The 977,401-nt window shown below is 38.5% G+C and overlaps 6 protein-coding genes, 1 long non-coding RNA gene and 3 pseudogenes across 16 annotated transcripts; 6 read left to right on the forward strand and 4 right to left on the reverse strand.

Moving 5' to 3' along the window:
* The first annotated feature begins 29,616 nt into the window (after positions 1–29,616).
* On the forward strand, positions 29,617–115,445 carry RASSF8 (Ras association domain family member 8). 4 transcript variants are annotated; one of them, XM_042991989.1, is made up of 6 exons: positions 29,617–29,700; positions 97,178–97,384; positions 107,020–107,082; positions 107,603–108,492; positions 110,583–110,727; positions 111,335–115,445. In XM_042991989.1, the coding sequence occupies exons 2-6, from the start codon at positions 97,282–97,284 to the stop codon at positions 111,454–111,456; spliced, it is 1,323 nt and encodes a 440-aa protein (XP_042847923.1). In that variant the 5' UTR covers positions 29,617–29,700; positions 97,178–97,281; the 3' UTR covers positions 111,457–115,445. The 4 variants fall into 4 exon arrangements, with proteins under 4 accessions (XP_042847923.1, XP_042847924.1, XP_007075682.1 ...); XM_042991990.1 differs by lacking the exon at positions 29,617–29,700 and adding an exon at positions 94,285–94,361; XM_007075620.2 differs by lacking the exons at positions 29,617–29,700; positions 107,020–107,082 and adding an exon at positions 94,285–94,361.
* On the forward strand, positions 40,857–41,983 carry LOC102959819 (annotated as a pseudogene).
* Positions 115,446–156,475: 41,030 nt separating the features above from the next.
* Positions 156,476–160,228, reverse strand: BHLHE41 (basic helix-loop-helix family member e41). The gene is made up of 5 exons (XM_042990800.1): positions 159,854–160,228; positions 159,657–159,720; positions 159,228–159,335; positions 158,788–158,899; positions 156,476–158,350 (listed from the first exon to the last, which is right to left on the reverse strand). The coding sequence occupies exons 1-5, from the start codon at positions 159,913–159,915 to the stop codon at positions 157,242–157,244; spliced, it is 1,455 nt and encodes a 484-aa protein (XP_042846734.1). The 5' UTR covers positions 159,916–160,228; the 3' UTR covers positions 156,476–157,241.
* Positions 160,229–233,709: 73,481 nt separating this feature from the next.
* Positions 233,710–269,595, forward strand: SSPN (sarcospan). Its single transcript, XM_042991992.1, has 3 exons — positions 233,710–233,985; positions 260,052–260,138; positions 266,830–269,595. Exons 1-3 carry the CDS (start codon positions 233,710–233,712, stop codon positions 267,193–267,195), a joined length of 729 nt encoding a protein of 242 aa, XP_042847926.1. The 3' UTR covers positions 267,196–269,595.
* An 81,505-nt stretch (positions 269,596–351,100) lies between these two features.
* On the reverse strand, positions 351,101–838,105 carry ITPR2 (inositol 1,4,5-trisphosphate receptor type 2). 2 transcript variants are annotated; one of them, XM_042991994.1, is made up of 57 exons: positions 837,919–838,105; positions 799,983–800,053; positions 741,085–741,200; positions 740,208–740,294; positions 738,065–738,223; positions 731,641–731,739; positions 731,275–731,358; positions 730,829–730,975; positions 727,731–727,826; positions 712,385–712,429; positions 701,798–701,949; positions 698,633–698,732; positions 697,492–697,652; positions 688,658–688,799; positions 686,226–686,387; positions 681,401–681,573; positions 680,243–680,362; positions 679,680–679,865; positions 678,304–678,555; positions 676,917–677,061; positions 675,305–675,455; positions 654,201–654,394; positions 650,271–650,400; positions 647,983–648,040; positions 646,319–646,484; positions 645,148–645,321; positions 623,901–623,990; positions 623,658–623,783; positions 620,528–620,650; positions 619,697–619,897; positions 617,586–617,837; positions 613,856–613,981; positions 601,191–601,319; positions 599,618–599,738; positions 582,970–583,160; positions 577,288–577,430; positions 571,612–571,720; positions 517,909–518,017; positions 517,197–517,384; positions 511,038–511,221; positions 510,090–510,346; positions 507,239–507,439; positions 504,409–504,519; positions 499,892–499,987; positions 497,738–497,860; positions 464,189–464,296; positions 456,650–456,842; positions 452,975–453,100; positions 439,492–439,667; positions 431,565–431,729; positions 427,947–428,142; positions 423,172–423,264; positions 412,227–412,354; positions 410,457–410,622; positions 397,720–397,880; positions 351,997–352,158; positions 351,101–351,261 (listed from the first exon to the last, which is right to left on the reverse strand). In XM_042991994.1, exons 1-57 carry the CDS (start codon positions 838,008–838,010, stop codon positions 351,175–351,177), a joined length of 8,103 nt encoding a protein of 2,700 aa, XP_042847928.1. In that variant the 5' UTR covers positions 838,011–838,105; the 3' UTR covers positions 351,101–351,174. The 2 variants fall into 2 exon arrangements, with proteins under 2 accessions (XP_042847928.1, XP_042847927.1); XM_042991993.1 differs by having other exon boundaries at positions 412,227–412,357.
* Positions 792,180–794,947, forward strand: LOC122240318 (annotated as a pseudogene).
* On the forward strand, positions 834,589–890,575 carry LOC102962196. The gene is made up of 5 exons (XR_006219824.1): positions 834,589–837,429; positions 840,907–841,001; positions 841,113–841,249; positions 882,496–882,567; positions 890,545–890,575. It is a non-coding gene; the product is annotated as an uncharacterized LOC102962196 (long non-coding RNA).
* Positions 866,570–867,004, reverse strand: LOC102961905 (annotated as a pseudogene).
* A 21,955-nt stretch (positions 890,576–912,530) lies between the features above and the next one.
* Positions 912,531–939,185, reverse strand: INTS13 (integrator complex subunit 13). 4 transcript variants are annotated; one of them, XM_042991997.1, is made up of 17 exons: positions 939,170–939,185; positions 937,213–937,448; positions 935,213–935,287; positions 931,379–931,581; positions 930,932–931,012; positions 930,104–930,194; positions 928,508–928,636; positions 927,034–927,118; positions 924,479–924,568; positions 923,941–924,030; positions 922,689–922,867; positions 921,452–921,622; positions 921,046–921,200; positions 920,465–920,695; positions 918,538–918,677; positions 913,570–913,705; positions 912,531–912,814 (listed from the first exon to the last, which is right to left on the reverse strand). In XM_042991997.1, exons 2-17 carry the CDS (start codon positions 937,435–937,437, stop codon positions 912,775–912,777), a joined length of 2,121 nt encoding a protein of 706 aa, XP_042847931.1. In that variant the 5' UTR covers positions 937,438–937,448; positions 939,170–939,185; the 3' UTR covers positions 912,531–912,774. The 4 variants fall into 4 exon arrangements, with proteins under 4 accessions (XP_042847931.1, XP_042847930.1, XP_007075690.2 ...); XM_042991996.1 differs by lacking the exon at positions 939,170–939,185 and adding an exon at positions 939,040–939,055; XM_007075628.3 differs by lacking the exon at positions 939,170–939,185 and adding an exon at positions 938,407–938,715.
* On the forward strand, positions 939,154–973,883 carry FGFR1OP2 (FGFR1 oncogene partner 2). 3 transcript variants are annotated; one of them, XM_007075629.3, is made up of 8 exons: positions 939,154–939,368; positions 961,201–961,349; positions 963,858–963,975; positions 965,294–965,436; positions 967,806–967,919; positions 970,410–970,523; positions 971,894–972,038; positions 973,808–973,883. In XM_007075629.3, exons 2-7 carry the CDS (start codon positions 961,215–961,217, stop codon positions 972,029–972,031), a joined length of 762 nt encoding a protein of 253 aa, XP_007075691.1. In that variant the 5' UTR covers positions 939,154–939,368; positions 961,201–961,214; the 3' UTR covers positions 972,032–972,038; positions 973,808–973,883. The 3 variants fall into 3 exon arrangements, with proteins under 3 accessions (XP_007075691.1, XP_007075693.1, XP_042847937.1); XM_042992003.1 differs by lacking the exons at positions 939,154–939,368; positions 973,808–973,883 and adding an exon at positions 960,029–960,071 and having other exon boundaries at positions 971,894–972,440; XM_007075631.3 differs by lacking the exons at positions 967,806–967,919; positions 973,808–973,883 and having other exon boundaries at positions 939,155–939,368; positions 971,894–972,440.
* Positions 973,884–977,401: the final 3,518 nt, after the last annotated feature.

A 977,401-nucleotide genomic window follows, 5' to 3' on the forward strand; every position in this document is an offset into this window, starting at 1 on the left:
GAAGAGAAAAGGTTTTCAATTTTGATGAAGTCCAGCTTATGATTTTGTTCTCTTATATATTGTGCTTTTGGTGTGCTTTTTAAGAACCTTTGCCTAAGCTAAGTTCACATAGATTGTCTTCTAAAAGTTTTCTGATTTTCTTCTAGAATTTTTATAGTTTTAGGTTTTACATTGAAGTATATCACCTATTTGAAGTTATATTTTTAAAATAGACTTTATTTTTTAGAGCAATTTTAGGTTCACAACAAAACTGAGGAGAAGGTACAGAGATTTCCCATATACTCCCTGTCCCCACACATGCATAGCCTCCTCCATTACAGTATTCCCCACCAGAATGGTGCATTTATTGTAGTTGAACCTACATTGATTGACACATCATTATAACCCAAAGTCCATGGTTTATGTTAGGGTTCCCTCACTCTAAGTGTTCTAAGTACTGTGTGTTTAGGCAAATTTATAATGACACATATTCATCATTATAGCATCCCACAGAGTAGTTGCACTGCTCTAAAAATCCTCTGTACTCTGCCTATTCATTTCTCCCTCTCCTAATCCCTGGAAACCACTATGATCTTTTTACTGTCTCCATAGTTATCCCTTTTCCTGAATGTCATATAGTTGGAATCATATGGTATGTAGCCTTTTCATATAGGTCCTTTCATTTACTAATACGCATTTATGTTTTCTCCATGTCTTTTCATAGTTTGAAAGCTCGTTTTAGCCCTGAATAATATTTCATTATCTGGATGTACCACAGTCTGTTTATCCATTCACCTACTGACAGACACATCTGTGTCCAACTTTTGGCAATTATAAATAAAGCTGCAAGAAGCGTCCATGTGCAGGTTTCTGTATGGGCATAGTTTTCAACTCCTTTGGATAAATACAAAGGAACACAATTTTAGGGTCATGTGGTAAGAGTATGTTTGGTTTTATAAGAAATTGCCACATTTCTCAAGTGGTGTACCATTTTGCATTCCCACCCTCAGTGAATGAGAGTTCCTGCCCTTCCACATCCTTAACAGCATTTGGTGTTGTCAGTGTTTTGTATTTCAGCCATTCTAATATTACATTGTTTTAATTTATATTTCGCTGAAGACATATTATGTGGGGCATCTTTTTATATGCTTATTTGCCGTATCTCTATCTTTGGCAAGGTATTAAGGTGTTTAGTCTATTGAGTTAATTTTTTTTTTTTAATTGAGTGAGTTTTGGGTAGAGTTGATTTTCTGCATATGGCAATCTAATTGTTTCACCACTATTTGTTAAAAAGACTATTATTTCTTTACTGAGTTGTTTGCATTTTTGTAGGAAATGAGTTGCCCTTTATATCTCTTTTTATTATATCAGTTGACATTCATACCTGGATAAAACAAACTAAAGGAAAAGCAACTAAATCCTATTCTGGACAATGAATGTGTTTTTGTCATGTTTAGTAAAATTTCTAGTTTTCTTACTGTAGCCTTTATGTAAACCTTTCCTACACAAACATTTCTTCTCCCTTTATTTCTCTTTTTGTTATTGGCTATGTATTATAATAAAGTCTGGTGGTGGGACATGCACAACTTACCCCTGTAAATTTTAATTAACTTTACTGTTAATGAAAATTATTTGTTTTCTCTCTTTGAAAATCTCTCAACCTAGATCACACCTTCCATTTTAATTTTCCTAGTTTTGATGGTCTGTCTCTTCTCCTATTATGTTGTTGAGTCATGACATATGGTTTATATTGGAAAGACTGCTCACTTCAGTTAAAAACCTGGCTGGGACTGGGTAACCTTGGAGAAGTTATAAAGCTCACCCCTTCTCAAGTTTCCTTTAAATGGGGCTACTATTTCATCACTCAGGGGTGTTTTGGAATAAAAGTGATGTTTGTATGTGTCCATATATGGAAATGAATGTAAATGAAATGTCTCAGTGAAGAGTTAGTGCCTTTCTCCCTTACCCAACTCCAGTAAGCTGTGGATACTCATTCTCTCTCAACTGGGAGTCCGAACAGGCCCCAGTGCTCTTTGGAGAAGACAGGTGCTCCACAGTCTGTCTAGGCAAGTGGTCTGAGGAGAGAACACTGTCAGTGTAGATAATAGAAAGGTGGGAGAAGAGTGTTTGCTAGTTAACGTGGGTGACATCCTCCTCACCCCTCGCAGTCTGGAGTTGGCTGCCCTCTAGGCTATTCTCCATTAGTAATCCTTTCTCCCTATTGGATTTCAGTCTCATCTTTCCTTCTCTTCTTATCCTTAGCCTGGAAAGAATATGCTCAAATCTCTCTTGACATTGCTACACCTCCTGTCTACTCCTTCTGTCTCCTTTCTCAGCCAACTTCTTTGAGGAGGTGTCTGTGCTTAATGCTTCTACTACTCACTCCTCAGCCAGGTACCATTTCTTAGAAACATTTTGCCACAGCACCAATTTCTTAATTGCCAAAATCAATGGGAACTTCTTACTTCTAATATAACAGAAGCTTTTTGTAGCGTGTTTGCACTGTTGAGCTATCTTCCTGTGTCTCCAGACTTCTCCTCGGCTTCCTTGTCAGCGCTCTTTCTTTGTTCATTTATTTATTCAAAAATGACAACAAAACACACAACACTGCTCTCATAGAAAGTGCACTCCACTGGAGGAAGTTAGATAATGAGTAATTTTACATTCTTTATATGATGATAAATGCATCAGAGGAAAAAAATATAGCAAGTTGGAGAAATTGAAAATGCTGGGGTTGGGAGTGGAGGTGTTACATGATATTGGATAGGCAGGAAGTCCTCACTCATGAGAACACATTTCAGTAGAAAACTTAATGAAGCGAAGGAAGTAACTCTGCAGCTGTCTGGAGGAAGAGCACTCCACACAGAAGAAACATTGAGTGCCTAGGCACTGAAGCAGGTACATACAGTTGTCTCCAGATCAGTGAGGCTGGGAGTGGGGCCAGGGCATGGGACAATAGCAGGAGATGAGGCAGTGGGGCCTATATACCAGGCCCCTTATTGGCTGTGACAAGGATCTTGGGTTTTACTCTTGAGTGAGAAGACAGTTGAGGATCTTGAAGAGAGGAATGAATGAATTGGAGAGTAGCACGGAGTAGTAGGTGAGAGGATGAACTGTGGAGCTGGCTACTTAAGTTAAAATCCCAGCCCTAAACTTAACTGGCTCTGTGACCTTGTAGTAGTTCTGTAGCTTCTCTGTGCCCCATTGGTAAAATGGGAATACAAATGATCTCTATCTCACAGTGTTGTTATGAGGATGAAATGAGTTAATATTTATAAAGAACAAAGCATGGCAGATAGTATTATAAAAATGCTTGTTAAATAAAATCAGTAAAATAGAAAAGGCTCCCTGTGCTTCCAGGTCTTGTCAAGAGGAATTTAGAATAGAAGCAGAAAGCCTAAACATGGAAACAACCTAAGTGTTTATCAGTCATTGGATGGATAAAGAAAATGTAGCATATGGAATATGATTCAGCCAGAAAAAAAGGAGTTTTGCCATTTGTGACAACATGGCAAACCTTGAAAGGACAGACCTTGAAAGCATTATGCTAAGTGAAATAAACAGAGAAAGACAAATACTGGATGATCTCACTTATATGCATAATCTAAAGAAAAAAAAAAAAACACCTGACTCATAGATACAGAAAAAAGATTGGTGGTTGCCAAAGGCGGGGAGTGGGGGTGGTTGAAATGGTTGAAGGGGGTCAAAAGGTACAAACTTGTGCTTATAAGATACATAAGTCCTGGAAATGTAATATACAGCATGGTGGCTCAATAGGAAGGAAGGAAAAGGAAAAAAGAAAACCAATTAGGAGATGATTGCAATAATTCATGCAAGGAATGGCTTAGTTGAGGTGCTAGTTGTGAAGGTGGGGAAAAGGGTCACATTGTGGGTGTATTTTGGAAATAAGGATGACTTATTGGCTCAGGAATAGATCTCCTTTTCCTCCCATCTCTGATCTTTCTGGCTCAGTCTTCTTTGCTCCTTCCTCCTCTCCCTTTTGACCAAGGGTTCTCAGAAAGGGTAGTAGTGTTTGGAAATATGTGGGGGCCCTTTTTGGCTGTCACAGAGACGAAGTTGTGGATATTTCTTGTGTTCAGTGAGTGCTCAATATCATGCATGATGAAGATATGTCTTCTGCAATTTGCCAGTAGCTATCTTGTAGAGAAATGCTGCTTTAGACCTTCTTCCCACCTCTCCTACCTGTCCCCTGGGCTAGGATTTCCTAACCTGTGGTCCTGTGTGGGTAGCAGGGGGCCTATAAGCTACCAAGTATTTTTTCCAAAATGTTTGTTTATATACATTTTAGTGAATGGGGTAGTGGTAAGAATTTTAATCAAGTTCTTAAAAGGGTTCATATCCTCAGAATGCAAGAATTTCTGTTATGGGTGGTCTTACCCACCTTCATGGTTTTTATTCTGGCCTGTACAGTGGTGGACTTTCAAATCTGTTCTGTGCTTTGACTTCTAGACCCTTCTCTACTGAACCATGCAACACTTCCTCAGGATCAACATGTCTTCTAACTTCTTCCTGTATTTCCCACCTGGGTTTGTGGCACCATCATCCACCTTATTCTTAATCTTGCCTTTTTTGTGCCACTTCATCTTGACTAATTCATCTAGTTCTGCTTTTACCTCCTGGACAGCTGAGGAATTTTTTTTTTCCATTTCCCCTTCATACACTACTCTAATTTAGCATCTCTGATTTAGATTGCTGCCACTTTGCTGGTCTTCCCACCTGAGACCCATCTTCCACATATCAGCAGATGACTGCTTGGATACAGAAATCTCACTGTGTCACTGACTTGCTAAAAACTCAGCTCTGTCAGTGCCTGCAGGGTTGCATACAGGATCTCTGAAATCTGGCGCTAGTTCCCTGTCTTGGGCTGTTCAGGAGGCTGTCCTGCCTCCCTGCTTGGCTGCCCACCAGCTCTCCTCCCTCACCTGTCTTTCTGTGCTGGCCTCTAGTAGGACCAAATTAATAAGCTGTTGTATGCACTGATGCTGCAACATCTAAATATGCTATTTGGCCACATGAAAAAATAGTTCAGTCTCTTTCTTACCCATACTTTATAGCTTTAAAACCAAGCTTGGCTATCCTCTCTTCCTGAAGGAAGTGCTCGCTCACTTAGAAGTCCATCTTGCCTTCCTTATATATCATATGCATGCATATTTCTCTTCTTTCTTTGTGCTGTAATTTCAGAAGCTCTCTATTTCAAACAGATGAGCTTCTAAGAGGCTCTTCTTAAGCTCATTTGTTCACAGGTTCAAAGTGACTAAGAAGACTAAGCTTGCAGTCCCCCAGTGCAGTTCAAGGAGTGTAAGTTGGTTCTTTGAAGCTTTGTAACCAGTTATGCCCTTGCTGCTGGATGTTCAGTGGGGCATCTTTTTCTGAAGTGGAGCAGCTTTGTCTACATTAAAAATCTCTTGAGGCAGATGGGTCCTTTATGGTCTGTTTGGAGCCCGGGGGAGCCCCTTAGTAGCCCTTGGAGTCCAACTTCACTCCTTACCTCTTGAATTATAGGAGCCTCAGTGGGTTCAGTTTTGGCTGTACTCAGCCTTTCTGTTCTAGAAAAATTTCCTGGCCTCCTGAACTAACTTTGGGCCAAGTTTCCATTTTTAACACTGATGATCCTGTTGTATATTCAAAATGGAAAAACTTCTGAAGATCTGTCTTCTCTGTTCTGGCTGATTATTACTGCTAGGTTAATAGGTATAGGTTAGCCTGTTTCACCCTCAGCCCCATTCATCCTTTATCCTTCAGGGTTCCATATACAAAAGGAAAAAAAAAGAAAAATATTTTTTACCACTCTCAGCTATTTTTATTAGTTATCCTTTTGTTTCTGCCATAATTTTGTGTCTTTTTTATTAGTACATTAGACATGTACTGTAGCTTTTCATCGTGAGATAATGATAGGGTTAATAATGTTTTTTTTAAAATACTTTAAAACATATTTTAAATATAGCAAACACATTCATCCACAGACTAATGAACAGGAAGGTGCCCACCCAAGGCAGAGTTTTCAGAGTTTGGCTTTGGAGCCAGTATATGTCCCCATCTTGGCAATTGTGATAAGAAAGCTCAGGAGTAGGGAGGTCAGGATGTGTTTCGTGTCACCTGCTAGATTGTGGGTCTCCTTGAAAGTGAGATCCATATTTAATTATCCATCAACTACAATCTCTTTAATGGCAGGAACTTGTCTGATTCTCCTTGGATTCGTAGAGCATGGAACTGTTAGTTGTTGAATGAATTCATTTGCTAGCTAGTATTTATACCCTCAAGGGGAACCGTACTAAACTTCCTCTAAGTATATAGTTGTGTAGACTAAACAAAGAGTTTAAAATATAGACGACTAAAACATTCATGTTACATGGATGACTGAGGTGATACTGAAATTTGGTTGGTAGGAATGGATATTTTACTTGGCTTTTGAAAACACTTCAACAAGTAGCAACTACCATGGTCAACAGTAAGATTTTGTAGATGATATGAGGAGAGGTGATGTAGTCTGTGGAAGCTTATTGAGCAATGAGGATGCAGTAAATATATAAATAATTACATATGGCAGAGTATGTTATATATATTTTAAATATATTAAGCAGAGTATGAGGAGAGAGTGGCTAAATGACTTAAAGGTAAATGTATTTGCTATGGCAATTTTATAATAATAATTGGAAACATCTAAATGTTTGATTGCAGGGTACTGGTTAAGTAAATGGTGGCACAGCTTCCAGATATACTGTTAGATAGCCATTAAAAATGTTTTTAAAGAATTTCTAGTAATTTGGGTAAAGCATATGCTTTATTGTAGGGGGAAATATCAGAATATAAACATATATAGACAACTTTTTTTTTTTAAACCAGGCATCTAGGAGGAAGAAAAGCACCAGGAAGAAAATAAACCAAAATATATACACTGCATCTGACTTCAAGTATATTATATGTGTGTGTGTATCTATGTGTGTGTATTACACATATACAATACATATCATAAATATACACTTCAGTGAGTTTTTTACACACTGAACCTATCCATGCAACAAATGCCTAGATTAAGAAATAGAACATTATCAGCATTCCCACAAGCCCCCTGTGCTCTTAACTTTCAGTGACATTCCAGAGTTTTGACTGTTTTTGTTCCTTCCAGAAATGTAATAATACAACATGTACTCTTTTGTGTCTTAATTTCTCACACTCAGCATATGTGATTCACCCATATTATGTATAGTTTTTTAGGTTGTTTATGTTTATTACTTATTATGGATGACTTTTAATCATGCTCTTTTGTGTTTTCCAAAATTTGCTATAATGAGCATGTATTTATAATCAGAAAAAGATTACATTTGTTTTTTCAAAGATGCAAAGTCAAGTTTATTCGTGCCTGCGTAGATTCAGTTCCCCAATTCAGCTAGACCATGGAACGTATGAAGGAGAATTGAGAAAATAAGTTGTGGCTATTTAGAAACAGATGTGCAGTGCAATATGAACTCAGTATCAAGACAACCAGATTCTGTTTTGTCATTTAGTAGTCATCAGACTGTGGACACACTCTTTAATTCTTTGTTCCTCAGTTTTCTCATCCATTGGTCAACTAGGTATGATGATATCTTCCTTATAAACTAGGCATAAGGGTTAGCTGGAGATCATGAGTCTGTGAGTCTGCTAGGTGGTGAGGTCCTTCATTTAAAAATTGGAGTTAGAGAGGGTGGATGTGCAAGGAGGGAACTCATGTCCAGTTCCCATTTTCTCTATGAAGTGAGGGCTGAGGGTTCTTTGTAAGCAAAAGCACATGGCTTTGACATATTAGTTTGCACAAAGCAAAGAAGCTTTGGGGCAGGCAGCCCTTAAGTACTCAAGGAGCTAGGGGACCCAAGGGGGAATGCAGGAAGAATGCAGCAGTGTTGAGGGCCCAGCTGAGGTTGGAGCATAAATGTGAATATAGTGTGTAAGTTTTTCCTCCAGAAGATTATGATTTATCTGGGCTACCATTAAGGTGAATCTTCTTTATTATAAAAGTGGAGGAGGAAAAAACAGAAAGAAAAAGGAAGGAGGAAGAAAGAAAGCCACTGACACATGAGAAGTACGATGTCTAATCTACAAAGAGAACACTGTTTAAAGGGAACCTCTGATTTAAAATGTGTATTATAGAAGTCCACAGTGATTTGGAACTTAGATTGTCTTTTTCCAAGCGTATTTTCACTAAAAGGGAGGGCTAAGATTTTAGTCTAGCCCACAAAGGTCCACAGAACAGGCAGGTAGGTATTTTTTACTAACATGTTTTCTAGTTCTGAGAGTCCTAAAATCAACTAGTTTTAACTATTTTAGATCCTTCAAATAAAATAGGGCTTGATGTGTCAGCCTGGAACTGTATTCATGGATAGCATTGTTTCTATGAGAGTAATACTCAGGTACAGTGAAAACTTCTGGGAATGCACTTTGAGTTTTTTCTGACGCCTCCAAATATAGGGATAGGTGAGCACTAGTTTCTGAGCCCAATACCTGGAAGGTTAGCTATTTGTAGATAAATGATGTTGGTTCCTTTGCTCAGTTTTAATCCATTCACATAGTATCTATTGAGTGCCTACCAGCTAGATATGCAAAAACAAAGAGAACCAGTCTTATCTTCCAGATAGTTTGTATCTGGGCCAGGTATTTAAAGAAATAATTTTTGGAATGTGATATAACAGATAAAATGGAGATGTGGGTTCTTAAGGTGGGATTGGAAGTGCGTGTTTGTGGAAAGGTGTTTCTGAGTCTGCCTAAAGAAATCAGGGAAGGTTTAAGAGGAAAATTCACTCTTGAATGAAGACTTGAGGAAGAAAGGCATTTTCTAGGAGGACACTCCATACTGAGGAAATGATAGACACCCCCCCTGGGAACAGTACATAAGGGAGAACATGGTCTGTTGGAAAAGTACAGTAGTTTTGATATTTCTTAAAGTTAGATGTGTACAGTGGAGTCGGGGAATGGCAGGAACTGAGGTAGGGACCCCCACTCCCTGACTCCTCTTGCAACCCAGGAGTTGGGGAAGGATAGCACATTGTCCTAAAGTTAGTTTAAGTTTCTGTTGATAGCATGATTGGTTATGAGAAACAGTTTTTCTATTTCTGTTCTGAATTAAGATTTTTACTTCTTTAGATTTTACATTAGGAAGAAATTTAGAGATTGCTTTAGAATTAACTGGGGCTTAGAGTACTGCTCAGTGTCTTTTAGTACAGTGTATTTAGATCACCTCGTGAATACTCCACAAACATTTATGAAGCACACGTTATGTTGAAGGAATTATACTTGTGGTGGATGGTATTACAAGGATGAGAAATGGCCCCTGCCTTTCAACAAGCTTACCGTCTAGTTAGTGAAGCAAAACTTTAATTTTCAAAAGTCCTATTATGGAAATAAAGATAATAGCAAAAGAAAGAGGATTAAAGATAATAGCAAAAGAAAAGAGGATGTGCTTGTTACTTAGAACTATGGGAAGCTGAGGAATGTATTTAGAAGACCATGTAATCAGGGTGCCTGAGTAGCTCAGTCAGTTAAGTGACCAGACTCTTGATCTCAGGGTCTTGGGATTGGCCCCGCATTGGGCTTCAGGCTGGGTGTGGAGCCTGCTTGGGATTCCCTCCCTCCATTCCTTCCTTCCTTCCTTCCTTCCTTCCTTCCTTCCTTCCTTCTCTCTCTCTCTCTCTCTCTCTCTCTCTCTCTCAAAAGAAGAAGACGACGACAGTGTAATCAAGGACTGAAAAGACCAAAAGAAATATGACTGGGGGACAGTGGTGTAAATGTGGGGCAAGGTGATTGGGGAACTGGAAAGAGGCCACCCCAGCCTGAGGACCATGGTGGAGACTAGCCCAGAATATAGATGTGCAGAGTATGGTTGGGAGGTAGCACCGTGTCTAGAGTCACTCAGTCTGGAGTGTACTGCTGGGAGTAGAGGGCAATGGGACTTTGTGGCTGGGGCCAGGTGTTGGAGGTCTTACATACTGCACTGAGGAATTTAAACTTTATTCCAAGGCGGTAAGATTTTAAGAACAAGTCTTCTACTGATCTTCCTCTCCAACTCAGGCTGCCACTGTCTCTAGTTCTCCCTTCCACTTGCTATGTTCAGAACAAGCCCAGTGTAATTTGCCTAGTCCTGACACCATCTGACAGAGACTCTTCCGTTTTGTACAGATTACCAAGGAAATTGTGATTTTGGTCTAGAATCAGGATGTTTTCATAGTCAGCAGCTAATCCTTTGGTGTTGGTTCTCCTTGCCTTAGATTTTTGCAGCACACTGTTCAGTTTTTCAACTATTTTTGTGTCCATTGTATAACCTGATACTTAACAGTTTTTGGAAATAGATCAGACAGCTCATAGTTAGAGAAATCAGCTCAGAAAGCCTAAATGAATAGCCCAAGATCATTCAGTGGTGAGACTTGAAGATGAAATTAGAAACAGTGACTTTATGACCCTGTTTGGTCCAGGGTTCCTTCCATTGAGTCATTATACCATGGCCTTCCATGAGTGATTCAGACTACCAAGGAATGCACGTCAGCCATGTTGTTATGGCATCAGCGAGGTGCTTGCATGGATTTATACCTGTTGGGTGTGATGTTTTGAAATGGCTGAGATTATGAGTTACATCTGTAATCATTACACAGAGAGAAACTAACTGGCTTATATGGGAGTTTGCCTATAATCATCTTATTTATTCTTTTTTATAGGAACAGCCTAACTTCTTAGTAAACCTTTTTCATTCAACAAATCATTTTGATTTTTTTTTCTGGAAATAATATGCCTAAATCATTGGAGTTTTTATTCTTAATTTCATATAGTTAGCAGGAAAATTGTTTTCATCCTTCAAATATTCAGCAAGCTAACAAAGTATATTAATTTTGTGAGTCATTTTAAAGCAATAGGACTTACCAAGTTAAGTGCACAACTTAAAATATTTGTAAAAAAAAAAAATTTGAGGATCTTCCTTTAGAATTCTTTGTGCCAAAAGCAACAAAGTTGGCCTTTTAAAAATCATAATTGAGATTACCTAGGTTGTAAGCAGCTGTAGTATTGGCAAAAATACTATTTTTATAATTAAGGACCACTGACATCAAACACTAAACCTATAGAATTCCTATAGAGATGTGGTGGTGTTGACACTGGAGAGATTGGGAGGTTGTATCATATTCAGAAGAGCAGTCTCTGAAGAATAGCAATGGAAGGTCACATAGTGTTAGGATATGGGACGAGGTCATGAGACCTCCTAGGCTTCCTGTTGTTAGTAGTAAGATCAGGTATAAACTCCTCAGTCTGTCCTCGGCCTTCCATCTGAGGGAGTGTGGGAGATGGAGGCTTTTCCCAAGTCCAACAACAAAGGCACAGAACACAAACAAAAGTAAGGACTTGCTTATCAGCACTGAGTGAATGTAATTTGATGGCATTATAGTAATGGCAGTAAGTTTCAGACCTATCTTGGAAATAAAGATGGAACTCTTCTAACATTCTATTAAAAAAAAACAACAATAGATTGTCATTGAATATGCAGAGGCTTCTGAGCTTCTGATAGAGCGAGCTGATCTGGAACATTTTGTTCAATTCTAAGGTCAAATCAAGTTATTTTTAAGCTCCTAAATGACTGGGACTGGCCTAAATATAATATCCTTATGTATCTGGAAGTCAGACTGGCTAACCTCACCTAATAAAAGCATTTACAGTGGCAGTCACAAACCTCTATGTTTCCTACTTTCTAAATTTATTATTATTTAATTCTATATTAATTATGTGTGTACTATATGTGATTATGTTAATGATATTAATTGTTAAATAATAAATGTTGCTTATTTCCGGTCCAAAATGTTTTAGACCTTTGACTGAAAGGTACGTACCTTTGTTTGTGTGGGGAGGGGTTCAGGAGCAACAGAATGAGGGCCTTGAAAACAGGCACATAGATTAAACAAACATTCAGGAGGCAGGACAAGACCAGCATTCTTTAACTTCAAAATATTGGACATGATTATGGTGTCTTGTAGTTTTCTGATCATTTTCACATCTTTTAAATCATTTGATTGTTCCAGAAAACCTGTAAGAATGGTACGCTGGGCATCATTCTCATTGTCCATGCAAAGTGAAGTCATAGACTACGTTGTCTAATATAACAGATATTTACACCATTCTTCCACAGTCAATTTGGTCCTGCCCACCTTCCTAGGTGTCTTATTTGGGGGATTAGGTAGATAATGGTATCTGGCAAAGAAGCTTGAAGCAAGTGAGAAATTCTTGGTCTCTTATAACATTACTACTGGGTTATAATGAAAGCAAATTTTGATTAAACTACACATACAGATAATTTTTAGATAAACATTTACTGGCAAATAGCAAAAAATTGTTAATACAGCCTGGTGTATAAGCTTGATGAAGGCTCAAATCTTTGTGTTTTTAGGTGTTCTGACACACCTTGCAAGGAACATTTACTTAAAGCAGACAGCAGCGTGGCAGAGGAGAGATACTTGGTCTTTTACTTGTCATGAGGGGTTCCAGGCTTCACCAGATTCTTTGTTTACTGCAGGGTGGAAGTATCTCTGAAACATTGTAACAAGCCATACATACTTGAATCCTTTAATTTCAACAATATGATTCTATTTCTAATATTCATCAGGCTGATTATAATTAGCAAGCTGCTGAATACACTGAAGAAAATCCATCCGGTAGGTAATGAGCAGTGTCCCCAAAGCATTTGTCTCTTATAACCACTGCTAAAGTATGGGCTTTCTGATTCCACTCTGGACAGTGCATTCCTACTACTATCAAAGTTATTGCCTAACCTAAAAAGTGTCACAAATCACAGCCTGTATGCTAAAATGGCTCAAAAAGTAAATTGCAGATACTGAAACACATCTAGACTTTTGAGATGTCTAGGCAAGTTACACTATTATTTGTGTATTCTGTTTAATAAAGAAGTTAGCAGACACATTAATTTGCTTATAGAAGTCTTAACAAAATGTGGAGAGTGAGTTTGTGGTGATGTTATTTTTGCCCACATCAATGCAGCATGAATAGGCATGTGTGCATGGTATCTGTTTAGTGACTATTTGTGTGTATATATGTATCATCTTTATACAGCCCAAAGACTAAGCGAATCTCAGGTGTAGTTTTCTGGGAAGAAATGAGAACTAAAAATTTAAAGATTTGTATTACTGAGGTAAGGCTAGGGTTTTGACACCCACCCATACATACATACACTTAAAACAAGCTATAGTCTGGTGAATGCTGTGCATATATTTACATACTCAAGCATGCAATAGGTGCAGTTTGGTAGCTAAACTTAATATAGATGGTTTTTGGGATAGGTTGGAATATATTATGTATGAAATAAATGTGAGGATGTGACATGCAAATATTTTTTCTAAATTTAAATTTAATCTCTATATGGTCTGTATCCCCCAAAGATAAAAGCTTATTGAATTATACACTCTGCTTTCCCACATGTGGTAGTAGTTGAAGACCAATTAATAGATAAGCTTGTCCTAGAAGCAGGTGTAGAGTAAGAGTTAAATAGTGAGAAGCTGCAACAGCTGGCCTAGGCAAAAGGAGAAGCCAGAGAGAAAAGGTGAGAGCAGTACCTTCCCTGAATGCAAAGGGGAAAAGTCTCAATAACCAGCAGAAATAACCAGCAGTATTGAGTCTTATAGAGTCTATACACATTTTTATCCCCCATTTTACCTACACAAAAACTCAGGCACAGAATAATTTACCCAAACTTACATGGGTAGGAAGAGTGAAGCAGAGCTAGGATTCTAACCCAAAAGTGGCTACACCACTATTGATTTTACCATTCCATGCTGAAGCTTTGCCATAGAGGAAAGTTTGGGTGCTTTGTGGGGTGATGGGGACACAGAGACACTTCCTACCCTAGAGGAATTTTTACAAGAATAGTAGGGTAGATGGCTCAATGACACATGGAGTGTTTTCATTTCTGTGATAGTGTGTCGCAGGTAGAGTCAGGACACAGGAAGACTGTGGCCGGCTTTTAATTGTTGGAGGAAGGAGAGAGGAATCAGGATAGGTCTGTTGGAGAAGGTAACTCTTAAACTGAGGTTCGCAGTGGCAAAATTTAGAGTGGTGGTTTAAAAAACTTAGGTACAGGAAGCTGGATTTCATCCTTAAGTCTACTTCTTTGTTTCCATCAAATTTTCTAAGTACTCTTCCCATATGGTTAAAAACTGATTTAAGCGAATATGCTGTGTCTTTAAAAGTCTGCAATGGGTTTGTCCTAACAAGGTATTTAACTCACAAATGTGAATATTTTGTTATTTGTTTTGGTTAGGTGGGTCATTGTGCTGTAACATTTATAATGCAATTATATGCAATGTTCTCTTTAGAAAAAGAGTAATTAAAAAAAGTGTAGTAACTACTATGCTTTGTGTATGGGGTGGAAAAGACCTTTCATAATCATTCCTGTGCTTTCATTAAAAGCACCTTAGAAGAAATGAAGCTGTTCTCCAAATGAGGAGAACAAGGGAATTAGGAAAGAAGGAATTCTGGAAATGTTGCAGGATTCTTCTGAGTAACGTCCGCCCTCTCTCCATTAAGTGATTATATGATGTAGCTGAGTTTATTATGTCTTCTTTATGTATAGTTTTGTTACCTGTTTTTTAAAAGCAAGCAAATTATAACTTTTTAAAAACTCAATTTCATGAAGTTGTTTTATTGCATTGGCTCACTCTTGGGTTTTTTTTTGGGGGGAGGGGTTGGGGTGGGGAGGGCCGTTGCCCTAAAAATAGTAAGAACAACCATGAACTAAGTGAACATTGTAGGTGCAGAGGCTGTGCTAGGTGCTTTACCCACATTTTTGTTTAATCTTACAATTCTGCAAGGTAAATTTGCTCATTTTAGAAATGAGAAAATAGGGGCGCCTGGCTGGCTCAGTCAGTTAAGCATCCAAGTTTGGTTCAGGTCATAATCTTGCAGTTTGTGAGTTCAAGTCCTGTGTCGGGCACTGTACTGACAACTCAGATTGTTTCGGATTCTGTGTCTCCCTCTCTTCTCTGCCTCCACCCAGCTTGTGCTCGCGCTCTCTCACTCTCTCTCTCTCTCTTTCTCAATAAATAAGCATTAAAATTTTTTGAAAAAATGAGAAAACAGGTTTGGAGAGATTTTTTAAACTACAGAAAGTTAAGCAGCCAGTAGGAAGAGCTGGTCTGAGAAGAAAGAGGCCAACATAAGGAGAAAAAGCAGATATGAGGGAGGGCATGGAAGTGAACAAAAGAATGAGAGATGAGACAGATGAATCATTCAGCAGACTCACGTGTGTGGTGTTGGAGGTTCTTGTTCTGGAACCCCTGAGGCTGTGGATATGCGATGCCCTTGTCTTGGATATGTTAGCCTTCTATGTATATGGGGTGTCTCTTTTTTTCAGATGCTTTTTTGGCAAGGTTTACAAACTCATTACAGCAGTCACGCAGATGGCATTAAGAGGTGAGGTGGGGTTGGTATAAAGGATGAGTGGTTAGGACTGTGGCAAGTTAGAGTATATGCCTTACCTAAAGGGGTGGTCACCTGCTCTGCTCAAGTTGATTACTGCCTTTAGGAAATGTTTGGCTTATATTCAGGTTTTTTTCAGAGAAGCCATATATCTGGATATTTTGGGTCATTTCCACCTTTTTAAAAACATCAAAACACCATGTTAGCCAAACAAAATGGAAGGTGAATTTGTGCTTTAAATTGTATCAGTGTCTTTGTTAGCTGGTGAGAGTAGGGTAGGGGTAGTACTAAGTTCTTAGGCCTGTGGGAAAGGATGTCTTGGTTACCTGATTAGCCTCAGCCAGCTACTGAGCAGACCTAGTCTGGGCGAGGGGTCGTTATAAATGCACTAATTTTAATTTTTGAATCACAGGGGACGTAGATGTCAGATTGTCGAAATAGTCTCATTTCAAGAATAATTTAAATCTAAGCTAATTTTTAAAAATTCATGGAATGAGATATTTCAATTCAGTGAGTTTTTTAGATAACTTAAATTCCTTTAAAACCTTCGTTTTAAGAATTAAGGATATCAAACTGCCTGTTTTAACAAATAACATATTAAACATAATATTTGTGAGGGATGTATTAAAAGACATTATTAGCATATTATCCCATAAATTTAGATTTTGTTCAGTAGAAAATTGACAATGGATGTGTACTTTTATGAGCAGTTTAAGGAGATACTGAGGCAGTTGCTTTATTTAAAAAGGAGGAGGTATATATTGCTAGGGTGACAACATATCCTGACTTACTGGATCAGTCCTGGTTCACTCTTGTTCTGGAATAATTAAAGGACCTTTAGTCCAGGATGATAAATTAAATGGTTACCTTATATAATGTTAATATGTTCTTTAGCTGTTAGTCCCTTTGTCATAGACTTGGAATGAGCCAGGTATGCTGAATGACCTTGTTGCTTCTTGTAAAATTAATCACTGAAGCAAAGGATAAACCAGTCTTCACCTCACTGTTACTCTCTCAGCCCTCCCTGAAGGATCTTTGCTATTGCTGTCATGGTTTTACTTGTCAGCAACATTTAAACCATGATTGATTATATCTGTATCATAGTTTTCAAAGCCATCCTTCTTGTTAATTTTAACCTACTCTTATATCTGTATCAGATTTAATTTGTGGTGTGTGAGGGAGGCATAGCAATCCCCATTTCAAGGATGTATACCAAAAGTATCCATAATCATCCTTCAGTGACACTTAGGTAAAGGTAATAAAACCTTAATTTTATATAAGCACATATCCAAGCAAATATCTTTTATTGCATGAAATTTAACATACTGGGTGCTACTTTCCTGATGTATCAATTTTTTTCAGAAATTATGTTTTATAATGATATATATGATGATATATGATATATATCATCATATATATATAATTATATATATATATATATATGATGATATGTGAATTATATCATGTTCCACATCTTTTCAACTTGGAATAAATATATTGAAGTCATGTTAATCAGGTTCGTAAATGAAAAAAATTTGAAGATGTAGATAAAAATCTAAAAATGACAGATTGTGAATTCAGAATGATTTTAATGGCTTAAAACAATGGCTGAACCATAAAAGGACTAAATTTAATGGATTATGAATTTCTGCATTTAGATTAAAAAATAACAGTTACATAAGTACAGGAATGAGGAAACATCTCAACATACCTCCTATGAAAAATAACAGGAAGTAATGGCCTTTAAAAAAATTAATGCTACCTTTCATTTCTTGGTATGTGAGACTAAATATGCTCAACTTCTTTTCTACCACAAACTAAAAGTGCTAGATAAGTTACATAATTGTGTCTTTAAACGGTGAGAGGGAAACTTTGGGCCGAAAGTAAAAGCAACTCCATGAGGTACGTGAAATGGCCAATATGTGAACACTTGTTGAATCCAGCAGATGTGAGCTGTGATTTACTTGGAGATAGGAGACAAAGCCCAGAGCCTGTGTGAGGGAGAAAAACTTTACTAGATGTCTCCACATCAGTCTGGAACCCTGTAAAGACTACTTTCATTGTGTGGTGTTAAACCAGAGCTAACTTTTCCCCCTGATCTTCTCCCAGTCCCTAGCAACTCTAAGGAAAACTGCCTAATATTTCATAGCAAATAGCGTTCATGCAGGTTTTTAGTCCTAATTTAGACCTACTAAGGTAGTTCAAAAAAGACAAATAGTTGTTAAGTGTTTTTAGAAAGCAAAAGCAAGTGCAGATTCCTTCTGGAGGAATCTTTCTTCAATGTAGGCCTCCAAGAGTTCAAAAAATATAATTTCAAGAAATTTCAACTCATAATCAAAATTATAAAACAGACAAGTAAACAAAGCATCATGAATAGAACCAGCCAGAGTAGTAGATGATAGAATTAGACATGTAGTGATCTAAGATATAGTTATCAGACAGAGAATGTAAAGTAGCTTTGTGTTAAAGAAATGGGAATGTTAAAAATGTGAGTAAATAGCAAGTGAATATAAAAATGACAAAGGAGGTCTGAAAATACTAGATAGAGCTTTGAAAATTTAAATATTTACTTGGAATTTTAAAATCAGCAAACAGGCTTAGTGGTAAATTAGACATAGCCAAAGAAAGAATTAATCAACTGGAGAACAGTTCTGAGCTTTCTGACTGTGACCCACAGTAAGAAATTCATTTACTGATGTGTGTGTGTGTGTGTGCATGTAACACATGTATAATTTAAGTCAGAGTTTTAAGAAACTGATTGTATCCTCCTAAGAGTAATATTCTCCATTATTTTTCCTTTCTAATTTGTTCTTTTTCATTTAAAAACAAAAGTTGGATCCAACCCAGGAAATTTTATGAACCACACACAATAGGTCATGACCACAGTTCTGAAGAAAACTGATTTTAATAAAGTTGAAAATACTCATACCCTGCAGCCCAGCATTTATCCACCGATGTTCGTAGTGCTTCATGTGGCCCATTCCAAAAAACCTGGAAGAAAACCCATCAGTTGTAGACAACATATCTGTGGTGTGTTTTATACACATAGTGGATTACTGTAGGACTAAGGTGATAACATGATGAATGACCAGTAAGTGCAACATGGGTACCACCCCATCAGAGTGGATGCTGCCAGGAAACAGCCAGCCTCAGCCCACACCTGTGCGCGCAAACCTTTTCTGCAGCTTTGGAAATGGATAGAGCACCGATCCAAGCAGCAACATCACACTGAGTAAAAAAAAAAAAAGCAAGGTGCAAAAGATTATATGTGGTATGATACCATTTATATCAAGTTCAGAAATTTGGGCAAGCTAGTAATCATTTGGGGATACAAACATGTAATTGAATTATTTTTCTAAAGATGAGTACACACAGCATTTAAGAGAGTTTCACCTCTAAGTGGAGGATTAGGGAGTGGGTTAGGAAGAGTCAAAAGGGGCTTCAGAGGTGTTAGTAATTTGGTTTTTTTTTTCTTAAAACTGGTTGTGGCACACACGTTTATTCCCTTAGAATTCTTTATATATTGAGCATTAAATGAAAATAACTTAATAAAAAAGCCAAGGCAGGATCAACACAGGTAATAAATCTTTTATGCTGATCAGACCATCTTTAGAAAGACATTTTTAGTTTGGGGTGCCAGATTTTATGGACTTTAACAAACTGGAATGTGTCCAGAGGAAAACATCCAGAGTAATGATATAAACCTGGTCTTGAGCCTTTCATGTTTTAGATGAAAATCATGTGAATTTTGAGCATGGGGCAGTTTTGATTTCCCTGATCCATTAGCTAGTGGATGTGGGAAGTGAACTGTGCTCTGTTAAGTCTCAGGGTAATATACTTCTGCTGCACCATGCAGAAATGAGTTCTAAAAAATGTCTACAATTGTTGTATTGTTTTTTTTTCTGTCAAATGCTAGAACTGTAGGCCTTATGTGGCATGTTGTAATATACCAAGTAATAGCTCAGAAATGGGACCTTTCATTACTGGCTTCAGACAAGCCCTGTGCTATCCATAGCTCCTGAAAGCATCTTTAGATTCAGGTAGTATCCATGGAAGGGAGGTGCATCTGGGTAATTTGGTTTGGTGTCTTTTGGAGGAAAAGCAAACTCAGTCCTAGCATTGCTCTGTCTTTGGCTATGCAGGGAGCCAGTTTGTCTGACCAGGGCCTTAGTTGGACATAAACGTGGAAGGTTGGGCAAATAAATGGTAACCTTTATCTAGGTATAATGATCACTGGAGGTAAAGGTATAAGTTAGCAATTGTTGAGGATCTACAATGTGCCAGCTGTTGTTAGGCATTTTTTTAAGACTTTAATTTTTTTTAGAGCAGTCTTAGGTTTGCAGCAAAATTAAGAGGAACTTACCAAGATTTCCCATATACCCCACACATGCATAGGCTTCCCCATTATCAACATACCCCACCAGGGTGATACATTTGTTACAGTTAATGAACCTACATCAACATATCACTATCACCCAAAGCCCGTAGTTCACACTACAGTTCACTTTTGGTGTTGTATCCTCTGTGTGTTGGGATAAATGCACAAGGATATGCATCTACCATTAGATTATAGAGTGGTTGCCCTGCCCTAAAAATTCTCTATGCTCTGCCTTTTCGTTCCTCTCTTTCCCCCAACCCATGGCAACCACTAATCTTCTTACTGTCTCCATACTTTTGCCTTTTTTTGAGTGAATGTCAAATAGTTGGAATCATACAGTTTGTAGCCTCTTCAGATTGGCTTCTCTTCCACTTGCTCATACGCATTTACCTTTCCTCCATGTCGTTTCATGGTTGATAGCTCATTTTTAGTTCTGAATAACATTCCATTGTCTGGATATACCACAGCTTATTTATTCATTTACCTACTGAAGAACATCTATTTGCTTCCAAGTTTTGGGAGTTATAAATTAAGTTGCTATGCAGGTTTCTGTGTGGACATAAATTTTCAGCTCCTTTGAGTAAATACAAAGGTGCATGATAGGTAGATCCTGCCAGCAGGGAGTATGTTTAGTTTTGTTAGAAACCACCAAATTGTCTTTCAGAGTAGCTATCATTTTGCTTTCCCACCTGCAGTGAATGAGAATTCCTGTTGCATTTTATGTTGTCAGTGTTCCATATTTTGGCCATTCTAACAGGTGTGTAGTAGTATCTCATTGTTTTAATTTGCATTTCCCTGATGATGTATGATGTACAGCATCTTTTCATATGTTTCTTAGGCATTGTCACATAAAAATATTCTATTCCTTTGGGAAGGAAGTGGTCTTATCTCCATCTTACAGATGTGAAATTCAAGGAGAGGTGGTTAAAATCACTCTTTAGAGAGAAGGCCTTCCTGTCAGGAGAGCAAGTTGCAGGGTCCTGGCTAGAGGCAGTGTTGTGGAGTAGTTAGGAGCACAGACTATTCATATATACACAGAATCTGCCATTTGCCAGCAGGGTGAACTGGGTTATGAGTTATTTGCCTTATCAGGAAATGAGGAAAATCCTTATTTTATGGGATTGTTATGAAAAGTAAATGAATTAATGTATACAGTACATAAAACAGTGGCTTAGCACATAGAAAGTGATTAAAATGAAGTGTTTACAGAAATATTTTTCCGGACTCTGGCTTGTAGCAAGCAACTCTCTTGGTCTCAGTGACCTCGTAGCAGAGCCTGCCATCAGTCTTAAAGAGGTGAAATAGTTATGTCCAGTCTGGTATCCCCAACATCCCAAGTTGGGTTCTGCCCCATCCAGAAGGTGATAGTGGCCTTGATGATTTGCATTCATCAGTTCATCTTCTTCCAAGATCCTTCATCTTCCAGGGGCATTGAGATGTTGATTATAATGCAGTTACTAAAAGACATAACAGGTACACTGATTTCTAAGAGCTTTGCTCTGCAGATGAGAAATTGAGGCTCAGGGAAGTTGTGAGTGTCCCAAATGCACTTCACATCAGAACTGGGATTAGGGTGTTTGCTCTCGTATGTACTACCTCCAGAACTGTGGAGGATAAAGCCAGTTTTCTCTTTGAAGCCTCAATTTCATACAATATGAATCATCTCACATTTCTTGGGTTGACTGGACCATCAAGACTGTGGGTTCCGTGTGCCTTTTGGGGACTGGTAGGCTGTCACCAGCGTCCACATCATGCCAGGGCTGTTTGCCTTTTCTATTAAGGCGTCTAATGGCTGCTCCTCCTTGCCCATCTCTGAATTGTGCAGGGATTAGACTTCTGTTGGCTTCCTCTGTGTGTTTCTCTTGTATCTGACCTATCATTTCCCAGTCATTGGCTTTTCATAACTCTGACCAGGTTCGTATTTACTTACTACCCCCCCCCGCCCCCCTGCTTCTTCTGCCACTTCTGTTTCCTTTAATCATTTTCCCTTCCTTATTCTGTTTTCTCTCTTACTTATTCTCACACATTGGCTCTTGTATGTTTTTGCCATTTTTCCTGTACCTGGGGTCAGGAGAGGTAGAGTCGTTATTAGACAGTGAATGGTATGAACTGGAACATGGCACACTGACCCAAATCCACAATACAGCATGTGAACTATGCAGTCTTGCCTCTTAACTTCCTTTTGATTCCCTGGAGCCAAAGTGAACATTATTAACACAGCATTATAGTCAATATCATAATGGTCTCAGTAAGGGGAAAGAAGACACCAAAACTGTAGAGACTATAATTCCAGAAATGATCCAAGGACTTCCCTTCCCTAAGACACTAAGGCAGGAAATGATAAGATCTCAGAAATAGGTAAAGTGTAATAATAATCACAAGTTCCTGGCTTAAATAGTGTTTAAACATAAAGATACTCTTTTCTTCAACTTAAGATAGCTTTATTGCTTAATGCTCTTCTTTGAACCGAAATGAGGACATTTATTCAAGATTAGCATATATTATGAAACTGTTCAATTTAGGAAATTAGATAATTATTTGAAACATCTGAACATGCCAAATGCTATAGTGATTGTCAAATTTAATAGGAGGATATTCTTTGATCTCTGTGTTTTGTGTTTTCGCATGTTTAAAAAACATGCTAAAAATTTTCTATCAACTCCTATTTTAAAAGGAGAGAATAGAAATCATTGTCACTTAAAATCAATTAGTGTTCTTTTAAAAATGAATCCATCACATTTGAATATACCCTTCTTTATGGTAGGGTTTTAAAAATTAGTTCTAAGACTGTTAGAAGAAAAATGAGAGAAAGTTTAGAACATATGTGGACAACCTTTCAGTCAGAATTGTCAGGTCTTTATAAGTAATCTAGGGATTTTTCTTGTTGCCTGGTAGCAGTATTGAACATATGCTAAATTTACGGAAATAAAGCTGGATAATCAAATCTGATAAGCTGAGAAGAAGTTAACTAGAGCAATCTGTGGTATTTTAAAAAATTTCCAGGGTAATTGGGGACTGGTGGCTGAAATCAATATTTGGGATTTCATTTGTGTTAATACAAAAACAAAACCACAAGTTTGCTTTTTAATTAAATTATTTTTCTTTGATTTAAAAAATAGCCCTCCGGGGCGCTTGGGTGGCTCAGTCGGTTGAGCGTCTGACTCCAGCTCAGGTCATGATCTTGCAGTTCATGGGTTTGAGCCCTGCGTCAGGCTCTGTGCTTACGGCTCAAAGCCTGGAGCCTGCTTCAGTTTCTGTGTCTCCCTCTCTCTCTGCCCTTCCCCTGTTCGTGCTCTGTCTCTCTTTCTCTCTCAAAAATGAATAAACATTAAAAAAAATTGTTTTTAAATAGCCCTCCTACCTTCCAACCAATCCATCCTTGTTGGGAGAGAAAGAAAAGAAAAATTTCTATCAGCTAGCTGCCTGCATGCCACCTCAGGAAATAGCATGTCAAATTCCTGCTTTATCAAGATCCTCTTCCTGGCCTTCCTCTCATCCTCATTGATTGAGTGTGCCAGATTCTGTGCTAGGTGCTGGGCCTATAAAGAAGAAGTGAGACAGGATTCCATTGTACAGTAGGGGAGTAGGTCTAACAAATAACACAAAACAGGGTGGAAACCTCCAAAGAATCCTTTTGGTATGTTTAGAGAAGCTATCTGCTGAAGGAGCTGTCAACTTCACCAGCTCATTACCTTTTGTAGTTCATTTAAATAAAAAACTAGTTAAGTTCTTTGAATTTTTCCTGTTCTTTACAAAGCAGCTCTTTGACAGGTATTATCTGTCCCACCTAAATTCTTCTGCAAACTCACTGTGCCTCCAAAAGAGCCTTGTACTACTTTCTGAGCAGCAGTAAAGATAGCTTTGCAGAAAAAGCCCACTTCCTTTTCTGTTCTTCAGGTCTTTTTCCCTCCTAACATTTCCATCAGTTTGATGTTTTCTCAAACACCAGGCCACATGTGCTGTCCTGATCACGGAACCACACCAAGATCATGCTGTTTCTTTCTCAGTGCTTGCTTAATGTAACTCTTTAAGACGTCCCAGTATCACATTTGTCTGATGTGTGTTCTACAGGGAAACATAGCTTCTGTTAGCATGGTTATGTTTGTTCTTTATATGCATTTAACAGTGGCTTTTTTGGCCAACTCAGATTGGAATAATAGAGCTTCAGTTAGGACAACTAGATAATTTGATGAATGCTTGTTAAACTCTGCAGTTGATCTGAAAACAACTCTGGTGTGTAGGTTAAGTGTTAGCTAGGAGAGGGAGACCCTATCCAAGCAATCATTGGATAGCTTCTCTAGCAAAGTTTATGAAATGCATTTTTCAAACTTGTCTAAGCAAAAGTGATTGCTTGGCTGTTTAAAAACTAATTGATCATGTCTTTTGTCTTCTCCTTCTCCTCCTTTAACTCTTCTGATTTCCTGTGTGACATTTAATAACAAATCATAAGACTAACAAGGATGGATTTCAATTCCTGTGGTTTATGGATCAGTTTATTAGGCCAGAAAGGGAAGGTGCAGTAAAGAATGTGAACACTTACTGGGAGCAGCACGGGTTAGGAGAACTAACCTGGGATGGGAGTCTGGGAGAAAAAAGAAGGAACTTTCAAATCAGGTACACCTAAGTTCAAATCAGGGCTCTGCCATTTACTAGCCATGTGAATCTGGAAAGGTACCAGATCTTCTAAGGTCTTAGTGTCCTCATCTGTAAAATGGGGACTGTAGGATTTACCTTCCCAGTGTAGTGAACAGCTTCTGAATTATGCATTGAGTGTTGCCTGGCACTTATTTTCTGAGTGTCTACTATTCCTTCTTTAAAAGGCAGAAACTTGGTTCAGATCAAGTCACTTAATCTTTCTGAGCCTCCACTTTGCCATCTGTATAATGGGAATTATAACATTAAAATGAAAAAGCTCAAAAAATTTTTAGTCATATGCAAGTATAATGACATTTCACAAAGGCTTCCTAAATATCCAGGATATGAACTCTGCTGTAGCTTTTTTTACATTTTTTTGGTGCTTCCAAAACATCTATTTGGTATTATTATTACTGTATATTAGTTATATCTCACAAATATTGCACAATTAGTGGAAAAAAACCCTTATCTTATTCACATTTATAATCCCTACTATATTTTAAATATATTAAGAGCTTGGTAGATGTTGATTATATAAATAATTCTCTGCTTTGCAAACTAATATAGCTTATAGCATCCTAATGGACTTACTTCACCTTTATTGTTTATGTAATAATTTTATTTTAACATTTTATATTAAATGTTAGAAACCTAAGATACTTTTCTTAATAACTGTATTTCTTGTAGTAGAACTGAATTATGTTCACAGATGCAGGATGTCTAGGAGTTTTGGTGTCAAAGAAGAAAAAAAAATTGTATGTTCCTACTCTCTTTTATTAGAAAAACTAAAAATTCAGGAGAATTTCAAATTTGCATAATATTTATAGTTTTAATTTATTTTGTGTATACAAAGAGATATCACTTATAAAAATGTGCTGTTGCAGTCTATTTATAATTGAATATTTATAGTTGAATATAGTTGAATATTTAGATGGATTTTTCCCTTTCCAATAAAAAAATGTACTTTTTTAACTTTTTAGTGTCTTGAAGTCACAGAGTAGAGAGTAGCTTCCTCTAAAACCTTTAGAATATTTCCTATATGACCTATAAGACTTGAACAACCAGAGCAGTAACCTCTTTTCTGACTGTTGTCCACTGATTATTCATTTGGTGGGCCTAGTTTAGAAGAAGGGAATATACCCAGCAATTAACCAGTAGTCATTAAGGGATAACCTACAAGCAAATGAAAGGCCTGCATGCTTCATTTCACCTATTAAAAAAAAAAAAAAAAAAGGAAGGAAAGGAAAAAGGCAACATCTCTTGGAAAACTGGAATTTATTTTGCACTTGAGTTGTTCTTAATCATTCTATTTTGGTTTTGTTCAGTGTATAGGAATTGCGATAACCTGATATTGTGTTCATTTGTTATCAGTAATTTCCATTTGCATTCTTATAAACTGAATAAAGGCTGTGTAAGTGACAATAGATATATATTAGTTATCTATTGCTGCATAACAAGTTGCCTTGAACATAGGGATGTAAAACAATAAATGTTTGTTTTTTATCTCACTAGATTCTTTGGATCAGGAATCCAGGAATGTCCTAGGTGGGTGGCTCTGGCTCAGAATCTTACATGAGATTGCAGTCTAGACGTCATCTCATGTTATAAGTAGTCTGTGTGAAGGCTTTACTGGGGCTGAAAGATCTATTTCCAAGGTAGTTTGCTCACATGCCTGGCAAATTTGAGCTGGTTGTTGCCAGGAGACCTGTTTCTTACCATGTGGACCTTTCCATAGGGCTACTTGACCATCTGCATAACATGAGCAAATGATCAAAGGGCAGGATAGAAGCTGCATCATCTTTTGTGACCTAGCCTGGAAGTCACACATCATTTCCATGATACCCTTCTGGCTATACAAATTAACTCTCCTCATAGTTGGAGGAGAATACGCAAGGATATGAAGACCAGGAAGCAAGGATCTTTAGGGGCTATCTTAGGCACTGGCTACCAAACCAGGAGAATGTCTAATCTAATATGTGCAAGTGTCCAGTGAATATTCAAATAGCCTTAATTTTAATTTTATCAAAAATAATATAAATTGGGGTGTAGAGGTTTTCAGTTTTTACATCTTTTGCTCCAAATTGCATGTGTTGGTATACATTGGTTATTGGTTCATTTCAATTACTTATATAATAGATACCTATTTTCGAACATGTAGTCATAGGAGAATTCTAGGTAAAAGAAATCATTTAGCAAGGCAGGACTTTCATTGGTGATAAGCTCAGCACCACTGAATAACCTGTTGCCATTCTGTAAAACTCTGAATTCATCAAGCCCTCAACAGACATTTACTGAGCACCTCTTATGTGCTAGGCAACATGAATACAGGTAGCAATGCAAAATGTCTCTGTCCTCAAGGAAAGGCAAACATTTCATTATAATTATGCCAAATACTATAACAGAGGTACATACTACAGATGATGAGGTCAGTTGTTGAAGAACATGGGCTCTGAAGTCAATCTGCCTGAGTTCAATTTCCAGCTCTCTAATTTATTAGCTATCTGACCTTGGACCACTTATTCAACCTTTCTATTCTTTAGTTTTCTGATTATTCCCTTTTTACAACTTACCTTCCTCATAGGGTTGTAGGGATTTAGGAAACAGTACCAGTGAGTGCTCTTAGCCAGCCAGAATTCCTGGAATGATCAGTTTGGATGAGGGAAGATTTCCAGAGAATGTGAGATGATTGAGTTGTTTCTTGGAGGGTAAGTTGGAGTTTGGTCAGCACAGAAGATTGGTGGAGCCCAGGGATGAGATGCCAGCATGCAGTAGAGCTGGAGCCTGAGGAGCTGAGCAGGGGTAAGGCTGCGACATGTCATGTGGTAGCTTCAAGGGAACGACTAGAAATGAGTTTAGACAGTGGCATGCAAGGATATGAAGTCTTAGGTGGAGCCCCAATACATTGTAAATTTTCTGAGATTATCTGTTTAAATCTCAAATTTCTTGCTGTCTTCAGATTGCTAGATCTTATGTCCATATTTATGGTTAGGAAGAAATTGTCACCATAATGACAGGCCAAACAAAAAATTTGGACTTTTTTGTGGAGGTTTTAAAAACAGTAGAATGATAGGCTTTGCTCTTTTATTTCTTTGTTTGTTTGTTTTTAAAGTGGTTTGGGCAATGGGTTGAGTAGTTAGGATGGTTATAGTAATCAATGGGGAGAGGGTTGAGGCCACGCAGGAGACTAGAGAGGTGAGTACAAGTATACCAGAACCTGGCCCTTCTTGTCAGGTTTGGCATTTCCCATAGGCATCCCAAACACATTCCCGGGACCCGGGCAGGACTAGGACACTTCCCATCCTAATCTAAAGAACCTTGACTCATCCAGAATTTTGCAATTATAAAAATCTAAGAAGGAGAGATTTTAATGTTAGCGTATATCTAAGTATCATTTTGAATTACATATGAGGAAATAGGCACCATAATCTTCTTGGCCTTTAAATGTCTGGCTCTAGTCTTGATAACCTTATTTTATGGATAAAAGAGGATAATGATTATGTCAATTTTAGAAACTCCTTAACTGCCAACTTCCCACTTTCAAAAGTTTTTTTTTGAAAACAAAACTAAAAAGAGAGATGAGGCTTTAAAGAAGAAAAGATAGGTAAGAAATGAGATTTTTGATTTAGATAAATAAGAATCCCTTTGCCAACCAGGCTGACTTCCAGACAGCTTCTAGGCCCAAGGGTGGGAATTAGAGTGCTTAGTCTGTTTAGCCTTTCTCACATGTCTTTTAATTCATCTTCCAATACTCTCTCCCAACAGGGCTGACCCTTCATTGCTTTTTGGATGACATGTTCCATGGACATACTCTTTTACCAAGACACATGAGCCTCCAATTTGTGTCTTTCTTTTAGCTTCTTTAGGAGGTAGTTAGGTCTAGTTGAAGCCAGAAGGCTCTAACCCATCTAACATAAAATGATGAGACAGGAATTCTTTGATATCTAGTTTGCTTAAGGCTTATTTATTTTCATTAGAAAGAATTTTCATGTGAATGCTTCCCTCTTTTTCTTTTAAAACTTAGAAGCATGCACTAATGCACCTTTGCACTACAGCTATAACACTATTAAAAAATAATCCAGAAATGGATGGTATTTTATACATACAACTATTAAGTTGTATGAAATGTTAGTGTAGCAAACAGACTGAAAGACAGTGTTTCCATTCAGGGTTATATAGCCTTTCAGGGAGAACCCAGCTATGGAAGGGGGAAATTTTGAAGTAACTTATCCCTTCCTCAATTATGTTTGAAATTTATATATTTTCTGATAGCTTGCATCATATTTGGGTTCATTTTCCTTACACTATTTCTAATTTGACATTTAATATTATTTCATAACTAAGAATTTAAGGATTGTAACTTTTTTGGTGATAGTTTTTATTCATGAAGTACTTTAGTGTGAAAAGAAAATGGTTGATGGAAGATGGTCTTGTTATTAAAGTAAACCTTTCTATAAATAAATGCAGAAACATCTGTTAAGGGCAGAGTCTGAATGTGGCAGACATCTGAATTGCGTCAATTCCCGCCTTGTGGCCAAATTTCTTAGGCTTTCTTTATAACTAATGGCAGAGTTTCACATTCTCACAGCATTAGGCAATAGAATGGGCAAAAGAACTGGTGCCAAGTTGCCCTCTTTCTTGGGTTACTAGTGGTAATAATTTATACTCCCTAAGGAAAAGTGTGGCATGTTTTTGTTTTTATTTTTGAAGACTGAAAACCTGAAATTTCTCCCTCAACATCACTTTTAGGTGCTGGCTTTTGGCAGTTTTCCAAATGTCTAACTGCTAAACTGCTCTCAATAAATTATTGTGGTGTTGCAGTCAGCTTTGGTCAGGAGAAAGAGGGCACAAAGTCTTTCCTAGAACACCATGGGCCCATCAAATGACCTTTTTGAGAAACAGCTGAGATTTCTTTTTCGATGGCACAAAAACGCTAATTGAGATCAAACAGAACACAAACCCACCCCACAAATACCGCAGTTCAAATGAGGAAGGGAGAAGGTTGGAGAGGGGAGGAAAAATTGTTCTTCGGAAAACTGTTTGAAGCTAAGGGCTTATGTATTTTGTTCTTGGATAATTAGAAGTTAAAATGGGGTGATTTAGCATTTTTAAGATAAAAATTAGCCAGGACTGTAAGAACACTGTGTACCTTTTCAGGTGCCTGTGTAGTTCCTCCTAGAATACCTGTCTGGTGCTCCACTCTTCCTCAAGACTACCTCGACACTCCTCCCACTTGGGGACTCCAGCGCCCTAAGGTGAGTCTGAAAATTTGTACTCCTTTCATATATCCTAGAAAAATATCACTTAAAGTGACATTTTAAAAACAATTTTTCAAAATTTGGGGAGACTTTCAGAGGTTGTGTTCACTGGTGAACTCCTAAGAATCATTACTTATAAGTCCTGTATTTAGATAAGTATAAAGGGTAGTTAGCACTAGTATTTCCTTGCCAGTGTACCATAAATCCTAGGTCCAAATTTGGGGTGACACTACTAGCATTATGAACCATGCTTTAGATTTCAAACGTGGAGTCAAGCAAATTTTTTGCAGGTTGGTGTGTCACCACTTAGGCTTTCTGAGCGTTATTCTTCTCGTGCTTTAAATTGGCAGCTTCTTTTATTTATTTATTCATTTTTATTTTCAGTTTTTATTTTAATTTCAGTTAGTTAGCATTCAGTGTTATATTAGTTTGGGAGGCACAACATAGTAATTCAACACTTCCGTACTTCACCCTGTGCTCTTCAAGACACGTGCACTCTTTAATCCCCATCACCTATTTCACCTGTCCCCCCATCCTCCTCCCCTCTGGTGACCATCAGTTTGTTCTCTATAGTCTGTTTCTTACTTTGTCTCTCTCTCTCTCTCTCTCTCTCTCTCTCTCTCTCTCTCTCTCATATATTTTCCCTTTGCTTGTTTGTATTGTTTCTTAAATTCCACATATGAATAAAATCATAGGGTATTTGTCTTTCTCTGACTGATTTACTTCATTAGCATAATACTCTGTGGCTCTGTGCATGTTGTCACAAATAGCAAGATTTCATTCTTTTCTATGGCTGAATAATAGTCTGTGTGTGTGTGTGTGTGTACACACATTTTATATATACACACACATGCCCACCACACCTTCTTTATCCATTCATTAATCAATGGCCTGTTTTAAAGCAGAGAAGTATTTCTAACAGTGAAGATTAGAAGGTCTTGATAAGTTTGAAATAGCTTATAGTTTGAGCTTCCATCTCTTAAGTACTGTAATTGTCTTCATTAAAGGGGGTTCACAAAGTCTCTTAAAGTGAGAATATACAACTAAATTAATTTTCACTTGCTTTTTGTGTGCTTGATGTGTATCACCTCTTGAAACAAAGTGATTCATTGGTCTCAGAAGGGAAAATAATTTGACCTTGTTTGTAGTATGTGAATCACTTGTGAATAAATTGTCCACATTTTACAAGGTGAATTAACTCTTTAAGGGCACCAGCCAGCATGTTGTTTCATAAATTCCTTAGTCTCTTATTTTGCAAAAGTTACGTGCTTGCTTTTTTGCCTTAATGATGTATCTTCAAAGGTGTTAACATAAATTAATTCATCCCTGAAATAAAAATAACCTTAGAGAGTTGTAGTAATTGCTAGAATATTTGTAGGGAAATGATTTCCTAAAGCCACAAGTCCTTATCCTCACTGGTTCAGTTTTTCTCCTACAGACTCTCGCATTGCTTGTGGCATTAGCAAAATCCATGACAAGCAGGCCACACGTGCTGAAAGTAAAAGATAGTCAGATTCTCATTGGACAATTTTGTTATATCCATATCAGAAGCTGAAAAATTCTAGTTTAGCCCTGCTATTTGTCATGTGATCTAAAGAAGAAAAGTATAAGGAATAAAATGTATTATGTAGTCTAACTTACTACAGTTCTCTCCATAATTATGTTACCACTTAAATTTTAGGTTTAGCTTTCATCACTGATGAAGCTATTCTGTAAATCTTTCTTTTATTTACATTAATTATGTTTTGTTTGGGAGGATTTACATATAAATTATAGGAAGAGGAACTATGGTTCAGATTTAATGTTTAGATATTGTGTACACTTGGGTTTGAATGCTTCAGTTATTTTGTTTCTTTTAGAACGCTGGTAGTTATACATGTAGAAGATGTAGGACTTGATTCAACTTTGCAGATAAAGAGTTAATTTTTTGCTATTTCTTCTCAAATGCTTACTATGCTAGGAATTAACAATCTTTGATTTTTGACTTCAAGTGCAAAAAGATTCCCTTAGCATACTGCCTTGTTTTCTTTTTTCAAATGAAGTTTTATCTGTTTTAAATAAATGAGGGGTTTCTGGATGTGTTATAGTAATACATAAAACTTTTTTGCCCTTGCTGGCTGCTGAAGTAAACCAGTTTACTCATAGAAAGAGGGTATCTGAGTTCCCTAAGCCTTTCTGAATGTAGCATCTTTCTGGCAACAAAACCAGCTTTGAATTTTCAGTATTGCTACACTGTGAAACTACCTTAAATATTTTTTTATGGAGTGACTTTAAATTTTTAATGTCTTGCAATCAGACTATTTCTACTAAATTACATTTTCTCCACAATGATGTAGTTTCTCGTGAGCCATTATTCTTTTAGGGAATGATAGAGAATAATTCACATTTTATTTATCACAAGGCATCTTTCCTAGGTTTTAACTTTGAGGCTGTGTAAGAAGAAACTTTAAAACTCATATTTTATGTAAAAAAGACAGATTATGTAAAACAGAATAAGACATTACAGATAATTTATTTGCTTCTCTTTCTGTTCCAGATAAGACTGCATTCTTCTCCCATCCCCCTTTTCTGGTACCTTCCTGGAAAAAGCATTAATGGAGGGAAAAGAATGATAAACAGGACTTAGCTCTATAATCTTCTTTCAAAACTGCCCTGTAAATAATTTCCTATAGTTTCTGTAATGAAGCTTATGGTGGTAATATTTTGTGCCTCTGGTAGTGGGGAATAGTTTCAAAATACCCTCAACATTTTACATTTTAAGCTGTGTGTGTGTGTGTGTGTGTGTGTGTGTGTGTTCATGTTTTCAGGTTAGGTTTTCTGTCCCACGTAGATTTAGTGGAATTTATTTTTTATATGCTTATACTTGGTTTTAACGGTTTAGGTGGGGGCATTTCTAAATAAAACTTGTTAAAGAGATGTTTATTGTTGTTACAGGTAATTTATGCACGCAGAGTTTAGGAGACTTGAAATGATCTTTTGGGAAAAAAAAAAAAACTTGGTAGAAGAAGGGGGGACATTTTCTGTAATTTAAGTTGTCATAGTAACTTGCATCAAGACCGATACTTGGAATCCAGGCCTGAAGAATTTCAGTGACAATAAACATTCCAGTTGCATTCATCATTTTTTTCCCCTCTGAGAAAAGAGCCATCAATTGTGATCTAATTATTCGCTTTCTGTTTTTAGAAGATGAGTAGCAGCTTGCATTTTTTAACACTTTGAAACTTCCCTGGTAGAGTAGAAATGAAAAGTTAGCTGTTTATATTTAAACTTGGCATTTTCTGGTAATGTATCTCAAACTAACCATTTCGGATGACAAGATAGGTTCAATATAATGGTTACTTAATGAAATATGAAAAGAAAAAGAGAAGTTGATGAGGATTTGAACACATTGCCACACACATTTGTTAACATGCAAATTTTAATATTAAGAGTATTGGAAAATGGTTTTCATGGAACTCTGATCTAGGAATGTTAGGATTTTCCTAATATCAGATTTTTAATATATTTATGGCATCTTGTATTCTTAAGCATGAATGTATTTAAATAAAAAGGAGGAGATATCATTTTTATTAGCAGAATAAGTTTACTTTGAGAAATTTGTATCCAGGCATTATTGTTAGGTATGCTGTCTTTCACAAAGGACGGTACAATGTTGTTTTTAAAGAGAAAGCTTTTGGGGCGCCTGGGTGGCTCAGTCGGTTAAGCAGCCGACTTCAGCTCAGGTCACGATCTCGCGGTCCGTGAGTTCGAGCCCCGTGTCGGGCTCTGTGCTGACTGCTCAGAGCCTGGAGCCTGTTTCAGATTCTGTGTCTCCCTCTCTCTCTGACCCTCCCCCGTTCATGCTCTGTCTCTCTCTGTCTCAAAAATAAATAAACATTAAAATAAATAAATAAATAAATAAATAAATAAATAAATAAATAAATAAAAAGCTTTTTTAGGTTTTGCTTCACTCTTGCCTTCTGCAAGATACTGATGACTAACCGACCCATAATTTAGAGTTAGAAACATTCTCCTTAAGCAAGGAACATTAGGAGAAATAAGGAGATAAAGGTGTATGTGTCCATTCATTTTAGGAAACTTGGAAAATAAATGGGAAGAGTTTGTAGCTAGTCTAATAGTAAAAAATAATATACAAAATTAGCAGCTGTTGAATATAACTGTAGTCATCTGTAGATAAAAGTGGTAATACTTTTGTAGAAACTTTTCCACATATGTATGAGAATCTGAATCAAATGGGCAATCTTTTAAAAAACATAAATCAACAAAATTGAGTTTTAAAAATATAAGGTAGATGTAGAAAACCTAAATAAACCTACATAATTTACTGGAAATTGTGAAGGGAAATATAATCACCTATTATCTCACTGTTTAGAGATATTTACTGTACGTATTTTATGGAAAGTATCTGAAGTTATGTGCTATAAACAAATTAAGGATCAAGTTATCAATAGCCAAAATACTAGTAATGGTGAAACACACAATTTTATCTCCTATTAGAATTAGCAGCTTACTTGCTGTCATCATTACTATCTAAAATAGCTCTGAAATATTTAGCCAGTATATTAAGAACAGAAAAAGAGAATTATTGAAAAGGACAGAATTATTTGTAGATAATAAAAAATGCCCAAGATATTTAATATAGTAAAATTCCATTATAAATAATGTAAATATCATGATTTATATAGTAGTAATAACCGGTACAAAAATAGAGAAAAAAGAGTCTGTTCATAGTAGCAACAAAAATTTATGCTGGGGATTAAACTTTGTAAGAAATGCGAATGGCCATGGGCGGGAAACTATTAAACTTTATTCTGAAGATGCAGAGACTCAATGTATCTGAAATTCTAGAAAAGAGGCTTTTAGCAAAGCATTAGTTCTCATATATTTAAAACAATTGCTCATTTAAAAAAAAGTAATACAGTTAAGTTTAAAACGTATAGAAAGGTATAAAATGAAAAACAAGATTCCTTTCTTCCTCATTGTGTTTCTTCTATCTAAAGGAACCATTGTTAACAGTTTCTTGGGTATCTTTGCAGAAAATGTGCATACAACATTTATTTATGCCTTTTTAAACTTACAGCAATAAGTAATAGTGTGTGTGTGTGTGTGTGTGTGTGTGTGTGTGTGTGTGTGTGTATTACACGAGATTCTTTACAGGTTGACTTCTTTAATTACCAGAATAATCTTAAAGGCAGATATTATTATCACACTGCTCATTGAATTGGTGGGAGTTCAGTAAATATGGTTAGTGTGCATTCTTCCATTTGGCTGAGTTTATAAAAATAAGGTTAGTATGGAATTACCTGGTATACTCGAGACTCTGATGGAGTCTACTTCTGATTGCACCTATGACTATCATTCTCTGTGATCTGGTTTCTATCCCTACAAATTGAAATGGTGCCTATATCTGCCTGAATGTGGTAGAAAGAATACAAAAATTAAACAGGGCCAAAATACAAAATCATTTTTTGTTCTTAAGGTATTACTAAGATAATACTCAAGAAATAATGATACCATAACACTTTTTTTCTTTTAAGTTTATTTATTTATTTTGAGAGAGAGTGCGCAGGAGCATGAGCAGGGGAGGGGCAGAGGCTTGGAACTGTGAGATCATGACTCCGACCCTTAACCAACTGCTACCCAGTCATCCTCCATAACACTCTTTCTAATTTTACAAAGGCAATTCCTTTTATATAAAGCAGACCTCATGAAAATTATAAAGTAGAATAGGATGGAGTCCATATTTTCTGCTGTCAGGAATATATAGTCTCACCAACTTAAGCAGGTTCACACCAGATGGGAAAAACATAGTTTTTAGTTTTTATTGCTAAGCGATACCATGTTATAGCAATTCTTGAACTCTTGAACTTGCACGCTCTCTCTCTTTCCCTCTTCCTTTCTCTCACATTTTAGCCAGGGTATACTTGGCTCCTTAGAAATTTAGGGAAACTTGTCTTAAATCTCCAGTTTCAAAGCTTATAAAAGTGTCCCCATGATCTTGATAGGTCTCAAGGCTTCGTGTCTCCAGTGAGAATCCCCTCATCTGTCTTTGACTTGACTCTATGGATAGTCTTCATTTTGTCCAGGGTTAAGCCTTTCTTTTTTAGTGGATTCTCTGAGAACACAGCACAACACAACACATGCACACCACTTAGTAGAACCTACCAAAGATCTGGGACTTAGAGGAAAGAGATTCACATTGTGGGAAGGGCAATCTTGATAGTCTTCCTAGACTCTGGCTTCAACCTCATCCCTTCTTAAGATGCCTCAAAAACCTACAAAAACTGCCACGTGTCATCTGGACTCATCTGTCAGGGTACAAGTCAGCTTATCCCATTATTAATTGTGTGACCTTGACTGATTAGTCTTTAAAATCCAGTTTTCTTACTCGGATGTTAGGTAAGATTAAGTTATGCAGTTGATCCTTAATGTGCTGTGTTTAGGGGTGCCAGCCCCCATGCAGTTGAAAATCCACATATAACTTCTGACTTCTCCAGAACTACTGGGAGCCTTGATAACATAAACAATCAACACACATTTTGTATTTTATATGTGTTACCTGCTATATTTGTACAATAAAGTAAGCTAGAGTAAAGTAAATGTTAAGAAAATCCTAAGGAAGAGAAAATGCATTTATATAGTACTATACTGTATTTACTGGGAAAAAAAATACACATAAAAGTGGACCCACACAGTTCAAACTTGTGTTGTTCAAGGGTTAACTGTGAATGTAAAGGTCTCAGCATGTACAAAATTCAGTGTATTATAATTATCACCAATTTTATTGAAAGAGTACTGTTTTCCCCAAATGCTTCGATCTTGTTTCAGACTTAGGCTAGATATATTTTTATATAAGCAGATGTTCACCCTTCTGTACTTATGGAAACTATGTAATTGTTCAAACCAGACACTTTGGAGACTGAAACGTGGCATTATTGTTAATTATGCTGGGATAACCATGTAAACTGTAAACCAGGATGAGTGGTCACTCAGCATGCCTCATTTGTGGTGCATGCTCAGAGAACACAGGTCATTGTCATTGAGTGAGACAATGAGGATATAGGACAAGTGAGGTCACATTCATCTTTTTGAGCTTTAGTTCCTTACTCATTAAACTGAGATTAACAATAACTAGCTCACAGGGTGACTAGAAAGATTAAATGAAGTTGTAGTCTGATAAAACATTGTATATATGTGGAAATTGGACACCTGTTAATTCCCTTCTGTGTCTCTGCAAATTACCTTAGTTGTGCTGATGGGTAAGTTTGTGTATAGCTGTGTTATTAGGTACTTAACCTTGATGTATCTTTATAGTTCATTCCACTGGACATTGTAGGTGGTAGTCATAACCAAGTGCACATGTGGTTCCTCAGTTTCCTGTGGAGAGTTGGTCTATATTGCTTCAATTAATCACTTTTTAACACTGAAAGCATGAATTGTAGTGTTCAGGAACCACACCCACTTTCCCTATAAATTCTCCTGTGGTATGCTTTTTTCTTATGTGCTTTCCTATTTTTTGGATGAACATAATCTAAATAGGGGGATTTTTTTCTTAAATGTTTCAGGTATGAATATTTATTTGCATTTAATACATGGTGAGAATCAAAGGCACTTGTTTTTGCACATCAGTTGTAGAGATGTATTTCTTCCTTGGGAAAAAAAATCTAGCCGAAACCTTAAAAATTAATAGTATAATTGGTAATATACATACCAAGTTTGATTTTCTTATCATTTACAAATAAATTTTAATAACACAAAACTGGAAGAAGTAATAGATAGACCTCAAGGTTTGGGCCTTTTGCAAAATGATCACAGCATTTTCACCATTATTTTTCATAGTTGTTGTCTTCATTAGCAAATCCATATTCAGACTTGGTGGTATTTCCCGGTCTTTAGGCTTACAGAGAGTCTGTGGAGGACAGACAGGTGGTAAATGATTTTAGTCCTGTCATAAATTACACTTTTGTGGAATGAAGAAGGTGCTATGGGAGCACATGGAAAGTACTTTGTGCAAAGGTTTAGGAAGGCTGTTTGTGGCTACCATTTAAGTTAAGTGTTTAAAGGTAAGTAGGTCTTTAAGGAGTGGGGAGAAAGCCTTTGAAAATGGCCTGGGAAATAGCATATGCAAAGCCTAGAAAGGCATATAAGGAGCATGATGTGTTTGGGAATTAACAAGTATAGCTAGGTGTGAATACGAATGTGGATGCCAAGGAGATGACCAATTTAAAAAAAAGGAATTCTTATTCTAAATGATAGCCCTTTTCTAGGGCTCTGGGCTTTATTGTAATTGAAAGAATCAATTTTGTAAGTAGATAAAGTTCTAGTTGGAAAAGTAGAAGTGTTAATGACTTAGAACAACCTACACTATAGCTGTCTCTGTAAGGAGAAAAATTACTTTCTTTATTCTTGATGGTTTTTCTATAATCTCAAGAAATTAAATATTTACAATATCCTCATTCTTCAAAAGGATATTGCTACTTTAAAATATTCTCACTTAAAAAAAATTAGATATAAATAGATAACATTAAAATCTATATATACTGGTTCCAGCCAGTTAGCTTAACATTCCATTCATTTTGTTAACATTTTATTCTGTGAGCTGCTCTGTAGCCACCAGACAATTTTGGTGTGCAAATTCTTTGCAGATTTTGCCTTGTCAAAATGTGAATTGGGTGAGGGATGAAATGATTAAAAGTGCTATTTTTTTTTGTACAGCAAATAATGCTTTCAGAAAAAAACATGCTGATATTAACTGCCATTTCTATTCCATTTTGCTCCTGAGAATTGTTTGAATGTATACTCTCCATCTTTTTATTATATCAAGAAGTAGAAACATAATGACATTTACTATTAACAAAATAGTAATTTCATGTAGTAATATTTACACTCTCATGTGAGAAATAAAATAATGTCATATGAGTGACTATTTTAACTCTAGTACCATCTTGCCTGCTTCATTTTGTATTTTCCCTGTGCTACACTATAGCATATACATAAAATCTTTATTTTTTCTTGGAAAGCACTCTGAACATTCAGATTTGAGCTTGAAGAAACCAAGACCCAGTTGGAGACTGATTTGCTCCCTTTAGACATCTCCTCTGGGGCAGAAACTCTTCTCATCATCTTTGTAATCTCAGTGCCTAGCCGATAAATAAAGATCTGTCAAATAGGTGGATACATCTGTTACAACACACCTCATTTGATTCCTGGTCAGTCCATGTTCTTTGTACATTGGTACCTCCCCCATCTGTTTTCCCTCTCGCAAAGTGGATTTACATAGCAGCATTCCTTAGGTTTCAAATTATGTATTTATGCATGATTGTTGGCTGTCATAACCCCGTCCCCAACTCACAAGAAAGCCAAGCTCATCAACATGTTAGGACAAAGGGGCCGTTTGGACTGAGAATCAATGGATATACCAGAATATTCCTGAATGAATTTAATTTCCACACTCAAGATAGATGGCACTTTGTGCTTTTCAATATGTTGTTCATTTTTTTTTTTAAGTTTGTTTTGAGAAGAATGAGTTTGAGCTGGGGAGAAGCAGAGAAAGAGGAAGAGAGAGAATCCCAAGCAGGCTCCACACTGTCAGCACAGAGCACAACGTGGGGCTCAGTCCCATGAACTGTGAGATCATGACCTGAGCAGAAATCAAGAGTCAGGTGCTTAGCCTACTGAGCCCCCCAGGTGCCCCATTCATGCTTCTTTTGATGAAATTACAGAGTCAAGATATTCTGTAGGATCGGAGACTATATTTTTAGAATAGTGTTTCTAAGCAGGAGTAATTTCACCATTGGGGTGTTTAGAAAATTTGTCAGAGCATTGTTGATTATTACAGTGATTGGAAGAATACTGTTGGCATTTAGTCAATGGGTAACAGAGATGCCAGGCATCCTGTAGTGTACAGGACAGTTCCACATATTGATATTAAAATGGCCCCCTCAGTTTCCTATTGAAAAACCACAACTGAGCATAACTTTTTACATGTATACACAAAGCATTTTTGCATTGTCTTAATATATAATGAATTTTCTAGGAATACAACTGTTATGGAAATTAAGGGAAAATCATATTTAATTCAGAAGTTGAAAAAGAATTGTTCTCCAGTTTAATAACCATGTCACAGACAACAGTCCCCTTTGTAGTATTTGAGTTTCCTATCAACGTACCTGCACTTTACATACCTACGTTTACAACTGTGGCATTTATGATATAGACATACCTCAGAGATATTGTAGGTTCAGTTCCAGACCACTGCAGTAAAGCAAACATGACAATTAAGTGAGTGAAATAAATTTTCTGGTTTCCAGTACATATAAAAGTTGTATTTACACTGTAGTCTAATAGTGTGCAATAGCATTATGTCTAAAAAAACAACATACATACCTTAATTAAAAATACTTCCTTGTTAAAAAATACTAACCATCATCAGAGTTTTCAGTGATGATGATGATGCACTTATCACAGATCACCATAACAAAGTAATAATGAAAAAGTTTCAAGTATTCTGAGAATTACCAAAATATGAGAAAAACACACAGTGAGCAAATGCTGTTGAAAAAAAGACTTGCTTGTTGTAGGATTGCCACAAGCCTTCAATTTGTAAAAAATACAATATCTGCAAAGTGCAGTAAAGCAAAGCACAATCAAACAAGGTAGGCCTGTAAAGGTGTGAGCATCTAGCTACTTCATTGAGTCTTGTCATTTACATAGTTAAGTTCATATCTCTCTGCTATAAATTATTTTTCTTTTATTTCTTTCTGGCTTCTTTGTTGAGAATAGCCTATTTGGGGGTAGAGGAAACACAAGTGTAGAAGCAGGGAGACTCATGAGGAGGCTTTTGCAGTTAGGTGAGCAATTATGGTAACATAGACAAAGATAGAGCCAATAGGGTTTCCTGGCAGATTAGATGATGGCTTGTGAGATAGAGAAATCAAGGATAACCGTAGGCATTTGGGCTTAAGCAACCAGATGGATACATTCTAATTGCTTTGAACTGAGATGAATATGGGTGCAACAGATTGGGTGGGGGGTGGTAAGATTAAGAGTTCTTTTAAGACATGTTGAGTTTGAGCTAGAAAGGCAGTTGAGGAGGAGGGAGCGGTTGGAAGGGGGACACTGGCTTGGCATGCACTCCAGACCTCGGGAACGTTATTGTGCATAGAATGGCTCATTTTGGAAGACTATTGCCCAGAAGAAAAGATGTTTGGTTTTCACAAGCCAAAGATGTACCGAAGTATAGAGGGCTGCTGTATTTGCAGAGCTAAGTCCTCCAGTTCTCAATTCACTGACAGTAAATGCTATGGAAAGGACTTCCAGAGCTGAGACTCGTTCAGGAGACATCTGTAATGCCTGTGTCCTGTTTTTGAAAAGATGGAAGAAACTGCCAGCAGGATCAAAAAAAAACACAAAAAAACAAAAAACTGGAATCGTGGTAGATGCAAGGGCAGGACCTAGTCTGAAGACAGCAGTGAAACCAAAGACAGTGAAAACTCTATCTGGAAACAGGATAAAAAGTAACCAGATCAGTAAACTACAGAAGGAATTTAAACATCACAATTCTGATGCTCACGGTACCACCTCAAGTGCCTCCCCAGCTCAGTCTCCTTGTTATAGTAACCAGTCAGATGATGGCTCAGATACAGAGACGGCTCCTGGCTCTAATAGAATGCCAGTGTTTTCCTTTTTAGATCTCACATACTAGAAAAGACAGAAAATATGTTGTGGGATTATCTATAAAGGCCGTTTTGGAGAAGTCCTCATTGACACACATCTATTCAAGCCTTGCTGCAGCAATAAGAAAGCAGCTGCTGAGAAGCCGGAGGAGCAGGGGCCAGAGCCTCTGCCCATCTCCACTCAGGAGTGGTGACTGAGGTTTAGGTAGAAGGGGAACAAAAAAACGATTTAAATTTTGGAAAGAAAACAAAGCAACAAAACCCTCCTATTTTTAACTTGGATACCTGCTATTCTGCCAAAAGACACTTTCGAGAATAGTTTTGAATGGGTTGTTATTTCTCCTCCAGTTCCACAAACTCTGAAGCCAGTGTCTAGCTTACTAAAAGAAAAAAAGTGTACATAATATTTAAGATGCTGAGTATTTCATAGGAAAGCTGAATGCTGCTGTAAAGTGCTCTTTAAGTCTTTTTTTTTTTTTTATCCCCTTCTAATGAATGAATCTAGGGGAATTTCAGGGGACAGAGATGGGATTTGTTGTATGATAAACGTATGTAGTTTTAGTCTTTCTATATTGAGAAGCAGTGGTTGGGGCATTTTTAAGATGGCTGGCTATATTTGTTTTCCTTCATGATAATAAATTTGTCATAACTCAGTAACATGGACTTGCCCCAAGAGGTAGTTGTTCATAATTTAAGGTCTTGTCAAGGTTCTGATGATTCAAACCTGTACTACTGAATATTAAGCAGGACACACTAAGCTCTCTGGTACAAATGCCTTGAAGGAGTAGTTTCTAAACATACAGAGAGGTAACTTGAGTGTATATGTTGCATCCTCTGTCACCTCCCTCCATATTCATTTTTGATAAAGATTTTAATCTATATTGAAACTTCTAAAGCAGAATCAAAGCTCCTCTGAGGAAATGACAAGTTTTAGGATGAGCAACCCTAAATGAAGAGAACCAAAGCATTACCACATGGTAGAGATCACATTCTATTAAAAATGTTAAATTATCTTTAAAACTGTACAAGTCTTCAGGATGGCACACACAAAAAAACAAAGGTTAATGCTTCTTAGGGCACATTTCTTAGAGGGCTTGCCTAGTGTGTAAATAATTGACTTTTGTTTGTGTTACATGACTGGTGACTTCACTGAAAATCTGCGCAATTCAGTTTTAGCTCTGGATTACTTCAGTTGACCTTTGTGAAGGTTTTGTCTATGTAGTGGTTGTTTGACTGGTTTTAACCTATTAGGGTTTGGGGTTTTTGGTTTTTTTTTTTCCCCACTCTATATTAAAGTAAAATTCTAAAAGAAAAGAGGTGTGTGTTAATGCTGAGTGGGCTGGTTTAGGTTTGACTTCTTTTAGTCAGGCTTTGTGAACATTGAGATGATAGATGATGCATCCGGAACACGGAGCTCTTCAATTCCAAAATCTTCATTTGAAGGCTTTTTACTTGAACCCAAACCAAAGTACTGTCATTGCCTGTTTTCTAAACGTTCAGGAATAACCTATCACTGGTTCAGACTTTTCATAATTAGGGAGGATCATTTGCCTACCTCATAATAACATGACTCAGTGCTTATTTTTAAAACTGGATTTTAAAAATTAGTATAAACAGTAAGGAGTGAGCCACTTTTTACGGGCACCATATAGTTTTATAATTCTTAATCTAAACTTAAAATTTTATATTTCTTCCTTATGGCAAAAACTATAAGCCACCATATGCACAGATAATACTGTGAGTTGGGTTGGCTCTCCCATAGCCTCTGAGGTGAATTACAAGAGTCCCAGCCATTATCATCTTCCTCCTGTTGTTCTGAAATTTTTTTTTGTACATTTTGCTACAGTATTGGTGATAGAATATACTGTAATATGGATCATCTCTACTTCTGTATTTATTTATTTATTACTAGACCTCAACCACAGCCTTCTTCTTCCCCTTCCACCTCTTTGCCTGTAGGATGTACTGTATATAGTCATGCACTTTGTATTAATATATTATAAATCTACAAATCTGTTTTGTACTTATAATCAAAACTTTTACTAGGGTACTGAATAAATTTAGTCTAACTATAAAAAAAAGACATGTTGAGTTTGAGATGTCTACCACTCAGTAGCAACACTAAGTAGGCATCTGAATGTGAGACTGAAGTTCAGAGAGGAGTGTGAGCTCGAAATTTTATGGGAATTGTCAAGTATATGGTATTTCAAGTTATGATCAAATTGAGTGAAATCACCAAGGGAGTGAATATAAATGGAAAAGATCCATGATTGAGATTTGAAATTCTCAAAAGCATAGAGAAGAGATTGAGAAGGAACACCAACGAGATTGGAGGAAAAGCAAAAGAGTGCAGCTGTTCTGGAAGCCAAATGAAGAAAGTGTATAAGGACGAGAGAGTGATTAATTGACTCTTAGATTTAGCCATGAGCTAAACATGATGGGTGACCATGGTTTTGGTGGAGTGATGGGAGTTAAGAGCCTGACAGGAATGAGCTCAATGGAGATGGAAGGTGAGAATATGAAAAGGGATCAAGAAATGGAGGATAGCTGGTAGGGGAAGTGGGATCAGAAAAAAAATTTTTTGTTTTTGTTTTAAGATGGGTAATATAGCTACTTACGTATTCTCTGATTGACAATAAAAATTGAAGAAGATAGTGATGATGCTGGAGCTGATATAAGGGGGCTGACATGCTGCTTAGCCATGGGATGCCTATGGCTGCACCACTAGTTGTCCAAGCATCTGGTATGACATAGCTCTGGAATAGTCAATTAATACATAATAGATTTTGAGGCCCTGGGATCATCTTCTCACTCTCTGGTGTTTCTTCATTTTTTTTGTTTAGTAAAGTTGATCAGGCACCAGACAAAGGTTTAGGCTTTAACCAGACACTAAATTAGAAATTAGTGGGAAATTAGAAGGGAAGGCAGAACCAATTCCTTCTCAAAAAGCATCTGAGAGCAGCTTAAGTTTTTCCTTCTTGTCCACTGGGACCACCTTAACCATTTTGACTTGTGGGTAAATGGCACAGGGATTTTAGAATAAGGAAAGTGAGTCACCTATGAGGGCACAGGCTGAGGAGGCACTCACTTTTAGAGTCATGCAAGTATAATGTTGGCACTTGAGAATGATGCCTCCTTACATTTTGCACCCTACACACTTTGCTTGCTACATGCCCCCTAATTCCCCTGGTCCTGAGAATGGGCACTGTGGTTCATTTAAGGAATAATAGGAAAACTCTTTCCCTAATTATCTCTTCTTATATTACCAAATGGAGATTTATGTGCTTTAGTTAGTCTGATACTCCTCTCTCTCCTCAATATCTGGTTGACTTTGCCAACTAACAAACATGAGGAATACTTGGTAAAGAAGAAAAGAAATGCTTCTTTTCTGCAAAAGAAAAATTAGTGATGAGACAGAGTAGAGAATGATTGGTTGGAGCCTTTAGGCCAACAACTTGAAGGACTTTTAGATACCAAAAAGGCTGGAGAAAAGGAACTGGGGGATAGAAGGGAGAATCCATTCTGTTTGTGAAGACAAAAATAGAAACTGTTCCACTTTAGCTTAGTACATTTGTCATTTTTAAGAGTTTTAAGGGCCCTGGTACCATCTTGTCCTTCCATCTTTGGAATACAAGGTGATAGGTTATCACTTAACCTTGTTAGTCCTAAGAATTGACTTTCTTGTTCTGCCCAGTGCAGATCTGAGAAAGATCTTCTAAGGTCATCTGAGGAATTATCCATCTTTGTATCTCAGAAACCAAAACAAGACTTACAGTAACATCTGCAGAACCCAGAGAATTCTCAAGGCTTTGTGTCATGTGATCTTGTGTTTGTCCCCTCTGAGGGAGCCATAGCGGTAAAGATACAATAGAGAATCACGGACCATCTTGACCTTACTATATGAGTTGACAGATTCTCATATGAGGAGCATTTAGGACCAAATGTGTAGAGATGGTGCAGATGTGCTTGTGTACAAAATGAGAGTCAACTGAAGGAATGGTGGGGAGAGATGTATACAGACAGCTCTTAGGAGCTTCCACTAAGAAGTGTGGGAATGGGAAAAGCCAATTGAATTTACAAGTGAGAAAGTTTTCTTCATTTTAAAGTGGTCACCATGAAAACTGGAATGTCAAGAAGTCCATGACTAATTACGAATGAAATAAAAGATAACTGATTAATGATCCTATTATTTTAAATCTTGAGATATTTCACTACAAAATTAAACCTTTATAAGTTGCAGCCACATATGAGTGAATCTGGGAGCAATACTATCAGATGACAGAAGTTTTTATTGCAGTTTCTTTTGGGATGAGGCCTGATGCTGGTTTAGCTTGTGTTATTTCCATATCTGAGAACTGACAGTCATGTGCCCATGGAAAGAAGTCCTCACTGAAGATAGTAGACATTTGACTTTACTCAGTGTTACATAATCAGGAGGTCCTTTGAGAATTTCCCCAGAACTGATTTTCCAAAAAATTAGTCAAGTATTTCCCAGAAAAACTTTCCTCTTTTTCATGAGCAATATCATTTTTGTTAGTAGTGCTTACTCTTCTAGGCCCTTGCCTCCTCTTCACGTCCAGTCCCAAAAACAGCTGAGTAAGTAAATGTGAGGACATAATTAATTAACTGATAAATAGAGACTAACTCATCAACTTGTTTAAATCTAGTGTCTTTAAAGCTTTTGTTGTCATATGTTTGGCAAATAGTAGACCTTTAGTAAATGCTTTTTTGAAACCGTTAAGTATAATATATATTCTGCTTAATTATTTATTTTATTAGATTGTAGGGTATATTAGTTCATGGTTTGAGTTCTGGTTGCATACTGCCTGGATTCAGATCCTGGCCTTACTCCTAATGAGGTGTGTGATCTTGGGCAAGTTTTGTAACTTCTCTGTGCCATGATTTCCTCTTATAAAAAGTGGGGATAATAATAGTGCCTACCTTTTAAGATTATTATGAGAACTAAATAAATTGATACATTCAGAGCACTTAGAATAGTTCCTGGCGTATGGTAAGTACTTAATAAATATTACGAATGATTTTAACAAAAGCTGTCAGACATTTAATATTTAAAAAGTGAGAAAACCGAGTCTCTACTTCTTCCCCAAATAACACTGTAGCTGGCAATGAATACTTGAAAGTTGGTTGCTTGAATACTAGATAGTCCTTTTTTCAGTGGCTGTAAACAGCTTCCTGTGTTTCTGAAGGTGGAGGAATAGAAGTCATCTTTCCATCTGGCCTCATGTCAATACATCATTCTTGACACACTCTTGACACTGTGTTCACATATTGTTTACACTTTTGCTAATCACAAAAGTGCGTTGAGTTTTTAAAAAATTTGTGAGTACTATGATTAGTATCCAGATTTGTTTTCTGTTGAGTATTCTGTGTCTATGATGTTTCCTTCCAGGTGAATTTTAAGAGTGGTACAGTTTGTTCCATCTTTGTGCTTTGTCCACCCAAATTTATAGAATCAAAATACAGGAAGGTATATCTCCCAACATGTAAAAAAAAAAAATGGTGAGATTTCCATGTAGGCAGCAGCATGATATCCACAGGGTTCTTTGTTGATCCAGGCTCATAGTCAGGGGGTTGGGCAGTTCTGCTCAATAGAGGGGGCAGAGTTCTCTTCATGTGGTGTGCCCACAGGACTTCCCTCCCAGCTTCTCTCGTTTGCAGTAATCCAAGTCTGTTTTATAAACGCATGGAAAAATGTGGCTTCTCTGCTGATAGCCACCTGCTGGGACAGCACTTTGGTGTTCATAAAACACTTTTAAATAGGTGAATTTAGGGTGATGCTCACAGCAGACTAATGTGAAAAATATTCTTATAGGTATTCTACAGCTGAAAAAAAAAAAAATGAGCCTGCGTGAGTTTAAAAGGGCGTTCACTTAAAATATAAGTGAACCCAGGTCTGCTGACTCCTTAAATCCTGTGTCTTCCCATTTTATTGCTTTCTGATCAGAGTCACTCAGGCTCAGCAAAATCATGTAATAGGAATAATAGCTGAGACTGTTCATTAGAAATCATAATCATAGAATTAGAATTTCAAATACTGTAAGATTTGACACTGTATTTAGCTGTTGAAAACTTTACTTTTTATAAAATAAAAGGCCCCAGTTTCTTTTTAGTTATATTATTCATTCTTTCTGGTTATGTATTCTTCCTGCTTATGCATTTTCTAACTAGCTTTAAATTTTTAAAGGTATTTTTTTCGTTATATGTATCCTTTGTCATTAAAGTAGATTTCATGTTGATAGAAGTCTTTTTTCTTTCAATGTGGCTGGTGTTAGTAGGCCTAGATTAAGAGTTTTTCTGAAATTCTTAGAAGAGTGTAATTACCAGTTCTTATCCTGTACTTGATAGGTAGGTGAGTGGTCTCAAGAAGAATAAAATGGTTCTATTTTTGTAACCATTATTTTTCTAAACCTCATTCTGAGTAAATGGCGCTTTTCTGTATTGTCGGGACAAACCTCAGACCTGTAGCATTGGTTTGAAGAATAGGAGAGTGTGGGCCTTCCTTGTTTCATGGGGTTGTGTTCGTGTCCCCTGCCTGAGCGGCCAGTGCTGCAGATGCAGCCACAGCTGGCTGGTGCCATGTGTCCAGTGGCTTGCTGAGCAAAAGCTTGCTCACTATGACAAGCAGGTTTGGGCAGAGAACTGCCTATTTCAAGATCATGTTCAATGATCAGTCGCTGATGAGTTCTGAAAGACCCTAACTCCTATAGTAATACCAATAGCTATTTTTATTAAGTAATTGCTGCATGCCAGGTTGTATTTAAGTCTTCATGTTCATTGTTATTTAGCTCTGACAAATTTAAGGATTATTATTTCCACTTTAACATTTATTTATTTTTGAGACAGAGAGAGACAGAGCATGAACGGGGGAGGGGCAGAGAGAGAGGGAGACACAGCATCGGAAGCAGGCTCCAGGCTCTGAGCCATCAGCCCAGAGCCCGATGCGGGGCTCGAACTCACGGACCATGAGATCGTGACCTGAGCTGAAGTCGGACGCTCAACCGACTGAGCCACCCAGGCGCCCCTATTATTTCCACTTTAGAGCCAAGGAGCTAGTAATTTGTCTCAAGTCATATAGCTAATAAGTGGTAGGGTCAGGATTTGAATTCAGTGCTGCCTGACCACTAAAATGTGTTCTTAACCAGCAACTTCCATATGAAGGATGATGAAATATGTCATATGTGTATACATGTGCCCATGGCAGACATGATTAATTGCACATGGTATGTGTTCATGCTGAGCTGATAATCCTTTCTAGCAATTGTTACATTCTTGGCTTCTGTAGTCAAACAATCAGACTTTTAATAGGCAAGGTAAAATATACATGCTATCTTTAACTCTAAATGTGTCTTTTATTAGCTTTCTCTGAAATTTCAGTGGTGTGTTGAAATTGGGCCAATTTGCTTTTGGGAAATAATAAATAAGGTGAACTATTGCTTTGTTTGATAGGAAGAACAAATATGCAATATTTTTCTATGGAAGACTTCATTGGTGTGGACAGTTGAATTGAATTTAGGATAACTTTCATTTTAAATAGCATATAAAAGTCATCTCCATGTCAGAAAAATTTTAAGGCAAGTTGATTTTACTTATTTATAATATTTATTTATTTGAAAAATTTTTAGAATGGATATTTGAAATAAACAAATTTTGACGGTGGTCATAGAGTTTGTTATAATGAAATTAGATTTTTTATACAGTCAGCAGGAAATTAATTTGAAACTCTGTGTATGGCTGTAGTTATGGAAATAAAAAGCTGTTAGGATTATAGCTTTATTTACTTACTTACCTTTCTTATATACTTATTTATTTATAGTCCTTTTTTCTTTCAGACCTTACTACTACTTCAACTCAAGATAGTATTTTTTTAATTTCACATATGATCAAATAGGCATTCCAGTGTGTCTTTTGACTCCTTGATATGAGGGACTCCCCTCCCTGCAGTATTGTTGAAGAGCATCTTAGGACAGGATTCAGGGTTGGCATGTTTAAGCCAAAGACCAGTAATACCTGCTATAATAAATTGTCATTCCTGTCTGCTCCTTACTGTTCACATTTCTAGAAAATGTGTTCTTCATTTTTCTCCTCTGAAATAGTGGCACAAAACTGAAAAATAGAAAATAATTGATATCAAAATATTTTTCCAGCAAAGAGACTGAGGTATAATTTAATCCAAATTAATATGTGAAGCCATGGAAAATTCTTTATCTTTTGTGTGTATCTTTAAAGTTAAGTAACCTTATACTTTAAGTTACTTATCTCCATTTACAAAGAAATGAAAATTTTCCTTGCTTATTTTTATAGTGATGTTAGGAGAAGAAAATATATAATACTGAAGAGACTGGACAGTCTGTTATTGTGTTGTGAGAAATGCTGACTTGAGTGTGATTTTTGGAAAAATAAATGAAATTAAGAGAAATAACTCAATAGTGTTTCTTTAGAAACTCTCCTTGTTCTCAATAACACGTTTCTGTTTTTTCTTTATTGATAAGGTCCTAGTTATTCATACTTTAAAAACAGAAGACAGTACTTCTCTATAACGCTGTGACCACAGACCCCGCTAACTCTGACTAATGGTTACTTTGAAGTGCTGGTGGCTAGTTGAAGTTTATAATTTGTTACCAAATTACTATTATCTTTATTTTCATCCTGTATTTTGCCTGTCAAGCAGTCATATTCTCCAAAATTGGAGAGTCAGAACCTTCAACTAAAGAGTTTGTTTAACTAGAGTCAGGAAGGGCCTGTTTTCCCTTGAAACACATGGGACATTCATTCATTTTCATTTGTTTTAAACTTAAAAATCTGGAAGTTATTAAGGGTTGCTTATGGAGTTTTTTGTTTGTTTGTTTGTTTGCTTGATTGGTTGGTTGGTTAGAGGTTTTGGTTTTGGGTTATCTAATGACTCTCCCTGGTTTTAAAGTCTAACTGGTGCTTTTTCTTTCCTTCATGTATAGTGTTCCTTTAGATTAAGAATTTGTTTCTCCCTAACCTAAGATTTTAAGATCTCCCAAATCCATGGCCCGGATTTTTATTGTAATATTACCTTAATTAATCTACATATTATTGCTATTTATTCTAGAAAATAACAATTTTCTAAGGAAGAAGGAAGTTTTTTTATGTATTAATATTTTATTGAGGCATAATTGATACATAATGTATTAGTTTCAGGCATACAGCATAATAATTCTGTATTTGTATGTATCGTGAAACAATTACCACAATAAGTTTAGTTAAAATCATTCCCATAACACAGTTAAAAATTTTTTTTTCTTACGATAAGGAGCCTTTAAGATCTATTGTCTAAGCCACTTTCAAATATGCAATATAATATTATTAACTGTAGTCACTATGGTGTACATTACCTCCCCATGACTTATTTTATAACCAAAAATGTGTACTTTTTGAGCCCTTTAGCACATTTCACCCACCCCACACCCTGCCTCCTGCCTCTGTCAGCTACCCATCATTTCTCAGTATCTGTGAGCTTTTTTTCTTGATGTTGTTGTTGTTGTTGTTTTAAATTCCACATATGAATCAAATCATACAGTATTTGTTTCTCTAACTTATTTCACTTAGCATAATGCCCTCAAGGTCCATCCATCTTGTTGCAAATAACATTTCATTCTTTTATGTTTTATTTTATATTTGAGAGAGAGAGAGAGCATGAGCAGGGGAAGGGCAGAGAGACAGACAGAATCTGAAGCAGGTTCCAGGCTCAAAGCTGTCAGCATAGAGCCTGATGCGAGACTCAAACTCACAAGCAGTGAGATGACATGAGCCAAAGTTGGACGCTTAACCAACTGAGCCACCCAGGCACCCCACATTTCATTCTTTTTTATGGCTGAACAATATTCTGTTATGTATATGTCACTGTGTGTGTGTGTGTGTGTGTGTGTGTGTGTGTGTGTGTGTGACATTTTCTTTATTCATTCTTACATTGATGGAGAGCACTTAGGTTGTTTCCATATCTTGGTTATTGTAAATAATACTGCAGACTGCAGTGAACATGGGGGTACATGTATCTTTTTTAGTTAGTGTTTTTGTTTTCTTTGGGTAAATACCCAGAAATAGTATTACTGAATCATATGGTAACTCCATTTTTAATTTTTTGAGGATCACTTATACTGTTTTCCATAGATACTGTTTTCCATAGTGGCTGCACCAGCTTACATTCCTACCAGCAGTGCACAAGAGTTACCTTTCTCCACATCCTTGCTAACACTTGTTATTTCTTGACTTTCTGATGATAGCTATTCTAACATGAGTGAGGTGATAGCTCGTTGTGGGGTTTTTGTTTAATTTTTTAATTTATTTTGAAGGAGAGAAAGAGCAAGGTAGGGGAAAGGAAGAGAGAGAATCCCAGGCAGGCTCCACACTGTCAGGACAGCCTGATGTGGGGCTCGATCCCACGAACTCTGAGATCATGACCTGATCCAAAATCAAGTGTCGATGCTTAACCAACTAAAGTACGCAGGCGCCACCCCCATTGTGGTTTTCATTTTCAATTACCTGATTATTGATGATGTTGAGTGTCTTTTCATGTATCTGTTGGCTGTCTGTATGTCTTGTTTGGAAAAATGCCTGTTCAGATCATCTGCACATTTTTTAATCCAATTGTATTTTTGCTGTTGAGTTTTATGAGCTCTTTATATATTTTGGATATTAGTCCCTTATCAGATAAATGATTTGCAGATATTTTCTCCTATGCAGTAGGTTGCCTTTTCATTTTATTGATGGTTTCCTTTGCTTCACAGAAGCTTTTTAGTTTGAGCTAGTCCCGCTTGTTAATTTTTGCTTTTGTTACCTTTGTTTTTGGAGTCAGATCCAGAAAAATCATCTCTAAGAGCACTGTCAAGGAGCTTACCGCCTATATTTCTTCTAGGAGTTTTATGGTTTCACGTCTTCCATTCAAATTTTTTTTTCTTGAAAAATTTTTTTAATGTTTATTTATTTTTGAGAAAGAGACAGAGACAGGACACAAGTGTGTGTGTGTGGGGGGGGGGGGTACAGAGAGAGGGAGACACAGAATCCTAAGCAGGCTCCAGGCTCCCAGCTGTCAGCACAGAGCCTGACGTGGGGCTTGAACTCATGAACCGTGAGAATATGACCTGAGCCAAAGTCAGACACTCAACTGACTGAGCCACCCGGGCGCCCCTTCCATTCAAGTTTTTAATCCATTTTGAAGGTTTGTTTGTTGGTTGGTTGGTTTTGTATAGTGTGAGATATTTAGAGTTCTTTTTTTAATCTATTTTGAGGTTTTTGGGTTTTGGTGTTTTGTTTTGTTTTTTTGTTTGTTTTTTTTTTGTGGTATAGTATAAAATATCTTTTGCATGTGACTGTCCAGTCCAGTTTTCCCAACACCATTTATGGAAGAGACTCTCCTTTCCCCATTGTATATTCTTGACTCCTTTGTTAATTGTGGTTAATTGACCACATATGCATTGGTTCAGTTCTGGGCTCTCTTTCCTGTTCCATTGATCCATGTTTCTGTTTTTATTCCAGTACTATACTGTTCTGATTACTGTACCTTTGTAATCTAGTTTGAAATCAGGGAGCATGTCTCTAGCTTTGTTCTTTCTCAAGATTGCTTTGGCTATTTGGGATCTTTTTTGTTTTCAGACAAGTTTTAGGATTGTTCTATTTCTGTGAAAAATGCCATTGGTATTTTGATAGGGATTGCATTGAATTAATAGATCATTTTGGGTAGTATGGTCATTTTGACAATATTCTTCCAATCCACGAATATAGAATGTCTTTCCATCTATTTGTCTTTAATTTTTGTTATCAGTGTCTTAAAGTTTTCAGTATACATATATTCCCCTCCTTGGTTAAACTTATTCTTAGGTATTTTATTCCTTTTGACACAATTGTAAATGGGATTGGTTTCTTAATTTCTCTTTCTGATAGTTCATTATAGGAGGGATCTTTTTTATTGATGTTGTTATCTAAATATAAGGACCTATGAGAAAGAGCTTTATAAATAAATTTTAAAGTTCTGTACAGTTTTTATTTTGAGTGAGAAAGTTGTTTTTAGGTAGTTATAGATATAAAATATAAAAAATAATTTTCAGAATTTAAGTTGCTTATAAAGTTGTTTGCTGACAGTTGTCTATGTCAGCCCATTTAAAAGGTGTGAAAATATTTTCTTCTTCCCCTTTTTCTTCATGCTATTTGATTTGTATTTGTCCTTTTTCATAAATGTTCATTTGTATTTTTTTACTTACTTTAACATGACAGGATAGATACTTAAAATGTTATCTGAAGTTCATTCATTAGTTGCACTAATTCCCTTTTAAAGACCTTTCCTTTTTCTTTTCATTTCTAGTGATTTGTAAAATTGACTTGATTCTTTATTTCTCTGCTATGCACAAACCAGGCAAGTTTTCTTTTTTTATGCAAGCTTTGGCTTCACAGTTTTAGTATTTTCAACTGGAATGTTTCCCCTATAGATACGTAATCGTAAATGAGAACATTCTTACTTGTTTTTCTCTGGTTTTTCATATGGGAGTTAAATTCCATATAGGATTAGGTAAGTAAAGTATTTTAACAGAAAAGCTTTTTTCTGATTGTTTTTGTCTTTATTATATCAGTATTGTTCATTGTTACTAAGTGTATTTATTCTAAGGTACACAAAGAAGAATTAGAAAAATAGTGCTTTCCATTGCTGAACAAATCTGGGCCCAGTCAAGAGAGAGGAATGATATGGTCCTTTGAACAGTGAAAATTTAATAGAGGACTGTAAATATGGCAGGGAATATGAAGTGAGAGATTGATACGAGGTAAAGAGAATTCTGTGGAATATAGGAATAGCAGATATAATAAGATCTTAATAGCCACTACCCTAAAACTGAGATTGAGTATCCAAAGAAGAGGCCCCATGGGACTGAGATTCAGAGTTTGTTGCACAAGGCCTGGCTGTGGCTCTCTGCAGAAAAGTCAGTGTGGTGCCTTGTTGATGGAACTTACCCAGAATCCAACCCCCCTGGAACTTGCTGAGGATGCGTCTTACCACAGGCACTCCGGTATAAAATCACCCAAAGCCAGTGCTGGGAAAGCTGCTGGTTCTGCTGACCTCTCTACACTTGTAGGATCTGGGCACTGGGGGAGCTACCAGGAAACAAAACCCTTTCCTCTTGCCTTCTCTAGTGTGTCTCTCCAGTGCCCTCTCTTGACAAAATTCCACGTGGTGCGGTTGTCCAAGAAAACCTACTTAAGGCGCCAGATCCATTTTCAGAGTGGGCCAAAGGGAAGAATTTAGAGCTGAGAGTCAATAATTTAATAACCAACACAACCTGCAAGATCATGACAAAAAACATTTTCTCTTTCCCATGTCTGTGAGATAGCCTAATGTCATTTCTACTAAAATGTAAGAGGCATGTGAATTGTCAGGCATATTAGTTTACTTAACGTCTAGTGAAATGTATTATTCCTTTATAATTAGTGCATATCTGCTCCTTAAGAATTTGTCACTATGAAAGCTAATTTTTATTATTTTTTAAAAAGCATTGTTTCATTTCATCATGCTTCTGACCCATATTTATTACACTATAAACATCCACATAAATGTTATACAGGGGTTGGCAGCCACCTGTGAAGAATTTATTCTTGATTAAAAGTATTTTTGAAATAGCTGTAGAAGCTTGTTATTTGCTTAACAAATCCATTTTTTAATTTTAAAATTCTTGACGTTACTAGATTGAAATTTTATGACATTCTGCTTTAATATTATTTACAAACAAAACTTATGAGCTAAAAACAAAAACAAAAACAAACTAGACTAAAAACAAGAAAAGAGGACACCTGGCTGGCTCATTTGGAGGAGCATGTGATTATCAGGGTCATGAATTTGAGCCCCAGGTGGGGTATAGATATTACTAAAAAAATAAATAATAATAAAACTAAAAAAAAAATTTATAAAACCAAATATGGATCCCAGCATTAGTAGCCAAAGAGAGAACATGATTTTAATTTCTTAGAGAATATTAAAAATGTATGCAAACTAAACACTTAAAATTATTTGAAACTTGAAATTACTGACCAGAAATTATGTAGGTCCTGTGGGAGAAGTAGCAGAAAGTATCTGTAGGTAAAACTGTGTTGCCCTGGTTGTAAACATGCCACTTCCAGAGGAAAAGTGATATTGAATGGATACGGGGCTAAGTCAAGGATATTGATCTACCCTGTCAGAAGAGCCTTTCACTGCATTTGGAAAATTCAGTCTGGCCCCAGACCTGATGACTAATGTTGGCCCCTGTGTAATCAGTTACATAGAATAACTAGTTCATGTGTGGCTTCAGTAGATACGTCCAAATTTGCTCAATAAGCCTTCTCAAGAGTTGACCTCAACTCTGGTGAACCTGGAGCTGTCTACATCATGGTAGAGACCGTTGTCTTCTACCTGGCTTAGTTTGGTCATAGCGGTAGTGTGCTATCATTGAAACATTTATAGGAGGTGGCTTGGGGTAGACTGCACAAAGACAACTGGAGGGCTGGACTGCAGTGGTCATAACTATCCACTGGTGAATGTCTCCAGTAAGACCAGCATGTCTGCTTGTCAAAATTGGTTACAGATTACAGTGTACCAGCATTATTCTTTTAAAATAATCTTAATATAATTTAATATATATTTAAATAATTAAACATAATAAGATTATATAATTAAAATAATTTTAATAATAACAAAAACATGCCCTATCAGCATATTTTATTTTTAAAAATAAGAGGTAACTGTCTCAGTTTCAGTGAATAATAATTATGAGTGAGTTCAGGAATACTACTGATACTTAGAAAATATGGCCATTAAAAATAAGACTTTTTGGTGTATAATACACTAATACAGAAAAAATTTTTAAAAGAATTACAAATACCATTTGAGAAGTTGCAAATTATGAGGAAGTATATATTTCCCAAATTGCCTTCCCTAATGGGTACAGTACCCATCAGCACGTGAAGTATGAAATTCTGTATTAAAGAAAAATGTCTCATTACTTTGTACTCATAACTCCTGGTAATAGCTTTGGTGCACCAAAATCCAAACTTTTTACCTCCTAGAGTAGACTAAATAAATAATATAAATGGTCTTCATGCCTCATTGATGTAGACGAGTGTATGTGTGTGTGTATTTTTAAATTGAGTTTATAAGATATTTTGAATTGTAAAAACATTCCTGAATGTAGGAAAAGATTTATCATTTTGCAGAAGGGCAATGAGTTATTGTTCTTTTAAAGGAATGTTTGGATGAGGTATAAATCTACTGATTATCTTAATGCCACATTTTTAACTTTGATGTTTTAGAGAATTCTCTTATAAGAGGGAATTTAATTTTCTAGATATCCATTGTTTGAAAATGTTTTTTAAATTATATCTTTGAAAGTGCCTCAGGGCTGTAAGCTTAAAATTTGCAGCTTTATGACATTTGTCTAAGATGTAACAGGAAGAAAACGAACATAAGAATCTCACTTGTCACCTTACATGATAAGAGTGAATATTCCCTTAAATGACAAAAGAAATAAGTATGTTAAATCTTTTTCCTGGATTATCTGGGAGGGCCCTAATGCAATAATATAAGAGAGAGGCAGAGGGAGTTTTTGAGACAGAAGATGATGAAGCAGTGGGACCACGGAGGCAGAGAGATTGGAGTGATGTGGTCACAAGCCAAGGAATGCCTGGAGCATTCCAGAAGCTTGAAGAAGCAAAGAAAGAATTCTGTACTAGAACCAGTGATGTATGCATGGCCCTATTGATACTTTGATTTTGGTGCAAAATCAAAACTGAGTTTTGGATTTCTGGCCCCCAGAACTGTGCGAGAACAGTTTTTGTTCTTTCATACCAAGCAGTTTGTGGTAATATGTTATAGCAGTTCCAGGAAACTAATTCACTTAGTGCATGGACTGAATCTTTGTTTCTCCCTAAAATTCTTATGTTGAATTAATTACTAACTCCAATGTGATGATGATATCTGGAGGTGGAACCTTTGGGAGGTAATTAGGTTGGGATGAAGTCAGGAGCCTATATGATAGGATCAGTTCACTCATAAAAAGAGATCAGGTGGCCGTCTGCAAACCAGGAAGTGGGCCTTCATTAGACACCAGATCTGCTGGCAACTTGATCTTGGACCTCCCAGACACCAGAACTGGGAGAAATAAATGTTTTTTTAAACCATCTAATCTGTGCTCTTTTGTTTTAACAGCCCAAACTGACTAAGACACTTAGTAATGAAGCAAATATAAAAATAAAATGTAAATATAAGATAAATCAACCATATGAGAAAATATTTTAGAGATTGATAGCTATTTTTTAAAAGAAAATATTGTATGTAGTGATGGTCACTAGATAAGACAGATACTATCATACACTGCTATGAAAGTGAAGGAAATTTGGCAATTTGGAACAAAATTATGGTGCCGTTAGGAAACTATTTTCAAAGAATATTTAAGGTAAAAATATAATTACCATATACTATGTAAAAACATGATTTAAAATTTAAAATTATGAACTAAATTTTAAGTAGGTATCTGTTTATAGGAAAAGAAAAGTAAAATTAAAAAATACAGTCTGTGGAGCAAATTTACATGTCTTTAATCCCTGCTTTTCCACTTCTTAAGTGTGTGACCTTGGGCAAATTACTAAAGCTTTTTGGGCCTCTGTTCATATCAGTAAAATGAGGATAATAAAACAAACTATGCACCTTATAGAGGGCTAAGTGTGTATTATTTTTAATCCCTCAAAACAACACCCAGCATGTTTTAAAGTGTGCAACATATGTTACTTAGTTGTCTTTTTAAAACATACTGCAATAAAAATTTTAAAATCTAAGGAAGTGGTTCACCTGATTACTTCAAAAACTATTTCATTCTTCCTTCACTTAAGATAAAGATACTGAAGAGAGGCTCCATTTCCAGAAGCTCTGCGATCTGCTTCACAGCAAAACAAGCATAACTAGTGGAAACTATTTTTAAAAAATTAAAGTCACTGGATATTGTTCTATAGGTTTGCACCAACTGAAGAAATTTATCCAGGAAAACCTGCTAGTACTTGATAGGGGCAGGCAGTAAGGCAATTAAGTAATGACGAGTTCCTGCCCTACGCCACTTACAACAGCTCAGTTTTATAATAGCTGGACTGTTAACAGGTGTGGCTAAGAAGACAGGTATTCTCTCTTTCATCTCCCAGTGAAAAGATACCATGTCTTATGAGGAGGGCAGACTACCGGCATTTCTCATCCCCTCCAACTTTAAGTTATAGAGGCTAAATTCCTGGTGAGTACAGCCAAGATGTCAAAGGTTCCCTTCCTCCTCCCAGCCCCCACTGATATTATGGAGACTCTACTCCAGATGTGGCAGACCTGGAATACTGGGGCACAATTGCCCTCGCTCTACCTTGCCTGAAAAACAGAAGTTTCACACAGAGCGAGGCAAGCCCAAGAAGACCAGAGGCTACTGCCCCCACTCAGCCCCTGGACCAGTGGCTGCATGATCTTGCCTAGGGGAAGAGGTAGTCCATTAGAACAGAGAGTAGTACCTAAGCTCTCCCAGAAGGAACTCATTTTACTTGAAATGGAGTATGGGGAAACAAAAACCTAATGGTGCTCTCAAAAACAATGGAGATTTCTTAAGCAAGTAAGAGCAGCAAAAAGCTAACCCATAGGCCATCTTGTTCACAAAAGAGAGCTGGGCAAAGAGCTAAGAAGAGGTCAGAACAAACCTCAAAGACTAGCCAGAAAAACTACCAATGCCCAAATTTAACTGGATCAGACTGTGAAACAACTTATGCCCAAAGCACTGTTTAAAACAATAGAGCAATCAGCCAGCAATTAGTTGAGCCAAAGATCTGGGCGGATATCTTACCAGAGATAAAAAAAAAAAAAAAGACAAAGTTTTGCTAACATGACACTGGCATTCCCTGATGATTTTATGAACATAATGTCCTCCAGGTTCATCCACTTTGTAGCATGACAGGATTTTTTTTTCTTTTTTATGGCAGAGTAATAGTTGCACGTATATACATTTTCTTTATGCATTAATCCATTCCTGGACATTTGTTTCCAAGTGTTGGCTATTGTGCATAATGCTGCAATGGACATGGAAGTGCAGATGTCTCTTTGGGATCCTGATCTTAGTTATTTTGGGTAAATATGTAAATTGGGATTGCTGGATCATATGGTAGTTCTATTTTTAATTTTTGGAGGAAACTCCATACTGTTTTTATTACAATAGTGCACCCACCAACAGTGCACAAGAGCTCCAGTTTCTCCACATCCTCACTAGCACTTATTTTCTGCTGTTTGTTTTATGCAATAGCCATCCTAACAGATGTGAGGTGATACCTCCATCTAGTTTTGATATTTGTTTCCCTGTTGACCAGTGATGTTGAGCATTATTCATATATCATGATGTTGGCCATTTGTATGTCATCTTTAGGAAAATATCTATTCAGGTCTTTTGCCCATTTTAAAATTTGGTTATTTGTTTTGTTTTTTTCTTTGCTTTTTCTGGCTTTTTCTTTTTTTCTGAGTTCTGAGAGCTCCTTATATATTTTGGATGTTAAATCCTTGTACGTGGTTTGCAAATATTTTCTCCCATTCTGTAGGTTGCTTTTCACCCTGTTGACATTTTCCTTTATTCTGCAGAAGATTTTTTTTAATGTGCTCCTCTGTGTCTATTTTTGCTTTTGTTGCCTGTAATTGTGATGTCATATCCAAGAAATTATTGCCAAGCCTAATGTCACACTTTGTCCTTAGGTTATCATCTAGGAGTTTTAACAGTTTTAGGTCTTACATTTAGGTCTTTAATCCTTTGGCTTTGTTCGTCTTTTTTTTTTTTTTTTTTTAACTTTTTTTAATGTTTATTTATTCTTGAGAGACAGAGTGTGAGCAGGGGAGGGGCAGAGAGAGAGGGAGGGAGACACAGAATCTGAAGCAGGCTCCAGGCTCTGAGCTGCCAGCACAGAGCCCAACCCAGGGCTCTAACTCACGAACCACAAGACCATGATCTAAGCCCAAATTGGACACTTAACCAACTGAGCCACCCAGGCGCCCCTGTTCTTCTTTTTTAAGATTCTTTTTGCTCTCTGTGGTCATTGTTGTTCCATGTGAATTTTAGGATTGTTTCCTCTGTTTCTATAAAAACTGTCGGGATATTGATAGGGAATGCATTGCATTTGAAGATCGCTTTTGATGGTTTAGACATTTTAACAATACTAAGCTTGGCAGTACATGAATATGGGGTCTCTTTCCATTTGTTTGTATATTCTTTAATTTCTTCCATCAGTGTTTTGTTGTTCTCAATGTACAAGTCTTTCACCTCCTTGTTTAGCTTATTCCTAAGTATTTTATTCATTTTGATGTTACTGTAAATGGGTTTATTTTTTTAATTTCTTTTTCAGATAGTTTCTTATTAGTATATAGACACAACTGATTTTTGTGTTGTGATTTTGTGTCCTGAAATTTTATGAATTCATTTGTTAGTTCTAACAGTACCTATGTGTATATGTGTGGATTCTTTCGGAGTTTCTACATATAAGATCGTATCATCCGCAAACAGATAATTTTGTCTCTCCCTTCCCAATTTGGATGCTTTTTTTTTTTTTTTTTTTTTTGCCTAATCGTCTAGCTAGACCATTCCAAGCCTATGTTGAATAGAAGTGGCAAGAGTAAGAATCCTTGCCTTAATTCCTGATTTTAGAAGAAAAGCTTTCAACTTTTAACTGTTGAGAATGTTATTAAATGTAGCTTTTCATGTACAACCTTTATAAGTTGAGGTATTTTCTTTTGATTCCTAGTTTGCTGAGAGTTTTAATATGACAGGGTATTTAATTTTGTCAGATGTTTTTTTACATCTATTGAGATGATCACATGATTTTTTTATCCTTCACTTTGCTAATGTGGGATGTCATATTAATTGATTTTTGTATTATGGACCATCTTGGCATACCAGGGATAAATCCCACTTGGTCATGATGTATGATCCTTTTAATGTGCTTTTGAATTTGGTTTGCTAGTTTGTTGTTGAGGATATTTGCATCTGTGTTCATCAGGGATATTGGCCATAATCTTCTTTTCTTGTACTGATTTTGTCTCACTTTGATAACAAGGTAATGCTATCCTCATAAAATGAATTTGGATGTGCTCCCTGTTCTTCAGTTTTTTGAAAGAGTTTGAGAAGAATTGTCACTAATTCTTCTTTAAGTATTTGATAGAATTATACCGCTCAAGCCATCTGGTCCTTAGGTTTTCGTTGTTGGGAGATTTTTGATTACTGATTTAATTTGATTACCGATTCAGTCTTTGACTACTGTTTGATTAAAGACCAATCTTTAATCAATTCGTCTGTTTGGATTTTCTGTTTCTTCATGATTCAGTCTCGGTAGGTTGTATATTTCTAGGAACGTACCCATTTCTTCTAAATTGTCCAATTTGTTAGTCTGTTATTGTGTATAGTACTCTTTCATTCTTTGTATTTCTTTGGTATCAGTTGTAATGTCTCTTCTTTAATATCTAACTTTGAGTCTAATCTCTTTTTTGCTTAGTCTAGCAAAAAAATTGTCAGTTTTGTTAATTTTAAAAAGTATTTTGATTTAAAATTTTTTTCTGTTTTCTATTTCTTTTATTTCTGCTTTAATGTTTATTATTCCCTTGTTTCTGCTAATTTTGCACCTAGGTTATTCATCTAGTTCTTTGAGATGTAAAATTAGGCTGTTTGAGATCTTTCTTTTTTTAATATAGATGTTCATTGATATAAACAACCCTGTTAGTACTATTTTTGCTGCATCCGTAAATTTTGATATATTGTGTTTTCATTTGTCTCAAGATATTTTCTCATTTCTTTCTTGCTTGTTGACCCACTGGTTGTTCAAGAGCTTTATTTAGAGGAACCTGGGTGGTTCAGTCAGTTAAACGTCTCACTTTGGCTCAGGTCAGGATCTCATGATTCATGACTTCCAGCCCTGCTTCTGGCTCTGTACTTTCAGCACAGAACCTGCTTCAGATCATCTGCCTTCTTCTCTCTCTCTGCCCCTTACCCTCTTGTGCTCTCTCTTGCTCTCTTTCTCTCTCAAAAGTAAATAAAACATTTTTTAAAAAGTGTTTTATTTAATTTCCATATATTTGTGGATTTTCCAGTTTTCTTTCTCTTATTGATACCTAGGTTAATTCTATCGTGGTTAGAAATGACACTTACTAGGGCGCATGGGTGGCTTAGTCAGTTAAGCATCTGATTCTTGATTTGGCTCAGGTCATGATCTCAGGGTTATGAGTTCAAGTCCCTCATCAGGCTCTGCTGACAGTGTGAAGCCTGCTTGAGATATTCTCTCTCTGTCTCTCTCTCTCTGCCTCTCTCTCTCTGCTTCTCCCTCCTCTCCCCCCGCCCCCCCCCAGCAAGTCTGTCTCAAAATAAATAAATAAATAAACTTAAAAAAAAAAGATACTATAATTTCAATCTTAAATTTGCTAACATTTTTGTGACTTAACGTGATCCGTCCTGGAGAATGTTTCATGTGCACTTAAGAAGAATACATTTTCTCCTGTTGTTGGCTGAATGTTCTGAATTTGTCTTCTAGATCTATTTGGGCAATAGTGTTCAAGTTTTGTTTTTTTATTGATCTGCTCTGTATGATCCATCCATTGTTGAAAGTGGGTATTAAAGTTCCCTATTATTGTATTGCTGTTTCTCCCATTTCTGTCAATGTTTGCTTCGTATATTTGGATGCCATGATTTCCGTATAATTATTAGATCTTCCTAGTAAATTGACCCATTATCATTATATAGTGATCTTGATTCAAAAAATACTGGCAAATGATTGCACGTTTGTTTGATTAAAGTTAAATGTGTTTTTATGATTGACTGCTTAATCCATTTTTGCAGTTAGTCAGCCAATTGCTATTCTAGCTATAGTGGATAAGAGACATCAGCTGGGTGGTTCTGGTCTTGGAGCTAAGAACTTCTTGGAGATTAGATTTGAAATTCATTAAGCCATTAATAAAATTAAACATTCATTGAGCATCTGTTGTGTGTTACTGCCTGTCAACATGTAGCTAATAATTGATACCGCGAGAATGACTTTGCTCACTTAGGGAAAAGGTGTAAATAAGTGGCATAGAGGACAGAGACAGGAAATCAGTAGTTAATGTTGACATGAAAAAGAATAGCTCATAATGATGACTCCTAGAGAATGGCCAGATGACTGGGAAAAGCCATGGAGAGTGGGATGTAAGAAATCAGGTCAGGAGAGTGTTTGCAAACAACAGTTTGGTCAGTAGTGCCAATGCTGTAGAATATCAAAAAAAGGTACAAAGAAAGAATAAATGGAGTATAAAGATATGGCCCTCCAAACATGAGATTCTTGGTGAACTTGTTGGAAGTATTTCATTGGTAAAGGGAGGACATATTACAGTGGTGTTTGTGAGGTAAATGGAGATGAATTATAAGAATTTGAAGCTATGTGTAAATTTTAATGTCTTAAAAATATATTTCACTCAGAACTGTATTCTTTTTCCCATATTCTGTGGGATTATAGTTGATTTTATTTTCCTAGAGCCATTGTCCATTTACTGAATATTCTATAATGAACATATTTTACCTTTGTAGTTGGAAAAGAAAGTTGTTATATATCTAAAAGATGCAATGATGTGCAATAGCCTTATTTGCTAATATGTTGAAAATACAAAACAGTTTTCTAAAGAAGTATTTTACAAACTTCTAAGGACTTTCACTGGCCTGCTAAGTGACCTTTGCTTTGGGATTTCCTTTGGTGCTACTTTAACAATAAGAAAGATTGTGTTTTAGAAAGTTCTAAATTATAATCATAAGGGTCTATGCTGAACTGTCCCTTGGCTGCTTTAATCTACATATATGAAATAACCTGCTTTACCCCTTGAATTTTACTTCTACCTGTGGCTTACAGTAAATGGAGAGAACTGGGCCCTACCTTACCTAATGTAATAGAAACAAAAGAGATTGAAACTTTGGGTTTCCGCGCCTTCTTATATGAGAGGTGGCGTGAGTGGGGAAGAAGGTTTACATACTTTGTGTAAGACACTATGATAAATTAAGGGTCTCTTTAATTGTAAATATATATGCTGAACCCTGAAGAAGCCCTGGCTAATTTACTTTTTCCTTAAAGCCAGATTTGGTACACAAAAGTTAATTTTGACATGCAAAACTAATTTAAAAAGCTGTATAAATCTTTACTGCAGTCTTTAGCTGAAAAATGTCCAGGAATGCTTAGATTTGTAATACAATACACAGTAAAAATTCTTGAAACTGAAATTTCATCCAGTTTCCTCCATTATCTCTCACAAGTACCTGTTCACAAATCTCTCTTCTTCAAGAAACTCCATCGCCTATTCCCCTTCACCTACCCCTCACTGCTTGATTCAGCTGTTAACATTGATCATTTTTAGCCTCTCAGGCTGTTTTCAGTTTTCCTGTTCTCCATTACCTGTATGTCAGCATTAAGGGTAAAGATGGAGGAGGGGGTCCCTTCTCAGTTTGGGTGAGGAGATAAAATTGCAAACACATGCATTGTTTGTTTTTGTTGTTTTTTATATCCTTGTAACAAACACACAATAAAGTTGTGTTTCACAAACCCTGCTTTTCATCTCTCTGGGGAAGGGTGACCTCTGGTGGCTAAAACGAAAAGCCCCAAATTCAAGAGACTTAAAGCTTTAATTATCTCACCTCTGCTCAAATTGTGTGTATATATGTTCATGTTTTGCCACTTTTTGTAATGCTCCATGTGCTCATTCCAAGTAAATCAGTATCTTCTGCCACCATGTTTAAATCCTGCATCTTTTGTTACTCAGAGCTGTGCTCTGTCAATTCATAATTGACCTTAATTCAAGATCTAAAATATTTCTTAATAAAATATATTAATTTAATTATTGATGTAAATATATCTAAAAATTATATATATAATATTATGACTAATAAATTATTATTAATTTCTTAATATAGTTATATAGCATAATACATTACATAGCTATAATAACATCAACAATTAAAATTAATTGATATATTAATGTAATTGTATTTTCTGTAACGAGACTGTCTCCTTGGTACTAAAACTTAAAACTTTTCTATTTTAATTATAGTTTTTAGTGATTATTCTAATTAGAAAAAAAGTTTTACCTACTGGTTAAAGAACCTATCAATCTCCAACTATGCTGTCTGATTCATACTCCAGGCTACTGTTTATCTTTGAACTAACCCTTTAACCAATATTTAATTCAGTTGCTTCCTCAGAGATATTTGTCCTTTACTTGTTTAGTCTGTCACTAAGTGGCAGCTGAATTGTCCATTTTGTTTTCATATCAATCTTCACTGCTTTGGTTATTTGTGTCCCACTTTGTTTAAAAAGGATTTAGGGCAACTCACAAAGATGCATACTATAAAAATGGTAAAAATTAATTTTAAAATAAAAATGAAGCAAAGAAATAAAAGTATCTTGGGCACAGTTTATACTATAGAATGTCTAAATTTTCTCAAAATTGATTTAAAAAATTTTTAATGTTTATTTACTTTTTGAGAGACACAGACAGAGCGTGAGTGAGGGAGGGGTAGAGAGAGAGGGAGACACAGAATCAGAAGCAGGCTCCAGGCTCTGAGCTGTCAGTACAGAGCCCAACACAGGGCTCAAACCCATGAACTATGAGATATGACCTGAGCTGAAGTCAGACACTTAACTGACTGAGCCACCCAGGCACCCCATCAAAACTGATTTTAATCCATTGTTTTTCTAAAATGTAATTGATAAATGCTATCATGATTAATGTGGGTGGGTTTAATAATAAAATAATTTAGTAATTTTTCCCCATGATCAAAAGAATGCTTTATTGTGGAGAAAAGAAAAAATTGTTTCTGTGACAGTAAATCTACGTTCTCATGCTTTATAATCCTGAGTAGGGAGAGTATAAGAAGCAGAAATTCATCTATTCCACAGAATTCTACTGTTTTCAAAGAACTTTCTGTGAAGTTCAATAGAATGACTTTTTAAAAACACTTATCTAGATAAGATGGATTCTATTCTTTTGTAATCCAGTATTGAGTTTGCATCTATCATACATAGAATTGTTTTTACAGCCTGTGATGCTCTGCAGAGCTATTACTAATCCACAGGCATTTTTGCTGAGGTGTTTGGTATGAAACAAAAATTACCGTGTTACTCTAATGTAGTAGAAAAGTGTATTATTCTAATAAATAATATTTAACTGCTTTTTAAACCAATTACGTGTCTTTGAACTTCTTTTTTCCCAAAATTACATTTTAATTAATAAGCAGTCCCAGATTAATGTCTGAAGCAAAGAATTCAAAAAGCATTTTTTTCTCACATACTGTACAAGTTTTCAAGGTTAATTGTGTGTCACAAAATATATCCAAACTATGGCATAAAGAAAACAGTACTATCAAAGGCCAGACTATGCTTAATTATTCTTGGACCATTAACCACTATTCTATTGATAACCTGAGATATCTTAAATTTGACAAGCATGTATGATTTTGGTATATTTTTTCCTATCGGGACATAGTATTTAAGTGTCCTATAGTGATAAAACAATACAGATATTCTATAGTTGGTTATACAAAGAACATACTAATTACTCAATAATCACAAACATGTTTTTGCAAAATATCAGTACCATGGAGATGATAGTATAAAATACAAATATTCTGTATAATAATAAGGGTTTTGAACTATTGGCAGTGAAAATGGCAGTTGATTGAGATATTTTAAAATAGAGAACTGGAAAATGAGTGTCTGCTTCTGAAAGTGGCTTGTTAAGTGGAATCTGAGTGATCAGAGTCAGGGTGGGAGAGCTTGAGAGAAGAGGGTTTAATAGAGATTTCAATATCAACTGTACATGTAAAGCCACAGCTATTCCTATCATTATTGAAAATACTCCTTATTCAGTGAAATTCAAGAAGTCTGAAAAGATGCTTCAGTGGTTTGATCTGACCTATATGTTTTACTTATAAATGCATTCCGAATAAATTTACCAAAATATCTTAAGTTTCTCATCATCACATGCTATTTTAATGAAATGTACGTTTCTGTGTGTTTAGTTCAAACTTAGGTGCATATCAGCAGCCTGCAGCATAGGAAGGAAACTTCCCATATCCTAGCAGAGCTAGTGACGAACATATGGTTTTGGGAAGTTTGGAAATTTTATGGCTGGAAAACTTCTGGATTTAGGAATTTTTCCATTGAGTTTGCTTCCCCTTGAGAAGATCCTTCCTCTTAAGATAGTCTGTAGCTTTATTGGCCAAGCTCATCTATTTTTGTGATGATTTACTCATTTATTGTCACATATAAAACTTTTAAATATGGGGCACTTGGGCGGCTCTGTCAGTTAAGTGTCCACTTCTGCTCAGGGCATGACCTCACAGTTTGTGAGTTCGAGCCCCACATAGGGCTCTGTGCTGACAGCTCAGAGCATGGAGCCTGTTTCGGATTCTGTGTCTCCCTCTCTGTCTCTCTCTCCCTCCCCCTCTCCCCCCTCCCTCCCTCCCTCTCCCTCCCTCTCCCTCTCCCTCCCTCTCTCTCCCTCTCTCTCTCTCTCTCTCTCTCCCTCTCTCCCTCTCTTTCTTTCTCTTTCTCTCTCTCTCAAAAATAAATAAACATTTAAAAAAAACTTTTGGGGCGCCTGAGTGGCTCAGTTGGATAAACCTAATTCAGCTCAGGTCATGATCTCGAGGTTTGTGGGTTTGAGCCTCACGTCAGGCTCTATGCTGACAGTGCTGAGCCTGCTTCATATTCTTTCTCTCCCTCTCCCTCTGCCCCTCCCTCACTGGTGCTTACTCGCTCTCAAAATAAATAAACATTAAAAAAATTTAAAAACTTTTAAATATCTTTTTGGAAAATTTGTGGAAATATGTATGTTGTTGCTTAATTTTTCCTAAAAAGGAGTAGGAGAAATTTGAGTCATTAAATATAAAAACAATTCTACTATGTCTGTATGCAGTTAGATTCTCAGCAGGTTTCTCAAACTCATCTAGGTAAGGAACTTTGGAATGTTCATTCAAAACAAACTTCTTGCACTGTTTGGTGTAGAAACCCAAAGTCAAGTTGTAGGACTCATGGGAAACTTCCATGGCTTAATCAAAGGTTCCCTTGGGACACATGGATTTTTAGAAGGGAGGACAATAACAAAAAAGGATGTGGGAATTGCTACACTTGTGTGCAGAAAGAATTTTGAACAAAATATTTCCGTGCAATTTTTATATCTTATTTACCTGTTCTTTATAGCCTAAGATATGTTTAAAGCCATAAAACCTCCAAATCTATTGAAAGTCAAAGTAGTTAGATAGATTTCATTAACATGTGAAATGCCCAGTTTTCTTTACCCTTCTATAGTTATTTAAAGTAGGATTAGTAATAGGAATATCAACTGAGAAATTCTGTTGATATTTGAAATGCCTGGGGTGCCAACATAATTAAACAGCATGTGTACACACTTTGGCCCTGTTCCAAAACCAGTGATTACGTGTCTAACATTAATCTTGTGTGTCTACAAAAGCTGTTAGGGTAAACATCTGGGATCTTTTACTACCTAACCTAAAGTGTTACATAACCAGTTAAGGGAACTTCTTACCCACAGATGTACTACAGAGAGCAATTTATGTGTGTGAATTTATTTTAAAGCACACATGTGTTAGGAACTAAATACATTATATCACATACTTCAGCCATCCTTGGATTGTGACTTTTCCTCTAAGGCAAAAAGTAAGGACAGTGTTCTGCTCACTTTGGTAGCACATATACTGAAAAAATAAAAAGTAAGGACAGTGTAAATGTTGTTAATGAGTTCAGTTTGACCCCAGATACTCTATAATGAGACTTAGGATCAATTGGAGATCAAATTCTTACCAAAATTCTGTGGTTCAGCTTTTAAGCCATTACAGAATTTGTTGGAACTCCTTTGATCAAAAGAATCTGATACCTGCTCATGTAAATATTGAAACTCTAAGTAAAACTTGTGATCTTTTAGGTCACAACAGATACCAATTTGCTTATAGCATTTTTTATTTTTATAATAGAAAATGACAAGAACAGTGAACTATGCTATATCTTTTTATAGATTTCCACTACATTCCTCCTTCATGCATAGTAAGGTTATTATCTCACTCTTTCATCCTAAAAAGCACATTAAAATTTTCAAGAGAGTATACATGATTTATCTATAAAATTGACATTAATATAATTATCCAGGTTTTGTTTTAGAAAATTAATAACATGAAGTGCTATTGATTTTTTATGATAGACATAAGATGAAACTGAATAAAATCATCTTCATAGAAAGAAAGAAACTTATGGCCGTGTGTGTGTTTAAGCATGTTTCTTTGTCCATGGAAAACTGTTTCTTTGCATTTAATATGCAAACCTGCCTGGTCCCTGTGGGCTTTCCCACCCTCTGGGTAAAGATTAAGAGTAAGGACTGGAGTCAGACTCAATTAAAATCCTTGTTTCATGTTATACTAGTTGTATCTAGTCCATTAACCTTTCAGAGCCTCTACTCATTTGTAAAATGGGGATGATATTCACATTTTGCGTTATTTTTAGTTAGTATATGTGGCTGACGTAGAGGAAGCTTGTGGCTTCTGCTGATGTGTCTTTTCCACCACCATCTCATCAAACTGAGACCAGCTGATTCCTGGGGGCAGTGGGTAAGAAGGAGGAGGATGTTCTAGGTAGAGAAAACAGTACTTGGTGGGGCGGAGAGATACGGCTACCTCACAAAAGGAAGTGTAGTTGAGGAACGGGCTGGACTGAGGTGGACAATGGTAGGAAGTTTATCCTAAAGTCAGTGAGGAACATTCATGGATTTAAGCAGAAGAGGCCCAGGGATATACTATTGTTGAGTGGATAAATTAATGCAGAAATGAACTATGTTGCTTTTGGATGGATTTAAACTGAGAAAAGAAGCTAAAATGAAGAGATTGTCATGATGTCTGCTGTTGAGACTGCTTATGGTTAAAGGAATGAAGTTATGGATGGTTATGGATTTCTTGAAAAAGGAATTTTAAGTGTATAAATAAGTTCTAGCCCAGGTGATATTATTCTTAGCCCCCTGTAAAGATAGGGACTGTCACTAGACCATACAACTTAATTATGCAAGAGTAAAACTAGCTAGGCAGTAATGCCCACAGAAGAGGGGTCAGTGCCTTAGTACAGCCTAGAGAAGAAGTTTATTAACCTTACCCCTAGAAGTTATAATTTATCAGTAGTATTGGGCAGTTGGGAAAATGTCCATTAAAATTTATAAGGAAATACTGGAGTAATCTTCATAAATCTCAAAAAATAAGATATATTCCATAGCAGCTAATGCACATAGAAATTAGGGGCACCTGGGTGCCTCAGTTGGTTAAGCGTCTGACTTCTGCTCAGATCATGATCTCACGGATCATGGGTTGGAGCCCCATGTCAGGCTCTATCCTCACAGCTCAGAGCCTGGATGGAGGCTGCTTCAGACTCTGTGTCTCCCTCTCTCTCTGCCCCTCTCCAACGCGTGTGTGTACATGCACTCTCTCAAAAATAAATAAACATTTAAAAAAAAGGAAATTAAAACCAAAGGTTGCAATAAAAAGAAAATACCCAGAAAGGTAAAACAAACCAATTGGAAGAACTCTGCAGCTTATAAATCTGCTATATGGTATTTTTTAGTTAGATGGGCTTTAAAAACAATTGAGAATTAGTATCATAGATTTTAATACATAGATTATGTGGAAAAGATAAATAATTTTGCTGTATTTGGACTTTATCCCACCCTTGTTTGGTTTTCTCCCTCTTCACCCCTGCATTTTGTAAGGAAGTAGGAAGCAGGAAGTTCTACAGTGTTCCCTTATTTGAAATATGGATAGTAAATGCTGGAGGATAAGGACTAAGAGTTACTTAGCCTGCCAGAAAAAAAAAAAAGTTTTTTTTTTCTAAGATGATTGTTTGATCATTCGCACTTAAAAAAAAAAGAGTTTTAATTTCAGAAATTAAGAGCGATAAAATCCTAGATAGGGCATGGGAGTATTTCACCCTGCCCCTGTGGACTCAGGGATTTTGACAAATCTTCTCTCATCCCCATACCCCAGCCATTGCTATGACTCTTCCAGCTGACCAGTGTGTTCATGAAAGATATGTGTCCTGTTTCTCTGGTATTAGGGCTGGAGACCAAATGGAGAGTCCCTGACCTAGATGATCTATAGATCCTTTCAAGGGCTTTGGATCTATATCCTTTCAGATGCATGTAACTGCTACTAAAGAAGTACTGCAGGAAAGTAGATGGGAGATTATCCTAAAACAAAAAAGGGAAGAAGCAGTTGAGCCTGTGATAAAGCATGTAGATTTCAATGAGTTATAAATATAGCTTTGAAGTACAGCAAACTAAACAGACTAGTTAAGAGATGCAGAATTCATTTTAGTCTAGCATTGTTTTCCCCAGAGTTTGTTAAATTCCCTTTTAATAGGCAGCAAAATAAAAAGGAAACAAAGACAAGAAACAATTTCAACATCTCAAATTAAATAATATCAGTTATAAAATACTTTCCACTGGATCGCTGCCAGTGCCCACTCCTTATCCTCTTTGGTATATGCTCTTATAAAAGTGAACTCTTTACAAATAAATTTAAAATTGTATATGTTATTTTGTATAATTTTTGTATTGTATATACTTTTTGGAGGTAGTTTTAGAAATAGCGTAGAGATTAAAATGTTTTATTACCAGTATCCCATTTTATTCTGCCTTTTGTCAAAATCTTCATCCCATTTTTTAAAATTTTGTGACCAAATTGTATTTTATTAATAATTTTCTTGTTTGTTTTTGTTAGACTTTTAAGACTGAAAGTTCTATTAGACTTGTAACACTTGTAGTTTATTCAGATTAGCACTAAATTTAGGTAACTGTTTTCAAAAGCAAATATATTTCATAGCATGGACTGCCTTTCTTATGGCTGATGGACCACCACGACCACTTCAGTGGACCCTTCTACATTGGAGGGGGGAGGTGTGTGCACACCTGTGTTCACATACACACAAAGAGATACACGAATGGGATGCAGGGGAAAGAGCTTCAGAGGGGTAGCAGGGTCCTGAAACCAAGAGCTGGTCCCTGAAGGTCACCACAACATGCTTGTTGCCCAAGAGTCAGAGTCTAAAGGAAAATAATGTTCCAGCCATCCGGGATGTGAAACAATTTAAACTTTTTCTTAAAAAAAGAGAGAAGAGCAGATATGTATTAAACCAAACTCAGCTCAATTCCGGGACTGAGCTTGAACAATGCCTATGATATATATATATGCTTAGGATCTCACCTCCTCCTAGTGTATTATTATCTTTCTACCTTGTACATACCTCCATCATCAGTTATCATATCGGATGGTGGTTGTAAACCTCTGGATTTGGCACACAGATTATATGTGGTGTATATGCTTTGGATGAACTAATACCACTGTAATAAAATATTTTGTTCTCTTTGTAATGTTTTCTCTGCTGTTTTATACCTATTTTTTAGAGTAAAAGTTTGTTTCAAGATCAAAGTCTCAAAGGAGAACATCTCAGCTGCTTTGGAAATAGAACTGACTAGAAGTAAAAAAAAAAATACAGTAAAGACCACAAAGATAAATAAGCTGAAATAATGTGGTTTTGATAGTTTCCTAAAAGTATTTTACCTTCTCAATTATGAGCACCACAGATCCTGCATGCTTACTTGTTTGTTTTTATACTCTGCGTTTAGAACCTAAGCTTCTGAGGCATGTTGGAAACCACAAAAATATAAAACTAGATATTTGGCTTTTAAGTGTATCTTCAATGTACACCTTCATCATTGTTACCCAGGGCACATTAGAAAAAAAGTCACTTGCATAACCTACTTGTTAACTCCCAAGATTAATTTGGGAAAATAATTTAAAATGCTTCATTCTTTAAAATTCTTGTTTAAAAAAAAAACACCATTTAAAAGGGAGCATATTTAATTTGCTTCATTTCCAACCAGATATAATTAGTGCTTAGTGAAGCCTCAGCTCCCAGTGCACAAAACTAGGACATTGCTTTGTCTCTTGTTGGTTTTATTTAATTTGACTTTAGTGTCTTCACAATGAATTTATTGGCCTGATAAATTACTCCTTTGTTTTCAAAGACAAATCCTTCCTGTCACTCAGGTCTGTGTCAGTCCTTTCTACTTAGAGCTTTGTGGAACAGTCCCAGATGTTTATTCTTCCTATGTAATTGTAGGACTTTTTCTTTTTTTCCTAGAAAATGTTTATATTTTTCAAGTTTGTTTTTGAGTTGTCTTTTAAAATATACATACATATATATATATATATATATATATATATATATAGACACATGTGTGTGTACATATATGTGTGCATATACATATTTAAATATCTATGTATGGAAATTAGAATATATTTATATATTCTACTGGCACTCACAATGTGAAGCATTAGAATCATAACTGGAAGGGATGTCGTGGTTGTTCCTCATGATTGGGCAGGGAACTGATCCAAAGCTGTGGGTTTCATTGAGCCTCCTCTTAGGAAATTTAACATACTGCTTGTGGTCAGGCTCAGAAGGTGAATTTTTTTTATCGTATTTTTTTAATTTACATCCAAGTTAGCTAGCATATGGTGCAACAGTGGTTTCAGGAGTAGATTCCTTAATGTCCCTTACCCATTTAGCCCATCCCCCTTCCCACCACCCCTCCAGTAACCCTGTGTTCTCCATATTTAAAATGACATATCAGATAAAGGGTTAGTATCCAAAATCTATTAAGAACTTATCAAACTCAGCACCCAAAAAAACATAATACAGTGAAGAAATGGGCAAAAGACATGAATAGACATTTCTCCAAAGGAGACATCCAGATGGCCAAGTGACACATGAAAAATGCTCAACATCACTCATCATCAGGGAAATACAAATCAAAACCACAATGAGATACCACCTCACACCTGTCAAAATGGCTAACATTAACAACTCAGGCAACAACAGATGTTGGTGAGGATGAGGAGAAAGAGGATCTCTTTTGCACTGCTGGTGGGAATGCAAGCTGGTGCAGCCACTCTGGAAAACATTATGGAGGTTCCTCAAAAAATTAAAAATAGAACTACTCTACAACCTAGCAATTGCACTACTAGGTATTTATCCAAGGATACAGGTATGCTGTTTCAAAGGGACTCATGCACGCCAATGTTTATAGCAGCACTATCAACAATAGCCAAAGTATGGGAAGAACCCAAATGTCCATCGATGGATGAATGGATAAAGAAGATTTGGTATATATATACACAATGGAGTATTACTCGGCAACCAAAAAGAATGAAATCTTGCCGTTTGCAACTACATGGATGGAACTAGAGGGTATTATGCTAAGCAAAATTAGTCAGAGAAAGACAAATATCATAGGACTTAATTCATATGAGGACTTTAAGACACAACAGATGAACACAAGGAAAGGGAAGCAAAAATAATATAAAAACAGGGAGGGGGACAAAACATAAGAGACTCTTAAATAGGGAGAATCAGAAGGTGAGTTCTTAAGGTGACTTTCATGGCATATCCAAAGAAATCATCATCAGAATTAGTTTTGTGAAGTAGATAAAACAATCTCCATTCCTTGGTTTTGCTTAGGCAGGTGGAAGGTGGCCTCTTTGTTTATCTGCTGCAGATAGTTCACTTATAATAAATCTGGGAGGCTTTTAGGGGTCTGAGTTGGTGTAGTCCTAATTTCAGTCTAGACTCTGTTGAGTCTGGGTGTGAGAGGACTGAAGATTAGAGACCTGAGTTCTTTACCTAACTCTTTTAACCTTAACTCTTGAACTGATCTACTAACCTCAACCATTTGGTATTTTGTTTTGTTTTTGGTAGTGGAAGGGGGGGAGTATTATAAAATGATAGTATTATAGATTATAAATTATAGAGATATATTTAGAGAATATAGATTTTATGGATTATAAAATAACTGCTTTCCTAACTTCATAAATTATCTAGCACTTGTCAATACATGATGTATTTAAAATTAAATCATTATTTCATTGTCTGGCCTTGCATCATCCTCATCCTCATGAGTATTTGATTCATTTGAACAGTAGCTTTTTGCTTTGATTTTGGTAATAATATCAATGTTTTTGCTTTTTAGTTGTTGAATCATAACTTTAAATATATTAGTGTTTTTGATTTTTAAAAAAGGAAATTAGGACATTGTTTAATCTCCTTAACATAGGATTTCTGGTTCAGTAGCTAGGCACAAATAATTGGTTCCTTGGATTTGAATTTAAAAAATGAAAAATTTCATTCTCTTAGTCATTCTGCCACTTCTAGGTAAATTTTGAGCAATGGAAAAACTTTCCAAAAGTTCAAATTATACTTCTATTAACGTTTCAGTTAACTAGCTATAGATACCTCTTGACTGTAAAAACTGCTGTCCCATGCTACTGTGCTGAAACTTCCTGAATGCCCTTCTTCATTCCCTTTCTCTGCCCCTCCCCCCGCCTCTGCAGGTTTTAGACATTAAATCTACTGGCTTTTAAATAGTAAATATGTTAGGCCTTGAATCCTTGATTCCTGTTTTATTAGTAAGGTAACTGCTGACTCTTCATTATGCTGAGACTTCTTATTTTCTGAGCACTGAATGTATTTATATAGAACTAACATGAATTTAATATATTAATATTGGTCACATGTAGATTTTAGTCTCTGTGATTTTTTTCATAGTCTAAAATTTAATAATTTACTTAATCTGTCTTTTTCCCTGAATATGTTGCTTACCATCACATTAAAACACAAGTCATGAGTTTTTTGACATTTCTTAAATTTGTTTTCATATGTACAGCTTTTAGAGTATTTCATTGTTTAGTTTGTTCTTCAGAGGTCTATACTCTTTCACTTCTTTGGGAGCTCAGTTGGAGTAATATCATTATGGATTTGTAGAAATTTAGGCAATCATAAATGCATTGATTTCCTGGCTTTGACATTGGATGATTGTATAACTTAAACAGTTGTTATCAATGTAATGAGCCTGCACATTGTTCACAACATTAGCTGTTATAAAGGAAACGAATTCTGACTTCTAGTTTAAAATATAGTTAAGGAATTAGAAGGGGTGTGTGTGTGTGTGTGTGTGTGTGTGTGTGTGTGTGTCCATCCATGCACATGCACACACATGTATGTGTATGAATATGTTTGTATACACATATATACACATATACATACATTAAAATACAAATTTGCAAATCTAGATCAGTCTTAACAATGGAAGTACAGGACAGCCTGATATAAATGTGTACAATAATGCTAAGGAGATACTATTTAAGGGCATAGAGTATACTTGAGTGTGTTTTATGGCTTTATGTCACCTCTCTGATACTGTGATGTTGTTGGATCTGTCTTCTCAGTTCCAGATGCAGATTTCTAGTTTTGCTGAACAGCTCTACAGAAATATTGCTCTTACAAATTCAAAATATCCAAAACTTAAAAACTTTTTGTTTATGGCAAAATCATATTGAGAATATGAATTGCTAGTTATTGTAAATATTTTGGAACTTTTAGGGTCTAGTTTTAATAATAAAATGAAGTACATGTTTATTTAATTCTTTTCTTAAATAATATAATTACAGAAAAGATTAGTTTATCTTTTCTGCACCTAAATAAGCTAAACATAGCAATTTAAGAACTTGTTTACAGAGAATACAATGTATTTGAAAGAACAGTTTGGAAAAGACCATGTGTTGTGTTCACTCTGTGTATTCCCAAGCTTTGAAATGGAAAAGAATATTAGCCACAGGTCTATCTATGGGTCTATTTGTCTTCATAATCTTAGATAAGTTATTTAGATAGGTCATTTATAAACCGGAATCTGAAAATGGCTTGAGAAGTCCGTACTGTTTACTTTATCAATTCCTTTGTTTTGATTTCATTAAATTCCTTACATTCTTTTTATTAAAACTCTCTGAGTGTGTAGGGTGGAGCATGTCTTTCTTTTTAACTGGAGACATTTGGCCTATTTTGATTAATCTGTTTTTAGGGAGGGAAAAGCTTTGCTTAAAGTGATAAGGTGTTGAGAAAGAGCCCTGTCAGCAGAATTTTATACTACACTGATATTTTTTTCATTTCTAAACATTAGGCATTATTTGTGCAGTTATTTTTCTATCTACTCTTTTACTTGCACACTTCCTTTCACTGAGCATTAAAAAATTAATAGCCATAAAATTATTTCAATTAAATATTTAAGATCACATGGAAGCCACAAATTGTGGATTAGAACAGTAGTATTCCTTTCATAGGTATTACCTTGAGATATACAATATTTAGGAATTTTACAATGTAGTGTAATATTCATCGTAGCATCACTACTGGAGTAATCCTTGGCCATATTTTTTGACGCATTTCATTCCATTGGGTGATAGTTCTACAGGGGACTTTGCCAAGGTAACTGCTAGATTAGCAGTACTTGAGCTTTTCATTTTACTCTAAAAATATAGGAGTTGATGAAATGTAAACACATTGTAGAAATCAGATGTGCTAATGAAATGTAAATAAATTTATTTAAACATAACAAAAACTTAAGTTTCCACCCCCCATCCCCATCCCTTGTTTAATTTGGAAAGTGTTTTGGGATTTTTAACAGTTAATTGCTTTAGTTGCTGTGCCTTACAGTTGAGCCATTTATATTAATTCATGTGCTCTAGGTTAGGTGTATAGCTTTCCTCATTCAGTCTGCCTACTGACTGACAGGTCACACCCATCCTCACCTAGCACCACTAGTTTCAGTAAAGGGCAGGGACTAGGCCTAAGCCCAATTCTTTAAATAGAATATTGTCAAGTAGAATACCACTTTAGTCAACATCAATGATCATATTTATAATAAATACCATGCCTTTTGCCCCAATATGTCATAACACACATCTCAAACTTAGCATCTGTCTTCTCCAATAATACTGACTGCCCCCTCAAACAATGCAATACTTCATAGATTATTTGAACTCCAAAACTTCCCCAAATGAATGCAGAGCAGCACATAATACCTCTTTAAAGAGAATGGAAACTAAACATAATGTAAGGAATAAAGTATGGTACTTTGGAACAATAGCATTATGGGTACACTGAATAACCTTGGTATTAAATTTTTGCTATGAAGGAAAATACCTATTACTTACTAAATAAATACCTATTACTTACTAAAATATCACCAAAACATGCACCTATTTTTGCATATCATCTAGGGATTTAATTATTTAATTGGCTTAGATTGTCTTCTAGAAAAAGCAAAATTCTTCTTGACTCTTTTTTCTTATCTTTTTTTTTTTTTTTTTTGAGACAGCATGTGCACATGCGCATGCATGAGTGGGAGAGGAGGAGAGGGACAGGGAGAGAAAAAACATACAGGCTCTGATAGCCCAGAACCTGCTACAGGGCTGGATCTCATGAATTGTGAGATCATGACCTCAATTGAAGTCAGTAGTCAGGTGTTCAACCAACTGAGTCACCCAAGTGCCCCTCTTCTTGACTTTTAAAGATTATGGGAAAACTGTCTTTTCATATTGTTTATACTTTTTTATATATAAAGTTTATTTATTTATTTTGAGAGAGCACGGGAGGAACAGAGACAGGGAAAGAAAGAGATATGTGGGACTCAAACCCACGAACCGTGAGATCATGACCTGACCTGAAATCAAGAGTCGGAGGCTTAACCAACTGAGCCACTCAGGCACCCCTGTTCATACTTTTTAAATTTTTGAATTGAAATAGTCCACTTTAACAAAGATTCTTAGGGATCATGCATGTTTAGTTTTGCCAAATACAATTTCAGGCTTCTGTAGTCTTAAAGCATTTAGTACTTCACCAACTGAGTAAGTATAGTAATGAAATTTTGGAAAACATTTGAACTGTTGCACTTTATATACTGTGTTAATTAAATCTTAAAATTGAATTTAGTGCAAATTTTATAGTCTGGCAACTACTTTGAGCCAGGAGTCAGGCACTCACATTTTCTTTAATTTTATATATTTATTTCATTAGTATTTCCTCCCAAAATTCTTTTATTTTGGCTTTCAAATGTTTACATTCTAATTTAGCTTAGAAATACTAATTTCCTGTACCTTCAGAGGAACATGTTTTGACATATAAATTTTGGCTATTTGAAGTCACCATTGTAACTGTAAGTCAAAACAATGTTCTGTTGAAAAGTTTATACTTATTTCATTGTAACTATAAAAATGGGCTTACTTGTCGGAATTGATGGGCTCAGTATTTATGAAAACATGAACGAGAAGTCTGTAGTGATCTTGGCTTCATGAATAAAAAATAAATTTGTTTTTATCCCCTATTAAGTAAAACATTGGGTTTTATCACAGAACGTCATTAATACTAAATTCAGGAAATAGATTCTTTATACTTGAATGATGACCATAAGGTCACAGCATAATTTTGTCACTCAAATGGATAAAAATCACTAATGAAGTAGCCAGTATCTATTCAGATGTGGAGAAGAAAAATGATTTTGCCTTGCAGACAGTTTGTTGTAGTAGAAAGGATCTAGACTTTGGAGGTCTAATAACATTTGGATTTAGACCCAAGCTCTATTCCTGCTTCACTGAGACAAGGGAGGTGTCAGAGAAGCAGTTTCTGGTAGGAATTCTCAGGGATCATGTATTCCTTACTAAGTCTGATTATTATTGAATATTAGCTCCTTGCTTCTTCTCAGCTCTATGGCAATGATTAGGCTAAATATATCACTCAACTTAGTCGTATTGGAATTTATATGTCCCATGGTCACATCCACTTGATTATTTTCTCTCCTGAGCCAAGACTGGTGATTACAGAGTCCTGGAAAACTTTACTAATAACTTTATTTCATAAATATAAGTAACTTTTTAGTAGTTACAAGCATTATCAGAGTGGATCTTCTACTTACTGGCTGAGTAACTCTGGGCAAGTTCCTAATTTCTCTATACCTCCATTTCTTCATTTGTATCATAATAATTCATATCATATAGAGATATAGATGGGTATTAAAAGGATTAAATATAACAGTTAACTTTTCATCTATCACAAAGTAAGAGCTGAGGTAGCTATTTATTATTATTCTTGTGTTATAACAAAGACATGTTTTTATTTGAAGAGTTGGTTTACAGTGAAGGTACTAAAGTGCATTTGCTCAAGGAGAAATATCACAAATCTGTTTGCACTCACATCTACATTTAAAATGTCACCAAGTTTTCAGGAATTTTTTATTTGTCTGGGAAACTCCTTTTATCTCTCCTTGTATCCTAAAATGACAACCTTGCTGGATAGAGTATTCTTGGCTGCATATTTTTCCCATTCAGCACAGTTGAATTCAGCACATGCCACTCCGTTTTGGTCTGCCAAGTTTCTGTGGAAAGATCTGCTGCTAACCTTATTTGTCTTCCCTTGTAAGTTAAGGGATTTCTTTTGTCCTACTACTTTTAGGATTTTTTCCTTACCTGTATTTTGCAAATTTTACTAAGGTATGTCTTGGTGTTGGCCTGCTTTTGTTGATTTTGTTAAGAGTTCTCTGTGCCTCCTGGATTTGGATGTCTGTTTCCTTTCTCGGATTAGGGAAGTTTTCAGGTATAATTTGCTTAAATAAACCTTCTACCTTTTTTTCCCTCTCTTCTTCTGGGACTCCTATGATATGAATGTTTATGGAGTCACTGAGTTCTCTAAGTCTGCATTTGGGATCCAATATGTTTCTTTCCTTCTTTTTTTCAGCTTAATTATTTTCCATAATTTTGTCCTCTATATCACTTGTTTGTTCCTCTGCTTCTTCCATCCTTGTGGTCATTACATCCAGTTGGTTTCATATCTTGGTTATAGCATTTTTTTTATTTTGGCCTGACTAGTTTTTAGTCTGTGGTAAGGGACTCTCTGGTGTTCTGTGTTTTTCTCAAGCCCAGCTAGTATCCTTATGATCAATGCTTTAAATTCTGGATCAAGCATATTACTTACATGTGTTTCAATTAGACCCCTAGCTGTGACCTTTTCTTGTTCTTTTTTGGGGGGATAAATTCTTCCATCTTGGCATTTTATCTAAGTTTCTGTCTTCCTTTTCTGTGTCTTAGGAAAGCCTGTTATGTTTCCTGCTCCTGAGAGTAATGGCTTTATAAAGAAGAGGCCATATACTGTCCAGGGCCTGGTGCTTTAGGAAGTGTCTCTGGTGTATGCTATGTGCACTCTGCTGCTGTGTTTTAGCTGCTGTTTCCCTCACGTCACTCCTCTGCAGAGTTTCTCCTTACCTGCAGCGGGGAGTGTTTCAACCTTGTCCAGAGTGTGGTGAATTTTATCTAGGTGTAGTCTGGTCTGCTTGTTAAAAGACCTGATGCTATTTTATACTAGAGTTGAAGCTTTGCAGAACTCTAATTGTCAGTAGACTTGGTGCATGCAGGGGGTTGGAGGGGGAGGGTTGTGCTGGTCTTCTGTGGGTGGGGCCCGCTGCACTGGTTCTGACACACTTAGCTGAGCAAAGCAGCACCTGCAGAGCATGGGGGTGGGGGAGGGCCTGGCGTTGGTAGTTTACACCGCCACTGTTGACACTGTGCTGATTACTGAAGTTAGTTTATGCTGAGGGCGGGGAGAGAGAAATGGTACCCGCCAGCTCCTTTGTACCCATAGAGGCAATGCCACCTCTCTCAGATGTGCTCCAGGAAGGGGGAACTGTCTCTCCCAATGTGTCCCAGGAGATCTCAGATCACACTTCCATCTGCCTCTGGATTATCTGCCCTCCTTCTCCACAGGAGCACTGCAGTGTCCACTGGGCTCCACACCTGGCATACCGTGGACCTCTGCAACTCCAGTCTTTGGTTGTAAAAACTCATGAAAATCAGCCCCTCTGATTTTCCTAGTCAGTGGCTTTGGGGAAACATTCCTCCTTGTGTGATCTCCTGTGCACTCCTCTCTCTCTCACCTTTCTCTGTGACCAAGGATCCCTCCTTTCTGTAGCACCCACAATCCACTTGTTTTCCGAATCGCATCTCTGCACCTCCTGCCTTCCATGATTCCCCTCTTCTCTGTCTCTCTAGTTGTGCAGTTCTGTCAGTCCTTAGATCGACTTCTTGGGCATTCAGAATGAATTGGTATTTATCTAGCTTAGTTTGAGGGACCAAACAAGCTTCGGGTCCTCCTCCTACTACTTAATTCCTCCTCTCCTTCAGTAATTTTTTTGGAAGTACATTATAGCCTTGTTCACTGCAATGTTTTCTAATGATTATGAGTGAGAGCCATGAAATAGCACATATAGTAAAAGGCATGATTTAATTGATGCCAGAGTTTAGGGCTTTTACATTAAGAGTTTTGAGAGTGTGACCCCTCATCCCAGGCTGAGAGCTCTAACAGGAATTAAGCCATCACAGATCTTGACACTGCACACATGCCTCCAACTACCTCTAAAGGGCCTCAAAGTAGACTGGGATCCTAACAGAAGATATAATTGCAAAACAGATGGCTTTTTATGTTTCTTTTTTATATTACTTCAGCAAGAAATGGAACCCAGTGGTATATTATTTTTTATATTTCTTAGGAGATTTTTCCCTAGTAAAACCAAGTTGCAATGTCCTCTACTGTTCCACCTTCCATAAACATTTAACAAAATTAGCAAGAACAGACAACACATATTTTTTTCATACTTCTGTTATATCAATGGTAACCACCATTTTATGGTCTATTTTGTTTATAATTATTGTTTTAAGTGTATATATCTATTTTGAGAGTGAGAAATAGAGCATGACCAGGGAAGGGGCAGAGAGAGGGAGAGAAAGGATCCCAAGCAGGCTCCATGCTATTAGTGCAGAACCCAGTGCAGGGCTCAAACTCCCAAACCGTGAGATCATGACCTGAGCCAAAACCAAAAGTCAGACGCTTAACTGACTGAGCCACCCAGTTGCCCCTGGTCTGACTATTTTAACTAGAGTGTTTTATAGGAGCAACTCCTTCAACATCTTCTATACTGGACATTTAATTTATTTCAGTATATGTAAATATATTTAATTTCAGTTTTCAGACTAATATTATTCCAAATATTGCCTAACATCTATCCATGTGACCTTGATCAAATTATGTAATTGGCCAGGCCCCAGCCTTTTGTGTTCAGATAAATGATTACACTAGTTGATGGCCAGTGAGTTGCTAGCTCTGAAAGACAAGATATCTTATCCATTTGGTTTCAGTGAACTCTATGAAATGAGAGAAAATACCATCATGTGCCATCCCTCTCTGATTTCTCCAGTGCATGGAATCTACAGCTTCCTTGTTATAAATTTTACCAAGTAGAGCCAAATGTATTTTGGGGTGTTGTTGGCTGTCTTGTGACTTGGGAAGAAGAATACGGCAAAGGTGGAATGGTAGAAAGGAAGGAATAAAAGAAGGTTCATGTGCTGACATTTTAGTGGCACTTGTGTGGAATGGTGACATTCCAGTTAAAGTTCACTCAGGGCTACTACCACTAGAGAGACTGTGACAACCATAAATTGGCTTACAATGATGGCTGTAGGGGCCATTGGAGGACTTGAACTGGATTGTTTCTGTGTGTTGGTCTAAGTTCATCTCCATCACTATTATGATATTCCTACATACCTACCAAGTGGTCATTGTCTCATGCCACCACAATAGCTCCCTAGCGTCTTCTCTTGTGATCCTTTTCAGGCTGTGATGTTCCAAGTTAAATTCCCAAGCAAAACACTTGATTTAGTAGTGTTCTGTCAACCAGAAGTCAAAGGAGAATTCAGTCTAATAAACATGGCCTTGTGTTTCATGGATTATTAGAATGATTTTACAAATGGTAACCATTTTGAAGGGAATAGGCGAGAAATGACTTTCTGGTAGTGTCAGTATGTTAGACTGGTAGAAGGAATTATTATCCTGAAGCAGAGCTTGCTTTTGTGACTAACCTTAATTACTAGAAACACATCTCTTTATTTTCTAAAATGGGCAATTACAAAGATTTTGCTTCCTCTCAAAGTTATAATTCTTACATAGAAATCCTGTGTTCCTGCTTAGAGTTTTAATTAACAGATCAAAGTTTACCCAAATTCTTAGTTCAGAAATAAGGTTGGTGAAGTATTATACTCCCAAAAGTTTCTTGATACTCTTTTATGAACATTTGCTTAACATCTCTGGGTATAGGAGATACCAAAGTCATAGATTATCAGTTTAACATTATATATGATTTAGAAAAATATAATTGCCAATAAGCTTTCTGGAGGTGGGTTTGGAATAGGAAACTCAACTGAAGGTAGTGGCTCTTATACCACTAAATTTGATGCTAAATAAAAAATTAAAGTTACTAGCTATATTTATTTTAAAAGTTTGTTTTTTAAGAAAATAAAAAGTAGTTCTTAATAGCAAAATCAATATTTCTGTTCCAGTAATTTTAACTTGATTTGTATCTTGCTTATACCAGATGCAGTTGAAATTTCCTAAAATGGATGCTAATCCCAATTATCATTTCTAATCTCTATCTTAAAACTTTGAGAATGTTGGCTGCTCTTAAGTATATGGTATAATAACCTAAAATGTCTTTATTTTTAGATGCTCTTATTAAAATAATAGTATTTCTGAAACTTTTATATTAATAAGTATAATAACTTACAGTATTATAATATAGTAAAAAAGTTTCTAACTTCTGAAAGTTATATTTATTTCCATAACTAACTTTTGTTGAATTCATACTTTGTGCCAAGCCCTGCACTAAGTCCATTTTAAAAAGACATGTCATTTCTCACAAATGCCTCTTGAAAAGTTATGCATCTTGACTTAAGTCACACAGTAAGTAATTGACTCAGGATTTGAACCTTGGTGCATGCTGTTTCCACTAATCAGTGTTACCTTGGGGGGAAAAATGGCTTTTTCCAAAAAGTAGTTTTTAATGGTGTGAACTTAAAAAAAAAAAAAAATGCCAGAAATCTGTGAAGCCTTGCTTTGTATTTAAGGCAGGAGTTAAAAATTATCACAAATATGCAGACATATTTATTTTGGACTCTGTAAGTAAATCTGGATATAATTTTCAAAAGCTGAAGGAATAATTTGTTAGTGCTGAAAATGAACCTAATCATCAGACACTCGCTTTGCTGACTTGTGTATTTATTTGTCATAGGTTCTCTGAATTAAAACTGTAGTTTCTTAACATGATTTAGTTGGTTTACTCTTTACTTTCTCCTAAAATGGACAGTATGCACATGTTGTCTGATCCTTGCTTACTGACAAAAGTACATTTCTAGGTTATGATAGATGAGATTTCTTAGTGTAACATAGGACATTTTAAAAACATTTATTTGAATACATTGAATCCTTCTAGAGAGGCCTGCCTTATTCATGCTTTAGTTTCTTCATTCATCCCAATTTTGAATATATGCCCCTATTCCTAGGTTTGTGACCTTGAGAGAATTATTTAAACTGAGATTCACCTAAAATGAGATTAATGGTACCTAACTCACTCATATTGTGAGGAATAAATGAGAAACAATACACTGTGCTTACCAGATGGTAGGTACTCAGGCCATTCCTTGCCATAGTTGCAGAACGGTCACTTGAACATGTTAAATCTGGAAAATGTTAAATCACTGCATGTGTTTAAATGTTGTGACCTGAGGATAACGAATAGTAGAAGGAAGAGCATGGGTTTGCTGGATGTAATAATTAATATGCAAATATTGCCTATCATTGTGAATTTTTAAAAATGTAATATCAAAGAAAAAATCCTATGACTTTTTTTTTTTTTTAATATTTGAAATTTACTGTCAAATTGGTTTCCATACAACACCCAGTGCTCATCCCAAAAGGTGCCCTCCTCAATACCCATCACCCACCCTGCCCTCCCTCCCACCCCCCATCAACCCTCAGTTTGTTCTCAGTTTTTAAGAGTCTCTTATGCTTTGGCTCTCTCCCACTCTAACCTCTTTTTTTTTTTTTCCTTCCCCTCCCCCATGGGTTTCTGTTAAGTTTCTCAGGATCCACATAAGAGTGAAACCATATGGTTTCTGTCTTTCTCTGTATGGCTTATTTCACTTAGCATCACACTCTCCAGTTCCATCCACATTGCTACAAAAGGCCATATTTCATTTTTTCTCATTGCCACGTAGTATTCCATTGTGTATATAAACCACAATTTCTTTATCCATTCATCAGTTGATGGACATTTAGGCTCTTTCCATAATTTGGCTATTGTTGAGAGTGCTGCTATAAACATTGGGGTACAAGTGCCCCTATGCATCAGTACTCCTGTATCCCTTGGATAAATTCCTAGCAGTGCTATTGCTGGGTCATAGGGTAGGTCTATTTTTAATTTTCTGAGGAACCTCCACACTGCTTTCCAGAGCGGCTGCACCAATTTGCATTCCCACCAACAGTGCAAGAGGGTTCCCGTTTCTCCACATCCTCTCCAGCATCTATAGTCTCCTGATTTCTTCATTTTGGCCACTCTGACTGGCGTGAGGTGATATCTGAGTGTGGTTTTGATTTGTATTTCCCTGATAAGGAGCGACGTTGAACATCTTTTCATGTGCCTGTTGGCCATCCGGATGTCTTCTTTAGAGAAGTGTCTATTCATGTTTTCTGCCCATTTCTTCACTGGGTTATTTGTTTTTCGGGTGTGGAGTTTGGTGAGCTCTTTATAGATTTTGGATACTAGCCCTTTGCATTTTGTTTGTCCGATATGTCATTTGCAAATATCTTTTCCCATTCCGTTGGTTGCCTTTTAGTTTTGTTGGTTGTTTCCTTTGCTGTGCAGAAGCTTTTTATCTTCATAAGGTCCCAGTAATTCACTTTTGCTTTTAATTCCCTTGCCTTTGGGGATGTGCCGAGTAAGAGATTGCTACGGCTGAGGTCAGAGAGGTCTTTTCCTGCTTTCTCCTCTAAGGTTTTGATGGTTTCCTGTCTCACATTCAGGTCCTTTATCCATTTTGAGTTTATTTTTGTGAATGGTGTGAGAAAGTGGTCTAGTTTCAACCTTCTGCATGTTGCTGTCCAGTTCTCCCAGCACCATTTGTTAAAGAGACTGTCTTTTTTCCGTTGGATGTTCTTTCCTGCTTTGTCAAAGATGAGTTGGCCATACGTTTGTGGGTCTAGTTCTGGGTTTTCTATTCTATTCCATTGGTCTATGTGTCTGTTTTTATGCCAATACCATGCTGTCTTGATGATGACAGCTTTGTAGTAGAGGCTAAAGTCTGGGATTGTGATGCCTCCTGCTTTGGTCTTCTTCTTCAAAATTACTTTGGCTTTTCGGGGCCTTTTGTGGTTCCATATGAATTTTAGGATTGCTTGTTCTAGTTTCGAGAAGAATGCTGGTGCAATTTTGATTGGGATTGCATTGAATGTGTAGATAGCTTTGGGTAGTATTGACATTTTGACAATATTTACTCTTCCAATCCATGAGCAGGGAATGTCTTTCCATTTCTTTATATCTTCTTCAATTATCTGCATAAGCTTTCTATAGTTTTCAGTATACAGATCTTGTACATCTTTGGTTAGATTTATTCCTAGGTATTTTATGCTTCTTGGTGCAATTGTGAATGGGATCAGTTTCTTTATTTGTCTTTCTGTTGCTTCATTGTTAGTGTATAAGAATGCAACTGATTTCTGTACATTGATTTTGTATCCTGCAACTTTGCTGAATTCATGTATCAGTTCTAGCAGACTTTTGGTGGAGTCTATCGGATTTTCCATGTATAATATCATGTCATCTGCAAAAAGTGAAAGCTTGACTTCATCTTTGCCAATTTTGATGCCTTTGATTTCCTTTTGTTGTCTGATTGCTGATGCTAGAACTTCCAGCACTATGTTAAACAACAGCGGTGAGAGTGGGCATCCCTGTCGTGTTCCTGATCTCAGGGAAAAAGCTCTCAGTTTTTCCCCGTTGAGGATGACGTTAGCTGTGGGGTTTCATAAATGGCTTTTATGATCTTTAAGTATGTTCCTTCTATCCCGACTTTCTCAAGGGTTTTTATTAAGAAAGGGTGCTGGATTTTGTCAAAGGCCTTTTCTGCATCGATTGACAGGATCATATGGTTCTTCTCTTTTTTTTTTGTTAATGTGATGTATCACGTTGATCGATTTGCGAATGTTGAACCAGCCCTGCATCCCAGGAATGAATCCCACTTGATCATGGTGAATAATTCTTTTTATATGCTGTTGAATTCGATTTGCTAGTATCTTATTGAGAATTTTTGCATCCATATTCATCAGGGATATTGGCCTGTAGTTCTCTTTTTTTACTGGGTCTCTGTCTGGTTTAGGAATCAAAGTAATACTGGCTTCATAGAATGAGTCTGGAAGTTTTCCTTCCCTTTCTATTTCTTGGAATAGCTTGAGAAGGATAGGTATTATCTCTGCTTTAAACGTCTGGTAGAACTCCCCTGGGAAGCCATCTGGTCCTGGACTCTTATTTGTTGGGAGATTTTTGATAACCGATTCAATTTCTTCGCTGGTTATGGGTCTGTTCAAGCTTTCTATTTCCTCCTGATTGAGTTTTGGAAGAGTGTGGGTGTTTAGGAATTTGTCCATTTCTTCCAGGTTGTCCAATTTGTTGGCATATAATTTTTCATAGTATTCCCTGATAATTGTTTGTATCTCTGAGGGATTGGTTGTAATCATTCCATTTTCATTCATGATTTTATCTATTTGGGTCATCTCCCTTTTCTTTTTGAGAAGCCTGGCTAGAGGTTTGTCAATTTTGTTTATTTTTTCAAAAAACCAACTCTTGGTTTCGTTGATCTGCTCTACAGTTTTTTTAGATTCTATATTGTTTATTTCTGCTCTGATCTTTATTATTTCTCTTCTTCTGCTGGGTTTAGGCTGCCTTTGCTGTTCTGCTTCTATTTCCTTTAGGTGTGCTGTTAGGTTTTGTATTTGGGATTTTTCTTGTTTCTTGAGATAGGCCTGGATTGCAATGTATTTTCCTCTCAGGACTGCCTTCGCTGTGTCCCAAAGCATTTGGATTGTTGTATTTTCATTTTTGTTTGTTTCCATATATTTTTTAATTTCTTCTCTAATTGCCTGGTTGACCCAGTCATTCGTTAGTAGGGTGTTCTTTAACCTCCATGCTTTTGGAGGTTTTCCAGACTTTTTCCTGTGGTTGATTTCAAGCTTCATAGCATTGTGGTCTGAAAGTATGCATGGTATAATTTCAATTCTTGTAAACTTATGAAGGGCTGTTTTGTGACCCAGTATATGATCTATCTTGGAGAATGTTCCATGTGCACTCGAGAAGAAAGTATATTCTGTTGCTTTGGGATGCAGAGTTCTAAATATATCTGTCAAGTCCATCTGATCCAATGTATCATTCAGGGCCCTTGTTTCTTTATTGACTGTGTGTCTAGATGATCTATCCATTTCTGTAAGTGGGGTGTTAAAGTCCCCTGCAATGACCACATTCTTATCAATAAGGTTGCTCATGTTTATGAGTAATTGTTTTATATATCTGGGGGCTCCGGTATTCGGCGCATAGACATTTATAATTGTTAGCTCTTCCTGATGGATAGACCCTGTAATTATTATATAATGCCCTTCTTCATCTCTTGTTACAGTCTTTAATTTAAAGTCTAGTTTGTCTGATATAAGTATGGCTACTCCAGCTTTCTTTTGGCTTCCAGGAGCATGATAAATAGTTCTCCATCCCCTCACTCTCAATCTAAAGGTGTCCTCAGATCTAAAATGAGTCTCTTGTAGACAGCAAATAGATGGGTCTTGTTTTTTTATCCATTCTGATACCCTATGTCTTTTGGTTGGCGCATTTAATCCATTTACATTCAGTGTTATTATAGAAAGATTTGGGTTTAGAGTCATTGTGATGTCTGTATGTTTTATGCTTGTAGCGATGTCTCTGGTACTTTGTCTCACAGGATCCCCCTTAGGATCTCTTGTAGGGCTGGTTTAGTGGTGACAAATTCCTTCAGTTTTTGTTTGTTTGGGAAGACCTTTATCTCTCCTTCTATTCTAAATGACAGACTTGCTGGATAAAGGATTCTCGGCTGCATATTTTTTCTGTTTAGCACACTGAAGATATGGTGCCAAGCCTTTCTGGCCTGCCAAGTTTCAAAGGAGAGATCAGTCACGAGTCTTATAGGTCTCCCTTTATATGTGAGGGCACGTTTATCCCTTGGTGCTTTCAGAATTTTCTCTTTATCCTTGTATTTTGCCAGTTTGACTATGATATGTCGTGCAGAAGATCGATTCAAGTTACGTCTGAAGGGAGTTCTCTGTGCCTCTTGGATTTCAATGCCTTTTTCCTTCCCCAGTTCAGGGAAGTTCTCAGCTATAATTTCTTCAAGTACCCCTTCAGCACCTTTCCCTCTCTCTTCCTCCTCTGGGATACCAATTATGCGTATATTATTTATTTTTAGTGTATCACTTAGTTCTCTAATTTTTCCCTCATACTCCTGGATTTTTTTATCTCTCTTTCTCTCAGCTTCCTCTTTTTCCATAACTTTATCTTCTAGTTCACCTATTCTCTCCTCTGCCTCTTCAATCCGAGCTGTCGTCGTTTGCATTTTGTTTTGCATTTCGTTTAAAGCGCTTTTCAGCTCCTCGTGACTGTTCCTTAGTCCCTTGATCTCTGTGGCAAGAGATTCTCTGCTGTCCTGTATACTGTTTTCAAGCCCAGCGATTAATTTTATGACTATTATTCTAAATTCACTTTCTGTTATATTATTTAAATCCTTTTTGATCAGTTCATTAGCTGTTGTTATTTCCTGGAGATTCTTCTGAGGGGAATTCTTCCGTTTGGTCATTTTGGAGAGTCCCTGGAGTGGTGAGGACCTGCAGGGCACTTCCCCTGTGCTGTGGTGTATAACTGGAGTTGGTGGGCGGGGCCGCAGTCAGACCTGATGTCTGCCCCCAGCCCACCGCTGGGGCCACAGTCAGACTGGTGTGTGCCTTCTCTTCCCCTCTCCTAGGGGCGGGATTCACTGTGGGGTGGCGTGGCCCGTCTGGGCTACTTGCACACTGCCAGGCTTGTGTTGCTGGGGATCTGTCGTATTAGCTGGGGTGGGTAGGCAAGGTGCACGGGGGCTGGAGGGGCAGGCTTAGCTCGCTTCTCCTTAGGTGATCCACTTCAGGAGGGGCCCTGTGGCAGCGGGAGGGAGTCAGATCCGCTGCCGGAGGTTTGGCTCCGCAGAAGCACAGAGTTGGGTGTTTGCGCTGCGCGAGCAAGTTCCCTGGCAGGAACTGGTTCCCTTTGGGATTTTGGCTGGGGGATGGGCGGGGGAGATGGCGCTGGCGAGCGCCTTTGTTCCCCGCCAAGCTGAGCTCTGCCGTCTGGGGGCTCAGCAGCTCTCCCTCCCTTTGTCCTCCAGCCTTCCCGCTTTCTGAGCAGAGCTGTTAACTTATGACCTCCCAGACGCTAAGTCACGCTTGCTGTCGGAACACAGTCTGTCCGGCCCCTCCGCTTTTGCCAGCCAGACTAGGGGGCTCTGCTTGGCCAGCGAGCCGCCCCTCCGCCCCGGCTCCCTCCCGCCAGTCCATGGAGCGCGCACCGCCTCGCCGCCCTTCCTACCCTCTTCCGTGGGCCTCTCGTCTGTGCTTGGCTCCGGAGACTCCGTTCTGCTAATCCTCTGGCGGTTTTCTGGGTTCTTTAGGCAGGTGTAGGTGGAATCTAAGTGATCCGCAGGACGCGCGGTGAGCCCAGCGTCCTCCTACGCCGCCATCTTCCCTCCAACTCCGAGATACTCTGACTTTTCTAAAAAGAAAAATATAAAACCTATCTTTAGAAGAGATGGCTTAATCATGGCAATTAAGACTTTTCATATAAGAGAAAGAGAAAAGCTATTAAATTTTCTCATTTGTTCTATATTATTCCTACAACATAGTTGTATCTGTCACCACTTCTGGGTGTTTCAAAATACATTAAAAGGCTAACAGAAATCTCATTTTACATACAGCATATCTTCAAAAGTTGGTAATTTTGTATCCTGTAGTTCAGTGGGATATTTTATAGGCATTATGCCTCTTTTCCACTCTCTCACCCTCCATGCTGAGTCACTGAGTACTAGTTTAACAAAGTTTAACCAGTTTCTCTACTGTGGGATATCTTGCCGCACATTGTCTCCCACACTGTATTTTGAAATGTTTCCCAAAATTGTTGAACTGGGGAACCTTATTTCCTTATGGTGCGTGCACAGGACTATTGTTCTCAATATTTCATTTGGGGAGGATCTTATTGATATCACTAAGGTCATCTTCCTCAGTGCCCACTTTTAACATTTTGTACCTTTTATGACAACCTACTCTCTGTGACCAGAACTGTGTTATAGCAAAATAATGGGTTTTCTAAAAGCAACTGAACATTTAACTGTATTTCCAAAATACAGAACCAGAGGGTTATAAAACATGCATCACCTGAACACTGCAGTTCAGGGGCAGATAACCTATGACTGGCATCTGATGCAATTTTCCAGAACCTGTTACCTGTACCTACCAAAATCTGTTTTCTTACCCACCGTCTTCCTTCCTAATCTGTTTTCACTCTTCTCCTTCTCCACCCACATTGCGCTTCATCCTCTCATGTTATCCAGGTATGTTTTTCTTTTTTTTAAACTTAGGTTACTTTCCCATCACCCACAGGCAATATGTACCTATTTTTTTTCCTTACCTCAAAACCATCTGAGCATCAAAAAGTTAATCCTTTTTTAGTTTGTAGCAGTTGTTCTACATAACTTCATAATTCCCACATCAAATCAGTTTTAGAATAAGGTAATCTAAAGGTAAAGTCCCTTTAGTTTTTATTTTTTCACTAGTTTTCTATACAAAAGAGAATTTGGGTATCTTATTATTGATTCCAATAAGTATTATTCAGGATATACCATGTTCATTGTGCAGAATCTCCTTCTGTATAATGCCAAAAAAACTAGTGCGTAGCATTAGTATTTTATTTAAAGTAGCTAGTTTGATTGTAAAGATTTTATTATAACTCATTTTATCTGTATGATGTTTCTATAAAGAATGCTTTAATATGCAGTAACCAAAAACTGGACATGAAAGAAATGATAAAATTGGCAATAAGCTTGCTTGTATGTTTGTGTCTAGTGTCCAGGGAGTAAGGGAATTTGCTCAGTAGCTCAATGGTAGCCATCACAAGGAACTTACACCATTTTTAAATATGCAGTCAGCACTTATTTGTGAGAGCCTTTGGTCACAACAGTTTTGTCCGCTGATCAAGACATAACCTTGTTTTGTGTGTTTTTCTCTTGAAAGATACCTTATTTGATATTTATTGTTGATTCATTAACATTGAGCTCACAACCAATAGCACTATAACTCACACTCAAACCAAACCTATCTAATAACGTATTTTCTTCGTAAGTCGCATCACAACCTTCTTGCATTTAGGAACACTAGATAGTGTCTGCACTGTGTTTGAGAGCCATTTTCAGCAATGAAATCGCCAATGAAGACCATAAAAATGCCAAAACATGGCACTAAAAACACTGAGAAAAGATAACTTATTGACATTATGAAAGCTGAAACAAGAAGGCAGAGTATTGCCTCTGCATTTTCCACTGCTGTATACATGTCTGTGAATGACTGTGAAAGTGCCATAAATATTGATTTTGGGGTTACAAATTTAGTGAGTGGATGAATTCACAAATAAGGAACCCACAAATAATGAGGATTGACTGAAATTGCTTTATTTAAGTACTGGTCTTGGAGGAATATGTCTCCACAAATGCAGATGCTTAATTCCAATAGGCTTTCAAGACAGTAAATGGTTTTTAACTAAAGAACACTTTGTTCCCAGTAGCTTGTTACTGAATAAACCTAGTTCTTCATTATAAAAATTAAAATCATGGTTTGAATATAGAAACCTTATAGTGGAAACCATAACTGAACTATAAGAATATTTTTGCAGTAGAACCTTACTTCTACCTACATCATTGTTTCCATGGAAAAATGTATTCCAAATTCCAGCTGAGATGCCAAAGCCCTTTAGCTTCTCGAGTTCTTAGTTCCAAGGATGACCAATCTACGACACGCACCTACAGTGTAGGACTTTATTTTCCTTCTAGTCTAGTTCTGGGACTGGGAACAGAGCCATAGGAATTAGACTCTGGAGGATAGAACAGGGTTGCAGATCCTGGAAGGGAGTACCTAAGGGCTTAGAGAGGGACAGATTCTACAGATGACTTCCATGAATAACACCATGATTTTTAGGGAAACTAGGGATGATTGTTAGTACAGCCCAAACTGGACAGAAGCCATAATCTAAAAACAATAGCCCTGTTAGAAATAAAATTTTGGGCCACATGATCTATTAAGGCATTTTTTTTACCCTCCTTAAGGATTTAAGTTTGAAAGAGAATATTAGTAGTGTAAAAAATGCAGATGCTGGTCTTCTCTGTGATAAGCCGTGGTAGGAAGTCTCTGATCAAGAGGATAAATACCTGCAAGTTTATATAAACTAAGCAGTATTATTTATGCTCAGTGTTTTCCCACAATGTTACTATACTCTGTAATATTTAGTAGATGTACATGTGTTCTTTGTTCATTTGTATTCTCTTGATGATTAAAAGTTTGAGGTAAACAATGATAATTCAAGATAGGAAAATATGTGGTAGTGTACTAAAACCTTTGTAGAACTTAAAAATGAACCTCATAAGTTTCTTTTAAATGACAGGTTTCTTTGGGGGGAGGAGGCCTTTAATGAGATCTGCTGTCTTCCTTGCAAGGTTCCCCAAGTGTAAGATATTTTAATGAAAAATAATGGACTAGGTATTAAATAGATTTTAATTCAGTTTAGTTTTTTAAATTCAGCTTTTTATTTAATAAAGTAATTTAATTTTTTTATATTAATTTAATACAATATCTTAATGTTGGGCCAATTTTTTAATCTTAACTATATTCCAAGAAAGAATAATACGTATTCTATTTTTAATAAGTAGAGCGTCTGGCAGAAAACGAAAAATATCTTGTTTTAAAGTCAGAATTCTTTTTCCTTTCATCAAATGGTCTTTAAATGGATTGGGGACAGTAGCATATTTGAAATTCTCATTTGAAATTTCAACTATACATCAGCCTATTAAATGCTCAGAGTGGTCTAACTGTAAAGAAACTTGTTTAACTTTATTTGTAGAATTTCTTACATTTCTCTGGCTTTGGAGCCCTTTTCTACCCCCAGAAACTTCACCATTTCATGAGATTTCATAACTAAGGAACACAGTTATGGCAATTTAGCTTGTCACAGGCAAATAGCCCTTTATCTGGGTGTAGAGAGGGTTGATGAAACCACCTCTGTACTGCAGCGTAGGCAGAGGGAGCTGAAGTAACACGCTGGGAAACTGTCAGTCCTTTCCCTTGTTTTCAGGATGACAAAAAGTATTTTTGCACCTTCCCTGGAGAAAGCAAATAAGCTTATTTGCCTTCGCTCACATATGTTCTGACTCATCTACCCAGGTGGCCTAGAACTATCTTAGGTCCTTTAAGAAAATGCATAAGGACTGTGTTACTGTTTGTAACAAATGCTGTTTTACTAGAAAAGTTTTTAGTGTTTTTTTTTAAATAAGCTTTTCAATAAGTCATTAATGCTGAAACACTAGTTCCATTGTCAACCTTTAAATAAATTTAAATATTGTTTTAATTAAATCAATGTTTATTATATCTCATAAACTTTAATATTCTTTTCAAAGAAACCAACAAAAAACAGGAAGATCATAGGACAATGGACAAATCATAGATTGATTAAAGATTTAACACAGGAAGAACTTGGATTTTAAAACCCTACAGGAAAAAGAATTGTGTGCAATTGATTTTTAGCAAGCTAATAACATTCTAATCAATACAAGAAATCAAGACATTTGGTTTGATTGTAGGAGAGTGTGAAAATTTCTGCATGGCATATGAATAAATGCAGCTAAACAAAAAAAAAACAATGAGGAAACACCACAAATACAACAAAAATTGAGATTTATATTATTAGAATAACTTGTAATTTAAGAATATTATCAAACCCCAGTGAAATAAATAAGAAAAAGTCAAGCAGTTCATATATGGGGAAGTTGCCAGCCTTAAGTAAAAGAATTAATTTCCATCAACTAATATTTTCTGCACACCTATGCATTATACTATGGTTAGTGTTAGAATTTCTGTGGTGAAAGCAACACTCTCAGTCCTTTTGGGAAGAGAGGGAGGCAAGGTTCACATGAAACAAAGGAATACAGTGGAGTTCTGAAGATACATTTACAAATGCCGGCAAGGCTGTGGAAACTGGTTCAGTTATTATTCAAAAAATGACAAACATCTTTTTTTAACCTCAGAAATGATCCTAATGAGATATTTTTTTTTAAATAGCTTACGTGTTTTTAATAAATTGCTTCTATGTTGAGCAATAGGGCTTGGTCCAGTAAGTAGGATTTCTTTACCCAAAGAAGAGTTACTTTATGATTAAAATTACAATTATATGGGGCATGTGGGTGGCTCAATCTGTTTAGCATCCAACTCTTGATCTTGGCTCAGGTCATGATCTCATGGTTCATGGGACCACGTCCATGTCAGGCTCTGCACTGACAGCATGGAGCATTCTTGGAATTCTCTCTCGCTCTCTCTGCCCCTCCCCTACTTGATCGCTCGCTCTCTCTCTCAAAAATAAATAAATAAAATTATAATTATGAAAATTGTACTAATATGAAATAATGTCATGAATAGGTGGCTATAGTTGTATTCATGCTGCTGAATTCACTTCTGTGAAATAAGTAAGTACTTGGTCATTAATGGTAGTAGGATTATGAGATATTAAAATTTATTTTGCATAATACTTAAGAAATTTTAAGACTCATTTTATTAAAAATGTTTTTTCCTCTTTTTAGCTGACTACACAAGACTCTGCCTTCCTCACATTTCCATAGCCAGCGACATGACCTGACACCTTGATGACCAGTCTCAGGGCCCTTGGGTGACTGGCTGGTGCACCATGGAACTTAAAGTATGGGTGGATGGAGTTCAGAGGATTGTTTGTGGGGTCACCGAAGTTACAACTTGCCAGGAGGTTGTAATAGCCTTAGCTCAAGCGATAGGTAAGTGAACTCTCTGGGAGTCTGAGACAAAGTGGTTTATCCTTCCTGTTGTTGTTTGGGTTTTTTTTTTTTTTTTGTATTAAATATAGATTTCTAGTTTTTTATTTGGTTCCATAATACAACTCGAGAGCACACTTTTACTTATTACAGTTCCCCATGCTTAAATAAATCTGTAAAGACACTTGTCTTCTGGCTTCTCCCAGATTTACTGATCTTGAGTCCAGAGTCTGCACTGTCTCTGTTCTCTTATTGTTTATCCTAAACAATGATTTCTGGAACTAAAGATGTTTTCTTGAGCAAAAACATAGATTCCTAGTTCCCAGACCCCTCATTAGGAAAAAATCCTATTTACTGTTTATTCTGACTACTTTTTGAAAAGAAAAACATTGGGGTGCCTGGGTGGCTCAGTCATTTGAGCATCCAACTCCTGATACCGGCTCAGGTCATGATCCCAGGGTCATGTGATAGAGCCCTGCATCAAGGCTCCATGCTGAGCATAGAGCCTGCTTAAGATTCTCTCTCTCTCTCTCTCTCTCTCTCTCTCGCTCTCTCTCTCTCTCTCTCTCGCTCTCTCTCTCTCTCTCTCTCTCTTTGCTTGCGTGCTCTCTCTTTAAAATAAGAATAAAAAATTCAGGGGTGCCTGGGGTGGCTCAGTCAGTTAAGCATTTGACTCTTCATTTCAGCTCAGCTTGTGATCTCACAATTCATGAGATTAAGTTTGAGATTCTCTCTCACCTTCTCTCTCTCTGCCCCTCCCCCGCTCACATGTGTTCTCATTCTCTCTCTCAATAATAAACATTTTTAAAAAATAAAAATAAGGGGCACCTGGGTGGCTCAGTCAGTTAAGCATCCGACTTCGGCTCTGGTCATGATCTCACAGTTCGTGAGTAGTTTGAGCCCCGTGTCGGGCTCTGCGCTGACAGCTTGGAGCCTGGAGCCTGCTTCAGATTCTGTGTCTCCATCTCTCTCTGTCCCTCCCCCACTTGCACTCTGTGTCTCTCTGTCTCTCAAAAATAAATAAATATTAAAAAAAAAAAAAAAGCCATGGGCAGTGTTTTAAAATAAAATGAGTATATTTTACAGGGTGGCTAAGGAGTGCAGTAAGCTGCATCTGTCCATATCCTATGATAGTCACATTTTCTACACAGAATTTCAAAGGGAAAATGCCCAGATATACCAGGTGTGTGTTTACCAATTTGAACTAAACAGTGTAATGTACCTGTTTGTGAACAAGCCAGAAAGAAGTTTTAACTAAAATCTACCCCCATTTTTGCTTTCTCGGTAACTCAGTCCAGACCGTTTTGAAAAGTTGATGATTTGAATATAGAGGTTTTATATTTCTCCAGACTTGGCCAAACAACTCTTTTCCTGTATCATAAATACTTCATTAAATTCAGAATTCATCTGAGAGATGACTCAACTGGCAACCAGCCGAGGACTGTTGATCCTTGTTTCTCTTGTGCCATAAGATTTTCTCAGCTTCAGATGCAGTACGCTTTTGATACATACTTAAACATTTATCCGTCTTGTAATGTGGGTTATTGGCATTCAAAGTTTAAACACTAAGTGAAAGTTTTATAGTATTATTTTGACCTTATTTCCACTATAAGAAACAATAAGGGGTTTATCAATTGGGGAAGATTAATTCTGTGACATACAGTCCCAGAAATTCTATGGCTTAACACAGTAAAAGTTTAGGTATCCTGTTAGCAGAGTATGTACTGAATGAGAAAACTGCAGATGCTTCTAAAAAATTTATACTGAAGCAACTTGTAGAATACCTTCATGGGTTCAAACCCACACATTTGCCTCATGGGATGGAAACACCATAGATATATTCTTGATTCGGGATTATTGAAATTCTCTGGATAGCTAAAATTACTTTCAGGAAACCATCAGGACACAAAAATATTTACACAACTTGGTAATTTGCAAATATATATGGCAGCAAACATTTTTTGACTTGGTGCTGCTATTCAATTGAGTCAAATTAGAAAATAGCTAAAAATAGAACATAAATTGGTAAAAGATGTTGAATGCATCTAATAGTATAGAAAGAAATCCTTTCTACTCTGATCTGTGACTACCTTGACAGGTTATATCTAGGTGGTGGAATAATGAGACAGAATAACAAAATAAAAACATAACTCTGAAACATTTAATTGGCATGAGATGGATAAACTGTCCTGCAGCGTGCTGTGTGTTTGGTCACTGTATACGTCTTGGGTTTTCTGAAACAGTCCCAATTTCAGATATTTTATCTTGTTTTTCTCATAAACTATCCCAGAAATGCCATTATTTCACAATTCAAACTGCTTCTCAAATCTGTATGTGAAACAGAAAGCCTGTTTCAAGTTATAGTCCAGAAAATGCATTTGCTTTTACAATATTCCCAAAATATGAAAAGAATGTATTTCTGCCCTCAAGTAGCTTAGAAGTTAAGTAAAGTATGGCTAACAAAAGATTAGAGAGGAAAAGAGGAAGAAATCAAGGAGACTGAGGGAAAAGTTTTCTGATTCACACTCCTTTGTTGCCTGGTACCATTTGAAGTACTAAAGATTTAGAATTTTTCTCTGTTCCCACTTCTAATGATCTTATTCCTATATCTCCTTCAACTGGGGCCAGAGTTAGCATTTAATATAAACAAATTGATGGGGCTGGGGTCCAAGGTGGAGTGAACTGTTCCTAAGAAGGCTTGTTTCATATAGTTTGCCCCACGAGATCAGTTTTCAAACAAGCACATTTTATACTGAATTCTAATTTAACTATTCAACGCTTCTTTTCTCTGGAAGTCCCCCTACAGTAGGGATCCTGCTTGTTTATTCTTCTTACACCATTGCTTTGCCTAAAGTAAGTATTCAATAAAACATAGTTTCTAAAACAGTGCTGTCCCGTAGAACTTTCTGCAAGGATAATAATGGTCTGTATCTGTGCTATGCAGTATAGTAACCACTAGCCACATGCAGCTACTGAGTACTTGAGATGTGGCTAGTATAACTGAGGAAATGAATTTTTAATTAAAATTTAAATGTGGCTAGTGGTTAACGGGTATTGTAGTAAACTGTTCTAGAAGACGACTAACTGGTATCTCAAACTTCAAATGAGAGAACCCAAGTCTGTTTCTCAGCTGCTGCCCACCCGCAAATTTCTTCTTTCTCTTTATCTCAACAAATGAAATCTCTTTTCTTTTAATTGATTAGACCGAAAACTTTTATGTGATCTTTTTTGTTGTTGTTCTAATATCTTACAACTAATCCAGTAACAAATCCTACCTGTACTACCTTCAGTATACATGCAGAATCTTGTTTCTCTTCACAGTCACTGTTAACTTGATGTAAGCCACCATCATTTCTCACTTAGGCTTTTGCTGTAGCCTTCCAACTCATCTCCCTGCAACATCTTGGTCCCCTCCGGCCTATTCTTAACAAATTTCTTTTATTTAATGTTTGTTTATTTTGAGACAGAGAAAGAGAGAGCACAAGTGGGGGAGGGTCAGAGAGAGAGGGAGACAGAGAATCCCAAGCAGGCTCCACACTGTCAGCACAGACCCCAGTGCAGGACTGGATCCCACAAACCATGAGATCATGACCTGAGCCGACATCAGGAGTTGGATGCCCAACTGACTGAGCCACCCAGGCATCCCATATTTCTTTTAAAGTAATACTTTTTTTTTAAGTTTCTATTTAAATTCCAGTTAGTTAACATACAGTATAATATTATTTTCATGCATACAATTTAGTGATTTCACACTTACATACAACACTTATTGCTCATCATCAATTGCCCTCCTTAATCTTCATTACCTCCCCTCCACCCACCTCCCCTCTGGTAACCATCACTTTGTTCTCTATACTTAAGAGTCTGTTTCTTGGTTTGCCCCTCCCTCCCCCTCCATGCTCCTTTGTTTGATTTCTTACATTCCACATATGAGTAAAATCATATGGTATTTGTCTTTCATTGACTGACTTATTTCCCTTAGCGTAATACTTTGCAGCTCCATGCTGTTGCAAATGGCAAGATTTCATTCTTGTTTTTGAGTAATATTCCATTGTGTGTTTGTGCGTGTGCATGCGTGTGTGTGTGTGTGTGTGTGTGTGTGTGTGTGTGTGTGTGTAAGTCCATACAGTGGTCTTCAAGACACTAATGAATCTCTACTTTACCCCCTCACCAATCTGACTTCATTCTCTACCACTTACTTTTGATTGTCCCTTTACTTACACCAAAGATATTTCTGCCTCAGTCTTTGCATCTGTTCTTTTCTCTGCTGAGAATACTCTGCACCCAGATATCTTCAAAATTCATTCCCTTGGATCTCTGCTTAAATATCTTCCCACAAAAGATGTCCCTGACCACATATCCATACACACATGCACATACACTCACATACTCTTTATCTGCTGTACTCTAATTTTCTCTATAGCACTTACCCCTCCTGACATATTACCTATAGGCCACATATATAGACCATATACACATTTTTAAATCTAAACATTTCTGAAAGCCTAGAATTTATCATACTTCATTTGTTAGCCATACTTGGAATGTCTCGAACTCATCTGGTGGTAAAAACTGTTCTGATTCAATATGAGGCTGTTTTTAATTTATATTTATTCCATTTGATATGAATGTTGATACATTTTACTTCGTAAACTGTAATATGTTTGATTATAGACCTATAGGGATAGCACCATGTTACCTTTCTAAAATCCAAAAAGTTCTGAAGTTTCAGCATATCTGGCCTTAAAGCTGTTGGATAATGGTCAGTAGACCTACATTTATTTGTGTGCTGTATATTGCCTGCTACTGTTTTGTTATTGCCTATTCTCATAGCTTAAAGCCATGCCTAAGTAGTAGACACTCAATACATATTTGTGAATAACTGAATGAATTTTTTAAAGTTTTCTATAAATTACAGGCTGAACTAGGTGACCACCTAATGCCCTATCCATTTCTAAGAGTATATGATCCTTTAGAAGATAAGGAAGATAATATTTTATGTTCTCACATTTAACTCTTATTAATTTCATGCATAAATTATCAATTTTAGAAATTTACAAATTTACCCATTTTACATCTGTTTACAGATGTATTCATTGTAGACTTTTTTGAAATTCAGAAAAAATACAAAGAAAATTTTAAAAATCACTCACGATCTTGCCTCCTAGAAGCAATCACTATACACACTCCTTTTATGTACCTCTAGATAAGTTTAAAGATTTCACTCTCCATAATTCTTGATAGTTTTAAAGTCTTATTTTTCATTTACTGGATTTTGAATTAAATTTTCCACTTAATCCTCACAAGTCTTATGAGGATCATCTATTATCTCTATAGATGATCAAGCTAAGGCACAGAGATACCAGATAACTTGCCCAAGCTCCTAGAGCTAGTAAGAGGGTAACTGGGATTCAAACCAGTAGTCTTAATTCAAGAACCTTGCTCTTAACTTCTTGTATACTGTTTTGGTTATACCCCCTATAATCTCAGTGGACATCTGTTAGAAAGTATAGTTATTGATTGAATTATACTGAAACAAGAAATAAAAGTCCTTAATAGTAAATTATACTGCTTTTATGTAGCCAAGTTCATCTTTTACAGTTTTGATATTTATAACAATAGTGTAATCATTCATAATTCTAAGTACTTTCTATATTTTCTACATCCATAAAAGATTATTTTAATGAATGTAAATACATGTAATTCATAGCATGTATCAGTCAGGATGGGTTAGATTATGCTACATTAACAAAAAGTCCCCCCAAATATTACTGGTCTATAGTGATAAATGTTACCTCTTATTTTGATTAATAGTATTTATGCAAAGTAAGCAACACAGTGCCTAGCAAATAGAGGCATAATAAATGTAAATCATTATGAAATCAATAAATTTAATGGTTTTATTATTTTTTAATAGTAGTAAACTCATCATATAATACTAAATAGTTCCTAAATTAATGTGCAGTGATTCTGTGATTACACGATAAATAGATTACATGATATTCTCATCAACACTGTGGGAAAATATACTGTGAATGACTTAACTATGGGTTGTCTATAGCTGACCAACAGGTTATATTCAGAGATATTTACATTATATCACTGTCATTATAAATTAAATACTCTATGGTTAAAATTATCTTAATAGCTACACTTAGGACTTGTAGAAAATCCATTGACAAATTTGCAGAGTAGTTGTAATTGATAAATTGCTTTAAATTCTTTAAGCTTTGATTTCTTCACTGAAAAGTTGAGGATCATATCTATACTGCTTATTTCACAAAACCAATTAAGCCTGTGTGTAAAATATATTTTTATATATTTTATATATCTTTGTTTTATATATATGTGTGTGTGTGTGTGTCAGCATCAAAAGCATTTACATGATACAATGCAATTTCTTGTACAGAGATGTTCCTTGTAAGAATTCTAAGTCATTATGAGAATGATTGGTTATGTTAACTAGAGTCTATATAAGAATCCAAAATGTTTATATAGCTCAAGGAGCAAAAAGTATCTGTTATTGGAAAAATTCAGGGCGGTAGGATTCATGATAAAGAATAAGTTTACTGACATCACTTCTAATATATCCAGAAACAGGAAGATTTGTTAGCATTAAATTCATAAGTGATGAATGCAACTCTCTGTCATGTTTTTTTGAATAATGTATAGTATTCATTTTGGGGGTAAGAAGGATTTGAAACTGAAGAAAAAACCAAATGTCAGCTAAAGCTAAAACTTACAAAGAGGGTTGATGATCAAGGTGTTCAATAGAATTTATATCCCTAGGGCCTGACACTATTTCTGACAGGTATTTGATGTTCTATATGTACTTGTTGACTAAATAACAAGATGTGACTTTTCAATCATGATTTTGTTATTTGGCTCTCTATTTAGAAAATTTCTCCAGAAATTTCTGGAGAAATTTTCTAAAATTGTGTAAAAATGATTTATACAATGTTGTTGAGTGGTTGAAATAAGGGCATAATGTTTCTGAGTGACTCATATTTGAATTATTTGAGTTTTGGTGTATATTTTCAAAAACATCATGTTACATACTATTCTGCTTTAACTTAGATGAGAAGAATCTGTTATCCTATTTCCTTTTAATTTATGTCAATCATCCAGTGAGATTCCACTAATGCATTAAAGTCTCTCTATGTGATTTTCCTTATTATATGAAGTTAATATAATACTGGGAATACACTTAATTGCTTCATCTATCCAAAAGTACAATCAGTATTTTATTTACCATTCATTATTGTGGCACACATTTCTAAATAGCCACAACAGCCTAATCTACAAATGCTACAGGTAGGTAGGTAGGTAGGTAGATACTCCTTTTTGTTAGTTTTAGGGGTACATCAAGATGGAATGCAAGGTACAACTCAGTGTATCCGTTTAATAAAATGCATTGAAAGGAGTTTTGCAGGAGGAATTTGAATCTGTCCAAATGAAATAGGATCTTTAGGGTCTTGCCAAGTATGGTATTAAAAATAATTATTATGGGATTTAACTGTTACATAACCTATCTAAAACCCAATTTTTATAATAAAATCAAAGCTATTAATTTACCTTTTATAAAAGCTTTTTTATATTACTGGATAGATTTTTTTTTCTTTTCGTCTAACTGCACTAAATATGCATTATTTAACAAAAAAGGGAAAACTGGCATTAAAAGTAATTCTAAATAATCTTCTACCAAGACATTCTCATAGGGCAGCAGTACCATTAAGCATTGGAAAAATTAGCTTCGTATTTAATTATGACTAAATTAGGGTCTTTAAAATTGTTAATATAACTTGTATAATATAATGATTCTGTTTTCTTTTTCAAGATGCTTCATTGGCCTGGTAGAATTAGAGAGGGCTCTGCTGATCTAGTCTAACCCCTCACATTACTTATGAGGACACAGAGCTCCAGATAAGAGTGAGATTCTAAAAGTAGTTGACAGGCAGGAAAGCCAAGAACACAGAGTGCTGTGATCTTTGAAGCAGTGAGTACACGTGGAACAGTTTTAGCCTTGCAGATTTGTCATGTGGTTTTTCTTGGAGTAATTACAGTAACTTTTAACCTGAAAGTCACTAGAAACGTTTTTACTCCAAGAAGCCAATCCACTGTACTAAGGCTTTCTTCTTCATTCCCCTTGTTTGCCCAGGCATTTTGATAATAGTAACAACTAATATTTGTATAGAACTTTTCAATTTTAGAAAAAAAATTTTATATTTCACATCTCATTTGACTCACAACAGTATCAGTAAGAAAATACTATTCTCACCCTTTAGATGAGGAAACTGAAGCCAAAGGAAATTTAATGCATCACGCAGATCATTTAAGTAGCTGGCAGAGCCAAACTTGAACACAGGCCTTCTGACTCCAGAGCCTTTTTGCTCTTTTCAGCTCTGTATAGTTGAGAGTTGTTGAAAGGTGCTGAAGGATTTTTAAGTCAGATTATTGTCACGTCACATCATTTTTAAGAGGTCTCTGGTCAACCCTTTTGTTATGTGACTAACAATGTTTAAAATTAATAATGGCTACCATGTATTGAATGCCTGCCATGGGCCAGGCAGCGTTGTAGGTGCTTACTATGTCTGCCTCTGACTCCCAGAACCTGTGACATACTGCTACTGTCTCTATTTTAGAAGTGAGGTTATGCTATTTATCCAATAGGCAATTAAAACGTAGGACTGGGGTGCCTGAGTGGCTCAATCTATTAAGCCTCAGACTCTGGATTTTAGCTCAGGTCATGACCTTATGGTGGTGAGATGGAGCCCCGTGTTGGGCTCCATGTTGGGCGTGAAACCTGTTTAACATTCTCCCTCTCCCTCCCCTTCCCTTCCCCCCCCCCCCGCACCCCTCTCCTCCTTCCCCTCTCTGACTCTGTGTCTGTCTCTCTCAAGAATAAAAACAAAAAAACAAAACCTGGGATTAAAACTCCAGTCTGTTTGCCTCCCAAGCTTCAACTTTGCAGCTGTACCCAAGATTCAGTGTCCTTAAAGGAGAATATATGCATATGTTTAAAGCAGTATCATTCTTTGTGTACTAACTCTACACTGCATACATGGCTACTCATATACATAGGAATATGTATATCCAGATCTTAATTTATTGACCTAGTAACTGAGAAAATAACTACTATTGGTTCAGAAGCTCATGAAATTCAAAAAGAAGATAAATCAGTAGCTGTATGGACCAGTATTATAATTACTAGGTACCAGGATCAGTTTTTTTCTTCCTTGTAATAATGTTAAGTAGTAATGGATGCTTTTTTATTGAGATGTAATTGACATGTAACATTTATATTAGTTTCAGGTATGTAGTGGATACTTTTAACAAAATATCCATCTGACCTACCTACCTTAAATGAAAATGTTTAGAAACTGTGTTCAATTTAATGATATTATACTGTCTTCTGAAATTTTATCTTCTGTAATTACTAGTTAGGTTCAGTATTTCTATTTATATATGATTTTATTGCTGTTTTTGTTTTTTTAAGTATTTTTGCCTTTAAAAATTTTTTTAATCGGCTTCTAAGCTACAACTATCAAAACTGTAGAAGGCTTCTCTTTTAGCCCCTATTTTTTTACAAAATTATTTTGAAGAGTTGTTTTCACTGAAGTGATTTTTATTTGCCACAGGTGTGCAGAAAGATACCAGCAGTGTGAGCTATGGGATGGCCAAGCCCTTATGCAGAAACAGAGGAAAGACCTGTACAGCCACCTCTTAGCTAAGTAGCATGTTGTTCACTGGCTCAATATCTCCTTTCAGGAGGAAAATGGGCCTCTAACCTTCCCAAGTTCTAATGTGCAGAGAAAGCATAGGAATTCACAAAGAGGAAATTTATTCCTGTTTTGAAGTTCTACCTAGTTCCTGCGACCAGGCCCTCATGGCTTCCAGTGGGGCATTCTCCTGTTATCCTTTGTTTTATCTAGAAGTCTTGTCCCACACAGGAAGGTCTAGGCAATCAGGCATTTAACAAGAGCATAAAAGTCTCCCTGAGTTTTAAAGTGTTCAATTTCTAAGCAAATCTGAAGGATATATGTAATTCACATCCCATAATTTTATGCTGTTAACATATCTTCAAGGGAAGTTTTAAAAGCAGCATGGACTAGACTTTGATGCTAATCAAGAAGACACATTTATTAAATAGTGTCCTCTGTAGTGTTATTTTAGCTATTGCATATGCCACTTTGACAGTTTGTTATTATCTTTTTTATCTAGGTCGAACTGGAAGGTACACTCTTATAGAAAAATGGAGAGATACTGAAAGACACTTAGCGCCTCATGAAAATCCTATCATATCCTTAAACAAATGGGGGCAGTATGCTAGTGATGTACAGCTAATTTTACGTCGAACTGGGCCATCTCTTAGTGAGCGACCCACTTCAGACAGTGTGGCTCGAATTCCTGAAAGAACTTTATACAGGCAGAGTTTGCCCCCTTTAGCCAAACTGAGGCCTCAGATTGACAAATCAATCAAAAGGAGAGAACCTAAAAGGAAATCATTAACATTTACAGGAGGTGCCAAAGGATTAATGGACATTTTTGGAAAGGGTAAAGAAACTGAATTTAAGCAAAAGGTGCTGAATAACTGCAAAACAACAGCAGATGAGTTAAAGAAGCTGATTCGGTTACAGACAGAGAAGCTTCAATCCATTGAGAAAGAGCTAGAATCAAATGAAATCGAAATACAGTTTTGGGAGCAAAAGTATAATTCTAACCTTGAAGAGGAAATTGTCCGCCTGGAGCAAAAGATCAAAAGAAATGATGTAGAAATTGAAGAGGAAGAATTTTGGGAAAATGAATTGCAGATTGAACAGGAAAATGAAAAACAGCTGAAGGATCAACTTCAAGAAATAAGACAGAAAATAACAGAATGTGAGAGCAAATTAAAGGACTATTTGGCTCAGATCCAGACTATGGAAAGTGGTCTTGAAGCAGAAAAATTACAACGGGAAGTTCAGGAGGCACAAATCAATGAAGAAGAGGTTAAAGGAAAGATTGGTAAGGTCAAAGGAGAAATTGACATTCAAGGCCAACAGAGTCTGAGGCTGGAAAATGGCATTAAAGCTGTAGAGAGATCTCTTGGACAAGCCACCAAACGATTACAGGTAAGAACATTTTTATAAAAAGGATGTTTCGTCTGTTTAAAAGAATTAATATATTCTTGGCATTTTCTTTAATGATTGTCCATTTTTTCTTATATTGAAAGTTAGAAAGCTATCTTGGCTTATAAGTTTCTTAGAATTTCTGTGACTTACGACAAAGCTAAGATGTGAGACCAAAACAGAGATGAGCGCTAAAGCCACACTGATCCTTGTTCCATGGCAACAGGTTTCTTACTGTGTGTCAGTTGTAACATTAGGTAATTGGATACAGAGAATAGAACCTCGGAGCTGGAATGGACACTAATGATGAGATAGTGAATCTGACCTTCGCTCCTTTTAGAGATAAGGAATCCAGTGCAAAAGAGATTACTGCAGATTGTTTTGCCAGGGACTGTGTGGCTAGTTAACTGCTTATCTATTACTTTTCCATTGTTGCTAACCCCATCTTTCTTGAGATGTAAATAGTTCCCTTCTCTCCACATTACTTACTCTCCTTTGCTTTCCTGAGAGGGACACAGAGGTTCCTCTCTGATTTTCCACTCTCTGGTTCACATACAAGAATATTTATATTTTGCCATTAGGTGCTGATTACTCAACTTAAATTTCTTAGACACCCGTTCTTGAAAAGAAAATGTGGTGGTGTTAGGAGAATTACAAAAGAGGTATTAAAAATAAATAATAGTTAAAATATTAAATATTAATATTAAATAAAAGCTTAAATAGTACATATAAATTCACATTTCTGATTTTTGTTACATTTGGCCACATTTCAAATGCTCTGTGGCACATGTCTAGTGGTTGCTGTATTATTGATCAGTGCTGGTGAAGAAGCTTGCTATTCAGAGTGATCCATGCAGTTCAGGACACATTTGTTAAAAATTCAGAATCTATATTTGTAATAAGGTGTCCAGATAGTGCCTACGCATGTGGAAGTTTGAGAAGAATTTCTCAACTGGAATATCAACAGTTTTATCAGCAGAGAAAGCTGAGCTTTCAGAAAGAACTTTCATGATTTCCTTTCTGTGCCACTAACCATAGTAAGAGAGAAAACCTCCACCAAAATTTTGAAAATTGAGAATTTCTCATGCAGTGGAAAGTTGTTAACCTCTGATTTGTCAGTATTCTACTATTTGGATTCACTTTGACCCTTAAAAAGGGTACAATTGGAAGTTGTGTTGCCTTTGCTATTATCTACAGGAAACACTAATTCTTGACAGTCATTACTAGTAAATCTCACCACCCATTGAAAAATATTTCATAATCAAACTAACATATCTCCAAGTACCTGCTACGCTCAAAGTAAGTGGAAGAAGCAACCACTCATTTCTGGTATCTCTCCCCTACCCCTGCCAGGTTCATCAAACAGACTCAACCTGGTGAGTCCTTGCCACTTTTCCCTATAGTGCAGTAAAGGAGAGAAAGAGAACTTCATCAATGCCTTTCCTTGTTTTTTGAGCTTTCTGGCTGTCCAAACTTGATCTCCTTTCTTTAAAGATCTTCGGTTCTCAGATCCGTCTTTGCCAAGGATTTAGTTAAGAACCCCACAGTGAAAATCTTGTGGGAATTTTGCTTTCCTCATGCTCTAATATAAATCTCAATAACGGATCCCATGAACACTTGAACAGTCCACCAAATACAAGAACTTTTCTGAGTCTCACAGACCAAATGACTATGAATTTTACAGTCGGTTTTGAAGTAAATAATAGGGAAATTTATTTGTGAACAGCTTATAGCAACATTGCTATAAACACTGGGATGGATGGAAACTGGTATTTATTGATGAAAGTCTATAGATATATATTTATTTCATCAGGTGTATAGTGAATTCCTAACAGAGGAAAGCATCACATTTAAAAGGACAGACTAAAGAAGCTCTTGTCCTTTATTTGCTTACTTTTTGGCCTGTGCCACAGAACAAAAATGACCTATTTTAGCCTATTGTATCAGTATTAACACAGATTTGTTGACTGTGTTCTTGTGCAAGCAAGTATCGCACACACAGCCCCCATAAGCAGATGGACTATCACCAGGATGTCTTTAGCTGGCCAATAGTGACTCCTCCAATAAAAAGAAACATTTTAACTTCCATCTAGGACAAAGAACAAGAACTGGAGCAGTTGACTAAAGAGCTGCGTCAAGTCAATCTCCAGCAGTTTATCCAACAGACAGGGACAAAAGTTACCGTTTTGCCAGCGGAGCCCATCGAAGTAGAGGCCTCACATGCAGACATAGAAAGGGGTAAGGTGTTGAGAAATCTGCTCTTTTCCCTTTATTCTCACTGGTTAACTTTGAATAAACTACTCGCATTCAGTTAAAACGTTAACCTGCCACTCAAAGCTTGAGCCACTTAAAAAAAAATTGATGTACGTCCTGTTTCTGGGGAAAATCAATAATATTTAGGTTATTTAGTTTACTTAGAAAAGCATGTAATCCCCAAATCTTCTGTCATTTGTTTTAAACTGCTTCTTAAAGAAACTTTTTCCTGACGTAGGAGTCAGATTTTAGCTTCTGTTCCTGACACCCCTTCCTCCTCTCCTAAAAGTCTTTATTATTAATTTGTGCTGATATTTAAAAGATATGTATCATCCGAACAACCAAGAAAGAGAAGCAAAGTGCTCACCTTTTTACAAAGATCATTAACTATTGAAACCACTGAAAACTGTTTTTATCACTGAGAGGGTCAAGAAGACTTAGCCTTCTCCTCGTACCCCAGACCCCACGGGGGACTACAGTTTTACGTGTAATGTTAGTTGGCTCTTCAGGCAGGAAAAATTCTAATTTTTCACGTTGCTAAGTCCTTCGAGTTGCTGAGTCCACAAAATGGCTTTCTTTGTTTTCTGTGTAGAGGCACCATTCCAGTCCGGGTCCCTGAAGCGGCCCGGTTCATCTCGACAGCTCCCCAGTAATCTCCGTATTCTACAGAATCCTATCTCATCTGGTTTTAATCCTGAAGGCATATATGTATAACATTATCTGTCTTCAGGGGAGAGACCCAATGAAGGTACCAAGGACAGTGAAAATTCCTTCTTTGATTTGTGCCAATGATGAACAGAGGATATATTTCACAAGCCACCGTATCTTTTTTCTGTCCTAAATTGCATACCACTTGGAGCCATACCCTGTGCACTGATGCTAAAGAACAAAGAAACTGTGTTTTCACACATCAACAGTGTTGACGTTTTTGTCCAGCAGCTGTAATGCAAAGCCTTCATTTTTATTTGTAGCATTTTGAGAGCATTAGGAAAGTATTATACTGTGTGTATACATAAATAAAACCATGACAAGAGTGAAGAGAAATATGTGACTGGCTTAGTTTAATTTATTCCATATAATCGATTAATGGGTAAATGTTGGTTTTAATATTTTTTATTAATACTTAATCCTGTGACCTAATTACATTATATATGGTGTGATTATGACTGTGTGCATGTGCCAGACTCCATCCATACATTGCCAATTTACAGCTCTACAGGTGTCATAGGGTGCTCCACCATCAAAACTAAGTCCTTAAGAACCCACTTGTATTTATTTTGTGTACCTGTCCTAACCATTGCTTAATTAGATCAAGTCATTCAGGTTTTCTTTTTAATCTGGACTTTAATCTTTTCTTTACAATATTTCCAGTACATGAATGACCACATAGCAAAATAGAAATATTTTCATGAGGTTAATTGTATCTTTAACAAACAAAAATGTAACTGTTGACTATCCAAACAGGTGTGGGGTTTCCTGATATATTATGTGTTTTGTTTCTGCCCTGCCTTAATCACTTTAATCTTAGGGGTCCTCAAGAGTTGCCATAATACATAAGTTAGAGATACCTGGTGGGTCTACTTCAGAAAGGTTACTTTAAGTGATACATTTTTAAAATGACCCACTTCGTATGTATGATCTGTTGGTGTAAGCACCCATGGGCAAGCTTTTGCTTGCAAATAATTTACTCTGTACTTTATGAACTATTGCTAATTCTCCAATCGCTTAGAGAGAAAGTATGTTGGAGTTAGGTACTTTTTGCAAAGGAAATTAAGTTAATCTTTTTTTTTTTTCCCCCCATTTTTGAGCTTGACTTTTACATGTAGGACATGAGTCTCCATTTGTACATATATTTTCTCTATTTATAAAACCAAAAATGAGTCAACACCTCTCCCATGAGTGGTGACTTAACTAAGATTCACAAGTAATATCTGGATGGATGTGGTCAGATACCATTTAGCCATTTTTACATTCCCTCTGATCAAAATTTGGTACAGTATAATTAAGACTTTAAACTGAAATTTAAAGTAGTTTTTAATTCTGAGGAAAATATATTCTCTGTATTACATGCAACAAAGTAAAAGTGGATTAGTATATTAATGCCATGGTAACAATAAAAAGATGTAAGTTATATCTTATGCATGAGGGCAACTTTGGATGTTTTAACACATTTGACTTATTTTTGGTTTAATGAATGCTGAGAATGCTGCATTTAGGTTTCCAATGAAAACTTTTAAGAATGGCTATGAAAATATATAGAAGCTTCTAGAGAACTGAAAGTAATAATGCAGAGTTGCCTTTTCTAGTCCAGCTAAATGGCAGACCTCAACTAAAGATATTATTTTCTTTGGGTTCTTGGAGTTATCAAGTTGACTGTGCCATTATACTATTTTGCAAATAACTTGATAAATAAGTTATTCTTACCTAAATAACTACAGTCTGTACACATTTGCTCTCAATTTATAATAGTTATTTCATATCTACATATATTTAAAAATTAGGAGAAGTAAAAAAATCAAAATAATTTGTAGATTTTGTGACAGCAATGATTTATGTATGCCCAATATATGCCTTATTTTTAAAGGGTTCCATCCTATACCAAGAGTCATTTTGTTATTGTTGTTCAGAGAAATTAAGATCTTATTCACAAAGAAAAACATTTTTATAAATTGATCATATCCTATTTAAATCAAAATGTTAAACTGAAGATATATTAAACTTTGCAGTTTGTAATTGCAAAGATGCCTTGGTGTGCCATCAAAAACACAAAGTCAATATCCAACATAATTGTTGTAAATTATTATCAGCATTAACCTAATAACTTTAAAGAAAGACTGGCAGCATTGTGACAACTTTATCTGAATTTTCAAATGCCAAGTAATCTTTATGTACCTAATTATAGATAGAAATACTATTTCCTAGGTGAGAAGAATATATAAATGTGAATTTGATAAATACATTGAGCAGCTATACTTTTTAATCAGTTATATTACTTCTGGAAGAACATCTCTAAGAAATATTTTCTAAGTCTTTTTTTAAAATAGAAGAAAGAAAACTCATTTCCCTAGAACATCTTAAAAATATTGTAGTCTATTCCTGATCATTTTTATCTATTGTGAATATAGATGAGTTAGATTAAGTGCCACATCTTTTGGATACATTTCGGAGGGGGGCAGTGGGCAATGATATACAAAAAATACCAAATATAAAATTTTGCATCTGGGGGAATATTCAGGTTCTAAATACTAAACTAGATTATAAGGTTTTTATTATTATTATTATACTTTAAGTTGTTGTTTTATTAGGATTTCCTGTATTAAGTACATTAGAAGATATTTTTTTCTTACCAAGGAACGATTTGAAATAGCACTGGTATATTTGACCCTTTAGAATGTCTAGCATCTTCAGAGAATGATCCATAGTTGGTTGCCTCAGTCCTTTTTTTTTTTTCCTTATGAGATATTTTGGTTGAGTAGCATGTTTTGTTTGTTTTGTTTTGTTTTGTTTTGTCCTGATGCACAGGGAATTGATATGTGAGACTTTGGTTAGTATTAATAGTAGTTACCTATTTAATTCCCTCAGTCATCCCTGAATAATCATCAATTCCCATAGTTCAAATAAATCATAAACTAGAGCTAAAACAGTAAAGATGCAGAATTTATGGTGTGAAGTGTGATTATTAACAGTGTTCAAGAACAAAACACTTGCTTCCAGAGCATAAATAAATTTTGCACCTGCATTAAAAGAACATTTTCTTTGTGAATAAGAGAAAAACGGTCTTTAAAGAAACTTCATTTAAAGCCATTTCTGTGAACATCTTTCCAAATTAGAACTATAATAATGGATTGAGGAAATAATACGGAAAAGGCAAAAACTCTTGATTTCAGGTGTGCAAAGGATGTGGGCAGATGGGCATTTCCCTGTGTGCATTGCCTTTGAAAAATTGGGCCTTAATTTATATGTATATAACAGTGCTGTGTTCACATCCCTCTTCTACCTAAAGTTGTCTTTATTAATCCATATTGTATTAAAATTTAGCTCATAAGTATTACTTTTATATTATGTCCATTTTTTTGCATGTTTATACTATTTGCTACAGTATTTTTAAGTTTTGGGTGAAGGCCATCAGCTGTGTGGAGAAGACAAAACAATCACTATTTATTCAGTATTGCTGCTTTACGTTTCCAGAATAAGCTTTCTATGCCAGGACAGTGACTGCTTGAAAGCTGCAGGAGCTCTATTCCAATGCATTTTATATATTTTTAGAAACCAAATACATGCAGATAACTATTTAGTATACTAATTATATTAAACCAGCAGAAATATAAAGGCAATAAAGTATATACATATATATATGGGGGGAGGGAAAGATTAAAAAATAGGTTTACAGCCAGACATGGTGATAGCCCTAAATATATTTCCAATCTGTCTTTTGGTATTGACCCAAGGAGGATTTGAGTTGCTGCAGCTTTAAACAGATAATTGCCACGTTCACTACTGTGGACACATAAATATGCTTTTAGTACTGCTTTGCTTATGTACCAATAAAATATCTGTAATATGTATTATATGTAATTCTTTTTTTTTTTGACTTTCATTTCAAAATGTATATTTTCTGATTATTATCATGAGCTGTAAAACAAAGGATCAGTATCTGATATTCTCCCAAGTAATAAATTTTCAGGATTCATTGGGGCATTACAGTTGCTGGTCTGTTTCTTATGTGTTTAATATTTCAAAATATGAGTTTATTTTCTTTAAAAGATACTAAAGAGAAAAGGTCTGCATAACCGTAACATAAAATTACATTTCTCTGAAAGTAATGTTAAAAGAATTACCAATTGCTAGATAAGGTAGCTGTTTTATCCAAGTGAAACTTAAGAAATTAATACCTCCCTTTTATTTCAAAAGCAAAAGGAAAAAATTGTATCTTAATGAACCTCTATATTCTCAGATTTCTTTAAAACCATAAATGAGGGGAACAATTAAATACCTACTATGTACCCAGTACAATAATAGGAGACACATTGAGCCATGCAGGGAAACTCTTCCAAATCACACAACTAATGAGTAACTTACAAGGCACTTGAACTTAGACCTTTCTGATACCAAAGTACTTTTCTATATTCCATGACAAACTACACAAGCTTTATAATGGTCAGTTTCTGTTTTTAATGTGAAAGTACATAAATTGTCATTTTTATATTCTGTATAAATTATATCTTGACCGAGAAATTATACATATGAACAATAGTATGTTAAAAAACAATGGCAAATTATTAACAAAATAATGCAAAATACAAATTATTTTTGGCCTACTTTGAGGGAATTTAAAAATCTTAATTATCCTGTCCTCCTCTATAGATGTTTGTTTAGTTAATGGCAGAGCAAGGAATAACCTTTCTCCACTTGATTCTTCACCTGCTGCCCACTTCACCTATTTGTGCTGCCTCTTAGGAAGGGCCAGCAGAGTCCTAGCTATTAAAACAAGCAGAAACTTGCTGGACACATTCTCGCCGTCTGTTGCCATTTCATGAGCCTGTATTGTTGGTCAGACATTGTACTGAAATTAGTATGATTTGCTTTGCACCTCAAGGAGGTTGCAGTCTAATGATCACCGTTAAAGGAACAAGGATAGAGTGCCATGGAAATGCACCAGAAGGGCTTAGCTCTGGTCCAGAGTGTTGGCACACCCTGGAGAAGAGAATATAAACTGGGGAAGGTTATCTGGCACAGACTTACAGATGGGAAGATGTAGAGCCTGTGGGGCTGTGACCACAGTGAAAAGGTCTGGAGGGCTAAGAGGGAAGGTCGTCGGCATCCTGAAGGGCTTTGGTTGCCATGGTAAGGAAGGACTTTATCCTTAGAGCTATGAAGGAGTTTGGCATGGCAGTGAAATGATCAGACTAGCATATTAAGAAGATCATCCTTGCTGGCATTGTGGAGGACTGACTGGAGAAGGTCAGGACTGAAAGCAAGAAAGACCACTTGAGGTGTCTCCAGGAGTCTCAGGCAGAGGTAATAGTAACTTGAACTAAGAAAGTAAGAATTTGGGGTTTATTTGATAACAAATGTTTATTGAGCACTTACTTTGTGCCAGGAAGAAGAGAACCAAACAAGTTATAGACATTCTAAGTAAACAGTAGCAAAAGGATATGGTGTTCAAATGGTGGGGGCAAAATAAAGGAATCCAGGAAACTCCAAGTGTTTGACAGCTACGCACAGCCTTAAATGGCTGGTAGTAATGGTGCTGTGAGTTTCGTAATGATGAGTAGTCACAGATACTCTGTTCTGTGTGCTGGGGGTGAAAGATTGGGAGAGGAGGAAGGGAAGAGAGAATAGAGACCTGAAGAATATGTACTTGAGAAGTGATCTTCCAATGAACCTCCCCCTTATATAGAGCCCATGCAGCCTTTCCTGTGAGGATGGTGTGGATTTGGGGAAAAGCTCTCTCTCTCTGTAGCACCAGACGTAACCATCAGTCTCCTCATCTGGTATGTTGGAATCCTGTTTTCCCAGCATTACTTTGTGTTCTATATGGGCCACTTTTATTCATCTGCCATGAATATGTGTCCAAGACATTAGAAGGGTCTGACCATGGTCCAAAGTGAAAGTAAGTGAAGAGGGTGGACAATACAAACTTGTCTCTGTCTATGCCAAGCCAATATTTACAAGTTTCCTGCAACTGCTAGCAGTGTGAAAATCAAATAAATGATTGGAATACCTAAGTAACAAATGATTTTTTTAAAGCATACAACAAATCAGTGACACTGTAACCAAAGAACATGGTGAGCTAAATGCTGTGTGGCAACAGGTAGCATGCAAACAGAGGCTGGGGAGAGCAGGAACTTGAGCAAGATGTTCATCAGGAGCCACCCACTAAACCAAGAGGGTGCCAGTTGTGGCAGTCACTGAGCTGTGACCATCTTCCATACCATAACATAACATCCCTGCTAAACCCAGCCTGCATTAGAACCTTCAGGGACTACCATCCTGGGTCACCTCAACAGGCCAAAAATCTCTCCCTTTCATTAAGCCAAAATAGACTTCCTTGTAATTCACAACCTTTCTTAAAACCACACAGAACAAACAGTTTCCCACCAATATGACAACACTTCAGATATTGAAGGCATCTATTATGTCTCCTACTATTCTCTTTCTGAATTCCCAATTCTTTCAAGTAGTATAATTTCCAGTCTCCTCTCTTTTGAACATGCTGTAGACACTCTTGAATGTGGCAGCCAGAACTAATCACAAAATTCCATTTGTGATTTGATCAGGTCAACACAAGAACTTGATTCATTGTTGTGCAGCCTAAAACTAAAATGGTTTATTTTATTGGTATTAAGTTTTTTGTGAACCTCCCCTCGCTATTAAATCATTGAACTTACTAGCAACCCAGATCCAACAGTACCTTAAAAGAATTATTCACCATAATCTAGTGAGCTTTATTCCTGGGATGGAGAGCTGGTTCAATATCTACAAATCAATCAATGTGATACATCACATTAATAAAAGAAAGTATAAGAACCTCATGATCTTCTCAATAGATGAAGAAAAAGCACTTGACAAAATACAGCATCCTTTCTTGCTAAAAACGCTCAAGAATGTAGGGATAGAAGGATCATACCTCAAGATCATAAAGGCCATATACAAAAGACCCACAGATAATATCATCTTCAATGGGGAGAAACAGAGCTTTCCCCCTAAGGTCAGGAACATGACAGGGATGTCCACTCTCACCACGACTCTCACCCCTGCTATTCAACATAGTGTTGGAATTCCTACCCTCAGCAATCAGACAACACAAAGAAATAAAAGGCATCCAAATCAGCAAGAAGGAAGTCAAACGTTCACTCTTTGCAGATGACATGATACTCTTATGTGGAAAACCCAAAATATTCCACCAAAAAACTGCTAGAACTGATACATGAATTCAGCAATGTCACAGGATATGAAATCAATGTACAGAAACCGGTTACATTTCTATACACCAATAATGAAGTAGTGGAAAGAGAAATCAAGGAATCGATCCCATTTACAATTGCACCAAAAACCATAAAACACCTAGGAATAAATCTAACCAAAGAGGTGAAAAATGTATACACTGAAAGCTATAGAGAGCTTATGAGAGAAATTGAAGGAGACACCAAAAAATGGAAAAATATTCCATGCTCATGGATTGGAAGAACAAATACTGTTAAAATGTCACTACTACCCAAAGCAATCTACATATTCAATGCAATATCTATCAAAATAACACCAGCATTCTTCACAGAGCTAGAACAAACAATTCTAAAATTTGTATGGAACCAGAAGAGACCCCAAATAGCGAAAGTAATGTTGGAAAAGGAAAACCAAAACTGGAGGCATCACCATTCCGGACTTCAAACTTTATTACAAAGCTGTAATCATCAAGACAGTATGGTACTGGCACAAAAACAGACACATAGATTAATGGAACAGAATAGAGAACCCAGAAATGGACCTACAAACATATGGCCAACTACTCTTTGACAAAGCAGAAGAGAATATCAATGGAAAAGACAGTCTCTTCAGCAAATGGTGTTGGGAACATGCAACATGCAGAAGACTGAACCTGGAGCCACTTTCTTACACCATACACAAAAAGAAACAAAATGGATGAAAGACTTAAATGTAAGACAGGAAGCCATCAAAATCCTAGAAAAGAAAACAGGCAACAACCTCTTTGACCCCATGTCTCCAGAGGCAAGGGAAACAAAAGCAAAAATGAACTATTGGGACCTCATCAAGATAAAAAGCTTCTGCACAGCAAAGACAACAATCAGCCAAACTAAAAGGCAACCGACAATGGGAGAAGATATTTGCAAATGACATATCAGATAAAGGGTTAGTATCCAAAATCTATAAAGAACTTATCAAACTCAACACCCAAAAAACAAATAATCCAGTGAAGAAATGGGCAAACGACATGACTAGACACTTTTCCAAAGAAGACATCCAGATGGCAAACCGACACATGAAAAAATGCTCAACATCACTCATCATCAGGGAAATACAAATCAAAACCACAATGAGATACCACCTCACACCAGTCAGAATGACTAACATTAACAACTCAGACAACAGATGTTGGTGAGGATGAGGAGAAAGAGGAACCCTTTTGCACTGCTGGTGGGAATGCAAACTGGTACAACCACTCTGAGAAACAGTATGGAGGTTCCTCAAAAAATTAAAAATAGAACTGCCCTACAACTCAGCAATTGCACTACTACTATCCTTATTCAAAGGATACAAAAATGCTGATTCAAAGAAGTACATGCACCCCAATGTTTTATAGCAGCACTATCGACAATGGCCAAAGTATGGAAAGAGCCCAAATGTCCATCGATGGATGAATGGATAAAGAGGACGTGGTATATATATATGTATGTATATATATATACACACACACAATGGAGTATTACTCAGCAATTAAAAAGAATGAAATCTTGCCATTTGCAACTACATGAATGGAACTAGAGGATATTATGCTAAGCAAACTTAGAGGAAGACAAATATCATATGACTTCAGTCATATGAGGAATTTAAGACACAAAACAGATGAACATAGGCGAAGGGAAGCAAAAATAAAACAGGGAGACAAACCATAAGAGACTCTTAAATACAGGGAACAAACTGAGGGTTGCTGGTGGGGTGTTGGGTGGGGGGGGATGGGCTAAACGGGAGATGGGCATTAAGGAGGATGCTTGTTGGGTTGAGCATTGGGTGTTATATGTAGGTGATGAATCACTAAATTCTATTGCTGAAATCATTAATATGTTAAAAAAACAAAAATAAATTTTTAATGTGCAAATAAGTCATTGGACTGATTGATAGTTTGCCAAAGCCTTTTTCCACACTTTCTGCTGTCAGTGAAATCTTTCCTAACTTGTATGTGTGTGGTTGAGTTTTAGGATGCATATGCAGAATTTTAGTTTATCAAAATACTTATCATCTCTAAACACTTTGAAAGTAATAAATTCCAGAAGGAAGATGTGAGCTTTAATGTCAGATAGATAAATGATGATACTTTGGTCAAGGACAGAGTACTATAGGAGCATACAGGAGGTGAGTGGGAAAATCAGGAAAGGCACCATGGAGGGGGTTTAGGCTCCTGAAATGGGCTCTTGAAGAGTGAATAGGCTTTCTTCACTCATACTTACTGAATGCCTACTATGTGGTAGGCACTAGAGATACAGCAGTGAACAAAAAGGCCAAAATCCCTGTTTCACTTGGAGCTTAATATGCTAGAAGGAAAGACAGAAGAACAAAGAAGTAAAATATGTAGTATTTTTTTAGATTTTTATTTTTATTTATTTTGAGAGAGATACAGAGAGCAAGCGGGTAGGAGCAGGAAGAGAGAGAGAGACGGAATCCCAAGCAGGCTCCGTGCGCTGTCAGCACAGAGCCTGAAGTGGGGCTTGAACTCAAAAACTGTGATGAGATGATGACCTGAGCCAAAATCAAAGTCAGATGCTTAACCATCTGAGCCACCCAGGTGCCCCAAATATATTAGCATTTTTTTTATTGTGATAAGAGCTAAAGAGAAAAATAACAAAGCAGTAAAAGCAATAGGAAGTACCAGAAGTTGGGGAAAAAATTGCAATTTTATAGAGGTTGCCTGAGGCCTCGCTTAAAAGGTGATGTTGGAGTAAACACATAGAAGTGGTGCCAGCACACCTGCAAAAAGGAAGAGGAGGTATCTAGGCTCTATAGCCCCCGTTAGGCTTCTGTGAGAAAGGCAGAAGCTGCCTGAGAAGCCTGTGGAGTCTGGCTCTCTGTTTCCAAGCAACTGACTCAGAATGCATAGGCCTCTTTCTGGCTATGAGCCAGTTAACTCCTCCCAATTATTTGTTCGATCAATCCTCTCAAATCTAAGTAAGTGAAGGGAAAAGATATTTTAAAAGTTTGAAATCTGAATTTAATTACTCTTAATCCTTTCCAAATTTAAATTCAGAAGTAAAATGTCCTTCTATGCATAGACTTACATTTGACCTCTATTTTTCAAAATAGTGGCTAAAGGAATACTTTTATATCTAACGATGCTGTATTTTGCTAGGCATCCCTCCCAAATTTAATGCAGCTTTATAACTTAAAAGATAGATGTTTTTCAGTTCCAAGATATTAAACAAAAACAAGCCATTTTCAGGTACTCTGCCATATGATGATCAATGTTACAGTCTATGTTTATGGAAGGGAACTGTAATTTGAGTTCCATGGACTCCCAGAAAAGGTTTCAGAGACACATTGTGTAGAGACTCCTAATACAGACATTTGAGGGCTTGTGGAAAATTAGAGTGTGCACTGAGTAGGGTGGAAGGTAAGGAGGGAGATGGAACCATACTATGAAGAACTTTGAATTTCATCAGGTGGGTAGTGGAGAGCCAAATGAATTCAAAGGAGCCTTAAGATTGGACTTAATTTTTAGAAAGCTTACTGTGGCAATGTTGCAGTTATTGGGCTGCAGCAGGAAGAGATCGGTATTAGGGACACCCCCTGGGAAGCAGTTGTAATAGATCTGCATAAATGTTACACTTTTATGAAAACTTCCCTGATCTTCCATCCCTACCAAATTCTCTGATAAATAGCAGTGACAACTTTTCACCCTGTGTCGCCATTTTGCCCTGAAAATATATGTAGCATAGCCCGTGAAGAAACTCCAGGTGGACCTAAATGGACAATTCCTAGACTCTGCCATCCAAGAACAGATACAGAGAGTTTACTCAAACAATGGCATAGAAAAATTCCAAAGCCTGTCATCTGGCTTAAGGCCCTGTCACATTGACACATTAAAATTAACCATCACAGTATGTAGGTATATATGTATGTGTGTGTGTGCATATATATACATATGCATATGTATACATATAGATCTATATATGTATATAAATATGTGCCTTATGTTATATATACACAGTATTTATATTATAATACATACAATAGCCAAATAAAAACCTTTCTTTTTTATGTACCATTGTACACAAACTCTCCGGTATTCATCTAAAGGTAACCACTGGAATTGCTTTATTGCTATTGCTATTTGACCATATCTCTCCTACCAAGAGCTCACACAAAATTTATGAGATTTAGAGAAAACAGAGGATCAGCTCTTTACGGGGTCTTCTCTGAGCAAATACTCATGGAGGGCTTCCCTCTGCAATGTGGTAAATGGAACTTCAAATGGAGTCCGGGCAAGTTCTTGAAAATCTGTTGCATAGGAACCAGTTCATATCTAACCATAGTGGCTTGCTGCCTTGGCAGTTTCTTTTATGGCACAAGCAAATATGAGAGAATGCTTCCAAACCAGGTTTTCACTTTCTTTCATTTGCTATTGCCTCAAAGTTATATCCTTGATTTTTCCAAATCAACAAACATTTGGCATGTTTTGGGGATCCATTTAGGGCATTGGGGAGCTGGTGGACATTATTCTGAAATTCTACCACTTTGTGATATCTTTTTAAATTTTTTTTAATGTTTTATTTATTGAGAGACAGAGAGAGACAGAGCATGAGCGGGGGATGGGCAGAGAGAGAGGGAGATAGATTCTAAAGCAGGCTCTAGGCCCTGAGCTGTCAGCACAGAGCCCTACGCGCGGCTCGGACCCATAAACCATGAGATCATGACCTAAGCCGAAGCTGGACGCTTAACCAATTGAGCCACCTAGGCACCCCTACTTTGTGATATCTTTAATGCAAGTGGGTGGGATCCACCAGGAAGGAGCTGTTTAGAGGATGGTGAGTCAGGTTTTGCACTTGTCCTGTCAAGATGCCGATAGGATCCAGAAAGTATTTGAATATGAAGGTCTGAAGCTTGAGAAGGAAATAAAGCTGAAGATGGACATATAGAAACCTCACTGAGGCAATAGTTGAAAACACAGCAGGAAAACCCCCTTAAAAACATTCAAATATGTTTTTAAATGAAGAAATAAATTTTCTCAGAGAGAAGGATAAACATCTGGTACTTAGCAGCCTCAGTGTCACCAAGAACTGGTTAGAAATTTAGAGTCTCAGGCCCCACTCTGGACTTAATGAATTAGAATTTGTGCTTCAGCAAGATGCCTCATCATTTATAAGTACATTCAACTTGGAGAAGTGCTGAAGTACACCAAGAAGAAGGGCAAGGACAGGAGCTGGAGGAACCTCTGCATTTATAAGGCCAACACACAGGAGACCAGAGAGGGGGACCATGAGGAATCAGAAGCTGAAAATGACAGAAGGGACATTGTCAACAAGCAGGTGGATGGAACATTTGTCTAAACAGAATTCTACTTAGGTAATGGGGTGGGATGAGGATGAAAGTAACCAATGTCTTTTAGGTTTTAGTGTTTTTGTTTTTAGCAACTCCAGATTTTCTAGACAATATTAACAGCATTCCCTTTCTCTGCTCCTCTGACTTCCATGTCCTGAAAGGAGAAAAGATCCAGACATCTGGACTCTTCTTACCTCTTAGGATGGCAAATTGCTTTTTGTATGTGAGTGACTTGGGCTAAGTGAAGAGAATTTTGAAATGGGAGTAAATGGCCCTGCAAATAATCTTTATGGTTTAATGGTAACAGGCAAAAAGGAAAAAAAAAAAAAAAAAGGAATAGGCTGGATTGGACCTGAGGAGCAACAGCTCAGTAGGGGAGTAACGTCACAGCTGGAGATGAGATTGCCCAGGACTGAAGGTTCTAGGCATCAGAGCCATCTGCATAGTCTCTGTGGCATCACGGCAGTGCTGAGCTCTGCTGGGGGGCATGGCTGCGTGTGTGGAGGTCAGCGCCAGAGCTGGCTACCTTCAAATGCTTCACCCTCAACAAAGGCTGGGAACCAAGCCACTCCTTTTTTCCTGAATTACAGAAGTCCAGGGGCTTCTTGTGCTTCCAAAGTGGGGCAAAGAAGGAGGGTAGGGAAAGTGCCGATAATTGACTGACATCATATGTAATTAGGAAAAAGAACAAATGTGATGCCTTTTTTATTTCCTTTACCCTCTATTGCCAGAGTTGCTTCATTTCAGAGAGATTTTATTGAAAATGGTGTCTAATAGATTACGATTATGTTTTCTTGAATTTCCCATTTCCTGACTCTGTCAGATATTTATTAAAGGAAAAACAATCATAAGGGTAGAAAACGCAGATGAGCCTGGAGACTCAGTTCTAACACCATCTCTATTTTGTAATAGCCATATGACATTGGGCAAGTCATTGACTTTCTCTGGGCCTCAGTTTCCACTTCTGTAATATGAAGAGCTGAGATGAGATGATTCCTCACTGTTTTCCAGCTCTGGCCCCCACAATCAATGATGTGTAACAAAGACAGTATATATTAAAATGTCCAAAAGTCATGAAGATTAAGAACATGAATCACAAATACAGCAGCTACTAAATTTGTCAGTCAATTTAATCTTTTTGAAGTTTGTTACCGAACATTGTCCACAATATGGACAGCCAGGGAAAACAATTGGTAAGAGGGAGGCAGACTGAAAAGAGGTCACTAACTCCTAACACACAAGACGGAGATCCAGTCTTCCCAATCAGAGTGGCTTGACAGAGCCTCCTCTGGCTAAAACTTACCTCCTCCCACATGCTCACAACAGTGTCCTTGTATATTAGGCTGCCTGTTGCTCTTAAAGGCTGAACCTGCATGAAGAGCCCCCTGTGTTGTCAATCTTCACATCTGCCCTATAGGTTTTAGCTAAAAAACTTGACCTAACGTTTCCCCTTTCCTCCCCCATCCCACTCTTTAGGTTCACCTATTATGTGCTAATAGCATCCTCGACTTACTATCACAGCAGTTATCATAGAGACTGGTTTGTCTGATTATTTAATGTCCATTTTTACTACACTGCCTGTTTTGTTACCCCTCTATTTCCAGCACGTGGCATATGGTATGCATTCAATAAATATTAATTGAAGGAAAAGTTAATTAATGTATTTCATCTTGCTTATGAGAAGATGAAGTCTCATTAAGGAAGTTAAATCGCTAACAAGTGAGATAACAAAATCATGGATGCGTTCTCACTGGCTCCACAGCATACCCATCGTCCACTTTGGGCGGCCTCCTCGTGTCTCTCCTGGACTTCAGCCTCCTGGCAGTAGCACTGGTGCGGGAGGAAGTGATGAGGGAGAAGCAGACGCAGAGCTGAGGGTATATTGCCGCACACCCGGTCCCTCCTCACTTGCCCTTTCTCCGCGTGCTTGCCAGTGCTCGGTATATACTTTATGAATATGAACTCGGAACCTGCTTGAAAGAAGTCTGCCTGTTTGCAGAAGGTCTTAGCATATATGGCCCTTGCCCTCATGTGGAGTAGCATAGTGAAATATTCAGAACCATGACCTCTCCTCTCTCATTCACCTTCATCTATATCTTGGATGCCAGTATGCAAACACTCAAATTAGAAATACATGGTATTTGTATTTCTCCAGCAGACTCGATGTGGGATCATCTCTCATCCTTAATGCAGCAATTTTATCTCTGGCCCAGATACTTGGGTTATATAATCTGAGGTCAGCCCTTGATCCACCATGCCAAGCTGTAGGTCCATTTCCAGAGCCCAGGTGTCCTTTGCTCCATTCCTTTGTCTTGCCCAGAGCTACACTCCTCAACATGTCCACTCCATCTGCTGTATCTGCCTACCTCCCCCACTCTTCCATGCCCACAGCTCCCTCTCACTGAATTATTTCCTTAAAATCCATTAGGCTTAATACCTCTGATTTAAGATAAGCAGAATAAACACAGTCCTGCCCAAATGGAAATTACTTCCATTTGAAGAACTATCTTTCTTCACCTTATAATGTCATCAAAGCAAGTTCTCAAAATCTGAATGGCTCAAAGTACTTTTTAATGAGTCTTTTACTTGTTTGTTCTATTTATCACAACGCAGAGAAAATGCATTCTCAAAAGACTTTCCTCAGCCTCTGGTCACAGTTTTTTGACAAAAAAAAAAAAAAAAAAAAGCAAGCCTAACTTTCCCCAAACCAGCTCACAGTGCAGAGAATGTGTGTGGAGTCTGAAAGTTTGCCCACATGGAACACACAGTTAAAGCCTGACTCGGCATCTTTCCTTCTTCTCCAGTTGCCACCAGCATTCTCCAGTTTTCTATCAGAGCGTGACTAAAATGGGTCTCCCCTACCAGGGTGATGCACTGAACCACAGCTGTGTGCTCCCTGCCTGGTCATCCGGTGCCCTCTGCAGGAGGACTCTATTTTGGCTTTGTTGTATCCAGAATGCTTTTACAGTCTTTACAAAGCCAGAGCTTGATCTTGTGACACTGTGCATATTACCTGTAATTACCCCCACAAATTCCCATCCGTTTAAAGTTGGAGATTTTTTTTCATGCTACTGAATTTCACACACACACAAAAAAATCTATCTACATTGAAAACCTCTGGTGCTTGAAAGAGTTTCAAATTTAGAGGGAAGGTCTGATACAGATATTAGTATTCCGATTTTAATTTACTTCAAAAATCTCTTGGCATATAAAACCAAATCCCTTTTTGTTTTTCCTTTGTTCTGGATCCCTACCATATATTTTAGTCTGTATTTTGATTTGATCCTTCATACTGCAAGGAAAACATTTCGAGCAGGCTGAGATGAAGAGCAGAAAGCATTGTCGTGAGAAATTTTCTGTTATTTACTGTAATGCCTTGAAAAGCCATTTCACCCCTCTGGGCTTTAGTGTTATCTTTTGTAAAATTAAAGGGTTGACCAGTATGATTCCCAAGTTTTCTTCTGGCTCTGAAAATTAATCACCTTATGCATACACCTGGGTCACCCTTCTCTGCTAATATTTATCGCCTTTCTAAAAGGTCATATAAATTAGTTTTATTTCCTACCTTATCTTTTGTGCCTTTTAATGGCCTCTGTTGCATTAGCTATATCCTTTAAACAGACATTGATGATTTTACACTAGATCTTTTGAGAAAAAAAATGACACACTCATTGTGGTCATGGTTTTAAATTTTAAGAGTGGTTTCTTTTCTTTTCTTTTCTTTTCTTTTTTTCTTTTTTTTTTTTTGTTTATGTATTTCGAGAGAGACAAGAGACAGAGACAGCATGAGTAGAGGAGGGACAGAGAGAGAGGGAAACAGAGAATCCCAAGCAGGCTCCACTGCCAGCACAGAGCCCAGCACAGGGCTTGAACCCATGAAACCACAAGATCATGACCTGAGCTGCAACTAAGAGTCGGATGCTTAACCAACTGAGCCACCCAGGTGCCCAAGAGTGTTTTCTTTCCAAATTATTTTTAAATTCAATGTTTCTTCACTCTGTAGATTCTTTGGTTTCCAGCATCAGTGTTTTAGCCAGGGATAATAGTTAATAATCTCTATCATCCAACAATAAACTTATTGAGTAAGTACCTACTATGAGTCAGGCATTCTGCTATGTGCTACAAATACAAAAACAGACAAACCCTGAACCTTGTAAACTAAGGCTAAGAGAAGATGTTCCTATATGTCTAGAAGTTAATGCGCTCCTGCCAACTCCTCACCATTCCTGCTGTGTCCCAAAACTGACTTCAGGGAAATCATACTGAAAAGCTACTGACATGAACAAATAATCTAAGGCAGAGGAACATGATCTTCATACACTGAATATGGCTTCTGCTGTGTACATGGTTGGCAAATGAACTTAATTCCTACTAATTGCCTCAGCTTCTCTATCTGTGAAACTAAAACAAAAAAAAATTGTAGACTTGGGACAGTGATTGGAATTCATGATTCTAAGATTTCACTTTCTTATAGGCCTGTGGTTTAGATATAAAGTTCAATAGTATAATGCCTTCAATACTTAAGACTCGGGACTTTACTTCTTCATAAAGACTAGCAGAAATGAAGCAAAATCCATGGAATCTTCCACTGTAAGAAAACTTCCATTGTAGGAAAGCTTCCATTGGAGGAAAACTAAATACCTATCCAGTCATTCTATTTATCTATGGCAGTAGACTAATGGGTCAAGGCCACAAGACCAGTGGAATAAAAACTCACTTTAAAACAGGGGCACCTACATTCAAAAGTAAATCTCATCTCTGGATGATTGTTATTATCTTTCAAAATAAATGTGAAATAAAGTTGAAAGAATTCTTCACCAGAAGACCTACACTATGAGAAATATTAAAGGAAGTCCTTTGGACAGAGAATGATACCAGTTGGAAATATGGATCTCCACAAAGGAATAAAGAGATTTACATGGATGCAAATTTCATTAACTGGTGTTCCAGCCTCAGCAGATCAGAGGCAGCAAGTGAAGAAATGGAGAGTAGAAGGTCTGGTAGAAACAGATACACTGATTATTCAGCTAATAACCCTACACCCAGGGAAGAAAACAAGAAAAAGAAAATTTATCAGAGGAGGAGAAAGAGGGGAGAAGAAGAAATAATTTAAAATTCTAATAATGCCAATGCATGTTGGCCATCTAGAAAAAAAAATCAAATCAGATTCAAGATACCCTTTGCGTAGGCAAGAAAGTGAGATATGTCTGTAAGAAATCTGTGTCTAAATTGAGTAAAATAAAATTTCATTTCTAGACTAGTAAAAATTATTTTATTTGGACCTTATACTACTTTCTGATAATGTCATGGCTACAGTTGGGTCCTGGTTGGCAGAAACTCTGCCTTCTGCCTCTGGAGGCCCCCTTCTGTTTTCCCTCTGGGTACGTGCTTTAAGCATGGCACACCCAGAACACATGTGTTCTGATTGAATCTTTGATGCATTCATTTATAAATTTTCAGCTAAAATTCAGTCCTCCTGCCAGGCTTATTTAGCTACCCCTTTTGAAAGGATTTAGCCACCCCTTTTGAAAGGTTAAGCTGAAGAAACCCTAGCACTTGTCTATTTTTAAATACTATGAAGTTTTAAAAGTGAAGTTAATTTTGCCTCTTGTCACATGGTTATGCTAAGGAGTCAGGAAGACTTTTTCTGATTGCTCTACAGCAAATATCCTTCTAGTCTCTTAGATATGCCCCCATTAGCTGTTGAACATTCTTTCGTGATTCCTACATTAGTAATCTTTATCCTCACTTTGAAACTATAGGCCTGAACACAAACCAGACTGCAAATCACGGTAGTCCAGAGGCCACTGCCCTAACATGTGGCTCCAGCCACAGAATCCCATTTAGCTGTCCCAGCCAGGAGTACCTGTTGGCCAGCGGTTGTATACTAAGAAAAATCGCTCCACATTCTTCCAGAGTCTAAATTGTACATTCCCATTCAGAACTGTTGGAAATTCACACAAGCAAAACAGATTTTGGTTGTAATTTTGCAGAACTGATTAAGGTTACACATGGCCAGGTTCATGGGTATTCAATCTGTGCAGCCACACAGGCCACCCCTCCCCCCCCACCCCCCGCACACAGAAGGGCCCTGGGCTTGCTTTAATGCTCTGCTGTCACTGTCATGAAGTACTTAGTAATTCTGGTTTTGAACTTGTGTTTTGTAAGTGATGTCAGCTGGCACAATGGAATGTGCGTGTGAGCAGAGGAGATCCACTCACCAAGCATGTCCATTACTCCTCACCTTCCCCTCCACATAGGGCATCACAGTGTCCCATGAACACAGAAGTCTGGGACCCACAATGTGAAGGACTTCAGCAAGACTCAAAGAAAGTGCAAGATAAGTGTGTTCTGTCTAAATGGGAGCACTGAGAGCCCTGGGAGGTCATCCTTTTCTTTTACCATAATTTCTTTTAATGCAGCTAGAAGCCACTGGTGTCCTAAGAAACACAAATGACCAAGAAATCCTATAATATCCTTTCTTACTCATGTTACTTAGCCAACCACTTACTGTGCATATTTGGCATAGAAGAAAAAGGAAAAATGACAATCCATAAGCGCCTTTTCCTTTCAGTTCTTATTTACTCATCAGCAAGCCAAAGGCTGAGGGTGTTGGTTGAATGTGCATGAATCATGAAGTGAAATAAAAACAATTGAAGTACCTTTGTTCAGTATTTCCACTCTTATGGGAAGAACAAAATACATATGCATGTATGAGGTACAAAATATACATTGTGTAATTTCAGTACAAGTTATATTTGCACTTGATACAATTACATTTGTTCTGATGGTTGCACTTACAATTTGCATTGCACAATATAAAGAGGAATGATAAAATTCATTTTGGTAATTAAGATCTTAAATTGTTCTTTACTTTAGAACGACAACTTAAATAGCAAATTAAAAAACACCATGACAAGTCAAGCGAGAGATTGCAGAATAAAGGAAAAGGCATTTTTGTACCTTTAATGGCACCCTTTTCCTGATTCTTAGACCCACATTTTCATTTAGCTTGGGCACTGCAAATTATGTAGCCAGCCTCGACAGGAAAAGCAGAAAATGATGGGAAAGTCAAACTTGAACCAGTGACAGGAAAATATTTAAATGACTATTTCTTCAGGAAGTTACCAAAAAAAAAAAGTGTTATAGTTACTCATTCCGAGGGAATGGTATACTAAAAAGTTCCCCATTATCTTCATCATTTAAACAGAGCACCTTTATTTCCAATGCATTTGTCAATCCGAAGTCTGCAGTAACAACGAGCGCTACACTAGGGGGCAGCAGCTACCGCCTGCCAGCCCTCTGGGGCTCCACAGCCCAGGATTCCTGATTCCTTACTTGAAGAGACTGAGGGAATGAAGAGATACTGACCACCTAAGAAGTCTGTTGTTTATCTCTATGTTGGTTTGCTCTGCTGCATTGTTTCTGAAAGACGATGGGCTTCTTACTCCAAGGACTTGAGGTGTTTCTTTGCCAAAAATGAAGTAGCAGTGAACGTGTTTTTATCTGTTCACACTCTGTGACTCATTTCTAAAGTGAAAAGTAACAGTCTGAAAGATCATTTTAAACTTAGTTTCTCTGTACAACTTGGTAGTAATTGGACATTTTTATCTACTATGGATTTGATCAAAAGGAAAAATTCATTTCACTGAGCCCATGTAGCAGCTAGCAAGTGATAACAGTTTGTAATCATGAAGCGTGTACAGATTTCAGAGGCAAACTGCCAAGCCAAAAGTTTAGAAAACCACTTACAAAATCTACACTCAGTCACTCAACTTGGCTGGAATTGTTGAGGAATCAGAATGTCCTGAACAGAACAAGAACCTAAAAGTCCATCTTTTAAAGGAAATAATTTGCAAAGATCACTATATTTGACAACAAATGGGAAGCCATTCAGTTAGCATTAAGGTGAGAAAAGCATTGCCCTACAGATGAGCTGGCTCAAACATAGCTTGCAGTATTGTATTCACTGGCTGCCACAAGATTTTCTAAATGAAAATTTTGTAAAAAGTGGATTGAAAGTTCTATGAAACAATAGGTTAAGAAACCACTGTTGTGAATTTGACTCTCTGGAAAGACTTAATTTTTAAAGAGCTCCTTTTATCCCAGCTTATCACAAATGTCCAGGGCAGTGCTTCTCAATAGAGGCAGTTCTATCCAGTAGGGGCATTTAGAACTTTGCAGGGGTATTTCTGGTGGTCCCAGGGAATGGAGGCACTACGTCCTTTTAGTATAGTTGGAGAGTCAGGGACAATAACTCCTACAATGCATATGTCCTGCCTTAATTTTACAGATGAAAATCTTCTGTTTCTTAGAAACTAAGTCTGTTTTACGTATGAGCACAAATCACTTGTAGCATGGTTTTAATAAAATTCAGTGTTCTGGAATATAAGTACCAGGTAAGTCAAGGGAAAATTGTGCTTTATTTAATTCAGAACTTGACCAAGAGTTGTAACCATCTCTGAGGATCATGGCACCAGCAGCACCTGGTAGGCCCGAGTCACCAATAGAACACACTAGCAACAGTCCTCCTTTGTAGCTCTTGATTCATGGTGGTTCTAAGTGCTTGTTTAAATATACCTTTTTCAGGCACCTGGGTGGCTCAGTCGGTTAAGTGACTGAATCTTGATTTCAGCTCATGTCTCATGGTTCCTGAGTTCAAGCCCCACCTCGGGCTCTGCACTGACAGTGCAGAGCCTGCTTAGGATTCCCCCCCCTCTCTCTGCCCCTCCCCTTCTTGTGTGCGTGTGCGCTCTCTCTCTCTCTCAAATGTAAATAAACATTTAAAAAATGCAAACTGGTGCAGCCACTCTGGAAAACAGTGTGGAGGTTCCTCAAAAAATTAAAAATAGACCTACCCTATGACCCAGCAATAGCACTGCTAGGAATTTACCCAAGGGATACAGGAGTACTGATGCATAGGGGCACTTGTACCCCAATGTCTATAGCAGCACTCTCAACAATAGCCAAATTGTGGAAAAAGCCTAAATGTCCATCAACTGATGAATGGATAAAGAAATTGTGGTTTATATACACAATGGAGTACTACGTGGCAATGAGAAAGAATGAAATGTGGCCCTTTGTAGCAACATGGATGGAACTGGAGAGTGTGATGCTAAGTGAAATAAGCCATACAAAGACAGATACCATATGTTTTCACTCTTATGTGGATCCTGAGAAACTTAACAGAAACCCATGGGGGAGGGGAGGGAAAAAAAAAGAGGTTAAAGTGGGAGAGAGCCAAAGCATAAGAGACTCTTAAAAACTGAGAACAAACTGAGGGTTGATGGGGGGTGGGAGGGAGGGGAGGTTAAGTGATGGGCATTGAAGAGGGCATCTTTTGGGATGAGCACTGGGTATTGTATGGAAACCAATTTGACAATAAATTTCATATATTAAAAAATAAATAAATAAATAAATAAATAAGATCCAAATAGAAATTTAAAAAAATTAAAAATAAATAAATAAATATAAAAATGTCATCTCTAAAAAGAAAAACCAAGTTGAAGATTTTCCTGCATCACTTAAATTCCAGCGTACTCATAATCAGTGTAGGCATATGACAACCTCATTATGTTTTTCAGTATAGCTGTATCTGTGCATTTCCATATTTAAATATATATTTCTTTCCTTTCATTTTTCCTTTGTATTGCAGTTAAGGCATTGTGTGTGTGTGTGTGTGTGTGTGTGTGTGTGTGTGTGAGTGTGTGTGTGTGTATAATTTTAATTATGTGTCTTATAGACTATATTTTCTATGGATTTCATTTCAGAGTAGTAAAGGAAAAAAACAAAATATTTGTCATAAAAGGGGCTTTTGGTCTCATACGTTCAAAAGCCAAGGCTCTAGGGGTTTTCCTCCCACATGCAGCTACCTCACCATTCCTTTTCCCCACCCTATTCCTGCCACTTGCACAGAAGGAAATGGGCAGTAACAAGAAATGGTTAGTAGCTAGCCTGTGATGAAAATTTTATTCTATTAAAATTAACTAAATAGGCAGTTGAAAGTTGAGCATTCTTATATGATATGGATATAAATATAGCATTGTCAAAAGTACATATTGTTTCATTCAGGAAGTATTACTAAATACTGTACTAGGTGTAAAGCATTTTGCTAATAAACAGACTGTGTCCAAATAGCCCCCAAATCATTGCTACCCTAAGGAAAATCTCTTTCTGGAAACAAATCAATTGGGCTTTAAAAAATTTTTTTTGAATGTGTATTTATTTTTGAGAGAGAGACAGAGTGGGAGCAGGGAGGGGCAGAGAGAGAAGGGGACACAATCCAAAGCAGGTTCCAGGCTGTCTAGCTGTCAGCACAGAGCCCAACAGGGCTCAAACTCACAGACGGTGAGATCATAAAAACCTGAGCCGAAGTCAGATGCTTAACTGACTGAGCCACCTAGGTGTCCCCCAACAGGGATTTAAAAAGGATATTACAATAGGTTGCAAAGCAATTGATTGGGTAAAATTTTTAACTGGATATTTTGGACGCATTTTAATATGTATCCATCCATTATAGGCAGGTTAGGTCCCAATAAACCAAATCAGAACAGAATTGCAAGAAAAAAAATCAAGCTGAATCTTAAAAAATACCACATGATAAGAGATAGAGCAAATTTTTAAAAAAGTTAAAATATGATAAATAAAAGGGTGAGCCTCTTATTATATTTGACCCAAATATACATTTTTTTTAAGAATTAGAATTACATGACTGTGAGATTAGCGTATTTTTTAAAGCTCTTTTGTATGGCTGCAACAAAACTCTTTATAGTAAATTTAGTAATAGAAAGAAATAGTCCTTTGTAATTATTAGAAGCAAATGTTATTAAGGAGCTTTCTTCTTTCCTCTGGCTGATTGATAAAATCAAGTGTGGAATAGACAAAGGCAACAGGCTATCTGACTAGGAGCAAGTCACCTGACTTCTCAGTGCCTAGGGTTCCTTATATTGTAGCACCGTATTAAATGAATTAGTACATATTATGTGCTTAGAACAGTGCCCAACATTTATAGTAAGAGGCACCTAGCAGACAGCATTATCATTATCTCTTTTCCAAAACCAGAAACAAAGGCTGTTAGTGGAAACAACTGCTTAATTTAGGAAGGGCCATCTTGACCTGGCTAGACAGTAACGTGACATGACTTGCTTAGAACTTCAGGGCTCCAGATGTGAGAGATGCCAAAGAATCCAAATGTAATTGAGTGTTTGACAGCTGGGGAATCCTAGGGTGTTCCTGACTAGCTGTATTCAGTTGTTCTAGTTAGAAAAATAGAATATCTGTGCAGATTTCAATTTCAAGTTTGTTATCCAGCAACAGATTGAAGTTCCTGAAGAAATTTTGAATTATCTCATAAGTGAAGCAACTTCCTGATAGGTGGCTGTAGACTCTGAGCCCAGTGAACCCGAGAACTCATGATCCTCTGACCCAGAAAAAAGAAAAAGAAAAAAAAAAACCTCACGTGAGAAGTGATTAGGTGGCAAGACACCAGGAAAACTAGTTTTACAACCTATCAGGTGGCTAAAGGTTGGTGGAATTGTGGGGTGGGGGGAGCAGGAAAGGCAGAGCCACTGCACGTCACAGGGGGCATCTTCTCAGAATACACTGAATGGGGATGGGTTCTGGGTCTCTGGGCAGCTCTGCAGCCCCAGAAAGGGCCAAATGCAGCTGGGGCATGCCCATTAACACCGGCTGGAAGCTGCGTCCGTCTTCCCACAGCATTGCATAACTACCAAACCACCCAGGAAGAAATGCAAAGATTTTAGATTATGTCATTTAGTCCTCAGAACTATCCTATCTCCCTAAATCTGTCCCCTTTAGGGACAGGGAAGGGAAACATAGATTTAGACAAGTAACACTTAAGGTCACAATGCTGATAACGGACACTCACACCAGGCTGCCTCACTCTAAATCCCACGCTCCCGACCTCTATGCTAGACTACCTCCATGAAACCAGTTATGATAAATGTTTAGTGTTTTAACACTCAGGAGGCTCCAAACCCTCGTGGGCCTCTCCATGACAGCACCATACTCTCCATCATGTAGATAAGGAAACAGACAAAACGATGTGTAACTGATTTTCCCAAATTTACACAATTAGCTAGTGGAGGCATCCCTGGTCTTTAAATCTAAGTAGAATTTACAGGTAGAGTGTTCAGAAAGAATGGGATAAGCTATGTTGAGCACCCCACGGAAGAGGAAAGATTCTGAGGTCAGGACCTCAGTCTATTCTTGTCTTTGCTATCTCCCCAGACAATGCTTTTACATGAATAGAATTAGAATTATCATCTAATTCTGCATCCTGATGACTGTATCTGTACATTTGAGGGCTCTACTCCCTTTCTCTAGATGGTATGTAGGACTTGTATAATCTGGTAATGTCTTTTCTGTTGAAGATGAGTTTTCAAGAGAACACTTTTAGATTTAAGCAATATCCTTAAAGTAACATGTCAATACCCTATGTAAATCCCCCCTAGATTAAGAAGCAAATACTAATCGTCCTGAATGCCAAGAGCTAGAGGACCACCACAAGATGAGAACCTTCCTTCCCTCTGGAGGACAAACATCTCTGAATTTTGGAGAAAATGGCATTTCCAGGCTTACTCCATTACTTTTATCTAATAACCTGTTACTTATTACGGATTTCAGAAGGCCTGGTGAAGGGAAGGTGGCTGAATCAATAGGACATTGTTCTGTGTGAGAAAGGAAATAACCTGTATAGATCTCTGTCAAAGATTACTCCCATGAGCTGGTCTTGAGACGCTGTGCTGCTGGGTCTCAAAACGCTGGCAGGCATCCTGAGCAAGTTTTGTGAGCTTGGTGATACCTGCAATCATTTGGAGGAGGCCTCAAGACTCAAGGTAGAAGCGAGTTACTGGGATCAGTTACCTCACACCCATTGTACCACATTTTCCCCACTACAGAGGTACTGAATCTGTTCATCTAGAGAGCTGGCTTTTGTTTTTGTTTTTTCAGTTATAAAATAAAATGTTTAATCAATTAATCCCTGTAGGTTCAATTATAAAATTTATTTAACTTTCTCTAGTTAATTTGTTTTCAATTTATAATAAAAATAGAGGATATTGTTGTCATGAGATAAAACTTCCTCAAGAATATTTTTGGGGCACCTGGGTGGCTCGGTCAGTTGAGTGTCCGACTCTTGGTTTGGGCTCAGGTCATGATCTCAAGGTTCAGGGGATAGAGCCCCATGTCAGGCTCCATGCTGACAGTTCAGAGCATGCTTGAGATTCTTCCTCTCCCTCTCTCTCTGCTCCTCCCTGGCACACACACACACGGGCATTCACTCTTTCTCACTCAAACTAAATAAACTTAAAAAAAATTTTTTTCACTCCATGAAATAAAAGGTAACACTACTTTTTCCTCAACTACAGAATAAGCTGTCAGTACCACCAAATTTTACCTATTTCTGATAGTAGAAACAAAAAGTTTAGAAGGGCCATTAATTTTATGAGTGAATGAGTGATGGGTGAATGAATGAATTTTTAAAATACTTACTGAATGTGAGGCATGGTACTAGGTACTGGGAATACCCAGATTAATAATTAAATAAAGCCCAATAAGCCACACTGGACATCAATACAATCAATATAATTTCATGAGCAGGATTAAGAAAAGTAAGTATGGGGTGCCTGGCTGGCTCAGTCGATAGAGCATGAGACTCTTGATCTCAGGGTCATGAGTTTGAGCCCCATGGTGGGGGAGGGGTTACTTAAAAAAGAAGAAGGAGGAGGAGGAGGAAGGAGGAGGAGGAGGAAGAGGAGGAGAAGGAGAAATGCAAGTATATCAGAAGTATCCTAAATGGAGACTTTGGGGAAAAATTCAAAAATACTAATTAGCAGCCTTTTTTTTTTTTTTCCCTATTCTGGCTTAATCACTTTGTCTTCTGTGTGAGCTGGAGTGCACATATTCTCCCACTGTGAGAGGAGAGGGGTATCATACACTCCAAACCACCCAAACGTGCCTTGGGCGGAAACTGTTATTGTTAAGACAAATCACATACAATTTATTGTAGACCTAGACCAAAATTGAATGAAAAAGATTCCTGAAACATGGCCTTGGATGCCTGATAATAGTGCTTTGGAGCTTGACAGACGTAAAGATGAGCAATTCACATTTACCTCTGCCAAAATACATATTTCCTAACAGCCAGAAAGATAAAATGACTGAAGCCATGAATGTGAGGAGGGGAATTTTGAGTATTAAAAATTTGAGATGTCTTGCAGACTGATGCCAAATCCTGTGAGGAAAACCAGCACATCAGGGTTCTGACCACAGCCAACTCTCCAGGACAGGAAACCTAGCCTCCATAGGCAGGCGTCAGAGTTTACTGGTGATAAAGGGATAAAACCACACTGACTTTCAAAGTGGCCACGACCATGACAAACCAACTCATCAAGCCTGATAACCAGTTCCCTGAAATTGGGCAACCTGGGGATTTCTAGCCAGGTCAACTGTACAAGAATGAGCCCTCACTGACATGAAAATGAGGCGCACCAAACAAGGAGGGTGCTCCAAACTACCACTCAGACAAATGGAATTGGGTAGTTTGGAGTGGCCCGGGCCTAATTTCTCAATCAGGAAAAGGTCAAGATGGTTATCTTTCTCTAAATTCAGGTAGGAAGTGCAGTCAGTCTGATTTCACAACAGAGAAGGCAAGCCCTCTGATCTGAGGTTATCTCCTATCATCCTCCTCCTTGCTCACTCTCTATGAGGCATGCTGGCCTCCTTGCTGTCCCTCAGACATGCTGCACGGGTTCCTAACTCAAGTCCCTTGTACTTGCTGCTCCCTGCCCCTGAATGCTCTCCCTCCAAGTTTCTTCGTGGCTCCCTCTCTCAGTTCCTTCAAGCCTTTGCTGGAATTTTACCTTCTCAATGAGGTCTATTGTATTCATTTAATTTGGCTTCTATAACAAATTACCAAAAACATAGTGACTTAAAACAACACAAATTTATTATCTTACCATTTTGTTGGTTGGAAGCTCAGTATGAGTAGCACTCAACTCAAATCATGGTGTTGGTGGTCTGTGCTCCTTCTGAAGGTTCTAGGGGAGGATCCATTTCTTACTCATTTGGGTTGTTGACAGAATTTAGGTCCTTGTGATTGTAGAAGTCCCTGTTTCCTTGCTGGCTTTCAGTTAAGGGCCTTTTCCCCACTTCTAGAGGCTTCTCACATCCTTTAGCATGGCCCCCTGCCTCCATCTTCAAAGCCAGCAATGACAGGTTAAGCCCCTCTCCTACTTCAAGGCTTTCCTTTTTCTTCTTTTTTCTCTTTTCTTTCACTGAACCAGAAAAGACTCTCCACTTTTAATATTTTATGTGATTAGATTGGGCATACCTGGGTAATCCAGGATAATCTCATCATATTACATCTGCAAAGCTTCTTTTGCAATGAAAGGTAACATACTCACAGGATTCAGGGATTAGGGCATGAATATCTTTGGGGGGGGGGATATTAACCATGTTTAAAATCATGACAATTTAGTAGAGTTATCCAGGAAGAGAACAAATAACTTTGTTTAAAAACCTAATTCAGGATTATCCACCTTTTCCTGTGATCAGTTTACCTAAAACAAAATGCAACATGTACCTCAAGTATTATATGTGTCAGTGACCATCCTTCCTAAGCCCAAGGCCTCTAATGAAAACTCCTCTGATCCCAGCAGTTGATGCTGGGGGGGCAGCTATGCTAGATATGTGTGACCTTTTCTCATAGTCAGAGCCGACTGGAGTAGGGAGGACACTTTACCCAAAGGGCCACCAGTCTAATGATTCTTTGACTTGAGCAAACAAGATCTAAAAATAATGGACAAACAATGAGATAACTAATATTTTCCAAAATTTGTTGCTGCGTGCCAGGCTTGTATAGCTCCCTATTGACCTCTACTCTGTGAGCACAATTTGCCCATATGTAATGCATACATGTGTGTCAATACTCACAATACCCTATGATGAAGGCACTCCTACTAAACCCAACAGATGAACCCAGATAGTCAATCTCCAAAGCCCACACTCCTCTTATTGCCTTCTAACTGGGATGGAATGATCCCAGAGAAGTCAAATATATATTTTTTTTTAATGAAAACTTCCTTCTTCCTTCCTTTCTTAATGACAGGAAGTATATATGTGTATATTTTAAAATGTATGTAAAGGTAATATTTTAAATATTATTTTAAATAAAGATATCCTAAATGTCATTCAAATGTTATGAATGACATTAATTCAGTAATACTGGCATTTGGATTAAAGCAGAACTACACTTAAAAAGTCACTGTTTTAGATGCTGGAGAGGATGTGGAGAAACGGGAACCCTCTTGCACTGTTGGTGGGAATGCAAATTGGTGCAGCCGCTCTGGAAAGCAGTGTGGAGGTTCCTCAGAAAATTAAAAATAGACCTACCCTATGACCCAGCAATAGCACTGCTAGGAATTTACCCAAGGGATACAGGAGTACTGATGCATAGGGGCACTTGTACCCCAATGTTTATAGCAGCACTCTCAACAATAGCCAAATTATGGAAAGAGCCTAAATGTCCATCAACTGATGAATGGATAAAGAAATTGTGGTTTATATACACAATGGAATACTATGTGGCAATGAGAAAAAATGAAATATGGACCTTTGTAGCAACGTGGATGGAACTGGAGAATGTGATGCTAAGTGAAGTAAGCCATACAGAGAAAGACAGATACCATATGGTTTCACTCTTATGTGGATCCTGATAAACTTAACAGAAACCCATGGGGGAGGGGAAGGAAAAAAAAAAAAGAGGTTAGAGTGGGAGAGAGCCAAAGCATAAGAGACTCTTAAAAACTGAGAACAAACTGAGGGTTGATGGGGGTGGGAGGGAGGGCAAGGTGGGTGATGGTATTGAGGAGGGCACCTTTTGGGATGAGCACTGGGTGTTGTATGGAAACCAATTTGACAGTAAATTTCATATATTAAAAAATAAATTAAAAAAAAGTCACTGTTTTATACAAATGTCATAGATTTCTCTGGACTATAAAATTATAATAAAATTGATAAATGAATACACATGATCATTTCTCTAGAGATGGATTCTACTTAAGCTAGGTAGACACAAAATGAAATGGCTAATATTTACCCAATTTGGAAAGGTATTTAAGAAAGGTGTATTTAAGGATACTCATTAATTCTTAATTTGGGTTATAAATGTTGAGCGAGAAAACCTTATCACAAATCAGCGGGTACATGATATCTACATGACTTACCACTGGTGATATTAGCCTTAATCACTTGGGTAAAGTGGTGTTTGCCAGGTTTCTTCATTGTAAAGTTACGTATTTTTTTCTTTCCAAACTCTAACTTTGGATGTGAATCACTAAGTCCGGTCCACATCCAAGGAATGTTTTGTTTACTATTTATTTTGAAAACATTTCAAACTTCTGAGAAGGATACAAAAGCAGTGTGATAAACCCACACGTACATTTCATCTAGATTCATCACTGATAGCATTTTCCATATATACCTTATTAATTTCTTTCTCTTGCTCCATCTACAAAATACATATTACTGCTATTCAAATTATTATTCTTTTCACTGAACCATTCGCGGGTAAATCGTAGACAACGTAATCCTCTATCCCAAGAATTTCAGCATGTAGTCTAAGAACAAGGAGTGCTTCCATAACCCATAGTCAAGGAATTCTTTCATGATCAATGTAATGATCAATTTCAGGAACTTTAACATTAATGAAATACTGTTGTCGAATATGCAGCCCAACATTTCTGCTTTTGTCTGTGACAGAGTATCTGGTACTAGCTCTCTTGTCTTAGCTATAAGATTAGACACAATGTCTGAGGCAAGTATTTTCAGACATTGGAGAATAAGCAACACAAGGCAGAGCAGGCAATGCAAGACTGAAATCCATCCCTGAAGGCAGGGAAATATAAGAGGTGAACCTCATGAAGAACATGATTCCCTGCCTGGGGAAAATTTCCTGATTGCAGTGTAGTGATCTGGAATCCAAGCAGAGGTCCCTCTGAGCTGCAGAGGAAAAGATCAGAGTTTGGGACAAATGAAGCACTGGAATCTGAAAGGCAAGGCCCCTGAGAGGCAGGAGCTTTGCAATTTATATAAATATAATCATGAGTTTATACTGATACTTCAAATTCCGATCCAGTAGCATTAGGCTTTCCCTGGTCTTCTCCTATTTCATATCTCTGGCTCTCTTCTAGAAACTCAGCGTGAGAGCAGACTGGCAAGGTGAGTCACCATTGTCACTGTCAAGCCTTCTAGCTGAGGAAAAGCTTGCCAGCAGTAAAGTGAGCAGAAGGAGGGACGTGGAGGAACAACACTGTGTGAAACTCTGAGAACTAATAACATAAAACTAAAAAAATAATGGATTTGGTGAGAGACTGCACCCAACATCAACAGAAATTTAGGGGGTAGACAATAGCATACTTGCCTCCTGAGAGCTCCAACCATTATATTCTGTAACCAAAATGCCAAGTTATTTAACTGTAGTTTTATTTTTAAATCAATTAAATAATGACCTCTCACTGCAGCCTCTTCATTCCTAAGCTCTTTATTTTGATTCATTTCTTGGTTGTCTGGTGTCCATCTTTCAGTAGTTCTTTCGAGGAGGGCTCATGGGTTTGTTTTCCCTTGAGTCAATGATTCTCAACCTTGGCTGCCTATTGCAATGACCTTGAGAGGATCTGAGAAACTACTGACTTGGGCTATTATCCCAGACCAATTCAATCAGGTTCTCTAAGAGTATGATCCATGCAACAGTATTTTTTTAAAATCTCAGATGGTTCTAATGTGCAGAAAAGTGAATATTTCCAATCTCAGAGAAATTACATTAACATGCTCTCCTGGGAGAGGTGGGGGAGAAAAAAGACCAAAGGAAGCTGTAAATAAGGGTCAAGGGAATCACCTGGGTTGAGTGAGAATCACTACTTTATTCCTTCAGACTTGAGAATTTGTTGTCTCTATACTATAGACTCCTTGGGTGGGCCTTTAACAATTGTATCACACTTTTGTTTCCTCAGGATCTAAGATGTATGGGAATCACCTAAAAATCTGGCCACATACAGACTCTGATTCAGTAGATATGAAATGGCACTGAGATTCTGCATTGCTCATAAGCTCCTAAGTGATACCAATGCTGCTGGTTCATGAATCACATTTCTGAATAGCAAAGGTATAAGCCTTACTCCTGTGTCTTCTGTACAGAATATTGCTATGGAAGAATCTAGAGTTATCTCAACTTAACTTTTCCCCCCCTTTTGGGTGGCTGGATTCTTCTTCCTGGATGTCCATGTGATTCTCTTTTCAATCTTTGAAATCCAGATTTAGTTCTGTCACACGTATTAACAAAGTAGAGAATAAAGATTCCCACACTGACATTGCATTTGTTTCTGAGCTTTTGTTTGTTTTAGTGCCTGTGAGGCCCAAAACCACATCAGTTCCAACTCTTCCTGAGGACTTCCCATAGGATTGGCACAATACCTGGCCTGCATAGTAACTGAGATTTCTGTTTCCCCTTTCACACATTCATTCCTACAATAAAATAATCATCAGTTGAGGTAACTGGAGTTAGTTTGTTCCTTGCGACCAAATGAAATTTCTTAAAACAATTAGACCATAGATTTTAAAATATACAATATAAAAATAAAGATTGCATGAAATCCTATGTCAAAAAACAACATAAATGCAAAAAAAAAAAAAAAGTACTTACAATAATGGCTGGTAAGAAGGGGGTCAAGGGCAGAGAAGTTTTCCTAATTTCAATGTGTTTCTTAAAGGTCATGATTAATTGACAATAAATGAGAAAAAAGATAATAAAGTTATAGTGTCAAAAAAGAAAGGGAAGAGAGACTAAAGATTAAAATGTGATGCTAAAGGATTCTGAAAGACTTATAACCAATTAAAAGCTGAAAACTGAGAAATAAGAAAATCTTAAAGAAATAATAAGGCAAGATTTTAAACCAGGAGGATTATAAAAACTCGTAAGACAAAAGTACAACATGGGCTATAAAATAAGCTGAAGGAAGATTAGAGAAAGAAAATAAAATTCAAAAGGAAACGAGAAGGTTAAAGTAGTTTCTAAAATTAAAATAAAAATGAAGTCAGTTCTAAAATAATTGTAAATGGATAAAACTGAAAATAAGAAAAGACTGAAAGCCAACAGCTTAATAAGGAAGATATAAAATAGGATATGAGATACTTGTTTACAACATGAGAGTGGGATTAAAGAGAAATATAATTAGATGATTTACATAAATATACCACCAGAATATTTAAAAAATTAAAAGGTGGCAAGTTAGAGGAAAAGAGAAGAGAAAAACTGTTTTGAAATGTAACAAGGAGTAAGAAGTCTTGGTGCTTATTGTCTTTCCCCAAGAAACACTTGCTGGTGAAGTAGTGGTGTCTTCAGGTGGAACCTTTAGGGGATAGAGAGCAATGTGAGACCTTGGTCACGGAGGCTTCCCTTTGCTCCCCTCAGCAAGTGCCAAAGGCGAGCCTCACCAGCAGTAATCAGAGAAGACAGATAGGAGGTATTAATACAGCAAACTCACAGCTGGATGGCACCAACCTGACCCAGGAGAAACTCCCTCGCCTGCCAGCTACGTTCCCTCCTGGATTATCTCCTCCAAATTTAGCCCACGTTCAGAGTCAGGGGAAACTACTTTCTCTAGATGAACCACCTACAAAGCATCAGGTGTCGGCAGCAGTCTTACACCTCTAGACAATTGTTTAGGAACTGTGGTACAGCCCCCTGATAAAAAAAGGCATTTATTTAATATATGTTTAGTGGGCATCTGCCCTGTCCCTAGTAGTTTGCTAGGTTCCAGGAATACAATGATGAGTTAGTAACAGAACGCCCTTAACAGAGATCCAGACTCACTGCACGGAAAGGATGGCAGAGTTTTAAAAAATAGTTTTGATGTGCTACCGCTGATGCAAATAGAAGGGCTGGCTCTGAGTAGGAGGGCCACCTTACCCTCTGCAGTGGTAGGAAGGGAAGTGAGGGTGTGGGAGGGTGTGGGTAGGTAGGTAGGAAGAGTAGAGAGTTTGGGGATATTATGCTGGATCGGCTGAATTCTCTTGATGAAGTGGGGGTTTTCCTGAGAGTCTGGAGGCAAGCAGAGGCCTTGAGGTAAATGGGAGACAGAGGTCTGGGAGGGTCATTAAAGAAACTCAAGAAGGAGCTAAGAACAAGTAAACAGTCTGACACACAGCAGCCAGGGCCAAGCGCCAAATGGAGGCTGGAGGTGGTGCCAGCATGAGTGACGGGGGTGTGGGTGACCAGCTGTGGGAGACACACACAATTACTTACAAGAAAATGTGAAGAGTCCCAGTGTGACAGGGTAATTTATTGAGACATTAATCTGTGTCTACTGTCATTGCATTTTCCCCTCTACCTATGTTCAAGAATGACTTCGGGGCTATTTGTGTCAGGGACGTTTGGGGTTAAATGCTTGAAGGAAAGCCTCCTGCCAGGCTTCTTCTAAAACAGAGGTCTTGAAGTGACCTTCTCCAGACTAATACTTGTACAGGTATGCCTCATTTGTAATGAACAGTGTTTCTGAAGTTTTTAAAAAATAGTTGGAAACATTTCAAAGTAGATTTTACCTTAAAATGTAGATTCCAGCCTCTCCTGGAAAAACCGGATGACCTGGCGATGCTAGGCAGCATTTTCATCTGATAACAATTAGTTGGAACTGAGCAATGTCTGCCTCTTTTAAGAGGTTACAACCCCCAGTTCCCTGGGGTCCCTTCGGTTCCCTATGGTCTTACACTTAGCCAACACGACTAATGTAGGTTAACTGCCTGTCTCTAGAACCTCTCTCAAGTTGGAGGTATGTTAGGAGGAAGAAGTAGAGGAAGAAGCATTCAGGCCTGTGGGGTCGCAGTTCTGCAGTTTCCTTAGTGTGTCAAAGACACAGAGGAGAATGGGGACCCAATGCTCCTAAGGTGTAGCTCACCCATCCTTGGCAAAGATTCCTACCTAGAAAGACCCAGAGAAGCTAGGGATACCAGGCAGCATGCAGGGACATGACAGTTATCTAGGACAGTCTGAAAATAAAGGGGTTCTTCCTCTGTAATCATGGTATCCCAGGTCCTTGTGAAATCCTGAAGTGGGTAGGAGTAGGAGAGCTCACAGTGACAGGATTGTTTTCCACCAGCCTTTGGGGAGGTAGCTTGAAGTTTCAACTAATGACAGAAAACAAGAACACACATCACTTCTTGCACACACACACACGTTTGTAAAATAAGATTTTAAACACCCAAGTGGAGATTTAAAGAAAGGGCTAAGAGAACAGAAAGCAAAGGAGTGGGTGAGGTTAGGTTTTGACTACCATAGTTTTGGAAGTTTTCACAGAGGAGATTTAATTTGAGCTGTGTGTTGAAGCATGAGTAGGAGGCCTCCAAATAAAGGCTATTCTACTCAAAGACAAACATTTGAGAGTAGAAAGCATATTCGGGGACCTGTGGTAGTTGAGTGCAGCTAGGGCACTAGATGCCCATTTCTGGTTGGGGGAAACAGGAGAGGAGCTAGAATAAAGGGGGGTGAAATGAGAAGGGAAGGTTTAAGCCTTCATGCCTGCTTCCTGTAGTGGGGAGTCCCTGGTACAGGATTTCCTGGCAGTGTGGCCTGTGCATGGGGAAAGGAAGACTGGACAAAGGCCACTGAGCAGATTCTTGCAATAATGCAGGTGAGAGATGATAAAGCTTGGAACTAGAACAGTGATTGTGGGAATGGAGAGGAGGATTTGGATTTCAACAGCCATTTATTGAGTGCTTACTGTGTGCCAGGTATTGTGCTTGGTGCTGAGCACACACTGATAAATAGATGATACTAGCTCTTGCCTTGAAGACGCTCATTCACCAAGGAACAAAGTTTACCACACCTGGAAGAGCCAGTGAAGAGCTAAAGCATCCGGAATCATCAAGCCCTAGTCATATGTGTTGTGTATTCCATCATGGGTGGAATTCAGAGGCTCTCACTCAGTTCTACACAGGTTCAAGAGCGATCTGAGAGCTGAAATACACCCTGTTTTGAAATTTACTCCTTCTACTACAGGGCTATTGTAGCTTGTTCTCTTTGACTCAGGAGATGGAGAAGTTATCAGAATATATTTTAATTTCAAAGAAGGTATTTCAGTTAAGCAAATAATTTTTTAACACAATAAATTGCAATCATTTAGAATAAGATTAAATTGACATTAATTATCTTGTTAGGGGAACTCAATTAATGCTTTAATGCTGTATCTTAATGCTTTAATAACATATGTTATCATTTTGTTGTGACAACAAAATTCAATCAGCTTCCAGACCACACTCTTTTCCCATTTGCAATTATAGGACATTAACTGCCTTTGACTCCTTGCTGACATCTCCATGGCACACAGTACCTGGAACATAGCAGGTGCTTAGTAAGTGTTGAGAAAATGGATTCATAATATGAAAAGACACTTTGAGAGGGCCTGTGCTATGGTCTTTGGTGAGACAATCAAGCTAAAGCACTTGCCAGAGATGTTCACTCATTCATCCAGCAAATATTTATTGAGAATTGATACATGTTTATTTATAAAAGGCAAATAGTTACCTATTTACTGCCAGGTACCATTCTTGGCAATGGACAAACAGGAATGAACAAAACAAAGTCCCTGTTCATTCTAATGAGACAGACAAGCAATAAACAAATTACGTGTGTGTGTGTGTGTGTGTGTGTGTGTGTGTGTGTGTTGTGTGTAGACATATATACCAGTATGCACACACACTATGTCAGGGGTGATACACACTGTGAAAAAAAAAGTAGAATAAAAGTAAAGAATGATAGGGGGAACTGGTATTTTATATATTGCCTTTGGGCTGCTCAGATAGGGCCTCTCTCAAGAAGTGGCATTTGAACAGAGATCTATAAAAAGGTGGGGGTTGGGGGGCTGGAATTAGCTATCCAGACATCTGGGGCTGAATGTTGCAGGCAGATGGATGAGCAAGTACAAATATTCTGGGTAAGGATCAAACTTACCCTCTTAGAAGACTAGACAAGTATGGATCCAAAGGGGGTGGGAGAAGGGGAAAAGAAATAGGAGAAAGGATATGGGCACTGATGAGACAGGAGATGTAGTCCTTTCACCTGGCAAGTGCCAAGTGAAAAAGAATCAGGTGCAGAGGGATATTGATCACTAGTTGTAGCAATAATAATCGATTGGCAAGTGCCTGACAACTTGTGAGGCTTTATTACAGGTTTTGAGCACCATGATGGGTGATTAATTTGTCAGTATGGATCACTGCTATATCCCCAATGCTTGGCACATAGTAAGAGCTCAATATAAATTTGTTGAGTGCATATTTGAAGTCTATCTTTGCTTTGTAAACTTTCTGGATATTATTAATAACTAAGCTGTCCAGGACATTATTCATACGTATTATTAAAAAGCGAACAACAATGAAGTCGTCTTGTGCTTTGTGAATGCCTGTTAGCTTATAGCAGTCTGTCTCCAGGATGGCATTCACTGTACCCTTTCCACCTGACGGTACACAACCGCTCTATGATGTCTTTGCAAATACTGGCACCTGACCTGTCCAAATATTACTGGCAACGTTGGAGATCGCTTTCCATCACAAGACCAAAAACATATTTGCAGGAGGTAATGGTGCTTCCCTACTTTTGTTACACTGCTGGGTATTCTCGGTTATCTAAAGGGCATCATGAATTCCAAATTCCTCCACGCTAATTACTCATATTAGATCATTTACAAGCATGCATGTTTCTAGGAGTTTTACAAAAATCAAATATGGTGATCACTTCGAAAAGTGAGTGTGAGATTTGATCATTTTTTCTTAATCGACTTGCAAATGTTTTTTAATTAAAAAAAAAAAACATCTTTCAGCCACTGACTACATTAATTTCCTTCACTTTACTGCACCATGCAGAATCCGTTACTGCCACAAAATCACTTACTTTAAACCTTTCATAGAAAGTCCCAATAAATTTTATCATAATTAACTAAGTCCCCTAGTTAATCAGTGGGAATTCAATGTGTAAAACTGAGACTACTGAAAGCTACAACGACTCCACCAGCCGGTAACATCGACACCGGGTTTGCGCAGGTCTCCCACCGACCGCCCGGGGTTTCTCCGGGAGGACGTGGCCCTGGGACCAGGGCAGGACGGGGTCTGGCCCCAGACCCGGCGCCGCCGGGTGTGTCAGCCACCTCCCTCCCCCATCCCCGTCCCCCTCTCCCGACCTGTCACTTCCCCCGGCCAGCCCAGGCTTGAAGTCTCCGCCCCAAGGCCCTCCCTAGGCGGCTGTCGACCTTCCTCTAACCCGCGCCCAGAAGGGCTGCACGGAAACTGCTGTGTCAGAACGGTTCGAGGAGCCCGGAGTCAGAGCCAGCTTTAATTCGGGAGGAATGACTACCTAGGGCCGGCCCGCTCAGACTCAGCAGGGAAGACTGTGTCGCAGCTGTTGGGAGGGTGCGTCCTCAACCCCACCCGGCCGCCCCGCCCGCGGCCCCGCGAGCCCTCCACCCCGCCAGCCAGCTGGCCGCCCGCTCCCGGAGGCCGCGTCTAGGCGGTGGTGGGCGCGGGGTCCAGAGCGCACGCGCGGAAAGTCGCGAGCAGGCGCCTCCCCGCCCCCGCCCCGCCCCCTCTCACGTGCCGCGCAGCGTGCGCCCGGGCATGTGCGGACACACGTGACAGCGCCGCGTCCGGCTCCTGCTCCTTTACCCCGCACGGCTGTACTTTGAACCCCGGCGTGGGAGGGAGACGGGGGGTGGGGAAGGAAAGCCGGCCGGGAGGGGACCGGAGGGGGAGGCCGGCCTCCGGGAGAATGATATCATCGTCAGATTTATCGCTAGGCAACCTAAGAATGCTTCTCTCTTTCCAATCCCAGGGCTCCTTGAAGATCTCAAGGCTGATGATATTATTCCCCCCTCCCCTCCCCGCTTTAATTCTCCACCAAGAAGCGCTCGTAGGGAGATTTAAGGAGCTAGAGTTGGCTTACCAGTGTTTAAATGAGTACGTTTCAAACACAGACCTCAGAAATGGCTCCTTCATCGCGCCCACATTGCTCTCCAGGGATGCAGGCGTATAGTCCGGTTTCTTCACCTGTTGGGTCACGTGCGGATCACCCAGCTGCGTTATAGCTCCGCAGATGAGTTTCGTTCAACATATACATACTCGAAAACCAAGCCCTGCTTAAGGTAGTATGGAAAGAGAAGCCAGTGTCTTTAAAATGTCGTATTATAAAGGAATTTTCTGATTACCCTAAGTAACTGAAAGTCTGCAGGAACAGGATCCAGGGTGGAGTTCACCTGTGAAAACTACTTTTCTTTTTCTTTTTAATTGTTTTTTTCTTTTTAGGGTTTATTCAGTTTTCAGAGACAGAGCGTGAGCGGGGGAGGGGCAGAGAGAGAGGGAGACACAGAATCTGAAACAGGCTCCAGCCTGGGAGCCGTCAGCACAGAGCCGGTGGTGGGCCGGCAGAACTCAGGACTGCGAGATCATGACCTGAGCTGAAGTCGCAGGCTTAACCGACTGAGCCACCCAGGCGCCCCATGGAAACTAATTTTCTAAACGCAATACTGAACCTGTAAAGCTGCATATAGAATCAAAGTTTATTACAGGGCTGTGTGGTGGATACTGAACACCTCGTTGTGAAACATTTGATATTCTAGGTATACACATGTGCATAGCAATATGTAAAAGGCTTCAAATTGAAACTGTAGCTAAAGTTTACAACATCCTAAAAATACCCCATGTAAAAACTGTAGCAAATCGCCCTCTTTCCTACTTCCTCAAATCTAAATGTTCCTTTTGTCCAGATTCGTAGTTTGCTTTGATTCCTTCTTCCATGGAGAATCTTTAGAGTTAAACCAGACCACGTAGGTAGGAGGCGTAGAGGCAAAGGTGGAGCGCTCACCAGCTCATGTGGGGACTTCCAAACAAAGGAGGGCACATTTCTGGATGTCTCCAAATTTAGTAGACAGCAAAACTGTATGGTTCTTTGTAGAGGACCTTGACTATTGTGTCTCCAGAATTTCTCTATCTTCAATTATTGCATGCTCTATTCCATGTTTTGGAAAGGGATTGTCTGGCCATCTTTCCTTCTCCACCACCAACTATATATTCTTGCCTGTTAGGACCTCACGTGGACTAGCTCCACTCATGTCATGAGCAAAAGTCAGGCTTTCCCCTCCTCATTACTATTGCCATGGGGTGATAGCATAAAGAGCAGTGGACTCAGAACCAAAAAATCTGGTTCCAGTCCTCATTCGGCTACTTAGTGAGCTACATGACCTTGGACTAGTTGTTTGCCTCAGCTTCCTCCTGGAGGTTTTGAAAAATAGACCTAAGGAATCCTTGTTTCCCTTTAGGACTGCTCTCTATCTCTCTCATTTCCCCCTCTCCGGTGCTGAGTGGAGAACATGGATCATCACGCCCTTACGTGAAGGGAAAGAAGTCACCCTTAGTTTCTTCTGTAAGAAAGATCAACGGTTGAGGTGAGACAGAGCTGCTTGTGAGGTACTAGGTCTTTACCCCTCTGCTGCATTAGAGATTATCATGCTATGAATGTTCTCTTTTGCAGTAGGAAATGTTATGACCACTCAGTCCCAGCTCATGGTTCAGGTCCTCAAGAGGAGATGATGGTGAGAGAGTACAGCAGTCAGGTTCTAAAGAGACTAAGAAATTAGGAAATCCTTGCTCAGACCTTAGTCAAATATAGCCAATTAAACTCCTGGTACTCAGCACAGGACCAGAGTATATCAGAACCTTCTTGGAGAGAGCCCCATGGACTCACTCACCTGCTCATTCTGTGAAAACCAGCTACTACTACTCTAGGCTGTCTCAGACTTACTCAGATGAAGGTAGCAACCCTCACCCCCTAGTATTCACCTCTTTATAGCACCTACTATGTTGCATTAAGTTCTTATAGTGTTGGTCTGTCACTCCCACTAGACTTTGAGATCTTCAGAGATTATTAATCTTTGATTGTCCTGCACTATCACAGCACCTTACATGTAGTAGGGTCAAACCAGATGCCTGTATCCCCAGGCCCACCGTTTGCTCAATCTATAGGCTCACTGAGATAAGGAGTGTGTTGCAATCAGTAGGAAGTCTGAAACCTCTTACCAGAAGCTCTCCAATGGGTGTGTCTAAGTTCAGAGGCAGCATCTGGGCCCACACACCTCCCTGCCAGTTCCCCAGAATGTTTTTGCTGGATGTGCCACTCAAGATTTCTAAAACCCAGAGGTGGGGGTGATTACACAGCAGAAGCAGGGCCAGGGTCATCCGTGAATCAAAATGCTGAATCAGTTTTTACTAATGACCCTTGGTGCTCTACTCCTATCAGTCTGAGAGAAAGAAATGTTCATCAGATAAAATAATTTGTTTCTGGCATGGAAATGTCATTATTTTGTGGTTAGCTTTGGAATAAAGCCATTAGCAAGCTGCTTTTTTACTTAATAAGATGATCAAAAAATATATAAAATATCTGAGGGCTTTTGCATAAGTGTTCTGATAGGAACATTGCCAAGAATGTGAAAAGTAAAAGAAATGAAGAAAAAAGCGTTAGGGGAGAAACATGTTACTGATTCTATACGCTCACACAGTTTAGAAAAGTGATCCTAGGTACTTCTGTTAGAGCCTATTTATTCTAATTTTAGGCACATTTCAAATGGGTGTGGTTTTTGTCGAATGGTTTCCCAGGTCTCAGTAAGTCAGAGATAGCAAATTAGATAAGAGTTAGAGGCAAGGACTCTGACACATCAAGAAGTGACAGCTGGCAGCCTGATCGTGAGTAAAGAGATTGACAAACCTATAAAAAGCAGATATAAGAACTCAGAAAGTATTTAGTGCAGATGCTAATACTCCCAGATGACATGCATAGTGCAAAAGTGGTATTTATAAGGGTGACCCTGAATTATGGAGAATGGATAACTATGGATAGGGTATTTATTTATAAGACATGTATAAGACAGTATAGAGGACCTGTGTAATATCTTTTAGGAAGCTTTTCACTAAAATGTTAAGGAAAAAAAGAAAAGATAAATGAATAAACTTAAATATAGAATCTTCAGTTTTCTGAATCATTGTTTCATGGGACACGTGTCATTCCTTGAGGCCAGATAAATTGGGCATCACTAAGTTCATAATTTTAAAATATCAACTTTGAAAAAGGTATAGTTTTACATTTGTTTGGAGTTTTCAATATGGTAATCACTGAAGTAGGGAAAGAAACCCAATTTTAAGACAAATGTCCAACTCCTTTCTAGGAGCCTATTTTTAAGCACACGCTGCACATGCTTTTTAGTATAAATCTCATCCTAATCACAAGAAATATGTGATAATTTTCCTTGTCAATCTCCTATTAAATTATGTGAAAAACTAGAACTTACATTGGACTTTAACATGCACTGTATATCCATTTTGAACTTACAAAGCACAGAACAATAAGTATTGATCTGAGGGTCCAATAGATTTTGTTTAACGAGAAAAACATCAGATTGAAGTAAAATACTATTATCACAATAGTACAGCCAGGTTTTGGCATTATAACAGCCTTAATTGGCTCACGAGGCCTCTGTTCATTTCTCTTTAAAGGAAAAGGCCTTAGTCTGTTTGCCCAGCCTTGTCTTCCAACGATCTCAACCAGCAATCACCTTCCATGGAGAGGTTCAAAATTGACCTGTGACATATTCAGAAATTGGCTGAGGCCTTCTTTTACATACTTTTGAACCAATCTCAGTTGATGAGCAATAACCAAACTTATGGCCTGCATGGCCAATAACAGTGAACTAAATGAAAAATAATTTTCACAATGATAGGAACTAAAACTCCAGTCATACTTTAAATAGCTATTAAAATGTAGTTTCTAGTGCCTTAGCTCTTTGTCGGGGGAGAGGCCACTTATCAATTCAATATGATGTTTGCTGAGAAATACATATGTACATAAAATTAAGTGGCATAATACTATATGTATAAAAGCATTACTAACTCAAGATTCATGTCTGTCTTAGACTGAAAAATCACATATACTACAAAATATTTTGGGTAAAATTTCACCACTGCAGGTACAGGACCATCCTTGGTAAATTATTACTGGAGTTATTACTCTAGTGTTTTAATTCATAAAATAAATCAATTATGAAAATAATAATTTTCAGATGCCATATAGACAATATTATTGTGCAGTCTGTCCTCACTAACTTTATATTACCATATAAGTATATAGACATTTGGACTAAATAACTGACCTATAAAATCTGGCCCAACCCTAAGGTTTTTACTCTATTATACCAAAATTATACAAATGCAAAAACATTTTACTGTTCTCTGATTTACTCTGAATCATTTTTGGTTCTGAAAGTAGTATGATTACAATAGGACATTAAAATGTAGCTCAAAATATTTAAAATCCTACTTTATCCCATTATTCTGGTATAGACAATATCTTTCTAAAGTTCGATAAATTATGGTGCTCAAAAATCCTACCTGGTTTCCTAATGGTCATTTTTATTTCCTTTGTTCTTGTGGTTTATTTATGATGGTTCACCAATGCTACCCAGTCAATTTCAGTTTATGTGGTTAAAGATACTTCCAGTGGGAGGTAGTTTACTGACTGGGGGGATACAATAGTTCAGGCCTCTTGTGATACCTCCAGCTAGCAGTTTGATCTTAGGAGGATATATGATATCTTTAGGCTTCATTTCCCTCATATTATAAAATGCAGGGGGCTGGACAGACTGATCTCTGAGATTCCTTTGACTCCACATTCAATGACTTGGAGTTTCTTTGCTGTAAGTCAGCAGAGGGAGCACTTTTTCTACATCTCATAAATTTTGACTATTCTTTCAACACCTTTCAAAAATCAAAGGGTTTGTGAAGAACATTACTGAAACTAAAAATTGACAATCCTTCACACAGTTTATAGTAAATCACAAATTTGATTATGAATTTGAGACAAGTCTAAAGATAATTATTTCTTTTCCTTGAATTCTATGATGAAGTTCCACAGTAAAATTATTTTATAAAGATTGAAGAGCTAAAAATATATGGAGAAATTAAGCTCTCCTACATGACAGTGTGTTTATACTGGAGAAACACCAGGCCTATCTGGTGTCAAGATGAGAAATGAAAAATTCATCAATCATAAAAACATTAGCAAATTGGGTCTAACATCAACAGACCACGCAAGTGATTGATAGGTTTTTCTTTTGCACTTTTCATTGAGATACACTGGAAATAAGTAGGTAGACACAGCCAGAGCCTGGAGGCTTGCAAGAAATTGGAAACGTGTGTTATCAAGCCAATGACAAAGTTCTTTATCTTAGAACATTAATAGCTTTCATCCCTCAATTCATAGATATCTTAAAACTAATTGAGCAGTATGTCTTTTTAATTATTAGACAATCTCATGTCGTATATTAAAGTTTTTATTCCTTAGTAAGAATTTTAAAATCACAAAATAGTGTGGCAATATTTTTTAGGTAATAGAATTTATGGAGTGCTGAAAATACTAGAATATAAAGATAATTTCTAGTTTATCTTCACATACTAAAACTTTCTAAACCAGCTGGTTTCTTGCAGACAGTATTTATTTTTTTTAATAATTTAAGACAGCATAAGCTTGTACCAAGCATAAGCATTGTAACAAAAGTGCAACTTTTCAGCAAATCCTCCCCAAAAGATATTTAACTCAAAATATCATTAGCACATAGTTTCTCCCTACAAAAATAGCATGTCAGACATCATTAATTGGATGTATTAACAACTATGTACATAAGAGCCACCTTGTAGGCTAAGAGTTTAACGTTGTTTAAACACAGCGTTTGAGGCAAACAGTAGCAACAGCAGCAGCAAATGCACCAAACTGACTAAAAGACCCAGATATTTTCTTCACTTATAGTCAGACTGTTGTGTCTCACCCCTTACATAACATTCAAGTGAGATTTCTCACAGTGCTACCTTGGCAACAAACTAAAAATATCTAGACAAGGTCTTGGTTTAAGCCTTATTAAAAAAAGCTTTTCTTTGTGATTATCTGGTATCTGGTTTGGTCTCCAGAAAATACATAGACTTGGAGATAGGAAGGCCACACAGGGCTTCATTCCACATCTTTACAGCATTTCCACTCAAAACTGACCAGTTTAATGCTTTTCTCCACTTTTGTTATTTAACAGAAAGAATATAGGATAAATCATCTTGGACTTGTTTTCTTTTTTGTTTTTAAGTTCAGTGCACATTCCTTTTTTTTTTTTTACAGCAATATTATAAAAACTTAGGAACCTGGTGGATTAAATAATGACAAGGTGGGAATAGATGCAATATATATATCTATATATATCTATATATATCCACATATGTGTTTGTATATATCTATAGATAGATACAGATATATATATATATATATATATATATATATATATATATATGAAATTAAGACAAGTCAATTGATTCACGGTCAATTTCTCAATAAAGTGCTAGTAAATGTACCAAGAATGATTCCGGCCTTCCTCATCCATCTCCTTCCCTGACTTAGTTCTGACAATGGCCCAACTCCGTGTCTCTTTAAACAAGAGCAAGTTACTAAGGGATACCATTCAAACCACTTCAGAATAGGTTGCAACGCAAGTGACTGCATCCTCACTTCTTCCTCTTTGAAAAATATATACCTTTTAAAAAGCTGAACATTATAAAATACTGAAGAGTAAATTCAGTTCTAAAAGGTCCTCACTGTTTGTGGAAAGCCTCCTGAAGCAGGCAGGGCACACATGAGGCAGGCAGATTAACAACTGCCTACCTGCCGTTCAGGTCAACTCCTGGGCCACCTTGCTCCTCCCCTGGTTCAATTAGCTCACCCACACAGCAGACCCTTCTCACTTCCTCCAGAATTAGGTTCTGTATTTTAAAAAACAATGGAACATGGCCTAAAGGAAGGCAAAACTTATTTGGGGGGAAATTCTTTAAAGAATAAAGTATCAATACCGCAGAGGATCTTTTAGAGCCGGTGGGGAAAGAAAAGGATGTTAGTGTGCGGAGGGTGGGGTGGTGAGGGATGAGCAAAACAGGAACTCCAAATGTACACAAAACACCTGTGTTGTTGTTGTTTTAAAAGCCTGTCGTGCATCTATTACACTTCCTCCCTTAAAAACGTTAAGGGTGTTTTAACTTATTAATATTATTATTCCGCGTGAACCCTCGTCCTGTCTAAGAAAGAGGGCGAGGATTCAGGGGGTCTCCTTTCCTGGCTGCGAGGGATCTTCCTGAGCAGAGCTCTCCGGGTTCCCGGGCTCACGGGCGCCAGCGAAGGACAGGTGGGTGCGGCCGTGCGGGTGCGGGGGGTGCAGCGCCCCAGGGGGCGCCACCTCGTGCGGCAGGAGGGTCGCGGCGGCGGCGCCGGCCTTCTCGGGAGGGGGCGACAACACCGAGGACAGGCAGGGGAAGGCGGCGGCGGCGGCGGCTGCGGCGGCGGCGGCGGCGGCGGCTGCTGGCGCGGGGATGCCGGGGTACAGTAGTGGGAACGGGGCGGCGGCCGCCGCCGGATACAGGTACTTCTCCAGGCCGCTCTTGTCCAGGAAGGGCTGCACGTAGGCGGCGGCCGCCGAAGGCGAGAGGAAGTAGAAGGGCAGGCAGAAGGGGGCCGCGGCGGCCGCGGCGGCCGCGGGCTGCGCGAAGGGCGCGCCCCCGCCTCCGCCGAAAGCCACCAGCGAGCTGAGCAGGGCGGCGTCGGGTCTCAGCAGCGCTGCCGCGGCGGCCGGGTCGGGCCCCAGGAGCGCGGCCGCCGCCGCCGCCGCGCCGCCCCCCAGGCCGCCGCCGCCGCGGGAATCCAGCTTCATCCTCTTGGGCGCCGGCGAGTCCTCCCCGGGGGGCTCCTGCTTGATAGTGACGCGGCTCGCCCCGGCGCCTTTGCCCTTCTCGCGGTCCGGCCGAGCCTCGGCCTCGCCGCCGTAGCCGCTGTCGGTGTCCGTGTCGTTCTCGGCGGCGAGCTCGGCGCTGGGCTGAGTCCGCTGGATGACCGGGACGCAGTGGGCGAGGGGCTCAAGCTTCTGCCCGGCGCGCTCCAGGCAGGGGGCGGCCGCAGACCCTGCGGGGGCGGCGGCCGAGGGCGCGCCAGTGCCTTTGCTCAGAGGAACCTGTTGAGTCAACAGCTGAGGGGTGGGCAAGAACTGGGTGGCCACGGCGTGCAAGTGGTTGATCAGCTGGACACACCGCTGCTCCCTGGGCGTCCAGCTCTCAAACCGGGAGAGGTATTGCAAGACTTCTTTGGCGCATGTTTGAAATCCGGAGTGGAACGCATCCAAGTCGGACTGAATGGGCGATTTCAGAGATCGCTCCCCTAGGATGAGGAAGGGGTGGGGGTGGGGGCAGAGGAATGGAGGCAAGAAGAAAAATACCGACGTTAAAACATCTGCTTATCACGTGGGCCCTACATTGACTAAAGTGATCTCGGTTTTTCCTCTGTATTCGGGTGATATAATCCACTGGTTGCCGGGGGGGGGGGGGGAGCAGGGGGGCGCTCTACTCCCAGCTGAAAAACCAAAGTGGAGAGCGCAACCGCCACTTTAAATAAAAATCTGAGTTCTGCTGAAAGCCTCTAGGATGCTTCGGGAAATGGGCACTTTCCAATGAAGGGAAAGTATAAGCAATTTAACAAATGAGACTGCGCCCATGGGCCCAAGGAAGGAGGAGGGGGTGGGGGAAGAGTCCTAACACTGCCCCTCTGTGGGCTACCCGGCTTCATCAGGGTGGGTTGGCCTCCCTGAACTGACTTACCATTCTGTAAAGCAATTATCTTCTGATGCTGCTGCTCGGTTAAGGCTGTTAAAGCTTTTAAGTGTTTCAAAGTTAATTCCAATACTACCGCTTTCTCCAGATGCCCCAGAGTCTGCAGTGGTGCAAAAAAGAAAGGGGGCACTTTGGTTACTTAAAAACACACATTTGGCTCAATCGGCTCTCCACTCAGCACAGCAACTTAAGCAAACACTTTGAAAGAAGTACTATTCCTATACTTCTTGAGCTTTCCAGAAGACGAGTTATAAATGATTTCTTGCCTTCAGTTGTGAGCACCTACTCTTGAGTTTGTGGGAAACTCTACACTACAGCCCAAGTCGTAAGGCATATGATATTTACATTTATGCTTGTATCTCTGGGAGTAGTACCAAGCTATTAACACGCCCTTGGAGAGCAGCAAAGAATGAAAATGTACATCTTACTGTCAACTTCAGATGTTCAGGCAGTAAATCTTTCAGCTGAGCAATGCATTCATTAATTCGATCTCTTCTTTTCTTTTCTATTAATCTGTGCGGTAATTTGTAGGTATCCTTAATATACGACAATCATGGAAAAGAGAAAACAATAAGCTAAACATTTATTGGATAAAACAATACCCCTCCCCAAAACCCCCATATTATGTGATAAACTATGCCAAGAAAGCTTTTCCTTTGGACTGTTCTGAAATGCAATTTGAATTCAGGTATGATGTTTAATCTCCCCCTGAGAGTATCCAGCAAACCACTTAAAATTCACAGTTGGGGAAGCTCAAGGGCTGGAATATATTTGCGGGCAGAGCTTCGCTGTGAAATCAATGGCCCTAATTAACTATCCAGGCAGGTTATGGGGAAACATCGGAAACTTACACTTACCTTGCTATCGTCTCGCTTCATGCTCCTTTTGGGCTTACACATATACAAAGAGGAATAGTCCAGTCTGCAAAACAGAAATCAGCATCAGGCACCCATTCGGGGAGGGGCACTGCCCTTGCCCGCTCCATACCACTTTCTGGAGAAGGAAAAAAAAAAAAAAATCTAGACAGATATTCGCAACGGTGCGTGCACCTTACCCTATAAAATCTCTATGTTCCAGTAACTGTCTCTCTTGCAAATGAGGAATTCCTTCGTCCATGTTCAACCGCTGTCCGTTTCCTCTGTTTCGATTTTTGGGGTTCTGTTTTATAATCTGTGGGACGATAGCTTTGGGAGATCTTGGGGGGATCTGTGCGTCTCCAGTCTCTCTCTCTCTCCCTTCTTCAGTGCAGTGTTGAAAGTGTGAAGCAGTTGGTTCCCCCCCCCTCCCACCGCGCTCGCTCTCTCGCACACACGCACACACACGCACGCACACTCGCGCCGGCCCCACTGCGCTGGTAGTTTGCTCTCACTCCGGGCAGTGTTTGGCCACAGGGCACGCGCGTCGCCGGCCAGACCAGCACCCAGCTCACGTGCGGAACGTACCATCCGCGGTCCAGCCCGGAGGGGGGCGGGGGAGGAGGGACCGGGCCGGGGCGGGGGGGTGTCGGGAGCAGGCTGCGAGGGAGGGCGAACGGCAGGAGGGGGCGGGGACACCTGATCAGGGCCACCGGAAAGGAAAAACAACTTCAGCCAAGCTATTCATCTTCCCAAAGGCGTTGCAGTCAGCTGGGGGAGGGGGAGGAGACGCCGGGGGTGCGGGGCAGCCAGGGCTTCCTGGGCTTGGAAATGCTACTCCTTCAATTCGCCCGTCATTACGGTGCAGGAACGTGAACGTGGCTTTTTGCTTCGCCACCGACTGCGCTGTTGGTTTGGACCAGAGAAAGGAAAGAGAAAGAGAATTCGCGGTGGGTAAACTTCAGTCCCGAAGGAAAATTTGGAGACTTGTTTGCTCACCGCTCAGTGGCTTGGGGGGCGGGGGGGGGGGGAGCGCGGGCTGGCCCAGGTTGGAGGTTGCCCCCTAATGGGGCAACTTGAAATCTGCTCCCTGAAGGATTTAAGATAAATGGAAATGTAGTCACTGGGTCAGAATGTCGCAATCCAAGTGTCTTTCGGCGACACGGTGTCCCTGGGCCACCTAAACTTCCCGCAGCAGCCGGAATTGCGGTGCCACTAATCACAGAAGCAGATGACGACGTTTGGGGCCTCTGGTGCTCCCAGAGGAACGCGGCGGTAGAGAGGGGGGAGGAGAGGACGAGAGGGGCTACCGCGGAAAAGCAATGCAGCTTTATCACTCGCCAGCTAAACTCCGTCGCCCCTCATCGCCTCGGGTGGTGCTGCGTGCTTCTCCTCCCCACGTCCCCCCCCCCCCCCGGGATAAGCGACGCTGGGAGTGTGCAGAACCCACGTTTACTACCGCTGGCACCTCCAAAGCCTCCCTCCTTAATCCTGTCTCAAACGGGTACCAGCACAGGGCCAGCAACGTGATCCGACCTGCCGCTGCTGCCACATCACTGCGCGGGGAACCCGTGCGCGCGCGCGCGCTCGCCCTGGAGCGGCGGCGCCCGGTGCTGGGAAGCACAAGCCAGCACGAGCCGGGTTACCTATCCCCAGAGCCATCCCGGGAGCATGACTCACTGCTATCGAGAGTTACCGAGAGGTGCCCGGAGATGCGCACTGCCCGCGCCGCCCGACGCAGCGGGCGGCCAGGGGCCTTGGAGGCCAGGGGCAAGCTCGTCCTACGGGACTCCCAGGGCTGCCGCCCCGCTGCTGCCGCTACTCGGCTCTGCTGGGGGTGGATAGAGAGAATATATGTTGATCTCTCTTATATAAGTAGAAAGACATAAAACCAAAGGTCTTTCCTTCCTGCAGCAAGCGTAAGATTCACATTCTGGGTTATCCCCGAAACCTTCATCACTGCCAACGGCACGTGAACCAAGGGGAGAAGTACGGCGAAAGCGCACGCACCCGGGCGCAGCAGGGACCGGGGCCGTAGCTACGTGTCCCCCCACCCCCACCCCTACCCCCGGCCCCGGCCCGCCCCGCAGAGCGCGGGTTCCGGGGACGGATCTGGGTCGCGGGAAGCGGCGGCTGGGAGGAGGTCACGTGTCTGCAGGAGTCGCGTCTCCTCCCAGCCTCCAGGAGCCGCCCGGGCCGCGGCCGCCGCGCGCGCTGCTGCAGTCTCCAGAGTCCTGGGCGGAGACGCGCCGCGTCTGGCTTCGTGACTCCCGCGGCTGCGGCGGCGGCGGCCCAGGCTCACCCCGGCAAGAGGAGACGCTCGCGGTCTGTCCACTTCATCTGTGTAGAGAGCCCTTTAAGGTCTCTCGACTTCCTCAAATAGGCGGACGTAGTTTGCATCAAACAGACAAATTTTATAATAATAACACTTAAATAATGTTTAAATACTGCCTTTATCTTAAACCTCCATCCAATCTCTCTCTTGTTTCCAAGTCATTGGGTAGTTAATTCTCTTTAATGGGGAGGGCAATTTGATGCACCAAGAGCGGCGTATCCCTGCAGTGCTATCCTCTTGTTCTAAATTGGCCAAAAAACGGGGGTTGGGGAGTGGTTGGGGAGGATGCCTTTAAGATGAAACCTCCCCTTATAGGTTTGTAAATGTTTGAAGTAGGAAGAGGGTATAAATATTTGCTCCACAGCTAAATTTTCACTTGAAAAGCATAGCTAGAGTATTTAGTGAAAATAAAATAAAGACTGGATCACTTCATCTTGGCCTTGTTGGTAGAGCAGACAAGACACAAGGCAGACGTCTGACTAGGGCAAACCTTAGGGACTAATTCTGGGGAGGACTCTAAAGCAACTTAGAACAGGAGGAAAAGGGTGGGGGTGGGGGGTGGGGGAGAACAGGAGGGAAAGGGAAAGAAGACTAGTGGATCATGGGTGTGTTAATTTTGGATGTACACTTCTCATAATTTGAAGACCTAGAAGCCAGTTGCTGCAAATGAAGCCTTTTGTGTTATTACTTTGATCTCCTCTCCCCATCATCCTGTCCCAAGCTTCCCTACTTCTGTACACATTTTTGTTTTCTCTTCCATTCCTTTCTCTTTCTGATACCCAGCCCAAACTGTGAATGCAGTCATTTCTAATTTTTGGTTTCCTTTGTTATTCTCTGTTTTCCGTTTCTTCTGTCTTTCCTTTCCATGCCCACCATTTTACTCATTTCCCTGTTTCTTTTCTTTTCCCTTATGTCTTCCTCTTCCTACCTTTTCCCCACGAAATGTCTGTTTTTTCTCCTTCTTTACAGTTTTTCTTTTATCTCTTATTGGCCTTTTTTTTTTCTTTAACCATTCACCTTGATAACTCTTCTTGCTTATTCACTTCCTTTAAAACCTGAGTCCTACTCCTCTTCTCAGATTCTCACCTTCTGGAATATGAGACATAGTTTAATATTTGCTGCAAGGAGGGTATAACAATAGCTAACAACTATGTGGCATTTACAATTAAAGAACCAGAAACTACACTAAGGGCTTTTAATGTATGAACTCATTAATTTTTCCCACAACCTTGTCAGGTAGATACTATTATTGTCTCCATTCTACAGATGAGAAAATAGATATGTAGAGAGATTTCAAAAATGTGCCTATGCTCCCAGACCCAGGATATAAGCACAAGTGGGCTCCAGAGTCTGTGCTCTTAACTATTATTACCCCTTGTTGGGGGAATAGGACCAATAGGGAATGTTGACTGGCTGTTTAAAGGATGTTTTAAAAAATTTACCAGCGTCAGGGTGCCTGGGTAGCTCCGTGGGTTAAGCTAAGCCTCCGACTCTTGTTTTCGGCTCGGGTCATGATCTCACGGTTTGGGAGTTCGAGACTGGCATCGGGCTCTGCATTCACAGTGCAGAGCCTGCTTGGGATTTGCTGTCTCTCCTTCTCTCTGTGCCCCTCTCCTGCTCTCTCTCAAAAATAAATCAATAAAAACTTTAAGAAAGTTAACAAAAAAATTTACCAGTGTCAGTATGCACATTTGTTGGAGTGGGGGTGGGGACAGTGTTGGAAGAGAGATAGGGAAGGGAGAGATGTTAGCTTTGGGATTGAGAAAGCAAGGTATGAGGAAAAGAAGGATGGCAGTCTGTGTTCAGTGAGTGATTCATTTGGCACGTAACTCCAAATTTATTGATTTAAACCCAAATATCCTAATTAATTGTTATAATTTCAGACTGATGGACACAAAGAAGTACAGTATAGACAAGGCTAATGGTGACCAGCTGTTCACCATTTCCACTGAGCAAACCAAGCCAAACTCTAATGTGAAGACTTCAGGTTAGTAATAGCAAAAGTTCACCTGTGGTGAGGTTAGAAAGGACAAAAAAAAAAAAAAAAAGTCCCCTAACAAAGGAACAAAAGACTAGAATGCCCTCTTTGGGTATGTTTAAAAATAGGTTGAGTCTTATCTTTTTAGGAAGATTTAATGCTGTCCTGCTGAAAACCAAGGAGATACAAGATGAGCTCGAAACCCCTTTGAGCCTATAATTAAAGAATTTTGTGATGGCTTGCTTTCAGTTAAAGATACCCATCCTTGTCCTTTTAATAGGTGGAGGGGAGGCTGCTTGCATTGCTTTCCTTTGGTTAAGTAGGGAATCACTACCTATGGAGACGCTAATGAAAGGGAACACTTACCCCAGTTCCCACCCTTCCCCCTACCCCCATGTAAGTATTCAAAGGGCTACACTCATTATATTCACCTTGTGACTTTGGAAGGTCTTATCATGCTTACTTGCAAAGTCTTGGATTTCCAACAGAAACTAAACTCTCCTGAGAGAATTAAAGTTTCCATAGAGAAGAGAGGTTTTCTGCCTTTAGGGTTCTGTAAGACCTACCACTCTCCTGGAAGATGACTATGGTGTTATGGGACTCCCAGTTTGATTCAAACTAAGCATCCATCTCCAATAGCTTTAAAGACCCCAGATCTGCCCAAGGGTATGAGCCTTCTTGCCTGATGGGCTGTGAAAATGCCCCATTAGGTGGGCAGATGCCTTTCTTAATCACCTCTGTTTTTGGTGGTGGGCAAAAATGTATAGTCACTCTGTATCATTTTCCATCAAAAAGAGAAATACGTCCCACCAAACAGAGTTCATAAACATTGGAAAGTTTAGGGTTGATGTTAAAATGAAGGAGGCGGGGGAGCAGACAGAGTGGGATGATAGATTAGGCATAAGTGAAAGCTTCCCCTGGAGTCCTTTCTCTGGGCTTGCACATTGCTCTTAGCTACAAAAAGTTAGTGTTGTCAGGCACAGCACGGAAAGAAGGCCACCTCATAGAAGGATCTTAAAAGGGAGGGAAACCCCAGTGCTACTCACCAGAAGCTAAATATAACTTTTAAATATTGATAATGCGCTTTTGTGAAGGTACCGGATTTCATATCCCAGAATAGAAGGTTGGGTTTTGCAGTTCGGAACTGAGCGAATTAGCAAGAACAGCACAAGAGTCTGTTTAATTTGTAAAAGAACTTACTGTAGACTACCAATTAATGTGTCTGTGGTTGTAAATATACACACGAATCACGTTTTATATGTGTGTTAACACTGCTTGAGGAGTTTGTAAACTATTAGTCTTTGCATAGCACCAAGGAGCAGATAATATGAAGTGGAGGAAATGAATTTTATTGCTGCTGAAATGATTTGTGTTTCTGTATTCATGTGATTATCACAAACATTCGTGTAGGTGTTACTGAATTTAATATATGCTTCAGATTCCCCAAGTTCTTGCATACAAAAAACAGCTAGGAGAGAGACAACTAAAGCCTACAAGTACAGGGGGGAGCTCCCTGGCTCTCCTCTCCCTAAGTATCTGGCTCGTCTCTCCAGGTGCCCCTGTGCTTACAATACCTATTAGGCCTGGAAAACTGGAGCGAGGAGCACATGACAAGTCCTTAAGAATTTCCACAAAGTGATTCCTACCTTCCTCTGGATTCTCCTGGACTAGCTGGATAGTGGAATCCAGAGAGGCTACATGAACATGGGGTCTGTTGACTCATTTCCCCCCCTTGTTACTGTTGATGAAAACTGTACAAAGTTCTCAAAGAGATTCATATTTATGCATTGTGGGACACAAATAGGAATAGGATATACTAAACAACCATTTATCTCATCTGTCCATTATAGGTGTGATCCTTGAATACTGATTTCATATGGTGTCTGCCCAGTGCAGAGAGCTATATGCTAAGAGACTCTGGTACTTTATAAAGGCAACAGAAAGACTAGCTAAGGACGATTTAATCTGCACTTAGAACTACTGGTAAATGTTATTCAATAGTTAACTTAAAGCAATAATGTGTATCTAATTACCCAAAAAGTAATAAGGTTCTGATATTAACTTATAATCCTCATTGACAAGGAAACTGATGGAAATCTAGTTTAGATGTGAGTATCAGTTAAGAGCTGCATTTGATTCAAAGAAACAGCTTAAACATATTAGGGGTTTCTTTTTATGTCACATAAATGAAGCATGGAGGAAAAGAGTCCAGAGGTAACATGAAGTTGTAACAGTGCTGTGAGCAGCCCAGACTTCTGCTTTTCTGCTCCACTCTCCACCAGCTTCCATCCATCCTCAGGATTTCCTCATGGTCATAATATGGCTGCTGGTGCTCCTGCAGGGGTGGATAAAATGGTGCCTCATAACTGAGAAAACCTCCTATAAAGAGCTTTTCTTATAATTTCCACCCAATAACTTCTGCTTATATCTATGTCAAATCCTATTACAGGAGTGCTAGAAATAGAGTTTTCTAGTTGAGGCTCCCCCACCAATGTAGGGGTTCTTCTAGTACAGAGGGAGCAGAGAATGGATATTCAGTTGGCACAAGTCATCTCTGAGGTGGTCTGATTAAAATAAATGGCTTGTTCAGGTCCTCTTTTTTTTTTTTTTTTTTCATCAGTGGATCTTTTTTTCTCTTCTATGCCATATGTGTTGGCAATGCCCCTTTATTGTATGAGGGTACTTAATACCAATTTCAGAAAATTTTCAGCCTTTCCATCTGCAATTGTATAAGCTTAACTAACTCCTTAAGCACATGCTTTTTAACATCTGTATTCTTAAGTCCTAATAATTACAGAAATCTGCTTAGGGAGGGAATTTAACGGTGTTTGCTCTTCTTCCCGTAGAATGCAAATTGTGCATGCATGTTTTCTGGGAAATGGTTGTCTTCCCTTTTATGTAGTGGCATCTGTCCTCTGGTTGTTCTGTCTCCATAGCTCTGCCTTCTGCCCCTGGCATTTTGGTGGAAGAAGACAACCCCCAGCAGAAATGCACTCTCTGATAGTTTCCACCTGCATGGAGCCAGGATTTTACTCTTCATCTACTTCGAACCATACTGTTGTAGGCCACAATAGCTTCAGCGTAGATGAGGGAGGAGAGAAGAGGGAGGTGAGTGCAATAGAATGGGAACAGAGGCACCAATCTCAAAGGCTGGAATTGAAAAGTGAACCCTGTAAGAGAATGCATCTCTGGAGCACTTTCGTATGCCCAGGTATTCAGACACTTGTCCTACGAACCTTATTTAGTTCTCTGGACTCTTTGATCTAGGCACTATGAACTCCACTTTGCAGATGGACAAACTCAAGTTTAGAGACTTTAGGTAACTTGTCATTGCCACGTAGTAAATAGGGAATCTAAGGCCTGAGGTTCCTGTTGTCACTATCTGGTCTAGGGTTCTAACAACCACCTTCTCCTCTCAGCCCTCAGGGGGATACCCCACCCAAACCTTCTACCTTTCTTGGTAAAGCCCCCCCCCCCCCAGGTCACAGGAGCCATCAGCAGAGGCTGGTTATAGTTGCTGAGACAAGGGGAAGAGGGTGGGGTGAGGCATTCTTGATCTTGTGCAGTGGTGTCCTGACATTTGAGTTGGAATTCTGGGTGTATCTCCCCGCAGACAGATGTGTGGATGAGAGTTGTGGTTAGTCCACTGGAATATTTACTGTGCTTATAGATGCTGTGCATTGTGATGGGCACTGAGGATTCAATATTGAACCTTGCCTTCAACGACCTTCCAATCCAATCGATCAAAATTTCTCTAAGAGGAGAGATCACTAAGGAAGCTAAGTGGTTATCCTAAAGCCATTTCTTGTTCCCAAGGTAGTACTCAGATGCCTCCTCTTTGGTGCATTTGAGATACACGTACAGCTATGCTTCTCTAGTAACACACTTTAGAAATCACTACAGAAAGTGTAGTCAGTGGCCTCAGTCTATGGATAAGCCCCTGTTCTCCTGTAATCAAAACATTCCTGTATGCAAAGAAAATGCTGTCTGCCCTGCTCCTGTAAACTGTCTAGACCATCATTACCCTCCCCTGGTTTGGCCAAACTCCCTGATGTTTGTGGGAATGCTCCTTCAACAGCATCCGCCGCAAGTACATACAACTTCACTTTACGTGCTCTTGATCTGCAGTCTGTGATTCTGTCATCTTCTATCACCTGTATTGTGACCTTCTCTCCTTTTGGCTTAGTGTTTGAACTTTCTCTCTTTGAACTTTGCCCTGTGGATTAACATTTGGTTTTCATCCTTGGTGCTCCACACCTCTGAAGTCCCTGATAAGTAGCTCCTGTTCCATCCCAGTCCTCAACCCTCACCCTGACCCCAGCTGCTGGGTCATTGCCCCAAAGATTCCCTTTTAGGTTGAAATTTGGACACAGCCTGGCTTAATTAATTTCATCTGCCCCAGAGCCGGCTAGAGCAGTTTTGAAAAAGATGATAACTCATTACAGTGGCTCATAACCTCCAGGGTACAGATTTTTACATCCCGCAAAAGGGCACATCTTTTTCACCATCATGCTGTCAATTTCTTTTGTTCATTTTTGGTCTCGGCCTTTCAATCTGGAAAGGGGCCAGGCTGGGCTAGCAACTTGGGGAGGTCTGATGTCCACATCCCTTCCCAGCTACATGGACCAGATGGCAAAGTTAGCAAGATTACCTGACCGTAAAACCAAAACCTTAGTGGTCATTTTTGGCCCCTTCATCTCTCTCACTCCCTCCATTTAGTTAATAACAATGTCCTATAGACTCCGCTTCTTAAATATACATTGAATCCATCCTTTTCCCCATCCTCACTGCCTGCACTGTGGACCAAGCCCCCCTAATCTCTCACCCCAACTACTGCAAGAACTTACCTTCCTAACAGTTGGAGCTTAGTAAGGAAAACAGAAACCACTTCAGATATTTCAGGTAGGAGGGACTTAACAGGGGGAATTAGAAGCGTACATAACCTTTGGATACATAAGCTGGGGTAATCAAGCCTGGGAGAAACTGCTGCTGACCTCCAGCAAATGTTGACAGAAGTTTAATGAAAACCTGGATGCCACTGAGCTCAGCTGCCTGCCTTGCTGAGGAGGCTGACCTGCAGGAGCTTGCCTGGCAGACTCTGTGAGCCTCACATGCACACAGCCTCCACTGAAGGATTCCACTGTGTCTTTTCCACTTTCCACATCTTGCACAAGGGCCTCTTATTGGCACAGTCTAAGCTGGAACCCTGCAGGCAAGGGATAGTGGAAAATGTCATTCCCAAGCTTCTTGCCTGGGATGAGAGCCAGGTGTAGAAGGCAGTGGTACTGGTGCTGAGTTGACAACTGACATCTCACACTCCATACACACTAGGTACGCCCACTTTCCCCCTCCACCACACCTAATTCACTTTTAAGTTATGACCAGAGTGATCTTTCTGTCCATGCCATTCCCTTGATCAAAACCCTTTGGGGGCACCTGGGTGGCTCAGTCAGTTAAGCGTCCAACTCTTGATTTTGGCTCAGGTCATGATCTCACAGTTCAAGAGATTGAGTCTCTCATTGGGCTCTGTGCTGAGCAGGAGCCTACTTGGGATTCTCTCTCTCTCTCTCTCTCTCTCTCTCTCTCTCTCTCTCTCTGTCTCTCTTTCTCTCTCTCTCACTCTCTCTGTCAAAATAAATAACATTAAAAAATCAAAATTTCAGTTTCTCCAGCAAGCTCTCTCTGAGCTCCTGGATTAGACTTGTCTCCTTCTGTAAGTTCCTTTGTACCTTGTAATTGTCTTTGATAACATTTATACTGTTGGAAAGACTCATAAGACTTTTCAATGTTTGTATTCCACATTCCACACTAGTTTGTAAGCCCCTCCAGGGACAGACACCTGAATTGTTTACTGCTGTGTCTCCAATGCCCAGGACAGAACTGAACACAGAATAGAAACTCAACTGTTTTTTGAATGACCTCCTGCAAGTGCTCCACCAAATCATCTATGAACTGAAGCCTTGTTCCAGCAGAGGGCTTGAGTGACAAGTCACAACCCAGCCACATAGCATTTGAAGAGTCCTCAGACCTGCTGGAAGTGAGGATATAGTGTTGGCTCCTACCTTCCCTTCCCCCCCACTAGGACTTTCATATAGTGATGTGGCTCTTATGGGCAGGAGCACCTTCACTCCACTTGGGGCACTGTGAATTTCTTTCTTGGCCTCAGTAGGCATGTGAAGACTAGGAAGCAGACAATATGAAGGACCATAAAGTGCTCCTGATGTAGCAGGAAACCCAGGAGCCTGGCAGGGCTTTGAGTGGCATGGCAGGCAGTTCTGTTGGGGGTAGAACTCTGGAACTGCTGCCGGTCACTGTGCCAGGGTGGACACGTTCTGTGACCAGAAGGCAATCAGCTCTGCCAGTGTGCTCCCTAATGGCTGTGGTGAGTTGGCGTTTCCCAGTCTCAGAATCGTACTTCCTTTCACAGCATGCATGACCAAGGCAGAGAGACTTTAGGGGTTGAAGCTGGTCCAGCTGAATTCCACAGGTGCTCCAGCGACCATGGATCGGCGAGGTGACATTAAGGGGATGGTTCTCAGAGGCCAGAGGTGGGGAGGGGGTGCAGAGTTCGGCGTGACAAGCCATATTTACAGGTCTGCTGGGCTGAGTGGATCCAAGGAGGGGGTCCCGGGGCAGTGCCAAAGAGCTTGGTTACCAGGAGTGCAGAAAGAAACAAGCACTGTGCCAGGATGTAGGAGTCAAGCCTCAGACTGTGGAACAAAGTAGGAGTGTTGAGATCCAGGAAGCCGCTCCATCAGAATGCCAAGCTGGTAGGCACAGAGGAGACAAGAAGTGAGAGGTCAGTGCAGACAAAGGAGAGCTGGGACAAGACAGGGGAGATAGAGACCAGCTTGGGATGAGACCCTACTGATGTGGGGGAATTCTCTTTGGGGTGGTCAGTCTTGCCCCTGATAGGCTGGAAATATGGGGAGGACAACTTCGACCCTCATCCACAAATCAACTTTGCATTATTCCTGGCACTTAAGACTTGTGAAAACAGAGGTCCCATTTTTCTAATAATGTATTTGGACAGAAAGTGTTGATTTTCTTAAGCATGCAGTTGCAAGATAAGCCTGCACTTATGGAACATAGCCCTGGTGGTAGCAAGCCATCAGTAGGCCTGGGTCTGAGTTCACACCTGCTCAGCACTCCTGCATTGTCGGTGGTCATCCAACAGATACAGTTCTGAGTCTGTTGTGATTTTGGATAGCTATGCTGATGATTGTTCTGGAACCTGTGTTTTTATTATATTTTTGAAATTCTGCTCTCTCGATGTGCTGAAGGTAATGAAATAGACACATCCCATATTTCTGTCCCGTTTCATATTATTTCATGTTCCTGCTTACAGTGGCAGAGTGATGTGGGTTCTGGCTCTAAGTTAAGAAGACCTGGGTTCAAATGCTGTTTCCCTCTGACTAGCTGTGTGACCTTAGGCAAGTTATTAATGAGTCAGTTTCTGCAAGTGCAAAGCAGGGATAGTGTCTACCTCTGACTGGTTGTTGTATGGGCTCGTGACAGTGCAGAACACCTGAGGCACAGCAGGCGAGTGGTAAGTGGTAGCTATTGTTTCTCCGATGATTGATCAGCTGCCTGATCCAAGTGGTGGATATCATGGACTGTGGTTTGAAACTAATTGACAGTTTAAGTAACATATTTCAAGTTCAAGAGGTAAATGTATTGCTTTCAATTATCCTTTACTAATAGGCGAAGAATAATAAAACAGAGGGCAGACCTGTGAATGTGATTTTCCATGAATGAGATATGGTTATATTTCATGTGCCAGCTGGAAATGGGTAATACCAGCCACAACCCTATGATTTTAAAACATATCCTTCAGCCAGCTCTCCTGAGAGGCTAGTCAGTTCCACATTTGTGCACGAATAGGAGGAGATGCTGTCAGCCCTTGCTCTGTGATAAGTTAAGGCCTATTCAGGTTTTAAATGAATGACAGGGATGAATTAAGTTTCAAATGTTGTTATCAGGCCATGGGAGACATGTTGACTTATTTCCTCTCTGTGCCATCTATCCTAACAGAAAGTGCTTTTATTGTAGTTACTTGATGCCATGCTCTGCTCTGTTTTAGTGTTTTACAAATATTTTTTACATATTTATTTTGAGAAAGTGAGAGAGCAAGCACAGGGGAGGGGCAGAGAGGGGGGACAGAGAATCCCAGGCAGGCTCCACCCCATCAGCACAGAGTTGGTCTCAGGGCTCAGTCTCACAAACCGTGAGATTATGACCTGAGCTGAAGTCAAGAGTCGGACACTTAACCAACCAGGCGCCCCATGTTTTGCAAATATTAACTCATTTAATTGCCCCCAAACTCTTTATGTTAGGTACTGTGATAATGTCATTCATAAAAGGAGGAAACTGAGGTACAAGAGGAAGTAATTTGTCCAAGTCAGGCCGAGCCAGGATTCCAAGCAGGCACTGTGACTGCAGGGCCGATGCCCATGATCTCTTACTTTACTGCCTTTACCCGGTGGCTTCCCCAATATCCAAAGAAAAGTTGAACATTTCCATTTACCATCCATGATTCTGTTTAGAGAAGAGAGGGTTCGCCATACGGAAGGAACATCTGAAACTCTGACCAGAAGGTTAAGCTTTGTGACTGCCTGTTTGCCTGAGTGCAAAAGGCAAGGTATTGAACTTCTACGAGCCTCAGTGTCCTCATTTATTCAGTGAGGAAATTATGTATCCGTTGTGAGGGTGATTAAAATTATGCCTGCCACCAAGGAGATACCCAAGTAATGTTAGTGCCCACCTTGAATACTAAGTACCTAAATATATCCACGTGTGCAATTATTGGTGGTTTCTTTTCTACTGAAAAATAAATTCTTGATTCCTTTGACTTTTCATTTTTTTAAAAAATAGGATAAATTCTGATCACTCAGTTAATCATTGTGGATCATCTTTTATATGGAAGGCATTTTCTGGATTGATGCTAATAGAACTTTTTGTGATGATGGAAAAGTCCTATAATCTGTGCTGCTTAATATGGTAACCACTAGTTGTGTGTGGTTATTGAACACTTGAAATGTGGTTAGTTTAATTAAGGCCCTAAATTTCTCATTTTATTTACTTTTAACTAATTTAAGTTTAAATTGATACATGTGGTCAGTGGCGGTCATATTGCACAGTGAAAGTCTAGATGTTTTAATCTGGTCCAAATACTAGCTGATCAGCAGATAATTCTTTTAAGAAAGCCAAGACAGGTTTTTAGTTTGTTCTTTTCCTAAGGTGTCTATGATGCTCAGTATCTATGTAGGAAGGAAAAAAAGTATCAATTATCAAGCATAAATTCAGGCAAATAAAGAGAAACTGTAGCCATCAACCTCACTGGGTTTTATGATACTTGACAGATCCATTTTAATTTTACTGGAACCCAAATGACATAACTTATCAACATTTTAAAATACTGATCATGAATTTGCTATGAATATTTAATGACTTCCCATAAATGGATAGTAATATAATAATTTTAATACTGCATATCATATCATATGTATGTTAGGTTTGGATATAAGCAGTTGTGTACTGGCAAATGTTTAACTGGTCCTCTGGGAGAAATGTGTGTGTGTGTGTGTGTGTGTGTGTGTGTGTGTGTAGTTTATTATACATTTTATTATTGTAAAGGATGTGTAGCACAGCAACCATTTAAACATAATAATAAAATATACATTGCTCCTAAAAATTCCATATAGCCAATTGATTCTCGCTGAACACTTTTATTGATTTTTGCCATATCTTTTATCCCTTGCCAGCCTATGGTTGTGATTAATTCATAAGTATAATTCTGACATGAATGTTAGGTATTTTTATTTATGTTGAGGAAAGTGAAATTGAAACAATAAAGACATTTGTTTGAACCTCACTCATTCATCAGTGATAGGAGCAACTTCCTCCCTAAATCAGGTAATAATTTTCACATACTAGAAAAAGATTTCCTCAATTTTTTGTGCTATTCACAATATCATGACTATAGACATGACACACTTTTAAGTCCAATCTATGTGATTAAAATTTCTCTATTACTTTCTTGAGTCTAACAATTGACAAAATAATAAATCAAGCTCTAATTTGTAGCATTTGCCAATTTCCACGGCATCAGTACTCCCACTGCGATCAACTGTACATTAGTCATAAAGCAGCACTGAAAATGGAGTTGGTAAGCTACAGGAGACATAACTATCTCAAGAGCATAGGTAATAGAAAAATGTATTAAAGTTATTAGGAAGTGACAAGTTTTTGAATATTAACCACCTTTGTTGTTAATATAATCTATTTAGTCATAAGTTTACATAACTTAATTTTTAATAATGGCTAGTCCCAGAATTCATCCTGTCATCAACAATTTATTGAGGGGCCACTCTGTGCCAGGACTAAGTGCTAGGACTATAAATATCAATAAAGCCTGTCAATATTTGTGCCTTCCAGGATGTGCTGTTGCTCTCTTCTGTATCAGCCTTTCCTCCCCGAATGATCTCATCTAGGCTTATGGCTCTAATATCATCGTTATGCTGATGACTCCTGAATTTATTTTCAGCTGCAAGCTCCAGACCTGTAAATCCAACAGCCTACTTGATGGCTCCCCTGGGATATCTAATGGTTATCCTAAAGTTGACATGGCCATTCCAGCTTGACACATCTTAAGGTTCACCTTCTGCCCCAGGGCCATCTACTCTTCCTCTGTTCTTCACCATATGCTCTGTCAATGGCACCACCATACACCAGTGGTTTGAGCCCCAAATTTAAGACCCAGCCTTGGTCCTTATCCTTCATATTTTCAACACCCAGTCCATCAACAATTTCTGTCTTTTCTATACCAATATCTTTCCTGAATCTGGACAGTTTTCAGCATCTTCACTGCTATCTTCCTCATCAAACCCACTGTCTCTCATGGGGACTATGGAGAGACGCCTACTGGGTCTTCTTGCCTCTACTTTTCCATACACAGAGTATGAAGAATCAACTCTGAAAAATATAACCCAGCTCATGTCGCTTTTTTTGTTTAAAATCTCTCTAGCAGTTATTTATTTTAATTAGAATAAGGTCCAATGTCTTGCCATGTTTGTGGTAGGCAGAATAATGGGTCCCCAAAGATGTTCATGTCCCAATCCCTGGGATCTGTGACTAAATGTTTCCTTACATGGCAAAAGGATGTGAGTCAGTTAAGGACTTTGAGATAGGTAGGTTATTCACATGGGCCCAGTGTAATCACAAGAGTTCTTGAAAATGGAAGAAGGAGGTGGAAGAGAGTCAGAGGGAGATGTAACTACAGAATAATCAGGGAGATGCAACATTGCTGGCTTTGAAGACAAAGGGAGGGGGACAAAAGCCAAGGAATAAGAGCAGCCTGTAAAAACCAGACAAGGCAAGGGGAGGGATCCTTCTCTAGGGCCCCCAGAAAGGAATGCAGGTCTGCCAACCCCTAGGCTGTAGCCCAGTGAGACCCATGCCAGACTTCTGACTTAGAGAACCGTAAGATAATAAAATCATGTCGTCTGAACCACGAAATTTGTGACAATTTGTTACAGCTGCAACAGGAAACCGATGCAATAGCAAGACCCTCCCAGATCTGCTTCTGTCAGTCTCTATGATCTCATCACCTGTCAGTCTCCCCACTGGTCACTGTGCTCTGGTCATCTGCATTTTTGTTTTGTCTGCACAACAAGGTGGACCCTTCCTTAGGGCTTCTGTACCAGCTCTTCCTTCGCCTATAACTTTCTTCCTGAGATCTTCACAGAGCTGGCTATTCATCATTTGGATTTCTGAAACCTCCTCAAAAAAGCACCATCCTCTAGTCGCTTCCAATCTGTGTTTTATTTTCTGAATAGCTTTTTATCAGGATCTGAAATTGTCTTTATCTTTCGTTTATTGTCTCTGTACCTCCCTTCCCACCAGACACATACTGTCAAAAGATAAACGTCATAAAATCAGGGACCTAGTCTATCATGTTCACTCAGTAAGCACTCAATGAATACTTCTTGAAAAAAATGAATGAAAACACGGTGCCTTGCCTCAGGGTACACACATTCTGTGAGAGAGAAGATGAAAAAAGCAGTGATAATGGAACAGTGTAGTGGCTGCTTTGAAAGCAGTTCCTGTGAGATGCTATGGGCACCCACGGGAAAAGGACCTTGGTAGGCTTTCCAGAGGAATGACTACTGGGAAGATTCCTGGGGAGAAACTAGGAAAGCAAAAGCCGGGTAAAAAGGAGCAGGTGGATTGTCAGGCAGAGGATGTGGCAGGGGGAGCAAGGGCAGGCACAAAGGTGTAAAAGGAAAGGTAACATGGGAACTGCAGGTGGTTTGGTTACCTTGGGAGCCTAAAGTGAAAGGTAAGAAAACGCCTTACTGCAGAAGACTTGACGCGAGCTACCAAGAGATTTTTAATTCATCCAGGTGGCAATTAGGGGGCCTTGAAAGTTTGTAAGCAGTGTCAGTTTTGCATCATAGAAAATTCATTCTGATGATACTGTCTATTGAGAATCAATTGAAGCAGAGGACACCAATTGGGAGGATGTGGTCATTGTCAAGAAAAGACCCTAGGGCAATGGCAGTGAAGATGGAGAATGGTGGGGTGATGTGAGGAATATTTTAGAGGTAGGTTCCATGGGAATCTACTGCTTCTCTAGAGCTCCAGCCTTTCAGTTGACAATATATAGAAAATTGTGTCAAGGCAAGTCAGGTGCAGGAAGGGCACCTCAGAGACCTGCAGAGAGGCTTTGGTAATTTAAGTGCCCACAATCTGCTGTGCATTTTGATGGTTAGAAATAAATAGGTGACAGAGTTGCATGTGAAACAAATAGTTGGATTTTTGTTACTTATCTTAACACAAAGACTTGCTGGTTTAAACAAATACTAAAATAAGATCAATTTCATTCAGTAAGATATTTAGAATGCAGAATTTTGCTATGGGATACTATAGCACAAAAAACAAATACTGGCCACCATGATCTAAGGCAGGCACAAATGAATTTAATGGAGTAAAAGACCCCAAAGAGGTTTTAAGTGCCTGAAGTAGGCAAACTTTTAAGAGATCTTGTTACTGCAGTTCTAGTAGCAATATCCAGTTCTTCCTGGTCCTTCATTATGTAGTAAGGAGGTGGAGAATGGTCTTGGCTCTCACTAGCCTGTAAAAATTGTAACATATAACATATAAATTATGTCTGTATTGGACTGTGAGCCTGTAAAGAACAGAGCTCACTTTTCCCATTTATTCTGTAGCAAATACACAACAAGAGGAGGCAGTGAATAGGATACAACTTGTATCAATTATTGCAATGGGGGCAGATACAAGCTCCAGAAGGTAGAGGCTTTGCTGTTTTTGTTTACTGCTGGCCTTCACCATAGATCCTGAGCTCAGTAAATATTTGTTAAAGGAATGGTTTTATAGAATGGGGCAAGTGTCTGACAGGTGAAATGGATCTAAATCTCTCCATTTCTACAGTCTGTGATTATATTATTCAGGGTCCAAATTCCTATTAAAAATAATGTTGGTCACTCTTCCTCTGTGCTAATGTAGTAAAACAAACTATTCATTTTTAAGTTCACTTTTTCAGGTTATGAAACATAATGATAAACTTGCTGTATATAATCACTTCTCTAATGCCATATTTATATCTTTTTAACTAATATTCCAATTAATTGAATAATACAACAAATTTAAATGATTATCTTACTATATTATTAGAGAAAAAAAAAAGAATTCTAATAATGTGAGACTCCAACTACCCAAATCCCCATTTATGAATTGCATATAGTCTTTTTTTTCCTGTTTATTGAGAAAAACTAGAATTTACACGTCTGTCAAATTCTTGTCGTGTCTACATTTTGGTAATAGGAATATCTCAGACTTCATCAACCAGATAACACCACTGTATTATTCAGGAGTTACCCCACTGCAAGTGACGGAAACCAAATTAGCTGATGCAGCGAAGGAGATTATTGGTTTGCATAAGCAACTGAAGGGAGGGCATGGTGAGTGTGGATGTGAACATCATTGGACCTCATTCTCTCCATCTCTAAAGTCTCTCTGCAAATTAGCTTTATTCTCTCAAGCCAGTTTCTTCCCTGAGGCTAAAACTCAGGTGTGTAGGGGGGCAGGTGGGTGGGGAGGGCTGCTATAGCATAGGCACATCTTTAGATTTGTAACCAGAAAGAAGGTTAATCCTTCGGTTTCAGTTCAAGAAAGACTGGGAAAGGACTCTGACTGGCTCCTTTGAGGACATTTGATTAGTTTCTATGTCCTAGAAGGACCGGTGAGGGGCTCTGACCCATTAGCCTCAGTAACAGCTCTGCCCTTATGGTTGGAGAGGAGGTGGGATCTATATCTAAGAACAGGTGAAAAACAGTGGTGCCCACTACACTCATGACATTAGCATTCATACCCTGATGACTATGAGCTCTCACGTAGCAGATAGCAGGAAGTTCCATCTTGTACAGAGCCTCTGTGCACTGAGGATTCTGGGAATGCTCAGGATGCCTCTAAGTACCCAAGACGTGGTCTTGGCATTCACTCCCTGCTGTGGGATCCTACGGTCTGGACTTGTTCATGAAACTCATATTAGTGGGAACAGCGCCGCCACCATAGTCCTGGATTGGGTACTGGTGGAGATGAGTACTCACTCCCTGAAGATAAAACTGAAATGCTGCCTCAGGCCCCTCTGCCCTGAGTTAGCTCCTTCTAACTACTGCTACTCCAGAGTACACAGACTACCTTGGTGGACACACTGGGATGGGATGGATTCGGGTATCACTTTCCATTGCATATGCAGATGTATGATTGTACTAGTTACCTGTGCTCTAACTTAGCTCTAGCTCTAACTAGAGTTCATTAGCTCTAACTTCGCGACTTCCTGGGGCCCCCTCAGTCTCATTCCCACCTCTGTTGGGGCCGTTTCCATTTAAGAGGTGTAGGCGACCTTGATGCTGGTAGATTGCACCACCCAGGAGGGATTCTTTGATATGAGTTGACTTAGTTGTCTGCATAATTCCTCAAAGTACAGATTCGCCTTAATTTTGGTACTAATAGGAAACTCACTGTCTCTACACACAACTACTAACTTTTAAAACCATGTGGAGAGTTAGGACAAATGTACTGTTTCTAAGTTTTTAAAATAACAGTTTTATTTAGATATAATTTACACACTGCAAAATCAGTGTATAATTAATTTATGGTGTGTAGTCTTTAGTATATTCACAGAGTTGTGCAACTATCACCACAATCAAATTTAGACCATTTTCATCGTCTGAAAAAGAAACCCCTTGGCCCATTATCAGTGCCCCCTACTCCCCACTGCCCCCTACTTCCCTCCCCTCTAGCCCTAGGCAACCACCCATCTTCTTCCTGTCCCTATGGATTTGCCTATTCTGGACATCTCATATAAATGGGATCATACAATATGTTGCCCTTTGTGTCTGGCTTCTTTTACCTAGCATAATGTTTTCAAGACTGCTTCTTGTGTATCAACACTTCACTCCCTTTTATGGCTGAATAATATTCCACTATGTGGTTATTTATCTCTTCATCGGTTGATGGACATTTGAGCTATTTCCGCTTTTGGCCATTATGAATAATGCTGCTGTGAACATTCATGTAGGTATATTTATGTTAACACATACTTTCAGTTCTTTTGGTTGTATACCTAAGACTTGAATTGCTGGTGCTTATGGTAATTGAACTGCCAGACTGCTTTCCAAAGTGGCTGCACTATTTTGCATTCCCACCAGAAGTATATGAGGGTCACAATTTGTCCACACTATAAGGGATATTTTAGCAGAAGACATAAATGTCAGAGTGAGGCATGTGAATTCATGATCTCTATTTACTGGCAATCAGCTCAATAAACTTTAAATGTTTCAGATCGATTGATTTGACCTCAAGAGTAGTATTTAAAATACATACGTCTCATAAACTAGAAGTCTAAATAATATTACAAGAGTAAAACTTCAGTGTGAAGTGCAAGTTTATCCTACAAGTTCTAAAACGTGATTGATAGTGAGGATTAATGTCCTGCAAGAAGATTTTGGGTGGGTAGGATTCAACAATCTTTCCAAGGATGCTCTTCGACACGTAGACAAATTAGTCAATACAACTGGATAGGTGGAGATAGGGGTTTTGCAGAATTCCATTTTCTGGAAATATATATGTCTGAGCCTTAGTTCAGCCAAGAAATCCTGTAATGTGTGTAATAAAGCAATAAACAATGTAGCTGGATATGAAAAAGATAAAGCAATATTTACACATGACAAAAAAAGTGTGGAGGTGCTATTCAAATACTACTTAATGCAACCTCATAAACTCTTCATGACCAAAGACAAGCTATAAGTGATGGAACACTTCTTTTTTCTCCCCATTCTTCCTCAGCAAGCCTGACAGTGGAAGGCTTTTAAGGCAGCAAGTGCTTGCCTCTCAATGATCTGTCCCCTTCCATCATGAGGTAAAGTTCTGCACAGCCATGGACCCTATGGGTAGATGGTTAGGTTGCTGTAATTTGTGGGCTTACTGGAAGGCTCTCAAAATGTATCTAAGGGGGTGGGGTGCATTCATACCTGTCTTTCACTGATAGAATCTTCTTTTTAGAAGCATTGTATCTAAGAGAACTTTTTGGAGCTTTAGAATACATCTTACTGTTTATATAATGAAACATTCTTCATTTCATAATTGGTACATTTATTTTATGGTTTGGAATTCTGTTATGTGAATTTCTGTCAAGGGAGGGACTCGAAAATCTTACCTGAGGGTAATAGCCCATAACTTAACACTGTGCACTTCTTAAGGACCTCTGTGATCTGGCCCTGGTTATTTTTCCATTCTCCGACCACTCTCCTTGTTACTCATGGAGTGTCAGGGTCTGTCAGTGGTTTTATGTATCTCAGCCTTACCTTGAGGCTATTCTGGACTCACCTGACTTCTTCCCCAGATTCTAATTAGGTGCAATGGCCTAGGTTTATGCTGCTGGGAAGTGAATACGGTTGAGATGCTACCTAGCTTGTGTTTTTGTTCTGAGCACTGATGGAGAGGAGACCTTAAGTCGATCTGAATGAAATGTAGGCAGTGAATAATTCTGTTGAATGTGTTGGAACTGACATTGTGAGATAAATATGAATATTGTGGGCTTGTGTGTTTATTAAAAATTGCCCAGCATGATATGCTGCTCTACAGACTGGATGTAAGTGGAAAATGCAGGGGTCGGAGAAAGCTATAGTTTCTCTACTTAAGGTTTTGCACTTTTGACATCTTGCATTCTATAACACTTAACTCAATTCCACCTTGTTTCAAGCATGGTTTTCTAAAACTGTGCCTGCATCAAAGGAAAACATGAACTCAAGAGATTGTAACATCAATTTTTCTTTTTGAGAAAAACTTACTTTATCATTATGAGATTCTCTCAGTTGTGCTATGTGACATTTCCATTCAGAAATGTCTTGAAAATAAATGAGGATTTTACAGAAATCACAGTGGACAAAATGCTATGTCTACCTGATCATTACTGGCTAATCTTAGTGCAATTACAGTTCTTATCTCATTTCATTGTTACACACTCAGACCTGCTGGGTGCCCCATGCAAGTGCCTGCCTGCACATCTTTTTTTTTTTTTTTTTTTTTTTTTTAATCAGAACTGCTCTTTGTTCTTCATCAAGGTTTGCAATTAGCAAAACTTCAAGCCATCTTGGACTAAAGAAATTTTTTTTGACATTTATTTATTTTTGAGAGACAGCACAAGCGGGGAAGGGACACAGAGAGAGACACACACAGAATCTCAAGCAGGCTCCAGGCTTCTAGCTGTCAGCACAGAGCCTGATGCGGAGCTCGAACTCACAGACCAAGAGATCATGACCTGAGCTGAAGTCAGACACTTAACCAACTGAGCCACCCAGGTACCCTAAGCCATCTTGGATTTTAAAGCAATGGGAGATATTTCTTCCCCAACGTTTGTCTTATGTGGAGAAGCACTTACTATAAATTGATGAATACAGGGCTTACTCCCCTGATGTGTAAAAACTATTTTCAAATCAGCTATAGATGTGACACAGTTTATAAATCCCACTTCCAAAGTCCTGTGTCTATTTGTTTGTGTATCTGCATTTGTGAACCTCCAGTAAAAATATACTCATTCATAATTCTCATGGTTGGAAATCTTATTGCTTTGAATTTTTTAGCCATTTTCTGTGTGGTAATTAGTGACCAACCTGGTGATTCAGAGGTACTATGACAATAGAGATTATTTTCTAAATCATCAAAGAAAGATCAAACTTCACCCTTAGTGATTTCAATATTGAACTCATTTTATTTTAGCATGAAAAATAGGCTTCACAGAGACCCAACACCAGACTTGAAGCCCAGCTTCACCTTTTTCTTGCTCTAACCTTGGACAAGTTTCTTAACATCTCTTAGCCTCATTTTCCTCATCTCTCTTTTGTTGATAATCACATACAACTCGTAAGTTTCACATGAAAATTGAACAAGCCAGTAAATGTACTTGTCTGGCACATAAAATTGTCCCCTCAATACATGTTGCTGGCTACAACAAGTCAGCAACAGCAATGGTAACAACGATAATACTTTGGAAATAGTACTCCATGTGGGACTTATGTTGTAATCTTTTTAACAAATAATGTGATAACTCATTAGTCAATTACCGTACCATTACAAAGGTAATAGATATAGCTATGCCTATATGCAGTCCATATGTACTGCAACGGAAGTTTTTAAAAAGAGGTTTTTGAATTTAAATCCCCCTGTATTTGGATACATATACTCTCAAGGTCATTACTTCTCCCATCTTCTCAAGTGTAGGAAGAAACATGGGCACATAACTATGCTATATGGTATACTGTCTCAGACTGGAAGACAATTCCGGCCGACTGAGCACTGTCTTAACCTGGGGCATCCATGGTTTATAGCTGCTTCTTGATTGTGTCAGGAAGGGCTCAAGGACAAACTTGTATTAGCCATAAGAAAAAAAGCACTTTGGAGAGAGAAAAAAGTGGATTTAACTCTGGGGTGCTTTGTTTTGCCCACCCAACTCAGACACATTATACTTGATACAAACTGTTACAGCAACATCACACAGTCACACAGTTAAATACCCTAATGCTGAACAACACATTTCAGTGAGTGCTTTTGATAATGTCTATGTGACGCCCTCCCCAAAATGGCAACCTCATACTTAATAAAGTTAGTCTATTTATCAGTTATAGTTTTCCATACTGATGCTATAAAACTGGTTTATTAGTTTTTTCACTTAAGCTAATTCATTTTCCCAGGAATGACTAAGTTATTTCTTTGCCCTATACATATACTTTAAATATACTTCAAAAAGCCTTGTTTACAAGTGTCCTTTAAAAAATAAAAACCAAATGAAAAGTCCTATTTTTTTCTTTTTGTGCAAATCTCTGTACGATTTTAATTTGGAGAGTCCTCTGCATCATTATAATGCACTTACCTACTAAAAAATGCATTATGGGAGATCTTTGAGACCTCAGAGCTGAGAATACTTTGTAATAAATAAGCATAAAGTCCAATATTATGAGTGCTGGTGGATTTGGGAAGACACATAAGGCTGTTGTTGTTGTTGTGGTTGTTGTTGTTGTTGTTTAGATCCCTCTTAAAACCTAGGAACAGGCAGTCATCATTGGGATTTGTGATGTATTCTGCATGAGGATAATTTTGCCTCTGGGAAAGTCAGAGCCAGGCCAAAATCACTCCTGGGATTTTGAAGCCTGAAGTCACTTGTTTGGCTCTGGTCACTAGAGAACCCAAGAATGCTATTCATTGGCCAGTGTGAACAGTGGTTGAGAAATTATTTGTTCTAACAATCATTTCCAGAAGTTTCTGAGATACAGAAAAACTACATTGCTTTTCAGGCACTGGAAAGGCAAATCTTAGTGGGGTTTTCAGGTGGAACTTAGAAATAAAGGATCTAGTAATTATTTTAAGAATCCCATGACTGTTCTTTCTCTCAGAGAACTCTTAAGTGCCCTGTTAGTCTTTTGAACAGGTTTTTTTTTGGAAAAATAATCATGTTATAATGCCAGTATGAGATCAGCTTTTGTTAAAATACCCAAGCAAAACCATCAAACATTACTGAATCTTTTTGGAGATGCTAGAAAAGAGCAAGGAGGAAAAATGAAGGGAATAAAGTTCATTCTGGGATATTTAGATCAGTATTGGCATTATTTCCTTCTTAGATCTCTTCTCAATCATGAAAAAATAGTCACACACACATTGTGTTACTTTTTCTCTTGCTGTTAACCCACATGACTGCTTTTTAAAATCCTCAACTGGGTCTCAAAGCTTCTGTCTGGAGATACTTTTTCATATAAATGTTTCACTATCACAATTAAAAAAAATTTTTTTTAATATTTATTTTTTTAAGAGACAGAGAGAGACATAGCATGAGGGGAGAGGGGCAGAGAGAGAGGGAGACACAGAATCTGAAGCAGGCTTCAGGCTCTGAGCTGTCAGCACAGAGCCTGATGTGGGTCTCGAACCCACAAACCATGAGACCATGACCTGAGCCGAAGTTGGACACTTAACCAACTAAGCCACGCAGGGGCCCCATCAGCACATACTTTTTAAATGCTTGGTGCATGTCAGGCAGTATTGAAAGTTCTCAAGACCCCTCTGTGAACAAACAGACGAAGCTCCTTTGTCCCCTTACAGCTTGCAGTTTAGCTCACACCAAGCATCGAACTTGTCTGGGCATGACAACATCCAGCCTTCAGCATGCTTACAGTGCCCCTCTGGCCCCAGGGTATCTATTATAAATTCCTTATAGTATGACTGCCAATTCAAATAACATATTGCACTCATAGCTACGAAAATAAACATTTTTTAAAAATTGTGTCTGTACCTGATCTAATCTTCCTTGTATGCGCCTGTCTGGTAGAAGATGGAAAAAAAAAAGAAAAAAAAAAAAAAAAGCTAGGTTTTTTTTCTTTTTTTTTTTTCCCCCACCCAGTGCAGCAATTTAACCATTGTTTCTGGGAGATGCTTTGTTTCTAAGACTGAAGGAAAGAGGGAAGAGGAAGAGGTGCTGCATCAGATAATACTTTCTTTTAAATTTTTTGTTTTAACGTTTATTTTGAGAGAGAGAGAGAGAGACAGAGCACAAGCAGGGAAGGAGCAGAGAGAGAGGAAGACACAGAATCTGAAGCAGGTTCAACACCCCCAGCTATCAGCAGAGAGCCCAACACAGGCCTTGAATCCATGGACCACGAAATCATGACCCGAGCTGAAGTTGGACGCTTAACCAACTGAGCCACCCAGGTGCCCCATATAATACTTTTGAATCCTGGCAGACTATTTTCTCAATATTTTCTGCTACTCGAAATTTAACGTCTGCAGACACAATATACTTTTAAATCTGATCTGCGTTATTAACATTTCCCCCATTGTTTTCTTAAGTCTAGACAGTCGACCACACAATAAGTCAAGCCCTGATTGAAGCATTTGCAATCTCCATGGTGTAAATGCTGCCACCACAGCTGATCTCAAGCTACCAGTGTGATGTCACTGAATGTAGAAAAGATATGCAGTAGCTCCCCATTATGTAATATTTCCAGCAAATGGAGACGTAGCCATAAATAACTTCCAGATTGCAAATAATAAACATGTAGTAAAATAATTAGGAAGTGATGAGTTTTGAGTATTTGTTACCTTTTTTAAAAATATAATTTACTTAATAATAAATTTAAATAATTTATTAATAATGGCTATGTTGGACAACTGGCTTGCAAGCTTTCTAAGAATTTAACAATTGACTCTCACAAGACACTATGGTAGACCCAAACCATAGTAATCATAAATGATCTCTTTTTTTTTTAATAAATGGTCTCTTGAATTCCTTTATCACTCCCCTTCAGTCCAACAGCAAACTATGTTGACTCTACAATGTATCTTGGATCACTCACCTCCCTACTATCATCAGATTATTCATCACATCGCCTCTCAGTTGTGTTCCTGCAATAGCCCCCTAAATGCTCCCTTTGCCTCCACTACTAATGCGTCTATAGTCTGTTCCCTACACAGAAGCCAGATCATATTTTTAAAATGTGCATCACATCACATCACTCCCCATCTTAAACTTTTCAACGTTTCCCCGTTGTCCTTCAAAGAAAACTCAAACTTTTACCAGGCCCAGTAAAACCCTGTATCATCTATCTACCTGTAGCTTCCCTTATAGCTTCATCTTGCCCATTGTCCTGCTCAAGCACTATGTGCCGCCACACTGGCTTTCTGCTTTTCCTAAAACATATCTACTTCATAGGAATCTCAGGACATTGGCTTTTGTTCCCTTTTCTAGGAATGCTCTTTCCTCACAACATTCCAGGGCTGACTCCTTCTCATTAGGTTTCAGTGAAATATCCTTGTGGTGGTTAATTTTATTTGTCAACTTGACTGGACTATAGGATACCCAGACATCTGGTTAAATATTATTTCTGGGTGTGTATGTGGGTGTTTCCAAAGAGATCAGCTTTTGAAACGGTTGACTGGGCAAAGTATATTGCCTTTCCCAAGGTGAGTAAGCATTATCCAATCCATGAAGGGCCTGAATGGAGCAAAAAAAGCAAAGTAAGTTGAATTGGCTTTCTAATCTGTTTAGATTTAATGATATTAATGACTTTATTTCTAGTAGTAAAGAGAGCACTGGTAGTTCATGGAGTGAACTTGTAATAGAGATCTGCAAAATATCTGCACTGAATACTCCTAATCAACCACTTGTAAGAAGCAAGCAGTTGAATGATTGTGTATGTGGTACTTTTTAACATTTTTTGGAAAACTATTGAATATAGTGACATTGGTGGTGGGCATCTCCTAATGTCTCTGAAAAGTAGCAAAAGAAGAGGATGAGCTCAGAGATTTGGAATTCCCAGCTCAAGCACTGTATAAATGACCTGAAGGCTTCTGTTTGAGCCCTGAAGGAGATCGTTATCTCCAGTAGATGCAGGGCTGAGATTGCTGAAAATCCAATGCAGAATCTCATCCTGTGACTGGCGCAATTACAATGCTGAACTGCCACCTTTGGAAGGTGTGTACTGTAAAAGTGAGGGCATTGACTGGGAAATAAGCAGATCATATAAGTTGGGATGGGGACACAGGGGAAGACCCTGATGAAATTGGGGACAGTGAACCCCTAAATTCTGATGAGTCCTCTTTGCTAGTGTAAGAGATCTCCCTACCCTACGTGAAAGTGGTCTCCCTACCCCATTGGAAGTAACTTCCTTGCTCCCAGCAGAAATGGCGTCTTCACCCCAAGAGACAACAGCATCCTCCAGGGGTACTGGCCTTTCCACTTCCAGCTGAGGGGATTAACTGTGTGATGTCTGAGAAACTATAATGGCATTTCCTGAAGCAATTGCCATGCAAGACATTGCTGCTTCTCCTCAGGACCCACCTCAACCACTCCTTTTTGTTTCTAGACCTATAACTAGACTCAAGTCTCAGTAGGGCCCTAAAGGTGAGGTACAAAATGAGACCCATAAGGAAGTACTCTACAATCCCAAAGAACTATTTGAATTTTCTAATTTAGGGGCACCTGGTGGCTCAGTTGGTTAAGTGTCTGACTTCAGCTCATGTCATGATCTCACTGTCCATGAGTTTGAGCCCCGCGCCAGGCTCTGTGCTGACAGCTCAGAGCCTGGAGCCTACTTCAGATTCTGTGCCTCCCTCTCTCTCTTTGCCCCTCCCCATCTAGCTCTCTCTCTCTCTCTCTCTCTCTCTCTCTCAAAAATAAATAAACATTTAAAAAATTTTGAATTTTCGGGGCGCTTAGGTGGCTCAGTCGGTTAAGCGCCCGACTTCGCCTCAGGTCATGATCTCAGGGTCCATGAGTTTGACACCCGCATCGGGCTCTGTGCTGACAGAGCCTGGAGCCTGTTTCAGATTCTGTGTCTCCTTCTCTCTCTGACCCTCCCCCGTTCATGCTCTGTCTCTCCATGTCTCAAAAATAAATAAACGTTAAAAAAAAATTTTTTTTTAATTTTGAATTTTCTAATTTATATAGACAGAAATCCAGGGAACATATGTGTGAATGGGTACTAAGAGTGTAGAATAATGGAGAAAGGCAAATAAGGTTGGATCAAGCCAGGTTTATTGAGGTGGGCTCACTAACAGAGACTCTGCATTTAATGTTGTAGTCGGGGAGTTAGAAAGGGCTCTGACAATTTGTTTGGTTAGTTGGCTCACACACAGATCAAAAAGTGGCCCACAGTGAACTGAAATTGCCCAACCTGCCTTGGTTTAATGTAGAGGAAAGGACTGAAAGGCTTAGGGAGGTTGGAATGTTAGGGAGTTTGGATCTGTCATTTAAGACCTCCTTCCCCACATTGGGAGGGTCCAGAAGACCTACTTTATGCCCAGTACTGTGAGAAATACATTTGTGAGGGGAGTCCTGACATCCCTCAAGAGCTCTGTAATTACTCCCTGTAGGTGAGACCTCACAGTGGGAACTGCAACCACCAAATTGGGAAACCTGAATAGGATGGGGGTAATTGGATCCCAGGGTGGCTGGGCCAAGTGGCGGCACTCAATAGCAAGGGCAAGGTGAGCATGGCTACTGTAATGGACAGTGAAATCAAACACATTCAGAACAGTGACTCATGCAGACCTATGGAGTCCGCTAGTTGATCACGATATTCCAAGAAATCAAATAAATAGGAAGCCTACTAAATTCTCATTTGGTCAGTGTAAACAGAAAAGTCCTAGGTCAAGTGAACCAGAGTCTAACCTGAACCATAAAAACAGTCATGGTCCCTTAATCAATTCCCAGACTGGAGACAAAGCCCCTTGCATGAAGGAGAGGCTGGTTTCCCTTGAGGAATGTTATGGACTGAATGTTAGCAGCTACGACCGTGTGACAATTTGCAGAAATGAGAAACGTTACTACAATAAGCATTTCCTCCTTAATTTTTTATGAATACATTTGTATGTGTGTATGTGTCAAATATTTTTGCTTTCTTTCCTCTTATTCCCTTATTGTGTAATATAAGATGTATTGACTTTATATCATACTATTTAATTAAGTATTATGAATTTTACATCACAGTATTTAAGGTACAAGATATCAAGGAGAAGAATAATATCATTCAAAAACTTTACCTCCTCTCAGAAGAGGTTAGAGTGTTCTCAGTGGTAGGCAGGATAGTTACATGTTAGGTGGAATTATAATCTTGTTATTTTCTTTATTGGGAAATTAAGTATGGTTTAAGAAGAGGTGAGTGCTGCCAGGTTGACAAGAAACGGACTTGCATTAGTTAAGTTTGTGTCAACTTGACTGGGCCTTGGGATGCCCCGATATCTAGTTAGCCATTATTTCTGGCTGTGTCTGTGAAGGTGTTTCCAAAAGAGATTTGCATTTGAACTGGTTGACTGAGTGAAGCAGATGGCCCTCCCCAATGTGAGTGGGCATCATCCAATCCTTTCAGGACCTGAATGGAATGAAAAGCTAGAGGAATTCCATCTTTGCCTGACTGCTGGAGCCGGGACATCAATTATTCTCCTGCTTTTGGCTCCTGGTTCTCAGGCCTTCAGACTTGGACTGGCTTTCTGGCTCTCAGGCCTTTGAACTATACCATTGGCTTTTCTGGGTCTCTGGCTTGCAGATGGCAGATCATGAGATTTCTCAGCCTTCATAATTGCATGAGCCAATACCTAATCATAAATATCTATCTATCTATCTATCTATCTATCTATCTATCTATCATCTACCATATGTCATTTCCCCTACTGGTTCTGTTTCTTTGGACAACTCTGACTAATACAATGTTGTAGGAGAGTCTTACCTAGCTTTTTTAATCTAAAGTACCCCAACTCCCCACATCACCTCTCTGTCACATTACATTATTCTCACAAATTCAGGCAAATTCCTTAGCCTTTTTATGCCTCAGTTTTATTATTTGTTAAATAGAAGTATCTGTAATACTGCCCTCATAGGGTTGTAAAAATAAAATGAATCAATATGTGTAAACTATTTTGAATGTTACCTGGATCATATTAAATAGTATATAAGTTTACTGCTGATACTATTATCATTGTTATTATTATTGTTATTAAGATGTTTGTTGTACTAAGTACTTTGTGCATTTATTTGTCTGTGCATTTTTTTTCCTGTTTCCTCCACTGGAGAGCAGTGACCTTGAATGATTTGTGCAGTACTGTGTTCCATCACCTAGAATAGTGCCTGGTATTTTTTGAATGAATGTGTGTATAAATGTGTAAACACAAGAACTGGTAGTGACACCATTCTGAGCTTTGATTTATTTTTAGAAAAAGTTATCAAAGAGGCTTGTCATCAGCATGATTGTAAAAACATTGCCTTTCATGTAGATGGGGGAATTCCTTGACTCCTGTAACATACCACAGGACTTCTATGAATTCTGAGTCCTGGTCCTTCCTGAGCGCCAAGTAGCTGATGTCTCTGTGGTCTCAATTGTCAGTAATGCTATGGCTGAACTCTGCTTCAGTAGTGAAGTCTAAGTTGTGAGAGTTAGTAGTTTCTACCCATAGCGATGAATGAGCCCAGACACAAAATGATGATCTTGGGATTTTGGAAGCAGCCTGATGCTTGGGAGTCCAGGTGCCTTGGACACCTTTGTTCTCCTTAATGAGGAAGCTCAGTGAAGATTACCTTTAGTGGAAGAACTCAGAATTGTCTCAGGAAGACTTACAACCTTTGCTTTTTTAGTGGTTGTATTTAGAGCAGATACGTCATCTATGGCAAAACCTTATCTTGAGCTCATCTATCTTAAACATGAGCAGTTGTTCAAAGAAGGTGATTTAGAAAGGCCCATTCCCATATGTTTCATTTTTCATTTAGATCCCTGATATGTCAAAATATGGAAGGGTTCCTGAAGATTTTCTGCACCTCACCCTCTGTTGATGTGGAAAACCAAGCTTCTTCATTCTGCTATGGGCTTTTGGAGGATAGATTGCTTGTCTTTCTTACCATTGCATATTTTATATCCGAAATCCTAGAAAGCAAGGCCTTGGTGAAGTTCTGTGCAGTTCCAGAGGCCAGACATTCTGAATAATCTCCCTTCCTTTCTTCACCAATTCCTCCCAAGGAAGCACTGAGCAAAAAGAGGGCAGGCTTTTTCAAAGCCAGGTCTGGCTTCAGGTCCTGACACAAGTTAAATGACTGGTTAAAGGTAGCTACTTACCCTCTCTGAGTTTTCCAATCTGTAAAATAGAAATAAAATGGGTTCCTATGAGGATTAACTGAGATTACATAGCTCAGAACCTGGTACCTACCATGAGTGAAATTACTGGAAGCTGTAGATATGACTCTTGTAGAGTGCTTTTTGTTTGCATATTATCAGCAAGAAGATTAAGGGATAGAAGTATGTCTACAGCAGAGTAGGATTGGATCTAGTAACAGATTCATTGCTGGTCTTGGGCCAGAAGTAGGGTTGGGCCTAGAGGCTGGGGCACTGTGATGCGAGGTGTGCAGTGAGGAAGTTGGGCATGACGGTATAACAGAGAAAACAATCTATGGAACCTAGGTTAGATGGGAAATTTTACTGGGTATTATATCTGGATCTCTATCAAATTACTCTTCACTAAATATCTACTCTTTAGAGAAAAAAAAGTGCTAAACCATGTTCTAAGAACATGAATTGGAAGAACTTGGCAGTTGACTGATTTTAAACTAATGACCAGTGTATTCATCATATAAAGCAAAGCCACTGGGTAACATCTGTTTCTTATATTGGGTAGAGCGAGTGAACCATGAGTTAGAGTTACTGGTCTGGATTGGGGAAGGTGAAACAGTAGATAAAGGGCTGAAAATTAAAGAAGAAGTAATCATGAATATGAAAGAGAGGACCACAGAAGAAAAGGACGGAAGCAGGTACCTGAAATAGAGGGGATAGTATTGTGTTGTGGGAAGAGAAACAAAATGAGAGATAAGCCTTTGACAATATAAAAAGGCCCAGGCTTTATCCTTAAATGGCTGGAGCTTACAACTTTAAGACCTCAAAAGGAATAAAAATCCACTTAAGCAAGTGTGCTCTGGCACAATAATAGACTGATGCCCCTTGAATGGTTTTGTAATATGTGTGTAGGCGAGAGAGTAATTTGGCAGAAGGGGGAAGAGTTCATCTGAAAGAGGAAATTTGAGGTTAGAAGAACATGAAGGCAAATCATTCATGATGAATGCAAAGGAAAGAGCAAGATTTAATAATGAATCAGGGGGACAAAGAATAAAGCTAACATTAGTGACTATGTACCACACATGAAACCCACTATGGCAAGCTTTTTACATCTCCCATCACATGGAATCAGAGCAACCTCTGAGATGATGGTTGGCTCCACTGAACGGGGTAAGTGGGTGACTACGGTGATGGGGCAAGGAGGAAGGGGATTTGAGGTTTGCATCTAGGGGTCTCTGAGACAAAAGCTCATGTGTTTGACCATTGAGCAATTGTGCCCAAAGGGCTGAGGAAGTGAGGAAGATTGGGAAGGAAAGGTACAAAGAACTTTGATGTTGAAGAATCTTCTAATGAAAGTAAGACACAGCAAAGAATAAAAAGAGGAAAGCATTTATAAAGGAATAAGGAGATTAGTATTTATTGAGCATGTTGAAGACTCAGCCACGTATATATAATCTCTTATCACCCGAGAACCCTTTGAAATATGCATGATTTCCATTTACACAGATGAGGAGCTAGAAATACAGAAAAGCCGTTGTTCATCACTTAGTTGGTAAATACCAGAGCCAGGATTAGAACCGCTGTCAGCAGCACTAGAAAGCCCACAGCATTTCCACTCAAGCAGCTGCCTTGGGAAAGGAAGTGCTCACAGTGGGTGTGAGAGAGCAGAAATGGCATCTCCTTCGAATGGTGGGCTAGAAATGCAAATAAAACATGACTAGAAAGCCAAAAAAAGGAAATGAGAAAGGGAGGACCATAGGGTGATGATTAGGCTCACACCACCTGTTTTTCCTTTGGCCAAAGAGGTCCCTCTGAAAGGCTTTGAGTGAAAAACAAAGCAACCCAGTGGCTCAGAAAGGCCAACAGAAACTCTTCCATCGGTGGTCACATGAAATGTTCAATGGTGCTGAAACATGTGATTTGGAGAAACCCCAAGCTGTGACAAGAAAGAGATTCTGGACAATTGGCATACTGCTGGCTGCAACAGGTGCTTCACAGAAAACAATAATTTTAAAAAGGCATAGATACAGGGTAGCTCAGGAAGACGCCCTAACGGTGGTTGGCAGGAAGTATGGTTATGATATAGGATAGAGAGACACCTAGGTGGGTATGAAAAACAACCCTCTGAAGCTGGTAGAGGTTTTATTATCACCACTTTGCATATAAGGAAACTGCAGCCCGTAGAGTGTGAGGACTGGCCTGTGGTAGCTGACTTTTAGAGTCTTGATGCCTGACTTTGACTCTAGTGTGCTTACTGCTGCGCCATTATCACTGAACGAAATACGTTTCCAATGGCGAACTTGGGGTATCAGATAATGGGGGAAATATTTTTGAGCAGGGCTCTTTGTGCTATTCAGGTAGATCATTTGAGAAATTCTCTAGTTTTTAATAAAACAACCCCTACTTTCCAGATGAGGATGACATTCGGCTCAGTCTTGCTAGTGCAGGTTTTGGTTGTGCTAGTGTTTTCCAGGTGCAGCTTTATATAGAACCTTAACCTTGTATTGGCTAATAATTAACAAAGGTGAATGCTGACTTCACAAAGTGATTGCGGGATTTTACTGCGAGCCCTTTTGTTTGCTGCTGTCCAGGATACAATGATCCTCTGGAAAGCAGTTCTTTGATGACCAGCTCAATGTCATTCATGGAGGTAAGCTGACTGCTGGGAAATACACCCTCACTACCAGACCCTGGAGTCCTTGTTTCACACCTAAGTGTGTCTGAGCAAAATCGAGTGAATTAACTTTGGCCCATTCAGAATGGAATCAACTTATTTTGGCCCACAAAAATTCATATTGAATATACTCACAATTATCAATACCATGCTGATACTCTTGAGCTGTTCAGATTACTAATTTTGCTTTTCCTTTAAGGAAATCTGGAGAATGCCACCTCTCACCTCCGATTTCTGGACTAGGGTGAATAGAAGACACTAGAAATCAGGGTCACCGTGACTTTGAAGTTCACTGCTGAATGTCTCTAGACACTTCATGGCTATCTATTCCCCTGCTCCATTCCACTTGGATAAAATGAATATTCCCCAATTATTGATAAGACTAAGTGGTTCAGTAACAGCATGGCAACCCCACATCACAAGACAAAAATCAATGCCTTTGATTACTATGGAAGGCTCTTCATGAAGAAAACAGCTATTTCCTGAGTGCAGATGGGCAATGAGCTTATTTCGCCTTTTAACACATTTTATTCAGGATCCAAGGCATTTTTACAAGAAAGAGCACACAAATCTCATTATCTACCTTCTGATCTGTGATAAGGTCATCTTAAAGGGGTAGATCATATTTTTTCTTTGCTCAAAATGTCACATCCAGGACAACTAGAAATAGAGAATAGGTTTTGTTTTAGAAGGTGGAAAACACGTTTGTTTTAATACAACAGAAGAAACAAGAAGGATATTAATTAGTAGCTCGATGTGGGAGATCTCTAGAATCTTCCCCACCTTGCTGTCCTTCCTTCCTTTCTTCTCTCCTTCTTCCCTCCCTTACTTCTTTTTTTTTTCCTTCTTTCTTTTCTTTCCTTCTCTCTCTTTCCTCCCTTTTTCTGACTTCCTTATTTCTTTTTTAATTCTCCCCTATTTGTACATCCTTCTCCCTTCTGCTCTGGGTCTCCTCCTCCCTAGGATGTGGCCATGTGTGAGCCCACCCTGCCCAGGTTCTGGAAACAGACATAAGCTTCCTGGCCACATCTGACAGCCTCAGACAAGAGGGTCATGATAAAGAAGGTTTGGCAGCTTGGTCATAGCTCCTTCAGGTTCGGAGCGACAGAGGCATCACAAGGTCTGCAGGAAGCCCTTCTAACTGTGCTCCCTGACTCTGAAAGGCACTTTTTTATGACCAGAACAGATAAGGTCCTGGCTAAAGGAGGCTGAATTGGTGGTTTCCAAACAAACAGAGCTGAGGAATCCTGGCAGGGAGGACTGCCCTAAAAGCTGACGATTGGAACATGGTCTTTGTATCTTCAACTCTGATTTGCCCACAGCCACACAGTAGCCTCTTTAAAGCCAAGGGTTGTGAGATATTCTCATGCCATGGGCATGATATTGACCCCCCATCCTGGCCCCCACTTCTGCCAGTGTGATCCAGTGTGATCAAGCTCAGAGGCATAGAGGAAGGTATCTGGGGCCATTTCAACAGATAGGAGCAAGGATAGATTATCAGGAACTAGTTTGGGCCACACTCTCCTATGCCCTATTGCCTTAAAAAAAAGTTTATTTATTTGGAGAGAGAGAGAGAGAGAGAGAGAGAGAGAGAGAGAGAGAGAGAGAGAATCTCAAGCAGGCTCTGTACTGTGAGTATAGAGCCTGACAGGGGGCTCCTTCTCACAAACCGTGAGATCATGACCTGAGCCGAAATCAAGAGTCAGACGCTTGATCAACTAAGCCACTCAGGTGCCCTGCTCTACTGCCTTTAATAAAGACTTCTCATGGACACAGCTGCCAGGTGACTATCTAGGGGTCAGGAAAAGCGATTCTGCCCCACTGCTCTACCTAACCCCAGGCCAGATCATACTGGATGGGAAAGGGAAGTGGTGCTAACTAGAGTGCAGAACCAATCCATGGGGTGTGACAGACAGACTGACAGAGGACAATAGGCCTGAAAGGTACGACCCTGCTGGGACATGCCCTGGCTTGGGGCAGGGGTCTTGTAGGACAGCAGAGAAGTCCCAAAGCTAACTCTGCGTCCAATGACCCTACTGCCTTAGAGTCTCTGCTTTCAGGTAGGAATTTTGCTAATACTGTAAACAATGTGTGTTTCAAATGAGGAAACTGGCCTAGGCAGCACAGAAACCTAGGCAACGTGACCAGGCTAGAGATTGGCCACCAGAGGAAGACTGGGGGATTATGGTGTCCCAGGTGTCAAGATGGTTGTATGCCCTCCGGCAGGGATCCCTTGGGGCAGGTGGAACAGTGCAGGGGCTCATGCCCAGCTGAGCCACCTTTAGCTCTGTCTGTCTGGATGGTTTCAGTTGCTGTTCCAGGGTGGTTCATGTTTGAAGAAGCAGGGTCCATTCTGTACCCATTCATGAGGATGGTCATGTCTACAAACACAGAAAGGGCTAATATGTGGAAACAGGAATAGACACAGTCTGTAAGTATTCCCGTCCAGACGACAGAATCCCAGATGGAGGCAGAATTTACAAAGAGACAGATGGTTCAATGTGAAAAACACATTTTCTAAACCTGCCCGCAGCACAGATGCTTCCCTGAGTGGTATTCTCAGTACCCAGCACAGTGCCTGGAACACAGTAACTGTTCACTGAATGGACTGCCCCTGCTCACGATTGCTTGCTAGAGAACAGATCCCTCTGTCAGGGTCTAAGTGATGAAGGGAGGTGGCTATGAGATATGTCCCCTGATGAATATTTGTAGAGGATTCTCTAGCTCTGAGTGAAGCCCTTCCCTGCAGCACTGCCAGGAAATCTCACTACAGAGGTTTGAGACGTGTGGAAGGGTTGGGAAGCTGAAACTAGGTCTGGCCTGGGATGGAACAAGAAGTGATGGAGGATCCAGGCAGCAGAGGGGAGGGGGAATTCTATTTTGAAAGAGAGAATGCAACAACTTAGCACGTGTCTTGGTCTGAGACAGTCCATACTCAATATTTGATCAAGGTAAAGAAAACAGAAAAATTATTTTGTGTACCAATGGACACTTGTTTTATATTCCTCGTTTACCTTTGCCCCTCCAATGATCTTTCACTTTCAGGTGTGCTTTCACTTTATTTTTTAAGTCAGTTTACTTTGTCCGCAGACTCAAGTAATCACTGTAATCTAAACACATAAATAACATCAGTGCATTAGATTGTAAGAGAAATTACTCCATTTTACAATAGCTGCTGGAACAAACGCATCTTTACATTAGGTGTTGTCAGTCATTTTGAGAAATTACGCAAGCAGCAATATTCAGCATAAACAATATAAACACAGAGTGGTTTATTTTGTTTCCTTGATGAAAAAGGGAATGTGTGAATTCTTCCTTTATAGGTACAACTGCTCTGTGGCAGCTCTTGAACTGTCTTTCTTCCTTATTTATAACCTGCCATCACCCTGCTTCCTGCTCACTTACTACCTCCACTGCTGCCACCCAGGTCAGAGCCATCCTCAACTCTCGTCTTACTGCAAGACCCTCGTGAAGGTGTCTCTGTTCCTGCCCTTCCCTTCTTCAACCTATTCCCAACACGGCAGCCTGAGTGAGCATTCTAAACTTAAAGTCATCTCCTGTCACTCCTCTGCCTAAAACCTTGCCATGGCTCCCATTTACTCACAGTAAATATTCAAAGTCTTGAACAAGCCCTTCATGATCCATTCACACCCCCTTCCCTCTAATCCCCTCTCCTGTTTCTCTTCCCTTCCAGCCACATGGCCTCCATGCAGCTCCTTGAACCCATCAAGTTCCTTGTGCCTTAAGGCCTCTGCTTTCACTTGACCTAGAACAGACCCCTCCACCCCCTGCTCAATGACCCTGATCTCTCTTAATCTGCAATCTTTCCTTCTCAGCACTTACCACTTCTTAACATACTTTATGATTTACTTATTTACTGTATTTTTCATTTATTATTAGTGTCCCACTAATAGCATGTAAACTACACAAGGAGCACATTTGTTTTATTCTTTTGTAAGTACTAGAACAGTATTTGGCATGTGGTAGGTATATACTGTTGAATGAATGAGTGAATAAATGCATGTTTTTGGTGCGTATTAGTTTGCCCACACCTTTTTCATCCTTCTGTGTAACAGACACTGGCCCTTTCTTTCTTTCTTTCTTTCTTTCTTTCTTTCTTTCTTTCTTTCTTTCTTTTTAAGTTTATTTATTTTGAGAGAGAGAGAGAGAGAGAGAGAGAGAGAGAGAGAGATTGAGAAAGAGAATCCCAAGCAGCCTCCGCACTGTCAGCATGGAGCCAGATGCTCACCAGTCCTTTCATTCATTACTTCATTCGTTCTTTGAGCACCCGTTGGTATCCCATTTGTTTATCTTGGATGCAAACAACATCAAAAGATCCTTTTTCTTTTAACTTGAGAAAAATCACATCCACATTCTTCCATATAGCTGTTCTTTCTTTCTATGATTATTCCAGTTCAATAGGGCTTCATGAGAACCTCTCAGCCAGGTCCTGCTTTTAGGCAAGTAGAAAATCCAAAGTTTCTAGCCCCCTTGCTATTCTCATCCTCAGTCAATGGTCGCAGCTGAATTCCTCCTGCTGTGAAACTTGTGGTTCTCCTGCTTTAGCTTAAGCCCTGAGTTTCTTATTTATTCTCTGTAGACAGGGATAACTGGTAACCAGGCACCTCTTTCCCAAAAACCCTTCATGGAGCTGAAAAAAGTAAAGCAAATCCCTCAGCATTCTGGTCTATGGATGAAACAGCTCCAATATCATTAATTTTTCATAGGGAATATGTTTTTTTTCTGAAAACATGTTACTTTAATGAATAGGTTTCAAAAGGTGGTACATATTTTGCTCTATGCAACAGTTCACTAAAGCTTAGCTTAAAGTGGTGAACAAGGGTATTACTCAGAAATCAAAATGAATGAAATCTTGCCATTTGCAACTACATGGATGGAACTAGAGGGTATTATGCTGAGCGAAATTAGTCAGAAAAAGACAAATATCATATGACTTCACTCATATGAGGACTTTAAGATACAAAACAGATGAACATAAGGGAAGGGAAGCAAAAATAGTATGAAAACAGGGAGGGGGGACAAAACATAAGAGACTCTTAAAGACAGAGAACAAACAGAGGGTTGCTGGAGTGGTTATGGGAGGGGAGGATGGGCTAAATGGGTAAGGAGCATTAAGGAATCTACTCCTGAAATCACTGTTGCGCTAATGCTAACTAACTTGGATGTAAATTAAAACATAAAAAATAAATAAATTATTAATAAAATCAGGTAAAAAAAAAAATAAATAAAATGATAAAACATTTAAATTAAAAAAAAAAAGTGGTGAACAAGGATTGCCTTATGAGGCAACCACTGTATAACCAGAGTTTTGCTTGGTTTAAATAGTAAAATATTCATGACAGTAGAAGAAATCTTATGAAGATACTACAAAAATTATCTGAGAGCTTGGGAAGATGAGTTAATGTTATTTGAAAAAAATTATACACAGTAACATCCAAATGAAGTTAAGGGAGTAGGAGGATGTTTAACTAGAGTGAACAAAGGAGGTTAGAAGAAGAGGATTAGGCAGAAGCAAATACTGTGTGCTTCAGTGTGTGTGTGTGTGTGTGTGTGTGTGTGTGTGTGTGAGAGAGAGAGAGAGAGGGAGACAGACAGACAGATATATAGACAGACAGAGGGAGAGAGGGAAAGAGAGAGAGAGAGAGACTGCTAACCAATAGAACAAGAAATCCTGAGGCCTGGACCCTTTGGAACTTAGAATGTAAATACGGTCATGGCATCACAGCATGGAGACACTGAGAGCAGTCTTTTCTTAATAGAGGGCAAGTTTAGACCTGAATGGACTAAAGGTTAAGTGTGGGGAGGAGAGTGACACATAGTATTGTTCTTAAGAAGGGGATTAGTACCTTCTCTATGGCAAATTGTAACCAACTGTTAAGGTAATCTGAAATGGCTCTGAAGCCCTTGGCCAGAGCAGGTAGAATTGGGTGAATATTAAGCACAAAAATAAGTGAGAGAAAGTTTTTCCATTCATAGTGACAAAGCTTGACTTTAAGTGGGAATCTCTGTTACTCACAGATTTATATTTCTTTAAATGCAGATATGCTATATATCATCTCTTATAACATTGATAAATCGTTGTGCCTAACATCCAACAAATATAATTGAACTCCCTTGTGCTCAGCACTAAGACCATCAGGGTGAACAAAACCAGTCTCTGCTTTCAAGAAACTCAGAGGACAGAGAAATATTCAAATCATAGTGTATATCATTTAAGCAGTTGTTTTAACGAAGAGTTATATTTTTAAAGAAATAAAAAACAGAAGCAGGTGGCCTAAGCATGAATGGGGCTACTCTCATTCCTCCGGTCTGTACACAGCCCAGTGAGTAGGTCACTCAGTTGAAAGTCATGGCAATGCCACCTACCAAGAATAGGTACTTGAACTGCAGACAGTGACTGAAAAGAATTAATCACTTTCTAGAGTAGTGTTCCTCCAAGTGTGGTCCAGAGACCAACCTGCATGTGAATCATGGCACAAGCTTGCAGACACAGATTCTTGAGATCCTTCTCAAGAAATTACTATCATATTTACCGTAATGGGTTCTAGCATCTTTTTAAAAGATGCTTTTAAAGCATCTCCAAGTGGTTCTTAGGCATTGTTTCAGAATCATGCTTTTTAGGTTTAACACAGAATGATTTTTTTATATACCTAAACCTATGACAGGATGGCAGACGTCAAGATATCCTAAATTTATATTGGCTCATCTTCCAGTGACATTCCATTATTGATTTAATTCAGCTCATTGTCAAATATCAGCCCAAACTGCCTTTCTAGGATATGGAGGCCTAACCGGTCCTTTGCTATATTGCATTTGTGTTCTTTGTTGACTTTTCTTTTCACTTTAGGTATATCCTTTTACACTTGTCACTTTAAATTTCATCTTATTAGGTGTGTTCCTATTAAATCTATAGAGTTTTTAAGAGTCAAAACTATTTTGAATGGATCTCTCTTTTTTTTAAAGATTATGTTCACATTTAATTTTTTTTTAATGTTTACTCATTTTTGAAAGACAGAAAGAGACAGAGCACAAGCAGGGGTGGAGCAGAGAGAAAGGGGTTGACAGCATCTGAAGCAGGCTCCAGGCTCAGAGCTGTCAGCACCAGAGCCCGATGCGGGGCTCGAACTCACGAACCACAAGATCATGACCTGAGATGAAGTCGGACGATTAACCGACTGAGCCACCCAGGCGCCCCGATCTCTTTTTTTTTTACTAAAGTTTATTTATTTATTTTGAGGAGGGGAGGAGCAGAGAGAGAGAAGGAGACAGAATCTCAAGCAAGCTCAGTCCCTGATGCGGGCTCCATCTCACGAACCATGAGATCATGACCTGAGCCAAAATCAAGAGTCGGACGCTTAACTTCCTGAGCCATCCAGGCACCCCAAATTGACCTCTTTTCTCTGCAGTATTTATTAACAGCCCCATGTGATTTAGACCAAGTCACATATTTACTAGACCCACATACGATTTTTCTTTCATTTGTGAGGATAAAGACCAGCAAATCCCTTTGTAACTCTCCTCCCTGGACGGATTTCGGTGGAATACCACTGTATCCATTAGTCACCCTTAGCCATGAATAACTTTGGCCTTAACTCCTTTGACATTCTCACAAAGAGAAATGACTCTTTTCTTTGTATTTAGTTTATTGCCTGGTTTATACAAAAATTCCCTTAAAAATATTTAGAGCAAGGGAGAGAATATAAAGAAGAGTTGAGTATTTTTATTTGAAAGATCCTTAACTTCCAGTTGGAATAAAAATGGTAGGTGTACTTTCTTTGTATCTTAAAAGTAAGAAGTGATTTAGAAAAGCTCTGGGAGATGAGATAAGCTCCCAGAAATCTTGGGCCCTGATCTGCATCTACAGAGAGCTGGAGAGTTCACTGCCCTTCTTGGTCTGACCAAGTCCTCTGGCCTTCAGAATGCCTTGTAAACCTGCCCCTTCTAGATTTTGAGAATAAGAGCTGTAAAGCTGACATTTTAATGCACTGTATTTTAACTGCCTCTTTGTTATATGTATCCTAATTTAATATTTTCAATTTTGTACTTATGGCCTGAAGCAATCTAATCATCCAGGATACAATTTAATAAATTGAAAAAAATTTAAAAATGTACAGTAATGAATGGGACTAATTGCCGTTGTGCCTCACACAGTGGAATGCAACCAGAAGATGTTTAATAAATATTAATTTATGATCATGACAGTTAGCCCTAGAGGCAGGGAACATGGTTTTCCTTTTTTTCTGAGTTACCATCCAATCAGAGAAAAGGAATTTTTATTCTTCAGTTTCACAATCCACAAAAGGAAATAGTTCTTGTTCCTCATTATCAACCCAGGAGAGAGAAAGAAATGCAGAGGGATTACCTTAATAATTGTCTTTGTGTTTGAAGGTGGCAGCTGGCCAGGTGTTCTCAGGCTCAACTGAAGAATTAGAATGAAATGTGTTTGAATTGGGAAGATAAAGGTTAGATGATGAAATCCTGGAGTGCCCCTTCTGGACACCTTTTAAACTAGAGCTTTGCTTGCTTCAGGGGGCCAAGGCAGATGACCCCTCGTACAGCCTTGTCACTCTAAATCGATTTAAGAAAATGGTTACTGTCCAGAGGTAATAAACTGCAGAAGGTAGGTCTTAATAATTATGTAATCCAGGAGGAAAACACTGCCTATTTAAGTGACCCAATGAGAAGTTTAACAACCAAGAAATACAGTTGAGGGTAACTGTTAAAATTACCAGCAAAAACCTGGCTGATCATGCATCTTTGACCCAGTAATCCCTAGACTCTAGAGCAAACTATAGGCCAGCTGGCCATGTCTAGGCTGCTTTTTATTTTTGTACCTCTTATGGGCTAAAGATGGTTTTTATATTTTTTATATGATTGGAACAAAGTCAGAAAAGATGACATTTCATGACCCATTAAAAGTGGAAAAAATTTAAGGTTGATTGCACATATATAAAGTTTGATTTGAACATAGACGTGCTCATTCATTTGTGCATTGTTTACAACTGCTTCTGCACTACCTCAGCAGAGGTGAGTGGCTGAAACAAAGACCATAGGAGCTGCTCTTTTTCTAACAACCAAAAATAAGGTTGAAGGTATAGCAAATATTTGCTATCTGGCCCTTTGCAGGAAACGTTTGCTCACCCCTGATCTAGAGAATCTATCCAAACGAAGTGGCCCACAAAACATGTAATAAGCTCATCATCGCAGTGTTATCTATAATAGAAAAATTGTAAAAACATAAATGTTCCCCAAATATATATGTATTAATAGTAAATTGTGGCATATCCACTCAACAGAAATTTTCAAAACCACTAAAAATAAAGGCAATGATTATCTACCAATATCAAAAAAATAAAAGGGTTCTGTCAGTTAATGTGGATAAAAACCAGAACACCAACTTGTGTATACCTGTATGATTCTAGCCTTTAATTTGTCCATTAATTAAGTTATCCAATAAATGTGTATTGGGGGCTAGAATATTATTGAGACATATGCCTTATACATGAGAGGGAAAAAAACAAGCTAGAAAGTGTTTATAGTGATTGAGTAAAAGTGATCAATTTTGTTATTTTTCTTGTCTCTCTCTTTTTTTTTTTCTGTATGATGTTTATGTTACTTACATATTAAAAATCTCAGAAAAGATTGAGGGAAACATCAGAGTGCTTGACAGGGTGAAAACCAGCTCTCTGCGAGACTGAAACTGCCCGGTGGGGCTCGCAGAGGACCCCTGACACTAGGGACTGTGGCTTGTTCTGCTCCAGCAATTTCTGCCTGTATCTCCTCTTTTACCACTTTTCTCTTTATAAAAGAAAAGAGCAGGACCCCCTTTAAAAACTTCTCTGTTTTCTACCTCCACCAACTCAGGGAGCCAGGAAGTATGAAAGCCTGTCCTTCCGTTCAATAAAGATAAAACAAGCATATTTACGAACCGTTGTGCCATTTGAGCAAACCCAACTCTTTCTCTGAGGAGATTTAATTGGTATTCTGTGTCCTTCACAATGACCTATGCACTCACACCAGAGCAAGGCTGAAGTGAGAGTTTTTCTGAAGTGGAATTGGTTTTGGAGCCTGGATACTGTATACTTGGTTTCTTTCTCCCTCTCCCTAGTCAGGAAAATGACCATTAATTATATTACATTTCAGTGTTTCAAGTAATATATAGCATCACCATTTATTAATATTTCTTTTTCAATATTTCAAGACATATAGGGATGAAATTAATAGCAAAGGCAACATATTAGGATTAAATATGTGACTAGCACTGAACAATGAAAGGCATTAAGAAATTGTTATGTGCATAAGGCATCCATAAAAAAGATTAAGAAAAAGAGTTTAAAAAATACCAGAATGATCCAAAGAGTGAGCCACTCAGCCCAGTGTCCTGAGGCTGTCAAGGGCAGTGATGACCCAGTGGGGATAGTAGGCAATCATTGATAGTTGTTTCACATGAATGAAGTAACATTGACATCAGGGAAGGTCCTCTTTCATTGCCTTTGGATACAGTTCTTAGGCTGATCAGAGATATCTACGTAGGGAATGGAAGACTGAATTAAATCTAATAAGTATTTATTGGGCACCAACGATATTGGGGTGAAGAAATAACTGAAGATAGTGTTGTATTCTGGGAAGCAGGGAGTTGGCGGCCTGGAGGGAGAGGGACATCAAACTACCATGGCTGTGATTCAGATACGAGGATACAGTAACAGTAGAAAAAAGGAACAAGAGGCAAGAGGAAAACACGAGATACATTTTCAAAGGACAAATCTATATGACTCAGTGATTGATTAGATAGGGGGCATTATGTAGACATTTGCCTGAGAGCAGAATTTGTGCCCTAGACATGTTACAATGGCTAACACAGCCCCTGCCATTCATGTAGCAAATGTGATTTGAATGAAATTTGTTGAAGATGATTGTCATGTTGGGAGAAATATAGTATCATTAACAAGATTAAAAGATAAAGAAAGCAAGCCAGATTTTTTTTAAGAGAAAGATTATGAGCCTTGTTTTGAAAAAAATAATTTAAGGTAATGGTGGGTCATCCAACATCAACTATCTAGTTAGCTGATTGGAATTATGGCATTCCAGGGGAACTCTTGAAAAGCATTGCTATGTTCAGCAAGCATTTCTTTAGTTTTGAAACTCCTGAAGAATTGATGCTAATCTCTACTAACCAATTTTGCTCTTTGTTTCAACCTTTTAAAAGCATTTGGAAGGCTCTCAGTTAATATGCAAATTAAGGCTGTCTATTAAAATTGCCTGAATTTGGAGTAATAACAATCAGTTGTAATGGGGGTTATTTTTGAAATATATTGAGATTTTTCTCATGGATTTTCCTTTTTCTTCCAGAAGCACCATTTGCCTTGAGAAAGGATTTAGGAAGGTTATGGTAGAAATATGAAAGGCTAGGAAGGGTTAGTATTTAGGGGACATCTGAATGGCTCAGTCCATAGCGCGTGCAACTCTTGATCTAGAGTTCAGTCCCCACAGTGGATGGAGAGCTTACTTAAATATACACACACACACAATTTTAAAAATATTAATTAAATAAAAAGAAAAAACAACAAAGAAAAATAAATACCAAGGGTTAAGAAATATAGGGAGGGTTAGTATGTAGCCTCTGACATCAAAATAGGATTTTCAAAAAGATAACAATCATTAATTTTGCCTGAAAAGAACGTTTTCTAAATTTCTTTAACTGATAAGAATAAGCCATGAGAATTCAAATCATAGATTTTCTAACACAGTGAGTAATGTATAACCCTTCCCTTCAAGGCAGCTAAGCTATGAAGTTGGCTGATAAAGGAGACAGGAGGATATGATGTAGACAAAATAGAAAGGATGAATCCTGCCCCTTCTGGTCCAAGAGAGGTATGACAGGAGTTTGAAGAGATCAAATATCCAATTCTCAACTCTATCTCCCATGTGAGGTTGAAAGCTCAGCAAGTAAGGTTTTAGAAATGTTCAGATGGGTATGTGGAAGGTTGAAAAACATTTGGACTAATGCCTTACTTTTCTGGTGGTGTGCAAGAGGCTGTGGTTCCCCCCTGCCCCCAAAAGTTCCAGCCTTTGGCTTGACGCATATCCAAGATGGCAGGAGGGAGATAGCAGCTGCATGAGGGCAGCAGCACAATGTGGGTCAAGAGTGAACAACTGGTTCCTCCTACCCACATATGTGACCTAAAAGGCAACGCGTACTCTGTGAGGAGTGCCAGGGGTGCAGAAAGATTTTGTAGACTTACAGACAGAAAGGAGAGGTTAAAGGCTGTGAAGAATTAGAGGCAAATGACCTACACCACCAACTTCAGTGCTGGGAACTAAGTTTTCATCTTCAAAGGTCAGATAGAACTTGTCACCAGTCCAAGGAGCAGCCCCCCTGCATCTCCCCTAAGCTTCAATAAGGATGCAGAAGCCTCAGTCCCCTTCCCTATACCCAGAAGCTTTCCTAGAGAGAAACAGAGGAGGGAGCCAACCTTTGAATGCCTGAGCACTTACCTGAAGTCATCCAAGCAGAAGCTGGGTTTTCTGAAGAGAGGGTCCAAACGATTGGACAGGATTAACATCTGCAGATGAAACAAAATATGTACCCACCGGCCACGCCCTATATTCTCCAACTCCCCCAAAACATGGGGGCTTATGAGGCAATCTGAGAATCTGAAGAGTAAAAGGAAGAAGCTTCTAGTAAAAATAAAGAAGCTACAACTGAGTGTCTACGATGTGAGTGACTATTCAGCACTTCTACACAATGTTAAAATTAGGAGTCAAATGAGGATTGACTGCAATAAATTATTCTTAGTGTAACTCAATAGGTATAGGATAAAGCTGAACTAAGAAACTTGTCTTCAAAATGCGTGGCATTATTTCCATTTGCTGAAAGTAAGAACTGTCCTAAGCTATTATTAGACCATCTTCCTCCAATGATATTAAAGCCGACTTCAGAAGATAGTGCTATTTTAAGAGTCTTCATGTATTTACTAAGATCCAAACAATTGGATTGATTACCACTATTGAAATACTTGCAAAGTAACGAAGCACTGTAAAAAAATCTATACAAACATCCCTGAGTTGTATGCTTCACCTCTTATTCTTTAATCATCTATTGTCATTACTCTAATTTTTCCATGCGGTCTATGATTTGCTAATTCCAAGTCAGCTAGAGGAAATTTGCTTCAATTCAGTATCTGATATTTTATGTTTTGGAATTCATTGAATGGATGCTTATTGAGCAGTTCCTCTTTTGAGGTAGGTGTTTTCTCCCTGTTTTAGCCCCACTTCTTAGTCAAATGGCGGAGACTGAGGGAGTGCTAGCTTTGCCCATCCAATGACAGAAGTAATAGTAAACGTTTAAGTGCTCATCATTTGCCAAGCATTGTATGCAATTTAATTACTTTGTGTAACTTACCACATTTCATCATCACAGTGACTCTACAAGTAGCTATTATTTTTAACCTTTTACACATAAGGAAACTCAGATGTAGATAAGGTATCTTGTAAAAGTCCTACAGCTAGTAAGGGACAGAGATGAGATTCAAACCCATTGGCTTAATTTACAAGCTCCTGTTTTAACAATGTCACTGTATTCTAGTTTGGTTTTTCTATTTCTCTATCAGAACACTGTAGATTATACTATTGTTCCTTAGTTGCTGTGGTACATTACTGGGCTTCATTTATTGATTTATTCCACATTTACTGAGTATTTCCTAGGTATATACTATTGTAGTAGGTGCTAGGTGGGGACTGGAACACAGGTAAGTTTTGGGGTTAGTAGAGGACATGGATTTGTTAACAACTATTACACAAACAGTAAAATTAGGACTAACCTGAGGTTCCAGGAATGAACCATGGGAACAACAATGAAAGTGATTTGACTTCTTTCTGGGGAGATCAAGGAAAGCTTCCTGAAGGAGTGGAATCCAAAGTGTAGTCTGGAGACCACTGGAAGTCCCTGGAACCCTTTCAGGGAGCTTACAAAGTCAAAACTGTTTTTCTTAATTTTGCTAAGATATTATTTGCCCTTGTTATGTGTGCAATGGAATCTCGCCAGGGGCAACTTGATGTGTGCTTTCCCAACACAGTGAATGCATCAGCAGTCATGAGAATCCCACTGTCTTCTGCCAATCCAGAGATTTACAAAAATATTTGAGGTAATGCTCCTGCTTTCACTACTTTTTTTTTGTTTTGGAAACCATAGTTATTTTTTTTTCAAATATTTATGTTATCATATGGGTTTGTGGTCTTGTTTTTAAATGGATTAATAACTAAATATTTTAAAGATCTCAATTTTAACTTTTAATACAGTAAATATCAGTAGATATGATCTATATAAACACAATATATTTGGGCTTCTTAATTGGGGGGGTATAAAGAAGTGCTAAAATCAAACTTCTGGGGATTGTGGACACAGAGGAAAGAACACTGGAGTTTGACATCAGAAGGTTCTCGCTCTGGCCTCACCTCTGCCGCTCACGCACCTGTTTGCTCGGAGCCATCTAAATACACCTGGTCTGGTTTCTCACTGAAACAAGAGGATAACCACCCCTACCCACCCTCTGGGTGTAGATCAAATGAGATAACATACATAAAATTGCCCAAGTCAGAAGAGTCACTCATTACATTTGGTGGGTGATAGATCCTGCCTGTTTTGGTGTGAAGTATATACATTCACCTTAGAAATTTTTAAATGTGTGTGAAAATAACTCAGGTGTATGGTAAAAAATCTAAACATTTCAGAGGTTTTTTTCTGTTGTTGTTGTTTTGTTTTTGTTTTTGTTTTTGGTGGGAAAAAGGTCTCCTGGCCTTTAGCTCATCACTTCCACTCCCTGGAGGTAAATATATGTCCTATTCCCTTGCTGCTTTCACCTTTCTGGGTAGTGACCATCACTACTCTAAGTAGGAGTAGATTACTCCTCCATTTCTTGATTAGCAATTTTAGATGGTGTCTAAAAGGTCCATGTTATAGAGAAAGACAGATACCATATGTTTTCACTCTTATGTGGATCCTGAGAAACTTAACAGAAGCCCATGGGGAAGGGGAAGGAAAAAAAAAAAGAGGTTAGAGTGGGAGAGAGCCAAAGCATAAGAGACTCTTAAAAACTGAGAACAAACTGAGGGTTGATGGGGGGTGGGAGGGAGAGGAGGGTAGGTGATGGGCATTGAAGACGGCATCTTTTGGGATGAGCACTGGGTGTTGTATGGAAACCAATTTGACAATAAATTTCATATATCAAAATAAATAAATAAATAAATAAATAAATAAATAAATAAATGGTCCATGTTGTGAAAGATGCAGATACAGTTTATTTGTATTATCCCTGATATATCATCTTACAGATTTAAAAATTTTTTTAATTTATTTTTGAGAGAGAGAGAGTGAAAGGGGGTGGGGCAGAGAGAGAGAGGGAGACACAGAATCTGAAGCAGCTCCAGGCTTTGAGCTGCCAGCACAGAGCTGGATGTGGGCTCCATCCCATGAACTGTGAGATCATGTCCTGAGCTGAAGTCAGACACTTCACCGAGCCACCCAGGTGCTCCACTCATATATCATTTTAAATATGAATAAGATAATTAGGCCTCTACTTGCTGCCCCACTACATTTTCTTCCTTTATTACTCTAATATCTCTTTAGACAGTCTCTTGACCCTACCCTATAAAACAACAGGATATAGCTTTATTAACTTGCCCTCCATCTTCACTTCTCTTCTGCTTCCCTATTTCTGACAGTGTACCCTTCTCACTGTCATTACATTTTATGCGGTATCAAATTATTTTTCCTGTATCTTGTCTATGTGTTCATTGAACTATCAGTATGTTTGCATCGTTATGACTTTGCAAATACTGTTCACTGCGTGTTCTTCTCTACAGGCTCAAAGCCAGGTGAGATCTTTGTGCCACTTGAAGGAGAAGGCTTCCAGCCTCAAAGGCAAATAAATGCATTTTTCATTTTACTTATACATTCTGTAATCCTTGATTGCTTGTTCATACTTAGACAGTGGGACAGGATATAATGACTGCAAGGCTTCTGGGTGATGTTCAGCTTCCGGAATTGGGGAGACTTTAGCCCCTAGTGAGCTGTCATCATAGGAATCTCTATTTGTTTCATCTCTGTAGAGGATGGGGCCAAATGTCAGGTTGGCATGTAAATGTTATTCTACATTGAAGAGCGCAGATGGAGACAGAGAAGAGCATGCAACTGCTCTATGAAGAGAGGTTTAATTAAGTCCCCAGTTTTCAAGTCACCTCTGAACTTTGCCCTTTGTCTTTCCTAGGGCTATACTTGGAACGCTGACTCTGGAACTCTCTTTTTGAGAATAATCAAGACTGCTTCTCCTGTCAACATGCTTCCTTCCTCTTCCCCATGTTCAGATATTGTTGATCTCTTTAACATGCTTATAATTCCCTTCCCTTTCTCTTTACTTTTACAGGCTTTTTTTTTTTTCTACCCTTTTTACTCCTTTATGGCCATTTTGGTAGGGTTTTGGGAAGGAGGATCGATAAATCACATGCTCAATCATTATATCAGAAGCCTGTGGTAATTTCTCTTAAAAAAATGTTTTAAGGATTGATGCACTAGCTATTGTATCCTCAAATTTTTTGTTTCAGGAGATTTGGAAGTGAAATCGCAGTACATTAAAATATATTATCCTGATTATTTTTCTTATTTCTTTTCATTATTATGTTGACTGTGGTTCATGTAGGGGTATGACTAAACTTAAGTGATGTCTTCAAGGATGAATGAAGAAATGAAGATTTATGTGATACCATAAAACTGGTTGACAAGGAAAAATTCATTTGCAGCTATCTCAAAAACTCAAATGAAATACGCAATTCATGTGATTTCCATATTAAGTTTACAAATTTCTTTTAGTGGAACATTCTAGAACATGGACAGGCTCTCATGGTTAAAAGCATCCTAGGGAGGAAATGGCCAGGCTTTCACTGGTCAGCAAGAAAATAAATTCACCTTGTTTACAACCTAGTAAAGATGAAGTAGAAATAAATCAGGGTACTTCCTTGCGGTACCCATGAAAAATGTTAAACATTATTTGAAGGTCAAATTCATGCTTTTAGGGAATCATCACTACCTTATTATGCACATCTGATCTTTAAATACCATCTTGGTTAAATATTGATTGTTCTTCAGGTTCCACTTAACCTACAAATACTGACCACATCTACTTATTTTTTCCCCATTTTTTAACAGCTTTATTGAAGTATGATTGACATACAATAACCTGCCCATACTTATAGTATACAATTTAATAAGCTTGACATATGTATATACCTATGAAATCATCACCACAATCAAGATAACAAATTCATCACCCTCCAAAATTTTCTTCTGTCCCTTTGTAATCCATTCCTTCTATCTCTCCCCATCTCTGCCACCATCTCCAGGAAACCAGTGGTCTGTCTTCTACTGCTCCAGATTAGTTTTCATTTTCTAGGATTTCATGGCACCATCTGTGCTTTTTCTGTCTGGCTTTTTTCTCACGGAGTAACTATTCTGCAGTTCTGTCGTGTGGTGCTTTCCACTTTAAGGCTATTACAAATAAAGTTGCTAAGAACATTTGCATACATGCTTTTGTGTGGATACAGGCTTTCATTTCTTTTGGGCTGGGTCATATGGCAGGTTTATATTTAACTTTTCAAGAAGCTTGTACTATCTTGTGCTGCTGCTATTTTGGATGCCTACGAGCAGTGGGTGAGAGTTCCAGTTCCTCCACATTCTCACCATTACTTGGAATGCTCAGGTTCTTGAATTTTAGCCATTCTAATGGGTATGTAATGGTAGCTCATTGGCTCAGGTCATGATCTCCTGTTTCATGGGATCCAGCCCCACATCAAGTTCTATGCTCACAGTGTGGAGCCTGCTTGGAATTCTCTCTCTCTTACATTGTGGTTGTAATTTACTAGTTTAAATTAATAAGATTAATTTTAGTTACTTAATTGATTATAATTATTTAATTAATTATTTGATTAATTTATTTCCCAAATGACTAATGGTATACTTACTTAAAAAAATTTATTTATTTATGTATTTATGTATGTATGTATTTATTTATTTATTTATTTTGAGGGAGAGAGAGAGAGAGAGAGAGCAAGCAGGGAAGGGGCAGAGAGAGAAAGAAAGAGAGAGAATTCCAAGCAGGCTCCACGCTGTGAGCATAGAGCTTGATATGGGGCTGGATCCTATGAAACAAGAGATCATGACCTGAGCCAAAATCAAGAGCTGGATACTTAACCTACTGAGCCACCCAGGTGCCCCTACTTATTTACTTCTTATACTTATGGTACTTATAGGTGCTTATTTGCCATCCATGTACCTTCTTTTTTGACATGTCTATCCAAATCTTTTACCTATTTATTTTTATTATTTTTATTATTTTTATTATTAAAAAAATTTTTTAATGTTTATCATTTTTGAGAGACAGAGAGAGATAGAGTGTGAGTGGGGCAGGGGCAGAGAGGGAGACAGAATCTGAAGTAGGGTCTGAGCTGTCATCAGAGTGCTGCACGGGGCTCGAACTTACTAACTGGGAGATCATGACCTGAGCTGAAGTCGGACGCTTAACTGACTGAGCCATCCAGGCTCCCCTTACCCATTTTCATTGGGTTATTTTTTTATTCTTATTTTTGAATTTGAGAATTCTTTATATATTCTGGGCACAAGTCTTTTATTAGTATGTGATTTGTAAACATTTTCTCCTAATCTATGGCTTGTCTTTTCATTCTCTTACCATTTTATTTTTTGTGATCTTTATGGGAATGTTTTTAAAAGCAGTAATGACAATCATACTGATAAGTAGTATAGCCCGTCCAGCTGTCTTAGACAACTATACAGAAAGGCTGAGGTGATGCCTCAGACTTTGAAACATAATTTCAAAGATGCAGTTTACTTGAACCGTTAGTTATTATGCGAAATACAATTTGATATAAATCACAGAGCTTATTTCTCAAAATTAAAAAATTACCAAAGCTGTAATTTCATGGCTGCTTTAAGTGAATCATATTCTGAGCATAAAAATGTATTTTTAATTTCTTAAATTGTAAAATATGCTTCAGATGTAGAAATTCTTTTAGTTTTTGGTTTCTTTCTCTCTCTTCAGTTAGGTATTTTAACCTGCATTACTCTAATGAAATAACTTATTCAGTCTCTCTGTCTTTCAATTTATAGATAGAAGATTCATAATCATTAGATTGTTTGTAGAATATTGGGTTATATGAATCACATTTGGTAAATGGAAGGGAGTCTATGAATGATGGGCCTATCCCTTTTATGAGGCTCTCTAAATTCTTATATTTGTATCAAAGTTCTGCTAAATTTAATCCTGAAATGAAGACAAACTCTAGACAAGGATGTTCAAGTAGTATATTTAAAGCCAGCATCCTGGATTTGGTTATGTCCCTTTCCTCATGCAGTTGGAAGGAAGCTGAACATCGCTGGACAACTCAACTCAGTATCTTCATTATCAAAATTCTTCTTTATTGCTTCTATTCTTGTGTTCTTGGGTGCTTGTGCCACATAAAAGTAGATATTCGTCCAAAAATACTTGAGGTTGAATGATCTAAATATTCTTTGGAAGTAGCTACTTTATCCTCTATTATGGAAACACTTAACCCCTGAGTTGGTTAAGTCAGATACTTGGGCGTTATTTTCTTTCCGTCCTTATCCCCAATTCTACTGCTTTGTTCAAATCACCATCGTCTCTCTGATGGATTCGTACAGCAGCCTCCTTCCTGATATCCCTGCCTCCATTCTTTCCCTCTGTCAGTCCATTATCCACACTATAACCGGGTGGTGTCTTCAAAATATGACTCTAAACACATTTCTTGCCTGCTCAAATCTTGGCCATAGCTTTTCATTACCTTAAGAATAAAGCCCGAATTTCTTAGTGTGACTTTACAAAGCTATTCATGTTGGATTTTATCCTTACAAGAATGAGAATATAAGAACGGGGGAGATAGAATTTTTTTTAAGTTCAAAATATAAAATTAGCAAAGCCGAGAGACTGAATGGATATGGGGTTGTGGCAAGGATCCAATGAGATAATTTAAGTAAAAGGGCTTTGTGAAGCATAAAACATTATGTTAATGTCATCATCATGTTAGTATTTTTCTTGTCTCTCAGAGAATCTCTGAGAATTACGGAACCCAGATTTTATTTTTAAGTGGCTTGCTATTCGAGCCTATGCTCTTGAAACCCTGGCATATTTGATTGGTTGCTACATGTCTCTAGAAACTCAGATAAATGCCATACTGTTGGATACCTTTGTCTCAATTCTCAACCCTTACAGGTGCTCAGCCTTGAGCAGTCATGGTACCCAGTAGACAGCTGGGATTGTCCTGGAGGAGGGGCTGTGAAAGTGATAGAAGCTTCCCAGGGATCACACATGACTTAAACCCACACCACACCACCTGTAGTTTCTCTTCTTATCAAGAAGCCCCTTGTTTTCTTCTCTTCTCACCTGGAAGAGCTGACTAGGCTCCTTAGGGACCATAAGTCTTGGGGCAGTGGGTTCTAGTCATAAATCTTTTGGTCATAAGAAACAGAAATCCCCAAAACTGGGAACAAGAAAGATTAAGAACTGGAAGTCGTCTCTCCAAATCTGAAGTGCCACATGGTTTCTCTGGCTATCTGCTGTGCTCTTCTGCTTCGGCCAGCTTTCTACTTCCTCATCTTGCACAAGACCCAATGTGGTGCCATCCAGTTCTATATATATCCTGAATATCAGGGCAGGTCATCTGTGACATGCATTGTTGCCGGATCTTTTTGCTCACTTCTCAATTCCAGGCTTTCCAGAGAAGAACCTGATTGGTCTAAATTATAATTATAAAAAGATGCCAAATCTTAGTTCACTGGCTGACTTATGGATCAAATATCTTAGGCCAGCTATTTAGCAGATGTTTAATTATTTGAGGCCATGCAATGCAAGGTCGCAGGCTTTGATGTTCACTCGGTAGGCTCTATGAGACCTCCTGCGGAAAATGATGCAGTGAGGGCAAGAATAGACATCTCTAATACATGAGAAACACTGAAGTGTGGTAGTTAAGAGCAGGGACGGTGGAGTTTAAACCTGTCTCTAGCTGGTAACTTTGGGCAAGTAGCTTTACTTTTCTTTGCCTCAGTTTCCTCATCCAAAGAATAGAAATAATAGAAATATTGTTGTGGTAAAGATGAAATACGTGTGCATTTGTGCAAGTACATGTGTGCATAGTATATGTTAAGTGTTATCTAAGTGTGAACAATCATGATAAGGACAAAAATCTCAAGTACAGAATGGGGCAAATTAGGAAGGGCTGTCTTTGCTTGGCTGATGGAGTAATGACTGCCCAGATATAGGGTGAAGTCCAGCTTAAGTGGGAGGAGTGGGGAAGGAAAGCAAATTAATGAGCACGGTAAAAATGGAATCTGAATTCCTCAGATGAGGGGCGCCTGGGTGGCTCAGTTGGTTAAGTGTCTGACTCTTGGTTTCGGCTCAGGTCATGATCTCACGGTTTTATGGGTTCGGGCCTCGCGTCGCTGCCAGCGCAGAGCTTGCTTGGGATTCCTCCTCTTTCCCTCTCTCTCTGCCTCTTCCCCACTCGTGCTGTCTCTGTCTCTCTCAAACAAATACATAAACTTAAAAAAATTATGAATTCCTCAGTTGAAATATTTGGGACAGAAATATGGAGGGGTTAGGGAGAGAGGAGAGGAAAAAGGAACAGAGTCATCTGGCTCAGATGTAGGCAAAAGTCTCAGCTGCTGAAACACAAGAAGCTCAGATGCGCCCTGAGTTCACAGCCTCTGCCGCGGTCTCTTCTCCTGCAAGTGTGGCCTCTGGTCTGTTCCCTCAGTGGGAGCAGCTGGTCTGGGGTAAAAACCTGAAAGCCTTCTTACAAGTTTAAAGATATTAGGTTCTCCAAAGATATGATATTAGTGTAGATATCTGGGCTAGATTAATTCATTGAATCATTCAGTCATCAAATATTTATTTGGCATTTGCTGTGGGCCAGACTCTGTGCTGGGGATGCAGCAATAAACAAGTCTATGTCAAGAGCTCACAGACACAATGGCTTATAGTGGAGGAGGGAACACGACATCACGTGAAGAACCGGTGATGGCATAGGGACTTCTAAAGCAGCAACACAGGTGCTCTAGGAAAGGGCTTGAGGGGCAGAGCTGACTGACTAAGGCCAGAGGATCAAGGCAGGCCTCCTGGGAGATAGCTGGGGGAGTGGGGGAAAGAATGGTCTGGGTACAGAGAATGGAATGTTTGTTCAAAAGCCCTGCAGCAAGAAGGAAACGGTGCTTGGGGTCCCTGAGTGGCTCAGTCGGTTGAGTGTCCAACTTTGACTCAGGTCGTTGAGCTCTGTGCTGACAGCTCAGAGCCTGGAGCCTGCTTCCAATTCTGTGTGTCTCTCTCTCTTTGCCCCTTCCCCACTCATGCTCTGTCTCTCTGTCTTAAAAATAAGTAAACATAAAAAAAATAAACAAATGTACCAAATTGCTCTTAAAAATTAAACAAGAAGAAGAAGAAGAAGGAAGCAGTGCTTGAGGAAGGACAGAACCCTCGTATGGCTGGAGACAGGACAGAGAGGAGAGGGTAAGAGCGAACGGGCCAGCCAGGAGTCATGCTGAGGGTTTTGTACTTTTATACTGGGGACCATGGGAAGGGGTGGAAGAGATTAAGCTTGTAACATGTGGACTGGATTTCACTCATGCCGCTGGGTTACCCTTCCTATTTTTCTGGGGGACAGGAGTCAGGCACTGTGGCATGGGGAGTGGCAGCAGGTGACACAGGACCACCAAGACAGAGGAGTATTCAAAAGCGAGGGGGACTCCATGTCAAGAGCAACCTCCTCTACTCCACGATGTTCCTTAAACCGTCACCAGTAAACAAAAAATGCCCTCCGCATGGGCGTTTTTTTCAGTTTCTCATGACTGCACCCATATGGCATCAGAAATACTGGCTTTACCATATGGCCCCAGTTCTCAATGGCTCTAAGACACCCTACAAAATGGTGCCAGCAAACTATATGGAAGTCATCAAGAACAAGCGGACTAAGTTTCCTCCTTCTTGGTTTAGGGCTACCTGTTGAAGAAGGCAACAGCTCCAATCTAGGTGTACCCTCCCTCTGTGAGATCTTGACCCCGCCCCCCCCCCACACACACACATGGTTTTGCAGTCTCTGCTCACACCTAGCTCTTGGGTGACTGAAACCTTCAGATAGGCTGGGTCCTGACTTTAGCCAGGTTTTTATTATTTGCGAGTTTGTTTTTTGCAGTGCCATGGTAAAACATTCACTGAGGCCCTTGCCGAGGACACCGTCTGTCCTGGGGTGAGGACGTGTTTCTGATGGCACAGCAGAAGCCTTCTGCCCTCCAAGCTCCTGGCTCTCCCACAGCCCTCTTGCAGCCAGAGAACTTGGTAAGATTAAGGATGTAGTTGAAAAAAGTTGGTGAATTTCTATTTCATCTTCTTTCTCCACTTCTTCTCCTGGAGGTGTGAACAAATAATGAAACTGCTAAAAAAGAAAGGCAGCAGGCAAGAAGGAGGCTGCACAATTGGCCCTTGAAGATACAGAATGTAGATCATTAGCCGTGAATCTGAGTTGGAGGTGCTGAATATTCATTCACACGATTGTGCACGTAGCGGCGAAATGTCTTTTCTTGACACGATGAACAGAGTGTCCCGACACCTTTAGACACTAGGGTGCTTGCAGAACCTAGTCAGAGGTGACAACGAGGGAAGGGACTTTTTGCTTCACCTCCCACACTAGCCCCAAAAGCCCCACCATTTGTACCTCACGTACATAATCTCATCCTACAGAATGTAAACCCAACCACTAAATTTAAGAAACTCGATTGTTTTCTCACTTAACTGTCCCCTGGGCTTTCTGGGCACACAGCGTATATCCCCCCTACCACCCCAACCTAAAATTTAGCTTAACGTTCACAGTTTAATAAACACTTTTAGTCCAGAGATACAGTCTGGAGTGAAACAAACATTATTTTAAGATACGTACAAACTTGAAAGGTGCCTTGAGATCTTTTGAGAGGAATGGAGAGGACATCAGATTTTTGTCTTTTCATCTTCTCAAGAATCACACCACATCCTGCACATAGTTAGTGACTCAACAACAGTTGGGTTCAGCTCCAGGCTAAGACGTGGAGTAAATCTTGTTTGCAGGAATTGAACATACGGAGGTTAAGAGTAACAGTGAGAGCTACGTGGCAGGGTTTATAGCTCTGGAAGGGAAGAACTAAACATCTCCAAGGGGGAAACAACCCCTATTGGCTACCAGTCCATTGAGATGTACCCACGATAATGCTTGCCAGGATGGCTGTACTCCAGGGAAGATACCGTATTGTTCAAGGACCAGGAACAAGCTTCACAGAAAGCAGAATGATTTTCTGACACTGCACAGAATCTCACACGAGTGTTACTTTTGTTTAAAGGGGATCTATTTTCTTTATCACTTTGGTCATATCAGTAAGAAAGACTGTGATCTCTGTGGAAATCTTTTTCCTTTCTTAGAGTTTGGTACTCTTTTTGTTGTTGTTGTTGTTGTTGTTGTTGTTCCTTTTCCAAAGAAACTGTTCTCCATATAGTTCAGAAAACTCATTTTATCCACTTCTTTACCTGAATTCTGCGTTATCTTCTCTCTGAAGACAAGATAGCGCAAAACTTATGTTGTAAAATAGAATTATTATTTGGGACCAAAGTCCTACTCCAACATTTCTGACTGTGGAAAGGAGATCAATAACGATGGTAACCCCCTTACTCTGTCTTATTGTTATAATTTTTTCCTTGATGGTGGCTTAAAAAGAAGGTGTGGTAAGAATGTGTTTTAAAACCACAATTTCTCTTAGTTCTACAGGTTTCCAAAAGGCAATTAGGGAGGTAATCTGGCAGTCTTATCTCAACATGTATGATTGTGACAACAGAGACTTCAATTACGGATCAAAGTTTAGTTACTTTTTTTTTCTTTTTGCTCTGTAGGATGATCAGAGCCAGACTTGTCCAGTGAGATAATGGCCCAAAGGAAAATACAAAGTAAACTAAACCTGTCTCATTAATGCCTCTCATTGGAACACCTGTAAGTGGAGGGTAACACTGTGCAATTTTTAGAAATACAAAATCAAAGACTGAGTTTTAAGAAACCAGAACTTACATGTAAAAATAAATATGTCCCTTTTAAAATAGTCACTTTGGAAGGCATTCCACTCACATAGTGTTGCTGTTGCAACAAGTAGTTTTGTTAATTATTTTTTGAGAATTGTTTTTAAACCCTGTGTGGTACATTAGTTTTAATATTCTATATGGCAGCTGATAGCAGTCTCCAAACAACAGCTGTTTGGAGTTGAGTAAAGCATGTGGCAGGATGGGAGGAGTTGAGTACAAAGAGTGAGCTAACCTGATTTTGAATCCCAACACGGCCATCAGGTCATCAGCAAGGAGTGACACCACAGGCAGGTGACACAATCTGAGCCTCATCTGTAAAAATGAGGAAGTGGAATCATTCATTCATTCATTCATTCATTCATTTTTCATCCAAGAGAGGCTTATTGAGCATTCACTGTAGGAAACTCCATACAGGAGTGGAGGGATGAGGTAATTGCCTCTGACTCTAAATTTCTGTCCTAAGTTGGTGATAAATCTTTGGCAAAATAAAATTAACAGGCTAGGTTTATACAATGATTAAGTAATAAGGATAATTATCTTGATTGGTTTTTAAAACATCTTTGATTGAACGTCCCAAATAAAAGTTCCAAATGTTTGAGCAACTATAGCTTTACTAAGTAAAAGTTTAACTCTTTTAATTCACAAGGGTGAAGGATCAGAGTTATTTCAGATGCATTAGTTGGTGCCTGGACTTTATTCTTCTTTTTTGATTTGAGACAACAGCTTACATTCCTAGTCATGTATCAAGATCATCTATAGAGCCTTTGAAAACTACAAATGCTGTATGCCAAATTCACTTCCTGAATTAGAATCTCTAGAGAAAGGTTTAGGTCATAGGTATTTAAAAAGAACAACAGTGTGGGTTATTCTGATACACAGATGGGATTCAGAACCACTAACTGATTATAACCCCTTTACTTTCAGAAATTGTTACCTTTACCTTAGTATATTATACCTATCTTTTTCCCCCATAAAACTTTCTTTAAAAATATTATCTTAGAAGTATCTTATTTAAAAAAATATTTTATTTGTTTATTTTTAGAGAGAGAGGGAGAGACAGAGAGCATGGGAGCAAGGGGAGATGGGAAGAGGGAAAGAGAGAGAAAGAATCTCTCGTTATGGGGCTCAATCCCGTAACCCTGGGATCGTGACCTGAGCTGAAGTCAAGAGTTGGGTGCTCAACCGACTGAGCCACCCAAATGCCCCATTTAAGCAGCATCTTATAATTGAAACTAAATTCAATTAGTATATGAGCATCTGGTCCAGAGAGAATTTCTCCATCTACTAAGTTGTGATTTTTTTTAAATTGAGCATCCACTACATATCTGATTGTGTGTTTGTTGTTTAGGAGACTATAAAATAAATTTAAGACCCAATCTCTATCCTAAATGGCCAAGGTTAGAAATTGGGGAGGATGTTGATGGTATTATGAAAGGGGTGTTCAGAATACTTAGATCTATTCCAAATCAAAGCCACCCTCCCTTATGAGTTTCCTAAGGGATATGAATGCATAAAGAAGGTGCTAAGTTGCTAGCTGGACTTTGGACCCAGACACCATCATAGGCTGCAATATGATTCTGAGCTGGATCACAAAGCCTAGGCTAGCCACCCATCCAGGGCCTCGTCACAACTCCTGGTCAGCATCCCAAATTATACTGTACTCTAGATGACCATGTGGAAGGAAGAAACTGAAATAAAGGAACCTGTCTTCAAATAGGAGCATCAGGGGACTATGAGCTTCCCAAAGAAATAGCCCCCACCTCAGCCTGCTACCTTCACTTGTGAATGAAAACTTGGGGAGAGGAACAACAAACAAGCTTGTCCTTCTAATCGGCCCATAACAATTTCCTGGGGGTGTTGGCCGAGGACTAGGGGGGAACAAGGAAGATTGCTGCTCCGTAGCCTGCAAAAAGCAATCTGCATGAGCAAAGATGAAGGTATCCCCTTTCTGGATTTGCAAAGCACTGTGCATATTTATAAATTGCTGTTATTTATTACACTCTCTTCTGTAACCCATCTTGTTCGTTATTTAGTGCTAACATGGTTCTTAGCACAAAGTAGGTAACCAATAATGCTTTATGAGTGAAGACTGTCATGTAAAGCAAATGCAGACTGTAGGATCTTGTAAATAACAACTTACAAAATTACATAATACATATAATGTTGTAGAAGTTCAAAAAAAGAAATAGTTGAATGGCATGGAGAGGGAGGAAAATCTTCACAGGGAGTGTGGGCTTAAGACAGACCTTTACATAGAGTAAACCTTGTGTTTACAGAGCAAACATCTGACCTGTGACCAGGGATGTGAACTCTTCCTTTGGATGCTGGAGAATAGTGACAAGTCAGCTGGGACTTTGAGAGGGAATAGAAGCTGCACACCTGGCCAAAGACCATCAACGGTCAAAACATAGAACATTTAGTGGCTTTGTTTGTTTTTCTTCTAGATGGGCATCCACAGAAGAAAGAGCATTATAAATATTAGTAAATAAAATGGAAATATTTTATCTCATAAAGAGGAAGAGAGCAAAAATGAAATGCAGCCTATAGAATGATGGAAGTGAGTTTCTCTTAAAAACTGTTTCTTTTTTTTAAATTTGTTTTTGTTGTCTGGTTGGTGATATCACAATGTAATGTGCCCATTAGAGGACAACACAAAAATAGGAAGATGGGACAAATATCATGTATGTCTCACTGCCCCCAAAGGAATTGCTTTGAACATTTCAATGAGTTTTTTCTAGGTGCCAGTTTCATTCTTATTAAACCCCAAGCAACTTGCTTCAATAAATGTTTCACATTTTTCCCTTTTCTCTTATGTTGTTTCCCCTACTCTCTCTAAACAGGATGTACAAAAAGATAAAATTATTTTGATTTGAAATATGGAATGTTAGGCTTTTAGTAACAAGATTTAAAATAATGCATGAATTTTGAAATACATGATATTGAGAAAAAATGCTCTTTCTCACCACTTACGTGATGTATGAAATGTATATTGCAGATGACTTATGGACAAAAAATATGACTAAGTGAAAAATAGATGTTGCAAATGATTGACAGGCATGGGAGTCATGAATTACAGCAAGACCTTGGTTCTTGGTATTCAGCGGAGCTGAGGGAGGGCCGTCCTCCAGGACCAGCAATATAGTTGGGTATTTAGTCAGTCACCGCCCCCCCCCCCCCAATACCTTGTCCTGGTCTGATTATACCCTTACTACCTTGGGGCAGAGGGGCAAAAAAAGCGAAACTAGGAGGGTTAGTCTCCAAGACCTAGGTGTAGGGAAGGAGCTGCTGGATGAGTGACAGGATTTCATGAATCAACAGGTCCAACCTGATACATTTCAGAGTTACCTCATGGATAAATAACCACAAGGCATGAATGATCACTCTGCTATGCCACACATTTCCCAACTACACATTCTGTGTGCCCCAGATTGTGACACACTGTAGTAGTCACTTGGCCCTTTGTGCCTTGCTACACCTGACACACAATCCCCTTCTCACACATGTACACTTTGTTATACTTTTCTGGTATGTGTCTCTCTCCAGTTGAATGGGTTCCTACCTTTTTACCATCATGCCTACTGGGTTACTTGGCAATTTTAGACACTCAATAAATGTTGGTGGAATGAACGCAAGAATGAATGTTGTACAGGCAGCTCACTACTGAGAAAGAGGCACCAAGAAGAAATAAATTGATATAGTTACAGTTAGCCTTTGGGAAGGGAATTGCCTTAAGGTATGACAAGGGTGTTGAGCTTAGTCTGGGTGTGTCCTTGACAGGTTTATAGAGTGAGACTTAAGCATGAGGGTACATCCCACACATACTAAATGCCTAGAGTCCAGCCCAAATATAACTAAATCCGGAATTTGGGGAAAAAAACCCCAACATGTCTTAAATACTCTTCAGGTGATTCTGACCTTCATTCTTGACTAAACACCAGCATGCAAGTATCTGTTAACATGTTACTTAATTTTAAGATTTAGGCTAATTAAAGAGCAACAAAAGCTTTAGGTGTAATTAACTAATTGAGCACGATGCTTTATTTGTACAAATAAGCTAAAGGAGGTATAGATTGTAAAATAGCACTTGGCATTTCCCCACATGCCAAATTGTGAAAGTGTCATAAATGGGCACTTTATAAAATGTCTATCCTACCCTACAATGGCTTCATACTTTTCTACACAGTTTGACAGGGAAAAAAATGTGTTATTTTAACATTCCTGTCTTTTTGGAAATGAACGCACTTCTCACTTGCCATTTCTATATGTTTTTCTTACACTACTGTAGGTCTGTTATTTCAGAGATGGGGTATTCATGGGCAATGCTGAAGTTCACCTAGGTGGGTACATAGTTAGGATACCTTCAGTTTCAAGGGAAATAACTCACTTTTAAACAAAAGGGATATCTTTTGACTTGTTTATTTATTTAGCTATTCAACAGATACTGATTGAGCACCTAGTACGCGCCGAGAATTGATGGTGCAGTGGCAAATAAGACAATCTCTGCCTTAGGACACTCAGGGAACTTGCTTCAGGCACAGTTGTTTTCTGAGGCTCAGAGAATGTTGTCAAATTCTGTCTCTCTCTTCTCTCATCTCTGTTTCTCCTTGTTCATTGGTCTTGTTCTTACCTGTTACAGAAAGATTCCCTCCGACTTGAGTGAAAGATACCCTACAACTGACAACCTCCATTCCAAAAAAAAAAAAAAAAAAAGGGGGCGCCTGGGTGGCGCAGTCGGTTAACCGTCCGACTTCAGCCAGGTCACAATCTCGCGGTCCGTGAGTTCGAGCCCCGCGTCAGGGTTTGGGCTGATGGCTCAGAGCCTGTTTCCGATTCTGTGTCTCCCTCTCTCTCTGCCCCTCCCCCGTTCATGCTCTGTCTCTCTCTGTCCCAAAAATAAATAAAAAACGTTGAAAAAAAAAATTTAAAAAAAAAAAAAAAAAAAAAAGAGCCAGAGGATTGCACCCCACCCCAGCATTCTTGTCTCATGCTTCATGGAAGGATTCTCACTTACTGTTTTGCCTTCGTCTTTCATGTTCCTGACCCTTAATGCCAGCGTAGGAGCAGAGGTACTACGATTGGTTAGACTAGGGCCAGAGGCCAATTCCTGTGGTCAGGGGATGGGCAGAAGTCCCACAAGACCATACTGGGATGGGTGAGAGGCCATTCCCCAACATCAAAAGGGATTTTAGGCCACAAAACCAGTGTCATCCACCATACCATGATCTTATAGGGAGTAGAACATTTGAGAAGTATAAACTTTTTTCTATCATGATTTACCTCATCTCACTTAATGTTAGATTATCAAAACATTGTTTCTGAAGTGCCAGAAATTCAGTAGCTTCTGTGAAATAATTTGAAATCAATTGGGGAAGTCAAGTGTGAGTTTCCTTCCTAATCTGATGTTACCTTCACAAGGTGCATAGCACAAGATTATAAATAAAACGGTAGCCCTTTTATGATTGACTGGGGTGAGTGTCAGATATTTGAGTACAGTCACTTCCTTGAGGCAGTGGGTAGGGTCAAAGTTCAGAGGAGAGAGCTTGAAGGCAGTAGAAGAGAAGGGGCTGAATCATCTTTTTCTGGAGATCATTCTGGAAAAGTCCCAATTACTGATTTGGGTGAGAGTACAGTGGGTGGTGGTGAGGAAAAACAAAATTTTATTGTGAAGCCAAGCACTAATTTGGTAGCAAAACTTGAGAGATATCAGACAGTGAGTGTAAGAGAAGGACAGTGAGGGTTACTCTTCTGTGGAGAACGTGAGAGGGGAAACCATGAGGACATGCCAAAGAGAAATTGCAAAGAAAGATAGTGCATAGGAAAGGAAAAGTGAATAAGAAAATATGGCAGAGCTAGGATAAGAGCTAACAATTATTGCTTAGTTATCCATGCCAGGGAACGGTTCTCATGTTTTCATCACATAGTTACTAAGACTTAGAGCTGAGATTGGAACTCAGGCAGTCTGAGTCCAGTGTTTGCATTCAGAGCTATATAAAGGTGAGAGAATTCATAGAAGAACTGTAGGAGAAAGAGAACATGGCTGGCATGGATTTGTCTTATGGCCAAAGATGTCTTTAAAGGTGGTGATGACTGGATATGGAACCAAACGCAGGGAGTCATAAGTCTACAGAAACCTGCATATTCTGAAAAGGATAAAAGATGTTGGTCTGTCATAGAGTCAGACAATGACTCAGTTATTCTAACTAAGGAGGAAGATTTGTGGTCAGAATGAAAATTATAGTTTGCTTGTAACAACATAGGATATTTAAAATGACTTTGTGGTGGTTTTTTAAAATACTTTTTAATATTTATTTATTTTTGAGAGACAGAAAGAGACAGAGCACGAGTAGGGTAGGGACAGAGAGAGAGAGGGAAACACAGAATCCAAAGCGGGCTCCAGGCTCCAAGCTGTCAGCACAGAGCCCGATTCAGGGCTCTAACCCACAAAACTGTGAGATCATGACCTGAGCTGAAGTCGGATGCTTAACTGACCAAGCCACCCAGGCACCCCGACTTTGTGGTGTTTTAAATGTTATTATTAGGGTTGTGATTTTGAGCCCCATGTTGGGTGTAAACATTACTTAAAAATAAAAAAATTAAATTAAAAAAAAAGGAAAGCATGGTTTCTGCCCTCATAGTGCTTATGGCCTAGACTCTAGACAGCATCTGTCCATGCTACTCTGGGATTTGGCAGGGATTTTTGTGTACGAAGCACTGTATGCCCTGGTGATACTGTGATTTATAAGAAATATATATTTGATTTTTGTCTCATTTCTGGCACAAAGCTCCTAAAATCCTCAGAGTTTCCTAAGGGATGAGAGTGATAAAGATGTCTTTTTTTATATTAATGAGATGATATTGGGACTAAACCTAAGGATGTGGACTAGCTGCCAGAAGAAGCAGCCATGTGATTAGAGGTTTGGAAGTTTCAGTCCCACCCCCTGACCTCCAGGGATGAGAGGGACTGGAGGTTGAATCAATCACCAGTAATCAATGAATTAATCAGCCATGGCTATGTAATGAAGCCTCCACAAAACCCCAAAGGGATAGGATTCGTTGGTGAACTGGAATCTTTCTCATGCCACCGAGCCAGGCCCCAGACTCTGTGAGGACAGAAGCTCCTTTGCTATGGATCTTGCCCTGTGGATCACTTCACCTGGCTGTTGACTAGTATCCTTTCATATCATTTGTAGTAAACCAGTAATCTAGTGAATAAAGTAGTTTCCTGAGTTCTGTAGCCACTCTGGCCAATTAATCAAATCCAAGGGGAGGATCACAGAATCCTCTGTTCATAGCCAATAAGTCAGAAGCACAGGTAACAGCATCTGAAGTTGGGCCAGTCTTAGTCTTAGTGGGGCTGAGCCCTTAACCTCTGGAATCAATCAATGCTGTCTCTGGGTAAATACAGTCAGAATTGGATTGAAATGTGGCATACCCAGCTGGTGTTGGAGAACTGCTCGGTGGTATGGGGAAAAACCTACACATTGGAATTGGGAGCATAGCCCTTAACACATATGTTTAACATGTATGTTAACATCAATGTACTAATTCAATTTCTTTATGCAATAAAACTCATCAAGCTGTACATTAAATGTGTATCAACAAATCTAACAAAATCCAATTCATATAGCTAAAATATATCGAAAGAACGCCGGTCTTAGAGTAAGAAGGAAAAAATATAGCCTTGAGCAAATCATTTAACCACTCTGAAGAAATTCTGACTTCACCGGATTTTGATGAGATTTAGAGATAATATGTGACAGAACTTTGTAACCCATAAAGATACAGATACACATTTCAGACATTATTATTATTTTTTGTAATTTTACAGAAAATTATGTTTTTATTCTTTTAGAGAAAATTTTCAGAAAATGATGTAGTTTTATGAAATGTATTTATAATTAGATATAGTGATAAAATATGCTGTGAGATAGGATGTGGAAGTAGAATGGCTCTCTATCTAAAATCTGCATCATTTAGAAGAAGAATATTTGATATTACATTCATTGTATATGTATCCTGGAAGAGGCCAGAAGACATGAATTCTCTGAAATGCCTTCTTTCCATCCCTGCAAATTTAACTGCATTCCCTTCAGTTCTACATTCTTTCCTCGTATCTCAGCCTATGAAGGGAATTTCCATCTGACTAAGTCTCTTGCCTCAAGGAAGTTATCTGATCAATTAACCAAAAAAAAAAAAAAAAAAAAAAAAAAAAATGAGGCAAACTTTTCTTCAACTTTATATTTTCTCTTTAGCTACAGATTTTTCTTTTTCCTTCCCTTCACAGCTAAGCTTTTCTGTAGATTTATTTCTACATGGGTTTCCCCTTTGTCCCTTCCCACTCACTAAAATCTTGAAACTACTATATGGGGCTGCTCTTGGCAAAGGCAATCAATGGCCATCTTGCCACTAGAGTCTATGTACATTTTATGTTTACCTTGCTTGATTCTTTATAGAGTTCAAGGAGGGAATGAGTTTGGGGTACCTTTGGGACACTCAAATGGAGATGTGAGTAGGTATTTACATTTGCAGACCTAGAACTAAGCACAGAAGTCTGGGCTCCTTACATTTGGGAATCTTCAGTGAACCCATAGAACGTATTAAGGAGACAGAATACCAACATTTAGGAGTTCAGCAAAAGAAATCCAGTCCATGAAGAAACTTGAGAAGGTGAGTGTGGTGGTTTTAAAATATGTCTTTGATACTATTTGATACTTTGATACTCTTCCTTTTAATAGAAGGCTCTTAATTCCTCTCCCCTTGAGTGTGGGCTGGACTTAGTGAATCTCTCCGAAAGAATGTAACTCAAGAGTTACTACGTGACTTTTGTTGCTGGGTCATGAAAAGGGTAGCTTTTACCTTGTTCCTTCAGTTTCTGAATCTCTTGTTCTGGTTGAAGCCAGTCACCGTGTTGTGAGGATATTCAAACAGCCCTGTGGAGAGGCCAGTGAGTGGAGAGGCCACAGGGGGAGGAACAAACTTGGCAGCTGGAGGAGTGAGCCACATTGAAACCAGAACCTTCTGCTTCCGTCAAAACTTCAGATGATCCCAGACCCCAGTCTTCAAGGCTTCCAACTGAGACCCCAGATAACATGAGGAAACAAACCATCCCTGCTGTTCCTTATTTTAATATTAGACCAACAGAAACTATGAAATAATAAATAATTATTGTTGTTTCAAACCACTAAGTTTTGGGGTGATTTATTATGCAGCAATAAATAATTAATACAGAGGAGCCAGAAAGGCAGGAGAGAAATTAAGAGAGTTTGATAAGAGAATTTGAATTTTAAAAACTCCAACTGTCTAATATCCAAAATATATAGGGAAGTTATGCTACTCTAAATACTAAAAAAAATCTGATTTAAAAATGGGCAGAAGATCTGAATAGACATCTTCCCAAAGAAGACACACAGAGATGGCAAATAGAACCATGAAAAGATGCTCAACATCACTAATCATCAGGGGAATGCAAATCGAAACCACCAGGAGATATCACTTTAACACCTGTTAGGATGGCTATTATCAAAAAGACAATAAATAACAAGTGTTGGCAAGGATGTGGAGAAAAAGGCATCCTTGTGCACTGTTGGTGGGAATGTAAATTGGTGCAGCCACTGTGGAAAACAGTATGGTTTCTCAAAAAATTAAAGATAGAAATAGCATATACTCCAGTAATTTCACTACTGGGTATTTACCCAAAGAAAACAAAAACACTAATTCAAAAAGATACATGCACTCCTCTTTATTGCAGCATTGTTTACAATAACTAAGATATGAGAGCAACCTAAGTGTCCATGGTTAGATGAATGGATAAAGAAGATGTGGTATATATATTACATTATAAGGGTATATTACTCAGCCAAAAAAAGAGAATGAAATCTTGCCATTTGTGACAACATGGATAGGCCTAGAGGATATTCTGTTGCCAACTCCATAATCCTTTTTTAAATTCAATAATCAAAGATTAGTTTTGCCTTTACAATTTTTTTATACAAATAGAATTATGCAGGGCATATTATTTTGTATCTGGTTTCTTTCTTTCAGTACACTCCTAGTGAAATTCATTCAGGTCATTGCTTACATAGTAGTTCATTCCCTCTTTTTTAAAAAGAGTTTAATTGAAGTATAATTAACATACAGTGAATAGTTCATTCCTTCTTATTGTCAAGTGGTATTCCATTGTATGAATGCACCACAACCATTCTCCCTGTACTCTGATGTAAAATACACTTAGTTATTTCTTCTTGACCATAGGCAGTGACAACATCAGAATTACATGGACAAAATTATATGTAGAAAAATTTGATATCATTATAAATAACATCAAAGAGGTGGAATGCATTAGAAAATGATAGTTATCATCTCTCCAGACTCTCTATAGAATGAGAAAGTTAGAAGTCTTCTGTTGACCATAAAGAGTATACTGCCCATATAACACTTAACCTGAAAATATAAACTGCAATGAAAAAAATCACAGATGGGTCAATTTTTTGAAAAAAAAAAAAAAATGAACCAAAAGATATACTGAAAATTAATGACAAAGAAAAAAAGAGAATAGAAAAAAATGGGAGTTTTTAAAATTTCTTGTACACATAACAAATACACATGCACACACATACATATCAGCAATACCTGTAGTCATTTTATGTAGGGGCCAATGGTACTGCATATCACACATGAGTTTTCAGTTGCTCTCTGGGGAGTATTTGATACTTTTTTAAAATCAAATCTAATAGAAACTTAAAAAAAAAGAAATAAAGGGGTGCCTGTGTGGCTCAGTCAGTAAAGCGTCTGACTCTTGATCTTGGCTCAGGTCATGATCTCAGGGTTTGTGGGTTCAAGCCTGGAATTGGGCTCTGCAACAACAGTACAGAGCCTGTTTGGGATTCTGTCTCTCCCTCTCTCTGCCCCTCCCCCACTCATGTGCTGGTGTATGTGCTTTCTCTCTCTCTCTCAAAATAAATAAATAAACTTTAAAAATCTAAGTGAATTCTTTGATATATTTAACTACACATTAAAGACATTCAATGCAGGGGCGCCTGGGTGATGCAGCCGGTTAAGTGTCCTCCTCTTGATCTCAGCTCAGGTCATGATCTCACGGTTTGCAACTTTGAACCCCCATCAGGCTCTGCGGGATGGTGCAGTACCTGCTTGGGATTCTCTCTCTCCTTCTCTCTGCCTCTCCCCTGCTTGTGTGTGCATGTGCTCTCTCTCTCCCTCAAAATAAATAAACTTTAAAAAAAAAGATATTTCTAGTTGGATTTCCTAAGGACATTTTGTTAATGATACTAGTTACAAAAAGAGTTATCATCTTCCCACTTCTGAACTTCTGAGGCATAAATACTTCACAATAATGTGGAATTGGGGACACAGCAAAGATACTAAGCTTAATTTTGTAACTTTCCCCAGAGGATCAAAATAACGTGTGTCAACTTCTGTCCTGCAATTTCTACTTTACACTCTGTTAGTTTTGAGTTCTAAGAGCAGCCAGGAGAGTATCTGAAGACACTTTGTTTCTACTTTGCCTTTCTTCCCAGTAATATAAATATCTGAAAAGGTTATTGCTTAACCTATAAAACAGAGACATTCAAATTTATGAATACTAAAAACACCCTGTTCATTTCTGTTAAACGATGTGATGAGCTGGAAATGGTGATTTTTCTCAGTGGAAAGGACATGTCAAATAAAGGAAGAACTTTCCTTGTCGCATTCTTAACGACCCTCTGATTCCATTGTAGCCTTGATTATTCTTTATCACTAACCTTTTGACCACTTTTCTCACCCTCTTCTTTGCTTCTACTTCCCCATATTGGTAAGTCAAAATGCCATTCTCACCACCATCATCTCATGGTTATAGACCAGGCCTCCTCAAACACAGATTCAACCAAACAGTTGGGGATTTGAGCAGGCATATGGTTCCCTGTATCGCTGTTTCCTTCACTGGAAGCTGGAAATTGAAGTCTGTGGTTGTAATCAGACTAGAAGGATTACAATTCATCTAGGCTATTATTCACTGCTGCTGGTTTCATTTGTAACTTGTCTCTGTGAAGCGATTAAAAGGAAGCCGTTATTATAAGAATTTATGTACAACTGGCTTATGAATGTAAGCCACACTGGTTCTGAAACTTGTAAGACAAACCTACAGGAATATCCTATTATTTTAACTATTCTAACTTACATCTAATTTAAAGTTTTGAAGAAGATCTTATTTCTAAGACAGCATAGCCATATGGTCAGCAAATAGAGCCTGTGTCTAGTCACAAGTTAATAATAGAAATAACAGTTTCCATTGACTATTGTATATATCATGGTGGTGAATCAAGATATTTTTGTAAAGTACTCAAATAGCCTTAGGTTCAACGCTAACAGCTAATTCCATGATGTATAAAATACTACCTATGACCATTAAACTGTTTAAAATCACAAATGAGGGACACCTGAGTGGTTGTCGGTTAAGCATCTGACTTTGGTCAGGTCATGATGTCACAGTTTGTGAGTTTGAGCCCCGCATCAGGCTCTGTGCTGACAGCCTAGAGCCTGGAACTTGCTTCGTATTCTGTGTCTCCCTCTCTGTGCCCTTCCCCCACTTGTGCTCTGTCTCTCTCTCTCAAAAATAAACATTAAAAATTTTTTTTAAAACATCACAAATGATTTACACAGTCCACTTGTTTGCCTGTAGGAAATAATAAAATAAGTAATCCACAAGAGTTACCATTTGGCTCCCCTCACCTCCATCCCTAACTAACTAGGTGAGTGGCTTAATAATCTGGTTACTTGATAATTTTGATATTCATTTTTTCATATTTAAAGGGGAAACTATAATTATAAGGTGGTTGTGAGGAGTAACTGGCAAGTATGTAAAGCACCTGTCATGTACTTGACATAGAGCAGGTACTGAGTAATTGGTATCTATATTATTCATAACAACAAATAATTAATTCTGTGTAATCAATTAGCTTCTTAAAAAACATTTACCATGTTTATGTAGAAAAACCATGTACAGTTTTGTCATTTGGGTTGTTCTCAGGTACCTTGGTGTAACACCACCTTTTTTTTGGTCTGTTCTCACTAGAGATGCTAGCCGTGTAGACGTCCCAAAGTTGACAATGACCTTGCCTCAGCCCCTGAGTTCCTCTTGTGAGAGAGCACTGTTTCTACTGTTTCTGGGCTGTGTGGTGTGGATTCTGCTTTGGGGGCTACTGCCTTTATTCCTTGGATCATATTTTTCTCACTGATCCAGAAGGAAGGTATAAGAAAGCACTGAGGTTTATAAAATAAGTATGAATATATTTTATACTTCAAAGGTGCCTTTTTTGGGACTTGACAGTTTACAAGGAGAGTTGATGATGATTAGTTTATAATTCTAAGAAAACAAAGTGGGGAGTTAGACTTTCTTTAGACTAGCTGATAGGGAGCAATCTAGGAGTAGGCTTTATCTATCCTAGCAGCATACCAACATCATTTATTTTTTTTTAATACAGCTTTCCGAATGTTACGATGACCATCCCAAAGTAGATATAAATACTCCAAAGTGGTGGGAACATTTCTTAGCGGTTTCACTGAAATTTTCTCTAAGTGCTACTGAGTAGAGATATGCAGGAATAAGAATCATCTGTTTTATTGATTTGTTCTGTGACTTTGGGCTGGGACTGAATCTATCTTGAACATTCTTATGTTGTAGCACAGGGTAGATGCTTTAAAAATACCCCAAATGGAGGGCGCCTGGGTGGCTCAGTTGGTTAAGCTACCGACTTCCACTCAGGTCATGATCTCATGGTGGGAGAGTTCAAGCCCCGCATTGGGCTCTGTGCTGACAGCTCAGAGCCTGGAGCCTGCTTCTGATTCTGTGTCTCCCCCTCTCTCTACCCCTCCCCTGCTCACGCTCTGTGTGTCAGTAATAAATAAAACATTTTTTAAAAATACCCCAAATGGAGACGGAGTTGAACTGTCCGTGACCAAGCTCCCTAGCCACTGATGTGGAAATTAGTGAAGACTGATTGGGAAGTCCATATAGATGACTGAAAGAAGTTTTAAAACCAAATGCATTCGGGAGAGTGTATTAGTCCAGCATCTCCATAAACAGTGCTTTTAAAAGCACCTACTTCAACGGGAAAAGTGCCTTTGTCAGCCAGATTGCAGAACTTACAAAGAAAGAGAAGAGCCTGTTTCTTTGTTGGAAAATAAGAACAATTTAACTTCTGGAAATGACTTCACAGCTTGGAGCCTAGCAATGCCTAGTTTGGATTAAACTGCCTATTAATTAAACTCAAATGATTAAACATTCATCACCTTGCATTGCACCTCTCAGAAAATAAAAACAAAACCAAAAAAAAAAAAAAATCCTGGGGTTTTGAGTGAGGAAAACAGTCACACCACAGACACACACACACACACACACACACACACACACACGCAGCCTGTCTAAAGTGCACAGGGTTTACAAGGCCAAGGGACCCGCGCTGACTGCCGAGGGCGATTGACAAACCCTGCTCGCGGGCCCAGCAGGCGCTGCGTCCCGGCGCGTTGGCAGTTGGCGACCCCCCTTGACTCCCCCTCTGCGGCGGGGCTCCCGGTGGCCTTTGGAGGCTCGGCGAGTCGGCTCCAAATGTTTTCCATATTTGTTCAGCCTCCGTAATTCGAATACCAGGGCAGGCTCAGCCCGCCCAGCGCCGCGCTCCGGGGCCCAGCGCGCTGCACACGCACCCACCCACCCACGCAGCGGCCATGGGCAAGGACAAGCAGCCCCGCGGCCAGCGCAGGCAGGGGGGGCCGGCCGCGGACGCCGCCGGACCCGACGACATGGGGCCGAAGACGGGCAAAAGGGCCCCCAAGGAGTGCGGGGAGGAGGAGGCCCGGACGTGCTGCGGCTGCCGGTTCCCGCTGCTGCTCGCGCTGCTGCAGCTGGCCCTGGGCATCGCCGTGACCGTGCTGGGCTTTCTCATGGCGAGCATCAGCTCCTCCCTGCTAGTCAGAGACACTCCATTTTGGGCTGGGATCATTGTAAGCATCAAGTCTGTTTTGCCTAAGCGCGTTTGCCAAACAGGAATGCACAGCAGCATGGTCGAGTCCAGACTAACCCAACTGCATGCGCCCTTCCCCAGCTCCACTCCTCTAACTCGCGCTCTGCTTGGTGACTGGTGCCTGCCACACTTGGTGTGCCTGGGGGCAAGGCTGGGCGCGGTGAGACTCGTGCCCCTCTTCCGCTTCTTGCTCCGACGGGCCTGCCTTTGACGTTCTGGAGCTGGCGAGGCGAGTCAGAGGCTGCTTATTTTGGTTAAGTTGGACATTCTCGATAACAACAGCAGATTCACTTCGGCTTTTTCCTCATCCTGGTCCCCCGGACCCCACCCTTGTCTCTAGATAAGTAACAGAAAGCGAAGTAAGTTCATCTCGTAAAAGCAGGTTTGGAGAAAGCCTGCGTTTGGGGTTGCCACGCTGGGTCGTATTGATTTAATTACTTTTATATTTTTACATTTGAGATTTCATGAGTAAGTTTTATAAAGAAATGTTTTAAGGCAGGATCTGTGAATACAGCAAGCACAGCCTTACTCTACTGGAGTCTAAATAGGATAAACCCAGGGGCTGGCTGCCGCAGAAGTATATTTGGGACTCTGCTAATGGACGTACTGTTCTAAGCAGAACACTGGTCAGCTGTTGTGACTGAGTGTTGGAACGCACAGCATACTTGGCTTAATTAAATGGATTCTTTGATGTGAAATGGGTGCCATTTACTGAGCACCTAGTGCTGCCTGTCCTGCAAGGGGCCTTCCGTACTTTATTTCTAATCCCCACGTCATCCTTCTGAGACACTTACTATCATTTCATTTCTCAGATGAGAAAACCGAGGGCAGACTCACCCGGAGTCACGAGTTGGCAAATCAGCCAAGTTGATTCCTTCTTGCACCAGACCACACCTGCATTTTCCTCAGGGAGCCACGCTGCCACATTTAGTTTGTGATTTTAATATTGTTAGAGTGCCTTGAGGCTTACTCAGATCTCTTTCACGTGCAGTCTTTTCTTTCATCCGTGAAACAACACTTTGAGGTGGGAACTGTTTCCCTTCTTTGGACAGGAGGAAGCAGGCTAAGAGAAGCGAAGTGACAATCTCTAGGCCCAGAGATTAAAAGTGGCACAGCCAGGCAACCCTAGAATGGATACTTCTGGCTCCTAGTTTCATACCGCGTCATGACTGCTATTACTGACCACAGGAACTAGAACTCATAAAACTACCCTCAAAATAATTTTGTATCAGGGACAGATGTCAAAAACACCTAATAAATATGCATCGATGCAGGTATTTCCTAATTAAGATTATTTGAACTCACAAATTCTTGCAGAGTAATTTAAAACTTCTAATTTGTGTACTACAAATTCCCATGAAATTATCATGATTGGAGTTTTCTAAATCAAGTAATTTTAAAAATAGCTTTTCGCTAAGCTATACTGGGTATTTTAGTCACCTAAGTGACTGTCAACCAACTCAGGGGAAAAAGTCTGTCCTTTAAGGCTAGGCGAATTAAAAGAAAGAAGGAATGAGGCTCCTTCATTCAGTGGTTTTGATGTCATTTGTGAGTGTGTTTTCTATCCTTTCTCTATTTCAACTTTAAAAAGCTCAGCACTAAAAAACCAAATTAGACGCGAAAAAAGCGTCCCGATGTTTAAGGCATGGCCATGCGAATCGTGCAATTCTGAAGTTTCATGGGCTCTTATTAGAAGCATCACATGCTCCTAATTGCCTTGGAAGCTCCCTGGGTGTGATACAAAGAACGTTGTATACGGCCAGGTCTCTGTTCTTTCCAGTTTTCCGGTTTATAATCTAGGATCCATTTGAAGTTTGCTCGTAGTGTGTAGGCCTGATGATACCTGTAATCTTAGGCTTTCTTTCAACAGAGAATCTATAGAGAAAAAAGCAGTCAGTGGAGATGCCCTGAGACAAGTTGAGGAGGGTCTCCTGGAGTTAGGCGAGGAGAAACTCTCATCCCGGCTGGGCCAGAGTCCCGGGCTCCCACAGACACCGTGCTTATGAGCCTCATCTCCCTGTGTGTGGCTGGTCACGGGCACTCGTCCAGACTTTCAGGGAAGGGAAAAGACAGGGAGGCAAAAGTGTAAACACTGCTCCTGGTACTGAGCCCCAACTTGGCCATTATTTTCTAAATAACTTGGGGCAAGTTATTTAATCTCTCTAGGCTTCCATTTCTTCATTGAAATCAGAATGGTAACAATAATTCCTACCTCTTAGGGTTGTTGTGAGAATTAAATAAATGAATACAAGTCCTAATACTTAGAGCAGTGCTGGCTAGTGGTAAGCATTCAGGAGTGAATTAGCTCTTTTTATTAGCAATCAGAGAAGCAATCACTGGTAGTGGGAATCACTTTTCAAATTAGAAGCGGCTCTATTTTATCTCCAGTCTTGTGGAACAGTTATTTTAGACTTGCTACATTTCCTAGACCAGTTGAACCCTGAAGGAGATGTCAATTTGATTCTCAAAATTTCTCTGTTCATAGCCAAGTTACTGTGAGCAATCTTATGGTATTAGATTAGTCAGTACTTTCTAGATCTCTCTGGAGGTTTATAACAATTAACCTGGAGGAAAAAGAGCTCCTCAGGGTCATTTTCCCTAGGGATATGGAGTGACTGTGGTCTGGGATATCCTCCAGGAAATACTGAAACATTTGCACACTTTAGGATATCTGCTAGACCAAAGCAATACAGGTCAATCCCTGGGGCTGAGGCAAAGTCAAACCCACTTCTATAATTTAGGCTGCATTCAAGCAGGGCACCCAGACTGTACACCCACCCCATCAACAGCTTTAATGCTTCACTCTTCTGTTTCTCTTTATACTGGTTGCGTCTCCTCTTACCATATAGTACTTACTTCATTTTACAAAGGTTACTATCGTATTCCTTTAGGATTTGGCGACTGCCATTCTCATCGTAGAATCTGGGTAGGTAAGTGAATCCATTCAGGTGACTTCTCATTGACCAATGTCTGGGTAACTTGATGAATATTCAGTGAACTTCTGGTTATAAACTGAAGTCTGTCGATCTAGGGTCAGAGATTTATGTCCAGTGGAATTTTAGGAAAACAAATAGGTCATTTCTTACCTACCCATAAATGTGACTTTCCTCATCCTCCATCAGAGAGATGACTGAAGTCTTTTTACTTCAGTTACAAAAGATTCCTGTAAAGGAAAAAAATGGAATGGAGCCACTATTGAGACTATGTAACCTGTAAAAGTGCCATTCTTCTCTCAAAATTCTTTATAAATGGTTGGAGGGTTGTAAGTCACACCACAATGAGAATACAAAGTGAAACAGGGTCTTTGAGGATGAACTTGGCTAAAGGCAGGGAATCCTAGGAAATAAAAGTTTGCTCTGCATTTTATTCTACTAATGGCTTGAGTAGTTGGGTCAAATAGGCATTCAGGTGTGTTCATCATTCCAGAATCCTTATTGATAAAAAAGAAAAAAAACCACATATGCATTGAAGGGATCTAAGAACTTTGAGGCCTTTACTTAACTTCTTACTCAAATGAACATAATTTGGCTTCAGTGAAGTGTAACATATTTGAACTTTGGCTTATTTTTCTTCATTCAGTAACATTTGTTGGAGGTGTCTGCTGTGCTAGGCATTGGTCTAAAAATAATAAATCATATACCAGGAGGAGATCTCTAGAGATCCTGATGGACATGTGCCCTTATCACATCTGACAGTAATGAATACTTCCGATTAGAAAATTTAACCTACACAAATATTTTTAAAGCCCATTTACCTTTCAAAGTATTTCACTTATGGTGATTTATTTGCTTTGGCATCTCTACGCCGAAGTCAATTTAAGAGCAAACTCTTGCCTCTCATCCCCAATGGGGATGCATAGTATTTGTTAGTCTCTTGGCCCTTGTAGGGAATATTCCCAAGGAAAGTGGGAATTTGCATTATTGTGGTTTTTAGCTTTCCTCACACCTTCTCCATTGTACCCATACCACACTCAGAATAAAAACCCTGAGATATATACCACATTAATCACATTGGAAAGTTTAAGGAAAGGGCTTAAAATGGAGGGAAGAATATTTCTTTTCTTTAATGTCATTCATAAAGCTCAGCGTATGAATCTGGAATGATTAAAAGTCCTGTCAAGAATTTCAATAGCAGTTTTCATATGTTAACTTACTCTAAGGAATTCAAAATGCAGGTGTATTCGGATTTTTAAAATCTATTTTTAACCCTTGCTTAATGGAATGGAAAATTAGGTGGTTATTTATTTTAAAACAGAATAGATCCTGAAATGTACAAGTAGATATATGACATATAGCAAGTAAGGAACAGATAATATTATCCGTAATTTATAAGTAGAAAAACTGAGACATGGTGATTTGGCTAAATGATTTGATCATGGTTATAGGAGAAACTGAAGGTGAGGAAGGTTTGGCATTTGGATTTTGGACAGACCCTGAAAAAAATCAAGAAACTAAAAATGGTGTCAGTTTTCCATTTAAGTATATTGACATTTGAGAAATTTAATCTGAAATTATGTTTTTAAGAAAACATTACAGGGGCGCCTGGGTGGCTCAGTCGGTTAAGCACCGACTTCAGCTCAGGTCACGATCTCACGGTCTGTGAGTTCGAGCCCCGCATCGGGCTCTGGGCTGATGGCTAGAGCCTGGAGCCTGCTTCCGGTTCTGTGTCTCCCTCTCTCTCTGCCCCTCCCCATTCATGCTCTGTCTCTCTCTGTCTCAAAAATAAATAAACGTTAAAAAAAAATTAAAAAAAAAAAAAGAAAGAAACCATTACATAATAATACATTGTTTTTCACATTGGAACTTGATATGCTTCCAAGATCTAATGTTGTACCTCTGGCACCACTGGGAAATAATTTTTATTATAGCAACTGTCATAGGATTGTTAGAAACTGAGGAATGATAATTACATGGCCTAACTCTGTTTCCACTGAGTGTATATAATAAATAATGGTAGGAAAATTATCTTCTAGGTATGTGAAGTTCTCCTAGTAAGTATGAAAAATGGAATACCACTGAATTAATTTGGCAAAAGAAATTAATTTAAGTATATGAAAATAATGGAATATTTGAGAATTTGGTGACCTGTTTCCTGAAAGGATCTTAGAATAAAGAATAAAGAAGGTTAAGATTGGACAGAATCATTAGGAGAAATATATTTTCAAGGCTGCAGCTAGCCTCATACTAAGCCACACATGCGAAGGCCAAGGAGGTGCGTATTTAATGAGGAAGTTATCCCTGGATCTTCTTTCTTTTTTTAAAATAAGGAGGAGAAGTGATCGGTCCTGATATTTTTAAATCCTGTAGTGTGGATATATTCAACTTAGAAATTTAACCTCTGGAAACTTTTGAGGTATCAGTCATCATTTGGTTTTATTTTTTATGGCAGAAATACTAGTGCATAGGATTTGGGGGGTAATCAAATAAAAATAAAGCAGTTTATTCTCTTTAAGTATGGCGCATGTCCATGGGACTCCTACGTAGCATATCCCTAGACACAAGACGGGTACCCATTCAGTGTTGAATTGAACTCTGTCTATACCACACTTCCCATTATCATAGTTTCTGCTTAAACTTGTGAAAACACATTTTTTAAACCATGGTTTGAGGTATGATATATAGCTGTGTTTTACAATACCAATTTAAGTTTATTGATAACACTTTGAAGAACGATGAGGTAATAATAAGGAATGTGTTATTCCTGCATTTTGGGCTCCTAGGTTCCAGAAATATCCAGGATACACTAACTTAGCATTACTGAGATGTTTAATTCTGTGTTATAAAATAACTACAGGATTAAAAAAAGAGGAAAAAGAGGTCGTTTGACTTATTTCACATTTCTTTAAGTAGAATAAATGACGACAAATTAGGATTGACGTGGCTGAATGCTGATGTCTTCCTTATACACAGAAAGCAATGGCATAGGTTTCCCCAATTTAGTCCAAGAGTTTTGTAGTTTGCCAGTATGATAATCCACTTTGAATTTGTTCTGAGTAAGTGGATGTTTTCTAGTTTTTCTCTTGCCTTTAGCCTTGTCTGTGCATTTCTACAAAGGGTATTCTATAACTGGGTCCACCTACCAGTGTTTCACCCTAAAGGGTTAGCATCAACATTAAAGGCTCTGTGAAGAGCTCACTATACATATATCTGTGTTGCTGGAGGAAAGGAATGGAATCTAGTCATTAAACTTTAATTAGATATCATTTTGTTGCAAACTACAGTTCATTTTTAGGGCCTAGATCCTGGCAAACTAGAGAAATGCTGATCAAAAGGGCCCATCAGAATCTAGACCTGGAGGGGACCTCATGATGTCATATTTTAACTCTAGTTATTTCTCGCTGTGAATATTTAAATCCAGGTTTGTTACTATGAGTTCATAAGCTCAAGGTGAATTTTTTTTTTTTAAAGTGGATGTTGGTAACAGTGTTTATAATACAAACTATATAAAAGCCTATTTCAGAGGCACATCCTCTTTCAGATGTTTTGGATGCCACCTCACATCTCAGTGTATTGAGATAAAACTTGGCAGGAGTAGCAGATGCCTGAGCAATGCAGCTCACTGGATCACCCTGGTTAATTTTAACGTTTATTTATTTCTGAGACAGAGAGAGACAGAGCATGAACGGGGGAGGGGCAGAGAGAGAGGGAGACACAGAATCGGAAGCAGGCTCCAGGCTCTGAGCCATCAGCCCAGAGCCCGACGTGGGGCTCGAACTCGCGGACCGCGAGATCGTGACCTGAGCTGAAGTCGGACGCTTAACCGACTGAGCCACCCAGGCGCCCCCACCCTGGTTAATTTTAACATTCATATGTGTATACCTACATGTATGGCAATAACCAAAACACATTGTTCTTTCTGTCTTAGTCTGCTCCAGCAGCCTCTGTTCAGGTCTCTCTTCCTGGCTTGCAGACGGCAGCTTTCTCACTGTCTGCTTCCATAAGCTTCCCTCTGTGCCTGTGCCTGTGCCTGGAGAGAGAAAAAGATCTTTCTCTCTCTCTCTCTCTCTCTCTTCCTCTTATAAGACCACCAGTCCTATTGGATTAGGACCTCACCCTTATGACTTCACGTAACCTTAATTACTTCCTAAAAGCCCTAGCTCCAAATTCAGTCCCCTTGGGGCTTAAACATAGGAATTTGGGGAGGACATAATTCAGCGGATAGCACTTTCAGTGAAGGATCAAAGTTCATACAAGTACCTCAGTGTTTTTTAATCTCATTTGCCAGCTTATTCATAATGGCCCTATGACTTCCACTGGAACAGACAGAAGTGTGAATGTTTCTGATGAGAATTCTGAGCCAGTAAACTGCTATGTGGTGGTGCAACAGGGTGGTGTGGCTCTGTGCGCATGCCAGGAGTGAGACATATGGAGGAGGTTGTTTTTTCTGCGTTTACAGATTGCTGCTTTTGTCAAATTTCTGTAGAAGTCAAGTGCAGTAGATTCAGCCAGTGCCTACAATTCTCAGGGTAGCTTAAGCATTTCATTTGCCACCAGCTCTTTAAAGCTTAGGAATCACTGTTTAGTAAATTTCTGCCTTACTTTTCTGTCCCAGGAGTGACTCGGTAGCAGGATCTAGCGAAAAGACACCTTGGCTTCAGAGGCAAGGAAATGAGGGTGGTTGGCGGAGCATTGGTCATTGTCCTCTGATGGGCAGTGAACTCATGCTCAGTGTTTCTAGAACCCAAGGGAAGTCACCTCTCAGGTCTTTATACTATGCAGCTGTTGTTTTCATTTTTTTTTTCTTTTTTTAAAAGTTTTAAAAATGTTTATTTATTTTTGAAAGAGACAGAGACAGAGACAGAGTGTGAGCTGGGGAGAGGCAGAGAGAGAGGGAGACACAGAATCCAAAGCAGGCTCCAGGCTCTGAGCTGTCAGCACAGAGCCTGACATGGGGCTGGAACCCATGATCCATGAGATCGGCATGACCTGAGACAAGTTGGACGCTCAATCAACTGAGCCACCCAGGTGCCCCTGTTGTTTTCATTTTTGACGATCGTTCTGAAAATTACCAGATTATCAGTGTTTGTTCTATGGAACAGGTCAGAATAAAACCAGGGAGATGTTTCCACCTTGGGTCTCCTGATGTAACAGTCTAGGAGCCTGTGTCTCCTTAGTAGATCCACCCCACCCAGGGGGGGATACCTTGACATACCTTCTCATAGGATCCTATGTGTCTAGCTTAGAAATCCTAAACTAGGCTCTGCTTTTCTTTATCAAGTGCTGCACAACCCAAACCATCCCAGAGGGAAAGACGAGAGTAGACTACCTCGAACTGTCCGGTATGCCTCCTTTCAATAGTTGGTCCAATCCCAGGCCCAGATGAGGAGCACACACAAGGCACGGTCCTTGTTCCGGGGCCCCCCTGCAATATCTCAGCTTTGATCTTGGAGCCTATTTGAAGTTGACACCATTCTAACCTTGCTAGAGCCACGTCCCCTGCCTCACAGCCATGGGCGTGTTCAAGCGCTGTGTTCCCTGGGTGCCGGCAAAAAGCCAGTAAGTGACTGGACACTGGAAAGCAAAGTGTTTGCTCACAAACAGCATTCTCAGATGCTGCTGAAGTTCTGGTGGGGCCTGCTTCTATTGTTGCAGAGATGAGCAGCTCTCCGCCCTGGCTGGGAGAGGCTGCGAGAAACATCAAGGATGCTGTTTTAGTGGCATCCCACTCAACTGTTGTTTTGAAAGTGTTTGATTCAGCATTCATTGTAACGAGCCAGTAAAAAACCCTTTAGGATAGGTTATTACCAAGGCCTCTCTCTTGTGCGGAAGATAATGACAGGTGACAAGAAAAGAGGGGGTATTGCTAATGTGCTAACTAGACCCTGACTAGGGAGAGAATTTTGGCTGTATTACTAGGGGCAAAAAAAAAATAACACCAGCTTCTTTCTAAAGTATCAGGTGTGGCACGCCTATCAGGCCGTTAGGCTCAGGCTGAATCTTATCTCACATTTAGCTGTGCCAGGAACGCTATGAAGGAAGGAGGCCTTTTCCAAGATAAGGGAAATAGCAGTTCAGTCTTCATCATTTCTGTTGGAGAGCAGAACGAGCTGCTCACTTAGGGAGAATCCGGAGTTTCCATCCCTCTCTCAGGGAAAGGGTGGAGTGTCTAAGACAATGAAAAAGCAGATCGGGTCTCCATAAGGTGAAGACATTGTAATTGATGGAAAATACTTTCTCCAGGACTGCATATAGATGAATGGCAGAATCCAACCATTTTACTTTACAGGTTACACGTTCACTAAGTTTATGCGTTTCTCTCCTGCAGTCAGCTAGTCAGATTCTGGAACAGAAGGATCAAACCCACGCAGGCTGGCTTTGCTTCATAGTCTTTTCGTGAACAAGTAGTTCGGGACGCCTATTAAAGCGTTTTGATCTGAGTTAAGGGCTCTGAGACCAAATAGATTTTTTTTTAGATGAACATAGGGTGACCGTAACTATTGTGTTAGAGAACCCTCAATAAATAATTCTCATTCAGTCGCCGAATCTAGTGCGTCACAAATTTTTCCACCTCGAGACCTCCCTGAGGCCTCGCTCCCCTTCTGCCTGTCCTCACACACATCACAAAAAGCTCAGTGTCTAGCTAACCCATGTTGCCATGGAAGGGAACAGGAGAAATGCTAGTGAGGCTGCAGGCTGCTTGGGGACACTGACCTCTTCATTTTGAAAAGGACAAAACACTTTACAAAGGATAAATAATATTACTATATATCACTTAATGTTACATTATAGCCTGTTTTTTTTTTTTTAACGTGCTCTCAATTAGAAAACCCACTTGATAATATTTTTTGGAGGTTGAACAGAATGGTCTCATTTACACTCTTGTTACAATGTTACATAATTGAATTTATATTGATTTACTGCATAATTTCTATATACTGTATCATTTCATAACTTTTTATTTATTGTACTATTTCAGATATATGAACCCAGAGATGTCAATATAGAATTATTTCTGCAATCATTTCTAAAGTGGGACCTAATTTGAGAACCTACCTAATTATGGCTGAGTAATAAAATCCAGCCTATAACTATACCACAGGAGTAGGCAAAATTCACATTTATAAGATTCCTTTCCCTTCTGAGGACTTGAAAAATCCCAGAGTGAAACAAATGAAGTATATAGGTTGTTAACTTTTCCCACAAATATGTAGCAGTTCTGTCCCTCCTGTTGATTAATGGGAGATGCTAGAACACAAACTTTGTTTCTCTTACATTCTTTGAAAATGGTTAGTTTTGCAAACGCAGGTGTATATTGAATATATTGGCAATTCATTTCTGATAAACCAAGAAAGTGAGTTAGGTGGTGGGTAAGAACAGAAACAAAAGCCTATATAAGAAAGATACTTCCTAATAAAGGCTTCACCTCTTAGGCTGCCTTGGTCTTTCCATATGCCAGGGACAGTGCCAGCAGGAGCTCAGTGTCCAGGAGAGGACACACGTACAACCAGCTACAATACAGTTTAAAAACCCTAGTGCAAGAGTGGTACCCTGATGAAGATAGCACAGTGGAGGCTGTGATGAACCCTGCCCAGAGAGGATCAGAAAAGTCAAGGAGAGGGGGTCTGAAATTGCAGAATGGGCATCAGCTTTGGAATGAAACAAATGTGGGTAGAATCCTAGCTCTATCAATTGGTAACGATTTCCAAAAATTTTTTATTTTACTCCTTATTTTCATTTTTGTGTGGGTTTAAATAAGTACAAGAGGCTCTATGCAATTCTATGATTATTTTTTAATTACAAAAACTTTCACACATATAATGGCATATAGAGTATAGTAAGACAATCACCTGCTTATACCTAGATTTATCATTTTAATATTTTCTCATTAATTGTCTTAGTTTTTTTTAAGAAATAAAACATTACAATACATTGACATCACCTGTTTGTTTTCTTAGTCATATTCTCCGACCCCACCCTCCTTCTCCTGAGTTATCTACTCTCCTGAATTTGATGTTTATCACGCCTATGTGTGTTTTCATACTTTCATATATGTATATAACCACAATCAATAATTGTGTTTTATGTTTTAAATTTTATATAAATGGTGACACGACATCATTTTTGCTCAATATTGTTTTTGAGATTAATTTATAATAGTACATAGATACCATTCATTCACTTTTGCTATGCTATATTTCATTATATGAATATACAACAATTTATTTATTCTCCTGTTGATGAGATATTAGGTTATTTTCAAAACTGATTTTTTTTTTTTGCAATTACAAAGTGTTGCAATGGACATTCTTTTCCATGGCTCCCTATGCACGTATTTCAAAGATTCTTTAGGGCACATTCCTAGGAATTGAATTATTGGATTATAAGATATAGACATCTTCAACTTACTAGCTATCACCAATCAGGGCCACAAAGCCACAAGTGTATGAATTTATACTCCCACCAGCAGTAAATTAGAATTCCCACCAATCTACAACTTGTCAACATTAGTTACTGTCAGACCATTAAAATTTTTACCTATCTTATTTGTGTGCAATATCTTGGGTTTTGTTTTGTTTTGTTTTAAGTAGGCTTCACATCCAGCATGGAGCTCACTGTGGGGCTTGAACTCATGACCATGAGATCAAGACCTGAGCTGAGATCAAGAGGTGGTTGTTCAACTGACTAAGCCACCTAGGCACCCCCATGCAATACCTTGTTTTAATTTATGTTTTTCTGATTACTACGGTAGTTGAATGTATTTTAATGTTTACTGGCCATTTTATTTGTTTTCTAGTGTTTATTTACTCAACAAATATTTTCTATGAGTTGTCTCTTACTCATTGATTTATAGAATTTCTTTTCTTTGTTATTTAACCTTTGTGTTTTAGCTACTGGCAATATCTTCTCTTTTTGGTATCATGTCTTTTATCCTTGTTTATGGTGCCTTTGTTGTGAATAAGGTTTAATTTTAACATACCTATATTTATCAATATTTTTTTATGGTATGTGCTTTGATATATGTTAAGTCTCTCTCTACTCCAGGTCACAAAGACATTTTTCTAGACTGTGTTCCAAAAATGTTGAAGGTTTGCTTTCGTATTTATATCTTTAACCTATGTGTTCTAACTTTTTTGCATGAGATGTGAGGTAGTGTCCAGTTTTTCTCATACAAGTGATTAATTGTTTCAGTACTATGTAGTGAATAATTGATCCTTTCCAAACTGAAATGCTATGGCCATTTATCATCTATCAAGTTCCCATATTAGATTGAGAATTGTGTCCGTAAGTCTCTTTAATTTCGTCATTTTATTTGTCATTCACTATGCCGATACCACAATGTTTAAATTAACAGCACTACAGTGCACCTTGTGATGAAGATGGTAGCATAAGCAGCTCACCTGTACCCATCCCCAGTCCCATCTTATTTTTCAAAATTGTCTTGGTGAGACTAAGCCACATTCTCTTCCATATACATGTCAGAACTGGCTTCTTTTGAAGTTTCAAGAAAAATCCTTTTGGTATTTTCATTTGATTGATTCATGTACTTTCTCTACGTGAGCAAAGAATCTCTCTCCATTTATCTGATGTTCTACAGTTTAGCTACAGTGTGTCCAAATGTGGATTTTCTTTCTGTTTTTCCTGTTGGAGACTTGTTATGTTTCCTGGATCTAAGATTTTTGCGTTTTCATCAATTCTGAAAAACATTTCTGAATATTTTAAATATTTGAAAAAATTTATTTATTTATTTATTTATTTATTTATTTATTTCAAATAATCTCTCTCTCTCTCTCTCTCTCTCTCTCTCTAGTCTCTCCATTTGAAACTACTATTAGAGATATGTTTGGACCTCCTATTTTGTCTTCATGTTTCTTACCCTCTCTGCTGCATTTCCTGTCTATCTCCTGTTCTGTATTTTGGGTTATTCCTTCAGATCTATCTTCTAGTTCACTATTCCCCTTTTCAGTTGAGTTTAATCTACTACATAGAGTTTTTAATTCCAATGATTTTTTTTTCATTCTAGAACTTGTCTTTTGTTTTCATTGATGTTTTATTTTTTAATATATCCCTGGTGTTTTTTAAAGTGCCCTGTTCTTTATTCACGTTTTCAGTTTCTTCTTTCATGGTTTCAGTTATTTTGAGTGTGCTGTTTTGTTTTTTGTTTTTAATTTAATTTTGAGAAAGAGAGAGAGAGCACGAGTGGGGGAGAGGCAGAGAGAAGGGGGCACAGAGGATACAAAGTGGCTCCGCACTGACAGCGGTGAGCCTGATGTGGGGCTCGAACTCACGAACCTTGAGATCATGACCTCAGCTGAAGTCAGTCGCTCAACCGATTGCACCACCCAGGTGCCCCAAATGTACTTTTTCTATAGGCTTGCTTTAGTTCCATTATTTGAAATTCACAAAGTTTAATTCTTAGAGAGAGAGTGTGTATCTTTGTGTGCACACATAAACTTAATGCATACAGTGCCGGCCTTCACTAATGAATTGATTGTTTATGGGATTGCTATAGTTGGTTTGTGAGTTCATTTTCCAAGAGGCTTTCTTTATACGTAATAATTTGCGGTGGCCTATTTGAGGGTGTAACCCTTCAAGATGGTTTCTCTTTCCAGGTGTCCCAGTGCTATTATGAGCCACTTTTTTTTTCTCAACCTATTTATTATGGAAAGTTTCAAGCATACAAAAAAAGTAGATCAAATATTATAATGGACACCTGTGTTCCCATCACCCAGCTTCAATAATTATTAACTCATGATCAATCTTGCTTCATTTATATGCTCTGAAACTCCACACCCACACACCACATATTGGTTTATTTTGAAGTAAATCCCAGATATTATATCATTTCATCCATAGATACTTCATATGTAAGTCAAAAGATGAAGACTAAAAATAATCAAAATACTAATCATCCCTAACAAGTTAACAATTTCTTAATAGAATCAAATCAGTGGTCAAATATCCACGATTAACTCATGAATATTTCTTCAGTGTCAGAATCAGGATCCCAATAAGATCTATACATTGCAATTAGTTTATATATTTCTTATGTTTCCTTTATTCAAAGACTTACCCTTTCTCTCTCTTTTATATCATGTCTCTCTCTCTCACCCCTCCCCTTCCTCTTTCTGTCCTCCTCACAATTTTTTGTTGAAAAAAATCAAGTTTTTTTTTTTTTCAGGACTGCTTTCATGTTACTTTCTCAAAACCTCCACCTCCACCTCCACCATCAGCCAAGACAACAGTTTTCTTGATGACCTCCAGTGCTAGTGGGTTCATTATTTTTGAGTCATGTAAGGGCGTAGCCATTTGAGGGGCCTACCTTTACGCCACGGTCTTAGCTCCATCTCTTAGCCTGTGGAAGCTCAGAGCATTTTAATGTATTTCACAGCTAGAAGAGTTTCATATAAGTTAGGCTTTAATATTATGCAGAAATAAAACCTCCTGATGTTTAAACAAGTCTTTGGATCAACTTGCAGATTTCTTAACCTCTCTCAGTCACAATTTTCTATAAGACGGAGCAGTATTTTTTACTTATTGCATTGTTTTACGGAATAAATGAGCAAATATATACAGTAAGTAATGAACGAAACATACTCTGTCTGGGTAGAGGAGATTTTTGAGCAGGGTTTGAAGAATGAATATTACTGGATGCAAAATAATTAAAGGAGAAGTACTATACCAAGGGGGATGGAAAAGTAAAAGGGCATTTTAGGTGAAAGGCACAATTCATGTCCTAAACCTAGTTTTCATCCACAACCAACTTTATTGCTTCACGATTCTGTTGTTTGTGCTCGTTTAGTTTTTTGAGGATGTAATTGCAAAAATTCCCAGTAGTTACTATCAAATATGAATGTTAACGTAGATACACAAATCTGTTAGAATACTAAAATAAGACCCAAACCAAAGGGATTCTACTTGAATGTTTCCATGATAAGTCATACATTAGGATAGCTGTTGGATTTGTCTTCTGTTTTCTCTGTGTTGATACAACACTCAGTTGTGAGATTCACTGGTCTAAAATGAGCTATTTGCAATAATCTTTAGGCAAGGTTTTTGGAACTTATGAATTGTAGCAATTTCATGCTGGCACATCTCTCAAAGATTTCCCTAGCTTTCCAGCCTTAAATTGGCAGGGACATCAAGGAAAGCACACTATATCCATAGGATTTGGGGGATTCATGCTCCCTTCATCCAGCTGCTGATCACAAATTTCAACTCCTTTTTATCAGTTCCGTCAGGATAGTTTTCTGTTATCTTACAAAGCAACAAATGAGCTACAAGTGAACATCTGCAAAGCACAATGTGTGCTGAGAAATAAGGCAGTCACTTGACAGGCACATTTTCCTTTCTGCTCTTTCTGTGCTGGCACAACAGATGTGGCTAAACTACACAGAAATGCAATTACAAGGCAGCACTGGCTAGGAAAATTAAAGATATATATATATATATATATATATATATATGTATTATATACAAATATATACAATATATGTAAATATACATAATTATATATATATGTACATATATATATTTTTTTTGCAATCAGATAGTTTGAAATCATTATAAAGGAAGCCACCACTTTGAATTATAAAGGATATATCCTACCATGGGAAAGATTTCAGCCTGGTATGTAACTGCTCTTTACTATTCCCTACTTCTTCACCAACCAATGAGAGCTTTTATCGCAACAGAGAAGGTGAATCTGTCTCATCACTGATGATTACATGAGCAATGATTGCCTTTAGAATGGCCTCATTACTTCTTAGAAATCTTGTTTCTACAAGTTATTTTCCAAAGAAATCTAGATTGAGCCAAGTTCTCGGTGATGAAAGGCCTGCTTTGTTTTTCAACTCAATCCATTACCACATAAATTATTTATTTTGATTCAATTTCAGTATCGTTGCACACCATATATGAAAAGTCTATACATATATTTACAGTAATTCAGACATGGACTTGTCAAGTATCAATTCCTCAGTCAAATATAATAATAAAGGGGAGGAAAAGACTGAGTGCATATTACAGATGGGCTAAACTCAGGTGTGATGGAGCAAGTGTCATTTGTCTTTAGACTCTGAAAAGAAATAATTTTCTGTGATAGAACTGGTTATCTAGAATTGCCTTTTCACAGAGAGATTTTGACCTGGATCATGACCTGAGCCGAAATCGAGTCAGACACTTAACTGACTGAGCCACCCAGGCACCCCATCTACTGAGCTTCTTTTAAAACTAATCTCTTAGGTTGTCTTTGCAAAGCAAATATTGCAAATTGTTCCCCCCAACCCCCACAGGAGGATGGGGAAATGCATCCATGACAGTGTGTGCTGTAACCCAAACTCTACCCAGGGTAAGCAGAATTTAGTCCTTGAATTACAAGAGTATTTCTTGACTAATGCTGTCCATTGACTATTTTTACTCTAAGGAAAAAACAAAAATGAAAAGCATAAAACAGTGAAACTCTGGGTTTGGAGATTCCTAAGGCAAATGAAAAGGCATTGAATCCCTTCCTGATGTATGATGAGCCAAAGAAAATTCTCCTTAGCAAAAGTTGCTAGACATAAAAAGTTGTTGCTAGCTATAGTTTTGTTTTAAGTGGAAAAGAAGCTACTACTTCACACTTGGTTTAATAAAAACCAAGAATTTTTTTTTTCAAATTTATAATAATGTTCTGGGTTTTAATGCCTGTACATTAATATTTGTAGTGTTTAGAGACAGATGGTTACAGCTTTCTCTCGCATCTTGATGTTCAATACTGCCATAAACTCTTTGGTTGATTTTGAATCTTTATATTTATATCACTTTTGGAATTTCCCATTAGTATCTGTGCACTAAGTTTGGCTAAAACAATTATACTTTATTTTTTATGTTTATTTATTTTTGAGACAGAGACAGAGACAGAGTGCGAGCAGGGGAGGGGCAGAGAGAGAGAGGGAGGCACAGCATCCGAAGCAGGCTCCAGGCTCTGAGCTGTCAGCACAGAGCCCTATGTGGGGCTTGACCACACAAACCGTGAGATCATGACCTGAGCTGAAGTTGGACGCTTGGCCGACTGAGCCACCCAGGTGCCCCCAATTATGCTTTTTCTTTCTTTCTTTTTTTTAAAAGGTGATACTAATCTTGGATCTGCTTTGGACAGAAAATATTTTTAGCTGGACAGTAGTTTTTCAGAAATTAAATGCTTGTCTTTGTAAAACCATAATAGTGTAATCAGAGAAACATATGCAGCTCAGCATGGTTACCAAGACTGGAATTTCCTGGGTAGTAGAGAATAGTTTTGATGCAGAAGGGAAAAGAAGCAGAAAGTGAACTTTAGAACTCTTAGGTATTTGCAAACTATTTATGTCAACACTATTGGAAAGATTTTTGAAAAGTGGGCCCTTGCTATGAGAGCTAAAGTAGCCCAAGTCACTAAATGAATAGATTTGTTTATTTATTTGACACATGTATATTGACTGCTACATACGTGCTGGGTATTGTGTTACGTCTTTCACCTCTCCTGTCGCACATAATCCTTACAACAGTTTCTGAAGTGGGCATTGTTGATCATCCCACAAATGATGATGGTACGGAAGCTCGAGGAAGTTAACCTGTCCAGGACAAAAAGCTAGAATGTGGTGGAGGTGGGTTTTGAACCCAGGTCTGTCAGATCTAGAGCTAGGATATATTGCCTCTGTCTCTGTCTTTACGCACGTGGACCATTTTGCTGTAAAACTTTATATAGTTACCCTCTGTTGCCCCTTTCCTGCAGGCATGTATAGGTTATCTTTTTTGGAGCCTGTTAGGTCTTAGATAACTTAGAGCAGATACATGTTGTTGGAATAACAGACCCAGCAAGGTTCTCATAAGAGAAAGCCGTGAGTCAATCGTCTTTTTTTTAAGGGGTCAGTGGGCATTATCAGTTCAGTTTTTGAGAGGGAACATACCGCTTTGAGGACTTATCTGCATTTTGCTAATTACTAAATGTCCCGTTTATGGGAAAAAGAAGCAATGATGTTAAGTCCTATGTTCTCCATAGCTCCTCTATGACTGACATAGGATGTATCTACTAAGGCATTTGTTTATGGTCACTGTGATTTTGGTCTCTTCTATTTACTGAAGTATCTCCAGATCCTCAAAGAGTACCTGGCACGTGGTAGGTACAGAACGAATATTTGTTAAATGAACGAAATGAGATTGTTTCTAAGATGTGATAGAGGGCTACATTTATATGTATTATTCATTTCAGCTCAAGTTTCAGAGTAAGTTATACTGGCACAGTTTGAGGTCCTATGAGATGGAGAAAAAACATTATCTACTGCAATTGCAGGCACATCACTCATGATCCTTAAAACAAATTATAAAGTGTTCTTTTCTCTATGTTATCCATGAAGAGGCTGAGTCTTCAAGACTGTGTCACCTTCTCCTGGCTTGGACAGTCATTTGCAATCTCAAAGACTTCTCCCCACTATGCCTCCGGAGTGGTACTTCACACCATTCAGCATGGAAGAGGAGCAGATAATGGAATGTTCTCTAAATATCTGCAGCTCTCACTTTGTTTACAGTGCTGTCCAGATTCCTCCATAGAGGTGGCCAGGCTGGGTGATGGTTAAGAGCCAGGCTCTGTACTCTGGTGCAGCCAGCAGCTCTATCTTTGCTCTGTGACCTTGAGCATAAAACCTTTTTGAGCCTTAGTTTCCTCATCTATGAAATGGGGCTGATGATAGTGACTACTTCATAGGATTTTCATGAAGACCAAATGGGATCATTTACGTAGAGTGCTTAATTTAATGCCTGGCACGTAAAAGTGCTCAAAATTAGCATTAAAATGTCTAACCATTTAGGCTTGGTAATTAGCTTTTCTTATGTAAATATAAAGATTATGGAATATATTCACCGGTATCCACTAATACAGAGTAGACTCTGTGGCAGTTGTAACCAACACAGTGTATGTGCTATCAGTTTTAAACGTGGTTAATTGGTAATTCATTTGTGAGCCCTTAAATACGCTCTAAATTTGATCTGCTCTAATAAACATATGAGTGACTTGCAATAATAATTATTATAATAATTACTGCCAGTGTTTCTCCCGTTATTTCTTAAGCATTATTGTAGGCGCCTTATTTACATTATCATTAATCTTTGAATTAACCATCAAAAGAAGGCATTGTTGTCTCTATTTCATAGATAAGGAAACTGAGGCTATGAAGAATGAGCTTTGTTCAAGATCATGTAGCTACTAAAATAATAGAGTCAAGCATCAACTCTAGCCCACATTTTCCCACTGTGCAGCATTTAATTACACGTACAGTTTCCTAGTTGATTGTAACAGAACTAAAAAGCAGTTACCACTTGTTGAATGAACTGTTAATTAATGTTTCATGCTTTCAAGAGTTTTTTTCACCTTTCTTACCTCATCTGTTTAGGAGGAGTATTTTTGAGTCCGTTTACCCCAAAATGTAATTTAAAATAATAACTAATAATAATAATAAATGTGGGGGCGCCTGGGTGGCGCAGTCGGTTGAGCGTCCGACTTCAGCCAGGTCACGATCTCACGGTCCGTGAGTTCGAGCCCCGCGTCAGGCTCTGGGCTGATGGCTCGGAGCCTGGAGCCTGTTTCCGATTCTGTGTCTCCCTCTCTCTCTGCCCCTCCCCCGTTCATGCTATGTCTCTCTCTGTCCCAAAAATAAATTAAAAAACGTTGAAAAAAAAAATAATAAATGTGGGGAGGGAATAACCTCACAGTTCCACCATATTTAAGTCCTATTTAGCACCAAAAACTTTATTGTCTTTAAAAACTAATACACAGGAGGAAAAAAAAAACACACAGTTGATTCAATGTCCCTTACATTTAGAAAGGATGGGGGGTTTCGATGAGTGAACAGTAAGGATGGATTTGTATGAGCTACTATTGACTGTTCATTTTCCCACCTGGCCAAAACTGATCAAACGACATTACCCATGGCAATTAATTTTCCTATGCCTCACTTCTTCAACAAAGTAGGGACTAAACTGTAAATTTCTAAAGGGCAAAGACCGTATCTTATTCTTCCTTACACTCCTAGTATCTACTTCAATAAAGGTTGTTGAGCTAACCTCAGTGGGGAGTAATACCTAGATTAGGACGACCATTAATAGAAAGATCTGAAAGATTACATTGTACCAGTTCTTACTCCATTTCCAGTCAGGAAATGAGTATTAGGATTGCTCTCTGGATCTCTCCCTCCCTTGCATCTTTTTATGTGATTCTGCAGGCTGGTTTCAGGGATTCCAAATAACTAGGAAAGAATAATGTGCCAAACTTTGCCCTTTAGTTACAGATGAATCCCACTTGGGAAGCAGATGCTTCTGTAAGAGAAGGGGCTGAGAAAAGGCAGAAAATGTGGTAGAGATGTAGGAGTGTGCTACAGCATTCCTGGTGGGCTTGTGGCAGCTGACTGCGCCCATCTCTTCCCAACTCTGTGTTCAGTGACTTCATGTTGATAGCAATGAAGGGTTTTCCCTTCAATTTTAAGGATTCCTACGATAGAAAAGACTAAACTTCCTTATGAGAAAATTATTGTTATTATATCTCATTATTACTTATAATAAACAGCTCTTCTATAGGAAACCCCACTTGTCAGTGTATCACTCTAGACCTCAAACTTTCAGATAAGCCCCAGACCAGGTGTTAGCATTTAGAAGACTGTGTTTTTAGCTTAAACTACCTGTTCTGAAAGTGTGGCTTCAGGACTAGCAGCAAAAGCAACACCAGCATTACCCAGGAATTTGTTAAAAATGCAAATTTTTGGTCTCCACTGCAGACCAATTGGATAAGAAATTCTGGGGACTGGGCCAGTTTTTACCAAGTCCTCTAAGTAATTCTGAACCACCGGCTTCGACTTTGTCTTACCATAAGGCCGTGGCAATGACAATCCAGTAAAAATGCTTAAGTTATGCTAAAATATTCTCTCCCATCCTTCTGAAGTCTTGATCCAATAAACATCTCTTAATAGATGCTCATGAAAGGTTCTTTTATATATTATTTAAATCTCGGACACACCATGTGTTAATCAACAATTCTCCTGGGTGAGACTGCATTCAGTTGACAGATTGCAATATGTTTATCATTTGTTGAAAGTGATTTCTAATATTTGACCTTAAATCCTATTAAATAGATGAAAATCCACAGAAATTCTCTTAAGAAATATCCAGAGAAATATTTACAGTTCTGCTACATCTCTTGTTGATCAATTGTCTGTGCAAACATGAGAAGAGAGTTCATCTTGTTACTATATTGACAGAATATAAAGGTGAAAGTTGATTAACTTACAGGAATAGAGTCACATTTCAGGTCCACAAATGAGAGGGTGGGGGTGGAAGGAGGAGAGAAACCTTGAAAGGCATTTGACAGGGGAAGGTTGTATTCCCCAGATAGCCCTGTCAAGCAGCTCTGTCGACAACTAAAAGAAGAAAACAAATAAATTGGATGCTGTGTGAATGTCACAAGACCAGAATATAAACACGTATGACATGGGGAGAAGTAAATACCAATAATTCACGTTCTCACAAAATGTTTTAGAGTGGGATCTTCTAGCTATGCCGGAATGAAAAGGAAAAAAAAAATGATGTCTAGGTAAATCTCCAAGACACTGGTCCAGCACTCACCTTTTATTCATAATGCCAACCCTTAAAAAGCACCACTGCAGGTACAATAGGGCCAAATAACAAAAACAGAAACAGTGTGTGACAGGACTCAGGACTCATCCATCTAGAAATGGATCTAACATTCAGAGAACATTTCATCTCTGTTTAACTTTCTAACCCACAAGAGAGAATGCAGCCTTCACTCTAAGCAGACAAAGAATATCTTTAGACAGAAGGTGGAATTTAGCACTTCGGTTTTCTCTTTACACTAAAGAGAAAACAAATTGTAGACACGTGCATCCAAAAATTGATTTAAGATGACAGTAGTTGTCTTTTGTTCCCATTGAAAAAAAACTCATTCCAAGCTTTTCTTATTAGCATAATTCTCCATCTGTACAAGAACTGACTGGACAAGTTCTTAAAGCCTCGCTGCCCTCTCTACACTACTTTCCCCAATGCTACCCCACTCTTATTTGGCTTTGTGCTCAGTGACACCACCTGTCCACCCCAGGCCTGGGTGTCTGGTCCAATGAGTGCCTTATTGAAAACCTTACATAACTGCTTTTTTCCTGTTCCATGAGGCTCACCTCACCAAATCTAATGGAAGCTCTGGCCCAGAATCCAGGAATGTTGTTCCAGATAGACCTGGCGGGTCTCTCATTAACATGAGCTCCTCCTCCCTTCCTGGGAAGTCAGAACACCCTGTCTTCCTGGAGCGTCCATGTCCTGCCAGCTCAGGAAACAAGACCCTTAGTCTGGCGTGAGAAATCTGATTACCTCCCCATGGCCACAAAGCTTTCAGTTTTAAGTTTCGATAAATGCTACTCTTCTAAAAGGTGCTGAACACCAATAAACCCTCTGATACAGAAGTATTGTTCTAACATGCAGATCTGTAAGAAAAAGAAGTCCCCCCTCCTGGAACCCACTGAGCCCTAGCACAAGGCTAAGAAATTAAAATGTGTTGAGTTTAACCAGGTTCCATAGCAAATGTGCTATACAAAGATCTCAAAATGAAATCCAAAAATCCAAGAGGGTAATCAGTTTCATAATATTTAGACATGTTATGAAGTAAAACCAAGATTATAAGAAGTATATTTAAGATGCTTTCTGTTCAAAAGAGTCAAAAATTCTGCATAATTGGGTAACTTGGCTCTTTTCTATTTTCACTAGACTCTTTCTGGATGGTCTAGCATTTCTAATGGCTTCAATTACTTCACATATGCTGATGACTAACAAGTGTTTATCTGCAGCTCAGACCTCCTTCCTGAGCTCTAGGCCCCTGCAGTGAGCTTTGAATCCATGTGGGCATCTTCGTTTTCCACTCCCATTCTGCTCTTCCTCTTGTATCTTGTGTCTCCTTAAATATCAACACCATCCACCTGGCAGCTCAAGTCAGGTGGCTGAGCACCTTCCTGACCCCTCCGACCCCAGCAGCCTTCACATCTGGTCTTTATTTAGGGCCCAAAGATTCGGCCTCCCTCGTGTCACTCAAACACACCCACTCTCTCTCCCCACTGCTAGCTGAGCTCAGGCACTCATCATTTCTCCGTAGATGCACAATGGCCTCCTAGCTGGTCTTCCCTTCCCAGTGCATTCTTCACAGCCTGAAGGACCATTCTCAAGGGCAAAGTAGATCATACCATCCCTCCGCTTCAAACGCCCTAGAAGGAAACAAAAGTCCTTTGTGACCTACCTCCTGGCCATCTCTGTAAGCACTTCTTGTGCCTTCTCTTATCCTCTGCACTGGAGCTATGGGAGTCCTCGATGTTTACTCTGCACTTCTGCATGCCTTTGTACCTACTGGTACTTTCTTGACCCTTCCTCACATCCATCTCCTAACTAGTTTCTGCTTATCCTTCCAAATCCATCTCCCTTCAGGAAGTTTCCCCCAGTTGCCTTTGGGTTAATCACCCCTCCTGTGTATTATGGAAGATGAGGTCCTAGTACTTAGATGGTATTCTAACTTCACTGTGCTCTCTTTCCCCACTGGACTGAGAGAGAGAGCTCCTTGAAGGCTGAGACTCTATCTTTTCACCTCTCAGTTCCCAGAGCTGTGCAAAGGGTCTGGCTAGTGTATGTCCTCAAAAGAGTTCTGTCAGTTGACCATGAGAAATGCCCTAGAATGAGGTCATATGTTCCCGGGCACCTTCTTGCTGGAAACTGGCCTAATGAAGCTACAAAGGAGTAGATACTACCAACGTGGGAAAATTTGTTCAAGCAAGGCACAGAGGCAGATTTTTAACATGCGGGTCCAGTTAGGCCTGATTGTTGGAATGTGTCTCTCATAAAGACAAAGAGAGGAGTCTTGGCAAGTGCCAGCTTCACAAGAGCCTCTAGGGACAAAGATAGCCACGTGGGAGAGAGCCCAACCCTGTGCATGCACCTGCAAACAAACACTAACAAGGGCGTATAGGCACGTGCTTCAGGATTTAACAATCTTCACAGAAGCAAGTTGAGGAGCCTCCATCTGGTTTGTTGCCAATGAACAAAAAAGGAGGTCTTTCTTCCATTGTTTCAGTTGTGTAAATTCTTAATGTGACAATACATAGTGAGTCCCTACAGGTCTTATCAAACTTCTACCTAACTTTTAAAAATGAACTTTGAGAAAGAAGTTCATCCCTGACTTGGAAATGTCAGTCATGTTGTGGTCTACACAAATAACTTCAGTATCATTACTCTGCATCTGCCGGTTCTCTGCTGAAAAGTTGCCTCCCTGGGTCCTACCTGCTTTGTTTTCTACCCAGATCTCTCCAGCCTGTGCCATGCTCCTGTATTTTAATGCTATATCCCTGTGCTGGGAATGTTACTTACTATTAATTTATCAGCCAGTCCAAATGATGGAAGAGCCGGCACTAAAGGAAGGTCTGGCTTTTGGCATCACGGCCCAGTAGAAACCTGAACAGCGCTCAATTTGAGAACCCACGGGGGCACAAGCAAGTTACTGATTATGTCAACAAGGAGAGACTAGGATAGAGGCATTACCCTAAAATGCTATGTTGATGTTGTAAGTAAACAGTTCTGCTACCCTGTGGTGTAAAGCTAGCCCTAGGGGTAGAAATTATTACCAAACCAGTCATTTAATGGCTTACCAGGTGACACTCAGCTACCCTTCAAACATCCGTCTCTAGGAAAACCGTGCTTAGCAGAAGATGCGCTTAGGGTTGCTTAGGGTTTCTATCCTAAAGTACAACTTAGCAACGTTTTAATGTTTCCAAAATTAAGGGTGAACAGATACACTTTGATTAGAAACTCTAAATCACATTTGCAAAACTTCAGGGCACTAAAAAAGAAAATCTGGTTTGACAAAGCAGTCGAGTATCTTTTGTCTCAAAGTTGTCATTCCTCTTCCCAGCGTCCTCTCAGCCAGACACGTGCCTTTCTTTCCTTCATGGACACTCAGGCACGTGGGGATCACTTCCTATTTCTCCCTTGCCAGTGTCCTCCTATCAGCATGCAATAGCCAAGACATACAGATTCTGCTAGGACCACAACTTTCCTCTCTGTCTCTTTCCCTGACTTTGTGTCATCTCAGCTCCTGCCCACCTGATATATTAATTCTGCTTAGATTAGTAAAATAATAATCCTGATGTGGGTTGGATGCCAACCCACCCAACACCACTGCTCATTTTCCTGAAACATGATGCCTTGAATCATGTCATTTGTCTGATTAAAAATTTTCACGGGAGTCCCACTGCTTATGAAATCAATCCTGTATCCCTAGATTTTTAACTTACCTTTCTGCTCTATGTCTTGTTATTTCGACTGCGGGTAAATGTTTACTACTCTCCCCCCACAATTGTGCCATCCTACCTCTGTGCTATCGCTTGTGCTATTTCACCCAAACCACCTGGTTTGAGTGCTGGTTTCATTATTTACTAGCTTTGTGCTTCTGTTTCCTCATTTATAACATGAGGATCATAACAGCACCTGCTTCATGGGGTTTTGTGATGATTGCAGAGGAAATCCATACAAAGCCCTTAGAAGATGGCCAGCACAAAGTAAGTAGTCAGTAAATGTTAGCGATCATCATTATTATTATCATCATCCTTTTCAAGGACCATTTCAAATCCACCTCTTTAGTGAAGTCTTTTTAAATTGCCCAACTCAATGTTGTTTTTTTCCTCTTTTTGTACTTCTCTGAATAGCATTTGACATGTGATGCCCTGCCTTAGAATAGCATGTCCACTTATCTTGGCCTAGACTGGACCGTACACTTATTGAGGCCGAGGAGGTTTTATTCATCATTGTACACGCGAAAGGACCTTGCATAGCACCTGGCACATCAAAAGGACTTAATAAATACTGGCTAAATTGAAACAAATTGATTTTACTATTTTAAAAAACTCTGTTCCTCGAGCCGAGAGAAAAATAACACATAAAGATAAGTAAATGAAATGAGCACCTGGATAACAAGGATGTTATTGGTGAAAGACACTGAGATTGATGTAATTAGAATGCACGACTTGCCCTGATAACATCCTTCCGTCCATGTTCTCCATTGCAGGTCTGCCTAGTGGCGTATCTTGGTTTGTTTATGCTTTGTGTCTCATATCAAGTTGACGAACGGACATGTATCCAGTTTGTTATGAAAGTAAGTTGTTATTTTTTTCTCTTTTATCGTCACGTGGGGAAAAAAACACAAGTACAAAATAAAAGAATGATTTTTAAAGGGTTGCATATCAGATTATACTAGAAGTTGCATTTTTAGGCAGGCCAAAAAAATGTTTTAGGAGGGCATTCATCCAGACCCCAAAGGTAATGCTGGTCTTTTTTTTAAAGTCGTAATTTCCATGCACTAAGTTGGCATAGATCACATAAAGTCTGTCCTTCAATGCCCTTACAAAGAATTTTGAAAATTCATCAGTTCAGCAAAACACTTGGCCAGGGAAAAGGTGTCTCTGTTACTGCCCACTTCCATATCTTGGGGTTTTTTAGAATATTTTAATAGGGAAGCAGTCTAAGTGTATTTCCTCTTGTAGGTGGGATCACTGAGACAAAAAAAGTACATTGGGTGCATCCAATGTGATCTGTGCCAAGAGCCTGAGGGTATTGGGGGGGGGGAGGTAGGTGGGTAGGATACGCATGGTTTAACGTGTGTGTGTGTGTATGTGTGTGTGTGTGTGTCTTTCACGTGCATGTGATTTTTTTCTCCATTAAAGACAGTGCATTCGGTCGGAGCCCATTCAAGTACACAGCATTTTCACTGCACAGTAGAATCTAGTCCAAAGGGAAACATAGACACACCCTTTTAGAGTTCAGGGAGATAAAAAACCCAACCCAGCAATCAGAGCTAGGAGAAATCAAATTCCTACATTTTCTTTCAACCACTTGTAGCAGACAACAAAATGTTTTCTGTAATATTCGTTTGTTGGGTATTTTTTTTTTTTGGTCCACTCACACTGTTTACTTTTTCTTCATAACCAAGCACATAACAATTAGATACTTCTTTGTTCACAAGAAGCATAATGCATAAGAGTAAGTCAATTCTATTATTTAGAAATTACAAAGAGGCAGAAAAGATGTTTTTTATTCTAGTATGGTTGAAGTGGTTGACATAAAAAAGCAAAGTGCTTATATTATATGTAAATATATTTAAATCATGTTGTAAAAGGGTAATAATGGAATAAAAGTGCTCACATTATATTAACTAGTCAAAAAAAAGCTGGCTACACAAAATCTATGGTGTGATCCTACAGAAATAAAAAAAAATAGCTCTCAGTGCATAGAAAAAATGGTTATCTGTGAGTAGTGGGAGGATAGCTGCATTTTGTAGTTTCTTCTTTAATTCTGAAATGTTCTCCAATAGTTAGACATAACTTTTCTAATTAAAAACATAATGGGGGTATCTGGGTGGCTCAGTCGGTTAAGTGCCCAACTTCCGCTCAGGTCATGATCTCACAGTTGGTGAGTTCAAGCCCCACATCAGGCTCTGTGCTGATAGTGCAGAGCCTGCTTGGAATTCTCTCTCCCTCTTTTTCTGCCCCTCCCCTGCTCTCTCTCTCTCTCTCAAAAAATAAATAAGTAAACTTAAAAAAAATAATGGATTCTTAAAAAAAAAAAAAAAAACCCGACAGATTTTGGTGGATATACCTACATTTGGAAATTTTAATTTTTCTGTCTGAGGGTGTTCCTTAAGAACACCTTAAAGTGTTCCTTAAAGAAGGCCAGAGAGAGCAGACATCAGTCCATGTTTACTGTTTTTGTAGAGGTCTCACTAAATACAATAAGGCTTAGTGATGAATTAAAAAAAACAAAAAACAAAAAACAAAAAAACCCCTGGAAGCCTAATAAGAAATGGCCTGTTAAATTACAGGGACCTCTTTCACTAGGTAAAAAGTGCTCTACACTACGTTCATCAGCTTATGTGAAATGCCCTCGTTTCCCCTCCAGATGACCCAGCAGAGGCCCCCAAAGCCACCTCAACATCTGCACTCGAAATAAGGAGCAAGGGCAAAAATAAAATAAAAAAGTCACTGCCAATGTCAGCCAGGTTGAGAATTCCCCACTAGGAAGATCTCATTAGCCACCTTTTTTTTTTTTTTTTCCACCTGTGACAGACATTGACAAATACGGAGGCACTTTTCTCTTCTCCTGAATGTGACCTTTAGTGATGCTTGCTGCCAGCTCTCTAAGGTGCCCGCTACGTTATCTTCAGGTCTAAAATGAGCTTCAGTCAATCTCCAGGTTTTCCAAAGGCACAACAGGTTACAGCAGACTTTCCTTGTGTTTCCACACCATTGGATGGGGGGTGGGGGGGAGGAACGAAATGGATCTTCATGATGTGTTTCTCACTTAGCCTTACGGCATTTTAGTGCCTGCATATACCCTGGCCTAAGCTTTGTTGAAGATTTTTTCTCTCCTGTTGGAAGACCCAGATGGCCAGGGCAACCAGTCAGGGGGTGCTAACTGCGTCTCTCTGCAGCCTGAGCACGCGCGCGCGCGCACACACACACACACACACACACACACACACTCCCTCCCTTTTTCTTGGAGACAATAGCCACGGGACTTGTCTTTTCATCTGAGGCTAGCGCAGTCCGCTCTCTGGCAGGCCCGCGACACCACCGGCGCATTCTTTCTTTCTCCCGGGGCTCTGCCCGCGGCCTTGGCGGGCCATTCGGCCTCCGATTGGGCCGCCTGCCTTTCCCCGTGGCCCTGTTTTCTCGGGGCTCACCTTGGTTATTTGCAGAAACGTGTCCGGTTCATGTGCTTGCAAACACTCCCGGGCACATTCCCCAGGAGGGCATTTAAGGCGCACTCGCCTGGTGCCCACAGCCAGGAGGCCCCTGGGCTGCTGCTGCCGCCCCCTCCTGCGCGGCGAGCGGCAGCCGGGCCTCACCACCCCTGCCACCCGGGAAGGTAATTAAATCGAAGCCGAACCGCCCTCCTTCCAAAGTCACCGAACGTTGAAGCCGCAGCCGGGTACCAATTAGAGGCAGCGAGCGAGTGGAGCCGCGCCTGGGCGCCGCTGTTACATAAGCTCCGGGGGCCTCGGCTCCCCCGCCCGCTGCCGAGCGCCAGACACACGGGCTGACACCGGCAAGACAAATGCGTCCCGAGCCAGGCTTTTATCAAGATATATTTGCTCGCATTCCCAAGGTCATCGTAAACACTTTCATTGATAGTTTATTCGTGCCGCGTAGGTAAAACAAGCCACTTGATTTTAAATTACAGATTCTAACCCAGAAGCTTGTTGCTGTCAGATGGATTAAAAGCCAGTGAAGGGGGGGGGGGAGGGGAGCGGTTGGGGAAATGCTACAGCGTTGCAGATGTAGCCCGCAGGCCTGGGGGATCAAGTATACATTTATGTCTTAGCATGGATACGAAATTTGATTCTGTGGTTCACTCCTGTTTACTTGGCCTGATGCTTTCACAGAGTGGGAGATGCAGGATCACAATGTGTGAGCTATGCACCAACGAAAGTGTATTCATATTCAAGGAGCTAAGGGGCAAGGCTTTTGTTTGGGCTCCCAGCATATTTAAGTTGCTCACTTAAAATTGAGCAATCCCTGTGTCTGTGTAAATGTTTACATCTTTTCTACAAGCCAAGCCTGCATTGTTACTCCCACATGACAGAGAATAAGACAAAGCCTGTAAAGTTGATACCCTAAGAGTCTTGAGAACTGGCAGCTCTTTCCATCTCCAGTAATTTGTTTATTGATTTCACAAATACTTAAACAGTGCTGCTATGTACTAGAGGCAGCTCTAAGCCCTTTACAGATATCAACTCTTTTGATCCTTATAATAAGCCTATGACCATAGGGCTATTATGATCATCATTCCAAGTTTAAAGGTGAAGTAACATAGGTGTGCAGGGGAATGATCAATTTGCTCCAGGCCCACAGCTAAGAAGGGGAGAATCAGGCTTGAAAGCGGGCAGTCTGGCTCCCCTATTTATGCTCATAACCATCACTCGGCTGTACACTTGTTAAATGTCTTGAGCAAATCTTCCAATATCTAAGCCAAAAGGAGATCTTTTAAAAATAGGCAAACTTTTGGGGTACATGGGTGGCTCAGTTGATTGGCTTTGATTAAGCCCTTTGACTTCAGCTCAGGTCATGGTCTCGTAGTTCGTGGGTTCAAGCCTCACTTCCAGCTCTGTGCTGACAGCTCAGAGCGTGGAGCCTGCTTCGGATTGTGTCTCCCTCTCTCTCTGCATCTTCTCTGCTTGTGCTCTTTCTTTCTCTCTCAAAAACAGAATAAACATTTTTAGAAAAACAGGCAAAATTCTCATTTCAGCAAATGGGTTTTCGTGATTGTGTGAGAGAATAATATTTTTGCAGCCATTCGAATTACTTACAGACTGAAGGAGGGATTATTGTCATTGCCTCAAGATAGTGTCCCAATGAATGTTATAGAAATCTGCTAAGGATGTGTGTGTGTATTGGAGGTGGGAGGGTTATTACAAGATTTCCTCAGTTCCAGCCATTGATGGCAATAAAATGTGCAGAGAAAACTCCAATTGGGGCCATTCTGCTAAGCAGATGACTCTCAGGTGGGAAATTACCCCTTTAATTTGGGCCTTCCCTCCTGGTAAAGTCACCAATGTACCCATGTTCCCAAAGCAAATAGCTCCCAGGTCCATGCTGCCTGCACTGGAAACACAGTTACAGTGGGTACACATGTACAGCACCACCAGCACAATTTAATTTGGCTCTTGGTATCAGGAGTTTGAAGTCAATCGTCAGGCCTGAATATTTCATAACAACCCAGAATATTTCAAATATTCTGCTCCAATGTTCCCACAAAAATAAAAACTCCTACATTTTAGCCTAAGCACTATAGTTTTTGCAGGAAATATGGCCACAAAAATTTAGGTGATGTGTTCAATTTCACAAATTAAGTATTTCCTTTTTAAATGTCTTAATGGTGCCCCTTGTATTTATCTGCTTCCCTTCCTCCAAGGGAGGACTAAACACATTGAATAGAAGTTATCCTTGTTGGAGCACTTGGGTGTCTCAGTCGGTTAAACGTCTGACTTTGACTCAGGTCATGATCCCTCAGTTCATGGGTTCGAGCCCCACTACATCAGGCTCTGTGCTGAGAGCTCAGAGCCTGGAGCCTGCTTTGGATTCTGTGTCTCCTTCTCTCTGCCCCTCACCCCCCTCATGTGCTCTCTCTCTCTCTCTCTCAAGAATAAATAAACATTTAAAAAAACCCTGAAAATTACAATAAAAGAAAGTTATCCTTGTTATGTCCCTGAGATATAAGATGTTTCAATAAACTGTTTCATGGATGAAAAAACTTGAGTTCCATCTGGCAATTCTTCAAGAGATTTGAAAAAGATTAGTGTATGCGTTTATGATATCTTTGATGAAGACATGCAAAGAATCCATGCACTCCTTGGCTTTGCAGCCATGTTAAGACAAAGTGGCTTTAACCAGTTCCACTCTCTTCCTGTGCCCTTAGTCAAGCTTTCAAGCAAACTAGACACATGGATAGGGCACCAGCACACACACACACACACACACACACACACACACCACATTCAAGAAGAAAAAAATACATTTTTAAGTTTTCTATATTTAAGACTTGAAAACACTTGAAATTGTCACCATGTGGGAATAACTCATTTGGAGGACTTTTGTACACATATTTTATAATCTTGGCTATATGTTTTTATTTTAAACTACATATCATTGGAAGTAGAGAGAGTGCATAATCTTTTCAGAGCTGCTTTAATCTAGCCCTGGACATGAGTAGAACTAATCTTACTTTGGGGAGTTCACATTCATGAGAACTGCCCTACAAACAACATTGGACTATGGTAATGTACATCTCACATTAGGAACTTGGTTCAGTACACTAGTCCCGACAGTTGGGGCTCTGTTCCTCATCTAGAGCCTCAGTAGGTGGGACCAGAAACATTTCCAGTAGGTGAGTACAATCCCAAGAACATTTCTTGTCATATAAAATGGTTTATATTGTGACTGTGTCAACAAGCACTCACAATTTTTGATCAACATATTTCAAGTGTAGGCTAAATGTCTTGTTCGGGGATTCCATGGTTCTTTAGCAGCAGAGCTGGAACTTGAACCAGACTTTTCCATCACAAGGCTATCAACACAGGCCAACGTGTTTAGAGCCTCGGCAGCTGAGGAGCCATTTAGAGTTAATTTTTGTACTCAGGAACTAGCTGGTTAGAGGTAGACTTGGGTTGACACTTGTAGGTGAGGAAGCTGACATCAAGTCGTCTACCTTCTGGAACCATAATTTTTTTTTCTAGCAACCTCTTACTGGGGCTCCTGGCATTTCTGGACACAGGTTGGCAACCACTATATTGACCACGGTCATTTTTATTAACCTGTGTTGCTAGTTGATCGATCCCTGCCAATTTTGGCCAATACAGTGTTTTCATTGCCTTCTAGCCTTTCATTTACCTTCTAGCCTTTCTGCAATCTTCATATGAGCAGCTTTTGAGGTCAAAACAATCATGGCATGTCTTTCAGGGATGGCTCTCATGTTTGGGATTCATCTAAAGTTTGCTACATCCATATACAAGTATCCACCATCAAGCTAATATTGTTGGCTTGGTGTATGCAAAGCACTCCGCATCCATATGGCAAATAAAAATACGATCAGGGCTTACGGATTGCTTCACTAACAAATCAACATGGAACCATTCCTAAGTCACGAGTACTCCATTACTGAAAAGACAACAGCCCCATCCTTCAGGGAACTTCCTGCCAGAGAAGAAAAAGACCAGCTTTTATTAATGAGTTTTGTCAATAGTCACCCGCTGTGCTTTGTAACTGGAAAGGTTTTCTTCTGCTTTCTTGCAGCTCTTGTACTTTCTGCTGAGTGCCCTGGGCTTGATGGTCTGCGTGTTGGCCGTGGCCTTCGCTGCCCACCACTATTCGCAGCTCACACAGTTTACCTGTGGAACAGCACTCGATGCCTGTCAGTGCAAACTGCCCTCCTTGGAGCCGCTCAGCAGGACCTTTGTGTACAGGGATGTGACTGACTGTACCAGCATCACCGGCACGTTCAAACTGTTCTTACTCATCCAAATGATTCTTAACTTGGTCTGCGGCCTTGTGTGCTTGGTGGCCTGTTTTGTCATGTGGAAACACAGGTACCAGGTCTTTTACGTGGGTGTCCGAATGTGCTCCCTAACAGCTTCCGAAGGCCAGCAGCAAAAGGTCTAACATACTCGCTCAAAGGCGGGAGAGAAAACAGCACACTGACTAGCTGGGGTCAAAAAAGGAAAAGGAAAAAGAGAAAGAAGAGGAAGAAAGGAAGAAAAAAAAACTTTTGACAATAACTAATATTCACTGTTGTAAATGAATATTTTTCTATTTTTCAGGAAATAAGAGCATTTCTTCAGGTTTCTATAGTATTTTTAAAAATTCTTACAGGGAAAATAAGATCCAAATTGACTTTAAGACATTAAAAGAACACTGAACGGGGAAGGAATGGCATACATTTATTTTTGCAGGTTGGAGTTTATTTCTTAGTACAGATTACCCCCACCCCCGCTTTCTGAACATAGAGCATTCCCATGAAAACTTCCGTGAACCGAAAAGGGGTAAAGCGAAGACACTGTTTTGTAGAAGCAGAAATCTTCAGATTTCTTTTGGTTGGCGAAAATGGGTGCTAATGTAGATATTTCCTAAAGCAAAACGGCATAGAGCAAACTTTCGGATAGCGGGGAAAACCTGTACTCATTTTATCCATTATTTATATAATCCTCTTTCCTGTTCAGTTTATAGTGTGCATTGGCATTTCAGGACCACTTGCTAAATTTTGCAGTCGTTTCCAGAACTTCCCACCTCCCCCCATTCCTTTCACTATGCCTTGTAGAAAGGGGGGAGAGCTGAGCAACTAGGTTGACTCTCTGGATTCTCCCTGGTTAGAGATGTCTTCAAGGCATGAAACAGCTTCAAGGGTCAGAGTAGAAAAGGAAGAGACTTTGCAAAGGCTAAATAATTATCAGCACCTGGGCTGGGGTGGAGGCCTTTTCTCTTCAGCTCCCTTAGTTTGGCTCTGTAAGTAGATCACTTACTAAATACTTTGGATGATTGTCTGCTTCTCAATAATTGAAAGTTGGTGGTAGTTGTATTCTTAATGATGTAGAAGGCTTAAAAATAATTACATTATGCTTCTATTCTACCATCTAAAACAAATCATTAAAACTAATTTCTACCTAATTGTTAATTATAATTATGCTCAGAAGCCTACTTAATGAGCCCTGTCTGTACTTATGTAGCACCATCGGCATTAGGAGAAATTACTCTCACAAGAGAGGAGGCTTAAAGATTCTTTCTTCTGAAAGCCAAGCTTTACAAAGGAGAAGAAAAAAATTTCTTTATTAATAGCTCAGGTTAAAAATATTCATTTAAACAAAAACAAGAGCATTTGTAATGGGAAATGTTTATACAAATAGCACATTTGTGATACGTTATAAAGTATCTCTCTTGGCAGCTAAGTACTTTTGAGGAAGACCTGGGTAATGCCTAAGTGTTCCATTCACAAAAGTGCATCTGATATGCAATCTTATTATTGATATTTGTATCCAGTCAACCTAGAGACTTAAACTAATGTCTTGATGTCCTTATTTGAGCATATGCCCATTGACTTGGAAGGTAATTTTTATTTTGTTTTGTTTTTAAGTTACTGTGACTTAAAAAAGCACAGGCACGCTGGGGTGGGAGTCTTTTCTCTCTTACTTGGTTCTGAACAATACCAATATTTTAAGGAAGGAGCTCAGAATGCAAATGCATGCAGCATAAATGTTATCAAGATCTTTCTCTCTTAGCATGCTCTATTGAAATCAGAAATTCAAGATAATAATTGAGATGAATTTGCCTCTCCACATTGCCTTTTGATATACTCTGCTAGTCATGAAATTCTACCCTAAAAGAAAATCATTTTCTTGTTTGCCTTAGAAAATAGTTGAACAATTCCATTGGTTGTGACGATAGTGTCAATTTCTACACAATATAAATATCCAAATAAAAGGAAAAACATTAAGTCAGTTAGTTGGAGAATTGTAAAAAGCTTTTATGTCCTCCAGATAAAACACCTGATTAACAGATGTTAAAACCTTTTTTTTTAATGTATTGACTTGCTTAAAAAATGGCCTTCCTACACACCAGCTCAGGCCAAGAACTCACACTTAGTAGATAAGACTCTGGAGCAGAGGTTGGATTACACGCAAAAACTATATCGAGAGAACACCAAGCATCCGGATGATGACCTAAAAAAAAAAAACAATAGCTGAATCCATTCTGATTTGGACAGTTTTTGACATAAAGAAGAAAATGACAGAGAATCTGAAATATTGTAGGCTGTTCTGTAAAGAGAGAGAAACTGATGATTTAATGCTAATTGCTATGAATCAGGCACCACTAGAAGCACACCCTGAATTCCTTTTTATAGCAAACACTACTGGTTTTATATTAGAAAATTAGAAGTCTACACATCACTAAGGTGCTCAATGTTTTACAAACAATTCACAGGGTATTTCACATGGTAGAATAACTTTAGTTTATGTGTTTCTTTTTCTAAATAATGCAACCAGAAAAGGATGAGACAATAAGTTTGATAATAATCAGGATATATATATATATCCTGATTTATATATTTTATAAATTTATATATATATATATATATATATATATATATATATATATAAAATTATGTATGTAATTAAATCATTCTTAAATCTCCAAAGGAAAAAAATAATCATAAGTGAAAGAAGGAACAAATAAATAAAGAAGGAAAGAAACCAAGAAAAGATTCCTGTGCTGTGAACTCACTGAGTATTGATACATGTAAGAATTGTGTTGCATGAATAACAAACTGCTTTATGCTGGATTTAAAGTATTTTGAGGTTGTGTTTTGCAAATATTGAAGTTACAATAACCGGCAACAGAAAAGGAACAGAGACACAGCTTTACACTTAGCAAAATGTTACATTTAAAATCTGACAAGGAGCCAAGATGGTGACTGTCTCTTCTAAACCATAAAACAGTAAGATTTGCGCAATCCTCCTCCTCTTCCACCTCCTTCAGGAGAATTAAATGAATCAAGACTTTGGAAAGAGTGGAAACTGCCGGGACTTGGCAGTACTTGAAATAGGAGGAATACAGCAGCCTAAATGTACAGACTTTGTAACCAAGCCCACCCGATCGGTCTGTGCCTTCACGTGACCACCATCTGTGCCTCCCTCGCTCTGTCCAAATTTGTGGAGGCAGCTCCTTGGAGCCAAGCCTAAAAATATAGCTACACCAGGCCCTAGAAACTGTAGTCAAGTAACAGGCCCGACTTTTTTCCCCTCTTTGAATTAAACGTCTGTCTATATGATCTCTTTGGAGGGGTTTCCAGCTGCAATAGCCATGTGTTCTGACAGCGAGAGCCCATTATGTGTGTGTTTTCTATTCATGGGCAGGACATCAGAATCTCTTAATATTCTTGTACTTCTCCTCTTGCATGCATTGTATCTGGAATATGTTTATAGATTTTTAGTAAAAGGTGGGGTAGAGGTTATCCAAGGAAGATTCTGAAGGACAACAGTGGAGCAGTTACTTAACCAGAAACAAACTGAGAAGTTGCCCTGAAAACCAATCCTATCCTGTCACGAAACAAACCTTCACATTTTCTAGTAATTACCTCTCAACTATTGCCATGGAGCCGTTAATTTCTGTAAATCATGCTGGCTATCAGTTTTTACTATACTCAGAAAACTCTGTCATGTTTTTAGATGTACACTGAGTATGCAGGACAGTGTTAAAAAGAGCTGATGGCCAAATATACTGACTTGTGGTGGAAACATTTGTTTCGATGAAGGCTCAGTGTTTCAGCCTGGGCAATGAATACCTTAATTCTTTTCTTCTGATTTTCTCGATTATCTTCTTGATTATCTCAAATGATTATCCCCTTCAGAAATATTGGTCTGCATTTTGGTGTTGTGATTTCATTTTCCTGCCATTGATGAAATAGTGAATAGAAAACAAAGTGCTTTCTCAAGGTATGAAGTGGTGATTTTTAAAGGAGATGCATATGTGCAGATTTTCTTTGTTAATAAAATTTTCATAATCTCTGAAAACACCGTGTTTGGATGTGCTTTGCAGTACGTTACACGTGAACTTGTGTACAGAAAAACCTCTCAGGTTAGTGTTTACTTCCAAAATTAGGTTTTGGAATAGATGAGAACTAATACTCATTTTGACTCCTTTATTCAGGGACTGTCTCTATTTTGGTACCTGCACCCACTGTGGAAGTCAAGGTTATAAATGCTCCCCAGGCCTGAGCTGAAAAAAGATCTTGCAAAAAGTACTTGGAATGCTGATTCTTAATTTATATCTATTAATGTCAAGTAAAGCTTGGCCTAGAGAAAGGAACACACGTTTGAGTGCTGCACATTCAATCATATCCTACATTTAATTATATGGAAAAACACACGGCCTAATTCCATTTCAAATCTGAATGCAGGGACTCCTTATGAACTCTGAGGCAATTTAAATAGTTGATTATACTGTAAAATGTGGTGGTTCCTTCTGTTTAATTTAGTTAGAAAGCCTTGTAGAATGTGAAAAGAAAGGAATAATGACTTAGCATACATTCTCTGAGGTGGATTTCCTATCCTTAATGTTAGGGCTGCAGGTCCCAGGGGGTGGAAATCTGACTGCCACTTTCTGGCTGTGTGACTTTAGACACACCATTTCATGTTTAGCTTCCCCGTTCGTACAGTGGAGAAAAACATAACCGCCTCACAGTATCATGGGGAAGGTTACACGAAATAGCACTTAGCAAAGTAACTGGCTCCAAGAGGCTTAGTAGACATTTGGATTCTTCCATCCTTAGCTGGGTTCTGCAAGCCTGTGATGCTTCTCATCGATGCAGGCTCCAGTCCCCATATCCAATTGGAAAAATGGCTCTGCTTTGCTAACCCCTTTGGTGACTCCCTCTTTTATAAACCAGGAACATTATCAAAGGAGCCTCCAGCAGAAATTCTGCTTTTTTTTTTTATTAGGCTTCACGCCCAGTGTGGACTCATGACCCTGAAATCAAGACCTGAGATGAGATCAAGAGTTGGATGCTGAACTGACTGAGCCACCAAGGCACCTCAGAAATTCCACTTTTAAAATAAGATAGCACCAACTCTTATTGATGATAGTGCACAGAATTATGGGCTGGCGGGATCCCTATTTGTTGGTTTATGCATCTGGATGTTTCCCAATTGTGGCCATCTTTTCTCGGTTCCTTCCTTCAGGAAGACCTAGAAGCTGAGGCATTTCTTCTGATTTTCATGTCACTTTGAATTATTTTGATAGAAGTGTGTTTAACCCCAACATTTTCAAATGAAGCTTCATTGAGCTCTGGTACATTATCAGTCCCCTGTATTTTAGGTTGTGATGTACAACCCCTCATTTATTTAAAAACCAACCACCAACCACCTTTGATATGCTTCACTCTGTGGGTCGCTGATTCTCATTCAAGAATCATAAAAACGTCTAGTTTTGAGCGTAGTCAGCAAATACCAACCGGAGCTTCATTCTCCATATTGGATATGAAAACACTCATATAAATCTTTAAATTTGTGGCAAGTTATTGAAATTATACGGCCAGAAATCTACTTTTTCCATTGATAGAGTCTATCTATCTTTATAGCTCATAATAAGTTATTATATTTATATTAAATTATTTTTTTTGTTTGACAGACTCATCTTTATGAAGTACAGGATTAATATTGGCTATTTTACTTTTAAAATTCAGACTGTAAGCAAATAAAAATGAAACTAATGTATGGGGGTGCCATCTTGAAGACAGCAACTCATTCTTTCATTTCTTTCCAACAAATATTTATCTATGTTTCTTGATCCCTTCCAAAGCATAGGATCTGAGAGGAAATCTCTTTTGTTGTTGTTTGGGAGGGTCACGAGAAAGATCCTTTAATCAGAGGCACACGGGACATATGCTCATCTGTTATTCTTGGGAAAAAGCAGATACAGGGCCATGATCCAGATTTCCACAGAGACATGAAGCCTTGTGTTCAACAAGGCGCTCTGACTGGGGCAGGAGGGATGTGGAGGCCTGGAGAGTCTTCTGTGGCACACCCTGCCCCTTCGACCCGGAAGTCGGCTGGAGAAGAAGGTGAGCCTCCCTGCTGCTGGCAGGAACTGTGGAGGAGGCTTGGCTAATGCCTGATGAGGGAGCTGGACGAGGAGATATCTGTGGGCAGTTTGGGGGTCTCTGAACCTGGAGATTTAGGACTATGTCTCTCTCTAGATGGGGTGCCCTGCATCTTCTTTCTACCCAGCCGCCTTTTCTCAGAAGCCCACACTGTGTTGTCTCTGCCCGGCCAGGTACGATTGTAGAGGGCAAGACGGTGACTCGCAAGGACCACAGGGGGCTGTGGCCAGAGAAGATGACTGCCATCTCGTGCAATCCACTCCCAACTGGTCTCCCTACATCTTCCTACACATGTTTTAATGGACTGTTGGTGACCCAGTCACCAAGAGGCTTGAAAGTGGTGTGCTGGCCACAGTGAATTAGCAGAGATACAGGAAATAGAGTCCGAAAATTATGTGACTAAAGTTGTCAATCGCCTCAGTGGATCATTTTTAATTCTCTTTCACTCAGGATAGAATTCATGTACTCTTACAAAATAACCAATGATCCATCAGGTATCCTTATGGGCACGAGTAGACTTTTAAGTATTTATTAATTTTTTTTTCTCAATTGCAACAAAAGTGACTATACAATTGAAAAGAGAGAGAAATTGTTTTAATATACAGAAGCTTAGGACCACGGACGCTGAACATGGCTATTAAACTAACGGCTGGGAACATACACTCAGGCAAATGCAGGGAGGAATGATACCATAAGTATGTTTGGGGTCTGGATGAAGTGACCACAAGTGAAACCCTGGATTCCAGTTGGCCTCGCCTGGGTTAGAGTAGGAGCAGCCATCTTGGTGCGACCCTCACACCCACCCACCATCAGATATTAAAATTGCTTTGGACAGGGTTGCCTGGGTTGCTCACTCAGTTAAGCATGTGACTTTGGCTCAGGTCATCATCTCACGGTTTGTGAGTTCGAGCCCTGCGACAGGCTGTGTGCTGACAGCTCAGAGCCTGGAGCCTGCTTTGGATTCTGTGTCTCCCTCTCTCTCTCTCCGCCCTTCTCCTACTGGCACTTTGTCTGTCTCTCTCTTTCAAAAATGAGTAAACATTTAAAAAAATTTTTTAAATAAAATTGCTTTGGACAGTTGGGGATAAAATGACCAACAAGGTCATTCTCTACTCTTCCAGAGAAGAGACTGCTGCCCCTCCCCCACCTCATCCTATAGCTTTCCCCCTCCCATCCCCTGTCCCATTTCTATGACACTCAATTGACTCAGGTATCCTAACTCAAATGCCCGGGGGTTAAAACCTTAAAATACAGAGATCCCTATAAATATTGTTTTCATTTGAATAGGATATTCCTAAAGATCAGGAAGCTTCAGTTCCAGATAAATGAGGCATGATGCCAGGGCAGGAAGACCTGCCCAGTAGTCTTTAAAACTCAGCCATGTAGGTAGCCACCTACTCTGTCTGACCAGCAGCATCATAGTTGCAGAGCTGGTGGGACTTGGAGAACATTTCCCATTAGCCTCGGCTCTGGCTGTGGCTTGGGAACCTGTGTGGGTCTGCAGCTGAACAGGCCGCTGGTTACAGCTGAGCAAATCTCTGCTCAAACTAGTTGCAGGGAAGCTTCCAGAAGTCTAAGGGAAGAGGTTTTCCTCCCACAATTTCAGAGGGCATTTTACTGTGGAAGGCACAATGAGTGGGGAAAAAAAAAAGGGTAAGAATTCATGCAGAACCTCTTTGCCCCCAGTGCCCAGCTCCCTGAGCATTACTTGTGACAACTCACCAGGGTTGACTTTTTGCAGACCCCCAGGCTTCTCTATTCATCCCACACAGAACACCCTCAGAGACTTGGCTTGGCTTCACATTGCTGCCCAGAAGAGGACGTGTCAGGCAATAAGCAATAAAAACGTTCATTTCTTGTTGAAAAAGTCCCAAATTATAACTAAACAGGGTGATTTTTTTTTTTTTTTAATTTCCAAAATGTGCTTTTCCCCTAGAGCCCTTGAGCACAGACTCGTGGTTTTGTCTCTCCTGGGTTTTACAGTCTATCTGCCTCAAGCCAAGAGACTTGGCTCTGCTCCCCCTGAGTCAGAGTCTCGGCTGGTAGCTGAACCCAGGAAGCTCTGGCCCCACATCTCTCCCTGGAACCACCAGACCACACAGCCTCCTGTGCTCAGTCCTTTGGCTGGGTATCCTGCCTCCTCTTTGTTTGGAAAGAGATGTCTTACGTAACCGTACAACCTACTAAATGCTCCATTGTCTTCTACTTGGGAGAGCTCAAAATAACCCATTAGTGACTTACAACTTATCGCAAAGATAGAATCTATTACCCACATCCTCACGGCCCCCATGGAGCAAGCCTCACCTATCTTACTTAGATCAATCATCAACAACGAGACTTAACGACTCTTGTCTTTGGGGGAACGCTAAGTTCAGCGCAAGGTACAGGAAATACAAAGCCTTGTTTATCTATAGGTCACAGCGCTTTGCTCGAGCACCACGTGAAAGTCATTTGTAATTCAAGATTGAGACAGGCATAAACAATTCTGATCTGATGATCTTTTTACTAATCTGATTTTGATAAACAGCTGATGAAAGTGGAAGGTGTCTGGTCACCAGAGGAGAGATACTCAGGCAGGGAAATCAGTTTCTCTTACCTCACCGGGCAGGGATTTATTTCGAGGCTCCTGTTAACAGTCCACAATGCCAAGAACTGTGATCACCACCCTGGACTGCAGGAGCCTTCTAAGCAGTATACAGAAACCCACTGGGTAAGGTCTTCTCCTCTGTCTTTATTTTCTATGAATCTCTGATTAGCCCAGTTGGGAATTCTAGTAATTACTTAAGCTGGCACCTCTAGAAAAAAATATACCTCTTAGGATTCAATTAAAAATGAAAAGAACCTCTGTCTGCATGGTGTTGCCAAGGAGTTTTCACTGTATAAGGCAGGGGTGTAGACAAGGATGAATAAAACACTCTGCATTAGGTGACATTTCCATCTGGTTTTGCTGCCAGAGCAGCTCTGGGGAGAGAAGCTGGAGAGAGTTGGGGGCCAGCCTTCTCCAGCCTACTCTCTTCCCCATGGATCTCTCCGTCTTTGAAGGATCCCTAAAGACTCTTACTTATTTCTTTCTGCAGCAGACATTTTTTTTTTTTTCATCTGGGACCAGCTACATGATTAGTTTCAGGTGGAGGCACATTTCTTTCCCTGCTCAGTGATATGTGAGTCTTCAGCAAAGCTTTCAGAAAGGGACCCTGAACTTGCTGAAGTACAGCCATCTCCATCCGCCATGTGGAGCATACCTGAGTAGCATGGAGAGAAAAGGTGAGAGCCCATCTCCCCTTGCTATGGCTGCCCCTGCCACGTCCCTTAAGGCCTCAGTATCGCGTACCAATCTGCCAAGTTCCATGCACGGATCTCAGAACAGCAGCAGCCAAACTGGCATGTAAGAAATTTTGCTACGCTGAGTTTTGTGGCACATGTGGCTCATGTCTCATCCTGTCCAGCTCACTGATTTAGAAAAAGCTGAAAGTACAAGGGAGCTTCCATTCTGTTCAAGAGTGATTTCTACAAGGAGCTCTAAAGCCCAAGCTTCTTGCAGAAGCTGCTTGCTTACATTACAGGACAAGGTATGGGAAACCACTCCAGCTTTGAAATAATAAGAATAAGAATAAATCTTTGGTATACCATTTCCAGGAAACAAGGTGGAGTTCAAGTCCATCTCAAATGAAAAAATTGGAAAGTTTCCATTTTATCTGAATACAATATGCATTCAAAAATGGGCAGGGACTCTTTATACTGTAAGAACAACATAGCTCATGAAAGTGTTATTACAAATCCATTTTTCTTTTAAATGCTAACTTGCTATGTAGGAAAGATTTAGAATAGACATTAAGGAGAAATTCCTAATGACAAATGTGTAAAGTATGGAGAAATTACCAACTTGTAGAATCCCTATCTCAATAGAATATTAAACAATTTTATCTAAAGGTTATTAATAAAATAGTACACAACTCTTTTCCTAGAATGGCTTCATTCAAACCCAACCTAAAAGCTATAAGAAAAAGAATTCTTCCAACTGGAATTCATGGGGACTTACCAAACCAACAGACTTCTAATTGTGTTGCTGTCTTTTCTAACATGTCCCTTTGCCTCTTCTATGTCTAGAAATACTTCTGGCTTAAGAATTTTGGAGACAGAGTCAAAAATAGGGAAGTTAAGGGAATGTAGAAAGTCAAATTGAAATATCAATTATCACTTCAAGTTAGCAATAAAAATAAAATTTAAATTAAAATTATTTAATAATGGACTACATATCTTAAGCACACACATGAAAATATTATGTAAAAACACAGTCCTCTTTAATTGGACTTGGGAAATCTCTGAATGATATTTTAAGGACCCTTTGAATTCAGTGTCGATATATATATTTGAGAGTCCATATATTAAGGCCTATAAGAGTCTGGTTTTGGAACCATACTTGAATCTTGAATTCTAATATGGCCTTGGGCAAACAACCTACTCTTTCTGTGCCTTCCTGTCTTAGTTTCTTTGTCTGAAGGATAATCATAGGGTATTTGTGAACAGTGAATGAATAAATGGATGGTTATCTGTAATGGATTTAGAAGAGTTCCTATGATCAATGCTATGTAAGTGGTTGGTTTTGAGTATAAACTGTCAGCAAATTAAAATTCAGTGGCATATCAGGAAACCAGGAAAACTGGTAGCCTCTAAAATTTCTAGAGTGAAGCACTTTGAAGAAACACACAAATTAATAGTCTTTGTATTCTAAAGCCTAAGTACAAAACAGCAATCCCTCTGCCTCATGTAAACATGGGAAGTACGATACAGATAATTTTCTTATATTTGTTCCTCTACCATGATCTCTACTCAGTTGACAAACTGGAGCAGGGCGTCAAAGTCCTGGTATCTGGGAGCCCTGAGGCTCACTGAACTGGGCCAGAGTAAGTCTTTTAAATTAAGGGCCCAGAACCATCCTGTGGGCCTCTTCCCTACTCTCATTGATGTGGGTGACTCCAGGTTGTAGCAATTACTTCACGTAGCCTTTAAGGGAGTGAGAAAGTAACAAAGAGGTTTGAGTAGTGGACAAGGCACACTGGGAAAGGCAAACCCACCATTTCTGCTTTGGAGACCCTGGCAGTTTATGAATTAAGTGTTTTTGCAGATACATTATGACTTCAAATCTAGCTGGTAGAGTCATTTTCTTCCTACCATCCACGAGCTGAACCCTTGCCCAGTGCAAGCGACTCAGGCTCCATGTAGGGGTTGGATTTTGGCAAAGTCCTGGTAGGGACCTCTGTGTGAAAATAAAGTGGTTGATAGCAAATTGGGATCCTTGAATTTTATGGATCCATGTCCAAATAGCCAAGGTCAGTACTGGAATCCAAGAGAAAAAGTTTGCAGAAGACTTTTCAAAGCTGCTCTCACCAGGCCCACACTGCCTGGGCCAGAGGCCCCTTGGGCTGGCCCCAGAAGTGGGCTCAAAATGCAAGCCTCCTCTGTCCAAACCTAAATGCAGAGTTCTATAAATTGACATCTTGGGTACTCTGAAGAGCTAAGATAGATGAGATTTAGATTCACAGCATGCCTGTGAATTAAAAATAGAAATTAAATACAGGCATGAGCAAACTATCCTGTTGGAAGAGAGGTGACTTTCTTGCCTTAAGGCGAAATGTAATGGGATCTCATCTGACCAGGAGCAGACACTCCAAGCCACATCCATTGCTTTGACAATCGTAGAACTCTGACGTCAAAAGAGAGACGTGGCCCACACCACACTTAACTCCAAACCACCTCCCCTTCTGCCCCAAGTTTATTCTCTTCCTCTGCTTTTTTTTTTTCATGCTGAGAAAGAAACACTGCAAGGACATGGGGGGGAGGGGGCACTGGGGGAGGAGGAGGGACCAAGGAGACATTAGCATAAAAGCCTTTGGATATCTGCCTGCAGAGCTTTGTATTCTTTCCTCCTATAACACAAAAGCAGTTCTGGATGAAAAAGAGTCAGAAGGTCAGAGTGACTAAACACATTATGTACTTCAAGGCAAGCACCAGGGTTGCGTGGAAACCTGGGATTTACTGAAGCTTCCTTACTCTTTTGTAAGAGGAATTAAGCGTCGGGTGGGTTTTTGAGTGAAATTATTAGATTTTTAAATGCTTTTTAGAGATCATATTTCTCTTCCGCCCTCAGATTATACTCCCATCCACGCTCGATGTCTGTGCATTTGTCTCCAAATGCAGTCATGGGCCTTGACATACAGCAAAAGGGAGAAATGTTCTTCTGCTCTTAAGTTTTAAATTCTGAGTCTTGTTATTTACAGTGAAAAGTTATTTATTACATTTGCTTTAGTTATAAGGAAAATATAAAAAGGGGAAAAATGTTTTACAATCTCTTTTAGTTTACTTCTAAACTTTTCCCTTAATATTTATTTCTCATCTTAAAGTCATTGTATTAGAGCTGGAAGGAATCCTTATCCAACTCCCTTATTTTATAAAAGAACAAACAGGCCAGATGAGGGTCAACTGAGTCCAGATGAGGGTCAGTGACTTGTTTAAGGTCATGTGACTGACTCCGTTTCTCTCTCTCTCTCTCTCTCTCTTTTTCCTTTTTAGTGTAAATATTTGGCTTTAAACTGGCACAAGCTTTTATTCCTAATTTCTTTCTTTACTCTGCCATATAAATTGAAATATTTTACTGTTTGGGATCTGCAATTACACATGCTCTTATTTCAACAAGTTGAAAATCCCTGCTCACTCTTCTTATGGAGGCTAGGAAAGGTGTGGGGCAGGGCACAAACCCCACATTCATATTGCTAGTGTGTTCCAGGACATTTCTTCTATGCTTCATTAGAATAAAATTAAATAAAATAAAATAAAAAGAAATTAAACAAAGTTTACTCATCCTCTCTCAACCTCAGTGACCCTGAAGGAATGGAAATAATAGAATGAAAAAGGTGATTCACAGTGACCCAAGAGTTTGAAGAAGAGTAAGTATAAGTGTGAGTAAGAAACACTGAGGGGATGGCCAAAGTAGCCTCTTTTTTTGAGAGCCTGCCTATGGTGGTGGTTGTATGACATTGGTGACTGGAATCCCCGAGGGAGCTTCCCATCTAGCTTGGTTAAAAACAGGCTCCGGAAACAATCAGATTACCTGGGGTACCAGTCTAGGTTTTGCTACCATTTACTAGCTATAGACTCTTGGACAAATTCCTTAACTTTGTTCACAAAAGGAGAGTACTATGACTTCATATCTGTAATGTGCTGGAAAAAGGGCCTGGAACATTCTAAGGCCATAATCTATGCTTATTGTTATCATTATGTATTACCAAACCTGCTTCCAAGCCTATCTGAAAATCTGGGCCAAAGATAGAAGAGGAGGGGAATTGTTTTATTATGTTTGACCAGGTACTAGGGAGAACAACACAGTTATGGCTTGAGTTGACAGTGGAAAATCCTTTTTCCTATACCTAAACCCAGCTTAGGTGTATGGTTATTAATGCATACATTCAAATGGTTATTAATGCATACTATCAAAATAGAGAGCAGTTCCCAGATACATCCTAGTGCTTTTAAAGAGCAGCAGGACTTGAGAGCCAGCCTTTCTGGCTGCATGAAAATTTCAGGGTAGAAGTAATGAGACAGACATTTCTTCATCAGATCATTAATCTTTCCAATGTTGTGTCAATCCTTTTGTCTTTTTTAAAAAAGTTTATTTATTTTGAGAGAGAGTGCACGTGAACATGCGCGCATGTGTGCATGAGGAAGGAACAGAGAGAGAGGGAGACAGAGGATCCCAAACAGGCTCTGTGCTGTCAGCGCAGAGCCTGACAGAGGGCTCCATCTCACGAACGGTGAGATCATGACCAGAGCTGAAATCAGGAGTCGTATGCTTAACCTACTGAGCCACACAGGCACCCCAATCTTTTTGCCTTTAGTAGGGTTGCAGTGGACCACTCAGGAGGTATCACATAATTACCAGCACTCAAGGGAAAAGTAGAGAGGGATTTTGAAGAGAATTTCCAAAGGCAATTAATTAACCTGATACCGATAAATTCTGAAGGCCATAGTAATCTGGAAAGAAAAACAGTGATCTGGGAGTCTCTGACAATGCTAATGGAATCATGCTGCACAAAAACTTTCCCCTGCTTCCGGATTTTTTTTATCTGCGTCTTTTGTCCAACCACCAACACTACAGGCAACACAGACACAATGACTGGGGAATCTGGCGAATTTCGTAAGTCCTTCCAAAGCGCTCAGGAATCATTCCTTCTCATTGCATTTCAGGGAGGAATCAAATATGCAAGCTTAAAGCTAAAAACATGGGACTTGGCATCTGTAGGTAAAACAGGAATAAGCACCATGACCTTGGTCATGTCACCAGAACAATTAGAAATAGTCTTCACCTGCCCAATTTGAGAAAAGGACTCGACTCCCACTTATCTTCTGCGCAGTGAGAGGCTAATGGGAAACGAGCTGTGGGGAAGGCTTCCATGGCCTCGGAGTAGGCTCCTCTGCTCGGTGCGATGCCCTTGGCAACACAACAGAAGGCTGCGGGGGCTGGGGGAGGCCAGACTGAGAAGAAAAGAATGGCATGAAATACGATGCAGCTGCTGAACTTTCTTTTCATTAACTTTAAATTATATCAGTTTTTAGACTTTTGGAAACTTACTGAAAGGGGGGAAAAAAGTAAGAAGACAATCTGCTTTTAACCTAACTTGAATTGAGCAATAATAAAAGTAATTTAGCCAAGGGCAGAAAGACAGGACCACTGCTGTCCCTGCTCCCCCTCTTCCAATCCCCTTTAGCTAGAAGTTTCCATTTCAGCTCTCCCCGTCTAAGACAAGGAATACACAGCTCCAGAAAGCAGGCTGTCCCTGCAGCTATCTCCTCTGCCTGGCCTTACAAGAGTGACTCAGCAAAGCAGCCCCTTCCAGGGCAGGAACAGGGCAGGGCATTTGTTAAAAGGCTGTAGAAGTGCGTACCATCTTTCCAGCTTGCTTATTCATGCTGTCCCGAAGCTATTAGAAATGGCCATAGCACCTGGATCATTAAATTATTTATGTACTCCATATTGCAAGAGTCTTTTGGGGAAGAAGTGACCAAGAAGAGAGACCAGCTGAGATTGGTGTGAGTGGGTGGGCATATATTGGGTGGAGGGGCAGGTATTAACATTCACCTCCAAATCCCCCAGTGTTCAAGATCCTAGCACTCTAAGCCCTTCCCTGATGTTCACCATGAGATACCTTTTGTTATACCTGGAGCCATGAATGTTCTGAGCTTCTCCAGAACACCTGTACCTCTTGGCCACAGGATAAAAAACAAGGAAGTGAAGAAGGGAAGGGAATGGAAAAAATTCAATACTCCAATGCACATTTATCAAATACCTACTTTGTGATAGTCCTCGTTTTAGGAGCTGGATGTATAGGGATCAGTAAATCTTACATTCATGTGGGAGAAACAGACAATGAAAGTATAAGTACATGAACAGAACATTTTAGGTAGTGGTGAGTATTCTGAAGAATAGTCTTATTGGAGGGAGTGAAGGGGCAGGGTGATACTGGGATGATAAGGGCAGTCATCTTTTGGGACATGCCATTTGATCTGGGACCTCAGTAATGGAAGCAGCAAGGCATGCAATGACCTGGGTAAAAAGCCAGTCAGAAGTGACAGCAAGGATTAATGCCCAGGGATAAAGTTAGGTGATCAGGAGAACAGAGAGAAGACAAAGGCAACTTAATAATGGTATTGGAGGGACAGGCTGTGACCAGATAGGTAAGCTGGGGTCAGATCACAGAGTGGCTTGTAGGCCACAGGAAGAGTTTGGGAGCCACTGGAGTGTTTGTAAGCAGTGGAGTGACATGATGTTTACCCCGTTTCCCATTTCCATATACGTAGGTACTTACATACAAACACAGGGAAGGTATGTGGCTAGGGTGGAAATTGAGTTTGGGTTGTGAAAATATTCTACATTTTTATAATTGTATGCCACTTCAGATTTGATATTTAGAAGGGCAAACAATTTCAGGGGGGTCTGCATGGTTCAGTTGAGTAGGCATCTGACCATTGATCTCAGCTCAGATCATGATCTCATGGTTTGTGGGATTAAGCCCCACATCAGGCTCTGCACTGACAGCTCAGAGCCTGCTTGGGATTCTCTTTCCCTCTCTCTCTCTCTGTGCCCCTCTCCCACTCATGCATGCACCCTCTCTCTTCCTCAAAATAAATAAATTAAAAAACAAAAAGAAGGATGAACAATGTCAGCAATGCAAAAGGAAGGGCTAGGTTGGAAAATAAGGCAAGTGTTTTCTTAAAGCCCTTTTATGAAATTAATACCCAAAATGAAACAGCATCATCCACACAGGTCATGCTGGACATTGACCTTTCAAAGCCAACTAACTCTTAAGACATTTTGAATTAACTAGAACAGAGACAGAGCAGGGAAGAGAAAGCTGGTTATCTTTCTGAGTCTGCAGGACTTACCCATTAGAGAAGGTGTGACTTGGTTTAAGAAACCAATAACCAGGGGCACCTGGGTGGCTCAGTCGGTTAAGCGTCCAACTTCGGCTCAGGTCATGGTCTCACAGTTTGTGGGTTTGAGCCCCACGTCGGGCTCTGTGCTGACAGCTCAGAGCCTGGAGCCTGCTTCAGATTCTATGTGTCTTTCTCTGCCCCTCCCCCGCTCATGCTCTCTGTCTCAAAAATTAAAAAAAAATTAAAAAAAACATTAAAAAATGTTAAAGAAACCAATAACCGGTAGTTTACAAGTGCGTGGTTTATCCATATTTGCACAGAGTACCAGGTCTCCCTCTGAGATCCAGACAAGAACCTTCAGTTTTAGCCACTTGTTTAACCACGATGGTCTCTCTTTGTTCCAGGACATTGGAACCGCCCTGGAAGATCCAGTCAATGAAAGAGCTTGGACAAATAAATGTTTTGGGGTGTTGACCTATGAAGCTCCTTCAAATATTCCTTTTCTATTTGGCTTACATTTTCTTCCTTTCTTTCTTTCTTTCCTTCTTTCCTTTCAAGAATTTTAAGAACAGGAAAGGAAAATATGAGGTAAAGGGGACATAATTTTTATTATGAACTCTGTGATTATGTCTAACATGGCTAAAATTACATAATATTATTTTTGTAAAAGGATGGAGTTTTAAACACCTAGTGATTAGAGGCATTCTTCAGACTACAAGTAAACAGAGACTGCATACCCACAAAATATGTACAAAAGTGAAACAAATACCTTTTTTTTAAACAAAGTTAACGTCTGTAGAAAATTGATGGACTTGAGCAGAGTAGCTACTAACAAAGAATAAATGAAAACATAAGTTACATGTAGATATGTTTTTATTCAGCTCATCATATTTATCCCTTGGTGACTTAAAGACATAATGGAAGACAAAATGTTTAAAAAGAGTAAAAAAACCAGAGGTCAAATACTAAATAAGATGGAGTATATATAAAATAGTAAGAGAAGCTACTATAATTAAGCAAACTACATAACTCTGAAAAATGTGGATACTTTCTGCCATCCAGTTTTACTTTGATAGTGATTCCAGAGCCCTAAATCAATTAGATTGAAACATTTTATTTTTACCTCAGAGACAGTTCCTTCATTTGAATAGACACTGGGAAGTTAGCTCAGTGATTAAAAATCTAAAGAATGAAAGTATGAGAGACTGAATATTGACTCCCAAGGATATCCACATTCTAATTCCTGGATCCTGTGAATGTCACTTTATACAGCAAAAAAGGTCTTTGCAGATATGTTTAAATTAAGAATTTTGAGATGGGGAGGTTATCCTGGGTTATCTGGGCAGACCCTAATTTAATCACATTTTTCTCATAAGAGTGACAGAGGGATATTGACACAGAAGAGGAGAAAGCAGCGTGACCACTGAGGCAGAGAACGGTGTGAAGGGGGGCCACAAGCCAAGGAATGCCAGTGGTCAGTAGAGCTGGAAGAGGCAAAGAATAGGTTTCTTCCTTGAGCGTCAGGAGGAATGCGGCCTTAGTGACACCTTGGTTTTGATGTGGTGAAACAGATTTCAGACCAAGGCTTCCGACCTTCAAAAAATGTAAATGGGTATTGTTAAGACAGCCGTGGAAAACTAATATACCAACCAAGCAAGATAAGGATATAGTCACCCTTACTATTTCCTTAATAGCACCTCTGTTTTCCTGAATTGCGGTTTTTATCAACCGTGCATTTACTTTCACATTTTCAAGGTTAATGATGTTTATATTCTGTTCTATCCCAGTACTAGAGGCGTCGTATGAGAATGGGGTCTGTAGCAGGTTGGGCACATTTGAACCTGGTCCTACTTAACATCAGCATATTAAGTTTGGGTAAGTAATCTCTCTATACCTGAATCCTCATCCATACTATAGAGACAGAAAAATGGCGCCCACCTCAGTGTTGTGGAGAATAAACAAGTCAGTGCGTGTTAAGTGCTTACGAGTGTGATCAGCACATCATCATCCTCTTCATCAGCATTCAAGAAGTATTGCTATTTTTATTACTATGTTTACATTTTTGTGATTTGAATATATTTATTCTAAAAATTGAAAACCAACAAATTGCATTTACATAAGTAGGACTAAGTATTGTTCACAGCAGTGCCAAATTGTGTGTTAGTGTGAAATATCCTTATATGCAGGCCCCATGTGATAACTTCTGGACTATTTGAAGGAAAATGTTCCTAGCATCAAGGTCAAGTGGATACTATTTTTTTTTTCTTATATATACATCATCAGTTTCTCAAAATTTGTCATATTTTACTTTACTTTGTATTGGACAATGGCTTTCTTATTCATTTTCTCATCTTTGATTAAAAAATTATTTTTCACAATACCTCAAAATGACCCAGTATTTTAATAAGTCAAAAAATTTGATAAAAATCTACTTTCTCTTCAGGGGTATTTCTCAGCTCTAATCTGGACTACTTCTTAAAGCTGTGAAATAATGGTCCAGCTGGGGTTTTATGGTAAATACTTGAACACTTTTTTTTTCTATTTGTCAGTAAAAATAAACCAAAAATAGCACATAAAGTACATTTTCCTGGAAAATTCTGTTGGTATGACAATCACATATTGGTAGTGGTTGCATGAGGCAGAGGGTCATCTTTGAAATCAGACACTCCTGAAGCCTAATCCTACCTATACCACGTCCTTTTTGTGGGAGTTGAGGCAAATGGTGAACTTTTCAGAGCCCTGGTGTCCTCATCTTCAGAATGATGACAACAGTACATTGCTGATAATTCTGTACATGACAGATTAAATGACGTAATCAGTGTCGAGCTCTACCTGTTACACGGTAAACTTTTACTAAATGGGAGCTATAAGCACTCTCAACAATAGCCAAATTATGGAAAGAGCCTAAATGTTCATCAACCGATGAATGGATAAAGAAATTGTGGTTTATACACACAACGGAGTACTACGTGGCAATGAGAAAGAATGAAATATGGCCTTTTGTAGCAACGTGGATGGAACTGGAGAGTGTGATGCTAAGTGAAATAAGCCATACAGAGAAAGAGATACCATATGTTTTCACTCTTATGTGGATCCTGAGAAACTTAACAGAAACCCATGGGGGAGGGGAAGGAAAAAAAAAAGAGTGGGAGAGAGCCAAAGCATAAGAGACTGTTAAAAAGTGAGAACAAACTGAGGGTTGATGGGGGGTGGGAGGGAGGGGAGGGTGGGTGATGGGTATTGAGGAGGGCACCTTTTGGGATGAGCACTGGGTGTTGTATGGAAACCAATTTGACAATAAACTTCATATATTGAAAAAAATAAAATAAATGGGAGCTATAATCATTATTAGTCAAGAACTATAGCTAATCACCCTCTTAGCACTTAACTCATTTGAAGAAAATTATTTATTTTTAACTTATAAATTCTGGAATATAAAACAGTAATAAAAAGCATGTAAAATGTAAATGTCCAGTTTAATCATTAACAAAAAAGTGTTTCACAGATAACAAACACAGATTTTTAAAAAATGCATCGCCAGAATCCAAAAGCCCTCACTCTCCTTTCCCCTTCTACTTCTCCCCCTTCAAAAACGTTCCCTTCCCCTATACAGGTAACTGCTATTTAATTTTAATTTTCAATTTTCTTAATTTATATGGCAAACACTTCCCCCTTTGTTCTTTTAGATTTACCACCTAAAGAGAACTACCTCTGGCAAGCCTTAGATACCTTATAAGTTGCCCAAGAAAGTTTGCTACATTGATTGCATATTTATTGAGAGATAATAGTGTGCAGAAACTGTACAGAAACTAATAAAGTATTATACTATTTACTCTCTAGCAGCTTGCAGTGATGAAAAATAAAGCCATGCTCCCAGCTCCCAGCTTTCTTAATGCCCTTTGTTCCACTTTTCTATTGAGTCTAACAATATTTACTAGAAACAAAAGTAATGCTAGCGGTTGCCCTTGTTAGAATAGTTTTCAGGGGCGCCTGGGTGGCTCAGTTGGATGAGCGTCCGACTTTGGCTTAGGTCACAATCTCACAGTTCGTGGGTTCAAGCCCCGTGTCGGGGTCTGTGCTGATGGCTCAGAGCCTGGATCCTGCTTCCGATTCTATGTCTCCCCCCCCCCCCCGCTTGTTTTCTCTCTCTCAAAAATAAACATTAAAAAAATTTTTTTTAATTGTTTTCAAAGACAACTCTGTACCCACTCCCATAACATGAAAAAAGGGAAAATGGGAAGGGGCTTAATATTTATTGAGTACCTGCTCCATGCCTAGCGATGTGCTAAAGATTTTCCACTGTACTTATTAATTGTTACACAATCTAATATGATAGATATTATTAATTCTATTTGAGTTGTAAGGAAGTTGAGGCAACAGCTAAGAGTCAGGACAATATAATGTTAAAAATGGAAAATGAAGAGACTTCCATGTCACTTCATCAGGAAAATATAATATGTAAATGCACCTAATAATAGAGTCTCAAGCTGCATGAAATAAAATCTGACAAAATTGAAAAAAAGACTAGACAACTCAATAACCAAGGTTAGAGATTTCAAAACCTTATTCTCAATAATTGATAGAAGTACTAGACAAGAGGCACCTGGGTGGCTCAGTTGGTTAAACATCCGACTCTGGCTCAGGTAAAAATCTCCTTGGGGCACCTGGGTGGCCCAGTTGGTTGGACAACCGACTTCAGCTCAGGTCATGATCTCACGGTTCGTGGGTTCGAGCCCCGCGTCAGGCTCTGTGCTGACAGCTCAGAGCCTGGAGCCTGTTTCAGATTCTGTGTCTCACTCTGTCTCTGCCCCTCCCCTGCTCATGCTCTGTGTCTCTCTGTCTCTCAATAATAAATAAACATTTAAAAAAATTTTTAAAAAAAGATCTCGTTGTTTTGTGAGTTCGAGCCCTGCATTGGGCTTTCTGCAGTCAGTGCAGAGGCTGCTTTGGGCTGTCCCCCTCTCTGCCCTTCCTCCACTCATGCTCTCTCTCTCTATACATATATATGTATGTATATACATACATATATATCAAAAATGAATAAACATTAAGAAAAGAAATACTAGACAAAAAATTAGCAAGAATATGGAAGACTTGACAACACTAACAACCAACTCAACCCAACTTACATATGAAGACATTCTGCCCAACAACTGCACAATGTACATTCTTTCAAGCACACATGGTTAGATCAGGATCATCCATATGCTGGAACCTAAAACAAGTCTCAATACCTTTGAAAGGGTTAAGGTCATACAAAGTATGCTCTCCAACAGAACTAGAAATCAATAACAAAGAGAAATCTGGAAAATTCCCAAATACTGGGAAATTTAAAAATGCAATTCGAAAATCAGAAAATAGTTTAATTGAATGAAAGTAAAATATAACACATCAAAATTTAAGAAGCTACTAATTTAGCTAATGTAGTGTTTTGAGGGGAATTTAAATATGTATATTGGAAAAGAAGAAAGGCTTCAAATCAACAACCTAAGCTTTCACTTTAAGAAATTAGGAAAGGAACCACAAAAGGCCCCAAATAGCCAAAGTAATTTTGAAGAAGAAGACCAAAGCAGGAGGCATCACAATCCCAGACTTTAGCCTCTACTACAAAGCTGTAATCATCAAGACAGCATGGTATTGGCACAAAAACAGACACATAGACCAATGGAATAGAATAGAAACCCCAGAACTAGACCCACAAACGTATGGCCAACTCATCTTTGACAAAGCAGGAAAGAACATCCAATGGAAAAAAGACAGTCTCTTTAACAAATGGTGCTGGGAGAACTGGACAGCAACATGCAGAAGGCTGAAACTAGACCACTTTCTCACACCATTCACAAAAATAAACTCAAAATGGATAAAGGACCTGAATGTGAGACAGGAAACCATCAAAACCTTAGAGAAGAAAGCAGGAAAAGACCTCTCTGACCTCAGCCGTAGCAATCTCTTACTCGGCACATCCCCAAAGGCAAGGGAATTAAAAGCAAAAGTGAATTACTGGGACCTTATGAAGATAAAAAGCTTCTGCACAGCAAAGGAAACAACCAACAAAACTAAAAGGCAACCAACGGAATGGGAAAAGATATTTGCAAATGACACATCGGACAAAGGGCTAGTATCCAAAATCTATAAAGAGCTCATCAAACTCCACACCAGAAAAACAAATAACCCAGTGAAGAAATGGGCAGAAAACATGAATAGACACTTCTCTAAAGAAGACATCCGGATGGCCAACAGGCACATGAAAAGATGTTCAACGTCGCTCCTTATCAGGGAAATACAAATCAAAACCACACTCAGATATCACCTCACGCCAGTCAGAGTGGCCAAAATGAAGAAATCAGGAGACTATAGATGCTGGAGAGGATGTGGAGAAATGGGAACCCTCTTGCACTGTTGGTGGGAATGCAAATTGGTGCAGCCGCTCTGGAAAGCAGTGTGGAGGTTCCTCAGAAAATTAAAAATAGACCTACCCTATGACCCAGCAATAGCACTGCTAGGAATTTATCCAAGGGATACAGGAGTACTGAGGCATAGGGGCACTTGTACCCCAATGTTTATAGCAGCACTCTCAACAATAGCCAAATTATGGAAAGAGCCTAACTGTCCATCAACTGATGAATGGATAAAGAAATTGTGGTTTATATACACAATGGAATACTATGTGGCAATGAGAAAGAATGAAATATGGCCTTTTGTAGCAACGTGGATGGAACTGGAGAGTGTGATGCTAAGTGAAATAAGCCATACAGAGAAAGGCAGATACCATATGTTTTCACTCTTATGTGGATCCTGAGAAACTTAACAGAAACCCATGGGGGAAGGGAAGGAAAAAAAAAAAAAGAGGTTAGAGTGGGAGAGAGCCAAAACATAAGAGACTGTTAAAAAGTGAGAACAAACTGAGGGTTGATGGGGGGTGGGAGGGAGGGGAGGGTGGGTGATGGGTATTGAGGAGGGCACCTTTTGGGATGAGCACTGGGTGTTGTATGGAAACAAATTTGACAATAAATTTCATATATTAAAAATAAATAAAGAAATAAAATTAAAAAAAAGAAATTAGGAAAAGAAAAGTGAACAAACCCCAAATAAATAGAAAAATGTAAGTAATAAATATTAGAGTAGAAGTCCATGAATAAAAAAAATACAAGGACAATAGAGAGAAGCAATGGAAACAATTTATTTTTATTTTTTTAATGTTTATCTTTATTTTTGAGACAGAGAGAGACAGAGCATGAGCGGGGGAGAGGCAGAGAGAGAGAGAGACACAGAATCCGAAGCAGGCTCCAGGCTCCGGGCTGTCAGCACAGCCTGACGCGGGGCTTGAACTCGTCAACTGGGAGATCATGACCTGAACTGAAGTCGGACGCTCAACAAACTGAGCCACTCAGATGCCCCTGGAAACAATTTTTTTTTAATGATCAGGAAAGTTGACAAACATTTATGGAGACTGGTGAAGGCAAAAAGAGAGAAGATGCAAATTACCAAAATTGGGATGAAATGGAGGATGTCACTACTAACCCCCTGGACACTGAGAAGGGTTATAAGGGAATATTGTGAATAACTGTATGCCAATAACTTAGCTTAGATGAGATAAACAAATTCCTAGAAAGTCACAAATTTCCAAAATTGACTCAGGAAGAAATAGAAAATTGGAACAGATCTATAAAAAATAAAAAAATGAAATTAGTAATTAATAATCTTCCCACACAGGCAAGCCCAGGCCAGAGAGTTTCACTGGTGAATTCTATCTAATATGTACAGAAATAATAGCAGTTTTTCACAAAATCTTTCAGAAAGTAGAGGAAGGAATACTCCCGGTTCATTTTACGAGTATTACCAGTATTACCCTGATACCAAAGTCAAAGACTCAAAAGAAAACTTCAGACCAATAATAACCTCCATGAGCACAAATGTAATCATCATTATTAACACTATTTTAGCATATTGAATCCAGTAATATATACAATTAAGATAAAGTAGGATTTAGCCTAAGAATACAAAGTTGGGGTTAAGATCTGAAAATAAACCTAAAATACAAACAGCCCCTGATCATCTCAACGGACACAGAAAAAGCATCTGACAAAACATGACATCCATTCATGATTAAAAGCTCTTAACAAATTAAGAACCTAATTTTTTCAATCTGTGGATGTGGTGATGCTTGCTATATCTCTTAATTTACTATAATCATTTAATTGTGTATTTACAGTAGGTAATTTTTTTTAAGTTTCTTTCTTTATTTAAGTAATCTCTACACCCAATGTGGGGCTCAAACTCACAACCCCGAGATCAATAGTAGCACACTCCTCCGACTGAGCCAGCCAGGCGCCCCAACAGTAGGTAAATTTTATTACATGTAAATCATACCTCAGTATAGCTATTGTAAAAAATGAAAAAGTTCTAACATGTTTAATTCTTATCAGTAGAAACCACTATAGGCAAGAAGAGTATCTTTATTATGTTGTCTTTGGAACATAATTCATCAAGATTCTCAATCAATTTTTAGTAATTTATTCAATGAACTTTAAAAAGTTAACCATGTTCCATGGACTATACAATCTATAGCCTGGAACTCAAGTTGCTACATGTTCTTGCCACAATTTATTCTGTTTTATCCACTCTGTTTCCACCAAAGCAGCTTTTGGTATCCACTTTTTCAAGTCTGTGCCTTTGCTCATGCTGTGCCCTTCATTCACGAGGTGGTACTTTTGACACTTATAGCTTTGTTCCTACACCAGGGTAGTTTGAAAGAGGGAAACTCATCATGTAAACAGGCCATTTTTTACTTGAGTAGTCACAAGCCAAAGAGTCCCTTTACTAGATGTAATTGGACAAGGTTAACTCACATTCATAGCATAAATCTTTTCCTTTTCCTCAGCAAAAGTTGAATATGAAGGATCTCATGTTACAGAATTTTTTCCAAAATGTGAGTTCCTTGGGCTAAATTTAGGGCTTCATTCATTAATTCTTCAACCAGCATTTATTAAGAGTCTGCTCTGTGCCAAACACTCTTCTTGGAGTTATTGGAGATACAGCAGTATACAAAACAAAGTTCCTGCCCTCATGGGGTTTACACTGTAGTTGAGGAAGAAAAGAAATAAACAAATAACTGCTGATTTTTAGTAGGTAAGGGCTTTGCAAAACCCTGAAAAGCGGGAAAGGGGGGAATTGGGAACAGTGGAGATGGCAGTTACCATTGTATGTGGAGTGGATGGCCAAAGCTTTTCTAACAAGATGACATTAAGTACATCAGAAAGAAATGAGGGAGGGAATCATGCAGCTAACTTGAGAAATCAACCGAGGCAGAGAGAATGCAGAATATACAGATGATTTTAGGCAGGAGCATTCTTGGTATATTAATATATGAGCAAGAAGGGCAAGCATGTGGGAGTAGCACAGTGTGGAAGGGGTATGTGGCAGAGATAAGTTTGGAGAAGTAGACGTGATCTGGCTTGTAGAGCATGAAGGGACTTGCAGGGCATTTTAAGGTCTTTTGGTTTTACTCTGAATGAAATAGAAGCTACTGAAGGATCTTGAGCAAAGAAATGACAGTCTGACTTCGGTTGTAAAGGGATTACTCTAGTTGCTGTGTTGAGATTGACTATAGTAAGGCAGAGGCAGAAGCTGGGAGACCAGTTAAGACACATATTAATAATCCAGGAGAGAGGTGAGAATGGCTTAAATCAGGGTTAGCAATGGAGGAGATGAGAAGTGGCCATATTTTGTATATATTTCTAAGGAAGAGCTAACAAGATTAGCTGATGATTAGATACAAGGTGTGAGAGAATGAGAAGAGTCAAAGATGATTATTAATTTTAATCACTTAACTGAAGTTTATGTAGTACTAATTATATGTCAGGGGCCGTTCCAAGATCTTGACAAATATTGACTCATTTAATCTTTGCAAGAGCCCTAGGAGATAGCTACTATTTTTGTTCTCACTTCCTGCCTTCAAGGTTTGGCTCTGAGAAGCTGGAAGGATGAAGCTGTCGTTTACTGAGAGAGGGAAGACCATGTGAAGAGCAGGTTCCAACTGATATGTTAAGGTTGATGAGACCAAAACAACTGTGTGAAGGCGTCAAGCAGGTGGTTGGTCACACAAGTCTGGAGTTAAGGAGAGTGGTCCTCTGTGTAAAGATACTTTAAATGGTGCAATTAGAGGAAATCTGTAAGGGAGTATAGATTTGGAAGAGAAGAGGACCAAGGATCATGCTAGGGGCCATCCAGTATTTAAGAATGGGGACACAAAGACGAACTATCAAAGAAGACAGAAAAATGGCCAAGGGGCTTGGCATGCTGGAAGCCCAGTGAAGGAAGTGTTGGAAGGAGGAGGGAGCAAGCAACTGTGTTGAATACCAGATTGGTCAAGGAAGAGAGAACTGATAATTTATTTTTTGGTTACTTGGAAAAGAACTGTTTTAAGAAGTGGAAGTTTGAATGCAACAGGTTCAAGATAAAGCTAGAGGAGGAGAATAAGAAATGATAAATAAAGAGAACTTTTCCTAGGTGTTTTCTGTAAAGAGTAATAGAGAAATACAGCAGCAGTCATGGAAGAGTATGGGGTCTTGTGTTTCATTTGTTTTGCTTTGTTTTAAATATGGGAGAAATAGCAGCATATTTGTATGCTGGGGGGAAATGGACCAGTAGAAAAGGAAAAAAAAAATATTGCTACAGGAAAGAAGAGATGAAGGGATGTTAATGAGCTGATAAAAGAAGATGGTAACATACAGGGCTTGGACTTAGACGCACAGACAGTTCACCCTCAGCAAATGGAGAACAGACAAGGATATCTCTACCCCCATATATATGTGAGAGATGTGGTTGGCTGTCTGTGGAAGTTCTGATTGCTTCTGTTTTTGCAGTGACTGGAAAAAGGTCATGGGCTGAAAGAGAAGCTCGGAAGAAGTATTGGACTTTTAAGGAGAGCAAAGGTGTGAAATGAACTTCTAAGGAAATGAGGACTATTATCCAAAACAGCCAACAGTCCTTCCATCATTACAATTTCATTATTTGCGTTTAGAAAAGTTTGGTCTTCAAAAGGCCCCTATTAAAATGCAAATACTTAGAAGCCCCGGTGCTTTTCAGTTGGTTTTCTCGAATAATGCATTTGTTTTTATTTTTTAATTTTTTTAATGTTTATTTATTTTTGAGGGAGAGAGAGACAGAGTGCAAGCAGGGGAGGGGCAAGAGAGAGGGAGACACAGAATCAGAAGCAGGCTCCAGGCTCTGAGCCATCATCACCACAGAGCCTGACACGGGGCTTGAACTCACAAATGGTGGGATCATGACCTGAGCTGAAGTCAGAGGCTTAACTGCCTGAGCCTCCAGGCACCCCTTGGATAATGCATTTGTGTCAGAAGATACCTGAGTTTTCAGATGGCTGAGAGTAAGATTCCTCAGGTCATGATGTGTGTACTCTATTTTTCTGGAAAGTCTAAATTTCACTTCAGTTTCCTTTTTTTTTTCCCCCAAAGAAGCAAATTGTGACATGTAGAACTGAGTGCAATTCATTTGAAAAACTTTTCAAGATTTAATATAATTAAATCCACATATTAGAAAAATAATTCATCAAACCACTTGTCCACTTTTTTTTTTTTCCCTATAGAAGTAAGACATAAGTCCAGGCCCTTGGCAAGAGTTAAGGAGGTGGGGTGAGGAAAGACACTCATTGTTAGAAAGGGGCTTCCTACAGGAGATAAGGAGTTGTTCTAGACTAATCATTAGTTACAATCATGGGGTTCTTCTTGGTGTCTAGCATCTCTAAGTAATTAATTAATACCCCCTTTCAAATTAATAACTAATGAGCAGGAACATACTTACTTGTTCTTTCCTCTACTATTGTGACCAATGAATTTCTATAGAATTTTCTTTTTTAAAAATGCATTGCAGGGGTGCCTGGTTGGCTCAGTTAGTTAAGCGTCTGACTCCGGCTCAGGTTATGATCTCATGTTTGTGAGTTCAAGCCCCGCATCAGGCTCTCTGGTGTCAGCACAGAGCCTACTTGATCCTCTGTCCCCCTCTCTTTCTGCCCCACCCCCGTTTGTGCTTTCTCTCTCTCAAATAAATAAACATTAAAAAAAAATCTTAGAAAAAAAATAAAAATGCATTGCATCATCCTAAGGGTGGCAAGGGAATGGTACACATAAGGTACATGGGCCTCTAAGCTTGAGTTAGAGTCCCAGTTCTATCACATCCCACTTTGTAATACTGGGCAAGTGTCTGATCCTCACTAAAACAATTCATTCTTTATAAATCATGGGGGACTGACGAAGGTTGTTGTAAAATTAAATAAAGCAATGCCCCATAGTACATGTGCAGCACAGTGTCTTGCTCATTCTAAGACTAATTATTATTTGTATGCTGCTAGGCACTTAGGTGGTATCTTCCCTTGTACCCGGAGAAACATCCAGAGCTTTCTTTCTGAGGATTCCCGTTTATGCTCAGCCCAAAGATCCAAATACCCCTAACGAGAGGGAACTGAAAGGCCAAGAGTTGGAAGAGTGTTGGAGATTGGAGGAGAGTGGAGAATGTACACTCTTTCTATCTTTTCTTCTTAGAAACAGTTTATTTAAAAAAACTTTTTTTAATGTTTATTTATTTTTGACACAGAGAGAGAGACAAAGTGCGAGTGGGGGAGGAGGAGGAGGAGAGAGAGAGAGAGAGAGAGAGAGAGAGAGAGAGAATCTGAAGCAAGCTCCAGACCCTGAGCTGTTAGCACAGAGCTTGATGCGTGGCTCAAATTCACGAACCGGGAGATCATAACCTGAGCCAAAGTTGGATGCTTAACCGACTGAGCCACCCAGGTGCCCCTGGAAACATCTTTATTTTAAGTTATTTTTGTTCATTCGTTTTCAGGGATGGATTTGGGACTAGCCCTCACCTTTTATGAAAATTGAGATATAACTGACATATAACATTATGGTAATAAAGATTTGATATATGCATATATTGTAAAATGATCATCACGATAAGTCTCCATTACCACACATAGTTACAAAAATGTTTTTCTTATGATGAAGACTTGTAGTATCTACTCTTTTAGCAACCTTCAAATATACAGTACAGTAATATTAATGCTGTACATTACATTCCCAGAACTTATTTATTTTAAAATTGGAAATTCATACCTTTTGACCACATTCACTTATTTCACCCACCTCCAACCCCCATCTCAGGCAACCACCAAGCTGTTTTCTGTATCTGTGAGCTCGGAGTTTTTGCTTTCATTTTGTTTTGTTTTGTTTATGGTTCTGCATGTAATTAAGATCATATGGTATTTATCTTTCTCTGTCTGATGTATTTCACTTAGCTTGATGCCGTAACGTCTATCCTGGTCACAAATGGCAGGATTTATTTCCTTTTTATGACTGAATAGTATTCCACTGTATATATTTATGACACAGGTTTTAAATTCATTCATCTGTTGATGGATACTTGTTTCCATGTCTTGGCTATTGTAAATAATGCTGAAATCAACATGGGGCTGTTTTTACTATCTGTTATACTATCTTTTCCTGTTAGTATTTTCCATATTTCCATTTTCCAATACTATCTTTTCCAGTTAGTATTTTCATTTCCTTTAGATAAATACCCAGAAGTAGAATTACAGGCTCATATGGTAGTTCTATTTTTAATTTTTTGTGGAAATATCCTTTCCAGGCTATGTTTTTAATTATCTCCTTGGTAATGTAAAAATGTCAGGGACTGCTATACATTTTGCTCTTTTCTAGCTTCCTAACACTCTGGGAATCCTTAGAAAACAGATGAGGAGAACATCTTCATTTTATCATAATATTTAAGAAGTTCCAGAAGGGTGAAGACCGTATGTCTAACTGAACTCAGTGGGGCTACTTCATAACTCATTACATGAAGGATAGTAATCTAACCAAAATGTATGAATTTCTTGAGCACTTGGGTTTTAGAGCACTGCAACCATGAGCTTCATCTCATACTGGCTTTGGCCTGGGAAGTGAGTGGGTGTACTGGCTGCTGGGCTTGAAGCTGGATTTAATGATATCCTCCAACACTGCATCCTTTGCTGATATAGCTGTTTGAATATTACAGCTGTTTTGCTGTTGTGTGTATTTTCTTCTGTGTTTAAATGACAAGAGCAAGAAGAATTCTTGGAGCCACCTATGGAGCCCCCGTGGGCAGAGTATCCACCAGGTAGGATGCTTCAGGAGCAAGAGAGACAGAGTTCTGTTGTCTGTTGTCTTCTGAGACTTCTGTGTATCACTCAGCCCAGATTCCAGACACTCTGGCCTAGGGAAAAGGTTAGGGTTCCAGAACAGCCCCACCAGACAAAGGCCCAGCCGATAACAGGAATTGTTATCCATTAACTTGACCAGGTGGAAAGAAGTCAGTCTATGCCTGACCCACTGGTTTACAGGCCACAACTATGGGGCCATATGTCTTTTGCAACCAGCTGCAGGGCGGGCTGACTCCCATGCTTGTCATCTGGCCTTTTTTCTGTCTTGGCAGGTGACTGTTTACTCTTCTTTCCATAACTCCAGAAGCTGGGCTAGGGCTCTTGGTACAACTTGCAGGTTATGGTGTGCAAGGGTTTTTAGTGTCTTTATTTAGCCATGGACATTCTTCTCCCAACAAAATCTCACACCAATGTCCAAGATTTAAATACTTCCAGTTAATTCTGGAAGTATTTGGCACGAAGTGGGAAGTAGATGATCCAAAGCTGGCCATCTCCACCCTTCCCAAATCCATCATACACACACACACACACACACACACACACAGTCCTTGAGGCATCTCTTAAGAATTCCTAGGAATCTAAGCAAAGACAGTTTGATAGTCTTATCCTTTCTTTTTACAAATGATAAAACAGATCTAAATCTGCCCTGTCCAATATGGTAGTCACTAGTCATGTGGCCAGGGAGCATTTGGAATAGCTAGTCTGAACTGAAATGTGCTTCAAGTACAAAATAAACACAGCATTCCAAACACATAGTACTAAAAAAAAAAGAATTTAAAATATCTCACTAATACATTTTTATTGATGACAGTTTGAAATGATAATATTTTAGATAGTCTAGTTTCAATAAAATGTATCATTAAAATGAATCCCACCTGTTTCATTTTACCTTTTTAAATGTAACATTAAAAAATTCGAAATTACACAGATGGCTCACATTCCGGGCTCATGTTATAATTCTATTGGACAGCACTCGTCTAGATTATTCTGCTAAATGCATTGTTCAAGGCCACCCGATCAGTGGAGGCAGGTCAGCACTCAGGGCTCAATGTTGCCTTTGTTCCACCCTCTTCCCATTACTCATGTACATGGACACATAACTGACAGATAACACCTTAAAATGCCATCCCTGGGCAGTTTCATTTAATGTGATGGGAGAAGAGGAAAGAACTTGCAGGTGAAGGTGATGGTAAGTGTGGGGTAGTATTAGGCCATGGATGGCCTCCCCAATCATATATGTTTGTTTGGCATCTAGGGGGGACATTTACCTAGAGAAGGAGAATTGACTTAGAAATAGAAAAACCAAAGTCTTAGACCCTTTGCTGATTACTCTCTCTCCTTGAACACATCTCCAACTTTCCTGGGTCTCCTGTTCCTTATCTATAAGGTAAACCACTCCTTTGGCAGTTTCTTGACTGAGCAGGGGCTTCTGAAGTCCTGGCCAGGCTCCAGGTGGGTGAGGTTGTAAACTGGGGCTCAGGGAAGGTGCCCCTTGGAGTGCCCACGGCCCTCTTTCATATGTAAATTATGTGATTTACCACTTGTGCATTCATGATATTCTTCCCTGCTAGTGAATACTTTTTGATGAGGTGTTTCTGCATCCACTTGTTTTCTTTGTTCATATTCCACTCCTAAAAACTTCAACAAAGAGAAGTTGGATTGGATAGGGGAGATTACTTCAAAGACATCTCCAAGTCACTTCCTTCTGTCCTTGACCTTAAGAGCAATAGAAGATAAGCTATGTGTTCTCACCTCTATTCCAGTAAAGGAAGAGGAAGAGGGAAAGGGATAGATGAAGGGGTGGGACAATGAAAGGAGAGAAGAAGGTGAAGAATCAGAAGGACATGAATTTTAGAAATCAGTATCTAATGGAATGATTGCTCTTCTGTCTGGACTCCTTGGCCTGTAAACTCCTGGAAACCAGGGACTATGTCTTATTTTTTTTGGAGTGGGCTTATCCTATGCAGTACCCAAGCACATTGCTCCGCAATGGACAATGAACCTGAAGCCATCTCTTCATTTGTTTCCTTGGGTTATGTATAGCCCCTCCTTTTCTGGCTGGCACATTCCTAACAAGCATGATAATGAAGGTGAATGAAACACATAGGCACAGAAAGTAAGAGAAGTCAAATTAAACAACAAATATTAAAATTTTACCCTCCTTCAGAGGTCCTATGAAGCAGAAAACACCCAGACATTGTTTTAAGTCAGGGAGTTTCCAGCTTTGCAACTGAACTCCCTGGCAGAGGGCCAGGCCTGCCGTCAGCGCGTGGGAGAGAGTGGCATTCTCAGGGCTGTGTTGGAAGTTCCAAGTTTATGAGGCATTTATGTCAGGATTTAGTGGTTACCTATGGGTTGAGGGTTTAATTTTTTTCTCTAAAATACACTTCAGCTCTGAATTGCAGCAGGTGCTAAGATGCTCTTTGTGCTCTGTTTTCTTCTTAATGCAGCTCTAATTTTTGTCTTGGATTAAATGATGAGGTTACCAGCTTCCGTCAGATCCCACCCATACCTGAGAGCCCCCGCAGCGGGAAGAGTAGTGTTAGGGGGGAGTGGCTCTGAGAAACTGTCCTGAGACACTGGCTCACAGCGCCCTATTGTCCTCTTCTTCGTGTGGGTGTTGTAGAAGGGACAAGGCACTGATGCAACTTTGAAGGGCAGCTTGAACTCCAACTTGCCAGCCCACACCGGAACGTTAACAGTTGAGGTTAGCTTTGCCAGGAACCAAAGAACATTTAACTAAAATAGATGAAAGAAAGAAAGAAAGAAAGAAAGAAAGAAAGAAAGGAAAAGGAAGGGAAGGAAGGGAAAGGAAAGGAAAGGAAGAGAGAGAGGGGGAGAGAGAAGGCAAAGCTAGAATATTTAGTTAAAATATCGGATTTCTGGAAGGTTAGAAAAGATAAAACTGAAGCAATTGATACAGTGGGGGTGGGGAGAGGGATCCAGTCATTAATCTTTCAGGCTGTTATCCTGCTCATGCTGGTGTCCGATACGTGCCTCACAGGAAACAGAACACAAAACTGAGCTCTACCAAAGCTAATAGCCGACTATCTAGTATTGTGCATCAGGCAGGATTCGTTCCTCAAGGGTCGACTGAGACCCTCTCAGCCAATGTCTAAAATTAGTCTCCCTTGATAGGCTCGAGGCACATGGATAAAGCACTCCTTTGGCAGTTTCTTGACTGAGTAGGGGCTTCTGAAGTCCTGGCCAGGCTCCAGGTGAATGTGGTTGTAAACTGGGGCTCAGGGAAAATGCTTTGTAGGTTGAGTGCACTCTATTCAGATGGTGCTGGTCAAAATGTCCTGGCCTAAAAAGCCCACATAATTGTATTTCCTTATTGGGGCCTTTGGAAGACTTTTATGCTTCTCCTCACCAGGCCTATGGGCCTTTGCGTTTTGCTCAAAGAGCCTTGAAACTTGGTCTTCACAGTTCCATTCATGCTCAGGGATTGTAATAGCGAAAGGAAGCCCTCTCTCTCTGCATGCCCTAGCTTGTCTTCTGAGAACAGTACATAAGAGGTCAGTCTTTGAGCTACAAAGAAAAGCCAAGGTCTCCAAGTCTAGGGGAACTGCAGGGTCACCATGTGGCAGTCTGCTAGGGTTACCACAACAAACTACCATAGGCCGGGGAACTTAACAGAAATTTAGTGTCTCACAGCTCTGAAGGCTGGAAGTCCAAGATCAAGGTGTCAACACAGTTGGTTTCTTCTGAGGCCTTTCTCCTTGGCCTACAGATGCTTGTCTTCTCCCTGTGTCTCACATGGTCTTCCTTCTGCAGGTGTGTGTGTCCGAATCATCTCTTCTTATAAGAAGACCAGTCATATTGGATTAGGGCCCAACTTCTGACCTCATTTTAACTTAATTTTCTCTTTAAAGGTCCTATCACCAAGTATAGTCACATTCTGTGATCCTAAGGGTTAGGACTTCCACACACAAATGGAGGGGGACACAATTCAGCTTATAATACCACTTCTCTGACGTTTGGGAAGGCTGAGAACCTCAAGACAATTCCCTTTTCATGGCGACATACCGCATTTGGATAACTCAACATCATTCCATCTCCATTTCTTACCAAAATGCCCCAAAGTTGCTGGTCTTCCTGAGCGCTTTAGGCCAGCCTTCTCAGGATCTAACTTCTCTGTGATGTTGGGGATGTTTCCTGGATCATTCCCCTTGAGGACTGCAACATTGCCAAGCTCATGCTGATATGCTCCCTCTCCCACAAGTCCTTCCCTAGGAGCCCTTCCCAACTCAGCCCAGGCAGACAGTGAGGCCCAGCTAAGGAGGGTTGTGGTCTTGCGTAAGGAGCCGGGTATACACACACCCCAACCTCCTAGGGGTGGCATTAAAAAAAGATAGCCTCCTTCTCATCAGTTTGTACTTCCTGTGGCATTTATAAGCAGGCCTTCTCTGTGTGAAGCAAATTCCAGAAATGGATTTTCAGAATTTGTTTTGCCACTACTCAAAAGTAATTCCCTGGCATTGCAGGCTAGGAAAGAAGACAGGATTACTGAGCCCAGAGATGATCTCGTCTAACCCCTCTGTTTCTTTCGAAGAGCAATTTAAAATCACTTCTCTCCCTGAACCAGAAACAACTGTCTCCTTTGCAATTCAACTCTATTGTCTCTGATCACAGTGCTGAGCTTATTACACAAAAACAGTCTTTGCGAAGACTCCCTCCCCCAAAGATGATCATTCTTGGGTGGTCCTTCTTGGGTGGGTCCCTGGGCACTGAAACCCCACGCCATGTTTCCTTCTCGGCTGAGCGTGCCCGGGGAGAGTCTGCCTCACGAAGCTCTGCTCCAGCTCATCAAGAGATAAGATCAGAAACACCGTGGAGGGGCCGCATTTTAACAAGGCAGAAAATACAAGCTATTTCAAACATCAGGCCTACTGTGCAAAAAACAAACCCCTGCAGCACACCCAGGTTCGGGGGCCTTCTCCTGGAGCGGTTTCTCCCCTCATAAAGATTAGTATCATGGGGTGAAGAAAGAGTCATGTCACTCCCAGCAGGGTTTCCAGTCAGAAAGGCTTCACTTTCAATTACCCAAGAGCAGCTGTCGACCGCTGCTTATGTAACGGGCTCTGTGCCTCCTTCTTGGGAGGAGGATGTGGAACCATTTGGTGTTTGCTGAATAATGAGTCATGGTCAGATTTAGGGAGTAGAAACAGTGAATTTCTCCCCTGCATTGCTTCATCCGGAAGTTCTAGTAAAGAATGATAAGCACTGAGTCAGTGCCCGGGGGTGCCTGCCCTGGGAAGGGAAATCACCACAGAAAGTTCTGAAATGCAGGCCCCCAGAGGGCTCACGTGTCGAGCTGCTGAAGGGAACTTTAGGGACATTTGAAGCTTAGCTGGGCAGTCTGTGAGGAGAGTCACTGTTTATTTAGGCCTGTGGCTGGCCTGACAGGGGTTTTCCTATCTTGGGCAGTTGCAGCCTTTTCCAGGCCCCAGTCGGGATCCAGGAGTGTCGGGGTGAAGACAGGAGCTGCAGAACGAATAGAGCTTTCTCCAAACCTTATTTTAATTCTCAGAAATGAAACGAGTCTGATATGTTGGGGGGGGGGGGTGCCTATTTATATCAACTGAGAACTTAAAAGGTTCAGTTTCAGCCAGACATAAAAAATTAAGCTATTCTACATTTCATCATGTTCTGAGTTAAGCAAACAAACAGAATCTCCAGAAAACGAAATTAAGCCCTGTGCGAAAATGAACCAGAAATTATTTGTCCCTCTTCTAAGAAATGCAGTCAAACTTTACAGACTTTTCACATCAGCAAACAATTTCTTATAACCTTCTTCCCCATCCCCTGTGATGCTTTTCAAAATGCAAGGCAAGAAGTACAGCCACCTCTGGGTGCCTCAGTGGTTCAGTTGGTTAAGTGTCCGACTTCAGCTCAGGTCGTGATCTTGGGGTTTGTGAGTTTGAGCCCCGCATTGGGCTCTGTGCTGACAGTTCGGAACCTGGAGTCTGCTTTGGATTCTGTGTGTTCCTCTCTCTGCCCCTACTCCACTTGCATTCTGTCTGTCTCTCTTTCTCTCAAAAATAAACATAAAAAAAACTTAAAAAAAAAAAGAAGTCATAGCCGCCCATTGTCCCTCTTTAGCAAATCACAACCCAAATCTTCGTGCACATGCGGGTGTCTCTCATGCAGCTGGTGGTTCTACCTGATGTTGTAAAGGATGCTGCAAGAATTTCAGGGTGTCTTGCTTAAAGGACAATGTAGGGAACATTTTCCTCAGTGCACAAAGCTCAGGAGGCTGAGAGCTCTGCTTCGGAGAAGCAGCATCTAAAGGTCAAGGTCAAACTGCCTGGGTTTGAATCCCAGCTCTGGTACCAACTGCCAGCCATGTGACTTTGACATACAATTAGCTTCTCTTCTTGGTTCCTTCATCTGTAAAATGGAGGCACTGAGAGTGTCTACCTCATAGGGTGGTTGTGAGGTCTGAGGTAAAACATATAAAGCATCCTGAACGTTTTTTTAAACCTTCATTAGTGATAATGATAGTGATTTTAACAGTATCATTACCATGACTCTCATTATTTAATGTTAGCGTACTGTTCGTCTCCAGGGATTTCTACCCCAAAATATGTTAGTGAGTTAGACTAGCAGGAGCAGTTCTGATGGTCAAGCAGATAATGGCCTTTTTACAACTAGTGGAGATTTCCTTTAACATTTTCATCCGTAAAATGGGGGAAATATAGGTTTATAGTGAAGATTCAATAGAATGAAGTATATAGAGTTGTTTGGCTTGAAAAGTACAATAAATGGTAGCTATTTGGGTTGTTATTATATTATCTAGCCCATAAACCCGAATCTCTGCTCAAGTAAGTTCCAGGTTTCTTTATCCCATATAGCAAAATGAAGTTCCAACCCCCAGATCACAGACACCCCTTTTAGAGTATTCCTACATTTATTTATGACATAAAGTTTCCAAAGGGAGGTGAGTTCATAGAATTCTAACTTAACGCAAAGGTCAGAAGGGGCCTATTCTGGAGTTTGGTTGAGAAAAGAAAGGATAAAAGAGAAAGCAGATCTTTAGATTCTTTAAGAAGGGCTCTTTTGGCCTCAGTTATATTGATTGATTTCCTAGCTTGATTTACTCCATAGTATCTTGTTCAGCTCAGCTGACCACAGGAAGCAGATGACGCACCACCTCTGGGACTGGCTCCGAGTGCTGTAGGATGAGGAGGCAGCCACACAGCTGACATCATCCTCCTCCTCATCGCCCCACATAGCAGCCACATTTAGGGAGCACTTACTACATGTGTCAGGTACAGTCAAAGGCCATTTACCTCAATTTTACAATTAAGATGGCCATGTTGGCTAAATATTATTTTCTCTATCCTAAGGATGAGAAAACAGTATGGTTCAGAGGCATGCAACCTGCCCATGATCCCACAACTGGGGTTCGGATCTGGGGTTCTGACCTTGGAAGTATCATGTCTACCAGACTATTACTACTCAGCCATTACTGCTGAGGGTTAGCCCCTCTCCATGTGGTGTATAAGTCATCTGCCTTCCTATCCCTGCTGAGTAGCCATCAGGTGACCTGCTGTCCAGGAAAGCTCACAGGCAGTCTGTATTTGGAGGGAAACTGCAGCCATTTCCAATGGACTGGAAGAGGCCTTTGTCATCCTTGGGCTCTTGGTGTAACCGAGACAAACTTGAGAGAGACAATTCAGTTCCACAGAAGAATGAAATTCCCCATGGCACTTCCAAGTTATTCTGTGGAGTCAGCAGTAAGGGATGGAGGGTGCTCCCTCCCCACCCATCCTTTGGTGTGGTGGCCTCACACGAGAATGACCCCAGCCCCCGTGTCTTAATGCAGCTATCAGAGCTCTTTGAGAAGGGCAGAGCTGATGGCTTGGACAAGTTTCTTTTCTTGAAACAACTCTAATTTGTCCAGTTTTGTGGCTTTTTTATGTGGAACAACATTAGCTCATCCAAGCTTGTGGTTTATTTGAAAATGAAATTCCGGTAAATCTTTCGCACCATCTGGCAGTGCGGTGATTGGCCGCCAGTTAGGAACAAGCCACTGAGCACACAAGAAAACAAAGCAAAGAAAACCCACCCCAAACAGAGAGGCTCTCTGTAATCTCTGTGCCCAAGAAACCCCACAGGGCTCTCTGAGGACGGGGCTGCCCCCATGAGCGGAGCTGTAACCTGTCACTCTCAGGGTAGGACCTGATTTCTCTCAATAGCTGAGGCCCAGTGGAAGTTCTTAGCTTAAGCTTTAGCCAGGGTCTTAAATGCTTTCTATAGAAACAGATTAGAAGGGGCCCTCTGAGGGCAAATACAGAGGATCTAGAAACCAACATCAGTGATCAGGAGAAAAGGGAACTTGAAACATTGGCGGTTGACTCTTTGGAGTGTGGAAAAATGATGAGGTCTGGGTCCCTGAGGGACATTAATGTTATTCTTACTTATGTGTCTACCACACCCACCAATCCTGCCCTAGTCTTCATTATACATACATCAGATGCTTCCCCATTGCTGACTATGTGCCTCGCACTGCCCTAGGCAGTGGACAGAGCTAAGAAACAAGCAGACATCGCCCTGTCTTTTAAATCTTATATTCTTGTAGGATACATTAGAAAATATATCATTTAAAATAATCATTTCAAGTACAGTAAGTGCTATGCACGGAGAAACAAAGGGCTGAGAAGGAGAATCAATGTGGAGGTTGGGCAGATCAGAACAGTTTTTAGTGGGTCTGCTCAAGAGAGGCCCTCTGGGCAGGAGACATTTAAGCTGAGATCTCACAATGAGGTGTTGTTGGCCATACAAGATGTAGAAAAGCCTAGGGCTTGAAGGAAGTGAAAGGCCAGCCCGACTAGACCGCAAAAGAGAAGGAGGGAGGCATGAGATAAGGATGGAGAGGCAGGTGAGGGCCACATCCATAAGGCTGAGAGAAGCCATTTCCCCCTTTTACCCAGCTAACAGGCATGATCTAATTTATATGGACAGAAGAGCACTTTTGTCACTCTGGGGAAAATATACTGTAGGAGGTCAAGAGTGGAAGTAGGAAAACCAGTCAGGAAGTTACTTCGCTTGTCCAGCAGGAGATGATGGTGGCCTGACCCAAAGGGATGGCAGTGGAAAGGGAGAGAAGAAAGAGATTTGAGGTAGAACCAATAGAATTTGCCAATAGATTTGATGTGGGGTAAGAGGGAGAGATCCTCCTAGGATCTTCTAGTTTGTGCTTCTAGGTCGTTCAGATTCACCAACTGGGTGGATAGTGACACCGTTTACTGAGGTGAGGAAGCTTGGAGATGGGAGCGAAATATCTTGTGGGGGAAAAATCAAGAAATCTGTTTTAACCATGTTAAATTTGAGATATCTGATTTATTTAAGCAGGCATATCAGGTAGATACTCTAGAGCTCAGTGGATAAAAATATAAATTAAGATGTCATTAGCATGAAGCTGGTATTTGAACCCATGAGAATTCATGAGCTGACCTAGTAGATGGAAGTAGAAAAGTGTTCCAGAAAGGAAGGTTTGGGGATTTCTCATGCCCTGGGCTACATGGGCCCTTGGCCTGGAGTATTCAAGGAAGCTCTAAGTCACATCAGGAGGGGCCTCATGCATATGTGTGTGGAGACCCCAACCCACTTGAGCACAACCCCCAATCTCCACCACCTGCCTCTGCACATAACACTCATTGTCCACTAGTCAGGGATGAGTCTGGGGAAGAGACCCCCGTGCAGGTCTTAAAAATGAACCTTGAACTGTTTGGACAGGAATTCCAGGGCCCTGGGTAGGCATGTCTTCTCAGACTTGTTGACTCTCACTCACCTGGGTCAGCGTAAGAGCAGGGACTTCTAAAGCATGGGATATAGGGCAGGTTCTCCAGCAAAGGGTGGTAATGTGCATGTTATATTTATCAGGGTAATTACGGCCATTTCTCCAGGCAGCCGATAGGTAGATCTGGGAACAGATCCTATGTAACTCACTCTGCCAACCCCCGGACTACTCTTACAGTTTCTCTTACACAGACCTGCACCTTGCCCCTTATTGACCTTATCACACTGGGTATGGGCACCTTTCTAAAGTTGCCAAAACTTACACTGGTGGGGAGAATGAGAAAGCTAAGGTGAAGGTTTAGGTGAAAGAGAAGCAATCTACCTACAGAGGCTAACCCCAGCTAGCTTAGTCATGGGCCCGATGCATAGGGTCCAGTGGGCTTTTAATGGGTTAGAATGTTAAGTGTGGTTCACATAAGTGCCAGTGGGAAGCCATCCCTCATGCTAAGCTAACAAAGGGAGTTTCAGACCCTGAGTGATGTGCAAGGAGGTAAAAAGTACCATGGCTTCTGTTGGACTGTTGATTGTAGGCCCAGATTCAGCCAGGTGCTGACTGGCTGAAAAATAAGTGTCCTTTGACTGCATGCAAGTGCCCTTTGACTCCAAGTTCTGGGATTTAGCAAGAGTTAGCTAAGGAATTTGAGGCTTAGAACTATCTTCCCATCTTAGTGCGTTATGAGGGGGCTAGGGAAAACAACTTATTTCCATTCTGTAAAGTGGATCATCATTTTGGAAGAGAAAGGGATACTAGGGGTGAGATAAACTTGGTCATTCACGTACTCATACCTTCAACACTGGGACTACTGATGTCATGAGTTCATTTCCTACTCCATGTAGAGGGCTAAGTCTCCTGACATGATTGGCTCAGGCCAAGGCAAGGCTGCAAGCAAGGCCTATCAGCATTCCCTTTCCAAAGACTCAAGGACTGGCAGGCCTCCCACCAATTCCAGGACTGGTGACCAGGCTTTATTCACTGTCTGAGTAATAAAATCCTTGGCTTTCCTTGTGTACTGAGCAAATTCACAAGGGGCAGATGTCATCTACAATAGGACTATAAAAATAACAGCTAAATGATACCTTGTTTTTTTTTAATGTTTATTTATTTTGGTGAGAGAGACATAGAACACAAGAGGGGGAGAGGCAGAACACGAGAGGGAGACACAGCATCTGAAGCAGGCTCCAGGCTCTGGGCTGTCAGCACAGAGCCCAACGCGGGGCTCAAACTCACAAACCACAAGATCATGACCTGAGCCGAAGTTGGATGCTTAATTGACTAAGCCACCCAGGTGCCCCTAAATGACACTTTCTAATTCATTTCTTTTTGTCTTCAGACTAAACCTTGTAGCCAAATAGAGGTAGGGCTGTGAAGGCAAGGTCCTGAAAGCCAGGAACTATATGTCTCATTACAAACCCTGGTGGTAGTACATTCTGTGGCCTTGGGCAAGTCACCCAGTCTGTCTGCTCCTTCTTTCCAAAGTGAAAAGGGACTGGGAGAATTCATTAGTCTGGTGGAAAGGCTTGGGCAACTTGGTTCCACCAGTGTAATAATGACCTCTTTCTATTTACAAGACTTTGGCTCCTATCCTCATTTCGCTTTTGATAGTCAAGTGGATTTGCAAGTTAATGGGAGCTCTCAGTGGCAATCTGTAGAGCATTCTAAAAGCCATGGTTTGCAGCATCCCGAGAAAATGTCAGGGACTCTTTAGAGTGTTACTTAAAAGGGCTTTCAACAAAACTTAAGTCAAGACCACTCTGAAAAAGGTTTTTTTGTGCGAACAAAATTATGCTACATTCCTTTTGCAAATTAAGGCAACAAAATTTGTGTTTCTGAATTGTGACCCTGAACTTTATATATGTTTGGTTACCTTAAATGTTTGACTCATACCTAGTGTACTATTTTGCATGTGACACATTTAAATGCTTAACAAATGTTTCTGGCGAGATAGATGGGTGAAAAGATGACTAAATCGTACTTAGGGAGAGTCACTTGTCATTAAGTTTGACCCTTGTTCTGGAATTCTCAAGACTTGGGGTTTGGGATTCTTAGGCTTACTTGATGTCATCTCCCATACTCTTACTTCAACAGATTTCAGGTTTTACTTAGATTGAAGTAAAACCAAAAGCAGATTCACTATGCTTCTTGTAGTTATGGAGGGCACTAAAAGTATGGGTTGTGCAGGGCAAAACCCCTCTGGTATGGACATGATTTATAGCAAAAGAAACTAAGGCTTGGAGACATTGTACATTTCAGTGTGGTCTTATCCCTAGGTAGCCACCGGGGATTTCAGAGCCATTGAACCCTCTGGTCCCAAACTTTAGTCTTCCATCTTGCTTACAATTCTCTAGATGCTCACCGATTCTCTGACACAGGAGATTCACTGACACAGGAAATCAATGTCATGTATAATATCTTTGCAAGATCAGTTTATCAGATCAGTTTCTGAAAATGTCAGCACCATCAGGTCCAGAGAAGAGACCAGTTAAACCTTAGTGGCCACCAGCTCATAAAGCAGCCCAGACCAGCCACTAGGTCTAGGTATGTCCAGAGGGTTCCAAGTAGGCTCATAAATACCATCTCCCCATTCCACCATGAGGTCACTTAATACATACTTCTTCCCCAAATACCCAGACACTATTCCTGTGGGGGAGGAGACAGAACTCTGAAGGAATTAAGTATTTTATGTAAGAGAGACTACAAAATTACATAAGGAGACTATTTAAATTATAATATTAATACTAAAATATAATACATGACTAAGTTTATTGTCATGTCTAAAAGCCTTACTACTCAAAGTATGGGCCCCAAATCAACAGCTTTAGCTAGGAGTTCCTTAGAAATGCAAAACTCAGGACCCACTTCAGACATGATGGATCAGAATCTTCATTTTAACCAGATCCCTAGGTGATTCATTCATACGCACATAAAAGTCTGAGGCAAGCTGGTCTGAAGTGCAGAACTCTTCCTTGTCTCTTCCCCATTGTCTGATAAGGGTGATAAGAGCAGCTGTAGCAGAATATGAAACTATATTATATCTATAGATCTGGGTGTAAGAAGATATGTGACCTTGCCATAGTTGAATGAAAACAAGGAGCAAACTGAACAGAACAGTGGGAGCTACCAGCATCCTTCTGAGTCAAAAGAAGCAAGGAAAACCATGTTGGCAACTGATGTCCATTCACATGTTGGTTCCTTCTGTTGACAACTTATGTCTTAGGTGCTGGGTTAAGAATTCTGAGTCACACGAAAGGTCAGTGGGAAAGAGTGCCATGCCAAATTAGCCATGACTGCCATGGGTGGAGGATGGGTGAGTACCAGCTTACCTTCCCCTAATTTGCCAGCTCTGGGGTAGGAGGTATGCTGAGAAAGAACTGGCAAAGAGCCCTTGACTGCATCTCTCAAAAGTTACAACAGCAGAAATTCTAAATGCTTTCTAATTTTTGAAGGAAGTTTGTCATTGGATCAAGCGGCCATATAGCAAGCAAGCCTACCTCATCATAGGAGAGGCCATGAACCTCATTCTCCAGGATGTGTCCTTACTTGGGATTCCATTCATTTGGTTTCATACTCATTAAGATGGGAGTGGCCAAGAGAAGGGGTTTTGCTAAGCAAAATAAGACCACATTATCAAGACCATGCTCACCTTGTTTGTGAAACATTGTTTTCTCAAGTTTTAGATTATATTATAGATTACATTTAGGTTACATTTTAGGTCTCCTATGAATTTTACCGGCAAAGATATTTTTTGTGAAGTCAGAAATACACTTACTTCAAACTATATTGTTTAAAAGAAATTCCATAATTAAAATTTTAAAACTCAAACTTCTCATTTCCTTCCTTTCCTTATGGTATTATGGTGAGAGCACTGGACTGGGACCGAGGAGGTGTGGATTCAAACTCTAATCCTCTGACTTACTAGCTATGTCTACAGGGAAGTTAATAAGTCTCCCTAGACCTCAGTTTCATTGGTGACTGGTATATACTAAGCAATAAATAAGATTTGTTTGTTTTTTTAAGAATTCAATCCTAACCTCCACTATAAATTGTATTTAGTTTGAGTACATATTTTTAATAGAGCAACTTTCATCTGTGAAATTTTCAGGGCATCTGGCAGATGCTGGAGGTGGCAGGGAGGAAAAACCTTTGCTGCTAAAATTATGTCTTTTCTGTCTTGAATGGTTTCATATTACAGAGCTTCCTGGAAGCAAGAGACCAGGCCAGAAGACCCCTTGAGGTCCCTGGTACCTTTCAGGTTATACCATTCTCTAAATAAATGTGGTCAGGTTGAAGAATATGAATAGAAGCAAAAGCACAACAGGAGTTTGCTTCTTAGTCTCCCCCCTCCCAAGCAGCTAAAAACAAAAGAAAACAAACAAAAAACCAAAAATAGGCTCCTTTAGATGGCCTGGCCTGTGCCATGTTCTCAGCCAATCAGGAGGGCGGAGGAGGCTCCCCGATGCATGAAGTGCTGGTCCCAGTGTTCCCAGACAGACTCTACACTTCTCGATTCCAAAGGACACATTCCAACGTCACTCACAAACAGTTGCATTTGCTGGGCATCTTTAGCAGCTACGATGGTCCCACTCTGGACAGTCAGAGAGCACAAAGGTTAGCTGACTGGGCCCTCTCACTTCCAGTGGGCAGAGTGGGAAAGGGGGAGAGGGCTGAGGTCCTCTGGCCGATTCCCAGCTGCCAGCTCTATTTGGAGGCTGAGAACAGGGACAGCAGATGGGAGAGAGATGATCTCCTCCTGCTGCAGGTGATTCATAGGGCATCCGGGCGCATGGCCCACCTCCAACACCAGTGGGAGCAGATTTCACATGGATCCAAGAGCCTCTGCTGGCACATGAGAACCACATGAGGCTGGGAGGTGGCAGAGAAGTGGGGTGGGGGGTGCCAAATCCCCGCACATCTCCTTGCTTCATTTGCCCTCAGAGGCTTTGGTTCGTTTCTCCATGAGCCTGCTGAGGGCAGCTGCATTTGCAGCCATATTTGCCTTCAAACTGCTCCAGCTGCATTTCCACCTCACTTTCATAGACATCCCACATCTCTGCCTCTTGGGGGTGAGTTCTGTATCTCTTCTGCTGATATCCTCACTGACAGGAGTCCCATACTTCCTGGCAGGATGCAATCACTTTCTCCGCACAGCAAAACAGCATTCTGGCCAGGTTCTCTGGCACCTTATTGCCTATGCAGTTGTGTGAGGCTTGGGCTCCCTGCCTTGTAGTGTGAGGATTCTCAGACTACAGGGAAACAGAATAACTCAGTTCTTTGGCTTTTCCCCAGGAGACAGTCTCCAGTGGGGTTTGACCCATTTATTCATCTCCTTTCTCCTTGCCACAAAATGCCTTGGTCAGGATATTTGGCACTGGAAATCCATCATGTGCCAAACAGGAATTGAGGTGCCCCCTTTCCTTGATTCTGGGATCAAGGAATCCTGATGCTTTCAGCGTGACTGAGGCTGACAGTGGCTTCCTTCTCTTCATTGTCTAAGGGGTTTTCCCCCTTCTGGACATCTTGAAGGCATTATAATCATTCTACCCTTCCCTCGCTTGTACCATCCTTCTCCCACGGAGGGAAACTGAGAGTTCTCTCCTCATGTAATTTCTAGTCACAGACATAACCCTGAGGTCAACACTGGTTTGCCAAAGCTTATGTCTGTGCTGCCTACTATCCTTCCCTAGCTGCCTGGTTGGGCATTACCACAGCGGGAGTCTGGAGTCACTTCCTGGCTCCCAGCATGTGACCCACACATGCCCAGAAGCATGAGGAGCAATGCTACCTTTTAGGAGATTTTCCAGAGGAAATGAGACAGTCCATGGAGTGTTATTTATGTCTCTTCTTCTTCTTTCCTCCTTTTGGAAGCAGCTATCTGGAATGGACAGACTGAATAAAACAGAAGTCAAAGAAATTTCTATGCATCCTTTCCCCAGCTATAATTAAGATGGAAGCTCATTTGCCATCCTGAGGATTGGTGTAACCAAGCATATGACAGAGCAAGATTTTGGACCATTTTTATCAGTTTTGGAACTACAGCTCTCCCATGGCCAAATTTCTCTTCATGTTTCAGATTTCAGAGCAAGGACTAACATTTCCTGCACAGACAGGCCATCCCTTAGCAATCCTGATTCGGCTGACCACTGTTCACTGGAGCCGCATGCAAGGGATAGGGTGGACGCATTCCAGCACACTGGGGTTTGGAACAGCACCTCTCATCCCCAGAGAAGGGATTCTCTGTGGGGGCTGAATTGGCAGTGCTTAAGCTTGCCTTGCGGTCGGCACGTAGGCCATCAGAAATCATCTGGGCGTCAACCTGCCAAGCTGAGGCTGTCCTGGGGTGAGGGGATTTATTGCTAACAGAAGAAAGAAAAGAAGTCATTTTCTTAATTCCGCTTTGCAGGCCACTTTTATGTAAAGAGACTCCACTGTTGCTTCAATCAGTTCAATATCTAATTCATCATGCCTGTGTTCTTCCAGCAGTTCAGGCCTCCTGCTACCAGGAGCAGGTGCCAAATCAGAGTGTGGAATTTTCCCAGCAGACCTTAGGGTGTGTTGCTGCCAAGGCAGCTGTGGTAGGGTTGAGGAATAATGAGTGAACCACAAATCCAGAAAAGGAAGAGGAGGCTGCCTTTTTGGCTTGGGCTGACTCAGGTACAGGCTGTCCCTTGAGGAAAGATGTGGGCTGTGAAGACCCCTCCAGTGCCAAGGCTGGACAAGGCCAGGGCAGGCAAGAATGGACCCCACAGAGCAGCTTCCCAGAACTAGGTTAATCAGACCAGGTGAGGACAGCTGAGAGTGGCTGCCTGCTAAGGCCACAGCAGGCTCTGCCCAGTAGGAGTAGCAAAAAGCAGTTGGCTGCTGGGAAAGTCCTAGAGACCTATGTTCAGTGAGCAACAGAGCACCGACTGAGCATCTGAAGTGTGGTCTGGAGCTAAGTGTGTGCCAGGGAGGAAGCAGAGCTGTGTGCCACATAGGGCATTCAAAATAGCAGGAACAAAGCCAGTGATAGCCAAAGAGTTGAGGTCAAAAGTCTAAGCCAAATGAGCAGCAAAAGAGAAGCAAGTTCTTTGGAGTCAGTCAGTGGCAAATACCTATTGACATCACTTGATAGAGTATGTTTTTTCTCATGTCTCATGGCCAACATGGCACATAGTACACCTAGACAGACACAAGACTTGTCATCACAGCTGTTAGTCTGACTTTACCTGTCCTGGACTCCACTATCTTGGCTGCAATTCTGAGACCACATTCAAGGTCTTTGGGAATGAGTGCCATGGTGTGATGTCTGCCATGGGAACAGGAAAGGAAACAAGGTACACTGGCCTTGGCCATGGTTTTGTTCTTCCTTCGTTTGAGGGTTTCTTTAACTTCACAAAGACAACAAAATATTTTGTTGAGAATGACTGAGCCCATAATAGGACATGAGAACCATAGTTTTGCATTTTACTCTACATTAATGTAAACAAATCACCTAAATCAAACTAAGGACATGGGGTGAGATTTGATATGAAAGTCCAGGACTTCATCATTAAACAAATGAACACTGTCCCTCAGTGTACCTGCGTTTTCTACCCTTATCGAATTTTGATTCATCCACTTCTATTGCTTCTGTTCCATGTACATACTCTTTTGATAGGATTAAGATTTTTCTGGTTTGAATTCTGAACTGAAAGCTTCACTGGGATGAGACACAGATACCATGAGACTCCCTGTATTCCAATATTAAACATCCCCCTGGTAGAAAAAGCTTGAGATTTTCCTTTCTAAAAACAACTGAGTAGGTATTGAAGGGTTGTTTTAACCAATGTCCTTTAAGAAGGTGGAACGAAGCTATTTCCTTCTACTTTTTAAAGGGACATAGCTCTGAATGTCTAATATTTGTATGGGGTTTAAAACCTCAGAGTTTGGAATGGTCATCTGGTAGGAAGATGAGTAAACAAACATTGAGTGGTCGGGTGTCAGGTATTGCACTAGTGCTCTCCTGCAGGTGTGTCATTAAATCCTCAGAACAATCCAGAAAGGAGTCTTCACTTATGTCTTTATGTATGAGTATGGGAAAGTTCAGGGAGTTTGAATGTGACAGACTCAACTGATTGAGTGGCATTTGAACTGAGTTCTGATTCTAAACCCCATGATGCTGTTGGATTCTATTCTCCTGGTGGTGGCTGTTTTGAACCACTTGTTTCTTTAAGCACTTTATGCTATAGCCTTGTGGCCTAAAACATTAACTGCATTAATAATTACATAAACAAACTAATACAAAATGAGCTGATTAATCAATTTGGAAAAGACCTTGATGTTCTTATTTCCTAGTAGTTATTGTTTAATATTGTGTCTATAACTTAAATGTGGGCGATATTCCAACAAAATTTTTAATTCACAGGCAGGTTATTCTGAAAAGTTTATGGTATGCAATAAAAGGCAAAAAAGTACAACATGAGGTGACCTCATTAATTCCTCCATTTCCATTTGGAGATTTTTAAAGTTTCCCAGATAGTCCATGGGCATCATAATTCCTGCTTAGGAACTAGATTCATTTTTCTCTATCATCTTTTTTTCCCTCACCTGCTCATTCTCCTTCATGTGGGGTATGCAGATCTCCTGACTCTGGGATTTCAACTCAATAGAGAACTATATTTTAAAGCGCGAATAGTGCTGGTATATCTTTTGGAAAGATCTCTGAGGTATATAGGAGTATGGCAGCAAAGAAATTATTGGCCTATGTCAGAACTGATTATAAACAGATGCTCAAAGTCCAGACCTGTTCACAGGAAATCTGGCTATTTCAGAGAAAATAGGCAGCATTTGAGTCTCAAAACAGAGAAAACCAGAGGCTCTTAGGAAAGAGTCTATAGAGAATACAAACCCCTGAACAACAACAAAAAATTAGTTGGGTGCACAGGTGCTATTTTTATCACTCAATTCTGCTGAGAGTATAGATTTCAGATGGAAGAGAAAGAGCTAAGAGATCAATGACTGCCTATCCAGACCGTGATGATGAACTGGATTTGGATTTGGGGCCCATTCGCTTAAGATGCTAGAATACTAGGTTCTTGGCCATGAGTGGTTCACATTTCACATGCACAAAAGGAGTGTCTGCCTAGAGGCTAGATTGGCAGAACCAGAGGCTTTTAAGTCAGTATAGTGGAGGAGGAAGAAAAATAGTCCCAAACATGTGAAAACAGTTACCGTGGAAGGTAGCAGGTAGAAACATGTAAAGAAACAATAGAGTGGGAAAGGGCATAGTGAGTCACACGTGTGATGGGGAGAAGGCTTCAATATCAGTGCACACAGACCATGGGGAATTCACAGTGGAGCTGGAGATGATGATGCAGATATCAGTCCTCTGTCACTAGGGCTTAAGGAAACTTTAGAGCAAATGCACACCATAGCTGTGGAATAAAGCAAGAGGCCAGGAGGAAGAGAGAAAGGAATAGGTTGTGAATTTGATCCCAGAGTGGTTTGTAGTGACTGGGTTCAAGAAGTAGGCTGTGGTCTTCTCTAGGTTGCTAAGCATTATTGAAACTGGTGAATGTATTTGCTTGGGAGGTGATGAGTGAAGGATGGTTTCTTAGAAGGCCTAAACCTGGGCCATAAATACATCATTGGGCTTAATTTTATACATGTAAATAAAATTGGGTAGAATGGGACTCAAGAATCAGATAATGTTTCTTACTGAGTCATTGCTTATTCATCAAATATGAATTGAGTGCCTACTTTATTAGGGTGCTGAGGATAGAGCACTGAATGAGAGAGACAAGAGCCTTTAAATGATGCAGCTCACTAACAAATGGGAGGGTGAGAGGCAAAACATAAACAGGATAGCAATTAAATAAATAAGAACATTTCATATAGTGATTTTTACTATGATGAAAAGGTAATAAAGATTGAGAACTGGCAGTGGAGATGTAGTGAGATGAACAGTTAACTTTGGATTGGAGGTAGTGAGAATGGGCACTCTGAGGGTACATCATTTGAATAAAGTGCTGAGAGATGGACCCACAATGTAAAGGAATGGGGACAGAGTGATCCAAGTAGAGGGAACCACATCGGCAATGGCCACGAGGGAGGAGTCCACCTGAAAAGTTTCAAACCAAAAATAAGCTAGAAAAGCTGGAGGATAATAAAGGGGGTGGGGAGTGGGAAGAAGTGAGGTTGGAAAGGTAGATAGGGCCTGATCATGTAGATATTTGAGAGCAATGATGAGGAATTTTGATTTCTTTTTAAGTGCAAAAGGAAGCCTTCAGACCCCAACAAGACTATCAGTGGATTTCTCAGCAGAAAGTTTTCATGCCAGAAGAGAATAGGATGATATATTCACAATACTGAAAAAAAATCCTGTCAACCAAAAATACTATACGTAGCAAAGCTGTCCTTAAAAAATGAAGGGAAGATAGAGGCTTTCCGAAACACACAAATGCTGAGGGAGTTCATCACAACTAGACGTTTAGAAAAAAATGTTTAAGGGTGTTTTTCAAGCTGAAAAAATGCTAATTAACAGCACAAAAACATATGAATGTGTAAAGCTCACCAGTAAAAGTAAGTATAAAGTCAAAGCCAGATTCTCTAATGTTGTAATGGTGATATGTAAATCACTTACAATTCTAGCTTAAAAGTTAAAAACAAACATGGCTTGTTTGTTTTTAAAACAAACAAACAAACAAACAAAAAATAGCCATAGCTATAATAATTTGTTAGTGGATACACAATATAAAAAAGATGTAAACTGTAACATCAGTAACCTAAAATGTGAGGAAGAGGGAGAAGTAAAAGTATAGTTTTTCTGTATGCTGTCAAAGTTAAGTTGTTAGCTTAAAATAAGATGCTATAACTATAAGATTTTTATCTAAGCCTCATGGTAACCCAAAGGAACAATCTGTAGTAGACATGAGAAAAGATTATATCGAAACATACAACCACAAAAAAATTATCAAATCACAAAAGAAGACAGCAAGAGGGGAAGAAATTAATAATAGAAATACAAAATACTCATAAAAAAATTAATAAAATGGTAATAGTAAGTCTTTGCCTATCAATAATTACTTTAAATGTAATTGGAATAAATTCCTTAGTCAAAAGACATACAGTGGCTGAATGGATTAAAAAAAACAAGATCCAATAATATACTGCTTACACTTTAGCTTTAAGGGCACACATAGGCTGAAAGTGAAGAGATGGAAAAAGATATTCCAAGCAAATGGTAACCAGAAGAAAACAGAGGTAGCTATACTTATTCATGTCAAGTTAGATTTTCAAAGACAACTGAGACTTGTTTTGTGACCTAACGTATCATCTATTCTAGAAAATGTTCTGTGTGCTTGGGAAGAACATGTGTTCTGCTGTCATTGGATAGAATTTTCTGTATATATGTTTAGTATATTTGGTTTTTAGTGTTGTCCAAACCCAATGATTCCTATTGATTCTCTGTCTGAATAATCTATCCATTATTGACAATGGGGTATTAAAGTCCCCAACTATCACTGTATGCTTATTTATTCTTTCAATTCTATTAATATTTGTTTTACATATTTAGGTGCTTCAATGTTGGATGCATACTTTTTTTAAATTATATCTTCTTGATGAATTGCCTCCTTAATCATGAGACAAACAAAGATCATTATATAACAGAGGATCAAGTCTCAGCATATTCAAGAAGATAACATGGATAGACTTATGGGAGTTGAACATGAAATGTAAAAATCTTTGTTTCACATATTATCTACATATCAAATAGCATCAACCACAAAATACTAAAATATTAATCAGAATGACTTAGCCAGTTGACATCAGCAAACCTCTGTCATCAACCACTTGAGTGCTGACACAATGAGACTATGAATGCGATACAATGGTAGCATGATTGGAGGACATTCATGGGCTCAACAGCATGGGCTTGTACTCACCAAGCCTGCTCTAGATACTCCCTCTGCCTAATGTCCAATCTGCCATCAATAGAACCAATGCTGGTAAGATATAGTCCCTTAAGGAGATCAACCAGTCACTTGATGGCAAGTTGATTACATTGGACCCTTCCACCTAGAAAGGACAGTGGCACATATTATGGGTATGAAATTTGTCTGTCCTAGGGCTTCAACCTGTACTGCTATCCAAAGGCTCATAGAACGTTTGAGCCATTGGCTTGGGATCTTGCATAACAATACATTGGACCAAAGAAGTCACTTTACAGCAGTGGTTCTCAAAGTGTGGTCCCTGGATCAGTACCTTCATCATTACTTGGGAACTTATTAGAGATGCAACTGAGCTAAGGCCCAGAAATCTATGTTTTAATATGCCTTCCAATAAATCTAATGTACATGAATATTTGAGAACCACTTCTTTATAACAAAAAAAAAGATGTGGCATTGGACATATGGCCATAATATCTACTGGTCTTATCACATACTGTGTTACCAAGAAGATACTACCCTGACGGAGTGACAAAAGGGTCTTTTGAAAGTACAGTGCCTGTTTGGAGATAGTACCTTGTGTAGATATCATCCTTTAGGGTATATTATATATCTCAGTCTTTCTTAATCAGAATTCCATGAGAGATTTAGACCATACCAAAAATTGTCTATTTTTTCAATTTTCCCAAAGATAGTCCATAGCTAATACTATTTTAGACTCTTAGGAAGAAAGTTAATTCATTTAATATAATGGATATACTGGGGCATTAGAGCTTAATTATCATGGAAAATGCTTGCTAAGAAGAGCTTCCATAAATCAATGACCATTATAATGTGTTGTGCCTCCAATAGGAAGAATAAATGGGTCTAGGAAAAAGGGGGGGAAGGGAAATAAGAGTGGTAATTCTTATCATCCCTCCCAGTGACCCTTCTGGGAAATTTAGTCTTCTTGTTCTCATAACTCTGGGCTCTGTGAGTCTAGAGATCCTAGTTCCCAGAAGATGTGTCCCAGCGCAAAGAAGTAAACCGAGAAAGAATAAAACATATTATCTAGAAAAGAGCGGATTCAACTTAGGAGAAGAGTAGAGAGAAGACTTAGGATACTCACTACATGACCTAAATTGAGAGCAACATTTACAGTTTGGAACAGCAGTATAGGGGGCTTGGGAGACAGGTATCCAAATTCAATAAGGCAGATATTATGGATGGTTATGTGATGGAGCATCCAGAAAAAAATTAAGAATGTGCATATGGAAATTATGCAAGTGAAAATTTTTAAGAAAGAAAAAATTATGGTAAGAGTAGTATATATATATATGCATATATATATATATATATATATATATATATATATATACATTTGACCCTTGAACAATCCGGGGGGTGGGACACCTAACTCTCCATGCAGTCGAAAATCCACATACAACTTTTGACTACCCCAGAACTTAACTACTAATAGCTTACTGTTGACTAGAAGCCTTAATGATAATGTAAACAATTGGTTAACACATGTTTTCTCTGTTATATGTATTATAACTGTATTCTTACAATAAAGTAAGCTAGAGAAAAAATGTTATTTAATAAAATCATAAGGAAGAGAAAATATATTTACAGTAGTGTACTGTATTTATTGAAAAAAGTCCATGTGTGAGTGGACTCATGCAATTCAAAGCCATATTGTTTAAGAGTCAACTGTATGTGTGTGTGTGTGTGTGTGTGTGTGTGTGTGTGTGTACATACGAATATATAGCTATACATATATGTATGCTTCCTGTCCCTATAACTCTGGTCCCCAAATATTGGTACAATAAGTTAAATTTACCAATGGCATGTATCTACCATATGTGTGGGGATACATATATTTGTGAATAATAACTCAGGTAGAAAGAAGTAATATGAAGGGAAAAAGAGAGTTGGTGATGGAGGGTGCCCTCCTAGCTCAGGTGTTTAGGGAAGGCTTGAACAAAAACATAAATAAAATGAAGGAGTAAATCATGAAGTTAAGAAGTTAAGAAGGTGGAGTGCAAGAGAGCCCCCAAGGCAGAGCAACAACAAACACAAAGGAACAGAAGGAGCATTAGTATCTAGAAGGTCAGCAGGAAAGGGAAGGAGTTGTTGAGTATTGAAGGAGTGAGGACTTATATGAAAACATCAGCTAGGAGAGTGGCAAATCAACTACTAGAGAAATAAATAGGTAGTACCAAGCAGTGCTATGAGCCCATTTGAGGTCTTTGGTCTTAAATTTAAAGGAAAGTATTTAAATTTAAAGTGAGACTACTCAATATGGTTCTGTGATTTTTTTTCCCAGCAATATTATAAGATGGAAGGAGGTAGGCACAGTATAGGATGTAATCAGGACCAGAGTTTAACCAAGTAAATACAATGGGGAAAAAAAGAGCAAGATATTTAAGATGCTTGTGAGTTTTTCTAATGATGAAATTTAAGCTGACTCTGCAGGGAAGTGGGCACATGAGGGAGGATAATGGAGAATGAAAATTTTCTAGGTTCAAAAGATTTAAAAAGATCTAGCCCTGGGGCACCTGGGTGGCTCAGTCAGTTAAGCATTGGACTTTGGCACAGGTCATGATCTCACAGTCCATGAGTTCAAGCCCCACATCAGGCCCTGTGCTGACAGCTAAGAGCCTGTTTTGGATTCTGTGTGTGTGTGTGTGTGTGTGCGTGTGTGTGTATATATATATATATATATATATATATATATATATGTAAAAGAACATCTAGCCCTGTAGGAGGGGATACAGTTTACCTGTATGCCTGTGTAGAAATGTATACATTTGAGGATGAGAACACCAGATAGGCATATGGGTAGTTTTAAGGAGCCCACAGTTGGGGCCAGCTGGCAGAGAGGATACTTTCCTGACCCAGATCGCAACACAGCTCAGAAACCTTCTCCAGCCAGGAGGGCATCTGCAAGGGGTCTCATTTGGCTCAAAGTGGAGCATCTGACAAATTCTTGCCTTACTTTGCTGACAGAATTATCAATCACTAAGTGGAGGAAGAGACAGAGGGAGCTTATACTTTAATAAAGAAGAATGTCTTGGTGAAAGTGAAGTTGATGGGAATTTTGAGAGAAAATGGTCTAATTCCTTTAACTACTCTAGATGAGCCTAATTCTCCTGGTTCATGAGATCAGTGAATCCACTAGCGGTAAATTTTGTGGAACTGTGAAAAAATAAAATACTATTGGAAATAGGTAAATGTTCTGACTTCAAGAAAGAAGCTACTGGGGCACCTGGGTGGCTCAGTTGGTTGAGTGTCTGACTTGATTTTGGCTCAGGTCATGATCCCAGGGTTGTGGGATCAAAACCCGTGTCAAACCCCATGGCAGGCTCTGCACTGTGCATGGAGCCTGCTTGAGATTCTCTCTTTCTGTCCCTCTGCTCCTCTCCCCTGCTCATGCTCTCTCTCTCAAATTAAAAAAAAAAAAAGAGCATAAAAAAAGAAAGAAGTTACCTTCTTTCTCTTCCAAAATAGCCTAAGGACTACTAAAGAAAAAGATAATCAGATAGAAAAATAAAAAATTGCTTACCTTACTCGAAGGATGAAGATTAGTCAGTCAGAAGATGTTATTGGTGGCAGTTGACAGAAAGCAGGGGTGAAGGGTTAACAAAAAGAAGCTATCTCAATCCCAAATGGATGCCAAAGGTTGGTATGGTGAGCTAAATCTACCAATGGCAATTACTAGAAAAAAATAACTTTTTTTTATTGTGTACTTACATGGATTAACATTTATATACCTTATTTCTAATCCTTAAAACAACTCTGTAAGTTTAATTTTTATACTTACCTTACGGTTGAAGAAACTGAGGTTAGACAAAATAATTGACTCTCTTGAAGGATATGATGGAGCCAAGATTCAAACTAGGTCAGTCTCTCTATCACTCTACAATGTCACTTATATCTGAAAAACAATTGTTGATGTAAAGTGTATGTAAGAGAACTTTGTAGTGAAAAAGACAGTGGTTTTAGTTGGCAGTAAGCTCATTTAGAACCAAAAGCATGGTTGGGTCATTACTAAAACTAACATTACCTTAGTTTGCATCAACATGGGGTCAGAATCTTGAACGGTCACCATGTGTCCCAGCCACATCCAACTGTGAGCACCATGCTTAAAAAGAGATACAGGGGTGCCTGGGCAGCTCAGTCAAACACCCTACTTCTGCTTAGGTTATGATCTCACTGTTCGGTTCATGAATTTGAGGCCCACATCCGGTGAGCTTGAGCCCCACTTTCGCTCCATACTGACAGTGCAGAGCCTGTGTGGGATTCTCTTTCTCTCTCTCTCTCTCTGCCTCTCCCTCACTTGGGCCCTCTCTCTCTCTCAATAAAAGAAAGAAAGAGAGAGATAGAAAGAATGAAAGAAAGAAAGAAGGAAAGAAAGAAGAGAGATATAAACAAACCAGATGATATTTGTAAGAAATAATGGAAATTCAAAATCATGTTGAAGGAACTAGGCATTTGGAGAAAGGAATGTCTACGTAGAATATGATATCTTTTCTAAAATATTTGACAGGCTTTTTGTGGAAGAGAAAAATATGATTATTCTGTATGAAAACCAAATGATAGACAAAAACTGATAAAAACCAAAGATCCAAATAAAATAGGGACTACCTGACTAATTAATTAATTAATTAAAAGCATTAAATTTGTCATCCTGGTATATCTTCCAACTACTGGTATATTATGGAGGCATCTCAGGCTTCAGATAGGTGATTGTGTTACATGATTCTTCTATTTTCTCCCAACTCTAACATTCTATGATTCTATATCTTCTCATTTTTAAAAGACCAAGTTTCTTTACATACACAACTGTATAGTTTTGTAATGCATAAATTCTACTGTGTCATACCTGATTTATTTAGTAAGTAAAGTCCGATACTTTTCTTTTTTTTAAATTGGATTTCCTCTCTTAGTCTCCTCAATCCACTGATTTCAGCAGCTCCACACCTCTATGGGTTCAAATCCTAGCTTTGCCACTTACTAATTGCATTCTTGAACAATTACTTAACTTTTCTATAATAATACCTAGTTCACAGGATTATTATGAGGATCAGTAAGTTAACACATGTGAAGCACTTAGAACTATACCTTGTGTTTAGTAAGCAGGAGATAAATCTGAGCCATTGTATTCCCCATGTAAATCCCTCCATGTCAACGGGCAAAGCACTAATTGACTATAATGGCTACATAATATTCTGTAATTTATTCACTCCTTCTTTCTTTGATGAGTATTCTCTTTTTTTTTATCCAGCTTCCTCCCTCATACAAGTAGAATTGCAATATATAAGTGTACTTATATCTTTTGTATTGCTGTTTCTATGTCTATCCACAGGAGTGGAGTGAAGTGGATTGTTGGATTGAAGGCTAGATGTATTTTTAATTTTAAGAGATGTTGCCATTTTGCCCTCACCAATAAGGCTGTAAATCTTCATATTTCCTGGAGTATGGTATAAAAGTCCACTTCTCTCTACATTCCCACCAGCAATAAGTAGTACAGCTCTTTCTAACTTTTGCCAGAGTAACAGGTATCAGTAAAGTGATATTTTATTGTTTCTTTAATTTGTGGTCCCATAATTTTAAGGAATTTGAACACTTTTTTCATGTTGGTTAGCCATTAACTCATTTTTCAGTTGGGTTGTTCATATTGTTCTGGTCAACTTCTAAGCACTCTTTGCATACCATATATATTAACTACTTGTGTGACTTCCCTTAAGACAATCTTGGTTCAGACCATGAGCACAGCCATATTTGGCCTCTTTCTGTCATTTCCTATCCTAACCTTTCCTCCATTCTTGTCTCCCGAGTACCTTGGATGGAGATTAGCCTATGAGGAAGTAAAGTATCCAATAAGAACATAGTGGGATTCCACTGCAGAAAGGCCTGCTACCCTAGAGTTTATGAGAGAAGAAACAAAGACTAGGCAATGGGGTGATCAGGATGAGAGACTAATCTGCAGAAGCCAAAGACACAGAATCCAAGTCAGGATCCCAGAGACATGAGTGTGGAGCCAGAGAGATGAGATCAAAGTGGAGGTAGGTCAGGGGGAAAGGGCAGTGGTGTGGGCCATTTGCTTAAAATACCCACTAATGTTTGAAACTTGTTGTTATAGCCCAGCAGGAGTATAATGCGTGCTGGATGGACCCGACTTCAAATGCTCAGGCAGGAACAGATAATTTGCTTGTTCAAAACTCTTTATTGAAGCCTTAGTGCCTAAATAGCAGAGTCCCAGGTACTTGAACTTGCTCTTCAAGGTCTTCTAAAATATGATCTGACCTTTCCTTCCTCACTTTGCACTCTCTATTCCTTTATTGTTCCTCAAATTCCTTTCATCTTCTGGTTTTTGTCTGGAATGCCTTTCTCCTGCCTCTCCTTCTGTACAAATTCTATTCATTTTTAAAGCCTCTGTTTCTCTGAATGCTGTCCTGACCACTCTAGCCTGATGTGAACTCTCCCCATTCTGGACTCTCACAGTCATTATTATCTGCCCACGCATTTGGCAATTGGTCATTGTCTCCTTGAGATTCTTTTGGAAACAAATCCCCCACCAAGCCAACTTAAGCAGTAAGAAATTTATCATGTAGCAGGAAACTCTGAGTTAGGACAGACTCCAAGGTTGATTTAGGGACTTAAATGCATCATTGGTGACCCAAGTTTTCTCCACTCTGCCATCCCATATCTGGTTTCTTCATGGCCATAAGATGGCTGCCAAAAGTATCTAGGGCCACCTTCTTCTAGCAGCATACAGTGGGAGCCCTCTCCCTGAGCAGTGGCTATTGTTTCTCTCAGTTGGCTTGAGCCAGCATTGGTCACGTGCCTACTGCTGAACCAGTAGCAGTTGCACAGGAAGTGTCACGTGTTACTAGTCCTTACTCATTAGGACTATCATTTGGTCTGGGGGGAGATCCATCTTCTCTATCCCCTGGGAGGAGTGGATACTTGAGTAAATTTGGACGCCTGGTAGGAATCAAGAAGAAGAAAGATAAATGCTGCATAGTCATTTATGGTGTTTATTATCTTGAACTGCTATTTGTACCTTGTATTGTCACCTTTTCACACTTTTTATACCTTTTGCCCCCGATGTAGTTTGCAAACACTTTAGGATAAAACCTATATCTTAAATTTTGTAACCTCCAAATGTGTCAGTAAATATTTATTGTAGATGTAGATGTGTCTGTAAATATTTATTGATTGGATTTGACTTCTCTGAGATTCACCTACATTCTCTTTCTAGTGGTATAGAGGATGCTACTGAGGTTTCCAAGCTTCTGACCATAAACACAAAAATAAGACTTTGGAGACCTTAAGCCCAGAAAGCTAGAGGTCAGTTTGGCATCATGTTGTGCTCCTTCCCTACCTCTGCCCCAGGAACTACCTGGATATTAGCATCAAACCCTGATCAAGAAAGTGAGACCAAAGAGACTGAAAATTATATAGGGCGATAGATCTTTTCAGCCTTGATACTTGCATTTGAATACATTTCATTGCTGACAACTACATTTGCCTTAGCTACAAAGCATGCATTTTATTATATTCTCAGGAAGGACAGTGATCACAAAAATTGATATTTAAGATATTCATTCATTTAACAAACATGTTTTTGAATACTTATTACTGATCTCTGTATTAGGTACAGAAAATATAAATTTGGGTAAGAAATTCTTCCTGCACTCAAGTTGTTCATTAGCAGATATGCTGTCACTTCTTCAAATTTGGTAGAAGTTATTTCTGTATAGTCACTGGATTTAGACGTCAAATCATCACCTGGAGTGGCTGATCTGGGGCTAAGTGTTTTGCTATGGACACTGCTGAGGAAGAACTGTAGTTTCACACCCTATTCAATGTCTAGCCTAAGGTGATTCACTTAGATCGGCTTCTACATCACTAAAATGAAATTATTACTACTAGCCTACTTCTAGTACAACTATAAAACCCATTACCCATGTGTGAGGCATAATTCTGACAGCCTAAGCTGGAGAATATCATTAGCTAAAGTATAGTAAGATTGGGTGAGGTGGTTGTTAGGAGGTTTCTGAATGAGTCAGACCTCTAGTGCTAAATTTATTAATGAGTCATTTTCCTTGCCTAGCAGACACTGTGGCAGAAAGTGAAAGAAGAAGCCATTCAATGTCTGTTTTTAAAAAAATGTATTCTGACCTTCAGTCTACCAAACTAGATTTCAACATATTTTAGCATTTTAGACAATAACTTGTCACTGAAACGTCCTCCTGGTTCCTCTCAATTTGGAAAAAGCAAGTGAGGTGTATCCTCCAGAAATGGAGAAATTAGTTTTCATTTCTTCCCAGAGGTTTCAGATGATAAATTTCTAGTGGCCAGATATGGCATCTATCACTTTGTTCGGTACAAAACCTAAAATTCAAACTTGATTATTCCAGCCTTTACTAAAAGCTTCTTAATGACAATGATTATGGCAACTTACTGACCTTACATCCTCTTGCCTTTTATGGCTTTACTGGCCTTCATCTCCAGGCCATACCAGGTTCCACCCACATAGCTATATCCTGGTTCTCTTTGTACATTTCCCAACTGAGTTCTCAAATTGGTCCTTTCATTGTTTATATTGCAACCTCGTCATCTATTATTTCTTACATTCACTCATAAGAACTAAAATTCCTCTTCTACTATTATTTTAGCTTCAGTTACTTATCATTCTACCACAACAGCACATGGGAGACCTTCTAACTTCTCTTGATGCTTCATTCAGTTTGGGCTACATGGTCAGCTATTATAATATTGCCCCCCTCATCTTAGGCTCCTCTATCCATTTGGCATTTTGCTGTGTCCATCATGCTAACCCCAAGCCCTTGTCTTCACCCACTATGTTCTTTGGACCTACCCTTAACAATCTGAAACTTTGGAATCAAGACTCAAAATCTTATAGGGTTTGTCTTCTTCAAATTTGCACTTTCAATTGATCTACAAATATCAATTAAATTGAAAAGAGGAAATCAATAGAGAAAAAACAATGAAACCAAAAGATGGTTCTTAGAAAAGACTGATAAAATCAATACCTCCCTAAACAGGCTAACTGAGAAAAAAGAGAGGACATAAATTAATAATATCAGAAATGAAAAAGCATCCATCATAAAGGAATGATATAAACAATTCTATGGACACAAATTTGATAACCTAAATGAAATGGACCAGTTCCTTGAAAGGCACAACCTGTCAAAATGCACACAAGCAGAAATAGAAAATCTGAATAGGACTATATCAAATAAATGGAATCAATAGTTAAAAACTTTTCAAAACAGAAAGTGCCAGTTCCAGATGAATTCACTGGTAAATTCTACCAAAAATTTAAAGAGATAAAAACAAAAGGAGGATTTCCTAACTCATTCAATGAGGTCAGCATTACTCTAATACCAAATCAGAGAAACATTATAAGAAAAGAAAACTACAAACCATTATCTCTCAAAAACACAGATGCAAAAATCTTCAAGAAAATATCTGCATATTAAATCCAACAATGTGTAAAAAGAAAATAATTAAACAAACTATGAGAAAATAGGATTTATCCCAGATATACGAAGCTTGTTCAATATTTGAAAATCAATTAATGTTATTCTTCATATCAACAAGCTGAAAAAGACAAGTCACATGATCATATAGACATAGAAAAAGCGTTTGACAAAATCCAACACCTATTCATGATAAAAACTCTCAGTAAACTAGGAATAGAGGGGGAACTTCCTCAACCTGATAAAAAATAACTACAAAAAACCTACAGCTAATATCATCTTTAATGGTAAGAAACTTGAAGCTTCTCCTTAAGATCAGAAATAAGACAAAAATGTCCACTCTCACAACTTGCCAACATTGTCCTGGAAATCCTAGCTAATGCAATAAGAGAAGAAAAGGAAATAAAAGTATGCAGGTTGGGAAAGAAGAAATAAAACTGTCTTTGTTCAGAGATTACATGATTGTCTACATAGAAAATCTAAAAGAATTGACAAAAAAGAAAAGAAAGGAAAGGAAAGGAAAGGAAAGGAAAGGAAAGGAAAGGAAAGAAAAGAAAAGAAAAGAAAAGAAAAGAAAAAGAAAAAAGAAAGCTCCTAGAACTAAGAAACAATTACAGCAAGGTTGCAGGATACAAGATTGATATACAAAGATTCATTGCTTTCCTATGTACTTGCAATAAACAAATGGATTTTGAAATTAGAAACACAATATCATTGTATGTATATACCACGTCTTCTTTATCTATTCATTAGTCAATGGACATTTGTGCTATTTGTCGATAGCATTTGGCTATTGTCGATAATGCTGCTATAAACATTGGGGTGCATATATCACTTTGAATCAGTACTTTTGTATCCTTTCAGTAAATACCTAGTAGTGCAATTTGTGGGCCGTAGGGTAGTTCTATTTTTAACTTTGTGAGGAACCTCCATACTGTTTTTCAGAGTGGCTGCACCAGTTTGCATTCCCACCAACAGTATAAGAGGGTTCCCTTTTCTCTGCATCCTCATCAACATCTGTTATTTCCTGTGTTGTTAATTTTAGCCATTCTGAGAGGTGTGAGGTGATATCTCATTGTAAGTTTGATTTGTATTTCCTTGATGATAACTAATGTTGAGCATCTTTTCATGTGTCTGTTAGCCATCTCAATGTCTTTGGAAAAACGTCTATTCAAATACATAATGGAATACTACCCATAAAAAAAGAATGAAATCTTGCTATTTGCAATGATGTGGATGGAGCTAGAGTATTAATGCGAAACAAAATAAGTCAGTCAGAAAAAGACAAATACCATATGATTTTACTCATACATGGAATTCAAGAAACAAAACAGGTGAACATGGGGGGGGGGGAAGAGAGAGGTAAACCAGAAAACAGACTCTTAACTATAGAGAAAAAACTGAAGGTCACTAGAGGGGAGGTGGGTGGGAGCATGGGTTAAATGGAGGATGGGTATTGAGGAGGGCACTTGTTGCAATGAGCCCTGGGTGTTGTATGTAAATGATGAATCACTAAATTTACACCTGAAACTAATACTACACTGTAGGTTAACTAACTGGAATTTAAATAAAGACTTGAAGTAAAAAAAAACAATATAATTTATATTAGCACTCCCCCAAATTAAATACTTACGTATCTCTAACAAAATATGTATAAACCTATATGAGGAAAACTATAAAACTCTGATAAAAGATACCAAAGAAGAACTAAAAAATAAAGAGAGATTTCATGTTCATGGATAGGAAAACTTAAAACAGGTAAAATATCAGGTCATCTCAACTGGATTTATGGATTGAATGCACTACCAATTAAAATCCAGCAAATTATTCTGTGCTATTGACAAACTTATTCTACAGTATATATGGAGAGGCAAAAGACCCAGGATAGCCAACACAATATTGAAGTACAAAGTTTGAAGAATGACACTGCTTTAGGACGTGCTGTAAAGCTATAGTAATCAAGACAGTGTGGTGATTGCAAAAGAATAGACAAATGGATCAATGGAATAGAATAAATAACCGTTTTGAAAAAGGCATGTGATGATTGATTTTATGTTTCAACTTGACTGGCCACAGTATTCCAAGATTAGACATTTCTGGGTGAGTCTGTGAAGGTGCTTCTTCACGGGTTCAACGTTTGAATTGGTCGACTTGTAAAGTAGGTTGTCTGTGTGTAAGCATTATCCAATCCACTGAAGGCCTGAATAGAACGAAAGTTGCAGGAAGGAGGAATTCTCCCCTTTTTGCTTCTGCTTGTTGAGCTGGGATATCTCATCTCGTATTCTCTGGCCCTTTGACTGGGATGTACACTATCAATTCCACTGGTTCTCAGGTCTCTGGACTCAGACTGAATTACGTCACCAGCTTTCTTGGATCATCAGCTTGCAGATGGCAAACTGTGGGACTTCTTAGCCTCCATAATCATGTGAGACAATTCCTCATAATCAATCATCTATATCTGTATCTATATCTATCTATATATAATCTATACTCTCCTGGCTCTGTTTCTCTGGAGAAACCTGACTACTACAAGCAAACCTATGGAAATAGTAGAAAGATTAGTGGTTGCCAGGGGTAGAGATAGAGAGGGGATGAATACACAGAACACAGAGATTCTTTTAAGGAAGTGAAACTACTCTGTATGTTGTTATAATGGTTGATTGATGTCATTAAAAATTTGTCCAAACCCATAGAATGTACATCACCAAGAGTGAACCCTAAGGCAAACTATGGAATTTGGATGATCATGATGTGTCACCGTAGGTTCATTGTAACAAATGTAACACCGTGGTTGGGGATGTTGATAACAGAGGTGGCTACGTATCTGTGGGAATAGGGGGTATCTGAAATTCTCTGTACCTTCTCTCAATTTTTCCATGAATCTGAAACTGCTCTCATGAATAAAAATTAGACAAATGTTCATATTTAAGGATGTTCATCAGTGTTATTTTTAATAACGAAAAACTGGAAAAACTATCTTAATACCGAGCAATAAAGGATTGGTGCATTAAAATGGAGGGCTTCGGTATGATGAATACATTAGCATTTATTACTAGGCTTCCTGTTTCTGGCCCTAACCTACCCTCCAGGCCTTTTTAAAATCTCTCTGACCCTAAGATTTCTGTGAGTCCCCAAAGTTCTTTCACAGGAACTGGGGTCAGTCTATTGGATACAACCGCATGTGGGTTTTGCCCAGTTCTTTTTCTTGCCCCTCCCCCACTTAGTGTTCTCTATTCTCAACACCCTTTGAAGGAACCTCACTCATACCACTGCGGGCAGGATCTGTCATGAGTGTCACCATGGTCCAAGCTCAGAGTCCCAAATCTACTGACCTCCATAATGTTGGAGCAGTGCTGAGTAGAAGTGACTGGAATCCCTCTTGTCTTCAGGGCTCAAAAGCACTCTCAAAGCTCCTGAAGGAACCAAATACCATGCCATCCCTCCACTGTCCTCATCCCTCCCAGCTTTCTCTCTGTCTCAGGAATTCCTCACCAAATGCCATCATCATCCTTTGGGTAAAAGCCAAAGCCTTCCTGAAACCCAAACTCATGAAAGGAGTTCCTGGTTCCTGGTTCTATAAACAACCCCCTGGATCCCAGTTTGGGGTCAGCAGGGGTACATGTTTGTGTATTTATACATGTAGCTAAATAAACGTGGCAGTTATAGTACAGCTTCAGTGTGTTTATTTTATTTTAATACATTATACACATAATAATACATTAAGCTCATCTGTTAATGCAAAGGATGTAAGTGATTTACCCTCCTAGGGAAAGAGCCAGGAGTCATCCCCCCATTGTGTGGATGGCTCAGTGCTCTACCCCTTTCTCTTTCCACTTGTGCAAGAGCAAGTGGTACTGGTACCTAAGAGGGCATCTGAGCTTTAACTCCTACTATGTGTGGCTAAGTGTCAGAACAAAACACAATGTCCAAGGAGGGCACTGAATTCATAGGCACCATTCCAGGGAGTAATCCAGGGATAGCGAACCACTGGAAGCACAGACCCATCATGGAACAGCTATAGTCATTCACCATATTGGCCCAAACACCTGCAGAGACTCACTCTTATTAGGTTGGCTGGTTCTGGGTCCTTTGAATTTAATTCAGTTTGTTGAATAATGGATGATGTAGACAAGAAGCCTTCATCTGGGTCACCAGCGTTTTGTTCGTTTGTTTTTATAGCTTGGACTTTATGTATAAGTCATCATGAATTAGGATTTTTGTTTTGATCCGGTTAAGCAGTTATCTGAGTCTATAAATCTCAGATAGACACCTGGATACATCCATTACATAGTTTCATTGCAAATTATGTTGTGAAGGGAAACTCTATAAATCATTATTTGATTCGTTCCAAAAAGGAAAAAGATGGCAGGATTATATAGCATTTAGTGTCACCAATTAGCAAAGTCATGGGGCTGAACCAGTCATTCCAGAACTTAACACCCACAAACTCAAGTGCAAGTGGCCTCTTTTAATGATTTGGGAATAATGGGCCTCAGGGAAGTGAGTGCTTTCAGCCTTGTGATCTGAGCAAGGTTCAGGAGCTGTAGCCGATTTGGCTGAGTCACCACTGGCTGCATGACCCCACACACATCACCTGACCTCCACATGCTTCAGCTGGCCCAGCTGTAGAGATGAGTAAACGTGGCCCGGAAGGCCCTGAGGCGCAGAGACAGCTTTCTGCACACGGCTGCCCTGGGGCAGCTTCCGGGGGTGCAGGTTAGCTGTCTCAGGGGCAGGGGACCCTAAGAGAGACTCCCAGAATAGCCACATCTAAAAGCCACCTCTGGAAAAGAGACCCTTTCACGGTCTGCGAGTAGGAATATAAATTGGCAAAAACTTTTTGAAGGCTTAGAAATATTCATGCTTTTTGATCGTATGATTTCACTTGAGTGAATTTATTCTTCGAAAATAATCAGAGATACACATCACTATGTATACTCAACAAAGTTCATCACACAGGTATTTTTAATATTGAAAAATGGAAATTATCTAAATTTTAAACTGTAAAGTGTTTTTAAATAAAATACAGCACATTCATATGTTGGAAGGCTAGACAACCATTCAAAAAAAATCACTGTGACGGAATAATGATCTGGAAAATGTCCTCAATAGCCTAGTAAGTAGAAAAGAATTATTAAACAACGTTGTTAGAATAATCTGACTTTTTTAAAACTACATATACTTCCACACGTACAGACAAGTGACTAGAAGGATATACACTAAATTGTTAAGAGTGTTTAGTGTCTGACTCTTAGAATTGTGAGTCCCTCTTTAATTCATGATTCTTCCTGTATGCTCTGAAATTTTTGCAACGACCATGTGTTCATTTTGCAATAAATATCAATTTCCCAGGTCTCTATTAACTTGGACTGTTGTGTATCGGGCCAACCTATGTGCATACCTATGAAGCAAATAAATATAGTGACAAGCCTGAGAACCACGGCTTGAGCAATTCCAGCCCTAGAGGCTCATTGGCCTGGGAACAGAGTGGGATTTTTGTTTAAGGAGACTGAGACTGGAAGAATGATGGCTCTGTGGGTGGTTTCTTAGATCTCCAATGCACGTGGCTTCCAGCCCTGACTCTGCCCTGAAATTCTGGCTTGCTGATTAAGACTGAAGAGTGAGTTTGCCTAAGCAGCTAATTCCCCTACAGGAGCTCATGGTTTACTCTGTATCTATTTAATATATATTAAGCAACAGGTGACCCTGTTCACCAGGAAGTATGTTCCCAGGGAAACATTTCTTTCAAAATTAAGCAAACAACCTTGGTAAGGGCCCTACACCTGGGAATCACGCAGTTAATGTTTTCAAGCATTCAATCTGCATGAATTTCCTGAGTCACATTACCACGGTTGGCTGAATGGTGATCTCACTGTGGTGCATCCTGCATGGGAAAAATTTTTTCAAATGGCACATCTTCCTTTGAGAAGAAAGTTGTTTCCTCCATAATTCATATGGGAAAGAAAACAGGCAATTTATGAGACAAAGCTCATCCCCTATACAGCTTTCAAGATGATATTTTCTAAAGCAACTCAGTCATTCTTAATCCCCCTTACCAAAGCCAAGAGGCAGGGGCAGTGGGTAATCTCAACATTCTTGATATCAGGCTTTGGGATATAGTGCATCATTTGCCTTGCTTAGGTCAACAGTGAGCATGTGCCTTCTCTGAGCAGACTTGTTGAAGATGGCCCAGAGGCATGGGAGTAAGCAGAAAAGGCAGTCTAAAATAAATTTTAACATTGTTACAGATACATCACAGTGTGAAATAGGGGTAATATTATCTCCATTTCAAGTAAAAGAAATAGAAGAATCAATCAGATTACTGATAAACTTTATTTAGCATGTACTTTGTGTCAGGTACTGTTTCAGGCACTGGGGAAATGGCAGTGAACATAACAGATAATGTCCTCACCTTGCCCTCAAAAAGTTTACATTCTATTGAGAGGAAACAAGCAGATATAGAATATATTGGATACTAACTCATGATGAAAAATAAGGCAAGATAAGGGGATAGGGAATAAGGGATGTGCAATTTTATAAGGAGTCCCTAATGGAGCTTTCTCTTGTAAACTGAGGACAGACACAAAGACAGTGGGGAAGTGAGCCATGTGAATTCTTGCAGGATAAATGCTTGGAATAGAGAAGAGAGCAAGTGCAAGACTTTGAGCTGAGACACATCGTGATGTGTTAGAGGGTCAGCAAAGAAAACAGTGTAGCCCAAGGCCATGGTGAGGATATTGGCTATTGCTCTGAATAAGGTGAGAAGCCATGGGAGGAGTCTCAGCAGAGTGACATGATATAACGCATCTGTGGGTTTGGGGTGGGCGTGGCCGTAGATGGGATCAAGATAGCCAATAAGGTCGCTACTGTTATTGTTAGCGTGACCATGGTTTGCACCTGGCTTCAAGCAGTAAGGGTGTAAGAGGTGGAGCAATTTCAAAGGAAGATACAAAAGGACCGGCTGATGTAATGCACGTGGGAGGTAAGAGGAACCGGTAACGAAGGAAACTGTCCCGAGCAACTGGAAGAATGAAGTTTTCTGACATAAGAATGGGGTTAGGGGTGTCTGGGCCGCCCAGTCGGTCAAACTTAGGACTTCTGCTCAGGTCATGATCTCACAGTTGGCGAGTTCGAGCCCCATATCGGGCTCTGCATTGGAAGCTCAGAGCCTAGAGCCTGCTTTGGATTCTGTGTCTCCCTCTCTGTCTGTCCCTCCCCTGCTCACGCGTGCTCTCTCTCTGCCTCTCAAAAATAAATAAACATTAAAAAAGAATTAAAAAAAAGGAATGGGATGAGAGGGATTCACTGTTAAGTTTTGGATATATAGTCAACTCTCATTATTCACAACAGTTATGTCCTATAATGTCACCATTAACACTGCATCAGTGAATACTGAACCATTACTCCTAGGGGAAATACAGGGTGAGCTTCCCATGAGCCCCTGGTGGCAAATTTTTTTTTTTGTCAACTGATCAATACATGATCTGCTTTACATATGCTTTAATGACACCTTACTTAATATATATTGTTCACTCATTGCCATTGAACTCATGGCCAACAGCATTAGAATTCACGTCTGAATGAAACTTACCTAACGCACATATTTTCTCCATAAGGCACATCGCAGCCTTCTTGCACTGAGGAACATTAGACAGCACTTTGAGGCAATGCTTCAGAACCATTTTAAACAGTGAAGTCACCATCAAAAAGCACAAAAATGCGAAGAAGGTAGCATTAAATAGATCACAAAAGGATGCTTACTTATAAGAGCTGAAACAAGAAGGCAGTGTGTTGTCACGTTCAACCTCAGCTAGAATGTGTTTTTTGCAGCTCTTCGCACATCTGCAAATGACTGTGAAAGTACCAGGGGTGTTGATTTGGGTGTCACAAATCAATTTTAGCAAATAGGCAAATTCGCAAATATGGAATTCAGAAACAATAAGGGTTGACTATGTTAAGAGAGGCCTATTATTCATCCAAGTGGAAACATGAAATATGAGTTGGAGTTCAGGGGATTCCAGGGGAAATGGGACTGGAGGTATTGATTTGGGAGTGTATCTAAATCTACAGCTGTAGCTAGTGTGAGACTAGTTGAAATCATCTGAGGAGTGTAGAAAAAGGAGAGAAGAGCTCAGTGGCTGAATCTCAGGGTTCTCCAGTGAAGAAGCGCCTGCAAAAGGAGTCTAAGAAAGTAGGGCGTATGCAGGAGGGACAGAACCAAGAGCTGTGTTTCAGAATGAAGGAGTCGAGAATGGGTCTAATGCTGCTGAAAAGTTGTGTCCCATGAGAGGGACCTTTAGAATTGACCTTCAGATTAGACAAGATGGAGGTCACTGATGATTTTGATGAATAGTTTCACTGGAATCACAGAGATAAATGTCTGCCTGGGGTGGATCAAAGAGCAAATGCACATTTTTTCCCCCACAGGAGTTTGATGTACGTGGGAGAAAATGAATAAGGTCAAAACCAGAGGAGGATGTCGCATCAAGGATTCTTGTTCAAGGAAGCTATGACAGTCTGTGTGTACACTGAGGGGAATGAACCAATTGAGAGGAAATGATCAAGAGAAGAGAAGAAACAGGGGTGCCTGGGTGGCGCAGTCGGTTAAGCGTCCGACTTCAGCCAGGTCACCATCTCGCGGTCCGTGAGTTCGAGCCCCGCGTCAGGCTCTGGGCTGATGGCTCGGAGCCTGGAGCCTGTTTCCGATTCTGTGTCTCCCTCTCTCTCTGCCCCTCCCCCGTTCATGCTCTGTCTCTCTCTGTCCCAAAAATAAATAAAAAACGTTGAAAAAAAAAAAAGAGAAGAAACAGTTACGGCTCGCCCTCTCTCAGTTGTCGTAACTCATAACGTCACATCAATTTTATGTGATGGGTACTGTTCCTTGTCTGCATCTGTGAATGAGAAACACGAGGAACAGAAAGACCAGAACCCTGTTCCTGGTCCCCCCAAGAGTAAGTGGCAGAACCGGGATGCAAATCTGGACCCTTGTGGTGCTTTTAGAGGCCGCTGTAGTTCTGCAAATTTAGATTCTAATCAATGCACGTAGATGGGTTACCTTGTGTCTGGCAAGGCTGAAGGTGAGAGCAAGAAAGAGTGAAATCCCAGACTTGTGCCTTTTCGCTCGCCATGCGCTTGGTTAGAAACCCCACGCTTTGCCCTCCCAGGCAAGCGAGGGAAAAACACTGTGGCTGCGGTTTGAGGGAAGCCCGTGAAGTCTGGGTCAGTGCTAACACCTGATGCTTCTAGAACGTGTCTCACCTTCAGAAATGCTAAGAGGTCGATCTTGTAGCACATGGGAAATAAAATCCATTCCTCAGGGTCATTCCCAAATCAAGAATTTAATTAATTTTCTCATAAACTTCCCCTGCTTTTATTTTGGTCCCACACGAGAGATTTCTGAGAAAATAGCTCAGCTTTTCCCAAAATGTATGCAGCTTGGCATCCCTCGGACCCCGTCTAGAGTAGTTAAATAAATCACTTGTTGCTAAACAGAGCAATTTATTCCCCTGACATCTTACATGGCCCTCTTGGTTTATTTTAAAATATATCAACTCACTTACCACAACTGCCATTGCTTTTAATATGTCTGACACATCCAATTTCAATAGCTCAATGAAAATGTCACATGATAAAATAGAGAGAAGCAGGCAGAGGAGGCAAGGAGAGCTGATGTGTAGACACGCACCCTTGGAAAGTAAGCAATGAAGACACTTGTTCAGGTGGGTTTCAGGAAAGGGTCTTCATGCCAGCAGTTGGAGAAATTAATTAGTTTGCATGGAAATACTTCTTTTAATATATTCTCTTTAAGTCATTAATTCTCCCATATGCGTTATTTTAGCTAATGGAATCTGCCCACTCCCCCAAGCTACTTCACATGAGGTAACGCCTGCTTAACTAATACCTTTAATTTTTCATTTCCATGAAGATATTTACTCCGGAATGTAGTCATGTTATTTATCAAAGTAAAGAATTCTGGCAGGGTAGATGTGTGGCACCCCTCCACAAATGAATAAATCCAGTGATTCAATGCTATCGTACGCTGGGCATTGTGATAAGCATCAAGATCACAAGAATTAATAAGAGCGGTTTTGACTTTAGTGAGATTTGCAGGCTCATGAAGATGATCTTTTCCACAGGAAAAGGTAGAAGAAGGTGGTTCAGTCTTCGCTCTGCTTCTTGCTGTGTGATCATTAAGGCAACTAACTGACTTCGATTCCTCATCGGTAAAATTGGAAGGATATTCAATATTGCCTTGGACAAATATTAAATACAGACCTTTAGGATTATTGGGTCAGGGGCAGGTTTAAAAATAAGATATGTCGGGGTGCCTGGGTGGCTCAGTCGGTTGAGCGTCCGACTTCGGCTCAGGTCATGATCTCATGGGTTCGTGAGTTCGGGCCCCGGGTCAGGCTCTGTGCTGACAGCTCAGAGCCTGGAGCCTGCTTCCGATTCTGTGTCTCCCTCTCTGCCCTTCCCCCACACACGCTCTGTCTCTCTCTGCCTCTCAAAAAAAATAAATAAATAAAACTAATTTAAAAATTTTTAAAAATAAAAAAAAATAAGATGTCAAAGCACTCTAAAACTTGATACAAGTTTTGAGTGTTTCTAACTGAATTCATAGTACATGGGGATGATTGCCTCTTCATTTATAATGTTCAGGAAACTGATTCAGTTGCTGAATATTTACTATCCATTACTAGTGTCTTTACAGTAAAGCTATCTGATACTGAAAATAAAGTGTTAGGCAATCACAATGATGACATCGTTTTGCCTCAGCAATTATAGAGTCTATGATAATATTCCTCTAGGTGCCGTGCAGATTCCTCAAACTCAACAGATCACAAACATACCCACTGTTATGAATTCTCGGCTAATGGACATCTACCCTTTTTCTCAAATTAGAACCTTAAGATAATCCTCAATAATTCTCCCCTTGTTGGTCTAAAATCCCGGACCCTTACCTCACGGGCATCTCTCGGGTCTGGCCACACTTCTTTGTCAGACTGCTAACCACCCTGGTACAGGCCTTCTGTTCTCCTAACTGAACTGACCTTCGTGTCTGTAGCTTCTTCTTCTCCAATCCATCCTCACTCTGCCTCTAGTTATATTCCCCAAACTAAACATGATCATGTTCTGCTTCCTATATAGAAGCTTTTGCTACCTGTCCCTGCCCCCCCCCCCATTTTTTCCCTAGTTTAGCAACATGGAACAGTTTCATAACCTGACTCTTACTACTCCCCCATGACATACCAGCCATTGTGACTTTGGCCATTCCATGAACACGGTTCATTTTTTTCGTTGTTTCTCTCTGTTTGCCTGTACACTGCCTGTAACTTTGAATGCCCATTCTCCCTGATTCCTTTCTTGACCATTTCTAACTTCCCATTCAGTTGTTCAAATGTCATTTTTTTCTGTGCCATCTCAACACTTTGGACCTTCTTCTTTTAAGCTCCCATGGCACCCTCTGTACTTTGACCATAGTATGTGCTACATTGGACTCAAATACATTCTGGACTGTCTTACTCCTGAAACGTGAGCTTTGTAAGAACAGCGTCGGAGTCTGATTTATTGTTGTATCTCCAGCGCCTCGCTCAGTGCCTGCAACAGTATCTGACCCTGGCGGATGCCTGATGGATCAATAAATGTATGAAGAAGCACTACCTCCTATCCTTCAAGCATTTTTCCTGGATCTTCATCTTCTGAGAGCTGCCTAGCTTTCTTCCCACGTCTACCTCTCTTGTTTCTATCTTTCTTTAACTATTAAACCATAACGCTACATCCCCATCTCTCCCGGAACATTATTTGTCCTAGATCTTCTATTTATTTATCAGTGCACATGGTTGCGTGTGGGTTAAGAGTATGGATTTCGGAAGCAGACTGTCTAGGTTGAGATCTTATAGGCTGTGGAAGTTTGGCAAGTTGCTTGACTTCCCTGTGCTTCGTCTTCATCCTCTTTAAAGTAGAGATTATTATAATACTTACTTCATAGGGTTGTATGAGGATTAAATGATTTAATACATGTGCAGCTTTTAGTGACCTTTAGTGCACGCTCAGAAATGTTAGCTGCTAGTAGTATTAGTTGAAATGTGAATCTCCCTCTGCAAACTCTCCTTTCTCCTCCATGATCCTTCTTCTGGGCCCCACAGTCTACTTCTCTTATCACACTTACCACCTGGCTTTGCAGTTGTCTATGTATCATTATCCCTTAGTGACTGTCAAGTTCTTTTAAGACAGATCATGTCTTTTTATTTTTATTTCTTCATTCCTGCCTGCCACTCTCTACCTAGAGTACGGTATTAGGCACAAAGTTGGCAATCAATGTATTCATTCACTTAGGGATGTGTCACTGACCTTTAGCCAATATGATGACCTAACGGGAAAATGTTAGAATTCCACGGTCCTTTTTCTCTTCCCATCAGTGCTTTTTTTACAGGACGTGTTCTGAAGTCATGCGTCCACTACTTTATCCCTCCATTCTCCACACACAGCAAAAGTATTATTAATTTAAAGAAGTGACTGATGAAAGCAGGCATTTCTAATCAGGAGACAGTGGAGTCCGGCCACTCAGCAATAAGTACAGCCTTCACAGACTCAGCCATCACACCGTTGGATTGGCTGCCCCCATAGCTCATTCACTGAGCCAGCCCAGGGTCTTTAAAGGAGACACGAGAGAAATAAAATGGAGCATGGTGCCAAGTTAGTCTCAACAGTTTGTAGTATAGTACACTTGTTACGTGTGTTTATCTATCTGTGTGTCTACACACAATATTGCTGTATTGCTTTAAGCCAACATAAGGGACATACCACAGTGTATGTGCCAAACCATTAGAACAATATTGAAACTGTTAAGGAAAAAAAAAAAAAAACCACAGGTAAATTATCATAAATCTTGAAGCCAGAACATTGAAGCCTACAATTAGGAAGCAAATCTGAACTGATGATGGTAAAATGCCTCTCATTTCAAATATCCTGACCTTATACTTATTTGTAGTTCTTCACGTAGCTAAATTTAAAAGTTCAGATGCAGGGGAGGCTCCCTGGCATCTTTCTAGTTCAGCATTCAGCTACATCTCTACAATGTGAAGGTTGACTTGAGAGCGTGACTGAGACATGGTTGCTTGGGGCCTTCCGTGCTACACTGAGCCGATGCTATGTGTTATCTTGCTAGATGCCCTCCAGTCAGTAATGCTGGAAGAATGAGAGGATGAGTTCCTTTTGATAGAAGGTCATTTTCTTTACTCCCACTCTACTTCTCTGGCTTGAGCAGGTTGATGTGCATAGCTGGCAGCCCAAATTGCATTGTCCAGAAAACAATCCTTGAAGAAGCAGAAATGCTTTCCTTCTGCACCAATTCTAGAGTCAGATGCAGTGCATTCTTTCTTATTTAATATATGTGGAGAATCACAACGTCCAGTAAGCATTACTGCCGGCAACCTTCCTGTCCAGGCTCATACCACTTCTCCTCCACTGACTAGATGTGCCAAGATGAACCTCGCTTCTCAGCCACCCCATTCTATTTCTTGCAGTGTCATAAACAAGAAGTTTACCTCTAGAGGTAGAATAAGATTTGGGGAGTATGGAAGGGAATAGAAGGTTGACATAAGAACTGACTGACTCAGAACACAGTTCTCCTGTAAAAGGGGATGGTCACCTCTTCCTCAGATGAAGATGGAATTAGAGACAAGCTGTGAGAGCATGTCAAATTTTTCTCCTAGTTTCTTACGCCAGGCTGTCAACAAACTGATTCTGAGATTGGAATGTCTAACCCGTGGCCCAGATGCAGGTAGAAAAATTCCTTACTAGACTTTTCTTAGCCTTAGTAATGGTATTAAGTTACCTAGTTTCTGTATGATTATGGTATTTTGTTTTTATATTATATTATTGGGTGTGGTGTTACCCTCTACTTTTTATATGTTTGTGAGTAGAAAGTTAGGAAGGGATAGATGAGGCTCTGAGAGGATATGAGCACATTTGTGAGGAAGTTCCTCTCTCGAGGAGTTTTGAAACTCCTCCCTTGACTTCTGAAACCTCATTTCTCTTTGTTCTTACACTTGCTGATTTTTTTCTATTTTTTTTTTTTTTTAACTTCACTTGCTTGATTTTCTTTGGGAATGTATCTTTGATCTTCTCTTCTTAATGTCTACAGTCTTTTAGCATTCATTTATTCCTTTTCTCTCACCTCCATGTATGGCTGTCTTGATGACTTTTAGATCTTTTCTCTCTAGCCTTGATTTCTTTCATGGACCCTAAACCTCTATATCCAACTATCTAACAAATCTTTTTTCCTGATGTCTCAAAGAACTAAAACTTAGTATGTCCAATAATGAACTCATCTTATACTCTCCTACAGCCTACTCCTCCAGTATTTCCTATCTCAATGGACATCACTGTTTTCCCATTCATCAAGCCTAAAGCCAAGGAATCATTCTGGATTCCTCCTTTTTTCCTCATTCTTCACCCAACTAAGCACCAAAATTCTGTAGATTTTCCCTTTTGAATATTATAACCAACCCCTCTTTCGACTTCCAGTGCTTACTCTTTGAGATAAAACCCTCATCATATCTTGTCTGGACTCTGGCAATTGTCCTTAAATATAGTAAGCACTAAATAAACATACATTGAAGTAAATTAATATATGAATGTGAAGCTAGATGTTATTCAGAATTTCATGGATGGTTTTGTTTTTACATGAATGATTGTCTATTCTATCATATATTTATTCACCTGGGCTTTTTGGAGTTAAACTTTACATGTATCCGAGTTAAAGTTCATCAGAATAGCTTTGTTCATTGTAACAGTTTTCTGACATGATTGTTACTGTCATCCATCACGTTCACTCTACTCCCCAACTTTATGTCATCTCCACATTTTATAATTTTGCCATCTATTTCTTTATTCCAGACATTGAATAAATGTTGGTAAAGAAAAGGCCAAGGGCTGACATCCTAAATAAACCAAGGATGTTTTACTCTAACCTCACATTAAGTAAAATCATTCACTTGCATAGGGGATTTGTAGAACCCTACTCTCTTCTAGGACACATTTTTCTACCTCATCTACAGGAATATCATGCAACTTTTCAAATTTTTATTTAAATTGCAGTTAGTTAACATACAGTGTAATATTGGTTTCGGGAGTAGAATTCAGTGAGTCATTACTTACATACAACACCCAGTGCTCATCATAACAAGTTCATGCAACTTTTCTTAAATGTCTTTATGAAATCAATATAAATGGTGGTGATGGTACTCACTTCACCTACAATTCCAGTTATCTTATAAAAATTTAAATGAGTTTGGGAAAACTTGCTGGATATCATATGAGTTTTATTTCCCTTTAAAAAATTATTAAACTATAAAAGCAGTTTTAAAAATTTAGAAAATAAAGGCAAAGGAAAATAATGTATAATCATATAATTATTTTAAAACAAATATCATTATAGTATATTTTGTTCATGCCTTTTTGAGAAACATGTTTTTATATAGTTGATGGCGTACATATAATTTGTAGCTATTTTTAAAGTTTATCCTGTTTTGGGGTGCCTGGGTGGCTCAGTCGGTTAAGCGTCCGGCTTCGGCTCAGGTCGTGATCTCATGGTTCATGGGTTTGAGCCCCACATCGGGCTCTGTGCTGACAGCTCAGAGCCTGGAGCCTCCTTTGGATTCTGTGTCTCCCTCTCTCTGTGCTCCTCTCCCACTCATGCTCTGTCTCTCTCTCAAAAATAAATAAACGTTAAAAAATATTTTAAAGTTTATCCTGTTTTACAACATTGCCTCAGTTTACATACCTCTCATAGATTTCATAACATTCCATTCTATGACTGAAGTATAAATTTTTACAAACCCAAATTACTGGACTTTGAACTGCATATAATTTTTGAATTATAAATAATGATATGATGACTATTTTGTATATATAGATGTTTCTTTATATTTTTCCTGGGTACATCCCAAAGTGTATTTTCTGGTGCCAAAAATGCATATATAATACATATATCTGTATTAGTCAGGTAGGCTGGGTTATGCTGCAGTAACAATCACACATACCCACATTAGTTATTTAACAACCAAAACTCCTTTAATTTCAATGGCTTAACACACGAAAGTTTATTTCTCATTCACACCAGTTCTGCTCTGCCTGTCAAGGCTCTTCAGGGTAGTTCCCTTCAAAGAGGTGACTCAGGGAGTCAGGCTGCTTCCATTTTGGTTTCCATAATTGATGTGGTGAGGAGGGAACTGGAAGTTGTGCAGGGATTTTTTACTGCCTCAGCTTGTCAATCACTCACAATCCATTGGTCAGGACTACTCATGTATTTCCCGCTCAACTGCAATTGGTGCTGGGAATGCGTCTCATACGTGTTCAGTAGAAAAGGAACATCACTCTTGGTCTATTCCAGTGGGGTGGCTATATACTGTGGCAATCTAGCTTGGCTGGAACTATGTTTCCCAGAATTCCCTTTCTCATAGGATTACAGGTTGATTTTCAACTCAGGAAATTCTTTCACAAGATGTGGTAGATGAAGTCAAGCAACAGCCCTCAAGTTCAGAAGGAAGAGGAACAGCCTGATCTCCTGGCACACCTTGTTGGTGTGTGGCAACAGCCAGTCCACACCTCTCCAGCCCCCATCAGACTCCTTCAGCTTCTCTGAGTCCTGGATCACATGCACACACAGCTCCAATGTGAAGAATGCCAACTTCTTTTTCGGTCACAGGGGCTATGGAGTTTGGTGGCAAGAGCTAGATGCAAATTTTAGTTTGTTCCCGTGGGTTCCAGTTTGTCCTTGTTCTTTTTCTGCTTCATACCCAGCTTTTCTTTTTGACTGCCAGCCCTACTGACTTAGTGACTTCAGACTCACGACCGGATGCAAAAGAACCAGCCTTCTGTAGAGTTCTTCACTACAACTGCATGAGGTCAAATCCCTAAAATAAATCTCAGTCATGATGGTTTTGCTTCTCTGATAAAAGCTGTAGTTGATATGAAGTATATTAATTTTTTTTACAAAGTAGGGTCTAACTCTAAGCTATTATGTTTACAGAATTTTTATTTCAATATACTGCCAAGAAGAGCAGGATCACGAAGAAACATTTTATCCACGTTGAAAAAGAAGTACCAGGTTATGGCATATAGAAAGGCAGATACAATTCTCCAAAGTGAAGACAATTATAAACTCAAACTAAAAGCAGTTATTAGAACAGGGAGCAGCTCAGGCACTTTTTCCTAAGCAAATAGATGTGATGGGGTGGCGGTAGGGGTGGGACTTTGGAGGGATGTGTTGCAGTGGATTGCAAAAGAAATCCACACCTGTATCCACGTTTCCACAGCTGTGAGGAGATAATTCTCTCAGGAGGTGACTTTATCCCCAGGACCAGCATTAAAGGGGAACAGGCTATTCTAGGGGAAATCCACATTGAAGTGCAAGAAAAAAAAGAAAAAGGAGAAATTTCTGTTGAATTGAGTCCAACTGTGCTCAACGACTAATCTCTGTTCCTATAAATTTTCTACCTGCATAAAGTTGGGTTTCTGTGTTTCTTTGTCATGTGGTCGATTCCATATAATGTCCCAGCAGCTCTGCTATTGAGGAAAGACAGAAGAGAGGCTAAGGTACACAGACTTCTGGCCTACAGTTGTGTCAAGAAGATGAGGCTTTCCCAGGACTTCCTCAAAGCACCGTGGCTGACCAAAGGCAGGGTGACTTGTAGACATCCATCACGCTCCCTCCACAGGCAAACTCCTGCCCTTCGTGCCAATTATTCTTACTGGAAGAGGAACTCATTGTCCAAGTCCCTTCCCCCAACCTTTCCTCTGATTCCAAGCAAAACAAAACAATTCTTGCCACACTGCTTCAAGGAAATGTGGCATACTGGAAAATGCCCACATGAGCAAAGAATTCCATTCACGGTTTGCATGTGATTCATGCAACTCATTTTGATTTCAGCTGTTGCATGCTTCGTTCTCTTCTGAGGGGAACTATCATTGCAAAGCACCAGGAAATGCTAGATGACTGAACAGCCTGTGTCCACTGAGCCCATCTCAGAGGCACCAGACTCAGTATACGTATTCCGGTAGGTGTTGGCCAGTTGGGGATTTAGCCAACTCCCAACAAATGTTGGGCAAAATGTTCCATTTGGATTAGTGCAGTGTGGTTCAACTCACCCAATTTTTTGCCCTTCGTGTCTCACTATGTAAAACAGCAATAATAATGACTTTCATACTGATACATTATTTAGGAAAACGGTAAGAAATGAAAAAAAAGCACTTAAAGTGTCACACACAAAAAAGTTGTATAAATCCCATTTATTAATAATAATTTATAAATTATACTTATCTGGTCTTGACATATTCTATTAGAATCATACTATTTGAGGCAGAAATAGTAATACTCTACAGCAGGAAAAAAGTCTATTGGTGATGATATGAGAAGTACTGGTACGATAATTTTATAAACTATTCAAGTCCATGAAAACACTCCAGTTCAGAGATGACAGTTGGTTTTGTTTTCCGGTTTCTCCAGTTTCCCACGCACATTAGCTCCTCTGCTTGGTTTTGGCATTGTGTTTTCTTTTACTAAATGCTATGGTTTTACCAACAATTATTTTAGAGATAGCCAATGAGTGACCAGAGGGCTTCAAATGGCCTCGGGCATTTTCTAAATACTGGAAATGGTTGTCAAATTTTGCTAAGAGAGAGTTCACCGTAGCCTCCCCACTCGCTACAAATGGTGTACACCCCATAATGTCACGCATTTTAGTGACTTGCCTGGCTCCTATAGGCATGTGTGTTCGCTCCACTCTGTTTCGAAGCGTATCATGTGTCGTATATATTGGAGCTGGTCTGTGGGTCAGAATATGTCGATTTGCTATTCTATAACAGTTTAAGAACAGCTGAGGGACTATGCCTCTTAACAGCTGCTTTTCCACCAAGCATTGTTCCATGCATGTTTAAGTGTGATCTCTTGAACTTGTAATCTGTTATATCATTATGCCTGTACAATATTTACTTACTTTCCCCTCCCCCGCCCCCCAGTCTCCAGGGCCAACCCTTTTCTTCCTATTATCTATCATTTACTCCTTTTCCCTGATTATAGTGAAGATCCATCTCCACCTTCCCTGACCAAATCTTAAGACCACAAACCTCTCCACTCAGCTCAACCCTAGTATGTAATAAACAACTATAAAACAACTATAGGATAATAGAACAACTATAAAAAAAAGACATCAAAACAATGCATTGTGAGCTGAGAATATGGAAATACACACATGATTAGTTCTGACTTGAACAAAATATCTTCCTGATATAATCAATAAACTACTAGAAACTGTATCTTTGTCATCAACAGAAGAATTTCAATAAGCAAGAAAATAAGCCCTTTCTAAATGAACTTTCTCAAGGGGTAGAAAAAATAATTTTTACATGTATATAATTTATTTATTAATATTATAGTCTTATATGATACAAACATTTTCTTACCTAAAATGATATTATAACTTAGGAAACATACTTTCATTAAACTCTTGGGCCTCACAGTGTAGCATGCAAGGGAATAAAATCCTTTTGAAATTAAAAATTATATTCAGAAGAAATTGATCTTTTTAAACTAATATGCATTTTAATAACTAAAGAGTAAAACATTTCCCTTAACATCAAAATCAATGATTATTGTGTTCATTTTAATGCCACTATATAAATATTAAAATGTTAACTGATACTTGCCTAGGTCAAATATTCCAGTTGCATTAACAAACATATACATAACAAATATAAACTTCTACCAAATGTCAAGTTTCCCGTTATCTTCTTGCAACATCATGACTTTAAGAGCCTGGAAAGTGCCTTCTTTGTTTGCTTGTTTTTATTTCTTTTGCTCTACAATCTCCAAGATTTCAGGCAAGAGAGAAAACACAACTGAGAAATATTTCAATTTTGAACAAGAGTCTTGTTAGTTGCAATCTCTTTTGGATACTCCCCATGGGAAAAGATCTGTGAAATGGTGAGCTGCCACTAACACTGTTTGGCCATTTGTTGATGGCAGTTATCTACCCAATGATTTATTCACTATAAAAAAGACCTATCATGGTCCCAGAAAAGAAGAGATAGTTCATCACATGAAAAACAGGTTGCTCTCATCTGTACAAATTAATCTATTCTCCTGATGTTCGGACATCAAAAATATTTTATTTTGTGTTCAAAAAGAGATGGGTTTCCACACCAGAGTATGGTCAATCCTTACCAATTTTCTCCACTTCTCCCCACCTGCACACTCTCTCATTAAAATATTTTAGAGTGTACTTTCATTTAATACTGTTATAATAATGATGGTCTTGGATTAAAACAATGGCTGCTTTGGTCTACTCTGGCTTTGGTGACGCCATTTAAAAAAATCAAGTATGTGATATAGTTTAAAGTTTTGAGCGTCAGTGGAATTTCTCATACACCTGTTGAATGCCTACTAGGCTCAAAGTTCTGTGCTGCATGCAGATAGATATCCCAATTTCTTGGTATTTTTGGATCATGGTCCGTCAGTGACTGGTAAGGGAAAATACTATGGTGTCACAGTAAAGAATTCTTAACATGAGGAAGTACTGGGGTGAGGGATGGAAGGTACCAGTAGATTCAGCTAAAAAATTGCTGCTCTGGGTTTCAACAGCTTCTCTCCAAATCTACATTTTAACATTGTGGAAGAAGGATTGGTTCAGGAATCCTTTATGATCTATCCAGACCATGATTTGAGAATTTTAAGAGCCAATAGTTTAAATGACAACCATTCAAAGGCTTCAAAATGGTCATAGCAAACCCCATCCAGACCTTAAACCTTGGTGGTAAAAACTTGAGAGTTTAAAGACTCTGGAGAGAATTGTTTGTTCCTATGGGGGCAGGGACCAGAGATCAACTTGCAAAGCATCTCCCAGAGTCTGGTGTCCTGTGCTTTCATTACCGTCAGTTTGCTTTAACATTCTAAATGTATAGTCTCAAAAAATATTACGAGCACGGCAGGTTATTTTCTCCCTCCACAAATCCTGGTTGCATAATTTAACATAGAAACAATTTGGGGAAGAGATTATTATCTTTCTACATGTTGAAAAGCTCTTACTGATACAGTTTAAAACGTGCAGTTGAAATGCTGCATTTTCTTGGGCATTCAATAAATTTCTTAGTTTTTTTTCCTAACTGCAGAAATAGGATAAATAAAACCACTCAGTTCCTTAAGCACAGCAAACATGAATCAAAAGCTTTTACTCCTTATTTATAAAAGGAAATGTGACCATCATAAGTTTCTCAATATTCCCTGTCACCTTTAAGCACTTTCATTTATTATTCTCAATATATTTTAATAGCATACATAGGTTCACAAAAATTCCTCCCTGGGGCTTCCTGTCAGCTTTTACTTCCCCCAGTCTTTAAAAAGCTTACACTATACATGGCGTAAAACACATTTTGAGCAGGTTATATGAAAATCCCCTTTTGTGCTCCACATCGACAGAGCCCCTCCGAATCTCAGAGAAAGCAACCACATCTCAGTTGTGCTGTCAGCATGAGGGGCGGAAGCTCCAAAGCACGATGTTCGTGGAGCTGTAAATACACTGTGTCGCACGTGACAGATAAGAGAATTGCCCCGTGACAGCTACGGTTTGGAAGCATTAACATTTTTCTTTGCAACCCTCATTTTTAATCTTTTCCATTATTTTCCTTAGTAAAATGCAGCCCCCAGAGTCTGAATACCTGTATCACTAGCCTCTATGCCATGATGAAAAGAAAGAAGTCCCAACCAACCATGATGAAGGTTGCAGTCAGTATTTACGACAAAACAGCCTCCCTCGTTGATTTAGCAAAAGGTAGTTCTTCTCTCTGCGCCACACCCCACCCCTTTCCACCCTGCCTCCCGTCCCCTCTGCTTCCATGTGAGCAAGCTACTTGGAGTTACATTAAGAATGCGTGATGTGTGCTTTCTAGCTTTTAAGTTTGGTCTCCTCAACCACGAAAACAGTTATAAATTGTTCTCAGAGCTAAACCACTCCACATCTTGGCACTTGGTTGTTTTTAACTTTCAACAATAGGCACTGTTCACTCCCCTCCATCTCAGTTCTTTATTCAGTGATCAGGCAGGACACTGATGAAAGGCTAGTCACGGCTTCCCCCCCATGGTATCAGTGTGGTGGCATGTGATGATTCACATGGGGTGTGTTTGATCCGAGAAAGCCCAGTCTCTGCTTATTCTTCCTTTGTTCTGTCATCTGGGGGAAAAGAGAGAGTGTGTTCAGCTCATTTTCTCACTTTTCTCCAGTGCTGGTGGGCTGCACAACATGGGGGTAAATTTCCCAAGCACCTACAGTCTGTGTCTGGCATCATATAGAATCTATTTACCTTTAAAAAAGGGAAAATGTTTTTTTTTAAGTGAATTTCCACAAGCAGAAAATAAGCAAACCCCTCTCTGTGGTTAAAAACAGGAACCATGGTTCTTTTAGAGCGGCTCTTTGCTTGTCAGACAATCGTCACCGTCAGCCTAGTCTTTTTAATAGCTACCACAGTTACTTTTGATAGTATTTTTACTACCACTAATAATTTTACACGATGAAAGGGTTGATTATAGCATTGAAATGACAGATTCTGAAGATGATCTGCCGTTCCGATGTATTTAGTAATGGCTAGGATGGCACAAAATACCAGTTTCTATCAAAAAATGCAAAGAGGCCCTTGTACTTTGGCGTTTACTCCTCTCCCCCACTTCCGTGGGTGCAGAAGGGGCACACAGGTGGTAATGGGACAAATGGAAGCCTCTACTTGCGGGGATGTGGTTCATACAGCACAGTGTGAGGGTTCCTCGTTGGAATTTACAGTTCCCTGTGAATAACAATCTGGCCCCCAGGAGTGTCCAGGTCTCTCCGCACTCCCCTCACTGCCCTTCACTCAATGGTGGTGAATGATTCGAGCTCACCCAGCTCTAGCCCCGGCTCCCTGAGCACACTGACCTGCTCCTTGAGCTCTGCTAGCTGACCAGACAGCTGTTTGACCAGACTCATGGTGGATTCCAACTTCTCCTGCAGGTTCCGAATCTCATTTTGCTCGCTGTCACCTTCATTGCTGACGAGGGACATGGCTCGCATCCGAGGAAACCAGTCTAAATTCTTCTCCTAAAAGCAAATACGTGTTCAAGAACAAGGGAGTGATGGAAGGGAGCCTACAGTTCTGTAAAGAAGGTTTATAGGTGTTCATTAGTGTTAACATTTATTTTTTTAAGTTTATTTATTTATTTTGAGAGACATGGAGACAGCACCAGTAGGGGAGGGGCAGAGAGAGAGGGAGACAGAGAACCCCGAGCAGGCTCTGCACTGTCAGTGTGGAGCTGGGCGTGGGGCTCAAACTCCTGAAACCATGAGATCAAGACAGTAGGTGAAACCAAGAGTCAGATGCTTAACCAACCGAGCCACCCAGGCGCCCCAGTATTAACATTTAGATCAAAGTTTCTTAGTATTCAAAGCAAAAGTTACTCTTTCTGGCCAGGCCTGCTGGTGGGAATGAAGTGAGGGTTAAACATTGGTTTTCATGAGCTGGGGGAAGATTTTAAATATTGGCTCCAACTTCCTACAGGCTCCCACAAAGGTCCCAGATAAAGCATTTAGAACAGCACCCCGATCCCAGAGGGCATTCAGTGAATCCTGACGAATGATGAGGTAGTGTCAGGAGGCTGAGGACAACAGATCCAAGTGCGTGTGGGTACTGCAGGCATAAGCTGTTTCTCCTCCCCCGGCACGGGAGAGAGAGGGGCGGCAGGATAGGAGGGTGGTAAAAGAAATGTTTCGGTTCCAGCCACCCATGCTGAACTGGTTTACCCCCCACTTCCCCAAGACGGGCTCTGAGCTCCACTCAGGCAAGAGGGAAGTGGAAGGGCATGGCCCTGGGTTGTTCTGTCTGCTCCCTCTGGAAACATTTTATTACAGTGAGGATGAGGTTTCAGAGTTACACTTCCCCAGAGGGCAATAGCTGGTACCACTTCTGTTTTTCTAGGCAGACTGGGTGTAGGGGTGTGAGTATGTGTGCGGCCCTCTACTGCTGCAGAAATGAGTAGTTAACCAGATGCCCAGCTCTCTTGACAACTCGCTTGCTTAATGTCATAGAATCACTGTGCATTACTTAGATTACACTTTTCAATGCTCAAAAGAGCTTGCAAGGTAAATCATATTTGCCCCCACTTTACAGATGAGCCGCCCCAACAGTTTAACACCCATTGGACGAGCTAGGCAATGGCCGAGCTAGGATCTGAAGCCAGGTGAGCCTTTCTTTCCACCACCAACTGGGTATGCCAACCTGCATTGCGATTCACCTACCTGTTTCTCCAGGTAACCTTCTCCCAACATCCCTGGCAGTGATCTTCCTGCTTAAGATCACTTCCACTTTAGAAAAGCCCACCTCAGTGGCTGCCAGGACTTCTGCCTGGCCAATCACTAGAATGAGGGTCAAAAAAGTACTTTCCCCGCCTGAGGAAAGGTTCAACTTATCTCTGCCCTTCTGTTTCAGTCTCGTCTACCACTTTGTAGCTATTGTCACTACTGGGAAAACAGCAAGTTCTTTATAGTTCCCTACCCCCAATATAATGAAAGGACAGATACAAAATTAAAGATAAACATATCAAAAAGTTTTAAACTGAATTTACACAGCTGTAGCTAATTAGCATTTCAAAGGAGAATGGTAACATACTGGAGTGCACAGTGACAGCCAAATTCATTCATTCAAGCGATCCTTCCAACATCTATCTATCGCCCAGGATTTAGAGGTGAAAATCAGATAAGACAATATGTCTGCTCCAAGGGGCTTCTGGCTTAGGACAGGCTTCCGTGAAAAGGAGACTGTGCATTATGCACATCAAAATCCTCTGGGGTTGCTTGTTAACATTGCAGATTTCAACCCCACTACCTCTTTCCAAATCAGAACCTCTTTGGGGATGTGCAGGATTCCTGGGTGGACAAAAGTTTAAGAACCCTGGTCACTGGAGACAAATAAGATGAATGAGAACACCTGGAGTAGTGGCGGGGTAGGAAGATGGCCCGAAGGGGAAAGGTTTGGAGTAGCTATTGTGGGAAACAGGAAGAAGAGCCAAATGCAGGCCCATTCCGTGCTTGTAGGGCAGGATGGATGGCCTAGCAGACTGTGACCCCCAAAAAAACCATTGTTTACCAACAGCCCGGGTGGATGTGCATCTGAGACAGAGAGCCAGACTGATACAGGATGGTGTGTCCAGTATCAGAAAGACAAAGGTATAGGGAAGCTATAAATGTCAGCGAGGGGCTGGCTGGAGTGAGGGACATCAGTGTGTGGCCTGGTAGGCAGGATGGAGAAGAACAGACCTGGGCCCAACTGCTCTATAAGCACTCAGTCCTTTCAACAATCCCCTTAACTTCAGTTCTCTTATTATTTAATATCTATATTCTCTGCAGTATCATCTACTGTTGGAGCTTTATAGATGAGGAAACTGAGGTTAGCAAATGGCTTAGCTGGGACCCCAACCCAGACCTGTCTGCCATGAGGCAGCTCTCTTGGCAAGACAGAAGGTGGAACGATAACATTTAAGATTCTGAATGTAGGGGTGCCTGGGTGGCTCAGTCAGTTAAGCGTCTGACTTCGGCTCAGGTCATGATCTCACGGTCCGTGAGTTCGAGCCCCGCATTGGGCTCTGTGCTGACAGCTCAGAGCCTGGAGCCTGCTTCGGATTCTGTGTCTCCCTCTCTCTCTGACCCTCCCCCGTTCATGCTCTGTCTCTCTCTGTCTCAAAAATAAATAAACATGAAAAAAAAAATTAAAAAAAAGATTCTGAATGTAGAACGACTTCAGGAAATGAAGATTTTAGGATGAGAGTGCTTTAAACCTGCTAGAGTATCAGCAAACTGGGGGAGTTAGTATTTAATGGATATAGAGTTTTAGTTGGGGAAGATGCAAATTCTCTGCAGAGGGACATAGTGACAGTTGCATAGCAATGGGAATGTACTTAATGCTGTAAAACTGTATGCTTAAAAGGGTTAAACTGGTAAATTTCATATTATGTGTATTTTACTACATTTTTTTGAAATTGCTGGATTTGCAGGGGCTGATCTTTAGGATGAATTGTGTGCAAAGTCGCTTTAGTCATCCTGAAGGAGGTCACTAGTTGGGTGGATGAAGAGGCTGTGGGTGGCCAAGGGCCAAAATCTGGTCCCAGATATGACCAGGAGCTACTAGAAGGCAGTGACGGGAAAGGCTTGAAAAAGAACATTTTCACGTGAAGGTGAAGATGTGATGGCTTCTCAGTGAAGGGAAACCCAGTCTGCTGACCCTCTTGCAGGGCTCTCAGTATGGAGGGGTTGGGGAAAGAGGCAGCTGCCACCAAGTGGGCTAAAAGACAAGGGGCGGTCTTGGGAGAGCCAAGAAGGCGGCATTCTGGGATGCGAGAGGTGGTCTGTACCATGACAGGGTTTCAGGGCAGGGGACAGGGCAGTTGATGGGCCAGAGGGCTGGAGACCTTAGACGGCTAGGCCTGGAGCGAGAAGGTCCCAGCTGACATGGTGATACCCAGGGTCGGGATGGTGGAAGCATCAACTTCCAGAAAGTTTCCGAAACAGAAGCACACCATTGCTCCGAGGCTTAGCAGACTGCAGAACATCTTCAGAGAACATAGGTGAGACTCTGAAGCCACCTTCGAACAAATCCTATCACAGGTGTCCCGGGGCCGGGACTCCCTCTCCCTACACTCTCTTTCTTCACCTGTTGTTTTGTCCATCCATTCATTCACTAATTCTTCCTATGTTGACCATGTCTGTGTTGGGCACTGGTGAAACCATGGTAAGTGAGAACCTCATGGTCCCTGTGTTCGTGGAGCTGGTACTCCAGGTGGAGAGTAAGGCTTCAGCCAAATGCTGATGAAAGCCACGGACAGCTCATGCTTACAGGCCCTGTGCTCCTTTCTCGGAGTCCCATGAAGCTGTTCTTTTCGAATCCCCTTCTGGTCCTCCTCCTCTTTCTTTCTCTTTCTGCTTGTTTCTTTCTCCATTTTTGTCTGGGTGCTTGTGTCTCCATCTATTCTCTCCCACTTCTGTGATTGTTGTTTCATTCTAGCCTTCCTCTCTACATCAACTGACCACAAACTGAAACTAAAAGATCATGTGTGATTAAGACTTTTTTCAATATTGAATGCTTTGTGGACCCTTTTCTTAATTTTTAAGGAGCCCGACTTAAGTGGTTTACATCTCTCACTAAAACCAAAAAAATAACCAAGTTAAATTGTTTTCTGTCCTCTTTTTACAACTGAAGCCAGTCTTTTAAAAATAATTTTCACAACTGATGTTTCTTCAAATTAATGAGGGAAGTACATTTTTTTTCACCAAAATAACTCAAGTACAATAGTGTTCTCAGAGTAAATCCTGCATAAGCTTTTTTGTCAAAAGTGGATCCTAAGGTCCCTCTCTCTGCTCTAATGGCAGATAGAGCAGCTTCCATGGAAGGCTCGGACCAAGGAGGGTGAGACTCTGGATGTTCACCTGAGCCAGAGCCGCAGGACAGACACACGGAACAGGACACCACTTCCTTACTGCGCTAACTTGTAATGTGTCCGCCATCTAACAAAGCAGCTTGACTTGATTCGTTATTTCTCAGTTACTCATATGTGCTATGTACATCTTGTGATCATGCACATGATTAGTACATTCCCATGTTGACTTTTGTTAGTCAATATGAAATCATTTCCTTCTTTCACCAGGAATGAAAATATTTGACCACAGGGTAGCATAAAGCAGATTAACTGTTAGATTCTGTGGTTACAATGTATGAACTTGGTAACTGGGTGAGTGGAAACTCAGAGCTTCTTGAGGGTTCTAAAATGCAAAGCTCAGAAATGAACTAGTCACGTCTCTGAGAAAGGACTCACGGAGCATGCCAGCCCCCACCCTCTAGCTATCCCTACATTCTAAAAATAATGAATCTTTCTAGGTGACTAGAAATGTAAGAATCTTTCAAAATAGTACTTCCAACAGTCAGAGCCATTGGACTTATTTAATTGTGTAGTTATTCAATAACATGATTAGGGTGTCAGTGTCCCTCAAGGCTTGCTGTGCTATTCTTACATTTAGTTCTTCAGAGTGATAGCCCCATTTGTGTGAAAGAGGCAATGTGGTATAATGGAAAGAGCACTGACCTAAGACTCAGAACACCTGGTTTTGGTTTTAGCTCAGCCCCAAGCCAGCTCTGTGATACAAAGGGAGGGGGGCCTTACTCTCTGAGTCCCAGCTTCCTCATCTGTAAGACTAGAATGATACCCCAGGTCATCTCTATGTCCCCTCCGGCTCAGCATTCTGTGAGCTAGGAATTCAAGGAAAGCTTTACAACTCAAAGTGCTGAGACAAGCCTTGAGCTCGCCAAGTGAGCAAACAGAAACATTTCAGCTAGACGCAACCTTGAAACCACATAACCCAAGCTCAGCATATTATAGTTGCCCAGGCTGAAACCTAGAAAGTTTAGGTTTCCTTGAGGTCTTATATACAGTGACAGATGTCCCTGCACTTGATTGCCCCTTCTGGACAAGCTTCTCCACATTACGTACTGGGATAGATTTTATATAATCTATCCCCGTTAATGCTTAATCGGCCACAGACTCAAGGATGTGTAAGATTGTGATGATTTCTCTCCACATCCTAGTGAGATTAAGAAGTAATGTGAGGGGCGCCTGGGTGGCTCAGTCAGTTAAGTGTCCTACTCTTGATTTCGACTTAGGTCATGATCTCACGGTTCATGAGCTGATCTCACGGGCTCTGCACTGATGGTGTGGAGCCTGCTTAGGATTCTCTCTGCCTCTCTCTCTCTCTCTCTGTCAAAAAATAAATAAACTAAAAGAAGAAGAAGAAGAAGAAGGAGAAGAAGAAGAAGAAGAAGAAGAAGAAGAAGAAGAAGAAGAAGAAGAAGAAGAAGAAGTAATGTGACTGATTTCAGTGAGCCAAGTTTTGGTGAAGTTGCCTTATGTGTTTTTAGCTCTACTAGGTACACATTCAAAGTTGCCAGCTGGTAAACTGAATAGAAAGCAAGGGTATATTCTATCCACACCATAGTTATAGATCCCACTTGTTGGCTGCCTAGCAAGTGTCGGGCACTTTAGCCATGCTATGGCCAATAACCACAACAATTCCATAAGGTAGAGATTGTTACCATGCCCGTTTTACAGACGACAACACTGAGGCAGGAAAAGGATCAGTTACTTGCTCGAGGTCACACAGATGGAAAGTGCCTGGGCCAGGCCTTGGCCTCCACCCTGTGCTACTGGAAATCTCAAGTTCCTTTCAATACGCGGGACTATTTCTCTACATCTAACAGAGCGGTCAGTGCTTAGCTTCTGACGTTGCCAAGGAAAACGGACTACAGTGAGAATATAATAACTTGCACCCCTTGGTTGCCTCTGAAGCCTGCTAAAGGCTTACTTATTGAACGTGAGAAACACAAATTCTTTAGGGAGGGCATCAGATCCATATGCAGATACTTGATGACAATGCATCAATGCTTGACATTCACAGCGATTTGCTGAGTGCTCTAAAATACTGCTAACAAGGGGTAACACACTGAACATACCACGTACTGTATTGTATTATGATGGGGTACCAATAAATCATCTCATACAGCCCTGTTTCCACTTTCTCTGCTGAATGTGCTGTCCCAAGACCGTGTTTGCTAAGGTCTTGCTTCTTCCCATCTCTCTCTCTTCTAAGCCTCATGTTTATACTGCATTTTCCGATCTGCAATCATTTACGATGGCTCCTAAGCTGACAAGTGTAACCATTTCCCCAAAGCCTCAGTATGACCCCCTGCATTCCTCTCTTTGCCTTCTGGTTTGAAGATGTCAGCAGAAATGGCTCTCCAAAGGAACACTAGCAATGCAAATACTACTGACTTACTGGAAGTAAGTCGGAAGGTCCCCGAGGGAAAGGCACCATTGCTGCTTTCCTGGAACTTCAGACCTACAAAAACAACCTGGAACAAGGATTCTTTCTGAAGTGGAAGTCATCATTTTGGCTACGGGGGAGTGCTTCAAGTACTCCATGCCAGTCTCAGCTTAATGACGTAGCAGTGTGGGGCGCTTCTCACCCTCTCAGCAACATGGTGACCTTGATGGCAGGGTAGGCATTACCTCAAAAACTTAAGGGACACCCAGGACACTGGCATCTGGGTTTCTAGTCTCATTCCCAGTCTTGAATATCCCACCTGCATATGACAAACATTGCTCAATGTAGGCAACAAAAAGGCTGGTTCTCATGGGGGTTCAGAAGAAGGAAGGGTGAACTGGAAAATATACACTTGTCTGACAAGCTTTAGGAACTGGAGGTGACAGAAAAGATCTAGCTGTATCCTTTGAAGTTACAACACTATTCCTGGATTGGACAAATTTAGAAAAATAACATGTTATGGGACTGGAAGATTCGTTTGCCTGTCCTTATTAACTGTATCTTCCTTCTGTGGCTCTCTGTTTATTCTGTATCTGTATCTTCCTAAATTCTTCCTCTGCAACTGACGGGTTCTGACAAATGTAACGTAGAGTACCAAATTTGTGTGGTTTGAAAAGTTTTAAATGTGTTAGTTACCCAAAGCAAATCTGTATCGAATGATTTTGCAAAACAACAAAATCTCTTTAGAGTGTCATTGTCAGATGTTCAAATATGTTTAAAATCTAAATGCTCAGATATCAGGTTTGCATTATGTACGTGACAGTGGTTGGAACATTACAAAGCCCTATACAAACATAAAGTATCCTTGGACCGCTGGGGCCATACGTGTACAGGTGTGGGCCCTTACCTTGTGCCTGTGTAAGGCACCTGACAGATGCTCAGTGAGCAACAGCCACTGCTTTCACTGCTCTGCTCCTGCCTGACCCCCTTCCATGGCATCATCTCCAGGGTGTAGATGCGAAGGGGGCTGCTGGCCTGGGAGCCTGCCAGGAAGTAGTCACTGCTCCGGAAGGCAGGGAGAGAAAAAGGTCCAGTGAAGGAGAGGTGTGTGCTTGTGAAAATGACTTAACAGGGCTGTTTGTCCCAGCAGGGCTGCAGGTTTGGAATCAAAAAGTGACAGCTGGGAGGGACTGGAAGCCGGTCCTATTCTACAGCCCCTCCACCCCCCCCCCCCCCGCCTTTTCCTATGCAGCATAGCTGAGGTGGGAGTGGGCATGACCTATGGCCAGTGCAGGGAGAGCAGGGGGTGGGGGTAGCGGGGGTAGCGGGGATGCTCAGCACTGCATCACGGCCTCGCAGGCTCCAGCCTCTGCAGGGGTGGAAGCAGGAAGTCCCCTCTCTCTGTGGCTTCCTCATCTCAGGGAGCCAGGGTGAAACAGGGGAGCATGGACCTCCTTGACGGAAAAGCAAGTCAAAACAGTTCCACAAACTTTTACAAAAGCATGTTAGGAAGAGTGTTAGGCTCTGGAGTTTCAAAGACTCATGGGTCAAGATTTCTGTCATCAGACGTTTCCAGACTGGTGGAGGCACTAGGTAGTGGTAAAGGTAGCCGGTAACGGGGACTGTTCTCCTGCAACGGGCGGGAGGCACTGCAATGCACCAGGCTGACCAGAAAGTCATTCCCTAGGGGGGGTCTGCATGCCAGATGGTGGGCCTTGGCTATTTAGGAGGTTGAGAGAACTGTGATCTTCAAAGTCCACCTAACCAGGTAACCTGAAAATGCACCAGTGTTTGAAGAGCAGGGCTCTGGGTAGTGACCTGAAAAACAGGTGAGGATACAGGTGTGATGAGATCCCATCAGTTTAGCTTTGTGCCCGTGGTGGCTAGTGGCTGGTCTCATCACGGACAACAGGCTGGACTGTGAGCAGAGACCTCGGCCCCTGAGAACGTACCTTGTTTCCCATTCCTGTTCCCTATCCTTCCCTCCTTCCCGGCCTCCCTCACAGATTCCTTTTCTCCCTGAGGTTTCCTGAGTCAGTTGCTATTGTTTGCAATGAGGAACCCTGGCTGGTTACAAGCTTCAAGAAATTAACAGGGCCAAGTACTACTTAACATTGGCCAGTTTTGTCCAGAATAAAGGCTGAGGGCCTTCTCCAAGTCATACAGCAAATTAATTATGACATAATAATTATATTCAGTAGCATATAATTAGATAATAATTATGATATTAATTTTTATGGAATTAAGTAAAAATAATAATCATGGATGGACCCAAAGAATCAGGTAGAAGAGTTTTATCAGTGTTAGTGGTAATAGCAACAAATGGGGAATAGTTTAAGTGTCAACAAAGTGGTCAATGATCAAATGTATTATGACACATCACAGTACAGTGAGCTATAGAGCCATTATATTATTTAATGATCCTGGAAAAGATTCATAATAAATATTCTTATGCCTTTCTTTATCATGGAAAATTCCAAATATTAAGTTTGGTGACTAGACTATATACCCATCATCTAGTTTCAATGATTGTTAATTTACAACTAATCTTGTTTTATCTATACCACTTCCAGGTTACTCTCTCTCCAATTTTTTTCTGGGCCGCCCCCTAGGCCCTCACTTAGTCCTGGATGAACCTCTTGCAAGTAGCAAGGGGACACAAAACAAATGTCAGGTCTCAGTCCCTCTGAAATTCCTCACATTATCTGTCTTCACCTTCCTCAAAGTTGTGTTTCTTTGACTTTGTCATGGACTATCCTCTGACGCGTGGCTTTCTCATCCCCTTCACCCATGTTTATTTGTTCTCCGTACCAGGAGTCACCTTCTAACACACCATATAATATACTGATTTATTGCATGCCATGTCTATGGGCTCTGCTAAAATATGAACTCCATGAAGGCAGGAATTTGTGTCTGCCTTACTCATTCCTCTAGCTCAAGCACTGGGTATGGTAATGGGAATATTTAGTAATTGTCTAGTAAACTGGTCAATGGTTAGTAAATGAACAAGTCCTGGAAGCCTGGTGGGAGCCACCTTGCTCACGCCAGAGGTTAAACCTCTGTGGCACCTCTATAGTTCTCATCAGTGGAGGGGTCAGGGATAAGCTGGATTTGGCATATGATTTTAGGCTGAAATCTCTACCAAGGAGAAGACAGCTAGCGATTTTCATTACCTAGCTGGTATCTGATCTTCATTTTTCTTTTCTTTCTTTTTTAATCTTTATTTATTTTTGATAAAGAAAGAGACACAGAGTATGATTGGGGGAGGGGCAGAGAGTGAGGGGGAGACAGAATCTGAAGCAGTCTCCAGGCTCTGTGCTGACAGCACAGATGCAGGGCTCGAACCCACAAGCTGTGAGATCATGACCTGAGCCAAAGTCAGACGCTTAACTGACTTAGCCACCCAGGCGCCCCTGATCGTCATTTTTCATTAATTATTTTCACATCCTGCATCCAACCATGCCTGATGCTTCAGTTATTGTATATTTATCTCGTCTCCCCTCTCCCTGCCCCTGGCAATCACCAACCTCTTTTCTGTATCTATAAGCTCATGTGTTTTTTTTCTTTTGGTTCCACACAAAAGAAGGATCATTCTGTATTTCTCTCTCTGACTTACTTCATTTAGCATAATGCCCTTGAGGTCCATCCATGTTGTCACTATGGTTTCACTCTTTTTTATGGCTGAATAAAATTTCATTGCATATGTGTATGTGTGGCCTCTCCCCCCCCCCCCACCGTGTGTGTGTGTGTGTGTGTGTGTGTGTGTTGTAAAGTAGTGATCCAGTTTCATTCTCTTGCATGTAGCTGTCCAATTTTTTCCAAAACCATTTACTGAAGAGACTGTCCTTTACCCATTATATGTTCTTGGCTCCTTTGTTGCAAATTAATTGACCATATATGCATGGGCTTATTTCTGGACTCTTTCTTCCATTCCATTGATTCATGTGTTTGTTTTTATGCCAGTGCTATACTGTTTTAATTACTATAGCTTTGTAATATAGTTTGAAATCAGGGAGTGTGATGCCTCCAGCCTTGTTATTTTTTCTCAATATTGCTTGGGCTATTTGGGAATTTTTTTGTGTAATTCCATTCAAATTTTAAGATTATTTGTTCTATATCTGTGAAAACTGCCATTGGAATGTTAGTAGGGATTGCACTGAATCTCTAGATTGCTTTGGGCAATATGGATGTTTTTTTTAAAAAAAAATTTTTTTTAACGTTTACTTATTTTTGAGACAGAGAGAGAGAGAGCATGAACAGGGGAGGAGCAGAGAGAGAGGGAGACACAGAATCTGAAACAGGCTCCAGGCTCTGAGCTGTCAGCACAGAGCCCGACGCAGGGCTCGAACCCACCGACCGCGAGATCATGACCTGAGGTGAAGTCGGACACTTAACCGACCAAGCCACCCAGGCGCCCCTGGATGTTTTTCTTTTTTTTTTTTTTAATTTTTTTTTTTTAACGTTTACTTATTTTTGAGACAGAGAGAGAGAGAGCATGAACAGGGGAGGAGCAGAGAGAGAGGGAGACACAGAATCTGAAACAGGCTCCAGGCTCTGAGCTGTCAGCACAGAGCCCGACGCGGGGCTCGAACCCACCGACCGCGAGATCGTGACCTGAGCCGAAGTCGGACGCTCAACCGACCAAGCCACCCAGGCGCCCCCTGGATGTTTTAATAGTATTCATTCTTCTAATCTGTGAGCACGGAGTATCTTTCCATTTATTTGTGATTGCTTCCATTTCTTTCATTAATGTCTTGTAGTGTTCATTATCTCCTTGATTAAATTTATTCTTTTTGATGCAATTGCAAATGGGATTTTTTAAAATTTCTCTCTGATAGTTCATTATCAGTGTACAGAAACACAACAGAATTTTATGTACTGATTTTGTATCCTGAAACTTTTCTGAATTTGATTTGTTCTAACAGTTTTTTGATGGCGTCTTTAAGATTTTCTATATATAACATCATATCATCTGTAAATAGTGATAGTTTTACTTCTTCCTTTCTAATTTGGATACCGTTTATGGTATTATTGCTTATGGGGCCATCAATTACACAGAGGACAAATTTATGAACTGCTTAGTTTATGAACTTTTGGTTATCCACTTCTGATTTATTCTTATACCTTCCATTTGACGGAACCTGTATGACATGGGCACGTGTCACATATTGTTTGTAAAATGAATAGCTGATTAGGAGTTGTTGCATATGGTACTAATGAATATAGGTAAGCAAGGTAACCTGATTTTTTCAATAAGATATATTATTAGTACAAATTGTTTCTCTTTCTTTTTGTTCTTTACTAATCCAAATCAAAAATCCTTTTTTTTCTCTTTTTCTTCAACATATATTTAATGAGCACCTACAAGGTAGTAAATACTGTTCCAGGTACTGGCTAAAACAGTAAACAGCTCAGAAAGAGTCCTTGACCTTTTCGAGCTTATATTCTAATAGGAGATGAATGATGGAAGGGTGGGGAGATGACAATAAATAAAGATAAATGAAACAAATTCAGATAGGGATAAATACTATGAAGAAAATGATGGCTTGAAGATTATCTTGGTGAAAGCTTGGCTTCTTCTTTGCCAATTTGTATGCCTTTTATTTCCTTTTGTTGTCTAATTGCTAAGGCTAAGACTTCCAGTACTATGTTGAACAACAGTGATGAGAGTGGACATCCCCGTCAATCTTGGGGAAGAGGCCCTTACTGTCAGCTGGGCAGACCATGAAGGCTGCTGTGGGGAGATGATGTCTGATGGATAAGAAGGAAATAGCTTTACACAGAAATGAGGGGACAGAGTTTCAAGCAAAGGAAATCATAATGCAAAGGTCCCAGGGATGAAAACAATGCTGGTGTATTTGAAGAAAAGAAAGATTTGTGTAACAAGAGTGAGGCACCACGTGAGACACAGAGAGTGGTAGGAGGTAAGAAGCCAGATGTGAACAGGCATGAGTTATGGACAGCCTTGTATACAGAGGGAGATGCAGGAGGATTTTGGCTCCCAACAGATGAATGGCAATTCCTGGTTTACAGCAAAAATACATACACACATACATTCGTGTACACACACACACAAATACAATAAAACTTTGGCTGCTACATGGAGAATGGACATGGTAGAGACTCTCATTGGGAGACACTGTCTTCAGGTGGGCATTAATGGTGGCTTTGGCAAGAGTGGTAGGAACGGGGCTACCGGAATAACGTCAGCCAAGAGGGCTTCGAAGTCAGTAAATGGGTGTTTGAAAATGTATACTTGACAGCACCATTTCTTGCAGGATAAGATTGCATTCACAGAGCTTGAAATCTCTCATTAGCATGATTAATGTGAGCCAACAGACTGGATAGTCCAGACTTTAAATGAATTACTGGTCCAGAACCTCAGGGCTCTTTCCCCGGAGAAGAGAACTGGGTCATGCCATTATGTTCCAACAACTATATTCAGTGATACCGTGTTGGTAGCTTGAGATCAGCCACAGTTGGGAGTATTGACACCATGGAAAGGGGCAAATGCTACCATCAGGTACATTACAACCAGAAGTGGTTGTTGCACATTAAAAATCACACTACTGGATTATGTCCTTTACTAAAAGACATGAGGGAATCCTTAAGGATAGTTTAAATTAAACCACTGACCCAAAGTGATATACCAAATGATCATGGCAGAACCAGCATGACAGTGGAAGTCTCCTAATACACCAAAGACACTCCTTTTCTTAAAGAGTACACTTAATCATGATGAGCAGTGACTAATGCATAGAACTGTTGAATCACTATATAATACACCTGAGACTAATGGAACGCTGTATGTTAACTATACTAGAATTAAAAATAAAAAACTTAAAAAAAGACTCTTGACCTTAAAATATGCCATGATTTGAATTTACTTTTGTTGACTGGATTCAGGGTTTAATAATCTTCTTTCTGAATCTTTGTTATTCTGTATTTACATAAGTACTTTAGATATTACTCTCCTCGATTATGATAATGAAAAGCATATTTACATCAAGATCATCCTGTTTTTAAAATTAAAAAATCTCAACAATAAAAACAAAAAGTGCAGTTTATATATCCAATATGGTTGGGAAAATGCTGAGTAGCTTGTGCTGGCAGCAGACTCAGAGTGGCCTAGAGAAAGAGAAATCTGAGCATTTGGGGGCTAGGCTCTTAGGGTGGGGTCTGCCCAAACTTTATGATTAGAGTCTGTCTGGATATCGTTATGTGTTCATCTTCTAGAAGCAATCTTAAGAGACAGTTTGGGGTTTCAAGCCATGCTGAGGTTCAAATAACAATTGTTTTGTGCTTTAATCATAAAAATGATAATTTGATTTAGTGCCTGTTTCAGTTAATCTACAAGTTGATAAATTTCCTTCTAAAAGGTCACTCAGAAACGTTTTCCAAGTCTTATCTGATATCTGATATTTTGATAGGACTCCTCCGATATTTCTCTCAAATACAATCATCATATTCATCTCTGTTTTATGTGACTAACTAGTAGAATTAATAATAATAGATTTATATGTAGAGTTCAGAGAATATGTGTCTGTAATTTTCTATATAGTGTCTCTAAGAATGTCTATATAGTCAATGCAAAATATCTATATGGAAAATATTGTATCTAGAGAAAAACAATTTCCCCAAATCTTTTAACACCAGAGTCAAATGCAACAACAAATGAAATTAAAATCTGTCATAACTGCACCGACTACTGTGTGAACTGCATTGCCTTTTTTCTCCTATGTGTGTGTATGGAGCACACATGTTTGTGTCACACAAAGAAATGGGTAAATCTTCTAAAATACTACTTAAATTCCTCCTTTGGGACAATAATAGTAATAACAATAACAGCAACAACAACAACAGCAACAGCAACAACAAAGAATATTCTTTTTGTTCCTTGAGAACATGCTAATGAATGGTCACCAAATCTCAAAACCAACCAGCACAGCTCAGTGCAGAGTGCACCCTGTGGTTATCATAACTACAGAACTTTAACCAGTGTAATTGGATTATACTAAGTTTGTAGCTGGTCTGCTCACCAGCTGATGTTCTTTTACTAGTCCCTCACATTAAGACATTTTCTCAAATTGTTCTTTTAACTTTGGGGCTATATTTAAGTCTTTCCCTTTGTCTTCCAAATGCTCCCCAAGCAGAGGAAAAGAGCTGGTGGTCTGCAAAGTGTTGTGTCCTCTGGGCTAGCAGTATCGGCACTAATTGGGCAATGGTTAGAAATGCAAGTTCTCAGGCCTTACCCCCAGTCCTGCAGAATCAAAACTCTAAGGTTGGGGCCCCCTGATGTGTGTTTTAACAACCCTCTGGGTGATTCTGAGGTGTACTAAAGTTTGGTAACAACCACTCCAGATAACTCAAGACCTAACCAGTGATACTTTAACATCACTAGTCATTGGATGAAACTTAATGAAAATCCTTAATTGTACTCATGTTACACACTGATGAGATAATCACACAATTTGTTGTCTAAATAGGGATACATCTGAGCATAAAAGGAATGTTATTAAAAATAATGCAGAGACAGGGGCATAACCTGGACCATTATAGTCAAAACTATGGTCCCTCTAGGTTCCATTAAAACCTGAACTATCACTTATGGTATCTGGACCAATTAGTTAGGAGAATGAAAGAATTCTGTAACAGTATCTGAGTGGTCTCTTATAGATTGAAAATTTCGTTTATGTATGTAAATTGCTGAGGACCCTTTTGAGGTACAATCAGCTAGGAAGTCGTTAAGTATTCTGGTCATTGTAAGTTGCCTATAGAAACGCGTTTTGACACATTTCTCATGGAAGTGGTCCATATTTGCCACTCTCATTTCATTATGTCCCATCTCTCTTTTTTTCCCCTTATAAAATGGATGTATATTAGGGCTCTTGGGTGGCTCAGTTGGTTGAGCGCCTGACTCTTGATTTTGGCTCAGGTCAAGATCTCATGGTTCATGAGATCAAGCCCTGAGTTGAGTTCCATACTGATAGCACGGAGACTGCTTGGGATTTTTTCTGTCCCTTCCCAACTCATGCTCTCTCTCTCTCAAAATAAATAAGCTTACAAAAATAAAAAAATAAAATGGATGTATGCTAACACTCCCTGAAATTTCTCCTTGATTTCCCTTTTTAGAAAATCCAATTTTTTCCCTTAGACTTTATCATTGCTGGTCTCTTTACCAGCCTCTGAATTGTTTCAAAAGTCCATCACCAAAGAGCTAGGCATGGTCAGGATAAAGATCTGGAGTGGTTCTTTTGCGTTAACATAACACAGACCTAACAGTAAATTCAAAGTTGGACCAAGATGGTGTACCAGGTTGCACAAATTTTATTCCGAGGCCAAAATTTTCATTAGCATCAAAGAGCTAAAATTTCTTCACTAGATTCTTCAAATAGGACATCATGTGGATTGAAGGATGCTGAATTTAAAACATATGAATTAGGTCTAAATCAATATGCTCTTCTGGGATAGGAGCAAGCAGGTATGATGTCAAAATGGGAATGAACTCCCAGTTAGAGGATAGCTTTCAAGAGTATAGCTGTGACCACTGTCTAGCTGGCTCTGGGACTTGGACCAACTACAGAATGGCACACAGCTTAAAAAGAATTTCACCATGGCCCTCAATGCATCAACTGCTGACTAGCTGAGTCAATGGACCATGTCGTCCTGAACACGGTGAGGAACAGCAGCCATAGGTGATGACACACAACCGTGCCAAGCAGCTGTTACATGGTGAAAAGAAGTGAGGTAATTTCAGGTAGGATGAACAAGAGGGATTACAACAGATGAAGCAGAGCTATGGGCTGCCTGGAACGCAAGCGAGGCTGAAAGAAGAATATAATATACTGTAACTTCAGAGGATGGTGGTTCCTTTTGGATAATGGCTCCTGGCTAATTATAATTACACAATGCCAAGTCACAAAAGGCACAGAGTTTTGGTGAACAGGAATTGCAGCCATGAGCCAGAAAGCAGTTTTACACAAATGCAACACGGAAACAATAGCTGATCCCACAGTAGGTGCTGTATACCTAATGTTTCATAAACAAAGTCCTCAATTTTTAAAAGTAGGTTATTCAGGTTTGATGCATTTTATCCATGTTTCCCTTTTTGAAACATTTCCCTAATTATTTGTTTTTACAAAGTCAATCTGAGAGAAGACTAAAAAATTCAAACAGATACTAAAGCAATTCTTACATGTAAAACTTGTTTCTGACACATGATGGAGCCAGTCAGATGAAATCATGTAATGCTTGGTTCTGATTGGCTATTGTATACAGGTACTCGGTGCTGTTGAGGACTCAGATGCTGCCTTGAGACATTTTACGATCAATATTGGCTGACTTTGAAATTGCTTCCTGATTTAAGTATATATCTTGACCCCTCAATTAGATGGTGCACATCTTGAGAGTTGAAACCACACACATACACATACACACACACACACACGTTTATGGCACCCATAGCAGCACAAGCTACTCCTAACCTTACATTTTCTCCTCCAGTTTCCTTCTACCTCTGCCTTCCTCCCACTGCTGACTCGCCCATTCCCAGATCCATCAGTCTCCTGGCTGGGACAGTTATTGTATACTAAGGGATCAGACCGGTCTTTGTCCCTGGTCCCTATCGGGATACTCCAAGCCCTTGGACTTTTCCCAAATGATAGAAATGTCTTTGTTCTTCACAAGCCCCTTGGATCACACCTGACCAGCTTTAGGATAGGGGATAGTCACCAAAAGACCAAGTGCACATGATTAAAAGGTTGGGACTTGGGGCTCACCTGACCTCGGGGGAGGGGAAGGAGGCTGAAGATTGAGTTCAATCGTGTTGCCCATGACTCAACAAATCAGGCTTATGTAAAAAACACCTAATAAAAACCCTAGACACTGGAACTTCTTGGTTGGTAAACACACTGATGTACAGGGAGAGTGACACATCTGGATTCTATGAGGAGAGGGCATGGAAGCTCCCCCCAAACTTTGTCCCATCCATCTCTTCATTTGGCTGGTCCTCCTGGTTTATATCCTTTGTAATAGAACTGTAATTGTGAGAATAATGTTTTCCTGAGTTCTGGGTCTTGGTCTTGTGAATCATTGAACCTGTAGGGATGGTGAGAATCTCTGAATTCATATCTAGTCCATTAGGAATGCAGATGACCTGGGGACACCCAAAGTGTGGTTGGTGTCTGAAGTAAGGGCATTCTTGTTGGGGATCACATCCTCTAACTTACGAGGTTGACACTGGCTCTCAGTGGTTAGTGCCAGAGTTAAGCTGCAGTACTCCTAGTTGGGGCTAAAATGGAATACGTATGTGTTAGAATGGGCACCAACCCTGTTCACTGTCTCTGGTTGTGGGCCCTGTGGCTATCGGCTGCCGGTGGCAAGAAGGGGCAGGGTGCCATGGTAGTGATGGTGAAGGGGCTGCAGGGCAGCCAGTCTAGATAAGTGGGCTAGGTGGGCATCTGCTGTTGCTGGTCTGAAATTTAGACATAGTCAACATTCGATTGTAGTGTTGTAAAGAGAAGAGCTACAGAAGACAGAACATACCCAGAGACCTGTAGCTATATACACACTCAGATACAACCACGCAAGGCAGAAGGAAATACGCAGGGTGTGTTTAGGGCAAAAGAATGAAGTCAAAAGGATGCTGTTGGATTGCAATCTTAAATAAGTTCTCTCTTTACCCCCTACCCATCCTGCCTTTGGGGTCAGGAGCAATTGAAAATCGACCAGCTTGTGAATGTTCTGTGGATTAAACTATTTACTCTAGTATGTTCTACCCATTTCCTTGTCAGGAGTGAATTTTGTGTACTACACATAATTAACGTTGAACCCAAAAGTGAAAGCACTGATATATTTTTTAGAATAAATTTTCCTAGTATAAAGTCTAAACCCCTTTCCTAGACTGGGGGGCCTGGCATGATCCTGTCTATCCCTCTCCCTTCTCACATCCTTGGTCACCCTTTGTTGTCTTGCCGGTCCTCTTGTGCAGCCCATTCCTGTCAGAGACTGGCTCTTTCAGGTTCTAAATCTTTCCATGGCTTGCTCACTCACTCCCTTGACAGAGCACCAGCATGGGGAGAGGCAGAGAGAGAGTGAGGGAGAGAGAGAGAGAATCCCAAGCAGGCTCTGTGCCAACAGCACAGAGCCTGACGAGGGGCTTGATCTCACGAACTGTGAGATCATGACCTTAGCCAAAATCAAGAGCTGGACTTTTAGCAAAGTGAGCCACCCAGGCTCCCCAAGTAAGCAGTGATTTAAAAGGGAAGGGTTCGGGGGGCAACTTGGTGGCTCAGTTGGTTGAGTGTCTGACTTTGGCTTAGGTCATGATTGCACGGTTCATGAGTTCGAGCCACACATGGGGCTCACTGCTGTCAGCATGAAGCCTGGAGCCTGCTTCAGATCATATGTCTCCCTCTCTCTCTGTCCCTCTCCTGCACTTGTGCACACTTTCTCTCCCTCTCTGTCTTTCTCTGTCTCTCTCAAAAATAAATAAACATTAAAAAAATAAAAAGGGAAGGATTTTGGAGGCAGCCCAATCTCTGTCTGAATCCCAGGTTTGCCTCTCATTAGGTGTGTGGTCAGAGAAGATTATTATTTAAGTTTCTTTCCCTGAAGATGCAGATAATAATGCTTACCTTTTAGGATTTCTATCAGGATTTGATAAAATGATGGAGAGGAACTAGGGCGATGCCTTTCTTTCGTGGGGAAACAGAGAACAACATGCATAACATGCTTTTGATGGGGGGAGAACAGGATGAGAGTTGGGGCAGGGCAGTGTGGGTGTAGCACGTGGGGACATAAGGTTAGGGGCAAAGAGGACAGAGAGTGGAAGGAGTCATCTGTAACTGGCCTCAGGGGACTACGACTTCCTGAAGTCAACAGGTTTTCAGGGATAAGAGCAAGGAGTCACCTGATGCGAGGTTTTAAATTTTCCCACGTCAGTTGCTATTTGGGAGTTTCAGAGGGTTTTCCCCCCACTGTGCCCCACCTCAAGGCTTAGTAACCTTGTACGAATGAGGAGCCCATTCATTTCTTCCATATCCCCAAGTACAAAGCGTCCACTTTCGAAAACGTAAATTCCTCAAGTCAACTTAGCTTTCAAAATCAACTGCTTGAAAATCACGGGCACACCACCCCAGAATGGGAAAATTCTGTTTTGTTTTGTTTTTTCTCAGTTTCTTTGCAAGAGCAGCCTGTGGTCAGGTTTCCTAGGGGGTGGTGCCCACACAGTCAGAGCTGACCCATTTGTGTATCTGGACTGTTACTCTGAGAGAAAGCTGTGAAGCTTTTTTTCCAGGGTGTTTTAGCCCTTCTGCATTTTACTAAACACACTATTAATCCTCTTTTACTTCCTCCCTTTTCTTTATCTTACCCAATAGGATGCAGAGAACCTCTTCCACACATCAGGTTTATCTCTACCCTCTCCTGTTCTGGCCTCTTTGTCACCTCTTTCCAAGGCCCGCTGTTTTGGAGAAATGATACTGACCTTTAGCTTTGCCTGGTCCCAAAGCCCATGGGCATGCGATGAATTGTGTTAAAGAAACCTTGCCCTTGAAGCCATTTTTGGCTTCGCCATAACTTTGCACTTAAAAATTAGATTATAGGGGATGTCTGCACTTTCGCCCAGTTTGCGGCTTCAGTCTACTGCCAGCGAATGCATGCCTACCTAAATTTGGAGCTGACAAGACTTTTTAATGCCCTAACAAACAAGATTTATTTGGACTTAAAATTTATCACCAGGAATGGAAAATTGATGGTTTTGCCAGTTTTAGTAGCCAAGACTTCCAAGGTCCTGTTGAACTCAAATTTATCCTTAGCTCACCAATTGATGTTCTGCTACATCCTATAAATGTCACTGGGCAGATATGAAATATACTTTTCTTTCTATTAGGATTTTAATGTAATTTGATCACATCTTTGTGTGACAGACATAAGTATTTTTAAAAGATATTATAGTTGTTCACCCCAAAGCTTAATAATTTTTTGGAATCTCGGTCCTTATTTAGAATTTAAAAGAAGGCTACCAATAGTCTCACAATTGTGTTGGGTTGGAAATGGCACTTTCTATTGGAATTATAGCAACATCTATTCAATATTACTTAAGGTATTTGGCTATGATTTACATCTCTGGTCATGGTTTATGTATCCTGTGAGATTTAACAATTTTCACACATTTTTGTTCTTCAGAGTAATCTTTGTTACCCTCCCCCGTCCCACTGCTTCATAACTCTTTTTTAATTTGTTGAAAATGTGGGGAATGATTTGGTAATACCACTATATAATGCTGATTGTATTAGTTTAGATTGTGCACAACTACCAACTACTTCTGGAAAAAAGGTAATCTAATTATTTTAACTTAAGATAACAGGTGTCTTTAGGCTAATGTGACATTTATAAAAGAACCCCAAATACATTATTTACTATTCATTTCAAAAGGCTTCTTTCCTAAAGGCATAACCGCAGGATTTTTTAAAGTAACATTTTCCCCAGATGCATTAAAAGCATGCATCATTTTCAATACAAATTTTCAATACAATACAATTTTATTGTATTGTATTGAATAATAATCATTCAATTTTCAATACATTGAATGTATTGAATTTTCAATTCATTCAATTTTCAATTGAATCAATTTTCAATTGATTTTCAATTTTCAATACAATTGAATTTTGTATTGAATTCAATTGTCATTGAATTCAATTTTGATTGAATTCAATCAATTGAATTTTCAATACAATTTTGTATTGAGTTGTATTGAATTCAATTCAATTTTCAATACAATTGAATTTTCAATTTTCAATACAATTTTCAATTTTCAATACAATTTTGAATTGTATTGAATTCAAATTTCAATTTGAACTGAAATTCAATTTTCAATTGAAAATACAATTTTCAATACAAAATACATTTATAGGCAACATTCCAAAGACATGCCTAGTGTAAAAAGTGAGAGAGAGATTATTTCGATGTGTTCTATCAGGTCAGGCAGCTAATTTAGAAAAATCTTATTTATACTGACAACCATTTTATTGCAAAGTCAAATCTTATAGGACGAAAGCAGCTGATGCAATGTGCAGTGTAAACTTCCTACCAGCTAGATCCCACTTTTAATACAGAGTCTCCTGAGCTCATTCCCTGAGTCACAGTATCACTGCCTCACTGCATAGAATTCCACTGTAATAAGTACACTTACAACCGCTGGAGCAAGGCAATGAGATGTTTCTGATATGCCCAGCTTCCAAGTGGCTTGGAATCCAGGGGCTGGAGGGCACAGCATTCCCAGGCTTCCAGCTGGGGTCAAAGTGCTAGAGCTCCATTAAAGAGGCTGGAATTACCTGTAGCCACATGTCACCAGAGGGTGTAGAGCAGCCTACCTGCCCTAGCTCATCGACAGCACTGGACGCGTTCTGCCCCAGAGCTGGCCACTGGCAATTTATCTCCAGTCTGGGCTGAAGATCAGACCCTGAGCTCACAAGGATGTGTTCTTCATCAAAAAATAAAATGATTTACATAGTGCTTCTGAAACGTAAAGGCCATCATAACATTTTAGAAAACTTCCTTCCGGGTTGCCCTGCTATCACATACGCGTAAAGACCACTTAGATTTTTTTTCTGCTTATTGGCTGGCACGCGCGGCCCAGCAAGCGCTCAGACATCTGGAGATGGATGTGCACATGCAACAATGTGGATAGACTTTTACCATCATCACTCCCACCTGCTGATTAGTCACTGATGACTTATAATTGGTTTTTATTACATCTCTCATATCACACCCTTTTCCTTTACCATAGTGCTGCCAGGGGCCTTAAAACCATCATCATGGGCTGCTCTTTCGCTCAAACACCATCACTTTCTAACCTATCTAAATCTATCTCATCTAAACTCTTTGGTCTCGTGGTATAACATTAAAGCCCTACCATTATGGAGACACCCAACTTCATTGACAGCTACCTTCGCTTGTATCCTGCTTAGTATCTCACCCTCTGTAATCACTTACACTCTGTGTAATCACTCTCTGCAATGTACTTGAAGAATGCATAATTGGGAGGGCAAAAGATAGGGAGCCTCCTGGCAGATGATCTTGGGTGAGTCACTTTTGTTCTCTGATCTTCCCTTAGGAGAGGGATTCCTGAGCTGGACTGGGAGATAGGACTAGTTCTTTACAGCCCTTAGAATCTCTAAAGCTCAGGCTTTGCCATCTCAACTCCTACTTAGGTTTGTGGGCAAAAAATCAGAATAGATATGAAAGGAAAAGTAGAGGAGAAACGATTAATAACATGAAAATTGGTACTATTTCAATCACATAATACTTTAGATAATTCATTGCTCTTCCATATTTATTCTTTCATTCTGTTCTCTCATAAACCCTGTGAAGGGCAGCCCCACGTGTCCCCAAGACACAGGAGAGAAAATTAAGGTGCAGCTGTCATTGCCTAACCAGTGTCACAGACATAATGAGAAAGTCAGAACTGGAATAGAGGCTTCTGATTTCCAGGTCCCAAGACCCTTTCTTGAGATTGTGAAGTATTAGAATCCTTTTCATGATCATACTTTAGAAGAGAGTCCTACATAATGCTCTTAAGTATAGACACCTCTAAAATGCTTGAAGTTAGCCCTAAAAACTCAAGACAAATGCAATGTGTATAATGACACCTTACAGATAAAATGTCTTTCAGCAAAGAAAAACCCAACAATGAATTAATCAATGGGATTAACACATCTAAAAGCAACTACATCGGTCAGGAGGAAGGCAGTTCGCTAGGAAAAAATAAGGCAGAAGGCAGCAGAACTGGTTTGTGTGCCCAGCACTCTCCCGGGGATATCTGGCTAGGCTCACCTGCTCCTCATGGAAGATGAAATGAAAGTAGTCGTAATAACAGTAAGTTAGAATAAAAAATATGATGGCCCGGTGCCATCATATTTACATTAAAATTTTTTCTGTATTTAAAGGAACTCCACTGTCCTGGTTTTTTCCCTTCCCCGCTTTGTTCTTCTCTGTAGCATCCATCATTATCTAGCAGACTTTTTGATTACCTGCTATTGGAACATAAACTTCATGAGGGTAGGGATTCTTGTCTGTTCTGTTTACTGCCACTCCTCAGTGCCTAAAATAATACCCAGCACATGGTAAGTGTTTAATAAGAGGGTGAAAATGAATAACAGAAGAATGTATTTTCACAATAACCCTAAGATAGGTGCTAGTTTTGACTCACTTCAAGAGAAGCAAACCGGCACATGGAGTGATTGTTTCACAAGGTCACAGAGCTGGTAAGTGGTATAGGCAGAGCTCACACACAGGATTAAACTCCAGTCTATAGCTGTGTGCAGCAGCTTATCTTAGTCTGATCCACTAAGCATTCAAATCATGCAACCAGCTAACTCCCTTTGCTCCAAACCTCTGCTCATTAAGCAACCTTCTGATTATAATCTGGCTCCTCGGGGGAAAAAAACACTGACCAGCCATCATTCATGTCTGTTCCGCTTGGAAATTATAATTTATCTTGTTAAATCAATGCACAGGCATTCTGATTTATCCACATTTCTGTCTCTTGACTCTGATTAGTGTGTTCCCACCTCAATTCATTCTGTGTCCTCTGATGGCATCAAGTATCTGAGACTGCAAAATTTAGTTTAGCACAGGATCTAGAACTTTATCACATAAGAAAGTGTGTCTGAAACGCTGTCTCTGGAAAAACCACCTGGTGATCTGTGGTTGGTCAGCCTCCCCAGGTGACAGAATACTGGGATAATACTGTTATCACTGTATTCCCATCTGACCCAAGATAAAGCATTTCTAGCAGAGCACTGTTCTGACTACAGTTAGCTTGTATAATTTGGGAATGACAGCGATGAACATGAATTGTGAAATGAAGCTCATTGGTATCATGCTGGCTCAGCCAGAGTACAAAAGCAAGCCACGGTTTTATTTCAGGGTTTAGTGGCAAGGTTAAACTGGAAACTCTAAGCAAGTCAGACAGTTTTCATGCCTGAACACAGAGGACCTGAAGAAAGGCAAATGAACAATGCAGCTCGAAAGAGTGAAAATTAAATCTAAGGCTTAGTAATTCCCATAGCCTGAGTGCCTAACGATATTCTTAATATAAGAGTAGGGCATTGCACATTCCCCAAACATGCGAGGATTCAAGAAAGGACTCCTGCAATCTTAATTATGCGAACCTTTTTTTTTTCCTTTTGGAAGCTGTTATTTTTTTCCTTGACATATTTGTATTCCCAAGACACAGGAGTTCAAAGTCATAGATCAGAATTTTCATTAAGTACACACGACACACTTGAAACTTGAAATTGTTCATGCTTGTGTACCATGATATATATGAGTTTACAGTTTTAAATCTTAAAATAAGTTTGTTCATCTGCGCATTACTCTAGAAGGTAAGGAGCATAAAAGAAAATGTTCTCTGTAGGAAATAAACTGTGGAAAATATTTGCATACTACTTAAAACATACCATGTTTTAATTTAAAAAAATCTATCATTTAAAGGGTTTAAATAGGATGCTTCTTAAAAACAACTTTATCTGCTTAAGACAGTGTTAAATGATGAGAGCAGCTGAGGTGTTCAGGCATTAAGAGTCAGTGAGTGTGCAAGAGGAAACCCTTTCACCAACACTGGTCCCACAGCTGGTGCCCAAACAGAAACCATTTCTGATGTGAGTATTTTGGGGTGATAGAGTATTATTCTTGCACATTGTCCAATTTACCACGAATACTATAAATTATTTTAAACTAGAAAGTAAAAATATACATAGGATGTCTTTAAAAGGACACAAGAGAAATCTATTTTAAATTAATTACCAGTTAAATATCCTCTTGTGCTTGCCGACAGGTTTTCAGTGATTATGCAACAATCCTGCATTAGTTGGTCTCTTTTTCCTAGTTGGTCTCATTTTCCTACATTAGTTGGTCTCTTCATGAAACAGGTTAGCTTGCTTTCCTTGTTCTTTTTGCAAACTCTAAAGACATTTCTGTGTGATGTAGAAAATGTAGTTTCTGTTAGCTTAATGGCTAATTATAGCAACAGGCAGGGGAAATAAGAAAATCTAACTAAAACTGCAAGTAAGGAATGAAGGGCTATGTGAGCTTTAACTATAATTTCACACCCTGTTGCAACTGTTTTTTAATAAAGCCTTTGTCGACAATTCCTTTTGCTAATTTTAGTTTGGTATTTTGATGTTTACTAGAGATATATTTTACAAAAAGTAGCTTTGGGTTATGTTTATGGCTTTCATTAGCAGAGATGTCTTTATCAAGAGTCTCCCAACTACAGTCCAATTTTTGCTCTATCTTCAAAATAAACACATTCTTTAGTTGTTGCAATAACTCAAACACAATCTACCATATTCTTCTTCACCATTGTTTTAGGGTTTCTTTTAGGATAAAAAGATGAAAGAGAATGCAAGTTTTTTCAAGAACACCCCTCTTCCTGTTGTACACCCCCATTCATGGTCATCATCAGAGGGTTGCATTCACTTGATCTGGGAGGGTTTACTTTGCTTGAATGTTTGCTTTTGAGAAATAGCAATAAAGACAATCTATTGAGCGGTCACTTCTAGAAAGGATGCCTGTATTGGTAGCTCCAATAGCCATAAGGAAAGAAAAGTAATTTTATCACCTTTGCTAATTTGGGAAGAATAAATTTTCTGGCTCTATAAAACCAACATTATGACTTCTTTTCCATGGTGAACAAAAGAAGAACATAACACGACAACTTTGTCCTACAGAAGAACACTTATATGCCATCTGAACTGGGATTGATTAAAAGCAATGACAGTTAACCATGGTCTTTAAGGATTACTCAAAACCTCAACTTCCCCCAAATTTCCAAGCTATAATGCAATAATTGATCTACTGAATTTTGTGGAGTGACTAGAGGCTTCTATTATAAACAGATTGGATGAACCCAATTTACAATGTTATACACCTATGTTTATTTCTGAAAGCCCTTTGAAGCAACTGTGTAAAATACTACATCAAGGATTGTTGGAAATATTGAAAGATTTCATAATGTAAAAATAATATCAATGTCATTTAAATTGAACAAAATGACTCCTTACTATTCCATATATGTTTTAACCATCTTCTCCACAAACTTGGTCAATAAATACTGCATGAAACAAGCATTTTGCACTTTATCCCATAGATGCAATTTGCCAACCTGATTGATTTCTTTCTCTATAAGCTCACCTGATTTCTACATACTCAATATATTTTCTCCTTTATTAAAAGTGATGTAATCTTAGCTCCTATCTCATTCACATTCTCCAAACTACCGAGAACAAGAGAGATGAAAAGATGAAGATAGGAAAGGATAAGGTTTCACAAAGCAGGCTTGCAATGGAACATAAAAATCTGACAAAAATTTGTAAGGCCAGTTTGGAAGATTAATGAAACAATGAATTTATATGAAGAAAATAAATCTGGCTATAGAAACAAACTAAGACCCATACTTGGAAAAACCAAGAGAGAGCAATCGAGCAGTAGAAATAAATTATTTATTCTGGGAAGACTCACTATGTTACTCTGATTTGAATAGATCAAAAAAGTTGCATGTTGCCAGATGGAGAAATTACATTTACATGTGTTCACTCATGTTTCTACCCAATTTGCCTTAGTGCCCTGTCTTTCACTAATGATAGAAGCTAATTACTATTACTTCTTAGGTAGTGCTTGATTAGACAAAGAGTAAGAAAGAAAAGAGATGGCTGACATGGGTTGTTGATCTAAATCTGACTCCAGCTTCACCTCCATTTTCTTTGCCATTTCCCTGTACAGACCAGAGCTGGCAACCTAATTATAGCCAACCAAATGGTGATTTTCAGTGATGAGTTATGTCCTGTGAATTAAATTTAGTTGACACTGTAGGACTGCTTGGTGCCCACTTGAATGAGCAGATTATAAGGTTGGTATATGATCCTCCTAGAAACTTTTGGCTTCCAAGTCAATCCAGACTTGTGGTTTTGATTTTTAAAGCCAGAGAGTATCAGAGCTCGAAGGGTGTTTTAATAGATTTGGTAGACTGAATTCAACCCCTTTGTTTTTCACAAAAGAAAGCAAGAGGAGGTTAAATAACCTGGATAAGCTCTCTTGTGTGTCTTAATTTCTAACTCAGTCTTCTATGTACAAGAGGTCAATTTTAGATCTATTAGGTCCTCTGATCAGAGGTTCCACTTGAATGTGTGTAGACTAAAGGGTTATGATGAATGGGAGGAAGCTCTTCATTACTGGAGGTCTTCAAATAGTTTTAAGAGTCAAGGTAGACAGTACTATCTTTTCTTTTTTAACAGATGAGGACATTGAGGCAGAGAGGTTAAGCAAATTACCCAAAGTCACATAGCTAGGGAGTAGCCACACTGGGATGTAAATTCAGTCAAATACCTGTGCTTTTCTTACTACAAATTTTTGTCTTCTAGTCATCATCTGCATTATCAGGAAGCTAAACTAAGTCACTAAGGAGATATCATTACTTATTTCTTGTTCATTTCTTTGTTCACTCAGCCATCCATTCAATCAGCAAATATTTGCTAAGCATCTAGTAAGTGCCAACCACTGTTCTAAGTCCTGATGATAGAACAATGAATGAAACAAAGTTGTTGTTATAATACAGATTACATTCAAATAAGAGAGACACACAATAAAAAATATACAACATAATGTCAGACTGCAGTAAGTGTTTTGGGAAAATAAGAAAGCAGCATAAGAGGATTAAGAATAATAAAGTGGGGAGAAGGGCCCCTTTAGAAAAGGTGACCAGAGAAAGCCTCTCTGAGGTAGTAGCATTTAAGCAGAGTGATGCAGGATCTGAAAGATAAGTATAATGTTGCAGAGTGAGAGAAGAACAAATATAAAGGTCCTCAGGTGGAAACAAGCCTGACTTACTATAGAAACAGCAAGGCCAATATGGCTGGAGCCAATGAGTGAGGGAGGGGCAGAGAACAGCAGGTGTCAAAGCATATAAGCCTGGACAAGAAGTCTGCATTTTACTCTATGTACTAGGAAGCCAGTGGAGGGTTCTGAGCAGAGGAGTGCCATATTCTGATGTACATTTTCAAAGTTATCACTTTGTTCTCTGAGAGATATTCAGTAGAGGGACAAGTATAGATGCAGAAAGGCCAGCTTCATGGAACTTGTAGCAGTTCAGGTCAGAGTTGAAGGTTATTTGGACGAGAGTGGTACAAGTCTCAAGAAGCAGTAGATTCATATCTGTTTCACTGGATACTGTAGGTAGAGGAGATATTTTGATGAAGTGTATGTTGCATATAAGAAAGAGAAGAATGAGGAGGTCTAACCTTCGGTTAAGATTTAAAACTTCTTTCAGATTAAGTGCTTAAAAAAAAGCAACATGTGCATGTGCAGAAAATGGGGACTACATCTACTGCCTAATAAGCATATGACTGGTATTTGCCCCTGATTCTAGTGAGGGACGTTCTAAAACCCTTGGGAATTTTCTACTGCTAGAAGTGTCTTTGTTATTCATGAGCCCCCTGGATCACACCTGAGCTTCTGTTAAGGGAGGAGACACCTCAGGATGGGGGCTAGTCACTGGTCAGGACCCATGATTAGAGCGTTGGGGCTTTGAGTTAGCCCAGGCTCCAGGAAGGGGAATGGGGCTGGAGACCAAGTTCAGTATTGTGGCAAATGATTAAGTCAATTGTGCCTATGTCATGAAAGTCCAGTGAAAACTCTGGGCATGGGAACTCAGTAGAGCTTCCTGGTGGTGAACACATTGCTGTGCCTGGAGGACAATGGGCCCTGTTCCACTTAGAAGGGGCACAGAAGCTCTGTTTGAAACCCACCTACGTCGCACCCCATATGTCTCTTCATTTGGCTATTCCTGATCTATGTCCTTTCTTATAAAACTGTAATTGGAGTATAGCACTTCTCTGCATATTGTATGTCATTCTAGTGAATTCTCAAACCTGAAGGAGTCATGGAAACCCTGCATGTGAAGCCAGTTGTTCAGAAGTGCTGGGGGCCTGAGGACACCCAAAGTGCCATTGGCATCTGAAGTAAGGGCAGTCTTGTTAGAGACTATTCCATCTAACTTGTGTGATCTGAGCTAACTCTGGGTGATGAGCATCAGAATGGTATTGCAAATCTTATTCTTGGGTTGAGCTTCTGTCCAATGAGAGCAGAGTGAGGGCAGTACTGCTAATGCCAGGATGGCACTGCACAACAATAGTTGGTGTCAGTATAGCATCTCCAGTTACCACCGCTGTGCAGGACAGAATGGACCTGGGGAGAATGATTCATCCAGAGTCCAGTCATAATGGGAAGGGAGCATTTTAGTCCCACTACCCCTCTGTCATGAACAGTGAACAAATCCATGTAAATATTACATGTTAAAATTGATTTACCATGCTAAAATCTCTCGCCATTTTCCTTTAGTGTGTTTCCCTGCATGTGGAACTTTCATTTAAATATCAATAGCTCTACTGATAGTTTTACATAAACAGACATTTGTTATTTCAGTTAGCGAACATGTGTCTTATATATCATTTCAAAAACTCTATCTTCAGTTTTGATCAGTCTTCGCTCCTAAATCCAGTTTTGTTATTTCCAAGAACCAAAGGAATCATTGCCCAGGGTCCCAATACATGGAATGGACTGGCGACCAAAGTCACTATTTCTCTGAATGTTTTGGGGGGAAGAATAACTACTGATATTTCAGTCAATAAAAGTATTCTTCTAGTCGCCCAAACTCAAAGCCTTAGCCTTCTTTTCCTTTCTCCTAAAGGCACTGTCAGTAAACATTTTTCTTATTTTATCTTGCACATGGAATTAGGGAGTTAAAAATTAGTGTGGACAAACATCAGAGATTAGTTATATCATGCATTCAATTCAAAAAACATTTGCTGGGAGCCTTTTTATTCCAGAAGCTATTCTAGACTAGCTACTGGGAACAGTGACAAGGACGGTCAAGAGTCCAGAACCCAAGGAAACAAAGACATTTTATAAAAGTAGATACATGAATTCACAGGGAAATAATTTCAGGTAGTGGTGCAGATTTGGGGTAAGATATGACAAGATACTCATAGAGGGCCCGGGGTCTTCTTTAGTTGGGTTGGGCAGGAAAGGAGGATTTTAATTTCTGAAGATAAGCATTCCAGGTGAAGGGAAGAGTGGAAGACAAGTTGGCAGAACTGGAAACCTCAGAACGAAAGCCACGAAGGCTGGGGACAGGGAGGGGGTGGTCCCACCTGGTTCATGGTGGCGGAAAGAGGACAACAGCCCATCCTTGCTCTCGGTCAAATCCAGACATCCCTTGCTTTCTGTTACAGGTTTCTTCCATCACATTTTCCAGTAGTGTGTTGGCCACTGGTTTTCCTTCCTCCAGCCTCTTGTCCTTTTACTACATTTTACTACGAACTATTTGACACTTCATAAAAAAAATCCTACTTAAACAAATCATATGCTCCCTCTACTTGAAAGTCATCAATGTCTCTCTTTTGTTGGTGGGCTCAAGCAGAAACTTCTTACCTTGAGCAATTAATTACTGCTACCATTTAGCCCCATCTTAATCCTGGGGGTGGGTCTACCTGTGCTTTGATATCAGTTACTCAAATCTGCTTTCTTTCGTACCCAGTGTCTTCTCCTCAATCTGCAGGCTAGCCCCTCATCTTTAGTTCACGAAATGTCGCTGCCTGGTGTTATCATCCAACTTTCAGGATGATCTATCATGCTCTACCAGTTAGGCCCTAGATTTGTGAAGCAGAGAATTTATTTGTCTCATTTGTGCTCCCTACCATATCTAACCCATTGCTACAGATATTATAGGCACTAAATAAAAGTTGTTGAATAAATAACCATTTTTGAGCTCTGAAATGCTATTCTGATCCTCAAACACTTATACATGCTTTAAAATTGAATATAACATTTACCACATGTCAGATACTGTATAAATATTAACTTGTTTAATCTTCATAAAAACCCTATATGTAGAGATATTCACCCATTTTATGGATGAAGAAGCTGAGACATAGGAAGGTTAAGTCACCTGCCCAAGGCTCTGAAAGTCCCCAGTCTGTGTCTAAAGCACTCAGCCATGCTATCTCTCTCATGCACAAAACACCCCTCCACCAATTCCCTTTCAACACACCTGCCTCTGACTTTATTCTTGGTTACTCAGGCACAAGAAAACAAAGTGAGGAAAACATGATACTCTCAAGTAAGAAGCAATTTTACAGTCCCCCATAAAATGAATTTCCTTATTATTTATCTGTCAGCACTAAGTCTTTGTCCTTTACAATGATATTTTCAAACTGGCTTTAGGAGTCCTGCATAGTATGAGGCCCTCAGCTCAGGAAACAAATTCTCTGAGGCCCTGAAGCACAGGTGCAGCCCGAGACGAAATTTCTCAACCTCTGCCAGAATCACAGTTTAATTTTCTCTCCGAGCATTTAGGCTTCAGGTCTTAGAGGAAAATTCATGATCTGGTGCCTTAATCGGTGTTGTCTTACAGAGATGGCTGTCTCAAGGAGGTGTAATCATGTGAACAGTAGACCCTGGGGATTTAACAAACTCCAGCCAGGGCTAGGGAAGGGGTCAATTCATATATATCCTCCCAGTGAATACAATGGAAATAGTCAAATTCTGACCACTCCAAAACTCCTGCTACAATTACTTCTCATTTGTAATATAAAACAAAGAGTAACATACTCAAAATTTGATATAGAAATTCTTTAAGATATTCGAGTTGTCAGAACTTTCAAACTAAGACAGAAGAGACTTTGGAAACCATTCAGACTCTCATTATCAATGAAAAACTGATGTGCATGGGAGTCAAACCTCTTCTAAGTCACAGGTAGAACCAGAGCCAAGGACCTTTATATCACAACTCGGCACCAGATAGCTAGAAGAAAACCCTGGGCAATTATCTCTTTGTAAAGTTACAGGCACCTCTGCAAATAAACCACCCTTAAATTCAGCTATTTTTGTATTTCAGATTCTGGTGACCTGGTGTTTTTATGTCAGTTGCATTTGAAATGCTAATCAATAATCTCTGAGCAACATAAACACCTTGAAACCTTTCTTAAGAGTTCAAAATGACAGTAGAACACCAATGCAGAAGGAAACTTAGAGAGCTAGAATATTCGTTCTAAAGTAAAATGTGTGTGCTTTATACTGGAACTTTTTCAAATGCTGAAAGAAATGAAAAAGGTGATTACATGACTGCAAGTTCTTCACCTGAAGAAGCTTAAAAGGTACTCTTTGGAAAATGAAATAGACTTCCTTTGTTGCTCCCATCACAGAGCCAAGAAAAAGGCAAAGCTTGCCCTTCTCATTCCCCGAGGTGAACATGTCAGTAAGTGAGGTAAAATCTGTTCTTATACAATCTTTGTTCTGACTCAATGACAACTCCTACTACTCTCTTTCACAATGTCCTCGTGTGCTCTCGGGCACACTCCTGACAGTATCTCACCATACTCTCTGTCCTAAAATAGCTTGTAAAACTTAAATGGATTCATCAATGGTTCCAGCAATTAAAATAGTTAAGTGAGCTCTTGACGTTTGGGTTAACAAAGAAACAGGTGCCAAATGGACTTCAGTTTGAGTCAGGCCATGAGACAGGAAGGTTCCCCTGCCCACTCTGTCCTGGTGGTAACGCTCATTTAACCATGTAAAAACTGTGGTGACTTTTTAGGATCTGTCTTCTGCTCTGAACAGGAAACTCTGTGACAGGCCACATCTGTTCTGATGTCCTCTGTCCCCCTTTCCAGGAGCTAGCACAGTGCCTGGGACATGGTAGGTAGTAAGTGTTCATCGAACAAATAAAAGTTGACCGTTGTTTAACCTGTAAGAGGACCACTATGCAGAATCAGTAATGCATTTGAACACTAAAAGGCTTAAGAATACCCTGAATCTGCAAATTAGTATTTACATTTAGCCATATTGAGTAGCTAAATATTTTAAGTAAAGTGGAAGGACCATTTAAATATTATAGAGCAATAACCCTGAACCAGACATCATGTAAGGCACTAGGATATATGGAACTTTGTTTAAACCATCAAGAATCTTACTTACCTTCATTTACAGATGAGGAAATAGACTCAGAGAGCTGGGGTAATCTACCTCAGATGCCATTATTTCAAAACTCTTTGCTCTCTAAATCCCCCAAATGAGCAACAGACTCCACGAACATGACATTAAATAACTAATCTTTGACATACAAGTATTGAATCACTTTTGTAAAGTTCAGCAATTTTTCAGGAATTCCCTTAGCTAAAACTAGTCCAAAATCTGATGGCAATTAACTTGCCTGATAACCTTACCTAACCCAAGAGCAGTCTTTCAGCTTAATTACCATCTCAGCTAATTACTCATGTTATGGCATGGGCTATGCAAGTCTATTAAAACCACTAGACAGAATTCATGGTGGCTTTACGGTACACAGCTCTCATTCCCACAACTTACATTTTGCTGGTATCTTTACTCTCTGGAAGAAAGCCAGAATTTCTGAATAAAATGTATCAGTCCTAACAATGTGGACATGATTATTCCAGAAAGCCAATGGAGAATTGAACAAGATCTTACAGTAATGACTAGGACTGGGAAACAAGAATTTTCTTCAGCACAGTGGGAAGAAATCCTTTTATTAAGGTTATGAGAATCAGAGATGTGAACATCCCTTTAAGTTCAAAATAAATGACTTAGGTTGGGCCTCTATTTCAAAGAGGCACTGAACAAAATACAAATCGTTTTGCTGTAAACATTTGGGTTTGCAGCATAATTCCATATTAAAACTTATTAATCAATGTTGGGTCACAAAACATCCAAAAAACTGACTTCTATGTTCACTGGCTGATGGATGAGAAGTTAAAATCCTCTTTCAGAGTCCTAGGAAAATCATTTTCTCCTTTCTGGGTCTATTTTTTGTTAAGTAAAATCTATGGCGAAGACTCTTGATATTATTATCAGCATCATCATTAGTTATTAGTGTTGATTAATGGTTATGCTGCTGTATCTTTTAGTCTAAGGGCATGTTTTGTTGTTTTTTTTTTTCTAATTTACTCACTATATATAATTTCCCTTGGATAGCTTTGTCCCAGTCCCAAATGTCATGTATCATGTATTCTCTAGTGACGTAATAAATATTTATACTCATTTAATAAATCTTAATTGAGTATCTACTATATACCAGGCACTGTTCTATGCTCCTGGGACACCTTAGTGAATAAAAAAGACTGAAATCTTATCTTTGCGACACTTTATCTTTTCTAGTGGATTGTCCATTTTAGACTTCTCTCCAGAATTCCAGACTCTTTTTATTCAGCTTCTTGTTGGTAATAATGCACTTGGAGACCCAAATTGGACCTAGGCACTTGGATACTATCAGGTACACTGAGGTTATAACATTTCTTCAACTTACTCCTGTGGACCCCTGATGATTTAGGTTGAGCCCCACTGCTCCACCCGCCACCCCTAACTATCCAGGGCCAGAGACCTAAACCACGTTCCCCTCACCTTCAGTAAATGCTCCACCCGCATCCTTTCACATCTATCATGTCTTCTCAATCTCCAGTGGCCTTTCATAGCAGCTTTCATGATTGTTACTGGGGAATGAACTCTTTCTGCCTATTCTTCTTCTTGCTCCAGGATAGCCCCTTGTCTCCATTTCTTGTTGTTCCATGGAACATGCTTTCTAAAATACACATCTGACCATGTCTCTTTGGTTTAATATCCCTGAAAGGCTTCCTTTAGCTTTCAGGATCAAGTAAAGATTTCCAAGCACACCATGCCCTTGTGATCTGGCTCCTGGTGCCCCCATGGTTAGCCCCACTCTTTCTCTAGACAGACTCAACTGTTCCATTCTCATTTACCTGACTTATTTGAGCATCTGGCATGACCTTATGAAGCCTCCCTTCCCTCCATACCCATGGCAGGCTCTACCACTGCACAGAGCCATCACCTCTCCTTTAGTAAGTAGATTTCTTTGTCTCCTAGATTTCATCAAAGCCTCCTGAGGGAAGCTAAACCTTGAACCCTAAGCAGCCCAGCACCTGGAGCACAGTAAGCACTCAGCCTGTGCTTGTTAAATGAACAAACCATTCACCAATGGGAAGTACTTTACTGGCCTGCTTTTTTTAAAGGCATTTTATATCTTACTTCAACTATTGCAGCTGAAGGACTAAGAATTCTAATTCCTTAAAATATTGGAGAAGACTTTTCTCCTTCCAAAGGATGTCTTTTGGTTTTGGGCTTTTTCCTACTTTTTCTCCAATACTTGACTTACATATATTTGGTCTTCGTTAAGTTTTGCCTCATTCTTCAGTAGGTGAAGCACAGAGAAAGGTAAAATCATAGACATTGGCCCCAGAAAAATTTGTATTTGGGCCCTGGTTCAAACATTTATTTGCCGAGCACCTTGGATAAGTAATGAGCTTCGTTGAGCCTCGGTGTACATAAAATGGGTATAATTAAATAACATGCAAAGCTGCTAGCACATATACACTTAGATTCCTTTCTTCCTGACTGTTCACACTTTCCCTTTAAGATACACACCTTGCCTGGAATATATTCCCCTTCTGTCAAAATCCTTTGTAAGGCCCAACTCCCCTCATAATCTTCTCTGTGCAACTGCCCCTAGTTCTTTTGGCCAGAAAGACCTGTCCTGTCCTCAGGGCTTCTGTGGCTCCACGTCTTATTCATTCTGTTCAACTAATCTATGCTGAGTACCTACGGTGTGCTGGGCCTTAATTTAGGTGCTGGGAATTTAGGTGCAGTGATCAAATCAGATGTATAAATGTTGAAGTCGTAGTGAAGAGGAATAAACACATCAATAAGTGTAAAAACAATTCGAGGGTCAGATTAATATAGGTGCTCTAAAGGGTGACAGGACAGAAGTAATTGGAACAGGGGTGTCAGGAAAGGTGCCAGGCATGGAAAGCGTTAGCAACAGCAACTGCAAAAAGAAGGCACCCCAGTGCCAAGGCTCTGACCAGGGAAGAAGTGTGAATTTCCAAGAAAAAGAAAAGGACCAATGTGGTTGAATTATAGTTGGCTAAGGAAAGTGGAATGAAGCAGACTGGGGCCAGATGGTATAAGGGGCCACGGGAAAGAGTTTGGATTTTATACTAAGTACCACTGAAGGGTTTTAAGCAGGGGGGTAACCGTATAATTTAAGATTTCTCCAGATGCTGTGTTTGTATGTCCATTATACCTCTTACTAGAGTTCGGATTTGCACTATAGTTTCTAGTGGACGTAGCTGTCTTTTCCATGACGGTGTGGTTCTGTGAGGGCAGTGACGATGTTTTATTCTTGTTTCGATCAGCACCTGTGTACAGCGCTCCTGGAAAATTCTTGCCAAATTAAATTGAAATATCCTGCAGCCTCTTTCTTGCCTGCAATTGTAATAATTGTAATTGCAGTACTTCTAATCGCTGTAGGAAGCTTGCAGTTGCCAACCCGCTCTGAACGGGTACATTTTTCCCATTTGAATTCCTCTCAGGCCTTCCTGCAATTGTAGGGATGTCAGCTGACTTCCTGTCTCCCTGGCCAGGTCTACTCCCTGCCCTGAACTGAATGTTTATAGTCCCCCCTCTGCAGAGCACGAGGCCCACTCCTTGGGGGTGCTGGGTGCAGCCAGCCTGGCCCGCTCTCAAAGGAACCACGGCTCCTAGCTTTATGCACCACACAGCATCAGATAATAACACAGTATTTATTGACCACTTGTATGTGTCAGGCACATTACAGACGCAGTGTGCTTTTCCACTGGCAGTGCAACTTTGGGCAAGTAATCAGTCCTCTCTAAGCCTGCTTCCTCATGTGCAGAATGGGGACAGTATTAGCAGAGTGCTACCTAGGATTGTTACAGGGCCTCAGAAGAGATCCCATGTCAAACACATAGCACAGCACCTGGCTCACAGTCAGCCCCTCATCAAATGTCAGTTATATTGTAGGAGTACTGTCAGTACGCATGATTTTATTTGGTTCTTACAGCAACTCTGCAAAGAAAGTCTTATTATGTCCAGGGCCCACATTTATCTAGTATGCATAGATACGGCTGTACTGGTTGCTAAAACCATTGTAATATTTCCTAGTTGCCAAATTAGCCACTGTCCCAGCCTTAAAATCCCCCTCTCCCCCTATGACCCTGCAGCCTTCTCTGCCCAGGTGCTTCCCTTGGGATCCCTGCCTCTCTCTTCTCTCCAGGATCCAGAAACCACAAGGACAGGGACAGGGACAAGGTCCCGCTCAGCAGGAGGCCTCCCAGATCCAGCCACATTCAGCAGGTTTTATTCTGAGCGCTGACTGGCTGACTGCACTTATTTCATTGATGGGTAAAGTGAAGTTTGGGGTGGGGGGGAGGTCAAGTCACCAATCTTGTAAATGGAAATCCTAAGAAGTCAAACTTCAGAATCTATTACCTAGGCTGATTCCCTCACACTGAGCTTCTCCTCCACACTGATTAGGAAAACTAACAAAACAATTTTTTGGCTTTTTTAAAAAAATTTTTTTTTTAACATTTATTTATTTTTGAGACAGAGAGAGACAGAGCATGAACGGGGGAGGGGCAGAGAGAGAGGGAGACACAGAACTGGAAGCAGGCTCCAGGCTCTGGGGCCATCAGCCCAGAGCCCGATGCGGGGCTCGAACTCACGGACCACGAGATCGTGACCTGAGCTGAAGTCGGGCGCTTAACCGACTGAGCCACCCAGGCGCCCCAATTTTTTGGCTTTTTGAACTTGCAGAACTATCTCCTGGACACCAGCAGTTTCAATTTCTGATCAGTTCAGGAAGGAGTCAATGTTATCTCGAGTCAGCGCCTTGCTCTCGTCTTGATTCCCCATCCCACTCCCATCCATGAATCTCATTTAAACACGATTTGGCCCAAATTCTTCACCCTCACTTCTAGCACTGAGGAGAATCTTTGAGATGATGACCCTATGGATAGCCACACTGTTAAGTACTTATCATTTCTATCTCTATTTTACAAACTAAAAAGAAGACAAGAAAGATGTTAACATGCACAAAAATGTGGTAACTCATGGATATTACATATGACTACTAAATCAAAAATTAGAATAATGTAGAGGGTAGACCCCACAATGACAAATGAAATCCAGAGTTGGGAACTGAAAAGGACCCTTCTTAAATTGAAGACACGTGTCTGGACTTAAAATATGGAAAGTGAAGGTGGTGTCTCCCTCAATATGCATATTTACTTCTTAATTGTGCATTCTGAGCTGCAGAGACCCCCTTGGTTTGTTCTGAAATGTAAACATTTTTAGCAGTGTCTTATGAAGTTCTAAAGTCTTTAAAATAGGTTTTAAAGATTGAGCAGTTACATAATTGGCTTAATTAGATCCAATTACACAATTAGCATAAATTGGAAACAATAGAATCAGAACATATAATTTCATAGTTATGACACATAATAATAATGCAGAAATTAGGTTGGCAAATGGTGCTAACACAGGAGGTTTGCATACAAATCCTAGAAGATTCGATGTCTTCCATGAGCCCAAACATCTCCTCCTCCAACAGTTACTGCTCAAAATGCTTAACAATAAACAAGACTGATTTTGAGATCTAGACACAGAAGACAACATCTGGAAAATTGTTACTAATGGGTGACTAGAGAGATTTCTTTCCTATCTCACTGAAAGGACCATCCCTCTTTCTGAAGTCTCAATAGATTATTGTAAGGAAGAATTCATTCTTTTTTTTTTTTAATGTTTATTTATGTTTGAGAGAGAGCAGGGGAGGGGCAGAGAGAGAGGGAGACACAGAACAAGAAGCAGGCTCCAGCCTCCGAGCCGTCAGCACAGAGCCTTACCCATGAGATTATGACCTGAGCCGAAGTTGGAAGCTTAACGAATAAGCCACCCAGGCGCACCAAGAAGAATTTATTCGTTTTTTTTAATGTTTATTTATTTTTGAGAGAGAGAGAGAGAGAGACAGTGTGAGAGGGGAGGGGCAGAGAGAGACAGAGACACAGAATCTGAAGCAGGCTCCAGGCTCCGAGCTGTCAGCACAGAGCCTGACGCTGGTCTAATTCACAAGCGGTGAGATCATGACCTGAACTGAAGTCAGACGCTTAACTGACTGAGCCACCCAGGTGCCCCTGGAAGAATTTATTCTTAAGTATGAGTTACATTGCAAAACCTTCCACTGTGCATGCCTCCCCCTCTGCCAGGAGAGCAACCTCAGGCACACTTCTGAGCACATGCACGTGTGGGAGGGACCGGGTTTGAGAAACACTGCAAGAGGGGACTAAATCGTCTTTTCTCTCTCATCAGCCACGTGATTTCTAATCATACTTGGATCATTCATCATACTTGGTTCCAGTGGCCTAAGCCTTCCTGCTGCATCTTTGTCTTCTGATTTAAAGGAGGGGAAAGATGACATTTGACTAATGAGAAATTCACGTTCCAAACTCCTTGCAGCTCTTTTGGTGTATCTTTCTGTAAATTATGTACCACAACCAGAGGGCTAAGAAGAAACCATTCATTTGTTAATTGACTTGTTACTTTATTATTCACTCGCTAAACACTTTGAGCTTCCTGGGGGAAAGAGACTATTTCTTACTTATCCTTATGTATCAAACCCATACATCGCTGCTAGGATATAGGAAGCACTCACTGTTCATGAAATTGACTTTAAGGCATATTTCAGATATTATTACCTGCCCTGCTATTACAAAGAACCAAGGGCTACTCTATTCCTGCTTGTGGCCTTCAAGAAACTTAACTGTTTTTAGTGTCAAAGCAATTATTATGTTAACAAAAGCATGAGTTCAATTGTCCTAGCTGACATCTCCATGCTAGCCGGAAACAGTTTTTAGTTAAGAGCCAAGTCAGTGGAACAGTGTAAGAGTGCCGTGTACTAAAATGAGAAAGTGATCTCAAAAACCCATGCTCATGGGGGGTGGCCAGCCAGGGTCTTGGTTGCAGCCCAGTACGGCAGAGCACACGGGCAAGGCAGCAGTTCTCTGAACATGCACAATACCCCTCTCACAGACACCTGCGGTTTTGATCCCGCTATTTGCCAAATTAAGTACTAAATATCCCCAAAGGCCCCTGTCATATCTCAGCAAATGAACACTGAAAATCTGAAAATGTCCTCAAAATGTTAGAGAAACATCTAAAAGCCTTGGGCATTTTTTCTAATGATCTCTATTTTGTTTGTTCCTCCTCAGTCATCATCCTCTGGGTAATGGGAGAAGCCAAAGGGCTTAGTGATGCTCAAAGGCCATTACTAGTACAGGCTGGAGGATTTATCCTTTTATACCCTTCCCTCCGTTTATTGGGTTCCCTTTCATTACTTTTACTTTCCAGCATGGTCCTTCCTTTTCCCTTCTCATTTTCTGTTCCCCACAAATACTAGCTCAAAATATCAATTCTCTTATCAAAAATGAGGGCTCGCTTGCTGAGAGAAAATATATTCCCCCGATACCTTGATCAACTCACATCTCCCCTAACTATATCCCAGAAGATGCTTTGTGTTCACTCAGATACTCAGACAGTGGTGAGACTCGAACAACTTATTGTCGCATCTGAAGGCAAGGGCAAGGAAGGTTTAAATTTCTTTTCATATTTCAGAGTCTTGAGCCTATCACTGGGTGGATGTAGAGGAACAGGTATATTTAGATTCTAACCTCTAGAAATAAATGTATTTACAATGTATGTTTTAATGCATATTCATATAAATATTCCTTATTGACATAGTAATAAAGTTGAAGCACTAAAGGTGACAAACTATACATGGAAGGGAGAGAAATATCCCCCAAAATGTTATGTTATTTTTTTAATATAATTAATTGTCAAATTGGCTTACATACAACACCCAGTGCTCATCCCAACAAGTGCCCTCCTCAATGCCCATCACCCATTTTCCCTCTTCCCCCACCCCCGTCCACCTTCAGTTTGTTCCCTGTATTTAAGTCTCTTGTGGTTTGCCTCCCTCTGTTATATTCTTGCTTTCCTCATGTCACCAAAAGGAAGGAGGAACTTCCTGAGGGTCCCAGAGTACAGATCAGATGTACTTAAGCAGTGTGGTAGAATTCATATGAGTTGTCTGGTGAATATGAGGAACTTCCTCATTTTCTTTTGCATAAACACTTGAGGGTAAGAGCTACATCAATTATGAAGAATTTAAAGCTTTAAAGTTCTGCTGATAAACAAGCACTTAAATCAGCTCGGTAAATGAAGCTATTTTTAAGGACAAAAATAAAGGTGGTAGGAAAATGTCTGGAAGGTTTCCTACCAAACTATTAAAAGTAGTTACCTCTGGCTTGGAGACAGAAAAGATATAGAGTTTGAATTGAGTTATAGATGTGATTCAACTTGCTGTGTGCTCTAAAATCTCTCTCTCTCCTCTCTCTTTCTCTCTCTCTATGTAGATCAGGATTTCAAGGCCATAATCTCCACAGAGCTTAGAGTCACAGATTTTCTATATTGGGTTCATTAGCTACAGATTTTTTGAACTTTTCCAGAAAGGCTATTCCAGTAAGTGAACACTCTTTGGTGCAAATGACTTTTTGTTTCCATCAGTACTGAGCTTAATAATTTCACTCTTCCTTCTCCTGGCCATTGAAATTCAGAAACAGTGCCTGTTGTCTTGGATGTGCCCTGCTTGGATGAGAATGAGACAGTTCAGATTGGAATGAGTTTATGAGCTCTTCTCCCTCCCATCACGGTCCTGGAGAGAGCTGATGGAATAGGATGGGCAGAAACATGGATAAGTGTGTGGGCACTTAAAAATTCAGGTACAAGTGCCTGGCCAAATGCTGATTTTAATGTTAAGGCTTAACAGAGGTCAACACTGTTTTATGGTAAAAGCCACCTGTGATTTCCTTATTACAAAACCCCAAAGCTCTGTCTGACCTGTCTCTTCTTTATGGCCTCTCTACGGCAACTGATGCTGTTGAAATTGACATTGCAAGGCTTGTCTCTTGCCTTTTGACATACTCTGCTTCCTGGTTCTCCTTTTGCCCTTTTTATTGTCTTCCTACTTATTTTATGTGTCTTTCTTCTTTATTCCTGAATGGGGATCTCGCATGTCCTGTCTCTGGCTTTCTCTGCCTTTCTCTCTACACAGTCTCCCTTCTCTCATTTCTCTCTAATTTGATGGCTTCAACTGTTACTCCATGTGGACAGTCACAGTGAAGACTGTCAATTACCGAGTACCTCCAGTATGCTAGCCATGTTTAACGTATCATCTCACTGATGTCACAGCAATTTTCTCCCTTTTGGATGAGAAGACAGAAGCCTTGTATGGTAGATTCAAAGATTTACCCAAGATATCGCAGACCACACAGCAAATAAGTGACAGAACTAAGGCGTAAGCCCAGATCTTTTGGGCTCTAAGGCTCATGTTGTTACTACCCTGTCCCTCCTAATTTATGACTTAGCTTCTAGTATCATTTTAAAATCAAAAGTGTTCTTTTCTGACCAGCTTCTGATCTTGCGCAAGGCCTTCTGAAACTGATACACCACCTTTCTCCCAGTGACCAGGCTCACAATGTCAGGTGTCTTGGGCTCATATTGGCCCCCACCCTAATCTCATCAATTGCCAGATAGCACCTCTGATTTCATCTTTCCCCTCTCCCAACCAGCCTATGAACCACTGCCTGACGACTGTTCTAGGCCACATCATTCCTGTAGTGAAACCCTCCAGTGCCTTCTCATTCCTAATGAAATGATGGCCCAAACGGACACTTACTACTCAAAAGTCCAGTCTACTTTCCCTATAATATCTCTCAGAGCTTCATTACAAGTTGACTCTGTGCCACTGAAACTGGGCCGGTGTCCCCCAAATTCCACCTGTATGCCTTTGTGCCAGATGCTCCCTCTTACAGGAACTCAATCCACCAGACACTCCCAATCTGCACAAATCCTACTCTGTCTGATGGACTGCCCCCCAACACACCCACACCCACACCCACACACACTCTCCCTTCTACCACCTCCCAGTTGGATATCACTCTATATCTTTAAGCCTTTACAGATTTTCATTTGTTCCACCCTTGAGGAACTTGGCCTGTTCTACTTCTGGTTTGTTATTCTCTTCCCCCTCTTATTAAGCTCTAAGTTCCTTGGCAGAGAAGGAATGTGTCAGACTCTTCAGTGTATTCCCCCAAATCTTTTAGTCCAAGGGACAGAGTGGATGCCCAGTAAATACATACTAATTATATTTACTCAAATTTTGATAACATACAGCAATGTGAGGTTGCATTTTAAACTTAATGCTCTATGTGTGGGGCACCTGGGTGGCTCAGTCAGTTGAGCATCTGACTTCAGCTCAAGTCATGATCTCACAGTTCGTGGGTTTGAGCCCTGCGTCGGGCTCTGTGCTGACAGCTCAGAGCCTGGAGCCTTCTTCAGATTCTGTGTCTCCCTCTCTCTCTGCCCCTTCCCTGCTCATGCTCTGTCTCTCTCTGTCTCTCAAAAATGAATGAACATTAAAAATATATATATAAACTTAATGCTCTACATGTCTTTTCTCCAGTAAACAGACACAAAATATTTCACATTGATGGTCTCGAGCATCTCAAGATCAAGAATGTATAAATAATGATTATGAATGCCTATCTTCAAACTGATTAGCTTTTCCCCCCTAATGTAGAAGGGAGAGAGTGCAGAAAAGGAAACATGGAGAAAAAGAAACAATATTAGGTTCTGCCCCTGTCACACAAAGAATGACATCATAGTAGGATGCAAACTACTATGCACATGAAACAACTTATAGGAGGATGTAAGTCAAAAAGGAGAAAACATGAAAAATGCTGAACAATAAAAATTCAATTTACATGTAGCTCTGCTATGACACATAAATATTGTCAGGTAAGACAAATTACTGCAATATTTACTTGTAGGATGTTACCCTCCAAACATGCTCTTTGGTTGCTCCCTCTACTGCAGTATATGTCTTCCTATGTGCATGACCAGCTCCCAGAAGGACGGACACAGAGTCACTGTCACTTGGTTCTCTGAAGCTTTGGAACTGGTGTTTACTAAATGCTATCCTTGGGACTCGGCAGCAAGGAGGGTCATGACTCTTCTAAAGCCTCATTCTCAAATAGTGAACACTATCTTGTAAGAAGATTTTTGAGAAAAAAAAATCCAACATATGGCCATGTTTATTATAAGAATACATGAATTTATATTGGATGCAATAATACTAAACATGTGTCATGATACCCTTAAGTTGTAACTTAGGCTTCTTTTTAAACCACTTAGTTTTAATCTTCTGTGAAACAGAAGGAACTCCAAACCATGGACAACAACAGCCTCTGCTACTGATCTTAATGAGGAGTTATAAGCAACTTAGTATGGCAGAATCAGTACCAATCGTTACTGACAATCCAAATTGTATAGACAGGAAGACAGTGTTCTCCCATTGAGATCAAATGTCATACCCTTCTCAAACACGGTTAAATTTCTTAAACTCTTGATTTCCGAAATTCAAAGAATTTCTTAAAGCGTGAATCTTCTGTTCATATTTGCCAATGGGAAAGTTCCAGATTTGGGGAATTGAGACATTAGCGAAGACATGAGGTCAGGAGATGACGGACATGACTGAGATGGTACTACTCACTGCAGAGAGAATTCTTCAGTAAATATCATCTGTGCCCTGGAGACTTAGATTTGGTTTATATAACCAAGAAGTCCATTAGAAACCAGTGAGTTAGCTAGCCTGAGGATTCTTCAGTGATTGACAGTCCTATTTGGTAGTTAACCAAATGATTGGGAGAACTTTTCCATTTTGGGAGAAGGGTAGGGTAGAGAAGGGGAAAGTACACAAAATGCAACATAGTCATGGGTTAAAATGCTCTGATCACTCACCACAATCATTTGAGCCACATAACTTTCAGGCCCAGTGTATTCAGTGGGGTCTTTAACCTTCACCAGGACTAGGAAGTACAAATAATGCCACATGTTGTGTTCTGACTTGATGTGTTCCTCAAATGAAACAGTTTTGTTATCAAACTTGTCCCTCTCAAGTCCTGCAAGACACAGAAAACACAATGTATGTGATTTGTCATTTAATCAGCATGCGCTTCCCAGCATAAAAACAAAACATAATAATTATGTGGAAAAAATGCTTTCTGTGAGTGTGCCAATTTAGAATGTTATGATTAAAAACAACACAGTACACAAGACCTCCAGAAAAAAAGGCCATAGTTTATAGATTTCTTCTCAACTAACATTCTCCAGCCTCCTCCACCCCCTGCCCAATGGGTCCTTAGAAATGTGCGGTCCTGTTATAGATGTAACATTGGAAGATAATTTAAAATATAGTCATATCAAAACTGTCCAATGAAACTGGACCACAAGTCTAAGCAGAAGAAGTAAAAATGATTGTGCAATAAAAGGCATGCTTGCTAATCAGGACAGGAAAAAAAGGTATTTTATCCAGGAACTTGGGTAAAAAGGGGAAAGTCAGCTGCGAGAGTCATCTTGAAAACCACTCGTAATCAGTGAAGGGCAAGCCAACGTCCACGGTGATCTTTTCTCCGAGTGCAATAAGGACTCTGACTTATCCAGCCTTTAGACTACTGTGTTCCTGGCATTTTGAGGAGGGGATGGTCTGTTCAATATCCAGGGCAGATTTTCAGCTGCTGGAAGGACACTGAGGAGGCTTCTGCATAGCAAGAATCTTTTCTTTCAAGGGCTGAAGAGTAGATGAAAGAAAGTGAATGGAGATGAAGAAAACATCTATGGAAAAGTGAGTCAGATCGCCAAATAAAATGGGATGTTGGGATTCAGTCTGGTTTTGCAGTTCAGATACTGGAGAAGAAACTAGGAAATTGGATTCCAATCCTGGCTCTTCTTTTGTAAGCATTTTTTTTTTTAAGCCATTCAGGCATGAAGAAGACTCTTTAAATAGTAAGATATAACATACAATAAGTAAAAAAAAAAAATCTATCCCTAGTGAAAGGGTGACCTTTTATATTACCTTACTGGACATTTTAATGGAAAATACCATAAAATTAGATGAGGCCAATGGTGACGCCTCATCTTATTTGACCCATCATCAGCTCAGCATGACCCAAATAAAATCCATATTCTTCCCCAAAACTACTCCACCCACAGTCTGCCTCTTCATTCCATGGCAACTCCAGGCTTCCAGTCGTTCAAGCCAACTGAGGAGTCATCCTTGAATCCTCTCTTTCTCTCATCCATATCCAATTCATGTTGAAATTCTTTTGGGTCTACCCTCAACATAGATCTGGAATCTGGCCACTCCTCCCCACCTCCACAGCCTCCTCTCTTATCTGAGCCTTCATCATCTCTCACTTGGACAGCTGCATTAGCCTCCCAGGCCTTCCCGTTTTCACTTTAACTCTCTGTGTTGGCCTATTCCCAACACAGCAGCCACAGCGATACTTCAAAAACCTAAGTATTATGTGTCTCTCTTCTGTTCAAAGCCCTGCAGTGGTTCTTTTCCAACTCAAGGTAAAGGTCAAAGGCCTTACAATGGCCTATGAGTAGGGTTGCCAGATAAAATACAGAATTCTGGGTTGATGCCAGGTTTTAATTTCATATAAATAATGAACAATTGTTGAGTATTAGTATATCCCATGTAATATCTACTTGCTAAACTGGAAATGATTATGCCCTATAGCCTCTCTAACCTTGTCTCTTACTCTCCTCTCCCTTGCTAACTCTTATGCAGCCACACTGGCCTCCTTGTTCCTTGCATGCAGACTCCTGCTTCAGGGCTCCTGGACTGGTGGCTTCTTCTACCCACAGAGCTCTTTCCTCTGATGTCTCTTTGATGAACTTGCTCACCTTTTGCTCAAATCTCACCTTCTCCGTGTTGCTTAACTTGATCGCCCTATTTAATTCTACAACCTGTCCCTTCCCTTTTGCCAACACCCTCAATCACTCTTTCTCTTTTATCCTCTTTTTCCTAGAGTGCTTATCACCTCCTAGCAGACTGAACACAGCCATATCAAAGTTGTGAAATTAAACCGGACCACAAGTCTAAGATAAAGAGGTAAAAATGATTGTGCCAGAAAAAGCCTGCTTGTTAATCAGCACAAAAGAAAGGAATGCAAATTTATCCAGGAACTCAGATAAGAACTTATTATGTTTATTATTTATTGTGTGCCTATGAGCAGATATATTTGTCTTTTTTTCTTCAACAACAGTCCTAATAGCTTAGATTGGTGTCTGGTTTATCGTCAGCACTGAACACAATATTTATTGAATGAATTAAGAATATTTCACTAATAAAATGTTATTCCACTTGGGTGACTATAATCAAAAACAGATTAATAACAAATCTTGGTGATGATGTGGATGAACTGGAGCCCTCATACCCTGCTGGTGGGAATCTAAAATAATGCAACTTAATTTTAATTTTAATTTCAATTTTAATTTTTATTTCCTAAAGCACTTTATTTTTTATATACTTTTAAAATATAATTTATTGTCAAGTTAGCTAATATAAGTGTATACAGTGTGCTCTTGGCTTTGGGAGTAGATTCTCATGATTCATCACTTACATACAACACCCAGTGCTCATTCCAACAAGTGCCCTCCTCAGTGCCCATCACCCATTTTCCCCTTCCCGCCCCCATCAACCCTCAGTTTGTTCTCTGTATTTAAGAGTCTCTTATGGTTTGCCTCCCTCTCTGTTTGAAACTATTTTTTCCCTTTCCCTTCCCCCGTGGTCTTCTGTTAAGTTTATCAAATTCCACACATGAGTGGAAACATATGATATCTGTCTTTCTCTGACTTATTTCACTTAGCATAATACCCTCCAGTTCCATCCACGTTGTTGCAAATGGCAAGATTTCATTCTTTTTCATTGTCAAGTAGTATACAGTTTGGCAACTCCTCAAAAGGTTAAACATAGAGTTACCATATGACCCAGAAATTCCACTTGAAGCACCTAACCAGAAGAAATAAAAACATATGTCCACACAATAACTAGTACATGAATGTTCACAGCAGCATTATTCATAATAGCTAAAAAGTAGAAGTAATCCAAACATTCATCAACTAATGAAAAGAGAAATAAAATGTGGCATATCGTACAATGGAATTTTCTGCAATAAAAAGGAATGAAGTAGTGATACATGTTACAACATGAATCTTGAAAACATCATATTAAATAAAAGAAGCAGGTCACAGAAGGCCACATATTATATGATTCCATTTATGTAAAATGTCCAGGATAGGCAAATCTTCAGAGACAGAAAGTAGATCAGTGGTTGCCGAGGACTGAGGAGGAGGAAAGGTTGGGGGTGGGGGATGGTGGTGAGGGCTAAGGGGTGTGAAGTTTCTTTTGAGAGCAATGAAAATGTTCTAAAATTAATTGTGATGATGGATGCCTGACTCTGAATATATATACTAAAACCCACAGACTTGTATGCTTTAAATGGGTGAGTTGTAGGGCATATATCTCAAAAGAGGTACAGAGAGAGAGAGAGAGAATGTTAAAGTAGATGTTCCCAGAATTCAGTTCAAACAATTACCTTCCTGTTGCAAGGTACATAGGGCTATAAAAATAATGTGTCTACTATCAATTAATCTGTAATATGGTAGAGGAAACAGAAAACTTGTGTTATATCCTGAAGTGGTGATAAATTGCCAAGGAAGCACAGAGGAGGACAAAATGAATTGTGACTAGGTACATTTTAAAAGGTTTAAAAGAGGTGTAAAGCTTTAAATGTCTAGCCTTGAAACAGGATTATGGCAAGTGGAAAAGAGATGAATGGTAATAAAAGCCAACTAATTTTTATTGAGCACCTATTTGTGCTGACAACAACATAAAGATGTGTAAATATGCTCTGGTAATTACAGTAATCCAGTCTGACCTTTTAGCACATGAGGAAACAGATTCAGAGGAATTTGGTGAATTGCTCAAGTTGACGCCTCGGTAGTGGAAAAATCGGTCAGTGTTTAAATAAAAACTTTCTGGCTCTAAAGCCATGTTCTTTTGCCTCCTGGGCGGAGGAAATGGCGGGGCAAAGCTACAGGTAAAAGTGGATCCCCTGTTTGGGGGAGCATCAACTCCTATGAAGGGAACATTTGGAAAGGAAGATGAAATGGTGCATTTGGCACAAAGCGTGAAGAGCTTTAAGCACAAAGCAATGGAGACTGCACTTTATTCTGAAGGCCTCTGAGTGGAGACCAGCATGTTCAGAGCTGTGCATCAGGTAACTTTGTGTGGTAGGATTTAGAGGAAGACTGAGAGAAGAGGCTGAGGGTGGGGAGGCCAGGGGACTAGGGCAGTGAGGGGTGAAAAAGAGGGGAACTGCTTGTCTTTCATCTTCAGTGGTTCTTGCTCGCTAAACTTTATCGGCCATTCCCATGGTTTCAACCGGCATCATACTGGTGAGGTATCCCCAGCGCTGACCTTTCTTCCCAATTTGAGGTTCTATTTCCAGCTGCCTACTGGGTAAATCGTGCTGGGTAGCTTATGGGCATGTCACGCTCTTCTTCTTCACCTCTGTTAATGAAGTCTTTGTCAACCAGGGAACTTGAAGTCATCCTCGGACTCATGCTGTGACAATCCACCCTGTGCACATTTCTTAGAGTGACTCTGACTTTCTCGCCATTCTCCAAACAAACCAAGTCCTTTGAAAATTCTATGCCTCCATCTCCTCCCTTTCCTACCTCCTACCTTCTTCAAGACCCAGCCTAACTACTGCCACCACTGACTCTCACAAGGCACAACCAGCTAGTGGATCCTCCCTCTGCCCATAACATTGTTATGAAAATTTGTCTATTTCTATCTTAGCCTCTAGCACCGTACCGTCTGACTTATTTTTATCAGCACCAGGCATAGTATCTGGAAAACAGTAGGCATTCAACTAACATTAACAGAGTAACTGAAAAATGAATAAGACAGAGAGAGTAAAGAGAAGTTTTGGAATGAAAATTTAAGAGGGCTTGATGTCCAATTAGAGGTATAGATTTAGAAGCATCAAGCATGACCCTAAAGTCTGACCTGAATGACTGAATATATGGTAATATCACCACAGCAAGAGGAAAAAAAAAAGAGAAAGAAAAGACTGGGGGAAGATATGTTTGCTTTGGGGTGTGTTGAGTTTACGATGCCTGTCGAACAACCGGTGTTGGGCTGCTAGGTCTGAAGCTAGAAACTCTGAACAGAGATGTCAAGGTGTAAATATAGTAATTCAAGGATAAATGACTTAAAATTAACAATGGAAGCCACGGTATTGGAAGAGATGAGCAAGGCAAAAAGAAAGGAAGGATAAGAGGTACTTTGTGTGCTCAACACAAACGTTTCAGAATACTTATGTCGTATTTCCCACACAATATGACTAAGGTGAGGGCACATACCCACCCACCACCCAGGTGTGCCCGTCTATTCCTCTTCTCAGCTTTATTTTTCTGCATAGCCCTTGGCATCATGCATTCTATGTACGCTGGAAAATAAGCTCCATGATGGCAGTACACTTTGTCCAGTTGTGCTCACTGCAATATCGTGGCACGTAGTAGACACTCAATAAGTAATCACTGAACAAATAAATGCATAAATGACCTTAGTGTGTAAGTACAAATAAAGAACCAATATACTGAGAGAAGAACACATTGCCCCTCTCTGACAGTACAGCCTTTATCTCCTATGAAATCACCTAGAAAGATCTTTAATTCTAGGCACCAGATTCCCATCAATCCTTTCTCCATTCTGTTATTTTGTCACATCTGCTCTGCCAACATCTCCCTCTCACTGGATTTTCAGCCACTGGTAATTCAAAATTAATAACTAATATGGATATCAGTGCCAATTTGTTCCTGTGCTTTCTGCCCCAGCTCTGGCATCTGCTCATCATCACCCTATCATGACCGCCTTCTGGATCACTAGCAATTGTTTTCTGAGTCATAATGCTCACACATCTGGTCATTGCCTTCAGGGCTAGGAAGGAATGTCCCATCTGCTCTCTTCGCCTGTCGCAGAACCTACTTCCTCCTCTGTTGCTACTTGGGTGTCACTTGGTACGTGTTGTCCTGGAGCCGATTCTCTCCTACTGCGGAGATTTTCTCCTCTGTTGTTCGATACTATATCCCTCTTTGGATCACAGTTTAACACCCAACTCTTCTAAGAATCATTTACCAAGTAATAACTATATCATAGCCTACTGGTACAACCCCCAAATATCCCAACTGTTCAAATCATTCTTGTAACTAAGTTCTTATAATGTATACGGTACGTGTTAGATCTTACATATGGTAAGCAATTCCAGGAACAGATGCATATCTAGATATACATTATCATAATGCTTTTCACACATTTCTGTTAAAGTTTCTTTGAGGGCAGAGAGCAGAGAGCCTTTATGCTACTGAGGTCACAGGGATTAATAGCTGAAAGTGCCTGAGATTGCTTTGCAAATTTTTCTTTAATTCTACATGATTTTATTTAAAACATTTTTTTAATGTTTATTTATTTTTGAGACAGAGACAGAGCATGAACGGGGGAGGGTCAGAGAGAGAGGGAGACACAGAATCCGAAGCAGGCTCCAGGCTCTGAGCCGTCAGCACAGAGCCCGACGCAGGGCTCGAACCCACAGACCGCGAGATCATGACCTGAGCCGAAGTCGGACGCTTAACCGACTGAGCCACCCAGGAGCCCCTAATTCTACATGATTTTAAATGTTCACATTAAATTTGTTTTACTTTGTAGCATTCTATTTGTTCTAATATAGAAAATACTCTTGGGGTGCCTGGGTGGCTCAGTTGGTTGAGTGTCCAACTTCAGCTCACGTCATGATTTCACAGCTCGTGAGTTCAAGTCCTGCGTCGGGCTCCGTGCTGCCAGCACAGAGCTTGGAGCCGGCTTCGGATTCTGTGTCTCCATCTCTCTCTGTCCCTCCCCTGCTCATGCTGTCCCTTTCTCTCTCTGCCTCTCTCTCTCAAAAATAAATAAACATTAAAAAAAATACTCTTTACATTTATTCTTAGGTTAAAGTACTTAAATGGCCTCTCAAATTTTAGAATAAATGTGAAGCTTCTGGAAAATAGACCATGTTGATCTAATATCTCCTTATGCCTCCTGATAGATGACCCAATATCTCCATGGGAATGCAGATGCCACGGAAACAATACCCTGAATGTGACAAAATTTAATAACTTGGAATTGTTGCACCCAGGTTTTTTGTCTGCAGTATATGTCAGTTTAGTATTTACCCACTTTATCTTCCTTTTGTAGGTTATAAGTCACATAAATATAGAGATAATGTGGGGTGCCTGGTTGGCTCAGTTGGTTACGCATCCGACTTTGGCTCAGGTCATGGTCTCATAGTTTGTGAGTTTGAGTCCTACATCAGGCTCTGTGCTGACAGCTCAGAGCCTCAACCCTACTTTGGATTCTGTGTCTCCCTCTCTCTCTGCCCTTTCTTTGCTTGCTCTCTGTCTCTTCCTCTCTCTCAAAAATAAACATAAAGAAAATTTTTTTAAAAATAGAGATAATGTTAATTTGGGCTGATTTATTGAATAGTCATTCAGCAAATATTGATGAATGGTCCCCAATACATACTATGGAAGCATAAAAATAAATAAGGCATGAATCTGGATCTCTTAAAGAAGGGAAATTAATGTGCATTGAAGGCTTACTCAGTTAAGCATTGAGCTACGAATTTTGATATATGTGGTCTCAATTATACTCCCCAAACCCCACAAGATGGCATTATATTCCCCACTTTCCAGATGAGGGAACAATAGTTCAAGGTGAAAGGAAACTTGGCCAAGATCACATATCCAAGATGTGGAACCAGTGTGCCTACTTAACTATAAAGTCCATGCCCTTTCTATGATATGACAGTGCATAGCATCCAAGAGAGATATGACAAGAGACAAAATACATAGAGTACCATGGAGCAAAGTGTGATGTGAGGACTTGCTGCTGGTTAGTGAAACCAGAGAAGGATTCACGGAATAATGGCATTAGAGCTGGTCTTAGACAGAGGGTTGGAGTTCAATAGCTAAGGAGTTTGGGCATTCCGAATGGAAATACTATAACTGAGAGTCTCTACATTAAAGATGAGTAATGCAGTTAGGCTGGAAGTTGAGCTACAAACAGGAGAACATTGGGTGAAAAGGTGGGCAAAAAAAGAAGGAGGCTGATTGTGGAGCACCTCACAGGCCAGAAAATTTGGAATATTAGAGTTACAGACTGTGCCATGCTATTGATAGCCTTTTGAGTAAGAAAATGATGAATTCACACTGGAAAAATTAATCTGGCAGCATTGAGCAGGATATTTTGGATGTGAGCCAAGGTGAGCCTGCAAAATCAAGGTGTGGCTGTGGAATGTGTGGAAGAAAGAGACTGAGACTGGGAGAGCAGATTCATTAGCACATGGTAACTAGTGCACCTAGAATGGGAAAAAGGAGATGTTAAAAACGATGGAGAAGCTCCCAGCCCAGATAACTGAAGGCACCATGGGATATCATCAGCTGCAATGTGGAGGTCAGGATAAACTGGTAGGTCAGAGGAAGACGATGGGAAGTCGGGATGCACTGGTTTTTAGACATGGTAAATTTGGCTGCCAGGAAGTCATGCCTGCATAGATGTCAGTCAATAATTGAAAACAAAGGACAAAAGCCTGGAGAGAGTTTGGAGCTGTGGTTGCACATTTGGCAGTAATCTGCATAAAGGTGGTATTAAAGAGGAGGGCAGAGAGAAGAGACAAGAAGTCAATGATAAAGTCCGAACTGCTTATCCAGTGGTTGGAAAAAAACATTGGGCCTTGTGATGGAACCAAAGAATGAACAATCCAAGGCAGAAGAAAAGGTCAGCAGGAAATTAATGGGGAGAGTTGAGAAAAACATTCAATTTTGTGATGAGGGTTATTGTGATGTTTTAAGGAGTGTATAGGTTATAGGTTTCTTTAATAACTGTGAAAAACCAAAGAGAATTTTGACAGCAAAGGGAAAGTTTAGAGGAGCAGAAATAGTGGTTAAGTGATGGACTTGTTTTGCTATTCATGTTTCTTGTTAGAATACAGGAGATAGGATCACATCCTCAAATGAGGCTCGATTCTTACTGATACATTCTTCCAAAGAACCCTTTCTTCCAAAGTTGAATACTGACATAATACATATTATGATCATGAAGAAAAGGGTTTACATGAATCACTGTCGAAGCAAGATCCTGTGACACAAAGAGAGATTTTCAAGGGCAGCATCTTCTTTTCCCCCATGGGACTCATGCTTCCACACATTTCTCTTCCCTAAATCCCCCAAATTATTGTACAATATCTTCCTTGGCTCCATCCCAATCTTGCTTCTCTCCATCTAATTTAGATCTAGAAAGACAAGACTCTTTTTGCTGCCTCATTTCCTTCCAGCAAGTGTCCCTTCAGCATTGTGCAACTTATCCTTGTGGAAAGTTCTCCATCTTTATCTTGAGTCACCAAAGGCTCTACTTCAGTTAATATGTCTCTGGCCTTCTCTGCTTTGAAATAGTTGATAATCAGTCTCTGTCTTCCCAAGGATGCACCCTCCCCTCATGTCCACATGCCACACATTCCTGGTTCTCCTCACACCATTCTGACTGGACAGATTTGTGTGTGTGCGTGTGAGCGTGTGTGCGTGTGTGTGTGTGTGTGTGTGTGTGTGTGTTCCTCTTTCTCTCTTAACTCTTCAGTGCTAATGTTTCCCATGCTAACCCATCTTCTTCTCTTCCCCACTCAGAAGTCTTTCTCCACACTTCTGCTCCACACACAGACTGAAGATTCCCCAACTGCTGTCTCTTAGTGCAGACTCATTCTCTGAGGCTCAGACCTATGTTGACCTCTGTGCTGGGTGTGTCCCACTGGGGTGTTCAATGTATGCTGCAATTTCAGTATTTCTGAAGCCAAACTCAGCATATTCCTCTCTAAATTCTTCTTCTTCTTTTCTTCTTAAACTCAACTGTTGGTACTACCATCCACCCAGACACCCAACTATCTTTCATATCCATTTCTAACCACTGAGATTTAAAAATTCTGTCCCTAAATATTTCATGACCCAATCCTCTACCTTTAATACTGCCACCCTAACTCCTACATCACAGTTTCATTACTTTTCACGTGGACTACGTCCTAACAAACAACCTCTCATAGCTGCCCTATTGCTCTAAAACAAAAATTAGACCCTGTATTCCTCTCCTTAAATTCTTTAATGATTCAGCATCCTCTATAAGTCTACAGGATAAAGTCTAAGTTTTTTTTAACATAAAAGGCCACATATGATCTGGCGAATCTCTTCCTTGGACATGCCTTGCTCCAAAATTCATGCTCCAGAAACACTGAGCTCCTTAGAGTAACTGAAGACTTTCATTGTGCTGTTCTTATCCTCCATGCCTGTTCTTATGCTGGTCACTCTACTTCTACCCATTTTAATACGACTAATTACCCTCCATTTTTTACCATCAGCTCAGTGACCATTTCTCCTTGAAGCCTTTCCTGACTCTTTCTTGACTGTCCCTTACCACAACCTGAAGGGGTATAACAACCTGTGAGCTTCTCTATTATGTCTCTGAAAGTGTTTTTTTTTTTTAATTTTTTTTTTATTATGAAATTTATTGTCAAACTGGCTTCCATACAACACCCAGTGCTCATCCCAACAGGTGCACTCAATACTCATTACCCACCCACCCTTCCCTCCCACCCCCCATAAAGCCTCAGTTTGTTCTCAGTTTTTAGGAGTCTCTTATGTTTTGGCTCCCTCCCTCTCTAACCATTTTTTTTTCTTCCCCTCCCCCATGGTCTTCTGTTAAGTTTCTCAGGATCCACATAGGAGTGAAAACATATGGAGTCTGTCCTTCTCTGTATGACTTATTTCACTTAGCACAACACTGTCCAGTTCCATCCATGTTGCTACAAAAGGCCATATTTCATTCTTTCTCATTGCCACGTAGTATTCCATTGTGTATATAAACCACAATTTCTTTATCCATTCATCAGTTGATGGCCAGTTAGGCTCTTTCCATAATTTGGCTATTGTTGAGAGTGCTGCTATAAACATTGGGGTACAAGTGCCCCTATGCATCAGCACTCCTGCATCCCTTGGGTAAATTCCTAGCAGTGCTACTGCTGGGTCATAGGGTAGGTCTATTTTTAATTTTTTGAGGAACCTCCACACTGTTTTCCAGAGCGGCTGCACCAGTTTGCATTCCCACCAACAGTGCAGGAGGGTTCCCGCTTCTCCACATCCTCTCCAGCATCTATCATCTCCTGTTTTGTTCATTTTAGCCACTCTGACTGGCGTGAGGTGATATCTGAGTGTGGTTTTGATTTGTATTTCCCTGATGAGGAGCGACGTTGAGCATCTTTTCATGTGCCTGTTGGCCATCTGGATGTCTTCTTTAGAGAAGTGTCTATTCATGTTTTCTGCCCATTTCTTCACTGGGTTATTTGTTTTTCGGGTGTGGAGTTTGGTGAGCTCTTTATAGATTTTGGATACTAGCCCTTTGTCCGATATGTCATTTGCAAATATCTTTTCCCATTCCGTCGGTTGCCTTTTAGTTTTGTTGATTGTTTCCTTTGCAGTGCAGAAGCTTTTTATCTTCATGAGGTCCCAATAGTTCATTTTTGCTTAAATGTTAAATAGCCATGATACTTATTGTGTTTGTACTCCACAATAGACTGTGAATACCCTGAAGACGGGCATGTCCAATTCATGTTTGTTTCCTTGGAAGACAGTTCATTGTTACAGTTCATTATTTGGTACACCTCCAAGTGTTAGAGGAATGTTGGAAAGGTTTGGAAGATCCACTGAGGAGAATGAGATAGTTGACAAAAGGTGAACCAAGGAGGAAATGGGATTTATTGAAGGCCCAATTGGAGTTATAGAGGATAATGTTGTAGTGAAGCCTTCACTCTTGTTTTGTGACTTTAACAAAAGATTCTTTAGCTCAGCATGGTAAAAAAGATGGTGAAGGTAACCTGGACTTGGTGATTATTCAAGGAGGAGGAAGGATTCTAGGGTGCTAGGCCAGCTACAGAGACAATCAAAGCCAGAAAGGGCTGTGGTATATTGAGAATAGGGTAGAGCTGAAAGGAATGATGAGGCAAGGAGAAAGTTGGATGAGTCTGAGAAAGCTAATACACTGGGAGAAGGAGAGGAGAGTATGGGGTGTGAAGTGGTGTGTGTGTGTGTGTGTGTGTGTGTGTGTGTGTGAGAGAGAGAGAGAGAGAGAGAGAGAGACAGATGAAAAACTGAGAGAAGTTACAGTCAGTGAATAGAAGTTCAACATGCTAGAAAAATCATCTGTGGATTCACAATCTAACAAAATAAAATAAAAATCATTCTGTCATTTAATCAATATGTTATTGTGATTAAAAATCTGTTTTCCAGTTGGTGTAACCTTTTGCAACACATTCTACAGTCAGAGAATCATACAGATTGCAGAAATAATGACAAGATAGCTTTGAGATATAATTCATCTATCTATTTCTGGAAGCAGAGAAACCTAGTCCAATCCTTGGTTACATAGTTTTTGTCCAGCTTTCATTTTGAAATTATTTTTCCCAAAGTATGACAAATAAAAATCACTCTAGCCCCTCCTTCCTCCTGGACAGTTTCTTCATCTATTATTTTAGTATTCCGAGAACACTTACCACAGATGAAACATGTTGTCTTTAGAATTTCTTCCTTTTTCTGTTTTTCACTTCTGAGATCAGCAAAAGTATCAATGATAACACCAAAAATCAAGTTAAGAACGATGATGATAACAATGAAATAAAAAAGAAGGTCATATACCACTCGGGCAGCAAACAAGGGCTCCTGAAATAGGATATTTTAAAAGTATATCAATATATATACACATTTTCAAGGCAAGTTGATTTGGCATGTTGTCTAACATGGAGAATATATTCAATTAATGTTTCCTGAATAAATACAAATGGTACTCCAAGTTGGAAAAAAAATGACACACACTTTCTATCTTCATATTCTTTTCCTTAAGTGTCGTGAAATAAACATCACTTCTGTTTCCCAGAAGCCCTTGTATTCTCTACGACTTCTACCCCTCCCAACAATCAGACACGTACCTTTTCTTTTCTTTCTTTTTTTTTTTTACTTTTTATTTTTTTTATTTATTTTTTATTTATTTATTTATTTATTTATTTATTTTTATTTTTATTTTTTATTTTTTTTTCAATATATGAAATTTATTGTCAAATTGGTTTCCATACAACACCCACTGCTCATCCCAAAAGGTGCCCTCCTCACTACCCATCACCCACCCTCCCCTCCCTCCCACCCCCATCAACCCTCAGTTTGTTCTCAGTTTTTAAGAGTCTCTTATGCTTTGGCTCTCTCCCACTCTAACCTTTTCTTAAAAACCACTTCCCTGTATGATTCTGCTAACTGCATTTTGGCACATTGGGACCCTATCCCAGAAGCTACACGAAAAGCAGACAAGTAGCCATTCCAAAAGTCAGTGATTAGGGAGCTGAGAAGGACTTGTCAGTTTCTAGAGTAGATTTTGTTCTTGGCCTTATAGGGTCAAGGACACACAGCTCCAGGTTACTTCTCTTTGATGGACAGTATGAAAACACACATTAGAGATTCTAATCCAGCTGTTTCATAGATGAGGCACCATTAGATGAACTGACAATATGCTACAGCTGGCCTGTTGGAGAACTGAGATTTTTTTTTTATGTCTCCAGCCTGGCGCTTGAGAGTTTTGTAGCTAATGAGAAAATTTTCAGCCTTGCCATTTTAATATATGAAATCATGTTAGAATTTGTTCAAATTTTATATTCATCATGGATAAATAATGGTGGCCATTACTATTCAGAGACAAAGAGTAAAATCTTCATGCCTGAGAAGACTGATAGACAAGGAGCAGCATAGTTTCTGTTATTTATGTAACAATTAACTCCTGTATGAAGTTTGTAGGCATGATCTCATTGTTGTAATACAATACACAGTTCAAATTTGGAAACTTTTCATGACATACATAGATTTTTTTAGTACATTAGCTATTTCTGTGTAATTATAGCATACAATGAATTGGTTTTAATGGCCACCGTTATACTTTGAAAACAAACAACATGATATGGTATCCTGAAAACAAAAACAATACTGTTAATGCTAGTAAGAAGGTTTTAAAAAAATGATTATGTTCAGGGGCGCCTGAGTGGCTCAATTGGTTAAGTGTCCAACTCCCAGTTTCAGCTCAGGTCATGATCTCACAGTTCCTGAGCTGGAGCCCCCCGTGGGGCTCAGCGCTGACAGTGTGGAGTCTACTTAGGATTCTTTCTCCCTCTCTCTGCTCCTCCCCTGCTCGTGCTCGTGTGCTGTCTCTCTCTCTCGAAATAAATAAATAAATTATAAAAAATGATTATATTCTCCTTGAAAAAATGTTTTTTTCTCCAGCTTACATCTTTCGATGGCCTTCTCAGAACATCTCCCACGCCGCCGCCATTCCTGAGGCCCTGGTTCAGGACAGTGACAATGCACATAAGGAGCGTGTCACACGTCCTTTCAATTCCATCTTCATACTCTTCATCTGCTATGAAAACACACAAATTAAACACCGCAGCAAGCTCATGTTTTTAAATATGCTATCGTCTACTTCCGAATCTCAATTTCATTATAATTGTGCCACGACACAATTTTTTGAGATCACACAACATGCATTAAATGTTGCAGCATGTGACTGACACAGACTGAGAAGATCACACAATGGGATTCTGAAATATTTGTCTTCTTCCATCGGTGAAAAAATCACAGGATGAAAAGTACAAAATATAAGAAAGCTAGTATGCCTTGTGCACTGTGTCGTGTGGGGAGGCTGTGGTAAGAGCTCAGGAAAACAGCTCACCCAGGAGGCAAAGATATTGCAGGTGAAGGGACATGTGAAGGCAGTTACATGGGCGTGGCTTCAAATTCTACTCTGTCCCAGTACTGAGACTTCAGCAGTCACTTGACCTCAATATCCTCATCTATAAAATGGGGAGGTCTGATTAAGGGTGAAACCCTTCAGAACCTTATATTTAGGATATGTAAAACACTGCACAGAGATTAGCATACACCTAGTAGGTGCTTAAAAATTAGAGCAGATATTATTTCATTACTTTAGCTAAGCATCTAAGCTATTTTATTTATATATTTTTTTTATTTTAGAGAGAGAGAGAGATAGTGTACACACACACACGTACACACACACGAGTGGAGGAGGGGGAGGGAGAGAAGGGGAGACAGAATCTTGAGCAGGCTCCATGCTCAGTGTGGAGGCTGACGCAGGGCTCGATCTCACAACCTGAGCCAAAACCAAGAGTTGGATGCTTAACTGACTGAGCTACCCAGGTGCCCCTAAGCTCTTTTAATGTTGAGCATTGAGCTATGGACAAGAATCACAATGTATTTATGTGAACAATTTATTACATGGGAATGTACTTATGTGAAAATATTTAGTAAGAGATGGGGAGACAGAAAAGATACAATGTGACAGAAAAATTCCTGGTCTTATTTTGTTTAAAGGTAAAGTTACCAGACTTGGTAATTATTTCCCAGGCATTTAAAATAGTGAAAAGTTCATACTAAATTGGATATTAGAATCAGGATTTTCTAATATTGGTAAGTGAGCAGAAACGTATTTTTCTTGTTACAAGGTTAAAGAACCATAAAGGCATTGACTTTTGGACTTGTGTGGCCACAGTGTGTATGTCAAAGCAGGAGTATGGAAACAACCAGAGGGAAAAAAAAAGAAAGAAAGTCTAATTTTGTCTACATGATCCAACCAACAGCCTGTTTGGTACTTTGTTATAAAAAGCCTGATCTTCCTCTTGTGAACTGACTTTAACTTCACATGGATAGGGGATCCCAATACTTTCACCTTATTCAGAGCTGTTTCTTTTTAGAACATAAACATATACCTCGAGTGGAAAGCTGAAGTCAGAGATGGGCAAGTATCAAGCTCAGCTTCAAAGCTAGCAGCAGATTCTGAGCCAGACCACTTGCCTTAGAGGTGAGCCTTGAGGCACATTCTGATTGAGAAAGTAGAAGAAATAAAACTGCTTTTGGAGGAAGGAGAAATGGGGAAGAGGTGAGGCTCGCAGGGGCAGCAGCGCAGAGGAAGAGACGAATCAGACAGAGAAATCTCAGCGTGCAACATGCTAGTTAGGTCTCTGACACCTGAAGGTGGGTTCTAATGTGATGGCTAGGAAGACCATAAAGAAAACTGGTTAGAAACGCATGAGAGGGGGGCACCTGGGTGGCCCCTTCACCTAAGTGTCCAAATCTGGATTCCAGCTTGGATCAGGATCTCATGGTTTGTGAGAATGAGTATCAGGCTCTGTGCTCACAGCATGGAACCTGCTTGGGATTCTCTCTCTCCCTCTCTCTCTACCAATCCCCTGCTCTCTCTCTCCACTCTTTCTCAAAATAAGTAAATAAACATGAGAAAAAAAAATAGAAATGTATAAGGGAATTAAAGGAATTTTAAAAAGAGAAACACGGTTTTCCAGTAATGAGGTCATATGGAATAGGTCTATATGCTACTTTGCTATGGTTAGACTTTCAATCAAAGCAACCTTATATTTAGTGGAGGGATCTGGGTTCATATATTTAATCAGAAACTACCTGGTCATGTCACATAAGTGCTTACTAATGACTTAATATGTGCCAGATTGGTCAGTACATAGAAGCCACATGAAAGTCCTCCCATCTCTCCCCAAGAATTTAAGAATGAGGTTGTTCATTCTGTCACAGGTGAGCTAGTAAAATACGCACACAATTCACATGATTAGCCATTGTGAAATAAAATTCATTGGCTGCAAATATATATAATGAGAGTACTGACCTTCTGTGTGGCATATAAACAGGGGGAGAATACCCAGGTCAGGTCAATGACAACAATTGATATTCACTCGATAATATCCGGTGCAGAGGCATGCTAGTTTTATATAGCAGCCTCCAAGAGCTTGGTTTTAATAAGGCTCTATCTTTGTGAGATGGATTTATTCACAATATGTTAAGCCAAGTTCCCAGGCCTTCAGGCTGAAAGCCAGGCCCTGAGTCATAGTAAATTCACCTAAGTAAATGCCACCTTGTGGAGACCTACCTACATAACCACCTTGCCTTCTCTATGCCAAACCTGTCTCATCTCACTACCTCAACAGACCCTGTGCTAAGTGCCGGGTATACAGGTGGGGAGAGCAGAGTGTGGGGGTCCCTAGGAGATTTGTGGCTTCCTAGGAAAGATGTGTCAGCAGGTGAACAAAGACAATGCAATGTGCAGGCAGGGTGGTATGCATCTCACAGGATGGGGGGCATTGGGGACAGCATCTTGAAGGAGGTGGCGCCTGAGTTGAATATTGAAAGAGATATTGCCTGGCTAGTAATATCAGCAAAGTAAGACATTCCAGGCAGAGAAAGTGGGATGAGCAAAGGTCAACAGGCATGAATGCATATGAGGTGCTTTTGGAACCGCAGGTGTATTGTAATGACCGGGCCTTTGGTGCATGTAGACAAGTGTGAGAAGAAAAACAGGAAGGGGCCTGTTTATTATGGAGAGACTCACACACTCAGATAAAGGGTTTCAACTTTATCTGAAAGCCAAGAGAAGCCACTGGAGAACTTTAAATAGGGGCAAGGTGGTTTATCAACTAGCTGATGAAACAGTATGAGATAGAATATTTACTTAAATAATAAGGCAAATTCACATGTGTTTAAAGCCACAGAAGTGATACAAAGAAATCAGAATAGAGAAAGAACACTTAATACTAGGGATAGTGAGAGGGGAGTCCCTCTAATGACTATAGCCTCTGAGTTTGCCTTGAATATTCAATGGATTAAAATAGTAGCAGAGAGGCATTCACATGGTATGGCCACAGAGCCCAAGAGGTAGAAAAACATTCACCTATATGATGAAGATAGAAGATCAAATAAACCAGTATGTAGAGGAGTGGAAGATAATTCTGGGGAGAGAAACTGGGGGCTCTCTGTGAGTTTGGGTTTTATTTGGCAGGCAATGGAGTATCATGAAAATCATGCATTGGGGTAGGGGAAAATATACCCAAAGCAGTGATTTCTGGTAAGCAGTCTAGTGGTGATACAGTAGGTGAATTGAAGAGAAGAGAATGCCTGGAGGTAGAAAGACCAGATAGGAGGCATAATGTGTGATGAGCCTCAACAGAGTGATGGCCATGAGAATGAAAAGTATGGATGAACAGGAGGTGCCATGACCCTAGGCATGAGGGAGAAGGCAATGTTACACATCCTACTGAAGCTTCCAGCCAGAGCTTACTTGGGAATGGATGGTCCCATTAAACCACAGAAATTGACAACTGAGAAGGGGGAGCTGGATGTAAGGTGTTATGATGAAGACAAAGAAAGAATTTCAGATGATTTCTGTGTGTGTAGATGAGAAGATGAGCAAACATTTTTAAATTTGTTAAATGTTTGTTTATTTTTGAGAGAGAGACACAGAGCACAAGCAGGAGAGGGGCAGAGAAAGACGGAGACACAGAATCCGAAGCAGGCTCCAGGCTCTGAGCTGTCAGCATAGAGCCTGATGTGGGGCTCAAACCCAGGAATTGCAAGATCATGACCTAAGCCAAAGTCGGATGCTTAACCGACCAAGCCAATCAGGCACCCCAGAAAACATTTTTAAAAGCTACAGAGCACAAGACAGCTGGGAGAGTAATGTGACCTTAAATTCAGGAAGAAAATAACTTAAAGATGGAGAAGGCACAAAAAAGTGTAAAAATTACAGAAGAGTCAAAGGCAATGAGAAGCAAGAAAAGGTCTATGGATTGAACATTAAGGTCATCAGGAAACAACGGGAAGATGGTAGACAGTGAAACAGAAGACGACTGATGCAGAAATCAAGGAGAGAGGGTAGGTCAATTGTTTTATAGGAAACTTTGGTCCTGAAAGGAAGGAGATGGATTAGTTTGTGGGGATAACAGAGAGCAGAGGAAGGTTCAAGCAGATGGTAGCAAGGAGATTTCAAATGCAAGAACAATAATCTAGCTAATGGTGGCGAGGGGGTAATGATGAAAACAGGCAGTTATAAAAGAAGCGACAGCACAGGGGCACCTGGGTAGCTCAGCCAGTTAAGCATTCAACTCTTGATTTTGGCTCAGGTCATGATCTCACAAGTTTGAGCCCCATGTTGAGCTCTGTGCTGGCAGTGCAGAGCCTGCTTGAGATTCTCTCTCCCTCTCCTTCTGCCCCTCCCCTGTTCTAAATAAATGGATAGATACATAGAGAGATAGATAAATAAATAAATAGGCTTTATGGAAAAAAAACAGTGACAACACATGCTTGTGTACAGGCAAAAGTAAAGAATTCATGGAAATAGATGGGCCATGTGGACACACTTAAAAAAACTAAATATATACCTGTAAGAAACTGAGGACACACTTGGCACATGGGGGGTAACAAACGTAGGTATCATAATTTCATTATTGGTGATAGAGGGCTACAAAATCTTATACAAAGTTATAGTTTTAGTATAACAAACTTGATACTTGAACAATATGGGGTTAAATTATCCTCCTTTTCAGTTGAGTATTAGTAAAATAAAGTGGTTTTTCTTAATTCATAAAAGAAATTGAAGTGTTTTATATGAAGAAATGAATAAAAATATATTCGATTGGCTCCGATCCGAGGTGTTAATCTATAAATTTTTTCAAATATTGGGCATGCTTGAATTAAGAGCTGTTAATAAGACTATTTTTTTCTGTTTTAATAATTAAATTATCCATTTTTAATGATTTTTTAGAAACAACAGATTATCACTGAGATATATATCTGAAAGCCTGAGTGCAATTGAAAATTTCTTGTTTGTTAGTTTTAAACTTTAACTACAATCGCTTCATTATGGACATTCTTTTTTTAAAAATTTTAACTAGAAAGAGAGACTTAAAACGCGGGGCCCCCAGTGGGAAGCCAAGATGTAGACTGGCACTAAGGCTGATTGGTTTCTGCTATTCCTCAGTCTTTTTCATTAAAGTAAAATACCAAAACATGTTACATTTGAATTACTCATTAGTGTGAGAAATCTGTGAACTTCCTCCCTTTTCTGTATATTCAAATGACCTTTCCTTGGAAAATAATTGTAACTGTGTTTTGTAAATTGCCTAAAAAAGCCCTAAGCTTTCTAGAAAATCAGTTATTAAATTTTTCTGGTGTTTCTTTGGTGATTATATTTGTCTAAGAATTCAGGTAGGTCTGCAGCAAATGAAATAAAAGTTCTTTTTATTTTTTTTTCCGACCACAGTTGGTTGCCAGTTACCGTACGAATGTGCGGCTCCTGGGACAATGACCCTACCGGCATCTGCTGGAACTTCCTCGGGGACCGGCTGCTGGGCTTCCCAGTCACCACAAGGCTTGTTATTCTGCTACTGTGTATGTGTCTGGGCCTTTTGTAACACGGACCTGCTGTCCACAAGGTAACAAACCAAGGCCGTCACAAATGCACACTAGGGTTTGCAAATTAAAATTTAATTCTGATTGTAGACATAGAAAAGTTATTTTTAAATCTCAGTGGCACATGGTGCACAGCAAACACCAGGTTCTGGCTTTTATTCACTTCTGCAGTAAATACATGTGGCCAAGGGCTAGAGGATCAAATCTGTGGACTTTTCAGCCCAATGAATTTTATCACTTAACCGTGCCAAACGCAAAACGGGCACAGGGGAAAGAGTAGACACATTAATACAGGCATTCCTGCAGTTTTAAAGACAGATTTAGGAATGATTGCCATCAGCTCTGGCTCCCAACAGTGTTCCTGTCACCCTCTGGGGCTGACATTCCTCTGCTGTCCTCATCTCCATTCTCTGGGAGCTTCCCTGCAAAGTCATACCTGCCTTTCCCTGCTCCCAGTGCAGGTGGAGCCTAAATAAATGGAGACTTTGCTTCTGGCGTAATAAGCCAGGAAGAATTGTCCCCATCTGTCTATCCCGAAAAGGGAAGTTCTCTTCTTTGGGTAATATATGAGGTGAGTCACAGGTTGTAGAGGTTTTTATGAGAAGCCTTTTATGAGTTTGTATTCAGAGTTGTAAATCAATATCCAAATGGACTTTGTGATGGAACAGAGTTTCTCAACCTCAACACCATTCATATTTTGGGCTGGATGTTTCTTTGCTGAGGGGGGCTGTCCTATGCATTGTAGGATGTTTAGCAGAATCCCTGGCCTCTATTCATCAGACGCCCCTAGCATTCCTCCCAGTTAATCCTTTAACTAGAAGACAATAAAACTTAGAAGACTGGAGGACAGGCCCTGGAACTGGAGGTCTAGCTTAGTCTACGAGCTATTGTGACCTTACTTAAAGTTTGTGTCCTTCAGTGTTTTTACGTATAACGTGAGGATAATTAAGAGCATCTATCTACACCCTTGACATGCCTCAGGGCCCTCACCCATGCTGTTCCCTGTGCCTAGAATGTACTTGCACTACCTCTTGGTGTGATTGGCTCCTTTTCATGCTCCAACTCTCAATTTAAATAATCCCTCCTCAGAAAGGCCTTTCTGTTTGCTCTACCTACAGCCAAACTCTCTTGTGATTATTTATCATAGCGCCGCTTGTAGGACTCACCATATTTTATGACTTTTTATGCCTCCCCCTCAGTGTTTTATAAGTTCCATAAGGACTAGGATCATGTTTGTCTATTCAATACTATGTCTTGAACACCTAACATGGTGGCTGGCCAGTAGTACAGGCTCAACAAGTATTGCTATATGAAGGAATGAATAAGTTTTATAATTATAATAATTAATTGATTATTAAGGTTTTATTAATTATTAATAATTCTATATATAAATATATAGAATTTACGTATAACGTGAGGATAATTAAGAGCATCTATCTACACCCTTGACATGCCTCAGGGCCCTCACCCATGCTGTTCCCTGTGCCTAGAATGTACTTGCACTACCTCTTGGTGTGCAAGAGGTAGTTTTTTTATTTATCTATATATATTTATATATATATTTATATATATATTTATATATATATATTTATCTATATATTTATCTATATAGATAAATATATAGATAAATATCTATATATTTATCTATATAGATAAATATATAGAATTATTAATTATATATAATTAATAATATCATCATCATGTGTACTGAATCGACTTAATGAATTTCTGGTTTTACAAAAATATTCACTTCACTTTTTTTTAAAACGTTAAGATCAAAATGTCACAATTAGTAACAGCACATAAAACAATTACAATAGAATGCCTGGTTGGTTATCAATAACAATTGTATAAAGCCTAAAATTTGTAAGATTGTACAGAGCTGGGCAACCACGTCCTGGGACATGCTCACAGCACATAAGACCGGGAAGATCTCACTCCAGGACAAGAGCCTCTGGCAGCTATTTCCCCGAGTCTTAGGAGCTTCTGGCTCCCATGCTGGGGATGAGCATCACTAGCTCAGCCACTGTGCTGGGCCCCTGGGTCTGCCGTCTTTATGGTCTCTGGCAGGAAGAATGCTGGCTTTGTGTTTGGTTCACTGGCAAAGTAATATTCTTTTCTTAAAATCAAACTATAGGTAACGTATATTTGCTTTAAAATAAAGGAAATAATTGTAATGTAATATTCAGAGACAGAAGAGCAAGGCAGGAATTGAGTCACTATATACTTGGGACACTGTTGTTAGAATATTTGTGCTAAAAAGAAAGTAAAATTTTTAACCTATTATTTTTCACACTGTTAAGGAGAAAGAAGGCTGTATTGAAAAGAAGATAACAAGTTCTAGTGACAATAGACTGAAGTTCAAGATGGGGTAAAGATCCTAAGAGCTATTTAGTTTTACACAGCAACTTAAACTATGCCCAAGTTTTTAAAATAGCTATGATATTTCTTTTTAAATCATGAATAATAAGAAGAGAGGAGCATTTAGAGACCTGAATTTGAGATTGTGATAGATTCAGCAAACTGCTGACAAATAGGCCTGATGCTGATCCCCAAGATAACATACCAAAATGGATCATTTAAAGGATGGTGTGGGAAGAAGGAGGCGTCAAGAGAAACCAGCATGGGTTCACACTCACCTCAAATTGGGGATGTGACAGACATGTGTCTGGGATTTGGCAAGGAGACTCTGAGGAGTCCCATGATTTTTCTTTTAAAGATAGAGAAACATGGGCTCACTGATAGTTTATTTAAGACAGAGTTCTCTGTGGCTGAAGAATTGCACAGAACATGACTATGTCAGTCTGAAAGCATGTTTCTAGTAGCATGCTAAAGATTTTGAGCTTAGCACTGTCCTATGTAACATTTCTAGCACTTTTAATGAAAATCTTCCTTTGCAGAGGTGGGCAATTTTGTTTTTCAAAGAGGCAGATGGGAAATGTTATAGGCTTTGTGGGTGACATAAAGCCTCCATTGCATCTTTTTCTTTAAAGAAAATACTTTTTAAAAATGTTACAACTAGTCCTAGCCCAAGGACTGTACAAAAACAGGTGGCAAATCAGATTTCCCCGCGGGCCATAGTTTGCCAATCCCTGTTCTACAGCTTATCAACTTGAGGATGACATAAGAGAGAATGAGCATATTGCCAAACAGAATCAGGATCCATAAAGATATCATGAGCCCTGTGACAGGTTAGAACTAGAAGGTGCTGGAAACCTAGAGTTCAACCAGGCAAAACAACTCCTTGTCTATTTCCAGGACAAACTGAGATGGCCTTGGATTAGGGGTGGCAGAAATAAGTAAAAATAAATGCACCGTTTTATGCTTGAAATTCCAAACTCCCAATTACATGAGTACAGGATAGGCATTTATGGCTTAACAGCTGAACCAGTGAAGAATGGCATGTTAGCCAAGAGTCAGCCAAATCTGGGTCAAGGGTATGGTGTGATTCCCAATTCCACTATCCAGAATAAGATAACACCACTCAGCTTCTTGCCTTGGAGTGTTACATCAAAAGTCACTGCTGTAATATGTAGGGAAGGCTGAGGAAATTGGAAATGTTTAGACTGGAGGATGCATGTACCAGGATTTTAGAAATTGCAGAGCACAGTAAAGCTACGCAAGCATGGAATGAGCTGGTTTGTTGTTTGGAAGCCTTAGCCCAGTAGCCAGGACTTAGGGGAGGAAAGAAGCCTGGGAGGCAGTTGCTCACAGTTCCTTTGACTACTGAGACATTAGGATGGAATGTACATGTGTTTATTTCTCCCCTTAGGTCATAAAGGTTGAAATGTTTCATTCGCCAAAGGGCATATCCATTTTTCCTCATGCAACAATCCAACATCTCAAGGAAAAAGGCAATTTAGGAAAGAAGCCCCTATCATTATGATCAGAGAAACAGTGTGCTCCCAGATGGAAAGGGGGGACTCTGTCCTCACACTGTGCTTAACTCTTCCTTCCATCATCTCCCCTGAGTCCACTGTTGCCTTTCATAGATGTAATACAGACTGGATCCACTCCTTTTTTATATATAAAACTCTTCAAATATTTAAAGATATATACTCCCTAAATCACTGCTGCTTCTGGAAAGAGATCACTAATTCCTTCTACAGTTCATTAAATTTCACATATGCCATAGTTTCCAAACCATTGAGAACAATTTAGAGTTTCAAAAATTCTTTTTATGAGCATGGTTCCCATTTGCTCCTTTGGAAGCAAGGAAAGTATCATATTCTCTCTGTCTGTCTGTCTGGTCCCTCACCCCCTCCCACTCTGGGCAAACCATGTGAACAAAGTCCAGGAAATTTGCATAACATATCTAAGACAGAGAGCTAGAAAGTGGGAAGTCCAGGATTATACCAAGTCTTTTGAGTTCCAAGCCTGTGTGTTTCCAGATTCTCTGTTAAAGGCTATACATTTAAAAGGGTGTCAAGTGTGGTATGGGTTTGCAATTTGGTAATAGTATTTTTTTTTTAATTTTTTTTTTCAACGTTTTTTATTTATTTTTGGGACAGAGAGAGACAGAGCATGAACGGGGGAGGGTCAGAGAGAGAGGGAGACACAGAATCGGAAACAGGCTCCAGGCTCCGAGCCATCAGCCCAGAGCCTGACGCGGGGCTCGAACTCACGGACCGCGAGATCGTGACCTGGCTGAAGTCGGACGCTTAACCGACTGCGCCACCCAGGCGCCCCGGTAATAGTATTTTTAGCAGCAGGTACCACAAGGTAAATCTGATAAATCCTCAAGAATAGGAATAATATAAGGAATGGGGTGGGGATACAAAATGACAGATATGGGAATCCTTTCTCTAGTTTGAAACTTTTTGGTTCTTTTACCCTCCATGATTCTATTTCAATCCACCAGGAAATTCTTAGAGCAACTCCCTTAGCAGTAATAAACATAACTACAAAGTATCAGGTTTGTACTGTTCTGGGGTCCTTTTTACAGACCTGTATTTGAAGCTGGTATTGTGGGTGAGCAGTTGTCCTTTTCACATGTTCCCATCATTGAAGTTAAAGTCATAGTAGGAACTTCATTACTCCCTGAGAACACACAAATTAGAATATGGTATAGAGACAAATACGCAAATGACAAGAAATGAACATATAGTTACAAAGGCGTATAAATAAAAATCACTACTACCTCAACTTAGCTGTGATCCTAAAGTCTTTTAGGAACTTGGTTTGGAACTCTGAACACAGTTTTGTGTATTGAAGGCATTTTATAAATAGGGAGTAAGTTCACAAGCCAACCCACTAAAAGCCTTTTATACCTTTTTGAAGTGGCAAAGATAAAGTATTAATAATAATGCAGACCTTAACCACCATGTACAATGTTTCCATGGCCAAATGCATTCAGGATTCAGACTTGGAATGACAGAACACATTTCCCCCAGAGCAGTTGGTTTCCCAGATTCTAAGCCACTGGTTAGTCCCTATAGCAGGTAGAGACTTTCAGGTCATGGCAGTTCTAACAGTACAGTTGGGGGGGGGGGTGGGGGGAATCTTTCTTTTCTCCCTTAGTTCCCAAGGATCCATCTGCTTGGCTTATCTCCCCAGCCAGAATGGAACAGAAAATGGTAAACTTCGTATCTGTGCGAAAGAAGCTTTATAAGAAATTTTTTTTTGTTGTTAGTAACAAATACAAAGTAAAGAGGTTCATACTTCTCAAACCGATTTTTCTTTTTTTAAAAAAATTTTAACATAATTTATTGTCAAATTGGTTTCCATACAACACCCAGTGCTCATCCCAACAGGTGCCTGCCTCAATGCCCATCACCCACTTTCTCCTCTCCCCCACCCCCCATAACCCTTGGTTTGTTCTCTGTATTTAAGTCTCTTGTGGTTTGCCTCCCTCCCTCTCTTCAAACCGATTTTTCAAACAGTCATCAAAGTCCGTGAGAAGGAGGGGCAGGAGTAAGTTCATTTGTATATACAAAGGATTGAAGAAATACTCAAGTGCATATCAGAGCAACATCACACCAAGTTATCCTGGTTCTCTGATGAGATGAGGGCAGAAGTGACAAACAGGAGCTGAAGTTAGGACACATGATTGGGGGACGGACCAGGCCTGGGGTTGCCTGCAACCCAAGCCTTGGAGCTGAGAAAGACAGAGTCCACTCAGGGAAGGGAGGTCACACATTCACCTCCACCTTTCCTTGCCCCTTGACTGGGGCAAGCTCCGGGGAAAGGGCAGGTGCACCATCTGGTGCTGGAGAGGGTTTCTGGTGGTCAGAGAAGGAGACAGATGGGGTTTCTGAATGTGTCCTGGTGGCCATTCTCTTACTTAATATTTATTGGCTCCATGCCAGGCTCTGAGGGCCCAGAGTCGAGGCCTCAGAGACCTGATAATTCGGGAATACCGAGAGGCAAAGACAGGATTACCCTTGAGTGGAGGAAGTAAAGTACAGTTAACGTAATGGAGTGCATTACGAGAGAGACGTGAATTCTAGGAACAAACAAACAAACAAACAGACAAACAAACAGAAAGCGTTTTGGAGAAGGATACATCTAAAGACATGGGATTCACACATAGAAAGATGGGGGGGGGGGGGTGGGCGGGATTCCTGGTGCAGTTTGTTATGACAAAAGGCACAGAGGCCAGCGAAGGCACAGACATGGGAGCAGAGTGACCTGAGCATCCAGGCTATTGTTTTAAACCAAACATCTCACAGCCAGTGCAGATCCCAGCAGTTTTTGAATCAATGAGACACCGAATCAATCAGAGGTTACAATGAATGAATTGGGCGGGAAGAAGGGGCTGCAGGTGGGGAAGCCACCTAAGAGGTTCCTAGTCTCCTGGGTGAGAGGAAATGAGGGTGGGAAGCCAGAGGGCAGCACTGAGAAGGGGGAAGAAAGAACACGTGAGAAACACTGTAATCTCTGCTTGTCAACAGATCCTTCTCTCCAACTCCTTGGGCTTTTCTAAGACATGGGCCCCCCTCAACCCCGTCAAGTGGCAGCTGCTTCCTCTGTGGAGCGCGGGGCCCCGCGTCTCAGAGGTAGGATCTGCGTTTTCCTAAATTCCCGATGCCATTTGCAAATTATCCATTCTCCACTCTCCTATGTGTCTGCAATGCTCTGCCGCAAGCTCTAGAACTCCCAACCTTCCCTCCTTGTTCCCACCTCCTGGCTTTCCCATGACTATTTCCTACCCCCTGAACAACTGCACATGTCTGCCCTCCAGATTTCACTTGCTACCTAGGCTGGTTATCCTCAATAAGCTTTACCTCAACTTTGGGAGCAAATAGTGTTTGGTACTTGAAAAAACAAACTTGATGCTATTTATCAATAGACAGATGGTGTTACAAATTAAATAATTAAAAATATTATGAAAATAAAGGCGCTTTCCTCAGGGCACAATATCATATTCACTCTCAGCCCTATGCAACAAACATTCTCAATCTATGAAGAGTCAAGAGTTTAACTTCTTGTATACTAGATTTTCATAGTATTTACAAATGCTTTCTCTTATTTAACAGTTTTTCATGTAAATATGCACATTTTTAAAAAAAATTTTTAACTTTTATTCACTTTTTGATAGAGACAGAGCATGAGTGGGGGAGGGGCAGAGAGAGAGGGAGACACAGAATCCGAAGCAGGCTCCAGGCCTCGACAGCACAGAGCCCGACGCAGGGCTCGACCTCACAGACAGTGAGATCATGGCCTGAGCCAAAGTCGGACTCTCAACTGACTGAGCCACCCAGGCACCCCTAAATATGAACATTTTTTAATAAAGATCTTGACATTTTAGGTCTAATGCTGCCTATTTTGTAAGAAAAAAGGAAAGATATTTTTATATTTCTTTAAAAAAAATTTTTATTTTCTGGGGCACCTGGGTGGCTCAGTCAGTTAGGATCCAACTTTGGCTCAGGTCATGATCTCACGGTTTGTGAGTTCAAGCCCCACGTAGGACTCTGTGCTGACAGCTCAGAGCCTGGAGCGTGATTTGGATTCTGTGTCTCCCTCTCTCTCTGCCCCTCCCCTGTTCATGCTCTGTATCTCTCTCAAAAATAAATAAACATTAAAAATTAGAAAAATAAAAATAAAAAATAAAAATAAAAAAATTTTTAACTTTTATTCATTTCTGAAAGACAGAGCATGAGTGGGGAGGGGCAGAGAGAGAGGGAGACACACAGAATGTGAAGCAGGCTCCAGGCTCTGAGCTGTCAGCACAGAGACTAACCCGGGGCTTGAACCCATAAACTGCGAGATCATGACCTGAGCTGAAGTCAGACACTTAACCAACTGAGCCACCGAGGTGCCCCTTTTTATATTTCTAAGGAAGAAATGTTCATAATGTCACTAACATCCTTTTTAATAACACAAAAATATTTATGACTAGAGTCAGAAAACAATAACTATTGTATACATTTGGATTCAGGGATTGTGATTGCTTCAGCTTCAGACTCTCCCTGTACTGAGTAACTCATTGTGATCATGCCTGGTAAATAAGAAATAATTAAAACCTGAAGATTTTTGTTTATGATTCACAGATAGTTTTGGGGGAGTTTGAGAGGCTACTTACAAATATGAGCCCTTTCTTTAAATATATATGCCTGTAAAATTCTGGAACAAGTAACATTTATGGGAGAACAGGAAAGACAGTAACAAAATATTTCACGTTCCTCTGAATAAAGATGAATACCTAGGTATGAAATTCAGTCTCCAGTTTAATAACTTTCTATCTATGTATATGACATTTCTATTCTGTGCTTTGATCACTTAGACTTAATAACAGATCTAAACATCACCTAATTATCCCATATTCTAAGCAAGAAACTACCATCTGTCATCAATTTAATAATCAAGAAATGTTTGTTAAAGGCAAGAAAGAATATTGTTTATAAGTCACCACTAATTATGTCATACCTTTAAATTTAATGGCTTGAGGGGAGAGTCATTTTGTGGTTTCCATTCTCTACAACTCATAGGCAGCAGAATCACCCAGAGAAACAAACAGCAAAGTGCAGAACTATGATTTGTATCCAGCAAAGCAGGAGAGGAGGAAAAAGAGTAACAAAGAAATTTAACCCAAACAACAAAAGGTAGGAAAGGGGGAAAAAAAGAAACCATTAGAAAGCATGATAAATAAAAATTCAAAGTAAGATGGAAAGAATAAGCCCTATCACCACAAGAATCACAGTAAGTCTAAGTGGATGATGTCTAACCAGTCAGAAAACAGAAATATTGTACAGAAATTGTGATAGCCACATACTGATGAATTGAGCTCCTTAATGACAGCATGTTGAGCATTTTTTCAATACCAAATTTCTTACTTCCTGATGGTTTCCAAATCAAAACATTTATCATTTTCAATTATTTAAGTATAATATGATGTACCGTGAGCAAACATATGTGGAATAATGGTTGTGAATGATGCTAGATGTTGTTCTTGGGGGGAGACAGGAAAAAAGAGGAAGAAAAGATTCCAAAGCCATTCTCCTACACTGAAGTTGTTGACTGTCTTCTGGAAAATAGTTAGCATTGTTGAAACTTTCTCACTGAAACTGAGCCCAGATGATGTTTCTTATATCAGGATTTCTCTATACACATTGGCGGCTAAAAAACCGCTGAGGAGTATTGGACATTCATGAGCTCTCAGTGAACAAGAACATGTTTTCAAGGAAACATTTCCTCCATTAGTGTTTATCTGTAATGCTCTTAAGCTGTGTACAAGTCATGTCTGCCACGAGAGGAAGCTCATTTGGTGGTAATAGCAATACCTGTAACGGGAGTTCTGTTTTTCAGCCTATCCACTTCCATTGTGAAGTCATCCTTCAGAAAAAGGAATCCAATAATGGAAAACAGGTAGACAAGGATGAGAGCCAGGACTGCAGTTAGAATAATGGAGCGGCCATTCCGTGTGACACTCTTTATGACATTGAGCAGAGTCTCTTCTCTGTACACCAAATCAAACAGCTACAAACACAAAACAAAACAAGAAAAAAATGCAATGGAGCAAAAGCTGAATAAACGTAAAGGTAACTATGGATACAAATGCAAGCCATTTTAGTTTGTCTGCGAAAAAATAACAATCTAAGTGATACCTTAAAGGTGCACCAAAATATGTGTTTCTTCTACAGTTGGAATGTATTAATAAACTGTTTTTCAATAAAGATAACTCTAACACGGCATATAATGTGCATATAATGTGTGTTGGTTTCATAACCAACATAACTTTAATTTTGTAAGATACAGAAATAGCATAGTGTCACATTTGAATTTAGAAAAATTATAATACTATACTTAACCAACTTAGTTACTTATTCCTTATTTTTAGTCTTACTGATGTTCTGCAGTTGCTTCTGGAATACGTAAAATGGCTAAGGTGAGAATGCTGAATTACATTTGCCTAAGTGATGAATCATTGACAGATTCATTAAATGTATTGTTTAATCGAAGGATTAGAGGAGAAACTACCAGAACAATTTGATGAGCCTGCTGCCATAGAAAAGATAGGAAATTTAAAAATATTTGAGGAATGGAAATGCATTTCCTGGCTACAGGGACATAACAAAGACAAAACCTATTATTTTAGTATGTACATTTGGAAACAGAAGTATAAGCAAAACTATAGGACACAATTTGTTAAATTTCCACTTCCTCTAATGGGTTATTATCCATTTTGTGTTTAGTAGTAGAGAATCTATGCACTGGTCAAGAACCTAGGTATGTGTTTGCTGTCTGGAGTCCACACCAAGAGCAATTTTATTTATTGCTCTATTATTAAGTTGAAATTATACATAAGCAAGTACATGTTATATTATCAAAAGCGGGTTAAAAGCAATAAATTAACATTCACTTAAAAAGGCATAAATATCTGTTTGGAAATGAATACTATTTTGGAAGTTGGAATAATTAAGGTTTGTCTCCTGCTCTCTGAGGGCACTGATTAGAATTTCTGAACTGGTTGAAATGATCCATTACCAGTGTCACAAATCCCTTTGGAAACACCAGGGCCTTGTTTATACTCTGTTTTGCTGAGTACTGAGGGTTATATACTTACTTTCCAATTTAATTCTAGTCTTGCAAATAATTGCCATAAAGATATTACCTTATTTGTTCACCTTAGGAAGTTGATATTTTATCATGATCATACATAAAAAAAAGTGTTTAAATATTTTGCTATCTGCTTATCTTCTGGAGGGAGCAGAAGCTTCCAGAAATAAAGTCAATGTTCCTCAGTACAGACAAAATTAACTAATGCAAATTCAACTTCCAAATTATCGACACTCTGACTTAACTTACTTAAGCATGTCATTGACATAAAGGAGATATTCCTTTACTTTAACTCAATAGTGGCTTAAAGAAAAGGTTTGGCAATGGACTCTAGGTCACTTCTGAATGGTTTCTAAAAGTTTATCACTTCCAGAAGCCCATGGGATGCTTACTAAAAATGCTTATTTCTGGGCCCCATTCCATTCCCATGGAATCAGAATCTTGGGAAGGCAAAAAAGGTATTGACATTGGGCAGGTTGATGGTTCTTTCTATTTATATCTGAAAGGAAAATGGCTTTTATTATTTTGGATAAAGTATTGGTATTTGTGGATGTAACTAGGAATACATATTCATGTATTTTTTAAAATACAATACATATTTTAAAAAATACTTAAATGCCATTTTGGCATCACGTCCATTATAATTTCCTTCTAGTACTCTAAACATCAAAATGGACAATATCCTTGGGGTGCCTGGGTGGCCTAGTCAGTTAAGTGTCTGACTCTCGATTTTGCCCAGGTCATGATCTCATAGTTTGTGAGATAGAGCCCCACATGGGATTCTCACTCTCTCCCTCTCTCTCTGCCTCTCTCTTGCTCTCACTCTCGTTCTCTAAATAAATAAATAATAAATAAATAAACAAACTTTTAAAAATGGATAATATCGTTTTCACAAACAACCCGGTGAAAACAAATTAGCATCAGTATTGTAAGATTTGAAAGATAAAACACAAGAAGAAAATACAACTGGAAAATGAGGTTAAGTAACGTAAATTAAAAGTAACATTACTATCAATAGCTAATATAATAATTCAAATACACCTTCATTTTGCCAAATGCCTTTTCTTGGAAAACATAAAGATTTACATACATCATTTCACATGTTTTTTTAATATTATCTCTTTAATGAATCTTGATAGTACGAGTCTATCATCCTCTCCCTATCGATTTTATAGACGAGAAGGGTTGAAGCACAAAAACATTACAGAATGTTTGTTATATATCACAGTCCGGTAAAAGTGCTGAGTATAATAAGACTTTATATATCACAGGCATGTTTTAAAAAGTGGATTCTTTATGGAAAATTAGAGCAGAAAGGGAATTCATTTGGATCCCTGGAACAGAAAAAAAAATCTACTTTTGACTGTTGAATAATCTAACTTAACTAGCTAGAAGATAGTTGTGTATCACGGGGGCTCTTTGAGAGTAAATAGAAAATTTGCCTCTTTTCAGTCTTCCTACATGGGTTTGCTAGAAAACAGGAAAGCAGTAGGCAATGGATTTGTTCCTCATGACCCAAGCAAACAGGGCCATCGTAATGTTTTTAGATCTTTACCTTAGGTTTCAGGAATTATTTTACTGGCTAGTGCTCTCCACTGCATGCCAGCCATGGGTGGGAGATATAAATAAATTTCTCCCATGACATCGTGATATTAACCTGGTAGTGTTTTAGGTTTCAAAATATTACCACATATTTATACTGTCTCCTCTCCTAGTTTATGGCTATCAAAGAGTCTATATATAGGAAGTAAAATGGATAACGTGAAAAACAAAAAACAGACCTCTAGAAGAAATCTGCAAATCCATTTAATGAGTTAGATACATGGAGATAAGCTTAGCAACAATGACACATTAAATCTGAAATGAAGACTTAAAACAACTCACTATGTTTTTTTTTTACTAGGTTGGCAGTTTCTCCCTCATTTTATGTATACGCCATTCTAAAGTCACAATAATATTTGTTGTTGTAAACAAAATGCAATGATTCCAGTACTATGAAAATACATCCCCATACTTTCCCCCTACACTCTGTTCGAGACTCTCTAAATGTAAAGCGAAGTAAGGATTTGGCCGAAACCAAAAGCAGCTGCTATATGAAGCCTGGGTCAAGAGGTGGGGTCGTTAGTGACTTCTCAGAGAGGAAATAAAGAATTCCACCACCTATGTGGTTTCTCAGAGGAAAAGATTAAAAATAATAATAATTCACACTTTTCCTAGGAAATTCTAAAAATAACATAATTTGTCCTAAATGTCAGGCCCTGCTTTAAAAAAAAAAAAATCAAAGGAAGAGGCAGCATTGTGTATTTTTTCAGCATTGATTGTCCACACGGAGAAGTACTCACCAGGAAGCTATAGAAGAATTCATGGACAAAGAGGCCCAGCATGCAAACCAGGACATATGCCACGTGGTAGAGAAAGGCCATATCCAGGATGACCGCTCGGTAGCCTCGGGTGAAAGTGCCACGATTTCCCACAAAACTCACCAGAAACACTATTTTATTACAAAGCTACAGGGAGGAAAAGATTAGATTTTACTGTCTTATTTATCTGGAAACTCACAAAAATAACAGTCATTGGCAAAACCTATTATTCACGAGTTCTGTGGTTTTCTTTTCTCATTTTTTTATTTGGTGATTTTTCAGCACTGCTTACAAATCTGCATGTAAACGTAATACACACAAAAGTTGTATTGTCTGCAGTTCCAGGGAAAATGAGAATGATGAAGAGCCCCAGCTGGACAATCGAGGCAGACCTGAATTTAAACCCTGGCTGTCTCACCCCTGTCGCACCCTGGTCATGCAGCTGCAGGCCTGGACTGTTTCTTCGGAAGAATTGGAGTAAAGGAACTCCCACCGCATAGACCTCTTCAGAGTATTAAACAATTCATAATACATTTGAAACACTTAGTACAATGATGCTTTAAATACTACTCATCATATTTTCCATATTAAAAATAATATATGTAATATTTTTATTATATTGGGTATGTAACAGAAAAGTATCTTCTCTGAAAATATCCAGAAAAGATCTATCCTTGATTTTTTTAGCCTAGACTTTCTCTACTGAATATTATTTTTAAAAAGCAAGCCATTAAAGGTGATTCTTGAATTTAATTTAAATACATGAAAATATGAATATACTTATGCAGTTAGGTTAAAATAAATATAATGTATGCATATATTTTCTAAGCTCCATGTGAAGTAATTATTCATTAGATATTTTGGAGTGTTTATTATGCTTGGTGCTATGTATTTGTGTTTAAACTATTTAAAATTGTCTTTTGTGGTGTAACTTTGGAATATAGAAATTTACACTGAGATTCTTTGGCAATAACAGTGATCTGTGCGGTGACTTCCAAAGAACACAGTTATCGTAAACTTAGTGTCATATATTTGGTTCTGGAGTCACTACTTTATTTATAAACTAAAGAGACAATTCTGCCTCTTAGTCGTCATGGAAAGAATTATAGATTTCAAATTTCAGTTCTTCCAAATTTTTTCCTGAGTTCTTCAAGTTATCTGATGGCACCATATTTGTCTTTCTAGTCCAAACTTAAGTGAGGGAAAACACGTTGCTTTTTGCAACATTGTTGACTTTAGCTATATTATATATTTAAAAAATTGCCTTATGGAATGATTTAAAATAACATAAGAAGGAGCATAACACTTTGAGGCAGAAGTGAAATTTAAGAGATGGGAAAAACCTTTTCCTTCAACTTTCTGAAGTCCAAATCAATACAGACAAAATGAGAAATGTGTTAACAGTCAAACTGAATCAATAGCATAGAAGTTCAACCTTCCCTAAAATTTCACCATGCTAATTAACTATCTTTTCAATAATCAGTATTATCAGTTCTTCCATCGTCTTTTTGAGAACTTGAATAATGTCAAGCAGAAAGTTGTACTTCATTATTTTAGTATTTCATCATCAGATATTTATTATTAAGCATTGTTACAGTATAATGGATGTCTTTATGATTATTATCCAAGAGTAAGTTTAATATTATAAAAAGTCATCATTTAAAAACTCAGGAAATATATACAAATATATACAGGAAATATATACAAGGTGTTCAGATAAGTGTCCTATTTGACAATAAACAACCATGAAGATGGTGAAATACAGAATGTCTAGGTGAAGCAATATTCAATGTTTTACTCTTTAAATTGTTTTGAATGGCTATTTAAGTTCAAATTATTTGCCTTGATTCACCCACTATAGTTTATCAATACAAAAAAGAAATAATAAGTTCTGTAAAAAATAAAGTTAAAACCTGGAATTATGACTTTTCAGAAGGGTGGATATGTTCAAGACAAATTGTTCATGTGTTGTTTCCTGATCTTTACTTCCCTAAACTGGATCATTAAAAAATGATTCAGGAAAACTATTTATAAATCTATACACTGAGGAAAAACAATACATTGAATTCAAGTTCTCAAAGCGATACACTTCAGTTCTCAAATAATGCAAAAGCCTTATTTCTGCCTAAAAAAGCCACTGCTACTTTTGCATGAAAAATAAAGGTTTGCCTTCTTTGTTTACAGGTTGATTTTTATTTTCCTCGAACTTTGATCTAGAGCTTGGTGTTGATGGATATGTCCCTGTTCTCTTGACTACATCTCATACTAGAGTGGAGTTGATATTGGCAGTGACATCCATCTATTTCTGTGGAGATCAGAAGGAAGGAAATTGTCCTTTGTTCATACCAAGGAGAAATAAGTATGAGAATAAGTGATGTGGGTAGGAAAAAAGTTGAACTCTGTTTTTTCCTGCACCGTGACCCTGAAATGTATACATTGTTTTTATAGAGCATTTCCATGAAAGTTGGGAATATTTATAGTAACGAAGAAATTACAAAACTTATTCTCCCTTTTCATGCCATGACTCGCTTGATGTTGTCTAACTAGTCCTTCATTTGTCAATACTGTTACCTAGGCAATCTTCGTTTCTGAGGCAAGGGTCTGTGTGGGCAATGATAAATAGAGGGAGTGGGAACTTGACAAGGTGGTTAAAAGACCAGCCCCTTCTGAATTGGTGCTGAGAAGAGTCTTGAAGCAGCATACTAATAATCTAAATGACCACAACTGTCCCACATATTTTTAACATTTTCCATCTATTCTTCAAAATTGCCTTTCACTGTACATTTTGTTGAGGATGAGGTGACTCGGGTGATGGTGGGGGAAAAGCAGGCAGTCGGGTAGGGAAACAGCATCAATGTAAGCTTTCTGTGTGGCCTTTTGAAAAATGATTTACCAATAGGTTTTCTAAAAGCAAAAACAAAATTAATGTCCATTTGTTAATTAATGTAGAGTGAATCAAGTTCATTAATTTTAATTGGGTAAATTAATTATATAGTACAGTACTGTTTTCATATATGCTTCATAATTCACTGATATGTCTTTACAGGACTTTTAACAGTGCAGCAGAATAGAAAGACACTGGACTAGAAGTTGGACCATCTGGGTTCCATTCTTGGCTCTGCCACCAGTTGCTTTAGTAAATCTTCCTGGTCTCTGTCGGATTCTGTATACTCATTTCTAAAATGAAATGCCTGGAAGTGAATAATCCTTAAGGTGCCTCAACGGTCTAGAATTCTATGGGATGTCCTTTAAATTTTACTGTTCTATGTGATTACAGAAATTTATAGCTGCCTTTATCTTATCCTTTTTGTCTTATTTGGTTCTATGTCCCTGATCAGGAATTCTATCCCCATGTTACGTTGTGCCTAGGGGAAAACAATAACCTATTTTCCAGGAATAAACTATAGCGTCCCCCCACCCCCACTGAAAAAGGCCATCTAGTATTTATTGAAAAGTAAAATTGAATTTATTGAACTACACATTAACTACATTACTATATTGTCATCAACCATCATCCTTACTAAAACTGATGCGATTTGATTCAAAACTCTCCATTTCAATGGTGTTACAAAAAATCTCCATTTCAGTAGTGTTACATCTTACACAGGATACGGTTGTATGGTCAAAGCATAGGAAAATCTTCAGGTAGTCAATATCACCCTGGAAATCTTTTAAATTGCTGACAAAACAGTATCATAAACAAGGGTGGTGTAAACTATACTGTCTTTTAATAAATTCAACACATGCTAGTCCTTCCTCCAGCAACTGAAGCAGTTTTCTACTACTACAACTGAATATCAGAATTAGTTATGAGCATTTAGTGACCATATTATATGAAACACAGGCTGTGTGTGTGTGTGTGTGTGTGTGTGTGTGAGAGAGAGAGAGAGAGAGAGAGAGACAGAGACAGAGACAGAGAGAGAATGCTTTGACTCAGAATATATAATTGAATTTGTATATGTTAAGTGAACATATGGTGGGCTCAACATTATAGCAGTAACATGAGCCCTACCAGGAAACTATCTGCAGGTAAGTAACTAAGGGCATGACACTACTAAATTTGAACACTGTGGCTTATTGCTAATAGACAGCTATCTGCTAAACTCCACCTGTCTCTCCTGTCTGCAAAATGGCAAGACCAAGTTTCGGCAGAAGGAAACACTTTCACCTTGCAAATAACTGTAGAAAGGCAAATAATTTACAAGTGCCCTAAATAAATTACACATTTCCAGGCACTACTACAGAAGAAAATAACATTGTACATAAGAGTATTTAGAAGATATTAAAAGATCTTACACAGGTATTTACTGCATTATTAGAAAAAAATATCTAAAAATGTAAATAATAAAAATTAGTGGAATGGTTAAATACATTATATAGCATCCATATGACTGGGAATATTATCATTATTAGTGGTATAGAAATATTAGGTGATCCAAAATTTATAAAATGTGTGTTTATATTTACCAAAACAATATGTTAATTTCCATTACAACGTAGACAATGAGAAGTAAACTGTACTGGGTTAGAAGGTATGCGTTTTAAGAGAAAAACACCTGAATATTTTGAAACATCTTAAACATTGAGAGAACCCTTGTGACAAGACAGAGAAATTAGTTGCAATCTAAACAAAACTTTGATTTTAGAAATGAGTGAAGATGATAAAAATGGAGCATCATAATAAACAGAAACTGATAATATTAAATGCTCAGAACAGACATTGAGGTTTTTCCTTCCACTTGTTTCCTGTTCCAGAAAAGTGACTGTCTACATTTGCTTAACATTATGAAAGACACTGAGTCAGAAACAAATAACTCTCTGTGAACCGAAACACAATAACTTTTACGATTATGGTACCAATGTTTTACAATTAAATAGCACCTCACATATTAGGAGCTTGATAAATGGCAGCCTTTTTTGGTATTATAGCATCACTGTTACTGCCCTGTTCTAAATCTTCACACTCAGCTTTTCAACAAGTGGTGGGTGAAGACTAAGCTTTAATATCTTCATTTCACCGATGAGAAAAATTACACTCAGAGGCTTGATCTGCCTATCTCGAATTCTGATTCTCCTTAAGGAATAACTGTCAGGTAGATACTTGCTTTTGTTTCTCCCTACTTCTGATACTTATAATTTTAGCACTTCTAGTTTTACCTGTTACACAATGCAAACTTTTAAGTTCCAATTAAGTAAATAAATATATTAAATCCTAAGTTACAAAATAGGGCTGATTAATGTTTGAATTTTTTTCCTGCCTCCTGGGAAATGGTAAAGCACAGGAAGAAGCCTGTTATGTTAAAAGTTAAGGTGAATGATTATTGGCTAAAACATTTTATTAATCTGTACAATATCAAAACTATACATAAAACTTCTATCAATATTATCAAAATCACAATTATTCTATCCAGTTTGTTTGTTTCAAATTAAAGTTGATTATTTTCTTTGTCAAAATACCCTGAACTACCAAATTATAATGGGGGTGTGCAAATGGATTTTTTATGCTGTGAGAAATAGAAGAGTACTCACAGATTCATACAGTTAATAAGAAAGATACATTTCCATGTATTTTCTCCCCATGAAGAAATTAAAGTACAATACTTGCCTCTTAGATGAATTTTCATTTCCTGTAATGAAACTATTCTCACCAAACCTTAGGCAGAAATCATCTTTTTAACCTGTCCCCAAGGGGGAAAGGAAAAATAATTCCAAATGTTTTTGGTTTCCACAATAGACATTAAAATGTTTTTCCTTATCTCTTTATATGTTCTTGAAGCTTCTGTATGGAAAGAACCACATTCTCCACTTCTTGGTGTTTTCAATGTCTATCAGATAACAGAGGCCCAATAAATGCTTGTTTTTTTCTGGCCCAACTCTAGCTAGCTATTATTTCAACTTATCAAACTTAGATTCTCTTTCTTGAATTAATGTCTTATTGAAGACCAGCTGCCATTTTATGAATATTATTTGCTTCTTCAAATAATCTGGCTCAAAATTGAATGTATTTTTTTAAAATAATAAGCCAGACTTCCTTAATTCAAGTTTTCTAATAGATTTAGAAAATTTTATTTTATTTTTTAATTTTTTTAATGTTTATTTATTTTTGAGAGAGAAAGACAGAGCACGAGTGGGGAAGGGGCAGAGAGAGAGAGAGGGAGACACAGAATCCAAAGCAGGCTCCAGGCTCTGAGCTGTCAGCAGAGAGCCCGACGTGGGGCTCGAACTTGGAAATGGCGAGATCATGACCTGAGCCAAAGTCGGTCGCTTAACTGACTGAGCCACCCAAGCACCCCAATTTAGAAAATTTTAGATAAATCCATGAAGATTCTTCAATTAGCTTGGTTGGCAATATTGCAAAATTAGCTTATTTTCAAAACATTCAAAGTACAAGTTCAGTTCAAGTAAATAATTTTTGAATGTTTAAGTAGTAGGCATGAAGTGGGAGAAAAATGGAGTTGGGAATGAGGAGGGCAGGATTATACCATGAACATAACAACCCCTGCCCTCAAAAAGCTTAGGAATCGTATATTTGGTACTTGACAGAATTCTTCACTGATAGATCTCTTTGCATGTACAGTAAACTTCCCTTTATTGACAGTGATTGAGGAATAACTGGTAATTTGGTTGCCTGAATGTTCTAACTGGGACCTGTCATATATACCATGTTGAACCTTCAAAGAAGTGTAATATGCTAATGGACAGAAACACAGACTTGGTCATTCTATCTCAGCTTTATAATTCTCAAAAGTTTGGTTGACTATTTCATTTGTTCATTCTCAGTAAATACTTGCCATGTATTTTATGTACAAGGCACTGTAAATGTAGAAGAATACAAAGATAATTTTTCACTCATTCATTCACTCACTCATTAGTTAATTCATTAAAGAAATATTTGTTAGTACCAATGACAATCCAAGACACTGAATGGTCAATCATTATCCATAAGAAATGTATAATGTAGTAGGGGAGATAAGTCATTTATGCAGATACCAGAATATAGGACATTATGTTAGAAACACAGTACAAGATATAGACAGTGCTTCAGGTATTCAGCAGACATATTAGCAATATACTAATTGAACATTTTTTCTTTCATTGACCTGAGGATTTGCCCTTTTCTTAATATTCCTTTATGGATATACCATGTAGAAAGCTGTCTAATCCCTTTAAAATTTTATCTCTTGAGTACAATTATTGCTATTTGTATATGCTAATATATACATATATAATATATATGCTAATGTATACAATAATATGCTAATAATTGTATACATTAATGCTATACATTATTGCTATACAATAATAATGCTATACATATTGCTATACAATGGTACTCTGGCTTACTTATTTTAAACCTACCTAACAGAGGTTTGAAATGTGCTCCTTTGTTCTAATATTTTAAAATTTAGTGAAAAAAATATTAATTTCATCTATGTCTTTCACAAGTTTATAGGTTTTGTTCACATAAAAAGAGACCAATTTCGTATTTTCTCATATAGCAATCCTTTTTTCTTTGATCATTTTATAAAAGGTACTTACTTCTAAAATTCTACCAAATATAATTTAATCTTTCTTGGGTGGTTTAGAAGTCACTTTAGGATGTTAACAGTGGCTCAGAAGCATTTTTGTCAATAGCTTTGGGTATAGAAGGCATTAAAACTGGATTGGATTAAATTGATTGCAGAACTGGGTCACACCTCAAATGCCACCTTCTTAAATATATCAAATTTTTACTTGTCATTTTTTTCTCCTCAAAATTAAGAATGTACAAATTAAACTCTCATTAATTTGGATTCACAACACATAAGAATTTACTATGCATACCTGAGTTAAAATATATAGTTACACTTTTATAGTTAGTACATTTTTAATTAATTTATAATAGGACAAAGCTAAGTAAAGTACTTACATTAGCTGCACCAAGAAGTATTAATGTAGGCCCAAGACCTATTGTATATATTGATCTGAGCATTACTGACACAAGAAATGGCCGAATACCCACAGGCTTGGAGAAGAAAAATAGCATCGATGTGCAGATTGCAACTGCTATCCAAAGTAGAACTGAGAACAACGGGGAAAGCGTACCTGTAAAATGTGGAAGAAGTTTATTTTTACTGAGGACAAAAGTAGAAAATGTAAAACTCTTTGCCACTCCACCTTATATAACAATAGCAAGTCAAGCCATAAGACACTGAATTTCATAACAACCCACTCTACACACTATATATTTAGAGGCAATGTCTCTGAACACATCCCTCATTATTACATTTCCAGAAAGTTTGTGGTTATTTTCAGGATGTTTAAATACTCCCTAGTTAATGTTCCTTCCATTAAGTCGGAGAATTGTTCATCTTTCTCTCCTATGAGAGTTATCGGTTAAATATTTCTTCTGCTAGATGTAGCTCACTTGGGAACCTTAATTCAAAATTTAGGATTAATGACTATTAAGTGTGCAGCTACATCATATGAAACCAAGTATTTTTTTCACTGAACTCATACCTTGCTTTCTTCTATTGTTATGAAGCTTCTATATTATAGATTCTTCTAAAGAATTCAGAATGTAAAATATCCAGTCTTTAGCGGCACCTGGGTGGCTGAGTCGGTTAAGCATCCAACTTCAGCTCAGATCATAATCTCATGGTTCGTGGGTTTGAGCCCCGTGTCGGGGTCTGTGCTGACAGCTCAGAGCCTGGCGCCTGCTTCAGATTCTGTGTCTCCCTCTTTCTCTGCCCCTCCCCTGCTCACACTCTCTCTTTCAAAAAATAAATAAACATTAAAAAAAAAAAAGAATGTAAAATATCCAGTCTTTAATAAAATAGACATAAGCTTTAGCTGTTAACACATACATGTGTATATATGTGTACGAATGTGTATATGTGTGTTTGAATGTATGTTCTGAGATGCAACTCAAGTTCTAAAAAGATGGTGAGCTATTTAAAGCCTCAGAAAACAAAAGTGGCCAAACACTTAAAAAAATGAACGCCATTACAAACAAAATTTCTTTAGAAATTACCCAAAACAAGTTTAAAAAATATATTTCCTTTCTAAAAAAGTATAATTCATTGATATTTGTACTCACTATGTGGATTTGAGGAATCCCTGGGTGAAGGTTGGGGGTGCTGGATTTGCAGAAGTAAAGTAAGGGGCCACATTCTTGGGCTGATTAGATCAGCTGTAGGACCTCAAACACGGGTCTATTGGCTAATGAAGTCACAGGAGAAACAACAAAATGGAGATTTTCCACTAGTTATTTCTTTTGGCCAGTTTCATTATTTATAAAATTCACTTCTGCATGCAAAACACCACAAATGCTTTGGTGTGTAGAGTTTCTGTATTATCACTGACACCCTGGGATTATTTGAATTCCTTCAATGAATTCTGTGTAAGCCTTTAGTTCATAGTGAGTGCTAATAGATCAAAAATAGGTAGGGAGAGTCTGTTAGACATTAAAAAACAAAACAAAACAAGTCAGGAAGTAAACAGCATTAGCTGTTTTTTTTTTTTTCAGTGTTTATTATTATCATGTTGCCTCAAACAAACAGTGATGAAAGAAATTTGGGAAGAGAGAACTGATCTAAGTTCCTCACCATATTTATGATCTGATTACATGACTTTGAAGATGGGGAAAGAAGAGGGGATACAATTCTCTGGAAGTTAGCCTAATTCCCATCTTCTGGCAATGCTAACAAAATGGGTACCCAATTCATGTTTATTATTATGTTGGCTGATTCACACTTTATGTCTACCAAAACATAGCCTGACCACCAACAACCCTAGCTTCACAGATCTCAAAGATCCATGGAGACCATAGTGCCTTCAACTTTCTCTCATTCTTATTTGGACTCTGTCAGAATGTTAGCTTTGTAAGAGTGATCTCTGGGCCTATCACAAATGTGGCATGCAGCAATGAGTAAATATTCATTGATTAAATGAATAAACAAAAACATAATCTGTGAGCTCATTTTGAGTCCATAACTAAGTCTCTGGTTAAAAATTTGCTAGTTGTGGAGCTTCACTCTTAAGTTTACTAAAACTGCCAACATCTATGTTCATTTAACAACTTTCAGCTAGTCACTGGACTCTTCAGTATAATTCACAAGCAGTGGCTTGGTGCAACATTCTTATTTTATTTTATTATTTTTAAATTTTTATTTATTTATTTTTGAGAGAGAGAGAGAGAGAGAGAGAGGCAGAGAGAGGGAGACAGACAATCCCAAGCAGGCTCCACATTGTTAGTGCAGAGCCCAAACCAGGGCTTAAATTCATGAACCATGACATCATGACCTGAGCAGAAATCAATAGTCGGACGCTTAACTGAGCCACGCAGGCACCCCATGACATTCTTATTTTAAAAATCCTAGTGTTGACACTAATAGTTACACTGCTCATTGTTATTTATGCCTGATAGGCTAAACACATCTTGACTATTCTTTCCTAGACAGTATCTGGCATGCCAAGATTTCCCCTAGATTAAATAAGAAAGTATTGTGTGTGTTTTTTTAAGTTTGTTTGTTTTTTTGTTTGTTTGTTTTGAGAGAGAGACAGCAAGAGCAAGAAGCACATGCCCATGAGTGGGAGAGGGGAAGAGACAGAGGAAGAGAGAGAATCCCAAGCAGGCTCCACGCTGTCAGCATGAACCCAATGCAGGGCCTCGATCCCACAAACCAAACTGTGAGATCATGACCTAAGCCCAAATCAAGAGTCAACATTTAATTGCCTGAGCCACCCAGGAGCCCTGATTAAACAAGAAATTGTAACCATGCACTTAAAACTGGACATTTGACCACCAAAAGACTGCTAGAACTGATACATGAATTCCACAAAGTTGCAGGGTGCAAAATCAACAAACAGATATGAGTTGCATTTTTATATACCAATAATGAAGCAACAGAATGAGAAAGAAACTGATCCCATTCACAACGGCACCAAGAGGCATAAAATACCTAGGAATAAACCTAACCAAAGATGCAAAAGATCTGTATGTTGAAAACTATAGAAAGTTTATGAAGGAAATTGAAGAAGATACAAAGAAATGGAAAAACATTCCATGCTCATGGATTGGAAGAATAAATATTGTTAAAATGTCAATACTACCCAAAGCAATCTACACACTCAATGCAATCGCAATCAAAATTGCAACAGCATTCTTCTCGAAGCTAGAACAAGCAATTCTAAAATTTGTATGGAACCACAAAAGACACCGAATAGCCAAAGTAATACTGAAGAAAACCGAAGTGGGGGCATCACAATCCCAGACTTTTGGCCTCTACTACAAAGCTGTAATCATCAAGACAGTATGGTATTGGCACAAAAACAGACACATTGACCAATGGAATAGAATAGAAAACCTGGAATCGGATCCCCAAATGTATGGCCAACTAATCTTTGACAAAGCAGGAAAGAGTATCCAATGGAAAAAAGACAGTCTCTTTAGCAAATGATGCTGGGAGAACTGGACAGCAACATGTAGAAGAATGAAACTAGGGGCGCCTGGGTGGCTCAGTCGGTTAAGCGTCCAACTTCGGCTCAGGTCATGATCTCACAGTTCGTGAGTTCGAGCCCCGCGTTGGGCTCTGTGCTGACAGCTTGGAGCCTGGAGCCTGCTTCACATTCTGTGTCTCCCTCTCTCTCTGCCCCTTCCCTGCTCATGCTCTGTCTCTCTCTGTCTCAAAAATAAATAAACATTAAAAAAAATTTTTAAAAAAAGAATGAAACTAGACCACTTTCTTATACCATACACAAAAAGAAAATCAAAATGAATGAAAGACCTCAATGTGAGACAGGAAACCATCAAAGCACTAGAGGAGAAAGCAGGCAACAACCTCTTTGTCCTCAGCCACAGCAATTTCTTACTCCACACATCTCTAAAGGCAAGGGAATTAAAAGCAAAAATGAACTATTGGGACCTCATTAAGATAAAAACCTTCTGCACTGCAAAGGAAACAATCAACAAAACTAAAAGGCAACCAATGTAATGGGAAAAGATATTTGCAAATGACATATCAGATAAAGGGCTAGTATCCAAAATCTATAAAGAACTCACTGAACTCTACACCCAAAAAACAAATAATCCAGTGAAGAAATGGGCAGAAGACATGAATAGACATTTTTCCAAAGAAGACATCCAGATGGCCAACAGACACATGAAACAATACTCAACATCACTCATCATCAGGGAAATACAAATCAAAGCCATACTGAGATACCACCTCACACTTGTCAGAGTGGCTAAAATGAACAACTCAGGAAACTATAGATGCTGGCGAGGATATGGAGAAATGGGAACCCTCTTGCACTGTTTGTGGGAATGCAAACTGGTGCAGCTGCTCTGGAAAACAGTGTGGAGGTTCCTCAAAAAATTAAAAATAGAACTACCCTATGACCCAGCAATAGCAGTACTAGGAATTTACACAAGGGATACAGGACTGCTGATGCATAGGGGCACTTGCACCCCAATGTTTATAGCAGCACTTTCAACAACAGCCAAATTATGGAAAGAGCCTAAATGTCCATCAACTGATGAATGGATAAAGAAGATGTGATTTATATATACAATGGAATACTACTTGGCAATGAGAAAGAATGAAATCATGCCATTTGCAGCAACATGGATGGAACTGGATGGTATTATGCTGAGTGAAGTAAGTCAGTCAGAGAAAGATATATGTTTTCACTCCTATGTGGATCTTGAGAAACTTAAAAGAAGGCCATGGGGCAAGGGAAGGGGAAAAAAATAGTTACAGAGAGGGAGGGAGGCAAACCATGAGACTCTTAAATACAGAGAACAAACCAAGGGTTATGGGGGGGGGTGGGGAAGAGGGGAAAGTGGGTGATGGGCATTGAGGAGGGCACTTGTTGGATGAGCACTGGGTGTCATATGTAAGCCAATTTGACAATAAATTATATTTAAAAAAATTGGGCATTTGATCCCTTTGTAGAAAGAACTCAAAGAGCATCTAATGTAGTACCTTGCACATAGTTTAATGCTAGATACATATTTGTGAAGTTAATAAACTTAAAAGTTACTTAAAATGGCAATATTGCCAATTGTCAATAGGTGCAATCATATTCTGTAAGAATGGTCACATTGGCTTCAGGCTGAAGATTTAATGCAAAAATAGTAATAAATTTAAACTCTGACAACAGTACAGTACAAATTGTCAAAGACAGTTTTTACCCACTAAATGTGGGAGGGGTGACTCTTCTTAATATTTTATATTTGTATAAATTTTCCATTATAAGCATTGTTACTTTAATAATGGAATTTTTTTAAAAAATTCACTCTACATATTTTTAAGTCTTAAAAAGTACGAAGTTTGTCCTTTATGGGAGAAAATTCAAACAGCAAACTTGGCGACCTCAATTCAATTCACATAATGGGAGTATCTTATCCATTTCATAGTAACTCGTTTATAGCTTACTGTACAGAACACGCTGCTTCTTACCTCAAGTCTCTCTCCATTTCTCTGCCTTCCATGTAACCTCCTAAGACTTTCCTGTTTCTCCCACCTCATTCCAGCTAAAGTAGACATCCAGCCATAAATCCATGGGTGGTCTTCACTTATTGTGCCTTACTCATTTCTTCGTCCCTTAATTAGACCATAAGCTCCTTGAGGGCAAGGACAGCTTTACCAACCTCTGTGTCTTTAGGGCCTAGTACAGTGCCTGGCATATAGACACACTTCATCAGTGGTTGTTATTAAATTGAATGAATTAAAATAACCTTGAAGAACTTAACTTTCTTTAACACAAAGCACTGGAGGGAAAAACAAATTGCACTCTAAATTTGAAACTGATTTAGGAAAAAAAAACATGTTCTCTGGATATAAGAAATTCCCATAGCAGCAATTTTCTCCACTAATTAGTCTGCCTTTTCCAAACTGGGCAGGGGCAGTTGGCATGGCAAATGTTCAGCTTCTGGATGGACATCTAGGATATTCTCTAGCACCAACAGCTGCAGCCATAACCTCATTACTCAACTCTGGGCACAAGTTTCCTTTTTAGAGAGGCATATGTTAAATAAATAAACCAATCAACCAAACAAAGAAGCCAAAACCAAAACCAGTAGCCATACAAATAAACCTTGCATTCCTGAATAAATGTAAACTGAGCTCACCCTTCCTAAACCTGGCATCAGTCATCTATGATTCCTGGTGGAAATGACCAATCAAAATCAATCCATACCATTGGGAAAGGTCAAAGGGAAAAAAGGGCTTCCTCTCCAAAAATGGTAAAGAGGAAATGAGAGAAAAAACCCAAAATATTTAGAATGGCATAAAAAGTGACCTGTGTTAACTTCTTTTTGTTTTTACATCTAACAAAGTTTCCTACAGCCCAGTTACCAAGTTGAATCGTGTGGGACAGAGGAGAGCGGTCAAGTGGAAATGCCTTCAAGAGCTCACAGTTTCATGCTGAGAGGTCCTCCATTTCCCAAGGGTAAGAAATGTTTATCCCAAGACACAGGACCTTTCAGTTGCCCAAAGAGGCCTTCCTCAGCAACTCCTCACTGTTCAGGAGGAGATAGATCAAAGCTAGTCCATTGTCTCTCCAGTCAGAAGCCACACATTCCTGTCAGGTTCCCTCCACATAACCAGGAAAGGTAGTGACAGGATTGTTACTGCATTGAATTAGCCAGAGAAGGGAAAATATAATTGGTTCAGAGGAAAGAACACTAGGCAACATTTGAGAATCTGCCTCTGTTCTCAGAACATGCCTAAGATTAACACTCAGATCAGGGTTTCAGTCTCCTCCTTGGCACCATAGCTTAACCTGCAGTCTCTTGAGAATGCCCAAAGCCTTGTTTCCTATCACCTTAGACTGCAAACCAGTCTAGGGAAGCCTATGGGAAAGTAGCATTTAATTAAAGGGGAGAAAAAAAGTATTTCTTTGCTTCAATGTTTGAAGATTTTTGTTATTGTTTTCACTTGTTCCTGAATCCAATCTGATCCTCAACCAAATGTATAGCAATATAGTGTTACCCTAAAGTGTTACCCATCAAAAAAATTGCCATAGTTTTTGTAGTTGAATAAATAAAAACTACTGCATAATATTCCCCCAAACAAACAAACAAACAAAATTCAAACTGAGCTCTTCAAAGCCTGGCAATGAAAGGCAATGATCTACAGCAGGATTTGGGGAGAGAGTGCACTAAGCTGATCCCCTGAGAATCACCTTCCCCTTAAGTACCTCCCTTTAATTACTTCTTTTATATTTATTCTATTTATTTTATTCTCAAAAACTTTTTTGAGAAAGAAAGTACACATGCACGTGGGGAAGGGGCAGCAGGCAAGGGGGAGAGAGAGAATCTGAAGAAGTAGGGCTTTATCTCAGGAACCATGAGATCATGACCAGAGCCGAAATCAAGAGTTGGCTGCTTAACTCACTGGGCCACCCAGGTGACCCTTCTGTTAATTATTATACACCACTACTATGGTTGAAGGGAGACAATGCACTCTCAGTTAATATTACAATCCAACAGTACACTAGGTATATAAACACCAGTAATTCCCAGTTCATGTGTGATCAGGCTGGAAAACATGGTTGGAGAAAGCTTACACAGCCCATTGCCTCTGTCAGCATCCCTGTCCTCACTGCCACAGTAGCCACAATGACTCTGGAACAGCCTGTAGGGTGTGGGGTTGGGAAAAGTGGCTCATTATGACCAAAGCCTTTTTTTTTTTTTTTTTTTTTGGCCCAGGATTTCCCAGGTGATTTCATGATCAATGTCTATACCCAGAATCCAGGGACTTTAGAGTTGGACAGAATCCTCATATTTATCTTTTCTTTTTTTACTTTTCATTCCAAAACACTTTCAGATTTATATAACAGCTGCAAATATAATGCAAAATTACTATATCCCCCTCACGTGGATTCCATCTTACATAACCATATTACAGTCATGAATATCAAGAAATTAATGCAATACACCATTTTTTTATTTTTATTCATCTTTTCTTTTTTAAATTGAAGTATAATTAACATGCAGTGTTATATTAGTTCCAGGTGAACAATGAAATGATTTAACAATTCTATACATTTTTCAGTGCTTATCAAGATAAATGTACTCTTAATTCTTTTTCTCTATTTCACTCATTCCCCACCCACCTCCTCTCTGGAAGCCACCAGTTTATTCTCAGTATTTAAGAGTCTTTTTGTCTGTTTTTTTCTTTGTTTGTTCACTTATTTTGTTTCTCAAATTCCACAGATGAGTGAAATTATACTGTATTTGTCTTTTTCTGACTGACTTATTTCACTTAACCATTCATTTTTGGATAAACATGGGTTCACTTCCATATCTTGGCTATTGTAAATAATGCTATAATAAACATAGGGATGCCCATATCTTTTTAAATTAGTATGTTCATTTTCTCAGGATAAATACTCAGTAGTTGAATTATTCTATTTTAACCCTATTTTTAACTTTTTGAGGAACCTCCATACTATTTTCCACAGTGACTGCACCAGTTTGCATTCCCACCAACAGCGCACAAGAGTTCCTTTATCTCCACATCTTCACCAACACTTGCTACTTCTTATTGTTTTGATTTTAGCCATTCTGACCTGTGTAAGGTGATATCTAATTGTGGTTTTAATTTGCATTTCCCTGATGATGAGTGATGTTGAGCATCTTTTCATATGTCTGCTGGCCATCTATATGTCTTCTTTGGAAAATTGTCTACTCAGGTGCTCTGTCCATTTTTTAATTGATTTTTTTGGGGGGGAGTGTTGAATTGCTTATATACCTTGATAATATAAATCAATATGTTTTGAGTTTTTGAATACATTTATTAAGGGATATTAACCCCTTATCGGATATTTGCAAATATCTTCTCCTATTCAGTAGGTTGCCTTTTGGTTTTGTTGATGGTTTCCTTTTGCTGTGAAAAAGCTTTTTATTTTGCAGTAGTCTCAATAGTTTAATTTTGCTTTTGTTTCCCTTGCCTGAGGAGACAGATCTAGAAAAATATCTCTATGGCTGATGTCAAAAAGATTGCTGTCTATGTTTTCTTCTAGGACTGTTACAGTTTCAGGTCTCACATTTAGATCTTTAATCCATCTTGAGTTTATTTTTGTGATAGCGTAAGGAAGTGGTGTAGTTTCATTCTTCTGCATGTGGCTGTCCAGTTTTCCGAGCACCGTTTGTTGAAGAGACTATCTTTTTCCCATTGCATATTCTTGTCTCCTTTGTCAAAGATTAATTGACCATGAATGCAAGGGTTTATTTCTAGGCTCTCTATTCCGTTCCACTGATATATGTGTCTTTTTGTGTGTGTATGTGCTAGACCATACTGTTTTGATTATACAGCTTTGTAGTATAATAGAAATCTGGGATTGTGATGCCTCCAGCTTTGTGCGGCTTTGGATATTCCACCACTTTCGTCGTCCTATAAAATTTTAGGATTATTTGTTCTAGTTCTGTAAAACATGATGTTGGTCTTTTGATAGGGATTGCATTAAATCTGTAGATTGCTTTGGGTAGTATGGACATTTTAACAATATTGGTTCTTTCAGTCTGTGAGCATGGAATATCTTTCCATTTCTTTGTGTCATTTCCAGTTTCTTTCATCAGTGTTTTATATTGTTCAGAGTACAGGTCTTTCACCTCCTTGGTTAAGTTTATTCCTAGGTACTTTATTATGATATATCACTTTTATCTAATCTATAGGCCTTATTCAAAATTTATCAGTTGCCCAATTAGTATTCTTTATCTGGACCAGGATCACATATTATATCAGTTGTCAGATCTCTTTAGTCTCTATTAATTTGAAACGTTCCTCTATCTTTATCTTTCATAAGCTTAAAGATTACTAACCAATTATTTTGAAGAATGTCCCTAATTTGGGGTTTGTCTAAAATTTCCTCAGTTTATGTATTTTTGGCTAATACTGCCATGTCCTTGTCAGTGGATCATATCAAGAGGTACTTGTTATTGACATCTCATTACTGGTGACATTAATGCTGATCATTTAAAGTGATTTCTCCAAATTAAAGTTATTCTTTCTCCTCTCGTAATGAATAAGTATGTTGGGGTAAAACACTTTGAGACTATGTCAATATCCTGTGTCTCATTATGCGTTTTCATCTAACATTCACCTATGAATTTTAGCATCCATTAAATGTAGTACTAATATTCAATTGATGATTCTTACTACAGTATTGTTTGCCAAATGGTGATATTCTATATCCATCATTCCTTCTACATTTATTTTTAATTTTTCTTTTAATGCTTTTTTTAAAGTTTATTTTGAAAGACAGAGAGCAAAGCAAAAATGGGGTGGGGACAGAGAGAGAGGGAGAGAGATTTGCAAGCAGGCTCCGCACTGTCATCACAGAACCCAACACAGAGCTTGAACTCACAAACCACGAGATCATGACCTGAGTCAAAATCAAGAGTCAGAAGCTTAACTGACTGAGCCACCCAGGTGCCCCTCCTTCTACTTTTATTAATTGGAATACTATTGTAAGGAGGAGCTTTCTTTTCTCATGATCCATATAGACTCCTAGATTCTCATTTTATTGCATGGGTTATTATGTATTATTGTCAATACATTTTTTTTTCCTCAAAATTTCTGCAGATGTGGTCACTGGGAAGCTTTGCAAGTTGGATCTTGTGTTCTTTGACATGTCTCCATCATTTTCATGTACTTTGTGGAAGGAATGTTAATGCTCAACTAATCCACCTTTAAATCACCTCCAAGTGCTCTTGGCAAGTAGTCACCCAAACTATGTCTAACAAAATCCAGCATTAGAGAACTTGCATGTCCAGCACAGGATTATCCTTCTCCAGACAGTTCTGATATCCAAGTACGCTTCTCCGTTTTGACTTTGTTTTCTCAGTCTTCCTAGCTACGCATAGTGTACAACTGAAGGTTAAAGACTGAGCTAATCCTGACCAAAATTTTAACTTTATTCATAGAATTATAATTAAATAACTCATCCAGAACTGTAATTAGGTTAGCCAAACATGACCTTGGGATTCCACATTGCCAAAATGGCAGCTCATGCCTTCTCTTCTCTCTTAGCATCAGTGCCCCTCACTCGACACGGACACCTAAGATTGAGCCTCTACCTTGGTTACTAGTATTAACTATTACCCAGTCCTTTTGGAAGAGTAAAATCTGCATCTTCACATGATGATGAGGCACCATGTTTTTCAGTCGTGTTTTTGTTAGTCCTATTTCTTTCTGACGCTGAAGCCTTACTCCAAACTGTACTATACATGTGGTTTCAAGTGCTTGCTCAATGACCAGCTGCATCAGCAATACCTTGGGAGCTTGTTAAAAAATACATATTTATGGACTCCTCTCCTGAATTATTGGGCAAATCTTCTTAAGCCTCAGATCTTCATCCATAAAGATGAAGTGCTTGCTTTATAGGATTGTCAGGAAGAGTCAATGAAATTATGTATGTGAAGTGTTTAGCATTCTGCTCGACCCAAGCTAAATAGTAAACAACATCAGCTGCTATTATTATTATATAAATATTACTGCTATAACTGTTACTAGGCAAGTATCAAAAATGTATCAGATATTTTACTTTCTCCTGAATGAGTAAAAAATAGATGTCTAGAGGGGTGGCATTGCCCATTACCATTATATTTCATGTACAATAGGTGGCAGCAGAGGCTATATACATTGGCTCTAGTGGTCAAGTAAGGGATACCATAGAATGGAACTCAGAAAAAATAATCTTCTATATGAAGATTTGTCATCTTCCTGTTATCTATATGCTCCCAACCCAATTATCTATGTAGAAAAGTCCTGGATTGGAAACAAAGGAGTTAACTTTCTACTAAAGAGAGGCTACCATTTTTTAGCCTCTCTGGGATTCCATCTCTTTATCTGTCAAATGAGGATTTGATATCAGAGGATTTCCAGAATTGCTTCCATATCTAAGACCTTATGCTTCTATTAACTGAAACTCTACAACCTACTCTCAACGTTCTGTGTGCAGATGATACCAATTTATCATTTCATGCTGGACTTCTCTTCTTACGAGAGTTACATTCTTCTCTGCCAAGAGGGCTGTCATCACTAAATAAGACTAAACAGTGAAAAGAAAGCTGTTTCCACTTCCTGGTGTATTTGCAACTTCCCACAACGGATGGCCAAATATTTGCTATGTTTTCTATTTCACTCCTCACCCATCTGCTCCACTGTTGAGTATTCTTCTTTCAGTACAAGCATGCCTTCTAAAATATCAAACTTTTTTAAAAGGCATTCAAATTATACCTAAAGGTTTGGATTTTGATGTCTATTAACTGTAAGAGAGCTTTGAAATAGCAAATTAGTCCTGGATTCTCATTTCCCTCCATGCTCACTTTCAGTTCATCTGAAATCGGCTTAAATACCTGTTGCTCTCATTGTACTATTATTTTCACTGGGCTTCCCTTTGTTGTACTAATATTTAACAACAGTGACATCAACAACAACTAAGCTTCATGGAATGCTTGCCAGGTACTGTTCCAAATGCTTTACCTATATAGCATCTCATTCAATTCTTACAATAATTCTATGAACAGGTGAAATATAAAAGCATTTTGTGGTTCTTGTTTATTAATGTTTCTCATCTTTTCCTTCAATCAATTCTCTCCACACACATTTCAGAGCTATTTACCGAATGTATCCAAAGCCTGCAACATATTTTCCCATGCGCTTTGGGAGACTTAAACAAAACTTTCTTTCCACAGTCCCACCCTTCAGCATATTCCACTTCTACTTCCCATTTCATGTAAAATGAGATATCTCTTATCTTTGCTTTTGTAAAACTTCATTTATTGTTAGTTTAATAATATTAATTTCAGTCAGTCATCATGTAGACAAGTCCTAGATTGGAAACAAGAATTAGCTTCTAATCTGAGAATGTGAGATATTCTCTATGATCATATTCTGCTCTATGCTGTACATTAAAAAAATTTTTTTTCAGAGTCCATGTGTGTTCACTATCGAAAACTAAAACAAAACAAAAAGAAAGGAAGAGAGCAAATTACAAATTCCACCATTTAAGGTAATCGTAATGGATATTTTTGCAGAAACCTCTCATTTTCCCATATATTTATATAATTAAGATGATACCATATTAAAAATGCTTTCAGTAAGACTAATCAGGTAGAAATAATAATTCTTTTTCATTGTTTTGTTTGCCAGTCTAGCATACCTCTAATAGCTCTTCTGTATATGAGGTTTTGGAAAACTAACATTTCTATTGACCATTGTTTTCTGCCTAATCTACTCACCACCATTGTCTACTTCCAATGAATACAGAAAAGTTTATGTAACAAGAATTAACTTATTATTATTTTGAAGCTCTAACTAGTTAAGGGATGTATTTTTAAGAGTATTATTTTTAGAACTTTAAAATTATTTATCATTTAAAGAAAGACAAGCACTTGCCTTCATCTCCATCATCCCCAAATGGGTAGAAGAGAGCAACAGCTAAATTGATGAACACAGCCAAGTTGAAGGAAATGCTCCCCCACAGGGATATGTGCCTTGAGAACCAGAACAGGGCAGGGTTACCTAGTGAGCAAAAAGTGTGATGGGACAAAACAGAAGAATTAATTTTGATCTCAACACAAGAACCCTACTGAAACAACATTTTACTAAATTGTGTTTTTGTAAAGTAGTATAAAAGCACATTTAAATAAACATCCAAAGTGACTTATTTAAGAAAGTTTATAATCAGTACCATAAGGGAGTTTTCTATTTGATTCCTTCTTTATTCTTCAGCCAATTTACACCCAAGCCATTATAAAGGCGTGGGTAATTTTGCAATTGCTAAACACGGTCAGAAAAGGTGATTCTGTAATAATTCCCTCTGACACATCCCTAGAGCCGATTAGGGGAAAGACAGGTTAGTGGATGCCTGGGGCCCCCCTTAACAGAACAGTATGTATCACTTTGTAAGTCAGTAATATTGATTAATTGGTCCCACTCCCATGCCTTACAGTCAAAAGAAGAAGAAGAAGAAGAAGAAGAAGAAGAAGAAGAAGAAGAAGAAGAAGAAGAAAAGAAGAAGTAAAAGAAGAAGCAAAGAAGAGAAAAGAAAAGAAAAGAAAAGAAAAGAAAAGAAAAGAAAAGAAAAGAAAAGGAAAGAAAAGAAAAGGAAAAGAAAAGGAAAAGGAAAAAAAAAAGCCCAAACCAGACTCATGTCTGATGAATATTCCTATGACCCAAAGTAACCTGAAATTCTGAACCTTAATAGCATGGTATAATACTGCTTACTGGGAACTCATGATTTATAATATCTAAGTTTTATTTATTTTTGAGAGAGAGAGAGAGAGAGAAAGAGAGAACGATTGGGGGGAAGGGCAAAAAGAGAGGGAAAGAGAATCCCATGAATGTGGGATCAATCCCATGAACTGTGACATCATGACCTGAGCTGAAATCAACAGTTGGATGCTTAACCAACTGAACCACTCAGGCGCCCCTTACAATATCTAAGTTTTAAACCTTAACACTTCCTAAAAACTTGGGTTTTTAACGGCAGAAAAACATGAAAGATACAATAGGAAGTACTAATAAGTGGGAGAGGCTTTACTGAATATTTTCAGAAATGAGATTCTGTATTTATCTTCAGAAATGAATTAGTAGGTGCATCTACTAAATCTACGTCTCCTAAATAACTGAACAAATATGAAATGCATACAAATTTGACCACATGACTTTTTCAGAGCTTGTCCATTCTCTAACTCTTACTATCTAAACATCACATCTAAAATATTGGAGTTACATGAGGGAGAAAGGAACATCAAATTTCAAGGAGAAATTATAAACTTTTCAAATTATGTTCTGTGAATTCCAATCTGGGATCTGCTGCTCACTTATAAACTGCACTTCCCTTCAGTATATGTTGTTTTCCTTCTCTTGGAATAAAGGATCCCAAAGCTGAAACAGGCTATGATTTGCTATGGCATTTAGTTGACTGATGTATCTTAAATTGTAAATATCTGCATCTCCATCATTTTTATTAGGAGTCTTCATTTTAAAAAGCAGAATATTGGGGCACCCAGATGACTCAGTTGGTTAAGTGCCCAACTCTTGACTTTGGTTCAAGTCATGATCTCGTGGTTCTTGAGATCGAGCCCCACACTGGGCTCTGTGATGGCAGCATGGAGCCTGTTTGGGATTCTCTCTCTCCCTCTCTCTCTGCCTTTCCTCCCTCATATGCTCTCCCCCCACTCAAAATAAATAAACTTAAAAAAATGAAAAGTTGAACATTAAGACAAAATAGAAGATGTTGATACATACATTTGTAGTACATCCAATGAATCATTCTATCTATAACCTCATAGTAAGTTGCTTCCAAACTTTAAATGTAAGATGTACATTGAAATTCATTTTAAGATTTGTTTTTTAATAATTGATAAAATATTTATCCAAAAAAGAACAAACCCCACAAGCACTAGTTCATTATTCAACTTAGTTTAGTCAGGGATAAAATGTGTGCTTTTCCAATGTCCCAAATAAAATTGTTGAATTTTCATGTATGTGTTCTAGACACCCTAAATTTTCTCTGAATTCCATAAGGTTCTATATGGCAAAATGCTAAGGGAGAGTCATTTCTTTATTTTTCAAATATTCTGATAAGAAAGCCTAACAGTGGATACCATAATCTTATAGCCAAAGATGGTATGTCACAAGCTCCACTCAAATCCATAAACCACACTCAGTAAAGTTCCTAGGAAACTGGAATGATGAAACACTGTTGAATGGAGGTATTGAGAACATATGCCTGCTGGTCTGGAAAACATCCCCCAAGGATAGGAAAGACCTAATCTAGAGTTCCCCCCTACTAATTTTTGTTTAAAACTCATGATATCCCTTATCTGGGGAAGCAAACTAAAGTGTATTATAAACTTTAAAATTTTGAAATTTTAGGTGTGCCTCGGTGGCTCAGTTGGTTAAGTGTCCAACTTCAGCTCAGGTTCTCATGGTTCTCAAGGTTTGTGACTTCAAGTCCCACATCAGTTTCTCTGCTGTCAGCACAGAACCCACTTCAGATCTTCTGCCCCCTCTCACTCTGACCCTACCCCCCCAAATAAATAAACTTTAAAAAAATAATTTAAAAATTTTAAAACTCAATATTTGCATATAGAGTTGACTGCTGTGATGTAAGTAATGGAAACTGTATTATATTAATTTGGGGGGAGGGGAGGGGCAGAGGCGAGGCAGAGAAAGAGAATCTCAAGCAGGCTCCACAGTGTGGAGCCCAACACGAGTTACAGTTTCACAACTATGAGATTATGACGTAGGCTGAAATCAAGAATGATGCTCAAGTGACTGAGCTACCCAGGCGCTCCTGCATTATATTAATTTTTAACTGTAAAATTATAACATCGCTTTATTTTTATACAAGTGCCATAGAATTTTTAGTCTGACTTGGCAAGGTAAAGATATTTTGAAAGAAAGAATGACTTTCAAGAAAACATTAAACAATCTATTCACTCATAGGATCTTAAGATAAGAGAGGACAAGCATGCTGGTGCCGATGTCTCTCCATCCCATTCACTGATCGTTAAGGCCAGTCAGAGCCCATTCAAGGACAGCAGACTTGCAGCTGTTCAGCAGTTGAAACATACAGCTGCAAGCTTGCATTTCATAATATTTATAAAACTACAGGATCAGCACTAAAAGATGATCTAATGTAGTCTTCTGTTTCTGTTAAGCCACAGGTGTCTCAGCTCTCACTCAGGTGTGGACTGAGATTATATTCTTAAGCTTATAAGTGATTTGAGTACCATCAAATGGCAAGAAATTAAAAGCCAATTTAGGGATGCCTGGGTGGCTCAGTCAGTTAAGCGTCCAACTCTTGGTTTGCGCTCAGGTCATGATCTCATGGTCATGATCTCATGGATCAAGCCCTGCGTCAGACTCTGCACTAACAGCATAAAGCCTACTTGGGATTCTCTCTCTACCTCTCTCTCTGTCCCTGCTCTACTCACACTCTCGCTCAGAATAAATAAATAAGCTGTAAAAAAAAATTAAATGAATCCTGTTATGTATCCTAAAGTACCAACTTATCTACCATTATGCTCAAAACTAACCATTTTACTTTATTGTACTTACTCCTGATTTTCTTCTGCCACTTCATTTCATTGTAGAGATCTTCAGTTTGCTGGAAAAAGTCATTCACTTTACTTCCTTGTTCATCCCTTTCAGTTGTGTTGAACACACGGCTCTTGGATTCTCGCGTAAGGTATTCACATATATTGGGGACAGGAAAAACTATTTGTTCCATTGTCCTATCATGCCGAACAATCTGAAAATATTAATGTGCATTTGCTTTAGCTTTTGGGCACTTCAGTCTTAGACTATTTTGTGTTTTTAGCATGAGTTTATGAATGATATTTTATTAATTAAGTTTGAAAAAACATGCCAGCATGAAATCCCTAGAATAATCCTTTAGTGCACTACTTTTCATTGGTGTCTTTAAGAAAAATTAGGGACACCTGGGTGGCTCAGTCGGTTAAGCATCCGACTTTGGCTCAGGTCATGATCTCACAGTTTGTGAGTTCAAGCCCATGTCAGGCTCTGGGTGGACAGCTCATAGCCTGAAGCCTGCTTCAGATTCTGTGTCTCCCTCTCTCTCTGCCCCTGTCCCACTCACACTAGGTCTCTCTCTCTCTCTCAAAAGTAAATGAACATTAAAAAAAGAACAAATGAATAATAAATAATAAATGAATATTAAAAAATAATAAAAAAAGAAAAATTAACTGATGACGTATCATAAATACTGTTATAAATAACAAAACCCCAAATCTTTATTCTTTCTGGAATAACATTAAACTTCTGTCACCCATTTTTTATTTTCATGAGTTACATCAGAGAATTAAGAACTAAGTGATTGGCTGCATAACCTTAAACACAGCACTTGGTATATCTGCATCTTATTCTTAGCTTGTTCTTCCTAAAAAGATCTGTTGGAGACCAAATGACATACTCAACGTGATGTGCCCTGAGTTCTATAGAAAAAGGTGCTTTATATCATTAAAATGTTTCCTACTCATGGCAAAACATATTTTTGTAGGTATAATATCCATTTAAATATATAACTAGATGTAAGTACTCCTTATTTTCAATTTGTCTTATTTGGTACTTGTGACAGTTTAATGTTAGACTAAACAAAACAAAAACCAGCTGAATATTTTCATATGAATTCACCATGCAACAAGGGTTTGTTTAGACTAAATCTCAAGGTACATGTTTATATACTCTGCTTATCCCTCAAGAATGAATCAGGATTGGTCTAAGCCAGAAAGGCCACCCTACTACTCCCCTTCACCACAGGCTGGTATAGTGGGGCAAGCATGTGACCTAGTTCCAGGAAATGAGGCATAAGTAGAAATATCCTGGTGGCAGGGGAGAGGGAATCAGGAAAGATTTTGCTTCCTGAAAAAACAGAGAGTCACATGAAAGAAACAAAATAATAAAGCCAAAAAACTAAATACAAAATACAAAAAACTCTTGTTTTGGCCTGTATTCTTTTTCTTCCCACTTAGAACAAAAGGTAATAGAAGGGCATGATGCTTAAAACTCTGGCAGCCCTTTTGCAACCTTGAGGTGAGATATCACCAGCATAATAAGGAAGACACAAAGTAAGATAGGAAAGGCTTGCATGTCTGAAGACATCACTTGAGTTATTGAATCAATTGTAGAACTACCGGTACCTACAGATTTCATTTTATGTGGGATAATCAAATATTTTTATTGTTCAAACAATGGTCAATCTGGTGTTCTGTTACTTGTAATATAAGCTATCCTAAATGATATGTAAATATGCAAACTAAATGCTAGAATACTATCATATAAACAAACAAAAAAGGGGCACCTGGTTGGCTCAGTCGGTTAAGCATCCGACTTTGGCTCAGGTCATGATCTCACAGTTCGTGGCTTTGAGCCCCATGTCGACTCTGTGCTGACAGTTCACAGCGTAGAGCCTGTTTCAGATTTTGTGTCTCCCGCTCTTGCTGCCCCTCCCCTATTCATGCACTATTTCTGTCTCTGTCTCTGTCTCTTTATCAAAAATAAATAAACATTAAAAAATGAAAAAAAATACACACACAGAATGAAATTTAGTAGCAGTAAATAAAATTCCCAAACACAGGTTAAAGAAGTCAATTATACAAAAGAAAAATTGGACCTATTTATATTGCAGGGGGAAAAAAACGTTGTTTTTTTTTTTTTTTGCTTGATCCAAAAGTATAAAACCATAAAAAAAAAATTCTCAGGATGCATTTAAGAAATAGTGTCTGTATACCATGATCAAGTGGGATATACTCCAGGGACGCAAGGGATGTTCAACATCCACAAATCAGTCAATGTGATGTAGTACAGTAACAAAATAAAACATTAAAATCATATAATCAGTTCAACAGATGCAGAAAAAGCATTTGAGAAAGTTCAACATCCATTTATGGTAAAAACTTTCAACAAAGTGGGTATAGAGGGAACATATCTCAACATAAAAGCCATACCTGACAAAGTCACACAGCTATCATAATATACCAACAGTACAAAGCTGAAAGTTCCTCCTCTAAGATCAGTACCAAGACAATGATTGTTGAAATCAACATTAATTCTTCTGTTTTGTCCCATCACACTTTTTGCTCACTAGGTAACCCTGCCCTGTTCTGGTTCTCAAGACACATATCACTTTTATTCAACATAGTATTAGAAGTCCTAACCAGAGCCATTAGACAAGAAAACAAAATAAAAGGCATCCAAATTGGAAAAAAAGAAGTTAAATGGTCACTATATCTAGAGGACATGATATTAGGTATAGAAAACCCTAAATACTCCAACAAAAAAGTGTTAGGAATACTAAACAAATTCAGTAAAGTGGCAAGACACAAAAATTAATACACAAAACTCTGTTGTATTGCTATGCACTCATAATGAACTATCAGAAAGAGAAATAAAGAAAACAACCTCATTCAGAATTTCATCAAAAAGAACACAACAGTGGCTCCTAGGTGGCTCAGTCATTTGAGCATCCAACTCTAGATTTTGGCTGAGGTCATGATCCCAGGGTCATGGGATCAAGCCCCACATGGAGTTCTGCACTGAGCATAAAGCCTGTTTAAGATATTCTCTCTCTGTCTGTCTTTCTCTCCCTCTGCTCCTCTCCCCCACTTGTGTGCTCGCTCTCTCTCTCTCTCTCTCTCCAATACCTAGAAATAAATTTAATCAAGGAGCTAAAAGATCTATGTATTAAAAACTGTAAGACACCAATGAAAGAAATTGAAGAAGCCACAAATAAATGGAAAAATATTTCATGCTCATTGTTTGGAAAAACTAATATTTTTAAAAAATATCCATACTACCCTAAGCAATATACAGATTCAATGCAATCCCTGTCAAAATTTCCATGATATTTTTCAAATGGAACAAACACTCCTAACAAAAAAGGAACAGTCTTAAAATTTGTATGGAACCACTGAAGACCCCAGATAGCCAAAGCAAGTTACAGACAGAAATTACACTCCCTGATTTCAAACAGTATTACAAAGCTATAGTAATGAAACAGTGTGGTATTGGCATAAAAACAGAAACACAGATGAATGGATCACAATAGAGACCCCATAAATAAATCCATGCATATGTGGTCAATTAGTTAACCATGAAGGAACCAAGAACACAAAATGAGGAAAGGACAGTCTCTTCAATAAATGGTTTGGAAAATTGGACAGCTACATGCAAAAGAATGAAACTGGACCACTACCTTACACAGTATACAAAAATTAACTCAAAATGATCAAAACTTAAACAGAAGACTTGAAACCACAAAAAGTCTTAGAAGAAAACAGGTAGTAAGTTCCTTGACATAGGTCTTGAAGATGATGATTTAAATCACATGACAAAAGCTAAGGCAACAAAAGCAAAAATAAACAAGTGGGACTACATCGAACTAAAAAGCTTTTGCACATCAAAGGAAACCATCAACAAAGTGAAAAAGCAAGTTACTGAATGGGAGAAAATATATGCAAATCAAATATCCAATAAGGGGCTAATAGCCAAACTATATAAAGAATTCATACAACTCAATAGCGGAAAAACCCAGTCTGATTAAAAAATGGGCAGAAGATCTGAATAGATAATTTTCTGAAGAAGATAGACAAATGGGCAATAAATACATGAAAAGATGCCCTACATCATTCATCATCAAGAAACTTCAAATCAAAACCACAATGTGATATGATCTCACACATGTTAGAATGACTATTATCAAAAAGACTAGAAATATTAAGTATTGGTGAAGATGTGGAGAAAAGGGAACCTTTGTGCACTCTTGGTGGAAATGTAAATTGGTGTGGCCACTGTAGAAAACAATATGGAGGTTCCTCAAAAATTAAAATTGGAACTACTATGTGATCCAGCAATTCCACTTTTGCATATTTATCCAAAATAAACAAAAATACTAATCTGAAAAATATCTGCACCCCCATGTTCACTGCAACACTATTTATAATAGTCGGATTATGGAAACAACCTAAGTGTCTGTCAATGGATGAATGGGTAAAGAAAATGGTGGTATATATACACAGAGGAATATTTGCCATAAAGAATAACAAAATCTCACCATTTATGACAACAAATGAATGGACCTCAAGGGTCCATTTATATTATTCATATAAATGAAAAAAGTCAGAGAAAGACAAATAGCACATGATCTCTCTTATATGTGGACTCTGAATATAAATAGATACATACAATAGATATACATAGATACAGACAATAGATTGGTGGTTGCCAGAGTCAGGGGACGGGATGTGGGAAAAATGGGTGCATTGCTTTTGACTTTTTAAAAATTTAAATCAAAAATTAAAATTAAGATTAATTTTGAAAAATAAATAGAGCCTTATTTATTACAAACCAAACTATTCAGTCCTTTATGAGATGCTATGTTTGATTCTGGTTGTCACATTTTACAAGGGGGCACCTACAAACTAGAGGGATTGCTGCAGACAAGGGGGATGTATTAACTGTAAAAAGCCAAAATGGATAATGTTTTCAATATATTTATTCAACAAATGACTATTCACTCCTTAGGTAAGGAGCTCTGGGGAATTCAAAGTGAAAAAACATCATGAATCCCAATCTATAGGAGGCTATAGCTTAGTGATCATCATGGGTCTTCAAATGGTACAGCCAAGCTATCATGCTGATGGAGGAGCAAATGTTCTGAACACTGGGTAAACATTAAAGTGGGCTGATGTGCACTCTTTATAAAAAAAATAACTTTCTAATTATTCAAATTGTTCAAAATTGGATCTGTTTCCTTCTGAAGTAGTGAGATCTCTATCACAGGAAGAATTGGAAGTGGAAGCAGGATCATTACAGAATAATTTCTCTTTGGATGGGTGACCCACAAGGTCCTTCAAATTTCCCAGTGTCTTTCAGTCTATAACTTTAGAAAACCTATTATTTTCAACAATAATCATTATTATGGTGGTGCTCCAGGCACAGTGTCAGTTTTGGAAACATAGAGATGATCAAGAATGGGCCCTGTCTCAAGGAAGGGACAAGTGATACATAATACACATATTCCAATATGATATATTTAACAGCATGATCAAACTGTTGTGGGAGGTGCAGTGGGATGAAACTAATGAATGCCTGATAGAAGGGTGAGAGGCCTCTCTGCGTGGGGCATATGAGCTGGTCTTCCAATGAGCATGAGGACTGGTCAACATGTATAAGTTAGATCATCAGTCCAGACTGTTCCTTTGAACCCTGGACTTCTGTACCCAACTTCATGCATGCCTGAAAGTCACCTCAAGTTCTATTTATCCAAGAACCAACAAATGGTCTTCCTTTCTCTGGGGTCTCAGAGCTAGGCCCCCAATGCGCAACACCAGTTCTGCTTATTTATTCAGACCAGAAGCCCAGGGGTGTCCTTTTCCATACCCTTTTCCTTAGGTGATCACATTTTATAAGGAGCATTATAAATATCCTACACACACACAGAGACGTGCACGCACACATGCATGCATGCACACACACACACACACACACACACACACGTTTTTCTCCAGTGTAGTCATCTTCAATACCATCATCTTTCACAGTTGTTCTTTTGAAAAGAGACACCCCCACTCATATGTTCTTTCACATCTTTCTTTCATTTACTTCTATCTGAAATTCTGTGCCCAATCTTTAATGAAGAAACTTCTACTCAATCTTTAATATATTTTTTTGGCAACTGTCTGTAAAATCCATCCTGAAACTCCCCAGGCACAGTTAATTGCTGTTTTCTCTACATTTCCTTCGCCCTTTGTTTATGCACTTATTACACAGAATTATCTTCTGTATGTGATGGAGAGTAAGTGATCTGCTAACAAATTACTAAAGTTGTGTATTTGCAGTGAAATACCTCCTCATTGCTGGGAAACCAGTAAAAATCCAACCTCAAATGATAGCTGCCATCTCTCACACAGGTATTAACTGGACCCTTCCTCTGACCCACCCAGCCCACCTCCTATTCCTACCTCTTCTAATCCTGTAGCTTTGTACTGAGACTTCTGGGACCTTCCTCAGAACCTAAGTGGTTTGGTGATAAATTTGTATCAATTTCCCCAGCTTCCTGACTTGGCCAGCCTCTCTGTCTCTAAGCACCTGATGCAATAAAGAATGTTTCTGCTTCTGGTCCAGCTCATGGGTTCTACCAGGGTCAAATCTCCCACCAAGGCTGCAGTATTATTCATGTCTATAAACGTGAGCAAGAGATCCATCCTGTGATATGAGGTAATAATGCTCATTATTCCAAATGTTTGGCAATAGGAAACAACAAGGTGTAGTGATAATATACCCTGAGAGTTAATAGCAGTGTTACCCATCATGCATTCTGCTGAAAACTAAAAAAATACCTGCCAAAGTGAATAAATGTATGAATGTAAATTACGAGTGACAAGCGTCAACTACTCTGCTCACTTCTGCCTGATTAGCTCTGCCAACTAGTGTCAAAATGATACCATAGCTAGTAAATGACAGCCAGATGGGTCTCACAACACATAATGATAAGTCCATGTTGACCTCCACCTTCTGAGTTGCCACCAGCTATTACATAATGTTTCATTTAGGGGGTAGGGCATCAATTGCTGCATACTGAAAATGGAAACTGCTATAAATCATTCCAAGTTTATGCTATCAATATGAAAACTTTATAGTGCCTTCCATACTTTTGAACACTGTCTTACACAGAGATCTCTTTTAATTAGCCTTTTAGAGTTTTGACCGAGCATGCTTTTCTTGAATGATACTTCTATTATAATAATCTTTTCATGAAAACACCACTGCTCTGCAATGATTGCTTCTATGACCAAAATAAAACAAAAGTCACATTAATTACAAAAGAAAATTTAGATACAGTTCTGGCCAAAAGCTAAAGACTGCTTTATCTGCCAAAATCAAAGACTGCTTTGAAAGATATGCACCTCGATTTCTTATAGATGACTCTTCACATCTTATCTTTTGATATATACTTTTCCAGTTTATATTTTTAAATCTGCTTCATTGTTCTAGGAAACAATTATGAAAATGTCCTGAAATAGAAAGTGAACATATATTTTCACAGTTGATCCCTTTCAAGAAATAATTGATGGTTACCTCAATCTGTGCAGTGTGATTGGCATAATATTTTAAGGCTTCATCCCCATCATCTGGATCTGATCCTGGTTTGAGCATCTGTTGTAAGAGTTTGTTGTGACGGGCCAACTAGAGGGAAAGAGAAGAGAAAAGGATTTAGGTCTCTTTTTCCCCCTTTCCTGGGATTAAACTTTGAAATTACTTTGTCCACTTGTACACATAGCTTCACAGTTCTGGGGTTAACGGTGATTAATTACACTTCAGTAAGGCATGTCCATTTGAAAGCTATAAATAATGAAACTATAAGGATCAGCTGTTATTACCATATCAATTTTACATTTTTTTGTTTGGCAATATATATGTTCCTCTCATGAGAAGACCGTGTCTCTCCCAGAGTAGGTGTTCACTTACTATCTGTTGATTAAATTTATATCTTAGATAAATGTATAATTGAGCCAGGAAGAAGAAACACCTGCAGAGATATATAACTGATACTCCCTATAATAGATTTAAAATACATGCATATCTAAAACAACTTGATCAGCAGTGTGATACTTCAGTAGGTAACAGTACCAATATAAATGGCAGCTTCTATATACACAAATAAATAGGTATTTATATTTCAGAGGAATTTCTCTTATGGAATCTAATCAAAGCTCTCTACATTAGCAGTTTGTACTAAAGTCCTATGCTTCTGAATATTCATATGTCAGAATTCATACTTTTCTCAGTTTTATTAGGAGTGGAAATGGCATTTACAGAATAAAAATTTCACCACAAATTGTCTTAAACTTCTGTTGATAGAAGTAATCTTTCTCTCCCATTTGAACGTCTATGACATTTGTTGCCAGTTCTCTCACGTTGTAAATAACTAATACATGATGCCTTCACATATCACTTTTATGGCTGTCTTGAACAATTCCTGAAACCCTGCAATGTCTTTAACCTTTCAGGTATTCTACTCATGCCTCAAGTTTCCTGAGGGCTTCTAGTAAAAAGAATCCACATATAATTCTTATTCCTGGCACCATTCCTATCTCTTACCCTGTGCCAGCCACTAATCCTAAACACTTAAGTGCATGGTCTCATTTGATCCTTCTAGGAAATCCTAAAGTAGGCACTCGTATTATCCCCATTTTACAGATAAGGAAACTGAGGCACAGAGCATTTAAGGGAGTTGCCCATGATAATGTCTCTAGAAAATGATAGAGCCAGTATTGAACTCAAGCAGTATGGTTTCATAGTATTCTTATCAACTTACAGAGCAATAAATAAGTCTTTGTACTATTCTTAAGATGTTAACTCAAATTGTGATTATTAAGAATGGAGATAAATTTTAAACAATAATCCAGGACCTATAAAACCTCATAAAAATTATACTTGTAAGTGGTAACGTGGTAAATTAAATATTCATTCCATTGATGCTGCTCTAAAGCAAATCATTTCCAAAGCTATTATTTTAGATTGGCTTTCAGGGATATTTATAATTCACTCAAGAAAACCATTTACATTTCATTCTTGACTAAATGTGAATTATACAGATTTTTATTACAAACTGTAGTCATGAAATTTGTTGCGACTTATAGGTGCTTCTAAAATTCTAAATATGTTTCAAAGGATAGAATTATTATAATCATTTAGGCACATTAGCATATGTTTTAAGAAGTTTGTTGAAGGTAAAATTGGCATGACTTGTTTACAGTTTGCATCTAGGGCATGAAGGAGTTAGGATTGACCCCAACGGTATAGACCTGAGCAACTGAAGGCTTAGAAATTCCAGTAACTAAGGAAAAATGCAGAAGGACCATATTTAGGGAGAGAAAATCAAGACTTTGATTTTGGACACATGAAACTTTATATATCATGCAAAAGGAGACGATGAGCAGGCTGTTGGATGGACGTGTTTATCAAGAGTTCTGTGCAGAGTTCGGGAATGGAACTATGTACTGAGGTGTCATCAGTATATGTGTCATACTTAAAATCATGAGCTTAATGAGATGACCTAAAAGTGAGCTCAGACAGAGAAAAGAGATCCAAAGAACACCAATAGAATTTAGGAAGAGGAGGGGAATCTGAAAAGAAGACTGAGAAATTTGCGCCAGGGAGGTCGGAACAAAACCAGTGAAATCAGGGGTCCTGGCAGCCAAATGAAGAAAGAACTTCAGGATGGAGGGAGTGATCATTTGTGTCAAAAGTTGATGACAGTTGAATCAAATGATGACCAGGAAGTGACAGTTAAAAGTCACTGATAACCTCGACAGCAACAGTTTCAGAGAATGGTGGACACCAAAGCCTAATGTAACAAGTTGAAGTAAGAATGCGTGGATAAGAAGTATAAACAATGAGTATAGGCAACTCTTGAAAAGCACCACTATAAGGGGGAGCCAAGAGACAGGGTGGTAGCTAGACAAATGGATAAGGCAAAAGGGCGGTATTTTTAAAGATGAGAATTGTAACATCATGTTCGTTTAATTTTGAGAGAGCTGGAACGTTTGCTAAAGCAACATCTTGACTAGGTGAGAATGGAATAATCTAAGATGTAAGTGGAAGGTTTTTGCCTTAGATAGAAACAAATTCAACCATACTGACAGCAGAGCTATGGGTGCAGAGTCAGGAGGGTGTTAGTTTTGATGATGGGAACACAGAAAAGTTTTGGGTTTTTTCCTGGTTACTTTTATTTTCTCAGTGTAGTAGGAAGCTGATAATGAGGATGAGAAAGGAGGTGTTGGAAATTTGAGGAAGAGAAGATATGAGATGGTGAGCTAGGGAAAGTGAACACACTTGGAAAATGTAGTAGGATTGTCAGGAAGTCCTAAGAGCTCCCTTTCTGTGATGGTGAAAGCGAGGTCAGTAAGCATGTTTGTGTGTTTTTCTCCAGTGAGGTTCAGCTGTCTGGGTCCAGGCATAAGTAGACAGAATTGTAATTAATGGGATTTGTGGTTTTTCAGGACAAGGTCAACAACACACCAAAAAGACATACGTGGAAATTAAGAGTCCATGCTAGGACTTTCAATGGGTCCATGGAAGCTAAGCTGAATTACAAAGGTAATGAAGCCAAGAGGGACAATGAAAAGGTGGTAGGATCAATGAATTGTAGCTTCTAATGTCTTTAAAAAAATGTGTTGCAGTTGAAGTGCTAGAAGAAAAGTACTAGTTAGAAAAGGCAAGCCAGCCTGAGATACTTAAAGTGGAACTCACTGATGGGGGGCAGGGAGCAGTGACTAGTAATGATCAGGTTTTAGGTGTAACCATATATCTATCATCTGGTCTCCATCACCACACTGCCCTGAGCCACCATCTTCTCTCACCTGGAATATTGCAATAGCCTTTAACTGGTCTCCCTGAGTCACCCTGGTCTCCCAGAGTTTAGCCTTAACACAGGAGCCAGAGTCATCTTTTTGGTACAATCATGCCTCTTCGACTCAAAACCCTCCAATGGCTGCCATCTCAGTTAGAGTTAGAGCCAAGTCTTCACCATGGCCAACGAGGCCAATAGAATCTGGCCTTGTTACACCTTTCTCATTACTCTCCTGGTACCTCCCCAAGATCCCAGCCCTTCTGGGCTCCTGACTGTTCCTTCAACCTGAGAAGCGTGTATCCATCTCAAGGCTTTGTAGGTGTTCCCTTTCTGGATCCTCTTCCTCTAGACACCTGCATGGTTTGCTTCCTCACCTTCTTCAGGACTCCTTTCAAATACTGGCTTATCAATAAACATGCTTTGAATAATGACCTCGTCCGTCTTTCCTAATACATCCAACAACATTTCCTCCTTTATTTTTCCCCATAGCATACTATGATCTGACATACCATATTTTATTATCAATGTCTTCATTAACTATCCCTGCCACAACAGAGTAAGCTTATGTTCTTAGAGAACAGAGATTTTCATCCATTTTGTTCACTGTTATATTTCCAAGGCTTAGAACAGTGTCTGGCACATAGTAGATATTCAATACATATTTGTTTAATAAATTAAATATAAATATCATAACTCTTAAATCATAAACAAAGGATAGGTTTCCAATGTAAGACAGTAATTTGAATAATTTCTTATAAATTTATTTATTAAAAACTTTTACTTCTTTATAGTTACTTTATAGTATTAAAATTAACATAATGATTTTAAGAAATCAACAATGCCATTTTATGTGATATAATGAATAGTACAAATCTATACAGATAATTTTCATTTAGTATGTACTACTTAACAGAAACAGCAGGACTTCTCTCTTTCCTGCAGTGTTAATGAGATGATTCTACATTTTCTTGTTTTATTGAAGATAATGGCACTCTCAAAGACACTTTAAAAAAATAAGATGTGGAGGCCTCTCTCACATGTTCAAACATTTAAAATTTATTCATAATTATATATGTAATCTACACATACATTGGAAAATTAAAAATATATAATAAGAAAAAACAAAATAGAAATAACTGTACCATTTTTTTTCTGCCTGGATATCTTTTACATTATTTTGTGACTGAGAGCCTTTCCTGACTAATTAGCCTAGTTTGCTCTTGCTTGTTCTGTGTTCAGATGGTGCCCTGTAACATACCTAGATAGCAAAATTTCTCATATTGTATCTTAGTTAATATTATGTCTCTCCAAGGAAAAGGACCTTGTCTTAACCTCTACATTCTCAGAGGAAAAAACAGAACTTGGTACACCAAATAGACACAATAGATATTTGCTAAAGAAACAAGTTAGTGAATGACATTCATTATGTATTTATTGGGCAAAAACTCTTAAATCTCGATGAATTATCTCTCTGTTTCCTCCTTGATAAAATACAAAGGCCAAAGAAATATAGTTAGACATCAGATGATGGTAGAATTCCCAGGGTTTGTAGAAATAAAATACTTTAATATTCTGTTCTTATTTCATAGTTAATTCATGTACTTATATCTCTTCTGCCGTATTGTAAGCTATTTGGAGAAGAAGGACCTGAATACTCAATAAATGTGGGCTTGAACCCTGTGAAGCAAGGATAGAATCCCTATTATATAAACAAAATACAAAAGTAAATAATATCTCAATGATTCTAAAACATGTGAAAATAACTGGTATCGATACAGAGCTCTCTGGTCCAAGTTTACAGTGTACTAGAAGCACAGTATAAATTCTCAGAGACCAATTAACATATGCTCAATAGTTTTGGGTTTTTTTTAAAGATTTAGTCCCCTTTATATGCACTCCTATTAAAAATGTTACCCAGAATGACCATGCTGCCAATCATAAACATCAGTTTTTTCTTAGTGATGGGCTCTTTACTTTAGCCAATTTTCTCTACCATTCCCTGCCACATACTTTTTTATATGACACAAATAAAGAAAAACAACCCCATAATTCAAAGAAGCAACAGCATCATTTAATATCATGTGCTTTGGAAACCAAATGTGAAAAAAAAAAAAAAAGGTAAGTTTCTAGACAAGTATAGCACATCTGTGGAGATCCATCACAATGAGAAATGTAATTTAAATCTTAATTAAAAACTTGAAAAGAGTTAATGAAGACATACAAGGACAGTCATCTTATGATATATAACTTTAGCTCACAGAGACCCTCACAACAGTATTTGAAATTACCTGATGTCACTATACAACATGGTCTGGAAAACCAACCATCCATCAATGTTACTAATAATGAGAATCTGAACATGGGCATCATCACTGAATACTAAAAAGGAATAATGTTATAGTTAGAAAATCTCTGGGACCTAGAAATAGTTACAATCCACAACAGTCTTTATTAGGTGAAATTGTAGCAATCGTTTTATACATGGCATGGACATGATGCCTACATTCGCCATACCTGCTTGGTAAATGGTGATGAAAGAATTTTACCAATAAAAAACTCTTATTAGCTCATTACTACAAACAGAAAAACTAGCCTGAGATAATTTATCCCTTTCATAATATTAAAGTTTTAAAAAATGCAATGTAATACATGTGCAGATATATGCATATATATATCAGGGAGAAAGAAATCAAAACATTGGCAGTTAGTCTTATAAAAGAATAAAGACATAACTCCCACAAGGAAAGACTCCCTTGAATGCATAGAGATCTTTCATTATGTGTTGGGGGGGAAGGAAAATCATGCACTTCATTACTAGTCATGACATATTTGCAATTTAAATACATATACAACTTTAAACAGGAATAAAAATTTGTGCATATATATAAAATACATACACACTCATAAGTACCATACACACAACCATATACACAAACATATATAACCTACAGCTAAGTCTTTAAGTAACACCGTGCAGCTTTTTAAATCCAAGATTAGGGAATAAAGATGACAGATTTAGGCTTTTTATTTTTAGCAGCATCCCTTATTAAACCATTCACATTTATCTTCCCATCATTAGAATTCTGATTCATTTCAGTTTTGGTCCAAATAGGGATGGAGTAAAAAAAAAATCAAGCAATTGCACTTGAATGATATTCAACAATAATTATTCTTTGGCACTTCTCATGTGATTTTTTTCATGTGAGTTCCACTTGTATTAATTGGTAAAACTGACAGAGCAACTGCCTTTCCAAAGATCACAAAGTGCGCTGGAGCCTGAAGTCAGAATAATTGGCTTGTACGTTTACGTTAATAATTGTACAATGCTTTTATAGCAAACACTCTTCCTGTTAGAAGCAGAGAGAAATCAGCAGGAGAATATAAACTAAGGTGTTTACCTTTTCTAACATGTTTAAAATACACAAACCTGTTTTCAAAACATGTATCTTTCTCTGATTTGGTGTTTCTTTTATGTAGAAAGCAAAAAACACTACTGTGGGATTATAGAGATAAGTAAGACTTATTCTCTTTCTTTAAGCAATCTACTTTCTAGTTGGAGGAATGAAAATAATTATAGAAATGTAATTAATATGAAGGAAAATACGGGCAGGAATGCAAGAGATCACATTTGGTGGTAGCACTAGGAAAAGAATCATGTAAAAAATGCATCTGACAAAGGTTTTAAAGAATGGATAAAATGTCCATAGGCAGGAAGGGGGAGGTGAGGATGTCATGAGGAAGCCGTTCTTAGGGGAGATGGGGACATGCATGAAGAAAGTCACAGAAGATGGGTAGAGAGAGACAGGTCTGGAAGGTGCAATCATACTAAATGCCCATGTAGGAGTTTGAGCAGAGAATACTATTGAAGTTGAACTGTGTCCACCAAAAAGACATACTCAAGTCCTAACCCCCAATAGCTGTGAGTGTGATCTTACTTGAATATAGGGTCTTTGCAGATGTATTCAGTTAAGATGAGGTCATACTGGATGAAGGTGGGTCCTAATGCAAAGACTAGTGTCCTTGTAAGAAGAGGGAAATTTGGACACAGACACAGACACATAGGGAGAATGCCATGTAATAACAGGAGACAGGGACTGATACAAGGCCAACAGCACCAAGGGTTGCTGTTACCAGCAGAAGCAAAGAAGATGCAGGTGAGGACCCTACCTTAGAGCTTTCAGGGAAAGCATGGCTCTGCCAATACCTTCATTTAGGACTTGCAGCCCCCGGAACTGGAAGGGAATAAATGTCTGCCATTTTAGACTATCAAAATTGTGGTAATTGGGGGCGCCTGGGTGGCTCCATCGGTTAAGCGTCCGACTCTTGGTTTCAGCTCAGGTCATGATCTCACAGCTTCGTGGGTTCAAGCCCTACATTGGGCTCAGTGCTGGCAGCACGGAGCCTGCTTGGGATTCTCTCTCTCTCTCTCTCTCTCTCCCTCTCTAGCTGCCCTTCCTCCACTCATGCTGTCTGTGTCTCTCTCAAAATAAATAAACAAACTTAAAAAAAATTCAAAATTGTGGTAATTTGGTACAGCAGCCCTAGCACGCTGTATCAGTCTGTTTGGGATGCTAAACAGAAATACCAGAGCCTGGATGGCTTATATATCATACAGATTTACTTCTCACACTTCTAGAGGCTGGGAAGTTGAAGGGAAAAAGCACCAGCAGATTTGGTGTCTGGGGAGAGCTCACTTCCTCATAGACAGGCGTCTTTTCACTAAAACCTCATTGGTGGAAAGGGCAAGGGATCTTTCAGGTCTCTGGTATAAGGGCATTAATCCCATTCATGAGGGCTCTACCACCATGACCTAATCACCTCTCAAAGGCAAAAATTCCAAACACCATTGCACTGGACGTTGGGATTCAACATACGAATTTGGGGGTGGTGGGTGGCACAAACATTCAATCTATAGCAGAAGCTAATACAAATGCAAGCCATTAAGGAATTTTTCTCTTAATTTTGACATGATAAACTAAGATCTTCTTATTCTTTTCCCCTTCTATTAGAAAAAGAATTGGGGGATAGAGAGAAACCATTTGAGAATGGTGCCAACTGTCCAGAGCTGCTCTCAGTACTACAAAGTCCCTTATAAAGAAAATAACCCAAAGAAGAAATAACTGTCCCTCTAGAAGATTGAAACCAGGATTATGATTGTGTTCAGAGTAGGGTCAAACTCATGTTAAGAAGAAAAGGCTTTCTCACATGAGACTGAACTGTGTGGTCTCAGCAAGAAAATATTCACTGTGGCAGGGTATGTGCACTTAGACCCTTTATAAGCATATAAACTTCTGGCATTTCTAAAAGAGAGGATCACTTGCTCTCTACTTCAATCAGTAAATCAAGGCTGCAGGAACCCCCCCAGTAATTTTCAAATTAAATCTGAGGTTAAATAGTGAAAGATGCAGAAATGGTGGCATTTCCAGAAGAGGGTGAGCACATTAGAGAGTTGGGGGTGAGGGGTAAAGTGAGGGGAGAAAATGTGGACGAGTATTACAGACATGGGTTTGATATTATGTATACGATATCTATATAGTATTATAGATAAGGCTATGGGAAGCAGACGAAAGTACTGATTCTCCACCAAAGAGTGTAAAGAAATGGATTAGCTGGAAAACCTCAGTCTTTCTTAAAGTTAATGCTAGTTCTTTTTTCTCCTTCCCAGACTTTCTTGTTCCCTAGTCAAGCATGGTTGTCCATAATGTCTTGCAGAATTTGGATTTTAACTAGAGTGGAAAGAGAAAGACCTAATGTTTATTTTTCTGGACTTCCAAAAGAATCTGAAGAGCACGCCTCAGGGGTGCCTGGGTGGCTCAGTCAGTTAACCATCTCGATTTCAGCTCAGGTCATGATCTTGTGGTTTGTGAGATGGAGCCCTGCATCGGGCTCTGTTCTGACAGCCTGGAGCCTGCCTGGGATTCTCTCTCTCTCTCTCTCTCTCTCTCTCTCTCTCTCTGCCTCTCCCCTGCTCTTGCACACACACATTCTCTCTCTCTCTCAAAATAAATTAATAAAGTTTAAAAAAACACACACAAAAAAACAGAGAATGCCTCAAAGAAAGCATGGCCAAGAGGAAAGCATAGCAATGGAGAGGAAGGTGAACAGAGGGAGTGTCACTCTGAGAAATACAAATCAGTAAGCCTGGGAAAGAGACGACACAAACCCCTGAACACCTTGAGAGGCAGTTGTAGAGGACGGGTGGACTGCCAGACCAATGACTTCAGACACAAAGGAAAGCATGAGATCTCAGGACTGTTTCCTCATACCTACAACCATAGGGAAGTAATGACCTGGTTCCTTCCCTCCTCCTACAGGACTAAAGTAGCCTAGAATGCCAACATTACTCTATACTTTATCAAAGGAGTTGATAAAGGAGCATGTTTATAAAAGGAGTTTAAAAAATATATAGGTTTTATTCATCCAATATCCAAAATAAATTCTTTACGGTTCTTAGAAAACAGTTAATTTTTTCCATTGTGGCCAAACTAAGACAAAGATGGACAAAATGACAAGAAATTCACCAAAACCAACCAACCAAAAGGACAACCCCCGCACCCCCCCCCAAAAAAACACTCAATTTTCAGATGGTCTGGACTCCTATTCATTAGGGTCTATCTAAAATCACAGTAAAATCAATAAAAGACCTTTCGTTATTATAATGAAGATATGTTTGATAGCTCAAACTTCAAAGCAAAGCAAAGTAGGAAAGAAAAAAACCCCGACATAAATGGCCCACCAGCAACAATGCATTTTTAAATGATTTAAGGTAGTAGGTTATAGTTGCACTATGGTTTTGACATAAAGCATTCAAAGTGTTGCTATGAAAACTCCAGCTTTCCTAGTGGTTGCTGAATTTCATCCTAATGGAGTGGTTCTCAAAATGTGGTTCCTGAACCAGCTGCATCAGCATCACCTGGGAACTCCTCAGAAACCCAAATTCCTAGGTACTGCCTCAGGGCCCTTTAGAATCAGAAACTCTGTGGGTGGGGCCCAGCAACCACTTTAGCAAGCCCTCTGGGTGATTTCAATCCTGACTACATTTAAGAACCACTGTCTTCTTGGAGAGGAAATTTTACCACCAGGACCAATTTAAATACTGGACAGGAATCCACTTTCCATTTAAATCTATAACTAAAAGGGGCGCCTGGGTGACTCAGTCGGTTAAGCGACCCACTTCAGCTCAGGTCACCATCTCGCTGTCCGTGAGTTCGAGCCCCGCGTCGCGCTCTGGGCTGATGGCTCAGAGCCTGGAGCCTGCTTCCGATTCTGTGTCTCCCTCTCTCTCTGCCCCTCCCCCGTTCATGCTCTGTCTCTCTCTGTCTCAAAAATAAATTTAAAAAACATTAAAAAATAAAAATAAAAAAAAAATCTAAAACTAAAGAAGCAACGGGTTTTAAAGGAGTTTTTTTTTCCCTTCCCTACAAGAAAAATGTAAACAATATTAGATAGCCTTAATAACAGGAATTTCCTGAACAATTTTTTTTCAATTGTAACTGAGATCAGACGTATGAAAAGTATTCCATTTAGCTTTTAAAAATTGGTCATTTATCTACTATATGATTTCACTCATATGTAGAATTTAAGCAACAAAACAGATGAACATAAGGAAATGAAAGGAAAAAAAAGAGAGGGAGGCAAACCATAAACTCTTAAGGACAGAGAATAAATTGAGGGTTGATGGAGGGGTGCTGGGTAGGGGGATGGGCTAAATGGGTGATGGGCATTAAGGAGGGCATTTGTGATGAGCACTGGGTGTTATATGTAAGTGATGAATTGCTAAATTCTACTCCTGAAAACCAATGTTATACTATATGTTAACTAACTGGAATTTAAATAAAAACTTGAAAGAAAAATAAATTATAAGTAAGTAAATAAATAAGTAAATAAGTAAAAAACCAAACAAATAAATAAATATTGGTCATTTATCACTCATAGCTTTAATTTCTGAGCTCATTTTACACTTTTAAAAATATTTCTGTACTAGAACCCCATTCAAGTAAAAAAATTGCTAATAAGGAGGTTTCTATAATATTTATCAAAATATATAGTACACGTATTAGTTTATAAAATTAGTTTATATGCTTATTCTCATGAAAAGAGTAGATGAACAAAATTACCTTCTAAAACAAACTTTTTCCCTACAATTATTTAAGTCAAACTTATTCTTGAGTTTGATTTTGCTCAACTAGAGCAGGTCATACTTTCTTTTACTTCAATACTTCAAAAGCTATATATATTAGAATTTTATAAAAAATTTTTTCACTTTTAGAAAAAAATACCTGTCATTTTATATTTTTCATGCAAAGTTTAATGAAGTATCATGCTTAATTGCTTCTGATATCATAGTAAGAATATACATCAATATTTTCTGAATGACTAAAACTACATGAAAAAAACTACATAAAAATAGTAAGTAGATCATCTTATCTGAAATCAGTATTTCACAAAAATATTCTACATTAATCATCGTTGTAGTGTCCTATTCAAAACGGATAAAATATTTGGGGGTGAGAAGCAAAAAATGAAACCAATTCTCCATGTTTCATGTGATTATACAAAACACAAATAAACATTAATAAACAGAGAAAGTAGCAACTAATCTCTAGGAAACCCCCAAATGATGTACACTTGTAGTTTTTATTTTTGTTCCGTAGAATTGATGAAACACAGATGTTCATCCAAACTCTATTTCTTTCTGATGATCATAAAGATAAGTCTTCGAAATTTCTGGGTCTTACTATTCCTATAAGGAAGTAATGTATTTATTTCTTCAGATCCAGAGACGAGAGGATAAGACTACTTTGGTAGCTCCATCAAGCATTTACAAATCAGCGTGTTGGATATTTCCCATCCGCGTTCCCTCCCGAGTGATTTTTCAAATGTGGTCTGGATAGGAACAGCAGAACACAAGGATCCTTCTCTATGACAATTCAGATGATGATATGCGAGTGTGAAATACTATTTATTTGATTTTAGTGTGTCTCCCTCACCTAAACTATAAGTTTCAGGATGACAGGAATTTTGTGTTCACTGTTGTATCCCATGCCTCCAGAATAGTGTCCAGTACCAAACAGGTCCTTAATAAATATTTATTGAATGGATGGATGGCATAGAATGTTCCTGTCTGACCTATTTTTAATGGTATATGTTTCTAATTTTCCAGAGGAGATTGATTTTTATGAAATGTTGAATTACAATTTGTAAATGTGAAAGATATTTTAGTTCGTATTTATGGAATAAAGTGATTAGTCATTTACTTACAACATAAAGAAAATAAGAATTATACTGTCCCTTATCTCTTCAAAAGCATTCTAATTCTTTCACTGTTTCTAGTGATTCTTTTTTTCCAAGGCCAGCACAGAGAGGTGAAAAGAAGCATCTTTTTGAGACCTCTGACCATATTAAAATAGGTCTTGCAGTTGACTGAAAAAAAAGTTAGGGTCCTTGCTCTCAAAGCAATTGTTGGAGAGAGTGGTCTTATCATTCACACCAAGGGATTACCTCTGGTTCTGCCACTGACCTTTCATGGGCACACGTACAAATCACTCGACCTTTCTATGTCTAATTTACCTAGCTGTGAGAAAACAGTAATACCTACACTATTGTATCAAAGAGAATTACTGGAGGATCTGTGTTCTTAATGTTCCTTATGCTCCTGGACCGATGAGGCTTTAGTGAAGAGCACAGTATTACTCATTACTCTCCCCTATGATACACCTATTCTAAGAATGAGTCAATTGCTTTTCTGTTGCTCATAGACATGACAAAGCCACTTTCAAGTGGGTTAATTAAAGGCTTGGAATGATAATGATGAGTTCCACAACAGTTCTCACACTGCCAGTGTGCTCAGGAATCCAATCTGAAGTGTGCAAATTAGCCAGATGTAAAATCGGGGGGGGGGGTGGGGGGGGGTGGGGGGGGTGGGGGGTGGAATGTGGGGAATTGAGAAGAAGCCCTACAAGATAATTTTCAGGAACTTTAAGCTCAATTGCTTGAAAGCATTTCAACCTCAGGTTGTTATAGCTTTCTATTTCCAAGTTACATCAGACTGAGAACTACCATGCGAGTGCTGCCTCGATGTTTAACTGTCTAATCAACAGCTGCTTAAAAAAAAGGTCAGCTTTTGTTAGAGTGGTTCTCAAAAGTGAGAGAATTATTGCTCAAGTGAACTTCTGCATTTCAAAGGCAAACCTAATAAAGGAGGAAATGAGGTGGCAAGGTGAATTTCAACTCTAAGTAAGGATACAGATCACTTGAATCAAAGTGAAAAGAGACAAAGAATTTTGAACAGATGTATTTTGTTACTTGTTCATTCTGTGACATCCAACACCCTTTTAAATGCTATCTAGTCATTCAGAAGTTAAATTGCCCAGGTTGTAAATGAAAATACAAAGGAGGGCATGAAAAGAAGGGAGGAAATACAATTTAGAGACAAACTCATTTAGGAAATCCTGTTCTACTTTCTCAGAAAATTATACAGCTAGCTGGTAGAAAAGACATTTAAGGGTACAGGTATTGATCACAAACATAGATGCTATAGACAGTTACTGCCTGTGTTATAAGCTTCTTTGGTACTATATGATGAGGTCACGAATTATCTATAAATGGAACATAAAATTGTTAGATCCATAAAGCATGTTATATGCAATTTTTATACAACGAAGGACTCATAATCCCAATCCAAAATAACAAAAAAAGTTTTCCTTATAACTTAAGCAATCATGAGCAAATACAATGATGGGTGTATGTCTTGTATGCTCGTTCTAAAATAGTTCATGAACCCCTGATGTGTGCCCAGTGATTCCCCAGGAAATGGAGTTATAAAAGTGAACAAGACAGTCAAATCTTCAGCCTTTATGGATTGACTTTCTGGTAATGGAGAAGACACAAACTAACGAGCAAATGCTAAGAAGAAAATAAATCAGAGGACGGGAGTAAGGAGCACCGGGCAATGGAAGTTGCCATTTTATTATTATTTTATTTTATTTTATTTTATTTTATTTTATTTTATTTTATTTATTTTATTTTATTTTATTTTATTTTATTTTATTTTTAAGCAGGCCAATGCCCAGCAAGGAGCCCAAGGCAGGGCTCCAACTCATGACCCCAAGATCAAGATGTGAGCTGAGATCAAGAGATGGATGCTTAACCAACTGAGGCACCCCCAGGAAGTTACCATTTTAAATCAAATGATCAGAAGGGTTTAGCAGAAAGTTAAAAGGGAGAAGAAACAGTAAATTCAACAACACAAAGCAATACTTCTTGACTTCAAAGCACAGCCATGAGACCCGTGTGGCTTGAGCAGGTAAGGAGGAAGGTAGCCAGAGAGATGGGTGAAGGGGGAAAAGGGGCCAGGCCATATTGAGAGGCTTTTGAGGCCAATGCCAAGATTTGAGTTTTGCTCAGAAATTGGATATTGGGAAGTTATGAGCAGACAGATGACATACTCTATTTAAGGGCTAGTGCTGTCACTGTGTTAGAGAAGACATAAAGGCAGGCACAGGTGAATGGAAGCAGGGAGAACAGACGCTCATTGCAATAATCCCAGTGAGAGATGGCAGTTTGGGACCAGGTGGTGGTGAGGAATGTGGCCAGATTCTGAAACATATAGTGCAAGAAGAGGGATGATGCCAGAGATGGCTAGGGAGTAGGACTGCATAGTTAGTATCACGGGCTCTGGAGAGACCTGGGTTCAAATCCTTTCTATCCCACTTGTTAATCAAGCATCGTGGACAAAGTAACAGCCTCACTGAGCTTCACTTTCTTCTTCAGCAAAATGAGGTTAATAACAGTGCTTTTTAATATTTACCTATGAGATGATTAGATGAGACACCGCACCTCATACAAAGTAAGATGTTGCTAAATGTGAGCTAACATAATAGAAAGAAGGAAGAGTAATCAGGAACATGACATTAAAATGTCTCCTAAGTCATGCCAGTGGGTGCATACTCTGTTCTATTGGAAGCTACTGAAGTGTTTAATGAAGAGACAGACACTTTTGAGAATAATCCCTTTGACTTCCCTGTGGAAAGTGTCTGAAAGGACTCTAACCAGAGGCAAAGAAACAAGAGGCTGCTGCAGTTGTCCAGGCAAGAAACGAGGATGGCCAAGAGGAGGAAATGCAGAAAGAGTAAGAAGCGGAGAGGATCCCAGCGACATTCAGGAGGTAGAACCGAGGGGATGTGCTCATTGGATGGCAGCCATGGAAGGGTCAAGACGAATGCCAGCTTTCTAGCTTGATAACTGGTTAAAGAACCATGCCACTCACTAGAAAGAGAGCTCAGAGTAACTCTCGGGAGGGACAGATGAGGACTTCAAGACTTAGATTCCCTGTGCCACAGTGGGCTCAGATTGCCACATAGAAGAAAGGAGAATGTCAGGGCCTTTGGGGGAAGCTAGCAAGGGCCTGGCTGCCTGTCACCACCAACACCAAAGCATTGATCTTTTCCTGATAAGTGTGTTCAATTTATTGCTTTGGAAAACTTCTCCTCAGTTTGTGTCAATGTGGAACATGTGGGAGTGCTCAACTTTAAAAACAAGTTAAATATGAGGCACTTCTAGAATCTGTGATGCAGTCAATAAAATTAGGGGCGACGGAGGGGAACAACTGCAAGGAAATCTTGCCCTAATAAATTGTTTTCTGTTAAAGCTATAAAGAGGTATGCTGTTTATTCCTTTTGGAGCTCATTTGTGGGCCCTCTTGCAGCATCCATTTAGAGCCTGATGCTGACGCTGTCTGAATTCGAGCCCTACCTTGCCCTAATGAGCTTCCGGAGGGTTGATGCGCCTCTCCTTCCTGTCTCCGTCTCAGCAGTCAGAGCGGGAAGGCCTCACTGCAGCTCCCAAGCCCACTGACATTTCATTAGCACTGTTGCTGCGATCCCAGAGCACGTCTTACCAGATGAGAGCCATGAAGCACCACCCAGGGTGGGTACAAGCTAAAACAAATCCCCGTCTGACAGAACAAGATGTGCTTTTGCAAACTGGAACCTGTGAGTATTTCCTATTGGCCCTTTACTGATACTGTTTTTTGGTAAGGCCACGGAGCTGAAAGGAAAGCAAGGATAAATACGAGGAGCCTTAGGACATCTTGGAGGACGTTTTAAACCAAACACATACCCGCAAACACACACCACTTCTTCTGAAGAGTAACTGTAGTGTATTGAGGGTTATCAATAAAGTTGCTCAGCGGGACAACAGTGAATTGTAATGGCACCATTGTTTATATCTTGTTTTCCCTCCCCTCCATGTTTTAGAACTAATATTTCACTTCTGTTCTGCATAAGATTGGGGTCAGAATGGGACATTTTGGCTGAGGTGCTTTGAATCATTGCTCCTTTGACTCTAATGTACACTTTGGAGTGTATCTACTTTTTAGGTAGTAATCATTCAGCCTCCTCCGTTTGCTGCTGCCCATTTGGGGCCCCCAGCACTCAGTGTGGATTGCTCTTGGTAAGACTGTTGGTGACCTGCTGAGTGCCAAATCCCGGAATCAGATTTATGGCTGCACCTTGTGTGTTGAATTCTTTGGAGCCCCTGGTCCCTCCCCTTTGTGAGTCTGCGTCCTACCTCACGTTCACATCCCGTTCCTCAGACCACTCATTCTCAGCCCATTTCTGCAGGTTTCTCCTCGTCCTTTCTTTTAAAGTGTGATATTACTCAGAGTTCCATTCTCTTCTTTTTTGAACATTTTTTAAATGTTTATTTATTTTTGAGAGAAAGAGTGTGAGCAGGGGAGGGAGAGAGAGGGAGAGAGACACAGAATCCAAAGCAGGCTGCAGGTTCTGAGCTGTCAGCACAGAGCCTGATGAGGGGCTCGAACTCACCAATGGTGAGATCGTGACCTGAGCTGAAGTTGGATGCTTAACTGGTGGAGCTACCCAGATGCCCTCAGGGTTCTGTTCTTGACGGTTTGCCCCTCTCTTTCCAGTGGCTTTTCCTGGGAAATCTCAACTACACCCACCATTTCCAACAGCATCTATACTAACGTCTCTGTACATCGATGTTCCAAGCCTGGCTCTCTTTTCTGAGAATCAAGTACATGTAATCAACTGCACGTTGTACACCTCCAACCTAATGTCCCCTAGGTTCTCAGATACCAAAGATCTAGAACCAGGCTTCTCCTCTCCACACTGTACCTCCAAGCCTTTTCTATTTCCAATCTTGTGAAATGCACCATCATCTACTCACCCACCAACTCTGTACCTGGGAGTTATCCAAGACTCACACATGATTCCCACTCTCCTCATACCTTTCCCACTCATTAAATTGGCCAGGGATGCAGCAGTGCTTGGGTTAAGGAGGTGGTGATGGCTTCTCCTTGCCAAGATCTACACACCCTCCGGACCTGACCCTGCCTGCCTACCTCCTCAGTCTCATCTGTGTCCTTCTCCCTCTTTTGCCCGACATTCTGGCCTTCTCTTCATATTTGGCCATTAGAGACTTTATATATAAAGCAGTAGGAGGCTTGGGATTCTCACATTGCCTTATAGGGCCAAGGAATAGATGCCTACAAAAGAGTTATGGTTTTCATTTGTTTTGGTGCAAGTTTTTAAAAGGTCTCTTCCTATTACAAAATAGCAAAGATCAATTCCTATAATTTCTGAGAAAGGGTGGTTTAACAGAAACGAAAGTTAGGTGATAATCAAATTAGCCTGATATCTGGAAGGTGGAAAGCACAAAAGTAGAAGGAAGGGAATGAAATGAAATAGCTGTATCTGGATCAGGTGATCAGGCTCTCAGACAATTAGGGAAGGAAGCTGAGGAGGGAGAAAGTCTGGAGTAGCTTTTTTGAAACTTTTTGGCCTGCAGACAACTCGAGTAAAAATATCCAGGATGTATTGTAAAAAAGCAATTTGGGGCTCTGACCCAGACCGACTCAAAGTCTCTGGGGATGGGGTCCAGGATTTGAGGCACACTACAATTTGAGAACCACTGCTTTTGACCTCAACTTTAACACACAGTTTGTCCCAAGTTGTATATCAGATGCAAACAGAAAACTACATTTTTCCCCAGCTAAGTTTCTTCCAGTTTGACCCCTAATTCTCTCTCATTCCAATTGCTTCTGCCTTCCTGTCCCCCTCTTCTGCTTCTGCTACTTGATTCATGCATACTCCTGTTTCATACTTCATTCATTCATTTGCTCAATTTGATGAATGAACATATGTCTGCCCCGTCGATTGCTTAGTCAATTCTCATTTATGATCAAACTCTCACTGTTCACAGAACACTGAAATCAGAGTCATAGCAATGGAAGGAAAGAATGGCCAGTGTGCTCTCTTTTATCCAGTCAGAAACTCTATGTCTCTCTCTATGTGTGTGTGTGTGTGTGTTACACTCACATACAAAATGAGTTAAACATTATAAATATAAACATGAAAAATACTTACAAACACATGACGTATTGATTCTTCTGCATAAAGATACTTCAATGTTTGGGGCGCCTGGGTGGCTCAATCGGTTGAGCGTCCAACTTCAGCTCGGGTCATGATCTCACAGTCTGTGAGTTCGAGCCCCGCATCGGGCTCTGTGCTGACAGCTCAGAGCCTGGGGCCTGTTTCAGATTCTGTGTCTCCCTCTCTCTCTGACCCTCCCCCGTTCATGCTCTGTCTCTCTCTGTCTCAAAAATAAATAAACGTTAAAAAAAAAAAAAGATACTTCAACGTTTTTCACATTTTTATTTATTATTGAGAGACAGAGAGAGACAGAGCATGAGCAGGGGAGGGGCAGAGAGAGAGGGAGACACAGAATCTGAAGCAGGCTCCAGGCTCCCAGCTGTCGGCACAGAACCTGACGTGGGGCTCAAACTCACAAACCACAAGATCACGATCTGAGCCAAAGTCGGACACTTAACTGACTGAGTCACCCAGGCGCCCCGTGCATAAAGACACTTCAAATGTGGGACACACGGGAAACTTTTTGACTGTGAAGATTGTAAAAATCATCTAAAGCAGGGTTTGGAAAACTACAGCTCATGGGTCAAATCGGACTTGCCACCTGTTGTTTTTTTAAGTGAAGTTTCACTTTAACACAGCCATGCTCATTTGTTTACGTATTCTCTATGACTGTTTTTACAGTAGAATGGCAAAGTTGAGTATCTACAGCAGAGACAGCCCAAAATATTTACTATGGGACCCTTTGCAAAATGTCGGCAAACTCTTTATAAATGTAACGCATATTTATGGTTTGCGGGTCTCATACAGCTGACAAGATGTTAAAATGATAGAAACATAGAGAAATAGATACACACATACATAGGTTTCTAGAAGCTAGGTTTTGAACCAACCAATTTTATATGTCTAAAAATGATTCTATTTTATCAATAACATAAATCTTAACAAGGGACTTTCCAGAAATTTCCCCCGCTGTATAATTTCATATAACTACTTGGTTGTGACGTAGAAGGGGGACTTTTTTGGTCTGGCCGAGGATAACTATTTCCCCTTCTGAAACTTGACTTTTTAGCCCAACAGTTTATCTTCCAGAATGATTTTGTTATAATGGTCTGTCATTTTTCTGTGCCTCTGTAAGTAATTCTGAAATTCAGAATGTACCAATAGCCACAAAACACAAGTGCTGAGCAAGCTCACTACATTACTAGTAAGATTCACATCCCTATATGAGTCTCTCAGCTCTTAAATCAGAAGAGAATTGTTTTCATATACTAGCTTAATATGTTCTAGAACTGGATCTACTGACTAAAAGGTATTATTTGGATCTCTCTCATGCCATCCTGTCTTATACTTCTACAATGCGTCTTCAGGATAAAGTGTCAGCTGTATAGTTTATCTTTCTTACATTTATGTTTTAGCTAGAAAAACAAGTTAATCAATATGCATAGGCAGATACATGCAAGCACATGTATAAACATGCAGGCCCAGAATATTACTCAGTGCTTTGATGTCAATGTTTTTATACTGGCTCATGTGTTCACTAATTATATTTTCTCTTGGGTTCATTTTTAATTGATTTATCTTTAAACACTTGCTTAATGTCAGGGTATGAATTAGTGCATGAATAAAAGTACAATCATTAAAAGATCTTTTTAAGACTTGTAATAATACTTTTGAGTCAGTGGATACCTTCTAAGGCAGATTTCTGTGCCATTTGTTTTTGTGTTATTGTTTCAGCATTCTACAAAATCATTAATATCTCATTAATTTTATGGCACCATAAATAAGAACTAAGTACCCTAAGGAGCAGTTTAGCAGAAATTTATGCTATGTCACATTTCAATATATATTTACACTGAATTATTTTTTGGTACTTAAAGCCCTCTAGAATTTGCTAAGATGTGCCCTCCACTGCTACTTCTCACATCGGCACCACACTGTTTCCTCTGTCCCTTTAATGTAATGTCCCAGAGCATTTAACCTCCGCATACGTATTATGGTGAATATTTCCTCTACTCATGCTCATTCTTTCCCTATGATGGAGAACCCCCCCCCTCACTTTTTTTCTGCCTATCTAAAACTCATCCATATGTAAGATTCATCTAAAATATCAGCCCCTCCACAAAGCCCATTGCAGTAACTCCAGCCAAGATTAGCTATTTCCTTTTAAGTCATCTATGGCGCTCACTTGTTGACTGTAATAGTCACTCATCCACTTAATCAATCAAGAGTATTTGTCATATCAAACACAAGTATTATGTTATGCGTTTCACAACACATTCATGAATAATACATAACACCCGCTTTTACTGAATTCGGAGTCCAGAAGAGAAGACAAACAACTAAATAGGCCACAATAATTCACTGATAGATGTAAGCACAGTGTGCAATGGGAACACCCAGGAACAGACGGGGTAAAGTAATGATAAGGAGCTCAGGTTCTGGAGTCACAGTGCCTGGATTTGCATCAGAGTTAGAAAAACTGGGAAATCTAGAGTTCCATTATGGATATGTAAAGTGTGAGATGCCTAAAAAGACATTTAGATGCAGATCTCAAACAAGCAGTTGGATGTACCAGTCCGGTGTTCAGAAGAGAGGCCCACGCCGAAGATATAAATTTGGGACTTATTGTGGTACAGCTGGTGTTTAAAGTCACGTGACTGAATGAGATTATCTCCGGAGTGAGTGTCAGTTGAGGAGACAAGAGATCCATGGAATGAGTCCTAGAACACACTGACTAGAACACTTCTGACAGAAGCAGGAGAGAGCAATAGGAACCAGTAAGAGAAATTGAGAAGGGCCAATAAGGAAGCAGAAAGACCAGGAAACTGTGCTGTGTGAAAGCTAAGTGGAGGAATTATTTCAAAAAGAAGAGAGTGACCCACTGTGTCAAATGTTAGTGACAGGCTAGATAAGATGAGGAATGAGAACAAATTAGATGTAACAAGACGGCAGTCACTGGTGACCTCACCATGAGCTGTTTTGGTGCCATGCTGAGGATGAAAGCCTGGCAGGGATGGATTCCAGAGAGAAGAGAAAGAGAAGAATTGGAGATAGCAATTGTGTACAATCTTTTGAGAAGTTTTGGTATAAAAGGGAGCAGAGTAATGGCCCAGTGGACTAGGGGCTTTAGAGAAGCAGATTTTCATGCTTGAATGCTGAGCAAATGATGGAATGATCGAGTATAGAAAGAAATTGTTCTCTATTCCTCTGGCTCTTCCCCTGTCTCTGCCACCAGCTCACTTTCCGAGGCCCACTCCTAACCCGACACCCCAGGGCACTCCAGATATACATATTCTACAGGAGCTGCCACACTGTGATTGTTTTTACGTCTCCCTGTAACGAATGGTAAATTTCATGAGGGTAGAGACTATATCTCATTTGCACACCTTAATCTTCATGTCCATGGCACAAATGATACCTGTAGATTATCTGCCCCCGAAAGGAGCAAATGATGTAGTCACAAGGAGAGACCTATCCCCATGAGAATGCAAGCTCATTGAGGGGAGGGATTTTCGTCTGTCTGCTCACTACTTTATCCCGAGCACGGAACAGAGCCTGGTTACAGCAGGTAACCAGTAAATATGCACTGAATAAAGAACGAATTAAGAATGAATTTAGCTGGGGAAAGTTATGAAAGGAATTCTGATGAGACTTAATGTCTATGGAGCACTTCCTGTGCACCAGGCTCCATGTAGATGCCGGACGCATGGGCTGTTGATCGAAAAATTTTCAACCTTTATATTACATTAAAATTTTAATTGAAAATCTGCTTACTTTTTTTACTACAGAGAATGTATGGCAACAGGATACAACAAGATTTTTATTTATTTTTTTTAATTTGGTGTCTGAGAGGCATTTTTTATTTCCAAATTATACTAGTGAGAAAGGCCTGCTAATCCCAACCTCTGTCACACCACCAAAAATTAATATTACTACATGAGGGTTCCCTCAATGAATTCCTCTTAAAATTAAGTGCAAAGAAATTTTGTGCTACACCAATAATCAACAGGAGTGGCTTTTTGTTGTTGTTTTTTTGCATTATATATGAATCATGTAAAGTATTTCTCTTTGCCTTGGTTGCCAAGAAACACAGAATAATTAATGCTCAAAGTAGCATTAGTTAATAATCATTCATTTTATTACCTCAAACTGCTTTGTGAAGGCAACACAGAAAAATATCTTTTGGTAGGGGGAAAATAGTTGATCCCGAATTTTTTTTTTTGGAAAGAATTTCTTTTAGAAAAGAAAACTTACAATTATGTTAAGTTTTCAGGCAAAGTTCCTTCAGTTGCTTATATTTCTACATATCTGCTGCCAAGACTTAACAATAGTTTTTCTTCATGTAGCTGGGCAATTAAGTTTAGTCCATTTTCTGCGATTTTAGTAAAATAATCTCTTGACATTAGAAAAGGTTTTTTTCTACTAAGTTTACATATTGGAAAGTTTCTACATTATCGAAGTCTCTCTACGAAGTGACCTTACATATCTACTTTCACAATGACTATTGTACTGTAAATACTTCCAGTTTATTTATACTCACTTTTGATTGTAACTCAGAAGTGCTGAACATTATTCATCCCCGAAGACTGAAAAACAGCTCTGTGCACTTGTATAAAATCTGGTGTGTTCTGTAGAACTGCTTAGAAAACACCGTCTACCATGCTGTCCTATGCCCTTACATAGTTTTCTTTTAGAATTAAATACCAGAAAAAAGTTGGCCATTAACGAACTGTAAAGATGTTAATTGTATTGCACATGATTTTTTACTCTTGGTTACCAAGAAGCTCAGAGTCCTACTGATAAGCAGTAAGAATATCAGCCAAGACCCTTAGCATACTTAGATTCCTTTTCCTTCTCAGGGCTTTTGATCTTGAATTCTAACAATCTAATTATACAAGTGCATTTCTTACTTGACCTCAGATTCCTTTCATGAGTAGGAAAGGTATAAATAAATACGTAAATATCCAGTAGCTGGTTAGTTTCTCTGTTACATTATTTAAAACATAATCTAATCCGGTAAAAGAGCCATCATGGTCCAACTATTCTCTAAGTGTCCATAAAAGTCTCTGAAAGTTTACTCTGGAAACACAGTTGATGGATACCCCTCAGATTTTTATAGACAAGAAAGGTAAAGTCAGAGAAGTTGAGTGACGTAATCAGCTAATGGAGAAAATGGAGGGTGAATAACAACTAAGCTATTTGTATAATATTCTAGCCAACATATTACTGAGTTACAAGTGCCTCTGTGAGCTGAAAAGCCCAGCTGTGTTTTCTACTTTCTGCACTACAAGCAATAATAAAGATGAAGTAATTGTAAATCAGTTAAAACCCTTCAAAGATATTAAAGATGGAAGTTATGTATCCAATTACAAACCCATCCTTCTGTTTCTACAAATAAAGTAAACGAAGCAATGCTGATTACTATATATTAACATAACAAAATAGAAATTGCAAAGAGGTGAGTGGCAAAGTCTCTAAGGAAAACATTTTAAGTAGTCTGAGTAATATATACATTTCATTCCACTTCAGTATAAATTAAAATTTAGCTGCTTAGAGTATGTATATGCGCATCCCTTAAAATGAATATAGCTCAAGCAATTGCAGCTCTGAGGTCAAATACTTAAGGAAAAGAAAATGGATTAATGAGGACTATCAGGACATCCAGCAAATTCCTTCAGCATAACGTAACATTAAGAATCCTAGTCCTTGAGGGGCACCTAGGTGGCTCAGTCAGTTAAGTTTGACTTCAGCTCAGGTCATAATCTCACTCAGGTCAAGATCTTATTCAGGTCATAATCTCAAGGTTCACCAGTTCAAGTCCCACAACAGGCTCACTGTTAGTGCAGAGGCTGCTTTGGATCCTCTGTCTCCCTCTTTCTTTGCCTCTCGCTCTCTCTCTCTCTTTCTCAAAAATAAATAAACATTAAAAAAAAAGATTTGGGGTGCCTGGGTGGCTCAGTTGGTTGTGTGTCCAACTTTGGTTCAGGTCAAGATCTCACGGCTTATGAGTTCAAGCCCCACATCAGGCTCTGTGCTGCCATTCAGAGCTTGGAGCCTGCTCGGGATTCTGTGTCTCCCTCTCTCTTTGCCCCTCCCCCACTCTCTCTCTCTCTCAAGAATAAATAAACATTAAAAAATTTTTATAAAGGGGTGCCTGGGTGGCTCAGTCGGTTAAGCGTCCGACTTCAGCTCAGGTCATGATCTCACTGTTTGTGAGTTTGAGCCCCGCGTCGGGCTCTGTGCTGCCATTCAGAGCTTGGAGCCTGCTTGGGATTCTGTGTCTCCCTCTCTCTCTGCCCCTCCCCTGCTCACGCTCTGTCTCTCTCTCTCTCTCTCAAAAATAAATAAAACATTAAAAAAATTTTTTTAATTAAAATAAAAAAGATTTAAGGGGCGCCTGGGTGGTTCAGTTGGTTGAGCTTCCAACTTTGGCTCAGGTCATGATCAAGAGGTTCGTGAATTCAAGCCCCAGTTTGGGCTTTGCGCTGACAGTCCAGAGACTGCTTGGGATTATCTATCTCTCTCAGCCCCTTCCTGACTCGCACTTTCGCTCTCTCTCAGAGTAAATAAATAAACTTAAAAAAAATTTTAAGAACCCTATTCCTTGAAACATGACTATTCCTACCATTCGTTCTCTCTCTCCTGAAAGGAAAGAAAGAGATACTGTCTTCTAGTGGGGACAGTGTAACAATCCAAGCGTTTAAAATATGTTAGGAAATGCTATGTACTTTTCTGCATGGAAAAAAAAAGATACATATAGAAGCACCCCTGCCTGATATCTCCAGCTTTCCTATTAGACTTTGAATTCAGTGGATATGGTTGAAATCAGAGCAGACATAAGAAGGAGCCAAGATATGGCAAAGGCTTTCTAAGTTGCTAGAATTCAGATTGATGCTGTAACATAACAATTATGTCGCTCAGAAATAAATACATATCTACCAAACATGAAATGTTAAGCAGAAAAATAATTGCTTCCACTGAACTTGGCTTCATGATCCTTACACCAAACTAACAATTAGAGAGTCCAATTTCAATCCATTTCCTGGATTGCATTTTTTATTACTCCCATTAACCATGAATTTGAGAGGTCATGTAAGTGGAAGTAATCCAAAGAGTCTTTGTTGCTTGGTGAAAGATATGTAGGTGCCCATTAAAGGATTTAAATCTAATATGTCAAGTATTTTCCCCCAAGATATTTTTCTTTGTGGAAAGTTTCCTTTCATTTTTTTAAATGAGGCCTCATGGGTGCCCCGATTTGGAGAATCTACTACTAATTAAGTAGCCAAGACCTACACATATGAAACAAAGAACAATTCTAGGATGATATACAGCATAGGCTATTATGAAAGTATGTATGCAGTTTGGGGTGAACATTATAGCTGTAGGAATTCAATACAAAGAGAAGATCATTGTTGGTTGGATTCATCTAAGAAATGGGGTAAGTCCATCTCAATTTGAAACCTTAGAAAAACTAATGTAGTACTAAAATGAGTTTTAAGAGAAGGAGATATTTTATTAGTTCTGAGGTGGCATCATGAACAAAAGTAAGAAAAGTGCCTGGAAAATATTATACGGCTGTGTTATCTATGTAGAGTTTGCTGATATGATTGGTAAAGGGTGATCTACAGAATTAAAAACTCCATCAAAGTTGAATAAGATCTTGGCTCCCAGAAAGCTAGTACCAGTTTGGTAGGATTATTTCTATTAATCCTACATAGTACCTGTATTACATAAAAATAATATCAGCCTGCATGCATTTTTGCAAGAAATTATTCCCCCAAACTCATCTTGAGTATGTGCTATATGCTAAGGTGTAGCTGGCACAGGATGAGAAAAAAAATACTGCCTGTGCACACAGAATTTATATTCCAGTGGAAACATTTATCATTAGTTTTGATCATGATAAGGATGATGATGATAACAAGAAATTACATTTATTCAGTTTTTTAATTATAATACTGAAATTATAAACACTGACATTTTAGAGTACATCATGTCTTAATCATTAATTCATTCGTTTATTCATTTTTCATTCATTCATTCATACATTTGTTAAACGCCTATAATCAAGGTCTTCACAGTTATCAAAGATGTTGATTTAATTCAAATGATTACAATTCATTTCTTATAAAGACATGAGCAGCTATCACACAAGAGCCCTACCAATTTTCCCCAAAGAAGTTCCTTCCTCTAAAATATCTATGGTGCATTTTTGCAGAACTTGTTGCCTCTGATGGAATGTCTTCCCCCTTTATCTATCCTTCAAGATTCAGTTCAAGTGTTGCCTCTTCCATGAACCCTCTCCTGACTCCTAGGGAAAATGTATTTTGTGCATGCTTCCATTTTAACAAAAGCATATTAAATTATGATTTATCTATCCCCCTGTTAGAGCTGCGAGCTCTTAACTGCGAGCTCCTTGATGGCATCTTTATTCATCTTTCCATTTTAGCAACTGAAACGATGCCTAATGTAAGAAGTGCTCAATGAATATTCTTGAATGACTATCTTATAATAAAGGAGACTTAGGTGCACTGTACGTGATTATTATAATATTTGAGTGCTAACAGCTGGTTGAGGGTCTAGTCTCACAGATCTTCTGTCCCTCTAAACACGCCAAGCTCATTGCCACTTTCAAGCCACTCTCTGCTCTGGGATGTCCCCCACCCTCCCCATTTCATACCGCTGGCATTAGCTTTCTCACTTAGAGCTAGCTTCAATTTCAGCTCCTCAGAGAAAACCCTCCTGATCCCCAATCTACAATGGCATTTCACCACTGTCTTTCATCACACCCTGTTCTCATTCACCACAGAGCTTATATCACACTCTCCTGTCTTTCTGGTTTGTCTACTCTTCATTGCTCCCAGTCAGAATGTAAATTCCCTGAGAGCTGATCTCTTAGTTTCCACTGCTGTACTCCTACCATCTAGCACAGTGCCTGCCATCGAGTAAGCACGCAAGAAATCCATGCAATTGAATGAAGAATAAATGAGAAATTTGGATCCTCTTTTCCATAAGTGGCAAACTATGGCTTATGGGCTACGTTCCACTTGCTGGCGAGCTTTGTTTGGACTGCTCATGTTTTGTTTTGTTTTTTTTTAATACTGAATGAGTTGTCAAATTTAAAAATTAAAAGATTTTACATTTTTCAAAAATTTCAAAATTCAGGTTTCTGTTGAAATGTTGAAAGAAGTGGAAATCTAGGGCCTACAATCCCAATTGGAAAGTCAGCAGAGGTGAGTAATGGTTGCCTGCTTTGGACGAGGATCACCAGACTGTCCCAGCCTCACCTGCTCCCTCAGCACTCAGTCACATGCCCCGTCTGACCATGAAGGTGGTCTCGATTTGGCCCTGACCTCTTCTGCTAAAGCTGTCTCTGTGACCCATGCTCTACATCACACTCACATGACTCCTATAAACCCTGTCCTCATGGACTGCTGTTACTACTAAATCTGAGACTGTATCTTCAGAGATAACTTAGCATCAGAACTTACTTTTTTATTATTTCTGCATTATGACATGGAAAGATTATATAATCAAATACAAAACTGAATTCATTACATACCAGAAGAAAATCTAGGTGAGTGTTTAAGAGATCTCAACGTGGCAAAAGAAACCTATCATTAAAACATTAAAAAACAGCGCAGGTCATGATCTCGCGGTCTGTGAGTTTGAGCCCCGCGTCAGGCTCTGTGCTGACAGCTCAGAGCCTGGAGCCTGTTTCAGATTCTGTGTCTCCCTCTCTCTGACCCTCCCCCGTTCATGCTCTGTCTCTCTCTGTCTCAAAAATAAACGTTAAAAAAAAAAAAAACATTAAAAAGCAAATTAATCAGGAAAAAGTAGATATAACTACTATGACTAAGATTTGTTACTGTTAATTAAAATTCACTAACAAAAAATGGACGCTGTCAGAAGAATGGATAAACACATTTTCAAATAATTCACAGAAAATAGAAATATCAAATAGCATTAAAAGATAGTCCATTTTATTTATAATCCAAAAGATGTGAATTAAAATGAGATTCCCTTTCGGGGCACCTGGGTGGCTCAGTCGGTTAAACGTCCGACTTTGGCTCAGTTCATAGTCTCACGGTTTGTAAGTTCAAGCCCTGCATGGGGCTCTGTGCTGACCGCTCAGAGCCTGGAGCCTGCTTCGGATTCTGTGTCTCCCTCTCTCCCTCTGCCTCTCCCCTGCTCATGCTCTGTCTCTCTCTGTCTCTCAAAAATGAATAAATGTTAACTAAATTTTTTTTAATGAGATCCCCTTTCATCTATAATTGATTAACTCATTTAACAAACATTTGCGGAGTGGTCACTATGTTCCAAACACTGTAAGTTTGGCAAATATTTTTTTAAACGGTAGTAATTTTAGGATTCAGTAAAATTAATACCATCACACATTGTGAAAAACAATTTTATGATATGCATCAAGAACCATAAAATAGTTCCTATCCTGTGACCTAGTAATTAAACTTCTTGGAATTTATCCTAGGGAAGTAATCAGTGTAGCAGACAAAGATTAATGTATGAGGATGTTAATCATAGCATAATTTATAATACCAACACATTAGAAATCTAAATGTCCAACAATAGGAGTGATTAAATAAATTATGATACATTCAAATGATGAATGATTATGCACACATTAAAATTATGTTTTCAAAGACCATTTAGTGACATAGGGAAATGCTTACTAAAACTTTTAAAACCTATATTTTAAAAATAATTTCATATAGCCAATTATAATGATCCCTTCTTTCTTGCCTCATGAGACAGAAAGAAGTTTCTCCATATAAATCTTAGTTCTGGTAGGTATTAAAATAGAAGGTCTCGCATGTTCACTGAAGCATTATTTACAATAGCCAAGATATGGAAACAACATAGGTGGTGGTGTATATATTTACACAATGGAATACTATTTAGCTCTAAGAAAGAAGGAAATCCTGCCGTTTGCAACAACCTGGATGGACCCTGAGGGCATTATGCTCAGTTACATAAGTCAGAGAAAGACAAATATCATATGATCTCTTACATGTGGAATCTAAAAATGTGGAACTCATAGAAACAGTGTAAGTATGGTTGCCAGGGGTTGGAGGTGGGAAAAATAAGAAGATGTTGGTCAAAGGATACAAATGTACGGTTATAAGATTAACAAGTTCCAGGGATCTAATGTATAGAGTGGTGAATATAGCTAATAATACTGTATCATATACTTGAATGTTGCCAAGAGAGTATACCTTAAATGTTCTCAGCAAATAAGAAATAATGATGCAATGAGATGAAGCTAATGGTTGGTGGTAATCATTTTGCAACACACAAATGTGCCAAATCAACACATTATACACCTTAAACTTATACAGTGTTATGTGTCAATTATATCTCAATAAGGTTTGGGGGAAAATAAAATAAAAAAAAATTTCAGACACAAAAAACAGAAATTGCTACATGGGATCAGAAAAGCAATATGGTTTAATACAAGTTAAACATACACAAAGCACTGAAGAATGTCCTAGATAGCAGGTAGTGACTATTCTATAGAAAGAGAGGAAAGATGGGAGAAGGAACAGGAAGAAAGCAAAATATAAAAGAACAAGACCACAGCAGAAAGAAGAGACAGAAATGCGTAAGGAGAACATGTGGAGGACAGAAAATCAAAAAGGACACATAGCTGAATTTTAAGGAAATTCTCTGCACACACCATAGTACTAGAACTTAAGAAATTCCCTTTTTGATGTATTTATAGTATTATGTAGATCAGACAAGACACTTACAAGAAGCATTATTTGTTTCTTGTAACACCAACCACAGGAAGGGCCAAAAAGGATGTCATGGCAGAAAAGCAGAACTACCTCAATACCATGAAAAGAATAACAACAAAAATTGAAAGTCTCAGTGCACCAAAATAAACTGTCTGTACAAAAGATGATTATAGTAAAACAAGGAGGAAGTTGAACCTTGGTTTTAGAATTACTGAACTGTGCAAAGGCAGAAACCAATCTGCATGGTCATCAGTGTTCAGGAGGCAAATAATTCCATGTCCACAATGAAAGCAGTGAAACCTGGGCTCCACCAAACCCTTGGAGCACAGCTACATGGCTCCTCCTGAAGCCAAGTATACACCCCCTGCTCTTTGCATTTGTGCTTCGGTGAGGGAGCTGTTTGGGTAACAGATTCATAATGCACTTAACCAAATATAACATCCAAGCCTAGAGAAAGCTGAAGGAGTCACTTGTGGAAAGATCAAAAGAGCACAGAGGATTCTCTTCTATGAGTGAAAACTGAATTTTTCATTAAAAGATGGTGGGAAGAGTCACCCAAGAGAATGCATTTAAAAGTAATAAGGTAACAATGTTCTGCGTCACTGTAACTAAGTAAGAGGACAATTGCGTAACCCGACACTGTCAGCTGCACATACCCCGTTCCATATATCTTGCCATTCCTACCCCGTTTTGAGTTCCTAGAAGAATGTGCATGGACTCTCATTTCATATTTACTCCTAACAATTTAATCACAAGGCTTAGAGTGTTCAGCAATTCCGAATCTCCCTTTACCCCTCTGATGTACTCCCTCTTCCTGAAATCGGGCTTCATTTATGTATATCCACACTGTACCATCCTGGTTCTGCAAACTGTTGCTTTTTCAACGTTTTGGTTTTGTGAAATTGAGAAACCTCTACATATCCATGCAAGCCATTTTCACATCTGTAATTTTATCTCTTTGTTTCAGTAAGTTGTTTTTATCCCCTTGTTCCCTTTTTTTTTTTTTTTTTTTTTTTTACTACTTCTGAACTCCCACTTTTGGACAACTCCACCATAATTTTTGAATCTAAGCTATTCTCTTCAAGAACTGTCATAAACTTAAATCCATCAAGACCATTGACCCTTGCACCATGTTCGCTTTTAACATTGTTTGTATTTTGTGTCATTACCTTTCAATCTGTGACTAGCTCTTGCATTCTTTATTCTCATTCTTCATTCTTTTCAACATCCCCCATAGCCTGTTTTTAAAATTTGTATTCTCTACTCTATACTTAGTCTGCTTAAAAATGAACTGACCTAGAAAAGTCTCTTCTTGACCTTGACATTTTTACTATTACATACATCATACTGGTAATCTGAGGTTGCATTTTTAAACCTCCTCTTCATGGATCTGGGTGATTGGTTCAAACATCTGCCATTCTACTGGTTCCAAGGCTGCCTTAGCTGGTCTGGTTGTTCATTTCCCATCGAAAGGCTGCAAGGTCAGGACTTGTTCGTGTAACTGCTCACTCGGGCAGAGGGGACAGCCTCTCCAGACAGAGCAAAATTAGCCTTCAGTCAAGAGCACATGGGTGGCTGGACTCCTCTACTTCCTTCTTCTAAAATTTTCACTGCTCACTCTGGCCCGTTCTTCCCTGTTGTTTTCCTTCCACCATGCTACAGCTTGTGAAATAACTCCTTGCCCATGTCCATGTTGGGCCATCAGGTTTCTCTATTCATTCTAGTAGCCAATTTGATTTTCATTCTCAGCCTGTGATTTTTTTTCTTTCCATTCACATTCAATCTTTAGTCACTCCTTTTCTAGACTGACTCAATTCCTATCATCTGAATTTCTCTTTCTCTCAAAAACACCTTTTCCACATCCTAAACCTCTGTGTTCTACATCCTTCAACTTGCCCTTCATTCCGTCCTTCATCCTTCAATACCTAAAATCCTCTTTTGTCTTTCTAGCTATAATCTATCTGCCCTTACCTGTTTCCATTCTATATATGCATTTTGCTATACTATGAGAGACCCAAAAATCTTGTCAGTGATTGAAATGTATTAAAAAAAAACAGAGCAACCTCTTTTGTTAATATATCCTAGAATGTGACACCTTCCCAGAATCTTTTGTAAAAGTTATATTCAAGTTTACGTATATTAGATAGTTATGCAAAGAAGAGAAGGGCAAGAAGTGTCTAAAGAGCAACCTTTCAACACCTTAAACTTACATAGTGCTGTATATGTCAATTATATCTCAATAAAACTGGAAAAATAAAAAAAGTAAAAATAAATAAATGTACTCAGGATCTTACTTTATATCTACCAATGTCTGTTCAATTAACTGTTAAGATGTATGGGAAGAAGGAAGAGGGAGAGGTTGACAATGTGAGAAAATGACTGGAGAGAAAGACTGGGAAAGTCCAGAAAGTTTGGACTTTAACCTGTAAAAAAAAAAAAAGAAGCTACTATGGAAAAAATCAAATTGGCATTGTGCATTCAATATTTTTAACTTTTAAACAAATCTGTGTTAGAAGATGCAAATTTCAAGTTGATTTTCATGTTAATAAAATTAAATTCATCAAACAACACTTATTAAGCACCTATTTTCATGAGGTACTATAAAATGAAAATGGTTCCTCTAAAAGAATTTAAAATTTAGCCTAATATCTGTCAGAAGTCCAATGGAAACTAATTACAGGCTGATACTTACAGCTTCTGTATGAAACATGCCGACCTACGACTCCAAGAGGCCAAAAGCCATCCTCAAGGTTTATCCTGATTAGACCTGAACATACCCCCTTCCTTCACACTCTCTATTTTCTCAGCCTCTCCTCCTCTCTCCTTCAAACTGCCGTTAGTTGCCATGGTTTTCCTATTTTTCAGGCTCTGACCTGGGACTGTTTCCTCCCTCCTGGCCCAGCAGTTTTTGGTGGCAAGTATCATTTTCTTGTAGATCAGCCCCTAGCATAACTCCCGGAACACAACTGGGCATTCTGAGAGCATTTTCTTCTCCTTGGCCCAGAACAAGGGGGCAGGTGCTGAAGAAATGAAGGGACCAGAACATGAAAATATAACAAGCCATGGCACAAAACACAACTGTTAAGATTAACAAAATAATATTGGACATAAAATGTGATACCTGATGGGCCAGAATATAGATATTGTGTCCAACATCTTTTGGGGAAACACCGTCATCTCCTCCATCATCATCCCCATGGTCACATTCCAATCCTTGGTTATAGGCGTTCTTCATCACATCCACCTATCAAAAAAACAAATAGGAAGAACAGGCATTTTACGTTGTCTATGAGGTATAATGAAAAATTGGAACACTTCTGGGGCACCTGGGTGGCTCAGTCGGTTAAGCGTCCGACTTCGGCTCAGGTCATGATCTCACAGTTTGTGGGTTTGAGCTCTGCATCGTGGGTTTGAGCCTGTTTCAGATTCTGTGTCTCCCCCTCTCTATGCCCCTCCCCCACTAGCGTTCTGTCTCCCACTGTCTCAAAAATAAATAAACATTAAAAAAAATTTTTTTAAATAAAAAAATTTTAAAAACTGGAACACTTCCAAAGACTTGAAAACTACGAAAGAACTATAAATGAAAATGGCCTTAGAAATCATCTTTATTTAAATAAACATGAACAATATTTTCTGTCTTTCTTGAACATTTTTGCTTTGATGTTTGAATACTGACAATGCCAAAGTTCCAATGAATTAGGCAACTCTAGAACCCTGAGACACATCCATTATTTATTAAGCTTCCACTAGGTACAGGGACAAATGGTGCTGGACGTCGTCCTCTGTACTGAGGACCCAACAGTGGGTACAACACAGTATATGCTCTCAAGGAACTTACTGTCCAGTGGGAGAGTCAGTACATCAAGAGGTGAACACAACAGTTCTACGGCAGCACTAAGTGTGAGGCACCTAGTGAGCACACAGTAGGTACATGAACTCAGGCAAGAGACTGATGGGGGGGCCACAAGAAGGAAGTGGATCTTGAGAATAAGGTGTTGTAGGCAGAGGGCTATTGCACATTGCTGCTGTTGAATGAACATGTAACTCTTAGCCCCATTTAACCATAAGAATAGAGAATGCCTTGGTCCTCTTAGTCCACTACCTACAGATATGAGGCTCTCAGTAAATATATGTTAAATAAAACTGTATCTTACATTTTTATCTGCCCTCCTCAACTTCATTCCTCACTATTAAAGAGAGAGCAATGCTTTTGAAACCCCATGCTTTCAAGGACAAAAAGGGAGAGGCAAACCAAGAAACAGACTCTTAACTATAGAGAACAAACTTATGGTTACCAGAAGTGAGATGATGGGGGGGGGTGGGGGAGGGGCGGTGAAATAGGTGGTGGGGATTAAGGAGGGCACATGTCGTGAAAAGCCCTGGATGATGCATGGAATTGTTCAATCACTATATTGTGCACCTGGAACTAAAATAACGCTGTATGTTAAATATACTGGAATTAAAATTAAAAAAAAAAAGCCCAGTGCTTTTAAAGCATGCTGATATTACTTCATAATTTTTATGTTACAAGCGAGGAGGAAAATATAACTTCTACAATAATGATCTCTGTGGAATCCCCAGTCAAGTCTTCAGATAATTTTCTTTAGGCCAAGCATGGTGTAACATTTCAATGATACAAACAAGCACAGAAGGAATTGGTTTTATTCTTATTGTTCAGAAAGAGATAAAAATAAAATTTTCGAGGAGTACAAACATTTTTCACATACCTTTCTCAAATATTCCAATACACAAACTAAAGAAAACTTGCTTTTTTTTCTGGCAAAAAGAATTTGCAGACAGTTTAATAGACTGTGACAGTTTGATTAAGAAAAGTACTTAGAGGAGCGTCTGGGTGGCTCGGCCAGTTAACTGTCCAACTCTTGGTTGTGGCTCAGGTCATGAACTCACAGTTTGTGAGATTGAGCCCCACATCGGGCTCTGCACTGACAGCATGGACCCTGCTTGGGATTCTCTCTCTCCCTCTCTCTCTCTGTCCCTCTCCTGTTCATGCACTCTCTATCTGTTTCTCTCACTCAAAATAAATAAACTTAAAAGAAAAGTGCCTAGAGTGGATAAAACCAATGAAGTAAGGACCCAAATCACAAAGGTCTTTTGCATCATGGGAACTCCTGAGTTACTTTTAAAGGTAGGTTGTGATGTGCCATCATGCCTGGTAGGGCAGTGAAAGCCACTAGACTTGTTTCATGACATGCATACTACAAATTTGTCCCTTTTTGGATGCACACTATTAGCACAGTTTCAAAAGTTTTCTTACCAGTTCTCTGGGTCTCATGTTAAAAAGAATTCTTTCTGCATTCTCACTGTCGTGTCTGCTTTCCATGATGGCCAGCAAAAGCTTGGAGGCATTGTTCTAGAGATACAGATTTAGTTAATGCACATGAAAAGTCTATTTCATGGATTAACAATCCCTGCATTTGTTTTTATTGACATTACCAGGAGCATTTTTTAAAAAATAAACACAATTTTAAACTGCTAATTTCATTTGGCTAACTAACATTTTAAAATAGAATGTTTTAGGGGCACCTGGGTGGCTCGGTCAGTTTAGCATCCAACTCTTGATTTGGGCTCAGGTCATGATCTCACAGTCATGGAATCCACTGAGCATGAAACCTGCTTAAGATTCTCTCTCTCCCTCTCCTGCCTCTCCCCTGCTCACCTGCACATGTGCACACGCATATGCTCTCTCTCAATAAATAAATAAATAAATAAATAAATAAATAAATAAATAAAAACAAAAAATAAATTAAATAGAATGCTTTACTTCATTGTCAACACGAAATAAAAATAATGAATCATGAGAGGTATGTTACAAAGAATATTTTAAATATTGGTGAAAGGGTGTTTTAAATACAAAATTGACTTTGTACGTAATGCATTAAAATATAATATTTTCCTTCACTATTTTCTAAATAGGCATTGCCATGATGCCATTTTAATAAGAAAGTAAGGTGAGGGGTGCCTGGGTGGCTCAGTCGGTTAAACATCTGACTTCAGCTCAGGTCATGATCTCATGGTTCGTGGGTTCAAGCCCTGCATTGGGCTCTGTGCTGACAGTGCAGAGCCTGCAGCCTGCTTTGGATTCTGTGTCTCCCTCTCTCTCTCTGCCCCTCCCCTGCTCTCTCTCTTTTTCTCTCAAAAGTAAACATTTAAAACAATTTAAAAAAATGACAGTAAGGTGAACCAGTAGCAACAATGTATTTTATAGAAATGGTATATAATTTAAAGAATTTAGTGTAATAGTTTGTAACATGTTAGCATATTAGCATACCAAAACTTTAAATAAATTTAAGCAATAATTGCTGAGAATTAATCTAAAATTCTAAATTCACAAGTTAGAAGTAAAATATAAATTTACTGATAATAGTTTATTCGTCTCACTATATGCCAGTATATATGCATCATGTTTATCATCTGGGTTGTTGAAGAATAATATTTTCTAATTTTGTTTAATAGAGACTAAAAATAGTTTATGTTGTCTTTAATGTTCCAATTTGGTTTATAAATATGTATTCTCAAACATTTAACCTATGGATTCCAAAAATGTTTCTGATATAGTTGATTTATGATCCAAAGAATTACAGAAAGTCTTATTACACAAAGCACAATATCCTCAACATGTGGGAAGATGTTTCTTTACACTGTTTTCAATAGCACCGCTCCAGAATTGTGGCCACCTGTGAAATGATAAAAACCACCTGGGAGATATTTCTACAGTGTTTTTGCAATATTTATTTCGATAAAAATCTCAACTTCCACACACAATCTTTGATAGGAGCACAAGAGAAGTAGAGTCAAATGGCTTTAAGATGTTTCTCAGTGAGTCAAAATTAACATCTTACAGGATAAAAACCTGAACTGAATCAGTTGCTTGATGTATGCAGATATTCACTACATAAATTTTGTTAATTTTATACAAATTAATTTTATTGAGTAGTTTAATACTAAATTCTCTCCACTTTTTTCTTTCACGAGTACAGCCTAAAGACTGTCTTTAAATGACTAATATTAGTAGCAATGATGTCTGATGATGATGGTAGCAATGTCCTGAAAAAGCTTTAGAATTTTGTAAGGGAAGGGGCATTATTTTTTTTTTTTCTGTTCCAGTTTCAATTTTTAAGGATTGGTACTAAATCCTAAAAATCCATTTTTATAATCTAGCATCCTATACAAACAACGTACCTAAAAAAAATAAGGTTCCAGGATTAGTGGAGCTGAGATCCTCAGACCAATCTGAACTGACCCCACAGAATTTAAAGCTAAAACCTTGGTAACACTCACAGTATTCTCTAATGAACCTTACTTAGCAGGCCCAGTACATAATAGCTTAAAAATACATCCAATTTCAGAATACCATTGGCAAGATGATATTTTTTCCAACCAATCTTCTTTTTATACTATGTTGGAAGAATAGAAATCTTGTAAATGACCTACAGAAATCTGAATCAAATTGAAAGTACAAGAGCCTACATACACTAAGAAATCAAATGTGTGTGCCAGTGTTAACAGAAGATTTTCTTCCAAAGGGAGCTAGGGACCTTTATTAAAAAAAAAAGCTACCTATTGACACATTCAACACTTTACAGTCACAGCTCAGCTATGAAATATAAATTAAAAATGAAAGGATAAGACATATGCATAAAAAATTCATAAACCTATATAGTAAATGAGTATATAAAATTAAGTACAGTTAAAATTATAAATAATTAAGCAATTAAATTTAAGAATGACTGATATAAAATAAAACTTAATTTAGCATTTTTGCTATGGCATACTCTATGTTATGGAGAATTTATAATTAAAAGCATTCTACCCATGGAAGCCCCCTAAAATTTGCCACTTTGTATTGCTCTGCTTTAAAAACATTGTTCTCATATTGGCCATTATACATAAAGCTTCATAGATTGTTTGGAAAGGTATATATGCCTTGTTCCTTAAGTAGAAGACTATATTTTAAATATTTCAAGTTAAATCCATCCCTCTGGTATTTTATACATATCTTGATTTAGCCAACTGTCATATTTTGAAAAGATATACATAATAGTGCCTAGTAACATAAGTGAAATTTTAAATAATCCTTTATCAAAAAAGCATTTTCATTTGAATAGATAAAAATATTTATATACAGTTAAGTAATACCCCATCATTTAGTTTTTAATAGGTCTGGATTTGTAAATAATCTATACGCCCATACTTTGTTCTAATCGATGAATCACTCAGTATTTCCCTCCATTAAGTTATATCAATTAAAAATGAGTTTTTAGGCCAATAAAGGACTTTAAAAGCCAAAGGTCAAGGCTTCTGTATGTTGTTTTTTTATGAATTATGATTAAAGATGAATATAAGATGAAATAAACATTTTTCTTGTAACTCAACCTAAGCTGTCACATGGTCCTAGCTTGGCTTCATTAACTAAAGCATGATGTTAACGAAGAAAAGGATACAAGTTCAATCTATGTAAGGATCATCTTCATTCTATTCTATGAACAGAAAGACTGAAGGCTTATACATATTGCCAATGAAAACAGTGAAAAAAATACAAATTCATCTCGTCTATGAAAAGAAACATTTGCTTATTAGGAGCTCTTAGCACAATCTACACATAAGCACAACATATGATTCCATTATATATCTAAATCCATATTTAGAAACAAAATTATAGGGGTGCCTGGGTGGCTCGGTCAGTTAAGCATCTGACTTCGGCTCAGGTCATGATCTCATGGTTCATGGGTTCAAGCCCTGCCTCGGGCTCTGTGCTGACAGCCCAGAGCCTGGGGAGCCTGTTAGGGAATCTGTGTCTCCCTCTCTCTCTCTGCCCCTCCCTCTGCTCATGCTCTGTCTCTCTGTGTCTCAAAAATAAATAAAAATGTTTAAAAATTTTTTTAATAAAAAAGAAACAAAATTATAAAAATGTCATTCCTATTCTCCCTAGCCATAAATTTACCTACACAAAGTTTAACTTAATTATACTTGCTGTGATATTGGATAGACCTGTCTTTACAGAAAAATTGTATTCAACCAATTTTTTTTTTTACCTCTTTAACACTAAACACAATAATGTGGTCTTTAATAATTCATCTGTATTGAATATCATGCCTTTGGATTTGGGATTTATATAGCTTCTTGTGTATATTCATTTGTCTGTTTCCATTTGAACAAAAACTTGATGAAATTTTTTTTAAATGCCATTTTCTTCCTGATCTCTGATAAATGTAACTGCTGGGAAGTATGTGCACAGCTTAAGTTAAGGCAGCTTCTCAAAGGGAGTGTGAAAATAGCTCGCAGTATTTGGGGAAAAAATAAGATTCTGATTTAAAAGAAAACAACTTTTAGAAGAGAGCAGAATAAAACTAGAATGCAGCCCTTTTTTAAATAGTCTAATTCATTGTGACTTGCTAGATAGAATTCTGTAGTCAAGATGAATTAAAAAATATATGGCATGATGAATTTTTAACACCTTATCTTCCTCTATATAATAAAAAATGTAAAATAAAAACAAAGGGAAGTAGTGAAACAAAGTAGCTACTTAAAAGACCTTTCAGTAAAGTACCCTCTAGCCAAACATTATCTCGAAGCTTGTTGGACATTTCATTAGGAATTTAGTGCACATTGTGCTTTTGCTATTCCTTTCTGTCAAGTCATTAGCTGACAATAGGATAATATCTGGGGTTTTACAAGAGCTATTTGAAGATTCAGAGTCAATTCAGAAAGCAAGTTTTATATAGAACGTGTCACTCCCTATCCCCGCCCCTCCACATAGTGGATTTACTCTACCTTTAGTTGGAGCACCAGATCCATTCGATATTTTCCAAGAGGGTTTATGTCATTTAGAATCAAAGCAATGATGATATCAATCCCATTGGATTCATGAGTAGCAATACACGTCTAGAAAGCAAAATGTTTGTAAACAATATTTTATTTACAACATAAAAGCACTAGAAATTATCTAACATAAAATAACAGTCACCTTGGTTTTTTTGACCTTTAAAATATAATTAAGATTTAACTTTGAAGTCAAGGATTTAAGTTTCCTTTGTTCTTTTATAGAGAATCTTTTAATTGATTAGTTTTGATTAAATGGCTTTGAATGCAGAACACTGAAAGAGACCGTGTGTAACAGGTGTCTTTTATTTTTAACATGTTTATTTATTTATTTTGAGAGACAGAAAGAGAGAGTGAATGGAAGAGGAGCAGAGAGAGGGAGAGAGAGAATCCCAAGCAGACTCCGTGCTGTAAGCATAGAGCCTGGTGCCGGACTTGATCTCACAACTGTGGGATCATGACCTGAGCCAAAATCAAGAGGAACGCTTCACCAACTGAACCCACCCAATAGGAGCACTCTATGTATTATTATGAACTCACCCAGGGACCCCAGGTATCTTTTAAAATGAACCACTTTTATAGACTTTCAAAGAATTTCAAAAATTAAGTTAAATACTCTTTCAACCAACAAATTCCAATATTCCCTACAATAGAGGAGTGCCTTAAATTCAGAATTTTAAGACCTGATCTCTCCTGGCTAAGAGAATATTCCCATTTATGAAAGTAGTGTTTGTGATATGCCTAAGGTCTGCAAGTCAATGTTATTGGCACTGATGTAGCATACCAATTTATCTGGTACTTAGTACTCAGTGAGTCACAAATGATGTTGCCGCACGTGCTGGGTGGCAGCAGACAAGGCATACAGGTGCCTTCCAATGTTCTGGGGACATCCTGTCCATGATGATGGCTAATGAAAAGTTGCAGATTCCTTAAACCTGAGTGATTTAGAGAGGAACCTTACTTGGGGAAAGTTTATAAAACATCCTGAGAGATAAATATCAGTATTTTGAAGTTAAGGTCTACTGTGCCCCGATTCTGAACTTAATTCAATTTATAGAACTTGAAAAACAGAAACCTGTGGGTTGGAGTTTGTGGAATTACATGTTATAATGCAGCACCCAGTCAAGGGGGTTGAAAAATGGAAACTCGGGTGGAGTTAAATGAGCAAGAGTAAAATCAAGGTAACTCTGGAATGACTGCTATTTTTCAGAATGGGCTTCATTTCTCCTTTTGCACAAAATTTTTTTCACTCCCATGACACAAAGGAAAGGTGTCCTCTATTCATCTTCTACATTTCCTGAGGTTCTGATCATTAAAACACTTGCTAGACTTAGAGGCAATCGATTTGCAGATCATTTCTGGAATTTTCTGGCAACCTTCTTTTCTCGCACACATTTTCAGAGCACGGGGTTCAAAGTAAGTATATTTTTAGATATGGGATTCATGTTCATTATTATTACTTATATTGTTTTATTATGTTATTTTATTATTAGTTTTCACTTTTAGAGCTTACCTGACTTAATAAATGATTTTTAAAACTCAATTTCATCCATTTATAAGACCAAAAGTGGGGAATATGTGTTTGGCATTACAGGTATACATGTTTTCACCAACAACAAAACCAAATCTCTAAATCTACATATTTTTCCTTAACTTTAAATCAATAGTTAAGTTTTCTTGTATCATTACCCTAGGAGACTGAAATACAATCCAGGAAAATCCAGGGCAAAATCTGAAAAGTCCTTTATCAGGGAACATGTGCATTGCAGAGGGGAGAAGAGTATCCTCATAACAAATTCTTTATGTCAGCAATTGTTGAGTTTTTATCCTACATACCTCTGTATGTATGCATATGTGTGTGCACATGTTTATGCATTTTTTGTGCATATGTCATATAGTTTGCAATAGAAAAGCAGCAGTTTTTTTCACACTTCTTTCTACGTTATGCACTGATGTTTGGTCCCAATGGCTACTTTAAAATTTATTTCCAAAGACGTTTACAACCCGAAAACTTTTTCTTTCAGGGTGAATCCATGCTTGCAATGGTAGCCCCATAATTAAGTGGATGTGAATGGTCAATTAATAAACTCTAGGGTGGCTCCCCTCCCTTTACTAGTTCACGTGTCCTATCTTCTACTCCCACAATGTGTCCTTGATATCCAAGAAAATGGAATCAGGCAAACATTCTGGAAGAGAGAGGTAAAATTTCACCCCGGAAAAGGTAATACAGTCAAAAGCGCACTCTTTTTAGACTCCATCAAAGTCCTGAGTTTTAGGAACAGCTCTACAATTTACTGATTCCATCACTCTGAGACAATAGAACATCACTTAACCTCTGAGTCAGAGCCTATTCATCCACAAATGGGAGCAAGAAGACCTATTTCCTAATTTTGTGAATATAAAGGAGATAATATATACTGCCCACTGCATGCAGTGGAAGGAGCCAAAGGGAGTGTGTTCTACGAATCCTGGAAAAGAATCATTGAAGATGAAAACTGAGCAACGATGAAGAAATGCCTTTTACTCTTTTTGGTAGGTCTGATTTTTATCTGGAACATTTTCATGGGAAATTTCTTTTACAATGAAATTAAATAAAAATATGGCATAGTATTTGCTAGTCTATAATTCAGTCTTTGTATGTTTTGTGAGAAAAGTAAAAATATCTGGCAAAGCAAGAAGAAAGACCTTTTAAATGTAGACAAAGGTTGGCTCCTTCACCAATTTGATCCTTTTGCTAATTCGTCATGAATACTTTTGCGTGAAGAGCTGCTTTCACGGTTACCTGATTTTCATGGCATGGGCCCTGGCAATACTCCGTCAAGCTCTCCAGAGTCTGGTTGACCAGCACTACATTCTTCTCATTGATGTAGAGACCCAATAGGCCCAGGCCACCGGTGGTACTTCCACAAATGCAGTCCAAAAACTGAAGGGTCTCACAGACAAGGTTATAATTTGTTTTGTTGTTTTGATTCCTCAAGAAGTTCTGAAGGCAAAAGAAAATATACCTGAGGGGTTAAAAGAAATCACTGTGCTAGTTGTTTTCAGCTCTCTCACTATGTGTGTTTTTCTAACTCAAAAATATCCCCGTGGCAATGTGGAATGGAATTGCTTTTTATAAGAAAGTGTTCACATTTATTAAATTTCCCCTGGGTTTAAGAAAAAGACTCTTAAGTTTTTCCTCAAGAATCTAAATTTCTCAGTATAGTTCATAACAAACATTTCTCAGTGTCATTATCTTCAAACTATATGGACAAGGCAAAAACAAACAAACAAACAAAGAAGTAGTAGGAAAAGGAGAAGGGAAAAAGAAACTAGAAAGAAGTTCTTTAGGGAAGGAAGCAATCAAATTTTCAAGTAAAGGATCCCTCGTAAACAGTGCAGCTTCAAACAGTGGATGATACAACCATTATGGAGGGCAAGTTGGAAGCACCTATTAAAATTTTCAGTTAATATACAATTCCACTTCCTAAGTTACCATATTATATCTATATCTATATCTATATCTATCTATATCTATATCTATATCTATATCTATATCTATATCTATATCTATCTCATCTATATCTATATTATATACCATATATATGGTAACTTATATGTATATATATATAATACATGCACATAAGACTACAAAGAGGTTCCCTGCACACTGCTTATTAATAGCAAAAACTGGAAACCATACCATACCTATCATAATGCAACTGGTTTAACAAATAATAGTACATCTAAACATTGGAATACTGCAAAGCTATAAAAATGAGGTACTTCAATATATACTGATATAAACACAGTCTAGTAATAATTTCGTAATAAGATGTATTACCAAATGAAAAAAGTAACTCGAAGAACATTATATAATCTAGTTTTTTTTTAAGTTTACATGTACAGATCGATATGCTTCTATGTACGTAGAAATTTCTCGAAGGAAGTACAACTGTTAACGTAATTTCTTTGGGAGAGTAAACCTGGTGAAAGGGGAGGCAGAGAGGGAAAGTTTTATTTTTATTTTATTTATTATTTATTTTTATTGATTTATTATGTAATTTACTTATTTGAATTTATTCCAACCACTTATCTTTGTTTAGGGGGTTTTTTTGTGTGATTTTTTTCCACTTTTTTATTGTGGCAAAATAGATATAAAATTTACCATCTTAAACATTTTTAAGTGTATAGTTCAGTGGTATTAAATATATTCATAATGTTGAGCTACCATCACCATCATCCATTTCTAAACCTCTTTTCATCTTGTAAAACTGAAACTCTATACCTATTAACGTCTCATTCTCCCCTCCCCCTCCCCCTGGCAACCACTACTCTACTTTCTGTCTCTGTCATTTTGACTACTCTAAATATGTCATAAAAATAGAATCACACGGTATTTGTCTTTATGTGACTGATTTCATGTCACTTGGCATAATATCTCAAGGGTGATACATGTTGTAGCCTATGTCATAATTTTCTTCCTTGGTAAGGTTGAACAGTATTCCATTGCACCCATATACCACATTTTGTATACCTATCTGTTGATGGACATTGGGGCAATTCTATATATTAGCTATTGTGAGTAAGTCTACCATTTGTCCTATTAAAACAAAGGTTTTTTTTTATAAGTAGCATTTTCCAAACTGTTTGATCCCACATTCCTGTAAGAAAAATATTTGATCAGATACTATGTATCTATCTGCTACATGGACAGACCAAGTGGATCAGCATAAGCATGTAGGCATATATCCAGTATCTTCCCTCTGGAAGTAATACGCTGGTCTCTGCCCAGCCCAGGTCTGCAGCAGCCCTCTCCACGATGTGGTCCACAAAACTCATAGCTTCTACCACTTATTAATTCCTGAGCTTCTCCTCTCCTTGAAGGATATTTAATGCAATTTACATGAATCTACTATCTCTTACCAACTCAGAACACCTGCACTCTAGGCTCTTACTAGAGAACACAACTTCAAACTCTGCTCTCTCTAATCCTGGACATATGCTGTTAGAGACTATTGCACCTTTCACGTAATTATGCCACAGTGACATAAGCAGTGTGCACCAACAACGAAAAAAACAAGAGGCGAAAATTCCTAAGCACTGCTAAGTCCACCTACTTGACAAAGAAAAATGTACCAAAGAAGATGTAAGACCGGGATCATATTCATCTACAAAGGTATCAACCTTTACTGTCCTGAAAAATCCTCTTGTATATTAACTGTCTCTAATGAAGACATAAATATACTCTGTATCTTCACTCAAGATATATGAATTGAAAAAAAAAAAGAATACATGAACTGATTTGGAAATGATGAAACCCCCTGTATCTACAAAACCATGAGAGGTATAGTTGAGGCAAATGTGACCTTACTCAACAAATACCAGAATATTAGGAATAGATAATGCTGAGGCTAAACAGATGTGAATTGAGGATACAAAGGATGATACTGTACAAGCCTGATTTTTTTCACACATAAAGGAATTTTCCCTTCATTTTCCTTCACTTAGATGCAAAAGTTTCTTCCCGACTCAGAAGAGCACCATTGGTTTTATTGATTATCTCTCCAGAGCTACACATTAGTTTCATTGGAATTTAGTTACCTACAATCACAGGCCGTATTCTCAACTATTACACAAAATAGAACAAATACCTGCAGCTCCCGGTTGTGATTCTCACACAGCAACTGCAGAAACCTCAGTATGGGCTGCATGATGGCAATTGCAGGACTCATGGTTACTTCCTCGGCAGACTTTTCCTCGGCATTTCCTGCTTCGGATCCTGCACACATCATGTCGATTTCTGGATCCATTTCTCTTCGGTATGCACAATACGCTTTGGAGGTTGCCGAAGAAGCTTCTGTTAATTGCCCTTTCATTCCCTCTTTTAAAAGTAATGATGAATCTCTCACTGAAATAAAACAGTACTCTTAGATTTCTGAATTAGCTTCCTTTTGCCAATTAAAAAACAAGACCTCCAGTTACCCAAATACTCTAACAACTGAATCAAAAAACATTTGACAAGAGGTGCAACAATTTCTCCCAAAATAATCTAGCAACTACAGAATTAAATTTGCACAGGACATTAAAAAAAAAAATCTGAATGTTCAGCCAATTTCAGAAGGGCTTGTGTCTTTCTGATAAATACAAAATATGAGAATTCTTGAATACAAGAAGGTGGGGGAAAATATGGCAAACTTCAAAATGTTATGTTTATATGATTTGTATTAACTTCACTGATGACTTTGTTATTCCAAATACCAAGAATCTTTCATTACAGTAAGGTGCTATAACTCCTATTCTTAAAATTTGGGTTTCATGAATACTCAAAAGGTTTGGGCAGTTGCTCTTTACCATGCCTTCCACAATGAAGTCAAACTTTTCAATGTCGCTTGTTCCTTTGTGTTAATAATGCCTTGTTTGAATTTGGTCCTACAAAGCTGTTTCAAGGTCAGCCCCGTGGCCCGTGGCCATAGGATTTTAAGGATGGAGCTCCATACACAGAACCACAGATGGGATATTGAGATGAAGGTAAGTGAGATCTAAAGGTGGTGTGACCTTCTTTTTTCTCTATTCCCCCACGTACTCAACTATCTCTTTACCTCTCATTCGTGGACCAGATGTCATCAATTCATTGTCATCATCCCTTTTTTTGTTACCTAAGTCTATGGTATTAACGGTCACTGTTGATCTTATCTCTTTCTGAGCAGCCTTCATTCGGTCATACAGAACTTTGAAGAATTTTTCTGACTTTTTTTGTTCATGTAATTGCTGGTAGAAGGAGTACTGCAAGAAAGCATATTTTAAGATATCAACACCCAAGGGGAGAAAAATAGAGCTTTCTTGCTTGAAATAAATATAAACATTATGAATAAAAGCACACATTTCATGTGCTGCCCATTATTTCATAAATTAGCAGCCTTTGCCAGTCTCCTGTACTATTTAACATATACTAATAATAACTTGTGTTTGCTTAGCACTTTCCAGTAAAATCCAATATATTTTCCTGTTATTTAATTCACCTTTAGTGATTATTTTATTTTAAAAATTTATAAGTGCATTGTAAGAAGTTGTATGCAAGGAGTGCCTTGATTTTTATAATATTGTAAACTCATGTCTTGATTCAACACATATTTATTGAGTGCCTACTACGTGCCAGGCCCTTGCTACTACGAGGCATAGAGCAAAAAGGAAAAGCCACCACAATCCCTCCCCTCATAAGTGTGTCACCTAAAGTGGAAAACAGCCACTAATCCAATGATCATGCTGTCTAAATGCGGGTTTACGTAGAGTTACAAAGAGTTATTTTTCTCTTTATCTAAATTATAGTACATTTAATTTAGAATGTGTTACCATGGCAGCCTCACTCACAGGAACCCACTGATAGATAGGCCCTAAGTTTTTTTGGTACTTCATTAGCTACACTGCTTTGCATGGGGTCTAGGACAAGCCTGCCATAAGATGCATAAAATGGATTCTGCTTTAAGAGTGAATAATGATGTAGAAAGAGCTCAACACCAAAACAATGATAAAATATGTCTTAGTGAGAGGTAGAAATACTAAGCCTTGAGAATATCTATCTAATCACTGTCTGCTTAGTGACTTATGGCAGTATCCAGAAGAGGTAGGAGATGGGAAAGGTGATATGTACCAGGTAAAATAGAATTTGAAATAAAGTAAAAAAAAATAAATGAAAATAATTCTAGTAACTATACTGATGGAAAGAAAGTTATATAACCTTAATGAGAGATAGTGTGAAGAAAACATGAAAAGTAATGACTACCTAATCAAGTACAATGAACCATAATCCAGCAAATGGAAACAACTAATTCTGGTGAGTTTGGCTCCTGTACATAGGCTTTCTTAAAAGAATGCTTAGAACCATGACCAATAGGTCCTGGGACTTGCAGGTAAAACTAATGACATCAAGTCTTGAAATGGATGTCTGTCCTGCAATTTTCAATGTGAACAATGTATGAGTAAAGAGCAATTTATGAAGACTTAGGAGTCGCCTTCATACCTAAAAGGTGGAAGCTCTAAGCAGGAGGCTAGCAAACCCTCAAGAAAGCAGGACAAAAAGCCACAGTAACCATAGCAACTACAGGGAAACAGTCACACTGGTTCCATTAATTCAAAGGATAAATGCAGCATTTACAGACCTCTACAGTCCCACAAATTAAGCTGATGCTTAAATCCTAATATTTTCAATATAACCAGGTTAAAAGGTGAAAGGAGTTCCCAATATATTAATGAGGAAGTTATAGGAAATTTGTGGCTCTATTAAAGCAAAGTTTCATAATTTATTTAGTTCCTTGAAATACATGATCTCATTGATACTTTCAATACAACTGTGTGATAGAGAGTAATCTTATTTCCATTTTATAGATCAATAAGATAAAGTTTAGTAAAGGTAAATGACTTGCCCAACATTACATAACTAGTAAGTGGTAAAGCTAGGATTTCAATCTAGATTCTCTGTCTTTAAATCATTAAATTTATAAAGTAACCTCTTAAGCTCAAAATAATTGGTCATTTACATAGACCACACCTTTTTAAAACCAGGGCACTACAAAGCTGAACAGTGTGTCTTTAACAAAAATAAAAAGTATGTTTTATATATACATATATAATCTCAACAGGCAGCATAAGGATTTCCCTTGTAGAAGATATGGTTTTTGATTAGGAAACTGTTTCCATAAGCTTGAGAGTATAAGGGGAAACTCTTGAGGCTTTTTTCAGGAACCAAGGATGATGGACCAACAGATCTATATGGGAGAGGAAAGACTTTCCCCCCAAGAAGGATGGGGAAGAGTAGAAGAGCGAAGGCAGAGAAGGAACATGAAGTGAGGAACTAGAGATGAAGTGGGCTTAGGATAATGACGCAGGGTGAATCAGCCAGCAAAATTTACCAGGAGTCAGGAAGTAGAAGGTTATTTCAGAAAGGAGATGTTTATAGTGGTTAAGAGCACCAATCCTGGAGCCAGTCCACATGGGTTCGAGTCCTGACTCTCCCTATAACTAGCCATGTGAGCTTGGTAAGGAGCTTAGACTGTCTACCTCAAATTCTTCTTTGGTAAAATGAGATGATATATGTTACCCCACCAGCTGTTGTGAGAATTAACCAAGTTAGTACATATAAAGCACTAAGAACGGTGCCTGGTATTTAGTAGGTATTATCTTCATTATTCTTATTGGTGTTCAGTTTGAAATTAAAATAGAAATACCTCTCCTATCCTCCCCTTCAACCAATCTTCAATAATGTACATTAGACACATAAATTGGCTTATGTAGCTAGAAGGGTATAAAGTAAGGAGGGGAATCAGATTCCTACCCCAGTACTATAGACGTAGGAGTGTCAAGTCACTAGTGCTTAAGGGCACCGTGACAATGTAAAACCCTCTGGGGACTGCCAGGAGTCTTGGGGAGGAGTGGATTTTAGACTGCTAAAGGTCAAGGAACAGGATTCAAGTTGACCTCAGTGAGACCTTTTAGAGACAGAAGCACACAGCTGCTCTCTGGGTTACACCATGATATAGTTAAGTGACAAACCTAAAAAAGGGATGGCTGGTAAATGACATTGTCATAACCCATCTTTAAAAAAGGCTTTCATATACAAAAATAATTTAATGCTTTTTCATCAACAAATATTTGCTGAATGGCGATAAAGCACATAAATGTCAGAGACCAGACATGATCTACTTTAAGAAAGATGAAATTTAATTGGAGAGGCAAAATGTCATACAAATAACAACAAAACAAAGTAGCACAGGAAGAGTGCCAAATAAATATTAAGGAAACAAGTGTTATGGGAGCTCAGATAAAGGAGTGGTTGTCAAGGCCCATGCCAGATAAGGAAGATTTTGTGAAGGGGGTAGAATTTGATTCAAACCATTCATTCATACAGCCATCACTCCTGAACATTTACTGGGCCAGACATGGTGTCAGACACAAGGGATCCAAAGATGAACCACATGGGGTCTCAATTTTTTAAGGACTTTCCATTTTGTAGATCAATAAGATAAAGTTTAGTAAAGGTAAATGACTTGCCCAACATTACATAACTAGTAAGTGGTAAAGCTAGGATTTCAATCTAGATTCTCTGTCTTTAAATCATTAAATTTATAAAGTAACCTCTTAAGTTAGAGCCTGGTGCACACATGAAAAGGCGCAATAAAGTGGCCAAAAATGTCACTGAAGGCATCTGCAGGATACAGCAGGAGCATATAGTAACCACTGGACAATTCTGCCCAGGGGGACGTGGGATCAGAGAAGGCTTCCAAGAGAAGCTCATGAGTTGGGTCCTCCTGGAGGAGAAAACAACGTAAGAGAAATAACACAACACATATGAGGAACGATGAAGAGCTTAGTATAGCTGGTGTGCAGGAGACAGGACAGAGGAGGGAGGAGGTGGGATAAGAAAGGAAAATGGGAAAATGTAAAGAGATTAAATCATGAAGATCTTGTGGACTTTGTTAGGGAGTTTACCTTTATAGGGCAAGTGACTGATTTTAAGCAGAAGAAAAACATGTTTTTTGGAAAGATAGCTTTGGAGGCAAAGTGTAGAATGATTTGGAGAAGCACAGAAGTGGGATCAGGGATACCTCCTGAAAGACACCATGGCCCAGGAAAAGATAAGAAGGATGGATAATGAAGGCTGGATATGGAGAGATCGAAAGCAGAGTGTGGGTATGAGACATGTTAACAGGGCAGAATCACAGAGATTGGCCTTCAATGAGACGTTCAGGAAGGGAGTGAGGATGAGTAGGCTGAGGTCAAGGTGGGTTTTCAACTTCTGGCCAGATATCCGTGTGGATGGACTGCCAGTCACTGAGGGAGGCAAAGTAAGAGGAGAAGTGGGTGGATGGAGAATAAGAGTGGATTCAGTGTGGGACATGTTGAGTTTAAGGTACCTGTGGGACATCCCACAAGATATTTCTGGAAGATAGCTGGAGGTAGAGTCTATTGGTGCACAGAGTGGGGAATCATCAGCATCGAATGGAAGTTAAAGATGCAGAAATGAATGAAGTCAGGATGAAGGAACAAGCAAAATAAACAGAGGAGAGCCCAAAGAAACTTGGGAGACATCAGGATTCAACAGTTAAGTAAATCAAGAAGAGCTTACACAGAAGGCTAAGAAGAAATGGCAGGAGGTGAGAAGAGAGTAGTGTCCCAAGACCTAAGCTGAAAAGGTTTCAAAACCAAAGAAAAAGTCATCAGTGACAACTGCCACAGAAACATCATGTGAAAAGGGACTAAAAGGTATTTGAGGGTTCAGGGAACTTGTCAAGAATCTTAAAGTAGAACAGGAAGCTTCTGACAGAAGCTGGGTTATTCTGTAGCAATATGAGGACATAAATAGACGTACATATGTATGGAGGGTGAAAGATGATCTCATCTGATGACCCTATGTGGTCCAATAACAGGAATCTAGAAGATACTTTATCGGCAAGGATTGCTTCTATCTTGAGATGCAAAAAAAAAAAAAAAAAAAAAAGAATTCCTTCACTACTGTCTGGATAATCTACATCTCATATTATGTAGTTGCCTAGACAATTTCTTTAGAAAGTCCCAAGTGAATATCTGGTTGTGGAAGACAAGACTACTTCCAAGAAAACCCACACAAATCCCTCCACCACCCACTTTCCCCAACGTCCCTCAGAGGAGTTTGTGCTGAAGCTTCACCACCACAAGACTTTTCAAAATTTGTTTTTCGACTAAGAGGGATCGGCGTTTGGGAGATGCTTTTTGGTCACCGTGACATCTGTTGCTCATGAGGCCTTTATTCCTAAAGCCACCTGCTATTAGATATAGTGAAACTTCTGTTGTTCATTGCATCTAGTGGATTAATAAAGGAAAATATCCTGGCTTTCAATTAGATAGGGTTTCTATTTGCCATGAATAGGAAAGGTTGATTCTGCCATTTCCAATTAGCTGTAAGCATAGCTTCCTTCTCCAACCGAGACAAACCTGGAAAGAGCAGGTTTAGTGAGTGGCAGGACAAGGAGGAAGATGTGTGTTCTCTGGGAACACTCGCCAGCACTGTCCTCTAGCTCACCCAGTGTGCTCTGCCTTTGGGAGTGCAGGAGCCCAGGGGCAACTGGTAAGAGTTTCAAAGTGAAGTGTGTGCTTTTTGAGAAAGCGTGGCTGATGATCCCTGCATGCAGGTGGTAACAGCTTTCAACTCTCCTCTCCTAGGATAAATGAATGAATGAAATTGTTCTTCTCTCCCTGGACCAGTGAGAATTCACTTACTCAGAGGGATCAGGGTAATAAGCACTGGGAGATTTGGGGCATCGAGTAAAGGTGCTATTCTAAACTTCTAGAAAAGTAAATGGAAGGGGATGTGCTGATAGGGGTGGTCAATGTTACTAAAACCTGATTGATGCCAAATACTGTGTGAGGTGTTTATATATATTAGCTCATTGAATGAATCTATCTATCTATTTTTACATTTAATTCTTAGATGAGTCAAAATGTTGTTTTTCTCTGCTGAAAGTTCCCCTCAACAAATCAGAATTTCTGGTATGATGTTAGAAAGGATGCTTCTGAGGAATGTTCAGCTTCACTGAATAATTTGTGAAGGTCTGTAGTTTCTACAGTAAATTAAATAAATTTATAAGGAAAATATGAAAGTTGCTAGGTTTTTTTTTAAGATAGTCATGAGAAGGTAAGAGAAAAAGACATTACTTTCCTTGGTTTCTATGACAAGTAAATAAGAAATACAAATAACCAACATAACGCTCATCATGATAAACAGATACCTGAGTTTGTGTATTTCCTCCTTCGAGCAAGGCAATGCCAAGTAAAATTCCTTCTGAAAAAATTCTGTCATTTTTGGTGTTCACTATAACATCAATGACAAGTTCAGATGCACCTTCTTTATCCAGTAGACACTGAATATCTGACATTGATATCCCCATCTTATCTGAATCTTGTCCCGAAAAGCTCCCTGTGATTAGCAAAAATAAATAAGTAAAACTTAATTACAGACATTATTAGTACGTAACATTTTTGAATTCTTAGACCTTAAAAATATTTATCATTGAGGGCGCCTGGGTGTCTCAGTTGGTTAAGTGTCCAACTTCGGCTCAGGTCATGATCTCACGGTTGGCGGGTTCAAGCCCTGTGTCAGGCTCTGTGCTGACATGACAGCTCAGAGCCTGGAGCCTGTTTTAGATTCTGTGTCCTCTTCTCTCTCTGCCCCTTGCCAGCTCACATTCTCTCTCTCTCTCTCTCAAAACTAAATAAACATTTAAAAAAAAATTTTTTTAAAAGAATATTTATCATTGGAATTTTTTCCCTTCCCCATTAAATATAATAGGGGCTTGGGTTTAAAAAATGTCAAAAGTTTGTAATAGTGCTTTTCGAGTGAATTTTTTATATTTATGCTATTTTAAGTTAAATACCAGCATAGCACCAGCAGAAAGACATGTGACTAGAATCCTAGAACGAGGGGCAAATGATCAGTCTTACCTCCCCCTTGTGCAGATTTGCTGTAGGTTCCAGAGAGGTGTCCATTGATACCAACTCCATAGTCTCCTTTAAAGTAGCGATTCAGGAGTATTTTTCTTAATGTGTTGCCCTAATAAAAGGGATAAGAAAAGTGTTTCTTATTGTTTCTCTTTCTAATGAAAAGGGAAAGTAGCAGTACATTAAAATGCCCACTCAAGATGCATTTTATCAATGGTGTTGATATGGAAGAATTAATTTTATATAGAATATTTTCCGAGATGAAAATTTGCAAATGCTTCCTAAGAAAATGATTTTGCTTCTCCCAGAAATAAAGAACAAACTAGAGTACTTTCCATGAAATGTACTGAGAAAATCACAACAGATTGTACTAAGAAAATCTATGCACTATAAATTTAAGATTGCCTCAAAGGCTGAGGGTCCTAGTGTTGTTAAGAATATTAGTGATGCCTAAAGAAGACACAGTTTAATAAACACCCTGAGAATTGGAAACCAAAAGCCCTATTTAAGAGGAGATTGGTAAATAGAGCCAGGAAAGTGCTGGGTATACAACAGGTGCTCAAAAAATTAAGCTTGATAAGACAGAGTGAATATATTTAAATTCCAAGGGCTTTATTCAGAAACTGATGGGCAAAAGACAAGTGTATTCCTTTATAAAATATGTAATTCAGAAGTTCCTAAGTCTTCAATGTTATACTGATTACAAGACATTTTAAAAATACTATATTTTGGGGCACCTGGGTGGCTCAGTCAGTTGAGCATCCGATTCTCGATGCTCTTCAGCTCAGGTCAGTATCCCAGGGTTGTGGGATTGAGCACCGCATTGAGCCCCACTTTGGGCTCTGCACTGAGTGTGGAGCCTCCTTAAGATTTTCTCTCTCTCTCTCTTTCTCTCTCTCTCTCCCTCTCTCCAAATCATGCTCTCCCTCTCTTTCTCTTTAAAAAAATTAAAGTAAAAAAAATAAAATACTATATTTTGTTGGTGTACCTGGGTGACTCAATCGTTTAAATGACCAACTCTTAATTTTGGCTCAAGTCATGATCTCATGGTTCCTGAGATCGAGTCCCTGCATAGGGCTCCATCTGCTTGGGATTCTCTCTCTCCCTGTCTCTCTGCTCCTCCCTGGCTTATGTGCTCTCTCTCTCAAAACAAATAAATAAACAACAACAACAAAAAATACAATGTTTTGCAATATAGTTCCTTGATGTACATAAGACATACAGATAACTCCAGATCTTCCATTTTATTGGTCTTATTATTTCAATAGACAAGTGATTTTAAGGTATTATTAAAGAATACTTTTAAAAACTAAATTAACACAGCAACTACTGAGGTGTTAGTCCCATCTTGTGGGTAAGAACACTGGGGCCCAAGAGCTCAGGTAACCGGATGTAGATCGTGCAGCTAACAGGTGGTACAGCAAAGAGCTGAACTCAATGCTTGATGGAGTCGCCCCGGCCATTTCCACACACGGTACCCAGGGTCACTCCCCAGGCACACCTTCCAATGCTGTGACACTTTGACACGTGGCCCTCACCGTTTCCTCTCTCTCTCTTGCTCTGGTTAGACCTCCTTCTCATGCTCTGAGGTTTCATCCTCAGCTCTCTTGTCCTGCTGCTCTCCTCGCCTTCCCTCTCCCTGTCAGCAAATTTATCTGATCCCTGGTTGCATAACCACTTCTGCAGTCTGACTGCCAAATGTCTTTCCTCCAGCTCGACCTGGCTCCCCTAAGCTTTTCATCCTGTTTCCACTTAGATTTCCTTATCTTCATCTGGAGTTTCTACTGGCACCTCAAACTCAATTTGTCACAATGGAATGACCTCCTCTTTTTTATTCTTTTTTTTCTTGGAAGTATAATTAACAAAATATATTAGTTTCACGTGTACAATATAGTGATTCACTAATTCTATATATTACTCCGTGCTCATCAAGATGAGTACATTCTTAATTCCCTCTACCTATTTCACCCATCCCCCCACCCACTTCCCTTCTGGCGACCACAAGTTTGCTTTAAGAGTCTGTTTTTCTGTTTGTCTCTTTTTTCCTTTGTTTGCTTGTTCATTTGTTTTGTTTCTTAAATTCCAGATATGAGTGAAATCATATGGTATTTGTCTTTCTCCAACTGATTTATTTCACTTATCATTATACCCTCTAGGCCCATCCATGTTGGTCAAATGGCACAATCTCATTCTATTGTATGGTTTAGTAATATTCCATTGTATATATATATATATATATATATATATATATATATATACACACACACACACACACACACACACACACACACCCCACCTCTTTATCCATTCATTTATCTATCTATCCATGGACACTTGGGTTGCTTCTATATCTTGGCTATTGTACTCCTTGTTTTCTTTCATAGTCTTTTTTTAAGATTCTTTATTTTTGAGAGAGAGAGAGAGAGAGAAGGGACAGAGAGGGGAAGACAAAGAATCCCAAGCAGGATCTGCCCTATCAGCACAGAACCCGATGTGGGACTTGAACTCACACACTGTGAGATCACAACCTGAGCCTAAATCAAGAGTCGGATTCTTAACCGACCGACCCACCCAGGCTCCCCTCTTAGCTATTGTAAACAATGCTGCAATAAACATAGGGGTGCATGTATTTTTTCAAACTAGTGTTTTTGTTTTCTTTGGGTAAATACTCACTAATTCAATCACTGGATCATATGAAAACTTACTTTCATTTTTTGAGAAACCTCTATACTGTTTTTCCACAGTGGCTATACCAGTTTGCATTCCCACCAGCAGTGCACAAGGATTCCTTTTTCTCCACATTCTTGCCAACACTTTTTATTTCTTGTAATTTTGATTTTAGCCATTCTGACAGGTGTAAACTGGTATCTTATGGCTTTAATTTGCATTTCCCTGATGAGTAGTACAATCTACAGATTTAAGGCAACCCCTATCAAAATACCAATAACATTTTTCACAGAACTAAAACAAATAATCCTAAAATTTGTACGGACCCATAAAAGACCCCAAATATCCAAAGCAATGTTGAGAAAGGAAATCAAAGCGAGAGGTATCACAATTCCAGATATCAAGTTATACCACAAAGCTTTGGTAATCAAAATAGTGTGGTACTAAAGAACAAAAACAGACACATAGGAGATCCCAGAAATGAACCCATGCCTGTATGGTCAATTAATCTATTAAAAAGGAGGCAGTAGATAAAATGGGAAAAAGACAGTCTCTTCAAAAATGGTGCTGGGAAATCTGGACAGCTACATGCAAATGAATGAAACTGGACCACTTTCTTACACTACATACAAAAATAAACTCAAAATGGATTAAAGATCTAAATGCGAGATCTGAAACTATAACACTCCTAGAAGAAAACATAGGCAGTAATACCTTTGACATTAGCTGTAGAAACATTTTTCTAGACATGTCACTTCACGCAAGAGAAATAAAAATGAAATAAATTATTGGGACTACTCCAGAATAAAAGGCTCTTAAGCAGCAAAGTAAACTATCAACAAAACAAAAAGGTAACCTACTGAATGGGAGAAGATATTTGTAAATGATACATCCAATAAAAGGTTAATATCCAAACTATATAAAGAACTTCTACAACTCAACACCAAGAAAAAACAAACAACCCGATTAAAAAATGGGCAGAGGACCTAAACAGACATTTTTCCAAAGAAGACATACATATGGCCAACAGACACATGAAAAGATGTTCAACATCACTTATTGTCCTTTCTTAAACCTGTTTTCCTTTCAATTTCAATTTATTTTTACATCAGAACCATGTTGATCATTTAAGGCCCCAAACCTAAGAGATCATCTACTAACCCCTTATCTTGACAATGATTTGTGAAATCCTACCTATTCTATCTTTTCAGGTGTAGCTTCCAATAGTGTCTTCGCACATAATATTTTAACTGAACTGAACTATATGATGATTTCTCAACCACAGTTTTCTCAGTCTTTCTGCTTTCTCATATGTCATGTTCTTTTCTTCCACCTTATGGATACCACCTATCCCCCCTCTTCATTCTACAGATATTCATTAAGTACCTACTCTGTTTTAGACACTATTCTTTTTTTTTTTAAGTTTATTTATTTTTGAGAGAGACAGAGAGTGTACGAGCAAGGGAGGGGCAGAGAGAGAGGGAGAGAGAGAGAATCCCAAACTGGCTCTGCATTATCAGCACAGAGCCCAGCACAGGGCTCAACCTCACGATTCACCTGAGCCAAAATCAAGAGTGGGACACTTAACCTACTGAGTCACCCAGGTACTCCTAGACACTATTCTAAGTGAATAATATGTAATCTTCCAGTCAAAGTGTTTACAATAAGGTCAGTACCATAATAGGCACATATATTAGGCCCTGTGGAAGCATGTAAAACTTTGAAGAGGCTTGACTTTGAAGAGGCTTTATATGCAAATCTCCTCTACTAACCATACAATCATCAGCGCAAAGCTGATGTCCTGTGCATAGTCGATGCACAACAAATATGCCCTAAATGTCACAGTGCCAAGAATTTTAATAGACACTTAGAGTGTCTGGAGTTCTTTATCCTTAGAGTGACTTTTATTTATCGATAATTAAAATTTTAGCACACAGACATTTGCCATTGTTCCCTATTTCATGTTTTCTTCCTTTAAGACTTTTTCATATAATATTATAGTGAGTAAAGGTGATGCCCAGTCTTGGAAGAAATAGAGAACCTAGAGAATACGTAAGAAAAAAAGAGTCTGTCTCTTTTTTCTATTAAGAGAAAGCCTTTCGAGTTGGACTAATTTCATCAGACCAAAAAAAAAAAAAAATGATCTTTCCAAAAGGAAAGGGAAAACAAAATAAAATATTTCTTTGAAGTCAAATGGGCTTTTGCTGTGCATCTTGTTATAGCAGAAGGAGATGTTCTAAGAGAGCTTTGAGACCCATTAACTATGGAGCTATAGTTGTATGTTGGGAAGAAAAATATGAGAATATTTTTACTTAAGTACTAAATTTCTATAAAGGGTAGCTCAGTTTGTTATAGTAACCATGCTTCTCACCTCTACAGGCCAATGTACTGCTTCTCACTCAAACTCTGTAAGATACAGTTGGCCCACCTACAATAAATAAAGCTGAAAAACATGAAAATGCAGGCCTGTTTTTCTTAAAATCACTCAAGTCCGTGTCACTGTCTGGAAGAGAACCTGCTGTAAACAGAGCTCCTGGGTCCTTGTGAATTAGCTCTCTTTTTAGTCTATGTAAGAGAGCCTTTTAACCACATTACTCCAAGAACCCTACCAAAAGATAAGACAATGGTGTATCTTTTTTAAAAAGGAGAATAGAAAGCTGCATTTTATCCTTTGTTTTTAAAAATGCCCTTTATATTGTGAGAAGAATAAAGCTGTTCAAAATCAACTACAGAGTAGAAGTGTGTCATATCAAATTAAGACAAGCCTCATATTTGCTATTATTCCTAAATTTTCTTTGGGAAGATAAAATAAAATCACAGATACTTGTCAGATTCATAAACATCAAAATCAAATGAGTAATTTGATTTTTTTAAATCTTTCTTATCCAATTCCAGCCTTGTCAACAGCATCCATTTTCTAACTATGTAATATTCAGAATGCCATGGAAGGAGGAAAGGACTTCCTCTATCCCTGTTCTTAACTCTGGAGCCACACTGCCTGGGTTCCACTTCTCTTCATGCCACATATCAACTGGGGGACCTTAAGCAAGTTATTCCATCCCCCTCGCCCTCAGTCCCATAACTGTCAAATGGAATAGTCATAATGCTTATCCTCCTTGGGTTTCTGTGATGATTAAATAGGTAAAAACTTATAAGATACTCAGAATAGTTCCCAGCACATAGGAGGTGCAACGTAAGTTGTGCAGAGCTGGTGCTATTGCTGCCAGTATTGATATTATCCAGATCACACAACAGTGTTCAATTTACAAAGTGCTTTTGTACAGACTTTCTCACTTCATACCAAACCTTCCCATGTAAGTGACAAAGTTTCTATATCCACTAACGAAAGAGCAAAAATAATAAATGATAAACTACCTGAAAATCCTAATTCGTCCACTATTAACCAGTCCTTGGAATTCTGTCTGTGTGAGCTAATATGTGTACACTGCACTATATAAAATGGACCTTTCTAGAAGTCCAACTAAAGTGGAAAAACTCTACTGTGGCTCCAACTCCATGGTTTTCAACAGACACAAACTTCGGCACTAAAAATGAACAAGAATAGGTGCAGATGAATGGGACTCTATTGTTTGTCTTAGTTATCCTCGTTTAAGCTTTGAAAACTCCCGATATTGCTACATGACGAGTTGAGCACAACTGATTTCTTCTGCCAAACACCAAATTCTGACTTGAGGATCAAGGCAAGTCCTGTGTTCACACTTGTCTTAGGGTATCCTTAGTGGCCTGCACTATCGGTGATGGGTTACAGTGGTGATAATTCAGATGACAGTCATTTCCACAAATTCCTTTAACTCCAATAAATTAATTTTAGAATTACTGGCAGAAATTCCAGTGCCAGGGTTGTAAATTCTGGTGCCATGGAGCTATAACTGTCAAGGCAGAAATTCGGGAAAGAACGAAAAGCACATTAAGCCATTTTGAAAAGAATTCTACAACAATTGAGAAGTTTGACTTCTATTATACTCACTCTTCAATTCCAAAATGAATTCCTGACTGGGCTTCCCATGGAAGGTGTCCTTGCTGGATGAGGCCAACTAGCAAGAAATGTCCTTTCCAGTCTTTTCAATATCAGAGTCAATTCCAGGCCACAAGACACAGCTTTTAGCCAATGTCTTCATGTGAACACATCCCAGATGTGCTAAATGTAATGGAGCCAAGATAACTAACAACCACCTTCTGAAATTACAACAAAACATCTCCATAAAAAGACATCTTTTGTGGCCAGAGCAATCATGCTGACAGTTTGTGAATATCTGGGAGGACCGTTTTTTTCCTGGCCACTTCCTGTTGCACCAACTCCAGTGTCTCAAAAATTAAGCTTAGAAATTATTGCTTTTCATGGGTAGAAAGAATAACAAAAGTTTACTAGTCTTAGAAAGGACCAAGGATTTTCTTTGATTTTCCAGAAAGCACAACACTGTTTGCCATAATAGGTTAATAGCTTTAAGAGTGAAAAGTTCAAGGACATGATATTTGAGGTACTGAATCCACATGTGTTCCCTTTCCCTTGGAAAAATGACACATTGAAGTAATATTTTTTCCACTGTGGAAAATATAATGAAGACACCATCAAACCATGACAACCACAACCGGAATCCTCGAAAACAAGTCCTCCGTTGGAAATTCGAAAGGTAATGACAACTGAAAACTGGAGATGCTTAATTTAGGGTTTTCCCTCAAAGACTATCGCTTAGCTACTAGTCAGTGTGGATGAGATCTGTAAGGACGTTATTGTATGTACCTGTAGACTCCACATAGACTCTTTTTAACATTAAACCTGGTTTAGCCTAATTGATATTTCCCTAACCTTTTTGTTTAATGATAGCATGTCTGCTTAGATATTTTTCCTCACTTGAATTCCCAGGGGTAAAAAGGTACATTTTTAATTTCAAATAAATTCTTGCAATAGCTGTACCCTAATTGGAATTACATTAGGTCCATCATTATACTCAACTACATCTTCAAGGAACTCCTTTGGGAAAAATGTGGCCAGTCTCCTATAATCTAGCTGTCTAATGGTTTGAATTTCTTAGTCCCTGACTCCAAGCAGTGAAGGCCATTCCTACCCTGGATGCTTCTTCCCAGCTTTCGCAAGATGAAACACACAAACTTCAACAGGAGTAGTTATTATATACATCCACAAAATGCTCTTCATCAATATAACAACATAATCATTGTAATCTTGAAAAACATATGGATGTCTCAACAATTCTAGGAAAAGGGCTTATAAAAAAGACTGGAAAATGTTAAAACAAATTATTCATACACTACTGTGGCAATATACTTCTATCTTCCTTCCTTTTTTTTTTTTTTCTTATTCATTGTAAGAACATCCTGCATTTCTACCACATGTCAGGAACTGTTAGGAAAGGGAAGGGGGCAAAAACTTCGGCAGCATATGCTGAAAGAATTTCCAAATATGTAGAGTTAAGGCACATGGCACTGTTTTTCAATATAAATAATCCTCACCAGACCATTTGATTCCATTTGTGAAATTTAAACATTTAAACAGTAAATCATATGTAAACATTTGATGATGATGCTGAAGCTAAAAATGACTTCGGTCATCACTCCAGGATGATCAAAAAACCTAGCCTCTCAGCAAACAGGGTTGCTGAAAAGGCTGTGTTAGGGGATGAGCCTGCACCCCATAACTAGCGAGGAAAAAAGGAAACTATTTCTTTTCTTGGGGTATAATAAAAGCCTCTCGGTATTTGATTTCCAAGAAGCACGCTGACTGATATCAAACTCAATGGACTCAAACACCTCAGCAATTTAAATACAGGGTCTGCTTAAATTCAGAGTTTGAGAACATATGCAATCCCTCACCCCTGGTACTGGAGAATGGATTTTTTTTTTCTGCTTGTGATTGGTTAGTGTTCTGTGTAAGCAGTCTTTATCTGATCTGCAGAACATAAAGCGTTGAAAGAAGGGTAAATAAACAAGAAATAAACAGGTAAGTTTTAGCTACCATTTCACTATTGAAGTCCAACTACCAGATTCACACATCATAAGTCACTACCTCATAAAATTACACTCAAATGGCAGTGTGCACAACCACTAATACTAAGCCCATAATCCCTTGGTACATAGTGTAGAAACCTACTGAGTGCTATTTGTTTCTGGAAAAATGGGATCAATATGCTGCCAATGCAAGCATGTGCTCTCACACCAAAGGTTGGGAAAAATGGAATTTCAAGTGGTCATTTCAAAGCTTCTGCAAAGACTATGTCCCTGAGGGATAATACAGTGAGGTATGTAGTTCAATAACAGACTCAGTTTATGGGAGGCCCCAGAGAAAATGAGAGGATAAAGCAGGAGTGGGAAGAGATGAGAATAAATGAGAGAACTAACTCGGATCTGAATAACAATATGAAGTATAATGGGAGAGGTTTCCTCTCGAATAATGGGAAGGCTCCTATTTAGCTTGCTGTTTTAAATCCTCACATGCTGTGGGGCACTTGGGTGGCTCAGTTGGTTTAGCATCCGACTTTGGCTCAGGTCCTGGTTCATGGGTTCAAGCCCTGCGTCGGGTTCTGTGCTGACAGCTCAAAGTCTGGAGGCTGCTTCATGGATTCTGTGTCTCCCTCTCTCTCTGCACCTCCCCCACTCATATTCTGTCTCTCTCTCTCTCAAAAATAAATAAAACATTAAAAAAACAAAAAAATTCAAATCCTCACCTGCTGTGATTCCTGTTATATTTCCACAACTATTTAGTAAAGATTGATATATGCGTACCACTTTGCAAGCTGGTGTCACAAGAGGTAAGAAACATACAGAAAGACACAGAAGACCAGCACTCTTCAGCCTTGCATAGACCTGCCTATTTCTCTAAAGTCTCATGTTCCCAGTGCCATCTATGAGCTCCAAGCTGTGAACTACTGATCATAACCAAGAGAGTGTTGGCCCACAGGGCAGTGAGAGGAAGACATGACCTTGAAGTTGTCAAGGGAACAACATTGTAGAGAATCCTCCCCCACTCCCCTGAACACACACAGAGTAAGGAGGGGGGAGGGCGGGGGACTCATCTCTTTTCCCATATACAATGAAAGAAATTGTCTTTAGAAGGGAGGAAGAAAACTAACGCATTACTCATAATCAGTGCAAATATTTTGACAAAAGAAAGCCAAATTTTAACAAATTCAGAATATATTTAGAAGTTCCTCAGGTAGGAGAGAAATGTTTATGGAGCTGCTGGAATGATGAGGAGCTCTGCATAGCACAATTTCAAAGGAAGATCTTGAGAATTAAATGAGATAATATTTATATACACAGCTTGACATGGAATAAATTTAGTTTATGAAACTCTGGGAATGAAAAGCCTGTATACTTAGTAGAAAAGATGATGTCTTGGAGACCAATGCAATTGGTTTGGATCCAGGTTCTGCCACTGGCTTTGCAATCTCAAGAACTTTATTTAACTGCCCTGACACTCAATTTCCCTATCTGTGAATAATAATGTCCATACCGCAGGGCTATATGTAAAGTATATATGAAAAGCTTTAAGTCCTTAATCTATAATAAGTGCTAAGTAAACAGTTATTATAATAGTTTTTAATGTTTACAGGAAAATAAGACTTGTCAAACTCACAGCATGTACAGGACATTACAATGCCCAGTGCCATGAAGACAGAAATAGCTTTACCCACTCATATCTATATCCAGATCTGACCTTCCACAAGTTTTTAAGAGAAGGAAAATGAAAACAGCATTAATTCTGAAGAATATTACTTCAGAGCCAATTTGATCAGTAGGTTTTTTTCATAAAAACAACACCTACACGTGCGTAGGTTTCAATCATCCCTACTGCATGCACAAAGTGGAATTCATCAGAAGCCAATTGAGACCAACTTTTCTTAAAGTACCGTCAGTAGGAAAACCAATGTTCCATGTTCCTGATATTCATTTTTAACATGAGAAATATAAGGTTATTAAATACATTTATAAAATTATCATGCAATAATCGTTCATTAAGAAAGGGTATACTTCCTAACTATTCTCCTTATATTCATTTGGTGCCCCTCTAATTCATTTTGCACTCAGTATTCAGAGGCTTTTGAAACAACAGAGAACTAAAATTCAGAATGCAGTAAAACCCTGGATTGCGAGTAGCTTGTTCTGTGAGCGTTCCCCAAGAGGAGCAAACATGTCTAATAAATTTTAACTTGATAAATGAGCGATGTCTTGCAAAAGGAGTATATGATGCAGAATGTCACATGATCACAACTGAGCCAATGGTTCTTGAAATTCGTTTTGATACATGAGTGCTTTGGATTACAAACATGTTTCCAGAATGAATTTTGCTCGCAAACTGAGGTTTTACTGTATATGAATATATGAATAATGCTTACAAATCAATGAAAAAAATAATCCAGTAGAAAAGTGAACAAAAGAATTGAGCTGGCATTTTATATTTATATAAGTACCACATCACAGGCATTCATACAAGCATTGATAGCAAATACAATGACAACAACAACACAAAAACAAACAAACAAATCAACCCAAATACCTACTGACAGGAAAATGGATCAATAAATTGTGGTGTATTCCCAGAGCAGAATATTATACAATGTAAACACGAATGAACCAGAGTCTCACAGCAATATACAACCACCTTGATGAATCTTAGAAACATAATATTCAGAGAAAGGGGAAAAAGCAAGTCCTAGTGTGGTATTAAAATGTGAGCTACCTGTTGTCTCTGGAAGGGAAGACAGAGTACATAGGTAGATACAAGGTATTGATAATTTTTTCATTCTTTACTTGGCTGAGGGGTTCATGGCTCTTCATTACATTACTATGCTTTACAATTAAAAATGATGTCCCTATTATTTCGAATAAATTCAACATCCTATTAAAAGAAAATACTCAAAAAATGTTCAACCTCAAAATGGCGATAGCTTCCTACATTTGACGTTCTGTTGCTTTTCACCCCTCTGAATACTGACCACGATCCATCACATGGCTTAGGCGAGGATCCAGGATACAACACCCACAAATCTTGAACCATTATCCACATTGTTTTCTCAACCAATCCACATCTTCCTCCCGCCACACAAGCCATTTAGTGTCTCACCATGTTCCCTTCTGCCTCAGGACATTAGCAGATAATGTTCCCTTTTGCCAGTCATGCTTTCAGTGCCCAACCCCTCAACACCAATACTCCCAACTTTGCTTACTTAACTCCCACTCAACTTTAGGTCTCAGCTCATCCATATCAGGGTCATCCTCTCCAGCTGCACCAAGTCAGCTCTCATTCAATCGCCTCAAACACCACATGCTTCACCATGTGTTTGAGTTATATATGTATTTATTTCAATCTTTGAATGATCTCAGTATCCTTCTACTGGACTGTAAACACCACGAGGATAGGGACTGCCTTTTTCTTCTTTATTTGCTGATCAGTGACTCTAAGATCTATGCAAAACTTGGCACATTAACTACTCAATAAATAATTTTGAGTAAGTGTATGAAGAAATGATTCTGCATTAGAGATCACCATGTTTACCAACAAAATTTGATGCTGAGTGCCATCTATTTAAAGGCTGTGATATACATTGTATATCATGTCTTATAACTTTGGCAAATATTTGAGATGCATTCAATGTTACTTGCAAACTAAATATTTTTAGTGTATAAGCTCATTAACTATGGTTCTATGGCTGAAAGAAGGAAATTATGTTAGAATCCAATAAGCGAAATGTTAGAAAAGACTTAAAAATAAAGATGAACAATTTCTTTGAATTTTCAGAAGGTAAAATATGAACTAATGGTCACAGATATGACCTAAGGCAAAAGAACACATTAATATGCCAAGAGACTAGTCAAGGCCTTCCTTGTTACAATATGTCTATGGGAATAGGATTTTTTATGTTTTATTGACAAACATAGAAACCACCTTGATCACACACAAGGCTGTGACTTAGCGACATAATTTCTAGTATTATGTGAATATGTCATTTCAAAATATACAAAGCCACTATTGTCTTTTTAAGATATTATGTTTGGGTGTGTCATAATTTTATTTATTTTATTTTTTAATGTCTATTTATTTTTGAGAGAGAGACAGAGCACAAGTGGGGGAGGGGCAGAGAGAGAGAGGAAGAAACAGAATCCAAAGTAGGCTCCAGGTTCTGCACTGTCAGCACAGAGTCTGACACCCGGCTCGAACCCACAAACCATGAGATCATGACCTGAGCTGAAGTTGGAAGCTTAAACAACTGAGCCACCCAGGCGCTCCTAGTGTGTCATAATTTTAATGCAGGATAAAATTAAAGATAATTCTTTTATTTCACTTTTCCCTCATAAAATGAAAATCATTTTCTTTCTTTAGTGTTTGTTGTTATGACATTAAAAAAATATGTAGACCTGATTTTGATCATTTCCTGCATCAAATTGTCCATGAGACCATATATTTTGCCTGCTTTAATATCTAGTATCTTCCCCCATGAGCTCCTCATTGTGTGCCATGTTAATCATAATTTTCAAAGAATTTCACAGTGAAAAACTATGAGATAATGATTTAGAGCTAGTGGAAACTAGGAATTCCTTAAATATTCATCAGTGTTTCAGAGTACCAATACAATTATTACCCACCCCCTCCAAACAAAAGAGGTATTAATTCAAACAAACCTAAAGCTGCCTGAGCTGATTAAAGGCCATATGCCTAACTCAGGAGCAGACTTTTTCAGAAAGTCCTTGAGTAGGTTTATTAAACACTAGGTATCCTTAAACACTAGTAGGTCTTTTAAACCCTATTTTTAAAATCATTTTGATTCCCTCTGGCATATACCCCAGCAGATATTACACTACCTTATATATCTAAGACTGTAACTAGAATCCAGGTACTAAAAAGGTTATTTTCGATAACATGCAAAGCACATTTGTTGTTATGAAAAGGTAGTTTCTTGGTAAAGCTGGGGTGCCAGGCATCTGCATTATAAACACAATTTTCACAAGCTTATGAATCGCCTGCTGATGTCGGCTTCCGAAAGAAACAAAACAAAGCATCCTTGGGCTGAAAAGAAAACTTACACACTTTAATAAATATGATTTGAGGTAAACATCCAGCTATTTTTAATTAGTACATTGAAGAGGAGAGGGGAAAGAATCATTTCAGTGAACTATAGGTTGCTGATCTCATACCCCTAAACTAACAACTACCTCTCTCCACTTTTCCTGTGTGTGGTCTGGGTAATATACCATTTTTTTTTAATTCCTAGATATTAATGCATATTTGTAAAAGGTACTTATCAAGTCTTGAATTGTTAAAAGTCTTGTTTTCTCCCCTGGGTATAGGTAAGCATAGATGACTGGGTTGCCTCCAAGGCAGGGGGTAGAGGGGGCAAGAAGTGCACATCACACCTCCTTCTCTATTATATTTCAATCTCAATGATTCTTTTTAAAATTTTTTTTAATGTTTATTCATTTTTGAGAGAGAGAGACAGAGCACAAGCGGGAGAGGGCCAGAGAGAGAGGGAGATACAGAATCGGAAGCAGGCTCCAGGCTCTGAGCTGTCAGCACAGAGCCCGACACAGGACTCGAACTCATGAACAGTGAGATCATGACCTGAACCAAAGTCAGACACTTAAGTGACTGAGCCACCCAGGCGCCCCTCAATCTCAATGATTGTAACAGACATTTTTTTCTCCACATTTTAACATTTCTGAAAGACAGGTCAATCCAAAATCAATAGTGTGTTATAGCTCAATTGGCAGTGCTCTTTATCTTTCCAGCAATACAACTGATGGCAGATTAGAATTGGAAGATATATTATATTGAATGGATTTAATCTGACATTGGAAACAACTAAGGTTCAGAGCAGGTGGCATCACTAACATACCCATTTTTCAGTTCACATAAAGCAAGATTAAATTAAGCCAGAAATTTAGGAAATAATTTTTTAATCAAACTATTTGTTTTCAGTGTTTGCCTTTGTTCATTGCTCCACATTCTATACGATACTTCAATTTACCACCAACTTAAGTTTTGATGTCATATGTTGAGTCGGGCCCGCATTAAGATTAGTAAAGAAAACAACAGTATGGATAGAGATAAGAGGTATATTTACTTACAAATCAAGAGCAGTGGATAAGTAAATAAGTAATATAAATTCATTTAATTAATTTAGAAGCTTGCACAATACTAAATTGCTCTCCTTAAAAAAAAAAACCTGCCCCTTCATACCCCTGCATATCTGCTAGGATAATTAAGATAAAAAAGAGAGACAATAACAAGTCTGTGGATGTAGAAAAATAGGGACCCTTATACATTATTGATTGAAATATTAAATGGTACAACCACTTTGGAAAACTATTTTACAATCCCTAAAAATTGAACAGTTATCATGTGACCTAGCAACTCTCGAGAGAGAGGGAGAGAAAGAGAGGGGGGAGGGAGAGGGAGAGTCCTGGGGCTATACAAAAGAGAAATAAAAAGATACGTCTGCACAAAGACTTGTACGTGAATGTTAATGAAGGCAGTATTCATAATAGCTGAAAAGTAGAAACAACCCAAATGTCCATCAAATGCTAAATGGGTACATAAAATGTGGTATACCATACAATGGAATATTATTTGGCAACAAAAAGGGAATGAGGTACTGATTCATGTTACAATAGATGAGCCTTGAAAATATTGCTCTCAGTGGAAGAAGGCAGTTATAAAAGATCACATATTTTATTATTACATTTACATGAGATTTCTACAAGAGGAGAATCCATTGAGATAGAAAGTAGATTAGTGGTAGCCAGGAGTTAGGGGTGGGAGAGTGGAGAGTGATTCCCAGTGGGTATGGGGTTTCTTTCTGGAGTAATGAAAATGTTCTAAAATAAGCCAGTGGGCATTGTCTGCAAATCTGTGAATATACTAAAAACCACTGAACTGGATACTTCAGCAGGGTGAATTTTACAGTGTGTGAATATCTCAAAAAAGCTGTTATAGAAATAGAAAATCCATTAGATTGGTTGAGAAGACTGACTCTTTAAGTATTTTCTAAAAACACATCTTAAAGAAAATAATGTCAGTTCTGTCCAAATTTTTGCTAGGCAGCCAAGGCATTAATACTATTTGCCACAAAGTCCCTTCCGTTAAATGCATCTGTACAACAGATGTATTACAATGGCACATGTTTTGAATGTTACATCTGTTAGTAAAATGTAGAGGCTCAAACTGCTAATTAAAAATGAAAATGTATGTGTCAATTAGAAGCCAATTTCTTGTTAAAACTGCCTAATGGCTAAGGCACCAAAATCGAGCTAGTACCTAGGATTATTTGTGTCTTGACCTGTGTGGGAAGGCAGTCCAGTGCACTGAATATAGGCTAGACAGTTTCCATGGATACCTCACATTGCTGGAGGTGTAGAAACTAAAAATTATAAACAACTTCACAAAAATTATGCTTCAAAAATACATTAACAAAAAAATACTAATCTTCCTGATGAAAGATGTTAGAATCTATTTTGTTGACAAGTAGATAGGGGATTTTTTTTAGGGAGAGGGAGCCAAAATTTTTAAAAGGCTGGTTTTTAAGTTGCTTTATAATTCATAGGAGAGAGAGAGAGAGAGATTCAAAATGCTTCTATCATCATAAGGTTTACAGCAAACCTCAAGAGTTTTAAAGATGTTTAGCTTTTATAGGAACCAACTAGATTGAATTATCCCAGCTGAGTTTAATTAATCTGGCCACTGCATACTAATATGCTGATCTTTCCAAATAAATGTACACTGTAATTACAACCAGGTTACTCCGCCCACCGTCCTTTTGCTCCTTCCCATGAAATAAGACTGCATATCTTCCAGATGTAGCATAAAAGCCACAGTGTTATTAACGAACCATTTTGGAATCAGACAAAATAAAGCATAAGAAAAATACATGTAGTGTCCATAAGAAAAGGAGATATTTCCCACACCACTTTGTTGAGAAGACCTGACCACACACCTGTTTGTTCATACCGTTAACAGGTTAGAGAAGGAAGAACAAGAAAGTTATAGCATTAGCTTTTTCCATGTCCCCAAATCTCTTCCACTATTAGGCAATCGAGTTGGGATTTATTCCCAGAACTCAAGAGATAATCAGCGTGCGTGGAAATGTAGCTGTTTTCTATGGACCATTCAGTCCAGTCATTACATGAGCTCCAGCATAAATGAGGGAAAAGGACACAACTTGTTTTAACAAAGGAGACAAATGAATCAGTAAATCTGAATCAAATTAAACCAATATAGTAAAACCTTGACTTGCCAGCATAATTCGTTTCAGAAACATGCTTGTAATCCAAAGCACTTGTATATCAAAGTGAATTTCATGAACCATTGGCTCAGATGTGATCATGTGACATTCGGCGTCAGGAACTACTCCTATTGCAAGACATGGCTCGTTTATCAAGTTAAAATTTATTAGAAATGCTGGTCTTGTGGAACACTCACAGAACAAGTTACTCACAATCCAGGGTTTTACTGTATTTGGTTATGTATAAGGACAATTTGACAAATATTTCATTCAATGCTCATAGCAAACTAAGATATCACCTAGCTTAGCAGCAAGAGTCAACTGTGTTATTCTGTTCGCAAATATTTTTGAGAAGTATGTATTTGTTTTAATTCAATGTTAAAGACAACCTTGTGAAAAATTAGAAAATGTTCATTCAAAGTATTGGGGAGAGGAATTAGTAGCAGAAAAATGCAAAAAGAACATTCTCTAGAGAAATAACTATATTAAATAGAACTCTGCTCTAATCAAGTTTTCTTTACTGTTGTCAACTCTCTTCCCCTACTTCTTATTCACCATCATTTCGATTCACTCAAATTCTTCCTGTTTTCTCAGTTTCTTTTTACCTGAACTGTAACCAAATTCTTCCGTCAGTCCCTTTTGCTTCCATATGTCTAATTGTTTTAAAGGTAGAAGAGTATCACCCCATCAGCAGTGCGGTGGCCTTGAAACCTGTTCCTCCCTGCCCCCTTCCCCCCCCCCCCCCCCACTGTGCATCATTGCAAGGCTCTTCCTGCTTTCTCCAAAGACCCACATCTTTCAGGTCTCAGGTTCCATGTCACCTTCTTGGGAAAACCATCTTCTGGATATTTCTGCCCTAGCCTCCAGGGACACACTCTTACAGCACTCAGGACTTCTCCTTCAAAGTAATTAAGTAAAGTCACCAGGGTGGCTCGGTCAGTTAAGCAACCAACTCTTGAGTTTGGGTCAGGTCATGACATCATGGTCACGAGATCCAGCCCAGTGCTTGGGCTTCTGCCAAGCAGGGAGCCAGCTTAAGATTGTCTCTATCCCTCTCCCCCTGCCCCTCCCCTGCTCACGTGCATGCCCTCTCTCATTCTCTCTCTCTCAAACAAAACAAAACAAAAAAAAAAAAAAAAGAGAGAGAAACTAGTCAATCCTTGTTCATTTCGGTTGGTACCTGACTTTCTCACTAACCCCTCAACTCTATGGGGGTATATTAGGTTGTTTAGCAACACATCTCCAGTACTTAGCAGACATTCAATAATTTTTTGTAAGTATATTCTGTCTCATCCCTTTTTCTCTATTTCCAAACACCTCTGTTTTCTATCATTTTTATGACTTCCTAACGAGAAAATTTCCTTAGAATCAGATTCCTGTTTTCAAAATCACCTAAAAAGTCATACTATGAAATAAATACTATCCATCCTATTTTGGCCCGTTGGACAGAAAATAATCACTTGGAAGCACTTGTGGGACCAACATACAAACATCTGTGTGGCCACGTTTGGGACATGTGTGGGACCAACGTACAAACAACCGGAGGATGGTAGGGTGGAAGGGAATTTCCACATGTCCACTCTAGCTGAAGATGAAGTCTTGAAGCCCAAGCCCTCTCTGTCTTCCACTCTGACCCTTTAGACTTCATCAGTGTCTTTAGCTCTGACCTCTGACTTCCTGGATGCCTTTCCACACAGGCTTGCCATTCTTGGCACTAACCTCCCGTGCTTTGCAACTTCTGTCATCTGGAAGAAGCTCCTGGTACCTCTCTGCCTCAGTTACCCTTCACCTCTTTCAAACCTCCACCGAAAACATCCCTCTGCCCTTGTCTTACCTCTCAGTGAACAGAGAAGGGAACCAATTATTAACTCTGAAGCATCTGAGCAGACACTTTGCAGGAAGGCACACTGCAGTATCATCGTAAAGCACAGTGTGCTGCATTTATGCCCAGGGGATTTCTCAGGTTTGTGAAAGCCATTTCCATCCTACATTTTAAAAGCCTCTGCTTAAGTCAGAATTAAGATTCATTATGACACTGCCATGATGCTAACATTTTAACTCCCTGCAAAAAGAATCTTAGTATAGCTGTTCCTTCCAGAAAACATAACATTTTTTTTTGGCAAAAATCCATGGTTAAAAGATACCATCAGATATCCCTGCCCTGTAAAATTTGTCATTACCAACACAAGAGAGTAAAAGACAAACACTCTGGTGTACTGCCAGAGGAGGCAGAGGCTGACCAGCTGTTCACCAAATCCTCTCCCTCTGCATACAACTAGACTACACGGCCCAGCCTTCTGTGCAGTCAGGTGGGGCCACACGACTGAGGATGAACAAACTGAAGGTGAGCAGAAGTGACACGAATCTGGCCCACGTGGGAATCTTGCGTTCTTTGCAGCCTGATGCAAAAAGGTAAAGGCAGCCTAGGAAGATGCAGACCCCCAAAACAGAAGGAACCTAGGGCTCCAAATTGCTAGGGGAGCTAAGTAGGGGGGAGTACTGCCCAGCGGAAACGCTCACGTTGGGATTTTAACTTTTCTAACACTGATGTAAGTAAGCTTTTATTAGATTAAGCCCCAGAGGTTCCCAGGTTTATGTTTCATCACCTAGTGCTACCATAAACAATATAAGCTAGTGAGGGTCAGTCGGGATGGGCAATCGCCAGTCTTGTCCTGGGCAGCTTCGGTTGTGACTCTTCTTAAGGTATTTTGTCCAGACCCACTGGTGTCTGGAGAACTTCGGACTCTGAGCACAAGCTAGTCACGAAGCTGCCGTGAAAAGTCATCTGGGAATACAATTTCATCAACACGGGAGTCTCTCCAGGTGTCCCTTAACTTGTCACAGCATTCCCTCTTTCCCATATCTTTGCCTGATCTCTGCTAGCCAATTTTTCCATGATCTCTCAGTCCCCAGTACTACAATTCACACACACACACACACACACACACACACACACACACATTCCCTTTCTCTCTTTCCCCTGTAGCTGTCCCTGAATAGATCCAGTTTAGATCATAAAAGCTACTCAGAAGGAAAATCACCTGACTGCAGGCCACATGTACATTATCAACTGTTTCAAACTAGCTTTCAGCTATTTTCCACCAACCTTGTCATTTGTCCGTTTTCATTTGTCCTGCCTTTGAACCTCTGAAAATATTTTCCTTCCACGGTGATAGCTTAAGGATTAATACGCCTCTGAAAGTGCTCAGAAATCCCTCAATTAACTTTATATCCCAAGAACAATGTGATACTTATGCACAATATGAAGTAAGATTTTGTTTTTAGTTTTTTTATGATTCTACCCACTATGGAAGAAATACGAGCTAAATTCCTTAGTATAATCAACCCTCATATAAAAAGCTTCTAGTTAACTGTAATTTTTTCTAAATGAGAGAGAGGAAAAAAGAAAGAGTGAAGCAAAGAGAGAACAGGACAAATGAATGGACGGATCATAGTGGCTGGAGTTCGTATCAGTTTAGTTTGATACAGAAGGAATGAAGTGATTATTGCCATTTCTTCTAATAAAGTCCAGAAAATGATTTACAGGAATATTTACTGCAGTCATGATGTTTTTGGGCCTTGAAATAAATCCATACAAAAGATATTCTTCTGTACTGGATCAATCAAGTTCCAGCCTGGCTAGAGGTGATGATAATTATTGGAAAGTAAATTGTTATGTTTTCGTCTGACTGCCTGTTGCCTTGGCACGTGTTATTTCCAATTCTGTCTGGAAATAATAGTACATTAAGCCATCTTGGGTGACTTATATAACCAGCTACTATCATTTGGAAATTGCCAGCTCCAGTAACTTGCCACTGTATGCATAGTTATACGGTTGGAACACTGACTTCAGTTCATTTATTTTCTGAGTGTTGCTGAGAACTATATTTTAAAGGGAAATCCATTTTAAAGCTTTACTTTTCATCTTAATCCAACCTAGTTTAACCTTGGTTACTAACAATCACCAAAAAGGAATAAGATTTAATGAACATCTGACCTTAAATTTTTTATTTTAATTTATCAATTAAAACTTGCCTTGAAACTATGATTAATTCTTCAGGCAAAATATAATTATCTACCAGTGTCTGGATTTATAACAACAGACTGAAAAAAAATAGCCCTCAAACGGGACAGGTCTGTGTATTTTCCTATTAACTAAAAGTAAGATGGTAGAAAACTATTCTCCTAAACAAGGAAAAGTTTAACAAATATACAAATTAATTTCTACCCCAGGACTCAGTAACATATTCTGCACTGTCAAAAGTAAGAAGACATTTATAAGAACAGTGAAAAGGGACCATAAAATCTTACTCAGATTGAACCAATTTGCTCCAGTACTAGCAGGAGAATAAGAGAAAGAGAAAAAAAGAACTTATGGGTTAAAAAAAAAAAGGAAACTGCAGGGGTAAAAATAACTCAAAAATCCCAAAAGCTTTGTATCATTTATTAACGAAAATAATCTTCCTGCACTACACAAATACTACCATCAAATTTCAATACTAAAGTTTTTGGATTTGTTTGTTTGTTTGTTTTTAAGGAAAGGAGAAAGAGAAAAGTAGCATCTCTCTCATTTTCTACAGTGACTTTTTTGGGGAAGTCTGAACATTATTTTGCTTCGACATTTGTACAGCACCTGCTGTAATTACTGTATTACCAGTGTAGACTATCAAAGCCCTAATATGAAAATGCTATTCTTTAAAAGCACATAGTGACTTCCAGTGTATGCATGGCTAATTAATTTATCATCATTCTACTTCCCTGTAAATCAATAAAATCAACAAGGAGAATAAAATGAAACCCTGAAAATTCCATTTTCAGTAGAAGGAAAAGACAGATATAATCTGAAGACTACAGAGGACATGTGAGTCCTGCTGCCCATGTCAGCAGCCATCAGGCAGAAACCATGTAGGACAAAGCCAAGGGAGGAAACAATAACAGCGGTAACATGGCCCAGCAGCAGCACCAGAAAGGAAAAGCAAAGTGAGATGTCCTGAAGTTAAGAAGCCCATCAGAAGTACAAAAGCTCCATTCCATATTGTATCACTAGAAGTCAGAATGGGGGTGAGGAAAGGCAATGTCAGAAATGCAGAGACACTACAGCTGAACAGGAATCAAGAGAGCAGCCATATTTATAGGCTATGTCCTATCTTTGTGATGGCAGAAAAGGAAAGAGCTTTGGGAACTTCAAAGACCTCCTGTAAATTGCTGGTTGTATCAACATAAAAATATATAAAAAGGATATGAAAGTATTGAGTAATGTGTAGAAATGTTGAATCCCTGTGTTGTACATGTGAATCTAATATAACATTGTAAGTCAACTATAATTCAATAATAAAAAAAATTAAATCCCTTGTGTCTGGAAAATAATAAACTCTCCTTAAACAACTTTTGGGCCAGAGAAAATTCAAACTAAATTTCAGAATTTCTAGGAAACAACAATAAATAAATTCCTATATAGAAAGAAGACTATAGGAGATAGCTAAGTAGTGCAGGGAGAAAACTCCAGAGCCTTAAACATTTATAGCAATTAAAAGTGAATTAAATGTCATATTCAAAAATTAAAAACAGCAAAAATTTAAGCCAGATAAAATTTTAAATATAGAAGTACAATGTAATGTGTTACAAAAGAAAGTAAATATTTTTGTTTCCCTTTCCTTGTGTTCATCTGTTTCGTATCTGAAAGTCCTCATATGAGTGAAGTCATATGATTTTTGTCTTTCTCCGACTGACTCATTTCACTTAGCATAATACCCTCCAGTTCTATCCACGTAGTTGCAAATGGCAAGATTTCATTCTTTTTGACTGCGAAGTAATACTCCATTGCATGTATGTATGTGTGTGTGTATATATATATATATATATATATATATATATATATATATATATATATATACCACATTTTCTTTAAGGAATCTACTCCTGAAATCATTGTTTCGCTATATGCTAACTAATTTGGATGCAAATTTTAAAAAATAAAAAATAAAATTAAAAAAAAGGTTTTAGAGGAAACACCCTTGAAAGAAATAAATAGTCTCTGTTCAGAACAAAAAAAAAAAAAGAAAAGAAAGAAAGTAAGTGGCACTAATAAATTTTTGAAAACTTGCCTTTTGGGAAGAAAAAAGAAAAATATTAACCATCAGGCAACCCAGTAAAGAAAGAAACTAAAACGCTAAACCACTAAGGAGTACACTGCAAAGGGGCAATAACCAAAGAAACAAACAAAAAACATATAAATGATCATAAGATTCTCTATGATCAACATAGTTTTCACATCTCCATATAAAAATTTTCTTGAAAGCCAAAACGAATAAATTTCTAGAAAATATAGTTTCTAAAACTGAGCCAAAATGACGCAGAAAATCTCAAAGGACCATTTCCAACAGAGGAAACTATCAAAGAGCTAAACACCCAAGAAGTACAAAGCCCAGATAGTTTCACAGGGAAATTCTACCAAACTAAAGGAGAGTTCATTCCAATGTTCTTTAACTGGTTCAGAGCAGAGGAAAACAAGAAAATCTTCCAAATTCTTCTTATGAAACAAGTAAAACTGATATAAAACCCTGACAAATAGTGATTAACAATCATGAATCCCTACACCCTTCTTATAGTGTGTGTGTGTGTGTGTGTGTGTGTGTGTGTGTGTGTGCACGCGCGCGCAAATTCCATGACCCATTGGACTTTGTTCCAGGAATACAAAGCTCAATATTAGAAACATTAGAAAATCTATTAACAATGTAGGATATGTAAGGAAATATATTGCATAGTATATTAGGTGTAAAAAGAAAAGTCATATGGTCATGCTTGATGTTGAAAAGCCATTTGTCAAAATTCAACATCATTTCTGATTGAAAAAAATAATCTCAACAAATGGATACTTCCTTAACAAAACAAAATATGTTTCTCTTATCCCCAAATCCAGCATCATGCTTAATGGGATATATTAGAAGCACTCCCAATAAGGCCGGAAAGAGACAAAGATGTTCACCATTACCATTAATATTTAACATTGCGTTAGATGTACAAGCCAAAACAATTAGCAGAGACAAATGATTTTAGAGATAGAAAATTTGGAAACTATCAGTATTTGCAGATGATGTCATGTTATCCTATGAACACCAAAGAGAATAAAGTGAAAACCTATGAAAACAGTAAAAGGATCTGTTAAGGTAATGAAATTTAAAAACACAAAGACGCTCTCTGGGTACTGATACAGCAAGATCAACAAGATATATGATTAAGTAAAAAGAGCAAGGTGCAAAATAGGGGTATGATAACTAATATGATTAGGAAGATAAGATTATATATTTATGTTTGCTTGTGTACGTATAAGAAACTAACCGCAATGATTATCTAGGTGGAGGTGGGTGGCAGGGTGGGAAGTTCCTAAGGGCCATGACGGTGAGAGAGAAACTATTCTCTTTATATTTTTGTACCATGTGGTATATTACCTAAAAATTTAAAACACTTGGAGAAAATTTTCTTAAGATTCTCAAAGACACTTGAGCATGCCAGTTATTAAGCTATTGCCTCTCAGCTCCAACAAGGCCCTTGTGATGGTGGGGTTGGAATTTTATAAATCACATTTCTTCTTTGGTGACTGACTACAGGCAAGGCATGAAAGGGGAGCTGCAAGGCTGGAGGAAGACACTTGTTATTTCTTGCCTGCTTCTGTTGAGCTTCCTGTTGACTTCCTGGTTTTACTTCCTGTTCCTATGAGTTGCATTCCAGCCATACATTATTCTGGCAGGGGTGGTTCCTGCCATAGCTAGTTAGTTAACCCAGTATGTAGTTTTTCTGTTGTGCCTTTCCCTAAGAAACATCTGCACTTGGCTTTTGCTGGAGATCTCAGAAGTCTGCATCCAGCCACACAAGTCCCCTCTTCCGCATTGTTAACGTTTTAGTAATTCCAATCTCTTCCCTTGGCTCCAGCCCTAGAGGTCATAGCTGCTTATTAAATTTGCTATCTGTGTGACACTTTAGTGTTCTCTTTCCTTTCTTCAATTCCCAGTTAGCAATTCTTTATATTAAATAATCTGTTAAAATAACTTGTGTTTATTCTGTTCCTCACTCAAACCTGACCAGTATAGCAAGCAAATCTTTCTTTTTATTTTTTAAGCACATACTATTATGAATTTGATTAGGTATTCATGGGAATGGATCTTCTATAGGCTGATAGAACTTTTAAAAATCATAGCAGAACAATTCAGGTGCTGGGGAGAATTCATTTACATAAGGAACGAAATTTGTTTCTTTTTGGAGTACCTTGATAAATTATATACTGGACCAAACTTCATCATATTAATGTTGCAATGTTAGCTACTGTGAAAGAAAATACATTGAAGACCCCGAGTCTGCCCTTCAGTAGCTTCCTTTATATGGTATAAATCCTCAGGAAGAAACCCCACCTAACCAACCTGTATAATGCTGATTTCACTTGTTTTATTACCTGAAGACATTTTGGCGAGGCAGTGCATTTTCAGTAGTTATGCAAAGCTGACATTAATATTTGGTTCATTTGCAAAGAAAAATTTATTCACTCATGACTGAGGTTCACAAAACCATAACACTTTATTATTATTTATTTTTATAAGTACAACACATGAAAAATTATTGCTACTTATTATGTAATACTGGTATTATGTAAATAATAAAATTAAAGCAAAAAAAATGCCTTAACTGCTAGTCATACACTTGGTAAATGCACTATGACAGCTGAAGCATTAAGAATGTGTTTCTCGAAAGTGCGTGTTCTGCAAAGTTATCTGTACCCTGCTTGTTAACTTAGAACTGTCAAAATTTTTCAGATCCATTGTGTGCATTCAGAGCCCCCTCTGGAGTCTATTCAAAGCCTGAGCCATGATACTTTGGTCATGAAACATGTAGATTCACAGACTTAATTTGGCCTTTGAAGACATTCCCCTTTAAAACACATGTTTGTGGTACAAAACAAGATGATCTTCGCGAAAAGACGGCAGGGGCGGGGAAGGGAGGTAAAGAAAAGAAAGATGTTCATGGAGCCCCAGCCTCAGCAGTGATGGATTATATATCATGTTTTAAACAAGCAAACAGGAAAAGGTGGGGGCGGGGGGAGACTCAATTATGGTAGGGTAGGGGATGAACTAGTCCCTTTTTATTATTTTCTAAAGAAGCATCAGCAAGTTATATTCACTGACGATAACGAGCCATCCCTCTATCACCAACTCATTAAACCAACTCTGAATTCATTCATTAACAAAGTTACACCAGCTGGCATCAATTTAAGACCTAGAGACTAGCCTTTTTATAGCAGATGTCATTATTGAATTACATTTCCCACTATATTCTTTCAACTATTAAAAACTGCTATGCTAGCCACAGAATATTTCATGTCTATTCTATAAAAATATATTTTTACTAAAGTTTTACAAAGAAACAAAAAAGGCTGAACTATATTTTTACAGTTTGGTTTGAGTTTGAGTTTATAGGTATTGTATATATGGAGATTATATATTTATATATAAGGAGATGAACAGAAAAAAATATATGTGAAGTACAGCATAAATAGAGATGTTCTAATGCTATCTCTACAGTTCAGAATATTGGACATGAAGTAGCTACCAATTCTGATCTTACATCAGGATCATCTGGAAAGCTTTTTAAAAATGACAGATTCCCAGGCATAATAAAATAGAATTTCCTTGAAATATGGGCTAGCCTGGTATCAGTCCCTGGAACTGCATTTGGGGGCCATTATTATAATGGGATGAAAAGCTTACAATCTGCTGTGGAACCCTCTCCAGTCACCTCCTTGCACTGTGCCTCTGGCAGCTCACCGTACCTCTTTATAAATCTGTTTTTCAATAGCATCTACTGCAGACGGTTAGAAAAATTAATGAATGGTAAATACACGTGCCTGTTAAATCTCACAAAATTTAGATAATCCACTAAAATAAAAACCTGTTAAAATCTGGGATTTAATATGACTCAGTAGGAAAAAACTCACTCGTGAATAGCCACTTAGATTAAAAGTCAGGATATAAGGTTACATTGAGCAAATTTGTGTCCTGAAAAGGTTTTCAAGAGATAGAAATAAAAGCCTTTTTCCAACAAGGAGAAAACAAAATAGCACTGGTTTTGCTACAGTTCAAGCCCTCTTCACCTAAAATCACAAAGGAACTGTACACCTAATCCCCATCGATATAACAGAAGGGAAGCTCTCTGTATAATATTTCAGGGCCTTAGGCTTCAACTCAGAGTCCCTAATGATTCTAATGAACATCAACTTCTTACCAGGGCTTTTGGCAAAAACCTTAAATCCTATTTGGAGGAAAATGGGGGTAGAAGGAGGAAAGTCAAACTCACATCATTGATTTTGGTGGTTTCCCAGTGTCTCTTTAAAGCCCTTAATATGATAATAACCCTCAAATTCTTCCCAAGATCTCAATATCCCAACACTTAATATTACCTTCTCTCCTCCATCCAGATCTCCTTTTGTGAAAAGATATCAAAAGGTCTCAGTCAAACAATATGAGGTTAATTTCTGATGGTTCCCAATTCCTTAAATTGATCAACTGTAAGTTCGCAATGAAAGTAAATCTGCTCAGTATTAAAAGGCTACTTGAACTATTGAAAATCCATTCTAATAGAAGTTCCTTCCCCCCACCAAAATTATCACTCTGTCAATTTCTTTACTCTCGTTCACAGATAACGGCATTAAAAAAAACCACCAGCAGCCATTAAGCAGATTCCCCCAAACAATGGCAAAACCTATAAAAACAAATAACAACAACAAAAAACTATTGCTAAGTGTCTGTAAGAAAATATTTTTTCTCTAGTCGTGACAGTTGGGTTTTTCTGCCCCATTTTATTTCCAGGTTACATAATGCTTAAATTCTGCTCCTCCATGGCATGACGATGTACATATAATGCAAATATCCTTGCTCGAATTACAATGGCAATTTATCAATTTATGTGCAGCTAATCAACCCATTTGCTTTCTAGTGTGGAGCAGTAAAAGCTTATCTCATGCAGACTCACGGATCGTTCAAAGCAATCTAATTGAATTTCAGGGCCAAGAGCATTGCACAACACGTGATGTGTCTCCAGTGGAACACAGTGCCAGACACTGCAGGCGTTACATAAGCCCATGCTGTCGTTGGCAGAGGACGCCTTCTTAGCCGCCTCGGTGGCTTGGCAGTTTGTGTCTCCTCCAATCATGCCCTGCAGTTTTAATCTGCACAGAGTGTTCACATGGACAGTCACATGTTTTGAGACTTTCATAGCCGCAAATAAAACAGGGACCATTTCCCTACTGGTAGAAACAGTTCATTAGAACCAGTCATTCAGCACACAAGATTTACCAGGATAAAAGACACATAGAACACTGCAGCTTCTAAGCAAGCCAGAGAGAAAGCACATATCAAATATTCTACTGTACTTTCCAAACAACCATATGGGGAATAATAAGAAATACGTATAAGGGTTTCTGTCTCCCTGCTAATATTTGGTCTTCGACCCTGGTTCCTAACAAGAAGCCCCTAAAACTCTTGTAATTTCCTGAATGATAGGAGCATCTAACACAGAGCTCCTAAATCCCTTGCAATTTCCTGAGTGACAGAAGCATCTTTCATTCTAATGAGGCGACGCTTGGTGGGCTGCTGGATGAGGGTTGGTCACCACAGAGACTAACTCATGATCAGAAGTTTGGAACTCTCAGCCCCCATGCCCCATTCTCCGGAGAGGGGAGAGGGATCGGAAATGGACTTAACAATTGATTGTGCCTACATGATGAAGCTTCCATAAAAATCCCCGAAGTATGCATCTAGAAAGCTTCCAGGCTGGTGAACATGTGGCGGTACTGGGAGGGTGGTGTGTCCGGAGAGGGCATGGAAGCACCACTCCCCTTCCCATCTACCTTGCCCGATGTGGCCCTTTCATCTGGCTATTCCTGAGTTGTATCTTTTCACAATACACTTGTAATTTAGTAAGTGAACTGTTTTTCCTGAGTTCTGTGAGCCACAATGGCAAATTATCAGACCTGAGGAGAGGGTCCTGAGAACCTCAGGTTTATAGCTGGTTGTTCAGAAGCACAGGTGATGACCTAGACTTATGATTGGCATCTGAAAGAGGGGAGCAGCCTTGTGGGTCTGAGCCTTTAGCCTGTGTGGTTTGACACTCCACATAGTGCAGAACTGAGTTACACTGAAGGACACCTAGCTTGTGGTGGAGAATTAGTCGATGGGGAAGAAACTCACACATTTGGTGGCCAGAAATAAAGTGTGAAGGTAAAGGAAAACAGTGTGCCTTTCCTAGACACTAAGGATATACATTATCTCTGCCATTTCAAATGAATTTTCAAATGGGGAAGGCAGGCGAATAACATTTTTAGCACATGACATAGAGTCTGGCCAATTGTCTCACATGAGTCGTCTATTCCTCAACATGAGCCACGGGGGTTCCTAGGCTTGTATTCTCATCATTTTATATCCAAGGATCAATTAGAACATGCATTTTTAAAGTATTGAGTAATATTACTATGCATTTTAAAATATTAAGTAATTTTCAAGTAATGCTATTAGATTTATAAATAATAGAGCTATTTTTTCATACTTTTATTTAAATTCCAGTTAGTTAACATAAAGTGTAATATTAGTTTCAGGTGTAGAATTTATTGATTCATCACTTACAGACAACACCCGGTGCTCATCACAAGTGCCCTCCTTAATCCCCATCACCCATTTAACCCATCCCTCTGTCCACATCCCCTCCAGTAACCCTCAGTTTCTTCTCTGTCGTTAAGAGTCTGTTTCCTGGTTTCCCTCTCTTTTTTTTCCCTCCACTACGTTCATCTGTTTTGTATCTTAAATTCCACATATGAGTGAAATCATGGTGTTTTTCTCTCTTATTTCCCTTAGCATTAATACTCTCTAGCTCCATCCATGTCATTACAAATGGCAAGATTTCATTCTTTTTAATGGCTGAGTAATACTCCATTGTATAAATAAATAAATAGATATTGAGCTATTATATACACCTAGACATTTAACCTTTGCCTTCTTTCCATTTTATTACTAACCTGTGCCCTAATATAAAACAAATCTCTAAAACTAAGAATAAAATGTACTAAGAAAATACATTCCTAGCCATATTTTAATTTTTTTAAGCATATCTGTGTGTAAGATCCTGAACCCAGGCACAGAGTAATATCTGCATTTTTTTTTTATGAATGAGATAAGTTTGATCTATGCCAGGGCTAATAGAACTTCTATGCCAGTTCTAATAGAATTTTCTGTGATGGTAGAAATGCTACATGGAGAGAATAAAAATGAAAACAAAGTATAGAAGCGATACTTTTTCTGGTTCTAGGATGTGTCTATAGCTCTACCAATATTAAAATATTATAAAAATAAATAATGTAACATTACAGTAACTAAAATTAAGCAGGCTATCAATTGTATAAAAGTATCACCCTGCATAAAATGTGACTGTTACTTTAAGTAGCTAGATTAAGAAAAATAGTTGATTTCCTGTGACCTGAATAAATATTTACGACTGTGGAGAACTCAAAATATGTGGGATACAATAAAACATTATTTTATATAATTTAAAGCTGTGGACTTGAGAAATTCTAAGATTGGGAAAAAGCATTTGTGAGACGGTGACACCTACTGACGCATTGTAATATTGCAGCCCAGCTTTACAGGCTTTGTCCACCAATCTCCTCAGAGACAGGAAAAGGAAATTTCAAAAGATTTCAAGGCAAAACACCAGTATCTCTAGGGTGAAGAGAGTGCAAACATGGAAGGCAAGGAATGGCAAAGAAGAGATACTTCTATGTTTGTGCCAATTTTTCTATTCATAAAGCTCCTCAAAGCCCAAGTCCTCATTCCCTTCACTGCATAATAAGTTCCTTTGAGTAGTTTTTAGTTTGGGATCCATGTCCGACATAAAAAGTCCATCCTTTTAAATGAATGGCCTTAGAAATACATCTCCTAAGCTCTCAGCTGGACCGCAACAATCCTCTCCAACCTGACCTCTCAGCTCACAGCATTTCTCACCAATGGTATCCGCAGGATTAACTCTAAAGAGTCACTCCCTGATTAAAACTCTTTCTCAGTGGCCTCAAGTTGACTGAAAGGTAAATTCTACTCCCACAGCTTTGATGTTAAGACCTTCTACAAGTTAGTTTTACTTTCCAAATTTATATCCTAGCATTAACAAAATAAAACTCTGCACCACATAAACAGGATTACTCTCAAACAGCGCTACGGACGATTTGTTCACAAACCACAGCCTGAATTATTTTGCATTTATTCTCTTGTCTTCTATACTATGCCCTACTCCTAATGTTCTCTGGTATCTTCTCTCTACAACCTGAACTCACCCTATCGGACCTGTTGCTTAATATGGTTCTTCTGCTATTAATCTCTTGTTTCCTTCTTTGAACACAATTCACACTCACCATTGACACTCTCGCTTTCAGCCATTCTAGCCCAGCCCCAGGCCCCAACCTCCAACCCCAGCCACCACTGCTAATCCCTGCTAGGCTTCCCGGCCCCAAAGCAGGAGGACCCCACTGCTACTGCTAAGATGCTACACACTGTCTCCAGCTCTTTCCTTGCACTCACCCAGCCTGGTGTGGCCTTTCTTTCTCCTCTGCTTACGCAGGCTGCCTTCTTTATTCATTTTACAAACAACTAGTGAGTAATCTAAGACTGTGATAATGCACAGCAGATTCAGTAATAAATACAAAGACAAGATTCTTACCCTCCTGGAGTTGCAGGCCTCCTGAGAAAAACAAACAACAAACAAGTAAACAAGAACAAAAAATGAAACCAGATTCTAAAATGGGCTGTGAAAAATAATGAACAGGATATTGTAATAAAGAACAAATGGAAAAAAGTTCTGTTAGAGTTGTCAAGAAAGGCATTTGAGCTGAGCATGTGATATTTGAGCTGATATCTGAAGGATAAAAGGAGTCAGGTGCACAAATAGGCAGAGGAACAGCATTCCAGACAGAAGGAATGGCAAACAAAAAGCCTCTAAATGGAAAGAGATTATCTTGTTTGAGGAACAGAAAGGATACCATTGTAGCTACACTCTAGGAAAATAAGGGAGAGAAGTTAAAAAGATGGCACAAACTAGGTCACATAGGGCCTTGTTTATTCTGGCAAGAGATGTGAATTTTGGGGGCGCCTGGGTGGCTCAGTCCATTAAGCATCCAACTTCGGCTCAGGTCATGATCTCACAGTTTACAAGTTTGAGCCCCGCATCGGGCTCTGTGCTGACAGCTCAGAGCCTGGAGCCTGCTTCGGATTCTGTGTCTCCCTCACTCTCTGCCCCTCCCCGCGCTCACTCGCTCTCTCTCTCTCTCTCAAAAACAAACATTAAAAAAAAATTAAAAAAAAAAGAAATGTGGATTTTCTTTTAAAGAGCAATAGAAAAACATCAAAGGGTTTTAACAGGGGAATGACATAATGTGACTTATGATTTATGACTCTAAGTCTATAGAAATAATGGGTTGGAGGTTACAAACACTGGAAGCAGGGAGATGAATTAGGAGATCGTGGGATAGCCCATGCAGGAGATGATGATGTCTTCGTTCAGGATAACAGGCTTAGGCCAGAGGACAGCAGGGCCGACAGGCAGCTGGGTGTGTTCGAGAAACATTTATAGGCAGAATCATTGGGACTTGCTGATGCATTTGCCATGTGGGGTGGGAGACAAAGGGGAACCAAGAATGACACTTAAGGTTCTGATTGAACAGCTTGGAGGAGGGGGATGCTATTTATTAATCAGAGGAATTCGGGGGGATGTGAGGAGGGCACACACAAACAGTTCATCCTTGGGTTATTTGAGGACCAGCTAAAATTCTATCCCATCCTGAAATTTCCTAGGACCAAAAAGCCCATAATGATCAATTTCTAAAAAGGTAACAGTAACACTCATTTCTAGTGTCGCAAGCTTTATGAATAATTCCTAAGAAAGGGCTTATACACATTCCAAATCTGTCAAAAATGTCTTTGGTTCATGACATCACATTCTGCCTCTAACACCTATATAATTCACTTAGCAAATAGCACAGGCCTAACATATTATTTATTTTTTACACGGACTCACATGGCATGCATTCTATACTGCAGCACAAACATCTGTGGAAAGTTAATTGCTGCTTCCTGTTGGCTCAGAACTTGATACTGTATTTGGTATGAAGGAGGCTCTGATAAATGTTTGTTGTTAATGATGAAGAGTATAATGTTTTAACAGTGGCATCCAATTTTGAAAATTCTACTAAACAGTGCACCACCAGCCAATATGGTTCTGATATAGTTTAACACTCAGCATTTGGGGAATGGAAAGCAAATGCCTTTCAATTCAGGTATACTGGCAAACTTTTGGGGAAATAAATTCCAAATATTCATTTTAAAGAAGTTTTCTTGGGGTGCCTGGGTGGCTCAGTCAGTTAAGCTTCCGACTTCGGCTCAGGTCATGATCTCACAGCTCGTGGGTTTGGGACCCACATCAGGCTCTGTGCTGACAGCTCGGAGCCTGGAGCCTGCTTCAGATTCTGTGTCTCCCTCTCTCTCTGTCCCTCCCCCGCTCACATTCTCAATCTCTCTCTCTCAATCTCTCTCTCTCTCTCTCTCTCTCTCTCTCTCTCTCTCAAAATAAATAAACATTAAAAAAAAGTTTGAAAAAAATAATTTTTCTTGAGCCAGTCTTTACTGAAACATGCCTTATGCTAGTGGTTCTCAAGCTCACAGAGAAAAGAAACGATTGTCAATAAAACTGACAATTACACATGGCTTAGCAGAAGCACATAGTGAGGTGTGACAAATGACTTGTTATTGATCAAGGTTTCTATGGGGAAAAGCTAAGACCTACTGCTCCTATAGTACAAAGTAAATAATATACATATACAGTATCTCTCATAAAAATGTGAACTTAGCATGGAGAAAGGCAATGGAACCCTATGTAATGAGAAAAGCTCCTGATAGGGAAAGGTAAATGGAGAAGTTCCTCACCTCATATGTCACAGGGGAAGGACTCCAATTAGTGACATTCTAACCTCTCTCTGCCCACCCACTCAGTCACTCACTCCCCTGAAAAAGGGAAGTACTTTATGTGATTAGTGAGTTGGAAAGAAGGAATGAGGGGATGCTTAGGAACACCTCTCCCAAGTTCTTTTCCGACCACAAGAGCATGTGAATTCTGGACCACTCTCTGCCATAGTCTTAGAGTCTTGTCCCTTTGGGGGAACGTGGGGTTGTTCCTGAGTTGGGGCAAAATACCACCAAAAACATCCGCAGATCTAAACTATGTTTTCCAGTTGGACACTGAGGGTATTAAGCTACATTCTGACTTTGATCTGAATGGTTCCTGTCTCTCAACTGTTCCAAATCCTGGGAGAGGGACGTGACTCAAAGAGCTTCCCAAAGCCCTAATACTAACATTAGCTTGAATTAGAGCTATATAGGGTGTTGAACTTTCTTTGGAAGCTACAAAGCTAATCATAGGATCCAACACATTTGCCTGTTCTAGGAACGCTGCACATATCGCAGGAAATAGTGTCTATCCTATCATCCTCTTCCAAATTCTTCCTTAGTCACTTATTATAACAATGTCCATCCTTATGAAAGCCCCAAGAAAGAAGTTGTACTGGAATAACATTTCTTCACCAGTCCCTGAAATCCTGCTCAAAATCACTCAACACATTGTAGAAGAGTGAAACTTTTTGTTACATACCTATCTTAAATTCAGGTTCGCCACTCATGAAAGTCGATCTCCCTCCAAACTAAAACTGTATTTTCCCTTTTGATGTGGCTGCCACTTGCATGCTCAAAATACCTTGTAAAGGGGACATGGTGTCTTGGCTAGAATTCATTGCCTTAGCTTTCTGTATTCATTTGAGGAAGCCTGGCAGGAGAAGGAATAATTCTGCACTGAACTGGTTCAGTTCCATAATACACCTATTCGCTGTGCTGAGCACCAGGGGCACAAGGTAAGTAAGGCTCTTCCCATGGTCTTCTCATTCACAATAAATGGCACCTCCATTCTTCCAGTTATTTGGTCCACACTCGTTAGAGTCATTTTTGACTCATCTTTCTATTAATACCTCCCTCAAATATTACGTGTCAAAGAGACATTGTCTTAACAGCTCACATGAAACACAAACCCCTATCACTTTTCTCCTTCCCCTGCTTTTGCTCAAAGACAGGCATCAGAGTAGCCTAGTATTAAAGAGCAAAGATCCTATGAACCATGCTGCCTGGGTTCTAATCCCAGCTGGGTCACCTGGGCCTGTCTGTGCAACCTGAGGCAAATGACTTAACATCTCTATACTTCAGTTCTGTCACTTATAAAATGGAGATGGAAATGACATCTATCTGATACAACTGTCATGAGGATTAAATATCTCAGTAAATTTTTATTATAATTTTTATTATAATCTTGGGGAGCAGCTTAATAAAATTTTTATTATGATGGGGGGGAGCTTAAGTCTACCCTCTGCTACTTCTGAATAGAATTTTATTTATTGTTTAGTCACACTCAGAATCTAAATCCAGAAAACAGAAGGAAAGTCAGAGAAACATGAGAGAAGGGACCTCAGAAGATATCTGGTTCAGTTTGGGTTTTTCATTTAACTTGATGGGTAAAGCAGGTGAGAGCCAAGGGGCCTAAGATCCCACAGCTAGTAATGATACAGAGAGAGCCCCTATGTCCCAGACCAGTGCTGTTCACATTGTACAAGGTTACGTTAAATGCCATATTTGGTCTGTGTACAGAGTCAGGTTGATTAAGTTAATGTTTAATAGTATTGTATAGTCAAGAATCCATAGATGATACTTTGTTTTCTCACACATGGGGCTCAAACTCATTCATATGGGGTCAGAATACCAGCTAATTTCCCAATCATTTGTTCTGGAATTTGTAGTTCTGAAGTCCTTACAAAAACAAAGACCCAGAGACCACAGAATACTTGAAATTATTTGGGTCATTCTTTTGTGTTCATGGTTATGTGATGGAAACTTCATTTTTGTGTTGCCAAATGTTAATAATCTTCTGATGATATTATTTGCTGAGGATCATTTTCACCATTAATCCTGGAGACTTTTTTCTTTCTTGATTGTTCAGGAGTAAATGTAGGAGGACTCTTATTCTTTAGCCCACCTATAGGGGCCAAGAACAACAGGAATCCACACAGCGAGAACCTCCACACACAATGTCTCCTGCCTTCTACTCCCTAAATCAGGAACTGTACTTGGTGTGGGAATCTCTGGGGTCGATCTCAACCTTAAATATCCCCCTACTAGTTTCTTAAATGGTAAGAATATAGTTCTGGATAGAAAGGCTACAGGTATGTAGCCTTGTCAAACACTGTAGTTTATCTACATTGGACTACAACAATACATTCAGAGAAAAAAAAGAATACTTCTTTCCAGGAATATTTTATTTTCTCATTTTGGGTTTTCCAAATGAATGCCATCCAATTTATAAATATTAAATCATAAAAATTACATCCAACAAAGAGCTGATGATAGATAAAAGCCAAAAATGAGCCTTTTAAGAGTAAACACTTTCATGATTCAATTTAAACCTACTTTTAGTGTTGAACTATCAACATTTTTAGGTTTGGATATAGCCACTGAAATCTCAGTATACTTGGTAAAATAAATCGACTACAACAAATTATTTTTTTGTTAAATACCCTTAAGAATAAAATGAAAGATAGATGTCTGGGAAGCAAGCAACTTCATTTATGTGTGTGGCTCCCTTCGATCACCATAAATATTCATTGGGCTTTCCTAATTTTCCTTATTGTATTCTGCTCACTGAAATATCTGAGGCGAATGTGAACTACAAACATGTGTAACACTCCAGAGCATGAAGTGTGTAAGACATTTCAATAAATACACAGAAAATGCCAACACTGAACTATAAAATCCAACAAATGATTTCCACATTAAATTCTGTAACCTGCTTCTAACCATTTACCACATACTGGTCATGTGTATCAACTTGAAGTAAAAACCAAATTTAGAGAAATACTGGTTTTTAAAACTGCTTCTGGATTTTTCCACTCCCCTTGGCTTCGTGATACATCTCTAACAATACTCTGATGATGATTATTCTTATATGGCTTCAACTGACTCTCCACTTCCAGAATAATGAACTTCACTCTCATTTTTAACAGGTGGTATTTTCTCATTTACACCATTGATTTCCTGCTACCAAGTTCTATGTGTCACATTTACTGCATTTACATAAGCGTATGTCTGAACGATCCATGAAATTCCCTTTCCTCGAGAAACTAGTGAAGTAACCAATGACTTAAAATCTCATGGGAAAGATGATACCTGCATCAAAACACAAATGATCAATAATCTTAACTTGGCTATGCAAATAGCCACTTGTTGGAGGATGGAAGGAATTAGTCTGGAATGTATCCTGAACTCTATTTTTCTGACGCTGATTGTCCTAGTTTTGTTGGTATGAGAGAACTAATTTAAAACATATAAGAAGCAGGAAAATTTTGCACCTAAGAAAATAAAACAATGGTACCTTAAAATAACAGAAAAATATTCTATAAACCAGGGTATTTACAAAAGTAATTAGCCCTGTAACTTGAGTCATTTTCTTTCTTAAAATAATGAGAACTTATTATTTTGTTGTTATCTCCCACATACAGGTGCAAAGAATAAGGCATTGAGACTAGGCTTAAAGTAGTGTCCCTGTTTGTGCCACATTTCTTTTAAAATTCACTTTAGCCTTATGTGGGTATTAGAAATAACTTTTTTTAATGTTTATTTATTTATTTTTGAGACGGGGGGGGAGAGAGAGAGAGAGAGAGAGAGAGAGAGAGAGAGAGAGAGAGAGTGCATAAGCAGGGGAAGGGTAGAGAGAGAGAAAGAGACAGAATCCCAAGCAGGCTCCAGGCTCTGAGCTGTCAGCACAGAGCCCAATGCGGGGCTCGAACTCACGAACCAGGAGATTATGACCCAAGCTAAAGTTGGATGTATAACCAACTGAGCCACCCAGGTGTCCCAGAAACAACCATTTTAAAAACTGGTCACTTAGCAAACTAAATAGTAAAATTGTGCATGTATAGTTTACAAATACTTGTAAATAGTACGAAGCCCTCCTCCAGAAAAGGTACATTTTTTAGTGAAGGATTTTAAGTGTATATTTTGCTCTGAGAGAAATACAATGATAAATTGCCAAAACAGTAGCCCAGAATAATTTTTTTAACCCAACTTGTAAAAATACAGAAACTCCGAAGATCATATCTGAAACTTGCCATTTTTCATGACTGCTGACACATTTATGAAAAGTGCTCAGAAAATAAACTGGACTATGCTATTGAGAGATGGCCCGAAGCTGAAGAATGTAACAAATACTAAAATTAAACTTTTATCAAATGTTCCCATTTTTTGTTTTCAAAACCAGTCAGATCTACATGTTTCAGTTTTATTCTCAAACATCTACCCATGTACTTCTCGGTGTCACTGGAGCTTTTTTTTTTTTTAAGTTTTTATTTATTTATTTTGAAAGAGAGAGCCCAAGTGGAGGAGGGGCAGAGAGAGAGGAAGAGAGAGAGAGAGAGAGAGAGAGAGAGAGAGAGAGAGAGAGAGAATCCCAAGCAGGCTCCAAACTGCCAGTGCAGAGCCTGATGTGGGGCTTAACCCACGAACCATGAGATCATAACCTGAGTCGAAGTTGGATACTCAACCGACTGAGCCACCCAGGCACCCGGGTGCCCCCGGAGTTTTTATGCCAATCAACTGTTTTCTTTTAACATCAGTCTAAGTTATAAATAAGAGAAAAGCAAAATCACTGTTCTATGTTTCTGTGTTGGTTTAGACTGACTTAAATAATAAAGTTTAGAAGTAACTGCCTCAATTTCTGTGGATGCCAGCCATCTGCTCAGGGCATTTAACTGCCCTCAACAAAATGAGCACAGGAGAAGCACACAGAAAACATTTGCACATGTCTTATCTATGAGTAGATGAAAGACTGAAGTGGTATTACGGGCTGAATTGCATCACCCAAAACTTCATGTTGAAGTCCTAAATCCTGTTACCAAAGAACAGAACCGTATTTGGAGACAGACTTTCAAGAGGTAATTAAATTGAAATGAGGTCATTAGGGTGGGTCCTAATCCACTATTACTGGTGTCCTTATAGGAAGAGGACATTTGGACACAGAAAAATGTACAGAGGGAAGACCACATGAAGACACAGGGAGAAGACGGCCAACTAGAAACAAGGAGAGAAGCCTGGAACACATTCTTCCCTCATAAGGAGCCAACCCTGCTAGCATCTGGATCTTGGACATCTAGCTTCCAGAGCTCCCAAACAGCTTATTTCTGTTGTTTGCCAGTCTGTGGTTCATTGTTATGACAGCCACAGAAAACGAATACAGGCAGTATCATTTCATTCCTTTGTGTCTTACCACAGAGTGCGATATAACACTCAATAGGTATTGGTCATTGACAGAAACCATGCAAGTGAGGCCAGGCTTCTCTCCAAATAATCCTCTCTCTGGTGCTAATCTCTGACATGGCGGAACAGGGCTCAACACCTCCATCCTCCTACCTGCATGGAATCACTAGCTGCCCCAGCAGCAGCCTCCCTGGAATGAGCCCTGCATCTACTCCTCAACTTCTGGCCCAATCCCGGAACAGCTCCCAATTTTTCTGAGATTCTCTTTTCTCCCTAAAATAGAGGCACAGCAGAAATATTCAGTATGCTCTTTCCAGAAAGTATCCCTGGCAAGGATTAGCAAGATGGTATGCAAACATGTGAATCTCATTTTATTCTCAGAAAATGGCAGATGTAGGAGAGAGCTGACTCTTGCCAATAGACCTCAGAGGAAACTGTGCTTGATCTCAACTGTGAGATACATTCCCAATCCCTGACAGAGCCTCTAGAGATAGCACAATATGAAAATCTCTTCTACTTTAAATATAATTTTACATGATTCTAGATGGAGCCGAGGACAAAACAATTTCATCGCACATTGATAAGCAACTATATTTTCCAGTTTATTAACTCTCCTTTGATAATGGAGTACTCTTAATTTAAAACAAAAATAAATAAAAACAACTAAGCCTCTTATGAAAACCTGACCATGAAGCATTCCTCTCAAGATCTTGTAAAGAGACCTTGTAATGTATTTGTAAAGACAAAGATGAATTCAATGTTGAAAAGGTAGTTCACTGAGGACAGAAGATCCAACGGCATCGTTTTCAAATAAACTTCCCTCTAAACTAAGCACCAGATGTGTTTGGTGTCCATGGCTTCACGCACATGACTATGCTAACAGGCCTTACAATCAAGTATCTGTAGGAAAGGATTCTGCTGTTTCAGTTGATTTATTAATTGAGAAATAATTGAAACAATTTAAACTGTGCTGAATTGCTGATTCTTAGAGGTAATAGTAAAATAAATCAGGAAATACCATGCATAATAAAAATGGGCCCCCACAAAGCTGCACATAGCACTTACAGTTCTTTATATGTGCTACTTGGAGCATGGTCGAGAACAATAAAACTTTGTCAACAGTGCAAAGTGTGCTCAGTGGAAAGTGCTCATTGTATCTTCCATCGCAGACTTTTCAGTTATCTCCTCATGCAAACGTATGAGTAGAAATTAACATGCATTGACTGCCACTAGTAAACATATTTACTAGGCGATTCATAGTCCAGTTCAAACTCCTGACCTAGCTCTAGCGCTCCTATTATCTGACTAAGAAGGAATAGTCAACTACCTTGGGACTAAATCAATCACGTGCTTGGGGAAGTTAAGGTTAAATGTCTTCCTGAGGTACTTCTAAGAGCTGAAGTGAAAGACTACAACATTAATGCAGAAGCAGTATTCCAACAGCAATAAATCACTTAGTTAAGTAAAGGAAAAGCAAGGAGAATTCAAATGTAAAAAGAGAGAGAGAGAGGAGAATAAGAAGAAGAAGAGAGAAAACACAGGTTTTTTAATTAGATATTTTAGCTTCCAGTTTTAAAATAGGCATTTTTCATAAGAAAATCCTTGTTTATTATATTGTGACACAATTATTTAAAGATGGTGCATATAAAGAAGAAAAGAAACCAAAAAGGAACAACTTATATGTCAGTCAAGATTTCAAGGATTAATATTTATGAAAACAATTGGCAAACAACAGTCCATGATGCAAGAACAAAAAATGTTGTAGCAGATGTCTTGTCAAAAGGCTGCAGACTATGAGAAGTAGCATACTCTCGTCCATATGTTTTCTCAGCCTTGAGAAAAGATATCCTCAGTCATTTCAATTTTGGAGAACACAGAGTGCCTGTGTATATAGTGGAGTAGAGAAGCTTTTTTTGTATGGGAACTTTGAGCCAAGATTTCTGGTTTCATTTGGAAAGAAGTGGCATACATGTTGACGTGGAACATGAACAGAAAATGAGCCAAATAACTCAAATAATCTAAATAACTCAATCTGTCAGGAAGAAATTGCAGAAGAAATTGGTGGGGTCATTGGTTGTGTCTTGGCCCCCTGGCATCCTTTCTACTATCTTTTGGCAACCACATTCTGATTCTCTTCCGAAAAACATTTCTTCCCCTCACCCATGCTGTTTTGTTGGGACTCTTTGTTTCTGCCTGGTCTTAAACAGCTGTTCCATAGCTGAACTTGTGACTATGAAATCTAGGCTTAATAAGCAGAAGAAGGGAGCAAACTGAGCAACTGGGAACTCAGAGGGGTCAGTGGATCTGACTAGGTAAAAGGATAGTCATAATGGGTGCAAACAAGGACGCTGAATGGGAGAAAGTAAAGGTCAGCCAGTGGGATGCCTGGATTGGCTATGGTGGAAAAGAAGCAGTTCTTGGTGACGAAAACTTCCAAGGTGTTACAGAAGATGTGGGTGATGGACATGGAGAAGGTCAGAAGCAGCCAGCATGTGGGAAACACAGCCCATGAGAACTAAAGTCCCGTCTGATGATAGCAGGTCTGGAAACCAAAACACAGAATGTGAGCCAGGTTCCAAAGTCCTGGGTGGAGGAGAGGGAATGCCCAGAATGTTGGCAGATGCTGGGGTGATACAGTGAGAGAGGCTTAACCTCAAAGGAGTTTTGGACTTTACGAGGGCAGAGGAATCAGGCTATGAGGAACAAGGAGAAGCAACAGGGACACCAAGTCTCTTCACATAAGAAAGAAACACTCTTTGACAGAGCTGCTGAGAAAGCGAGGAGGCCTTCATGGAGAGTGAGTCTTCATTTAAAGCAAGAAGGTGGAAGGAACAGTTGAAGAAGTTCAGGACAGAGGAGCATTTCCTGAATAGGACAGAGCAGGAGAAGAAGAGTCTGAGAGACTGAGGAGGACAGAAATGGCAGGGTCGGGGCAGGGTCCAGTATACACTGGGGCCAGGCCTGGAAGGATTTTGTGCTTACCCTTTGTGCACTGATGGGTAAAAGCATGGTAGAATCGATACCAGCCGCTTCTCTCAAGAGAGTGAGCAACCAGTAGCCAGAGGTCGTATCTAACTCTATCAAGGCGATGAGGGACTCAGCCAGTCTACACACAGTGCAGCCTATTCATTGAATGTATAGATGAATAAATGACTACACACCATGGTGGTAGGTAGGGAGAAGCCTAAAGCAAGCACCCTTCTCAAAGGTGTGCCCAAGTGTGAGATTATTGCTGGTTGCCACTTACCTTTCGGCAAGTACTTCCCTGATCGCTACACTCTGGTATGTTGAGCGCGAAATCAATGCAATACTTGGAGCAGAATTTAACTGAATGTCTCTGAGTCACTATCTTCACCATTCTGCCATCTATCTGATATTAATTAAAAGTATTTGATCTGATTATAATTGTCCACATGCTCTCATTTGGATTTCGTGCCACCAACTCATTATACCAAGGTGCTATGTTGTGTTCATTAACATATCATGTTGGTTTTCCCTATTCCAGAACAGAAGAACTAGTATAGTCTATAATTTGCATTTTATTTAGAAATTCAGCCAACGGTCAGGAACAACTAAGTAAAGAGAAACCCAACAGTTGCGCTGAGCAATCTGCAAGTATTCAAAATGTTGTGTGTTGTTTCATTTTCAAGCACCAGACAGCATGTGCAGAAACCAAGCCTACCCTGAAAAAATCAGTAAACAGTAGATGTTCAAAATCATTACACACAAGAAGAAATATCTTAAGGTTTTTGGGTGTTATTTTAAACAGGAAAATCATTTTCCTTTGAAAGCCACGGTGACGGCCCTACAGCTTTGCAAACTGATACCAGGATAGAATGAAGACAGTCTGACATTGTGATGGTAAACACCAGCACTGGAGCCAGATGCCCAGTTTTCATCCGTTTTTCTTTTTTTCTGTGTGACTTTGATCAAGATCCTTAACTTTTCTGTGCTATAATTTCCTCAATGTGTTGTTAATGAGAGTTAAATGAAGTAACATTGTAAAGTATTTATGCAAGCAACTGGCTTTTATAACATAGTAAACACCATACAAGGGTTAGCTGTTACTATTACTTAGAGCATGTACCTAAAAGTTGATAAGAATACATTTCCTTTTTTAATATTTTTATTTTAAGATTTCTTGAGCCCTCAGATTCAAACTCCTATAAAAGAAGTAAAAGCCTCAGATAGTGGTTTCAAAAGGTAAAAGCAAATTTAAGTTATAATTGATTTTCCCCAGCATTACTTAATTCTCTGCCATGTGGAGAAGCATCACATGTAGAGTAGACTCAGAAAACCTTGATTCACATCCCTGTTCCGTCAGTTACTAACAGTATGGTTCTTACTAGATCATTGCACCTCCTGGGCCTTAGTCTTCCTATAAAATGGAGATTAAAAATTACTTTCCTATCTCTGAGAGTTACAGTGGGGATCCAAGAGCACACACATTGTTGCTTTGCAAATAGCTTCCCTAGAGATGCACAGTCAGCAAACTTAAGTAACAACAACATCAATAATAATAATGTAGCTTTAGTACCTCACATACAGATTATACACACACACACACACACACACACACACACACACACACACCGTCTCTGAGGACCTGTTCAAATAGGAGTCCAGAAATAAACGTACTGATAGAAAAGGTAACACGTATCAGGCCCAATCTGCTCCACAACCTTTCTATGTCCCTTTTCTTCCTTACGATAGGAACAACACAGAGCAGCTCCAAATACCAACTTTCCCCGTGGCAGGAGATCCTGATGCTACTCGAGATCACAGCTGGACATTGCAGCTAATTACTCTAGCTAAACTCACTCAATGTCCCAGTTTGGATGACTGGGCCTCAGCCTCTCTCCAGAGCCCCAGTTGCTCCCATATTCCCTTGGTTTTCCAGGGGGCTTTTCCTGCTTCTTCTGCAGCCTGAATCGCTTTTTAGTTCTTTCTGGGTCCCTTTCAGCCCTTCCTGAAAGAGAAGCACAGTGGCTGGAGCCTTCCTTCCATTTGCTTGCCTCCAGATCTGGTCATCCTTCTTTAGCTCCAGCCTCCCTTGGCTGAGCTTCCATCATTACTGTGCAGGGTCTGGGGACCCTGCATCCACTCCTCCTTTTGCTTTCCAAGTCAGACAGCAACAAGGATGTCACAGCCACTCCAACATAGTGCTTGCTGCAAGATAATCTCCTCATTGGCCCTCTCTGCCATTGCTCTGTCCACTGCTGGCCCAACTCTGCATGCCAACTATTAAGAAATCTACTATTTCCTGGGCTACAAAGAGATGTAAAGTGAAACTTGAAGTGATAATTCTAGAAGCTACTCCTTGGATACCACTAGTGAAGATCAATGCATTGTTCTTGCAGTAGTCGATAACATTTATTGCTACCATGTGCAAATAAGTCAGTCCATGAACATTTATTGAGCAACGACTCTGTGCAGAGAACAATGCCAGACAATGGGAATACCCCAGTGAATAAGATCACCAGTCTATGCCCTCAATAAGTACAACACTTTATGGAGAATGGAGTGGGACTGAAGAGAGATACACAACCATACCCTCAAAGAATCTCAGCACTCAAGGCCTTCTGGACATTTCTTCATCTTATACATCTTATACATAGGCTAGATGAATAAGATAGATATGCCTATCAAGGCGTTTCTAGTTTATTTAAAATAACAACATAAAGAAAAAAAACCTTCATAAAGCATGATAATAAAGGTTCTATGCTAATAAGACAGACAGGATTTTATAAGAGCTGAAATGTTCATAAACTAGAATAACATGGAGTTATAAGAAACGAATCATGGAATGCTTCCTGAAAAGTTGTTTAACTTAGATTTAGGTGGAAAGAACTAGCATCATAGTTTCATAATATATTAATTTTCATGTGCTTTTCTTTTTGTTCTTCTTTCTTTTCTTTAATCACAATACCATTTTTCATCTACAATCATTAACTACCAAATGTCTTACACTTACTAGAAGCAATGAATGGTTGGCTAAATTTTGAGTACTGATAATGTTTTCATCATGATATTTTAGTCATTGATCCCTACAGAATCACAGCATATCTCAAAAACTACTGAGGCAATGCTGTCAGATTTTAAAACAGAAAAGTAAAGACAAGGTATAATTAAGAATTTTATAAATTTTTTAGGGGCGCCTGGGTGGCTCAGTCAGTTAAGCATCTGACTTCGGCTCAGGCCATGATCTCATGGTTTGTGGGTTTGAGCTCCGCATCAGGCTCTATGCTGACAGCTTAGAGCCTGAAGCCTGCTTCAGATTCTGTGTCTCCCTCTCTCTCTGCTCCTCCCCCACTCATGCTCTGTCTCTCAAAAATAAATAAACATTTAAAAATTAAAAAAAAAGAATTTTATAAATTTTTGAAACAATGAGGTTATAATGACTATAATTGGGTAAACTTAGCAATTTCATAGCTTAACCAGTCACCAGCCAGCTCAGCAATTGAAAGAAGTAAATTTCTATAAACAATTATTGCTTTTATGTCCATCTTAATGATCATTGTCTAGATGAAACTATAATCAAGATTCCAAAGTGAAAGAGTATATTAATTATGTTCTTAAAAAGATCTCTTATTTTAAGGAGACATCAACATATTTTCATATTTCCAACCATCTAGTTATCTAAATTTAAATAACACACACACTCCCAACATACGAATGATTAAGATAGAACAGTATGTGTGCAACATCACTTCTTGTATGTACATAGTTTAAAACAGCATTAGAACATTGCAAAAAAAAGTTGCATTCACCTCTAAAATGTATTTAGTAAGAAAGTCTACAAAACACAGCTGATACTAAAAACCGAAATTTATTTTCCCCTAGCAAAACAGTTATTATCAAATTCTTAAGCTACTGTGCACTCTGTATAGCAATTCTACTTAAATTTGTTTATTTGCCTGCTAGAGAGTAAAATTAGTATGTGCGTAGAAGGTGAATGATTCTGCACAGACTCTTATGATAAGAGTAGCTTGATACACTTTATAAATTTGCAACAATGTGATTACTGTCGAGACTGACAGGTCTGCATATTTGAAGTAGGAGGTAAGCTCCTTAGTATAATTCCTTATTCTTTTTTTGCTGCTCCTCAAAATATGAAATAAGAGATTAGTTACAATGATTTTTTTTTCCTGCTGAGGGGAAGAATAAATTCTTGTTAACTCAGCTGACAGTAAATTTTAGAGTTAAAAAAAAATGATGGAAGATATCTTAAAAATAATTGAAGGCAACATTTCTTAAAGACCTTTATTCCATATCACTCCAGATACCAACTTTTAAATCAAGAAGCCACTATCTGCCATTATTGTTCAATGTGTAAATACCACCTACCCCACCTGGGCATTGGTAAAGATCACAGCTCTCAATTAGATGCTGTGCTGTTTGTTGAATGCCACATTTCCGCAAGGGGCTGCCTATGATGGTCATCTTATAAAGCACTGTTTAGAACTTTTAAATCTAATATTCAGGGTACTAACAATTCAGACCATGATCACAGGGTGGGATGTGGGGAGCTCTGATACTGATCTGTAGGGCTGTTAACAATAAAACCCGAAAAACCCCACAGCTATTGTGTCATAAACTGTTCCCAATCAACTTGGTCTGAAATCTCAAGCCTCTTCCTTAGCAGCTCACTGAATAAAAGGCTTATGCTTTCCAGTATATATGTATGCAAATTTTATCAAGAATAAAATCAAAGAACTCATTTTATTTAGCTGAATATCTGAGAAAATAAAAGGTTATGATTATAAGTCATATAACCTGTGTGGCTCCAATATGCTGATTAAGAGTGTGAGCTCAGGAGCCAAAATGTCTGGGCTGGTTTACCAGCTCTCTTCCGCCTGTTGGATGTGTGACCTTATACTCCATACCTGTTTCCTCACTAGTGAAAGGGAGGTAAGAGGACCTCCTATAACATGGGCTTGAAGATGAAAATAATAATACATATAAAGGATCAGGAACAGGATCTGATACACAGTAAGCTCCTGATAAATGTTGGGCTGTTACCATTTATAAAAACCAGTGGTTAAAACCACTCCATAGCTATTATAGAGGAAGTTTCTATTAATTCCAAGGATATTGGCATTTTAACCCGAACATTTTAAGAATATTGAATTTGACTAAAATATCTTTGTTGTCCTGTAGATTATATGTATGTCAGTGTAATTTATGAGTAGATAGCAATATATTCTCAGGGGAAATTATGACTGGCATTCCACATAGGTCAACTTCTCTGACTGCCGCCTAAGTAAAGTAACTTTACCAGTTCCACAGGCTATCAGCGAATACTTTCAGGACTCATTATCTTTTCCAGTTCTAAACTACAGAAGCTACATGTTATGTATTTAGGATCAGAGCTTATAGACTATATTTATGATTTATATATGTTTTTTTATGAGAGAAATAATTTGTAATGCTCTATAAATCTTAATGGACATGTCTACTAAAGAGTGTAAGATGAAGAAAAAAAATCTTTAAACCAAACCAATCCTCTGAACAAAGTCCTTATTGTTTCCTGCTCCCCCTCATCAGCTCACCTCTAACGAACCCACAAAAGCTTGTATCTCCATTACCACCTCAGGTAAATGCTTATCAGGTATAGACCTGAAATGTCTTTAAATACATAAAACAGGGGCGCCTGGTTGGCTCTGTCCGTTGAGCATCCGACTCAATTTCGGCTCAGGTCATGATCTCATGGTTCATGAGATTGAGCCTTGCATCAATCTCTGTGCTATCAGCAGGTGGAGGCTGCTTGGGATTCTCTCTTCCTCTCTCTGCCCCTCCCCCCAACATAAATAAACATTTAAAAAACATGCAAAATAATGGTGTGGTGCTATAATTACACTGCTCTGTTCAACAGCACACATATGCTATCAAGTTATGTCTTTTTTTGTGGTAGAGAGGTCATAGAAATAAGAGTGGGACAAAATGGCTTAAAGGATCGAGAACATTTGAAATCTCACTGCCCTAAAGCCATTTTAAAACATTCCTTCTCTTGCTTCTCTCCCCAGATGGTCAACATACATTTTTATTTTTTTATTTTTTAAATGTTTTTATTTATTTATTTTGACAGAGAGAGAGAGAGAGAGAGAGAGAGAGCGCATGCCCGTGTGAGTGGGGGAGGGGCAGAGAAAGAATCCCAAGTAGGCTCCACACTGTCAGCACTGAGCCTGATGCAGGGCTTGAAGCCACAAACTGTGAGATCATGACCTGAGACAAAAACAAGTTGGATGTTGAACCAACTGAGCCACTCACGCACCCCTACATATTTTTTAATGCAAATAAATATACCAGCTGTTGTTACCTATAAAATGCTTCCAAACATGACCAATCCCAAAGGGACTTCAAGGTTGTTAGAATTATATCCTTTGTAATTTTTTTTTTTTGCTTTCCTACCAGAATCACCTAAGCAAACAATACTTACATGGAATTTTTATAAAACTCTAGTAATTTTTCCCTTTAAGGACTTTTTATATATAATTTTCATGTTTTATCCTTCAATAAAAATAAGTACTATAATTTATACTATAACATATGGTACATGTATGATCACTAGATGATTCACACAGAGACACACATAACAGAAAATTAAATTTTCCTCTACTTATAATAGTCTATTGGAAATCTTCAAGCTATTGTCCATCGTATTTCTCAAATTTTTGGCACAAACTAAGAAACATGAAACAAGGAACAATACTAAGTAAAATTCATCTAGGAATTGCAATCATAGTATTATAAATTATAAATGTTTTTAAATAATTGACTATCACATAAAATGTAATTACATGATGATTCTACTTAATATATCACACAGAGAATTGGGGCGCCTAGGTGGCTCAGTCGGTTAAGCATTCACTTTTGGTTCGGGTATGATCTCATAGTTCATGAGTTCAAGCCCCACATCAGGCTCTCTGCTGTCAGTGCAAAGCCTGGAGCCTGCTTCGGATTCTGTGTCTCACTCTCTCTCTGCCCCTTCCCCACTCGTGCTTTGTCTCTCTTCCTCTCTCAAAAGTAAATAAACATTTAAAAAAATTTTTTTAAATATATCATACAGAGAAGGCAAATAAAATCAGAAAACTGAGATCTTAGAGTTGGAAATTGCTTCAAAGAGCATCAAACTCAACCATGAAGTAAATTTGTGCTTCATTGTTCTATTTTATTTTAATTTTATCAGCTACACAAACAGACACAACTTCGGATATCAGAGACCAAAGAAACATAAATGTAAATGGTGATTTTTTTTAAGGTTTTAAATTTAAACAGGTGGAGTCTCAAACGTATCCCTGCACTTTTTGCAAGTTCATGGCACATCACTTTGCATTTATAAAAGACCTATATTAGTACCTGTTTTTGCTAACTGAAAGAACTCTGAAGATTTTCACTTCTACAACAAAAGGCAAAAGCAAAAAAGGCATTCAACGTTTGCTTTGCCGGAGAGCTGGACAGCTATTATAGAGGCAGCAGGGACCTCAAGCAGTGGGAATGGCCCCACCAAACTCCTTCCCTGGGAACCACACTCAGCATCGCAACATGAAGTCACCAGAGTTTTGAGTTGTGTCTGTGAGCACCTGTGCTTTGTTTTTATTTATTCTGTGCATTCGTTAGCAAGGTGCGCCCTGAGGTATTGGAAAAGCCTTAGAGAGACTGTATTTTAGGCCTAGGAATGCATGAAAAATTTCCATATAAATTAATGGTGCAGGGGTGCCTGGGTGGCTCGGTCAGTTCAGCATCTGACTCTTGATTTCAGCTCAGGTCATGATCTCAAGATTGTGAGACTGAGCCCCGCGTTGGGCTCTATACTGAGTGTCGAGCCTGTGGGGGAATCTCTCTCTCCCTTTTTTTTTCTGCCCCTCTTCTGCTCTCTCTCTCTCTCTCTCTCCCTCTCTCTGTCTGTCTCAAAATAAATAAACATTTAAAATCGATTAATTAATGAATGGTAATCGCTTATTTATTTTACACCATTCCACTTTGGGATAGCAGAGGAAACCTGTATTAGGATAGCTAGTGTGAAAAACCCTGGTATGAATTTGCTGTTTTGACTTCTGAGAGATCTTTTGGAAATGCTTTGATACACAGATAGTAGAAAAACAGTTGATGGTAGAAATCCAGATATTAGACAAGATATTAGGTACCTTCTGTGACTTCACACCATTCCGAGTGTCTCCACATTACAAATGTGGAGATAACACCACCAGCCCCACGTATTTCCTAGAACCGTCCAAAGGTAGCAAAGTATGTTAAAATACTTTGAAAACAGCAAAGGGCTATAAATTCAAAGCATTTTTTGTTACATTCATTTACATTTATACTGTCCTACCCAGCAATTTTAATCAGCCACAAGTAAACACTCCATCTATGTACTACATGTCATTTCTCACTGTCAGTAAAAGAATCATTGTGATATATTGAATGGTGGCCCTCCACACATGTGTCTATGTCCTAACCTCCAGAACCAGTGAATATGCTACATGGCAAGAGGATTTTGCAGATGTGATTAAGAATCTTAAGATAGGGGGAGTATACTGGATTATCTAGGTGGGTCCGATATAAGCCTAAGTATAAGAGGGAGGCAGAAGGGTCAGAGTAAGAGAAGGAGAAATGACAGTGGAGTGTGTGTGTCTGAGAGAGAGCACGTGGTGGTGGTTGGGGGCCGGGGAGGTTGGAGGATGCAATGTTGCTGGCTTTGAAGATGGTGGACTGAGTCACAAGCCAAGGAATGCAGGAGGCTCTAGAAACTAGAAAAGGCAAAGAAAGAAATTCTCCCTTACAGTCTCCAGATAGAATGTATCCCTGCCAATACCTTGATTTCAGGCTTTTGACCTCCCAAACTATAAGGTAATAAACTTGTGTGATTTTAAACCACTAAATTTTTGGTAAATGGAAAACTAATACAATCATGAAAACAGCCTATGATCCTGCTACCGATAATCAGGCTTTTTTTTTTTTTTTTCTGAGAGCACACAATGAATGTAAAATAATAGTTTTGATCATTTTCTGAATCTATCGCGAGAGTCATTTCACCCAGAGTGGTGAATCATTTAACTCCCCTCCACTGACACGAATAATTGAGCTAATTTAAGTCCTGGTCTGGAATTTGCTGTGTGACCTCAGGCAAATCACATAACCTCTCTGGGTCTCAATGACATTATTTATAAATACTTGGGCTACATACTCAGAAATAGCCTGAAGTGTCATAAAAGAGAGGCACAATGTATTTTGGTAATTCTATTGAGAAAGTCATCATCGCTGACTGGAACAACTGTTAAGTACCACCCATCAGAGCTCCTCCACAAAAATATCACTAGGAGTTATCGAGGTTTGTCTGGATTTTAGCAATACATGATTCCAAATGTTCAGTGCAGGATAAGCCTGAGGGACATGTCAGGCACACATTAACACAGATTTCTGGAGGTAAATGGATGAGGAAGAGTGGGGGGAGAAAGCACTAGGGACATAAGAGAGAGTCTGGAATATGAAAGCAGTGCAGAGCCCCTGGAAGTTTCTGAAAGGCTTTTATGATCTCTGCAGACTATTCCAGGAGTCGTCTTGCACATGAGCTGTGGCATGTGCAGTGGCTCTTGGCAAGCTGTGTCACTCATCTCCTTATCCCCAGTGACCAGGCACAATAACCAGTATTTAATATGGCTCACAGTATATGTGTTAAATGACTGAGTGAATAAGCCCAACTAGCCTTTCTCATCTTAACTCTTCCCTAAGGGCTATGTCCTGGTGGTGCCATTCACATAATATCATGTCAATGGCGCCTCTTGGACTTTTGAAAACAGCATCTCTGCCTCCCTTCCAGCTCTGTCTCAGAGAGGCAGGCTACTGGAGTCTTGTAGGCAAGGGATAGTGAAAGCCTGAACCAGTGAGAGCAGTGGGAATGGAAAGGAGAAACAGGCGCCAGCATGATTTAGGGTGGTTTGGGAGATACACTCAAATACTCTTGACTAGTCAAAGTAAAATCTTCTTTGATTTCTTTCTTATTTTCCTTGAGAATAGTTCAATAATAATCTGTTACATAAAAGTGCAACTCTTATCATGTATCTCCTGTTAACCACAAGTTACTATTACCGTAAACCTCACTCCTCTGTCAAAAATTTATATTGACCCCATTTTTCTATTTAGGATCTAGTACTTCAGTCAAAATCAAACCATCTAGAGCAATATTTTAAGGAACTGGAAAAAGACAACAAGGAAGTCTGAAATTTACCATTTTTTACAAGTATGCCAAAAACTCAGACCTATGAGCATTTTTCTTGAGTCCTAGGTCATAGAAGCATTTGCCAAAATAGCACTAACAACCTTTATTTCCATAATTTGCTTTCCAAAGATAGATGATATGATGAAGAGAATTAATGCAAAGCAAGAGTCATTTTGAGTATAAAGCAAGCCTCTGATTCAAATGGAGTATTTTGAAGTTATACCCCTTCAATGAATACCCAAGATGCCATTACATTTATTTTCTATGGATTAAGTTAAAAACGACAACAACAACAACAACAAAAAACTACCACTATGATCTTTTTGGAATTAGATAGCATATACATAAATTAATAAATAAATTCTTCCAATTTTAAATATATCAGATGATGAGTATTTATGGAATCATACCAAAAGTTATTAAGGAACATGTACACATTTTGTTTGATACCTAAGAGTTATAGGTATAGGTAGCTAGCTTAAAAAAAAAAAAAAAAAAAACCTCCCCTGGATTTATATTTTATACTTAAGTGTATCACCTTGGGTATTAAACATGCTGCTAGCTATCTCCTAATGAGCACCTGAGCTGTCATTTTTAATAACAGAATGACAATTATTATCTCTAAGTTCTACTCCCTGAGAATAATTTGTGCAATACTTAATACAGGTAAGAATAGAAACATGCTATTTCGCTTATAAAAAATAGTATTATTTTATAGTACCTGTCATAACATTATAGAAAATGGAACAGACAATTATTTACAATAAAAGATCAACATGTGCCCAAGTGCATGGGCCATTTCAATACTCAGCAGAACTTTATACGAAATTTTAATCATGAATCTCAGTTGTTCATTGTAAAAAAGGTCATTGGTCTACATGAGAAAAATACACATATTCAAGATAAAATATAATAAAACAAATAACCCAAATATTTAGCCATTCTAATCTTAGTTGTTTTTTTTTCTCAATTCAAAGCAGACACGAAAGACGAATGCCATAAAAACTGAGATTATCTAATTCATCTAAGTACACATGCCATCAGTACGTAATACAAGCAATCGTATCATAGCCTGTGTAATTCATTGGTTACAGTATTCTAGAAATTTTACTTGATTTTCAAGTACTAAACATTAAAACCATATTACCTCTTCCACAAAGCTGTCTTTCTTCTCTAGCATTTCTCGTAAAGTCTGGAGAATTTTAATGCACAACTTTTCTTCCTTCTCCATCAGTTTCTTTGTATGATTAATCAACCTGAAAGCAAAACATGAAACCTTAAATACAACAGTGATTTCTCTTTGAGCTATATACTAACATATAACTAGAGGGAAAAAAAATCACACTATTACTTGAAAATATGAAGTAAACAAGATACCTATTTTAAAAACTTTTTAAATTACACTTAAGCTCATAAACTTTGTATTACAAACCATCCTTTCTTTTATAGGTGGTATATCTCAGTGCTTTTAAATTTATTCAAGTAGCGTACTTTTAGTGGGACACAATACTCTAAAAGACAATGAGACACTGATGATGTTTAATCCCATCGTATGAACTAAAGCAATTTGAGTAGTAGAGAAATATGAGTATTTGTAGCATATTACATTTCATTATGTTGTACTATATTATTTTCTCTGTACTGTGTTACCTTAATGATACAGGTGCTGTAGCAGTATACAACACTGCAACCTTAGCATAATGGGCTGCTTTCCAGTTTGCATTAATAATAATAATGTGCTATTTTTTACTGCTAGGACTTGGTAGAAATCGGCGGTTTTGTAATTAGAAGCAGAAAACAACAACAAAGTAACATCAAGACAGTCTATCCATTTATTTATTTTTTATTTTTTTTATTTTAGAGAGGGATGGGAGAGGGGCAGAGGGGGAGAGAGGGAGGGAGGGAGGGAGGGAGGGAGGGAGAGAGAGAGAGAGAGAGAGAGAGAGAGAGAGAGAGAGAGAGAACCTTAAGTAGGCTCCATGTTTAACATGGATCCTGATGCAGGGCTCAATCCCATGACCCTGGGATCATGACCTGAGCTGAAATCAAGAGTCAGATGCTCAACTGATTGAGCCACCCAGGTGCCCCTCCATTGACTATTTTACTATAATTTGGGCATAAACTCTAATTTTGTAGTGGTAACCTTTGCACTGGTGTCCTCTCAGGAGAAGAGTTTGAGGATCACATCCTCAAGAACTCAAAACCAAGCAAAATATTTATAATCACTATTTATAGTTTAACATATATAACTCTTAAAAAGCTGGCTCCTACAATGACCCTGTGAGATATGTCTTCCTAGAAAAACAAAATGATGTCAAACATAATGTAATGGTCCCATTTCAGTGACATAACAGGAGTACCATGGGGAAACCCTGAGGAAAAGTGAGCTTTCACTAGATAATACCTAGTCAGTGGTTATCAGGCGTCAAGGTGAAGTACGAGGACTTCCCATGGATTCTCTCAGTTCATCCTCACAACAATGCTACACGTTCTATTATCGGGCTCATGAGAAAACTGAGGTCCAGAGAGATAAAGCAACTTGCCTGCAGTTACACAATCATTAAGTGGTGGGATCTGGAAACAGACCCACATCCATCTGACTACAGAGCCAAGATTCTGAAGCACCATTCTGTGGTGACACCATGCATTTACTAATCTCTTGAGTCTCAGAGTTACTGTGAAGAGAGTCCCCACACAGCCACCTCTATATGATATGATAAGTGTTACAGTACAGGTAATGACAAATACCATAAACTAGACAAAGAAATGATTACGTTCTGTTGGGGGAGTTTCCTAGGGCTGATCAGAGGTTTCAGTGAAGAGATAACTTCTAACAATGAAGATTTCACCTGGCAGAGAAAGGTGGGGAGGGAAGGCATCCTTCCAAAGGGCACAATATGAACAAAGGGCAGAGGCAGAAAGCTGACCATCATGTCCAGGAAATGATAAGTACTCCAACTGCCAGCTGACACATGAAGACATGAAAGAAGACAGGGTAAGACATGCAATCTGAAAAGAAGGAACTGGGAATATTATGCTAAACAGTGGACTTTACTCTATAGAAAATAGGGAACCACTATTATCAAGGACCTGAATGGCCCTGCCCACATGTGAAAGACAACATGGAAGAGTGAGAACAAGGCCAGGGGTGAACAGGGCATGTGATGGGGTTATGATGCAAGAAGTAATAGAGAAATAAAATAGCCAGGACTTGGTAAGTAATGACAAATGGGAAATAGAAGAAGAGGAGGAAGGGCAGATCATAGACACCTGAAATTTATAGACTGGGTGAACAGATGGACAGCAATACTTTTCAATGATACCTAGGTCATGCTGAAGGAATAGCATGCAGGAAAGGAAAAGTGATTTCCTCTTAGACATGTGAACTCGGACAAGGTGTTCTAGATCCACGCGGTCAGGCTCAGCAGGCAGAATAATTCTTCTAGAGTTCTCCTTGCAAGAAAAATATCTGCCTTCCTGAAACTTCTGTTATTTGGTCTTTTCTTTCACGTAGTAGTCTTTGAATCCATTAAAATAGTTTTGGTGGGCATTGTCAATTTCTTTTTATTTTTTTCTCTCAGACTATTTTAATTTTCTTTAACTCCTCTTAGATAAATACTTAATTTACTAATGATTTGCAAATAGCAAGCATAAAGGTGAATACCATCTTCTAGGGGTTTATACAAGGTATTTGCCCATTACATAATGTTTGGTTGAGTAAAATCCATGGCCTTCTAATATTTTTTCTATGATCTATGCAAAAATAAATTTCATGAAACAACTCACCATATAAATACAGGTGTATTAAACTAACACAAAAGTTACTTTTACTATATGAGATGCACTCTGATTTTTATATCTTCCCCTAATTCATTTTTTAAATTAGTGGCTGCCTCTCCTTCTAAATTAGTTTTTAAACTCATAAGTGAAACACATCCCACAGTGTGATAAACACTGAGATTATCCTTCATAAGGGAGGAGTAAGTGGTGATTTGAATATTGTAACCAGATGCCTTAAAGGTTAACACCCACATTGACCTGTTCTCTCTTTATTCTCTTCTCTCTCCATATGACAAAATAGACATATGCATTTGGGTTCTTTCCTGGGATCTATCCCTCACATTCTCCAGCAGACCCATCTGAGTCAACATGTTCCAAGAATGAAATTCATTTGAGGAAGTCAGAAGCCCCACTAAGGCCTTGGACCTAAGCTGTATTCTCTAGCTAAGCTTTACCAGAGAGCTCTGCACAGTAATACAAGGGCTCTTGCATAGCTATTAATAAAGTTGGATTCTAATTTCATTAGATATCCTTGCAAATAAAACCCTTGGTTCTTCACAGAGTTAGGGAAAGGGTAGGATAATCACTAGAGCAGAAAACAGATATTCCCAAGTCGCTGGCCATACTAAAATCATAATAACACAAAAATCTCTTCTCTAACCACTAAAGTATGTGACATTTTTTTTTCCCATCTCGGTGTATTATCTGTAATATGTTCCCACTATTATTTCGCTCTGTTTCTCTCCTTTTAGATACTGGGTGTTGCAACGGATTTGCTTTCAGCACATTTGCAGCACAGGTCAATATTTTTTTGGCATTTTGAGTTAACTTTATATCATCTTTTCATAGACGTATATCTTTAAGATCTAGACTGGTGCACTCCAACATAACATTTTCTGCAATAATTGAAATGTTGCATACCTGTGCTATAAATTTGTTGGCTACTAGCTACATATGGCTCTTAAGCACTTAAAATGTGGCAAATGTGACTGAGGAACTGAATATTTTATTTTTATTTTTTTTTTAATTTTTTTTTAATGTTTATTTATTTTTGAGACAGAGAGAGACAGAGCATGAACAGGGGAGGGTCAGAGAGAGGGAGACACAGAATCTGAAACAGGCTCCAGGCTCTGAGCTGTCAGCACAGAGCCCGACGCGGGGCTCGAACTCACAGACCACGAGATCATGACCTGAGCCGAAGTAGGACGCTTAACTGACTGAGCCACCCAGGCGCCCCTATTTTATTTTTATTTTTATTAACTTAAATTTTAACTTGAATAGCTATGTGTAGTTCGTAACTATTGTATTGACAGCCTCATTCTTGACACTGAGCCAGCCAACTTTTTTCCTCAAGAGCCAAAGAGTAAACGATTAGGCTGTGTGGGCCGTATATACAACCTCTGTGGCCACCAGCTGACGCTGGTATGATAGCCACACAGACAATATGTAAATGAAAGTGTGTAGCTATGTTTCAAAAAACTTTATTTGTAAAAATGATCAAAAGGACCACTGTACCCTGAAGCCAGAGGTTGCCAGTCCTGTTCTAGATTATCAACCCTCTGGGATATATCTGTAGTATCATATGAATTTCCTGGAGTTAAAATTCTCATTTATTACCCACTTTTCATTTTTTATATTTTTATTACCCACTTTCTAATTAATATTCTATGCATTGATATACATTCACAGGAGGTAAAGGATATTTCCCAAAGGCCCTATTTTTTATATTGAATTACTACCCAATATCTCTACTGAATTTTTTTTCTAATGGCTTCCACAGTCATCAGTTTTGCAGATACTCTGGACCTCTTCATTTAAAAATTCTTGTTAGGAGACTGGCAAGTGTCCAGACAAACACATTCTTTCCAGTCCCTATAAGACGGAGAGGGTCTAGAGCCAAGAATCCATGATTCAGGCCATAATACAGAAACACCACCCATTCAACATGATTCTTGTAGTCAGTTCTTCTCATCCTGTATCTTGTTTTCTCTCTGCAAATCCCAGCTTTAATTGGAAAAAGCAAGAACACACTTCTTGTGTCCCCCAGTCCTTCCATTTCTGCCTCAGTGCATCACAGTCAACAGAGGGGGTTTTGAGACCTCTTTGAGCAATGTCCTCAACGACACAGGAATTAGCTGTGATGGATAATGGTCAAGGGGTTGGCAGCCAACTAACTGTGATGGATAATGGTCAAGGGGTTGGCAGCCTCCTCCGACTGTCCATCCAGATACTCTTCCCAAGAAGACCAAGTACACCTGACCAGCCATCATGAGTGAATTACTCAATGAGCGCCCTCAGCATTATGATATGTCTCTTTTTTTTCTGGAGATGGTTACATTTTCTGTCAGAACTTGCAGCTCTTCCTTGAGAATTGCTCATTTACCATGAAAATGGAAATATTCTAGGATAAACACATCAGCTATACTAGATCTGACAATTCCACAAAAATGCTGAGAGAAACAAGTAAATGAGAAGGCTGCAGACGAGGAAGATCAAGGCAGCATGGCCGAGTGCTGGGCAGAGACGTCACAGCTCTTCATCTGAAGCATGCCTCAGCCTTCTCACCACTAAAATGAGGCTGAGACGTCAATCTCTCAGAGTGTTCGTGCAGATAGATGATACAAGAGGTAAGCACACGGAGGACAACGATGCACACAGTAGGGCCTCAATAAATGCTAGTTCCCCTTCCTTCCTCTCTGTTAAAGACAATAAGTGACTTGAAACAGGAATCTTTTGGAAGGTCACCCCATATGGTTATAGTGAGGAATTAGAACCAAAAAAACAATTGCATGTGAAATTTTGTGCCCAATAATGACACATTTCATCTTCAGGAAATTTCAGCAAAATATAACTTGACCTTCATCAAAGAGAAATTTCAATTGAATCAAGTTAATTATTTTGGAAGTATATTTTAACATGCATTTCAGACCTTTCACGTACTCTGTGGACTATCATTATGTACCAGCAGAGTAAAAAGCAGAAATGTGCTAGAGGCCATCTTGGTTTGGTAACACAAGCAGAATCTCCGATTGTACACACTTACTTGGACATGAAAGCACCACATCTTATTCTTGCATCACTCCCCTCAGGGAACAGTAGTTCTGGACTATACAACACATCAACCAACACCGAGAACTCAGCCTGCATCATTGGGCTGAACTGTTGTTCCAAGGAGGCCACAACATCCTGAGAAATAAAGCACAAGAGAACCCATGTGAAGATCTAAATCAGACTTCATACTTTTAAGATATGACAGGCTAAGAATACTAACCAGAAATGAGACTTGGAATTTCAGAGATGCACCCTACCTTCCCATGGCATCAAAAGTCTGTGCTTTAAGTACAGTCTGGTTTTCTATATGAGTACTGCTTGGGCCACCTTTTTCATTTACAAGATAAGAGAAGGGTGGGTAGGTAGATGACTTCTAAGGATATATATACAAAGTGAAAAGTCAGTAAAGCCACTGTGATGAGCCCTATAGTATCTAGGATTTTAACAGAGACCCGGTAGGTATTCAGCAAATTAGGCTAAAGTGGGATATTCTTTGAGGAACAGATAAAAAATAAAAAGATTCTCTATGTGTTTCTGGTCATCTGGAACTAACCATATCTTCCAACGGGGAAATCCCTTGATATGATATTTGAAGCAGTATTAGCACTTCACAGGGATTTTATGACATTTAATACTATTTCAAATTACTTTTTTTTCCCCAATTTTTCTAGAGAGAGAGCACACAGGCAGGGAGAAGGGCAAAGGGAGAAAGGAGGGAGAGAATCTCAAGCAGTCTCCATGCCCAGTGCAGAGCCTGACGTGGGGCATGATCCAACGACCATGAGATCATGACCTGAGCCCAAATCAAAAGTCAGACACTCAACTGACTGAGCCACCCAAGTGCCCCTCAAATTACATTTTTTGATAGACATTACTGGTCACCTAACCAAGAGCTTTTCTTCACCCTTCTTGCTAACAGAATTCCCATGTTGTTTCTCAATTAGGGAGCAACGTCCTCAGGGAGATGAGGCCCCTCAGCCTAGGGTCATGGTTGATTAGTATAAGCCAATAATGGTCATTCCAGTTCCCCTCCCAGTGATTAGTCTAAGCATGATTATGTGACACAGTCCTGGCTAACAGGACATCGGGTGAGGCTTGCTAAGCAGAGACGGTGGTGTGTGTTAGGGGAGGAAGGGGCATACTCTTTGGAAACTACCTAAGGCTCTCAAGACAGCTTGAGAATGTGAACCCAAAATGTGAGGCAGCCCTCATAAGACCTTTGGAGACCAGCCTTAAGCTGAAAGCCAACAGACCAACAGTGTCAGTGCCCTGATCTATTGAGCTACTAAATTAACCAATGCAGGAAGAGTCCCAACTCCAGATTCCTTGCTATGTGGAATGATGTATTTTTTTTTATTGTTTAAGCCACTTTTAGTTAAAATCGTGTTAATTATAGCTGAATGCCTTCGCACCGACATGTTTCTAAAATGGTCTGTGGGCAGTGACAATTTACTGAACATTCTTTAATGACTAACGCATCCCTTTTTTGTTTTTAAAATAACTGTGTTAAAAGACAAAAAAAAATCTCACACAAAGCAATATTATTTTTCCTTTTATTTATTTATTTTTATTTAAATCCAAGTTAGTGAACATATAGTGTAATGATGGTTTCAGGAGTAATTTCACCCATACCTGTGACATATTTTGTTAAGCAGAAAACTGGTGTCAATTGTTTTTTGTTACTTTCAGCTATAGCAGCACAGATGGGGGTACCACCTCTCTTCATTTCTTATGTCTAGATTTCGGGAGTTAACTCTTGCTGGATTCTTTGTTTCCTTTTTAGCAAAAGTGACCATTTCTACTTCAACTATTCTAATAAGCTTTCTGAGAAAATTCTGACGACAGGTAAAAGAAACTACCAGGAAGGAAATAACATAAATCGGAAACTAGATATTATAAAGGTGGGAAGAAAATCTGCTTATCAACTATAACCATATTTAATAAAATGTCACTAAAAGGTGCCTATTTTTCAGATTACCTCTCTTCATTTTATTTACTAAGCAAATTGTGCTCAGGTTCCTATGATGTGAATTCTGTCTTCATCGTTTATTTTGATCATGGGCCAATATGTAATCTCTCTAACTTGTTATTCCCCCATATTAAAAGTCGAGATAATTATACTCCCAATCACATGGGTTTGCCGGGAGAATTAAAGGTAAGTATGTAGAACCTCCTCTAACACATACTGGCCTCTTTTTATTCCTTGATACATGTTTGTAATCATTACTGTGGAGTACCAGTTAGCTGCAATCATCGCCCTATTAATAAACCCAGTGCTTATTTTGCTGTCCTCATCTTACCCAACCACTGCTAAGCATTTTACACACTTGCTTCTACTCTGTCAACCACTTTCTGCTCTTGGCTTCTGTGACATCATACTTTCTCTATTTTCCACCGCCAACTCCCAGTAGCTCCTGGTCGTTTCTTATGAGGGATCTCATCCAAGTCCATGGTTTTAATATCCTATATGTGCTTGAACATCCCACATTTATATTTCCTGCATGGACATCTTGCCAAGATGTCCACTCTGGACTCCTATTCAACTGCCTGTTTGACAAACCCACGTGGACATGTAAACAGGTATCTCGCACTTAAAATCCCCCCAAAAGAATTCCTGATTATAATTCTCCCATTCCTATCTTAGCAAATGATTCAATCATATCATATCCTCTATTCTTTCCAACACCCCACAACTCATCCACCCATCTACCAAGTCCTGCTGGCCTTACAACCAAACATATCCAAAATTCATCTACCTCTCTTCACTACTATCACTATCCACTTAAGCCGCACTGCCACCATCCTTTGCCTGAATTAATGCAAGAGACTCACTGCTTCCATGTCTGGACCCTATAATCTATTTATCTCTCAAAATCCAGTAAGTAAATCATGTCATGCTTATCCTCTACTGAAAAATCTCCAATGATTTGCCATCTCACTTAGAATAAAATCAAAATGCCTTACCAAGCAAGTCTCTACATGACTGAGTTCCTAATTTCATAATCCTCTCTTCCTTTGCTCACTAAACTTCCACCCCAATGGGCTTCTCTTGGTTCCTCAAAACTGCCAAATTCATTCCGGTCTAAATACGTTTGAATTTACTATTTTCTCCCAATAAAAATCTCTGTCCTCAAATCTTTGAATAGATTATTCCTCTTCATTAATTCGAATCTCAATTCAAATGTCACCTCAACAGAGTAGAGTTCCCTGCTAAAAGATCTTTCTCCCAGTATTTCTTCACCATGTTGTTACCATGCTTTATTTTATTCATAGCATTTTTTTAATGTTTGTTTATTTATTTTGAGAGAGAGAGAGAGAGAGAGAGCGCACGTGTGCGCACACACGAGTGGTGGAGGGGCAGAGAGAGAGGGAGAGGAAGAATCCCAAGCAGGCTCCTTGTTGTCAGTGCAGAGCCCAACGTGGGGCTCTATCTCATGAACCTTGAGATCATGCCCTGAGCCGAGATCAAGAGTCAGATGCTGAGCTGACAGAGGCACCCAGGTGCCCCTCATAGTTTTAATTACCTAACATTAAAGCATCCATCTAATGGGTGAGGATAGACCTTCCATGAGAGCACAGAGCCCACAGCTCTATCTCCAGCACACAGTAGCTGGTATCGTTTTCACCAAAGACATATTTATTTAATGAATGCCAGTGAGTGTTCCAAAAGAAGTCCAAGGAACTCCTTCTCTATGCTGTTCTACTCATTTGGCTCTCACGAACCTGACTCCTCTCCTTTTTGACCCTGCCATTTGTCTCTCTTACTTGGCCATTCTGCCACCCTGGCCTCTTACAAGATGTTCTTTGTTTTTCCTATCACTATATTCTCTCTTTTAGCAACACCATCTGCTGTCCTTGCTCCAACTAATATCTCCAAATATAGACTTAATTTCCCATACATTTCACAGTCTGTTAATGTGATTCAGCATATTATCAATGAACATGGCCAACCTCCTTTTACTGCATTCTTTCCTTCCCTGCTACAATAAAAAGTCTTAATAATATCACCCGGTTTCCAAACAGCAGTGCCTCTTATATGTCTCTCACTGTCTCTCTCTTATCTCCATCTAGGAGCCACCAGGTCTGTTGACCCTGCTTTCATTATTGGATGCAAGGCCTTTTTCTTCATTTCATTCATACCGCCACCTGGCTGAGATATCTAGTGATTCTTAACTAATCTGTCCTCTTCTAGTCTCTTCCTGATAATTCTTTCCTGAAAACTAGTAACTGTTTAATCACTTATAATGACATTTCCACCAAATTTTTAATGACTCATAGCCTTCAAGCTTTTCATACTGAGTCTAACTTGTCTTTTTAATCACATATAACACTCAGCTATTAAAACTCTGGACCTCTACCAATTATTCTACATGTGACCTCTTGCAATATTTATTCCAGTTCATGTCTTGACTATTCTCCAAGCCAAACAATTTCCTTAAACCATACCCTAATTGACTCCATGAAATCGTCTACAATTATGTGGGCGGGAAGATTTCTGTTATGGGTTGAATTGTGTCTCCCTAACAAAACTCATATGTTGAAGTACTTCAGAATGTGACCATTATTGTATATAGGGCCTTTAAAGAGGTAATTAAGGTAAAATGAATTCATATGGGCAGGCTTTAATCCAATATGACTGATGTCCTTACAACAAGAAGCGATTAGGATACAGACATGTATGCGCACAGAAGAATGACCACAGGAAGACACAGTGACCAGGTGGCCACCCGGTCAAGGAGAGGGGATTCAGAAGGAAAGAAACCTTGAACTTGGGCCAACACCTTGAACTTGGGCTTCTAGCTCCAGAACTATCATAAAATAAATTTCTGTTGCTTAAACCACCCAGTCTGTGGTATTTTGTGATGGCAGCCTGAGTAAATGAATGTAATGTCTCTCTTTACTTGATGTCCCCAGAATGTCCAGGCCAAACACAGGATTGGGATACCATGTAAAAATTTGGGACTAAAGGTGGTTATATCATTTTCACCAATAGGACTAGAAGAGAATACTAAGAGATAAACTGAAACAAGGTTATGAATATTTAATTTATTACATGAGAATTTATGGTAACTTATTTCTCCAAATCTTATTATCATGGTATTGTTTTGATATTACAACTCATTACTATACTATCAAATACATTAAGTAATACATACTCACTAAAAATAACTAAACAACATTTACATAGAAGCTATGTTTTTAAAAAGAATAGTATTGGGTGCCTGAGTGACTCAGTTGGTTAAGTGTCCGACTTCAGCTCAGGTCATGATCTCGCGGTTTGTGAGTTGAAACCCCCGTGTCAGGCTCTGTGCTGACAGCTCAAAGCCTGGAGCCTGCTTTGGATTCTGTGTCTCCCCTCCCATGCTCATGCTCTGTCTCTCTTTCTCTCTCAAAAACAAATAAAGATACCCCCAAAACCAAAGCACACTGTATACACTGTGTATTAGCCAACTTGACAACAAATTATATTAATAAATAAATAAATAAATAAATAAATAAATAAATAAACAAACATTAATAAAAATTGAAAAGAGTAGTATTGGTAGGGAATTGTAAAGTAAAGCCTGGTCCCCAATTAGAATTTGACATTTCTAACCATATTTTATTTGTGTTACTACATATATTAAAAATTATAATTTAGAAAATAGTAAGCCATTGCATGCTATTATTGTACCTGTAACTTTTCAATGATGTTTCTATAATCCCAAGCAGGCCCTCCAAGAGCTTCCTTAAAACGTGGTCCAGAGCGAGCAGATAGTCTCCAACCCATAGCTGCTCTCTGCACCATATTAGAATGGCTCTTCAGGAAAAGAGTATTCACTTGGCTGTCCAAATCCACTGGAATGGCAATCCCGCGATTCTTTGCTGAAAAAGAAAGGTTTAAAATATTTTTCTCTTAATCTGACTAAAGCTTCTTACACATTACTAAAATGGTCTTATAAGCATAGAATAAAAAAGAAAAAAAATATAAGTTCTATGATGTAATGAACAGTATGGTGACTATAGTTAACAATACTGTATCATATATTTGAAATTTGTTAAAGAGAATAAATATTAAAAGGTCTCATACAAGAAAAACATTCTAACTACCTAAGGTGATGAATGTTAACTAAATTTATTGTGGTAATCATTTTGCAATATATTCATATATTAAGTCATTATGTTGTATACTCTAAACCAATATAATATGTCAATTATATTTAAGTAAAACTAGGAAAAAAAGAAAAAAATCAAATCTTTAAACTCTGCCATTGAATTCTTTTCTATAAGTACAAAAGCATTTAACCTGAAAGTATTTCAATTCTTATGACCAATTATTAAACTGGGCTCATTAAACATTCAAGAACTTGTTTGATTTCTTGATGATTAATGTTTGAAATGAACTTCATAGAGCATCAATATAGAAAAACAGTGTATAACAACCATGAAAATTTGTACTTTCCCAACTGCCGAGGAAAATATGAAAGGAGACACAAAACACATGATAAAATCCTGCCAGTCCGCTCATTAGTACAACTGATGTGCATGTGTGTATGCACACACATGAGCACTCATGCAGAATTCCAGCTAGTGAAACGTCTTAAGAAAAAAATAAAAACTTGAAGAGTACTTAAAAATTTGCATTTGAAGAGGGCACACGGTACATGTCCTTCTTCCCAAAATTTACTGAAATGTGTATTTCATCAGACTTACGTCACAGTACTAAAAAATGAGAATACTTGCCATAAGGAAAACAGAAATGTTGAGGCATTTTTACAAGCAGAATGAGGATATGACTGGTCCCTCAGAAAAGGAGAGAATATACACCGCTCTACAAGAGCTAAGAGTTAGAACAGGTCTTCCTCAGAATATAGTGAACGAACACCAAGAGTGGTAATGGGGTACAGGGGAGTCATCAGGGCAACTCGTTAAAGCATAGCATGTGAACCGCTGGGAAGCCAAGGCCCTCCTCCCTCTCACTAGCATAAGCAGAGAAGTTAGCAGCAGCAAGTTTTATCCAGAGGATAAAGTTAGGGAACTGCAGAAATGTTTTCTCATGAAAGTGAAATACCTGTCTGGAGAGAATGCCAAATGAAGGTGTCGGGACTTGACAGAGAAGCAGAACAGGGCTTGAAGTAACTCCAAAGATCCTCATCAAATATGGAGTCGAATAGGGAAGAGAGAAGAGGCAGCTCCAGCAAAAAGAGAAAATATACAAAAGACTCTAACCCCTGAGCAAAGCTCTCCTATTTTAACACTTGTCAGTATTCTCAGCTGGTCTTCTGCTTCACACACACACACACACACACACACACTCCAAAGGAAAGCTTGAATCATTTATTCAGCCCCTCACTTAGAACTCTGGGTCAGACCTGTCATTTACACAGGAAATGCTAGTAGAGAAACCCCTCAAAACTGAAGTGGAGCCCATGTAGTCATTAAAGACCTTTATAACCATGAACACACCACCAAGAATCACAGGGAAAACTATCATCATTAAGAATAACTGGCCCCATGGGGTGTCTGGGTGGCTCAGTTGGTTAAATATCTGACTCTTGGTTTTGGCTCAGGTCATGATCTCATGGTTTGTGAGTTCGAGCCCCATATAGGCTCCATGCTGACAGTGCAGAGCCTGCTTGACATTCTCTCTTTCCCTCTCTCTGTCTCTCTCTCAAAAATAAATAAATAAACTTAAAAAAAAAAAAGAATAACTGGCCCCAGTAAAAAACAGAAATGATTCAAAGAAGTACAAAAAATATTTAAATAATTCTAATTATCATCCTCGGAAAATGTGAGCATTAGCAAATTAGCAAATCAGAAAAATAAAGAAATCTTGGAAATGAAAATATAGTTGCACATATAAAGATTTCAAACTGGCTGAAAAAGAAAAGAATAAGAATAAATACCAAGTTCATAATCTGGGAATGTCAAAGAATCTTCTAGAACATAAAGCATAAAAGATGAAAAGGGAGAATAAAACAGAGAGAATATGAAACAGAAAGAGTCATCCAGGAAGTCAAATATCTAAAATGTATAAGTTTCATCAAAAAACGTAAGAGACAAAGGAAGGGAAAAAATTATTAAGAAAATAATAAATGACAATTTACCTGATCTGAAGAAAGACCTATGTCTTCAGACTGAAAGGGCCCACTGTGTGTTAAAAGGATTAAATAAGCAAGCATATTGACCATATTCTGATAAAAACTGACAATGCTATCGTGGGTTGAATTGTGCCTCCCAAGAATATTCAAGTCTAAATCATAGGTACCTGTAAATGTGATTTTATTTGGAAATAGGGTCTTTGCAAATGTAATCAAGTTAAGATAAAGTAATACTAAATTAGGGTGGGCCCTTATCCAATACAACTGGTGTCCTTATAAGAAAGGGGTAAGGGAAACACACACACACACACACACACACAGAGAGAGAGAGAGAGAGAGAGAGAGAGAGAGAGAGAGAAGAACGCCACGTGAAAATGAAAGCAGAGACTGGACGTACACAGCTTCAACTCAAGGAATGCCAAGGACTGCCAAGGAACACTGGAAGCTAAGAGAAAGGTATGAAGTCTCAGAGAGTATGGTGCCACTCACATCTTGATTAGACTTTCCACCTCCAAAACTGTGAAATAGTACATTTCTATTATTGTAAGCCACCTAGTTCTGGAAATTTGTTATGGTGGCCCTATGAAAGTAATATAAATGCCAATAGCCAAGAGAAAATGGCAAGAACTCCTAGGGGAAAAAAAATAGGATTCCTACAGAAAAAAATACTGGCACCAAACTTCTCACCATCAATATTGAAGGCTAGAATCAGTAGTATTATACCTTTAAGAGCTAATGGACAACAAACTTTGAAACTAGGAGTTTACACCCATCTAAACTGAAAATCAAAAGTGATACTCAAATAAAAACATTTCAGAACATGTCTCAGAAAATTTTCTCAAAACCAGCTATGAAAATCACTAAGAAAAAAGAGAGACAGGAATCCAAGAAAATGTCAGTGTGAATATGAGAAATCATGGCAACTGAGTATGAACCTGAAGAAGAGAATAAAGCAAGACACAAATGAAAGAAGATCCATTAGACATTAATGGCTGGAAAATTTCCTTCCAGTTGGAAAAGTTTCAATATCATTACATGACATCCTTGTCTCTAATGGTTACAGAGTGAAAAATATTTACATCTCATAATATTGTAAAGTCTGATCACTGATTTTTAAATTTTATCACCCTATAAAATATTTCATTATATTTCCAAATAGAATACAAATTCCATAAATCATAACGATGTAAAAGCAATAATCTACTTAACAATAGTTAGAACATAGAGTGGGAGAGAAGAAATAAAAACAAAGTCAACATGTTAAGTTCCTCATTTTTCAGCGTGGAGATATGGACATTATTTACAGCTGTTAAATCAAGATACAGAGATGTAAGGATATTATTTAAAGTTACTGTGATTGGGGCACCTGGGTTGCTCAGTCAGTTGAGCATCCAACTTGGGCTCAGGTCATAATCTCACAGTTCATGGGTTCGAGCCCCACATCAGGCCCTGTGCCAATAGCTCAAAGCCTGGAGTCTGCTTTAGTTTCTTTGTCTCCCTCTCTCTGCCCCTCCCCCACTTGTTCTCTCTCTCTCTTTCTCTCTCTCTCTCTCAAAAAAAAAAAAAAAAAAAGAATAAACTTTTAGAAAATTTAAAAAAAATACTGTGATAGTCCCTGGAAGACTTTTTTAAATGAATGGAAGTAGGAAAGAAAGAATAAAGAGAGACAGAGAGAATACAGCTTCCTTCATATAATGGAAGCAGCAATAATACTAGTTATGCTGGTGAAAATTCTCTGAAGCTGAGAGATACTTTGAAACTTCTTTGAAAACAGGTAATTTTAGCTACCAATATAAAAAGTTACTGATTTAAACAAGAGCTCTAGCTGAAGTTTAAGGAAATAATAAAGCTCTAAGGCAACCCTAAACAATTAATTGTACCACTGCCTAGATTTCCCTAGTGAATGTTTTCCCGATATTCATTATAAACGTCCTTTTTTCCAAAGCATACAATGTCGCTGTCTATGTCCATCACACACAGCAGAGCAACCTCACTCCTGTTCCATCTGAAGGACAGACGGCCTCGACACCGCCAAGCTGCACATATTTGTGTAAATACTCAGTCCTGCGCCACGATCAAGCCCTGGCGAGACTTTCTTCCTTTTCTGGCTCCTTAACAAATAAGCTGGACTTGCTTTAAACATCCGAAAGTCAAACAGAAGACAATACTGTTCTATGTTCTTTTCTAAGCAACAAAAAAATAAAAATTGATAAACTTCAATGTTCCTCAAAATATATCATAGCCAAGTTTACACTAACATTTAAAAAAAAAAATAGAGGAGGGGATTGGGATGTATCTCCCCTTTAGGAATCAGGTACATTAGGTACAACTGACCATCAAGGAAGTGCTGTTGCTGTGAATAGAATGTACACAAAGAAGTATTCAATGAATATTTTTCTTTTTTAAAAATATTTATTTATTTATTTATTTTTGGGAGAGAGAAAGAGAGAGAGCGCGCACAAGCCAGGGAGGAGCAGAGAGGGAGACACAGAATCCGAAGCAGGCTCCAGGCTCTGAGCTGTCAGCACAGAGCCCCATGCGTGGCTTGAACTCATGAACTGCTAGATGAGGAGGACCTGAGCTAAAGTCGGACGCTCAACCTTACTGAGCCACCCAGGTGCCCCTCAATGAATTATTTTTCTAATGACACCAGTGGAGATGCAGTCCAATGACAGCACTTCTATTCATCTCAGCAGGGCAGGCTTCTAATTAGCCATCTCAGGGGAATCTCACCCATCCCAGATGTTGCGGCCACTATTCCACCACGACCAACAGCATGGACACACCAGCTTCAGGAGAATTCACTGGCCCAGACTTTGCCGATAGGGGTTTTTGTTTGCTTGCTTTCCTCAAATTGTACTACTTTCATTGGTATTTTTCTAGTCTCCTAACTTAGCACAAATTGTACATTATAGATTAACTGAGTAAAATACACTACTCTGTCATGCCTAAGGTTAACTCTAGCCGAGGGCTAGATCACAATTTTTAAGTAATAAAAGAAAATTAACTATGCAATTGGGGAAAAGAGAATTTGAATTAAAATAAGTCAGCTGTGGAGATAATGATAAAAATTTTTCAAGCAATTATAAAAATATGAATCCTTTTAAAGATATGGCCTGAAATAGATTCTCTACACTGTCAAAATATTATAAATAGTAATTCAAAAGCAAAGCTGACAATGCTAATTAGCTTTCCATATATTATTTAAAAATTAAAGCAGAAAAGAAAATTGTGACTAGAAAAAGAAAAGGCTTACAAAAACCTAAAAGCTAGAATGCAACCAAAAAAATAATCCAAATTTATCTTACTTTTATTAAATTAGGGAAATTATGGTATGAAGAGTACAGTATATCGACATGTGAACTAGGCTGTATTTTGGATTACTGGCTGTTCACTGCCCCCCCCCCTCTCATTAAGGGAGAACTAATGAATTTACTACAGTCAGTCACTCTTCTGGCCTATAGCATTAACTCCAACTGTGTGCTTTAATGCAATGAGTCACGTTAAAGTTTAAAACATTTAAAAAAGAAATCCTCCTATTTCTCTTCTGAATTAGAATGCAATTGGGATCATACCTTGTTAATGATATTTTGTCAGAGAGTAAGTATATGGAGTTCTTAAAAAAACTAATGGTAGAAAGGATGGGTTGTTATTAATACATTTATCTTTTGTAGAGCTCTGCCTAGCAATAGCTAGTTCTCTAAAATGAGCTATCTTGACTCACAGGTATTTTGATGATTCGGCTAACCTACTAATTAGGCTTATAAATTCTGAAAATTCTCTGGATATGACTAGTCTTTGCAGTGATCTTAAGATATAATCGAAATCTACTTCTAATTATTATTCATTAAATATTGCCTATTGTGTGAAAATTTTTAATTAGACAACATCACTGATGGTGTCTGCCAGAACAAAATCTCTGAGAACACACATATTGCAGTGATGGGTGCCGTGGAAAAAAATGCTTAGAGAGATAAACTGACAGTTGGGGGAAAGAAAGGCAACAGAAAGAATCAGCACTAATTAGAACACTTGGTTGGTTGTCTAGCCTGACTGTGTGGGCCCACAAGAACCACAACAGTTGGCCCACAAAGAAGGTGTGATGGGGTGGGCAGTGTGGTGTCTTTTCTGTATCATGTCATAATATCCAGGGTAAGTCTCTATTGAAGCACGAGTGCTGTTAAATGTGAAGAACATTAAAGATACAAAATGCATCTTTCCTGTTTGGCAGTCAACATACACTCAATTAATGCCCAAATTGAATAATTTTATAGTTTTATGGGTTATGCAATAACTACTATTGGCACACCTGACTGATCATCTGGAAAAAATAAAGTTGACTCCATACCTTCTACCTTATAACATAATATATTCCAGACAGCTTGAAATTGTAAACAGCCACACCAAGAACACAAACAGACAGACAGAAAAACCAAAATCATGAAAATTCTCAATGGGAATTAAAAACAAAAACAAAACTCAGTCTGATCAAGGCCATTCTGAAGATGAAAGAAAACCTAAAAAGCCTGAAAGAAACTAAATTTCTGCATGCCAAAAAAATAAAACAAAATAAAAATTCAAATGACAAATGAAAAACTTTTTAAAAATGTTACTTATAGGCAAAGAACATATTTTCTTAATAAATTAATGATTGAGAAAGTATTAAGGTTAAAAAAACAAAACCTTTAGGGAAAGTGGGCAAAACACAAGTAAATCCACAGAAAAGGAAATATCAAGGACTCCATCATACGGACAGATTTTTTTCTTCATTCATAAAAAGAGAAACACATATATAACAATACTGTTATTTAGAATGATATCTTCTATAACAATATTTGTAATTATCTATAATGACATGTTAAAATTGGCAAAGATCTAAGAATTTGGCAACAACATGCTATCGAGGAGGAAGATGCTCTCCTACATCACTGGTGATATGTAAATTAAACAATCTCTTCAGAGGACAGTGTCTGTCAAAATTAAAATACCCAGAAAAAACTGAAGATTCCCTGAAGGGGAGGTGGGTAGGGGGATGGGCTAAATAGGTGATGGGCTAGGAGGGCACATGTGATGAGCACAGGTGTTGTATGGAAGTGATGAGTCAGTAAATTCTACACCTGAAACTAATATTACACTGTATGTTAACTAACTGGATTTAAATAAAAACATGAAACTAACTAAATAAATGAATAAAAAATAAATAACCCAGAAATCCTACTCCTAGGTATTTACCTTATTCTTCCTCATAGGCAAAATAATTTGAAACAAAATAAATATCCAGCAATGGGGTTAAATAAATTAGAATATAGGCCCATAATAAGATCTTATGCAGCCAATGACAAGAGTAGGATATTCATTCATTTACGTATATTCATCCATTTATTTTATTCATGTAATAAATATTCACTGAGTACCTACAGAGGCTCCAGGCACTATCTATCTCAGGCTCTAAAATTTTGTAACAGATAGGATACTTAGCACTGCTAGTTAAGATACTTATTCTGCTTTGTGATCTCTGTACATGTTGTTTACTCCCAATGTACTAGAAATTCATTGAGGACAGGAAATACAGTTTGACAGATTGTTTTTCCAAACAACTAAAATAATAACATTGCAGATAACGAACAGTCATTATAAATCCAATGAACCAATGAATATGTGAAAAATTTATAAGATTTTGTCCCATCTTGTAACTTATTCAGATTTAATTTTTCAAAAGTAATAATGACAGTTTGAAAAATCAGAATTACAGGAGTGCATTATGTCAAACTCATCACACAGTCAACTACAACACCATAGGTAGATTAAAATGGATTTGTTTGTTTAATAGAGACTGAATTTCTCTTCTCAAAGAGTTACTATTTTCTACATTTCAAATTTTTGGGGCAAAATTGGCTTGAAGATTGATGTTCATTATTCAAACCATTTGTAGAAGATATTTTACAGAATTTCCATTTGGAAAAAAGATTCTGTTGCCAACAAAGTACCCAACATTAATCCCCCCCAAATCATTTGAAGATTATGAAACACATGGAACAAAATTCTTTTTTAAGTGAAATAATATGGAAGTAATTTTTGGATGCTTTTTCTCAAAGTACTTCTAACATGTGCTATTGTGTCTTATGTAAAAGAGTAAACTGAGGAACAGGCACTGACCAAGCGCATTTAAAACTGTACATGGCCTTAGGGCGCCTGGGTGGCTCAGTCGGCTGAGTGTCCAACTTCAGCTCAGGTCGTGATCTCATGGTTTGTGGGTCTGAGTCCCGTGTCAAGCTCTGTGCTGACAGCTCAGAGCCTGGAGCCTGTTTGGATTCCATATCCCCCTCTCTCTCTCTGCTTCTCCCCCGGTCAAGCTCTGTCTCTCTCAAGACTAAAATAAACATTTAAAAACATAAAAAACAAAAACAAAAAAAACTTTCCCTGGCCTTAATGGCCCTATCATTTCTCAAATCTCAGTGCATTTATGGTGTGCATTTATTCCAGAGATCCCCATCCATACTTGCTTCTAAACCAGCCTTAACTTACCTCACTGAGGAGAGAATGATAGAGATATTTATATCTTATTCCAGGTAGCCCTCTGCCCCCTGCCTATGACATTACCTGGGAATTTGCATTTATTACCATTTAAGACCCTGTATCTTCCTATCAATTTCAAATTCCACATAACTTGGGAAAAAGTGTAGCAATGGAGGTAACTATCAGTAATTTCTGCAGATACAAATCACTCAAAAGCACCTCAGCTTTTAAAAGATTAGGAAGTTTATTCAGATAAACCTAATATGATATACATGGTACATTCACAACTGATCACAGCTTCAACTTTAAATGCTTATGAAGTTCTATCAGACAAATTGAACATGACATAAGGAATGCACAACTGATCAAGGCCTCAACACATTTGATAGTAACCGATAAAACTGTAGCATATTTCTGGAGTATTCATGAAGGAAAAAGAGACAAATGATAGGAAGCACTCTTTTTTCTATAAGGACTTCCTCCAAACCCTTACTAACTTAACTCACAATCTCCTTATATTCTTTTTAAGTTATTTGAAAGCTGTATGCATTTGTTTCACGTATAGCTTAAATTACCATTTTGATCTACATTTTGTGTCTTAAAGGCATAAAACAAATAATGCTTGTTGAAACTGATTTGACAGTGGGGCATCACAAATGCCTGGTAGCATGTGTCAGCATTGAAGATCCTGGCTCTGTCCTCATGTACCTGTGTGACCTTGGGCAAGCTGCCTCACCTTGCTGAACTCACATCCCCATCATGAGATGGGGTAAGAATTATGTCCACATCGTAAGGTTTACCACACCGTCCAACACTCAATAAATACTTACTGCTCTCAGCAGCGTAAGCACTAATGAAGGAAGTGCTCTTGTCTTTTACTACTTTTTGTATCTAATGTACAAATAATGAAGAGAACTAAGAATTTTTGGTAATAAATGAGTTGAGTTTATGTACTTGAGAGCACATTACAAATTGCAAAGTGTTATGTAAATGTAACTACACAGAAAGTTCTTGAGCTATGGTGGTCTGACTTACCAATTTTTCAACTTTACGATAGTGCAAAAGTGGTACACATTCAGTAGAAAAATCGTACTTTGAATTTTGAATTTGGATCTTTTCCCTTTTCCCAGGCTAGTGATATGCAGTAAAATCCTCTCTCACAATGCTAGGCAGGTGGCAGCGAGCCACAGCTCCCAGCCAGCCACATGATCATGAGGGCCCTGCACCCGTGCAACCATTCTGTTTTTCAATTTCAGGATAATATTCAATAAATACATGAGGGGCGCCTGGGTGGCTCAGTCGGTTAAGCGTCCGACTTCAGCTCAGGTCACGATCTCGCGGTCTGAGAGTTCGAGCCCCGCGTCGGGCTCTGGGCTGATGGCTCAGAGCCTGGAGCCTGCTTCCAATTCTGTGTCTCCCTCTCTCTCTGCCCCTCCCCCGTTCATGCTGTGTCTCTCTCTGTCTCAAAAATAAACGTTAAAAAAAATTTTTTTTAAAATAAATACATGAGATATTCGGCACTTTATTAAAGAATAAGAGCTTTGTGTTGGATGATTTTCCCAACTGTAGGCTAATGTAAGTGTTCTGCACACATTTAAGGCAGCCTAGGCTAAGTTAAGATGTTTTGTAGGTTAGGTTGTATTAAGTGTATTTTTGATTTATGATATTTTCAAGTTAGGAGGTGTTTATAGGATGTAACCCCATCATAAGTCAAGGAAGATCTGTAATAAATATTTGCATTACAGGAGTGCGTTTACCAACTTATAAATGCACTGGACATTTGCTTTATGAAAAGAGTGTACTCTTGACTTTTTCTTAAATATGTATCCTCTTTGTTCTCTCCAATATTACAAATTCTTACATATATGAATTGTGTTAAATTGTAGCACCTCTTTGCATTCTTAAAGGGTTGGTGAAGCACAAAAATGATTTTGCACCTGAGTTGTAAAATTTCAGGTAAATCCCTACTCAGCAAGCCAAACTGCCAAGTTCTAGTTTATTTTTTAGGGCTTCCTAAGATAGGACTTCTGGGGGAACACAGTATGGCATACTGTGGCATACTCAGAGAAACCTGGATTTTAAACCCAACTCAACTACTTATTAATTGGACAAGTTATTTAACCTTTCTAAGCCTAAATTTCACTATCTGCAAAATTCCTAGCCCGTGAATTACTGTCAGTCAACAAACACTCATTAACCTGATCATCCAGACGCTTTCAGGACCTACCAGTCAGTGAATAAGGCAAAGTCCCTGCTTTCATAGTTTACATTCTAATGAGAGAAGCAGACAACAAGAAGGAAAAATAAATAAACAAACAAGATGGTTTCAAACAGTGTTAAGTTCTAAGAGGAAAATAAAATAATAGAATAGGATAAGGAGCAGGAAGAAGGTGGGACACTGTCTATGGAATGTTCTGGAACATTTCACTGAGAACTTACATTCTGAGCATATGACAATCGGGCCGAGGTGGGGGGATGCCGAGGGAGAGGATCCAGACGGAAGAAATGGCGTGTGAAAATGCCCTGAGATGAGAACAAACCTGGTGTAGATTAGAAACAGAAGGAAAGCCAGTGTGGGTGGACCAGCAGAATTGGGCGAGGAGTGAAGGAAAGGTAGAAAAAGAAGACGAGGCTCAGACGATAAAGGGCTTTCTAAGCCACGGTAAGGAATACAAGTTTCAAGTGCAGTGGAGAGTAGGTGAGTGATAACGACTTGACGTACATTTTAAGATTGTTCTAACCGCTGTGTAGGGAATGGATGGTAGTGAGACAGGGGGTGAGGGATTCAGTAAGAAGATGCTTCTGTAGTCCACGTCACATGAAGGTGAATTTGGAGAAGAGTGTCACACAGGAAAAGAAAAAAGACATATTTTGGAAATGGAGCCAATAGAGCCTGAACAACATAGAAAAATCAAATGTGACCCCTAAGGTTTTAAAAGAGTACCAACTGTAAAATAGTTATCCTTTATATTAGGACAAAAATCTGCCTCTTACAGCTGACACATGTTAGTTATAACCCTTTTCCTGTAAAAGAAGTTCCTTATCACCTTCAAATGTCAAAAGATTCTTATGTTCACCCTCAGCTTTCTCTTCTTTGTCTAAATAGTTCAAATGTTTGCAATCACCATTCAAGTAAGTTGGGTTTAGATCACTTTACTACTGTGGAGGCTCACTTCTGAGCACCTTTCATTTTGAGTATGTTTTTCTATGAACAGCATCCATGCCCAAGCAAAAAGAGATGTGGTCTCACTATCACAAAGCAGACTTTGCTTTCTACCTTCTTAATCCCAGACAATAGTTTTTTATCAATGTCTTTGTGATCGGCACTTCATAATAATTGTCCCTCAAAGTCTAAGAGGGGAAATAGTTTAGGATGAGCTAAACTATGATCAAATAAAGACCATAAGAAAAGTGTGAGTGGTCAAAGGGGGGTAAGCTCAGCTCTAGATATGGGAGTTAAGAATGGCTTTTATGGAGAAATTAGAACAAAACATTTTGAATAATGGGAAAGATGCTGACAAGCGGCAATGGTGGAAACTGGAGAGAAAAAGAAAAAGAACCAAACAGAAATACAGAAAGTAAGTTACAGCGTGAGCAAGGCTAGGGCCTAATAGTTGAGTCTTCTGTCACATGAGCTGTGTGGGAACCAGCGGGCAAGGCAGTCAGAAAGGTAAGGTAGGGCTGTGCTCTAGAGACCATGAATGTTACAGTAAGAAATCTGTGCTCACAGGTGCCTGCGTGGGAAGTGTCCGACTCTTAGTTTCAGCTCAGGTCATGATCTCACGGTTCATGAGATTGAGCCCCGAGTTGGGCTCAGTGCTGACTCATGGAACCTGCTTGAGATTCTCTTTCTCCCTCTCACTCTGCCCCTCCTCCCTCAAAATAAACTTTTTTAAAAAAGGAAAGAAATCTGTTCTCAGTTTGTTAGACAAAGGGATGGTGCTGAAGGCTGGGGACTTTGTTGTTACTGTTTATAAACCAACAGAGAGAATTTCACTTCAAGAAGATTACTCTGGTAGCAGATTTATTTAAGTAAAGAAAGACAAGCGAGAACATTGCATTGCTACAGTGGTCCAGAAAGGAAGTCAAGGCTTTAATGGAAGGGAATGAAGGAGAGCTACATCCTCCCCCTGCAGAAGGACAATAGAGATAAAGTTTCCAGAGCTTCATAACTGCTCGAGTGGAAAGGACAAATGAGGAAGAGAAAGAAAACATGCCTTCTCACAAAGATAAAACTGAGATTTTACACCAAAGCATCACCCTTCCAAACCTACCTTGATTACAGACTTAGGTATAATTAATTTTTAGACTCTTTATCACCCATGTCTTTATAGCATACAAAAAGTCACTAAAATATTCTGCTAAATCATAAGGTTCAAGCCAGTAGAGGATTGATAGAAAGTGAAATCTTATAACTAAGGAAAAAAAAGAGATCTTTAGACTAATATGGTGCTGGTGACTATTTTAAATCTCCAACACTGGGCCATCCTGTTATGCAAGAACTGGTTTGACTGCACAAGAAGTACCACTGATGTCAGAACTCAGAAAGCATGGCGTGGGGTCTCACTTATGGTTCAAAGTTCTTCATCTCAATTTTCTTTAAGTTTATTTATTTATTTTGAGAGAGAGAGAGAGAGCGAGCAGGAGAGGGGCAGAGACAAAGGGAGGGACAGAGAATCCCAAGCAGGCTCCATGCTGTCTGCACAGAGCCCAACTTGGGGCTCAGTCTGAGGAACCGGGAGATCATGACCTGAGCCAAAGCCAAGAGTTGGATGCTCAACCTACTGAGCCACCCAGGCGTCCCTCTTCATCTCAATTTTTAACTGTATGAAGAGCACACTTTCCACATTCTGTGTAGGGCCAACTGGTATTTTTCCTCCATTGCATTTGCTAAATACTGAGGGAGGAAGAGGAGGAGGACAAGATGGATGAGAAGAAAAAGGAGGTGGAAGAGGAGGAGGACAGAGAGAGAAAGAAGGAAGAAGGCAGGCGGCCTTAAAATGTAAAATATAGAAACATACTTGGCAGCTAAGACAATGTATTCCTATGTAAAAAAAAAAAAAAATAGCATCATCTTATTGCTTTGCTTTTCCTTTGGATTTTATCTTTTAATGACTAGAATATTTCCCAGATGATTTCATCCAAATAAAAATGCTTTTGGTAATGGTTCATTATAGCTTAAAAGTATATTATTAAAAACTAAGAAGTTATACTAAAGCATGAACAACAGAACCAGATACACCTATAATTTCACCACTCAGAGATCATCAGTGTTAATATTTTACTTATATCCTTCTGGACATTTTGTTATGTGTGTCTTTTTAAAGTAAGAATTAGGTTCTCTTTTGTGTCCTTCTTTATATTATGGCCTCGTCCCTCATTTCTTCCTTTCTGTTCTTAAAGGATTCATTCCTAGAATCTGTAGGAGGAGAAGAGCAAAGTTAAGTGTCTGCACTAGGCAAGAAGGGCACACAGACCTGACGTGATCCAGAGCTTCTGAGTCAAAAGGAAGCAGAGGTGCCTGTGTGGGAGGCTGCCAGGGGTGGCGAATCAGAACTTGGAGGGGTGAGGAGCGTGTCAATGCTCAGGGACAGCCTGGCACAGGGTATCAAACGTGATGAGCGTATGCATGCGAAGGAGTGACCAGCAGAGTCAGGGACCACGCTGGTGGAAAGACGGTCCCTCGGCAGCTCAAGGTAGACTGTGGGTACCCACAGGAAGTAAAGAGGGTCCCTTCATAGAAGGGCATCAGAGGCCAGGCTGCCAGGGGACACACCATTGTGGGGTCTGGCCTCGCACGTGTTACCTAAGCACAAGTAGGCTGTGTGTGTGGAGGAGGGTTCCTGACTGTTGAAGCATTATGCTTATCAGTTATGTGAGGAGAGCCAGCATCCCTAGAAAGGGAAGTTTTAAATCCAATAATAGTAAAGCTCTCTATTTATCATACATTTTTATAGCCCTCAATATAGCATTATATATTATATATAGTATATAGTATTATATAGTATATTATTCTCTCGTGTTTCTTGTTAATAACTTTCCTCTTAAGTATTTAATATTTTTATTGTTAGTGTGAATAATGCATTTTACACAGTGTAGTCTGTTTCGTTTTTGTATATAGAAAATCTATCAAGTTTACTACTTATTTATAATAAATAACTGAGATGAACTCTATTAGTTCCTTAGTTCTAAAATTTTAAAATTGATCCTCTTAGGTTATCTTAGGTTATTTATTCAAATTAAAATTGAGCAGTCATTAAATCTTGTTAATATACAGTCACTTAGGTCAATTTGCGGATGGAGGAAAGACAAAATTTAGATGGTCATTAATTAGTAAATCATTTATTCGTTTATCAAATACTTACTGAGCATACACTATAACTAACCCTAGTCAAGTTACCTAATCTACATAGTTGTGTTTTTCCCAAGTGTAAAATGTAAATAAACAAAGAACCTATCCAGGCATTAAATGAGACAATGCAAGTAAATTGCTTAGCAATGCACAAGGCGACTGCTCAAGAAATGTCAGCGGTGATGACATACACTGCAAGTTACCCTTCCCAATGCCTGCAGAACCACCAGTAGTTGCGAGAGTGCTCAAGCTCATCTGTTTTTTAAGTCCAGTATTTCTCTTAACAGAAAGAAAGAAAGAAAGAAAGAAAGAAAGAAAGAAAGAAAGAAAGAAAGAAAGGAAGGAAGGAAGGAAGGAAGGAAGGAAGGAAGAAAGAAAGAAAGAAAGAAAGAAAGAAAGAAAGAAAGAAAGAAAGAAAAACAAAGGAAGGAAGGAAGGAAGGAAGAAGAAAGAGAAAGGGAAAGAAGGAAAGAAAGCAAGAAAGCAAGAAAGAAAGACAAAAGAAGGAAGGAAGGAACGAACGAACGAACGAAGGAACAAAGGAACGAAGGAACGAAGGAAGGAGGGAGGAAGAGAAAGAGAAAGAGAAAGAGAAAGAGAAAGAAAGAAAGAAAGAAAGAAAGAAAGAAAGAAAGAAAGAAAGAAAGAAAAAGAAAAGAAAGAGGAAGGAAGGGAGGGAGGGAGGGAGGGAGGGAGGAAGGAAGGAAGGAAGGAAGGAAGGAAGGAAGGAAGGAAGGAAGGAAGAAGGAGGGAGGGAGGGAGGAAGAGAAAGAAAGAAAGAAAGAAAGAAAGAAAGAAAGAAAGAAAGAAAGAAAATAGGAATTTATGAGAAACTCTCTCTAAAATCTATTAACCTTCCCTTAGCTGTAATCCTCTCACCTTCCATTTCATTTGTAATTTCTGAAGGCTTCTATATACAACAGAACCTTAGTAAATACTGATGGATTTCAAACAACGTTGGAAAACCAAAACCCTTAAAAGGTCCCACTGCTCTATGAAGGTATTCAGATGCCAGGCTACTTAACAGAGGAAACAATTCTATAATGAAATGTGAGGTAACAAACTAAACTCCTTTCTGTAAAATCTTCTGGAGCTATGTTAGTGTCATATACAATATTAAATTTAAGTTTAGAAATACAAGAATTAAAAATATATAAATAAATTTTAAATTTTGGAAAAAAAGAAATAGAATAATTATATTCCCCTCCCCAAAAGTATGCAACATTCAGACCTGTTTGCTGCTCATTGCTCTTTCCCATACCTGCTTTCTTATTAAATTGCAAACTGGAAAGCCGCTTGTATTGCCTACTAGCCAAAAGCCCAATTTCTTTAACAAAATGTACAAATAGATAAGACCTGACATTCTGACTTACCCACTTCAGCCAAAGTTCTGATACAAGACTCCACAGATGATTTCTGTGCTGGATTTGGCCAGGTGCAATTGTAAATCCTGAAGGCAGATTGAAGCAGCTGAATAAAAACTGGCTGATGTGTCTGAAAACAGAAAGTATGCAAATAGACCATTAAACCATTCATGCTCCTGACATAGCATTTATGCATTATCAAAAATGTTCATCAAAATAAACTATGATCAGGTCTTTTTGAGCGTCAGTGCCATTCACAGAATATCTCATTCAACAAATATTTATTATGTACCCAGCTCGTGACAGGCACCATGCCAGACTCTATAGAAAACCAATTATTTGCATTTTAACTATATTCTTAATCAGAAAGAAATTGGCATTTTTTGAAGCCAATGACATGAATTTAAGTATTTACTTTAATAATCTCTGGTTTATTTCCCAGTATAAATAGAGGAGGTGTTTTGGGTTTGCTTGTTTGACTGATTGTATACTTTGGTTTCATATGACATGAAAGTACAGGAGATAATAATTATGACCTACAAAAACAATTTCATATGGTTCTAATAGTTTCAAAGTTTCCCCTAAAGAAAGTATAATTGAAATGGAATTAAAAAAAAATTTTTTTTACTGTTGATTTATTTTTGAAAGAGAGACAGAGCGTGAGTGGGGGAGGGGCAGAGACAGAAGGAGACACAGAATCTGAAGCAGGCTCCAGGCTCTGATCTGTCAGCACAGAGCCCGACATGGGGCTCAAATTCACGAACCGTGAGATCATGACCTGAGTGGAAGTCAGATGCTTAACCGACTGAGCAACCCACCGCTCCTGAAATGGTATTTTTATAAAAGTAATACACAATCAATGTAGCATATTTGGGAAACACAGAAATGAAAATCACCAATAATCCTACCATGTAGAGATAATCAGTATCGAGATTTTGAAGATATTTACTCCCTGAGTTTTTCTGTGTATACCTGCACCCATATTCTTAACACACTCAGATTTGGATGATCCTATATTGCAATTCTGGGGCCTGTTTCACTTCATATTACTTCATAATCATTTTCCTTAGTCATAAATATTTCTTTTAAAACATGATTTCCAATTGCTATGTAATAAGCCACCCTACAGACACACCATAATTTATTTAGCTATTCCTCTATTCATGGACATTTAAGGTCGATATCAATTTTTAAGTACTATAAATGCTTGAATGAAAATCTTAGTATATAAATTCCTGCTAATTCTTTCAGGATAAATTACTAAAGTGGAATTATTGAGTCAGAATGCCTGTTCATTTAAAGAACTGTTCATTGCACTATTTGGCACACGGCCAATATACTGAAATGAATATTCCCATTATGCTTAGAGGGAGAAGGAATAATTCAATTTGAAGATAGAAGATGGGGCCTTTTTATTTAAAATAAAGTTTGGTAAACTCAGGGGCATAATAATAAAAAATATGAGAGAAAAATAACCTTCAGAAGTGTGATAAATGACTTCCTGGTTAGATTAAACTTTTTTCCTACTCAAACGAGGGAAGTAAATCATGCGTCAGAATGCTTTTGTATTTGTTTACGTTACCTGGAGGCTGGTACTGTTGTCTGAAAATGGGGAATTAAAGAAGCCGCTCACGATGTTCATTATTGACTCGGTAACACACTTCTCCAAGAAGATGTCTGCGTGTTTCCTGTCTGTGGTTGTGTTGCAAACCTGGAGAGAAAAATAGAACAACTCAATATGTCCTATCACATCTTTGAATGCTAACTCAATACTGAGACCTTGTAGAAATTGCTCTGAAATTGTTGTTTATAACATTTCTTGTGCTTTTTAAAGTTGTTTTAAATAGACACATTTCTACCTAAAATCTATTAAAATTTTATCATTCTACTGTAGCTGCTCCTTTAAGTTTGGTTGTCATTTCATCCTTGGACCAGAGTTCTTTCATAGACCCCAGCCCCTTCCTCCTGCTCTGCTCCTACACACTCTTGCACACCAACCTTCTCCCTCTGTCCCCAAGCTTGGCTTTGCTGGAAGACACCCTTGTACACAATGTGAGCGAATCAAAGAGGAAACAGTCATTATAAGAAAGGGGTGAATGTGATTAATGGTGGTTTATATCTCTACATATTTTCACCTATAATACCTGGCCCAAATTGGAGATGCCAAGAGAAAATATTTGGCAAGGAAAATAGAAAGCTGAAAGAAGATAAAACTCTTTCCAACACTTTTGACCTTTTCATCCATAGATTAACTGGGAAGCATGGAAGTGTGCCTTTGTATGCTTCCTTCTTCATGTAAGCTAAGCAAGAAGAGATAATACACGTGCTAAGGATATATCAAAAAAGAACATAGGCCTGGTTCCTGCCCTGCTCTATGTGATTAAATGAGGCAGAAATTGGTCATTTTGTAACACAAACTACAAATTTCCAAGTATGTCAGGGGAGACAAATTGCAACAGTGAAGATACACGATTAAAAACAAATGAAAAAAAGCTGGGTAACAAAAAGAAACTTGAAGATAAAAAGAAGAAGTAGGGGAGGGTGGCTGATGGGTATTGAGGACGGCACCTGTTGGGATGAGCACTGGGTGTTGTATGGAAACCAATTTGACAATAAATTTCATATTAAAAAAAGAAGAAGAAGAAAGTGGGAGGGGGAAAGCATAGGGTATGAGAACCTGAGGCAGAGTAACAGCATTTAAATATTCACACAGTGATGGTGGGGAAATATGGTGGCCAGATGTTCCAGACGTTCTTACACAATCCAAATTTCTACATCATTTTTTTCTTTTCAGTAAGGTGATTAATCAAAAGAACAAGTATAATTTAATTTGATATTGCTTTAAAACCTTTCACACAAATAAGTTCACGAAAGAGAAAAATTCCTTTCTGAAACGTGTGTCCCAGTGTTTTGGTTTGAAAAATAACAGTATTTGCCGAGTGGAGGTAAAAGAGCACAGGGATTGTTTTCCTTCTAGGTCATTTCCCATCAGGGCACTTCATTTTTCCCTCATCTATTAAGTGTCAACTACCTGGCAGGGTTGCATTAGAATTAATTCACAGTTATTGCAGAGAACAGTGCAATTAAAGAAAATAAATTATGTCAAATTATGTAATCTTTTGGTTAGTGTTCCAGCATATAACATAATGCCTGACATAAACAACATGGTCAGTAAATATTTGCGAAATGAATGAATCAATTAATTTTAAAAATGAAAGAATAAAAAGACTCTTACACTATTTAAGGTTAACGTTGGGTTAGGCTATATTTGTGGAACATCAGGACTAAAATCGAATGCGGTCCCAGAACTAATATAAAATTAGTTTTCCCATGATGGACATAAAGTAGGATTTATTTCATTTAGTTTCTTCCCAGCACTGGCTTTTATACTGAAATTTTCTGATTTGTAAGATAAAAATATATTAAAGTTGAAGAAGTAGCTGACCACTTCTATTATTACCAGCCCAAATAACCTTCTTCCAAATCCAGTGACATTTCACACAATAGTGTGGGGCTCTCCAGAGCTATTATAGTATCACATTGAATTGCCTGCAACTAGACATTTGCTAAAGAGCCTCTCAGAAATTTGCTTTAGTCAGTGGATTAGTAAAAGTAATCTATTTCTGTACAAAGACTTTCCTCAAAATCCTGGGTAATGAAAAGTCTGGGTTTACAGAACTATCTGAATCTATTCCTCAATGCATTTGAATCAGAAATTCAAATAAATTTTCAAGATATTTCTTCTGCCCCATATGAATGATAAAATTTTTGTACCTCTAGAACCTTGCATCCTACATCATAATATCATGGATAGTGAAGAGATGTAAGAAGCCACTTTTCTTATTAAAATTCTTTAAAACTTTCCAGGAAAAAAAAGAACCCAAAATATAACAGTATTTCTCTGTCCTTTTACCTCTTTCTACTGCCTCATTCCAATTGGAGGAAAGATTGGAAATGATTCAAAAACTGAGATCACATTAAATTAACTTTTATGTGTAATTCATGTATTTTCAAAGTTTCAATCTATTTGCACAGATTATTCACATACCATTATTTCCTGTAAGGCACATCCCACGTCATTCTTGAAACACTTACTTTAAAAGGTTATATTTATTCCATCATTTTAATGCACCAGCATGCCTTAATCCATTTGGGGAATAAATTGAGGTATATATAACCAAAAATACAAATCATTTTCTTATTTTCTTCGTTATTTCCTTCTTGCTAGTCTTTTGTGTGATTTCCCTAAAAATTTTTTGCAACCATAAAGAATTGTGCAAAATTATTATTTTTACTTCCAGATTTTTGGGGTACATTCCACCAAAAGAAGAATCACCAGATGAGGATATATAGATTGTTTTGTACTGTTCATGAGCTGATCCTCTAAATTAATAAATTTACAATGCTATCAACAACCTTTTTGTTCCCACATTAGTACCAACCAGCTCTTGTGTTCAGGCTCCGGTTGGTTTCAACTGATACGGGGCACCAGCAGCAGAACAGAGTGGAAGAGAAGGAAGTCAGGTGCCTGCCAGGCCTCTGCCTCCAACCCCAGCTCCTCCTCACAAAGGCTTTAGCAATGTCTGCATCTCTGGGGACAGCTCCTATTAAGCCCTTCTGCAGTGCCTCCAGTAACAATGGCACTGCCCTTGCCCCTCCAGGCCTGGGTGTAAACAGCTTTGCATTGTTCCCAATTCCTGGGTGCTACCCCGGGCCTTCTCAGTCCTTTACACACTGCCCGCATCTCCTGGAGTATGCCATCTGGTTCCTGCTGAAACCGACTGTTCTACCAGTAAATTATCATTATTTTGCCCATTTAATGACACCTAAAAGTTATTTTGTGTTTCTGACATTGCTAATGAGGCCTGGCACTTCCCATGTAATCATTTCATGCCTATTTTGTCATGTACAGATGATCCAAATCCTCTAACCACTTTAAATAAGACCTGGATAATGACTGATACAGTATGTATCATTTTAACATATTTTTCATAGTAAGCCGTTTTTGATTGTCATTTCACATATATTCTCACATTCTGATTTTTTATTTAGAATGTTCATTCCATTACACTTCATTGTGTCAAATAATTCTTAATATTCAGAATTCTGAGCATTTTTTATTTCGATCATTTCTATTTACTTAATATAAAGAAGGAAAAACTCCCTTCCACAAAAGAAAAGGATATGCTATACGTTTTGCTCTAGTTTCTTACTAGTCTTTCTCCATCCCTGTACACATCTTGACTCCCATTAACTCTTCACACTATCTAGCAGTTTGCTGTTGTAGTGACCTGACTTATGGATTGTGATCAATTTTTCCCATTTTGATATCCAACCGTCCTCCAAAAACTTACTGAACAGCAATTTGTTGTCTCATTCTTAGGTTGCTTGAGGTTTGTCTTATAGCACGTCATTAATCACTATTTAAATATCTCTGGTATATTCCACGTGTCATTATTTTTAAAATATTTGTAAAATAAAATATTAAAACAATCCCAAACTCCACCTATTATTATTTTCAAGTTATTTGTTTAAATTATTAAACTATTATTATTTAAACGGAAGCTAAAGATTGGATTAGGAGTTAGAACAGTGAACCAAACAAAACAAAGTCCCTAATCTAGAAGAGCCTTTCTTCTAACCAGGAAAGACACACAATAGACAAACTAATAAATACATAATATAAGTGGAAAATAGAGCAGATAGAAGACTCTAGAGAAAAATAAAGAAGGTCAGGCTGTACAGGGAGGAGTACAGCTCCTTTTTCATGCTGCAGGATGAATGGGCACAATTGAGGATTACTATTTTATATAACTTGCTTGGGGAACCTCTCTGGATAAGGTGACATTTTAATAAAAAACTGAAGGGAGGGAGGAAACAGCCCTGGAGGTTTCTGGGGGAAAGAGCAAGTGAAAATCTGTCTTCACCAGTAGAATATAAGTCCCTTGACACCAGAAACTAGTCTGACTTGCTCACCACTGCACATGCAAGCCCTCAGCACATAGTGGGTATAAAATCATTTGCTGAAAAACAAATATTAAACAATATTTCTAGACATAATTATGACTAACATTTCTCCCCTTGCATATAGAATGTCCCTTCTCCCTTTGGCTCTGAAAGCGACTGCTCCTCTTCCAAAGATGACAGGTGGGGTTAAATACATTATTATATGCTAGAGTAGCACTGTCCATTAGGACTTTCTGCAATGATGGATCTGTTTCTGCGATGTCCCATGCACATGCTTATTGGGCACTTGAAAGGTGGCTCTTGCTACTGAGGAACGGGATTTTCTATTTGATTTAATTTTACTCAATTAAAATTTAATTTTAGATGTGGAAAGTTGCTACCCTGTAGGATAGAGCAACTCTAGTGTCAGTAACATAATTGTGATCACAGACACTAAGGAATACTAGTCCTAAGGATTGTTTTTGTATTCCTCATTCACAGTAAACATGTTCCTTTGCATAGCTGAGGTCATGGCACATTTTTATTTGCATTTGCATTCCTTCACTCATGAGGCCAAAACCTCCAAACATTTGCTTTTTACACCTCCTTTTTAGGTGAGGCATCGGTTTGTACACTCAGTTGGCTTTCTCAGAATTCTAAATTCATCTTTTAAAAACATAATATTTTTCTTAATATCAGTATGTATTGATCATAGGAACCCTGAAAAAAATACAGAAAAGCACAAAATGGAAAGAAAAAATTATCCATAATACAAAAATCTAGATAAAACCATGATTAACCTCTTACAATCCTCTCTTATAATCCTTGTGCTCTACCATGTACATTTTACATAACTGAAATTATTCTAGATAACCAGTTTTGTATTCTTTTTATACTCATCATTGAACCATTAGCACCTTCCCACATTATTAAAAATCCTCGAAAAATAATCTCAATGACTCCATAACATCAATCTTATAGATATATCATAATTTATTGAACTATTTCTCTATTATTAAAATTTGAAACTATTTCCGACTATCTATTATTATAAAAGCATGTTGAACTTCTTTGACCATAAATCTTTGATATCATTTCTAATTATTTCCCAAGGACAGATTCTTGGAAGGTAAATTATTTGACACATTAAAAAGGTATGAAGGTTTCTTTTAATGTACTACCAAAATGCTTTTCAGAAAGACGACATAAATTTACATTCTCATCAGCAAAGTATGTGAACCAACATTTAACATTATCTCTTTACTTTTATCTTTTTGCCCTTACAACTTTGATAGTCAGAAACTGGATCTTATTTTTCTTTGTTTTTTTAAAAAATTATTAGCAGTTGACTATTTTTTTCAGGGGTTCACTTGTATTTCCTCCTCTATAAATCATGAATGCCTGGGTCTTGACCATTTCATTATTAGATTTTGAGTGCTTTTCTTACCTATACATAAAAGTTCTTTATGTAAAGATTACTTAGGCCTTTTTAAAAATATTTAGTAACTTTTTCTATTTTGATTTTTTTTATTTATGCACGTGATGTTTTTATGTCCTTAAATTTGAAACTTTCAAATAGTGAAAAGTCTATTATTTTCCTTAGCTCTTCTCATTCACTGCTTTTATGCTTAAAAAGAACTTTCTCATCTAAAGACAGATAAATATCCACCTATATTCCCATCCATTTTTATTGTTCCACATTTATCTCTAAAATCTTAATCTAATTGCAATTTGCGCCATTTTATGATTTAGGTTAGGAGCGGAGTTCATTTCACCCCACATCGCCAGTGTCCTCAAATGTCATTCTGATTTAGTTCAAATCAATGATTTTTGTTGAATGCCTATTCCATGCCAAGAATGTTCTATGTACCTGAGGTCTATCGATGAATTAAATATATAAGAATCACTACCTCAATGTAGCTTCTATTATTACTTTAATAATCTAGCAGTAAGCAAACTATAGCCTAAGGGACAAATCTAGCCATATCCATTCATTTACATATTGTCTGTGGCTCCTTTCCCTTTAGTAATTGCTATAGCTGTTGTGATAACGGCCTCAAAAGCTGAAATATTAACTACCTTGCCATTTACAGAAAAAGTTTGCTCATCCCTGAAAGTAACTAATCACTTCCCTACTCTTGGGTAACAATTTCTTTATTACATAAATATCTTACATATGTAAAATCTGTTTATGCCTATTTATTTCATTCTGTTGATACATTGATTTAATTCTATGCTAAGACTACACTTATTTTGTTTTCTAATTCATCTCTTTAATATTTTTCACCTCAGTGGACATCTATTTATTTATTCCACAAATACATACTATCTACTATGTGTGAGAACCTGTTCTAGGTCAGGCGTGCAGCAATGAACCAAACAAAACCCCTTCCCATTGTTTGTTTCAGTAGAAAAAAATACAAATGCATATAAAAATGTCATATGGAGATAAGTTCTATGAAGAAAACTGGAGCAAGTGAAGGGGGGAGAAGAGGGAAGAAGCTGCTATACAGAAGGTAGTAAGTGAAGGGCTCTTGGAAGACTTTAAGTAGGAACATGAAAGAGGTCTTGAAGATACCTGGAAGACCAGTGCATCCCAGGCAGACAGAAAGGTGTGTTTGGCATATTTGAGGAGCAGCAAGATGGCCAGTAGATGGAACAGAGAGCTAGGGGAAATTAAGTGGACACAGGGTAAACAGGGGAATAGCCAAATCATGTAGACATTTTACGTTCAGAGGAATCTAAGCAGAGGAGTGACCTGAGCCAGCATTCTTCTTCTTCTCCTTTTTAGTCATTATGGCTGTTGTACAGAGAATAGATGAAGAAAGAGAGCAAGCATGAAAGCATGGAAACAGGTAATGAGGTTACTGCAATAATCCAGACAAGAGTTAATCTTGGAGAAAGGTGGTAGTGAAGAACTGTTCAGAAGTAGTCATGTTTTGAATATTTTAGAGTTTGGAGAATTTGCTTAAGGAATGGATTTAGAGTATAAGAAAACAAAACTTACAGATAACACCAAGATTTTTTGCTTGAATGCCTAGAATGAATCATGGAATTGCCATTTAATGAGATGCAAAAGACTTGAGAGGGAATTAATTTTTAGTGGGACATAGGGGTAAATGAGGTTAGATGGCCAAGAGGAGATGTCATACGGGCAGTTGGAGACTAGACATCAGGCGAAGGTATTAAATCAGTCTGGTATTAAAGACAGGAGAATGATGAGATCAGCAAGCAAGTGATTGTAAATAGAAGGGAGTAAGTCCAAAGTTTGAGTCTGGCACATTCCAATATTTGGAAAGATTCGGGGGAAAGAGAAAAAAAAAACTTAAGAAAGTTGTGCCTGGATGGCTCAGTCAATTAAGCATCCGACTTCAGCTCAGGTCTCAATCTCGTGGTTTGTGAGTTCGAGCCCTGCATCAGGCTTTGTGCTGATAGCTCGGAGCCTGGAGCCTGCATCAGATTCTGTGTCTCCCTCTCTCTGTTCCCCACCCTCCGTTTCACACTCTGTCTCTCTCTCTCTCTCTCAAAAATAAATAAACACTAAAAAAATTAAAAAGTACTTTGAGCCAAATGCTCTCTCAAAAATAAATAAAAACTTAAAAAAAAAATTTTAAACTTGAGAAAGAGTGGGCAATAAGGAGGGAGGCTTCACAACTGAAGGAAAAGTGCCACACAAAGGATAAGGTTTATAGAGTCTTTCTACTCTTCACTTCCCTGCAATACTAGCTAATAAGGCCAGACAAAAGGAACCCTTTAAAATAAGACTTGTCAATGGCTCCTTCAACTTAAGAAAGTCAAAAAAAAAAACAAACAAACAAACAAACAAACAAAAAAACAAAAAAACTCTAGAATCAAATCATCAAGCAAAGAAAACTTACTCAATTCTGTCAAATTAGAGAATTTGGAAAGTGTGGTTCAAAGCGCATATAAATTCCGCCTTTACTCCTACTTCCGACCTATTCGGTAAGCTAAGTAACGGGCAGGAATGGCTCACTATTTGAAAATAAAATACTCCAATTTGTCCTGTTAAGCAGTGACTGATGGGACAATGACATGACACTACATTAGATGCACCTCTAAGTTATTTCTTGGTCTAATTTCATTCTGCCAATATGTCACTTAGAGTACCATTGGTCATTACAAAAATCTTGAAATTAATAGCAAAATTGGAAACTTCTTCAGAAGAAAAAACTACACTCTGAAGCTAACATTGACCATAGTCCACTCCTCTTAAGGTGCTTTCTAATAACGACTCAAATCCCCTGACTCTGCAAAGGAAAGTATTTCTGCCCTACGAATGCCAATTTTAGCCCAGTGGAACATGGACCAAAGTGAGCTGCCACTACATGCTCTGAAAGACAGTGGAACAGCTTTTCATGAGTCTAATACCTTTGCTGCCTACCTAAACATGGTGTCTTTACAGAACACGGATGCTGTCAGGAAATCAGAATGGAATTAAGTATGTGAAACATAGCACCAGTTTATTAAAAATGGTCTTTCAAAAAGATTTTCTTATATGGGTCTTAGCAAGATAAAAGACAAGGGGGTGAAAACAGGAATATGAAGGATATTAATAAAGAGTCTTTAGGGGTGCCTGGGTGGCTCAGTTGGTTGAGCATCCAACTCTTGATTTCAGCTCAGGTCATGATCCCAGGGTCAAGGAATCGAGCCCCATGTCAGGCTCCATGCTCTCTCCGCCCCCTGCCCATTGCCCCTGCTCACGCTCTTAAATAAATAAATAAATAAATAAATAAATAAATAAATAAATATTTTTTAAAAAAATAAGACTCTTTAGAGAGCTTTACCCAAGAGCAAACAAAAAGAACCTGGTACAAATGATTCCAGAGAAACATGAAAAGAAAAGTGGAAGGTGGTATGAATGCCTCTTCATATTAATATTTCATTTCATTCGCCTTTTAAATAAGATTGTTCTCCAAACTTCTACTAAAATAGTCATCTGCCTTGTGCTGGCCGGACCCTGCCTGAAACACTGGGTTCCAGTCCAAATGTCATACTTTTAAAACACTGACAAATTAGAGAGAACCCAAAAGTGTATCTAAAAGAGTAAGGAGCCCAGAAACCATACCAGAAGAGGCACCACTGAAAGACATGAGCTGTCATAACAAATCTGAGGAGCTGTTAGGGAAAAGGCACTGGATTAGGCCGCAGCAGACTTCCCAGCTCTTGCTCCTAGCGAGGCAAGTCACCCCACGCTAGCAAATTAATCTTATTAGCTTTAACAATTAAAGTTATGCAATAATGAAACCAGTTGTCTCAAAAAAAAAAAAAATAGTGAGATCATTGTTACTGGAAATACACAGGCAGGTGCTGAAGACTGTGAACTATACGACTGCCAGTCTCTTCCAACCTTAAGATCCTATGATTCTTTAGGCCCAAGTTGCCACATACTTTCCCTCCAGATTCCCTCCACCATTTCTCACTGATGTGAATCAGCTGCTCTAGGACTTCATCACTTTATGGGAACATCTGAATTTAGCCCATCTCTATGTCAAGCCAGTATTGTGCATGTCCTGCTTCACGGGCATGGTTTCTGGCTCTCGCCTGCACTGCATGGTCTTCCTTTTGGTCATCCTCAACATTACTATTTGGTATAGGTATTGAGGAAGATTGCTGCAATTGCTTTAAAGGCTACATATAACCTTATAATAATCACAGTGATGTTGCCATAATTTGGATGGAATAGATGATGTTACCAGCACTCTTAGTAAGTGCCACACATGTGCTAAGAGCCTTATACACATTATCACATTGAATCCTCCTGGTAACCCTATGAGGAATGTGTTATTGTATTCATTTTACAAATATGGAAACTCAGAGTCAGAGGAGTAAGTACTTTGCTCAAGGGAACTGAGCTGGGAAGAGGCAGAATCTGGACTTGAACTTTGGTCTGCCTAATGCCTCTAAAGTACCTACTCTTACACTACTATATTCTACTGCAATGGTTCCCAAAGTATGGCCCCTGGACCAGCGGCTTCAGCATCACCTAGGAACTTGTAAAAAATGAAAAGACTCACATCTACTGAATCAGAAACTCTGGGGTAGAGCTCAGTAATCTGTGCTTTAACAAACTCTCCAGGTAATTCTGATGCTCACCGAAGCTTAAGAACTACTGATCTACTCAACTAGAAATTTGCCTAGAAGGCCACATTCTCCTTATTTTAACAAATTTTTGTGTTTGAATTTGAGTATGAAGTGGCTCCTTAATTTTTCTTCAAGAGGAGAAAGAGCCCAGTTATGGAAAAGTCAGGTTTCCTGTCCCTTCCCTGAAATAGGAAGGTGATTCTTTGTCGTTCTTGGTGAGGGGATAAGACAGCTGCTGTTTTAAAATATAAATAAGAGGAAAACAAGAAGGTAAAAAAAAATGCTTTTTGCAATATAGATAAGCTGTTGTGGTTAGACATAATGAGTGAATAAGCTAAAAAGATCTCAAAACTCCCCTCAAGGCTTTATAACAAATAACATTAATTATCTACTTACTCAAAACAATTAAAATAAAAATCTTTCCTAGCAGGCACATGCTTTGAAAACACACAAACAAAAAAAGAATATATAGGTCTTAGCCTTACGAACACATCAATGAAAAGGGTGTTTCCAAGGTGGCATAACCAGTGGCAGTTACCATTAGCTTTCTATGGTTTAAAAAATAAAAATCCTTTTAGCTTTGCAGTTCATGCCACCTAGAATGTGACCTTGGTCTTTTCAAGCTTATCTTTAGTCCGTGGCACTGTGCAACTCTGCAAATCAGTCTATAATCTCTTTAATATCTTCCTGCACGCGCAGTTTTAAAGCTCAGTCATCGGCATATAAACCATCCTTTACTTCAAGGTCTCTAGAGATACTTGCAGCCGATCAGACACAAGGGCTTTCTCTAGGACACAGGGGTAAATATGAGTGGTATGAAAGTCCTGTGTAAAACAAGATGATTTCTCCACAGGTGCTGGTTTACCTGACAAAGGTAATGAGTGGCTTTTCATTCTATAGAAATGAAGTCAAATCGGAACTGCCTTACTCCACATGTGCTTGAACATAGTAGAGTTGGCTCATCCCACACCACAGCCAAGGTAAAACAAGCACACTTCACCTGAAAACTCTGACTAAATAAAAGAGTTCCTGGACTGGAATAATAATGATTTATTTTATTTTCCAAGATTACTCTCAGATGTCTGAGTCTGTCTCGATGTTTTATCATACCCCCTTTGTCTTCTCTCCTTCCAGAAAGGGTTGTATGGAGGCAGTTAGCTAGTGGATAACAGTCAGCATCCATTCTTATAAGACAGTGGAAATATGGACCTCACTAATCCCTCTCCTCTAAATATATCTAAATGAGGCATAAAGCACTCAGGAATGCAGAGAGCCAAAGCACTGGGCCAGTCCACCATAAGTCATCATAGTTCTAGGGATTATCTATATACTATCTTCTATTAGTGCAACTCTTTGAACATTATATCCCATAACTTCAAAGGAAAACTAGAGAAGATCAAAAAATACTAACATAATAGAACCTGTATGTTTTGACAATTCAACATGCCAAAATGCGGGGGAGGGCCTAAGATAAACTAAATGAAATTAAGTGCTGTCTATAAAGAAGATTCCTTCCTTCCTTTCTTCAGTTGTGCATTCATTTACTCAGTTTTACTCAAAACCATATGCTGGACAATATCTAGAAAATGTCAACCAGCTCCACATGTCCTCTCCAATCCCCACCAAAAGTCCAACAAGAGGAAATGGACTCAGTAAAAAGCAAGAGATATTTTGACTGACAAGTGAAAATACCAGATGATTCAATTACTGGAGCACTCTCCCAAAGAAAATTCTGAATAGGCAACACTGAGCAATGCTAAGCCCTGGGTAGTCTGGTCAAGTACCTGTCTGTCTGAAAGCATGGGTCAAGGCTTCCCGAGATCTCTTCCGTCTATGGTTCATAATTGCACCCATGTTAAGAGGTTGAATACAAATTGACCTCTGCCAATATCTTCCTAACCACTGTAAAAATGCCACTAAAATCCCATTTCATAACAAAATGATATAGTCAGTTTTAAAAGGAAAAACGAACGCTTTGTTGCTACACACACTATACTGGGTATTTTGTGCACATGAACTCATTAAATGTCACAATCTTGTGAAATGCATTCACAACTTTTTCAATGTAAAGGATTACATCCAAAGTTGGCGAGTTTAATTCCAAGTTTTCATCCAGATCTTTGATACCACCTTGTCAAAATATATATCAACAGCCTAACTAAACATGCAGTACTATTTAATGATGGAAGTGTAACTCACCCTTGCCATATCCACCAAGAAGTTCTCAAATAACTTCCAAATGTGGTTACTTGTGTAGATTTCTTTCATTTCCACTTCTGTGTCCACATAACAGTGATTAACGAAATTCACATAAGCAATTTTAACCTGTGCAAGTTTCAAATACAAAAGAAAGTTTGTTTTCTTGATTGTTCATTTTCAAATGCCAATTACGACAAGTTAAGTAAAATCTGAGTGACTATCGTGGATTATAGCATGTTTTGTTTCTGCCTAGAAAGCATTCTCGTTTCCCTTTTTTTACTAAACCACTCCAGCCCCTGACCCAGGGTAAACACATGACCTAGGGGCCTGTTCCCCTGGGCCCGGTGATTGGTGTGCAAGAGTACACTTGACTTAAACCAAGTCTATTGTACCTGAGACACTGAGAGTCAAATGTGATCCCTTTCCCTGTCTTCTTTCCTCTCCCTCCCCATTTCTCTCTCTCTTTCTTTCTCTCCATCTCTGTCATTCCCCCTCCCCTCCACCTCTCTCTCTCTCTCTCTCTCTCTCTCTTATTACTAAAGTAGAACAAGGTAAACCTGAATTCCAAGAAGCCATCTTTTCCAGACGTGTGGAGGACAAACAAGCTCAGGAGAACGATGCAAAACCACAAAGAAAAAGGGACCAAGAGATGGAAGAATTCTGACATTGTTTGAATATCTTGACCTATCATAAGAACTATCCTTCAAATTTCCAAATACAAGAGCCAATAAAATTCCCTTTTTTTTATTTAAACCATTTAAGATAGGTCTCTATATTTTGAAACCAAGAGGATTCTAATATAATGTTTAAATGTATTCATTAAATACTGTTATTGCCATTCAGAAATATTTAAATTACTATTTCTGAGAAGAAACAGGCTCACAGTTTACAAAAAATTACATTATTTTAAGATGTAATAAAATTCTTTTCCATACTTAACAAAATGCCTCAAAAAGGACTGAATCTCACCAACATAGAGTGCTTCTAAAGTGTGTAGGGCAGTAGTTTTTCTTTTCTTTTCTTTTCTTTCTTTTTGATGAAAATGTGATGTGTGCTATAAACCTCCCTCAAAAATGCATATAAAATACAAAATCATGTAAACAATTTCAAGGATTCATTGAATCCAACTTAGAACCATAAGGAATACAGGGCCAGCTTTCATGCCTTCAGTGCTTATCTCTACTTGACTCTGGTCAAAAACAAACCTTCAGTGACAGGGTGCCTGTGTCAAGAACTGATTATAGGAAAGGAGACATCGGAACCATTCAGTGCATTATCATAATCATCTTGACAGCAGCTTATATTTATCCATGGTTTGCTGCATGCCAAACACCTTCAGCATTTTGTAAGTAATATCTTACTTAATTTAATCCTCCAACAATCCTCTCAGATATATACTATCCTTGTTTTACTTAAAAATTGTGGAAATTGGGGCACCTAGCTGGCTCAGTCAGAAGAGCATGCGACTCTTGATCTCAGGTCATGAATTCAAGCCCCATGCTGGGTGCAGAGATTACTTACATAAGTAAAATAAACAAAACAAAATAAAATAAAGTTGTGGAAATTGAAGATCAGAAAGGTTAAGTAACCTGTTGGAATCAGTCACACAGCTAGAAGTAACGGATCCAGGATTCTGACTCATTCTTTCATTCATTCATTCACTCAAAACATATATTTTTTAAATGTTTATTTATTTACTTTGAGAGAGAAAATGATCTGGGGAGGGGCATAGAGGAAGGGAATCTCAAGCAGGCTCTGTACTGTCAGCACTGAGCCCTTCACAAGACTCCATCTCACAAACCGTGAGATCATGACCTGAGCCGAAGTCAAGAGTTGGACACTCAACCAACTGAGCCACACAGATGCCCCTCACAACATATTTATTAAGTATAGACTTAGGTTCAGACAATATAATGGTAAATAGAAACAACCTAGTTGCTATTCTCATCAAGCTTATAATCTTGAGAAAGGATGTGAAGGCTATAGACATGTGTTAACAAAATCCAAAGGCCAAATTTCAAATTGTAGACTCGTATAGACTCTATCTACTATGGGAGGCCAGGGAAGTGTTCCTTAAAGAAGTAATGCTTGAATCAAGAAGGATGAAGAGGAGCAAGGTAGGTGAATATCAGAGGTCGGAGTGGTGTGGTCAGAAAGAACTGCATGTGGGAAGAAGCACAGTGAGCTTCAGGCCTCAAATAAAGACAGAACCCATGAATTTAAGCACTACACTATGCTTCCTTTCTTTGCCATCTTCTTTCAAACTAATCAAAGCATGAAGTACCTTTCATATGAAGTGTCAATAATTCCACAAAATTTCACAAAAATATATTTTTAAGTTCATCACTACATAGCACTAGTTGGAAGTAGGGAAGTTAATCTAACACATTCTTAAGTCACTCTAACTTAAAATGTTTGGATTTACTAAAGGAGACAGGGATGCTATTTCGAAGGGACACATGCACCCCAATGTTTAGAGCAGCACTATCAACAATAGCCAAAGTATGGAAAGAGACCAAATGCCCATCGATGGATGAATGGATAACGAAGGAGTGGTATGTATATATACAATGGAGTATTACTCGGCAATCAAAAAGAATGAAATCTTGCTATTTGCAACTATGTGGATGGAACTAGAGGGTATTATGCTAAGTGAAATTAGTCAGTCAGAGAAAGACAAATATAGTATGATTTCACTCATATGAGGACTTTAAGATACAGAACAGATGAACACAAGGGAAGAGAAGCAAAAATAATATAAAAACAGGGAGGGGGACAAAACATAAGAGACTCTTAAATATGAAGAACAGAGGGTTACTGGAGGGGTTGTCGGGGGGGGGGATGGGCTAAATGGGTAAGGGGCATTAAGGAATCTACTCCTGAAATCATTGATGCATTATATGCTTACTAACTTGGATGTAAATTTAAAAAATAAATTAAAAATAAAAAGTAAAACTGATTGGAAGGACGGGAGGGAAGATTTGAAAAAGAAAGGAAGAAAGGTGGATGGGACGAGCAGGGCACTGTTATTTTTCTTCATAAACTTTTTGCTACAACCTGATTCTTTAAAAAAAAATGTTTGGACTTATATTCAATGCATCACACATTAATGAACTTTGCAGCAATACAGCAGTAGAAAAAAAAAAGAAATTATTGCAATATACATTCCTGGAAGCCTCATTAATCCTGTTGGCAGACAACCAGTTTTTAACAAGTTTTTTTTTCCCTATTATCAGCCAAAGAAGGACAGAGAGCAAAAAACAGATGTGTGAATAAAGCAAAATGCATGTCCATATTTCCATGAATGCATTTATTCCGTAAAGCAAGGTAAACCTACAGAGTCTAATCGATGATACTGCTGCACCATCCTGGCCTCTCCTATTGATGACCGTGAATTATTTATGGAGCATTTTTTACATTCTCAAGAACATACCACAGGTTACAAGTAAATCTGTTTTACCATCTTGACATACTTAGAATTTAAGAGACTTATAGTAGCTCCCAGTAAACCAACAGTGTCTCTACTTTGAAAAATGGATCATCTTTCATAGCTTCTTGTGGAACTGAAAAAGTAAACTTGTTATGCCCTTTTAAATTTTTCTAATTACATAGCTGAGTACAATTTCTTGACTAAATACGTCATCTCGTTATAAATAGTATGGGGACTTCGGCACTTATGGACTTTATATTAATAACAATTCCATGGCTGCTAAGCTTTTGCCAGGCTTACCTCAGGGATGCAGTCATCATGGGTCACCACCCTTACTATGTCGTCCAAGGGCAGAAGGGAATTGCACTTGATTTCAGTGTAGACATTTTTCCCCTCTGTACATGCTGCCAGCAGCTCCACCAGCGTGATGTGGTAAGCTAAGGGGCCACTCTCATCCCCTCGGTCTCTCTCTGAACACATCATATGGAGAAGGATGGGAAATGAGGCTCTATCATTGTAAAATATCAGCACATCTTCACCCCCATTTATCAACTGAAACGATAATAAGAGAATCTACATAGCAGTCCAAATCGAATGTTCATCTGTGCAGTTATTTCTAAAGGCTTGGTCTATCTGGAAATACATGCATCGCTTTGTAAAAACACAAATAATGTTGCAAAAGCATAACTATACCAAGACAGAGTAGTAAAAAGATTCTGGTCATGTGCCAAGTGATTATTTATGAATACTATCAAAACCAGCCAGGGAGATATGGGGAGGATGGATAGGGACAAGAATTAAGTGACATGGATGATAGTTAATCATTCACCAGTGAGTTACCCCCTGAAATTAAACCTGCAAAATATTTGAATAAACTTACTTTCCTCTACTTCAAATAGAAGATGCCGTTGCCAAAGACATGAGAAATCTCATAAGTCTAATCTTACTAAAACAGAATAAAATATCTCCACTCCCTTCAATAGTGACAGAATAAAAAGGCAAGTATCTTGGGGCACCTGGGTGGCTCAATTTGTTAAGCATCTGACTTCGGCTCAGTTCATGATCTCACAGTTCGTGGGTTAGAGCCCCGCATCAGACTCTGCGCTGACAGCTCAGAGCCTGAGTGAGGCCTGCTTCTGATTCTGTGTCTCCCTCTCTGTCTGCCCCTCCCCGACTCGCACTCTTTCTCTTGCTCAAAAATAAACAAACAAACAAACAAAAAGCAAGTACTTTGAGCCAAATGCAGCTCAACAAGAATCTGGAAGTTCCATGTGTCATGGGCAGCAATAGGGAATGGAGGTAAAAGTGGAGATGAGAGAAAGAGAACACTTAAAAAAAGAGAGAGAGGGGAACCTGGGTGGCTCACTCAGTTAAGCGTCCAACTTCAGCTCAGGTCATGATGTCATGGTTCACAGGTTTGAGCCCCACATCAGGCTCTGTGCTGACAGCTCAGAGCCTGGAGCCTGCTTTGGATTGGGGTCTCCCTCTCTGTCTCTGCCCCTTCCCCCCACCCCCTCTCAAAATAAATAAATAAATATTAAAAAATTCAAGGCTTTAGGCTGAATTAATTTTAAGATTTCTATGGGGCAGGAGGGATCACATCGTGTCAATATAGAAGTCTTCCCCCATTCCCAAGTTTAAAGTATAGAATTATGAAATCCCCTCATATCAATATAATCTATTACGTGACTGTTTAGTCGCCATGGTTGAAAGCAGCCTTAATCCATATAGGCCTTTAGAGAACCATTAGGTCACAGAGAAATGATTTACCCAAATGGGCTCAATTTCTCCAAAGTACCACTTGGTTCCTGGTGAGTAACTTATTCATTGCATAAACCTCACTCAATGTCAAACATCACAATGAAGAGGGCAAAATAAATGAGGTACTTCAACAATTTGAGTTTCTTAAATTTTCAACTTACTCTAAATACCTACGGTTCTACCTATAATAAATCACCAATGGATAATTTCTATTAATTAATTTAATTCCCTTCAAACCTTTCTACAAATGGTAGCAGAGAATATCCATTCTATATTTGAGGAACAGAGTATCAAAAGGCAGTGGGAAAGCAAAGTTTAAACCATTGTTGTTACATATTGAAAAAATTTTAAATATAAAATGTATCGCTTCCCTTCTAAATTATAACATTTCATACAATTTTGCCATTTAAAATACATAAATTCATTAAGGATCAAAAAGAAAAATAAACTCTTGGAAAGTTATAAAATCAACATACATTATGTTCCTTCACTAGATCTAAACAAAATATATTTGTTGCTGAAGTCGTCAGGATTCAATTGCTTTCCAAACCTTTATTGTGGGGGGTTTTCTACACTATACATTCACAGAAAACACCTACTTGAGCCCATTATTTCTGGGAAGCTGCTTAAAATGCAAACTGAGAACATACCTCTGTCATTACCATATCCTGGCATTTCTTCACATATTTGCCATCTGCTTTTACAATCGTTTGCAAAAACCTCAGGTACTCCACGTGGCGGCCATGTGTCTCAATGCAGTGCACAAAGTGTTGTACTACCCTCTCGCTGATCTCATTGCAGAGATGGTAATTGTTCATGAAGATGTGCCGCATGGTTTCTGCTTCAAGGAGCTAACCAGAGAGGAATGTGCCCTTGTAATTCTGACACGATCAATTTTCTATTTTACTCTACTTAGGCTAATTTCCCTGCTTGTGATTAGTTTTCTACTTTATGCAAAGCCATAGTGGGTTTCCTGTGCAAGTCTTCTACGAAATGCAGTGAGATCATTCAACATTAAAAGAAAACTGAGCTCACAAAGGAATTTAGTTGGAAGAAGGAGTTGATTGTCATAAAGGTCAGCATGTTGGCAATGGTATTCTTGAGATTAATTATTACTCAAAGTTAGCTCTTCCCCAGGATCCGCCAACACGCATTTTACAGAGTTAACTCTACCTTTGAGTTTTCCATATTTATCTCACTCAGGGCATTTCAGTTAGATCTTTGTTCTACCATATTTTTTCCCTAACATTAAACTATATACATATAAAGGAAGTTGTCACTTTCAGGTAAAATTCATGTAATATTTCAAGTGTCTGTAAATGTTTCCTTAATGGAAATAAAACATATTCACTTTTAGGGAGAGAACCTCTACGAGGAAAAAATAAGGTGGCAAAGGCTAATAAAATTCCATTCATCAATGCTGCTAAAACAAATTTGATGGACACTTTTCTATAAATATTAGAAGTCACTAAAATACTTACACCAGGAGTTAAAAACAAATTGAGATGTTTGTGAAGGAGAACTTGGTTCTGTGGATTTCCCCGACAGAAATTCTGCAGGAATGTGTGGGCCAGATGCATCACTTCATTCATCTTTTCGTCATTCTGTAAGCGAGAGAGTAGCAATGATATGAAGAAACAAACATACCATAATACCAAATATTATGAAAAAGAACCTTCTTTCCCACATGTATTCTTTTTCCTCTCTGCCACTGTTCTATGCTCCCCCTCCTCTGTGCTCTTGCTGTTTCACCTCTCCAGGTTACCTCACTGTTACCATCCCCCACCTCCACCATCTTCTAGATGTTTCTTACCTTCTCTTTATTTCTCCTTCTATTACCTGTTCTGCTCCACACTCTCAGCCCCTCTTTGTTTTTGTTGGTCCCCAGCCTTCCTGCTTGTTCACTACCTTCACCCAAGTCTGCCTACAGCTGCATCTTCCTCCCCTGCCTCTGTGCCCACAGCTCACCTGTCCTGCCTTCCTTTCTCTCTGTCCCCTGGACCTCTCTGTTCCCTCCTCTCTGCTTTACCCCAAATCCCTCTTACCCCTCCCTTCTCTTGGACTTGCTCTCTTTCCCAGTACTTCCATGTATCTGGATATTCCTTTTTCTTGCTTCCTCCTCTTTCCCACCTTCTAGATTCTTCTCCTTCCCAAACTCTTCCCTTCCTACTGTTTTTCCCAGCATCTGTCATCTCTCATCCTCTTGCCTTGTCCCTAGTCTCTTTCTTCTCTCCACTCACTTTTCCTCCATTCCCACCCATAAATTTCTCTTTATATATATTTATGACCTCATCTCAACTCTACTTCCCCCTCCCCTGCTCTCTGCCCTCACCTTTTTGCTATGTACTTTGTCTCTTATTTCCATCTCTTTGTTTTCCTGTTCCTCTTTGCTCTCTGACCCCCTCCCTTCCCCAGTCTTTTTTGGGTCCCCCTCTATCTTAACACATGTACTCATAAGTTCTTTTCCTTATTTACTGTCATTTTCCAAAGTCCCACAACACTATCATTCACTTATAGGAATCTCAATAAGAAATGAAGTCTCGAAATTCACAAAGAATACAAAGTTCTCTTCTCAAAAGTGGTCTTTCAACAATATCACTGGAACCACCTAAGTTTTTTCTGGGTAGTTGATTATCCGATCTGTCATGTAGGCAGTGTCAGAGAACATAATGTACTCATATTTTCAGTAGTGGTTTTAATAAATAATTTAATGTTTTCTGTTTTTCCTAATCTAAGAGTCTATAGTTTATGCTATCTATAACTAACTAAACAGCCTACGATCATTAATAGACCCATTTCCTCATACTTAACTGGAGAATAAATAAAACAAAAAAACTTCATTCCTAACTGAAAAATAGAAAATTTTAATTCAAAATCTACTAACACTTTCCTTCACTTGTGTAATCCAGGGATAGATGAAAGACATCAAAGAGACTTCAGACACAGGAATACCCAATTCCCACTGAAAAGCTGGCCAGCATAGAACACCAGAGCCAGAACTACCGTATCTGACATTTCTTTGAAACTCTCATCTTATTCTTTTTATGTTTCTGAACAAGGCAGCTCTTAAAACTGAACAAATCAATCTATAAACATAACATAGTAGTAAAATACTGAATGCTACAGATATGTTTTAGAAAAAGGGACTTGATGACATGTCCAATGCCCATGTTACAATATCAAAGATGAAATAATTTGGATAATAAATGCTGAGGATTTAATACCTTTTGTTGCCTTTCAATAAATCTTGTATTGCATTCTATGCATTGAATGAATTATGCCACCCAAGGAATGATAGAATTTATAAGCTTACCTGTTAAAAAGTAAGCTGAATAGGGAAGCAAGCCTACATAAGGAGTGAAAGTCCAAGTCAGGAGAACATATGCACCAGGAAAGGCCTGGCAGGGCACGGTGGTGCTTGAGAGATAAAGGGGCATCCACCCTGGCGTGGGGGGTTGTCAGAGCCTGAGGTGCGGAGGGTGTCCACATGGAGTAGTAGGCAATAGCAGTGATGGAAGATTAGCTATTATAAAGTATTGACATGGGTAACTGTTTCAATACACACGTATGTTCCCTGGATTTGTCTATTTAGAGAGCCTAGAAGGACAAAACCCCAAAAGCAGTAAGTACACTTAATTTTCAGAACTTTGTTTCTAAACACATACTTCCCCAAACAGAAGCGGGGCCACTTAAAGAAATGGCCGACTCCAGAGCTGGAACAAGAAAAATGCAAGGTGACCTTGGAACGTTTTAAGGTGCAAAAAGCAAGAAACTATTCAAAGAATGATGTGGCATGTTAGAGGACAGAGAAGCTAATTCAGAGGAGTCCCAGTGGGCAGACTGGGGACAATTTGAGAATCAAATAGATAATTAGAGAAGCCTAGAATAACCTACTGAATAAAGAGCATCCACAAGTTTATACTGATCAAAATAAATAAGTGAATAAATAAATTGAAAGTTTGATGAAGAATGGTGTATTTGCTTAGTTTCAGAGCGCCTCTCCACAAAAATACTTATTAATTACCAAGGGAAAATGAGTGCTTCACAGTGGAGAATCCTGGCAGACACCGCCTTAATCAAGTGATCAAAGTAAACACCATCAGTAATGGGATCAAAATCAGAATCATGTGCCTCCTGATAGGAAGTGGTGGGAAGAATGTAGCCTCGCTTGTTATGTTCCTGCCAAAGATGCATAACTGAATCTAATCATGAGGAAACATTAGCTGGCCCAAATTAAGGAACAGTTTTCAAAAGAGCTGGTCTGTCTTCAAAAGTGTCAATGTCATAGGAGCTCCAAACAGCACCTGTTTCTCAAGTGGACCTTTTTGTCACACAGGACACATTTCAGATGATGAGAAAAATGTGACCAGTGACTGAGGCTTAAGTGGCAGTAAAGTGTCATGGTCTTTCCTGACCTGGAAGGTTGTTGTGTGGTTATGTAGAAAGAAGGATGTCCTTTCTGTAGGAAGCACACGCTAAAGGGCTCAGGGCTGATCAGATCGGCAACTTACTTTCAAGTAGTTCAGGGAAAAAAATTCTTGTAACTTTGCTATATATGATAGCAGATCATATCAAAATTAAAAAAAAAATTTTAAGTGACTAAGAACTAACCTTTTCATAGGGTATCTGCAGAAGATCCAACACCACCGAATGGGCTCCCATATTTTTCAGTAATCGTTGATGTTGATTCCGACACTTTTTATTCTGTACACAGAGTTTACTTAGTCTAATCAAAATCTTGAAAAAGAGGAAAAGCATTAAATATAAAAGATATAGTATTAAATATGATACACAAGCAAAAATTATTTGCCATGCAAACATAAGCCCATATAAAAATGGTGGACATCTGCTGACCTCCTTCACGATCCGGTAGTTATTACCCCTATTGCTGTCAATCTGAGGTTTCCTTGTTCCATCCTGCACTGGACTTAAAATGCTTGATTCCTAAAACAAACACAAGTATGCATTTTTATCCCATATATAACTTTGTAATAAATAATGAGTATGTTATAAAATGTTCTTAAATGTTTCCTTTGTACTTTTTTATCCCATAAAAAGTTCCTTGGTTTGAAAGAGTCATGCAAATGACTATTTCCAAATAGTCACCAAATTACAAGATAAACAGTATTACTGATAATTAAAGGATTAAGTTAAAAAGGAAAAGATAATACACATAACGTTATCAGTGTATTTCCTTATGCTAAACATATCAGATATATCATTGCTTTATATTGCCTATAGGAGAAAGAATAGTAAAAATCCAGGGCATAAAATGTGTAATTTCATCATCAGGGATAAACTACAAGGAAAAAAAGAGTGAAGAATCATATCATAACAGCTGAAAAAACACTGCAGGAATGGAAGGAAAGAACACTTTAACCCAAGAATTCTCTGCCAGGTTACCATGACATCCTTAAGAGTCATGACTTGGGGCCAGCAAAGCATGTAAAAAACCATGAAAATGAAGAAAAGAAAAGAAAATTTAAATTAAAAATAATATTCTAAAGTAGTAAATTAATAAAGTTTCCTAAGAGGTCCCAAAACACCAAAATACTTTATTGTGACAACAATTATTTGTAGCAGTACAATAAAAACACAAAGATAGGGAGTGACATATTTTATTTTATTTTTTTTTAATTTTTTTTAACATTTATTTATTTTTGAGACAGAGAGAGACAGAGAATGAACGGGGGAGGGTCAGAGAGAGGGAGACACAGAATTCGAAGTAGGCTCCAGGCCCTGAGCTGTCAGCACAGAGCCCAACGCGGGGCTCGAACTCACGAACCACGAGATCATGACCTGAGCCGAAGTCGGATGCCCAACCGACTGAGCCACGCAGGCGCCCCAGGGAGTGACATATTTTAAATATCAACTCTCGTAATCATTAAATAAAAATAAAATATGTCACAAATAATTTAATAAGTGAACATTTATTAAGACTTCACACATGCCTGGTAACAGACAAAATGAACAGATCGAAAAGAAATAGAATATGTGGTCCTTCCCACATGAACAGTACAGTCTAATTAGGAAAACTGGGAAAACATGAAAATAAAGATTTGAACTGAGCAGAATTCACTATTCAGAGAGGGAAAGGGAGAAAAACTATAGTTTTAGACAGCTTTATGAAGGAGGTCAAGTTGAAGCCAAGGTCTTGAAAGATGAAATTTATTTAAGTATGAGAGATGTGTGGAGGTAGAGGAGCACTTGTTAAGTGAAGAGGTCACTGCAGCCAAAGGGCTCTGCAGAAAGAACACACAGAATAGTGTATAGAGAAAGGCAAGAACTGTCCGTGCATCCTGTAGAGAGACCAATTAGTAGAGTGGCGCCTGATTACCTTCCTGATTTACAACACATACAAAATGGCACTGGGATGAATGTCACATCCAACTTGTGTCAAACAACACATTGAACTCCTGACTATATTGATGGTGTTGGGTTCTCACAGTTAGAGGGGACCCCCAATCTAAACCCAGGGAAAAGAAGTGACAAACATATGCAAAGCCAGCCAATGTAATTTCATTTGTCTCCAGCTGTTGTCCAAAGCCGTCTCCATGACAAATCACAAAATTAATGCAAACCAAGAAAGAAAAGAAACAAACAAACAGACAAACCTTTGTGTGCTGGTCAAAGAATTCTGATGATGGGGTGCCTGGGTGGCTCAGTTGGTTAAGCATCCAACTTCAGCTCAGGCCATGATTTCATGGTTCCTGGGTTCGAGCCCTACATCAGGCACTGTGCTGTCAGCTCAGAAACTGGAGCCTGCTTTGGATTCTGTGTCTCCCTCTCTCTCTGCCCCTCCCCCACACTCGCTCTCTCTCTCTCTCTCTCTCTCTCTCTCAAAAATAAATAAACATTTTAAAAAAAGGAATTTTGATGAAAGGCTTCAAGTAGGGGAGTGACTCTACCAGTGCAGACCCATCACCACGCCTTAGTAAACTTTGTATTCACCTTTGCTTTTGTCAGGCAAATATTGCCCAAGATGGAGGTTCCCAATCTGAATGCCAACCTTAGTAAATAACCTCTCTCACCATTTTACAGAGGCTATGAACATCTCCTCTTTTCCATCTGCAAATTCCAGTACCATCTACAAACCTACCTTCCCTGCTGGGTCTCAGAGGAAAAAACAAAACAAAACAAAACTTCTCATGCATGGCTTTTAAAAATTCCATCTCCCCTGCCTCCTCTCCCTGCTTCATTTCTGTTTCCTGTGCGTGAGCAGTTTCTACTCTCTACTGATTCATTCTCACCTCTTTAAAAATATGGCTAAGTTGAGGCTAAACTACCATTTTTAAGTGATATGCCCAACCTTGGAAGAAGTCATGCATCTCAGATTATGGCCCCTACTACATTTCCAAAATAAGGGACGCCTGGGTAGCTCAGTCCATTAAGCTCCAGACTCTTGGTTTTGGCTCAGGTCACCATCTCACGGTTCAGGGGTTCAAGCCCCACATCAGGCTCCATGCTGATGGTGTGGGGCCTGCTTGGAATTCTCTTTCTCTCCATCTCTCTCTGCCCCTCTCCTGCTTGCTCTCTAAATAAATAAATAAACTTAAAAAAATTTTTTTTAAAAGAAAAGAATACTCTCTACCACACTGTACTAAAATTGCTTTGTGTGCCAATGACTCATAATTACCAAAACTTTCTTTAGCATTTGATTCTGTAGTTCACTACCATTTTCTTTAAACCCCACTCTCTTTTCTTTATCATGCCACGATATTCTTCAAGATTACTTTCTACCTTTCTGACCACCTTATCTCTTTCACTCAATAGTATTATAATTGCAGAAAGTAACGGATAGGGAACAGAAGCATTCACAAGGTTGCTGTTGGATTGTAGGATGGTATCACCTATCTATCTATCCTCGAATAGATAGGTGCTAGGAGGGAAAGGAAAGCAGTCCAACCTCCACCACAGGTAAATAAAAGAGAAAAAAGAATGCGAGAGAGACTGTCTACAAGACGTCACTAAGTAAATCCTAAAAAGTTGTAGGAGGAAGTGTCAAGCTATATATGTAAGTGAAGCCAGTGCAGAAGAGGGAAGGAGCCCAACTGCTGATATGAATGGAAACCATTTAGATAGAAAAAGACAGGAGGTCAGAGAATGAGACAGAGTTTCTATTTGATAGCAAAAACTATTGATGAGAAATTGAAATTGTGAAAGCTAGAAATATAATTAAATTTCTTTTGTCTCTTAAACGTGGAGGTTGAATTTTTAAAAGGCCATGTTCTTTTTTTTTCTGGAAGAGAAGAAAATTAAAGACAACCAAGTTTGTACTACAAACTAGGATTAAGATATTACAAGAGTAAAGAATGACAAATCTCCTAGGGTGGAAAGGAGATCTTTCTGATATATGTCACCTTTATAAAAAAAAAAAAAAATCAGTTGAAAATACTGGCAAAGCTTTGGCAGGTATATTTAAGTCTATTTTTTCAAACAATGACCTGAAGGAAAAGCAGCTGTCTTGTTTTAAGAAAAGTAATCTCAGGCAAAATGTACTACATTACAAATCTATGCTCTTTAGTTCAGCCTGGGGAAAGACACGGACAATGCTAAACTCCCTAAGTATGGGAATTATGAAGAATAATTATTTTAATTTAAAATTTCCAGCAGTCAACAAAAGGAGGCAGCACTAGAGAATTCAAAATCAACCCCTTTTAATTTCAGAAAATAATTCAGTGTAATTAAATGGAACAAAAATATTAACCCAGAGAACATCTGGATGATTCCAAAGCAGATCAGGGGGATTTAAAAAACATGGAAATTGTATAATTACAGTCACATTTGAGTTTTTTAATTTTGATGCCAAAATGCTCTAAGTCAAGGTATTCCAAAAGTTTTCCTCCAGAAAGGGCAGAAATTGATTATACATTTTAAATCCTATATAACTTTGATCTTAGGTTAGTGGCCAACTCTACAAATCCCTGCCTTCATTCTAGTAAACAAAATATTAGTAAGCTACAAAAGGTAGAAATGTAACTTATGCAGAGCCCCAAAGCTGAGTAGGCTCAGAAAAAAAAATGCGTAACACTAAGAACAGAGCCATGCGCATAGTAGATACCCCAATTACCCTTTTGGCAACAGTGATGAAAAATAAAAATGGCTCTCCAAAAGTATTTGCACTTTACTATAATTATTTCCTATCATCTAGAAGAATTTGAATTTATTTCCTCTAATGGAATATGGGAAACTGCTTAATTCAGTGATTTTATAGAGGAAGGTAGATTTTTAATTGCATAGCATACACTGTAACATAAAGCAGTAGGTTCAGAAACAATATAGCAAGAATAGTCTAGAAGGATCTAGACATTTCTAGAAGAGTCTAGAAATTGGATGGAGAGCAAGGTTCTAGGCAGACACTCAAAGAGCGAATACTTAAACAAATACTGGTTCTGAATAGAGCTAACCCCCAAAATTTATCTTGCATCAGTCAAGGAAATGCTTTTATATCAATAGCAAAAATCATAAAGGGAAATAATTTTATATGAACTATATGATGAGTTAAATATTGGCACCAGTTAATGGGAATCTGGCTCCTTAATTTCCACAAGGGCAATCATGCTTGTAAAACAACAACAACAACAACAACAACAACAACAACAACAACCTTCCAAATCCTACTATGTAGAACTGCCTGCATCTGCAGCTGCATTATTAAAATAGCTCAGTGCATGTCTTCTCTTTGTTCCCACCCCAGTGAAGTTACAGGATGTCCTTCCTCAGCAATGTTGTCAAGTCAGCAAGACTGCAAAGCATTCTGCTCACCATCTGTATCCCTAGCCTTCTCTTCCTGTAACCATTATTCAACTGAATCAGTGGCATCATTTACCAGTCACCATCCTCCCAACTTCAGAAGTCAAATGCCTTCCTTCTCCCTTCCCAGATTCTTCCAAAGCATGGGGAAAAAAATCTAATAATCAATATTTTTTATTATAATTTAGTTTAAAGCCCTTCATAATATATGTCACCTTCCTCAGACAACAGAATGATAACCTCACTGTGGGATGGCATTTTTCTCCCTCCCATCTAAGAGTAATGTCATATACCAGTCATTTAGGAAGACTTCTAGAGGGTTGCAGATCCCTAAAATCACCCTAGATCTACTTATCTGACCTTGGATGTAAAGCTAATTTGGACAATTATGGGGTCATGGTTGACAGTTTCTGCTTCTGGTTGACATGTAAGGCTGCTTGAAGACTTGGCCCAAGATCTACAGTTTGCAGAAGAGATGGTGTCCACCATCACTGGCAGATAACTTCCCTTCAGACTTCCTTCAACTCAAATCCAAATACTTTCCCTTCTAGAGGGTAAAAACATATTCCTAACCTTACCCCAAACCCATTTCCTTTCCCTTTGTCCCAAGACAAATACAATATGGACTCATTTGACAGCATTTTAATTAGTATTTGATGATGTTTAATCAGATGTCCTAGAAAACATCCCAAATCTCCTTGGCCATCTATATCTCTGATAAATAAGGTACCAAAAGAGGGTGTGCCACTAGAGGGCACTGGAGGGAATTTAGGAAAACGGAATAAATGGATGACAGGTCTTTTCAATGTAAACTCATAGTTGTTTTCATAAAAATGCATCAGGAACCCATTACAGTATAGCAATATATAACACTTTTTACAATACTGTATTTATACTATAATACTTTTTAATATAATCCTCACCAGTGATATAAAACATAGAAAGGACAGGCAACCCTTTTGTCAACAGGGTGACACAGAATAACAAAGCACAGTACAGAAAATGAAAACAGCAATATAATAGAGTCCTTAGAGACTGTGTCTGATACCTGAGATGCTGTGTGAAAGAAGCTTCCCTAGAAACAATCATATCACAACACTCCCTGATGTAGCTGTGAGAAGGGGGATGTACACACAGAATGTAAAGGAAAGCCATCAGCACCTTCTTTTAGACTCACTCTTTAGCAAGCAAGCGTTACAGAAACGTTAGTGCCTGGTCCAATGACATCTGCTCTAATGTGAATGAATCGACTTCTATCATATTCTTATAAGCTACTTGCTGAGGAAAAGAAACCACATAAAAACTTAGAATTCTCACTGACAACTTACATGAAATTGCGAACAAATGGCAAAGTGAAAAAAAAAATAGCAAGACAGGAACTGTTCTCTATAACAAGAAGGGAAATACTAAGTTTATCCTAAAACAGCATTAATTTTAAATGTAGGCCAAAAGACAAGAAGGGAAAAGACTCTTATAGTAGAAGTAATTCAAAGAAACAAACTCAGGGGATGTAAGCATTACATTTAATAATTTGCATTATAACCAAATGGAATGAGGATGTATAAAAGTAGCATTTGGCTCAAAACCAAAAATTCATTTTCAGATGGGTATCTTGTGAAAGGACTTATTTTTGTGGCACTCACCTAAGCAATCACCTTCAGTAGCATTTGCTCAGAGGCAAAGACAGGATATGTAATGTTATATAAACAAATGAAATAAATATACAACAAGGTCTGTGGCAAAATTTAAAAAATGGAGATAAGAAAACAAATTCCAGAAAAGGAAAATTCAGGAAAGCATGCCCCGAAATCAATGGACAAAAGTTCTTAATGCAAATGTCACAGTGTCCTTCATTGGGCAGGACATGTAGGAAGGTTCTGTCTAAAGCACATGGACTCCATCTGTACCAAGTCATGAAGGTTAGAAATTGTACCCGTTGCTTTTGTCAAGAGTTAGTCAATCAGAAGTTTTGTTGAAGAAACAAAGTTTATGTAGAACTATTTTCCTGCTGTGCAGAATCAAAGTACTAACACTTGGAAAAGCACAATTTTCTTTCAAGATATCCTTCTAGAGGGATCTGCCTCCTTGCCTTCTTGCTTATCAGAGAAAAAAGATCAGAAGCAGTAGGCAAAGAATGGAAACCAGTTTTTGCTTTTAAAGAATAATAGCATATGGAGGTAATAGAAAAACCATGAGACGAGAAAGGTGTGCTCAGAGAGAAATAGAGAAAAAACAATGGAGGGAAGGGAAAAAAAGGAAGGAGAGAAGACAGGAAAGATTTAAATTCATTCTCTCACTAAGATAAATCTGCAAATGAAAATTCAAATACCTATGAGGAAAGCTGATGCTAAGAGAACAAAAATCCTTAATAATGAGTGTGTATCATTCCCAGTGAAATGCAAAATCTTCAAGGACTTATGTTTAAAATAATCATAGAGATAAAGTGAGGAATAACGTCTCTCACACCACGTGGACTCCTCTGTGATTACCACATGCCCAGGGTGACTCCATAGCATCCCTTAGCATAGAGAAAGAATAGTTTCATTGGGCAAGGGGGAAAGCACAAGCCAAGTGTCAGCAAGAAAGGCACGTGTCCCCCATCCTTCCATCACCCCACGTAGGGGCTGGGTACTATGCCAAACAGCAGCATGGGTCTAGATTTCTGAGCAACTGCTCCTACTCCACCTTGTAGTAACTTCTTATGGGGCAAGTGTAAGAGTAAATCTACCAATGAAGGTGCACACTAACGTCTTGGGCACTAGGCTGTCTGGATTTAGGCGCCCACTGTTTATAGGAATGTATCAGGAACACCACCTAGGAGTCCATAGAAATTGGACAGTTCTGGCTGAGGACCAGAGCCATAGTTCTGCCCATCAGAAGCTGAACTGGGTGCAGACACTCAAAAGAGAAGACACTGCCTCCCACACTCCCTACTCTGACCTCCAAAACAGTCCAGCCAGCTTGTTGTTTGGAAATCCAAGGATATTTTCCAGTTAATTCTGTTCTTTACATTACACATCCATTAAAAGAATAGAAAATTATGAAATTAAATGGGCAGATATAAATCTAGAATGCATGGATGTGAAGCGCAATCCTGACTTAACCCCTTTGAATATGTTTTTCTGAATTAATCCCTCTTTCCTATGTTTAGAATTCGACACATATTTGAATGTGATGAATTAGTAATACTACTGATATTTGGCAACTTGTTCTATTCTAGCCTTTAATCTTTCAACAAGGAGAGTATAGTCTTCTAATGCCCTGGAAAATAAGTTTAATAAAAGAAACTATAACATACAACAGGTAATAAAACTCATAGCTGCTAACGACCAAATCCACCCCATCCTCTGCCCTATTTATAAGAGAATCAACTACAATAATAGGAGAGTTTGGGATCATATGCTGAGATTTGTTAGTATTAGTAGATGGATTGTCAATTCACATTTCTTGCCCAAGGTAAAGGTGTCTTACCATTAAGAAAAAAAAAACCTTTCATGTTATGTTATAAGAAACATGTTTTATTAATAAGATGAAGAACCACATTTAAAAATAAAGAATCACATTAATGTTATCTGGTCTTCTGATATCTAAGCAGGCACAAAGACCCTTATGAGCCATTTTAAAACAATGCTAATCATTCTGTGTTTAGACCCTTTGTAAAGATTTACTGAACAACAAAGGATTATTATCTGTTTTGGCCTGCTAGAGTGCATGCTGCCTGCTACTGGCTGTTTCCATTGATATTGTGACATATTTCACCCTGTTGACAATAAATTGTCACGAGCTTTGGCAGTTGGTTCATTGCAAAGCATAGCTTATTTGGCTGTGTATGTTAGTAACTTTGTAGTTTCTCACTTTTTTCTCCTTGTATTAGGCTATTATAAATGCAAAACTCTCCTGTCTTTGCAATCTACCCACTTATGTATATATATTTCTACCCCTGCTGCCCTAGTTCATACCTGTATAACCTCACACCTCAATGTAAGCAAGAGGTTCCTACTTGGTCCCCACCTTTAGTCTCTTGTTCTGCCAGACTAAACTTTCCAAGATAGTATACTCACCTCCGAACCCAAGAAGTTTCAGAGGCTCCCGGTTTCCAGACACTTCAAATACAGACCACTTATTCCTGTTGAACTCTGCTTCTCTTGCTACTATTCTTTAATCTATTAGCTAATTAAGTGTTCCCAACCCTTCAAAATAGTGTAGCTTTCTCCAAGTCCTCAGGCCCACGGTGACTCCTCCCTCATTTTTACAAACACAGTTCAGTATTTAATCATGCATTTTGTCACACTGTTTGGTACACGTTCGTTCTTTGAGGACAAGAGCCATATCTTGAACATTAGTTCTGATTGCGGATATTGAATTCCAAGGAGGGAAATGAGAAGTTTAGGTGTGTACAAAGGCTTACATAGGCATGATGGGGAAGAAATTGAAATTACACTTCAAGCAGAATGTTCAAAAGAAGGATTTTGCTCTAGAGAGGCACAACAGTAATCCAACAGAGACAGTTCAGATATGGTCCACATTGCCTCAAACCTACATCAGTAAACAGATATTAAAAGGACAAATTCATGGGCTCAAAATAAAGAAGAGTTTGAAGAGTTTAAAGAAAACTTAAGAACTGTCCAATATGACAAAGTAGAAGTGTGGAGAAACCCCTCCAAGTACAACATCTAAAAGTGATAGATAAAACCTTTTAAATATCCCATTTTGGAAAAAAAAAATCCTTTTTTAGTAAAAATTTAAAAAAGGAAGTAAATAGAGGCCAGAAAACATAAAAATTCATCAAAATTTCCAAGCAGTAGTCAACCACTGGATTCAAACAGGACTGGCCCTCAGGGCATCTGTCCATATCTTATAACCTGGAGACTGAGTTTAAATATGTCTCACTCACACAATGGAAAGCAAACAAAGCCTGAATCCCAAGGAAGACAGGAGTTCTGATTAGAGACCCTGCCTTCAAACCAGGAATCCTTAGAGGAGATATCCAGAATAATAAACCAGGAAAAGATGTGGCCCAAAGAAGAACAAAGGGATACCTGACTTGGCCTTGGCTTGGTCAAAGCCAAAAAACAAAAAAGAATTCTCCTGAGCTCCTGCATACAAAGACAAGCCCATTTTCACTTAAGATTTGTGACTAGAGGGGCACCTGAGTGGCTCAGTAGGTTGGGCATCTGACTTCAGCTCAGGTCATGATCTCACAGTTTGTGAGTTTGAGCTCTGCATCTGGCTCTGTGCTGACAGCTCAGAGCCTGGAGCCTATTTCAGATTCTGTGTCTCCCTCTCTCTCTGCCCTTCCCCTGCTCATGCTCTGTCTCTCTCTGTCTCAAAAATAAATAAAACATTTTAAAAAGTTATAAAAAAAAAACATTTGTGACTAGAATTCCCACTATTAAAGGGCCCTCAAAGGTCCAAAGCCAAAAAGATTGTTTAATACAGTTACAAAAAATAAAGCAACCTAAAGTGCCTCACAGAAGCAAATGAAATTTTCTCTAGATTAAACATAACCCTCAGAGGAATTACACATATAAAGTTCCATAGGATATAAGTTCATAATAAATTTTTTAAATTACTAAATATCTAAGTAAACACATTCCCATGGACTCCTGCAAGAGTCGCAAATTTAAAACTGCAAACGACCCTCCTATTACAAAACAGCTACATCCTAGATAAAGAACCTATTTGAAGTACATTTCTGTGCTCACAGAAAACAAAGGAGAACTCCAAAACCCCATCTTCCATCTACTGGGAAAAAAAAAAAAACAAAAGAAACGAAGAAAAGAAAAGAAAAAAAGTAACCTGAAACCAAATCAGAACTCTAAGCTTCAAGGCAACATGATAAGGTTTCCTGAAGGTAAATGCGAATGCTAGCAACACAGATGAAGTCAGTTCTAAGCAAGTGTCAAATTCGGGGAACTAAACCTGAGACTCCTGCCTTCAGACAGATGTAGGAGAAGAAAGCATCGTGGTCTCAGGCCAGCAGCGACCCCTGGCATCAGGCCAAGGCAATCACAAATACAAATACTCAGGAGAAAAATATGCCCAATTTCAACCCCCATGCCCAAAGTCAAAAACATAAGAGCTCAAATCCCACACTCGAATGTTGACAGCAGCATGATTCGTAACTGCCCCAAACTGGAAGCAACCAAGATGTCCTTCAATAGGTGAATGGATAAACTGTTGTCAATCCAACAATGGGGTGTTATTCAGTGATAAAAAGAAATGAGCTAGCAAGTTACAAAAGGGCATAAAAGAACCTCAAATGTGTACTGCTAAATGAAAGAAGCCAGTCTCCAAAAACTGTATGTTGTGCGATTCCAACCATCCGACATTCTGGAGAAGGCAAAAAAATAAAGACAGTAAAGAGATCGGTGGTTTCCCGGACTCGGGGTTTCACAAGGGAAGAACAAACAGGTGGAGCACAGAGGATTTTTAGGGCAGTGAAGCTATTCTGTGTGATACCATGTGTGACGTTATGCATTTGTCAAAAGCCATAGAATTTTACAACATAAATAGTAAAACCTAAAGTAAACTTATGGGCTTTAATTAATAGTAATGTATCCATATTGGCTTATCGAAGAATAAATGTGCCATATTAATGATAATATGATCATGGGGGAAGTATATGGGAATTTACTGTACTCTGTGCACAGTTTTTCTCTAAATCTAAAACTTCTCTAAAAAAGTCTATTAAAAAAAAGGTATGAGCTCATAATCAAAGATGATCAAATATATGAGGAAACAGGCAACATGAGTGAGAATCATAAAAAAATACCCAAGGTATTCTGATCCTGGAATTATTATACACAGTCTAAAAAATAGCCATATGGAATCACAAAAATTAGCAAGCAACAAAAGATGATCAAAAATGACCAAAAGGATTGTTTTAAAAATCAAATTGCAAGTATGAAAAAATATAATGACTGAAGTTACAAACTCAGTAGGTGGACTGCAGATAAGACATATTTAAAGAGAGACTTATATGAGTCTAAAAAAATTATTCCAATTCAGCACAAAGTCCCAGGTAGGGAAAACATGAAAAGGAAATTAACAAATATTGAAGCAATCATAAATTTTAACATACACTTAATCAGTTTCAGAATTAAAGCACCACTATTCAACAGACAGCAAACTTTTCAACAGTACCAACGGAAGCCTGAAGACATGAAATATTATCATCAGAAGTGGGAGAAAATATCTTTCAACCGATAAAAGGTGTTTTCCCAGAAAAAACTAATTTTAAATTTATAGGCATCAAATAAAATAGCCTTAAAACATGTCAACTAGGGGCACCTGGGTGGCTCAGTTGGTTAAGTGTCTGACTCTTGATTTCGGCTCATGTCATGATCTCATGGTTTGTGAGTTCAAGCCCCACATCAGGCTCTGCACTGACACTACAGAGTCTGCTTGGGATTCTCTCTCTCCTTCTCTCTCTGTCCTCTTCTGCTTGTGTGCATGTACTCTCTCTCTCTCTCCCTCAAAATAAACACATAAACATTAGTTTTTAAAACATGTCAACTATACACAAATTTTTTAAAAAAGTTAAGTGGAAGAAAACCAAGCAAACAAAAATAGCCTTAAAACATACAAAGTAAAAATTAATAAAACTACAGGAAAAAATTCATAAACCTACTATTGTAGTGGAAATGTCAACAAATCTCTCTCAATTACAGATATGTCAAGAAAACAAAAATATTAGTAAGTAGATAAATGATTCAAACACAAGAAGCTTGGGGCACCTGGGTGGCTGGGTTGGTTAAGCGTCCGACTTCAGCTCAGGTCATGATCTCATGGTGCGTGAGTTCAAGCCCTGCAGTGGCTCTGTGCTGACAGCCCCGAACCTGGAGCTTGCTTTGGATTCTGTGTCTCCCTCTTGCTCTCTGCCCTTCCCCCACTCACACTCTGTCTTTCTCTGTCTCTCAAAAATAAACATTAAGAAAAATTTTAAACACAATAAGCTTGACTTACTACCCATATACAAGGAACCCTATGCCTGTTCACATTCTTCTCAAGCCCACATAAAACATTTACAAAACCTGATGGTATATAATAGGCCAAAAAGCAAGTCTCAACAAATTTTGGATAACTGATGGCATCAGAACCACGTTCTCTTGCCACGAGTTAATTAATTAAGAATTCAATAACAAAAAGGGATAAATTTTGTCTAGACATTTGGAAATTTAAGAACTCATTTCCAAGTAATTCTGGGAGAAAGAAGAAGTCATAATGGAAATTTTAAAATATCTAATATTGAACAATAATATAAATGGCATTTGTCAAAATTTGTGGAATGCAGTTCCTTAGAAGGAAATTATACCGTTAAATTTTTTAAAATCTGAAACATAAAAGGTTATAGCAGAATAAATATAACAAAATAACAAACCAAAAGCTCAACAAAGCCAAAAATGGATTCACTAAAAAGGATGATCAAAATATGTGCAATGCTGGTAAGATGACACATGACATTGTGCATTTGTCAGAACCCACAGAAGTATACAACACAAATAGTGAAATCAAAAGGGGCAAAAGAAAAATTTAACACAAGTAAACAATATCAGGAATAAAAAAGGGGTCTGAAGCTAAAGAAATAGAAGAAATGTTAAAAGATAATGAAAGAATATCAATAAATTTAGGCCAATAAATTTGAAAACTAAAGCATATGGCCAGAAAAATAAAACAAACTGACCCAAAATAGAAAATTTGAATTAATTTATATCCATTAAAGAAATTGAATCAGTAGTTAAAATCTTCCCACAAACTAAATCCAAGGCCCAGGCAGATTCACAGATAAGCTTTGTCAAACATTTACAGAATAGGGCTCAGTCAGTTAAGTGCCTGACCTCAGCTCAGGTCATGATCTCATGGTTTGTGAGTTCAAGCCCCACATCAGGATCCATGCTGACAGCGTGGCGCCTGCTTGGAATTCTCTCTCTATCCTTCTCTCTCTGCCTCCGTCTCACTCATGCTCGCTCTCTCTCTCAAAATAAATAAATAAACCATAAAAAATATTTTTAAAAACATTTATGGAATAGATATCTAATCATATGCACAGAAAGGATTAGATCTTGCAACTCACTTTATTATGAAATCAGTCTAACCTTGCTACTGACACTTGACAGGAACAGTACAAGGAAAGAAAATTACAGGCCAGTCTCACTGACAACATAGATGTTAAATCCTAAACAAAATATTAGCAAACTGGATCTAGCAATGTAAAAATTATCACCAAGATATATTTATTTTAGAATGCAAGGTTACTATGGTAGAAGCTCTATTTATGAGTCATGCTATTAAAATTAGCAGTGCCTGAGTGGCTCAGTCAATTAAGCATTCGACTCTTGATTTCGGCTCAGGTCATGATCTCATGGTTCATGAGATCGAACCCCACAAGCCCCGCAGCGGGGTCTGCGCTGACAGCAGGGAGCCTGCTTGGGATTCTCTCTCTCTCTCTCTCTCTCTCTTGGGATTCTCCTCTCTTTCTGCCCCTCCCCCTTGTGCTCTCTTTCTCTCTCAAGATAAATAAAAATAAACATGTTTTTTAAAAATTAGCAGATTAGGGGAGGATGGGTGAAATAGGTGATGGGGATGAAGGAGTGCACTTGTGATGAGCACTGGCTGATGTATGGAAGTGTCGAATCACTATATCGTGCACCTGAAACTAACATTACACTATATGTTAAGTAACTAGAACTTCAATGAAAACTTTTTAAAAATTAGCAGATTAAGATTACAGAAAAAGAACATAATCTTGATAAATGCTTACACTGTATTTAATTAAAGCCAATAACCATTCATGGTAAAAATTAGCAAACTAGAAATAGAAGGGGATTTCTATAATTGATAAAGGGTATCTACAAAACAAATGGATAATAAACATTATGTTCAACAGTGAAATATTAAAATTATTCCCTTAAAGATCAGAAGCAAGACAAGGATAGCAAGACATTATCTTTTCAACATTATACTGGAAAAATCTTACCAATACAACAAAGTAAGAGAAAAAGAAATAACAGATGAAAAGATTGTATGCAAGTTTGAACTTATAGGATAGGATAATCATGACTTGCAGTCAAAAATATTTTTAGCCTTGGGGCGCCTGGGTGGCTCAGTCAGTTAAGTGTCCAACTTCGGCTCAGGTCATGATCTCTCAGTCCGTGAGTTCGAGCCCTGCGTTGGGCTCTGTGCTGACAGCTCAGAGCCTGGAGAGTCTGTGTCTTCAGATTCTGTGTCTCCCTCTCTCTCTGCCCTCTCCCGCTAGCACTCTGTCTCTCTCTCAAAAATAAATAAATACTAAAAAAAAAATTTTTTTTAATATTTTTAGCCTCAGTAGTAGGTATACATGGATTGGTAGGACCTAACTTGCCCATACAAAATTTAACCTAATCTAAAATGGAAGTGGAAGTGAAATGGCCAATAAGCATATGAAAATATGCTCAACCTCATGAGTAATGCCAGCAAAATCACAACAGAGAAAATGTGTCAATGCACCCAATTGTCAGAAATGGAAAAGCGAAAAAACCAGCAGTTATGAGGATAAGGAACTCTCATATATTGCTGGAGGGAGTGTCACTCGGTCTTTGGAAAACAACTGGCATTATTTGGTAAAAGTAAACACACTAGATGTTTTACACCTAAATATATATCCTGAAGTCTCTTTTTTAATTTTTTTTAATTTGAGGATAGTTGACACACAATGTTACATCAGTTTACGTGTGCAACATAGCGATTCAACTTCTCTCTATATTATGATACCCAGTGTAGCTACCATCTGTCACCACACCACACTATTACATTATCATTGACTATATCCCCTGTACTGTGCCTTTTATTCTGGTGGCTTATTCCTTCCCTAACTGGAAACCTAGATCTCCTATCCTTCATCCATCTTGCCCATCCCCTCTTTCTCCCTCAGTTTGTTCTCTGTACTTACAGATCTGATTCTGCTTTTTGTTTGCGTGTTCATTGGTTTTATTTTAGATCCCACATATGAATGAAATCATGTGGTTTTTATCTTTCTCAGTCCAACCTATTTCACTTGGCATAATGCTAAGTCCATCCATGCTGTTGCAAATGGCACAATCTCATTCTTTTTTATGGCTGTGTAATATTCGTGTGTGTGTGTGTGTGTGTGTGTGTGTGTACACATACATACACCACATCTTTGTATCTATTCATCTATCAATGGACACTTAGGTTGCTTCCACATCATGGCTACTGTAAATAATGCTGCAATAAAAGTAAGGGGGCATATATTGCATATATCTTTTTGAATTAGTGTTTTAATTTTCATTGGGTAAATACCCACTGGTGCAATGATTGGATTATATGGTATTTTTATTTTTAATTTCTTGAGGAACCTCCATACTGTTTTCCACAGTGGCTGTACCAATTAACATTGCTACCAACAGTTCACAAGGGTTCCTTTTTCTCCACATCCTTGTCAACACTTATTTCTTGTCTTTTTGATTTTTGGCTATTTTGACACATGTAAGGCGATATCTCATTGTGGCTTCAAATTGCATTTCCCTGATGATAAGTGATGTTGAGCATCTTATCATGCTATTCATCTGTATGTCTTCTTTGGAAAAATGTCTACTTATGTTCTCTGCCCATTTTTTAAGTAGATTTCTTTTTTATTTAGAGAGAGAGAAAGAGTACGAGAAGGAGGAAGGGACAAGGGAGAGAGAGAGGGAGGGGGATGGAGAGAGAGAGGAAGAGAGAATCTTAAGCAGGCTCCATGCTCAGCACAAAGTCGGACATGGGGTTCAATCCCATGACCCTGGGATCATGACCTGAGCCAAAATCAAGAGTCAGATGCACAACTGACTTAGTTGCCCAGGCACCCTGGTCCTCTGCCCACCTTTAATTGGATTATTCGGTTTTTTGGTGCTGAGTTGTATAAGTTCTTTATGTATTTTGGATATTAACCTCTTAACAGATATATCATTTGCAAATATTTTCCATTCAGTAGGTTGCCTTTGTGTTTTGTTGATGGTTTCCTGTGCTGTTTAAAAGCTTTTTAGGGGCGCCTGGGTGGCGTAGTCGGTTAAGCGTCCGACTTCAGCCAGGTCACGATCTCGCGGTCCGTGAGTTCGAGCCCCGCGTCAGGCTCTGGGCTGATGGCTCTGAGCCTGGAGCCTGTTTCCGATTCTGTGTCTCCCTCTCTCTCTGCCCCTCCCCCGTTCATGCTCTGTCTCTCTCTGTCCCAAAAATAAATAAAAAACGTTGAAAAAAAAAATTTAAAAAAAATAAATAAATAAATAAAAATAAAAGCTTTTTATTTGGGGGCACCTGGGTAGCTCAGTTGGTTGAGTGTCCGAGTTCTTGATTTCAGCTCAGGTCACGATCCCAGGGTCGTGGGATTGAGCACCATGTTGGGCTCTACACTGAGCCTACTTAATATTCTCCCTCTCTCCTTCTGCCCGTCTCCCCTGCTCATGCTCGCTCTCTCTCTCTCTCTCTCTCTGTCTGTCTAAAATAAAAGTAAATATAAAAGCATTTTAAAAATAAATATAAGCCTTTATTTTGATATAATCCCAGTAGTTTATTTTTGCTTTTGTTTCCCTTGTCTTAGGAGACATATGTAGAAAAATATCTACAGCCAATGTCAAAGAAATTACTGCCTGTGTTTTCCTGTAAGATTTTTATAGTTTCAGGTCTCACATCTAAGTCTTTAATTGGAAGAGTCTCTTAAACATGTGCATCGGGTGACATACAAAAGTTTTCAAAGTAGCATTTCTTTTGGTAGCAAATTTTCTTTAAAAATGCTAGAACTTTAAAAAATGAAAATGTCCACCAACAGTTAACTAGATAAACATGTGCATAAAATGTAATGCGCATTCTAATATATATTAGAAAAAAATCAATGGGTTACAGCTATATATAAACAAGGATGGAGGACAAAAATATACCCAAAACAGACTAAATGAAATATTTTTCATATTTTTTTGTTTTATTTATTTATTTTTTGAGAGGGAGTTTGTGTGTGTGCATGAAAAGGGGAGGAGCAGAAAGAGAATCTCAAGCAGGCTTCATGCCCAGTGTGGAGCCCCATGTAGGGCTCCAACTCATAGATTATGAGATCATGACCTGAGCTGAAATCAAGAGTCAGACACTGAAACAACTGAGCCACCCAAATGCCCTATGTTCCAGAAATACAAATATGTGTGATAAAACCATTAAGAAAAGCAAGGGAATAATCATAAACTCATGAGAATGATTTCTTCTGGGATATGGGGAGGGACTGCAGGGACTCCTTACTGGTAATATTCTATTTCTTAAACTACGTGTTCATTTCAGTAGAATGTGCTACCTCAAGAGCTACTGAATTTGCCATCACAGAAGGGTGGTTTGGTTTTAAGAAATATCTCATGTGAGGTATTCAGACAGAAAATAAATATCACACAGGAATTGGACTTGATACCCCTATGAGTATATTTTAACCCTAAGATTTCATAATTCGATATCCATCATAGTCAACAGCACAATATGCTGTACATAAAAACCAATAATAATTATAACAAGCATTCACTGACTACTGACTTTGGCAGATGCTGTCGGCTGTTCTTTCTTGATAGTAGATTTCATTTTTGTTCTACTATCTATCCTTTCCCACTGTAATTTAGGGGAGGGTATCCTGGAGATTGAGGATCATCTATTACTTAGTCTGAATTAATCTTGTAATCCATTGGTTTAGAGGTAAACATGTGGCCCTGCTTTGGTCAAGTAGACATGAGATAGAACCTACTAAGGGATGCCTGGAAAAGGTTTTCTTGCTCCTAAACAGGAAACTCAGAAATGCATGAAAATCATAGATACCCCTTCCTGGTGTTGTCACGCAGGGGCATAATGTCTAGGACGCTGCTGCCATGATGCAACCATGAAAAGACCAGTCTCAAAATTAAGTCTATTTGTGAATAATTACCACACTGAGAAATGAATGAATTAAAGCTGGAGCCTTACTTCTTGACGTGTTGGTAGATAACATGTCACCTTATTGTTTATATTTTCCCACCGGAGTCCTTTTCACTGACACGCCTTGTGCACAGCTTGCTCACTTAATCTTCACAGTATTTCCATGAGCTAAGTGCCATTATTGTGTCCACTGAATAGACTATTAAAAAAACACTTAGGGAATTAAAATAAGTTGCCCAAAGTCACACGTATACTTGGTGGCAAATTCTAGGGTATCTGACCTCAAAACCCATGCTCTCAATACCCTATCCATTCGAGGCCATCTTTCTGTGTCTGTAAGGGCTGAGAAGAAAATCCTGATAGACGGGAGTGTTCCATTATCTGGTCACATGTTTTTTCGGGTGTGAGTCAGTGGCGCTGGAGCAGCAGTGTCGGCAGCAACCAAAGAAGCTTCTTGACCTCTGAATCGTAGCTACGACTGTTTGACCTTGAAATCAATAGTCCAGGGGCAGCCTCCGAAGTGTACACCTCCAGACTTTCCAAAAATATAACTGCTTGTATTAAATCACTTCCTGCTTCAAGTGCCTAAAATTATCACCATTTTCTGAACTGATAAATCCTGTGCTCAACAAATAAATAAATAAATTCCAGCTTCATTGACTTATATTCGTCCGAAATCCCTAGAAAAATAGATTTATAACCCACACAGAATGCAGCTGTATTTTGAAGGCATCCTCAATCAAACACCTTCTCCTTTCTTACATCAAAACATTGCTTATTAAACTGAGAAGGGGGTACCCTGGATATTCACTACGATAGAGGGTCTTTCTCTACTTCTTTCAGTAATTAGGAACTTAAACTTCAGACTAGTGACTCACATCTTTCATGGAACATCTCACCTATACTCTTAACTGATTTTGTGCAAACTTTTACAAAGAGCATAATGCTTTTATCTCTGGTTTAGAGCTGTTCTTTATTTTTAAAAATCCAATGTTCTGGAAGGGGAAGCAACGTTATGTTTATTCCCTAGAACATGTACAAATTATGTATTTGCAAAAGGAAGAGGTATTCCAACCTTGTGAAAGCATAATACATCTCTTATTACCTTTAAATATTATATCAGAAAGCGCAGTCTTACACTAAAGAGCCTGGAATGTACCATCAGAAAGACCCAGGTTAAAATCTCAGCCGAGTCACGCAGAGCTGCCTAATAGTGACGAAATCCTTGGGTTTTCTGAGCTCCAGCTGACTCATCCTTAGAAATGTGATCTAACTCTCTCCAAAGTTTGTTGTAACATACAAAATGAGATACCGTGTATGAAAATGTCTGCTTTAAGATTTGATGTATAGCAGGTACTAAATTAATATGAAATGTCCTCTTATTTCTTAAATATGCTATGGAAGAACTCTACTTCAACAACAACAACAAATCTGGTCATGAAAGAAATTTATACGGAGTAGAAATTCTACATTCTAGTAACTTACATTATAAAATCACAGAAAAAGGTGCTAACAGATTCAGTCAAAAGTTTTGAGCAGATTAGTGGTAAGTGGTCCTGAGACAAGGAACCCAGCAGAGGAACCCACCAGAGGAACTTCCCTTTCCACATGTTGAGGACTCAAATTATTTCCCACTCCATCTTCACCTTTCACTACACAATACTTTGGGTATTCCAACAAACAGAGAAGCTGTGGTAGGCAGACCCTACCTAAATAGTCTACATTCCTACAGATTAAAAAACAACTAAATAAAACACTAGATAGGCATTTAAGAAATAATATCTTATCGATTACGATGTTGGCATTGGTCTGCTAAGTGTTACCATTAAAATACAGTTTTAAAAACTTTAGATGGTTATTTAGTATTTAGTGAAATGTGAAAACAGCAACTAATTAACCCACTGAAAACTAAAACCTATACAACAGAAGACATAGGATCACCATCTTACCACTCTTTAGAGCAAATGCAGAATTTTGCTATTTTCATGCTGTCACTAAAGCAGATTGTTCCAGTTAGCTATTTTTATGTATTATATAAGGATATGCAATAAAGAAAGGAATAATTTACAGGTTGGCAGTAAACAGCCACAGTGAATGATGGTGACAAAACTTCACCTCTTTATTCAAGTCTATGCTTAGGACCCACTCCTTCTTTGTCCATCTGACTCCATCCTATTGTCCTGATTCCTGGACTGTCGGATGTACCGTGAAAAGGAGAGAGAGTGAAAAAGTAGGCAAATGAGCTAAGAAGTGATAGCAATTGGAGAGAACTAATTCCAAAATACAGGTGTAGGGAGTTAACTGATTTGGCAAATAAAAAGTTGATGCTGTATTACTCAGAATAAAATTTTTCTTTATGAACAACTTTGGCTAGATGGCATATGACTTAAGAAATTGAAAAATCATTATTTCCAAAAATATCTTGAAAACGAACCTCAATTGGCTCTTCACCACCTTTTACTTGACTTTCACCCATTTCTCCATTCTCATAGCTGCTGCTCTTCTCAACCCATAACTCAGATTTTTCTACAGTGAGTCGAAGCTGGTCTAGATCCGCCTTGATCTGCTTGTAGTTATCTACATCTTGATTGGACACCAGCAATTGCACCTGGAAACAGAAAACTCTGAACCCTTAATGTACTTAAGGAAATTCCTTCATTCCTATTTCAATTATGTCAAAAATCCCAGGTCTTTTAAGCTGTTCCTCAGTTGAAGTTTCATGTTTCTAGAATATTTGTGGATATTTTAGATGTATATTGAGCATGAAAACTTACCTGGAGGTATCTGTGAGCACTAAGCCAATATATAAAGAATTATAAATTTTTAAAAAGTGAGTCCTAGCAAAGTGCTAAGGAGTAATGTAAAATAAAAGATACCTCAACTCTAGTTTCACTGCTAAAGTTCATTTCTCCAAGAGTCTATGTGATTGAAAAGAGGTAGAAATACAAAAATAAATGGAAGAAAATTCTGATACAGTCTAAACCTCATGGTATAAACTTTGATTTTATTATAATTTATGTGTATTATATGACATATCCAAATATATGCACTATTATGTCTATTTTTTTAGTCTTGGAATTATTTCATATTTTAATAGATTCTTATAAAACTTCCTAATGAAGATCAGCCCTTTATTAAATAAAATAAATATTAGTGAAACACATGTAAGCACTTAGGTATTATTCATGAATAGTCTCAAGACTGATGTCATTCAGATGACAAAGAAAAAGATTAGATCCAAAACAGTTCCTTTCTTTCACCTGTATACATTTTGTCCTATCCAAATTTATCAGTAAAGTCTGGGGTCAAAATAGCCGTGGCAACAAGATTCCTAATATGGTATTACCCCCCAGCACCTTCCTAAATCTTTGTGCCTGTCATTTACATTAAAGATATTAACTGAAAATCACTCGTGGGGAACTCTTTCTAAAATAGATCATGTCTTGGCTTAAGACAAGGCCACATCTATCTTTAAAAATAGAAAGCATCTCCAGGAAAAGCCTCACAGTCTCATTAACTCTGCAACCATGAAGTCAGGTTGGATGTTATAGACAACATTTTCGGAGCTTCCGCTCTGGCACCATTGAGGGGCTACTCAATCTTACCTGTTTAAATGCCTGTAAAACTTCGGCTCTCTGGCTAAAGTGCTTGAACAGTAGTTGCAGGGCCCCTGATAGCAGAGGCGGGTAGTCGTGCATGATCAGATGAATGAGGACCCGTAAAAATGTCCTGCCTCCTTCATCATCAAGTTGAACTGGATTTTTCTCCTTTCTATAAAACCAACAATGATTCTACAATAACTTATATTTACATAAAATCTATTCATAAGTGGTATTCAAATTATGTATACATTCTCAGAGCTATATATTCCTTTCCTCCCCAAAAAACTGGAAAATAAAAAGCAAAATAATTTTACACTTTTCTTCCCCCCTCATGTAACTGATCAAGAAACAAAGCACAAAGAAAAGCCTGTGTTATGTGTCCACAAAAAGCAGGGGTGACCAACCCTCCAAATATGTCCGAGATGGAGGGGGTTCCCAGAACGGAAGACTTTTCAGAGCTCGTACTGGGAAGGTACGAGGCCAACCAGGATGAGTTGCTCACTTTGACATAGACAAAGGCTAGAAATCTAAATCGATCCAAAAAATCTCGACTCTAGTACTGAGAAGAGATAGTAGGAGGGATGTACAGCAACAGCTGACTTTCCCCAGAACCCTAGAGACCCCTCCATGACAGGTAGTGACAGCTGGGAAAAGGACAAGGGCGTACACCCACACACACACATGTGGACACAATCACCAGAGCTGCTCTGGGTATTTGCTATACTCAGACACTGGGCAAGACCGCACTGGAGGAAGAGGTCCATTTATTTCAAGGTGAAAAATCATACACTGATTTATTATTTATCTCTTCTCGGGAATAATGAAATACTTGAATAGGAAAACACAACAATAACAACAACAAAATCCACCAAAACAACATGAAAACAAAGCTAAACCAAATGTTCACTAGAGATAAAAATCCTTTTTGGTTCCCTTGATTCTTCATTCTTGTTTGTCTTTCTAACCAAAGAAAATGCAACAAAGGGCTTAGTGTGAAATTTGTTTAGTTTCTCATGGCAAACCTATAACAGAAATGAATGCTAGAAACTCAGTAAGTTGTAGCTTAGACATTTCAGGTTCATTTTTTTTTCCTTTACTTTTCTTTTTTACTGCTATTAGTTTTCATTTCTGAAAAGGAAAGAAGCAACTTTAAAACAATAAACGTCGGGGCTCCCAGTAACAAAGGAGGGTAGCCATGCCAGAGGCAGGTTTTCTTTAATCATGGATATTTCCAACAGGCAGCAAATAGCTTTATTTCTCACAAATAGTTAATGATAACATTGAAAGAAGTTACTTCCTTGCCTCAAATTTTTTTAGATTCAGGCAAGCGATGTTTTGCAAGACACAGCGCTACTGATACCAAGGGACTTAAAGGGCATTCGCGTGCTGTCATTATTTGAGGAAAGAAAAGCAAAAAGAATTCAGGGAAAAGTTCAATACACTGATCTCATCTCTCTTGTCTTTTTCCCCCTGGCCTACCTAAAAGAAAAGCTAGGCTTTCCTCTTCTACAGTAAATTAGCAGCTTCATTTCTGGCAGAAATTATGTTGCCAACAATAAAGGATCTAAAATTAAATAAATATCGGGAGGTAAACAATAGCAAAGTATCAATAAAATTCTAAGCAAAAATCGTATTCACAAGATAAAGCCACAGACGTGTTACTATACCTTCCAGCAAACATCGTTTCTGCCTGAGCTGCGATTTCATCTATATCAGGAACAATCGCTACAAAGACAAAGGGTAAAATCCATTCTTTATCTTATCATAATTAGGAGTCACAATATTTATATTGATATTAGCACACCTAAAAATATTTTGCCTTCATTCCTTCCTGCCAGGAAAAGTCAATAGTTTAAAAAGCCGCAATATAATTTCACTTACATATCAACGTTTTAAACAAAGTTTACATTTTGAAACATATATTGCTACAAAGATATATTTAGATCAGAAAGCACCATTTACAAAGTTGCATCACCTGTATAAACATATATATATGCATCAGCTACACACACACACACACACACACACACACACACACTTATATAATTTAACTGGGTGATGATGTGGAAGGACGTTTTTTAAATATGTTTTTTAAAGAATCAAAATATAGCAGTAATGAACCTTGTAACTGTTACGGTATTTCCAAACAACATGGTCCTTTCAGAATGCTCCTCTTCTACAATTCCATCCCTTCTTCTTATGGGACATTAATTTTCTTATGTGAACCAATCGTGATTCCTCACCCATCCTCACCACCAATATTTTGAAGATATCTTTCTTAAAATAACACATTTAAATAAGTACATTATTTATTTCTCATCTCCAAAGCACAAAACAAAGCAGAGAAAGAAAGAAAGAAAGAAAGAAAGAAAGAAAGAAAGAAAGAAAGAAAGAAAGAAAGAAAGAAAAAGAATTCTCCCCAGAAAGCTCTCTCTTCCAGACTCAACCAATGAAAGAGATCAGGTAAATCAGAAAGAACTGGTTTTCTGGGGGTTCCCTCCCATACTTTACTGACACTTGGAGCTTCTATTTCCAGAAGTCTGGCTTCTGAGAGCCAATAATTTTTATGATACTGTCAATGCAACCGCCAGCTAGGCTCTCTGGTTCAGCCACGTGACTCCTGGAAATGGCCCTCTGGGGTTCTATACTTCTGGGAAACATAAAAACAATACTGTTGCAAATGTACCAGAAGTGACTTCTCACGTAGGCAAACTTAACCCATCTACAGAGGCATGCTGCCTTCTGGATGGTTCTAAGGAGTCAGAGAGCTGAGTGGTCTACCACTCTTTTTTTTTTTTAATTTTTTTTTAACGTTTATTTATTTTTGAGACACAGAAAGACAGACCATGAATGGGGGAGGGGCAGAGAGAGAGGGAGACACAGAATCGGAAGCAGGCTCCAGGCTCTGAGCCATCAGAGCCCAGATGCCCGACACGGGGCTTGAACTCACGGACCGCAAGATCATGACCTGAGCTGAAGTCGGACGCTTAACCGACTGAGCCACCCAGGCACCCCGGTCTACCACTCATTTTAACTACACACTTACAATCACAGAATCATTCCTGCCAAATCGAATGACAGGGAAAAAAGAGGAGGTTCCCTGACACTTTCATACTGGTTGCGATTAGAAGAACATTTCATATTTGTACACAAATCTGATCCTCAGAAAAAGAATTCAGTTACCTGGCTAAATCTTTAATACAGTACTTTCTAGACTGCTGTTACTGGCCTGACCTATTCAGAAACATGGAAATGTAGTATTTCTTAGGTTTCATAAGGTATTCTCTACAGTCACAAAATTTTTACAGTAATTCTTACGCTCTTTCTTCACTATGCTCCTACACACGGAGATAAGAGTGGTTTTCATTCTTACATTTTTAAATGTGAAAAATTGACATATGGTACCAGTTCATAACCATGCAAAGTAAGTGCACGCACACACACACATCACCACCCTCATTCAGACCTTTGGGAGATACCATGTCTTTGTTCTTGAGCTGGGCAACAGCTTCCTAAAAATCACCTTTCTTCCCGAAAGCTACATTTCACACTGCTCTTTGATCAGGCAAAAAAGTCTCCCTTGGACTTTCACCAACACGGTATGGTGCTTACAAGATTCAGGCCCTGAAACTGGAGAGACCTCTGAGGGAATCCCTCTTCCACTACTTTCGTGACCTTTAGCCAGTAATTTAACCCATCTGACCTCGGTTTTCTTATCTGTAAAGTGGCACATAAACAGTACCTCTCCCTCATCGAATTGTGAAGGCTACAAAATTAACTGCATTCTGAGGACTTAGCACCAAGTAACTGCAAACATCCTCCAAGACGTTCTAGGCTCTGTCTCAGTTCCTTCATGTCATTGGTGGATATGGTTTCTGCATTTGTGTCTCCTAGAAATATTACTATGTCTTAAAATATGAACGCTACAGGGTGAATATTGTCACAAAGGAGGTACCTGATGGTAGTAATGTATCTGGAGAGCCACTGGCAGATGCTTCAGCGTTTTCATTATTCTCTCCAAATTCCTTCTTATATATTGACAGCATATATGAGATCCTATAATCCAGTCTGACACTCAGGATAAACTACAAAAGAGCATTAAAAACATAATTTTATTAGCATCATGTTTAAAACGACAGTTCATTACACCAAGAACAACGTAACTATTAACATTTCACACGAACTAATTACAAATCTCAGCTCTTAACACTCCAGTTGCATACATGCTCATCAGCCATAAAGCTAACAAGAGTGATGCATTTCCATTAGCCAATGTCAGTAAAATCCCAAAGCAGTTTTTTAGGAAAAAGAAAATGATTCCCCCGTGATTACTCTGAATATTCCAGACCAAGGTATCCAACGAGTCTGGATGAAGAGGTAATGATGACTATTTCACTGAGCATTTTGCGGAGGTAACATTGGCTCTAGGAGGAGACTGCTGGTGCTATGATTTTCATTCACGCACAGAGAGGCTAAACTTCCAGGTACTATAGTGTGGATTCTGGCTCTACCACAATCAGTTTGGGATCTAGGCTACAAAAGGACAGCTGAGGAAGCAGCATCCAAATATACCATGGATTAGCTTCATTGGTGCTTGCTTTCCCTTGGATTGTGTTGTTGACCTTGCCTCCTTAACTAACACGTTGAGAGACACTAAGGGAATAAGACAATAAGGTTCCTGCCTGTGCTGGGTACTATGAAGAATGCAAACACTTGAAACCCCTACTCTCAAGAAGCCTATGCCTGAATTGGGAAAACAAAATATAGCATGGTTAACATAATTAGAAAATTATCGAGGGGCGCCTGGACGGCTCAGTGGGTTAAGCATCCAACTTCGGCTCAGGTCATGATTTCACAGTTCGTGAGTTCAAGCTCTGTGTCGGGCTCTATGCTGACAGCTCAGAGCCTGGAGCCTGCTTCAGATTCTATGTCTCCTTCTCTGCCCCTCCCCTGCTCATGCTCTGTCTCTCTCTGTCTCTCAAAAATAAATGAAAACGTTAAAAAAGTGTCAAGAACTAAATCAGGCTGCACAGACTTCAGTGGAGATCAGAGAAAGAAAAAGTATGTGCTACAGATTCTGAGTGGAGAAGGGAAACAATAAAGAAGTGGTTTAATACGAGGTTCCCTTCCGTTCCAGCTTGCCTGAAATAAGCCTAGTTTAAGCTTTTGTTGCAGTAAAATTACTATTAGTGCCCCCTACACTCTCAAAAGAGCCTCGTTTGGACAGTAACCAATAACGGACATGTATGATACCATCTGACCTGATCTCCTACCATTTCTGTGACTCCTGTATCACACCCCTCCCTCCCTGGTCCTTCCCCCCTCCCTTCTTGCATTCTCCCTCTCACACTGCTCTGTTCCAATAGCACTGGATATTTCTTTCTTGCCTTCTCACATTTGTTCAGTGTCCACTTTACCTTGAAAATTCTCTTCCACCCAGAACAACTAGCCTTTGAGATACCCTCCAAGATCCAGTTTAAATCCCTTTTCTAAAGAAGCTTTCCCTGGTTCCCCAATCCAAACCAACTGTTCTCTTTTTTGCTCACCCAACCCATTATTTACACCTATTTGTCTCTTGGCTACCTAATACATCTATTATTTATTCTCTGTCTCTCTGTCTCTATCTCTCTCTCTCCTCTGCTAGCCGTCTATGCTCCTTATGGGCAACAAACATGCTTCATGTCAATAAACATTTGCTAAGCCAGGTACTAAGAAAGGTACCTGAGGGTACAAAAAAGTTGCCAAGGATATAAGACCTGCCTTTGAAGAGCATATAACATAGAAGGGTAACAAACACCAAAGAGTCTCTTTTACGAGCATGTGGTGAGTGCTACAATACATACAGGTTGAATGGATTCTAGTTAAGGGGATTTCAAAACAGGGGACAGATTGTGGGAAAACAGGCTGAGAGGGGGCCATTGGATTTGGTAGCCTTGAGCAGAAGGGTGGGGACAGAAACTGATTGCAGGTGCTTGAAAGGAAGGGTTTAAAAAAAAAAACTACGTAAAGAATAAATTAATAAGACACTAATTGGTGAAATACTTATTACATTTTCATTGAAGATTAGTGCTCACAGACTTGTATTTTATTTTTTTAAATGTTTCTTTATTTTGAAAGAGAGAGAAAGGGAGTGAGCAGGAGAGGAGCAGAGAGAGTGTGAGACAGAGAATCCCAAACAGGCTCTGCAGTGTAAACACGGAGCCCGACGCAGTGCTCGAAATCACGAACCATGAGATAGTGACCTGAGCCAAAACTAAGAGTTGGACGCTTAACCCACTGAGCCATCCCAGCACCCCTAGATTTTTATTTATAAATAGAACCAAAATAAAAACTTTCATCTTCCAATATATTTAATTGTGAAACATAAATGGAAGGTAGGAAAGGGACAAAGGGAAGATTAAAAACAAATGCAGAGAAAGATAGTTGAGAGAGGGCCAAAGATAGAGAGAATAAGAGAGAGAAATAAAAAGAGAGATACATAAAATATGGGGGAAAAGAAAGGAAGACCCCGTGAGGAGGAAGAGCTGGCAGGAAGCAGGAGACTTGCGTAAGGAATGTAGCTACAAAGAAATTCTTGAAGAGGTGTTCTAAGAAAGAAACGTATTCAAGAGCAGCACATAGGAACGCAGACAGAGTGAAGCAGACCCAGACACAGAACACAAAAATCAGAGTGAGGAAAGAGTTTCAACAAGAAATACATTAAAAGCCCGAAAGAGGCAGCAAAGAAAGGTCAGCCCTAATCTGTCCCACCGCAGTAGTATCTCCATCTCATCATTTTTGAGCTGTTAGAGAATGTTTTTCAAACGCTGATCTTTCAACTGGGGCTAAAATGAGGTCACATATTTTACAGGTTGTCCAGTGAGTAGGATGATGTTAAGCTATGGGCCCATTAGATCCGCAGGTCAGGTGATCACTACCTTTCTCAGTTTAAGAAGAGGAGAACTAAGTGATTTTTCAGGGTCATGAACACAGGGTTGGGAGGCCTGCCAATATTTCTCAGGATTCAGCCTTTGGAATTCCTGGAGGAAATGTGAAACCCTTTATGATTATAAATCTAATTACTTTAAATAAAAATGTACAGACCCTTCCAGGACTACTAACCCACTTCTGGTAGTTCAGTCTACATTAAATTATGATGAAAGACCTAGTAAATTGTATCCAGAATCTTAATAGACCCTTGAAAACTCCAGGCTCCATTCTCCAAATCTGGAATAAATGCTATAATTAAAGTATCATAAAACTACTTTCCAAACTTGAAAAAATATATAAGAATTCACAGCTACAGTAATAGGGAATTTATTCACTAAACCAGGGGGAATAAAATAATAATTTATCTCCTTTAAATTCACAGAGCTAGGTATTAGACTATGTTAATTTTAAATATATATATTATTCCTAGCCTCAAAAGCACAAAGATAGTCACTTATATAAAATACAAAAACCAATTATTAACATTTTGCTAATAATAAATAAAATTTTATTTCAGTTTCTTGCTACAGTGATAAACCTGGATACCCAGAATTACATATCCAATTCAATTAAAAATAGAAATAGAGTTAGAATTCAATCTCAAGTTTGCCTGCTCTGAAATCCTTAAATGAAGGTAAAATGAAATCAGGGTCAATACTAAATGAGAAAATGCATATGAAAGAGGTTTTGTCAACCTCAAAGCACTCCACAATCGTTAGATATCACCATTAATACATTTAATGGAAATGAACAAATGTAATTAATATGTTAAATAGTGTCATTAACTTAAAAGAAATAAATTAGATCAATAGCATTTCAGAATATTTCCACAGTGATGTGGAACAAAGTCTGTAAGAAAGTTAAACCAAGAAGCTCAATTAGGTGTTTGTCACTTTGCTTCCATTATGCAGCATACCTGTAAAATCTCAATAATCTTCAGTTTGGTGTCCATCACGGTCACGTCCTCAGGCTCTACAGGGCTTCCTTGCTTGCTGGGGTGGATGCTGGGCTGAACGTCAGGCACACTCATGGGGAAGATAGAGCCTCTACTGAGTACCATTTGGGTCATCATCTCTCCCACCCCATGGATGGTTCTCATGACATTGTTTCCTAGCAAAAGAAAAGCCCTTTAGTCAATACACACAACACCTGGGGAAACAGATATAATATCCAGTTGGTCAAAACCAGACTGGAAACATGACAGGAAAAGTAATGACATAAGAAAGAATAGCATCAACACTGTTCTGGCTCTTTCCTTACAGACATAGGGAAGGTCCTGACAGACGCATTTCAAACTGACAGATTTTAAAAATGAAAGTTTACTTTTCTCAGAAAATACTTTCAAATGAGGTACCAAGGATGAGTTGTGGTAGCTCTGATAACATCCAAGGCAGGTCCTTCTGGGACACAGTAAGTCCTCTCAACTGTCACACCAATAAGCTCTAACTTTTATAATAATGTGAAAGAACCCTACGATAAATGAGTTACATGAAAACATGTAAGTGGTGACTAGCATCCTAATCCTACCCTCAAACCAAGGACTTCATAGCTTTGCTTTCATAATGCTTGTGAGGAGGATTGTTATAACCTCATTTTAAGAAAAAGACAGTTTCATCTGGGGAAGAAGCATGTATTTGACGATACACTTCCCATTCCTTCATCCCATTTGAATAAAAAAATCATTATTCAAAATCCACAAAAAGCAATTATGTTTGAGGTAATCACAAAAACAATTTAGTGACAAACATGATCATTTTTGGGACATCTGGGTGGCTCAGTCAGTTAAGTGTCTGACTTTGGCTCAGGTCATGATCTCACAGTCTGTGGGTTCAAGCCCCGTGTCGGGCTCTGTGCTGACAGCTCAGAGTCTGGAGCCTGCTTCCGATTCTGTGTCTCCCTCTCTCTGCCCCTCCCACTGCTCACACTCTGTCTCTCTCTCTCTCTCTCAAAAATAAATAAGCATTAAAATTTTCTTTTAAATTATCATTTTCAAAAAGGCATCACCCTCTTTCTCCATCTTCTGTGTTTGACTTCTCATTCATTTGTCCTCCAGTAAAATTGCATATACACTCATTCCTTCACTGAGCATGAGCAGCTGTACCAAAGCAACCTCCTGACACTGCTCCAATTTATTTTCTCCAGCCTCACTGCTGTTTCTCACTTCTCAGTTTCTACAACAGGCAGGAAGGATTCAAAAGAACAATTGTCTACTTTTCTTTCAAAACAGTGGTCTTTACTTCCTGTATGTTCATGGAACTTTGCCTCAGGCAAAGGCCTAAGAATCTAGCAAATAATTTTCCTTTCCCTAAGAGTCTCAGGGTATATACCACGGAATAAATAAATACACACACACACACACACACACACACACACACACACACACGTACACCAGGAGAAAGGGAAATGGAAATAAGATGGGATGAGATAAAACTCTCAGCTCTAATTGAAGAGTATAATCTGTTGGAATATCTACATGATTGGAAGGCAAACCAATAAAGAAAAGGAAAATATTTAAAGGATGACCCCCAAAAACTCTTGATGATCTTGTGCAGACCAACCTGCAATTATCATCAAGCCACTAGTAATCACTGTGAAAAGTGAAATCCCTTTTAAAACTTATTATCTTATCCATATATGAAAAAAATACATATAGTAAAGGGTAGTGCTCAAATAGTACACTTGTGAGGTGGCAAATAAGTAACAATTTTTTTTTCTTGAGTGGCATTTTCCAGGCAGAAGTTAAGTTTGGTTTTCATTCTGAGAGTCTATAACCTTTTCTTTGACTGCTGTTTGCATAAACCAAAAAGCAGGCAGGCAATAAGAAAAAATATATGTGAAAGGTAACTTCCAGGTTTGGACGAGATTGAGACCACGGATTTGAAAGAGGCCTATTTTCTACCAGAACAACTTCGAGGAGAAGATTGCTGCATTGTCTGCGGTTCTCAAGCAATCAGAACAGTTGACTTCTTCCAACCCCCGCCCCCCATGTTTGCCACGTGGACTGCAGGGTTGCACATCTGATTGTTGGTAATGGTTTCAGGTGACCACCATTTAACCAGTACATTTACCTGAATCTTGATTCGAATATGTATATGTGTTAGCCTCCAAGAGATGCTTTCTTACCACTAACACAGAACAGCCTCCTTTGTTATTCCTACCCCCTGATTCACACAGAAATCCTTGGCACCCACAGTCTCTGCATCTTATTTAGATTTGCATGGAAAATAATCATTTAATCCAAACGATTATTACACAGAAAGTTAGCCCAGACAATTCTTTTTCCCCAAATATAGATCCTGTCACCAAGAAATTAAAATCTAGAGACCAGAACCATAATAATACATAACACATGTTGTCAGTGACATGGACGGGTTCATTCCGGTTCCACCATATCCTTAGATGCCTGTGGCACGTGGTCACCACAAAACTCTCCTGACATCTCCATGTATGGCCAACTGAGAGGTCTCAAATTAAAAGATGCTATATTTTCTGGAGTTGCTTGGTGGTGATGAGAAGTGCTTAAATTGTGAACTATCACAGCTTGGAAAACTATAGTCAAATGCCACATAAATCACAGATGTGCAAGGCTCCCAAGTATCCATTCTTCCACAGACAAATTTCTGATTCTAGACTATTGAGATAAGTCACAGGCCATCAGTTTTCAATGCTGCCAAAGAAGAAATGTTACCATTTCTCTTCTCAACTATAATTAGTTAATACTACTAAGAAGTTTTCAGTGGAAAAGCTACTTTATTATCATATAAACCCTGTGGACAAACTAACCCCTAAAAGTCCAGCTTTTCTATGTCTTTCATTTTAACCCAGCAGCCAGAATTTGGATTTATGTATAAAGGGTGTTGAGATGGTTTGAAAAAATGGGTTTCATGTTTGTTAAGCAAAAAGAAGAAAGAAGGAGTTGCTTAGAAGTAAAAGCAGATGAGGATGCCTGGGTGGTGCAGTGTCAGACTCTTGATTTAGGTTCAGGTCATGATGTCATGGTCATGAGATCGAGCCCTGTGTGGGGCTCTGCACTGACATCATGGAACTTGCTTGGGATTCTGTCTCTCCATCTCTCTCTGCCCCTAAACTGTGTGTGCTCTCTCTCGAAATAAATACATAAACATGAGAAAGAAAGAAAGAGAGAAAGAAAGAAAGAAAGAAAGAAAGAAAGAAAGAAAGAAAGAGAAAGAAAGAGAGAAAGAAAGAAAGAGAGAAAGAAAGAAAGAAAGAAAGAAAGAAAGAAAGAAAGAAAGAAAAAGAAGGAAGGAAGGAAGGAAGGAAGGAAGGAAGGAAGGAAGGAAGGCAGGCAAGCAGATGGATTTTTCAGGTTCTTTTACTTTATGATTGTACGGATAGTTTTACTAATCCTAATTCCCTCAAGAGAAAAACTTGAAAGTAAGACAGGTATGCTAAATGCATAATGCGAATGGTGACTGGGGGTGGACTGAGAACACACTGTTTGTTTCTTTGTTTTTCTGATTGTTCTAATGAGTCAAGTTTCCATTACCAATTCCAGAGAAATAAAACGCAATATGAAATCTACATAACACTAAAGCTGTGCTGACCATGATTTAATTTTACCTATTCAGAAGTCATGTTACTGCTGGTGAGCACTACTGAGCTCAACAATCATTGAGAGTTATGTGATATTCTAGAAAGTATAACTTGGTTGAAATTAACTTTATACCTATTGGTATTTTATTTAAAATCACCTTTATTTATTATCTTTTTCTATTAGAAATACTATTCTCTTTTAGATACATAAGACTAGAAACAGTAATTTGAATTTGTTTAGATTTCAAAAAGGCATTTCTGGGATCTTCTCAGCATTTATAAGAGATAAATGAAATATTTGATTAGAAGAGTCTGGGAATAATTTTCACGGCAATTTAATTGCTCTGTGACTACTAAAGTCAGCTCAGCATTTTATAATAAAAGCCAAAAATATGGATAACCCAAAAAACCATTCTTACTTCCCTGAAACATACTTTCATAGTTGAATTTGAAAAAATGCATCTGCTGTTATCATAATTCATTTGAAACAGAATGATATTAAACCATAAAGACATGACTCAGGAAATCTTCCCTCCCTGCTCAGCAGCCTCTTATAAACCTCTACTTGCTGCTAGACGCCCACACTTTAGAATTGGAGCAGTTTTCTATTTTGAACATTCTCTGGAGCAGTGCTTCCTCCCAGTGGTTGAGGGTTTGGTTATAAAAGGACTTTTACACATGCAAAAAAAAAAAAAAAAAACCCAAAAAGATTAACATAAGATGAAAGCCTTAATTAAGCTAGGGATACAAGCAGAATAATGGGTACCATGATATCAAAGTTAGATCATGGTATTGTAGAGAGCTAGATATCCAGTCTCTGTCAGGTTTTTAGGCTTTGTGCTGGACCTGGTGGGAATTTACTGTTCCTGCGCTTAGAGTTCCCTTAACCAGATGCTCACTTAACTTGCTTTCTCACATCCTCAGATAGACTTCTTCTGGCCACTCTCTCTCTGAAAAAGGACTGCCATCATTCTGAACCCACGTACCTGCTTTACATTTCAGTCATGGGGCATTATCACCATCTCACATCATATTTTATATTTGTTTATGTGTTTATTGTATACTCCCCTCAGAAAAACATAAGCTCCATGAAAACAAAGATTCTGCCTAGTTTACTGCTCTATCTCCAACTCCTGGAATAGTACCTGACACACAGCAGTCATTCAATCACTGTTTGCTAGATTAATGCACTAATAAAAGAAAAAAAGATTTGATAAATGAGTTATTAAAAATGAGATTGACATTTTTACTTTAAAATTGGATCTTATTACATTAGAAATAGCCCATCTTTCATTAAGGTAAGTTTTTGCTTGCTTTCCTTTATACTTTCCTAAATTTTCTAAATTTTTTCAAAAAGTACGTATAATTTCATGTTACTTAAAAACTTTTCCATTAAATAGAAAGGAAGTAATAAAATAGATATCAGTGAGATAAGGGAAATAATAAAATCTGCCCTTATCAAGGGCAAATAACATCCCATGTATTTTGTTGGGCCAAATATATCCTAGTAGAGTGGGGGCTTGGGGGACCCATCCCACTTTACTCAAGCAGAAAGTGGTTAAGCTTCTGATAGAGGTCAACCAGTAACAACATGCAGCTTTTCCCCCAATACCATGATGCTTTGCTAATAGCCCATCACCTTACAAGTTTCCAAACATTTTATACTAGAACTCAGAAAACCTACCAAATGCAGAAAGCAAAGATTCTTCTTTTAATATTGTTGGTTTTTTTTTAAGTAGGCTCAATGCCCAACATGGGGCTTGAACGCACCACCCTGAGATTAAGAGTTACATGCTCTACTGACTGAGCCAGCCAGGCACCCCCAGAAAGCAAAGATTCTAATTAAAACTGTGTGCTAAATATGTGGAATTACTATCAATCATATAATAAACTTGGTCACATTATCCTCAAGTGAATTTATCCAATGAGTTTTTATTGTACATGATGGGCCACACACTACTCGTAGCATTTTATTTTTATTGCACAATTTAATCTTAAGGATAGCTCCTGTTCAGAACGTAGTTATTGTTTTTATAAATTTCTTTTAATATTTTTTTGAGAGAGAGAGAAAGAGAGAAAGAGAGAGAGAGAGAGCACAAGTGGGGGAAGGGCAGAGAGAGAGGGAGACACAGAATCCCAAGCAGGCTCTGGGCCTGGGTGCAGCACCTGGGTGGCTCGGTCTGTTGAGAGTCTGTCAGATCATGATCTCATGGTTTGTGAGTTCGAGCCCTGTGTTGGGCTCTGTGCTGCTGACAGCTTAGTGTGATCTTTCTCAAATTATTTCACCATCCTATGTACACGATCTTAATCCTAACAAAATATGTTCCAAGTCGTGTAAGAATAAGATTATATAACACGTGCAAAAAAGTCGTGAAGAATAAAAAGTATCACATAATTGTAAGATATTAGCTCATAATGAAAAGTGGACATTTGTGCACTTTTGTTATATCTCTGAAAAACAGCCATTCTACTTTGCGTCATGTTCTATTATCGTGGCCACCATTCTATTAATGAATGTGTGGTTCCATCACATAATCATAGCTCATAATTTCTTACACTATGGCATGATTGTCACACCTTGGAAAGGAGAAGTCCTTCAGAGAAGTGGTATGTAAAGAATACTCAGTGAACAAAATAGACAATATGACACCTAATTTTCTCCATGCTAAATAAACACTCACTGAATATAGCATGTTGATAACCCATTTACAGATTTCCAAAACCTTAGAATTAGAGCAAAGCAAAACCTATTGAAAATATGTTCCCAAAATATAGTAATGTTATTATCCATCTTTTTTTGAATATCAAGTCGACTGCTCAAAAGAAAATTATTTCCCATCCCACCCACACCCTAAAGAAGTGTTATTCAAAGGATGAATTTAAAAGGCAATTCATACAAAACAGTGGTTGAGTTCTACATCCTACTTTGGATTTCATCACTGTCAAATACTGACAAAGCCATTTTGATATTCCAAACCTCAAGATTTTAATTTGCAAAACTGACTTTAATTGTTAATAATTGGTAATCCAAGCAATAATTGAATTTACACACTGTTTTACAAGCGAGATACAATTTAAAGACAATGAAATGCACAGATCTTAAATGAAAGGTTTCCGCAGTTCTGCTGAAGAAGAGCATACACCTATCTAATCCACATGTCATTCAGATACCAAACATTCCCATTTACCCCCAGAAGCTCCTTTGTGCCTTTCTCTGGTTCATCTCCTCTACATTCCCCCACCACCATCAAGAGCAACCACTCTTCTGATTCATCACACCATAGATACATACATTTAATAATAGGTATGATTATAGTTAAATGATTGTAACCAAACAGTACGAGTAAATTAATCATTGTTAAAGTACAGAAGGGTCTCTAGTTCCTTGCCACTCTACTGTTGCCTCGACCAGGTAAGTATTTTTGTTGGTGATTGCTGAAGTCAGAGATAGCACGTTTCTTAAATGTAAAGGTAGCATGAAACAAGAAAGGATAGCTAATATAGTGAATGATTCCATCAAATCCCCAAACTACATCAACAGGTTGAAAACATATGCTAAAATCAAAATATAAAATGCCCTGTACATAGATGTAAATAAAGCCAACTGAAGCATATGATGAAAAAAAATGTGATGTGTCAGAGCACAAATTTGAACTTGAGTTGTGTTCAAGTTCCATGGGAATCTATTCTGTGTCACTATTACCCAAAATACCCATTTCACCTAGACTGCATTACAAAAGTAAAGTGTTCAGAATGAATGAGAAAATAACTGTCCTTGCCTCTACGCTGGTCAGGCCAGTGACCAGTGATAATTGAATCATAAGAGAAATAGTTAAAGAAACTGCAGGTGATGACACAGAGAGGAGGAGATGCTCAGGAAACACCCTGGCCACTTTCAAACGCAGAGAGAACTGACATGTGGAAGCCATGTTCAATTTCAATGTGGCTCCAGGTAACAAAGAAGGACTGCTTATTGGAAGTTAGAGGGAGGTATATTCAGGATAATCTAACATACGAGAACTAATAACTGGAGTTCTTGGAAAGAAGAAAGACTTGCCTTCTGCAGCAACAAAATCTTGGTCACTCAGGTGGTCACGGAGATCCTAGATGACCACTTGTAATAGGTGTTATATGAAGATTTGAAGTTCATATATTGTTTAGATGATTTCAACAGTCCTTTTATATGCAAACATTCTATAAATTTATGTTTGGGTGCCAATAATGCACTTTATTGTAGATCCCTGGTGGACTCTCTTCAGCAGATATTGAGAGAACTGGGGAAGCCAGTGTATTAACACTGAGGCATCAGACTCTGAGGCTCAAACTATATTTATAATTAGAGGAAATGGTTGGAGTAGAGAAGAGGTGTGGACAACGTAGTCCTCTTTAGTCATTCTTGTTATTTGTGAGGGCATCCCTCGGTATTGATTCTGTCCTATTAACTCAATATGGTAATGTTAGTAGTCATCCTGGGTGCCAGGAGTCATTCATATCACTCCTAGGTAACTCCAGAGACCTTCAGAGTCACTTTTTAGCTGACACCTTTAGGAAATCAAAACCCTGAAAACCTACAGATCATGCCTTTGTTTCTGACAAATCCCACAGAAACACAGACAAACACAGAATGTGAGTCTTCTGCCTCTACTAAGTCAATTAATTATGAAGTTTAACAAAAATAATTTTATGTATTATAACTTTATGTGACTAACATCTGATTGAGAACCAAAAGGAAGTTACACAGGTACTTCGTGACTTGCTGTACTATGTAAATTATACATGCATCATACCCATTAAGTCCTTCTGAAATTTATTAACTTATACAGTTAGCAAGTGAATATTTCAATCATATTACTCTATTAAGATGGTGCATCAGAGGGCACTGAAAAAGCATAACATTAATCATTAAAGCTGCTAAAATAAAATCTCAGGAAGTATTTTAACATGAACTGGCATTTGTCATGTTCTCTCTCATTCACCGGAAGTTTGAAAAGCCAAACTAGAAGTTCATAAGTAATAAAAGAAAACAATCATATATTTGGAATGTCATGGTCTAACACATATTTTTGACATTCAAATACTTACATATTTATATAAAACATGTAATTTGCATGCATTCATCAAATGCGTTTCACTCAATAGATATTTTTGAAAGCCTAGTATGTATATAATAGTATATTATACACGGTATGAATAAGCTTAGAGAACCAGAAATAGAATCTGTTTTCACAGTTTTTCTCTCCACCTTGCTTCTCTCAGTCAATAAATCTGAATTATGATAATTTTAGAATAATCCAAGTAGTAAATCTAAGAGTCATGAGCCTTTTATAAGTCTACTAGGAAAAGAAGACTTAAAAAAATAATTACAGAAATGAACAAAAGAAAGACACAAATATATATTTGGAATATTGGGATCTCTAAGAACCTTTGTCCTCCAAATGCATGCATATTTTATATAAGGCATGGCACTTGCATACATCCATCCTAATGATAAGTGAGTTATGAAAGTATATATGAGATGTAGAAATGTGTCTAGGAGAATAAAAGTGTTTAGAATTACTGGGGAAACAGCAAGAGACAGAGCTAGAGATGTCTGGTGCAGATTGTGAAGACCTTTGGGCACCAACTTAAGGAACTGAGTTACTCTCCAGAGATGATGAGAGCTAGTAAAAAAGATAGTATATGTGATTTAGAAGGATCCTCATACTGGATTGGGGGAGGGGGGGAAGAAGGCCCAAAAATGGAGTCAGGGAGATCAGTCAGAATTTATTGCAAGAAGTGAAGAGGAACATCGAGCTTCAAGAGAAATTTAAGTGGTAAAACTTTTAAGACTTGTGATTAAAACTTTGTTTCAGAGACAAGCCAACCATTCATGACGGGATGATTATCGATTTTAAAAAGTTTTCTTGATGTGACCTGTAAAATCCCTTCAAGTGAAATCGAAACTCTTTAGTAAACACCTACTGTTTAGTACTAAACTTTCTTGGGAAACTTGGAAAAAGTGGAAAACAAAGTCCCTGCAGATGAAGAAGTCATCTAAATAGAAAGTTGTGTAATAATAACAGAAAGAACATCAACTGTAGGGCTGTAGGGTATTTTTAAGGAAGTGAAGAAAAGAAACCTGAATTCAAAATTTGGCTCAGTAAGCTACAAGCTGTATGATCTTAGGCAAAGTATTTACCCTTCTATAATCTTATTTCCTGGACAAAATAGTGATCATGATACCTAACTGCTGGAGGCCAATATGGATTAAAAGTAAAAGTATGCAAAAGATCTAGAGGTGTGCTAAATGTTGAATATAAATAATAAGTATCCCTTTATAGTAATCTTTTGCCAACGTGTGGCCTGACATATGGTAGAAACTCAGTATACAGTAGACATATCACATAGTTATTCTCTACCTATTTTTAAACATGCATTTGATTTTTAAAAGGAACATGATCTCACATAGATCATCTATTTGAAACTTTCTCGACATATATAAAGAGGATTAAGCCCAGAAGGGGAAAAAGTCCTTTTAGGCTTTATTGATAACTAAGAGAAAACTGGTCAGTTACAGGCACTTTTTCTAAAACTTATAAAAGCTTAAAGCCAAGGGGGGCAGGTACAGGGAGTATAAGACATTGTACATTATGCCAGAAAGAACTCAGAGGTGTAGTCAGCATAGTGCAAAGCCATGGGAGAACCAGCCTCAGAATCAGAATGTCACAGAAATCCTCCTTCATATCTGAAGAAGATGATTCCAGAAAAGACTTGCTTCCCAGAACAGGTTTCTGATGCTTGTGATTCTGGGGCATTTGGAAGTAGGCAGCTTCTAGAAATTTTTTTTTTCATATCGAGACCTTTGTTGTACATTTAAATGCTTTAATGTTTTTACTTTTCTCCCTAATCTCTATTTCCTAGAAGATCATAATCATTTTTACTTTTCTTCCTAATCTGTATTTCCTATGAGATCTTAATCTTGACCTACAAATTTTCCAATCATGGTACTTTTCTGGGAGATACCTATGGTGGACTCTGTGATGGTCTTGCCCAGATGCCCTTTCAGGGATGAAGGACAGTATACTGCCTCAGCTACTTGGAGGACAGCCCTCAAATGTCAGCCCTCTATGGGGACTGACTAGTCTGAAGAGTGCCACCTCAAGCAAGGCCACACACCCATTCCAGGGCAGCCCATGCAGGCATAAAGGCTCAGCCCCCACCCTCATTCCAATAGGAGACAATTCTGGAATGACGTCCCAACAGCAGACCTCTCCCCTCATTCCAGAGCTTCCCACTAGGTCTGCATCACAACCTAATTTCTCCCTTTGCCCAGTCCTACTTCTTCCCATTCCATTGCACTGGTGTTGATCCTATGATTAAGCTAGTAAACCTTCATGCTAATATCCGGTTCAGGGCCTGCTTCCTGGGTAACATAACCAGCAATGAGTAACTCCAGAGGTTCAGGGACACTGGCATCATTGCTGTTGCCGTTGTTCTTATTTAAAAATTAGTGGAAGAATCTCAAGGCATTATGATAACATGCTCATCGGACACGGTACGCACGCACACAAAGGGACAAGAGAAAACCTAGAACCGTGAATAGGACTGCACTAGAAATACAGAATTTCTAGAAATTTCCTTTACTAGAAATACATGGTTCACACGGAAAGAAGTAGGCAGAAGAGAACAGCATAAAGGAAGTAGGGAGGTATGAGGAACAAGATACACACTGGAGATAAGACAGACGTATGTGAAGTAAAGGGACGTCACTGAAAGCAGAGTTGAAGGAAGACAGGTCAAAGAAGAAGGCCATCCAAAGGAGAATACGGAGAGGCAGAATGGTATCGGGAAAACATAAGTTCAGAAATCGCTGCAAGAGATTTTCAGATGACAAATGGAAACTGTGGTACCTTCCCCCTACAGGTAAACCTTGCTAACACTTCTGAGTACTCTGAACTCCCCTGCAAACAAATCCTTAATAGAGACCTGGAAAGAACTCAATCAGATGAGAAATTAAAAGAAGATGAAGGAACACGTGAATGAGTCTTTACAATGAAAGCTGCCCTGTACCTCAGGTACTTCCTCTTCAGTTACGGTCTTTGTACTAAACCTCATTTCTGTTCATCCTCACTCCCAGCTCCCCATATATACGTCCTCAGCCTCACCCGCACCCAGGGAAATCCTTTCTTGCTTGCTTCCTTGCTTTTTTTGTGATCCACTCAAAATCTGAAGTGAACAAAGGTTTCTGGTTTCAAGGCATTCTAGCTGCTGTCTTCACAAAGAGGAATCACAGCTATTAACCAGGAGATATGCTTCATGGATATTGGCTCACAGGAGCGTTTTTGCAACACACTTTAAAAAGACACCATTCAGTGAGTGAATGAGAGTTACACACTAATCTTCAAAGAATCACAGTTTTGAACTGAAAGAGACCGTAAAGATCACAGTTAGACTAATCTAATTTCATAAAGGAAGAAACTATTTTCTGGCAGATATTCTGCCGGCAAATATTCTCTTCCTTTCCCACCCATATCACAATATTAAAAAATGTTTCTGCTCCACCTCCCATCTCAGTTTCCTTTCTTTTTAACAGCAACATGCTGCCAGAAAAAGCATTTCAAGGTGGATCGTGTACAGTCCCTGCCAAGACAAAGCAAAAGTTAAACTGAAGTAAAAGGCTGGTTCTTTGCCGCTAGGCGGAGAGTTAGTTTGCTCTTACTCTCTTCCCCAAATCTCCTGAGGCAAAGTGGTGCCCCCAGACAGACATATATGCCAAGTGCCTCTTCCAGCCCGTCGTCTTATCTCTTCCCTACCCTGGGTTGGGCCCACAGGGCTGTAACTCACCCAGTGCAGCTCCAACCCTTTTAGGGCAGAAAGGTAATTTCAGGGCATTGTGGTTATCTGTTTCTTATTCTCTGAAACCAAAGGCACTTTAGCTCCGAGCCTGAAGCCTCAAAAGAAAGGAAATCCTAAGAGCAAATGGAATTCTCCATTTGACTTTTTTAGTGATTTCCCATTTTTAACATTATAACACATATGCCAAAAAAAGAGATTATCTGGTTACTGATTAGGGACTGGCCCACATTTTGGGGCTTGACCATGGAAACTCCCAAGAATTTGAAGTTGTAAAAAAGCAAAATGACAGAAGATTAAAAGAAACTGTTCAGCTCTGGTTTGGTCTTTTGATACTTTTCTGATATACTGCCTTTTCAAACTGTGGTGAGTTCAAGGACGGGGAGACAACTGTGAAAAGAAATGATGGTGGTGGCCTAGATGCCCTAACTAGGCCTGCATCGTATTCCATGGATAAGGCTTTCTTGCTCCCTGTTGGAGATTGAAATTTGAACCCCAGTTCCATTCAAACAACAAACAGACACATGGAAGGATACTGGCCAGATCACTAAATAAGGAGTTAGACCCAAACCATCCCCAGACTGTATCACATTCTGTACCCTGTTCAGTGGAGATGAGACTTACCCTCACCGCTCAGAGCTAACATGTAATGTTCGTTAGAAGAATGTGAGTCATATTCACATGTCTTCCCAAATTTAATGACTCTCTAGGAGAACAAAATACACCCACCCTGCCACAAAAAGTGATCTTGATTAACAGTAGTATCAATCCTTGGATTGTACATCCTACCGTAAGCATAAAGAGAAAAAAAGTATAATTTTTAAATAGAATGTAGTTTAAATAAATAAATAATAAATAAATAAATAAATAAATAAATAAATAAGTAAAATGTACTTTCAAAAGTATATTGAAAATATCTGACTTATCAGCCAGCATATGCATTTGCTTTTAACTTGTATACGTGACAAAAAACAGCACTGCTTGACATAATCCTTCCACCCAAAAGATCAATTACACTGAATGATGCCTGTGCACTTTAAATCACTGAGAGCAAATGATAGGTATTAGGCAAAGCAAATTGACTCAACAACATAGCCTGCTGGGAGCAAATACATTTGTTTGAAAACTATTTGTTTTCTTAAGTGAGTGCATAGCCAATGAAGAGTATTGGATTGATGGCTCTGAAGGTTAGGATCTTCTATTTCATGACAGCACAGGCCAGGGCAGTGCTGGCTCCCAGCGCCTCCATGTGGGGACACCTGCATAATTTTCTGAGCAGGCCACCTCTAGGGCACACAAATGAAAACTGTGAAATGAAAACAGGGCACACTGTGTTGTTGAGCAGTCACGGCCTGGGAGCTACATTCAGACCCCCAACCAACTCCAGCGTGACGACAACTCACAGGGGCACAGAGGTGGGCTGTTACCCAGGACCCCAAAGAGGAAAACTTCTGTGATTGCCACTTGTCTAGCCAGCCATCCCCATCACCTCAAACACTAATTACCGACATCTAAACCTACAGGATTAAAAAAAAAAAAAAAAAAAGAATACTGCACACTGTGCATGCACACCCTCCTTAAGTCAGGTGCCCCTGAGGCCGGCAAGAAATGGAACTCCAGGAACTGAAAGCCCTTTCCTTCTGGACACACCTCTTCCTCCGCTCCCCTGGGTCTGACCTGCCAAACTGCTACCAAACACATTTCCCTGAATGTCCAACCCCAACTGTGCTGGAGCAGAATTAGTAAGTTGTAAGTAGATCAGAAGGATAAAAAAAAAAGACCCGGTTCTATTGCACAAAATTTTCCAGACATGGTATGAGAAAAGAAAACTATTATCACATACTTAAAGGAACTGCTTCATCTAGCAACAATGCTTATAAAATTACTTCCTGTTTTTAAAAAATCTTGCTTTGCAAATGACTTCCAATTGAATAAGGTTTCACTAAAATAGGAAAATATAATCCATATCATTTAACTATAAAAGCCAAGATGATGATATACTGAGTATTGTAATGTGGCCACAATGCTATGGCTCCCATGAGTTGTCCTTTAAACTAACAGTTATTTTTTTTCCCCCAGGTACTTTCTGTAGTCTGGGATTTCCTCTCTGGCATCAACCTCTGTCTCATCCTATACCACAGGAATTTTTCCCAGGCCTGAAAATCCTGTCTCCACATTTGGAGATTCCAGAAATGTGTTCTCTCTTGCTTTTTTTATTAAGAATTTATAGAGTCTAACAGAACTTTTGTTAGGAATTTATAGTCTAATACAACTCAGCTATAATAACACACTTCCTAGTAGAGATGCCAGATAATACTTTAAGTTTGAAGTGTCATCTTAAATACAATAAATCATTTTCCTACTTGGCTAATTATTTCAGTCATTAACTTGTTGTTTTGAAACACTTCCAAAATATGGGAAGAACTGCAAAAATAATACAAAGATCTCCTATAATATCTTCTGACCAGTTTTATGAGAGTCACAAACTCAGCCATATTTGCATCCTTTCCCACCCTCTCTCTCTCTTTACATAGATCTTACATATCTTTCCTACACCCTTTAAGAGTTAGTTCCACATACCATGACCTTTTTATTCTCATTTCTTGACCTTTTATTTGGTAAAAATAAGTACATCCTCTTACATAACCACAGTACAATTATAAAATTCAGGAAATCTGATCCACTGCCACAACCTAATGTACAATTCAGATTCCAATTTCACCAATTGTGACAATAATATCTTCTGTAAATGATAGTTTCCCTGATCCAGAATCACATATTGTATCTAGTTGTCATTTCTCTTTAATCACCTGTTAATCTGGAACAGTTTCTTAGCCTTTCTTTATCTTTCATGACATGGACATTTTGAAAAGTCCAAGCCAGTTGTTTCATAAAATATCCCACAATTTGTATTCGTCTCATAATTCTTCGTGATTAGCTGGAGATTCTGAATTTTTGTCAGGGACACTTACTAGGTGATGCTACGTCCTTCTTAGTGCATCATATCTAGAGGCACATGACATTGCTTTGTCTCAATTTCCTTTCATTTTAAACTCTATATTTTGTTTACTTACCTTAAAAATATCCATATTTATAAGATCCCACACAAAGCGTTTACTTAAAAAAGTTTATGAACCGAAGGTTTAACCTCAGTAACAATTGTTTTAAAGTATTAGCTTTCTGAACTAATACATAATCAAGTGGTACAAACAATAGGAAAACTACTTTCTTATGCTTTAACTCTTAGCAATGCTGCTAACTTACTAGCACATCTTGGGCAAGTTAATTAATCTCCCTGAATATGCTTTTCTATGTTGGTACTTTAAAATAAAACTTTCTAAAAAGCTAATAATGCAAGTTAACATAAAATAAACATTGAACATTAGTAAAAGCAAAAATGATTCCTTGGGAAGTACTTCTAGAGGTTAGTGGAAGGAAGAAAGCACAGCATAACAATGTCTCTCAGAGGTATCATCTATAATTCAATCATAATTGTGATCAAATCATGCTTAACAACAAACTCTGTTTTCTCGCAGATTACATTAGGTACCCGATCATAGGAATGTATAAAAAAATAATTTACCCTGATTTGAAAGGTATCAAGAGAAGGCATCTTGAAACTATGGTCCTTAAATTCAAATTAATTTCAGTACACCAAAAACTAGGATAACAGAACTCTTGGGTATTTACTAGTAAGGGGATAAGCACATTCTTTCAGATCTCAAAAACCTAGCCAAAATCCACAAACTCCTTTCCACAAATTAGGAAAGTGTATTTCCCCAAATGAAGAGACATTATTCTACTTGACATACCAGTCTCAAAAGGAAGAAACCTCTGAGTCTTGGTTGATGCAGTATGTATACAGAGATATTTCCCATCAATACAAAATGAACTTTCTTAGAGAATTGTAATTGGCTCACAAAAACGATTGTTAATCTATTTTAATACTGAGTAAAATTGTCATGTTTCATATTTTAATAATGGAGTAAAATAATGTGTGTCATTAAGCAGAAATCACTACATGGAAGGTAATCCATGTAAAACCACTTAGCATATAGAGTACTCAATGAATATTAGTTACCTAGAAAATATATGTAGATGAGCCAACAAATAATTAAAATTATCTAGTGCTACTTTTTACTTGGCTTCCAAGATATCACATTCTCCTGGTATTCTTTATTCACTGGTCTCTCTGCCCCAGTCTCTTGCTGACACTTCCTCTATTTCATAGCTCAGTATTGGAGGGTCCCAGGAGTCAATGTTTAGATCTCATTTCCTCCCGATCAATAATCACTCTGTAACTGATCTTATTCAGTCTGATATTTTGAATGATTTCTGTGCATTAATTCTCCCATTTATATTTCCTACCCCGACATTACCCTAAAATTCCATTCATATACCCAGCTGTTGACACAACCTCTCTACTTGGATGCCCCACAGGCATTTCAAACCTAACATGCCCAAACAGACATCCTGATTTTCTCTCCAACCCCCTCATCCACCAGTCTTTCCCACCTCAATAACAGTACCACATTCACCCAAATATTAATTCAAACCTAGGAATAATCTCTGACTGTCTTTCTCTTTCCACATTCAAGTCCTATCAGTTAAGACTGTAAAATTCCCAATTCATCCACTTCTCCCCTTGCCTACCACTACTCTCCTAGTTCGTCACCATTACCCAATTCCCCGACAGCTTCTTACTATGGTCTTCCTACCACTATGTCCACATCAGTATTCTCTGTTCTCTACTCAGCAGCCAAAATTATCAGATAATATCAGTCCCTTCTCAAATCCCTCCAAAAATTGCCCAACAGACTCAACAAAATTCAGATTCACAGGTCTGCAAGGCTCAACAATCCAGGCTTCTCCAACTTTCTGTCCTACTATTCTCCTCCTTCTCATTTTACCTCAGCCAAAATGGCCTTCCTGCTGCTCCTCCCACATGTCAAGCATATTCTGCCTCAGGGCTGACCTCCATGACATACGTGGGCCTCTGCTCAAATGTCAGAGGTTGTTCAGTCGATTCTGCCATCCTCCCCACTTACTCCTCTCCATATTGGCCTACTTTATTTTTCTTTACAACATTATCTGATGTAACAGTATATAGTCATTTGTTTATTATCTGTTTCCCCCAATACAGAGGAGGGAGGGACTCTGCCTCTGTATTTATTAATTGTCCTCCTTGTGGCTAAGGACTTTATCTTCTTTATTTCCAGTGTGTAGAACAGTGTCTGGCATACAATAGTAACTCAATAAATTCCTGTTGAAAAAATTAACCAATGGTTCTCAGATTGCTGAAAGAATGATGAAGATATCCAGAGATGGGTGGAGTCCATGAGAAAATATGAGAATTAGAAACAATTTGAAAAAGTAAAAAATGCATCTTAGTGGTGTCTGGGTGGCTCAGCCAGTTAGGCATCTGACTCTTGATTTCAGCTCAGATCATGATCTCACAGTTCATGGGTTCTGGTCCCACACTGGGCTGTGTGCTGACAGTGCAGAGCCTGCTTGGGATTCTCTCTCTCTCTCTCTCTCTCTCTCTCTCAAAATAAATAAATAAACTTAAAAAAATGCCTCTTACAGGGTAGACCTGGATATGACAGTGAAAAGTGCAAACAAGATATTATCAAATTTTGAGAGGACAAAAACTACTTTTCTTTATGGTAATACTCTGAAAGCAGACTGTGAGCACTGGGACCAACAGTCAAGATCAATTTATAACATTTTAAGAATAGTTTAGTTCATAGTAAACTGAAGATTATAAAACCATCACACCAAGAAATATCTTTAACACAATATCTCAACTCCTATGTACCCTCTGGGACTGTTAAGAGAAGCCTCTCACTGATGAGATTCAGGAAACAGAAACAGGATAGTCTATCAGCATGTCCCTGCTCTTTGATATACCATTGCTATTCTTGGCTTTTCCTTTGCTTTCATTCAGATATTGTCCATAGACTTTTATTTTTATAAAATTTCAAGATTATATATAAAAGATGCAAGAACAGAATAGAATACTTATACACATTCTCATTTTTTCTCCGTTTGTTTTCATAGTGCCTCCACCCACACACCACGACTCTCTCTGAATATACACTATACATAATTTTATCATGCTATGTCTTAGAAATCACCATTCTGGACAATTTCACCATGTAGGACTTAGGTTATCTTTTATTTACAAAATGTTCTCTTGGATTGTAATTTTAAATACAAGTTCTGCTCCATGGTTTTATTTTTCTTCTTCAAAGGAGCTCCAATTATTCATATGATAGCTCTTCTTTGCCTTTCTTCCATTTCATCCACTTTCTCTCTGACTCTTTTTACTTGTTTCTCCATATCACTGACATTCTCATCATTGTTTTCCTGCCTTTCTTCAATGGTTCATATTACACTTTCATTCTAATCTACTCTTTTGATAATATAATTTAGTCTGTATTTCTAAAAAAAATAAAGTCTATATTTTATTCTATTTCTTTCCCAAATCCAATAAACTTTCATTTCATTTCTTCCTAGTTTTTTGGTCTATTTCTAACATTAGTTTTTGAATCTATGATTCAAGGTATTTTTCACATCCCAATGTCTGTTTTAAGATAATTATTTCACTTTAGAGTCTCGTGTTATAATTTTTTTTTCTTTTATGGTTGTTTTCCAGAGAAGAATTTCCATCAACTGATATGTTTTGATTTTTTATTCTATTTTGCTCTTACAACAGTTTCATATAGAGGAGGACCAACTTCATATCTGCATTTCTTGGACAAGGTTGACAATGTGAGCTGGTTCATGTAATCTTTAGTTCAAGATCACCCTCTCCTGTCAGAGTGGTGAAGTGCAATTTCTTTAAAGTTTGGCTCTTGGTGGGGGGGCAATGGAAAGGAATTATGCACATTTCCTTCAATTTTGTGGTTTTCTTTTATCTTGTGGTACTCAGGATTTTGCCACCTTGCTTATTTTTCCCTTCACCAACAAGATTCCAAAGGGTGCCTCTCCTTCATCCCTAGGGATAAACATTAACCCTCCTCTTCCTGAGAGGCATTGCATTTCCACAATTTCTACCTATGCACTGTTAAGTCCCTTCATCTTTACTCAGTGCTCTTATCCACCTAGATTCTCTGTCAGTATTTTCACACTTAGCATAGACTTTCTCTTTCTGAGGGTGATTTGCACACAATCCCTTCTTGTATCTTCAGCCCAGGTTTTCCAGAACCTTCTAACTGTCTACAAAGGCTTGCAGTGAGAACCTGGGAGAGAGCTCTACTGAAAACTGATGCTACTTTTCTACTTACACCTGAAGTTTGTATTGTCCTCTTTCTTCTTGTTCTGCTGAAGGTGAGGGATTTATGTGGTTTAATTTGCTTCTTATTGATCTCTACAGATTTTTGGAAGACGTAGAGATTCTTGAGATTTAGGTAGCAGCAATTAATTACTTCAGCTACCTGCAAGTTCCTCATTTAAAATCTTAACCAGATATTTCTTCCTTATGTCTGAAATTACATTTCTGGTTTCACTTTTTTAATCCTGTAGTGGACATTATAGTGGCCACACTATGCTCCAACCACGTCCCTTCTTCAGAGCTTAGGCACCTATTCCCCCAGTTGTTGAACATCATGGTGCTGACTTCCCACTATGCCTCTCACTAAGAGTGACCCCTGGCCGAAGGGAACTACCTTACCCAAGGGTACACTCCCCACTTCATGATAAAACCGTCAGTCAATGGCTGGCTAATGCAAAAACACAAAACTCAGCACCTTTGCCTTAATCTGTGACAACTACAAAGGGCCAGCCCTGCTCTAGGGCTTCCTATAGGATGAGCTGATTTGCAAGATGTACCTACAGGGTGGATCAGCTCCTCCATCTGCCCAGTCCTACCTTCCTCACTTCCTTGCAGGTGTATATCCTGTATGCACCCTTCAATATACTGCCTGCAAGCAATTCTCTATCTCTGTGTTTGCAAGGCATCCAACCTAAGATAATCACCATCAAAAGATTTTTTAATTGAGTTAGGAAACAGGCACTGTTGGAAGTACCTTGAATATATCGTAGACATTCACTAAATCTCACAAGGAAACTGTGAGGAAGATACTGTTGCTATCATCTTCATATCTCAGACAAGAAAAAAAATAAACTCTTAAGAGAAGTACCTTGCCTAAGTTAACAAATGGCAAAGGCAGGATTTGAATACAGCACTCTAACTCAAAAACCCATTCTCTATACTGCCTCCCACACTGGTTTTGCATTCAGTGCTTCTCTGGCACAACCATTACTGTTCCGATTTTTTGTACATTTCTATTCCCTGCTATGAAGCATAGCCAGCATATGACACATACCAAACTGATCACAAATATTAAGATGTTTTTGATTCTTTAATACATAATATTTTCAATAGTAAATTAGCCATAATATTAGTTGCCAAAGACAGAACTCATTGATCTATAAATTTTTCTTTCAAAGCTTTAATTTAAAAACAGAGAAGAATGTTTAGAAATCCAGCCTATTAGCACACAGTGCTATCCTAGGATCAATTTTCATGTGTACACATACACTAGCAGGTACATGTCAATAACCACTTCCCTGTAGATATGTTTTCACCTTACCTCCAAAAAGATTATAACTTTTCTTAAAAATTCTTACCTCCATCTTGAAATTTGCTCAATCTTTCAAAATACGACGACATGGGGACCTGTACAATATCTAGGATAGCCAGAAGTGTTCTTGTTAGCCTTAGCAATTCACTGAAGCTATAAAATCCAAAGTATATAAGATTCCGAGCCAAGTGGACCACCTTAATAAAGAAAGGGAGGGGGGTGGAAAAGAAACAAAAAACATTAGAAACTGAAATTAACATTGGTTTTTTTTATAGCATCTCAATTAGCGCAGGTGTTTCTAAACTTTCTAATTCTTTAACACCTAGGAATTGAAATGCCTACAAAAGCAACCACTGAACTCTGATTTATTCGAGCTTATGATTAAATCTAAATAGGGCCAGTTTGTCACCTCTATCAAAACCCAACATGACAAGATGAGGCACGTGGTCAACAGCCAATAAGGAAGCCAAAAAGAGAAGACTTTAGGTGTATCAAGGTGTTTAAAGAAACTTACACTGGAATGGTTTACTTAACTAAATATTAACTTATTTAAGTCAGTAGGATATCACTTAATAAATGGTTACATTAATGAGTTACTTTAATAAATGGATATTATCCATGAATTTGTCCAGAAATATATGTCCCTATGCTGCTTTGTGGCTTTCTGGATACTATAAGGCAATCTAGGTATGACAGTTTCCAGAGGGTCCCCAAGCTATGGTCTCCTTTCACATTGCACCAAGGATGGTCTGTGTGACCAACAGAATATGGCAGAAGTGATAGCACGCTACTTCCAAGATTAGGTTATAGAAGATTGCAACTTCCATCTTGGGCTCTCTCTCTCTCTCTCTCTCTCTCTCTCTAATGGCTTGCTCTGAGTGCCATGCCATAAGGACACAGGCAGCCTATGGAAAGGCCCACATGGCAAGAAGATGAAGTGTCTGGTAAATAGCCAGCAAGGAGGTAGGGCCACCAAGAAACACATAAGCAAGCTTAGCAGCAGATCACCAGCCCCAGATAGCTGCAACCCCCATCAACAGCTTGATTACACTTCCTAAGAGTCCCTGAGCCAGAACTACCCAATCATGCATTTCCAGATTCCTGACCCATAGAAACTGTGAGATAATAAATGCTTGTTCCTTTGGGCTAAGTTTGGGGGTAATCTGTTACACACCAGTAGATGCCTAATACACCAGGTTATCAAGTAATGGCATCTATTCTCTCGTTTTGTCACTATATTCCCCAAATGATATTAAAACCAAAGGTATTTCAATTCAGTTTAATGAGGCTAAAAATTTCATTTCCACGAGTCGAGGGCGGGGGGGGGGTGTATCAAAACAAATTACAATGTATGCAAACTGTCTTTGTTCATTAAATGCAACAAAGTTTACATAAATGAACCCCCCCTAAAAATCCAGAAAAATAGTATATAACAGATAATTGTAACTAAAATATTTTGTATTGCACTTCAGGTATAATTAAAGCATCAAATCTATCTTTTAATCCATGGCAGAGGGATCATACCTTCATCAACTAAACTACCCAATTACCAAGACATCATAAATATTAGAGGAAAAAAAATCTTTGATGCTCAATGTATCTACCTTTTCACAGAAAAAACTGAATAACCTCACAAATGAATTGTTTTTATAAAATACCTCAAATGTCAGTTTGTTTTTTTCTTTATCCCCAAAAGGAAAGGGCTGATTTACAACTTCTTTCAAGTATTCTTCAACAAATTCCATTGTCAGTGCAAATTTCCTCTTCATATCATTTCTGGAAGAGTCTGTTATAGAATCATATCTGGGAAGACAGGATGAATATGAAGCAAGTTAAATTGACTGAAATCATTTAAAACAGGAAAATATATATACTTTAACCTCCTGGCTTCTGAAGTTTAGGTAAGTTAGTTACCTTTCTAGATGTTTCTACCATAATACTAAACACTTAAAACAGTGTTACTCCTATCATAAATATGGTTTGTTTATTGGTTTCTAAAATAATGTTTCTATTATCAAGAGTTGGGGGCACGTGGGTGGCTCAGTGGGTTAAGCATCTGACTCTTGACTTCATCTCAGGTCATGATCTCACGGTTCGTGAGTTCAAGCCCCACATTGGACTCTGAGCTAACAGTGCACAGCCTGCTTGGGTCTCTCTCTCTCTCTCTCTCTCTCTCTCTGCCCCTCCCCTGCTCCCTCTCTCTCTCCAAAAATAAATCAATAAATTTAAAAAAAAGAGCTGTCATTTTCCTTTCCAAAAAGAGAATTTTTTATTTTATTTTTAAAAATTTATTTATTTGTTTTTGAGAGAGAGAGAGAGAGAGCACCCACATGTGCTTGCACGTGCAATTTAGGGAGGAACAGAGAGAGACAGGGAGAGAGATAGAGAAACCCAAGCAGGCTCAGCACCTTCAGCACAAAGCCTGATGTAGGGTTCAAACTCACAGACCAAGATATCATGACCTGAGCCAAAATCAAGAGTCTGGTGGTTTTCTGAGCCACCCAGCCACTCTCCAAAAGAGTATCTTATTTGCATTTGAAAGACTAACAACCTGGGAATGAGCTAAATAGGTGATGGGGATTAAGGAGCACTGGGTATTGTATGGAAGTGTTGAATCACCATATTATACTCCTGAAATTAATATTACATTGTATGGTAACTAACTGGAATTAAAATAAAATTTTAAAAAACAGTAAAATAATAGGAGTGCCTGGGTGGCCCAGCCAATTGAGCTCCAACTCTTGACTTCAGCTCAGGGCATGGGCCCCACACTGAGCATGGAGCCCATGCTTAAGATTCTCTCTCTCTCCCTCTACCCCTCTCCCCCCTCACTCACTCTCTCTCTCTCTCTCTCTCTCTCAAATAAATAAATAAATAAATAAATAAATAAATAAATAAATAATAAAACAGTAAAAACAAAAAAGACCAAAACCTGAGTTTGAGCACAGAAATGCCCTTCCATATACTTCATTTCAAAATTGAAGACATTTGATTTCAAGTTCATCTACTAAATTTAAAGTCCTCAAGAAATTTTTCCAAACATACTCATGAATTGTGATCTTTGTGGGGATTTCTGTCCAGAGCCTGGCATAGCGAACAGGTACCACAGACTCCTGGGGATCCCGGTCAACATGCATGTGGAGCATGAGGCGACAAAAAGACGCTCGGAGGTCAAATGGCAGGCTCTCATCCGACACACACCGCAGGATCAAATCAACAGAGAGCTGCGTAGAAATCTGGTTTATGGCCAGATACTGGCGATCTAAGCACATCCTTGCAAAGAGGTTTAGCTGGTACCTTAAAAATATTAAGCATATTACATTATTTGTCTTATCTTGAAAAAGTTCTTAAACAGCATAGTATCAGTCAGTGTCTACTATCTACTTTTATGACACCGAAACTTCCAAGGGTCTGTCACACTGGAGTCAAATTTTTTTGGTGGTAAGTGATCAAATGACAACAAATACAAGAAATTGTCTCTATGCCTGTTCAAGTTACAATTTCTGTTACTTGTTCCAGCAACATGTGTCTGATGGAAAGTATCATTAGGCTCTCCATTTTTGGTTTCCTAGGATTACACATACACTAAGCTTGAAGGCTATGGATAACGGCTCACGTGAAACCACCTCTCGCCTTCCCAGTCCCACTCGGCTCTGGCTCTATTATCTACATTCTAACCTTAGATCCACTCACTTCCCAAACCAAATGTGACCAATCCAGATGGCATCAGTTAGGCTTGGATTCGTCAGCCTCCGAGATCAAGAATTAGCCTTGGCTTTGTTGCGATCGATACCTGTAGAAACCAGGGAACACGAAGCATGCTCTGCCTTTCTCAGATTCCTGCCATTTGGGCCTAACTTGTCCCCAGGGCATCTGCCGGGGTTTCTATACCTTCCACTCAAAGATACCAGCTAAGTTCTTGCTCCCAAGATACTGACCACCGGGAACTACCATCGCAACTTCTGCTGCTACCTGTTTCCAGTGAACTTTCATAACCAAAGATACCAGTTTCTCTCCAGCCCTAGGTCTCCACGTATTCATAAACACAATCACACTCCCACTGGCTAACTTTCTCCGAGGCCACCTCTGCGGCTGGATCAGCACACCCAGCTAAGTACCATCTCTCAAGTCCAACACTGGGGTCCCAACATGTCTCACATCTGCACCCACTCCAATCAGTAATGGGGGAAATTACACCAATTCGAAATTAGTGAAAAATCAGAAAACTGCAAGTGGTGTAGGTGGAAAACACAGATATTGGCTTTTATTTTGAATATTTTAAGTAATATTACATATTTTCACTACCTTAGTTTTGACAGGATTTTTTAAATTTCCTCTTCCTAGATATATGACTTCTGGAGGTTTCAGAGAATCTTCTCTCAAGGAATATGTAAGATTGACATTTATGATGATTTTTTTACCTGTAATAGGTAAGAACTTCCAAATCAGCCTTGGTGCCCTCTTTCGCTTCTTGTGCAAGGTGTCTGATAGCTTTGCCATGAGGTTCCTTGTTGCTGTCAATCCAGTAGAGCCAAACTTCTTCATCATCAATGTCATCTGAAAGGATGGCGCTCTCCAGGGGGTTGTCTACTTGCATTGAGACCAGCCTTGAAATAAATTATACATACAAAATCTATTAAGAAGCTCACTGACAGGGGCGCGCCTGGGTGGCTCAGTTGGTTAAGCATCTGACTTCGGCTCAGATCATGATCTCACGGTTCATGAGTTCAAGCCCTGCATCAGGCTCTGTGCTGACAGCTCAGAGCCTGGAGCCTGCTTCGGATTCTGTGTCTCCCTCTCTCTCTGCCCCTTCCCCACTCATTCATTCTCTCTCTCTCTCTCTCTCTCTCTCTCTCTCTCTCAAAACTAAATAAACATAAAAAAAGAAATATGACAAATATTTCACAGTATTTCACTCACAAATATGACAAGGAGCTATAATGCTTACAAATGATGAACAGAAAAAGATTCCTCCCCTGCTTACTTAGTTTGAATGAGAATGTCTGCATTGCCTGGGCTCAACATAAATTTACAGATGAGTTCTTGAGTTACAGGTATAGCAGTAGTATTAGACACACACAGATCTGATAAATAATCCAAAAATCTGGCAAAAGAAAAAAAAATAAGTTGAACAGTAAGAAAACACATTTCATAAAATATCACAATAAAAATATGCTTGGGGATATAATGAAAATAACTTTTTCTATCTATTTTTAATATTACCTCCATGCCACATTTTTTAATGTGTTGCTTATCTATTGCATCATTAGAAACAAACTAAACATCCAATTATTTGTGTTTAATACAAAGCTTGTTTCAAAAAAGGATATAAGTTTGCTTCTATTTATTTGGTGATATTCATCCCAGAGCACTGTGACTTATTACATTTAGAAAATCATTTATCTGCCCTAAAATGGACTATCCAAGAATTGGATAACAAAACAAAAGCAGATGAAAGCTAATTCTGTAATGAGTAAAATAGGAATACAGCATACAGTTAATGAAAGTGAGAATGGCCTAGTTGGGTCAAAGCCCCATTTCTACCTTTTAACATTTATTTGCTGCACTACTTAGTAAAGAAAGCTGTCAATGTGCTTGATGTTTCTGCATTCACTTCTCCCACATAAAGCAGCATGGATCAATAGAAACTGAATTGGATGTAACACCCCAATAGTGACAAATATTACTATATTTTAAATATGTAATAGTAATATAATATTTCTCACTATTGGGGTATTCTTGGGCAAGTTACGATGTAGGCTTCTATTTTCTCATCTCTCAAATGTGGCTGACCATAGATAAACAGCAAACCTCACGGGATTGTGTGAGGACTTACATAAGACAATGTACACGAATACATTTTGAAAAACTATAAGTACTATACAAACATAAGTGATGAGAATGAAAGTCATTTATAGTTAACTGTGTCTATAAAAGGTTTCCATCTCCTACGAGGTAATAAGTCTGTGATACATGATTATTATAACAGCAAGCTCAACATAATTTTGTCCATGAAAGCTAATGGTGTGAAACAACTCCAACTTTTACCACATTCTAAAAATAAAGCAAAAACTCTTTTCCAAAAAGCAAAAATAAAGCACTGTCCCCACTAGTACAGAACACTGCATGAACCACTTCAAACCTTGGCTCGCGATTTCTCCTGAGTAAACTGACAAATGTTTCTATTTCTTTTGCTGTGATATGTTTCTCTAGTAGTTTTCTGTTGTTGTGCAACAAAGCTGTGATGGTATCTTCTGCCAAAATATCATAGCCAATCTGGGACTGCATGACACAGAAATTCTTAGCAATATATTCCTGCAAAGAAGAAAGACTGTCAGAATGTACTGCAGCCAGCTTAGAAATAACAGGTTCTATTAGAGTCAGCAACATGGATTAATGTATTCGTAACAGAAAACTCACTCAAATGTATTGTCAAAAGAGAAACAATAATCCCTCAGTAAATATGGCTTTTTGAGAAAGGAAATAAAAACATATGAACATATGCCTGACTTAAATTGTAACAGAAAATTATATACCAAAAATGTTTAACACGGGTGCTTACGTTCTGAAAGTAGAAGTGGGAAAAATAAACATAAGCCTAGTTCAAATAACAATTTCTTATGACGCGGTAACTAAAGGTTTTACCAGCCTAACAGAGGCCTTTCTTCTACCTCACAAAAAGTCATAACTGACTGTATCAAATAATAGAAAGAAAATGACTCTCTGATACTTTGTTTATGAGGCATGAGATCTATACTGTTACATGAAGACGCCAGGCAGACTTGCAGTGATTTCTTTTTTTGCACACATGCCAATTTGTCAAATCTTCTCTTCAAAACAGTGATGAAATTCTATACCATTTTTTATCTTAAAAAGCTACCAAGCAAGATAATATGATTAATCAGTCACTTTATTGACCAGATCATTCATCCAATAAATATTTCTTGGAAGCCTACTATATTCTAGGCTATTTGAGAGATTAGGCATATGGTGGTAAACAAGATAGATGAGTTCTCATGGAGCTTATATCCCAGTGTGCAAAAAGGCAGTAAATGAGCCAATAAATATGATCCTTTTAAATGTTAATAAGTGAAAGAAAATAGAGGCATGGGGAAAGGTGACAACCTCAGATGGGGTAGACGCTGAAGAAATGATATTTGAGCTGGGATGGAAAAGATGGGAGTGATAAAAAGGAGACAATCATAGGGAGAGAAGCCATCTAGGCAGTAGAACCATGCTCTTTATGTTCTATAAACAAAGGTGGCCATGGTAGCTACAGACTAGTAACTATGGAGAAAGCTAGAGCTGAAGTTGGAGAGGTTGGTCCTTGAGATCCCTGGTAAAGGACAAAAATGTTACTCTAAGAGCAGGAAAAGGCCATTGGGAGTTTCAATCATGCATTATTTAATCTGCTTCTCATTCTTCACACTGACTCTCCTATATTCCAAGCCGCCATTGCTCATGTCCCACATTCTGGGTACAAGTAAGAATCCCACACAACCATAGATAGACCCAGTAAGTTTAACTAACTCCTTCCACAATCCAAAGTTCTCACTTCCAATTTCTTGGGGATTCTCCTTGGGGATGTACCTCTGGTTCTATGATGGGAAAATTTATTGATTAGAAAGTGGGGTGTGGTTTTTTTTGCCTTAGGTAAAATTTACAGGAACCTATCTATTCCTTGAAAATGATACATGTTGGACAAATCTAATTATATTCTAGGCAGCAATTTTGTGGCCTTTCAAAATGATAGCTTCATATTGGGTAGCCAGTTAAGTAAAGTAAATGTTCTGTTGGTATATCATTTTAAAGACATGTATTGATTTATACACTTCTATGACTGCTGTAATCATGCTCTAGTATAAGGCAAACCTCCAAGATGTTTGATAAATAGATCAAGATGTTGATAAATCAGATCAATTTAGAGGTTGTCACCATATTCTATAAATAATAAACAGACACTCAACATTAAAGACTTGGGTTAACACTAAGTCACAAAAGAGCTCCCTATTAAGACTCTATACAATATAGAGTAGGATAAAGGAAAATAAGATAATTATGCAAAAATTAGAAAGTATTTCTACCTGTATTTTAAAAATATGTTCTAAAAACATCAGAAAGCTGCTCTATGCTTAATAAAAGCATTTTTAATTCAAAAGAAATGAGAAAAAATCTTATGCATCTATCACTGAGACTGAATTGGAGCATGCATGAGAACATGAGGGAAAATAAAATCTAACCCTCAGTAAATGCTGGACATTTATTCTTTTGTCACCTCAATGAACTACATCTTGGGGAGACATCCCAAAAGAGAAAAAGAGTGTCCCCCCACAGTCATATGCTCTAAAGAAACCCAGAAAGTAGGTCACCAAAAGTGAATAAACATTTACCTGGAGAAGTGATACACCTGGGTAGGGTGAACTAAGAACAAAGAAGAGGAATAATTATAGGCGTAGAATGTGTGTGTGTGTGTGTGTGTGTGTGTGTGTGTGTGTGTGGTTTCCACTTATCAGGCGGATGAGTGTTTTCAGAGGAGAAATTGCACATACCTCAGCACACTAGGCATGAGTCTTCAGCTAAGACTAACAGGAGTGAGATAAAATTTGTGTGCCAGACGAAGAAAGGACATCAGTTAAGATATGCCACCCAGGGGGGCGCCTGGGTGGCTCAGTCGGTTAAGTGTCCGACTTCGGCTCAGGTCATGATCTTGTGGTTCACGGGTTCAAGCCCCGCATCGGGCTCTGTGCTGATGGCTTGGAGCCTGGAGCCTGCTTCCGATTCTGTGTCTCCCTCTCTCTCTGACCCTCCCCCCATTCATGCTCTGTCTCTCTCTGTCTCAAAAATAAATGTTAAAAAATTAAAAAAAAAAAAAAAAAAAAAAAGATATGCCACCCAGGGAATCTACTGGGGACTATCTGAACAACCAAAGCCAAGGAGATCTGACAATGAAGCATAGAGCAGTACTATAGAAAGAAGGTCCCTGAGACCTTTCCAAAGGCTAAGCACAGTCAAGATTGGTGTATATTGTGGACCTATGGGACTCAGAGCATCAGATAAACTCTGTAAACCTGGTGATTTTTCAGTAAATGCCGTCTCTCTAACACAACACAGCACCTGCATGTGGAGTGGCGGCCTACCTAGCAAAGTAGATATTTCCAGATGCAAGAAGAGAAAGGAGGCCAGGTATAATACACTGAGCAACCTCTAAGCCCCCATCTCCACCCCAGATCTTCACAGAATAACATGATCCCTAATATTGAGTAGCTTCTGGGACATAGACTCTCTGAGTGCTGAAGATCCATCATTTAATGTTCTGGAACTTAATTTTTTTTTCCACCAAAATAGGAAGGACTCTACCTACTTTATCTTGCCATCTTAAAGGAATGCAGTGACGCTGGGGAAAATAAATCTGATGGCAGTATTTCCAATTGGAAAGAAGGCTGTTTATAACTGGGATTATATTCAAAAGTATTTAAGGATTTGTTTATATTATCCCCTCCCTCACTCTTTTGCTCTTTGCCATATTACTTATCTTCTAACTAGTTTGTTTTACATATTCTTTTTAGACTTCTTCTCAAACTTGAAATAGAATTTCAAACCCAATGTATTTTAACATTTTTTATAAAGCAAATTCTTTGTTCTCACCAAGAAAGTTTCAAACTACTAAGAGGCCATAGTGTGATGACTAAGAGCCTAGGTTTGAATACTAGCTCCAGTCATAACACTATATAATCTTTGGTAACTTATTTAACCTCCATGTAGCCTCAGTTCCTCATCTTAACTCAGTATCACCTGAGTTAAGTTGTGAAAAGTGCTTAGAACTGAGCCTGGTAAGTAAACACTCAATAAATACCACTGACTATTCCCAAGTAACCGCTACCTTCTAGGCCTGACATCCTGGGCCTACGTGGCTCAGTCTGACCTGCCTTACCAGCCCTCTCACAAACTAAACTAATCAGTTTTCTCTTAAACTGGCTAAGATAAACATGGGATGCTAATTTATAAAATAATGATTTTAAACAATTTTATATTACACAAATGTATATTATTAAACACATTGCAAAAAATTTTGTATTTTTAAGATAAAAATGATACTTGGGGCACTTGGGTGGCTCATTCAGTTAAGTGTCAGATTCTTGATTCCGGTTCAGGTCATGATCTCACAGTTCATGAGTTTGAGCCCCGTGTAGGGCTCTGTGCTGATGGCACGGAGCCTGGGATGCTCTCTCTTCTTCTTTCTCTGTCCCTTCCCCACACACGCTCTCTCTCAAAAATAATAAACACTTTTTTAAAGATAAAAATGACACTTTAATTTCATTTGCCATTGGTAACTTGCCATTGGCAATAGTCCAGGTTTCCTGTTCTCCATAGTTAGAACCATCTTAGGATGAAAGTGCCCTTGCTAGCATCCATCATTCTCTCTTCATAGACTCTTCTTCACTAAAAGCCTGTTCTGATACAGTTTAGGAAAATGATTGTCATCCTCCTCAAATGCTTCCTTCTCCAAACATGCTTCCTGGGCTCCCCTCTCCTGAATTCCCATGCCATCTTTTCTCTCTCATGTCCCCTCTTTGCCTCTCCCTCATGTTTCAGACATACATACCATATCTTCACCACCAGACACAGAACTCTTTGGCCTACACATGATGATCCAGAACCTCACATGTCAAGAAATGTCTCCCACCTCCTTACATAACACATCCAGCATGTCTCCTGCCTAGCAAAAGCTAATGTCATGCCCAAAGACTTCAGGTATCTTCTCCCAAAGGTTCTAACTGTACACGGAAGAATAAATACGTCTCATCACAAAAATACTCACAGGTCATTTTTTTGTGTGGCCAACATAAAACATTTCACTGCAGAGCAGAAATTCCCATTCCTATGTTATGTAGTTTGGAACAGTAACCAAAGACCCTTGCCCATACTTGAAATGTTAAATAGAGGCAAAGACGCAAGCCACCTCTGACCTGATTTTTCCTGTAGTCCTGCTGCGAATGTCTGAGCACGCGGTAACACAGCCTCAGCATGTACTTATAAGGAGCGTATCTTTGGTCCCCCAGATCTTCAAGTCTCAACATTGAGCCTTCTCCTGCTTTCTCCTTAAAGGGTGCTTTAAGAATCCCAAATACCTGTCAGGGGGAGAAAAAAAACAAAAAACAACCATCTATTCTGATGAATGGAGGTTCATGTTTTACAAATAAGCACAATGACTCAAAACCACTTTTGCAATATTTGAGCAGAATTAAGGTAAAGGAAAAAAAAAGACTTAGAATACAGAAACAACACATTAAGAGAAGAAAAAAATACCATGAAAAGGATTCCTTAAATTGACAAAGCACATTTAAATAAAACACTTAATTCTGTTTAGAAATTATATTTTATAAAATAAGAAATAGAAAGATGTTGGGATGTACCAAGTTACACGAACATATTCAAGTAAACTAAAATATAGTTCAATTTCTATGGCTTTACAATTACTTCTATTGTGTTCTATAACTTTCTAAAATCAAAATAATATAAAGAAAACATTTACTTTTCATCTGAAATTGACATCAGAATTTTAGTTCCAAATATTACTTCTAAACCTCTTTCCAAAAGAGTTTATCTATTGTTCCTGGTACATTAAGATGTCACCAAAGCATGGATATATCAGTATTCCAACAAATAAGGCACTTCATGGGAAACTGGTGATGACCAGTGACCAGCATTATAACAAAGGATAGCATCTGGGAAATATTTAATAAACATTAAGGAATATAACTCTTTTAGGCAGCAGGACAGCAGGTAAGGTCACCTAGGGATGAGCTGGTAGTATGAGTAAATTATGAAAGAGCACCTACACAAGGGCATGAGCATTAATACAAGAAAGCAAAATGGAAAGGAATCATCTTTTGTAGTTCATAAAATATAATACAAATTAAAGTTACCTCAATAATTTTATATTCACTAAACCTTGAATTTTCTATTTAAAATACTGAAATAAACAGGGCTCCTGGGTGACTTAGTCAGTTTTTGTCTGACTTCGGCTCAGGTTATGACCTTATGGTTCATGAGTTCGAGCCCCACGTTGGGCTCTGTGCTGACAGCTCAGAGCCCAGAGCCTGTGTCTTCACAGGCTCTTCAAATTCTGTGTCTCCCTCTCTCTTTGTCCCTCCCCTGCTCATGCTCTGTCTCTCTCTCTCTCAAAAATAAATAAACATTTAAAAAAAATTTAAAGACTGAAATAAACTACTAGACATGTTGGTTGACGTAATATTAATAAATTATTCAAAGTCCTAAAAGTCCTTGAAATCAAATGTTTTATACAAAAGAATGCTAATGTCAGAAAAGCCTTTGTCTCATTATATTTGCAACCTTTATTTTCTTTGAGAGAAATGTTGATTTTACATTTTTAGACAATCAGCTATAGAATATTAATTGGCAATGTGTCTACTGTTTTCCTTTCCCAACTCCACAAGAACATGTATATTAATAACATGTTTTCTAATTTTTTAAATATCTTCCTTGAGTTCACAATTAATGCAGGAGCCCATTACTTTATACAGCAATTAACTGAATTGAAAGAAACACATAAAGGTAGGTATGCCCATATATGCATATTATCAGGAAGTGAATTAATTTACTGGTGTGTTATAAAACAATTTCAGAAGGACACAGTATAGGAGTAGATCTAGACTGCCAGGGGAAAAAAAAACTAGAATATTATACAGAGCACTTGTGAGCTGATGAGTAGACTTCCCTACTTTCTTAAGGAAGAGAGGGACAGAAGCAGAAAGTAGATGGAGATAGCATTTCCAAAGTTATCCTGTAGATTCTACCTAGAAGATTACCCCAGCACATTTTCTGGAGATAGTCTGACACTGTAGGTTTTCTGAGAGGTCTGCAGAAGGATGTCTCTAAGATGGCCATGGTGATCCCTGCCTCCTGAAATCCACAGTCTTATGCAATCCTGTCTCCTTGACTATGGGCTGGATTTACTGACTCACATCAGATTCAGTTATAAAAAAGGCTGTGGCTTCTATCTGGGTGTGCTCTCTTGTTCTCTCTTGGATCCCTCATTTCTAAGGAAAGCAAGATGCTATGGAGAGGTCGGTGTCTACAGAGAGGCCTGTGTGAGTGAGCTGGGAAGTGAAATCCTGTCCCATTCAAGCCTGAGATGACTGCAACCCAAGCCAGCACCTTGACTGTGGTCTTGTGAAAGACCCTGAGCAAGAACCACCCACCCAAGCCACTCCCAGATTCCTAATCCACAGAAACTGTGAGACTACTATCTGTTATTTTCAGCCACAAAGTCTTGGGGTAATTTGTCACACAGTAATAGATAACTAACACGAGGACTTTCCTGATGCTGTAATTCAAAACAATTCAATGTGCAAATTTAGTACATGAAAACATTCACCTGTGCCAGTATGTTTTGTTCCCTCATTAACTTTTGACGTTCTCGGTTTGGCTTAATGATAACAACATCCAAAACTTCTTGTCCGTTATTAAGTACATCAGCCACAAAGAAGATGAGGTCTTCTAATAATTTGGTTACAAACCTACCATAAAGTGAAAAAGAAACTTTACTCAAATTTTGGAAAATATTTTTTAATAAGTACTGAGGACTGAAACACTGGAACATTGAGAACATTTTATAATAAAAATTCTTTAATCAACAATATATCTAATTCAGTTAACATTTACCTAAATCTTTATGAAGAGCATGCCTTCTCCAGCTCCTCCAGCCCCCACTCCTGCTTCCAGTTCTAATCAAGTATTTGCAAAGACAATTATGACATAAAGCCACGTGAGCCCAAACAGAAGATAAGTTGATAAGCTAACACCACCAGATCATTTTCTAGAACTGACTAGCAAAGAAGAGCATTTCTGCTTAAGGGAGAACGGCTCAATTTCTAAATTTCTAAATTCAAATCCTTTTTCTACTATTGACTCAAACTACATTTCCAATCTTCACCATACTTCTGCATTTCCAATGAACAGAATAGGAAACACTTAAATGATGTATGAACAGAGTCAGAGCAAGCAATCAGATGTTTTAAACTGTTCTGAAACTATTACCTGATCTATAAAAATCACGGCACTCTAAAATCATATATTAACGTGCACCTTTAACTCTACATTTTGGTTATTATTTTAACTATTACTTGAACTTCAGTGGCATTCAGAACCTAATATGTTTTAAAAACCCTTCCTCCCTTAGCTTTCTTCTTCCTCCTTCCTCTCCCCGTTCTTCGTCATTTTCTACATGAATTTTTAAATTTGTTTTAATTTTTGAAAAATTTTGTCCAGCAAATATATACACATATATATTATCCATACACATGAGCATATTCATTCACTATTATTAGCATGCCCAATCATGATCACATCAATAAGAAAACTATAGTATAAGAGATCAACAATTCCAAAAAAGTATAGAATGTATTTAGTTAAGAAGCATTTTGATCCTATCTCCAGATTTACCTCCTGAAAGAGAATGTACTTTCATAGAGTCAAATGAACATACCCAGAATCCAGAATTTAGCCACCTACAGGCAAATTTCAGCATACTTCCTAAATCATAAATTCCACTCCAAAATTTCAGGGATTCTATGCTTTCTTGGTGTACCTATGTTAAATTTGAACCCAAACTGTTTCTTTTTTAAAATGTGCCTGATAAGATTCACTCACATAAGCTCTGAGGACAATCAGAGAAATGTAAGATATGATTCATGTGCATTGAAATGTGGTGTTAAATCAAAACCACACTCAGATACCACCTCACGCCAATCAGAGTGGCCAAAATGAAGAAATCAGGAGACTATAGATGCTGGAGAGGATGTGGAGAAACAGGAACCCTCTTGCACTGTTGGTGGGAATGCAAATTGGTGCAGCCGCTCTGGAAAACAGTATGGAGGTTCCTCAGAAAATTAAAAATAGACCTACCCTATGACCCAGCAATAGCACTGCTAGGAATTTATCCAAGGGATACAGGAGTACTGATGCATAGGGGCACCTGTACCCCAATGTTTATAGCGGCACTCTCAACAATAGCCAAATTATGGAAAGAGCCTAAATGTCCATCAACTGATGAATGGATAAAGAAATTGTGGTTTATATACACAATGGAATACTACGTGGCAATGAGAAAAAATGAAATATGGCCTTTTGTAGCAACATGGATGGAACTGGAGAGTGTGATGCTAAGTGAAATAAGCCATACAGAGAAAGACAGATACCATATGGTTTCACTCTTATGTGGATCCTGAGAAACATAACAGAAACCCATGGGGGAGGGGAAGGAAAAAAAAAAAAAAAAAAAAAAAGAGGTTAGAGTGGGAGAGAGCCAAAGCATTAGAGACTGTTAAAAACTGAGAACTGAAGGTTGATGGGGGGTGGGAGGGAGGGCAGGGTGGGTGATGGGTATTGAGGAGGGCACCTTTTGGGATGAGCACTGGGTGTTGTATGGAAACCAATTTGACAGTAAATTTCATATATTAAAAAAAAAAAAAAAAAGAAATGTGGTGTTAATTTCTTTTGAAAAGCATAAATATATGTATTTTCTTTTTCAAATTATTAATATTCTTTTCCTCCTCTGTTTCAGATTAAGTGTATTCAGATGTTTAGATATCTAAGAAAGCACAAGTTTGGGACAACTACAAATCATTCTGTTTTAAAGTCTTCCAGGTGGCCTGAATTGGTGACAATTAATGGAAAGATGATGAAGACAATTAAGTCTTAATTGAAAATCATTATACATTAACCCTGCTTGCACAGCGTGACTCCTCTGATGATGGGGCAATGGAAGGCAAGAAAACCAGTCTTCTCTTCTGACCTCAAAACTGTTGAAACTCTTTTTCTCCCTTTTCACCTCCAGCACCCCATCTGTGGTAAGCAATTGGGTTTTCTCAGGTTAGATCAAACTCCAATTCTTTTTTTTTTAATTTTTTTGAATGTTTACTTATTTTTGAGAGAGAGAGACAGAGATAGAGCATGAGTGGGGGAGGGGCCAAGAGAGATGGAGACACAGAATCCAAAGCAGGCTCCAGGCTCTGAGCTGTCAGCACAGAGCCCGACACAGGGCTCGACTTCACGAGCCGTGAGATAATGACCTGAGCCAAAGTCGGATGCTCAACCGACTAAGCCACCCAGGTGCCCCATCAAACTCCAATTCTTTACTGAGAAGTGGTTTGGTCCTACTAATTCACCCCATTTTATTAATTTGCTTATACTAAAAACTTTCTGTGTGGCTTTGTCATATGCAGCAACGATAAATAAGATATAGTTTTTAAAAGACATACCTAAAAAAACAAAACATTTTGTGGATTAGGAACAAACTAAGAGAAACACAGCGATAAGCAAGGATAATGCTCAATCCCTGCAAGATAACTGGGACTGGAAGCACAGAGCAGGAAACTAAGTTCAAGATCTGAAAGCAGGTATTAAAGTAGGAATTTTCCACCTCTGAAGAGAACCTTAAAACTTGGGTGGCCCCTTTTCAGCTCTGGCTGTGCAGTAGGAAACTCACAGAAAGACTGGACCTAGCCACCTGTGAGGTCAACAGCTGAAGCCTCAAATTACCATAGGACGGGGAACTCTGTTCTCAACCATAAGACTGACAGAGGAGATCAGCAAAAGTAGAGAAAGGAAAAGCAAAAAACAGCCACTTAAGAAGAGCCTGCATATTCAAATTCCAAAGCACGTGAGGAAAATGGACATAAAGAAGGCCAGTCCCATCACATGTAAAAAATCAAGAGGTCGATTCATTACCAACAAAATGCAGGTAACAGAACAATTTCAAAATAACTTTTAAATAAGTCTTTTCAATCACCAAAGAGATAAAGAAAGATGGGGCGCCTGGGTGGCTCAGTCGGTTGTGCATCTGACTTCGGCTCAGGTCATGATCTTGCGGTCTGTGAGTTTGAGCCCCACGTCAGGCTCTATGCTGATAGCTGGGAGCCTGGAGCCTGCTTCAGATTCTGTGTCTCCCTCTCTCTCTGCCCTTCCCCCCATGTGCTCTGTCTCTCTCTGTCTCTCAAGAAAAAAATTATAATCATTTCAACAAAAATCTAATTCACAAAGGTAAACTATTCTATACACAAAGAAAAATTATTGATTTATAAGACAATATAAAAAATCAATGCAGAAAGCAGCACAGAGAGATATAAAAAGGCAAATGATAAAAGGAAAGTGAAAAGATAAAGAGGATGAATTAAGAGGATCCAACATGCATTTAATAGGAGTTCCAAAAGAGACAAGAGAGGGAAAAGGTAAAGAAGTAACATCTGAAAGAAAATACCAGAAAACTTTTCAGAATTAAAGAAAGATCTAAGTATACAGACTAAAAGCATACCTTAAATATCAGGTGGGAAAAACAAAAATAAAACTTCCTTGTGTAAAAAAATAATAATAATAATTAAACATAAATTCACAGACACAGAGAACAGATTGGTCGTGGCCAGAGGTGAAGGGTAGTGGGTGGGTGAGATGGGTGAAGGAAGTCAAAAGGTACAGACTTTCAGTTATAAAACAAATAAGCCCTGGGTGTGTAACGTACAGCATAGTGGTGACAGTTAATAATACTGTATTTGAAAGTTGCTGCGAGAGTAAATCCTTAAAGTTCTCAATACAAGAAAAAAAATGTTGTGACTCTGTATGGTGACAGATGTTAACTAGACTTATCGTGGTGACGATTTCACAATAAACACAAATATCAAATAGTTAGGTTGTAAACCCAAAACTAATATAATGTTGTACACCAACTCCACCTCAAGTTTTAAAAGTGTGTTAAAAAATTTCCTTGTAGGAGCACCTGGGTGGCTCAGTTGGTGAAGGGTCTGACTTTGGCTCAGGTCATGATCTCACGGTTCATGAGTGTGAGTGCCATGTCGGGCTCTCTGCTGACAGCTCAGAGCCTACAGCCTGCTTTGAAGACTGTGTCTCCCTCTCTCTGCCTTTCTTTCTTTCTCTGTTGCTCTCTCTCTCTCTCTGTCTCTCTCTGCCTCCCTCTGTCTCTCTCTCCCTCTCTCTCAAAAATAAAGAAACATTAATTTTTTTTCAATTTCCTTGTAAACACATCATAGTAAAACTTCAGGACATCAGAGACAAAGAAAAAGTTTAGAAAATTACCAAAAAGTAAAGGAAAAATGGCCAATAAGGTAACAATTCTATCAGCAAAAAACTTCTTAATGGCAACAAAATATGTCAGAAAATCATTACCTTATAACTTTACTAAAGGAAAATAACTGCCGAGCTAAAATTCTAACACATAAAGTAGCACGTAAGAGTGGAAGTAAAACAAAGATTTTTTCATATATTTAAAAACTGAGATTTATAACCCAAAGACCCTAACCAAATGTTTTAAAGAATAAATTTCAGCAAAAAGAAAAGTGAGCCCAGAGAGAAGACATGAGAAGCAAGAAATAAAAGCGAGCTGAAGAAGTAAAAGATAACAAGAAATACAATTCACAGTAAAAATAATTTTTAGGAATTAAAACTTTTAATAAAAAAGGGGGTACATCATAATTTATATGACACATTTACTCCTTTGTAGATATCAACTATTAGAAAAAAAAATTTTAATGAAAAGGATGAACACAGAACTATGATTCTAGACAAATATTCCAAGAAAGATGAGAAGGAGAATATCAGTGCATAATTAAACCATTCTGAGGTACTTTACTCCCATGAGAAGAAGAAAGGTTTAATAACTTCAAATTTTATAAGAAAGAATATGCAGCTAAAATGTATGGCAAGAATAGTCATAATGCAATTGCTAGAGAACAGCAATAGGACCTAAAGCTTCTAAACCAGTAGAGGAAAAGAAAAAATGAGGAGAATTTACCAGCTTTATCAACCTAACAGAAAGAAGCAAGAGAGGGAACAGACAAAAAAAAGCTACGTCAAGAAAAAAAAGAATAAACCCAAAAATTTATTAAATGTGAAATAATTGAAAGATGATCAGATTCCATTTTTGTAATTATTTTTGCAGTCTTGAGGTCTTTTCTTTTCTTTTTTTTTTTTTTTACACATATCATGCCACAGATTCACAGGGAATGGGTTCCATCAGCGCAGACTCTTCCCCATTGCTTCTCGCAAAGCGTGTCTTCTCTGGGTGGAGCAGCATGTGCTTCAGTTGAACCCAAGTATCTATCTCTTCCTCTTCCTTCTTAGTCTGATCATTTTCCTTCACACCCTTCAGGAAACTATCTCTGCTCTTTGAGTGCTTCATATGCTCAATAGGTACATTAATTCTCTTGGCAAGAATCTTGTCCTTAACTTGTTTGTTTACAACAACGTCAACAGCATGCTGGGTAACACTGTAGACTCTTCCAGTTTTGCCATGGTAACATCTGTGGGGTGTTCCTTTTTAAACAGAGCCAATTCCCCTGATGTCTACACTATCATCTTTCTTGCCGATTCTCATATATGTGGCTGAAGGAAGCACTCCAGGTTTCTAAGAGACCTGAGAGCACACAGCCGTGCCTCAACTCTTTCCCTTTGTGTTGGTCTTTTTGGCGAAATACCGGAAGATGAAGGCTCCAGACAAAAGGGATCAGATTAGGTGAGGAGTTAAGACGGTGGAGTAGTAGGGGGACCCTATGCTTGTCTCATGCCTCGAACATAGCTAGATAAATACCAAATCATTCTGAGCAGCCAAGAAAGTGATCTGAGGACTGAGAGAACAAACTGCACAAGTAGAGGGAGAAAAGAAAGAGATCAGATTAGATTTTTAAAATCTAGCTCTCAAAAAAATAAATAAAATAAAATAAAATAAAATAAAATAAAATAAAATAAAATAAAATAAAATAAAATAAAATCTAGCTCTCTGCCGCTCACAAGACACATCACTAAAACAAAATGACCAGGAAATCTGAAATAAATTGATACTCAAAAAGAAGCACCAGAGAAACACTAACCAAAAGGCAGCCAGTGTGGCGACTTTACTATCAGGCAAGTAAAAGTTAAGGAAAAATGATGTTGCTAAGGAAGATGTTAACTTTGAATGACAAAGGTATCTGATCTGAAACAAAGAAACAAACAAAAACCCAAGGATATCTGATCCGGTGATCCCATGTGGGATGACCACTATTCTAGATACTGAGCTTCCATCCTGGGGACTCGGAACCAACCTCAAACCAGTAAACAGAGTGAAGACGCGGCCGTAGTCTGTGCTGTTCACTACCACATTATCAGTGCATGTGCATGCTGCCTGGCCCAGGGCCAGGCATATACCAGGAGCTCAATAAACATGAATTAATTACATCTCCAAACTGTAAATGCTGCTGAGGAACCCCACATCTTTTTCTGTACCCTCAAAACTAACACATGGTGCAGAAATTCTGGTTTACGATTACATGCGTCACTAACTGAAAAGCAGTTAACCCCGCCTCCACTTTCCCTCCTCTCCCACCCCCACCATGTCCCCAAGACTCTCTATTTTGTTGGTGCAACTATGCACAATAAGATCAGAAACTCCACTGAAAACTATCGGAGATTGAGGATCCTGGGGCATAACACAGGAGCTTGTGCCTCCAGAGCCCATTCCTGGGGCAAGTAAAGGGGAAGCCATGAGAGAGAATTCAAACAACACAGGCATTTTGAGCTAGATCTGCAATATTCTAACACCTCCCCTTTGACCTTGTATCATTCTTTCTGGTTTTGAGTAAGAGAAGATCTAATAATAACTTCATTCTCCAGAGAGAAAAAAAGTCAGAGTTGTGAGGGTATTTTCAGATAGAATTTTATATTGAATTCTAAAACAGAGAAAATAATATAAAAACACTCAACTATGCCAAGAAGTTCCATTGTATTGACAGGCAGCTTTGAGTGAATTGTGATAGGAGATGACTTTTCTAAAATTACTAAATCAAGATCAATAATTGCAACTTCATATTTCTCAAGCATATTTCTCTTTGCTCTGATGTTTCTCACTGTAAAACAGTGGGGAAAGAAGCAGGAACAATAAAAATGCACGATCCCTCATCCCTGGTCAGTCCTGGTCATCCCAGTCCTGAGAGCTCCATATGAATGCCTGCGAAATTGGTAAAAAGCTTTCTCTTGTTCAAATGTAAAGGTATGCAGCAGATCATCAAGGTGGGGGATATATAAAAAAGGCTTGTGTTCTGGAGCACTGAAAACACAGAGACTTGAAAAACGCACACGACTGGGGGCATTTGGGTGGTTCAGTCGGTTGAACCTCCAACTTCAGCTCAGGTCATGATCCCAGAGTTCGTGACTTCCAGCCCCACATCAGGCTTGCTGCTCTCAGTGCAGAGCCTACTTTGGATCTTCTGCCCACCCCCCATGTCCCTCCCCCACTCTCCCTCTATCTCACAGAAATAAATAAAACATTTTAAAAAATTCAAAAACAAAACCACACATGATCGAATCCCCCACTTACATAAAATGAGAATAATGTCCATCTCAGGACTGTTTGAAGGAGTACATAAAATATGTTTACAGTACCAACACAAAATAGGAATGATATCATTGAGAGCTATCAGGATCATTCTCTTTCTCAACCATTTCCAGAACCAGAGCTGAAGAATCGAGGATCCAGTTTCTCTGCGGGAGTTGTAAGGGCAGAGTGCTGCACCCTGCAGATTATGTCCTGGCATATTTATTTCATGGTACCTGAACAGACGAACGTGTCTTGCATAAATAAGATAGAAAAATATAAAACTTCTTTTAGGACTTTTAGAACTCTTAAATCCAAATATTAAATGAAGCCCAACAAAAGTATTACAAGTTTTTTATGAAACATTTAAAAGGAAAGATCAGCAAGCAAAAAAACAACTCCAAGCAGGGCGCCTGGGTGGCTCAGTCGGTTGAGCATCCGACTTTAGCTCAGGTCATGATCTCACAGTCCATGAGTTCAAGCCCCGCGTTGGGCTCTGTGCTGACAGCTCAGAGCCTGGAGCCTGTTTCGGATTCTGTGTCTCCCTCTCTCTCTGACCCTCCCCCGTTCATGCTCTATCTCTGTCTCAAAAATAAATAAACGTTAAAAAATTTTTTTTCAATAAATAAATACCTCCAAGCCCAGCTAAAATGGAAAAAAGTGAATATTCAACCAGATTTTAAAGTCCCCATTTTCATTCGCTCACCATGATCCACTCATTCAGAAGCAGGTGTGCCGCTAGGGAGACCATTCTAAATATCCCCTTAGAGCCATTCATTCACTTGAGGCTTACCACAAGAGTTGATAACTGACTCTTGATGACTTAAGAGCCATTTAACAAAATTACTAACCTCCTTTCATTCTGAGTTATTGTACCATTTTCCAGCTTTTTAACTGTGGTCGCCAGCACTTTATTTGCATCATTGGCAAAGTCTAAGTCTCGGACCTCAGACAGCGGGACAGACACAATGGCAAATGCTTCTTTATCTTCTTTTGTTTGGCAGGTTCCAATCTGCAATGTGTTTTTTACACTAAGATTAGTTGTTTTTTAAAATCTGCAATATTTTTCTGGTACTAACACATCTTAATATTGTTTAAGAAATATAAGACAGGGGCGTCTGGGTAGCTCAGTCGGTTAAGCGTCTGACTCCTGATTTCCTCTCAGGTCATGACCTCAAGGTCATGAGATAGAGCCCTGCATGGGGCTCCATGCTGAGCGTGGAGCCTGCCTGGGATACTCTCTCCCTCTCCCTCTTCCACTCTCACCCCCCTCTCTAAAACAAATAAATAAATACTTAAAAAAAAGAAGTACAAGACAGGAATAGATCATCCAAATACAATAATTCCCACTTGCATCATCCACTATGAAAGACTGAAGGGACACACAGATTTTCCATGCCCATTCCTGCCTTGTTCCCAAAGCCCACTAGAAACACATCCTTGCACACTTGTCCTTTGCTTCAGTGTCAACAGAATAGAGAGAATGTACTCCTGGAATCTTCTCCCCTTTCTACATGCTGCTCCCACGCTTTTGGTATCTGTGCTAGCATCCTCCTGAATCACAGCCCCACTGCAGCCAAGCCACTTAGTTCAGCTACCTAAGCAACTGGCAAAATGAATACTTGAGGAAATGGCTTGTAATAATCTCTAATATTGGTAAGGACACATTGTAAGGGACATGTCAATCACCCCTGATCCTAATCATACAACATTTGTCTAAAAATTAAACAGTTCTCATAGGGTGCCTGGGTGACTCAGTTGGGTAAGCACCCAACTGTTGGCTTCAGCTCAGGTCACGATCTCACGGCTTTGTGGGTTCCAGCCCCGCATTGGGCTCTGGGCTGGCAGCACGGAGCCTCCTTGGGATTCTCTCTCTCTCTCTCTCTCCTCTCTCTCTCTCTCTCTCTCTGCCCCTCCCCTGCTCACATTGTCTCTGTCTCTCTCAAAATAAATAAACTTCAAAAGCATCAAACAATTCTCAAAAACATTTACCTTTAACATAACAGGCCTCTCTTCATCTGTGTCTATGGGGATACTGGTACTTGTTACCCACGTGTTGGTACATAAATGCCTTAACCGAACGTATGAGTTCCTAAAAGCAAAATAATACAAAAAACAGATGATTAAAAATTAGCACACTTATATATTAACATATTTAACAGTTTCATACATGATATGAATATATTAAAGACTAGTTGACTCAAGTATAGGTCAGTCTGGTTTAAGGAAAAAGTTCTAAACCAAAGACTACTTCAAAACGTGTGGTATTATTACCTAGACCAGTGGTTCTCAAAGTGTGGTCACTGGACCAGTGGTAACAGCATCACCTGGGCACTTGTTAGAAATACAAATTCTGAGGCTTTCATCCCAGTTCACTGAATCAGAAACTCCAAACGTAGGGCCAACAATGAATATTTTAGCTGCCTCTCCAGGCAATGCTGATTTGAGAACCACTGACTGAGTGGCCATGTCAGTTAACACAGCTGTCTGATCGTAGTTTCTGTAGCATAATCATTTGCGTGCAAAAGTATTCTTTCAGTGAGAGACTCTCATTATGATTTTGGGGGCAACTGTTCTTGTAGAACTTGGTCAAAGTTGACAAGTAGATTTCTTCTTTTAACCTTCATCTTTTCTGTTAGGGTGGGTCAGTTGTTAGCTTGCAAAAGGGAAAACACCAGCATGTTAGTGCCCTTCTGTATCCCCATGCCTCTTCCATCGCATCTCTAACAACATGTTTACTTTTGAAAATAAATATGAAAAAAGTAAAAAAAAAAAAGTTGTGGTTTATATGTACAATGGAATACTACTTGGTAATGAGAAAGAATGAAATGTTGCCATTTATAGCAACATGGATGGAACCAGAGGGTATTATGCTGAGTGAAATAAATCATACAGAGAAAGACAGATACCATATGTTTTCACTCATATGTGGATCTTGGGAAACTTAACAGAAGACCATGGGGGAGGGGAAGGAAAGGGAAAAAAAAGTTAGAGAGGGAGGAAGGCAAACCATAAGAGATTCTTAAGGACTGAGAACAAACTGAGGGTTGATGAGGGTTGGGGGAGAGGGAAAAGTGGGTGATGGGCATGGAGGAGGGCACTTGGGATTAGCACTGGGTGTTGTATGGAAACCAATTTGACTATAAATTATATTTAAAAATAATAATTGAAAAAATACAGTAGTGGCCTTAGGAAGAAAAAAAAAGTATATACAGCCAATCTTCATTATTTATGGATTCTGCACTTATGAATTCAGCTATTCCCTAAAATGTATTTGTAACCCCAAAACCAATAGTCAGGGCACTTTTGCAATCATTCTTGGACATGAACAGAATGGCAAAAAATTTGAGTCCCCACTGTGCACATTTCCAGTGAGGCTGAACAAGGCAACATTCTGCCATCTCGTTTCTGCTCCGACTATAAATAAGCATCCTTTTCATGATCTATCCAGTCCCATGTTTTTCCAGATTTCTGTGCTTTTTGTTGATGAGTCTGCTGTTTAAAACAGCCTCAGGCATAGTGCTGCAGTGCTGTCCAGTGTTCCTAAGGACAAGACTGTGATGTGCCTTATGGAGAAAATACTTATGTTAGATAAGCTTCATTCAGGCATGATACGGTGCTGATGACTGTTAGTTTAACGTTAATGATTCAACAATAGATAAAAAAAAAAAAATAAGGTGTCTTTAAACAAAAATACACACAGCACAAGATTACGTGTTATTGACTGATGAAAATATTGTGACCAGAGGCTCATAGGAACCTAATCCTTCATGTCTTCTAGGAGCAATGGCTCGGTATTTGCTATTTCAGTGTACCGGGAAAAAAAACAGAACCAACTGTGTACGAACTGTGAGGGAATACTGAGAAAGGACAGCTAGAACTTGATCCAACTCAAACATTATCATCTTAGTGACCTTTTATTATTATCATTTCTTTAACAAATATGTATAAAATACCTGCTAAAACAAAAGCATTGTGATAAGTTCTCTGCCTCCAAGCTGCTGAGAGTTAAGTAGGAAATATAAGACATAAATAAATCCTACAACAGGAGGCAAAAAGCATTAAGACCAATAAGACCCAAATAAAATGCCAAGGGGCTCCAGGAAAGAGAGAGGCTCAATCAGCATCATGACTTTGTTCATTCATAAAGGCAGGTGCAATAGAGACTGATTTTTAAAACTGTAAAATAGCACAGGGGCTCCTGGATAGCTGAACTGGTTAAGTGTCCTACTTCAACTCAGGTCATGATCTCACAGTCTGTGGGTTCAAGCCCCGCATCTGGCTCTGTGCTGACAGCTCAGAGCCTGGAGCCTGCTTTGATATCTGTGTCTCCCTCCCTCTCTGCTCCTCCCTTGCTTGTGTTCTTTCTCTCTCTCTCTCTCTCTCTCTCTCTCTCTCTCTCTCTTTCTCTCAAAATATGAATAAACATTTAAAAAAAGAATACTTAAAAAAAAGAAGGTAAGACATTCTCTTACCTTATGTTCTGGCTACCTCATTACCAATTCCACTTCCCCATCCCTCTCGCACTTAGGTCCCAAATGTCCTAAATTAGAGAGGCCATTTCTGAACACTAATACCTAATACAACTCTGCAGTTTTTTTTCAAAGCAGTCTTATTACCTGCTCCGGTATTTTATGTTTATTTTTCTATTGTCTCTATTCCTCATTTGAAATTAAGTATAGAACCAGTTTGTTCACTGTTCACTTCCCAGTGTCAAGGGCAATGTCTGTTAAGTTCAGTAAAGGTTTGTTGACTGAATGACTAAAGAAATGAACACATGGATGAATGAATGAATGGATGAATGAATGAAATATGAAATTTGACATAATAGAAATAAATGATATAAGGATTAATAGAAATTCCCCTAGATTATTTTTCATGTTAGAAAGCAAAGGCCATACCAGTAATAAGAATAAATAATCGTCATGAATTTTTCACAGTTTCTTCGGTCCTGCACATTTTAATTATTTATGAGAATAAAACAAACTATGTTAATCTTCTCACAAGAGAAGCATGGTTTTTACACACTAGTTCACTTATGCTTACTCCACGGATATCACAAAAGTTCCATTAACGTTGTATTTTCATTCCTTACCTCCCACTACAATCACTCAAAGAAATGTTATTATTTAGCCGTACACATATAATTGTTTTTACCTTGGGACCAGGCAGTCAGCTCTCTGAAGAGTTGTGGCATCCAGTTCAAAGAGGGATGCAATATCGTTTCCATGGGGTACTGAGACTAAAGTGTACATGATCTTTTCCCCTGCCTGGCGTTTCTTCTTTGAAGTTGGAAGATCTCCATCTCTCTGTTGAAGAGGCACAAAGTTACCTACTTTTGTCAGGTTTCTTCCTAAACTCTTCAATGAATCAGAAGGTGGGATTTAAATGTGAACAGCGTCTCTTCTTTGGATTATAGAGATGTCTGTTTTACATCATCCAAAAAGGGCAAGTGAAGCCTCATAATCTTAGAGGTAATTATTACCAAGTGATAAGTCACACATTCATGAGAGAAGGCCTGATCTGGGCAAATAACCAACGCACTAACAGTCATAAGAGTTCTGCTCCCTTACCTTGTCTTAAACCTAGTTACAGAGTAGTTTTAACCATTCCACATTTAAGGCGAACAGACAAGACATAGTATGTTGAATCATCCAGATTTCAAAAACTAAAGAGTCAACATGGTAGTGTTTCAAAGTTCCTGACTAATTTCCAAAACATAACTGGGACATTATCCTGAAGAGAAAAGGAATCAACAGCAATATTCCCATTCAGTTCATCAACTTGTTCCATTAAATCTGCAAACATACTATCATGGCATATCAAGTGAAATAAAGTGGGATCTTCACAAAAGAAGTCTTCACAATGATGTGAAACTCAGTCAACATTTCTAGTACACCCTCTCTTAAGCAAGTGGCCACACAAGAATGGTAATTACATATTTCTACTTAAACCAAGTTTCAATCCCTGTGGAAGACTATGATGAGGCACAAGAAACCAAAATGTGATAGAGCAAATGTAATAGAAGCTTGGTAATTACACGCATCCTATAAGTATACATATTTATCAAAAGAAACAAAATTCAAAAATGAGAGAAGAGAAAGAGTATCACTGTACTGTCACAGGAAGTTGAACAAAAGTGGACAAGAGAAGTGGTGTTCCAAAGGCAAATGAAAGCAGGCCATGCCCAATGACACGCGGTTATTTAATGGCCACTATGACAATGAGATATTACAGCTGATCATTCCAAAACATTCACTCGAAGTTCCATCCCAAGATTGTGAATATTATTTCCCTTGTGGTTTCATTCTGATGTCTTCTGTAAATGGTGTGCAAATCGGTAGCACCACTGAATGTGAACGGGCAGAGGAATCACCAGGGTTCCTAAGCAGGAGCAGGGCTGTGAGCTGTTAAATCCCACATAGCCCAGAAGCACCTGGTAGCTCCTGTCATCTTTGACTTATATGTCTTCCACAGAGACCACAATTCAGAGCTGAATGAAGGCAGGGGTCTGGCAAACTCTCCCCAGATAGTTTGACCCCCCCATAATAGTTGCTTCTACTCAGTAAGCACAAACTATGTTTATTGATCAGGAAAAAGCATACTTAAAACTTCCTGTACATTATAAGTAGGCAAATGGATAAACAAACTATGGGACATCCAAACAGTGGGATATTATTCAGTGCTAAAAAGAAATGAGCTATCAAGCCACAAAGACATGACGCAGCCTTAAATGTATATTGCCAAGCAAAGAAGCCAAACTGAAAAGGCTACCTACTGTATGATTCCAACTGCATGACATTCCAAAAAAGGCAAAACTATGGAAACAATAAAAAGACCAATAGCTGCCAGACAGTAGCGGGGAGAAAGGAATGAAAAGGCAGAGCACATAGGAGTTTTAGGGCAGTGAAACTATCCTGTCTGATGGATGTGGATACATGTATGTGTAGTGGATACATGTCAAATGGTGGCTCCTTTTATCAAAACTCATAGAATGTACAAGGCCAAGAGTGAACCCAATGTAAACTATGGACTCAGGGTGATAATAATACATTAAAGTATGTTGAGCAGTGTAACAAATGTACCACTCAGGTGCCAAATGTTGATAGTGGGGGAGGCTGTGATTGTGTGGTGGCAGAGAGCATATGGGAAAGTGTACTTTCCACTGAATTTTGCCATGAACCTAAAACTGCTCTTAAAAATAGTGTCTGTTTAAAAAAGAAAAAAGCAGGATGAGAGAAAATATTTGTAAGTCATATAGCTGATAAGGGGATTATACCTAGAATATATAAAGAACATAAAGAACAGTTACAACTCAAGACAACCCAATTAGGGGTGCCTGGTTAAGAGTCCAACTCTTGATTTCAGCTCAGGTCATGATCTCACAGTCTGTGGGTTCGAGCTCCATGTAGGGCTCTGTACTTACAGCACAGAGTCTGCTTGGGATTCTCCCTCCCTCTCTGTCTGCCCCTCCTGGCTCGCTTGCTCTCTCGCTCTCTCTCTCTCTCTCAAAATAAACAAATAAACATTAAATTTAAAAAAAAGACAACCCAATTAAAAATGGAGCAAAAGTCTACAGCGAAGAAAACAATCAGCAAAACTAAAAGGCAACCAACAGTATTGGAGAAGATATGTGCAAATGACTTTTCAGATAAAGGGTTGGTATCAAAAATCTATAAAGAACATACCAAACTCAACACCTGAAAAACAAATAATCCAGTGACGAAATGGGCAAAAGACATGAATAGACCCTTCTCCAAAGAAGACATCCAGATGGCCAACCAACACATGAAAAAATGCTCAACATCACTCACCATCAGGGAAATACAAATCAAAACCACAATGAGATACCACCTCACACTTGTCAGAATAGCTAAAATTAACAACTCAGGCAACAACAGATGTTGGCGAGGATGTGGAGAAAGAGGATCTCTTTGGCATTGTTGGTGGGAATGCAAACTGGTGCAGCCACTCTGGAAAAGAACGGAGACTCCTCAAAAAATTAAAAATAGAACTATCCTACAACCCAGCAATTGCACTACTAGGTATTTATCCAAGGGAGACAGGTGTGCTGCTTTGAAGGGACACACTCACCCCAAAGTTTATAGTAGCACTATCAACAATAGCCAAAGTATGGAAAGAGCCCAAATGTCCATCGATGGATGAATGGATAAAGAAGATGTGCTATATATTCAATGGAGTATTACTCGGCAATCAAAAAGAATGAAATCTTGCCATTTGCAACTATGTGGATGGAACTAGAGGGTATTATGCTAAGCAAAATTAATCAGTCAGAGAAAGACAAAAATATCATATGACTTCACTCATATGAGGACTTTAAGAGACAAAACAGATGAATATAAGGGAAGGGAAGCAAAAACAATATAAAAATAGGGAGGGGGACAAAAACATAAGAGACTCTTAAATATGGAGAACAAACAGAGGGTGGCTGGAGGGGTTGTGGGAGGGGGGATGGGCTAAATGGGTAAGGGGCATTAAGGAATCTACTCCTGAAATCATTATTGCACTATATGCTAACTAATTTGGATGTAAATTTTAAAAATAAAGAAAAAATTTTTAAAAATTGAGCAAAAGTTTTGAATAGACATTTCTCCATAGAAGATATTGAAATGGCCAATAAGCACATGCAAAGATGCTCAACATCATTACTAATTAGTAAAACGCACTAGGATAGCTACAGTCAAAGAGACAGACAATAGCAAGTGTTAGTGAGACTGTGGAGAAATTGTAACAGTACGTATATTGCTGAGGGAACATAAAATGGTGTGGCCATTTAAGAAGAGTGTGGCAGCTCATCAAAATGTTAAATGTATGACCAACAATTCTAACTGTAGGTAGCTATCCAAGAAAAATGAAAATACATTTCCACACCAAAACCTGTCCATGAATGTTCACAGCAGAATTTATAAAAGTCAAGATATGGAAACAACCCAAATGCCCATCAAATAAAGGATGAACAAAATGTGGCATATGCACACAATGGAATATTATTTGGTCATAAAAAGGAATGAAGTACAGATACATGCTACAACATGCGTGAACCTTGAAAACATTATGCTAAGTGAAAGAAGCCAGACACAAAAAGTCATATATTGTATGAGCCCGTATATGAAATGTCCAGTTTAGGCAAATCCATAGAGAGAGTACATTCATGGCTACCAGGGTCTGGGGAGGGGAGGATGGGGAGCAACTGATAATGGATATAGGATTTCTTTGGTAGATAATAAAAATGTTATAGAATTAGATACTGGCTATAGTTTTGGAGCTCTGTGAATGTATTAAAATAACCACTGATTGGGGCGCCTGGGTGGCTCAGTCGGCTGAGTGTCGACTTCAGCTCAGGTCATGATCTCACACTCTGTGAGTTCGAGCCCCGCATCGGGCTCTGTGCTGACAGCTCAGAGACTGGAGCCTGCTTCAGATTCTGTGTCTCCCCCTCTCTCTGCCCCTCCCCTGCTCATGCTCTGTCTCTGTCTCAAAAATAAAAATAAAAACATTTAAAAAAAAAACCACTGATTTACATTTTTTAAATAGGAGAGCTTTATGGTATGTGAATTACATATCGACAAAGTTGTGAAAGAGAAGGAGGGAGGGAGGGGAAAGGAACAAGGAAGAGAAGGAAAAAAGAGGGAGAGAGGGAAGGAAGGGGGGAAGGGAGGGAAGGAAGCAGGAAGTCAGAAGTATGCTGTTTCTGTGATGACTGCCATGTAGCTCAACAGGAAAACCCAGGTGTTATACTGAGACATGGGTGGCAAAGAAGCAGTTTTCCCTGGAATGGTGACACAAGAAGTGATAATTCTAAAGGAAAGAAAAGGAAGTTTGTTTTAATTATGTCCTCATAAGATGCAAACTTGGGGAGAAACACACCAGGAGCATTACAGTCACAAAGAAATATCACAAAAGAGCTTTTTTCTAGATTCTATAATGCTATTACAGCCAAAAGAGAAAACCACGAACATAATGAATGCTAATTAATACATGTGAGAGAAGAGTGCCTCATAACGTAGGAACACGGAAACAACAGACAAGATCAGTCATTTGTAGAAATAATCCAAAGGATTCTTTCAATGTGGAAGCAAAGGGATTTGAGAACAAGTGGAACAAGTGGTTTCAGTGTTTTATTAGAAAGACACAATTAAAATATGACTTTAATTAAGGAAAATAAAATTTAATCAATCATATTGAGCCATGTTTGAAGACAGTCTTTATTAATACAAGATGATCACGTAACCTAAATAAGCAGAGATTCAATGAACAAAATTGAACAGTTTCTCTCATCACTGCTAGCAGAGATGCAAAAAATTAATATTCCTGTCTTTTTGGTGGAATACCATATCCCTAAAAAGAATATTTGTCATCTAATTTTCTGAGCCTCTTGCACACCAATCTTCCAATTATAACTTAGCTTTTGCTATGGATTTTCCCTTCAAAGAAAATACACTAACTAACCAAAGGATTTATATTTATTTACTTAGCAACTGAAAGGTGGCATGGAAGTTTATACATCAGTCACTTGTGAGTTCATTTAAGTCAAATCCTAGTGCATACACTCTCCTTTTGGAATGTTCATAAAACTAATTTTCAAGACTTACAAAAAGAAAGCCGATCCAGGTTCCTAGATTGCCCTCCTACCACACCCCCTTTAGTATACCTCTCTGGGGGCTCCAAACAAGAGTAGTCAGGGATTTCTCTATTTTGACACTCTTATAATGAGCAATAAAATTTTTGCCAGACATAGAAAAACCTTGATTAGGGCTAATTAAAAGAGGTCACTCTGTATTATTCATACTATTTAAGACCTGTGGTTTAGTTTTAATTACATAGTATAAGTGGAATGCACAACTATACCCCCTAAAGGTATAGGTTCCTGGGGCGGGGGGGAGATAAACTCCATTTATAAGTAGCATAACATAGATAAATTCCACCGATAACATAGATATTTATAAGTAGCATATTTATAAGTAGCATAACATAGTATTATTTTTTATATTTATATTTATTTATATTTATATTTATTTATTTATATTTATATATATTACTTATATATATTTATAAGTAGCATAACATAGATAAACTCCATTTATAAGTAGCATAACAATTGTTTATGTGTGAAAACAACTTCTAACATCCATAGCAGTTTTTAAAGCAATGCCATACATTCTGCTTTTTATCTCTTGCACTCTGTTAATTTGCTTAACAAATTCTCCTTCATAAACAGTTCAAGGCAGCCCCTCAAAATCTGTAGAAAATAATACATGAATAATGAGTTATAAGTATGCAATCTTTTAAATGTATGGATCAGGTTTCAATCTATAAGACTGAAAGATGAGATCTATAGATCAATAAGATCTATAAAAATCAATATTATATTTCTACAATATGAAGGCAGTTCTGTTCAAAATTGTGTGCCTGTAGCTTTTGTTTATAAACCCACCTCTTTTTTAAGTAAGAAAAAAGCCACAAAAACACTAGTTCCCTATACAGAATTACAGAAGCGCGATGCCCTCCCTCTTGTGTCACGAAAATCCATGTAAGGTACAACAGAGCTTAGACAGGTGTTAGATTTAATATCAGCTAGGTATCCAAAATATTCTCAATTCAGGTAACGCAGAGCCTCGGGATGTTAACCTAGTCTGCTGGGCTCTTATAAAACCAGCAGTTTTACTTGGAAGAAAAGGCACACAGAATCTCGGTTCTACAAGTAGAAAATCCCCTTAGGAGCCAGTCGAGTAAACCAATGGTTCACCCGGCTTCTCCCTCCGGTCCTGGGGCTGCCAGTGGAGACACAGCAGCTAGCCTCCTGGAACACCTTCTCTGTTGACTCATTTGTGAGTCATCGAATTTTTAGCGGAGACATCACGTTGCAATCTGTTGTTAGGAGCCAGAGACATTCTGTAAGAAATAATGTATGCATTTTCAGGGCTGATGCAGACCTGTGTGCGGCCACGGCCAAGGAAGCATAATGATGTGCAGGCATCTGTCTTCTTGGTCAGACTCTCCAGGGCTCTCACTGCTGACTTTATGTAACAGACACAACCCTGCCATTTAAAGCTGCAGACACTTCTCTTGCATGGTTCCTTAAAAATCTGTTACTCTTAAACTATTTCCTATGAGGACTCTTTTTCCTTTCTTTTCTTTATCACCTTACCAATGATGAATATAGAGTAAAAACTCATGGAAATGTGGGGGTCTTTGTTCATAATCTGGTCCCCCACCCCCCAAAAAAGTCTATGAGACAGAATTTTCAAATACATTTCAGCCAAGCATCATGGTTCCTAGAACATTGCTATTTATGTGTGTCTGTGCACAAAGACGTGGTTCTCAACAGGCAGAGAGTTTGGACCGCAGTGGGGGTCATTTGGCAATTTCCAGGAGCATCTTTAGTTGCCACAACTGGGGGCAGGGGAGACCACTACTGGTATCTAATACACAGAGTCCACAGATCTGCTAAACATCTTACAATGTAAAGGACAGCCCCCCCACAACAAATAATTTTCTGGGCCAATATATCAATATTGCTGAAATTGAGAGACCCCAGCATCGACAAAAGACACTCCCTTGAAAAATCAGATCACATTCCACATCAATACGGTAATGGGAAAATGGGTGGTGTTATTCCAAAAAAAAAAAAAAAATCCCCTTCAAAGAGCCATTTGAAAAGATGCAGCCTTTCAAGAAGGAACTAATGACTGTCAGGTTCCCAGCTGGGCTTGACACAGTTCCAATGTTTACAGGGTCCCTGTGGATGCTGTACATTTGTAAGATTGGAAATAATAGGCTCCTTTGTAGAATAAATACAGCAATTTGGGTCTTAATGGGAGCTCTGACACACACCGCCGCATTTCAGTGGCACCATGCATTAACCTTTGAAACTTCAAAAATGGAAGGCAACATTTTGATAAAGGTTTCTAAATTACAGGAAAAAATATTAACTGGATATTAAATAGACAACATAAGGGAAAATTTAGAAAGAAAATAATTAGCATGGTCACAGTGAACTCAGCATTACTGGAACCCAGATCTGGGGTGAGATAGCATTCTGTTTGGGGAAATTGATTTCGTTTTTCACAGGCTAAGCTCTAACTGCTCCTTTGTTTTCTTTTCTAGACAGAAACATAATTATTGCTAGGTGGCAAATGGTCTATAACATGAGAAGCCATATTGTTAGCTTTAGTGTTCCATATCTTCAGTTTTATTTACTTTCAAGCTAGGGATTAAGGATAGAAGAAAGATGAAATCAAATGTCTCCAGTTGGACATCTCTTTGAGATGGCAGATGAGATCCAGTCGTAACCTTCCACAGCAAAGCAGACCCACCTGTGCCAGATGCAATTAAAGTGCTGCTGGTAGCACTTTACAGAAAAGTACTCTTTCTCACCTTCAGAGGTGAATGAAGAACTTGTATCTCAGAATATAGAAGGAAACAAATCTACAAAGTCTAACTAAAAGCTTGATGGGCGCAAACAGCAAACTTCACCATGGATTCATTACCTATATTTTCTGTGCTGCTCCATAAACTTTCATACTCTATCACTCATACTCTCTCTCCCACTCAGCCCTGCCCAGAAGCATCAGAAGCATCACCAAACAGCATGTAGCAAAAGGAGATAAGCTGAAAGAGATGTAATTCAATTGCACAATTCGAAGTTTGATGCAATGCCCTTTTAATCGAAACAACGTACATTTTTAGCCTACAAATATCTTTTATTCAAAAGGTTTCCCTTTATCTGATTGAATTTTAACCTCACGGCACAGAGGTGACGTATGTAGGGCAAGCATCCTCATCCCATTAGTCAGGTGGGAAATGGAGTCTCAGGAAGGCTATCTTACATGTCCAAGGCCGTACAGGTTAACAGTGGTGCTAGAAGCAGAACTCCCTTGGCTGAAGAAGTCACATAGAATCTCATAAAAAAAGACCTTGAGAAAGAGAAAGGCAACTCCTGACATCCGACAGCTGGCCTGGTGTGATCGGGCAGGCTCAGTGCTGCCAAGGGCACCCTGACTCTCACAGCCAGGCCACGGTGTCCTCCTGCGAACGTGAACGATTTCACAGAACACCAACATCAGACAAGGCCGCTCCATGCCCGGGATGGATCGCGTCAAAACAACACTGCTCCATAATCATATCTGAATACTGACAACATGTCAATGTTGTCCAAGCCATAAAAATGATTCGATATCCCTTTCCCCTAGCTAAAATGAGTGTTTCTTCTTTAGCACTCACACCGTTGGCCTGGCTCTCATCGACCCTCCCTATAGATAAAAATGCATTAAGATACTTCCTCCTCCTGCCAGCATTCTTACCCACAGTGAGCCCCACTTCTTTAAATCCTCCCCAAGTCATCTTGTACAAGCCCAATTCCTACCATAGGTTCTTTCTAGCACCGTCTGAGAGGCCCCACAGTTCCCTTGGATGTAAATGCAATGTGCAATTAACCCCATTTAAGAACTGGTGTGTTCCTGGCAGTCATTGGCAAGAGACCATCGACCAGCTTATAGTAAGAACCAAAGACTCAGCTTTTAAACATGGTTATGGATGGCGTTTTCTAAATCATGGGGAAAGAAGAACCCAACAATCCTGGGCCAGCTTTTGAAAACCAAAGAGAAAAGAATCCACACAGGGGGAGAAAATTGAATTATAAATAAATGATCCAACCCATTTAATAAGCCTACTTCTATGTTTAAGGACATTTTGACACAAATTAAAGTACTCGTTGGGCCAAAGACCTGATACTTCAGTTTCACTTCTGTTGTAAACCTGATAGTCAGATGGAGAAAGAAGTCAAACAGGATTGACTCAGGTCCAGAAATTCCGATTTGATTCACCTCCCTCATATCAGTATCCTCATAAAACATAAAGCTGAGGGCCAGTGCAAAGACAGTAGTCATTTTGATTAAACGTTTCAACTCATTCTGTCAAAAGGTGGAATTTTGAATGCTGTAGTAATCATTCTTAGCAATTCCAAAAGAGATTGCCAAATTCCTAAGAAAATTAAATTATACACTGTGTCTATTTTACATCCAAATATCTAGCTAAATTGCTGAAAATACATATAGGTATATAGATACACCTTTCTAGCCAGCCCATCAACCAGGTTTTGTCTGCATCACACCAAATTGTCCTGAATTTCAGAACTTTCTATTGAATTAAGTCCTACTGTCCTCGTAACATCATCTTCTTTACAACGGTGATGAAAAAGCAGGCTGAATAATAATAAATATCTTAATGAAAATTGGCTTTTAAATAAGATTGAGATGTTTTTTGAGTGGGATGCTTCATAATATCAGAAAAATCAGTCATATAGTTGTTTGATGCCTCAATTTCTCCCCGTAAATAGAACCCAAGTTATTTTTAATCAGAAAAGATTGTCCCATTGTGCCCTTTTACTATCATCATACCATAATTCAATTTGTCTTTCCTAATTTCTATGCACTTATGAAAAGTAAACCCAGACCCACCATACCTCCCAGATGCCCATGGCCATCAGTGCTCCATCATAAATGGCCTTCAAGTTGCCAGAAATCTCCCTAAATACCTATTACCAGACATCTATTTATAATGTCAGTGCATCATCTTTTACTTATTATCTGTGATTCATAGCCTCTAGTCAGAGAATCTCTCAGAATCCCTAGTCTTCAAATTTTCTATTAACTTTTCAATTTGTTCATATAAAATATGCACAATATTTTTGGAATTTGTTGGGGAAAAAACAATTCCACTCACCACAGTTTTTCCTTCATTTTGAGCATCTCGATAATCAGGATTAAGCTAAAAAAAAAAAAAACAGTTTTGAATTGCTATTAACAGCACATTAACAAGACCAATGATCTTCAATTCATTATTGTATCCTTAACTAAACTCAATATTAAAAAAGCCTAAGAAAGAAACCATCACTAAATATTACAATTTAAAACATTACCTTCAAGTTCTAGCTGCAGGAGACATGAGCTAAAATGCCAAGTTTATGGCTTTTGTTTATATTAGCACAGTTGACATCTTTGCATAAGTGAGAACTGACAATCTCACACCCTCTGAGGAAGCCTTCAAAAGAGTTCTTTGCCCACCACAAAATCTCCCACTAACCAACAACTCTGTTTTTCAAATTAGACCAAAGGAAAGTCTTAACAATGATCCGAGATCATGCTCCACGTGCTCTATACATAAGAAAATCAAGCAAAAGAAGAGCCATATACCAGATATATATGTTGGATATGAGGGCTATTGAATGAGTATTGTGGGGTTTAGGGGTCATTCCAGTGAGGTTGATGAGTTTTAGAAATGCTGAGTGTTAATCCACATATTTCCGGCTGGCTGGAATCCATACCTCCTGACTCCCACCTGATGACACAGTCCCAAAAGGATGTCTGCATTGTACTGAAATAACCAGCTCATAATTTGTAAAACAACAGACTTGTAAGGTGTTTTTATTTAAATAATGAGTTGTTCACTCGATTTTAACCACTTCAATATGAATATGATAGTGTATGTAACATGTAACCACATAAAGTCTCCATTTAAGGGGCTCAGTCACTTAAGTGGCCGACTCCTGGTCTCAGCTCAGGTCATGATCTCACGGATCATGGGTTCGAGACCCGCGTCGGGCTCTGTGCTGGTGGCAGGGAGCCTGCTTGAGATTCTCTCTCTCTGTCTCTCTCTCTCTGCCTCCCACCCAGTTCTCTCTCTCTCTCTCTCTCTCTCTCAAAATAAATAAATTTTAAAAACTTAAAAAAAAATAAAGTCACCATTTAAAATGTAAGATCAAGAGTCTTTCTCAGAATGACACTTGGCTAGTGGCTCTGAGGAATGTCCTCTCTACTTAGTACCAAATATCAATGAAGGTGCTGAAAAAGATCAAGAAGAAAGCAAAGCAAAGCAAAAAAATCTCAATCCCATCAAAAACGAAGACCGAAAAACAACCTAAACCCAAATCTACCATGAATTGCCAGTAATTACAAAACAGTCGATGCTGGAAGAGAAGCAGATACCTCTCCAGTTTTTATCTCCTGGCATTCTTCAACCTCGCTTCAAGCTAACAGCCTTGTGAACACAAGTAAGATACATTCTGTGGTTCCCACTGTTTGTCCATCCACTCAGAGACCCCAAGTGTTTGCCCACCAAAAACCTACACAGAAGTGTCTACCGCTGAGGAGCCATTGTTAGACTGAGCGGAGACTGGTCTCCCCAGACTCCCATCCACTGTCCCACTACCTCTGTCTTTCCATGACCATCGAGATGCAACAAAGCTCAGAAAACAAATGGGCAGAAAGTCAAGGGAACAGATGATAGCAGAGGGCTTTCTGAGAAGCACTGCCTGAAGAAAGAGAAGAGAAAGAACTGTGGCTTTGTATGTGGGAATCACACTGCCTAACACTGTAGAAATAGCAGAGAATAGGAGAGAGAAGCAAGTGCAGGAGAAACCAGGGACACAGAGTCGCCATCTGCTGGGCCTGAGACCCGCACTGCAGTGTGTCCTTCAGTCGGTCCTTCAGCTGAAGACTGAAAAAGGATTGAGAATTTTCGAAAATAGAATAGGGGCACCTGGGTGACGCAGTCGGTTGAGCGTCCGACTTCGGCTCAGGTCATGATCTCACAGCTGTGCCGACAGCTCAGAGCCTGGAGCCTGCTTCAGATTCTTCGTCTCCCTCTCTCTCTGCCCCTCCCCAGCTCGTGCTCTCTCTTCCCGCCTCCTTCTCTCTCTGTCTCTCAAAAATGAATAAAAATTTAAAAAGATATTTTTTTTATTTTTTTTTTAAATTTTTTTTTCAACGTTTTTTATTTATTTTTGGGACAGAGAGAGACAGAGCACGAACGGGGGAGGGGCAGAGAGAGAGGGAGACACAGAATCGGAAGCAGGCTCCAGGCTCCGAGCCATCAGTCCAGAGCCTGACGCGGGGCTCGAACTCACGGACCACGAGATCGTGACCTGGCTGAAGTCGGACGCTTAACCGACTGCGCCACCCAGGCGCCCCAAAAGATATTTTTTTTAAATAGAATGAAAAGGGGCACCTGAATGGTCCAGTTGGTTAAGCATCCAACTCTTGGTTTCAGCTCAGGTCATAATCTCACAGTTCGTGAGTTCAAGCTCCACATTGAGCTCCGGGCTGACAGCACAGAGCCTGCTTGGGATCCTCTCTCTCTCCTCCCTCTCTCTCTCTCTCTCTGCCCCTCCCCACTCATGCATGCTCTCTCTCTCTCTCAAAAATAAATACAATTAAAATAAAATAAAATTAAAATTAAAGCAAAAATAAAATTAATAAAAAATAGAATAAAAAGACCATCTACTCAATCCATCTGGCTCTGCACAGAGTCCACTTGCTGAGGATAATAAGGAAGGAAGGAAAAAAAACAACAACATGGGACTGATTAAAAAGCATGTTAGAAGGGGAAATTCTTTTTACAGAGCCTTTCTGAATATTTTCTATGGTATAATGCAAAATAAATTTTCAGGAAATGGTTTGGCATATTCAAGAAAGCATAAGTAAACATTTCCTCTACGTAAAGACAACAAACTACACAACAAGCTAAAATATAACACAGAATTAATTACATAAATAATAATATTAAATATAAAGAATTATAAAAAGAAATTAAGAAAGATTTCACTAAAAATGAAAAGTGAATACAAAATTAAACTCCATGTCGACAGCAATAAAAATGCTATATTAAATGAGGGATAAAAAAAAATAAACAGGCATCTCTCAATACAGAGGAAAGATATAAAGAATTAAAAATTAGGAAAAAGAAAATAGCCATGGAGGACCAGAGAAGGGCATATCAATTAACAGATAACCAGCGTCCTGAAAAGGGAAAGAGAAAATTAACAGAATACACAAGCAATAATCAAAGATAATACAAAATAAAGTTTTGCTCGGCTGACAAACTGTGTATATAGAGGTTACCATACCCCACGAAAATCAACTAAAACACCTGACACATTCATTTGAGGACAATGAGCAGGGGAGACAAAACATAAAACAACAGTAGGGACATAAAAGATGGCCAGAAATTAGGTTTAGACAAAAATACTTACCATATAATAGGAGAATGGATAAATAAAAGGTGGAATATTCAAACAATGGAGTACTACTCAGCAATAAACGTGATGAGCTACAGATATAACAACAAGGATGGATCTCAAAAATATATATGCGATGGGATACTGTTCAGCTATAAAAAGGAATGAAATCCTGTCATTTGCAACGATAGGGATGGGCCTTGACAACACTGAAATAAGTCACAGAAAGTAAATACCATAAGATCTCACTTACATGTGGAATCTAAAACCAACTGAGCTCATACATAGAGAACAGATTGGTGGGTTGCCAGAGGTGGGACATGGGGACTGGGTGAAATGGGTGAAGGCTGTCAAAAGGTACAAAAGCCACTTACAAGAAAGTAAGTCGTGAGGATATAATGCCTACCATGGCGACTATAGTTAACAAGACTGTATTACATATTTGAAAGTTGCCAAGAGAATAGATCTTAAAAGCTCTCATCCAAGAAAAAAAATTTTTTATAATTACATATGGTGATGGATGTTTTCTAGACTTAACTGTGGTAATCATTTCACGATGTATACATATACCAAATCATTGTGTTGTACATGTAAACTAATATAAGTGATGTCAATTATATATTCTTAAAAATGTTGTAAGTATGTTGTAAGTACTCATATGACTCCATTTATATGAAATCTAAGATCAGATAAAACTAAACTGTGGTTAAACAAATCAGGAAGTGTGGGGAGAGGGTCCAAGGGAGAGGAATGGATAGAAAGCAGAAGCCAGCCAAGAGTCACATGACCGCAGTCTCTCAAGTTTTAGAACTAACAGTGGGAGGCAGGGGAGGGGGTAAGAAAATGGGAATCCAGTTACAAGTTGCCTGTTAGTGCTAGGCCAGCAGTTGGGGAGATTTGAGGCTGAACTTTCTTCTTCTATGGAGACACATTTCTCAGGCTCCTTAAATTCCCTTGAATTACAAATAAAAGAATTAATCCCAAAATGGGATTATTCTTGCTTTTGGAATCCAAGAGTGAAAGGTAGAAAGCCAAAAAGATAGTGAATTAACTGGTCCCCTGTCTACTGATTAATCAAACACAAAAAGACACACTTCTACTTGGTGGTGATGGCAGTTCCAGCATAGTGCCCGGGAGGGGTTTATCCGGCTGTTTTAGCCAAGTATCACTGTTTTGTATTTTTTAATTTGTTTTCAATTTGAAGAATTCAGATTTTTTTTCAAATTAAAAAACTGTGCATACTAAAATGATAGCTAAGTTACTTACAAAAGATATGCAACATGTTTAAACATGGATATATCTTGTGATCAAAGTTTTTATTCATTAAGCATTGCAGTAGTTCACCACAGACACTGTGACGGAAATTCATACTGGAACCATGATGTAGCCTAACTAAAATGTGTACAGGAACAGGAAGTAACATACCTAAGTGAAACACACAATTACATATGCCCTCTGAAATACAAGTTATATTCTATCACAAAGACTTTCTGAAATTCAGTCTTCACATTTTTCATCCGCTTTGGGTCACCCAGTTATAATCCCTAAGGGAAGTCTGGGAACTAAATTTCAGACTCTGCTCTGTGAAGACACACCCATGAGCTTTATAGAAAAGGTCACTCAGCCAACCTTTCCACCTTGGAATTCAGGGTCCTCATAGGTAAAATGAGAAAAGTCTATGACCAAAGCCTAATCATACTAATTATATGTCATTAAATTTTATAACTCGAGTCTGTGGCAACAATACTAAAGATAGTGATAGATCAGTTAGATCTTGCCTCATCTTTGTGTCCCTCCAATAACTAATATGGAGTTATTGCTTCAGTAAATTCATTAAAGGATAATAATAATGAGGAGAAAGAGGAGGAAGCAGAGGGGAAGAAAGAGAAAAAGGAGGAGAAGCCACCCAAATATATCTATGACTATATAAATTTATCAGTATTAACTGAAGACCAAATAAATATATGCTTTAATGGATGTTTTAGTTATACTGATGCTTTCCTTCTCTAAATGAAATAATAGCAGTAATTATTAAAGTAATTAGACTAAGGATGAACCAAAAAAATATTATTTCTAATAGAAAGAAGAAGAAAAAAGACATGGTCATGTGAAGATTCCTGAATCTTTTAGGAGGTTAAAGGAAATATTTCCTTATGTTAAAAAATAAATTATAAATCTGGCATTGGAGAGAGAGAGATCTAATATGCTATTCAATCATTTGTTCAATAAATATTAATAGAATATCTATAATGGGCAAAACATTGTGGCATATGGTATTTCAGCAAAGACAAAAAGAATGTGGTCCCTGACCACAAGACCTTACAATCTAAGAGGGAAAATAAGACATAAATACAGCTAGCTGTAATATAAAATAGAATGTGACAAGAGATATAAGATAAGAATGAATAATTTATAAATAATATAGGTCAGAAGAAGGAGGGATCCGTGGTGGGCAAATTTATTGAAGAATTATTCATGGAGAAGGGAGCATCTGAGATAAGCCTTGAAGGATGGGTAGAAATTTAACTTGCAGAGAAGGAAAGGAGTGAAGAAGACAGGAAATGCAGGGAAGATAACGCCACATGGGTAAAAAATAAGACTTGTTCAGAGAAGACCGATAAATGTCACTTATGGAATACTTTTTATATCCTTTTAAAGGTTAATTCATTTCCCCTTATAATCATCATAGTAGAATGGATTCTTCACCCCCACTTTACAGATGAGCCCCCTGGGGCACATCAAGTGAAGTCCTCTGTGCAAAGTCACACCACTGGTGAGTGGCAGGGTCACTGGGAGCAGAGGTCTGACGATTCCAAAGCTACATCCTTTATTTACTATAGCATGTTACTTCTCTCCTGCTTCCATAACGAGGAGGGATGGGATCCAAGCCAGCCCAGACCAATGGGGCCACTAAACCATAGGCTAATGGGTTCACATCTTCAGAAAGATTTTGCATATCACTGGGGAAATGTTTGCTGAAACAATGCATTAAAAATCCTCATTGGCCATGCTTAGTAGGAGATGGAGACAAAGGATGGAAGAGGGAAAGTAACCAAGTGCGGTGGTTCAAGTGAGAGGCAGCAAAGCCCTGACAGAAATAATCATGCTGAAATGGAAAGGAAAAAGCAGACTCAGAAGATTTTACAGAGACAGAGTCAGTAGAATCTGAATGTGTAAACTGAGAGAGAAAAATATGTTTGTCATCACTTTCAAGTTTCTAACACTTAACTAAGAAAACTGCACTGTTTTATGGGGAAACAATTCAATCTTGGATACAGTTATTGAGTTTCAATGGCAGTGGGACAACTGAGATCAAATCCATGGCCCACTAAAGCCAAGGGAGTGAGTGACAGAGAGAGGATATGAAGAACAAAAACACCCAGTACTAAACCTTTGAAGGGAGCTCTCTTTTAAATGGCCAAAGAGGCTAGAAAGAAGTCAAGCAAAGCATGACACAAGTCAGAATAGAAAAGTGGCAGAGAAAGAGAGAGAGACACAGAACTATCATAAACACATGGGCAGTAAAAGCCACGATGGTACCACAATCAAGTGAAAGACAACCACAACTTTCCATGGAACACAACACCAACTGGACACAACACTTCTAATACACGTTCATTTTCTTAAAACAAAAAGGTTACTTGTTTTATGATGAAATGTGTTTTGATCAACTTTTATTATATGTAACATTAAAATCATCACTTGTGTATTTTTAAATAATTATCTATCTTCTTCTTTCCAATGACTGGCTTTTCAGAGACAACCTATAATTCTGACTGACAAGTCTAGAAAAGAAAAGAAGGGAAAAATAATCTTTATTGGATGCTAACATATGCCAGGCATGATTTACATTTCGACATATAACAGTTATGTGTGTGTGTATAGGGTCTCGTATATATATTCTTCTACTGTCCTTATTTATATATATGCCTACACACACAAACATACAAACCAGGCTCTTTTCATAAACTGTGGCTGATACAGTTGATGGCAAACTAAACATAGGGATATTTAAAACTATAGCCCTGAGATTCATAAGGTTCTATGATGATGGACAGGTTCTAGAGTACTAAGTTTTTAACCAATTAATTAAATCCAAAGTCAGTTGTATAGTCAGGAAATAAGTGTTTACTGCCATCTGGTGGAAGTCTGGCCTATCTACAAACAAGTAAGCTAGTTGTCTTTGAAAGGGCAATTACAAAATCTTTAACAAATATAATTATTTGCACTACCCAGTCTATCTTGTTTTGGAAAGGATCATTGTTGCTTTAATAATATCCAAAGAAAGAAAATGGAGAAGCAGCAGATCAGAAATTGTGATACTTGATTTATAATTGCTCCCTTGACTATGGAGGAACTATTTACTGAGGCTCTCATATCATCCCATTCAAAATATGATAAAATTACCTTCTCCCCCATTGATATGGTTGTGAACTCTCCTGTACCAATAAGGAGATATTGGGGTTTATTGATACAAGTAAAGGATCTAGGGAAAATGTCAATGAGTGTGCTTATAATTGTGCTGTGCATTAAATGCAAATGCAAACATACATGGCTGTTCACCTTCCTTCCCCTCATGTTACCTTATTTCTTGTTTGGCCCCATGGAAACTGACATCACAGGAAGACCTAACAATACGGTACTGTAAATGTACTGTAACACAGTATCTGACAAAGCCACTATTGGCTTCATTATCTAATTCACAATTAAATACTTTGTTCCACATTTTGTCCATGAGTTTCTAGCATTGGCTATTTCTCAAAAATAAATTTTGAATTACCCAAAACAAAATAGCGCTATATTTGTATTGCTATTCTTTTTGATTTATTTTTTTTAAGTTTATTTATTTTTTGACAGAGACAGAATGCAAGCATGAGCTGGGGAGGGGCAGAGAGAGAGGGAGACACAGAATCTGAAGCAGGCTCCAGGCTCCAAGCTGTCAGCACAAGGCCTGACGCCGGGCTCGAACTCACAAGCTGTGAGATCATGACCTGGGCCAAAGTCGGACGCTTAACCAACTAAGCCACACAGGCACCCTTATTGCTATTCTTAAACAGCTTGCAGTTTATGTGCTTTGTCTCCATAATTAAACTACAGAAGCCTCAGCATATGAAATGGTCTAATTTCCTTTGGATAGTGTCCCCTTCATTTCTATACAAGCAATCGCCTTACTGACATTTTTCTGAAAAACTTGGCCACCCTGGAAGTTAAAACAGAATATCATGTTTAGGAAGTATATGTAAAATTGTTTACATATATGTTTAAGTAAAATTTTGAGGTTTTTCTTTTTTTTTCTTCATTTGTGCTTAGATTTAAGGTTGCAGCCCTTTAAACTCCCTGTGAGATTTAACATGGTCATCTATGGATATCAATAATTTTAACATTACACAAAATCAGTTGTCTCAGATGCGTACGCAGAGGAGATGTCCCAGTGACTGAATTCATATCATTCTCCTCTACACTGTAAACACACAATGATAAGGACCAACGGTTAATAACCTTTGTTTTCTTCACAACATCAAAATAGTGCTTCCACCCAGTAGGCAGTCCATAAATGCCTGTGTAATGTTGGTAAGACATAGGTCAAGGCTTCTCACCATTGGCACTATTGGCATTTGGGGCCAGATAATTCTTTGTGGTGGGGGCCATCCTAGGCATTACAAGATGTTTCCCTGCATCCCCAGCCTCTACCCACTAGATGCCAGTAGCTCCCTCTCACCAGTTCTGACAATAAAAATGTCTCCAGACATTGCCAAATATGCCCTGGGGGACAGGATCACCACTGGTGAGAACCACTGGTATAGATGAAGCAGTGCAAGTCTAGCATTGAGCCCAAAGACCATCATTATCTTGTTTTTTGTTTTTTTGTTTTTTTGTTTTTTAACTTTGGACAAAGTAAATCGCCTCTCAGAGCCTGGGTCCCTTCTTCTGTAAAGTGAAATGATTGGATGCAGACCTTCAATCTCTCTCTCTCTGATTGATCCTTTAGGTTATCTAGTGTTTACTAAATATAAATTAAATATTAGACTCTGTTCTAGGTTCAAGGCATCCCGTGGTGAGCCCCTAAACTTCACCCCCTTCAGTCATCTGACTTACAAAGAAATACCAGTTCTGGAAAAAAATTACAATCAATAATAGTAGGAGTAGTGATAGTAATAATAAACAATGCTACTCCACATTTTTTGTCCCCTCCTTCTCAATGGAAGGAAAGGGACTTAATACTTATTGAATACATTTTATGTGCAAAGTGCTAAACATTCCATATCTTCTTTAATCCCAAAATAATCCCATGAAATATATACAATCATCTTTTTTACACACAAGGCAACCAATGTTCAGAGAGGTCAAATATTTGCTTAAAGTCAGAGAGACTGTGAGCAGTATACATGGGATTTTTTTCCCCCACTACACTAGGCTGTCTTTGCCACACTGGCCAATATAAACACCATATACTCAAAGGCAATTCAAGAATTACATAATCCAATTTGCCAGAAATGCCTCAAGCACATTAAAAAGTAATATTTCAAATTATCAATATGTGTGTTGAGAATGGAAAGGATGAGAGAAAAGGGCCTTTTCCCTGCCAAATTCTGCTCCTGTAATAGGAACTTCCCTTTAATGTAAAAACAGTTCTCTTCTCATCTAATTTTTTTTAAATAGACCTTTAGAAACCTGTCTAGTAGGACTTGCTTTCCCTTTATTACTGCTTCTCCTGCATGGCCATGATACGAAAACTCAGTTCACCTTTCCTTCCGCGTCCTGGCTCCCTTGTCATTCCTCTCCCCAAACCCCCCACCCCGGATTCCGGTCTCCATTGAAAATGCTCTCAACCACAGATGACTGTGTTCTTGCCAAATGCTGTAAATACATTTTGTTCCTGACCTTTTCGGTAGCACTCCCTCCTTCTTGAAAGCCTATCTTCCCTTGCTTGACATTGTGATTCAGCCCATTTGACCTTCCAGTTGCTTCCTTGACTTCTCAGGCTCCCAGTCTGCTGTCCATCCTTTAAAAACTGGCATTCCCCACAGTTCCGCCTTCAAACATCTCCTCACTCTCCTCATACTCCCTGATGATCACACCCAGGCTGACGATGACTACATCTACTTCTCCAGGCGCACCAGTCCCCAAACTTCCAGAAGATGTGAACACTGTCCCTATCAGGCATTTTCACCTGTATACTTTACAGCACTTCCAATTAGACATAGTCAAAAGTGAATGGATTATTTTCCTCATCAACACTGCACCCCTTCCCATGTTCCCTAAATTGGTGAATGACATCGCCAGTTCTCCAAAGCCAGAATCCTACTCCTTAACCCCTAACATTCCATGGATTACCATTTTTTCCATTGCTTCCAATGTCCTAAAAATGTCTTCTCCTCTTCGCCTTCTTGCCATTACCAATGTCACCCCCTTGGTTCAAATCCTCAAAATACCCTGATGGTATCAGATCTTTCTCTCCTATCTGGGCTCCCTGCCTCTCAGGCAATCCCTTCCAGCTGCTTTACAAAGGCTCCAGAGTAGGACGCCTGGGGGGCTCAGTCAGTTAAGCATCCCACTTGGGCTCAGGTCATGATCTCATGGTTCTCAAGTTTGAGCTCCGTGTCTGGCTCTCTGCTGTCAGCCCAGAGCCCGCTTTGTATCCTCTGTCTCCCCCTCTCTCTGCCCTCCCCTCCCCTCGCACTCTGTCTCTCTCTCAAAAATAAATAAACATTACAATTTTTTAAAAACGCTCCAGAGTAGTTCTATCCACTGGAACTTTCCCTGTGATGATGGAAAATGCTCTGTATTTGTGCTACCCAATATCATGTGCTTATTGAGCCCCTTGAAATGTGGCTAGTGTAACTGACAAACTGGCTTTTTAATTTTAATAGTACTTATTTTAATTTAAATAGCCAACATGTGGCTAGTGACTACCGCATTGGACAATGCAACTCTAGAGTGGTCATCTTTAAACACAAATTTATTTAGAACACTGCTCTTTACTTTTAAAATAAAACCAATTCTCCTTAACTTAATATATATGGCCTGAAAAAAATCAGCTTCCTACATTTCTGCCCACCCCCCCACCTTCTAGCACCACGTCCAAACTCACACATATCCTGTGTGTGATACACATATGTATTATCCATATAAAACTAGTTTGTAGAATACCACACACCTCCTTGCCTGTGCAAAAGCTGTCCTCACTGCCTGCACACTCTCCTTGCCCACCTGCCTTACTCATCCACCAGGCAGCTCCTCCTCTAGCCTCTTCACCATTCCTTGTACCTCCTCGGCACCTTAGTGCTTCCCTACCAGCACGTCACTATTCCTATTGCTACAATACACTTATTGCACTGTACTCAGAGCTCCCTGAGGGCGGAAATTGAGTTTTCTAGTGACATCACTGGTGTCTACCAAATGTTTGCAAATAGGTGTCCAGCCCCCGCCTCTAAGGTAACTACTTAAATCGTTATTCCTATTACTAATTACATCAAATCCAAACCTTTCAATCAAAATCTTCAAGCAAAGGGATCTGTCACTCAATAATTCCTTTCAGAACCCCTCTCCTTGAGCCAAGCCTCCCTTTTTACATTGTCTGCCGATGATGTGGAACATTCCACAACCCTGTCTGTGCCTCCTTGATTGTCCTTCTGCTTCTCTACCAACCTGTGTCTATTACTTTCTTGGAGAACCAGGGAAAAGTTTGCCCCAAACAAGAGCCTCCTTTGGCTTACCTCACAACTCCACCTGACTGACATGATCCTGCCTCTGACCATCCTGTGGCCATTTATTGTACACTGTGTTCCAAACTAGAAGGTCAATTCTTTGAGGGCAGAGATTTTCTCCTCTGCTTCCTTTCCTATCTGCAGCATTCTCTACCATGCTATGCATTTATCAGGCACTTAAAAAGTATATGTTAAAGACGGTATGACATCTTAAAGAGGATGTCTGTTGCTGCTATGAATTCCAAAAATAATTATTCCCAACTCCTGCATTTTCAACATCCTATTATGTGTATCTTATTGTTTAAGTAGTATCTAGATATTAAAGATGAAAATGAAAGAGCAAAATAAATAAAAGCCATAGAGCCCTTTCTCTCCTATAAGTAAGGGTCTAATTAAACAAAATAAATAAGGCTAGGAAGTTACAAATCCACATGCTAGGAACTCCTTACCATACCTCAATGACATGAATAATGATTTGAAATTAAAGACCTGGGCATTTTTAAAAAGCAAAATGATAAAAAGGGTAAGCATTGTTTTTTCTTCTTTTTTTAAACATTTATTTACTTATTTATTTATTTATTTATTTATTTATTTATTTTTGACAGTGAGAAAGAGTGCAAGTGATGGGGTGGGGAAGAGACAGAGGGAAAGAGAGAGAGAGAGAGAGAGAGACAGAGAGAGACAGAATCTGAGGCAGACTCCAGGCTCTGAGCTGTCAGCACAGAGCCCAACGCGGGGCTCGAACTCACAAACCGTGAGATCATGACCTGAGCCAAAGTCGGATGCTTAACCAGCTGAGCCACCCAGCTGCCCCAACATTGTTTTTTAACTGTTGTCAGAGGCTATATCCATCTGTTGTGGAATTAGAACTGGAAGTCAATGTTTTTATCAAGTCATAGTGACTATAATAAATGTGCTTTTGCCACACCTGAAGACACTTTCACACCGTATAACAAGTGTGCTGAGATGTGACTGTACCAGGACCTTTCTGACCTGAGCTGACATATGAAATATAAAACCCCAACCTATGGATGCCAATATTCTAAAGCTAAGATTTTCTTTTGAGTTAGAATACTACACAGAAACACCCATTCTGTTAAAATCAGTAGACAATAAATTCCTACTTTTCAATTTTCAGATAAGTATTTAATGCTTAATTCTCCTTCTCTCACCTTCTCCTAAAAAAAAAAAAAAAAAAAAAAAAAAAAAAAAAAAAAAAAAAAAAAAAAAGTGCTATCTCAAGTATTAAAGGTCAAAGCAGAGATCCTACAAGTACACCAGAATCTTTAATGGACAGTATAGTATCTGGCATTTAAAGTCATATCCTCTAGAGATAGAATGAAAAGAGTCTTTCAAATTATTTTCAAGGAATGAGCTGCTTTCTATTTTTCAATTTTTAATGGACTACTTTATGTATTGAGGTCTTAGATCTTCATTAAAGTTAATAAACAATTTAATTTTCAATAATCTAGTCATTTGAATTATCAATGATACAAGTTTTAACTGTAGAAATTAACTAAGAAAACTAATAATGTTTAATCATGTCAGCTTTCTAGAGAATGTCCATAGTTACAACAGCCATTGACTGAAAGCTGAATTATGGAAAAGAGTCACTAACACCAGATCCAAGAGAATTTTAATACGAATTTCTTATCTTTTAAAGGACATCCCGTAGACTTTTCTAATTCTTATTTTAGACAAGATTCTCCACCTTACTGTTTAATTTTACATCAAAGCATTACTTTTCAACAAAGTTACTTCAAAACATTCAAGGTGTAAACAGCCCATAAATGGCAAAGCTATATTTCATTTATTTGAACAGATTCATCAATAATAATAAAAGTATTTATATTTATACTATTTACTATACTAAATAGTAAATATATAGTACATTTATATAGTAAATTTTCTCATAATGAAATTAATCATGCCGGCACCACTTACCAGATGCCCACCATGAGGCACACATTATGCCAAGCCCTTTACCCTATTTAATTCTCTTAATACTTGTATTCTATGAATGTTGTGATTATCCCCATTTTATAGAGGAAGAAATTAGAGCTTAGAGAGATTCATTTGCCTAAATATGGCTCCAAATTCCTCTCAAATACAAATCCCCAAATCTTCTTCCTATCCTCTAAGCTTACAGAAGCCTGAATAGCTTCTTTGTACTCATTCATTCATTCATTCATTCAAGAAATAGTCATCAAATGCTCTCTAAGTTCCAGGCACTGCCCTAGATGCTGGGGACACAGTGGTGATGTAGAAAATAAAAAGAAAGTAAAAAAAATAAAAATAAAAAAATAAAACCCCCTGCCTTCAGAGAGCATACATTCCGACAGAGAATGTCAAAAAAATAAAATGTACCGTAAGTCAGAGAGTGGTAAGTACTATGAAGAAAATTACCACAGATTAATAGGATGTAAAGGGTAATGCTGTCGGGTGCTGGTTTACACAGGGGTCAGCACATTTACGGAAACTTCCTGTTTCCCATACCTTTTTCTCATCACTTCTGTGTCCCCACTTCCTTATCTTCCCTCACATCCAAAACCACAAGTTAGATAAGTCATACTAAAAATTCTAAGGCCAAATTCTGGTTTAGAATCCCAGAAGAAACTCTAAATTGAAAAACAGAAACAGACTTGAGGGGAGTAGAATGGATGGATGTTTTCATACATCTAAAAAAAACTAGTATCTTCAAAATTATTTTTGCATTTGATAGCCAAACATTAATTAAATCATTTCTAAAACATCTACGCTGTTGCTTCTTCCCACTCTTCCTATCTACCTGATTGTCAACATGCTTTTAGGATGTTGAGAAAGGAGAAAGGAAAGAAAGGAGAGAGGAAAGACCTTATTTGTTGTTACCATTTTTATTAGCAGTTTTAGGACAGTTCAGTGTCTCAGGAAGAAATGCCTTTCCTCTCCAACAGTTTGAACAATAAAAGCCAGTAAAACCAGTTTCTGTGAAAATGGCCTGAAACGATCAAGGCTCTACTACACCAAAAATGAATTGATCACGTCTCCAATGCAGACGTTCTGAAAGAATGAAGCTAAATACAAAGGTTTAGACTGAATCGATACTCTCTTGCCCTTGACCTTAAAGGAAACCAACCAGTGTTCTGTTGTTACTGTTGTTTTAATTTTTAAGACAAAGATTATTTAAAGGCTTCAATTAATATTTACATCTTAAGAATAATTTATATGCCAGCCCAGATCATAATAGGCAATTGTCAAATTTTGTATCATGACTGTTCCTACAAATACAGCAATGTTTGGAGAGCCTAACTGCTTATGTCACTATCCAGAGTCAGAGATTTAATAGTACTCTATCTATTAGACTTACCTCTGCAGCTAAATAGTTCCCAGTTGCAAGGTGTTTAAATCTGAACAAGCTGTTCCATTGTCCAGCACCGCCACGGCAAGGGTCATGATGAACTACCTACAGACAAAAAGAGCAACAACGATAAAGGCTAAAAGATACTCATGTTGCTCGCAAGCAAATGCCAACATTTTACACAAAGTGCTTGCCTGTTAATACTAACTTGTCAAATCTAATATGTTTTCATAAGAGGACAATGTGGCAGAAAAACAAAATTCCCCCACAAATGAGCAAGAGACCTAACAGTTAACTAACTGTATGCATGCATGATGCTCATGCCTTAACTGTGCAAATACAGCCTTACTCCAAAAGACAGGTTTCCCAGGCCAAAACTGGAAATGCTGTGGGGTTTTTCCCCATTTGTTACTCAAATATTCTTTCAACAAATCCTATTAAAATCTTACTATGCACCAAGTACTCTTCTAGACAATAGGACGCAGCAATGAGTAAGACTAGAGCTTTTAATACATAAGATTTGGCAAGTGCTAGGAGGAAATAAACAGAGCGCATGACAGAGGTAGGGAAGGCTTCTTGAGATGTAGCGATTAGCACAGGCCACTCGGAGATGACATGGTGGCTGAAACCCGCAGGGTAAGAATAAACAGTCACGTAGAGAGATTGGAAGATATCATTCCAGGTAGAGAGAACCACAAATGCCAAGACCTGGAGCTTTCTCAACTAACTTAATTCTTGGCCCTATCCGTGGATGCTTTTTTACTAATACCATGTCCTTTCATATCTGTCCTAGGAACTGGCTGAGCCAGGAACTGGCCCAGATGCTGAGCCACCAGGCTCCCTGAGTACAAAAGAAGGTGCTCTGAAGCAGCCGCTTACACCAGGTGACCTGATGCACAGCAGCAAATCCTAGGCTTTACAGTCTGAAGATGACTGTGTTTGAGCCACAGCTCTGCCAATTACTAGGGTATGATCACAGCAAGCAACTGAACATCTTCAAGCCAGTTTCATCACGTCCAAATGATTTTAATTCATAAGACTGTTTTGAAGATTAAGTACCAGGAGAACTTTTCATTATTCTCCCCCAACAGGTTACCTTCTTTTTGTTAATACTGACCACACTTAGACTCCTGCCCCCAGCCTCAAATTCTGTGTGCTGCTATACAGAACTTTCTAATACTTTCTGCTAGACTCCGGCGTCTAGGAATCCCCTACTCTGATAGCTCAAGTAAGATAATAATTATGAAAATACTTCAAAGTGGATGAAGTCTTAAAAACACTCTCCCTGTGATCAAAAACCTACCCATCCTAAAAGGCTAAGTTCTCAAATCAAACTTCTTCCACAAATCCTTTACAAATCACACTGGCTATACTCTAACTCCTTTGACAAAGACATTGATACCTTTGAGAATGCTCAAATCTATCAGCTGTCTCACATACATACACAGATTTTGCACACAATTGCTGGAGGTTAACAAATAACTTGAAGCTCACCACAGATCGCAGGCTAAGAATTCCTTTCCTATACAGTAGTGCATCTAGCAATGCTTGTATAGCTCCCTAAAGGACAATTTGGAGATACGGAGTGTCATCATTTATCACAATGATTTTGCAAGGCTGCTCTTGGCATCATCAGGCATTGGCCAAGATACAAAAATCCTGCAAGTCACAGCCTTCTAAGTGATCCACTGTATCACAGGGGTAGGAAGCCTCATCAACAGGGTTCTGGAATCATTCCACTGGAACAGAAAGCAGAGAAAAGTAGAATAGAGCTTCTCTCTTTCTCTTTCTCCCAAAATAAATAAACTTTAAAAAAAAAATTTGAAATAATAAAAATAAAGATAGGAAATATGTTTGTTGTACGATTTCATCTCTATTCTAAACCATGGCAGAATTATCCAAACCAAGCCTACAGAATTATTTTGATGTTACCATTATAATTAAGGGTCAGCTCACTGGAATAAACATCATACTTCCTCATTGTCTGTTTCAATAGTCTGTAATATGTGCCGTTACCCCTCTTTCAGCAGGGTTACTTCCCTCTTTTTTTCATCATGTGAAAAATAAGTATGTTCTGTTATTACTTCTTCTAACACGAGATATAATTCAAGGGCCCACATTTGCCCCTGCTCGTTCATTTTCCTGTACTTGCATAGAATGTCTTCAGATCCTCATCTCCTACCACTTCTTTCAAGTCCAAATGCGTTTATTCAAGATACGTACAAATATTATACCTTCTAAAGCAATTATTTACATGTTGAAATACATATTATTTTATTACAAATCATTTTCCTTTTCTTCTTTATTTTGAAATTTAGGCATTTTATCAATTTTTAATCATGAAAATCTATAAATAACATTACCTATGAATTCTATTTTAAGCTATTAAAGGAAGTGCCACAAAATATATGCTGTAAAAGGGGAGTGATGGGTTTAAAATGATTGCAAATCACTGCTATAGCCTTAGATGTCCATTACATCAGGATGGAACTTATCAAATGTTGCCTCGTTCATGAGTAATTACATCTATCTTATCTCCTCCATGGTATAGAAAGATCCTTTAAAGAAAAATCCATACCTTACAATTCTTAATTACTCTGTCATACTGGCAATGACTTTTTAAAGGATGGATGAATTCTTAACTATGGGTCTCCTCTTCCCATAAAAATGGCATCCCCTGAAGAAATAAATGTTCTTCTCAGTTACTGTGAGGTTCTGATATCTATCTTCACTTAAAGTGAGTTGTCATATTCCAATCTTAACTCCAGTGCCATTTGAGGCACATTGCCTGCAGTCTGATCAATCTTCACAACATTTCCCAATGGATTTTTAAAAAGCAACATCTATATATGCTCTTATTAGATGAGAGAGAGAGAGAGAGAGAGAGAGAGAGAGATGCGCCAGAGAGAATAGGTAAAGGAAGTAGTAAGAATTCAAACTGATCATAGTAATGAGGAGGACAAGTTAGTTCACAAATATTACTCTTATCAACTTATCACAAATGATGCCTATAATAATAAAATAATCAGCCTAGTAAATCTGATTTACCAGTAAATTTATATACTTTTTATATAAATACTTACTAAAATCCAAAAATATTTACACACCTCTATTTCCCAGAGTGCTTTAGAACTAGTAGCAGAAGTGGCTGATTGACGCAAGGTTGTACGAAGGAAAATGTGTTGTTTTTTCTCATATTCATCGCAAGTCAGAAACTTCTCTTGTTCTGCATGAAACAATCTAACAACATCACCCTAGGAAAACAGGAAAATAAAACTGTATTTCCAAGAAAATTCTGAACAAATAGACATACGAAGCAGATGTCTCTTTCTGGTTTTTATACTCTGTACCCTTCTGCTAGTTACTTGGCTTTTAATGATTATTTATACGTTCCAAAAAGAGGGAAACTCAATGAAACACTCAGTGTGAGTATTAAGGTCTATAACCATCTTCTGAAGTATGAATACTAGTGAATACACAGGTTTTGCATGTAGAATTTCAGTAAGACTACCTTCAGTTCTTCCGGCAAATGTTCCATGTAGCACATACTTACTCCTTTTAGTACATCCTCTCGATAGGAACTATATTTCATAAATAAAGTGATTTTCCAGCTCGTGTTGCAATTAACAGCATTCACCTATTAATGAAGAAATGTTAAGTTATAAAACTATGCATTCCGTTTTGTACCAGAAATTATTCCTCCAAACGGTAAAAAGAGAGAAAAAAGATAACTTTGGACAATGAGGTATGTACCTCAATACAAATACCATCCAAAACTAGCAATCATTATCTACGTGGATCTTAGGAATATTAATTACTATAACTGGGCTTATGCTCATGAAAACAATAAATGAAGCTACATGACTTTTTTTTCTCTCACAATGAATATAAAATTCATTTTCTTTCCACCTGAACTTACCTCTTTACACCCTGGATTATCCAGAAGCTCTATGTTGCTGGCATGCAGTGGTTGTCCTGCATTCACGGGCATCAAAACAACTTTGTCGCCTACGACAATCTAGGAATCAGAAATAAGTTGCAACCATGACACTGAGTGGATCTGTGGTGCTCCGTTTGAAGCTCAAAACAACTGCACAGAAGTCCTCATTATTGACCTAACACACAAATCTTAGTTCAATTCTTTTTCTCCTTGAGGTAAAATGTCTTCTGATTAATGATCATGTAATCATGTTCATAATGCCTATCAGCCTGGATTCATAAAGCCAGTGTAGATCCTTTTCTTATTAGTCTTCCACTTCAGTAAGAACTTTTTTTAACGTCGATAAATAGGACAATTCACCTCAACACGAGGTTCTTGCCATGTGCACACCAAAGAGAGTGAATACATCCGCCACAAACAATCTGCCTAAATATTTGAACCACTGCAAGCGCGAGGAGAAAATGTCATACATATGTATTATCTAGGGAATTAAAAACAAGTCTGTGAAATTTGATCCTTCCCATAATCTCAGAAATCTATTAAACATTCTAATGCCATCTGGATTCAGGAAATGCACAATTAGGTATGACCTGGTAGAAATATGTTTATTGTTTGGTCCTTAAGCACCTGGTTGACTTTTATCTTAAACATCCCAAACTAATATTGTTCTTTAAACTTGGTATTCATTTTTAAGTCAAAAAAAAAAAAAAAAAAAAGCTAAAACACTGACTCTATGACTGGCTGGCTCAGTCGGTAGAGCACGCAACCCTTGATCTCAGGTCATAAGTTTGAGTCCCATGTTGGGAGTAGAGATCACTTAAAAAACTAATTAAAATATACATAATATTTTTTTAATTGGTTTTGGTAGAAATGCTCTAGAGAAGTAAGTCTAAGTTGATTTTTCATCTATGTTATCATTAACGATGACCAATTTACCCTCAAGAATTTCTATTCATAGGAGCGCCTGAGTGGCTCAGTCAGTTAAGCGTCCGACTTCGGCTCAGATCATGATCTCATGGTTAGTGAGTTCCAGCCCCGCATTGGGCTCTGTGCTGACAGCTCAGAGCCTGAAGCCTGCTTTGCATTCTGTGTCCCCCCCACCGCCCCTCCCCTGATTGTGCTCTGTCTCTCTCTGTCTCTCAAAAATAAATAAATGTAAAAAAAATTTTTTTAAAGAATTTATATTCATAATTCAAATTGTGGGAAATAAAGTTATGTTTTCTTAATGATAACGAACAGTTTAATTTTGGAATTATTAAAGTCTCTCTTGTGACAATCCATTAGAAGACTTATTATTGTAGGACCTATACTCTTAATTCTCATATGAAATTTCTTACCATCTCAGAAATGAAAAACAATACCTCTCTTTGCATATTTTGTACCAACTGAATATGAGAATACATTAATTTGAGAGAAAATTGAAAAGCAAATCAGGACTCAGAAAATAAGAATAAACAAAACTTCTTCCTGTATCTTAACCTAGACCAAGACTTTCAGGAACATAATTTCATATTTCCAATATAAATTAAGATTTTGTGGGTTATATACAGGAGTCTACATTTACACATAGTACTGCTGTCACAAACTATATCTGGAGATTCAAATATGATAGAGGAGCTTCAAGTTCACTATTCGAGCGAAGGGCAGTTGTTCTTAGTTTGCAGAAGTAGCTTCTAGAATTGGTCTCTCCTAGGAATGGTCTCTGTTAATCACCCACCTTTCAAGTCATCATCAGTCAGGTGCTGGTGCCTAACTCACAAAAGCCACTGTAGAAGCTCTCTATGCACAGATAAGGGAACACCACCAAGAAAAGGTGTTAAGTGAGAGGGTGAGGAAACAGAATGGGCTCTATTTGTGTTAAAAGGAGAGGGAAGGAGTACATGCATAAGAAATCTTTCCAGAGGTTAACTGTGGTGCAGGGGGCAAAAACTGGGGAGATGGAAAAAAGGGTAAGAGACTTTAAGTGAAACATCTTTGTATTGCTTTCTATCTGTGAACCAAAATTGGTAAGTAGCCCGCGTCGAGCTCTGTGCTGATGGCTCAGAGCCTGGAGCCTGTTTCAGATTCTGTGTCTCCCTCTCTCTCTGACCCTCCCCCGTTCATGCTCTGTCTCTCTCTGTCTCAAAAATAAATAAACATTAAAAAAAAATTTAAAAAAAAAAAAAATGGGGCGCCTGGGTGGCTCAGTCGGTTAAGCGTCCGACTTCGGCTCAGGTCACGATCTCACGGTCCGTGAGTTCGAGCCCCGCGTCGAGCTCTGTGCTGATGGCTCAGAGCCTGGAGCCTGTTTCAGATTCTGTGTCTCCCTCTCTCTCTGACCCTCCCCCGTTCATGCTCTGTCTCTCTCTGTCTCAAAAATAAATAAACATTAAAAAAAAAAAAAAAATTTTTAAAAAAACAAAATTGGTAAGTAGTTTTAAAAATTAAATAAACAAAAACATACAAAAGCCAACATGACATAAACATATTTCCAACATCCCCTTCTACAACTCACACACACACACACACACACACACACACACACACACACTTCTTACTGCACATGACATCAAAGTGGCTCTAACTCTCAGAGCCGGACAGAAGTCCGCATCATCATCCATACCACAAATACTGGGATTTAATACACATCTTGCCAGTGCTGTGTCTGACCTTCCAATTTCTTAAGGAACAACTGGATTTGGTTTACAATGTCATTCTCATCTGCATCATATAAATATTAGTCAATAAGCTACTAAATATAATGATATATTTCAGCTGTGTCTTTTCAATTAAAAGAATATTTTTGTTTGCACCTATATCCACTGACCTAAGTCTTACTATTTTAGTGTACTTTTCTGTACGCTTTGGGTTAATCCATATGTTCTATTTATTTCAAAACACCACCCATAAAGTCTTATACTGTATATTTTTTTAAATTTTTTTTAACTTTTATTTATTTTTGAGACAGAGAGAGACAAAGCATGAACTGGGGAGGAGCAGAGAGAGAGGGAGACACAGAATCTGAAACAGGCTCCAGGCTCTGAGCTGTCAGCACAGAGCCCGACGCGGGGCTCAAACTCAAGGACCGTGAGATCATGACCTGAGCCAAAGTTGGACGCCCAACCGACCAAGCCACCCAGGTGCCCCTTATACTGTATATTTTTAAGAGACCATCCATATAGCCAAAATGTTCCAAGCACCAAGGTTTCATAAGAATGGTATTCACAAAGAGAATCTAACATTAATTCACTAATTTCCAAGTCCTCTGTCTTGTTCTTGACAATGGTGACTTTGAGTAACCAAGCTGAAACAAAACAAAAACAAAACAAACAAAACAACAACTTGCAAATGAAACGGACAAGATACTAATCAAAAGAAATAAAAAGAACAGTAAGGGGTGCCAAAAAGAATACAAACATGTGAGAAATAATCCCTGTTCTTGGGGAACTTACACCTAATTGGATAAAGTGGTAAATATGGAACTTGGGGCTGATCCACCAATGTGGTCAGATGCCTTCCCAGATGCTATGTATTTAATACAGAACTTGAGGTTGCAATCATTTTCTGGCATGACACACCCACCCTAGTACAAAATCATCTTTTAAAAATCCCAATTTCAAAAGCACTTCTGTTGGTTCTAAGCAACAGTCATGTAAAATTCAAGTTGAGATTTTACTGCAAATAAAGAGCAATACAGTGCCACTGGCAGCTACCCTTCTTTTGAAGTGGCACCTGGCCTGGTGAAAAGAACACTGCAATAAAAACCAAAACACCAGGGATCTAGTCCTACCTTTGCTAGAATTCCAAGAGACCTAGTTTTGCAAAATAGCAAAATCTACTTGCTATTTGAAGAGGCTCTTTCCCTAAGAGTTGAATTTTTCTCTTGACTGGAGGAAGATCTGGGCTTTTCTCCTTTTTAAAATCTACCATCAAGGTTAAGAAGTAATAACTTCTTAGATCAAAGTTGAAAATTAAAAAAACAAACACTGAATCTTGGGAAAATAAATGAAAATGAAATATTTACATACTCTGCTATCCCCAATGACTTTCTAAATATTCAACAGCAAGGAAGAGCTTCTATACAGCTGAAAGTTGAAGGGTCCTTGAATCTCTTTTTCCCCAAAACCCATCCAACTGACAATTCTGTAAGATATGGCATAAGTGTTCTTAAATGATAGAAACCGCTCATTTTTGAGGATATGAGCATTTTTCTCCCCAGACTATCATCAGCCTCATTTTTTCTTTTTTTAATGTTTGTTTAATTTTTAGAGAGAGAGACAGAGAGAGAGTACAGCAGTGAACCCAACATGGGGCTCAAACTTACAAACTGTGAGATCATGACCTGAGCTGAAATCAAAAGCTCAAACAACTGAACCACCCAGGCGCCCCTCATCAGCCTCGTTCTTAAGTTTCATTTCAGTCACCAAACATCTTATTGGATACTTACAACCTAAATCACAACTTACTAATTGCTAAATGGTAAAGTATAATTTTAAAAGTCCTTTGAACCTTTCAATTTCTTCTTAGCTTAATACACTTTTAAGAAAAATCAGTAATAATTAAATCACTTACTACAACATGATAGTATTTCCTACATTTTAGAATTTTAGAACGATACTTATTGCTAGGGAATGCCACCTATTCCTGGGGAAGAAAATGAGCATTGCTATACATTTAAGTGGCAAACAGAGGACTGTGGGTGTGCTTATGTTTTCACAGCAACCTTAATCACACACAATAGCTACATAGTGGTGAGCAAAAACAATGAGCTGTTACAGCAAAAAGCAATGTGGAAGGTTGTTTTAGCCATGCTTTATGGAGCACATCTATATAAGGAGGATTTCTATATTGCACTTAACAATTACATTGTCCATTTTACCAAAATGGAGTGTTTGGGTGGTAGGTTCCCCCCACCCCAGGACAACTAATTATTTGAAATAGTTCATTACATTCAACTCTCAGTTGATCCTATAAAGGCATCTGGGAGCAAGGAGAGGAATAGACAGAATGAATAAATAAACAGAATGAATTAATAAAATCCACAGTGAATCTAAAGGCCCTAATTTATCCAATCATTTCCTCATATTCCCTCAGAACTTGAGCTCAGGTTTTGCTTTTTTCACAGTTTGATTTTCACTGACCATCTACAGCCAGGGACACTACTCAGTGGGGGACTGGAGAGGGAAGCAAGCATAACAAGAAAGGGCACCAAAAGACATAGGTTGTTCATAAACTACATAGTCAGTCCCTAAATAATTGAGAGTTGATTGTAATTAACTACCTACTGAAGTTAAGATATATATCATGCTCACAGCACATATCACTTGATGCCAAAAAATAAACATGTAGGACTTATTTTTTTAAGGAATCCAATACAAGACTTAAAGTGCACTACATTCCTGCATGCCATGCGTCTCCCAAACCTTACCTAAAGAGGGTATCATCAGATAATTTATTAACCAAATTAAACCATGAAGCTTGCATCCTGTGGAATTGAATGTATATTTCAAAATTCACCGGAAAAAATATTCACTATAAAAGAGGACATTTCTAGGACAAGAAATATCCAAAACATATTTAAAATGTAATCAAACCACTGAGAAAACTATCAGAATAATTATATTTTTATATTGCTTGGATTTTATGTTAATTTTTTTAAGTCGCAACTATTTTCTTGATCACCTGACCCAATATTTGCAAAGTATTCTATTCATAAAAAGTTATTCAGCATTTATGGAGCATTCCCCATGTGCTAGGGACTGTCACTTGCTACTTCATTTATTACAAATGAAAATAAATAACAATGTATTGAACCATTTCACATAATTTTTATTTTCCCTACTCTATAAATTTTCTAGCAGAAAATACTTTAGCAGCTGCTAAAATCTACATGATATGACATACATGTATTTCAAATGTATTTTCAATACTGTCATCAACAAGCGCCCACCTATAGCTCCTCATATATTATGCATCTTTAAGATGTATAGACTGTAAACAGCTGACCATAGAGCCAATAAATGAAATACTGGCATAATGCATTGTTACTCTATTAACTCAAAGGGATAAACAACATTTCCTAAGCATAGCTTTCTCCTTACAACCATGCTCCCTCCTGATTAAGAAAGGAAGCAAACTTTACCCTTTGAAAGGTTCGGCCAATGTTAACATTACTTAAATTCTTTCACATGAATTCCAACTGGAAGATGATTTTTAATTAATTTGAATTTTGTCTTTTCGTGATTCCCCAGCACAATTTGCACTGTAAATAAATACTTTTAACCTATTAAACATACGACCATAAACATAACGTGTCGATTGAAAACTACGTATCATTTCTTTGTGCTACCTGGATTCTTTCACTTATTAAGAATTATTGTCTTTATGAACATACTGTTTCTCTCTTAGTTTTATTTTTACATACATTGTCACCCTCGCTTCTCAGCTTCCAGAAGGGATGAATATAAAACCAAGACCCTTCATTTCCGGCAGCATCCAAGGACACACGCATGGCGTTCTTCTCCAATAAAGCAGGTAATCTCTTGTTGACAGTCAGATACTTGTTGCTTTTTATATGTAGCAGCTGTAGGGAAAAAGACATTACCACCTTTATTCTTTGATGTCCTCTGTTAATTACATGTGTATGTTTGTACCTATATCTTGAGCCCACATAACACCACTTGGGGTGCAAGTCAAACAAAAAGGTCTTTTTAAACTTCACACTCACCATCGAATTTCCAAGCTGACTTTCTTTGGGTTCCTCTTCACCTCCACCCCCCGCCCCCAATGAACTGGGCACATGGAGAAATCAAACCAGAGGATACCTCTGAACCATTTTTATCTACTGATAAATAATAGGATAAAACCAAGCATCCCAAAGGAGACCAGGAAATTCCAAACATTTTTTCAATTCTTGCACAGACACAACAGAATACACGAAAAAAATAACCAAGAAACTAAAATAATGCACCAAACCACTTAGTGTTATTAACCATCCCTGCCAAGGACAGCCCTACTTCTTCCTGTGTGAGCAGGCAGGCTTTGCATCCTCAATAATCCCTGCTCACTGATCCTACTCCCTTCTCAGATGAGCATGGATGTGCCATTTCTCAGACTTTTTGGGTGCCATTTGCAAAACCTCTCCAAGACCGTATTCTGCTGAGTAGGAAAGCTAAAACAAACAACCTTCCTGTCTATTATTACAATCGTTCCAAAACAGAATGGTCATTTTAATATCCACAATATAACAAAGAAATTATCTCATGAACTGATGAAACCCTCATGGTCCAGCCCCACTCCTTTGGAATCCACCTTTTTAGAGCACATAGCTTGGCCCCTAGCTGGTAATGCTAACATTTGCACTTCAGGTTCTTCACAAGAAACAACCTGCTGGCACTTAATTCTGATCAAAACTTGGTTAAGAAAAACTCTATTTAGGGAGGATTTCTCAAGGGACATGCAACCCACCCATGCCACAGGTATTGTATCATCGTTCATTAGATAAAGTCCTACATTAGGGGAGCTGCAGATTCAGGCACTCTCATCTTGTCCCAGCAGAGGGCCGCTTGGACAGTCCTAAACACTGGCATTTTGCCATTGGCCAAATACAAAACATCAGGCGATATTATTTTTTAAAACAGCTCTATGAAACACCTCATTGTAGTGCTTTCTGTAATAAGTTGTTAAGGCTAGTGCTTACTATATGAAACAGTGTCCTCTTTATGAGGGCTCATTGGAGGAATACTTCTCTGGTCTTCTTCCCGGGAACATGTGTGCTTCTAGAACCTGGACTTAGTTCTATGGTAAGGACTTCCTATGTGAGGGCTATAATATATTATGCTTTCCATACAGCAAGGTCAGCAACAAAAAGGCTTCTAGCCAAAGGCGTCCAGCCTTCAAAACATGGTATTTATAAACATGCCTCGCCCTGACGTCACCTTATTCATATAAGCACTATCTTCCCTTTGACCCAGTCGCCTTATTTATTTCATTTTAGTGTACGTGGTATGTATTTTAAAAAATGCCTTCCATTCTTTTTGGAACAAGGTGGGGCATATTAACAAATAGCCAAGTAAAGAGCTGAAAGATCTAAGTGAAGCACAGGAGAGGAATGCAGCTGAGATAAATCAGTGGTGCAACTCATTGAAATAAATCTTTTAATAACAACTCAAAGACAATTCCCATCTGAAAGTACAACATGAACACTCCTTTCTCTACCAAATGCAAAGATAAAGCTTCATATGTTACATGTTAGTCCCACTAATTCTAAAGGAGGGTTTTACTCTAGACCTTTAGAAAGTATGTTTCCCTGTCTTCCTCCTTTTGGTGGAATACCCTGTACCTACACCTGGATAAGTACACTTCCTATGTGTATGCTCACCAGACTTATTTGCAAACATACAGAATACTATGCTGAACATCAACTGAAAATATCGCACAATATCCATAATTCCCATCAAAGAACAAATTGTTGTATCCCCAAATTTTAATGCAGCTTGGCATTCCTAACAGACACAAATTACCCATAAAATATTCACCTTTTTTTTAAAGAAAGTAAATAGACTTACTTGTATAACATTACTGTACTTCACAATTTCTCCCAACAGTTTCTTATTCTCTGATTCATTTTGTTTTTGTTCCAGTTCTGCAGCATGCTGGAAAATGGTTAGCAAATATTCATCGTGGAAACATAGTAAACAGAGTACAATAGTTGACAAAGAAACAAGGGTCATTTTAGGAACAAAGACGATAACCATGAATGAATTAGGCTGATTGCTCTACTCTTAGTGATGGGGGCAGGGAACCAACAATTAAATGATTATAATATAGTATGATCATTCTCTCATGGTAATGCTGAAATGTGGCCAAAAATATCTTGGGATGCTTCTATGTTGGAAATTTCAGAAAAGTACCAGGCTCTTTGGTCTTCTACAATTAGCTTCAGAAGGAATATTGTTAGACAAACCAAAGAGAATATAGAAACAGTAGGTGAATTTCAAAAGTCTCAAAATAGTTTCAATTTCAAAAGTAACAGGAATTTTAATAACACACAATTTAAGTTCTACCAAATTTGCATTCAGCCCAAACCAGAAGCAACAGACTTTCAGTTCTTTTTCTAGTCTTTCAGGAAAAAAATTAGGTACGATGCCAAGTAAAATATAACTGGATCTGATACTCCTACAGAGATTCTGAATGGTTTCCAGTTTGATGTGAATCTTTGAATTAGTCTGGCACACCCTAAAAAATAGCGGGAATATATTAGCTACATGCCAGGAAATCAGTGGTCACACCCTATAACTTAAGTCTCTTCCACTTTCAGTGTGCTGCTACCTCTATTCTAAAATCTCTGTGCATTAAGTGAAATCACTAAGATACAAAACAGATCACTTGTTATTGCTGTTCTTGGTCTAGCCTCAGCCAGACAAATGGCAACCTGGCCCTTACCTGTAACTTCTTCAGCAAGGCTGCCTCTGTGTGGTTCCCCTGTTTGGCTTGCTTAGCTTTCCAATATTGTTTCTGGGCAGAATATCGGTTCATAGGGCACACCTTAAAGAGGCAGTCTATGACAAAGCAACAAACAAAAACACTGTAACTAAGGCAACCAGCATTTCTTAGATTTTCCTTTGAGCCTAGCATTGTAATCTTGCAATCCCTGAGTAGAAAGATTAAGCCTATCTCCCAATCAACTCAAACTCCCCCTATAATATTCTTTCTAAATAATTATTTAGACCGTTAAAATACCTTCTTCTTCATTAGTTTTGGTTTTTTAAAGGGCATCATAGCTAGCGTGATTTATTTAAAAACCAAGTCAATGTAATCATTACATTATAAGATACTTCTTAATTATAATGGGGTACCTGTTGTTAGAAAGTGAAGAGAATGAGATTAGTGATTTTCACTGCCTTACCTGACCTTGCACCATTAATTATTCATTCATGGTATGTATCTTTGACAGCCAAAGTGATGCAAGAAGTAGAAACAATCAATAACAACAAAACCCATTTCAGTCATCCATTCCCCAAGTTTCCACATACCTGGTGTGAACATGGCATGGAACTCTGAGACGCAGTGTGTTGTAAGGGAAAAACAAAGCAAAAACAAACAACAACAAAAAAAAAACTAAACCAGGATTATAGTTCTAACTTGACTACTAAATATCAAGATAGGAAATCATAGCGGAATAATATAGCTGGTGACATCTCAGAGCCAAAAAGCTAAACATATTTTTTTCTTTTTAATGAGGAAATTGGAAATTTGAGTAAACCATTCTTCCATCACTAATGATTTTGTATGTTTGTGAAATGGACTACAATCTACAATAAAGATCAACTCCCAAATTCTATGATAAAGGAGTAGTGATACAGAAAATCCAAACATTACCTTCATTTTTTTCACAAAAAATTGTATTAACTCAATATGACAAATGTACTTTATTTTGGTTGATGTGTTAATATTTAAGGTCACTCTCATTTTTAAATATGTATCACAAAAATAAAATTCTGTCAACTCAAATACCTACTTTAGCTACATTCTTGACTATATATATACTCATTCTATTATTCTCTATTAAAATAATTATAAAATTGGCCATACAGAGAAAGACAGATACCATATATGTTCACTCTTATGTGGATCCTGAGAAACTTAACAGGAACCCATGGGGGAGGGGAAGGGAAAAAAAAAAAAGAGGTAAGAGTGGGAGAGAGCCAAAGCATAAGAGACTCTTAAAAACTGAGAACAAACTGAGGGCTGATGGGGGGTGGGAGGGAGGGGAGGGTGGGTGATGGGTATTGAGGAGGGCACCTTTTGGGATGAGCACTGGGTGTTGTATGGAAACCAATTTAACAATAAATTTCATATATTTAAAAAAATTAAAATAAAATAATTATAAAATTAAATAATGGACTTGATCTCTTTTCAAATCTCTCTTATAGTTCTACTGGCATAAATTATCAAGAAATATGACTGTAGGGGCGCCTGGGTGGTTCAGTTGGTTAAGCATCCAACTCCTGATTTCGGCTCAGGTCATGATCTCACAAAGGTTTGTGGGATAGAGTCCCACATCAGGCTCCATACTGAAAGTGGGGCTGCTTGGGATTCTCTCTCTCTCTCTCTCTCTCTCTCAAAATAAATAAATAAACATTAAAACATAATGACTTTTTCTAGAGCTTGTAATCATAAACACAAATTCTACTGATTGTCCTCACCTTCCATATACAAACAGGCTACAGAAAACTAATTGTTAATTTTCTGGTGTAAAAGTTACTGATGTGGATGAGTAAATATCTTATACATAACAGGAAACAGACACCTTCTAAAAGGCACCACTAAAAGTAGGCTGAGAGACCATCACAATTACAGTATGATACAGATATTACCACTTGGTACATGTGTATGAACACCAAATAACTAGACCTGAAAACTGTTTCCCTTGGCAACATATTTTATAAGCCCTAAAAATATATTCTCCACATATTTGTAACTACAAAGAGAATATACAATTTTTTTCAAGCACCAGTATGGAGGCTGTTCACAGTTACCACCAAAACAATGTTCCCAATTTAATGCAGCAGACTATTCGGACTATCCTGTAGTAGGCAAGTGACTGCATTCTACATTGTCTTTTACAATGTAGACACAAATCCATATTCAAGTGGAACTGACTCCATAATCTGCAGTCTGTACTTCTGATTCCACCCATGCATGAAAAGAGAAAAATTATGTTCCTCTCCATTACTTCAGATTCCTAATTAAGTTCATTAGGAAATGGTCCTCTGAGTGAAAAAAATATTTTCACTAAATTCTAGATCACTTCAGTAGCATTCCTAATTAGCGGTATCTTTGGGTAACTAGCAAACAGACTGTGTGTGCCGTGGTCCTGATTGTTGTGGCTGAGGTTATTGTGAAATGAAGCCAAACATTCAGCCAAACCATGTTTACTGGTCTGCCTGTGTTGCTAGGTGCTAAGAATCAGGTCCTGTCCCCAAACATTCACAGTCTCGTGGATGAGACAGGCGTCTACCATGTGTTGGAAGTTTCACAATGGAGCTCAAGAAAAGGTACCATGAGGCACAAAGTTGCACGTGGCCAACCTCACCAAGGAGGTCAGGACAGTCCACCCAAAGGAGAAGACGCAAGGCATGGTTGAAAGAACCAACACCAATTCAGCACAGCGGCAAGAGGGCTCAAATGCACGGGTGTGGGGGGCATGCCAAACAGAGCCAACTGCCAGTACAAAGACAGAGAAGGAGAGTGCCAAAGGACCTGCTAAGTATACAGGAAAACCACAGCCCAGGCTGTGAAATGAGAATGGAGCGTTTGGTGAAGTCATGGTCTGTGGAGTCCTATGTGCTGGATGAGGAGAATGGACTTTATCCCCTGGAAAATGTCAAACTCTTACAGGATTTTAAGCTCTTACAGCATGTGAAAGATGATGTGAACAAGAGGCGAGGAGACCAGCAGAAAGCTCCCTGCCAGCGCTCTGGGAGCCAGCAAGGATCTGAATTTGGGCTGCATGGTAGCTGGGGGATAGCCACAGCTTCAGAGAAAGCAGCAGAAGCAACAAGCTTAATAACCTATGAGATGTGGGGTGGGGAGAGGTGAGAAGGAGAGAAAGTGAAGGTGGCCAGATGAACGAGCTGCCACCCACTGTGTCTGAGATGCAACTTCAAACGCTCTGATTTCCGAAGCTCTTTCCTCTTTCAGGGCTTTGGTTCCGTGGTCATCCTCAGCAGCCTCCCACGGATCACATCTCATTTCATACTACAGTAAATAAATAACCAATCTGTTTCTGTGTGGGAACTAGTATCTCAGGACTATTTTGGTTGATGGGAAAGAATGTAGGGCATACACAGACTCTGTACAAATGCTTTTCTTGTTGATGGTGGTGATAGTGATCGTGATGGGTGTGTGTGTGTGTGTGTGTTTAATTCTCTCTTCCTCTTTTAGGAAACATAAAAAATCTACTGGTCTTGGGCTAGTCACATATTTTGTCCGATTCTAAATTGATTGCATAATAAAAGTGTTAATGATATGTGCCACACCTAATTCACAGGACTGCTGAGAGTCACAGAAAGAAAATCCGTGTGAAAGCACTCTGTGAATTTTAAAGCCTTCTTATAAATGTAAGATATTATTATTAATATTGCTTCATTGCTTCATTCATTCAGCAACAGTTTCGCCGAGATTAAGAGATGACTAAACCCTCACAGAGCTCCCAGCAAAGAGCAACAAGAAGTACAGGTCTCGGACTAAACCTGAACACAAACCAGAAATGCTCAACTCACAAGTGTATGCACCTGTGGTTTAAGAGCTGCCACAGTGTGTGATTGTATAAAATCCTTGAACTCCCTGAAATAGGACGGCAGTGAGCAGAGGAGGTAACCTGTATTACCATGCAATGCCTCTTAACGTATGCAGGTATAAGCCCTACCACCAGCAAGGGCGGAGCCTTTGAACAGACCTCCCACACTCTTCCTCCTCCAGGATAGGAATCCCGCTATTTCAGAGCCGCCCTCTCTCATCTGCCCCCTCCACACCCTGCCCTCTAGTATTCCTTGGTCTGCTCATTCTCTAAATTCAAACGTACATAAGAAAAAGTTTTCTGGGGGTTTTCCAATTAAAAAGTGGCTCAGTGTCATTTGGGAATTAGTTGACAACATTCACTTCAGCATTTCGAGACTCAAGGAATAATTTTTAAAAGGGAAAGTTTTGCCTCATGGAGCAAACACTAAAAGCACAAATAAAAGGAAGTCATCTGAGTTAAATTTTTTAAGAAGCTTAACCTGAAGACCTAAGGCCAATAATTTTGCAAAATTATACAGTTCAGGAAACGTTAGTATTCCAACAAATCATGATATATTCAGTTAGGCAATATTATAAGGACAATGCCTTAGAATTAGAACTTTTTTTTTTACAACTCTGGAAGAAGGAAATTAAACACCCCGGAAGTGTTCGCTTTAAACTGAAAGATCCGGGGGCACCTGGGTGGCTCGGTCGGTTAAGCATCTGACTTCGGCTCAGGTCATGATCTCACGGTCCGTGAGTTCGAGCCCCGCGTCGGGCTCTGTGCTGACGGCTCAGAGCCTGGAGCCTGTTTCAGATTCTGTGTCTCCCTCTCTCTCTGCCCCTCCCCTGTTCATGCTCTGTCTCTCTCTGTCTCAAAAATAAATAAACATTAAAAAAAATTAAAAAAAAATAAACTGAAAGATCCGGCAGCATTAGGATGCTTATAAATTCTAGCGGTTTCTCCACTACAAAATATGGAAGCCATTCAAAGCATGGAGCACATAACGTGGATACCAAAAAAGTAACTTTCCCACACGATTCCACGTAAATCTTGCAGGAAAACGGTCTAAACCTCCACTTACAACACCTATCTAAATAGCTTTGAAATGTTTTGCTTTGTACCTGTAAAAGCACTTTCTAAAATATTGGTACCTAAGGCAGTTTCTGCACCCGCCAGAAACTATCTATAGTACTCCATTTGGGGCTCCTAAAGGCAAAGTTTAAGTTATGTAATGGCCAGCAACTTCCTTTGGTAATAGTGGAAAGAAAACTTTGTTTCATTTCTCTTCCCTCTGAAACATGTTGTAAGATTTAAATGACGCAAGACATATTAAACCATCAGCAAATGCCTATCACAAAGCAGGCATTCAACAAATGGCTCTTTCATGGCAGCTTGTAAAATTACCTCATACTGATTACAGGGAACATGGTTGCCAAGGGGTTTATTATTTCCACGTGGAGAAAGGTGGGGAGGGAGGGCTCTAGAGCTTTCCTTTTTCTCTTTATGATATAAACAGGATGCAACAGAGTGCAATGAATATTATGGGACCTGCCCAATGATAAAATGGAAAGTAGTAAGAAAACTCTCCCTAGGGTACAGGAGAGGCACACAAGGGGCCATTGGACGCTAGTAATTAGAATTCAGAGTTGGTCGGAAGACAGGTACACATTCATTAGCTGAAAATTTAACTATAGCTTTCTTTTGTCTTTCAGTTTCTCTTACAATGTTAGAACATTGTAACAGTGTTTGTACAAAATTATGTGTTTGTATAAATACAGTGTTTGTACAAAATTATGCTTAGAGTGTGTTTTTAAAAGGAGTGTTGTTTTGTTTTGCTTAGGAGTGGGAAATTTCAAACCAAGCATCTACCTCCCTTGATCATGGCCTAACCCAAGTGTAGAGAAGGTATGTAAGAGAGAAAGTATACTCTAGAACGTTAGGAAGGCCAGAGAAAATTTATTAGAGGTGTTAGCAAACATTAAAGTTTATCGTAATACCTGGATGGACAACCATGAAAATGCAGAATAACTTCCTCTAGGCAAAAGTCAGCTATTTTACTGCTGAAGAGAGAGAGAGACAGCCTTTTGAAGTTGAAGGCTTGTACACTGCTGAAATGTCAGTACTCCAAGAGGCTTCAGATAAAATCTGACCTTTTCCTTCTCTCAGATAAAGAAGCAAAAACTCAGAGTGATTTACCTAGGTCATTCATGATAAAATCTCTAGATCAAAATAAATTATAAATGTGAACAAGTTCGCCCACACTTTGTACACTATACAGAGTCCTAAACATCGGTGGTAAAGATTATTTGAGACACTGAGAGTTAACCTGGATTGTTTCTCCCCAATCCCAGAGAGGGAAACTGAGCAAACTGTAATGAGCAAACCAAGTGTGGTCTCACCATCCCTACCACCAAGAGGCCAAACAGTCACCAGGGAAGGCATCCAAGCATCCTATGTGTGGTTGAACACACATCCTAAGGTTTTTCTTAAGACTACAAAGTTGGTAAGGAATCAAGCTGGAATTTGGAGACCATCTGAACCCAATTCAATGTCTGTCTCACCGTGTGATGACACCATTCAGTAGCAGGTTTGTCATACAGAGGCAAAATTTGTCTCACTTGAAAAGCTGTTATAATTGTACACATACACTTTGAAGCCAATTAGAACAAATCTAATCTGGGGTGCCTGGGTGGCTCAGTCTGGTAAGCATCCGACTTTGGCTCAGGTCATGATCTCACGGTTCGTGAGTTTGAGCCCCGCATCAGGCTCTGTGCTGATGGCTCAGAGCCTGGAGCCTGTTTCGGATTCTGTGTCTCCCTCTCTCTCTGCCCCTCCCCAACTCGTGCTCTGTCTCTCTCTGTCTCTCAAAAATGAATAAACGTTAAAAAAATTTAAAAAGAAAAAGAACAAATCTAATATGGCTTCAACACAATAGCCCTAAGTATGTGAAGACAGAATCCATCTGACATCTCTAGCTCATCTTTGGTTTAATTATTACATACAATGTCCTCAAAAAATTCCATTCTTATTACCAAATGCTAAGAATACTTCTTCACAATAGATGTGATTCCAGCCAATTAAAGGTTGACTTGTTAAAGCATTTATTAATGTATTTAGCAAGTATGTGCAGTGGTCAGAGAGTGAGATGTGTCTCAGTCTCCTTCTTACCGCAGTCTTACAACATAATACAATGTCTAGAGAAATGTTATGAAGATATATAAGTATGTTTACAACAGTTGTAATACTTCAAAAGAAACTAATGAACACGGAAATATGCCATCTAGGCATATGTAATTAAATAATTGTTAAAACATCAATAGGGATGTTAGCCTCAAAAACATTAATCACTTGATCCATACATTAATGGGTAAATACACAAAAACAAATGAAACTGCTAAGTTGCTTCATTTGGAGTGGGGAAAAAATAAAATTCAAATGCATCGATGCTAACTTTCGTTCTAGTCAAGGCTTAAATTTTAACACTAAGTAAACCATTATACTACAAATAAGTGGAATTTCTATCAGAATATCATAATGTTTAATTTTAAATCAATTATCCCATTCTCAAAGTGTCATATTAACACTGATAATCAAGACTGTCAAAAACAGACTGACTCAGAAATCTAAATGCAAGTTTATGAACCGAATTACACGAATATTAAGTCTGAAAAAAAACAGAAGTGAATTTATACATACATAAATGTGTGTATATGTATATGCAAATAGAATACAAATAGATATATACAATAGTTTTATATATAAAGTTTTATATGTTTATTTGTATTCTTATTTATGTGTATATTTCTATAGTACCTCTTATATATCAGAGGTTATCTCATATGTTTCCTCATTTAATTCTCCTAATTCTCCTAATTAGCTATTGGTTCCCAATCTGCATCATCTGAAAATCTGATAAACTTTCTTGTATATTCTTCCCAGCCATTGGTAATGACAAAGATGACTTCCTCACGCCTGTAGGGACGCTTGGGTGGCTCAGTCGGTTAAGCACCTGACTCTTGATTTAGGCTCAGGTCATTATCTCATGGTTCATGGGATCGAGCCCCACATGGGGCTCTGCGTTGACAGTGAGGAGCCTGCTTGAGAGTCTCTCTCTCCATCTCTCTCTCTCTCTCTCTGCCCCTGCTCTCTCTCTCTCTCTCTCTCAAAATAAATAGATAAACTTAAAAAAAAATAATCATAAGGTTTATTTATTTATTTTGAGAGAGAGAGAGAGAGAGCACCCCTGCGTGCACATGCAAGCATGGGGGGGGGGGCCGAGAGTGAATCCAGAGCAGGTTCCGCACTGTCAGCACAGAGCCCTATGCGGGGCTCATCTCACCACCGTGAGATCAGGCCCTGAGTCAAAATCAAGAGTCAGATGCTTAACTGACTGAGCCACCCAGGCACCCCTAATTCTCCTAAAAACCTTTTGAGGTAAACATTAGTTTTATGAATGAAGAAAAACTTGGCACATTTTAGGTGTCTATCCTCAAGTCTCAAAACTAGTTTTTAGACTTAATCCACACCAATCTGTCTCCAAAGCCCACCACAATGTAACAGAAGGCACTCTGTATTTCTCCAAACACAAAATATGATAGTCTAGCTTTCCCTGGTTCCATATTCCAAGAGATACTGAACTTCTAGAAGTACCAAAAAAATTATTTTAAAAAAAGATGAAAGAATTTGCTTGCTGTTTGTTGTCTAGGTACTGAATTAACTGCTATTCTCATATGGAAAAACCTAAAACAAAATCAGTTCATTGTACTAGGTCTTTTGTGGGCAGTGATTTGTCCATATGAACAAACAGATGGAGTCCTAGTCATCATTATCATTGCTGATTTATGCCCAAGTGAGACCAACTTTCTATTGATTACTACCATGATAAAAGCATCTACTTCTATAGGCAATTTAGGAGACAAGAATGGACAATAAGTTTACAACAGTGTTTTACAAACTGTAATTGTGCAAACCAGGTTTGAAATCAATTTATATGGCTTCAATCAGCTCTTTTTGAATGAAGTGAGATGGAATGGAACAGGAAGGGAACAGGAAGGGAACGGGAAGGGAGGGGAACAGGAAGGCAAGGGAACAGGAAGGCAAGGGAAGGGAAGGGAAGGGAAGGGAAGGGAAGGGAAGGGAAGGGAAGGGAAGGGAAGGGAAGGGAAAGGAAGGGAAAGGAAGGGAAAGGAAGGGAAAGGAAGGGAAAGGAAGGGAAAGGAAGGGAAAGGAAGGGAAAGGAAGGGAAAGGAAGGGAAAGGAAGGGAAAGGAACGGGAAGGGAAGCGAATGGAAGGGAAGGGAGGGAAGGGAAGGGAAGAGGAGGGGAAAGGAAGGGAAGGGAAGGGAAGGGAAGGGAAGGGAAGGGAAGGGAAGGGAAGGGAAGGGAAGGGAAGGACACTGTAAATAGCAAGTATTCTTTTGAGGAACTTGTTTCTGTTGTGTGTGTGTGTGTACGTGTGTGTGAGTGTGTGTGTGTGTGTGTGCGCGCGTGTATGTGCTGGCTTACAATGTAAAATGTATTTCTCACTGACAGATGCAACAAAAAGTATTTTTTTTCTTTTTTTTTCTTGTTTTTTTCAATATATGAAATTTATTGTCAAATTGGTTTCCATACAACACCCAGTGCTCATCCCAAAAGGTGCCCTCCTCAGTACCCATCACCATCACCCACCCTCCCATCCCTCCCACCCCCCATCAACCCTCAGTTCTCAGTTTTTAAGAGAGAGAGACTTTTTTTTAAAGGGACATATGCTTTTAAAAGTTCCAAATTAGATGGAGTATTTGAGTGACATTGAAGTTCTCATGATCTTTATTCTTTGAACTTCTGCTGTTCAATAAAATAGCACTGGTGTTCAAACTTTGTAGGTGCATCAACATGTTATTAGTTGTGCCTTTTATTTTGAAGCTCGAGCAAACTGTTTTGCTCAACTCTATCTTCATTTAGTTTTTTTTTTCAATATATGAAATTTATTGTCAAATTGGTTTCCATACAACACCCAGTGCTCATCCCAAAAGGTGCCCTCCTCGATACCCATCACCCACCCTTCCTTCCCTCCCACCCACCCCCCATCAACCCTCAGTTTGTTCTCAGTTTTGAAGAGTCTCTTATGCTTTGGCTCTCTCCCACTCTAACCTCTTTTTTTTTTTTTTTTTGTCCTTCCCCTCCCCCATGGGTTTCTGTTAAGTTTCTCAGGATCCACATAAGAGTGAAAACATATGGTATCTGCCTTTCTCTGTATGGCTTATTTCACTTAGCATCACACTCTCCAGTTCCATCCACGTTGCTACAAAGGGCCGTATTTCATTCTTTCTCATTGCCACGTAGTACTCCATTGTGTATATAAACCACAATTTCTTTATCCATTCATCAGTTGATGGACATTTAGGCTCTTTCCATAATTTGGCTATTGTTGAGAGTGCTGCTATAAACATAGGGGTACAAGTGCCCCTATGCATCAGTACTCCTGTATCCCTTGGGTAAATTCCTAGCAGTGCTATTGCTGGGTCATAGGGTAGGTCTATTTTTAATTTAACAAAAAGTATTTAAAGTCAATATTCTAAAGGAGTACATATGTGCACAAGTTAAAGTTAACAACTGAAAATTCAAAAATATATATATTATATATATACAAATGCATTATATTTGTATCCATATGCATTCTATAAATACAAATTACATGTATACATATTATATAAGTTAATACAAATGTATAATATCTACATTGTATAGATATATGATGTACTTATAATGGATATATTGTATATATAATAAGGAGAGAGACAGACAGAAAGAAATCCTGTGGTCAAGAGGAGAGGAGACCACCAAAGGAATGTTTTTTTGCTCTATGAATGGCTTCTGAAATCCACAAAAACTATCCTTTTATTAATTGCCATTTCAAATTTTTATATAAGCAATTACAACAGGCAGATGCCCCTGTCTTCCTCTTTTTTACCTCCACTCTGCTTAACCTCTGCCTTTACTAGAGCACCTATCCTGTATTAGTTACTATGTTTGCATCTAACCGCATTCAGCGCCTATTATCTGGTATATGGAAAATGCTCAGAATCTGCAGAAGGAAACTCCTGCCAAGATACCAGAGAAACAACCATTAGAATCTATTCTTTCTGTTCTGAAAGGTTTAACGGTCTTTTTTGTCTCGTATTAACATGCAAATACCTGAGAAGAGAACAGCTAAGATCTTGGCTCTCAGTTTAGGGCTGGAGCCTGATAGCTACCTGAGGTTGAGGTGGATTGATGCTACAGGCATGAGGAAGGCACCTTTGTCATTACCAATGGCTGGGAAGAATATACAGGAAAGTTTATCAGATTTTCAGATGATGCAGATTGGGAAGCAATAGCTAGTTTGACAGATAGAAATCTAGATTTTATCATCTCTACAAGGGCAAACATCAACACAATTAAACTGTAAACAAGCCTAAGTATAAAGTTTTGCATTTATGTTCAAAAACCTTCAACTGCTTAAGTGCATGATAGAAGGGAGCCAAAGCATTATTAGCAGGAAAAAAAAACAAAAAACAAACAAAGCCCTAGACCTTAGGCTTCAGTTCAAGAATATAATTACAGTGACCATACATCCCCACCCAAGACAACTCTGGTTTATGCCTGTTGCCTGAGCCTAATTATTAATTGTGTGCCCTTGCACTCTCAAAGTGTCCTGATAGCTTAGTGCCTGATAGCAAAGTGTCTCAAAGCTTACATGATAAAGTATATGATCAATCCAAATACAGCAAATGAACACGGTGATGTAGCGGCTGAAAGGTGATGCAGCCATTTTAAGCTGACTTACAGACGAATGGGATTGCAACCAGAGGAAGTAGGAACATTGTTGGGCTCAATTGTACTCAGAATATTAGGCTGAATTATAGATGCCACTTAAAATGTGTAACAAATTACCTGTATCCAAAGTTAGGCAAATGGGAAGGCAAGCAAAATACAGAAGTCATGTCCTCTGAGGACAATAGTAGGAACTAGGAAATGTTGTCTAAGAGAGAAAACAAAGAGTAGGCATAATCTCACTTTTACAGCTGATGGTCTACATGTAAAAGAAGGAAGATTTTTTTCTCCATATTGATCCAGAACCAAAGCAAAATTTCTAAATGTGTAAGTATATTTATAAGTGTAGGGAGGCACGCCTGGGTGGCTAAGTTGGTTAAGCCTCCAGCTCCTGATTCTGTCTCAGGTCATGATCTCTTGGTTCGTGAAATCGAGCTCCGCGTGGGGCTCTGCGCTGACAGAGTCTGCTTGGGATTCTCTGTCTCCCTCTCTCTCTGACTCTATCCTGATCTTGCTCTCTCTAGCTCTCTCTCAAAATAAATAAATAAACATTTTTTTAAAAAGTAAGTGTAAGGAAAATATTGCTAGCAATCAGAAAAGTCTAAAAAACACAAATTAATCATAGGCATGTAAACTTTTATAATAACGTCCAGGCAGAGGCAGATGAGAAATGCTACAGAAGAGATCTTGCATCAGGAGGGATCCCCTTCCAAATACTACCTTCTGTTTAATATGATGGCAATTGTGGCAGGGGTGACTGGCATGAAAGGGTAGGGTTCATGTCCAGTATTTATGGATAAAAATCCCGGACCTCTCACTTTGCTCAGCTACGTTTATCACACCATGGTTTTGTTGGGCTTCTCCCTATTACAGAGGCCAGGAAATTCTGGCCCTGGATCCTGTAAGTCATGTACTAAATATCTGTCAGTATTAGGGTAAAATGCTCCAAGTTAAAGCACTATATAAATATTCATTATTATTATTTCCAACTTTACATTCCAGATGTGTAAACACAGTTGTGTTTATATCTTGGAGTTCCAGAAGCATGATGTTTGTTGTGATAGTCTGTCACTTAAATATTTTAATTTGGTAAGGTACTCCCCGATTAAAAGAAGATGAACAAAGAACCAAAGGTAGAAGGAATGATGACCAAGAAATACCTCCTCCCCCAACACACACGTGTGCACGTGCACACACACACACACACACACACACACACACTCACACACACCACTAGCAGTTAACATTCAATAACCGAGCACTATGGTAAGAGCTTCCCATGGATTCTTTCATCTTCATAGAAAAACTGGAGACAGGTGGTGCTACCATGCCCCCTCTACAGTGGAGCATGAAGTTAGGTGCTGCCCAGGATCACAGAGTTAGCAAATGGCAGAGCTACGATTCAAAGCCAAACACCTAACTTCAGAGTCTGTGCTTTTATACTCTGGAGATGGAAGGGACACACACAACCCAGCTATTTTGCTTGTCTGGAAGCTGGAATAGCAAAATATTGAAGAATTGGGAGGTTCGAGGAAAAGTGAGACTTCCAGAAAACAGGCTGGACATGAGAAGTCGGAAGCAAGAGATGAGCTATCACATTAGCTGATGCAGGAGGCAAGACAAGGGAACTAGAAGAAACACTTGTGGTGTTTCCTTCTCCCTGCATTTTTTTGTCTTCTCCTTTCATATCTATTTCTCCTTTTTCCACCATAACTTCAAGTGTGTGTGTTGTTCTCTTCCCCCATGTCTTAGGATCTCTCTCGTTCCATCTTTTTTGTTTGTTTGTTTTATCAAGTTCTTTCCTTTTCCTAATCATTTTCTTCCTTTTTACTCTCTTATTTCACTCTTTCCTTTTTACTCTCTTATTTCACTCTTTCTCCAATTATTTCCTTTATTTCTTCTCTGAACTTTCTCATTACTCCTCTTTTCTTCCTTTCTCCCTTGCATGATTATAAAATTGTGCTTAAAATGTACTAGATTTTGTTCAGATAAGATTATATCTTTTGAATTTCAAATAAAAATCTAGATGAATTGAACATTTCTTATCAAAATTGAATTTAAGGGGCACCTGGGTGGCTCAGTCAGTTAAGTGTCCAACTCTGGGCCAGGTCATGATCTCACAGTTTGTGAGTTCAAGCCCCCCATCAGGCTCTGCACTGACAGCTCCGAGCCTGGATCCTGCTTCAAATTCTGTGTCTCCCTTACTCTCTGCTTCTCCCCTGCTTATTCTATCTCTCTCTCTCTCTCTCTCTCTCTCCCTCTCTCAAAAATAAATAAAATTTTTTAAAAATTTGAACTTAAAACTAAGTTGCAAAAGCATAACATACATCTACCAGTGGACTTGGATTCAGAATATAGAAAGTACTCTTACAACTCAATAAAGAACACATACAACCCAATAAAACATGAATAGACACCACAAAGGAAAGACATATGGAAGGCCAACAAGCACATGAAAAGATGCTCAACATCTCTGGTCATTAGGAAAATGCAAATTAACACCTCAGTTACAGGGGTGCCTGGGTGGCTCAGTCAGTTAAGTGTCCGACTCTTGGTTTTGGCTAAGGTCATGATCTCGAGTTTCGTGAGATCAAGCCCCACGTTGGGACTGCATGGAGCCTGCTTAGGATTCTCTCTCTCCCTCTCTCTCTCTGCCCCTCCCCCACTCGTGCACTTTCCTGTGCTCTTTCAAAATAAATAAATAAACTTAAAAAAAAATAAACAAAACCCCAATGCATATTACTACATGCCTGCTCAGAAGGCTACAATTAAAAAGAACAACAACACCACATGTGGGAGAGGATGTGGGGCAGCTGGACCCCCGATATCTGATGCACATATACATTCTTACCCTCATTTGTGAGATGAATGTAAAATAGTTCAAATACTTTGAAAAACATACTGGTAATTTCTTGAAAAGTTAAACATATACTTAAAATACCCCATTCCCAGGTATCTACTCAAGGGAATTAAAACATATGTCCACACAAAGCCTTGTATGCAATGCTCATCTCAGCATTATTCATAACATCCCAAAAAGTGGGGGGCAGGGGGGACAACCCAACTGTAAATGTAAATGTGATGGTATAACTCAACAATGGAATACTACTCAGCAAAAAACAAAAAACAAAAAAAACACAAAAAAACCAAAAAACTTCTGATACATGCAACAGCACAGAGATGTCTCAAAAGCATCCTACTAAGTGAAAGAAGCTAGACACAAATTTCCATTTATCAGAAATTCTAGAAAAGGCAAAACTATAGCATCCAAAAGAAGATCAGGGGTCCCTTGCAAATGGGGTGGGGACAAAGAATGACTACAAAGAGAGGACACTTTTTGTGGTAATGGAAGACTGATTGTAGTGTTGGTTGCATGACTGTAGGCATGTACCAAAACTCACTGAACTGAGCCCTTAAAATGGGTGGATTTTATTGTAAGTAAATTATTGTACAATAAAACTAAAAAAAAAAAGTAAATAAATTACTGTATTTGTATATGGCTTTCAATCGCATACCTTTCCATGGATCGGTGGTTTCCCAAAAATATTCTTAAGATAAATGTTAAAGCAGGGGCGCCTGGGTGGCTCAGTCGGTTAAGCGTCCAACTTCAGCTCAGGTCATGATCTCACAGTCCGGTCTGTGGGTTCGAGCCCCGCATCGGGCTCTGTGCTGACAGCTCGGAGCCTGGAGCCTGCTTCGGATTCTGTGTCTCCCTCTCTCTCTACCCCTCCCCTGCTCATACTCTGTCTCTCTCTGTCTCAAAAATAAATAAAAACATTTAAAAAAAAGTTTAAGATAAATGTTAAAGGAATAGTAAGAACTCCTTTTTGTTGTTTGCATTCTGGTTTGCTGGGTACGGCAGCAAGAAGACGGGGGTGACTTGTTTGCTACCATAACAGGATTTAGCTGGCTTCCCCGCACATGGCCGCTCTCAAAAATATTTGATGATTGACTGATAAGGCACACCCAGTCTTGCAGCAGATAGATCTGGTTAAGCCTAGTGAGACAAATTTTCCTAAACAAAGCACAAAGTAAAATTGAGCCTTGTTTCCAAAATTTAACTTTAACCTGGGGAAACGAATAGGCTAGAATACCTTCTCATATGTGAAAGTGAGGAATTCAGCTCAGACCACTGAGTCACGTCAAAAAAGACTTGGGAAGGCTGACACCGAACAAAGATGAGACTATCGAAGCATCCACACTAAAGACTGAATTGAACTAAAGCACATCAAATATGTTAAAATCCAAGAGTTCACAGGTACAAAAAAGTACTGTGTGGTCAACTTTGAATGCTAGGGTACCAGCTTGTTACTTTAAAAACAAGGAAAAGAAAACCAGCGCATTAGAAAAGGAAGACAAAATAAGAGGAAGTTGACCCAGCACCAACACAGCCTATGCACAAAAGCATGCCTGTGCTACCCTACAAGGTGGAAGACAGAAGCCGCACAGCACGGTGTAATGTGATCTCAGTCCAGCAGAAACAAACAGATCCACAACGTGCTTTTCCATGCTTGATAAAAACCCTGGGAAGGTAAACGGGTAACAGTGGCTCTCCGTGCAGAGCGGCAATGGGCATTGCAGGAGGGAAATGATCTTCACCTTGTACTTTCCTGTTACTTCTGTAAAACATCTCAAACCAGTAAGTTTTTAAAGAAAAAAATGTTCATTTTTCCAAGAAAAGGATCAAATTTATCATGGACTATTTAATTGTGTGCTTCATTTAGTGCACACATGTTCTCTTCCATTCTTTTCCATGAACTCTGATGCAGTAGCACCCAACCACTCACCCACTAAGAAAATACGAGACAGGAAACGCACCCAGGCTGAGGAGGAGCAGGTTCCTGGTAAGGGAGGGAACAGGAGGCGTGCACATCCCAACCGCATGCCAGCTGTCCCTGAGGCCAAGGCAAGGCCCTCTCAGCCTGGGAGGGTCCAGCTGAACTGCATTTTATTTCTTTGAATCTCTAGTCACACAGTTTAACAAGAGTGGTGAAGGACACAGTTAGGAAACTTCTCAAATGGTCACAGAACTGAAAAGAATGAGGACTCCACAGTCATTACAATGACTTTTCTAACTGCTAATAATTCTTATGTCTTTTGCCAGATAGGTCAGACTCTCTGTATTAATCAGTTTTATATCTATGCATATATGGTCATTTGTATGTCTACTTCTTTTGACAGGGACAGCTCAGAGCAGAAGATCTTGAAGAGTCAGGGTAAACGAAAGTACTGACACATTTTTAAGGCATTACAAAACAGAGAAGAGTCTTAATCTAGGCACCATGGACCCACAGTTTCCTGGAGGACCACAAATCCCCCAAAAGTGTAAGAAAAAATATAAGAAAAAGTGTGTGTGTTCACAGGGGCATTTTCTATCAGAGGGCCTATAGCTTTTATCACATTGTGAGAGGGGGAGATGTAGACCCCTCAAAAACCTGTAGCAACCACTACAGTAAGGAAATGTACCAATGTAAATCATGTTAAGCTCCCCTGCTGGTAACTGTATAAACATAGTGAGTTATAGGCAGGCATGAGCTAAACTCTGCCTTGTTAATCAACAGAAGAAAGAGAAGATTGTTGCAAGATGCTGGAGAGGGAACAGAAAAAGGGAGTCAGTCCCAAGTGTGTGCTCAGGTAGAGAAGAATTCCTAGAGCAGGTCCGCAAGAAGCCACAGGAGCTCCCAGCATCAATGTAAGCAAGCGTGCCAGAGTGATGTGGAAAGACAGAAAGAACAAAATCACAACTCCACTTCTACCCAAGGGATATAACTGCTTTTGCCCACCAAAAGACACGTAAAGGATGTTTACAGCAGTATTATTCATCGTAGTCCCCAAACTGGAAACTACTCAAATGATCATCAATTAGAGAATGGATAAATTGTGATACGTTCATACAACGGAATCCTAAAACAGTAATGAAAAAGAACAAACTGCTCCTCACGCAACAACATAAATCACACAGGCAGAGTGCTGAACAGGCGCCTTGATTGCAAACTCGAGAGCCAGCCTTGTATGCATCCCCTCTCTTGTACCTCAAGTTCCACGTAATAAAATCCCTGTAAGGCCTACCTTTAAAATATATCTAGAATCTGATTTCTCACCGACTTCTCAGCCTAACTCAGACTGCCATAATTTCTCCCCTGGCTATGGCGAAATCCTCCTACCCCGTCTCCGTGTTTCCATGCCCGCCCCTCTGCCTGTTAACTAACTCTCCACACAGCAGCGGGAGTGAGTCTATTAAAACACAAGTCAGGTCCGGTCCGTTTCTGCTCAAACCCAGACACAGGCCCCTGGCCTCTGCCACCCCTGACAACCTTCCTGACTTCATTTGCTACCCTCGGGGCCACTCACTAGCTCACCCCAGTCCCCCCACCTGCGTGCTATTACGGACACTTACGCAGGACCTCTGACCTGGATGCTCCCTCTGCCTCTGCCTTTTCCCCATGATGTCTGCAGAGTTGACTCTCTCTCCTACTCAGGCCTCCGCTGGAACATCAGCAAGGCCCTCCCTGCCACTGCGAAAACAGCAACCCCTTCCAGCCACACTCTGTTATGTTGCTTTACCTTCCTACATTGCACAGCACCATGAGATGGGTGCCTGGCACTTAGCACTCAAAGGATGTTTCCTACATGAGTGAACAGACACATGAATAACTGAGTAAAAGAAATGCATGATGTTAGTTACATTCATTCCTGGATGTTGAATAAAATCCCACAAACTTTGGTACAATCTACATTTTTTTTTGTCCTAAATATGAATTATTTTGACCGAATAGGAAGTATAGGACACAGTCACAGGAGCCCGCAGTTTACTGGGTCCGATTCATGAGATGCCTAAAAAGTATGAGAAAAGCAATAAAGCAAAAGGAAATATGTTCTTTCTTGAGTATCTTACCATCTCCTTGGCTTTATTAAGAAAGTGGTTACTTTCAAAAGGAAAATGTGAGTATGGAGAAAAATCATTTTCAGGCAAAATGTTATTCACTTATAAATTATCAGAATAAGTTGTCTGTGAAAATCAGGCAAAAGATGGTAGGTGCAACTTTTTTCAGCTACACTGTTTCGCAAGCAGGAAGAGATGTTTCCCAGGTAGCAGCATTATAAACGTTCTCAAGGGTCATAGAGGCCTATCCTGCCTGCAGATTAGCAACGGCTTTGCCAGAACAGGCGGGCTTTGATCTTATCCAGGAATGACGAACAACAGACCTCCCGCGCTCCCTGCCTGCTAGATGAAAACATGAGAGCATAAAGGAGCCTTGGTGCTTCTTTCCTTTTATCCCTGAACAAACACAGACACAAAGCAGATGTGACTTCACTAAATATGAGCTGGTTCCACTGATGCACAGTTTTGATTGCACTTCTAAGGATCACACATCGTGATGCTCCCACTCTGTGTGACTGAATCCAGGCAGAAGGTGAAAGCAATCCTCGGCACCACAGACATAAAAGTGTATTTGAGGCAGAAATTCTGGATAGGCTAATGATCCGGTAAATGGTACGGGATTATTTTTCGAGAGCCCAAAACTGCAAAGTTGAACTATCGGCTCGTTAGAACAATTGCTACCAAGACAGCTGACTCACACTGCTTGAAGAATCACCCGTGAGGGACTTGCCAGGGCTCGAGAAAGAATAAATCCCGTCACAAAATCTTCACTTAGAGAAGGTAGAGAAGTCTACAGGAAAAACACAAGTGAACCAAGCAAAAATTAAGAAATATTTGCTTTAAAAAGGGGGGGGGGGAATAACAATAATATGGCCATCGTAATGTTGTTTTGTGGAACACAATTAGAAAAAAGCATTTAGATGCTTCTACCTGAACTATACAAAAACAATCACACCCGGCTGTTTTTTTCACTCATAATTCACAATTTAGTTCCATTACTGAGACTGCCACAGTAGATATTCAATAAATGCTAACTTAATTGAAATTTAATTCTAAAACATAAACCTCATTCTTCCAAGAAGGCTTCATGACTAAATCACGTCACAAAAAAAAAAAAAAAAAAAAAATTCCTCCTCAGACCCCTAGAATACTTACTACCCAATAATGATTACAGCTGGTTTTTGCTGTTCTTTATTTTGTACATAGATGCTTATCTCCCCAACTTATTTCCCAACTCCCTCAAAATCAGAGACTGGGCATTACATTTCTTCTGAAACCTAATAATACCTAACCATGGGGAAACACAGAGTGGGATAAATATGAAACATCACACCCCATTCACCCTAAGTGAGCACAAACCACTCAAAATAGAATCTCTCTCTCTCTCTCTCTCTCTCTCTCTCTCTCTCCTCTCTGTCACACACACACACACACACACACGCGCGCGCGCACACACACTTGCATGGCTCTTCATGAGCTGCTTCTTTGAAGACCCAATAAAATATGCATGCAAATGGAGGGAACCTGGAGAATGAGCTTATTCTACTTAGCCCCATACCCCACATTGGCTGAGCTTAGAGAAGACAGGGCTAGTGTTTCTGTGCTATTTAGGAAGCACTGGACGTGAGTTTGAATAGGAAATGGGAAGAAATAACCTGACAATTTGCCACTCAAAAACATGTAACCTTTCCTTCACTGCTACTTGGTCCTATTTAGTGTGGCATGCCTCCTTGGAGAGCTGGCTGGGCTAGTGACACATCCTTTTCAAAGCAGTCTATAGGAGATTTCCTCCAGACTCACACTACCTTGGTTTGCTGAGAACGTCACAAACTTAATCTGGAAATGCTGTTACATTCTTTATTACTGGAGTAAACATGGGCCATTTATGAATTTACACTCACCAATAAGATCTACATGGAGAAAAGTAGAGGACTGTCAAGGCAATTCACCCAAGTTGAGTATTTCAAAACAGTGCATTGTTCACTGAGATATCACCTAACACCTGTTAGAATGGCTACTTCAAAAAGACAAGAAATAAGAGTTGGCAAGGACATGGAGTAAAGGGCACCCTTGTGCACTGCTGGTAGGAATGTATATTGGTGCAGCCACTATGTAAAACAGCATGGAGTTTCCACAAAAAAGTAAAGACAGAGCTATTGTATAATCCAGCATTTCCACTTCTGAGTATTTATCCAAAGAACCAAAAACACTAACTCAAAAAGATATACATACCCTCATGTTCATTGCAACATTTACAAGAGCCAAAGTATGGAAATAACTTAAGTGTCCATCAACAGATGAATGGATAAATAAAATGTGGTATACACACACACACACACACACACACACACACACACACACACTGTGGAATATTTGTTAGCCATAAAAAAGAATGAAATCTTGCCTTTTGTAACAACATGGAGATGGATTTTGAGGGCATTATGAGAAGGGAACTAAATCAGACAGAAAAAAGACAAATACCATATTATCTCTTATATATGTGGAATCTAAAACAAAACAAAAAAAACAAGCTCATAGATACAAAGAACAGATTGGTAGTTGTCAGAGGCAAGGGTGCTGAGGCTAGGCAAAACAAGTGAAGGAGTCAAAAGGTACCAACTTCCAATTTTAAAACAAATAAGTCATTTACAACATAGTGACACAATACTGTATTGTATACTTGCAGGTATTTTATTTTATTTTAAAACAAATAAGTCATTTACAACATAGTGACACAATACTGTATTGTATACTTGCAGGTTGCAAAGAGAGTAGACTTTAAAAGCTCTCATCACAACAAAAAAATATGGTGACTTATGTTAACTAGACTTACTGGGGTGATCATTTCACAATATATACAAATTCCAAATCATTATGTTGCACATCTTAAACCAATATAATGTTGTATGCCAATTATATCTCAATAAACAAACAGTGCATTATTGTATGTACCTGCCTTTTTTTTCAAAGATTTCAAGTGTTTTCTTCTCAGGGTGTGTGTGTGTGTGTGTGTGTGTGCGCGCGAGACCAACTGACAGACAGAGACAGAGACAGAATTACGTTTAGATTCTTAGTTAACTTGTGTCTAATTATCTTTGTGGCTACATTGGAAAACTATAAAAGTGAGAAAAACATGTTTCCAGGCTCCCTTTCAAATTCACAAAATTACTTTTTCTTGCTCAATAGCCAAATAATTCAAAACTGAGCAGTTGCCCAGGTCAGGACCAAACTGTCCAAAGAGGTAACCAATCTTCCAAAGTTTCTCTACTGAACTTTCAGCTAGTAAATTTCAGTTAGTAAATTTAAAATTCCAAAGAAAAATTATTCATGAAATTTGCATTTAGTTAGTTAGTTCTTGATTCTACAATTTACCCCACTCCCAGCTCAGAGCTCTAAAAACACCTACAATCACTTGAAATTTTTGTCTTCACATAATTGGTAATATTGCTACCCTTCCAATTCTTGGTTCCTTACTGATGCCATTACCCATTTTTTAGAGTAGTCACCTCCAACTAGTTGTGTATACAAGAAACCATATAAAACTACCACTTTGGTAGATTTAAGAAGTTCGAATTTGGTAAATCCTTACTTGAAATGTCTAGTCTTCTAGATGTTTGAAAGTGAACAACGTGTTAGAAGTAGAGAATTAAAATAACAACCCCCTTTAACTATTCTGTTAATTTACAGGAATGGTTGTATTTGGGGAATGGACGTGTTGAACCTGATGTGCTAGAGAGTGTGGTGACTGTTCAACTGGGGGGGGGGGAGTGAGGAGAGAAGGGTTCTGTGCCCATGAGTCTTTAGACAAATTTAGATTGTCTAATCATTGTTCTGTAGGTGCATTTTAGTTAATAATACTGTGTGTTAAAGGAGAAACAACTCCTAATGCCCAAAGTATATTAAAAGTAGAGGTAGTAAAATAATCCCTTTATAAAAGCCCTTTGTTAGTTTCTAGGAAGGGCTGTTCTGGGAGTGTCTGTTAAACCACTTCTTGGAGCTAGATGTAGTCCTGTACTTACTTAGTCACTGAAATGGTGGAGGGAGCAGAGGAGGGGTGAGGGAAGGGCTTTCTTTCTGTTAGTATCTCCACATCTAGAAGACAGTTTTATGTAATAACTAGAGGTCTGTATGTGCACTTTTATGAAGTACCTGTGTTTGCTGTGGACAAGGTTCATTATTTTGTAATTTTTTTTAATGTTTATTTATTTTTGAGAAAGACAGAACTTGAGCAGGGGAGGGGCAGAGAGAGAGGGAGACACAGAATCCGAAGCAGGCTCCAGGCTCTGAGCTGTCAGCACAGAGCCCAATGTGGGGCTTGAACTCGCGAACTGCGAGATTATGACCTGGGCCGAAGTAGGACACCTCACCGACTGAGCCACTCAGGCACCCCGGGAATGCAGTATTTTAACTGTAACTCTGCCAAAATCTTTATCTAGAGGCCTGTTGTCTTCTATGAAATTTTTGTCACCAAGAAAGGCAGGATTACGGGGCACCTGGGTGGCTCAGTCGGTTGGGCGTCCGACTTCGGCTCAGGTCATGATCTCGCGGTCCGTGAGTTCGAGCCCCGTGTCGGGCTCTGTGCTGACAGCTCAGAGCCTGGAGCCTGTTTCAGATTCTGTGTCTCCCTCTCTCTCTGACCCTCCCCCGTTCATGCTCTGTCTCTCTCTGTCTCAAAAATAAATAAACGTTAAAAAAAATTTAAAAAAAAAAAAAAGAAAGGCAGGATTACATTTTTTTTCTTTCAGATGGAGTTGGCGTAGTGTATTCTTGGTTATCAAAATACTCATAGTTTTGGGACTTTGAAATGGTAAATATTCGTGGTGTGTAAAAAAGCATGATACATAAACATACGAGCTTAATTACATTAAAATGCTTAGTTGTGTAGATGCACACATGGGACCTAGAAATCAAACTGTAAACTAATTGTGATTACGGATGACTTTGTTCTTTACTTCTTGTGTTTTTCAGTTTCCTTTTGTGCACATGTTAACTTTTTAAAAACTAAAAATTTTTAAGTCTAAAAAAAAGTAGTTCAAATTTGGTAATTTAATACAGCTCAAACCTAATATATGCTTTAAAACATCTTCAACTCCTCTGTTCTTCATGTTATTCATTCAAATAGTATGCAGTTTTGACTAATCAAATTCCATAAGGTTTTTTTGATACGTCTCTTGTTTCACTTTCATAGTGACCATTGTCCATTTGCTAAACTGCACTGAAATGCACAGCTCACCACCTCTCGGGAGGACAACCTACCAACTGTGTTTGTGCCGGACTCCCCATCATTCACATCTCTTCCAGTTCAGTCTCAAGACCACCGGGTGAATTTCTTCCAATGCTGCTTTTAACATACTCTCCTGTTCAAGAATTCTGCATCAAATGGAAATGTATTTACCTCTGCTTGAGTGTCTTCCATCAAGTCGCCTGTCTCGTGTCATTACTTCACCAACCTTCCTTATTATCCTCCAGAAGATTGCCTATTCCAGGCCAGAAAACACCCTGCCACAAACCCATAGCTTCTTTTGCCTTCATAAGAGACTTATGTGTGTTAGTCTATCATCTGAATAATTCAGCGTATCAGCTTTCCACCAGTTCGAGTCGCTGAAGAAAATACCTTCTATGGGAAGCCTTCCCTAATTAAAACACTCATTTAATGCTATAATATTACAAAGAGATCATCATTTCTCATTGTTTTCACATTTGTTCCCACCTGAATTTTAGATGTATTATCTCCAAACCACCTTCTCACTAAAACTCCAGTAGCATGATTTCCAAACTGCCTGCAGAACATATCCACTGGGGTGTCCCATTTTCCACAGGAGAGAAGACCTTCCTTTTAATTTTAGTGGTAATAATGATGGCCATTCCTTGATATTTGGGTAAGTTATTTTTTAAATTGCAAAAGAATGCTTGAGATTCTAAAATATCATTTTCCTCAGGAAATCCATGTGTGATGAGTCACTGCATAGGCCGGGCAAATCGTAAGTAGCTCAAAATACAAATTTTAGACACTATTAGCACAAAGATAATTATTTAAACCACAGGAACAGATGAAATTCAAAAAATGGAAGTAAAGGAATATGAAGGGAAGGGGCAAAACCTGGGGAAATTCATTCTTTTAAGTACATGTTGAGGTACAAAAAGAAGTGAAATTCATTGCTGGGATCTGACTGTAAGGTATCACACAGCACTCACATAACCCCAGCCCTTCTCCAACAGTATTAGCTTGATTCCCTATAAGGTTTTTATGGGTAATTATGTCTACTCCTCAGTTTAAAGATAGGAAACTTGAGGAAGAAACTGAACTCATGACTAGCTGGCATTGACTTATAAATGTCCTGGTCAGGAAATTAAAAATGGACTGTGATCCAAAGCAGCGATCATTCAGGCATAGTATGCATAAAGATTTCTGAAGGAAAAGTTACTGTTTATTTCATTATTTAAGATATCAAGCATTGGTGGAAAAATCTAAATTAGAGCCATATTTTAGTCATAACAGATTTTCTAAGTGTAGTAATCACACAGTTACAATCCCTGGTTTTTTTTCCTCCTGGAGAAACAATGAGATACTGATTACGTTCCACTACATTCACGGCCTGCTCTTGATTCTATGAGAGAAAATAAAGGCCCTTGCTTTTAAATATTGTACCAGGATTTTAAGGATTCTAAAAATCACAACCAAGTATTATGTTCATTTTTGGAAACCAAGCCTACAGATCTCAGGGAATGCCAAAATTAATTTGTCCATCAGCTTCATATGTTATCAATTCCCATATATGTCATCAAAGAAGGAATAAACACCAAAAATCTCATTTTCTTTATTATGACATCTGTCCTCTATGACTCCCTAAATCACTAATCATTTTAAGTACTATGACTCAGAAACACAGTTATAGGAATCACTTGAAGATGAAGATGTACATAATTTATTTTTTTAATGTTTATTTTAGAGAGAGAGAGAAAGAGAGACAGAGTGTGAGCCGAGAAGGGGCACAGAGAGAGGGAGACACAGTATCTGAAGCAGGCTCCAGACTCTGAGCTGTCAGCACAGAGCCTGATGCAGGGGTCAAACTCACCAGCCACGAGATCATGACCTGAGCTAAAGTCAGATGCTCAACCAACTGAGCCACCCAAGCACCCCAAGATGTACATAATTTATTAATCATGTATCTTCTCCCCTACCCTGCACTGCTAGAATAACCTTCACAATTGCTAATTAATACCTGCTGGATGTCCAACAGGGGTAAAATATGGAGCCAGACAACATGAACCATTAGAAAACAAGAAACGATCCTGCTCCTCCTAGAGAGCCTGGTGAAGAATAAGCTAACCTATTTCTAACTCCTATTATGAACTTGAGAGTGACCTTACATAATAGTAGCACGTTTCATTCCAAATCAAAAGAACTTAATCTCAGTTTGGAAAATATTTACCATAATGTTGAGCTTTAGGTTGCACAGTTAGATTTCCAAGCTCAATACCCAATAAATGCTTGATTTTCATTTTGCAATGTGGGTAGACAGTCATCATGGCTATAGACTCCAACATCCCTGCCCTTCCATAACGTAATATATCTTTAAATATATTTATAGTTAGCTCTGACACTAGACATCTCTCTAAGGGTATGTCACATTCACCACTCCCCTTGTCATCTCCTCATAGACAGTAAATTATGGAACCCTTCTCTTTGGGTAACACCTAGAGTAAACTAGAGATTTACACCTCATCTGAAGAGAACCATCTCTAGGCTGTATAGTGCCAACTAGGTGGCCTTCATTTAAGAGATCTGCCTCACAGAGGTCCACTATACTTGATGGTGACTGATTAATAAATAGGGTGACCATGTGTTTTGTTTTATTTCCAAACCAGGACACTTTTAAAGTTAAAAGAACCCCTGTAATTACACTGAGACAATAGGTGAAAACCAGGATTGCCTCCGAAAAAATGGGACGTGTGGTTATAAACAATGAGCTCAAACAGATCCTCTCTCTGAACATGAGAGAAGAAAGCCAGCAGAAACACACAGAGTGAACGCAGTAAGCAAAAATCCTGAGGCAAAAGGAAAGTTGGTAGGTAATCATGAATGAACAGAAGAGGTAAGACAGAAATGGAAAAACAACTTGTCAATGACATCAGGAAAATAGGTAATATTTCAGACACTGCGCTAACAACTTTAGATACCTTGTTGCCTTTAATCTCCAAAGCAATTCTATGAGACCGCTATAATCGCTCCCCACTTTACAAATAAGTTAAGTTTGGATATCTGCTCAAGATCATGCAGCTAGTTAATATCTTCCAGGCAACGAAAATAGCTGAGTCGTCTTAATGGCTAAACACCAGAGCAGAAGGTTCCAGAAATGGTATGCACATTCCAGAAGATCACCCAAAGAGAGTAGTAGAGTGTGGAAGCAAATGCTAGAAATTAAATTTACATTTTTTATCTTCTATTTTAAATTTTATTTTTGTGTAGGTTCAATAGTATATACAAATCTGTATTAGAGTAATAAACACATAATCTATAAGTCAACACAGATCCATTTCACTCACTTTTTTCTGATGCGATCAAACTATTGAGAGACCACTGCCCTAGAATTCAGAGCAACAGACACCCACTTCTGAGGGGACATTTCCCACAGTCACTGGCATCATGAGGACTAATTTCAAGCTACTATAGCCAAGGTTGCAGCCATGAGGCACAGGTGGTGGTGACCCAGACTGATTCACGTTGTCCCTCGCTTCTCTATTACACGCTCTAACAACAAACTCCCATCAGCTCAAATACGCGGAGTGTGAAATATCAAAAGCATCATCTTATACTAGAAGCTCTAAAGGTCCTCAACCAACACTACAAAATAACATGATTGTAAAGCCAGACATGAAATTATTTTTACCACATGCATAATCCCACTGAATTACAGAGCTATGTGTCTATAGTCTTGACATAGTCAGGGAGGCCATGAGACTGAGTGGGCTCCAGTGTCTCGGTAGCCTACAGAAGCAAACCAAAACCTAAGTCAGAGTCAATGCCTGGGAATCCAAGAAAGTGAAACCAATCAAAAACAGCCAACCAGGCTTTCCCAAATTGCACAACACTGTAAAATATTAAACAATCAAATCATTGCTTTCCTTCTGCACCTTCTCTATAAAAACCTCACCCCTAGCTCCTGTCGTTGGAACACTCCTGGTTTACTACTGCCCAATTCCAATTGATATTTGCCCATATAAACTTCAAATTTTTAATGTGCCTCAGTTTACCTTTTAACAGTCTGGAGGCATAAGCAGGATTAATAATTAACTACGATGGGTGAACAGTCTCCTTTTTAAAAATAGTTTAAAAGATTTCAATTTAGACATCTAAAAACTCATTTTAATTTCAACAGCACTCTTTTTTTAGTAATAAAGTGCTTTTTGCCTACAATGGCTAAGCTACTTTCTCCTATTACAGCCTCATTTGAGATAGTGACTAGTTATTATATGCATAATAACTTTTCAAATACATGAAAATGTTTCTTTAATTCAAGTGTTCTTCTTTCTCTATCTGATCCAAATTCATCTCTGATTTTATGAGACCCTCAGGAAGTACACTATGTTGTGATAATGCTTTAGGCAGAGTCCTTAAAAAAAATACTTCTTTGAGGGGCGCCTGGATGGCTCAGTTGGTGAAGCATCCGACTTCAGCTCGGGTTATGATCTCATAGTTCACGGGTTCCAGCCCCATGTTGGGCTCTGTGCTGACAGCTCGGAGCCTGGAGCCTGCTTCAGATTCTGTCTCCGTCTCTCTGAACCTTCCCTACTTGCTCTCTCTCTCTCTCTCTCAAAAATAATAAATAAACATTAAAAAAATTTTAAATACTTCTTTGGAATGTGGAAGATGGGAAAGTGAGGGTAGGAGCTGGCTGCTTAGATTCTCCTACTTGAGAATTTGTAGAAATTCAAAGACAGTTCTGGAAGTATTAAGAATAATTGCTTGTGTCTTAATCAGAATCCAAAGGACAATGGCAGTTACTAAAATTTGATTCTGAAGATAACTGCCCAAATTAACAGCCCAGGTGAGAACCTCTCCTATTGTCTCCTTTCCCTTCCATATGGCTTTCCCTTCCATCTCTTTCCTTGTGTCATGGAGAGCCAGTCTTTTCTTCATCCTCTTCCTACCTTCCTTACTTTTTATCTCCCACTTCTAACCTTCTTTCTTCATTAACTAGACACAGTATGTAAATCTATATTTTAAATATCCATAAATATACATTGATACCTTCTTTTCTCAATTTAAAAATACCAGCTGACCACTCTCTCTCTCTCAAAAATAAATAAACATTAAATTTTTTTTTAAAAAAATGCGGGCACCTGGGTGGCTCAGTCGGTTAAGCATCTGACTTCGGCTCAGGTCATGATCTCATGCACAGTTTGTGAGTTCGAGCCCACATTGGGCTCTGTGCTGACAGCTCAGAGCCTAAAGCCTGCTTCGGATTCCATGTCTCTGCCTCTGTCTCCCCCCACCCCCCGCACTTGCTCTCTCTCTGTCTCTCAAATAAACATTAAAAAAATTAAAAAATATACACAAATTGACCATGAAAATTTAGAAATAACCAAATACCATCTAGTACATAATAGATGATTATTAACATTAGTCCACATTATATTCCCCCCTTTGCTTGTTGTTTTTGCCTTGCAATTAGCCCTTACTTGATTAATTTGTCCAGATCAATTACCCTTAATGAAGAAAAAAGGATTCCCCACCTTACCACTAGCCTTTTCCCAGTCTTTCTAGCCACGATGGCTCTTAAAAAATCCAGGTCTGTAACGTTTCTGTTAAAAGACACAAGTCCAGAATATAAAGCCTCTTGATGGAAAAGAGGATGTCTAAGTCCTCACAGACCAGACTGTGAAGAAGAGCTCCGGGTATAGCAGGATATCTGATCCAGTAGCTGGACTATCCTTTTGAGTTTCGGGTTCCACTGAACCTACATACCCAACTTTCGAACTGGACACATGGATTTTCTATATTCTCCTGAGCTCAAATGAAATCAGCCAACATTTTTTTTATGTTTATTTATTTTTGAGAAAGACACACAGCATGAGTGGGAGAGGGGCAGAGAGAGAGGGAGGCACAGAATCCGAAGCAGGCTCCAGGCTCCGAGCTGTCAGCACAGAGCCCAATGTGGGGCTCAAACTCACAAGCCATGAGATCATGACCTGAGCCGAAGTCGGACGCTTAACTGACTGAGTCACCCAGGCACCCCTCAGTCAACATTCTTTTTAACTTTCTTATTAAATGACAAGGAAAATATCAAAGGAAATATTTACAAAATCTATAGTTTTTCCAACAACAGGTTATTGATACTCTATGGACCACCTCCAACTCTACACATGGTCTTCTCTGGGATCAAGGCCTAGAGGCCAGATTTAAACTCTGGGCATCGTAGGCCATTTGCATCATGAAGGCAGAAACAGTATCTGTATTATTTTGTAATAACATCTCCAATGTCTATCAAAGTACCTAATACTTAAAAAGGTTCAGTAAATACTTTACAAGTCAACGAATGATGCAGGCATATAAATTCTCACCTTTTGAATGAAATACCCATCCTAAGAAGTAGGTAATGGGCCATATCCATTACATGAACTAGCAGAAAGAACTTCCTTCTCTTAGTGACAAGACAGATATTCTTTCAAAATCCCCTCACAGAAATCTAACTTGTGTTACATTTGAAAACAAATTCAAATGAGGAGGGTTTTTTACCTTTTGTCCATGTAAAATCAAGACACAGTAGCAAACCCAGGTATGTTCTAAAATACATTATTCATTTCATCACAGCACAGCTCTTTGTCAAAGGGACAGAAACAGTAGTTTGTAACTGTCTGCTTTCCCTCAACGGCTGCTATTTAAATCATGAGGCGCCATTCTGTTGCAAATTATATCTTACCTAAGGAAATTACACTAGCTTTGCAAACATCAACCAAATCTAGACAAATGAAGTACAAAATTACTGATACTATGAGTTGGCACATACAAGCGACCTAATGAAAGGTGAGAACAATGCCTTCAAAGACTAGCGCATAATTACGGGTGGTGAAGCAAGACTAAAGGACAGTGCACAAGACACAGGAACAGCAGCTCCTGGCAAGCCCAGAGGCAAAGTATGTAACTTCCACACCATCTTTTCTAGAGCTGCCCAAGATTACTGTTAATCTCTGCTACTGTTAACTTCCACCAAGCCCACGCAAAGTCTGAGCTAAGGAAACCCATAACAAGATGGAAGTCACCAGAATCAAATATGGTTACATCGAAATATCAAATATGAAATTAATTGTCAGCATCTCAAGGAAGAAAAGAAGGCAATCTTGACTTTATCTTAATATCTGCATCTCTGAGGGGCGCCTGGGTGGCTCAGTCGGTTAAGCGTCTGACTTCGGCTCAGGTCTTGATCTCGCGGCTAGTGAGTTTGAGCCCCGCGTCGGGCTCTGTGCTGACTGCTCAGAGCCTGGAGCCTCTTTCAGATTCTGTGTCTCCCTCTCTCTCTGACCCTCCCCTGTTCATGCTCTGTCTCTCTCTGTCTCAAAAATAAATAAACGTTAAAAAAAAAAATTTTTTTTTAAATATCTGCATCTCTGATTCCTTATACTATAGGGGATGAGGTGAGGAAGAAAACAACCCTCCGTGATCCCACCTTTGCCAGTAACCATGCTAGTTACTTTACACAAACGATTTTATTTAATTTTCAAATAACCCCAGCATGTCTATATCACCATCATTTTACAGGGTGTATAGTGAGACAGAGTGGGATTAAGTAAACCCCAAAGTCACGTTCCCAGTAAGTGGCAGAGCCAGGGTCAAACCCTCAATTAGTCTGACTACATTACACCAATGCAGGAAAAAGAAGATGCCCATCAAAAACAGAATGCCAAAACTGCGGTTCCAGGAGAGAAGTGAGCCCTAACACTCTAAGGAATTCATCGTATACAACACTTTAACCTCTCTCCTCTACATCTAGAATGGACTAATTACATCCCATCTTTTAGAGAACTGAGAAAACAGTCACTCACATTATCTGTGTTCTGTGATAGATGAGGAATCTGGGTGAGAAAGAACAGAATGTAGAGTCTGCCAGTTTCCTAGCAATGGTGTAAAAACATGTTTTCTGAGATCCGGCAATCCTACTCCTAGGGAAATACCCGAGCAAGAAGGTGCCATGGGCCTCTGGCAATCTAGTAAAGCCCTTGGACCTTTTCTCAGACTAATGTTTGATTACCTACACTCATAATTAAAGGCAATGAACCAGCAAAAATAATGCAACTCATGACAAAAAAAGGCAAGTGAAAATAAACATGTAAATTTTTTACATCCAAGTTCATGGACCCAGAAAACAATGAGACATGTACATTTAACTCAGAAATGCATGCATACATCATAAATAACAGGACGAAAGAGCAGGAATGGTTAACACAGAAGTCAGGATAGCAGTTGCCTTTGAGGGGGAAAAAAGGGGGGCACAGTAAAGTCAGGGGCACAAAGGGAGCTTCTGAGGTACTGGTAGGTTCTAGTTCTTAAACTGGTTGCAAAGCACTGGTATTGCTGTTTTTCTAATAGCACCATTAGTAAAGACTGTCCTCCCCACTTGGACTGCTTCCAAGTTGGACAGTGAAACTGTGGCATTTTTCCACCCTTGTGTTTACATGTGCCTGGGGAAGCAAAGAGGCTTCCTGATTACCTGAATGCTGCCTCTGACTGGGTAGAGAGTTCTGCCTGATTCTAAATTCAGAACTGGCACACCCACTGGGCCAAAATATTTAAAGCCTAACCTCCATACCTAGCCTCTACTATACAAAAGGTGAAATTTTGGTGTCCACCTTCCCTCCTTCAGCTCAATTTGTCCTTAGTGGAAAAAAAAAAAAAAAAAGGGCTAACCAACTTTCAAGACTTATTATAAAACTACATAATCAAGACAGTATACTCATGAAAAACAGAAAAATCGATCAATGGGGGCACCTGGGTGGCTCAGGTGGTTGGGCGTCCAACTTTGGCTCAGGTCAATCTCACCCTTGTGAGTTCGAGCCCCATTGGGCTCTGTGCTGACAGTTCAGAGCCTGGAGCCTGCTTCCGATTCTGTGTCTCTCTCTCTCTCTGCCCCTCCCCTGCTCTCTCTCTCTCTCTCTCTCTCTCTCTCTCTCTCTCTCTCAAAAGAAATAAACATAACAAAACAAATTTAAAAAACAAAAAGAAAAATTGATCAATGGAACAAACTAGAGAGCCCAGAAATAGACCCACATGATTACAGTCAATTGTATCTTTGACAAGGGAGCAGAAGCAATACAAGGAGAAAAGACAGTCTTTTCAACAAATGGTGTTGGAAGATCCACATGTAGGGGGAAAACATGTAGACACAGACCCTACATCCTTCACAAAAGTTACACCCTTCACAAAAATGGAACACAGACCTAAATGTAAAACGCAAAACTTTAAAACTCCTAGAAGACAGTGTAGGAGAAAACTCAGATGCCATTGGGTATAGTGATAAGTGATAACTTTTTAGGTACAATACCAAAGGCACAATCCATGAAACAAAGAATTGATAAGCCAAACTTCATGAAAATAAAAACTTCTGGGATGCCTGGGTGGCTCAGTCTGTTAAGCGTCCTACTTCGGCTCAGGTCACGATCTCGCGGTCCGTGAGTTCGAGCCCCGCGTCGGGCTCTGTGCTGACTGCTCAGAGCCTGGAGCCTGTTTCAGATTCTGTGTCTCCCTCTCTCTCTGCCCCTCCCCTGTTCATGCTCTGTCTCTCTCTGTCTCAAAAATAAATAAACGTTAAAAAAAAATTTTTAAATAAATAAAAACTTCTGCTCTGCAAAAGATACTGTCAGAGGAATGGGAGACAAACTACAGAGTAAGAGAAAGTATTGCAAAAAAAAAAAAAACATATCTGATAAGGGACTACTATCCAAAGTACACAAAGAACTCATAAAACTCAACAATAAGAAAGCAAACAACCCAATTAAAAACTGGGCAAAAGACCTAAACAGACACCTCACCAAAAAAGATTCACATTATAACCAAATGAAAGGATGGTCAACATTTTATGAAATTAAGGAAGTGCAAATTAAAACAACGAGATACAACTACATGCCTATGAAAACACCCAAAATCCAATGCTGGCAAGACTGTGGAGCAACAGGAACTCTTCATTCATTGCTGGTGAGAATGCAAAACAGTACAGCCACTTTAAAAGACCATCTGGTGGTTTCTTATAAAACTAAATGTACTCTTAACATCTGATCCAGAAATCATGCTCCTTGGTATTTACCCAAATGAGCCAAAAATCTTTGTCCACATAAAACCTGCACCCTGTCTATGGCAGCTCTGTTCATAATTGCCAACATTTAGAAGTAACCAATATGTCCTTCAGTAGATGAATGGATAAAGAAACTGGGACATCCAGACAATGGACTATTATTCAGCACTAAAAAGAAGCCCTCAAGCCATGTAAAGATATGGAGGAACCTTAAATGCAGACATACTAAGCAAAAGAAGTCAGTCTGAAAAGGCTATATACTGCATGATTTCAATTACATGATCAATGGATCAATGTACTGCATGCAATCAATATACTGCATGATTTCAATTTCCATTCTGGAAAAGGAAAAACTGGAAAAAGTAAAGGATAAAAGGCTAGAATGAGAGAAAAATTTGCAAATCACATATCTGACAAGAGATTAATATCCAAACTATATTTAAAAAACTCATATAACTCCATAGCAAAAATAAAGAGAAAAAAATCAACGTGATTAAAAAATGAGCAGAGAATCTGTATAGACATTTTCCCACAGAAGACATGTGAATGGCCAGCAGGTACATGAAAAGGTGCTCCACATCACTAGTCATCAGGGAAATGCAAACCAAAACCACAGCGAGATATCACCTCACACCTGTTAGAATGGCTATCATCAAAAACACAAACAATGACAAGTGCTGGTGAGGATGCTGAGATAAGGGAACCACTCTGCACCATTGCTGGGAACGTAAAGTGGTGCAGCCACTCTGTAAAACAGTGTGTACCTCAAAAAGTTAAAAACAGAACTACCATTTGTGATCCAGCAATCCCACTTCTGGATATATATGTGTAGGAAACAAAATCACTATCTTTAAGAGATATCTGCACTCCCAGGCACTGCACTATTTATAATATTCAAGAAATGGAAACAACCTATGTGTCTGTCAACAGATGAATGGATTAAAAATGTGGTATATATCAAATACAATGGAGTATTATTGAAATGGAGCATGATGGAATATTCTTCAGCTATTAAAAAGGAAGGAAATCTTGCCATTTTTGATAACAAGGAAGGACCTTGAGGACATTACACTGAGTGAAGTAAATCAGACAGAGAAAAACAAATGCTGTATGATCTCACTTACATGTGGAATCTAAAAAACCTGAGCCCACAGAAACGAAAAAACAGATTAGTGGTGGCTGGGTTAGGGGGGTGGGGGAAAGAAGAACACAGGTACAAGCTTCCAGTTATAAGATAAATAAGTTCTGTAAGTGTAATGTACAGCATGATGACTAAAGTTAACAATACTCCATTGTATTTTTGAAAGTTGTTAAAAAAGTAAATCTTAAAAGTTCTCATCATGGGGTGCCTCGTGGCTCAGTCAGTTAAGCATATGACTCTTGATTTCGGCTCAGGTCATGATCTGGTTTCAGATCGTGGCTTCAAGCCCCACATCAGGCTCTGCACTGACCCTGCAGAATCTGCTTGTGATTTTCTCTCTCCCTCACTCTCTCTGCCCCACCCCTGCTCACTCTCTCTCTGCCTCTCTAAAAATAAATAAACTTTAAAAAAAAATTATTTAAAAAAAGGTTCTCATCACAAGAGGGGCACCTGACTGGCTCAGTTGGTGGAGTACGTGACCCTTGATCTCAGGGTTATAAGTTCGAACCCCACTTTGGATGTCGAGATTACCTAAAACAATAAAATCTTCCAAAAAAAAAAAAGGTCTCACCATAAGAAAAAAATTTGTAACTCTGTGAGGTAATGGATGTTAACTAAACTAATTAGTTATACACACACACACACACACACACACACACACACACACACACATATATACTAATTAGTTTAGATATATATTCATACTTATATCAGTTCATTATATTGTACACCTTAAACTAATACAATGTTGTGTGCCAATTATATCTCAATAAAACTAGGTGGAAAAGTATCAGGGGTTGATGGATTAGAAAGGAGGGAAGGATGAACAGGTGGAGCACAGAAGATTTTTAGGGCACTGAAACTACTCTGTGTGATACTATACTGGTAGATACACATTTATACATTTGTATATAAATGTATAAAGAACACACACCAGCAACAGTGAACCTTAGTATAAAGTGTGGACCTTGTGATAATGATGTGTCAATGTAGGTTCATGAATTGTAACAAATGTATCACTCTTGGTAGCGGGTGTTGACAATGAGGGAGGATATGCATATGTGGGACATCTCTGTACTTTGCTTTCAATTTTGCTATGAAGCTAAAACTGCTCTGAAAATGGTATCTATTTAAAAAAAAAAAGAGCAGGGCTACTTTGGGGACTCTGCCCAGTTAGTTCTATTACTATATCTATATAATTTATATCCTAATACACACACATGTATCTATATACATACACAAAAAGGTATATACATTACATTTTTGAATGTATGCTTTACAATACTTCACAATAGAAGTTTTTTTGTTTTTTTTTTTAAGTAAGGGTATGGTGACTTCAAAGATAAATGATGCTTATAAGAATTTCCAGCAATATGGGAAAGTACTTATAAAATTAAATGAAAAAAGCAGAACATAAACCTATTAAGCCTTAAGAAAAATGGAATTAGCTTAAACAGCCCTTGGAAAACGTTCCCAGGGTCTGAAGTGAGTCCTTTGTAGGTGGCAAAGCCCAAACAAAGTGTGGCAAAAACAACGCAAGTAGGAGACAAACAGGAGGAAAAGTGATGGCCGGTCTAAGACTGGCAGCTCCTGTCTTTCTCCTTTCCTTTCTGCTTCTCCAACAAGTGATAATTATCAAGCAGGAGAAGCAGTTACCTTTGTCCTCTTGCTTTCTTCGTCCTCAGGAACATTTGTTTCAACTGTAAAATGATCCTAACACAATCAATCGGCCCTTCCAACAGAAAGCAGAAAAACTAATCATGGGCCCTGGATTGTGGATTCTGGATTGGGATACTCTGACTGAACAGCAAAGATCTGCACCAAATAGTAGCTGCTAATATTCTAGGATGACAGAAAGGATGTGTGGCTCTTATTTTTCCCATAATACTCACACTTTTTTTTTACTTGAGATCTACTAACAAGCATAAAGGAAAATATTTCAAAACATAAGGCAATGTATCCTCTTTGAATCCTTATTCAAAACAAAATGTTACATAGTAACAATAAGGGTAGGCACATTGTTTTTTGCTTTGCTTTTAATTTTTAATGATGAACTACTTCATACATATAGAAAAACTATTAACAAAAAATAAAGTATTCCAGACTTACATATTAGTCAGTTACTGAGTACCCAGTATATGCCAAGCACCAAGATATTTGCTAGGGATGAAAGACGAACAACACAGTTAGACTTTCTCCCTTTGTAAAGCTTTTACTTTAGTAGGGGAAATGTATACCCATGAACATGTATTGAAAAGTACACCTATTTCTTTGCGATGACGTTGACATTTCACCATTTACTAACCCATTCCTAAATTGCTGCATACTGTTTTCCCTTTGTAGCTATCATGAGGAGTATTATTTTAAATTTTTTCTGCAAATTCTTTGGCCACTTCTGGACTACTCTTAAGACCCAAGGGGAACAGAAGTTTTGACTAAGATTATCATGCCTTTCCATCTAGATCTGCTGTCAAATCAGACCATAAGGAAACTGACTGAACCAACCTGCAACAATTTTTATGTAAGTGGAACTTAAGCAATACCCAAGAATTTTGTGTGAAAATGCAACAAAATAGCCAGTATCTTCTATGGGACATACATCAAAATTGGCTTCAAATTTTCCCCATCCTGTACAGACTCAACAAAGTTACATTAATTATACATTTTATGAGTCGGTAATACTTTTTATGAGATAGTTCATCATTGAACTTGTACTCATTCATGAGCAGGTGGAGATGGTACTTTATGATTTAACATTTAAGATCAGAACTCTTTGCTTGCCGGTTATTCCCCATTCTCCTCCCTTGGCAAAGCCTTATAAAGTATATCTGGTTCATTTGACAGTGTTTCAGAAAGTCTGCATCACTTTATACATTCTCCTTCAGTGCCCATTTCCACAAAGCTCCTCTCTCTTTTTTTGTACATAGCCTTTCTTAGAGCTTGTAATTTTTACATATTTTGGCTGACTAGACAGACATAATGGTACACCAAGTTGTTTCAACTTGGTAATTATTTGTGAGTCTTAGCACTTTATCACAGGTTGACTCCATACCGTTTGCCTTTATAACAGTTTTATTGATATATAATTTACATACCATTAAGTTCATTCCTTTAAAGTCTGTAATTCAGTGGTTTTGGTATATTCATAAAGTTGGGTTAACATCCCCATAAACTAATTTTAGAACATTTTTATCACCTCAAGAAATCTTGCACTCAACACCATCAACCTTATGTCCTCTTCCCCTATCCCTAGGCAATCACTGATCTACTTCCTGCCTCTACATATTCGTCCTATTCTAGACATTTCATATAAATAGAATGCTACAGTGTGTGTTCTTTTGTGACTGGCTTATTTCATTTAGCATAATGTTTTCAAAGTCGATCCATGTTATAACATGGATAAGTACTTCATTACATTTATGGCTAAATAATGTTCCACTGAAGGGATATATCATGTTGTGTTTACCCATTCATCACTTGATGGGCATTTGGGTTGTTTCCACTTTGGGCTATTATAAATTATGCTGCTACGAACATTGGTGTGCAAGTTTTTTATGTGGACATGTTGTCATGTCTCTTGGGCATATACCTAGGTGGTAGATGGTAGACGGTAGAGGGTTGTCTAGGTCACATACTAACTCTATTTTAGATTTCTGGGGAATTTTTGGATTGTTTTCCAAAGTCAGGCACCATTTCATATTCCCACCAGCAGTGTATGAGGGTTCAAATATCTCCACATCCTCACCAGCACATGTTATTATCTGCATTTTTTATTACAGCCATCCTTGCAAGTGTGAACTGATACTTGTGGGTTGTATTTGCATTTCCCTGATGACTAATGATGTTTAGCATCTTTTCCTGTGCTTCTGACCATTTTTAAACCTTTTTTTTTTTTTGAAGAAATATCTATTCAGATTCTTTGTCTATTTTTTAATTGGGTTATTTATCTTTTTATTATTGAGTTGAAAGAGTTCTTTATATATTCTACATACAAGTCCCTTATCAGATACATGATGTGCAAATATTTTCTCCCAGGCTGTGAGTTGTCTTTTCACTTCCTTGATGTTGTCCTTTCAGGCACAAAAGTTTTTAATTTTGATGAAGTCCAGTTTATCTATTTTTTTCTTTTGTTGTTTGTGCTTTTGGTGCAATAACTAAGAAATCAGTAAATAACCCAAGGCCACAAAAGTTTACTCCTATGTTTGCCTCTAAAAGTTTAATTTAACACTATGATGCTCTTTGAGTTAGTTTTTGTGCATGGTCCTTTCACTTTTTCATCATTTTATTTTATTTTATTTGTTTTACCAAGATAAGTAAGTGCATTCTTTAATCTCCATCCCCTATCTCGCCTATCTCCCCACCCACCTCCCCTCTGGTAACCATCACTTTGTTCTTTACAGTTAAGAATCATGGGGCACTTGGGTGGTTCAGCTGGTTTAAGCATCTGACTCTTAGTCTCGACTCAGGTCATAATCTCAGTTTGTGAGATCGAACCCTACGTTAAGCTCTGTGCTGACAGCATGGAGCCTGCTTGGGATTTTCTCTCTGCCCCTTACCCCTTTCCCACGGGCGCTCTCTCTCTCTGTCTCCCTCTCTCTCTCTTAAAATAAATAAACTCCAAAAAAGAAAAAGAATCTGTTTCTTGGTTTTTCTCTTTCTCTTTTTTCCTTTGTTCCTTTGTTTCTTAAATTTCACATCTGAGTGAAATCATATGGTATTTACTTTTCTCTGACTGACTTATTTTGCTTAGCATTATATTCTTTAGCTCTCTCCATGCAGTAAATGACAAGATCTCATTCTTTTTTTATGGCTGAATAATATCTTATTATATGTACGTATATACACACATATACCACATCTTCTTTATCCATCCATCTATCAATGGACACTTAGGTTGCTTCCACATCTTGACTATTTATAAATAATGCTGCAATAAACATAGGGGGTGCCTGTATCCCTTTGAATCAGTGTTTGTGTATTTTTGGAGTAAATACCTAGTAGGACAATTACTGAGCCATAGGGGAGGTTCTATTTTTAATTTTTAAGGAACCTCCGTACTTTTTTCCACAATGGCTCCACCAATTTGCATTCCCACCAACAGTGAAAGAGAGTTCCTTTTTCTCCACACCTGCACCAACGCTTGTTATTTCTTGTGTTTTTGATTTTAGCCATTCTGACAGATGTGAGCTGATATCTCATTGTGGTTTTGATTTTCATTTCCCTAATGATGAGTGATGCAGAGCATCTTTTCATGTGTCTGGTGGCCAACTGTATGTTTTCTTTGGAAAAATGTCTGTTTATGTCTTCTGCCCATTTTTTTTTTTTAATTATTTGGGTCTTTTTGGTGTTGAGTTGTTTAAGGTATTTATAGAGTTTGGATACTAACCCTTTATGGGATATGTTGTTTGCCAATATCTTCTCCCATTCAGTAGGTTCTCTTTTAGTTTTGTCGACCATTTCCTTTGCTTTGCAGCTTTCTATTTTGATGTCCCAAGAGTTTATTTTTGCTTTTGTTTCCCTTGCCTCAGGAGATATATCTAGAAAAAATGTCACTACAGCTGATGCCAGAAAAATTACTGCTTGTGCTCTCTTCTAAGATTTTTATGATTTCAGGTCTCACATTTAGGTCTTTAATCCATTTTGAGTTTATTTTTGTGTATAGTGTGAGAAAGTGGTCCGGTTTCATTCTTTTGCATGCAGCTTTCCAGTTTTCCCAGCACCACTTGTTGAAGAGACTCTTTCCAATTGCACATTCTTGCCTCCTTTGTTGAAGACTAATTGGCAATATAATTGTGGGGTTTTTCTGGGCTCTCTATTCTGTTCCATTAATCTATGTGTCTCTTTTTGTGCCAGTGCCATTCTGTTTTGATTACTACAGCTTTATAGTATAACTTGAAATTTGAGATTGTGATACCTCTAGTTTTATTCATCTTTTTCAAGATTGCTTTGGCTATTTGAGGTCTTATACGGTTCCACACCAATTTTAAGATGATTTGTCCTAGTTCTGTGAAAAATGCTGTTGGTATTTTGATAGGGATTGCATTAAATCTGTAGATGACTTTGGGTAGTATGATATTTTGATAATATTGGTTCTTCCAACCCATGAGCATGGAATATCTTTCTATTTGTTTGTGTCATCTTCCATTTCTTTCATCAGTGTTTTGTAGTTTTCAAAGTACAGATCTTTCACCTTTGGTTAAGTTTATTTCTAGGTATTTTATTATTTTGATGCAATTATAAATGGGATTGTTTTATTAATTTCTTTCTGCTACTTCACTATTAGTATATAGAAATACAATGAATTTCTGTACATTAATTTTGTATTTTTTTACTTTACTGAATTCTTTTTGTCAGTTCTAGTATTTTTTTGGTGGAGTCTTTAGGGTTTTCTATATATAGTATCACATTATCAGCAAATAGTGAAAGTTTACTTCTTCCTTACCAATTTGGATGCCTTTTATTTCTTTTTCCTGTCTGAGTGCTTTGGTTAGACTTCTACTACTATGTGGAATAAAAGCGGTGACAGTGAATACCTTTGTCTCATTCCTGATCTTAAGGGGAAAGTTCTCAGTTTTTCACCACTGAGTATGATGTTGGGTGTGAGTTTTTCACATATGGCCTTTATTATATTGAGGAGTGTTCTCTCTAAACCTACTTTGTTGAGGGTTTTTATCATGAATTGATGTTGGACTTTGTCAAATGCCTTTTCTGCATCTATTGAAATGACCATATGGTTTTTTATCCTTTTTCTTGCTAATGTGATGTATCATACTGATTGATTTGTAAATTCCATGCTTGTATCCCAGGAATAAATCCCACTTGATCGCGGTGAATGACTTTTTTCATTTATTGTTGGATTCAGTTTTGAAGTGGATTCAGTTTTGAATTCACATAACCAGTGAAGAAATTTAAAAAGTTCTAAGCCTGGGACAGAAAGCTATCGTGATATGAAACGACTCTAGTTTTTTCTTTCCTAGTGGCCTAAAAAACTGTGTGTGTATGCCTGTGTATAAAAAACTTGGGTTTTTCTGGGGCACCTGGGTGGCTCAGTTGGTTAAGCGTCTTTGGCTCAGGTCATGATCTCGTGGTTCACGAGTTCGAGCCCCACATCGGGCTCCGTGCTGTCGGCTCAGAGCCTGGAGCCTTCTTCAGATTCTGTATCTCCCTCTCTCTCTGACCTTCCCCTGTTCACACGCTGTCTCTCTCTCCCTCAAAATAAATAAACATTAAAAATTTTTTTTAACTTGGGTTTTTCTGAATATAAAACTGATATATGATCACTGAAAAAAATTGGAAAAATCTAAAGAGCATAAAGGAAAAAAACCCACCTCTTTTCATGCCCCAAGGTTAACCATGTTTATCATTTTGGTGTATATCCTTACAGAGACAGGTACACAGATACATTCGCCAAAATATACACTTAAACAGGCATATCATATTTTAGGTAACTAGAAATGTATTTATATGAACTGTGTATATATACATATACAGTTTCACAATAAGCCTTTCTCCCAGTTCATATCCTCTAATGTCATTAAATATTACTTGAAAACATTAAATTCCCACTTAGGACACATATGATGTGTAAATCTTTTTCCTCCTTTTGTATATTCTTCCCTCTACTAAAAGTATTACTATGATAAACACTGCACCTCATATGTTTCTCAAATTTTTATTTGGTTCTACATCTTTATACTGATAAGTTCACCCTTTCACAGATATTCATCACAGGCCTATCCTCCTGTAAGCACAGTGCTAGGGACACAAAGCTGAACCTGGAAAAGCTCACAGAAAATAGCTATTTCTCCCATCTCCTCATTTTGTTCTGCCTCTTTGGTACACCTGCGGGCATCCTCATTTCTAATTACTTTTCCTGACCACAGTTCTTGCCTATTCCCTGTGGATCCACTGCTTTCAACACATGCCTTTTCCCACAGCTCAGTGATATTTACTCCAACTTATGCTACCTGATTGTTCTTTTAGCAAAGAGTTCTCAAACTTGATGGTACCAAGACCTCTTTACACTCAAAAATTATTGAGAACCCCAAAGAGATTTCCTTTGTCTATATTCACCATATGACAAATTAAAACTGAGCAACTCACAACACAATAAAACACAAACACATATGTCATTAGCCAACCAAGACGTGACACCACCACACTTCATGTAGCTTACAGAAAACTCCACTACACACTCAAGAAAGAGTAAGAATGAAAAAGGCAAATAGTGTGTAGCCTCATTATGAAAAAGTTTGATCCTGCAGACCATCCTGAAAGGATCTTGGGGACCCCTAACCTACAGAACCACAAGAAGGCCTTTGTCTTTCAACTTCTTGTGTTACCCGATGCACACGGTGCGTTGACCATCTCTTATGGCCTGTGGCAACCACAGGGGACTGTCTTCAGCTTGTCTGGTTGCCATACACCATGATGGCACGACTCACAGGGCACATGCAGGAAGTGCTCCTGCTTGCCTTTGCTTTCTCTGTAAAAAGTGATCAGTTTCCAAGTCCCAAAGGTTTTATTCAACTAAGTGTTTCTAGGCTATTTAAATGATGAAATCCTGAATTTCAGGTTGTTAAGAAATTTTATTTAGGAGGGCAAGGAAGGACTGACAATACATCCAAAGAAGCCTCTAGAACAATGCTGTCCATCTGTTGGGTTAGGAAGAAAGCAGGGAACTATCTTGTTCTTGTGGCTTACATATGTGTAAGCCAACCAATAGCGATACCAGCCTCTAATTTTACTAACAATGTTGGCCAAATATATAGAAAGAAACTAAGGTGAGAAAGAAATAGAGATTAAAGGACTTCCACTGTTAATGTCTTAAGTCAAAATATTGCATTTTCCCACTGGACAATCACACTTTTTTTCAACATGACATTTGTGTATGGGATTTTTTTCTTTCATATGATAACATTACAGAACGTAACTCCCAACCTTGCCACACAATTAACTTTGTTTAACTCCCTTCCTTCCAATATTTGCCCACATGCAGGTATTTAATTACGCAGATACAATCAGAAAGAAAGTTGCATAACTATGAAGCTTCTTACAACAATAATAGCTGCACTTGTGCTTTATGCAATACATCTATATAGACTCAAAAGAACAAGTTCCACAGTCCTGTTTCTGAACAGGAGCTGAAACTTCCAGCATTTAGAAAATGCTAGTTTAAAAGCTTTCAAGGTATCTATGCTATCATAGAAAGCTATCTATGCTTTCAAGATAGGACACTCTCTAGATAAGCCTATTATCTTCCAGTTCCGCATGGCCCTTGAGAGCCTGTGTGAATTTAAGTTTAACCACTTCTAAATCCATCCAGTGGAAGATTCACACACACACACACACACACACACACACACACACACACACACGTATGTGCACACACACAGCAGTCAGTCATGTAGCAATACATTAAACAAGTACCAAGCCTCAGTGAGTTCCTGGGGACCCACCACTTTCCTTTTCAGGGCATGTATCTCTCTTTGTAGGGGTCTCCAGTTGTAAAAGGGCAAGCAAGGCTTGGAAGAACAAGGGTGAGTGAGTGGTGCATTGCCAAGCGAGGCTGGATCTCTACTGTGGAGAGCTGTTTTCTTAGATTTTTACCTACTTTATCCTCTAAAACACCAAGTTTCCAAACTACTTCCAAGTATTTGTAAAACAAACAATGCCACCCGCCAGCACCTCTTTGCTTTATTCTGAAATTTCTGTATTTACTTTGAAAACCACAAAATGTAAACAACGGCACCTGATCAGAAAAGATCTTTAAATGGCTCACTCACTAAATCAACACCTGGGAAGGAAAGGCAGTTTACTTGAACTTGAATACACAATGTACAAATCAATCTTTTATCTGAGTAGTAGCTTGAATAGGTTAATGATTAGTGAGTTTTGTGAAGATACACAGAGACTTTCATAAACAAAATATAACTTCTATTAATTTATTTAATACTCATCAGAGAGTGAAACAAGGCCTACCTACCACTAACCATAGAAGTACAATCTTAATTCACACATATTTCCACTTGATAAATATGTGTACAACATTCTCCCACATGTAGATACTTTATGCTATAGAGCATGAGAAAATTGAAGTGATTTGACTTTTTAACATGCCTTTCTATATGCCTACTACATGACAAGATGAGAAAAAATAAGAGAAATGGTTTAAAAGTCACTACTATTTACTTCACTGAAGAGTTTTTGAGTGGCCATAGGTTCAGTTCTACAAACAGGCCATGCTTCTTACCATAATGTATTCCTGGAAACTACATTATAAAAAGAAAGCATTTCCCAGGGCACCTGGGTGGCCGCGTCAGTTAAGCATCTGACTTCGACTCTGGTCATGATCTCATGGTTCCTGATCTTGAGCCCCTCATTGAGCTCTATGCTGACAGCTCAGAGCCTGGAGCCTACTTCAGAGTCTGTCTCTCCCTCTCTCTCTGTCCCTCCCCCACCCACACTCTCTCTCTCTCTCTCTCTCTCTCAAAAATAAACATAAAAGAAAGAAGGAAAGAAAGAAAGAAAGAAAGAAAGAAAGAAAGAAAGAAAGAAAGCAAGCAAGCAAGCATTTCCCATAGGGAACTCCACTGGAATAATAAAATTGGATTATTTTCCTAAGGAATACAAAGTTTATAGTAAGTATAGCACAGGTAGAAAACCTCTAACCCTCCATATCATTTAGAAGAGCAAACATCCTATAAAAGTGATTAAAATAAATTATCGTAAAGATCATTCATTTCCCCCAAATTAATACTATATCATATGACTATCTGAAGACCTCACCAAGGACAAAGAGTTCTGAATGAATAAGGTCTTTCTCTATCTTCCCACACAGCCAACCTTAGAGGTTAAAAAAAAAAAAAAAAAAGTCACACAAGTGTTGAATGGGGAGACTTTTTTTTTTTCAGTGAAGTCAAGAGAGTACTTCTGGGTCAACAGAACTTTTAACTACCTCAGGTCCATCCTATCTTTAACTGGCTAAATCCATCCCTCCTGCCTCAGCCTTTTGCAGAATGGCATATTAATGCAGTCATATATTACGTAGCCATTTGAAACTGGCTTCTTTTACTTAGATAACACTTTTGAGATTCATCTGTGTTGTTGGGCATATCAGTCCTTCATTCCTTTTTACTACTGAGTAATGTTCCATTATGTGGATATACCATTGCATATATTGGTTATCCAAGACCAGTTGTCATTTTTATTGTTTCCGGTTTTTGCTACAAACATTCATGTACAAATCTTCGTGTGAACTTAATTTGTCATTGCTTTTAGTTCATACTTAAGAGTGAAAGTTGGAGGTCATATGGTATGTACACATTTAACCTTATAAGAAACTGCCAAACTCTTTTCCAAAATGGCTAGGCGAGCCTGGTTGGCTCAGTTGGTTAAACGACCGACTTTGGCTCAGATCATGACCTTGCGGTTCGTTGAGTTCAAGCCCCACATCTGACCTTCTGCACTGAGCACAGAACCTGCTTTGGATTCTCTGTCTCCCCTTCTCTCTCTGCCCATGCCCTGCTTATTCATTCATTCTCTCTCTCTCTCAAAAATAAATAAACCTTCAAAATGGCTGTAGTGTCTTATACACCACCAGCAATGTACAACAGTCCTAGTTGATCTGCATCCTTGTCAACACTTGGCATTTTCTGTATTTTTTTTTTAATTTTAGCCACTTTTATAGTGGTATTTCATGGTGGCTCTCGATACGGTGATGTTTTCTTGTGGCACCTTATATGTTGCTATTGGCAGAGATTCCAGTTAGGGTCCTCTTTGCTTTTCACTCCCACAGCTTTAAAATGCTACCCATATCTTAATAAATTTCAAATCTCTATTTTTCCATCAAGATTTGTCTCCTGAGCCTTCAGATCAATATATCCAGCAATCTTCTAAATCTACCTCTCTGGCAGAAAGGTTTCCAGAACCAAGTTCAGTACCGTGGTAAACTGCAAAAAGGTCCTACATTCTTCCCATCCCTCTATGCGGGTCCCTTTGCAGGTGACTTTGCACCTCCACCTCTCAAAAGGCACAGCCAATGTCTCCATTCTTTGCATCTGAACTTAGCCGTATCACATTAGCACATGTAACACAAGCAGAGGTTTGAACACTGATGAGCACTGATGTTTGCCCTTTCTTTCTGTTGTCACACTATCCCTAGGTGAAGAATCTGAACTGGCTCTCCAGGTAATAAGATGGAGGTTCAGCCACCCCCATCAACAACCTATCCACTGGCAGATATGTGAAGGAAGCCATTCTGGACCATCCAGATGTCAGATACCTGCAGATGCATGAGCCAGTTCAGCAGAAACCAGCCACACCAGCTCAGAACAAAAGAATCAGCCAACGAACCTGCAGATTCATGCGTTAAACAAATGGATACTGTGTGAGCCACTCGGTTTGTGGGTGTTTTGAAGTAAGAAGGAAAGAACTTACATAACTGCCCTCCTCTATCAGGTAATTTCTTTCGTATTCCATATCTCAATACACGCTACTAATATCTACCACACTGCCAAAATCTGAAGCCTCGGAGAATTCTGGGACACCTGCTCTCCCTCACCACCTCCTACCCCACTCCCACATATAATAGGTTATCAAGTCCTAATATGGCCAAATATATCTCTTTCTTGCCATCCATAGCTACTAGCTTAGTCCATTATCAAATTTTCTGAACTATTTTAACAGTCTCCTGGTTGATATCCCATCCTGTATTTCCAACCTCCCCATGTAAAAGAAAAGTCTTTCAAAATTTCAATTCTGATCACGTCTCAGACTGGCTTAAAATTCTTTAACAGTCCTCCACTGTCTTAACATAAATATCAAATGCCTCAGTGCGACATACAAGGCCGTGAGGCATCTGACCTTTCTCCCGGCTCATCTCTGCCACTCTTCCACATTCTCCTAAGCTTTAAACATTCTTAAAAGCCACAAACACAAATGGGTCATGTCGCTGCACACCTCTGCACCTCAGCCAGAAATGCCTCTTTCTCCTCAAACCCCCTCCTTTCCAGCTAGCTAACAACCACCCATTCTTCCACAGCTCTAGCTCACCTCCATTCTTCCTCTGAATTCCTAAGCCACTTAAAATCCTCTTCTCTGTGCTTCTGAAGCCCCTTGGGCTTCAAAGCAATGTAGTTAATGGTGAAGGGTCAGGATTTCAATCAAAGCTTTGCTTCCTTTCCATTGGAAAACCTTGAACAAGTTATATAACTTCTCCATACCTCAATTTCCTCAGCTATAAAATGAGATGTGCCAGAGAATATTACCCCTCACCCCCAATACCCATTCTCTTCTTCCTTTTTAAAATTTTTTTTAATGTTTATTTCTGAGAGAGAGAGAGAGCGCAAGCATGAGTGGGGGAGGAGCAGAGAGAGGGAGACACAGAATCCAAACCAGGCTCCAGGCTCTGAGCTGTCAGCACAGAGCCCGATGCGGGGCTCGAACTCGCAAACTGCGAGATCATGACCTGAGCCAAAGTCGGATGCTCAACCGACTGAGCCACCCAGGCACCCCTCTCTTCTTCCTTTCGGTAATAGAACTCTTGAGTTTAGGTAGGCATGGGGCCAGCCCACTAACCACCACATTCCTCAGTCTCCTTGTGGCAAGATGTGGCCATATGTATAAGCTTCCTGTGGTTGCCATAACAAATGACTACAAACTTGGTGGCTAAAACAGAAATTTATTCTCGTGGAGTTCTGAAGGCCATAAGTCCAAAGTCAAGGTGTCGACAGAGCCATATTCCCTCTGAGGGCTCTAGGAAATAATACTGTCTTGTCTCTTCCAGCTTCTGGTGGCCCAAGGTATTCCTTGGCTTGTAGCAACGTAACTGCATGCTCTGTCTCTGTCTTCACATGGCCTTCTCCAATAACTTCTATCTTAGATAAGCCATTGGTTTTTGGTGTTGTTGCTGCTGCTGTTGTTTTATTTCTGGCCTAGCACCTACCTAACTCATGCAGGTAATAATATTTCAATAATCGCACTTATCTCTTAGGGTTGTGTAAAGATTAAATGGATTAGTAGAATGTGAAGCATTTCGAACATTACCTAATATAGAGTAAAAACTAAATAAATGTTTGTGATCAGCAGCCGGGGTGGCAGTACAATAGGCTTGGTCACATGTAATTATCATTAGCTTATCTTCTAGAAAACCACATTTACTGGGATAATGGCTTAGTGCTTTCATCTCGGCATTATATTTGAAAGAATGCCAAGCATTCCGTCACTGTTTTAAGAAGACATGCAATTTAGCTTTGCATACCAACTATTATTACCCAGGAACTACTTTCATGAAGAGGTTCATACTCAGCCTGAAAACCTGGATGTGCCTCCCCCACGGGTACCCATTTTTTAACCTACAAGTCAAATGCTATCTTAATTAAGAAGCTTTCCTCACCTCTCAAAACAGGAAATTACAATCTCCATCCTCCTGCAATACCATCACCACACCTTTTTATTTAGCCTTTATCACTTTCTACCTTGTGTTATAATTGTTTACCAATACATCTTATCTCCCTCATTAGATTATAAATTCCTTGAGAGCAGCATTCATTTCTGACTGGCTTGAACTGTAGCAACAAGTTCACACACTGCACTGAGCACAGTGGATATTGAATAAATCTCTACCAAACATATCCCAAGATCTGACAGTATTGAAGAATACTAGCTTCAAAGAAACTTGCCTCACCACCTAGTAACTGTGTGACCTTGAGCAGATGACTTTACTTCTCTGAAGAGTGGCTTCCACATTTGTAGAATGGCACTATTAAGAATTAAACAAGGTAACATGGATAAAGGCTACCTTAAGGTCTCAAAGGTAAGAAATCCAACATTTAGGACTTTCTATTCTTAGAAAGAGTATAGTCGTGGCTATTAAAATTCTCACAAAGGGCATTTATTCAGTATTTATAAGGAAGTTAGACACACAACCAACTTCATACCCAATATTAGAAGAGAGATTTTTACACAAGAGCTAGCAGCACAGGAATTGGCCCATTGATACACGATTAGCAAGTGGGCAAGTCCCACTGGAAAGACAGTGGTCCTAACGCCATTAAACACACACATTACAAGTGTTCATTGTCTGTCCCTCACTTCTGAAGGGAGGGAATTAAACTTCACAACATAAAGCCACAAATCAAAGCTCACGTACTGTATTTATCTTAGATACACAATAATTGTGGGAGTGCTACCCTACATACCAATTTGTGAGGCTTCCAAAGCAATCTGGTTTGACCATTCAGAACCACAGCAAACTCCTCCAATAGAGACTGAAGGATTTTAAAGTGCGAACACTTTTACAACCCTGACTAGCTCCAACAGAAGAAGCAAAGAGGCAGTCTCTTTTCATTTCACCCTTTAGGCCTTCTCCGAAACCTCCCTGAGAAGAGTAAACTTAGTATCCAATTTCCACTGCCTCCTGGAGTTTAATATTAGCCGCAGAAGGTTCTTACTGTGATGACATACCATAATGACACATGATCGGCACAGCAGTAACATTCGACTAGAGAATTTTAAAGATATTTTTGTATTAAGCATGTAATGTTGGTTTGGAAATCCATTGGACTTTCCTAAACTTCTTTGTGTAGCAGGAAAGTATAAAATGCTAAAAAAGTCACTCGATACACATAGAAGTTTTCATCTTCTGCTATTCACCCTACAGATTTATATGTTAGAATGCACACTTGATACCAATGAACTTAAATTTAGAGTAGAATGTAAGACTATAACAAAATAGGGGTGCTTGGGTGGCTCAGCTGGTTAAGCATCCGACTTTGGCTCAGGTCATGGTCTTGCGGTCAAGCCCTGCATCAGGCTCTGTGCTGACAGCTCAGAGCCTGGAGCCTGCTTCGGATTCTGTGTCTCCCTCTCTCTCTGCCCTTACCCCGCTAGTACTCTTTCTTTCTCTATCTCTCAAAAATGAATAAATTGTAAAAAAAAAAAAAAAAAAAAGACAACAGGTCTACACATTGCTTTACATATTTTATGTAAAGTTTTTATTTATTTATTTTGAGAGAGTGCACAAGTGGGGGAGGGACAGAGAGAGAGAATCTCAAGCAGGTTCCACACTGTCAGTGCAGAGTCAAATGCAGGACTTGAACTCCAGAACCATGAGATCATGACCTGAGCCAAAACCAAGAGTTGGGGGCTTAACCGACTGAGCTATCCAGATGCCGCACATGGTTTTATTTTAAAACAACTCATCAGCCAGCAATTTTGTTACACGCTGGGTAGCGTTAAGACCCCAAAACAAGCATCTGAAATTATATTGCCTTTAAGAGTTATAATTTTTTTTAGAACTTCATTCATTAATTCAACGAAAATTCATTCGGCACTGACAATATGCAAAGCACTGTTCTTGACCTTGGCAATTCCCCAGAATGCAAGGCTAACATAGTATTTACCCTCATACAGTTTATAGTCTAACTGCGGGTCTTTCAAGTAAGGAAACAGGTGCAACTTCCGAGCAGGCACAAGTGATGTGACTGTCTTCAGGCCCAAGCTCACTGACAACTGCAGTGGACAGTTCCCAGCATGCCAGCAGCCTCCAAACTCAAACCCCTCCATCTCCTTTATGAGAGCTTTCCCTGATACTTGGAGACCTTGCTCAGTTTCAAAGAGGAGCAGCCCAGAAGTGTGCTGTGGAAGAGGGCCAACCCGTAACCCACAGAGGATAGAATTTGGCCCCAGACTTTCTGTCCATGGGTAGGAGATTCTGAGGCATGGTCCCCATGGAGTCTCAGAGGACCCCAGAAGCACTGAGCTCTGGTTGCCACAGTGATGGACATTCATGAACAATTTGTTGCCTTTTCTTTCTTTAGGCTCACTCTCCCCCACTCCATTATCCGTGCTGCAAGAGATCACCTCCCAAACTGACTACCTCCATCCACGCCTTCCAAGGTCTGATTTGTAGGGACGCTGACATACACATTCCTAATCTACTTCTCAGAGATATGCAAAAATACTGGAATAACACATGGATCACACATTTACCTTGAACCAACTTAACGAATTTCCAGGTGTCATAAGCCTGGGAGTTTGAATAAATAATTTGGATAAGAGTTAAGATCAGAGAGAGAGAGAGAGAGAGAGAGAGAGAGAGAGAGAGAGAGTCAGAGTGAGTGGCAGGCTAGAATAATGAGCCAATCAATGCTAATAAGATGAAATGTAACAGATTCTCTGCTTGGTACCAAAGTACCAATTATACAGCACAGGAGGAGGAAAATGAGGATTAGAGATGCAAATGAAAACACATCAGGAATCTAGGTTGACTAACAGCTGGAGGTGAGTTAGGGATCCTGCCCAGGACTCTTGGGCCACAAGCACAGTATCCCAAAATAAGAGTCTCATAATACTGCACCCAAATGTACTACGTTCTCTTCTTTCTACAACCACCAAGAATTACACTGACCGGGGTTGCAGCACCTCTGGCAGTAGCCAGGCAGCTGGGCTTCCTGAAGGCTCTGGGCATGGGCAGCCAGCAGGCACCTGCACACGCCAGTCTCACCACCAGGATGCCCAAGAGGGAGGTCAGCTCCGCCGAGGGGGCGGGAAGGAGGAGCCCAAGAGGAGGTGGGTGAGGTTGTCAGCTCAACCTGCTCCTGCAAAAGTGGAAGCGAAGCAGAAAAAGGCGGCAGCGGGGAAAGGATAAATCTTCAGACAATAAGTGCAAACAAAGGGGAAAGGGGGAGCAAAGGGAAAACAGGCTGAAGGGGCTCACCAAGACATGAAAGAAGACTTGCCTGCAGAAAACAGAGAAACTGAAAACAAGGAGAGTGCAGCCTCTGAGGAAGCAGGAGAGAAAGAAGCCAAGTCTGATTAATATCATATCCCAGGTCTTATCGGTGTTTGCTGTCTCCCTTCTTGTACAACCCAGAGGAATATTTTTATCAGTTATTTTGTAAATGCAAGTTTTTTAGTAGCTCTAGACACATTTTTAAGAAGGAGGAGATCCCACCTCATCCCATTTTTTTAAGTGTAAATGCTTTTTTTGAAGAGGTGAAATCACTTGCTGGGTGTTCATTTTTTGGTACAACCAGAAAACAGTGGGGTTGTACAACCAGAAAATAGAAAATACGGGAGGCTGTGATCGTCTTAGGTGCCAGCTTAACATTCCACGTATGGGATAGTTTTTATATCTTATAATACCAAACATACTAAAAGGCAATTTAGAGTCGGTCGTGCGTTTAATGTCTTGAACATTTTAAATTACTTGTATCCCCATGTTGTTTTTGGTAGAATTGTTTCCTTGATCTTAGCTCTCCCCTGTCAGAATTTTGTGCATTCTGTAACATCTTGGTGGTGGTAGCCCAATTTCCTAGCAACTTTGTTAATATGTTGTGCAAAATTGAACATTGAGTATGTAGTATATATGATATTAAATTGTGAATCAAGGGGGCTTAACAATGCAACAGCATATCAACATTTGAAGATATTGGTACTTGATGTACTGCTAAGGAAAATCTGCCTCCAAATTTTAAGCTGGAAGGTCACTGGAATAACTTTTGGAAAAGAATCACAACTACATGATTTTTTAGATTTTTGGTACATACATTAAGCATTGTGTACAAATTGAATCATCTGTACTGATCCTCAGAACAACCAATAAAAACTCACTTATGAAAGAAAAAAAAAAAAAAGAATTACACCGACAAATAGAAGCCCAACCAGAAAACAAACAAGACAGTATAATGAAAACTGGAGAAATCACTGAAGACTTTGTGACTGGCCACAGGCGAAAGAGTTTTTAAAAATTAAGCCTGCAGGAGGAAAAATCTGCAGAAACATGATCATTCTAAACAAGTATTTAAAAGGGCTGTTGTGTGGAAGAGGAATTAGATTTAATCTGTGTGGCTTTTTAGAACCAACAACTAAAACTTATAGGAGGGCATAGTTCAGTACACGGTATGGCATAGTGATTCAAAACAAACAGCTCTGGAATCAGTGACATTAAGACAGCGGCATAACTTCTTTGTACTTGACTCTGTCAACTGCAAAACTGGGAAGAGCAACAATTTCCACTTTATAGGGGTATTGTAATTACCACATAATCATGCATAGGAAGCCCCAAGCACAGCGTAGCATGGTTTAAATGCTCAACCAATGTTATTTCAAATCTGAAATTGTTTCAGTCATCATCAAGTAATTACACTAACCCTAATTCTGAAGAAATCCAACACAGCAATCGTTAAACTGGCTCATACTGGTGAATCACTGTGTTACGCAAGGCTGACACGGTCAACTACACAAAAATCCAAAGGTACTACCTTGCAAGATGGCTTTCTCACTTAAGCACTTGTGTGTGTAACCTCCATGACTGGAGGCAAAAGGTGACAGTCCCAGCCTTCAAAGAGACTTCCTTGAATTATGTGAAGAAAAGGAATTGAGTTGAAGAAATAATCTTGTCAATCTTCTCCCAAGTCCCTGATTTTTCACTACCTACATTAGTGTTGCACAACAGAGCAGATTTCTCTATTTTAGCTCTAATTCCGGAAGCATTCTGACTGCTTCAGAATGACTTTTTGCTTGCTAGATGTGTCCACTTGATAGGCATGGTAGGTTACGAAACAGTCACATGTCAAATGACCACAGATCTCAAGAGCTGAAAATTGCAAGACCAAATGGGCCAAGGCCAACCCTGGGGAGTATCTAATCAACCAGAAGAAGGGGCCATCTTCTCTTCCCTCAGTCCCGGGGGGGGGGGGGGGGGGGTGGCTTCCTGGGTTCTCTATTATTTCTTTTTTTTTTTTTTAATGTTTATTTATCTTTGAGAGAGAGAGTGTGTGAGCGAGAGGGGGTGGGGAGCAGTGAGAGGGAGACACAGAATCCAAAGCAGGCTCCAGGCTCTGAGCTGTCAGCACAGAGCCTGATGCAGGGCTCAAAGTCACAGACCATGGAATCATGACCTGAGGTGAAGTCAGACACTTAACCGACTGAGCCACCCAGGCACCCCTCTATTACTTCTATATTTTATCACCCTGATGGTAATAAAAGGACACACAGCCTCTTTTGCCTTGATTTATATTAGCTTCACCTTCCAAAATAAAATGTACGTGTATCAGTAGAGCAAAGACTTTAAGAAAAATCCACATCAGAGAAGAGCTTTCTATAGAGTAGGGGGTTAGGGGTAGGGACAGAAGTATATAAAGGAACTAGGAAAAAAAAAAAAAAAGGAAAACCAAAAGAATATAAATTCAACAAAAATAACTGCCATAATTTAGTATAAAGGAGGATTAAATTGTATATCAAAAAACCAGGACCAGTGATCAAACATGTTGATATTTTGTGTCCCTGATATGTTGCAAGAAGGGCAGTGAAGCTCAGTGGTATTCTTCTCAAACTTGACGCCAGTCTAATCATGACAAAAACATTAGGCAAACCCCAAATGAGGGACATTCTACACAATACCTGGCCAGCATTCTTCAAAAGTATCAAGGTCATGAAAAATGAGGAAAGACAGAAAATGTCACAGACCAGATTAGACTAAAGAGCATGATAACTAAATACGCTGTGGGATCTTGAATGCAATCACGAATAAGGAAAGGCAAGTAGCCAAAAAACTAGTGAAATCCAAAGGAAGTCTCAAATTTAGTCAATAATAATGTACAAATAGTAATTTCTTAGCATAACCAAATGCACCCTGGTGATGTAAGATGCTAACCTAAGGGGAAACTGGGTGAAAGGGAACTCTCTATGCTGCTTTTACAACTCTTCTGTACTTCTGAATTTATTCCACAGTTTAAAGTTTATCTTTTAAGAAAATAGACAATATTTGACCATGAAAGGAATTTTGCACTCACAAGAGAAAGCCACTGTGCTTCTGTTAGTATTAGTCTGATTGTGTGGTGTCTACTGAAAAATAGCTATCAATCGGGTTTTAAATAGCCCTTGGGAAGTTATTTGTTAAAATTCAGCTTCCTCTGTTCATATGTGAGGCAATGTGACATAGTCAAAAGAATATTTCGTTGTATAATTGTGTGTATTGGAGAGAATCATTTTAACCTTTTTGGAACTTTGCCTCCTCATTCCAAACACTGGGGGAGTTGCAGTAGATTAACTTCTAATTGCCTAGAAGCTCTACAACCATATGATTCACTTGAACAAATAACAGACTGTGAAAAACAAAAATCTTTCCAAATTAATTTGAGAATACCATTTGTGTGGCTGAGGCGAGAGGAACTGAGGTGTAGCGGAACTGTGATATGCTATTGTTTCTTCACCTTATCTAAAAAGTAACAATAAGGGAGGGTGCTCTGGAAACTTGGCAGAGGAGTCTGGAAATGCAGGGGTGGTGATGCTGGGCGGCAAATCTATGAAAAAGCGATGGTTTTTAAAGCCAGAGGGCACAGGGAAATACACCACAGGCAGAGAACGGTGAAATGCAAGAGCTGTAAGAGGACAAGTTATGCCGAAAAACATGACATCTGGGACAACAAGGCCTGCTTGTGGCTTCTGAGTAGTCTGGAGACCAAGGCAGAGGCAAGCCCAACTCGGAATTCTCCTCCATGGCTCTGCCATGACAGAGTTCCAAGAATCATCAGAAAAGAGTCAGAGCTTTAAGATAAAAGGAAACCCTAAATCCTCAATAAAAAAAAGGGGGGGGGGCCCTCCTTCTCCAATGATGAATGGAATAAGATAGAAAATAAGAGCAAACTAGTAAGGACAATGACCTAAAGTACCAGATTACAGGAAAAGCCAGCCTTCCAGGGGCGGGCTAGAGCACCTGAGTGATTCATACTTTGAGCCAGTGCCCGCTGAATAATGACACCAAGCATCTGTATATAATTACCTACCGGGTACAGAGTGTTACCATGGTGTTCCTTCACATACACTAAAATAATCTTAATGCTTTAAAACAATTCACTTCACTGGGAAAAAGGAAAAGAAAAAAAAGGTGGCCACAAACCCTGAAGGTTATCTGTGAAAGAGGAATCCCCCACCCCCTTACCAACAGAGGAGTAAGACTATCCAATCTCGTGGCAGTGAAGTGTGGAGCAGTCCCAGGAACCAAGTTTTGTCACTTGGCCCCAGGGAGAGTTTGGGTGTCTTATCCAAAACCATCTAATGGCTACTTTTTGGATGTCTAGTATGAGCAAATGCCTGGAAAACACACACAAAAAAAGAGTAGAATCCTGTCCCTAAAGAGGTTACAATCTAAGAGCAGAGTCAAATACGTTAAAAGGAAATACATGATGCCTTTCTATTATAAGTTAGCTATCATTTCTGTAATGATTTAAAACACTTTACATTTATTCTCTGGAAAGATTTAGGCCTCAGAAAGCTCTGTGTGGTGGGCATTGTTCTTGTTATTACCCACCCCTGCTCCCATCAGCCAATGACAAATGTCCTTTGAGGCTCAAAGTGGTTAGGTGACCTACTTACAATGACACAGCCAGTGAGCAGTACAGTCAAAACCCGAACCCCATGCTTTTTCCTGTTATAAACACAGATTTGTTGTCCCAGTTTGCCCTGAAAAATTTTCTTTTTATCTTTAATGTGCTACCACTCTACTCACCTGACGCACTGCTGACTCTCCTTCAGCGCAGTTTTATCATGAGTCCATCCTCAATGAGGACTGTGGAGAGAACACCTCCGCTGCCCAGGGTTAGCGGAGGGTCCCTAGTACATAGTCTTATGGTGCTTCCAATGGGCAGTGTATCTTCCACAGCCTGTTTTATGTTAATATCTCCACATAGAGGAAAAATCTGGATTTCTTATTCAAAGTGACCAATTTAACTCAAAAATTATCTATTGTTTTTGTCACTCTCTCCACAACATTCTGAGTTTAATGTTTATTTATTTTTGAGAGAGATACAAAGTGCAAACAGGGTTGGGGCAGAGAGAGAGGGAGACACAGAATCTGAAGCAGGCTCCAGGCTCTGAACTGTCAGCCCAGAGCCCAACACGGGGCTCGAACCCATGAACCATGAGATCACGACCTGAGCCGAAGTGGGATGCTCAACCAACTGAGCCACCCAGGTGCCCCCCACAACATTCTGAGTTTGGATAAAATGAAATATATATTCTTATAATGAGACTTGGATGGAAAGTGTCTATCACAAGGAGTGAAACAAGGGAAATACCTGTCAAATGTTGAACACATCCTTCCCCAGCGCAGGAAGCAGCACACCCTGACTTGGGTCTGGAGATCTGGGGAACCCCTTCCACTCTCTCTCTCTCCAGATTTTTATCCCCTATGAAAGCTGCTTTTCACCATTATGAGAAGGAATGCTTACACAGTGTGTTCAAAGTGAGTGCTCCTTCAAAGTTATTTTTATTATTGTAAGTACACACAAACTATGAAATTGATTTGAGAAGCTTGTAATTATTGGTTTTAGTTTGTCTAGGATTCTCTGCAGATTCCATTAATCCTTCCTTCATAACAGTCAAGTTATAATTGGTCTCCTATTATGACCAATGTCTCAGTTGATATATTACCAAGCTAACACAAAAATTATACTTAGAAAGGAGTTCTAAGACAATCATTAGTTATTACATGCCATCCAAAGTGACATTTTAAAAGCTGAGCTAACAAATCACTGTCACCCAGCTACAGACTTTACAAAGCTACAGTGAAGAGTTGATCATGAAACGGTAACATTTACAGCATAAGTCTCACAAATAAATATTCGGCTGTATTTATTGGTTTGAAAAGTAGCCTTTCAGAGTTAATTACCAAGATTTCCTTTCAACAGATAAACTACTGTCCAGCAAAACAAAAATTGAAACTCTTCTTCCAATGTAAATCCTCCTACATATAAAAGAAGAGAAACAATGGAGAAATTTTTGAAAAAATTTTCAGTGGACATATTTATATATGACAGTTTCACATAAAGTTTTAGCATGATTTATTTTAAGACAAAAAAATGATCCCATGCCCTTTGGCCACATAATACAAATATATTTTTATAAATATGTATATCTTAAATATGTTAAAAATTTATTTCTTACCTCTGAATTTCTTGGGAGGGTTCGCAAGGTCTCCCGCCTCCGGGTGCACCACACATCTGTCATCCACTAACCTAGAAGAAAAGCATGTTTACATCATTAACATCGTCATGTTCATACAGCACAGACTGCATGTGGCCATTGTATAAATATTTACAAAGAGTTTTAATACCATTTTCCACCATGAAAGTTTTTTACAATCATAAATTTATAAAAAGATTTAGGCCTTGCCGGCCTTATTCCTTACCATACAGACTGCTTCTAGAAGAGACCTTGATACATACTAGGTACTCAATGAATATTAACCAAATGAATAAATCATCTTTGTAGTTACAAAAACATACTTAATGCCTATTAAAATATTTATGAGAAGCCAACTTCTAGGACAATACCAAGAGAAAGAAGCTCTCAGGCACAGGACTTGAAAGCCAGGAGACATGAACCTCCTGATCAAAGAGAATTATCTAACTATCAAAGCTTCTTCACGAACGTTCATTTTCTTCATTGACTAAGTGGTAGGAATAACTGGATTTTTTCCAGGATATTGTGAGAATGCATGTAATTTACTAAATTTATGAATTCATTTCAAAGTAGGTGACCAAGTTGCAACAAACAAAAAACCATTATAACCAGAATCACTACTTTGCATCAACTCCAGCACAGAGTAAACCCCAATTTGTGACTCAGGTGTCCCCTTGACTTAGGATGATTAACCAAATCAAAATGAAACTTTTGGTTCCTGATTCATCTGGTTACCAAAAGCAGACACTTCCTAAATCACCAGATTGTTCTATGGCATCCAACTTCCACAAAACAAAATGCCAATTTGGTCGAGCAATATGGTTCTTTGATATTTCTTTCTTTAAATAATATACTTCATTCACACTGGTATACTAACATGTGGTTTTACAAGAGCTGCCAAGCATGCAAGATATTCCTTTTAAAAGTCTTTAAAACTGTTTTTCTTAGAAACAGGAAGTCACATTGGGTCAAGAGAAAGCAAACCCAAACCTTCACAGTATCCAAGTTCAGCCTATAACACTAAATATGAAAGGCCCATAGAGTCCTGAGAATGTCACAACATAATATTTAATTTTTTTTAATGCTGTGAATTAAAGGTCAGCTTTTCTAATTACTTAAGACATGTTAAGAATTCAAAACATAATGATCAAAGCAACCATAATCTTATCTAGAACACATAAAAGTTCTATGAAAAACAGCATTGACATTCTACTCATTCTTTGTGCACACCCGATTCCCCAGATATATAGGCTTCCACTATTATGCCCACTAAGAGTCCCCATCTGCATTCATTAATCATCAAGAGGATGGAAAAAACTGAAGCTATAAATCAGATCACAGTGCATTTACATAAACACTATGCCTATCCATTACATGATAGCCCAGATTAAAACATAATAATTATGAATGATTTCAGTTCTAAGAATTGGCCCTGTTCCTTATATACAAACATCTGTGAAAATCACAAAATCATTTCATCATACAGCCTTAAATAACTGCAAATGAGAATGGAAGAAAGGGAAGGACAGGATAGGAGTGGGGAAAAAAGCAAGGAAGTGTGAATCTGTTACAAAGCCATATACAATCATTGATGCTAAAAGTTACACAGGATTTTAATGGCAGTTATTGGCAAAACTTCTTCATTACCCCCCAACAGCCTCTTCTTAAGTTATCTCCAAGGTCAGAGTATTCATCATTTACCATCTTTCTGATAGTATTAATATCAGAAAGGTGTTTTACATGGAGGGGAAATAGCATCCTGGCTTTCCCATTACCATACTTCTCATCACATTTTCATTAAACTGCTTGCTTAATTGTCTGGATCTTCTAATAAATCGCAACTTCATGAAGTCAGGAACTGAATCCATCTTGTTTACTAGTATATCTTTGGCAACTTTGGGAATGAGTTACAGTAGATACTAAATATTTGTTATATGAATAAATGAGTCGATGAATAAATGAGACTTACTTCCCAAATAACTTTCCCTTTTTAGTCCCAGTTCTTTCTTCTGGAATGATGTAGACTAAGTTTTCTTATTCTGGGATGAATGAAACTATTTCTCTCTAATTCTTTTCCGTAGGGATATTTATCAAGGAGCTCAACATCCTTTCATACACCTCAACTGTCAACATGCCCCTTACACATGATCCTAGAAACTACCCACATGAGTCCAGATGTGTTCTCCCAACGAATCCTCCCTAGAGGACCCTTCCCCACTTCTCTCTAATACTAAGCTTACAGTTAGTTATGTGTCCTAAAATCATGGCAGCTTCCATGGCAGACAGGCCCACCTTTGACTCTCATTGGGTTTATAGCTAACCAACAATTCCAGGTCCTTTCCGTGTGTACTATCAGTACAGGTAGTCTCTCCCACCCACCACTGGGGCAGTTAACTTTTACAACCTAAGACAGGAATTTACAACTGAATAGGGATAAATACAAAGATCAACCTTTGGCCTCTGAGCAGAAATTATCTAAAAACCATCCATTCTATCCTTAGCTAGTTCATTTAAGAGACCCTGCCATGATCAGTGCCCATTTTAATCACTCACACACAGTATTTTCTAAATTTGGCTAATTGGCTGGATTGTGTGCGGAGTTAAAATCATCACCATCTTCATCATCATAATACAACAACATAATACAACAACAACAAGTTTCCTTGGTCCAGATCTACAGAACCAAATTTCTGGGGATCAGGACCAAGAATCTATATTTTTAAAAAAATCTCTCAGGGCATCTGGGTGGCCCAGTCAGTTAAGCGTCTGACTCTTGTTTCTACTCAGGCCACCATCTCACGGTTTGTGAGTTCAAGCCCCACACTGGGCTCTGTGCTGATGCTGACAGCACAGAGCTTGCTTGAGATTCTCTCTCTCCTCCCTCTCTGCTCCTCCCCCCGCCCAACTCTTTAGTTCTCTCTCTCAAAATAAATGAATAAACTTAAAAAAAAAACTCTCACCTTCCTTAAATGGATCAGGAGTACCTAATCTTCACTCTCATAGTAGTCTAGGCTACCCTCCGTCAATAAAACTTATCTCACTCCATCATAATTTTTTACTTATATATAGGTCTCTAATGCTATAAATTATAAGTCCCAAGAGAGTCGGTACATCTGTTTTGCTCACCATAATATGCCCAACTTTAAGCATTAGGCCTCAAATGTGAAAGGTGCTAAATAATTATTAATTGAGTAGATGACTGGATGACTTTTTGAATCACCGAAAAAGTCAATGATGTTATTTTTGGTATGTCAAAATTAACTGGAACCAACAAACAGTTGCCTAAAAGTAGATGTAAGGAAGGGTGGGAAACATTTCCCATCCAGATGTGTTTCTGAAAATTATCAAAAATACCAAATCCTGAAAAGGGCCGAGATAGCCTGTTCTGAATAACTATATCTCGTATAGCCCCTTCCAACCCAATATATCAGTGTACTTTTCAGTGGGCTGTATTTATTCTCCTCATGTCCAAATCAGGCAATTACAGATCTAGCCCAAAATGCTCAATCTGTCACTGAAACTCAACTATCATAAAACCCATTATCCTTCATATCTTCTCTTCAAAAGATCTTAACTGTAAGTTATTTGTTCATTCTAATTCATAAGAAAAAAAATTACTAAACTATTAGACCTTTCAAGATATCTCTGTAAGGAGATTTCAATAGCTACTTTGAATGATTTTACATATAAATGTGAATCAAAAATATATGTGAACTAAATTTTAATTGGATATATATATCCCCCTAGAGAAATCTTGCAAACATGCATCTGAAGATATGTACAAATGTGTTTGAGGCAGCATTGTTTGTGATAGCAAAAAGTGGAGAAAAACATGTCCATCAACAGTAGCATGGATAAATAAATTATGACTAAATGAACAATTTCATACAATAGATAACCTATTTTAAAAGTGAATAAACTGCAGCTGTATGCAACAACATTGAAAATCTCAAAGACATAAAGTTGAGCTTAAGAAAAAGCAAGTCCCAAACTAATAAATGCCATATATCTATACAAATGGAAATATCCATTTGTATAGAAGGCATAAATAGGCAATACTAAACAACAGATATTTGAGAAACATGCATGGGGTATAAGTAAATTATTGTATAAAAATACATGCTATCAAATCTTTTTAAAGATTTCCAACAGAAAGCAAATTATTCTTTGATCTCCAGTCCCTTGTTATTCCAACTGCAAAGAAAATGCCACATAATGGGTAAAATATGTTAGTCATGTGAGTAAAGGGAAATCTCGCAAAAGTGGAGTAGGGAGGATAGGAAGGAGGATAGGAAGGGGACACTCAAGGTCAATTACACGAAGAATTGTCAATTATAGACCCCAACATAAAATCATCAACAGGAAGAATCATCAGTTACAGTCCCCAGCAAGGAAAGACACTGCATCTCCTGTAAGAAATCAACTACCCTTCAACTCAGCTAATGAGAAACCATCATCACCCTGGATTCATACCTTTCTCCACTGGACTTTCAAGACAACCCCTCCCAACTTCCTCCTCCTCCATAAAATAATGGTCCTCCCCTTCGTTTGTTGGACTTGCCTAGGGCTCTGCCACAGCTTGCATGATCCAAATCTCAATTCTCAAATAAACTCAATTTTGCTGATAATTGTCTTAATTTTTAAAGTTAATAGTCACTATCTTTTTCCTTTAGAAACCATGAAAGAAACTATTCCTAGTTTGAAACTTAGTAAAATAAGTATTTTATTTTCCTGATATTTGCCTACCACATATATCTGATCCTTATACCACTAAGTGATACAGTTCATTTCTAATGAAATGACTCTGAAGCACATTTAAACAAAATGAATTTAGGGGGGAAAGAGGAAGTGGGGAATCCACAATGGATATTATTTTAAATGTTTACTAAGAATGGGGGTTAGGATTGTGGCTAGGTTCATAAGCATGATGGAATTGCCCTTAAAGTACTTGGAGAACTTTACCACAAATAACTTTATCCCCAACTCTGGATTCACTTTGCTGGCCATATCAATTTCTCTCTTAAATTATGTAATCCTCTGGCTTCTTACCTAAACTGTGCCTCCTTCCCACGCCTTCCCACCACCAGCCATCACCACAGCCCCCTAATGCCAGCACATATTCACCTGCCTCTTTCACCTTCATTTAGAAGCAGCACTAGAACAGAAGGGGATTAAAAAAAAAAACAAAAAAAAAAAAACTAAGTTTTAATACTTGGTCTGCCAGTACAAAAGCAGCTGTGTTTACACTGGTCATTTAACCTCTCTGGGCCTTACTTTTTAAATGGAGCAGTTGTGACCTCACAAGTTCCTTCCATTCCTGTAGCTTTTTCATTCCTCCTATTTTGTAACTAGGTTTGGCTTGCGGTATCATTCTTCAATAGCAAATTCTGCCATGTTTAATGTTTTACAAACTGCAATGTGAACACTTAGCTGTTTAGTATCAATTTTTTTTAAGATTATGCATTATTTTCTCATTCCAAGCAAAGTACCAGTATGCAATCTTGTTCTGTTCACTCATTGTCTTAGAACATGGTATTGTAAACTCTTTTTTTTTTGGGGGGGGGGGGGTGGGGAAGGAGACAGAGCAGGGGAGGGGGAGAGAGAGAGAATCCCAAGCAGGCTCTGCCCAACATGAGGTTGGATCTCACAAACCATGAGATCATGACCTGAGCAGATATCAAGAGTCCAACACTTAAACAACTGAGCCATATCATACTGGGCTCGGTATCATCAAATCTTAAGACCTTATCATTAGTAATATGGACATTTTTTACTTACAGTACTCAAGTTGCTCAAGTAAGGAACCAACCTATTCTTGTTTGTATGCCTATTAATTTGTCTCATAAATCAGGGAAACTGAAAAGGAAATTCTACAAATGTCTAATACCTTATATTTGATAGGTCCTGCGGACTTATCCCTGCACAAAGCCATAAACAATTAAAATCATGCAAAGAGGGGAAAAAAACATTGCCAAAACTTTCTGCCAAAAAGTGTTCTACCTGGGGACACCTGAGTCAGTTAAGCATCTGACTTCTGCTCAGGTCATGATCTTGTTACAGAACCTGGCCTGGATCACCCAGCAGAAGAACCAAGGGCACTGGGACATCTTGGAAGTCAGGAGGTTTATTTCACACCGGCAGGCTCCGAGGAGATCGCTCTCCAGAGTTCTGAGCCCCGGAGCGTAAGCATGGGGGACAATTTATAGTCTGTTACTTCTGCATTAGTGGCAATTTGGGGCACACGGCAAGCGGGGCAGGAAGAAGAACCTGGAAGGAGAATCTTCAGGCAGCGACTGGAATTTCCTTATCAGTCCCATAGGCCATCTTATAACATAATTTTTCCCTATCAATTTCAAGGTTCATGAGTTTGAACCCTACATTGGGCTCTCTGCTGTTGGCGCAGGGCCCACTTAGGATCCTCTGTCTCCCTCTCTCTGCATCCTCTCTGCACTGTCTGTCTCTCTCAAAAATAAATATTTTTCAAAAAGTGTTCTACCTTGTAAATGCAAAACATATGCAACATACCAAATGCACTCACAGCTATATTCCTATTTTGCCTGTCTATGATGACAAGAACTGATTTTACCTTTGTCATTTGAAATGTGAGGTTGCTAAAAATTAAACCAAGAAAATTTAACATTGTCTTCCCCTTTTATTTCTTTATTTTCCCCTTTTAGAGGGCTTACTACAATAACATTTTCTACTGACACAAATATTTTAAGAATGTTTAATTTTATATAGCAATGTTTCCATCATACATAGGTTTGTTGCTGCTGATATTTCTAAAACTGGTTCCTTCCAAAGTTGAAATTGTGCTTGCTCTTACGTCTTTAAAATGTTTACAGTTATTTTTCCATGAAAGATTAAATCAAACTAAATCACATATAAATTATAGCATAAACACTAAATTTTGAAGTACTACTGCATGGAAACCCTAAAAAGCACATGGAAACCTTGTGCTTAAATTTTTTGATCAGTGCCATCACAGCCTGAGTGGCTTACAGACCTTTTAAAAAGGTATCATGTGGACTTCAAAGGCAATAATGTCTTGCACATATTAACCTTTTTTAGAAATCACTGCAAGAAGCCATCATTTTCAGAGTATAGATGGCTGATGAAATGGGGGTGGGGGAGAGAATGGGGAAATACTAGGTTACACGTTGCCTTTCAAAGAGAAACATGTGTATCTAACTGACCATGATTTCAGAAAGGATTTCTCCATATATTTTGAAAGCTTAAAGCCCTAATCCAGCAAAGAAAGAAATCATGACTTTTTCTTTTCAGATCTTCCTTCTGCATCTAATAAGTTCCTTTTCTTGATCCTCTCTACCCTGCCTCCGTGCCCTGTTCGAATTCAGTAATATCATCAGTCAGTTTATGCAGCATTTTCTCCTAGTCTGCCTATTACTGTTCTCATAGAAATCAAAGCATTTGCAAAATGCCTCTCTCAGGATATGGATGAGCATCTCTACCAATTGAGGTCAATTATTTAGTGATGCTGAGTTGACCTTAATACTATCAGTTCTCAATCATCTGCCAAGAGTTAGAAAATCATTGGCACTGAAAAAGTGGCTCATGAGGCAAAATTCAGGTCCAGATGTTTACTTTTACCAGATTGACATTCCTTTCTGAGTTTTTGCCACCTGGTTTGTCCAGAGTTTATAGTTGTTATACTGCAGATTAAATTCAAAGAAATATTTTTAAATATTTTAAAATATGATTCAAATCAAATATTTTAAAAATCACTAATAAGATAAGGCAAAAATTGCTATACATGCATCAGCAAAAACAATAGGTATTATAATTATCAACTAAAAAATAGAAGATAACTATTATGAATATTTTAAAACAAAAAGATATTTAAAAAGAGGGAGAGAAAAGAGTAAGGGCAATCAAAAATGACTAGACAGATCTGATAGAGAATGTCTAAAAATGAAGCATGGGGCACCTGGGTGGCTCAGTCGGCTAAGTGTCCGACTTTGGCTGAGGTCATTCTCTCATGGTTCATGAGTTCGAGCCCCGCATCAGGCTCTGTGCTGACAGCTCAGAGCCTGGAGCCTGCTTCAGATTCTGTGTCTCCCTCTCTCTCTGCTCCTTCCCTACTCATGCTCTGTTTCTCTTTCTCTCTCAAAAGTAAATTAACATTAAAAAAAATTTTTTTTAATGAAGCATAATTGTTGAAATAAGTAGGTGAGTTTAAAACAGTAAATTAGACACAGCCAATGAATAACCTGGAAGACTGGAAGATAAATCATAAGAATCGCTCAAAATGAAACTGAGGGCAAGATGGACAGAGAAGGTATGAAAGAGGGGTTAAGAAACATAAAAGGTAGGATGAGAAGCTTACCATGCATATATAATTCACATAGAGAATGAAAGGGAAGCAATATTCAAAGAGACAATGGCTGAGAAAACGTCCAGAGCTAGTCAAAGATATGAATCCACAGATACAGAAAACACAACCTGTTAGCCTGCAAGCTTCTCAGAATCTACACTACAAGCCAGAAGACTTGAATCATTTCTTCAAATGCTATGAGAAAATTTAGCCCTCAAGTTAAAACTGTGTGTATCCATGGGCATCTGGGTGGTTCAGTCAGTTGAGCATGTGACTTCAGCTCAGGTCATGATCTCATGGTTCATGAGTTTGAGTCCCTCATCGGGCTCCGTGCTGAAATCTCAGAGTCTGGAGCCTACTTCAGGTGCTGTGTCTCCCTCTCTCTCTGCTCCTCCCCTGCTCATGCTCTGTCTCTCTCCCTCTCTTGAAAATAAATAAAACCTAAAAAAAAAAACAAAAAAACAAAACTGTATGTATCCAGCAAAGTTAACTTTTGAGAACAAGGGTAATATCAAAGCATTATTATATAGACAAAAACTAAGAATTTACTACTAACAGACTTTCACTTAAAAAGCTATTGGGTTTATACTTCAGGGAGAAGGAATATTGTCTTATTAAAAAAAAATACAGGGGCGCCTGGGTGGTTCAGTCAGTTGGGCGTCCGACTTCGGCTCAGGTCATGATCTCACTAGCCATGAGTTCGAGCCCCGCGTCGGGCTCTGTGCTGACAGCTCAGAGCCTGGAGCCCGCTTCAGATTCTGTGTCTCCCTCTCTCTCTGCCCCTCCCCCGTTCATGCTCTGTCTCTCTCTCTCTCTCAAAAATAAATAAACGTTAAAAAAATTAAAAAAAAAAAAATACAACTCATTAGAAGAAATAAAGAAAAAACTGTTAAACATGAACAAATCTAAACAAAAATCATTGTATAAGAGAATAATAATGACCAACATGTGAGTTTAAAAAAGAACAGCACTAAAATACTGAACAACTGCATATAAGCAGAAAGCAAGTGATCAAAATTGAAAAGTCAGTCCCATGGTTCCGAATTGTACACAGTTAAAAGTTAAAATATCAATTAACTTTACACTTCCTTAATTATGTATAATTTTTAAAAATAAAAACTACTGAAACAACAGAAACAGAGCACATAAATAGAAGGAATAGAAAGGGAAGAATGGAATAAAAAGAAAAATAAGCAAAACTTCAATCCATCCCAAAAAATTAAGAAAAGGAAAAATCAGGGAAAAGTTATGATTAATACAAGGCACAAAGTAAGAGTGCAGAAATAAGTCAACAATAATCATAATAAATTTAAAACTTTAACTTATTGTTTAAAAGTCAGATATTCCCCCCAAAAAGCAGATTTTCAGATTGGATGGAAAAAATCCAACCATATCCTACATAATTATAAGAGGCATCCTAAAACATAAGGATAGAAAAAGACATAACAGAAAAATGCTAATCAAAAGAAAGCTATGGTCGCAGTGATGCCATCGAAAAATAGAATTTAAAAAAAGCATTATTCAGGATAAATAGGGACATTAGATAATGGTTTCAGTTCGCTAAGAAGGTATAACAATTCTAAATTTATATGTAATTGCCTCAAATTATATAAAACAAAATTTATAGACTACAGGGAGCAATTAACAAAGACATTATTATAGTGAGAGATTTCAACACACTTCTCAATTACTGATAGGGCAAACAGACAAAATTTGGTAAGAATACATGCCTTGAAACTGATAAATAACAAGCCAATCTAATGGGCATATATAAAACATATCCACTACTCGTGGAAATATATAAAACTCAGTAACTGAAGTATTTTCTTTTAAAAATATATGGAACATTATTATACCAGGTCCCTCAACTGTTTTAATATTACTATATATAGTTTTCTTATTTCTCCTGTATTTCTAAAATACACCCTAAATTTACAGGTTTTTAAAAATATTATTCTCTTGGTTCATACTGCACTTATGTTTAGCTAAAAATCCATACTCACCCATCCTCCAGAGGCTTGGGGTCTCCTTCTATTGTCCCACCACATTTGATATGCACCCTTTCAAGCGGATATCTATTGCTATAAACAATGAGTTCTTCGAGGATTACAGGAATATATACTTTTAAATTTGTTTGTTTGTTTGTTTGTTTGTTTGTTTGTTTAAGTAATCTCCACCCAACATGAGGCTCGAACTCATGACCCCGAGATCAAGAGTTGCATGCTCCACTTACTAAGCTAGCCAGGCACCCATGCAGTAGATTTTTAATCTTTACATCCTCAATACTAGCACAGGGACTAGCATGTAGTCAGTACACAAAAAAACAATTGAATGAATGAATGGATACTTTAATGAATCAAGCAGGTGAAAAAACCAAATTGCAAAAGATGAAATGAGGCTGATGATAATATAGCAGAAAGATCACAGAGAGGAAAGATGAAATAAATATGTGATGATACAACTAACTGTTTATCCTTGGCACACCCCCTCAGAAAATCATAAAGTAACATTTAATTATACATTCTAAAAGTGGATGGCTAAAAGAGACCTAAAAAGTAAGCCAATTAGTAAGAACTCCTAAGCAAAACATAAGAACATAAGTAAGCCAAAAGTATTTCCTTGGAAATCTTCAGAGCGCAATTCAATTGGTGATTAAGCTTTACTGCTGTAAGGACATGCCTCTTCCCTGTTCCTTTACGTATGCCACCTTCTCCAAAAGGAGAGGACTATGAGATCCAACTACCACTTCCTGGCTAATCACACATAAAAGAGAAATATACCTAGGAAGAAACAGTTGGCAAGAGAAGTTCCCTGGCCGGAAAAACCTCTGGCAACTGTAAACCAATTCCCACAATGATTCCGGCATGAGAAACTAGACTTTTTTTTCCAGAAAGTTGGAGAGTATAACAATTACCTTGTTAAAATTACCAGCACATGACTCTTGTTTTGAGTCAATAAGGAACCAGTACATTTCTAAGAACTACCAGAAAAGGGAAGAGTTCAAAACTCTTAAAAAAAAACAAACAAACAAAAAAACAAAAAAAAACAAAAAAAAACTCCCAGAGACATAGCTTCCAACATTTCATTAATGGTAGCCAAATGTGAATAAATATGAGTTTTTAAAAAAACACAGATGCTATTTGATTTTTTTTAAGTTTATTTATTTTGAGAGGGAGAAAGAGCACACCAGTGGGGGAGAGGCAAAGAGAGAGAGAGAGGGAGAGAAAGAGAGAGAGACAGAGTCCCAAACAAGCTCCTAGATGTTAGCACAGAGTGTGATGTGGGGCTCAACCCCAAGAACCGTGAGATCATGACATGGGCTGAAATGAAGAGTTGGAAACTGAACTGACTGAGCCACCCAGGTGCCCCAAAACACAGTTGTCATTTTAAAACACTTATAATTAGTATGGATGGAATCAATGGATATAAGTAAGACTCTCTTTTAAGCCATTTCTGTGCAGGAAGAAAATAATCCTAGACTTACATGTGTTACTGGCAAGGGTCTAATTGTGGCTGAAATGATAGATAGCCCCTCTTCTGGAGTGTTTTAATTAAAAGGCAGGGACTCAGTGGGAGAGAGTAAATGAATCCTTAACCTGAAAATAATGAAGCAACCCACAGGACCTCTGAAAGCAGAACCAACTGAGGACAAAATCAAAGGTAAACAAAAACTAGCAGAAAAGTCTGATAGCCAGAAAAAAAGTTATACATACATGCATTGTTAAATTATTTACCTTGTTTCCAGGTTAGACCAAAAAATAAAAAATAAAAATCCAATCCCTGGAGGCAAAAATAGTAGTACTCTTAAGTTAAAATTTGTACAGTAAATTATATTCTTTTTAATCTTTTTTAACATTTGTTTATTATTGAGAGACAGAGAGACACAGAGCATGAGCAGTGGAGGGGCCGAGAGATGGAGATAACACAAAATCCAAAGCAGACTCCAGGCTCCGAGCGGTCAGCACAGAGCCCGATGGCGGGGGCTCGAACTCACAAATGGTGAGATCATGACCTGAGCCGAAGTCAGGCTCAACTGACTGAGCCACCCAGGTGCCCCAATAAATTATATTTTTAAAAAAATTGTAATCAATCCTAGGCAATGAACTTATCTCTAAATACAAGTATATTTTTAACTCTAATACTAATTCTTCAGACAGCGATCATCATAACCACAAATAAAAGTTCCCAGAGACATTGACTTCTGCTGGAACAGGACAAAAATGGGGTAATGATAAATTTAACAATGTATGTTTTCTTTTGAGATTCTACTATCACAGTTATATCTATTTCATACCATGTGATGTTGGAAAGTTATTCCTCTGGCCTAATTATAAAATAGATAATATTAGTATTAATTTCATAGAATTGATTTGAAAATTAACTGAGCTGATAATGCAAAATACCTGGTACAAAGTTAACATTTAATAAAGGTTAGCAATCATCATCATCATCATCATCATCATCACCATTAACGATATTTACTATAAACATCCAGCACAGAGTATACACTCAATAATTATTTGCTTTCATCATCATTACTATTTATTATTACCACCAACTGTTGAAAGAAGTTCACCAGTAATCACTTCAGAAAAAATTTATTTAAATCCCTTCATCAGGAAATCTATTCATTCATTCATTCTACAAATATTTAGTAGCTAGTACATGCCAAGCATTGTTCTGAGAGCAAACAAAACCAGCACTCTCACAGGGGGTAGTGGGGAGTGGACCAATAATAAACAATAAACAGGAACAAATACATAAATTTTATAATGTGCTAATGGATACATGTGATAGAAAAAGAGGAAAGGTAAAACATGCTAAAAGCCTTAAAGGACATGAGAGGGGCACCTGGGTGGCTGAGTCAGTTGAGGATCTGACTTCAGCTCAGGTCATGATCTCGTTGTTCATTAGTTCGAGCCCCGTGTTGGGCTCTTGGCTGACAGCTCAGACCCTGGAGCCTGCTTCGGATTCTGTGTCTCCCTCTCTCTCTCTGCCCCTCCCCTGCTCTCTCTCTCTCTCTCTCTCTCTCTCTCTCAAAAATAAACACTAAAAGAAAAAAAAAGACACGAGGAAGGTATCTAGGAGAACAGCATTCCAGGCAGAGGGAGCAGCCAGTTCACACCTTCCAGTGGGAGCATGTTTGGGGTGTTCAAGGGCTGCAAGGAAGACAATGTGGCTGATGGCCGTGAGGAGGAAAGTGAGCTATTGGAAAGGTCAGAAAGGCCAAGGAATGGAAGGCCAGTTCTCACAAGGCCTCCTACATCATGGTAAAGTCTCCAACTTTTTCTCCAAGTGACACAGAAGCCACTTGAAGGTTTGGGGCAGAGAAAGGCCAGTGTAATCTGACTTGATTCTGAAAAGATCTCACTGGTGGCTGAGTTGAGCACAGACTAGTAGGAATAAGGAAGATAGTAGGGAGCCCGCTTTAGAGACTAGCACGGCAATCCTGGTGAGAAAATTGAAGAGCCATAAATGTGTTTCATACAAACTATCAATACTCTGACTAAAAAGAACAGCAGGGAAATTCAAAAGAGATGTAAATAGCTATTCTCTCTTTAAGGCCTACCATATTGGTTTTACAGTGGAATTACACATGGTAATATAGTATTTGCCATAAATAAGGTGCAGTTAAGACCTTCAAAGCTAAAAAACTAGCAGCATCTGGCACAGAGCAAACACATAATTATTACAAATTTAATTCAGTAAATCTAAAATTTACCCAACTTCTTGTTATTCAAATATGATCTTTAATGGGAAAAATAACATAGACCTGTTGCTCATGAGGCACACTGTTACACGTTAATTTATATTCACTCATCCTTTCATTAAACACATAAAACTGACCACTTACTGTGCGTTAGGTATCACACAAGATTCTAACCAAATCTAACTGGGACTTCAAGAAAAAAAAAAGGAAGAAAGTTGTGGAAGTATTCCCCAAAAAGTTCACATTTAGTTACTGAACATGAAAAACAGTCCAGGGTGAGAATCTGAGCATATTAGAGATCTAAGTTTCAAAAATTACCACTCTGTCAAGAAACTAATGGTCTCCTGCTTAGCATGGGTCCACAATGAACCAAACAAAAAAATTAAGAGCGTTATGCCTTTATTTTTTTATTATGTTTTTTATTTATTTTGAGAGAGAGAGAGAAAGAGTGTGAGCAGGGAAGAGGCAGAGGCCAGAGGGAGAGACAGAATCTCAAGCAAGCTCCACACTGTCATCACATAGCCTGATACGGGGCTTGATCCCACCAACTGTGCCAAAATCAAGAGTCAAACCCTTACCTGATGGAGCCACCCAGGTGCCCCAAGGACATTATGCCTTTAAATATTAAGCCATCTTAACTTATCCTAATATGTCTTTAAGTTTTGAATGTATTTAAATCTTAAGTGATATTCTCAAACTTTCATGATAATCATCAAAAAAATATTCCTCTTCTTTTCAAAGAAAAAAATATATGAATTATTAGAAAACCAATATTGAATGAAATACATAGTAAAGAATACTTGAAATTGTAGTCACTTGGAATCTTGGTCATTGATATTGAATGCTTTCTCCTGTAATAAAATACTTAGAAAACTACTTCAACGATACCTGTACATTTCAAAGTATGTCCTTCCTACTCAAAGTCAACCTGCACTGGTGCCATTTATGAGCCTTGCCAAGCACAGTATGCCCACATACTGTGGGAGGGACCTGCTGGAGGGTCCTGCTGGAGGGACCACAGGGAAAGTGAAAAGCCAAAGCCAGACTTGATATCACATCTGGTAAATCCAAATTCAACCTCTGCAGTCTGAAGAAAGCAGCCTTATGATAGGTTTCACTAGATTCCTATTATGCTCTCCTAGTTTTTTCCTCCTTTTACACAAATGTTGGTATTTATTCTCTTAATTATCAAAAATTCTGCAAGAGAAGTGCTTGCAGAAGCAATTCCTTTGAGGGCTTAAGTGTCTTCAATGATAACATCCAGAAAACCAGCTGCTCAGTAAAAGACACTCAAAGAACCACTGACATCCTAAGACCACAATATCCACCTTAAATTAAACTATCATATATGAAGTGTGCCTTAGACATCTGTTATGTTTTATTCTGCCTCTTAACCTTTTAGAAACTTCCCTTTCCCACCTAGTAATTCTTAACATGGTACAGTTAAGTAACAATGGGATCCCTCTACCACCCAAGGGAGGGTATGAGACCTAGGGTATGAGACAGCCCCAGCAGGGCCAAAGTGCCTCTACAGAAGCAGATATGAACAATGAAAGGAAAAGGGAGGGTTCTACCTCCTTCTAAAATCAAGCATTATGAGAGAAAGTGTAGGCCTAGAACGGCCAGAAATCATTTTTCCTCACTATGAATGGAAAAAGTCTGCCAGGGGCACCTGGGTGGCTCAGTCAGTTAAAAATCCAACTCTTGATTTCAGCTCAGGTCGTGCTCTCTCAGTTCCTGGGTTCCAGCCCTGCATTGAGCTCTGCGCTGACAGCATGGAGCCTGCTTGGGATTTTCTCTCCCTCTCTGCCCTTCCCCCACATGAGCTTACACTCTCTCTCTCTCTCTCAAAATAAATAAACTTGAAAGAAAGAAAAGAAAAGGTCTGCCAGAGAGTAAGTCCTACAAGAAGGGAAGAAGTTAAGAAAGAAAGATAAAATCCTGGTCTCCTCAATTGACTCCTTGGTCCCTTCAACTGAACGCTTGGTCCCAGCTGAACCTGAAGCCAGACCCTCCTCGTGGACTCCCCGGTAATGCAAACCAAAAAGCTCCTATTGCACTTAAACTAAATGGGTTTATATCCCTTGCAAAAGAAGTAAATGAAGGTCTCATAGAGTACAGAACTGGTAAAGTATAAGCAACCAGAAAATCCAAATTATGTTAGCCACATACCAAATAAGTCCAAAATTTAAAATGTCCATTTTGTCACTGATTCATTCAACAAATATTCATTGATTTTGAGCCAGGCACTGTTTTGGGCACTGAGGAAATAACAGAGTGTTATACAAACCAAACGCAAAGCTTACAGTTTAATGTAAGAGCCATTATTGCACATTAGGACAAGGGCTGCCAAACTTGGGTCCAACAATCCAACGGGTGATCTTCAGGGAGTCTTGAATGCCCTCAAACATGGGTAAACTCTTGTGTCTTTGTATACTCATTTAAAGTTGCAACATAGGGGCACCTGAGTGGCTCAGTCAGTACAGCATCTGACTTCAGCTCAGGTCATGATCTCACGGTTCATGAGTTCGAGCCCCGTATCAGGCTCTGTGCTGACAGCTCAGAGCCTGGAGCCTGCTTCAGATTCTGTGTTTTCCTCTCTCTCTGCCCCTGCCCCTCTCGTGCTCGCTGTCTCTCTCTCTCTCTCTCTCTCTCTCTCTCTCTCCTTCTCTCTCAAAAATAAACATTAAAGTTGCAACATAAATTTCCTCAGATTCTCAAAGTGACATATGATTCCCAAAGATTAAGGAAAATTCTTAGAACATAAGCATACCTTAGAGTCAAGATGTCTTGAAGTTTTTATGGAAATTCTCATCCTTTAACCTTACATACTTTTGTTCAAAGAAGACACATATTATTTAACAGACATTTCCCAGAAATATCACTATCCTTTTAAATATATTATGAAGCTAACTCCTTTAATAATTCCTTTTTTCTATGGAAACAAAACTAATAGCTAATAGCTGACTGCCTTAACCCCTAATATGCTGGAGAGCATCTCAAATATTAGCACTTACAGGGCTGAATAGAGAAGAGGATTTAGAGACTCTCCTATATATAACACATATAGTCTTATCTTCTTAGGATGCTGTTTGTGGTCAACATATAGTTCAGTGATTTTTTTAAAAATTAATGGGAAGCAAAGAACTCCTCAAAAGGAGGATTCCCCCTACCATGAAGTTTTAAAGGGCCCAGCTTACAAATGTTGCTATCAATAGCCAACTTTATTTTTTTCCCTTAGCAATGTAATTTGAATTTGGAAGTTTCTATATTATAATTTAATAGAACTAAAGAGCAATCAAGTTGCAACATGCAAAATGTCAATAACTCTGAAAAGTCATAGGGGAAATTAATATGAAAAATCTTCTCTTGAAGTTATAATCTTCATCTTTAGAATTTTAAATCAGAGGAAAATAATTTTACAAAGACAAGCTCAAGAGAAGAACAGACATAATATGTTTTCACTCATATGTGGATCCTGAGAAACTTAACAGAAGCATGGGGGAAGGGAAGGGAAAAAAAACTAGTTACAAACAGAGAGGGAGGGAGGCAAACCATAAGAGACTTTAAATACAGAGAACAAACTGAAGGTTGATGGGGAGGTGGGGGAGAGGGGAGGATGGGTGATGGGCATTAAGGAGGACACTTGTTGGGATGAGCACTGGGTGTTGTATATAAGTGATGAATCACAGGAATCTACCCCAAAAACCAAGAGCACACTTTACACACTGTATGTTAGCCAATTTGACAATAAATTATATTTAAAAAATAAGAATAAATAATAGTATGAGTGAAAAAAACAAACAAAGACAAGCTCAAGAAAGCTATCATCTTCTACATTCTGCCCATCATTTGAATGGATGGGAGTATCTCAGTACCTACTTTCTAATTCCTTTTGAAGCATATATATAGGCTGTTTCACACTTGCTCTTCCTGGACCCAAAAGGAAAGGTATATCCTTTTCATCTGCAAAATGGATTTTTACTAAACTGATATTGATCAGATTCTTGTCTGGTTAAGAAAGAAAAGAAAAAAGAAAAGAAAAGAGGAGAAAAGAAAAACAGGAACCAGGGTCACTGCTTTCCCTTACTCAAAAATGGTCTTCTGAAGATGTTTAAACAGCAGTTGGCTCATTGTGACTATTTTCTCACAAAAACTTCCCCTAAGAATGTGATTTGGTAGCTTTTATTTTGGCCTTTCCTATTCCTAGACTACCAAAAGCAGATTCCTTTTCAAGGCAAAACAACTTCTTTCTCAAGCTCCCGCCATTTTGGTGAGTGAAACTAAAGACCAAGTAATCAAATGTCCGCAATGATTTTTTTTTTTATCCTGTCCAGATATTCACTGATTCATATTTACCATGTACCCACTACCTTCACTCTTCAACAAAAGGTATCTCCCTGGGGATACACAATCTCATGTGTATTTTGGTAAGACTTTACATTTTGGTAAAGTCTTCCCAACTCCCTCCCAGATGGTATGACTTCCTTGCCTCCTGGGAGAGATGAGAGAAGAGCAATGTCACCAGCAGCCATTTTGCCCCAGGAATAAAACCAGGTATTTGTCTTTTCGTAGCACGTGCTCTTATTTATTTATCTACATACGTTTATCTCATTCTTTCTCTTCTATAATGTTGAGCTTTAAACTTACGCAAAATATTTTTTAGGTTGTCTTTTTGAGGAACTGTGTTTAGGGTCCAATTATCTTGTCAAACTGATGGTTTCCAACCAAACTCCTAATCAAGAAGAAAAAGACAAACCTCCAGGGTCAACCTATCTTACGGGACATGCTATAAGGAACACATGTAGATTTAGTAATATACTCACTCTCTCCCACAAACCAATACAAGCTTTCAGCCTTTCATTTTTAAAGCTCTTCTAAATTTGCACATTAAGTCATAATGCTGTACATAATAACAAATTACATGAAAAAAATAAATACATCCATTAGGAGACAAACAATTCTTCAACTGTGTGTTGTTGCTGGGTTGTACACAGAGGGCTTTGTCACTGAGAGGCCACATCCATGCAGGATGGTGTCATCTCCTGCTAGGATAAGAAGAAATTATCCTAAATCATAAAGAATAAAAAACCTTCGTGCTCTCACTTAGCCTGTCAGAAGAAGGTCTGTGAAAGGCACAGGATTCACTCTGAACCGAGATTTAGTATTACCAAAAGAACCCCTGTTCCTTTTTCAGTTTCCTCTCACGAAGCAATTTTTATGGATAGTCCCTACAGTAAATGGTCTCCAGAAATCCTTAGAGCTTTCTTTCCCCCACGGTGTCCTATATTTCAACTTTAAATTAGTGAAATGACATCTCTTTGGTCACTTGCTTTATTCAATATTCTAAACCACTGAGTTCTCTCTAAATGTAAGAGAGCCGGAACACCATTTTCCCCTTGTCCACACTCTTTAATTCTCCCCTTCTCCAAGCACAGCACCAAGGGATGTTCAGTCTTCCCTTCCTTTCATACACCAATCAAAAGCCTCTTCCATGACTGGAAAAACATCTAAATTCCAACAACTTGGCAGTGCTGGGGCTGTTACTAGGCCAGACTCATTAGCATTCCAAACATGGCCTGAAGAACCAACTGCTAAGTAGCAAAAGTTTTCTTTAAAGAGCTTGGAATTTAAAAACAGGAAAAGAAAGGATGTGATAGGAAGTGTTTTATTTTCCCTCCTTCAATATTACATTGCTTTTAATTTATGGATACTTTAATTTACACACATAATTAATTGTGTGGAGTATTTCACCCTTTAAACTTCACTGAACGCTGGAGCTAGAAGAAACAGCTTGACCAAGTATTTTTTTTTAACAATCAACAAACCCTAAATCCGCATCTGCTCGCCCTCTCTCATGTTTTGTTCAAAAAAAAAAAAAAAAAAAAAAAGTATACCTTAATGACACTCCAAAAACCATGACTGTTGAATCATAGTCAGATGATGTTTGGAGTGTAGTTTTAAAACCACTGCCTAAAACAAGATATGTAATTATATATATGGCATATGTATATGGCATGTATACACACACATATTACATATATGTAATTATATATATACACACACACACACATACACATATATAACTAAAATAAATTATTTCTCTTCTCTGAATATGTTCCTTCATCAATAAACACAAAATAAATCAAGAAAATACTAGGTTATGTAACTAACTCAACATTATTATATTTTTTTTTTTGTATCACTCCTACAGGGGAAATGTTTTGTGTCTTTTTAAATTATAGCAAATCTGGAAAAAGAAGCCATTGATATTTAAATGTGTAATATGATTCAACTCAGTAAGTAGGTTTAGGTGATGTCCTTATGAGTTTATCATTTAAAAAAAAATACAAAATTCTACTCTTGAAACCATTATTACATTATATGTTAACTAACTTGGGTTTAAATAAAATTTTAAGTAGACAAACAAATAAATAAATAAATCCAGCACCAGATGGCTTTTGTTTGGCTCAAAATAATAAATAAATAATAAATTGAAAAAAATTTTAATACAAATTTTTAAAACATCTGGTATGTATCAGTATAGCTTTTCAAATATTCACACAGGTATAACATCATTTCGTACCCCCCAAAGAACCACTGAGGAACAGAGAACAAGTATAATTAGTTCTCCTCATTTAAAGATGGAGAAGTAAATTCAGACATTAAATAATTTGCCCAAGTTCTCAGAACCTCTTCAAGGTAGACTAGAATTCAAACCTAAGCATTTAAACAGCTCTTTCCAAAACACACATTGCCTTTAAAAGTTCATTGTCAAACATCTATTTAATGGTTTGACTCAACTTTGAAATTAAACATGATTTCTAGATAATTATATCATAACCAACCAATTTCTTCAGGAGTTCAAAGTGGATCCCAATTTTAAATATTAAAATAGGAGGGAAAAAATGAGTTGAAGACACTAACTTTTAAGAGTTAGAAAATTTGGGGGGGGCACCTGGGTGGTTCCATCGGTTGAGCATCCAACTTCAGCTCAGGTCATGATCTCACAGTTTGTGAGTTTGAGTCCCATGTCGGGCTCTGTGCTGACAGCTCAGAGCCTGGAGCTTGCTTCGGATTCTGTGTCCCCCTTTCTCTGCCCCTCCCCTACTTGTACTCTGTCTCTCTCCATCTCTCAAAAATAAATAAATAAATGTAAAAAAAATTTTTTTTAAAGTTAGAAAATTTTACTGTGCTATTTCTGAAAAGATTACCCAAAGATCACATTTCAATATTACATATCAATTAAGAGCCATAATTCATATCTAGCTGTGGCACAAAATATATTGGTTTTACAGGAGAAATTTTTATTTGAAAGTATTTTAACAACAAAATTTTCTGATTTTTGAGATCTAAGCTAATGATTTTTTAATTTCAAACTCTGTATTTTATTTTTAAGTTTATTTTTATTTTTAGAGACAGAGAGAGCACAAGAGAGCAAGCACAAGTTGGGGAGGGGCAGAGAGAGTGGGAGAGAAAAAGGGAGAGAGGGAATCCCAAGCAGGCTCGGACAGGGGGCTCAAACTCACAAACCCATGAGATCATGACCTGAGCCAAAAATCAAGAGTCTGATGCTTAACCAACTAAGGCACCCAGGCACCCTTCAAAATTTGTATTTTAAATCCTGCCTATATTACACCCTGCTCTGTATACATCTCCACCATAATAATTAATGTGTGTATACATGACGTGCTGCAATTATTCCATAAAGCGGATAAGCTACTTGTACCTAAACAAATACTACCTACGTTAAAAGCAGATACACTCACAATAAAATTCACTTTAAGAAATAGAGATTCTAATGCATATACTGTCATGATGAGATTCATTTATCAAAGCATGTTGATTCATGTGCTTATGAATAAGGTACTTACTTTGAAAAGTCTGCTTCATAAACTCCCTCTTTATTTTGTAACAACATTGTTAAAGTATCATTTAGGTACATTTAGGTACAATAAACTGCTGTCTTCCCTCTTTGACCTCTCACCGTGACACTTGATTTCCTCAGAGTCCTTTCCTTCAAGAGCTGATGCCAAGGAAGTTTAGACCAGACCAAACCTGAGGCTTTAGTATGGCATGTAAAAGTACTCACGTAGTTCTCCTTTTCGTCAGAAAGTAAACTCCATCTGAAACAGTGCTAGCATTAAAAAGCCCCAAAGTTGAAGGCACCTGAGTGGTTCGGTCAGTTAAGCCTCCGACTTCAGCTCAGGGCATGATCTCACTGTCCCAGCGTTTGAGCCCTGCATTGAGCTCTGTGCTGACAGCTCAGAGCCTGGAGCCTGTTTCAGATTCTGTGTTTCCCTCTCTCTCTCTCTCTCTGCCCCTTCCCTGCTCATGCTCTGTGTCTCTGTGTCTCTGTGTCTCTCTGTCTCTCCCTCTCTCTCTCTCAAAAATAAACAAACATTTAAAAAAAATTGTTTAAATCCCAAAGTAATAAACTGGAAACAGAAATAGTCTTCTATAAGCACCAAAGATAATTAAAGTCTTCACATTTGAAAACCTGATTGGAAGGACATAGGAAATGTGGCTTCCTGGAGGGTAAGAGAATCCTATTTGGCTGCCGTGGACACGTGTTGTCTTTGCCTTTCCAGCACCCACTGCCTTTCTCTGGCAACAGAACCCTGACAGAATAACAGAGATGGGCTCTTCTCCCACCCAGGGCATGATGGTATCATCCCTGTAAGCAGAGCATCTCATTCCCTGGCCACAGTGTTTGGCCAAAGATGGGACCATTATCCTAGTCACTGCAACAGTGACAACTGCACACTTCTGGAATTCATGGAAATGAGGCACTCTTTTCAGCTCTGGGCTAAGAGGATAGGGTACTGTGAGGCAGAAGCTGCTAGCAGCCTGGCAGTCACCATAGGCAGAGGCTTGCCTGAGGATGGAACTAACACTCCAGACAAAATAGAATCAAGGGAAGGAGTCTGTAACAAACCTATGACTAGACCCTTCAGTTACCTTGATTACAAAGTTCTCTGCTGACAATTGTTCCAACTGGGTCTTCTGTTTCTTTCAATAAAAAAACAGCCTGATTAATAAAGCGTCTTCAAATTCACTAGTTCTATCATAACAAGGAATGTGACATTTTTGAGCTCTTATCCATGACTCTAGTCTAGAAATAGCAAACGAATACAAAGTGCAACATAAGGAATTTATGTTAGCTACAAGGAAGCATCAGGGAGAAACTTTCAAACAAGAGTTTATAAAGTGGGAGGGTATGGGGCACCTGCCCAGTTGGTTCACTGTTGGACTTTAGATCAGGTCATGATCTCACAGTTCGTGAGTTCAAGCCCCACATCAGGCTCTGTGCTGACAGCTCACAGCCTGGAGCCTGCTTCGGATTCTGTGTCTTCCCCTCTCTCTGCCCCTCTCCTGCTCATGCTCTGTCTCTCTCTCTCTCTCTCTCTCTCTTTCTCTCTTTCAAAAATAAATAAACATTTTAAAAGTTAAAAAAAAATAAAGTGGAGGGTATAAGTGTTTTTTAATGCTTTAATTTATAAGGATTCTTCAATAGTTTGTGTGTGTATACATATATATTAAGATTCCAGTAAATAGTAAAATCTCCTTTTATGGCATATCTAAAAGAAGGCTACAGCCTGCATCATTTTTTTTGTTTAGTATATGTAAGAGACACTCTCTATGCCTTTCAGACCCCCATGATTTTGTCTAAAAATCGTTAGTATTCCCAAGATAAGAGGCCATCAAAATTTGATTAGTCACTGTTCAAAATTTAATAAGATTATCCTAGGCAAATTTGTTTATTTGTAAATTGATTAATTATCCAAATTAGATAGCAGTTTTTGCTAATCCCTCAACCATTCACGGAAGTTCATTAGGAGATCTTGGCCCATAGGAGACTAGAGAAGTATAGTAGCACCAGCTGTCCAGAGAAAAGTTGTGCAAAACCTCTATTCTCATGGCTCCAAAGCAAACATTTGTTTTTGTTTCAATAAATTAAACAAAATTGTTTCCTTTTACCACTATGTTCTACCAGGGAAGAAATATTAGCAACTAAAATAATATGTTGTCTTTAAAATGTAACAAGACTTGGGGTGCCTGGCTGGCTCAGTTGGTGGAGCCTAGGACTCTTGATCTCAGGGTGGTGAGTTCAAGCTCCACGATGGGTGTGGAGCCTACTTAAATTAAGAATTTAAAAATAATAAATAAATAAATAAACAAATAAATAAAATGTAACAAGACTTGAAAATTCTAGTCAAGGAAGACAGGGTATATATATATATATATATATATATATATATATATATAGAGAGAGAGAGAGAGAGAGAGAGAGAGAGAGAGAGAGATGCCATATAGATACCATATATATATACATATAGATGCCATATATATATATATACATATATATACCATACATATATATGCCAAGCAATTCTAAGGTTATTACTAATGTTGGTACACTTCAGGTGTTCCCATTACATCAAAAAGATAGCAGGCATCAAATCACTAATAAAAGATAAATGTAGGTGCTTGCAATTTAGTGACGTGCATTATCAAAGTAAGGAAGAAAAAAAAAGCCAAAACCAAAATAAATAATAGATAAGGCATCGTGCCTTTGAACAGCCTACTAAACAAACACCAGCTTAAATTGTTTTACTGCAAAATTTTATAAACTAATACAGCAGAACTTTCAACATCGATGCACTCTGAAGTCAACCAAGCTTCCAAAAGGAGACTCATGTTGATTTTTTGAATATTTATGGTTTCTACTCTATTTAATTTAGGCGCCTGATGCTAAGGGTTTGATTCTTACTAAGTGTTCCACATATGTTAACTGCCATTAATCTTATCACAATAGTATAAACTAGGCAATAATCCCACTCTACAGATAAAGAAATTGAGGTTTCAGGTGTTAAGTCCTTCTTAAGGTAATACCAAGAGGTACAGTGTGATTTGAAACCAGGTTTGTCTGAATCAAACACAAAATTTCCTGAGTACCTACTATCCGACAAATACTGTGTGAAGCATTAGGAACATGATTGTGAACAAAACCACACATGGTCTCTGCCCTTACAGAGTAACCTTAAGTAAAATTAAAACTATAGCTGTGATAAACTCTCTGAAGGAAAAAAAAAAAGTATGGTGCTGTATGAGCATATAGAAAGGGAACTCACACAGTCTGGGAGATCAGGAAAAGTTTACTGCAGAAGGGTCACTGAGCTGAAATCTGAATAATGAATAGGTATAAATTAGGTGAAAGGCATGGGGTTAAGTGAGGAAACCTACCAGACAGAGAAGAAAATGTGTGAAAAGGCCCTGTGGTAAGAGGAAGCTCAGAATGTTTGTGCACCTAAAAAAAAGGGGAGGGGGAAGGAAGCATTGTGCCTGAAGCAGAGAGCCAGCAGAGGAAAGCATGGAACAAGATGAGGCTTGGATCTCAGAGCCCCAAAAGGCGTGAGGTTGTGCTGGGCTTCATGACATTTTATCCAAACATAAGCAAATGAAACAGAAACTTCTTTCTATATGTTTCTTTTTTTTTTTAAGAAATTTCTAAATTTTTTTTTCAATGTTTATTTATTTTTGAGAGACAGAGAGACACAGAGCAGGAGCAGGGGGAGCAGGGGGAGCAGGGGAAGGGCTGAGAGCGAGGGAAACACAATCCGAAGAAGGTTCCAGGCTCTCAGCTGTCAGCACAGAGCCAGACACAGGGCTCCAACTCAACAAGGCTTGAGATCGTTACCTGAGCTGAAGTCGGACGCCTAACTGACTGAGCCACCCAGCACCCCATGTGTTTCATTCTTAAAATAAAGCCTCAAAAGTCACAATGAATATTTTAATCTATGAAACATTTTAGGTCTGGTAAGTGAAACACTAACCAGAGATACTGTCCCTTCAGTGATTCTATGATAAGCTACTTTTCATCCCCAGCACAGCTGCCTGGCTCAGGCTGCCTTACATATGACCCTGATTCCTCCCATGTCTACCATTTCCAACCTTATTCTATTCTTGCTCTTTACCACTGTCTGATCCCCCTACAGCAAAACCTGATCATTTCACTATCCTGCTTAAAAATCCTTCAATGGCTTCACATTACCTAATGGGGAATATGATCTGGCCTTTGTGTGCCTATCCAGTTTCATCATCTGTTAGAATATAGTCAAGCCAGGATTTGAGGATATCCAGAGAATAGGTTCATTTATAGATGCTCTATTATCACCATGATTCAAAATGGTTTCTTACCTGCTCATATTGCAATTAACTGAAGGCGGTGGGGTGGGGAGGAGGGCAATAAAAGCCTTCTTTAAAGGCCCGACTTCCAAGTATAGTCCATGACCACCCTGGCTGCAAGGGAGGCTGGGAAATGTGGTCTTTACTCTAGGCACCCACAAACTAAAATACTTCTGTTAGCATGGAAGAAAAGAAAATAGTATGGAAACCAATTTCACAATAAATTCTATTAAATAAACAAAAAGGAAGAAAGGAAAAATGAATTTGAGAGAATAACTAGCAGTCTCTGATATGGAAACTGAAATTAAAATGTATTTTGCTAAATTAAATTGGTCTCAAAGTAAATGATGCAGTTGGCATCAACTCTTTAGTGTTTATCATATTAATTATAATTCCATTTTGAAAAAAAAAAGTGCAATATGAATGTTGATCTAGTCTTTAAAAAAATTGTTTTAATGTTTATTTATTTTTGAAGGAGAGAGAGGCAGAGCATGAGTGGGGAAGGAGCAGAGAGACTGACACAGAATCCGAAGCAGGCCCCAGGCTCTGAGCTGTCAGCACAGAGCCCGACACGGGGCTCAAACCCACAAACCGTGAGATCATGACCTGAGCTGAAGTCAGATGCTCAACTGACTGAGCCACCCAGGTGCCCCACACTCTTTAGAAAACCGTCATAGTATAACTTTATATGCCAAGGTAATTACTGCCTCTCAAAGGTCCTACATGACAATTTATCTAAACAATTCTTTATTCAGATTCTTCAATAATTAACAAAGTGTTATTATACTTGCAATTTGATAATATTTTTAAAAGCCTTTCTGAGAGATTCTTTAGCAGCTAAGACTGGAAATAAGCACTTGGTTTCACCCTAACAGATAACAATGACTTCATTTGTACTGATTGGGAAAGGAGGCTCATTCTTCACATGAATTTAGAATTAGAACTCAACTATTAAATCATGTCCTGCCAGGTAAATAGTGAAGAAAGGTAAATAGAGGCTCTATTTTCATTTGTTCTTAATCCTAGAAATGGATTAATTTGGTAAAGTTTTAAATAACTAACACTTTCATTGACAATGAGGCTTAATTTGATTTAAAAATGTCATAATATTTACCATTCCTAGCCACAAGCATAGAGTCCTTAAAACAACAAAATTCCTTTCTTTACATTTCCTGCCTATTTTAACAAACCAGGTTTGAAATTACCCTCTTTGAAAACATGGTTGAAGCCAAAAATCTACTTGAAATGCAAATGTTTAAGTAGTTATGTCCCTGATATCAGCAATGACCTTGAACACTTTAGCCAAACACAAGTAGCTAGTCCTTAAATCATTAACTTCTTTTGGATCCCTAATGTAACTGTGTTGATGCTTTGTATAATATATTTTTTAAGTCACTGTCTTTAATTGGTGTGATGTACTTCCACTGAATTAATGTGGATGTTACAGAAATGAAGCAAAACTGATCATGTTTTGTATCTTTCATCTCAAATGTACTTTCCTAAAAATATTACATTTTAAACACCTATCGTAGAAGATCATGGCACATTAGAACTAAAGGAAATAGAATGACATTGTCTTACTTTTTAAATTTTCCAGACACTTATCCTTAAATTTCAAAAATAAAAATTACAAGTTGTCATTCCATTTTTCTTAAGTTCTATAAATTCTCCAACTATTCTCCGGTTTCATATTAGCAAATTATTCCCAACTAAACTTTTTTTGCCAAAATGTCTCCCTGGATATATCATATACTATCCACAAAGAGAAAGAGATGACAAATTCACCCTTTGCACACATTAAAAACAAAATCGAACTTTCTGAAATATCAACTTTTCTTTCATGTGGCTATTAAACAAGGCTATAGACATTACTTTTTCTAGACTATAGGATTTATCACATGTTGGGCTAGGTAGGTGCAGAGATATGACCCAAGAGATTATTGAACTACCTATTATACTGAGGTTTAATGGCACCATAAAACTAATGGCAACTTTCATGTGTTTCAAAAGAATTACCTATATAGATTCTCAAAACATTTAATAAGAACAATTATATTGATTTCTTTCCAGAGAAGGACTGATGTTAACAGCTACTTAGAGATTTGACAATACATATATTCTCTTTTTTTATTATTCTAGAGAGAGTGTGCACACAAGCGGCTTGGGACGGGGAAGGAGGAGTGGAGAGAGGAAACAGAGAGAGAAGGAGAGAGAATCTTAAGAAGGGTCCACACTTAGCACAGAGCCTGATGCAGTCTCAATCCCACAACACTGAGATCATGACCTGAGCCCAATTCAAGAGTCAGATGCTTGACCAGCTGAACCACCCAGGTGCCCTGAGAATATATATATTCTAATTCAATAAATATTTATTAAGCCAAGCACTTGAGATACTCATTGACAAAACAGAAAGATCCCCGCCTTCAAAGAGTTCATAGACAGATGATAAACAATGGGTACATTAAATAGTAAATTATATTGTATATAATAAGATAGTAGGGGGGTAAAAGGGTAGAGCAAGATAAGGAGAATAGGAAAGGCTGAGGCAAAATGTGAAAGAGGTTACCATATGACCCCCCAATTCCATTGTTAGATATATACCCAAAAGAATTAAAAATATATATCCACATAAAATATATATATATATCCACACAAAAACCTGTACATGAATATTCATGGCAGCGTCATTCATAACAATTAAAAAGTGGAATCAACCCCAAATAACCATCAACAGATGAAGAGATAAACACACATGCTAAATCCTTCCAATAGGATATTATTTGGTGATAAAATGGAACGGAGTACTGGTACATGCTACAATATGGATGATGCTTGAAGACATTATAGTTAGTAAAATAAGCCCAGACACAAAAGGACAAATATTGTATGATTCCATTTATGTGAGGCACCTGGAATAGGTAAATTCATAGAGACAGAAAGTAGACTAGGAGTCACAGAGGGGAAGTGGGGAAAGTGATTATCTAAAGAGTACAGACTTTCTGTCTGGGATGATGAAAAATCTGAAAATGGATAGTGGTGATGGCTGCACAACATTGTAAATATGATTAACGCCACTGAATTTTATACTTAAAATGGTTAAGATGGCAAGTTTTATGTTATATGTATTTTACCACAATTTATTTAGAAAGGCACTTAGGAAGTTACTATTTACCTACAAAGTAGTGATCTAAGCTCACAATCCCCTTAGCTCTCTCCCCATACCACACTGCCCAGAAGCCAGCAGAAATCAGACACCTCTGCTCAGTGATTTCCGTGATAATCAAACCTGGCATTGTTCATGCACCTTAATGAATGAATAATCTGAGTGGAGACAAACTCCATCACTCAACATTATGAAATTTAAGAAGATGCAAAGTATAGGAATTGCTGGTGGATCCAGGTCATGTAAACGGAGAACCCAGAGAGAAGTTTCTGCTATTAAGATTCCCACAGCAGCAGCCTGTCTTACTGCTCAGTTGTTGAGCTCATCATTCAATTTCTTGGAGCTCCTCCAGTATCCTTATAATTAACATTTCCTTCTTTGCTTAAGCTAGCCAGAGATGGTTTCTGTTCCTCACAAACAAAAGAACCTTACTTCTAATATAATATAGACTTTTGATTCCTAAGCTTTATCCATGTGGGAAAATGATATGCAAGTATCTTTTGCTTTCCAAATCTTTTGGGCTTTTGAGATCAGATCATAAGAATGAGGATAGCAAAGGATACCGATAGATTCTTTTCAAGAGGATCCAAGACAGTTCAATACAAGGTTTGTAAATAATTTAACTAAATGTGAGTTGGAACATGAATTGGAGATCACTTTAGGCTCAGAAATGTGTACAAAAACAGGTCTCCTCCCCACCCCACTATTGGAAAGTAGAGCATTCCTATGAAAGCTTTTGCAAGCCAAAATGGCAGAAAACAAAGAAGCAATTACCATGACATAAAAGCAAAAATTCTCTTTGGATTTCTTTCAATTAATGAAAATTAGGTATTAATGTAGGTCGTTTGTAAAGCAAAATGACATAAAGTAAACTTTCAAATAGCAGGAAAAACCTGCAATACACTTCGATTTGCCAGTAGAAAAGCCAATCAACGACTTTATGGTCCAGTTTTATTTTTTTGTTTCTGTCGGTTCTGTTTGTGCTCTATTTAGCTCTGATGATCCATGTAATTCCCTACATAATTTGATGAATCCTCTTTTCAATAACATTTGGAGAGTAGCAGTGTCTGCCTTTACTGATTGTTTCAAAATTAGTCACTACCACAAGGTCTTAGAGGGCTAGGTATCCAGGAAATTACTTAATTAAAAACTTCAGTTTTCTCTAGGACTCTGTTGAGGAATTGTTTTGGGTAACTAATATATAATAAAAGTCTAGCATTTTGTAATTTTCACAAAGAAATTTTTGTGAGGATATTTTAATAGGAGATCAAACATCTTACTAATAGAATCTCAATAACACATTTGAATTCTAAGAATTTAGACATGTATTCAGAGTATGCTTTGCTCACTTCCTAGGCCTTTCCCCTCATTCATGGTTATCTATAAATGCGCCAAAAAAAAAAGAGGGCTTCATACCTACCAGAAAGGTATTCTATACCAAGTGTGAATGTGTGTGTGTGTGTGTGTGTGTGTGTGTGTGTATTGAACAGTCATAGGCAGTATGAAGCAAAAAAAACAAAAAACAAAAAACAAAACTATTTTTTTTTTTGCATCCCAAGAAATTTAGAACTATGTTAGATAAAAAGTTGTCCTTATTGCCTAAATTTCCAGGGATCTGTAAGACTCTAATTAGGTTCATGATTCCTGAAGAAAAACTATGAAACACTGGGGACAAGGAAAAATAAGGGGAAAGGAGTAAATATATAATATCCTAAGAAGCTGGAAGCATTGTATAAATTCCCCCAAATAATTCCCAAGTTTCTTCTTTATAACATGCCCTCATTATCTCGGGTCTCAGTAAATTCAGTGTATGTGACAAAGATTGAAGGCAGTTTAAACAACTCAGAGGATCTGAGCCAAACTTAAACTTCTCATATTTGGAAATTAGCATAAAACATCTTCTTAGATCATGTCTTCTATCTTTTCATATCTCAAAAATATCCAATTGTTTGCTTCCTTTTTTGGAGCTATCAAAAATCGACAGTAAAATTTCACCAAGCCTCTTTTTAAATGAAGAAAAAAAACCATCAAAAATATATATCAAGGGGCACCTGGGTGGCTCAGTCAGTTAAGCATCCAACTCTTGATTTCAGCTCAGGCCATGATCCCAGGGTTGTGGGACTGAGCCCCGCGTCTGGCTCCACGCTCAGTGAGGAGCCTGCTTAAGATTCTCTCTCTCCGGCTGCCCCTCTCCCCAACCCATGCCCTCTCTCTCTCTTTCTCTCTAAAATAAAAAAATAATATGTGCTCAAATTATGGGTACAGATTTGAGACAAATATCCATCCTAATGATCTTTCAAAGTTCAGCTTAAATACGACCTCCTCCTCGAAGCGCCCCCCCCCACCGAGATCACACCAGCAAGAAGCAACAGAATCTTCTTCTGACTTCTTTACAATATTGTTTTTAATCATCTTTATGACATTTGAAAAGAATTGCCTTATGTTGTGGTTATTCAATATCAGTCTCACCTCCATCACTAAATAGTTACTACGCTGACTTCACAAACATTTATTAAACAGGAACTGTGTGAGGTGCTAAGCATACAAAGATTAAAATAACAGTTCTTTACCCTGTGGCATTTATAGCACTGGGAGCAAAGAAGGTGCCAAATACATATACTCTCTCATAGGTCTTAGCCAACTTCTCAGAGGAATCCACAAACCACATAAGATCCAGCATATCTTCACACTGTATCCCAAGCACATAGTCAGGGCTCATTAAATATTTGTTGAGTGAATTAATGATTCCATCTGCAGCATGCTCCAGCATTAACCACCTCACAAGGAAAGTTACATGGACTTGATGCGTGATGTAGACACATTTTCAATTTTATGATTAAACTTTTTTGTAAATAGCCTCATAATTTAATTTATTCTTATTCAGGGTTGGATTTCTGTGGGTGTGTGTTAGTATAAACTATAAAATCGCCATTGTTAACCAATGAGTGATTTGAATTTTGAGAGAGCTAATCATCCATTTCAAAGATACTTAAGAAATATATTTCAATCATACCTACACAAAAAGAAATCCTTCACAAACTATCGCCTATAGAAGCTGACTCAGGAAATAAAAGTTTCATTGTGACTACTAAGATTATGAACATGAACAAGTCGGCCATGCTAAAGTGCTTACTTCTTACATGTATAAACAGACTTCTAAAATAAAACAAACTATCTATTTACTGTATAAGTTAAATCAATCATTCATAACTGCTCAGCATTACTGGTCAAACATTTTCCCATAATACATTTTAAAATACCAATAATAGCTAGGAACAAGTTGGGTTTACAGTAAACATAAGACCATCTATTTCAGTGGCATGCAGTTTCCTCGTCTGCAGTTTTCTTGCAGACTATGACCAGTACAATGCTTTATTTATGCTTTTTAAGATAAATACTGTCGACTAACAGTAATAAGAAATTGAAGACTCTTTCAAAACATCACTTTCACTTTGGCTAGCTTTCCCAACTGTATCAGTAATAGATGTTTAATTACAGAAACATATATAGAACCTGGGAAATATAGGAGATACAAAAATGAAAATGGAAATCACCTATCCATTCACCATGTGGTGCCATAACTGCTAACATGCTGTTCTATTTTCTGTCACTATTTCCCATGTATGTTGTTTTGTATTTTTCAAGTAGAATTATGGTTTTCTGAAGGCATATATTGAAAATTTCCAGTCTAAATCTGCATGGGAGTGGAAAGATAACCACAAAAAAAAAAGGCATCAATACATTTGAAAAGCAGAGTTTTATCCATTGAATGAATGAATGAATGAATGATCATTAAAGTTACACTTCTCATTATAATCTGATGAGCAGTTACCAAGATCTGGTGTTAAAAAAAAAAAAGGAGTAAAATTCATTCTGTTACTATGCCATAAATTTGTCATAGATGTCCACTGTTACTTCTTCTTCTATATTTGTATATGAAGACACACCCTCTGCCTGGAATTTCAGTTTTAAATTATGAGTCTATAGTATTCTGTCTATATTCTGTAAGTTACCCTTGTACCATCTGTATAAGGACAGTTCCAAGGGGACAGTGTGATTATGAAATGTGTTACCTATGCAAAAAATAAAATAAAATAAAATAAAATAAGCTTCTGTTAAACCCAGAAAAAGATCAAGCAGTTGCCTGTGAGTTTCAGTCTATCAGAGCCAAGCCAGGCATTTGAGGAGGGATGGTTGTTTACCTGACCGAGCTATCCACAAGAGAGGGTCTAAAAGCTAAAAGAGAAGTCATTTATGGAATGACTTCTAAGTTTAAGAAACAGCCCACTTTAGCTTAAAATAGACTTTATGTTCACCACTTGAGAAACTGTCTTTGTACCTGAGCAGATTTCAAGTTCCATAACATGACACTACTAACCCTTAGATTTTCCAAAACAGCTAAGTTTTCAAGATTATACTGTCTTCTTCCTCTCCACTGAACATGCATGCAAATATTCAATGGATTTTTAGATGTTTTTTATCAAAATAGCATATGCCTCAACCAAAACAAAGCTAAGTTTATACAGCTAGTTACAGCAGGAAATACTGGCTGTTAACTTGGAAGGGTTCTGTTGGAAAGACTAAAGATAATCTGCAAATTATTCTAAAATAGAAGTTGACTATAACCATGCCTTGCTTCATCTACTTGACTCTTTCTTCACTGATCAGACAGTCCTAGTAAGGGAAAGAATCTTAAAACTGTAATAAGAGTAACATAATTCAATGACAGAAGAAAAGATAATAATAAACCAAATCTGCAAATATTTAAATACCAAAAACATTAAACAGAGAAAAAGATCAGGAAGGGAAAGTCAAGGGACTATAATTGGGAACAATAAAAGGTATGCATTTATAGTTTTATTCATCTGAGGAATTAAGGTAGAATTATAAACTGTGTGACACTCCATCACCCTACCTAATGTCCATCATTGAACATGGAAACAAAGGTACTGAAAAGTTCACTGAATTGGCCAAAAATCAAGCAGCAAGTAAAGATAAGGGCCCCAGTTTTTTGTCACTCTGGTTAAGAGATTATTATGATGCTCTGTAGTCACGGCATCAATGAGTGTCATCTGATAGTTTGCTGAGACTTTAACTAGTGGGTGTTGACTCTTGGCAGATCCTGCGAAGAAACCTCAAGCCAAAAGCAGCAATCACTTATACATATATAGACACACACACACACACACACACACACACACACACACACACACACTCATATGCACATGTGTCATTTACTAACCTTTCAACCATATGGAGAATAGACAATGAAGGAGTTAAATACCTTTTTACTGATTCTATCCCAACCACCCTGGAAGTCCTGCTATGCTCATTCCCACTGGATGGTACCTAATCACTGGTCAAGGTGATATTGACCTTGATATCATATTCAAGGTGATATCATATTCAGAAAGATGAAGTGTCAGATGTGGCAATAACCAGGGAAGTGAGGCTCAGGATAAAGAAAATAGAAAAGGGAAGAAGGAACTATTACCACTGCATTTAAAATTGTACAGCAGCTCCCAAAATTCCCTCCCTTCCTTTTAAAAAATAGAAATTATAACCCTAAAATGTACCATTAGCCAGAAATTTGTTTATTTAAACTATATTCACCATCTTCATTCTACAGGATTTAAAGCAGTTTTCCTTAAATCAATATAAGTGTTTCTTAAATAGATGTTTAGATGAAAAATTAAGTTACAAAATACAAACTGTCCCCTTTTGCACCTACACAAACTGGGAGAAAAATACCTCAGTCAGCAACAATTCGGGATTCAGAAACATCAGGTACGTACTGGTTAAAGGATAACTGGAGAAAAAAGAGGAAATGCAAATCTTTGCAACTGGGGCATTCTAATTTCTCACACTGAGAAATCAAACTTGGAAGCTCAGTCACAGAGCCTAAGAAAATTCCTCCCACATTTCCAGTAGGAAGTATCTCTAAGAGGAGCCTGCTAAACTCTTCAAGAATGAAACTGATCGGTTTTTTAACAGAAAAATTCATTACCTTATTGCAAAACTTCCCCAAAGCAAAATGAAAATAATGCATATCCTCCAAAACTTCCTTACACACTAAATGTTCAAATCAGACAAAATTTGTTTGCAGATGACTATCTTTACCAAGAATTACCTTGAAATGCTTATCCACTAAATTCTCATTAACTACTCTCTTAAGCTGAATTTGAAAAGCCATCATGCTATCGAAAGTTTCAAATGGATAAAGAGCTAAAACTTTAAGCCAAATTTTTAGCTCCACAGGTCAGAGAAAAAGAATATCCAATCAAAGCACCAAGCTTCACCAAGGGCAGCTTTTCTGAAGATCCTTCCTCACCTCAGAATCGAGCTACACAGAGGTCTTGTCATATTAACCTCAACAAGACTCAATTTGTTAACAGAAAAATAATACTACACATGTTCTGTAGAAACGCAACTTTCAAAACACCAGCAAGAAATTTGGATACAAATAAATATTTTCACAAACATACACTACATTAAAGGTCAAGAGCTTTCTTTTTCTCAAGGCTTAAAGATTATGATATGTCGCCAAAGAAACACACACTCGGCTGGGAATCTGGAGACAGGGTTACAGTTCCAGCTTTTGGCATTAATATCCTCTGTTTCTTAGGTAAGTCACCTCATTTCTCTTCCCCTGAGTTCCCTGATCTCTATAATGAGCAGGACAGAGTCCACAACTGCTGAAGCAGCAGCTTCCTGATTTACCACCTATAACTCTTTAAGTGTATAGATACATAAACACATACCTTTGCTGAATGAGACACTACAAACACATGGCCTTTTGTTTGTCTAGGCTTTATACTCTATTCCTAGTCCTTTTTTTTTTTTTTTATCATTTTGTCTACCAGTGTTAACTATTGTTCACAGGAACCAAGGTAGTGCTAATTACAATAGCTGACACATAAGTGCTTACTATGTGCCAGGTACTGTGCTAAGCGCTTTACATATATTAACTCACTTCTTCCTCACCAAAGCCCTGTGAGGTAGAAACCATCATTCTTCCCAACTTTAGACATGAGGAAACTGAGATACAGAGTGATTTTGTAACTTGCCCATCCCACGGTCATAAGATTCACACATGGAGAAGCCAGGATTTGACCCTAAGCATTTTGGCCCTGGAGCCCTTCCTGCTTACCCACCACCCAGAGAGTGAGTCTATGGTGGGGAAAGGTGAAGTGCAACAGAGTTCATCTGCAAAATGGTGCTGGGGGCACAAAAATGTCCTTGTACTGTGAATTCTGTCAGGAACAAATGGTAGCTCATGAGTTACAAACCCAACATACACACTGGCCACTGATATTTTTTCTTACCCATTTCAGTTTCACGATTAACATTGACCTTAAAGGGAATCAATTATATCTACCTCCCTTCCTTCACCTACGGGGGAGATGCACAATTAACACAAACTGTGTAAGTACTGGTGACTTCCACGACCTCGGTCGAGTAGGCACCCACTCCGTTATAATATGGCTCACAGTCACGGTCCAAGGACACTGCATGTTAAGTCATGTGCCCTAAAACCTAACAGTGACCAGCCAGGAGTGGAAACACCAGTTCTGCAGCCTGAAATCCTAAAGAGTGGGCAGTCTGAAGTACTGAGACCGCAAGGTAATAAAAATTTAAAAAAAAAAAAAATGCGTGCGCATGAAAACACATTGCCGCGTGCATATTTAAACTGCTAACTGGTATTCACAATCAGGACAGAGAGAAAATACTAGTCATCAAGGAAGTCCTATTTAACCAACTAGCACATGTTATGTTTATATAGCTATTTCCCCCATTCATAAGTCAGCTCGAATCTCAAGAGCCCTGCACTTGGCTGAGTTCCAGGAGAAGTTCAAGATTTCAGTGGGCCAAGGCCCGGGACAGGGGAAAAGCAGGTCTGCGTTCTAGAACCAGGAGGCCCTCAGAGACGTCTAAGGGTCACAGAGCTGCAGTCATCATCCCTGGGCTACCCCTGACGGCAAGTCCCGGTTTGGCAAAGCCGAAAGGAAATTACTTCAGAGAAGACGAGACGGTGAGCAACCCCCGCAGGGGCAAAGCCACACTTTGGCTCACCACGTCGCCTGAGTTTCATGTCCAAGGCCACGGACTTTTATCGACTGCCCTGAGAGACAGGGGCTTGGGGGTGGTCGCTCGCCAAGACCGGGAGAGGTGCAGTATTGTTCTACCTTTTCGGGAAAACAAACACGTTTAACGAAAACAACCCTTGGAGAAGCTAGCGAAGACTTCTTCGCAGGGCCTGTCTCGGGGCTTTTGAATCACTTCCTCCTTTTTTGATGCGTCTCTGAGCTTGAGATTACGAAGTTGCTGAGAAAGTCGTGCCTCTCCGGGCAGCTTCCTGCGAGCGAGCCGAGAGCCCGGCGCTGTCCGCGGACGCACAGACCCAGCCGCGCGGCCCGGCCACCCCCCGGGCGGGAGCAGGGGGACGCGGCGGAGCGAGCAGGGGCGGGGATGGTTCAGGAGAGAGAGCGCGGGCGCTGCGCAGCCCGCGTCCCCGGCTTACCCCAGGGTGCTGATGAAGCCGTTGACCGAGCCCTCCGCGTACAGGGACACGATGTCCCCTATGTAGAGGAAGCTGGACATTTTATCAGACATGCTGCTTCATGCTCCAAAGTAGACGTCCCTCCTCTTCCCTGCGCCCTCGCCGCCCTCTCCGGGGAGCCGCCGCGGCAGAGGCGGAACGGAGCGCACAGCTGTAGCGCCGACAGCGGCAGCGAAGGGCACGGCCTGAGTGACCGAGTGTCGTGGCTCAGCCCTGCCCCCGCGCCGGGGAAGCCGGCCCGGAGCGAAGCCGCTGCGGCGGACGCCCCGCGACGTGCGCAGCCCTGGGGGGCGGTGGGGGGCCGAGAGCCACAGCCGCCGCTTCCCCGGCAGGTTTCCTGTTCCTTTCAGAACTTTTCTCTCCAACACCTCTGCTCCTCCTCCCGCCTCCTCCGCTCCCCCGCTCCGGGTCCCCTCCTCGTTCTGCGCCCCACCGCGGCGGTCCCCGCCGCCCTGCAGGAGCTGGTGGTGGCAGAGCCGCTCGGTCCCCTTGGGGGAATTTTTGGACCAGGTGGCGATGCCCATTGGGCTGAGGGGAGGAGAGGAGCCCGGGGAAAGGAGGTGGAAGGCCAATCAGTGAGCTGCGGCCGGGGGCGGAGCTGGAACGGGGCGGGGCGACTCTGGGGAGGCCGGGCCACCGGGGAAGCGGCGCGCTGCGGTGAGCCTCTGGCGCTGGAGGGGCGGCACGGGCCCGCAGAGCGAGGAAAAGGGAGATTTATAGCCGCCCTGGAGCTTATGGGCCTGGGGTACGACAGTCCCCTCCCGGGAAAGTGCATGATGGTGGGGCCAAGACGTTTTCCCTGGGCTTTTAAGGGAGCAGGGAGGGTGAGAATTGGCCTGGCGGGCGCGGGGGACGCGCGCGGTGGAGTGAGCCTGCTAAACGCCAGGAGATGAAAAGGTGGAGCCGGGGTCGGATCGGTGGGGTGGGGGAGGGTAATTTGCCGACGTAGGGAGAAGAAGGTGAAGTGGGGGGTGGAGGGTGTGGAATAGAAATAGAAAATAAACACATAATAAAGAAGGAAAATAAAGAGAGGAAAGAGAAGGAGAAGGAAGGAAGGAAGGAAGGAAGGAAGGAAGGAAGGAAGGAAGGAAGGAAGGAGGGAAGGAGGAAAGGGAAGGATGGAGGGAGGGAAGGGAGGCTCTGTCTCTATTTGGAGTATCTAGTTTGGGTTTTTGTCTCAAGTATAAGGAGTTAGTGAAACCTGACCTGTCAGCTGATGTCCAGGTGGGTGCGAACTTCAATGGACGTAAACATCACTTGAGGAGCCAGCAGTTTTGTGGCCAACCTGTGGAGGTGAACCTTCTCTAAGTCTCCAAGCCACGCCTCCTGCACTTCCTTAACCCCAACCCAAGGTTTAACCTTCCACCTCGGGAGCCCACCGTCACCATCTCCCAGACGACGTCTGCTGACCCTTAAAGCTCCAGCGGTGACAAATGAAAATGGTGTCAGGATGCCTTTCCACTCCTCTGTTGTGTTTGTACCCCTCATCATATCATTTTAGAAGCCTTTTGCTCTATTTTTCTGGGAGACCTGGAGAAGGCAAACTCGTTTAGGACGCAATTCAAAGAATTGCGACCCGAGGAATCTTCACAGAACCGGGTTTACAGAAAGGCAGAGGAGCTCAGGACATGCAGAGTGGTGTATTTCAAACTGTGCAACTGACCAAAGCTTAAATTATAGTTCAGAGATGTCTTACAATTCATAGATGGTTTTGGTTGAGACTTACGGCCATATAATGGAATATGAAAGAAAAATAAGCTTAATGTTCAAATATGTGTGTTTAGAAAGCCTGCAGGAAAGAAGACAATAGAGTGTTAGACCCAGAATCCAGGAAATGCTAGCACAAGGCCTGTGAGTGCTGAGATAAACTGGACCCAGTCATTGTCCTACCATGCAGCTGACAGATCTCTTTACATCTGCATTCTCCTTTGGAAAAGGGTACTTAGCAACTTAGAAATGCCTCCTAGATGATAGAAATCCTCCTCTGTCTACACAAATGATGTTACTGTTTGGGGCCTCCAAGGCATTAAACATGAACTATTAAAAGAAACAGAGGTTTCTGTTTATCCAGGGGATTTGTATATGACAATCTATCTATCACTCTCTATGTTGCACAGCCCTCTGCCATACATTTAATGGATGTTCAATTATTGGTCAAAGTCACAAATGTTTTTCCTTGGATTTTGGAACCTTCAGACACTCCTAGTGCAAATGTAAAATGGCACAACACTTTGAAAAACAGTTTAGGACTTCCTCAAAAAGTTGAACACAGAATTTCTATTTAACCCAACATTTCCATCTCTAAGTATATATCCAAGAGAAATGAAAACTTATATGTACACAAAACCTTTACCCAAATACTCATAGTGGTTTTATTCATAAAACCCCAAAGTGGAAATTTCCCAAATGACCGTCAACTGATGAGTAGATAAACACAAGGGAACATTATTTGACCATGAAAAGGAATGAAGTAGTGATTCATGCTACAACATAAATGAACCTTAAGAAGATTTTGCTAAGTGAAAAAAACCAGACATTGGGATCATATATTATTCTGTTTATAAAAAATGTCCAGAGTACACAAATCTGTGGAGATAAAAAGTAGGTTAGTGGTTACCTAGGGCTTGGAGTAGGTAAGTAAAGGGCACAGGATTTCTTTTTGGGGAGATGAAAATGTTCTAAAATAGATTGTGGTGATGGTTGCACAACTCTATGACTATTAAAACCTATTGAATTGTGCACTTTAAATGGGTGAGTTGTGGTATATGAATTATATCTCAATAAAGCTGTTACAAAAGTCAGTGGAAAAAAATAGTCTCAGGTTGGGGGGAACGGAGAGGAAAACCAGGTAAGTTTAAAAGAGACTCACTGAAAAATCATTCTTCACACTTACACTTGTGTTCAGTGTTTCTTTTCTTTAACTTGACCTTGTCCTTTTGGTCCCACCAGACACCTACTTTGGGCAAGGGTATCCTCATATCTAACTGCCCGGACTGGAAAAAAGGTGTCAGCGTATGACTAAAAAGAATTCAGTGAAACCCCAGGTAGGGTAAAACACATTACTTAATTCCTTACTACCATCTGACTAACTATGCAAAGTAAAAAATGTCCAGCTTCAAATAGAAATCACCTTTTTCTTTTCTTTTTTTTTAAAGTAAACTCTACCCCCAATGTGGGACTGGAACTCCCCACCAGAGATCAGGAGTTGCATGCTGTACTGACTGAGCCAGCGAGGCACCCGTAGAAATCACCTTTTTCATCAAATGGCTTCACCAACCTCTTTAGAATCCAGGTACCAAGTCTTATTCCTTTCTCTACCTCTTTCTTCCTCTTCCATTATCTCAAATACATTTTCTTTTTATCTTGCCCCCATCCTTGCTCACCATCCTCATGGCAAGCCAGCACTCTCTCTTTACAAAGTTGATCTGATCAAAACTTTTCACACTTACAATGACACCCCGTTGTCTACATAAAGATTTTCAAAGACCCTAACCCTACTGGAGTGAATATTAGATGTCATGAACATCAGTCCATGTAAATGGATCTCCTGTGCTGAGAATACGAGACACTTCACCATGTCCTAGCATTCTGGGTAGTGTATGATCTGGTCTCCTTTGTTTCTACTCTTCCACTCCTGATGTCCTCATGGAAAGCTAGATTCCCCACATGCAAACTGACACTTTCAGTTCCATGTCTTTGAGTGTGATGTTCCCCTCTGTCAGAAATTCCTCTTCCTCCTTCCCTTCTCCCAGCTCTGCCTGTTCAAGCTCTACCTCCCCAGTGAAACTTCCAATACTGCCAAGGCCAAGTTCTTGCTCTTCATGAATTCCCATAGCCAGGCCACCCTGCCCATAACATTTGTGGGCCTCCGGGGCAAGAGTAATTGGAGACCCTTGCAACATAGTCTAAACATTAAAAGTTGCAATTTAAGGTAATAAACTGTTACAGGTGGTACAGGGAGAATTGGCCCACATTTCCAAGTCTTCCCACCGATAGTCCCTACAGGTAGTCATTCCTTGGCCACTCCTTGGGCCACCCCGGCACACACCAGATGTGCAGTCTACACTTGGGAAGATCGATAAGGGCTGGGATGTCAGATACCCAGAACATATTCTAAAAGTGGGAGGAATCTCAGGCTGCTGGTGGGCATGTCTCCTTGGTCCAGAATAGGGCCTTCTAGAACTCAGAGCTCAGGGCAGGAGTCTAAGGTCACATCCTTTTTAAGGTACCATTCAACACTTTCCACCTTGCCTTCTTGTTATTTCCATACACTTGAGCCTTACCAAACTAGAAGCATCTTGAGAATGAGATCAGTGTCTAATTCATGCTTTAGCCTTTATGGGGCTTAGCAGTCCTCATTTAGAGCTTCAATAAATAGTAGATAGATAAATGTAGCAATAAATAATTGATGTGGAATTTTTGTAATGCTTAAGTATTTTTATTACCCCTGATAGGATTAATAGTAGATGTCACAAACATCAATTCAGCCAAATGGCATTCAAAGAGTCTCCTGTGCTAAGACTGTGAATCACTTTAGCAAAGGCCCAGTCATCACTGCCCTAAAAAATCTATAGGAGAGGTCATAAAGAGAGCATAGTATAATATTTAAAATGTTTACTCCCAAAAGATTGATTGTATTAAAAAATAAGTGTCCAGTAAAATGTTCTTCCATCAGAGATCTTTTCAGGGTGATTTATATTCACTCTTCACTTGGATATCCTCAGTTCAAGACTAGAAGTGAAAGGGATTATTATCCGGGATCCATCAACTGAGTCTTTCATGAATAGCTTTCTTCATTCCCCTGTCTTGTACTAAATATAATTATTTTTAATTTTTTTAAATGTTTATTTATTTTTGAGAGGGATTGAGAGATAAAGAGAGAGAGAGAGGCAGGGGCAGAGAGAGATGGAGACACAGAATCTGAAGCAGGCTCCAGGCTCAGAGCTGTCAGCAAAGAGCTCCATGCAGAGCTCAAACTCACAGATTCCGAGATCATGACCTGAGCCAAAGTTGGACACTTAACCTACTGAGCCACTCAGGTGCCCCTAAATATAATTTTTAATATGTAACCGTTTATTGAGCAGTCGCCTCAATGAGGTACAAATAAAATATTGGTTTTTAAATAACTCCCTTGCAACAACCAAATCTATATATTCTATTCCTTAATGATATTTCAAGGACAGTCCTTGGATTTAGTTATTTTCAGTTATTAAACATTACACACATACCTCACTCCAGATCAGTTTAAAATGTTGGTCTCATCTCTTCCAGACTTCCTTAGATAAATGAGGCAGCCATTAATTCCTTTACTCCTGTCCGTGCATTGGAGCTCCTTCCCTGTTTGGATAGGGAAGCAGGATCAGGATGAAATGGGCAAATATATCATTCTGACCTGGGTGTGTGATCTCAGATCCTCTTGACTATTGTTTGTCTGGTCAACACTGACTGGTTGCACTTAGGTAGGTGTCAAATGTTAGCTCTCTGTTGGACACATGAGTGATGTTTTTAGTAGCTCTGAAGGATTTCTGCAGTGCACACTTCTTTGAAGTGGGAGTGCTGTCCCTGGCCTGACTTCTTGCAAACCCCCTTAGCTCCATCACTGACAGTATACCCAAAGGCAGACCACACTCTTGGGTGGAATTCTAGCAAGTGTGGCCTCCTTTTGACCAGGGGAGATTCAGGCAGGGTCTGCCTTATGGTTGTACGAGCTGTGCTGTAGCACGTTGTCCAGTACTTAGAAGGGTCCCGTGCTTGGCTTGATGTTTTGCTGGCACGATCCTGAAATTCTTATTTTTGAACAAGAGGTTCCACATTTTCTTTGGCACTGGGCCCTGCCAGCCCCAGACTCAGGCAGGCATCCCTACTGCACCAAAGTGGCCATATAAGATGCTCCACTGCTCCCCCACCATCCCATCAATTTTTCCCCTTTCTCTCCAATCCTCTTTCCTTTTTCAGACAGATCGACAAGTCTCACATACCAAGTACCAAGCTGCCTCCAATTAGGAGATTCAAGGTCAGAGCTCCTTGTCTCATGAGTACTACCACTCCTTACAGGTTCCCTTCCAAAATATCCTCCACGGAGACAAGAAAAAAGCTCTATGACCCCTCACTACCTCACTAAGCTGAAAATAGGCAACTCTTTCAGCTCACCATAATCAATTATATTTTCTATGGAGAATCTATGGATTTGTTCTCTAATAAATATAAATTAGGCATTTATACTTCCTGCTGGGAAATTTGGGGCTAAAAAATGCTTGTGTACTTGAGATCTCCAGATATAAGCTGGAAAACGATAGTGGATGGTATTGGGGAGAATATAGAAAGATAATCTCATAACTAACCTCACCCACTGTTGTGAGCTAGATCCTGTGGCCACCACCCAAATATCCATCACCTTTCTCCCATGTCCAACAGCCTGAATTAACACCACACTCCAATTCCAAACATGGTTCCTGAGTAGTCTAAACCAGTGTTTCTCAAACTTTAGTGTGTATAACCATCCGGAGAGTTAAAACACAGATCCCTGGGCCTCATCCCCAGAGATTCTGATTTAGCAGGTCTGGGGTGGAGCTTACTAGCATTTCTGGAAGGGGAACTGTATGTGGCCACAGGTAGGAGGCAAGGTTGAAACAAGCATTCACTAACGGGAGGCCTTGCTGAGAAAATGTCTTATTTTTCTTTCTTTTTTTTTTTTTTTCAATGTTTATTTATTTTTGAGAGAGAGAAGAAGTGAGCTGGGAGGGGCACAGAGAGAGGGGAACAGAGGATCTGAAGCAGGCTCCATGCTGACAGCAGAGAGCCCAACGTGGGTGGGGCTCAAACCCACGAACTGTGAGATCATGACCTGAGCCAAAGTCAGATACTCAACCAACTGAGCCACCCAAGAGCCCCTCATTTTTATTTCAAAATAATCTCAAACACAGAAAAGTTACACGGAGAGTACACAACTTCGACCCCAAATCAGCATTTTTATAATTTGTCATGTCTGTTTATCATTGTCTTGCTCTACACACACACACACACACACACAATTTATTTTCAGAATTATTTGAATGTAGGTTGAATACATCATACCCATGTACGTCTTAATAATTCATGTATTTCTAAGAACAAAGAGATTCTCTTACACACTAGTCCCCCTGATACATTCCAAGACCCCCAGTGGATGCTTAAAGCCACAGATATTACCATACCCTATATATGCTATGTTTTTTCATATACATACATACATACATACCTATGATAAAGTTTAATTTATAAGTTAGGCACAGTGAGACATGAACAATGACTAATAATAAAAGACCAATTATAATAATATATTGTAATAAATTTATGTGAATATGGCATCTTTCTCACAAAATACCCTATCATACCATACTTAACACTTTTTCTTCTTGTGATGATGTGACATGACAAATGCCTATGTGATGAGATGAAGTGAGGTGAATGACATAGGCATAGTGACATAGTGTCGGGCTACTGACCTTCTGATGATTTGTCAGGAAGATCATCTGCTTCTAAACTACAGTTGACCATGGGTAACTGAAATCATCATGGAAAATGAAACCAGGGATAAAGGGGGAACTACTGTATATTCAGAGTACAACAATCAAGTTCAGAAAATGTAACATTGATCTAAAACTTTAATCTATTACCCATATTCCAATGTATCCATTGTCCAAACGGTGTTCTTTAAAGCAGTTTGTTCCTCTGGCACAGAACCCCATTCAGGATCACATGTAGCATTTAGTTGTCAAATCTCCTTAGTCTCTTTTCATCTGTACCAATTCCCCAGCCATCCTTTGTCTTTAGTGACATTGCCATTTTTTAAGAATACAGGCCCTTTATTTGTAGGATATTCCTAAATTTGGATTTGTCTTGCATCTCTTCATAATTAGATGAAGTTAAGCATTTTCAGTCAGAATACTATATAAGTGATGATGTCTTCTTCCCCAGGTACCATCTGCCCCCCTTGTGATGATATTAATTTTAACCACTGTCAAAGACAGTGTGTAGGATAGGAGTTTAGGAATAATCTCAAACCAGATCTCTTTTTAAGGTATGGTTCATAAGAAACAATCTGTTAGCCTGGGAAAACTCTGGAAATGCAGGCCAATCTCAAAGCAGCAGCAAGTCTGATTTTCCTGCCAAGAATGCCATCCAGCCCATCTCCTGACCCTTAACCTCTCTGTTTCCAAAGCTGGAGTGTGACATCAGTCTACTTTATTTCCCTACCTGCAGAGGCCAAACAGCAAGCTCCCCAAGTGGAGCCTTTGAAGTTCCTCTCACTAGACTAGATGTGAGTGTCAACCACCACCTTCTCCCCTCCACACCCGAGTCCTCTCCCATGCACTGAGGTGGGGCAGGACAGAACACAGACACAACTCACTACAAAGCACTTGCTATCAGAAAATTCTCTCTTATCTCCAACAGCTCAACTGTTTTATATCTTTGGTCTGGGAGCAGGGTTTTTAAGCATTATAGCCCCAGTTTTCAAATATTTTCTTTTAAAATTTGCATCTTGGCCTCATTGTATTTTGATGGCGCCAATGAGACTCCCAAATTAGCATCCTATTAAACTTCCAACTTATTTGATAGGGTCGTAGCTCTTAGAGGTATTTACACTACTTGCCATTGAATTGCTCATGGCCTCGTTCCGATAACAAAGAAGAATGGAAATTTTAAAGAAAAATATATGGATATTTCAAATCTTGCCTACTTCAATTTACAATGATTCTTCCTAAATATAATTTCATGCTTCCATCTATATATCAGGATAGCATTTATCAATCACTTCAGAGGATCTCATACCTCTATACCAAAATTTTTAAGAATGCAACATCACATAGAACTGATTTTAGTTTTAATTTGCCTTTTGCCAGTCTTTACCAAAAGAATAATCACCAAGGTTTCATTTTCCTTAACTATAAAATGAGGGAAATAATGGTGCCCACCTCCTACGCTCCTTGTGAGGTTTAAATTAGAAAATACACTTAAAGGGCTTGGCACGTTACCTGCCACAAAGTAAGTGCTCAATAAATGCTAATTATTTTTGTGATTATCGTTATCTGAGAGAAAAGCAATACTGAAGGTCATAAGAAAACCAAGTATCAGAGATATTGTGACCCATTCAAGAGGACACACTAGTGACTGAGCCAGCACTACCCTGTCTCCAGAGACTCTGAGTCAACAGCTCTTTCATTTACACATCAGTCCCTTCAGTAAACAGTAGTAAATGCTTGATAACTATTGAAATTTTGATCTCTTTCAGGGAGATTTGGATTTTTTTTAAAGTCTATAAGAGAAAGAAATCTAATTTTTAACAGGAAAATTTCAGACATAATAGGGAAAACAAGTTTTGAGACCAAAAGAAAGAGAAGTGGCTAAATTTCCAGTCTGGTGTTACAAAACCACCCAAAAATGTCACATGGGACCTCTGCCTTCTACAAGCTGACAGCTTTTATCTCTTCACGGAAGGGAGCAGATAAAACCCATACGGAAAACAGCCATCTGACACCAGAGAACGCTGTCATGCTTGCAGTCCCCTGGGTGATAAGGGGGAAGATGTACTCCAAACTTTGACCATCCCTCACCTCTTACAAACTTCTGGTGATCATAAGAAGGGCAGCTTGCCCTGTTAAGGTCCTAACATGCAAATTAAGAGAGACTTCTTAAACTGTAGTCCAGGTGCTAAGATCCCCCAGGATTTCTGAGCAGTCACTCTTAAATGATTACTTTAGTATTTTAAACTGTCTTGATGAAGGGAAACAGACAAATAAAGCTAAACTCACCAGTAGTAAATGTCCATGGGAATAAAAGATTTGAGAACAAGTCTCGGTAGAGGGGAAAGATATAGACTGTGAGGAAGGAAACTAACATATATTAACAACATTCATGTTTGAATCTCTGTGCGGAGCACTCTTCATACAATATGTAATAACCTCCAGGAGATAATCGCTATTTTAACCCCATTTTTTAAATGTTTATTTTTGAGAGAGAGGGGGCAGAGAATCAACAGTGGGCTCTGCACGGGTAGCCGAGAGCCTGACATGGGGCTCAAACCCACAAATCTCAAGATCATGACTTGAGCTGAAGTCGGATGCTTAACCGACTGAGCCACCCAGGCTCCCCTATCCCCATTTTATAGCTGAAGAAACTGAGACTTAGAGAAACTAAGGAATCTATCCAAGATCCCCCAATTAGTAAGATACATGGAGAGAAAAGAGAAGATAGCACCATAATTCAGATAAGGGCAAAACCAGGGAAGATACTCAGAAGTCTTTTTTCCCACCCCCAGCCTCTTCCCCAAGTTTGCCTTGGTTTCCTCTCTTAAGTGTATATGGTAGGAATTGTAGTTCTGTGGGCTTGCTGTGTGCATTATTTCAGGCATATACCTCCTGGTTACCCAACGAAAACATGGGTTTGCTCAAGGCAAGAGCTCTGTCCTGTACTTCTCTTGCATATCCCCTCACACCCACACACAGTGCTGAAGTCATTAGTGCTCTTGAATCCCGGTCATGCTGACTCCATTCCATGATCTGCTTAGGGCAAATGCTCTGGAAATGGGATCTTTCCATGGGCTTTTCAGTCTTTTTAAGTCATTTGGTGGTATGCGGGCCAAGTAAATATCTGAAGGGCTAAGAGGAGCAAGATGAGTGTTGATTTAAATGATAGGCACATTTACAAAGCACCAAAGGAGTAAACTTCAGAGAGGTCAGAAGCTTGGGCCTCCTGAGGCGTGCTTCTGGAAATGTGACTTGCATTTAACCAGTCTCAGAGCAAACTCCTTAGAGGATGGGGAAAGGATGGGGCGCCTGGGTGGCTCGTCGGTTAAGCGTCCGACTTCGGCTCAGGTCATGATCTCACGGTCCGTGAGTTCGAGCCCCGCGTCAGGCTCTGTGCTGACAGCTCAGAGCCTGGAGCCTGTTTCAGATTCTGTGTCTCCCTCTCTCTCTGCTCCTCCCCTGTTCGTGCTCTGTCTCTCTCTGTCTCAAAAATAAATAAACGTTAAAAAAAAAAAATTTAAGAGGATGGGAAAAGGGAGGGGGGTAGGCTGGGGTGGCAGTGCTGTACCAGCTACGTGTGCAGGCAGGCATATGGCCACAGTCTTCAGGCCTGATTATTTGTAAGAATTAGATATATGATAAAGGACATCAAAAAGCAATGAGAAAGCATAAGATTACTCAAGAAATAATGTTGAGGTGATTATTTACTTATATGGAGAATACCAGTTTTGTACAGTTTTAGGATATCACATAATATGTTAAGATAAAAATAAATTTAGGTGCGGGTGCCTGGGTGACTCAGTGGGTTAAGCGACCAACTCTTGGTTTTGGCTCAGGTCATGATCTCACAGTTCCTGAGATAGAGGCCACATTGGGTTCCAAATTGGGATTCTCTTTCTTCCTCTCTGCCTCTCCCCTGCTCTCTCTCTCTCTCTCTGTCTCTAAATCAATTAATTAAGTAAGTAAATAAGTAATTGTTCAGGTGAATATATTATTACTCAATATTTCTAAAATATCCCCCCCAAAATTGAATTTAAATTTAGCACTCTATGAATAAGTGATTTCTTAATTTAGAAATACATATGCCTTAATATAAAAATATAAAGCAATATATCAAGTAAGTGCGTTTCATACAACTTTTAATTTTTATGTCAAAACTCTAATAAAATTAAAAAGTAGACAACAAAATGAGAAAACTTTGCAACAACTGTCATATGCAAAAGATTGATTATAGGAAAGAAATCAAAGTAATATAATAGTGAGATATCATTTCTCATGTATCAGATTAGCAAAATCTTTTTTATTATAGTAACCAATGCTGATATTGAAACAGCCAATCTCATATCTTCTACAACCATTTTAAATGGCAAAATGGAACTACTGAATATATCCTAAGGATATAATCCTATATTTGAAAAATACTTTATTCACAATTGTGTTTATCATAATATGAATAATAATAAACCTTGGTGGTAAAGTAAATATTGCACAATAGCAAATGTAAGCTGTAGCAGCTGACATAATATGTAGCCAATAATTCTTATTAAGAATACGTAATAATATATAAAATGACTTATATCATGACTTTAAAAGCAGGATAAGGGCACCTGGGTGGCTCAGTCAGTTGAGTATCTGATTCTTAATTTCTGCTCAGGTTATGATCTCATGATTCATGAGATCAAGCCCTGGGTCAGGCTCTGCACTGATAGCACAGAACCTGTTTGAGATTCTCTCTCCTTTTCTGTCTGCCCCTCCCCTGCTCTCTCTCTCTCTCAATAAATATATAAACATTTAAAAAAAAATAAGGGCGCCTGGGTGGCTCAGTCAGTTAAGTGTCCGACTTCAGTTCAGGTCATGATCTCACAGTTTGTGAGTTTGAGTCCTGCGTCAGGCTCTGTGCTGACAACTCAGAGCTGGAGCCTGCTTCAGATTCTGAGTCTCCCTCTCTCTGCCCCTCCCCAGCTTGCACTCTGTCTCTCTCTCTCTCAAAAATAAACATTAAAAAAATTTTAAAATAAATAAAAATAAATAAAAAATAAAAGCAAGATAAAAGTTCATACTGAGTATGGTCACTAAAATGTAGGAAAAATAAACAACAAAAAAAAAGACTTGCATGATAAAACTATGGGTAATATTTTTTTTACTTTTCTAATGTTTTAGAGAGTATATGTTACCTTTTCAATGGAAAATAAAAACACAGAAATAAATGACATCTTTTAAGTTGAAAAATTCGAAAGAAGAAATTATGAGAAAGATTTTTCTTTTTTTTTTAATTTTTTAATGTTCATTTATTTTTGAGAGAGAGAGAGAGACAGAGTGTGAGCGGGGGAGGGGCAGAGAGAGGGAGACACAGAATCCAAAACAGGCTCCAGGCTCTGAGCTGTCAGCACAGAGCCCGACATGGGGCTCAAACTCACCAACTGTGAGATCATGATCTGAGGCAAAGTCGAATGCTTAACCAACTGTGCCACCCCGGTTCCCCATGAGAAAGATTTTTCAAACAAAGTCTAAGTTAACACAGCAGAGTGAAGGCAGGACAGTAGAAGATGAAATTATCAGATTCGGTTGTGCAGCATACATGCTTGGAAACTTTTGGTTGCGGTGTTTTAATTAATCTTTTCCTATTAATGCACACTTTCAAGAAAATGTTGATCATGTTCTATGTAGTGAGGTCATTAGTAGAGCACATACCTTCAAAGCATTTAAGTAACTCAGTTTTTGCTGGGCCAGTCTTCTGTCATCTTTCTGAACATCTCAGTAGAGAAAGGTGCCAAGTGAAAATTCAAGAAGCCTGTAGAATTCGAATCCACCCTTCTTGGCAGAAATGGATTTAAGACTGGAATACCGTTGTCCATAACAACCTTATCAGTGTTTGGAGTCTGCTTATTTCTGGGTACCATGTTCCAGGAAACTTGTTCCCATTTTTTTGCCTTAGCTATGGGCCTTGGGCTAAGCCTGATCTCCACTGCAATCTCTGCTTATCAAACTGGAACAGGCATGATATTGAATATACCTTGCAATAAATGACACAGAAATATTGATAGATAAAATACTAAACTCTTTTCAATGGGAACCTCGTACAGATATTCAAATATGTGGGCCTAAACTCAGCTCAATCAGATTGTATCGCTCTTAAGAATGCTTTAAGACACTTGAACTAATCTAATCTAGTATCTTTCCTGTAGAAGTGAAGTTTACACTACAGAACACTGTTTGCCTTCAAATACTAACCCATCACAGCTGCTTCACTCTGACTTTCATTTCCCGGAAAGGATGGACACCTGCCTAAGACGTCACTTCTTACCCATGTTTGTATGTAAACTATGCTATCACAACACCAAGTTTTGAACACATGCTCACTTCCTTGTAGACTGTTTAAGGGTCTGTCTTTGCATTATAGAATTTCTGAGAGAATGTATAAATGGCAGTGGGTAGGACCAGAGGTGGCCAAGGAGTAGTGGTAGAAAGTTTAGGAAAACTTGTTAACAGCGTCTGTTCTGTTTACTTCCGATGAACATGCTAATTTACTCACAGGTTACAATTCTTCCATTGCCACAGCATTTGAAATATCCTTCCCATATGTCTAATACTAATACCTTAGTATTTGTTAATATTTTGCCGTCTCCTCAAATACACAGGCATACACATGTCCATGAAAATTTGTACCATATTGGTTTTTCAGCAGCTGTATTACAAGTCTACATTAACTTTACATTCTTAGAGTTTTATCATCTGTCTTGCAGTCATTAGAATTTTCTTCCAACTTAACATTTACATGACCTGTTTTTCCTTCACAGACTTTCGTGTTGTCAGCCCTATTCTTAGACCAAAGACAGGGATATGGGGAGAGAGGAGATCTCATTTTCTCTACTCTCACCCCTGCTGCAACATAGCCCACCAATCCAAGTGACATCCACCAGCACCATTCATGTTTATTTCCAATAGAGCTTTTGTCCTTTCTCAAGAGCCCTGTGAAGGTTTACGTTGCATTAGATGCTTTCATGTTGCTCCACTTCTGGGTAATTACCCATTTCTTCCACCAAATTGATGGAAATATCAGCCTCTATTCCCCCCCCCCCCAAACTCAGTCTCTCTGTGCTCTTGTCATCCATGACTAGGTCAACCTGGAACCAATAAGACAGGGTTTGGAAACAAACTAATTGTGTTGTATTCACCTAAAAATGTTCTTAAAAAGCAAGTAGACATGAACACTTTAGATGCTTTATTTTTTTTAATGTTTATTTATTTTTGAGACAGCAAGAGACAGAGCACGAGTGGGGTAAAGAAAGAGAGAGGGAGACACAGAATCTGAAGCAGACTCCAGGCTCTGGGCTGTCAGCACAGAACCGGACGTGGGGCTCAAACTCATGAACCACAAAATCATGACCTGAGCTATGGTCAGATGCTTAACCACTTGAGCCACCCAGGTGCCCCTTAAATGCTTTAAATATAACCATTTATTCAAAGTTAAAGGGACATACTAGCATTTTATTTATTCCACAAATCTTTATTGACCACCTACTATGTGCCAGGAACTATGCACGTAGTTATTCCAGAAACTGTTTCTGCCCTCAAAAACTTTGACGTAAACATTCATTAGAAAGTGCCTCCTGTTTTTGTAAGCCATGTAAAATTGGATAGGTATTAAGAAAAAGGAAAACACTGATATTAAATATCTTGTGAATTTTATGCTCCAGTTCATCATGCTTGCAGATGGAATTCTAAAATCAGAATCAAGGTAAAATTTGAATGAAGTAGGAAAAAATTACCCTTTAAACATTAGAATCTAATCAAGAACTGTCATACACTCAGCGTCCAAGTTATGAGGTCAGTCAAACAGAGGGAGGAGTATATGAACAATTCCCTTCTCAGGAACTACACCCACTGAGAGGCAGATGAAATCTCCCCCACACAAGTTGCTATTTTCCTCTTTATTTTCTGGACAAAATGTTAAATTTTCAGTTAAACTGGATTATATTTTAACTTCACGATAAAAACGAAGCTCGTGAGCTTCTTCGACTGTCACTCACCTCTGATAGGGATATTTTGTCACGTATGTTATTAAGAAATAATTTAAGGGGGTTGCCTGGGTGGCTCAATTGGTTAAACATCCCGACTTCAGCTCAGGTCATGATCTCACAATTTGTGAGTTTGAGCCCTGAGTCAGGCTCTGTGCTGACAGCTCAGAGCCTGGAACCTGCTTTGGATTCTGTATCTCCCTCTCCCTCTGTTCCTCCCCCACTCCCTGTGTGTGTGTGTCTCTCTCTCTTTCTCTCTCTCTGAAAAATGAATAAACATTAAAAAAAGAAAGAAAGAAATCATTTGACAGAAGGATAAGAGTTTAGAAAATTGGTGCTCTGAGGGAGAAAAATCAAACCATATATTGTCACCCATGAACAATATGCATAATGGCACGTGCCCGCCAAAGCATACATTTAAAAAATCCTAGAAACATATATTGTTAAGATAATTATTAATTATAGAGACTCTCAAGGATAAAAAGGCAGATGTCATAGTTTAAATGACAATTAAGGGATATCAAATATTTTTACCTTAAAAATATATTAGGGGTGCTTGGCTGGCTCAGTCGGTGGAACGTGTGATTCAATCTTGGGGTCATGAGTTCAAGCCCCATGTTCAGCATAGAGCTTACTACAAAATAAAATATATATATATAATGTATATATATGCACATATATATATACATTATATATAATATATAAATATTAATTATATATTATATATAAATACATATGTATATATAATGTATATGTTTATATATATTTATATGTAAATATTAGGTCAATAAAGTGGCTAACCAAAAAAGTTGAACATCTGTATAAACAGTATTTTCTATATATAAAAGCCAAACATGTTTTATTATCTGTTTCCATCATTTATCCCAAATTGAAATAGATTCATAAGTTTTCTGTGTGTGAATTTCTTACAATTAAATACTATTCTGGTGATATATCTTGATGCTTAACAGATGTGTTTTATCAGTTCTAAAGAAGACACAAGTGGGAATTTTTTTTTTAATTTTTTTAATGTTTATTTATTTTTGAGACAGAGAGAGATAGAGCATGAACGGGGGAGGGTCAGAGAGAGAGGGAGACACAGAATCTGAAGCAGGCTCCAGGCTCTGAGCTGTCAGCACAGAGCCCGATGCGGGGCTTGAACTCACGGACTGTGAGATCATGACCTGGGCCGAAGTCGGACACTTAACCGACTGAGCCACCCAGGCGCCCCTGAAAGTGGGAATTTTTTAAATTACATACACTTAAAACTTATAGAAAGAGAAAGAAATGCAAAAGGAATATAAGGGAAAGGAAGAGGAGACTTTAAGAGGGGTAATAATGGAGGGAGGAAGACAATGTATCTCAGGATGCAAGAAATACAGGGATGGAAAAGAAAGGAGACGAGGGAGGTGATATACTCTGAATCTCACTGTTTAGAAACTGGAGGAGGGAAGAAGTCTCACTGGCCAGTTTGAGGGTGGCACTGAGGACAGACAAGGGGTTTTGCCCTGCTTCCAGTTAGGGCTCCAAAAGGAGGCTGTCTCTCAAGCAATTGTCAGCCACACTAATGGGAGAGCAGTATGTCATGGCAGAGAAAAAATAGCAATTCCATGGAAATGGACAGAGAAGGAAGTTTGAGAGCAGGTCCCAGAGTTTCTAGTCCATGTGGTATAGATGGAAGCCCAAAGTGCTGATTCTAAAGGTAAGAATGTGAAGGCATGTGAGCTGAGACACAGTGGGGCTGCTAAGAGCCACTGTACAAATCACTTTCCGCTCTGGTGAAGGGTGAGATGATCCATAATCCACTAGGCTAGTGGCCAGATAGAGAACAGGGCAGAAACTCGGAGGGAACTGTAGTGAGCAAGATGATGCCAAGTCAGTCAAGGAGAACCAATGAGATCCAGTCAAGCTAAGTGAGTTACGATGAGTTACAGACCTCAGTCAAGAATGCCAACAGAGCCAGCAGCAACCTGGCAGACAAGAGACATTACCACAGAGAACAGAGAAGCCAGAATACAGAACAAGGAAACCCTCCCCCCAAAGCCACAAGGTCACAAAACCACATCCTGCCAGGTGAAATCTAAAAGGCCAAACATTTGACATGTAGCTAAAGAGATTATTTAAATGTATGTAACTGGATCAAATTTTCAACAGAAATGGACAGAAGTCAGCTTTGTCCTAGTCATCCAGCAGATGGAGTGTTGATGAAGATCGGATCAGCCTTAGACAATTAAGTTTTATTTTTCTTTTTAGCTTTTTTTATTTTTATTTTACAAGTAACCTCTATCCCCAGTGTGGAGTTGAACTCGTGACCCTGAGACCAAGAGTCACCTATTCTACCAACTGAGCCAGCCAGGAGCTGCTCTTTTTAGCTTTTTTTTTTTTTTTTTTTTTTTTTTTTTTTTTTTTTTTGAGATATAATTGACATAAAACATTGTATAAGTTTAAGATGTACAATGATATGATACAATGAAATTTTAGAGAAATAAAGGAACTACATTTCCTCTGCATCTCTGATTTGCAGCGTAAGTAAATATGGGGCCCCCCAAAATATGACTTCTCTGCTTTTTAGTCAATGTATGGTATTTGATGATGCCAAACTCTGTTGTTTCTGAGCATTTGCAGAGAAATAAAGAATATGCTTCATGAACCTTCTTTGATCTCTGCAGCCAGAAGCAATCCATCCCTCTTCTGAATTTTCATAGCAGATCAGTTCTTGAAATGTGGCCCCTAGACATCGGAACTTGTTAGAAATGCAAATTGTTGGACCCTATCCCAGATCTATTGCAGCAGGAACTTGGGAGGGGAGGCGGCAATCTGTATTTTAACAAATCATTTAACAAGTATCAGAATATTTGCTAACATTTGAGAACCACTGTCAGCACTTTGTACCTCTTTTATGAGATCTATTACATTCTAGCATTATGGTTTTAGTTTTACTGTCCTGTGGCTCCCAGGTTAGAATATTTTATCTCATCAGACCATAAATATGCATTAATCATCCTTGTCATAGTCATTACCAAGCCCCTGAGTTATACTTCTCAATTCCTTGCAGATTTACCTCTGGGCTCATTGTTACTTTTGCTAACACTTCTCTGGTCATAACTCATAATACTTTCAATATCTATGTAAATGGTCTTTCTCACATCCTGGCTTCCAACTTAATTCACCCCAAGTCCTCTTCTTCGCTTCAGCTGCTCACTCTATAAGCATGCCATCAGTCCTATCATTACCAATGATTACAACCTACAATATCATTCCTTTTTTAATGTTTTTTAATGTTTTTATTTCTATTTGAGAGAGAGAGAGACAGTGCATGAGTGGGGGAGGGACAGAGAGAGAAGGAGACACAATCTGAAGCAGGCCCCAGGCTCTGAGCTGTCAGCACAGAGCCTGATGTGGGGCTTGAGCTCACAAGCCATGAGATCATGACCTGAGCCGAAGTCGGATGCTTAACCAACTGACCCACCCAGGTGCCCCCCACAATATCACTCTTAAGCAGCTTACTCCCTTACTGCCATCTACTTCCTATCTTTCTAACTAACTACAGCTTTAAATCCCCATAATCACACTGACCCACCACGAATCCATGGTAACCTGCCTCTCACCGGTCCTACTTTCCTGTCTTACTCAGTTGGATCAGAACTGATCGTTATAACCATTTCCATGCACTATTCTCAACTCTCCTCATCATCTCTTTTTGTGTTATTCACCTAGTAAAACTCCAATCCTGGTCAAAGCCAACGCTCAGCTTGCTCTCTACCTGCACTGCTGATGTACAGTGCCAGAGAAAAATGTAAGACTACACTGACCGTCTCATTCTAAATACATAACTACTGGACCTCGAGGGAATGTGGCAGTCATAACATGCTCTCTGAATCCGTTCGTTCCTCCAGTCTTCTAGATGACTACTTCAAACCTTCTGCTCTTTCTCCAAATGCCAACAGCTCCCGCCCAAACCTTACTTCCATCCTGCTGATAGCCTTGCCACTTATTTCAATGAGAGAATAGAAGCAATTTAAACAAAGCTTCCGAAAGCACCTGCCAACGCATCTATGTCATTTCCTGTGCCTTCTGTCCTCTTGTTATGAACTCACTCCTTACAGAAAATCTTCCGAACAGTTGTGCATATTTTCCGCCTTAAATTTTTCTCCTCCCATTAATTCCTGGAACCCTTTGGCTTTTCCCCATTAATCCACTGAAGCCACTCTTGTCAAAATCACCTGTGACCTCCATGATGCTAAATCAATGGTCTTCTGTCTTCATCTTTCTTGCCCTATCAGCAGCATTGTACACAGTTAATCACTCCCTTCTGTTTGATATATTTTTTCCATCTGGCTTCCAGGACACCATACTCTCCTGACGTACCTTACATTTCATCGCCTACTTCTCAAACTTTATTGGCTCCTTCTTGTATCCCAAACAGCTAAACAAAGGAGGGCCCCAGGGCACAGACATTGAACCTCTTATCAGTCTACCTTTACTCACAAGTTTTCCACTCCAAGATGGATTCCAAAGTCTACATCCATCTGCCTACACATCCAGACTTGTTTGTCTAATAGACAACTTTCAGTCGACTGGCCAGCAGCATTTGACACAAGATTGCTCAGGCTGCTGTATGAAAAAAGGATTCAAGGGGATCAAGAAATGATATAGGAACACTAGTGAGAAGGCTAAGGTAAAAAGTAAGGTCCAGGGAAAAAGTAATATTGGTGTGACCTCTAGTTGTGGTAGACATGAAGAACAGTGGAATCATTTAAAATTAGATTAAAGGTGGAGTCAAAGGACTTGATGGATTGGAGGGAGGTGGGGAGGAAGAGAAAAAATTGTTATAAGAGACATTATCTCCTAATGTTCAAGGTCGTGACAAACTCTCAGAAAAATAAGCCAAATTGTCCTGTGGGAAGGTATGTCAGAAGGGTAGTAGAATGATACTAACTCTCTAAGGCCAGTTATTTCCTAACAATCTCTTAAAGAACATAACACAGTTATATTTTTCATGTAATGCCCACTAATTGCTTATCCAGCCAGTAATAAATGCAGAACTTCATCTCAGGAGAAAAGTTTCACATACAAATATGTAAATATCTGATTAAAAAAATGAAAAGAACTCTGAGGAGACTCAGGAAATGGATAAGCTCATGACTGTCATGAAGGCACAATTGAGCGCTTGTGATCACTGTACCCAAGTTCCAAGACATCTGCCTTTAAACATGAAACTGTTTAGGGGTGCCTGGGTGACTCAGTGGGTTAAGCATCCACCTTGGGCTCAGGTCATGATCTTGCCATCTGTGAGTTTGAGCCTGATGTCAGGCTCTAAGCTGACAGCGTGGAGCCTGGAGCCTGCTTCGATTCTGTGTCTCCCTCTCTCTCTCTCTCTGCCCCTCCCCTGCTCTCCCTCTCTCTCTCTCATAAATAAATAAACAGTAGAAAAAAAATTTTTTAATTTTGTTAAAAAAAACCATGAAACTGTTTATTGTACATGAGGTAAAAGGGCAATAAATGCTCGTGCACTGATTGTCTCAAGCTGAATGCAACCAATTTTTAGATGGCACAGTAAGAATTCTGAAATCGTTTTATTTTTCTCTTTTTATGGGAGCGAAAATAAGCCTAGCTCACATTTATTGTTCGTATATGGCCTGTTCATATATTACCTGTCAAATACCGTATGGTAACCTGTTCGTATAAGGCAGGTTACCATGGATTCGTGGTGGGTCAGTGTGATTATGGGGATTTAAAGCTGTAGTTAGTTAGAAAGATAGGAAGTAGACCATAGATTCAGAGAGCCCTAATTCTTCATAAACACAGAATTTAGCTCTCCTTTTATCTTTACTGAAAAGTCCTTTTCAAATAAAATAATCAGGATGTGGAGGAGAAGGAGCAGGGGGAGGAGGAAGGACACTTTCATTGACACGGAAGGAAAGAGGAAGGTGTTGGGCACAGAAATAGGAGTGTCATTGGTTTGCTCACAGGAAGATGAGGGAACACCATCTGATTCCTTTTTTCTTAGCAAACTGGGGTGAGGAAGAGGGAGAAGCAGAAGAAAGGGAGAAGCTAAAAGAGGGAAATGTGTGAAACCAAGAGAGTGAGAGGGCGAGAGAGGAGCTTACCAAGAAAATTCTTATTTGCAGAATGGAAAATGAAAAGATTGACAGGATGTAACGCTTGCTATGAGAGGGTTGCTAGGATGCAGCTGGGTTCATATTTCATTTTTCTCTGTTCAGAATGTAAAAATCTATGTAGGAACGAACGCCTGGGTGGCTCAGTCGCTAAGTGTCCAACTCTTCATTTTGGCTCAGGTCACGACGTTGCTGTTTGTGGGATCCAGCCCCACCATAGACTCTGTGCTGACAGCACGGAGCCTGCTTGGGATTCTCTCTCTCACTCTCTCTCTCTGCCCCTGCCCCTCCCCCTCCCCCCCAAAAAATAAATAAATAAACATTTTTTAAAAATCTATGTAGGGTTCAGGCATCAAGGAAATCATATGCTGTGTAAATAAACTGAATGTAAACTTTTAAAATTATAAGACTTTAGGTTTATTACTTTGAAACAAATAGCTACCTATTTGCTGCACTGAAAACAATAAGGAAAAAAATTAATCAACAGGAATTCTGTTAACTGTCACTTAAGCAAAACCATTTCCTTTCTTTGAAATCCAGCTGGAAATGTTCACAGGGCAAGGCGTTTGCCGCCAACCCAAGGTACAAACACTCATTACAGGACAAACAGAGGAAATTATTCCATCATAAATCTGTCAGTCATGAAAACAGGCCATTCAGACCCTTACAAAGCCCTTATCTGCTCACTGGTTCTCCTGCTCCTGCTATTTCTCTTTTCTTTCCTCAAGAAGGGACAGACGTTTAGTCATTGGAATCACAGGAACTTGATATGTGGGAGGGGCATTGCAATTCTTCTGGCTCAGGACTCTCCATATGTTTGCATTGCTTTTATATAAATCATCAGGATTTTATGCATGGAAGTCTCCAGTGAAAGAACTCAGTAGCTCTGTAGGGCACCCATTGCATGCTGGACAGCTCTTCCTTCTATTGAACTTAACTCATTTCCCTGATGTGCCTCTGAGTTTGCCCTTTTATTTATTTTTAATTTTTTTGATTTTATTTATTTCTGAGAGAGAGAGAGAGAGAAAGAGAGAGAGAGAGAGAGAATGCAAGCAGGAGAGGGGCAGAAAGAGAGGAAGACACAAAACCTGAAGCAGGCTCCAAGCTGTCAGCACAGAGCCGGATGCAGGGCTCGAACTCCGGAACTGCGAGATCATGACATGAGCCAAAGTTGGATGCTTAACCAACTGAGCCACCCAGGTACCCCTGAGTTTGCCCTTTTAAAGGTTTTCACAACTCTGATGTTTATTCTGTATGTTATCCCCTCAAAGAGAGAAGACAGAGATCATACACTGTCCTGACTTCTTTTCTCTAGTAGATAATTCTTGTTCTTATTTCTATTTCCTCCTTCTTATGTTCTTTCAGAATATCTCTTTGATTGTGCCCCTGTTTGATTATATTTTCAAGTGTGCTGTTCAGAGCTGGATACAATTATCCAAGGATCTTGTCTGATAAGGAAGAGTAGAGTGAACCTATAATTTTTCCTTTGAAGTATTACGTTTATTGCTTGCTATATAACTAATATGTTTATTACATATTATCAGAATGATATTCTATTCAAAATGTTAATGCATCTAATGATCCAAAACTTTTGGTGATATTGTCACACTATTGACTCATTGCAGCATGCTGAATAATGGTTCTTTAAAGATATCCATATCCTACCCCTGGAGTCTGTGAATACGTTACGTTACATGGCCAAAGAACTTTGCAGGTGCCATTAGTTAAGGATCTTGAAAAGGGGAAATTATTCTGGATTATCTGGATGGTTCAATGTAATATCAAGGGTTCTTACAAGAAGGAGGCAGGAGGGCCAGAGTAAGAGAAGGAGATATGACAAGAGAAGCAGTGGTCAGAGTGACACGGGGCCACAGACCAAGTAGTGTGGACAGCCTCTGAAGAGCTAAAATAGTCAAGGGAACAAATTCTCTCCTAGAGCCCCCAAAAGAAATGTGGCCCTGCTGAATCATTTTAGACTGTGGACCTCCGTAACTATAAGAGAATAATTTGCATTCTTTTAAGCCACTCAATTTGTGACAATATTATAGAAACTAATACACTCATATTTAGCTTAAGTTAATGTAGGTCTTGTTCATAAATACTATAGCAAAACTCCATGTTACATTTATATGATTGATTTTATGGATATAAAAACAAAACCTTAGCAATTGTTTACATCAATTTTATTTTGCTTGCTTCATCTCTTCCTTTCAGCTGTCAAAAATGTATTAAGGAGCACCTGGGTGGCTCAGTCATTTAAGCGTCCGACTTCGGCTCAGGTTACGATCTCACCATTCCCAAGCTCGAGCCCCATGTCAGGCTCTGTGCTGACAGCTCAGAGCCTGGAGCCTGCTTCGGATTCTGTATCTCCATCTCTCTCTGCCCATCCCCCGCTCATTCTCTCTCTCTCTCTCTCTCTCTCTCTCTCTCTCTCTCTCTCTCTCTCAAAAATAAATAAACATTTAAAAAAATGTATCAAAACCTGACCGTGATACCCAAGTGCCCATAATCCTTCTATCATAATGGAATGTACTGATGGTTTTATAATCATTTCTTTCTCTATCATTAATCAAATCACCAATCAAAATTTCTATTAGGGGAGGACAAAGGAAAAAGACAAGAGAGATGTACCTCCCTCCAGATTTTAGAAATAATCGTTTATCAATGACTTTGTTATATTTCACTCGACCTACATTTTTCAATTATATCCAATTCATGAGACTTTCAGAAACCTTGAACTGATTCATACCCTTCTGATAGTAATTCTATCAAAGATGAAGTCCCATGAACCTTTTCTTTGTGTATCTGTGCTGGTTTCTGGTGACCCCAGCTTTCTTTTCTAGGTGCTCATAAGTCACTAGTTTTTCTAATGTAATCAAGAATTTTGCCTGGACAACAATGCATTTATAGGCCCCGGTTTGATGAGTGTAAATACTTAAAAATTCTTTCCTAATATTAAGAAAGATAACAAAATATCTGCACATTGCTTATCTTTTAAAAACGATACCCATATACATATTAGATGAACTATCTGTTCAAGTCTTTTGTCCAATTTTTTTGGAAAGGGACCGTTTATTTCCTTATGATTAATTTTCAAAGTTCTTTCTAATGTTCTAGATACAAGTATTTTTCAAATACGTGATTTACAAAATTTTCCCGTCTGTACCTTGTCTTTTCATTCTCTTAAAAATGTCTTTCACAAAGCAAACCTTTTACATTTGATAAAATACAATTGGCAAAGCTTTTCTTTTAAAGGTGGTGCTTTTGGTTTTGCAGCTAGAAACTCTTTGCCTATCCTCTCTCTTGCTCCTTGTGCCTGAACTAGAGACTTCTGGAGCTCTCACTCTGTCCACAACGATGTCCACATCCCAGTTTCAAATAGACTTGAATCATGCTGGGCAGTGCAGAGTTGTTGTTTTTGTTTGTTTGTTTGTTTGTTTTGTTTTTTTTAAATTTTATTTTAGAGAGAGAGTGAGTGCAAGTGGTGGTGAAGGGGAGAGAAAAAGAGAGGGAGAGAGAGAGACTCCCAAGCAGGCTCCACACTGTCAGCACAGAGCCAGATGGGGGGGCTCGAACTCATGAACCATGAGATCACGACCTGAGCCAAAACCAAGTATGATACTCCACCAACTGGGCCACCCAGGCACCCCTATCATTTATCTTCACATAAACTTGAACACCAAAAAAAAGCCTGGGGATGGGCAGGGAGAGAAGCAGCAATATACCTCAGCCAGTGGCAGCTGCAGCAGATGCTACCTTTGTCACGCCCACTTCTCCAGTCCCCTCTGCAATTAAAACTCCAGTTGCCGAGAATGGAGAAGAAAGAAGAGGCAGAGAGAAACCCCCACGGACCTACCAAGACTTAGATGTCAAAAAAAACCTAGCATCATGGTTCTGGTTCTGGGATAGATGGAGCTAGCATGCAACCCGTGTCTCCCACTGTGTGCAGCTATAAAACCTGAAAAGCAGGCATGGAACAGCTACCCGAGGATTCTGAAAAGTAAGTAGGAACAGGCAGGTTGGGGAAGAAAGCCAGAATTTGAAGTAACCCAAAAATGGCAGTGAATGTACCGATTTTTAAAAACTCTGGGGTGGCTGGGTAACTCAGTTGGTTGAGCATCCTACTCTTGATTTTGGCTCAGGTCATGATCCCAGGGTCGTGGGATCCAGGTCTGCTTGGGGTTCTGTGCTGGCATGGAGCCCGCTTGTGATTCTTTCTCGCCCTCTGCCCCTCCCCCACTCACACTCGCTCTCTCTCAAAAATAAATAAATAAATTAATATATTTTTTAAAAAGATAAATGGTAGACATCATGACATATATAAATCTGTTACTATAAACATTTAGAAAGGATATCTTTCTACATGAACACAATACCATTAGCACAGCCTAATACAATTAACAATAATTCCCTAAGACCTAGACCACATTAAAATTTTTTCAATTGTTCCCAACATGCAACTGACCAAATATTAGTATTTTAAAGGATGGTAACTGTGTAGAGGTAATCTTAGCTGGCATTCAGGAAAGGCCATTATCTTTTTTGTGTACAAACACCTTCTCAGTGCCCATAGGTCTAACTTCACATGTTTCTCCCATGATGCTCCCCTTCCTGGCATTTTAATCTCCAGCAAGGATAGGAAACAGAGGAGAACACAAATAACTTGCAAAATTTATTGTGGATAATCAGGGAATTAATCATTTTTAGCCTAAATCTATTATTAGTGAATACTCCATGTACGTTGAGTTAAAGATACTTCTTTATTGTGCTATGTTTCAAGCTGCCAGTGATAACTTTTTAATGGGTTATAAATCAGTTTGCTGGATCTGGACCGGCATCATTTAAAAAAATAAATAGAATAGAAACTTTCAAAGCACATCCCATATAGTAAAGTGTTTTTACGACATTATATTTCAGTTTTCTGTATGTAAATTTACATGTTGTGATTTGCAATAGAAATATATCCCTTATGGTAAGCTGTGGTCAAGAATTTTGAAAGCCACACATCATAGACAATCCAAAGGGGCCTTGTAACTTAGAGAGCTAGCCCCTTTTCCAATATCTACAGAGAATACTTGGATCCAGAAGACCCAGTCTTTCTTTTTTCCTGTACCTCTGGCTGACATGAGATTTCCTACAGATTCAAATATCTGGACAGGTGGGGACGGTGAGTGGTGCACTCACCAGCTAGCCGGGCTTCCTCTCATATAGAGCTCAGAATACCGTGGAATCAGATGGTGTGCCCACAGGGAGAAGACAAGGGCTATAGACAGGAATCGGGACACAAAGCAGGAAAGAGAAGAAGACACAGGTATGAACCCTTAGGCCAACAGCCCTATCTATAAGTCAGCATGCATGGGAGCAAAGATGAGAACAAGCCAAACCATTCTTGCAGCACAACCTAGTGCACACTCTGCAGAGAGATACTTCAGGCGAATGATTGAGGGCCTGGGCTGTAGAACCCGATCCTCTGAGACCTAAGCCCTCTTCTCTTCTTACCAGTCGTGTGCCCTTAGAAAAGTGGACCTCCCTGACTCATTTTTGTCACCTACAAAATGGGAGGAAAAGAGTTATCATCTCCTAGGTTCGTTGTGAGGATTACACAAGTCAGTACATGTACAAAGTGAGTACATAGCTTCTGGCAAATAAAAGACTCAATAAAAGTAACCATTATTTTTGAAGGGTTTGTGGAGGTGAGAGGGAAAGCAGAGAGTAATAAGGAGATGACTAGATAAGGGGTGCCTGGGTGGCTCAGTCAGTTAAGCATCCAACTCTTGATTTCAGATCAGGTCATGATCCCAGGGTCATGGAATAAAACGGGGCGTGGAGCTTGCTTGAGATTCATTCTCTCTCTCTCTCTCTCTCCCACTCTCTCTTCCTCTCTCTAAAATAAAAATAAATAAAAATGAGATGACTAGATAGAGCAAAATACAATGACTTTCAAATGTAATTACAATATTTTCATTTGACGGATGGGATTCCATATCAAGACAGTCCTGAAGCTGCTTATAACATTTTATTCTCTGTTAAATATGTCATTTGCTCATCATCCTGACTTGGCTGAAGTTACATTCATTGAAATCATGATATGCAGAGATAAATGAGAAGTTAATACTGAATTGAGAAGTGCAAATGTTGATTTTCTAGTATTAGTGTCTTTAATCTAACACTAACATACTTTAAAATTGCCTACATTTGGCAACATTCATCCCTCATGCTGGGTGTCATCTTCTCTGAAGAGTCCGGTTATCTAGGTCAAAGAGGACTCAGGCAAGCGGAGCACAGAGAGCACAGGAAGGAGTGTGGAATGCAGGGTGGGAAGGCAGCTATCTGTTGAGGATGGGTTGGTGCCAGGGGACATGTGGTTCCCAATGATGGGTCCCAGATTCTAGCAAAGGATACTGGGTGAATGAAAAGAGTGGGTGTGCCTTGTGGAAGCCCAGTTTTACTAGCAAGCAAAGAAGTCCTATAGGGGAATGCTATTGTAAAATTACAGTCTGTAGGTTAACAATTATCCACCCCTCCCCCATGAAGGATAACTGCCCTTCCACCCTAACTCGAGGACAGTTAACAGGTAGATGATGTATTGTGAAAGCTCAGCAAACTATTTTTTCCCTCCCTCCCAAAGTATGAAAGAGGAGAGACAAAGCTTACTTTTAATCTCCTTTTTTTTTCTTCTCTATCCCATTAACCAAACCACTATATATAAATCTGATAGGAAAACGATGTTGATCATACTTTATTTCTGAATGGTTACAGACCATACTCATGGCCACTTCCTGTATGTATTAATTATGAAAAAATGCCCTTGGCTTAAACAGTATTTTAAAGGTAAACCAGTTCTAGGATCCTTAAGGACATTATTCAATTTAATCTTTTATTTTACAAATTGGATGGTGGTATTCTTATCACATTCTTAATTTTTTTTTCATTTTAACAGTTTTTATTTAAAGTCATATATCACATTACTTTATTCCCGCATCTTCTCAATTGTTTCCTCATAGTTGCCCTTTCCCTTTCCTACTTGGTGAGATTTGGCTTCACGTTCAAGGATCTTTTTGGCATCTTTGTCCAGTTTTGGTCTAGTGATAACTACCTTGCCAGGGTGAATGTCCACATGGACAGCTGTGACATTCGCCTTCTCTCACTGTACTTGTTCAGGGTAGATGACGTATTTCCTCCTGTAAGCCTGGACTACTTTGCCAATTTGCTGACCTTTGTAGTGTCCTCACTCAACCTGTACTTTATCATCCTTTCAGATGGGCATGGATCAAATGTTGTACTTCTGTCTCAGCTCTTTGGAGACAAGGGAAGGCATAATCTTCCTGTGCATGTGGGAAGGTATGTCGAAATGCCTTTTATAGTTCTTGCTCTGGTCAGAAGCCACAAAGGGATTGAACTTCATTTAGGCCTCCAGCACTTCCTTAATTTTTACTTTCTTTACTTTTAAATGCAAGTATAAACTCCCAGCCCTTGGGAGGATTAGATGCATGTACATTAGACTATATACCTTTTTGACTCTCCTTTCCTGATATCATTGCTCAAATGGAGCCCTTCTGACAAATTTTTATGGTCTCTACCCCCACATGGTCAGTCCCACAGAATCCCAACAAATCTGGAGTCCAGAGGAAAGGAAGATAGGGAGTGCATTCCTCATGCATGCATGTCTATTTATATATAGTATGCCTCCAGTATTTACGGCTTGTAACAAACCAACTGTAATCTGAAACCCTACTGTATAATAAACATTGTTAATAACCAACTCCTGGAAATTGCTAACTTCTAGAAAGACTGTTAAGCCAATTAAATTATACCCTTTTGACATATAATGAAAATTTCTTCCCTAAAGCCAATGTCCACATTTGAAATAATTTAATAGGAAAGAATTTTAAGAGAACATTCTTTGAACAAAGGGTAGGAGAGAAAAATGTCTAGTAGAAAAGAGCATTCTCTAGGCATATAATATTCAGTTGATCAAAAGCTGAGTGAACTTCATTTATTTTTCACAGGGTTCTATCATAGGACTGCTAGGTTGGTAAGACCACTTTGCTTCTCAAATTACAGCAATAATGCGAAGCCTCAGTATCCTATTACATGCTACACATTTTTGTTGCTAAATTACATAAGAAATATTGGTATGGTATTTTTCTTACTCTCTGGTGCATCATCTTGGGCCTCTATTCTCTTTCCAGCCTCACCCTTTTCCTTCACAGAAGCCATTGTCTGGTTTATATAAAAAGTGTCAGCTCACTGCCTAATTTTACAAAAGAGAAAACAAAAACTTAATTAGAAATAAGATAATAAACTATAAAAGGCTATCATTAGAGCTTTCCTTCTTTAATATGAAAAGATGTGTTCTAATCATTTCATTTCTTTGACTTTTCTTTTTCACAAAAGAGTGCTTTTCCGTACCTCGTCTTCTCATTTCACAGGAAATGTCTCCACACAATGATTGTATTTTCTGTCAGTTGGTCTGCCTTGATTGGGATCAACCCAGGTGGGTGGCTTTTTCTTTCTTTCTTTCTTTCTTTCTTTTTTTTTCAGAAGTTCAAATTGAGTACTGGCTTCTCTCACACAGAAACCACAAGTCTCAGTTTCTCCTATGTTGAGGCAGAATGATTCTCCCCATCTTATCAGCGGTTTGCTGACAAACTTACTATTTCATGATCTTTCTGTTTCATAAACTTGACCATGTTAGTTGTCATTAACCCACTGAACTGGTCAAGGCCTACTAGTGTTACCTGTATCTGTCATGAAGTCATTACTTCCAGAGGTCTGTTGTGTACAGGGACATTTTGAACAGATGAATGGAACTTTTTCTCTGTAATAGGGGCTCCTCTCTGTGGCCAGTGACATAAGACCCATGTGAATTTCCATGTTGGCCCAGATTCATTCCAACAGTGCCATCCATTATTGAGTACCAAATGCCTGATTCTAGAATTGATCCCAATTCAGTAGGAATAATATGATTGGGGTACCTGCTCCAAAATACCTTCTGCATGAGCCTTCTAAAATCTTTCTTTCCCGGAGGCATTTGGGAAAACTGTAAGACACTATGTAAGTGTGGGAGAACCCCTCCACACCAGACCAGATGTGACAACCTCAGTTCAGATCCTGGTTCTGCCACTTCCTAATTGTGTGACTTAAGACAGGTTGCTTAATCTCTCTGTGCCACAGCTTCTTCATGGACTGGTTATTCTCTGTCCTTTTGCCCCATACTGAACCCCACGGTGACTGATACTTCAATCCTATATCACTGAGATTCCCTTGATGTCAGGCTTCTAGTTGTTTCAGCCACAGGGAAATTGGAAGATGGAAGGGAACATTAGAGTGTTTGTTCCCTCAATACCTCATCGACCCCAAACTATTCACTTCACCTGCCATCTCACCCCAAGAGATGGCCACCAAGGCCACACCACCTTGGTCACACCACCAAGGCTCTGGCCACATCTCTCCATGACTGCAGACGGTTTCTCAAAATAGCTCTTCCTAGAATAGCTCCTCATCAGGCCCCAGTTACACCATTTCCTTGCTCCCCTTTTCAGCCTGTGAGTGGGAACAGCTTCTGAAGGCAGCTAGTTTGCTGGGTGCTTCAGTATCCCTGACTGATTCCCTTAAATCTGCCTACACATCTGCAAATAGTTTCTGCTTTCAATTCTCTTCAGAATTCCATCTGTGTGTGCCTCCTCTTTCTTGCTGGAGCCTTGACTAAGACCTCATAGGACTCTTGTAAGGATTAAATAAATTACAACATATTAAGTATTCAGATTCAATGCTGTATGATTGGCTGTTGTTACCACTAAGTCTGCCTTGTCTTCCTTTCCAACCAGTCCTGGGGGCCACACCACCGAGGTTGCCAAAATAAATAGGGGTCCTAGCTCTAGAAAGCCTCAGGCATCTGGAGGTCCTTCACCAACCCTCCAGGAGGACATTAGCACAGGCTTGGGTGGGAAAGCTTGAATAAAATTTGTTCAGCTACAGACGGGAAAATCACCAGGCTGGGGCAGGGGAGGAGTCAGAGGCGTATCAGAGGGTCTGAACACATTAACAGACAGAGGCTGAAGGACTCAGTAATTCTGGCAAGACTTGGGCTCCAGGAATTGAAAGAAGAGTCTTTGTTTGACAGGATACTCAGAGGGGATGGGCAGAGTGCAGAGGAGGATCAAATGCCTAAGACAAATTTCATCTACCTCACAATTTGGCCAAGGGCCAGCTGTTTTCCAAGTTTCTGAAGACAGGTGGAGCTAAGTGTTTGGGACTAACAGGATCTTATCTAAAAGTGAGCCAGCTGGCAGAGTTCACATTCACATATTTATACTGGTGAAATCCAGTTCAGGCAGGAACCGAGACCATTCTTTATTAACAAGACTGAGGACATACGTAGAGGATTAACAGGCTGTTTTCAGCGGTGGATGAGATACAGGCATTCAGGCCAGCCTGACAAGATTCAGAGTGAGCTCTACCCCTTTCTCATTGTGCAGGACTGGGCAAAGTCACTCAGGCTCTCTAAGCTGCAAATTTTTAGTTTGTAGAACTGCTAATAACAGATCCTACCCTGAAAGTCATTAGGAGAACTAAATCAAGAAATTTAGAGGCAGTGTTTTACATAGCACCTGCCACATAGTCAGTGTTCAAAAATGTTTTCCTTCATAACCGTCATCATCATGATGATCTCTATCATGGTTCTTAACAGTCAACTGGTACAAATCTTGCAGGCACAAGTTAATGAAAGAGTAACAGAGCTTATAAGGATCTCATGAAAGAAATGGAAAGTATTAAATCAACCAACTTACTTTTTCTCCTTTTGTCAAAATAACAGATGCACAGAATCCCGACCCAGGAAAGTTGCAATTGTTAGCTACACCTCAGGACGGATCTGCTCTTTAGCATAGTGACTTACAAGTCGGGTTCTAGAATCAGCCCAATCTGAGTTCAAGTCCCAGCTCTGAGAGTAAGAGATGTGGAGACCTTGAGGAAGTAAGAGCTGTTTGGCCTTTGGGTAAATTATTCTATCTCATTAAGCTTCAGTTTTCTCATGTGTAAAATAGAAGAAGTAATAGTTTCCACCACATAGAATAGTTCTGAATATTGATAGGATGCATGCAAGCCTCTCATTAGTTTACTTCCAATGGAAGAGAGTTGTGAGAGTACAAATGTTAAGTAGAAGACATCCCTAAGAACATTTGGGAGATTTTACAATAAAAAATTCTCCCATAATGGGGATTGACTAGAAAGGAGCATGAGGGTCATTTTCGGGGTGATGAAAATGTTAACTTCTTGTTTTGGGTGGTCGCTGAATGGGTGTATGGAATTGCCAAACTCACTGAATTGAAAACTTAAGATCTGTTCATTTTATTGTATGAAAACTATACGTCAATTAAAACAAAAAGAATAGTTATGAATTCTGCTCTGTGCGTACGATTTTATCCCATTCAACTCTTTACGTGAAGCCAGGAAAATGTCATTGGTAACACTCACTTAGAGAAGAGGTGAGGGGGATGCTGTTGTCTACATTGTGCACAGTTAAAGGCTGTTGGTCATGAAAGGTACTATTTCTGCACAAAGCTCATTTACTAGAAACCATTAGGGGCAATAGAAGATCCTAGTCATGAGTATTGTTCATCAGATCCGTGGGAATAGTGAATTTATGGCTTACCTTCACGGATCTTACTTAGGGCATATGTCTATTACGGTCGAGACAAATGGCCAGGTCAGAGTCATACCCTTTACCCAACAGGTGTTTGTTCATATTGCAAAAAGTTTTTTAACAGTGTCTATAGCCTTACTATTACAGGAGTAAGGCATGTATACCTGATGAAAGAAAGGATGAACACATGAATGGATGGATGAATGAAAGAACAAGCATTTACTGAGTGACTATCATGCATCATCTTGGTTATTTAATGTAATTTAAATCTTACTAAAAACTTGTGAAGTAGAGTTATTATTCCCACTTTACAAATGAGAAAAGCCATGCTTAGAAGTTGAAGCAATCGGGGCACCTGGGTGGCTCAGTCGGTTAAGCCTCTGACTTCGGTTCAGGTCATGATTTCACGGTTCATGAGTTTGAGCGCCATATCAGGCTCTGTGCTGACAGAGCCTGGAGCCTGCTTCAGATTCTGTGTCTCCCTCTCTCTCTGCCCCTCCCTTACTCATTCCCTCTCTCTCTCTCTCTCTCTCTCTCTCTCTCTGTGTGTTTCTCAAAAATAAATAAACGTTTAAAAAATTTTTTTAAAAAGGTAAAGCAATTAACCTAAGGTTCCAAGGTCAGATCATAGCAGATGGACCCCATGTAATCTAATATATCCTCAATAATTTCCATTTGTTACAAGTAATATTTTTTCTTACGAGCTCCTATGTATTTTATTAGAGCTTATATGTATCAGTTAGCATACATCCAAACATTTAGTCTTTGTTTCAGAGGCTATTCCAGCTACCTCTGTTTAGGGAATTGATCAGTAGGAGGTAGGATACCACTAATACTAAGGTATTAGTCAATGTTTTCCCCTAATATTTTCTCCACTTCTTCATTCTTACCCTCTTTCAAACAGCAGATAGATTATTCTGAGTTCTGTTACCCCCGGGCAGAAGAGGTTAACAGCAGAGGAAAAATGAATTTCTTTTGGCTTTTAAGTCTTCAAACTTCAGGCCTGAAGGAGAATGGGAAAATATGCAGGGCATAAATAAGATATAGAAGTTTACTTGGTAATTTAGAGAATGAGTTCTCACCCAAGATTACACAAAGCTTTCCCAGGTGTGGGGAAAGGAGACATGCTAGAAAGAAGTCAGAGCATAGTGCTAATGTAGCCTCTGAACAGGGGCTGTCCCCTCCCCTTCTCCCCCACCCACTCAAGTGGGGGGAATTACTGAAGCTCCAGATGGGTTTGTGTGTTCTCAGATCAAAGGGAAAGAGCAAGAATGGCCTAAAAGAGAAACGACCATCAGGTGTGGCCAACAGATAGCTAAGAGGGTGTAGTCCCTGTGGGAGCCGCAGGGGGTGGAGGTATTATGTTCCCCTTGTTGGCCATCACAGTGGATGCCAGCCAGCATGGACAGATGATGGCCAGAGGCCAGCTTCAAACCTGACCGACATCCCCCATGCCCCACCTCTTATCACTTGGAACATCCTCCAGAAATTAGAGGCAACTCTAGGAAGGGTGGTAGGAAATCCTCAGTTTAGCCCAATTTAGCAGAGATTAACTTCTGCTGCATTGGAGGAATGAGGGCTTAAAACAGAAATTAGATTATAAAAAAAAATAAATGTAGATTTCTGACACAGTGGACTTTGCAGACTGGCATTCATTTTGCTACAGTTATAGATGTAATGCGTACAGTCATACTTGAGATCGGGTGGAGAAGGGAACAGCACTTGAAGCCTGCAAAAAGAAATCTAGAGGAAGCAAAGAAATTCCTTTAAGACAAATGTTCCTTTCAACCTGACCCTGTATTTAATGCTACCATATTTATTGAAGTCATCGTATTAGTTTATATAGCCCCAAGTCTATCTTTGCCTGATAATTCCTGGACCTTCTTCCTCATAAGTTATGTGACCTTCTGCTTATACCCTTGGGAGTCTTTGATCACCTTAAACTTTTGTCCTGGAATTTGTCTATTTTGAAGCATAAGTTTTTAAGGGGAGAGTCCCTTATTGGTGAAATCCTTTGCAAAAATCCTTTGCAAAAAAACATGAACTAGAATATTCTTTTCGTAACTCTACACTCCACAGCAGCAATTTGTTCTTACATAATGCAATCTCTAGTTTCCATGCATTACTTGTCAGGGGATGACCCAAGGATGACCATCCAGATAAGGCAAAAAGTAATTGGGGGAAGGGAGGTGACCACCAAGATGAGTGCTTTGAAAAAAAAATTATCATTTGAACCTTTGGAGACTCAGTAGCTCAACCTGACAGCTGGGTGGGTGGGAAGCAAAGGACAAGAAACCTGTTTCAAGGTTAGTTCAATGGTCTAGGAAATACGTATGGCGTTTTGGACTAAGATGGTAATGTTGACATACTTGATTCAAGAATATATTATATTTTGAAAGTAGAACCAGTAGGATTTGGATGTAGGGATACAGAAAAGGGCCAGATTTGATTCCTGTGGAAGAAGCCATGCTTACCTGGAACTTCACATGACTGGACAAATGTGCCTGAAGGTAAGTTTAAAAACTGAAACCAGCCAACTAGAAACCAAACAGAAAAAAAAAAAAAAAAAAAAAAAAAAAAAAGGAATCGGGAATGAATACCTTTTTAACTTAGTGAAAATTGAACCTGTCATGGAATCAACAACAACCATAAAAATCTTGAGGTGCCTAGCTGGCTCAGTCAGTAGAGCTTGCAACTCTTGATCTTGGGATCGTGGGTTCAAGCCCCATTTTGGGGGTAGAGTTTACTTTAAAAACAAATGAAAGTCTAACAAGCTATTTAAACTACCAATAAAAATCCGCATGAAGTTTCATCTTGTTCAAAGGTTACATGCAAAACCAAGGTCCCCAAATTAATGCTGAACAGCCAGTTGGTTTTCCTACTTCACAAGGAGACTTCAAAATGCAATCACCTGGGGTTCCTAAGCGGCTCAGTCAGCTAAGCATCCAACTCTTGATTTTGGCTCGGGTCATGATTTCACAGTTCGTGACACCGAGCCCCATGTCAAGCTCTGCACTGACAGGGTGGAGCCCGTCTGGGATTCTCTCTCTCCTCTCTCTCTCTGCCCCTAACCTAGCTCACACTGCCTCTTTCAAAACAAATAAATAAATTAAAAAAAAAAAAAAAACTGCAATCACCTGACTACCATACGCTACACCCCCCCTGCTGGTAAGTAGGAAAATTACCTCTGGGTAAATGTATGCTAAGTGATGGGTGCTAATTTTGCCCTAAGCAAAATGTATGAGATAGGCTGAGTATGTCCTTTTATGTAATATCCCTCCTTTCCTTGATGCCTAACTCACTTCCACTCACATCGACTATCACCAGCACCCAGAGTTTGCACACAACATCCCATATACAGTCTGTAACCTAAGAAATAACATTTCATTTTCCTGGGACTCATGAAAACCCTCTTTTATGTCCCGTTTGTTAAGACAACTTAACTTTGTGACCTGACAGTGTGAAGCAAAGGGCCATGTACTTGAAACTTAGGTCTCTCAATAATGTGATGATTTTAACTAAATACAGACCTTTTTTCTCAGTAAAAGAAATTAAGTGTCAAAATTTTAGGTAGGACTAGTGATGAGAAAGGCACACAGAGCAGAAGAATATGGTAGAAGATATGAAAAAGTAAAGATTTCTCATCATACCAGGCTATCCTGGCAAGCATTGTGCTCACAATATTCCTTAACTAGGCTTTCCCACTCCCCCACCTCCCTTCACCTGCTTCCCCTCCGGAGAATGGTGGTTGCCCTGATCTCCTGCTCCAAGAAAACAATGCATGGCTAGTGGGCCAGATGGCCAGGGCCCAAGAGAAAATATGGCAACCTTGCTTTTCCAGGAAAGTGCAGAAGAAAGCTTGTAAGCCTGGAGTCAGGTTTTCACTATAAACAATAGAGGAAAGGTCAAAGATTATTTCCAACCACAGTCACCAGGGAGACAGTCGCCAAAATACTTAACTATCAAACTCTGGTTTTATGCCCAGAGCTCAGGCAGAGAGAACACAGGGAAGTCCAGGTACTGGCAAGCAGCAAGAACCCAATTACAAGGTGCGTGTAGGGGGGCCTCTGGTGCCATAAGCCAGCACTCAGGGTTGGCTTCTGAAGGAGATAAAATGGTCTTAATGCTCCAGCAAGAGTGCTAAGCTTTACCTAACTATCATCCCTAAGAAAACTCCCAACATTCTTGAGTGCTAAGGAGCCTGTGTATAGATGGGCTTTTTAGTCTGTAGTGTATATTTCCTTACATGGCTGTATTATAAAGGGGGGGGGGTGCTCAGAGCTCACATCCAAGATGGAAAGTATTCTTTTTTTGAATCAAAACTTTATTTTTAAAACAGCTTTAGGTTTGCAGCAAAATTGAGAGGGAGGTACAGATTTCACATATACTTCCGGCACCTACACATGCATAGTGTGCCCCATCACAACAGCCCCCCCCCCCCAGAGCGATGCATTCGTTATATTGATGAGCCAATATTGACACATCATAGTCACCCAAAGTCCCTCATTTACGTTAGGGTTCACTGTTGGTGTTGTATATTCTCTGGGTTTGGACAAATGTATAATGACATGTGTTCAGCATTACATGTGTTCAGCATTATGATATCATACAGGGTTATTTTCATCGCCTTAAAAATATTCTTTACATAAGGAATTAATTTTAAAAATAAGACTTTTGTGAACATGGAAATATACTAAAATTTGATTCCTTAGTTCCAAACTAAAAGTTTTCTTTACTTCCTTTTCCCACTTTATGTCAGACAAATGTACCAATGTTTCACTTATTAAGCGGCCTCCCTTGATATTAACATATTTAAGACTTCTCTGAAAGGTCAAACAGGGTCAAGTGATTATAGTATTTTCATCATCACATCATTCCTTGCTCCCTTTCCCACCCCACCCTCCCCCACCATCCATGTCTCTTTTATGTTAGGGAGATAATTTCCAGTGTGCCATTTTATATGCTCTGTTGTGACATGTATTACAATTCGGGCTGAAAAGCTCAATGTGAAACCAACAAAGTGGACATAGAGACACTTTAGATAGCAGTTTCTACCTCTCCTATGCAGGCCCTCATTAAACTCTAATAATGGAATTGTCTTTTTTCATCTGTCCCCCACCAGAGGACGACGGTGAACTGTCCCTACGGATGGCACAGATGGGATTGTTTTGCTCACTCTCGCATCCGTGGCAACAATGCCAGACCACAGTGGGAACTCAGTCAGTGAATAAGCTGCTATTTGAGATTTTGTCTTTGAGCATAGTTGACGCACAATGCGACATTAGTTTCAGGTATACTACATAGTGATTGCACAAGTTTAGACTTCATGCTAAGCTCACCACAAGGGTGGCTACTCTCTAGCCAATACATTGTTATTACAATATCATTGACCATACTCCTTATACGGTGCCTCTTATTCCTATGACTTATTCATTCCACAACCTGAAGCCTGTATCTCCCATTCCCCTTCACCCATTTGCTGCTTGTGAGATTTTTATACCGGCACTGTGAACAGCGCGAGTGGTCTCTCTGACCAGCATTCTAGATTTCCTGATCAGGACCTGGGGGAGGCAGGGTGCCATCACTGGCCATGAGCTACCCTCCCTATAGTGAGGAGGCCACGTTCAGCTACTGCTTTGTCAGAGATAATGGAAATTTCCTTTAGCAGCCTGCAGTAAATCAAAGACATGAAACATTTTTAAGCTGGAAGAAATCATGATCTACATTGGCTACATAAAGCATCAACTGAGTATAGGGCTTCCTTCTTTTAATTCCTTTGGTCAAGGAACTCTTACTACAGCAGGTTTCATTGTGTTGCATGGAGGGAGAAACAGGATACAGTCCTCTATCTTTTTCTAGGACACAGTGTTTACCATCTTGCTATTGGCATTAAGAGTAGTTTATTCACATGACTTTCCTAAGTGAACTATTTTCTAGAAATATTCTCAGAAAACAATACCTGCTTCTGACCACAGGGTAACTGATCAAGTCAAAAGGGAAAAAAAGAAGGCAAAGAGAAATGTTTTCTCTGGGGGTCAGCACAGCACAGCTGGTTACATCCATCAGTGGGACTTTATGCCTTCCTTTCTATCCAATATCAGGTAGGAACCACTCCCAGAGTAGATCTTACACTGAAGTCAACACAACTTGTTTATTAACATTAAGTTACTATGCGGAATTTCATCCAAGTCTCTTTTAAAACTCACATTTCACATTTCAAAGTCAATGGTTATAGACCTTAAGGATAGTGAATCCTGAAAGCTGGCGAGCGTCATAGTCTATGTGCCATGGAGGTCACAGAGTTAGAGCCACAGTCTCTTTTACCTGGTGATAAATTCTCAGTTATTCATTCTGCAAAACTTGGTCCAAATTGTGTGGCTTTTTCATCATTTGGCTCCTCGTCTTAAAAAAGAAATGCTACTGACAAAAATAAATTGCATCAACTTGGAATTTTATAAGACTATTCCATATCCAGACTATCCCATATGGCAGATTAGATGCTGTAAATGACTCTCCCAATAAAATAAATAAAATGTTGGATAAAAATATCTTTTAAAACTCCTGAGATGCAGGAAAGTAAGAAATATTCAGACCTTTAAACCAAGTCAAAGCACTCTCTGACAGCAAGTAACAGACTGACTCTCCCTGGGATCTCCAGCCTGAATTCATATTGTCACTGTGATCCAAAAATACAAAAAAACAAAACAAAACAAAACAAAAAAAAAACAAAGTTAAGCAAAAAATGTTATTCAAAGTGGTGATATTGTTCCTTACATGTCTAGCAAAAGAAAATAAAATCCAGGCCTCAAAATTTTGCATAGATAAATATCCAAGGAAAAGGAATAACTCAGTTGAATATTGCAAAATATAAGGAAGCAAGGCGCCATGAATAAGAGATGGCAGAAACAACAGGGAAAAAAGATCCCAAAAGTCTTCTGATGTTGGAACTATCAGGCACAGAATATAAAATAACTATATCTAATATGTTTAAAGGAATAGAAGTGAAGACTCAAAATACGAGGAAAGAACATGAGACTCTAGAGATGCATGAAAAGATTTTTAAAGGAAGCAAATAAAATTTCTAGAAGTCAAAAATTGAATTGATAAAAAGATCAAAAGAGAGGCACCTGGATGGCTCAGTTGGCTGAGCGTGTGACTCTTGATTTCAGCTCAGGTCATGATCCCAGGGCCATGGGATTCAGCCCCGCATGGGGCTCTGAGCTGAGCATGGAGCCTGCTTGGGATTCTCTCTCTCTCTCTCTCTCTCTCTCTCGTTCTCTCTAACTTCACAGAATTGTTAAAAGACACAGATCTGGTAAAAATAAACCAAACTAAAAAACAAAATGAGAGGAAAAAAGTCTGTACCTAGTTACAGCTGCAAACATCAAAAGATAAAAAGACATGCAGAGAGAAGACACATTACCCACAATAGAATAATAATTACTCACAATGAAATACCAATTAGGCCAACACCTGACTTTTCAACAGCAATGATGGAGGCCAGAAAATAATGGAATATCTTTGATAGGCTTTGATAAAACAGCTGTCAATCTATTAGTCTATACCCTTGAAGAACTAGGGAGAATTAAAATACATTTTCAGACAAATAAAAACTGAAACACTTTGCTACCAAAAGAACTCACTGAAGGAGTTTCAGAGGAAGGACTCAGTTGCAAAAGAAATGGTATTCAAAGACATCAGGACATCAGTGACTGTTTGTAATAACTGATAACATTGGTTGTAATGTAATAAAAGTCAATGGTAATAATTGGCCTCAAACACTGTGATAGTAACTTATAAATAGTGAGGGGTGGTCAGAATTAAAACATTCTAAGGGCTTTGCATTTTTTTAAAGTAAAAATGCTGAATAACTAAAGTCTGACAACTATTCCATTAAAATAGTCGGAATAACCACAAAAATAAAAAACAGAGTATATTAAAAAAAAAACACAGTGTATTACTTTTGAGTTAGTACACGTGAAAAAAAATCAAATAAGAGGAAAGGAAAACTGCATGAATTTGAAAGGCAACAATATGAGGAGGGGAGGCAGAAAAGGTCACACAAAGAGCTATAATCCGAATATTTCAATAACCATAATAAATGAAAATGTATTGATTTTTTCCATTAAGAGAAGGCAAATGTCAGACTAGATTTTTAAAAATCCAGCTATCTAGGGGCACCTGGCTGACTCAGGAGAGCATGCGACTCTTGATCTCAGGGTGGTGAGCTCAAACCTGGTGTGGTGCCTACCTTAAAAAAATAAAAATAAAACTTCAGCTTCTTAAAGCTGGTACTCCAAAAATGTAAGAATACAGAAAGTTTGAAAATCAATGGAAACCAAACTGATAATCAATGAAATAAATCATTCACTGTCTCGTCTCCGAATTTTCTAGTTTTGAAATTAAGCTAAAAAGAAATGACCCCCACAGTCACCATAAATAAACACTTACTAGGCAATGCTACATGCAGGTATGTGCTGCTGAGGCACTCAGGGAAGAAAAAGAAGCAAACTCTAAACTTTAGAAGTTCAAAACGTCATGAATTCTCTAGCCATAGATTTTGTAATGGCATGGTTTTTATATCTTGCATAGAAAGTGTCCTTTTCTTTTGGAAAAAGTACCTTAAGATCAAGATTTTGAAAGTATGGGATCATCCTCTATTGTTTACTTCTGTTTTTTTTTTAATTTTTTAATATTAAAAAATTTTTTAATGTTTATTTATTTTTGAGAGATAGAGCACGAGTGAGGGAGGGGCAGAGAAGAGGGAGACACAGAATCTGAAGCTCCAGGCTCTGAGCTGTCAGCACAGAGCCTGATGTGGGGCTTGAAGTCATGAACTGTGAGATCATGACCTGAGCCGAAGTTGGATGTTTAACCGACTGAGCCACCCAGGTGACCCTATTGTTTACTTCTTTGATCATCTTGTTCACCAAAAAGAATACAGAATCTTAAACTCTGGCAACACCTACCTTTCTTAAATTATAATTGCTATCACTTGTTTCAGAAAATAGAGGTGGGGGGGAGAAAACCCACCAAAGTTCCTACATATTTAAATGGACAGTAGCTTTGTAAGTGACCCAATTGCATATTCACAAGCTATCCACTAATCTGTTTCAAGATTTCTTGATATAATTTTTTTAAATATTTATTTATTTCTGAGACACAGAGAGACAGAGCATGAGTTGGGGAGGGGTAGAGAAAGAGGGAGACAAAGAATCCAAAGCAGGCTCCAGACTCTGAGCTGTCAGCACAGAGCCTGACCCAGGGCTCGAACTCACAGACCGTGAGATCATAACCTGAGCCCAAGTCAGTCGCTCAACCAACTGAGCCACCCAGGCGCCCCGTTTCAGGATTTCTTTAAGAGTGTGTGTGATAAAATGGAATTTGAAGTGTTCCATCTCTTCAACCCTCTCGAGTCACTGAAGTGCTTCCCTCTTGAGACCCAAGTAAGCAAGAGTAGTTACTTCTGTTAATGCTCTTAAGATTGCCACAAAGGAGAACAATTCACTCTAGTAATGTTCATGACACCTCTAACTCATGAAATGCAAGACCTGAAAGGCACCATAGGGAGTTTTGAGTCTGACCCTTCTTCACTTAACAACTGAAAATCTGAAACCCAGAGAAACGAAATGATTTTCCCTAGGTGTCCCAGCTGGTTAATTGCATTAGGGACAAGAACCCAGATCTAACTCCCTCCAATTCGAAAACATTCTACCACTTTCCATTTATCATTCTTTGGGTAAAACCTAATTTTTTAAAAATTTTGAATCTGGTATATTTAACACACAGTGTTATGTTTGTTTCAGGTGTACAATATAGTGATTTGACAATTGCATACATCATCCGGTGCTCATCAAGTGCATGCCTTAATCCCCATCACCAATTTCACCCATCCCCCCACCCCCTCCCCTCTGGTAACCATCAGTTTGTTCTCTGTAGTTAAGAGTCTGTTTCTTGGACGGGGCGCCTGGGTGGCTCAGTCGGTTAAGTGTCCGACTTCGGCTCAGGTCATGATCTCACAGTTGGTGGCTTCGAGCCCTGCATTAGGCTCTGTGCTGACAGCTCAGAGCCTGGAGCCTGTTTCAGATTCTGTGTCTCCCTCTCTCTCTGCCCCTCCCCCGTTCACACTCTGTCTCTGTCTCAAGAATAAATAAACATTAAAAAAAATAAAAGAGTCTATTTCTTGGTTTGTCTCTCTCTCTCTCCCTTTGCTCATTTGTTTTGTTTCTTAAACTCCACATCTGAATGAAATCATATGGTATTTGTCTTTCTCTGACTGACCTATTCTGTATTACAATTTTAAATACCTAACGAGAAGAGTACAAACTGTCGACTGGAGGGAGCTTTCTATTTCCCAGACTCATCAGAATGATGGATTCTAACTTTCTTGGGTCATTATCTCCAAGATGCTACAGTGAAGCAAATGGCAATTTGTCCAGATCCACATTCCCTTTCATTCCTTCCTGGCACCATCATTGTATTCATAGGGAGTTCAAAGACGAACCTCAGAGCCCCAGCAGACAGGGGGAAAGGGCAGGGGTGGGTAATTTTCCAAAGGCAGCTTCAAACATGTTGCTAGTACTTTATTACATTCTTTCCCTAGTAATCATCTTACTGAAATGGTCTTTTTATATTTAGACTAGATGAAACCTCTCCTTAGTGTCGACTTTTTCTCTCCTCATCTGAAAGAATGTAGGAGAAATTAAAGAGGATATAAGATAAGTAACTAAAAGGCTTAAAGAATGGGAATGTTTCTTTACAGGAGACAAATGAGGTGAAAAAGAGACAGCTAGGTGGCGATTTAAATGCAGAAAAAATACAGTGAGAGGTACTGTAAGATTGTCTCATTGAAAAGCAACATGTTAATCTTTAAGGTAGCTTCAAATTTAGAGTTCTGTATTATTATATTGCCACTAATAATAATAATAAGCTATATACTTGAAAAATTCTGTAAGTATGTGATTAGCTTTGTAAGAAAATGTCAGTGTATTTTTCAAATTGCCTGTGCCATTTTGCAACTCCATGAGCAATGTATGAGAGTTCCAATTTTGCCACATCATTGCTAGCACTTGGTATTGTCAACTTAAATTTTTTTAGCCATTTTAGTAATTATGTGCTTTTTGTATCCTATTTAAAAATTCTTTGCCTAATGCAAGGTCATAAAGGTGTTCCCTAAGTTTTCTCTGGAAGTTTTATAGCTTTAACTCTTATACTCAAGTGTAACCTTGATTTTTTCCTCTGAAATTTAGTGCACAAGACCAAGGAATGGGCCCAGGAATCCTTTGGAGGAAATATGGAGAGCATTGGCAATAGTTGTTAAGGTGAGTAATATATAAACATATATGTATTTGCAATTTATAAATAAAACCAATAATCATTTCAACATTTCTTGACATTCTGTGTGTAATACAGATTTTCCTCGATTTATAATGGGGTTATGACCTGACAAACCCATTGTAACTTGAAAAGATTGTACGTCAAAAGTGCATTTAATACACTTAACCTGCCTTACATCGTAGCTTAGCCTAGCCCACCTTAAATGTGATCGGAACACTTACATTAACCTACAGTTGGGAAAATCATCTAATACAAAGCCCATTTCATAATAAAGTGTTGACTGTCTCATGTAATGTATTGAGTGTTGCACTGAAACGGTTGTACGGGTACGAGTGTTTGCATAAGTGAAGCAGTTGTTTACCCTCATGACCGGGACCTGCGGCTGCTGCTGTCTGAAATCATGAGACAGGGTCACACTGCATAGCCTGGGAAAAGATCCAGATTCTAAATTCAAAGTATGGTTTCTTTTTTTTTATTAAGTTTTATTTATTTCTTTTGAGAGAGACAGAGATGGCGCACAAGCAGGGGAAGGGCAGAGAGAGAGGGAGAGAGGGGATCCCAAGCAGGCTCCACACCAGCAGCACAGACCCCAATGCTGGGCTCAAACTCATAAATCATGTGATCACCACCTAAGGTGAAATCAAGAGTCGGAGGCTTAACCAACTGAGCCATCCAGGAGCCCCTCAAAGTATGGTTTCTATGGACTGCATACGGCTTTCAAACCATCATAAAGTTGAACCATTGTAAATCAAACCATCGTAAGTTGGGGACCATCTGTACACACAACCATGAATTGTGGGCAAGGACGACTGTCAAGAAGTAGTAGACTTCTTTCTCATGCATTACCATTTATTTAAAGAGATGAGGCCAAAGAATTTGAATACTGATTCCAGGGGAATTCTACCAAACATTTAAGGAAGAGTTAACACCTGTTCTCTTGAAGCTGTTCCAAAAAATAGAAATGGAAGGAAAACTTCCAAACTCTTTCTATGAAGCCAGCATTACCTTGATTCCAAAACCAGACAGAGACCCCACTAAAAAGGAGAACTATAGACCAATTTCCCTGATGAACATGGATGCAAAAATCCTCAACAAGGTATTAGCCAACTAGCTCCAACAATGCATTAAAAAAATCATTCACCACGACCAAGTGGGATTTATACCCGGGAAGCAGGGCTGGTTCAATATCCGCAAAACAATTAACGTGATTCATCACATCAATAAAAGAAAGGACAAGAACCATATGATCCTCTCAATAGATGCAGAGAAAGCATTTGACAAAATACAGCATCATTTCTTGATAAAAACCCTCAAGAAAGTAGGGGTAGAACGATCAAACCTCAAGATCATAAAAGCCATATATGAACGACCCAACACTAATATCATTCTCAATGGGGAAAAACTGAAAGCTTTCCCCGTAAGGTCAGGAACAAGACAGAGATGTCCACTCTCACCACTGTTATTCAACATAGTCTTGGAAGTCTTAGCCTCTGCAATCAGACAACACAAAGAAATAAAAGGCATCCAAATCAGCCAGGAGGAAGTCAAACTTTCACTCATCGCAGATGACATGATATTCTATATGGAAAGCCCAAAAGATTCCACCAAAAAACTGCTAGAATTGATTCATGACTTCAGCAAAGTGGCAGGATATAAAATCAATGCACAGAAATCGGTTGCATTCCTATACACTGACAATGAAGCAACAGAAAGAGAAATCAAGCAATCAATCCCATTTACAGTTGCACCAAAAACCCTAAAATACCTAGGAATAAATCTAAACAAAGAGGTGAAAAATCTATACACTGAAAACTATAGAAAGCTTATGAGAGAAATTGAGGAAGGCATAAAAAAATGGAAAAAGATTCCATGCTCCTGGATAGGAAGAACAAATATTGTTCAAATGTCGATACTACCCAAAGCGATCTACATATTCAATGCAATCCCTATCAAAATAACACCAGCATTCTTCACAGAGCTAAAACAATCCTAAAATTTGTATGGAACCAGAAAAGACCCCGAATAGCCAAAGCAATCTTGAAAAAGAAAACCAAAGCAGGAGGCATCACAATCCCAGACTTCAAGCTATACTAGAAAGCTGTAATCATCAAGACAGTATGGTACTGGCACAAGAACAGACACTCAGATCAATGGAACAAAATAGAGAACACAGAAATGGACCTACAAAATGTATGGGCAACTAATCTTTGACAAAGCAGGAAAGAATATCCAGTGGAATAAAGACAGTCTCTTCAGCAAGTGGTGCTGGGGAAACGGGACAGCGACATGCAGAAGAATGAACCTGGACCACTTTCTTACACCATACACAAAAATAAACTCAAAATGGATGAAAGATCTAAACGTAAGACAGGAAGCCATCAAAATCCTCGAGGAGAAAGCAGGCAAAAACCTCTTTGATGTTGGCCACAGGAACTTCTTACTCAACACATCTCCAGAGGCAAGGGAAACAAAAGCAAAAATAAACTGCTGGGACCTCATCAAAATAAAAAGCTTCTGCACAGCAAAGGAAACAATCAGCAAAACCAAAAGGCAATCGATGGAGTGGGAGAAGATATTTGCAAATGACATATCAGATAAAGGGTTAGTATCCAAAATCTATAAAGAGCTTATCAAACTCAACACCCAAAAAACAAATAATCCAGTGAAGAAATGGGCAAAAGACATGAATAGACACTTCTCCAAAGAAGACATCCAGATGGCCAACCGACACATGAAAAAATGCTCAACATCACTCATCATCAGGGAAATACAAATCAAAACCACAATGAGATACCACCTCATACCTGTCAGAATGGCTAACATTAACAACTCAGGCAACAACAGATGTTGGCGAGGATGCGGAGAAAGAGGTTCTCTTTTGTATTGTTGGTGGGAATGCAAGCTGGTACAGCCACTCTAGAAAACAGTATAAAGATTCCTCAAAAAACTAAAAATAGAGCTACCCTACGACCCAGCAATTGCACTACTAGGTATTTATCCAAGGGATCCAGGTATGCTGTTTTGAAGGGACACATGCACCCCAATGTTTATAGCAGCACTAGCAACAATAGCCAAAGTATGGAAAGAGCCCAAATGTCCATTGATGGATGAATGGATAAAGAAGAAGCGGTATATATATACAATGGAGTATTACTTGGCAATCAAAAACAATGAAATCTTGCCATTTGCAACTACGCCAATGGAACTGGAGGGTATTACGCTAAGTGAAATTAGTCAGTCAGAGAAAGACAAATATCATATGACTTCATTCGTATGAGGACTTTAAGAGACAAAACAGATGAACATAAGGGAAGGGAAGCAAAAATAATATAAAAACAGGGAGGGAGACAAAGTATAAGAGACTCATAAATATGGAGAACAAACTGAGGGTTACTGGAGGGGTTGTGGGAGGAGGGGTGGGCTAAATGGGTAAGGGGCACTAAGGAATCTACTCCTGAAGTCATTGTTGCACTATATGCTAACTAATTTGGATGTAAATTAAAGAAAATAAAATTAAAATTAAAGAATTTGAATAATGAAAATGGTTTAAAAACAGCACACATTTAATGGAGAAGCATAAGGTTAGACCAGTCATTCTCCTTTGGAAAGGAGTTATATTCCTCTATGGCTAAGGAGATTCTTCAGATTATACAGGTCCCCACATCCATATGCTGAGGTTCTGGTACAAACTCTTTCTTCACCCATTGAGAATAGATGCATACTGAGCCACTGTTACAAAAGAACATATTTGATCTCTCAGATAAGTTGCTATGGGGAAAAGTCGTGAACTCTTATAAGAAGTGTCTAGTGACTCATGGATAGGTTTAAACTGGTCTTGAAGAAAGCATAGGGTTTGGATGGACAGAGAAGATGGAAATCATTTCAAATATGATACTTGATAGAGGGGCAGGAAATTAACCATGAGATATTCACATTCCTGTGGGGCACAAGTTAAGGAAGGGAGATAAGTCTGAAAGGATAGATTATGGTGAAATCGTGGAATATGAACTCCATAAATTAGTCATTTTGTCTACCTTATTTACTTCTGTATGTCCAGCATCTGGAACAGTGCCTTGCATATTATAGGCCTTCATGTATGTTGAATGAATGAGGTCTTGAATGTCAAATTTAACATTTAGGACATTATCTTCCAGCATCTAGACAGTGGAGAATAACTGGTGGTATTAATGGAGATATGCACCCAGAGTTCCAGCAGGGGATCGAGATGAAGCTATAGGAAGCAAGGGTATAGGGGGAAGGCAAAAGTTAAGAACTCCTAAAAATGTTCAGACAGAGGGTGAGGAGAAAGAAAATCCAGGAAGATAAAGAAGCACTGTTAGATAATAAACAGAACAAACATAAAATATCACTTTATAATTTACAAACTCTCTCTTATGCATGATAACACGTAGGGCAGGCATTGCTTCTCCCATTTTACAGAGGTAGAATAATAATATAAACATTAACAAAGTAGAGGTAAAAAAAAAAAAAAAAAAGAGCCAAACCAATTGCAGAAACTAACAGTAGTACTAAGAATAACTGGCTAGGGGCGCCTGGGTGGCTCAGTCGGTTGAGCCTGGGCTCAGGTCATGATCTCACAGTTCGTGAGTTCGAGCTTCGCTTCAGGCTCTGCTGACAGCTTGGGGTTGGGGCCTGCTTCAGATTTCGTATCTCCCTCTCTCTCTCTCTGCCCCTCCCCTGCACACACTTGGCCCTTTCTCTCAAAAATAAATAAACATTTAAAAAATTAAAAAAAAAAAAAAAAAAAAAGAATAACAGGCTAGGGAGTGCCTGCCTGGCTCATTCAGTATAGCATGCAACTCTTGATCTCGGGGTTGTGAGTTCAAGCCCCATGTTGGGTATAAAGCTTCCTTTAAAAAAAAATCAACTGGATTTAGTAAAAATTAAAAAACAAAGTACAGGTTAATCAGTCTGGATCTAATCGGGAAATAGAAAACACACACTAATTTGAACAGAGGAGGTTATATATAAAGAGTTATTATTAAACTAGAATAGGAGAGTAACTACTTTAAAAGATGTAAAAAGAGGGGAGTCTGGGTGACTCAGTTGGTTGAGTGTCCAATTCTTGATTTGGCTCAGGTCATGACCTCAGGGGCCTGGAATCAAGCCTTCCATTGGGCTCCTCGCTGAGCATGGAGCCTGCTTGAGATTCTCCCTCTCTCTCTCTCCCTCCACCCTTCTCTCCCTCTTGTCTTCGCATGCTCTCTCTCTAAGAAAATAAAAAGTAATAAGTTAAAAACTAAGTTTAAAAAAAAAAGATGTAAAGAGAACTCAAAAGGATACCTAGGCTGTTGGACAGTGTCCAAGGAAGGGAAAACTTGGAGGAAGGCCCACTCCCCAAGCCTGGGTTTTAGACCTCATTAGAGAAGGTATGGTTACCCCCATGGAATAGCAGGGAAGTTTGCTGGGTTGCCTGAGCCAAAGCTGATCCACAGCTATTAGGCTGTGGGCAACAACCCTCTAGGGCACAGATGAGCCAAGGCTGGTCGGATGGTGCGCAGAGAGAGTCCAGCTGCCACTGCTGACAGGAGGTCTGGAACAATCCAGCGTTGATGTCAAAGAGTCGTGAAGTGGTCAATTTGGCCTGGACCTCACTGCAAGATCACCAAGGGATGGTGTATGGCTGGTGCAGAGTGTCTCCAGATATCCCCCTCTACACAACATTGATGCACCTTTAAGCAGGAGTTTAACAAAGAAAATCATAGCGCACTGACACCAGAAGCCTCCTTCTTCCTGCAGCATCTCTCCCGTCCCCTCTACTGGCATTGTGCTCACCATAATAAAGAAATGCTATAAACAGCAATACATTAGCACAGAATAGATATAGGAACTGAAAAGGAATAAATTGGTGGCTTGCACCATGGATTATTTGACATTTTCAAGAGTGCCTGTATACAACTGAGCTGTTCTGAGCTGAACTGGGGTGCTGAGAGAGGATTGAGAGGGAGGGGGAGTGGAAGGAGTAGAGTAGGTAGCTGAAGGTTGACATAGCAACTCTAGAGCAAAGTGAGAGATTTTATGTCCCAGCATTTCCGTATAAAATCCCAGAAAACAGGAAAAGATTCTGATAAACCGAGCCCAGGTCTCCTACCCAAACCTGGTCTTTCCCTGTGGCAAGAGGCACTGAGTATCATGATTGACCAAGCCTGAGTCAGTCGCTCACCCCTTTGGCCACAGAGCTGAGTCACTGTGATTGACAGCTATATCAGACAGATCATCATAAGGTGGGAGAGGGAAATTTTCCCAAAGGGAGAGTGTTATGACCAAAAGAGGGACAGAGATGCTGGTGTCTATTACAGGGATGAAAATGGGATAAAGCTGTCTCTGAAAAGGGCTTTTTGTTGTTGTTGTTGTTTTGTGTTTCTGTTTTGTTTTGTTTTGTTTTTACTGTATTGTTACATTAATTCATTCTTTTAAGAGTCCCGTATTAATCTTAGGGCAGAGCTGGATGGAGGTCATGACAGGAAGCAGTGCAAAGTGAATGCTACATCAGAATGCGTCAGTAGTCTCCCTCTCTGACTCCTCTGACAGTCACCACAGAGCAGTCAATGTTTTGAGATAGTAGAATTTTTATTTTAATTCTCCATTAATTGATGTGAATGATATATAAAAACAAAGCGATTCTAAACCTTAAATATTTCTCTGAAGATAGATAAAATCTATTTCCCCCTTCCCAAGAAGTACGCATGGGTTGAACTCCAATGTTGCTGCTTTTGTTTTGCAATGGTCTGAAGTTCAGTACAGTGAAATCCAGTTACCCAACTGGAGTTAACTATACCAAGGCAATGGATACCAGCAAGAAAGGTGTGGAAAACAATGCCGGTACCCATTTGTTCCTCGGTTGGATCAGAAGAGTTTCAGTGATACCAAATCTTGTGCTGGTTGTGACATCTGTGTCCATGAATATGCTGACTGTGACTGGGCACCCTTCATATGAAGAGATCTGAGTTCTTCATGGCATGCCAGATGCAGTTGCTATTATTGGATAATCATCCAATTTCTCCATATGCCTTCCAAGGGAAAACGAGTCAATTTCAGGTAAGCATCTAAGTAGCTCTTACTTATCTGCTCAGCATTGTTTCTTTATAGATACTAAAAATAAATAGGGCAAAAATTTTCCAACTTGATCCCTTTAATAATTTATATGTAGGTGTCTCAGAGCACTAAGAAAATTAAACTGTTTTTAAAGGCTGATAAATAACAATCTACTATGAGGAAACCAGTCTGAGAAGAAAAATAATTCAACATTCTAATTTAATAGAATACAGCATTTTTTGACACATCTTAATTGTTAGTCATATTAACTAGTTGCTAGTTATAGTTATATATGTCATATATATTACATATAATATATAGTTATATATAATTACTATATTGTATTTTATATACATATATATATATATATATATATATATATATGGTAATTTAAAAAACTTTTTTTGGTGAAATACTTAGCCAAAATTTTTTTTAATTTTTTTAAATATTTATTTATTTTTGAGAGAGAGAGTGCAAGCAGGGGAGGCACAGAGAGAGAGGATGACACAGAATCCGAAGCAGGCTCCGGACTCTGAGCTGTCAGCACAGAGCCCAACAGGGGGATTGAACCTATGAACTGTGAGATCATGACCTGAGCCAAAGTCGGACGCTTCACTGATGAGCCACCCAGGCACCCCTTTAGCAAAGTATTTTAATGAGTTTAATGATTATTTTGTGATTTGTACTCAAAGTTTGTGTTTTTTCTTAAGGACTTTATAAGCCTAAGATGAAAGAATGTTTTTTTTTTAGGGTTTAAAAAAACTGTTTATGATTAAACTTGACAAAGACCTCAATATAGACCTTTAACTCTTGGTACCAAGGCTCTGCCAGAGGGACAGAGCAAGCAAGTTTAAAACCTCTTCCTATTGGCAAGTTCAGACACTGTTTCACGTGTAATTGAACAGGTTACACTCGTTCACAGCATCAAACTTCCAAGATGGCTGGAATTTGGTTCTCCTACGAAGACCTTGCAAGGACTGCCTTTAGAAGATGACGGAAGAGATCATCAAATCGTGGTGCTGGTGTCTGGAGATCTTTGTTTCTAGTGAACACAAATAGCCCCCATCATCTTTACCCTTCATGTGCTGGCTAGGAATGAAGTAAGGGGAGAAAGCTTGTTTTCTTCTCCAAATGGGCAAGTGTCTTCATTCAAAAGTAGCAGGGCAGTTCCGTGTGGTGCTCACCTTATGGACTTAGTCAAAAGAACCAGGCAGGCTTTGGAGAAGTAAAATCTTAGATTAGAGAAAGAGTGAGGAACAGAAGACCATCACAAATGGGAAGAAGAAGAGACATTTCACTGGAATCTTAAAGCAAAGTTTATTGTGGAAATTTATGGAATTGGAAAACTACCTCCTGAAATAAATGAAATCTTGAGAACTTAACTTTTATTTTTCATGTCATTTTACTTTACACTCAGGGACCATGCATTAATTGAAAGCAGTCCTTTCTCTTTTTCTCTTTCAAAAGGCAGTGTCCTGTATACATGCATGCCTTATAAGCACAGAATATGTCTCAATATTATGCTGGCAGTAAGGGAGAGAAACTGGAAGTTGAGCAACCAGTGTGAGGGGGTTAAAAAAGGAGCGCCTGGGAGCTCAGTTAGTTAAGTGCCAGACTTCAGCTCGAGTCATGATTTCATGGTTCGTGAGTTCGGCCCCAAATTGGAGTTGCTGCCGTCAGCAAAGAGCCCACTTCAGATCTTCTGTCTGCCTCTCTTTCTGTCCCTCCCTGGCCCTCTCAAAAATAAACATTTTTTTTAAAGTACACTGTGAATTTTATATTGTGCTCATGCAGTATCTATGAAAAATTGATTAAAAAAACAGTTCTACATTTCGATTCTTTTTTATTTTCTTCAAATAATTTTCCAATGTGGAAATAACCATGTCATTTGCTATTCCACTTAACCTAAATTTTTGAAGGTTATCTCTGCAAAGTTGCTTTTAATTTCTAAAAGGATTTTTATGCAAAACTATGAAGATTATAGTTCAGGCCAATAACACTAACTCCGACATAGCAACTCACAATTCGTAAAGTGCTTCCACATATATTATTGCATCTTTTTTTCATTGTTTTTTTCATTTATTTATTCATTCATTAGATAAGGATTTGGTGAGTGCCCACTATTTGCCAGATCCCTGAACTAGGAATAGGAGATAATATGAATAAACTGCCACTAAGGAACTCAGTCTAATAGTCCAGAAGGGTATGCAAAAATGTAAAAAATGATAACTAAAAAATTAGAATATAGAGTAATGTGTGCAGTTACAGCACCATATATTAGATATAGAGGCTAAATTAGTAGCTTAGTTCAATTTGGGGAAGGATGCTGGCAAAAACTTTTTGGATGAAGTAATGCCCGTGACGGATTTTTAAAGTTGAAGCAGCTAGCTAACTGGGAAAGGAGGAAAGACACTCTAGGTTCAAAGAAGGACTTGTTTCATGGTTACAAAAACCATTGGAATGATTTACAGGTATGGACCTGTTGAATCGGTACAAAAACCAACAGTTACAACAAACCTTGTGTGTTTAGGAAACCACATAAAATTTGGTATTGCTGGAACACAGCACAAGTTGGGGAGTGGCAGGAAATGAGGCTAGAGAAGTTAGCAGAGCCGGGACCTTACAAGGTTTGTGGGCTCCATAACAGTTACCACGTTTGAAAGTCTTGGAGATGAAGGGAGGAAATGGAAGCCTTAAGAATGCATCACAAATATAATCCATTCATTCGACTCTAAAAATAAATAACATGTTCCTATTCTTAAAAGATCTAGAATAATTTTTACACTTTTTTATACTTAATCTTTTGGTTTAGCAAGCCTGCTCATTTCAGTATTAAACTGGTGCTATCCCCCACTCAAAGGCTTTTGGGATCTGTGAGAGTCACTGCTTGAATTTCCACTCAGCATAGCCAAGATCTTCTAGACGTCAGCATCATGACTCAACTCTGAACTGAAACCCAACCATGGGCGCTTCTACTTAAAAAACCACACTGAGCGAAGCACCTGGTTGGCTAGAGCGGTTAAGCATCTGACTCTTGATTTCAGCTGAGGTCATGATCTCACAGTCCATGGGATTCTCTCTCTGCCCCTCCTCCTGCTCACATGCATGCACATACTCTCTCTCTGTCTCTGTCTCTCTCTCTCTCTCTCTCTCAAAATAAATAAATAAACATTAAAAAAAAGAGAGAGAGACAACACATTTAGTAACTTCAGTGACCACTAACCAGTACTGCCATCTAAAAGGAGATCCCCTGTTGGTCTAGATGCAAAAAATATGAGATAAAGAAATATAACATAGGGGCACCTGGGTGGTTCAGTCAGTTGGGTGTCCAACTTCAGCCCAGGTCATGATCTCACCGTTTAGAGTTTGAGCCTCACATCAGGCTCTGTGCTGACAGCTCAGAGCCTGGAGCCTGTTTCACATTCTGTGTCTCCCTCTCTCTCTGTGCCCTCTCCCCACCCCACCCCCCTCAAAAACAAACTTGAAAAAAAATTTTTAATAAAAATTAAAAAGAAGAAATATAGCAAAGCAAAGTGAAGGGAAGGATGGAAAGAAGAGGATACAGAAAAATAAAAGGAAGGGTGCAAGGGAGAAAAGACACAAGTAAGGTGAAGAGAAGGACACAGGGAAGAAAACAGGGAGGAGAAAGATAAGAAAGGTCCCAGGAAAGGGAAAAGGAAAGAAAGGAACAGGAAAGGCACGGTAGAGTAAAGGTCTTATCTGGGTGCCAGGAAACTGGCAAATTACCTTATATCAATTAATATTCAAAATATGTCTGCAAGGAAAATGTTATTTTACCTATTTTATTTTTAAAAACTGAGGCTCAGGGTGGGTGATGGGTAGTGAGGAGGGCACCTTTTGGGATGAGCACTGGGTGTTGTATGGAAACCAATTTGACAATAAATTTCATATATTGAAAAAAAACTGAGGCTCAGATCAGTTAAATAACTCAAAAGCATATAACTAGTCTAAGTGACAAACTGAACTTATAAACTTTCTAACTCCAAAACCCACAACTTTTCCACTAAAATCCCTACCTTCCAGTTTGAAGTCAGGACACCTGAAATGTGGATCAGGCTCTTACTCTGTGTCTTTGGGCATTTTAATTAGCCACTTTGAATGAGTTCTTCAACCACAAACTAAGGATTATAATAATTGCCATTCCTTCCCTCCTCGTTATCAGAGGTAGCAATGAGATGATGTATGTGAGAATACTATGGATACTCTGAAGAACTACATAAAATTAAGGGATTGCTAATAAAGCAATAATCCATGCTGTGTTATTCTTTTAAATCTTCAGCGTTAGGACTCAAGGAGACTCAAGGGAGTTTTCCACCATTATAGCTGAAATTACTGTTAAAGCAGCTACTGAAAGTCTTAGTGTTCAAGAGCATCTCTTTTTTGGTATATGCACTGGCAGACTATTTCACTTGGATCCTTCCTTAGTGACTATGAGTCCATTCACAAGCAAGATAAACAAGCACCTGTGGAAACCTCCAGTCTTGGCTGAAGATCCTAGGCATGCCTTTCCTTTATAAGGTCACTCTTTAGAATTCCACTGGTTAGCAGAGACTGTGGAATATGAGGTTTCTACATTACTGACTGAGCTAATACAAGTTTTTCAATATCATGCTTCCTGTAAGTATCTTCCCCAAATATTATATTTTAAGATAGAAGTCTGGATATTACTTTACAAATCTCAAAGAAGAAGACCGAGACAGTTAGGGGCTATCTCAATCACATCAGTGAAATGTCAACAAAACCAAGCAAGCCTTTCTGTTTCATTACCCACCTTTCTCTGCTTCACTAGATCCCTGAAGATGAGGCATCATCAATTCCTAGTTTATTTGCTCCCTTAAGACAGTTTGCTCCTAACCCTGATCCTGACCTTATTCTAAATACACTAAGGTACGTGGAGATTAAAAGCCCACTACACACGTTGGTGTCACAAAATCTCTTAAAGGAAATGACCTTGACAACAAACCTAGAAGGTTATTCCTTCTATTAATAGCTACTTCACTCACAAATGTCGACTTCCTTCAGAGTAGAACTTCCACAGTGTCAATGTTATTAAAAAAAAAAAAAAACTAGACTTTACAGAATAGGCAATAAAGGAGCACACCCTGATCCACAGAATAAAAGTACAAAAGCCTCCTGTTTTATCTGACCTTGTCTCAGAATCGATTAATCAAGCTTGGCATTCACAAGCCCTACTTGCCTTCTCCAAGTACCCTCATTTTTCTTGGGTCCTCTATCTCTCAGGAAGTAATGCAAGATAGAGCCACACTTTCAGAAGGACTATCTTCAATGACAACATTTCTCAGCAACTGGAGTGGCCCTGTTCCAGCCTACCTGGAAAGATCTGTACAGTCATCTTACAGTTTCTTGACTCTTTCAGCATCAGCAAGGGAGACATTGGCAGCCTCGAATTTTCCCCTTGAGTTCAGCCAGTTGCACCTGTCAAGTCAGCTAAAACAAAAGCATCTTCATGAGCATAAACATATGTTTGAGACTCCTACAGTTTGTCACCAGATTCATTCATTCCCCATTCCTATGGAAACAATTTTACCTCTTGGCATGAGCGTAAACACAAACTTTGTAGGGGATGGCACATCTGACTCGACATGTGATATGATTATGAAAACCCAACCTTATTCTAAGGAGACCTCATCATTTACTCAGTTACATGATTTATCTGTTTCCTTCCTTTCTGAGCTTCCCAAACTTGCAAAGTCCTCTAGGTACCAGAAGGTATGAGCTCAAAGATTATAAAGCATGTTCTTACTCACTGGTACTCAGGCAGAGAATATTTAGCTCACAGCAAATTTTTAAGAACTAGCAAACCTTTTCCAGGCAACATGGTGTTTAACCTGGATTCTACTGAAATGGTGTTAAATCACCCACATAACTCCAAAAACGTATTCACAGCAAGATATGGGACTACTGGGGCACCTGGGTGGTCAGTCTGTGAAGTGTCCAACTTTGGCTCAGGTCATGATCTTGTAGTTCCTGAGTTTGAGTCCCACATCAGGTTCTTTGCTGTCAGCACGGAGCCTGCTTTGGATCCTCTGTCTCCCTCTCTCTGCCCTTCCCCCCGTTGTGCTCTCTCCCAAAAATAAATAAACATTAAAAAAGATATGAGACCTCTTATGACATTAACAGTATACAAGGCAAGTTTGTAGCAGTTGGTTAATTTTCTATTTGCTCTATTTTTCAGTGAATCTTTATAGTAACAAGCAGTAACCAGCAAATGTTGGTTAAAATATTAAGATTAAAATAGAGTACCTAAATGTTAACTGCAGTGAAATTATGAGTTTTTAACTTCCTTTTCCATATATTTTCTGTATTTTCCAATATTTCTACAAGGAACATAGGCATTTTCAGGAGGAAAAAAAATAAGAATATACTACCTAAGAAATCAGCAAACAAATACAGTATTATCTTATGCCCCATACAAATTAAATACAATATTCAGATATGTCAAAGTTTCACAGTCCTGTAAGGAACTTCAAGCTATCACTTACACTATGCTCTGTCTACTTATTATCGTTCCTAAATTATTTCAGAAAGACACTAATCATAAGACATTGCAACCTTATGGTCCATCACAGATAAATCCTTGCTAACAAACTCAGTTTCTATTGGTAAAGTTAAGACCATCATTTTTCATTTAGCTTCTGTCTCATGATATACTGTTAACACCTGCAGTACTGTGATTAAGAATTCAGTATCTATAGTCAGACAGGAGTTCAAAATCTAGCTCTATAATATACTATGTGTATGACCTTGGATAGTTACTTAATTTTATTATTTCATTTTAATCATTTATACATTGAGGATAACAGTTATACTAGTATATTTATTGTGAAGATAAAATAAAATATTCACTTAGCAGAATGCCTAGTCTGTGGTGAATGTTTATGATATATAAACTGTTATCCCTGGGTTAAGATAATCCACATCAGAATGATTTTCTTAGAACTTGTTTCATATGAAAACCTACTTGTATGGTAACTTTCATGGACAATATTTAATTCTGGGGCATTTACTATGTTTGAAGTAAGCATCTCAATTAAATAGATGCTCACCATTTTATCTGGATTCACTACAGAGTTTCCAGAAACATTATTTAGACAAAGTGCAACCAGTTTGTCTTTCAATAAATATGAATTGCTTCAAGCAAGAAGGATTCTGGCAACATGTGCTCTCCACTCTGAATCTCAAAAACCTGAGGACATGTCACACCCAGGTAAGCATTTCTATCATCAAGGAATGGTAAGGCTAATGAAATCTGAGCCTGTTTGAAGTCATCTCCCTAGCAGTCGGAACATATACTGTTAACTAGTCTCATGAAACATGCAGCAATGCTCAGGTCTCACTTTAAAAAAAGTCTTTGTGTTCATTAAGTGAGTGCCCTATTCTCTCTTCTAGATTCAGTATCCTTTTTCCGGTAGCATGACACTCCGCATCTTGCCAACTTGGTGCTACCCACAGTATCTAACATTTTTTATTTTATTTCATTTTCTGAGAGACAGAGAGCAAGCCAGGGGAGGGGCAGAGAGAGAGAAGGAGACACAGAATCCAAAGCAGGATCCAGGCACAGAACCCTGTGCAGGGCTCGAACTCATGAGCTGTGAGATCATGACCTGAGCCAACAGTTGGATGCTCAACCAACTGAGCCACCCAGGCACCTCAGCTACCCACAGTATCTAAAGCAACCTACCCTTGTTGTATTGCAGCATATCCCCATTTTTCTGATAATAAGTCACTCCAACTTCCTTCTCAGACAACCCCACACCATGTCAATGCTGAGCTTCAGTTTCTCTCCAGCTTCTTTGAAATTAAATGTCTTAATTTAGTTAATTACAGCAAGCACTAGCTCATTTCTACACCTTTGTTCAATTATATGACTTTTATATGCTGAACTTTAAAAAAATTGCCCCATTTAGGGGAGCCTGGATGACTCAGTTGGTTAAGTGTCTGACTTCTGCTCAGGTCATGATCTCATGGTTCATTGGTTCGAGCCTCACATTAGACTCTGTGCTGACAGCTCAGAGCCTGGAGCCTGCTTCAGGTTTTGTGTCTCCCTCTCTGTGCCTCCCCTGCTTACACTCTGTCTCTCTCTCTCTCCAAAAATAAATAAACATTAAAAAAATTTTTCCCCATTGAGCTCTTAACCACACACACACACACACACACACACAATCAGTTTAGGAATTTGGGCCCGCTGCCCCCAGCCCAGATTTGGTTGCTTGATGAACTAATTTCAAGATTTTCTTCATACTTAATTTAAGACTGAAAGAATTAAGAAATTTGGAAACTAACAAATTCTATGAATATATTAAAGCAGCCTCAAGCCAAAATGCAAAATCTATTAACTGATTATGAGGAAAGATTAAGAAGGAAAGAAGAGGGAAGAGAAGAGGGAGAAAGAGAATGGTAGAAGAAGGTCTGACTGAGCTTGAGACAAATGAAACTGACTCTTGAGTAGATGGAGGCAGTATCCCAAATCAAAGGCTAAAAACAGAGATGAAAGAAGTCAGTCTCTTTCACTCATCTCTGGGGCTACTTATGTGGTACCCAAACACAAAGTGGCCTACTAATGCACACATATATCTACTGAGTATCAATAGATGCATTCCCACTTTCCTATACAAAGCAGGTCAAAAAATGAATATGGTGAAGCAAGTCAATCATCAAGACATCCTTCAACATTTAAATGAAGACTGGTATTTGTTGATATTTGTTGAAATTGGTTTCTTGTGTGCTCCTTCTAGGTCAAACCAACACATTTCCAAAAGTTGTTCATCCGATTCAATTGATAACATCAACTATTGGGCACAGACTTCATTTCCCAATCCTTCATGACACATTTTATGATCTGGAAGATGGCAACTCAGCTCACTTGATACTTGCCATAAAATCAGCAAATGAATATCCTTCAGGCCCAGACAGCTGGCTGCAATTTAATGCTTCTCATCAAATACTACATGGATACCGCCCTTTGAATGGATTTTCATTGTTTCCCTCAGGAATTGATTCTTTATGCCAGATTCTGGGGCCCTGGCTGCTCAGATGCTTTTCACCATTGAACTGAACCTGCCCAGAAATACTCCCTGCCACAGTTAAACACTCCATGCACAAAAAACAGTTTCTACCCATTTGTAAAGAAAAGAGAGAGGGTTGGTTTTTTGTTTTTTGTTTGTTTGGTTGGGGTGTTTTTGTTTTTTTGTTTTTTTGTTTTTTGGGGTTTTTTGGGGGTTTTTTGTTTTGGCTAAACTCACTGACTATCTAAATTCCACTGACCCTGAACAAATTGTATTAATGACCCTGAGACCAGGGTCTACTATTACATCCTGGTATAACAGTGCTTTATGTTTAGCCAATGGCAGTGTTCTGAAATGGTGTCCTAACAGAAAAATCCAGGAAGTGACCTTTAACCTACAGAGGGAGGCCTGATAGAAATGTCCATCCAAACTTTGCATATGCTATGTTACCAGAATACAAAATTGGCACAACAGAGAACATGACATATAATGGGATCTGCCTGATTCTGGAGCCAGACAGTGGGTCATTAATTGAAAACAGCATTCTTGCTTCAATTAGCATAGAAAATAGCCCCTAGATTAGAAATATCTTTCTGGCTCTGTTGGTAAGTGTATGTATACTGACTGGTAACAGCAGAAAGTGTAGCTTACCATTCCTGTAAGAAATAGAAGACTTTTCTTTTACCGCTGTCCCAGGTGTTTCAAGGGGGAAATTTAGTAAGTGATACTAAGACCTTAAGATACCTTCAAGGTATTAAGGCCTTGAAAGCCACCTCTAATGGGTATGAAGCTCTGCCTTCCCCGCAGTGAGGGAGAGGGGTACCACTGTCTTCCCAGAGTCAGCCTTACAGAGAAAATGTAATCCCGGCCACAGAAACAAGAGCCACCATTCTCCCAGCCTCCAAAATATCAGCTCCTGTGACATTATGAAATGGAATCATTAGCCAGAGGAAAAGTAAGTAATGTTATGAGAAATCCACACGCATCAACAACTGCATAAGAAACAGGGCTAATTGATACAGAAATTAGGTAAAATAAACAATTGATGAATCAAATTGCCAGAGAATGAGCAATAAATAATTTTATCCTCTGTGTTAATTGTATTAACACACTACCAGTTAATTCTAATCATTTATTTTGCCTTGCAAGCTTGGATGGCCAGTTGCAAATTTATCTCCCCCAGGCCACCACTGCCATAAACAAATCATGTAAAGACTCATCCATTAAGAAAAGAAATTGCACCAGTGGCAACAGCATCTCCCAATGTGAAAAATGCCATCGATTGCCAACTCAAGTCAATCATTACAGTCTTCAGCACAAAGACACAAATAATTTAACACTAAATAATAAGTTCTATAATAGGTTAAAGTTTTACTATATATGAGCAAAGAATTATTAAATATTTATTTCTCCATTTTATTTTTACCTTTAGCATGCTAACAAACTCATCATATTGATTTTAAGGCTACCAAAAAATAACAAACCTTCCCTCAATTCTGTTCTCTCATAACAGGCAAGGATACTTTTGTTACAATGCCTCTGAAACAGCTGACCACACTTATATCCCCTACTTCTAACTTCCTTCAAGTAATAACTCAATAGCTGCAATGTACTTTCTACTTCTACCATTCCATGGAAATGGTTTTTTGGAAGTAATTGTCAGCATCTTGGCTGACATATCCTTTGGCTGACCTTCTCTTAGACTTCAGCCTTCTGAACATCTCTACAGGTCCTATGACATTTCTTTATTTCTACCACTCTGACCTTTATTTTTCCTTCTCTTCTACCCCTTTAAACATGATCCACAATGACTGTCCTTGAACTTGGTAAGTACATAAATGTAATATGATGCCAGTTTTTAAATAAGGACAATATATATCCCCCTCCTTTTAATATTCTAATTTAATTAAGTTCACTATTATCCCATTTCTTACAAAGGAAGAAATTATAGGGGCATTTTAACTCAATATCACTTTTTCTCCCTTAGAGCTTTTCATTTTCAATTGACTCAGAGCAACAATGGAATTAATTTAAAATGTTACAAATAAGGGGCGCCTGGGTGGCTTAGACAGTTAAGCGTCAGACTTGGGCTCAAGTCACAACCTCACAGTTTGTGAGTTTGAGTCCCTCATCTGTGCTGACAGCTCAGAGCCTGGATCCTGCTTTGGATTCTGTGTCTCCCTCTCTCTGCCCTCCCTCCCTTGCTCACGCTCTGTCTCCCTCTCCGTCTCAAAAATAAATAAGCATTAAAAAAAATAAAATGTTACAAATAACACTTCTAAGCAGACACTAAATTAAGTTTTCACCTTTCACTAGAAGGAAATTATTTCAGTATTCACAACTTCCTACATTTATAGTTTCTGTTGAATATTCAGACAGGATATAAAGACAAATATATGTAGTGAAGCATATGAAATTGCCAGTTTTCAGTTATGTTTTTTAAATAAAAATGGCAATTTCATATGGTTCAGTAGAATATGTTCATTTTAATTATGGAAAGAGATGAATGGAATAAAACTTGATAAGTATAAATGCAGATCCCAGAGTCTCCTAAATTAAATCTAATCCTTCAAATCTTCACAATATTATGGAAATTTCTAGATTTGTTCACGTTAGCAACATGTCCATAACAAAATTAGCATCTGGACACTTTTGTCCTCTACATAGGTGCAATTGTACTAGTAACTTTAATTGAAATGTGCCAGTAATAACAAGGCAAATAACTCAGTGCTTCATAAAACAATCTTGAACAAAATACCATAGACTGTTTTTTCCTCAACTAAGGGCACCTAAGTGTACCATAAAGTCAGAAATACAGAGCAATATTCAAGAATTCAAACACTTGGTGACCTTCCTCCAAAACTAAGCTGTGTATTGTTCAGGTTGATTCTTAATACTTACATGAAGCATCAATGTCAAGCAATCCACACATTAAAAAGTCTATGCTATATTAAGTTATAATGATGTTTGTGCATAGCCACATGGTGATTTTGAACAATATTCAAATAAAATGGAACTTTGTGGAGTAAAATCTCACAATATTTATGACTGTAATATTTTTGTCAAACATATCATGTGATAATAAGAGGATTGTGAATATTGTGTATTACACTATGATTACAAAAATAAGGGAGATTTACGTCGGTAGCATCTTTTTCCCACCTTTCTTGAAATATATTTGACATAGGGACGCCTGGGTGACTCAGTGGGTTAAGCATCTGACTTTGGCCCAGGTCATGATCTCGCAGCTCATGAGTTCCAGTCCCATGTCGGGCTCTGTGCTGACAGCTTAGAGCCTGGAGCCTGCTTCTGATTCTGTGTCTCCATCTCTCTCTGCCCCTCCCACACTTGTGCTCTGTCTCTCTCTCTTTCTCTCTCAAAACTAAATAAACATTTTAAAAATATTATTTAAAAAAGGAAATATAATTGACATAAAATATTGGGTAAATTTAAAGTGTACACTTGATTTAATGCATATACGTATTGCAAAATGATTACCACCATAGCATTAGCTATCATCTCTATCACATCACATAAATACCATTTCTCTTTTGTGGTGAGAACATTTAATATCTACTCTCTTAGCAACTTTCAAGTATATAATACACAGTATTACTAATTATAATCACAATGCTGTGCATTAGGTTCCCAGAACTTATTCCAGTCTTATAACTTGAAAAGTCTGTATCCTTTGACCAGCATTTCCCTATTTCCCACCAAGCCCCACCCCTTCCATTCTCTATGAAAATGTAAGACATATCATGCAGTATTTACCATTCTCTGTCCTACTTATTTCACTTAGCATAATGCCCACAAGGCCCATCCATGTTATCTCAAATGGCAGAATTTCCTTCATTCTCACGACTAATATTTTATTATATATAAATAACATATCTACTTTATCCATTCATCCATTGATGGACACTTAGGTTGTTTCCATATCTTTGCTATTGTGAATAATGCTGCACTGAACATGGGAGTGCAGATATCTCTTCAAGATTAGGTTTTTATTTCTTTTGGATACATACCCAGAATTGGATTGCTGGATCATATGGTAGCTCTATTTTTAATGTTTTAGAACCTCCATATTGTTTTCTACCATGGCTGCACCAATTTACACTCCCACCGACAGATTTATAAGGGTTGCATTTTCTCCACATCTTCTTCAATACTTACTAACTTTTGTCTTTTTAATGATAGCCATTCTAACGGTTGTGAGGTGATGTCTGATTGAGGTTTTGGCTTGCATTTCCCCGGTGATTAGCGATGTTGAGCACCTTTTCATGTACTGTTGGCCATACGTATGTCTTCTGTGGAAAAATATCTGTTCAGTCTCTCTTTGCTATTTTTATGAGGTCTTTATATTTCTTCTTATTAACTCCTTATCAAATCTATGGCTTGCAAATATTTTTTTCCCATTCTGTAAGGTGCCTTTGCATTTTATTGTTTCTTTTGCTGTGTAGAAGCTTTTTTAGATTGATACAATCCCACTTGTTTGTTTTTTTTTGTTTTTGTTTTTGTATTTGTATTTTTGTTTTTGTTGCTTGTGCTTTGGTGATCATATCAAAAAAATCATTGCTAAGACTAATGTCAAGGAATTTTTTCCCTTCTTTTGTGTGGTGTTCTATGGCTTCAGGTTTAAGTCTGAAATCCATTACAAGTTAGATTTCATGAGGTAGGGGGCCAATGTCATTCTTCTGCATGCGGATATCCACTTTTTCTAAACATCATTTATTAAAGAGACTAGGCTTTCCCCATTGAGTACTCTTGGCTCCCTTTTACAATATTAGTTGCCCATATCTGTGAGGGTTTATTTCTGAGCTCTCAATTCTGTTCTATTGGTCCATGTGTCTATTTTTATGGTAACAACTATACTGTTTTGACTAAATAGGTTTGTAGTGTAGCTTGAAATGAGGAAATGTGAGGTCTCCAGTTCTGTTCTTTCTCAAGATTGATTTGGCTACTCAAGATCTTTTGTGGTTCCATACAAATAATACAAACTTTTATTTTGGTGAAAATAAATTTTTCACCATTGGAATTTCATAGGGATTGCATTGAATCCATAGATGGCTTTATGTAGTATGGACATATTAAAATTGTTAATTCTTCCAACCCATGAACACGAGATATGTTTCCATTTTTTGTGTCTTTTTCAATTTCTTTCATCAATATTACAGTTTTCAGTGCATAGAACTTTCACCTCCTAGGTTAATTTATTCCTAAGTATTGTATTCTTTTTGATGCTACGGTAAATGGGGATGCTTTATTTACTTTTCAGACATTTTATTGTTAGTGTACAGAAATGTAACTGATTTCTGTATGTTGATTTTTTATCCTGAAACTTTACTGAATTCTTGATTAGTTCCAGCAAGATTTTGGGTGGAACCTTCAGGATTTTCCCTATATAAGATAATATCGTCTGCAAACAAAGACAATTTTGCTTCTTTCTTTTCTGATTTGGGTACCTTTTATCTCTTTTTCTTGCTTGATTTATCTGGCTAGGACTTCCAGTACTATGTTGAATGGGTGATGAGAGTGGGTACACTTATCTTGGTCCTAACTTAAAGGAAAAGCTCTGGACCTTTCACCATTAAATATGTTAGTGGTGGGTTTGTCATATATGGCCTTAACTATGTTGAGATATATTCCTTCTATACACAATTTATTGAGCATTTTTGTCATGAAACGATGTTTTATTTTGTCAAATGCTATTTTACATCTATTGAGGTGATTTTTATCTTTCATACTATTAAGGTCATGTATCACATTTATTGATTTGTGTATATTGAAACATTTTTGCATCCCAGGGATAAACCTGACTTGATCATGGTGTAAAAATAATCCTTTTCTGAATATACTGTTGTATTTTATTTGCTAATATTGTGTTAATATTTTGTTGAGAATTTCTATCTATATTCATCAGATGTAGTTTTTTTTATAGTGTTTTTATCTGGCCTTAGCATGAGGATAAGGGGGCCTCATAGAATGAGTTTGGGAGTGTTCTCTCTTCTTCATTTTTTTGGAAGAGTTTGAGAAGGATTTGCATTACTTCTTTAAACCTTTGATAGAATTCACCAGTGAAACCATCTGGTTCTGGGCTTTTCTTTGTTGGGAGGTTTTTTATTACTGATTCAATTTCCTTGTTATTGGTCTGCTCGGATTTTCTATTTTTTCATGATTCAGTCTTGGTACATTATATGGTTCTAGGGATCTACCCATCTCTTCTAGGTCATCCAATTTATTGGCATATAATTGTTCATAGTAGTCTCTTATTTATCCTTTGTATTTCTGTAATATCAACTGTAATGTCTCCTTTCATTTATAATTTTATTTGAGTCTTATTTTCTTAATGTAGCTAAAGATTTGTCCATTTTTTGTTTTTAGTAAACCAGTTTTGAGTTTTGTTTATTCTATTGTTTTTCTCACCTCTATTTCACTTATTTCTGCTCTGATCTTTCTGCTAACTTTGGACTACAATTGTTCTCCTTTTCCTAGTTCCATGAGGTGTAAAATTAGATTATTTGAGATCTTTTTTTTCTTAACGCAGATGTTTATCACTGCAAACTTCCCTCTTTTGCATAATAGCATAAGTTTGTGTATGTTGTGTTTACATTTTCATTTGTTTCAAGATATTTTTTTGTTTCTCTTTTGATGTCTTTGACCCATTGGTTGTTCAGGGATGTGTTAATTTCCACATATTTGTAAATTTTCCAATATTCCTTTTGATATTGATTTCAGTTTCACAACATGGTGGTCAAAATAATACATGTTGCATGATTTCAACCTTCTCAAATTTGTTAAGATTTGTTTTGTGACCTATCATGTGCTCTATCCCAGAGAATGTTCCATGTGGCTTAAGAAGAATGTATATTCTGCTGCTCTTGGATGGAATGTTCTATATATGTCTGCTGGTGCATTTGGTTTAGAATATAGTTCCAGTGAAATGTTTCCTTTCCATCCAGTCAGTTTTGTCCATTGTTGACATTGGGAAATTGAAATACCCTACTGTTATTGTATTGTTATTTCTCCCTTCTGGCCACTTAGTATGTGCTTAATATGTTTAGGTTGATTTGGAATGCATATGTATTTATGATTATTATATCTTCTTGATGAATTGACCCCTTTATCATTATGCAATAAACTCCCTTGTCTTTTGGTACTGTTTTTGGCTTAGTCTATTTTGTCTGATGTAAGTATCGCTACCTGCTCTCTTTTGGTTTCTATTTGTATCGGATATCTCTTTCCATCCTTTCACTGATGAACCTTTGTGTGTCTTTAAAGCTGAAGTAAGTCTCTGTTAGGCAACATATAATTGGGTCTTGTTTTTTAATCCATCTAGCCACTCTATGTCTTCTGATTGGAGAATTCAATCCATTTACATTTAGAGTGTTGATAGGTAAGGACTTACTAATGTCATACTATTGTTTTCTGGCTGTTTCATAGTTTTTGCATTCTTTTCTTCCTCTCTTGCTGCCTTCCTTTGAGAAATGATGATTTTCTGTAGTGGTTTGCTTTGATTCTCCTCTTTTGTGAATGTACCATAGGTTTTCACTTTGTGGGTATTATGAAGCTTACATAAAATATCTTATATGTATATCAGTGTATTTTTCACTGATAATAACTCCAATCACATACATCTCTATGCTTTTACTCCTCCCCGTTTTGGTTTTGATGACACAATTTACCTCTTTTTGTGTTAACATATTATTGTAGCTATAGTTATTTTTAATATTCTTGACCTTTAAGTTTTATACTAGAGTTAACACTCCATCATATTATAGTATTAGAATATTCTGAATTTGATTATATACTTTCCTTTCCCAGTGTTACATATTTTCATGTTACTAATTAGCATCCTTTCATTTCAGCTTGAAGAACTCCTTTCAGCATTTTTCATAAGGCAGGTCTAGTGGTGATGAATTCTCTCAACTTTTGTTTGGGAAAATTCTTTACTTCTCCTTCATTTCTGAAGGACAGCTTTGCCACAGTGTATTCCTGTTTGGCAATTTTTGTTTTTTCTTTCAGCACTCCTGATAGATCTCACTCTCTTCCAGCCTATAAGGTTTCTGCTGAGAAAGATTTATGGGAGTTAACTTGAAAGTTACAAGCCTTTTTTTTTTCTTGCTCCTTTTCAGTTTCTGTTTTTGACTTTTTTAGAGTTTTAGTATAATGTATCTTGGAGAAGATCTCTTTAAGTTAATTTTGCTTGGTGACTTATGAGCTTCATGAACTTGCATATCCAAATTTCCTATCAGGTTTGGGAAGTTCTCAGCCATTATATTTTTAAATAAGCTTGCTGTCCCCCTCCCTCTCCTCTTTCTGGAATTCCAATAATTCACAAATTGATTCTTTAGATGGCATCCCATAGACCACCTAGGCTTTCTTCACCCTTTCATTCTTTTTTCTTCATTCTCCGCTGACTGGATAATTTCAAAGTCCCTGTCTTCTCTCTTAGACACTTTCTTCTGATTGATCTCCTGTTGTTGATGCTATCACATTTTCATCTATTGAATTCTGTATCTCCAGAATGTTTCATTCTTAATGATTTTTCTTTGTTATACTTCTCATTTTGTTCATATATGGTTTTTCTGATATTGTTGAATTGTCTGTTTTCTTACAACTCATGGAGTTTTCTTAAAATAGCCATTTTGAATTCTTTGTTGGGTAAATCATATGTCTTTGGGTTCAGTTACTGAAAGATTATGGTCATCTTACTTTGATTGTTCATGTGCCTTAAACTTTTGCATTGCTGACTTTGCTGTTGAAGTAGCTGTCAACTCCTCCAATCTTTACTAACTGCCTTTAAAAGAGTGATAGATACTGTCAGCCTTCCCAGATTCTGAGGCTATTTCAGACCTTCTATGGTACATCTGTTCCACACTTCTTGCTCCCTCTTGTGGCAAAATTTTTAAGCTTGCATGCCTTCTCTGGATCCTGCAATGCACCAGGCAGAGTGCTGTCAGCCTCTCTCATTTTTCCAGAAGTGGCTTGAAAGCTTGTTTGTGATCTCTCTTTGGCCTCCAGATTTGAGCCAACTTTTTGCATGTATTCACTAGCTATCTATAGAAAGCTACTGGCAGAGTAGTTCTAAATGCAGCCATAGAAATATCCCCCCACCCACCATAGTAGAGCATAACAACAGTTCATATGTAGTATCTAAAAATGGAAATGGCAGGGGCGCCTGGGTGGCTCAATCAGTTAAGCGTCTGACTTTTGATTTCAGCTCAGGTCATGATCTTGCAACTCATGAGTCTGAGCCCCACATCAGGCTCCTCGCTGACAGCACGGAGCCTGTTTGGGATTCTCTCTCTCCCCTTCTCGAGGAGTCAAGATGGCAGAACAGCATGGAAGTTTTTTGTGTGTCTTGCGTCCATGAAATACAGCCAGACCATCACTAAACCATCCTATACACCTAGAAAACTGATTGGAGAATTAACACAACAATCTGCACAACCTGAACCACAGAATTCAGCAGGTATGCAGCACAGACAGGTGAACTTGGGGAGTAAGAAGCTGCAGCAGACAGGGACCCGCTTTTGCAAGCAGAGAGAGGCTGGAGACTGGGGAGGGGGGTAGAATACGGGAAAAGCACCCCTCCATAAAAGCAGCTGGAGAGAAAGTGGAATATTGGAAACAGCTGCAGGAACTAAACTAACAAGGGAGAAAGGAGAGAGGAGACGGTTTAAATTCCATTAAGACTGTAAACAAGGGGAGCGCAAAGGCTGCAACTCCACAGCTCGATACCTGGCGGTGCTCTGGTGGGAAAGGCGAATCCCCAGGAACAGAGTGGGGTCCGGGAGGTTCTCAGGCCACACTGGGGAAAGCGGTTCCACTGCTGGAAGGCCATTTGGTAGAGACTGTTGAAGCCACCTGGTACCAGTAGACCCCAGAAAACGGCCACATTCACTGGTGCTGGAACAAGGTCGTTAAGGGTGAAGCCAGGTGCCAGATGTGTGTTGTGATTTTCCATAATCCCTGAAATGCTGCTGCTACACTATCTTGCGAACTTTTTCTGGGGCAGGCTGGCACATGGCCGCAGTCTCAGGCACCAGCAGCAGCAGGGTCCAGCAAGCATTCCTGGGTGCAGCAAACATTCGGCCATTGTTCATTCGGCCATTGGTCGGTAAGACCCTCCCACAGAGGGGAAGAACAGGTCAAAGCCGCAGTCCTTCAGAAGTAAGGGGATGGGGAAAACAGCCACATTTGAGACAAAACTCGGGAGAGAGGTACTGCCTGGGGCCTGGTCACACACAGTGAAAAAGCAGGGAGTGGACGAAAGCTGAAGACAGAGGACAGGTGCGTGATTTTTGATCAGGGAGAACAGAGTTCCGATACTAGAGACTGGGTGGCTGGGTGACGCCATTTTCACTGCTCCCGAGCATGCGCATACACACGTATGAGTGACACAACAATCCACCTCAGTAGGCTAGCAGCGCCATCTAGTGGAGAGCGGAGATGTTACACTGAGCCCCGCCCAACTGGGCCAACCTCGCTCTTAAGAACACAAGTCTCACTGCCTACTTAGTTTATGGACTATAAAGTGCTTCATAGTCTGACTTCTAGGGGAAAACAAAGTAATTTCAGTCCTATTTCAATCTATTAGCAGGTCCACCTATTCAATTTTCTTTCTTTTTTTTTCTTTTTCACTTTTCTTTTTCTTGAAAACAGAAAATTCATTTTTATTTTCAATTTTTATTAAAATATTTTAATTTTTACGTTTTTTACTTTTGTGTAAATTTTTCAAATTCTATTTTACTTCCATCATTTTATTTTAGTCTACTTCAGCATATTCACTTTTTCAAATTTTCAAACAATTTCCTTTTTTTTCTTTTTCATTTTTCTTTTTCTTGAATGCAGAAAAACTTCATTTTTATTTTAAATTTCTATTACAAACATTTTTAATTTTTTTCTATATTCTTTGCTTTTGTGTAAATTTTTCCAAATTCTATTTTACTCCCATCATCTCATTTTAGTCTACTTCAGTGTATTCATTTTCTCAAACTCTCAAATGATTCCCCCCCACCCTTTTTTTCTCTAATCTGTCAAACCACTTCCAACACCCAGAACAAAACACACCTAGGTTCTAGCATCATTTATTCGATTTGTGTGTTTAATTTTTAAATTTTAATACTTTTTTAAATTTAATTTTAATTTTTCTACCTCATTAATTCCTTTTATCCCTTCAAAATGACAAAATGAAGGAATTCAACCCAAAAGAAAGAGCACAAAGAAATGACAGCCAGGGATTTAACCAACACAGATACAAGCAAGATTTCTGAACCAGAATTTAGAATCACAATAATAAGAATACTAGCTGGGGTCGAAAGTAGATTAGAATCCCTTTCTGCAGAGAAAAAAGAAGTAAAAACTAGTCAGAATGATATAAAAAATGCTGTAACTGGGCTGAAATCACGGATGGATGCTGCAGTGGCAAGGATGGATGAGGCAGAGAATCAGTGATATAGAGGACAAACTTACAGAGAATAATGAAACAGAAAAAAAGAGGGAGATTAAGGCAAAAGAGCATGATTTAAGAATTAGAGAAATCAGTGACTCATTAAAAAGGAACAACATCAGAATCATAGGGGTCCCAGAAGAGGAAGAGAGAGAAATAGGGGTAGAAGGGCTATGTGAGCAAATCATAGTGGAAAACTTTCCTAACCTGGGGAAAGACACAGACATCAAAATCCAGGAAGCACAGAGAACTCCCATTAGATTCAACAAAAACTGACCATCAACAAGGCATATCATAGTCAAATTCACAAAATACTCAGGCAAGGAGAGAATCATGAAAGCATCAAGGGAAAAAAAGTCCCTAACCTACAAGGGAAGACAGATCAGGTTAGCAGCAGACCTATCCACAGAAACTTGGCAGGCCAGAAAGGAGTGGCAGGATATATTCAATGTGCTGAATCAGAAAAATATGCAGCTGAGAATTCTTTATCCAGCAAGGCTGTCATTCAAAATAGAAGCAGAGATAAAAAGTTTCCCAAACAAAAATTAAAGGAGTTTGTGACCACTAAACCAGCCCTGCAAGAAATTTTAAGGGGGACTCTCTGAAGGGAGGGAAAAAAAAAGACTAAAAGCAACAAAGGACCAGAGAACACCACCAGAAACTCCAACTCTACAAGCATCACAATGGCAATAAATTCATATCTTTCAGTACTCACTGTAAATGTCAATGGACTCAATGCTCCAATCTCTCTCTCCCTTGATTGTAGTCTCTCAAAATAAATAAAAATTAAAAAAAAAAAAAGAGAGACTGCAATATAGATAAGACTGTCAACAGATAGCAGGGCCTTTGCACACTGGAAAGGGAGAAGCATAAATTGAGAGTAAAAAAGGATCCCAGTCTTTGAGGGTACATTGTGGAGAAGGACTTTAGGATCAAGAAATAAACCAGGGGGGCACCTGGGTGGCTCAGTCAGTTAAGCGTCTGACTTCTGCTCCGGTCATGATCTCACGGCTCATGAGTTCAAGCCCCCTGTTGGGCCCTGTGCTGACAGCTCAAAACCTGGAGCCTGCTTTGGATTCTGTGTCTCCATCTCTCTTGGCCCCTCCCCCACTCATGCTCTATCTCTGTCTCTCTCTCTCAAAAATAAACAAACATTAAAAAATTTTTTTGTGGGGCACCTGGGTGGCTCAGTCAGTTAAGCATCTAACTTCAGCTTGGATCATGATCTCAGGGTTCACAGGTTTGAGCCCAGTGTCAGGCTCTGTGCTGACAGCTCAGAGCCTGGAGCCTGCTTTAGATTCTGTGTGTGTGTCTCTCTCTGCTCCTCCCCCACTCATGCTCTGTCTCTCTCAAAAATAAATAATAAACATTTAAAAATTAAAAAAGAAAGAAAGAAAGAAACCAGGGTCCCCAAGTGGGCACAAGTTGAAATCTGGGTATCAAGAATAAAACACAAAAGATCAGAACCCAAACAGAATATATTCAGGATTGGGTTTACAGCTCCTTAAATCTTTGAGGTGCTAACCAGGCCTGGTCATGCTTGTGTAGGATTTGTGTAAGCGTGTATTTACACACAATGGTAAGGATAAAAACAGCTCGAGTCTAGAGGAGAGGACCTATGGAAGGGCTGAGACCAAGACAGTAGTTGACAAAAGAGAGCGATATAAATTTCACTACCTTGACAAGGGAGCCCACCTAACCCTTGTTTAAACACCAGTCATTTTAACAGAAAATAGTGACCTGTATGTTTAAATAAAGCTTTCTCTGTCCTCTACTCAACACTCAGGGAAAAATGACAAGCCTAGAATTAGCATTTAACACTGGAGTAACATGTTTCTTGTAGCATGTTATAGGCCTCCAGGTGAAGAAGCACAAGGAGACTCACCAAACATATGCCATATAACCATGACACTTCTGAGATGTAAGGAGACCAAGATGCTATTCAGGGGTAAACACCAATAACCTAGTACCCTTCCTTTCTTCTAAGTCTATGAAGTAATCTTTATGCTTCTCTTTCAATACGAAAAGCCAATGGACAGTACATTTTTTAGCAGAAAAAAAAAAAAATGCAACATTATTTAAATGGGTAAATATAAATTTATACCAACTACCTAAAATTCTGCCTTTAAATAATTTAAAGTAAAATATAAAATAAAAACAACATTGTTTTTTGGGAAAGCACTGTATATGTTGCAAACTAACAGGAAATATTTTATGTTAAACATTGCAAATCTCACCTAAATCCTGATAATTTTAATTTCTAAAAATTGTTAGTCATTAAATCAACTCTTTTCTAAAAGAATACTCCAATATTTTACATTTCAGAAATTTTAATAGTTTTTATTTGGCAAAGAGAAGCCTAAGAATTTTTTAAAAAACATTTCCAGAGGGAACATTGTTTACCATAAAATAAATTTGTGTGATTTGGGAGGACAAATTTCAAATGTATATTTTTGATATATGTGCCAATTTTACAATTAATACAAAAAAGATAAAGTCAGTTGAAATATTTTAAAAATGTAAAAACCAGTCCAGGCAACATAACTATACAATCTTGCTGTAAAAGTACTTATATCAAATTCTGCCCAAAATATGTATGCAATATAGTAAATTTTAGTTCCTCAAGTCATTCTTCACTGCCGGCTGGCTTTGCCATTTTCTGTTGTCTCCATTCTGAAAAACAGAAGAGAAAAATGAGTTGCTAAAATAAAACATTCAATAATTGCCCATATTTTTTCTCCAACTTTCACACAAAATTAAACTGTTTATATATTCACAGGACAAAAGAACATCCGTCCTTTAGAAAAGGACTACAGTTAGGATTCTTCTGCTACTCTTATGTTCCTGGTTCCACAGACGGATGCACTGAAGCTTAGAGGAAGTAAGTCCCCTTCCCAAGGTTTCATTTCAAAGGCTACTTTTTTCATGATACCTCTTCAAACTTAAAGCTAAGGAAAAAAACCTCTACCATTTAGTCAAAAATGTACTTCCTTTTCCCCTTTTCTAGTAAAGAAACTCCTTTACCAATACATTTTCAAGAGGTCTTCCAAAAAGGATATTAAAATAATCAGACTTGAGACTTGTCCAATTAAAGTCAATATTCCTAATACTGTATTACTTAACAGGAAAGTTTTTCTCCCCCATTATTTTATACAGATTCAGTGTTGTATATCAAGTGTTCCCCAATTTTCCCTCTATGATGCTTACTGAGCAATGAAATGCTCTAAGGAATATATATTTTCAAGGTTATGATCAACGTAATCAAGTCTTTTATAAGAAGGAAGTAGATTTTTTCTCTTTAGAGGTAACACATATCAGCTCATTACATTAGTAATAAAAAAATCACTGAACACTACAAACAAGCAACGTTTATTACTTTTAACTTAAAGCAATTCACAAAACCAATTTCTACAATAAATAATACAAACCCATTTTCCTCTTTAAGATGTTGATATAATTCAGCTCTGTTATTAACAGAGTTCAAACGTCCAGCAAACTCCTGATGTTTTCTGGAATTGGCAGTATTGATTCTATTACTCCACAGGGATAATAAGGACACTGGCCCTGGTGTTACAGTGTGAAAGAAGAGGAAAAAGGTGTAATAATTCATTACCTCAAAATTTACAAATTAAAAAAAAAATGTATTTGAGAGAGAGAGAGAGACAAAGCATGAGCAGGGGAGGGGCAGAGAGAGAGGGAAACAGAAGGTCTGTAGTGGGCTCTGAACTGTCAGCACAGAGCCCGATGTGGGGCTTGAACCGATGAACCATGAGATCATGACCTGAGCCAAAGTCAGATGCTTAACTGACTGAGCCACTCAGGCGGCCCCCAAATTTACAAATTAAAAAATTTTACCTTTAATTTACCATCGCTAATTTTATATAATTAAAGCAATATAATCTTTTCCTTATTCTAAATGTTTACGGGTCCCCAAGACCAGCTACTAGTTTGGTGATTTGCTGGAAGGATTCAATTAACTAAGCCAAGTTACAGTCACAACCAAGAATCACGGCAGCAACACAATAAGGATACACAGCCAGATCAGTAAGAGCAAAAGATACACTAAGCAAAGGGCAAAAGAACCCACTTGCAGGCTTTCCATGCTCTCTCCCTAGAGTGAGGGGTAACCCCAAGTGCATACTCCCTCCAGCAGCAAACATGCAGCCATGGATATACAATATTTCTTCCAGGAAAGCCCATTTGAGACTCAGAGTCCTGGGTTTTTATTAAGAACTGGTCACGAATGCATCCTCTGCCAAACTACAATTACCAAAATTCCATACTCCTAGGTGGAAAGTAAGTGTTCACCTCAGATGTAAGACAAAATAACTTCATCATTTAGGGAATGTTTTAAAAGCCAAGTTGTCAGATGCCAAACAAGGGCCAAACTTGCAAGCAGGCTTTAAGATAACAGCTTCAAGCTTGCTATGTTATCTCTTCAGCACAGTATGAAAAGAGAAAGCACTGGCACAGCTAAAACAATTCTGAAAAGTAGAAAAAAGAAGACTTACTGCCTCATTTTAAGATTCTGCTTATAGTGATCATGACAGTATTGTATTGGCAAAACGACAGATACATAGATCAATGGAACATTAAAAAAACAAAAACGGGTGCCTGGGTGGCTCAGTCAGTTAAGCATCTGACTTCAGCTCAGGTTATGATCTCACAGTTCATGAGTTCAAGCCCCGCGTCAGGCTCTGTGCTGACAGCTCAGAGCCTGGTCCCTGCTTCAGATTCTGTGTCTCCCTCTATCTCTGCCCCTCCTCCTCCTCTCTCTCTCTCTTAAAAATAAAATTAAAACAATTAAAGCAAAAACAGAAATAGACTTCCACATATCAAATTAATTGATTTCTGATAAAGATACAAAGGCAATTCAATGAAGGAAAAACAGTCTTTTCAACAAATGCTGCCAGAACAATTGGGACACTGCATACACAAAAAAAAGGGAACACTGACTCATATCTTCTACCATATGGAAAAAATAAAAAAATGAACTCAAAATGGTTCATGGCCTAAATGTAAAATCTAAGTACAGAAGTTATAAAAGAATATGTAGGAAAAAACCTCTGTGAGTTTGGGCAATGCAAAGATTTCTTATAGATAACACCAAAAGTACAACCATATAAAAAGTTTTGATATATTGGACCTCATCAAAATTAGAAACTTCTGTTCTGCAAGTCACTGTTAGAAACACAAACCAGACTGGGAGAAAACATTTGCAAACCACATATCCAACAAAGCATTTATATCCAGAAAAAATAAAGAATTCTCAAAATCTAAGAAAAAAATTCTTAAACAGTCCAATTTAGATATAACTATGATACCTGAATGAACCTTCTAGTAGAAAAATATATACAGATGGAAAATAAGCGAATGAAAAAAATCTTACCATCATCAGTCATGAGGGAAATAGAAATTAAACCCACACTGAAAAACTACTTTATACCTGTCAGAGAAGAAAAAAATCCAGCAAGTACTGTTGGGGATACAGAACCACCAGAACTCTCACTAATTTCTGGTGCACAATAATCAGCCAGTTTGGAAAAATGAGATTCTAATAAAGCTAGTCACATACAATGGAATAAAAAAACTATTGACAAACACACAACACAGATGAATCGCAAATGCATTATGCTTTATCAAATAAGTCCACCTCAAAAGGCAGCATACTTTAAGATTTCACTTTAAATGGCATTCTGAAAAAGGCAAGATCATAGGAAGGAAAACACATCAACCATTATGAGGGATTGGGGACAAGGGAAGTATAGGGTGCTTACAAAGGAGCAGTACTAGAGAATCTCTGGGGGTGACAGAACGGTTTTATACCGTGACTGTGGTGCAATTGATATACAACTATATACATTGTCTAAATTCACAGAATTGCACACCAAAAAAAGTTAAAATTACTGCATACACATTTTCCAAAACTGAATGAACAAAAATACTTTTTCTCACTATAAAACTAATACATGTTCATTAGTTAAAATTTAGACAACAACATATAAAGGAGAAAATAAAATCATCCATAATACCACTGCTCTAACACCTATAAATATTCTAGTTTTTTTCAATGGCAATCTATATCAATAAAACTACACTTTGGTTTTTCTGCTATTGCGTTGTACAAAAAGCTGAACAGATTTTCATACAATCCAGAAAGCATGTTTGGAATAGCCCAACCTTATATGTAGAGTATGTATCAGGCACAAAATTCACTTTGGACAGTCCTGGGAAGTCATTTTCCAAAACAGATGAAACTGAAGTATATAATACAAGGCCTGTATAAGCTGCTGCTCAAAAGAGACATGGTTTCTGTTTGAAACCAAGTTGCTTTTCATCTGGGCCACTCTATATAGTGTTTCCAGTGTGTGAAGCATCAGGGATCTATTTAATTTAAAGTGACAAGCAAGTGTATGTGTGGATATGAACTTTTTTTTTTAAAACAAAATGGAAATAATGGTATATATGGTTTTGTAGCCTGTTTTTTTTTTTCTTTATGTCATTCATTCATTTATTCATTCAACAAATAATAATTGAACTTCTACTATGGGCCAGGACTGCATTGAGTGGTAGTGATATTAAGAGTAAATTTTTAAAAATCCCAGCATTGGGGCACTTGGCTAGCTTTATTGGTAGAGCATGAGCTTTTTTTTTTTTTTTTTTTTTTGAGAGAGAGATCATGAGCAGGGGAGGGGCAGACTGAGAGGTAGACACAGAATCCAAAGCAGGCTCTAGGCTCTGAGCTGTCAGCACAGATCCTGACGCAGGGCTCAAACCTACGAACCACGAGATTGTGACCTGAGCCAAAGTCAGAAGCTCAACCGACTGAGGCCACCCAGGTACCCCAGTAGAGCAGAGACTTTTGAGCTCGGGGTCATGAGTTCAAACTCCAGGCTGGATATGGAGCCTACTTAAAAAATAAAAAGCCCATCCTTTAAAATGTTTCCAATTAGTAGCTGAGGCAAGATGTCAATAAGCAATGTCAATGCAGGACTCTAAGTGCTACTCCAGTGTAATCCTGGGGTGCAATGGAAGCACCTAACTTAATTGTGAACAGAGATCAAGGAAGTCCTTCCTGAAAAAAGACTTGCTTAAGCTGAAATCTGAATGATACACTGGAATAAAGGGGGAAGAGGGAACATTAGCATTAGCAAGAGGAAACAGTGGGCATTTGTAGCAATAATTATTCCTGGGCTATATAAATTCTGCCCTATGGACACACCATCATTTAGTTATTTTCTTCCTAACAGTGTTTTGGTTGCTTGCAACTTTTTGCCACTAATAAATAATTTTTGGAGTTCTATTTTACAAGCAACATTAATGCATTGTTTAGATTAAACCTAAATTTCTCATCCTAATCAACAGTGGCATATTTTGGCCTATGAAAAATACAACAATTTATCAAGACATTTATTTACTTTCCAGGAACCCTGGCAAATGCTTGAAAGCAAATATGATAAGATCGCTCTTATCTCTGGCTCCAAAGAAATCAGTGAAAGGAGAATATTTTACATGTACCACTATATATACAGTATGTGTATATATATACACATACATACATACACACACATACACACACTGTCTCTCTCTCTCTCTCTCTCCCCCTCTCTCCCTCCCTCCCTCCAGAAGGAATATATAAAAACAAACAAGGCTTCTCTCTAGGATGAAATGCCAATAAGTGCAATATGGCCAGCCCCTGGGTCTTATTGCTTAGGAGAGGCATAGTGGCAAGAAACCAAACAATCCTTTTATCTATTTGTCATTTATCCTAAAAGGCCTAAATCTAGTTTATCTTCAAGACAACTAAAGCCTACAATGATTTCAGGAGCTCCCAAACCCAATTCACAGCTCTGCTACCCAAAATTCCTTCAAGAAGAAATGAAGCATTTCAGTCTATAAATAAGAGATAAAATGAAATGAAAACATTATGAGGTTTTTTTTTTTTACAGTGAAAATATTATTTATAATACCTTTACTGAAACTCACTGACACCACTTTATAGATGGGTAATGTAAGAGCTTTCCTTAAGTTCAGTAAGCAGTTTAGGGAAAAGAAATCTGTCTTCATTAAACCCAGCACACTTAGTATAGAGTCAGGAACATAAATGAATTCAAGTTTACAGAATTAAAATTTCTTAAAACACAGACTTTGTAGTGAAAGTGCTTATTTTCCACAGGCTTCATTAATGAAGGTATGACACTACTTTTCCATTAATGTCAAGAAATAAATTCACTGCCTGCATTTTCCAAGGCTGTAAACAGGACCTCCTCAAAAACATCCGGGAACAGTTAGTAGCTTTTCCTCATATAGGCAACAACATTAAATGACACCGCAGAAAACAGAACTAAACTGGAAAACTGTTTACAAACACAGCTACCCCCACAGCTCTACCCTACCTTTTGATTTTTCTACTGGTGGAGCTTCATCCATCTCCACAAGGGGCTTTTTGTTTGGAGGTTCTGGGGAATCGGGTGAATCTTTAATGATCTCAGCTTCAGCCAACTCTTCTTTTCCACGTTCCAAGATTCCTTTTAATCTGTTAGAGGGACACACAATAAAATCTAAAGTTTAAATTTTACTGGTTTTATTATTTTTTATATTTTTTTAATTTTTTAACGTTTATTCATTTTTTTTAAGAGACAAGAGAAAGAGCACAAGCAGGGGAGGGACAAGAGAGAGAGGGAGACACAGAATCTGAAGCAGGCTCCAGGCTCTGAACTGTCAGCACAGAACCCAATGCAGGGCTCGTACTCACGAACCACGAGATCATGACCTGAGCTGAAGTCGGATGCTTAACCGACTGAGCCACCCAGACAGATGCTCCATAGTTTAAATTTTTAGAACTCTAAATGGCTCTCAATAATTAGACTTTGTATATTGCTTTTAGTAAAAGATAGCTGCTCTCACAAAGTAAACCTAGAAACTAATGAAAATACAAATCTCAACCTAAAATCAGGTAAGAGAACTGACTGAATTAAACACAGATTTCCCTTTTCCTTCATCATCATAATTTAATAATTCAGTAATATAGTTGGCTGTAAAATATGAAAATGGGAGAAAATTTAAGAAGTTAAAATTAAAGAGGTCAGAAATGTGATCTTTGGAAGAAATGTCAGTTTTAATTTTTACAAATATGGACAAAATACTCTTCCAAATTACAAATAAGATTAAAAAATGTACTATTTGTGCCCTAATTTATGTGCTGTGGAAATGTATTTACATTCCACAAATTAAGAACTTAACTCCAAGCTCATTTTGAGTTTCATCAGAGAACAGAAACACTTTCAACATATATAAAGATTGGTGGTGTCTGAAAGAGAATATTTCCCCCCACTCTTCTTAAAGTGAGCTGATTCTGTTTCAGAAGTTCAGTAGCCCTAAGAAAGAAATGAACTTCTACTGTCAAAGAGAATAAAATGTTCTACTTATTTTTGGATGAAATGATAGGATTTCTAGAATTAGCTTCAAAATATTCCCATGTGGGAGGCATAGTGGTGGTGCTGGTGAGGTGAGTGGTTGTGGACAGATATGAAATGAGATCTGCCATGAACTGTTAAAAATAAATGAGTAGCTATTTGTTCTGTTACTGTATATGTTTGAAATTTTCCACAGTAAACTGTTTTGTTTCTAAGACCTTACTAACATTGCCATTATAATATTTACCTGGTTTTTTGCTGATTACTGGCAAAGAGGTAGAAGACAAAGCCAGCTGAAATGTTATGATTCTTTCATTTCGAAGACTTTCTTACTTTTTATGATATAATCGTACAAATCACAAACTAAGGAAAGAGTGTATTACTGAGGAAGGGTTTCAGAAGTAAGACTATGTTCTTCCTCTGTGCTCCCAAGGATATCCTGTGCCTATTTTTATAGCAGCTCTTCCACCCTTTGCTGTAACCCATGACCTACATGCCTGTCTCTAACACAACCACTGTATGTTCTTCCAGGGCAAGAATCTAATACCAAATGCCTGACACATCACAGGCACTCAGTATTTATTGAACAAATGAAACCATGTCTTTGATATTCATAACACATAAAGCAAATACTGATATCAAATATGGTATGTTATGATCTGCAGAAGTTCGTTAAAAAATTCAACACTACCTTTGCCCCTAAGAGCAAAAAAAACAAAAAACAAAAAAAAAATCCCTGTAATTCTTAAGCCCAGGATATTTCAGATTTTAAGAATGAAAAAATTATAGTTAGATAATGAAACAAATACACATTAAGTGAACTATTATTACATGAATGTTTGAATGTGCTACATGCAGCATGTGATGTGCCAAAAGGCACCACGGTCCTACATTATCAACAAGTCACCTCTCCGAATCTTGCCAAGATTTCTCCTGTTCATAATCTTTCACTGCTTTCTCTGATTTGTCCTCTTTGTCTTCTCTCTTTCTTCCTCGTTTCTTTCGTTCTTCTTCTTCTGGGGGTTTGCTTCTACATGCCATCAGACATTCCAACACTCTTTGATGTTTCTCTGAGTTGTTGATATGAGCTCTGACAAGGGTTTCTAACTCATTCCACATGATACGGTACTGTTCGTCTCTGAAGTAAAGATTGAAAATGACGTTTTTAGAAATACTCTTTAAATGATATTGAAGTATCACTTGCTACTGGTAAAATAAAATAAAAGGAATCATTAAACACAGACTCTTTCTTCTTAGACAGTGGTGTAATTCTAAGTTATAATGTATCCGATTCTATTTTAGATTTTATATCATTTCATCTCAATCATATACGTATGAACACTTATGTATACACACACACACACACACACACACATATATATATATATACCTTCAATCATATAAATTACAATATGAAATAAGTTAGCTTAAAAAACAGTCTGCATCAAGTAAATGTGATATATAGAGAAAGCAAGGGAAAAAAGCTACCTTTTAGGCCCTTTTCCTCTCGTACCAACTGTGGAAATAGGTAGAGGATCATTTTTTCTTTCCATATCAACTAAGTTGTATATTGTTTTTTGACAGTTTAACACATCTTCTTCTGTCAAAGATTCTTTCACAATAACACTGGCTAATGGAACTACCTGTTAGAATTTTTTTAAGAAATAAAAAGAAAATCTGTCTTGAAAAACAAATATCAAAGCATCTAGGGAGAACTTCAATTGATTTTAAACATCACCATAGTGAGATAACCTATATTCATCATTTCAATTTTCTATTACTAATTCTTTAACTGTAGCAAACTCATATATTTCATTCTTTGCTTGAGAAATGACTATCTGTAAAAAACATATAACTAATCAAAAAGAAAGGTTGAAAACTATTTAATACTTACCGCTTGCATGTTAAAAATGGTGGTTTGTGAAATAATCATAGGCCAGTAACGGGTGTGTTTTTCTAACTGATCTTTTGCTCGTTCCAAAGGGATCTCAAGACTTCCATCGATTTTATATCTGGGGTCTAGAAAAGGAGTTAATCTGTTTTCCCTCATAAATTCACCAAAATCCTAATGATAACCAAATAAAATAAAATTAGAAACTATTTTCTTATGTTTTAGTATGGATTACATGTAATAGTCTGTTGCCCTGATGCCTTCTCTCCTGTGATACGCAACAAAGTATTTTCTCTAACAGTTCCCTTACTAATTCTCCCCATCTTTTTGAACATGAAGTCTATCAGCCTTGCATTCATGGTTCTTTCTACTTTTTAAAAACCAAGAACACTCATTTTTCTTCACTTCTATAATTTAACTCTTTTATATCATCTACAGATAAAGGAAGGAGTTAATCATCTTAGGATACCAATGCTTATTTAAAAATTACCTTGACATAACATCAAAATGTTAACAGTGGTTATCTATGAATGATGGAATTATAGGTAATTTACAGCTATTGTTTTTGATTAAAAAAAGATATCTATATTCTCTAAATTTTCTGCAAAGAATACTTATTTTCTCCTTATTAAAAAAGATATAAAAATAATAAATAAAAGCCTAATCAAAAATAATTACCTATAGTCTATAACACTTCTGTGATTTACCAAGTACATTCCTATATATGAATCACATTTAATTTCCACCACCACCTCAAAGTAGACAACCATAAAGTACTAGATGTATAAAAGAGGAGGGGAACTGAAAAATTAAAATGAGAATAGGATTTCTACCCAAAATAGACACAATTTCTTTGTATATATCTTTAAATAACAAAAATTTAGTGTTATTTCAAAATAGCAATCCAAACATTGAACTGTTTTTATTTGCCATTAAGTTACCACAAGGTAAACTTCCACCTGAAATATTCAAGTCAATTTCCATTCTTTCCTATAATTCCAGGTGTCAATGCTACCCATATACTTCTCGATATACACTGAATACATAATGAAGACCACATAGTGATAAATAGTTCTTTTGAGCAAGTATTGCAGGAAAGTCACCTAATTAAAAATAATAAGTCATGAACTTCTCCAAACCCCATTTTGTCACAGAGCTTAGCATGTAATAAGCATTTAATAAATATTTGCTGAATGATGGCAGGCTCAAAACATAAAATTTATAAGTATTAGAATCTTACTGTGATCCGGTAGTCTGTAACTCTGCCTCCACATCCCTCACTAATTGAAGGTGGATCTTCTAGAATGGATCGAGAACTGCTAAGGACATGCAAAAAAATCTCTCCTCCATGGCTACTAAGCATATGACTAATGACTTTGGAACCTGACTTTCGTGGTTGCTCCAATAAAACAGAACGACCTGTCAAAAGCAAGATTACTCTATCAGTGATGAAGCTCATATAGGCTGTTATTTTTTTCCTCATTATTTATGTCTAGATTTTTCATTTTATTTATTAAACCTCATATTTTAGGCAGCATAGCTAATTCAGTATATCTGCATTTCAAGTCCTAAAAGTCTGAATTCTAGCCTTAGCTTTCTCTTGGTCACTCAAAGCTTACATAGTTGTACAGTTTTCCAAAGTAAGTATAGTGGTCTCTGGTACAATGTTTGGTTACATTCTTTATACATTACAAGTACATACAATCTTTCTCCTGGACATCAAGAAGAACAGTGAGACAACTGCTGGATAACTCTCTAGCTATCAAAGCTACACAACATTTGGGGGAGAAAGCAAAGTCTCAATGTACTTGCACAATACTTCCTTATCAGCACAGTTACCATAACTACTTTCTATTTCACATGACCAAAGGTTATTTAATCTACACGTTACACAGTCTTAAAATCAAATTTTGCTTAAATTTGACCCATCACATCAGTGGTTTCAAATCTAGTCAATCAGAAGAATCAACTGGAGAAGCTATTAAGAATTTAAATTTAGTAAATGGACTCCAATTTTTTTTTTTTTAATTTTCACACAAGGAAACCACAGACTTAAGAGTCATATAGGTAAGAATCATATGGCATAATACTGAAAATGCAATGTTTATTTATGATTAAGGTACAGTGTGCAAAAAGAGGTCTATATATACTTTGCAATTTAAAATTTAACAGGCCAGGGTAGTCTATATTATTCTACCAAAAAAATCAACTTAGACTCTAACAGCCAAATTTTAAAATTAAAAACACTTAAAAATATTTAAATAAAACTTTTTATGACAATATGGAAAACATAAAGTTATCTTATTTTTTTTAAACATTAATAAAATTGCTAAAAGGGTATTTACAATTAGGTAACTTTAGAAGAGTTTTCGAAGATAAAACAGTTTTAGGTTATCTTAAAAGAGCTTTCCAGAGTACAGATTTTCACATATCCTTACTAATAACTTCACTTGTAATATTTTCAGCCCAAACAATTAAATGTTGAAAATTACCATTTAGAAGAAAATTAGTAAGGCAGGAGGAAGGTCTGCTATTTACGTCTACAGGTGAAATTCGATAAGCGCCAGTGCAATAGTGTAATTCTGAAATGGGAGAAAACACTGATTTGAAAGAATATAAAGGAATTATTTCCACAATTAAAAGAGGGGGAAAAAATGTTCGTTGAGCCCCTAAAACAATGAAAAACATAAATTCAAAAATAAACTAATGATCCCTACATATACCCACTTTAAGAACCTCTTGATTTATCCTTTCCTTTTTCTTTTTTCCTTTCTTTTCTTCTTTTTTTAAGTTTATTTTGAGAGAGAGAGAGAGAGAGAGAGAGAGAGAGAGACACCATGAGTTAGGGAGGGAAAGAGAGCAAGGGGAGACAGAGAATCCCAAGCAGGCTCCGCACTGCCAGTGCAGAGTCCAATGAGGGGCTCGAACTCACAAACCATGAAACCACGACCTGAGCCGAAACCAAGAGTTGGACACTTCACCAACTGTGTCACCCAGGCACCCCTCTTTCAATTTCCTTAAAATACCTACCAATGTTATTTGTCCTGGGTGTGCACCACTTTAATGTTATCGTTTCTTTAAACGAGCCTTCTCTACTGCTGCCACCTATGTGAGTATCACCTTTAAAAATAAGCCAGAGAGACATTACAAAATAGATCACAAACTTCAAATCATTTACTTAAGTAAGACTTCCAAAACAGTTTAAACTCTGTAGGAGAAAACACCTCTGGGAGAACATCAATTCTATAAAGTATCCTAGAATAATACCAAAAGGAGTTTAGATATTAGCTCTGATTAAAACAAATATTCAATTATCTTCAAATTTCTCATTAATTTAATCATTTCAGTCACTGCACTGAAAGTCAACAGCAAAAATTTTTGTTTATTTTAATAATATACAACTGTTCTCCTCTGACACCATGAAATCATAATATGGTCAAATACTCAAAGAAAGTGTCAGGAATCTAAAATGAACTGAATCCTAATGAATTTATGAGGAGAACCATAAAATGAGGGATCTAGAAAAGAAATATAAAAAGATGTAACAATGAGCATGTTTTGCCTCAATGGAGTCTATAGTAAAACAGAGTGAACAGATGTTAAGAAAATAATAATGAACAAGTGAGGACTATAAAGTTGACAACGCTTTGAAGGAGATGTGTACAGTGCCATGAGCGTCTATACACAGAGATCTGACCTAATCTAAGACACCAGGGAAGGTTTCTTTGAGAAGTGAAAAAACTAGTTTCAGTTGTCAAAGGATAAGTAGAAATTAAAGAAATGAAGGAAAGAACATTTGAGCAAGGAAAAAACAGCAGATGTCAAGATACTGTGACAGGAAGGAGCATGAAGTTTCTGGCCTATGCACTGAAACAGGAGTACGTTGTGAGAGGAAAATGGAAAGGAGGACAGGCCAGGCAATGCAGGGACTGGTAAGACATTTAAACAGTTGGGTCTTTATCTAAAGGGTAACAAAAACAATAAAGGGTTTTAAGCTAAGGGAACATGGTCAGGATTAGCATTCTGAAAGCTATTCTAGCTCACAGGTCAAGAGGAGACACACCATTTTAAGGGGCTACTAAGGGATAGTAGGTAAGAAAATAATAGGCTGGATCAGGGAGATGGTAATGGCAGTAGAGATGCAGTTGTATGAATGTATTTGGGAGACACTTAATAGGTAAAATCAAGAAAATGTGATGATGGACTAGATATGAAGAATGATACAGAGATGTCTCAAAGATGACTGAGGTTTCTGCCTTAAACAACTGGGTAGACAATAGGGCCATTCACTAAGAGAGGGGACAGTAGAAGACCAGTTCAGGGGGCAGGGCTCCTAAGTTGTTCTGGGAATGTTGAGTTATAGGTGCCGGAGAGACATCTAGCAGATATAATTAGGCAGTAGGGGATACAGGTCTGCAGCTTACGGAAGCTATCTGAGCTAAAGCGTAAGCCTACTCATCAAAGTCCAGCTCTAATGTCATCTCTGTAAAGCTTGCCTAAGTCACGGAGGCATAATCACATGCAACCCTCGTGATCCCACAGCACCCTATTCATAGTGCTACTACAGCATTTACAAATGGTTCCCTTGTGTCACACAGACAACATGTCAATTACTATCTTAGAGAAATATTTTGCATCACAAAGGATATTCTTAACATTTTTTTGTTTTAAAGTATTTTAAAAGTTGGTATTAACTCAGTTAGTGATATAATTTCCACACATATTTTCAAAAACAAGTTCTTTACAGTCCTTTGTTAAACATTAATACATCTGTTTATCTTAATAGTTTTTTTCACATTACAAATTTGTATTAGATTAATTTCAAGATTTCTTATACACTGAACAAATGTTACGACTGGTTGATGGATACTAACTTCAAAAAAGATGTATAAAACATTATCAAAGTTAACCATTTAATTCTCTGATAGCATCAACTTACAGAGAAAACATTAGAAAGGATTTAATCAAATGTCAAAACTTAAAGGCAATTTCACTGAATTTTTTAGGAATGGATGGATTATTAGTTCATCTAATCCAGCATCTTTATTTTATTAAAGTGTGCAAACTCAAGTCTAGATACATACAGATCTTGCTAGCTGGTGGCAAAGCTTTAGCTAAAACTCTGATCTACTAACTCCAGAGCCTTCTCCCAAGTTATGCTAATAGAGTTGCAGAAATTATGATATTGGTGATGAGACCTACTGACTTGAATAATTTTTAGAAGAAAACAACAAATTTAGATTTCAGAACAACTGATCTTTATGCAGGCAAGTTGGAACTCTCTCACTCTTTCAAGTCAGTTCTTGTTCCTCTTGCTTTCCCAAGGTGGTTTGCTTGCAAAAGAGAAACTATGACATGACTGTACCGGCTATCTCAGTATTTGTTCCAGGAGGCTAGTGTTTCCCAAAGTAAATTCTACAGAACACTAGTTCCATGGCCATTAGTAGACAGTATTGTGGAATAAGTGTGGAAAGAGGTGGACTACAGCCAATCAGGTCTGTTTACTGACAAACTTCTGAAAGCTGTTAGTATGCTTTCATAGGTTAGATCTTACAGAATGAAACTTTTCAATGTCCTTTTCTTACCACTTTTCAGGAAATCCACATGTGCATCTTTGTGATGAAGTAGTTCCACATCATAATTGGCAGATGTATTAGCGTGTTGTTCTTCCTTAAAGTAAAATTTAAAATAATTTAGTTTTCAAAATAATGAAGTTATTATTCGTTTTGCTTTTTGCTTAAAGTGAGATAAAATATACCCAACAATAATTAGCTATAATATTGGGACAGTTTGCTCAGTAATCTATTTAAAGATGCAATAATTTTCCAATGCAATATGAACTCTATGAAACTACTAGCTATATAGAAGTAATAAAGTATTTAATGATTTTTCTTACATCAGAATTAACATAAATGACTCTTCCAGAATTTTAGAGTTTTTTTCTCTAAATGCATTGTCTTGCCAATACATTTTATAAATATAACTGAAGTAGCTTATACAAATTCAAAGTGAAATAGCTGTTTAAAGGAGGAAATAGCATCTTTAAATACCTACAGGAAATTAGCAACACCAGTTATATAAAATAGTAAATACAGACTAATAAACAAGTTTAGTAACTTGTTTTCACTAAATAGTAAATAAGAACTTCAGTAACATCAGTTTACAGGGAAAAGACAAAGATTGAAGAAAGGGTCACACAAGTCGCACACAAATATGATCAAATTTAAAAAACAAGGTATCTGTCACCCTCAGAGTATTTTTCTTGTACCTCATGAAATTATACATATTAAAATATATTATGCTATTTTACTTGATAATTTCTGCATCCAAACCATTCTATTAGATAAGGCTACAATTTCTATTAAAGAGCCAGCCATTTTATAAGGAGGAAATTAATAATGAATAGATTATACTTCTCATGAAATTCAGTGTTCGTCATATGATGGCAAAACAATGAAATTGGACTTAAAACTGTGCTTGTCCTAGACAACTTAATGATGACATAATGGAAATAAACAGGTACCAACAGATTCCTAAGAAAATCCATTAGTAAAATCATAAAACTTACATCTTTGGTTTTTCAGCTAGAGTATAATAAACTTTTTAAAAACTATGAGCTATTTTTTCTATAATCAGGCCTATTAGTTACAAACACCTTCATACTAGATGAGCAAGAACAAAAATACAGGAAATAAAAGATCCACTAGAATGCACAGAGTAAAATCTAATAACATAACCAGGAAAAGAATCACAGAAAAAATAATCATTTAAGATAGAGATTGTATTTTGATGAAAATAATGAGAACAAAATTAAAAACAAAAAGCTGATATATAGTACTCTTACAAGAAAGAAAACTACAGAATTTTGTTCTGTGATCCTTTTTGTTGCTTTTCACTATGTACTGACCTGGTCAAAGACACTGAATGTGGGCTAGCAAAACAGAAAATATGATATGGGGAGAAAAAGTTAAGGTCCAATCAAAATAAATAATACATGTCAAACAAATATTTAAAAAGCAAACCAGAACTTTCAAAATAGCAAGAAAAAGTACTGCCTACCTTCATTGGAATATTTGTAATAGTAGTTGAAGCCAAGTCAAAATGTTGCTGTACCAAAATATTTAACTTGGTAGCAAGATGCCGTCCTGCACGAACACTATGAACTTCACTGGTTAAAACAGGGGATAACTACCAAAAAAAAAAAATATATATGTATATGTATATATATATATACATACATATATATATATATATGTACATATGAAAAAAAAACCAACGTTAATACACTGTGACCTGGTGTCAAATATTTTAGTTCAGTCTATAAATATTAAATATTTTTAGTTTTTGGAATTTGGAAAAAGTAAAAAAAGCCCATCAATTAACTATGATTATTATTTTAGCAAGAAATGTTCATGTATTTATTCATTCAACAGACAGGTACTAAGCAGACCTTACTACATTGTATGCCAGAAACTACATGAGCTATTAGAGGATACAGCAGTAAACAGGCAAAGTCCTTTTCCTCTTGACACTCAGAGTGCAAGTCTTTGATTCAAATATTTATTTTAACTTACAATTTTTACTTCTATTTATCTATATGCAAAATGGATTTGAAAGGGCCCACAGAAATACTGTAGAAAATAAGTAATTTTATGGAGAGGAAAAACACCTGCAGATAAAACTGCTTATTATAAAGAATACGGGAACTGCCACAAACATATTTCATCACGAATAAAAGCGATCAGGCAGCCAAAAGTTACTTTATGGCAAGATAAAGTGTATATATACATATGTCTTATGTATAATATGTATACACTACCTATTATACCTATTATATCTATAATATCTGTTACAAATAAATGTTTAGTTATTACAAAGAAAGCCAACATACTGCCATGTTATCGAAAGAGGCAGAAAAAAGTTAACAGAAAAGGGGTTTACACTGGAAACCACCTAAAAACACAATGAAAGAGCTAAAGACCTAAAAATACCAGTTAGCTACAAAAAATTCAGACTAAGGTAATACTTCACCTGTTTATATTAACTAAGGCTAAGAGAAAAAACAGAACATAAGAACATACATGTTTAATTATATAAATACACACATCCATATTTCTAAACACAGACCACTGATGGGAGAATATTACATGATGCAAATCCATTTGAAAATCAACAGACCCATTTTTTCCTTTAAAATTGTTCAAATTTATTTAAAAAGTAAAAGCAAGATTAAAAATTAGCTTTAGCTTTTTATCCTCTGGATAGATAAAATTAATTTGTTATTAGAGTCTATTTTTGTTAAGAAGTGTATTACTCCTCTAATGAGGAAAAAAAGATTTTTATACAATAAAAAGTTATTAAAGCAAATGAAATCCATTACAGTAATTGAAATTTTAGCATCAATACACACTATGTATGGTTTTGCAACCCATTTAATTAAACTTCAATAGGCAAGCAAAACAGAAAACACTTTAAAATCTACAATTATAACATGAAGAACCCAACTAGGTGTTTTGCCACAGAGATGGCTTTGCGAACTCTAAATATCTTCTTGGCAGAAAATGTTGGCAATGTGATTATTTTTATGCTAACCCTTCTCAGCATTTATTATTAATAAATGACAATGATCTTTTCTTCCATTACTTCTGCACTTACCTCCTTTTTAGGACGATCAGACACAAGGCTGTCTTCACCAACTGCGTAAGTATGGATCAAGACCAGTTCACACTTCTGAATCTGCATGAGACTTAAAGAGAAACTTTTCACTTAGAATCTAAAAACACATAGTATGTAAAGAAACCAGGTAGGTAGACTATTAAGAGTTTAATATACTAAAACAGTGCATCTCTATAATCAGATACTACTGTTAACTAACACAAAAGCTAAATATTTAGAAAAACTGTACAATTGCTGTACTTGTATGGACATTTAGTAAATATATGAATTTAATTCAAATGCACATATGATACTTTCTTGTATGTTTGAAAAACAGAATAAAGGAAAATGTCTTATAATCAGGAAAATTTTCCATAGATAACTACCACAGAGAAAATGAATATATTACACATTTGTTTCCCTTTTTTTTTTTACTAATGATTTTTAAGGACAAAATCAGGCAATCCTAACCATTACCTATAAATGGTTATTTCTAAGAACATAGGATTTTCAATGCTAGAAGTCTTTTATTTTGAAAATGGTTTTAATTTTTGAAAAATTTTTATTTTGAAACTTCCAAACCTATAGAAAAGCTAAAGGAAAAGTACTATGCAATGAATACCCATACACCCTTAACCTAGATTCATTAACTGTTAGCTATTTTTGTTTTCCCTACATAAATATCAAATATACATTTTTTGACTAACTAGTAGAGCCAGTAGAGAATTAAAGGGAATACTACCAATTACTATTGAAATTATTGGAGTAATTATAATGAAATACATGACTATAAAATGGAATATGTATTTCACTGATGATTATACTCACTGATCTGAATTTGCAGCAAGCTTGTTATGCTCGTGAATTGTTTCCTGGACACAGTCCTCAAGCATTCGCACATGACTATCACTATGGCATAAAAAAGAACAAACTTAAATAAACAGTAAGAGAAAAAATTAAACACACTATTTAGCTGTAGTATCTTGTTATAGGCACTTAAAATTACTTCAGTGAGGACGGTCTTTAGTATGCTCATTCACAATACCAAACAGCCAGCTGAAAAACTAGTGAGAAAAAGTCAGATTAACCCATATGATGACAATCTAAACAGCTTTCACTGAAATGACTATTTAAGAACTGGATAAATACAGCTTCAGTATTAGGCCACCTGAGATATGCTTAACCGCTAACATGCTGTCCTGTTTTTTTAAGTAAAAACTGCAACAAGACATTAAAATTCCCTCAGTGAAAGAATTACTGTGATTAATGTCTCACCTTTTTGCATTAGTAATGCAAATTATTCGTCCTCTATTTCCAACACGTTCTGCATTTTCCATTAGTAGAGTACGAGCCTCATGTTGGTATTCTGTAATTTTACACAGGGTTTCCACTGCTGCAACGAGACCATGCAGAATGCTGCAGCATTCTGGATCTGCTCGTGGATTAGGAGGCCCAACAGCAGCTAATGCTGCCATTAGCTAAGTAAAAGGGAAAATAATTATGTTGACAAGAGTTATGTACAAGTCAGACAAAGACATCACAGGAAAACTACAGACCAGCGTACCTTAAAAATATGGACACAAATATCCTCAGCAAAATACTAGCAAACCAAATCCAGCAACATATGAAAAGAATTACACACCATGACAAAGTGGGACTTATCCCAGGAAAGCAAAGTTGACTTAACATCCAAAAATCAATTAATGTCAATACCAACACAATTTTTAAAAATCACACGGTCATCTCCATAAACACAGAAAAAGCATTTCACAAAATCCAAGACCCTTTTATGATAAAAATACTCAACAAACTACAAATAGAAGGAAACTCCTCAAGCAGAAAATAGCATCTAAGAAAACCTACAGATAACATCATGCTTCATAGTAAAGCCTGTACATGTTCTAAGATTAGGAACAGAAGAAGGATGTCCACTCTCATCACTTCTATTTCACACTGTATTGGTGGGTCTAGCCAGGGCAATTAAGAAAAAGAAATAGAAGGAGCCAGAAGTAAAATTATCTCTATATCACAGATGACATGATCTTGTATGTAGAAAGTCAAATGGAATCCACTAAAAAACTGTTAGAAATAATAAGTCCAGTAAGTTGCAGGATACATGATCAATACACAAAAACAAATTGTATTGCTACACACTTGCAATGGACAATCCGAAAATAAAGGAAACAATTCTAATATAATAGCATCAAAAAAATAAAATACTTTGGAATAAAATCAACAAAAGAAATGCAAATTTTATACTCTTGAGAACTACAAAACATCACTGAAAGAAATTAAAAGATCTAAATGACATAAAACATCCCATGTTCATGAGTTGGAAGACATAATATTGTTAAAATTGCAACATTACTCAAACTGAACTACAGAGTAAACATAATCTGTGTCACAATCCCAGCCGACTGCTTTGTAGAAATGGACAAGGTGGTTCTAAAATTCATATGGAATTGCAAGGAACTGAAAATGACCGAAACAATCTTGAAAAGGAACAAAATGGAAGGACTTTGCTTTGTATATGCATAAAGACACTCTGGAATGAGCCATGAAAAACTAATAGTGGTGGAGATAAATAGTGATGTGCTAGTTAGTACATCAGTTCCCCAAAGTGTGGGGAAAGCCCTCATCTGTAGTGTTTGCCAGTATCTATGGTTAAATAAAATACCCCCACCATGGGAGATGTCAAGATTCACTGAATGCAAAGTTGGTGTAAGCAGGGTCCAGCACGCTCATTGAGACAGGGGATGAGTTGGAAAGTTTTCCCGTTTACTAACACAAACATGTATGTGGAAGTGTACATATGTACATGTGTATGTATATGTATGTAAATTTTACTTCTAAACTATATAGGTATTACCTATTCATAAAAAGTAACCAGAAAAGAAAGAAAAAAGACTGTGTATAAATGACTATATAAAGTCTCTGGTACATAGGAGAAGCTCAATAAAAAGTAGCTTTATAGGGGAGGGATTCGGTGGTCCTGAAGAAAGTAGCAGAAAGCAAGTTTAACTTTTAAGGTCAGACAGAGATGGGTTAAAATTCTGGCTCTGCCTTTTAATACTGTGTGACCCTGGTCAATTCCTCCTAACCTAAAAGTGAAAATACTAATATAACCTGTCCCACATTAGTATAATACTTGCAAACTTGATTTAATTTAGCCAACAAAAATCAGACCCAAACTCCTGAAATCTGACAATTTTTGGTGATAAAATTTAAGATGTGTAGGATAGAGTTATGTGCCATAACAGAAAGAGCCCTGGACCCAGGTATAGAAGTCAAACAACATATAGCCCCTGTGGGCTCCATTCCTTCACCTGCACAATGAAGGAGTCGAAGCAAAAGACACCTAAAATCCTTCTAGCCCCCAAATTTGTCTTTGATCTATTCCACTTGTTACTCATGATTGTTGACAATAACTAGGGAAAGGTGTGACATGGATAACCAAAGCTAAACATTACATGTGTGAACACAGCCAAGATTATATATAATTTATACAACATGTCAACTATTTCATATAATCTTAAACACCAGTGAGCTGCTATACAGTTGCCTTCCGAACTAGACTGGAGTTTCCCCTTCTGTTCACGACTTAAAAACAATCAGTGTGACACAATGTGCCTTCACGTTCAGAAAGCAGAGAGAAGTAGCAATTCTCTTATCATTGGTATATGTGCCATTATGAGATGCACAACTTTTACTGCACTGCAGAGGTGCAGTAAGGAAAACCTATGCCAATTTGTACTGATTTTTTTTTCATACACAACAGAGAGACTTCAAGCTTCTTTCACAGTACCTCTTGAAAGAAGTAAAGCAAAACACATGCCATTTCAAAAAGAAAATGCAAGGAGAATGTACAGAATCCTTAATGTTACTTTTTCAAGTAAAAAAAAAAAAGAATAAAGAACATTCTGGAGTGATATAAATGCAAAGCCAAACCAATAAAAGCCTGCTGCTTGAGTGAGTTACCTCAAAAGAATAAAGGGTTAGATATGTTTACATACATGATGATACTAATCACAACATTTTAAGACCAAACACTGGGATAAACACATTTTCTTTAAAAATGTTCCGTTTAAAACACATTTACAACATGAGATTATCTCCACTGAAGACCATCCATTAACAAAAAATTTTAACATGAAATAATTCAAACAATGTATCCAAAAATTTCACTAATGCTGTCTCTCAGATACATCTTCATCAGTAAAGAAACCAGTAAACTGAAGTCTTCCATCCAACCAACAATAGCAAAGAACATAAGCTACCACAAACCCAATATCCTTAGACAAATAATGTTTAAGAAGCACCAGGACTATTAAGCAGCCAGCTAAAACTGGAGCAAAAGACTGCTCCAACAAGTTTTTCAAGACAAAAAAAACGCAGCTGTTACATTTCTGATACATTTATGATAAAAATATTGGGAAGTTTTGTAGAAACATGAGGAAAAGCAGCAACAGATATACATAAAATTGAGCAATTAAGAAGGAAATGATAAATTGTAAGAATAAACAAAGAGTCACACAAGAAAGGAAATAATATGTAAGACAAATCATTATGTTTTAGACCTTAAACTTATACAGTGCTATATGATACCTCAATAAAACCTAAAAAGAGAGAGAGAGAAAGGAAATAACCACATATACTACTTAGCTTAGCAGTAACACTTTATATAGATATTATAATGCAAGTATGCAATTTTGAATTAACAAAAATTCTGACATAACAACACTGAGAAAATGAAGGAACGGCAGAAGGGAGGTAGAGGGGCATGGGTGGCAGAGAATATAAAAGTTAATTCCTCCCTAACAATAATGATAAAAAAATAAAGTTTAAATTGAGAATTCTATCAATAGCAGTAAAAATTTGTTATTTTGAAATATGGAAGTAAATACTAGATGAGTTAGAGTTGAAAGTTTGCTTCTAGGAATTGGGGAAAGACTGAAATGAAGATAGCTGGCTTTCCTTTAGTAGTAGTTGTTTTAAAACTATGTGCAAATACTATAGTGATAAAAAAAAATCTTTTAAATCATCTTTCAAGAAAGTATTACCACATTCAGATAATTTTAAAAATGGCCACAGCTCAAAACCTAACCATACCTCCTGCAAATTTTGGTCTTCTTGAGTCCAAGAATTTAAAACATGTGCTCCAGAGTCACTCACAATGAAATTCACCTGATAGATTTCAAAGACAGAATTAGTATTCACATCCAATTCCACTGAAATCACATCATATTTAAAATAATATGCAGTTCCTAGAACTGGTTTGCTGATTCATTCATTCACTTTATAGTTCCAGAATGCCTAGTATCTGCCAGGTGCTATCCTCGGCACTGGGGATTTGGGAATACAGTGATGAATGAAAGTTGTATCACTCACAATGTGGGGAAAGTCAGGGGTTTGCGGGTAGTGGTAAGACAGAGGGCAGTATGGGAAGAATACAAACAAATAAATGCACAAGATTATTTCAGTGAGTGACAAACGTTATGAAAAAGAAATTGGTTAGCTACTTTAGGTTGGGTGGTCTATAGTGGCAATTGGGGGGAATCCAAAATGACCAAAAGAAAACAGCCATAAATAGAGCTGGGGATACAGAATTCCTGGTACAGCAAACGCAAAGGCCTCAAAAGGATGAAAAGGTCAGAACAGGCAAAGGGGTGGGGGGAAAGCTCAGAGAAATAAGCAGTAGCCATATCACAAAAGGCATTGAAAGTCAAAATAGTGCATTTGGACTTCAATGCAAACCAAAAAAATACTATCACAGAAGATGATAATGCTAGTAAGGATATATTAGGAAATACATAAAATGACGAATGTTCTTTTGGAGGAGGGTGAGATTCTTTCTTTCCTCTGGACTATATCATCTAATCCATGATCTTTTTTCCTACCATCCATGAAATACTAGTTTTGCACCCCTAATAAATGTGATAAGTAGCCTTCTCTCCTAAGCCTTACCTGACAGGGACATTTTACTAGCCACTTCAGTTACATTATCTCATTGAAATCTTACATCATAGGAAGTAGGTGTTATGCTTACATGGGAAGAACCAGACTTGGAGAAATTAAGCAATATGATCAAGGTCACACTGTGGTAGCTGATGAAGCCAGAATTTGAACCAAAGCCTGCACCCTAAATGACTAGTTATCCTCCCTTTAGTATTTTTTTACCCTACATAATGCACAATTTACTGAAGGACTAAAAACAACTTACATTTAATTTGGAATATATCTGAATATATAGATTCTCTATGTTCAGCCTTACTGTTACTGCCCTGCCTGTGCCAGTCTAAGAACTGGCTAGGTCCCAGCCTAGGCTGCTCCAAATGAGACAAAGCAAATCATCCACTTGTGGCTAACCAAATGACTCTCCCAAAATAAAATAGCTGAAATGATGAAACCTGAAGGTAATTTTCATATCTGGAATCTATCAATCTTCAATCTCTCTTCTTGTAGATAAAAACAAATTCCTCTTAGCATTCTTAAGAGCATTTCTTTCTAACAGCCAAATCCTGCAGCAGTTTAGTGTGCATTCACTAACACTATGAGCAGCCAGCCTGTTTAGGTTCAAATTCTGGTTCTGTGTCTAACTTAGCTGTGTGACTCAGGACAACTTTCCTGTCTTTAGCTCAGTTTCTACATCTCCAACATGGCAATAATAAACACGGCTGATATTCAGATCGTACACACCAACACAATCTGACGTTGCCCACAGCCCACATCCTTTCTGCTTAGGCCAGCAATAGCTCTCAATGGTCAGTGCCTGTTCTATTCGGGTTATTATATACTTCAAATATTGTCCCAGTAATTACAGTAGCTACCTTATAGGACTGTTGTGAGAATTAATGGAGTTAATAAATATGAAATACTTTGGATATGACTGGTATGTGTAAACGCACCATAACTGTTAGCTGTTATGATGGTTATTGGCCCCAATTAAACATACATAACATATTAACTGCAAAGAAGAGTTCTAAATACCACATTTTTAAAGTAGTAAACAGTTTCAAGTTAAATCTATAGTAAATTCTTATATTAAAAAATGTAACAGGCAGTTAAGTCCATCCCCCCAAATCATGATTTTTCTTGTACTTCACACTCACCAGCTTTTTGAAAGGAAATATATCATACATTATTCTACAATATTCCATGGAAGATTCTACTGAGCAAGTCCACAAGGATTTAGATATGGGGGCCAAAGGGATGATTCCTTGGGTCCTATTCTTCACCAGCATATCAAACTCGACATGCTGTCTGCATGATTCTGCCATGTAAGGGCAGTGATCTACAACAAATACTGTTTTATGAGATTCAGAAAAAATCTTCATTTTGTTTTAACCTGTAAGGGATAAAATATATTAGCCAAATGTCTTATACATGACATTTAATATCCTTAAATTGTTCCTAATTAGTGTCTTTTCCTCAAAAAGATTTGGTAGGGAACATGAATAATCAGTATTCAAAGAAATTTATCCAACAAGATTTAATGAGGTCATGACTAGAAAGTAGCTATCAATTTGAGGGATAAGCTACACCATATTAAGCTGTCACTCTACCAGTCACAGGCAAAATTACAGTCCATACAAAATTTTGCTTTTTGAATGAACTTAAAATTGTCAGGAAAAAATGCTTACAAATAACCGTGGTCGATTGCCTTCCATAATACCTAACATAACAAATGATAAATCCTCTTCAAATACACTTCTAATGATTCTTCCTAATTGACATCACACACAAACCCCCAAACTAACCCAAGTCAGTAGTTTTGGGCTTCCCTCCAAAAAGTCTCAAGACTTCTGAAAAAGGCTGAGGGGAGCCAGAATTAACAGGAAAGGGGAGTGACAGCAAAAGGAAAGCCCCAAATATAAAAAACATCTCCTAAGACAACCGCATATCGGGTCTTCGCATTAGGATAAAGACCCCAAATTCAAACTCTTCCCCCTTAGTATTTGAAATACCATGGTAATTTACCATGTAGAACAGAAAACTTAGTTGCTACCATTCACAGAGCTGGAGAGGAGAAACTTTTAAACTTTTTCTTATAAAAACTCCCTTGCTTCGCTAAATAAAACCTTATACTGAATAGACAATCCACATTCAAAAAGCACATGGTAAGCAAAGTGTTCATCAAACCGAACTGACTTTATACGATCTAGCTATTTTCTTCTGCTTTCAAACACATTTCCCCTTCATGCAAACTCTTCTTTGAGAAACCTAGTCACATTCTGCTGGAGAGTGGGGGGTTGAAAGTACAAGGTGAGTGAATAGGGAAGACCTCAGGATAGAGGTTTGCTTACTTTCGTGCCTGGTCCTGCAGTGAAAACGAACAGAGGCTATGGACCACAGCCTCTCTGGAAAAGGCTGCTGGCTGGGTGGGGAGGGTCAGCGCACAGTCAGGAGTGTCTGGTACCAAAGACAGGGAACTATGCTTTCCCCGCTCATCTCCTAGCACACCGGTCCTTCCCAGGCTTCCTAAATGCAAGAGCGCGCGCGCGTGCGCGTGAACACAAACACTCACACACTCTGACTCGCGCGTGCGCAAAGCCCTCTTCCACAGCCCCGCCAAGCTGCCCTTCCCCCTCGGTGGGCCAGACGCCCAGCTCGCAGAACAGGAAGAGGGCGGAGCCAAGAAAAAAATGCCTCCGACGCTCAAGATTTTCTACCGGCTAATTTTCCCAATAACCCATTGGGAAGATTGATCCGGGCGACCATAGAGCCTCCACAACAGCGAAGTACCAACCACAGCACCGCCTAAGCCAGCCACGCTCTCTTAACGCAAGGCCCTCCCACCAGGCCTCCACCCGGCCTCCCTTTCTCGGTTTCTCCACCCAGGCCGGCTTCCCCTGTCAAAACTCGCGACACTTTGCGAGAAGCCAAGCCAAAGCCTGAGTAGATTAATAGGGAGGGACGCAGAAGGGAACCGCCTCCACCTCTCGCGCATGTCTGCAAAGACCCGCAAATAAATCTCTGGCTTTGCCCCCACCGTAACGTGAGGAAGGAAATCTCGCGAGGTTTGGGTCCTCTGAGCGTGCAGGTCCGAGGCGGTCCGCGGAGGTTTACCTCCGGCCAGTGATGGGGCTGAGCTCCGCTGACCCCTCCAGCCGCCTCTCCACTGATGGTCTCTGCTGGGTCCTGAGTCTGCTCGCTGAAGAAGGTGAACAGACGAGTGGAGTCTCTTCCCTTGGGTGCGTAGGTCCTTGTTAGCAGAGGCTTTGAGTCCTAACGCCACTGTTGACGGCTGCGAGGGATTGAGACCAGAGTAAGTGGAATAAATCCAGGGACATGAGCGGGCAAAGGGAGTCGGAAGTTTCCTTCCCCTGGGCCGCTCTGGTGCTTTCCACCTCTTGAACTGCTTGCCCCCTGTCCCTAGCCGCTTCCCTGCGCTGGTTACCCGCTCCTTGGAGCGGTACTTCCTTTTCCCGGCCTCAGTTGTGAGCTCCTCTTTCCGGATCTGAGGTGCGGAAAGTTTCTTGAAGCTTTGGCCCTAACCCTGTGTGGACGCATCTTCCGTTTCTCTTTTCTTCCTGCCTAAACCCACCTGGGTGCTAACCATTGAGCGGAGGGAAGAGGGACCCTTTCGGTTTTGAGTTTACCGCTTTGCAGAATATATCATGCCTATAACCATTTCTTGTCTCTTGAAAAACTGCCCTCTCAGGAATACTACTCTTTTCCTGGTTTTCTTCCTTTCCAATGTATCCCATCTCTCATAATGGTACCTGTATCCATCCCTCTGTCCAAACGAGAAACCGTTGTCCCTGATTCTGCATTTCCACTTGCACTGAACTGTATTATTTCTTCCACCAGAATTATTGCAGGTACCCACCCTACCCCAGTAGTTTCGCCACCTTCATCCTTCCATACAGTTATTCTGAAATCTGTTTATGTCAGTCCTTAAACTTTGTCAGTAACCATATTGCTGATGGAATTAAGTCTTAATTGTGAGGCATATCATTTAGGGCCTTTTACTATCTATCCCAATTCATTTTACCTTTTTCCTCTCCTCTTACTTCTCCTCCAAATACCTCGATATCCAGTCATACGAGAGAACTGTTTTTCCCCAAACATGTCATGCACTTTCACAACTCTGTGCCTTTGTGTGTGCTGTACCATCTGTTTAGAATGCTAACTCTTCTTCTCCACCCCATGCCCCACCTGTCAAGACCGAATTCATAGATCCTTGTTTTCTCATACTCCCCCAGGTGACATTAATTATGCCACTGTGCTCCCAGGGCACTTGAAACAGCTCTGCAGTATTTATTAGGTTGTATTATTTGTTCATGTATCTGTATCAATTTGAGCTTGAGTCTGGAATCCTGTCTTATTCATCTTTGTAACAAAAGCTGGTCCAATGCCTGGGGGTATAGCAGGCATTATTTGGATGTACATAGCAGGCATCATGTGTGTACACATTTGTAAATATGTATACTTGTAAATACAAGTTCTAAAGATTAATGATAGAAGTCCTTAGTGCCCTTAAATAGCCAGAAGGAACCTTGTATGTTAAAGGCCCCTGATCCGTTTTGAACATGAGAAACTGTACTCCTAACACAGAAGTAATTGTACTTTTAGTATTTGTTGGCTGAGATTATGCATAATGGGAAAAAAAACTAACCTTTTAAGTGATTTGCTATTTTATTTTACTAGTATCTGTCTACATTTGAAAAATAGAGAAATAAGTGGGTGAGCAAATTATTTTAGACTACAGATTGTACTGGGTGCGTGTACATCCATGTAACTTCCAATGACTCCTTGGCCCATAGGTTATAAATAACCAGTTTAGGTTAGTTCCTTGACTTGTCATACCTGTTTGAACCTCCACGTATATGCAACTTATATTTAGCTACAATTCTAAGGTAAAAAAAATTCTCCTATGTCCTTTTAAATCCTGTTCTTCCAATTTTAAAATTTTATCTTCTTCAGGGGTGCCTGGGTTGCTCAGTTTGTTAAGCATCAGACTCTTGATTTCGACTCAGGTCATGATCTCATGGTTCGTGAGTTCCAGCCCTGTGTCAGGTTCTGCACTGCTATCACAGAACCTGCTTGGGATTCTCTGTTTCCCTCTCTCTCTGGCTCTCCCCTGCTTGTGCTCTCTCTCTCTCAAATTAAATAAACATTAAAAACAAATTTATCTTCTTAATAAAGCTTCAAACGTGTTCATTCCATCATTTTCAAAGACCGTAAAAAATTTTCTATGCTTTCAAATGCAGAAATATATTGTCGATAAAAGATGCTTATTTTTATATGTAATTTACATACAGTCTTTCTTGATTTCTTTAGATTAAAAGTTTCTTTTTTTTTTTTTAACGTTTATTTATTTTTGAGACAGAGAGAGACAGAGCATGAATGGGGGAGGGTCAGAGAGAGGGAGACACAGAATCTGAAACAGGCTCCAGGCTCCGAGCTGTCAGCACAGAGCCCGATGCGGGGCTCGAACTCACGGACTGCGAGATCGTGACCTGAGCCGAAGTCGGCTGCTCAACCAACTGAGCCACCCAGGCGCCCCTTAGATTAAAAGTTTCTAAGGAAGCCATAACTATGCTTTTTTATTTTTCTGGTTCCATATGTATCTGTTAATACTATGTACTAATACAGTTAGTATGCCCGAACAATCCAATAAAATTTAAACTAGGTTGTTAATATTTAAGGACAGAGGCACCTGGATGGCTTAGTCAGTGGAGTGTCCCACCTCAGGTCAGGTCATGATCTCACGGTTCATGAGTTCGAGCCCCATGTACATTCACTGTTGTCAGCACAGAGCCCACTTCGGATCCTCTGCCCCTGCCCCACTTGCATGTGCATACGGTCTCTCTCTGTCTCTGTCTCTGTCTCTCTGTCTCTCAAAAATAAACAAACATTAAAAAAAAGCATATTTAAAGAAATTTATGGTGTGTCAGTAGTCACGATATTTCTGTGTAGGTCCAGCTATGGGATAGTGGATTTGTGGATGAAAGAGAAAGAAGAGTGACTTGAATTTCTTTAAATTTTTCTTAACCAAAATGTAAAACTGAACAGCTGGCAGTTGGTATTTTGAGTGGGTGGTGGTTTCTCTTTTATCAGCAGCAGAATGTTCCGAAACCTCTGCCAGGAGTCTGCCAACATCTTTGGGTGGCAAAGTGGGCGAGAATGTGGCTAATGCAGGCAGGGAAAAACCCGCTTTAGAAAAATTCCACCTGTAAATTGGTCCTACCTATGGAAAATAATGTAAGTGCACTGTGACCAGTTATGACAAGCACTATAAAGATAGGCAGATAAATTGAAAATACTCTCTTTTTTTACTGGAGTCTATTTTTAAATATTTAAAACTTGCTAGAGAGTTTGGAAAACAATCTTCTTCCCACTCCACTTACCAGCCAAAAGGGGGAGAAAGCACAATGATTTTCAAAAAAGTTGGCAAAGTAAATGCATGTTATAAACTATTTTAAACTTCTGTTGTTTCACATACAGGAAATGAACACGCGGATTCTTAGAAACTCTGTGTCACTATTTTTCTAAAGTGTTAATAAAATTATGCTTTCAATTATCTGATGTTTATAATTCCTTTCTCTGAATAGGTATATTTTTGTAGTTATAAAACATATTTTAACTATAACTGATTTTGACAGTATTTCATTATGCAACCTAGAGATTTTTTAAAGTGGATGTTAATTTTAATTTCGAAAAACCTGTCAGTAAACATTAATCGATTTTATAATTAACTGTGATGCCCAATTAAAGTGGATTCTAGGCTTTTATTATTCATAAGGGAAAATAGTTGAAATTTTGTGGGTTTTTGTTTTTTTTTGTTTTTTGGGTTTGTTTTTTTTTTTTTTTTTTTTTTTTGGTCTTTTCTTCACTTACAGCCTCGTTTATTTTCTATTGCTGGCTTGATATGCAGTTTTTGTAATATCTTGGAAGTCCCATTGGTAACGCATGGTCAGGGAATTTGCATTGTTTTTCCACCCAGGGAGACAGGTGGTTTTTACATGGCTAAAAGTAAACAGAGTCCTGAGGATCCACGTTGGCTCCTGTGTAGAGCACTAAACTCAGGATCAGAAATTCTATTTCTGGTACTAGCTTGGCTCCTTGCGTTTCCTCATTGATGAAATGGGAATAACATTTGTCCTGTTGACCGAAAGAATATAAGGTAGGATTCTTTGAGTTCAGACATCTACCAACGGTTTGAATTAGTTAAAATTAATAGCTAGCAGTTTGATCTAGAGTGCTCTGGATGTCCATTTAGTTGGAGAGAAGGTTGAATTAGGTTGAAGAGAAGGCTAAGAATAGGTAAACAGTTTTGAAGAAGAAAAGGGTAACTTGCTATATCAGATAGTAAGGGTGTATTTTACAACTGTTAACAGTATAGGCAGCGTGGTATTGTTGTGGAGATAGATAAAGAAAAAGACCCAGAGGTAGAATAGAGAGCTCAGAAACATACCCATACATTTATTGAGAAAACATACAATATGTGTGGCATTAAAATGAGTGGGGGTACTTCTTTCCACAAGAAAGAAGTGATTATGTGACATAGAGATGCTAATTATCATTATAATGGCAATCATATTACAGTATATAAATGTATCAAGTCAACATGTTGTACACCTTAAACTTACATAATGTTATATGTCAAATATATTTCAATAGAAAAAAATTCAGTGGCGGAAGAATGTACGATACAGTAAATGAGACTGGGACAACTAGTTGTCCCCATAAGAAAAAGGAAATATAAATAGATACCTTCCTTCTGCCACACATGCATATAGCCACCAGAAGAATTCATGACAAAGACAAAACCTTGGGGACAGGGAATGCATGATAGTTTTGTCCTTTAGGCAGTGCTAGATAATTGGAAACATTATATAACCTGTTGAGACTATCTTCTTTCAGTCAGCATAACGCCTTTGAGATTCATCTGTATTGTATCAGTACCTCATTTCATATGACTGCTGTACTACAGTACAGTTTTTCCACTCATTTCTCTACACGAAATACCCAGAAGTAGTACTGTTAGGTCATGTGGCAGCTATATGGTTAACTTGGTAAGAAACTGCCAAACCATTTTCTGAACTAGCCATATCATTTTGCATTTTCACCAGCATTATAGGATAGTTCCAGTCACACTGCATCCTTGTCAGCACTTGGAATGTCAGTACTTATTTTAGCCATTTTATTTGGGGTGTAGTGGATCTCATTGTAGTCTTAATTGCATTTCTCTAACGGCTAATGACTTTGAATATATTTTCATGTGCTTATTTGCCATTTATATATCTTTTGATTAAGTGTTAAAGTCTTTTGCTCATTTTAAAAATTGGATCATTTTCAGGGCGCCTGAGTTGCTCAGTCAGTTAAGCGTCTGACTCTTGATTTCAGCTCAGGTCATGATCTGACGGTTCATGGAATCGAGTCCCATGTCAGGCTCTGCACTTCTCTCTCTCTGCCCCTCACCTACCTGTTCCCGCAGTCTGTTTCTCTCCCTCTCTCTCAAAATAAATAAACTTTTTAAAAAATGGATCATATTCTTACTGTTAGTTTTGAGACTTTTTAAAGTATTCTGGATAAAGTCCTTTGTCAGATATGTGATTTGCAAATTTTGCCTCACATTCTGTAGCTTGTCTTTTCAGACTGTCTTAACAGTGCGTTCCCCAGAGCAAACGTTTCTAGTTTTGATGAAGTCTAGTTTATTAAATTTTTCTTTTATGAATCAATCATTTGGTATCATGTGTGAAAAATCTTTGCCTAACCCAGGTCACAGTGATTTTTCTCTGCTTTTCATTTTACATTTACATCTGTGGTCCACTTTGAGTTGATTTTTGGGTAAAGTGTAAGAATTATGTTGGGATTAATTTTTTGGCATATGGCTGTCCAGTCTTCTAACACCATTTGTTGACAAGACTGTCCCTTTGAAGTATCTGTGTACCTTTTTCAAAAATCAGTTGACCATGTTTCTGTGGGCTTATTTCTGACCTCTGTTCTGTCTCTGCCAATACCATGCTGTCTTGATTGCTGTAACTTTATAGTAAGTCCTAAAATTTGGTGGTATGATTTCTCCAACTTTGTTTTCAGAATTCTTTTGGCTATTCTAGTTTCTTTGCATTTTCATAGAAATCTTAGAATTAGCTTGTCAATTTCTACCAAAAGGCCTACTGTGATTTTGATTGGAGATTGCATTAAATCTACAGATCAGTTGGGGAAAATTAACATCCTAGTATGTTGAGTTTCCAGTTTATGAACACAGTGTGTCTCCACTTATTTAGGCCCTTTTTGGTTTCTTTCATTAGCATTTTGTAGTTATCAGTGTACTTACTCAGTATGTTTTTTTAGATTTATACCCCAAACTTTCATTTTTTGAACTATTATAAATGTATTTTTTAAATTTTGGTTTCTACTTGTTCAGTGCTAACAAATAGAAAAACCATGGATTTTTTTTTTTTTTTTTTTTTTTTTTTTTTTTTTTGCACATTGATCTTGTATCTTGTGACACTGCTAAAGTCACATGTTAGCTACAGGAGTTCTTTTTTGGATTCTTTGGGGTTTTTTTTACATAGACTACATGTTGGCTGCTAATAACAGTTTTATTTTTTTCCAATCTATATGTCTTTTATTTCTTAATGACACCAGTATGATATTGAATAGGAGTGGTGTTTGGGGACATCCTTGTTCCTGACTTTACAGAAAACATTCAGTCTTTCACTTAGGTATGATATTGGCTATATTGAAAATGCCCCTTAAATAAACATTAAAAAATTCAAATAAAGGGGGCGGGTGCCTGGGTGACTCAGTTGGTTAAGTGTCAGCTTCGGCTCAGGTCATGATCTCACAGTTCCTGAGTTTGAGCCCCATTTCAGGCTCTGTGCTGATAGCTCAGAGCCTGGAGCTTGTTTCAGATTCTGTGTCTCCCTCTCTCTCTGCCCCTTCACTGCTCGTGTTCTGTCTCTCTCTGTCTGTATCTCAAAAATTAAAAAAAAAAAAAGAAAGAAAACGCCTTTGTCAATTTGAAGCAATCCCCTTCTATTTCTATTTGCAGAGAGTTTTTATTGCAGAGAATTTGTTTTGTTTTTTTTCAAATGCACCAATTAGTATGAAGAAGTGTTTTTTTTGTTTTTGTTTTTTTTTAACGTTTATTTATTTTTGAGACAGAGAGAGACAGAGCATGAACGGGGGAGGGTCAGAGAGAGGGAGACACAGAATCTGAAACAGGCTCCGGGCTCTGAGCTGTCAGCACAGAGCCCGACGCGGGGCTCGAACTCACAGACCGCGAGATCGTGACCTGAGCCGAAGTCGGCCACTTAACCGACTGAGCCACCCAGGCGCCCCTTGTTTTTGTTTTTTAATGGTGGATTACATTGGTTAATATTGAAATGTAGAAACAAACTTGATTTCAGGGATAAACCTTACTTGCTTATGGTGTATTATTCTTTCTATATGTTGCTGATTTGACCTGCCAGTATTTTCTTGAGAATTTTTACATTTATGTTTATGAGGGACATTGGTTTGTGGTTCTCTGTCTCTCTCTCTCTGAAGTGTGTCTGGTGTTGGTTTCAAAGTAATGCTGGCATCATTGTATGAGTTTGGAACTATTTTCTTACATTTTCTCAAAGAGGTTGCATAACATTGGTATTATTTCTTTATATGTTTGGTAGAATTTGCCATTAAAACCATCCAAATAGTGATTTTTTGCAGAATATTTTTAACTACAAATTTAATTTCTTTAATAGTTATAGGACTATTATGGAATAGTTACAGGACTATTAATAGTTACCTGTTTCCTCTTGTGTGACTATGTAGTTTGTGGTTTTAGGGAATTAATCCATTTTGTCTACATTATCCAATTGATGTGTGCAGAATTTATTATTGTATTCACCTGTCCTTTTAATGAGTTAGGAATCTGACCTGATACCCTTTTTTTCATTCCTGACATCAGTAATTTATATCTTCTCTTTTATTTTTATTTGTCCCTTCATCAGTTTTGCTGGAGATTTATCCACTTCATTTGCTTTTTCAAAGAACTAGGTTTTGGTTTCATTGGTTTTTCTCTATTGCTTTCCTGTTTTCAATTTCATTGATTTCTGCTCTTTTATTATTTCCTTCTTTCTATTTACTTTAGAGTTGATTTTGCTCTTTTCCTGGTTTCATAGTTTGAGGCTTAGGTAGTTGATTTGAGATATTTTTAAATTGTTTTTTGTTTTTTTAATGTTGAATTTTGAGAGAGAGCAAGACAGAGCATGAGAGAAGGAGGGGAGAAGAGAGAGGGAGACCCAGAATCCAAAGCAGGTTCCAGGCTCTGAGCTGTCAGCACAAAGCCTGACATGGGGCTCAAACTCACGGACTGTGGGATCATGACCTGAGCCAAAGTCAGACACTAAACTGACTGGGCCACCCAGGCGCCCCTGAGATATTTTCAATTTTCTAATAAAAGAATTTAATGCTACAAATTTCCTTCAAAATACTGTTATACATACATGACAAATTTTTTGATATCTTGTATTTTCATGTTTATTTAGATGAAAGTTTCTGATTTCCAAAGTTTTTTTTTTCCCTCCTGAGTTAGTTGTGTGTTAATTTCGGATTTTCTTATCTCTGTTATTTATTTTAGTTTAATTTCATTATGGCCATGGAACATAATTTATATGATTGCAGTTCTTTTTCATTTGTTAAGGTTTGTTTTGTTATCTAGGATAAGATCTATCATAGTGAAGATCCTGTGCACACTTAAAAATAATATGTATTCTGTTGATACTTATTTTATAAATATTAATTCAGTCTACCCCATTGATGGTGTTTGTTCATGTCTTCTGTATGCTTGCTGATTTTCTGTGTACAAATTCTATCGATTACTGAGAAAGAAATTCTCTATATGCTAGCAAAATCTTATTATTTGTCTTGTTTATTACAACCATCCTAGTGGGTGTGAAGCATCTCATTGTAGTTTTGATTTGCATTTGCCTGATAGTTAATCATGTTGAGCATCTTTTCCTGTGCTTATTAACACTCTGACTTTATTTTGATTAGTGTTTGAATAGTATATCTTTTCCTGTACTTTTACTTTTAACTTACCTATATCATATTTGAAGTAAGTTTCTATAGACTATTTACACTTGGGTTCCGATTTTGTTTTTTTAATTTCTATCTTCTGCTTTTTCTTTTCCCTTTTTCTTTTTTTTTTTATTGAATTATAATTAATTTGCAACGTTATATTAGTTTCTGGTGTACAGCATACTGATTTGACAATTCCGTACATTACTCAGTGCTTACCATAAAAAGTATAGTCCCCATCTGTCACCATATATTATTACAATATTGAATATATTCCCTATGCTCTACTTTTTGTCTCTGTGACTTATAAGTGGAAGCTTGTCCCTCTTAATCCTCTTTATCTATTTTACCCATCCCCCAACCCATCTTCCCTCTGGCAACCACCAGTTCTCTGTATTTAAGAGTCTGTTTTTTTTTTAATTTGTTTTGTTAGTTTTTCTTTTGTTTTTTTAGATTCCACATGTAAGTGAAATCATACAGTATTTGTCATTCTCTATGTGACTTACTTCATTCAGCATAATATTCTGTATGTCCATTCATGTTGTCACAAATGGCAAGATCTCATTCTTATGGCTGAGTAATACTCCATTTTAAGTATATACCACATCTTTATCCATTCTTCTGTTGATGGACACTTAGGTTGCTTCCATCTCCTGGCTATTAGAAACAGTGCTGCTAGAAACATAGGGCTGCACATACATTTTCGAATTAATATTTTTGTTTTCTTTGGGTAAATACCCAATAGGAGGATTAATGGATCATATAATAGACCTGTTTTTAATTTTTTGAGGAACTTGTATACTGTTTTCTACAGTGGCTGCACTAATTTACATTCTCACCAACAATGCATGTGCTTTTTCTCCACATCCTTCCCAACACTTCTTATTTTGTGTCTTTTTTTTTTTTCCTAGCCATTGTGACATGTGAAGTGATTACTTACTGTGGTTTTGATTTGCATTGCCCTGATGATAGTGGTGTTGAGCACTTTTTCATGGGTCTGTTGGCCATCTTTATGTTGTCTTTGGCAAAATGTTCATTGAGGTTCTTTGCCATTTTTAAATTGGTGTATTTGTGGGTTTTTGGTGTTGTGTAAGTTCTTTATATTTTGGGTATATTAGCCCCCTATCAGATATGTCATTACAAATATCTTCTCTCATTCAGTAGGTTGCCTTTTGTTTTGTTGATGGTTTCATCCAGTAAGCAAAAGCTTTTTAGTTTGGTGTTAACCCCAGTAGCTTAATTTTCCTTTTATCTTGTGTGAGGAGACCCATCTAGAAGAACGTTGCTATGGCTGATGTGAAAGAGATTGCTACCTGTGTTTTCTTGTAGGCGTTTTATGGTTTTGGGTCTCACGTTTAAGTTATTAATCCATTTTGAGTTTATTTTTGTGCATGGTGTTAAGAAAATGGTTCAATTTCATTCTTTTGCGTATAGCTGTCCAGTTTTCCCAGTACCATTTATTGAAGAGACTTTCTTTTCCCCCATTGTATATTTTTGCCTCCTTTGCCATAAATTAATTGGTATGTAAATAATGGACTTGTTTCTGGGCTATTTTGTTCTGTTGTTCTGTGTCTTGTTTTGTGCCAGTACCATACTGTTTTGATTACTAGAACTTTGTATTCTATCTTGAAATCTAGGATTGTGATACCTCCTGCTTTGTTCTTTCTCAAGATTGCCTTAGCTATTCAGTGTCTTTTGCAGTTCTATACAAATTTTAGATTTATTTTAGTTCTGTGACAAATGCTATCAGCATTTTGTTAGGGATTGCTTTGAATCTGTAGATTGCTTTGGGTAGTATGGACATTTTAACAATATTAATTCTTCCAATCCATGAGCATGGAATATCTTTTCATTTGTTTGTGTCATCTTTAATTTCTTTCATTAATATTTTATAATTTTCAGAGTACAGATCTTTCACCTCCTTGGTTAATTTCATTCCTAGGTATTTTACTATTGCTACTGTAATTATAAATGGGATTGTTTTCTTGATTTCTCTTTCTGCTCCTCATCAGTGTATAGTAATGTAACAGATTTCTATGTATTAATTTTGTATCCTGCAACTTTACTGAATTCATTTATTCTAATAGTTTTTTGGTGGAGTCATTAGGGTTTTCTGTATATAATATCATGTCATCTGTGCATAGTGACAGTTTTACTTTTTCCTTACCAATTCGGATGCCTTTTATTTCTTTTTCTTTTTTTTTTTTTAACTTTTTTAAATGTTTATTTATTTTTGAGAGAGAGAGTGTGAACAGGGGAGGGGCAGAAAGAGGGAGACACAGAATCTGAAGCAGACTCCAGGGTCTGAGCTGTCAGCACCGAGCCCGATGTGGGGCTTGAACCCACAAACTGCAAGATCATGACCTGAGCTGAAGCCAGACACTCAATCAACTGAGCCACCCAGGCACCCTATTTCTTTTTCTTATCTAATTGTTTCATCTAGAGCTTTTAGTACCGTGTTGAATAAAAATGGTGACAGTGGATATCCTGGTCTTGTTCCGGATCTTAAAGGAAAAGCTCTGTTTTTCATCATTTAATGTTAGCTATGGGTTTCTCATATATGACCTTTGTTATGTTGAAGCATGTTTTCTCTAAAATTACTTCGTTGACACTTTTTATCATGAATTGATGTATTTTGTCAAATGCTTTTTCTGCATCCGTTGAGATGATCATATGGTTTTTATCATTTTTCTTATTTAATGTGAAGTATCACATTGATTGACTTACAAATAGTGAACCACCCTTGCATCCTTTGAATAAATTCTACTTGATCCTGTTGAATGATTTTTTTTTTAAGTATATTATTGAATGAGGTCTGCTAATAGTTTATTGAGGGTTTTTGCATCTCTGTTCAACAGAAATATTGACCTGTAGTTTTCTTTTTTTGTGGGGTCTTTGGTTTTGGTATCAGGGTAATGCTGGCATCCTAGAATAAATCTCAAAGTTTTCCTTCATCTTCCATTTTTTTTTGAATAGTTTAAGAAAAATAGGTATTAACTCTTTAAATGTTTGGTAGAATTCACCTGTGGAGCCTTCTGGTTCTGGACTTTGTTGGGAGTTTTTTGATTACTGATTCAATTTCATTACTAATAATTGGTCTGTTCAGATTTTCTATTTCTTCCTGGTTCACTTTTGGATGATTTTACATTTCTAAGAATTTATCCATTTCTTCTAGATTGTCCAATATGTTGGCATATGATTTTTCATAATTTTCTCTTAGAATCTTTTGTATTTCTATGGTGTTGGTTGTTTCTCCTCCTTCATTTCTGATTTTTTTTTTTTTTTTTTTGAGTCTTCTTTTTTCTCTTGATGAGTCTGGCCAGAGATTTATCAGTTTTATTAATCTTTTCAAAGAACCAGTTCCTGGTTTCCTTGATCTTCTTTATTTTTTTTTAACTTTTATTTCATTTATTTCTGCTCTAATCTTTATTATTTTCTCCCTTCTGCTAGCTTAAGGTTTCTGCTAGTTTTTTTTTATATGAAATTTATTGTCAAATTGGTTTCCATACAACACCCAGTGCTCATCCCAACAGGTGCCCTCCTCAATGCTCATCACCCACTTTCCCCTCCCTCCCACCCCCCATCAACCCTCAGTTTATTCTCAGTTTTTAAGAGTCTCTTATGGTTTGCCTCCTTCCCTCTCTGTAACTTTTTTCCCCCTTCCCCTCCCCCATGGTCTTCTATTAAGTTTCTCAGGATCCACATAAGAGTGAAAACATATGTATCTGTCTTTCTCTATATGACTTCTTTCACTTAGCATAACACCTTCCAGTTCTATCCATGTTGCTACCAAAGGCCATATTTCATTCTTTCTCATTGCCAAGTAGTATTCCATTGTGTATATAAACCACAATTTCTTTATCCATTCATCAGTTGATGGACATTTAGGCTCTTTCCATAATTTGGCTATTGTTGAAAGTGCTGCTATAAACGTTGGGGTACAAGTGCCCCTATGCATCAGCACTCCTGTATCCCTTGGGTAAATTCCTAGCAGTGCTATTGCTGGGTCATAGGGTAGATCTATTTTTAATTTTTTGAGGAACCTCCACACTATTTTCCATAGTGGCTGCACCAGTTTGCATTCCCACCAACAGTGCAAGAGGGTTCCCGTTTCTCCACATCCTCTCCAGCATCTATAGTCTCCTGATTTGTTCATTTTGGCCACTCTGATGGGCGTGAGATGATATCTGAGTGTGGTTTTGATTTGTATTTCCCTGATGAGGAGTGACGTTGAGCATCTTTTCATGTGCCTGTTGGCCATCTGGATGTCTATTTTAGAGATGTGTCTATTCATGTCTTCTGCCCATTTCTTCACTGGATTATTTGTTTTTCAGGTGTGGAGTTTGGTGAGTTCTTTATAGATTTTGGATACTAGCCCTTTGTCTGATATGTCATTTGCAAATATCTTTTCCCATTCTGTCGGTTGCCTTTTAGTTTTGTGGATTGTTTCCTTTGCAGTGCAGATAGGCTTCTGCTAGTTCTTTTTCTAGCTCTTTAAGGTGTAAAGTTAGGTTGTTATTTGAGATTTTTCTTGTTTCTTATTGTAGAGCTGTATCACAATAAATTTCCCTCTTAAAACTGCTTTTGCTGCATCCCAAATATTTTGAACCATTGTGTTTTCATTTTCGTTTGTCTCCATGTATTTTCTTATTTCCTCTTTGATTTCTTGGTTGACCCAGTCATTTGAAGTAGCATGTTGTTTAGCGTCCATATATTTGTGGCATTTCCAAATTTCTTCTAGTTTCATACACAGTTGTGGTTGAAAAAAGATGCTCGATATGATTTCAGTCTTCTTAAATTTATTGAGACTTGTTTTACTGCTTAATATGTGATCTATACTGGAGTATGTTCTGTGTGCACTTGAAAAGAATGTGTATTCTGCTCTTTGGGATTACAGTGTTCTATATGTGTCTGTTAGGTTTGTCTGGTCTAATATGTCATGCAAAGCCATTGTTTCCTTGTTGATTTTCTGTCTAGATTGTTTATCAATTGATATAGGTGGGGTGTTAAGAGCCCGCTAGTATTATTGTATTGCTGTCCATTTCTCCCTTTATGTTTATTAATAATTGTTTTATGTATTTTGGTACTCCTGTGTTGGATGCAGAGATATTTACAGTTGTTATATTCTCCTGATGGATTGATCTCTTTATTTTTATATAGTGCTTTTCTTTGTTTCTTGCTACAGTCTGTGCTTTAATATCTATTTTGTCTGGGGTGCCTGGCTGTCTCAGTCAGTAGAGCATGAGACTTTTGATCTCAGGGTTGAGCCCCATGTTGGGTGTAGAGATTACTTAAAATCTTAAAAAAAATTAAAAATAAAGTATTTTGTCTGATACAAGGATTGCCACCCTGGCTTGCTTTTTTTGTTTTTTGGGTTTTTTTTTTTTTTTTTTAATGTTTGTTTATTTTTGAGAGAATTTGCAAGTGAGGGAGGGGCAGAGAGAGAGGGAGACAGAGGATCTGAAGTGGGCTCTGCACCAATAGCAGAGAGCCCCACTTGGGGCTCAGACTCACAAACTGTGAGATAATGACCTGAGCCAAAGTCAAACTCTTAAGTGACTGAGCCACCCAGGCGCCCCACCCTGGCTTGTTTTTGGTTTTGTTTTTGGCTTCTATTTGTATGGTATGTGTTTTTCCAGTCCTTTCAGTCTGTATATATGTCTTTAGGTCTGAAGTAAGTCTCTTGTAGGCAGCATTTAGATGGGTCTTGTTTCTTTATCCATTAAGTTGCCCCAATTTTTTTTTATTGGAGTTTATTTATGTTTAAAGTAATTATTGATAGGTATGTATTTAATGCCATTTTGTTAATTGTTTTTTAGTTATTTTTGTAGTTCTTCTTTGTTCCTTTCTTTGTCTCTTGCTCTCATCCCTTATGGCTTGGTGGCTTTCTTTGGTGTTATGCTTGGATTCTTTTCTCTTTATCGTGTGTGTGTATTAATAGGTTTTTGATTTGTGGTTACCATTAAGTCCACATATAAAATTTATGTGTGTAGCAGTCATTTGTAATTTAATGGTCACTTAAGTTTAAACACATTAAAAGCACTAAATTGTTACTTCCCCATCACGTTTTATGTATATGATGTCATATTTTACATCTTTTTATTTTGTGTATCTTTGGATTTTTGTAGACATAATTGATTTTTCTATTACTGTATTTTAACCTCCATACTTGTTTTATAAGTGATTTATCTACTACCTTTATTACATACTTGTTTTCACCTGTGAAATAATTTCCTTTCTTAATTTTCTTATTTCTAGTTAGGGCTTTCTCTTCCACTCAGAATTCCCTTTAGCATACTTTGTAAGGCTGGTTTGGTGGCGATGAATTCCTTGAACTTTTGTTGGGAAACTTTACCTCTCTATTCTAAAGATAACTTTACTGAGTGGAGTATACTTGTTTGCAGGGTTTTTTCCTTTCAGCACTTTGAATATATCATACCACCCACTTCTGACCTGCAAAGTTTCTGCTGAAAAATCAGCTTATGGTCTTACAAGAGGGCTTCCCTTGTATGTAGCTGCTTTCTTTTCTCTTGCTGTTTTTAAAATTCTTTATCATTACTTTTAGCCATTTTAATCATTACCTGTCTGTGTGGACCTCCTTGAACTAATCTTGTTGGAGGCTCTTGGTGCTTCCTGGATTTGCAAGTGTGTTTACTTCCCCAGATTAGGGAAGTTTTCAGCTATTAGTTCTTCAAATAGGTTTTCTCTCCTTTTTTCTTTTCCCCTTCTGGGATCTCTGTATTGCAAAGGTTATTATGCTTGATGGTGTCACTGCGTTCCCTTAACCTATTCTCATTTTTTATTCCTTTTTCTTTTTGATGTTCAGCTTGGTTGCTTTCCATTACTGTGTCTCCTAGATCACTAATCCATTCTTCTGCCTCCCTTAATCCCTTGATTACCTCAAGTGTGTTTTTTTGTTTCTCTTACTGAATTATTCATCCCTTGCTGGTTCTTCATCTCTTCCTTGAAGTTCTCATGAATTCATTCACTCTTTCTTAAGTTCAGTGAGTATCTTTATGACCATTACTTGGAATTCTTTATCAGGCATATTGCTTATCTCAGTTTCATTTAGCTCTTTTGCTGTGATTTTGTCCCGTTCTTTCATCTGAGACATAGTCCTGTGACTATGTTTTGTCTAACTCTCCGTGATTGTTTCTGTGTATTAGGTCAGCTACGACTTCTTGAAAGTAGTGACCTTGTGTCAAAGAGGTCCTGTGGTGGCCTATAGTATAATGCCCCCAGGTCAACAGAATCAGGTTTTCCAGCAGTGTCCTATATGGGCTGTATATGTCTTCCTGTTGTGACTGAGCCTTCAGCCCAGTTGACTACAAAGCCTACTGTGGGCACACTGGGCAGGGTTTAGTCCCTGAGTTGTTGAGGAACCTGTGTGAGGCCCAGTTGGCTCATGGGTGGCAGGGTCAGCAGTCAGGCTACCTGTCTGCAATTAGCCTCTCTATGTTGGTACAGCAAAAGGCAGGGCCTTCTCCCTGCAGAGCCCACAGCAGCTTTTTTGGGGGCCTGGGGCCAGCAGTCAAGACTAGGTGTCTAGATTCCACCTCTGGCTGCACTTGCAGGTGCACCAAATGGCAGAGTACTCTTCCTGTACAGCCTGCTAAGAGATTCGGCTCTAGAACTGTGAGCCAGCTGGTATGTGAGATTATCTTTCCCCTCCACAGTGCAGGAGTTTCTTTGGAATGGCACCATTCCCTGCCCGGGCTGCTTGCAGGATAATGGAGGAGCGGGAGTCTCTTCAGAGGGATGTGTGCCAAGATGGGTGGGTTGGAACAGGTAGGTGGCAGGGGAATGTGGGGGCAGGGCATGCAGTGCTAGCAAGTGTGGAGAGTGTTGGTGCTGGTTCCCGCAGGTGTCTGGCTATCTAGGCTAGGCAAGGGAAGGGAAGTGGCCCCCACCATCAATTTTTTCTTGGAGTAATCTCTGAAGATTCCTGCTCTTTCAGCACATGTCCTGAGATTAGTAAATAAGTATCCTTCACATATACCCCAGGCACTTTTCAAACTGTTGCTCCTGTGCCTGAATTATTTGTGATGCTTGCTCTTTAAGGGCAGGGACCAGTTTCCTATTGCCCTCCACCTCTTTTGTTAAGCCAGCTGATTTTTAAAGTCCCCAGAGTTAAACTCTACTGATTTTAAAAGCTCCAGAAGTTAAGCCCCGTTGGTTCTCATAGCCAGATGTTAATGGGAATTTGTCTTCACAGTGCATGTCCCCAGTGCCTGAGATGCCTGGGGTGGGGTCTGATACTCTTCCGTGCTTGTGGTGTCCCTCCCATTTGTGGTTTGTCTTGTCAGGGGGTTGGTTCCCAACCAGTCTCTACCTCTCCTACCTTTCCTACCTTTCCTACCTCTCTACCATTAACTGTGTAAGGTGTGTTCTGCCAGTCTTCAGGTTGTTTTTAGAGTTAGTTGTACAGATGTGACTGTTGTCTTGGTGTGCTCAGGACAGGGTGAGCTGAAGATTCTCATACTCCACCATCTTGGTTCCCCACCCTGGGTCCTGTTTTTTAATTCATTCTGATAATGTCTTTAATTAGTGTGTTTATAACATTTACATGTAGTGTAATTATAAATATGGTTGGATTTAGATCCAACATCTCATGATTTATTTTGTTTGTTCCTTCAATATTTTGTTCCTTTATTTTAATTCATCTCTTGTGATTTTGACTATTATCTCTGTACAGTTTTTCAAGAGGTTTCGCTAGGAATTTTATATATATATATGTGTATATATATGTATGTATATATGTGTGTGTATGTATGTATGTGTGTGTATGTATGTACACATAAGTATACATATATATGTATCTGTACGTATATATGTATATGTGTATGTACATACACATATACATATACATATACACACATACATACATATATAACTAATTACATATTAGCAGGCCCACATTGTCAAGTGCGGGGCTCAATCCCATGAATCATGAGATTGTGACCTGAGCCGAAATTAAGAGTTGGATGATTAGCCAACTGAGCCACCAAAGTACCCCAACGTTTAATAATTTCAAGTGACATGTTGAAACCTTTTCACTTTATAGGTCCATTTACCCTTCCACTTTTATGTCATAGTTATATATTATATCTACATAAATTGAAAATTCTATCAGGTAAAAGTTATAGTTCTTGTTTTCAAACATAAGACATTTTATTTAAAAAAATTTTTTTTATTACGTTTCTTTATTTTTTGAGAGGCAGAGAGAGACAGAGCATGAGCGGGGGAGGGGCAGAGAGAGAGAGGGAGACACAGAATCCGAAACAGGCTCCAGGCTCTGAGCTGTCAGCACAGAGCCCGACACGGGGCTCGAACTCACGGACCATGAGATCATGACCTGAGCCGAAGTCGGACACTCAACTGACTGAGCCACCCAGGCGCCCCCTCAAACATAAGACATTTTAAAACTTTTTTTAAATAGATCACTGTATTTGCCTATTTCTGTTCTCCTTTTTTCCTGATGCTCTAAGTTGCCTTCTGATACCATTTTGCTTCTCTCTGAAGAATTTCCTTTAGAACAAATCTATTAGAAATGAATTCGTTTTCTTCTGAAAATGATTCTTATTTCACTTTCATGTATGTATGTTATTTTTCCTGGGTATAGAATTCTGGGGTAACAGTTCTGTTCTTTCTGTATTTTAAGTGTTCCACTTTCAGTTTCAATCATTTTGGCTTCTGGCCATCCTGATTCTGATGAAAGATTGATAGTCCTTCAAATTGTTGGTTCTTTATAAGTATCATTTGTCTCTTACTGTTTTCAAGAATTTTTCTTTGTTTTTAGTTTTCAGAAATTTGATTATGATGTGTCTCAGCTTAGACCTACTTGGATTTATCCTGTTTGGGTTTTGCTGAGGCCTGGGAATGATGAAGACAGGAAGATTTCTGAGGAAGAGATAAAGTGTTGCATAATTTAAGCTCATAAATAACTGTTCCAGCTAAATATGTTTCCATATTACTTTTTGCTTTTGTTTCCATATTACTTGATTGACAAGTTAGAATGTAGTTGATAGGAAATACAAACTATAATAGTATTTTAACTTCTGTTACTATTATGTCTTTTCAGCAGAGGGCTTTTTCAATCCGTTCATAAAATAAATATTCTAGTATATTAATGAATGTTACATATTCCTAGAGCATAGAGAGACAACCTTATAAAATCCACTGGGAGATGTTAAAAAAAAAAATCCTTTAGGAATGGTTTTAGTCCTCATTTCATCTTTAATATTTTTCCAGGGGCACCTGGGTGGCTCAGTTGGTTAAGCATCCATCTATTGGTTTCAGCTCAGGTCATGATCTCATGCTTTGTGAGTTCAAACCCCACATCAGGCTCTATGCTGACAGTGCAGAGCCTGCTTGGGATTCTCTCTCTCCCTCTCTCTCTCTGCCCCTCTCCCACTCTTTCTGTCTCTCTCCCCAAAATAAATAAACCTAAAATAATTTTTTTAATTAAAAAAAAAATAAAAATTTTCCAGATTTATCTACAAATAAAGCATGCACTGGGCCATATCTTATGCTATCCAAAAAAATTCTCTATCCATGTTTTGAATACTGTGGCCAGTTTTTTCCTATTGGAATGAAATGTTTCATGGAGTTTCTAGAGTCCATTTGAGGTTTCATCTGGTGCTATCAAGTCACCATTCTGATTGTGGCAGCTCTTATCTTTATAGATTTTACAACTTGATCATCCCATGTTTCTTTTTGGAATGTCAGACCAGATTTTGCGTGTCTGTGATGGAATCTTTGAACTTCTCCATAGATTTATGATTTTATTGTTTTATCTGAGGCCCCTGCATAAGGATTTGTGGTCAAAGAACTTAGTTTATAACACACTTTAAAGTAGTTCTATACTTACATATGTATATATACTAGTACATACATAGCATGTTAGCTTGTATAGTATTTTTATTGTGTGTTGTCTATTTTAGGTAGTGTCAAGCTATCAAATATAAGTCAGTTTGTCCCCTCTTCTCCCTCCCTGTTTGTTTTGTTCTGTTTGTTTTTGTGGGTTTATTGGTAAGGGGACTTTAAATAACTTGAAACTTTTACTCTGAAGGATCTAGTGTTTCATGGTAGTGGAGTTAATGGCAGATATGGTGACTTAAATATGAAAGGAAATCTGTATTATTATCCATCTATAGCATTTGGTAATTATCTTTGGAAGTTTGGAGAAAGGACAGGACATTGTTGGATGCTAATGTTTTCCTAGAAGCAGTATCTTGGACAGACACTGGATAGTTGTCCTTCTGTGTTTTAGCTACTATGGGACATTGATAACTAATGACCCTTTTGCTTCTCGTTTTTTCAAGTACCTTTTGCTAAACCTCTCAAATCTTAGAAGACAAATCTTTTGGTTGTTTTATCTGGGGAGCCAGAAGTATTAATTTCCAGCTTGTTTAATTTTGGAAGCTCTCTAGAAATGTCTAGTCACATATTGAAGATTTTGTAAATTGGCAGTTTTACCCTTTCATTTATTCTAATTGAATCCTATTATTCAGGTTTGAACTAGTACAGTAGACTCTAACAGTCACATTCTGTAGCAAATTTCTGTCTTCCTAAAGTTGATGAAATCCTTAATTATAGCTGTTAACTGGGATCCATATGAGAGTTTTAACTTATAGAGCTGGCTTCTGGCCTAGTAATTTTATAGTGTGATTTTACTTTTTGAGAAAACCCTGAAGAGAGTATGGCTCATATAGAAGGTAAGGTAAAACTTAGTATAAAGAGAAAATTTGAAGATAGTAAGTTTCAGGGGCACCTGGGTAGCTTAGTTGGTTGTGTGCCCAACTCTTGATTTCAGCGCAGATTATGATCTCACAGTTCATGAGATCAGCACAGAGCCTGCCTGGGATTCTCTTTCTCCCTCTCTCTGCCCACCCCCAGTTTGTGGCCTGTCTCTGTCATTCTCAAAATAAATAAACAAACAAACAAAAAGATGGTAAGTTTCAGAAGGTTTACATTTTTGAGAGAGATTATTTTAGAATTAAAATTTGTTTTGAGGTCACTGCATACCAAATGGTGAAGCTAACTAACTGTTTCATATTTTGTCTCCTAATATTTTGAGCTCCTCTTAAATATTTATTGATTTTAACGTATCAAAAATTTCTGATAATGGCTGGTGCTCTAAGTAATATATTTTTTTTAATTACTAAGGAAAGTGCAAGAGTTAGGATTATAATAGTTCCTATAAGAAGTAGTTCCTCCAAAAGAAGGACACTTTGACGTAGCATGACACATAAGAGACCACTTTGGCTGGTCAGTGTGTGTTGTGAATGGGGTCTCAGGTCACCTAACTAAGCAGAGGCTAGGAAGGATCTCCTAGTTAGTGACTGAGAATCATGAACCACAGAATATAGACTAATAAAGTGACCTTTTTCACAAATAACAAGATGAGAGAGTGCCCTCATGAAGAGCACAATTTTTTTTTTTATTAAAGATTTTATTTGGGGGCACCTGGGTTGGTTAAGCATCTGACCTCGGCTCAGGTCAGAATCTCGCTGTTTATGAGTTCGAGCCCCCCGTCGGGCTCTGTGCTGACAGCTCAGAGCCTGGAGCCTGTGTCTCCTTCTCTGTTCCTCCCCTGCTCATGTTCTCTCTCTCAAAAATAAATAAAAACATTTAAAAAAATAAAAATAAAAAGATTTTATTTTTCAGTAATCTCTACACCTAAACATGGAACTTGAACTTAAAACCCTAAGATCAAGAGTCACATGCTCTACCAGCCGAGCCAGCCAGGTGCCCCAAAAGCACAATTTTTATACAATATAAAATGTATTCACTTGATTTGTGCTTCTTTTCCCCACCATAAATTCAGTGTGTTTTAAATACATTCTGATTATTTCTGCAAATCATTTATATATGCTTTAATTTTTTTACTATTATAAATTCACTTTCAAGCTTATGCCATCCTAACAGAAGCAAAACTGCAAGGGTTCTTAGATGTTTTTTTCTCCCCATGAACAGTCCTATAACAATTGCAGCTTAAGAAGCATATCTATGTTAACATGAACCTAAAATAATAAAATGGTATGCTGGCTTTGTTTTGAATCTTGATTTTAATTTTATAGGTATTCCTTTAGAAATGAGTTGCACAATTGAGAAGGCACTTGCTGATGCCAAAGCTCTTGTTGAAAGATTGAGAGATCATGATGATGCAGCAGAATCTCTGATTGAGCAAACCACAGCTCTTAACAAGCGGGTAGAAGCAATGAAGCAGGTTTGATTTTTCTTCTTTCTTGTTGATTCTTTTTTTAAAAAGCAGTCCTACACATTTATGTATTGCTTGAATCATAAATTTCTGCCTAATTAGTATTTAGGTATTTTTTTAATGTTCTATAGAATTTAAAAGTAGCTTGACTTCTATGTTTTAATTTTACTTTATCATATAATTTTGTCACATCCAGGTGACAGTATATATGCATGTATACTCTAAAAACTGTAGATTTGATCACTTGTTTTTCTGACAGAGTTGCACATTGGAGTTTAGAAAATATATGAATATATTAGGTTCAGATATATATGACAAAAACCAAATAATAACTTTTACTAATAGTGACACATACTTTTTGCTCTCCTATTTTTATAATGTAATGTTCATATTTTTCTCTGTAAAAGTACTTAGTGATGTTATTTAACAATGAAGTAGTTTTTGAAAATGATGTAAGGCAGTATCTGGTTTATACATTAGGCAGTTGTTGAATTTGTACTTACTACCTTGTTTTTCATTTAATGCTATCAATAAAAGAAGAAATGAAAAGGACTTCACTTCTTATTCTTTTATATAAGAACTTGCATGTAAGAATTTTCCAGTGGTCCATGGAGTTCAGCTATCATTTTAAGCCTTATGATAAAAATTTTCAACTCTAAGAGAAATATAAAATCTCTGCTATTATGATGGAAATCAGGGGAGATGTATATTCATAGCCTACTCTTGTGAAACTCATCCATTTTGTAAAAGGAAGCAATCCTGGGATGATGCTTTTAACAAAGCTACTAGAAATAATGGAGCAAATTTACTTGTTTTGTTGCCCTAAACAGATTACCTATCTCCCTAACTATACAGTTTGACTCATGCATTCCAGTAAACATATCTGGTATTGAGTTGTAAAAACAAAAGAGTTTGACAACTAAAGTTAAAAACCAAGAATGTTATAATTAATACATTACTAAGTGGAACATTAAAATGCCTTGAATATAGGGGCGCCTGGGTGGCTCAGTCCGTTAAGTGTCTGACTCTAGGTTTCGGCTCAGGTCATGATCTCATGGTTTTGAGCGTTTGAGCCCCACATGGGGCTCTGCACTGACAGTGTGGAGCCTATTTGGGATTCTCTGTCTCCCTCTCCCTCTCTCTGCCCCTCCCCCCACTCACACTGTCTCTGTCTCTGTCACTGTTTCTTTATTAAGAAAATAAACTTAAAAAATTAAAAAGAATAAAATGCCTTGAATATAAAGGAGTACAGTTTTAAAGTTAGATTCACATTAAAAATTTTTTCATTTCTTTTGCCCATGTTCTTTTACTATTATTATTGAGATATAATTCACAATACCCGTAAATAAAAGGTACCCTTTTGAAAGGTATAGTTCATTGGATTTTGGTACATTCACAGGTTGTGCTACCATGATCACTGTCTAATTCCAGAACTTCCAATCACCCCCCAAAGTCCACCTCTGTTAGCAGCCACTCCCTTGGCTTTCCCTTCCCTCTGGCAACTAATCTATCTCTATGGATTTGTCTATTTGGGACATTTCATGTAAATGTTGTTCTATATGTGGCTTTTTTGTGACTTTTTAAAATGTTTTTGTAGTTCATCCATGTTGTGGCATATATCAGTTTTTTTTTCCTTTTAATTGCTGACTTAATATTCCATCATATAAGGATATAGTGTATTGTGTCCATCAGTTGATGGACATTTGGATTGTTTCTATTTGGGGGCTATTACAAATAATACTGCTATGAATATTTGTGTATGTTTCTGTATAAACATATATTTCTAGTTATCTTGGGTATATACCTGGGGGTAGAATGGATGGGTCATATAATAGCTGTGTTTAACTTTTTGAAGATCTGCCAGACTGTTTTCCAAAGCAGCTACACCATTTTACATTCCAATCAACAATATAATAGTTTCTCCACATTCTAACACTTGTTATTTGACTTTTTGATTAAGATCATCCTAATGGTTGTGAAGTTGTATCTCACTGTTATATTGAATTGCATTTCTCTAATGACTAATAATATTAAGCATCTTTTTATGTGCTTATTGGCCATTTGTATACCTTCTTTAGAGAATTGTCTCTTCAGACCCCTTGCCCATTTTTTCCCCAGCTTTACTGAGATAGAATTGACATACAACATTGTGTAAGCTTAGGGTGTACAAGATGATTTGATACACATATGTATTGCAAAGTGATTACCACAGTAAGGTTAACACCTCCATCGCCTCACATAATTACCATGTATGTTGTGTGTGATAACATTTAAGATCTACTCTTATTAATTTCTAACCATAGAATACAATATTATTAACTATAGTCACCATGCTATACATTAGATCCCCAGAACTTATCTTATTTGCCCATCTCTTAATTGGGTGGTCTTCTTATTGTTGAGAGTTTTAAGAGTTCTTTATATATTCTGGATATTAAACCCTTATCAGATATATATCTCAGAAATATATTTTCAAATATTTTCTCCCCACATGTTCCTTTTTAATCTTTTCATTAGTATCAGGAAGAAATTCAAGAACTTAATGAAGTTGCAAGGCATCGGCCACGGTCCACATTAGTTATGGGAATCCAGCAAGAAAACAGACAAATCAGGGAATTGCAACAAGAGAACAAAGGTAAGATATATATAATCACTTCATTCCAGTGAACATATGATTGTAAAAACAACGGAGTTTGACCACTAGAGTTAAGAACCAGGAATGTTATAATGAATTAAGTTACTAAGTGGCTCATCAAATGCCTTGAAAATAAAGGAGTTTAAAAAATTTTTTTCATTTCTTTTGCACATGTTCTTTTGTTACTGTTTATTATTTGTTACTCTCATCCACATACCATTTGAAGAGGATAGTGCATTGGATTATAGTTAAAATTAGTTACATTTAGTTAAAAGAGAGCTTTAATTTACAATTGGACTATTAATTTGGAACCAGTGGGGCAATGGCCAACTAAATTTACTCTCTGTTACTAATCTTATTTCTGGTCCATATGTCTAAAATCTATGTATTAGTTTTTATCCCTTTCCTATATATGAGTGTCTACCTTGCTTGGAGTCATCTTAGGTTCTCACCCTCAATATCCAGTTTGTACCATTGTTGTTACCTATGAAATAATTCCCTTTCTTTCTCTGTGGTCCCACTGCTTTGGCTTCTTGCTTAGGCGTTCATAATCACGTCCCTGAACTGCCCTCATTGGTCTCCCTGATGGCAGTCTCTTTTCCCCTTCAGTCTATCTTCAACACAGGCATCAGATTAATTTTTCAAAGATATATCTGATCATGCTATTCTTTTGCTTTAGAACCTTCACTGTATACTTATTTCCTTATCCGAAAGCCTTCAAAATTAACTCTAAGCCTTTTTTTCTTTTTCCCATACCTCTCTTCTCCATGAAACCTTTTTTCTTGCCATCCTGAACTAGTCCCTCAACACAGCATCCACTGTCATGCCTCCCTATTCAGAATGTCTTTTCCTTTATTTTTCAGCTGAAGAAATGCAAATTAATCTCAGTAATATAAAGCTTTCACCACTTTTTCCTCACAGACTTCTCTCATATATATTTGGGTAGAGCTCTATTCTGTACTTTATACATTGTATTATAATTATTTATGTATTGGCTTTCTCGACTAGACTGTGCGCTCCATGGCCTTTTGGGAGTTCCTAATATACAGCATTATCTGGTATTTAATTGTTATTCAGTAAATGTTTGTTGAAATGATTCTGTAAAAATTAGTTTTAAATGGTTATTCAAAAAACTAATAAAGGACTCTATTTGGTATCCTTTATTTCTTTATGGCAAGATTTTTTCATATGTTTTCTTGCCAAAATACCCTCTTTATAAAGTTGCTTTTTTGATAAATGTAATTGGGAAGAGACTATTTTGTACATCTTTAACTCAAGTTTCAGTAAAATATACTGTTATTCATGTTGTTCTTGATAGAATTGCGTACATCTCTGGAAGAACATCAGTCTGCCTTGGAACTTATAATGAGCAAGTATCGAGAGCAAATGTTTAGACTGCTAATGGCTAGCAAAAAAGATGATCCAGGTATAATAACGAAGTTAAAAGAGCAGCACTCCAAGGTAATCCATTTTATAAACATAATTTGAAATGAAAAGAAGCACAAATCAGTTAACTTGTGTTGAGTTTTTTTTTTTGCTGTTGTTAAATCACAGGTATCTAACATGATACTGAATACTTCATCTTTCTGAAATTTTCTGCTTTTCCTTATTTTTTTCATTACTTGTTATATATTTTGATTATCCTCCTAACTCCTTTTGTCCCCTAATAGCTTTAACATACTTTCAAAAATAAATTTTATTTGGGAAGTTAAAGGTAAGTGTATTCAATTCAGAATTATTCTGTAAGGTTATCTGCTTTTAAGAAATATTTCTTCTAATATGTGTGTTGACATTTGTTGCAAAAACAAAAATTGAAGTGCTGAAAACATTTCAGAAATCTGAAACCAGCTAAAGGTAGACTTGTTTTTCTTAAGACTATTTATTGAATGAGGCTACTTCATCCAGATTATAAATAATACTGAGTATGATGGAAAAAACCATGGGCGGCTGGGGAGGAAAAGAACCAACATCTTAAAATTTTGCCCCCTGCTGCCCCCAGGCGCAGATCAGTTAGCACCATTTTTAGAGACAAAGCCCAACTGGTTAGAAATTTGTGTCTTTCCCTCTGCTCATTTTACTTATTGACATCCCTGTGTGTTTCCTTTTTGTATGTCCCTGTGTTTGTTAGCAACTGCTATAAAGACAAGTAGAATAATCCTTTCCTATTTACATTTTAAACTGAGTTTTAACTGCTGGTGTGAAATAAAAATATTAGAATACTGTGATTTCTAGCTATTATCTGTATTGGATAATGGTGAGCTAACTATTAGTTATAACTAACATTTAAGAAATACTGTTTTAAGACATGTTTTCATCTTTCTCAATTATTGAAATACATTTTAGAGTCCTTAAGATAATTCTTAATTCTTCCATCTTAGTGCTTGTAGGTATTTTTAAGTTATTATTCTATTAAAATTAGATATCTAGTAAATCTTTGTGTGACAACTTTACATTATTAAGGAAGTTAGTAATAGATATTTCCTGTGTCAATAGTAAAATAGATTAATAAATAAGCGTTTAATGTTATCTAATTACACTATTCATCTTCTAACTGAAGGGGAATAACCTTGGATGTTTAAGTGGCAATCTTTTGAACATAAATTTATCTATTGTTAGAGATCATTATAAAAACATTTAAATTTAATTGTATAACTTGACTGTTTCTTTTAAAGGTACAAAGATGAATTGATTTAAATTATTGGTAAAATAAATTTAAATTGATTTAAATTATTGGTATAATCTTGAGAAATTCCAAAAGCCCCTAGTGTTTAAAACCTAAGAAATTTTTTAAGATCTAAAGGGAATACGCTGACCAAAAAGTGTTTAGCATAAGATACTGCAGGTTGCTAAGTTGTCTGGTAGCAACTATGCCAGAAGCAAATGTTTTCTAAAACACATAAGATTTTGCCATTCACTAGAGCAATTTCATTAATCCGTAAAGTTAAACATTTCTTAAGATAGCTGTAAACCATCCTTTTTTACTATGGAGATTGAATTCATCTAAGTGCTGATCCTTACCTTCCATAAAATGACTGTTCAGTTACTTGTTGTTAATTCTAACTAATACATATTAATGTTTGTGATTTTGATTTTTCCCAAAAAGGAGACACTTCAACTCAAATAAACATTTATTAACACTTGCACTGGCTTAGTTATTAATCATAAGATGAATAAATACATATGTTCCATTACTTTGCCATAGGAGCTTACAGTGTAAAGGGAGATAGAAACATATCAAATATAAGATAGGATGTGATGAATCCTAAAATAGAGATATCATTTAATATGGGAATATGAGTGGAAGTAAGATTAGTTCTCATGAGGAGAATCTGGAAAGGTGTCAAGAAAGGAAGAAAAATCCCATCTAAATCCAGCCTTGAGTTATTATTAGAGGGGGGGAAGTGTCAACAAGCAGAAGTGGGTGAGAGACACTTGTGTGATAAAGGTGCAGAAATAAAAGATTCCAGGATGTGTTTAGGTATTGACACTCTGATAAGCCTAAACACAAAAAAATTTTATAACACATTTAGATTAACAGAGTTACACATAACAGCATTTTGGCGTGAGACCATTTTGAAACCACCGTGATACAGAATTTCTCCCTCACTTAGAAGTTTTTGAGCACAGATTTAAAAATCAGTAAAAGGTTTGAGAAGAACTCATTTTTATCCAAATACTCATTTTTACGTTATTTTTGAACAGATGCCTTTTTGGAAATCTTAAAAAAACAAACATTTCAAACAGTTGGCTAACACGCATGAACTAACACTCATCAGTTTTTAAATTACGGATAATATCCGTATTAACATTATAATGACTCTATACTACAGATTGACATGGTACATCGTAACAGCTCCGAAGGATTCTTCCTTGATGCATCTCGACACATCTTTGAAGCATCTCAACATGGACTGGAGAGGAGGCACTTGGAAGCAAATCAGAATGTACACTAAATAAAACAGTCAACTTTTGGGGTGTGGATGGAAGGGGGGAGGTCCATTTAAAACGTTCTTTTACATTGAATTTTCCTGCCAGTTTAAATCAACAAATAAATGAACTTGCTTTTAAGAAATGCTGTGCTTTTGATAGCCATGCAAAAACATTCAGTGTAGAAACTTTAAATCTGTCATTTCTCTGTGTATTGTATCATACACAGCCTGTTAGGTAATTGCAGGCTCTAAAGGTTGTTCAAGCCAGCTTTTCATTTTATCGCTGCAAAATTTTAGTAGTCTTTAAACAATTACCCTCTTTGGGAACATCAAAGATGTTTTCTTGGCAGTCATTTTAATCTAATTTCATAAAAATTTTGCTCAAACTGTTTTAATTCAGATTTCTGATGGTTAGTAGTCCTTCAGTTTGAGTTCACAGTTACCTAAAAATGCCTTTGTTTAGGTGTTATGAATTAATAGCATACACTATCTTGTCTTAACTTTGTTTTAATTGTGGCAGGTCTTGACTGAGCAAAGTTGAATAAACCTAAACAAGAGTTAAAAATGAGCATTTCAAGGATTATATCACTGACAATTCAAGGATTATGTTACTGACACTTTGTGCCTTTAAGACTGTTTCGAAAACACAGGTCTTAGCCTCTTGTGTTCATTAAAAGGTCTATGATGCTTCCCTAAAAATTTTATTGTAATAAATGAACTATCCATGAACTGGGTCTAGAAAAATACTACTCTGTTTGAAGTCTTGGGATTTTGTTTTGTTTCATGATTTTATTAGAACAGGCTCTGTCCTGAAAAAATTAGTGGAATCTTGTTTTCTTCCATTTTAAAGGCAAAGAATTATTTCCTTCCTGTACCGTCTTTTAACCTAAAAGGACAGTAAATGATAAGCTGAAAAAAGTGTTGGTGTTCAGAATTTTTTCATTATCCTTAATCTGCTGCTGCAGTTATCTGTATTTAACTTGCTTTTAAACATTATGCTCCCTTTCCAGAGGGAGGGGATTTAATCATTTTCAAAAAACTGTTTCAGAATATGACAAATGTTTGTCTTGACACTATTCTTGCTACCATAATCTAATCCAGGACTGTCCAATAGCACTTTCTAAAATGATGGAAATGTTATCTGTGCTGTTCAGTATGGAAGCCACCAGCCACATGTGGCTAGTGAGCACTTGAAGTGTCACTAATGCAACTGAAGAGCTGAATTGTTAACTTTTTAAAAAGGTGTTTAATTTTCATTGACATTTATGTAGCATCATATTGGATAGGGTAGATTAGTCCTTTTATTTTGCCGCCTTTTGCATACTAGCATTGTATAGGTTTTCCATTAAAATAATACAAGGACTTGCATTTTTGTTGGCTAGAAGATATTCTGTGGTTTGCTAAAGATACTGTTCTCCATATTTCTTTCACAGTTTACTAGTTTTGTAGGTTTTGGGGGTCGCCTTCAAATCCTTTTTACAAATAGGGTATATACAGCTATTTAAGAGACAAGGTTTGGGGGCAGTTTTGAGCTTTTATACTTGAGTTTTGACCTTAATATAATAAAGCCACCCTCAACTGCCAGTGAACAATGGTCTATAGAAGCTGTTTGTTGAGAAATGATTATTATTAAGTTTCTGCTGGTTTTTAAACCTTGTGTCTGTCTCTTTCACCTGACTAGAAGCTCCTTGAAAGCAGGAAACATGTCTTAATAGGCTTCGTATTCCTATTGCCTAGCACAGTGCCTGGCGCATCATGGGTGTGCAAAAATGAATACCACAAGATTGGAAAAAATTTACTTGCTGTACCAAATAAATGTGGATATCTATTTTATACCTAAATTATATTTTGAACAGTTTGCAAAGAAGGCCATTTAATATTTTAATACTTAAAAGCAGACTTATGTTCATTTTACTTAGTATTTATTATTATCTGATCTGTTATGTACCAAACACAGGCAAATATAAACAAGATACAGTTCCTGCTCTCAAGGAGGATTATAACCTGGAAAAGTTTTAGGTTGGATTGAGATCATCGCTTCTTGGCCTTTTGGCTAAGATCAAGTGTAGATTGGATTGAGATTAATGTTTAGGCATAGATAATAAAGATTTATAAATCATCAAGACTTTAGAGATAAAGAGATTGAATGTGTCAAAAATTTTTGTCTTTCCCATTACTTTAGTAGGTGTAGGTACAAAAAAGGAAAGGTTGTTGATCATTTGTGGTAAGAGGAATGTGAAATAGTACTCTTCTTGCTAGTGGGTTTAGTTGTAATTATGCTGCTTATCCTTATTTATAGTCCTAACAGAAATCTGATTTCAAAAGCACATTCATGGTCAGTCAACTTTCTTATAAATGTGTTTGATATATTACATTCATGTTAAATGGCAATGTAAGAATATTACATTCATATTAAGTGGCAAAGCACATTTTTTTTTTTTTAAAAGAGTATCCAAAAGTAAAAACAGTTATTTCACTGATTTGCAACTCCCATCTTTTTTTCAGGAATTACAAGCACATGTTGATCAGATAACAGAAATGGCAGCAGTAATGAGGAAAGCCATTGAAATTGATGAGCAACAGGGTTGCAAGGAACAGGAACGAATATTTCAACTTGAAGTAAGTTTTAAATTGTAAATTGGGTGAAAACTGTCCACACGAAGATTTATGCCAGAAAATACATCCCATTTAAATACATAAATATATACATCTCGGGAAAACTAGTAATGTTCTCTTTCTTAACCTGGATATTGGTTATATAGGTATATAATGCAAGACTATTTCAATAGTAATACAAGAGTCTAGGATCAGTATAGCTTATAGCAGTATTTGAGCAAATTGACATTTTCTGATCCTATGTGTTCCTGTTATTGGGTGAATATGCCTTTTAACTTAGTAATTTAAAAAATTTCTTTATTTCTATTGGAGATCATGGTGATGCAGGGAAAATTATTTTAATCTACAAATATTCTTTGGGCATTCATATTTTTCTGTGGAATATAAAAGCTTTTCTGTCTTTTATTGTGTGGTAGTGAAAGCATAAGTTATTGTTGAATAGTTCAAATCAGTAGACTTTTATACTTTAAAAGCTTCTTTTTGAAATGATGGTGGAGATACTGGTTATAGAGGGCCAAAAGTGATTTCAGTCTCTAAGCATAGTGTTCTCTCATTCTTTAAAACAGGGCTTAGCAAACTTTTTCAGTAAAGGACCAGACAGAAAATATTGTTTTGCAAACCAGACATTCTGTGTTACTCAACTCTGTGCTACTCAACTCTGTCATTGTAACACAAAAGCAGCCATACACACAAAAAAATATTCAGCTTACCTATGTTCAGTGAAGTTTAACTTACAATAACAGGCCTCAAGCCAGGCTGTAGTTTGCTGATCCTTGCTTTATACCATTGAAACGTAGAAAGTAAGACTGAGAACAAAGTAGTTGTTAAATGTCTGCAAATTCTTACAGTAACTAATCTAGAAGAAGAGTTGTTTATCAGTGCTCGATTTGACCACCTAACTATCCTTCTTGAAAAATCTCACGATCTACTCAACCAGCCCCACTGCTTTCAAATTCCAGTGAGGAAAACCAAACCTTTCCTGTATTCCATGCTAACGTGGAAAGTAGTAAAGGTACTAACTAAGGTCCTAAGAGGTTCTCATCATTGGCTTTGTGTTTATATCGATATAAATCTAGATGTTACTTTTCCTCGTCTATACTGTGATTATAAAATGAGGCCGTTTCTGAGGTTCCATTTACAGTTACAGCTGCATAAATAAGGCAGCTTTGACCTGATGGAAAAGGAGCACAGTTCCTACCTCTTTAAAAAAGTGTTCTCTGGATTCAAGTTTTCAACTTTGTATATTCATTTAGTCTATTTCTGCTCTGCCAATTATAAAACTTTTTGTCATACCTTCTTACGTTTGGCTTAAGATAGGTTTGTATTTTTGTAGCTATCTTGGTGACTACATCTTTTTGTTTGCCTTCTTTTAGCAAGAAAACAAAGGTTTGAGAGAGATCCTGCAAATAACTCGAGAATCATTTCTGAACCTTAGGAAAGATGATGTGTCTGAAAGTTCATCTTTGTCAGCATTAGTGACCAATAGTGACCTGAGTCTGAGGAAGAGCTGAAGAGCCTGTAAGTCTGTGAGCTTCTTGCAAGGCTCCAAATGGTCACTGGGACTGGCCTACTGACATGAATGAATTAACAGAAAAATCCATCTCAAGCAACCCTTTATTTTTTTTCTATAGTATGTACAGTGCACTGGCAATGACATTCTCACGCTGGCAAAAATGCAGAATTAATGGTTGTAGATTTTATTCCAAAATATAATTAAAAAATAGAAACTTTGTTAATTGGGGAACAAACTAAAGATTTTTTGAGTGACTGCTGAACCTAATAGCAGTACTGTTGATATTCTGGCTGATACTTGGATAAACATGAATATTCCCAATAAATGTTTGGGAATTCATAACATTATCCAAATTTTAAAATACACATCTTGGCACAGTTTTGTGAATGGAAGACTGTCATATTAAATGTTATTTCTCCTTGTTTGGTGTCAGAGTTAACAAATAGCTTATGTACTGTGAGATTTCAGCTTTAATGGTTGCCTGTCTACCTTCCCATTACTGTAAATTTTGGTCAAAGAAAATTCAGTTTGCAAGACTGTAGGAATGTTTCAAATGCACCATAAACAAAAGTTAATTTAATTTTAGCTGATTTGCCATAATTAAAATACTCCACTAACAATTATCCATAAGTTTATGAAATATCATTTCAGGAATGAAAGAGAAAGAATATTACTTTCTAAGAAAGATCTTATAAGAGACATATTAGTAGGTTAAACTACTCCTTTGAGAGATTTAAGTTTTGGTTCTAAATAATGAGGATGAGATTTTTCTCTTCTCTGGTTGATCTTTAAGGATATTAGGTAGTTATTTTAGCTAAGAGAGTTGCAATGTTTGATATAGCAAGCTAGGTATGGTAATGTCAAAGTAAATTGGGAATTCCTCTGCCTCATTGAACCCTTTTTTAAAAGTATTCTTAAGAAATACAGAAAGTAAATTAAAATTTCAAAATAAAATTTGTTTTCTGGTCCTCATAACCTGTAAGATTTTTCTTATACTCTATCAGTCAAAGGGTGGGGGTGGGGATGAGAGGAAATCTGTAGATTTATAAATACTTGTTTTTTTTGTTTTTTTTTTTTTTTTACAAAATCTATATCCAGTATGTAAATTTTTAAAAGCCACTAGAAAAAGAAATGTACTTTAACATCAATTGAAATCTAAATTTTTCTTATTTTATGATTATAGAAGGATAAAAATATCAAATATGATTAAATATACTAATTTATACTAAAATTAGCACAATAGAAAATTCTACTTTTGGGTATGTAATTTGTTAAAGAAATATTCACACGGTAGCTTTTGTGTATAATTTCATATATTGGTAAAATTCAAAGCTACTTTTCACTTTGGAATTTTTGTACATTAAGTTTGGAGTAAGTGGGGCTGATGTGGCTGATTGAAAAGGGCTAATGGCCCAAACACTGAATAGATTCTTTTTTCAGAGGCCTTAATTGATATTTTATAAATGACAGTTTTTATTTTTAACCTTTTCTATTGGTTTGGGGTAAAGAATCTGTTAATTTGGTGGCACATTCATTCATACAGTTTTTATCCCAAGTCAGAATTTAAAAAAATACACAGTTGAGATGAAGTCTGAGGCAATTCATTGAGGCAGCTCTATTATAAAATGTTTCTTGATAACTATTTTTTTATAAACAAGTTAATTTATTCTTGGTCTTCTTACTTGGATATAATTTTAAGATCTTGGTGTTTAAAGACATTTACTTTGTTACATAGCAACAGTTTTCCATCCATATGTTTTTTGTTTTTAAGCAGAACCTTAAATTTATGTCTGAGAGTGTATACTGCATAGGAGCCTATTTTATCAATAAAGGTGAGTGGTTGAAATTGATATGGTCTCCAAGTTAATGTGAGAACAATGCTTACATTTTATTTTTCTGGCATTTCATCTCTTACCACAAAACTAGTACTTAGCAACAACTTCTATCTGTATTTCTTAGGAATTGGCCAGCAACTTACTGCTGATCCAGCAAACCTTTTTATAATCCTATGTGGTGGATTTAAGAGTGTCCCTGCTGCAGGGGCACCTGGGTGGCTCAGCATCCAACTCTTGATATGGGCTCAGGTCATGGTCTCACAGTCAAGAGAATTGAGCCTCTAGTCAGGCTCCACACTGGGCATCGCCTGCTTGGGATTCTCTCCCCCTCTCTATCAAAAATCAGTATTAATTTTTTTTTTTTTTACAAAGTGTCCCTGCAAAGGCACGTCCAAGTGCTAACCTCGTGTACCTGTGAATGTGGCATGCATATATATATATATCTTCATATATATCTTCATATATATCTTCATATATATATATATCTTCATATATATCTTCATATATATATATCTTCATATATATATATCTTCATATATATATATCTTCATATATATATATATATATATAATCTTTTCAAAGTTTATTTTTATTTTTGAGAGAGAAGTGGGGGAGGTAGGGGCAGATAGAGAAGGAGAGAGAGAATTCCAAGCAGGCTCTGCACTGTCAGCATACAGCCCAATGCGGGGCTCAAACTCACAAACTGAGCTGAAGTCAGATACTTAACTAAGCCACCCAGGCACCCCAACCATATATTTTTTTTAAGTTTATTGGAGAGAAAGAGGGAGAGTGCGTGTGCCTGTGAGGCAGGGAGGGGCAGAGAGACAGGGAGAGATAATCTTAAGCAGACTCCAGGCTGCCAGGGCAGAGCCCGACTCGGGGCTCAAACTCACGAACCATGAAATCATGACCTGAGCCGAAATCAAGAGTCGGAGACTTAACGGACTGAGCCACCCAGGTATCCCATACTGACCACATTTTTAATAGTCTTTGCAGATTTAAGGATCTTGGAATTAGATCATCTTGAATTTAGGATGGGCCCTATATCCAGTGACCGGTGTCCTTATAAGAGAAAAGGATATTTGAAACAGGCACAAGGAGAAAGCCATGTGAAGACAGAGGCAGAGAGTTATGCAAGCTGCAGAGCCCTAAGGTGCCAACAGAAGCTAGAGAGGGGTATGAATTGAATCATCCCTCAGAGCCTCCAGAAGGGGCCAGCCCTGCTTGATATTAGACTTCTGGCCTTCCTGGTTTTTCAGAACTGTGAGAGAATAAATTTCTGCTAAGCCACCCTACCTGTAGTAATTTGTTACAGCAGCCCTAGAAAACAATGATCTATCATCTATCCACTACATGCTTTTTATTTTATAGTGGAAGTACAATTCTAAAAAACCAGTTCTACACAACCTCACAGAGTGTTTTCTGCTCATATTGGTATTCTTTAATATCAAGGTGACTTCCAAAATTTTCTATTTCTAAACTGCCTCAATGACCAGAAGATCACAGATCCATAACTCAATTATTGGTGATCACTACCTTTTTTGACAGAGTAAAATAGGAGTTCATTTTTTAGTGAAATATCAATGAAGAAGAATCTCTAATTGAAATTTGAAGGGGCTTTCTTTTTACATCAGTGGCTGCCTCTCAGCCTCCTCTGTCCCTTTCTTCTGACTTTAAGCCCCAGGGCTCAGTCCTTATTCCTGCTCACTTCCTTGGTGATCTCACCCAGTCTCATGACTTTAAATACCACCTGTAATGCTGATGACTCCCAAATTTACAGCTCTCATGAACTCTGGACTCTTCCAGCTGTAACTATCAAAGAACTCAGACTTAACATGCTCCAAGCAGTCTTCCCCTCAGGCCTCTCCATATGCTTCCCTATCTCAGATGGTGACAACTCCATCTTTTCAGCTGCCAAGGCCAAAAACCTTCGTGGCATCTTTGACTCCACTTTTTCTATCTTGCATCCAATTCATCAGCAAATCCTATTGACCCCCCTCCCTTCTAAATATATCAGAATCCTACCATCTCTCACCATCTCTACTGCTTCCCCTGGTTAAAGCCACATTATGATAGTGTTAGAGTGAGCAAATTAAACCTAAGTATCATACAATAATGAAATAATTTACTTCCAGATTACTAATTTACTATCAATATCTACCCAAAGCAGTTTATATATACTGTGGCTTAAAAATTCTAGCAACAGGAACAAAAAAATAACTAAATTTACATAATAAAAACCTGAATGCTATACTGCAGATGTAATTACAACCATGTAAAAACTGCATAGCGGGTGGGGTGCCTGGGTGGCTCAGTCAGTTAAGCATCCAACTTCGGTTCAGGTCATGATCTCGCAGTTCTTGAGTTTGAGCCCCGCATCGGGCTCTGTGCTAAGAGCTCAGAGCCTGGAGCCTACTTCGGATTCTATGTCTCCTTCTCTCTCTGCCCCTCTCTTGCTCGTGCTCTCTCACAAAAAGTAAACATTAAATAAATAAATAAATAAATAAAATGCATAGGGGGAAATGTCCAGAAGCAAATAACATCAGTATACTTTCAACTAACTGTTTTACATACACTAGCCAGTTAGTTTTCTGTTGCCTGCAAACCAGTTTTTTTGTGACTATCTTTGTATAGATGTATCATAATTTATTCAACTCTTTCTTCTGATGGATATTCAGACTGTTTGAAATTTCTGTTAAAACAATGCACCCAGGGGTGCTTGGGTGGCTCGGTCGGTATGGCATCCAACTTTGGCTAAGGTCATGATCTCATGGTCTGTGGGTTCGAGCCCCAAGACAGGCTCTGTGCCGACAGCTCGGAGCCTGGAGCCTGCTTCGGATTCTGTGTCTCCCTCTCTCTCTGTCCCTCCCCCATTTGTGCTCTCTCTCTCTCTCAAAAATAAAATTTAAAAAAAAAAATGCTTCATTAACTCATGTGCATAATTTATGTACTGTGATTTCTGGTGTATAAATTCTCAGAAGTTGGTTAGGTTATGTTCCTTTTTGTGATCTTTCACATAAAGGAAAAAATAAATGTAGACGGTTAAAAATCTACCATACAGAAAATATTACAGTTCAAAGTAAGTCAACTTCTTCCTACAACCTGTGTCTTCCCAGGGGTAATTAGAAGTTTCTTGTCAATCAGAAAAACTTCCCTATAAATGTTTTTAAACATATTTACACACAAATACACATAATTGGAATCTTACACCTTGGTTCCTCAATTTTTTTTCATTTAATGCTATCCCTCACAAGTTTTTTTCCCATATGAGCAAAAGGAAAAGAGTAAACCCACTGCTTTGGAAAAACTAAAGCCTGCAGAAAATTCACTACACTGAAATCAGTATCAGTAGGTAGAACTGGACCCGGAATAAAAATATCCTGAAACACAGGATATATACTTCTTGAGTATCAGATACTGCTAGGAAGGCTACATTTGGGCTTTCTATAAAACTAACAAAGCTGGGGCACCTGGGTGGCTCAGTCGGTTAAGCGTCCGACTTCGGCTCAGGTCATGATCTCACGGTCCGTGAG

Source organism: Panthera tigris, chromosome B4 (assembly GCF_018350195.1).
Source record: "Panthera tigris isolate Pti1 chromosome B4, P.tigris_Pti1_mat1.1, whole genome shotgun sequence".
Lineage (NCBI taxonomy): Eukaryota > Metazoa > Chordata > Mammalia > Carnivora > Felidae > Panthera > Panthera tigris.

Excerpts from the sequence above, each read along its gene's own strand:
- RASSF8 (XM_042991989.1), top strand. The coding sequence starts at position 97,282 with ATGGAACTTAAAGTATGGGTGGATGGAGTTCAGAGGATTGTTTGTGGG. Across the intron at positions 108,493-110,582 it reads AAGCCACCAAACGATTACAG|GACAAAGAACAAGAACTGGA; the intron begins GTAAGAACATTT and ends ACTTCCATCTAG. Across the intron at positions 110,728-111,334 it reads ACATGCAGACATAGAAAGGG|AGGCACCATTCCAGTCCGGG; the intron begins GTAAGGTGTTGA and ends TTTTCTGTGTAG.
- BHLHE41 (XM_042990800.1), bottom strand. The coding sequence starts at position 159,915 with ATGGACGAAGGAATTCCTCATTTGCAAGAGAGACAGTTACTGGAACAT. Across the intron at positions 158,900-159,227 it reads CTGAACATCTGAAGTTGACA|ACTCTGGGGCATCTGGAGAA; the intron begins GTAAGATGTACA and ends GCACCACTGCAG. Across the intron at positions 158,351-158,787 it reads GATAATTGCTTTACAGAATG|GGGAGCGATCTCTGAAATCG; the intron begins GTAAGTCAGTTC and ends TCCTCATCCTAG.
- SSPN (XM_042991992.1), top strand. The coding sequence starts at position 233,710 with ATGGGCAAGGACAAGCAGCCCCGCGGCCAGCGCAGGCAGGGGGGGCCG. Across the intron at positions 233,986-260,051 it reads CATTTTGGGCTGGGATCATT|GTCTGCCTAGTGGCGTATCT; the intron begins GTAAGCATCAAG and ends TCTCCATTGCAG. Across the intron at positions 260,139-266,829 it reads GTATCCAGTTTGTTATGAAA|CTCTTGTACTTTCTGCTGAG; the intron begins GTAAGTTGTTAT and ends GCTTTCTTGCAG.
- ITPR2 (XM_042991993.1), bottom strand. The coding sequence starts at position 838,010 with ATGTCTGATAAAATGTCCAGCTTCCTCTACATAGGGGACATCGTGTCC. Across the intron at positions 646,485-647,982 it reads GAAACGATGTTTGCTGGAAG|AAAGGAGAAAAATCCAGTTC; the intron begins GTATAGTAACAC and ends TTGGTTTTATAG. Across the intron at positions 511,222-517,196 it reads GAGGAAATACACAAACTCAG|TACTCCTTCTACCAGCAATT; the intron begins GTATCTGTTTAT and ends GCTTTCTTGCAG.
- INTS13 (XM_042991997.1), bottom strand. The coding sequence starts at position 937,437 with ATGAAGATTTTTTCTGAATCTCATAAAACAGTATTTGTTGTAGATCAC. Across the intron at positions 927,119-928,507 it reads TTACAAATATTCCAATGAAG|GAAGAACAACACGCTAATAC; the intron begins GTAGGCAGTACT and ends TTTTACTTTAAG. Across the intron at positions 921,201-921,451 it reads CCATTTTTAACATGCAAGCG|GTAGTTCCATTAGCCAGTGT; the intron begins GTAAGTATTAAA and ends AAATTCTAACAG.
- FGFR1OP2 (XM_007075629.3), top strand. The coding sequence starts at position 961,215 with ATGAGTTGCACAATTGAGAAGGCACTTGCTGATGCCAAAGCTCTTGTT. Across the intron at positions 961,350-963,857 it reads GGGTAGAAGCAATGAAGCAG|TATCAGGAAGAAATTCAAGA; the intron begins GTTTGATTTTTC and ends TCTTTTCATTAG. Across the intron at positions 967,920-970,409 it reads ACTTGGAAGCAAATCAGAAT|GAATTACAAGCACATGTTGA; the intron begins GTACACTAAATA and ends TCTTTTTTTCAG.